Below are 945,000 nucleotides of genomic sequence, written 5' to 3' on the forward strand. Positions count from 1 at the left end.
CGTGGGTAAAAGTCCATCCAAATGGGATTGGCCCAGAACAAGGCCCCAAAGCCTGCTACAAGTCTAAAGCATCTTCCAGTGGGGACCCACAGAAAAGGGTCACAAACAACTGAACAAGCCCGGAAGGAAAAGAGCAAAATCAACATCAAGAAAAAAGCTGCCATTGTCACCTCCCCACGGGTCTCACCCACATCTGTGTCACCCAGTCCACGACCAAAAGACAAGCACAGTTTCTTCACGTGTCTCTAGGCTCCATGCGCCTCCTCCAGGTCTCCTTGCTCCATCCTGCTTCCTTCCTCAGTCTCTTCTTCAGCTTCTCCTCTTCCTGCTCAGCTCCACCCTCCCTTGGGTGGGGCAGGGAACCTCCCCCTTTCCTGGGGACCACCCTGTTACAGATGCAGTTCCCGCGAGGTGGCAGGAGCAGTGGGATGGGTGTTTCTCACAGCTCTGCTTGAGTCCAGGCAGAAAGAGCAATCTAGAGTCCAGCGAGTATGGGATGAGATGCGGGAAAAGATGCGAAAACTACAATGTTTGAGGATTCTGGAGGAAGAAGTTCAGAGAAACCAACCCACCATTCTGGAGATGCCAGACTCCAGCTCAGAAAGGAAGGAGAGGGAGGCTGGCCCTTTGCCCGAATCGCAGCTGGTGGTGGGAAACCAACCCATGACTCCAGAGATGCCAGACCCCTCCTCAGGACAGGAGGAGAGGGAGGCTGGCCCTTTGCCCGAGTCACAACCAGCAATGGCAAACCAACCTGCGACCCCTGAGATGCCGGACTCCTCTGGAGAGGAGGTGGAGGCTGGTCCCATGCTCCGGGCCCGCCGAGTGGTGACTCAGAAATAAAGCGGCAGCCACCCATGGCCCCAGGTGGGTGGTCAGGCTGCTGGACCACCACAAATGACAGAATTTACTTCCTATCAACCATACACCCAGGCGGAACTGGTGGACTTGGACAAACAGTTTCCACCAGAAACCAGGGGAACCCTTGGCAGCCTGGCTGCTACATTTGTGGGGCCTGGGGCTGGATGGGATCATTTGCACGGCACAAGTGATGGAGAGACTGGCCTCCATGGTTTACACCCATCCTTGCGACAGAGGCTACAGAACAGCCAGCAGTATGGCCAGGGCGACCATACCGGGAATGGATAATAGCTGCCATACGGACAGTCTGGCTGATGCAGGAGACGTGCTGGACACAGTAAGTGGATGGCAGACGTACGCCGAGCTGGTACAGGTCCTTCGGGAATTGGGGATGCGGCAGGCCATGTTTAATGTGAATTCCCGTGGTCCTGATGATGAGTGTTTCACAGCAGGGATGAGAGACTTGGTATTAAAATGTCCCCTCATCCTCATTTGGATCCCTCCTGGCAGTTGTAGCACCCCATGTGAGTCGTCAGCTACACGACGTCACAACAGTTATAGCCAGCTTGGGCGAAGTTGAGAACTGGCGCTCTCAAACTCAGGAGGGAATATGGGTAGTTGTTGAAAAGTCAAAAGGAATGCCAAGGAGGGAAAGGAATCTTCTTGGCACCACAGAATTTATTAAAGTCACCCATAACCAAATGTGGACAGATTTATTGAGAGCAGGTGTAAATAGCACTAAAATACACGCACAGCCCAATCTATATTTGTTGGAATTATGGCAGCAGCTGCAAGAAGACCAGAGGTTCACGCCCATGAGAAAGACTGCTGCTCAGGGGGAGCCTGGAAGCTCCAGGCCTCAGGCACATGTCCTGCGCCTGGAAGACACTTGCTGCCAACCCTATCCTCGGGTGAGGCCTGATCGCTTTCAAATAGGGTGAGGGCCAAGGAACCCGTCCACAGGGGACGGGCGGGGACCGGAGGCCACATGTGGAGCTTGCCATCCACTGGTCCCCAACTAACATGCAAAGGGTTTTAGCTCTGGCAGACACAGAGCTAATGTACTCTGCTCTATGGAAATCCAGAAAGATTTCACAGGTCTACTTGTATTGATGGCTATGGAGGCCAGAGTGTCAAGGTGACAGCATTGAGACTATCTCTGGGGATTGGGCCATTACCCCCCAAAAGAGTATAAAGTATATGTGTCGCCCGTCCTGGAGTACATCCTGGGGGTGGATGTACTAAGTGGCTTATGGCTAGAGACCACAGCCGGAGAGTTTCACCTTAGAGTGCGTGTGGTAAAGGCAGTGGTGAGAGGACACGCTAAGCATCTGCCCACACAACTGCCAGTCCCTAGGCAAGTGACTAATACCAACCAATATCAGTTGCCCGGAGTCTACAAGGAAATGACGGGCACAGTATCAGAACTGGAGAAAGCGGGCATTGTGCGTACTGCCCACAGCCCCGACAATTCACCGGTGTGGCCAGTGAAGAAGCCCGATGGCTCTAGGCGTATGACAGTAGATTTATCATGAGTTAAATAAGCTAGTTCCCACTTTGCATGCTGCAGTGCCTTTGGCAGCAGATTTGGTGGATCATCTGCTGGTGCCAATGAATGTCTTTTGCCACTAGGTTGGTACCTCGCCTGGAATAACTTGTGTTCTCTTGTCTTTTTTGTTATAGTGTGATGTGTACTATTTACTTTTGTGGGCCATGGCTGCGTTGTTTATGTTTGCTAAGAAACAAAATTGTCTATATGTAGATGGTCTGGCAGAAAACCCTGAGGGGGTGGATTGTAGGGTAAGGTAAAAAGTATCAGGCTTTTCTGCTCTCCCGCCATTAGGAGAGATGACACATCCCTGCGAGCCTGAACGCAGGCCTGATGGCAGCACCTGGAGTAGGGTGGGGGTGCGGTGTCGAGGGTGGAGGAGGACAGTGGAGTGTGCGGGGGAGAGCGGCGACTACAAACAAGGGCGAGGAGCATGTGGCTGCTAGAACCGTTCATAAACACACCTGGAATGTGTTGGTTGCGTTACAGCGGGGTCCTGGGGTTCACTCTGGGAAAGGTGTCTGCAGAGCTCCCCTGTGAGTGGCACGCGGCGAGTTTCCCAGGCGAGTTTCTCCACAAGACAGAGACGGTAGTTATATTTAAAAAACAGGTTTATTGGGGAAAGGGAAAGGGGCAGGTTTTGCTGAGAGAGGCCTGCATGGTTGAAGGCGGGCAGCCTTGACAGGTCATAGGCGGGCAGGAAGCTGCTGCCCTGCAGAGGGAGAGAGTTGGTAAGAAGAGGAACCTACACAGTCCCAGGTGGGCAGAGGGAGTGCTGCCCCGAGCCAGTGCAGAGACTTTACAGACACAGTCCTCTTCTGTTTGGGGGGGTCACTCCTTGTGAGCCGTCAGTTGGTTGCAGATTTTGGATAACCACGCAGAATCCAAGAGGGACTGGAGATACCAGGATGGGGAGTGGAGATTCCAGGATGGGCCCAATCTCCAAATCATTCCCCTCAGGCCTGTGCTCCACTCCCTAGAGCATCTGATCCTGCTTGGCTCTCATGCCTTGTGATAAGGCCCTGGTGCCTAAGGGTCACGATCTCTACCGCTGAGTTAATGGTCATGCTATTTCCCTCTATCCCTACCTCCTTGTGAGTCAGGTTCTGGTGTCAGGGTACCTCCTTTCCAATCTTTCTATTCTGTCTGCTATTAAGGTATTCCTATTTTGTGAGGAGGGGAAGCTGGGTCCCGAATGCTGGGAGAGTATGGAGTAAGTGGCTCCTATAGAAATCAGAGAATTAATATCTTACCTGTGACATCCAGGGTTACTCTAGGCTTAACCACAGAGACCATGTCATTGGGGACCTGGTGACGTCCTTGGGCCCTATCACTTGTCATCCAGGAGTTGTCAGTAGTCAGTCTACTACAGGGCAGGGAGAGGGGCACCCCAGAACCCCCAAAGCTGCTTGCTCGCAATAGTTTCTGCCATCTGCAGCATGGACACAAAACATTTAAGACTTTAATGGAAAGGAACTTTAACACAATTAGTAAACAATACAGAAAAGACAAAGAATCTGTTAGAGGTCAGGGAGAAGGGCAGCCCAGACACCACAAACCTGCCTGCTCTAAATAGGTTCTGCCATCCGCCGCATCAACAGAAAACATATGAGACTTAAATGAAAAGGAACGTTAATACAATTAGTAAACAATGCAGGAAAGGTAAAGAATATAGTTTCTAAAACAAGCATCCAAAGTTACCTGTCCCCTTGTGGGGAAAAGTCCACCCAAACAGGATTGGCCTAGAGCAAGGGCTGAAAGCCTCTCCAAAGTCTAAAGCGCCTTCCAGTGGGGACCCACAGAAAAGGATCAGAAACAACCAGACAAGTGTGGGAGGAAAAGAGCAAAATCAAAATCAAGACAAAAACCACCATTGTCACCTCCCCACCGGTCTCTTGCCCATGCTGTTGTCACCCAGTCCACGACCAAAATGCAAGTGCAGTTTCTGCACGTGTCTCTCGGCTCCATGTGCCTCCTCCAGGTCTCCTTCTGGCTCCATCCTGCTTCTTTCCTTCTCAGTCTCCACTGCAGCTTCTTCTCTCCCTTCTCAGCTCCCTTCTCTCTCTTCCTTTGGGTTGGGCAGGGAACCTGGAACTTCCCCTTTACCTGGGGACCACCCTATTATCTTGGATATCTCATACAGAAACACATATTTTAACTGTCTTAATTTGTTTAGGTGAGATGTCATTAAATTTTAGTTTTCTTATAATAAGAAGAAAAAAATTAAACCTGCAGGGCCTCCCCCGTGGCGCAGCGGTTGAGCGCTGGGTTGCGAAGCTGCCCGCGGCCTCTGCAGCGACGGTTCAATCCCCGGCTGCTCCCCGGCCACAGGAGGAGGGTCCCACATGGCGCACAGACCTCTCCTGCCGCCCGCTGCTCCCCTCAGCAGTGTACTTCGGTCCCTCTGCCTGCTCTGCTCCCCGCTCTGGCTCTGGTGAATTCTCTCACCCTCCCGTGCTTCTGACTGTACCCAGTGCATGTGTAAACAAAACAAACAAATAAATAAATAAGTAAAACATGCCTCTATTAAAAAAAAAAAAGGAGTGCTAAAAAAAAAATAAAAAAAAAATAAACCTGCAAGCTCAACAATATTTAAAGAAAGTGATATTGTTTAACATTCTCATTCTTAAACTTAATAAGACCTTAGTTTTATATGAAATTTGGCCACCATTTAAATAATGATAAAAGAAAAAATTTAAGGGAGAGATACCAATTGTAGCTGTTAGTTTTTCTTAGGACAGGAATTTTAAATTAATTTCAGAGTTGCAAATTCTAACATCCCAAAAAACAAATTTCTTTCCTAGGCAAGTACTAGATATATTGATGAAAACCAAGAAAAATAAGAGAGACTTAATATCATATACATTTCCTACATAACTGTGAGGAACACAGTGTTGCTAAAGAACTTGCCCATGAGGCTAGGTTTTGCTAGGACAAGGGGAAAGAAAGAAGTCAATCTGGGATTTTTCTGGAAAAGAATTTTATCAAGAGATTTAGGTCTAATCATCAAAATGCAAACTTATCTTTTTTGATGTAGACTAGGTCAATTACTCTTCTTTTTTTTCCTGAATACTGTGTACTTCCTTTTGAAAATAGAGACATTTCAACAAAAAATGTTGATACTCAACATGAAAACTGTAAGGCTTGCATGCTACAAATTCAACCATTAAGTTTTGATCTAGTTTTTGATTACCAAAATCTTAAATCCTGATCTCAAAATTGGGAATTTTTTATTAGACTTTATATAGTTGTCATTTATAACTAATACTCCTAAGGCATTAGATAGTGATACAAACAGATTTTTTGATTTTTTTTTTTAAACTTTGGTCATGTGCATTACTTTTTAAAAGTAGTTATTCTTTTTTTTTTAATAATAAATTTTATTTTTATATTCCCCAACAATTGCAACCCCCCCATTCTGACCCCAATTCCTCCCCTCCTGGCCCCCACCCTCCAAAAAATGTCTCTGGTTCATAGTTTTTTGTTGATTTTGATTTTCACTTTCTTATAGTTATTTTTTTTCCTGGTCCCTTATTTAAGTTTTCTAGATTCCTGCTATGAGTGAGACCATCCGGTAGTTTTCTTTTTCTTTCTGGCTTATTTCGCTGAGCATGATCCCTTCCAGCGCCATCCATGTTGCTGCAAACTGCATGTGTTTATCTTTTTTGAATGCTGAGTAATATTCCATGGTGTATACGTACCACATCTTCTTGATCCAGTCATCTATTTTTGGGCATTTGGGCTGTTTCCAAAGCTTAGCGATTGTAAATAGTGCTGCTATAAACCTAGGGGTGCAGGTGTTCTTTGGAATTGATGTTTCTGTGTCCTTTGGGTAAATACCTAGGAGTGGAATTGCTGGATCCTAGGGAAGCTCTATGTTTAGTAGGTCCAGAAATCTCCACACAGCTCTCCATAGTGGTTGGACCAGTTTGCACTCCCACCAACAGTGCAGAAGAGTTCCTTTTTCTCCACACCCTCGCCAATATTTGTTGTTGCTAGTTTTTTTAATATGTGCCATTCTCACTGGTGTAAGATGGTATCTCATGGTAGTTTTGATTTGCATTTCCCTGATGACAAGTGATGTTGAACATTTTTTCATATGTCTGTTGGCCATTTGCATTTCCTCTTCAGAGAAGTTTCTTTTTAGCTCTTCTGCCCATTTTTTGACGGGATTATTTTCTTTGTTGTTGTTGAGTCTCATCAGCTCTTTGCAGATTTTTGTGATCAGTCCTTTATCATTAGTGTTGGGTGCAAAAATGTTCTCCCAGTTGGTGGGGTTTCTCTTTGTTTTTGTTATTGTCTCTTTTGCTGTGCAGAAGCTCTTTAATTTGATGTAGTCCCAGCTGTTTATCTTTGCCTTCACTATCACTGCTTTGGGTGATGTGTTTGTAAAGATGTCTTTGATGTGCAAATCATGTAGTTTTTCGCCTATATTTCCTTCTATGTATTTTATGGTTTCAGGTCTTATGTCTAGTTCTTTAATCCATTTTGAGTTGATTTTTGTGTATGGTGTGAGGTAGTGGTCAAGCTTCATTCTTTTGCATGTGGCAACCCAGTTTTCCCAGCACCATTTATTGAACAAACTTTCTTTGCTCCAATGCATAGTCTTTGCTCCTTTGTCAAAGATTAGTTGACCATAAATCTGTGGGTTTATTTCTGGATTTTCTATTCGATTCCATTGGTCTGTGTGTCTGTTCTTGTTCCAATACCATGCAGTTTTGATGATTATGGCTTTGTAGTAGAGCTTGAAGTCTGGGAGTGTGATGCCTCCATTCCCTTCTTTTTTTTTTTTTTCAGGAGAGCATGGCTATTCAGAGTTTTTTGTGATTCCATATGAATTTCATCAATAATTGTTCTAGTTCTTTGAAGAATGACATTGAGATTTTGATTGGAATAGCATTGAATCTGTATATTGCTTTTGGTAGGATGGCCATTTAATAATGTTTATTCTACCAATCCATGAGCAGGGGATGTCTTTCCATTTCTTTGTGTCTTCTATTTCTTTTAACAGTGTTTTATAGTTTTCTTTGTATAGGTCCTTTACCTCTTCGGGCTCAGTGTCCAAGGCTTCCCCCAGGCGCTGAGCACGTGCTGCTGTCGCCCAGAATACAGGGCCCCCAAGGTCTCCTTGGCCAGCAGTACAACGGCCCCAAGGTGGACATGTGGAGCCTGGGCATCATGCCCTACCAAATGGTGACCGGCACATGGCCCTTCAGGGGGCGCAGCCTCAGGGCAATCAGGGAGTGCATCCTGGGTGGGAACATCCACCAGACCACCTACTTCATGGTCCAGGGCGGGGACCTGCTGGCCAAAATGCTGGCATGGGACCCCTGGAGGCGCAGCACCCTGGAGAGCATCCAGCAGCACGCCTGGGTAGCAGAAACGAGCAGGGGACTCTGTCTTCAGCGAGCCGTCGCTCTGCCCCCAAGACCTGGCCATAACCAAAGGTATGGAGCGCCTGGGCTACCAGAGGCAGGAAATTCGGGAGGCCATTGACACTAACAAGTACCACGAGGTCATGGCCACCTACCTGATCCTCCACTCCAGGAAGCAGGCGGGGGAGGAGGACTATGAGAAGGAGGGGGAGGAGCGGCCCAGGCGAGTTACCTTCCAGGTGCCGAAGCGCGTCACCTTCCGGGATCCTGGTTACCCTGATTATAAGGCCTCCCCACCCACACCCACCCCGTCGGCACCTGAGGTTTCGGGGAATACCCCAAGGCTGGGCATCCTGGGAAAGCACCCAGTACAGAAGATTGAAAAGGATACCAACCCCCACTCCCTCAGCCTGAGGTTTTGGGGAATGCCCCAAGGCCAGGTATCCTGCGAAAGCAGGAAGTCCAAAAGAGGGGAAAGGATGCCACCCTGGACAACAGGGTCATCTCCACCAGGTTCCTGAGCTGGAGGATGCACAGCAGCACACCACTGCTGCAGGTCCAAGCCCCCTGCTAGAGGACACCCCAAATGGCAGTCCCTCTGCGCTAGGCCCAGAACTGGAGGATGGCTGGGGGGACACCAGCACCTCTGTGGCTAGACCCCAGCAGGAGGACACCAGGGAGCACAGCAGCACCTCGGTGTCAGTCCTCCAGCTGGAGGACGCTGGGGAGCACGGGTAGCACCACTGAGACAGGCCCCCAGCTGGAGAGGGACCAGGAAAGCAGGGCCAGCACAATCAGTCCAGCTCCCCAGCCCTCCAGCACCACCCTAAGACGTCCCCCAATATGTGACTGGCCTTCCAGTGCAGTGGCCCCTTCAGCAATCATCAGGGCCAGAGATAGAGTATTAGAAATTATCCGAGAATTTTGTTGCTGCTGTGCAGCATTGGAACTGGAAAGCAACAAAGATTAAAAATAGTGCCATACCCGGCAGAAGACCCCCCACCCCCAAAGAACAACCACTCAGTGGCCATGGTGAACAGGAGTACACCAGGGAAGGTTGAGGCTCTAGAGAGGCTCCGGGGCTGGGCCCAGTCAGAGGGGCCAGGAGCAGCATGAGACTCACAGGACTGCAGCACAGAAGTCTGGGCAGCACTGATGTCCCTGGAGCAGAGCAGGTGAAGGACCAGGCAGGCAACGAAACTGGTGAAGCATCTGGAGAGGAGCAGAGCGGGTGAGGGTTGGTGTGCGGAGGGGTTGGGGAGAGTTGAGCAGGTACAGGACCAGGAGAGGGGTGTGGGGCTGTGTGGGCAGAGCCTCCAGAGGTAGGTCCCGGGGCCACAGGCGAGGAACCCTGGGCCTCTCTCCCCCATCTTAGGTACTGCCCCCTTGGTGGGAGAGACCTGCTGCTCACCCCGGGCACACGGATGGTGTAGAGGATGCAGGAGCTCTTGCAAAGGCTTGGGCCTGGGTGGTAAATCGTGCAGATTGCAAGGAGCACATAGATAGGCTCTCTAGCTCCCCTTAAGAAAGACTCTGGGACCAGTATATTAGAATCCAAACGGGACTCTCCAAGGTGGGCAGAGGTTATTCACAGAGCAGCCCTAATCCACCATGACCTGCTCAGCTGGAAAATCCGCACATCTTCCTGCTCCACGAAGCCTAGGCTATGATCAGTCTCAGTCCCGCAGTGAGCACACCTAGGTGTCCAGTGTCCCCTGGGCCGAAGCTGCAGCTCGTCATGGAGTACGTGCAGAAGGGATTTTGCAACTTGGGATTCTTACACAGTGTCAGTCCAGCTGGAATTTCTCCTTTTAAAATTCCTCTCCAGACGGCTACCCACCCTTCCTCCTCCCTGGATTCAAACCCTGCAGGGTAACCTTAGCCAAATTGGAAACATTAATATCGCCCAACAGATGCAGGCTTTGGACACCATTCTCTGCCAATTAAATCACTGGGTACAGGAACGAAAAACTACAGGGGCTGTCTACCTTAAATTTGTGTTTTTTCATCATTGTTTAGATGGTGTTCAATTCCCTTCTAAAACTAAGGTTTTGCTAAGACTGGTAAATGCAAGTGAGGTGAGGTATGAGTGTTTGAAAAAAGAAATGTATGGAAGAGGGATATTCTGAAGGGCCTTAAGATAATGTAAAGCCGGATGGGTAAAATGAAATGGCATTAGAATGAAAGCAAGCAAAAGAAAGTGTTGAAGGTCTGAGAGGGAGGTTTTGGTGAGAAATCGTGTGTACTCAGGTGTCCCCCTCCTCTAACACATTCATGGGCTTGCTCATCTGACCAGCAAAGCCCCCTCTGACTGACCTTTTGTCAGCTGAAGCTGGGACCAGGACATCCAAACTTGGACCAACTCTCCCTTACTGCCATGGATCCTTCCCATAGTAGGCCTGGTGATCATGATCATGCTTTTATTTGTTTCTACACCCCATTTTCTCTGCTTTATCCAGGAAAAGCTCTCTGAGATGAGCCTTCGCACTCCCAGACCCGGGAAAGCCATTCCTGTTATTGACAGATGAGCAACAGGGCTTTGCTCTAGGGGTTCTGGGCCAACCTACGCCAGTCCAGCGAGCAGTTGCTTATTTCTCTAAACAAATGGATCCCACTGTAAGAGGATGGCAGCCCTGCCTGCGTGCCCTTGCGGTAGCTGCTCGTCTCGCTAGACCTAAGGCCTTAAAACCCACACTGGGCCAATCTGTAAATGTTAGTTCTCCACTTCGGCTCCAGTACCTGCTCACTCATCAGGCTCTCTCCCCTCCATCACCTTCTTGTCTGTTAGATTTCTACTCTCTTTGTCAAAGACCCTCTCATCACTCTCTCCCAATCCTCGACTCTCCATCCTGCCAGGCTTCACGGGTGTTCCACTCCCTAACGCAGGTAACACCCTCTTCTTACTACGGTGGACACCATCATCAGTTGGACAGTGGACCTGCCTTTATCTCAAAGATTACTCCACAGGTCTCCTCCCTGAGCATCACCTGGAAACTACACATTCCCTCCCGACTGCAATCCTCTGGTAAGGTAGAACGGGTAAATGGTCTGACCAGAGACCACCTAGCCAAACTCTCCACAGAGCCCACAAATCCTGGGTGGAGCTGCTCCCACTGGCTTTAGTGCACCTCCGAGCAACTCCCCATGGCCCCTTGTTCCTGAGCCCCCTTGAACGGATGTATGGCAGACCTCTTCTTACTAACCATGAGCTCCGCGTCCAACCTACACTGTTGGCTGGATATTTTCCATACTTCTCTTTGCTCAGACAGCTGCTCCAAGAACACGCAGACCTTTGTCTGCCACAACCTGTGCCTCCGTCCCCTGATGCACCTGTCAACATGCTGTGCCCTGGAGACCAGGTTCTTCTGAAAGCCATCTCTCCAAAACCACTTCCGCCAAAGTGGATGGGTCCACACACGATCATCCTGACTACACCAATGGCTGTCAAGGCATCAGCTGTCCAGGGTCAAAGCGGTCCCTGTGGACAAGCAGTATGTATACAAGCACATGGGCCCAACTCGGGTTTGCATCAATGCATCCCTGGTCCACATCCCACTCAGCCTATAGAGTAGAGGCCCTCTGATTCTCCTTCCTCTGTTTCTTTTTTTTTTTTTTTTAAGATTTATTTATGCAAGCACTGGGTACAGTCAGAAACACAGGAGGGTGAGAGAACTCACCAGAGACAAAGTGAAGAGCAGAACAGGCAGACTTGACGAAGCACACTGCTGAGGGGAGCAGTGGGCGGCAGGAGAGGTCTGCCCGCCATGTGGGACCCTCGACTTGAGGCCAGGGATTGAACCGGTGCTGTAGAGGCTGTTTGCAGCTTCACAACCCAGCGCTCAACCGTCAACCGGTGCGCCACCGGGGAGGCCCCTCTCCTTCCTCTGTTTCTAATCCCATCTCTTCAAGCCACTTCCAGTTCTTCTGTCTATGCCCAGCAATTCCAGATCAGCACAGCCTCGGACCAGGTATTACCTTGGCCCACAGGTGGCATTTTGTGACTCGGCCTTGGTCAGGGCTGAGGAAGAACAGGCGCGGCTGCACAGGCAGCTAAAGGAGCAAAAGCTGGTCTGCTGGCTCTTGGCTCAGCAGGTAGCCCCATGGGACCAGGAGCCTGAGAAGATGGAGGCCCCAGCCCCCGGGGGGAAAGTGTGCCTGGGGAGACCCACCAGGCCCTTCAGGGAGCCATGGAGAAACTTCAGGTGAGTGTGTGTAAGGCAGGAAGGAATGTCCACAGGGCAGGTTTTCTGATCCAGCAGACCACGTACAGGAGAAGTGAGTCCTGGAAGACTCAGTGAATTTTGCAGACTTTTATTGGGATTTACCAGATACATGGCAGGTAGGGGTGCTAGGGGGCCAGGAGGCTGACAGGCCTCCCAGCCTGCAGCAAGTCTTCACTCTTTCTGGGCTCTCTGGCGTTCTCTGGTGGTCTCTGCTGCTCTGCTCTCTCGGTTCTGCTTCTGCTTCTCTGCTGCTGTGGGCGTCCCCGTGACGCCACCCTTAAAAGCCCATCTTAGCCCATGTGAATCCCATCTACCTATGCCCACACCCTACTCCAAGTGCCCGCATCAGGCATGCATTTGGGACCGCAGGTTCCATCATCCATACTATGGGCGGGAGAGCAGAAAAGCCTGATACTTTTACCTTACCCTACAATCCACCCCCTCAGGGTTTTCTGCCAGACAGTCTATACAAGTGATACACACGTTTCTCTTGACGAATATGAACACTGCAGCCATGGCCCACAAAAGCAAATGAAATATATCACAATGAAATATAACAGAACACAAATAAGTCCAGGCAGGGCATCAACCTAGTGGCAAAAGACAATTATTGGCACCAGTAGATGATCCACCACTGCCGCTGCCGAAGGCACTGCTCTTGCAAGGGAGGGAACCACTCAGGCATCAGCCGTCACAAGCCAGGAGCCATCAGGCCTCCCGGCCCCCTTCGGCTGCAGTCTCGGCCACAAGCCACACACCGCATCCACCCCCAGGATGCACTCACTCTTGGGTTGGCGATTCTGTACTCTTTGGGGGTAATCGCCCATCCCTCAGGATTTTCTATCTGTGGTTGCTCCAACGCTCCAACATGCAGGCCCCTGCACTCAGGCCAACCCACTGCACAAGCACATGGGTCGGGGATCCGTGGATACAACTCCACATGCGGCTTCTCTTGGGTCCCCCTCTTTGGCTGTGGGCTCCACCACAAGCCACGTTCCCTACCCATCCCCCAAAGATGGGCTCCTCAGCTCCTCACCCTCACTCAACTATGAGCAGGGCATCACCCACAGGTGATTTTAAAAGACTCACTGGCCTTTAGCTTACGTAGTGCTTAACAGCCGCTCAGGGCTTCCCGAACTTAGCACCAGCTTTTGCCTTCTCAGTTGGCTTTTCTCCTCTGCTTAGCTGCTGGGCAGTACACCGGCTGCCTTTGGCCACCAAGGCCCACTGACACCCCCAGACTCCCATCTCTGGGGGTGGACAATCCCATCCTTCCTCAGGGTCCCCAAAACATATCAAACTTGCCAAGGTACTCCCCCTTCTGGCGGGATTGTTAGTCCATTAGTCCAAGTTCATCGGCTTTTCCCTTTGTCCACACTGGGGAGCTCTGAATCTTGGTCCTTTCTCCCCCGATGATTCTTGCTGCCTAGGCGGGGATTGTTGGCTGGTCCTCTCGGGCATCTCCTCCTCCAGGCGAGGTCTCATCCCGCAGCTCCCGGACTTTGCCCTTCCCCTGTCCCGCCATGACACGTCCAGCGCTGTCACAGGCAAACACTGCCTGTTGCTCCTCAGTCCCTCCCGGTCTTCGGAGGGCTCCATACCGGTCTGCATGGATCATCTTGCTGACTTACACCAATTGTAAGAGAGGAAGGAATGGACACGGGGCAGGTTTTCTGATCCAGCAGACTGGGTCCAGGAGAAGAGAGTCCTGGAAGCCTCAGTGGCTTTTGTAGGCTTTTATTGGGATTTACTGGATACATGGCAGGTAGGGGTGCTAGGGGGTCAGGAGGCTGATAGGCCTCCCAGCCCCCAGCAAGACTTCACTCTTTCTGGGCTCTCTGGCGTTCTCTGGTGGTCTCTGCTGCTCTGCTCTCTCGGTTCTGCTTACGTTTCTCTGCTTTTGCTGTGAATGCCACCCTTAAAAGCCCAGTCTTATCCCAGGAGAATCCCATCTACATATGCCCACACCCTACTCCAGGTGCCTGCATCAGGCTTGCATTCAGACCACAGGGTTCCCTCATCTATCCTAAGGACGGGAGGGCAGAAAAGCCTGAAGTTTTATCTTTCCCTACAGTGTGGTTTTCCAGAGGGCTAGGCGGGCTGGGTGCTGGGCAGGCCGGCACTGCTGAGCCCCTGAGCCCGCTGTCTGGCCGAGGGCCGCTTTACCGAGCTCATCCAGGAGAAAGTGGGCTTACAGGACTGGATGGAGGAGCTGGAGCATCAATGTATCCAGATGTCTGGAGAGACTGACACCATCGGTGAGCGGGGAGGCTTGTGCCCTGCAGCTGGGGTGCTATGCAGAGGCTGGGGAGACCCCAGCAGCTGAGCTGTCTGCGCGCCCTCCCCCTGGGAGAATACATCGCTCTCTACCAGAACCAGAGAGCAGTGATGAGGGAGGAGCACCAAGAGAAGGAGGAGTCCATAAGCCAGCTGGCCCAGGACAAAGAGGAGATGAAGGTATTCAGAGCTCTGGCTCCATGGTGGTGCGGCTGGGGGCGGGGCGGGCTTCTGAGCATCTCTGCTTCCAGGTGAAGCTGTTAGAGCTGCAAGAGCTGGTTTTGTGGCTGGTGGAGGTGCACAACGAATGGCGGGCAAAGCCCTGAGCACCTGCCCAGAACCCTGCTGCTGAGCACACTAGCGCATGCCTAGTCCCCAAGAAGCTTGGCACCGCCAACGTCCAAGGTGAGGAAAGCCCCTAACGGGCAGCTGGTCAGGAAGAGCACACTCCGCCAGGCACACAGCATCCTGTCTCTGTCTCTCTGTAGGGTAAAGAAAATATCAGGCTTTTCTGCCCTCCGCCATCAGGATAGATGATGGATCCTTGTCCTGAATGCATGCCTGATGGCGGGCACCTGGAGTAGGGTGTGGGCATAGGTAGATGGGATTCAGCTGAGCTAAGACTGTGCTTTTAAGGGCTGTGTCACGGGGACGCCAGCAGCAGCAGTAGAAGCCAAAGCTGAAGCCGGAAGAGAAGCCGAGATCACCAGAGAGCCCAGATAGAGTGAAGATTTGCTGGGGACTGGCAGGCCTCTCAGCCCCCCAGCCAGCACCCCTCCCTGCCATATGCCTGGTGAACCCCAATAAAAAACCTGCAAAGCCACTGAGGACTCTGACTCCTCCTTTACCCGGTCTGCATGGGATCAGAAAACCTGCGCTGTGCCCTGCTCCTGCCCTTACACTCTCTAAAGAACCAAGTAAGGTGAGCCTTGTCCACGATGTGTAGCCGACCCAGGGTGAGGCCCAGCTGGGCCTGACTCCGCTCGAGAAAGACTCTGCGCAGCAGGTCGTTCAGCTGCTTCAAGAAATGCAGAACTCCCAGGAAGGCGTCACCATTGGAAACAGCCCATGCCTTCCCTTCTTCTACCAGGCTGACGACAACGAGGTGAAGATAATGGTGGTCTAGGCCACCGGCATGGGGCCGGAGGCTCTGCCCCCACCTGGCCCTCACCAACCCATCCCTGTTCCCCAGGCTTTCCCCCCCATCCTTTGGCTCTCCTTCCCAGTCGTCCTTTCATCCCTCGGCTTAAAAAAGGGGTCCAACAACTCCCCTATCTAATAGGGTGAAATAGGTGCAGACCCTAGCCTCTGAGGTTAGGGCTGTGTCTTCATTTAACTCTGGACTAATCATACTTCCAGAGGCAAGGAGCTAGAAATATCCAGCTAGTTATTTAGGGGGCTCCATTCTACAATATAGGGGCTCCTTGAATGACCAATTGAATCCTTACCAGGCCTTCTGGCAGAGGGCCTAGGTTATATTAGGCAATTCTGGGCCACGTGACCCCACCTCACCCCAACCATGTCGAGCGGGGCAGCACTTTGAAAGCCCAGCACGGGGGCTAAGTGCAGACAGAGATACCAGCTGGGGCAGGTGGGCACCAACACCTGTCTAGAGTGTAGCCACAGAGATAGCAGTGGTTTATTTGAGACCACCCAGATCCACAAAGGGGTGGCCTCCCCTGCTCCCTTTTGAAATTTCCCCATGGGCCTTTGCACCCAATTTTGTTTTTGTTTTTTTTGTTTTGTTTTGTTTTTAATTTTTTGTTGGACCCAATAATTGTTTTGATTTTTCTTTATTTTTTTTTTAATTTTACTTTTTGTTGCACCCAATTATTCTGGAGGTGATCCCTATCTGCAAAGGGGAGGCCTCTCCTACTACCTAGCAAAAGTCCCCATGGGGATGTGTGCCCGATTATTTTGTGGGAATCCACCTGTTAAGGGCGGGCTCTGCTCACTACACATGTCTTGCAGCTTGAGGTTACCCTGTCCCACTCACAAAAGGTCCGCGGGCATGAGGCCACCCCAATCTGCAAAGGGGTGGCCTCCCCCATCACCCCTCAAGTCCTGCGGGCATGAGGCTACCCCAATCCACAAAGGGGTGGCTTCCACTGTCCTCCTCACAAAAGTCCCACGGGCATGAGGCCACCCCAATGTGCAAAGGGGTGGCCTCATCCTTCCCCCCTCACAAAAGGCCCATGGGCATGAGGCCACCCAATCTGCAGAGGCGTGGCCTCTCCCGTCCCGCCCCTCACAAAAGATCCACAGGCATGAAGCCACCCCAGTGCACAAAGGGGTGGTCTTCCCCTTGCCCCCTCACAAAAGTATGAGGCCACCCCAATCCACAAAGGGGAGAACTCCCCCATCCCCCTCCTCACAAAAGTCCTGCAGGCATGAGGCCACCCCAATCCGCAAAGGGGTGGCCTTCCCCGTCGCTCCTCTCGAATGCCCCACAGGTATGAGGCCACCGCAGTCCACAAGGGGGTGGCCTCCACTTGCTGTCTTTGCAAAAGTCCCGTGGGCCTCTGTGCCTGATTATCTTGGGGCCACCCCGGATTTGCAGAGAGGTGGCCTTCACTGCTTCTTTTACAGAAAGTCCCCATAGAGGGGATGCATGGCTTACTCAGGCAATTTGGGGGTACACACTCCCCCAACCCTGTGGAAAACTGGGCTTGGCCAGAAGCCGGGCCGGGGTGGCTGGTGGAGGCCAGGCGGAAGGCGGCGCCCCGCGGTGTACATACTGGGCTGGGACATGTGTACATGGGGCTGAGACGGCCCCTGTATCACAGCGGAGGCTGCGGTGGCCCCTGGGAGAGGAGGTTTCTATGAATCAGTTGACATCGAGGAAACTTATTTATAGATCGCCCAGGACAGAGGAAGGAGGCAAGGCCAGGGAGTGGTTCCTGGTGTTTCACTTTTGTTTCTGAATAAACCGAACTCACCACGTGGTCGGGCCCTGGGTTCTGGGCTCAGGCGCTGCGCTGGGTGTGGGTCCTGCCAGCAGAGGGCAGGCTTCGGGGTGCAAGGTGTGCATTGGCTCTGCCTGTCAGGGCATCTAATCCCCCTCAGCTCTCTGACCTGTAGGGCCTGTGGGCTGCGTGCCGCCCCGGGAGGGCCAGAGTACTGGTTTCCAGCCTAGGCATTTCTCCTCTCACCCTGTTCTTCTGGGGCTCCCACCCAGGCCCCATGAGTCCTCCAGGCTGGCACTCTACCCCTGGTGGCCACAGCAGGGTTCAGATGAAGACCAGCTAAGTCCAGGTGCTTTCCCGAGCAGCCTGGGAAAAACTGGTGCCTCCCAGGCACCCCTGCGCCCCCATGCTTAAACCTTCCCTTCCCCCTGAACGCCACAGAACACAACCAGCACACAACACGTTGCTCCCCATTGTTCAGAAATGGGTTTCATTCTCAGCCAAGAGACAGCAGGACTGGTCGTGGCCAGAAGCACACAGCTGCCGGAACAGCACCCCCATGCTCGGGGAAGGGGCAGGAAGGTGGCTGTGGGGGCTGACTGTGCACAGGCCGGGAATGGCAGGGAGGCTCGTCGGAGTTGGCACGTGTTTGCGGGGGTGGCTGGGGTGACAGTGTTTGCTTGTTGTTGGGCCACAAGACTCAGAAGGACAGCACAGCCGGCGGTTCCCAGCACCAGAGATGCGCGCTTGCACGTGTGTGTGTGCCCGTGTATTCATAGACATGCATAGAGCAGGGCAGGAGCAATACCACCCAGGGGGCACAAGAGTCACCGAGGTCACGCCTGGGGTGTCAGCTCACCACCACAACAGACTAAAGTCACAGATGAAGGGGGAGGCTTGGGGGCTGGGGGCCAAGTCACAGAACAGTCACCCAGGCAGGCCTGGGAAGAGAGGTGTCCCAGGAAGAGGAGGGGTCTGGTTAGAGGCCGAAAGGGGCCCTGGGGCTCTCAGGTTGGATGGACTTGCCTGACCCGATCAGCTGGCAGCTGGAGAGAAGCAGAGAGAAAACGCGAGAGGGCAGAGAAGGGGGAGAGCTGGGAAGGCAGGTGCAGCCTGGGCTGCAGCGCTGGGGGGGAGGTGGGGAGGGAAGACGAAGCAGGGGAGGGTGTGGGCAGGGGTTCTGGATGAGAGGGGAGGGGGGAAAGGGAGGGGGGATGCAGGAGCAGGAGCTGGAGCCACTCCCTGCTCACTCGCCGGCCTCTCACACACACGAGACAGTGCACCCCTGTGCCAGACATGTGATCGGCCCCCTCCGGCTCCCTCCTCTGTGCTCCCCTGTCTTTCAACCCACTGGCCCAGGGTCACCCTTAGTGTCAGGAATAGGGGGCCTCGGGCCCCACATGACTCCACCATTTCTGATGGAGAAAGACAGGGGAATACCACTGTTTGCCCCGGGAGGGCAGAGCTGAGAGGATGGCTGGAGGGAGCACCAGGGGCCCCCTGGGGTGGGCAGAAAGCACAGTAGTTCCCCATATGGACCCTGGGGAGGCAGGGAGGGCAGGAGGCCAGATGCTAGTGGCCACAGGCTTATAAGTCTAAGAGGGGAGCCTCAGCTGGCTGGGGGACCACAGGTCGTGTAGGTGAGGCTGGGCCCTTCCTGGTGTGGGAAAGCAGAAGAGCAAGCATCAGTGTAGGGGTCCGGGGGCAGGCAGGTCTGTGGGGCAAGTTTTACTGACCAGCTTGGGTAGAACTCAGAGAAGCCGACTTGCCCAGGTCAGCCGACACTGAGGTCCCCTGGCTGAAAAAGGAGAAGTGACACTATGAACAACAGGCCCAGGTCCACGGGCCTGCAGGCAGGCTTCGGTGCTTCACCTGGGGCACAGGGACTGCCGTGGCCCTGTGCTGGCGGGAACAGCAACAGCAGGCACGGAGGCAAGGCGCTCTGTGGCCTGCCTGGTTGCAAGGTGGCTGCGGGCCGAGGGTGTGGCTTGGACCCTCAGGTTTCCAAAGCCATCAGACAACCTGAGCCTTCCTGAAGGTGACTCAGTTGCCACAATAAGGAGGAGGGGTCAGACCTCCTCTGCCCTGTGGTGGATCCGGTTCCAAAGCTCCCAAGGTGGCTGCCCTGCCCCAGCAGCATGCTCACATAGGGGGATGGGGGCTGCACCCCCAGCATGAATTTCGAACTGTTGTAGAGCAACCCCGATACAAAACGGGGTGCCTGACTGTGGGTCCTCACCCGCACGCTTAAAAGGACTTATCAATGCTCTACTGCAGGCACACGTGAAATGTTAATAAAAGGTTTATTTACAAGGGAAGGGGAAATGAGGAAATGTACAGCTCTGGGAGAGAAGTGGGAGACAAAGTTTTAAATGAGTCCTACCCGATCCGCCGATCAGGATCCCAAAATGGCACTCTCAGAGTTGTTCGCCAGCCAGGAGCTGTGAAGCCAGGAGGCGAGCGATCGCGAGCCAGAGAGCGAGCAAGGCCCACGTGTTTGGTTTTTATATCCAACCTGGCTGCCCAACTCCACCCTCAGGTCCCAGCCACCCTCCCTTGGTGGTGATGGGATTTGTCTTTCCCAGAGTCTTAATGGCTTTAGTCTGAAGTGGGGGTGGGGTCCACAAAGCCTGTATGGGATTATCTCAGGACATCATTTCCCCCTAACAGAAGGCTCCCTGACGGCCTGCTCCCTGACAGCGGCACAAGCGGCCTATCAGCTCAACACCCTGCGTGACCACCTGCACTGCGGGTCCTCGAGCCTAGAGACTTCCACAGCCAGAGAACATCCACCTAGGTGGAAGGCCCGGGTAAGACAAGTCTCAGTGGCTGTCTTCAGTCGGAGGTACTTTGGGAACCTGGGGTTGGCTTGCCTGTATGAACTTAAGTGTGTGTGTGACCAATATAGGAATCAAATTCTCTCTGAGAGCCAACTTCTGACTGAAGCTTATCTATCACCCTCGCGGCAGATGCCTTCTCTCAAACCTCGGTCCCTTGGAGCTTAGGCCAGATATGTGCCCTAAGCGTCTCATCTTTTACCGCAGCGCTGCGTGGCCTCAATACCAATTGGACAATGGCTCCCACGGGCCGAGCATGGCGCTTTTGACTTCTCCATCCTTACAGACCTAAAGAGTTCTGTCACCGCAATAGAAAATGGTCAGAGATCCCTTAGGGCCAGGCTGGCTTTCTCTTGTGCTCCCGTGCCCCCCTCCAGCCCCTCCCTCCTGAAAACTTGCCACACTCTCCAAGTCTTGAGACTCCTCTCACTCTTCCCCTCTCTGGAACCTCTTCAACGTTTTCTGATCCTCTAGATTCTCAGTCTTCACCTCCTCCAGCTCCCCAATCAGGCCTCCCCTCTTCTTTTCACCTCCTAGCCACCACACCCGTTCTGGGTGGTCCTCTTCTGGGTCCCCTCAGGGAAGTGGCGGGGAATGAAGGAGGAATTAGGGTCCATGGTCCTTTCTCTCTGTCTGGTCTCTCCCAGACTGAAAAGCTTCTTGGCTCTTTCACTAACAATCCCACCACCTACACCAAAGAGTTTCCTTATCTTACCCAAGCCTGTGACCTTACTTGTCATGACTACATGTGATCCTCTCTTCCACCCTGACCTCTGACAAAAGGGAATGTGTTTTTAGGTCTGCCCAAGACCATGCAGATCAGGTCCCTGTGACTGACACAACCATGGCCCCAGGCTCTGCAGCAGTTCCCAGCCCAGAGCTGGGGTGGGGCTCCCAGACTGACACAGGCAGGGCCCCCGGGGCAGGGCTCACCAAGACCATTTTATTACCTGTCTCCTAGCTGGTCTCCAAGCGGCTGTGCACAAAAGTGTAAATTTTGCTAAGCTCAGGGAGATCACCCAGTCTGCCTCAGAAAACCCTGCTGCCTTCCTTAGTCGCCTGACGGAGGCGCTCCAGCGCCATACCAGGCTTGACCCTGACTCAAATGGAGGCTCAACAGTTCTGGCTACCCATTTTATATCTCAGTCAGCTCCTGACATTAATAGAAGCTTAAGAAGTTTGAGAGGCCTCCCCTGAAGGCGCAGATGGCAAAGCGCCGGGCTGTGAGTCTCTCCGAGGCCTCTGCAGTGCCGGTTCCATGCCGGCCGGCCAGCGAGGGTCCCACATGGCACAGCAGACCTCTCCTGTCTCGCCCGCTACTCCCTTCAGCAGTGTATTTCGTCAGTCTGCCTGTTCTGTTCCCCACTGTGTCTCTAGTGAATCCTCTCACCCTCCCACGTGTCTGGCCTGGACCCCGGTTCTAGTGTAAATGAATAAATAAATCTTTTTTTTTTTTTTTTAAAGAAGGCTGAGGACTGTCCTCAAACCCCTATCCAGGATCTGCTGAATATGGCCTTGACAGTTTTTAAAAACCGGAAGAAACAGGACAGGGCAGAGAGGGAACTCCGTAGTCTTCAGTAGGCTGGGCTTCAAGCTCAGGCCCTGGTAGGGCCTTGAGACTGCCAGGCCATGTTCCTCCAACCACCGCAGTGCCTGCCGCCCGACAGAGGACGACAACGGGCCCCATGGCCCCCAACCGACCACCGCTGGGAGCCTGCTTCAAATGTGGTCGAGAAGGCCACTGGTCCAGACAATGCCCCAACACCTGCCAGGACCATGCCCCATCTGCAACGTCCAGGGTCACTGGAAAAGTGACTGTCCCTCCATGCCAGGCTGCGGTGGACCAGTCCTTCCAGCCCCTGCAACTCTTGCCACCGGCGGTCTTCGGTTCGGCAGCTGAGGACTGAAGAGGCCCGGACTCATCGACCCAGATAAACTTCAAGGAGCCCAGGGTAACAGTCAAGGTAGCAGGAAAGTCCAACTCCTTTCTGGGCTCTCCTTTAATATGTTGCTGGCCTCCTCCTCTGCAGACCTTCTCTGCCACAATCTCAGCAACACACTGCACAACTCCTCACCTTCCTGGGCTCAAAAGGATACCGTGTCTCCCTGTCCAAAGCCCAACTCTCAGTTCCCACAGCCGTCTATCTGGGTCTTCGACTAACTCCTTCCTCCAAACAGCTGACGGTGGACAGCAAACAGGCCATCCGGGACCTTCCCTACCCTGAATCGGCAGAACAAATCCTTTCCTTCCTAGGTTTGGTCAGATTCTTCCGTCACTGGATCCCTAGTTTTGCTTTCCTAGACAAGCCACTGTACGACACAGCAAAAGCCTCCCTCGAAGGACTTCTCCAATCTCCCGGGGAGGTCTACAGGGCCTTCCTTTTACTCACACATATCCTCCTTAGGGCACCTGTCCTTGGCCTTCCTGACCCAGAAAAGCCTTTCCTCCTGTGCACAGACGCACATCGGGGTATGGCGGCAGGTGGCCTTTCCCAGCCTCTGGGCCCAGCCCTGTGTCCTGTCGCTTCTCTCTCCAAGCAGATGGATCCCACCGTCAGGGGCTGGCAACCTTGCCTTAGAGCCCTGGCGGCGGCAGCTCTACTCACCCGGGAACCCCTCAAACTTACTCTGGGAAGACCTGTCCAAGCACATTACTTGCACCGCCTTCAGGCCCTCCTGTCTCCCCGCCCGCTCTCCACTCTCACTCCTGCCCGCTCACAGGACTTCCACGTGCTCTTTATCGAAAACCCTCTGGCGAGTCTCACTCAGTCAACTTCTCTCAACCCAGCCCCTCTTCTGTCTCTGGCCCCCCTTCTGCCGCTCATTCATGCCCTGAAATCCTGGGCGAAATGCAAACCTCCAGACTGGGTTTGGCCGACTCCCCTTTGTCAGATGCCTACTGGACTCTGTCTGTAGACGGCAGCTCTTGCGAAGGTGCGCGAGGTCAGCGGAGGGCTGCCTAGGCCATGGTTACCCTCGATCAGGTCATCGAGGCAGGAAAGCCACCCGGAGGAACCACCTCCCGAAAGGCAGAACTCAGAGCACTTACCGGGGCCCTGACCCTCAGCAACCATAAGAAAGTCACCATCTATGCGGATTCAACATATGCCTTCCTTATGGCTCACAGTCCTGCTGCGATTTGGCAGGAAAGGGGGTTCCTCTCCACCCAGGGGTCCCCCATCATGAACGTTAAACTTGCCCTTAAGCTTCTAGCGACCTTGCAGCTTCCAACTGAAGTCGCCATGATCCACTGTGAAGGACACCACACGGACAATTCTTACGTGACCACAGGGAATAACAAGGCTGATGCAGCAACAAGGGCTCCCACCACTCACTCTGCTGCAGATCCTGGTCCTATTCTCTCTCTATCTGTCCCCTCCATCACTCCGACTTAGGAGCCTAATGAACGCCAAATCCTGAGTCTGCCCTTCCACCCCTCCTTGAATGCAAAAGTCTGGCAGCTGTGTTCTCATCGTCAAACCGGTGCTCGTGGATCACCTCAAGGGGGAGTTCGCCAACCTCCTTCTTCTGCAGCTCACCAGCTGCGTGGACACTTACCCTGACAGGATTGGCAGGTTGATTTTACTCACCTCCCTAGTCGCAAAAAAGTTAAATATCTGCTCACAACGGTTGAAACAATAACAGGTTGGGTCAAGCCCTTCCCCGCAGCTAGAGAAACGGCTCAGGGGGTAACCGAGGCCCTTCTTAACCACATTATCCCATGCGTTGGCCTCCCCACATCTGTCCTATCTGACAATGGTCCAGCTTTTATCTCAAAGATTACTCAGCAGGTCTCCGCGGCTCTGGGTATCACCTGGAAGCTTCACATTCCCCACCATCCACAATCCTCAGGGAAAGTGGAGCGCGCCAATGGGCTCATCAAGGGTCACCTGACTAAACTCTCCTGAGAGCTCTGCAACTGCTCCAGGAACATGCAGACCGGTACTTACCCAGTCCTGCCCGAATCTCGACCTCCTCAACTGACCTTCCCCACCACTGCATCCAGGAGACCAAGTTCTGCTCAAATCGCTTTAGCCAAAGCCACTGCAGCCTCCATGGACTGGTCCGCACACAGTCATTCTCACCACGCCTATAGCGGTAACACCTCTGGGAGACCCCTCCTGGTACCATCTCTCTCGGGTCAAACGTGCGCCCGAAGACAAACAGTATGTATGTTGTAACCTGGGTCCTACTAGGATGCGCATTTCTTGTCAAAATCTCCCCTAGCCCAGTGTCCTTTGTGTGGAAATTCAAAGTTAAGGAGACCTTTGTCTCAGGATCCAAGGAGACTACCCACTTGGTGGGTACTGCAGAGTGCCCACAGGCCGGATGCACAGCACCCATCACTCTCACCCTAACTCTTTCATCAATTAACAACACTATGAACACCATGTTTTCTTTCTTTTACCATCAAACCTTAGATCATTGCAAGAATACCTACAAAGAATATGGGGGGTGCCCTTGCCCGTCATGTGCAGTGCACCTTCCAGACAAAGGCTGAATGTTCTCTCCATCTGTCATAATACGGGTTTCAATACGAATCAAGTTAACTATACTATTTCAGGTCCTTGGGACCTACGCTGGGTACAGGGAGTCCAAGCCACAGGGTACACGGGCTGGCATTCCTACACAGTGGCAACATTTTCCCATCTCAAGGGACTATGTCCCGACACAAAATGCCACAGTCCAAGTCTCCCAGGACATCCTCCATTCAGAGCAAGTCCTACAAAATCAGCTAACATCATCAGAAAAGACCGAGACACCCTCAACCTGGATTCGTAAAATACAAAACGCTATACTATTCCTACATAACTCTTTTGGATCTGATACCTTTCTTGTTTCCTCTGTGCTTCCCTTCAGAGGCCTCTACTGGCGGCAGCTCCAATTCATCTCAATACCACTATGACCAAGATAACGGACGCTGCTTGCCAGACTCCCCAACTCTCAGTCCCCCTATGGGACTCCAATCACAGCCTCCCCTGCCAGCAAACTGATGCCCTTGTCGGCTTTCATTCCTGCACTTCTAACATTTCAGTTAAAGGATAGATACCTCCTTAGAAAAAACCCCTGTGTCTTTAGCATCATCACAAAGACAGCTCCCCTCCCTGGCACAGGCCATGCTCCAAAACCGGCGGGCTCTGGACCTGTTAAGGGCTAACAGGGGGGCACCTGCCTGTTCCTCAGGGAAGAATGTTGTTATTGTATCAATGAATCAGAGATTGTAGAACAAAATGTGGAAGCTTCATGAAACTACGCAAAGACATGGAAAGGGAAATTGGGGGCTCCAATTCCCCACTGACATGGTTTCAAAATCCTATAGTGTCATGGCTCCTCCCACTCTTGGGGCCAATACTAATGATCACCTTTTTTTTCTTTTTGCTCCTTGCCTCCTGAAATTCACACAGGCTCACATTCAGGAAATGTCTCCTACCACCTTTAACCAACTCCTTCTCCACACATATTCTCGCATCCCTGCAGAAGACCCTCATAACCAGGCCTGAGCCACCCCCTTGGCTCACTGCCAGAACCAGAGAGCAGTGATGAGGGAGGAGCACCGAGAGAAGGGGTTCATTAACGGGCTGGCCCAGGACAAAGAGGAGCGGCGAATGTGCATGGCGGGGCAAGGGGTGGAAGGTAGTTCCCTCACAATCCCTGGGAACCATCCTTATGTCACATCAAGAGCTGGGTGCTTGATTTGTTGCCCCAGCCCCCAGGACTAACCCCCTTTCAGGTTTCTCTTGTGGCTGCAGATTACCAACTTGAAGGGGACCCAAGACCCGACCCTGGGAGAGGGTTCAGGCTCGCTTGCTCTGTACTGTACCCCACCTTTAAACACTGAGCGCCTACAAAGCCTACACTTCCCTAGTAAACTTGAAGCGTTGACAAGCGCTCTGGATGACACTGGGAAGAATTGTTTAGTTTCGTTTTCTGCGGGGTTTCTACTTCTCCACGGAGACTTTCCAATTTTTGTCTGACTCCTCCATCTCACATTCTAATTCCTTATGACCCTGGGGCCAGAGTGCCCCCCAATCAGTGCTCTTTGGAGTGATCTGTTTACCCTCTGTGGATCAGACCCCAGCAAACTGACCTTCCCAGTTGGGAATCTTCCCCCAGTCGTCTCAACATGGGTTGCTCAGCTCACCACAGGATAAACAGGCGACTGAAGCATCAATTCTGCTTGAGTCTCCTGAGAAAAAAAAGCCTTCTGTGTTAATGCACGTATGCAGACATATGTGAGATTGTAACAGATTGCTCTGAAATGGGCCTGGCTGTGCCCCTGGCTGTCCCCTCACTGCCTCCTGCCATGAGCATCCACTGGTGCAGGAGCTTGAGCAGCGCTGCCTGCTGGCAGCTACTGAGTCATGGCATCCCGGAAGTTCGAGTCTGAAGACTGAGTGAAAATTCCTAAACATTTTTTCTTTAAACCAAGTTATCAGTCCATTTCTTCTGTCATTGGGAGGATGGGACGGGGGGACTACTCACAGCACCTGGTGGAGATGTTGGTGGCATGAAGTCAGATGGCAAATCTAACTTGTAAAGTGGGGTGTGAGTACAGGGGCTTGCTGTTCTCGTGAGCCTCAACTCTCTTTTTCCTCTCCACAGCTGAGAGACTACCAAAGGAAAAACACCTTGGGGTCTCCTGTAGGAGTTAAGAAAAAAAGAAGAAACATGGCGGTAGGCCAGAGACAACCACTTCCAGTGGTTGTAAGTCATCTGAAGATGTAAGTCTTGCTCAGCCAGGCTTCCTGGGACAGGGGGTGCTCCAGGGGCAGCTCAGTGAGAGGTGAAGAGCATGAAAGAAGTGGGTAAGAACCCTGGGTCTGAGTGCGGCCTCTCCGTAGATCTGCTGGGGATCTGATTTGGGTCGACACTGTTTAAGCTCTTTGTTCACCTGTGAGTCAGGCTGCTACAGCTCTACTTAAATCTAGGCAGCATCCGTGAGATGACTGTGCATTCATCCCTTCATGCGGGACCTGGTGCGCAGTGAGCCTTCAGTACAAGGCGTCGCTATGGATTTCTTGCTCTGGCAATTTCCCTCATCCCCAGCCTCAAGGGGAAGCCAGTCAGTGAGGACACCCTCTCCCTTTAGGGCGGCACAGATGATCCCCAGGTGCTTGGGATTAGGTGACCTCTGGGGTGGGAGTCTGTCTTTGCCACCTGCTTGCTGGGTAATTCCAGGGAAAGTCACGTCCTTCCCGGGCCTCAGTTTCCTCAACTGGAAGATGAAGTTGTTGGGCCAGATCAGTGTCTTCCAGACTGATTTGGTAGCTTTGATCATCTCTTGGTTCACGTTGCTTTCTGCCTCGGGCCAGGTGGTGAGTGGCCGTTTGGAAAGAAGACACAGGCCATGGTATGATCCCTCACCCATGTCTCCAGCATCCATCGTCCAGAGCTGCTCTGCTCTCTCTTTCCTTCTCTGACCTTCTTGTCTTCTCTAAGCCACTTTTCTCTTCCGCCCCTTGCCCTTGTTTTTCTCTTTTCACCTCCTGTAGATGCAGGACATTCTGCAGGTGCTGTGTCCGACCTTAACCGCTCCAATGGGGTAGCGCTCCCCCCATTGGACAGGAGGAAGGTGAGGCCGTGCCGAGACCCCCTCTCTGGCTTGGCCTCTCCCAGCATGCATGCCCGAGGCTTGTCTGCTTGGGGTACTTGGCCTCTGGCTGATTTTATGTTGCCATCATTAACCCTCGGTGTGTCCACGTCTGCTATTTCACCTGCTTGGTTGATAGTTGTTTTCCTTCCCGCACATTTTTATCATCTTGGAGAAGATACAATACACCGTGAAGGGTGAGAGGTCATTTGGGAAGAGCTTCCAGAGCAGGGGTGTGAGATTTGGGCCTTCCAAGCCTCCAGTGTAAATGCTCAGGGGCCCGTCCTACTGGGAGAGCCTCAATAAACCCCCGCCCCAAACATGGGGCTTGCCCTCTGGGCATGTCCCGCAAAGACCAACAGTCCACATTGCAGTTGATTTTTCAAAGTGATGAATTCATTTTAGCTTAGGAGTAGGAAATGCAGGCTTAGGAGAAAAGGGGCTTTTGTTACAGGTGCCAGGATTCAGGTGAGTTTTGTAGCAGAACTGCAAGTGCGTGAGGTTCACCAGAGATGAGTGACTGGGACATCCTCCCCCACTGTCTTTTAAAAATCAACTGGACACTTACCCATCTCCCATGGGCCCTTGGCAGCAGACACTTTGCTAGGCAGCAAGGTGGGATGTGGCAACTGAGGGAGCAGTTGGCTCTGAAAGGTCTGGAGGCTGGAGGGGGTGGCCATTGAGACTGATGTGTAGAGGTGGGCAGTGTTCATCCCCGTGGAGAGCGGGTGACGTGGGAGTCCCGGGCAGAGGGTGGGTACAGGAGATGATCAGATTCGGAGCCCAGAGAGCGCTTGGCAAGAAGGTAAGGGCCTGGGATGCCCTGGGCTGGGGGATGACCTCGTCCTGATGTGGGAGGGGACACCGAGCTCTGGGTCTCCAGCTGTATTGGGTGGCATCTCATTGTTACTTCTGTCTGTCCTGGCCCATCAGAGTATGGAGATGACCGGCTCCCTCCAAACAGAGCAACACACCAAGAGCGAGCTGGCCATGAAACTCGGCCAGCTACGAGAGAAGCTGGCAGAGCTGAAGGAGCTGGTAAGGCCTGCACTAGCTGGGAAGGGCTCGGAGGCCTCCGGGAGGGAGGTCCTTAGGCCGGGACAGAGATGGCTCCAACTCAGGGCTGGGGGGCACTGAGGACCCTGCAGTCCTGCCAGGTCCGTGACCACCTGTGCCCTAGGCTCTGACATGAAGTGGTGGGTTCCTCGGGACTGCAGGTCACCTCCCTGCTGGAGGCATGAGCCAGTAGGGGAGAGACGAGGAGACGTGGAGACATCCTGGTTCCAGACTTGGCTCTGGGTCGCGCTTCACTGAACAGGGCTGAGCCTCAGCACCCTTCACTTCAAAGAGCACTAGAAAGCAGTTCTGCTGTGGTGAAGGAAGGGGCCTGGGAAGGTGGCAAAGTCCTACAGTGCCTGCCTCAGGAAGAGGGGCCCGTGCCTGTCCCCCGCATCTGTGGGCGCAGATCTGGGAGATGACTTGGTGGCGGGAGCCAGCAGCAGCGGTGGTCTCCACTCTGCTGCTCCACCACAAGTCTGTTGTAGCAGTGGCTCCTCAGAGCTGCCCTTTTCTGCATGCTTCCTGGGTTATGGGCAGGACCAATCAGGTGGTCCAGTCAGCCAAGGATGAAGATGGTCCAGGGCCTCCCTGGTGGCCTAGAGGTTAAGTCTAGGCACCATCACCACTGCTGCCTGAGTTTGATCCCTGGCCGGGAGCTGACCCACAGGGCGCAGCAGACCTCTCCTGCCTTGCCAGCTGCTCCCCTCAGCAGTGTGTTTCAGTCAGTCTGCCTGTTTCCCTCACTCTACACCTTTGGCCAATACCCCAGGTCTTCTGCACAAAAAAAGAAAAATAGTCCAACCAGACTTGATGTTGGGACACCCTGAAGAGTGATATAAGCCAGGGTTAGAGGGAGCTGAGGGGCTCTGTTCCAACCTCCAAAGAAAGAAGGGGAAGACTCTGTTCCTGGCCTCCGAAGAAAGGAGGGCCAGAAGCTGAAAGTAGACAAGCAGCATCCAGGAGCCAACCTCTGCGGGAGGAAGAGAGGATGAAGACCTCTGTCAGAGATGGGGCCTCCAGTCGGTGTCTGACATCACCTGATAGGAGCACCAAAGGCTCCGGGCCTCATGTCTGAAAGAGCTGTTTGTTGTTGGTGTTGTCCAGCAACTCATAAAGAGCTTTTAACCCTTGGTGTGTCTGACACCGGCTGGGATCCCAGCTGAAATGGGTATTCATGGGGCATGAGGATGGGATGCCAGGATAGGCTGCAGTGGCACCCACCTGCCCGGGCTCTAAGACAAGAGAGCCGCCAAAAAGCCCCAAAGCCAAAACCAAGGGCTGGAGCATTACAGTACCCATACGATAGGGGCCTACAGGCTAGAGCCGATGGAAGGATAGTGCCCAGTAGGGGACTCATCACTGTGGTTCTCAACCGTGTGCACAATTGCAAGAGACTTCAGTCTGGAAACAACCACCTTGGGGGCCTCTGCTGGTGGTGCAGCAGTTGAGTGCTGGGCTGGGAAGCTGCTGCCTCTGCTGCCCGCAGCCTCTGCAGCGCTGGTTCGCCGGCTCGATCCCTGACCGCTGGTGAGGGTCCCACATGGCTTGAAGGACCTCTCCTGCCACCCGCTGCTTCCCTCAGCAATATACTTTGGTCCTTCTAACTGTTCTGCTCCCAGCTCTGGCTCTGGTGAATTCTCTCACCCTCCCGTGCTTCTGACTTTACCCAGTGCTTATATAAATAGAAAAAAGTTCTATTTGCAGAACTTCTAACCTCCTGGAATCCCCTGTGCAGAGTAAGCAGGTGCTCTCAGAGACTCCAGCTTCCTTTAGGGTGGCAGGTGCCAGCACACCAGCAGAGGACCTTACACTACTTCAAAGGAAATTGGCACCCCCTGATCACTGCAGCACTATTTACAGTAGCCAGGCTGTGGAAGGGGTTGTACATTGATAATAGAATATTACTCATCAAGAAATATAAACTCATGCCATCTGGGGCAACATGGATGGAGCTAATGGAAATAAGCCCAAAGGAGAAAGACAAAAACATCACTTAGATATGGATATAGGGAAATTAAACAAAGGGCTAGATTAAGCTATACCTTGAGTCTCCCAGGTGGTGCCTGACTACTGGCTGGGGCTGCAGACCAGCCTAGACTTCCTGGCCTGGCAGCACTGGATGGTGGACTGACCCTCACTAGTTTGACATCAAACTTATTTGACGACAAAGCCTGACTCCTGCTGACTGAGTGCCCCATTGTCTGTTTCACTTACTCCACCACTGGGTCCCCAGCCTCTGCTATTTACTGGGTCTGAGATGGATCTTGTACTTGATGCTGCATGTAATTTTTGGTTTCTTTGTTTTTGGATTCATTTTTAATTTATTTATGCATACGAGAACTGGGGTACAGGCCAGAGGTGCAGAGAGTGAGAGGATTCACCAGACACAGAGTAGGGAGCAGAATAGGCCGATCCACTGAAGTCTACTGCTGAGGGGAGTTGTGAGTGAGACAGGAGAGGTCTGCTGCCCCATGTGGGTTGTTCCCCGGTCAGGAATCAAACTCAGGTCTAAGAAGTGATAGCACTCAGATTTAAACCTTATGCCCCCACGGAGGCCCTGGTTTTTTTTTTGTTTGTTTTTTTTTTTTACATCTTTTGATATTATTTAAAATAATAGAAGCACTCCTACTGCTCTACTTTCATAATAAACACGCTCCAGCCCTTGGCTCAGGTCAGGTTTACACGTGTCTTTGTCACCTTTACTCAGTGTCCATCTTTCACGACAGTGCAAGCTCCATGTCTCCAGGGTCCTCTCTCTGCTGCCATTGTGTCTGCAGGGGAGGCAGCTTGGGGAGGCAGGAGCCCGCCAGGGAGAGGGACTCTGGGAAGTGAAGAGGAGGCAAATGCAGAGAACACTTGGGAGATGCTCCCTGGTTCACTGAGAAAAGCATTTCTCAAAGTGTGGTTGTGGAATCCTTGAAGTCACCCAGACCCTGTCACAGGAGCCACAAGGTCAAAACTATTTTCTAAACGTCACTAAGACACCATTGGCTTTTTCACTATTTTGACATCTGCTGAGGTAAAACTTACTAAAAATGGAGCTTATATTACTAACTGCAGTTATTCTTCACAACTTCTTACCTCAGAAACACAACTCAAAGGCAGTGTCTTTCAAAGTGTCTTGGTTGAAGCATTAAAAATTATCTTCATTATTCTGTCATCCTCAAATCCACATTTTACAGCACCTGATGCGATGACACCCAAGTGCACACACAACACTCCTGTTGCGTCCCCAACTACCATGTGCCAAGGAAAATATTTGCATGAGATGAATTAGACTGTTTTTCTTTTTTTGTAGTCAATACCATCTTCACATGAAGGAATGAATGATAAAATCTGTGGCTATTTGATCTGGTTAATGAGCAGACATTGTCCTGAAAATGAGTGTGTGCTCCTTTGAGAAAATCAACTGACAATTGCTAACTGAGAGTAACTTCACCTTGACCAAATATAAGTGCTCAGAAGAAAACAGAATCATGGAAAATTGTGTCCTACCACAACTTCCAGTACTACTTTTACTTTTTGGATTTGTGGTGAAAAATAAAATAATTTTTTTTAAAATAATTTGATTCCAGTGTAATGAACATTGAAGAGCTTTATAATTTGTGAAACAATATATTACTTAAAAAAAATCACACATTAAAACTAACTGCAGTTAGTTTTATGCAAGAGAGAACTATGGAAATGTAACTGAATAAGAAATATTTAATGATATTGTTTCAGGTTTCACTTTGCAAATAACCTGGGAGAAAATACCACCTGTATAGATTTAATTTAGTATCCAAGTGGAATATTCATGATAATGTGAAAACACTACTTCAACATATTTGTGTGAGGCTGTAGACATTTTTTCATAGACTTCAACCAGAACCACAGCTAAATGCAGAAGGAAACATGAAAATCCTACTGTCTTCTAATGAGACAGACAAGAAAAAACAATGAGACAGACAAGAAAGACAACTGCAAACATAAAACACGTGAAAGATCCACTCTTCCCATTGCCCTGATTAAAAGAAGTTATTTAACAGGCATTGGTTATTGATTATCTATTAACAGGTATTGGATTATTACTATTATTCTAAATGAAACAGCTACATGATCAAACTCAGCTTTATTCCCAGTGTGGTAAGTATGGGGAGCGATACCTCCTAAACAAGATTATACTTGGCGTCCTCCCTAATTTGTCAGAGTGGACACGGATCCGGAATGGAAAATGACTGAGAATCTCAGACCCAGTGCTTGGGTCATGGAGACAGGGTGAGGAAGCTTTGGGTGAGGAGAGGAGGGGCCAGAGCAAAGCCCCAGGTCCCCAGTCTGCTTCTCATAATTCCAGGCCCCAGGGCTGTGTCTAGGGCAGGAAGGTTACTGTTGGGGATACCCCACTGCCCCCTTAGCCTTCCTTCTGTCTCCACCACCTGTGCTGGGCCCTGGACACTTGTGACTCCTCCCCAGTTCTCAGTCCCAGAGCCTGGAGGTTCCCAGAGAACCAGTCAGCATCACTGCCTGCCCAGGTAAGTCTCCACCCACCAGCCTAGAGTCAGAAGATCCCCAGACCCCAGCAGTGCTGGTCATGGGGCCCCCAACCCTCCTCCTGCTGCTTCTCTCCAGGGCTCTGGCCCAGACAGACCCCTGGGCTGGTGAGTGCAGGGTGGAGGGAAAAGGCTTCTGCAGAGGAAGCTGCTGCCTTAGGCCCCTCTGTCACCCCCATGGCCCCCTCAGTCCTGGTCCCTTTCTGTCCCCCCACCCTGCCTCCTCCTTTTGTCCCCTGAGTCTTGCCCCTTCTGGACCCGCTGCCCATGTTCAGTCTCTGGAGCTCCCTCCCTCCTGGACACTTTCTCCCCTGCCCCATCTCCCCGGGACTCAGGACCTGCCCAGGGAGGAGGGTCCGCCTGGCTCTCACCCCTCCCCGCCCCCAGGCTCCCCCTCTCTGAGGGTGTTAGAAATGGTCATGTCCCGCCCGGCCTCGGGGAGCCCCGGTGCATCGCGGGGGGCTACGTGGACGACCCGCAGTTCGGGGTTCGACAGCGACTCCCCGGGCCAGAGCGCGGAGCCGCGGGCCCCTGGGCGGGCGGGCGGGGCGGGAGGGTCGGGCGAGGAGACGCGGCTCCGCAGACACTCGGCGCGGAGGCTCCAAGCGCTCCTGGAGGCCCCGCGCGGCCGCCGCAGCCAGAGCCGGGCCGGGGAGCAGCGCGGGCCGGGGCGGGTCACCGCTCCCGCCCCACCCCCCGCCCCGAGTCTCGGGGCCCCGTGACCCCCGAGGCCGTGGCCCCTGCCAGGCCCCTTGACCAGGGAAGAGCCCGCGGGACTTTCACCCTTTAGGTTTCATTTAAGTTTGGGATTATTCAGGGCGGGAGATCGGGTGCGGGCGGGAGACCACGGGGTGACTGAAGGGCGGGCTCAGGGACTCCCACGATCCACAGGACTCTGGGCTGCGCCGCGGGGCCCGACGGCGCCTCCCCCGCGGGCACGACCAGCTCCCCACGACGGCGCCGGGGACGCGCCCTGGGCGGGGACCTGCGCGCCTGGACCCGGCGGGCCCGCGGCTCAGCTCCCCGGCGCGAGGGGGAGGGGGAAGGTCGGGCAGAGCAGGACGGGAGCAGCCTGGGGGCGGGTGCGTGGAGGGGCCCCCAGACTCCTGAGGATGGGGAAGGAGGCGCCGCAGCTCTGAGGTGAGAGGGCTGCGGCCTTTGATCTCCCTGAGGCCCGCACCCCGCAGGGAAATGGAATCATGGTGAGGAAGCGCCCCCTTCTGGCCAGAGAGGGAGCTGTCGGCCACGTTTTCCAGCTCTGGGATGGAGACTGGCCTGGAGGCTCCTACTTTTTCTGAAGGACAGTTAAGGAATCCAGTTCCTCCTGAGAAAGAGGGGAGACCACCCATGAAATCTCCCTTCACTGGATCCTTTTGACCGGCGCCATCTTAGGAGCAATGAGTTTCTCTCTCGAGATGTTGTTTTTTGGTGAGAGAGCATTTTTGGAGATCTCACTCCTGCCTGTCTGTGTCATCACCCTCCACCCAAGTCAGCAACAAAATGCTCAGAGACCTGCATCCCACCCTGGGCTCTCACCTGCTATCCCGGACTCCCAGACCAGGCTGGTTTCTGGGGTTTGTGCCCCTCCCTCCATCTACACTGTTCTCTCCACTGGAGGATGGTCACATGAGGCTGCTTCAGTGTCCACGGAGGAAACAAAAAGCATTAAATTTCCATTTCTTCCTACTCAGGCCCCCCAATCGCCATATGTGACCCATCACCCCATCTCTGAGCATGAGGTCACCCCGAGGTGCTGGGCCTTGGGCTTCTACCCTGATGACATCACCCTGACCTGGCAGCGAGTTGGGGAGGACCTGACCCAGGACACAGAGCTGGTGAACACCAGGCGGGGGGGCAGTGGGGACTGGAAACTTCCATAAGTGGGCAGCTGTGGAGGTGCCTTCTGGAGAGGAGCAGAGATACTCGTGCCATGTGCAGCATGAGGGGCTGATAGCACCCCTAGTCCTGAGATGGGATAAGGAGGGAAATGTGGGCACAGAGGCTGACTCAGGGGCCATCAGAAGCCCTTCTGGAGACCTTCAGAGAGTCAGACCAAGGCCTCAGGCTCAGGGTCTGACCTTCCCTTCCCTTCCAGTGCCGCCTCCTCAGTTCTCCATCCTTGCCGTGGTCCTCATTTCCAGCTCGGTTTTCTTTAGAGGTGCTCATTGGACACAAGGTGGCTTCATGTGTGAGGGGGTAGAAGAAGTGCTCAGGTAGGGAAGGGAGTGGGGGATCTTGTCCACTGGGGGCTTTCATGTCCCAGGGAGAACTTGCCCTGCCTGGTTAATGGGAAGTACCATCCACACACACGGGTGTTGCCCAGAGGGCATTTGGTCCAGTCCCCCTTCATCTCCTTTCCTCATTTTTCCCAGTCCTGACCTGGGTCTTTAGTCCCAGCTCTGGAAACTTCCCTGTTCTGCAGGATTAGAAGATTCCTTTAGGACTTCTGACCTGACTACTCCCTGGTCTCACCTGATGCTTCTTCCCACAGGAGGACAAGGAGGAAGCTACACTCAGGCTGCAAGTAAGTGTGGTCAAGGCTTGGATCCCTGAGCCCTGGGAATGGTGTAGATGGAGCCCATGGGGGAGTCACTCTCATCAGTTTCTCCTGTGGTCTCATCTCTCACCAAGTTTTGTTGTGTTCTCCCCCAGGCAGCCACAGTCCCTGTGCTCTGAAGTGTATCTCCGCCCCTATAGGTGAGACCCTGGAGAATTGCAGTGGGGGTGGGGATTGAGGCAGAGAGGCTGGGACTATGCAATGGGGATGCTTTCAGGAGGACATCTTGGGAATGCAGTGGACCATTGATAATGTTAACACTCGGGTAATGAGTGAGCTGTCAGGGGTGAAGATGCCACCACATCCTAGCAGGGGCCAGGACAGGAGGAGGGGTCCCGCCCAGCTCCTTACACCTCAAGCCAACCATAAACCTCCTTCTCTTCTGCAGGTCCAATGCTTTTTCAGTCCCACTCAGAAGCTCCTGCTCCATGGAACTGTATTTATTGGGGTGTTGTTCTGACACTCTTTACACTGTGTGAAATTTGAATTACTTTATTCTGGGGCTTGATGTTAATTGACTTCCCATCATTTTATATTGTGTACCCTGTCATTCTTGTTACACACACACACACGCACACGCACACACGCACACACACACGCGCACATTCCCCTCTCCTTGGGAACCAGCCCCTCACTCAGCACTGGGGTACTCTGACCCTCTGTCTCTGGTCCCCTCAGAGCCTCCCTCTCTGCAGTGTCTCTACTCAGCAGTGCCTGGGCAGCCCCAGGAGTCCCTGCACCTCCTGCCTCTGCCCTTCTGGGCAACCAGCCCCTCACCCTGCATGGCAGTGAGGAGGCGAAGGCCAAGTCCTGAGGTCAGTGACCAATAGAGGAGACAATTTACCTTTTTCTTTTCTTTTCCCCCTCATTGTATTATTCAGTTGAGGTTAGCATTGGTTTACACACTGTATGTGTTCAGAGGCAAGGGTCACATCTCTTCAGATGTTTGTTACCACATCACACCCACCCTAAGGGCACCCATAGTCTTCACTACAGTCCATCGGGCCCTCTTCCTACTTTGTTTCCTACTCTTACCCCCAGCCTTAGCTTCAATTCTACAGTCATATATATAGAATATGTTTTGGTTTAGTTTCATCTGTCCCAACTTTGTTTCTTTATATTCCAAATATGAATGAAATCATCTGTATATAACTTTTTCCTTCAAATTTATTTCACTTAGCATAATCCCATCCATATCTATCATGTTGTTGCAAATTCAATATTTCATCTTTTTCACAGCTGAGTAGTATTCCATAGTGTGTATAGCTTGTGTTCTTTATCCCCTCATCTGCCGTTGGGCACTTAGGTTGTCTCCATAGCTTGGTTATGGTAGACAGTGCCGCAGTGACTGTAGGAGGTGCATATTCCTTGGAATTAGTGTTTTAACTTCTTTGGATAAATACCATGGAATGGGATCCTTGACCATATGACAGGTCTATTTTGAGGAACCTTCATTTTTTTTTTCCCCATAGGGGCAGGACCAATGTGCTATCCATAGAAAACAGAGGTACCAAGTTACCGCCCCGCCTAAGGAAAGGTGAGGCTGAGCAGGGATGAGAAGCTAAGGAAGAGGAGGAAGACATGGAGCAAGATGGGGAAAGGAGACTGAGGAGGTGCATGGAGCAGAGAGACATGTGAAGAAGAAACCACGCCTTGCTTCTCACTTGGACTTGTGCCATGGAGTTGGGGACATGGAAAGAGACATGTGAAAGAGATTAAAAACATGGGTGAGAGACTCATGGGGAGGCTGACAATGACCGCTGTTATCTTGTCATGGATTTAGATTTTGTTCTTTTCCTTCCAGACTTGCCTGGCCCCTCCTGCCCCTGTCCCATGGGTCTCTACCAGTAGGTGCCTTAGCCTTGTGGCAGGCGTTCGGGCCCCAGTGGGCCTGCTTTGGGCCCAGCCTGTTTGGCTGGGCATTTACCCATGAGGGGACGGGTAACTTTGGGTGCTTCACTTGGGAACTATACTAACTATATTCTTTCTCTTCTTCTCTCTCTATTGCACACTGATTCTCTATTTTATAGTAATTGTATTAAAGTTCTTTTCTATTGAAGGTCTTACACTTTAGTGTGTTTTGTCTTTATGCAGCTGATGGCAGATCCCATGTAGAGTGTGCAGTTTTGAGGGTCCAGGGAACCCCTCATTCTGCCCACTGACAGGACAAGACATCATTCCCACCCACCATGTGCCAGAGTTCCTTTTTCTCCACACCTTTCAATGGGTCATTCTCACAGATGTGAGGTGGGAACTCACTATGGTTTTATTTATTTTTTAAAGATTTATTTATTTATTTATACAAGCACTGGGTACAGTAAGAAGCGCAGGAGGGTGAGAGAATTCACCAAAGCAGAGCAGGGAACAGAACAGGCAGGCTGTCGAAGAAATACACTGCTGAGGGGAGCAGCAGGAGGGGCAGGTGAGGTCTGTTGCACCATGTGGGACCCTCGCCTGCGGCCGCGGATCAAACTGGCTTGCAGAGGCTGCTGGCAGCTTCGCAGCCCAGTGCTCACCCGCTGCGCCACCAGGGGAGGCCTTCATTGTGGTTTGAATTGGCATTTTTCTGACAGCACATGATGATAAACTTGTATCCATATATCTATTGGCCACATGTGTATCTTTTTTAGAAAAGTACCTATTTAGCTCCTCTCCTCTGTTTTGAGGTGTTTTCTTGTTTTGGAGTTCTTTGTAGATCTTGGATATTATATCCATGTTGGATTGATGATGTACAAATAGTTTCTCCAATTTGATACTGTCTTTTCATTTTAACGATAGCTTCCTTCACTCTGTAGAAGCTTTTTAGTCTGATGTGATTCCACTGGTTTCTTTTTGCTTTTGCTTCCTTGGAGCACAGAAGACACTATGGGCAGTGAAAATACTCTGTATGATATTCTCATGATGGACACAGGACATTACACATGTGTCCAACACCCCAAGAACGGACACAAGGGAAACCATGACTTTGCAACTATGACGAGCAGGTCTATTACTTGTAACCCACATGTCAGTCTGGTCTTAACACCTAGTTTGGTCATGATAAAGGGAAACCATGACTTTGCAACTATGACGAGCAGGTCCATTACTTGTAACCCACGTGTCAGTCTGGTCTTAACACGTGATTTGGTCATGATGTGTGAAGAGTTTTATAAGTTGAGGAATGAAGTGTAATTTACTTTAGAAAGCATATTTCATGCTCATACAAGGACATTTAAATAACACTCAAGGATACGCATAAGTCATTCCCCTCCACCCCCAACACCCCAATCAGCCAGTATCTGCTCAAAACCTAGCAATTTATCTTTTCTCTTCCAAATATATGTATCTCCATGCTCCTGTCTGGGCAATAGTGTTCGTTTTCCCATCAGTAAAGGAGTTCAGGTCACAGAGTTGGGGGGAAACATTTGCAAATCACGAATCTGACAAAGGACTGTATCTACAAATAATGCCGAAAACTCAATGATCAGAAAGAAATAACCCAATTTTAATAAGGACAAAAATAGTGTAATAAATGAATGGCACCTCATCTGCAAAAATGTACAAAACTTCTATACAAACGGCAACTGTATTCATAGAAAAGTGAAAATATGAACAAATGCTCACTATCACAGTTAAGAACAGTGACACCATCACACCTAGGAGAGACTGAAAATGCAAACTCTGCACAATACCAGGTGCTGTCCAGGGTGTGAACAACAGAAGCCTCATTACATTCATTTTTTAAAATTGTTTTATTTATATAAGAGCTGGGGTACAGGCCCAAGTCGCGGGAGAGTGAAAGGGTTCACCAGAGACCTGATTCACCAGATCTGGTGAATCAGGATTCACCAGAGTGGGGAGCAGAACAGACAGACGGACTGAAAGCACTGCTGAGGGAAGCAGCGGGCGAGAGAGGAGATGTCTGCCCTGCCAAGTGGGAGTCTTCCTGGCTGACCGGGAATCGAACCTGCACTGCGGAGGCTGCGGACAGCTTCACAGCACTACGTTCAACCCACTGTGCCACCGTGGAGGGCCCTCATCACATTCATTTTAAAAGATGCTTTAGGGGCTGAGAGACACATCAGAGCCCTGGGCACTATTGTTGCCTGGTTGAGAACAAAACAGAACCTGGTAAGAGATGACACCACAGGAGGGACAGATGAGGGTGACTCCCCCATGGAGTCCATTTACACTGTCCCCAGGGGCTCAGGGTCAAACCACTGATCTACACTTACCTAGAGCCTGAGTGTAGCTTCCTCCTTGTCTCCCTGTGGGTAGAAAAATCATGTGAGACCAGGGAGCAGTCAGGTCAGAAGCCTAAAGGAATCTTCTAATCCTGCACCACAGGGAAGTTTCCAGAACTGGGACTAAAGACCCAGGTCAGGACTGGGGAAAAAGAAGAAAGGAGGTGAGGGGGGACTGGAGCAAATGCCCTCTGGGCAACACATGTGTGCGGATGGCACTTCCCAATAAACAGGCAGGGCAAGTTCTGCCTGGGACATGGAAGCCCCAGTGGACAAGATCCCTCACTCCTTTCCCTACCTGAGCGCTTCCTCCTCCACATCACAGCTGCAGCCACCGCAGCTCCAGTGAGCACAGCTCCAAGGAGAACCAGGCCAGCAATGATGCCCGCGGTGGGGATGGAGGACTGAGGAGGGGGCACTGGAAGGGAAGGGAAGATCATACCCTGAGCCCCAGACCTTATCCTGACTCTCTGAAGGTCTCCAGAAGGGCTCCTGATGGCCCTGAGAACAGCCTCAGTGCCCACATCCTCCTCCTTACCCCATCTCAGGACTTGGGGCTCCAGCAGTCCCTCATGCTGCACGTGGCACGTGTATCTCTGCTCCTCTCCAGAAGGCACCACCACAGCCGCCCACTTCTGGAAGGTTCCATCTCCCCCAGGCCTGGTCTCCACCAGCTCCATCTCCTGGGTCAGGTCCTCCCCATCTCGCTGCCAGGTCAGGGTGATGTCCACTGGGTAGAAACCCAGGGCCCAGCACCTCAGGGTAACCTCATCCTCAGAGGTGGGGTGGTGAGTCACATATGTCCTTGGGGGATCTGAGGTGGTAAATCAGAAAAGTCATTTTGTGTTTCCTCCAATGGACACCTGGTGTGGCAGGAAGAAGCATAAACTGTAAAAAACAGGCTAATCTGGGGAATCTGTGCGATTCTCCTATTCCTAAGAAAGTTCTGGAATGAGGAGGAAAGCCCAGGGTAGGATGAAGCAGAGGGAGTGGAACACAGACTTTTTATTCCTGACCTGGGTGGAAGGTGAATGACACAGAAAAGCAGGAATCACATAACTGACAATGTTCTCAGACCAGAAACAAGACTGAGAGAGAAACTCGTGGTTCTCAAACAGGCCGCCTGGTCAAAAGGACCCGGTGACGTGTGATGTCAGGGACTGTCTGTCTTTCTCAGGAGAGACTGGATCCCTTCACTGTCCTTCAGGAGAAGCCCGAGTCTCTGGGAGTCTCTCTAGTGCAGAACATGAACCCCAGGGGAGCCCCCCTCTCGGGACTAGAGAGAGGACTCATTTTCCGCAGTGACTCCAGGCAGGGGGGGACCGGGAGGCCTCCAGGCCCCTCTTACCCGTGCGCTGCAGAGTCTCCTTCCCGGACTCCAGGCATGTGCGCAGCCACCTCAAGCACCTGCCCTCCGCATAGTTCCTGAATTTCTCTGCCTCACCCCGGGCCTCCCACTCGCGCCGGGTGATCTGAGTGGCCGTGTCCGCAGTGGTCCAGGAGCGCAGGGTCTAGTTCAGGGCCAGGTAATCAGCGCTGTCTTAGGCGAACTGATCATACCCCCGGAGGAGGCGCCCGTCGGGCCCCATATTGCAGCCAAACATGTTCTGGAAGGTGTGAGAGCCTGTCCCTGCCCAGTCACCCTGGGATCTCCCTGCCCACGCCCCCTCCCGCCGGGAATAAACTAAACAGAATGAAATGGGGTGACAGTCCCGCGGGCTGTTCCAGGGCAGGTTGCAGAGAAGCCTGGAGGGGGAGACCCTGGGCGACCCCCGTCCGTGGGGATGGGGGTGCTGACCCGGCCGGGACCTGCGCCAGCTCACCGGTCTCGCTCTGGTTGTAGAGGCCGCGCAGGGAGTCCAGGTGCTCTCAGTACCTCAGTGCGCTGTCCCTTAGGATCCGCGTCCTCCCATCCCGCTCCTCCTGCTCCGCCTGCTCCACCTGCCCCGCCCAGGGCGCCCGCGGCTCCGCACTCTGGCCCTGGGAGTCGCTGTCGAACCGCCCGAACTGTGTGTCGTCCACGTAGCCCACGGCCATGAAGCGGGGCTCCCCGAGGCCGGGCGGGGTCATCGCGGTGTAGAAAGTCCTCAGGGAGTGGGGGCCTGGGGGCGGGAGGGGAGACCCGGCCTGTTCTTCTCCCCTTCGGGGGCTCGAGTCCCAGGGGGCGCCCACGAGACAGAAAGTGGGTGAAAGACGAGTGAGAGTGAAAAGCGGCTGCGGGACGAAAATGGCCGGGACTCGGGGGCCAGAGGAGGCTGGGGTCTCGGGGGACGGAAAGGGGCCAGGACGGGGCGGGGCCGAGGTGGGGGGACAACTAGGGCGGCGGCGAGGTCGCGCCTTTCCCACCCTCGATCACGCCCGAGCTCCCGCCTCTGGGAGCGCCCTGTCCCCTCCCGACCCGCACTCACCCGCCCGGGTCTCCCTCGGGGCCGCGGCCCCCGCGAGCAGGAGCAGGAGGGCTGCGCCCCCCATCCCCCAGGACGCGCCTCCACCCGGGCTGGGGAGACGGAGTCCCGGCGGGCGGGCGAGGGCTTTGGAACGGGAGCCGCGGGGCTGCTGATTGGCTGCTCTGGAGACCTCCAGGCAATGGGGAGTGAGCCCTGGGGTGACTCACCAGTATCCAGGCAGGAGGACCCGCCCAGGCTGTGAGCCCAGAAGCGGAACCGAGGGGAGAGGGCGAATCCCCAGCAGTCACCTTCCAGCCCTGCACCCCGCGCTGGGGACTGAGACCCAGACAGCCACACCCCGAGACCTGGGACTTTGCTGCCCCCTCCTCTCCTGCTCCGAGACCTTTGCCACACCGTGTCCCTGAGTCCAGGCCCAGGGACTGGGTCCGCAATTCTCAGACATTTTTCTTTCAGAAACTCTGTTCAGTCTCACAAATTATTACGGATCCCATGTATAATTTTGTTACGTGGGTTACAGCTTTAAATATTTACTTTACTAGAATAAAACCTTTTTAAAAGATGTTATTGCTTCTTTACTTTAGAATATAAATAACCTGGGGCCTCCCTGGTGGCACAAGGGGTTAAGCATCAGCACTGTGAAGTGACCTGTAGCTGCAGCAGCACAAGTTGGCCAGGGAGCAACTCACATGGCACCGCAGACCTCTCCTGCCTCACCTGCTGCTCCCCTCAGCAGTGGATTTCTGTAGATCTGCCTGTTCTGCTCCCCACTCTCTGTCTTTGGTGAATCCACTCACCTGCCACACCTCTGGCCTGTACTCCAGTTCTTGTGTGCATAAATAAATAAATCTTTTTTAAAAAGAATACTAATAACCTATGATATGCTAATGATGGAGTTTTTGAGTCAGTGGGTTTGGAGTGAGGGATCCTTGGGGTCACTCTGGGAAAGATGTCACCAGGGCTCCCATTTCAGCCGTACGTGGAGAGTTCCCCAGGCAAGTTTCTTCAGGAGACAGAGACAATAGTTATATTTAAAGGGAAGGTTTTTTACGGGGAAAAGGATGTCCTAAAGCTAATTCCATACAGGCTTTGTGGACTCCACCCCCACCCCAGGCCAAAGCCAAAGACACTGGGAACTCTAAATCCCATCACCACCCAAGGGAAGGTGGCTGGGACCTGAGGGTGGGGTTAAGCAGCCAGGTTTGGTATAAAACCAGACAGGAGGGCTTTGGTGGGGGGGCTCTTTTTTTGGCTCTCCGCCAGCTGGCAGCGCTTGGCCAGCTCTGAGAGTGCCTTTGTGTTTCCAGGTTGGCGAATAGGATAGGACGCATTAAAGACTGTATTTCCCTATTTTCTCCCTGTGTTGTACATTTCCTCATGTCCCTTTCCCTTTTATTAACCTTTTGTGTGTGCCTGTAGTGGAGTACAAATAAGTCCCTTTTATGCGCGCAGGTGAGAACCCACAGCCAGGCAACCCATTTTTGTATCGGGGCTGCTCAGGTTTATTAGGGAAAGGTTTATTAGGGAAAGGGACAGAAGAGTAAAGGATATTTGCATAGACACAGGTGGGCAGGAAGAGCTGCCCAGAAAGGGACAGGTTTGCTGAGAGAGGCCTGCATGGTTGCAAGTGGGCGGCCTTGAGGAGAGCTGCCTCCACTGAGGGAAGTCAATGAAGAGAAGTGCAGGCATGATACAGGTCATGGGCAGGCAGGAGGCTGCTGCCCTGCGGAGGAGAGATTTGGTGAAAAGAGGCACCTGCATAGTCACAGGTGGACAGAGGGAGTGCTACCCCAGCCTGTGCAGAGACCGCACTAATACAGTCTTCTGTTGGGGAGGGGCCACTCCTTGTGAGCCTTTGGGTTAGTTGCTGATTTTGGATAACTGTGCAGAATCTGAAAGCGACCAGAGATTCCACCATGGGCTCAATCTCCACATCTTTACCCTTGGGCCTGTGCTCTAGACAGCAGTCTGATACCTGCTTGGATTTTCTGTTTTGTAATCTAGGCTTTGGTGCCTAAGGATCTTGGTTTCTAGATCTGTGTCAGTGGCTGTGTTAATCCCTTCTACCCCCTGCTCCTTGTGTGAGCCAGATTTCTGGTCTTGGGGAACCTCCTTTCCAGTCTGTTCTCCATCATTTACTAACTTGACAACTTCCAATACTATTTTTACTATTGGGATTTGTGGTGCAAAATAAAGTGAAAAAATTTTTTTTAAATAATTTGATTCCAGGGACCTCCCTGGTGGCGCAAGGGGTTAAGACGCAACCTATGAGGTAATCAGAAGCCTCTGCAGCCTCAATCTGCTCTGGATTCCCAGGCCAGCCAGGGAGCAACCCACATGGCATAGCAGACCTCTCCTGACTAGCCCACTGCTACCCTCAGCAGTGTCCTTTGGTCAATCTGCCTGTTCTGTTCCCCACTCTGTGTCTGGTGAATCCTCTCACCCCCCACACCTCTGGTCTGTTCTCCAGCTCTTGTATGCATAAATAAATAAATCTTTTAAAAAAATAAATAATTTGATTCCAGTGTAATGAATACTGAAGAGCTTTATGAAAGGTTTGGCCTGGTAAAGAAAAGGAGAGCCAGGCTAAACTTTCTCAAAGGAAGGGAAAATTTATTGCGCCCCGGGCGGACTTCACGGACCCATGGTGGGGGTCAGTGAAGCCTGGTGGGCTGTTCCCAGGTGGGCTGCCTGGTGGGTTTTTGCATTTGGCCTCCTGCATGGACCTTGACTTTATAACTTAGTGGAACAATATATTACTTTAAAAAAAAAAATCACACATTAGCACAAGACCCAACCAATAAGGAAGAGAGTGATGAGAAAATATATTATTGAGCAAATGAATATAAAGATTCCAGCAGAATTTCCAGTCTAGGTGCAATTGTAATGGAGTGGTGCCCAGGAAAATGTTCCCTCGCCCCACCCAAAGGAGGGTGGAGCTAAAGAGAAGAGAAGAACCTGGAGAGGAGACAGAAGAAGAAATGAAGCAGGATGGAGCCAGAAGGAGACATGGAGGAGGCACATGGAACAGAGAGACATGTGAAGAAACTGCGTTTGCCTTTTGGTCCTGAAACAGACGTGGTTGAGAGAACCATGGGGAGGAGAGCAATGTTAGCTTTTATCTTGATTTTGATTTTGCTCTTTTCCCTCCAGACTTGTCTGGTTGTCTGGTTATTTCTGATCCTTTTCTGTGGGTCCCCTCTAAAAGATGCTTTAGATTTGTGGCAGGCTTTTGGGCCTCGCTCTGGGCCAATCCCATTCGGGTGGTCTTTTACCCATGAGGGGACGGGTAACTTTGGGTGCTGGATTTAGAAACTATAGTCTTTGTCTTTTCTATATAGTTTACTAATTGTATTCAATTTCCTTTCCATTACAGTCTTAAATGTCTTGTCTTGATATGGCCGATGACAGAACCTATGTAGAGCAGGCAGGTTTGCGGGGCCTGGGGTGCTCCTCTCCCTGCCCTGTAACACAATGAACACTCCCATGCAGGCATAATTAACAAGTTTGCTTACTCACAGCTCTTTCCCTTCTAAGATGCATGGCCAGGGCCTGAGCACTCTTATCTACAATGTTGGGCAGTAAACCAGCTGGCCTGTCTCTTAAAGGGCATCCTCAAATACCTCATCTTGCCCCCCTTGCCTGGCGCCCCTTGTCTGGGGACTTTGCAGCAAATGGTTGTGCCTGCTTGTAGGGTAAAGAAAATATCAAGCTTTTCTGCCCTTTCGCCATCAGGATAAATGATGGATCCTTGTTCTGAATGCATGCCTGATGGCGGGCACCTGGAATAGGGTGTGGGCATAGGTAGATGGGATTCAGCTGAGCTAAGACTGTGCTTTTAAGGGCGGTGTCCCGGGGATGCCAGCAGCAGCAGTAGAAGCTGAAGCCGAAACCGAAAGAGAAGCCGAGATCACCAGAGAGCCCAGATAGAGTGAGGATTTGCTGGGGGCTGGGAGGCCTGCCAGCGTCCCGCCCCCCCAACACCCCTGCCTGCCATATGCCTGGTGAACCCCAATAAAAGACCTGCAAAAAACCCATGGAGGACTCTGACTCCTCCTTTACCCGGTCTGCATGGGATCAGAAAACCTGCACTGTATCCAGTCCTGACCCTGCACTGCTGAAAACGATGCTATTGATGGAGGACAGGAATGAAAAAAACTAAAGAAAGGAAGCACCACAAGACCAGAAACCTGGCTGTAGGATAAATGGTTTTCAGGCTTTTCTGCCCTTCCACCATCAGGATTGCCTTGCCTGATGGGGCACCTGCAGTTGTTACATTGTTGCAAGCTGTCTGGTTTACTTCTGTGGGCCGTGGGAGGGGTATTGAGATAGGCTCCAGAGAAGCAGAAGCAGGAGAGCAGCAGAAGAGAAAAGGGGAGAAAGTAGCCAGAGAAGCCCAAAGTGAAGACTTCCCAGGGGCTAGGAGGCCTGCAGGCTTTCTGGCCCCCTGGCACCCCTGCGTACCCTGTACCTGTTTGCCACACTACATGTAAAGCTCAATAAAAGCCTAATAAAACCAATGCGGGCTCCAGGACTCTCCTTTACCCCATCTGCCGAATCATAAATAACCTGCTCTGTGGCCATCCTGGTCCTACACTGGCTCTCACAAGGATGGGGGTAGAAGAGATTAGCATAACCATCAACACAGTTGTGGAAACTAGGATCCTTCCACACAGACTACACAGTTGTGAAAACTAAGATCCTTTGGCGCCAAAGCCTAGATTACAAAGCATAACATCCAAGCAGGTATCCCAGGGTGCATCCAAAGGTAAAGATATGGAGATTGAGCCCATTGTGGAATTTCAGGTCTTTTTCAGATTCTGCAAAGTTATCCCAAATCAGCCACTAACCCTAAAGCTTACAAGGAGTGGCCCCTCCCAACAGAAAAGGACTATATCCCTCTGCCCACCTGTGACAGATACCTCTCTCCGCAGGGCAGCAGCCTCCCTGCCTGCCATGACCTGTACCTGCCAAGGCTTCTCCTCACTGACTTCCCTCAGTGGAGGCAGCTCTCCTCAAGGCCGCTCGCCTGCAACCACGCAGGCCTCTCTCAGCAAACCTGTCCCTTTCGGAGCAGCTCTTCCTGCCCACCTGTGTCTATGTAAGTGTCTTACTCTTCTGTCTCTTGCCCTAATAAACCTTCCCTTTAAATATAACTAGTGTCTCTGTCCCGTGGAGAAACTCGCCTGGAGAATTCTCCATGTGTCGCTGAAATAGGAGCTCTGGTGAAACCTTTCCCAGAGTGACCCCAAGGACCCCACATTCTAAACCCACAGACCACAAAAACCACATCACTATCAATGTAAGAGATATGGACACAGTTGTGTATAAAAGGAACCCTTGGTCTTTATTTTTTGTTTTGTTTTGTTTTGTTGATTTTTTTAAAATAAATTTTATTTTTATATTCCCCATACAATTGGAACCCCCTTATTTTGACCCCAATCCCTCCCCTCCCCGCCCCCCAACCCCCATAGAGTGTCTCTGGTTCATAGTTGCTTGTTGATTTTGATTTTCACTTTCTTATAGTTATTCTTTTTCCTGGTCCCTTATTTAAGTTTTCTAGATTCCTGCTATGAGTGAGACCATCCGGTATTTTTCTTTTTCTTTCTTGCTTATTTCGCTGAGCATGATCCCTTCCAGCTCCATCCATGTTGCTGCAAATTGCATGTGTTTATCTTTTTTGAATGCTGAGTAATATTCCATGGTGTATATGTACCACACCTTCTTGATCTCTGAAGAGTAAATGCAAATGGCCAACAGGCATATGAAAAAATTTTGAACATCACTTGTCATCAGGGAAATGCAAATCAAAACTACCATGAGATACCATCTTACACCAGTGAGAATGGCACATACTAAAAAAACTAGCAACAACAAATGTTGGCGAGGATGTAGAGAAAAAGGAACTCTCCTGCACTGCTGGTGGGAGTGCAAACTGGTCCAACCACTATGGAGAGCTGTGTGGAGATTTCTGGACCTACTAAACATAGAGCTTCCATAGGATCCAGCAATTGCACTCCTAGGTATTTACCCAAAGGACACCGAAACATCAATTCCAAAGAGCACCTGCACCCCTATGTTTATAGCAGCACTGTTTACAATAGCTAAGCTTTGGAAACAAACCAAATGCCCTTGGTCTTTAAACCGGTGCTCAAACCTTATGGGGCTACCCAGGTCTGGGACCTCATACATGAATAATAAAGCTGCTGACCTCACCATTCCTGAAGTACCGATTGTTCTTCCTCTGCCTGGATAAAAGGCCAGAATTTATTTCTACAAGAGCACTATGGAAATGTAACAGAATAAGAAATATTCAATGATACTGTTTCAGGTTTCACTTTGCAATTAACCTTGGAGAAAATACCAAAACACCACCTGTATAGTTTTAATGTAGTATCAAAGTGGAATATTTCAAATTGTCTGAAATCACTACTTCAACATATTTGTGTAAGGCAGTGTCTGCATAGTTATAGTAAGGCAGTGTGTATTTTTTCATAGACTTCAACCAGAACAACAGACCAAATGGAGAAGAAAATATGAAAATGCAAAGGTCTTCTAATGAGACAGACAAGAAAGACAATTGCAAAAATATAAAATGCAAAAGATCCACTCTTCTCATTGCCCCGATTATTTTCAGAAATATTATTTCTGTTAAGAACACTTTCTGTTAACATGCATTGGGTTATACATATTATTCTAAATGAAATAGTTACATGATTAAACACAGCTTTATTCCTAGGGTGGTAAATAGGGGTAGTAATACCTCATAAACAAAAGTATACTTGGCGTCCTCACGTATCTGTAAGACTTTATGCAGATTCTGAAAGGAAAATGACTGAGAAGCACTGACCCAGTCCTTGGGCCTGGAATCGGGGAGACAGTGTGACAAAGCTCTGGGTGAGGAGAGGAGGGGGCAGAGCAAAGCCTCAGGGCCCTAGTCTGGTTCCCATAGTTCCAGGCCCCAGGGCTGTGTCCAGGGCAGGAAGGTTACTGTTGGGGATACCCCACTGCCCCCTTAGCCTCCCTTCTGTCTCCACCACCTGTGCTGGACCCTGGACACTTGTGACTCCCCCCCAGTTCTCAGTCCCCAGTGCCTGGAGGTTCCCAGAGAAGCCAATCAGCATGGCCCCCAGTTAAGTCTCTGTCCACCAGCCTAGAGTCAGAAGCTCCCCAGACCCCAGCAGTGCTGGTCATGGGGCCCCCAACCTCCTCCTGCTGCTTCTCTCCAGGGCTGTGTCCCAGGCCCAGGCTGGTGAGTGCAGGATGGGGAGAGAAAAGGCTTCTCTGGTGGAGGCTGTTGACTTAGGCCCCTCTGTCCCCCCACGGTTCCTCTCAGTCCTAGTGCCTTTCTGTCCCTCCCACACTAGCTCCCTCTTCTGTCCCCCTGAGTCCCACTCCTTCTCCACCTGATGCCCCTTTTCAAGCTCTGGAGGCTCCTCCTTCCCTGAACACTTTCTCCCCTCATGCCCCATCTTCCTGGGACTCAGGACCCAGGGAGATGGGTCAGCCTGGCTTTCACCCCTTCCTGCCTCCAGGCTCCCACTATCTAAGGCTTTTCGAAACCAAGATCTCCCAGGGCCTCCGGTGGCACAGTGGTTGAGCGTCGCACTGCAAAGCTGTCTGCAGGCTCTGCAGCACTGGTTCAATTCTACGCTGGCCAGGGAGAAGCCCACATGGCACAGCAGACCTCTCCTGTCTCGCCCACTGCTCCCCTCCGTAGTGTCTTCGGTCCGTCTGCCTGTTCTGCTCCCTACTCTGTCCCTGGTGAATCCTCTCACCCTCCCACGCTTCTGACCTGTACCACCAAGACCTCCCAGCCCAGCCTCAAGGAGCCCCAGCACATCGCCGTGGGCTACATGGACGACACACACAGTTCAGGCGGTTTGACAGCGACTCTCCAGGTCACAGTGTGGAGGTGCTGGAGCCCAGGGTAGAGCAGATGGGACAGGAGGATCTGGACAATGATACAGAACCAAAGACAATAGGCACAGAGGTTCAAAGCTGCCCTACATGGCTCCTGGAGGACCTGCGCAGCTACTACAATCAGAGCTAGGATGGTGAACAATATTTGCCCAGGGCAGGTCACAGATCCCATTCCACAGTGATTTTGAGAGGCTATGGCACCTGCCATAGTGGAGGAGGAAGTTTGGGCAAAGCACAAAATGAACAACCTGGAGGGCAGGTGCGTGGAGTGACTCCCAAGACTCCTGCAGATGGGGAAGGAGGTGCTGCAGCTCAGAAGTAAGAGGTGCTGAGGAGTCTTTCATCTCCCTGAGGCTTACACCCCTCAGGGAAAACGGAATCATGGTCAGAAAAGCGCCCCCTTCTGGTCAGAGAAGGAGCTGTCTGTCACATTTCAAAACTGTAGTAGAGACTGGTCCAGCGGCTCCTATTTTTTCTGAGGGACAGTTAAGGAATCCAGTTTCTCCTGAGAAAGAGGGGAGACACCCCCTGAAATCACCCTGCATAGGATCCTTTTCACTGGCAGTCTTCTTAGGAACAATGAGTTTCTCCCTCAAGATCTTGATTTTTAGTCAGAGAGCATTTTTGGAGATCTCACTCCTGCCTGTCTGTGTCATTACCCTCCACCCAAGTCAGCAACAAAATGCTTAGAGACCCGCATCCTACCCCAGGCTCTCACCTACTCTCCCGGACTCCCAGACCAGGCTGGTTTCTGGGGGTTGTGCTTCCTTCTTCCAAGCATATTGTCCTGTCCATTCTGAGGATCGTCATGAAGCTGCTTCAGTGTCCATGGAGAAAATATAAACCATAAAATTTCCGATTCTTCCCACTCAGACCCCCAAAGGGCACATGTGGCCCACAACCCCATCTCTGAGCATGAGGTCACCCCGAAGTGCTGGGCCCTGGGCTTTTACCCTGTGGACATCAGCCTGAACTGGCAGAGAAATGGGGAAGAGCTGATGCAGGACATGGATTGGGTGGACGCCAGGCCTGCAGGTGATGGAAGCTTCCAGAAGTGGTTGGCTGTGGTGGTGCCTTCTAGAGAGGAGCAGAGAGACACATACTATGTGCAGCATGAGGGGCTGCTGGAGCCCCTTATCTTGAGATGGGGTAAGGAGGGGGACTTGGGCACAGGGCCTCTTCTCAAGGGAATCAGGAGCCCTTCTGAGAACTTCAAAAGCATCATTGCTGACCTGGTTCTCCTTGGAGCTGTGCTCACTGGAGCTGCAGTGGCTGCAGCTGTGATCTGGAGGAAGAAGCACTCAGGTAGGGAAGGGACTGGGGGGATCTTGTCCACTGGGGGCTTTCAAGTCCGAGGGAGAACTTGCCCTGCCTGGTTAATGGGAAGTACCATCCACACACATGTTGCCCAGAAGGCATTTGGTCCAGTCCCCGCACTTCCTTTTTTCATTTTTCCCAGTCCTGACCTGGGTCTTTAGTCACAGTATTCCAGGATTAGAAGATTCCTTTAGGACTGCACGGGCTGACTCCTCCCTTGTCTCACATGATGATTCATCCCACAGGAGGACAAGGAGGAAGCTACACTCAGGTTGCAGGTAAGTGTGGGTCAGGGATTTGATCCCAGAGGCCCTGGGGATAGTGCTGATGAAGCCATTCAGTTTCCATTCATGATGGTGATTTTCATGTCTTCAGATCTTAAGGCCACGTATTAGTGGCTCAGCTCACCATACAGACATTCACCTCTTCTTTTGACTTCAGCTGTGAACAATAATTTACATTGTGGGGTAGAATTGGAGGCTCATTCCTCCTTTGAAGGAAAGAGACCAAAGTTATGGAAGAAGGTGACAGAAGAAAAGCACAGCAGCAAGCAGGAAATGGTTGTGAAAAATGAGAAATTAGGGCCTCCCTGATGGTGCAGAAGGTTGAGCGCAGCACTGTGTAGCTGTCTGCAGCCTCTGCAGTGCCAGTTCGATCCTCGCCAGCCACAGAGCAACCCACATGGCATGGCAGACTTCTCCTGTCTCGCCCGCTGTGCCCCTCAGCAGTGTATTTCGTCAGTCTGCCTGTTCTGTTCCCTGCTCTGGCTCTGGTGAATCTTCTCACCTCCCATGCATCTGGCCTGTGCCCCGGTTCTTCTGTGCATGAATAAATCTTTCCAAAAAAGAGAGAGAGAAATTATTCAATGCTGACTTTACAAAGACTGAGCACATTATTTTTTCTTTAAAGATTTATTTATACAAGAAATAGGGTATAGGCCAGAGGTGCGGGAAGGTGAGAGAATTCACCACAGACAGAGTGGGGAGCAGAACAAACAGACGGACTGAAAGCACTGCTGAGGGGAGCAGCAGGTGAGACAGGAGAGGTCTGCCATGCCATGTCAATAACTCTCTGTTGGGCCAGGAAGTGAACCTGCGCTGCATAGGCTGTGGACAGCTTCGTAGCACTGTGCACAACCCGTTGCACCACCGGGGACACCCTGAGCACATTATTGCTCCATTATTAAATATTTTTAATGAGGGGAAATAATCTATATCCAGCCAGGAGACATAGCAATGACAGCATTTGAAACTCCACATTGAGGGCACTGCTGACAGATAGATGATGGTCATGGTGAGAGACCAAGAGAAACCAACCTCATGGGTAAACACCAGGGTTTGACCTAAGAGGTCACCGTGTCTTCCTAGCCAGTGAATCTATAACTTATATAGTCTCATCAATAATTTTTAAAAAGTTGGAGAGATAGTAAATTATTGAGGGAGCCAGGTAATATACCTTTGCTTTAACTCCCAAAATTCATTAAGGAAAACTCATTGTGCTTAATAGCACCAAGGCTCAGCACCATGACAAGGGAACATAAGTACAGGATTCAGGTGGTGTCTGGTGTCAGGAGTGAGCTCCGTCTTCCTGCTGGTCTGGCAATGACCACTTGTAGTACTTTGTTCACGGGAAGCCTCAGTATGACAGCAGGTCTGATGGAATCTAGTAGTGACTGTGCAAGTGACCCACTTCCTAGCAGGTGTGATGACACTGTCAACTCCTGACACACAGGAAGCTTCTTCTTTGGGGACATTGTGAAATGCATTTTACTGATGAATAGATAAACTGGAATTTCTTTATTTTTTAAGATTTATTTATTTATGTATACAAGAACTGGGGTACAGGCCAGAAGCGGGGGAGTGAGAGGATTCACCAGAAACAGAGTGGGGAACAGAACAGGCAGATTGACTGAAGTACACTGCTGAGGGGAGCAGCAGGCAAGTCAGGAGAGGTCCGCTGCACCATGCGGGTAGCTCCCTGGCTGGCCAGGGATCGAAGTCTTGCTGCAGTGGCTGAGGATAGCATCATAGGTTGTGTCTTAACCCCTTGCACCACCAGGGAGGCCCTACACTGGAATTTCTAAAAAATATCTATACTACCATGATTCAATCCAGATGTGGGGCTATTTAACTAAAGATTTTATGGCTTTTAATTTAAAACCATCATGAAATAATTGTAAAATAGTGTGCATCTAAATGTATTTGGAAAGGGAACATTGATGGCCAAGTAGTATATTTGGCTGCTGGATTTATAGCTAAACTGATACATTGTGCTTTTGCTTTTTTCAAAGTGAAAAACCTATACTTTTCCTAAAAAGAAATAACTGCCAAATATTTATTCTTGTCACTGAAGACTGGTTTTTCTCTGAGTAAGATGTGGGATTACCAGACCTTTCTGGGCAGAGATTGACATGGTGCAACTTCTTTTTGGAAGCCTCCGTCTGGCTGCTGTGCAGAATCAAGAGGTGAAGGTGATAGGTGGGAAGATAAATGTGGGAAACTAGCACAGGTTCTAAGATGGAAAATTTGGTAGCTTTATGGGGTATGATGAGGAAAGTAACACAGTGTTTGGATCTGGATATATTTAGAGATGGACTTTACAGCATTTCCTAATGTAACATCTGGGTTGTGAGAAAGATGGGTCAGGATGCCACCCAACATCTCAGACTGTGAAGTGGAGATGTGGAGCCCTCGGTGACACGAGCAGGCTTCAGAAGTAGCACATTTGTGGAAATGGCATCCGAGGTGTTCATTAGGAGAGTTGAAGCTGAGGGTTACTGAAAATACAGTGATGGTGGCAAAGGTCAGACAAGCCTGGAGCACAGGTGAAATATGTAAACTGAGAAATAGATCTGGGAGGTGATATGATGTAAATGATATTTGTTGGGTGACCTGATCAGACCAAAGCCCCACTCACTGCACAGTCTGACCCCACGTGGAGAAGACACAAAGATCAAAGAGGCCCACTTCAGTGAGCCGAGGAGTCACTGGGATGCTTATGAAGACTGAGAAGGTCTAGAACAGAGCCCGAGAGTCTGTGTTTATAACAGCGCTGGTGCTGATGTGCTGGTTTCAGATCACACTTTTAGCAGCAGGTCAACACCATGACTCCCACCTGGCTGTGCGTCAGCCTCACATGCAGGGCATGTTGAAGAAGAGATTCCCAGGCTCCCTGTTCATCACTCTGAGCTGCTGGATCTGGGCGAGACCTGAGCATTTGTAACACACCCACATACATCCTGGGGCTCAACCATGTGGGTCTGCCAGACTTCAGTGGCCCGTTCAGCCACCATTACGGTTACCTGCAGTTCTGCATTCCTATACCAAGGTCAGAACGGTCCAGTCACAGTCATATGAGCCAAACCTTACAAGGTGACTTTCATACCAATCAAGAGCAGAAAGCTGGATCACTCTGGAAAGGGTGTGCATCAAGAGATAGGACCGGGAACACCCTGGGTGCTGAGGACTGATGTATGACAAGGGACCCCAGAGGCTGATCAGTGGAATGCCTTCTTAATAAGATTAGAAACATGGCCGGGGGTTTGGGGTCCAGTTTTCGATTACAACACTTGGTCACCAAGCTGATAACATAGTCAGCAGACTCATGTCCCCCCAAGCCCTTGATGACATTCCCGAGTTTCACCCATCCTTTCTCCTTGTCCTCCTAACGCACGTAGCTGATGCTCTATGATTATTCCACCAATAAAAGCGGTCAGGATCTTGCTCGCAGCGGCAGTCTGCATTATGCAGCCTGCTCCACGGCTCCCGCGTCTTTGTCAGTGTGGGGTTGCCCGATGCAACACAGCCAAATTGGGATCCCCCTGATGTCGGTGATCAGGGAGCTGTGAGGACCTGGGAGGAAAAAGACAAGACATGTGCTGGGGGGTCTGTTTTGCTTTCTCTCCCAGAAGGCATATCCAGGTGGGCATGAGGAAGTGGTTCAGCATAAGGAAAATCTGTCACTATTCCTGGATGGATTTCTTACTCATTTCATACAAATTTACAACATAGATTTTTCAAGTAAAATTTACTAAAGGCATTAATAGATACATGTGAATGTGTATATGTCTGTATATAATAGTGTAGTGTGTAACACTGACTCCAGATCCCTGTGGCTTACCCAGCTCTGTCCTGCCCCCTGAGTGGTGGGACGTGTGGGCTTTATTGGTGCAGCTGCCCCAGTGGGCACAGCCAGAGGCCAGTGGGAGCAGGAGTCTGAAAGGGCTGGCAGATGCAGTGGGGCTTTCCTACCCTGGCACCCTGTGTGTGCAGGTGGGAGCTGGTGGGCACAGCTCTAGAGGTGGTGGCAGAGGGGGAGTTTCCTGACAGGGGGCAGGCAGACTTCAGAGGGCCCCTCCCCCAGAGCAAGCCAGGGTTAAGCACAGGAGCCCCTAGGGCTTGGCTCCTCCATCCCTGGCCCCTCAGAGGAGCTGCTTCTGGGCAGCACCAAGGCCGCCCTGCAGTGGGTGCCACAGGACAGCTTTGCTAAGGACCTCCTCACTGAGCTAGGGATGATAGCTGGGGGGCATCAGCTGGGTATGAATGGACCCCACCAGCTCTGGCAGGCTCCAGAAGGCCGCTGCTTGAGGACAGGGCTGAGGCCACCCTGACAGCTGTGGCCACTGCACCCAGCAGCGGGAGTGGCAGTGGGTGACAGTAGGTGGGCACTTTACTCCCAGCCACCTTCAGTGTCATGGAAATGGCGGCAACCAATCTGGCAGCAGAGGCTCTCTGTCCCCACACACCACCCCAGGGCATGCAGCCCACTGGGGCTACAGCAGCAAGGTCAGCTTTGAGACCTGTCATTGCTGCTGACTGTCCGGCACCACCTCCCGGTGCTGTTGCCTCCTTCCCTTCAGGCCCAGCATTCAGACTGTGGCTGTGCCTGCTGGGGTGATGCTCAGAGGGGAGCACCCCCGGGGAACACCTCCTGCTGCCACTATGGGTTGGGTCCTGGCCCAGTGCTTCCGGCTGTTCCACCAGCTCCAGGCCCTCCCTGATGGGACTGTACCACCTTACACAGGCAGCCTTAATTTGGGACTATTGGACACAGCGGACACTATCTTGGGTGACACAGCCGGCCACTGAGGCCTTAGAAACTCTTCATTTCCCTGCTCTCCTGTTTGTTAGAGAAACCTCATTGCTGTTCCCTGAGCCTGAGTGGTTGCAATTGAGCACAGGGGTGAGAACCACAGTGTCCTCTCCCCTACCTTAGCTCTGTCTTTCTGAGAGGGGGCCAGGGAGGAAGGGCCCATACCTAGTAGAGGAATCTGCACACATGCAGGCTGCACATACATGCTACATGACTCATGATCTGTTTTCTTTGAACTAAAGCTCTTGTTTAAACTGAGATCCTGCCCTGCTGATGCCCCAAAGAGTGCCGGACACTGATGCCTTCTGATGTACCAGGGGCAGGATACCCAGGAGGTTGATGGCAAGTTCTGGGGCTGCTCATGACAGACACCAAGAGTGTCAGCTGTGACAGGCTGTTCTGATGGATGATTTGCTCAGAACATAAAGGTTTGTCAGCACAGAGAGCCCCGGGAGACACACAGGAGAGAGGCGTGTGGAGAAGCCGCCTTGCTTCTTGGCTTTGGACTTGAACCAGGAACTTAGAGACGTGGAAGGAGACTCCTGGAAGAGACCCAGGGGGGAGATAGACCTTTCCCTTGTACTGTAATTTTGCTCCTTTTGGCCCAGACTTACTGGCTCCTTTCATCCACTTCCCAGGTCCCCACCTGAAGGTGCCTTAGCATTGGGGGACCTTTCAGGCCACAGTGGCCTGCTTTTGGCCAAGGCTGTGTGTTTGGGTCTTTACCCACGAGGGGCTGGGGAACTTTGGGTGTTTTATTCCTAATGTTATTTCTTCCTTTCTCTCTATGAACATTAATTCTTTTAAACTTCTTTCACACTAAGAAATAGTTTAGTTTTGTCATGAAACTAAAGAAAACTACAAAACTTATGCAAAGCTGGGCCCATAAATATATCTTTTGATATATGATATATCTTTTTTTAAAAGATTTATCTATTCATTTACACAAGAACCAGGGTACCGGCTAGATGCGCAGGAGGGTGAGAGGATTCACCAGAGACAGAGCGGGGAACAGAACAGGCAGACTGACAAAATACACTGCTGAAGAGAGCAGCGGGCATGACAAGAGAGTTCTGCTGCGCCATTTGGGACCATCGCCAGCCGGCCGGGATAGAACCGGCGCTGCAGAGGCTGCAGACAGCTTCACAGCACAGGGCTCAACCACCTGCGCCACCAGGGGAGGCCCGATATATATTTTTTTAAAAAGATTTATGTATTTATCCATATAAGAACTGGGGTACAGGCCAGAGATAGGGGGGCGAGAGAATTCACCAGAGAAAAGTGGGGAACAGAACAGGCAGATTGACGAAGTACACTGCTGAGGGGAGCAGCAGGCAAGTCAGGAGAGGTCTGCTGCACCATGTGGGTAGCTCTCTAGCTGGGGATCAAACTAGTGCTGCAGTGGCTGCAGATAGCTTCATTGATTGTATCTTAACCCCTGCACCACCAGGGAGGCCCTGATATATCTTTCAATAAAAATATATATATATAAAAGCTAACTGAAATATTTCCTTTCTCTCTCTCTCCCAAGGATGTAAAATGCTGGAAGCCATGCTACTCATGTTGTCTGACAAGGGTCCGGGCCGCACCCTGATTAAGTGTTTGCATCTCATCCTCACTCATTTTCTACAATCGCGCCGACGCTGTCCCATATTTCAGGAACCCCTGACACCCAGGCTGTTGCGGCTGGTTTGCAGCAGTAAAACTTTTACTAAGTATTCTATTTTCTCATGTCAAAATGTTAGTTTGCATATATCCAATAAGGTTCTTTTTTCCCTTCTAGTTGACTGACTATTGGAAATATGGGTGTTTTACCAAGTGTTGCATCTGGCAACACCACACTGATAAAGAAATGGGAGTCATGGAGCAGGCTACATAATGCAGCATGCTGCTGAAGAGCAAGATCCTGGCCTTTTTATTAACAGAATAATCATACAGTAGCAGTTGTAAGGGGAAGGAAAAAAGAAAAAGGGGAAGAAGGTGACTAGAAAATGTGCTCCACATCTATATTTTCAGGGGTTGTGAGTCTGCTCTCCAGGCACTTCTCATCTGCTGGTTGACTGGGTATTGTAATTGAGATCAGCCCACACAGACCTTCCCCCCACAGTGTCCCCGATGCTGCCCCGTCCCTGCCCGGTCCTCTCTGGCTCCCCACTGTACCCCTTTCCACCTCTGTCCCCTAAAGTCCCCATTTCCATCTTCTCTCTCTTTTCCAGGAGTCTCCCCATCTTCCTAGTCAGTGCCCTGGGGGCTCTCCTAGGCCCTCCCCTCCTCCAAGGATGGAGTATGTCAGGTGATTCCCAGGAGGAAGGCCTTTCGTCCTTGGAAGCAGAAGCAGAAACAAATTACAGGGACCCTGGGATCTAAGTTTCCATCCCAAGAGACTGAGGCAACCTTTATATTTGGGGATTTTCTCAGAATCTAGGAACCAGTTGTCATGTCCACTGGAGACTAAAAATGAGGACACTAAAACTGACACAGACTTGGGCGCCCCCTTGTGGCAGATTCCTGTCCTGCCGCTGCGAGCCCAGGGCCTGGGGAGGGCCTGGCTGAGCGGGAGAAAGGGCGACTCTGGGCTCCTGTGCTCAGCCCTGTGGCCACACGGGGGCGCTGCCGCGCTGCTCCGGATACTGGTGGAGCCGCCAGGATGGGTCGGGATGTGAATTGGGCAGAGTTGGGGGCTCTGGGGTCGGTGTCCTGGGGTTAGATACTCTGTGAGGAGTCAGAGAAGCAGGACTCAGAGGAGAGAAGACTCTGGAGCCTGCCCTGTGTGTGAGGTTTCCAGCTTTTCTCCCCAGGACCCCTCCAGTCCCTGGATAACAAAACAAGTCCCTGGATTCCAGTCTCTGGAAAACAGGAAAGTGGATCATTTTTTCCTTCTACAATCTATTTAGTATTGAGGACATTAAAAAAATAACATTTAAAGAATACTGTTAAATTTACAGAAAAGTTGCAAAGGTAGTACAGTTCTTGTTTACCCCACACCATTTCCACTTTGTTAACATCTTGCATGACTAAAGTTGTTATTTATTTTATAGCTAATAAAGCAATGGTGACGCAATTACCAAACTCCATGCTTAATTTCCTTGAATAGTGTCTCAGTGTCTTGGTCTCTCTCCTCACCTTCTGGGATACCTATAACTCTTTTTTTTTTTTTTAAGATTTATTTATACATATAAGAACTGGCGTATGGGCCAGAGGCGTGGAGGGTGAGAGAATTCACTGGAGACAGAGTGGGGAATAGAGCAGGCAGACTGACTGAAATACACTGCTGAGGGGAGTAGCTGGCAAGTCAGGAGAGGTCTGCTGTGCCATGTGGGTAGCTCCCTGGCTAGGGCTAGAACTCCTGCTTCAGTGGCTGCTGATAGCTTCATAGGTTGCGTCTTAACTCCTTGCACCACCAGGGAGGTCCTGTGGAAGCACAGGCCGGCAATACCGGAGGGTGCTCTTGGACTTAGGGTCTTGCCATTCAAAGGCAAAAAGCAGTTGATCCTGGGCCTCCCTGGTGGTGCAGCAGTTGAGCGCTGGGTTGCAAAGCTGCCCGCGGCCTCTGCAGCACCGGTTCGATTCCCGGCTGCTCCCCGGACACCGGAGGAGGTTCCCACATGGCTCGCAGACCTCTCCTGCCGCCCGCTGCTCCCCTCAGCAGTGTGCTTCAGTCCTTCTGCCTGCTCTGCTCCCCGCTCTGGCTCTGGTGAATTCTCTCACCCTCCCGCACTTCTGACTGTACCCAGTGCATGTATAAACAAAACAAACAAACAAATAAATAAATAAAAATACATACCTCTTTAAAAAAAAAAAAAACAGTTGATCCTGAACATCCATTGGGATACAGAAAAAGTCATCTTTAAGATCTAATATAGAAAACCATCCAAAGTCACCAGGTATGGCAGTTAATAAGGTGTAGGGATTAGGCACAGTCGGGATATAAATCCTGGACAATGTCATTAATGGCCCAAAAATCTTGGACAAAACGGCCTGTATGAGGTTTCCTCACTGGCAACATTGGAGTGTTGTATGGTGAGCGGCAGGGCCTAATGAGTCCAGATTGAAGGAATCTTTTTAACACTGGCTCAATTCCCCTCAAGGCCTCCTTCTTTAAGGGGTATTGCTTCCTCCTTGGGGTTTTGTTTCCTTCTATCACTTCTTTTATTTTTTTAAAGATTTATTTATTTTTATACAAGAACTGGGGTACAGGACACAAGCGAGGGATGGTGAGAGGATTCACCAGAGACAGAATGGGGAACAGAACAGGCAGAAATACACTGCTGAGGGGAGCAGTGGGCAAGGCAGGAGAGGCCTGCCCCGCCATGTGGGAATCTCCCTGGCCGGCCAGGAATCGAACCAGCGCTGCAGAGGCTGCAGACAGCTTCACAGCGCAGCACTCAACACACTGTGCCACCAGGGAGGCCCCCTGCAATCACTTCTATCTTTATAGACTCTGCATTTTTTGCACGTCCTGGGGTCCCACCAGCCCATACCCATTTACTTACTCGTTCAATGATTTCTGAAGGTAAAACTTCACTTTTGGTGGAACATCTTGAGTAAAAAACATCTGGAACTACAGAGCATGTTCTGGAGGTACCTGTAGGTGAAGCCTCAGAATTTTGGGTGAAAACATAATTTGTGCGTTAAGCTTACTTAAAAGGTCACAACCAAGCAGCGGGATTGGACACTCTTCCATGTACAGGACGCTGGGCTGGAGCTGTGTGGTGCCCAGCCGGCATCCAGAGGTTGTAAGAAGGCTTTCTGTTGTGGCCTTCCTGGGATCCCAGTGACTGCTGCGGTCTCTTTGCTCACTTTAGTCAATTTAGAATTCAGAACTGAGAATGTCGCTCCAGTGTCCACCAAGAAATCAATCAGACGATTCCCCACAGCGAGTGTTATCGGGGCTCTGAGGCGGTTATTGTAATGGGCTTCTTTAGATTTAGTGGAGCCCCCGGGAACGCCTATTCTTCATCTGAACCTTCTCCATGAATATCATTTGTCTCCTTTCCTCTGTAATTGGCTCTAGATTCCTTCTATTCTGTCTATATTCCCTCCTATCTTCACCTGAGCCTCTACTCTGTGCTATCATTTCTCTCCTTTCCTCTCTCTGTGGTTCTGGGTTCTGTGTGCTCTGTCTATATTCCGTCCAGTCACCCCTGGGTGAATCGTCCTGTCTTCTGTCATTATTGTGTCTGCTGCTCCCCTGTAATCTGGGACAACTGTACTTCCAATGTCCCTCCTCCCTGCAGTGAGCATGGACTGTTAGGGCGTTGGGAGAGGAAGATAAATGCAGACAAGTTCGCCATCCTCTTAGCAGCCTGCCGGTATGAGGGGACAGATCTCCTCCAATTTAGGAGGTCCGCGGTGCTAAAGGGATGGTGTGACCAAAAGTACCCAGCAGGTCACCCATGTTCATTCAAGCCACCCACTGGCAGCTGTCGGAGAGGAAACTGTCCTGCTTCAGGGTGATTCTTCCTGCAAAAGTGGGTGCCCCATCTAGTGTGGGGGGAGATGCCATTTTATTTTTTCTTCCCTGGAGGGCAGTGGAGGCTGTGAAGCCTCAGGAGTCTGCGTGGGCGGGGCCTTGTCACATGGAGAAGGACTTTGTCTTGGTGTGTTTAAGATGTTTAACACGTGATAATCCTCCTCTTCTAACTCTGCCCTCTTGCAGTCCTCGTGGAGGGCGGCCTGTAGCTGGTCCTGCATACTTTTACAAGCTTGATCCTGCATGCTTTTAAAAGCTGACTCAAAAACAGTACGGTTTTCATCCCTCATACTCTTAATAGTTAAATCAAGAGCCTGAATTTGTTGTTGCATGGCTAAGTTAAGAGTTAAGAATGCGTTCTTGCACATTCTCAGTATGTGAAGTAGAACATCTACCTCTCATAGAAACAAGAATGTAGCAAATGGCGCTTATGCACATTACCAAAAAAAAAAAAAACCCAGAAGCAAAGACTGTAAAGTAGGGATGGCTTATAAACCACCCACATTTGTGTACAGAAGTAAAAAAATGTGCCATATACCAGGTTTTATCAAATTATGTACATTTATAAAACTGGTGATAATATTTAATGGAAAAAGGCTACTTAAACTCAAGGCGGGAAAAAACCGAAAGAACTCAAACTAGGGATACAACTGCTTAAGCTCATGGTTGAGGCCATGCTTTGGTCAAAAACACACCCATAAGAGGGAGCTGTACACAAGCAGGGGAAAAAGCAGACTTTTCAAGACCAGAGACAAAGATTACACCACGCGTCCTGCAGACCTAGTGGCACTTGTGGTGACCATCGCAAGGAAAGTTACTTTGGGCTGGTCAACCACAGGTGTAACTTGGTCAACAACGTTGAACACAAAACTTTTACAGGACAACCCCCATATGAAATGGGTTGTGTGACTGTGGGTCCTCACCTGTACGCTTAAAAGGGCCTTATTAATGCTTGACTGCAGGCACGCAAAAATGGTTAACAAAAAGTTAATTTACCAAAGAAGGGGAAATTTAGAAATGAATAACTCAGGGAGACAAAGAGGGAGATAAATTCGTGAATGCATCCTACAAGTTCTGCTGACCTGGAATCCCAAGGGCACGCTGAGAGCTGGGGACGAGCCAAGAGCCATGTGCGGCCAACACAAGCCCACGTGTCTGGTTTTATACCAAACCTGGCAGCTTAACCCCACCCTCAGGTCCCAGCAACCCTCCCTTTGGTGGTGATGGGATTTGTCTTTCCCAATGTCCTGATGGCTTTGGTCTGGAGTGGGGGTGGATTCCACAAAGCCTGTATGAAGCTTGCTCAGGACATCCTGCCCCCTAATATTGTCACTATAGTTTTTATTTTGGAAAAAAGTTTTTATAAAAATATTTTATTCCTATTAACATGTAGGGTTGTTAATATCATTCTAAATGAATAAGCATTTTTTAATTTTCGATCTCTAGTATGGCAAATATTGATAGATATAACCAACAAAATTACCTTGGATCCTCATTCATCTGTGAGAGTGTATTCAGATCATAAAGACAGAAATTTTGAGAATCACTGACTGAAACAGACCCTGGTACTCAGAGAGAGGGTGTGAGAAAGGCTACTCAATGCAGAAGCAAAGACGCCAGAGCCAAGAGCCACCTGCAGGAGGGTCAGGACCCAGTCCCAGCTCTCAGGCTGGTTCTCAGGGCTTCAGGCCTCAGGACAGTGTTTGGGTGGGGAGCCAAGCGAAGGGAATATTCATCTCCACTTTGCTCTGTCACAGGCTGCGCCAAGTCCTTCACCCTGTGCACGCCCAGCTCTATTTCCCTGTACACGACCATCCGGATAAGTCAATCAACGTCAAGGCTTTCGGGGTGTAAAGTCTGAACTGAGTTTTAGAGTCTTCCCAGACCAGGAGGATCCAGACTATGCCACCCCCAACCTTCCTCCTGCTGCTGTCCGGGGCCCTGGTCGTGACTGAGACCTGGGCAGGTGAGTGCGAAGTTTGGAGGGGAAAAGTTCGGAGGAGAAAAGTCCTTCCAGGCTTTTGGCCTGGAAGGAGTGAGAGGACCCTGCAGTGGCCAGGACCCAGGAAGAGTCCCCGGACCGCCCTCTCCTCCACCCGCATCAAACCCCACACCTCGGTGTCCTGCTCCTCCCTTCCACCCACTCCTGTGCCCTGACCTTTTCCTGCCACCCCTTTTTACTCTCACGAATCCCCTTGCTCTCTCCCCCTGCCTGGCCCTTCATCCTCGGACCCAGACACTGGCGCCCAGAGGAGAGTTGGGGTCTCAGCCCCTCCCCTCCCCCAGGCTCCCACTCTGTAATGTACTTGCACACCGCGATGTCCTGGCCTGGCCCCGGGGAACCCCACTTCATCTGCGTGGGCTACGTGGACGACACGCAGTTCCTGCGGTACCACAACAATGACCCGAGTCTGAAAATGGAGGCAACAGTGCCCTGGATGGAGCTAGAGGGGTTGGGAGAGCCAAAAGCGGATTGTCGAGAGCCACATACACCTGTCCAGGCTCCGACTGAGCAACCTGCGGATACACTACACCCAGAGCGGAACAGGTGCGTGATCCCCACCTACGGGCAGGGGTTCCCTCCAGTCTCTGGGTCCGAGCTTCCCCTCGAGGCCTTGGAACTTTTACCCTGTTTCTATTTTAGTTTATTACAAATCCCCAGCAGCTGCGCTTGCCTGGGGATGGGAGGTGCTAAGTGGGCGCGGCTGACGTGGCGGGGGCGGCCGGTGCCTCACACCTTGCAGGTGAGGTATGGCTGTGAAGTGGGCCTGGACGGTAGCCTAAGCCGCTTCAATCAGTTCGCCTACGACGGCGTTGATCCCCTCACCCTGATGGAGGAGCTGTGCGCCAGGACCCCAGCGGGCATGGAGGCGCAGACCTGGGAGGGTGAGTGGGAGGAGGTCCTCGCTCGGAATTCCACACTCCCCGCCTGGAACGCGAGTGTGGCCAGTGGCTCCAAGGACAACTGAAGAAAGGGAACCGGACACTGCGTGCAAGTAAGAGTTGCCTCGGGCCTCCCCTAGGGCCAAGGCTGGCATCCAGCACAGGGAAGCAAAGTGGGCTCAAGGCCAGATACCACCCTCCTATGGCCCCAGAAGGTGAGGAGTCCTCCTCGGTGTCCAGATCCTGGAAAGTGACCCCTAGAGTGCCAGCCCTTCCTGGGGGCAATTAAGGAAGGCGCTCTCTCCAGGTGAGGAACAGTCCTGAAATAACTGATTCGCTCTGATCCTGGCGGTGTTCTGGTGAACCGTGTATTTCTTGCTCACATCTGATTCTCAGAGGTCTTGGATCCTGACTCCAACTTTCCTGAGTCACTTGGGCCTCTATCCAGGTCAAGACGAGAAGTCTCTAGTCTCTCCCTCAGAGCCCTGCAGCCTGCTACCCTGAACTGCTGCACCCTGATTCTAGAACTTTCCAAGGATTAGGAGACTATCCCAGTGATCCAAGGCCAGGCTGGTGTTCCAGTTTTGCACTCTGTCCACCCAGTGCAATTATCTGTCCATTCTCAGGATGGTCACATGAGGCTGCTTCAGTGGCCTATGAAAGTAACCTAAAGTATGAATTTTCAGAACTCCTAAAGACACTCGTGACCCACCATGCTATCTCTGACCATGAGGTCACCCTGAGGTGCTGGGCCCTGGGCTTCTACCCTGTGGACATCATCCTGACCTGGCAGTGAGATGGGGAGGACCTGACCCATGACATGGAGCTGGTGGACACCCGGCCTCGGGGGGATGGAACCTTCCAGAAGTGGGTGGCTGTGGTGGTGCCTTCTGGAGAGTAGCAGAGATACACGTGCCGTGTGCAGCATGAGGGGCTGCTGGAGCCCCGAGTCCTGAGATGGGGTAAGGAGGGGGTCATGGGCACAGAGCTTCTCAGGGGCATCAGGAGCCCTTCTGGAGCCCTCCAGCAGGATGGGGGCTGAGGCCTGAAAGTCAGAGTCTCAACTTTTCTCTTCCAGAACCACCTCCTCAGTCCTCCTTACCCACTGTGGACATCATTGCTGTCCTGGTTCTCCTTGGGGCTGTGCTCACTGGAGCTGTGATTTGGAGGAAGAGGCTCTCAGGTAGAGAAGACCTCATATGAGGTCTGAGATTTCTTGTCTAACATCTGCTTGATACTGTGAGGCATGATCTCACATACATGCACTTTCTCAGCTGAGAGCCAGGTTTGCTGACACTTTTTTGTAAAGCTCATGAAACTCCTTGGTATGAAAAATGAAGGACAAATATTTCAACTGATGACTTTGGTCATGGGGACCTCACTTGAGTAGCTGCAGGTAAAAAGGAAATGTCCCTGCTAAGGACGGAGGAGGCTGGCCCAGCTCCCACACGTGCTTTCTCCTCATGTTCCCTGATCCTGTCCTGAAGACCAGGACAGGCCAGTTCCTCAGGGCTTCTTGGTCCTGCCTCCTCCCTGACCTCTCACAAAATGTTTTCTTCCTATAGGAAGAGAAGGAGAGAAATACTAAGTCTGGATATGTGGGGTAGGAAGACCCTTAGAAAAGTGTAGATGGTGGGCCTCCCTGGTGGCACATGGACTTGGGCACGGCACTATGGGGTGGTCTGCTGCCTCTGCAGAGCGAGTTCAGTCCCCAACCGGCCAGGGTGCATCTCACATGGCAAGACAGACCTCTCCTGTCACGCCCGCTGCTCCCCTCAGCAGTGTATTTCAGTCAATCTGCCTGTTCTGTTCCCCACTCTGTCTCTGGTGAATCCTCTCACCCCCCGCACCTCTGGCCTTTATCCCAGCTCTTATATGCATAAATGAATAAATCTTTAAAAAAAGAAAAGTGTAGATGGAGTCCATGAGGGAGCTCACCCACCCCATAATCGCTCCTTAGTCTCATCTTCTGGGCACTCTAACCAGGGTCTGTCTTCTGGTTTTGCCCCAACCAACTTTTAAAGTAAAACTCTGGGGCCTCACTGGTGGTGAAAGGGTTTAAGATACAACCTATGAAGCTCGCCACAGCCACTACAGCACGAGTTCGATCCCCTGCCAGGGAGCTACCCACATGGCACAGCAGACCTCTCCTGATTCACCCGCTGCTGCCCTCAGCAGTGTATTTCAGCAGATCTGCCTGTTCTGTTCCTCACTCTGTCTCTGGTGAATCCTCTCACCCCCCACCCCACAACTCTGGCCTGTATCCCAGCTCTTATATGCACAAATAAATAAATCTTTAAAAAGAAAAGACCACCTAACTTCTCTTGTTGCAAAGGGCACCTGCATGTGTCTGTCTGTGCTCCTACTAGCATAACGTGAGGAGGTGGGGAGTCTGGCCCAGCCCTGCCCACCAGATCCCTCCCCACACTGACCTGTGTCTCTCCCTGATGACTTTCCTGCTCCAGCAGAGGCGGGACTGGGTCATCTTCATCCCTGTCTTAACTTCTATTGCACTGAGCTGCAGCTTCTCCTCTGTTAAAATAGAGAATCTAAATAAATCTTAAAAAAAAATAAAATAGAGAATCTGATACTAAACAGAAGGGGCTGGAAAGGCCACATGCAGTCGGATTCTGGCAGCAGCCATAGCAGCTCTTGCCTTTCCTGGCTCTCCTTGCTTTCTCGGGAAACATGGCTTCCGGCGTGACTGTCTCTGAAGGTGTCAGGAAAGTGTCCAAGGACATGAAGGTGCGTAAGTCATCAACACCACAGGAAGTGAAGAGGCGCAAGAAGGTGGTGCACTTCTGCCCGAGTGAGGACAAGAAGAACATCATCCCGGAGGGCAGAGAAATCCTGGTAGCTGATTTGGGCCAGGCCATGAACAACCCCTACCCATCTTTGTCAAGATACTGCCAGACCAGGACTGTGCCCTCCATGACGCAACCTAACAGACCAAGGAGAGCAAGAAGGAGGCCTTGATGCTTATCTTCTGGGCCCCTGAGTGTGCACCCTTAAGTGCAAAATCATCTCTGCCAGCTCCAAGGAGAAGCTGACATGGATCAAGTATGAATTACAAACTGCTGGGGCCTCCCTGGTGGTGTAAGGGGTTATGTCTCCGCAGTATGAAGCTATCTGCAACCACTGCAGCACGAGTTCGATCCCTGGCCAGGGAGTTACCCACATGGCGCAGCAGACCTCTCCTGTCTCGCCCGCTGCTCCCCTCAGCAGTGTATTTCAGTCAGTTTGCCTGTTCTGCTCCCCACTCTGTCTCTGGTGAATCCTCTCACTCCCCACCCCACACCTCTGGCCTGCACCCTAGCTCTTGTATGCATAATTAAAAAAAAAAAAAAACTCTACCCTGGCAGAGAAGCTGGGGGTAGTGTGTCATCTCCCTGGAGGGCAAGCCCCTTCCAACCCCTGCCTAAAGCATCTGGCTTCCCCAGACCTGCCCACAGGGGTTGCAGGCTGCCCCCTTCCTGCCAGACCAGAGGGACTAGGGAATCCCCGCAGGGGGAGGACAATGCCTCTACCTAGTTGCCAAAAGCCTCCCCACCCCGAGAACTTCTTCCAACCTCCATCCCTGACAGATCCGGCCTTCCCAAACCACCTTTGATCTGATCCCTCTTGGGTTTAAGCAGACCACGTTCCCCCCAGAAGGGAATTATGACTGTTTTGTGCTCAGTTCTGTTCTCCTCCTCTGGGTGCCCCCATCTCCAGCAGCAAGAGGAATATTGGGGTATTTTTTATAAAGATTTATTTATTTATTTATTTATACAAGAACTGGGGTACAGGCCAGATGCGCAGGAGGGTGAGAGGCTTCACCAGAGACATATATACACAGTTTTCTTTTAATTGTTGTGCTTTTCCTTTGTGATAGAAGGTCCCTTACTAGTCCTGCCTCCATGAGTGGCCATGACCAGGGAGGGGGAGGGGAACCAGGCAGTGTGGGGAGTGGGTCATCTCTACGACATCCCGTTTCTACACAGAATCAGACAGCACAGGGTTGCTATTGCGGTTGAAAGGTGGCAGCACGGAAGAGAAGGAACAGTGAGGGCTTGGAGTATTATTAAAAAAAAATAAATACCCCGGGACTCCCCTTATGGCGCAGGTGGTTGAGCACAGCGCTGTGAAGCTGTCTGCAGCCTCTGCAGCGCCAGTTCGATCCCAGCCGGCGGGTGAGGGTCCCACATGGCACAGCAGACCTCTCCTGTCTCGTGCGCTGCTCCCCTCAGCAGCGTATTTCATCAGTCTGCCTGTTCTGCTCCCCGCTGTCTCTGGTGAATCCTCTCACCACCCCTTCCCCCGTACCTCTGGCCTGTACCCCAGTTCTGGTATGCATTAATAAATAAATCTTTAAAAAAAAAAAGAAGGAAAAAAATAAAATGAAAAAAAAAAAGGAAATGCAGGAACATTCATCTGGGAGATGAGTCATAAAGATAAATCTCTCAAACAAGGGGGAAATTGCAACAAATGGGGGGAAGACAAACTCTTAGTCTTGCTAATGCCCATCAAAGACAAACCTGTAGGGACATAGGGGAAAGACAACCTTGTTAATGCCTGTCTAAGAGACTGCTCATTTGTAACTGTATCACCCCCACCTGTAGAGGGGCTGAGAGGAGGCCAGGCAGGGAGCAGGTCGGGCAGCAGGGGAGGGAGGGATGTGGAGGTTCCTGTGTCCATTAAGGGGGTCAGTGTAGATGGTGGGATGGGAGCAAAGCCCTGGGGAGGAGTGATGGGGGTGAGGGTCCCATGGAGGGAACAGCCCATGGGGGACTGGCTGGTGCCCGGTGAGCAAGGACAGAGGGGGTCGCCCTGCTCATTACTTACAGGAAGGACATGAGAGGTGAGCCTCAACTAGTGACTTGATGGTCATAAGTTATATCTCAATTAAGTGGCTTTAGAACCATATTAAGAAATGGGTCTACAAGTTGCCCTGTGTCTGTCCTCCACTGTATCCACACTGAGGGCTTGTGGGGCAGGAAACTGCCTCAGCCCACGAGGAGCTGAGCACAGACGGCTTCACTGCACAGATGCTCTCAAAGAGCTTCCTCTGCGTGGTCCTGAGTCACGTGATGAGATGCTGACATTACGCTGCTTCTGTGATGGGAGAGACTTTTGGGGGCCTTGGGTGGGAGGCAGCTTATTTTTCATGTGGGCAGAATGGAAATAATGAGTGCCCAGAAGTTCTTCTGTGTTGATTTTTGATTTTCCACAAATTCTGTGATAAACATGAGGGGAGACAACTCCCCCCTGTGAGTGTGTCTGACTCTCTGGCTCTTCCTTGTGAGGAGAATGAAGCAGAAGGGACGTGCAGAGTCAGGCTCACAGGGGCTGAGACTTCCTGCCCGGGCTCCCCTCCTGGTCCCTCTCTGGGGTGACTCCCTGCACACGGTGGACCCTCAGCTAAGGGGATGCCCCCAGGACAAGGACCTGAGGGTTTTCTCCAGGAGCCACATGCATGAGCTCTGAGGCAGGTCCTTCCACGCTGATCACGGCCTTTCAGACCCGCCAACATCTCGTCCCCATCGCAGCCTCGTGGGACCCAGAGCTGGAGCCTCTGAGTGAGGCCCCACCTGCCGCCTCCCCCTCAGAGACTGTGGAGACGCCAGAACTTTGTTTTAGGTGCAAAGTAGGAAGTGATTTGGTACAAACCAGTAAAATATTCAGGCAATAAAGTGATCAGTGGCTGTTTTCTCACAAGAAACAGTGGAGGCCAGAGTAGCTCACGTGACAGTCAAGGTCCTGATAGCAATGAGCTGTCAGAAAAGGATTCCACATCCTCTGAAGTGTCCTTCAAAATATGTGATTTTAAAAAATGAGTTCTACCGTTTTTAGATTCCCATTTAGTTTTACTCTTTTGTTTTCTTTATACTATCCCCAGAGCGGTGTCTGCAGGGTCACGGCACAGAGGGGCTGTCAGCAGCCTGGAGCTGTGAGCAGGGCTGACTCTGACCCGCCTGCAGGGAGTGGGGCCCTGGAGCCCCAGAATCAGCCCCCAGGGCTGGCCCTCCAGAGCAACACAGACCTTTCTCCTCTTGATTCCCTGAATCACCTCCTCTTGATTCCAGGAATCTCCCTGCCACCCGAGCATTGGGGAGTTGGGGAGGATGTTGTGGCTCAGGAAATGGGGGCCTCCTCCAAACCATCTGTCCTCTCCTCCTCTCTCTCCTTCATCAGCCTGAGTGTGCGTGTTTGAGTCACACCAGCCCTGCACGGACAGGAAAGGCCCAGAACTTAAGTGATTCCCTGGTCAGTTACAGCACCAGCCCCTCTGCAGTCCCACCAGGGGAGACAGAGACTCTCCCAGCCCCAGCCAGAGCCGCGTCACCCACACAGACCTTCCCCTCACAGTGTCCCCATGCTGCCCCTTCCTGGCCCCACCCTTCCTGGTGCCCCCACCACTCCTTTTGGGCCCATTTTCCTAGTCCCCATTTTCATCCTCTGCTCCATTTCCAGGAGCCTCCCCATTTTCCTGGTCATTCCCTGGGGGCTCTCCTCGACCCTCCCCTCATTCAGGGATGGAAAATTTTTTAAATATGTATATTTATTTCCTTACAGCGTGGGTCATCTTTCTATAGTTATTGTTTCTCTTAGGTGCGGCCCTTTCACCAATGATCCACCACACACCACCACCAGCTCCTCGTGTCTCTCCCCGGCTCTGATCACTCCTGCTCCCCCCTGCTGTAAGACGTGGATCGGTGGTCGGCCCACGGGTCTTGGCGTTTTCCTGGAACCTTGTCCTTTTCCTGGGTGAGGACCTGGGCTCCTGGGTAGAATAGAATGTTAATTCCCAGGTGGAAGTGATTTCACCTCTGGAAGCAGAAGCAGAAACAAAGTACAGAGACTCTGGAGTCCAAGGATCCATCCGAGACTGAAGGAACCTCTATATTTGGGGATCAGCCCATAATCTGGGAATCAGCTGTTATGACCTGGAAACCTGCTTTTGTCCTTTGGCCATAGGACCAAGAAAATTTGAAGACTTCAGACCTGACACTGGACTTGGGCGGCCCCTTGTGTGCAGATCCCTGTCCTGCCGCTGGGGGCCCAGGGAGCCTGGGGAGGGCCTGGCTGGAGAAAGGGCGGCTCTGGGCTCCTGTGCTCAGCCCTGTGGCCACACGGGGGCGCTGCCGCCTGTTCCGGATTCTGGTGGAGCCGCCAGGACGGGGCGGGGGCTGAGGTGGGCAGAGTTGGGGGTCCTGGAGGGCGGCGTCCTGGGGGTGAGATGCTCTGTGAGGAGTCAGAGCAGCAGGGCTCAGAGGAGAGGAGACTCCAGAGCCTGCCCTATGTGTGAGGTTTCCAGCTTTTCTACTCAGAACCCCTCTCTCCAGTCCCTGGATAGTGATTCCTGGGACCACTGGAAAAGAGAAAATATTTCCTTCTATAACCTATTAAATATTGAGAGTATTTTAAAAAATAACATTTAAAGAATACTGTTCGATTTACAGAAAAGTTGCAAAGGCAGTACACGTCTTGTTTCTCCCACACCATTTCCATGTTAACATCCTACACGAGAACAGTTTTTTTTTTTTTAACAACTACTGCAGCAATGTTGACATAATAACTAAACGCCACACTTTCATTTCAGTTTTTGCTAATGTCCATTTGATGCTCCATAATCCCATCCAGTTTGCCTGGATGACAGTTCCTCAGACTTTCCTTGTTTTTATAACATTGACACTGGTGAGGAGTGATGTTCGGGAGAGGTGTTGGGGTCACAGATGGAGGTTCTTGGGTCACCTGTAAGAAAAGCTTCACCAGAGTCCTCCTCTCAGTGGCGTGAGGGGACACACACACACACACACACACACACACAAGGAAAGATGATGATGCTTGTGCAGAGACACCAGTAGACAGGAGGAGCTGCCCTTGGAGAGGGCGGGTGTGTGAGGAGAAGCCTGCAGGCCCTAGGTGGAGCCTTGGAAGCAGAGCTGAGTCTTCCTGGGGCAGAAAAGGCCCTGAGGTCTGTTCTAGTTGGGAGGGCTCATTCCTTTGTGGAATTGTCATCTGTTGTTAAATTAATTACTTCTATGGTGTGACTGGGCTGATTTGTCAGGAGCAGCGAGTCTCTGCAATGGCTCCATCCCTGTATCCCGCCTCTGGTCTGCACCTCCTTATACTTCCTGTAGCATGTGATACTTGCTATAGCAGTTGGCCCACAGCGATTTTCATTTCCATAATTGATTTAATGACTATGTTAATCACTTCTAACCCCACCTCCAGTTTCAGGTCTTGTGACCCCTCCACCCTAAATTTCCTACTCTTAGCCTCCATCAAGGAGCACTGCTCAGGACTATTGTCCCTCAATTTAGGTTTTTTGTTTTGACTGGGACTGTGGGTTTGGGGAAGCAGACTCCAGGGGCGCAGGGACATTGTCCACTCACCACGGCAGTGCTCATTATGTCCACCTAATCCATCACTGATGGTGTTAACCTTCAACACCTGGCTAAGGCACACTTTCCCAGATTTCTTCCTGAAAAGCTTCTCTTTTTCCCATTTATTTAGAGGCTGTTGTCTTTGGAAGGAAGTCGGTATGGGCAGCTCACACTTATGGGTGTGCTGCTATAAACATTTACATGCATGATTCTACTCCTAGGCATTGACCCAAATGACACAGAAACATTCATTTCAAGGGCACCTGCACCCCTATGTTTATAGCAGCACTATTTACAATAGTTAAGTTATGGAAACAACCCAAATGCCCAAAAATAGATGACTGGATCAAGAAGATGTGGTACATATACACCATGGAATATTACTCCATGTTTGCGTGTTGTCGCTGCCAATTGTGACCTACACGAGGCGGAGAAGTTTACATTGGGTCAGCCCATCACTGTGTGTGTGCACATCAGGTCTTGACATTGCTGGAGCAGAAGGGTGGACTTTGATTGACCGCTGGGCGAATGGGAAAATATCAAGCAGCTCTGTTGGACAATCCTAATGTGAAGCTGCAGTTTCCTAATTCCCTGAATCCCGCCACACTGCTTCCAAGTAATGCAGATGGACCTGAGGATGCCACTTTAATCTATAACTGTTTAGAAATCATAGACACAGTGTATGCCAGCCGACCAGATCTGACTGACCAGCCTCTGCCAGATCCAGAGTGGGAGCTATTTACAGATGGCAGCAGCTTCATGAACCAAGGCCATCGATGCGTGGGATACGCAGTGGTGACGCTCCAGAACACCGTGGAGGCCAAGGCTCTTCCGGCAGGTATATCAGCGCAAAAAGCCAAATTAATAGCCCTGACCCATGTGTTGGAACTCTTGAAAGGTAAAAGAGTCAATATATTTACTGACTCCAAGTACTCTTTTTGATTTTCCACATAAACGTGGCCATTTGGAAGGAACAGGGACTCCTTACTGCCAGTAACAAGGACATCAAATATCCATTAGAAATCCTGGCCTTGTTAAAGGCAGTAGCTTTACCATCACCTGTGGCTGTGATGCATTGCCCTGGCCACCAAAAGGGTGGGTCTGACATGGCAAAGTATAACAGGACAGCTGATCGGTGGCTAAGGCCGCTGCCTGTTCTGCCCTCCAGGGTGCACTCATCCCTCTTGTGGACCTGACTCAGTATGCTCCTGAATACACTGAGCGGGATGAGGAGAGAGCTCGTGCATGGGGATTCACTGAGTTTGACCCCAGCTCCACTTGGAGAGTAAACTCCCATGGGATGATACTCCTCCCAAAGGCCCTTGCATATACGTTGCTAAAACATCTGCACGAAGGATCTCACTATGGGAGAGATGCCTTATTAGAAACGGTGCGCCCATATTTGAAGGGCCCATATTTACATACAATAGCACAACGGATCACCCGAGGTTGTCAACTATGTGCCAGGAATAACCCCAAGACTGACTGCCACCCTAAAGACATTGGGGTTCAATATCGGGGCAAGTGCCCTTTTGAGGACTGGCAGGTAGACTTTACACAAATGCCTAGAACAACAGGCAATTTCATATACGTATTGGTTTTTGTGGACATGTTCTCGGGATGGGTGGAAGCATTTCCCACAATGACGGAAAAACCTTCTGAGGTTGCAAAACAGCTGCTGAAGGAGATAATCCCTTGCTTTGGGTTGTCCAGCTCCATCCACAGTGATAATGGGCCGGTATTCGTCTCTGACATTACTCCTGCAGAAAGCAGTGCGTTACAGATCAACTGGAAATTGCATGCTGCATGGAGACCACAGTCTTCTGGGTAAACAGAAAAGATGAACCACACCTTGAAGAAAGCCTTGGCAAAACTGTGCCAAGAAACACAGCTATGTTGGGACCAGGTACCAGCCCTTGCCCTCCTCCTCATAAGAGTGGCACCTAGAAGTGGGCTACAATTAAGTACAATTAAGCCCCTCTGAAATTGTGTTTGAAAGACCCTTCCAGGCCTCACTTCTGGAAATAGCACAAGATTGCCGCATCACACAATATGTGAAACACATCCAGGAGGTTCTGGCAGTAATTCATAACTTTGCAACCTTGAGGATCTCTATGCCTCCTGATCAACCACTGCATCCCTTCAGACCTGGAGATCAGTTCTTACTGAAGACTTGACAGTGTGGGGATGCCCAAAATCAACTGTCAGAAAAATGGACTGGTCCCTATGATGTTTTGCTGAGCACATATACTTCTCTGAAACTTGCAGGCATAAAACCCTGGGTACATCATTCCAGAGTTAAGAAAGCTCCAAGAGGAACTGACCCAGAGACGAAGTCCCACAGGTCTTGTGAACCCACTGAGGACTTGAGATATTTGTTTAAGAAACAGACAAAAACTTGAATGTTACTGACTTCTTTTCCAGTTATTGCAGGATACCCAAGGACTGAGAAAACTAACATGAGAAAACTAACTAAACCCTGAGAAAACTAACATGCTCTAACCAATCTTCCTTTCAATGTTTAGGAGACATGAAATAACATCTAGGATCATGCATATGCTGGCAGTATTTTTTTTTTTTTTTACACAGATAGACTTTCAATCTTGATTTTGGTATTTCCTTTTAACTTTTTGTTTATAACTTTGAGGTTTTTTTTTTTTCTCTGCTTGTTTTTGTTACTTTGGCCTATCAGTGAAACTGCAGTTGTATGAGATATCCCACGCGTGATAAATGCTAACTAAAGAGTTCTTTGTGTCTATATGTTGTATGTATGTATGTCCTTTCCTTGTGTCTTGGTCTTGGCTTCCAGTAGTTGAAAAATTGGTACACATTGTGCCCATAGACATTGGAAAAAAAAAAAAGAGAGAATCTCCAGTTATGAGAAAAAAACTAAAGGTTATGGTTTGATTGTCAACATTGTACTACTAAACTAAGCCGATGCCTTCATAGAGATTGAATATTGTTGTTTCTGTTGTTTTTCTGATACTTATGGCAAAGCTTCCCAGAAATCTAAATTCAAGTACAAATTTGGTAGCCTGTCATTTGGCTGATGCAAGGAAATTTTGTGGAACCGCAGTAGAGCTCCTGAGACACTCCACAAAGTTTCTCCCTTTCCTCCTGGGAAAGGCGTTCGATGAATTTGTTCTATTTGGCTTATCTAGTAGAGTAAAACTAGAAGGGAAGCGCTGTTACTTGGGAAAATGGGTAACACTTTGACCTGATATGTGTGTAAATTATCAATGGTGAATGTCGCCCTGTAATATTGTATACTTCAATTGTTTAATATCTACAGATTTTTTTTTTTTTTTTTTGGACCCTCACCGGTGGCCGGGGAACGAACCGGTGCTACAGAGGCTTCAGGCAGCCTCGCAGACCAGCGCTCAACTGCTGCACCACCAGGGGAGGCCCTGTATAGAAATGGTTTCTGGAAATATAGGGAGAAAAGGGTCTCAACAGATTCCTATTGATGGAACTGTTGAGAATAAAACTTTCCCACAAAGGACTGAATAGACCTGGAAATACACTTGATATTTACTAAGTTTTCTTTCACATAATACTGATTTTTTTTTTTTTTTGCATTTTGTTCTGAATCCACAAAGTTTCTTGTTTTGGTGACCAGGATCTGCAGCAAGGTTGCATTTTTTTTTCCAGCAAAGCTAACTTGTGTTTGCATTTTCTCTCCCCTTGATACCAACACAGCATAAAAATAGTGGTAGCAATCTTTTACTACTTATCTCAGAGTCTGTTTTTGCATAAATTCCATAGGGATTTTGTCTGCTTGAACAAAAAATTGGACATGAGTGTTATTGTGTGGCTTTGAGTGGAGTTCTTCCAGAAAGTTGAAACAGAGCTGAACCAAGAAGAGGAGAACCTGTTTGCTTTGTTCGTAGGGTTCCAGAGACATCCAAAGAAGGTGAGGAAGCTGCCTCCATTGGCAGGACTGGACAACCCGGCCAACGAAAAGTCCCTGGTACCCTCGAGAAGAGGAAAGCCTAGAAGGAGTCTGATGAGACCAACTTTGTTCCTGAAACCTACATGGACCGGATGTCAACAGTTCACTCTGATCCTATATGGAGTATTCCAACAAAGCCAGCTAAAATTGCTGCTTAGTTATTCTGCCCTATGATTTTATGCAAAAATAGGTACTATGGTTTAAAAGTACATTTAGTTTGCAAACTTTTGCTATGCTGTTCAAAATTTGGGATTAAAGTTGAGAGAATTTGTTTTTACATAATGGTTTTAACCATTTTAAGATTTTTTTTCCTGTGATTTTGAAGTATTTGCTATCTTGTTCTGGCTAATGCCTCCAGATTTTTTTTTTTTTTTTTTTTTTTTTGGCTTGGACTGATGAACTGTTTTTCCAGGAATGGAGGACTTTTGCTTTCCACAATGGACAATACCTGGAGGGACTGGCTTTCTTTCACACTGGAACCCTGGAAAATTTTCATCTGAGATTATATCCCAGCATCCACATATTTGATCTTTATCACCATGGAAATGGTGGCAAAAAGTGAAAGGGGGGAATTGTTAGGGGGAAAGGATGTCCTGAGCTAATCCCATACAGGCTTTGTGGACTCCACCCCCACTCCAGACCAAAGCCATCGAGACATTGGGAAAGACAAATCCCGTCACCACCAAAGGGAAGGTTGCTGGGACCTGAGGGTGGGGTTAAGCAGCCAGATTTGGTATAAAAACCAAACACGTGGGCCTTGGGGTCTACCTCTCACTCACCTCCTGGCTTCAGGACTCCTGGCTTGCGGCCAGCTCTCAGAGTGCCATTGGGATTCCAGATAGGCGGATTGGATAGGACACATTTAAAATTTAATCTCCCACTTTTCTCCCTGAGTTGTACATTTCCTCATTTGCCCTTCCCTTATAAATGAACCTTTTATTAATCTTTTGTATGTGCGTGCAGTAGAGCATTGATAAGTCCTTTTAAGCACACGGGTGAGGACCCACAGTCAGGCACCCCGTTTTGTATTGGGGCTGCCCTGTAACACTTCCAGTCCCTGCTACACTTCCACCGGCAGTCTTGGGTTTGGCGGCTGAGGACTGAAGAGGCCCGGACTCATCGACTCCAATAATCTTCGAGGAGCCCAGAGTAATGTTCAAGGTAGCAGGTAAGTCCATCTCCTTTCTGGTTGGCACGGAGGCTGCCTTCTCTGTCCTCCCCTCCTATTCCAGTCAAGTTTATCCTTCTCAGGTCTCGGCTACGGGTGCTGACGGCCTTCCTTCTCAGCCCAGGACCACTGGGCTGCTCTTTCCTAGTCATGCCTTCTTGCCCCACACCACTCCTGGGTCGAGACAGCCTGACCAAACTCGGGGCTACTCATGGTTCCAAGATCCTAGCGCTGCTCTCATCCTCCCACTGCTCCAAACATCTCCTGATCCTCCTCAGGACTCCCCGCTGTCTCCTCCCACTGTCAACCCCCTGGTCTACAATATCTCTATCCTGATTGTTGCCACTCATCATACCCCAGTCCTCATTCGCCTTAAGGATCCTTCTTTTCCCTTTCGCCTCCAGTTTCCAATCTCCCTCACTCACTGTCAGGGTCTCAAACCATCATCCAATGACTCCTGGGAAAGGGACTCCTTACTCCTATGAACTCGCCCTGTAATACTCCCATCCTCCCCGTTAAAAAGCCTGACGGTTCTTACTGCCTAGTGCGAGACCTTCACCTCATTAACATGGCGGTGATGCCTATCCATCCCGGAGTGCCAACCCCAACACCCTCCTATCTCATATACTGTCTTCTACCACACGCTTCTCTGTACTTGACCTTGAAAATGACTTTTTTTCCATCCCTCTGGATCCTCAAGGTTACTTCCTATTTGCTTTTACTTGGGAAGATCTGGACACACACACCTCCCAGCAACTGGCCTGGACAGTCCTGCCTCAGGGGTTCCGGGACAGCCCTCATCTGTTTGGTCAGGCATGAGCTAGTGATCTCCCGTCACGTCATACTCCACCCCGCACTCTCCTCCAGGATGTCGCTGGCCTCCTCCTCTGCAGTCCTTCTCCGCCACAATCTCAGCAACACACTGCACAACTCCTCACCTTCCTGGGCTCAAAAGGATACCGTGTCTCCCCATCCAAAGCCCAACTTTCAGTTCCCACAGCCGTCTATCTGGGTCTTCCACTAACTCCTTCCTCCAAACAGCTGACGGTGGACCACAAACAGGCCATCCGGGGCCTTCCCTCCCTTGAATCGGCAGAACAAACCCTTTTCCTTCCTAGGTTTGGTCGGATTCTTCCATCGTGGATCCCTAATTTTGCTTTCCCAGCCAAGCCACTGTACGACACAGCAAATGCCTCCCCCAAAGGACGTCTCCAATCCTCCGGGGAGGTCCAAAGGGCCTTCCTTTTACTCACACATATCCTCCTTAGGGCACCTGCCCTTGGCCTTCCTCATCCAGAAAAGCCTTTCCTCCTGTGCACAGACGCATGTCGGGGCATTGCAGCAGGCGGCCTTTCCCAGCCTCTGGGCCCAGCCCTGTGTCCTGTCGCTTATCTCTCCAAGCAGATGGATCCCACCGTCAGGGGCTGGCAACCTCGCCTTAGAGCCCTGGCGGCGGCAGCTCTACTCACCCGGGAACCCCTCAAACTTACCCTGGGAAGACCTGTCCAAGCACATTCCTCACACTGCCTTCAGGCCCTCCTGTCTCCCCGCCCTCTCTCCACTCTCACTCCTGCCCGCTCACAGGACTTCCACGTGCTCTTTCTCGAAAACCCTCTGGTGAGTCTTATTCAGTCTAATTCTCTCAACCCAGCCCCTCTTCTGCCTGTCTCTGGCCCCCTTCTGTCGTCCATTTGTGTCCTGAAATCCTGGGGAAAAAAATGCAAACCTCCAGACTGGGTTTAACTGACTCCCCTTTGTCAGATGCCTACTGTGTGTGTAGACTGGTGGCTCTTGTGTAAATGCACGAGGTCAGCGGAGGGCTGCCTAGGCCATTGTTACCATCAATCAGGTAATTGAGGCAGGAAAGCTGCCCAGAGAAACCACCTTCCAAAAGGCAAAACTCATAGCATTTAACCAGGGCCCTGACCCTCCGCAACCATAAGAAAGTCAACATCTATACGGATTCAACATATGCCTTCCTTATGGCTCACAGTCATGCTGCGATTTGGCAGGAAAGAGGGTTCCTCTCCACCAAGGGGTCCCCCATCATGAACGCTAAACTTATACTTAAGCTTTTAGGAGCCTTGCAGCTCACCAGCTGCGTGGACACTTACCCAGACAGGATTGGCAGGTTGATTTTACTCAACTCCCTACTCACAAAAAGGTTAAATATCTGCTAACAATGGTTAATACAATAACGCGTTGGGTCGAGGTCTTCCTGCAGCTAGAAAAATGGCTCAGGTGGTAACAGAGGCCCTTCTTAGCCACATTATCCCACGCTTTGGCCTCCTCACCTCTCTCCAATCTCACAATGGTCCAGCTTTTTATCTCAAATGTTACTGAGCAGGTCTCCGTGGCTCTGGGTGTCACCTGGAAGCTTCACATTCCCCACCACCCACAATCCTCAAGGAAAGTGGGGCACGCCAATGGGCTAATCAAGGATCACCTGACTAAACTTTTGTTAGAGCTCTGCAGCTGCTCTGGGAACACGTAGACCTGCACTTACCCAGTCCTGCCTTGAATCTCGACCTTTTCAACTGACCTTCCCCACCACTGCAGCCGGGAGACCAAGTCCTGCACAAATCACTTCAGCCAAAGCCACTGCAGCCTCCGTGGACCGGTCCACACACGGTCCTTCTCACCACGCCTATAGTGGTAACACTTCTGGGAGACCCCTTCTGGCACCATCTCTCTCTGGTCAAACGTGCCCCGGAAGACAAACAGTATGCATGTCCTAACCTGGGTCCTACTAGGATGCGCATTTCTTTTCAAAATCTCCCCTAGCCCAGTGTCCTATGTATGGAAATTCAAAGTTAGGGAAACCTTTGTCTCAGGATCCACTGAGACTACCCACGTGGTGGATACTGTGGAGTGCCCACAGGCCGGATGCACAGCACCCATCACTCTCACCCTAACTCTTTCGTCAATTACTAATCCTATGAACACCGTCTTTTATTTCTTTTACCATCAAACCTTAAATCACTGCAAAAATACCTACAGATAATATAGGGGGTGCCCTTACCCGTCATGCACAGTGCACCTTCCAGACAAAGGCTGCATGTTCTCTCCGGTCCATCATAATACGGGTTTCGGTATGAATTAAGTTAACTCTGCTATTTCAGATCCTTGAGACCAAATTGGGTACAGGGAGTCCAAGCCACAGTGTATTTCTACTGGCTGGCAACATTGTCCTTCTCAAGGGAATATGTCCCAACACAAAATGCCACAGTCCAAGTCTCCCGGGGCATCCTCCATTCGGAACAAGTCCTATAAAATCAGATAACATCATCAGAAAAGACCGAGACACCCTCAGCGTGGATTCATATAATCCAAAATGTTATACCCTTCCTAAATGACTCTTTTGGGACTAATACCTCCTCTTGTTTCCTCTGCGCTTCCCTTCAGAGGCCTCTACTGGCGGCAGCTCCAATTAATCTCAATACCACTACAGCCAAGATAATGGATGCTGCTTGCCAGACTCCCCCACCTCTCAGTCCCCCTATGGGACTCCAATCACAGCTACCCCTGCCAGCAAACTGACGCCCTTTTCGGCTTTCATTCCCGCACTTCTAACATTTTGGTTAAAGGATAGATACCTCCTTAGAAAAAAACTCTGTGTCTTTAGCATCGTTACAACGACAGCTCCCCTCCTTGGCACAGGCCGCTCTCCAAAACCGGTGGGCTCTGGACCTGTTAACATCTGATAAGGGGGCACCTGCCTGTTCCTCAGGGAAGAATGTTGTTACTATATCAGTGAGTCAGGGATTGTAGAACAAAATGTGGAAGCCTTCATGAAACTACGCAAAGACGTGGAAAGGGAAAGCGGGGGCTCCAACTCTCCGCTGACATGGTTTCAAAATCCTATAGCCTCATGGCTCCTCCCACTCTTGGAGCCAATATTAATAATAACCTCGTTTTTTCTTTTTGCTCCTTGCCTCTTAAAATTCACACAGGCTCGCATTCGGGAAATGTCTCCTACCACCTTTATTTTTTTTTTTTTTTAAATGTGAGAAGACTTTTTTTTTTTTTTAAAGATTTATTTATTTATTTATACAAGCACTGGGTACAGTCAGAAGCGCAGGAGGGTGAGAGAATTCACCAGAGCCAGAGCGGGGAGCAGAGCAGGCAGAAGGACCGAGGTACACTGCTGAGGGGAGCAGCGGGCGGCAGGAGAGGTCTGCGCGCCATGTGGGACCCTCCTCTGGTGGCCGGGGAGCAGCCGGGAATCGAACTGGCGCTGCAGAGGCTGCGGGCAGCTTCGCAACCCAGCGCTCAACCGCTGCGCCACCGGGGAGGCCCTCCTACCACCTTTAACCAACTCCTTCTCCACCCACATTCTCCCATCCCTGCAGAAGACCCTCATAAGGAGGCCTGAGCCACTCCCTTGTCTTCATCCCCTTCCAGCAGGAAGTAGCCAAAGAAAGAAACTTCTGCCCTTTTTCCTATCAACAAAAGGCTGGTATGAAGGGTCCATGCAGGAGGCCTGAATGCAAAAACCCACCAGGAAGCCCACATGGGAACAGGAATGTGGAAGCCTGCCTAGAGGATTCAGACAATTAACCTCCCCCCCTACAAATCCTTTCCCTGCCCTATAAACCCAGTCTCCCACCTGACCTCTCCTCACCCTGTAAAAGCCTGCTTCCCCCTGACAACGTGCGCGGCCTCACGGACCCCCACCCCTTGGGTCCCTGAGGTCCGCCCTGGGCACAATAAATTTTCCCTTCCTTTGAGAAATTTAGCCTGGTTCTCCTTTTCTTTACCGCGCCAAACCTTTCAACTACATATTAAATATATACAGTGTTGATTACTCTAGGATCAAGTCATCAAAAATCATATGTTTTACTTTTTACCACAGATCCCAAAAGAAAAATTGGTCCATACTGTAAGTTGTCGAGTTTATAGTAATAGGACTCAATTTTCCATAATTCTGGAAGTTTACATTTTATCAAGGCAACAAATGCCCTCAGTTGATTTTTAAAAGGGACAGACTCACATTCATTTTCAGGAAAGTGTCTGCCAATTCAACTAGTCTAAGGAACCATGGTTTTAGCCATTCATTCTTTCAATTAAAAATGATATTGCCTAAAAGAAGAGGCAAATTCACTTCATACATTTTTTCCCCCGGGACACGGCCCTTTGGACTGTAGCAGACACGTCTTAAGTGCACTTCCTGGTCATTGCTTCAGACCTTTAAAAAAATGTGGATTTCAGGATGATAAATAGAAAATAGGCTTTCATGATTTAACTAGGACATTCTGAAGGGAAACTGGTCTGGATTTTTTTTTTTTTCCTGCAAGAAAGTGGTGGTGAAAAATAACTACAACTGCAGTTGGTACTATAATTTCCATTCTTACTAAGTTTTACCTTAGCAAATGTCAAAATAGTGAAAGGCAAATGGTATCTAAGTGATGTTATAAAAATAGTTTTGACCTCCTGGATCTTGTTAAAAGTTCTGGGTGACCTCAACGCTTCCACAGACCGACTTTAGAAATGCTTTTCTCAGTGAACCAGGGATAGTCTCTGCCTTTGTCACTTATCGAGTATCCTCTGCCTTTGTCTCTTATTGAGCTCTCAGAATCCATCTCCTTGGTTTCGATTTTCAATTTCCAAAGTTTTTCTTAGAGCTTTGCCCCTGGAATCTCTGGAAGAGCACTCATTCCTCAGAGATGATGAGAGAGTGCTCGGTCTGAGAAGGGAGGTGGAGAGAGAGGTGCTTCCCTTTGGAACTGGGACAGTTTGTATCTGGAGGCACCAGACTCACTGATAATCTTTTTTGATTTTGTTTTTCACGTACTTAATATGTATTCCCATCCAGTGACTTCACCTCATCCTTAAGAGAGATAATATTGGCCCCTTGATTTTACATGTGTTTAATGCATCTGACTTGATGCTACCAAACCATGAAGAGCTGTGCTGTCCAACAGAACGTTCAGGAAGAAAGAAATGTTCAATATATGTACTGACCAATATGGTGCCTCTAACTATTGAATACTTGAAATGTGGCTCATGAGCTGAAATGTTGCATATTTTACTATATATCATTTAAAATTAAAAAGCCATACGTAGCTAGTAGCTACCATATTGACGGTACATATCTAGAATGTTCTTAACTTTCAGTATCTGCCCCCCAATACTTTGTTGTATAATAAAATAGTACAATAAAATATAATGTACAATAAAATTACCTTCATATGGAAATCATGGATTTTTCTACATGGATTTTTGGTATATCCTTAAAATAAGGCATGTCCAAATAGTTTAATTAACATGTATTTTAACAACAGATGGAGAGGTAAGAGCCCAAATCTTAATACAAACTCTGTCAAATCCATGGATGATGACTGTACTGTGCTGAGGTGTGGGACACTCAAGAGAAACTGTCGGAAAACCAGAAAGAACTTAGAGGGTCTTCTACCCTTGAGTGACAGACTCATCCTAGTGCAATCTGTCAGTCTGCACCTATGACTGATGACTTGCCCAATCCACACAAGCTCAGAGAACCAGCAAAAATCTTACTGACTTGAGGAATTAAACATCAGATTTGGTGGTGACATTTGGGTACACCAGGCACAAGGTAACCAACAAGTGAGTGAATGCCAACATCTGGGTAGACATTGTCCAAAACCTTGGTTGACCATTGAATCACACGGAGACAAGTCAAACCCTTCAAGACCCAGCATGAAAATGCAGCAAGTGGAGACTGAAGCAACAGAGCAGGGGCCCAGCTGTGCACACTGCAGGGGCAGATTTCACCTGATTCTGGCAAATGTCCAGCGTCAGTGGGGGAAAAAAGAAATCCCCAGAAAAATGAAAGAGTCCAGATGTGTTAAATCTTGTCTTTCATGTATTTAGAATTAAACCTGCTTTCTCCATGGTGCTTGACTACTCTCTACAAGGTATCGGCATGATTTTCCTTCTTTGACAAAAGAATATAAATATTTAGTGGCCAGATGATGGAGAGTAGAAGTTTTTCAAATGTCCACAGGTATTTTTATACACTCCAGAGGTCAAGACCAATTCCCCTCCGGTGAGTCCCTGAACTTGCTGGCTCCCTGCTCATGGAGGAGGCTGTGGTGCCTGCGCTACTTCACAGTGAGGCTCAAAAGGCGTCGTGATCTCCTGCTTGATCTCTCCTGATCCTCTCTGGGGGAAAGACATTTGCTCTGCTTGGTGGGCACTCAGATAAGGAGATGCTCACATGGTGAAGAACTGAAGCTTTTTTTCCAGCAGCCACGTGCATGAGCTTCTATGTAGACCCTTCCATGTCCACCAAGCATTTTCTTCAGCGTGACATTGTGATTGCATAATGTGAGGCGCCCTGAGCTGGAACCACCACTGGGGTACAGGCCAGAGGTGTGGAGGGTGAGAGGATGCACCAGAGACAGAGTGGGGTACAGAACAGGCAGACTGACTGAAATACACTGCAGTAAAGTCAGGAGAGGTCTGCTGTGCCATGTGGGTAGCTCCCTGGCCAGGGATCGAACTGGTGCTGCAGAGGCTGTGGACAGCTTCATAGGTCGTGTCTTAACCCCTTGTACCACCAGGGAGGCCCATAAATAAATACATCTTAGACAACAACAAAAGAAGTCTTGGAGAAAGAAGTTATGAGTGTGGAAGCCCTGGGCTTGGGTCCTAGGTCTGTGTCATGCTAAATATGGGAATGTTGCCACTCTCGCCTGTAAAATGGGACTAATAGAGTCTTGGTTGTCTGCCTCACACAGGTGATAAGAAGATTAAGCTGAAACTTACAGTACTGTAGAAGTGAACTATATATTGCTTACAAGAGATGAAGTTTCAATATAAAGACACACTGAAGGTAAATTGATGGAAAAAGATAAGCTATGAAGATAGACATCACAAGGAGATTGGAGTGGTTCTATCAAAATCAGCCATTAAAGATTTCATAATAGAATTCATTGGCAAATACAGAGAACTCCCTCATGATGATAAAATCTAATAGAGTGAGAAACTACAGAGTACAGCTAGAAAGGAGACACGTTGCCTGGCTGGGGTAAGGAGAGGGATCAAATATAAAGGTGCAGCTATTGATAAGAGCTAAGATATGGAAACAACCTAAATGCCCAAAATCAGATGTCTGGATCAAGAAGATGTGCCATATATACGTAAGGGAATACTACTCGGCAATCAAAAAAGATAAAGATGCCATATGCAGCAACATAGATGGAGCTGGAGGGGATTATGCTCAGTGAAAAATAAGTCAGAAGGAAAAGGAAAAATAGTGGATGGTTTCACTTAGAGGAGGAACATAGGGAAACCATACAAGGGATTGGGGAAAAAAGACAAAACTAGCAGCAAACTATACATTGGAGACATTCATCTGGGGAGAGGGAGGGAAATGGATCAAAACGGGAGGGAAGAGCAGCAGAGTCTGTGGTGATGTTCCCAGGTGTCCTGGTGGAGGCACTTTCATGGGGACAACACCTGAGAGGGGAATTCAAACACTGCACAAAAATGAAGACCAATGTAAAAATATATAAATAAATAAATTTCAAAAAACAGTATAAAGGAGCAGGAGACATTTTAGGATGAGGGGGCTGTGCTGTCTGTGCTCTATGTCTGTGCTTCCAGGATTCTATTTATTTAGAATATTTATTTATCTATTTATTCTATTATTTATATTTACCTAACTGTCCGTCTATAACTGGTAAATTTTATTTCATGTAAAGATCTTAAGAAATAAAAGTGGGGAGAAAGAAGACAAAGTAAATACACTAGAGTTAATTAAAAACAGAATTCATTGCTAGCAGTTCTGTCCCAAGGAATGTTAAAGGATTTCTTCCAGGCCTCGGGAAGTGACAGTAGATGATAACTCACACGTCAGAGCAACAACTAGCAACAGAGACATGCAGAATACTCTTTTTTTATAGCTTGTCTTAACTTATTGAACAGATATGACTGCTTACATTTTTTGTTTTACAGTTTTATTTGGCTTCTGTTTATTTTGGTTTAATAAATATATATATATTACATGAATAACATTAAGATGGTTAAACAGAACTATATTGCTGTAAATTTCCTATATATTATGGAATGTAGTTCAATTAAGTAGATATTGAAAAATGAAAGATTTAAGTATTTACAACAATAAAAAGTACTGAAATAAATATATCTAAAGCCACAAGAAGAATTAATTTCACAGAAAACTATTTGCTTGAATCAAAGAAAGGTAGAAAATGATGAAATGGAATGAGAAAGATGCGAGGCAATGAAAAAATAAACATCAGAGTGATAGACTCAAATCTTACCATATCAAATACTGGATGGTCTCACTCATAGCAGGAATTTAGAAAACCTAAATAAGGGATCAGGAAAAAGACTAACTGCAATAAAGTAAAAATCAAAATCAGCGAGCAACTATAAACCAGAGACACACTGGAGGGTGGGGGCGGGAGGAGGGATTAGGGTCAAAATAATGGGGGCGGGAATTGTATGGGGAATATAACCAAGATGAAAATGCACACATTTTGCAAAAATTAAAATGAGAAATGATGTAAAAATAGATAAAATAAAATAATAATAAAAAATAAATTAGGCACTGTGGGTGCTCTAGAGGCGGCCCCCTGGACACACAGCTTTGTGGCCTCAGAGGCTTGGGTGGGGCGGAGTCCAGACCCTGCCAGGAGGGCACTCGATGCGGCTGGGCTCAGGGACTTTCGCTGCTGGCCTCGCAGTGATTGAGGTGATGGGGTCACGCTGTTCCTTCAGGGTTTCTCCAGGGCCCCCCGTTTGTTCTGCTCCCTGGACCAAAACACCAAACAGAGCTCCCACCACCCGTCTTCAGTAAAGTTGTTATTATACTGAAAAAAAAAATTAGCTAAATCCTAATCAAAAGCCTGTGATTCTCTGGCACATATTAAAAAACTAGCAACAATAAATGTTGGCGAGGATGTGGAGATAAAGGAACTCTCCTGCACTGCTGGTGGGAGTGCAAACTGGTCCAACCACTATGGAGAGCTGTGTGGAGATTCCTCAACCTACTAAAGATAGAGCTTCCATAGGATCCAGAAATTCCACTCCTAGGTATTTACCCAAATGACACAGAAACATTAATTCCAAAGGGCACCTGCACTCCTATGTTTATAGCAGCACTGTTTACAATAGCTAAGCTTTGGAAACAACCCAAATGCCCAAAAATAGATGACTAGATCAAGAAGGTGTGGTACGTATACACCACGGAATATTACTCAGCAATCCGAAAGGATAAACTCATGCCATTTGCAGCAACATGGATGGAGCTGGAAGGGATCATGCTCAGCGAAATAAGCCAGAAAGAAAAAGAAAAATACGGGATGGTCTCACTCATAGCAGGAATTTAGAAAACCAAAATAAAGGACCAGGAAAATGACTAATTGCAATAAAGTAAAAATCAAAATCAATAAGCACCTCTAGACCAGAGACACACTACAGTGGGGGGCGGGGGGAGGAGAAGAGGGATTAGGGTCAGAATAAGGGGGGTGGGAATTGTGTGGGGAATATAACCAAAATACAAATGCATACACTATGCAAAAATGAAAAATGATGTAAGAATTATATAAAATTCAAAAAAAGCCTGCAATTCTCAGATTGGATAATATCAAGGAGATTTGTATTCTGTGTGTGTTAGAAAGACTTTCTATACAAACAAATGTAGTTTAAAAGTGAAAGGGTGAAAGGATATGCCAAGGAAATAGAAAGTAGAACCACAAACCTTTACTGTCATTGCAGAAGGTGGCAGGAGCGAGGCCTGAGGGACCCAGACAGCAGGTCCCTGCCTCTGTCCAGGAGGGAAGGGGAGAGCAGAGTGTGGGGGGCACAGTGGATCTGGAAAAGGACTCTGGGTGCTGGGGTGGAGGGGGTGGTTTGGTCACTACCTCTGAAGAGATGGGAGCCTATTCCCTAAATGAATTGTAAATCAATGTTACTGCAATTTGAAAAACAGCCCTCAGAAAAGGGACAGGGAGTGGAAGAGAAACGTATCTGCTTTGGTAATTTCACATCGAAGAGATGTGAAATTATTCCCCTAAATCACACACAGTATTGTAAATCAGTGTTGCTTCAATTAAAAAAAAAAAAAAAAAAGGCCTCATGAAAGGAACGGGGAGTTGAAGGGAAAAGCAACTGCTTTGCAGTCTCCAGGGTGTTGTCATCAAGGGGCTGCAGAGAGAGGCTGTGGGGAGAGAAGATGGCAGCTCCAGAGCCTCCTCTCCTCACTGCCTCCACCCCAGCCTGGTGCCAGGGTTGCTCACAGGGCATCTCACCCGCTCCCCCAGTGATGCTCAGCCCCAGCTCACCCTCTCAGCCTGAGTCACACACACCCAGCCTCTCCCCTGGCTGCCAGACTAGGACGGCGCCGCAGCGCCCCCGTGTGGCCACGGGGCAGAGGACAAGGGGCGAGAACCCTTAGGTCTCTCCAGGTTCTCATGGAGCTCCCAGAAGGACAGGGCTGTGCACAGGAGGGGGAGCCCCACACAGCTTCAGGTTCTCAGTCTGACCTCTTTCCTAATACACGCTGACATGATGAAGGTCTCCTGTCTCACCCGCTGCTCCCCTCAGCAGTGTATTTCATCAGTCCACCTATTCTGTCCCCTGCTCTGTCTCTGGTGAATCCTCTCACCCTCCTGCACATCTGGCCTGCACCCCAGTTCTTGTATGCATGAATAAATAAATCTTTTTAAAAAAAGGGTCTAGAAGTACAGATGATGACTTGAGCTGCAGTATCATCACTGGTCCATACAAGGTGTTTAACCTTAATAAGATCCTTAACGGATCACTGGAGGAGGGGGAGGTTAAGGCAATGCACCAAGAACGCTTTCTGAAGGGACACATTGGAGAGTGACATGATTCTAAATAAAGGCCCAGCTAAACCTGGATTCCAGTGTCTAGGACAGCCATACTAGTTAAATGGAAGGTCCCAGCTCAAGGTTGTGTTGGTGTCCTGTGATGAATCCCTGTCTCATTCACCCCCAGATGCTCTCCAGTGTATCACCCTCTTTTCTCTCTGTTTTATGACTTACTACTCTCCAACATTTTCTAGTTGTTCCACCATTCACTAGTGCATTGTCCATGTTTTCACTGTCATTTGAGATCCTTGAAGTCAGGAGAATTGTCCCATGAACACATTTCCTCAAATGTAGTGAATGGCTAGAAATATCCATTAAAGTAATGAAGAAATGTACTGGCCCCTCTCTCATTACTTCTTGGTTCACATCCTAATCCACTGTCAGTTCTCCCCTATATCTCTTCTGATTTTTCTATCTCTGTCCCTTCCCCAGACCTCATCTCCTCCCTTAGGCTCCTGCCCCAGACTAACGACTTTTCCTAGATGATCCTGGAGGGGAGGGTTTTAGACCCTTCCTTCCATCTGGAGGACATTAGGTTGAAATAATCCAACCTCAAAAGGAAACACTGAGAATAGTCAACCTTTCATAGGCTAATATTGCTAAATATACAGCTCATGCATTAGTATGCCCATAGTTGTTCCTTCTCATCAAAAATGGACTTCTGACCAGGGAATGAGGATGAGGTAAGAGGAGAAAACTCCATCCTGCCACATTATCCAACAAGCATTACTGGTGATATGTTGGAACCCAAAGTGAAAGCCCTCCAAGAAACTGAAGGAAGAGGAAAGTAAGATTACCTTCAGACAGGTGTACAGGAAACGCACTAGTGCTGGAAGCCAGAGGAGGAAGGTAAACCTCAGGTGGAGGCATTACCATGTCTAAGCAAAGAATTTATCCCTGATGAAGGGCTGATCAAAACTGGAATTAGGGGCCTCCCCGGTGGCGCAGCAGTTGAGCGCTGGGTTGCAAAGCTGCCCGCAGCCTCTGCAGCACTGGTTCGATCCCCGGCTGCTCCCCGGCCACCAGAGGAGGGTCCTGCATGGCGGGTACACCTCTTCTGCCGCCCGCTGCTCCCCTCAGCAGTGTACTTTGGTCCTTCTGCCTGCTCTGCTCCCCGCTCTGGCTCTGGTTAATTCTCTCACCCTCCCGCGCTTCTGACTGTACCCAGTGCTTGTATAAGTAACTAAGTAAGTAAATAAATAAATCTTAAAAAAAAAACTGGAATTAGACTAAATATTTACTTAGCCTCATTACTTCCAAACACCTTACTAAGCGATTTCCTTGTATTATCTCTTGTAATCCTCCAAAGAGCCCATTGGTCACTGGTCTTATCATCAGAGCTATATTACTAAGACCATGGGAACAGGAACCATGTCTTTTGTTCTCTTAATTTTTTCGCTTGATATTTTGTCCAAACATCACAGCACAAAACACAATAATTGGAAGGAACAACCAACACTGGTTGATTGATTAGTTCCTCTAGTCAGCAATTTTCCTCCCCTCTGAAAATACTCTCCTCCTTTAGCTTTTATCTCTGTAACGGTTATATGCATAGCCTCCTCCTTGCCCTTAACTTTGGGGTCTTCCTTCCCTCTGTGAGAAATGCCTCTTCCATCTTTCTTTGGCAGACATCACCTATCTGAAAACAATATAACTTGGTCACTGGGTGGGTGGACTTGTAAGAACAAGATCCACAAAATAGCCATGTGACATTGGACACATTAACACTTTGTGTCTGTTTCCCTTCAGTGAAATGGTACTAAAAATACATAATTCTAGAATTATTGTAACAGTTGTTGTAAAGAGTTGAAATATAAAGAGTTATCATAGAGTTAAAACCTAATTACAGACAAAGCATAATACCTCAAATGCAAAGTCAAACTGAAGAGAATATTTGGGGGAGAAGAAAATAAGTTCTCACTAAATGATAGCTGGTAGGGTATTTTGATTGTAGGCAAAAGAAATTGCATTTGACTGGTTTAAACCCCCAAGCCCACACCAAATGGAATTTACTAGCATTCTAACTGGCTCAGAGGTAACCAGTCAACATTGGGAAGGATGGACATACAGGGGTCTCAGGTGTTGAAATTCATTTAAGATATCCTGGGGAATGCACTGGGATGATTTTGATCCAACTGTCTTCCATTCTGATCTTGGTCTAGAAAATCCGGGTTATGTCTTTTCTTTGAAGAAGAAGAAAGAGTGGAAAAGTACATGATTAATAGTCACCAAAAATCATGTAGAATGGGGCAGGGGTTGAAATCTCTATTGCTATGGAAATAAATTACCACACAGCCAGTGGCTTAAAATAACACAAATCTGTTATTTTGTTGTTATTTTATTGTTCTGGAGATCAGAAGTTCAAAATCAATCTCAGTGGACCAAAATCAAGACCCCTGTAGTGCAGTGTCCCTGCCACCTGCTCTGAAAATCTTATAGAACATATTATTCCCTCATCTTTGTCATATAAAGTAACCTGATCCATGGGACAATAACCCACCTTAAGCACAAGTCCTGCCCATATGCAAAGGAAGAGGATTATACACACCCTTTGTGCGTCTAAAAATGAACCCTGTAGTAAGCAGAATGGGTATAGACTGTGACACAGATTGTAGTTCAACCTAGGAGGTGTAGGCACAAAGATGTGTATGTGAACTTAAGAGCAATTATGTGTAAAAGTGTCTGAGGAAGGAGAGGAGAAAATGGGGTTCAGAAATGAGGTGATTTCTGAGCTGAGTTTTAATAGACAAGAATTCATCTCTAATGAGTGCTACACATGTAAACCTAAGAGAAGCCAAATTCAGATTTCTGAGTAAAAGACTAATTCTTTACTCTAGACCGCAGATGAATTCCCAAAAGAGCCAAAAATTAAATCCAGGCAGAAATAATCATTTAATCAGTCAGTCAGGCCACCCTGCCTTGCTTTGTGATTTAAAAGGGCTTAAAGAATACATCTGGATCCCATTTTGAAAGCTTATTGAATCTTGAAATTCTTGTTATCTTAGGATTACTAGTGATTTTCAGGATCTTTTTGCTAAAAAATGCCATAAAAGAGCAGGCATATGTGGTGTTGCTGGGAGGAAAAGTAGTCATACTATTGACTAGATGGCACAGTAGTTGAATTCAATGATCAGCCAGTTGCCTTGGGCTTACTAATTTCTTTTTAATCTTACACTGCAATGAAGAATTGCAGGGTGGCGTGAAATGTGAGAAGGGAAAAGGGGGAGAAGACTATTAAGTCAAACACAAAATAGAAAGGGAGCAAGTAAAAGCAGTGCATGAAGTTCCAGCTGGCTAGCAGCGATTCATCACTGCTCCGTTTGCTATTAGAATTCCGGAGGCTTGGAGGGTAAAGGAATGTCCCCAGATATTCCTTTTTCAGTGGTTCTAGGGTTGGTTGAATCTAGTGTTCACCTAGTCTGAACACTTTTCCGTATTCAAAGGTTTTTTTTTTTTTTTTTGTATTTGCAATTTTTATCCAGCTAGTATATTAACATTTTTTAAAAATCAGATTTTGTAAGGAATTCTCAAGTAGACATGAATTCTTATGTCTCAAGTAGTGTACTAGAGGTATACTAAAAACACTATTCATTTTTTATCTGACATTCTTTTTTGTTCTAGTATTCAACTAGCCTACAGTTAATCAAACAATGAAAAACAGCAGCCTGTCTTGTGCTCTCCCCTGACCGGTTTCAGTATTTTGGATATATTCTATGCTACCTACAGATAATGTATTTATGTCACTCTTGCTTTGTGAGCTTATTTGAGATATATTTCCTGATACCAGTAGCTTTTTATCACTATTTGTACTTCCTCTCTTGATTAATTTTGCAATGGTAAATGATATCCCCCTTTTATATAGTGTTGGATTATCTGTACAATAGTACCTCTTGACTTTCTCTCTTGCCTTAAAAGGACTTAATAGTGATTTGCACATCAAAGACATCTTTACAGACACATCACCCAAAGCAGTGATAGTGAAGGCAAAGATAAACAGCTGGGACTATATCAAATTAAAGAGCTTTTGCACAGCAAAAGAGACAATAACAAAAACAAAGAGAAACCCCACCAACTGGGAGAACATTTTTGCACCCAACACTAATGATAAAGGACTGATCACAAAAATCTGCAAAGAGCTGATGAGACTCAACAACAACAAAGAAAATAATCCAGTCAAAAAATGGGCAGAAGAGCTTAAAAGAAACTTCTCTGAAGAGGAAATGCAAATGGCCAACAGGCATATGAAAAAATGTTCAACATCACTTGTCATCAGGGAAATGCAAATCAAAACTACCATGAGATACCATCTTACACCAGTGAGAATGGCACATATTAAAAAAACTAGCAACAACAAATGTTGGCGAGGGTGTGGAGAAAAAGGAACTCTTCTGCACTGTTGGTGGGAGTGCAAACTGGTCCAACCACTGTGGAAAGCTGTGTGGAGATTTCTGGACCTACTAAACATAGAGCTTCCATATGACCCAGCAATTCCACTCCTAGGTATTTACCCAAAGGACACAGAAACATCAATTCCAAAGAACACCTGCACCCCTATGTTTATAGCAGCACTGTTTACAATAGCTAAGCTTTGGAAACAACCCAAATGCCCAAAAATAGATGACTGGATCAAGAAGATGTGGTACATATATACCATGGAATATTACTCAGCATTCAAAAAAGATAAACACATGCAATTTGCTGCAACATGGATGGCGCTGGAAGGGATCATGCTCAGCGAAATAAGCCAAAAAGAAAAAGAAAAATACCGGATGGTCTCACTCATAGCAGGAATCTAGAAAACTTAAATAAGGGACCAGGAAAATGAATAACTATAAGAAAGTGAAAATCAAAATCAACAAAAAACTATGAACCAGAGACGCTTTTAGGGGGGCGGGGGCGGGAGGGGAGGGATTGGGGTCAGAATGGGGGCCTGCAATTGTATGGGGAATATAACAATAAAATTTATAAAAAAAAATAAAAAAAAAATAAAAAATAAAAATAAAAAAAAAATACAGAATTTAACATGAAATCAGGTTTCATTGATGAGGAAAAATAAATTTATACAATCATCACATCAATCAGGTTTATAACTTTATAGCCACTAGTCTACTTGTGACTACTATAAACTACTAACTTTTCTTTCCCTATGTACAATTACTAAATAAGCATATGAAAAATCCATGAGAAATAAGTGGAAACAAATACCCTTCTTATTGACTCTCCTTAAACTTCACTTTGGTTCTCTTGAGACCCTTATTTTCTCCAACTAATGTTTATAACATCATGTTCAGTGACATAAATCAGAAGGAAAACAAACAAACAAAAATTGGATGGTTTCACTTATAGGAGGAATATAGGGGATCCAATTAATTTTTTGACAAAGATATTTTTTTCCTAAGAGAATGTCCATTCTAAAGGGAATTCTGGTGTCCTCTGTTCTAATAATATTTTGCCATCTTGTATGTGGAACAGCAGTGAGGTGCAGAGAAAGGAACCCTCAGAGAGAGTTGGGATCTTTAGCTAACTAGATTCTTCTGACATGTAATTTTTAGACCCTTCATCTTTAAGCTACAATAATTATTTTGACCCTAAAAAGGATTGGAAGGAAGAGTCTAAAAAAAAAAAAAAAAAAGGACTTAATAGGAATGATGACAGGTGAAAATACTTACACAGAATATTAACAGATGGGTCATAAAGAAAGGTGTTTCATGTATAAATGAGTTTAAGAAATTCTGGGTAAATAAGTAGAAGTTGTTTATAATGGAGCATATAGAAGCTCTGATGTGCAAATATGTGCTGTAAAGCTTCAAAAGAGCATGTGATATGCAACATTTTCCAAACTTCTGATGATAGAAACTTTTTCACAGCACATCCAGTGATATCTTAAGGAAATGCTTATAAAAAGGTCCAGGAGACAATCTCCTCTTTGATGTGATGGAAGGAACACAAAGTTGCCTTTTAGTGAAACAGCAGTGATCTGCTAGGGCGTTGAGAACTGGATACCTGCGGGTGCTATACTGAGTGCCAGCTGCGCTAACAGTACCTCAATTTCACAAAGAGAGAGGCTGAGGTATAGAAATGGCAAATAGTTTGGACAGTGTCCCACCACATTAAGTGGCAGTCATGATTCAAATCGAGGACTCAGGTTTAGAAATCCCCCAGGACACTCTTCTGCCTCCCCCAATGACAGCTAAACTGCCTAAAAGGAAAGCAGTGCAAAAGGACTGTTTAAAGACTCAGGCACATTAATTAGATTCTGTCATTTTCTGTAAACATCATGCTGACTTTTACCTCTGTAGAGCAACTTATTTTACACCAACATCATTTACATTTATTATCTCCTTGAGTCTCACCCAACCATGTCAGTAGACTGAGAAGTCCACTGGATACAAAAAGTATGAAGGATACAAAAATTTGAATGTGCTGGCTAACTCAACATCACTCATCAAGGACTAAAATAGTCAGGGGTTTACCTTATTACTATCTCTATCCTAGCGAGAAGAGTGTCCAAATTTAATGAATAAAAATACAGGAATCTACGATTAAAAAAATAAAAATAAGAATAAAAATCTTTGAATAGTCTAAATTATCAGGTTTGATTAACTCTAGGCTAGTAGAATGCTAGAACGAAAAAGAATGTCATATAAAGAATGCATAGTGGTTTTAGTATATGTCTAGTACTCTACTTGAGACATGCTTATAGTAAGATTTCACATGCATTGTTGATCTAAAAATTTTTATATGCATTTTATCTGGCAACTTGATAACTGGAAACAGAGCTCAGAACACAAGATTGAGTAAAAGTAGAGATGGAAGCTAAGTGACCTGGAAGCAGTGGGACATTAAGCTCTGTCTCTGAGCTTCTCAAGTGGTGTGTGCTGATGGTTTAACAAGATGGAGAAGTACTGGTTCCCTCAGCCCTCTGCACAGTTAAGGAAGTCAGAAGTGGTAGAAACACAAGTTCTTTCCAGGACTCCTTGAAGGGTGACCCAAGCATGATGAGGTCTAAAGGGGGCCTAACATTCTCTCGATGACTTTCAGAATAGTTCCAACTACATCGGCAGCCAGCTGCAAAGCATGCCACTGCCCATCATGGACAAGGAGACCCATGTACCCACAAGTTTGTATTCCAAATGCTCGAAGAGTAGGGCTCACAGCCCAAGGTGCAAGTTGTCGGGGTGAAGGTGGTCAGGACATCTTTCAGGTATGGGCCCACACAATATAACTCCAAATCTCTTTCACATATATTGGATAAATGTTGCTCTGTGGCCCATGTGCTCTTACTGGCAATCTAGCTAGCTTCTCAGATGACTGTATTCATGTTCTGTAAATTAGAGTTTCATTGTTACTTTCAAATACTTGATACGTAAAATATAGTTTTTGAACTCTGATTGCATTAATGTAAGCTAAAATTTAACGTATCATTTGTCAACAAAGGAAAAGGAAAAACTATTGAAGTCTTTAAATATAAATTTACCCTTGCAAGTGTTTGAATAGGCTGTGAAAAAATGGTTTCAAGGTGTTATTGCAAAACTGTTTTTAATGGTGATGACGAGAATTTCAAGAGAATGCATTAAAAAGTCAATTAGGGTTCACTTGTAACCATTTCAACATAAAACATGATAGAAAAAGCTATCTTGACTTTCACATCCACAAGAGAACACTGCTCCTACCTTAAGAAGAGCAACCCAGATAATCTACAAAAATCATGTTTTTTTAAGCCCAAAGACAATTCAGGTTGTAAAAAAGCCTAATGAACCTAATCCAAAAAGTGACAACAACCTCCTAGGAGAGCTGCTTTTATCCTGGGCAGCAAATCCAATGGAAAAGGAAGCTGAAAAGAAAAAGCAGCTGAGCCTTTAACGCAATTTTAAAGGGTTTAGAATCCCCAAGACCTCGACACAGGGGCCTGCACCTGTCCTTTGGCCCTTTTCCATGGACCTTCACAGGACAGCTTGAGGGGGCAGGGAGATAACTGAGAGACCCTGAACTCAGGCACGGAAATCCTGCTGAAGTCAGAGAGGAAGAACTAGGGGAAGTCCCGAACATCCACATTATGGTGCTGCTGATGAGCAGCATGTACCTCTGGGTAAGGAGCTGCAGAACTGAGAAAAACAGCTACTGTCTCCAGGTACAGATGGGAGTCTAAGGAGAACTGAGAGTGATTCCAGGAGAACTCAGAGTCACCCCAGAGATACACATGGGCCTTACCCTGGGTTAGGTTCTTCTCCCCACTGAAGGTCCAGGAAATGGAGGTAGACAGCTTACCCCAAACACAACTACAAAAGACCTCCTGAAGACTAAGGGCAGAACAGGGATACAGAGAGAAACCCCAGACCTTGCACTGAGTACTAGGAAGGGACCATGTACAGTTGGTAGAGGGCAGGAGCGTGGATATGTTAGGATACAGGGGGGAATTTTTCCCCACCCCCCTGGGTTCTTCTGACACTAGACAAATACATTTATATCAAACAGATTAAGTAGGAGAAAATATCAAATTTAGTAACAGCTATATGGAGAATTTACATTATAAATTCTGAAATAAATGATGCAAGTCTGGGGTTTATATTCTGTGTGAAGGGATCTAAAGTATAAAGTGGTTGGGGGTCATTTCACATTACGCAGAGGGAACAACTTCATATCACAAAATCTTCCCTCTGGATGTTTGCCCTGCCTTAAGGTAGGTTCCTCTGATTTTAAAGAGAAGAAGAAAAAAAAAAGGTTGTTTCTGGAAATATCCTTAATTTAGTAAATCTAGGTAATCATTCTTGAAGAAGTAGTAACAGGTTCAATCGAGGATCTCAATTGCTCTTAGTTCTACATATCAAGATAACATATATTGGGGGGAAAAAATCTAGATGTCTTGGAAAAAGTCTATCTGAACCCTTTTCAGGAGACTACTACCACAGAGGAATAAAGCAAAAGCAATCGGATCCTGTTAAAAAGTGAAGGTAAGAAAGAAGTGATTGGCCTCCCTGGTGGCACAGGGGTTAAGATGTAACCTATGAAGCTACCCACAGCCACTGCAGCATGAGTTTGATCCCCAGCCAGGGAGCAACCTACATGGCACAGCAGACCTCTCCTGACTCGCCTGCTGTTCCCCTCAGCAATGTATTTCAGTCAGTCTGCCTGTTCTGTGCCCAGCTCTGTCTCTGGTGAATCCTCACCCCCCCTCCCCCACAACTCTGGCCTGTGCACCAGTTTTTGTATGCATAAATAAATCTTTAAAAAAAAAGAAAGAAAGGAGTGATTAAATACTCCCAGGTGTTCGTATCCCAGTTTCTGCTAAAGGGAAGTGGAGGATAGGCCTCTGTAAGTGTTTTAGAAGAGGCTTGATGGAGATGTGGCATGTGCATTATTTCAAACTAAGGTTAATAAAGACCCTGCAGGTTCTCATAGGAGAAACTTTTACCACTCCCTTAACTATCTTGAAAAATGAAAATTGAAACTATTGTTCAGAATTAGGCTTTTTACCAGAAAGAACCCGTCGATGGTAGAAACCTATCTATGAGGCAGGGCAAACGTCTAAATTGAAAATCTGGTCTTTGTCATATGAGTCACCCAGTCCTCATAATGTGAGTTCCCTTCCTCTCTCCTTGAAGGCCCTGGCCTCTATCTTATTCCTTAGCTAAGGATGTATACCCTCATTTGCCCCCACTGACCCCGGAATTCACATCCACTTAAATTCTCCATATGTTTGTAACTCATCTTTGTTTTTTTCCTACTGATGTATCTGACATTAATTTGTTGTTCAGCCAGTCTAAAAGAATCCAAAGGGGTAGGGAGAAACTTCCTCTCTTCCCCTACAGAAAGTTGTGATTCCTCTATCACGTTACATGAAGCCTACAGTGAACTGAATAACTAAAGCCACAAAACCTTATAGGCCTAGCTCCACTACTGACTAGATTGTGTCAAATCGTCTCACTAATGGTGAGCCAGATAACAAAAGTCTGCCCTTTCTCTAGAGATGATTGCTGTTTTCTTCAGACTCTACTATTCCTTTATAATTGATGATCTCTGAATTTAATTTTAATCAAAATCAAATTATAGGGCCTCCCTGGTGGCGCAGCGTTTGCGCGCTGGGTTGCGAAGCTGCCCGCATTCTCTGCAGCCCCGGTTCGATCCCCGGCTGCTTCCCGGCCACCAGAGGAGGGCCCCACATGGCGCGCAGACCTCTCCTGCCGCCCACTGCTCCCCTCAGCAGTGTGCTTCAGTCCTTCTCCCTGCTCTGCTCCCCGTTCTGGCTCTGGTGAATTCTCTCACCCTCCCGCACTTCTGACTGTACCCAGTGCTTGTATGTATAAATAAATAAATAAATCTTTTTAAAAAAATCAAATTACAAAACACATAGAAAAAGTAAGAAAACTAATATTTCCTCAAAGAGAAAACAGTAAATGAAATCTTACCTACAGAATAAAATTGTTGTTGGAATTATAAGGCAGACACTTTAAAATAATGTTTATAAATATTTAAGATGAAAGAAATAGAAGAAGTGAACATGTTTGGACATTTCAGAGTCAAATGCAAATGCTAGAGATGAAAGCTATATTACAGATAAATAATACTATCAATGAGTTTATTATGTTGTATACAGCAGAAGAAGGAATCAGTGTCACTGAAAACAGACAATGTGATTTTAAAACATATTTGCGTTCAAGATAAACATGCCAATAAATACATAACTTGATTTCCAGGAGAAATACTTTAATGGCCCAGAACATATGAAAGCCATTGACCCAAGATTCAAAAGACTCAGAAACCTAAAGAAGAATAAATACAAAGAAATACCAAAATTATACATCACTGTCTAACTGCTTAAAATCAAACATGAAGAGAAAAACTTAAAAGCCACAAGAGAAAACAAAACACATTACAGAAAGGAGAAAAACAACAGAAATTGTATCTCCTCACTGGAATCAATAGAGACTACAAGACACGGCCATGACAACTTTAAAGTGTTAAACAGAAAAACATATTAGTCTAGAATTCTAGAACTAGTTAAATTATCTTTCAAAAATAAAGATATTTCCCAAAGGAAAAGGTGAAAGAAATTGTCTTAAATAGACTTCCATAAGGAATACTAAAATGTATTAATTTAAGAAATACCAAAGGAATACTAAAATGTTTAGTTCAAAAAGAAAAATACCAAGTAGAGACCCAGTTATTCAGGAAGGTATGAAGAACACTGGAAAAAGAAAAGACATGTCAGTAGATATAAGTGACAAACTCACACACACACAAATACATACATTTTAAAGTCTATTAATCTTCTAAGGTAAAAATAGTAACAAGGTAATGTTAGGTTGTACCATATTTAGAAATTAAAAAAATGTGTGGCAAGACAGAGCACAGGGGAAGAGAGAGTGATAATTAAAAATATGCTATTTTAATATCCTTACATTGTAAAGTAACAGAATTTTGTTATTATATACATATGACAAGTTAGAGATGTATAATATAATCTTTAAATCAACCACTAAGAAAATAACATAAAATGATATAACTAAAGATAATACCTAACATAGAAAATAAAAATAAAAGTGATTACCTAAAAATACTTAATTAACAATAAAAAGGGACGAACAAAGAAAGAGCAAATGCAATAATTAAAATCAAATATCAGCATTGTAGTTTAAAACCCACATATACTAATAATAACTAATAATAAGTAAAAAAGAAATTAAAAGATGCAGACTCAGACTGGCTAAAGAATGCAACATCAAAGTAGATGTTTTTGACAAGTAACACTCTTTAAACATAGCGACAACAGAAAAGGGGGCCTCCCTGGTGGCGCAAGGGTTAAAGACATGCACTATCAAGCTCTCCCCAACCACTGCAGCATGAGTTCTACCCTCAGTCAGCCAGGGCACAACCCACATGGCACAGCAGACCTCTCCTGTCTAGCCCACTTCTCCCCTCAGCAGTATATTTCAGTAGATCTTCCTGTTCTGCTCCCCACTCTCTCTAATGAATCCTCTCACTCCCCCCACTCCTCGCAACTCTTGTCTACACCCCAGTTCTTGTGTGCATAAATAAATAAATCTTAAAAAAAAAGACAACAGAAAAATTGAAAATGAAAGAATGGAAAATATATAGCACTGAAATACTAATTATAAAACATCTTCCATCCCATATTTTATAATAGAAGTAGACTTCAAAGAGTATTACCAAGATAGACATTTCACAATGATAAAAGGTTAAGTCATCAAGAAATCTTAAAAATTTTAAAGCTGTCATATTACTAGTTCTCTTATGAACTAATAAAAAGTATAGACAGATCCAAATTATTGTTGTAGATTTTAGCACCTATCTCTCAGCAATTGATAACAAGACAAAAATTTAACAAAGACATCGGAGATATAAATCAACCTAGTTGAAAGTTATAGAACACTACACCCAAGAACAGAAAAGAATTGTATAATCTTCTCATGTGCACTTGAAAAATTCACCAAGGTAGACTATACTCTGAGACATAAAACAAGTCTCAATAAATGTCAAAAGTCAAAATCATACAAACAAAGCATGTTCTTAGGCTGTAACAGTATTAGATTAGAAATCATTAACAAAATATTACAATAGAATTTTCTGTAATGATGAAAAGGTTCTATATCTGTACAGCCCAAATATGGTACCCATTATCCACATATGACATTTAAGCAATTAAAATTTGGCTAGAATGGTTTAGCCACTGAATTTTAATTTAAATTCATTTAAATAAATTAAATATCCACAATTGACCAATGAATATCATTGGTTCAAATCCATTAAATCTGCAAATATTCAGAAATTTAAAGACACATTTTTAATACACTTAATACACAAAACCATATTTTCTTGGGTCAAACAAATCTCAAGCAAAACTAGAAAATATTTTGAACAAACTCATAAAAAAACACACGATGTCAAATTTCATGGAATACACATAAAGCAGTTCTCAGAGGGTACTTCGTAATTTGAAGACTTGTAGATATCACCTAACTTCTCTGAACCTCCATTCTGATTTCTTAATGGGGAAAATAATGCTACCTACCTAGATATTTTTGTAGGAATTAGATGAGAAAATCTTGCATTGGTTTGTGATTATAAAGTGCTATTACTTTTAGACATACTTTATAAAGATAAGATATCCAAAAAAGCATATTTAGGAACAAAATATCACCCTTGTTTGAATTATTATCTCGCCATTACCTAGTTGGGTGACTGTGGATACTTTCCATAAGGTCACCTGACCTAAGTTCAAAAAAAAAGATAAAAACAAAAGCAAGGTAATTTTAAAGTAATTTTCAAACTCTAATTTTTAAGAACTATGAAAGTGACACATTTCCTTTGTCATGTCTACATGACTACAAAGTGCACTGCATTATCATCACCAGGATTCCCTTCTTTCCTGTGGGATCAGGAAGGAGAATGGTGGAACCATCTCCTGACAAACACTGCACTCACTTCTTCACACGCATCATTCCATTTCCTCCTCACACTCCTCCTGGGGGGCTGGTATTTTAAGAAAAGTGTTACTGAAGAATCTGAGGTTCAGAGAAATAAAATGATTTGCCTAAGTCTGCACAGTTACACAAGAAGGGGCAGTTCTCAAATTTACCCCCCCCCTTCTCTCTCTCTCTCTCTAACTTCATATTCACCCTGGAAAGTGACCTCGAGGACCCGCCAAGCTCACCAGGGAGCAGGACCCAGGGAGTCTCTGCTCCAGAAGTGGACACGCCCGTCCAGTCACCCGCATCCCCGCGGGGAGTGTCCGGCCTCGCGCTTCCCCGTCTGTCTCGGGCCCAGGCCCGGGGACTCGCGCTGGGCGGGGCGGGGACGCGAGAACCACGAGGAGCCGCGACCCGCCGCCGGGTGACCGCGAAGACGGTCACGAGCACCAGCGCGGGCGCGTCACGCAGAGACGGGAACAGGGGTTTTCTCTGAGAGAACGTGTGACGTCCCCCAAGGACACCTTCTGTTGGGGCAAATGTTTTCTTTCTAAAGATTTATTTATTTACACACGCAAGAACTGGGCAACCCGCCGCCCCGGGGAGGTTCATTACCGGCTCCACCAGCCCCGTTGGTGTCGTCACGCTCTCGGCGCTCAGCCCTCGCCGCGCTCCGCCCGCTCGGCCACTCCAGCCCCTCCTCCGGCCTCGGCACCGCACCACACTGCGCTGCGCTGCGCCACGCCACGCCACGCACGCCACGCCACGCACGCCACGCCACGCACGCCACGCCTGTTACGCATGCCACACACGCCACGCCACGCCACGCCACGCATGCCACGCCGTGCCACAGGGTGCGCCATGCCGTTCTGCCGAGTGCGCATGTGCAGTGGGAGGGGGGCAAAGCCTGCAGCTTCCCCCTCTTCTTACCGGCACACCCCTTCAGATGCATCTTGTCTTTCCACACCAACCACCAAAGCACCCACAACCCTCCACCAGTCCATTGTGGTTCCCCCTTTCTCTCCCCCAACACGCCCTCTGGTAACCTCAATTCTATAGTAGGATTTCTAGGGTTTGATTTAATTGTGTCCGTTCCTTGGTTTTGATGTTCCGTATATGAGTATAATCATCCAGTATTTGTCTTTCTCCAACTTACTTAGTGTAATCCCCTCCAGTTCCATCAGTTCCCTCCATGTTGTTGCAAATGGCATGACTTCATTTTTTTGTGGTAGTTGAACAGTATTTCTTTGTGTAAATTTACCATAAATTCTTTATTCACCCATCAGTCCTCGGGAACTTAGACTACTTCCACAACTCAGCTGTTATAAATAGTGCCGCAATTAGCATAGGAGTTCATCTATCTCTTTAAGTGAGTGTTTTTGCGTTTTGGGAAATTGATAGTTAGGAATAGAATTGCCAGACCATATGGAAAATATATTTTACTATTTTGAGAAACCTCCATACTGTTTCCGTAAAGGCTGAACCAGTGTACAGTCCCACCAACAGTATATGAGGGTTTCTTTTTCTCCTCATCAATATTGTTGTTTCTGATATTTTTGTTATGGGCCATTCTCACAGGTGTGAGGTGGGTGGTATCTTGCCAAAGCAATCCAAACTACAAAGAACAGAAGAATTACACTACTAGATTTCAGACTATATCATGAAGCTATAGTAATAAAAATAGTATGGTAATTGAATAAAGCAGACAAGTAGACCACTGGAATACAATTAAACACCCAGAAATAAGCCCATGCTTATACAGACAAGTAGTCTTCAACAAAAGAGCCAAGACTATACATTGGGAAAAGGAAAGCCCCTTCAATAAATGACACTGGGAAAAGTGGACAACCAAATGCACAAAAATTAAACTACACCACTGTTTCACACCATACACAAAAATAAACTCAAAATGTATTAAAGACATGAATGTAAGACCTTAAGTCATAAAGTACATAGAAGAAAAACATAGACAAAACACTCCACAACATTGGCTTCAAGGATGTTTTGGGGGACTTGACTCCAAAGGCAAGGTAAACAAAAGCAAAATAAACAAATGGCAATATAACAAACTAAAAGCTTCTGCACAGTGAAATAAATATCATTAAAATAAACTATCATTAAAATAAAAGATATCTACTGAAAGGAAGAAAGTATTTGTACATCACACATTCTACAAAGGACTGATTACCAAAATCTGCACAAAATCCACAAAGAACTCATACAACTTAGCAAAAAGAAAGCACATAACCTAATCAAAAAATGGGCAGGAGAACAAAATAGACACTTCTCCAATTAAGACATACAGATGGGTAGCAGACACAGGGGAATAATGTGAAGGAGTGAGGGTGTCTAGTGGTGGGTGTGGTGTGGTAAAATATACCTAAAGAGGTATAAACCTATACCTCTGAATCATACACAGTGTTGTGAAAAAATGTTATCTCAGTGGAAGACAAAACATTGGTTTTTGTTCTCATTCAGTGAAAATACAAAAATATGAGATAGCAGAAGACATCAAAAGAAAAGAATATTCATTGTCACTTATCATCAGGAAAATGCAAATCAAAACTATAATAAAAAGTTCTTGGAATTATACCATATAGATTTTTTGAAAAATTTTCCACACCTTGATATGAAGATGCCTCACCATACCCACTAACAAAGTCCTAGAGCAAGTCTAAATAATTTGAGTCTATAAATATTTCTAAAACATTTTTGAGACACTATTTTCTCAGTACCTTCTATTGTATACTTAAAAAAGGAATTTTTATGAAATAAATTTAAGACAAAACAGTGCTACCTTGCCTAATGAAAGTAGTTATCTTGTCTTCATTTGATTACTTTTTAAATAGTGACCACTTTGGCAACAGCAATATTCATTGGCTTGAGAACAAATATTATCCACATGTATGAGCACGTATCTCAAACACATATTGCAGCATATCTCTGATAACTCACTTCATTTGTGTTTCACAAACATCTTAAAATGCTTCTGAGGTCCTTAGCTTCTGGGTGAAGTCAAACTACATGGACAGTTCATTTACTACATGCAGCTGTAAGGCACCAAACTGAATTTCAGCTACGAGATCTTTCAGTACAAGAAGTACGATGTGGGCCTCCCCTGGTGGCACAGCGGTTGAGCGCTGGGTTGCAAAGCTGCCCACAGCATCTGCAGTGCCGGTTCGATCCCCGGCTGCCAGGCAAGGGTCCCACATGGCGCGCAGACCTCTCCTGCTGCCCACTGCTCCCCTGAGCAGTGTACTTCGGACCTTCTGCCTGTTCTGCTCTCCGCTCTGGCTCTGGTGAATTCTCTCACCTCCCGCGCTTCTGACTGTACCCAGTGCTTGTATAAATAAATAAGTCAATCTTTAAAAAAAAATTCTATTAAAAAAAAGTGTACGATGTATTTTATGAAATTCTATTTCTACTTTAACTCATATGAAGAAAAATTGATTATTACCAGTCTGTAGGAGTTGGAAACAGATTTAATATTATGCTGTCACTAAAGCATAATTAAGGGATTTTTTCCCTTCAGCAGATATTATAAATACTAGCATTTGTCCTAAGCATTAATTTTGAAAAGAAATTTTACAAATTGCAATAACATTTCCCTTTTGTATAGGAGTGAATAAATGATTTAACTTAATTTCACTGTTACTTTGATTTCAAATCCTTCTTACATGCTTTCATTAATAACTTAATTTTATCCCAATGAGAGCTAGTTCTTCTTACTCTATCTTTGTATCCCTCATAAGCATGTGTTCTTTTGTTAGGCCTACTCAGCTGCCTGGTCCTGAATATTTAACTTGAAAAGAATCTCCAGCATTTGTCATTAACTGCTAGTCTCTCTGCATCTGGTTTAGCTATGATCTTTGTATATTTATGTGTAGTCTTTTAAGCAGACGTTTTAAAAAGAAAAAAAATGTAGGACAAACTAGGAAAAGAGAATGAGGGAAATTAAGCAAAAATCTTGTACTGTAGCAGAATTTTTATAGTGTCTGGTAAAAAAATTGGGTTTAAAACGAAATTGATAATTACAGAGTTTCTCTAAGCTAAAATGTATTTTCAATGTTTCTATAACTTTTTGAGGGAACATTGATTTACAACACTGTATATAATTTAGGGATATAGGTTCATGCCTCATAAGCTATATGTTTACACACCATGCCTACCACACATATATACCCAGAATCCTCTGCCATAGACCACTGAGCCTCCTTCCCACTCATCCCCTCTCTAGCCTCTATTCTGCAGCCATATTTCTGGAGTTTGTTTTTATTTGTTTTGTCTGCTCCTTTTGTTTATTTCTCTGTATTTCACATATGAATCAAATCATCCAGTATTTGTCTTTCTTCTTCTTAGTTCCTTAGCAAAATCCTCTCCAGTTCTATGCATGTTGTTCTGGCAAATTTTCATCTGTTTTTAAACTGAGTAATATTCATTTACATGTATGCCACAACTTCTTTACCCACTCATCTATCCTTGAGCACTGAGGAGGTTATTTCTATAACCAATGCAAATAGTGCTGTAGCAAACATAGGAGTGCAAATATCCCTTTGAATTAGTCTTTTTGTAATTCTTCTAATGCATATCTAATTAACTTCAGATAGATACCTAGGAATGTTAGATCAACCATCAGATCTGTTTTTAATATTTTGAGCAACTCCATACTGTTTTCTATAAGGGCTAGCCCTGTCTGCATCCCACCAACATCCTCCCCAACACCTGTTCTGGTCTTATCAGTATGGGTCATTCTCACAATGTAAGAAGGTAACCCATTGTGGTTTTGATTCATATATGATGAAAAGTTATGATGAACATTTTTTCATGTTCCTGCTGGTCATCTACATGTTTTCTTTGGAGAAGTGTCGATTTTATTGGATAATTTTTGTTGCTGAATTTTGTAGATCTTTGATATTAGTCCCCTGTCAGATATATGATATACAAATATTTTCTTCCACTCAGTGGGGCATCTTTTTGTTTTAATGATAGTTTATTTCACTGTGCAAAACTTTTCAGTTGGGTGTCATCCCATTTGTTTATTTTTGCTTCTGTTTACATTGCAGTTGGAGTCAATTCCCCAAATACATCCCTGAAGTCAATGTGGTAGAGTGTTCTGCTTATGTTTTCTTCTATGTATTTTTTATGATTTCAGGTCTTACATCCACATCTCTATTCCATTTTGAGTTAACTTTTGTATGTGGTATGAGACAGTGGTCTAGTTTCATTTTTCTGCATGTGACTGTCCAGTTTTCCTAGTACTATTTGTTGAAGAAAGTTTCCTTTCTCTAATGTATACTTTTGGCTCCTATGTCATAGATTAATTGTCCATATAAGTATGGGTTTATTTCTGTAGTCTCTAAAAAATGTATGTTAGAATTTAGTGTGATAGATAATATTTTGTTATTTTATAAAGAATATGGTAAGTTGGGCTACTTATCTACTTTGGGTTATCTTCCCTCCACATTCAATCTGATGTAAAGCAGACCATTTAGTAGTTTGTTTTGGAATCTTTATGGAGCAGATAAATTTAAAGATTTGGGGATTTGATCCGTAGTAAAGTAAATAAGTAAAACTCCATGTCTTACCTACCTATGAAAGATGAAATAATTGAATTTCACAACTCTGAAATATTAAGACAAGAGTCAGTTTTCCTACTATGTAAAAAAATGAAAGGACATTATTCACCACATTATTCACCACTTCCTGAAAGCACAACAGGGAGTTAATTGAGTAATTATAACTAACTTACTCATAATGAAAATGGAAGTGCTATAGCTTATACTTATTAAAAATCTGAAAGGTTATAATTTGCTCTAGAATTGAGTCAAAATTGAGAACTATCTATTAACTTAAAATATTCCATGTAATGGTAAAATTACAAGTACTTATGACAATTGAAACTAACAGTAGCATCATTCCATAAATTAGCTTTTGCATTTTAAAAATTGCCACAGTATTACCCTTTGTCACAATAGTGGATAAATAATTTTAATGGATATGGCAATCCTTATTTCATATGATCATTATGAAGTTTACATGAGTAAATTCATATAAAGCATATGTCAAACACAACAGTTCACGTATGGAAAATCTTCAATAAATTATAAACTAACAATTAAATGCTACCTATTTCAAATTACCAAATAAGTAAATATCCAAATCGTGATACAATCTTCCCATTGATGATGGCCTTGATCTTCCACTAGATAATACTGGATAGCTCTAATGCTGAGAAAGGAAACTTTTATATTATATTCCAGCCTTCAACTTTTGCTGTAAATTTTGTTCATTGGACAACACAGACCAGCTTCCCTGTTTTCCACATGACAACTCTTCAAACATTTCTGTACAGCTACATCCTCTTCCTTCAGACCTATCCCTTGACCTATCTTTAGAAAACTGAACCTGGAAATGACCCACTGTAGTCCACCGTAGTATAATCAGGACAGAGCTTAGATTTAATACTTTATTAGTAGTATCTAGAGATTTAATACTTTATTATTAGTCCACCCTTATTCCAGACACTATGTTGGAGGTCAAGTTTAAATATTATTACTGACATTTTGTGTTGCAAATGACAGAAACTTAATTAGCTTGAGTTAAAAGGGAATTTACTAGATTCTGGCAGGTTATTACAGTAGAATGACACTAAGAGATAAAGATGCACCTCAGCCACAGAAGCAACTGACCCAAGGAAACTAAAAATAGAAAGAAGTCTCTCCTGTTCCTGTCTATACAGATCAGATCCCTGTGTTGCCCCCATAGTGAGAATATGGCTACCTGCCAACCCAAGGTTTTACCTCTTAGACCCCAGATTTCCTAAAAGGGACTGTCTTACCATTCTCAGATCTGATTTTGGACTCGAAATAGATTCTCTTTCTTGTTCAAGTGTCCACTTCTGGTCTTATCACCTACGTCATGTTGTACCTTAAGTGCTTATGTGGCTACCATTCTGTATAGGTAGAGAGTTAATTTCTGGAAAAGATGTGCTGGAAGGACAGCCCTGCCAGTGTTCACTGGAGAACACGTTGTTTTAGTTTTCTTTTCTTTTTTTTTTTTTTGAATAGCAATTAGTTTAACCCACTTTAACATTTATATTTAAACCTCAGTTTAGTCTCATGTCCTGTTCTATTCTTGTGATTGTGACATCGTTTTTACTAACTGAACTTCAGAACACCTTTGAAGCCTATATCCATTGCTTTTGTATTCTACTTATCCAGAGACTGACTTTCACATCTTCGTGAGTGAATGATAAAGTGTACAGAGTTACAGATAGAACCTTGTTGCAGCCCATTAGAAATTTCTTTGGGGGTGAACATGGATCCATTTATCAATACCTTTTGGGTACAATCATTCAAACAACCACGATGTCTTAGAAGTGAATCTTTGTAGGAGCTCATGGATGTAATATCAGAGACACTGAGGTTAGAACACTCAACATCTCCTCATCCCATGGGCGAAAACTATATGAGGAGCAATGTTCCTGCTGCACCAAAAGAATAAAAGCATTTCTTTTTTTTCTTTTTTTTAATTAATATTTTATTTTATATAATTCTTATATCATTTTTCATTTTTGCACAATGTCTGCATTTTCATATTGGTTATATTCCCCATACAATTGCACCCCCCCTTGTTTTGACCCAAGTCCTCTCTCTCCCTGCCCGCCCCCCCATAGTGTGTCTCTGGTTTATAGTTGCTTGTTGATTTTGATTTTTACTTTGTATTAATTAGTCTTTTTCCTGGTCCCTTATTTAGGTTTTTAAATTCCTGCTCTGAGTGAGACGATGTGGTATTTTTCTTTTTCTTTCTGACTTATTCCGCTGAGCATGATCCCTTCTAGCTCCATCCATGTTGCTGCAAACTGCATGTGTTTATCTTTTTTGTTTGCTGAGTAATATTCCATTGTGTATATGTACCACATCTCCTTGTTCCAGTCATCTATTTCTGGGCATTTGGGTTGTTGCCATAGCTTAGCTATTGTAAATAGTGCTACTATAAACAAAGGCGTGCAGGTGCCCTTTGGAATTACTGATTCTGTGCCATTTGGGTAAATACCTAGGAGTGGAATTGCTGGATCATATGGAAGCTCTATCTTTAGTAGGTCAAATAACCTCCACACAGCTCTCCATAGTGGTTGGACCAGTTTGCACTCCCACCAGCAATGCAGGAGAGTTCCTTTTTCTCCACAACCTTACCAACATTTGTTGTTGCTAGTTTTTTAATATGTGCCATTCTCACTGGTGTAAGATGGTATCTCATTGTAGTTTTGAATTGCATTTTCCTGATTACAAGTGATGTTGAACATTTTTTCATATGCCTGTTGGCCATTTGCATTTCCTCTTTGAAGAAGTTTCTTTTTAGCTCTTCTGCCCATTTTGTCACTGGATTATATTCTTTGTTTTTGTTGAGTCTCATCAGCCCTTTGTAGATTTTTGTGATCAGTCCTTTATCATTAGTGTCCTGTGCAAAAATTTTCTCCCAGTTGGTGGGATTTCTCTTTGTTTTGGTTATTGTCTCTTTTGCTGTGCAGAAGCTCTTTAATTTGATGTTGTCCCAGCTGTTAATCTTTTTTTTTTTTAATCCTCTTCTTTTTTATAGAGGCACTTTTTTTAATTTACTTATTATTTATTTATTTGTTTGTTTGTTTGTTTTATACATGCACTGGGTATAGTCGGAAGCACGGGAGGGTGAGAGAATTCACCAGAGCCAGAGAAGGGAGCAGAGCAGGCAGAAGGACCAAAGTACACTGCTGAGGGGAGCAGCGGGTGGCAGGTAGGTCTGCGCACCATGTGGGACCCTCCTCCTGTGGCCGGGTTGCAGCCGGGGATCGAACTGGCGCCGCAGAGGCCGCGGGCAGCTTCGCAACCCAGCGCTCAACCGCTGCGCCACTGGGGAGGCCCCCAGCTGTTAATCTTTGCTTTCACTCTCACTGCTTTGGGTGATGTGTCTGTAAAGATGTCTTTGAGGTGCATGTCATGTAGTGTTTCGCCTGTATTTCCTTCTATGTATTTTCAGGTCTTATGTCTAGTTCTTTAATCCATTTTGAGTTGGTTTTTGTGCATGGTGTGAGGTAGTAGTCAAGCTTCATTCTTTTGCATGTAGCGACCCAGTTTTCCCAGCACCATTTATTGAACAAACTTTCTTTGCTCCAGTGCATATTCTTTGCTCCTTTGTCAAAGATTAGCTGACCATAAATCTGTGGGTTTATCTGTATTTTCTATTCGGTTCCATTTGTCCATGTGTCTGTTCTTGGTCCAATACTATGCAGTTCTGATGATTATGGCTTTGTAGAATAGTTTGAAGTCTGGGAGTGTGATGACTCCATTCCCTTCTTTTTTATTTCAAGCGAGCTTTGGCTATTTGGGGTTTCTGGTGATTCCATATAAATTTCATCAATAATTGTTCTATTTCTTTGAAGAATGTCATTGAAATTTTTATTGGAATAGCATTGAATCTGTAAATTGCTTTTGGTAGGATGGCCATTTTAATAATGTTAATTCTTCCAATCCATAAGCAGAGGATGTCTTTTTTTATTTCAAGATGGGCTTTTCTCTTGGGCATGAAGTGGTGCCTCATTGTGGGTTTACCTTTAAATTTTTTTTTCTCCACTAAAGAGAAAGGCATTTTTTTTTTAAGATTTATTTATTTATTTATTCAAGCACTGGGTACAGTCAGAAGTGCGGGAGGGTGAGAGAATTCACCACAGCCAGAGCGGAGAACAGAACAGGCAGACTGACAAAATACACGGCTGAGGGGAGCAGCGGGCGGCAGGAGAGGTCTGTGCGCCACGTGGGACCTTCACCAGTGGCTGGGATCGAACTGGTGCTGCAGAGCCTGCAGGCAGCTTCGCAGCCCAGCGCTCAATTGCTGTGCCACCAGGGGAGGCCAAAGAGAAAGGCATTTTTTAAAAACGAAATCCAAAGCACAGGAAAAATAATTTTCCACCAATTTTCCCTTGGAAGCAAATTCACTTCCTGCTTATATTTCATCCCTTCACTGTTTTGTGTGCTCACTGAGGAGACTCATTAGCCACCTCCTGTCTTCCCCGCCTTCTTTCTCACTGTCCCCCCATCCCCACCCACTGCTTTTCCAGGCCTGCTAAGTTCGGGTAGCCAACAAGGAATTATTGACAATCCGCCCAGTAATGCCTAATGAAAACAGTGCAAGCAGTCCCAGATGGCCTACTTGAATAAGTGCGGCAGACCAGCTTTTGGCAAAATATTGGGTCAGAGTCCTTGAAAGGAAAAGACGGCCTAGGTGTGGTATAAAGGACTGAGGGGAAGGGGATGAGGCAGTGAGGAGACACTGACACAGGATGAGGTGCAAGTATCTTCCGCTGAGAGACTCAGCAGGTCTTTCTTTAATCAATTTTAGTAATCAGAAAAAAAATGCATTATCATGTGTAAAGCAGAGACAATCAGAGTATTCTATTCCCATGGACTACTGGCTCCTACAGGTTTCAGCTAGACGGTAGCCTTCAAGGTTAATAGATAAAAAACCAAACCTAACACTAAAACTTATGATTTCAGCTAGACAATTACCTAGACAGTGGATAGCCGCCAGTACATCCCTATCAACTAAAGCTTAAGCAAGAAAAGACTTTTCTTATTCGCATGGCCTTCAGCCGGGACCGGCTGCTATTCAGCATCAGAACTTTTTCTACCTAGAAACTTCTTAACACAGTTAACTTCATTTAAAAACTTTCCTAAGAAACTTCTAATAAAAAGGAACTTCTAAAAAAGCAAAAGAAGGACTTACTATAATAGTTGTGCTGGTTTGCTTGTCAGGCATGTACAATAAATTGTCTCCCATTGTCAAGTGGGTCAAATTGTTTAATAACTAATTTCTAAAGAGATAATTTTCCACGCCATCCACCCACAGTCTGCTGACACGTACAATCCACTGTCCAATATACTCTCTAATAAATTTTTCTCTCTCTATGACCAAGAACAAAAAGCAAAGGGATGCCAGATCTTTAGCCCCATGGTGTGAGGCCCTTTCTCTTTGCTGCTTGTCAGTATCCTATCTGGCTGGGGCAACAAGACCCCCTGCAGCAAATAAGCAAGAGCAGGACCCCTGTAAAAATCTCTCCAGGGAGGGAGAACAATGAATCAGTTTCTCAGCCACCTGGGGTTTCCTCATGCAGGCTTGTCTCCCACCAGCAACCCTATGACACCTTCATTATTGAGGAATCCCAACTCCAATCCTTCGGAGGAGTGACATTTTAGGAGCCTTCAAAGGAGAAGCAGATGTTTCTCTAGTAAAGAAGGCAGAGAAAGATGGTCCAGCCAAAGGGACCAGCATATACTAAGGGACGAGAAGGCCTGGAAAAGAATGAACATTTAGGAAGTGTCCAGATGTCAGCTAAATTAGAGGGTTCCCAGGTAGGGCATGGCAGGGCGTGATGGGAACACACTGGCCATGGAGGGCCAGGTCAGGTCCAGATGTGAAAAGTGAAGGAATCCCTTTGTTACAGGAGGACGAGGGGTACCCCAGGACCTCCAAACCTGTCTGCTCTAAATAGGTTCTGCCACCCAGCACATCAAGACAAAACATGCTCAAGTGCATAAAAGCTTCAATGGAAAACAACTTTAATACAATTAGTGTGCAATAAAGAGAAGAAAAACAGGAAGAATACAGTTTCCGAATCAAGCACCAAAAACTACTACCCATGCGCTTGTGGGTAAATGCCCAGCCAAACAGAGTTAGCTCAAAACAGGACCCGAGTCTAAGGCATTTCCTGGTGGGGGCCCATAGGAAAGGGGCAAAAGGGGCCAGGAAAGTCTAGAAGGAAAAGAGCAAAATCAGGGCCTCCCCATGGCTCAGCGGGCTGAGCGCAGGGCTGTGAAACTGTCTGCAGCCTCTGCAGTGTGGGTTCGATTCTGGCAGGCCAGGGAGATACCCACACGGCGCGGCAGACCTCTCCTGCATCGCCTGCTGCTCCCCTCAGCAGTGTCTTTGGTCCGTCTGCCTGTTCTGCTCCCCACTCTGTCTCTGGTGAATTCTCTCACCCTCCCCTGCACCTGGCCTGTACCCCAGACCTTGCATAAAAATAAAATAAAAAACTAAAAAATAAATAAATAAAAGAAACAAGCAAAATCAAAATCAAAACCCAAATCAATATAAAGGCTGCCATTGTCAGCCTCCCCACAGGTCTCTTCCCCACATCTCTGTCTCTTTCAATTGTCTCCCTCCATATCCCCCAAGTTCCTGATACAAGCCCCAGGCCAAGGAACAAGTAAGTACAGCTTCTTCACATGTCTCTCTGCTCCACTGTCTCCTCCAGGTGCTGGTCTTGGTATCCCCTTCCTTCTTTCTCCTGCCTTCTCTTGCTCCCCGTCCCTGCTCAGCTCCACACTTCCATGACGGGGCAAGTGAGACACAGGGCAAGCTAGAAATTAGGCAGTTTTAGGGACAGTGCAGGAGGGGACTTCTGAAGAATTTAGGGATTTTCTCCTCAATAAACTTTTTCTTTCTCAAAACAAACCTGTGTCTTCTTGCTTGCTTGCCTGAGAGTCTGCGAAGTTCCTGCTGCGGCTTCAGAGACACCATCCCGTGGGGGTCTAGTGGCTGGGACTCAGCGCTGCACCTGCAGCCTGGGATCTGTTCCAGGCTGGAAGACTAGGCCTGACAATTCCGGTATCACAAGGAACCTGGAAACTCCCCTTTCCTGGGGATTGCCTTGTTACACCTTCAGCTCTAAAATCATTCCTGTGTATTGCCAGCAAGGTAGTTTCTCCCTGTTTGGAAAATATTAAGTATTCACCTGCAGGAGGGTGGGGGAAGGACTTTCAACAATGCTTAAGAGAAACCCACACCTTGACCATTCACTCTGCTATCTGATGAGCACTAAATTAATTTCCATATGAACGCATGATGTGGAGGTAAGACATAGAAACACGAATTACAAGAGACACAGCCAGCTCTTATTAAATTTCCCAGAAACACAGTGTGTGCATTAATTAGTCTAAAGCACCTGGAACCTAATGCAAGAGAGATTTACAGGGAGCAGTGGTACAGAGATGGATTAACCCCAGAAATAGGTTTGGCTCTGAGGCTGATATTTTCTTTTCCTCTCTGAATGGAACAAGATAAGACACATTACTTACAAAATGTAACCACTTCTGGCAGTTTTACCTCTGGTTCCTGCCTCCTACCCCCACCCCAAGTGCTGCCAGGCACAGAGACTGGTTCTGAACACAAACCCCTGGGGCCTCTTCAGCTCAAGCCCCAGAGACACTTGCTGGTGAATTGTGCAAATCGGTGGGGGTGGGGGGGGAATGCCAGTTCCTGATCCTCTCAGGCTTGGCCCTGTTTTCTGTCAATCCAGCTTTGCATGATGAATTGAAGAATTTCCCAAATGGCCAAAGGCACCAAGGCACCATCACCACTGGGCTTAATCCTAATGCATTTTTAACTTCCCCCTTTTTAACCAGGTGCCAAGGAGAAAAGATCCACTTGAAAAAATTCCCTGAACAGGCACCAAGGAAGCAAGAGGCATGAATGCCACTTTCTTTGAAAGGCTGAGGCACTGGGAGTAGAAGAGTTGTCATAAAATGCAGGCTAGAGCTCCAGACCCCCTGGGCTGTGACCGAGGCCAAGGCCAGTGTGGCACCCTCAGGACACTTGTGACCTGCCTCTTTATGCTCCTATGGAGAGTTCAGCAGGTGTGATGGGATTTTTTTGGAGTTAGTGGGTTTGGAGTGCGGGGTCCTTGGGCTCACTCTGGGAAAGGTTTCACCAGAGCTCCCGTTTCAGCAACACGCAGTGAGTTTCCCAGGCAAGTTTCTCCATGAGACAGAGACATTGGTTATATTTAAAAAGCAGGTTTGTTAGGGAAAGGGACAGAAGAATAAAGGACACTTGCATAGACACAAGCAGGCAGGAAGAGCTGCCATGAAAGGGAAGGTTTGCTAAGAGAGGCCTGCATGTTTGCAGGCAGGTGGCCTTGAGGAGAGCGGCCTCCGCTGAGGGAGGTCAATGAGGGGAAGTACAGGTCACGGGCAGGTAGGGAGCTGCTGCCCTGAAGAGGGAGAGAGTTGGTAAAAAGAAGCACCTGCATAGGCACAGGTGGGCATAGGCAGGGCTGCTGTGGCTTAGCACCCTCACTTGAACCTGCAGGATGTTGGCCAGAAGTGGCTTCCTCCCACAGGTGTGGTTTGAGCTCAGGACGCTCTTGCATAGGCAGCATTCTCCTGACCAGGGCCTGGCTGTCCCGCAGGGGTGGAGTGAGCTCAGCACTGTCCCCATAGGGTTCAGTATCCTGGTCATTGTCTGGTTCCTCCCACAGCACTCCTCTTATCTCAGAATCCTCAAAGAAGTCTTGGGGATCCTGCACCAGTCTTGGCTTCCCCAGAAAGGAGGGGTGTGAACTGCCCACACTGGGCAGCTCCTGAAGCATCCTGGCCTATACCTGTCTCCCACAGTGGGGCTGGTGTAAACACACCACTGCCAGCTGCCCTGCTGTGGCCTGGCTAGGGCCTGGCTCCCTGCAAACAGGTGGTGTTTGCTTGTGCCCAGCAGGTTGTCCCACAGGTTGCAGGTCCTGGCCTGGTTTCTCCAGCAGGGCTGGTATTAGCTTAGCAGCCCGGGGACATCCTGCTGGAATCTGGGGAGTTTCAGGCTGACTATTCAGGGGTCACAAAGCTCAGAGTGCCCAGGACGCCTACAGCATCCTGGGCATTGTCTGTCTGACCCAGCAGGCCTGCTGGGCTCTCCTGTTGCTCTGGAACAGCATATGCAGGAGCGGCTTCTCCTGTCCCTTCAGGACCCCTAGTGTCTGCTTGTCTCCAATCAGCAACTTGGCTGGTCTCCTGGCCTGTCCCATGGGCAGCAGGGAAGCCTGGCTGTGCTCCTTGAGAAGGGGCTAGAGATGCAAGAGGACAGGCCATCAGCCACATGCCAGATTGCCACTTGCCTTTGTAAACAGACCACATGCTAGAGCCCTGAGCAGAGACCAGCCCAAGATAGGGGGCCCCTGGGATTCTGTTCCCCAAATTCGGCAGCTACAGATGCCAGGTCATACTGCTCGTGGTCCGAATCTAGCCCGTGTGGTCTCCTCCAAGGGGCACCTGACCCTACCCTGCCCAGTCGGGCCCATGCACCAGACTGTGCCACTTACCCTCGGACAGCTCCTCAAGGGCCTTTGTGTACTCCAGCCAGTTCCTTTGGACATGTGCCCCAATCTCAAATTGCGGGTACACTTCAACCAGGGCTCTGTGCTGGGACAGATCCCACACTGGGCTGTGGGAGGACAGTCGGGAAAATGCACTCTCTGGATCTCTTCACCTTCCTGGACACAGAACACCTTCTGGGAGCAAACAGACATACCTCCTGGGTAGCAACCAGCTGGGGCAAGAGGGAGCAGCCATGACTCTCTGGGTCCCAACACCAGCTAGGCTGGTTCTGGTGTAGACATGACCCACCTCCTGGGTGGGCCAGACCCTCCTTCCTTGAGCAGGCACACACTCACTCTCACCGCTCGCACACCCACACTCACAGGGGGAAGGGAGGGGTGGGGGCATCAGAGCCCTGGCGTGGCCTGACCTGTCCCGAGGGCCCCCCTAGTTTCCTCAGGGGCAGTGCTGGTGCTGGCCAGAGACGTCGACACAGGCTCCTCATGCCTTTCAGCAGAGTGCGACACGAGTTTCGGGGACCTTTTTTGGGTCCACTGCAGGGAGACCTGGGCAAACAGCAACAAAATATGGTGCCGGGTCCAGGCCCACCAGGCAAGTGAGGTGGGTCAGGTTTGGTTCAGAACCAACTGCCTGGGGACCAGGGTTCCGAGGTGATGTGTGCCCTGTCATCTTTTGGAGGTGATGTCACTTCCTGGGTCCCCTTCCCTGGACTTCCTGCTCAGACAGATGCCCCCCATCCCATGGCTGCCTGGGCCACTTCCTGTTCACCCTCCATGCCAGGCCCAGCCCACAACACTGACAGCAGCACAGCCTCCCTGAGCCCTTGGATGGCGAGACATGGCGAGACGTAGCCAGGGCCCCTGCCGGGCACTCTGGTCTCTGGCTGCTGACCTGGCTCATCCTCCCTGCCAGGGAGCAGGCCCTGCAGCATCGGCAACTCCAGGCTCCTGTCTCCCATGGGCCCAGAGGAGCTCCAGAGTGTGGAGCCTTTCCCAGGGCGGTCCTGGGGAGTGGGTCACTCCTGTCTGCTGCCCTTGGAGGGGAGGCTGGTGTCAGGCTCACTGCACTTGGAGGGTCCCCCCTGGGGAAGGGCACCTGCTTATGCCTCACCCAGGCCTGGCCAGCCCTGCTGGGGGCTGAGACATCTCCTACCCGGGGTGCCTGTCCTCCCACCCAGTGTGCCTGTCAGCCCTGCTCCTCTCTGGCCATGCCCTACAGGGCCTTGCGGGCCCAGTCAAGGTGCCAGGGCCACAGACAGTGCACACCTGCCGGCCACAGATTTCTCAGGGCACCCTGCCTGCTCACACACCTACCCGCCTGCCTGGAGGTTGTATCGACTTGGGACTGGGTTCTGACTAGGACGAGGCCACCCAAGGCCGGGGGTGTCCACTCCAACAGTGAGTGATGCCAGCGAGGCCTCTTCTGTCTCCTTCCCTGTCCTCACTGGCTGACTCTCCCTTTCTCTTTCTGTATGTCCCTCTGATGTTCTCTCTCCCCCTCTTGGTCTGTCCTCATCTCACTCTCTGTGTGTGTCCCTGTCCCTCTCGGCCTCTCTGTCCCTGCCCCATTCCTCTGTGTCCCTGTCTCAGTCTCTCTCTGATCCCCAGTGTGCGGAGGACCAGAGGGAGGGTGGGGGGAGCACAGGGGACTGAGGTGATGGTGCACGGGTGCCTTGGAGAAGGAAACTCTATGGGGACTACACCTGAGGGGGTGGGGGAAAGCAAATAGTGTTTACAAGTGAAAAGTGAAGTTAAAAAATAAAAAAAGAAGAGTATCAAAAAAGAATACAGTCACGCCTGCAGGATCCTCATCCTGTCTTGGCTTCTCCAGCAGTGGGGGTGTGAACTGCCCACACTGGGCAGCTCCTGAAGCATCCTGGCCTATTCCTGTCTCCCGCAGTGGGGCTGTTTTGATCCTGTCTCCTGGAGGCAGCATCAAGTTGGGTTTTGTTTTTGGTACAACTAGTCACTCTGTGTCTTGTTCTTTGGTGTGTTCAATTCCTATCCATGAAGGGTGATGACATGATGACTTACTACTGCGCTTTTGTCCTTAGTCAAATCCAGCCAAGAAATGTGTGGTGTCTGGAGCGGGTGGTGAGGGCTCCAGGCTCACTGCCTCCTTGGTCCCCTGGTCAGTTTGGAGGATGGTGTCGGTCCAGAGGCCCAGAAATTAGCCAGGTGGCTGGGGTTCTGACCTGGGCACTGCCATAACCCCTCAGTCTCCAGGTCCTTGTTTCTGAGAGGGTGTGGGGGAGGGGTGTCAGGACAGTATCACTTCCCAGCTCACAGAGTGCTGGGGAGGAATCTCCAAGGTCACATGGAGAAAGTCACTGCTGAGGTCATGTAGTCGGCCTTTCATCAGCTCCCTGAGCCACTTCTGTTCCTGTGCCCACATGTGGCTTTCAAGACCCAGCTCCCATGTCCCCTTCCTGCTGAGGAAGGAACCTCCCTGGCTCTGCCTTGGCCCCCTCTGAGGCAGCTATTGCAGCCCTTCTCTCCTTACACACCCCAGGCTGCAGGGCCTCCTGGGTGGGGTCATGTGGTTCTCCGTGACCTTAACACCCTGTGGAGTATGTTCCTGGGCACCAGCATGCATTGGGTTAGGGTACCCCAAATGTCCACTGCAGGTCTGTGTCAGCTGAGTCGCCTGGGATGTGTTTAGAGAGAAGTTCCCTGGCCCATCCCCAGAGGCAGAGAGTGGGCTCTGGCTGCCCAGGGCTGGGGAGGGGAAAGTGGGGGTGGTGCCCATGGGCCCAGGCCCAGTAAACAAGGTTGTTGTGGTGATGGAGATGTTCTCAAGGGAGAGTATGGGATGATTGCTCTGTTCTGCACTTACCAAAAGGAAATGACAGTTGAGCCTTCAACAAATGACTCAATGGCCAAAAGTTATATCTCAATAAATTTGCTTTTAAAACATGAAAAAATGGGTCTACAAGTTGCCCTGTGTCTGTCCTCCACAGTATCCTGATAGAGGGCTAGTGGGGCAGGAAACTGTCTCAGCCCACGAGTTGCTGAGCACAGACGGCTTCACTGCACAGATGCTCTCAAGGCGCCTCCTCTGCGTGGTCCTGGGTCCTGCAATGAGATGCTGACGTCACGCTGCTTCTGTGATGGGAGAGACTTTAGGGGCCTTGGGTGGGAGGCAGCTTATTTTTTATGTGGACAGAATGGAAATAATGAGTGTCCAGAAGGTCTACTGTGTTGGTTTTCAAATTTCCACCAGTTCTGGGATACACAGGAGGGGAGACAGTTCCCCCCGTGAGTGTGTCTGACTTGCTGGCTCTTCCTCGTGAGGAGACTGAAGCAGAAGGGACGCGCCACGTCACAGAGTCAGGCTCACAGTGGCTGAGACTTCCCGCCTGGGCTCCCTTCCTGGTCCCTCTCTGGGGTGACTCCCTGCACACGGTGGACCCTCAGCTAAGGGGACGCCCACAGGACAAGGACCTGAGGGTTTTCTCCAGGAGCCACATGCATGAGCTCTGAGGCAGGTCCTTCCACGCTGATCACGGCCGTTCAGATCCACCAACATCTCGTCCCCATCGCAGCCTCATGGGACCCAGAGCTGGAGCCTCTGAGTGAGACCCCTCCTGCTGCCTCCCCCTCAGAGACTGTGGAGACGCCAGATCTTTGTTTTAGGTGCAAAGGAGGAAGAGATTTGGTACAAACCAGTAAAATATTCAGGCGATAAAGTGATCAGTGGCTGTTTTCTCACAAGAAACAGTGGAGGCCAGAGTAGCTCACGTGACGGTCAAGGTCCTGATTGCAATGAGCTGTCAGACAAGGAATCCACGTCCTCTGAAGTGTCCTTCAAAATATGTGATTTTTAAAAATCAGTTCTACCGTTCTTAGATTCCCATTTAATTTTGCTGTTTTGTTTTCTGTATACTATCCCCAGAGCGGTGTCTGCAGGGTCACGGCACAGAGGGGCTGTCAGCAGCTTGGAGCTGTGAGCCAGGCTGACTCTGACCTGCTAGCTGGGAGTGGGGCCTTGGAGCCCCAGAATCAGCCCCCAGGTCTGGCCCTCCAGGGCAGCACAGGCCTTTCTCCTCTTGATTCCCTGAATCACCTCCTCTTGATTCCAGGAATCTCCCTGGCATCCCAGCATTGGGGAGTTGGGGAGGATGTTGTGGCTCAGGAAATGGGGGCCTCCTCCTAACCATCTGTCCTCTCCTCCTCTCTCCTTCATCAGCCTGAGTGTGCATATTTGAGTCACACCAGCCCTGCACGGACAGGAAAGGCCCAAAACTTAAGTGATTCCCTGGTCAATTACAGCTCCAGCCCCTCTGCAGTCCCACCAGGGGAGACAGAGACTCTCCCAGCCCCAGCCAGAGCCGCGTCACCCACACAGACCTTCCCCTCACAGTGTCCCCGATGCTGCCCCTTCCTGGTCCCACCCTTCCTGGTGCCCCCACCACTCCTTTTGGGCCCCATCCCCTAGTCCCCATTTTCATCCTCTGCTCCATTTCCAGGAGCCTCCCGTCTTCCTAGTCATGCCCGGGGGATCTCCTCAACCTCCCCTCATTCAGAGATGGAGAATTTTTAAAAGATGTATATTTATTTATTTATTTCCTTACAGCGTGGGTCATCTTTCTATAGTTATTGTTCCTCTTACGTGCGGCCCTTCCACCAATGATCCACCACACACCACCACCAGCTCCCCGGGTCTCTCCCCGGCTCTGATCACTCCTGCTCCCCCTGCTGCAAGACGTGGATGGATGGTCGGCCCACGGGTCTTGGTGTTATCCTGGAACCTTGTCCTTTTCTTGGGCGATGACCTGGCCTCCTGGGTAGAATTGAATGTTAATTCCCTGGAAGCAGAAGCAGAAACAAAGTACAGAGACTCTGGAGTCCACGGATCCATCCGAGACTGAAGGAACCTCTATATTTGGGGATCAGCCCATAATCTGGGAATCAGCTGTTATGACCTGGAAACCTGCTTTTGTCCTTTGTCCATAGGACTAAGAAAATTTGGGGACTTCTGACCTGACACTGGACTTGGGCGCCCCCTTGTGAGCAGATCCCTGTCCTGCCGCTGGGGGCGCAGAGAGCCTGGGGAGGGCCTGGCTGAGCAGGAGAAAGGGCCCCTCTGGGCTCCTGTGCTCAGCCCTGTGGCCACACGGGGGCGCTGCCGCGCTGCTCCGGATTCTGGTGGAGCCGCCAGGAAGGGGCTGGGGCTGAGGTGGGCAGAGTTGGGGGTCCTGGAGGGCGGTGTCCTGGGGTGAGATGCTCTGTGAGGAGTCTGAGCAGCAGGGCTCAGAGGAGAGGAGACTCCGGAGCCTGCCCTGTGTGTGAGGTTTCCAGCTTTTCTCCTAGACCCCTCTCTCCAGTCCCTGGATGTTGATACCTGGGAAAACTGGAAAAAAAAATTTTCCTTCTATAACCTATTAAATATTGAGAGTATTTTAAAAAATAACATTTAAAGAATACTGTTCTATTCACAGAAAAGTTGCAAATGCAGTACAGGTCTTGTTTATCCCCCACCACTTCCATTTTGTTAACATCCTACATGAGTACAGATTTTTTTTTTTTTTACCACTAATGCAGCAATGTTGACATAATAACTAAACAACATACTTTCATTCGGTTTTGCTAATGTCCATTTTATGCACAATAATCCCATCCAGTTTGCCTGGATGACAGTTTCTCAGACTTTCCTTGTTTCCTTGGGAGAGGTGTTGGGGTCACAGATGGGGGTTCTTGGGTCACCTCTAAGAAAAACTTCACCAGAGTCCTCCTTTTAGTGGGGTGAGGGCACACACACACACACGCACACATATGAAAAGAAAGAAGTCCATGCTTGCACAGACACAAATTGGCAGGAGGACCTGATCCTGGAGGGTTGGGGTGTGTTAGGGGAAGCCTGTTAGTGGAGGCTCATTAGAACTCTGTTGGTGTGTGTGGTGTGGAATTACACATCTTAATAGGTGTGAAGATGCACTCCAAAAATTTATACAGTGTTATAAACTAGTGTAACACATGCATATATATATTAATTATTGCTTTTGGGTGTTTTGCTTACATTACTGCTAAAAGCCATGATCCATTACGGAGGTCTTACTATGTGGGCCTCTTAGTTGAATCATTGAATCATAGTCTCTGGTATACTATCAGCTTTCCAATCCTCAGATATGGAGGAAATTCCTAATTCCGTTTATTCCACATCTAGGTCATGGGTAAGAAAATGTTTGCTCCTCAGTTGATCTATGTAGCCAACATCTGCATCAATAATATAGAAAATCCTTGAATTTCCTCAAATTATGTCCTGGAAAATGTTCCTCAATTTTTGTCCCCTGCAGTTATTTCATTGTTTTCCTTCCTTTCCAGTCTGATTTGGCTAATTTTAATGCCATTCCAATAGGGAACAGTGGTAGAGAAAGAAATAGACGAGATAGTAAAACATCACTCCTTAATTCTTGTAGCCCTAGGAAAATCAAGTGTTCTCTATGGTGGTGGAAAGAGGAGATTATTTCCTGATGCAGGAGCACTCACAATGTAATGGAAATGCATGGTTGTATTGCCATGGTTTTGATCCCTTGCATATTTTGGAATAGGGCCCAAGTCCTGTTTCACAAGCCTAAATAACTAACCTGGACCTGTGTTCCAAGGAGGACCATGGATTTGTGGCTCACGGGTGCACACTTCTCTGCCCCACTGGGGGCATATTGTGGCACCAGCCTTGTAGAGACTTTGGGCCCAAGACCTGATTTCTGTGGTTTCCTGAGGGGAGGTTCCCCAAACTGTGTTTGCATGGAATAGCTGTGAGCCATCTACAAACTTCCATAATGAAGTTTCCCTTCATATATTTAAGTTGTATTCTGTTGTATAGTGATTTGTGGACTAGACAATGTAGCAGAAGTACACTGAAGCAAGTTGATTAAGAGTTGATAAATGAATGTAATATAACAGAATTAGCTGACTGCTTTATTCTCAAAATGTTTATACTTCAGTTAGTTTATGCTTTAGTTTGAATTACCATGTTAATCCCTTCATCATATTGCTCTGTACTATTCTCAAATAGTTTCTCATTAAAGCGTTTTCTCCTTGATCTGCTTTGCAGACTTTCCAAACTAAGACTGCCACCTTTTTCCAATGTATTTTTTTTAAGCATAGAAGAACTGGGGAGTAGACCAGAGGTGCAGTGGTTGAGAGGATTCACCAGAGAGAGTGGGGAGCAGAACAGGCAGATGTACTGAAATACACTGCTCAAGGGAGCAGCAGGCATGGCAGGAGAAGGCTGCTGCACCCTATGTGGCTTAGCTCCCTCGTGGGGAATTGAACTCAGGCCACAGCAGTGACAGAGCTGAGACTTACTCCCTAATCCACCAGCGAGGCCCCTTTCCCAATAATTTCTCACTGCAGTATTGGCCATATAGAATTTACTATAAAATGAATGTATCTTTACTGATCAAGGAATCATGTCACAGGCAAGTTTTAGATTTAAATTAATTGGTATGCATGTGTAAGGACTATATACTACATGGTTGATATGAACAGTTTTTCTGGTTTTTAAGTGACTCTGAAATTAAAGAGTCTTTTTGGAAAATGTCAAAGTAAAAACTAATATGAAAATATTTAACCTTTCCTTCTTATTATAACAAAATGGAAAATAACAAATGACAGGGTTTCACATGGTAGCCCTGAAGGATAAAGCTTTTCAGATCCCTTTTATCCATCTCTTTTAATAAATAGCCCTTCATTACCTTTTTATGTTTCAAGTTTGCATACTGAACCAGATTGCAATGAAAGAACAGTCTAATGAAAAACACTATGTTTGAAATAGATGCAGGTCATTCTGTGCCCATAATTTTTTTTTTTCCTGAGGACTGTTTGCATTTTATCTATTTATTTATTTATTTATTTTAATGAATTTTATTGTTATATTCCCCATACAATTGCAGCCCCCCCATTCTGACCCCAATCCATCCCCTCCTGCCCCCCTAAAAGTGTCTCTGGTTCATAGTTTTTTGTTGATTTTGATTTTCACTTTCTTATATTCATTTTCCTGGTCCCTTATTTAAGTTTTCTAGATTCTTGCTATGAGTGAGACCATCCGGTATTTTTCTTTTTCTTTTTGGCTTATTTCGCTGAGCATGATCCCTTCCAGCGCCATCCATGTTGCTGCAAATTGCATGTGTTTATCTTTTTTGAATGCTGAGTAATATTCCATGGTATATATGTACCACATCTTCTTGATCCAGTCATCTATTTTTGTGTGCCCATAAATTTTTAAGTAGTTGATGGAAAATTGGTCTCTCTAAGTAAGAGATTTTTGTTTTATTTCCAAGTTAGGCTATAGTTTTGGATCTGTGGACAAACCATTTACTCTCCCTGGTATTATCTTTCTTCTAGCTAATTCTGTGAGTCATAGTCTCTTCTGGTACCATCGATATTATTGCAAAGTGGAAGATTTAATCCGGTGGGGTTTTTTTAGTAGCTGAGTAGTATTTGTGTGTTGTGCGCCATATTTTTGTAAACAACTCATCTATTGTTGGACACTTAGGTTGCTTCTATCACTTTGGTATTGAAAATACTATTACAATAAACATAGGAGTGAACATATCCCTTCATATTAGTGTTTTTGTATACTTCAGAGAGATATCTAAGAATGGGATTGCTGGATCATCAGGTAGAACTATTTTTAGTGTTTTCAGAAATACCTATCCTACTTTTCTAGGAAAGGAAACAGTCTTCATTTCCACCAACAGTGGAGTAAAGACATGGATATAAGTTCTGAAATCACAAAATACACAGAAAAACAAAAATGACAGAGTTCCTTAATCAGCCTTAGAGATGACTTTTGTCAATCGGATTACATTGGCAAAGGAAACAAAAGCAAATATAAACAAATGGGACAATATTAAACTAAAAGGTTTCTATAGAGTGAAAGAAACCACCATTAAAAAAGCGAATGATTTGGAGAAAATACTTACATATGTCAGACAAGGGCTTAATATAGAAATTTTATAAAGAACTCATTAAACTCATCACCAAAAGAACAAATGTCCCCATTGAAAAGTGGACAGAGATGTTGAAGAGAGCCTTGTCCACAGGAGACAGAGATGGCAGCAGGCACATGAACGTGGTTCCTCCTCTCCTATTCAGAAAGCAAATCAGAAGCAAAATGAGCGATCATCTCCTATCTGTTAAGAGGGTTATTATCAAAATAGACAAGAAACAAGTGATGGTAAAGTTGTGGAGAGAAAAAATTCTTTGTAGATTGTTGTTACAAATTTAAACTGTTCTAATCATGGAAATAGTGTAGCAATCCCTCAACAAAATTAAGAAAATAAATATCACATGACCCAGCTAGCTGACTTCTCTTTAGCTGTCAAGCTTTACCACAAAAATATACAAACTTAAATTCAAAGAGATATATGGAACACCATGTTCATCATAACATTATTCACAACACTCAAGACAGAGAAACAAACTCAGAGCCCACTGATAGATGATAAAATTAAAGAAAAGTGATATATATGATATATATATATCATATATATATCATATATATATACAGTGGGAGACTACTCAGCTATAAAGAAGATGAAATCCTGCTGTTTGCAACAACATGGATTGACCTAGAGTATTTATATTTTGCTATCTAAAATAAGTCAGAGGGATAATAAAAGCACCATATGATTTTGTTACAGGGCAAGGAGAGGAGCAGCCCAGACACCACAAACCTACCTGTTCTAAATGGGTTCTGCCGTCCACCGCATCACCACAAACATATGAGACTTTACTGGGAAGGAACTTCAATACAATTAGGAAACAATACAGGAAAGGCAGAGACTACAGTTTCTTTTTTTTTAAATATTTTATTTTATATAATTCTTACATCATTTTTCCTCTTGGCACAATGTATGCATTTTCATTTTGGTTATATTCCCAATACAATTGCACCCCCCCCTTATTTTGACTCTAGTCCTTCCTCTCCCTGCCCTCCCTCCCTCTCCCCACCCCGCACCCCCTCCCCCTGCAGTGTGTCTCTATAGTTTCTAAATAAAGTATCCAATGTTACCAGTCCCCTTGTTGGTAAAAGTCCATCCAAAAGGGATTGGCCCAGAATAAGGTCCCAAAGCCTGCCACAGGTCTAAGGCATCTTCCAGTGGGGACCCATAGAAAAGGATCAGAAACTACCAGACAAGTCTGGAAGGAAAAGAGTAAATTATCAAAAGCAAGACAAAAACCGCCATTGCCACCTCCCCACGGGTCTCTCGCCCACATCTGTGTCACCCAGTCCACGACCAAAAGGCAAGCGTGGTTTCTTCACACGTCTCTCTGCTCTACGTGCCTCCTCTGGGTCTCCTTCTGGCTCCATCCTGCTTCCTTCCTTCCTCAGTTTCCTCTGCAGCTTCTTCTCTCCCTGCTCAGCTCCACCCTCCCTTGGGTGGGGTGGGAACCTGGAAACTCCCCCTTTCCTGGGGACCACCCTGTTACAATTTCACTCCTATACGGATGATAGAGAAACAAAACAAATGAACAAACAAAACAAACCAAAAACAACATCTTAGTCTGTAAGAACAAAATATTTGCTGCCAGAGGGAAACAGGAAAAGGGGCTGAGGAATTTGGGTGAAGGAGTTCTTGTATGGTGAAGAATAGAAACTGTTTATTCAAATGTTAATTTTTAATGTACACCAAAACCTATCCCTATATAATGGTACAAACCAGTGGAACTTCAGTAAAAATTAAAAGAAAATGAAGTGAAACACAAAGATGTTTATTAGAGCTCATGAAATTTGTGATAATTCCGAAGCTCCGTTTGTATATATATGTAAAAAAGTAAAAGCTATTCTGAGATATTTTGACTTGCTCTCTTATATGCAATCCTCATACTTTTCCTTTTTTAAATTTTTTCTCCCTCAGCAGTTAATTTTTAAAAACAATGGAATCAACTGATGGCCTATGAAGGGACATTTAAAGGTCTTAATTTCAGAGGACATTCATTCTGATTGCTGTGTGTTCTTTACAGTTTTTGCTCTAATACATGGTAGTCAGAATCTCCAAGATGGATGAGGGTTGCTCAAAGACCCACATTTTGATGCAAATTTCCTAAGTCATCCTAAATTCCAGCCACTTCAAAATTCATGGAGCAAACCCAAAGATGTAAAATTGTGGAGAAAAGGGAAATGATTTCCTTAGAACAAGAAAATGACACCTCAGGCTAAATTCAACCTTGTAAATACAATGAAAAACCAGCCACATTCATTTGTTAATTGTCCTTGGCTATCTCCTTGCTGTAGTGCAGATTTTAGTAGTTGCAAAAGGAACTACAATATATGGTAAATAAAGTTTGAAATATTTATTCTTTGAGGAGAGAGAAATTTGTCAATCCTTGTTCTACAGTCATGATTTGTAAACATTCACGCGCAGCTTCTCTGGCATAGGGAGGGTGAAGAAAGAGATCTGAGCCTGTGTTCTTCTTCCCTTATCAGGTCTCTGAATCTACAGAAAATAAGGGAACTTTTTAGAGTTTGAAAATCAGTGAATTTATCTTTAATTGCCCCATCAATATTAGCTTGCTAATGCTGTTAATAACATTTATATCAGAAATAATAATAATTCAGGGTCAGTGATATAAGCAATGATTGGATAGTTCGTTAAGTGGAACAAACATTATTAAGCAGTCTTTGTGGTGGAACCATAGCTGGGGGAGGCGTGAGGTATGGGGGTGTAAGAGTGCGGCAGAGATGGAGTAGAGAACAGAAAAGGAGGATTTATTGAAATACCCTGCAAGGGAACAGGGGGCAAGAGGGAGCTATACAGCTGTGTGTGAAGGATTTGAGACTTTTACACTAGGGTTCCATAGGGTTTCTTACTTGGGGAGCCAGTTTGCACAGGTTATCGGCTGGGATGTCTGCTCTTGGGTGCAGACCCTTGACACAGACACATGTGCAGGCCCTGCCTCTGCATTCCTGGAGTTGGGCTGGTTTATCTGCCATGGTGGTCAGTCTAGCGGCCCAGTTCCCGTGGCAGCCTTATTGATGCCCTTCTCTGCTCAAGTCTCTCAAACATGACTGTGGGGTAAGAGTGAGAGCTTAGTTTTTAACCTTATGGAATGACACCCTGACACCCGTGTTGGGCCAGATGTATACTGCAGGAGTGACAACATGATCCTTTCTCTGGAAATCACAGTATTTTCTTTCCTTTTTCCAGAATTTATACTATTTTTGCTGATTTGATGGGCTCATGTTTTAATATTTGGTAATTAAACATGGTTTTGACAGGGAATGAGTAATAAAAAAATAAAGCAACCCAATTCAACCCCCTTTTGCTCTTTTGATTGTACCATAACTTACAACTTAATTGTCAGAAATTCTCTCTTAAAAAATGTAGAATTGCTTCCGTGTTTAGCCTTTGGGGATTTGGGGTTCCCTTTTTGGTAATTTACTTGACACTTATTGATATAAAGTGTTAAGTCATAAAGTGCATGCTTTGAATTGTTTCTGTCAGTAGAGACTTCCAAATTTAATGGATGCAGACCGGTGAAGACCAAGAAGAGGGAATGTAAATCGCATATAGGAAATTATCCACTGTGGCAGAAAAACAGAAACCAAATGGTGGGGTAGTGTTAAATAAGGTTAAAATTAAGCCCCTACCCCTTGCCCAGCAGGAAGGTTTGGGAGGCTTGAACACAGAGAGAACTGATGAGGCTGCTCTGGGTCCCAATCCGTAAGATGGATCCCTTTGACCAGGAATGTGGAGGCAAGGCCAGGACACATTCTGGGTCAAAGATCAAGCCCCCAGGATCAGACACCCCTGTACTAACCAGCCCAAAACTAACTCCCCAAAGCAAAACTGACAAAACTATTTATAAAAGGGAGCCCAAAATCTTTCTTCACTTGTAGATCTTTCCTGTCTCCCTAGCTGCTTCTCTTAGCAGTGTATTTGAACAAATGTGCCTTTTCTGTTCTCCAGTCTGCCTCTGGTGAAATTTTTCACCCCTGCACCTCTGGTCTGTCAAGGTATCATTAAGAATTTGAAAACCAAGCCCCCACTCCTTGGCCAGAGGCAAGTTTGGGAGGCTGGGATGATAAAGGGAGTGGATGGAACTGCCATGGAAACATGGACCTTAAGCTGGTGAGGCCCAGAACTGATGATCCTCTATGCTGATTCAGATCATCAGTCAGGACACACCCAAGACTAGTCACCCTAACCAGTCAATGGTTCTAAAGCGTAGAGACTTGGGACCCAAACTCTGAGCAGTCCACCCTTCCTGTTTCGCCCTCTGCTTCTTTTAGCAGTGTATTTCAATAAATTCGCCTGGTATTTCCCATCTGTCTCTGGTGAACTCTTTCACCCCTGCAACAGGGCCTCCACCTTGATTCTTCCCCACAACATTCTATATCAATAATCTTTGTTAGATAGAGTGGTGTGATTTCTTATAAAAGAAGATGGAACCTAACCTCTTCAACTACACCAATCTTCCATCTACCCAAACCTCTACTCTTTGTTCTCTGAATTCAGCAAATAAAAATAAAACTTAAAAAAAAAAAAAAAAAAAGCATGGGCCTCCCCTAGTGGCGCAGGGGTTGAGTGCTAGGTTGCGAAGCTGCCCACAGAATCTGCAGTGCCGGTTCAATACCTGGCCACCAGCGAGGGTCTCACATGGCACCACAGAACTCTCCTGTTGTGCCCGCTGCTCCCCTCAGCAGTGTATTTCGTCACTCTGCCTATTCTGTTCTCTGCTCTGGCTCTGGTGAATTCTCTTACCCTCCCGCACTTCTGACTGTACCCAGGGCTTGTATAACTAAATACATAAATCTTAAAAAAAAAAAAAAAGCAAATAGCAATTACATCTACCAAGTTGCTCAAGATAGAAAGTTTGGCAGCATCTTTAATTTCTGTCTTTCCCTCACTTTCTATATCCATCCAAATCAGCCCTATTAGCTAACATCCTAAGCAAAGTACCACTCTGACCCACTCCTCTCTCTTTGTCTACTGCAAGTTTCTCCGTTGTTTTCCCTGTTGCATCTTGTTCTCCTACAATCTAGTTTCCCCAATGCAAAGAGATTTTCCTCAAACACAAATTATTCAATTCACTCCACTCGCCAACACCTCTCTCCATTTTCACAATTAGTTGAAGTTCAGGCCATCCCCCTGAATTAGGAAGTTCTGAGTGACTAGTTTCTGTGAATATCTTTGACCTTGTCTCACAATTCCTTCTCCTTTGTCCACATGAAACACTGACCTCCTTTTTCTTACTGCAGGGTGATTCAGTCCTTTCTGCCTCTCTGTGCTCCCCTCTGCAATTGTGCTTTCTCCCAAACTTTGCTGTATGCATCCTGGTCTGTCAATAGAGTTCATATTGTCATTTATTGAAGTCTTATCATTTCCATGAAAGAATAATGTTTTCATAGCTTTACAGATACATACATTTTATTAAAAATATCCTGATGGGTTTCATATTTTGATGTTATCCTAAATGGCATTGAAAATTCAATTGGTTTGTTTCGATCCTTTGTACAGTTCCTATCACCATTTGTTATTTCTCTGTTGGATATTTTAAAACTTATTTATATTGCTTTTATTCCCTGCCACTGAAAAGTCAGTTTTATCACAACAATCTCTCTATATCTTGATCACTAGAACACTATCAATTCTACAAAAGTACAGTGTAGTTTCTCAATAATTAGTCATTGTTTCTTTTGAGTGAATATCATATATAGGTAACCTTGGAAAAAGTAATTAGCCTCTCTAAATCTCCTTCCTCAGATATTAATATATATGTAAGTGCACATATTGATATATGTAATATACATAGAATTAAACCAATGATACTTATACTTCCTGATATTTATCACTATTAAATCACTTTATTTTGGTTGAAGTGTTAAAAGCAACCTAAAAAACAAAGTATTCTGAATTTCCTAACATTTTTGTTTAGTTTGAAGCACACTGGTACTGTTATGACCTATTGGATTTGTTAGTATATTCCTTCTCAAAGGAACTTTTGTGCATATAGTATTATTATTTAATGTTATTTTTCTACTAAACTGACTGCATGACACAATTACAGCCCCCCAAAAAGAAAGACAGGCTGAAAAAGAATCCTGAAATTACCTCTTGAAAATTTTAGAATTTAAACCTTACTAGTTCATTGCAACAGCAGTAACTGTGCCTTTATTTTTTTTTTTTTAATTTTCTTAAAGATGTATTTTATTTATGCAAGCACCGGGGTTCAGGCCAGATGCGCGGGAGGGTGAGAGGATTCCCCAAAGACAGCCTGGAACAGAACAGACAGACTGACTGAAATCCACTGCTGAGGGGAGCAGCGGGCGGGGCAGGAGGGGTCTGCGCGCCACGTGGACCCTCGCGGGCGCGGCAGAGGCTGTGGACAGCTCCCCAGCGCGCGCCCAACCGCCTGCGCCCCCTGTTTGCTGTTCTCCCCACAGTGTGAGCGCGACAGTAAAGCATCTGCACAAGGCAGGGCCAGGATGGGGACGCCTGGAAAAGCCAAAACCCAGGACGGGATTGCTCAGGACCGATGAAAGGGCCTCTCGGGCATTCCAAGGGTTGTCGTTAAGCGGCAGCTTTTTCGTTAAGGCTGAGAAACCGCTGGCGGTTCCCTCTGCCAATGGCTGTGGCCTGTGGCTCTGACGCCACAAAGAGCCCTTGTGACGGCACCGGCACCGCCTGCATCAGGCCCGCCCGGACTGCGCCTGTGTCCTCAGGAGCCGGGAAGCTTTGGACAGTGACCTGTGCACTCCGGACGACGTGAGAGACAGTGAGAGCCTGTTTTGGTTCTCTTTTGTTTTATTTATTGGTTTATTTATTTAATTATTTGTTTAGGCTATTTATTTTAGTTATTTTATTTTTCTTTCTTTGTTTTTTACCTTATTTTCCTTGTTTTTGGTTTTTTTTTTTTTGTATTTGCTTATAGTCAGGGCTGGTGAGGGTGGTCAGCGTAGTCAAGCGCACAGGCGCTATGTCCCAGGGACGTCAAGGGCAAAGCTACCTGGCTCTGCGGGAGCTGGGGCGGGGCTCCCACGCCAAGGTGATGTTGGCGCTGCATGCTCTCACGGGCACGAAGGTGCTCATCAGGGGCGTCCGCAAGTCCGAGGTGCCCGACCTCCGCCTCCTGGCCCGCGAGATGGGGTGCATGAAGGCCCTTCACCACCCGAACATCGTGGAGCTCTTCCAGGTGGTGGACACCGGGCCGGAGCTGCAGCTGGTCATGGAGTACGTGCAGGGGGAGGACCTGCAGGACTTCCTGGACAGGCGTGGGCGCCTGGGCGAGCGCGAGGCCCGCCCGCTCTTTCGGCAGATCCTCGCGGCCCTCAGCTACTGCCATGCAAAAGGCATCGCGCACAGGGATGTGAGGCCTGAGAACATTCTGCTGACCCGAGAGGGGAAAGTCAAGCTGGTGGACTTTGGGCTCAGCGTCCAGGCCTTCAACCGGGCGCTGAGCAGGTGCTGCTGTCGCCCAGAATACAGGGCCCCCGAGGTCTACCTTGGCCAGCGCTACAATGGCCCCAAGGTGGACGTGTGGAGCCTGGGCGTCGTGTTCTATAAAATGGTGACCGGCACACTGCCCTTCAGGGGCCCAAACCTCTGGGCGATCAGGGTGCGCGTCGTGGGCAGGCGGGTCCAGCTGCCCGACTATCTCACGGAGCAATGCCAGGACCTACTGGCCAAAATGCTGGCACCAGACCCCTGGAGGCGCAGCACCCTGGAGAGCATCCGGCAGCACGCCTGGGTAGCAGAAAACACTGAGGGACTCCTGCCTTTCAGCGAGCCGTCCCTCAGCCCCCAGGACCCGGCCATAATCAAAGGTATGGAGCGCCTGGGCTACCAGAGGCAGGAAATTCGGGAGGCCATTGACGCTAACAAGTACGACAAGGTCATGGCCACCTACCTGATCCTCCGCTCCAGGAAGCAGGCGGGGGAGGAGGACTATGAGGAGGAGGGCCAGGAGCGGCCCAGGCGCGTCACTTTCCAGGTGCCAAAGCTCGTCACCTTCCGGGAGCCCGGTGACCCCGATTCCAAGGACAGCCTCCCGCAGCCTGAGGTTTCAGGGAATACCCCAAGGCCGGGTATCCTGCGAAAGCAGGAAGTCCAAAAGAGGGCAAAGGATGCCACCCCGGGCACCAGGGTCATCTCCGCAGGAGTCCCTGAGCTAGTGGAAGCCCAGAAGCACACCACCGCCGCAGGGCCAGGCCGCCTGTTAGATGATGCCCCGAAGGGCAGACCCTCTGCGCTAGGCCCGGTACTGGAGGACGCCTGGGGGGACACCAGCACCTCTGTGGCCAGACCCCAGCAGGAGGACACCAGGGAGCACAGTAGCACCTTGGTGTCAGTCCTCCAGCTGGAGGACACTGGGGAGCACGGCAGCACCACTGAGACAGGCCCCCAGCTGGAGAGGGACCAGGAAAGCAGGGCCAGCACGATCTGTCCAGCTCCACAGGCCTCCAGCACCCCCCTAAGGCCTCCCCCAAGACGTGGCTGGCCTTCCAGTGCAGTGGCCCCTTCAGCAATCATCAGGGCCAGAGACAGGGTATTAGATATTATCCTAGAATTTTGTTGCTGCTGTGCAGCATTCGAGTTGCCGAGCAACAAAGACTAAAAATAGCACCACACCAGACAAAAGCCTCCCCACCCCAAAGCACAAAGTGGCCATGGTGAACAGGAGTACACCAGGGAAGGTTGAGGCTCTGGAGAGGCTCAGGGGCTGGGCCCAGTCACAGGAGCCAGGAGCAGCATGAGACCCATGGGACTGCAGCACAGAAATCTGGGCAAAACTGATGTCCCTGAGCAGAGCAGGTGAAGGGCCAGGAGGGCCACGGAACTGGTGAAACACCTGGAGGGGAGCAGAGTGGGTGAGTGGTGGGGTGTGGAGGGGCTGGAGAGAGCTGAGCAGGTACAGGGCCCAGGAGGGGTATGAGGCTGTGTGGGTGGCCCCAGGGCCAGAGGCAGGAAACCCTGGGCCTCTCTCCCCCATCATAGGCTCAGTTCCCTGAGGACCATACTGCCCCCTTGCTGGGAGAGACCTGCTGCTCTATCCTGGGCACAGGGATGGCATAGAGGATGCAGGAGCTCTTGCAAAGGCTTGGGTCCAGATGGTAAAACGTGCAGATTGCAAGGAGCAGATAGAGAAGGTCTCTAGCTCCCCTTAAGAAAGACTCGGGGACCAGTATATTAGAATCCAAACAGGACTCTTCAAGGTGGACAGAGTTTATGCACAGACCAACCTTACTCCACACGACCTGCTCAGCTGGATAATCTGCACATCTTCCTACACCAGGAAGCCCTAGGCTGTGATCAAACTCAGTCCCACAGTGAGCATTGTCACCTCAAATTTTTGCAGCTTGGGATTCTTACACAGTGTCAGCCCAGCTGGTATTTCCCCTTTTAAAAATCCTCTCCAGACGGCCACCCACCCCTCCTCCTCCCTGGATTCAAACCCTGCAGGGTGACCTTAGCCAAATTGGAAACGTTAAGATCGCCCAACAGATGCAGGCTTTGGACACCAGTCTCTGCCAAGTAAATCACTGGGTCCAGGAACGAAAAGCTACAGGGGCTGTCTACCTTAAATTTGTGTTTTTTATCATTGTTTAGATGGTGTTCAAGATGGGTAAAATGAAATTGCATAAGAAAGAAAGAAAGCAAAAGAAAGTGTTGAAGGTCTGAGAGAGATTTTGGTGAGAAATCATGTGTACTCAGGTGTCTCCCCCTCCTCCAACACATTCAAGGACTTGCTCATCTGACCAGCAAAGTCCCCTCTGATCGATACTTCATCAGCCGAAGCTGGGGCCAGGACATCCAAATGTGGACCAGCTCTCCCTTACTGCCATGGATCCTGCCCCTAGTAGGCCCAGTGATTATGATGATGCTTTTCTTTGTTTCTACACCCTGTTTTCTCTGCTTTATCCACGCAAAGCTCTCTGAGATGAGCCTTCGCTCTCCCAGACCCGGGAAAGCCATTCCTGTTATTGACAGATGAGCAACAGGGCATTGCTCTAGGGTTTCTGGGCCAACCTGGGCTGTCCAGCGACCAGTTGCTTATTTCCCTAAACAAACGGATCCCACTGTAAGAGGATGGCAGCCCTGCCTGCACGCACTTGCGGCAGCTGCTCGTCTCGCTAGACAGGCCTTAAAACCCACACTGGGCCAATCTGTAGATGTTAATTCTCCACATCGGCTCCAGGACCTACTCAAGCAGTATGTATGCAAGTGCTGGGCCCAACTCGGGCACGCATCACTGCTCCCCTGGTCCAGGTTCCACTCAGCCTACAGAGCAGAGACCCACTGTTTCTAATCCCATCACTTCAAGCCACTTCCCGATCTTCTGTCTATACCTGGAAATTCCAGATCAGCGCAGCCTCAGGCAAGGTATTAGCACTCACAGGGCCTCTGATCCTAACCTTATTTTTTTCTTTTTGCCCCATGCTTACTGCATTTCATCCAACACCGGATCCAAGACCCACCCCGTAGCACCTTTAACCAAACCTTCCACCTATATCCTCGTGTCCCTGAAAAGACCTCATAACCAGGCCTGAGCCCCCACCCTGGTCTTCGCCCCCGTCCAGCAGGAAGTAGCCAAAGAAAGAACCGTCGCCCCTTTTCCTATCAACAAAAGGCTGGTATGAAAGGTCGATGCAGGGGCCAGGAATGGGGAAGCCCACATACAAACAACAAGATGGCCCTGACACCAGTACCCCTGATTCCATCAAACCGAAACTGAAGCCATAAGCAGGGGAAAACAACTCGGCTCCACGAAAAAACAACTTTGTTCCACCTAAACCTGTTCCCCCCTGCCAACCCAGTTTTCCTGCCTAACCTCTCCTCACCCTATGAAATGACATCTCCCCCCACAATGGTCGTGACTTCAGGGACACCCCACCTTGAATCAGCAAAGCTCGCCTGGGGGCACAATGAATGTCCCTTCCTTTGAGAAAGTTTAGCCTGGCTCCCCTTTTCTTTACCGCGCCAAACCTTTCATCTTGGTGCCCGAAACCTGGAAGGCTGTGTCCCCTGGCGCTGGGGCCGCCTTCCCGTCCCTGGGACCTCTCCTCTCCATGGCAGACGCCTCACATCCACCACCGGCCTTGATCCTTGGGGTGAGTCACCTGCCTGACCCTCCTTCCTAGGAGGCCCTCACCCCTGGTTACCTGGCTCCTCTCCTCACCCCCATCCTGGTCGACTGTTCCATAAACCGCGGGCCTACACCAGCCGACCCCCATTGCTCCTGGTTCTGATTTGGGGAAGCCCATCCAGTCCAGGTGTCCCTTTCTCATGCCCTCCCATCTCTCCCTCCTGTAAACCAGTTGTACTTTGCAAGTCTCCATTCTCCTCTCCCTCTTCGCCCTCTCCTCTTCTGCGTTCTCTTGTCCTCTAGATGTTCAGTCTTCACCTCCTTCAGCTCCCCAGGCCTGCCCCCGCTTCCACCTCCCAGCTACCACACCTGCTCTCACAGTCGTCCTCTTTGTCCCCTTAGGGAGGTTGCGGGGACTGAAGGAGCAGGTGGAGTCCACGATCCTTTCCCTCTGTCTGATCTCTCCCAGATTGAAAAGCATCTCGGCTGTTTCACTAAGGACCCCACTACCTACACCAAAGAATTTCGTTATCTTACCCAAGGTTACACCTAAGGTTACACCTATAACCTTCGGTGTCATGACTACACGTTATCCTCTCTTCCACCCTGACCTCTAATCAAAGAGAACTTGTTTTTCAGTCTGCTCAAGGCCACCCAGTTCAGGCCACTTCACTGACACAACCATGCCCCAGGCCCTGAAGCAGGTCCCCGCCAGGAGCCTGGCTGGGAATCCCAGACTGACACTGATGCGGGTCGCAGGGGCAGGGCTCGCTGCCTCTTAGCCAGGCTCCAAGCAGCAGCCTGTCTCCAAGGCAGTTAATTTTGACAAGCACGGGAGATCACCCAGTTCCACCCCATACGAGGAGGACGGTGACTACAAACAGCGATGAAGAGCATGCGGGTGCTAGATATGTTCATAAACCTACCCGGGATGGGTTGGTTGCACTACAACTAGCGTAGATGGCAGGATGGTTCAAAGCAGGACGGCTCTACGCAGACGAAACCCTTTGGAACCTGGGGAGGGGTTGCCAGGTGGCCAGCCACGAGCAGATGGTACTCGGTGGCCAACCTCCTCGCCCTGTGGGCACCTCTCCAGGAATGGCCAGAGGTAGATATCCCCAGGGCAGTTGGAACAGGCCCTGTATGAAATAGAAGAAACCCTGAGTGGATGTGTTATAGGACAGGGAGAGGGGCAGCCCAAACCCCGCAAACCTGCCTATTCTACATGGGTTCTGCCATCCGCCGCATCAACACAAAACATAGGAGACTTTAATGGGAAGGAACTTTAATAAAACTAGGAAACAATACAGGGAAGGCAAAGAGTCTAGTTTCTAAATGAAACATTCAGAGTTACCCGTCCCCTCGTGGGTAAAAGTCCATCCAAATGGGATTGGCCCAGAACAAGGCCCCAAAGCCTGCTACAAGTCTAAAGCATCTTCCAGTGGGGACCCACAGAAAAGGGTCACAAACAACTGAACAAGCCCGGAAGGAAAAGAGCAAAATCAACATCAAGATAAAAGCTGCCATTGTCACCTCCCCACGGGTCTCACCCACATCTGTGTTACCCAGTCCACGACCAAAAGACAAGCACAGTTTCTACACATGTCTCTAGGCTCCATGCGCCTCCTCCAGGTCTCCTTGCTCCATCCTGCTTCCTTCCTCAGTCTCTTCTTCAGCTTCTCCTCTTCCTGCTCAGCTCCACCCTCCCTTGGGTGGGGCAGGGAACCTCCCCCTTTCCTGGGGACCACCCTGTTACAGATGCAGTTCCCGCGAGGTGGCAGGAGCAGTGGGATGGGTGTTTCTCACAGCTCTGCTTGAGTCCAGGCAGAAAGAGCAATCTAGAGTCCAGCGAGTATGGGATGAGATGCGGGAAAAGATGCGAAAACTACAATGTTTGAGGATTCTGGAGGAAGAAGTTCAGAGAAACCAACCCACCATTCTGAGTTGCCAGACTCCTGCTCAGAAAGGAAGGAGAGGGAGGCTGGCCCTTTGCCCGAATCGCAGCTGGTGGTGGGAAACCAACCCATGACTCCAGAGATGCCAGACCCCTCCTCAGGACAGGAGGAGAGGGAGGCTGCCCCTTTGCCCGAGTCACAACCAGCAATGGCAAACCAACCTGCGACCCCAGAGATGCCGGACTCCTCTGGAGAGGAGGTGGAGGCTGGTCCCATGCTCCGGGCCCGCCGAGTGGTGACTCAGAAATAAAGCGGCAGCCACCCATGGCCCCAGGTGGGTGGTCAGGCTGCTGGACCACCACAAATGACAGAATTTACTTCCTATCAACCATACACCCAGGCGGAACTGGTGGACTTGGACAAACAGTTTCCACCAGAAACCAGGGGAACCCTTGGCAGCCTGGCTGCTACATTTGTGGGGCCTGGGGCTGGATGGGATCATTTGCACGGCACAAGTGATGGAGAGACTGGCCTCCATGGTTTACACCCATCCTTGCGACAGAGGCTACAGAACAGACAGCAGTATGGCCAGGGCGACCACACCCTCTGGGAATGGATAATGGCTGCCATACGGACAGTCTGGCTGATGCAGGAGACGTGCCGGACACAGTAAGTGGATGGCAGACGTACGCCGAGCTGGTACAGGTCCTTCGGGAATTGGGGATGCAGCAGGCCATGTTTAATGTGAATTCCCGTGGTCCTGATGATGAGCGTTTCACAGCAGGGATGAGAGACTTGGTATTAAAAAATGTCCCCTCATCCTCATTTGGATCCCTCATGGCAGTTGTAGCACCCCATGTGAGTCGTCAGCTACACGACGTCACAACAGTGATAGCCAGCTTGGGCGAAGTTGAGAACTGGCGCTCTCAAACTCAGGAGGGAATATGGGTAGTTGTTGAAAAGTCAAAAGGAATGCCAAGGAGGGAAAGGAATCTTCTTGGCACCACAGAATTTATTAAAGTCACCCATAACCAAATGTGGACAGATTTAGTGAGAGCAGGTGTAGATAGCACTAAAATACACGCACAGCCCAATCTATATTTGTTGGAATTATGGCAGCAGCTGCAAGAAGACCAGAGGTTCACGCCCATGAGAAGGACTGCTGCTCAGAGGGAGCCTGGAAGCTCCAGGCCTCAGGCACATGTCCTGCGCCTGGAAGACACTTGCTGCCAACCCTATCCTCGGGTGAGGCCTGATCGCTTTCAAATAGGGTGAGGGCCAAGGAACCTGTCCACAGGGGACGGGCGGGGACCGGAGGCCACATGTGGAGCTTGCCATCCACTGGTCCCCAACTAACATGCAAAGGGTTTTAGCTCTGGTAGACACAGGAGCAGAATGTACTCTGCTCTATGGAAATCCAGAAAGATTTCACAGGTCTACTTGTATTGATGGCTATGGAGGCCAGAGTGTCAAGGTGACAGCAGTGAGACTATCTCTGGGGATTGGGCCATTACCCCCCAAAAGAGTATAAAGTATATGTGTTGCCCGTCCTGGAGTACATCCTGGGGGTGGATGTACTATGTGGCTTATGGCGAGAGACCACAGCCGGAGAGTTTCACCTTAGAGTGCGTGTGGTAAAGGCAGTGGTGAGAGGACACGCTAAGCATCTGCCCACACAACTGCCAGTCCCTAGGTGAGTGACTAATACCAACCAATATCAGTTGCCCGGAGTCTACAAGGAAATTGGGCACAATATCAGAACTGGAGAAAGCGGGCATTGTGCGTACTGCCCACAGCCCCGACAATTCACCGGTGTGGCCAGTGAAGAAGCCGATGGCTCTTGGCGCATGACGGTAGATTATCATGAGTTAAATAAGCTAGTTCCCACTTTGCATGCTGCAGTGCCTTCGGCAGCAGATTTGGGGATCATCTGCTGGTGCCAATGAATGTCTTTTGCCACTAGGTTGGTACCTCGCCTGGACTAACTTGTGTTCTGTTGTATTTTGTTGTTATAGTGTGATGTGTACTATTTACTTTTATGGGCCATGGCTGCGTTGTTTATGTTTGCTAAGAAACAAAATTGTCTATATGTAGATGGTCTGGCAGAAAACCCTGAGGGGGTGGATTGTAGGGTAAGGTAAAAAGTATCAGGCTTTTCTGCTCTCCCGCCATTAGGAGAGATGATGCATCCGTGCGGGCCTGAACGCAGGCCTGATGGTGGCACCTGGAGTAGGGTGGGGGTGCGGTGTCGAGGGTGGAGGAGGACAGTGGAGTGTGTGGAGGAGAGCGGCGACTACAAACAAGAGCGAGGAGCATGTGGCTGCTAGAACCGTTCATAAACACACCTGGAATGGGTTGGTTGCGTTACAGCGGGGTCCTGGGCTTCACTCTGGGATAGGTATCTGCAGAGCTCCCCTGTCAGTGGCACGCGGCGAGTTTCCCAGGCGAGTTTCTCCACGAGACAGAGACGGTAGTTACATTTAAAAAACAGGTTTATTGGGGAAAGGGAAAGGGGCAGGTTTTGCTGAGAGAGGCCTGCATGGTTGAAGGCTGGCAGCCTTGACAGGTCATAGGCGGGCAGGAAGCTGCTGCCCTGCAGAGGGAGAGAGTTGGTAAGAAGAGGAACCTACACAGTCCCAGGTGGGCAGAGGGAGTGCTGCCCCGAGCCAGTGCAGAGAATTTACAGACACAGTCCTCTTCTGTTTGGGGGGGTCACTCCTTGTGAGCCGTCAGTTGGTTGCTGATTTTGGATAACCACGCAGAATCCAAGAGGCACTGGAGATACCAGGATGGGGAGTGGAGATTCCAGGATGGGCCCAATCTCCAAATCTTTCCCCTCAGGCCTGTGCTCCACTCCCTAGAGCATCTGATCCTGCTTGGGTCTCATGCCTTGTGATAAGGCCCTGGTGCCTAAGGGTCACGACCTCTACCGCTGAGTTAATGGTCATGCTATTTCCCTCTATCCCTACCTCCTTGTGAGTCAGGTTCTGGTGTCAGGGTACCTCCTTTCCAATCTTTCTATTCTGTCTGCTATTAAGGTATTCCTATTTTGTGAGGAGGGGAAGCTGGGTCCCGAATGCTGGGTGAGTATGGAGTAAGTGGCTCCTATAGCAATCAGAGAATTAATATCTTACCTGTGACATCCAGGGTTACTCTAGGCTTAACCACAGAGACCATGACATTGGGGACCTGGTGACGTCCTTGGGCCCTATCACTTGTCATCCAGGAGGTGTCAGTAGTCAGTCTACTACAGGGCAGGGAGAGGGGCACCCCAGAACCCCCAAAGTTGCTTGCTCTAAATAGTTTCTGCCATCTGCCGCATGGACACAAAACATTTAAGAATTTAATGGAAAGGAACTTTAACACAATTAGTAAACAATACAGAAAAGACAAAGAATCTGTTAGAGGTCAGGGAGAAGGGCAGCCCAGACACCACAAACTTGCCTGCTCTAAATAGGTTCTGCCATCCGCGCATCAACAGAAAACATATGAGACTTAAATGAAAAGGAACGTTAATACAATTAGTAAACAATGCAGGAAAGGTAAAGAATATAGTTTCTAAAATAAGCATCCAAAGTTACCCATCCCCTTGTGGGGAAAAGTCCACCCAAACAGGATTGGCCTAGAGCAAGTCCTGAAAGCCTCTCCAAAGTCTAAAGCGCCTTCCAGTGGGGACCCACAGAAAAGGATCAGAAACAACCAGACAAGTGTGGGAGGAAAACAGCAAAATCAAAATCAAGACAAAAACCACCATTGTCACCTCCCCACCGGTCTCTTGCCCATGCTGTTGTCACCCAGTCCACGACCAAAAGGCAAGTGCAGTTTCTGCACGTGTCTCTCGGCTCCATGTGCCTCCTCCAGGTCTCCTTCTGGCTCCATCCTGCTTCTTTCCTTCTCAGTCTCCACTGCAGCTTCTTCTCTCCCTTCTCAGCTCCCTTCCCTCTCTTCCTTTGGGTTGGGCAGGGAACCTGGAACTTCCCCTTTACCTGGGGACCACCCTATTATCTTGGATATCTCATACAGAAACACATATTTTAACTGTCTTAATTTGTTTAGGTGAGATGTCATTAAATTTTAGTTTTCTTATAATAAGAAGCAAAAAAATAAACCTGCAAGCTCAACAATATTTAGAGAAAGTGATATTGTTTAACATTCTCATTCTTAAACTTAATAAGACCTTAGTTTTATATGAAATTTGGCCACCATTTAAATAGTGATAAAAGAAAAAATTTAAGGGAGAGATACCAATTGTAGCTGTTAGTTTTTCTTAGGACAGGAATTTTAAATTAATTTCAGAGTTGCAAATTCTAACATCCCAAAAACCAAATTTCTTTCTTAGGCAAGTACTAGATAGATTGATGAAAACCAAGAAAAATAAGAGAGACTTAATATCATATACATTTCCTACATACCTGTGAGGAACACAGTGTTGCTAAGGAACTTGCCCATGAGGCTAGATTTTGCTAGGACAAGGGGAAAGAAAGAAGTCAATCTGGGATTTTTCTGGAAAAGAATTTTATCAAGAGATTTAGGACTAACCATCAAAATGCAAACTTATCTTTTTTGATGTAGACTAGGTCAATTACTCTTTTTTTTTTCCTGAATACTGTGTGCTTCCTTTTGAAAATAGAGACATTTCAACATAAAATATTGATACTCAACATGAAAACTGTAAGGCTTGAATGCTACAAATTCAACCATTAAGTTTTGATCTAGTTTTTGATTACCAAAATCTTAAATCCTGATCTCAAAATTGGGAATTTTTTATTAGACTTTATATAGTTGTCATTTATAACTAATACTCCTAAGGCATTAGATAGTGATACAAACAGATTTTTTGATTTTTTTTTTAAAACTTTGGTCATGTGCATTAGTTTTAAAAAGTAGTTATTCTTTTTTTTAATAATAAATTTTATTTTTATATTCCCCAACAATTGCAACCCCCCCCCATTCTGACCCCAATCCCTCCCCTCCCGCCACCCACCCCCAAAAAAGTGTCACTGGTTCAAAGTTTTTTGTTGATTTTGATTTTTACTTTCATATAGTTACTCATTTTCCTGGTCCCTTATTTAAGTTTTCTAGATTCCTGCTATGAGTGAGTCCATCCGGTAGTTTTGCTTTTCTTTCTGGCTTATTTCGCTGAGCATGATCCCTTCCAGCGCCATCCATGTTGCTGCAAACTGCATGTGTTTATCTTTTTTGAATGCTGAGTAATATTCCATGGTATATATGTACCACATCTTCTTGATCCAGTCATCTATTTTTGGGCATTTGGGCTGTTTCCAAAGCTTAGCTATTGTAAGTAGTGCTGCTATAAACGTAGGGGTGCAGGTGTTCTTTGGAATTGATGTTTCTGTGTCCTTTGGGTAAATACCTAGGAGTGGAATTGCTGGATCATATGGAAGCTCTATGTTTAGTAGGTCCAGAAATCTCCACACAGCTTTCCACAGTGGTTGGACCAGTTTGCACTCCCACCAACAGTGCAGAAGAGTTCCTTTTTCTCCACACCCTCGCCAACATTTGTTGTTGCTAGTTTTTTTAATATGTGCCATTCTCACTGGTGTAAGATGGTATCTCATGGTAGTTTTGATTTGCATTTCCCTGATGACAAGTGATGTTGAACATTTTTTCATATGTCTGTTGGCCATTTGCATTTCCTCTTCAGAGAAGTTTCTTTTTAGCTCTTCTGCCCAATGTTTGACTGGATTATTTTCTTTGTTGTTGTTGAGTCTCATCAGCTCTTTGCAGATTTTTGTGATCAGTTCTTTATCATTAGTGTTGTGTAAAAAAATGTTCTCCCGCAACATGGATGGCGCTGGAAGGGATCATGCTCTGCGAAATAAGCCAAAAAGAAAAAGAAAAATACCGGATGGTCTCACTCATAGCAGGAATCTAGAAAACTTAAATAAGGGACCAGGAAAATGAATAACTATAAGAAAGTGAAAATCAAAATCAACAAAAAACTATGAACCAGAGACACTTTTAGGGGGGCGGGGCGGGAGGGGAGGGATTGGGGTCAGAATGGGGGGACTGCAATTGTATGGGGAATATAACAATAAAATTTATTATTAAAAAAAAATAAATAAAAAACAAAATTAAAAAAAAAATAAAAATAAAAAAAATGTTCTCCCAGTTGGTGGGGTTTCTCTTTGTTTTTGTTATTGTCTCTTTTGCTGTGCAGAAGCTCTTTAATTTGATGTAGTCCCAGCTGTTTATCTTTGCCTTCACTATCACTGCTTTGGGTGATGTGTTTGTAAAGATGTCTTTGATGTGCAAATCATGTAGTGTTTCGCCTATATTTCCTTCTATGTATTTTGTGGTTTCAGGTCTTATGTCTAGTTCTTTAATCCATTTTGAGTTGATTTTTGTGTACGGTGTGAGGTAGTGGTCAAGCTTCATTCTTTTGCATGTGGCAACCCAGTTTTCCCAGCACCATTTATTGAACAAACTTTCTTTGCTCCAATGCATAGTATTTGCTCCTTTGTCAAAGATTAGTTGACCATAAATCTGTGGGTTTATTTCTGGATTTTCTATTCGATTCCATTGGTCTGTGTGTCTGTTCTTGTTCCAATACCATGCAGTTTTGATGATTATGGCTTTGTAGTAGAGTTTGAAGTCTGGGAGTGTGATGCCTCCATTCCCTTCTTTTTTTTTTCAGGAGAGCTTGGCTATTCAGAGTTTTTTGTAATTCCATATGAATTTCATCAATAATTGTTCTAGTTCTTTGAAGAATGACATTGAGATTTTGATTGGAATAGCATTGAATCTGTATATTGCTTTTGGTAGGATGGCCATTTAATAATGTTTATTCTACCAATCCATGAGCAGGGGATGTCTTTCCATTTATTTGTGTCTTCTTCTATTTCTTTTAATAGTGTTTTATAGTTTTCTTTGTATAGGTCCTTTACCTCTTCGGGCTCAGTGTCCAAGGCTTCCCCCAGGCGCTGAGCACGTGCTGCTGTCGCCCAGAATACAGGGCCCCCAAGGTCTACCTTGGCCAGCAGTACAACGGCCCCAAGGTGGACGTGTGGAGCCTGGGCATCATGCCCTACGAAATGGTGACCGGCACACTGCCCTTCAGGGGGCCCAGCCTCAGGGCAATCAGGGAGTGTGTCCTGGGTGGGAACGTCCACCAGACCACCTACTTCATGGTCCAGGGCGGGGACCTGCTGGCCAAAATGCTGGCACGGGACCCCTGGAAGCGCAGCACCCTGGAGAGCATCCAGCAGCACGCCTGGGTAGCAGAAAGGAGCAGGGGACTCCTGCCCTTCAGCGAGCCGTCGCTCTGCCCCAGGACCTGGCCATAACCAAAGGTATGGAGCGCCTGGGCTACCAGAGGCAGGAAATTCGGGAGGCCATTGACACTAACAAGTACCGCGAGGTCATGGCCACCTACCTGATCCTCCGCTCCAGGAAGCAGGCGGGGGAGGAGGACTATGAGGAGGAGGGCGAGGAGCGGCCCAGGCGCGTTACCTTCCAGGTGCCAAAGCGCGTCACCTTCTGGGATCCCGGTTACCCTGATTACAAGGACTCTCCACCCACACCCACCCCTCCGGCACCTGAGGTTTCGGGGAATACCCCAAGGCCGGGTATCCTGGGAAAGCACCCAGTGCGGAAGATTGGAAAGGATACCCACCCCACTCCCTCAGCCTGAGGTTTTGGGGAATGCCCCAAGGCCAGGAATCCTGCGAAAGCAGGAAATCCAAAAGAGGGGAAAGGATGCCACCCCGGACAACAGGGTCAACTCCACCAGGTCCCTGAGCTGGAGGATGCGCAGCAGCACACCACTGCTGCAGGTCCAAGCCCCCTGCTAGAGGACACCCCAAAGGGCAGTCCCTCTGCGCTAGGCCCAGAGCTGGAGGATGCCTGGGGGGACACCAGCACCTCTGTGGCTAGACCCCAGCAGGAGGACCCTGGGGAGCACAGGAGCACCGCGGTGTCAGTCCTCCAGCTGGAGAACAATGGGGAGCACGGCAGCACCACTGAGACAGGCCCCCAGCTGGAGAGGGACCAGGAAAGCAGGGCCAACAGGATCAGTCCAGCTCCCCAGCCCTCCAGCACCACCCTAAGACGTCCCCCAATATGTGACTGGCCTTCCAGTGCAGTGGCCCCTTCAGCAATCATCAGGGCCAGAGATAGAGTATTAGAAATTATCCTAGAATTTTGTTGCTGCTGTGCAGCATTGGAACTGGAGAGCAACAAAGATTAAAAATAGCGCCATACCCGGCAGAAGACCCCCACCCCCAAAGAACAAGCACTCAGTGGCCATGGTGAACAGGAGTACACCAGGGAAGGTTGAGGCTCTGGAGAGGCTCCGGGGCTGGGCCCAGTCAGAGGGGCCAAGAGCAGCATGAGACTCACAGGACTGCAGCACAGATGTCTGGGCAGCACTGATGTCCCTGGAGCAGAGCAGGTGAAGGACCAGGCAGGCAACGAAACTGGTGAAGCATCTGGAGAGGAGCAGAGCGGGTGAGGTTTGGCGTGTGAAGGGGTTGGGGAGAGTTGAGCAGGTACAGGACCAGGAGAGGGGTGTGGGGCTGTGTGGGCAGAGCCTCCAGAGGTCCCAGGGCCACAGGCGAAGAACCCTAGGCCTCTCTCCCCCATCTTAGGTACTGCCCCCTTGGTGGGAGAGACCTGCTGCTCACCCCTGGGCACACAGATGGTGCAGAGGATGCAGGAGCTCTTGCAAAGGCTTGGGCCTGGGTGGTAAATCGTGCAGATTGCAAGGAGCACAAAGATAGGCTCTCTAGTTCCCCTTAAGAAAGACTCTGGGACCAGTATATTAGAATCCAAACGGGACTCTCCAAGTTGGGCAGAGGTTATTCACAGAGCAGCCCTAATCCACCATGACCTGCTCAGCTGGAAAATCCGCACATCTTCCTGCTCCACGAAGCCTAGGCTATGATCAGTCTCAGTCCCGCAGTGAGCACACCTAGGTGTCCAGTGTCCCCTGGGCTGAAGCTGCAGCTCGTCATGGAGTACGTGCAGAAGGGATTTTGCAACTTGGGATTCTTACACAGTGTCAGTCCAGTTGGAATTTCTCCTTTTAAAAATCCTCTCCAGAGGGCTACCCACCCTTCCTCCTCCCTGGATTCAAACCCTGCAGGGTGACCTTAGCCAAATTGGAAACATTAATATGCCCAACAGATGCAGGCTTTGGACACCATTCCCTGCCAATTAAATCACTGGGTACAGGAATGAAAAACTACAGGGGCTGTCTACCTTAAATTGGTGTTTTTTCATCATTGGTTAGATGGTGTTCAATTCCCTTCTAAAACTAAGGTTTTGCTAAGTCTGGTAAATGCAAGTGAGGTGAGGTATGTGTGTTTGAAAAAAGAAATGTATGGAAGAGGGATATTCTGAAGGGCCTTAAGATTATGTAAAGCCAGATGGGTAAAATGAAATGGCATTAGAATGAAAGCAAGCAAAAGAAAGTGTTGAAGGTCTGAGAGGGAGGTTTTGGTGAGAAATCGTGTGTACTCAGGTGTCTCCCCCTCCTCCAACACATTCCTGGGCTTGCTCATCTGACAAGCAAAGCCCCCTCTGACTGACATTTGTCAGCTGAAGCTGGGGCCAGGACATCCAAACTTGGACCAACTCTCCCTTACTGCCATGGATCCTTCCCATAGTAAGCCTGGTGATCATGATCATGCTTTTATTTGTTTCTACACCCCATTTTCTCTGCTTTATCCAGGAAAAGCTCTCTGAGATGAGCCTTCGCACTCCCAGACCCGGGAAAGCCATTCCTGTTATTGACAGATGAGGAACAGGGCGTTGCTCTAGGGGTTCTGGGCCAACCTACACCAGTCCAGCGAGCAGTTGCTTATTTCTCTAAACAAATGGATCCCACTGTAAGAGGATGGCAGCCCTGCCTGCGTGCACTTGCGACAGCTTCTCGTCTCGCTAGACCTAAGGCCTTAAAACCCACACTGGGCCAACCTGTAAATGTTAGTTCTCCACATTGGCCCCAGGACCTGCTCACTCATCAGGCTCTCTCCCCTCCATCACCCTCTTGTCTGTTAGATTTCTACTCTCTTTGTCAAAGACCCTCTCATCTCCCTCTCCCAATCCTCGACTCTCCATCCTGCCAGGCTTCACGGGTGTTCCACTCCCTAACGCAGGTAACACCCTCTTCTTACTACGGGGGACACCATCACCAGTCGGACAGTGGACCTGCCTTTATCTCAAAGATTACTCCACAGGTCTCCTCCCTGGGCATCACCTGGAAACTACACATTCCCTCCCAACTGCAATCCTCTGGTAAGGTAGAACGGGTAAATGGTCTGACCAGAGACCACCTAGCCAAACTCTCCACAGAGCCCACAAATCCTGGGTGGAGCTGCTCCCACTGGCTTTAGTGCACCTCCGAACCACTCCCCATGGCCCCTTGTTCCTGAGCCCCCTTGAACGGATGTATGGCAGACCTCTTCTTACTAACCATGAGCTCCGCGTCCAACCTACACTGTTGGCTGGATATTTTCCATACTTCTCTTTGCTCAGACAGCTGCTCCAAGAACACGCAGACCTTTGTCTGCCACAACCTGTGCCTCTGTCCCCTGATGCACCTGTCAACCTGCTGTGCCCTGGAGACCAGGTTCTTCTGAAAGCCATCTCTCCAAAACCACTTCCGCCAAAGTGGATGGGTCCACACACGATCATCCTGACTACACCAATGGCTGTCAAGGCATCAGCTGTCCAGTGTCAAAGTGGTCCCTGTGGACAAGCAGTATGTATACAAGCACATGGGCCCAACTCGGGTTTGCATCAATGCATCCCTGGTCCACATCCCACTCAGCCTATAGAGTAGAGGCCCTCTGATTCTCCTTCCTCTGTTTCTTTTTTTTTTTTCTTTAAAGATTTATTTATGCAAGCACTGGGTACAGTCAGAAACACAAGAGGGTGAGAGAACTCACCAGAGACAAAGCGAAGAGCAGAACAGGCAGACTTGACGAAGCACACTGCTGAGGGGAGCAGTGGGCGGCAGGAGAGGTCTGCCCGCCATGTGGGACCCTCGCCTTGAGGCCAGGGATTGAACCAGTGCTGTAGAGGCTGTGGGCAGCTTCACAACCCAGCGCTCAACCGTCAACCGCTGCACCACCGGGGAGGCCCCTCTCCTTCCTCTGTTTCTAATCCCATCTCTTCAAGCCACTTCCAGTTCTTCTGTCTATGCCCAGCAATTCCAGATCAGCACAGCCTCGGACCAGGTATTACCACTCACAGGGCTTCTTATCCTAATCTCCTCATTTTTTCTTTTTGCCCCATGCTTAGTCCATTTCATCCAACACCGGATCCAAGAATTGTCCCATACCACCTTTAACCAACTCTTTCTCCACCCATATCCTCGCGCTGCAAAGACTGTCTCATAACCAGGCCTGAGCGCCCACCCTGGTCTTTGCCCCTGTCCAGCAGGAAGTAGCCAAAGAGAGAACCATTGCCCCTTTTCAACAAAAGGCTGGTATGAAAGGTCGATGCAGGGGCCAGGAATGGGGAAGCCCACATACAAACAACAGGATGGCCCTGACACCAGTACCCCTGATTCCATCAAACCAAAACTGAAGCCATAAGCAGGGGAAAACAACTCGGCTCCACGAAAAAACAACTTAGTTCCCCCTAAGCCTGTTTCCCCCCCGCTACCAACCCAGTTTTCCTGCCTAACCTCTCCTCACCCTATGAAATGACATCTCCCCCCACAACGGGCACGATTTCAGGGACACCCATCTTGGGTATGACGCTTGCCTGGGGGCGCAATGAATTGTCCCTTCCTTTGAGGAAGTTTAGCTTGGCTCCCCTTTTCTTTACTGCGCCAAACTGTTACAGGGCAGCCCTGGTATAAAAAGGGTTGTCTGACTATTTCCCGATTCTGGTGGAGTGTTTCGGATTCTGGTGGAGCTGCCCGGACAGGGCCGGTTCTGAGATGGGCAGAGTTGGGGGTCCTGGAGGGCGGCATCCTGGTGGTGAGATGCTCTGTGAGGAGTCAGAGAAGCAGGGCTCAGAGGACAGGAGACTCGGGGGAATGCCCTGGGTGTGAGGTTTCCAGCTTTTCTCCCCAGGACCCCTCTCTCCAGCCTCTGGATAACAAAACCTGGGGAAACAGGAAAGTAGATCATTTTTTCCTTTTACAACCTATTTAGTATTGAGGACTTTAAAAAAAAAACATAACATTTAATGAATACTGTTAAATTTACAGAAAAGTTGCAAAGATAGTACAGTTCTTATTAATCCCACACCATTTCCACTTTGTTAACATCTTACATGAATACAGTTGCCTTTTTTTTTTTTCACAGCTAATGAAGCAATGTTGACACAGTTACCAAACTCCGTGCTTAATTTCATCAGTTTTTCCTAATGCACATTTTATGTTCCATAATCCAAATTGCCTCACTCAGTTACAGCCAGTTCTCCTCGATGTGCCTCTTGCTGACTGTTTCTCTGACTTTGCTTGTTTTTATAACGTTGACATTGGTGAGGAGTGATATTTTGGAGAGGGGTTGGGTTCACAGTTGGGGTTCTTGGGTCACGTCTGAGAAAAGTTTCACCACCCTCCCCCACCCACTGAGTAGGCTCTCTCCGACCAACGGAAAGGAGGGAAAAAAAAAAAACTGCAAGAACGAACTACAGATCAAGTGGGACACTGAGTAGAGAGGAACTATTTCAGGCACCGCACCCCACAAATGGGAACTGTGGAGAACGGTGAAGAAATCACCACAGAGGTGATCGAGCGGCTCCGGGCGCCATCAGAGGAAGACAAGGATTCCACGGTGACTTACAAATAGCCTAAGGCCAGCCGAGAACCACTGGGAAAAAGCAAAGGTCAGCAAGGACAGGTCTCTCTGCCACCTCATGACCAGAACAAAATCACCAACTAACTGATTCCCTGTTGGAACTAAGTAAATACAGAGGGAGGGAACTGTAAGGGACAGTGCCCAGCAACACAGCATCAACACTCTGGTGGAGTGTTGTCTCCAGTGCTAGTCTCAGTCTGGTGAAGAGTTTCCGACACCCCTAAAGGAGCACTCCAAAGAGATGGAAGCCACCCTTAGGACAACTTGGATCCTTCTCCTTTGGGGACTTGCTGGCGCGGGGTTGCACAGAGAGGAGGGGGCAGATCTTGCTGGCTTTCAGGGCTGCTTCAGAACCCAGGGGTTCTCTGAGCCCCTCTGGCTGCCCCCCCAACAGTAAATGGACTGAACGGTGAAGAGGAGGAGGAAGAGGAGGACAAGGGTCCCCTGACAAAACTAAGCATCCCGGACGATCTAGACAGCTGCGAGGCCATGGTGAGCTCGGCCCTGGGGCCCCTTCCCTGCCCCACCTTCCCCCTCCCACCAGCACACCCTTCTTCTTGGTTCCCCTCCCTTTGATTAAGCTTTCACCCACCTCTGCTGGGAGCCAGTGGGTAGACACCAACACCATCCTCGAATCTCAGGTGTGCCCACGGAGGCCCTGAGAGGTGTGCCTCCCAACCTCCTGCCGGGCCCACAGGGGCACCCTGCACCTCTGGCCCACAGGTGGCATTTTGTAACTTGGCCTTGGCCAGTGCTGAGGAAGAACAGGCGCGGCTGCACAGACAGCTAAATGAGCAAAAGCTGCTCTGGTGGCTCCTGGCTCAGCAGGTAGCCCCATGGGACCAGGAGACTGAGAAGATGGAGGCCCCAGCCCCCGGGGGGAAAGTGTGCCTGGGGAGACACACCAGGCCCTTCAGGGAGCCATGGAGAAACTGCAGGTGAGTGTGTGTAAGGCAGGAAGGAATGGCCACAGGGCAGGTTTTCTGATCCAGCAGACCAGGTACAGGAGAAGTGAGTCCTGGAAGCCTCAGTGAATTTTGCAGACTTTATTGGGATTTACCAGATACATGGCAGGTAGGGGTGCTAGGGGGCCAGGAGGCTGACAGGCCTCCCAGCCCACAGCAAGTCTTCACTCTTTCTGGGCTCTCTGGCGTTCTCTGGTGGTCTCTGCTGCTCTGCTCTCTCGGTTCTGCTTCTGCTTCTCTGCTTCTGCTGGCGTCCCCGTGACGCCACCCTTAAAAGCCCATCTTAGCCCAGGTGAATCCCATCTACCTATGCCCACACCCTACTCCAGGTGCCCGCATCAGGCATGCATTCGGGACCACAGGGTTCCATCATCCATCCTATGGGCGGGAGAGCAGAAAATCCTGATACTTTTACCTTACCCTACAATCCACCCCCTCAGGGTTTTCTGCCAGACAGTCTATACAAGTGATACACACGTTTCTCTTGACGAATATGAACACTGCAGCCATGGCCCACAAAAGCAAATGAAATATATCACAATGAAATATAACAGAACACAAATAAGTCCAGGCAGGGCATCAACCTAGTGCAAAAGACAATTATTGGCACCAGTAGATGATCCACCACTTCCGCTGCCGAAGGCACTGCTCATGCGAGGGAGGGGACCACTCAGGCATCAGCTGTCACACGCCGGGAGCCATCAGGCCTCCCGGCCCCCCCGGCTGCAGTCTCGGCCACAAGCCACACACCGCATCCACCCCCAGGATGCACTCCCTCTTGGGTTGGCGATTCTGTACTCTTTGGGGGTAATCGCCCATCCCTCAGGGTTTTCTATCTGTGGTCGCTCCAACGCTCCAACATTCAGGCCCCTGCACTCAGGCCAACCCACTGCACAAGCACATGGGTCAGGGATCCGTGGATACAAGTCCACATGCGGCCTCTCTTGGGTCCCCTCTTTGGCTGTGGGCTCCACCACAAGCCACGTTCCCTACCCATCCCCCAAAGATGGGCTCCTCAGCTCCTCACCCTCACTCAACTATGAGCAGGGCATCACCCACAGGTGATTTTAAAAGACTCACTGGCCTTTAGCTTACGTAGTGCTTAACAGCCGCTCAGAGCTTCCCGAAATTAGCACAAGCTTTTGCCTTCTCAGTTGGCTTTTCTCCTCTGCTTAGCCGCTGGGCAGTACACCGGCTGCCTTTGGCCACCAAGGCCCACTGACACCCCCAGACTCCCATCTCTGGGGGTGTACAATCCCATCCTTCCTCAGGGTCCCCAAAACATATCAAACTTGCCAAGGTCCTCCCCCTTCTGGCGGGATTGTTAGTCCATTAGTCCAAGTTCATCGGCTTTTCCCTTTGTCCACACTGGGGAGCTCTGAGTCGTGGTCCTTTCTCCCCCGACGATTCTTGCTGCCTAGGCGGGCATTGTTGGCTGGTCCTCTCGGGCATCTCCTCCTCCAGGCGAAGTCTCATCCCGCAGGTCCCGCACCTTTCCCTTCCCCTGTCCCGCCATGACACGTCCAGCGCTGTCACAGGCAAACACTGTCTGCTGCTCCTCAGTCCCTCCCGGTCTTCGGAGGGCTCCATACCGGTCTACATGGATCATCTTGCTGACTTACACCAATTGTAAGAGAGGAAGGAATGGACACGGGGCAGATTTTCTGATCCAGCAGACTCGGTCCAGGAGAAGAGTGTCCTGGAAGCCTCAGTGGCTTTTGTAGGCTTTTATTGGGATTTACTGGATACATGGCAGGTAGGGGTGCTAGGGGGTCAGGAGGCTGGCAGGCCTCCCAGCCCCCAGCAAGTCTTCACTCTTTCTGGGCTCTCTGGCGTTCTCTGGTGGTCTCTGCTGCTCTGCTCTCTCGGTTCTGCTTACGTTTCTCTGCTTTTGCTGTGAATGCCACCCTTAAAAGCCCGGTCTTAGCCCAGGTGAATGCCATCTACATATGCCCACACCCTACTCCAGGTGCCTGCATCAGGCTTGCATTCAGACCACAGGGTTCCCTCATCTATCCTAAAGGCGGGAGGGCAGAAAAGCCTGATAGTTTTATCTTTCCCTACAGTGTGGTTTTCCAGAGGGCTAGGCGGGCTGGGTGCTGGGCAGGCCGGCACTGCTGAGCCCCTGAGCCCGCTGTCTGGCCGAGGGCCGATTTACCGAGCTCATGCAGGAAAAAGTGGGCTTACAGGACTGGATGGAGGAGCTGGAGCATCGATGTATCCAGATGTCTGGAGAGACTGACACCATTGGTGAGCAGGGAGGCTTGTGCCCTGCAGCTGGGGTGCTATGCAGAGGCTGGGGAGACCCCAGCAGCTGAGCTGTCTGCGCGCCCTCCCCCTAGGAGAATACATCGCTCTCTACCAGAACCAGAGAGCAGTGATGAGGGAGGAGCACCAAGAGAAGGAGGAGTCCATAAGCCAGCTGGCCCAGGACAAAGAGGAGATGAAGGTAGTCAGAGCTCTGGCTCCATGGTGGTGCGGCTGGGGGCGGGGCGGGCTTCTGAGCATCTCTGCTTCCAGGTGAAGCTGTTAGAGCTGCAAGAGTTGGTTTTGCGGCTGGTGGAGGCACGCAACGAATGGCGGGCAAAGCCCTGAGCACCCGCCCAGAACCCTGCTGCTGAGCCCACTAGCGCATGCCTAGTCCCCAAGAAGCTTGGCACCGCCAACGTCCAAGGTGAGGAAAGCCCCTAACGGGGGGCTGGTCAGGAAGAGCACACTCCGCCAGGCACACAGCATCCTGTCTCTGTCTCTCTGTAGGGTAAAGAAAATATCAGGCTTTTCTGCCCTTCCGCCATCAGGATAGATGATGGATCCTTGTCCTGAATGCATGCCTGATGGCGGGCACCTGGAGTAGGGTGTGGGCATAGGTAGATGGGATTCAGCTGAGCTAAGACTGTGCTTTTAAGGGCGGTGTGACGGGGACGCCAGCAGCAGCAGTAGAAGCCGAAGCTGAAGCCGGTAGAGAAGCCAAGATCACCAGAGAGCCCAGATAAAGTGAAGATTTGCTGGGGGCCGGAGGCCTGCCAGCCTCCCAACCCCCCAGCCAGCACCCCTGCCTGCCATATGCCTGGTAAACCCCAATAACAAACCTGCAAAACCACTGAGGACTCTGACTCCTCCTTTACCCGGTCTGCATGGGATCAGAAAACCTGCGCTGTGCCCTGCTCATGCCCTTACTCTCTCTAAAGAACCAAGTAAGGTGAGCCTTGTCCACGATGTGCAGCCGACCCAGGGTGAGGCCCAGCTGGGCCAGACTCCCCTCGAGAACGCCTCTGCGCAGTAGGTCGTTCAGCTGCTTCAAGAAATGCAGAACTCCCAGGAAGGCGTCACCATTGGAAACAGCCCATGCCTTCCCTTCTTCTACCAGGCTGACGACAACGAGGTGAAGATAATGGTGGTCTAGGCCACCGGCATGGGGCCGGAGGCTCTGCCCCCACCTGGCCCTCACCAACCCATCCCTGTTCCCCAGGCTTTCCCCCCCCATCCTTTGGCTCTCCTTCCCAGTCGTCCTTTCATCCCTCGGCTTAAAAAAGGGGTACAACAACTCCCCTATCTAATAGGGTGAAATAGGTGCAGACCCTAGCCTCTGAGGTTAGGGCTGTGTCTTCATTTAACTCTGGACTAATCATACTTCCAGAGGCAAGGAGCTAGAAATATCCAGCTAGTTATTTAGGGGGCTCCGTTCTACAATATAGGGGCTCCTTGAATGACCAATTGAATCCTTACCAGGCCTTCTTGCAGAGGGCCTAGGTTATATTAGGCAATTTTGGGCCACGTGCCCCCCACCTCACCCCAACCATGTCGAGCGGGGCAGCACTTTGAAAGCCCAGCACGGGGGCTAAGTGCAGACAGAGATACCAGCTGGGGCAGGTGGGCACCAACACCTGTCTAGAGTGTAGCCACAGAGATAGCAGTGGTTTATTTGAGACCACCCAGATCCACAAAGGGGTGGCCTCCCCTGCTCCCTTTTGAAATTTCCCCATGGGCCTTTGCACCCAATTTTGTTTTTGTTTTTCTTTGTTTTGTTTTGTTTTTAATTTTTTGTTGGACCCAATAATTGTTTTGATTTTTCTTTATTTTTTTTATTTTTACTTTTTGTTGCACCCAATTATTCTGGAGGTGATCCCTATCTGCAAAGGGGAGGCCTCTCCTACTACCTAGCAAAAGTCCCCATGGGACTGTGTGCCCGATTATTTTGTGGGAACCCACCTGTTAAGGGGGGGCTCTGCTCACTACACATGTCTTGCAGCTTGAGGTTAACCTGTCCCACTCACAAAAGGCCCGCGGGCATGAGGCCACCCCAATCTGCAAAGGGGTGGCCTCCCCCATCACCCCTCAAGTCCTGCGGGCATGAGGCTACCCCAATCCACAAAGGGGTGGCTTCTGCTGTCCTCCTCACAAAAGTCCCACGGGCATGAGGCCACCCCAATGTGCAAAGGGGTGGCCTACTCCTTCCCGCCTCACAAAAGTCCCATGGGCATGAGGCCACCCAATCTGCAGAGGAGTGGCCTCTCCCGTCCCGCCCCTCACAAAAGATCCACAGGCCTGAAGCCACCCCAGTGCACAAAGGGGTGGTCTCCCCCTTGCCCCCTCACAAAAGTATGAGGCCACCCCAATCCACAAAGGGGAGAACTCCCCCATCCCCCTCCTCACATAAGTCCTGTAGGCATGAGGCCACCCCAATCCGCAAAGGGGTGGCCTCCCCCGTCGCTCCTCTCGAATGCCCCACAGGTATGAGGCCACCGCAGTCCACAAGGGGGTGGCCTCCACTTGCTGTCTTTGCAAAAGTCCCGTGGGCCTCTGTGCCTGATTATCTTGGGGCCACCCCGGATTTGCAGAGAGGTGGCCTTCACTGCTTCTTTTACAGAAAGTACCCATAGAGGGGATGCATGGCTTACTGAGGCAATTTGGGGGTACACACTCCCCCAACCCTGTGGAAAACTGGGCTTGACCAGAAGCCGGGCCGGGGTGGCTGGTGGAGGCCAGGCGGAAGGCGCGCGGGCGCCCCGCGGTGTACATACTGTGCTGGGACATGTGTACATGGGACTGAGATGGCCCCTGTATCACAGCGGAGGCTGGGGTGGCCCCTGGGAGAGGAGGTTTCTATGAATCAGTTGACATCGAGGAAACTTATTTATAGATCGCCCAGGACAGAGGAAGGAGGCAAGGCCAGGGAGTGGTTCCTGGTGTTTCACTTTTGTTTCTGAATAAACCGAACTCACCACGTGGTGGGGCCCTGGGTTCTGGGCTCAGGCGCTGCGCTGGGTGTGGGTCCTGCCAGCAGAGGGCAGGCTTCGGGGTGCAAGGTGCGCATTGGTGCTGCCTGTCAGGGCATCTAATCCCCCTCAGCTCTCTGACCTGTAGGGCCTGTGGGCTGCTTGCTGCCCCGGGAGGGCCAGAGTACTGGCTTCCAGCCTAGGCATTTCTCCTCTCACCCTGTTCTTCTGGGGCTCCCACCCAGGCCCCATGAGTCCTCCAGGCTGGCACTCTACCCCTGATGGCCACAGCAGGGTTCAGATGAAGACCAGCTAAGTGCAGGTGCTTTCCCGAGCAGCCTGGGAAAAACTGGTGCCTCCCAGGCACCCCTGCGCCCCCATGCTTAAACCTTCCTTTCCCCCTGAACGCCACAGAACACAACCAGCACACAACACGTTGCTCCCCATTGTTCAGAAATGGGTTTCATTCTCAGCCAAGAGACAGCAGGACTGGTCGCGGCCAGAAGCACAAAGCTGCTGGAGCAGCACCCCCATGCTCGGGGAAGGGGCAGGAAGGTGGCTGGGTGGGCTGACTGTGCACAGGCAGGGAATGGCAGGGAGGCTCGTCGGAGGCGGCTCGTGTTGGCGGGGTGGCTGGGGTGACAGTGTTTGCTTGTAGTTGGGCCACAAGACTCAGAAGGACAGCACAGCCGGCGGTTCCCAGCACCAGAGATGCGCGCTTGCACGTGTGTGTGTGCCCGTGTATTTATAGACATGCATAGAGCAGGGCAGGAGCAATACCACCGAGGAGGCACAAGAGTCACCGAGGTCACGCCTGGGGTGTCAGCTCACCACCACAACAGACTAAAGTCACAGATGAAGGGGGAGGCTTGGGGGCTGGGGGCCAAGTCACAGAACAGTCACCCAGGCAGGCCTGGGAAGAGAGGTGTCCCAGGAAGAGGAGGGGTCTGGTTAGAGGCCGAAGGGGGCCCTGGGTCTCTCAGGTTGGATGGACTTGCCTGACCCGATCAGCTGGCAGCTGGAGAGAAGCAGAGAGAAAACGGGGGAGGGCAGAGAAGGGGGAGAGCTGGGAAGGCAGGTGCAGCCTGGGCTGCAGCGCTGGGGGGGAGGTGGGGAGGGAAGACAAAGCAGGGGAGGGTGTGGGCAGGGGTTCTCGATGAGAGGAGAGGGGGGACAGGGAAGGGGGATGCAGGAGCAGGAGCTGGAGCCTCTCCCTGCTCACTCGCCGGCCTCTCACACACACGAGACAGTGCACCCGTGGGCCAGACATGTGACCGGCCCCCTCCGGCTCCCTCCTCTCTGTTCCCCTGTCTTTCAACCCACCAGCCCAGGGTCACCCTTAGTGTCAGGAGGAGGCGGCCTCGGGCCCCACGTGACTCCACCATTTCTGATGGAGAAAGACAGGGGAATACCACTGTTTGCCCCGGGAGGGCAGAGCTGAGAAGATGGCTGGAGGGAGCACCGGGGGCCCCCTGGGGTGGGCAGAAAGCACAGTAGTTCCCCATATGGACCCTGGGGAGGCAGGGAGGGCAGGAGGCCAGATGCTAGTGGCCACAGGCTTATAAGTCTAAGAGGGGAGCCTCAGCTGGCTGGGGGACCACAGGTCGTGTAGGTGAGGCTGGGCCCTTCCTGGTGTGGAAAAGCAGAAGAGCAAGCATCAGTGTAGGGGTGCGGGGCAGCCAGGTCTGTGGGGCAAGTTTTACTGACCAGCTTGGGTAGAACTCAGAGAAGCCGACTTGCCCAGGTCAACCGACACTGAGGTCCCCTGGCTGAAAAAGGAGAGGTGACACTATGGAACAACAGGCCCAGGTCCACGGGCCTGCAGGCGGGCTTCGGTGCTTCACCTGGGGCACAGGGACGGCCGTGGCCCTGTGCTGGCGGGAACAGCAACAGCAGGCACGGAGGGCAAGGCGCTCTGTGGCCTGCCTGGTTGCAAGGTGGCTGCGGGCCGAGGGTGTGGCTTGGACCCTCAGGCTTTCCAAAGCCATCAGACAACCTGAGCCTTCCTGAAGGGACTCAGTTGCCACAATAAGGAGGAGGGGTCAGACCTCCTCTGCCCTGTGGTGGATCCGGTTCCAAAGCTCCCAAGGTGGCTGCCCTGCCCCAGCAGCACACTCACATAGGGGGATGGGGGCTGCACCCCCAGCATGAATTTCGAAGGCTCCCTGACGGCCTGCTCCCTGACAGCGGCACAAGCGGCCTATCAGCTCAACACCCTGCGTGACCATCTGCACTGCAGGTCCTCGAGCCTAGAGACTTCCACAGCCAGAGAACAGCCACCTAGGTGGAAGGCCCGGGTAAGACAAGTCGCAGTGGCTGTCTTCAGTTGGAGGTACTTTGGGAACCTGGGGTTGGCTTGCCTGTATGAACTTAAGTGTGTGTGTGACCAATATAGGAATCAAATTCTCTCTGAGAGCCAACTTCTGACTGAAGCTTATCTATCACCCTCGCGGCAGATGCCTTCTCTCAAACCTCGGTCCCTTGGAGCTTAGGCCAGATATGTGCCCTAAGCGTCTCATCTTTTACTGCAGCGCTGCGTGGCCTCAATACCAATTGGACAATGGCTCCCACGGGCCGAGCATGGCGCTTTTGACTTCTCCATCCTTACAGACCTAAAGAGTTCTGTCACCGCAATGGAAAATGGTCAGAGATCCCTTAGGGCCAGGCTGGCTTTCTCTTGTGCTCCCGTGCCACCCTCCTGAAAACTTGCCACACTCTCCAAGTCTTGAGACTCCTCTCACTCTTCCCCTCTCTGGACCCTCTTCAATGTTTTCTGATCCTCTAGATTCTCAGTCTTCACCTCCTCCAGCACCCCAATCCGGCCTCCCCTCTTTTTTTCACCTCCTAGCCACCACACCCATTCTGGGTGGTCCTCTTCTGGGTCCCCTCAGGGAAGTGGCGGGGACTGAAGGAGGAGTTAGGGTCCATGGTCCTTCCTCAACGTCTGGTCTCTCCCAGACTGAAAAGCTTCTTGGCTCTTTCACTAACAATCCCACCACCTACACCAAAGAGTTTCCTTGTCTTACCCAAGCCTGTGACCTTACTTGTCATGATTACATGTGATCCTCTCTTCCACCCTGACCTCTGACAAAAGGGAGCAGGTTTTTAGGTCTGCCCAAGACCATGCAGATCAGGTCCCTGTGACTGACACAACCATGGCCCCAGGCTCCGCAGCAGTTCCCAGCCCAGAGCCGGGGTGGGGCTACCAGACTGACACAGGCAGGGCCCCCGGGGCAGGACTCACCAAGACCATTTTATTACCTGTCTCCTAGCTGGTCTCCAAGCGGCTGTGCACAAAAGTGTAAATTATGCTAAGCTCAGGGAGATCACCCAGTCTGCCTCAGAAAACCCTGCTGCCTTCCTTAGTCGCCTGACAGAGGCGTTCCAGCGCCATACCAGGCTTGACCCTGACTCAAATGGAGGCTCAACAGTTCTGGCTACCCATTTTATATCTCAGTCAGCTCCTGACATTAATAGAATTTTAAGAAGTTTGAGAGGCCTCCCCTGATGGCGCAAATGGCAAAGCACCGCGCTGTGAGTCTCTCCGAGGCCTCTGCAGTGCCGGTTCCATGCCGGCCGGCCTGCGAGGGTCCCACATGGCACAGCCGACCTCTCCTGCCTCGCCCACTACTCCCTTCAGCAGTGTATTTCGTCAGTCTGCCTGTTCTGTTCCCCACTCTGTCTCTAGTGAATCCTCTCACCCTCCCACGTATCTGGCCTGGACCCCGGTTCTAGTGTAAATGAATAAAATTTTTTTTTTTTTAAAGAAGGCTGAGGACTGTCCTCAAACCCCTATCCAGGATCTGCTGAATATGGCCTTGACAGTTTTTAAAAACCGGAAGGAACAGGACAGAGCAGAGAGGGAACTCCGTAGTCGCCAGAAGGCTGGGCTTCAAGCTCAGGCCCTGGTAGGACCTTGAGACCACCAGGCCATGTTCCTCCAACCACCGCAGTGCCTGCCGCCCGACAGAGGATGACAACGGGCCCCATGGCCCCCAACCGACCACCGCTGGGAGCCTGCTTCAAATGTGGTCGAGAAGGCCACTGGTCCAGACAATGCCCCAACACCTGCCAGGACCATGCCCCATCTGCAACGTCCAGGGTCACTGGAAAAGTGACTGTCCCTCCATGCCTGGCTGCGGTGGACCAGTCCTTCCAGCCCCTGCAACTCTTGCCACCGACGGTCTTCGGTTTGGCAGCTGAGGACTAAAGAGGCCCGGACTCATCGACCCCGATAAACTTCAAGGAGCCCAGGGTAACAGTCAAGGTAGCAGGTAAGTCCAACTCCTATCTGGGCTCTCCTTTAATATGTTGCTGGCCTCCTCCTCTGCAGACCTTCTCTGCCACAATCTCAGCAACACTGCACAACTCCTCACCTTCCTGGGCTCAAAAGGATACCGTGTCTCCCCGTCAAAGCCCAACTTTCAGTTCCCACAGCCGTCTATCTGGGTCTTCCACTAACTCCTTCCTCCAAACAGCTGACGGTGGACCACAAACAGGCCATCCGGGACCTTCCCTCCCCTGAAACGGCAGAACAAATCCTTTCCTTCCTAGGTTTGGTCAGATTCTTCCGTCACTGGATCCCTAATTTTGCTTTCCTAGCCAAGCCACTGTACGACACAGCAAAAGCCTCCCTCGAAGGACTTCTCCAATCCCCCGGGGAGGTCTGCAGGGCCTTCCTTTTACTCACACATATCCTCCTTAGGGCACCTGTCCTTGGCCTTCCTGACCCAGAAAAGCCTTTCCTCCTGTGCACAGACGCACGTCGGGGTATGGCGGCAGGCGGCCTTTCCCAGCCTCTGGGCCCAGCCCTGCGTCCTGTCGCTTATCTCTCCAAGCAGATGGATCCCACCGTCAGGGGCTGGCAACCTTGCCTTAGAGCCCTGGCAGCGGCAGCTCTACTCACACGGGAACCCCTCAAACTTACTCTGGGAAGACCTGTCCAAGCACATTCCCCGCACCGCCTTCAGGCTCCCCTGTCTCCCCGCCCGCTCTCCACTCTCACTCCTGCCCGCTCACAGGACTTCCACGTGCTCTTTATCGAAAACCCTCTGGCGAGTCTCACTCAGTCAACTTCTCTCAACCCAGCCCCTTTTCTGTCTCTGGCCCCCCTTCTGCCGCTCATTCATGCCCTGAAATCCTGGGCGAAATGCAAACCTCCAGACTGGGTTTGGCCGACTCCCCTTTGTCAGATGCCTACTGGACTCTGTCTGTAGACGGCAGCTCTTGCGAAGGTGCGCGAGGTCAGCGGAGGGCTGCCTAGGCCCTGGTTACCCTCGATCAGGTCATCGAGGCAGGAAAGCCGCCCGGAGGAACCACCTCCCGAAAGGCAGAACTCAGAGCACTTACCGGGGCCCTGACCCTCAGCAACCATAAGAAAGTCACCATCTATACGGATTCAACATATGCCTTCCTTATGGCTCCCCTTTGGCAGGAAAGGGGGTTCCTCTCCACTCAGGGGTCCCCCATCATGAACGTTAAACTTGACCTTAAGCTTCTAGCGGCCTTGCAGCTTCCAACTGAAGTCGCCATTATCCACTGTGAAGGACACCACACGGACAGTTCTTATGTGACCACAGGGAATAACAAGGCTGATGCAGCAACAAGGGCTCCCACAACTCACTCTGCTGCAGATCCTGGTCCTATTCTCTCTCTATCTGTCCCCTCCATCACTCCGACTTAGAACCTAATGAACGCCAAATCCTGAGTCTGCTCTTGAACCCCTCCTCGAATGCAAAAGTCTGGCAGCTGTGTTCCCATCGTCAAACCGGTGCTCGTGGATCACCTCAAGGGGGAATTCGCCAACCTCCTTCTTCTGCAGCTCACCAGCTGCGTGGACACTTACCCTGACAGGATTGGCAGGTTGATTTTACTCACCTCCCTACTCACAAAAAAGTTAAATATCTGCTCACAACGGTTGATACAATAACAGGTTGGGTCAAGCCCTTCCCCGCAGCTAGAGAAACGGCTCAGGGGGTAACCGAGGCCCTTCTTAACCACATTATCCCATGCGTTGGCCTCCCCACATCTGTCCTATCTGACAATGGTCCAGCTTTTATCTCAAAGATTACTCAGCAGGTCTCCGCAGCTCTGGGTATCACCTGGAAGCTTCACATTCCCCACCACCCACAATTCTCAGGGAAAGTGGAGCGCGCCAATGATCTAATCAAGGGTCACCTGACTAAACTCTCCTGAGAGCTCTGCAACTGCTCCAGGAACATGCAGACCGGTACACCAGTTCTGCCCGAATCTCGACCTCCTCAACTGACCTTCCCCACCACTGCATCCAGGAGACCAAGTTCTGCTCAAATCGCTTCAGCCAAAGCCACTGCAGCCTCCATGGACTGGTCTGCACACAGTCATTCTCACCACGCCTATAGTGGTAACCCCTCTGGGAGACCCCTCCTGGCACCATCTCTCTCGGGTCAAACGTGCGCCCGAAGACAAACAGGATGTATGTTGTAACCTGGGTCCTACTAGGATGCGCATTTCTTGTCAAAATCTCCCCTAGCTCAGTGTCCTATGTGTGGAAATTCAAAGTTAGGGAGACCTTTGTCTCAGGATCCACGGAGACTACCCACTGGGTGGGTACTGCGGATGCCCACAGGCCGGATGCACAGCACCCATCACTCTCACCCTAACTCTTTCATCGATTAACAACACTATGAACACCATGTTTTCTTTCTTTTACCATCAAACCTTAGATCATTGCAAGAATACCTACAAAGAATATGGGGGGTACCCTTGCCCGTCATGTACAGTGCACCTTCCAGACAAAGGCCGAATGTTCTCTCCATCTGTCATAATACGGGTTTCAATATGAATCAAGTTAACTATACTATTTCAGGTCCTTGGGACCTACGCTGGGTACAGGGAGTCCAAGCCACAGGGTACACGGGCTGGCATTCCTACCCAGTGGCAACATTTTCCCATCTCAAGGGACTATGTCCCGACACAAAATGCCACAGTCCAAGTCTCCCAGGACATCCTCCATTCAGAGCAAGTCCTACAAAATCAGCTAACATCATCAGAAAAGACGGAGACACCCTCAACCTGGATTCGTAAAATACAAAACGCTATACTATTCCTACATAACTCTTTTGGATCTAATACCTTTCTTGTTTCCTCTGTGCTTCCCTTCAGAGGCCTCTACTGGCGGCAGCTCCAATTCATCTCAATACCACTATGACCAAGATAACAGACGCTGCTTGCCAGACTCCCCAACTCTCAGTCCCCCTATGGGACTCCAATCACAGCTACCCCTGCTATCCAACTGACTCCCTTGTGGGCTTTCATTCCTGCACTTCTAACATTTCGGTTAAAGGTATGTACCCCTCCTTAGAAAAAACCTCTGTGTCTTTAGCATCATCACAAAGACAGCTCCCCCGCCCTGGCACAGGCCATGCTCCAAAACCGGCGGGCTCTGGACCTGTTAATGGCTAACAAGGGGGGCACCTGCCTGTTCCTCAGGGAAGAATGTTGTTATTGTATCAATGAATCAAAGATTGTAGAACAAAATGTGGAAACCTTCATGAAACTACGCAAAGACATGGAAAGGGAAATTGGGGGCTCCAATTCCCCGCTGACATGGTTTCAAAATCCTATAGTGTCATGGCTCCTCCCACTCTTGGGGCCAATACTAATGATAACATTTTTTCTCTTGAGGAAAAAAAAGCCTTCTGTGTTAATGCACGTATGCAGACATATGTGAGATTGTAACAGATTGCTCTGAAATGGGCCTGGCTGTGCCCCTGGCTGTCCCCTCACTGCCTCCTGCCATGAGCATCCACTGGTGCAGGAGCTTGAGCAGCGCTGCCTGCTGGCAGCTACTGAGTCATGGCATCCCAGAAGTTCGAGTCTGAAGACTGAGTGAAAATTCCTAAACATTTTTTCTTTAAACCAAGTTATCAGTCCATTTCTTCTGTCATTGGGAGGATGGGACGGGGGGACTACTCACAGCACCTGGTGGAGATGTTGGTGGCATGACGTCAGATGGCAAATCTAACTTGTAAAGTGGGGTGTGAGTACAGGGGCTTGCCGTTCTCGTGAGCCTCAACTCTCTTTTTCCTCTGCAGTTGAGAGACTACCAAAGGAAAAACATCTTGGGGTCTCCTGCAAGAGACCACTGGAAGTGGTTGTAAGTCATCTGAAGATGTAAGTCTTGCTCAGCCAGGCTGGGAGAGGGGTGCTCTAGGGGCAGCCGAGTGAGAGGTGAAGAGCATGAAAGAAGTGGGTAAGAACCCTGGGTCTGAGTGCGGCCTCTCCGCAGCTCTGCTGGGGATCTGATTTGGGGCGACACTGTTTAAGCTCTTTGTCCACCTGTGAGTCAGGCTGCTACAGCTCTACTTAAATCTAGGCAGCATCCGTGAGAGGATTGTGCATTCATCCCTTCGTGCGGGGCCTGGTGCGCAGTGAGCCTTCAGTACAGGTCGTCGCTATGGACTTCTTGCTCTGGCAATTTCCCTCATCCCCAGCCTCAAGGGGAAGCCAGTCAATGAGGACACCCTCTCCCTTTAGGGCGGTAAAGATGAGCCCCAGGTGCTTGGGATTAGGTGACCTCTGAGGTGGGAGTCCGTCTTTGCCACCGGCTTGCTGGGTGATCCCAGGGAAAGTCACGTCCTTCTCAGGCCTCAATTTCCTCAACTGGAAGATGAAGTTGTTGGGCCAGATCAGCGTCTTCCAGACTGATTTGGTAGCTTTGATCATCTCTTGGTTCATGTTGCTTCCTGCCTCGGGCGAGGTGGTGAGTGGCCGTTTGGAAAGAAGGCACAGGCCATGGTATGATCCGTCACCCATGTCTCCAGCATCCATCATCCAGAGCTGCTGTCTCTTTCCTTCTCTGACCTTCTTGTCTTCTCTAAGCCGCTTTTCTCTTCCTCCCCTTGCCCTTGTTTTTCTCTTTTCACCTCCTGTAGATTCAGGACATTCTGCAGGTGCTGTGTCCGACCTTAACCGCTCCAATGGGGTAGCGCTCCCCCCATTGGACAGGAGGAAGGTGAGGCCGTGCCGAGACTCCCTCTCTGGCTTGCCCTCTCCCAGCGTGCATGCCCGAGGCTTGTCTGGTTGAGGTACTTGACCTCTGGCTGATTTTATGTTGCCATCATTAACCCTCGGTGTGTCCACGTCTGCTATTTCACCTGCTTAGTTGATCGTTGTTTTCCTTCCTGCACATCTTTACCATCTTGGAGAAGATACAATACACCGTGAAGGGTGAGAGGTCATTTGGGAAGAGCTTCCAGAGCAGGGGTGTGAGATTTGGGCCTTCCAAGCCTCCAGGGTGAATGCTCAGGGGCCCGTCCTACTAGGAGAGCCTCAAACCCCCGCCCCAAACACGGGGCTTGCCCTCTGGGCATGTCCCGCAAAGACCAACAGTCCACACTGCAGTTGATTTTCCAAAGTGATGAATTCATTTTAGCTTAGGAGTGGGAAATGCAGGCTTAGGAGAAAGGGGGCTTTTGTTACAGGTGCAAGGTCTAAGGTGAGTTTTGTAGCATCACTGCAAGTGCGTGAGGTTCACCAGAGATGAGTGACTGGGACATCCTCCCCCACTGTCTTTTAAAAATCAACTGGATACTTACCCATCTCCCATGGGCCCTTGGCAGCAGACCCTTTGCTAGGCGGCAAGGTGGGATGTGGCAACTGAGGGAGCAGTTGGCTCTGAAGGGTCTGGAGGCTGGAGGGGTGGCTTTTGAGACTGATGTGTAGAGGTGGGCAGTGTTCATCCCCGTGGAGAGCGGGTGACGTGGGAGTCCCGGGCAGGGGGTGGGTGCAGGAGATGATCAGATTCGGAGCCCAGAGAGCGCTTGGCAAGAAGGTAAGGTGCCTGGGGTGTCCTGGGCTGGGGGATGACCTCGTCCTGATGTGGGAGGGGACACCGAGCTCTGGGTCTCCAGCTGTATTGGGTGGCGTCTCATTGTTACTTCTGTCTGTCCTGGCCCATCAGAGTATGGAGATGACCGGCTCCCTCCAAACGGAGCAACACACCAAGAGCGAGCTGGCCATGAAACTCGGCCAGGTACGGGAGAAGCTGGCAGAGCTGAAGAGGCTGGTAAGGCCTGCGCTAGCTGGGAAGGTCTCGGAGGCCTCCGGGAGGGAGGTCCATAGGCCGGGACAGAGATGGCTCCAACTTAGGGCTGGGGGGCACTGAGGACCCTGCAGTCCTGCCAGGTCCGTGACCACCTGTGCCCTAGTCTCTGACATGAAGTGGTGGGTTCCTCGGGACTGCAGGTCACCTTCCTGCTGGAGGCATGAGCCACTAGGGGAGAGACAAGGAGACGTGGAGACATCCTGGTTCCAGAATTGGCTCTGGGTCGCGCTTCACTGAACAGGGCTGAGCCTCAGCATCCTTCACTTCAGAGAGCACTAGAAAGCAGTTCTACTTCGGTGAGGGAAGGGGTCTGGGCAGGTGGCAAAGTCCCACAGTGCCTGCCTCAGGAAGAGGGGCCTGTGCCTGTCCCCCGCATCTGTGGGCACAAATCTGGGAGATGACTTGGTGGCGGGAGCCAGCAGCAGCGGTGGTCTCCACTCTGCTGCTCCACCACAAGTCCGTTGTAGCAGTTGCTCTTCAGAACTGCCCTTTTCTGCAAGCTTCCTGGGTTATGGGCAGGACCAATCAGGTGGTCCAGTCAGCCAAGGATGAAGATGGTCCAGGGCCTCCCTGGTGGCCTAGAGGTTAAGTCTCGGCACCATCACCACTGCTGCCTGAGTTTGATCCCTGGCCGGGAGCTGACCCACAGGGCGCAGCGGACCTCTCCTGCCTTACCAGCTGCTCCCCTCAGCAGTGTGTTTCAGTCAGTCTGCCTGTTCTGCTCACTCTACACCTTTGGCCAATACCCCAGTTCTTCTGCACAAAAAAAGAAAAATAGTCCAACCAGACTTGATGTTGGGACACCCTAAAGAGTGATATAAGCCAGGGTTGGAGGGAGCTGAGGGGCTCTGTTCCAACCTCCAAAGAAAGAAGGGGATGACTCTGTTCCTGGCCTCCAAAGAAAGGAGGGCCAGAAGCTGAAAGAAGACAAGCAGCATCCAGTAGCCAACCTCTGCGGGAGGAAGAGAGGATGAAGACCTCTGTCAGAGACTGGGCCTCCAGTCGGTGTCTGACATCACCTGATAGGAGCACCAAAGGCTCTGTACCTCATGTCTGAAAGAGCTGTTTGTTGCTGGTGTTGTCCAGCAACTCATAAAGAGCTTTTAACCCTTGGTGTCTCTGACACCGGCTGGGATCCCAACTGAAAAGGGTATTCACAGGGCATGAGGATGGGATGCCAGGATAGGCCGCAGTGGCACCCACCTGCACAGGCTATAAGACAAGAGGGCTGCCAAAAAGCCCCAAAGCCAAAACCATGGGCTTGAGCAATACAGTACCCATACGATAGGGGCCTACAGGCTAGAGCCGATGGAAGGATAGTGCCCAGAATGGGACTCATCACTGTGGTTCTCAATCGTGTGCACAATTGCAAGAGACTTCAGGCTCTGGAAACAACAACCTTGGGGGCCTCCCCTGGCGGCACAGTGGTTGAGTGTTGGGCTGCGAAGCTGCTTGCAGCCTCTACTGCCCGCAGCCTCTGCAGCGCCGGTTCGATCCCTGGCCACAGGTGAGGGTCCCACATGGTGAGACAGTCCTTTCCTGACACTCGTTGCTCCCCTCAACAATGTACTTCGGTCCCTCTGCCTGTTCTGCTCCCTGCTCTGGCTCTGGTGAATTCTCTCACCATCCCGTGCTTCTGACTGTACCCAGTGCTTGTATAAATAAAATTAAAAAAAAAAAGTTCTGTTTGCAGAACTTCTAACCTCCTGGAACCCCCTGTGCAGAATAAGCAGGTGCTCTCAGAGACTCTGGCTCCCTTTAGGGTGGCAGGTGCCAGCACACCCACAGAGGACCTTACACTACTTCAAAGGAAACGGGCACCCCCCTGATCACTGCAGCACTATTTACAGTAGCCGAGCTGTGGAAGGGATGGAACATAGATAATAGGATACTACTCATCAAGAAACATAAACTCATGCCATCTGGGGCAACATGGATGGAGCTAAAGGAAATAAGCCCAAAGGAGAAAGACAAATATGTCACTTAGATATAGATATAGAAAAATTAAACAAAGGGCTAGTTTAAGCTATCCCTTGAGTCTATCCCAGGTGGTGCCTGACTACTGGCTGGGGCTGCAGACCAGCCCAGACTTTCTGGCCTGACAGCTGGAATGGTGGACTGACCCTCTCTAATTTGGCATCAAACTCATTTGATGACAAAGCCTGACTCTAACTGACTGAATCCCCCATTGTGTCTTGTTGCACCTGCACCACCACTGGGTCCTCAGGCTCTGCTGTTTGCTGGGTCTGAGATGGATCGTGTACTTGATGCTGCATATAATTTTTTGTTTGTTTTTAAGATTCATTTTTATTTATTTATGCATAGAAGAACTGGGGTATAGGCCAGAGGTGCAGAGGGTGAGAGGATTCACCAGACACAGAGTAGGGAGCAGAATAGGCCAATTCCACAGCAATCCACTGCTGAGGGGAGTGATGGGTGAGACAGGAGAGGTCTGCTGCCCCATGTGGGTTGCTCCCTGGCCAGGGATCAAACTCAGTTCTAAGCAGTGAGAGCACTCAGAGTTAAACCTTATGTCACCAGGGAGGCCCTGTTTTTAATATATTTTTTACATCTTTTGATATTATGTAAAATAATAGAAGCACTCCTACTGCTCTACTTTCATAATAATCACGCTCCTTCCTCCCAGCCTTTGGCTCAGGTCGGGTTTACATGTGTCTTTGTCACCTTTACTCCTTGTCCATCTCTCATGACAGAGCAAGCTCCATGTCTCCAGGGTCCTCTCTCTGCTCCCCATTGCATCTGCAGGGGAGGCAGCTTGGAGAGGCAGGAGCCAGCCAGGGAGAGGGATGCTGGGAAGAGAAGAGGAGGCAAAGGCAGAGAACACTTGGGAGATGCTCCCTGGTTCACTGAGAAAAGCATTTCTCAAAGTGTGGTTGTGGAATCCTTGAAGTCACCCAGAGCCTGTTACAGGAGCCATGTGGTCAAAACTATTTTCAAAACGCCACTTAGACACCATTGGCTTTTTCACTATTTTGCCATCTGCTGAGGTAAAACTTACTAAAAATGGAGCTTATATTACTAATTGCACTTATTCTTCACGACTACTTACCTCAGAAACACAAGTCCAAGCCAGTTTCATTTCAAAGTGTCTTGGTTGAAGCATTAAAAATTATCATTATTCTGTCATCCTCAAATCCACATTTTACAGCACCTGATGTGATGACAGGCAAGTGCACACGCAACACTCCTGCTGTGTCCCCAACTACCATGTGCTAAGGAAAATATTTGCATGAGATGAATTAGACTGTTTTTCTTTTTTTGTAGTCAATACCATCTTCACATGAAGGAATGAATGATAAAATCTGTGGCTATTTGATTTGGTTAATTAGCAGACATTGTCCTGAAAATGAGTGCTGGTCATGGGGCCCCCAACCTCCTCCTGCTGCTTCTCTCCAGGGCTCTGGCCCAGACAGACACCTGGGCTGGTGAGTGCAGGGTGGAGGGAAAAGGCTTCTGCAGAGGAAGCTGCTGCCTTAGGCCCCTCTGTCACCCCCGTGGCCCCCTCAGTCCTGGTCCCTTTCTGTCCCCCCACCCTGCCTCCTCCTTTTGTCCCCCGAGTCTTGCCCCTTCTGGACCCGCTGCCCATGTTCAGTCTCTGGAGCTCCCTCCCTCCTGGACACTTTCTCCCCTGCCCCATCTCCCTGGGACTCAGGACCTGCCCCGGGAGGAGGGTCCGCCCTGCTTTCACCCCTCCCCGCCCCCAGGCTCCCCCTCTCTGAGGGTGTTAGAAATGGTCATGTCCCGCCCGGCCTCGCGGAGCCCCGGTGCATCGCGGGGGCTACGTGGACGACACGCAGTTCGGGGTTCGACAGCGACTCCCCGGGCCAGAGCGCGGAGCCGCGGGCCCCTGGGCGGGCGGGCGGGGCGGTCGGGTCGGGCGAGGAGACGCGGCTCCGCAGACACTCGGCGCGGAGGCTCCAAGCGCTCCTGGAGGCCCCGCGCGGCCGCCGCAGCCAGAGCCGGGCCGGGGAGCAGCGCGGGCCGGGGCGGGTCACCGCTCCCGCCCCACCCCCCGCCCCGAGTCTCGGGGCCCCGTGACCCCCGAGGCCGTGGCCCCTGCCAGGCCCCTTGACCAGGGAAGAGCCCGCGGGACTTTCACCCTTTAGGTTTTATTTAAGTTTAGGATTATTCAGGGCGGGAGATCGGGTGCGGGCGGGAGACCACGGGGTGACTGAAGGGCGGGGCTGAAGAGGGGCTGCGGGGCTTTGATCTCCCCGAGGCGCGCACCCCGCAGGGAAATGGAATCATGGTGAGAAAGCGCCCCCTTCTGGCCAGAGAGGGAGCTGTCGGCCACGTTTTCCAGCTCTGGGATGGAGACTGGCCCAGAGGCTCCTACTTTTTCTGAAGGACAGTTCAGGAATCGAATTTCTCCTGAGAAAGAGGGGAGACCACCCCTGAAATCACCCTGCACAGGACCCTTTTCACCAGCAGCCATCTTAGGAGCAACGAGTTTCTCTCTCGAGATCTTGTTTTTTGGTGAGAGAGCATTTTTGGAGATCTCACTCCTGCCTGTCTGTGTCATCACCCTCCACCCAAGTCAGCAACAAAATGCTCAGAGACCTGCATCCCACCCTGGGCTCTCACCTGCTCTCCTGGACTCCCAGACCAGGCTGGTTTCTGGGGTTTGTGCTTCCTCCCTCCAAGCATACTGTTCTGTCCACTGGAGGATGGTCACATGAGGCTGCTTCAGTGTCCATGGAGGAAACACAAAGCATGAAATTTCTGATTCTTCCTACTCAGGCCCCCCAATCGCCATACATGACCCATCACCCCATCTCTGAGCATGAGGTCACCCTGAGGTGTTGGGCCCTGAGCTTCTACCCTGCGGACATCACCCTCACCTGGCAGCGAGATGGGGAGGACCTGACTCAGCACACAGAGCTGGTGAACTCCAGACCAGGGAGGGGGGAATGGAAACTTCCAGAAGTGGGCAGCTGTGGAGGTGGCACTGGAAGGGAAGGGAATGTCAGACCCTGAACCTGAGGCCTCAATCTGACCCTCTGAAGGTTTCTAGAAGGGCTTCTGATGCCCCTGAGTCAGCCGTGTGCCCACATCCCCCTCCTTACCCCTTCTCAGGACTTGGGGCTCCAGCAGCCCCTCATACTGCACATGGCATGTGTGTCTCTGCTCCTTTCCAGGAGTTCTCAGTTCTCATCCTTGCCATGGTCCTCATTTCCAGCTCAGTTTTCTTTGTAGGTGTGCTGATTACACTAAAGGTAGCTTTATGTGTGAGGGTATAGAAGAAGTGCTCAGGTAGGGAAGGGAGTGGGGGATCTTGCCCACTGAGAGCTTTCACATCCCAGGGAGAACTTGCCCTGCCTGGTTAATGGAAATACCATCCACACACACGGGTGTTGCCCAGAGGGCATTTGGTCCAGTCCCCCCTCACCCCCTTTCTTCATTTTTCCCAGTCCTGACCTGGGACTTTACTCACAGTTCTGGAAACTTCCCTGTGGTACAGGATTAGAAGATTCTTTTAGGCTTCTGACCTGACTCCTTCCTGGTCTCACATGATGCTTCTTCCCACAGGAGGACAAGGAGGAAACTACACTCAGGCTGCAGGTAAGAGTGGATCAGGGGTTGGATCCCTGAGCCCTTGGGGACAGTGTAGATGGAGCCCATGGGGAAGTTACACTCATCAGTTCCTCCCGTGGTCTCATCTCTGACCAAGTTTTGTTGTGTTCTCCCCCAGGCAGCCATAGTCCCAGTGCTCTGAAGTGTATCTCAGCCCCTAAAGGTGAGACCCTGGAGGACTGCCGTGGGGGTGGGGGTTGAGGCAGAGAGGCTGGCACTAGGTGATGGGGATGCTTTCAGGAGGACATCTTGAGAATGCAGTGGACCATTGATAATGTTAACACTCAGGTCATTCACCTGAATTTCTTCATGATTATTTTCTTTCACAGTGTGAGACAGCCTTGTGTTGGCCTGAGTGTTACAGGATTTCTTTTTGCCCACATTTTGTGCCTTTATGATCCCCTGGTTTAAACCAATTCACACTGTGAGAATGGCCCATATCCAAAAGACCAGAAACTCAAGTGCTGGCAAGGATATGGAAAAAAAGGGGATAGTCCTGCATTGTTTTTGGATATAGACTGAGCCAGCCCTTATGGAAACAGTATTGAGGCTTCTTAAAAGAGTAAATGTGGTTCTGCCTTTGGACCCAGCAATTCCACTCTGAGGATCTCCTCACAGAGGATAAATACTCTCCTGTGAAGGGACCTGCACTCCCGTCACCACTGCAGCACTATTTACAGTAGCCAAGCTATGGGAACCACCTAAATGCCCCAGACAGGTGGGAAATTAAGAAGAAGCTGGGATTACACATATACATATATGTACATATACAGGTGACTCCAAAGGAGATGAATGTTTAGGTTTGGGGGAGGGAGCTGTCAGGGGTGAAGATGCCACCACATCCAGCAGGGGCCAGGGTGGGGGGAGGGGTATTGCCCAGCTCTTTACACCTCAAGCCAACCATGAGATATTTCTAAACCTCCTCCTCTTCTTCAGGTCCAATGCTTTTTCAGTCCTACTCAGAAGCTGCTTCTCCATGGAACTGTATTTATTGAGGTGTTCTGACACTCTTTACTCTGTGTGTGATTTGAATTAATTTATTCCGGGGCTTGATGTTAATTGACTTCCCATCATCTTATGTTGTGTATCCTTCATTCCTGTTACACACACACACACGCACACATGCACTCCCCTCTCCTTGGGAACCAGATCCTCAACTCAGCACTGGGGTTACTCTGACCCTCTGTCTCTGGTCCCCTCAGAGCCGCCCTCTCTGCAGTGTCTCTACTCAGCGGGGTTTGAGCAGCCCCAGGAGTCCCTGCACCTCCTGCCTCTGACCTTGTGGGAAACCAGCCCCTCAGCCTGCATGACAGTGAGGAGGCGAAGGCAAAGTCCTGAGGTCAGTGACTGAGAGAGGAGATAATTTACTTTTTTTCTTTTTCCCCTCATTGTATTATTCAGTTGAGATTAGCATTGGTTTACACACTGTATGTGTTCAGAGACAAGGGTCAAGCCTCTTCAGATGTTTGTTACCACATCACACCCACCCTAAGGGCACGCATAGTCTTCACCATAGTCCATAGGCCCTCTTCCTACTTTGTTTCCTACTCTTACCCCAGCCCATAGCTTCAACTCTGCAGTCATGTATATAGAGTATGTTTTGATTTAGTTTATGTTTTAGTTTAGTCTGTCCCTGCTCTGTTTCCTTACATTCCAAATATGAATGAAATCATCCAGTATTTAACTTTCTCCTTCCAACTTATTTCACTTAGCATAATCCCATCCATATATCTATCCATATTGTTGCAAATTCAATATTTCATCTTTTTCACAGCCAAATAGTATTCCATTGTGCATATAGCTTGTGTTCTTTATCCCCTCATCTGCCGTTCGGCACTTACATTGTCTCCATAGCTTGGTTATGGTGGACAGTGCTGCAGTGACCAGAGGAGGCGCATATTCCTCAGAATTAGTGTTTTTACCTTCTTTGGATAAATACCAAGGAATGGGATGCTTGACCATTTTGAGGAACCTTCTTTATTTTTTTCCTATAGTGGCAGGACCTATGTGCTATCCATAGAAAAGAAAGGTTCCAGGTTACCGCCCCACCCAAGGAAAGGTGGGGCTGAGCAGGGATGAGAAGCTAAGGAAGAGGAGGAAGATGTGGAGTGAGATGTGGAAAGAAGACTGGAGGAGGCTCATGGAGAGAGAGAAATGTGAAGAAGAAGCCAGGCTTGTTCCTCAGATGTGGACTTGTGCCAGGGAATTGAGGACATGGAAAGAGACACATGAAAGAGACAAAGATGTGGGTGGGAGGCCCATGGGGAAGCTGACAATGGCAGCTGTTATCTTGATGTGGATTTTTATTTTGCTCTTGTCCTTCCAGACTTGCCTGGCCCCTCCTGCCCTGTCCCATGGGTCTCTACCAGTAGGTGCCTTAGCCTTGTGGCAGGCCTTCGGGCCCCAGTGGGCCTGCTTTGGGCCAAGCCTGTTTGGCTGGGCACTTACCCATGAGGGGACAGGTAACTTTGGATGCTTCACTTGGGAACTATTCTAACTATATTCTTTCTCTTCTCTCTCTCTCTCTCTATTGCACACTGATTCTCTATTTTATACTAATTGTATTAAAGTTCTTTTCTATTGAAGGTCTTACACTTTAGATTATGTTTTGTCTTTATGCAGCTGATGGCAGACCCCATGTAGATTGTGTAGTTTTGAGGGTCCAGGGAACCCCTCATTCAGCCTGCTAACAGGATCAGACATCATTCCCACCCACCATGTGCCAGAGTTCCTTTTCCTCCACACCCTTCAGTGGGTCATTCTCACAGTGTGAGGTGGTAACTCCTTGTGGTCTTAGTTGGCATTTTCCTGACAGCACATGATGACAAACATTTATCCTATTGGCCACATGTCTGTCTTCTTCAGAAAAGTACCTATTTAGCTCCTCTGCCCTGCTTTGAGTTTTTTTCTTGTTTTGGAATTCTTTGTAGATTTTGGATATTAACTTCTTGTTGGATTGATGATGTGCAAATAGTTTCTCCGATTTGATATTGTCTTTTCATTTTAACGATAGTTTCCTTCACTACATAGAAGCTTTTTAGTCTGATGTGATTCCATTTTTTTTTTTTTTTTTTTTTTTTCTTTTGCTTCCTTGGAGCACAGAAGACATTAGGGGCAGTGAAAATATTCTGCATGATATTCTCATGATGGACACAGGTATTGTCTGGGCAATAGTGTTTGTTTTCCCATCAGTAAAGGAGTTCAGGTCAGAGTGTGGGGGGAAACATTTGCAAATCACAAATCTGATAAAGGACTGTATCTACACATAATACATTTGTTCAGCACCCTGAGAACTGACAACACCAGAGTGAACCCAAAGGGAAACCATGACTTTGTAACTATGATGTGCGGGTTCATCACTTGTAACCCACATGTCAGTCTGGTCTTAACACATGATTTGGTCATGATGTGTGAAGAGTTTTATAACTTGAGGAATGAAGTGTAATTTACTTTAGAAAGCATATTTCATACTCACACAAGGACATTTAAATAACACTCAAGGATATGCATAAGTCATTCCCCTCCACCCCCAACACCCCAGTGAGCCAGTATCTGCTCAAAACCAGTAAGCAATTTATCTTTTCTCTTCTAAAAAAAAAATACACACACACACATATACACACACACACACGCATATATATGCGTGTGTGTGTGTGTCTATGTTTTTTTAATCTCCATGCTCCTGTCTGGGCAATAGTGTTTGTTTTCCCATCAGTAAAGGAGTTCAGGTCACAGTGTGGGGGGGAAACATTTGCAAGTCACGAATCTGATAAAGGACTGTATCTACACATAATGCCTAAAACTCAATGATCAGAAAGAAATAACCTAATATTAATAAGGACAAAATAGTGTAATAAATAAATAGCACTTCCTCTATAAAAATGTACAAAACTTCCATACAAACAGCAACTGTAGTCATAGAAAAGTAAAAATATGAACAAAAGCTCAATATCACAGTTAAGAACAACAGTGACATCATCGCCCTGCTGCCTAGGGTGTGCACAACAGGAGCCTCATCTGGTTCATTGTAAAAGATCCTTAGGGGCTGAGAGACACATCAGAGCCCTGGGCACTGTCGTTGCCTGGTTGAGAACAAAACAGAACCTGGTCAGAGATGAGACCACAGGAGGGACTGATGAGGGTGACTCCCCCATGGAGTCCATTTATACTGTTCCCAGGGGCTCAGGGTTCAAACCCCTGATCCACACTTACCTGCAGCCTGAGTGTAGCTTCCTCCTTGTCCTCCTGTGGGAAGAAACATCATGTGAGACCAGGGAGCAGTCAGGTCAGAAGACCTAAAGGAATCTTTTAATCCTGCACAACAGGGAAGTTTTCAGAACTGTGAGTAAAGAAAAACCCAGGTCATTACTGGGAAAAAAGAAGAAAGGACATGAGGGGGGACTGGACCAAATGCCCTCTGGGCAACACACGTGTGTGTGGATGGTACTTCCCATTAACCAGGCAGGGCAAGTTCTCCCTGGGACGTGAAAGCCCTCGGTGGACAAGATCCCCCCACTCCCTTCCCTACCTGAGTGCTTCTTCCTTCACATCACAGCTGCAGCCACCACAGCTCCAGTGAGCACAGCTCCAAGGAGAACCAGGCCAGCAATGATGCCCGCAGTGGGGATGGAGGACTGAGGAGGGGGCACTGGAAGGGAAGGGAAGGTCATACCCTGAGCCCCAGACCTTATCCTGACCCCCTGAAGATCTCCAGAAGGGCTCCTGATGGCCCTGAGAACAGCCTCAGTGCCCACATCCTCCTCCTCACCCCATCTCAGGACTTGGGGCTCCAACAGCCCCTCATGCTGCGCGTGGCACGTGTATCTCTGCTCCTCTCCAGAAGGCACCACCATAGCCGCCCACTTCTGGAAAGTTCCATCTCCCCCAGGCCTGGTCTCCACCAGCTCCATCTCCTGGGTCAGGTCCTCCCCATCTCGCTGCCAGGTTAGGGTGATGTCCGCAGGGTAGAAGCCCAGGGCCCAGCACTTCAGGGTGACCTCATGCTCAGAGGTGGGGTGGTGGGTCATGCGTGTTTTTGGGGGATCTGAGGTGGTAAATCAGAAAACTCACTTTATATTTCCTCCATGGACACTGAAGAATCCTCATGAGACCATCCTCACAATGGACAAGACAACTGGTGTGGCAGGAAGAAGCATAAAATGTAAAAAACAGGCTAATCTGGGGAATCTGTGAGATTCTCCTATTCCTTAGAAAGTTCTAGAATGAGGACGAAAACCCAGGGTGGGATGAAGCAGAGGGAGTGGAACACAGACTTTTTATTCCTGACCTGGGTGGAAGGTGAAGGACACAGAAAAGCAGGAATCACATAACTGAAAATGTTCTCAGACCAGAAACAAGACTGAGAGAGAAACTCGTGGTTCTCAAACAGGCCCCTGGTCGAAAGGACCCGGTGAAGGGTGATGTCAGGGACTGTCTGTCTTTCTCAGGAGAGACGGGATCCCTTCCCTGTCCTTCAGGAGAAGCCTGAGTCTCTGGGAGTCTCTCTAGTGCAGAACATGAACCCCAGCGGAGCCCCCCTCTCGGGACTAGAGAGAGGACTCATTTCCCGCAGTGACTCCAGGCAGGGGGGGACCGGGAGGCCTCCAGGCCCCTCTTACCCGTGCGCTGCAGAGTCTCCTTCCAGTGCGCCAGGAATGTGCGCAGCCACCTCAAGCACTTGCCCTCCGCATAGTTCCTGAATTTCTCTGCCTCACCCCGGGCCTCCCACTCGCGCCGGGTGATCTGAGCTGCCGTGTCCGCCGCGGTCCAGGAGCGCAGGTCCCCGTTCAGGGCCAGGTAATCGGCGCCGTTGTAGGCGAACTGTCTGTACGCGCGGAGGAGGCGCCCGTCGGGCCCCATGTCGCAGCCAGACATCCTCTGGAGGGTGTGAGAGCCTGTCCAGAATGAAACGGGGTGAAAGCCCCGCGTTCTGTTCCCGGGCAGGTTGCAGAGAAGCCTGGAGGGGGAGACCCTGGGCGACCCCCGTCCGTGGAGATGGGGGTGCTGACCCGGCCCGGACCCGCGCCAGCTCACCGGTCTCGCTCTGGTTGTAGAGGTCGCGCAGGGTGTCCAGCTGAGCTCCGTACCATAGTATGTTGTCCCTTTGGTGCCAAGTCTCCTCGTCCCGCTCCTCCTGCCCCAAGCTCTCCGCCCAGGGCGCCCGCGGCTCCGCGCTCTGGTCCGGGGAGTCGCTGTCGAACCGCCCGAACTGCGTGTCGTCCACGTAGCCCACGGCGATGTACCGGGGCTCCCCGAGGCCGGGCCGGGACATCGCGGTGTGAAAAACCCTCAGGGAGTGGGGGCCTGGGGGCGGGAGGGGAGACCCGGGCTATTCTTCTCCCCTTCGGGGGCTCGAATCCCGGGGGGCGCCCACGAGACAGAAAGTGGGTGAAAGACGAGTGAGAGTGAAAAGCGGCTGCGGGACGAAAATGGCCGGGACTCGGGGGGCCAGAGGAGGCTGGGGTCTCGGGGGGACGGAAAGGGGCCAGGACGGGGCGGGGCCGAGGTGGGGGGACAACTAGGGCGGCGGCGAGGTCGCGCCTTTCCCACGCCCGCCCACGCCCTCGCTCCCGCCTCTGGGAGCGCCCTGTCCCCTCCCGACCCGCACTCACCTGCCCGGGTCCCCCTCGGGGCCGTGGCCACCGCGAGCAGGAGCAGGAGGGCTGCGCCCCCCATCCCCCAGGACGCGCCTCCACCCGGGCTGGGGAGACCGAGTCCCGGCGGGCGGGTGAGGGCTTTGGAACGGGAGCCGCGGGGCTGCTGATTGGCTGCTCTGGAGACCTCCAGGCAATGGGGAGTGAGCCCTGGGGTGAGTCACCAGTATCCAGGAGGAAGGACTCGACGCAGGCTGTAAGAAGCGAAACTGGATGAATGGAGTGTGTAGGAGTAATAGGAGGGAGCCCTGTGGTGATGTAACATTTCCATATCTTGTAGGTGGTGGCAAGATGCAAGAAGTAATGAAATTTGCATGGAATAACATAAATACCCAATAGCACACAAATAAGGAAGTATAGAGCTTGGTGACATCTGAATACGGTCAACGGATTATATCCATATCAATGTCCTGGTTGTAATATTGTACAATACAGCAAGTTGTTACTATTGTGAGAATCTGTTTGAGTTTACAATTATTTCAAAATAAAAATTTTAAAGTATTCAAAAAAAAAAAAAGAAGAAGAAGTGAAACTGGGGAGATGAGGAATCCCCAACAGTAACCTTCCCGCCCCAGACAGCGCCCTGGGGACTGAGACCTTGAGAGCCACACCCCGAGACCCTCCTCTCCTGCACCAGAACCTTTGAAACACCCACACCTTCTCCCTGAGTCCAGGCCCAGGAAATGGGTCAGCGATTCTCAAACATTTTTCTTTCAGGATGTCTCTACAGTCTCACAAATTATTACGGATCCCATGCATATTTTTTTATGTGGGTTACAGCTTTAAATATTTACTAGAATAAAGGCTTTTAAGATGGTATTACTTTCTTACTTTAGAATATTAATAACCAATGTATGCTAACAAAGCATTTTTTTAAAGATTTACTTACTTATGCATAGAAGAGCTGAGGTGCAGGCCAGAGATGGTTGGGGTGAGAGGATTGACCACAGACTGAGTGGGGAGCACATCAGGCAGATGTACTGAAACACACTGCTGAGGGGAGCAGGGGGCTAGGCTGCAGAGGTCTGCTGCACTATGTGGGGTAGCTCCCTGGCCAGGGATTGAACTCATGCTGCAGTGGCTGCAGGCAGCTTCATAGGTTGCATCTTAACCCCTTGCACCACCAGGGAGGCCCAAACAAAGCATTTTTAAGAAAATAACTTTCTGTAAACATAAGGATAATGAAAAAAAGGGGAACTTTTACATTTTATATTTTTGCAACTGTCATTTTTGTCTCAGAAGATATTTTAGTTTCCATAGTTTCTTCTACATTGAATGTTTTGTTTGAAATCTATGAAAAAATATACAATCTCATGGAAATATGTAGGAATAGTCTTTTAATAACCTTTTCAGATTATGGATATTCAACTTTGTTACAACTTTCATACTCAATCATAACTATATAAGTTATATTTTCTCAAAGGTTATTTGCAAAGTGAAATCTGAAACAATGTCATTGAATATTCCCTATTCTGTTATATTAACTCCCTAGTGCTCTCTTGTATATTAATGGATATTGTACAATTGTATGATTTTTTTTAAAAAGTTACCTATTGTTTCACTATGTCTTATATAAATATATAGTGTTAATTATACTGGGGTCAAGTTATCCAAAATTACATGTTTTATTTTTTACCACAGATCCCAAAAGAAAAATTAGCCCATACTGTAATTTGTCAACGTGATAGGACTCAATTTTCCATAATTCTGGTTTTCTCTGGGAGTTTACATTTTATCAAGGCAACAAGTGCCCTCAGTTGATTTTTAAAAAGGACAGACTCACGTTCATTTTCAGGAAAGTGTCTGCCAGTTCAACTAGTCTAAGGAACCATGGTTTTATCAACTCATTCCTTCAATTAAAAATGATATTGCCTAAAACAAGAGGCAAATTCATGTCATACATTTTTCTCCCTGGGACACGGCCCTTTGGACTGTAGCAGAAGTGCCTTATGTGCACGTCCTTGTCATCGTTTCAGACCTGTAAAAAATGTGGATTTCAGGATGATAAATAGAAAATATGCTTTCGTGATTTAACCAGGACATTTTGAAGTGAAACTGGTTTGGATTTTTTTTTTTTCCTGCGAGAAATTGGTGGTGAAGAATAACTACACTGCAGTTGGTACTATAATTTCCATTCTTACTAAGTTTTACTTTAGCAAATGTCAAAATAGTGAAAGGCAAATGGTGTCAAAGTAATGTTATAAAAATGGTTTTGTCCTCCTGTATCCCGTGAAAGGTTCTGGGTGATCTCAAGGATTCCACAGACCTACTTTGGAAATGCTTTTCTCAGTGAACCAGGGAGAGTTTCCCAAGTGTTCTCTGCCTTTGTCTCTTATTGAGCACCCAGAATCCATCTCCTTGGTTTGGATGTCCTATTTCCAAAGTTTTTCTTAGAGCTTTGCCCCTGGACACCCTGGAAGAAAACTCATTCCTCAGAGATGATGAGAGAGAGTCCTCAGTCTGAGAAGGGAATTAGAGAGACAGGTGCTTCCATTTGGAACTGGGACTGTTTGTGTCTGGAGGTACCAGACCCACTGATAATCTTTTTTGATTTTGTTTTTCACCTGCTTAATATTATTTCCATCCAGGGACCTCGCCTCATCTTTAAGAGAGATAATATTGGCCCCTTGATTTTATGTGTTTAATGCATCTGTCTTGATGCTCCCAAAGCATGAAGAGCTGTGCTGGCCAACAGAATGTTCTGGACGAAAAAATGTTCTATATATGCACTGACCAATATGGTGCCTCTAACTATTGAACACTTGAAATGTGGCTCATAAGCTGAGATATTGCATATTTTACTATATATCATTTAAAATTAAAAAGCCGGGCCTCCCCGGTGGCGTAGCGCTTGAGCACTGGGTTGCAAAGCTGCCTGTGGCTGACCGTTCAATCCCAGGCTGCTCCCCAGCCACCGGAGGAGGGTCCCACATGGTGCGCAGACCTCTCCTGCCGCCCACTGCTCCCCTCAGCAGTGTACTTCGGTCCTTCTGCCTGCTCTGCTCCCCGCTCTGGCTCTGGTGAAATCTCTCACCCTCCCGCGCTTCTGACTGTACCCAGTGCTTGTATAAATAATAAATAAATAAATCTTTAAAAAAAAGTGTTTGTTTAAAAAAATTAAATTAAATTAAAAGCCATATGTGGCTTGTAGCTACCATATTGACAGTACATACCTAAGTTTCAGTATCTGCCCCCCAATATTTTGTTGTATAATAAAATTGTATAATAAAATATAATGTATAATAAAAATACCTTTGTGTGGAAGTCATGGATTTTTATACGTGGATTTTAGGTATATCCTTAAAATATGGCATATCCAGATAGTTTAAGCAACATGTATTTCAACAACAGATGGAGAGGTGACATCCCAAATCTGAAAACAAACTCTGTCAAATCCCTGAATGACCACTAAACTGTGCTGAGGTGTGGGACACTCAAGAGAAACTGCTGGAAAACCAGGAAGAACTTAGAGGGCATTCTACCCTTGAGTGACAGACTCATCCTGGTGCAATCTGTGAATCTGCACCTAAGACTGATGACTTTCCCAATCCACACACGCTCAGAGAACCAGAAGCAAAAATCTTACTGAATTGAGGAATCAAACATCAGATCTGGTGGCTGCATTTGGGTATTTGGGTACGCCAGGAACAAGTGAGTAAAAGCCAACATCCAGTCCAAAACCTTGGTTGACCATTGAATCATATGGAGACAAGTCAAATTCAAGACCCAGGATGGAAATGCAGCAAATGGAGACTGAAGCAACAGAGCAGGGGCCCAGCTGTGCACACTGCAGGGGCAGATTTTGCCTGGTTCTGGCAAATGTCCAACTTCAGTGGGGAAGAAAAGGAATCCCCAGAAAAATAAAAAAGATTCCAGATGTGTTAAATCTTAGATCTTTAATGTATTTGGAATAAAGTGTGATTTCTCCATGTTGCTTGTTTGAATAAAGCCTGACCACTCTCTACAAGGTATCAGAATACTTCTCTCTCTTTGACAAAAGGATATAAATATTTAGTGGCCAGATGATGGACAGTAGAAGTTTTTCAAATATCCACCATTTTTTTTTTTATGCTCAAGAGGTCAAGGCCAGTTTCCCTCTTGTGAGTCCCTGGACTTGCTGGCTCCCTGCTCATGGAGGAGGCTGGGGTGCCTGTGCCACTTCACAGTAAGGCTCAAAAGGAGCTGTGATCTCCTGCTTGATCTCTCCTGCTCACTCTCTGGGGTAAGATATTTGCCGTGCTGCACTGCGTGGGCACTCAGATAAGGCGACACTCACATGGTGAGGAAGTGAGGCTGTTTTCCAGCAGCCACATGCATGAGCCTTTATGTAGATCCTTCCATGTCCATCAAGCCTTTTCTTTGGCCTGACATCATGATTGCAGCCTCATGAGACCCCCGAGCTGAAATCACCAAACTGAAGTTCTCTGGACTCCTCACCCACAGAAAATGTGTGAAATACCAAATCTTTGTTGTTTTAAGCTGCATACTTTTACAGTAATTGTTACAAACATGTAAATGACTAATGCACCAGGAGCAACAATTTGATCAATGGCTGGTTTCTCTTCAGAACAGCTGAGGACAGAAGAGCCTGCAGTGAAATACTCAAGGCCCTCTAGGAAAAGGAGGCCAAGTAAGAATTCTATATTCACCAAAACTGTCCTTCAAAATAAAGTTGATTTTTAGGGGCCTCTCTGGTGGCACAAGGGTTATGCACTATGAAGCTATCTGCAGCCACTGCAGCACAAGTTCCATCTCCCAGCCAGGGAGGTGACCCACATGGAGCAGCAGACCTCTCATGTCTTACCCGCTGCTCCACTCAGCAGTGTATTTCAGCCCCTATTTCCTCCCTCCCTCACCCCTCCAGGAGCCACCCCTATTGCTAGCCTATGACCTCTTCCCTCCTCCAGCCCATCCTAGGGGTGAAGAGTTTAGAGTTGATTCCCTGGGGAAGGAGCTTCAACCCTGGAGTCAGCAGGGAAACAAGTGACCTTGGGTCAAGGTCTCATCCCAGGAGACTGAGACCTGGTGTGTTTGTGGGGCCATCCTGGTTCTTGCATCCAGGTGTAATGGCCTGGGGACCTGCTCCTCCTTGAAACAAAGTCTGTGGTTATTAGTGGAGAGGGACCAGCATGTCAGCCTGTGTTTGGGGAAACAGTTCAGACACAGAACCTGATTCTGGATGGAGGTTCCCCCATGTGTGCACAGTTCTGTTCCTCTGGGAGCCCCAGGAAGACCTGGGAGACCAGAGGGTACCTGTGCTCTGTCCTCAGCCCCGTGGCCACGCGGGGGCGCTGCGGCGCTGTCCTAGTCTGGCAGCCAGGGGAGAGGCTGGGTGTGTGTGCCTCAGGCTGAGAGGGTGAGCTGGGGCTGAGCATCCCTGGGGGAGGGGGTGAGATGCCCTGTGAGCAGCCCTGGCACCAGGCTGGGGTGGGGGGAGTGGGGGAGAGGAGAGGAGGCCCTGGAGCTGCCCCGTGTCTGAGGCGCCATCTTCTCTCCCCACAGCCTCTCTCTGCAGCCCCTTGATGACCACACCCTGGAGACAGCAAAGCAGATGCTTTTCCCTTCAGCTCCCCGTTCCTTTCCCGAGGGCAATTTTAAGTTTTTCAATTGAAGCAACACTGATGTACAGTACTGTGTGTGATTTAGGTGAATAATTTCACATCTCTTCGGATCTGTGTTACCAAAGTAGGTAATTTTGTCTTCCACACTCCCTGTCCCTTTGCTGAGGGCTGTTTTTTCAAATTGCAGCAGTCAGGGTGATTTACAATTCAAGTAGGGAACAGGCTCCCATCTCTTCATCGGTGTGACCACACCACCCCCTCCACCCCAGCACCCAGAGTCCTTCCCCAGATCCACTGTAGCCCCAACACTCTCTCTCCCCCTTCCTCCCCCTCTAGTAGCCTCCTTCCCGCAATCGCAATCATAAGTCTAGGGCTTGTTTTGGTTTGGGTTTTTTTCCTGGCCTTTTTTTGGTTCTTCTATATTCTGCATATGAACAAAGTTGTTGTCTTGGAACAGAGTCCATGCCTGATTCATCTTCATAGTTAATGGTTTTTATTATGTTTTTTCCGATAACTTTGATTTTTCAACTCTATCTATCGATCTAGAAATATTGAAAACATTGAAATATATATTTCATATATAAAATATTTCAATATATAATAATGAAAACATTATATATATTTAGGGGTTATAGGAACAAAACTCCAAAATATATATGTGTGTGTTTAAAAAGAAAGGAATGTATTGAAAATGGCTATTCTAGAAGTCCTTAAAATAATTTAAAGATGGTATCTTTGTAATGAAATGGTACTCAAAAGTAAGAAAGTATTGAAGGTCTGAGAGAGGGATTTTAGTAAAAAAAAAATGTGTGCTCAAATGACTTACTATAAAATATTTTAGTTAACTTAAATATCAGTAGTGCACCTATGTAACACCAAGCTTTAGTCCCTTTATATATAAAAATTAAGGTATTCTAAAACCGCTTTCTCTAGTTTCTTGTAACAAATTAAAGACTGTTCAGGTAATCTAAAAAATCCTGGTGCTCTTTACCCTCAGCTTACCCGAACAAAACCCTTCTATCACCATTGCTAAGCCTTGTCAAAGAAATAGATATACACTTAAAAATCCTTGTTACTCCGAGTAATTGTTTTGTGAAGATCTGTAAGTTTGTTCTATGACAATTTCATTCCGAAATAGTGGAGTTTCTTTCTTTTTTCTTTTTAAATTATTCATTATTCATGCATACAAGAACTGGGGCACAGGCCAGAGGTTGGGGGGTGAGAGGACTCACCAGAGACAGAGTGGGGAAAAGAACAGGCACATTGACTAAAATACACTGCTGTGGGGAGCAGCCGGCAAGTCAGGAGGGGTCTGTTGGCGCCATGTGGGCAGCTCTCTGCTGACAGCCTCCTAGGCTACGTCCCAACCCCCTGCACAACAAGGGAAGCCCAGTAAATTTTTTTCTTGAGAGGACTCTTAAGACACCTGATAAAATTGTTTTTCGTTTGGAAAAACAAACAACTGAGTCAATTTGGGTATATTGATACCTTATAGTGAGACACAGGGCAAGCTAGGGTTATTAGGCAGTTTCAGGGACAGTGCAAGAGGGGACCTCTGAAGAATTTAGGGAGGCTTCAGAGATAAGGACAACCAAGGGAGTGTAACCAATTCCACTAGGAAAAACAAACATCTCAGGACCAAGGACAACATTGTTAACGCTGGTCCTGGTTTCCTTCAGGTGGTAAAGGGAGGCAGAGATTGGAGAAATGGAGAGTGCTTTAATTTATGGACAACTTAGAAGGGCAGCTGTTTAACTTCAATGCAGGGATGCCCATCCAGAGGACTGGGCCATAAAGATAAAGATGCAACAAATGGGGAGAGACAAACCTATTAGATAAGGAATGTGAAGATCCCCCACTCAGTAGCAAATTAAGTGAGACAGCAGAGAACTAACCAATCACAGAGAGACTGGTGGAGCTTTAGAATAATGAGGGAAAGAAGGTCTATATTCCCTGAGACAGGACTCCACTTTGGCTTCCTTGCCCCTCCCAGCCTGGTTTCCTGGCCTGGGAGTCCCACTTTATTTCTGTTCTTTTTCTCCTCAATAAACTTCTTCTTTCTCTAAACAAACCTGCCTCTTCTCTCTTGCTTGCCTGAGCGCCTGCGAAGTTCCTGCTGCGGCTTCGTGAGACACCAACCCGTGGGGGTCTAGCGGCTGGGACTCAGCACTGCCCTGCAGCCTGGAATCCGTTCCTGGCTGGGAGACTAGGCCTGACAATTCCGGTATCAGTAGGACGTAGGATTGTTACACCTGTTCAACATAAATGTAAACTAATGAGATTGTTCTAAAATACCTAAGACTTAAAAACTAATAAGTCAGTCAAAGATAAAAGGGCTGAGAAAAATTACTCAAAAGCCCCACAATTCCACATCATTTCAGGCTAAATTTGCTGAGGCTACAAAAAGGTATACTAATCTAGATCCATGCTGGGAGCCATGCTACTCATGTCCTCTTGTAACAGGGTGGTCCCCAGGAAAGGGGGAGGCTCCAGGTTCCCTGCCCCACCCAAGGGAGGGTGGAGCTGAGCAGGGAGAGAAGAAGCTATAGAGGAGACTGAGGAAGGAAGGAAGCAGGATGGAGCCAGAAGGAGACCCAGAGGAGGCACATGGAGCCGAGAGACACGTGAAGAAACTGCGCTTGTCTTTTGGTCGTGGACTGGGTGACACAGATGTGGGTGAGACCCGTGGGGAGGTGACAATGGCAGCTTTTATCTTGATTTTGATTCTGCTCTTTTCCTTCCGGGCTTGTCTGGTTGTTTCTGACCCTTTTCTGTGGGTCCCCACTGGAAGATGTTTAGACTTGTGGCAGACTTTGGGGCCTTGCTCTGGGCCGATCCCATATGGATGGACTTTTACCCATGAGGGGACGGTTAACTTTGGGTGCTTGATTTAGAAACTAGATTCTTTGCCTTACCTGTATTGTTTCCTAGTTTTATTAAAGTTCCTTCTCATTAAAGTCTCATATGTTTTGTGTTGATGCGGCGGATGGCAGAACCCATTTAAAATAGGCAGGTTTGCGGGGTTTGGGCTGCCCCACTCCCTGCCCTGTAACAGTCTGACAAAGGTCCAGGCATGGGGCAGATTCCTAAAAAGTCAGGAATCTCATTAGGTGACTCCTGCTAGATTCTTCTCATTTGTTTATGGCTGGTTTCTACCATATATGGCAATTGTCAAAATACATATTTATAAGTAAAACTGCAAATGCTGTTTGATCAATTACTGAATAACCAATTTGAAGGCAAATGGCCCTGCATGATTCATTGATAACATTGGTTAGTTAGCATACAGATTTTTGACACAGGAAAATGGGAAGGATGCAGATCTTTGAGAATGGCTGGGGAGAGCAACCAGTCTAGCAGGCTGCAAGGCCTTATTTATGTTATAGAGCAGCCCGATATTAAACGGGTTCCTGGCTGTGGGTCCTCACCCGCACGCTTTAAAGGGACTTATGAATACTCCACTACAGATACACACAAAAGGTTAATAAAAGGTTTATTTACAAGGGAAAAGGAAATAAGGAAAATGTACAACTCAGGGAGAAAATAGGGAAATAAAGTCTTTAATGCGTCCTACCCGATCCGCCGACCTGGAAACCCAAAGTCACTCTCAGAGCTGGCCAGACGGACCGCTGCGAGCTGGCAGAGAGCCAAAATGGGAATCCCCCAAAGCCCACGTGTCTGCCTTTTATATCCACCTGGCTGCTTAACCCCACCCTCAGGTCCCAGCCACCTTCCCTTTGGTGGTGATGGGATTTGGAGTTTCCAGTGTCTTGGCCTGGGGTGGGGGTGGAGTCCACAAAGCCTGTATGGAATTAGCTTTAGGACATCCTGTTCCCCCTAACAATTCCCCCCTTTCACTTTTTGCCACCATTTCCATGGTGATGAAGATCGAATATATGGAGGTTGGGATGCAGTCTCAGATGAACATTTTTTCCAGGTTCCAGTGTGAAAGAAAACCAGTCCCTCCAAGTATTTGCCCATTGTGGAAAGCAAAAGTCCTCTATTCCTGGAAAAACAGTTCATCAGTTCAAGCCAAAAAAAAAAAAAAAAAAAAAAAAAAAATCTGGAGGCATTAGCCAAAACAAGGCAGCAGATATGTCAAAATCACAGGAAAAAAATCTTAAAATGGTTCAACTGATGTAAAACACAAATTTTCTCAACCTTGATCCCAAACTTTTAACAGCATAGCAAAAGTTTGCAAACTAAATCTACCTTTTGTAACCATTCTTGCTATTTTTGCATAAAATCACAGAGCAGAAAATAACTAAACAGCAATGTTAGCTGGCTTGTTGGAATACTCCATATCGGATCAGAGCGAACCATTGGCATCCAGTCCATGTAGGCTTCAGGAACAAAGTTGGTCTCATCAGACTCCACCTGGGCTTTCCTCTTCTCGAGGGTGCCAGGACTTTTTCCTTGGTTGGGCTGTCCAGTCCTACCAATGGAGGCAGCTTCCTCACCTTCTTTGGAGGTTTCTGGAACCCTACGAACAAAGCAAACAGGTTCTTCTCTTCTTGGTTCAGCTGTTTCAACTCTCTGGAAGAACTCCACGCAAAGCTACACAATGAAACTCATGTCCAATTTTTTTTTTTTAGTTTAAGCAGACAAAATCCCTATGGAAGTTATGCAAAAACAGACTGAGACAAGTAGCAAAAAAATTACTACCACTGTGTGTATGCTGTGTTGGTACCAAGGGGAGAGAAAATGTGAACATAAGAAGTTAGCTTTGCTGGGGGAAAAAAAAAAACCAAAACTGCAACCTTGCTGCAGGTCCTGGTCACTCACAACAACAAAAAAAAAAACTTTGTGGATTCAGAACAAAATGCAAAAAAAAATTACCAGTATTATGTTAAAGAAAACTTAGTAAATATCAGGTCTATTCAGTCCTGTGTAGGAAATTTGTACTCTCAACAGTTCCATCAATAGGAATCTGTTGAAGTCTTTTCTCCCTATTTTTCCAGAAACAATTTCTGTCAATAAACAATCTAAGTATACACTATTACAAGGCGACAATCACCATGGGCAATTTACATACATATCAGGTACTGAGAGGTTTTATACACAATTTAGAAAACCACTGTTAACATTTCTGTACATGCCAAAGTTTTACCATTTTCCCAAGTGACAATGCTTCCCTTACAGTTTTACTTCACTAGGTAAGCCAAATAGAACAAATTCATCTAACGCCTTTCCCCAGAGGAAAGGGAGAAATTTTGTGGAGTCTCAGGAGCTCTACTGAGGTTCCACAAAATTTCCTTGCGTCAGCCAAATGACAGGCTACCAATTTGTACTTGAATTTAGATTTCTGGGAAGCTTTGCCACAAATATCAGAAAAACAGCAGAAACAACAATATTCAATCTCTTAGTTCAGTAGTACAGTGTTGACAATCAAACCATAACATTTAGTTCTTCTCATAACTGGAGACTTTTTTTTTCCCCAACGTCTATGGGCACCATGTATACCAATTTGCCTACCACTGGAGGCCAAGACAAGGACACAAGGAAAGGACATACAGACATACAACATATGGACACAAAGAGCTCTTTAGTTACCATTCATCACACGTGGGATATCTCATACAACTACAATTTCACTCATAGGCCAAAGTAACAAAAAAGCAGAGAAAAAAAAAAAACCTCAAAGTTAAAAAAAGCAAAAAGTTAAAAAGGAAATAACAAAATCAAGATCGAAAACCTTTCTGTGTAAAAAAAAAAAATACTGCCAGCACATGCATGATCCTAGATGTTATTTCACGTCTCCTAAACTTTGAAAGGAAGAGATTGGTTAGAACACGTTAGGTTTTTTTTCCTCAGGGTTTCTTCAGAAAAAAATGAGTCCTTGGGTATCCTGAAACAATAACTGGAAAAGAAGTCAGTAACATTCAAGGTTTTTTCTGTTTCTTAAACAAATATCTCAAGTCCTCAATGGGTTCACAAGGCCAGTGGGACTTTGTCTCTGGGTCAGTTCCTTCTGGCGCTTTCTTAACTCTGGAATGATGTACCCAGGGTTTTATGCCTGCAAGTGTTACCAAACACCGGCCTCAGTTTCCCTCAGCCAATAAAAGGAAACTAAGTTTGAGGAAAAGGAAAGCGGTTTTATTTGTCGACAAATGAGGAGGGAGGCAGACTCAAGTCCGAAAAACCACCGTCCTGCTCTTTGGCAGTGGGCAGGGGTATTTATACAGGGGGAGATGGGTAGGCATCCGCGAAGGGGAGGGGAAGGGGTCCGCACAGAGACAAGTGGGCGCCAGCTCAACAGGGAGATGGATGGGTGTCAGCTCCTTCATCTTAAGGGAAGGGGAAGGTGTCAAGGCACAGAGATGGGTGATCCCCAACTTGTTTTCCTTAGGGCGAGGGGGAAGGGTCTACAGGGAAACCGGTGGAGCCAGCTTTTTTTTTCTTCCCAAGGGGAGGGGAAGCTGCAACAAATGGGAAAGACAAGCCATCAATCCTGTTAATGCTAGATAAGGGGAATTGCAAAAAATGGGGGAAAGACGAACTTGTTAACTGTATCATAATCCCCACTCTCAGTTATGACCTTCCATTTCTATGGGAAAAGGGGCGTTGTGTCATCTGGCTGCTTCCTGCTGAACAGGGTCGTCGTGGTGGGGGTTTACTATGGAAGGCCTACACTTACTGGTGCCATAGTTCCCGACATGATGTTAAGGTCTTGGTGCTGGTGTGGCAGTGACAAGATATACAACACAGCGTAGTCCTAAATGTAAGAGGGATTACTTTTTCTCTTCCTCAAGATGATGACATTAAGGCTAAAGCCCTCACTGGAGAGGACCAGAGAATAATATAGTTACGGAGACATAATTTTTCTCTACCCTCATCCCAATTCTGTAAAATAGTAAACCAAATCTAATTTTAACATTTTCCCTATATTTGCATAAACTCATTGGGCAGAGTAAACAAGTAGAGTGTTGTTGGCTTTGTTGAAAATTCCACAGGCCTTAGCATGAGCTTTTTAACATCCAGTCCAAGCCGGCTTTATCAAAGTCACAGTCTCACCAATCTTCACCTGAGATTTCCTCTTCTCAAGGTTCCCAGGACTTTTTCCAGGGTTTTCCTCAGTCCTGTCCATGGAGGCAGCTTCCTCATTTTTCATGGAGGTCTCTGGAACCCAGTAAGCAAGGTGACAGGCTCTTCTTGGCTCGCTCTTCTCAGCTCAGCACGGTTTATTCCCAGAAGAATTTCAGTCAAAGCCTTTTAACAAAACATGTTTAATTTACCAGGTTAAGGAGAAATAAATAAAATTCCCTATTGAGATTATGCAAAGATAGACATTGTCCTGAGAAGTACAAATATTGCCTATAAATTTTTGGGATGAGACAAGAGAAAAGCAAATGCTTCAGTTTGTTCATAAAAAGATGCAAATTGTCATTGTTAAGATCATAGCCCAGCTTAAAGACAAGGTTTCTGGAGACCCAAAAAACCAAAACATTAAAAACTAATTTTTTTTTTTAAAGTCATGAAATATTATTCAAATCTTCCTCAGTGTACTTTCCATATATTAAGTCTCCATCTTCTGTTGGTAATTTTCATAAATCAAATTTTTATAGGCTTGGTAGGTCTTTTCAGTTCCAAAACATATCTATATTGTCAGTCTCTTTTTGTGAGTTTTTTTAAAGACAAAGCTCAGCAAATAAACTTTAGAAAGAACAAAAACTCGAAAATGACCATACATAAAATCATGGCTTAAGGTAAAAGACAAGGATGTTTGCTCAATTTTGTGACACACATACACATATATATTTCAATATAATCAGAACCATCCAATAATATTATACCAGAACATACTAGGTTTTAAAAATCGCATATATTTTAAAACACTTTAATCAATTTTATATATGCTGAAAAGGTATAACTTTTTCCCTCAATGACAATTTTTATGAAGTTTTAACATTTCTAGATTGGTCCAATGTGTTTTAGCATTTTGCTATAAGGAAAATAATTTATTAAGAGTCCTAAGACGCATCAAATAATTTTACTTGATTCAGAAAAAAACTTTACCATTTTTGAAATTTGACTCCAAGAAAAGTTTTCCACATGCTTAATAATATATACAGATTTTTATAAAACAACACTAAGGTACCCAGAATGATAACTAGAGGTTTTTAAAAGTAGATATATTTTCACAGTGCTCAACAATGCTGACAGGACTATATTACAACATTTTAGTTTTTAATTTTTAGATTGTAAGACTGTTATAGAAGACTTTTGTCTTTATTTATGCCCACAGGCCCAGAGATCTTTTTCCAAAGTCCAAGCCCCCAGCAATTAGGCAATAGAGCATCCATTGCCCCAGCAGAGGCACATTCCCACTTTAAAGCAAGCAGGGAGTACAGAAGCTGGAGACTCCCAAGAGGTCATCTGGTCATCTGGGGCACACAAGTCAGGCGCCTGGCCAGAGAAAGTCCATCAGTCACTCCCTGAAACTTTTAGTCCACTCTGAGGCCTTGTCCCAACAAAACTTCAGCTAATTAACAGGCAAGCCTCACATTTTTTACTTTAAGACATTGTTAGAGCTGTTATGCTATTATTCCTTTGTACTGGATAACTCATACATAAACACATGTTTTATTTTTTTCTGGATGATAACAATAAAGTTTTGTTTTCCTACTATAAGAAGCAAAAATACACCAAAAGCTCATCAAGCAGTCAACAAACTTTCGTTATTAAACTTAGTAAATCCTTAGTTTTATAGGAAAAATATACCACCATTTAAATAATGATAAGAAGAACAGAGATACCAACTGTAGCTCTAGTTTTTCTTAGGATACGAAGTTCAAATTGCAGAGTTATAAAGGAAACAAATTTATATACCAGAGGTTTTTCTTTTTTTTAACTTGGCTAGGACAAGGGAAGGAAAAATCAATTAAGTTGCTTACCTGGGGAACAAAGGTATTTCTTTCAAGGTAAAGAAATAGTGGGCCAGTCTTTTTAGAAGAGAATTTTATCAAAAAGAAGTCCAGCTATAAACAAAATCACACTTATCTCTGTTAACATAGACCAGGTCAATATTTTTTCTTTTTTTTTTTTTTTTTTTTTTTGACCACTCCAAATTTTTTAAAACACATTTAACATACAATAAAACTTTTAACTCCCAACATTATAAATCTAAGACATATGTGCTTTAATTAAACCATTACATTTTGAACTAGTTTTTGTTTACCAAAAATTTTAGATCGTGATCTCAAAATTTGGGTTCTTTTCTATTAGAATTTATATAGGCGCCATTTAAAATGATTTTTAACACAATAACCCTCCAGAGACAAAAAAACACAAAGGCAAAGACATAGACACAGAGATCTCTTTCATTTAGAATTTTGGCCACTTGCACTAATTTTTAGAGATAGTTATTTTACCAATATTTCTGACAACACTGACAACAATTATTAATTTGCTTTTTAATATCTTTTCTAACTAACTCCTTCAGATAAGAAAACATTTCTCAAGTTATATTTGTAAGAATAACTCTTAGGTTCTAAAGAAAGTGGGGCATAAAATTCCCTATCAGTTTTCTAAGGCCACATATTCCTTTAAATTCCTAGAAGAGATATTGGATGGGTAGACAGTTTCACCAAAACTATATCCCTTTCAATACAAAGATAGACTAATTCCTAAAACAACTTAACTTTTCAAGTTATGTTGATATAGCCATCTAAGTTCTGTTGTTTTTTGTTTGTTTGTTTTTGTTTTTAATCAAGGAGGTTTCCAATAAGAGAGATGGAAGTTAAAGTCCTTACATGTTCTAATAAGCATCCCATTTTAATCATTTTAAAACCTCTAGAACCCAAGATTGGAACCATTTTTAAAGACAAGCATAGAAAACTCAAATTGCTTCACTGAGTCCTAGTTTCTGTTTGACCTCACGGATGAGGCCTGGTCCTAAGAAAGATAGAACATGGGCCATGAGATATACATGGGCCACGAGAAGGACAGCAGAAGAGGCAAATTAAGATCTTAACTTGGCAGCTTATTTGTTCTTAGATTCTTACTAGAAATTTGATAAGGAATATTATTTACAGAAACCTACTATGTAGTTTGATTAGTAAATTATTTTAAGAGACTTAGATTTTCAAGGAAACCTAAAATTTTATGGTCAATAAGAAGTTTAGAAATTTTCCAACCAACTAGCAAGCTTCCTTTATAGCTAACTAGAAAGTCCAAAGTAATCTTGACAAAACCATCTGAGCCTGATCCCAGAAGTCTCAGCATGTGATCAGAAAAAGCCTGCAAATTTAGAGGAAGAAAACACCTCCTTAAAGTGGAGAACACTCTCTTCAGCTTACTTTACATCCAATTATTACAGTGACTGGTAAATACTGAGTTAGGTATCTGACTAAAACATAAAAAGCAGAAAAATACCAAATTTTTAAATTATCCAAGACCTGATTCCAGATACTTGCTTGAATTCCTTACACAGGCACAAAGATCAGATTCACAAATCTATTTGCATAAAATGGGGAAAAGGTAAGGTAAGACAAGAATAGAAAAACTGAAAAAGAGGTGTCCACAAGACCAAAAACCTGGCTCACAAAATGCCAAGAGCTGGAGGCCTGGGTAGAAGGGATTAGCATAGCCATTGACACAGCTATGGAAACCAAGATCCTCAGTCTCCAATGCCTAGATTACAAAGCATAACACCCAAGCAGGTATAAAGATATGGAGATTGGGCCTATTGTAGAATTGGGCCTATTGTAGAATCTCTGGTCACTTTCAGATTCTACATAATTATCCAGAATCAGCAACTAACCCGAAGGCTCACAAGGGGCGAATCCCTCCCAAACAGAAGACAACTATATCCGTTCAATCTCTGCACAGGCTCAGGAGAGCACTCCGTCTGCCCACCTGTGCCTAAGTAGCTTCCTCTTTTCACCAACCCTCTCCCTTTGCAGGGCAGCAGCCTCCCTGCCTGCCCATGACCTGTCTCTCTGGGGCCTCTCCTCACTGACCTCCCTCAGCGGAGGTCACTCTCCTCAAAGCCACCCACCTGCAACCACGCAGGCCTCTCTCAGCAAACCTGTCCCTCCTGGGGCAGCTGTTCCTGCCCGCTTGTGTCTCCTTTACTTTCCTTGTCCCCTTTCCCTAATAAACCTGCCCTTTCAATATAACTAATGTCTCTGTCTCGTGGAGAAACTGGCCTGGGAAGCTTGCTGCAGGTCCCTGAAACAGGAGCTCTGGCAACACCTTTCCCATAGTGAACCCAAAGACCCTGCACTCCAGACCCACTAACTCCAAAAACAACATCAAGTAGAAGTCCTGGTCCAAGCCCAGTTTTCTCTCTGGAACAATTACAGTCCTTCCCGCCATCTGCCAATGTCCTAGAAGAGTCAGAATAATCTTAGGTTGCCTAAAGCCAAAGCATCTGGACTGACATTGAATGTCAGGGTAAGATTTTAGCAGAGCATAGATAAAAGGAGCTCACAGGTGAGCCAGCCAATGTGGAAAAGGAGAGTATATTGCCTGGCTCTTGTGCTAAAAAAAAAAATCAGTCTGTTCCCCACAATCAGTTTTTCCTGGGCTCCTGCAGGGAAACCGTGATAGGGGTTGCTTCTTAGACATAGGTTTGTAGCTACAGGTCGATCACTCAGTTAATATTTTCCCCAAGGGGCTTTTAGATGGAACAAATACGGCACCTCTCATAAGTTTAACTAAATCCCTGGCTTCCAAAAACAAATGGGAAACTCCAAATACCAGATAGATATCAAGTGACAAAAACACCAAATGTTTCCCAATTCCCACTCAACCGGGCCTAACACACCAAAGAGCGCTCCAAATTGAGGGAGACTCATAGACTCCCTCCCAAATGAGGAGACCTGAACTCCCCCGCGAGGGGACTCAGATTCCTCCCGAATGTGTGAAGGCCAAGGTCTTGGCGTGCAGGCCAGGGGAACTTACACCAAACGCCAGGGGACCACGGTTTTCCATCCAGTTTCCATCTCCTCAAAGGTAAATCCAGGGTGCAGAGAAGAGCTGTGCCTCTCCCAAGGAGGACTTGGGAAGTTCCCCGGAGGAAAAAGAACTCCAGCAGCTGCTGGGACTCTCCCTCATCCTCCTGGAGAGAGGGCGCTCCCTCTCAGCAGGAGGGTCAGGATGCCACCCGGATGCCCAGGCCCTTCTCTGACAGCACAGACCAGCATAGATAGGTGAGCCCTGGTGCTCTGCAGCGGGCAACAGCTCCGTCAGTTGGAAGTCAGAGTTGGGGTTGGGAGAGCCGAAGTGGCATCCACCTCCTGGCTGGCTCGCCAAAATTGTTACCGAACGCCGGCCTCAGTTTCCCTCAGCCAATAAAAGGAAACTAAGTTTGAGGAAAAGGAAAGCGGTTTTATTTGTCGACAAATGAGGAGGGAGGCAGACTCATGTCCGAAAAACCACCGTCCTGCTCTTTGGCAGCGGGCAGGGGTATTTATACAGGGGGAGATGGGTAGGCATCCGCGAAGGGGAGGGGGAAGGGGTCCTCACAGAGACAAGTGGGCGCCAGCTCAACAGGGAGATGGATGGGTGTCAGCTCCTTCATCTTAAGGGAAGGGGAAGGTGTCAAGGCACAGAGATGGGTGATCCCAACTTGTTTTCCTTAGGGCGAGGGGGAAGGGTCTGCAGGGAAACCGGTGGGCACCAGCTTTTTTTTTCTTCCCAAGGGGAGGGGAAGCTGCAACAAATGGGAAAGACAAGCCATCAATCCTGTTAATGCTAGATAAGGGGAATTGCAAAAAATGGGGGAAAGACAAACTTGTTAACTGTATCGAAAGCATATCAGGAGCAAAATGAGTGATCATCTCCTATCTGTTAAGAGGGTTATTATCAAAATAGACAAGAAACAAGTGATGGTAAAGTTGTGGAGAGAAAAAATCCTTGTAGATTGTTGTTAGGAATTTCAATTGTTGCAATCATGGAAAATAGTGTGTCAATCCCCAAAAAAATTAAGAATAGAAATATCGGGCCTCCCCTGTTGGCGCAGCATTTGAGCGCTGGGCTGCGAAGCTGCCCAAAGCGTCTACAGTGCCGGTTCGATCCCTGGCCACCTGGCGAGGGTCCCACATGGCGCTAAAGACCTCTCCTGTCATGCCCACTGCTCCAATCAGCAGTATATTTTGTCACTCTGCCTATTCTGTTCTCTGCTCTGGCTCTGGTGAATTCTCTTACCCTCCCGCACTTCTGACTGTACCCAGTGCTTGTATAAATAAAAAAAATCCTAAAAAAAAAAAAAAAAAAAAGCAAATAGCAATTACATCTACCAAGTTGCTCAGGATAGAAAGTTTGGCAGCATCTTTAATTTCTGTCTTTCCCTCATGCGGCAGCCTCTGCCGCTGAACGCCAGTGAACTTACTGGAAAGAGGGAGGCTTTCACTCAGACACATCAGAGTGAGTAAGACCCCCTTCCCCTGTGCGCTGGACTGGACAGTCAATGACGGGTAAGATCGGGGGCAGACTAAAGAAGGCACTGGCCAGCCTCATGTCTGTGACTCCTGAAGACCTAAGACAGGCGCAGTCCCCGAGGGGCTTCATCATGATAAACTTTGTCGTTCAGATCAAACAAGGTCTACATGCCTATAAGCCTAATTTAGGCAACAAGCCCGCAGTAATTAACCCCTCCTTTGATGGAAACAAGGCTGCTAAGAACGTCACCTGCAAACAAGCCTGATGGAATTACCTACAAAGCAGTTTTACCATTAATCAGATAGCCATTGTTTCAGAATAAGTAGCAACCTAGCAACCTGTCTATAATCATACTACTTTTCACTTACTTTGCTTTTTCCTTATATGTGTACAATCAGTTTCAGGAAATGCATGATAAAGAAAATAGTGTGTGGCAATAGTAGTTTTATAATAATCATAATACTTCTCACATGAGACAACACCATAAAAATCAAAATGCTTATGTAGAAAATATATTGCTCGTGTTCACTAAAAGTAGAAGGTGCCAGTAGGTAAATATCAATGTTTTTGATCATTGTGGTTTTGGGATACGAATCAAGAAAAGCTAGCTTAAAGAATGCTGTTCGGTGTAAGCAAAAATGATTGTGTAGATTCAGTACCTGGAGATTGTTTACTGTGCCATGTCATGGAACGGCGATCACATGCACATGAATAATGAAGTAGATGTCTTATGCCTTACAAAGTATTTTATGCTGAGAAAGAATTAAATTGTATGAAATCATCCATTATTAGAAAAGGTATAAAAGTGTATGATGATTTTGAGCAAATTACATTCAGATCTTCACTCTTGAAGTGTGTCTGTTTGTCATTTGTGTGTCTGTCTGTCATTTATGCGCCGATTCCTTGAGCATCCTCACAGTTTCTCAATCCTGAGACAGTCCTGCAAGTCTACCGCTGCCTTGGTCCGCGGCACCCTCACTTTCTATATCCATCCAAATCAGCCCTATTAGCTAACATCCTAAGCAAAGTACCACTCTGACCCACACCTCTCTCTTTGTCTACTGCAAGTTTCTCAGTTGTTTTCCCTGTTGCATTCTTGTTCTCCTACAATCTAGTTTCCCCAATGCAAAGAGAATTTTCTCAAACACAAATTATTCAATTCACTCCACTCGCCAACACCTCTCTCCATTTTCACAATTAGCATTAAGGTCAGGCCATCACCCTGAATTAGGAAGTTCTGAGTGACTAGTTTCTGTGACTATCTTTGACCTTATCTCTCTGGTGGCCTAGGGGGCTTTCAAGGCAATACTGGTTGCCTATACTGGTTAATGGGAGGTACCATCCACACATGTGTGTTGCCCAGAGGGTATTTGGTCCAATCCTCTTCACCTCCTTTCTTCATTTTCCAAGTCCTGACCTGTGGCAGGCTGCGCCTCCCATGCTGTCTCTTGACATGGTCTGGGCATTGGGGGAGACTCCTGAGAAGCGGGGAGTTCCTGTGCTCCCCCGAAGAGGGAAAGTTGTACTTCCCAGAAAAGGGGAGTTCTTGCACTTCCCAAAGAAGGTCTGAACTGGGGAGTCTCCATGGCAATGTCTGCTAATGCTCTCCTCTTTGTTCTTGGTTAATGCAAAAGTAAGTTATTAACTGGCATGTGAAAACCTAATTCGGACCCAGGTGACAATTGGCTCATTGTTCTTACGCATGAACTATCACAAAATAAGTAAAAATTGTTAAAGTTATAGTTAGGAAAGAAATGTTTCAGCCCTGAGAACTATGGAGAACAAGCTGCCCTGAACCAGCTGTGCTTGGAAACTATAGCCTAACCTGGGGGGTACCTGCTTGCGGCAACAATACATCTCTTGGTGTATGCAAAGGGCCAACAGTTCGCAGGTTGTGTGGATGTTAGGAATTTCTAGTTAAGAGTTAGACTTCAGTAGAACTTACATAGAATTAATGAGTTACTTTAGACCACTTTGAAGTAATTGATAATAGGCTAGATGAATTGAGTACTAGAAAATGGGTTGATTTTAGTAATATAGCCTAACAATGGACTTTCGTGTCTACTCCAAAATCAGGAAGGCGTGGCAGGATGATTGATTGTTACTGAACATTGTACTGTCTTAGACAATTGATAATGTTAGAAAAAGAGTTATACCCAGGAGAGTAATTATCCCTGTTGATTTTCTTAATCATATTAAAGAAGTGTCCTTTTGTAGTATGAGATCAAGAGGGTCTTTTGTATATTCATGAGAAAATATGTAATGATTGTTTCTGTTCTGCTTTGATGCTTATGCTGATGTAATCTTACTGCTCGCCTTAAGGTATAAATAAAGACCTGCTGAGACCCTCAGTAGGAGATACTTTCACGAACTAAAGTGTTTGTGTCTTCCTCACTCCTACCTCGCTCCACTTCCCCTCAGCCCTTTGAGAGAAAACTTACACTGACTCCGTCCTCTCCTTTCTGAGATCCCTGACAGGACTTCTAGCTGGGGCTGGTCTCCAGCACTGACCTGGGTCTTTAGTCACAGTTCTGGAAACGTTCCTATTCTGCAGGATTTGAAGATTCCTTTAGGTTTCTGACCTGACTGCTCCCTGGTATCACATGATGTTTCTTCTCACAAGTGGACAAGGAGGAAGCTACACTCAGGCTCCAGGTGAGTATGGATAGGAGTTTGATCCCTGAACCCCCCGGGGACAGTGTAGATGGAGACCATGGGGAGTTACACTCATCAGTTCCTCCTGTGATCTCATCTCTGGCCAAGTTTTGTTGTGTTCTCCCCTGGGCAGTGGCAGTGCCCAGGGCTCTGAAGTGTATGTCAGCCCCTAAAGGTGAGACCCTGGAGGACTGCAGTGGGGTGGGGATGAGGCATCAAGGCTGGGACTAGTTGATGGGGATGCTTTCAAGAGGACATCTTGAGAATGCAGTGGACCATTGATAATGTTAACACTCAGGTCATTCACCTGAATTTCTTCATGATTATTTTCTTTCACAGTGTGAGACAGCCTTGTGTTGGCCTGAGTGTTACAAGATTTCTTTTTGCCCACATTTTGTGGTTTTATGATCCCCTGGTTTAAAACGCTTCACACCTGCGAGAATGGCCCATATCCAAAAGACCAGAAACTCAAGTGCTGGCAAGGATGTAGAAAAAAGGAGACAGTCCTGCATTGCTTTTGGATATAGACTGAGCCAGCCCTTATGGAAACAGTATTGAGGTTTCTTAAAAGAGTGAATGTGGACCCAGCAATGGGACCCAGCAATTCTACACTGAGGATCTACTCACAGAGGATAAATACTCTCCTGTGAAGGGCCCTGCACTCCCATCACCACTGCAGCACTGTTTACAGTAGCTAAGCTATGGGAACCACCTGAATGCCCCAGACAGGTGACAAATCAAGAAGAAGCTGGAATTACAGGTATACATGAATGTACATATACAAGTGATGTATGTCCCGGTATAATGAAATAGCATCCACGGTCAGAAAACATAACTCATGCCACTGCAGCAACATGGATGGAAGAGGGGTACATCAAAAAGATAAAGAGAAATCCCTCATATATGGATGGAGGGAAAGCAAACGAAGGGCCAGATTAAACCAAACTTCAAAACTAACCCTTGAGCCCCACCAGGCTTCGCCTATTGCTGACCAGGGCTGCAGACCAGCCCAGGCTTCCTGGCCCAGCAGCGCTGGATGGTGGACAGACCCTCTCTAGTTTGCCATCACTCATTTGATGACAAAGCCTGACACCCGCTGACTAAGTCCCCCATTGTGTCTTGTTGCACCTGCACCACCACTGGGTCCCCAGCCTCTGCTGTTTGCTGGGTCTGAGATGGATCTTGTACTTGATGCTGCAGGTTATGACTTTTTAATGCCACTTATATATCCCCCACATGGCCAGAAGGAACATCATCCAACAAATTTTTATTCTCCTGATAGTAACAAGTCTTGGTGCCTTTAACCTGTATTTTCTTTTTTCAACAATGAGTTATTATTTATCTATAATTCCCTAATGAAACATTCACAATTTTTTTAAGTTTTTTTTTTAATTTTTGTGTAGAAGTACTGGGGTGAAGGCCAGAGGTACGGGTGGTGGGGGGTGGGTGCGGAAGGAGGTGGTGAGAGAATTCACCAGAGACAGAGTGGGGAGCAGAATAGGCGGATATACTGAAATGCATTGCTAATGGGAGTAGTGGGTAAGATGAGGAGGTCTGCTGTGCCATGTGGGTCAGCTCCCTGGGCCAGGATCCACTCAGGCTGTTGCAGTGGACCTTCTCAGTGGTAGTGCTGAGGCTTAACCTCTAGACCACCAGAGAGGCCCAATACCCACAATTTTTAAAGAATCAAACTTGCAAGAAATTGTTTACTGTTATGTCATTACCATGGATTAAGTATTCCCACCATCTCACTGTTCTTGCTAAAGCTGAGAGGATACAGCAAATTATGTGACAACATAGGAGAATTCCCAAATGGCTAGATTCAACTCATTATTAGTGTATGGTCCACAAGCTGGCTTATTTAGTGCTACATCTTGGTCAATATCTGGACAATTTCTATTCATGATGATGACTTTTGTATCGTCAAATCTTTTAAAAAAATATTTATTTATGCATACAAAAGTTGGGGTACAGGCCTGAGATGCGGGGGGTGAGAGGACTCACCAGAGACACAGTGGGGAACAAAACAGGCAGACTGACTGAAATCCACTGCTGAGGGGAGCAGCGGGCAAGACAGGAGAGGTCTGCCTCACCATGTGGGCTTCTCCCTGGTTGGCCGGGGATGGAACTCGTGCTGCGGAGGCTGCGGATAGCTTCATAGTGCGGTGCTTAACCCCTTGTGCCACCAGGGAGGCCTGTAGCTTCAAATCTTAAGGCCGTTTATTAATGGCTCTGCTCATTACCTCACACACCTTCACCTCTTCTTTGACTAAAAGTCTGGGCAATATTTTACATTGCGGGATTGGATTGGAGGCTCATTTAAAAATTCTTACTCCTTTCAAGGGAAAGGCCCACAGTTATGTGAAGGAGACAGAAGGAAAGCACAGCAGCCAGCAGGGAATGATAAAATGAGAAGTTATTCCATGGAGAGACTACAGAGTTTGGGCAGATGATTTCCCAATTATTAAATTATTTTTAAAGATTTATTTGTTTGTTTGTTTGTTTATACAAGCACTGGGTACAGTCAGAAGTGAGGGAGGGTGAGAGAATTCACCAGAGCCAGAGCGGGGGGCAGAGCAGGCAGAAGGACCTAAGTACATTGCTGAGGGGAGCAGTGGGCGGCTGGAGAGGTCTGCGCGCCATGTGGAACCCTCGCCCGGTTGCCGGGGACTGAACCGGCGCTACAGAGGCTGCGGGCACCTTCACAACCCTGTGCTCAACCACTGCGCCACCAGGGAGGCCCTATTAAATATTTTTAATGAAGGAAAATAATCTACATCCAGCCAGGAGATTTAGTAGCATTTGAAACTCTGCATTGAGGGCCCTGCTGAGAGATGGTCATGCTGAGAGACCAAGAGAAACCAACCTCCTGCATAAACACCAGGGGTGACCTAAGAGGTGACTGTGTCTTTCCAGCCAGTGAATATGTAACTCATATTGTCTGAACACTAATTTTTAAAAAGGTAGAGAGAAAGTAAATGATTGAGGGGACCAGGTTATGTCCTTTTCTATTAACCCATCACGTTCATTAAGAAAATCACATTGTGGAATCACAAAAACCCCGAATAGCCAAAGCTCTCCTGAAAAAAAAAGAAGGGAATGGAGGCATCACACTCCCAGCCTTCAAACTATACTACAAAGCCATAATCATCAAAACTGCATGGTATTGGAACAAGAACAGACATACAGACTAATGGAATCAAATAGAAAATCCAGAAATAAACCCACAGATTTATGATCAACTAATCTTTGACAAAGGAGCAAAGACTATGTATTGGAGCAAAGAAAGTCTGTTCAATAAATGGTACTGGGAAAACTGGGTCGCTACATGCAAAAGAATGAAGCTTGACCACTACCTCACACCTTACACAAAAATCAACTCAAAATGGATTAAAGAACTAGACATAAGACCTGAAACCATAAAATACATAGAAGGAAATATAGGCGAAACACTACGTGATATGCACATCAAAGACATCTTTACAGACACATCACCCAAAGCAGTGATAGTGAAGGCAAAGATAAACAGCTGGGACTACATCAAATTAAAGAGCTTCTGCACAACAAAAGAGACAATAACAAAAACAAAGAGAAACCCCACCAACTGGGATAACATTTTTGCACACAACACTAATGATAAAGGACTGATCACAAAAATCTGCAAAGAGCTGATGAGACTCAACAACAACAAAGAAAATAATCCAGTCAAAAATTGGGCAGAAGAGCTAAAATGAAACTTCTGTGAAGAGGAAATGCAAATGTCCAACAGGCATATGAAAAAATGTTCAACATCACTTGTAATCAGGGAAATGCAAATCAAAACTACCATGAGATACCATCTTACACCAGTGAGAATGGCACATATTAAAAAAACTAGCAACAACAAATGTTGGCGAGGGTGTGGAGAAAAAGGAACTCTCCTGCACTGTTGGTGGGAGTGCAAACTGGTCCAACCACTATGGAGAGCTGTGTGGAGATTTCTGGACCTACTAAACATAGAGCTTCCATATGATCCAGCAATTCCACTCCTAGGTATTTACCCAAAGGACACAGAAACATCAGTTCCAAAGAACACCTGCACCCCTATGTTTATAGCAGCTCTATTTACAATAGCTAAGCTTTGGAAACAGCCCAAATGCCCAAAAATAGATGACTGGATCAAGAAGATGTGGTACATATATACCATGGAATATTACTCAGCATTCAAAAAAGATAAACACATGCAATTTGCAGCAACATGGATGGCGCTGGAAGGGATCATGCTCAGTGAAATAAGCCAGAAAGAAAAAAAAAAAAAAACTGGATGGTCTCACTCATAGCAGGAATCTAGAGAACTTAAATAAGGGACCAGGAAAATGAATAACTATAAAAAAGTGAAAATCAAAATCAACAAAAAACTATGAACCAGAGACAGTTTTGGGGGAGTGGGGGGTGGGAGGGGAGGGATTGGGGTCAGAATGGGGGGGTTGCAAATGTATGGGGAATATAAAAATAAAATTTATTATTAAAAAAAAAAAAAGAAAATGGCATTGTGTTTAATAACACCAAGGCTCAGCGCCATAATAAGGAAACACAAACACATGAATCAGGTGGTGCTTGGTGTCAGGAGTGAGCTCCATCTTCCCTGCTGGCCTGGCAGTGACCACTTGTCATACTTTGCTCACGGGGAAGCCTCAGCATGACAGCAGGTCTGATAGAATCTAGTAGTGACTGTGCAAGTGACCCACTTCCTAACAGGTGTGATGACACTGTCATCTCCCTACACACAGGAAGCTTCTTCTCTGATCATTGTCAAATGTTACATGTTACTGATCAATAAATAAACTGGAATTAAAAAAAATATCTATACTACCATGATTCAGTCCAGATGTGGGATTATTTAGCTAAAGATTTTGATGGTTTTTATTTATTTTTTTTTAAAGATTTATTTATTTATGCATACCAGAGCTGGGGTACAGGCCAGAGATGCAGGGGGTGAGAGGATTCACCAGAGACAGAGTGGGGAACAGAACAGGCAGACGACAGAAATACACTGCTGAGGGGAGCAGCGGGTGAGACAGGAGAGGTCTGCTTCACCATATGGGTTCCTCCCTGGCCGGCCAGGGATCGAACTTGTGCTGCAGAGGCTGCGGTTTGCTTCACAGTGCGGGGCTTAACCCCTTGCACCACCAGGGAGGCCCGATGGTTTTTATTTAAAACCTTCATGTAATAAGCTTAAAATTATGTGAATCTAAATGTACTTACAAAGGGAAACTTGACGGCCACGTAGTATATTTGGCTGCTGGATTTTTCACTAAACTGATACACTGGGCTTTTGCTATGTTTCAAGGTGAAAAATCTACACTTTTCTATAAAAGGAAATAATTGCCAAATATTTGGGCTTGTCAATGAAGATTGGTTTGGAATTCATCATCTTTTCTCTGAGTAAGATGTGGGATTAACAGTCCTTTCTGGACAGAGAGTGACACGGTGCAACTTCTCTTTAGAAGCCTCCGTCTGGCTGCTGTGCAGAATCAAGAGGTGAAGGTGAGAGGTGGGAAGATACATGTAGGAAACTAGCACAGATTCTAGGATGGAAAATTTGGTAGCTTTATGGGGTGAGATCAGGAAAATAACAGGAAGTCGTTATATCTGGATATATTTAGAGGTGGACTTTACAGCATATCCTAATGTAACATCTGGGTTGTAAGAAAGGGGTGAGGATGCCATTCAACATTTCAGACAGTGAAGCATGTGAAGGAGAGATGCGGAGGGCCTGCTACTATCCCTAGATGGATTTCTCACTCATTTGATACAAATTTATGATGCAATTTTTTTTTCAAGTAAAATTTACTAAAGGCATTAATAGATATGTGTGAATGTGTGTATGTTTGTATATAATAGTGTAGTGTGTGACACTGACTCCAGACCCCTGTGGCTTACCCAGCTCTGTCCTGCCCCCTGAGTGGTGGAATGCGGGCTTTGTTGGTGGGGCTGCCCCAGTGGGCACAGCCAGAGGTCAGTGGGAGCAGGAGGCTGAAAGGGCTGGCAGCAGCAGGGGTGTTTTCCTGCCCTGGCACCCTGTGTGTGCGGGTGGGAGCTGGTGGGCACAGCTCTAGAGGTGGTGGCAGAGGGGGATTTCCATCCAGTGGCAGGCAGCCTTCAGAGGGCCCCTCCCCCAGAGCAAGCCAGGGTTAAGCACAGGAGCCCCTAGGGCTTAGGGTCCCCCTCCCCTGCCCCCAGAGGAGCTGCTTCTGGGCAGCTCCAAGGCCGCCCTGCAGTGGGTGCCACAGGACAGCTTCGCTGAGGCCACCTCGTGGGCTAGGGATGAGAGCTGTGGGGGCCTCAGCTGGGTTTGAATGGACCCCACCCACCCTGGCAGGCTCCAGGAGGCTGCTGCTTGAGGACAGGGCCCAGGCCACCCTGACATCTGTGCCCACTGCAACCAGCAGAGGGAATGGCAGAGGGTGACAATAGGTGGGCACTTCACCACCAGCCCCCATTAGTGTCATGGACAAAGGCCGCAGCCAATCTGGCAGCAGAGGCTCTCTATCCCCCCCACACCACCCCAGGGCATGCAGCCCACTGGGGCTACAGCAGCAAGTTCCCCTTTGAGACCTGTCATGCTGCTGTCTGTCTGGCACCACCTCCTACTACTGTTGCCTCCTTCCAGTCCAGCTTGGCATTCAGACTGTGGCTGTGCCTGTTGGGGTGTCACCTCAGATGGGAGCACCCCCTGCGAGCACCTCCTGATGCCACTGTGAGTTGGATCCTGGCCCAGTGCTTGCGGCTGTGCCCCACCTCCAGGCCCTCCCTGACAGGACTGTACCACCTTGCATGGCAGCCTTAATTTGGGACTATTAGACACTGCGGACACTATCTGGGGTGAACAGCTGCCACTGAGCCCTTAGAAACTCTTTATTTCCCTGCTCTCCTGTTTGTTAATGAAACCTCATTGCTGTTCCCTGAGCCTGAGTGGTTGTAATTGAGCACATGGGTGAGAACCACAGACAGTGCCCTGTCCTCTACCTCACCTTTGTCCTTTTGAGAGGGGGCCAGGGAGGAAGGGCCCATACCTAGTACAGGAACCTGCAGACACACAGGCTGCACGCACGCGCTACACGACTCATGATCTGTTTTCTTTGAACTAAAGCTCTTGTTTTAAACTGAGATCCTGCCCTGCTGATGACCCAAAGAGTGCCAGACACTGACGCCCTCTGATGTACCAGGGGCAGGATACCCAGGAGGTTGATGGCAAGTTCTGGGGCTGAACAGGATGGACACCAGGAGTGTCATCTGTGCTGGGCTGTTCTGGTGGGCTGTTTGCTCGGAACATAAAGGTTTGTCAGTGCAGAGAGCACCCAGAGACGCACAGGAGAGAGGCATGTGGAGAAGGCCCCCTGATTCTTGGCTTTGGACTTGAACCAAGAACTTAGAGACGTGGAAGGAAACACCTGGAAGAGACACCGTGATGGCCTGAGATGGATCCCCTGCCAGGGAGCTGCCCACATGGGGCAGCAGACCTCTCCCTACTTGCCCGCTGCTTCCCTCAGCAGTGTATTTCAGTAGATCTGCCTGTTCTGTTTCCCACTCTGTCTCTGGTGAATCCTCTCACCAGCCTCCCCACCACCTCTGGCCTATACCCGATCTCTTCTATGCATAAATAAATCATTAAAAAAAAAGTTTGCATAAATCCAGTAAAGTTCTTTTTCCCCTTCTCTTTAATAGACAATTGGAAATACGGATATGTTACCAAGGCTTTGTCTGGAATGTTGTGTTTCCAGAAACCAGACTCATCTCAGAGGCTGCAAGACAACAATAAACTGGCACTTATTTAAGGGGTACAAGGGTCTGTCATGAGGGTAAAGAAGGCAACACCTTGGCAGGTCCAGAAACCCCAAATGTCATGGGAGCCTCATGAGGAATTTCCCCAAAGATACAGGTACTGCAGGCCAATTCTGGTGGTGAGAACTTGGTGTGGTCCTGAGCCCTGACTCCTGGCTGTAAGGAGCTCTCACTCTGAGGGTTCCTGTATGAAGGTCTGACAAAGCAAGATTTAAAAGTCTGCATAATAATTTCTGTTCCTGATGAATTCATGCAAACTGACTGTGGCAGTGTAGTGTCTGGGTGAGGCCGGGGGCTGATAACCAGTACTGGAGCTGAACGTAATGGATACCAGGAGCACCAGCTGTGAGGGGTTGTTCTGACGGCTGTTTGCTGTAACTGACTGTGTGTGACTGATTATAACGAGGCCAGCTGGAGATGCGATGGGGAAACAGGCCCTTTAGGGTGCGATGCCCCCCCATTTTCTCAGATCAATGACCTGTAATCTGAGAAGTGAAAGTGTTACAGGGCAGCCCCGATATAAAATGGGTTGCCTGACTGTGGGTCTTCACCCGCACGCTTAAAAGGGACTTATTAATACTCCACTGCAGGCACACACAAAGGTTAATAAAAGGTTTATTTACAAGGGAAGGGGATATGAGGAAATGTACAACTCGGGAGAAAAGAGGGAGATAAAGTCTTAAATGTGTCTTACCCGTGTTCGCTGACATGGAATCCCAATGGCACACTGAGAGCTGGAGGTGAGCCAAGAGCCATGAAGACAAGGGACCCCCCACCCCCACCCCGCAAGGCCCATGTGTCTGGTTTTATACCAAACCTGGCTGCTTAACTCCACCCTCAGGTCCCAGCAACCCTCCCTTGGGTGATGATGGGATTTGTAGTTCCCAGTGTCTTCACAGCTTTGATTGGAGTGGGGGTGGGGTCCACAAAGCCTGTATGGAATTAGCTCAGGACATCCTTTCCCCCCAGCAATTCCCCCCTTTCACTTTTTGCCACCATTTACATGGTGATGAAGATCAATTATATGGATGCTGGGATACAGTCTCAGATGAGAATTTTTCAGGGTTCCAGTGTGAAAGAAAACCAGTCTTTCCAGGTATAGTCCATTGTGGAAAGCAAAATTCCTCCATTCCTGGAAAAAGAGTTCATCAGTGCAAGCCAAAACAAAAAACAAAAACAAAAAAAATCTGGAGGCATTAGCCAAAACAAGACAGCAAACTTGTCAAAATCACAAGAAAAAAGCTTAAAATTGGTTCAAATTATGTAAAAGCCATGTTCTCTCAACCTTGAGCCCAAATTCTTTTGACGGCACAGCAAAAGTTTGCAAACTAAATCTACTTGTAAGCCATATTACCTATTTTTGCATAAAATCATAGGGCAGAATAACTAAACAGCAATTTTAGCTGGCTTTTGGAATACTCCATTTAGAATCAGAGTGAACTCTTGACATTTGGTCCATGTAGGCTTCAGGAACAAAGTTGGTCTCTTCAGACTCCACCTGGGTTTTCCTCTTCTCGAGGGTACCAGGACTTTTTCATTTGCCAGGTTGTCCAGTCCTGCCAATGGAGGCAAGCTTCCTCACCTTCTTTGGAGGTCTCTGGAACCCTACAAACAAAGCAACAGGTTCTCCTCTTCTTGGTTCAGCTCTGCTTCAACTTCCTGGAAGAACTCCACTCAAAGCCACACAAAGAAACTCATGTCCAATTTTTTAAATTTAAGCAGACAAAATCCCTATGGAAGTTATGCAAAAACAGTCTCTGAGATAAGTAGTAAAAAAAAATTACTACCACTATTTTTATGCTGTGTTGGTATGAAGGGGAGAGAAAATGTGAACACAAGTTAGTTCTGTTGAAAAAAGAAAAAATTCAACATTGCTGCACATCCTGGTCAGTCAAAACAAGAAAATTTTTGTGGATTCAGAACGAAAGGCAAAAAAAAATTACCGGTATTATGTCAAAACTTAGTAAAAATCAGGTGAATCTCCAGATCTATTCAGTCCTTTGTAGGAAATTTTTACTCTCAACAATTCCATCAATAGGAATCTGTTGAGGCCTTTTACCCCTATTTTCTCCAGAAACAATTTCTGTCGATAAACAATTGAAGTGTACAATATTATAAGGCAACGATCACCATTGACAATTTACATACATAATCAGATCAAGGTGTTACCCGTTTTCCCAAGTGACAATGCTTCCCTTCTAGTTTTCTCTACTAGGTAAGCTAAATAGGACAAATTCATCTAATACCTTTCCCAGGAGGAAAGGGAGGAAATGTGGAGTGTCTCAGGAGCTCTACTGAGGTTCCACAAAATTTCCTTGCATCGGCCAAATGACAGGCTACCAAATTTGTACTTGAATTTAGATTTCTGGGAAGCTTTGCCATAAATATCAGAAAGCAGCAGAAATAACAATATTCAATCTTATGAAGGCACCGGCTTAGTTCAGTAGTACAATGTTGACAATCAAACCATAACCTTTAGCTTTTCCTCATAACTGAAGACTTTTTTTTTTCACTGTCTATAGGCACTATGCATACCAATTTGTCAACCACTAGAGGCCGAGACAAGGACACAAGGAAAGGACATATAGACATACAACATATAGACACAAAGAGCTCTTTAGTAATGATTTATCACGCGTGGGGTATCTTACACAACTGCAGTTTCACTCATAGGCCAAAGTAACAAAAACAAGCAGAAAATAAACCTTGAAGTTAAAAAAAAAGCAAAAAAGTTAAAAGGAAATACCAAAATCAAGATTGAAAGCCTTTCTGTGTAAAAAAAAAAAAATACTGCCAGCATATGCATGATTCTAGACGTTATTTCACATCTCTTAAATTTTGAAAGGAAGAAGATTGGTTTGATCATGTTAGTCATCTTAGGGTTTCTTCAGAAAAGTGAATCCGGGCCTCCCCTGGTGGCACAGTGGTTGACCGCTGGACTGTGGGGCTGCCCGCAGCCTCTGCAGTGCCGGTTCAATCCCCGGCCACTGGCGAGGGTCCCACATGGCATGACAGACCTCTCCTGCCTCACCCCGCTGCTCCCCTCAGCAATGTATTTCGTCATTCTGCCTGTTCTGTTCCCCGCTCTGGCTCTGGTGAATTCTCTCACCCTCCCGCACTTCTGACTGTACGCAGTGCTTGTATAAATAAATGAATAAATCTTAAAAAAAAAAATCCAGAAAAGTGAATCTTTGGACATCCTGCAACAATAACTGGAAAAGAAGTCAGTAACATTCAAGTTTTTGTCTTTTTCTTAAATATACATCTCAAGTCCTCAATGAGTTCACAAGACCAGTGGGACTTTGTCTCTGGGTCAGTTCTTTCTGGTGCTTGCTTAACTCTGGAATGATGTACCCAGGGTTTTATGCCTGCAAGTTTCAAAGAAGTATGTATGTTCAGCAAAATGTCATGTGGACCAGTGCATTTTTCTGAAAGCTGGTTTTTGGCATGCCCACTCTGCCAAGTCTTGAGTAAGATCTGCTCTCCAGGTCGGAAGGGATACAATGGTTGATCAGGAGGCATAGAGATCCTTGAGGTTGCAAAGTTGTGCCAGAACCTCCTGGCTATGTTTCGCATATTGTATGATCCGGCAATCTTGTGCTATTTCTGGACCGCCTTTCCAAACTGAGGCCTGGAAAGGTCTTCCAAACACAGTTTCAAAGGGGTTTAATTGTAGCCCACTTCTAGGTGAATTCTAGATGCTACTCTTATCTGGAGGAGGGCAAGGGATAGTACTTGGTCCCAACGAAGGTGTGTTTCTTGGCACAGTTTTGCCAAGGTTTTCTTTAAGGTGTGGTTCATTTTTTCCAGAAGACTGTGGTCTCCATGCAGCATGCAATTTCCAGCTGATCTGTAACACATTGCTTACTGCATGAGTAAAGTCAGAGATGAATGTTGGCCCATTATCACTCTGGATGGAGCTGGGCAACCCAAAGCGAGGGATTATCTCCTTCAGCAGCTCTTTTGCCACCTTGGAAGCTTTCTTCGTCTTTGTGGGAGAAGCTTCCACCCATCCGGAGAACGTGTCCACAAAATCCAGTAGGTATTTGAAACTGCCTGTTTTTCTAAGTATTTGTGTAAAGTCCACCTGCCAGTCCTCAAAAGGGCACTTGCCCCGATATTGAACCCGTATGGCTTTAGGGTGGGAGTAAGTCTTGGGGTTATTCCTGGCACATAGTTGACAGACCCAGGTGTGCTATTTTATGTAAATATGGGTCCTTCAAATATGGGCACACTGTTTCTAATAAGGCATCTCTCCCATAGTGAGATCCTCCATGAAGATGTTTTAGCATCGGATATACTAGGGCCTCAGGGAGGAGTATCATCCCATGGGAGTTTACTCTCCAAGTGGAGCTGGGGTCAAACTCAGTAAATCCCCATGCACGAGCTCTCTCCTCATCCCGCTCAGTGTAGTCAGGAGCATACTGAGTCAGGTCCATAAGAGGGATGAGTGCACTCTGAGGAAAGGGGAAATGAGGGAATGTACAACTCAGGGAGAAAATAGGGAGATAAAGTATTAAATGTGTCCTACCTGTTCCGCCGACCTGGAAACCCAATGGTACTCTGAGATCTGGCCGCGAGCCAAGAGCCATGAAGCCAAGAAGGGGGCCCCCAAGACCCATGTGTCTGGTTTTATATCAAACCTGGCTGCTTAACTCCACCCTCAGGTCCCAGCAACCCTCTTTTGGTGGTGATGGAATTTGTCTTTCCCAGCGTCCTGACGGCTTTGGTCTGGAGTGGGGGTGGAGTCCACAAAGCCTGTATGGAATTAGCTCAGGACTTCCTTTCCCCCTAACACTTTGATGGGCACATGTTTTAATATTTGGTAATTAAGCATATGGCTTTGACAGGGAATTAGCAATAAAACATAAAGCAACCCTATTCAACCCCTTTTGCTGCTTTAGATTTCACCATAACTTTCAATTTAATTGTCAGAAATTCTCTTAAGAAAATGTAGCTTCCGTGTTTAGCCTTTGGGGATTTGGGGTTCCCTTTTTGGTAATTTACTTGACACTTATTGATATAAGAGTGTTAAGTCATAAAGTGCATGCTTTGAATTGTTTCTGTCAGTAGAGACTTCCGAATTTAACAGATGCAGACAGGTGAAGACCAGGAAGAGGGAATGTAAATCGCATATAGGAAAGTATCCACTGTGGCAGGAAAACAGAAATCAAATGGTATCTGGTGAGGTAGTGTTAAATAAGGTTAAAATTAAACCCCACCCCTTGCCCAGCAGGAAGGTTTGGGAGGCTTGAACACAGAGAGAACTGATAAGGCTGCTCTGGGTCCCAAAGTGTAAGATGGATCCCTTTGACCAGGAATGTGGAGGCAAGGCCAGGACACATTCTGGGTCAAAGATCAACCCCCCAGGATCAGACACCCCTGCACTAACAGCCCAAAACTTACTCCCCAAAGCAAAACTGACAAAACTAGTTATAAAAGGGAGCCCAAAATCTTTCTTCACTTGCAGATCTTTCCTGTCTCCCCAGCTGCTTCATTAGCAGTGTATTTGAACAAATGTGCCTTTTCTGTTCTCCAGTCTGCCTCTGGTGAAATTTTTCACCCCTGCACCTCTGGCCTGTCAAAGTATCATTAAGAATTTGAAAACCAAGCTCCCACTCCTTACCCAGCAGGCAAGTAGGGGAGGCTGGAATGATAAAGGGAGTGGATGGGACTGCCATGGAAACATGGTCCTTAAGCTGGTGAAGCCCGGAACTGATGACCCTCTATGCTGATTCAGATCATCAGTCAGGACACACCCAAGACTAGTCACCCTAACCAGTCAATGGTTCTAAAGCGTAGAGACTTGGGACCCAAATTCTGAGCAGTCTACCCTTCCTGTTTCGCCCTCTGCTTCTTTTAGCAGTGTATTTCAATAAATTCACCTGCTATTTCCCATCTCTCTCTGGTGAACTCTTTCACCCCTGCAACAGGGCCTCCACCTTGATTCTTCCCCACAACATTATATATCAGTAATCTTTGTTAGATAGAGTGGTGTGATTTCTTATAAAAGAAGATGGAACCTAACCTCTTCAACTACACCAATCTTCTATCTACCCAAACCTCTACACTTTGTTCTCTGGATTCAGCAAATAGAAATGAAACTTTAAAAAAAAGCAAATAGCAATTACATCTACCAAGTTGCTCAGGATAGGAACTTTGGCAGCATCTTTAATTTCTGTCTTTCCCTCACTTTCTATACCCATCCACATCAGTCCTATTAGCTAACAACCTGTGCAATGCACCACTCTGACCCACTCCTCTCTCTTTGTCTCCTGCAAGTTTCTTGGTTGTTTTCCTGTTGCATTCTTGATCTCCTACAATCTAGTTTCCCCAATGCAAAGAGATTTTTCTCAAACACAAATTATTCAATTCACTCCACTCTCCAACACCTCTCTCCATTTTCACAATTAGTATGAAGTTCTGAGTGACTAGTTTCCGTGAATATCTTTGACCTTATCTCACAATTCTTTCTTCTTTGTCCACATGAAACACTGACCTCCTTTTTCTTACTGCAGGGTGATTCAGTCCTTTCTGCCTCTCTGTGCTCCCCTCTGCAATTGTGCTTTCTCCCAAACTTTGCTGTATGCATCCTGATCCTGGTCTGTAAATAGAATTCATATTGTCATTTATTGAAGTCTTATAATTTCCATTAAAGAATAATGTTTTCATAGCTTTACAGATACATACATTTTATTAAAAATATCCTTAAGGGTTTCATATTTTGATGTTATCCTGAATGGTATTGAAAATTCAACTGGTTTGTTTCGATCCTTTTTACAGATCCTATAACCATGTGGTATTTCTCTGTTGGATTATTTTAAAACTTATTTATATTGCTTTTTTTTTCCCTGTCACTGAAAAGTCATTTTTAACATTCTCTCTATATTTTAATCACTAGAACACTATCAATTCTAAAAAAGTACAGTGTAGTTTCTCAATAATTAGTCATTGTTTCTTTTGAGTGAATATCATATATAGGTAACCTTGGAAAAAATGATTGACCTCTCTTCTCAAAATCTCCTTCCTCAGATACTTAATGTATTTGTAACTGCACATATTGATATATGTTATATATAGAATTAAAACAATGATACTTATACTTCTTGATATTTATCACTATTAAATCAATTTTGGTAAAAGTGTTAAAAGCATCGTAAAAAACGAAGTATTCTGAATTTCCTAACATTTTTGTTTAGTATTTAAGCACATTGGTATTGTTATGACCTATTGTGTTTGTAGTTTGTTCCTTCTCAAAGGAAATATTGTGTATATAGTATTATTATTTAATGTTATTTCCTACTAAACTAGACTCCATGACACAATTATAGCCCCCCAAAAGAAAGACATTCTGAAAAAGAAATCTGAAATTACCTCTTGAAAATTTTAGAATTTAAACCTTACTAGTTAACTCCAACAGTAGTAACTGTGCCTCCTTTTTAAAAAAAAAAAAATTTAAGATTTATTTTATTTATACAAAAACTGTGGTAAAAGCCAAATTCGCGGGAGGGTGAGAGGATTCCCCAGAGACAGAGGGGGAACAGAACAGGCAGACTGACTGAAATCCACTGTTGAGGGGAGCAGCGGGCGGGGCAGGAGGGGTCTGTGCGCCACGTGGGCCCTCGCGGGCGCGGCAGAGGCTGTGGACAGCTCCCCAGCGCGCGCCCAACCGCCTGCGCCCCCTGTTTGCTGTTCTCCCCACAGTGTGAGCGCGACAGTAAAGCATCTGCACAAGGCAGGGCCAGGATGGGGACGCCTGGAAAAGGCAAAACCCAGGCCGGGATTGCTCAGGACAAATGAAAGGGCCTCTTGGGCATTCCAAGGGTTGTCGTTAGCGGCAGCTTTTTCATTAAGGCTGAGAAAACGCTGGCGGTTCCCTCTGCCAATGGCTGTGGCCTGTGGCTCTGACGCCACAAAGAGCCCTTGTGACGGCACCGGCACCGCCTGCATCAGGCCCGCCCGGACTGCGCCTGTGTCCTCAGGAGCCGGGAAGCTCTGGACAGTGACCTGTGCACTCCGGACGCCGAGAGAGAGAGAGTGAGAGCCTGTTTTGGGGTATTTGGTTTTCTTTGGGTTTATTTATTGCTTTACTTATTTAGTTATTTGTTTAGGCTATTTATTTTAGTTATTTTACTTTTTTTTCTTTGTTTTTTCCATTATTTTCCTTGATTTTTTTTTTGTATTTGCTTATACTTTTTTCTATTTTTTTCTTTTTCCTTTTATTTCCTTGTTTATATTCCTTTATTGTTTTGTTATTGGCTTTTTTTTTCTTTTTTATGTCAGTTTTTAGTTTTTTTATTTTATTTTTTGAATGATTTCCCCCATTTTCCCTTCTGTTCTTGTTTCATTGCTTGTTCTTTCTTCCCCTTTGTCGTTTCTCTGGTTTTTTGTTCGTTTGTTTGTTTTTTCCACTTTTTAGTTTCTAATTGTGGTTTGTTCTGTTGTTTATTCTATTGGTCTTTGTTGTTCTGTTTTATTCTTCAATTTAGTGGTTAGTTTGTAATTGGTTTGTTATATTTTTACATTTTTGTCTCATTTATAATTTTTTTGATTGTGTATTTTTATTTATTTGTAGTGTAGTTAGTATTGCTAGTAAGGTTAGTGAAGTTAGTATTGCGGGTTGAGTTAAGTTAGCATTGTTAGTATTTAGTGAGGTTTAGTGAATACTTTTTGAGTACTGTTAATACTAGTACATTTGTTAATATCGTAGGAGAGTCAGTTGTCAGTGGAGGTAGCGCAAGGGCTGTGAGCACAGTCAGGGTTGGTGAGTGTAGTTGGCGTAGTCCAAGTGCACAGGTGCTATGTGCAATCGCCTCAGTCCCCAGGGACATAAAGTAAAAAGCTACCAGGCGTTGTGGGCGCTGGGGCGGGGCACCCACACCAAGGTTATGCTGGCGCTGCACGCGCTCATGGGCATGAAGGTGCTCATCAGGGAAGTCCGCAAGTCCGAGCTGCCTGACCTCCGCCTCCTGGCCCGCGAGATGGGGTGCATGAAGGCCCTTCACCACCCGAACATCGTGGAGCTCTTCCAGGTGGTGGACACTGGGCCGAAGCTACACCTCGTCATGGAGTACGTGCAGAGGGAAGACCTGCAGGACTTCCTGAGCGAGCGTGGGCACCTGGAGGAGAGCGTGGCCTGCCAGCTCTTTCAGCAGATCCTCGTGGCCCTCAGATACTACCATGCCAAGGGCATTGCACACCGGGATGTGAGGCCCCGAGAACGTTGTGCTGATCTGAGAAGCTGGCAGACTTCTGGCTCAGCGTCCAAGGCTTCCCCCAGGCACTGAGCACGTGCTGCTGTCACCCAGAACACAGGGCCCCCGAGGTCTACCTTGGCCAATGGTACAACGGCCCCAAGGTGGACGTGTGGAGCCCCTGGAGGCGCGGCCCCTGGAGAGCATCCAACAGCATGCCTGGGTAGCAGAAAGAGCGAGGGACTCCTGCCCTTCAGCGAGCCGTCCCTCAGCCCCCAGGACTCAGCCATAATCAAAGCTATGGAGCGCCTGGGCTACCAGAGGCAGGAAATTCGGGAGGCAATTGATGCTAACAAGTACGACTAGGTCATGGCCACCTACCTGATTCTCCACTCCAGGAAGCAGGAGGGGGAGGAGGACCACAAAGAAGAGGGGGAGGAGCGGCCGAGGCACATCACCTTCCGGGAGCCTGGTGACCCCGGCTTCTCCGTAGTTCTGCTGGGGATTTGATTTGGGGAAACAGAAAACACTGTTTAAGCTCTTTGTCCACCTGTGAGTCAGGGTGCTATAGCTCTACTTAAATCTAGGCAGCATCCATGAGAGGATTGTGCATTCATCCCTTCGTGCGGGGCCTGGTGCGCAGTGAGCCTTCAGTACAAGGTGTCGCTATGGACTTCTTGCTCTGGCAATTTCCCTCATCCCCAGCCTCAAGGGGAAGCCAGTCACTGAGGACACCCTCTCCCTTTAGGGCGGCACAGATGAGCCCTGGGTGCTCGGGATTAGGTGACCTCTGTGGTGGGAGTCCGTCTTTGCCACCTGCTTGCTGGGTGATCCCAGGGAAAGTCACGTCCTTCTCAGGCCTCAGTTTCCTCAACTGAAGATGAAGGTGTTGGGCCAGATCAGTGTCTTCCAGACTGATTTGGTAGCTTTGATCATCTCTTGGTTCATGTTGCTTTCTGCCTCGGGCGAGGAGGTGAGTGGCCGCTTGGAAAGAAGGCACAGGCCGTGGTATGATCCCTCGACCATGTCTCCAGCATTCATCGTCCAGAGCTGCTCTCTCTTTCCTTCTCTGACCTTCTTGTCTTCTCTAAGCCGCTTTTCTCTTCCTCCCCTTGCCCTTGTTTTTCTCTTTTCACCTCCTGTAGATTCAGGACATTCTGCAGGTGCTGTGTCCGACCTTAACCTCTCCAATGGGGTAGTGCTCCCCCCATTGGACAGGAGGAAGGTGAGGCCGTGCCGAGACCCCCTCTCTGGCTTGGCCTCTCCCAGCGTGCATGCCCGAGGCTTGTCTGCTTGGGGTACTTGGCCTCTGGCTGATTTTATGTTGCCATCATTAACCCTCGGTGTGTCCACTTCTGCTGTTTCACCTGCTTGGTTGATCGTTGTTTTCCTTCCCGCACATCTTTATCATCTTGGAGAAGATACAATACACCGTGAAGGGTGAAAGGTCATTTGGGAAGAGCTTCCAGAGCAGGGGTGTGAGATTTGGGCCTTCCAAGCCTCCAGGGTGAATGCTCAGGGGCCCGTCCTACTAGGAGAGCCTCAAACCCCCGCCCCAAACATGGGGCTTGCCCTCTGGGCATGTCCCGCAAAGACCAACAGTCCACACTGCAGTTGATTTTCCAAAGTGATGAATTCATTTTGGCTTAGGAGTGGGAAATGCAGGCTTAGGAGAAAGGGGGCTTTTGTTACAGGTGCAAGGACTAAGGTGAGTTTTGTAGCAGAACTGCAAGTGCGTGAGGTTCACCAGAGATGAGTGGCTGGGACATCCTCCCCCACTGTCTTTTAAAAATCAACTGGACTCTTACCCATCTCCCATGGGCCCTTGGCAGCAGACACTTTGCTAGGCGGCAAGGTTGGATGTGGCAACTGAGGGAGCAGTTGGCTCTGAAGGGTCTGGAGGCTGGAGGGGTGGCTTTTGAGACTGATGTGTAGAGGTGGGCAGTGTTCATCCCCGTGGAGAGCGGGTGACGTGGGAGTCCCGGGCAGAGGGTGGGTGCAGGAGATGATCAGATTCGGAGCCCAGAGAGCGCTTGGCAAGAAGGTAAGGTGCCTGGGGTGCCCTGGGCTGGGGGATGACCTCTTCCGGATGTGGGAGGGGACACCGAGCTCTGGGTCTCCATCTGTATTGGGTGGCGTCTCATTGTTACTTCTGTCTGTCCTGGCCCATCAGAGTATGGAGATGACCGGCTCCCTCCAAACAGAGCAACACACCAAGAGCGAGCTGGCCATGAAACTCGGCCAGCTATGGGAGAAGCTGGCAGAGCTGAAGGAGCTGGTAAGGCCTGTGCTAGCTGGGAAGTGCTCGGAGGCCTCCGGGAGGGAGGTCCTTAGGCCGGGACAGAGATGGCTCCAACTCAGGGCTGGGGGCACTGAGGACCCTGCAGTCCTGCCAGGTCCGTGACCACCTGTGCCCTAGGCTCTAACATGAAGTGGTGGGTTCCTCAGGACTGCAGGTCACCTCCCTGCTGGAGGCATGAGCCAGTAGGGGAGAGACGAGGAGACGTGGAGACATCCTGGTTCTAGACTTGGCTCTGGGTCGCGCTTCACTGAACAGGGCTGAGCCTCAGCATCCTTCACTTCAGAGAGCACTAGAAAGCAGTTCTGCTTCGGTGAGGGAAGGGGCCTGGGCAGGTGGCAAAGTCCCACAGTGCCTGCCTCAGGAAGAGGGGCCTGTGCCTGTCCCTCGCATCTGTGGGCACAGATCTGGGAGATGACTTGGTGGCAGGAGCCAGCAGCAGCGGTGGTCTCCACTCTGCTGCTCCACGACAAGTCCGTTGTAGCAGTTGGTCTTCAGAGCTGCCCTTTTCTGCATGCTTCCTGGGTTATGGGCAGGACCAATCAGGTGGTCCAGTCCGCCAAGGATGAAGATGGTCCAGGGCCTCCCTGGTGGCCTAGAGGTTAAGTCTCGGCACCACCACCACTGCTGCCTGAGCTTGATCCCTGGCCGGGAGCTGACCCACAGGGCGCAGCAGACCTCTCCTGCCTTGCCAGCTGCTCCCCTCAGCAGTGTGTTTCAGTCAGTCTGCCTGTTCTGCTCACTCTACACCTTTGGCCAATACCCCAGTTCTTCTGCACAAAAAAAGAAAAATAGTCCAACCAGACTTGAGGTTGGGACACCCTGAAGAGTGATATAAGCCAGGGTTAGAGGGAGCTGAGGGGCTCTGTTCCAACCTCCAAAGAAAGAAGGGGAAGACTCTGTTCCTGGCCTCTGAAGAAAGGAGGGCCAGAAGCTGAAAGGAGACAAGCAGCATCCAGTAGCCAAACTCTGTGGGAGGAAGAGAGGATGAAGACCTCTGTCAGAGACTGGGCCTCCAGTCCTCAGTCTGACATCACCGGAAAGGAGCAAAGGCTCCGGGCCTCATGTCTGAAAGAGCTGTTCGTTGTTGGTGTTGTCCAGCAACTCATAAAGAGCTTTTAACACTTGGTGTCTCTGACACCGGCTGGGATCCCAACTGAAATGGGTATTCACGGGGCATGAGGATGGGATGCCAGGATAGGCTGCAGTGGCACCCACCTGCCCGGGCTCTAAGACAAGAGAGCCGCCAAAAGCCCCAAAGCTAAAACCAAGGGCTGGAGCAATACAGTACCCATACGATAGGGGCCTACAGGCTAGAGCCCATGGAAGGATAGTGCCTGGTAGGGGACTCATCACTGTGGTTCTCAACCGTGTGCACAATTGCAAGAGACTTCAGTCTGGAAACAACCACCTTGGGGGCCTCTGCTGGTGGTGCAGCAGTTGAGTGCTGGGCTGTGAAGCTGCTGCCTCTGCTGCCCGCAGCCTCTGCAGTGCCGGTTCCCCGGCTCGATCCCTGGCCGCTGGTGAGGGTCCCACATGGCGCGAAGGACCTCTCCTGCCACCCGCTGCTCCCCTCAGCAATATACTTCGGACCTTCTACCTGTTCTGCTCCCTGCTCTGGCTCTGGTGAATTCTCTCACCCTCCTGCTCTTCTGACTTTACCCAGTGCTTATATAAATAGAAAAAAGTTCTATTTGCAGAACTTCTAACCTCCTGGAATCCCCTGTGCAGAGTAAGCAGGTGCTCTCAGAGACTCCAGCTCCCTTTAGGGTGGCAGGCGCCAGCACACCAGCAGAGGACCTTACACTACTTCAAAGGAAATTGGCACCCCCTGATCACTGCAGCACTATTTACAGTAGCCAGGCTGTGGAAGGGGTTGTACATAGATAATAGAATATTACTCATCAAGAAATATAAACTCATGCCATCTGGGGCAACATGGATGGAGCTAATGGAAATAAGCCCAAAGGAGAAAGACAAAAATATCACTTAGATATGGATATAGAGAAATTAAATAAAGGGCTAGGTTAAGCTATACCTTGAGTCTCCCAGGTGGTGCCTGACTACGGGCTGGGGCTGCAGACCAGCCTAGACATCCTGGCCTGGCAGCACTGGATGGTGGACTGACCCTCTCTAGTTTGACACCAAACTTATTTGACGACAAAGCCTGACTCCTGCTGACTGAGTGCCCCATTGTCTTGTTTCACTTACACCACCACTGGGTACCCAGCCTCTGCTATTTACTGGGTCTGAGAAGGATCTTGTACTTGATGCTGCATGTAATTTTTTGTTTCCTTGTTTTTAGATTCATTTTTAATTTATTTATGCATACGAGAACTGGGGTACAGGCCAGAGGTGCACAGGGTGAGAGGATTCACCAGACCCAGAGTAGGGAGCAGAATAGGCCAATCCACTGAAATCACCTGCTGAGGGGAGTAGTGGGTGAGACAGGAGAGTTCTGCTGCCCCATGTGGGTTGCTCCCTGGCCAGGAATCAAACTCAGGTCTAAGAAGTGATAGCACTCAGACTTAAACCTTATGCCCCCACGGAGACCCTGGTTTTTTTTTTTTTTTTTTTACATCTTTTGATATTATTTAAAATAATAGAAGCACTCCTACTGCTCTACTTTCATAATAAACACGCTCCAGCCCTTGGCTCAGGTCAGGTTTACACGTGTCTTTGTCACCTTTACTCAGTGTCCATCTCTCACGACAGTGCAAGCTCCATGTCTCCAGGGTCCTCTCTCTGCTGCCATTGTATCTGCAGGGGAGGCAGCTTGGGGAGGCAGGAGCCAGCCAGGGAGAGGGATGCTGGCAAGTGAAGAGGAGGCAAAGGCAGAGAAGACTTGGGAGATGCTCCCTGGTTCACTGAGAAAAGCATTTCTCAAAGTGTGGTTGTGGAATCCTTGAAGTCACCCAGAGCCTGTCACAGGAGCTACGAGGTCAAACTATTTTCTAAACGTCACTAAGACACCATTGGCTTTTTCACTATTTTGACATCTGCTGAGGTAAAACTTACTAAAAATGGAGCTTATATTACTAACTGCAGTTATTCTTCACAACTACTAACCTCAGAAACACAACTCAAAGGCAGTGTCTTTCAAAGTGTCTTGGTTGAAGCATTAAAAATTATCTTCATTATTCTGTCATCCTCAAATCCACATTTTACAGCACCTGATGCAATGACACGCAAGTGCACACAAAACACTCCTGTTGCGTCCCCAACTACCATGTGCCAAGGAAAATATTTGCATGAGATGAATTAGACTGTTTTTCTTTTTTTGTAGTCAATACCATCTTCACATGAAGGAATGAATGATAAAATCTGTGGCTATTTGATCTGGTTAATGAGCAGACGTTGTCCTGAAAATGAGTGTGTGCTCCTTTGAGAAAATCAACTGACAATTGCTAACTGAGAGTAACTTCACCTTGACCAAATATAAGTGCTCAGAAAAAACCAGAATCATGGAAAATTGTGTCCTATCACTAACTTGACAACTTCCAGTACTACTTTTACTTTTTGGATTTGTGGTGAAAAATAAAATAAATTTTTAAAAATAATTTGATTCCAGTGTAATGAACATTGAAGAGCTTTATAATTTGTGGAACAATATATTACTTTAAAAAAAATCACACATTAAAACTAACTGCAGTTAGTTTTATGCAAGAGAGAACTATGGAAATGTAACTGAATAAGAAATATTTAATGATATTGTTTCAGGTTTCACTTTGCAAATAACCTGGGAGAAAATGCCAGCTGTATAGATTTAATTTAGTATCAAAGTGGAATATTCACAATAATGTGAAAACACTACTTCAACATATTTGTGTGAGGCTGTAGACATTTTTTCATAGACTTCAACCAGAACCACAGCTAAATGCAGAAGGAAACATGAAAATCCTACTGTCTTCTAATGAGACAGACAAGAAAAAACAATAAGACAGACAAGAAAGACAACTGCAAACATAAAACACGTGAAAGATCCACTCTTCCCATTGCCCTATTAACAGGCATTGGATTATTATTATTATTCTAAATGAAACAACTACATGATCAAACTCGCTTTATTCCCAGTGTGGTAAGTATGGGGAGCGATACCTCCTAAACAAGATTATACTTGGCGTCCTCCCTAATTTGTAAGACTGGACACGGATCCGGAAGGAAAATACTGAGAATCGCAGACCCAGTGCTTGGGTCATGGAGACAGGGTGAGGAAGCTTTGGGTGAGGACAGGAGGGGCCAGAGCAAAGCCCCAGGTCCCCAGTCTGGTTCTCATAGTTCCAGGCCCCAGGGCTGTGTCTAGGGCAGGAAGGTTACTGTTGGGGACACCCCACTGTCCCCTTAGCCTCACTTCTGTCTCCACCACCTGTGCTGGGCCCTGGACCCTTGTGAATGCTCATCCCCGTTCTCAGTCCCCAGTGCCTAGATGGTTCCCAGGGAAGCCAATCAGCATGGCCCCCAGGTAAGTTTCCACCCACCAGCCTAGAGTCAGAAGCTCCCCTGGCCCCAGTAGTGCTGGTTATGGGGCCCCCAACCCACGTCCTGCTGCTTCTCTCCAGGGCTGTGGCCCAAACCTGGGCTGGTGAGAGCAGGGAGGAGGGAAAAGGCTTCTCTGGTGGAGGCTGTTGGCTTAGGCTCCTCTGTCCCCCCACGGTTCCTCTCAATCCTAGACCCTTTCTGTCCCCCCCACCCTAGCGCCCTCTTCTGTCCCCCTGAGTCCCACTCTCTCCACCTGATGCCCCTTTTCAAGCTCTCGAGCCTCCTCCCTTCCTGAACACTTTCTCCCCTCATGCCCCATCTCCCTGGGACTCAGGACCAGTGCAGGGAGGAGGTTCGGCCCAACTTTCACCCCTTCCTGCCCTCAGGCTCCCACTCTTTAAGGCTTTTAGAAATCAAGACCTCCCAGCCCAGCCTCAAGGAGCCCCGGTACATCGCAGTGGGCTACATGGACCACGCACAGTTCAGGCGGTTTGACAGCAACTCTCCAGGTCAGTGTGGAGATGCTGGAGCCCAGGGCGGAGCAGGTGGGGCAGGAGGACCTGGACAAGGAGAGAGAACCTAAGACAATAGGCACAGAGGTTCAAGCTGCCCTAATGGCTCCTGGAGGACCTGCATGGCTGCTACAACCAGAGCTAGGACAGTGAACAATGCTTGCCCAGGGCCAGGTCATGCTCCCATTGCCCAGAGACCTTTGCCCCTAGTCAGGGTTGCAGTGATTCCCAGAGGCTATGACACCTGCCATAGTGGAGGAGGAAGTTTGGGTAAAGCACGAAATGAACAACCCGGAGGGCAGGTCCTTGGAGTGGATCCCAAGTCTAATGGAGATGGGGAATGAGGTGCTGCAGCTCAGAGGTAAGAGGGGCTACAGGGCCTTTGATCTCCCTGAGGCTCACATCCTACAGGGAAAACTGAATGGTCAGAAATCGCCCCCTTCTGGTCAGAGAGAGAACTGTCTCTCAAGTTTTCAAGCTCTGGCATGGAGACTGGCCCAGAGGTTCCTATTGTTTCTGAAGGACAGTTAAGGAATCCAGTTTCTCCTGAAAGAGGGGAGACCACCCCTGAAATCACCCTGCACAGGACCCTTTTCACCAGCAGCCATCGTAGGAACAATGAGTTTCTCTCTTGAGATCTTGTTTTTTGGTCAGAGAGCATTTTTGGAGATCTCACTCCTGCCTGTCTGTGTCATCACCCTCCACCCAAGACAGCAACAAAATGTTTAGAGACCTGCATCCCACGCTGGGCTCTCACCTACTATCCCAGACTCCCAGACCAAGCTGGTTTCTGGGGTTTGTGCTTCCTCCCTCCAAGCATGTTTTCCTGTCCATTCTGAGGATGGTCATGAGGCTGCTTCAGTGACCATAGAGGAAATAGCAACCATAAAATGTCCGATTCTTCCTGCTCAGGCCCCCAAAGGGCATGTGTGACCCAGCACCCCATCTCTGAGCATGACATCACCCTGAGGTTCTGGGCCCTGGGCTTCTACCCTGACCTGGCCCCGTACATGGAGCTGGTGGAGACCAGGCTTGGCGGATGGAAACTTCCAGAAGTGGGCGGCTGTGGTGGTGCCTTCTGGAGAGGAGCAGAGATACATGTGTATCTTCAGCATGAGGGGCTGCTGCAGCCCCTTATCTTGAGATAGGGTAACTAGGGGGACTTGGGCACGGAGCCCATTCTCAGGAGAATCAGGAGCCCTTTGAGAACTTCTAAGGGTCAGACTAAGGACTGGGGTCTCCCCTTCCCTTCCCTTCCAGTGCCCCCTCCTCAGCCCTCCATCCCCACTGCGGGCATCACTGCTGGCCTGGTTCTCCTTGGAGCTGTGCTCACTGGAGCTGTGGTGGCTGCAGCTGTGATGTGGAGGAAGAAGCGCTCAGGTGGGGAAGGGAGTGGGGGAATCTTGTCCACTGGGGGCTTCCATGTCCCAGGGAGAACTTGCCCTGCCTGGTTAATGGGAAGTACCATCCACGCATGTGTGTTGCCCAGAGGGCATTTGGTTCAGTCCCCCCTCACCTCCTTTCTTCATTTTTCCCAGTCCTGACCTGGGTCTTTAGTCACAGTATTCCAGGATTAGAAGATTCCTTAAAGACTGCGTGGGCTGACTCCTCCCTTGCCTCACATGATGATTCTTCCCACAGGAAGACAAGGAGGAAGCTACACTCAGGTTGCAGGTAAGTGTGGATCAGGGGTTTGATCCCTGAGGCCCTGGGGATAGTGTTGATGAAGCCATTCAGTTTCCATTCATGATGGTGATGTTCATGTCTTCAAATCTTAAGGCCACTTATTAATGGCTCAGCTCACCATACAGACATTCACCTCTTTGACTTCAACTGTGGACAATAATTTACATTGTGGGGTAGAATTGGAGGGGCATTCTTCCTTTGAAGGAAAGAGACCACAGTTATGTGAAGAAGGTGACAGAAGGAAAGCACAGCAGCAAGCAGGAAATGGTTGTAAAAATGAGAAATTAAGGCATCGCTGGTGGTGCAGGTAGTTGAGTGCAGTGCTGTGAAGCAGTCCACACCCTCTGCAGTGGCACAGCAGACTTCTCCTGTCTTGCCCGCTGCTCCCCTCAGCAGTTTATTTCATCAGTCTGCCTGTTCTGTTCCCCATTCTGTCCCTGGTGATTCCTCTCACCCTCCTGCACATCTGGCCTGCACCCCAGTTCTTGTATAAATAAATCTTTAAAAAGAAAAGAGAGAGAGAGAGAAATGACTCAATGCTGACTTTACAAAGACTGAGCACATTATTTTTTTTTGGTACGTCATGGCGCGTTCTGTCCTTGTTGTCTTCCATGGATTTTATGGTTTCTGGTCTTAAGTCCCAGCCTGTTATCCATTTTGAGTTGATTTTTGTGTGAGGTGGGAGACAGTGCTCTAGTTTCATTCTTTTGCACGTGGCTGTCCAGTGTCCCCAGCACTGTTTATCAAAGAGCCTTTCCTTGTGACCCCCTCATCTTAACCTTGTCTACATAAACTTCACTGGATGGCACGTTGGAGAAAGGGGTTTACTTCTTCCCATCCATAGTTGTATTTTAAAATTACAATTCATTTTACGTTCTCCATTGTCTTTCAGCAACCTTAGGTATTTACCTGGAACTATTTCAAAAGCACTTGAAACAATCGAAAGATTAGAGGCATATGTCCTTTAAAGAGGAAAGTAAATGATGAACCCATCTGGATCAGGACCATTAATATCTGACAAGACAGAACAGGGAACAGTGTGGGCTGACAGAGCAGCAGGAACAGGCCCTGAAGGGCTGGGAGAGGCAGTGAGGGGGTGAGTGTCCTTCCTGCAGGGTGTCCAGGATCCCCTAGTGTTGTCCAGGGACACCTGCCCTATGTTCTGTACCCCCCTCTTTTCCCTCTCCACTTGGAACAAAAGGAGGCACTAATGGGGAGAAGTGTGTCCTCCTGGGGCAGTTTTGAGTCCAAGTCACTTCCTGCTCCCCTCCCCATGAGGTGGGTGGATTTAGGGGCTGCACTGTGCTGAGAGCTGGGGTGGGGGTGGGGTACATCCTGCAGCTGCAGCCCCACCCCCCAGGAAGTCTGGCTGGTCATCTACCCTTGGGAGAGGGGGCTTGGTAGTGCCAGACAGGCACAGAGCTGATTCTCTATGATCTGAGCAAACGTGTTAAGAAAAGCCCTGGAGCCCTCCGTGGCTTTCTCAGGCTTTTATTGATCTTTTACATGTAGTGCAGCAACCAGGTACACAGCAGACAGGGGTGCTGGGGTGCCGGAGCTGGCACTCTTTACTGGGCTCTCTGGCAGTTGTCCCTCTCCTGTGTTCTTTGCTTCTCTTGCCAATATAAATACTGCAGCCCTGGCCCACAGAAGTAAACAATACAACTGAATATAACAATGTAACAAAATGCAGGTGTTCCATCAGGCATGCGATGCTAATGGCGGGAGGGCAGAAAAGCCTGACAATCATTTACCCCACAGGGTGGGTAACTTTCAGTGTTTTGTTGGGAAACTGTTATCCCACTGTAATAGGATGGTCTCCAGGAAATGGGGAGGTTCCAGGTTTCCTGCCCCACCCAAAAGGAGGGTGGAGCTGAGCGGGGAGAGAAAAAGCTGCAGAGGAGACTGAGGAAGGAGGATGGAGCCAGAGGAGACCTGGAGGAGGCACATGGAGCGGAGAGAAACGTGAAGAAACTGCGCTTGCCTATTGGTCGTGGACTGGGTGACACAGATGTGGGTGAGACCCGTGGGGAGGTGACAATGGCAGCTTTTATCTTTGATTTTGATTTTGCTCTTTTCCTCCCATACTTGTCTGGTTGTTTCTGATCCTTTTCTGTGGGTCCCCACTGGAGGATGCTTTAGACTTGGGGCAGGCTTTGGGGCCTTGCTCGGGGCCAATGCTGCTTGGGTGCACTTTTACCCACGAGGGGATGGATAACTTTGGGTGCTTGATTTAGAAACTATATTCTTTGTCTTTTTTGTACTATTCCCTAATTGTATTAAATTTACATTTCATTAAAGTCTCATATGTTTTGTGTTGATGGGCGCATGGCAGAACCTATATAGAGCAGGCAGGTTAGCGGGGTCAGGGTGCCCGTCTCCCTGCCCTGTAACATCATCATCCCTTCCCCTCTGGCGCTCCTCTGGTGTGTTCTTTCACACTCAGAGTGTGCTCTGCCTTTATGAGGCAGATGGCAAAAGCCATTTGGAGCATACAGATTTGGGTGTCCCGGGGTGCCCCTCATTCTGCCTAACTGATTGAGGGTGTTTTCTCTGATCAGGACTCATTTCCCTTCTCTATTGCTCTGCCTCCTCTGGATCCTCACCCAGAGACAGGAATCCCCCAGGAGGAGGAATAAGCCCTCAGTGGGGATCTGAGCAGGTTCCTGCTGTTTGAGGCAGGACCTTGTCTTCAGCCCTGGCAGGTCAGGGCTGGGAAGGGACTGACCTTCAGGTAAACTAAAGGAGCAGACTGAGCAGATAGAATAGGGGCCTGTGGGGGGGACCCCAACTCCTTGGGGACAATATTGTGTGTCCTGATGCTTCTCCATGACACCTGCTCACACTGAGGGGCATAGGACCACAAGCAGGTGCTGGCCTGTCCTTCATGGGGGGCCTGGGTCTGGGCCTCTGACCTGGGAAGTCACTGGGTGATGAGGAGGAGGGAAGAGCAGTTTGCAGCCGGGACCAGGTGCTGGGAATGGAGGGGTCCAGTGTTTTGAGCAGAGTGGGTCTGGGGTGTGGGTTCCACGGGGTGGGAAGGGAAGGGAGGATGTTTTTTTTCCAATAAACCTCTTGGTTTCTAGCAGCACAGAGGTTCAGCAGCCCTGAGAGGAGCCAGGTGTGTCCTTGGTCTCAGGGCCTAAGGAGTCACCAGGAAGGGCCCTGCTCCTGCTGGTGGGGGTCCCTGGGCCCTTCTCCCCCCTGAGCCCAGAGCTCCTGGCTGCCCTGCTCCTCTGTGTGGGCCTGGCTGCCTCTTGCCCTGTCTCTCCCCAGCCCTGAGGAGATGGCGCCTGCTCTTGTCCCAGCTCTGTGCTCCTTGGGGACAATAGCATCAGCCTTGTCCCAGCTCTGCCTCCTCCCCTCCCTGATGCTCCTCCTCCAGCTGCTCCCCGGGGTCCAAACGTGAGTGTGATGACCGAAGGGCATGATGGCTCAGAGTAGGATCTCTATGAACCCATGCAGAAGTGTGAAGGAGTCCTCGAGCCCTCAGTGGCTTTTTCAGGCTTTTATTGGGATTTTCAGGCTCTTATTGGGCACACCCCTGCCTGCCATGTGCCTGGGGGCCAGGAGGCTGGCAGGCCTCCTAGCTCCCGGTGAATCTTCACTTTTTTTTTTTTTGCTCCCCACAGCAGTGTATTTCAGTCAATCTGCCACTCTGGTGGATCTCTGGTGGATCCTCTCACCCCCCACCCCTTTCCTCATCGCAGGCCTTACCCCAGCTCTTGTATGCATAAATAAATAAATCTTTAAAAAACAAAAAGAAAAAGAATCACTCTTTCTGGGTGCTCCAGCATTCTCTCATGGTCTTGTTCTCTCACTTCTGGTCGTTTTCCATTCTGTGACACCGCCCTTACAAGCCCCGTCTCAGCCCAGGTGCACCCACCTGCGCATGCCCACACCCTTCTCAGGTGCCCGCCATCAGACATGCATTCAGGACTGCAGGGATCCATCATCAATCCTAATGGCGGAAGAGCAGAAAAGCCTGACAATCATTTACCCTACAGTGTCCCTCCCTGTTCTGTGGAAGTGGAAACTGTCCAAAGTAATGTTGAAACTGATGGTGAAGGGGAAAGCAATGAAACAACTGATGCAGTAAAAGGGCCCATCACACCCGCCTGGCACAATTAGCACGTTTACCATCTTAGCATTTGCAAGTTCCCCTCTGAGCAATTTATGACTTGACTCTTTTTTTTTTTAAAGATTTTTATTTTATTTATACAAGAACTGGGGTACAGGCCAGATGCGCGGGAGGGTGAGAGGATTCACCAGAGACAGAGCGTGGAACAGAACAGGCAGACTGACGAAATACACTGCTGAGGGGAGCAGGGGGCGAGCCAGGAGAGGTCTGCTCGCCAGGTGGGTTGCTCCAAGGCTGGCGGGGATCAAACCGCCACTGCAGAGGCTGTGGACAGCTTCACAGCGCTGCGCTCAACCGCCTGAGCCACCAGCGAGGCCCTGGTCTCTATCTTAACTGGGCCTCATTCCAAAAGAAAGGAGTCAAGTGGCTGGCTCCTTCCCCCTCCCATAGCACAGATCCTTGTCTAACCGCCCCCCCCCCCCGCCTTTGTTTAAACAGCCCTGTGCTCTACCAAATGGCCTGTGCACTACAAAAAAAAAATGAAATCTGTCAAATTTATCAGTGTAACGAATGCTGAAATTCCTCAGTATAAATGGAAATCTTTGTGTATGTTGGTGGCCCAGATCTTAGGGGGAGACTCTCCTGTCTGGTGCCCACTAGTGTGATAATAATGAAACCTGTACCCACTTGTCCTTGGAGTGCCCTTTGTTCCTTTCTAGCCTGGCAAAATAGTTTTCGAGTAGGTAGGGCCCTGGGGTCTGGAGCTCTTCCTTCAGGAATGATGGCTGTGTGGGGGGACCCTGGCTCTAGAAAAATTGGGGTACTTCCCAGGGGAGAAAGAGGGATCGAAACAGAAGAGGGAAGAACACAAAGGACAATGCTGATGGTGCGTGGGTGAACTGGTGGTGGGAATTTTAAGGGGACTACACCTGAGAGTGTTACAGGGCAGGGAGAGGGGCACCCCAGAACCCCCAAACCTGCCTGCTCTAAATAGGTTCTGCCATCTGCCTCATCATCACAAAACATATAAGACTTTAATGGAAAGGAACTTTAATACAATTAGTAAACAATACAGAAAAGACAAAGACTATAGTTTCTAAATCAAGCACCTAAAGCTACCCGTCCCCTCGTGGGTAAAAGTTCACCCAAACAGGATTGGCCTTGAGCAAGGCCTGAAAGCCTGCCCCAAGTCTAAGGCACCTTCTGGTGGGGACCCACAGAAAAGGATCAGAAACAACCAAACAAGTCTGGAAGGAAAAGAGCAAAATCAAAATCAAGACAAAAAACACCATTGTCACCTCCCCATGAGTCACCCACATCTGTTTCAACCAGTCCACGACCAAAAGGCAAGCACAGTTTTTTCACAGTTCTCTCTGTTCCCTATGCCTCTTCCAGGTCTCCTTCTGGCTCTCTGTCCTGCTTCCTTCCTTCTCCAGTTTCCTCCTCCAGCTTCTGCTCCTCCCTGCTCAGCTCCACCCTACCTTGGGTGGGGCAGGGAACCTGGAACTTCTCCTTTTCGTGGGCACTACCCTGTTACAAGAGGAGAAAGCATACATTCCACAAAAATGTAGAATGATGTGGTAGATAGATAGATAGATAGATAGATATAAAAATGGGGGTGCTCTCCAAAAACTATTGTGATGACACAGTTAAGAGCAGTCTCTGAGCTGCAACAAGAGGGGGAGGGATGACCATTGCTCAGTCAGGGGTTATGATGTTTCAAAAAGTGAACTATCAAAAATGTGAAAATACCTATCCCCTCATTTTTTACTTTTGATTTATTTGTATCAAACACTTGTCAGTTAACTTAGGGGGAAGAAACAGATACCTTGTAAGGGAAAACCAATCAGGTTAACTTCAGACTTCTCTGAAGAAACAATAACAATAATAACAGTATGAAACAATAAAGCAAAAACAGACAATTATAAATGAGAGACATCCTGCAGGGGAGGAGGAGGGAGAGGGATCAGAGGGAGGAAGGGAGGAACACAGGGGTCTGTGGTGATGGTGGACGGATACATTGGTGAAGGAAATTCTATGGGGACTACACCTGAGGGTGGGGGAGCAAATATTTTTTTTTAAATGAACAATGTTGTAAAAAATAAAAAAAATTAAAAAATTAAAAAGAAAAGAAACACTTGTCAGTTACTAATTCATTTAACTCCACCAATATTTGTATGTTATGTGCTTGGTGCTGTGTACAAAACAGAGACATTCCTAACTTCAGAGAGCTGCTTTCCTGCAGGAGACAGTGAATAATAAAGACAAGAAACCCACCCCATCCTGTAGAGGGGCTGAGAGGAGGGACAGGCAGGGAGCAGGTGGGGTAGCAAGAAAGGGGGGTGTGGGGGCAGCTGTGTCCATCAAGGGGGTCAGTGCAGAAGGTGGATGGAAGCAAAGCCCTGGGAAGGGGATGTTAGGGAGTGAGGTTCCCATGGAAGGAACATCCTGTGGGGGGGCTGGCTGGTGCCCGGGGTGCAAGGGCAGAGGGGATGAGGATCAGCTAGAGCAGAGGGAAAGGGAGGGACACAGGAGTGGGTGTCATAGGCCTGGGAAGGGGCCACCCTGTGAGGATGGGGGTGACTGTGGGGATGGGGAGCCCCTGCCAGGCTGTGAACAGACCAGGGCCTGGTTCAGCTCCCAGGTGGCAGGAGAGACTAGTCTGTGTGTCTCCAGGTGAGAGAGGAGGGGCTCAGGTCAAGCTGGGTGAGAAGTGGCTCTTTGGAGGTGCAGGGGGCTCCCAAGGACAGCACAGTCCTGTCCTGTCTTCCCAGGCCTCATCAGGTGAAGGGCCCTGACTGGGGAGCAGGCTGGGTGAAGCTTTTTCTTCTTCTTCTTCTTCTCTCTCTTTTTTTTTTAAAGATTTATTTATTTATTTATACAAGCACTGGGTACAGTCAAAAGCACGGGAGGGTGAGAGCCAGAGCGGGGAGCAGAGCAGGCAGACTGACGAAGTACACAGCTGAGGGGAGCAGCGGGCAGCAGGAGAGGTCTGCGTGCCATGTGGGACCCTCCTCCGGTGGCCGGGGAGCAGCCGGGGATCAAATCAGTGCTGCAGAGGCTGTGGGCAGCTTGGCAACCCAGCGCTCAACCGCTGCGCCACCGGGGAGGCCCTCCTCTTCTTTTTTTAATTGAGGTAACATTAATTTACACACTGCATAGATGTGAGGTGTAGAGCTTCTCATCAGGCAACTGTATATTTCACACATACCCACCAGCAAAAGTCCAATCACAATCCTTCACCAAGATATTCCCTCTACCCTCCGTCTCCTCTGGTCACTGCCATTTTGTTGTGGTTGTTGATTGCTTTTTTCCCTTCATAGTCCACAAATAAGTACAATCCTATGTTTTCTGTCTTTCTCAATTTGACATAGCATAATTCCCTGAAATTCTATCCACATTGTTGAAAATGGCAAGATTTCTTCTTTTTGCAGTATCTGAGTACTATTCCATTATGTGTGTGTATGATGTATGTAAATCCCATTTTGTTAATCCTTTCATCTGTTCTTTAGAACTTGGGTTGTTCCCTATTTTGGCTATTGTAAATAGCGCTGCAATGAAAATAGGGGCCCTGTCTTGTTTTGAATAAGTGTTTTCTTATTCATCAGGTCAATATCCAGAGGTGGAAATCCTGGATCATATTGCAATTCTTTTTTATTTTCTTGAGAACCACCGTATTGTTTTTCCAAATGGCTGTACCAATTACATCCAACCATTAGTGCAAAGGGTCCTTTAACCCTTGTTCCTCACAGAATTTATTTCTTGACTTTTGATAATAGACATTTTTACTGGTGTGAGCAGAAATCTAATTGATTTTTTTCAAATGTTGACCCATCCTTGTGTTGCTGAGATAAACCCAACTCAGTCATGACGTGTGATCCTTTTTCATGTGTAATTGAATTTGGTTTGCTAAGGTCTTGTTGAGGATGTTTGCATCTATGTTCATCAGGGATTAGTCTGTAGCTTTCTTTTTGTGTGATGTCCTTCTCTGCTTTTGGTATCAAGGGAATGTTGGGCTCATGAGATGTGATGGCAGCATTCCCTCTTCCTCTGTGTTTTTGAAGAGTTGAGAAGTCAGGTGTTAGTTCATCTTTAAAGAGTTTGTAGAAGTCACTGAAAATGTCTGGTCCTGGACTTTGTTTTTCAGGAAACTTTTGATTCATGTTTTAGTGTCTTTGCTTGTAGTTGCTTTGTTCTTAATCTTCCTGACTCAGTCTCAGAAGGTTGTATACTTCTAAGAATTTGTCACTTTCTTCCAGGTTATTTGAGGTCATTCAATTTATTGACATATAGATATTTGGTATTATGACATATAGATATTTGGTATTATGATCTTTTGTATCCTAATGTGTCTGTTGTAACTTCTCCCCTTTTGTTTCTTATTCTATTAGTTTTTTTTTCCTTTTTTCCTCCTTGAAAGTGTAGTAAAATATTTGTCTGTTTTGTTTATTTTTTTCAAAGAACCATATTTTGGTTTCATTGATTTTTTTGTCTCTCTTTGATTTCTTTGTCATTTATTTCTGCTTTAATATTTTTTTCCTTCTACTGTCTCTTGGTTTCATTTGTTCTTTCTAGCTGTTTAGATTCTTTACCTGAGCTCTGTCTTGACTCTAGGCATGGCCTGTATTGCTCTATATTCCCCTCTTAGTGCTGCTTGTGCTGTGTCATTTGTCTCAAGGTATTTTTAAATTTCTTGGTTGTTTTCCTTCTTAACCCAAGAGTGATTTGGTAGAGTGTCGTTCAACCTTCACATGTTATTTTTCCCCCTGGTTTCTTTTTATGGTTGATTCGAGTTTGATACCATTGTGATCAGAGAGATCCTTGTATGATTTCAGTCATCATGAATTTATGACACTTGTTAGATGACCCAACAAGTGATGTATTCTGGAGGCTATTCCAGGTGCACCTGACAAGAATATTATTTAGCTTTTTGGAGTATAGCACCCTATAAATATCTATTCAGCCCAGATGGTCTAATTTCTCACTTAAAGTTATAGTTTCCCGGAGTTCTGTAGGGTGATGTGTCCTTGATGAAAGTGGAGTGTTGAATTTCTTTACCACTGTTGTGTTGCTGCCAATATCTGTTTTCAGATGTGTTAATAGTTGCCTTATGCATTTTGCTGCTCCTTTGTTTGGTGCATGTGTATTGATGAGTGTTATGTCTTCCTGATGTAGGATTCCTTAATCGTATGATGTTCATCTCTGTCTCTTGTTACCTTTTTTTCTGGAAGCTTATTTTATCTTATATGGCAGCCCCTGCAATTTTTGGGGTGCCCCATTTTCTTGTGTTTTTCCCAAGAACTGTTTTGATCCAGTCTCCTGGAGACAGCATAAAGTTGGGTTTTATTTTTTGGTGCAACCAGTCACTCTGTGTCTTTCTCTTTGGTGAGTTCAATTCATTTGCATAAAGGGTGATGACATGATGACTTACTACTGCCCTTTTGTCTTTAGTCAAATGCAGCCCAGAAATGTGTGGTATCTGGAGAGGGTGGTGAGGGCTCCAGGGTCCCTGCCTCATAGGTCCCCTGGTCAGTTTGCAAGATGGTGTCAGGCGAGAGGCCCAGACATTAACCAGGCAGCTGGGGTTCAGACCTGGACACTGCCATAACCCCTCAGGCTCCATGTCCTTGTTTCTGAAGGGGAATGTGGGGGAGGGGTGTCAGGATAGTATCAATTCCCAATTCACAGAGTGCTGGGGAAGAATCCCCGAGGTGACACAGAGAAAGTAACTGCTGAGGTATGTAGCTGGCCTTCAGTCAGCACCCTGAGCCACTTCTGTTCCTGTGCCCACCTCTGGCTTTTGAGACCCAACTCCCATGTCCCCTTCCTGCTGAGGAAGGAACCTCCCTGGCTCTGTGTTGGCCCCCTCTGAGGCAACTACTGCAGCCCTTGTCTCCTCACACACCCCAGGCTGCAGGACCTCCAGGGCGGGGTCACATGGTTCTCTGTGACCCCAGCACCCTGTGGAGTATGTTCCTGGGCAACAGCATGCATTGGGCTTGGGGACCCCAAATGCCTGACTGCAAGTCTGCGCCATCAGAGTCACCTGGGGTGTATTTAGAGAGAAGTTCCCAGGCCTGTCCCCAGAGGCAGAGAGTGGGCTCTGGCTGCCAGGGCTGGGAAGGGGAAGATCCTTCCACACTGATCACAGCCCTTCAGATCCACCAACATCTCATCCCCATCGCAGCCTCCTGAGACCCAGAGCAGGAGCCCCTGAGCAAGGCCCCTCCTGCTATCTCCCCCTCAGAGACTGTGCGAATTGCCAGATCTTTGTTTAATGTGCAAAGGATGAAGTGATTGGTACAAACTATTAAAAAAATTAAGGCAATAAAGTGATCAGTGTCTGTTTTCTTACAAGAAATAGTGGAGACCGAGTAAGTCACGTGACAGTCAAGGTCCTGATAGCAATGAGCTGTCAGACAAGGATTCTACGTCCCCTGAAGTGTCCTTCAAAATAAACCTGATTTAAAAAAATTATTCCTAGTGTTTTAAGATTCCATTTAATGTTGCTGTTCATTTTTTTTCACATTATCCTCAGAGCGGTGTCTGCAGGATCACGGCACAGAGGGACTGTCAGCAGCCTGGGGCTGTGAGCAGGGTTGACTCTGACCCACCTGCAGGGAGTGGGGCCCTGGAGCCCCAGAATCAGTCCCAATGGCTGGTCCTCCAGGGAGGCACAGGCCTTGCTCTGCCCTCCTCTTGGCTCCCTGAATCTCCCAGACACCCCAGCATTGGGGAACTGAACGGGGATGTTCCGGATGAGGAAGGGGACTCCCCTTAACTATTTATCTCCCCCATCTCCCTGCCATCCGCAGCATCAAGACAAAACATGTAAGACCTTTAATGGAACGGATTTTTAATACAGTTAGTGTGCAACAAAGACAAATGAAAGAATAAAGTTTCCAAATCAAGCACCAAAGTCACCATCCCCTTGTGGGTAAATGTTCAGCCAAACAGGGTTGGCCCAAGCAGGGCCTGAAAGCCTGTCACAGTCTAAAGCACCTCCTGGCGGGACCCATAGAAAAGGGGGGACAGGGCTGACAAGTCTGGAAGGAAAAGAGCAAAATCAAGATACAAGCTGCCATTGTCACCTCCCCATGGATTTCTCACCCATGTCTGTGTCACGCAGTCCAAGGCCAAGAAGCAAGTGCAGCTTCTTCACGTGTCTCCGTCCCATGTGCCTCCCCCAGGTCTCCTTCTGGTTCCATCCTGCTTCCTCCCTCCTCAGCCTCCTCTCAAGCTTCCTCTCCCTGCTCAGCTCCACCCTTCTTGGGTGGGGCACGAACCCAGATCCTCCCTTGGGGGCCCCCCTGTTACAGTCCTCTCCGTCACCAGCATGTGCAGATGTGTGGGGTGACACCAGCCTTGCAAGGACAGGCAAGGCCCCAGATGTGTGCAGTTCCCTGGGCAGTTACAGGTCAGCACTGCTGCATCCCCCAGGGGAGACAGACGCTTCAGCTCCCCAGTGAGAGCCTATGTCACCCACACAGACCTTCCCCCTCAGTGACCACCGTGTTGCCCCTTCCCTGCCCGGTCCTCTCTGGCTCCCCCTGCACCCTTTTCCACCTCTGTCCCCTAAAGTCCCCATTTCCATCCTCTGCTCTCTTTTCCAGGAGCTTCACCATCCTCCTAGCCAGTGCCCTGGGGGCTCTCCTAGGCCCTCCCCTCCTCCAAAGGATGGAGAATGTCAGGTGATTCTCAGGAGGAGGGACTTTCGTCCTTGGAAGCAGAGGCAGAACCAAATTACAGGGACCCTGGAATCTAAGTTTTCATACCAAGAGACTGAGGCAACCTATATATTGGGGGATTTGCCCAGAACTAGGAACCAATTATGCCCTGGAGACCACTGCAGACTAAAGATAAGGACACTGAAACTGACGCAGACTTGGGCGCCCCCTTGTGTGCAGATCCCTGTCCTGCCGCTGGGGGCCCAGGGAGCCTGGGGAGGGCCTGGCTGAGCAGGAGAAAGGGCGGCTCTGGGCTCCTGTGCTCAGCCCTGTGGCCACACGGGGGCGCTGCCGCGCTGCTCCGGATTCTGGTGGAGCCGTCAGGTCGGGGCCGGGCCTGAGGTGGGCAGAGTTGGGGGTCCTGGGGGGCGGCGTCCTGGGGTGAGATGCTCTGTGAGGAGTCAGAGCAGCAGGGCTCAGAGGAGAGGAGACTCCGGAGCCTGCCCTGGGTGTGAGGTTTCCGTCTTTTCTCCCCAGAAATCCTCTCTCCAGTCCCTGGATGGTGATACCTGGGAGAACTGGAAAAGAGAAATTTTTTTTGTTCTACAATCTATTCAATATTGAGAGCATTAAAAAAAAATAATATTTAGGGCCTCCCTGGCGGCTCAAGGAGCTAAGACACAGCAGTATGAAGCTCTCCGCAGCCACTACGGCGTGAGTTTGATCCCCAGCCAGGGAGCTGCCCATATGGCACGTCAGACCTCCCCTGTCTTGCCCGCTCCTCCCCTCATCAGTGCATTTCAGTACATCTGCCTGTTCTGCTCCCCACCCTATCTCTGGTGAATCCTCTCACCTCCACATTTCTGGCCTGCACCCCAGTTCTTGTATACATAAATAAATCGTTATAAAAATAAATTGATCTTAAAAAATAACATTTAAAGAATACTGTTAGATTTATAGAAAAGTTGCAAAGGCAGTACAGGTCTTGTTTATCCCACACCATTTCCATTTTGTTAACATCCTACACTAATACTTTTATTTTTTTACAACTAATGCAGCTATGTTGACATAATTACTAAATGCCATCTTTTGCTACTGTCCATTTTATGCTCCATAATCCCATCCAGTTTGCCTGGATGACAGTTTCTCAGATTTTCCTTGTTTTTATAACACTGACACTGGTGAGGAGTGATGTTTGGGAGAGGTGTTGGGGTCACAGATGAGGGTTCTTGGGTCACCTCTAATAAAAGCGTCACCAGAGTCCTCCTTTCAGTGGCGTGTGGGCACACACACACACACAGACACACACACACACAGAAAGAAGAAGAAGATGCTTGTGCAGACACCAGCAGGCAGGAGGAGCTGCCCCTGGAGAGGGCGGGTGTGTGAGGAGAAGCCTGCAGGCCCCAGGCGGAGCCTTGGGAGCAGAGCTACGTCTTCCCGGGGCAGAAAGGGCCCTGAGGTAGTGTTCTAGTTGGGAGGGCTCATTCCTTTGTGGGATTGTCATCTGTCGTTAAATTAATTACTTCTATGGTGTGACTAGGCTGATTTGTCAGGAGCAGCGAGTCTAGTCTCTGCAATGGCTCCATCCCCACATCCCAGCTCTGGTCTGTGCCTCCTTATACTTCCTGTAGCATCTGATACTTGCTAGGGCAGTTGGCCCGAAGCGATTTTCATTTCTATAGTTGGTTTAATAACTGTGCTAATAATCACTTCTACCCCCACCTCTAGTTTCTGGTCATGTGACACCTCCACTCTAAATTTTCTACTCTTAGCCTCCATCAAGGAAAGCTGCTCAGGACTATTGTCCCTCAACTTAGGTTTTTTTTTTTTTTTTTTTTTTTCATTGGGACTCTGGGTTTAGGGAAGCAGACCCCAGGGGTGCAGGGCCATTGTCCACTGAACACGTCAGTGCTCATCATGTCCACCTGACTCATCACTGATGGTGTTAACCTTCAATGCCAGCCTAAGGCAGTGTTACCCAGATACCACCTTACACTTGTGAGAATGACCCACTGAAGGGTGTGGAGAAAAAGGAACTCTGGTACATGGTGGGTCAGAATGGAGACTGGTCCTGTTAGCCAGCAGAATGAGGGGTTCCCTGGCCCCTCAAACCTGCGCACTTGACATGAGTTGTGTCATCAGCTGCATAAAGACAAAACATACTCTAATGCATAACACCTTCATTAGAAAAGAAAATGAATACAAATTAGCATGCAATAGAGAATTAGTGTGCAATAGCAAAAGAGAAGAGAAAGAATATAGTTAGAATAGTTCCCAAGTGAAGCACCCAAAGTTACCCGTCCCCTCATGGGTAAGGCCCAGCCAAACAGGCTTGCCCAAAGCAGGCCCGCTGAGGCCCGAAGGCCTGCCACAAGGCTAAGGCACCCACCGGTAGAGACCCATGGGAAAGGCGCAGGAGGGGCCAAGCAAGTCTGGAAGGAAAAGAGCAAAGTCAAAATCCACAACAAGATAACAGCGGCCATTATCAGCCTCCCTTTGGGTCTCTCACCCACGTCTTTGTCTCTTTCACGTGTCTCTTCCCATGTCCCCAACTCCCTGGCACAAGTCCAAGCCTGAGGAGCAAGAGTGGCTTCTTCTTTGAATGTCTCTCTGCTCCATGCGCCTCCTCCAGTCTTCTCTCCCCATCTTGCTCCACGTCTTCCTCCTCTTCCTTGGCTTCTCATCCCTGCTCAGCCCCACCTTTCCTCGGGCGGGGCAGGACACCTGGAACCTCCCTTTTCTATGGATAGCACAGGGGTACAGTCCTGCCCCTGTGGAGAACAGACGAAGGTTCCTCAAAATATTCAAAATAGACCTGTCACCTGGTCAGGGATTCCATTCCTTGGTATTTATCCAAAGAAGGTGAAACACTAATTCCGAGGAATATGTGCCTCCTATGGTCACTGCAGCGCTGTCTACCATAACCAAGCTATGGACACAACCTATGTGCCCAAAGGCAGAGGAGGGGATAAAGAACACAAGCTTTATACCCAGTGGAATACTACCCAGCTGTGAAAAAGATGGAATATTGAATTTGCAACAACATGGACAGATGTGGATGGGATGACGCTAAGTGCTGCACCTCCCCCTGCAGTGACCTTTTGCGCAGTCTCTCAACCCTGAGACGGCCTCATCGTTCACTGCTGTGCTGGTCCGCGGCAGCTAAGTGAAAAAGTTTGAAGGCGAAAGTTAAATACTGGATGATTTCATTCATATGTGAAATATAAAGAAACAAAGCAGGGACTGGTAAAACTAAACCAAAACAAACTCTAGAAATATGAGTGCAAAACTGAAGCTATGGGGTGGGGTGAGAGTAGGAAACAAGGTAGGAAGAGGGCCCAATGGACTGTGGTGGAGGACTATGGGGGCCCTTAGGTGGGTGGGAAGTGATAATGAACATCTAAAGAGGGTGACCCTGTGCCTCGCACACATGCAGTGTGTAAACCAGTGTTACCTCAACTCAATAATACAATGAGGGGAAAAAAGAAAAGTTCTTAAGCAAAAGAAAAAAATTAACTGGTCTTCTCCATCAATCACCGGCCTCAGGACTTTGCCTTCACCTCCTCACTGTCATGCAGGCTGAGGGGCTGGTTTTCCACAAGGTCAGAGGCAGGAGGTGCAGGGACTCCTGGGCCTGCTCAGACACCGCTGGGTAGAGACACTGCAGAGAGGGCGGCTCTGAGGGGACCAGAGACAGAGGGTCAGAGTAACCCCAGTGCTGAGCGAGAATCTGGTTCCCAAGGAGAGGGAGTGTGTGTGTGTGTGTGTGTGTGTATGTGTGTGTGTAACAGCAGAGACAGGATACACAACATAAGATGATGTTTTGCCCAAGATAAAATGTTAAAAGTTTTTAATGTCTCTCCTCCTTCAATTATGCTGTCAAATTCCAAGTGACATGCTGTGTGGTAGAATCAGTGATTCCTGCAGACATGCTGCCAATGTCATACTTATTTCACCATAAAACGTGCCCCTTATCAGAGGCAATGTTATATAGGCTCTATGCTGGTGAATCAGGCAATCTGTTGGCTCTTGAATGGAGATGCTGGCAGTCAGGGAAGGGAATCTTACATCCAGAATGGATGTCAATTCTTGAGAACACATCACTCTCCATAACAGGGTAAACTGAGTGAAGAAATCCACCTGTTACCATGTAGCTGTCTGGTCTACTTAAGTGATGGTATCACATCAAGAGCTTGACTGTGATTTCTTTGACTGGAAATCAGGGCATTCGTGAGTGACAGTGACTGATGAATCTCCCATGATGAGAAAAAACTCATGCTACTGGACTCAGGTATGATCAAATCACCCTTGATCTCGATTTCTATGACTTTCAGGGACTGTTGAATAAGCCCTGGGGTGACCAACGAGAGAGGCTGAGTGTTATCCACACAAAGGGGACATGATCTGTGGTAGGTGCTCTCTGAGGTGAGAACTAACATGAGACACAAAGGTCTTAAACCCTGTGTCCACTCCCATGGACAAAAATGCCTCATTTCCTAATTTCCTTTCACGTTCATCTTCTCATCTTGCTCCTTCTCAGCACTGAATCATTCAGAAAGTCACAAACCACTGCCAGGAATCTATTTTATAGCCATAACGGAGGGAGGTCAACATTGCCACCATTCAAATTAAGTCATCAGGGCACTGCCTGCAGCTCTTGCCACTCCTCACTGTCTCATTGGGCGCTCCTGGGTGAGGCTATTTAATGAAATTGTAGCCCTGGATATCCCATTACATCTCTCATCTTAATATCTTCCTCCTAAAACATATGTTCTTATAAATGGATGTCCTAACATGGACTGATATAGACATTAATAATGATTTCTTGATTATACATATGTAATGACATATGGCTGATTTGATAGATATTGCTCATTTACAAAACCCTACTGTTTAACTAAAATTCAATATGCCCAATTTTTTTTTCTTTCTGCATAGAAGAACTAGAGTATAGGCTTGAAGCATAGGGATAAGAGGATTCAGCAGAGACAGAGTGGGAAGCAGAACAGGTAGATTTACTGAAATACACTGTTAAGGGAGCATCTGGTGAGATAGGAGAAGTCTGCTGAGCCCTAGCAGGGTCAGCTCCCTGAGCTGGCCTAGATTCAGGCCTCAGTGGTGACAGCGCTGAGACTTCACCCCTAGGACACCAGGGAGGCCCCACAAACCAAATTTGCATTACACCGACCATGTGTACTACCTCTATTGTGTCCTTGGGAAGATCCCAGGTCACCACTTATTTGGTTCCTTCTCTGTAAAACGCCCAGGTAGAATTCAGAACAGAGGCAGCAGACATGTGAAGGAATCAGGGCCTGAGGGGCCTGGGCAGTGAGTGGTTTGGCTAAAGGGTTTACACTAGTTGTAGATCTTCTGCATAGGCCATAGCAAGAAGGAGGCCAGCACTATGACAGAACTGGACGCAAAAGGAGTGAAAAAATTTGGGTGATACAAAACAAACTTTATTAGTATTTCTATAATGAACAAGAAACCCTGGAGGAAATAAAACGAAAACAATTTGAAATCAATTAGGAAACAAAGATTTTTGAATTACAAGAGGAGGGCCAGGTGTCAGTGGGTGGAGGGATAGTAGAAGTTAAACGAGGACATGTGGCTAGAGAGGTGGGTGAGGAGAGGTTTGGGGTCAGCGGTGCTTAGTCTGCACCAGAGGTGGGCAGGCAGGACAGGGGTCAGGGGATGGGACCCTGGAGGAACGGCATCAGGTGAGCACCCTCTGCATATGTTGTTCCAGACGAACAGGAGAGCCCAGCAGGCCTGCTGGGTCAGACAGACAATGCCCAGGGTACTGTAGCTGTTCCTGGGCACTCTGAGCTCACTAAACCCCTACATAGCCTGAAACTCCCCAGATTCCAGCAGGATGTCCCCAGGCTGCTGAGCTAATACCAGCCCTGCTGGGGAAACCAGGCCAGGACCTGCAACCTGTAGGAAACCCTGCTGGGCATAAGCACACACCACCTGTTTGTGGGGAGCCAAGCCCTAGCCAGGCCCCAGCAGGGCATGCTGGCAGTGGTGTGTTTACACCAGCCCCACTGTGGGAGACAGGTAGAGGCCAGGATGCTTCAGGAGCTGCCCAGTGTGGGCAGTTCACACCCCACCCCTTCTGGGGAAGCCAAGACTGGCGCAGGATCCCGAAGACTTCTTTGAGGATTCTGAGATAAGAGGAGTGCTGAGGGAGGAACCAGACAATGACCAGGATGCTGCACCCCATGGGGACAGTGCTGAGCTCACTCCACCCCTGCTGGGACAGCCAGGCCCTGGCCAGGAGAATGCAGCCTATGCAAGAGCGTCCTGTGCTCAAACCATGCCTGTGGGAGGAAGCCACCTCTGGCCAATATCCTGTAGGTTCCAGTGAGGGTGCGAAGGCAGCAGCAGCCCTGCCTGGGGAACCAGCCCCTGCAGGGATCCTGCAGCACAAGCAGAGACAACCCCGGTGTCTGCTTCTCTCCAATCAGCAACTTGGCTGGGCTCTGGCCTGTCCCATGGGCTGCAGGGGAGCCCGGCTGTGCTCCTTGAGAAGCGGCTAGAGATGCGAGAGGACAGGCCATCAGCCACACGCCAGATGGCCACTTGCCTTTTCAAACAGACCACATGCTAAAGCCCTGAGCAGAGACCACCCTAAAATAGGGGGCCCCTGGGATTCTGTTCCTCAAATGAGGCAGTTGCAGATGCCAGGTCAGACTGCTTGTGGTCCAAATCTAGCCCGTGTGGTCTCCTCCAAGGAGCACCTGACCCTACCCTGCCCAGTCGGGCCCATGCACCAGCCTGGGCCACTCACCCTCGGACGGCTCCTCCAGGGATTTCGTGTACTGCAGCCAGTTCCTTTGGACATGTGCCCCAATCTCAAAGTTGCAGGTGCACTTCAACCTGGGCTCTGTGCTGGGACAGATCCCACACTGGGCTGTGGGAGGACAGTCGGGGAACGGCACGCTCTGGATCTCTTCACCTTCCTGGACACAGAAGACCTCCTGGGAGTAAACAGACACACCTGCTGGGTAGCAACCAGCTGGGGCAAGAGGGAGCAGCCATGACTCTCTGGGTCCCACCACCAGCCAGGCTGGTTCTGGTGTAGACATGACCAGACTCCTGGGTGGGCCAGACCCTCCTTCCTGGAGCACGCACACACTCACTCTCACCGCACGCACACCTGCACTCACAGGGGGAAGGGAGGGGTGGGGGCATCACAGCTCTGTTGTGGCCTGACCTGTCCCCAGGGCCCCCCTAGTTATCTGAGGGGCAGTGCTGGTGCTGGCCTGAGGCGTACGCACAGGCTCCTCATGCCTTTCAGCAGAGTGTGACACGAGTTTCGGGGACCTTTTTTGGGTCCACTGCGGGGAGACCTGGGCAAGCAGTAAGAAAACGTGGGGCCGGGTCCAGGCCCACCAGGCAAGTGAGCTGGGTCAGGTTTGGTTCAGAACCAACTGCCTGGGGACCAGGGTTCCGAGGTCATGTGTGCCCTGTCATCTCGTGGAGGTGATGTCACTTCCTGGGTCCCCTTCCCTGGACTTCCTGCTCAGACAGATGCCCCCCCCGCTCCCCCCCAGCCCGCCACATGGCTACCTGGGCCACTTCCTGTTGGCCCTCCATACCAGGCTCATCTCACAATCCCAGAGACCTTGGATGGAGCCATGCAGCCAGGGACAACCTGGGGACCCAGGTCTCTGGCTGCTGACCTGGCTCATCCTCCCTGCCAGGGAGCAGGCCCTGCAGCATCGGCAACTCCAGGCTCCTGTCTCCCATGGGCCCAGAGGAGCTCCAGAGTGTGGAGCCTCTCCCTGGGGAGTGGGCCACTCCTCTCTGCTGCCCTTGGAGGGGAGGTTGGTGTCAGGCTCACAGCACTTGGTGGGTCCCACCCGGGGGAGGGCACCTGCACATGGCTCACCCAGGCCTGGCCAGCCCTGCTGGACGCTGAGAAATCTCCCACCCAGTGTGCCTGTCAGCCCTGCTCCTCTCTGGCCGTGCCCTACAGGGCCTTGCGGGCCCAGTGAAGGTGCCAGGGCCACAGGCAGTTCACATGTGCCGGCCACAGACCTCTCAGGGTCCCCTCCTTGCTCACACACCTGCCCACCTGCCTGGAGGTTGTATCGACTTGGGGCTGGGTTCTGATTGGGACGAGGCCACCCAAGGCAGGGGGTGTCCACTCCAACAGTGACTGATGCCAGCGAGGCCTCTTCTGTCTCCTTCCCGGTCCTCACTGGCTGACTCTCCCTTTCTCTTTCTGTATGTCCCTCTGATGTTCTCTCTCCCCCTCCTGGTCTGTCCTCATCTCACTCTCTGTGTGTGTCCCTGTCCCTCTCGGCCTCTCTGTCCCTGCCCCATTCCTCTGTGTCCCTGTCTCAGTCTCTCCCTGATCCCCAGTGTGCAGAGGACCAGAGGGAGGGAGGGAGGAGCACAGGGGACTGAGATGATGGTGCACGGGTGCCTTGGAGAAGGAAACTCTATGGGGACTACACCCGAGGGGGTGGGGGGAAAACAAATAGTGTTTACAAGTGAAAAGTGAAGTTAAAAAATAAAAAAAAGAAGAATATTAAAAAAAAAAGTACAATCACGCCTGCAGGATCCACCCCCTGTCTTGGCTTCTCCAGCAGTGGGGGTGTGAACTGTCCACACTGGGCAGTTCCTCAAGCATCCTGGCCTATTCCTGTCTCCCGCAGTGGGGCTGTTTTGATCCTGTCTCCTGGAGACAGCATAAAGTTGGGTTTTGTTTTTTGGTACAACCAGTCACTCTGTGTCTTTCTCTTTGGTGAGTTCAATTCATTTCCATGAAGGGTGATGACATGATGACTTTCTACTGTGCTTTTGTCTTTAGTCAAATCCAGGCAAGAAATGTGTGGTAGGGCCTCCCTGGTGGCGCAGCGGTTGAGCGCTGGGTTGCAAGGCTGCCTGCAGCCTGTGCAGTGTCGGTTCGATCTCTGACTGCTCCCCGGCCCCCAGAGGAGGGTCCCACATGGCGTGCAGACCTCTCCAGCCGCCCGCTGCTCCCCTCAGCAGTGTACTTCGTCAGTCTGCCTGTTCTGCAACCTGATCTGGCTCTGGTGAATTCTCTTACCCTCCTGCACTTCTCACTGTACCCAGTGCTTGTATAAATAAATAAAGAAAGAAATCTTTAAAAAAAAGTTTTATCTCAATAAATTTGCATTAAAAACATAACAAAATGGGTCTACAAGTTGCCTTGCATCTGTCCTACACAGTATCCTCATCGAGGGCTTGTGGGGCAGGGAACTGCCTGAGCCCACGAGGAGCTGAGCACAGACGGCTTCACTGCACAGATGCTCTCAAGGCGCCTCCTCTGACTGGTCCTGAGTCACGCGATGAGATGCTGACGTCACGCTGCTTCTGTGATGGGAGAGACTTTTAGGGGCCTTGGGTGGGAGGCAGCTTATTTTTCATGTGGGCAGAATGAAAAATAATGAGTGTCCAGAAGGTCTACTGTGTTGGTTTTCAAATTTCCACCAGTTCTGGGATACACAGGAGGGGAGACAGTTCCCCCCGGGAATGTGTCTGACTCCCTGGCTCTTCCTCGTGAGGAGAATGAAGCAGAAGGGACGTGCCACGTCACAGAGTCAGGCTCACAGTGGCTGAGACTTCCCGCCTGGGCTCCCTTCCTGGTCCCTCTCTGGGGTGACTCCCTGCACACGGTGGACCCTCAGCTAAGGGGACGCCCACAGGACAAGGACCTGAGGGTTTTCTCCAGGAGCCACATGCAGGAGCTCTGAGGAAGGTCCTTCCACGCTGATCACGGCCGTTCAGATCCGCCAGCATCTCGTCCCCATCGCAGCCTCATGGGACCCAGAGCTGGAGCCTCTGAGTGAGGCCCCTCCTGCCGCCTCCCCCTCAGAGACTGTGGAGACGCCAGATCTTTGTTTTAGGTGCAAAGGAGGAAGTGATTTGGTACAAACCAGTAAAATATTCAGGCGATAAAGTGATCAGTGGCTGTTTTCTCACAAGAAACAGTGGAGGCCAGAGTAGCTCAAGTGACGGTCAAGGTCCTGATTGCAATGAGCTGTCAGACAAGGAATCCACGTCCTCTGAAGTGTCCTTCATAATATGTGATTTTTAAAAATCAGTTCTACCGTTTTCAGATTCCCATTTAATTTTGCTGTTTTGTTTTCTTTATACTATCCCCAGAGCGGTGTCTGCAGGGTCACGGCACAGAGGGGCTGTCAGCAGCCTGGAGCTGTGAGCAGGGCTGACTCTGACCCGCCTGCAGGGAGTGGGGCCCTGGAGCCCCAGAATCAGACCCCCCAGGGCTGGCCCTCCAGGGCAGCACAGGCCTTTCTCCTCTTGATTCCCTGAATCACCTCCTCTTGATTCCAGGAATCTCCCTGCCACCCCAGCATTGGGGAGTTGGGGAGGATGTTGTGGCTCAGGAAATGGGGGCGTCCTCCTAACCATCTGTCCTCTCCTCCTCCCTCTCCTTCATTAGCCTGAGTGTGCGTGTTTGAGTCACACCAGCCCTGCACGGAGAGGAAAGGCCCAGAACCTAAGTGATTCCCTATTCAGTTACAGCTCCAGCCCCTCTGCAGTCCCACCAGGGGAGACAGAGACTCTCCCAGCCCCAGCCAGAGCCGCGTCACCCACACAGACCTTCCCCTCACAGTGTCCCCGATGCTGCCCCTTCCTGGCCCCACCCTTCCTGGTGCCCCCACCACTCCTTTGGGGCCCCATCCCCTAGTCCCCATTTTCATCCTCTGCTCCATTTCCAGGAGTCTCCCCAGCTTCCTAGCCATGCCCTGGGGGCTCTCCTCAACCTCCCCTCATTCAGGGATGGAGAATATTTAAAAGATGTATATTTATTTATTTATTTCCTTACAGCGTGGGTCATCTTTCTATAGTTACTGTTCCTCTTAGGTGCGGCCCTTCCACCAAGGATCCACCACATACCACCACCAGCTCCCCGGGTCTCTCCCCGGCTCTGATCACTCCTGCTCCCCCCTGCTGCAAGACGTGGATGGGTGGTTGGCCCCGGGTCTTGGCGTTATCCTGGAACCTTGTCCTTTTCCTGGGCGAGGACCTGGGCTCCTGGGTAGAACTGAATGTTAATTCCCAGGAGGAGGCGCTTTCACCCCTGGAAGCAAATGACAGAGACGTTGGAGTCCAAGGATCCACCCAAGATGGAAGGAACCTCTATATTTGAGGATCAGCCCATAATCTGGGAATCAGCTGTTTTGACCTGGAAACCTGCTTTTGTCCTTTGTTCACAGGACCAAGAAAATTGGAGGACTTCTGACCTGACACTGGACTTGGGCGCCCCCTTGTGTGCAGATCCCTGTCCTGCCGCTGGGGGCCCAGGGAGCCTGGGGAGGGCCTGGCTGAGCAGGAGAAAGGGCGGCTCTGGGCGCCTGTGCTCAGCCCTGTGGCCACACGGGGGCGCTGCCGCGCTGCTCCGGATTCTGGTAGAGCCGCCAGGACGGGGCGGGGGCTGAGGTGGGCAGAGTTGGGGGTCCTGGAGGGCGGTGTCCAGGGGGTGAGATGCTCTGTGAGGAGTCAGAGCAGCAGGGCTCAGAGGAGAGGAGACTCTGGAGCCCGCCGTGGGTGTGAGGTTTCCAGCTTTTCTCCTCAGAACGCTTTTCCCCCGTCCCTGGATGTTGATCCCTGGGAAAACTGGAAAAGAGAGAATATTTCCTTCTATAACCTATTAAATATTGAGAGCATTTTAAAAAATAAAATTTAAAGAATAATGTTCGATTTACAGAAAAGTAGCAAAGGCGGTGCAGGTCTTGTTTATCCCACACTATTTCCATTTTGTTAACATCCTGTAACAGGGTGGTGCCCAGGAAAGGGGGAGGTTCCCTGCCCCACCCAAGGGAGGGTGGAGCTGAGCAGGAAGAGGAGAAGCTGCAGAAGAGACTGAGGAAGGAAGCAGGATGGAGCCAGGAGACCTGGAGGAGGCGCATGGAGCCTAGAGACACGTGAAGAAACTGCGCTTGTCTTTTGGTCGTGGACTGGGTGACACAGATGTGGGTGAGACCCATGGGGAGGTGACAATGGCAGCTTTTATCTTGATGTTGATTTTGCTCTTTTCCTTCCGGGCTTCTCTGGTTGTTTCTGATCCTTTTCTGTGGGTCCCCCTGGAAGATGCCTTAGACTTGTGGCAGGCTTTGGGGCCTTGCTCTGGGCCAATCCCATTTGGATGGACTTTAACCCATGAGGGGACGGGTAACTTCGGGTGCTTGATTTAGAAACTAGATTCTTTGCCTTTCCTGTATTGTTTCCTAATTGTATTAAATTTCCTTCCCATTAAAGTCTCATATGTTTTGTGTTGATGCGGCAGATGGCAGAACCCTACATTGAATAGGCAGGTTTGCGGGGTTTGGGCTGCCCCTCTCCCTGCCCTATAACAATCCTACATGAGTACAGTTTTGGTTTTTTGTTTTTTTTAACTAATGCAGCAATGTTGACATAATTACTAAACGCCACACTTTCATTTCAGTTTTTGCTACTGTCCATTTGATGCTCCATAATCCCATCCAGTTTGCCTGGATGACAGTTCCTCAGACTTTCCTTGTTTTTATAACATTGACACTGGTGAGGAGTGATGTTTGGGAGAGGTGTTGGGGTCACAGATGGAGGTTCTTGGGTCACCTGTAAGAAAAGCTTCACCAGAGTCCTCCTCTCAGTGGCGTGAGGGCACACACACACACACACACACACACACACACACACACACACAAGGAAAGAAGATGATTCTTGTGCAGTGAGCAGGCAGGAGCAGCTGCCCCTGGAGAGGGCAGGTGTGTGAAGAGAAGCCTGCAGGCCCCAGGCGGAGCCCTGGGAGCAGAGCTGCGTCTTCACAGGGGAAAAAAGGGCACTGAGGTAGTGTTCTAGTTGGGAGGGCTCATTCCTTTGTGCAATTGTTATCTGTTGTTAAATTAATTACTTCTATGGTGTAACTGAGCTGATTTGTCAGGAGCAGCGAGTCTCTGCAATGGCTCCATCCCTGTATTCCACCTCTGGTCTGCATCTCCTTATACTTCCTGTAGCATCTGATACTTGCTATAGCAGTTGGCCCACAGCGATTTTCATTTCCATAATTGATTCAATGACTATGTTAATCCCTTCTACCCCCACCTCCAGTTTCAGGTCTTGTGACCCCCTCCACCCTAAATTTCCTACTCTTAGCCTCCAAGGAACACTGCTCAGGACTATTGTCCCTCAATTTAGGTTTTTTGTTTTGACTGGAACTGTGGGTTTGGGGAAGCAGACTCCAGGGGTGCAGGGACATTGTCCACTCACCACGGCAGTGCTCATTATGTCCACCTGACTCATCACTGATGGTGTTAACCTTCAACACCTGGCTAAGTCACACTTCCCCAGATTTCTTCCTGAAAAGCTTCTTTTTCCCATTTATTTAGAGGCTGTTGTCTTTGGAAGGAAGTCACTATGGGCAGCTCACACTTACGGGTGAACATTTACATGCATATATACATTTACATGCATATAAACATTTACATGCTATAAACATTTACATGCATGATTCCACTCCTAGGTATTTACTCAAATGACATAGAAACATTAATTCCAAAGGGCACCTGCATCCCTATGTTTATAGCAGCACTATTTACAATAGCTAAGCTATGGAAACAACCCAAATGCCCAAAAATAGATGACTGGATCAAGAAGATGTGTTATATAGACACAATGGAATATTACTCAGCAATCGAAAAAGATAAACACATTCAATTTGCAGCAACATGGATGGCGCTGGAAGGGATCATGCTCAGTGAAATAAGCCAGAAAGAAAAAGAAAAATACCAGATGGTCTCACTCATAGCAGGAATCTAGAAAACCTAAATAAGGGACTAGGAAAAAGAATAACTATAATAAAGAAAAAATCAAAATCACCAAGCAACTATAAACCAGAGACACTCTATGGGGGGGAGGGGAGAAGAGGGATTGGGGCCAAAATAAGGGGGGTGTAATTATATGAAGAATATAAAACAAATCTTAAAAAAATAAAGTAGAAAAAAACATTTACATGCATGCAGAGTTTTTTTTAGATATAAGTTTTCATTTTTTTTAAAGATTTATTTATTTATACACACAAGAACTGGGGTACAGGCCAGAGATGCGGGGGTTGAGAGGATTTACCAGAGACAGAGTGGGGGCAGAACAGGCAGCTAACTGAAATACACTGCTCAGGAAAGCAGTGTTCTAGTCAAGAGAGGTCTGCTGCACCATGTGGGTCACCTCCCCAACTGCACACAGCGTCATAGGTTGCATCTTAACCCCTTGTGCCTCCAGGGAGGCCCCCAAATATAAGTTTTCAAATTATTTGGGTAACTAGCTGGGTCAGTGAACGCTGGGCTGTATGTCAGGTTTTTGGGTTTTCAAAGAAACTGTCAAAGATCTTTCACAGTGACCGCACCCTTTAGCATTCCTGCAGGCAGTGTTGAGGCTCCTGTTGTCCACATCCTGGGCAGCACCTGTGCAGGGCTTGCATTTTTCAGCCCCTACCAGGTGCAATGGTGTCACTGTTGTTCTTTTTGTCTTTCCCTAGTGCCCTGTGATGCTGAGCATCTGTTCATGTTCTTCCTTGTCGTCTGTGTCTCTTCTTGGTGACGTGTCTGTTAAAGTCTTTTGTCCATTTTTCAAATGAGGCACCACTCATTTACAACACTGTTGTTATCCCTTTTAAAATTGTGTTATTTCTTTCTGCTCATTCAGTTTTAAGCATTATTTTGTAAATTCTAGATACAGTCCTTGATCAGATTCATGATTTGCAAATGTTTCCCCCATGCTGTGTCCTGAACTCCTGTACTGACAGGAAAACAAGCATTGTTGTCCAGACAGAAGCATGGAGATATATATATATATATTTTTTTTTTTTTTGAGAAGAGAAATGATAAATCACTAACTGGCTTTGAGCAGATGTCCTAGCTGACTGGGGTGTTGGGGGCGGTGACTTACCTATGTGTGTCCTTAAGTGGTATTTAAATGTTCTTGTATGTGCATGAAATATGCCTTCAAAAGTAAATTACACTACATTACTCAACTTATAACACTCCTCACACATCACGTCCAAATCACGTGTTAAGACCAGACTGGCACGTGTGTTACCAGTGATGGACCCGCACGTCATAGTCGCCAAAGTCATGGTTTCCCTTTGGGTTCACTCTGGTGTTGTCCGTTCTGTGGGTGTTGTTGGACAAATGTACAATGACCTGTGTCCATCATTATTTTCACTGCCCATAATGTCTTCTGTGCTCCAACAAAACAAAACAAAAAAAAAAAAACAATGGAATCACATGAGGCTAAAAAGCTTCTACGCAGTGAAGGAAACTATCATTAAAATGAAAAGACAATATTGAGTCGAAGAAAATATTTGCACATCATCAATCCAACAAGAAAGTTACTATCCAAGATCTACAAAGAACTCCAAAACACAGAAACAACCCAATCAAAACAGGGGCAGGGGAGCTAAATAGGTACTTTTCTAAAGAAGACACACATGTGGCCAACAGGTACATGGATGCATGTTTATCATCATGTGCTGTCAGGAAAATGCCAATTAAAACCACAATGAGTTACCACCTTACACCTGTGAGTTGAAGGGTGTGGAGGGAAAGGAACTCTGGCACATGGTGGGTGGGGATGAAGTCTGGTCCTGTCAGCGGGCTGAATGAGGGGTTCCCAGGACCCTCAAACCTGTACACTGTACATGGGATCTACCATCAGCTGCATAAAGACAAAATCTAATGCATAACATCTTTCTTAGAAAAGAACTTGAATACAATGAGTGTGCAATAGAGAATTAGTGTGCAATAGGGAAAGAGAAGAGAACGAATATAGATAAATAGTTCCCAATTAAGCACCCAAAGCTACCCGTCCCCTCATGGGTAAATGCCCAGCCAAACAGGCTTGGCTCAAAGCAGAACCACTGAGGCCCAAAAGCCTGCCACAGTCTAAGGCACCTACTGGTGACCCATGGGACAGCGGCAGGAGGGGCCAGGCAAGTCTGGAAGGACAAGAGCAAAATCAAATCCACATCAAGATAAAGGCTGCCGGGCCTCCCCGGTGGCGCAGCGGTAGAGCACTGGGTTGCGAAGCTGCCCGCAGCCTCTGGGGTGCCGGTTCGATCCCCGGCTGCTCCCTGGCCACTGGAGGAGGGTCCCACATGGCGCGCAGACCTCTCCTGCCGCCCGCTGCTCCCCTCAGCGGTGTGCTTCGGTCCTTCTGCCTGCTCTGCTCCCCGCTCTGGCTCTGGTGAATTCTCTCACCCTCCCGTGCTCTGACTGTACCCAGTGCATGTATAAACAAACAAACAAATAAATAAATAAATAAAAACATGCCTCTAAAAAAAAGTTTAAAAAAAAAAAAAAGATAAAGGCTGCCATTGTCAGGCTCCCCTGGGTCCCTCACCCATGTCTTTGTCTCTTTCACGTGTCTCTTTCCAGGTCCCCAACTCCCTGGCACAGTCCAAGCCTGGAAGTTGAGGAATGTCATCACAAGTAATGAATGTTACTGAAAAGCTTGAATCCATTCTCCTACAGCGCACACAGACACCTTCACTGCTCACGCGGCTCTGGAGGCAAAGGGGAAAGCGTGGCTTCTCCTTCCCAGGAGAGAAGCGGGTCTCAGGAGGGGGGTCTGTGGGTCACTTGCCCCCTCGGGTAGAAGAGCAGCTCTCATGGGGCCCTGGAGGTGACCTTACCCCGTGTCTGCAGGGCCCACGTGGGGAGAGGGGTCTCTGGGCATCTCTGCCCTTGACGTCCATCCTCACTGTCTGTGCTGCACAAGCTGTTTCTGCCTGACGTGGACGCTCACCCTGCAGCTCACAGATCCTGCTTGTCCTTTGGCCTCTCTCTGGGTGACGGCCACGACTGCTGTTTACTAAAAGAACATCATCATTGGGCCTCCCCTGGTGGCGCAGCGGTTGAGCGCTGTCCACAGCCTCTGCAGCGCCGGTTCGTTCCCCGGCCGCAGGCGAGGGTCCCACAAAAAAAAAAAAAAAAAAAAAAAAGAACATCATCATTTCTGTTAAAAGTCTAAGCTATTTCTTCACTAGAGAATCTCAGATGTTCCTTCCCCTGATGTTATTTTAAACCCAGTAGCTCCCCCAACACCCCAACACTAACCTATGAGCATCTTCTATGATTTCATTCACAGACATTTGTCCACCACCTGCAGATCCCCCAGGAGGGAACAGGAGCGTGTGCGTGGACTGGGGACCCTCAACAGGTCTCTCACACGTGTGCTCACAGGCCTCACCCTGGAGAGCTTCCTCCTGCTCCTGTGCGTGTCCACAGGACGTCTGTCCTGAAATCCTCCCTGTTGATCAATAATGATGTATTGTATCGCCTCAGTACCCAGGACTCATAAGTATCCTTTTCCTTTAACCTTGATTCCTCATTTTCCCTCTATATCAACATCCTTTCAGTGAGAAGGTTTGAAGTGTTTGGGGAGAAACAGGAACCCTCTGCTCCATGGTCCCCCTCCTAGATGATGTTGTCATCAGGGCTCACGGCCTTGGGGTCACATCTCCTAGCGCACAGCCCTCCCCGGGCAAGGACTGGTCATGGGAGACAGACTTACAGCTTCCTGTGGTCTCCACTTTTCTCACCATTTGGTTCCTGCTTTTTCCATCAGAGACGAGCAGGAGGAGGGGAGTGTCCAGCTCCTCTCCGGAACCCTCAGCCTCTGTCCTCCCTCAGGCGTCAGGGCATGAACAAGGACAGGGAGTCGGGGTACCTGCTGTGTCTAGGTTCTGCCATCACTGGTCTGATGCTCTTTTCATTATTTACCCTCATCTAGAAAATAAGAATGAATTTGAAGTTCTTTTTAGCTCAAATCCTAACACTCTCTGGCAAGCATGAATTTTGTTTTTAAGATTTATTTATTTGTTTTTAAATTTATGTATTTATGCATACAAGAACTGGGGTACAGACCACAGGTGTGGAGGTGAGAGGACTCACCAGAGATAGTGGGGAACAGAACAGGCGGATGGGCTGAAATACACTGCTGAGGGGAGCAGTGGGCAAGTCAGGAGAGGTCTGCTGCGACGTGTCGGTATCTCCCTGGCCGGGGATTGAACTCGTGCTGCAGAGGCTGTGGCCAGCTTCATAGGTTGCATCTTAAACCCTTGTGCCACCAGGGAGGCCCAAGATTTATTTATTCATACTTATAAGAACTGTGGTACAGGCCAGAGGTGTGGGGGGTGAGAGGATTCACCAGAGACAGAGTGGGGAGCAGAACTGGCAGACTGACTGAAATACTCTGTTGAGGGGAGCAGTGGGCAAGACAGGAGAAGTCTGCTGTGCCATGTGGGTAGCTCCCTGGCCTGGGATCTAACTCGTGCTTTAGAGGCTGTGGATAGCTTCACAGTGCTGTGCTTAACCCCTTATGCCACCAAGAGGCCCAAGCATGAATTTTTGCAGCTTCACTTGTCACTTTCTCAGGCCTGAACAGAGAAGAGGGGGTCAGGTGCGTGCAGGACACCACACCCTGCAGCGGGACAGTCACCAGTTCCAATCTCAGGTTATGTTAAAACAGGGCAATGTTGGGGACAGTCACTGTTTCTAGGTCCTCATCCTCATCCATGTGCTCACACTTGGAAGACAACATTCAGGCTCAGGGTGTAAAAGCAACAGGGTTTATTAAAAAGGGGAGACTGCAAACAAGGAAGGAGTGTCAAAGCCCAGAAACGGCCATCCGTCCTACCTCAGACAGTGTCCTCAGTGTCCAGTGGTCCGAAACAAAGGCTACTCACACAAGCTGTGCTACGACAGCCCGGAGCTGGTGACAACAGCTAAGCAGTGGACCAGGCGCCAACTCCCGGTGGCAGGTGGAGGTGATCCCAGGTGGGGCTGCTCAGGTGACGCTGTAACAGCCAGCAACAGCTGTCCAAAGGCCAGGAGGACAGCACCAGACCCTGGACTGAACACTGCCAGATGCAACAGCACCAGGAGATGGTGCCCAAGGATGAGAAGAGGTGGACAGCTCTCAGAGGAGGCCGGATAGAGGTCAGCAGTGCTGGTCAGCACTGGTCCAGCAGGCAATGGTGCCAGAGATTCCAGTTTACATCTGATAAAGATGCCATTGTACCAACAGCAAACAGCCTTAGAGAGGCTGGACATAAGCCACCAGCAAACAGCTCCTTTAGAAACCCCAGGGACAGCCTGACGATGTTCTCTGCAGGCAGTGTTACAGCCAGGGCCAGAGGCAGGTGTAGCAATCAGGTCTCAGCAAAGGTCTCTGGAAAGGTCTCAAACTCTGCGGAGGTCTTGGCAAAGATCTTTCCAGAAGCACCAACGAATCTGACCGGTAGTTGTCTATCAAGTGGCTCAGGCTCAAATGGCTGCTGCTCTGGCTTGTATCCTCTTCAGGACGCCACCTTTCAAGCTTGATTGGCCCCTTTATAATCCCAGCTGTTTGGTTGGTGCCAGTGGAGCTCCAATCAGATTGGTCCATTTAGATGCCTGGATGGTCTCAAAAATCTTGAATGGTGGGGGGCTCCCTGGTGGCGCAGGGGTTAAAGACACAGCACAATCAAGCTATTGCCAGCCACTACAACATGAGTTTGATCCCTGGCCAGGGAGCAAATCCACGTGGCACAGCAGGCCTCTCCTGTCTAGTCCATTGCTCCCCTTAGCAATGTATTTCAGTAGATCCGCCTGTTCTGCTCCCTACTCTGACTCTGGTGAATCCTCCTACCCCCAACATCTCTGGCCTAAACCCCAGTTCTTGTGTGCATATGTAAGTAAAAATAAAAATCTCTTTTAAAACAAACAAACAAAACAAACAAACAAAAATCTTGAATGACAGCTGTGAGAGCTTGAATCTGATTGGTCCATTACAATTCTGGCACTGTATTCACAAATGAAACACCTGTCAGTGTGTCCAGATGCCTGAGGTCAGATAGTCTCACCCTGGAGTGTAGGCCGCTGTCACTCAGAGGGCATCAAACAGGCCCATAGGCTGCACACAGTAAGGTCCCCTCTCCCCTCAGCATCAGGGATCACAGTGGGAGTGGGCTTCAGCAGGGCCAGATGCTCACCTGAGCATCCAGAGCAGGCACCCCTCTATCACAGCCCACCAGGCCAGTCTCCCACCTGCCACAGCACAGCCCAGGCCAACGCTGCTGGAGCTCAGGGAGGCCCACAGTCCGCATGCTGAGTTTGGGCCTAGAATGCCATGGGCCTCTCTCCCCATGGCTTCTGTCAAGGCTTGCTACTGAAGCGGGCCTCAGCAAAGCTGGTCATACCCTACCGCTTGCAGCAGGCTGCAGGGATCCAGATTTAATGTAGAAGCAGGAAAATGACCTCTGGGCAAGTCTGCCCCCAGAGGACAAACTGACCAGAATAAAACTGAACCTGCTGTTCCCTCTTGTGGTGGCTCCTGGCAGCATGGAGAGCACACAGTGACCTCGGCGGGTCAGAGAGTCATTCAGCTGAGAGCAGGCCTGGCAGAAGCTGTGGCCACAGGAGATGCTCCCAGGGGCCTCCTCTGTCCAGGCAGATGCTGCAGGTCACTTCTTCCAGGGATGTCCAGTAGGGACCCCAAGGCCATGACTGTCCTGCAAGGTGGGTGAGGAAGGTGAACAAGGGAGGGCAGAGGAGACGCTCAGGGAGGAGGTGACCACACCTGCCCTGGTCAGACCGCAGGAGCCTCCTCCCTGCCCCGCACACTCTCACCCTCTCCAGTCTCTGCTCCCCACGGCGCCCCAGGCCTTTGTCAACATGGACTCTCACCTGCCTTCTCTGCTCCCCACACCAGGCAGGGAGGGCCCACAGGGCCTGTCATGGTGATGAGGTGTCCACTTGTGGAGGTGTCCACTTTCTCCCCCACCCCACCTGCCTCCAGTACCAGAGCAACATCAGGAGGAATGTTTTTTAATTTGACTTGTCAATAGAAGAGCTGGCTGGGCAGGTAGTGGCTGCCCGTCACTAAGAGGACCCAACCCTCACTCTGGATGTTTCCAGTGGATGTGACCACACTGAGGCGTCAGCCTCCTCAGCTCAGAGACCCTTCCTCACTGCAACTGCCACAGCAGGGGGCCCTGGGTGGTCAGAACCCTGGGTCGCCCAATGTGCAGCCTGGGCTGTGCTTCTGAGTCTCACTCCCCACAGTCATGAGTTACGCTGGGATCATGGTATCTGACAACTTCCAGGGTGTCGTGGGTTAAACTGAATAATTCATGCAAATGTTTCTCTTATTTTCATTGTTGACTTTTTCCCCCTTTTTTTCTTTTGGTTTGCATTATGAAAACTCAATTCAACACTTTCTCCTTCTCCCAGGTGTTTTTCTAATTGCACAGCCTTATCACAGCAACAACCCAAATAAAAGAACTTTTATAGTAAAAAAAACTCACCTCCAAACCCAGTAGCAAATACCATAATGATACTTACCTTTCCGTGCTCTCCTCCAGCGTGGGCACGTGTACAAGGAGATGCATCCTGAACACTAGTGGGGAGAGGCGTGGGGGAAGCAGCCTGGGTTTTACTTGACATCCTCTCCCTGCTGCACATGGAGGGTTGCGCTGGGGAGACGGGAGAGCCCCAGAATGAGAAAGAAACGTCAGTTCACCCCTCTAACATTCCATCTTCCCCTAGGAGCTGAGGGAGACCCTGGTGGGTCCGCTAATCTTGAGCAGCCTGTTCAGGCGCCATTTGTGTGACCTGCAGTTCTGCATTCCTGCACAAGGTCAGAGCTGCCCGGTCACTCAGTCATGGGAGCCAAAACTTACAAGGTGCCTTTCAAATCTTTCAAGGGAGAAAGCTTGATCACTCTGGGAAGGCGATGCATCACAAGGTGTGACAAGGGAGCCCAGAAGCTGACCAGTGGGCTGCCTTGTTGATAAGATTAGGCCCATGGTCCAGAGTCTGGGTTCTGGTTTCGATTCCAACACTTGATCATCAAGCAGATAAGAATTATCTGGTCAGCAGACTCCTGTCCCGCTGAAGCCCAAGATGGCATTCATTATTTCACCCACCCTTTCCTCCTTGTCCTCCTACCCCATGTAGCTGACGCTGTATGATTATTCTAGCAATAAAAATGGCCAGGATCTTCCTCTTCAGCAGCATCCTGCATCATGTAGCCTGCTGCATGACTCCCGTTTCTTCATCAGTGTGGTGTTGCCCGGCGCAACAGACCCTGCTCCATCTCTCCCTCCCTTCCTGGACTGTGGACAAAGGCTCAGCTCAGGAACTGGGGTGACCTGGACTAATCCTGCCCCTGGGCCAGGCCAGCAGGACACATACTCCTCCCTCCCCCTGTGTGGCTCCCTACAGTTCTGGTCTAGAGAGAAAGTAGCTGCAGTGCATGGAACAACCTCATTTTGAGGCCTGTGGGTTTTCTACGGTGACTCCAAGGAAGATGAACTTCGGGGACTGAAGATAAACATTGGCAACTGGGGGAGGGAGCTGTCAGGGGTGAAGTTACCACCACATCCTAGCAGGGCCCTGGAGGGGTGTCCTGCACAGCTCCTTACACCTCAAGCCAACCATGAGGTATTTCTAAACCTCAGCCTCTTCTTCTGGTCCTGTGCCTTTTCAGTCCTGCTTAGAAACTGCTTCTCCATGGAACTGCATTTACTGAGGTGTTGTTCTGACACTCTCTACTCTGTGTGTGATTTCAATTCATTTATTCTGTGGCTTGATGTTAATTGTCTTCCCATCATCTTGTGTTGTATATCCTGGGGTTACTCTGACCCTCTGTCTCTGGTTCCCCTCAGAGGCACCCTCTCTGCAGTGTCTCTACTCAGCAGGGTGTGAGCAGCCCCAGGAGTCCCTGCACCTCCTGCCTCCGACCTTGTGGGAAACCAGCCCCTCAGCCTGCATGACAGTGAGGAGGCGAAGGCAATGTCTTGAGGTCAGTGATTGATAAAGGAGACAATTTGCTTTTTTTGTTTCTTTTTCCCCTCATTGTATTATTCAGTTGAGGTAACATTGCATTACACACTGTATGTGTTCCCAGGCCCAGGGTCACCCCTCTTCAGATGTTTGTTACCACATCACGCCTACCACAAGGGTACCCACAATCTTCACCATAGTCCACTGGGCCCTCTCCCTACCTTGTTTCCTGCTCTTACCTCCACCCCATAGCTTCAATTCCACAGTCATATTTCTAGAGTTTGTTTTGGTTTAGTTTCACCTGTGCCTGCTTTGTTTCTTTATATTCCACATATGAATGAAATCATCCAGTATCTAACTTTCTCCTTCAAACTTATTTCACTTAGCATCATCCCATCCATATCTATCCTTGTTGCAAAGTCAGTATTTTTATTTTTCATGGCTGAGTAGTACTCCATTGTGTATATATAGTTTGTGTTCTTTATCCTCTTACCTGCCGTTGGGCACTTAGGTTGTCTCCATTTCTTAGACAGTGCTGCAGTGACCATAGGAACCACATGTTCCTCAGAATTAGTGTTTTACCGTCTTTGGATAAATACCAAGGAATGGAATGCTTGACCATGGGACAGGTCTATTTTGAATATTTTGAGGAACCTTCATTTGTTTTCCATAGGGGCAGGACCATTTTGCTATCCATAGAAAAGAGAGGTTCCAGGTTACCACCCCACCCAAGGAAAGGTGGGGCTGAGCAGGGACGAGAAGTTAAGGAAGAGGAGGAGGATGTGGAGTAAGATGAGGAAAGAAGACTGGAGGAGGCGCGTGGAGCAGAGAGACATGTGAAGAAGCAGCCAGGCTTGGACTTGTGCCAGGGAATTGGGGCCACAAAAAGAGACATGTAAAAGAGACAAAGACTTGGGTGAGAGGCCCATGGAGATGCTGACAATGGCAACTGTTATCTTGATGTGGATTTTGATTTTGCTCTTTTCCCTCCAGATTTGACTGGCTCCTCCTGCCCCTGTCCCATGGGTCTCTACCATTAGGTGCCTTAGCCTTGTGGCAGGCATTCAGGCTCCAGTGGGCCTGCTTTGGGCCAACCCTGTTTTGCTGGGCATTTACCCATGAGGGGACGGGTAGCTTTGGGTGCTTCACTTGCGACCTATTATAACTATATTCTTTCTCTTTGCTCTATTGCACACTAATTCTCTGTTGCACGCTAAGTGTATTAAAGTTCTTTTCTATTGAAAGTCTTATGCTTTGGAGTATGTTTTGTCTTTATTCAGCTGATGGCAGATCCCATGTAGAGTGTACAGGGTTTCCTGGGAAACCCTCATTCTGCCCACTAACAGGACCAGACTTCATTCCCACCCACCATGTACCAGAGAAAGTTCCTTTTCCTCCGCACCCTTCAATGGGTCATTCTCACAGGTGTAAGGGGGTAACTCATTGTGATTTTAATTGGCATTTTCCTGACAGCACATGACAAACATTTATCCACATACCTATTGGCCATCTGTATGTCTTCTTTACAAAAGTATCTATTTAGCTTCTCTGCCCCTGTTTTTATTCAGCTGTTTTCTTGTTTTGCAGTTCGTTGTAGATCTTGGATAGTAACTCCTTTTTGGATTGATGATGTGCAAAAATTTTCTCCAACTTGATGTTGTCTTTTCATTTTAATGAGTTTCACTCACTATATAGAAGCTTTTTAGTCTCATGTGGTTCCATTGGTTTCTTTTTGCTTTTGCTTCCTTGGAGCACAGAAGACATTAGGGGCAGTGAAAATACTCTGCATGATATTCTCATGATGGACACAGGTCATTATACATTTGTCCAACACCCACAGAATGGACAACACCAGAGTGACCCCTGAGAGAAACCATGACTTTGCAACTATGACGTGCGGGTCCATCACTTGTAACCCACGTGCCAGTCTGATCTTAACACGTGATTTGGACATGATGTGTTAGGAGTTTTATAAATTGAGGAATGAAGTGTAATGTATTTTTGAAAGCATATTTCATGCTCATGCAAGGACATTTAAATAACACTCAAGGATAGCATGAGTAAGTCATTCCCTTCCATCCCCCAACATCCCGGTCAGCCAGTATCTGCTCAAAACCAGTTAGCAATTTTTTCTTCTCTAAAAAAATATATCCATGCTTCTGTCTGGACAATGATGCTTGTTTTCCCATCAGTAAAGGAGTTCAGGTCACAGAGTAGGGGAAAACATTTGCATATCATGAAACTGATAAAGGACAGTATCAAGAATTTACAAATAATGCTTAAAACTCATTGATCAGCAAGAAATAACCCAATTTTAATATGGACAAAAACAGTGTTATAAATAGAGCAAAAAAAAAAAAATTGACTTCCAGGCCTCCCCTGGTGGTGCTGACGGTTGAGCACAGCACTGTGAGGCTGTCCGCAGCCTCTGCAGTGCAGGTTCGATCCCAGCCAGTGGGCGAGAATCCCACATGGCGCGACAGACCTCTCCCATCTCACCCGCTGCTCCCCTCAGCAGTCTGCCTGTTCTGTTCCCCACTCTGTCTCTTGTGAATCTGATCACCTCCCGTGCATCTGGCCTGTACCCTAGTTCTTGTATGCATGAATAAATAAATCTTTTTATTTATTATATTTTATTTATTATTATTTATAGACATAGCAACTGATGTAGACATAGAAAAATAAAAATATGAACAAATGCTCAATATCACAGTTAACAAAAACAGTGACAAATCACCCTGGTGCCCAGGGTGTGCACAACAGGAGCCTCATCAGGTTCATTGTAAAAGATCCTTAGGGGCTGAGAGACACATCAGAGCCCTGGGCACTGTCGCTGCCTGGTTGAGAACAAAACAGAGCCTGGTCAGAGATGAGACCACAGGAGGGAGTGATGAGGGTGACTCCCCCATGGAGTCCATTTACACTGTCCCCAGGGGCTCAGGGATCAAATCTGCAGCCTGAGTGTAGCTTCCTCCTTGTCCTCCTGTGGGAAGAAACATCATGTGAGACCAAGGAGGAGTCAGGTCAGAAGACCTAAAGGAATCTTTTAATCCTGCACAACAGGGAAGTTTCCAGAACTGTGACTAAAGACCCAGGTCAGGACTGAGAAAAATGAAGAAAGGAGGTGAGGGGGGACTGGACCAAATGCCCTCTGGGCAACACCTGTGTGTGTGGAAGTTACTTCCCATTAACCAGGCAGGGCAAGTTCTCCCTGGAACCTGAAAGCCCTCAGTGGACAAGATCCCCCACTCCCTTCCCTACCTAAGCGTTTCTTCCTCCACATCACAGCTGCAGCACCGCAGCTCCAGTGAGTATAGCTCCAAGGAGAACCAGGGCATCAATGGTGCTCGTGGTGGGGATGGAGGACTGAGCAGGGGGCACTGGAAGGGAAAGGAAGATCATACCCTGAGGCCCAGGCCTCATCCTGACCCTCTGAAGGGCTCCAGAAAGGCTCCTGATGGCCCTGAGAATAGCCTCTGTGCCCACATCCTCCTCCTTACCCCATCTTAGGACTTGGAGCTCCAGCAGTCCCTCATGCTGCACGTGGCACGTGTATCTCTGCTCCTCTCCAGAAGGCACCACCACAGCCACCCACTTCTGGAAGGTTCCATCTCCCCCAGGCATGGTCTCCACCAGCTCCATCTCCTGGGTCAGGTTCTCCCCATCTCGCTGCCAGGTCAGGGTGATGTCCGCAGGGTAGAAGCCCAGGGCCCAGCACCTCAGGGTGACCTCATGCTCAGAGGTGGGGTGGTGGGTCACATGTGTCCTTGGGGGATCTGAGGTGGAAAATCAGAAAACTCACTGTGTTTCCTCCATGGACACTGAGGAATCCTCGTGAGACCATCCTCACAATGGACAAGACAACTGATGTGGCAGGAATGACAGGGGTGAAGGATGCCCTGAGCAAACTCCTTACAGGCTTTGTGGACTCCACCCCCACAACACTGGGAACTACAAATCCCATGATCACCAAAGGGAAGGTTGTGAAGGCCTGAGGGTGGAGTTAAGCAATTAGGCTCTCCATTTGAGTATTTAACTGGTCAAGAGGCTGGGAGTCTCTGGCTTGGCCACGAGGCGTGCTAGGTTTTCGCCACCTCTGTGGGTCACTGGGATTCCAGGTCAGCAGAACGGGCAGGGTGCGTTTAAGAACTTATCTCCTTTTTCTCCCTGAGTTAGTCATTTCCCATTTCCCCTTTCCTTGTAAATAAACCTTTTAGCAACCTTTTGTGTGTGTCTGCAGTTTAGCATTCATAAGTCCCCTTCAAGCGTGCAGGTGAGGACCCACAGCCAGGAAACCCCATTTTATATTGGGGTTTTCCCTGTAACAGCTAGAAGCATAAAATGTAAAAAACAGGCTAATCTGGGGGAATCTGTGAGATTCTCCTATTCCTTAGAAAGTCCTAGAATGAGGAGGAAAACCCAGGGTAGGATGAAGCAGAGGGAGTGGAGCACAGACGTTTTATTCCTGACCTGGGTGGAAGGTGAATGACACAGAAAAGCAGGAATCACATAACTGAAAATGTTCTCAGACCAGAAACAAGACTGAGAGAGAAACTCGTGGTTCTCAAATAGGCCCCTGGTCAAAAGGACCCGGTGACGCGTGATGTCAGGGACTGTCTGTCTTTCTCAGGAGAGACGGGATCCCTTCACTGTCCTTCAGGAGAAGCCGGAGTCTCTGGGAGTCTCTCTAGTGCAGAACATGAAACCCAGGGGAGCCCCCCTCTCGGGACTAGAGAGAGGACTCATTTCCCGCAGTGACTCCAGGCAGGGGGGGACCGGGAGGCCTCCAGGCCCCTCTTACCCGTGCGCTGCAGAGTCTCCTTCCCGTGCTCCAGGAATGTGCCCAGCAACCTCAAGCACCTGCCCTCCGCATACTTCCTGAATTTCTCTGCCCGACCTTCCTCCTCCCACTGGCGCCAGGAGATTTGAGCGGCCGTGTCCACCGCGGTCCAGGAGCGCAGGTCCCGGTTCAGGGCCAGGTAATCGGTGCCGTCGTAGGCGAATTGACTGTACCCGCGGAGGAGGTGCCCGTCGGGCCCCACGTCGCAGCCAAACATCCCCTGGAGGGTGTGAGAGCCTGTCCCAGGCCCTTGTCAGCCCGTGATCACCCCGTGGTCACCCCGACCTCCCGCCCCCCGCCGGGAATAAACTAAACAGAATGAAAAGGGGTGAAAGTCCCGCGGGCTGTTCCCGGGCAGGTTGCAGAGAAGCCTGGAGGGGGAGACCCTGAGCGACCCCCGTCCGTGGGGATGGGGGTCCTGACCCGGCCCGGCCCCGCGCCAGCTCACCGTTCTCGCTCTGGTTGTAGAGGCCGCGCAGGGTGTGCAGCTGCTCGCGGTACCACCGTGTGTGGTCCCTTAGGATCCCCGTCTCCTCGTCCCACTCCTCCTGCCCCAGCTGCTCCGCCCAGGGCGCCCGCGGCTCCACACTCTGACCTGGGGAGTCGCTGTCGAACCGCGCGAACTGCGTGTCGTCCACGTAGCCCACGGCGATGAAGCGGGGCTCCCTGAGGCCGGGCCCGGACATTGTGGTGTCGAGAGTCCTCAGGGAGTGGGGGCCTGGGGGCGGGAGGGGAGACCCGGGCTATTCTTCTCCCCTTCGGGGGCTCGAGTCCCGGGGGGCGCCCACGAGACAGAAAGTGGGTGAAAGACGAGTGAGAGTGAAAAGCGGCTGCGGGACGAAAATGGCCGGGACTCGGGGGCCAGAGGAGGCTGGGGTCTCGGGGGACGGAAAGGGGCCAGGACGGGGCGGGCCGAGGTGGGGGGACACCTAGGGCAGCGGCGAGGTCGCGCCTTTCCCACGCCCGCCCGCGCCCTCGCTCCCGCCTCTGGGAGCGCCCTGTCCCCTCCCGACCCGCACTCACCCGCCCGGGTCTCCCTCGGGGCCGCGGCCACCGCGAGCAGGAGCAGGAGGGCTGCGCCCCCCATCCCCCAGGACGCGCCTCCACCTGGGCTGGGGAGACGGAGTCCCGGCGGGTGGGGAGGGCTTTGTACCTGCAGCTGCGGGGCTGCTGATTGGCTGCTCTGGAGACCTCCAGGCAATGGGGAGTGAGCCCTGGGGTGAGTCACCAGTATCCAGGAGGGAGGACCTGACACAGGTTGTGACACGTGAAACTGGGGAGGTGAGGAAGCCCCAACAGTCACCTTCCCGCCACAGACAGCGCCTGGGGTAGTGAGACTTTGAAAGCCACACCCCGACACCCCTCCTCTCCTGCACCAAAACCTTTGTCACACAGTCTCCCCGAGTCCTGGCCCAGGAACTGGGTCAGCGATTCTCAAAACATTTTTCTTTCAGGATGTCTCTACAGTCTCACAAATTATTACGGATCCCATGCATAATTTTTACGTGGGTTAGAGCTTTAAATATTTGCTTTACTAGAATAAAGGCTTTTTAAGATGGTATTACTTCTTTACTTTAGAATATTAATAACCAATGTATGCTAACAAAGCATTTTTTAAAAAAGATTTATTTATGCATACAAGAGCTGCCGTGCAGGCCAGAGATGCTTGGGGTGAGAGAATTCACCAGAGACAGAGTGGGGAGCACATCAGGCAGATGTACTGAACACACTGCTGAGGGGAGCAGCCGGCTAGACAGGAGAGGTCTGCTGCACCATGTGAGTAACTTCCTGGCCAGGGATTGAACTCATGCTGCAGTGGCTGCAGGTAGCTTCCTAGGTTGAGTCTTAACCCCTTGCACCACCAGGAGACCCTAACAAAGCATTTTTCAGAAAATAACTTTCTGTCAATATAAGGATAATTAAAAGAGGGGAAATTTTACATTTTATATTGTTGTGTCATTTTTGTCTCATTAGAAGATCTTTTATTTTCAGTTTCTTCTACATTTAATGTTTTGTTTGAAATCTATGAAAAAATATACAATCTCATGGAAATATGTAGGAATTGTAAATATTTTAATAACCGTTTTAATATTAGCATATTTTAATAACCTTTTCAGATTATGAATATTCAACTTTGTTACAACTTTCATACGAAATCATAACTATATAAGCAATATTTTCTCAAAGGTTATTTGCAAAGTGAAACCTGAAACCATGTCATTGAATATTTCCTATTCTGTTACATTAACTCCCTAGGCTTCTCCTGTATATTAATGGATCTTTTACAATTGTATGATTTTTTTTAAAAAAGTTACCTATTGTTTCACTGCGTGTGATACAGCTATATAGTGTTAATAACACTGGGGTCAAGTTATCAAAAATCACATGTTTTATTTTTACCACAGATCCCAAAAGAAAAATTAGTCCATACTGTAAGTTGTCAAGTTTATAGTGATAGGACACAATTCTCCATAATTCTGATTTTCTCTGGGAGTTTACATTTTATCAAGGCAACAAGTGGCATCAGTTGATTTTTAAAAGGGACAGACTCACCTTCATTTTCAGGAAAGTGTCTGCCAATTCAACTAGTCTAAGTAACCATGGTTTTAGCCATTCCTTCCTTCAATTAAAAATGATATTGCCTAAAAGAAGAGGTGAATTCACTTCATACATTTTTCCCTCTGGGACACGGCCCTTTGGACTGTAGCAGACATGCCTTATGTGCACTTCCTTGTCATCATTTCAGACCTTTAAAAAATGTGGATTTCAGGATGATAAATAGAAAATATGCTTTTGTGATTTAACCAGGACATTTTGAAGTGACACTGGTCTGGATTTTTTTTTCCTGCGAGAAAGTGGGGTGAACAATAACTACTATTGCAGTTTGTACTATAATTTCCATTTTTACTAAGTTTTACCTTAGCAAATGTCAAAATAGTGAAAGGTGAAAGGTGTCTAAGAGATGTTATAAAAATAGTTTTGACCTCCTGGATCCCGTGAAAGGTTCTGGGTGACCTCAACAGCTCCACAGACCTACTTTGGAAATGCTTTTCTCAGTGAACCAGGGAGAGTCTCTGCCATCTCCTTGGTTTGGATTTCCAGCTTCCTAAGTTTTTCTTAGAGCTTTGCCCCTGGACTCCCTGGAAGAGCACTCATTTCTCAGAGATGATGAGAAAGTGCTCAGTCTGAGAAGGGAGGTGGAGAGACAGGTGCTTCTTTTTGGAACTGGGACAGTTAGTGTCTGGAGGCACCAGACCCACTGATAATCTTTTTTTATTTTGTTTTTCACCTGCTTAATATGTATTTCCATCCAGGGACCTCACCTCATCTTTAAGAGAGATAATATTGGCCCCTTGATTTTATATGTGTTTAATGCATCTGACTTGATGCTCCCAAAGCATGAAGAGCTGTGCTGTCCAATAGAATGTTCAGGAAGAAAGAAATGTTCTACATATGCACTGATCAATATGGTGCCTCTAACTGTTGAACACTTGAAGTGTGGCACAGGGTGCAGCAGGCTGCGCCTCCCATACTGTCTCTTGACAAGGTCTGGGCATTGGGGAGACCCAGTGAGACCCTCAGTAGGAGATACTTGTACGAACTAAAGTGTTTGTGTCTTCCTCACTTCTACCTCGCTCCACTTCCCTTCAGCCCTGCGAGAGAAACTTGGCCGATGCCGTCCTCTCCTCTCTGAGACCCCTGACACAATTTCTAGCTGAGGCTGGTCTCCAGCAACAGGGAGTGGAAAGGAAAAGCATCTGCTTTACAGTCTCCAGGGTGTGGTCAAGTGGCTGCAGAGAGAGGCTGTGGGGAGAGAAGATGGCGCCTCAGACACAGGGCAGCTCCAAGGCCTCCTCTCCTCTCCTTCACTCCCCCCACCCCAGCCTGCAGCCAGGGCTGCTCACAGGGCATCTCATCCCCTCCCCAGTGATGCTCAGACAAGGAGAGTGGCTACTATAATCTCGCTAGACACTGGGAATGGGTGCCCTTTGTAGAAAGACAGGGTCGGGGTCACCAGTAGAGTCCCACAAAGTCCAGGACCCCTCCCCTTGTGTTCGGTGTGAGACAGATAGGTCCATACATTGTGTTCCAGTCACGCTGGAAAGGGAGTGATTAAGCCCAATAGACCCCCGTGAGCAAGGAGACTGTTTATCACTCACAGCTAGAGTTTAAGAGGAGGGACGCCTCCTGTAGATAGGGGTTGGTGTTGGACACCGCCTTCCTGTTGTGGATGGGAACTTCCTCTTTGTCTTGCAAAAGGGTGCATCTCTCTCCTGCATGCTAAAGTTGAAACCAGTTTTCAGGTGCAGTCTTCTCTGGTTGCACCTGTTGCTTCTCTTACTTAGTAAGTCACTTAGACTTGAGTCTTGACATAGCCAATCAAGAGGCCACGGTGCATGGTCCTGGTCTGACTGGAGGGCCTCCGACTTAGCTACGGGGATGCCCCTGCTTTGTCTCTGCACCGTTCTTGCGGGTACTTTTCTTTTATTGCTGCAGAGATCATAAAATGCTCTATCTCAATTCCATGGGACATGCCCTTGAGCTGCATTTTTGAAAACTAGCCCAATTTGGCTCAGGCTCTAAAAAAAAAAAAGCACCTATTGTGTCTGTAAATACTACCTGGTCCCAGTACAAAAGTACAAAACATCCAGCCCAGCATCCTGAGCTGTGACACTCCTCTCCAGCTAAACTGAACTCTCCCTTTGTCCACCTTGAGATACTGTTTTGGTTCATTCTATGGGGAAAAAAATCTATTTCCTTGTATCTTCCTAATCTTGGTCATGCTGAGAGACCAAGAGAAACCAACCTCTTGCATAAACACCAGGGGTGACCTAAGAGGTGACTGTGTCTTTCCGGACAGTGAATCTATAACTTATATTGTCTCATCAATAATTTTTAAGGGTCTGAAATTCTCGGGATGCAAGGAACATACCTCAACATCATAAAGCCATATATGACAAGCCAACAGCCAGTATCATTCTCAATGGCGAAAAGCTGAAAGCATTTCCATTAAGATCTGGAACAAGACAAGGATGTCCACGCTCACCACTGCTTTTCAATATAATACTGGAAGTCCTATCCAGAGCAATAAGACAAGAGAAAGACATCCAAGGAATACAAATAGGAAAAGAAGAAGTCAAACTATCACTATTTGCAGATGATATGATAATATACATAGAGAACCCCAAAAATTCACAGAAAAACTAATTCAACTAATCAATTAGCTCAGTAAAGTGGCAGGATACAAAATCAACACGCAAAAGTCAGTAGCCTTCCTATACACACACAATAAATCTGAAGAAGAAGAAATCAAAAAAACCATCCCTTTTATTATTGAAACAAAAAAATATCAAATACTTGGTAATAAATCTAACAAAAGAGGCAAAGAACCTATACAAAAAAAACTATAAAATACTGTTAAAAGAAATAGAAGAAGACACAAAGAAATGGAAAGACATCCCCTGCTCATGGATTGGAAGAATAAACATTATTAAAATGGCCATCCTACCAAAAGCAATATACAGATTCAATGCTATTCCAATCAAATTTCAATGTCATTCTTCAAAGAAATAGAACAATTGTTGATGAAATTCATATGGAATCATCAAAAAACCCAAATAGCCAAAGCTCTCCTGAAAAAAAAAAAAAGAAGGGACTGGAGGCATCACACTCCCAGACTTCAAACTATACTACAAAGCCATAATCATCAAAACTGCATGGTATTGGAACAAGAACAGACACACAGACCAATGGAATCGAATAGAAAATCCAGAAATAAACCCACAGATTTATGGTCTACTAATCTTTGACAAAGGAGCAAAGAATATGCATTGGAGCAAAGAAAATTTGTTCAATAAATGGTGCTGGGAAAACTGGGTCGCTACATGCAAAAGAATGAAGCTTGACCACTACCTCACACCATATACAAAAATCAACTCAAAATGGATTAAAGAACTAGACATAAGACCTGAAACCATAAAATACATAGAAGGAAATATAGGCGAAACACTACGTGATATGCACATCAAAGACATCTTTACAGACACATCACCCAAAGCAGTGATAACGAAGGCAAAGATAAACAGCTGGGACTACATCAAATTAAAGAGCTTCTGTACAGCAAAACAGACAATAACCAAAACAAAGAGAAACCCAACCCACTGGGAGAACATTTTTGCACACAACACTAATGATAAAGGACTGATCACAAAAATCTACAAAGAGCTGATGAGACTCAACAAAAACAAAGAAAATGATCCAGTCAAAAAATGGGCAGAAGAGCTAAAAAGAAACCTCTCTGAAGAGGAAATGCAAATGGCCAACAGGCATATGAAAAAATCTTCAACATCACTTGTCATCAGGGAAATGCAAATCAAAACTACAATGAGGTACCATCTTACACCAGTGAGAATGGCACATATTAAAAAAACTAGCAACAACAAATGTTGGCGAGGTTGTGCAGAAAAAGGTACTCTTTTGCACTGTTGGTGGGAGTGCAAACTGGTCCAACCACTATGGAGAGCTGTGTGGAGATTTCTGGACCTACTAAACATAGAGCTTCCATAGGATCCAGCAATTCCACTCCTAGGTATTTAACCAAAGGACACAGAAACATCAATTCCAAAGAGCACCTGCACCCCTATGTTCATAGAAGCACTATTTATAATAGCTAAGCTTTGGAAACAACCCAAATGCCCAAAAATAGATGACTGGATCAAGAAGATGTGGTACATATACACCATGGTATATTACTCAGCACTCAAAAAAGATAAACACATGCAATTTGCAGCAACATGGATGGAGCTGGAAGGGATCATGCTCAGCGAAATAAGCCAGAAAGAAAAATAAAAATACCGGATGTTCTCACTCATAGCAGGAATCGAGAAAACTTAAATAAGGGACCAGGAAAAAGAATAACTGTAAGAAGGAAAATATCAAAATCGACAAACATCTATGAACCAGAGACACTCTATGGCGGGTGGGGGGTGGGGAAAGGAGGGCTTGGGGTCAAAATAAGGGGGTTGTAATTGTATGGGGAATATAAAAAATAAAATTAAAAAAATAATAATAATTTTAAGGGTCTCCCTGGTGGCACAGGTGGTTGAGCACACAGCACTGTGAAGCTGTCCACAGCCTCTGCAGTGCGGGTTAGATCCCCATCGGCCTTGGAGCAACCCACATGGCATGGCAGACCTCTCCTGACTCGCCCGCTGCTCCCCTCAGCTGTGTATTTTGTCAGTCTGCCTGTTCTGTTCCCCGCTCTGTCTTTGGTGAATCCTCTCACCCTCTCACGTATCTGGCCTGTTCCCTGGTTCTTGTATAAATAAAATAAATATTAAAAAAAAATAATAAGAGGGCCTCCCCAGTGGCGCAGCGGTTGAGCACTGGGTTGCGAAGCTGCCTGCAGCCTCTGCAGTGCTGGTTCGATCCCCGGCTGCTCCCTGGCCACCGGAGGAGGGCCCCACATGGCGCGTAGACCTCTCCTGACGCCTGCTGCTCCCCTCAGCAGTGTGCTTCAGTCCTTCTGCCTGCTCTGCTCCCGGCTCTGGATCTGGTGAATTCTCTCACCCTCCCGTGCTTCTGACTATGCCCAGTACTTGTGTAAATAAATAAATAAATAAAATCTTAAAAAATAATAATAATTTTTAAAAAGGTGGAGGGAAAGTAAATGATTGAGGGGACCTTTTGTTTCAACCTACCACATTCATTAAGAAAAACTCCTTGTGCTTAATAACACCAAGTCTCAACACCCTAACATGGAAACATAAATACGGGATTCAGGTGGTGCCTGGTGTCAGGAGTGAGCTCCGTGTTCCATACTGGTGAAATGACCGCTTGTCATACTTTGTTCACGGGGAAGCCTTAGTATGAAAGCAGTTCTGCCATAATCTAGTAGTGACTGTGCAAATGACCCACTTCATAGCAGGTGTGATAACACTGTCATCGCCCTACACACAGGAAGCTTCTTCTCTGGTAATATTGTCAAATATTACATTTTACCAATGAATAAATAAACTGGAATTGATAAAAAATATCCATACTACCATGATTCAGTCCAGATGTGGTATTATTTAACTAAAGATTTTGATGGTTTTTATTTTTAAAAGCATTATGTAATAAGCATAGAATTATGTGAATATAAGTGAATTTAGAAAGGGAAACCTGATGGCCAACTAGTATTTTTGGCTGCTGGATTTTTAACTAAACTGCGCTTTTGCTATGTTTCAAAGTGAAAAACCTATCCTTTTCTATAAAAGGAAATAATTGACAAATATTTAGGCTTGTCACTGAAGTTTGGTTTGGATTTCATAATCTTTTCTCTGAGTAAGATGTGTTATCAATGGAACTTTTTGGACAGAGTGACATGGTGCAACTTCTCTTCAGAAGCCTCAGTCTGGCTGCTGTGCAGAATCAAGAGGTGAAGGTGAGAGGTGGAAGATAAATGTCGGAAACTAGCACAGATTCTAGGATGGAAAATTTGGTAGCTTTTTGGGTGTGATCAGGAAAATAATAGGAAGTCATTGGAGCTGGATATATTTAGAGACAGACTTTACAGCATTTCCTAATGTAACATCTGGGGTGTGAGAAAGGGGTCAGGATGCCACCCAACATTTCAGACTGTGAAGTAGAGATATGAAGGGCTTGACACTATCCCTGAGTGGATTTCTCACTCATTTGATACAAATTTACAACAGAAATTCTTCAAGTAAAATTTACTAAAGGCATTAATAGATATGTGTGAATGTGTGTATGTTTGTATATAATAGTATAGTGTGTGACACTGACTCCAGACCCCTGTGGCTTAGCCAGCTCTTTCCTGCCCCCTGAGTGCTGGGACATGCGGGCTTTGTTGGTACAGCTGCCCCAGGGGGCACAGCCAGAGGCCAGTGGGAGAAGGAGTCTGAAAGGGCTGGTGGCAGCAGTAGTGGTTTCTGGCCCTGGCACCTGCGTGTGCAAGTGGGAGCTGGTGGGCACAGCTCTAGAGAGAGTGGCAGAGGGGGGTTTCTTGCCAGGGGCCAGGCAGACTTCAGATGGCCCCTCCCCCTGAGCAAGCCAGGTTTAAGCAAAGAACCCTAGGGTTTAGGCTCCTCCTCCCCTGCCCCCCAGAGGAGCTGCTTCTGGGCAGCACCAAGGCTGCCCTGCAGTGGGTGCCACAAGACATCTTCACTGAGGCCACCTCCCTGGGCTAGGCATGAGAGCTGGGGGGCATCAGCTGGGTTTGAATGGAACTCCACCCACTCTGGCAGGCTGCAGGAGGCCACTGTTGAGGACAGGGCCCAGTCCTCCCTGACAGCTGTGCCCACTGTGCAACCAGCACCGGAAATGGCAGTGGTTGACAGTATGTGGGCACTTCACCACCAGCCACCATCAGTGTCTTCGACAAAGGCGGCCGCCAATCTGGCAGCAGAGGCTCTCTGTCTCCCCCACACCACCCCAGGTCATGTTGCCCACTGAGGTACAGCAGCAAGGTCACCTTTGAGACCTGTCATTACTGCTGACTGTCCGGCACCACCTCACGGTGCTGTTGCCTCCTTCTTGTCCCGCGGTGTTGAGACTGTGGCTGAGCCTGTTGGGGTGTCTCCTCAGAGGTGAGCACCTCCTGGGAGCACCTCCCGCTGCCACTGTGAGTTGGAGCCTGGCCCAGTGCTTGCAGCTAAGCCACCAGCTCCAGGCCCTCCCTGACGGGACTGTACCACCCTACATGGGCAGCCTTAATTTAAGACTATTGGACACTGCGGACACTAACTGGAGTGACATAGCTGGCCACGGAAGCCTTAGAAACTCTTTACTTCCCTGCTCTCCTGTTTGTTAAAGAAACCGCATTGTTGTTCTCTGAGCCTGAGTGGTTACAATTGAGTGCATGGGTGAGAACCACAGACAGTGCCCTGTGCTCTACCTCAGCTCTGTCTTTCTGAGAGGGGGTCAGGGAGGAGGGGCCCATACCTAGTACAGGAACCTGCACACACACAGGCTGCATGTACCTGCTACATGACTCATGATCTGTTTTCTTTGAACTAAAGCTCTTGTTTGACACTGAGATTCCCGCCCTGCTGATGCCCCAAAGAGGAGGAGGCTGGACACTGATTGCCTCTGATGTACCAGGGTCAGGATTACGGGGAGGCTGACGACAAGTTCTGGGGCTGAACAGGACGGACACTGGGAGTGTCAGTTATGATATTGGGCTGTTCTGATGGACTGTTTGCTCAGAACATGAAGGTTTCTCAGAGCAGAGAGCACCAGGAGGACACACAGGAGAGAGACGTGTGGAGAAGCTGCCTTGCTTCTTGGCTTTGTACTTGGAACTGGGAACTTATGTTATAGGGCAGCCCCAATACAAAACGGGGTGCCTGACTGTGGGTCCTCACCCGCGCGCTTAAAAGGACTTATCAATACTGTACTGCAGGCACACACGAAAGGTTAATAAAAGGTTTATTTACAAGGGAAGGGGAAATGAGGAAATGTACAGCTCAGGGAGAAAAATGGGAGACAAAGTTTTAAATGCGTCCTACCCGATCCGCCGATCTAGAATCCCAAATGGCACTCTGAGAGCTGGCCGCCAGCCAGGAGCCGTGAAGCCAGGAGGCGAGCAACAGAGCGAGAGACCCCCAAGGCCCATGTGTTTGTTTTTTATACCCAACCTGGCTGCTTAACTCCACCCTCAGGTCCCAGCCACCTTCCCTTTGGTGGTGATGGGATTTGTCTTTCCCAATGTCCTGATGGCTTTGGTCTGGAGTAGGGGTGGAGTCCACAAAGCCTGTGTGGGATTAGCTCAGAACATCCCTTCCCCCTAACACTTAGAGATATAGAAGGAGACGCCTGGAAGAGACACCGTGATGGCCTGAGCTGGATCCCTAGCCAGGTAGCTGACCCCCGTGGCACGGCAGACCTCTCCTGTCTTGCCTGGTGCTCCCCTCAGCAGTGTATTTCAGTAGATCTGCCTGTTCTGTTCCCTACTTTGTCTCTGATGAGTCCTCTTGTTAGGGGGAAAGGATGTCCTGAGATAATCTCATACAGGCTTTGTGGACTCCACCCCCACTCCAGACTAAAGCCATCAGGACATTGGGAAAGACAAATCCCATCACCACCAAGGGGAGGGTGGCTGGGACCTGGGGGTGGAGTTGGGCAGCCAGGTTGGATATAAAAACCAAACACGTGGGCCTTGCTCCCTCTCTGGCTTGCGATCGCTCGCCTCCTGGCTTCACCGCTCCTGGCTGGCGGCCAACTCTGAGAGCGCCATTTTGGGATTCCTGATCGGCGGATCGGGTAGGACTCATTTAAAACTTTGTCTCCCACTTTTCTCCCAGAGCTGTACATTTCCTCATTTCCCCTTCCCTTGTAAATAAACCTTTTATTAACCTTTCACGTGTGCCTGCAGTAGAGCATTGATAAGTCCTTTTAAGCGCGCGGGTGAGGACCCACAGTCAGGCACCCCGTTTTGTATTGGGGTTGCTCTACAACAGGCTGAGCCCATGAGCAAGCTGATTTCATTGATATTCATTGTTCCTGTGCTTTTGGAAAACATATATATACTGGTCACAAACTCAAAGAAAATTACACTCAGATTTTCACTCTTGAAGTGTGTCTGTTTGTCATTTCTTTCACCGACACCCTGACCACCCTGCACGCTTCTCTCAACCCTGAGGTGGCCTCATCGTCTACTGCTGTGCTGGTCCGCGGCACCAGCCTGGTCTGGAGAATCTGGGATAATCAGGTGAGAGCCCAGGGTAGGAGGATGCAGTTCTCCAAGGAGAACACAGACTTTTGCTCCTGACCTGGGTGGAGGGTGAATGACACAGAAAGGCAGGAGTCAGATCCAGAAATTTTCTCAGACCAAAAACAAGGCCTTGAAAGAGAAAATCATGGTTCCCAGGATGGCTGCCTGTTCAAAAAGTTCCAGGGAAGAGTTATTTCAGGATGGCCTCCCCTCCCCGGTGAGGGACTGGATTCCTTAACTGTCCAGAGAAGTGGTGTCTTCTGGGCGAGTGTCTCTAGCACAGAACATGAAACCAGGGGGACTCTCCCTCTCTGCCCAGAAAGCAGCTGCTGTTCTGCCCATTATTCCATTTCCCTGTGGGGAGCCAGGAGAGGGGAGGTCCAAGGCCTCGTGGCCCCTCTTACCTGCGCGCTGCAGCACCTCCTTCCCAGTCTCCAGGAGTCTGCGGAGCCACGGGAAGCACCTGCTCCGCACACTGTGCCTGACGCGCTCGGCCCTGCCCGCCGCCTCCCGCGCGCGCTGGGTGATCTTAGCCCCCGAGTCCGCGGGTGTCCAGGAGCGCAGGTCCTCGCTCAGGGAGATGGAATCCGCGCCTTCGTAGGCGAACTGGTCATACCCGCCGAGGAGGCTCAGGTCTGGCCCCACTTCACAGCCAAACACCCTCTGGAGGGTGTGAGACCCTGAAACCCATCCTTCTGGTCAACCCCGAGGTCACCCCGAGATCACCCTGCCCTTTCACCCTGCATAAACCTAAACTGAAAATGAAAGGACAGGCAAAAAGTGCCGCGGTCTCTTCCAGCCTCGAGGGGTCAGTGGACCCTGAAACTCGGGACACCCCGGCCTCATGATGGGAATGGGGGTGACCTGACCCTGGCACCGCTCCGCGAAGCTCACCGTCCTCGCTCTGGTTGTAGCGGCCGCGCAGGTCCCTCAGGAGCGCTTTGAACCACTGCGCGTTGTCCCTTTGGTTCTGAGTCTCCTTGTCCAGGTCCTCCTGCCCCACCTGCCCCGCCCAGGGCGCCCGCGGCTCCGCACTCTGGCCCGGAGAGTCGCTGTTGAACCGCCCGAACTGCGTGTCGTCCACGTACCCACGGCGATGAAGCGGGGCTCCCCAGGGCCGGGCCGGGACATCGCGGTGGAGAAAACCCTCAGGGAGTGGGGGCCTGGGGGCGGGAGGGGAGACCCAGGCTGACCCTCCTGTCAGCGCTGGCCCAAGTCCCAGGGAGATGGGCCTGGAGGGGAGAAAGTGGCGGTGGGCCAAGAAGAGCCCAGACTCAAGGCCCAGAGCACTCAGGGGAGGCGGGAGGGACAGAAGGGGCCAGAAACCAAGGGGCCTGAAGAGGTACAGAGGTTGGGGGGAGATGAGCCTTTCCTTTCCTGGGTCCTGCACCTGCAGGGGGCTCCTTGCTCCTCCCTCCTGGAGCAACAGTGTCCAGCTGGACACGCACTCACCCGCCCGGGTCTCCATCAGGGCCAGGGGCCCCCAGAGCAGCAGCAGGAGGGTGAGGGGCATCACACTCCTTCTAGGGGTCTGGGGAGGAGTCCAGGACAGTCCTTGGAGACTTTGTCACTAGAGCAAGATGATGCTGATTGTCTTCCCTGGACAACCACCCCCACCTCAAATGGGGAGAGAGAATGGGGGTGAGTGTGGGGTCATCAAGGCTGCACCACCCCACAGAGTCTGTGAGAGGGAGACATGGTGCTGTGACAGTGTGACATCCACAGACAGGGGAGGCTCCAAATTCCCTTCCCCACCTTCGGGAGGAGTGGATTTGGGCTGGGAGAGGCAGCAGCTTGGAGGAATGAAGAAACTATAAGTATTTTCAAATGATTGTTAATATTCCACTTTGATACCAAATTAAAACTATACAGGGTGTAGTTTATTATAGGGCAGGAAGAGGGGCAGCCCAAACCCCACAAACCTGCCTATTCTATATAGGGTTCTGCCATCTGCCTCATCAACACAAAACATGAGACTTTTTTTTTTAATTTTGTTTTTTGTTTAAATAAATTTTATTTTTATATTCCCCATACAATTGCAATCCCCTTATTTTGACCCCAATCCCTCCCCTCCCTGCCCCCACCCCCCACCCCCCATAGAGTGTTTCTGGTTCATAGTAGTTTGTTGATTTTGATTTTCACTTTCTTATAGTTATTCATTTTCTCTTTCCCTATTGCACACTAATTCTCTACTGCACACTAACTGTGTTAAAGTTCTTTTCTAACAAAGGTGTTATGCATTAGATTTTGTCTTTATGCAGCTGATAACAGAACTAATGTAGAGTTTACAGGTTTGAGGGTCCTGGAAATCCCTCATTCAGCCCTAGTGTGCTTATATGATACCAAACTTAAATTTTTCATTTGCAAGAACTAAAATATTCTTGGACTGTCTTTACTAACTTTTTATAATCCTGTCAGCATTGTTAAGCCTTGTCAGAAAATAGATCTGCTCTTATAAATCCTTGTCCCTCTGGGTAATTAAGTATTTATAAAAATCCGTATATTTTGTAATCCTATGCAAACTTCCATGATATCAAATATTCTAAAACAGTACAGTTTTTTCTTGAAAGTCTCGAAAGTTCAAAATCAACAGGCAACTATAAACCAGAGGCACGCTACAGGGTGGGGAGAAGGGAGTAGGATCAAAACAAAGGTGTTTGGGAATTTTATGGGGAGTGTAACAAAGCTGAAAATGCATGCATTGTACAAAAATTAAAATGATGTAAAATATATAAAATAATAATAAAAAAAAGTCTTGAAAGGACTACTAAGACATCTGATGAAATTGTTTTTCTTGTGAAAAACAAATTGACCCAATTTGAGTGTATTAAAATCAGTCACGAAATATTTTTTGGCCATTAAAAAAAGTGGTTACACCTTTTCATCATGAAAATAAACTAATAGGGAGCCTCCCTGGTGGCACAAGGGGTTAAGACGCAGCACCACTAATTTTTGATTAATGGCTAGCCATATTGGGTTGTTTGTTGTTTGACTTATAGAGGTTCCATTCCTATGGAATGGAGTGTAAAGGGAAGTGTTTTGTTTTCAATTACAGACAAATTTTGTATTATGTTTAGTGCTTTCCCCAGGCATAGTTAAGTATGTGTATGCGCAGACATGGAGCAAGTGAAAAGTCAAGTGGAGTAAAATGTTAACAAAGGGCAAATCCTGTATGGGTGGTCCTTTTGTTTTTATAACTCAGTTTGAAAATGTTATCAAATAAAAATATAAATAAAAATAAACACTAATTGCTAAATCATTTAATACTAAATTTATCTAATTTTTTTTCTCCAGGGCATATTGTTTTCTAAAGAAACTGTAAGCTCCTTGAACACAAGAATTACACAGTATTTTGTTTGGTTATCTCTTTGTAAAGAATGTGACTTTGTAGCTATTTTATATCAAAACATTCAATAATACTTGCTGATTTTAATATTTTGTGATTATATAATTTGCTTTTCATTATTAAAAAATAAATTCCAGAAAATAAAAAAAAGATGCAGCATTATGAAGCTGTCTGTAGCCACTGCAGCATGGGTTCAATCCCTGGCCAGGGAGCTGTTGTACATGGCGCAGCAGACCTCTCCTGTCTCGCCCCGCTGCTTCCCTCAGCAGTGTATTTCAGTCAGTCTGCCTGTTTTGCTCCCCACTCTGTCTCTGGTGAATCCTCTTTCCCTCCACAACTTTGGCCTGTATCCCAGTTCTTGTATGATTAAATAAATAAATCTTAAAAATATAAACTAATAGGAGTGTTCTAAAATTTATGAGTCCTTAAAATGTCATACATTCTAGTGGATGCTCCATAGAACTGGCCTTAAAGCAGCGCCCATGTGATCACCAAAAAAATCAAATGTTTTTTGGGCACACAAAAAACAACTGTTGAGCCCTTCAACTATAACACACTGTGAAAGGTCACTCAGGAGCCCAATAAAAATCCTGCATTATTTCAGGCTAGATTTGCTGAGTCCATAAAAAATACATACTAATCTGGACCCAGGGACTGTAAAAAATGAAGCCATTCTAGCAGCCCCTTTATTAGCCAGCCATGCCCTGGATCCAGAGCCTCAAATCCCTTTCTCACACTTTTGGGTATGACCTTCAAGGTCAACAGTGACAGGGAGACCAGCCAGACTAAAAGAGGAGAGGAAGAAAGACCCAGTATAAGTCGGCAGCCATTGTCAGTGCCGCCACCTTAGACACCCGAGACCCCATGAGTGCCCAGGGCACTCGGGACTCAGCTGCTTAAAGGGCCTGAAGCAACCGGGACATTTCAGCCACAAGTGTCCAAAGAGACCGCCCCACAGCCATTCCCTCCGCGCCGTCACACAGGGTGTTGGAAGAAGGACTGTCCCATTCTCTACAGAGGCCAGATGGAGGACAAATGGACCATAAGCTGCCTCTGGCTGTGAAGACCCTAGTGCAGGAGGAAGAGACCTTCTCTAAAGGAGCCCAGAGGTGAGACAGGCTCCCCCATGCACTATCTCTAAGGACAAGCCTCAGTGACCCCATAAATCACAAAGATAGAGACACCTTCCTGGTGAACACAGGAGCCACTTACTCGGCCTTGCTCTGATTTCCCACCCCAACCTACTGGTCAGCTGTCCTCCTCACTGGCATCGATGCCAACCCCAGCCAGGCTGCTTGACAGTGCCCTGCCCTGCTCACTGCAAAGCCGATGTTATACACTGAGAGTTGGTCTTGCCTTCTTGTCCCATTCACTGGGACAAGATCACAGAACCACATTCCAAGTCAGCCACCAATCAGTCGTCTACACAACCAGCGTCCACATCAGGCAGACAATGCCTCTGCACCCATAGACAGTGAGGATGATATCAAGGGCAGAGAAGCCTACAGACCCCTCTCCCCACGTGGGCACTGCAGACACGGGGTAAGGTCACCTCCAGGGCCCCATTAGAGCTGCTCTTCTACCCGAGGGGGCAAGTGACCCACAGACCCCCCTCCTGAGACCCACTTCTGTCCTGGGAAGGAGAAGCCACACTTTCCCCTTTGCCTCCAGAGTCGCGTGAACAGTAAAGGTGCTCTGAGTGCACTGCAAGAGGATGATAAATTGTTTCAATAATATTCATAAATTATAATGGCATGGACCTCCAAGGAGATGGAGAGGTTAAAGTCTCTGTGCTATCAAACTATCATCGACAACTGCAGCATGAGTTCAATCCTTGACCAGGGAGCTACCCATATGGTGCAGCAGACCTCTCCTATCTCGCCGGCTGCTCCCCTCAGCAGTGTATTTCAGTTGATCTGCCTGTTCTGCTCCCCACTCTGTCTCTGGTGAATCCTCTCACCCCCTGAACCTCTGGCCTACATCCCAGGTCTTGTATGCATAAATAAATAAAAATAAATCTTTAAAAAATAATTATAATAATGGTATACCTTGCTGCAGAGGAGAAAATGAGCCACAGATCACTGACATGATCTGCTCTGGGTCTATCCATGGGTAAGTAAGCCCTGGGGCTCCTGTTTCCATCAGTGACGCTCTGACCTCAGTCTTGTCTCCAGCAGGGGGAGAGGTCCTGGCGGGAAACACCTCATTCAAAGCTCTGGGTCCCCACAGTTGGGAACTGTGGGAGTCTCTTTACTGAGTCACGTGCTCCTCCAAGAGACTGCACAGCAGGCCGGTGGGCTGGAGGAGAGGCTGCTCCTCGGACACGCCATTGATGGAGACACTGTCTTACGGGAATACTCACCCTGGGGTGGCTGGAGAGTCCTTGAGTGAAAGGGAAGAATCTCTCTCTGCAGGAGGAGGGTGTCTGGGTCCCACAGGTCACCTTCCTCTGAGCCAGTTCTGGGATTTCACACCCCAGAAACCAAACTGACCCTGCAGAAAAATCCCAAAGAAAGAGGTGACCTTGGATATCAAAAAGGACAGGTGACCATCACTAGTGCAGAAAAACAGGCCATTATATCTTTGGATCCTGAGGACAGACCTGACCATGTTTCCAGCAGAGACTCAGCTTTCCCACGGTCACTCATTGGAACCTGCTCAGAACTGGGCACCCGGGGTCCTATCATCTTAGTCCAATGAGGCATCAGTGAGGGGACAGGTGTATCAGCCTCCCCGTATCACAGCGTGTGGATCATGAGGACAGAAGGTCTGTGTTCCTCGCGTGTCCCCAGATCTGCCCACTGATGCCAGTAGGAGCCGTGGCAGGTGCTCCAGGTCCTAATCACTGTCCATTTCCAGCCACAGCCCCCACCCCACCCCCTGCCCAGATCTGACTGTGCAGGACATCCTCACATAAGGAGCCTGGGTCCCTGGGAAGGGCCTATGAGCACCATGAACCCCCAGCAAAAACCTGAGCACATGATGTTATGCTGGGGAAGGGACTTCCCTTCTCACAGACCAAGAACAGATAAAAACCCTGAGCTCAGGGAAAGGACTAGGCCAGGGCCCAGTGGGGCTAAGGAAGCTGCCAGATGCCTGTGAGCCAGCCTGTCTGTCTCAGCTGTCACCAGAGCTAGAACTTGGGCTCTCAGCAGAGGCAGCTCAGTGCTGTTTTTATGCTCTTCTTTCCAGTTATGTCAAGTTCCTTCCCACAAAGGCCCTAGGACCTCCGGTTCAAGTGCGCCCTGTGCTGGGTCCCGTGCTGTCCGCACACGTGCTCGGGGCTCACTCCCCACATTCATCCCCAGGAGGGAAGACGTGACAGGGCAGGTCTCCCTCCCCCGTGATGTGAATCCTCTGCTCACTAGAGGAGGCAGCAGAGGCCCCTGAGGAGACACTCGGGGACTCTCTTTGGGCCGGGCTGTGAGGGAAGGGCCTGCATGGACACCACCGCCTCCCTCTGACACTTTCCCTCTAGTTTCTTAAGATACAGCAGAAAATAATCCAAATCTAAGTTACAAATTTTTTAGAAACAAAAACACGCGCTGCAAGATTTGTGCTTTCCGGTGCTCTGGGTTGAGCTAAGCTGATGGAGGCACTGATGGTGCCCCCCTCGGCAGCCAGGCAGAGTCTCCATGAGGAAGCCCCTCGACTCTTAGCAGTCAGAGGTTCACGGAGACCCCCTGGGAATGCTTCACAGGAAGGCAAATTCCTGGATGAGATCTTCCAAACAAGGGACCCCAAGTTCCCCAGGCGCTTCAGTCACTGTGTTGTCTGTGGTGACACAATCTCATTCCTGCCCTTGGCTCTGCACCTTTGACGACAATCCCCAGACTGACCTCAGCATCAGGAAGCCCCAGTGACAGAAGAGCCTGCAGTGTGAGAAAATGAAGCACTCTCATGGGCTGGGGGGTCACTCTGACAAAGACACACGGGATGTGTTTCAACGGGGTCCTGCAGGGGTGTCCACACAGTAACTCCCCCAAGTGAGTCTTCGGAGGTGAACAACATGAGCCAAGCAGTGTGTATCCAAGTCCTGGGGTTTCACTTCTATTGTCTGAGGCTTGGGGATGCTGTTGACACCAGAAATCATGTAGAAATCATCCTTGTCCTTGAAGGCTGTGGTTTCAATAAGATGAAGGGAGCAAAGGTGAGTTTGCTGAAGAATAAAACTGAGGAGTGGAGCCCAGTGCAACCTCCAGATGCTCTGGCAAAGCTGTTCAAATTCCGAGGCCCACGATGAGAATTTATAGAGTCCACAAGGAAAATATCTTACACTTCCAAGGATTTTTACAGAGAACAGTCCATAACAGGTGTGTAGTTAATGCACCTATCTGACCTGTCTGTGCACTGAGGAGAACAAGGAGCCTTATCTCCGGGATCGGGGGGTGTGAGCAGGGCCATCCCCTTGAGCTCTGTCTTTACTGGAAGTCACTGATCTGCGGGGAGACAGCTTTTTGGTGTTGCTGATGTGGCTTCTCAGAAAGGCCAGGCCTGCTGTGTCTTGGCTTTTGGGCGTGCGCCCTGAGTTGAGACCAGGCAGATGGACCCTTTTATTATTGATTTTACTTTACAGTCCTAAGGTCTTTCCCGCCCCTGCTCCTTCTTTTACAAAAGTGCCTGCTTTGTCTGGGTGGCCTGGATGACGGGATAAGCCTCCCTCTCTGTCAGGGGTTTTTATGGAACCAAAGGGATCCACCTTCCTCGTCTTGTTCTGCGCCCCCCAGCGCTGCAGGGACTGCTCATGTGTGGCTCCTCTGCTTGTAATTGGTGTGACCGTGATGATGATGGCAGACGCTGATGTGGTGGATCTTCCCTCCACTACAGTAGTTCTGGTTGGGGCCTCTGTGCTTCCTCTCCCGCCTAATGACTCTCAGGAGAAATCACAGGCCATGATGGTCCACGGTGAAGGACTTTGGGTGCTGGGGTGGTGGGTGTGGTGTGGGCACTTGCATCTGGGAGGTGTGAGCCTGATCCCTAAGTCATGTACAGGGGCCTAAACAAATGATACCTCAATAATGAGAAGAAAAAAAAAAAAAACAATGGGGGGGCAAAGGAAGTAGGATACCTCTCCTGAAAGAAAAAAATTGTCCACCCGTAATTCTATATTCACCAAAAATGTCCTTTGAGAGTGAAGACAAAATAGGTCTTCAGATAAACCAAAACACAGGTTGTGTCCCCAAAGGCCCATCCTGTGTGAAAATGGTAAAGGACATTCTCCAGGCTGCAGGCAAATGACAAAAGATGTTAACTCAGAATCTCAGGGAAGAGGAATAGCATCAGGAATGCAAATATCTCACTAAGTGCAAAATTACCACCTCTTTTTTTTTTTATCCCTTCTCATTGCTTTATAAATACAGTGGTTTAAATTGGAAACAAAAACACTCCTCAGGGTTTGTCACCTATAGAGATATATACATGTAACACCAACAACATAAAAGACACACAGAGTACAGGTGTCTAAATAGTTGCAAGATTCCAATAATGTGTAAACTAATATATTGGTAATAGGAAATGGACTGTTAAGGATGTGTGATGTCATTCTGGGGTCTACAAAATAAACGTGCCTCTTCCTGGGCGCTGCCCACAGGTGACAGCCGTCTCCCACCCGGCACCACGACTGCCCTCAGACCCCTCCGAAGCCCAGGTTCATCAAAAGGAGACCCTGAAGTACATGCTGCCCCAGTCCGACTGACACGTCATAATTACGGGTAACCGGCAACAACACAGGGGCACAGATAACGGGGCACACAGAGGCTCTGGGCACACAGAGGCCAGATCTGATGCGCAACGGGGTTTATTGGCACAACATGAAAACAAAGTGCATGTGCCCCAGTGGCTCCAGCAAGTTCCTGGTGCGAAAGATCAAGGAGCCTGAAGTGCTGCTGCTGAGCAACCACATTCCTGTGCTGAAGTCGCCTCCAGGGTCTCCTCCAAGGGCAGCAAAGCCACTGTGGCCAGAGCAATGCTGCAGGTGCCAGAGTCGCCCAGCCCGACACCAGGCTGTGCAGCGAGAAGGAAGCCAGGATGTGCACAGTGTTGTGCAAATAAAACCATGAAACCTCAAAAGGAAACTAATACCAAAAATAGCTGATAGGAAAATTAAAACAGAATGCTAGAAAAGGACCAGTCTTAATAATCACCTTTATTTTGAAGGACACTTTCACAGGATATAGAATCCTTGTTGGGCCTCTCTTTACTAGGGGACCTTGAATCTGTCCCTCCAGGGTCTCTGGTCTCCACCGTTTCTGTAAGAAACCACCATGGATCACTCTGTTGCTCCCTGTGCGTTAGTCACCTTAGTATTTGCAGAAACTACTCCAAAGCCAAGCAGCTGCAAACAGCAGAGATTAGGTACCTCACACGGTTCTGTGGGTGAGGGGCCAGCCCCGGGTCTCACCAGGTTGCAGTCAGGGTCTCGGCCAGAAGGAAAGTCTCTATGTGGAAGTTTCTGGTTCAAAGATCATTCAAGGTTCTGTTGGGGGAAAAGCCTCAGTTCACTGGGGTGTGGTTTTCTCCGCGAGTGTCTACACCATGGAGCCTGCTGGGTGACTGGCCCAGAGAGTGACCAGGGGGTACACCACAGCGCTGTGCCTGGGAGGGGCAAGGAGGCCATTGTGGGCCCATGTCTAGGGGGACTTAGACCTTTTCCCCTCTATTCTAAAATCCCATTATCCTGCTTTATGACTGCCTCTTTGTCCCTCTCCGGGCAGATGCGCCCGTTTTCCCAGCTCTGATCTCAGTTACCTTCCCTGTCCCAGGGCTTATTCTCTTCAGTTTCACTGTCTCTGTTGAGTCCTCCTGGACTCTCTGGCCTCATCTCTGGGGTATGTTTGGTTAGCACCTCTTAGAATTTACTGTTCTTATCTCAGAAGCCTCTTTACCTCTCCAGAAGTCCCCGCCTGCACTGTCCTGGAGCTGCCTAATTAACCTTAACTTGCCCTGGGTCTCAAAAATAATGGACTTCACCTTTGCTTTTACACTTGTCAAGCCATCCAGAGCACATGAATTCCCCTATATGAGTATTACTTTAATATTACATAACAAGTTATTAACAGAAAATACACAAGTCAGAAAGCCTATAGCCTTAAACTTCAAATTAATCATCAACTTTTCTTAGATTTTTAAAGACATAAATATCAAAATCATGTCTAGTAACTGTGCTCCAACTATATGCATGTTTGTGAGGAGGTGGGACAATCAGCTGTCAGCATCCTGTTTTCCAGGTTTTAGCTCAAATGACTCTCTTTAGTGCTTTATTTATTTATTTATTTATTTATTTATTTATTTTTGTTCTTATTTATTTATTTATTTATTTATTTTTATTTTTATTTTTTGGCTTGCTTGGGGGCAACATGCCTTTGGGCCTAAGCAGAGGACAATATTAAAGTACATTCATGACCCTCTCTGAGAATGTGCTGTAAATGGGTGTCTGGCTGTTTAAGGCCATGGGTGGAAACAACAAACCCCTTGAACCAAGAGGGTCACACAGTTTCAAACAGTTAGTTCAACTTTATCTGAGATCAGATCTGTGGTTTGAGTTTCCTGCAGCTTCTAGAACAGAAACAGGTTTACTTGACTGCAAAAGAATCTTCAGAGCTTGAGGAGATGCTCCCTGCTTTCCTGAGCCTCCCTGGCCAGGACCCCACAGCTCTTCACACTGGACAGGGTGGTCTCTGTCCACGTGCCTGCTCCCTCCCTCCTGCTCCCTCCTGTGCAGCCCTTCTCCTCTGGGCTCAGGTGCTGGACCTGCCTGGGGAAAGTTGACAATGACATGTTATCACCAAACTTGTGGCCTCATTTCAGTCAACACTGAGGACGTGTTGGCTTGTGGGCATGTTCCCCACTAACCAGGGAAGCTTGTTCCAGCAGTAACTTATTCATCTGTATAAGCACAAACACAATTGCGTGCTATTTTCTTGTTTCTTTGTTCATATCTTCAACAAAAGCTTGGGCTGAAAGAGTGAAAGCTGCTCTCAATGGCTCTCCATGGCCTCCCCCCATAGCAATCATTTAGACTCCGAGTCTTCGTCAATGGCAGAGAACTTCATCAGCTGTCCTGTCACGGCAATAACTCTTATGAATGTGGACTGTTCTAAACCCTGTGAAAAATAATGTTGAAGTTTTTCAAAACAATAAAAATAACATAACATGTAATCCAGCAATTCCACTCTTTTGGTATTATCCAAAGAGCACAAAAATGTACCTTGCAGGGAGACATGTGTTCTGTGCTCACTGCAGCTCCCTGTACAGCAGCCGAGTCATGGGAACAACCTAAGTGTCCAACAGCAGGGGACTGGGGTAAGAAGATGTGCATATGTTCTCAGTGGGTATTATTCACAATAAAAAGAGATGAAATCTTGCCATTTGCAACACCATGGATGGAACTGGAGGGGATTAAGCTAAATTAATTAAGTCAGAAGGAAAAAGACATGTATCAGACCGTTTTGCTCATATACAGAATATAGAGAAGGTCAAAAAAAGGTCAGGTTAAAAAAAACAAGAACAAAAACAAACCCTAGACACATGACTGCGGAAATGAGGCTACTAGAGGGGGAGGGAGGGGGAGAGAGAGTGTGGGGGGCACAGTGGATCTGGGGAAGGACTCTGGGTGCTGGGGTGGAAGGGGGTGGTGTGGTCACTACCTCTGAAGAGATGGGAGCCTGTTCCCTACATGAATTGTAAATCACCGTGACTGCGATTTGAAAAACAGCCCTCAGCAAAGGGACAGGGAGTGGAGGAGAAAATTACTTGCTTTGGTAACACAGATCCGAAGAGATGTGAAATTATTCCCCTAAATCACACACAGTACTGTAAATCAGTGTTGCTTCAATTAAAAAAAAAAATTAAAATAAGCCTCTGGAAAGGCACAAGGAGTGGAAGGGAAAAGCATCTGCTTTGCAGTCTCCAGGGTGTGGTCATCAAGGGGCTGCAGAGAGAGGCTGTGGGGAGAGAAGATGGCGCCTCAGACACGGGGCAGCTCCAGAGCCTCCTCTCCTCTCCTCCACTCCCCCCACCCCGGCCTGGTGCCAGGGCTGCTCACAGGGCATCTCACCCCCTCCCCCAGGGATGCTCAGCCCCAGCTCACCCTCTCAGCCTGAGGCACACCCACCCAACCTCTCCCCTGGCTGCCAGACTAGGACAGCGCCGCAGCGCCCCCGCGTGGCCACGGGGCTGAGGACAGAGGGCGAGAACCCTCTGGTCTCAGGTCTTCCTGGGGCGCCCAGAGGGACAGAAGTGTGCACAAGAGGGGGAGCCTCCATCCAGAGTCAGGTTCTGTGTCTGAATTGTTTCCCCAAACACACGCTGACGTGACGGTCCCTCTCCACTAATAACCAGAGACCTTGTTTCAGGGAGGAGCAGGTCTCCAGGCCATCAGAGCTGGATGCAAGGACCAGGGTGGGCCCCACAAACATACCAGGTCTCCTCAGTCTCCTGGGATGAGACCTTGACCCAGGGTCGCTTGTTTCCCTGCTGACTCCAGGGTTGAAACTCCTTCCCCAGGAATCAACTCTAAACTCTTTAACCCTAGGAAGGGCTGGAGGAAGGAAGAGGTCATGGGCTAGAAAGCAGGGAGGCTCCTGGAGGAATGAGGAGAGGGAAGAAATAGGGGCTTTAGGGGAGAGAGGCCAGAAGGAGGGGAGGAGGCCCAGAGAGGATGGGGGCAGGGAAGGGTCAGCTCAGCCGACACTGGGTGGGAGGGGTGGTCTGTGTGGGGAGAGGCCCAGGGGCTCTGACTGTAGAGTCTGTGTTATCATCCAGCAGTGACTCCCTAGGGGACGTGAGTGTGGGGTTGTGGGATCTGCTGGTCCTGTGCTGACAGCTCTGTAGCTGACCAGTAACTGTACTGAAGTTAAAGGCATCTCTGCACTGCAGGTGTGGGGTGACTCATATTCAAGGTGAAGATGGGAAAGGAAGAGGGGAGTGGTGATGAAGGGATGCACCTCTTCCAGAGCAGAGCAGAGCAGAGCCCTCTTATGCTGGGGTGACAGGGAGAAGCAAGGAGCCCAGAGAGGAGGAGCACAAGGCCTATGCCACCTGGAGGGTCAGCCCTGGGCCCTCACCCCAGATTCTGGAGCCCCTTCCTATACTGGGACCTCATAGCCCAGTTTGAGTCCATCTCGGCTCACAGCCCTCAGGTCCTGGCTACTGTACAGGCACCAGGAGCCCCTGCACCAGGAGGAGTGGCCCAGGCCTTGGACTCCATGTTCTGGAGCACAGAGGGCAGGGGTGGGAGGAGCCTGGAGTCTGAGGTGGCCACAGGCGATCAGCCAGGAGTAGATCCTAGGTCACTGACTAACTTCTCCCCAGAAAAGAATGTGTCCCCCATCCCCATGCTCAAGGTCAGGAGTCTGCACTGCATACCCAAGATGCCAAGGATGGACCCTCCTGCCCAGGGTGAACCACCCACCTTTGGAGCCTGGAGGGTGGCCCTTCCCCCCTCCCTAGCCCTGGGAGCCCAGGCCTGGTGTCCTGTCTCTTCTCCCTCCTGGACAAAGAGTTAGGGACCTGGGCCTCCCCTGGTGGTGCAGGGGTTGAGTGCTGGGCTGCGAAGCTGCCCGCAGCCTCTGCAGTGCTGGTTCAATCCCCGGCCAATGGGCGAGGGTACCACATGGTGCAGCAGACATCTCCTGCTGCCCGCTGCTCCCCTCAGCAGTGTATTTTTTCCATCTGCCTGTTCTATTCCCCGCTCTGGCTCTGGTGAATTCTCTCACCCTCCCGTGCTTCTGACTGTACCCAGCGCTTGTATAAATAAATAAATAAATAAATAAATCTTTAAAAAAAAAAAAAAAGAGTCAGGGACCTGCTGTCTGGGTCCCTTCAGGCCTCGCCCTTGCCACCTTTTGCAATGAAAGTAAAGGCCTGTGATTCTACTTTCTATTTCCTTGGCATATCCTTTTACCCTTTAACTTTTAACCTATTTTTGTTTGTATAAAAAATCTTTCTAGCACACATAGACTACAAGTCTCCTTGATATTATCCAGTCTGAGAATCTCAGGCTTTTGTTTGGATTTTTAATTAATTTATTTTTAACATGATTTTTGATACGGTTGTTACAGGGCCACCCCACTCTAAAACGGGTTGCCTCACTGTGGGCCCTCATCTGTGTGCTTAAAAGGGAGTTGTACTGCAGGCACACACTAAAAGTTAAGAAAGGTTTATTTACAAGGGAAAGGGAAATGAGGAAATACACAACTCAGAGTGAAAAGAGGGAGATAAAGTCTTAAATGTGTCCTACCCGTCCCTCTGACCTGGAATCCCAGGAGACCCCCAATACCAGACCTGCCTGGCCAAGAACACAAGCCAAGGGAGCCCGAGACCCCACTAACATGGCTGGTTTTCATTTACAAACAGAGAAAATGGCTGCTTAACTCCGCCCTTAGGTCCTCGCAACTTCCCTTTGGGGATCTTGGGATTTGTAGTTCCCCGTGTCTTGATGGAGTGGGGGTGGCATCCACAAAGCCTGTATGGAGTTTGCTCAGGACATCCTTTCCCCCAACATGGTCAGATTTGAGTCTGTCATTCTTTTATTTATATTTTAATTGTCTCACATCTTTTTTATTCCATTTCATCTTTTTCTAGCTTTCTTTGATTCAGGCAAATATTATTCCTGTGAAATTAATTCTTCATGTGACTTTAGATATATTTATTTCAGTACTTTTTATTGTTGTAAGTATAGAAATCTATATTTTTAACTTTTCAAAATCTACATAATTGAACTACATCCCATAACATACAGGAAATTTACAGCTATATAGTTCTATTTAGCCACCTTGATGTTATTATTATAATATATATATATTAAACCAAAATACATTTTAGCCAAATAAAATTTTATAATAAAAAAAATTAAGTAATCATATCTGTTCAATAAGTTAAGACAAGCTACAAAGAAAGCATATGATGTGTGTCTCTGTTGTTAGTACTGCTATAAATGTAGGACTCATTATCTAGTGTCATTGCCCTCAACCTGGAAAAATTCCATTTAAATACCTTAGGACAGAACTGCTAGCAATGAATTCTCTGTTTTTAATTACAATAGCATATTTACTTTGTCTTCTTTTTTTAAAGATTTATTTATTTATGCATACAAGAACTGGGGTACAGGCCAGAGGTCTGGGGGGGTGGGTGAGATTCACCAGAGACAGAGCGGGGAGTAGAACAGGCAGAGGGACCAAAGACTCTGCTAAGGGGAGCAGCCAGCGAGGCAGGAGAGGTCTGCCGCACCATGTGGGTAGCTCCCTGGCGGGACTGGCATCGAACCCACAGTGCAGAGGCTGCAGACAGCTCTCTGCTTCACAGCGCAGAGCTCAACCCACTGCGCCCCCAGGGAGGCCCAGAAATGAATAATTTTTTAAATCAACTTTATTTTGAAGGACAATTTTGGTGGCTATAGAATTCTTATTTGGCCCCTTTTTCCTACAAGACCTTGAGTATTTCACTGCAGGTTTTCTGTCCTCAGCTGTTTCTAAGAGAAACCAGCCATTGAGAAAATTGTTGCCCCCTGTGCATTAGTCATCTACATGTTGGTAACAATTACTTTAAAAGCAGGCAGCTTAAAACAACAAAGATTTGGTATTTCATACATTTTCTGTGGGTGAGGGACCCAGAACACTTCAGTTTGGTGGCTCCAGCTCAGTGTCTCACGTGGCTGCAATGGCTGTGTCAGGCAAAAGAAAAGGCTTGAGGGACACGGAAGGATCTACATAAAGGCTCATGCACGTGGCTGCTGGAAAAAAGCCTCAGTTCCTCACCAGGTGAGCCTGGGGGGTGGGTGGTGACAGACTTGAGTGACAGACTCATCCTGGTGCAATCTGTGTCTACACCTATGACTGATGTCTCCTTATCTCATTGCCCACCCAGCAGGGCAAGTGTCTTCCCCAGAGAATGAGCAGGAGAGATCAAGCAGGAGATCGTGGAACATTTTGAGCCTCACTGTGAAGTGGCACAGGCACCCCAGCCTCCTCCACGAGCAGGGAGCCAGCAAGTCCAAGGACTCACAGGAGGGACACTGGTCTTGACCTCTTGAGTATTAAAAAAAAAAAAAACCTGTGGACATTTGGGAAACTTCATCTGGCTACTAAATGTTTATATCCTTTTGTCAAAGAAAGAGAATTATGCTGATATCTTGTAGAGAGTGGTCTGGCTTTATTCAAGCAAGCAACATGGAGAAATCACATTTAATTCCAAATACATGAAAGTTATAAGATTTAGCACATCTGGAATCTATTTCATTTTTCCGGGAATTCCTTTTCTTCCCCACTGAAGTTGGACATTTGCCAAAACCGGGCCAAATCTGCCCGTGCAGTGTGCACAGCTGGGCCCCTGCTCTGTTGCTTCAGTCTCCACATGCTGCATTTTCATCCTGGGCCTTGAAGGGTTTGACTTGTCTCCATGTGATTCAATGGTCAACCAAGGTTTTGGACTGTGTCTACCCAGATGTTGGCATTCACTCACTTGTTGGTTACTTTGTTCCTGGAATACCCAAATACCCAAATGCTGCTCCCAAATCTGATGTTTGATTCCTCAAGTCAGTAAGATTTTTCTTCTGGTTCTCTGAGCTTGTGTGGATTGGGGAAGTCATCAGTCATAGGTGCAGACTCACAGATTGCACCAGGATGAGTCTGTCACTCAAGGGTAGAACGCCGTCTAAGTTCTTCCTGGTTTTCCAGCAGTTTCTCTTGAGTGTCTCACACCTCAGCACAGTTTAGTGGTCAGCCAGGGATTTGACAAGAGTTTGTATTTAGATTTGGGATCTCACCTCTCCATCTCTTGTTAAAATACATGTTAATTAAACTCTGTACCTGCTGTATTTTAAAGATACCCCTAAAAACCACTTGAGAAATCCATGACTTCCATACGAAGATAATTTTATTATACATCAACCTATGCATTACATAATATTTGGGGGCAGATAATGAAAGTTAAGAACATTCTACAAATGTCCTGTCCAATATGGCAGCTACTAGCCACATATGGCTTTTTAATTTTAAATGATATATAATAAAATAAGCAACATCTCAGCTCATGAGCCACATGTGAAGGGTTAAATAGTTAGAGGTACCATATTGTCAGTGCATGTATTCTATTATTTCTTTCTATTCTTTCTCCCACAACATTATGTTGAGCATCATAGCTCTTCATGCTTTGAGAGCATCAAATCAAATATATTAAACAAGGGACCAATGTAAAATTAAGGGACCAATATTATCTCTCTCAAAGAATAGGTTAGGTCACTGTCTGTATAGAAATACATATTAAGCAGGTATAAAACAAAACCAAAAATTATTATGAGTGGGTCTGGTGCCTCCACACACAAACTGTTCCCAGCTCCAAACACCTGTTCCTCCACTGAACACTCTCTCTCATTATCTCTGAGGAATGAATTCTCTTCTAGGTGAGTCCAGGGGCAAAACTCTAAGAAAAGATTTCGGGGCTGGAAATCCAAACCAAGGAGAGGGATTCTGGGAAATGAATAAGAGGCAAAGGCAGAAGAACTTGGGAGACTCTCCTTGGCTCACTGAAGAAAGCATTTCCAAAGTGTGGTCTGTGGAGCCCTTGAGAAGACCAAGAACCTTTCAAAGGATCCAGGGTCAAAACTATTTTTGTGACATCACTTACACATCATTTACCTTTTCACTATTTTGACATTTGCTAAGGAAAACTTGGTGAGAATGGAAATTACAGTACCAACTGCTGTAGCAGTTACTTTATACCACCACTTTCTTGCAGAGAAAAAAAAATCCGAACCGGTTTCATTTCAAAATGTCCTGGTTAAGTCATGAAAGCATCACTTCTATTTTATCATGCAGAAATCCACATTTTCGTAAAGATATGAAACAATGACATGGAACTGCACATAAGACCGATCTGCTACAGTCCAAAGGGCCGTGTCCCAGGGGGAAAAATTGTATGAAATGAATTAGTCTCTTCTTTTAGGCAATCCCATTTTTAATTGAAGGAATGAATGGCTACAACTATGGTTACTCAGACTCGTTGAAATGGCAAACACTTTCCTACAAATGAATGTGAGTCTGTCCCTTTTAAAAATCAACTGACTGTTGACAACTGACAATACTTGTTGCCTTAAATAAATGTCAACTCCCAGAGAAATCCAGAATAATGGAAAATTGAGTCCTATCACTATAAACTCGACAACTTCTGGTATGGACTAATTTTTCTTTTGGGATCTGTGATAAAAAATAAAACAGACATGATATTTTGATAACTTGATCCCAGTGTAATTACACTGAATATCTATATAAAACCTGGTGAAACAATAGATAATTTTTTAAAGAAAATTCATACATTTGTACAAGATCTATTTATATTCTTTATATGCAAGAGAGGCCTATGGAATTAATATAACAGAATAGGTAATATTCAGTGACATTGTTTTGGGTTTCACTTTGCAAATAACCTTTGAGAAATTATTACTTATATAGTTATAATTTAGTAACAAAGGTGAATATTCACAGTTATCTGAAAAGGTTATTATTTGGTTTGTTGTTGTTGTTGTTGTTTTGTTTTAAAGATTTATTTATTTATTTATACAAGCACTGATATAGTCAAAAGCTGGGGAGAGTGAGAGAACTCACTCTCAGGAGAGTGTGGTATGTTCGGGGAACAGAACAGGGAGACCGACGAAATACACTGCTGAGGGGAGCAGCGGGCATGGCAGGAGATGTCTGCTGCGCCATGTGGGACCCACTCCTGGCGGCCGGGGATCGAACCAGCGCTGCAGAGGCTGCGGGCAGCTTCGCAGCCCAGCACTCAACCGCAGCGCCACCGGGCTACTATTCCTACATATTTCCATGAGGTTGTATTTTTTTCATAGACTTCAAACAAAACAGTAAACAATGAAAATTAAAAGATCTTCTAATGAGACAGACAAGAAAGACACATCTAATTATTATTATTTACAGAAAGTTATTTTTCTTAAAATGCAATGTTAGCTCAGAATAGGTTATTAATTTTCTAAAGTAAAGAAGTAATAACATCTTTTTTAAATAAATTTTATTTTTATATCCCCCATACATTTGCAACCCCCTTATTTTGACCCCAATCTCTCCCCCCCGACCACCCCTCATAGAGTGTCTCTGGTTCATAGTTTTTTGTTGATTTTGATTTTCACTTTCTTATAGTTATTCATTTTCCTGGTCCCTTATTTAAGTTTTCTAGATTCCTGCTATGAGTGAGACCATCCGGTCGTTTTCTTTTTCTTTCTGGCTTATTTCGCTGAGCATGATCCCTTCCAGCGCCATCCATGTTGCTGCAAACTGCATGTGTTTATCTTTTTTGAATACTGAGTAATATTCCATGGTGTATACGTACCACATCTTCTTGATCCAGTCATCTATTTTTGGGCATTTGGGTTGTTTCCAAAGCTTAGCTATTGTAAACAGTGCTGCTATAAACATAGGGGTGCAGGTGCTCTTTGGAATTGATGTTTCTGTGTCCTTTGGGTAAATACCTAGGAGTGGAATTGCTGGATCCTATGGAAGCTCTATGTTTAGTAGGTCCAGAAATCTCCACACAGCTCTCCATAGTGGTTGGACCAGTTTGCACTCCCACCAGCAGTGCAGGAGAGTTCCTTTTTCTCCACATCCTCGCAACATCTTTTAAGAAGGTTTTACTCTAGTCAAGTAAATATTTAAAGCTATAACCCACATAACAAAATTATACACGGGGTCTGTAATAATTTGTGAGACTGTACAGACAACCTGAAGGAAAATGTCTGAGAATCGCTGACCCAGTCCCTGGCCTGGACTCAGGGAGACGGTGTGACAAAGGTCTTGGAGGAGGAGAGGAGGGGGCGGCAAAGTCCCAGGTGTCAGGTGTGGTTTTCAGGGTCTCAGCACCCAGGGCGGTGTCTGCTGCTGGAAGGTGGCAGCTGGGGATTCCCCGTCTCCCCAGGGTTCCGGGTCCTCCTGCCTGGATACCGGTGACTCGCCGCAGGTCTCACTCCCCATTGCCTGCAGGTCTCCAGAGCAGCCAATCAGCATCTCGGCGGCTCCCGGTACCGTCCCGGATTCTCTCCAGACCCGAGCGCAGGTCCCGTGGCCCCGGTTCTCCCCCTGCTGCTGTCCGGGGCCTTCGCCCTGACGGAGCCCCGGCGGGTGAGGCGGGGTGGGGAGGGGACAGGCCTCCCGCGGCAGCAGGAGGAGGGGACTCGGGGTCGGGGCACAGGACCCGGGTGCAGGAGGGACTCAGCCGCCGCCGCCCAAGGTGTCCCCGCTCGGCCCGCCCCGTCCTGGCCCCTTTCCGTCCCCCGAGACCCCAGCCTCCTCTGGCCCACGAGTCCCGGCCATTTTCGTCCCGCAGCCGCTTTTCACTGTCACTCGTCTTTCACCCACTTTCTGTCTCGTGGGCGCCCCCCGGGACTCGAGCCCCTGAAGGGGAGAAGAATAGCCCGGGTCTCCCCTCCCGCCCCCAGGTCCCCACTCCATGAGGACTTTCGACACCACAATGTCCCGGCCCGGCCCCGGGGAGCCTCGCTTCATCGTTGTGGGCTCCGTGGACGGCACGCAGCGACGCGGCGGGGCGGAGGATGGAGCCGCGGGCGCCCTGGGCGGGGCGGGAGGGGCCCGAGTCCTGCACGCGGAGCGCGAGGATCTTCAGAACCACAGACCTTGGTCCCGACGCAGCCTGGACTCCCTGCGCGGCCTCTACATCCAGAGCCAGGCCCAGACAGGTGAGCTGGCGCGGGTCCGGGCCGTGTCAGCACCCCCATCCCCACGGACGGGCGGGGTCGCTCAGGGTCTCCCGGCCCGAGCATCACCTCCAGGCTTCTGTGGAATCTGCCCGGGTCCCTGGGAACAGCCTGCGGGACCTTCAGCTGTGGAGGTGCCTTCTGGAGAGGAGCAGAGATACACGTAGGTGCCACGTGCAGCATGAGGGGCTGCTGGAGCCCGGAGTCCTGAGATGGGGTGAGGAGGGGGGCGTGGCCACAGAGGCTCTGCCCAGGGGCATCAGGAGCCCTTCTGGAGCCCTTCAGAGGGTCAGGATGAAGCCTGGGGCTCAGGGTCTCCCCTTCCAGTGCCCCCTCCTCAGTCCTCCATCCCCACCGTGGGCGTCATTGCTGGCCTGGTTCTCCTTGACCTGTGCTCGCTGGAGCTGCGGTGGCTGCAGCTGTGATGTGGAGGAAGAAGCGCTCAGGTAGGGAAGGGAGTGGGGGATCTTGTCCACTGGGGGATTTCAATACAACTTTGCCCTGCCTGGTAAATGGAAATACCATCCACACACCTGTTGCCCAAACTGGAGCTGATTGCTAACCCCACCTTTTGTAAAGAACATGTGAAATGTGAAAGTGATAATCCTGGTGATGGGGAACTGATTCCCAGAAAATATCAGTGGGGCCTCCCCAGTGGCGCAGCGGTTGAGCGCTGGGCTGCGAAGCTGCCCGCAGCCTCTGCAGCGCTGGTTCAATCCCTGGCTGCTCCCCGGCCACTGGAGGAGGGTCCCACATGGCGCGCAGACCTCTCCTGCCGCCCGCTGCTCCCCTCAGCAGTGTACCTCTGTCCTTCTGCCTGCTCTGCTCCCCCCTCTGGCTCTGGTGAATTCTCTCACCCTCCCGCACTCCTGACTGTACCCAGTGCTTGTATGAATAAATAAATAAATAAATCTTAAAAAAAAAAAAAGAAAATATCAGTGGGCAAGATTCCTGCGTGGGACAGACTCCAGGAGGCAGTAAGTCCAGTCCCCCTTCATCTCCTTTCTTCATATTGCCCACTCCTGCCATGGGTCTTCAGTCACAGTTCTGGAAACTTCCCTTTGGCCAGACTAGGGGATTCCTTTAGGACTTCACGGCCTGACTCCTCCGTGGTCTCACGTGATGTTTTATTCCCACAGGAGGAAAAGGAGCGAGCAACTCCCAGACTGGAGGTAAATGGATCAGGGTTTATGATTATTCAAACCCTTGGGATAGTGTAGATGGAGCCCATAGGATAAGCTGACTCAGCAATTCCACCCTCATTCTCATCTCCTGTGGACCCTGACCCAGTTCTGATTTGTTCTTCCCCAGGCAGCGAATGTGCCCGGGCAGCTAAGGAAGGCAGCAGGGTTTTTTGAGGCAGACTGTAATTTCCCCGGGCTTAGCAAAATTTACACTTTTGTGTACACCTGCTTGGAGGCCAGCTAGGAGACAGGTAATAAAATGGTTTCGGTGAACTCTGCCCTAGGGGCCCTGCCTGTGTCAGTCTGGTAGTCCTACCCTGGCTCTGGGCTGGGAACTGCTGCAGAGCCTGGGGCCATGGTTGTGTCAGTCAAAGGGACCTGATCTGCTTGGTCTTGGGCAGACCTAAAACACATTCCCTTTTGTCAGAGATCTGGGTGGAAGAGAGGATCACATGTAGTCATGACAAGTAAGGTTACAGGCTTGGGTAAGATAAGGAAACTCTTTGGTAGGTGGTGGGATTGTTAGTGAAAGAGCCAAGAAGCTTTTCAGTCTGGGAGAGACCAGATGGAGAGGAAGGAACATGGACTCTAACTCCTCCTTCAGTCCCTGCCACTTCCCTAAGAGGACCAAGAAGAGGACAACCCAGAGCGGGTGTGGTGTCTAGGAGAAAAAATGGGGGAATGCTAGACTGAGAATCTAGAGGATCGGAGAACGTTGAGAGGGTCCAGAGAGGGGGAGAGTGAGAGGAGTCTCAAGACTTGGAAAGTGTGGCAGGTTTTCAGGAGGGAGGGGCTGGAGGGGGGCACGGGAGCACAAGAGAAAGCCAGCCTGGCCCTAAGGGATCTCTGACCATTTTTCACTGCGGTGACAGAATTGTTTAGGTCTGTAAGGATTGAGAAGTCACAAGTGCCATGCTCGGCCCGTGGGAGCCATTGTCCAATTGGTATTGAGGCCATGCAGTGCTGCAGGAAAAGACGAGATGCTTAGGGATGGAGGTTTGAGAGAAGGCATCTGTAGTGAACCTGATAGATAAGCTTCAGTCGGAAATTGGCTCTCAGAGAGAGTTTTATTCCTATATTGGTCATACATACACTTAAGTCCATACAGGCAAGCCAACCCCAAGTTCCCAAAGTACCTTTGACTGAAGACAGTCACTGCGACTTGTCTTAGCCAGGCCTTCCATCTAGGTGGATATCCTCCAGCCGTGGAAGTCTCTAGACTCAAGGGCCCGCAGTGCAGATGGTTGCGCGGGGTGTTGAGCTGATAGGCCGCTTGTGCTGCTGTCAGGGGGCAGGTCCTCAGGGAGCCTTCGAAATTCATCCTGGAGGTGCGGCCCCCATCCCCCTATGTGAGTGTGCTACTGGGGCAGGGCAGCCACCTTGGGAGCTTTGGAACCGGATCCACCACAGGGCAGAGGAGATCTGAACCCTCCTCCTTATGGTGGCAATTGAGTCACCTTCAGGGTAAGCTTATGTTGTCCCATGGCTTTGGAAAGCCTGAGGGTCCAAGCCACACCCTCGGTCCAGAGCCACCTTGCAACCAGGCAGGTCACAGAGTGCCTTGCCCTCCATGCCCGGTGTTGCTGTGCCCGCCAGCACAGGGCCAAGGCAGCCCCTGTGCCCCAGGTGAAGCACCGAAGCCCGCCTGCAGGCCTGTGGACCTGGGCCTGTTGCTCCTTAGGGTCACCTCCCCTTTCAGCCAGGGGACCTCAGTGTCTACTGACCCAGGCAAGTCGGCTTCTCTGAGTTCTACCCCAGCTGGGCAGTAAAACTCGCCCCACAGAGCTGCCTGCCCCCACACCCCTACACTGATGCTGGCTCTTCTGCTTTTCCTCACCAGGAAGGGCCCAGCCTCACCTACTCAACCTGCGGTCCCCCGGCCAGCTGAGGCTCCCCTCTTAGACTTATAAGCCTGTGGCCACTGGCATCGGCCTCCTGCCCTCCCTATCTCCCCAGGGTCCTTATGGAGGACTCCTGGGCTTTCTGCCCACCCCAGGGGGGCCCCAGTGCTCCCTCCAGCCATCCTCTCAGCTCTGCCCTCCGGTGCAAACAGTAGTATTCCGCCAGAAATGGTGGTGTCACATCGGCCCGTGGGCCCCTACTCCCGAAGCTGAGGGTGGCCCTGGCCCAGCGGGTTGAAAGACAGGGGAGCAGAGAGGAGGGAGCCGAGGGGGCCGATCACATGTCTGGCACAGGGGTGCACTGTCTGGTGTGTGTGAGAGGCCCGCGAGCGTGCAGGGAGAGGCTCCAGCTCCTGCTCCTGCATCCCCCCTCCCTGTCCCCCCTCCCCTCTCATCCAGAACCCCTGCCCACACCCTCCCCTGCTTCGTCTTCCCTCCCCACCTCCCCCACAGCGCTGCAGCCCAGGCTGCACCTGCCTTCCCAGCTCTCCCCCTTCTCTGCCCTCCCCCGTTTTCTCTCTGCTTCTCCCCAGCTGCCAACTGATCGGGTCAGGCAAGTCCATCCCATCCTGAGAGCCCCAGGGCCCCCTTTGGCCTCTAACCAGACCCCTCCTCTTCCTGGGACACCTCTCTTCCCAGGCCTGCCTGGGTGGCTGTTCTGTGACTTGGCCCCCAGCCCCCAAGCCTCCCCCTTCATCTGTGACTTTAGTCTGTTGTGGTGGTGAGCTGACACCCCAGGCGTGACCTCGGTGACTCTTGTGCCCCCTCGGTGGTATTGCTCCTGCCCTGCTCTATACATGTCTATAAATACACGGGCACACACACACGTGCACGCGCGTCTCTAGTGTTGGGAACCGCCGTGCTGTGCTGTCCTTCTGAGTCTTGTGGCCCAACTACAAGCAAATGTTGTCACCCCAGCCGCCCCCGCCAACACATGCCACCTCCAATAAGCCTCCCTGCCATTGCCGGCCTGTGCCCATTCAGCACCCCTGCCACCTCCCTGCCCCTCCCCCGAGCATGGGGGTGCTGCACCGGCAGCTTGTGCTTCTGGCTGCGACTAGTCCTGCTGTCTCTTGGCTGAGAATGAAACCCATTTCTGAACAATGGGGAGCAACGTGTTGTGTGCTGGTTGTGTTCTCTGGCGTTCAGGGGGAAGGGAAGGTTTAAGCATGGGGGCGCAGGGGTGCCTGGGAGGCTACACTCTTTCCTGGGCTGCCCTGGAAAGCACCTGGACTTAGCTGGTCTTCATCTGAACCCTGCTGTGGCCACCAGGGGTAGAGTGCCAGCCTGGAAGATTCATGGGGCCTGGGTGGGGTCCCCAGAGGAACAGGGTGAGAGGAGAAATGCCTAGGCTGGAAGCCAGTACTCTGGGGTGCTGGCACCCTGCTTTCCTTCCACAGAAGTAGACCAGGTTTCCCAGTGTTGGTCATCAGAGCAGGACCTGGCCCTCCTGGGGCGGCACGCAGCCCGCAGGCCCGACGGGTCAGAGAGCTGAGCAGGGTTGGATGCCCTGACAGGCAGCACTGTGCCCACCTCGCCACCCCGAAGCCTGTCCTCTGCTGGCAGGACCCACACCCAGCACAGCCCCTGAACACAGATCCCAGGGCCCGATCACATGGTGATTTCAGTTTATTCAGACATAAAAGTGAAACACCAGGAACCACTCCCTGTCCTTGCCTCCTTCATCTGTCCTGGGCGATCAATAAATAAGTTTCCGCTCAAATGATTCATAGAAACCTCCTCTCCCAGGGGCCACCGCAGCCTCCGCTGTGATACAGGGGCCGTCTCAGCCCCGATGTACACGTCACAGCACAGTATGTACACCGCGGGGCGCCCATGCGCCTTCCACCTGGCCTCCACTAGCCGCAGCCGCCCGGCTTCTGAGCCAAGCCGTTTTCCATAGGGTTGGGGAAGTACACGTGTACCCCCAAATTGCCTGAATAAGTCATGCATCCCCTCTATGGGGCTTTTTGTAAAAGCAGCAGCAAAGGCCACCCCTCTGCAGATCGGGGTGGCCTCCAAGATAATCAGGCACAGAGGCCCATGGGACTTTTGTAAAGACAGCAAGTGGAGGCCACCCCTTTGTGGATCTGGGTGGTCTCAAATAAGCTAGTGCTATCTCTGTGGCTACAGTCTAGACAGTTGTTGGTGCCCACCTGCACCAGCTGGTATCTCTGTCTGGGCTTAGCCCCTGTGCAGGGCCTTCAAAGTGCTGCCCCTCTCTACATGGTTGGTATGGGATCGGGGGCATGTGGCCCCAAATTGCCTGATATAACCTAGGCCCTCTGCAGGAAGGCCTGGTAAGGATTCAATTGGTCATCAAGGAGCCCCTATGTTGTAGAGGGGAGCCCCTTAAATAACTAGCTGGATGTTTCTAGCTCCTTGTCTCTGGAAGTTTGATTAGTCCAGAGATTAAGACACAGCCCTGACCTAAGAGGCTAGGGTCTGCACCTGTTTCCCCCTATTACGTAGGGGAGTTGTTGTTAATCTTTTTTAAGCCGAGGGATGAAAGGACGACTGGGAAGGAGAGCCAAAGGACAGGGTGGGAAAGCCTGGGAACAGGGATGGGTTGGTGAGGGCCAGGTGGGGGCAGAGCCCCCACCCCATACCGGAGGCCTAGACCACCATTATCTTCACCTCCTCGTTGGCATCAGCCTGGTAGAAGGGAATGCGCAGGATGTTTCCAGTGGTGACTCGTTCCTGGGGGTTCTGTATTCCTTGAAGCAGCTGAATGATCTGCTGCGCGGAGGCGTTCTCAAGAGGAGTCTGACCCAGCTGGGCTACTCCCTGGGTCAGCTGCACATTGACGGCAAGGCTCACATCACTCTGTTCTTTGGAGAGACAGAGACAGGGTGCTGCATGCCTGGTGGAGTGTGCTTCTCCTGCCCAGCAGCCCGCGCTGGGCTTTATTCATCTTGCCATTGGCAGCGCCAACCTCTTTGGGGGCCGGGGGTGCGCTAGTGGGCTCAGCAGCAGGATTCTGGTCAGCTGCTTGGAGCTTCACCCGCCATTCATTTCGCTCCTCCACCAGCCGCAAAACCAGCACTCACAGCTCTAACAGCTTCACCTGGAAGCAGAGATGCTCAGAAGCCCGCCCCGCCCCCAGCCAGAGCACAGACTACCTTCATCTCCTCTTTGTCCTGGGCCAGCTGGATTATGGACTTCGCCTTCTGTCTTCTCGGTGCTCCTCCCTCATCACTGCTCTCTGGTTCTGGCAGAGAATGATGTATTCTCCTAGGGGGAGGGCGCGCAAGCAGCTCAGCTAGCACCATGGCCCCAGGGCACCGGCCTCTCCACTCACCTATGGTGTTTGTCTCTCCAGACATCTGGATACATTGATGCTCCAGCTCTTCAATCTGCTCCTGTAATTCTACTTTCTCCTGCATGAGCTCGGTAAAGCGGCCCTGCGGCTAGACAGCGGGCTCAGGGCTCAGCAGTGCCGGCCTGCCCAGCACCCAGCCCGCCCAGCCCTCCAGAGGACCACACTCACCTGCAGTTTCTCCATGGCTCCCTGAAGGGCCTGGTGGGTCTCCCCAGGCACACTTTCCCCCCGGGGCCCAGGATCTCCATCTTCTCGGGCTCCTGGTCCCATGGGGCTGCCTGCTGAGCCAGGCACTGGCAGAGCAGCTTTTGCTCTTTTAGCTGCCTGTGCAGCCACGCCTGAGAAGCTCAGAGAACCTCTGTGTTCTGAAGTAGCCCTGAAAGCCAGGAAGCTCTGCCCCTTCCTCTCTGTGCAGCCCTGCGCCAGGAAGTCTCCAAAGGGGAAGGATCCAAGTTGTCCTAAGGGTGGTGTAGGGTAAGGAAAAATGTCAGGCTTTTCTGCCCTCCTGCCATCAGGATAGATGATGGATGCTATCAGTCCTGAATGCATGCCTGATGGCGGGCACCTGGAATAGGGTGTGGGCATAGGTAGATGGGATTCACCTGGGCTAAGACTGAGCTTTTAAGGGTGGTGTCATGGGGATGCCAGCAGAAGCCGAGAGAGAACTAAGAGAAGCAGAAGCCGAGAGAAGGCCGGAGAGCCCAGAGTGAAGACCTGCTGGGGGCTGGGAGGCCTGCCAGCCTACCGGCCCCCCAGCGCCCCTGCCTGCCGTATACCTAGTAATCCCAATAAAAATCTACAAAAGCACTGAGGACTCTGACTCCTCCTTTACCTGGTCTGCTGGATCAGAAAACCTGCTCTGTGGTCTTCCTGGCCTTTACAGGTGGCTTCCACTCTTGCAAACCCCTCCTCTGCTGAAGTCCCACTCACTTTCTCCAGTCCAAGCCATGAGGTTCAGTGGGGCCTGCAGCTGCTGGTTCTGCTTGCTGCCAGCCTTCAGGCGGCCCTAAGGGGTCAGGAAAGAGTGAAAAGGGATGCTGCTTGCAGCTCTTCCTGCTCGGGCGGCCACAGGGGGCCTGGCACTCGAACTACCCCATCTATGTTTTCAGCAGCTCTTGGCGGGCCAACTCAACCTCCATCTTGCCCTGCTCTTCGTGCTGCATCCGGTTGACAAGCTGGGTGTTAAGCAGCACCCGCTTCTGCGGGATGTCCTTCTCATTGGCCAGCTGCTGGTAGACGGTCATGAGCTGCTGGTAGGCGGCTATGTACTGCTGAAGGTGACTAAGGTCCTGGTCCCACTGCTGTTGCAGCTACTCAGCTTCTTGATGTTTCTCCTCCACCTGCAGGGAAGATGCGGGGGGGTGAGGGCAGGCGGCAGTTGACCTCCAAATTGTCACTGGAACCCAGCTGCCTTGGCTAGACGCTACCTCAGGGGGACTAGTAGTGACCATCACTACTGGCCAGTGCTGCCCAGAATTCCTGGTGACAGGGGATTGGAACCCTACTTGTACTTCTGGTGGACCCTTTGCAAACCATTTGTGCCTACAATAAGACACCATTTGTGGCTACAGTAAGCTCTGTTTTCCGTTTGTAAAATAAACCCCAAGGTGGTTGTTTCCAGAGGCTGAAGTCTCTTGCAATTGTGCACACGGTTGAGAACCACAGTGATGAGTCCCCTACCAGGCACTATCCTTCCATCAGCTCTAGCCTGTAGGCCCCTATCGTATGGGTACTGTATTGCTCTAGCCGTTGGTTTTGGCTTTGGGGCTTTTCGGCAGCTCTCTTGTCTTAGAGCCTGGGCAGGTGGATGCCACTGAGGCCTATCCTGGCATCCCATCCTCATGCCCTGTGACTACCCTTTTCAGTTGGTATTCCAGACAGTGTCAGAGACACCAAGTGTAAAAGCTCTTTGTGAGTTGCTGGACAACACCAACAACAAGCAGCTCTTTCAGACATGAGGCCCGGAGACTTTGGTGCTCCTTTCAGGTGATGTCAGACACAGGACTGGAGGCCCAGTCTCTGACAGAGGTCTTCATCCTCTCTTCCTCCCACAGAGGTTGGCTACTGGATACTGCTTGTCTTCTTTCAGCTTCTGGCCCTCCTTTCTTGAGAGGCCAGGAACAGAGTCTTCCCCTTCTTTCTTTGGAGGTTGGAACAGAGCCCCTCAGCTCCCTCTAACCCTGGCTTATATCACTCTTCAGGGTGTCCCAACATCAAGTCTGGTTGGACAATTTTTCTTTCTCTGTGCAGAAGAACTGGGGTATTGGTCAGAGGTGTAGAGTGAGCAGAACAGGCAGACTGACTGAAACACACTGCTGAGGGGAGCAGCCGACAAGGCAGGAGAGGTCTGCAGCGCTCTGTGGGTCAAATCCCAGCCAGGGATCAAACACAGGCAGCAGTGGTGATGGTGCCAAGACTTAACCCCTAGGCCACCAGGGAGGCCCTGGACCATTTTTCATCCTTGACTGACTGGGCCACTTAGCACCAATCAGCTCACAGCTTGCACCTGATTGGTCCTGCCCATAACCCAGGAAGCGTGAGGAAAAGGGCAGTTCTGAGGAGCAACTGCCTCAGTGGACTTGTGGTGGAGCAGCAGAGTGGAGACCACAGCTGCTGCTGGCTCCCGCCACCAAGGCGCCTCCCAGATCTGCACCCACAAATGGGGGGGGATAGGCACGGACCCCGCTTCCTGAGGCAGGCACTGTGGGACTTTGCCACCTGCCCAAGCCCCTTCCATTAACCACAGCAGGACTGCTTTCTAGTGCTCTCTGAAGTGAAGGATGCTGAGGCTCAGCCTTGTTCAGTGAAGCGTGACCCTGGAGCCAAGTCTGGAACCAGGATGTCTCCACGTCTCCTCGTCTCTCCCCTACTGGCTCATGCCTCCAGCAGGGAGGTGACCTGCAGTCCTGGGGAACCCACCGCTGTCAGAGCCTAGGTAGGGCACAGGTGGTCATGGACCTGGCAGGACTGCAGGGTCACCAGTGCCCACCTGCCTGAGTTGGAGCTACCTCTATCCTGGCCTAAGGTCCTCCCTCCTGGAGGCCTCCGAGCTCTTCCCAGCTGGCGCAGGCCTTACCAGCTCCTTCAGCTCTGCCAGCTTCTCCTGTAGCTGGCCATCTCGCTCTTGGAAGCCAGTTTCTTGGCCAGCTCGCTCTTGGTGTGCTGCTCCATTTGGAGTGAGCCGGTCACCTCCATGCTCTGATGGGACTGGACAGACAGAAGAAACAGTGAGATGCCACCCAATGCAGTTGGAGACCCAGAGCTCGGTGTCCCCTCCCACATCGGGATGAGGTCATCTCCCAGCCCAGGGCACCCCAGGCAACTTACCTTCTTGTCAAGCACTCTCTGGGCTCCTAATCCTGATCATCTCCTGCACCCACCCTCTGCCCGGGACTCCCACGTCACCCGCTCTCCATGGGGATGAACACTGCCCACCTCTACACATCAGTCTCAAAGTCCACCCCTCCAGCCTCCAGACCCTTCAGAGCCAACTGCTCCCTCAGCTGCCACATCCCACCTTGCCGCCTAGCAAAGTGTCTGCTGCCAAGGGCCCATGGGAGATGGGTAAGTGTCCAGTTGATTTTTAAAAGACAACGGGGGAGAATGTCCCAGCCACTCATCTCTGGTTAACCTCACGCACTTGCAGTTCTGCTACAAAACTCACCTGAATCCTGGCACCTGTAACAAAAGCCCCCTTTCTCCTTAGCCTGCATTTCCCACTCCTAGGCTAAAATGAATTCATCACTTTGAAAAACCAACTGCAGTGTGGACTGTTGGTCTTTGGGGGACATGCCCAGAGGGCAAGCCCTGTGTTTGGGGAGGGGTTTATTGACACTCTCCCATTAGGACAGGCCCCTGAGCATTCACCCTGGAGGCTTGGAAGGCCCAAATCTCACAATCTGCTCTGGAAGCTCTTCCTTAATGACCTCTCACCCTTCACGGTATATTGTATCTTCTCCAAGATGATAAAGATGTGCGGGAAGGAAAACAACAATCAACCAAGCAGGTGAAATAGCAGACATGGACACACCGAGGGTTAATGATGGCAACATAAAATCAGTCAGAGGCCAAGTACCCCAACCAGACAAGCCTCGGGCATGCACGCTGGGAGAGGCCAAGCCAGAGAGGGGGTCTCGGCACGGCCTCACCTTCCTCCAGTCCAATGGGGGGAGCGCTACCCCATTGGAGCGGTTAAGGTGGACATCAGCACCTGCAGAATGTCCTGAATCTACAGGAGGTAAAAAGGGAAAAATAAGGGCAAGGGAGGAAAAAAACAATGGCTTAGAGAAGACAAAAAGGTCAGAGAAGGAAAGAGAGAGCAGCTCTGGACAATGGATGCTGGAGACAAGGGTGACAGATCATATCACGGCCTGCGCCATCTTTCCAAACGGCCACTCTCAGCCTCGCCTGAGGCAGAAAGCAATGTGAACCAAGAGATGTGATCATCTCCAAATCAGCTACCAAATCAGTCTGGAAGACACTGATCTGGCCCAACAATATCATCTTCCAGGTGAGGAAACTGAAACCCGGGAAGGACGTGATTTTCCCTGTGATCACCCAGCAAGCAGGTGGCAAAGACGGACTCCCACCTCAGAGGTCGCCTAATCCCAAGCACCGGGGGCTCATCGGTGCCACCCTAAAGGGAGTGGGTGTCCTCACTGACTGGCTTCCCCTAGAGGCTGGGGATGAGGGAAATTGCCAGAGCAAGAAGTCCATAGGGACGCCCTGTACTGAAGGCTCACTGCGCACCAGGCCCCGCATGAAGGGATGAATGCACAATCATCTCATGGATGCTGCCTAGATTTAAGTAGACCTGTAGCATCCTGACTCACAGGTAGACAAAGAGCTTAAACAGTGTCGCCCCAAATCAGATCCCCAGCAGAGCTACGGAGAGGCCGCACTCAGACCCAGGGTTCTTACCCACTTTTTTCATGCTCTTCACTTCTCACTCAGCTGCCCTGGAGCAACTCCTCTCCCAGGAAGCCTTGCTGAGCAAGACTTACACCTTTCGATGACTCATAGCCACCAGAAGTGGTTGTCTCTGGCCTACTGCCATGTTTCTTCTTTTTCTTAACTCCTGCAGGAGACCCCAAGATATTTTTCTTTTGACAGTCTCTCAACTGCGGAGAGGAAAAAGAGTTGAGGCTCACGAGAACGGCAAGCCCCTGTACTCACACCCCACTTTACAAGTTAGATTTGCCATCTGACTTCATGCCACCAACATCTCCACCAGGTGCTGTGCGTAGTCCCTCCCTCCCGCCTCCCAATGACAGAAGAAATGGACTGATAACATGGTTTAAAGAAAAAAATGTTTAGGAATTTACACTCAGTCTTCAGACTCGAACTTCTGGGATGCCATGAATCAGTAGCTGCCAGTGGGTAAAGCCAGCGTGGGGTGGAGAAGCAAGCATGTGAGTACTCAGACCTCAGGACCCTTTCTTGTGCATGTTACCTGTTAACAGTGCTGCTCAAGCTCCTGCACCAACGGGATGCTGATGGCAGGAGGCAGTGAGGGGACAGCCAGGGGCACAGCCAGGCCCATTTCAGAGCAATCTGTTACAATCTCACATATGTCTGCATACGTGCATTAACACAGAAGGCTTTTTTTTCTCAGGAGACTCAAGCAGAATTGATGCTTCAGTCGCCTGTTTATCCTGTGGCGAGCAGAGCAACCCATGTTGAGACGACTGGGGGAAGATTCCCAACTGGGAAGGTCAGTTTGCTGGGATCTGATCCACAGAGGATAAACAGATCACTCCAAAGAGCACTGATTGGGGGGCACTCTGGTCCCAGGGTCATAAGGAATTAGAATGTGAGATGGAGAAGTCAGACAAAAATTGGGAAGTCTCCACAGAGAAGTAGAAACCCCACAGAAAACCAAACTAAACAATTCTTCCCAGTGTCACCCAGAGTGGTTGTCAACGCTTCAAATTTACTAGATAAGAGTAGGCTTTGTAGGCGCTCAGAGTTTAAAGGTGGGGTACAGTACAGAGCAAACATGCCTGAACCCTCTCCCAGGGTCGGGTCCCAGGGTCTTGAGTCCCCCTTCAGGTTGTTATCTGAGGCCACAAGGGAAACCTAAAAGGGGGTTAGTCCTGGGGGGCTGGGGCAATAGATCAAACACCCAGCTCTTGATGTGACCATAAGGATGGTTCCCAGGGGATTGTGACATAACTACATTCCACCCCTGGACACCCCTCTCCCCCGCCCCCATGCATATTCACTGCTCCTCTTTGTCTGGGGCCAGCCCGCTTATGGAGTCTGGGTGCTCCTCCCTCATCACTGCTCTCTGGTCTGGCAGGAGCTAAGGGGGTGGCTCAGGCCTGGTTATGAGGGTCTTCTGCAGGGATGCGATAACGTGGGTGGAGAAGGAGTTGGTTAAAGGTGGTAGGAGACATTTCCCGAATGTGAGCCTGTGTGAATTTTAGGAGGCAAGGAGCAAAAAGAAAAAAAAATAAGGTTACCATTAGTATTGGCCACAAGAGCGGGAGGAGCCATGACACTATAGGATTTTGAAACCATGTCAGTGGAGACTTGGAGTCTCCGCTTTCCCTTTCCACGTCTTTGTGTAGTTTCATTAAGGCTTCCACATTTTGTTCTACAATCCCGGACTCACTGATACAGTAACAACATTCTTCCCTGAGGAACAGGCAGGTACCCCCTTATCAGCCATTCACAGGTCCAGAGCCCGCCAGTTTTGGAGAGCGGCCTGTGCCAGGGAGGGGAGCTGTCTTTGTGATGCTGCTAAAGACACAGAGGTTTTTTTCTAAGGAGGTAACTACTCGTTAACTGAAATGTTAGAAGTGCAGGAATGAAAGCCTACAAGGGCGTCAGTTTGCTGGCAGGGGTAGCTGTGATTGGAGTCCCATGGGGGACTGAGAGTTGGGGAGTCTGGCAAGCAGCGACTACTGTCTTGGGTTATCTTGGTCATAGTGGTATTGTGATTAATTGGAGCTGCCACCAGTAGAGGCCTCTGAAGGGAAACGCAGGGAAAACAAGAGGAGGTATTAGTCCCAAAAGAGTCATTTAGGAAGGGTATAGCATTTTGCATTATATGAATCCAGGTTGAGGGTGTCTCGGTCTTTTCTGATGATGTTAGCTGATTTTGTATGATTTGCTCTGAATGGAGGATGTCCTGGGAGACTTGGACTGTGGCATTTTGTTTCGGGACATATTCCCTTGAGATAGACAATGTTGTCACTGGGTTGGAATGCCAGCCAGTGTACCCTGTGGCTTGGACTCCCTGTACCCAGCGTAGGTCCAAAGGATCTGAAAAAGATAGTTAACCTGAGTCGTATTGAAACCCGTATTATGACAGACCGAGGAGAACATTCTGCCTTTGTCTGGAAGATGCACTATACATGAGTGTACATTTGTAGGTATTTTTTTTATAATAAATTTTATTTTTATATTCCCCATACAATTGCAACCCCCTTATTTTGACCCCAATCCCTCCCATCCCAACCCTTACCCCCCATAGAGTGTTTTCGTATAAAGAGAGCACAGGACAGGATTTTAGAGAAACAGTAATGGACTGACGTGAATCCCTAGGAAGAAATCAGTGTGCTTTCTGTAGGGAAGAGGGACATTGGAAGCACAGTTGTCCCAGATTACAGGGAAGTGGCAGACGCAATAATTACAGAAGGCAGGATAGAAGACTGAAAACACCATGATATGGTGATTCATGCAGGGGTTACAGGAGGAAATATAGAAGGAGTACACAGAACCAGGAACCAAGGAGAGAGAAAAGAAGACAAATGTTAGCACAGAGTAGAGACTCTGATGATGATAGGGAATATGGACAGAGGAGGAATTGAGAGCCCAGTACAGAGGAAAGGAGACAAATGATAGCACAGAGTAGAGCCTCAGGTGAAGATAGGAGGGAATATAGACAGAGTAGAAGGAATCTAGAGCCAAGTGCAGAGGAAAGGAGACAAATGATAGTTCATGGAGAAGGTTCAGATGAAGAATAGGGGGGCCCGGGGGTTCCACTAGATCTAAAGAATCCCATTAGAATAAGCCCCTCAGAGTCCCAGGTAACACTCGCTGTGGGGAACTGCCTGATTGATTTCTTGGTGGACACTAGAACAACATATTCAGTTTTGAATTCTAAATTGGCTAGAGTGAGCAAAGAGACTGTAGCAGTCACTGGGATTACAAGGAGGCCACAACAGAAAGCCTTCTTACAAGCTTTGGAGTACCGGCTGGGCACCACACAGCTCCAGCATAGCTTCCTATACATGGGAGAGTGTCCAATCCCTCTACTTGGTCGTGATCTTTTAAGTAAGCTCAACGCTCGAATTATATTCTCATCCAAAAATCAGAGACTTCACCTACAGATACCTCAAGAGCATGTTCTGTGCTTCCAGATGTTACTTACTCAAGCTGTTTCACAGAAAGGTGAACTTTTACCTTCAGAAATTGTTGAACAAGTAAGTAAATGGGTGTGGGCTGATGGAACTCCAGGACGTGCGATAAATGCAGATCCTGTAAAGACAGAAGTGATAGAGGGGAGCAGAACCCTGAGGATGAAGCAATACCCATTAAAGGAGAAAGCCTTGAGGGGAATTGAGCCAGTATTGAAAAGGTTCCTGCAATCTGGACTCATTCAGCCCTGCCGCTCACCGCACAACACTCTGATTCTGCTAGTGAAGAAATCCCATACAGGTGAGAACCGTTTTATCCAAGATTTAAGGGCCATTAATGACATTGTTCGGAATTTACATCCCACCGTGCCTAATCCCTACACCTTATTAACTGCCATTCCTGGTGACTTCGGATGGTTTTCAGTATTAGACCTTAAAGATACCTTTTTCTGTATCCCAATAGATGTCCAGGATCGACTGCTTTTTGCCTTCGAGTGGCAAGACCCTAAGTCCAAGAGCACTCTCCAGTATTGCTGGACTGTGCTTCCACTGGGTTTTAAGAACTCCCCAACTATTTTTGGGGAAATACTGGCCAGGGATCCAAAGTTCAATTAAACCAGGGCATCTTATTACAATATGTAGATGATTTATTGATTGCAAGTCCAGACTACAAATCTTGTCTGGAAAATACCATAGTAGTACTGAACCACCTGGCAAAATGTGGCTACAAGGTGTCACCTAATAAGGCACAGATATGTAAACAAATGGTGACATATTTGGGGTTTGAAATTAAGAAAGGCAGACGGAGCCTGATGACAGAAAGAAAACAGGTAATTTCAGCCCTTAAAGTCCCCAGCAACCAGCAGTTGTACAGATTTTTGGGTATGGCTGGGTTTTGCAGGATTTGGAGTCCTAATTTTGGATGACTAGCAAAACCCTTATATGATGCTCTCAAAGGCCTGAACCTTTGTCCTGGACTCCAGAATGTCAAAAGGTCTTTGATGAAATAAAAGTAAAGTTGATCTCAACACCAGCATTAGGGCTTCCAGATCTTAGGAAGCCATTCAGACTTTATGTACATGAGAGACAGGGGGTTGGCTTAGGATTGCTAATCCAATTGTTGGGGCCAGAAATGTAGCCTGTTCCATATCTGTCCAAACAATTGGACCACACCATTAAGGGAAGGCCTCCATGTTTGCGTGCTGTGGCTGCTGCTTGTGACCTCTTACACGAGACAGAGAAGTTTACATTGGGTCAGCCCATCACTGTGTGTGTGCCACATCAGGTCTTAACATTGCTGGAGCAGAAGGGTGGACTTTGGTTGACTGCCGGGCGAATGGGAAAATATCAAGCAGCTCTGTTGGACAATCCTAATGTGATGCTGCAGGTTTCTAATTCTCTGAATCCCGCCACACTGCTTCCAAGCAATGCAGACGGACCTGAGGATGACACTTTAATCCATAGCTGTTTAGAAACCATCGACACAGTGTATGCCAGCCGACCATATCTGACTAATCAGCCTCTGCCAGATCCAGAGTGGGAGCTATTTACAAATGGCAGCAGCTTCATGGACCAAGGCTGTCAATGCGCAGGATACGCAGGGGGATGCTCCAGAACACCGTGGAGGCCAAGGCTCTTCCGGCAGGTACATCAGCGCAGAAAGCCGAATTAATAGCCCTGACCCATGCATTGGAACTCTCAAAAGGTAAAAAAGTCAATATATTTACTTATTCCAAGCACTCTTTCATGATTCTCCACATGCACGGGTCCATTTCGAAGGAGCAAGGACTCCTTACCGCCAGTAACAAGGACATCAAACACCCATTAGAAATCTTGGCCTTTGTTTTGGTTATTGTCTCTTTTGCTGTGCAGAAGCTCTTTAATTTGATGTAGTCCCACCTGTTTATCTTTGCCTTCACTATCACTGCTTTGGGTGATGTGTCTGTAAAGATGTCTTTGAGGTGCATGTCATGTAGTGTTTCGCCTGTATTTTCTTCTATGTATTTTATGGTTTCAGGTCTTATGTCTAGTTCTTTAATCGATTTTGAGTTGGTTTTTGTACATGGTGTGAGGTAATAGTCAAGCTTCATTCTTTTGCGTGTAAAGACAATAACCAAAACAAAGAGAAACCCCACCGACTGGGAGAAAATTTTTGCACACAACACTACTGATAGAGAACTGATCACAAAAATCTACATAGAGCTGATGAGACTCAACAAAAACAAAGAAAATAATCCAGTCAAAAAATGGGCAGAAGAGCTAAAAAGAAACTTCTCCAAAGAGGAAACGCAAATGGCCAACAGGAATATGAAAAAATGTTCAACATCACTTGTAATCAGGGAAATGCAAATCAAAACTACAATGAGATACCCTCTTACACCAGTGAGAATGGCACATATTAAAAAAAACTAGCAACAACAAATGTTGGCAAGGTTGTGGAGAAAATGGAACTCTCCTGCACTGTTGGTGGGAGTGCAAACTGGTGCAACCATTGTGGAGATTTCTTGACCTACTAAAGATAGAGCTTCCATATGATCCAGCAATTCCACTCCTAGGTATTTACCCAAAGGACACAGAAACATTAATTCCAAAGGGCACCTTCATCCCTATGTTTATAGCAGCACTATTTACAATAGCTAAGCTATGGAAACAGCCCAAATGCCCAAAAATAGATGACTGGATCAAGAAGATGTGGTACATACACACAGTGTAATATTTCTCAGCAATCAAGAAAGATAAACACATACAGTTTGCAGCAACATGGATGGAGCTAGAAGGGATCATAAGCGAAATAACTCAGCGAAATAAGTCAGAAAGAAAAAGAAAAATACTAGACGTTCTCACTCGTAGCAGGAATTTAGAAAACCTAAATAAGGGACCAGGGAAAAGACTAATCAATACAAAGTAAAAATCAAAATCAAAAAGCAGCTATAAACCAGAGACACACTACCAGGGATGGGGGAGGGAAGAGGAGAGGAAGGGCTAGGGTCAAAATAAGAGGGGGAGTGCAATGTATGGGGAATATAACCAAAATGATAATGCATACATTGTGCAAAAATGAAAAATGATGTGAGAATTATAGAAAATAAAATATTAATTAAAAAAAAGAAATCTTGGTCTTGCCAAAGGCAGTAGTAGATTTACCATCAGCTGTTGCCATGATGCATTGTCCTGGCCACCAAAAGGGTGGGTATGACATGGCAAAGGGCAACAGGGCAGCTGATCAGCTGGTTAAGGCCACTGCCCCTTCTGCTCTCCAGGGTGCATTCATCCCTCTTGTGGACCTGACTCAGTATGCTCCTGAATACACTGAGTGGGATGAGAAGAGAGCTCGTGCATAGGGATTTATTGAGTTTGACCCCAGCTCCACTTGGAGAGTAAACTACCATGAGATGATACTCCTCCCGGAGGCCCTGGTATATCCAATGCTAAAACATCTGCATGAAGGATCTCACTATGGGAGAGATGTCTTATTAGAAACAGTGTGCCCATATTTGAAGGGCCCCTATTTACATAAAATAGGACAATGGATCACACGAGGTTGTCAATTGTGTGCCAGGAATAACCCCAAGACTGACTCCCACCCTAAAGACATTGGGGTTCAATATCAGGGAAAGTGCCCTTTTGAGGACTGGCAGGTAGACCTTACACAAATGCCGAGAACAACAGGCAATTTCAAATACGTACTGGTTTTTGTGGACACGTTCTCAGGATGGGTGGAAGCATTTCCCACAAAGATGGAAAAAGCTTCTGAGGTTGCAAAACAGCTGCTGAAGGACATAATCCGTTGCTTTGGGTAGCCGGAGTCCATCCAGAATGATAATGGGCCGGCATTCATCTCTGATGTTACTCATGCAGTAGCAGTGCATTACAGATCAACTGGAAATTGCATGCTGCATGGAGACCGCAGTCTTTTGGACAAAAGGAGAAAATGAACCACACCTTAAAGAAAACCTTGGCAAAACTGTGCCAAGAAACACAACTTCATTGGGACCAGGTACTATTCCTTGCCCTCCTTTGGATAAGAGTAGCACCTAGAAGTGTGCTACAATTAAGCCCCTTTGAAATTGTGTTCGGAAGACACTTCCAGACTTCAGTTGTGAAAGCCAGTCTGGAAATAGCACAAGATTGCCGGATCACACAATATGTGAAACATATCCACGAGGTTCTGGCAGTAATTCAAAACTTTGCGACCTCGAGGATCTCTATGCCTCCAGATCAACCATTGCATCCCTTCTGACCTGGAGATCAGGTCTTACTGAAGACTTGACAGAATGGGGATGCCCAAAACCAGATGCCAGAAAAATGGACTGGTCCCTATGATGTTTTGCTGAGCACACATTCTTCTCTGAAACTTTCAGGCATAAAACCCTGGGTACATCATTCCAGAGTTAAGAAAGCCCCAGGAGGAACTGACCCAGAGACGAAGTCCCATTGGTCTTGTGAACCCATTGAGGACTTGAGATATTTGTTTAAGAAACAGACAAAAACTTGAATGTTACTGACTTCTTCTCCAGTTATTGTTGCAGGATACCCAAGGATTCACTTTTTCTGAAGAAACCCTGAGAAGACTAACATGCTCTAACCAATCTTCTTCCTTTCAAAATTTAGGAGATGTGAAATAATATCTAGGATCACGCATATGCTGGCAGTATTTTTTTTTTTTTTACACAGAAAGACTTTCAATCTTGATTTTGGTATTGCCTTTTAACATTTTACTTTTTTAACTTCAAGAGTTGTTTTTTTTTTTCCTCTGCTTGTTTTTTTTTACTTTGGCCTATGAGTGAAACTGCAGTTGTATGAGATATCCCATGCGTGTTAAATGGTAACTAAGGCTCTCTTTGTGTCTATATGTTGTACGTCTGTATGTCCTTTCCTTGTGTCCTTGTCTTGGCCTCCAGTGGTTGACAAGTTGGTATACATGGTGCCTATAGACAACAGAACAAAAAGAGTCTCCAGTTATGAGGAAAAACTAAAGGTTTTTGTTTGATTGTCAACATTGTACTACTGAACTAAGCCAGTGCCTTCATAGAGATTGAATATTGTTGTTTCTGCTGTTCTTCTGATATTTATGGCAAATCTTCCCAGAAATCTAAATTCAAGTACAAATTTGGCAGCCTGTCATTTAGCTGATGCAAGGAAATTTTGTGGAACCTCAGCAGAGCTCCTGAGACACTCCACAGAGTTTCTCCCTTTGCTCCTGGGAAAGGCATTAGATGAATTTGTTCTATTTGGCTTACCTAGTAGAGAAACTAGTAGGGAAGCATTGTCACTTGGAAAAACAGGTAACACCTTGACCTGATATGTATGTAAATTGTCAACGGAGATTGTCGCCTTGTAATATTGTATACTTCAATTGCTTAATATCTACAGAAATTGTTTCTGGAAATACAGGGAGAAAAGGGCTCAACAGATTCCTATTGATGGAACTGTTGAGAGTAAAACTTTCCTACTAAGGACTGAATAGACCTGGAAATACACCTGACATTTACTAAGTTTTCTTTGACATAATACTGGTAATTTTTTTTTTTTTTGCATCTTGTTCTGAATCCACAAAGTTTCTTGTTTTGGTGACCAGGATCTGCAGCAAGGTTGCAATTTTTTTTCCAGCAAAGCTAACTTGTGTTTGCATTTTCTCTCCCCTTGATACCAACACAGCATAAAAAATAGTGGTAGTAGGGCCTCCCCGGTGGTGAAGCAGTTGAGCGCTGGGTTGCGAGGCTGCCCGCAGCCTCTGCAGCATCGGTTTGATCCCCGGCCACCAGGCGAGGGTCCCACATGGCATCAGACCTCTCCTGCCACCCGCTGCTCCCCTCAGTAGTGTGTTTTGTCAGTCTGCCTGTTCTGTTCCCTGCTCTGGCTCTGGTGAATTCTCTCACCCTCCAGTGCTTCTGACTGTACCCAGTGCTTGTATAAATAAATAAATAATTTTTTAAAAAAAGAAAAAAAAAAAGAGTGGTAGTAATCTTTTACTACTTATCTCACAGTCTGTTTTTACATAACTTCCATAGGGATTTTATGTGCTTAAACTGAGAAATTTGACATGAGTTTCATTGTGTGGCTTTGAGTGGAGTTCTTCCAGGAAATTGAAACAGAGCTGAACCAAGAAGAGGAAAACCCGTCACATTGTTCGTAGGGTTCCAGAGACCTCCAAAGAAGGTGAGGAAGCTTGCCTCCATTGGCAGGACTGGACAACCCGGCAAACAAAAAGCCCTGGTACCCTCAAGAAGAGGAAACCCAGTTGGAGTCTGATGAGACCAACTTTGTTCCTGAAGCCTACATGGACCGGATGTCAAGAGTTCAATCTGATCCTACATGGACTATTCCAACAAAGCCAGCTAAAATTGCTGTTTCTTTATTCTGCCTTGTGATTTTGTGCAAAAAATGGGTAATATGGTTTAAATGTAGATTTAGTTTGCACACTTTTACTATGCTGTTGAAACAATTTGGGATCAAGTTTGAGAGAATTTGTTTTTTACATAAGTTGAACCAACTTTAAGATTTTTTTTCCCATGATTTTGACATATTTGCTGTTTTGTTTTGGCTAATGCCTCCAGGTTTTTTGTTTTTTAGCTTGGACTGATGAACTGTTTTTCAGGAAGGGAGGATTTTTGCTTTCCACAATGGACAATACCTGTAGAGACTGGTTTTCTTTCACACTGGAACCCTGAAATATTTTCATCTGAGACTGTTTCTCAGCATCTATATATTTGATCTTCATCACCATGGAAATGGTGGCAAAAAGTGAAAGGGGGAAATTGTTAGGGAGAAAGGATGTCCTGAGCTAATTCCATACAGGCTTTGTGGACTCCACCCCCACTCCAGACCACAGCCATGAAGACACTGGAAATGACAAATCCCATTATCACCAAAGGGAGGGTTGCTGGGACCTGAGGGTGGCATTAAGCTGCCAGGTTTGGTATAAAACCAGACACGTGGCTTTGGGTCTCTCTCTTGGCCTCCTGACTCTTGGCTTTCCACCAGCTCTCCGTGTGCCATTGGAATTCCTGGTTGGTGGAACGGGTAGAACGCATTTAAGACTTTATTTCCCTCTTTTCTCCCTGAGTTGTACATTTCCTCATTTTCCCTTCCTTTGTAAATAAACCTTTTATTAACCTTTTGTGTGTGCCTGCAGTAGAGTACTGATAAGTCCTTTTAAGCGCGTGGGTGAGGACCCACAGTCAGGCAACCTGTTTTATATCAGGGTAGCTCTGTAACACAAGAACGACGCAGATACGAAGCAGAGGCATCCCTGCAGCTAAGTCAGAGGCCCTCCCGTCAGACCAGGACCATGCACCACGGCCTCTTGACTGGCAATGTTGAGACTCAAGTCTAAGTGACTTACCAAGTAAGAGAAGCAACAGGTGTGATCCAAGAAGACTGCACCTGAAAATTGGTCTCAACTCTATGATACAGGAGAGAGGTGCACCCTTTTTCAAGACAGAAGAGGAAGCTCCCATCCACAACAGGAAGGCAGTGTCCAGCACCAACCTCTATCTACAGGAGGCGTCCCTCCTCTTAACCTTGAGCTCTAGCTGTGAGTGATGAACAGTCTCCTCGCTCACAGGGGTCTACTGGACTGAATCACTCCCTTACCAGAGTGACCAGAACACAATGTATGGGCCTATCTGTCTCCCACCAAACACAAGGCAAGAGGTCCTGGACTTTGTGGGACCCTACTGGCGACCCTGACCCTGTCTTTCTACAAACGGCACCCATTCTAAGCGTGTAGCAGCTTATAGTAGCCACACTCCTCATCTGACAAAAGAGACCCTGTACACACCTGAAGAGTAGAGACTCAACACAAGCCACAGACTGGGTCCTTGGACCTAAATTCCCAATGATGCTCATTTACCAGACAACAAAAGTGATTTTCAGAGTCATAGCCCTTGATCCAGTAGTAACTCAGGGCCTGATATTTACTTGCTTAAACTCCCTTTTGGAAACTGCCATAAGACACATTTACTATACCAAAGGTGTAATCAATGAGCAAGACCTGGGATTTGAGGCAAACCTGTGCATCCCTGACATAATAGGAAACTCAACTTCTGCCTGTGTCTACTGGCAGGGTCATAGCAGACACCAGGGGAAAGGCTCCGGGGGGTGTATCAAGATTTTTATAGAAACATTTGTACCTTAGGATGTAAAAGTTGTCTTAATAGAAACTGAAAAAGTTTGCCCTATGGGGGAGGACCAAGAAGGTAAAAGTCCCTTTTCAGATAGTCAGGCCTCTGTGACTCCCGCCTGGGTGCCCACCTAGCAGAACGCCTTGTCTGCACCACCGGATCTCCTGGATGTCCAGGGGTCCCAGGGTGTGCCCATGTTCATGGTCACCTGGCTCAGGGAGCAGGTGCGGCTTTGGAAGTGTGGGCAGCTGTGCCGAGAGGCCAGGGATAAAAGGCAGAGTCACGCTGAGGCAAGCCAACAGCTATGAGTGACCCCTCTGGGGTGAGACGACATGAGACAGACTCCAGAGACGGGACACAGAGAAACACTGGGAGAGAAGCTGGCCTGTCCCTGATGCAGCATAATGAGGCCTGTATACATCTACCAAAGGCTCCAAAATTATCTTTTGGTCTGGGAGAACCAACAATGAACCTGCCCGGCCTGGGCTGGTTGCAAAACAGACTCAGCCAGAGCAGCCTTAGGAAACATGCTGGGTTTTACTTACCGGTATCAGGATGGGATCCTGGGACAGAAAGAAGAAAAAGTAATGACACACAAATGAAGCATGGAGTTTATGAATAACATATCAACATTGCCTCATTAGCTGTGCGGTAAGGTAGTGATATAAGATGTTAACAATAGGGGAAATGTGTGTGGGAAGTCTGAAAAAAAATGCTGAGGTTTCTCAAAGCAATAAAAATAATATACCATATAATCCAGCAATTCCACTCTACTGGTATTATCCAAAGAGCAGAAAAGCACATCTTAGGGATGAAGAGTTTCGAGCTGATTCCCTGGGAAAGGAGCCTTCCACCCTGGAGAAACTAGTGACCCTGGGTCAAGGTCTCATCCCATGAGACTGAGGAGACCTGGTGTATTTGTGGTGCCCAGCTGTCATGGCCTGGAGACCTGCTCCTCCCTGAAACAAAGTCTATGGTTATTAGTGGAGAGGGACCGCCATGTCATCGTGCGTTTGAGGAAACAGGTCAGACACAACCTGAAGCTGTATGGGGCTCCCACTTGTGTGCACAGCCCTGTCCTAGTGGAGCTCCAGTTGAACCTGGGAGATCAAGGGTTCTCGCCCTCTGTCCTCAGTCCCGTGACCACACGGGGGCGCTGCGGCGTTGTCCTAGTCTGGCAGCCAGGGGAGAGGCTGGGTGTGTGTGACTCAGGCTGAGAGGGTGAGCTGGGGCTGAGCATCCCTGGGGGAGGGGGTGAGATGCCCTGTGAGCAGCCCTGGAACCAGGCTGGGTGGGGGGAGTGGGGGAGAGGAGAGGAGGCTCTGGAGCTGCCCCGTGTCTGAGGCGCCATCTTCTCTCCCCACAGCCTCTCTCTGCAGCCCCTTGATGACCACACCCTGGAGACCGCAAAGCAGATGCTTTTCCCTTCAGCTACTCGTTCCTTTCCTGAGGCCTATTTTATTTTATTTTTTTTAATTGAAGCAACACTGATTTACAGTACTGTGTGTGATTTAGGGGAATAATTTCACATCTCTTCGATGTGAAATTACCAAAGCAGATACGTTTCTCTTTCACTCCCTGTCCCTTTGCTGAGGGCTGTTTTTCAAATTGCAGTAACATTGATTTACAATTCATGTAGGGAACAGGCTCCCATCTCTTCAGAGGTAGTGACCACACCCCCCTCCCCCCCAGCACCCAGAGTCCTTTTCCAGATCCACTGTGCCCCCCACACTCTCTCTCACCCTCCCTCCTGGACAGAGAGGCAGGGACCTGCTGTCTGGGTCCCTCAGGCCTCGCTCCTGCCGCCTCCTGCAATGACAGTAAAGGTTTGTGGTTCTGCTTTCTATTTCCTTGGCATATCCTTTCACCCTTTCACTTTTTACCTGTATTTATTTGTACAGAAAGTCTTTCTAGCACACATAGAATACAAATCTCCTTGATATTATCCAATCTGAGAATCGCAGGCGTTTGATTGGGATTTTAGTTAATTTTGTTTTTCAGTATAATAACAACTTTAGTGAAGACGGGTGGTGGGAGCTTGGTCCATTGGAAGCTGCTCGGGCCGCGGGTTCGGGCACCGGGGGCTCTGCTTGGTGGTGCTCGGTGCTGGGAGCGGGGTTGGGGTGGGCGGGAAGAAGCCCCAAGGAAGGGCACCTGGATCACTAGGAGGCTGAGGCCGGCAGCGAAGGTCCCTGAGCCCAACCGCATCGTGCGCCCTCCTGGCCGGGTCTGGACTCAGCCCAGACCCAAACCTCTCAGGTCACTAAGCTGAGCGCCCCGGGGGCCTCCTCTCAGAGTGCCCGTAGTGCCTAATTTATTTATTTATTTGTTATTATTATTTTATTTTATATATATTTTACATCATTTTTCATTGTTGCACAATGTATGCATTTTCATCTTGGTTATATTCCCCATACAATTCCCATCCCCCCTTGTTTGGACCCTAATCTCTCCGCAGCCCCCCCCTCCCCCCACAGTGTGTCTCTGGTTTATAGTTGCTTGTTGATTTTGATTTTTACTTTATTATAATTAGTCTTTTTCCTGCTTCCTTATTTAGATTTTCTAAATTCCTGCTATGAGTGAGACCATCTGGTATTTGATATGGTTAGATATGAGTCTATCGTTTGGATATTTATTTTTCCATTGTCTCGCATCTTTTTCATTCCATGTCATCCTTTTCTACCTTTCTTTGATTCAAGGAAATATTTTTCTGTGAAACTAATTCTTCATGTGCTTTAGATATATTTATTTCAGTACTTTTTATTGTTGTAAATACTTAAATCTATCTTTTATTTTTCAATATCTACTTAATTGAACTACATTCCATTACATATAAGAAATTTATATATATATTAATGTAATATATATAAACCAAAATAAACAGAAACCAAATAAAAGTATAAAGCAAAAAATGTAAGCAGTCATATCTGTTCAATAAGTTAAGACAAGCCTCAAAAAAAGAGTATTCTGCGTGTCTCTGTTGCTAGTTATTGCTCTAATGTGTGAGTTATCATCTACTGTCATTTCCCGAGGCCTGGAAGAAATCCTTTAACATTCCTTGGTACAGAACTGCTAGCAATGAATTCTCTGTTTTTAATTAACTCTAGTGTATTTATTTTGTCTTCTTTCTCCCCGCTTTTATTTCTTAAGATCTTTACATGAAATTAAATTTACCAGTTATAGATGGACAGTTAGGTAAATATAAATAATAGAATAAATAGACAGATAAATAAAAATTCTAAATAAATAGAATCCTGGAACTTCCATAGAGCACAGACAGCACAGCCCCCTCATCCTAAAATGTCTCCTGCTCCTTGATATTGTTTTTTGAAATTTATTTATTTATATATTTTACATTGGTCTTCATTTTTGTACAGTGTTTGATTTCCCCTCTCAGGTGTTGTCCCCATGAAAGTGCCTCCACCAGGACACCCGGGAACATCACCACAGACTCTGCTGCTCTTCCCTCCCATTTTGATCCCTTTCCCTCTCTATCCCCAGATGAATGTCTCCAATGTATAGTTTGCTGCTAGTTTTATCTTTTTCCCCCATTCCTTGTGTGGTTTCCCTATGTTCCTCCTCTAAGTGAAACCATCCAATATTTTTCCTTTTCCTTCTGACTTATTTTTCACTGAGCATAACCCCTTCCAGCTCCATCTTTGTCACTGCAAATGGCATCTTTATCTTTTTTGATTGCCAAGTAGTATTCCCTCGTGTATATATAGCACACATTCTTGATCCAGACATCTGGTTTTGGGCATTCAGGTTGTTTCCATGTCTTAGCTCTTGTCAATAGCTGCACCTTTGTATTTGATCCTCTCTCCATACCCCAGCCAGGCAACCGTGTCTCCTTTCTATCTGCACTCTGAATTTCTCACTCTATTTGGTTTTATCATCATGAGGGAGTGCTCCATATCTGCCAATAAATTCTATTTTGAAATCTTTTATGGCTGTTTTTAATAGAAGCACTCCAATATCCTTATGATGTCTATCTTCATAGCTTATCTTTTCCCTATCAATTTACCTTCAATGTGTCTTTATATTGAAACTTCATCAGTACTGCACTTACACAGTACTATAAATTTAAGCTTAATCCTTTTATCACCTATGTGAGGCAGACAACCAAGACTCTATTAGTCCCATTTTACAGGCTAGAGTGGAAACATTCCCATATTGAGCATGACACAGATTTAGGACCCAAGCCCAGCACTTCCGCACTCATAACTTCTTTCTCCAAGACTTCTTTTGTTGTTGTTTAAGATTTATTTATTTATGGGCCTCCCTGGTGGCACAAGGGAATAAGACACAACCTATGAAGCTCTCCACAGCCTCTGTAGCACAAGTTTGATCCCCGGCCAGGGAGCTACCCACATGGCGCAGCAGACCTCTCCTGACTTGACTGCTGCTCCCCTCAGCAGTGTATTTCAGTCAATCTGCCTGTTCTGTTCCCCACTCTGTGTCTGGTGAATCCTCTCACCCTCCACACCTTTGGCCTGTACCCCAGTGGTGGTTGCAGCTCGGGTCTCACAAGGCTGCAATCCCAATGTCACACCAAAGAAAAGACTTGGTGGACATGGAAGGATCTACATAAAGGCTCATGCACGTGGCTACTGGAAAAAAGCTTCAGTTCCTCACCATGTGAGTGTCTTCTTATCTGAGTGCCCACCCAGCGCGGCAAACGTCTTCCCCCCAGAGAGGAGCAGGAGAGATCAAGCAGGAGATCTTGATGCCTTTTGAGCCTCACTGTGAATTGGTGCAGGCGCCCCAGCCTCCTCCATGAGCAGGGAGCCAGCAAGTCCAGGGACTCACAGGAGGGGCACTGGTCTTGACCTCTTGAGTGTATAAAAAAACTTGTGGACATTTGAAACACTCCTTTTGTCCATCATCTGGCCACTAAATATTTATATCCTTTTGTCAAAAAATGAAAATTATGCCGATACCTTGTAGAGAGTTGTCAGGCTTTATTCAAACAAGCACCGTGGAGAAAACAGGTTTAATTCTAAATACATGAAAGATATAAGATTTAGCACATCTGGAATCTATTTTATTTTTCCGGGAATTCCTTTTCTTCCCCACTGAACTTGGACATTTGCCAGAACCAGGCAAAATCTGTCCCTGCAGTGTGCACAGCTGGGCCCCTGCTCTGTTGCTTCAGTCTCCACTTGCTGCATTTTCATCCTGGGTCTTGAAGGGTTTGACTTGTCTCCATGTGATTCAATGGTCAACCAAGGTTTTGGACAGTATCTACTCAGATGTTGTCATTCACTCACTTGTTGGTTACCTTGTTCCTGGTGTACCCAAATACCCAAATGCCGCCACCATATCTGATGTTTGATTCCTCAAGTCAGTAAGATTTTTCTTCTGGTTCTCTGAGCTTGTGTGGATTAGGGAAGTCATCAGTCATAGGTGCAGACTCACAGATTGCACCAGGATGAGTCTGTCACTCAAGGGTAGAATGCCCTCTAAGTTCTTTCTGGTTTTCTGACAGTTTCTCTTCAGCGTCCCACACCTCAGCACAGTTTAGTCATCAGCCATGGATTTGACAGAGTTTGTATTCAGATTTGGGATTGCACCTCTCCATCTGTTGTTAAAATACATGTTAATTAAACTATTTGGACATGCCATATTTTAAGGCTATACCTAAAACCCATGTAGAAAAATCCAAGATTTCCACATGAAGGTAATTTTATTGTACATTATATTTTATTATACAACAAAGTATTGGGGGGGCAGATACTGACAGTTAAGAACATTCTGGATATGTACCGTCAATATGGTAGCTACTAGCCACATATGGCATTTTAATTTTAAATTATATATAGTAAAATATGCAGCATCTCAGTTCATGAGCCACATTTCAAGTGTTCAACAGTTAAAGGCACCATATTTGTCAGTGCATATATAGAACATTTCTTTCTTCCTGAACATTCTGTTGGACAGCACAGCTCTTCATGCTTTGGGAGCATCAAGTCACATGCATTAAACACATATAAAATCAAGGGGCTAATATTATCTCTCTTAAAGATTAGGCAAGGTCATTGGATGGAAATGTATATTAAGTGGGTCTGGTGCCTTCAGACACTAACTGTCCCAGTTCCAAAGGGAAGCACCTGTCTCTCCACCTCCCTTCTCAGACTGACCACTCTCTCATCATCTCTGAGGAATGAGTGCTCATCCAGAGATTCCAGGGACAAAACTCTAAGAAAAACTTTGGAATTGGAAATCCAAAATAGGAGATGGATTCTGAGAGCTCAATCAGAGACAAAGGCAGAGGACACTCGATAAGTGACAAAGGCAGAGACTATCCCTGGTTCACTGAGAAAAGCATTCCCATAGTCGGTCTGTGGAAGCGTTGAGGTCACCCAGAACCTTTCACGGAATCCAGGAGGTCAAAACTATTTTTATAACATCACTTAGATACTATTTGCCTTTCAGTATTTTGACATTTGCTAAGTTAAAACTTAGTAAGAGTGGAAATCATAGTACCAACTGCAGTAGTAGTTCTTTTTACCACCACTTTCTTGCAGAAAAAAGGAAAACCCAGACCAGTTTCACTTCATAATGTCCTGGTTAAATCATGAAAGCATATTTTCTATTTATCATCCTGAAATCCACATATTTTTAAAGGTCTGAAACGATGACAAGGAAGTGCACATAAGGCATGTCTGCTACAGTCCAAAGTGCTATGTCCCAGGGGGAAAAATGTATGAAGTGAATTCACCTCTTCTTTTAGGCAGTATCATTTTTAATTGAAGGAAGGAATGGCTAAAACCATGGTTACTTAGACTAGTTGAATTGGCAGACACTTTCCTGAAAATGAACGTGCATCTGTCCCTTTTAAAAATCAACTAATGACACTTGTTGCCTTAATAAAATGTAAACTCCAAGAGAAAACCAAAATAATGGAAAACTGGGTCCTATCACTGTAAACTTGACAACTTACAGTATGGACTAATTTTTCTTTTGGGATCTGTGGTAAAAAGTAAAGCATACGGTTTTTGATAACTTGATCCCAGTGTAATTAACATTATATCTCTATTTAACATGTAGTGAAACAACAGGTAATTTTTTAAAAAAATTCATACAATTGTGCAATTATCATTACATTTACAGAAAGTTATTTTCTTAAAAATGCTTTGTTAGCATACATTGGTTATTAATATTCTAAAGTAAAGAAGTAATAACATCTTTTTGAAAGGTTTATCCTAGTAAAGTAAATATTTAAAGCTATAGCCCACATAAAAATTATGCATGGGATCCGTAATAATTTGTGAGACTGTAGAGACATCCTGAAAGAAAAATGTTTGAGAATCGCTGACCCAGTTCCTGGGCCTGGATTCAGGGAGGCAACAGTGTGACAAAGGTCTTGGTGCAGGAGAGGAGGGTCTCGGGGTGTGGCTCTCAAGGTCTCAGTCCCCAGGGCGCTGTTCCGGACTGGAAGGTGACTGTCGGGGCTTCCTCATCTCCCCAGTTTCACTTCTCACAACCTGGGCGGGTCCTCCTTCCTGGATACTGGTGACTCACCCCAGGGCTCACTCCCCATTGCCTGGGGGTCTCCAGAGCAGCCAATCAGCAGCCCCGCGGCTCCCGTTCCAAAGCCCTCGCCCGCCGGCCGGGACTCCGTCTCCCCAGCCCGGGTGGGGGCGCGTCCTGGGGGATGGGGGGCCCAGCCCTCCTGCTCCTGCTCGCGGTGGCCGCGGCCCCGAGGGAGACCCGGGCGGGTGAGTGCGGGTCGGGAGGGGACAGGGCGCTCCCAGAGGCGGGAGCGAGGGCGCGGGCGGGCGTGGGAAAGGCGCGACCTCGCCGCCGCCCTAGTTGTCCCCCCACCTCGGCCCCGCCCCGTCCTGGCCCCTTTCCGTCCCCCGAGACCCCAGCCTCCTCTGGCCCCCCGAGTCCCGGCCATTTTCGTCCCGCAGCCGCTTTTCACTCTCACTCGTCTTTCACCCACTTTCTGTCTCGTGGGCGCCCCCTGGGACTCGAGCCCCCGAAGGGGAGAAGAATAGCCCGGGTCTCCCCTCCCGCCCCCAGGCCCCCACTCCCTGAGGGTTTTCTCCACCGCGATGTCGCGGCCTGGCCTCGGGGAGCCCCGGTACATCGCCGTGGGCTACGTGGACGACACGCTGTTGGGGCGGTTCGACAGCGACTCTCCGGGCCAGAGAGTGGAGCCGCGGGCGCCCTGGGCGGAGCACCTGGGGCAGGAGGAGTGGGACGAGGAGACGCGGATCGCAAGGGACCTCACACTGTGGTCCCGAGCGCACCTGGACGCCCTGCGCGGCCTCTACAGCCAGAGCGAGACCGGTGAGCTGGCGCGGGTCCGGGCCGGGTCAGCACCCCCATCCCCACGGACGGGGGTCGCTCAGAGTCTCCCCCTCCAGGCTTCTCTGCAACCTGCCCTGGAACAGCCCGCGGGACTTTCACCCCGTTTCATTCTGTTTTAGTTTATTCCCGGCGGGAGGGGGCGCGGGTGGGGTGACCGCGGGGTGACGCGGGCGGGGACAGGCTCTCACACCCTCCAGAGGATGTCTGGCTGCAACGTGGGGCCCGACGGGCGCCTCCTCCGCGGGTACAGACAGTTCGCCTACGAGGGCGCCAATTACCTGGCCTTGAACAGGGACCTGCGCTCCTGGACCGAGGCGGACACGGCCGCTCAGATCACCCGGCGCGAGTGGGAGGCCCGGGGTGAGGCAGAGAAATTCAGGAAGTATGCGGAGGACAAGTGCTTGAAGTGGCTGCGCAGATACCTGGAGCACGTGAAGGAGACTCTGCAGCGCATGGGTAAGAGGGGCCTGGAGGCCTCCCGGTCCTCCCCTGCCTGGGCTAACTGCGGGAAATGAGTCCTCTCTCTAGTCCGGAGAGGGGGACTCCCCTGGGTTTCATGTTCTGCACTAGAGAGACTCCCAGAGACTCCGGCTTCTCCTGAAGGACAGTGAAGGGATCCCGTCTCTCCTGAGAAAGACAGACAGTCCCTGACACCACACGTCACCGGGTCCTTTTGACCAGGGGCCTGTTTGAGAACCACGAGTTTCTCTCTCAGTCTTGTTTCTGGTCTGAGAACATTTTCAGTTATGTGATTCCTGCTTTTCTGTGTCATTCACCTTCCACCCAGGTCAGGAATAAAAAGTCTGTGTTCCACTCCCTCTGCTTCATCCTACCCTGGGTTTTCGTCCTCATTCTAGAACTTTCTAAGGAATAGGAGAATCTCATAGATTCCCCCAGATTAGCCTGTTTTTTACATTTTATGCTTCTTGCTGCCACACCAGTTATCTTGCCCATTGTGCGGATGGTCTCATGAGGATTCTTCAGTGTCCATGGAGGAAACACAGAGTGAATTTTCTGTTTACCACTACAGATCCTCCAAAGACACTCATGACCCACCACCCCACCTCTGAGCATAAGGTCACCCTGAGGTGCTGGGCCCTGGACTTCTACCCTGCGGACATCACCCTGACCTGGCAGCGAGATGGGGAGGACCTGACCCAGGAGATGGAGCTGGTGGAGACCAGGCCGGGGGGAGATGGAACCTTCCAGAAGTGGGCGGCTGTGGTGGTGCCTTCTGGAGAGGAACAGAGATACACATGCCACATGCAGCATGAGGGGCTGCTGGAGCCCCAAGTCCTGAGATGGGGTGAGTAGGAGGATGTGGGCACTGAGGCTGTTCTCAGGGCCATCAGGAGCCCTTCTGGAGCCCTTCAGAGGGTCAGGATAAGGTCTGGGGCTCAGGGTATGATCTTCCCTTACCTTCCAGTGCCCCCTCAGTCCTCCATCCCCACCGCGGGCACCATTGCTGGCCTGGTTCTCCTTGGAGCTGTGCTCACTGGAGCTGTGGTGGCTGCAGCTGTGATGTGGAGGAAGAAACGCTTAGGTAGGGAAGGGATTTGGGGGATCTTATCCACTGGGGCTTTCAAGTCCCAGGGAGAACTTGCCCTACCTGGTTAATGGGAAGTACCATCCACACATATGTGTGGTGCCCAGAGGGCATTTGGTTCAGTCCCCCCTCACCTCCTTTCTTCATTTTTTCCCAGTCCTGACCTGGGTCTTTACTCACAGTTCTGGAAACTTCCCTGATCTGCAGGATTAAAAGATTCTTTTAGGTCTTCTGACCTGAGAGCTCCCAGGTCTCCCATGATATTTCTTCCCACAGGAGGACAAGGAGGAAGCTACACTCAGACTGCAGGTAAGTGTGGATCAGCAGTTTGATCCCTGAGCCCCTGGGGACAGTATAAATGGGCTCCATGGGGGTGTCACCCTCATCAGTCCTTCTTGTAGTCTCATCTCTGACCAGGTTCTGATTTGTTCTCAACCAGGCAGCGACAGTGCCCAGGGCTCTGATGTGTCTCTCAGCCCCTAAAGCATCTTTTAAAATGAATGTGATGAGGGGTCCTTCCCGGTGGCGCAGCGGGTTGAGCGCATCTCTGTGAAGCTGTCCGTAGCCTCCACAGCACCGGTTCAATTCCTGGCCAGTCAGGGAGATCCCACTTGGTGAGGCAGACCTATCCCATCTCGCCCACTGCTCTGCTTTCAGTCCGTCTGCCTGTTCTGCTCCCCGCTCTGTCACTGGTGAGTCCTGTCACCCTCCCACAGCTCTGGCCTGTGCCCCAGCTCTGGTATAAATAAAAAATTAAAAAAAAAAAAACAGAAAACAAATGTGATGAGGCTCCCGTTGTTCACACCTGGGACAGCACCTGGTATTGTGCAGAGTTTGCATTTTCAGTCTCTCCTGTGACCTGAACTCCTTTACTGATGGGAAAACAAACACTATTGCCCAGACAGGAGCATGGATATATATATATATATATATTCTATATATATATAGAAGAGAAAAAGATAAATTGCTAACTGGTTTTGAGCAGATACTGGCTAACTGGGGTGTTGGGGGTGGTGGGGAATGACTTATGCGTATCCTTGAGTGATATTTAAATGTCCTTGTATGAGCATGAAATATGCTTTCTAAAGTAAATTACACTTCATTCCTCAACTTGTAAAACTCTTCACACATCATGACCAAATCAGGTGTTAAGACCAGACTGACACGTGGGTTACAAGTGATGGATCCGCACGTGATAGTTGCAAAGTCATGGTTTCCCTTTGGGTTCACTCTGGTGTTGTCCATTCTCAGGGTGTTGGGCGAATGTATAATGACCTGTGTCCATTATGAGAATATCATGCAGAGTATTTTCAGTGCCCATAGTGTCTTCTGTGCTCCAAAGAAGCAAAAGCAAAAAGAAACCAGTGGAATCACATGAGACGAAAAAGCTTCTGCATAGTGAAGGAAACTATGAAAAGAGAATATCAAATCAGAGAAACTATTTGCACATCATCATTCCAACAAGGAGTTAATATCCAAAATCTGCAAAGAACTCCAAAACAAGAAACAACCCAATCAAAACAGGGGCAGAGGAGCTAAATTTGTACTTTCCTAAAGAAGACATACATGTGGCCAATAGGTACATGGATAAATGTTTGTCATCATGTGCTGTCAGGAAAATGCCAAGTAAGGCCACAAGGAGTTACCACCTCACATCTGTGAGGATGACCCACTGAAGGGTGTGGAGGAAAAGAAACTCTGGTACATGGTGGGTGGGAATGATGTCTGGTCCTGTTAGTGGGCAGAATGAGGGTTTCCCTGGACCATCAGGACTGCACGCTCTACATGGGATCTGCCATCAGCTGCATAAAGACAAAACATAATCTAAAGTGTAAGACCTTCAATAGAAAAGAACTTTAATACAGTTAGTATAAAATAGAGAATCAGTGTGCAATAGAGAGAAGAGCAAGAATATAATCAGAATAGTTTCCAAGTGAAGCACCCAAAGTTACCCGTCCCCTCATGGGTCAATGCCCAGCCAAACAGGCTTGGCCCAAAGCAGTCCCACTGGGGCCCGAACGCCTGCCACAAGGCTAAGGCACCTACTGGTAGAGACCCATGGGACAGGGGCAGGAGGGGCCAGGCAAGTCTGGAAGGATAAGAGCAAAATCAAAATCCACATCAAGATAACAGCTGCCATTGTCAGCCTCCCCATGGGCCTCTCACCCACATCTTTGTCTCTTTCACATGTCTCTTTCCATGTCTTCAACTTCCTGGCACAAGTCCAAGCCTGAGGAGCAAGAGTGGCTTCTTCGTCACATGTCTCTCTGCTCCATGTGCTTCCTACAGTCTCTTTTCCTCATCTTACTCCACATCTTCCTCCTCTTCCTTAGCTTCTCATCCCTGCTCAGCTTTACCTTTCCTTGGGCGGGGCAGTAACCTGGAACCTCTCTTTTCTATGGATAGCACATTGGTGCTGACCCTATGGAAAAAAAAGAAGGTTCCTCAAAATAGACCTGTGTGTCACATGGTCAACCATCCCATTCCTTGGTATTTATCCAAAGAAGGTAAAAACACTAATTCTGAGGAATATGCGCCTCTGATGGTCACTGCAGCATTGTCTACCATAACCAAGCAATGGAGACAACCTGAGGGCCGAACGGCAGGTGAGGGGATAAAGAACACAAACTATATACACAATGGAATACTATTCAGCTGTGAAAAAGATGAAATATTGAATTTGCAACAACATGGATAGATATGGATGGGATTATGCTAAGTGAAATAAGTTTGAAGGAGAAAGTTAAATACTGGATGATTTCATTCATATTTGGAATATAAAGAAACAAAGCAGGGACAGACTAAACCAAAAAATAAACTAAACCAAAACATACTCTCTATATATTACTGCAGAATTGAAGCTATGGGCTGGGGTAAGAGTAGGAAACAAAGTAGGAAGAGGGCCCAATGGACGATGGTGAAGACTATGGGAGCCATGAGGGTGGGTGTGATGTGGTAACAAACATCTGAAGAGGTGTGACCCTTGTCTCTGAACACATACAGTGTGTAAACCAATGCTAATCTCAACTGAATAATACAATGAGGGGAAAAGAAAAAAAAAGTAAATTGTCTCCTCCATCAGTCACTGACCGCAGGACTTTGCCTTCACCTCCTCACTGCCATGCAGGCTGAGGGGCTGGTTTCCCACAAGGTCAGAGGCAGGAGGTGCAGGGACTCCTGGGGCTGCTCAGACACCGCTGAGTAGAGAAACCGCAGAGAGGGTGACTCTGAAGGGACCAGAGACAGAGGGTCAGAGTAACCCCAGTGCTGAGTGAGGGTCTGGTTCCCAAGGAGAGGGGAGAGTGTGTGTGTGTGTGTAACAGGAAATAAGGGAGACACAACATAAGAAAACAAGGGAGAATCATATATCAAGCGCCAAAATAAATAAATTCAAATCGCACACAGAGTAAAGAGTGTCAGAACAACACCTCAGTAAATACAGTTCCATGGAGAAGAAGCTTCTGAGCAGAACTGAAAAAGCATTGGACCTGCAGAAGAGGAGGAGGTTTAGAAATATCTCATGGTTGGCTTGAGGTGTAAAGAGCTGGGCAGGACCCCTCCTCCCACCCTGGCCCCTGCTAGGATGTGGTGGCATCTTCACCCCTGACAGTTCCCTCCCCCAAACCCCAACGTTCATCTCCTTTGGAGTCTCCTGTATATATACATATATGTATACATGTAAACCCAGCTTCTTCTTAATTTCCCACCTGTCTGGGGCATTCAGGTGGTTCCCATAGCTTGGCTACTGTCAATAGAGCTGCAGTGGTGACGGGAGTGCAGGTCCCTTCACAGGAGAATATTTATCCTCTGTGAGTAGATCCTCAGAGTAGAATTGCTGGGCCCAATGGCAGAACCACATTTACTCTCTTAAGAAACCTCAATACTGTTTCCATAAGGGCTGGCTCAGTCTATATCCAAAAACAATGCAGGACTGTCCCCTTTTTTCCACGTCCTTGCCAGCACTTGCCTTTCTGGTCTTTTGGATATGGGCCATACTCACAGGTGTGAAGGTTTAAACCAGGAGATCATAAAGGCACAAAATGTGGGCAAAAAGAAATCCTGTAATACTCAGGCCAACACAAGGCTGTCTCACACTGTGAAAGAAAATAATCATGAAGAAATTCAGGTGAATGACCTGAGTGTTAACATTATCAATGGTCCACTGCATTCTCAAGATGTCCTCCTGAAAGCATCCCCATCACCTAGTCCAGCCTCTCTGCCTCAACCCCCACCCCACTGCAGTCCTCCAGGGTCTCACCTTTAGGGGCTGAGATACAATTCAGAGCCCTGGGACTGTGGCTGCCTGGGGGAGAACACAACAAAACTTGGTCAGAGATGAGACCACGGGAGGAACTGATGAGAGTGACTCCCCCATGGGCTCTATCTACACTGCTCCCAGGGGCTCAGGGATCAAACCCCTGATCCACACTTACCTGCAGCCTGAGTATAGCTTCCTCCTTGTCCTCATGTGGGAAGAAGCATCATGTGAGACCAGGGAGGAGTCAGGTCAGAAGCCTGAAAGAATCTTCTAATCCTGTAGAACAGAAAAGTTTCCAGAACTGTGAGTAAAGTCCCAGGTCAGGACTGGGAAAAATGAGGAAAGGAGATGAGGGGGGACTGGACCAAATGCCCTCTGGGCAACATACGTGTGTGGATGGTACTTCCCATTAACCAAGCAGGGCAAGTTCTCCCTGGGACATGACAGCCCCCAGTGGACAAGATCCCCCCCCTTCCTTCCCCACCTGAGTGCTTCTTCTACCCCCTCACACATGAAGCTACCTTGTGTGCAATGAGCACACTTACAAAGAAAACCGAGCTGGAAATGAGGACCATGGCAAGGATGGAGAACTGAGGAGGTGGCACTGGAAGGGGAGGGAAGGTCAGACCCTGAACCTGAGGCCTCAGTCTGATCTTCTGAAGGTCTCCAGAAGGGCTTCTGATGCCCCTGAGTCAGCCGTGTGCCTACATCCCCCTCCTTACTCCATCTCAGGACTCAGGGTGCTATCAGCCCCTCATACTGCACATGGCACGTGTATCTCTGCTCCTCTCCAGAAGGCACTTACACAGCTGCCCACTTCTGGAAGTTTCCATTCCCCCTTCCCCGGCCTGTTGTTCACCAGCTCCGTTTCCTGGGTCAGGTCCTCCCCATCTCGCTGCCAGGTCAGGGTGATGTTCACAGGGTAGAAGTACAGGGCCCAGCACCTCAGTGTGCCCTCATGCTCAGAGATGGGGTGATGGGTCACATATGGCGATCTGGGGCCTGAGTGGGAAGAATCAGAAATTTCATGCTTTGTGTTTCCTGCATGGACACTGAAGCAGCCTCATGTGACCATCCTCCAGTGGACAGAACAGTATGTTTGGAGGGAGGAGCACAAACCCCAGAAACCAGCCTGGTCTGGGAGTCCGGGAGAGCAGGTGAGAGCCCAGGGTGGGATGCAGGTCTCTGAGCATTTTGTTGCTGACTTGGGTGGAGGGTGATGACACAGACAGGCAGGAGTGAGATCTCCAAAAATGCTCTCTGACCAAAAAACAAGATCTCGAGAGAAAACTCATTGTTCCTATGATGGCTGCCGGTCAAAAAGATCCTGTGAGGGGTGATTTCAGGCATGGTCTCCCCTCTTTCTCAGGGGAAACTGGATTCCTTAACTGTCCTTCAGAAAAAGTAGGAGCCTCCAGGCCAGTCTCCCTCCCAGAGCTGGAAAACGTGGCCGACAGCTCCCTCTCTGGCCAGAAGGGGGCGCTTCCTCACCATGATTCCATTTCCCTGCGGGGTGCGCGCCTCAGGGAGATCCAAGGCCCCGCAGCCCTCTCACCTCTGAGCTGCGGCGCCTCCTTCCCCATCCCCAGGAGTCTGGGGGCCCCTCCACGCACCCGCCCCCAGGCTGCTCCGGTCCTGCTCTGCCCGACCTTCCCCCTCCCCCTCGCGCCGGGGAGCTGAGCCGCGGGCCCGCCGGGTCCAGGCGCGCAGGTCCCCGCCCAGGGCGCGTCCCCGGCGCCGTCGTGGGGAGCTGGTCGTGCCCGCGGGGGAGGCGCCGTCGGGCCCCGCGGCGCAGCCCAGAGTCCTCTGGATCGTGGGAGACCCTGAGCCCGGCCCTGAGGTCAGTCCCCTGGTCACCCCACCCGCACCCCTACTTCCAGCGCAGAATAAATGTAAACTTAAAATCTCGCCGGTGAACGTTCCGCGGGCTCTTCCCTGGTCAAGGGGCCTGGCAGGGGCCACGGCCTCGGGGGTCACGGGGCCCCGAGACTCGGGCGGGGGGTGGGGCGGGAGCGGTGACCCGCCCCGGCCCGCGCTGCTCCCCGGCCCGGCTCTGGCTGCGGCGGCCGCGCGGGGCCTCCAGGAGCGCTTGGAGCCTCCGCGCCGAGTGTCTGCGGAGCCGCGTCTCCTCGCCCGACCCTCCCGCCCCGCCCGCCCGCCCAGGGGCCCGCGGCTCCGCGCTCTGGCCCGGGGAGTCGCTGTCGAACCCCGAACTGCGTGTCGTCCACGTAGCCCCCGCGATCTACCAGGGCTCCCCGAGGCCGGATCTGGACATCACCATTTCTAAAAGCCTCGGAGAGGGGGAGCCTGGGGGCTGGGAGAGGTGAAAGCCGGGCTGACCCTCCTCCCGGGGCAGGTCCTGAGTCCCAGGGAGATGGGGCAGGGGAGAAAGTGTCCAGGAGGGAGGGAGCTCCAGAGACTGAACATGGGCAGCGGGTCCAGAAGGGGCAAGACTCAGGGGACAAAAGGAGGAGGCAGGTGGGGGGGCAGAAAGGGACCAGGACTGAGGGGCGCCACGGGGGTGACAGAGGGGCCTAAGGCAGCAGCTTCCTCTGCAGAAGCCTTTTCCCTCCACCCTGCACTCTCCAGCCCAGGTGTCTGTCTGGGCCAGAGCCCTGGAGAGAAGCAGCAGGAGGAGGGTTGGGCGCCCCATGACCAGCACTGCTGGGGTCTGGGGCACTTCTGACTCCAGGCTGGTGGGCGGAGACTTACCTGGGCAGTCAGTGATGCTGACTGGTTCTCTGGGAACCTCCAGGCACTAGGACTGAGAACTGGGGAGGAGTCACAAGTGTCCAGGGCCCAGCACAGGTGGTGGAGACAGAAGTGAGGCTAAGGGGGCAGTGGGGGATCCCCAATAGTAACCTTCCTGCCTTAGACACAGCCCTGGGGCCTGGAACTATGAGAACCAGACTAGGGACCTGGGGCTTTGCTCTGCCCCCTCCTCTCCTCACCCAAAGCTTCCTCACCCTGTCTCCGTGACCCAGGCACTGGGTCTGCGATTCTCAGTCATTTTCCATTCCGGATCCGTGTCCAGTCTTACAAATTAGGGAGGACGCCAAGTATAACCTTGTTTAGGAGGTATCGCTCCCCATACTTACCACACTGGGAATAAAGCGAGTTTGATCATGTAGCTGTTTCATTTAGAATTATAGTAATAATCCAATGCCTGTTGATGGATAATCAATAATCAATGCCTGTTAAATAACTTCTTTCTGAAAATAATCAGGGCAATGAGAAGAGTGGATCTTTCACGTCTTTTATGTTTGCAGTTGTCTTTCTTGTCTGTCTCATTGTTTTTTCTTGTCTGTCTCATTAGAAGACAGTAGGATTTTCATGTTTCCTTCTGCATTTAGCTGTGGTTCTGGTTGAAGTCTATGAAAAAATGTCTACAGCCTCACACAAATACGTAGGAGTAGTGTTTTCACATTATTGTGAACATTCCACTTTGATACTAAATTGAATCTATACAGGTGGTATTTTCTCCCAGGTTATTTGCAAAGTGAAAACTGAAACAATATCATTGAATATTTCTTATTCTGTTACATTTCCATAGACCTCTCCTGCATAAAACTAACTGCAGTTAGTTTTAATGTGTGATTTTTTTTAAAGTAATATATTGTTTCATAAGTTATAAAGCTCTTCAATGTTCATTACACTGGAATCAAATTATTTTAAAAAATTCATTTTATTTTTCATCACAAATCCAAAAAGTAAAAGTAGTACTGGAAGTTGTCAAGTTAGTGATAGGACACAATTTTCCATGATTCTGTTTTTTTCTGAGCACTTATATTTGGTCAAGGTGAACTTACCATCAGTTATCAATTGTCAGTTGATTTTCTCAAAGGAGCACACACTCATTTTCAGGACAATGTCTGCTAATTAACCAAATCAAATAGCCACAGATTCTGTCATTCATTCCTTCATGTGAAGATGGTATTGCCTACAAAAAAGAAAAATAGTCTAATTCATCTCATGCAAATATTTTTCTTGGCACATGGTAGTTGGGGACGCAGCAGGAGTGTTGTGTGTGCACTTGCGTGTCATCACATCAGATGCTGTAAAATGTGGATTTGAGGATGATAGAATAATGAAGATAATTTTTAATGCTTCAACCAAGAAACTTTGAAATGAAACCGGCTTGGAGTTGTGTTTCTGAGGTAAGTAGTTGTGAAGAATAACTGCAGTTAGTAATATAAGCTCCATTTTTAGTAAGTTTTACCTCAGCAGATGGCGAAATAGTGAAAAGACAAATGGTGTCTAAGTGACGTTTTGAAAATAGTTTTGACCTCGTGGCTCCTGTGACAGGCTCTGGGTGACTTCAAGGATTCCACAACCACACTTTGAGAAATGCTTTTCTCAGTGAACCAGGGAGCATCTCCCAAGTGTTCTCTGCCTTTGCTTCCCCTTCACTTCCCAGCATCCCTCTCCCTGGCTGGCTCCTGCCTCCCCAAGCTGCCTCCCCTGCAGACACAATGAGGAACAGAGAGAGGACCCTGGAGACTTGGAGCTTGCACTGTCATGAGAGATGGACACTGAGTAAAGGTGACAAAGACACGTGTAAACCCAACCTGAGCCAAGGGCTGGGAGGAAGGAGCGTGATTATTATGAAAGTAGAGCAGTAGGAGTGCTTCTATTATTTTAAATAATATCAAAAGATGTAAAAAAATATATTAAAAACAGGGCCTCCCTGGTGACGTAAGGTTTAAGTCTGAGTGCTATCACTGCTTAGACCTGAGTTTGATCCCTGGCCAGGGAGCAACCCACAGGGGGCAGCAGACCTCTCCTGTCTCACCCACTACTCCCTTCAGCAGTGGATTTCAGTGGATCAGCCTGTTCTGCTCCCTACTCTGTGTCTGGTGAATCCTCTCCCCCTCTGCACCTCTGGCCTATGCCCCAGTTCTTGTATGCATAAATAAATAAAAAATGAATCTTAAAAACAAACAAAAAAATTACATGCAGCATCAAGTACAAGATCCATCTCAGACCCAGCAAAAGCAGAGGCTGGGGACCCAGTGGTGGTGTAGGTGAAACAAGACACAATGGGGGATTCAGTCAGCTGGAGTCAGGCTTTGTCGTCAAGTGAGTTTGATGGCAAACTAGAGAGGGTCAGTCTACCATCCAGCGCTGCCAGACCAGGAAGTCTGGGCTGGTCTGCTGCCCCAGCCAGTAGTCAGGCACCACCTGGGAGACTCAAGGGATAGCTTTTAAGTTTGGCTTAATCTAGCCCTTTGTTTAATTTCTCTATATCCATATCTAAGTGACATATTTGTCTTTCTCCTTTGGGCTTATTTCCATTAACTCCATCCATGTTGCCCCAGAGGGCATTAGTTTATGTTTCTTGATGAGTAGTATTCTATTATCTATGTACCACCCCTTCCATAGCTTGGCTACTGTAAATAGTGCTGCATGATCAGGGGGGTGCAGGTTTCTTTTGAAGTAGTGTAACGTCCTCTGCAGGTTGTTGGCGCCTGCTGCCCTAAAGGGAGCCGGAGTCTCTGAGAGCACCTGCTTACTCTGCACAGGGGGTTCCAGGGGACCTTGATACCCCAGCCAGATAGGACACTGGCAAGTAGTTAAGCTAAAGGGCCTCACACCGTGGGGCCGAAGCTAAAGGGCCTCACACCGTGGGGCTGAAGATATAACATCCCTTTGTTTTTTGTTCTTGGTCATAAAGAGAGAAAAAATTTCTCAAAAAGTAAATTCGACAATAAATTATATGTATCAGCATACTGCAAGCAAATGACATGGAAAATGATATGTTTAGAAATTAGTTATTAAACAATTTGGCCCACTTGACAATGCAGGACAACTTATTGTACATGCCTGCACAACAATTATTTTTTTGCTTTTTTAGAAGTTTCCTTTTTTAAAGAAATTTCTTAGGAAAGTTTTTAAATGAATTTAACTGTATTAAGGAGTTTCTAGGTAGAAAAAATTCTGATAGCTAAGAAGCAGCTGGTCTCCGGCTGAAGGCCATAAAAACAGAAGAGTCTTGGATGCTTAGGCTTTAGCTGATAGGAGTGTACCGGAGGCTATCCAGTGTCTTAGGTAATGGTCTAGCTGAAATAATAAGTTTTAGTGTTAGGTTTGTTTTTTTTTATCTATTAACCTTGAAGGCTACCATCTAGCTGAGACCCGTAGGAGTCAGGAGTCCATGGGAATAGAATACACTAATTGTCTCTGCTTTGCACATGATGATGTAATTTCTCTGCTTGCTAAAAATGAATAAATAAAGACCTGCTGAGTCTCTCAGCAGAAGATACTTGCACCTCATCCAGTGTCATTGTCTCCTCACTACCTCATCCCCTTCCCCTTAGCCCTTAAATTTTTGCCAATGCCTTCTCATCCTTTCAGGAACCCCTGACCGACATTTTGCCGAGGCTGGTCCCCGGCACTTCCCCAAATGAACTCCTGTTCCCTGAGGACATGCTGACTTGTGGCATGATCCCTACTAACTAGAAAGACTTGTTCCAGCAGTAACTTATTCATGTGTATAAGCATAAACACAAATACACGCTATTTCCTTATCCCTTTGTTCATTTCTTTAACAAGAGCTTGGGCTGGGAGAGTGAGAGGCAGAGCCGCTTTAGAGGGTTCTCCCCAGCCTCCCCCTGCTGCTAATTCACTTAGACTCTGAGTCTTCCTTCATAGCTGAGAACTTCTCATGGGCTGTCTGAGGCAGGGTAGATACCTTGGAATGGGACTGCTGGGTCCTAGGGCAGATCCACAGTTAATTTTCTAGGAAACCTGGATACTGTTTTCCATCAGGGCTGAACCAGTCTACATTCCCCAAAACAGTGCAGGACTGTTCCCTTTTCTCCATGTCCTGCCAGCTCTTGTTATGTCTGGTCTTTTTGATATGGTCCCTTCTCACAGGTGTAAAGTGGTTTCTGATTGTGTTTTGAATTGGAGGATCTTGAATGGATCAAGAAGATGGGGTACACTTCCCTCCAGTGAGAATGTCCACGTTAAAAAATCAGAAACAACAAATGCTGGAGAGGATGTGGAGATAAAGGAAGCCTCTTGCACTGTTGGTGACAATGTGAACTGGTCCAGCCACGGTGGAAGGCTGTGTGGAGATTCCTCAGAATACTGAAAATGGACCTACGATGATCCAGGGATTCCACTCCTAGGAATCTACCCAAAGGACACAAAAACATTAATTAAAAAGGATATCTGCACCCCTATGTTTACTGCAGCACTATTTACAATAGGTAAGATATGGAAACAACCAAATCCCAAAAATAGATGACTGGATCGAGAAGATGTGGTACACATACACAATGGAATACTATTCAGCAAACATTAAGATCATCCTCAAATCCACATTCTAAAATACCTGTTGTGCTGACCTGGAAGGGCAAAGGGAGCTCTTCTCCATTTCCAAGCATGGTGTCCTGGCAATGGGGTGGTCCCCAGGAAAGGGGGTTTCAGGTTTCCTGCCCCCCCCCCAAGAGAGGTTGGAGCTGAACTGGGAGAGGACAAGAAGCTGCAGAAGGGATGGAGAAGGAAGGAAGCAGGAAGGAGCCAGAAGGAGACCTGGAGGAGGCACGTGGAGCCAAGAGACACGTGAAGAAACTGTGTTTGCCTTTTGATCGTGGGCGGGGTGACACAGATGTGGGCGAGAGACCCGTGAGGAGGTGACAATGGCGGTTCTTGTCTTGATTTTGATTTTGCTCTTTTCCTCCCAGACTTGTCTCGTTGTTTCTGATCCTTTCCTGTGGGTCCCCACTGGAAGGTGCTTTGGACTTGGGGCAGGTTTGGGGCCTTGCTCTAGGCCAGTTCCATTTGGGTGGACTTTGGGTGCTTAAGATCATCCTCAAATCCACATTCTAAAATATCTGATGTGCAGGGTTAGGGGCACCCCAGACCCCACAAACCTGCCTGCTCTAAATAGGTTCTGCCATCCGCCACATCAATACAAAACATATGAGATTTTAATGGAAAGGAACTTTATTTTATTTTTTTATTTATGCAAGAACTGGTTACAGGCCAGATGCGCAGGAGGGTGAGAGGATTCACCAGAGACAGAGCGGGGAACAGAACAGGCAGACTGATGAAATACTCTGTGAAGCTGGAGTAGCGGGCAAGACAGGAAGAGTCTGCTCACCATGTGGGTTGTTCCAAGGCCAGTGGGGATCGAACTGGCACTGAAGAGGCTGCGGACAGCTTCACGGCACTACACTCAACCACCTGTGCCAACAGGGAGGGAGGCCCTGGAAAAGAACTTTGATACAATTAGTAAACAATACAGTGTCATGAGAGTGACATATAAGCTTCAGTCAGAGTTGACTCTCAAAGAGAATTTCATTCCTATATTGGTCACACACACACTTAAGTTCATATAGGCAAGCTAATCCCAAGTTCCCAAAGTACATTTGACTAAGGACAGCTGCTGCGAAGTGTTTAGCCGGGCCTTCCACATAGGCCGTGGAAGTCTCTAGGCTCAAGGGCCCGCAGTGCGGATGGTCGTGCAGGGTATTGAGCTGACAGGCCCCTTGTGCTGCTGTCAGGGAGCAGGCCACCGGGGCCGCGGGTAGCAGAGCCTGGAAGTGCAGGTTTCCTGGTGTGCCGAACCCAGGAACAAGCTAGGAGCAGGAGCAAGGAGAGGTTTACAGCTCCGAGCCAGTTGTTAGGACTGCTCTGAGTCTGCTTCAGGGAGCTGCTCCTTTTATACCTTCTTATCAGGTTTAGGCTCAGGCACCGTCTGCTTTATCAGTCTTTACCACTCAGTATGTGGCCTCAGCTACTTTCACTCACAGCGCTCGCAGGCATCTTAATATTGTCAATTTTACTTTTAAGTTTTATATGTTTGTTACACCAACTAATGGGGCACAGAGTCAGGAACACAGCGTCCCACGAACTTGATCTGGCCATCCTCGGGGGGCACAGGCTCTGAATCGCCGCATCCCACGATTCGGTCCTGGCCTTTAGTGAGGGGCAAACAAGCTAGAGGGTCATCTCCACTACTCCTTTGTTGCCTAGGATTCGGGCACCTAGTCTGGACGGGCGTCCCCAAACCCGGGGTCTAGGTGTAACTGGAGTCGGCTGACGTGGACCCACCATGGTTTATGGAACAGCCGACTGAGGGAGGGGGTTAGGTGAGGAGCTGAATACCCAGAGGTGAGGGCCTCCCAGGAAGGCGGGTCAGGCAGGTGACTCACCCCAAGGGTTAAGGCCGGTGGTGGATGTGAGGGTCTGCAATGGAGAGGAGAGGTCCCAGGGACGGGAAGGCGGCCCCGTGCCAGGAGACACAGCCTTCCTGGGTTTTGGGCACCAAGATGAAAGGTTCAGCGTGGTAAAGGAAAGAGCCAGGCCAAGCTTTCTCAAAGGAAGGTGTAGGGTAAAGAAAATATCAGGCTTTTCTGCCCTCCCGCCATCAGGATAGATGATGGATCCTTGAGGTCCTGAATGCATGCCTGATGGCAGCACCTGGAGTAGGGTGTGGGCATAGGTAGATGGGATTCAGCTGAGCTAAGACTGTGCTTTTAAGGTCGGCATCACGGAGACGCCAGTAGAAGCCAAGAAGCTGAAGCAGAAGCTGAAAGAGAAGCTGAGAAGCAGCAGAACGAACGCCAGAGAGCCCAGATAGAGTGAAGACTTGCTGGGGGGCTGGGAGGCCTGCCAGCCTCCCAGCCCCCCAGCCAGCACCCCTGCCTGCCATATGCCTGGTGAACCCCAATAAAAGACCTGCAAAAAACCACTGAGGACTCTGACTCCTCCTTTACCTGGTCTGCATGGGATCAGAGAACCTGCACTGTGGCAAGTCCTACCTTTACAGAAGGGAAAATTTATTGTGCCCCAGGTGAAATTCACGGACCCAAGACAGGGACCCCTGTGTGGAGTCGCACACGTTGCCAGGGGGAAGCAGGCTTTTACAGGGTGAGGAGAGAGCAGGTGGGAGACTGGGTTTGCAAGGGCGGGAAAAGATTCTAGGGCGGGAAGGGGTTCATTGTCTGAATTTTCTAGGCAGGCTCCTGCGTTCCTGCCCCAGGTGGGCTTCCTGGTGGGCTTTTGCATTCCAGCCTCTTGCATGGACCTTTCAGGCTCCATTCTAAACTCACTCAATCCGAATTTGCCAGTGTGGGTAGTGGGGAGGAAGGACCGTGGATCTGAGCTCCTGCCTTTTTACACTACTTTCCAGCAGGAAAACTTTTTAAACTACTTTTCTGCTGCCCAGCCACATGGAGAACCTCTGTACTAAACAGATGATTCGTAAGCACCCATCAAATTTGAAAGGTCTGGCGGGAACCAGAGTTACTAGGGCGAAAAGGCATCTGGTAGGAAGCCACCTAAGGCTGAGAATGAGGACCTGCTGATACCATCCGAAAACAACTGTTCCTCGTTACCTGCAAGCCCAGTTTCCCTCTCCCCATCCTATAAACACCTGCCTTCCCCTGACAATAGGCGCGGCTTCACCGACCCCCACCTTGGGTCTGTGAAGTTTGCCCGGGGAATGCAACAAAGCCCCCCTTTAAACTTATTCTGTCGTCCTCGTCTTTCCCTCCTCATCTTCCCCTGCTGAACCTTTCAAAATTAGAATATCCTACTGGAAATTAAACTTTGACGTCAGAGACATGTCCTATTGTGTCAGCGGCACATGGGATTTTGCCTGATACGTTATATATGCTCCATAAACGCTTGCTGAGGTGGAACATGAATGGAACATTCTCTAGCTTTGCTCCTATTAAAAATGGTGATATTAAGTGCTCACTAAGCACTCCTTTTGGCTGCTCACTGTGCTGTTTTGTATGCGTGATGTTGTTGAGCTTGCACATTAACCCCAAAGGACACTGAAGACATTGGAAATGCGGAGAGGTTGGCACAAGGTCACCTAGATAATGATTGCACCTGGGCTCAACCCAACACTGATGCTTAATCCTGTACTTGTTGATAGAGATGTGATACTCTGATTTACAAACCCTTTGGCACACTGCTAGCCAGAGCCACCTTATCCAGAGAGAGCAGCAGTAATAATAACTATGATTCTATTGTGCCCTGGGAGCTCTGATTTGCTATGTGTGTGGAATGAACTCTCATAGTGCAGGTGGACATTATCCCCGTTTCGTCAGGTGGGAAACTAAGGCTCAGAACAGTCCAGGTAACTTATGTGGCATCATACCCTCCATCTGTCCCCACTTCTCTCCTTTCAGACATGGTTGCAGTTCTAGGAGAGACCACTGGACTCCATGTATTGAAGCTCCTCAGAGACCCTATGAGGAGGGATCCAGAGGGTGCCCAGATCTTACAGTAGGTAACAGCCCTGCCTGGAGCTTGGGGGCATTCTCTGGGGATCCTGCTCTCTCTGGAGTCATATTGTATCAAACTGTTTCCTCTGGGGAGCTCATCCTGATACTTTGGTCATGGTGCTGCACAGGCCGGGCACTGCCCGACTCCACTGGTGCCATTCTTGTAGACAGCATGACAACCCCTGGGTAGTGCCATGCAGTGGCCTCCACGGAGCTCTGTGCCTTCACTGAGCTCCTATAACATGTACTAGCTGTACCCCCTACCCCCATGGCAGTGCCCTCTGACTACCCTGCCCACATGCCCTGCAGTCAGGAGCCATGTCCTTGGCTCGTGCTCTTCTGCTCAGTTCCTGCCGCCAGCCTGCCAGTAACAGGCGTCCCATTAGGGCTTGCAGCTCCCTTGCTGCTCCGTCACCTCTCGTGGCCTTGCTCTAGCTGAACCATTTGCCTGCTTCATCCACCCCCTCCCAAAACCTGAGTGCCGCCTTCTGCCTACAGGGAATGTCCCCGGATCTTACCGTCCAACCTCGACCTAGGCAAGATCCAGAGCCGGCCTCAGAGCTCCCTGTTTCCTGTATGAGAATGTGAGTTTCCAGCTTCTGCACATCTGGCGGTCACCAGGAAGTGCAGAGCGGAGTCTGGACTGCCACCGGGGACAGGAGTGCTTGTCAGCCTCTGTGCCAAGGCTTTGTCATTTTCTCTGGGGCAGGCAGATGGCCTGTGAGCATCACTTCTATGAAATATATTGGCCAGCATTTATTCACCTCTTACTGCATGCCAGATGCCCCCAGCAATGCTATCAAGTCTGTTCTATTCTTATCCCCTTTCCATGGAGGAGAAGGCAGGCTCCGCGCAGTTAAGCAACTTGCTGCCTTCACACAGCCAGTGTTCATGGAGGCAAACCCACATCATGTTCTTAACTGTCGGTGCACTGTGTCCCCCTGTTTCGGGGGGACAGTGTTTCTCTCCCTTGGCGATGGCAAAACTGGCACTCTCCAGCCCGAGGCAGGAAGGATAGTGGCTGGGGTGGGGAACCCCAACTCCTGAGGAACTCCTTTTGTCGAGCACCTGCCCCGTGCTGGCTGTTGTTGCAGGTGCTGGGGAACTAGACAACCAGCCAGATAGCTCCTGCCCTCACGGTGCTCATTCTGTAGTCGGGGAGGCAGACAGGAAAGCTGTAAAATAAGAAAATTCACATAAGGATTCAGGCGGATGCTAGCAGTAATGAAAATGTGCCAGAACGGTTGGTACGCAGGGAACGAAACCAGCGAAGAGCCTGCCCGTGTGGAGCGTCCATCGAGCAGATGGTGAGGCCGGCCAGCGTGATTGGGACAAGGGCGGGGTGGGAGTTTGGCCTCCTCTCACAGGGGGGGTCAGGAGAGGCCCCACTGAGGAGACAAGTTAGAAGAGAGGAGCCCGCCCTGAGGAGAGCAAGGAGGAACATTCCCGCCAGTGCCAGGCTGTGCTTAAGGACAACAGGCCTCGAGGTGTGCTCTGGGGGAGGCAGGCAGTGGGCTGGAAGGTCAACCGGGCCAGGGCCTGCAGTCATGGAAAGGGGTTTGGATTTTGTCAGAAGAGCACTGGGAGACCCAGGAGGGTTCCAAGCAGGACAGTAATGTGATCTAATTTATTAAATAATTTGGGGTACAGATGGACCCCTTTCCACTTCCCGCATGTACACACCTGGCAGAGCACCTCTGGCAAGCGGCGGCCCAGCACAGCTGAAAGAGCCACCCAGGCTGGAGGAGGCGAAGGATGCGTGGAGGTTGCTTTAGAAAAGGGTTTTTCAACTTTGACACTGATGACATTTGGGGCCAGATGATGCTCAATTGTGGGAGCTGTTCTGTGCCCTGTAGGATGTTGGGCAGCATCCCTGGCCCCTACCTACCCAGCCTGGCCAGTAGGTTGAGGAGCACTCAGCCGCTAAGCTGTGGCCACCTCAGATGTCCCCAGGCTTTGCAAATGCTCCCTGGTGAACAATTGAGAACCACCGTTCTAGAAGCTACTGTCCCTGAGACACTCTGCCCCCCATGCTGTCCTGACGCCGGCCCCCGGCCCCTTTCACACCCTCTCCCTCAGACTTCATGAGGACCGAGTTGTTTCATCAAGTTGGGGTGATCTGCCCCAAGTGCCACCCAGGGAGGGACAGGCTCCTCAAGTTCCCCTGAACCCTTTATCCTGTGGCTGTGGAGGGGAAAGGATGACCAGCGCCTCCCTGGCACCTTGCCCAGTCACAGGCCTTTTCGCGGTGACAGCCCTGAGATGATGCCACTTCTGGGGCCCGGAACCCAGCAGCCCACAGGATGTGAAGGACACGTTTGTCCCAGCAGAGGTTCATATCGAGGCTCAAAGTGAGGGCACCCTCCCCAAGGCTGGCACGGCAGGGGTAGTCCCCCTGTGGCATCAAGATTACGGCAGGACTAGAGTTCAGAGCGGCCTGCCGCTCTTCCCTGCTTTATGGCCCTGGGTGAATCATAACACCCCTCTGCACCCAGATCCCTTATCTGAGGGCAGGGGACCTAAGGGTTATCTTCCGCAGCGTTTCTGGGGTTTGGCAATAATGGACGTCAGGCCACTGGCTTGGGAATGCAGCGGACTTTGTTTCAAATGCTGACTCGGTTATCTGATCGGCAGTGGCTCTGGGACGAGCTGCTCCCTCTCTCTGAGCCGCGATTTTCTTATCTGTATCAGAGGCTCCTGGCAGGATCCCACCAGAAGATCATGAGGATCCCCCCAGAGGTCAACGAGAACATAGGCAAGGGATGTCGTGGGGTGCCGGCACCAGGAGGGACTCAGTTAACACACTGCCAACCCTCTGATCCCCTTGGGGTTTGTGCAGCATGTGGGGCGCTCTGATGAAAGCTGGCCTGGGGCCCGGTGAGGCTGCAGACCCGAGCTCAGCCCCCGACCTTGAGGACACCCCATCCCTCTACCTCTAGCAGACTATGGCTGTACTTTGGGGACAGGAAGACCAGGCTATACCCACCCAGGCGCAACTGGGGACTCAGAGAGGCAGTGGGTGGGACTGGCCTTAGCCCCCCTGCGTTCAGGGGTCACTCACCAGACCCTGCTGGGGAAGCCAGGCCAGGCCTGCAACCTGCAGGACAACCTGGTGTGCACAAGCTCACACCACCTGTTTGCGGGGAGCCAGGCCCTAGCCAGGCCCTAGCCAGGCCCTAGCCAGGCACCAGCAGTGCATGCTGGCAGTGGTGTGTTCACACCAGCCCCACTCAGGACCATGCAGAGGAGGTGCCTTGAGAGCATCTGTGCAGTGAAACCATCTGTGCTCAGCTCCTCGTGGGCTGAGGCAGTTTCCTGCCCCACAAGCCCTGGAGGAGGATACAGTGGAGGACAGACACAGGGCAACTTGTAGACCCATTTTTTAATGTTTTAAAAACAAACTTATTGAGATATAACTTTTGGCCATTTTGTCATTTGTTGAAGGCTCACCTGTCATGTCCTTTTGGTAAGTGCAGAGCAGAGCAATCATCCCATACTCTACCTTGAGAACATCTCCATCACCACAACAACCTTGTTTCCTGGGTCTGGGCCCATGGGCACCACCCCCACCTTCCCCTCCCCAGCCCTGGGCAGGCATAGCCCACTCTCTGCCTCTGGGGACGGGCCAGGGAACTTCTCTCTAAGCACATCCTAGGCGACTCCGCTGACACAGACCTGCAGTGGACATTTGAGGTACCCTAACCCAATGCAGGAGGCCCTGCAGCCTGGGGTGTGTGAGGAGAGAAGGGCTGCAGTAGCTGCCTCAGAGGGGGCCAAGGGCAAAGCCAGGGAGATTCCTTCCTCAGCAGGAAGGGGACATGGGATCTGGGTCTTGAAAGCCACAGGAACAGATGTGGCTCAGGGAGCTGATGAAAGGCCGATTACATGACCTCAGCAGTGACTTTCTCTGTGTGACCTCGGGGGTCCCTCCCCAGCACTCTGTGAACTGGGAAGTGATACTGTCCTGACACCCCTCCCCCACACCCTCTCAGAAACAAGGACATGGAGACTGAGGGGTTATGGCAGTGCCCAGGTCAGAACCCCAGCCACCTGGCTAATGTCTGGGCCTCTGGACTGACACCATCCTCCAAACTGACCAGGGGACCAAGGAGGCAGTGACCCTGGAGCCCTCACCACCCTCTCCAGATACCACACATTTCTTGCCTGGATTTGACTGAAGACAAAAGCGCAGTAGTAAGTCATCCTGTCATCACCCTTTATGGAAATGAATTGAACTCACCAAAGAGAGACACAGAGTGACTGGTTGTACCAAAAACAAAACCCAACTTGATGCTGCCTCCAGGAGACAGGATCTAAACAGCCCCACTGTGGGAGACAGGAATAGGCCAGGATGCTTCAGGAGCTGCCCAGTGTGGACAGTTCACACCCCCACTGCTGAGGAAGCCAAGACAGGGGGAGGATCCTGCAGGCTTGATTGTATTTTTTTTTATATTCTTCTTTTTTATTTTTTAACTTCACTTTTCACTTATAAACACTATTTGCTTCCTCCCACCCCCTCAGGTACAGTCCCCTAGAGTTTCCTTCTGCAAGGCACCCATGCACCATCACCTCAGTCCCCTGTGCTCCTCCCTCCTTCCCTTTGGTCCTTCTTCTACCTCCTCCCCTGCAGGGTGTCTCTGATTAAGGACTCTGACTTAGGATCCCGCACACTTCTTTGAGGACTCTGAGGCAAGAAGAGTGCTGCTGGAGGAACCAGACAATGACCAGGATGCTGCACCCCATGAGGATGGCGCTGAGCTCACCCCACCCTCGCTGGGAGAGCAAGGCCATGCCCCAGAGAATGCAGCCTGTGCAGGCGATCCTGAGCTCACACCAGACCTGCTGGAGCATCAGCCCTGGCCAGCTTCCTGCAGGTTAAAGTGAGGGAGCTAAAGGAACAGCAGCTCTGCCTACGGAAGCAGGCCCTGCAGGGATTCATAGCACAAGCCGAGGGTGCTCACCTGACACCACCCCTCCAGGGACCCAGCCCCTCACCATGTACTGCCTGTCCTCATCAGGGACAACTGACCATTCAGCACTGCTGCACCCCCAACTTCTCCTCCTCCACCTCCCTAGCCACATGTCTTTCTTTAACTTCTACAAGGCCTCTACCCACAGACACCTGGCCCTTCTCTTGTAGTTCCAAATCTTGGTCTCCTAATTCATTTCAAGTTATTTTCATGTATTTCCTCCAAGATTTCTTGTTCACTGTACAAATGCTAATACACTTGTTCTCTCCTCACCCAAGTTGTCTACTCCTTTGATGTCCATTCCCTTCACAGGGCTGGCCTCCTCCTCACTGTGGCCTTGCAGACGAACAACTCCTCAGTGGGAGCCATTTAGCCAAACCACTACTGCCCAGCCCTCTCAGGCCATGATGCCCTCACCTGCCTGCCACCTCTGTTCCCATTGCTGCCTGGGGATCCCAAGGAAGGAACCTAATAAATGGTGACTCTGGGATCATCCCAACCACACATTAGAGGTAGCATACATGGTGTCTGTCTATTTGGGTTGGCTGGACTTCCGTGGTGGCCTAGGGGTAAAGTCTCAGCACTGCCATGGCTGAATCCTGAGTCGAGCCCAGGCCAGGGAGCAAACCCATCTATGGTGCAGCAGACCCCGCATGTCTTGCCCACGGTTCCCCCCAGTGGTGTAATTCAGTCAATCTGCCTGTTGTGAATCACACTCTGTGTCTGCTGAATCCTGAAATCCCTCCACACCTCTGGCCTACACCCCAGTTCTTCTACACCCAAAGAAAAATGATTATTTGCCATCTCTTGAATTTTAGGTATACAGTAGGGTAGGGTAAATGACTAATAGCTAATCAAATCAGATTTGTATCACTATATCAGTGTAATCAGGACAGCATTACTATTGTATCCAACAGTCCATGTTATGAACATGTGTCTATAGAAGAATGTAGTTTAGGAAGAGGGTGTCATCCAGAGTGGAGCTGTAATGGGATATCCAACTTAACAATTTCATTGAATAGATTGTTGTCTATTATTGAATTATAATTATTAGGACACAAATGATCATTGTTGAATTATAGATGTCTTGAAGCCAGGTTGTAGGTCATTAGGTAAAGCTTGTGACGTGTAGATGGCAGCACATAGTGCCGGATTTTGTCTGCAGATCCGGAAATATCCAGTGGTTAATATTTGAAGATAACTCGCCTCTTGGGCCATGTTTCTGCTGAACCCTGTTGTCAAGCCCTGCAAACAGTGGCTCCGCATGGCCAGAGATGGATCAGCAGCCCTCAGGGCTGGTGCCTGGACCGTGGCCAGAACAGCCAGAGCACAGAGCTGTCCTGTGCCTCCCAGCAGGCCCTCTGTTCAGGTTCTGTGCTTCGTGATAGCTCAGCCCACGTGTTTAGACGGAGGTTCCATCAATAAAACCTTGCATTAGACTCCAGGGCCAAATTCAGGGCCTCCTCCCAGGGCCCAGTTTGTTTACACGCAACATGGATTGTGGCCGTCCAGGTCATTTTCATCAACATTCAGGCAACCTGGAGCCAGGAAGGGCCTCTGTCCCCATGGGGTGCAGCCATCCCCTCACTCACTCTCACTGCCCTCACTGGAGAGCACAGGGCACACCCAGTCCTCCCCTCCCAGCAACCCTGCCCCACAGCCCCTCAGCTTTATGAACTCTGCCCGACCGGCAGAAGAACCCTGGCGTCTCCAACTTGTTCTCACGGGGATGCTGCAGGGCCTGGGGACTGTCTGATCACCTAAGGGGAGCTGAGCTAGAGTCAGCACCACTCGGGGAACCCAGAGAGAAACAGAGGGGGACACAGAACACTGGGGCAGAAACGGGCATGAAGAAAAGGACCGGGACAAACAGAGAGAAGGAGCTGAGGACGGACCAAAAAGGCAGAGAGAAAATCAGAGTCAGAGGAACACAGAGACAGAAGAAAGGGAGAGTCAGCTAGCGTGGACAGGACAGCAAGGAGCTAATCACTGTAGGAGTGGACACCCCATGCCTCGGGCCTCATCATCCAACCGTAACCCAGCCCTCAGTAAATAACACTGCCGGACAGGGTGAGCAGACATCTGCGAGCAAGGAGGGAGCCCTGGGAACACTGTGGCCGGCACTCGCAGGATGTGTGTGGCTCTGGCCCTTTGATTCGGGCCCACAAGACCCCTGTAGGGCACGGCCAGAGAGGAGCAGGGCTGAGTTTGGGTGGATTCCACCTCTCAGGAGAACAGGCACACCGGGTGGGAGATGACTCTGCCCCCAGCAGGGCTGGCCGAGCCTGGGTGAGGCCTGTGCAGGTGCCCTCCCCAAGGGGGAACCCTCCAAGTGCTGTGAGCCTGACACCAACCACCCTCCAAGGGCAGCAGAGAGGAGTGGCCCACTCCCCAGGACTGCCCCAGGGAGAGGCTCCATACTCTGGAGCTCCTCCAGGCCCATGGAAGACAGAAGCTTGGAGTTGCTGATACTGCCGGGCCTGCTCCCTGGCAGGGAGGATGAGCCACGTCAGCAGCCAGAGGGCAGAGTACCCAGCAGGGGCCCTGGCTACGTCTGGCCATCCAAGGGCTTGGGGAGGCTGTGCTGCTGTCAGTGTTGTGGACTGGGCCTGGCATGGAGGGTGAACAGGAAGGGCCCAGGTAGCCATAGGGATGGGGGGGGGGGGCATCTGTCTGAGCAGGAAGTCCAGAGAAGGGGACCCAGGAAGTGACATCACCTCCATGAGATGACACGGCACAGAACTCAGAACGCTGGTCCCCAGGCAGCTGGGTTCTGAACACAAACTCTACCCAGCTCACGTGACTGGTATTCCTGGTCCAGGCACCATGCTTTCTTGCTATATGCCCAGGTTCCCCCACAGTGACCCAAAAAGAGGTCCCTGAAACGCATGTCACCTTCTGCTGAAAGGCATGAGGAGCCTGTGACGACGTCTCAGGCCAGCAGGCGGCACTGACCCTAAGGATATCAGGGGGGCCCTGGGGACAGGTCAGGCCACACCAGGGCTCTGATGACCCCACCCCTCCCTTTCCCCCATGAGTGCAGGTGTGCGAGCTGTGAGAGTGAGTGTGTGCGTGCTCAAGGAAGGAGGGTCTGGCCCACCCAGGAGGTGTGTGATGTCTACACCAGGACCAGCCTGGATGGTGGTGGCACCTTGAGAGTCATGGCCGCTCCCTCTTGCCCCAGCTCGGTGCTACCCAGCAGGTGTCTGTTTGCTCCCAGAAGGTGCTCTGTGTCCAGGAAACTGAGGAGGCCCAGGGAGTGCATTTCAGCGACAGGCCTCCCTCAGCCTAGTGTGGGATCCCACCCAGAGCAGAGCCCAGTTTGAAGCGCACCCCCAACATTGAGCTTGCTGCACATGTCCATAGGAACTGGCTGGAGTCCATAAAGCCCATGGAGGAGCAGCCCAAGTGTGAGTGGCCTAGGCTGGTGCCCTGGCTTGACTGGGAGGGGTAAGGTCAGGTGCCATGGGAGGAGACAACACGGGCTGGATTTGGACCCTAAGCAGTATGATCTGGGACTTGTAGTTGCCAAATGTAGGGAACGAGACCCCCAAGGGCCCACTATCCTGGCGGGTTGGACACCAATAGTCACCAGGGGTCCTGAAGGGACAGGAGAATCTGTTTCTGCATATGCGGTTCCAGAGCAACAGGAGAGCCCAAGCAGGCCTACTGAGTCAGGCAGAGAATGCCCAGGATGATCCTGGTGCCTCTGAGGTCACTGAACCCCTGCACAGTCAGCCTGAAACTCCCCAGAGTTCCCCAGGAGGTCTCCAACATGCTGAACTAATACCAGCCCTGTTGGGGAAGCCAGGCCAAGACCTACAAACTGCAGGACAACCTGGTGGGCACAAACTCACACCACCAGTTTGTGGGGAGCCAGGCCCTAGCCAGGCCCTAGCCAGGCCCCAGCAAAGCATGCTGGCATTGGTGTGTTCATACGAGCCCCACTGAGGGAGACAGGTATAGGCCAGGATGCTTCAGGAGCTGCCCAGTGGGGGCAGTTCACACCCCCACTGCTGGGGCAGCCAAGACAGAAGCAGGAGCCCGCAGGCTTGATTGTATTGTTTTTGATATTCTTCTTTTTTAATTTTTTACATCATTTTTCACTTGCAAACACTCTTTGCTTCCCCCTCACCCATCAGATACAGTCCCCTAGAGTTTCCTTCTGCAAGGCACGCGTGCACCATCACCGCAGTCCCCTGTGCTCCTCCCTCCCTCCCTCTGGTCCTTCTTCTGCCTCCTCCCCTGCAGGATGTCTCTGATTAAGGCCTCTGACTTGGGATCCTGCACACTTCTTTGAGGATTCTGAGGCAACAGGAGTATTGCAGGAGAAATCAGACAATAACCAGCCACCTCTGGCCAACATCCTGAAGGTTCAGGAGAGAGTTCTAAGCCAGCAGCAGCCCTGCCTGGGGAACCAGCCCCTGCAGGGATCCTGCAGCAAAATAGAGGGTGCTCACCTGACACCACCCCTCCAAGGACACAGCCTATGGCCCTGGACCTGTCTGTCCACATCCAATGCAATTGGTGCCTCCACTCAGCACTGCTGACCCCAAACCTGTCCTCGCCCTCCTCCCTAGCCACATGCCTTGTTTAGCTTCTACCGTGTCTCCACCCAAGACAACTGGGTCTTGTCTTGTTTTCAAAATCTTTTGGTTTTAATTGTTTCAAGTTGAGGTTTCATTTTCTTTCCATTCAGGTTTCTGGTTCATTGTGGAAATACTAATAAAGTTTGTTTCATTTCACCCAAGTTGTCTAATGCTTTGAAGTCCAGTCTCTTCATAGGCCTGGCCTCCTTTTACTTGCAGAAAATCATCTCCCCAGTGGAAACACTTTAGCCAAACCATTCACTTCCCTGGCCCTTCAATTCCCGATGCCCTCACCTGCCTGCTGCCTCTGTTGCTAATCCTGCGGGGGGATTCCCAGCGAAGGAACCAAATAAGTTGTCATTTTAGGAATTTCCCAAATACACAATAGAGGTGGTATACATGGAACATGTAAATTTGGGGTTGTTGGGCCTTCATGGTAGCCTAGGGGTAAAGTCATGAGGAAAGTCATGAGGAGCCTGTGTCGACATCTCAGGCTACCAGGCAGCACTGCCCCTAAGGTAACTAGGGGGACCCTGGGGACAGGTGAGGCCAGGCCAGGGCTCTGATGCCCCCCCACCCCTCCCTTTCCCCCTGTGAGTGTGGGTTGCAAGCTGTGAGAGTGAGTGTGTGCGTGCTCAACGAAGGAGGGTCTGGCCCACCCAGGAGGTGTGTGATATCTACACCAGGGTCAGCCTGGATGGTGGTGGGACCCTGAGAGTCATGGTGCTCCCTCTTGCCCCAGCTCGGTGCTACCCAGCAGGTGTGTCTGTTTGCTCCCAGAAGGTGCTGTGTGTCCAGGAAACTGAGGAGGCCCAGGGAGTGCATTTCAGCGGCTGGCCTCCTGTAGCCCCTCCCATTGCCCTCCCATAGCCCTCCCATCCCTGTGGGATCCCACCCAGAGCAGAGCCCAGTTTGAAGTGCACCCGCAACATTGAGCTTGTCACACATGTCCATAGGAACTGGCTAGAGAACATAAAGCCCATGGAGGAGCTGCCTGAGGCTGGTGCCCTGGCTTGACTGGGCGGGGTAGGGTCAGGTGCCGTGGGAGGAGACCACACGGGCTGGATTTGGACCCTAAGCAGTATGACATGGGACTTGTAGTTGCCAAATGCAGGGAACAAGACCCCCAAGGGCCCACTATCCTGGGCTGTTCTCCTCTCAGGCTCTAGCATGTGCAACATGTCTGTTGCAAAGTCTGGTGTGCGGCTGATTGTCCTCTTGCATCTCTAGCGCCTTCTCCAGGAGTTAACAGGGCTCCCCTGTAGCCCAGGGGACAGGCCAAGAACCCAGCCAATTTGGTGATTGGAAGCCAACAGTCACCAGGGCACCTGAAGGGACACTAGAATCGGCTCCTGCATGTGCGGTTCCAGAGCAACAGGAGAGCCCAGCAGGCCTGCTGGGTCAGACAGAAAATGCCCATGGTGATCCTGTGGGCTCTGGGGTCACCAAATACATCAAGCCCATGGAGGAGCTGCCCGAGGGTGAGTGACCCAGGCTGGTGCCCTGTCTGGACTGGGAGTGGTAGGGTCAGGTGCTATGGGTAGAGACCACAAGGGCTGGATTTGGACCATAAGCAGTATGAGCTGGGACTTGTAATTGCCAAATGTAGGGAACTAGACCCCCCAAGGGCTCAATATCCTGGCCTCCTCGCCTCTCAGGGTCTAGCATGTGGTCTGTTGCAAAGTCTGGTGTGTGTATTTTTTTATCATTATTTAAATGGTGACCAAATTTCATATAAAACTAAGGTTTTATTAAGTATAAGAATGAGAATTTGTTAAATAATTAATATCACTTTCTCTAAAAATCATTGAGCTTGCAGGTTTACTTTTTGCTTCTAATTATAAGAAAACTAAAATTTAATGACCTCACCTAAAAAAAATTAAGACAATTAAAATATGTGTTTCTGTATGAGTTATCCAGGATAATAGGGTGCTCCCCAGGCAAAGGGGAAGTTCCAGGTTCCCTGCCCTACCAGAAGGAAGGTGGAGCTAAGCAGGGAGAGAAGAAGTTGCAGAGGAGACTGAGGAAGGAAGCAGGATGGAGCCAGAAGGAGACCTGGAGGAGGCACATGGAGCCAAGAAACACATGAAAAAACCATCCTTGCCTTTTGGTTGTGGACTGGGTGACACAGATGTGGGTGAGAGACCGGTGGGGAGGTGACAATGGCGGTTTTTGTCTTGATTTTCGTTTTACTCTTTTCCTCCCAAACTTGTCTGGTTGTTTCTGATCCTTTTCTGTGGGTCCCCTCTGGAAGGTGCTTTAGACTTGGGACAGGCTTTGGGCCTTGCTCTGGGCCAATCCTGTTTGGGTGGAATTTTACCCACGAGGGGACAGGTAACTTTGTGTGCTTGATTTAGAAACTATATTCTTTCCCTTTCCTGTATTGTTTACTAACTGTATTAACGTTACTTTTCATTAAAATCTCATGTTTTCTGTTGATGCGGCAGATGGCAGAACCCATCTAGAGCAGGCAGGTTTGTGGTGTCTGGGCTGCCCTTCTCCCTGACCTCTAACAGATTCTTTGTCATTTCTGTATTGTTTACTAATTGTATTAAAGTTCCTTTCCATCAAAGTCTTACATGTTTTGTGTCGATGCGGCAGATGGCAGAACCTATTTAGAGCAAGCAGCTTTGGGGGTTCTGGGGTGATCTTCTCTGGCCCTGTAACAGACTGACTGCTGACACCTCCTGGAAGACAAGTGACAGGGCCCAAGGATGTTGTCAGCTCCCCAGTGACGAGGTCTCTGTGGTTGAGCCTGGGGTAATCCTGGATGTCACTGGCAAGATATTAATTTTCTGATTGCTACGAGAGCCGCATAATCTGTACCACCCAGCATTCTGGACACAACTTCCCCTCCTCACAAAATATAATAGGAATGGCCTTGATGGCGGACAGAATAGAAAGACTGGAACGGAGGTGCCCTAAGACCATAGCTGACTCACAAGGAGGTGGGGATAGGGGGTAATAGCATGACCTTTAACCCAGCTGTAGAGGTCGTGACCCTTAGGCACCAGGGCCTTATCACAAGGCATGAGACCCAAGCAGGATCAGATGCTCTAGGGAGTGGAGCACAGACCAGAGGGAAAAGATACAGAGATTGGGCCCATCCTGGAATCTCCACTCCCCATCCTGGTATCTCCGGTCCCTCTTGGATTCTGCATGGTTATCCAAAATCAGCAACCAACTGACGGCTCACAAGGAGTTACCCCCCAAACAGAAGAGGACTGTGTCTGTAAAGTCTCTGCACTAGCTCGGAGCAGCACTCCCTCTGCCCACCTGGGACTGTACAGGTGCCTCTTCTTACCAACTCTCTCCCTCTGCAGGGCAGCAGCTTCCTGCCCACCTGTGAACTGTCAAGGTCGCCCGCCAGCAACCATGCAGGCCTCTCTCAGCAAAACCTGCCCCTTTCCCTAATAAACCTGGTCTTTAAATGTAACTACCATCTCTGTCTCGTGGAGAAACTCGCCCGGAAAACTCGCCGCGTGCCACTGACAGGGGAGCTCTGCAGACACCTTTCCCAGAGTGAACCCCAGGACCCCGCTGTAACGCAACCAACCCATTCCGGGTGGGTTTATGAACGGTTCTAGCAGCCATATGTTCTTCACCATTGTTTGTAGTCACCGGTCTCCTCCGCACACTCCACTGCCCTCCTCCACCCTCGACACCGCACCCCACCCTACTCCAGGTGCCGCCATCAGGCCTGCGTTCAGGCCCGCAGGGTTCGGTCATCTCTCCTAATGGCGGGAGAGCAGAAAAGCCTGATGCTTTTTACCTTACCCTACAATCCACCCCCTCAGGGTTTTCTGCCAGACCATCTACATATAGACAATTTTGTTTCTTAGCAAACATAAACAACGCAGCCATGGCGCACAAAAGTGAATAGTACACATCCCACTATAACAACAAAAGACAACAGAACACAAGTTAGTCCAGGCAAGGTACCAACCTAGCGGCAAAAGACATTTATTGGCACCAGCAGATGATCCACCAAATCTGCTGTCGAAGGCACTGCAGCATGCAAGGCGCGAACTAGCTTATTTAACTCATGATAATCTACCGTCATGCGCCAAGAGCCATCGGCTTCTTCACCTGCCACACCGCCGAATTGTCGGGGCTGTGGGCAGAACGCACAATGCCCGCTTTCTCCAGTTCTGATATTGTGCCCGTCATTTCCTTGTTCCCTCTGGACAACCGATATTGCTTGGTATGAGTCACTCGCCTAAGAACTGGCAGTTGTATGGGCGGATGCTTAGCGTGTCTCTCACCACTGCCTTTACCACACGCACTCTAAGGTGAAACACTCCGGCTGTGGTCTCTAGCCATAAGCCACATAGTACATCCACCCCCAGGATGTACTCCGGGATGGGCGATACATATACTTTATACTCTTTCAGGGGTAATCGCCCAATCCCCAGAGATAGTCTCACTGCTGTCACCTTGACACTCTGGCCTCCATAGCCATCAATACAACAAGTAGACCCGTGATATCTTCCTGGATTTCCACAGAGCACAGTACATTCTGCTCCTGTGTCTACCAGAGCTAAAACGCTTTGCATGTTAGTTGGGGACCAGTGGATGGCAAGCTCCACATGTGGCCTCCGGTCCCCGCCCGTCCCCTGTGGACGGGTTCCTTGGCCCTCACCCTACTGAAGGTGATCAGGCCATTACCCGAGGATGAGGTTGGCAGCAAATGGTCTCCCAGGCGCAGGGCGCACTCCTGAGGCCTGGAGCTTCCAGGCTGCACTTGACCAGCAGTCCTTCTCATGGGCGTGACCCTCTGGTCTTCTTGCAGCTGCTGCCATAATTCCAACAAATATGCATTGGGCTGTGCGTGTATTTTAGTGCTATCTGCACCTGCTCTCACTAAATCTGTCCACATTTGGTTACGGGTGACTTTAATAGGTTCTTTGATGCCAAGAGGTTTCCTTTCCCTCCTTGGCATTCCTTTTGACTTTTCAACAACTACCCGTTTTCCCTTCTGAGTTTGAGCGTGCCGGCTCTCTACTTCGCCCAAGCTGGCTATCATTCTTGTGACGTCGTGTATCTGACGTCCCACATAGGGTGCCAGAACTGCCAGGAGGGATCCAAATGAGGATGAGGGGGCATTCTTTAATACCAAGTCTCTCATCCCTGCTGTGAAACATTCGTCGTCAGGACCACAGGTATTCACATAAAACATGGCCTGCCACATCCCCAATTCCCGAAGGACCTGTACCAGCTCGGCGTACGTCTGTCATCTGCTTACTGTGTCCGGCACGTCTCCCGCATCAGCCAATACTGTCTGTATGGCAGCCATTATCCATTCCAGGTGGGTGTGGTTGCCCTGGCAACACCATCGGCTGTTCTGCAGCCTCTGTTGCAAGGATGGGTGTAAAGTCAGTCAAGTATGTTCATCTCTTGTGCTGTGCAAATAATCCCATCCACCCCCAGTCCCCTAAACGTAGCAGCCAGGCTGCCAAGGGTTTCCCTTGGTTTCTGGTGGAAATGTCTGCCCAGGTCCACCAGTTCTGCCTGGGTGTATGGTTGATAGGTAGTAAATTCTGTCATTTGTGGTGGTCCAGCAGCCTGACCCCTTGGGGCCATAGGTCACTGCTGCTTCATTTTCAGAGTCACCACCGGGCGGACCCAGAGCATGGGACCAGCCTCCTCCTCCTCTCCATAGGAATCTGGCATCTCCAGCATTGCAGGTTGGTTTGCCATTAACGGCTGAGATTGGGGCAAAAGACAAGCCTCCCTCTCCTTCCTTTCTGAGTCTGCATCTCCGGAATGGTGGGTTGGTTTCTCTGAACTTCTTCCTCCAGAATCCTCAAATGTTGTTGCAGTTTCTGCATCTCTTTCCGCATCTCATCTCATACTTGCTGGACTCTAGATTGCTCTTTCTGCCTGGACTCAAGCAGAGCTGTGAGAAACACCCATCCCACGGCTCCTGCCGCCTCGCGGGCACTGCATGCATTCAGGGTTTCTTCTATTTCATACAGGGCCTGTTCCAACTGCCCCGCCGATCCATCTACCTCTGGCCATTCCTGGGGAGGTGCCCACTTGGCGAGGAGGTTGGCCACGGAGTACCATCTGCTCTTAGCCAGCCACCCGGCAATCCCTCCAGAGGTTCCAAAGGGTTTCGTCTGCGTAGAGCCGTCCTGCTTTGAACTGTCCTTCTGTCTACGCCAGTTGTAACGCAACCAATGCATCCCGGGTAGGTTTATGAAAAGTTCTAGCAGCCATATGCTCTTCGCCATTGTTTGTAGTCACCGTCCTCCTCTGTACGGGGTGGAACTGGGTGATCTCTCGCAACTTGTCAAAATTAACCGCCTTGGAGACCGGCTGCTACTTGGAGCCCAGCTAAGAGGCAGGGGATGAAGCGTCTCAGCGAGCCCTGCCCCCGCGACCCGCGTCAGTGTCAGTCTGGGATTCCCAGCCAGGCTCCTGGCGGGGACCTGCTTCAGGGCCTGGGGGCATGGTTGTGTCAGTGAAGTGGCCTGATCTGCGTGGCCTCGAGCAGACTGAAAAACACGTTCTCTGTGATTAGAGGTCAGGGTGGAAGAGAGGATAACGTGTAGTCATGACACCGAAGGTTATAGGTGTAACCTTAGGTGTAACCTTGGGTAAGATAACAAAATTCTTTGGTGTAGGTAGTGGGGTCCTTAGTGAAACAGCCAAGATGCTTTTCAATCTGGGGGAGATCAGACAGAGGGAAAGGATCGTGGACTCCACCTGCTCCTTCAGTCCCCGCAACCTCCCTAAGGGGACAAAGAGGACGATTGTGAGAGCAGGTGTGGTAGCTGGGAGGTGGAAGGGGGGACAGGCCTGGGGAGCTGAAGGAGGTGAAGACTAAACATCTAGAGGATCAGAGAAGGCAGAAGAGGGGTCCGGAGAGGGCGAGGAGTGAGAGGAGTCTGGAGACTTGGAAAGTACGACCGGTTTGCAGGAGGGAGGGACGGGAGCGCACGAGAAAGCAAGCCTGGACAGGAGGGACCTGACCATGTTCCATTGCGGTGACAGAGACTGTTTAGGTCTGTAAGGACCGTGAAATGGAAAGCGCCATGTCCCGGCCAGTGAGAGCCATTCTCCAATGGGCACTGAGGCCGGGCAGTGTTGCAGGAGAAGACGAGACGCTGAAGCACAGATCTGGCCTGAGTCCCAGCGGATCGAGGTTTGAGAGAAGGCATCCCAGAGGGGTGGCCGGGTTCGGCTTGGAATGTGTGAACCCCATGGCTAAGTGGGCTCCTCTCCCCAACGAATGGGGGTACAGACTCAGGAACGCAGCGTCTCACCTCCTCATCTAACCTATGGGGGCACAGGCCCCGAATCGCGGCGTCCCACGACCCGGTCCTGGCCTTTGGAATGGGGGCAGGCGAGCGAGGGGGACGTCTCCACCGCTAGGTTGTCGCCTGGACTGGGACACTTGGGCTGCACGGGCGTCCCCAAATCCAGAACCAGGAGCAATGGGAGTCGGCTGGCATAGGCCCGTGGTTTATGGAACAGTCAACCTGGATGGGGGTAAGGAGAGGAGCCGGATAACCAGGGGTGAGGGCCTCCTAGGAAGGAGGGTCAGGCAGTGACTCACCCCAAGGATCAAGGCCGGTGGTGGATGTGAGGCGTCTGCCATGGAGAGGAGAGTCCCAGGGACAGGGAGGCGGCCCCAGAGTCAGGGGACACAGCCTTCCGGGTTTCGGGCACCAAGACGAAAGGTTTGGCGTGGCAAAGAAAAGGGGAGCCAGGCTAAACTTTCTCAAAGGAAGGGAAAATTCATTGCGTCCCCGGGCGAGCTATGCTCACCCAGGGTGGGGTGTCCCTGAAGTCACGCCCGTTGTGGGGGGAGATGTAATTTCATAGGGTGAGGAGAGGTTAGGCAGGAAAACTGGGTTGGCAGGGGGGGAAACAGGTTTAGGTGGAACAAAGTTGTTTTTTCGTGGAGCTGAGTTGTTTTCCCCTGCTTATGGCTTCATTTTTGGTTTGATGGAATCAGGGGTACTGGTGTCAGGGCCATCTTGTTGTTTGTATGTGGGCTTCCCCATTCCTGGCCCCTGCATCGACCTTTCATACCAGCCTTTTGTTGATAGGAAAAGGGGCGACTGTTCTTTCTTTGGCTACTTCCTGCTGGATGGGGGCGAAGACCGGGGTGGGGGCTCAGGCCTGGTTATGAGAAGGTCTTTGCAGGGACGCGAGGATATGGGTGGAGGAGTTGGTTAAAGGTGCTACGGGGCGGGTCTTGGATCCAGCATTGGATGAAATGCAGTAAGCATGGGGCAAAAAAGAAAAAATAAGATCAGGATCAGAGGCCCTGTGAGTGCTAATACCTTGCCTGAGGCTGTGCTGGTCTGGAATCTCCAGGTATAGACACAAGAACAGGAAGTGGCTTGAAGTCATGGGATTAGAAACAGAGGAGGAGAGTCAGAGGGCCTCTGCTCTGTAGGCTGAGTGGAACCTGGACCAGGGGCGCAGTGATGCGTGCCCGAGTTGGGCCCATGTGCTTGCATACATACTGCTTGTCCACAGGGACCAGTTTGACCCTGCAAAGCTGATGCCAGGACGTGTTGCCCAAGACCTTGACAGCCGTTGGTGTAGTCAGGATGATCGTGTGTGGACCCATCCACTTTGGCGGAAGTGGTTTTGGAGAGATGGCTTTCAGAAGAACCTGGTCTCCAGGGCACAGCAGGTTGACAGGTGCATCAGGGGACGGAGGCACAGGTTGTGGCAGACAACGGTCTGTGTGTTCTTGGAGCAGCTGTCTGAGCAGAGAAGTATGAAAAATATCCAGCCAACAGTTTAAGTTGGACGGGGAGCTCATGGTTAGTAAGAGGAGGTCTGCCATACATCCATACAAGGGGGCTAAGGAACAAGGGGCCACAGGGAGTGGCTCAGAGGTGCAGTAAAGCCAGTGGGAGCAGCTCCACCTAGGATTTGCGCAGCTCAGTGGTTAGGTGGTCTCTGGTCAGACCATTTACCCACTCTCCCTTACCAGAGGATTGCGGTCGGGAAGGAATGTGTAGTTCCCAGTTGACGCCCAGGGAGGAGACCTGTGGAGTAATCTTTGAGATAAAGGCAGGTCCATTGTCCGACTGGTGATGGTGTCCACCATAGTAAGAAGAGGGTGTTATCTGCGTTAGGGAGTGGAACACCCGTGAGGCCTAGCAGGATGGAGAGTCGAGGATTGGGAGAGGGAGATGAGAGGGTCTTTGACACTAGGGCTTTGCTCTAGGGGTTCTGGGCCAACCTGGGCCAGTCCAGTGACTAGTTGCTTATTTCTCTAAACAAATGGATCCCACAGTAAGAGGATGGCAGCCCTGCCTGCGCGCACTTGCGGCAGCTTCTCGTCTCGCTAGACAGGGTTTAAAACCCACACTGGGCCAACCTGTAAAGGTTAGTTCTCCACATCGGCTCCAAGACCTGCTCTCAGCCTGGTGAATGAGCCTGAGCAGGTCCTGGAGCCGATGTGGAGAACTAACATTTACAGGTTGGCCCAGTGTGGGTTTTAAGGCTTGTCTAGCGAGACGAGAAGCTGCCGCAAGTGCGCGCAGGCAGGGCTGCCATCCTCTTACAGTGGGATCCATTTGTTTAAAGAAATAAGCAACTGGTCACTGGACTGGCCCAGGTTGGCCCAGAACCCCTAGAGCAACTCCCTGTTGCTCATCTGTCTATAACAGGAATGGCTTTCCTGGGTCTGGGAGAGCAAAGGCTCATCTCAGAGAGCTTGGCCTGGATAAAGCAGAGAAAACATGGTGTAGAAACAAAGAAACGCATCATCATGATCACTGGGCCTACTAGGGGCAGGATCCATGGCAGTAAGGGAGAGCTAGTCCATGTTTGGATGTCCTGGCCCCAGCTTCGGCTGACGAAATATCGATCAGAGGGGGCTTTGCTGGTCAGATGAGCAAGCCCATGAATGTGTTGGAGGAGGGGGAGACACCTGAGTACACACGATTTCTCACCAAAACCTCCCTCTCAGACCTTCAACACTTTCTTTTGCTTGCTTTCTCTCTAATGCCATTTCATTTTACCCATCTGGCTTTACATAATCTTAAGGCCCTTCAGAATATCCCTCTTCCATACATTTCTTTTTTCAAACACACATACCTCACTTCACTTGCATTTGCCAGACTTAGCAAAACCTTAGTTTTCTAAGGGAATTGAACATCATCTAAACAACGATGAAAAAACACAAATTTAAGGTAGACAGCCCCTGTAGCTTTTCATTCCTGTCCCCAGTGATTTACTTGGCAGAGAATGGTGTCCAAAGCCTGCATCTGTTGGGTGATATTAATGTTTCCAATTTGGCTAAGGTCACCCTGCAGGGTTTGAATCCAGAGAGGAGGAGGGGTGGGTGGCCATCTGGATAGGATTTTTTTTTTCCATAGAGGCATGTTTTTATTTATTTATTTGTTTGGTTGTTCGTTTTGTTTATACATGCACTGGGCACAGTCAGAAGCGCGGGAGGGTGAGAGAATTCACCAGAGCCAGAGCAGGGAGCAGAGCAGGCAGAAGGATCGAAGTACACTGCTGAGGGGAGCAGCGGGCAGCAGGAGAGGTCTGCGCGCCATGTGGGACCCTCCTCCTGTGGCCTGGGAGCAGCCGGGGATAAAACCAGCGCCACAGAGGCTGCGGGCAGCATCGCAACCCAGCGCTCAACCACTGAGCCACCGGGGAGGCCCTGGAGAGGATTTTTAAAAGGGGAAATTCCAGCTGGGCTGACACTGTGTAAGAATCCCAAGCTGCAAAAGTTTGAGGTCACAATGGACACTTAGGCGTGCTCACTGCGGGACTGAGACTGATGGTAGCCTAGGGCTTCCTGGTGTAAGATGTGCGGATTTTCCAGCTGAGCAGGTCGTGGTGGAGTAAGGTTGGTCTGTGGATAAACTCTGTCCACCTTGAAGAGTCCTGTTTGGATTCTAATACACTGGTCCCCGAGTCTTTCTTAAGGGGAGCTAGAGAGCCTCTCTATCTGCTCCTTGCAATCTGCACGTTTCACCACCTGGGCCCAAGCCTTTGCAAGAGCTCCTGCACCCTCTGTGCCATCCCTGTGCCCAGGATAGAGCAGCAGGTCTCTCCCAGCAAGGGGGCAGTATGGTCCTCAGGGAACTGAGCCTATGATGGGGGAGAGAGGCCCAGGGTTTCCTGCCTCTGGCCCTGGCCACCCACACAGCCTCATACCCCTCCTGGGCCCTGTACCTGCTCAGCTCTCCCCAACCCCTCCACACCCCACCACTCACCCGCTCTGTTCCCCTCCAGGTGTTTCACCAGTTCCATGGCCCTCCTGGTCCTTTACCTGCTCTGCTCCAGGGACATCTGTGCTCCAGGGACATCGTTTTGCCCACATTTCTGTGCTGCAGTCCTGTGTGTCTCATGCTGCTCCTGGCCCCTGTGACTGGGCCCAGCCCCTGAGCCTCTCCAGAGCCTCAACCTTCCCTGGTGTACTCCTGTTCACCATGGCCACTGAGTGGTTGTGCTTTGGGGGTGGGGAGGCTTTTGTCTGGTGTGGTGCTATTTTTAATCTTTGTTGTTCTGCAATTCAAATGCTGCACAGCAGCAACAAAATTTCAGGATAATTTCTAATACCCTGTCTCTGGCCCTGATGATTGCTGAAGGGGCCACTGCACTGGAAGGCCAGCCACGTCTTGGGGGAGGTCTTAGGGGGGTGCTGGAGGCCTGTGGAGCTGGACAGATCATGCTGGCCCTGCTTTCCTGGTCCCTCTCCAGCTGGGGGCCTGTCTCAGTGGTGCTGCCGTGCTCCCCAGCGTCCTCCAGCTGGAGGACTGACACCGAGGTGCTGCTGTGCTCCCTGGTGTCCTCCTGCTGGGGTCTGGCCACAGAGGTGCTGGTGTCCCCCCAGGCATCCTCCAGCACCGGGCCTAGTGCAGAGGGTCTGCCCTTCGGGGCGTCCTCTAACAGGGAGCCTGGCCCTGCGGCGGTGGTGTGCTTCTGGGCATCCTCCAGCTCAGGGACTCCTGCGGAGATGACCCTGGTGCCCGGGGTGGCATCCTTTCCCCTCTTTTGGACTTCCTGCTTTTCCAGGATACCTGGCCTTCGGGCATTCCCCGAAACCTCCAGTTGCGGGGTGCTGTCCTTGGAATCAGGGTCACCGGGCTCCCAGAAGGTGACGTGCTTTGGCACCCGGAAGGTGACGCGCCTGGGCCGCTCCTGTGCCTCCTCCTCATAGTCCTCCTCCTCCTCCTGCTTCCTGGAGCGGAGGATCAGGTAGGTGGCCATGACCTCGTCGTACTTGTCAGCGTCAATGGCCTCCCGAATTTCCTGCCTCTCATAGCCCAGGCGCTCCATAGCTTTGATTATGGCCGGGTCCTGGGGGCTGAGCCACGGCTCGCTGAAGGGCAGGAGTCCCTCGCTCGTTTCTGCGACCCAGGGGTGCTGCTGGATGCACTCCAGGGGGCGGCGCCTCCAGGGGTCCTTTTCCAGCATTTTGGCCAGCAGGTCCTGGCACTGCTCCGTGAGGTAGTGGGGCAGCTGGAGGTACGCGCCCAGGACGCGCACCCTGACCGCCGGGAGGTGGGGCGCCCTGAAGGGCAGTTTGCAGGGCAGCATTCTGTAGAGAAGGACGCCCAGGCTCCACACGTCCACCTTGGGGCCATTGTAGCGCTGGCCAAGGTAGACCTCGGGGGCCCTGTGTTCTGGGCGACAGCAGCATGTGCTCAGCGCCCGGTTGAAGGCCTGGACGCTGAGCCCAAAGTCCACCAGCTTCACTTTTCCCTCTCCGGTCAGCAGAATGTTCTTGGGCCTCACATCCCTGTGCGCGATGCCTTTGGCATGGCAGTAGCTGACGGCCGCGTGGATCTGCTGAAAGAGCGGGCGGGCCTCGCGCTCGCCCAGGCGCCCACGCCTGTCCAGGAAGGCCTGCAGGTCCTCCCCCTGCACGTACTCCATGACGAGCTGCAGCTCCGGCCCAGTGTCTACCACCTGGAAGAGCTCCACGATGTTCGGGTGGTGAAGGGCCTTCATGCACCCCATCTCGCGGGCCAGGATGCGGAGGTCGGGCAGCTCGGACTTGCGGACGCCCCTGATGAGCACCTTCGTGCCCGTGAGCGCGTGCAGCGCCAGCGTCACCTTGGCGTGGGAGCCCCGCCCCAGCTCCCACAGCGCCAGGTAGCTTTGCCCTTGAGGTCCCTGGGACATAGCGCCTGTGCACTTGACTACGCTGACGACCCTCACCAGCCCTGACTGTGCTCCCAGCCCTTGCGCTACCTCCGCTGACAGCTGACTCTCCTACGGTATTAACAAATGGACTATTAATCTAGTATTAATAGTACTCAGAAAGTATTCACTCACCTCACTAAATACTAACAATGCTAACTTAACTCTACCAACAATACTAACCTCACTCAGCTTACTAGCAATACTAACACACTACAAATAAATGAAACCACACAAACAAAAAATGACAAATGAGATGTAAACGTAAAAATATGATTAAAAACAAACTAATTAAAAACCAAACACTAAATTTAAGAATAAAACAGAACAGCAAAGACCAATAGAACAACAGAACAAACCACAATTAGAAACTAAAAACTGAAAAAACAAACAAACAAACAAACAAACAAATCAAAATAAAAACCCAGAGAAACGACAAAGGGAAGAAAGCACAAACAACGAAACAAGAACAGAAGGGAAAATGGGAGAGACCACTCGAAAAATAAAAATCACAAAACTAAAAACTGAAGAAAAAAATAAAGAAAATTAAAAAAAATAAAAGCCAATAACAAAATAATAAAGGAAAATAAAAAAACAAAGAAATAAAAGGAAAAAGAAAAAAAAAACTATAAGCAAATACAAAAAAAACAAGGAAAATAAGGAAAAAAAACACAGAAAGAAAAATAAAATAACTAAAATAAATAGCCTAAACAAATAATTAAATAAATAAACCAATAAATAAAACAAAAGAGAACCAAATACCCCAAAACTGGCTCTCACTGTCTCTCTCGTCGTCCGGAGTGCACAGGTCACTGTCCAAAGCTTCCCGGCTCCTGAGGACACAGGCGCAGTCCGGGCGGGCCTGATGGAGGCGGTGCCAGTGCCGTCACAAGGGCTCTTTGTGGCGTCAGAGCCACAGGCCACAGCCATTGGCAGAGGGAACCCCCAGCGGTTTCTCAGCCTTAACGAAGAAGCTGCCGCTTAACGACAACCCTTGGAATGCCCGAGAGGCCCTTTCATCGGTCCTGAGCAATCCCGTCCTGGGATTTGGCTTTTCCAGGCGTCCCCATCCTAGCTCTGCCTTGTGCAGATGCTTTACTGTCGCGCTCACACTGTGGGGAGAACAGCAAACAGGGGGCGCAGGCGGTTGGGCGCGCGCTGGGGAGCTGTCCACAGCCTCTGCCGCGCCCGCGAGGGTCCACGTGGCGCGCAGACCCCTCCTGCCCCGCCCGCTGCTCCCCTCAGTAGTGGATTTCAGTCAGTCTGCCTGTTCTGTTCCAGGCTGTCTCTGGGGAATCCTCTCACCCTCCCGCGCATCTGGCCTGTACCCTGGTGCTTGTATAAATAAAATACATCTTTAAAAAAATTAAAAAAAAAAAAAGGAGGCACAGTTACTGCTGTTGCAATGAACTAGTAAGGTTTAAATTCTAAAATTTTCAAGAGGTAATTTCAGGATTCTTTTTCAGCCTGTCTTTCTTTTTTGGGGGCTATAATTGTGTCATGCAGTCAGTTTAGTAGAAAAATAACATTAAATAATAATACTATATGCACAAAAGTTCCTTTGAGAAGGAATATACTAACAAATCCAATAGGTCATAACAATACCAGTGTGCTTAAAAACTAAACAAAAATGTTAGGAAATTCAGAATACTTTGTTTTTTAGGTTGCTTTTAACACTTCAACCAAAATAAAGTGATTTAATAGTGATAAATATCAGGAAGTATAAGTATCATTGTTTTAATTCTATATATATTACATATATCAATATGTGCACTTACAAATATATTAATATCTGAGGAAGGAGATTTAGAGAGGTTAATTACTTTTTCCAAGGTTACCTATATATGATATTCACTCAAAAGAAACAATGACTAATTATTGAGAAACTACACTGTACTTTTGTAGAATTGATAGTGTTCTAGTGATCAAGATATAGAGAGACTATTGTGATAAAACCAACTTTTTAGTGGCAGGGAATAAAAGCAATATAAATAAGTTTTAAAATATCCAACAGAGAAATAACAAATGGTGATTGGATCTGTACAAAGGATCGTAACAAACCAATTGAATTTTCAATGCCATTTAGGATAACATCAAAATATGAAACCCATCAGGATATTTTTAATAAAATGTATGTATCTGTAAAGCTATGAAAACATTCTTTAATGGAAATTATAAGACTTCAATAAATGACAATATGAACTCTATTTGCAGACCAGGATGCATACAGCAAAGTTTGGGAGAAAGCACAATTGCAGAGGGGAGCACAGAGAGGCAGAAAGGACTGAATCACCCTGCAGGAAGAAAAAGGAGGTCAGTGTTTCATGTGGACAAAGGAGAAGGAATTGTGAGACAAGGTCAAAGATATTCCCAGAAACTAGTCACTCAGAACTTCCTAATTCAGGGTGGTGGCCTGAACGTCATGATAATTGTGAAAACGGAGAGAGGTGTTGGAGCGTGGAGTGAATTGAATAATTTGTGTTTGAGAAAAATCTCTTTGCATTGGGGAAACTAGATTGTAGGAGAACAAGAATGCAACAGGAAAACAACCGAGAAACTTGCAGTAGACAAAGAGAGAGGAGTGGGTCAGAGTGGTAAGTTGCTTAGGATGTTAGCTAATAGGGCTGATTTGGATGGATATAGAAAGTGAGGGAAAGACAGAAATTAAAGATGCTGCCAAACTTTCTATCCTGAGCAACTTGGTAGATGTAATTGCTATTTGCTTTTTTTTTTTTTTTTTTTTAAGATTTATTTATTTATTTATACTAGCACTGGGTACAGCCAGAAGTGTGGGAGGGTGAGAGAATTCACCAGAGCCAGAACGGAGACAAAATAGGCAGAGTGACGAAATACACTGCTGAGGGGAGCAGCGGGCACGACAGGAGAGGTCTGTCACGCCATGTGGGTCCCTCGCTGGTGGCCGGGATCGAACCGGCGCTGCAGACGCTGTGGGCAGCTTTGCAGCCCAGTGCTCATCCGCTGCGCCACCAGGGGAGGCCCGATATTTCTATTCTTAATTTTGTTGGGGATTGCCACACTATTTTCCATGATTGCAACAATTGAAATTCCTAACAACAATCTACAAAGATTTTTTTCTCTCCACACTTTACCATCACTTGTTTCTTGTCTATTTTGATAATAACTCTCTTAACAAATAGGAGATGATCGCTCATTTTGCTCCTGATATGCTTTCTGAATAGGAGAGGAGAAACACACGTTCATGGGCCTGCTGCCATCTCTGTCTCCTGTGGACAAGTCGCTCTTCAACATCTCTGTCCACTTTTTAATGGAGGTGTTTGTTCTTTTCATGATGAGTTTAATGAATTCTTTATAAAATTTCTATATTAAGCCCATGTCTGACATATGTAAGTATTTTCTCCAAGTCATTAGCTTGTCTTTTTTTTAATAGTGGTTGCTTTCACGCTATAGAAACTTTTTAGTTTAATATTGTCCCATTTGGGGCCTTCCCGGTGGTGCAGCAGTTGAGCACTGGATTGCAAATCTGCCTCCAGCCTCTGCAGCCCCGGTTCGATCCCCAGCCACCAGGCAAGGGTCCCACATGGTGCGCAGACCTCTCCTGCCGCCCTCTGCTCCCCTCAGCAGTGTACTACTTCATTCTGCCTGCTCTGCTCTCCACTCTGGCTCTGGTGAATTCTCTCACCCTCCTGCGCTTCTGACTGTGCCCAGTGCTTGTATGAATAAATAAATAAATAAATCTTTAAAAAAAAAACTGTTAAAAAATTTAAAAAGAAAATATTGTCCCATTTGTTTATATTTGCTTTCGTTTCCTTTGCCAATGTAATCCGGATGACAAAAGTCATCTCTAAGGCTGATTAAGGAACTCAGTCATTTTTGTTTTTCTGTGTATTTTGTGATTTCAGAAATTATATCCATGTCTTTACTCCACTGTTGGTGGAAATGAACACTGTTTCCCTTCCTAGAAAAATAGTATAGATATTTCTGAAAATACAAAAAATAGTTCTACCTGATGATCCAGCAATCCCATTCTTAGATATCTCTCTGAAGTATACAAAAACACTAATATGAAGGGATATGTGCACTCCTATGTGCACTCCTATGTAATAGTATTTTCAATACTAAAGTTCTGGAAGCAACCTAAGGGTCCTACAACAGATGAGTTGCTTATGAAGATACGGCGCACAGCACACCAATACTACTCAGCTACTAAAAAAAACCCACCGGATTAAATCTTGCTATTTGCAATAATATCGGTAGGACCGGAGGAGACTATGACTCACAGAATTAGTTAGAAGAAAGGTAATACCAGAGAGAGTAAATGGTTTGCTCACAGACAAAACTATAGCCTAACTTGAAAATAAAACAAAACTCTTACTTGGAGACCAATTTTCCATCACCTACTTAAAAATTTATGGGCACAGAATGACCTACATCTATTTCAAACATAGTGTTTTTCATTAGACTGTTCTTTCATTGCAATCTGGTTCAGTATGCAAACTTGTAACATAAAAAGATAATGAGCTATTTATTAAAAGAGATGGATAAAAGGAATCTAAAAAGCATTATCCTTCAGGGCTACCATGTGAAACCCTGCCATTTGTTATTTTCCATTTTGCTATAATAAGAATGAAAGGTTAAATATTTTCATGTTAGTTTTAACTTTGACATTTACCAAAAAGACTCTTTTCAATTTCAGAGTAACTTAAAAACCAGAAAATCTGTTCATGTCAACCATGTAGTATATAGTCCTTACACATGCATACCAATTAATTTAAATCTAAAACTTGCCTGTGACATGATTCATTGATCAGTCAAGACACATTCATTTTATAGTAAATTCTATATGGTCAACAATGCAGTGAGAAATTATTGGAAAAGGGGCCTCGCTGGTGGCTTAGGGAGTAAGTCTCAGCTCTGTCCCTGCAATGGCCTGAGTTCAATTCCCCACGAGGGAGCTAAGCCACAGAGGGTGCAGCAGCCTTCTCCTGTCATGCCTGCTTCTCCCTTGAGCAGTGTATTTCAGTACATCTGTCTGTTCTGCTCCCCACTCTCTCTGGTGAATCCTCTCAACCACTCTACCTCTGGACTACACCCCAGTTCTTCTATGCTTAAAAAATACATTGGAAAAAGGTGGCAGTCTTTCTTTGGAAAGTCTGCAAAGCAGATCAAGGAGAAATGGCTTTAAATGAGAAACTATTTGAGAATAGTACAGAGCAATATGATGAAGGGATAAACATGGTCACTCAAACTAAAGCATAAACTAACTGAATTATAAACATTTTGAGAATAAATCAATCATTTATCAACTCTTAATCGACTTGCTTCAGTTTACTTCTGCTACATTGCCTAGTCCACAAATCACTATACAACAGAATACAACTGAAATACGTGAAGGGAAAATCCATTATAGAAGTTTGAGGATGGCTCACAGCTAGTCCATGCAAACACATTTTTGGGAACCTCCCCTCAGGAAACCACAGGAAACAGGTCTTGGGCCCAAAGTCCCTACAAGGATGATGCCACAATATGCCCTCGGTGGGGCAGAGAAGTGTGCACCCATGAACCACAAATCCATGGTCCTCCTTGGAACCCGGCACCCAGGTTAGTTATATAGGCTTATGACACAGGACTCCGGCCCTATTCCAAAATGGGCTAGGGATCAAACTCATGGCAATACAACCCTGCGTTTCCATTACATTGTGAGTGCTCCTGCATCAGGAAATCATCTCCTCTTTTCACCACCGTGGAGGACACTTGATTTTCCTAGGGCTACAAGAAAATACTTAAGGAGTTGATGTATTACTATCTCATCTATTTTGTTCTCTATCGCTGTTCCCTATTGGAATTTTAATTTGGCATTAAAATTAGCCAAATCAGACTGGAAAGGAAAGGAAAACAATGAAATAACTGCAGGGGACACAATTTGAGGAATATTTTCCAGGACACAATTTGAGGAAATTCAAGGATTTTCTTTGTTATTGATGCAGATGTTGGCTATATAGATCAACTGAGGAGCAAACGGAATTAGAAATTTCCTCCATATCTGAGGATTGGAAGCTGACAGTATACTAGAGACTATGATTCAACTTAGAGGCCACATAGTAAGACCTCCATAATGGATCATGGCGTTTAGCGGTTATGTGAGCACAATACCCAAAGGCAATAATTAATATATATATGTGTGTGTGTGTTACACTAGTTTGTAACACTGTATAAATATTTGGAATACAGCTTCACACCTATAAAAATGTGTAATTCCACATCACACACACCAACAGATTTCTAATGAGCCTCCACTAACAGGCTTTTCCTAACACACCCACTCTCTCCAGGGGCAGCTCCTCTTGCCAATTTTGTTTGTGTAAGCATCATCTTCTTTCCATTTGTGTGTGTGTGTGTGTGTGCCCTCATGCCACTGAAATGAGGACTCTGGTGAAGCTTTTCTTAGAGGTAACCCAAGAACCCCCAACTGTGACCCCAACACCTCTCCCAAACATCACTCCTCACCACTGTCAATGATATAAAAACAAGGAAAGTCTGAGAAACTGTCATCCAGGCAAACTGGATGGGATTATTGGGCATAAAATGGACATTAGCAAAAACGAATTAAAGTATGGCGTTTAGTTATTATGTCAACATTGCTGCATTAGTTGTAAAAAAAAAAAAAAAATCTGTACTCCTGTAGGATGTTAACAAAATGGATATGGTGTGGGGTAAGCAAGACCTGTACTGCTTTTGCAACTTTTCTGTAAATCGAACAGTATTCTTTAAATGTTATTTTTTAAAATACTCTCAATATTTAATAGGTTATAGATGGAAATTTTTTTTCTTTTCCAGTTTTCCCAGGTATCCAGGGACTGGAGAGAGGGGTTCTGGGAGAAAAGCTGGAAACCTCACACACAAGGCAGGCTCCGGAGTCTCCTCTCTTCTGAGGCCTGCTGCTCTGACTCCTCACAGAGCATCTCACCGCCAGGACGCCGCCCTCCAGGACCCCCAACTCTGCCCACCTCAGCCCCAGCCCCATCCTTGAGGCTTCACCAGAATCCGGAGCAGCGCGGCAGCGCCCCCGTGTGGTCACAGGGCTGAGCACAGGAGACTAGAGCCGCCCTTTCTCCTGCTCAGCCAGGCCCTCCCCAGGCTCCCTGGGCCCCCAGCGGCAGGACAGGGATCTGCACACAAGGGGGCGCCCAAGTCCAGTGTCAGGTCAGAAGTCCTCAAATTTTCTTAGTCCTATGGAGGAAGGACAAAAGCAGGTTTCCAGGTCATAACAGCTGATTCCCAGATTATGGGCTGATCCCCAAATATAGAGGTTCCTTCAGTCTCGGATGGATCCGTGGACTCCAGAGTCTCTGTACTTTGTTTCTGCTTCTGCTTCCAGGGGTGAAAGCGCCTCCTCCTGGGAATTAACATTCAGTTCTACCCAGGAGCCCAGGTCCTCGCCCAGGAAAAGGACAAGGTTCCAGGATAACGCCAAGACCCGGGGCCAACCACCCATCCACGTCTTGCAGCAGGGGGAGCAGGAGTGATCAGAGCCGGGGAGAGACCCGGGGAGCTGGTGGTGGTGTGTGGTGGATCATTGGTGGAAGGGCCGCACCTAAGAGGAACAATAACTATAGAAAGATGACCCACGCTGTAAGGAAATAAATAAATAAATATACATCTTTTAAAAATTCTCCATCCCTGAATGAGGGGAGGTCGAGGAGAGCCCCCAGGGCGTCACTAGGAAGACAGGAAGGCTCCTGGAAATGGAGCAGAGGATGAAAATGGGGACTAGGGGATGGGGCCCAAAAGGAGTGGTGGGGGCACCAGGAAGGGTGGGGCCAGGAAGGGGCAGCATCGGGGACACTGTGAGGGGAAGGCCTGTGTGGGTGACGCGGCTCTGGCTGGGGCTGGGAGAGTCTCTGTCTCCCCTGGTGGGACTGCAGAGGGGCTGGTGCTGTAACTGACCAGGGAATCACTTAAGTTCTGGGCCTTTCCTGTCCATGCAGGGCTGGTGTGACTCAAACACACACACTCAGGCTGATGAAGGAGAGAGAGGAGGAGAGGACAGATGGTTTGGAGGACGCCCCCATTTCCTGAGCCACAACATCCTCCCCAACTCCCCAATGCTGGGGTGGCAGGGAGATTCCTGCAATGAAGAGGAGGTGATTGGGGAATTAAGAGGAGAAAGGCCTGTGCTGTCCTGGAGGGCCAGCCCTGGGGCCTGATTCTGGGCCTCCAAGGCCCCACTCCCAGCAGGCGGGTCAGAGTCAGCCCTGCTCACAGCTCCAGGCTGCTGACAGCCCCTCTGTGCCGTGACCCTGCAGACACCGCTCTGGGGATAGTATAAAGAAACAAAACAGCAAAATTAAATGGGAATCTAAAAACGGTAGAACTGATTTTTTAAAATCACATATTTTGAAGGACACTTCAGAGGACGTGGAACCCTTTTCTGACAGCTCATTGCTATCAGGACCTTGACCGTCACGTGAGCTACTCTGGCCTCCACTGTTTCTTGTGAGAAAACAGCCACTGATCACTTTATCGCCTGAATATTTTACTGGTTTGTACCAAATCACTTCCTACTTTGCACCTAAAACAAAGATCTGGCGTCTCCACAGTCTCTGAGGGGGAGGCCGCAGGAGGGGCCTCCCTCAGAGGCTCCAGCTCTGGGTCCCACGAGGTTGCGATGGGGACGAGATGTTGGTGGATCTGAACGGTCGTGATCAGCATGGAAGGACCTGCCTCAGAGCTCATGCATGTGGCTCCCGGAGAAAACCCTCAGGTCCTTGTCCTGTGGACGTCCCCTTAGCTGAGGGTCCACCGTGTGCAGGGAGTCACCCCAGAGAGGGACGGGGGGGAGCCCGGGCGGGAAGTCTCAGCCCCTGTGAGCCTGACTCTGTGACATGGTGCGTCCCTTCTGCTTCATTCTCCTCACGAGGAAGAGCCAGCAAGTCAGACACACTCACGGGGGCACTGTCTCCCCTCCTGTGTATCCCAGAATTGGTGGAAAATTGAAAGTTGAAAACCAACACAGTAGACCTTCTGGACACTCATTATTTCCATTCTGCCCACATGAAAAATAAGCTGCCTCCCACCCAAGGCCCCTAAAAGTGTCTCCCATCACAGAAGCAGCGTGACGTCAGCATCTCATCGCGTGACTCTGGACCATGCAGAGGAAGCACCTTGACAGCATCTGTGCAGTGAAACTGTCTGTGCTCAGCTCCTCGTGGGCTGAGGCAGTTTCCTGCCCCACAAGCCCTCGATGAGGATACAGTGGAGGACAGACACAGGGCAACTTGTGGACCCATTTTTTAATGTTTTTAAAGCAAATTTATTGAAATATAACTTTTGACCATTGAGTCATTTGTTGAAGGCTCACTTGTCATGTCCTTTTGGTAAGTGCAGAGCAGAGCAATCATCCCATACTCTACCTTGAGAACATCCCCATCACCACAACAACCTTGTTTCCTGGGCCTGGGCCCATGGGTACCACCCCCACTTTCCCCTCCCCAGCCCTGGGCAGCCAGAGCCTACTCTCTGCCTCTGGGGATGGGCTTGGGAACTTCTCTCTAAACACATCCCAGGCGACTCTGCTGACACAGACCTGCAGTGGACATTTGGGGTACCCTAACCCAATGCATGCTGGTGCCCAGGAACATACTCCACAGGGTGTTTAGGTCACAGAGAAACACATGACCCCACCTAGGAGGCCCTGCAGCCTGGGGTGTGTGAGGAGAGAAGGGCTGCAGTAGCTGCCTCAGAGGAGGCCAAGGGCAGAGCCAGGGAGGTTCCTTCCTCAGCAGGAAGGGGACATGGGAGCTGGGCCTTGAAAGCCAGATGTGGGCACAGGAACAGAAGCGGCTCAGGGAGCTGATGAAAGGCTGACTACATGACCTCAGCAGTGACTTTCTCCATGTGACCTTGCAGATCCCTCCCCAGCACTCTGTGAACTGGGAAGTGATACTGTCCTGACACCCCTCCCCCACACCCTCTCAGAAACAAGGACATGGAGACTCAGGGGTTATGGCAGTGCCCAGGTCAGAACCCCAGCCACCTGGCTAATGTCTGGGCCTCTGGACCGACACCATCCTCCAAACTGACCAGGGGACCAAGGAGGCAGTGACCCCGGAGCCCTCACCACCCTGATGGTCTCACTCATAGCAGGAATCTAGAAAACTTAAATAAGGGACCAGGAAAATGAATAACTATAAGAAAGTGAAAATCAAAATCAACAAAAAACTATGAACCAGAGACACTTTTAGGGGGGCGGGGGCGGGAGGGGAGGGATTGGGGTCAGAATGGGGGGCTGCAATTGTATGGGGAATATAACAATAAAATTTATAAAAAAAAATCATCCCAGTGCATCTCCCAGGATATCTTAAATGAATTTCAACACTTGAGACCCCTGTATGTCTATCCTTCCCAATGTTGACTGGTTACCTCTGAGCCAGTTAGAATGCTAGTAAATTCCATTTGGTGTGGGCTTGGGGGTTTAAACCAGTCAAATGCAGTTTCTTTTGCCTACAATCAAAATACCTTACCAGCTATCATTTAGTGAGAACTTATTTTCTTCTCCCCCAAATATTCTCTTCAGTTTGACTTTGCATTTGAGGTATTATGCTTTGTCTGTAATTAGGTTTTAACTCTATGATAACTCTTTATATTTCAACTCTTTACAACAACTCTTACAATAATTCTAGAATTATGTATTTTTAGTACCATTTCACTGAAGGGAAACAGACACAAAGTGTTAATGTGCCCAATGTCACATGGCTGTTTTGTGGATCTTGTTCTTACAAGTCCACCCACCCAGTGACCAAGTTATATTGTTTTCAGATAGGTGATGTCTGCCAAAGAAAGATGGAAGAGGCATTTCTCACAGAGGGAAGGAAGACCCCACAGTTGAGGGCAAGGAGGAGGCTATGCATATAACCGTTACAGAGATAAAAGCTAAAGGAGGAGAGTATTTTCAGAGGGGAGGAAAATTGCTGACTAGAGGAACTAATCAATCAACCAGTGTTGGTTGTTCCTTCCAATTACTGTGTTTTGTGCTGTGATGTTTGGACAAAATATCAAGCGAAAGAATTAAGAGAACAAAAGACATGGTTCCTGTTCCCGTGGTCTTAGTAATCTAGCTCTGATGATAAGACCAGTGACCAATGGGCTCTTTGGAGGATTACAAGAGATAATACAAGGAAATCTCTTAGTAAGGTGTTTGGAAGTAATGAGGCTAAGTAAATATTTAGTCTAATTCCAGTTTTTTTTTTTTTTAAGATTTATTTATTTACTTACTCAGTTACTTATACAAGCACTGGGTACAGTCAGAAGCGCGGGAGGGTGAGAGAATTCACCAGAGCCAGAGCGGGGAGCAGAGCAGGCAGAAGGACCAAAGTACACTGCTGAGGGGAGCAGCGGGCAGCAGGAGAGGTCTACGTGCCATGCAGGACCCTCCTCTGGTGGCCGGGGAGCAGCCGGGGATCGAACCAGCGCTGCAGAGGCTGCGGGCAGCTTCGCAACCCAGCGCTCAACCGCTGCGCCACCGGGGAGGCACCTAATTCCAGTTTTGATCAGCCCTTCATCAGGGAAAAATTCTTTGCTTAGACATGGTAATGCCTCCACTGAGATTTACCTTCCTCCTCTGGCTTCCAGCACTAGTGCGTTTCCTGTACACCTGTCTGAGAGAAATGCCTCTTCCATCTTTCTTTGGTAATCTTACTTTCCTCCTCCTTCAGTTTCTTGGAGGGCTTTCACTTTGGGTTCCAACATATCACCAGTAATGCTTGTTGGATAATGTGACAGGATGGAGTTTTCTCCTCCTACCTCATCCTCATTCCCTGGTCAGAAGTCCATTTTTGATGAGAAGGAACAACTATGGGCATAATAATGCATGAGCTGTATATTTAGCAATATTAGCCTGTGAAAGGTTGACTATTCTCAGTGTTTCCTTTTGAGGTTGGATTATTTCAACCTAATGTCCTCCAGATGGAAGGAAGGGTCTAAAACCCTCCCCTCCAGGATCATCTAGGAAAAGTCGTTAGTCTGGGGCAGGAGCCTAAGGGAGGAGATGAGGTCTGGGGAAGGGACAGAGATAGAAAAATCAGAAGAGATACAGGGGAGAACTGACAGTGGATTAGGATGTGAACCAAGAAGTAATGAGAGAGGGGCCAGTACATTTCTTCATTACTTTAATGGATATTTCTAGCCAATTGCTACATTTGAGGAAATGTGTTCATGGGACAATTCTCCTGACTTCAAGGATCTCAAATGACAGTGAAAACATGGACAATGCACTAGTGAATGGTGGAACAACTAGAAAATGTTGGAGAGTAGTAAGTCATAAAACAGAGAGAAAAGAGGGTGATACACTGGAGAGCACCTGGGGGTGAATGAGACAGGGATTCATCACAGGATACCAACACAACCTGGAGCTGGGACCTTCCATTTAACTAGTATGGCTGTCCTAGACACTGGAATCCAGGTTTAGCTGGGCCTTTATTTAGAATCATATCACTCTCCAATGTGTCCCTTCAGAAAGCGTTCTTGGTGCATTGCCTTAACCTCCCCCTCCTCCAGTGATCCGTTAAGGATCTTATTAAGGTTAAATACCTTGTATGGACCAGTGATGATACTGCAGCTCAAGTCATCATCTGTACTTCTAGACCCTTTTTTTAAAAAGATTTATTTATTCATGCATACAAGAACCGGGGCGCAGGCCAGATGTGCGGGAGGGTGAGAGGATTCACCAGAGACAGAGCAGGGGACAGAATAGGTGGACTGATGAAATACACTGCTGAGGGGAGCAGCGGGCGAGACAGGAGAACTTCATCATGTCAGCGTGTATTAGGAAACAGGTCAGACTGAGAACCTGAAGCTGTGTGGGGCTCCCCCTCCTGTGCACAGCCCTGTCCTTCTGGGAGCTCCATGAGAACCTGGAGAGACCTAAGGGTTCTCGCCCCTTGTCCTCTGCCCCGTGGCCACACGGGGGCGCTGCGGCGCTGTCCTAGTCTGGCAGCCAGGGGAGAGGCTGGGTGTGTGTGACTCAGGCTGAGAGGGTGAGCTGGGGCTGAGCATCACTAGGGGAGCCGGTGAGATGCCCTGTGAGCAACCCTGGCACCAGGCTGGGGTGGGGGCAGTGAGGAGAGGAGGCTCTGGAGCTGCCATCTTCTCTCCCCACAGCCTCTCTCTGCAGCCCCTTGATGACAACACCCTGGAGACTGCAAAGCAGATGCTTTTCCCTTCAACTCCCTGTTCCTTTCATGAGGCCTATTTTTTTTTTTTTAATTGAAGTAACACTGATTTACAGTACTGTGTGTGATTTAGGGGAATAATTTCACATCTCTTCGATGTGAAATTACCAAAGCAGATACTTTTCTCTTCCACTCCCTGTCCCTTTTCTGAGGGCTGTTTTTCAAATTGCAGTAACATTGATTTACAATTCATTTAGGGAACAGGCTCACATCTCTTCAGAGGTAGTGACCAAACCACCCCCTCCACCCCAGCACCCAGAGTCCTTTTCCAGATCCACTGTGCCCCCCACACTCTGCTCTCACCCTCCCTCCTGGACAGAGAGGCAGGGACCTGCTGTTTGGGTCCCTCAGGCCTTGCTCCTGCCGCCTTCTGCAATGACAGTAAAGGTTTGTGGTTCTACTTTCTATTTCCTTGGCATATCCTTTCACCCTTTCACTTTTAAACTACATTTGTTTGTATAGAAAGTCTAACACACACAGAATACAAATCTCCTTGATATTATCCAATCTGAGAATTGCAGGCTTTTTTTGAATTTTATATAATTCTTACATCGTTTTTCATTTTTGCATAGTGTATGCATTTTTATTTTGGTTATATTCCCCACACAATTCCCACCCCCCTTATTCTGACCCTAATCCCTCTTCTCCTCCCCCCGCCCCCCACTGTAGTGTGTCTCTGGTCTAGAGGTGCTTATTGATTTTGATTTTTACTTTATTGCAATTAGTCTTTTTCCTGGTCCCTTATTTTGGTTTTCTAAATTCCTGCTATGAATGAGACCATCCGGTATTTTTCTTTTTCTTTCTGGCTTATTTCGCTGAGCATGATCCCTTCTAGCTCTATCCATGTTGCTGCAAATGGCATGAGTTTATCCTTTCTGATTGCTGAGTAATATTCCGTGGTGTATATGTACCACACCTTCTTGATCTAGTCATCTATTTTTGGGCATTTGGGTTGTTTCCAAAGCTTAGCTATTGTAAACAGTGGTGCTATAAACATAGGAGTGCAGGTGCCCTTTGGAATTAATGTTTCTGTGTCATTTGGGTAAATACCTAGGAGTGGAATTTCTGGATCCTATGGAAGCCCTATCTTTAGTAGGTTGAGGAATCTCCACACAGCTCTCCATAGTGGTTGGACCAGTTTGCACTCCCACCAGCAGTGCAGGAGAGTTCCTTTATCTCCACATCCTCGCCAACATTTATTGTTGCTAGTTTTTTAATATGTGCCAGAGAATCGCAGGCTTTTGATTAGGATTTAGCTTTTTTTATTTTTTCAGTATAATAACAACTTTACTGAAGACGGGTGGTGGGAGCTCTGTTTGGTGTTGGGTCCAGGGAGCAGAACAAACGGGGGGCCGTGAAGAAACCCTGAAGGAACAGCCCAACCCCCATCACCTCAATCACTATGAGGCCAGCAGCAAAAGTCCCTGAGCCCAGCCGCATTGTGCGCCCTCCTGGCGGGGTCTGGACTCCGCCCCACCCAAGCCTCTCAGGCCACAAAGCTGTGCGTCCAGGGGGCCGCCTCTAGGGCCTAATTTATTTTTTATTATTATTTTATTTTATCTATTTTTACATCATTTCTCATTTTAATTTTTGCAAAATGTGTGCATTTTCATCTTGGTTATATTCCCCATACAATTCCCGCCCCCCTTATTTTGACCCTAATCCCTCCTCCCGCCTCCACCCCCCAGTGTGTCTCTGGTTTATAGTTGCTCACTGATTTTGATTTTTACTTTATTGCAATTAGTCTTTTTCCTGATCCCTTATTTAGGTTTTCTAAATTCTTGCTATGAGTGAGACCATCCAGTATTTGATATGGTAAGATTTGAGTCTATCACTTTGATGTTTATTTTTTCATTGTCTCGCATCTTTTTCATTCCATTTCATCATTTTCTGCCTTTCTTTGATTCAAGCAAATAGTTTTCTGTGAAATTAATTCTTCTTGTGGCTTTAGATATATTTATTTCAGTACTTTTTATTGTTGTAAATACTTAAATCTTTCATTTTTCAATATCTACTTAATTGAACTACATTCCATAATATATAGGACATTTACAGCAATATAGTTCTGTTTAACCATCTTAATGTTATTCATGTAATATATGTATATTAAACCAAAATAAACAGAAGCCAAATAAAACTGTAAAACACAAAATGTAAGCAGTCATATCTGTTCAATAAGTTAAGACAAGCTACAAAAAAAAGAGTATTCTGCGTGTCTCTGTTGCTAGTTGTTGCTCTAATGTGTGAGTTATCATCTACTGTCACTTCCCGAGGCCTGGAAGAAATCCTTTAACATTCCTTGGGACAGAACTGCTAGCAATGAATTCTGTTTTTAATTAACTCTAGTGTATTTACTTTGTCTTCATTCTCCCCGCTTTTATTTCTTTTTTTTTTTATGTTTTTATTTATTTAATTATTTGTTTGTTTGTTTGTTTATACATGCACTGGGTACAGTCAGAAGCTCGGGAGGGTGAGAGAATTCACCAGAGCCAGAGCGGGGAGCAGAGCAGGCAGAAGGACCAAAGTACACTGCTGAGGGGAGCAGCGGGCGGCAGGAGAGGTCTGCGCGCCATGTGGGACCCTTCTCCTGTGGCCGGGGAGCAGCCGGGCATTGAACCGGCACCGCAGAGGCTGCGGGCAGCTTTGCAACCCAACGCTCAACCGCTGCACCACCGGGGAGGCCCCCGCTTTTATTTCTTAAGATCTTTACATGAAATAAAATTTACCAGTTATAGATGGACAGTTAGGTAAATATAAATAATAGAATAAATAGATAAATAAATATTCTAAATAAATAGAATCCTGAAGCACAGACATAGAGCACAGACAGCACAGCCCCCTCATCCTAAAATGTCTCCTGTTCCTTTATATTGTTTTTTGAACTTTATTTATTTATATATTTTTACATTGGTCTTCATTTTTGTACAGTGTTTGAATTCCCCTCTCAGGTGTTGTCCCCATGAAAGTGCCTCCACCAGGACACCTGGGAACATCACCACAGACTCTGCTGCTCTTCCCTCCCATTTTGATCCATTTCCCTCCCTCTCCCCAGATGAATGTCTCCAATGTATAGTTTGCTGCTAGTTTTGTCTTTTTTCCCCAATCCCTTGTATGGTTTCCCTATGTTCCTCCTCTAAGTGAAACCATCCACTATTTTTCCTTTTCCTTCTGACTTAATTTTCACTGAGCATAATCCCTTACAGCTCCATCTATGTTGCTGCATATGGCATCTTTATCTTTTTTGATTGCCGAGTAGTATTCCCTTGTGTATATATGGCACATCTTCTTGATCCAGACATCTGATTTTGGGCATTTAGGTTGTTTCCATATCTTAGCTCTTGTCAATAGCTGCACCTTTATATTTGATCCCTCTCCCTACCCCAGTCAGGCAACGTGTCTCCTTTCTAGCTGTACTCTGTAGTTTCTCACTCTATTAGATTTTATCATCATGAGGGAGTTCTCTATATTTGCCAATGAATTATATTATGAAATCTTTTATGGCTGACTTTGATAGAACCACTCCAATCTCCTTGTGATGTCTATCTTCATAGCTTATCTTTTTCCATCAATTTACCTTCAGTGTGTCTTTATATTGAAACTTCATCTCTTGTAAGCAATATATAGTTCGCTTCTACAGTACTGTAAGTTTAAGCTTAATCTTCTTATCACCTGTGTGAGGCAGACAACCAAGTCCCATTTTACAGGCAAGAGTGGCAACATTCCCATATTTAGCATGACACAGACCTAGGACCCAAGCCCAGGGCTTCCACACTCATAACTTCTTTCTCCAAGACTTCTTTTGTTGTTGTCTAAGATGTATTTATTTATGGGCCTCCCTGGTGGCGCAAGGGGTTAAGATACTACCTATGAAGCTGTCCACAGCCTCTGCAGCACCAGTTCGATCCCCAGCCAGGGAGCTACCCACATGGCGCAGCAGACCTCTCCTGACTTGACTGCAGTGTATTTCAATCAGTCTGCCTGTTCTGGACCCTACTCTGTCTCTAGTGCATCCTCTCACCCTCCACACCTCTGCCCTGTACCCCAGTGGTGGTTCCAGCTCAGGGCGCCTCACATTATGCAATCACAATGTCACTCTGAAGAAAAGGCTTGGTGGACATGGAAGGGTCTACATAGAGGCTCATGCATGTGGCTGCTGGAAAAAAAGCTTCAGTTCTTCACCATGTGAGCATCTCCTTATCCGAGTGCCCACCAAGCAGAGCAAATGTCTTTCCCCCAGAGAGGAGCAGGAGAGATCAAGCAGGAGATCGCGACGCATTTGAGCCTCACTGTGAAGTAGCGCAGGCACCACAGCCTCCTCAATGAGCAGGGAGCCAGCAAGTCCAGGGACTCACAGGAGGGAAATTGGTCTTGACCTCTTGAGTGTATAAAAATACCTGTGGACATTTGAAAAACTTCTACTCTCCATCATCTGGCCACTAAATATTTATATTCTTTTGTCAAAGAAGGAAAATCATGCCGATACCCTGTAGAGAGTAGTCAGGCTTTATTCAAAAAAGCACCATGGAGAAAGCAGGTTTAATTCTAAATACATGAAAGACAAGATTTAACACATCTGGACTCTTTCATTTTTCTGGGGATTTCTTTTTTCCCCCACCGACGCTGGACATTTGCCAGAATCAGGTGAAATCTGCCCCTGCAGTGTGCAAAGCTGGGCCCCTGCTCTGTTGCTTCAGTATCCCCTTGCTGCATTTTCATGCTGGGTCTTGAAGGGTTTGACTTGTCTCCATGCGATTCAATGGTCAACCAAGGTTTTGGACAATGTCTACCCAGATGTTGGCATTCACTCACTTGTTGGTTACCTTGTGCCTGTCGCCACCAAATCTGATGTTTAATTCCTCAAGTCAGTAAGATTTTTGTTGGTTCTCTGAGCTTGTATGGATTGGGCAAGTCATCAGTCATAGGTGCAGACTTACAGATTGTACTAGGATGAGTCTGTCACTCAAGGGTAGAACGCCCTATAAGTTCTTTCTGGTTTTCCGATAGTTTCTCTTGAGTGTCCCACACCTCAGCACAGTACAGTCATCAGCCATGGATTTGACAGAGTTTGTATTCAGATTTGGGCTCTCACCTCTCCATCTGTTGTTAAAATACATGTTAATTAAACTATTTGGACATGCCATATTTTAAGGATATACCTAAAATCCATGTAGAAAAATCCATGATTTCCACATGAAGGTAATTATATTGTACATTATATTTTATTGTACTATTTTATTATACAACAAAGTATTGGGGGGGAGATACTGAAAGTTAAGAACATTCTAGATATGTACCGTCAATATGGTAGCTATTAGCCCCGTATGGCTTTTTAATTTTAAATGATATATAGTAAAATATGCAACATTTCAGCTCATGAGCCACATTTCAAGTATTCAATAGTTAGAGGCACCATATTGGTCAGTGCATATATTGAACATTTCTTTCTTCCTGAACGTTCTGTTGGACAGCACAGCTCTTCATGGTTTGGGAGCATCAAGTCAGATGCATTAAACACATGTAAAATCAAGGGGCCAATATTATCTCTCTTAAAGATGAGGTGAAGTCACTGGATGGGAATACATATTAAGTAGGTGAAAAACAAAATCAAAAAAGATTATCAGTGGGTCTGGTGCCTCCAGACACAAACTGTCCCAGTTCCAAAGGGAAGCACCTCTCTCTCCACCTCCCTTCTCAGACCGAGCACTCTCTCATCATCTCTGAGGAATGAGTACTCTTCCAGGGAGTCCAGGGGCAAAACTCTAAGAAAAACTTTGGAAATTGAAAATCGAAACCAAGGAGATGGATTCTGAGAGTTCAATAATAGACAAAGGCAGAGGACACTGGATAAGTGACAAAGGCAGAGACTATTCCTGGTTCACTGAGAAAAGCATTTCTAAAGTCGGTCTGTGGAAGCGTTGAGGTCACCCAGAACTTTTAATGAGTTCCAGGAGGTCAAAACTATTTTTGTAACATCACTTAGATACATTTGCCTTTCACTATTTTGACATTTGCTAAGTTAAAACTTAGTAAGAATGGAAATTATAGTACCAACTGCAGTTGTAGTTATTTTTCACCACCACTTTCTTGCAGAAAAAAAAAAAAAAAATCCAGACCAGTTTCCCTTCAGAATGTCCTAGTTAAATCATGAAAGCATATTTTCTATTTATCATCCTGAAATCCACATTTTTTTAAAGGTCTGAAGCAATGACCAGGAAGTGCACTTAAGGCATGTCTGCTACAGTCCAAAGGGCCGTGTCCCGGGGGAAAAAATGTATGAAGTGAATTAGCCTCTTCTTTTAGGCAATATCATTTTTAATTGAAAGAATGAATGGCTAAAACCATGGTTCCTTAGACTAGTTGAATTGGCAGACACTTTCCTGAAAATGAACGTGAGTCTGTCCCTTTTAAAAATCAACTGAGGGCACTTTTGCCTTGATAAAATGTAAACTTCCAGAATTATGGAAAATTGAATCCTATTACTATAAACTTGACAACTTACAGTATGGACCAATTTTTCTTTTGGGATCTGTGGTAAAAAGTAAAACATATGATTTTTGATAACTTGATCCCAGTGTAATCAACACTATATCTATTTAATATGTAGTTGAAAGGTTTGGAGGGGTAAAGAAAAGGAGAACCAGGCTAAATTTCTCAAAGGAAGGGAAAATTTATTGTGCCCAGGGCGGACCTCAGGGACCCAAGGGGTGGGGGTCTGTGAGGCCTCACATGTTGTCAGGGGGAAGCAGGCTTTTACAGGGTGAGGAGAGGTCAGGTGGGAGACTGGGTTTATAGGGCAGGGAAAGGATTTGTAGGGCAGGGGGAGGTTCATTATCTGAATCCTCTAGGCAGGTTTTAACATTCCTGTTCCCAGGTGGGCTTCCTGGTGGGTTTTTGCATTCAGACCTCCTGCATGGACCCTTCATACCAGCCTTTTGTTGATAGGAAAAAGGGCAGAAGTTTCTTTCTTTGGCTACTTCCTGCTGGAAGGGGGTGAAGACCAAGGGGTGGCTCTGGCCTGGTTATGAGGGTCTTCTGCAGGGATGCGAGAATGTGGGTGGAGGAGGAGTTGGTTAAAGGTGGTAGGAGACATTTCCTGAATGTGAGCCTGTGTGAATTTTAGGAGGCAAGGAGCAAAAAGAAAAAACAAGGTTATTATTAATATTGGCTCCAAGAGTGGGAGGAGCCATGAGGCTATAGGATTTTGAAACCATGTCAGCGGAGAGTTGGAGCCCCCACTTTCCCTTTCTGTGTCTTTGCGTAGTTTCATGAAGGCTTCTGCATTTTGTTCTACAATCTCTGATTCATTGATACAATAACAACATTCGTCCCTGAGGAACAGGCAGGTGCCCCCTTATCAGAGGTTAACAGGTCCAGAGCCCACTGGTTTTGGAGTGGCCTGTGCCAGGGAGGGGAGCTGTCTTTGTGATGATGCTAAAGACACAGAGGTTTTTTCTAAGGAGGTATCTATCCTTTAGCCAAAATGTTAGAAGTGCGGGAATGAATGTGATTGGAGTCCCATAGGGGGACTGAGAGTTGGGGAGTCTGGCAAGCAGCGTCCATTATCTTGGTCGTAGTGGTATTGAGATTAATTGGAGCTGCTGCCAGTAGAGGCCTCTGAAGGGAAGCGCAGAGGAAACAAGAGGAGGTATTAATCCCAAAAGAGTCATTTAGGACGGGTATATAACATTTGGATTATATGAATCCACGCTAAGGGTGTCTCGGTCTTTTCTGATGATGTTAGCTGATTTTATAGGACTTGTTCCGAATGGAGGATGCCCCGGGAGACTTGGACTGTGGCATTTTGTGTCAGGACATATTCCCTTGAGAAGGACAGTGTTGCCACTGGGTAGAAATGCCAGCCGTGTACCCTGTGGCTTGGACTCCCTGTACCCAATTTGGTCTCAAGGATCTGAAATAGCAGAGTTAACTTGATTCATACCAAAACCCATATTATGATGGACCGGAGAGAACATTCAGCCTCTGTCTGGAAGGTGCACTGTACATGATGGGTAAGGGCACCCCCTATATTATCTGTAGGTATTTTTGCAGTGATTTAAGGTTTGATGGTAAAAGAAATAAAAGACGGTGTTCATAGGATTAGTAATTGACGAAAGAGGGTGAGAGTGATGGGTGCTGTGCATCCGGCCTGTGGGCACTCCGCAGTACCCACCAAGTGGGTAGTCTCAGTGGACCCTGAGACAAAGGTTTTCCTAACTTTGAATTTCCATACACGGGACACTGGGCTAGGGGAGATTTTGACAAGAAATGTGCATCCTAGTAGGACCCAGGTTACGACATGCATACTGTTTGTCTTCGGGGGCACGTTTGACCCGAGAGAGATGGTGCCAGGAGGGGTCTCCCAGAAGTGTTACCACTATAGGCGTGGTGAGAAGGACCGTTTGTGGACCAGTCCACGGAGGCTGCAGTGGCTTTGGCTGAGGTGATTTGTGCAGGACTTGGTCTCCCGGCTGCAGTGGTGGGGAAGATCAGTTGAGAAGGTCGAGATTCAAGGCAGGACTGGGTAAGTGCAGGTCTGCGTGTTCCCAGAGCAGCTGCAGAGCTCTAACAAAAGTTTAGTCAGGTGATCCTTGATTAGCCCATTGGCGTGCCCCACTTTCCTTGAGGATTGTGGGTGGTGGGGAATGTGAAACTTCCAGGTGACACCCAGAACCACGGAGACCTGCTGTGTAACATTTGAGATAAAAAGCTGGACCATTGTGAGATTGGAGAGAGGTGGGGAGGCCAAAGCGTGGGATAATGTGGTTAAGAAGGGCCTCAGTTACTACCTGAGCCATTTTTCTAGCTGCAGGAAGACCTCGACCCAACCTGTTATTGTATTTACCATTGTTAGCAGATATTTAACCTTTTTGTGAGTAGGGAGGTGAGTAAAATCAACCTGCCAGTCCTGTCCGGGTAAGTGTCCACACAGCTGGTGAGCTGCAAGGCTGCTAAAAGCTTAAGTATAAGTTTAGCATTCATGATGGGTGACCCCTTGGTGGAGAGGAACCCCCTTTCCTGCCAAATCGCAGCATAACTGTGATCCATAGGAAGGCATATTTTGAATCCGTATAGATAGTGACTTTCTTATGGTTGCTGAGGGTAAGGGCCCTGGTTAAATGCTATGAGTTTTGCTTTTTGGAAGGTGGTTTCTCTGGGCAGCTTTCCTGCCTCCATTACCTGATGACAGTAAAAATGCCCTAGGCAGCCCTCCGCTGACCTCATGCATTTACGCAAGAGCTGCCATCTACACACACAGTAGGCATCTGACAAAGGAAAGTCAGTTAAACCCAGTCTGGAGGTTTGCATTTTTTTCCCCCCAGGATTTCAGGACACGAATGGGTGACAGAAGGGGGGGCCAGAGACAGGCAGAAGAGAGGCTGGATTGAGAGAATTTGACAGAGTGAGACTCACCAGGGGGTTTTTGATAAAGAGCACATGGAAGTCCTGTGAGCAGGCAGGAGTGAGAGTGGAGAGCGGGCGGGGAGACAGGAGGGCCTGAAGGTGGTGCGAGGAATGTGCTTGGACAGGTCTTCCCAGAGTAAGTTTGAGGGGTTCCCGGGTGAGTAGAGCTGCCGCCGCCGCCAGGGCTCTAAGGCAAGGTTGCCAGCCCCTGACGGTGGGATCCTTTTGCTTGGAAAGAGAAGCGATAGGACGCAGGCCTGGGCCCAGAGGCTGGGAAAGGCCACCTGCCTAAATACCCCAACATTCGTCTGTGCACAGGAGGAAAGGCTTTTCTGGATGAGGAAGGCCAAGGGCAGGTGCCTTAAGAAGGCTAAGTCTGAGTAAAAGGAAGGCCCTGCGGACCTCCCTGGGGGATTGGAGACGTCCTTTGGGGGAGGCTTTTGCTGCCCTGTACAGTGGCTTGACTAGGAAAGCAAAATTAGGGATTCAAGATGGAAGAACCCGACCAAACCTAGGAAGGAAAGGGTTTGTTCTGCCGATTCAGGGGAGGGAAGGTCCCGGATGGCCTATTTATGGTCCACCATCAGCGTTTGGAGGAAGAGTTAGTCGAAGACCCAGATAGACGGCTGTGGGAACTGAAAGTTGGGCTTTGGATGGGGACATACGGTTTCCTTTTGAGCACAGGAAGGTGAGGGGTTGTGCAGTGTGTTGCTGAGATTGTGGCAGAGAAGACTACAGAGGAGGAGGCCAGCAAAATCCTGGAGGAGAGTGCGGGGTGGAGTATGACATGACGAGAGATCACTAGCTCATGCCTGACCAAACAAATAAGGGCTGTCCTGGAAACCCTGAAGCAGGACTGTCCATGCCAGTTGTTGGGAGGTGTGTGTGTCTGGATTTTCCCAAGTAAAAACAAATAGAAAATAATATTGAAGCTCTAGAGGGATGGTTAAAAAAAAAAAAAGGCATTTTTGAGGTCAAGTACAGAGAAGCGTGTGGTAGAAGACAGTATATGAGATAGAAGGGTGTAGGGGTTGGCACTCCAGGATGGATAGGCACCACCACCTCATTAATGAGGTGAAGGTCTTGCACTAGGCAATAAGAACCATCAGGTTTTTTTTTTAACGGGGAGGATGGGAGTATTACAGGGCGAGTTGGTAGGAGTAAGGAGTCCCTTTCCCAGGAGTTGTTGGATGATGGTTTGAGACCCTGACGGTGAGTGAGGGAGATTGGAAACTGGGGGCGAAAGGGAAAAGAGGGATCCTTAAGGCGAATGAGGACTGGGGTATGATGAGTGGCAACAATCAGGATAGAGATATTGTAGACCAGGGGGTTGACAGTGGGAGGAGACAGCGGGGAGTCCTGAGGAGGATCAGGAGATGTTTGGAGCAGTGGGAGGATGAGAGCAGCACTAGGATCTTAGAACCATGAGTAGCCCTGAGTTTGGTCAGGATATCGTGACCCAGGGGTGGTGTGCGGCAAGAAGGCATGACTAGGAAAGAGCGGACCAGTGGTCCTGGGCTGAGAAGGAAGGCCGTCAGCACCAGTAACCGAGACCTGAGAAGGATAAACTTGACCGGATTAGGAGGAGAGGACAGAGAAGGTAGCCCCTGTGTCAACCAGAAAGGAGATGCACTCACCTGCTACCTTGTCTGTTACCCTGGGTTCCTCGAAGGTTATCGGAGTCGATGAGTCAGGGTCTCTTCAGTCCTCAGCTGCCAAACCCAAAACCGCCGGTGGAAGTGTAGCAGGGGCTGGAAGGACTGGCCCACCACAGCCAGGCGTGGAGGGACAGTCACTTTTGCAGTGACCCTGGATGTTGCAGATGGGGCACGGTCCTGGCGGAGGGTGGGAGTTGGGGCATTGTCTGGACCAGTGGCCTTTTTTGTCACATTTGAAGCAGGCTCCCAGCAGTGGTCAGTTGGGGCCCATTGTCTTCCTCTGTTGGGCAGCAGGTGCTGCGGTTGTTGGAGGAGAAGGGCCTAGCGGTCTTAAGGCAGATACTAGGGCCTGAGCTTGAAGCTCAGTCTTCTGGCGACTACGGAGTTCCCTCTCTGCCCTGTCCTGTTCCTCCCAGTTGTTAAATACTGTAAAGGCCATATTCAGCAGATCCTGGATAGGAGTTGGAGGACCATCGTCAGCCTTCTTAAGCTGTTTATTAATGTCTGGGGCTGACTGAGATATAAAATGCGTAGCCAGAACTGTGGCACCTCCAGGCAAGTCAGGGTCAAGCCTGGTATGGCGCTGGAGCGTCTCCGTCAGGCAGTGGCTAAGGAGGGCAGCAGGGTTTTTTGAGGCCGACTGGGTAATCTTTGTGAGCTTAGTAAAGTTTACACGTTTAGGTGCTGCGGGTTGGAGACCAGCTAGGAGACAGGAAATAAAATGGTCTAGGTGAGCCCAGCCCCGGGGGTCCTGCCTGTGTCAGTCTGGTAGTCCCACCCCGGCTCTGGGCTGGGAACTGCTGCAGAGCCTGGGGGCATGGCTGTGTCAGTCAAAGGGACCTGATCTGCATGGTCTTGGGCGGACCCAAAACACATTCCCTTTTATTAGAGGTCAGGGTGGGAGAGAAGATAATATGTAATCATGACTTGGAAGGTCATAGGCTTGGGTAAGATAACGAAATTTTTGGGTGTAGGGAGTGAAAGAGCCAAGACCTTTTCAATCTGGGAGAGGGCAGACAGAGAAAGGAACATGGGCTCTAACTCCTCCTTCAGTCCCCCCCACTTCCCTGAGGGGAGGGAGAAGAGGGAGAGAGGGTGTGGCAGCTAGGGGGTGAAAAGAAAGGGAGGGGGACAGACTGGATTGGGGAGCTGGAGGAGAAGATAGAGAATTTAGAGGATCAGAGAACGCAGAAGAGGGGTTCGGAGAGGGCGCGAAGAGTCTGAGAGGAGTCTGGAGACTTAGGTTTTCAGGAGGGAGGGAAGGGCCAGAGCGAAAGAGAAAGACAGCCTGGGCCTAAGGGAATTCCGGGCTGCTTTTTCTGCCTACAGCAAAGGTTGTCTAAGTCAGTTAGAATTTTGGGGTCAAAATGTTAGGGGGAAAGGATGTTCCAAAGCCAATTCCATACAGGCTTTGTGGACTCCACCCCCACTCCAGACCAAAGCCATCAGGACATTGGGATAAACAAATCCCGTTGTTGTAGAGCAACCCCGATACAAAACGGGGTGCCTGACTGTGGGTCCTCACCAGCGCGCTTAAAAGGACTTATCAATGCTCTACTGCAGGCACACGTGAAAGGTTAATAAAAGGTTTATTTCCAAGGGAAGGGGAAATGAGGAAATGTACAGCTCTGGGAGAAAAGTGGGAGACAAAGTTTTAAATGAGTCCTACCCGATCCGCCGATCAGGAATCCCAAAATGGCGCTCTCAGAGTTGGCCGCCAGCCAGGAGCGGTGAAGCCAGGAGGCGAGCGATCGCGAGCCAGAGAGAGAGCAAGGCCCACGTGTTTGGTTTTTATATCCAACCTGGCTGCCCAACTCCACCCTCAGGTCCCAGCCACCCTCCCCTTGGTGGTGATGGGATTTGTCTTTCCCAATGTCCTGATGGCTTTAGTCTGGAGTGGGGGTGGGGTCCACAAAGCCTGTATGAGATTCTCTCAGGACATCCTTTCCCCCTAACACCGTCACCACCACAGGGAAGGTTGCTGGACTGGGGTTGCCCTGTAACAAAAAGAGCCCATTTAGGGCACCTAGAGCCACTGTCCAGTTCATATTTGGGCCAGGCCGTGGTACAATAAAAAATGAGGCTCTTAGGTCTCACATCCGGCTTTAAATGTAGAGGGCCAAGGGCCTTTAGGAGGCACCCCAAGGGGGTGTCTGCCGGAATGTGGGATTGCGTTGATCCTGTAGTGAGTGTCCCTCTTAGGATCTCAAATGGAGGGGGGGGGGGACGGACGGCATCCCAGTGTCCCTGGCCTGATCCTCAGGGAATTGAGCAGGAGAGTGAAAGGGGAAGGCGGTGTCCCGCTGTCCTGTTTACCTCCAAGAAATAGAACGGGTCATTCTGTTATAAGGCAACCCTGATACAAAACGGGGTGCCTGACTGTGGGTCCTCACCCGCGCGCTTAAAAGGACTTATCAATACTCTACTGCAGGCACACGCGAAAGGTTAATAAAAGGTTAATAAGAGGTTTATTTACAAGGGGAGGGCAAATGAGGAAATGTACAGCTCAGGGAGAAAAGTGGGAGACAAAGTTTAAACTCACCTCAGTGATACTTTGGACGCCTGCAACAAAGACAAGGAATCCTTATCTGGCTCTCCGGAGTCCTGCAGTCTCAGGCCCAGTCATCTGAGACACACTCAGTCACAGTGCTGCCTCCAGGAACCATGCAGGAACTTCCTCATCTTGTATACCTGTGGGTTTAGATGGAGGCAAGAAAAGTGAGTTTATTAAAGAATCAAGACTGAGGACTTGAATACCGTACAGCTCTGGGAAGTTGCCTGGATCCCGAACCTCACCTTGGGAATTTTATACAGTCTGCAAGGAAAACATTTCACATTCTCAAGGATTTTTGCTGAGAAATTCTGGGCAGGCGTCCAGTTAATGTGTCTGTTTGATGTCGTTTATGCCCTGAGGGAAGCAAGCAGGCCTGGTAAAATTGGTCTTATCTACTTAGAACCTGTCTTCTGGGAACTGGGAGTTCAGCAATGCCATGAACTCTTGAAGTCTGATTTTCTCTGAAGTTACCTATTTGCTAGGAGACTTTTGTTGCTGCCTTAGCAAGGCTGGACGAGATGTGCCCTGGCTTTTTTTTTTTGGCTTGTGCCCCTTCATTGAGACCAAGGAGAGGGATACCCATTTAATTGTTGATTATAAGTGACAAATCCGAACTCTTTGCCTTTTCTCTGCTCCTTCTCTTAGAAAAGTACCTGCTTTGCCTGGTGGCCTGGAGAACCACCCAGGTCCCCACAAGCCTCCCTCTACTTCAGGAGGTTCCCTGGGACCCAAGAGATCCTTTCATTGTTCTTGTTCTGCGTTCTCTGTAACACCGTGACTACTGCTCACGCACAGCCCCCTCAGCCCTTTAATTGGACGATGGGAAGGTTTATCTTAGGGGTAGACATGATAGACATTTTGTCCATCATGATCTCTTGTTTTCTGTTTCTCCTTTCCTGTCTGATGACTTCTCATCAGAAAACATGGGGCCAGAAGAAAGTGGAATAACACCTCTCCTGAAAGACGTAAGTTGTATTCACCAACAATGTCCTTCAAGAATGAGAAATACTAGAGAAAAGTGATCAACTATAAATAGGAAAGAGATTAAAAACATTTACAATTTTAGGATTAAAGAACTAGACATAAAACCTGAAACCAAAAAATACATAGAAGGAAATATAGGCGAAACACTACGTGATATTCACATCAAAGACATCTTTACAGACACATCACCCAAAGCAGTGATAGTGAAGGCAAAGATAAACAGCTGGGACTACATCAAATTAAAGAGCTTCTGCACAGCAAAAGAGACAATAACAAAAACAAAGAGAAACCCCACCCACTGGGAGAACATTTTTGCACACAACACTAATGACAAAGGACTGATCACAAAAATTTGCAAAGAGCTGATGAGACTCAACAACAACAAAGAAAATAATCCAGTCAAAAAATGGGCAGAAGAGCTAAAAAGAAACTTCTCCAAAGAGGAAATGCAAATGGCCAACAGGCATATGAAAAAATGTTCAACATCACTTGTAATCAGGGAAATGCAAATCAAAACTACCATGAGATACCATCTTACCCCAGTGAGAATGGCACATATTAAAAAAACTAGCAACAACAAATGTTGGCGAGGGTGTGGAGAAAAAGGAACTCTCCTGCACTGTTGGTGGGAGTGCAAACTGGTCCAACCACTATGGAGAGCTGTGTGGAGATTTCTGGACCTACTAAACATAGAGCTTCCATATGATCCAGCAATTCCACTCCTAGGTATTTACCCAAAGGACACAGAAACATCCATTCCAAAGAGCACCTGCACCCCTATGTTTATAGCAGCACTGTTTACAATAGCTAAGCTTTGGAAACAGCCCAAATGCCCAAAAATAGATGACTGGATCAAGAAGATGTGGTACATATACACCATGGAATATTACTCAGCATTCAAAAAAGATAAACACATGCAATTTGCAGCAACATGGATGGCGCTGGAAGGGATCATGCTCAGTGAAATAAGCCAGAAAGAAAAAGAAAAATACCGGATGGTCTCACTCATAGCAGGAATCTAGAAAACTTAAATAAGGGACCAGGAAAATGAATAACTATAAGAAAGTGAAAATCAAAATCAACAAAAATCTATGAACCAGAGACACTTTTGTGGGGGTGGGTGGCGGGAGGGGAGGGATTGGGGTCAAAATGGGGGGGTTGAAATTGTATGGGGAATATAAAAATAAAATTTATTATTAAAAAAATAAAAAAAAAAGAATGAAGGCAAAATATGTGTTCAGATAAAAGAATATTAAGAGGATTTTGCCTCCAAAGACCTGCACTGTAAGAAATGGTAAAGGAAGTTCTTTAGGCTGACGACAAAAGATACAAGGCGGAAAATCAGAATCTTAGAAAAGAGGAAAAACATCAAAAATGCCAGTGTCTCCCTAAGTGCAATATGCTGTCTCTTTTTTTCACCCCTTTCTCATTACTTAATAAATGTATAATGGTTTAAATGGAATTAAAGCATTCTTTAAAGAATATGTACATATATTGAAGCCGGAAGTTGTCAAGTCTGCTGCTTGGAGTCTGCTGCTTGCTGGAGTGGAAAGTTCCTGTGGTGTGCTGCTTGTCCAGTCGCTATGACCCCCTTGGGGGTAGCCATGGCTACCTCGACCCCCTTACAATAAAGAAGCAATAAAGTCTTTGATGGATGGTGTAACAACTTTCCACATACAAACTGTATAAAACCTCATCATTTCTGCAATTCGGGGCTCACACTTTTGGGAGGATCCCACTGAGCCCACTGGTGTGACAAATAAATCTCTCTCTCTACCTCTATGAGCCCTGCCTGATTTCTCTGGGAAATTGCCCCAACATTATTACAAATAACAGCAAGGGCCTCCCTGATGGTGCAAGAGGTTAAGCACATCACTATGAAGCTATCCACAGCCTCTGCAGCACAAGTTCGATCCTTGGCCAGCCAAGGAGCTACCCATATGGCGCAGCAGACCTCTCCTGACTTGCCCGCTGCTCCCCTCAGCAGTGTATTTCAGTCAGTCTGCGTGTTCTGTTCCCCACTCTGTTTCTGGTGAATCCTCTCACCCCCTGCACCTCTAGCCTGTACCCCAGTTCTTGTATGCATAAATAAATAAATCTTAAAAAAAATTTTAGCACTGGGCCTCCCCAGTGGCACAGCGGTTGAGCGCTGGGTTGCGAAGCTGCCCGCAGCCTCTGCAGCGCTGGTTCGATCCCTGGCTGCTCCCCGGCCACTGGAGGAGGGTCCCACATGGCTCGCAGACCTCTCCTGCCGCCCCCTGCTCCCCTCAGCAGTGTGCTTCGGTCCTTCTGCCTGTTCTGCTCCCCGCTCTGGCTCTGGTGAATTCTCTCACCCTCCCGCGCTTCTGACTATACCCAGTGCCTGTATAAATAAATAAATAAAAATAAATCTTAAAAAAAAATATTAGCACAAAAAAAACCTAAATAGTTTCAACATTTCTGTATTTGTGTAAACTAATATATTAGTAATTGGAATTAGACTGTTAAAATTTAAGGGTATGGAGGCCTCCCTGGTGGCACAAGGGTTAAAGTCTTAGCACTATGAAGTATAGGCAGCCATTGCAAATGAGTTTGATCCCTGGCAAGGGTGCTAACCCACATGGCTCAGCAGACTTCTCCTGTCTCACCGACTGCTACCCTCAGGAGTATATTTCAGTCAGACTGCCTGTTCTACTCCCCACTCTGTCTCTGGTGAATCCTCTCTCACACACCCCCACCTCTGGCCTACACCCCAGTTCTTCTATGCATAAATAAATAAAAATAAATCTTTAAAAAAATTTTAAGGATGGGGGCCTCCCCTGTGGTGCAGCGGGTTTAGCGCTGCACTGTGAAGCTGTCCACAGCCTCTGCAGACTCTGTATTTTATAATCATTACCACCATACAAATTATAATAATACAGGAAGCTGGTAGGAAAATTTAAATAAATGCTAAAGGAAATGAATAATTTTTTGAATCAACTGTATTTTTTTAAAAGATTCATTTATTAATGCATACAAGAGCTGGGGTGCAGGACAGAGATGCAGGAGCTGAGAAGATTCACCAGATACCGAGTGGTGAGCAGATCAGGCAGATGTACTGAAATACACTGCTGAGGGGAGCAGTGGGCAAGACAGGAGAGGTCTGCTGCTCCGTGAGGGTCACCTCCCTGGCCAGGGATCAAACTTGTGCTGCAGTGGCTGCAGATAGCTTCAAAGTACTGAGTCTTAACCGCTTGTGCCACCAGAGAGGCCCCTAAATCAACTTTATTTTGAAGGACAGTTTTGGTGGATATAGAATTCTTACTTGGCCTCCTTTTTCTAGAGGGCCTTGAGTATTTCACTGAAGGCTCTTCAGTCCTCTGCTGTTCCTAAGAGAAACCAGCCATTGATCAAATTGTTGCTCCTGGTGCATGAGTCATTTACATGTTTGTAACAATTACTTTAAAGGTATGCAGCTTAAAACAATAAAGATTTGGTATTTCACATATTTTCTGTGGGTGGGGAGTCCAGAGCACTTCAGTTTGGTGATTCTAGCTCGGGGTCTCACGAGGCTGCAATCATGATGTCAGGCCAAAGAAAAGGCTTAATGGACATGGAAGGATCTACGTAAACGCTCAGAACGTAGCTGCTGGCTCATGCACAGCCTCACTTCTTCACCATGTGATTGTCAACTTATCTGAGTGCCCACGCAGTGCGGCAAGTATCTTACCCCAGAGAGTGAGCAGGAGAGATCAAGCAGGAGATCACAGTACCTTTTGAGCCTCACTGTGAAGTGGTGCAGGCCCCCCAGCCTCCTACACGAGCAGGGAGCCAGCAAGTCCAGGGATTCACAGGAGGGAAACTGGTCTTGACCTCTTGAGCATAAAAAAAAACAGTGGACATTTGAAAAACCTCTACTGTCCATCATCTGGCCACTAAATATTTATATCCTTTTGTCAAAGAGAGAGAAGTATTCTGATACCTTGTAGAGAGTGGTCAGGCTTTATTCAAACAAGCAACATGGAGAAATCACACTTTATTCCAAATACATTAAAGATCTAAGATTTAACACATCTGGAATCTTTTTTATTTTTCTGGGGATTCCTTTTCTTCCCCACTGAAGTTGAACATTTGCCAGAACCAGGAAAAATCTGCCCCTGCAGTGTGCACAGCTGGACCCCTGCTCTGTTGCTTCAGTCTCCACTTGCTGCATTTTCATCCTGGGTCTTGAAGGATTTGACTTGTTTCCTTGTGATTCAATGTTCAACCAAGGTTTTGGACAGTGTCTACCCAGATGTTGGCTTCCATTCACTTGTTCCTGGTGCACCCAAATACCAAAATGCAGCCACCAAATCTGATGTTTGATTCCTCAATTCAGTAAGATTTTTGCTTCTGATTCTCTGAGCATGTGTGGATTGGGGAAGTCATCAGTCTTAGGTGCAAATTCACAGATTACACCAGGATGAGTCTGTCACTCAAGGGTAGAACGTCCTCTAAGTTCTTTCTGGTTTTCCAGCAGTTTCTCTTGAGTGTCCCACACCTCAGCACAGTTTAGTGGTCATTCAGGGACTTGACAGAGTTTGTATTCAGATTTGGGATCTCGCCTCTCCATCTGTTGTTAAAATACATGTTAATTAAACTATTTGGATATGCCATATTTTAAGGATATACATAAAACCCATGTAGAAAAATCCATGACTTCCACATGAAGGTAATTTTATTATACATTATATTTTATTATACAATTTTATTATACAACAAATATTGGGGGGCAGATACTGAAAGTTTGGTATGTACTGTCAATATGGTAGCTACAAGCCACATATGGCTTTTTAATTTTAAATGATATATAGTAAAATATGCAATATCTCAGCTTATGAGATAAGCTTATGAGATAAGCCACATTTCAAGTGTTCAATAGTTAGAGGCACCATATAGATCAGTACAAATTATAGAACATTTTTTTCTTCCAGAACTTTCTGTTGGATAGCACAGCTCTTCATGTTTTGGTGCTGGAGACCAGCTCCAGCTAGAAGTCGTGTCAGGGATCTCAGAAAGGAGAGGATGGAGTCGGTGAAAGTTTTTTCTCTTTCTCGGAGGGCTAAGGGGAAGTGGAGTGAGGCAGAAGTGAGGTAGACACAGACACCTTAGTTCATGCAAGTATCTCCTACTGAGGGTCTCAGTGGGTCTTTATTTATACCTTAAGGCAAGCGGTGGGATTACATCAGCATAAGCAATGAATCAGAGCAAAGACAATCAATACATATTTTCTCATGATCATGTAAAGACTCCCTTGACCTTACATCTGTAGGCCATTTTTTTGGTAACCTAAGAACTATTAGTTTCCTAGGTACAGCTCATTTACTAGCATGATCAATCATACAAGACAGCACAACATTTGGCAACAATTAAACTTTCCCAATTACAAAAATGGGTGTAAAATTCCTATTCTATATTCAATTACTAAAATCAGTCTATCTCCTAGTACTCAATTAACTTGGTTAATATATTAATTACTTCAAAGTGGTCTAAAACAACTTATCAAATCTATGTAAGTTCTACTGAAGTCTAACTCTTAACTAGAAATTCCTAACCTCCACATGGCCTGCGAACTATTGACCTCTTGCCTACACCAGGAAATGTATTGTTACCACAAACAGGTACCCCCCCCAGGTTAGGCTATAGTTTCCAAGCACAGCTGGTTCAGGGCAGCTTGTTCTCCATAGTTCTCAGGGCAGAACATTTCTTTCCTAGCTATACCTTTTGCATTATTTACTTTCTTGATACTAATTCAGGTGTAAGAATAACAAATCAATTAATGTCTAGGTCCGAATTGGGTTTTCATATGCCAATTACTAATTAACTTCTGCATTAACCAAGAACAAAGAGGAGAGCTTTAGCAGGCTTTGCCATGGAGACTCCCTAGTTCAGATCTTCTTTGGGAAGTGCAAGAACTCCCCTCTTCTGGGAAATACAACTTTCCCTCTTTGGGGGAGCACAGGAACTCCCTGCTTCTAGGGAGTCTCCCCCAATGCCCAGACCATGTCAAGAGACAGCATGGGAGGCGCAGCCTGCCGCACTTTGGGAACATCAAGTCAGATGCATTAAACACATGTAAAATCAAGGGGCCAGTATTATCTCTTTTAAAGATGAGGTGAGGTCCCTCGATGGAAATACATATTAAACAGGTGAAAAACAAAATCAAAAAAGATTATCAGTGGGTCTGGTGCCTCCAGAAACAAACAGTCCCAGTTCCAAAGGGAAGCACCTGTCTCTCCACCTCCCTTCTTAGACCAAGGACTCTCTCTCATCATCTCTGAGGAATGAGTTCTCTTCCAGGCATCCAGGGGCAAAGCTCTAAGAAAAACTTCGGAAATAGGACATCCAAACCAAGGAGATGGATTCTGGGAGCTCAATAAGAGACAAAGGCAGAGAACACTTGGGAGACTCCCCCTGGTTCACTGAGAAAAGCATTTCCAAAGTAGGTCTGTGGAACCCTTGAGATCACCCAGAACCTTTCACAGGATCCAGGAGGACAAAACTATTTTTATAACATCACTTTGACACCATTTGCCTTTCATTATTTTGACATTTGCTAAGGTAGAAGCAAATGTCAGTAAGAATGGAAATTATAGTACCAACTGTAGTGGTAGTCATTCTTCACCACCACTTTCTCACAGAAAAAAAAAAAAATCCAAACCAGTTTCACTTCAAAATGTCCTGTTTAAATCATGAAAGCATATTTTCTATTTATCATCCTGAAATCTATATTTGTACTGAAACGATGACAAGGACGTGCACATAAGGCACATCTGCTACAGTCCAAAGGGCCGTGTCCCAGGGAGAAAAATGTATGAAGTGAATTAGCCTATTCTTTTAGGCAATATCTTTTTTTTTTAAGATTTATTTATTCATTTATACAAGCACTGTGTACAGTCAGAAGCATGGGAGGGTGAGAGAATTCACCAGAGCCAGAGCAGGGAGCAGAGCAGGCAGACTGACGAAACACTGCTGAGGGAGCAGCGGGGCAGCAGGAGAGGTCTGCGTGCCATCTGGGACCCTAGGCTGGCGTGGGGGGGATGGAAATGGTGCTAAAGAGGCTTAGGGCAGCTTCTTAACGCTGCGCCACCGGGGAGGCCCTAGGCAATAGCATTTCTTTTTTAATAGAGGCATGTTTTATTTGTTTGTTTGTTTGTTTATACAAGCACTGGGTACAGTCAGAAGTGCAGGAGGGTGAGAGAATTCACCAGAGCCAGAGCGGGGAGCAGAGCAGGCAGAAGGACCGAGGTACACTGCTGAGGGGAGCAGCGGGCGGCAGCTGAGGTCTGTGCGCCATGTGGGACCCTCCATGTGGGACCCTCCTCCGGTGGCCGGGGAGCAGCCGGGGATCGAACCGGCGCTGCAGAGGCTGCGGACAGCTTCGCAACCCAGCGCTCAACCACTGTGCCACCGGGGAGGCCCAGCAATAGCATTTTTAATTGAAGGAATAAATGGCTAAAACCATGGTTACTTAGATTAGTTGAATTGGCAGACACTTTCCTGAAAATGAATGTGTCTGTCCCTTTAAGAGAAATCAACTGACATAAAATAAATATTAATTAAAAAAATCAAAAAATCAACTGATGGCATTTGTTGCCTTGATAAAATGTAAACTCCCAGAGAAAACCAAAATTATGGAAAATTAAGTCCTGTTATTATAAACTTGACAAATTACAGTATGTAGACTAATTTTTCTTTTGGGATCTGTGGTAAAAAACAAAACATGTGATTTTAGATAACTTGACCCCAGTGTAATTAACATTGTATATCTATATATACACAGTGAAACAATAGGTAACTTATAAAAAAAAATCATACAATTGTACAAGATCCATTAATATACAAAAGAACGCTATGGAGTTAATATAACAATAGGAAATATTCAATGACATTGTTTCAGGTTTCACTTTGCAAATAACCTTTGAGAAAATATTACTTATAAGTTATGATTTAGTATGAAAGTTGTAACAAAGTTGAATATCCATAATCTGAAGAGGTTATTAAAATACTATTCCTACATATTTCCATGAGATTGTATATTTTTTCATAGATTTCAAACAAAACATTAAATGTAGAAGAAACTATGAAAATAAAAGATCTTCTAATGAGACAAAAATGACACTTGCATAAATATAAAATGTAAAAGTTCCCCTCTTTTCATTATCCTTTTATTTACAGAAAGTTATTTTCTTAAAAATGCTTTGTTAGGGCCTCCCTGGTGGTGCAAAGGGTTAAGAGGCAACCTATGAAGCTACCTGCAGGCACTGCAGCATGAGTTCAATCCCTGGCCAGAGAGATACCCCACATAGTGCAGCAGACCTCTCCTGTCTAGCCCGCTGCTCCCCTCAGCAGTGTGCTTCAGTACATCTGCCTGCTGTGCTCCCCACTCCGTCTCTGGTAAATCCTCTCACCCCAAGCATCTCTGGCCTGCACCTCAGCTCTTCTATGCATAGGTAAATCTTTAAAAAATGCTTTGTTAGCATACATTGATTATCAATATTCTAAAGTAAAGAAGTAATAACATCATTTTGAAATGTTTTATTCTAGTAAATATTTAAAGCTATAACCCACATAAAAAATTATACATGGGAGGGCCTCCCCGGTGGCGCAGCGGTTGAGCGCTGGGTTGCGAAGCTGCCCGCAGCCTCTGAAGAGCCGGTTTGATCCCCAGCTGCTCCCTGGCCACCAGAGGAGGGTCCCACATGGTGCGCAGACCTCTCCTGCCGCCCGCTGCTCCCCTCAGCAGTGTACTTTGGTCCTTCTGCCTGTTCTGCTCCCCGCTCTGGCTCTGGTGAATTCTCTCACCCTCCCGCACTTCTGACTGTACCCAGTGCTTGTATAAATAAATGAATGAATCTTTAAAAAAAAAATTATACATGGGATTTGTAATGATTTGTGAGACTGCAGAGACATCCTGAAAGAAAAAAAAATGAGAATCGCTGACCCAATTCTTGGACCTGGATTCAGGGAGGCAACAGTGTGACAAGGTCTTCCTGCATGTCTGGGCGGGGGTGGGGGGGGGGCGGTAGAGGGGTGGAGGGGTGTCTGGGGCTGGAAGGTGACTGTTGGGGCTTCCTCATCTCCCCATTTTCACATCTCACAGCCTGGGCGGGTCCTCCTGCCTGGATACTGGTGAGTCACCCCAAGGCTCACTCCCCATTGCCTGGAGGTCTCCGGAGCAGCCAATCAGCAGCCCCGCGGTTCCCGTTCCAAAGCCCTCGCCCGCCCGCCGGGACTCGGTCTCCCCAGCCCGGGTGGGGGCGCGTCCTGGGGGATGGGGGGCGCAGCCCTCCTGCTCCTGCTCGCGGGGGCCGCGGCCCCGAGGGAGACCCGGGCAGGTGAGTGCGGGTCGGGAGGGGACAGGGCGCTCCCAGAGGCGGGAGCGAGGGCGCGGGCGGGGGTGGGAAAGGCGCGACCTCGCCGCCGCCCTAGTTGTCCCCCCACCTCGGCCCCGCCCCGTCCTGGCCCCTTTCCGTCCCCCGAGACCCCAGCCTCCTCTGGCCCCCGAGTCCCGGCCATTTTCGTCCCGCAGCCGCTTTTCACTCTCATTCGTCTTTCACCCACTTTCTGTCTCGTGGGCGCCCCCTGGGACTCGAGCCCCCGAAGGGGAGAAGAACAGGCCGGGTCTCCCCTCCCGCCCCTAGGCCCCCACTCCCTGAGGACTTTCTACACCGCGATGTCCCGGCCCGGCCTCGGGGAGCCCCGGTACATCGCCGTGGGCTCCGTGGACGACACGCTGTTGGGGCGGTTGGACAGCGACTCCCTGAGCCAAAGGGCGGAGCCGCGGGCGCCCTGGGCGGAGCAGGTGGGGCAGCAGGAGTGGAAAAAGGAGACGCGGCTCGCAAGGAAGGACACATGCAAATTCCGAGCGCGACTGGACTCCCTGCGCGGCCTCTACAACCAGAGCGAGACCAGTGAGCTGGCGCGGGTCCGGGCCGGGTCAGCATCCCCATCCCCACGGACGGGGGTCGCTCAGGGTCTCCCCGTCCAGGCTTCTCTGCAACCTGCCCGGGAACAGCCCGCGGGACTTTCACCCGGTTTCATTCTGTTTATTTTATTCCCGGCGGGAGGGGGTGCGGGCGGGGTGACCGCGGGGTGACGCGGGCGGGGACAGGCTCTCACACCTTCCAGGATGTGTTTGGCTGCGACGTGGGGTCCGACGGGCGCCTCCTCGGTGCATACAGACAGTTCGCCTACGATCGCGCCGATTACCTGGCCCTGAACGGGGACCTGCGCTCCTGGACCTCGGCGAACACCGCCGCTCAGATCATCTGGCGCAAGTGGGAGGCCCAGGGTGAGGCAGAGACATTCAGGATCTATTTTGAGGGCAAGTGCTTGTGATGGCTGCGCCGATTCCTGGAGTAAGGGAAGGAGACTCTGCAGCGCAAGGGTAAGAGGGGCCTGGAGGCCTCCCGGTCCCCCCCTGCCTGGAGTCACTGCGGGAAATGAGTCCTCTCTCTAGTCCCGAGAGGGGGGCTCCCCTGGGTTTCATGTTCTGCACTAGAGAGACTCCCAGAGACTCCTGCTTCTCCTGAAGGACAGTGAAGGGATCCCGTCTCTCCTGAGAAAGGCAGACAGTCCCTGACATCACCCGTCACCGGGTCCTTTTGACCAGGGGCCTGTTTGAGAACCACGAGTTTCTCTCTCAGTCTTGTTTCTGGTCTGAGAACATTTTCAGTTATGTGATTCCTGCTTTTCTGTGTCATTCACCTTCCACCCAGGTCAGGAATAAAAAGTCTGTGTTCCACTCCCTCTGCTTCATCCTACCCTGGGTTTTCATCCTCACTCTAGAACTTTCTAAGGAATAGGAGAATCTCACAGATTCCTCCAGATTAGCCTGTTTTTTACATTTTATGCTTCTTCCTGCCACACCAGTTGTCTTGTCCATTCTGAGGATGGTCTCATGAGGATTCTTCAGTGTCCATGGAGGAAATGATACAGTTAACAAGTTTGTCTTTCCCCCATTTCTTGCAATCCCCCCTTATCTAGCATTAACAGGACTAATAGCTTGTCTTTCCCCACTGGTTGCAGCTTCCCCTCCCCCTAATGAAAACAAGCTGGCATTCACCCATCTCTGTGCTGACACCTTCCCCTTCCCTTAAGATGGATGAGTTGACTCCCATAGGCCTCTGTAAAAACCCCTCTCCTTCCAGATCTCTGTGCTGACACTTCCCCCTTCCCCTTAATGAAAACCAGCTGGCACTCATCCATCTCACTGTTGAGCTGGCGCCCACTTGTCTCCGTGTAGACCCCGTCCCCCTCCCCTTTGTGAGCCCCTGCCTATCTCCTCCTAGTATAAATACCCCTGCCCACTGCCAAAGAGCAGGACGGTGGTCTTTTGGACATGAGTCTGCCGCCCTCCTCTTTTGTCGACAAATAAAACCGCTTTCCTTTTCCTCAAACTCGGTTTCCTTTTATTGGCTGAGGGAAACTGAGGCCGGTGTTCAGTAACAGAAACACAAAGTGAGTTTTCTGATTTACCACCTCAGATTCCCCAAAGACACGCATGACCCACCACCCCACCTCTGAGTATGAGGTCACCCTGCGGTGCTGGGCCCTGGACTTCTACCCTGCGGACATCACCCTGACCTGGCAGTGAGATGGGGAGGACCTGACCCAGGAGATGGAGCTGGTGGACACCAGGCCAGGGGGAGATGGAACCTTCCAGAAGTGGGCGGCTGTGGTGGTGCCTTCTGGAGGAGAGATACATGTGTCACGAGCAGCATGAAGGCCTGCTGGAGCCCCAAGTCCTGAGATGGGGTAAGGAGGAGGATGTGAGCACTGAGGCTATTCTCAGGGCCATCAGGAGCCCTTCTGGAGCCCTTCAGAGGGTCAGGATAAGGTCTGGGGCTCAGGGTATGATCTTCCCTTCCCTTCCAGTGCCCCCTCCTTAGTCCTCCATCCCTACCATGGACATCATTGCTGGCCTGGTTCTCCTTGGAGCTGTGCTCACTGGAGCTGCGGTGGCTGCAGCTGTGATGTGGAGGAAGAAACTCAGGTAGGGAAGGGAGTGGGGATCTTGTCCTCTGGGGGCTTTCATGTCCGAGGGAGAACTTGTCCTGCCTGGTTAATGGGAAGTACCTTCCACACACGTGTGTTGCCCAGAGGGCATTTGGTCCAGTTCCCCCCTCACCTCCTTTCTTCATTTTTCCCAGTCCTGACCTGGGTCTTTAGTCCCAGTTCTGGAAACAGCGGGTTGAACACAGTGCTGTGAAGCTGTCCTCAGCCTTCACAGCGCGGGTTTGATTCCCGTTCAGCTAGGGAGAATCCCACATGGCGAGGCAGATCTCTCCTGTCTCACCCACTGCTCCCTTCAGCAGTGCTTTCAGTCTGTCTGCTTGTTCTGCTTCCTGCTCTGTCTCTGGTGAATCCTGTTACCCTCTGGCGACTCTGGCCTGTACCCCAGCTCTTATATAAATAAAAAAATTTAAAAAAATGAAGATGATGAGGCTCTTGCTGTTCACACCCTGGACAGCACCTGGTATTGTGCGGAGTTTGCATTTTCAGTCTCTCCTAGCTGTGAAGGTGTCACTGTTCTTAACTGTGATGTTGAGAATTTGTTCATATTTTTATTTTTCTATGACTACAGTTGCTGTTTGTATGGAAGTTTTGTACATTTTTACAGATGAAGTACCATTCATTTATTACACTATTTTTGTCCTTATTAAAATTGGGTTATTTCTTTCTGAAGCAGTGTTGGGAGAGAACCCATGCAGCAAGCAGAAGGGCCTTAACCTGAGTCGCAAAGGCATGTGAAAACACATGCGTTTTGGAGAAAAACTTCTGAGTAACTGGACCTGGTGTTGAGTGCCCGGAATGTGATCTGCGTGGAGTCAGGCCTCTCATCTCCACAGTCTTAGAATAACAAGAAATAATGAGCGAAATTCCCATGCTCTAGCTAGGGGGCAATAAGATTATACTGTGTGAGATCTAACCACCTGGCACGCTACTGTCTGAAATAGATAATAGTAAGAAAGCAGAATAATCAATCATATACACTGTTATTATGTGGTATGCTTTGATGTTACACTTGCTGCACTTAAAGTAGTGTATAAAAGAGCATTAAGAAAATAAATATTCACTGCATGCTGGACATGACAGTCCCCCATGTCTGATTTCCTTCACCGTCACATCCCAGGTCCAGGACTCACTAGAAGTCCATAAAGCAGCTTCTGAGCAGGACTGAAAAAGCATTGGATCTAAAGAAGAGGAGGAGGAATAGAAATATCTCATGGTTGGTTTGAGGTATAAGGATCTGGGCAGGACCCCGCCCCTCACCCTGGCTCCTAGGATGTGGTGGCATCTTCATCCCTGACAGCTCCCTCCCCCACACCCCAACGTTCATCTCCTTTGGAGTCACCTGTATATGTACATATATGTATACATGTAATCCCAGCTGCTTCTTGATTTGTCACCTGTCTGGGGCATTTAGGTGGTGTCCATAGCTTGGCTACTGTAAATAGTGCTGCAGTGGTGACGGGAGTGCAGGTCCCTTCACAGGAGAGTATTTATCCTCTGTGAGGAGATCCTCAGTGTAGAATTGCTGGGTCCAATGGCAGAACCACATTCACTCTTTTAAAAAACCTCAATCCTGTTTCCATAAGGGCTGGCTCAGTCTATATCCAAACACAATGCAGGACTGTCCTCTTTTTTCCACATCCTTGCCAGCACTTGAGTTTCTGGTCTTTTGGATACGTTCCATTCTCACAGGTGTGAAGGTTTAAACCAGGGGATCATAAAGGCACAAAATGTGGGCAAAAAGAAATCCTGTAACACTCAGACCAACACAAGGCTGTCTCTCACTGTGAAAGAAAGAAAATAATAATGAAGAAATTCAGGTGAATGACCTGAGTGTTAACATTATCAATGGTCCACTGCATTCTCAAGATGTCCTCCTGAAAGCATCCCCATCACCTAGTCCCAGCCTCTCTGCCTCAACCCCCACCCCTATTGCAGGCCTCCAGGGTCTCACCTATAGGGCCTGAGATACACTTCAGAGCACTGGGACTGTGGCTGCCTGGGGTGAACACAACAAAACTTGGTCAGAGATGAGATCATGGGAGGAACTGATGAGAGTGACTCCCCCATGGGCTCCATCTACACTGTCCCCAGGGGCTCAGGGATCCAACCCCTGATCCACACTTACTTGCAGCCTGAGTGTAGCTTCCTCCTTGTCCTCCTGTAGGAAGAAGCATCATGTGAGACCAAGGAGGAGTCAGGTCAGAGCCTAAAGGAATAACCTGCCCCCCAGGCTGCTCCCGTCCTGCTCTGTCCGACCTTCTCCCTCCCCCTCGCGCCGGGGAGCTGAGCCGCGGGCCCGCCGGGTCCAGGCGCGCAGGTCCCCGCCCAGGGCGCGTCCCCGGCGCCGTCGTGGGGAGCTGGTCGTGCCCGCGGGGGAGGCGCCGTCGGGCCCCGCGGCGCAGCCCAGAGTCCTCTGGATCTTGGGAGACCCTGAGCCCGGCCCTTCAGTCACCCCGTGGTCTCCCGCCCGCACCCGATCTCCCGCCCTGAATAATCCCAAACTTAAATAAAACCTAAAGGGTGAAAGTCCCGCGGGCTCCTCCCTGGTCAAGGGGCCTGGCAGGGGCCACGGCCTCGGGGGTCACGGGGCCCCGAGACTCGGGGCGGGGGGTGGGGCGGGAGCGGTGACCCGCCCCGGCCCGCGCTGCTCCCCGGCCCGGCTCCGGCTGCGGCGGCCGCGCGGGGCCTCCAGGAGCGCTTGGAGCCTCCGCGCCGAGTGTCTGCGGAGCCGCGTCTCCTCGCCCGACCCTCCCGCCCCGCCCGCCCGCCCAGGGGCCCGCGGCTCCGCGCTCTGGCCCGGGGAGTCGCTGTCGAACCCCGAACTGCGTGTCGTCCAAGTAGCCCCCGCGAAGTACCGGGGCTCCCCGAGGCAGGGCGGGACATCACCATTTCTAACACCCTCAGAGAGGGGGAGCCTGGGGGCGGGGAGGGGTGAGAGCTGGGCGGACCCTCCTCCCGGGGCAGGTCCTGAGTCCCGGGGAGATGGGGCAGGGGAGAAAGTGTCCAGGAGGGAGGGAGCTCCAGAGACTGAACATGGGCAGCGGGTCCAGCAGGGGCAAGACTCAGGGGACAAAAGGAGGAGGCAGGTGGGGGGACAGAAAGGAACCAGGACTGAGGGCGCTACAGGGTGACAGAGGGGCCTAAGGCAGCAGCTTCCTCTGCAGAAGCCTTTTCCCTCCACCCTGCTCTCACCAGCCCAGGTGTCTGTCTGGGCCAGAGCCCTGGAGAGAAGCAGCAGGAGGAGGTTGGGGGCCCCATGACCAGCACTGCTGGGGTCTGGGGCACTTGACTCCAGGCTGGTGGGTGGAGACTTACCTGGGCAGGCAGTGATGCTGACTGGTTCTCTGGGAATCTCCAGGCACTGGGACTGAGAACTGGGGAGGAGTCACAAGTGTCCAGGGCCCAGCACAGGTGGTGGAGACAGAAGGGAGGCCAAGGGGGAAGTGGGGTATCCCCAACAGTAACCTTCCTGCCCTAGACACAGCCCTGGGGCCTGGAACTATGAGAACCAGACTAGGGCCCTGGGGCTTTGCTCTGCCCCCTCCTCTCCTCACCCAAAGCTTCCTCACCCTGTCTCAGTGACCCAAGCGCTGGGTCTGAGATTCTCAGTCATTTTCCTTACTGGATCCGTGTCCAGTCTTACAAATTAGGGAGGACGCCAAGTTTAATCTTGTTTAGGAGGTATCGCTCCCCATATTCACCACACTGGAATAAAGCTGTCTTTAATCATGTAGCTGTTTCATTTAGAATAATAGCAATAACAGACAGTGTTTTTAAGAAAAATAACTTGGGCCTCCCGGGTGGCGCAGCGGTTGAGCGCTGGCTTGTGAAGCTGCCCGTAGCCTCTGCAGCGCGGGTTCGGTTCGATCCCCAGCCGCTGGAAGAGGGTCCCACATGGCGCGCAGACCTCTCCTGCCACCTGCTGCTCCCCTGAGCAGCATACTTTGTCTCTCTGCCTGTTCTACTCTCCACTCTGGCCCTGGTGAATTCTCTCACCCTCTGGTACCTCTGACTGTACCCAGTGCTTGTATTAATAAATAAATAAATCTTAAAAAAAAAAAGAAAGAAAAATAACTTACTTCTGAAAATAATCATGGCAATAAGAAAAGTGGATATTTTACATTTTTTATTTTTGCAGTTGTCTTTCCTGTCTATCTCATAGAAAATGGTAGGATTTTCATGTTTCCTCCTGCATTTTTAAAAACGATTTTATTTTTATTTATGCATACAAAAGCTGGAGTACAGGGCAGAGATGGGGGCATGATAGGATACACCAGAGATAGAGTGGGGAACAGAGCAGGCATACTAACTGAAATACACTGCCAAGGGGAGCAGCAGGAAAGTCAGGAGAGGTCTGCTGAGCCATGTTGGTTGCTCCCTGGCTGGCCCGGGATTGAACCCTGCGCTGCAGAAGCTATGGATTTCTTCACAGTGCTTAACCACTTGTGTCACCAGGGAGTTCCTCCTTCTGCATTTAGTCTGTGGTTCTGGTTGAAGTCTATGAAAAAATGTGCACAGCCTCACTCAAATACGTTGGAACAGTATTTTCACAAAATTGTGAATATTCCACTTTGAAACTGAATTAAAATTATACAGGTGGTATTTTCCCAAAGGTTATTTGCAAAGTGAAATCTGAAACAATATCATTGAATATTTCTTATTCTGTTACATTTCCATAGTCCTCTCTTGCATATTGGTGGGGTCTTGTGCTAATGTGTAATTTTTTTTTAAGTAATATATTGTTTCACTAAGTTATAAGTCTCTTCAGTGTTCATTACACTGGAATCAAATTACTTCAAAAAATTCACTTTATTTTTCACCACAAATCCCAAAGTAAAAAGTAGTACTGGAAATTGTCAAGTTAGTGATAGGACACAATTTCCCATAATTCTTTTTTTTTTCTGAGCACTTACATTTTGTCGAGGAGAAGTTACTCTCAGTTACTGTCAGTTATCAATTGTCAGTTGATTTTCTCAAAGGAGCACACACTCACTTTCAGGACAATGTCTTCCAATTAACCAAATCAAATAGCCACAGTTTTTGTCATTCATTCCTTCATGTAAAGATGGCATTGCCTACAAAAAAAGAAAAACAGTCTAATTCATCTCATGCAAATATTTTCCTTGGCACATGGTAGTTGGGAACACAGCAGGAGTGTTCTGTGTGCACTTGTGTGTCATCACATCAGGTACTGTAAAATGTGAATTTGAGGATAATAAAATAATGAAGATAATTTTCAATGCTTCAGCCAAGACACTTTGAAATGAAACTGGCTTGGAGTTGTGTTTCTGAGGTAAGAAGTGGTGAAGAATAACTACTACTACAGTTAGTAATATAAGCTCCATTTTTACTAAGTTTTACCTCAGCAGATGTCAAAATAGAAAGACAAATGGTGTCTAAGTGACGTTTTGAAAATAGTTGTAACCTCATGGACCTTGTGACAAGTTCTGGGTGACTTCAAGGATTCCACAACACTTTGAGAAATGTTTTTCTCAGTGAACCAAGGAGCATCTCCCAAATATTTTCTGCCTTTGCCTCTTCTTCACTTCCCAGAATCCCTCTCCCTGGCTGGCTCCATGTCTCCCAAAGCTGCACCCCCAAAGATACAATGGGGAACAGATAGAAGACCCTGGAGATGTGGAACTTGCACTGTCATGAGAGATGGACACTGAGTGAAGGTGACAAAGACACGTGTAAGCCCCACCTGAGCCCCGTGCTAGGAGGATGGAGCGTGTATATTATGAAAGCAGAGAAGTAGGAGTACTAAAAGGTCCCCTGCTATTATTTTAAATAATATCAAAAGATGCAAAAAATATATTAAAAACAGGGCTTCCATGGTGGCATCAGGGTTAATTATCAGTGTTATCACCATGTAGGACTGAGTTTGATCCCCTGCCAGGGAGCTACCTACATGGCACAGCAGACCTCTACTGTCTCACCCACCGCTCCCCTCAGCAGTGGATTTCAGTGGATCGGCCTGTTCTGCTCCCCACTCTGTCTCTGGTGAATCCTCTTACCCTCTGCACCTCTGGCCTACACCCACCCCAGTTCTCGTATGCATAAATAAATAAAAAATAAATCTTACAAAAAACAAACAAAAGAATAACCTGCAGCATCAAGTACAAGATCCATCTCAGACCCAGCAAACAGCAGAGGCTGAGGACCCAGTGGTGGTGCAGGTGCAACAAGACACGATGGGGGACTCAGTCAGCGGGAGTCAGGCTTTGTCCTCAAATGAGTTTGATGCCAAACTAGAGAGGGTCAGTCCACCATCCAGCACTGCTGGGCCAGGAAGCCTGGCTGGTGGGCAGCCCCAGTCAGCAGTCAGGCACCGCCTGGGAGACTCCAGTGAGAATGCCCACATTAAAAAAAAAAAAAAAAAAAAAAACAACAGAAACCACAAATGCTGGTGAAGATGTGGAGAAAAAGGAACTATCCTGCACTGCGGGGGGGGGGGGGGGAGTGCAAACTGGTTCAACCATTATTCAGAGCTGTGTGGAGGGCCCTGAAATTACTAAAAATGGATCTACCTAATGATCCAGCAATTCCATTCCTAGGAATCTACCCAAAAAAGGACAGAAAAACACTAATCCAAAAGGAAGACTGCACTGCTATGTTTATTTCAGCAATATTTACAGTAGCCAAGATATGGAAACAAACCAAATGTCCCCAAACCAAGAAATGAGTCAAAGGCTTTTGGTATATTTAGACAATAGAATATTACTAAGTGACTGAAAAAAGACAAACTCATCCCATTTGCAGCAACATGGATGGAAGGAGCTAGAAGGAATTATGTTCAGTGAAATAAGTCAGATGGAAAAAGAAAAACAACATATGGTTGCACATATAGGAGGAATATAGGGGAAACAAATAAGACCTAAGGGAAAAATAATAACAGTACAATACACAACAAAGTACAACAAAAACAAACAGACAATTATAAACCAGAGACATCCCACAGGGGAGCCTGAGGGAAAGGGATGGGAAGGAGGGAGGGAGGCGCACAGGGGGGCTGTGGGGATGGTGCTTGGGTGCATTGGTGGAGGAACTTCTATGGGGACTACACCTGAGGAGGAAAAAAAAAAGCAAACATTGTTTAAAACGGAACAATGATGTAAAATATATATAAATAAATTAATTTTAAAAATAAAAATAAAAGAACTTTTACAGTAAAAAAAAAGTCTTACCTCCAATCCTGGTAACAAACACAGTAACAATGCTTGTCTGTCTGTGCTCCCCTCCAGTGTGGCCATGAATACAAGGAGATTCATCCTGACACTATAGTGGGGAGGGAGGTGGGGAACCAGCCTGGGTTTATCTGAGATCCTCTCCCTGCTGCACATGGAGGGTTACCCTGGGGTAACATTACTTCTTCAAAGAACTGACGGACCCTGCCCCATCTCTCCCATCCCTTTTTGGACCTTAAACGAAGGCTCAGCTCAGTAACCGGTGAACAAGGCTAATCCTGCCCCTGAGCCAGGCCAGCAGGGGACACACTCTTCCCTCCCCCTGTGGGACTCCCTCCAGCTCTGGTCTAGAGAGAGTAGTTGCAACCCATGGAGGCAGTGACCCCCTGGGAAACAGAGGGGCTGCCCGGCTGGAGCTCCATGACTCTGAGGCCAGAGGGTTGTCTACAGTGACCCCAAAGTAGAGCTTGAAATGAACATTGGGGTCTGAGAGAGGGAGCTGTCAGGTGCAACCACATCTTAGCAGGGGCCTCAAGGGGGTCCTACCCAGCTCCTTCAGCTCAGTCCGACCACAGCATATTTCTAAGCTTCCTTCTGTTCTTGAGGCCCAGTGCTTCTTCACGTCCTGCTCAAAGATAGCTTCTTCATAGAACTGTACTTACTGAGGTGTTGTGATTCTAGGAAATTGCATATCTAGTAAACATCTATTTCTAGAGTATCAAACAAACTCATGACTCTTCTATGGAAATTTCCCATTTCACAATCCTTTATCAAAAACGTGATTTGACTGTTGAGCAAGCAAGGAAGCAAGGATGGAACAAATTTATTATTTTTTTTTGTTATGTTACACATATTTTGTGAACTTTGTATACTTAGTTATGACACTGACCACAGGAAATTTAGGGTAGGTTTCAAAACTGAGCATTTCAAGGGCCTCCCTGGTGGTGCAAGGGGTCAAGACACAACCTATGAAGCTATCCTCAGCCACTGAAGCACAAGTTCGATCCCTGGCCAGGGCGCAATCCATGTGGTGCAGCGGACCTCTCCTGACTCGCCCATTGCTCCCCTCAGCAGTATATTTCCGTTGATCTGCCTGTTCTGTTCCCCCACTCTGTCTCTGGTGAATCCTCTCACCACCGCCCCCGCCCCCGCACCTCTGGCCTGTACCCCAGTTCTTGTATACATAAATAAATAAAACTTTAAAAAAAAAACTGAACATTTCAAAATTATATTTAAGCATCCTGCTACAGAAAAACCACAGAAGCAGTCTCCAGGGAGTAAAATGGATGACAGGTAAGATGGCCCATGGCCACTGCTGACTGTTGAAGTTCAGGCAACATGAACTAACTGGCCAACTATGGTCTCATCCAGGAATTTCAACATCATATACAAGAATAAAATTGGCCACTTCATGTGGCCTTCCACTCTAGCCTACTTTGTGAAGTGAATAACAGAGAGAGGCAAAGTTCAGGGAGAAAGACGACAGGAGGAAATGCAAAAAGGAGAAGCAGATTTGGACCAAGAACATTTCCTAGAATCTGTCAGCTTAGTTGCTGGTTTCACTTCCTTCCAGAACTCCAGTGCATTCCTGCCTATGAACTCTATGAAACTTCTCAATCATTGCAACACTCGGCTCCCAACTTACTTTATGTCAAATCAAGTTTCTGTTAAAGAGGCCCATATAATACAAAATGAATATGACTTGTGGGAGATTTTCTCTCATCAGCAACCAACCCTCCTCTTGTTTAGTATATTCTTTGACTTTGCCCTTGGAGAGATTTAGTCCTTCAACCTAAGGGTCCCTGTGAGCTATAAACTTAGTGTTTCCAGCTCACTTACTGAGATGCTGATAGAATTACCCAGGTCATCTCTGTTCTCTTGAAGTCTCAATGTCAAACTTGTATGCATATTTTTCTGGCATGAGAGGATTTCTTGTCAGAATGCATAGGATTCAATAATCAGTGATCCTTCAAGTAGTTTAATTCTAGTCCCTTTTGAATCTTGGAAATGAAATCAAATTTAATTGGCTCTATTATTGTTCTCAATGTAGTCAATAATTGCAGTACTCTGAGAAGGAAGCATTTGTTGATTTTTGAATGTCAATCTGTTTTCAAAAATTTTTTGTTGGGTGAAACATAAATTTACATGGCATATTTTCAGTGACTATAGCAAGAATGATATTCACTAACAATGTTAAAATATTTTATTTTATTTATTTTTTTAAAGATTTATTTATAGATGCATAAAAAGTCTGGGGTGCAGGCCAGAGGTGTGGGGGGTGAGATGATGCACCAGAGACAGAGTGGGGAACAGAACAGGAAGACTGACGGAAATCAACTGCTGAGGGAAGCAGCGGGTGAGTCAGGAGAGGTCTGCTGTGCCATGTGGGTAGCTCCCTGTGCAGGGATCAAACTCATGCTGCAGTGGCTGCAGATAGCTTCATAGGCTGTGTCTTAACCTCTTGCACCACCAGGGAGGCCCCTGTTAAAATATTTTAGTATTACCAATACAATTTTTATTGATCCAAATAGCTGTAGGGTATGTGATGTGTGTGCTATTTTCTTTTTTAAGTTATGAGATGAGGAGACAGAAACAAACAAAAAAAGAAGCTGGGCCTCCCTGGTGGCGCAGCGGTTGAGCGCTGGGTTGCGAAGCTACCTGCAGCCTCTGCAGCGCCGGTTCCATACCCGGGTGAGGGTCCCACATGACGCACAGACCTCTCCTGCTACCCGCTGCTCCCCTCAGCAGTGTACTTCATCACTCTGCCTGTTCTACTCTCTGCTCTGGCTCTAGTGAATCCTCTCACCCTCCCGCACCTCTGACTGTACCCAGTGCTTGTATAAATAAATAAATAAATGTTAAAAAAAAAAAAAGAAATCTTTATAAAAAACAAAAAAGAAACAAAGAACAATACATGAACAAAAGTACACACTTTACTGCTGATAACTTTTCTGTTCTTCCCTTTTTGTGGCACCACTGGAATGAACTGTAGCTGAAGAGGTTAGAAAGAACTTCCTAGAGAGTTGGGATTTGATTTGGGGACTGAAGGTAAACATAGAACTTGAAGGGAAAAATGACTAAAGACAACCTAAGTCAAAGTATGTTGTCAGTCACCATAATTATGTTGGCCAATTCCTTATAATACTTGTAAGAAATGATTTACACCCACACACACACACACAATCTATAGGATTATTTGTCTGGACAACTCTAATACATCTACCTTTTAATTTTTAGCTAAACTGCTATATACAGTTGGGAATCTGTGCCGCCCTCTTTTCCACCAATATTTCTGTATCTATTCCTTGTTGGGGACAGGGTGGGGCTCTGTGTTTGATGGCCATTTTCATTAAACTCATGTTTCCCCTATTCTTAATTTCCTCTCAGCTCTCTTTTCTGAAACTCAGCTCTCTTTTCTGAAACTTTGTTTCTTCTCTCCAGTGTTAAACTCTTCCTCTGCGCCACAGCATTCTCCCCACCCTGTCATCAAAAGAAACATAAGGTGCTTATGGTGCAAGAAAAGCAGCAACTCACTAGCAACACTGGTTTTAGGGCATCGTCATCCATTTGCTCATCACAGGGACTTTCTCACTGGCAGTTTATCTTCTCGGGCCCTGTCTGTCACCATTGTGCTTAACTTCCCTCTATTTTTAAACCTTGCTGCCAATTATTTCACTCCTGTAGGAGACCCTCTTTGCTGACCTGTTTCCCGGGAGGGTTGATGGGCTTCGCTCAACATGCCCAGGGAGGGTCTCCTCCAGGGATGTCATCAGCACGGAGACCCTGTGCCTAAGGAAGCTGTTACTGTCACTTCAATAGCACAGAATATTTTAAATTAAGAGTCATGAAGGACTGTAGCACAACCAACCCATACCAGGTAGGTTTATTACTGGTTCTAGCTGCCGTGTTGGTGTCTTCATGCTCTCCGCTATTCATCACTGCACTCCATTGCACTCTGTCGCGCTCTGCCACTCTCCACCGCACACCTCCATCCACTCCACTGCACTCCTCCATCCTCAGCACAATGCCACACCAAGCCCTCCAGGCTGTGCCATGCCAGGCCATGCCATGCCACACAGTTTGGCTGAATGCACATGTGTGGTGGGAGGGCAGAAAAGCCTTAAGCTTTTCCCCCTACTTACCCCACAATCCACCCCCTCAGGGTTTTCTGCCATACAGTCTATATACAAGATTATACAAGTTTCCTTTAACAAACATAAGCACTGCAGCCGTGGCCCACAAAAACAGTATACATCACAATATAACTAAGTTCAATTCTCCTAGGGGTGGAAAGATAAAGAAGTTATTGATACCAGCAATGGGAGATCCCTCCCATCTGGCAATATACACGACAATTTTGTGTCAGAAGATAATATTGTAGCTGGCATCAGTGGTCTTCCAGGTCATGAGTACCACACTCGCTTTGCCAGGGAAAAGGCATCAGAGGGCTCTACATGGAGCAAGAGTGGAGAGCTCATAATAGGCCCCAGAATCATCACAAATGTCTCCTTTAAGATTGTCTTCTGGTCTGCCACCCCAGGGTGGGTAACACGCACCTGTGGCGGCCACTGTGCAGTCACCCATGGTGTTATTTGTAAATTGGCCTCCAGGCCACAACCCCAAGGGGCTATCAGAGCCACCCAGGACATGGGGGGAGCCTTCACAGTCCAGGGCCGTTCCCAGTCCACAGTCTGCCTTGGGTCCATTCCAGTAAGGGCTGGCAATAAAACGTTGCCCTGCTGTCCAAGTCCAGGCTTTAACAAAATATCTGAAGTTTGTATCTGAAATTGGATGGGAGCAGCAGCACTATGCATCAACGCCTCCACTGGAGCCAGGCCGCCCTTCCTTCTCCTCTCATTTAGTGTTTGTAGCATGCCCCACAGATGTCGGCTCCACCCGGCCAGCGACAGAGTGGGGGCAGTAGCTCTCAGCCCTTGCTTTAGCAGGCCGTTATAATGCTCTATAATCCCCACAGCTTTGGGATTATAGGGAGTGTGAAACTTCCATTCAACACCCAAGTCCTTGGCCCACTGCTATACCCGGGCTCCTGTAAAATGAGTCCTTTGGTTGCTCTCTGCTACCAGCAGATGTCCAAGTGCAGCACACAGGTGTGCCAGTGCTGCCAAAACTGCCTTTTGGTCTGCATGTGGAGCAGGATAAGCTGCCAATAACCTGGTAGCAGCGTCCACACAGGTGACCGCATACTGTTGTCCATTGGAGCGAGGTAGTGGTCCAATGATATCAATCCACTAGTGTGTCAGGGGTACCTGCCCCCACAACACCTGGCCTGTGGATGCAAAAGTTCTCCAGGGCTAAGTCCTGGAACACTCTTCCTGAGTAACATGCACATGTAGCTCACAGATCTGGGGCTGGGTCAAAAACCTGCAAGTTCTGAGCAGTCTTTGTAGTACATTTGTCTGTGGCAAATGCTGTGTCTGCTTCAGCTGACCAATCCCACCTGGCCCCCTTACGTATCACTATATACAAGGGTCATAGGAGCTGGGCCATGTGAGGTATAAATGACTGCCAGTAACCCAGCAGGCCCAGAGTCTTGGAGCTGCTTCATTGTGGTAGGAGTGGGGTAAGTTTGCACTTCATCCATTGCAGCATCAGGGTTATCCTTTGTCTTACCTGACCAAACAACCCCCAAGAACTTAACTGACAGTCCAGGCCCCTGCAGTTTGCTTTCGTTGATTGCCCAGCCACATGTTTTCAGGTGTGTCAACAGGAGAGGTAATGCCTTTTCCAAATCTGAAAGAGAATCACTAGTCAATAAAATGTCATCAATGTAATGATATAAATGCACTGAAGGCAGCCTCTCCCACCGGGCCAGATCTGCTGCCATCAGCCCTTGGCACAGAGGAGGACTGTGCAGGTATCCCTGTGGGAGACAGTAAATGTCCATTGCTGGCCTTCCCAAATGAAGGCAAACTGGTCTTGACTCTCTGGAGCTATGTCTATCAAAAAAAAGCATTTGCCAGATTGGCTACAAAATGATACGTGCCTAGCTCATGGCTCAGACAATCCATCAAGTCTGCCACTGAAGGCACTGCAGCATGCAAGGGGGATCTACCTTATTTAACTCACAATAATCTACTGTCATGTGCCAAGAGCCATCAGGCTTCTTCACCGGCCACACTGGTGAATTGTAGGGGCTGTGGGCAGTACGCACAATGCCCACTTTCTCCAATTCTGATATCGTGCCCATAATTTCTTTGTGGCCTCCAAGCAACCGATATTGCTTGGCATTAGTCACTCGCCTAGGGACTGGCAGTTGTATGGGCGGATGCTTAGTGTGTCCTCTCACCACTGCCTTTACCACACGCACTCTAAGGCGAAACTCTCCAGCTGTGGTCTTCAGCCATAAGCCACGTAGTACATCCACCCCCAGGATGTACTCTGGGATGGGCGATACATATACTTTATACTCTTTTTTTTTTTTTAAGATTTATTTATTTATTTATACAAGCACTGGGTACAGTCAGAAGCGCTTGAGGGTGAGAGAATTCACCAGAACCAGGACGGGGAACAAAGCAGGCAGACTGACAAAGTACACTGCTGAGGCGAGCAGTGGGCGAGGCAGGAGAGGTCTGCGCCCTTGTGGGACACTCACCAGCAGCCGGGGATTGAACCAGTGCTGCAGAGGCTGTGGGCAGCTTCGCAGCCCAGTGTTCAACCACTGCGCCACTGGGGAGGCCCATATACTCTATATTCTTTCGGGGGTAATCGCTCAATCCCCAGGGACAGTCTCCCTGCTGTCACCTTGACACTCTGGCCTCCATAGCCATCAATGTAACAAGCAGACCCTCAAAATTTTTCTGGATTTCCATAGAGCAGAGTACATTCTGCCCTTGTATCTACCAAAACTCTTTGCAGGTTAGTTGGGGACAGTGGATGGCAAGCTCCACATGTGGCCTCCTGTCCCTGCCCACCCCCTGTGGACAGGTTCCTTGCCCTCACCCTATTCGAAAGTGATCAGGCCATCGCCTGAGGACAGGGTTGGCAGCAAGTGGTCTTCCAGGCTCAGGGTGCGTGCCTGAGGCCTGAAGCTTCCAGGCTTCCCCTGAGCAGCAGTCCTTCTCATGGGCATGAACCTCTGGGCCTCTTGCAGCTGCTTCTATAATTCTAACAAGTATGCATTGGACTTCACATGTATTTTAGTGCGATCTACACCTGCCCTCACTAAATCTGTCCACATCGGTTACGGGCAACTTTAACAGGTTCTGTAATGCCAAGAGGCTTCCTTGCCCTCCTTGGCATTCCTTTTCATTGTTCAACAACTACCCATATTCCTTTCTGAGTTTGAGAGCACTGGCTCTTGACTTCACCCCAGCTAGCTGTCATTGTTGTGATGTTGTGTAGTTGACGTCCCACATGGGGTACTAGAACTTCCATGAGGGATCCAAATGAGGATGAGGGGGCACGCTATAATACTAAGCTTCTCATCCCTGCTGTGAAACGCTTGTCATCAGGACCACGAGTATTCACATTGAACATGTCTTGCCGAATCCCCAATTCCTGAAGTACCTGTACCAACTTGGCGTATGTCTGCCATCTGCTCACAGTCTCCGGCACGTCTCCCGCATCAGCCCATACTGTCTGTATGGCAGTCATTATCCATTCCAGGAGGATGTGTTTGCCCTGGCCATACTGCCAGCTGTTCTGCAACCTCTGTCGCAAGGATGGATGTAAAGTCACAGAGGCCAGTCTCTCCATCTCTTGTACTGTGCAAATAATCCCACCTACCTCCACATCCCGCAAGTGTAGCAGCCAGGCTGCCAAGGGTTCCCCTGGTTTCTAGTGGAACTGTTTGCCCAAGTCCACCAGTTACACCTGTGTGTTTGGTCGATACGCAGTAAATTCTGTCATTTGTGGTGGTCCAGTGGCCTCACCCCCGGTGTCATGGGCCCCTGTCGCTTCATTTTCTGAGTCACCACTGGGCGGGCCTGGAGACTGGGACCAGCCTCCTCCTCCTCTCCAGAGGAGTCCGGCATCCCCGGAGTCACAGGTTGGTTTGCCATCACCGGTTGATATTCGGGCAAAGGGCCAGCCTCCTTCTCTTCCTCTCCTGAGACAGGGTCTGGCATCTCCGGAATGGTGGGTTGGTTTCTCCGAACATCTTCCTCCAGAATCCTCAAATGTTGTTGTAGTATCCGCATCTCTTCCCGCATCTCATTATGTACTTACTGGATTCTGCATTGCTCTTTCTGCATTCACTCTCACAGAGCTGTGAGAAACACCCATCCCACGGCTCCTGCCACCCCGCGGGTACTGTTTCTACCCAGGGTCTCTTCTATTTTGTACAGAGCCTGTTTTACCTGCAGCAGGGATCCATCCACCTCTGGCCATTCCTGGGGAAGTGCCCACTGGAAGAGGAGGCTGGCCCTCGAGTACCATCTGCTCGTGGTGGCCACCCCGCAATCCTTCCCCAGGTTTCAAAGATTCCATACCTGTCAGTGTTGAGCCATCCTTCTTTGAACCGTCCTGCAGTCTACGCCAAATGTAGCGCACCCATCCCATGCTGGGTAGGTCTATTACTGGTTCCAGCAGCTGTGTAGGTGTCTTCATGCTCTCCGCTGTTCATCTTGCACACTCTCGCACTCTGCCGCGCTCCCCTGCACACCTCCGTCCTCCACATCACTCCACGCCTGGAACTCCTCATTAAAGAAAATGTGACTGGGCCTCCCCGTTGGCGCAGCGGTTGAGTGCTGGGTTGCGAAGCTGCCTACAGCCTCTGAGGCACCGGTTCGATCCCCAGCTGCTCTCCGGCCACTGAAGGAGGGTCCCGTATGGCGCGCAGACCTCTCCTGGCACCCGCTGCTCCCCTCAGCAGTGTACTTTGGTCCTTCTGCCTCCTCTGCTCCCTGCTCTGGCTCTGGTGAATTCTCTCACCCTCCCGCACTTCTGGCTGTACCCAGTGCTTGTATAAATAAATAAACAAATCTTTAAAAAAAAAAAGAAAGAAAGAAAATGTGACTCATTAATTTTTAAAAGTTCTATATTGAGGTTAACTAAAATAGAGCTTTTTGATGTATAGTTTTATGATTACTAATGCTGGTATGGATTTATGGGAGACCACACAAACAAAACAATTCCTTTCTGTTAAATCTTATGTCATACACTCCTTCCCTGCAAAGTTTAAGAGCTGAGCAATTTTCAGTTGCTACCATTTTGTCTGGAAGAAGGTCATACACATGCAATCACTCAATAGACAACCTTTTGAGACAGACTTTTTTCCCCTCTGCATGTTGCCTTTAAGCTACGTCTGGGTTGTTGAGTGCATCAGTAGGTTTTTATATATTTACTATCATGTAGTATTTGGATGGTTTGTATGCATTTTTCATCCATTTCCACATTGAAGGATATCATGTTGTTTCTAAATGTGCACAGTCCTATCACTTCTTATTATTTCCCTGCTCGCCCCTCAATGAAGCCACCAACCTCTCTGTCCTGGGACCTGCACTGGTTTCCTCCATTTCTCTTCCCACCTCTCACCATTTGATGCTGCACAGCAGCCAGACTGAGGTTACCAGAGGGAAGTACCACAGGTGTTTATCTGTTCAGAAGTTCTTGTCACCCAACATCTTACTCAGAGATTCAAACCCTCCCAATATCCTCAGGTCTGAATGACCTGGGTGCACACAGATCCCATCTCCATTGGCCTCTGCTCAGCCCTTAGCCTCCTTGCTTATGTCAGTCACACAGACACATTCCTGCTCAGGCATCTACATGGAGATTGTCCTGTCTGGACTGAACTTCCCTGCACATCACATCCTTGTGAACGTGTCCATCAAACTTCTTCTCAAAGGTCACTTCAGTGAGACCCACACTGACCACGCTGGGAAGAAAACCATCCTGTCGCCTTCCCACATCCCTTACCTTACCAGATACGCGTGGTTTACTGTCTGGTCTGCAGTCACACAGTCCCCAGTCTCCCCTCCCCACTAGGACACACTCTCGACAGGCCACAATTTGTGCATGTTTTTCGTTCATTGAGGTTTCCTAGCTGCATAAGCAGTCAGTCACACATCTGGTGCAACAGTTATCTGTGTCATCAGTGTAGAGCACCTCCCTGTTCTAGAGACAGAGTCTTTACTAATGTGGCACATTACACAGGTGTATTTCTTTCAAAAGGGGTTCCTAGGGTTGTTTTTTTTTTTAAGATTTATTTATACAAGTACTGGGGTACAGGCCAGAGGCACCGGAGGGTGAGAGAATTCACCAGAGACAGAGCAGGGAGCAGAATAGGCAGACAAGACACTGTTGAGGGGAGCAGCAGGTGAGGCAGGAGAGGTCTGCCACACCATGTGGGTTGCTCTCTGGCAGTCCAGGAATCGAACCCGCACTGCAGAGGCTGCAGACAGCTTCATAGGGTGGCACTTAAATCACTGTGCCACTGGGGAGGCCCCCTAGGGTTGTTTTTTTTAAAGATTTGTTTATTTTTGCTTAGAAGAACTGGGGTGTAGGTCAGAAGTGCATGAGTGGGGTTGGTGAGAAGATTCACCAGACACAGAGTGGGCAGCAGAAGAGGCAGATTTACTGAAATACACTGCCAAGGGGAGCAGCAGGTGAAACAGGAGAGGTCAGCTGCACCATCTGTGGGTTAGCTCCCTGGCTGGGGATTGAACTTAGGGTGTAGAGGTAATAGCGCTGAGACTTAACTCCTTGGCCACCAGGGAGGCACAGGTACTGAGGCTTATGGGTCCTATTTTTCAGCCAACTATGAAGGTAACTGACTTCATGAACTGATGGACCTCAATTAGCACCAGCACTGGGGTTACTACATTTAAGGGCAGGGTTACAGGGAGAAGCTGTAGAGAAAAATAGAAATCTATCAGGAACTTATCTAAACCCATCAGGAAATTATCAAACCCTCCTCTCTAGTAATACCAGGACTTTGTTGGAAAAGATGGAAAGAATCCAGAAAAAAGTCCTAAATGAGCCAAAAGTCAGATGAGTCTGGAAATTCATCTCACCAGACTCCTGTGTGCAGGGGACACCCTGGGCCTTGTGGGGACAGTGACAGATGCTCCTGTTGCTGACAGAGACAGGGACCAAGAGGACATGAGGCTTGGTCTCTAAACATCAAGGAGAACAGGCATAAAGAAAAAAAACAAAAACAAAAACAAAAAACCCAAAACCCCAAAGAAACAAAATAGGAATCCATAGAAAGGCTAAACCCTGAGCTGAGCCTGGGCTGACCCGGCCACACAAGCACTCCCTGCCCACACATGACAGCACATGGCCAGGTTGGGTCTGACCCTGTGAGCACAGACCCTGCTGGGGCAGGTGCTCCTGAAAGACAAGTCAAAGGAGCAGAGAGATGACCCCTGAGGAGTGACCACATCAAAGCCCACGATGCACTGAGCACTGACTGGACACAGGCCCTGTCCCCCTTGGCTCCTCACAGCCTCTTCCGCCCCCACCTGCACAGACTCAGCACAGCAAACACGTGATTTTGGAAGGTTTCCCTGCTAGGGACCAGACTCCAGCAAAATGTCATGTCAGGGGTTCCTGAAAGGATGAGACGGCCTCAGCCACCTGTAAGGGGTTTAAACTTAAGGGCTGAGGGGAAGGGGATGAGGTAGTGAGGAGACACTGACACTTGGTGAGGTGCAAGTATCTTCTGCCGAGAGGCTCAGCAGTTTCTTTATTTATACATTTTTTGCAAGCAGTGAGATGACATTATCATGTGCATAGAAACAAAGCAGAAACAATCAGTGCATCTCTTTTTCCATAGGCTTTTGGCCATTATGTGCTCTCAGCAAGAAGGCAACCTTCAAGGTTAATGAAAAACTAAGCCTTACACTAAAACTCATTGTTTCAGCTAAACAATAACCTAAGACAGTAGATATTTGCCAGTACATCCCTAGCAGCTAAAGCCTAAGCAAGAAAAGACTCCTCTTATTCTCATGGTCTTCAGCCGGGGACCGGCTGCTACTCTGCTATCAGAACTTTTTCTACCTAGAAACTCCTTAACTCAAATAACTTTATTTAAAAATTTCCCAAGAAACTTCAAAAGAAGGCAAGAGAAGGACCTACTATAATTATTGTGCTGGATTGCTTGTCAGGCATGTTCAATAAATTGTCTTCCATTGTCAAGTGGGCCAAATTGTTTAATAACTAATTTCTAAACAGATAATTTTCCATGCCGCTTATTTGCAGTATACTGATGCATATAATTTATTGCCTAATGTACTTTTTGGGAAATTTTTCAATTTTTATGACCAAGAACAAAAAATAAAGGGATGTTAAATCTTCAGCCCCACGGTGTGAGGCCCTTTACCTTCAGCCCCATGGTGTGAGGCCCTTTAGCTTCACTGCTTGCCAGTGTCTTACCTGGCTGGGGCAACAAGGCCTTCTGCAGCATCTCCCCCTTTTTTGTTTTTGGCCATCATCTGCATAATTCACATCTCAACACGTATCTGATTGATAGCTCGGAAAAGCAATTTAGTAAACAATGGGAAGAGAATCAAAATAACCATGGTGACAAGCAAAACAACACCCAAGGTAATAAATGATGGGAACCACACCGCCTTCGTGGTATAACCTTGCAAGGAAGCCAGGAAGGAAGCAGCAACTTCCGCAGGGATTGAGGAGGGGACATGAGCTAAACTAATTGCCTTAATATCTTTCTGCAGAGCAGTAAGGTCCAGGGAAACATTGGTGTTATCCCAAACACCCAGTAAACGATTTTTGACATTATTTCAAGAAACAGAAGAAGAGTTATAAACATGTGGAGTGACACAAATCCATTTGTAATCAGAATGACATTTGGTAGTCAAGTGAGTTTTGATGTGTTGAATTTGATTACCAATATGTAAAAGTGATTCCTCGAGAACATTTAAACGAGCCTCAAACTTGTTATCAATAGGGTCTTGGATAATTATTTCCTCTCAAATTTTAGGAATCATTTTTGTTAGCCCACCAACCCATCAGGCAAGCTTACAATAAGTAATTTCAGAACTCAATTATTATTTCAAGAGGGAAATAGTTACTATTCTTGAGGAAAACACAAAGACAACAGCAGACACAAACCAAGCTGCCTCTGCTGGAGCAGGAAAATCATCAAGGAGAGACACAGGTCAGTGTGGGGAGGGGCCTGGAAGGCAGGGCTGGGCCAGTCTCCCCACCTCCTCACATTATCTACTAAGAACAGAGATGCATTCAGATGACTTTTGCAGCAAAGGAAACCAGATGATTGTGAAATTACAAAGTAGGGCTGAGAAGAAATCTTGCATCACTCAGTCCTGACAAGGCAGCTGGCTCACACTGTAGGAAAAGGATCATAAAAAAATGCAAAGAAACACTTAAGTGTCGACATTCTGCATAGTTCACAGCATCCTTAGAATGCCCCTCCCACAGCTTCCCCATAACTTGGTCCCATCCTCTCTGCCCCAGCCCCTCCCACCACAGGCCCCCAGGACCTCACCTTTAGCAGCTGAGAGACACATCAGGGTTCTGGGCACTGTCGCTGCCTGGGGGAGAACAAAACAGAACCTGGTCAGAGCCACAGAGAGATGAGACCACAGGAGGGACTGATGAGGGTGACTCCCCCATGGGTTCCATCGACACTGTCCACAGGGACTCAGGGACCAAGCCCCTGATCCACACTTACCTGCTGCCTAAGTGTAGCTTCCTCCTTGTCCTCCTGTGGAAAGAAGCCACATGTGAGACCAGGGAGGAGTCAGGCTATGAAGTCCTAAAGGAATCCCCATGTCTGAAACATAGGGAAGTTTCCAGAACTGTGACCAGACACTTAGGGAAGGACCAGGAAATATGAAGAAAAGAGATGAGAGGGGACTGGGCCAACTGTCTCCTGGGTCTGCCCTCAGCAGGGACCTTCCCCTCTGCCATTTGCTGGAATCAGGGCCCCAGCATCAGCATTATCAAGGTGAACAATGTGATTCATTTTCAAAAATGCTTTACAAAAGAGGGTTAGCAATCAGCTCCAGACTGGCCAACACAGGCGTGTGGGTGGTACTTCCCATTACAGGTAGGGTAAGTTCTACCTGTGGCCTGAAAGACCCCAGTGGACAAGATCCCCCACTCCCTTCCCTACCTGAGCGCTGCTTCCTCCACATCACAACTGCAGCTCCAGTGAGGATAGCTCCAAGGAGAACCAGGCCAACAATGATGCCCGCAGTGGGGATGGAAGACAGAGGAGGGGGCACTGGAAGGGAAGGGGAGACCCTGAGCCTTAGGCCCCCATCTGATGCTCCTAAAGTCTCCAGAAGAGGTCCTGATGCCCCTCAGCAGACACTGTGCCCATGTTTCCTCCTTACCCCAAGTCAGGACTCGGGGCTCCAGCAGCACCTCATGCTGCACATGGCACGTGTATCTCTGCTCCTCTCCAGAAGGCACCTCCACAGCTGCCCATTTCTGGAAGGATCCGTCCCCCCCAGGCCTGGTCTCCACGAGCTCTGTGCCATGGGTCAGGTCCTCCCCATCTCGCTGCCAGGTCAGGGTGATGTTCGCAGGGTAGAAGCCCAGGGCCCAGCACTTCAGAGTGACCTCCGGGTCAGAGATGCGGTGGTGGGTCACATATATCTTTGGGGCATCTGAGGAGAAGGGTGAGAACTTTCACACTCTGGATTTTCTATCATGGACCCTGAAAAAGCCTCAAGTGACCATCTTCAGAATGGACAGGGCAATGGGTGTGGAAAGGAAGCACAAAATCTAGAAACCAGCCTGGTCTGGGGAGTCTGGGATAATCTCTTATTCCTTCAAAAGTTCTAGAATTAGGGCGACAACTCTGGAAAGGAGGACACAGTTTTCTAAGGAGGAGAGCACAGTCTTTTGCTCCTGACCTTGGCACTCAGAAAAGCAGGAGTCCGATCAGAAAAATGTCCTCAGACCAGTAACAAGACCCTGAGGGAAACACTGATGGTTCCCAAGAGGGCTGTGGGTCAAAAGGATGCCATGAAGGGTAGTTTCAGGGCTGGTCTCCCCTCAGGCTCAGCAGAGACTGGATTCCTTAACTGTTCTGAGGAAAAGTGGGGTCCTCTGGGGAGTCAGGAAACCGGGGGGCTCCTCCTTCCCTGACCAGGGTGGGGGCTGCTGTGACCCTGACTCCACCCTCCCCGCGGTGCCGGCCTGAGGGGGGTGGGGAGACCTCGCGGCCCCTCTTACCTGAGCGCTGCAGCGTCTCCTTCCCGTGCTCCAGGTATCTGCGCAGCGACTCCACGCACAGGCCCTCCAGGTAGTTCCTGACGTGCTCCGCCGCTCCGCTGGCCTCCCACTTGCGCCGGGAGATCTGAGCGGCCGTGTCCGCCGCGGTCCAGGAGCGCAGGTCCGGGTTCAGGGCCAGGTAATCGGCGCCGTCGTAGGCGAACTGACTGTACCCGCGGAGGAGGCGCCCGTCGGGCCCCACGTCGCAGCCAGACATCCTCTGGAGGGTGTGAGAGCCTGTCCCCGCCCGTCACCCCGCGTCACCCCTAGGTCACCCCGCCCGCGCCCGACCCCCCGGAAACCTCGCCAGGGAGCGTCCCGCGGGCTTGTCCCGGGTCGAGGGTCCGGCGGGTCCCCCTGCCTCGGGGGACGCTCGGGCCCGGGGTCTGGGGTCCCCGCCCGCCCGCGGGGGTGGGGTCGTGAGCGCCCCGGGCCCGCCCCGCTCACCGGCCGCGCTCTGGTTGTAGTAGCCGCGCAGGTTGTTCAGGCTGACTCGGAACGTCTGCGCGTTGCCCTTCGCGCTCCGCGTCTCCCCCTCCCAGTACCCCGGGCCCTCCTGCTCCATCCAGGGCGCCCGCGGCTCCATCCTCGGCCCCGCCGCGGCGCTGTCGAACCGCACGAACTGCGTGTCGTCCACGGAGCCCACGGCGATGAAGCGGGGCTCCCCGGGGCCGGGCCGGGACATCGCGGTGAAAAAATACCTCAGGGAGTGGGGGCCTGGGGGCGGGAGGGAGACCCAGGCTGAGTCCCAGGGAGATGGTGAGGGGAGGAGGGCGAGGGGGCTCTTGAGATAGAAATGGGGGCCAGATGAGAAGGCTGGAGATTCAGAGGGACTAGAGGGAGGCAGGAGGCTGGGAAGGGCAGGAAGGGGTCAGGGCAGGGTGGGGTCAAGGGGAACACTGGGTCAGCGATGCGGGAGACATGCCTTTCCAGGGGCCCTGCCCCCCACACACACCCTGGTTCCTCTGGTTCCCCCTCTTCTGTGGCCTTTTCCCTCCAGACCCGCACTCACCTGCCCAGGTCTCTGTCAGGGCCCCTGAGAGCAGCAGCAGGAGGGTTGGGGGCCTCATGACCTGAGCACTTGAGGTCTGGGTAGAATCTGAGTCCAGACTGGTGGGAACAGTGATGCTGATTGGATTCTCTGGAAACCCTCCAGGCAATGGGGAGTGAGAACTGGGGGTGAGTGACCAGTATCCAGGCAGGAGGACCAGACACAGGCTGTGAGAGAGGGAGAAGTGAAACTTGGGGAGATGTGGAATGCCCAACAGTCAACTCCTGCCCCCTGCACAGCCCACAGCGCAGAGACCCTGAGACTCTCACGCGACACCTGGGACTTTGCCGCCCCCTCCTCTCCTGCTCCAAGGCCTTTGTCACACTGTTGCCTCCCAGAGTCCAGGCCAGGAACTGGGGCAGCGATCTCTGCACAGTTTTCAAATTAGCTAGGACCCGCCTATAATTTTTGGAGGTTATAACTCTCAGTATTTATTACATGAGGAATAAAAACAACTTAAAGATATTTTTTATTTAATTTGGAATAATATTAATAACCCAATGTATGTTCAAAGTATCTTAAGGAAATACAGATATTTAATGAAAATAATCAGGGTCATGGGTGGATCTTTTAAGGCTTGTATTTTTGCAATTATTTTTCTTCTCTGTCTCACTAGGAGAATGTTGGTTTGTCATAGTTTCTCCTGCATTTACTCTTTGTTTTGGTTGGCCAATGAAAAATATACAGCGTTTCTGAAATATGTGAAAATAGCATTTTAAGTACCTTTCAGATAATTGTGAGTATTCAACTTTGTTCCACGTCTACAATAAATTGAAACTATACAGGTGGTGGGTTTTCAAATGTTATTTGCAAAGTGAGTGGTAGAATGATATCATTGAATATTTTCTATCCTGTTACATTAACTCCATAGGCCTCTCTTGATTATTTTTTTTAACTTTTTAAATTTATTTATTTATACAAGCACTGGACAGTGTCAGAAGCACAGGAGGGTGAGAGAATTCACCAGAGCCAGAGGGGAGAGCAGAGCAGGCAGACTGACGAAGTACACTGCCTAGGGAAGCAGTGGGCAGGCAGCAGGAGAGGTCTGTGCGCCATGTGGGACCCTCACCCAGTGGCCAGGGATGGAACTGGCGCTGCAGAGGCTGCGGGCAGCTTCTCAACCCAGCGCTCAACTGCTGTGCCACCGGGGAGGCCCGCCTCTCTTGATTATTAATCTTGAACTAATACATCAGATTATAGGATCTTTATGTTAATTATTCTAGAATCAAATATGGAAAATCATACATGTTTTTGGTTCCAAAGAACCTCAAGGAAAAGCAAGTGGCCACTGGAAGTTGTCAAGTTTATAGCGATGGGACACATTTTCCATTATCTGTTTTTCACTTGGAGCTTATACTTTAATTGGGTAGTTAATTACTATCATGTATCAACTGTCAGTTGATTTTCTTTTTTAAAAAAATCTTTATTTATTTATGCATTCAAGAACTGGGGTACAGGCCAGAGGTGCATGGGGTGAGGGGATTCACCAGAGACAGTGTGGGGAGCAGAACAGGCAGACTGACTGAAATACACTGCTGAGGGGAGCAGCAGGCAAGACAGGAGAGGTCTGCTGTGCCATGTGGGTAGCTCCCTGGCCAGGAATCTAACAATGCTGCAGAGGCTGCAGGTAGCTTCACAGTGCTGTGGGTAGCTCCCTGTCCAGGAATCTAACAATGCTGCAGAGGCTGCAGATAGCTTCACAGTGCTGTGTTTACCTCCTTCTGCCACCAGGGAGGCCCTCAGTTGATATTTTTAAAGGGACAGCTCACATTCATTTTCTAGAAAGTATGTACAGATTGCTAAATCTAAATGATGATAGTTTTTGTCATTCATCTCTTCAAGTAAGGATGGTAGTATCCTCCACCTCCTCCCACCCAAAAAAAATGGTCTAATTCACTTCATACAAATTGGTTTCCTTGGGACATAGCACTTTGGATTGTGGCAGAAGTGACCTACATGTGCTCTGTGTCATAAGAAACTGGGTTTACAGTGTCTCCAGATTCTTTCTCTCAGGCTTGAGGAGATGCTCCCTGCTTTCCTGAGCCTCCCTTGCCAGGACCCCACAGCTCTTCACACTGGGCATGGTGGTCTCTGTCCACATCCCTGCTTCCTCCCTCCTGCTCCCTCCTGTGCAGCCCTTCTCCTCTGGGCTCAGGTGCTGGCCCTGCCTGTGGAAGGTCGACAATGAGGGGTGATCTCCAAACTTGTGGCCTCATTTAAATACATTTCTGTTTCTCATTGTTAACAACAGCTGACAGTGTTTTTTACTCCCTCCGGGTCTGAAAATACTTTGTTTGCAACATTTTGTATTTTTTTAGTGAACACAGATTATATCCTAAGGACTGTACTATAGATGTGTGCACACATGCACACATACACACACACACACATCATAGGCAGAATAAAGCAGGTCTCCCTAAGTTGAGAAAGGAATGGCGTTTGTTGACTGTCAGGCTCAGGGCCCAGCTGAAGGGCTGGTCTCCATGTCTGCTCTGGGAGGGGACCTCACAGCCCTTCCTCCTCCTCAGGACACTGCTCTCTGTATGGCCCACACAGGGCCTCGCTCTTCTCTTCTGGGTGTGGCCATTGATTACTGTATTGTAAATTCTAATGCTTTTAAGAAGAGGGTTTTGTATCTCATATATATCTCACTTTTTTAGCTGTTTTCAGCGGGAAGCTGTGTCCATCTATCCAGCCCACCTTGGTCAGGTGGAAATTCTAAGGCAAAATCATGCAGGAAGATGGTGGGTCCGAGAGTAGAGGGTCAGAGCCTGAGAACAAGACTGAGGGGGATCTGCCAAGTGTTTCATAGTGTCAGGGATTGTGGTATAATTAATTTTTGATAAATGATTTTGATAATAACTAATATTTGTTATTCACCCACACACAGAGGATTCATAAATACTCAAGAACATAAACAAATACATAAGTCACGTCATCCTCAGTCAACCAAATCTTCTCTTCTCTGAACCCACTGCAGTTAGCAACTCCTCATTTTTCTTCCCAAAATGCCTATGCAGGCATTAATGTGAGTGTTGGGCCTGTGAAAGAGCTTGGGCCACAGGCCAGGAGTAAATATTTGCAAAATATGACTCTAATATAATACAATTTTTAGAATACACATGGAACCCTTAGAATTCAACAAGGAGCACAAAACTTTAAAATTGAGCAAAACGCTGAACAGTTTGCAAGGAAGCTACATTGATGGCAACTAGGCATATGAACAGAAACTCAACATCATATGCTGAAAGATATATATAAATGCAAGTGCATATTAAAGCAACAAGGACACGCAATACACACCTATTTTATGGCTTAAATCCAAATCCTAGTACAGCAGCCCCCCTTTGTCCATGTGGGATATATTCCAAGACCCCCGTGGATACCAGAACCACCAATAGTATGGAGCCCTCTATACACAAAGATTTCGCTGCACATACATACAAATGATAAGTTTACTCTATAAATTAGGCACAGTGTGATTAGAAATAATTTTTAAAAAGTAAGTCAAAATCTCAACAATATACTGTAATAAAAGTGATGTGACTGTGAACTCTAAATATCTTATTATGAAAAAAATTTGTACCTAGGTTAATTTCAGGAAGCTGAATTCTTGGAAAATGAAACCTTAGATAAGTGGGAACACTGTGCACAAGGTGCTGACCAGAATGGGGAGCAACAGGAACCCCTAGTCACTGCCAGAGGAAATACAAAAATCACACAGTCACTAAGGAAGAGATTTGGCAATTTCAAATTCTTATTAAATGAAACACAGATTAACCGTAAAACCTGCTGATCATTCTCCCAGGTATTTACCCAACTCACTTGAAAACTTTTGTTTATACAAAACCTGAACACAAATGTTTATAGCAGAGCACCCCTGTAGGGTAAGGTAAAAAGGTTATCAGATCTTTGAGTGTGGAACCTAGACTGCATGGAACTGGGAAAGGGCTGCTCCCACAGCCAGAGGGGAGCTGAAAATCCCCCACAAACCAGGCTCTGTCTGGCCCCCAGTCAGAACCCAGAGGGGGATCCAGCCACTACTGGGGCAGACCTTGGGCACAGGGAAGTGGCCTCCTGACTCGCCATTTTAGAACAGGTATCTTTGCATCCGGAACCCACCTAGACTGCCTGTAACTGGAAAGGGCTGCCCCCACAGCCAGAGGTGAGCTGAAAAGCCCCCACAAGCCAGGCCCAGTCTGGCTGCCAGTTGGAGCCCAGAGGGAGATCCAGCGATTCGGAGCTCAGTGGGCAATCCAGCCATGGCCAGGGCAATCTGTGGGATCACAAGACCAACCTCTGGAATTAAACAAATACAGAAGGGGAGATTGTCTGTGACAGCAACTACTAACATATTCATAGTACCACTGCCCTACTGGACTTCTGGCATAACAGTTTTTGACTCGATTGGACCACCAGTTTCTGACATTCCAGAAAGAGCACACCAAAAAGATGCCAGCCAGTACCAGCAACACAGTGTCACAATGCATAGGACAAATTAGAAAACAAACAGCAGGGAGAAGAAAAACTACAAGCAATCAAGCAACTCCTCAAGGAAAAGACACACCACAAAAAGAAAATCACCCACCAGATTGCAACAATAGTGACTTGGAAGAACGTCTGAGCCTTCCAGTTAGAGAATTTAAAATTGCCATGATTAAAAAACTGAAAGTAGTCATAAAGGAAAACAATGATAAGGGAAAAATAATCAATGATCAGAAGAATGAAACTGAGTCCCTAAAGAGGGAAGTGAAAGAAATGCTGGAGATCAAAGGATTAAGGGAGAAGCCAAAAAACTCTGGGAAAAGCAGTGAAAGCAGAATAGAGGAAATGGAAAAACGAATAAGTACTCTTGAAGACACAGAAATAAAAAGAACCAAAACAGAAAAGGACAGAGAAGTACAAAGGAAAAAGAATGAAGAAAGACTTTGGGAGCTATCAGATTCCATGAGGAAAGGAAATATAAGAGCTATAGGAATCCCAGAAGGAGAGGAGAGAGAAGTAGGAACAGAGAAAATATTCAAAGAAATAATTGAAGAGAACTTCCCTAACATGAAGAAGGAGCTGAAAATAGACATACAAGAAGCAAGAAGAACTCCAAACTTCCATGATGAAAGAGAAAATACAGCAAGACACATAATAGTAAAGCTCCCAAGAGTCTAAGACAAGGACAAAATAATGATGCTGACAAGAGGGAAGAAACAGATAACATACAAAGGAAAACCAATCAGGCTGACATCAGACTTCTCTGAAGAAACACTATGGGCAAGGAGAGAGTGGAGGGACACAGTCAACAGACTCCAAGACAACAAATGCCAACCAAGAATACTCCATCCCACAAAGCTTTCATTCCTCTATGAAGAAAGAATAGGGACCTTCCCAGACAAACAGAAACTCTGGAATTTCATTACAACTAAACCCCCACTCCAAAAAATACTAAAAGGACTCCTAAAGCGAGAACCAACAGAGGGATGAATAAGAATGAAATAAGACCAAAAAATTAATTAAAAATAAATAAATAAATAATACCAGAGAAAAGACAACAAAATGGCAAATACAGCTGCTAACATATCAATATTAATTCTAAATGTAAATGGACTAAATTCTTCAATAAAAAAGACACAGAGTCGAGGGTGGATTAAGAAAAAAAGCCCAACTTTTTGTTGCCTCCAGAAAACACATTTAAAAATAGACTGAAAGTAAAAGGATGGAAAACAATCCTACAAGCAAATGGACCAAAAAAGAAGGCAGGAACAGCTATGCTTATATCAGATAAAACAGATTTCAAACTCATAAAGGTAAAAAGAGACCCAGACAGTCACCACATTATGATCAAGGGGACAATACTTCAGGAAGAAATAACACTTATTAACATATACTCACCAAATGAAGAAGCACCAAAATATATCAGAAAACTATTTTCATCTCTGAAAACAGACATCAGAGAAAACGCATATGTAGTAGGAGACTTCAACACACCACTATCAACAATGGATAGATCAACGAGACAAAAAAATAAGTAAGGACACTAAAGCTCTAAATAAGGGTCTAGACCTCATGGATTAACAGACATCTATAGAACACTACAGCCAAAAAATATGAACACAAATTTTTCTCAAGCGCACATATATTGTTCTCCAGGATTGATCACATACTGGGGCACAAGCCAAACATCAACAGATACACCAAGACTGAAATTATACCAACCATCTTCTATGACCATGAAGGCATCAAACTAGAAATAAACCATAAAAAGAAGGCAAGGAACCCTCCTACCTCATGGAGATTGAAACCCAAACTACTGGAAGACCACTGGACTAATGAGATCAAAGAAGAAATTAAAAAATACTTTGAGTTGAATGACAAGGAGGACACCAATTTCCTAAACGTATGGGATGCAGCAAAAGCAGTAATAAGAGGAAAATATATAGCAATACAGGCTCACATCAAGAAACAAGAAAGAACTCAACAAAACAACCTAATCTCACATCTCAAAGAACTAGAAAAAGAACAACAACAACAAAAACCCTAAAACCAGTAGAAGAAAAGAAATAATAAAAATCAAAGCAGAAATAAATGAAATAGAAACTAAAAAAAAAAAAAATCCAAAAGATAAATGAAACCAAAAGTTGGTTCTTCAAAAAATAAATAAAATATGGGCCTCCCCGGTGGCGCAGCGGTTGAGCGCTGGGTTGCGAAGCTGCCCGCGGCCTCTGCGGCGCCAGTTCGATCCCTGGCTGCTCCCCGGTCACCGGAGGAGGGTCCCACATGGCGCGCAGACCTCTCCTGCCGCCCGCTGCTCCCCTCAGCAGTGTACTTCGGTCCTTCTGCCTGCTCTGCTCCCCGTTCTGGCTCTGGTGAATTCTCTCACCCTCCCGTGCTTCTGACTGTACCCAGTGCATGTGTAAACAGAACAAACAAATAAATAAAATAAAACATGCCTCTATAAAAAAATAAATAAATAAATAAATAAATAAATAAAATAGACAAACCCCTTGCCAGCCTCGTAAAGGAAACATGGGAGAAAGCACAGATAAATAGGATCACAAATGAAAGAGGAGTTTCACAGCAGAAACAGCAGAAATCAAAAGAATAATCAGAAATTACTGTGAACAGTTATATGCAAACAAGCTCAACAATCTAGTAGAGATGGACAAATTCCTACAACTCTACAATCACCCAAAGCTAGATAAAGAAGAAATAGAACACCTAAATGACCAATTACAAGCAGTGAAATTGAAGTGGTAATCAAAACCCCCCCAAAAAACAAAAGCCCAGGACCAGGTGGATTTATAAATGAATTCAAGCAAACATTTAGAAAAGAATTAGTGCCTATCCATCATAAACTCTTTCAAAAAATTGAAAAGGAAAGGATAATACCAAACACATTCTATGAAGCCAACATTACACTAATACCAAAACCCAACAAGAACAACACAAAAAAAGAAAACCACAGGCCAATCCCTCTAATGAACATGCATGCAAAAATCCTCAATAAAATTTTAGCTACCAGAATCCAACACAACCAAGTAGGATTTATTCCAGGGACACAAGGATGGTTCAACATCCAAAAATCAATCAATTTAATCCAACACATTGAAAAGAAAATATAAAAGAAATATAAAAATCATATGATAATATCAATAGATGCTGAGAAAGCTTTTGACAAAGTACAACACCCATTTATGATAAAGGCCCTTGAAATTCTTGGGATTCAAAGAACATACCTCAACATCATAAAGGCCATATATGACAAGCCCATAGCCAATATCATTCTCAATGGTGATAAGATGAAAGCATTTTCATTAAGATCTGAAACAAGACAAGGATGTCCACTATCACCACTGCTTTTCAATATAATACTGGAAGTCCTAGCCAGAGCAATAAGACAAGAGAAAGACATACAAAGAATCCAAATAGGGAAGGAAGAAGTCAAACTATCACTATTCACAGATGATATGATAATATTCATAGAGAACCCCAAAAACTCCACAGAAAAAATAATTAAACTAATTAATCAGTTTAGTAAAGTAGCAGGATACAAAATCAACACACAAAAATCAGTAGTCTTCCTATACACAAACAATAAATGTGAAGAAGAAGAAATCAAGAAAACCATCCCTTTTATTATGAAACAAAAAAAATCAAATACTTGGGAATAACCCTAAAAAAAGAGGTACATGTCCTATACAATGAAAACTATAAAACACTGTTAAAAGAAATAGAAGACACAAAGAAATGGAAAGACATCCCCTGCTCATGGGTCAGAAGAATTAACATTATCAAAATGGCCATCCTACCAAAAGCAATATACAGATTCAATTCTACTCCAATAAAAATTTCAATGTCATTCTTCAAAGAAATAGAACAAATATTTATGAAATTCATATGGAGCCACCAAAAACCCTGAATAGCCAAAGCTCTCCTGAAAAAAAAAAGAAGTGAATGGAGGCATTACACTCCCAGACTTCAAACTATACTACAAAGCCATAATAATCAAAACTACATGGTTTTGGAACAAGAACAGACACACGGACCAATGGATCTGAATAGAAAATCCAGAAATCAACCCACAGATTTACGGCCAACTAATCTTTGACAAAGGAGCAAAGAATATGCAATGGAGCAAAGAAAGTTTGTTCAATAAACGGTGCTGGGAAAACTGGGTTGCTACTTGCAAAAGAATGAAGCTTGACTACTACCTCACACTATGCACAAAAACCAACTCAAAATGAATTAAAGAACTAGACATAAGACCTGAAACAATAAAATATATAGAAAGAAATATAGGCGAAATACTACATGACATACACCTCAGCAAAATCTTTAACAACTCATCACCCAAAGCAGTCATAGTGAAGGCAAAGATAAACATCTGGGACTACATCAAATTAAAGAGCTTCTGTACAGCAAAAGAGACAGTAATCAAAACAAATATATACCCCACCGACTGGGTGAAAATTTTTGCACACACTAATGATAAAGGACAGATCACAAAAATCTACAAAGAGCTGAAGAGACTCAACAAAAACAAAGTTAATAATCCAGTCAAAAAATGGGCAAAAGAGCTCTAAAGGAACTTCTCCAAAGAGGAAATGCAAAAGGCCAATAGGCATATGAAAAAATGTTCAGCATCACTTATAATCAGGGAAATGCAAATCAAAACTACAATGAGACAAAATCTTACACCAGTGAGAATGACATATATTAAAAAAAAAACTAACTACAACAAATGTTGGCAAGGATGTGGAGAAAAAGGAACTCTCCTGCACTGTGTGGAGATTCCTTAACCTGCTAAAGATGGAGCTTCCATATGATCCACCAATTCCTCCTAGGTATTTACCCAAAGGACACAGAGTCATTAATTCAAAAGGGTACCTGCACCCCTATGTTTATAGAAGCACTATTTACAATAGCTAAGCTATGGAAACAACCCAAATGCCCAAAAATAGATGACTGGATCAAGAAGATATGGTACATATATACAATGGAATATTACTCAGCAGTCAAAAAGATAAACTCATGCAATTTGCAGCAACATGGATAAAGCAGGAAGGGATCATACTCAGAAAAATAAGCCAGAACAAAAAAGAAAAATATTGGATGGTCTCACTCATAGCAGGAATTTAGAAAACCTAAATAAAGGACTGGGAACAAGACTAGTTAAAGTAAAAATCAAAATCAACAAGCAACTATAAACCAGAGACACACTAGGGGAAGGAGGGGTAAGGGAGGAGAGATTAGAGTCAAAATAAGGGGAGTGGGAATTGTATGGGGAATATAACCAAGTGAAAATGCATGCATTGTACAAAAATGAAAAATGATGTGAAAAATATATAAAATAAAATAAAATAATTAAAAAGTGATGCATTCTTTTACCAGGTTATATGAACTTTATGTTAATTATTTCTAGAATCAAATTTTGAAACTTATGCATGTTTTACATTCCAAAGATCCCCAAGAAAAGTGTGGCTACTGGACATTGTCAAGTTTACAGCGATGTGTCACAATTTTTCACTATATGATTTTTCACTTGGAGCTTGTACTTTATCAAGGCAGTTAATTACTAGCATTTATCAACTGTCAGTAGATTTTCTTAAAGGGACAGCTCACATTCATTTTCTAGAAAATGTGTACAGGTTAACCAAATCTAAATAATGATAGCTTTTGTCATTCATCTCTTCAAGTGAAAACGGTAGTACCCTCCCCCTGCAAAAAAAAAGAAAAGGTCTATTTCACCTCATACAAATTACTTTTCTTGGGACATAGTACATTGGATTGTGGCAGAAGTGACTTATATGTGCTCTATGTCATCAGAAACTGGGTTTACTATGTCTCCAGATTCTTTCTCTCAGGCTTGAGGAGATGCTCCCTGCTTTCCTGAGCCTCCCTAGCCAGGACCCCACAGCTCTTCACACTGGACAGGGTGGTCTCTGTCCATATCTCTGCTTCCTCCCTCCTGCTCCCTCCTGTGCAGCCCTTCTCCTCTGGGCTCAGGTGCTGGCCCTGCCTGTGGAAGGTTGACAATGAGGGGTCATCTCCAAACTTGAGGCCTCATTTCAATGCTTTTCTGTTTCTCATTGTTAACAACACCTGGCAATGTTTTTTACTCCCTCCTGGTCTGAAAATGCTTTGTTTGTAATATTTTGTATTTTTGTAGTGAACACAGATTAAATCCTAAAAACTCTCTCTCTCTCTCTCTCTCTCTCTCTCTCTCTCTGTATATATAATATATGTGTGTGTGTGCATGCACACATCATAGGCAAAATAAAGCAGGTGTCCCTAAATTTTGAAAGGGATGGCGGGTGGTCCTTGTCAGTCTCAGCGAGCGCAGAGCTGAAGGGCTGGGCTCTGTGACTGCTCTGGGTGGGGCCCTTACAGCCCTTCCTCCCCTCCTCAAGATGCTGTTCTCTGTGGGGCCCACATAGGGTCTCCCCCTTCTCTACTGGGTGTGGGCATTCATTACTGTATTGTTAGTTCTAATGCCTTTAAGAAGATGGTTTTGTGTCTCACACAAATCTGACATTTTTAGCTCTTTTCAGTGGGAAGGTGTGTCCATCCACCAAGCTCACCCTTGTCAGGTGGAAATTCTAAGGCAAAATCATTCAGTGACAAGAGGGCGGGTCCCAGAGTAGAGGCTCAGAGCCTGAGAACACGTGACTGAGGGGGATCTGCCAAGTGTTTGATAGTGTTAGCGATTGTTGTGTAATTTATTTTTGATAATAAATTATTTTGATAATAACTGATATTTGTTATTCACTCACACACAGAGGATTCATAAATACTCAAGAACATACACAAATCCATAAGTCACATCCTCAGTCAACCAAGTCTCTACTCTGAACCCACTGCAGGCAGCAACTTCTCCTTTCTCTTCCCAGAAAAGCCTGTGTATACACTGATGTGAGTGTTAGGTCTGTAAAAGAGCTTGGGCCACAGGCCAGGAGAAAATATTTGCAAAATATGACTCTGATATAATACGTGCTTTAGAATATGCATGGAGCCCTTAAAATTCAACAAGGAACAGATAACTGCTTAAAATTGAGCAAAACTCTGAACAGTTTCCAAGGAAGCTATAGTGATGGCAACACTATATCAACAGAAACGCAACATCATATGTTGAAAGACATATATAAATGCAAGTGCCTATTGAAGCATCAAGGACACGAAATACACACCTATATTATGACCTAAATCCAAATCTCGTACAGCAGCCCCCCTTTATCCACATGGGATGTATTACAAGACCCCCAGTGGATACCAGAACCACCAATATTATGGAGCCCTCTATACACAAAAATTTCCCAGCACATACATACATATATCCATATGGTACATTTCCTATATAAATTAGGCACCATGTGATTAATAACAATAACTTCAAAACAGGACAATCAAAATCACAACAGCGTACTGTAATAAAAGTTGTGTGACTGTGATCTCTAAGTATCTTATGATGAAAAAATTTTGAGCCTAGGATAATTTTGGGAAACTGAAGCTTTGGAAAGGGAAACCTTAGATAAGGGGGAACAGTGTGCATGAGGTGCTGACCAGGATGGGAAGCAACAGGGACCCCTATTCACTGCCAGAGGAAATGCAAAATCACACAATCACTAAAGAAGAGATTTGGCAATTTCAAATTCTTATTAAGCACAACACAGATTTACCCTAAACCTGCTGATCACTCTCCTGGGTATTTACCCAACTCACTTGAAAACTTTTGTTTACACAAAACCTGCACACAAATGTTTACAGCAGAGCACCCCTTAAGTGTGGGCTCCACATGGTGACACCTTCCAATGACTGCTGTGTGGAAAGGGACACAGGAAAGAAAGAACCCCCCAGGGAGGAAGTGGAGACCTGACCTCAGCCAGGGGGGGAAGGTGACATCACCAGTGAGGAGCAGGTGCAGGTGACTCTCCAGGTCTCTGTGCAGAGAATGACCCTTCATGTTTGTTTTTTTTCCCAACCCCATCACCCTAGGCAACCAAACTCAACTTGAGGGCCCTTCTACAACATTTAGGGGAGTAATGCTCCCCTAAATGTCAAGACCATCAAAACCAGGGAGAGTCTGAGAGACTGACTCTGCCAGAGGAGTCTCAGGAGACGCGACTGGGACTTAATGTGGTATCAGGATGGAAGCCTGGAGAAGCCAAAAGAAATACTAACGACACCCAAGTCAGGTATGGGGATTATTCATTGTTCCATTGGCTGTACAGATAAGACAGAGATATACATGTTAATAGAGAAAAGTGGTGTGAGATATACAGGAATCTTGTACCAATTTTTATATAAATTAAATTATTTAAAATAAAAACATTAAAACGTAGCCTTCAGGAAAGGCACAGGGAGTGGAAGGGAAAAGCATCTGCTTTGCAGTCTCCAGGGTGTGGTCATCAAGGGGCTGCAGAGAGAGGCTGTGAGGAGAGAAGATGGTGCCTCAGACCCAGGCAGCTCCAGAGCCTCCTCTCCTCTCCCCCACTCCCCCCACCCCAGCCTGGTGCCAGGGCTGCTCACAGGGCAGCTCACCCCCTCCCCCAGGGATGCTCAGCCCCAGCTCACCCTCTCAGCCTGAGTCACACACACCCAGCCTCTCCCCTGGCTGCCAGACTAGGACAGCGCCGCAGCGCCCCCGTGTGGCCACGAGGCTGAGGACAGAGGGCGAGAACCCTTGATCTCCCAGGTTCTCAGGGTCTCCCAGAAGGAAAGAGCTGCGCACACAAGGGTGAGGCCCATACAGCTTCAGATTCTGTGTCTGACCTGTTTCCTAATACACGCTGGCATGATGGCCCCTGTCCACTAATCACCACAGACTTTGGTTCAGGCAGGAGCAGATCCCCAGGCCATAACAGCTGGATAACGAGCAGGGTGGGCCCCACAGCATGCCAGGTGCCCTCAGTCTCCTGGGATGACACCTTGACCCAGAGTCCCTGTCACTTGTTCCAGCTGCTGACTCCAGGGATGGAGGCTCCTTCTCCAGGGAATCAACACTAATCCCTCATCCCCAGGATGGGCTGGAAGAGGGGCAGGAGGAGAGACCCCCTGGGTCATGGGCTGGCAAGAGGGGAGGCTCCTGGAGGAGTATGGAGAGGGAGGAAATAGGGGCTTTAGGGGAGGGAGGCCAATAGGAGCAGAGGGGGAGGAGCCAGAAGGCGGGGGGCAGAGATGGGTCAGCTTAGTGGACTCTGGGCAGGGGGGATGGTCTGTGTGGGAGAGGCCCAGGGGCTCTGGCTGGGGCTGGGATAGTCTGTTTTCAGTTGGGCTGTGACCACACAGAGGTGGCTCTGTGATCAGCTGGGAAAATGTACTTAAGTGTAAGGCCTTCTCCAGGCAGAGACATAAGGTATAATTCAAACACACAGGGAAGAAAGGGAAAAGAAGATAGAGGGGGTCACCTAGGGGCCTCCTCTTCCAGAGCAAAGTGCCCTTTGCTGGGGTGACAGGGAAAAGCAAGGAGCCCAGAGGCGGGGAGCACAAGGCCTGTGCCTCCTGCTGGGGGCAGCCCTGGGCCCTGACCCCAGATTCCAGAGCCCCTCCCTGTGCTGGAACCTCACAACCCAGTCTGAGTCCATCTCAGCTCACAGCCCTCAGCCCCTGGACACCGTCCAGGCACCAGGAGCCCCTGCACCAGGAGGAGTGGCCCAGGCCTTGGACTCCTTGTTCTGGAGCACAGAGGCAGGAGGTAGGAGGAGCCTGGAGTCTGAGGAGGCCACAAGGAGATCACCCAGAAGGGGCCATGACTGCTGACTCACTTCTCCCTTAAAGGGAAAGTATCTCCCCATCCCCATGCTCCAGGGCAAGTGCCCAGGGTGAGACCACCCAGCCTTTGAAGCCTGGAGAGTGGCCCCTTCTCCCCTCTCCATACCTAGGAGCCAGAGCCTGGTGTCCTCTTCTCTTTGTCCCCTTCCTGGGCCTAAGAGATGCCCTCAGGACTCCTGACTCTTAAGTTAAAGGCCTGGTGATACTGGACACATCAACTTTTGATCTTCAATATTGACCTGGGGGGGAGTTCCCAGAGTCCCATAGGTGGCAGCTGCACTAGGCCTTCCAGTGGGGCAGAATGATCAGAATCTGGACATAAGACTGGGGCCAGAAGGACTTTAATGCCAAACAAACCTACTACCTGCCAGGGGCCCTCCCAAATGCAAGAATCTGCAGAGGCTGGTGGTCTGTCTTAGACTGACTCCTTGCACGTTTTTTAAAAAAATGATTAAATATTTATTTATTTATTTTCTTAAACCATTAGTTTTTGAACAGTATTTGATTTTTCCTCTCAGGTGTAGTCCCCATAGTTTCCCCACCACTGTGATCCATCATCACACTCCCCTGTGCTCTTGCTTCCCCTGTTTTGACCCTCTCTCCCCCAACCCTGCTGAATGCCTTAGATTTATGGCCAGCTTGTAAGTTTTGTTGTTTTCCTGACACTTCATTCCATTTCTCTGTATTCCACATACAAGTGAAGCCAAATGATATTTATCTTTTTTCCTTCTGACTTATTTTGCTTAGCATAATCCCTTCTAGCTCCACCCTCATTGCCACAAATGGCATGAGTTCATCTTTTTTGATTGTTGAGTAGTATTCCAGTGTATAAATATGCTGTAACTTTTTGATTCAGTTCTCTGTTTTGGAACATTTGGGTAATTTTCATATCTCAGCCATTGTAAATAGTGCTGTAATAAACATAAGGGTGCAGGCTTCGTTTTGAATTAGAATTTTTGTGTTTTGGGTCGATTCCTGGGAATGGAATTGCTGGGTCATATGGTAGAGCCATGTTTAATAATTTGAGGAACGTCCACACAGCTTTCTGTAGTGGTTGGACCAGTTATATTCCCACCAGCAGTGTAAGAAGATACCTTTTTCTCCACATCCTCATCACCATTTGTTGTTTCAGGTTTTGTTTTTTTTTTTAATATGGACCTTTCTCACAGGTGTGAGGTGGTATCTCACAGTGGTTTTGATTTCCATTTCCCTGATTATAAATGATGTTGAACATTTTTTCTTATTCCTGTTGGCCATTTGTATTTCCTCTTTGGAGAAGTGTCTTTTTAGCTCTTCTGCCCATTTATTGAATGGTTGTTTGCTTTGTTTTTTTGAGTTGTGTAAGATCTTTGTAGATATTTTATATCAGTTCCTCATCAGTTGTAAGATGTGCAAATATTTTCTCCCATTAAATAGGGTGACTCCTTATTTTATTTGCTGTCTCTTTTGCTGCACAGAAACGTTTATTTTGATGTAGTCCCAGCTGTTTCTCTTCTCTTTTGTTTTCCATGTTTCTGGAGAGAAGTCCTCAAAGACGTTTCTGAAGTTTATGTCACAGAGTGTTTTGCCAATGTTTCTTCTATATAGTTTTATGGTTTCAGGACTAACATTTGAGTCTCATCCATTTTGAGTTGATTTTTTTGTGTCTGTGAAATAGTAATCTCATTTCATTCTTTTGCATGTGGCAGTCGAGTTTTCCCAGCACCGTTTGTTGACGAGGCTTTCCTTACTCCAGTGTATATTCTTTGTCCTTTTGTCATAGATTAGTGTAGTTTTATTACTGGGCTTTCCTTTTGATTCTATTGGTGTATGTGTGTGTGTGTGTTGTTGTTGTTTCAATGCTATGCTGCTTTTATTGTAACACTTTGGAGTACTGTTTGGAGTCTGGGAGTGTGATGCCTCCATTCTCCTCCCCTCTAGTCAGGAGACCTTTCACTATTTGGGGTTTCTTTGTGGTTCCATATGAATTTCATCAATATTTGTTCCATTTCTTTGAAGATTTTTATTGAGATTTTTATTGGAATAGCATTGAATCTGTAAATTGGTTTTGGTAGGATGGCCATTTTGATGTCTTCTCCTATTTCTTTTAAAAGTATTTTTTAGTTTTCCTTGTAAAGTTCTTTCACCTCCTTTGTAAGGTTTATTCCCAAGTATTTAAATTTTCGGGGGGTACAATTGTAGATGAGATGATTTTCTTAATTTCTTCCTCTTGAGATTGATTGATTTATTGCATATAGGAAGGCTACTCATTTTTTTGTGTTGCTTTTATAATCTGCTACTTTACTGAACTGGTTTATTGTTTTTATTAGTTTTTCTGTTGAATTTTTAGGATTCTCTATATTATTGTATCATGTACATATAGTGACAGTTTCATTTCTTCTTTCCTGATTTGGGCTCCTTTCATGTCTTTTTCTTACCCAATTTCTCTAGCTAGGACTTCTAGTACTACATTGAAAAGCAGTGGTGAGAGTGGACATCCTTGTCTTGTTCCAGATCTTAATGGGAAGGCTTTCAATTTTTCACCCTTGAGAATGATGTTAGCTGTGAGTTTGTCATATATGGCTTTCATTATGTTAAGATTTTTCTCTTTTAACCCAAGATTTTTGAGGGTCTTCATCATAAATAGATGCTGGACTTTATCAAATGCTTTCTCAGCATCTATTGATATGATCATGTGGTTTCTATTGTTCTTTTTGTTGATGTGGTGCAGTAAGTACATTAATTGATTTTTGGATGTGAATCGTCTTTGTGTCTCTGGGAAAATCCCATTTGATTGTGATGTATAATCCTTTTGATGCATTGTTGGGTTCAGTTTGCTAAGATTTACTGAGGATTTTTTATCTGTGTTCATTAGGGAGATTAGTCTGTAATTTTCTATTTTTTGTGTTGTCTTTGTTTGGTTTTGACATTAGTGTAATATTGACCTCGTAAAATGAATTTGGTAGTTATACTTCTTTCCTCGCTTTGTGTAGGATAAACATTAATTCATCTTTGAATGTTTGGTAGAACTTTTTTGTGGAACCATCTGATCCTGGGCTTTTGTGTTTTGTGAGGGTTTTGATTACTGCTTCAATTTCAATGCTTGTAATTGGTTTAAGTTTTCAGTTTCTTCTTTGTTCAGTTGGGTAATTGTATAGTCCTAAGAATTTGTCCATCTCATCCAGATTGTTGAACTTGTTTGCATATAAACTTTTTTGCATATGTCCATAGTAATATAAACTTGTTTGCATATAAACCTGTTTGCATGTGTCCACAAGTAAAACTTGTTTGCATATGTCCATAGTAATCTTTTATTATCCTCCGGATTTCTACTGTGCTGTTATAGTTTCTCCTCTTTCATTTATAATCCTATTTATTGGAGTTTTCTTTCTTTTTTACTTTGTGAACTTTGTAGGGGTTTGTTTATTTTGTTAAAATTTTTTGAAGAACCAGCTTTTGGATCTTTTGGATTGTCTCTTTTATTTATCTTTCATTTATTTCTGCTTGAATTTTTATTATTTCTTTTTTTTTTCCTACTGGCTTTCAATTTTTTTTGTTGGTCTTTAGTTCCTCAAAGTGGGAGATTAGGGGCCTCCCCTGGTGGTGCAGGCAGTTGAGCGCCACGCTGTGGAGCTGTCCGCAGCTTCTGCAGCACAGGTTCCATCCTGGCTGGCAGGTGAGAATCCCACATGACGCGGCAGACTTCTCCTCTCTCGCCCACTACTCCCCTCTGCAATGTATTTCATCAGTCTGCCTGTTCTGCTCCCCACTCTGTCTCTGGTGAATCCTCTCATCCTTCTGCGCATCTGGCTTGTACCCCAGTTCTTGTGTAAAATGAATAAAATAAAATTTTAAAAATAAAAAAGTGGGAGATTATGTTGGTTCTTTGGATTATTTCTTGCTTCTTGATATGGGCCTGTATTGCTTTATACTTTCCTCCTAACACCACTTTTGCTGAATCCATATGTCCTGGAATGGTATGTGAACTTTGTCATTGCCTCAAGGTATTTTTTAATGTTTTTTTTTAAATTTCCTCAATAACCCAATGGCCTCTCAGTAGCATGTTGTTCAGTCTCCATGTAGTGGGCAATATCCTTGCTTTCTTTTCATGGTTCATTTCTAGTTTGATGCCTTTACCATCTGAAGAGAGACTTGGTATGATTTCTGTCTTCATGTATTTTTTCATGTTTGTGTTGTGACCCCCGTGTGTGCTTCATTTTGGACAATGATTCACTTGTACTTGAGAAGAATGTGTAGTTAGTTTTTTTTTTTTTTTTGAGGGGGTAGCAGTGTCCTATAGATGTTTATTAGTTCCATATGGTCTAGATTTTCATTTAGGGCTATTGTGTCCTTGATTATTTTCTGTCTTGTTACTCTGTCCCTTGGTGAGGGTGCAGTATTGAAGTCTCCTACCATAAATGTTTCCAGCGCTGCCAATAATTGTCTAATGTATTTTGGGGCTCCCTCATTTGGTAAGTATATACTGATGAGTGTTATGACTTTCTGGTGTATTATCCCCTTGATCATTATATAGTGTCCTTGGTGTCTCTTGTCACCATTTTTAGTGTGAAGTCTGTTCTATCTGCTATAAGTATGGCTACCCCTGCCTTCTTTTGGGGCCATTTGTTTGTTTGAAGAATTGTTTTCCAAACCTTTACTTTCAATCTGTGTTTATCTTTAGAACTTAAGTGTGTTTCCTGGAGGCAGCAGGAGTTTGGGTTCTTTGTTTGAATCCAGCGTGCTACTGGTGAGTTTAGTCCATTAACACTTAGATACATGGAGTCTGTTATTGCCATTTGGTGATTGTTTCCTGATTTTCTTCACTAACTTGTTCAGTTCTTCCCCTTCTTTCCTCTGTTGGTTTAGATTAAGGCTTCTTGTAATAGTTCTTGGAGTGGGGATTTAATCATAATGAATTTCTCAGTTTGTGTTTTTATAAGAAGGTCCTTAATTTTCTCTCACAAAGGAAGGACAGCTATGCAGAATAAGGTATTCTTGGCTCTTTCCACCATGTTGTTGACATCATTCTCCCAAACCTAATAAATTTAAAAGGACATAAATAATATAACGTATGTTCACACACAGGGCAGAAAATACAATATCTAAAAGAAATATGGGAACATAACAAATATGCTCAAATACACTTTTACATAACCAAAAGATCAAAGAAAAATGGAAATGGAAATTAAAAAATACTTTTAGAATACTTATAATGATAAAACAGCATATCAAAATTTATTGGATGTATTAAAGCCTGTACAGGGAAGTTTATAGATGTAAATGACTAAATAATTAATGATGTAAATAACTAAAACTATAAATAATTACCAAAAGGTCCTCTTTAAATCAAAGGAAAAAGAGGAGCAAAGCTAAATCCAAAACAAGCAAAGCAAGGAAAACTAAATAAGTCAGAAATGAACGAAATAGAGAAAAGAGATACAATACATAAAATAACTCAGTTAAATGTGTTCCATTGAAAGCCCAATGAAGGGCCTCCCCGGTGGCGCAGTGGTTGAGCGCTGGGTTGTGAAATTGCCTGCAGCCTCTGAAGCGCCAGTTTGATCCCCGGCTGCTCCCTGGCCACCAGAGGAGGGTCCCACATGGCGCGCAGACCTCTCCTGCCGCCCGCTGCTCCCCTCAGCAGTGTGCTTCGGTCCTTCTGCCTGCTCTGCTCCCCGCTCTGGCTCTGGTGAATTCTCTCACCCTCCCGCGCTTCTGACTGTACCCAGTGCTTGTGTAAATAAAATAAATAAATAAATTAAAAAAAAAAGAAAGTCCAATGAAACTGACATATTTTCAAGTAGACACACTAAAAAAAGAAAAAAAAGAATCAAACTTTTTGCATATGTAGTGAAAGAGGGACTTTATGCGACCATACAAAAATAAAGAGAATTATAAAAGACTCCTTAAAAAAGGATATGCCAAGTATTAGAGAACTTAGATAAATAACAGGTTCATAGAAAAATATCAACTCCGTAAGTAGTTCAAGATGAAACAGGCAATTTAAACATACCTATAATAATTACAAGACTGAATCAGTTATTAAAATCTACCCAAATATAATGCTCTAGCCCAAATGTCCAAATAGTTTCAAAGTATACAGACAGTAAAACTACCCGATTCATTATATGAGGCCAATATTGTGCAGATACCAGAACAGATCAAGTTGTCATAAGTAAAGAAAACTGCAGGTCAATATCGCTTATGGATATACTCTCAAGAAATACTCAACAAAATATAGTAAATCCAAACCTAAATAAGGGACCAGGAAAAAGACTAATTATAATAAAATCAAAATCAAAATCAAACAGCAACTATAAACCAGAGGCACACTATAGGGTGGGGAGAAGGGAGTAGGATCAAAACAAGGGTGATGGGAATTTTACGGGGACAATAACCAAGATGAAAATGCATACATTGTACAAAAATGAAAAATGGGGCCTCCCCCGTGGTGCAGCGGTTGAGCGCTGGGTTGCAAAGCTGCCGGCAGCTTCTGCAGCACCCGTCCTATCCCTGGCCGCCTGGCAAGGGTCCCACATGGCGCACAGACCTCTTTGGCCGTGCCTGCTGCTCCCCTCAGCAGTGTACTTTGTCAGTCTGCCTGTTCTGCTCCCCACTCTGGCTCTGGTGAATTCTCTCACCCTCCCGCGCTTCTGATTGTACCCAGTGCTTGTATAAGTAAATAAATAAATCTTAAAAAAGAAAAATGATGTAAAAAATATACGAAATTAAAAAAAATAAAGGAATTTTACTAAGGGGGGAAAAAAAGAATGAAATTTTTTCAGTTGTCTTCCGGGGGGCGGGGGGTAGAATAAAATGTCATTATACAATTTTCCAAGCTGACAAAATCTACAACACCAAGAATGAACCTTAATGTAAACTATGGACTTGGGGCAATTATAGTGTATCAGTGGAGGTTTGTTTATCAGTTGTAACAAAGGTGTTAGTCTGTGGGGATGTTGGTAATGGGGGAGGTTATACATATGTGGGTACAGGAGCCGTATGGAAATTAATGTACCTTCCCCACAATTTGGCTGTGAATCAAAAACTGCTCTAAAAATAACATCCTTTAAAAAATGAAAAAAAAAATAGTAAATCCAACCCAGCAACATATAAAAAGAATTATGCAGAATAACTAAGTAGAATTTATTCCAAAATCAAGCCTGAGTTAACCTCCAATTCAATTACTGTAATACGCCAAACCATGTAATACAAAACAAAAACCTCAAGCTTATCTCAGAATGTGTTGTAAAGGATTTGACAAGAAGAGCCTGGCAAGTTGGCAGCAGAGTGAAGATACCGGCTCACCTCCTTCTTATATTCACACTAAAGTAGAGCAGAACAAATTCATATCCCCTGAAAGATGAGCAACAGTCCAGTGGAATTGGGTGGGGAAATCTTTAATTGAACTTTGGTGCAGGGAATATAAATCATAAGGGGGACCCTCCACAGGACTGAACAGGTCTCCACAGAGACCCTGCACCGGAGCTTAACCACACTGGGGACCCTGAAGATCCAGCACTGGGGACTTTGAAGGGGGTGCACAGAGTTGGTCTCCAGGACAGGGGGTGCGTTGTTGGAGCACCACAGGGGCAGGGTGCAGAGTGATGACTGATGAAACTGGTGCTCCCGATAGAGAACAGCCGGAGCCCAAACTAGAGAGAAGGACCAGGTGGATTCACTTGTCTCTCCTAGAAGAGACTGCTATTTGTAGTGAGAGTTTGTGATGTTCTAAACAACAGCCATCACTGAACCTCCTGACTCCCCTTGCTCACCAACTCCCCACCCTCCCATATCTCACTCTCCACACTACCTCCCACTTGCTCCAAACAGGGTCAAAACACAACTAAATATTTTGTTTTTTTGTTGAGCTGTGTGAGTTCTTTGTATATCTTTGTGATCAGTCCCTTATCAGTTGTATGGAGTGCAAAGATTTTTTCCCAATCACTGGGGTGTCTCTCTGTTTTGGTTAATGTCTCTTTGGCTGTACAGAAGCTTTTCAGTTTGATGTAATCCCAGGTGTTTATCTTTGCCTTCACTATCACTGCTTTGGATGGTGAGTCTTTAAAGATGTTTCTGAGAGTATGTCTTTTAGTGTTTTTACCTATATTTTCTTCTATATACTTTATGGTTTCAGGTCTTATGTCCAGTTCTTTTATCCATTTTGGTTGATTTTTGTGCACTGTGAGAGGTAGTGGTCTAGTTTCATTTTTTTTTTTTTTTTTTTGCATGTGGTGGTCCGGTTCTCCCAGCACCATTTATTGAACAAACTGTCTGCATTCCATGCATATTCTTTGCTCCTTTGTCAAAGATTAGTTGTTCATATAAGTGTGGCTTTATTTCTGGGCTCTCTATTCGGTTCCATTGGTCTGTGTGCCTGATTCTGTTCCAATACCAAACTGTTTTAATTATTATGGCTTTGTAGTATAGCCTGAAGTTTCCTTTCTCCTTTCTCCTTTGTTTTCATCAGTAGGGTTTTGGCTATTCGTGGTTTTTTTGTGGTTCCATGTGAATTTCATCAATATTTGTTCTATTTCCTTGAAGAACTCATGCCATTCGCAGCAATGTGGATGGAGCTAGAAGGAATTATGCTCAGTGAAATAAGCCAGAAGGAAAAAGAACAATATTGGATGGTTTCACTTATAACAGGAATATAGGGGAAACAAATAAGACATCAGTATAAAAAAAAAGTACAAAACACAACAAAGCAAAAAAAAAGATAGTTATAAATCAGAGACATGCTGCAGGGGAGGAGGAGGGAGAGGGATGAGAGGGAGGGAGGGAGGAGCACAGGGGACTGTGGTGATGGTGCACGGGTGCCTTGGGGAAGGAAATTCTATGGGGATTCAATCTGAGGGGGTGGGGGGAAGCAAATATTGTTTAAAAAAATGTTAAAAATAAATAAACAAATAAATAAATAAAACCTGGGGGGAAATAAAACACAACTAAACACACCCGCTAGATGGTATTTAATATCAACTGGATTTTAACCCAGGAGAAAGCAACCCAGGAGAAAGCTGTGCACAGGAAAGCTCAGTTTGTGTCCAGTGCTGAATTAAGTTCTCAAACTTAGCATAAGGGCTGAGGTTAGCATAAGTTTATTCAAGATATTCAGGGTGAGGAGTTGCCCTAGAGGAGGGGATCACTGTGGACCCCTCCCCACAACTCTGGTACCTACAGCGCAGGAGGAAGCTTGAATCCTTGACACTCACTGGAGCTGATTCTTCAGGCTTCCTGCCCTGGGTCCTTTCCCCTATTACTCCTTGTCAGTGACAGCTCTCCTGTCACCCCAACAGGTACAAGGTGGCAGCCTGCAGTTTAGCCCTGGTCCCTGCTATAAACACTACAATGAAGAGACAGAGAACAAATCACAAATGCTGGAGCAAACAACAACCAAAACCCTGAGAGAAGCCTCCATCCAGCAGACTGTGGCATCTGCCTGAAGAGGAGCTCAAGTGAACAGTTATAAGAACACCATGGAACTTAAAAAAAAAAAAAAAGCATAATGTAAATCAGAAACAGAATAAAGACTGAGAAAATATGATACTGTTATATTTAGAATCAGCATCAAAATATTAACAACAAATAAGAAAATACAGGGCTTCAATAACAGATGTACATAAGTAATGGAGAAAATGAATGAACTCAAAAAGGATAATATCAGAGAAAACGCAAATAAAACAAATAGTGAAAAAAAATTTAAATGAAAATAGTGTAAGACCGGGAGAGTGTAGCCCCTGCACCATTGTTGTTGGAAGTCAGGGACCTCACGATTCCCCTCTGGAGCTGAGAGGAGGGGGCCCTACAAACAGGCCAGCAGGAGAGCCTGCATGCCTAGCAAGGCTGGTGCAGACCCCACACACCCTTTTGGACTTAGAAGAGACAGGGAGAGATCGCCATCAAGGTGAACTGTGGGCACTGGGAAGTGCAGCCCCTGCGCCAGTGTTGGAAGTCAGGGACCCCCAGGATTCCCCTCTGAAACTGAGTAAATACAGAGGGAGGAGATCTTCCACAACATCACTACCCTTGTGGAGTCCTCTGTAGCAGAGCTGGACTCGGTCTGGCCACCCGTTCCCAAATTCCAGAAGGAGCACCCAAAAGCGAGGCCTACCAGAACCAGCGGCACAGTGTCCTCATGCATAGAACAAATTAGAAAACAAAACAACAGGGAGAAGGGAAAATACAAATAACCAAGAAGCCCTCGGGGGAAGGATACACCACAAAAAGAAAATCAGCCACCAGAACTCAACAACAATGACATAGAAGAACTCGTCGGCCTGCCAGATAGACAATTTAAAATTGTCTTGATTTAAAAAAAATAAAGATGAAAAGGAAAAGAAAGATATGAGAAATATAATGAATGAATTGAAGAATGAAATTGAGACCTGGCAGAAGGAAATGAAGGAAGCGCAGGGGATGAAAAAAATGAGTGGAGGAGCTAAATTTAGAACTCTGAGAAAAGCAACAAAAACAGAAATGACGAAATAGAAGAACGAAATAAAAAGAACCAAAAAAGAAAAGGAAAGATATGTCCAAAGGAAAAAGAATGAAGAACTACTTCGAGAACTATCTGACACCATGAGGAAATGAAATATAAGAGTTATAGGTATCAGAGCCTCCCTGGTGGCGCAAGAGGTTAAGCACCACGCTATGAAGCAATCAATCCGTAGTCTCTGCAGCACCAGTTCAATCCCCGGCCGGCCACGGAGCTGCCCACATGGCTTAGCAGACCTCTCCTGTCTCGCCTGCTGCTCCCCTCAGCATTGTATTTCAGTGGATCTGCCTGTTCTGCTCCCCACTCTCTCTGGTGAATCTTCTCACCCCCCCCCCGCATCTCTGGCCTGTATGGAGCTCTTGTATGCATAAATAAATCTTTTTTAAAAAAAGTTATAGGTATCAGATCTCCCTAGTGGTGCAAGGGGTTAGAAAACAACCTATGAAGCTATCAGCAGCCACTACAGCAGGAGTTCTATCCCCAGCTAGGGAGCAACCCACATGGCACATCAGGCCTCTCCTGACTCAGCAATGAATTTCACTCAGTCTGCCTGTTCTGCTCCCCACTCTGTCTCTGGTGAATCCTCTCACCTCTGGCCTGTACCCCAGTCCTTGTATGCATAAATAAATAAATCTTTTTTTTTTTTTTTTAAAGGAGTTGTTGATATCCCAGAAGGCGAGAAGAGAGCCCAAGTCACTGTGAAATGATTCAAGGAAATTAATCATGGAGTTTGGTGACTGTGTCAACATTGCTTCATTAGGTGTAAAAAAATAATGACAATTCAAGTCATGTAAGATGTTAACCAAGTGGAAATGGTGTGGGATAAACAAGAACTGCACTACCTTTCCAACTTTTCTGTAAATTTAACAGTATTCTTTAAATGTTATTTTTTTTAATGTCCTCAATACTAAATAGGCTGTAGAAGGAAAAAATGATCCACTTTCCAGTTTTCCCAGGTTTTGTTATCCAGGGACTGGAGAGAGGGGTCCTGGGAGAAAAGCTGGAAACCTCACACCCAGGGCAGGCTCCGGAGTCTCCTCTCCTCTGAGCCCTGCTGCTCTGACTCCTCACAGAGCATCTCACCCCAGGACACCGCCCTCCAGGACCCCAACTCTGCCCACCTCAGCCCCCGCCCCGTCCTGGCGGCTCCACCAGAATCTGGAACAGGCGGCAGCGCCCCCGTGTGGCCACAGGGCTGAGCACAGGAGCCCAGAGCCGCCCTTTCTCCTGCTCAGCCAGGCCCTCCCCAGGCTCCCTGGGCCCCCAGCGGCAGGACAGGGATCTGCACACAAGGGGGCGCCCAAGTCTGTGTCAGTTAAAGCATCCCTATGTTTTGTCTCTGGTGGTCTCTGGGACATAACAACTGGCCCCTAGGTTCTGGGCAAATCCCTAAATACATAGGTCGCCTCAGTCTGTTGGGATGGAAACTTAGATCCCAGGGTCCCTGTAATTTGTTTCTGCTTCTGCTTCCAAGGGCGAAAGCCCCTCCTCCTGGGAATCACCTGACATTCTCCATCCTTGGATGAGGGGAGGGGTCTATGAGAGCCCCCAGGGCACTGGCTGGGAAGAAGGGGAGGCTCTTGGAAAGGAGAGCAGAGGATGGAAATGGAGAATTTAGGGGACAGAGGTGGAAAGGGGTGCAGGGGTAGCCAGAGAGGACCGGGCAGGGAAGGGGCAGCACAGGGGACGCTGTGGGGGCAAGGTCTGTGTGGGTGACACGGGCTCTCACTGGGGGGCTGGAGCATCTGTCTCACCCGGCGAGATGCAGCAGTGCTGGCCTGTAACTGCCCAGGGAACTGCGCACATCCAGGGTCGTGCCGTCCTTGCAGGGCTGGTGTCAACCCCCCCTCCCACACACACATGCTGGTGATGGAGAGACTGTAACAGGGGGGTCCCCAGGGGAGGATCCGGGTTCCCTGCCACACCCAAGGGGGGTGAAGTTGAGCAGAGAGAAGCAGCTGGAGAGGAGGCTGAGGAGGGAGGAAGCAGGATGGAGCCAGGAGGAGACCTGGGGGAGGCACATGGGGCAGAGACAAGTGAAGAAGCTGCACTTGCTTCTTGGCCTTGGACTGGGTGACACAGACGTGGGTGAGAAATCCATGTGGAGGTGACAATGGCAGCTTCTACCTTGATTTTGCTTTTTTCCTTCCAGACTTGTCAGCCCCGTCCACCCTTTTCTATGGGTCCTGCCAGGAGGGGCTTTAGACTGTGACAGGCTTTCACCCCTGCTTGGGCCAACCCTGTTTGGCTGAACATTTCCCCACAGGGGGATGGTGACTTTGGATGCTTGATTGGAAACTTTATTCTTTCCTTTTTCTTTGTTGTACACTAATTGTAGTAAAGATCCTTTCCATTAAAGTTCTTACATGTTTTGTCTTGATGCTGCAGATGGCAGAGAGATGGAGGAGACAGACAGTTAAAGGGAGGCCGCCCTCCTTATCCAGAACATCCCCACTCAGCTCTCGAATGCTGGGATGTCAGGGAGATTCAGGGAGCCAAGAGGAGGGCAGAGCAAGGCCTGGGCCGCCCTGGAGGACCAGTCCTGGGGGCTGATTCTGGGGCTCCAGGGCCCCACTCCCTACAGGCGGGTCAGAGTCAGCCCCATTCACAGCTCCAGGCTGCTGTTACCCTCTGTTCCATGACCCTGCAGACACCACTCTGGAGACGGTGTGAAAAATAAATGAACAGCAAAATTAAATGGAATCTAAAAACAGTAGAAATAATTTTTTAAAATCACGTTTATTTTGAAGGACACTTTCAGGGCATGTGGAATCCTTGTCTGACAGCTCATTGCTATCAGGACCTTGACTATCAGGTGAGCTACTCTGGCTTCAACTGTTTCTTGCAAGAAAACAGCCATTGATCACTTTATCGCCTTAATTTTTTACTGGTTTGTACCAAATCACTTCAAACTTAGCAGCTAAACCACAAATATCTGGCATCTGTGGGGGGGAGGCAGGAGGAGGGGCCTCACTCAGAGGCTTCAGCTTTGGATCTCACGAGGCTGCGATGGGGACAAGATGTTGGTGGATCTGAAGAGCCGTGATAAGCGTGGAAGGACCTGCCTCAGAGCTCATGCATGTGGCTCCTGGAGAAAACCCTCAGGTCCTTGTCCTGTGGGTGTCCCCTTAGCTGAGGGGAGCCCGGACGGGAAGTCTCAGCCCCTGTGAGCCTGACTCTCTGACGTGGCATGTCCCTTCTACTTTATTCTCCTCACGAGGAAGAGTCAGCAAGTCAGACACACTGGGGGTGGGGGGTGGATGGGGGGGAACTCTCTCCCCTCCTGTGTATCAGAAACTTTGTGGAAAATTAAAAACCAACACAGTAGACCTTCTGGACACTCATTATTTCCATTCTGCCCACATGAAAAATAAGCTGCCTCCTGCCCAAAGCCCCTAAAAGTCTCTCCCATCACAGAAGCAGCGTGACGTCAGCATCTCATCGCGTGACTCAGGACCACGCAGAGGAGGCGCCTTGAGAGCATCTGTGCAGTGAAGCCGTCTATGCTCAGCTCCCTGTGGGCTGAGGCAGTTTCCTGCACCACAAGCCCTGGATATGGATACAGTGGAGGACAGACACAGGGCAACGTGTAGAACCATTTTTTAATATGAATCTTGTTGGGAGAGACCCCGCACAGTGAACAGAAGGGTCTTGACCTGAGTCTCTAAGGCATGTGAAAACACACGCGTCTCAGAGGAAAACCTCTGAGTGACCGGACCTGGTGGTGAGTGCCTGAAAATTGACCTGTGGAGTCATGCCTCAGTATTCCACAGCCAAAAACCAATTAGGAGCAAAACTCTCTGCTCTAGCTAATGAGCAATCAGATGACGTATAGGAGTTGACAAACTGGCACTTAAAATTTGGGAGTAGGCAGATATCAGTAGCAAAGTAAAATAGTTAATAATTGAAGCTGTCGCTGTATGGTACGCTTTGATGTTATGCCTAATGCACCCTGAGAAAGTATATAATGAGCACGAAGACAATAAAGATTCACTGCAGGCTGGACATGACAGTCCCCCGTGTCTGATTTCCCTCCCGGTTGTGTCCCAGGTCCGGGACCCAGCAGAAGTCCACAAGTGGAGCCAGAACAGGACCTGAAGGGGACCTACCACTAAAGTGACGAGGTGACGATGGCAGTGGAGGAAGTTTACAAGGGGAAAACACAGCATGGGGCTCTCTTCTCGTCTTTCTACTTTTGCTTCTTTGTGAAAACATTTATCAGCTGAAAACGGAGCAAAAGTCCCACTCTCTCAAATTCTTGACTGTTTATATGTTGTTACTGAATATAATCCTTGGTTTCCTGATATTGGTATTTTTGATATAGAAACTAGAGAACAAATAAGAAATAAGGTGACATGGTCTTATAAATGGAAGAAGAAATGCTTCAAGCTTTTCCTGTTAATTATTTGGGGAGGAGGCCAGGTTTCTCCATGCCAGAGTTTTACCATTTGTTCTTTTTAAGAAAAATAAAAAAGGTATTTCTAAATAATAGTATTCAAAGTTCATTCACAATTGTTAAAGTGATAGAAAATGGTTAAATATGACTATATGAGACTATATGACTATAATATGACTAAAAGGTTTTTATTAAAATAGAATAAACCCACTGTGGCAGACAGGTGGGGGCTGCCCCTGGTCTCAACAAGCAGCTGCCTGGACTTTCTCTCTGGTGTTGGGATCACTGGCAGGTCTCCATTACCTTCCTGCTGTGCGGGACTGGACTTTCCTTTTGTCCACCTTAAAAAACTATTTGGTTCATTCTAGGAAAAAAGTTCTATTTCCCTGTGTTTTTCTGATTTTAAAGTCTAGATTGTTTAAGGTAAAAACTGCTGAGTTACTTTGAACTTGCTAACAAGCTATACAGAATGCTTATTGGTTGAATAAGAGCTTTTAAATTTACTTATTGGACCTGTAAAAGGTTAAGCTTCTTGTTAAAACTAATTTACCTGGTAAAATATAAAGTGATAATACAGCTAAATTTTAAACCTCAGATTTTGATAAAAGCCTAAAAATGGACAGACTGTAAAAATTTACCTATTCTCCTGCCCTCAGATAATAGTGTTCTTTTTTGTCTTAAAAATATGCTTGTTCTCAGTGAGATAAAGCATTAACAACCTAAAGTCAAAGGGTCATTTCTTAAAAATATAAACTTAAAAATATTTTCTTATCTAAAAAAGTAAAAACTGCTGTGACTGTTGTGGTCTCGAGTTCAAGGTCTTTGGTAATTATTAAGATTAGACACTTATTCTATGTAAAGTTTTTAGCTTTTAACTCATTAAAAACCTTTTCAATATAAAAGTGTATAGAAAAAACTTAGTAAAGGAGAATTTTTTTTTTTAAGATTTATTTATTTATACAAGCACTGGGTATAGTCAGAAGCGTGGAAGGGTGAGAGAATTCACCAGAGCCAGAGCCGGGAACAGAACAGGCAGACCAACGAAGTACACTGCTGAGGGGAGCAGCGGGCGGCAGGAGAGGTCTAAGCGCCATGTGGGACCATCGCCCAGCAGCCCGGGATTGAACCAGCGCTGCAGAGGCTGCGGGCAGCTTCACAACCCAATGCTCAATCGCTGTGCCACCGGGGAGGCCCAGTAAAGGAGATTATTAAACATAAATAAAAAGCTAAGGCATCTGAAAAACTAGATTGTTTAAGATGTTTTATAAAGGTTCTTTTACTATTTTAAAGAAATTTTTTTTCCTTTATTTTTCTGGCCTTAAAATACTAATGTAAATTCTCTGTGCACAGTTTCTTTAAAGCCAGACTCACTCTTAAAAATACAGGTTTAAAATATGGTTGATCTAAAAGAGTTGTTATAAAACTAAAATTAAATCATTAACAGGATTCTCAGTGTCTTCACAAATATTGATAAAATAACTATCTCTTAAAATATATACACATGGCCAAAATTTTAAATGTATATCAAGAGATCTCTGTGTCTGTTTGTGTCTGTCTTTGTGTTTTGTTTTGTTTTTTACCTCTGGAGAACTAATTATAAATGGCGCCTATATAAATTCTCATAGAAACAAATCTTGAGATCGAGATAAAAAATTTTTTTGATAAACAAGAACTAGTTCAAAGTTTATGATATAATTCAAAGCATATATGCCTTAAAGTTATGTTAAGTATTAATAATTTACTTTGTTTAAATGTGTTTATTTCAAAAGAAACTTCTGGTATAAAAGGTACTTTTGTCTTTCCTGCTGTTAAGTGAAAAATGTACATAGTATCTATATGTTGCTTTGATTTTTTTGTTTTTTAGTAATTTGCCTAATACTTGTTTAATTATTATTAGAAAAACCTTGGTATGTGCCATTGTTTTATTAACAGCCATGCAAAATGGAATTCCAGTCATAACAGAAACTAAAGCTACAACTAAACTTTCAGGTTTACTTTTTGCACCTACTTGTGAAAGCTGAAAATTCTAATGTCATATTACCTTGTGTGTTCATGTTTAAGTCATCCAATCCAAAGAGATGACATTATTACAATGTATGATAATGACTGACTGCTAACAAAAGATGTGACAATCCTAAATCAATGTAAAGTGAAATGTGTGTTTATAAAGAAAAACATGTATTAAAAATAGATATTTTAATGGTCCTAAAAGTAAAGTAATGAGTGTTTAAGCAAATGTTGAAGATCTGAAAAAGAAATTAAAAAAAAAAGAGTTAAAAGTAACAAAACTAAGGAAAGTGTTAAAGATATGAGAAAGGAATTTTAGGAAAAGAAATTTTGTATATTCAAATTATTTATATTATATTAGTGTTTTGGGAACACATCAGCTGAAATAATTTTTGGTTAATAGTAACTGAATTGTAATCTAATGGGTTGTTTCAAAACATGTACTTATAAACTAGCATTGGATATAATCTTGGCTCTTGTCTGGGTTAATGATGTTGGGTACATAATGTCTTTTTTTTTTAAAGATTTATTTATTTATTTTATATAAGAACCGGGGTACAGACTAGATGTGTGGGAGGTGAAAGGATTCACCAGAAACACAACGGGGAACAGAACAGGCAGACTAACAAACTACACTGCTGAGAGGAGCAGCGGGCACGACAGGAGAGGTCTGCCGCCCTTGTGGGACCCTCACCAGCTGGGCAGGATCGAAACCATAGCTGCAGAGGCTGCGGACAGCTTAACAGTGCGGCGCTCAACTGGCTGCGCCACCAGGGGAGGCCCCATAAAAGTTTTTTACTGTCTGAAGAATTACTAAGGTTTTTGAGATGAAAATTAAAGGTTATGATTTGACTGTCAATATTAGGACCGAAACTTTCATAGAGATTAAACATGGTTGTTGTTGCTGTTTTCTAATATTTATGACAAAGCTTCCCAAAAATCTAAATTAAAGTAAAACTTGTTAGCCTGTCATTTGATCGATTAAAGGAAATTTTGTGGAACCTTAGTAGAGCTTCAGAGACACTCCACAAATTTTCTTCCTTTCCTCCCGGGAAAAGCATTAGATAAATTTGTCCTATATGGTATACTTAATAAAGTTATGCTAAAAGGGAAGCATTGTCACTTGGGAAAATGGTAAAACTCTGATATGTCCAAAAATGTTAACATTGGTTTTCTAAAACAAAATCTTTCAGTACCTCATATGTATGTAAATTGTCAATGGTTATTGTTGCCTTGCAATATTATATACTTCAATGGTTTGATGTCTGCAGAAATTGTTTCTACAAAAAATACGAAGAAAAGGCCTCAATTGATTCAAATTGATACAACTTTTGATTTTTACTGTTTTAGCTAACTTGTATTTACATTTTGTGTAGCTTTGAGTAAAATTCTTCCAGGGAGTTGACCTAGAGCTGAACCAATAAGTGGAAAAACTACTGCTTTGTTTGTAGGGTTTCAGAGACCTCCAAAAATAATAAAAAAGCTTGCCTCCATCGATAGGACTGGCCAACCCGAAAAAAGAAAAAACCCTGGTGGAGTCTGGTGAGACCAACTTTGTTTTTAAATCCTATATGGACTGGATTTTAAGAGTTCACTCTGATCCTATGTGGAGTATTCTAACAAAGTCAGAAAAAATTGCTGTTTGGTTATTCTGCCTGTGATTTTATGCAAAAATAGGTAAATTGGTCTAAAAGTAAATTTAGTTCACAAATATTTTACGTACTGTTAGATAAAATTGGGATCACGGTAGAAAAATTCTCCTTCTTACCGGTATTCCTTACAACCCTCGCGGCCAAGCCATTGTTGAATGCTCTCACCATAACTTAAAAACACTGCTTTCCTCTTTAACTATAAACGGAAAAGGGGGACATGGAGGACGGCATCGATGGATACAAGAAACCCTGTTATCAGCTCTTTTTACTTTAAATTTTCTGAATTTACCACAGGGGGACCCCATAACGTGCAGCAATAAACATTTTGCTACTCAACCAGCACGTAGCATGCAAGAACCAGGATGGGTAAAAACCCCTGGAACAAATGTGTGGGAAGCGGGGGTCATGATTTTAAAGGGAAAAGACTATGCTTCTGTCATTCTAGATGGATCCTCTGAAACAATATGGACACCTCTTCGGCTCATCCGGCCCGGGATCCCGGCCCTCCAAGAGACTGCCCCAGACTCTAGACAGGGTTTACTCCTGTGCTGTCCATTCTCGGGGTGTTGGACAAATGTATAATTACCTGTGTCCATCATGAGAATATCATGCAGAGTATTTTCACTGCCCCTAATGTCTTCTGTGCTCCAAGGAAATAATAGCAAAAAGAAACCAATGGAATCACATCAGACTAAAAAGCTTCTACATAGTGAAGGAAACTATCGTTAAAATGAAAAGGCAGTATCAAATCGGAGAAACTATTTGCACATCATCAATCCAACAAGGAGTTCTGCAAAGAACTGCAAAACAAGAAAACAACTCAAAACAGGGGCAGAGGAGCTAAATAGGTACTTTTCTAAAGAAGACACACATGTGGCCAATAGGTGCGTGGATAAATGTTTGTCATCATGTGCTGTAAGGAAAATGCCAATTAAAACCACAAGGAGTTACCACCTCACACTGTGAGAATGACCCATTGAAGGGTGTGGAGGAAAAGGAACTCTGGCACATGGTGGGTGGGAATGGTGTTTGGTACTGTTAGTGGGCAGAATGAGGGGTTCCCTGGACCCTCAAAACTGCACACTCTACGTGGGATCTGCCATCAGCTGCACAACGACAAAACATAATCTAAAGCACAAGACCTTCGATAGAAAAGAACTTTAATACAATTAGTATAAAATAGAGAATCAGTGTGCAATAGAGAGAAGGGAAAGAATATAATTAGAATAGTTCCAAGTGAAGCACCCTAAGTTACTCGTCCCCTCATGGGTAAATGCCCAGCCAAACAGGCTTGGCCCAAAGCAGGCCCACTGGGGCCTGAACGCCTGCCATAGTCTAAGGCACCTACTGGTAGAGACCCATGGGACAGGGGCAGGAGGGGCCAGGCAAGTCTGGAAGGAAAAGAGCAAAATCAAAATCCACATCAAGATAACAGCTGCCATTGTCAGCCTCCCCATGGGCCTCTCACCTACATCTTTGTCTCTTTCACGTGTCTCTTTCCATGTCCCCAAATCCCTGGCAGAAGTCCAAGCCTGAGGAACAAGACTGGCTACTTTTTCACATGTCTCTCTGCTCCATGCGCCTCCTCCAGTCTCCTTTCCTCATCTTACTCCACATTTTCCTCCTCTTCTTTAGCTTCTCATCCCTGCCCAGCTCCACCTTTCCTTTGGCAGGGTATAACCTGGAACCTCTCTTTTCTTTTTTTTAAAGATTTTATATATATATTTATTTATACAAGCACTGGGTACAGTCAGAAGCGCGGGAGGATGAGAGAATTCTCTAGAGCCAGAGTGGGGAACAGAACAGGCAGACTGACGAAGCACACTGCTGAGGGGAGCAGCAGGTGGCAGGAGAGGTCTGCGCGCTATGTGGGACCCTTGCCGGCAGCCAGGGATCAAACTGGCACTGCACAGGCTGAGGGCAGCTTCACAGCCCAGCGCTCAACCACTGTGCCACCGGGGAGGTCCCATGGAACCTCTCTTTTCTATGGATAACACATTGGTCCTGCCCCTATGGAAAAAAAATGAAGAGGTGTGACTCTTGTCTCTGAACACATACAGTGTGTAAACCATTGCTAATCTCAATTTAATAATACAATGAGGGGGAAAAGAAAAAAAAAGGAAATTATTTCCATCAGTCACTAACCTCAGGACTTTGCCTTTGCCTCCTCACTGTCATGCAGGCTGAGGGGCTGGTTCCTCACAAGGTCAGAGGCAGGAGGTACAGGGACTCTTGGGGCTGCTCAGACACCGCTGAGTAGAGACACTGCAGAGAGGGCGGCTCTGAGGGGACCAGAGACAGAGGGTCAGAGTAACCCCAGTGCTGAGTGAGGATCTGGTTCCCAAGGAGAGGGGTGTGTGTGTGTGTGTGTGTGTGTAACAGGAATGACAGGATACACAACATAAGATGATGGGAAGTCAATTAACATCAAGCCCCAGAACAAATTATTTCAAATCGCACACAGAGTAAAGAGTGTCAGAACAACACCTCAATAAATACAGTTCCATGGAGAAGCAGCTTCTGAGCAGGACTGCAAAAGCATTGGCCCTGAAGAAGAGGAGGAGGTTTAGAAATATCTCATGGTTGGCTTGAGGTGTAAAGAGCTGGGCAGGACCCCTCCCTCCACCCTGGCCCCTGCTAGGATATGGTGGCATCTTCACCCCTGACAGCTCCCACCCCCAAACCCCAACATTCATCTCCTTTGGAGACACCTGTTATATGTACATATATGTACACGTGTAATCCCAGCTTCTTAATTCCCCACCTGTCTGGGGCATTCAGGTGGTGTCCATAGCTTGGCTACTGTAAATAGTGCTGCAGTGGTGATGGGAGAGCAGGTCCCTTCCCAGGAGAGTATTTATCCTCTGGGAGGAGATCCTCAGTGTAGAATTGCTGGGTCCAATGGCAGAAACACATTCACTCTTTTAAGAAACCTCAGTACTGTTTCCCTAAGGGCTGGCTCAGTCTATATCCAAACACAATGCAGGACTGTCCTCTTTTTTTCCACATCCTTGCCAGCACTTGAGTTTCTGGTCTTTTGGATACGTTCCATTCTCACAGGTGTGAAGGTTTAAACCAGGGGATCATAAAGGCACAAAGTGTGGGCAAAAAGAAATCCTGTAACATTCAGACCAACACAAGGCTGTCTCACACCGTGAAAGAAAATAATCATGAAGAAATCCAGGTGAATTACCTGAGTCTTAACACTATCAATGGTCCACTGCATTCTCAATATGTCCTCCTGAAAGCATCCCCATCACCTAGTCCCAGCCTCTCTGCCTCAACTTCCAGGCCCACTGCAGTCCTCCAGGGTCTCACCTATGAGATACACTTAAAAGCACTGGGGCTGTGGCTGCCTGGGGTGAACACAACAAAACTTGGTCAGAGATGAGATCATGGGAGGAACAGATGAGGGTGACTCCCCCATGGGCTCCATCTACACTGTCCCCAGGGGCTCAGGGATCAAACCCCTGATCCACACTTACCTGCAGCCTGAGTGTAGCTTCCTCCTTGTCCTCCCATGGGAAGAAGCATCATGTGAGACCAGGGAGCAGTCAGGTGAGAAGCCTAAAGGAATCTTTTAATCCTGCAGAACAGGGAAGTTTCCAGAACTGTGAGTAAAGACCCAGGTCAGGACTGGGAAAAATGAAGAAAGGAGGTGGGGGGGGACTGGACCAAATGCCCTCTGGGCAACACCCGTGTGTGTGGATGGTACTTCCCATTAACCAGGCAGGGCAAGTTCTCCCTGGGACATGAAAGCCCCCAGTGGAACTGGACGTGCCCGCGGGGGAGGCGCCGTCGGGCCCCGCGTCGCAGCCCAGAGTCCTCTGGATCGTGGGAGACCCTGAGCCCGCCCTGCAGTCACCCCGTGGTCTCCCGCCCGCACCCGATCTCCCGCCCTGAATAATCCCAAACTTAAAAGAAACCTAAAGGGGGAAAGTCCCGCGGGCTCCTCACTGGTCAAGGGGCCTGGCAGGGGCCACGGCCTCGGGGGTCACGGGGCCCCGAGACTCGGGGCGGGGGGTGGGGCGGGAGCGGTGACCCGCCCCGGCCCGCGCTGCTCCCCGGCCCGGCTCTGGCTGCGGCGGCCGCGCGGGGCCTCCAGGAGCGCTTGGAGCCTCCGCGCCGAGTGTCTGCGGAGCCGCGTCTCCTCGCCCGACCCTCCCGCCCGCCCGCCCGCCCAGGGGCCCGCGGCTCCGCGCTCTGGCCCGGGGAGTCGCTGCCGAACCCCGAACTGCGGGTCGTCCACGTAGCCCCCGCGATGCACCGGGGCTCCCCGAGGCCGGGCGGGACATCACCATTTCTAACACCCTCAGAGAGGGGGAGCCTGGGGGCGGGAGGGGTGAAAGCCGGGCGGACCCTCCTCCCGGGGCGGGTCCTGAGTCCCGGGGAGATGGGGCAGGGGAGAAAGTGTCCAGGAGGGAGGGAGCTCCAGAGACTGAACATGGGCAGCGGGTCCAGAGGGGGCAAGACTCAGGGCACAAAAGGAGGAGGCAGGTGGGGGGACAGAAAGGGACCAGGACTGAGGGGGCCACGGGGTGACAGAGGGGCCTAAGGCAGCAGCTTCCTCTGCAGAAGCCTTTTCCCTCCACCCTGCACTCACCAGCCCAGGGGTCTGTCTGGGCCAGAGCCCTGGAGAGAAGCAGCAGGAGGAGGGTTGGGGGCCCCATGACCAGCACTGCTGGGGTCTGGGGATCTTCTGACTCTAGGCTGTGGGTGGAGACTTACCTGGGCAGGCAGTGATGCTGACTGGTTCTCTGGGAACCTCCAGGCACTGGGGACTGAGAACTGGGGAGGAGTCACAAGTGTCCGGGGCCCAGCACAGGTGGTGGAGACAGAAGGGAGGCTAAGGGGGTAGTGGGGTATCCCCAACAGGAACCTTCCTGCCCTGGACACAGCCCTGGGGCCTGGAACTATGAGAACCAGTCTAGGGCCCTGGGGCTTTGCTCTGGCCCCTCCTCTCCTCACCCAAAGCTTCCTCACCCTGTCTCCGTGACCCCAGCACTGGGTCTGCGATTCTCAGTCATTTTCATTCCCGGATCCGTGTCCAGTCTTACAAATTAGGGAGGACGCCAAGTATAACCTTGTTTAAGAGGTATCGCTCCCCATATTTACCACACTGGGAATAAAGTTGTGTTTGATAGTGTAGCTGTTTCATTTAGAATAATAGTAATAATCCAATGCATGTTAATAGAAAGTGTTCTTAAGAAAAATAACATTTCTGAAAATAGTCAGGGCAATGAGGAGAGTGGATCTTTCACGTGTTTTATGTTTGCAGTTGTCTTTCTTGTCTGTCTCATTGTTTTTTCTTGTCTGTCTCATTAGAAGACAGTAGGATTTTCATGCTTCCTTCTGCATTTAGCTGTGGTTCTGGTTGAAGTCTATGAAAAATGTCTACAGCCTCACACAGTGTTTTCACATTATTGTGAATATTCTATTTTGATACTAAATTAAATCTATACAGGTGGTATTTTCTCCCAGGTTATTTGCAAAGTGAAACCTGAAGCAATATCATTCAGTATTTCATATTCTGTTACATTTCCATAGTCCTCTCTTGCATATTGATGGGGTCTTGTGCTAATGTGTGGTTTTTTAAAAAGTAATATATTGCTCCACTAAGTTATAAAGCTCTTCAATGTTCATTATACCGGAATCCAATTATTTTTAAAAATTTATTTTATTTTTCACCACAAATCCAAAAAGTAAAAGTAGTGCTGGAAGTTGTCAAGTTAGTGATAGGACACTATTTTCCATAATTCTGCTTTTTTTCTGAGCACTTAAATTTGGTCAAGGTGAAGTTACTGTCAGTTATCAATTGCCAGTTGATTTTCTCAAAGGAGCACACACTCATTTTCAGAACAATATCTGCTAATAAACCAAATCAAATAGCCACAGTTTTTGTCATTCATTCCTTCATGTAAAGATGGTATTGCCTACAAAAAAAGAAAAACAGTCTAATTCATCTCATGCAAATATTTTTCTTGGCACATAATAGCTGGGAACGCAGCAGGAGTGTTGTGTGTGCACTTGTGTGTCATCGCATCAGGTGTTGTAAAATGTGGATCTGAGGATGATAGAATAATGAAGATGATTTTTAATGCTTCAACCGACACTTTGAAATGAAACTGGCTTGGAGTTGTGTTTTGAGGTAAGTAGTTGCGAAGAATAACTACTACTACAGTTAGTAATATAAGCTCCATTTTAGTAAGTTTTATCTCAGCATATGTCAAAATAGTGAAAAAGCCAATGGTGTCTAAGTGACATTTTGAAAATAGTTTTGACCTGAGTCCAAAGGGAGGCAGCGAGCTGGACTCCGGAAGAGTAGCCTCCAGCGAGTCTTTTACTCTGAGCCAGTTGTTAGGACTGCTCTGAGTCTTTTTCAGGGAGCTGCTCCTTTTATACCTTCTTACCAGGTTTAGGCTCAGGCACCATCTGCTTTATCAGTCTTTACCACTCAGTATGTGGCCTCAGCTACTTACACTCACAGCGCTCGCAGGCACCTTAATATTGTCAATTTTACTTGTAAGTTTTATATGTTTGTTATACTAACTAATGGGGGCACAGAGTCAGGAACGCAGTGTCCCATGAATCTGATCTGGCTGTGGTGGGGCGCAGGCCCTGGATCGTGGCATGCCACGATTCGGTACGGGGCAAACAAGCTACAGGGATGTCTCCACTACTACTTTGTTGCCTAGGATTTGGGCACCTAGTCTGGATGGGCATCCCCAAACCCGGGGTCTAGGTGTAACTGAAGTCCACTGACATGGGCCCACCAAGGTTTATGGAACAGCCAACCGAGGAAGGGGTTAGGTGAGGAGCTGAATACCCAGAGGCGAGGGCCTCCTGGGAAGGCGGGTCAGGCAGGTGACTCACCCCAAGGATCAAGGCTGGTGGTGGCTGTGAGTCTTCTGCCATGGAGAGGAGAGGTCCCAGGGACGGGAAGGTGGCCCTGGCGCCAGGGGACACAGCCTTCCCAGGTTTTGGGCACCAAGATGAAAAGTTCGGCGTGGTACCGAAAAGAGCCCCACCAAGCTTTCCCAAAGGAAGGGAAAATTTATTGCGCCCAAGGTGAAATTCATTGACCCAAGGTGGAGACCCCTGTGTGGAGTTGCACACATTGTCACTGGGAGGCAGGTGGGAGACTGGGTTTGCAAGGGCGGGAAAAGTTTCTAGGGCGGGGAGGGCTTCATTGTCTGAATTTTCTAGGCAGGTGTAGGGCAGGACTGGACACAGTGCAGGTTTTCTGATCCCATGCAGACCGGGTAAAGGAGGAGTCAGAGTCCTCAGTGGTTTTGCAGGTTTTTATTGGGGTTCAGCGGGTACGTGGCAGGCAGGGGTGCTGGGGGGCTGGGAGGCTGGCAGTCCTCCCAGCCCCCAGCAAATCTTCACTCTATCTGGGCTCTCTGGCGTTCTCTGCTTCTGCTTTGGGCTTTTTCTCTTTCGGCTTCTGCTGCTGCTGCCGGTGTCCCCGTGACGCTGCCCCTAAAAATCCTAGTCTTAGCCCAGGTGAATCACATCTACCCATGCCCACACCCCACTCCAGGTGCCCGCCATCAGGCATGCACTCAGGACCTCAAGGATCCATCATCTATCCTGATGGCAGGAGGGCAGAAAAGCCTGACATTTTTTACCTTACCCTACAGCAGGCTTCTGCATTCTTGCCCCAGGGGGCTTCCTGGTGGGCTTTTGCATTCCGGCCTCCTGCATGGATCTTTCAGGTTCCATTGTAAACTCACTCAATCCGAATTTGCCGGCTTGGGGAGAGGGGAGGAAGGACCGTGGCTCCGTGGCTCTGAGCTCCTGCCTTTTTACACTACTTTCCGGCAGATTCTGCTGCCCAGCCACATGGAGAACCTCTGTACTAAACAGATGACTCGTAAGCACCCATCAAATTTGAAAGGTCTGGCGGGAACCAGAGCTACTAGGGTGAAAAGGCATCTGGAAGGAAGCCATCTAAGGGCCAGAATGAGGAAGCCCACTTAGGGCCGAGAATGAGGACCTGCTGATACCATCAGAAAACAACTGTTCCTTGTTACCTGCAAGCCCGGCTTCCCTCTCCCCATCCTATAAACACCTGCCTTCCCCTGACAATAGGCGCGGCTTCACCGACCCCCACCTTGGGTCCGTGAAGTTTGCCCAGGAACGAAATAAAGCCCCCTTTTAAACTTATTCTGTCGTCCTCATCTTTCCTTCCTCGTCTTCCCTTGCCAAAACTTTCAAAATTAGAACATCCCACTGGAAATTAAACTTTGAAGAGAGAGACCATGTGTAGGGTAAAGAAAATATCAGGCTTTTCTGCCCTTCCGCCATCAGGATAGATGATGGATCCTCGTCCTGAATGCATGCCTGATGGCGGGCACCTGGAATAGGGTGTGGGCATAGGTAGATGGGATTCAGCTGAGCTAACTGTGCTTTTAAGGGCGGCGTCACGGGGGGGCGCCAGAGGCAGCAGCAGGAGCAGCAGCAGAAGCAGAAGCAGAAGCAGAAGCAGAAGCAGAAGCAGAAGCAGAAGCAGAAGCAGAAGCAGAAGCAGAAGCAGAAGCAGAAGCAGAAGCAGCAGCAGCAGCAGTAGCGGCAGAACGAACGCTAGAGAGCCCAGATAGAGTGAAGACTTGCTGGGGGGGCTGGGAGGCCTGCCAGCAAGCATTTATGGAGCATATATAAAGTATCAGGCAAAATCCCATGTGCCGCTGACACAGTAGGACATGGTGTAAGAGCCAGGACAGGACACAGTGCAGGTTTTCTGATCCCATGCAGACTGGGTAAAGGAGGAGTCAGAGTCCTCAGTGGTTTTGCAGGTTTTTAATTGGGGTTCAGCGGGTACGTGGCAGGCAGGGGTGCTGGGGGGCTGGGAGGCTGGCAGTCCTCCCAGCCCCCAGCAAATCTTCACTCTATCTGGGCTCTCTGGCGTTCTCTGCTTCTGCTTTGGGCTTTTTCTCTTTCGGCTTCTGCTGCTGCTGCTGGCGTCCCCGTGACGCTGCCCCTAAAATCCTAGTCTTAGCCCAGGTGAATCACATCTACCCATGCCCACACCCCACTCCAGGTGCCCGCCATCAGGCATGCACTCAGGACCTCAAAGATCCATCATCTATCCTGATGGCGGGAGGGCAGAAAAGCCTGATATTTTTCCTTACCCTACGGAGACCTAAGGACTCCATGCCCTGAAGCTCCTCAGATACCTGATGAGGAGGGATCCAGAGGGTGCCCAGATACTGCAGTAGGTGCCAGCCCTGCCTGGAGCTTGGGGGCATTCTCTGGGGATCCTGCTCTCTCTGGATTCATATTGTATCAGACTGTTTTCTCTGGGGAGCTCATCCTGATACTTTGGTCATGGTGCTGCACAGTCTGGGCACTGCCCAACTCCACTGGTGCCATTCATATAGACAGCATGACAATCCCTGGGTAGTGCCATGTGGTGGCCTCCACAGAGCTCTGTGCCTTCACTGAGCTCCTATAACATGTACTAGCTGTATCCCCCACCCCCATGGCAGTGCCCTCTGACTACCCTGCCCACATGCCCTGCAAGCAGGAGCCATGTCCTTAGCTCATGCTCTTCTGCTCAGTTCCTGCTGCCGGCCTGCCAGTAACAGGCATCCCATTAAGGCTTGGGCTCCCTTGCTGCTCCTGCACCTCTCACAGCCTTGCTCTAGCTGGACCTTTTGTCTGCTTCTGCTGCCCCCTCCCAATACCTGAGTGCCGCCTTCTGTCTACAGGGAATGTCCCCGGATCTCACTGTCCACCCTCGACCTAGGCAAGATCCAGAGCTGACCTCAGGGCTCCCTGGGCCACAAGTATCTCTGTTTCCTGCACGAGAATGTGAGTTTCCAGCTTCTGCACATCTGGCGCTCACCAGGAAGGGCAGAGCGGAGTATGGATTGCCACCGGGGACAGGAGTGCTTGTCAGCCTCTGTGCCAAGGTTCTGTCATTTTCTCTGGGGCAGGCAGATGGGCTGTGAGCATCACTTCTATGAAATATATTGGCCAGCATTTATTCACCTCTTACTGCATGCCAGATGCCCCCAGCAATGCTATCAAGTCTGTTCTATTCTTATCCCCTTTCCATGGAGGAGAAGGCAGGCTCCGCGCAGTTAAGCAACTTGCTGCCTTCACACAGCCAGTGTTCATGGAGGCAAACCCAGATCATGTTCTTAACTGCCGGTGCACTGTGTCCCCCTGTTTCGGGGACAGTGTTTCTCTCCCTTGGCGATGGCAAAACTGACACTCTCCAGCCCAAGGCAGGAAGGATAGTGGCTGGGGTGGGGAACCCCAACTCCTGAGGAACTCCTTTTGTCGAGCACCTGCCCCATGCTGGCTGTTGTTCCAGGTGCTGGGGAACTAGACAACCAGCTAGATAGCTCCTGCCCTCGCGGTGCTCATTCTGTAGTCGGGGAGGCAGACAGGAAAGCTGTAAAATAAGAAAATTCACATAAGGATTCAGGCGGATACTAGCAGTAATGAAAACATGACAGAACGGTTGGTACGCAGGGAACGAAACCAGCGAAGAGCCTGCCCGTGTGGAGCATCCACCGAGCAGATGGTGAGGCCGGCCAGCGTGATAGGGACAAGGGCGGGGTGGGAGCTTGGCCGCCTCTCACAGGGGGGTCGGGAGAGGCCCCACTGAGGAGACAAGGGAGAAGAGAGGAGCCCGCCCTGAGGAGAGCAAGGAGAAACATTCCCGCCAGTGCCAGGCTGTGCTTAAGGACAACAGGCCTCGAGGTGTGCTCTGGGGGAGGCAGCCAGTGGGCTGGAAGGTCACCTGCGCCAGGGTCTGCAGCCACGGAAAGGGGTTTGGACTATGTCAGAGGAGCACTGGGAGACCCAGGGGGGTTCCAAGCAGGATAGTAATGTGATCTAATTTATTAAAGAATTTGGGGTACAGCTGGACCCCTTCCCACTCCCCACACATACCACCTGGCAGAGCACCTCTGGCAAGCAGCGGCCCAGCCGCTACAGGGGCCACCCAGGCTGGAGGAGGCGAAGGATGTGTGGAGATAAGAGTGAACGCTACTTGGTGACAGACTCAAACAGGAAAAGGACATGGTGAGATTAGTCCGGCAGGTGGTGGAGGTGAGTCTGAGAGATGAAGATGGGAGGAGAGGAGTTGGGCGCCACCCTTGGGTTCTGTCGATGGAGATGAGGAGGTGTAGGGTAGCCGGGTGTCAGGTCTAGGGTGTGGGCCCTTTCTTGGCCCGATCCTGGGCAGAGTGCCTGACAGAGGACGGGGTCTCAGAGACGGGCATGAGTCCACTCCAGCCCTGGGGGCGGGGAGACGCTCACACCTGCACTCAGGTCGGCCTGGCCCTGCTGTTGAAGATGACATCAGGGCACCAGGAGTGAGCCCTGGCACTGGGCCCTCTTCCTCCCTGCTGAGGGAACAGAAAGCCTGGGGTGGGTGTGGGGGACCTGTGCTCTTGGTCCCAGTAGATCCACACCTTGTAGTGTTGTGTCAACAGTGAGATGTTCTTTCCATCTCCAGGTGATTTTATTCAAAAATTGAGTTTCTCAGGGCCTTCCTGGTGGTGCAGGGGTTAAAGTCTCAGCACTATGAAGCTCTCAGCAGCCATTGTGGCCTGAGTTCAATTCCCAGCCAGGGAGCTACCCACATGACAGAGCTGACCTCTCCTGTCTCCCCTGCTGCTCCCCTCAGCAGTGTACTCAGTAGATGTGCCTGTTCTGCTCCCCACTCTGTCTCCGGTGAATCCTCTCACCTCCCACATTTCTGGCCTTCACCCAGTTCTTACATGCATAAATAAATGAAATATTTTTTTTTAAAAAAAACTAAGTTTAAGGACCTCCCCTGGTGGTGCAGTGGTTGAGCGCTGGGTTGCGGGGCTGCCTGCAGCCTCTGCAGCGCCTGTTCGATCCCCGGCCACCAGCGAGGGTCCCATCAAAAAAAAAAGAGTGAAATTCCAAGTGTACAACAACTAAAAACAAAAAAATTGAGTTTAAAAAAAACTGAGAAACAGGAAATAGAAGAAATGATTTTAATTTTCTGGGGTGTTGCCATTAAAGAACTAGAGAGAGGTGGTGGGGCTGGGAAAAACACGGAACCCTCAGAGATGGCACAAGGGCTTCTGAGCCCTCTTCTCCTTCAGTCCCTGCCCCACCCCTCACTCTGACACAAGCAGTTCAAAACTCCCCAGAATCTTCATATGGGGTACCCATGCCCCAGGTCAGCCCCCTCCTACCAAGCCCAGGTTCTTCCACCTGTTCAACCAGAATCTGCGAGCAGCGCAGCAGCGCCCCCGTGTGGCCACAGGGCTGAGCATAGGAGACCAGAGCTGCCCTTTCTGCTCAGCCAGGCCCTGCAGAGGGCTCCTGGGGCTCCCAGCAGCACAAAAAGGGCTTTGAACACAAGCGGAGCCCCCATCCATGTCAGATATGAAGTATAAAGTGTTTCCCAAAACCCCACACTTACATCAGTGTTTCCTCCCCATGGACTGCCTTGGGGCTGTAGGATCTCCTGTCATTACAGCAGGTCCCAGGTGGGGAACCCCACAAACAAACGGGGTGCCCTCAGTCACCTTGGATAGAACATAAGACACCTGAGTCCCTGTTCCTTTCTCCTGCCGCTGCTTCTAGAGTTGGACTAAGTCTAATGTGTCTCTAACCATGGGATGGGGAGGGGAGGAGCTGCCTGGGGTATTAGATTCTGGGGCGACCTGGGGACACCCTGGGAAAGTAAGGCTAGAACAGAAATAAGGACATGAAAGGAGCAGAGGTTACAGGAGGGGAGAGGAGGAGCCAAGAGAGAGAACTGCCCGGCCTGGGAGACAGCTGTGGGCAGCCTGGAGAGGGTCTCCAGATTCTGGCCTGAGAAAGGGGAGATGCTGTGCCACCCCTGTAGGCACCAGCCCTAGCCCCAAATTCCAGGGGTCTCCAGGCTCCCACCCCCTGTGGACGACCTCCCCAGTAACTGGTTGTCATGGTCCCGGTTGTCCCTTCCTCCCCTGTGACAACCAGGCCAGGGACCCGAGGGCCTGTGCTGACTTGCAGCAGCTGCTGACCCCACTGAGGCTACAGGCATCAGTGATGGCCCCACAGATGCCCCACAGCCGCTTCCCAGCAGCAGTTCTGACACCCTCCGCAGCTGCGGCTCAAGGGGTTCCCTCTCCTTCGGGGACATGCACCCAGACCCGCAGGCTGGGTCCTCAGGCCCGATTCTTTGCCGCCCCCAAGCCATGAACTTAGGAGCTCCGCAGCCCCACCCCAATGTCTTTTCTACCTTGATGAGCGACCCAGGGCTTGGGGGGTGCAGAGTAAGTGTGTTCCATGCAAATTCATAAACTGAATTCTAATCCCCAGTGTGATGGTATTTGGAGGTGGGGCCTTGGGGGATGATTAGGTGATGAGCTAGGGCCTCATGAATGGGATTATGTCCCTGGGAGACACTCCAGAGAGCTCCTCACCACATGCACTGTGTGAGGGTACCGTGGGAGGGCAGCCAGCTATGAATAGGGAAGAGAGCACTGGAATTTGCTGGCACCTTGATCTTGGACTTCTCAGACTCTAGGACTGCAAAAAATGAATTTCTAGTGTGCATGTATCAGTTTATGATGTTCTGTTATCATAGCCCAAATGGACAAGTGTTCAAAAGCCAGGAGACTGTTCCCCAGAGTCCCATGTGCTGCAGTGTCCCTTCAGTTGTCATCTGGGTGACAGTGTTGTGACCCCCAACCAGATGGACACACTTCCTGGCCCAAGAGACATCAGAGGCAGGTGGTGGCCGGCACCACCTGTCTTCCCTGCTGTGTGGTGAGAGGCTAAGGAAACTGAGATGAAATGATAGTAGCAAACACACACAGATCTCAAGAAATGCCCATTTTGAACAGTTGAGTCCCCGAAAATTCATATATTGAAGTCCTATCCCTCAATATGATTGTACGTAGAGATACAGTCTTTGAAAATATAACTAAGGTTAAATGAGGTCATACGCCTGGGGCCCTAATCTGAGAGGACTGGTGGTTATGAGAAATATCAGAAATCTCTCTCTCCCCAACTTGTGTGCACGCACACACATGCACACATGCACGCACACACGCACACACGCACACAGAGGAAACACCATGTGAGGCCATGTTGTGAAGTCCCAGCTACAAATCAGGAAGAGAACCCTCATCAGACGCCAGCTTCCTAGCACTTTGATCTTTGATTTCTAGCCTCCAACTGCTAGAAAAAGCTGCAGGGGGCCTTGTTGCCCCAGCCAGGTAGGATACTGACAAGCAGCAAAGAGAAAGGGCCTCACACCGCGGGGCTGAAGATCTGGCATCCCTTTGTGCCAGGGACCAGCCTCTGGCAAAATGTCATGTCAGGGATTCCTTGAAAGGATGAGACGGGCTCAGCGAAAACAAATGAACTGAAACTTAGGGACTGAGGGGAAGGGAATGAGGAGACACCGACACTTGGTGAGGTGTTAGTATCTTCTGCCGAGAGGCTCAGCAGGTTCTTTATACATTTTTTGCAAGCAGTGAGATGACATTATCATGTGCATAGAAACAAAGCAGAAACAATCAGTGCATCTCTTTTTCTATGGGCTTTTGACCACTACGTGCTCTCAGCAAGAAGGCAACCTTCAAGGCTACTAAAGAACTAAGCCTTACACTAGAACTCATTGTTTCAACCAAACAATAACCTAAGACAGTAGATAGCCGCCAGTACATCCCTATCAGCCAAAGCCTAAGCAAGAAAAGACTTTTCTTATTCTCATGGCCTTCACAGCAGGAGCTGGCTGCTACTCAGCTATCAGAACTTTTTCTATTTAGAAACTCCTAACTCAAATAGCTTCATTGAAAAACTTTCCCAAGAAACTTCAAGGGAAGGCAAAAGAAGGACCCACTATAATGATTGTATTGTAATGCTTGTCAGGCATGTTCAACAAACCATCTCCCATTGTCAAGTGGGCCAAACTGCCCAACAACTAATTTCTAAACACACAATTTTCCGTGCTATTTACTTACAGTATGCTGATACATATAATTTATTGCCTAATATACTTTCTGATAAATTTTTCTCTCTCTATGACCAAGAACAAAAAGCAAAGGGATGCCAGATCTTCAGCCCCACGGTGTGAGGCCTTTTCTCTTAGCTGCTTGTCAGTATCCTATCTGGCTGGAGCAACAAGGCCTCTTGCAGCACCTTTGCTTTTTATTCTTGGTCATAGAGAGAGAAAAATTTATTAGAGAGTATATTGGGCAGTGGATTGTACGTGTCAGCAGACTGCAAGTAAATGGCACGGAAAATTATCTGTTTAGAAATTAGTATTAAACAGGGCCTCCCCGGTGGCGCAGCGGTTGAGCGCTGGGATGCGAAGATGCCCGCGGCCTCTGCGGCGCCGGTTCAATCCCCGGCTGCTCCCGGCCACCAAAGGAGGGTCACACATGGTGCGCAGACCTCTCCTGCCGCCCGCTGCTCCCCTCAGCAGTGTACTTCGGTCCTTCTGCCTGCTCTGCTCCCCGCTCTGGCTCTGGTGAATTCTCTCACCCTCCCGCGCTTCTGACTCTACCCAGTGCATGTATAAACAAAACAAACAAACAAACAAATAAATGGAACATGCCTCTATTAAAAAAAAAAGAAATTAGTATTAAACAATTTGGCCCACTTGACAATGGGAGACAATTTATTGAACATGCCTGACAAGCATTACAACACAACAGTTATAGTAGGTCCTTCCTTTGCCTTCTCTTGAAGTTTCTTGGGAAAGTTTTTAAATGAAGTTAACTGTGTTAAGAAGTTTCTAGGTAGAAAAAGTTCTGATAGCTGAGAAGCAGCTGGTCTCCAGCTGAAGGCCATGTGAATAGAAGAGTCTTTTTTTTTTTTTTTTTATATTCCCCCATACAATTGCAACCCCCCCATTCTGACCCCAATCCCTCCCCTCCCGACCCCCACCCCCCAAAAAGTGTCTCTGGTTCATAGTTGTTTGTTGATTTTGATTTTCACTTTCTTATAGTTATTCATTTTCCTGGTCCCTTATTTAAGTTTTCTAGATTCCTGCTATGAGTGAGACCATCCGGTAGTTTTCTTTTTCTTTCTGGCTTATTTCTCTGAGCATGATCCCTTCCAGCGCCATCCATGTTGCTGCAAACTGCATGTGTTTATCTTTTTTGAATGCTGAGTAATATTCCATGGTGTATACGTACCACATCTTCTTGATCCAGTCATCTCTTTTTGGGCATTTGGGCTGTTTCCAAAGCTTAGCTATTGTAAATAGTGCTGCTATGAACATAGGGGTGCAGGTGCTCTTTGGAATTGATGTTTCTGTGTCCTTTGGGTAAATACCTAGGAGTGGAATTGCTGGATCATATGGAAGCTCTATGTTTAATAGGTCCAGAAATCTCCACACAGCTCTCCACAGTGGTTGGACCAGTTTGCACTCCCACCAACAGTGTAGAAGAGTTCCTTTTTCTTCACAACCTCGCCAACATTTGTTGTTGCTAGTTTTTTTAATATGTGCCGTGAATAGAAGAGTCTTTTGATGCTTAGGCTTTAGCTGATAGGGATGTACTGGCGGCTATCCGCTGTCTTAGGTAATTGTCTAGCTGAAATAATAAGTTTTAGTGTTAGGTTTGGTTTTTTATCTATTAACCCTGACGGCTACCGTCTAGCTGAAACCTGTAGGAGCCAGTAGTCCATGGGAATAAAATACTCTGTCTCTGCTCTACACATGATAATGCATTTTTTGATTACTAAAAATGAATAAATAAAGACCTGCCGAGTCTCTCGGCAGAAGATACTGGCACCTCACCAAGTGTCAGTGTCTCCTCACCACCTCATCCCCTTCCCCTCAGCCCCTTTCGCTACACCTAGGCCGTCTTTTCCTTTCAAGGACTTCTGACCCGACATTTTGCCGAAAGCTGGTCTGCGGCAAGAAAACATACTTCTTTCAACCCCCTAGTGTGTGTATTTGTTGACCCAGCCTGAGCAGACCAAGGCCACTCCAAACCAAAATCCAGGCAACTCTCCCTTTCAGTTTCAGACGTACCAGCTTTACAGGACTGTCACAGCGTATATTCATGTGCTGTCATTGATATGCAGTGACATTCTGTGCCAGGCATGGTTCTGGGCCTGGTGATCATTTCATGAAATCAGAGAAAAAAATACTGCTTCCCTGATGCTTCCATCTGACAGGAAAACAGACAACAAATGAGAACATCGCAAGAAGAATAAAGTGTGATATGTGTTCTTGTCCATCACTAACAAAACAATGATCCAAATAAAAGCATCTTTTATTTTCCCCCTTCTGCTGGGTGACAGGGTCAGTGGGCAGCTTCTCTGCTCCATGTACACGGGCAGGGGTGCAGTGGTCCGGAACACCCAGGAGGGTCCCTCCCAGGACGACAGGGGGTGCAGGCTGTGGGCTGGGGCTCACTGGGGCTGCTCACTGCGTGGTTTGGCTGTTCCCAGCTCGGCTCCTGGGCTCCAGGAGGGAGTGTCGCCTGTGGACAAGTCAGCCCCACTGGGGATCTGGTGTCAGATCCTCAGAATTCAAAGTGTCACTGTCCCAAAGCTCTTCAAAGGTCAAAGGGAGGGAGGTGGTCACAGCCCTAGGTAGGCGGTGGTGGTGTCACGCTGCGGAAGGGGATGTGGGGTGGGTGTTGTCGAGCTCGTCTTGGGAAAAGGCCCCTGTACAGTGTGTCAGAAAGTGACAGGAGTTAGAGGGAAACTCCAGCAGGGTGGATGCCCAAGGCAAGCAGATGGGAGGGGCACTTGCCAATAAGGTGGTCAGGGCGGGCCTCACTGGGTGACTGTTGAGCAAAATTGAAGCAGGAGACTGAGGCTCAGGGACTTCGGGGACCCCTTCCTGGTTGCCTCTATGTGTACAAGGCTGCGCGGCGCAGGCACTCAGGCTGCGGTGGGAATGGAGGGGATCCGTTAGCCAGACTCCTGCAGGGAGCTGTGGGGACCCCCTTCCTGCTCTGGCCCTCAGAAGCCCTGGGCTGGGGAGGGAAGAGGCATTGCTGTGGGAGGAAGATGGCGGCGTGGTGAGGGTGGGGGACGAGAGCTGCGGTGGGCAGCTCACTCAGTCTCCAGTCTCTCTCGCGTGGCCAGGGTGGTGGTGACTGCCGTGAGGACCCTGGGGCTATCGCACTGCGGGGGGCTGGGCATATGAGGAGGGCGCTTCCCCTCTGGTTTTCTCCCCCACACCTCACAACCACCATCTAATCATAAGAAAACTTCAGACAAACTCGAATGACTGACATTGTACAAAGTATCTGTCCAGTACTCTTCACAGCTTTCAAGGTCATGGAAACAGGTAAGAACTCAGAAACTCAAAAGAGTGTAGAAAAACGGGTGAAATCCAAAACAGGTCTGTAGTGGAGCTAATGGTATTATACCAGTGTTAGCTTCTCGGGCTTAGCATAGCTTTGTTAGATGTTAACATCAAGAGAAACTGGGTGAAAGGGGTAAGGGACCTCTGCGCTAGCTTCACAGCATTTCTGTACATCTAATGTGATTCAAAGAATAACTTTAAAAAGTGAAATGAGGGCCTCCCTGGTGGCGCAAGGCCTTAAGTCTCAGCACTGTGAAGCTATGGGCCGCCACTGCAGCACAAGTTCCATCCCTGGCCAGGGAGCTACCCACATGGCGCAGCAGACCTCTCCTGTCTCCCCCGCTGCCCCCCTCAGCAGTGGATCTGCCTGTTCTGCTCCCCACTCTGTCTCTGGTGGGTCCTCTCACCCACCCAGCCCGGCACCTCTGGCCTATACCCAAGTTCTTCTACAAAATAAATAAAATTTTTAAAAAATGTTACAGGCCTCTTCTTTTTCCTCTGCAAAGTAGGAACATATCAGGTAGTGGGAGAACACAAGGTCTTGGACACACATAAACAAGTTTCAAACCACATCCCTCCCCCCACCCCCAAGTACAGAAGTACTGATTGACCTCCAGGAGGGTCACCCTCCGAAGTTCCTAGATTCCCACCCCCCATGGCAGGAGCCATCTTCCCATTCTGTAGCACGTGTCCCAGGCAGCGAGCTGGTTAGCAGCTGCCCCGCCCAGCAACCCCACCTTCTGAGGCCCACTTTTATGATGACCCCCTTTTCCCTGATGATCAAAGCTGGAACCCTCCACTCCCTCTGCACCACCCCTGCCCGCAGCGGTGTGACTATGTGCTCCAGCCCCTGCAGGACACGCTGCAGAAGCCTGCCCTGTGCACAAGGCTCACACATGCAGGTGCAGACAGGGCTTTGGCTTTGTTTCTAGCACTGGAACTGATCGGAGAGCTCGCTGCCTCAACAAAGCTTGTGCAGATGCAACAGCACCAGGAGATGGTGCCGGAGTGATGGACAGCTCTCAGAGGAGGCTGGATACAAGTCATCAGTGATGGTCAGCAGGCATTGGTGCCAGAGATGCCAGTGTCACAGCTTGTAGAGATGCCATTGTACCAACAGCAAACAGCCTTAGAGAGGATGGGCATAAGCCATCTGCAAACAGCTCTTTTAGAAACACCAGGGACAGGGCCTCCCCAGTGGCGCGATGGTTGAGCGCTGGGTTGCGAAGCTGCCTGCAGCCTCTGCAGCGCCAGTTCTATCCCTGGCCGCCGGGTGAGGGTCCCACATGGCACGCAGACCTCTCCTGCAGCCCGCTGCTCCCCTCAGCAGTGTACTTCGTCGGTCTGCCTGTTCTGCTCCCTGCTCTGGCTCTGGTGAATTCTCTCACCCTCCCACGCTTCTGACTGTACCCAGTGCTTGTATAAATAAATCTTAAAAAAAAAAAAAGAAACACCAGGACAGACTGACGATGCTCTCTGCAGGCAATGTTAGAGGCAGGGCCAGAGGGAGTTATAGTGATCAAGTCTCCAGAAAGGTCTCAAAATATATTGTGATTTTGAAGTCTGCGGAGGACTTTACAAAGATCTTTCTAGGAGTACTTACAAATCTGACCTGCAGCCGTCTATCAAGTGGCTCAAGCTGGCTCCTGCTCTGGCTTGTATCCTCTTCAGGGTGCCACTTTTCAAGCCTGAGGGGTCCCTTTATAATCCCAGCTCTTTGGTTGGTGCCAGTGGAGCTCCAATCAGATTCGTCCATTTAGAGCCCTGCATAGTCTCATAAACCTTCAATGGTACCTGTGAGAGCGTGAACCTGATTGGTTCATTTACAATTCTGGCACTGTATTCATAAATGAAATACCTGCCAGCATGTCCAGATGCTTGAGGTCAAGTAGTGTCTCTCTGAAGTGCAGGCCGCTGTCACTAAGAGCCCACTAGACAAGACCACAGTCTGCACACAGTAAAGTCCCCTCCCCCCACAGCATCAGGGATCACAGTGGGAGTGGGCTTCAGCAGGGCCAGAAACTCACCTGAGCAGCCAGGCTCCCCTCTATCACAGCCCACCAGGCCGGTCTACCACCTGCCACAGCACAGCCCAGGTCAATGCTGCCAGAACTCAGGGATGCCCACAGACTGCACACTGAGCTTGGGGCCGGGCACAACATGGGCCTCTCTCCCCATGGCTTGTGTCAAACCTTGCTGCTGAAGCGGCCTCAGCAAAGCTGGTCACACCCCACTGGTTGCACCAGGTGGCAGGGGTCCTCATTTAATGTAACTGCTAGAAAATGACCACTGGCCAGTTCTGCCCCCAGAGGACAATCTGTCCCCAGAGGACAAACCCACTGGGGCTGCTGTTCCCTCTTGAGTGGCGCCTGGCAGTGTGGACAGCACGTGGCCCCTCGGTGAGTTTGAGAGTGACTCGGCTGTGACAGGCCTGGCAGAAGCTGTGGCCACAGAAGCTGTGGCCCGGGGGCCCCTGTATTCTAGGCAGACACTGCAGGTCCCCTCTGCCAGGAGGGTCCAGTCACGGCCTTGTCATGACTGTCCCACAAGGCGGGTAAGGAAGGGGAAAAAACGGAGGGCAGAGGAGACGGTCAGGGAGGAGGTGACCACACTTGCCCTGGTCAGGCTGCAGGAGCCTCCTCCCTGCCCTGCACACTCTCACCCTCTCCCGTCTCTGCTTCCCAAGGCACCCCAGGCCTTCCTCAACATGGACCTTCACCAGCGTCTCTCTGCTCCCCACACCAGGCAGGGAGGGCCCACAGGGGCTGTCATCACCTCCACTTTCTCTCCCATCTCACTTGCTTTCATCACCAGAGCAACATCAGCAGGATTTTTCAAATTTGACTTGTCAATAGAAGAGCTACCTGGGCAGGTAGTGGGCGCCCGTCACTAAGAGGACCCAACCCTCAATCTGGATGTTTCCAGTGGATGTGACCACACTGAGGCCTCAGTCCCCTCAGCTCGCAGACCCTTCCTCACTGCAGCTGCCACAGCAGGGGGCCCTGGGTGGTCAGAACCCTGGGTCTCCTGCTGTGTAGCCTGGGCTGTGCTTCTGAGTCTCACTCCCACAGTCATTAGTTACACTGGGATCGTGGTATCTGACAACTCACAGGGCATCATGGGTTAAATTGAATAATCCATGCAAATGTTTGTCTTATTTTCATTATTGCCTTTTTCTTCGTTTTTTTTTTTTTTTTTTTTTTTTTTGCATCATGAAAACTCAATTCAACACTTTCTCCCTCTCCCAGGGTTTTTTGTGTGTGCGTGTGTGTGATTGCACAACATTGTTACAGCAACAACAGAAATAAAAGAACTTTTATAGCAAAAATCTTACCTCCCATCCCAGTAGCAAATACAATAATAATACTTACCTTTCTGTGTTCTCCAGTGTGGCCATGAATACAAGGAGATTCATCCTGAACACAATATTGGGTAGAGACTTGGGGGCACCAGCCTGGGTTTGACATGAGATCCTCTCCCTGCTGTACATTGAGGGTTACCCTGGGGACATGAGAGAGCCCCAGAATGAGAAAGAAACATCAGTTCACCCACCTAACATTATACTTTCCAGTAGGAGCTGAGGTGGACCCTGCTCCATCTCCCCCTCCCTTCCTGGACTGTGGACAAAGGCTCAGCTCAGGAACTGGGGTGACCTGGGCTAATCCTGCCCCTGGGCCAGGCCAGCAGGGCACACACTCCTCCCTCCCCCTGTGTAATCTCCCCAGCTCTGGTCTAGAGAGAGAGAAGCTGCAGCCCATAGTGCCCCCTGATTCTGAGGCCAGTGGGTTTTCTATGAAAGTTAGGGTTTGGGGGAGGGAGCTGCCAAGGGTGAAGGTGCCACCACATCCTAGCAGGGGCCTGGAAGGGGTGTCCTGCCCAGATTCTTACACCTCAAGGCAACCATGAGATATTTCTAAGCCTCCTCCTCATTTTCAGGTCCAATTTTTACAGTCCTGCTCAATAATGGCTTTTCCATGGAACTGTGTTTACTGAGGTGTTGTGCTGACACTCTTTATGTGCGATTTCAATTAATTTATTCTGGGACTTAATGTTAATTGATTTCCCATCATCTTATGCTGTGTATCTTGTTGTTCCTGTTATACACACATGCACACACACACACATACACACACAAATACTCCCCTCTCCTTGGGAACCAGATCCTCACTCAGCACTGGGGGTTACTCTGACCCTCTGTCTCTGGTTCCCCTCAGAGCCGCCCTCTCTGCAGTGTCTCTACTCAGCAGTGTCTGAGCAGCCCCAGGAGTCCCTGCACCTCCTGCCTCTGCCCTTGTGGGAAACCAGCCCCTCACCCTCCATGACAGCGAGGAGGCGAAGGCAAAGTCCTGAGGTCAGTGATGGAGGAGACAATTTACTTTTTTTTCTTTTGCTTACGAACTTTTCTTTTTTTCCCTCATTGTATTATTGAGTTAGCATTGGTTTACACACTGTATGTGTTCAGAGGCACAGGGTCACCCCTCTTCAGATGTTTGTTACCACATCACACCCACCAAAGGGCCTCCATAGTCCTCCACCATAGCCCATTGGGCCCTCTTCCTACCTTGTTTCCTGCTCTTACTCCCACCTTATAGCTTCATTTCTGTACTCATATTTCTAGAGTTTGGTTTGGTTTTGTTTCATCTGTCTCTGCTTTGTTTCCTTATATTCCACATATGAATGAAATCATCCAGTATTTAACTTTCTCCTTCAAACTTATTTCACTTAGCATAATCCCATCCACATCTATCCATGTTGCTGCAAATTCAATATTTCATCCTTTTCACAGCTGAGTAGTATTCCATTGTGTATATAGCTTGTGTTCTTTATCCCCTCATCTGCCGTTGGGCACTTAGGTTGTCTCCATCACTTAGTTACGGTAGACAGTGCTGCAGTGACCACAGGAGGCATATATTCCTTGGAAATAATGTTTTACCTTCTTGGATAAATGGAATGCTTGACCATGGGACAGGTCTATTTTGAATATTTTGAGGAACTGTCATTTGTTTTCCATTGGGGCAGGACTGTACTCGTGTGGTATCCATAGAAAAGGGAGGTTCAAGGTTTCCTGCCCCACCCAAGGAAAGGTGGAGCTGAGAAGGGATGAGAAGTTACAGAAGGGGAGGTATAAGTGGAGCAGAGAGACATGTGAAGAAGAAACCATGTTTGCTTCTCAGGCTTGGACTTGTGCCAGGGAGTTCAGGACATGGAAAGAGACACGTGAAAGAGACAAAGATGTCAGTGAGAGACCCATGGGGAGGCGGACAATGGCAGCTGTTATCTTGATATGGATTTTGATTTTCCTCTTTTCCTTCCAGACTTGCCTGGCCCCTCCTGCTCCTGTCCCATGGATCTCTAGCAGTAGGTGCCTTAGACTGTGGCAGGCTTTCGGGCCTCAGTGGGCCTGCTTAGAGCCAAGCCTGTTTGGCTGGGCATTTTCCTACTTGGGGGTTGGGTAACTTTGGGTGCTTCATTTGGCAACTATTTTAACTATATTCTTTTCTCTTTCGCTATTGCACACTAATTCTCTATTGCAGACTAAGTGTATTAAAGTTCTTTTCTATTGAAGGTCTTATACATTAGAGAATATTTTGTCTTAATGCAGCTGATGACAGATCCCATGTAGAGTGTGCAGGTTTGAGGGTCAGGGGAACCCCTCATTCTGTCCACTAACAGGAGCAGATTACATTTCCACCCACCATGTGCCAGAGTTCCTTTTCCTCCTCACCCTTCAATGGGCCATTCTCACAGGTGTAAGGTGGTAACTCACTGTGGTTTTAATTGGCATTTTCCTGACAGCACATGATGATAAACATTTATCCATGTACCTATTGGCCACATGTGTGTGTTCTTTAGAAAAGTACCAATTTAGCTCTTCCACCTCTGTTTTGGTTGGGTTGTTTTCTTGTTTTGGAGTTCTTTGTAGATCTTGGATAGTAACTCCTTCTGGATATATGAGATGCAAATATTTTCTCTGACTCAATATTGTCTTTTCATTTTAATGATAGTTTCTTTCACTATGTAGAAGCTTTTTAGTGTGATGTGACTCCATTGGTTTCTTTTTGCTTTTGTTTCCTTGGAGCACAGAATATTATATGGGCAGTGAAAATACTCTGCATGATATTATAATGATGGAACAGGTTTATCCAACATCCACAGAATGGACAACACCAGGACTTTGGCAACTATGACATGCTGGTCCATCACTGGTAACACACGTGTCCATCTGGTCTTAACACGTGATTTGGACGTGATGTGTGGAGAGTTTTATAAGTTGAACAGTGTAGTGTAATTTACTTTTGAAAGCATATTTCATGCACATACAAGAACATTTAAATAACACTCAGGGATACACATAATTAAGTCATTCCCCTCCATCCCCCAACATCCCAGCCAGGATATCTGCTCAAAGCCAGTTAGCAATTTATCATTTCTCTAGAATTTACAAAATAACACTGAAAACAATGATCAGAAAGAAATAGCCCAATTTTGGGGCCTCCCCGGTGGCGCTGCGGTTGAGCGCTGGGTTGCGAGGCTGCCCGCAGCCTCTGCAGCGCCGGTTCGATCCCCGGCTGCTCCCCGGCCACTGGAAGAGGGTCCCACATGGTGCGCAGACCTCTCCTGCCGCCCGCTGCTCCCCTCAGCAGTGTACTTCGGTCCTTCTGCCTGCTCTGCTCCCCGCTCTGGCTCTGGTTAATTCTCTCACCCTCCCGCGCTTCTGACTGTATCCAGTGCATGTATAAACAAAAAAAAAAAACAAACAAACAAACAAGCAGACAAATAAATAAATGGAACATGCCTCTATTAAAAAAAAATAAAAAAAAAAGAAATAGCCCAATTTTGAAAGGGACAACAACAGTGTTGTAAATGAGTGGTGCCTCATTTAAAAAATGGACAAAAGACTTTAACAGCCACGTCACCAAGAAGAGATACAGACGACAAGGAAGAACATGAACAGATGCTCAGCATCACAGGGCACTAGGGAAAGACAAAAAGAACAACAGTGACGCCATCACACCTGGTAGGGGCTGAAAAATGCAAACCCTGCACAGGTGCTGCCCAGGATGTGGACAACAGGCGCCTCCTCACTGCGGCCGGAATGCAAAATGGCGCGGTCACTGTGGAAGATCTTCGACAGTTTCTTTGAAAACCCAAAAACTTGACATACAGCCCAGTGGTCACTGCCCCAGTTAGTTACACAACCACTTAGAAACTTAAATTTGCATAAAACCCTGCATGCATGTAAATGCTTATAGCAGAACACCTGTAAGTGTGAGCTGTCCATAATGACTTTCTTCCAAAGACAACAGTATCTAAAGAAATGGAAAAGATGGCTGACACCTGGAGTGGGGTGTGGGCATGCATAGGTGGGTACATCTGGGCTGAGAGACTGGGCTTATAAGGGCGGTGTCACGGGGATGCCAGCAGAGCAAAAGAGAGACCAAAGGAGAACCAGCAGAGGCCACGAGAGAATGCCCAGAAAGAGTGAAGATTCGCTAGGGGCTAGGAGTCCTGGCAGCCTCCTGGCGCCCCAGCACCCCACCTGCCATGTGCCTGGTAAACTCACTAAAAGCCTGAAAAAGCCACTGAGGGTTCCAGGACTGCTCCTTCACCCATCTGCTCAGATGATGGAGATCCTGCTCTGTGCCCTTCCTGCCACTACAGGATGCTATAGGAAAATGCTACACAAGGAGGCACAGACCAGAGGTGGGATGTGGGGATGAGCCATTGCAGAGAATCGCTGCTCCTGACAAATCAGCCTAGTCACACCATAGAAGTAATTAACTTAAAGACATGACAATTGCACAAAAGAATGAGCCCCTCCCAACCAGAACACTACCTCAGTGCCCTTTTTGCCTCAGGGAAGATGCAGCTCTGCTCCCAAGGCTGCCTCCTGGGATCGGACCTAACACACCTGCCCTCTTCAGGTGCAACAATTTCTGCCAAGTGTGTCTTCACAAGCATCTTATTCTTTCTGTGTGTGTGTGTGTGTGTGTGTGTGTGCGCGTGCGCGCGCGCACGCGCCACTGAAAGGAGGACTCTGGTGAAGCTTTTCTTAGAGGTGACCCACGAACCCCCATCTGTGACCCCAAACATCACTCCCCACCAGTGTCAATGTTATAAAAACAAGGAAAGTCTGAGAAACTGTCATCCAGGCAAACTGGATGGGATTATGCAGCATAAAATGGATATTAGCAAAAACTAATGAAAGTATGGCATTTAGTAATTATGTCAACATTGCTGCATTAGTTGTAAAAAAAAAAAAACAAAAAAAAAACTGGGGCCTCCCCTGGTGGCGTAGGCAGTTGAGCGATGCCCTGTGAAGCTGTCCGCAGCCTCTGCAGCGCAGGTTCAATCCTGGCCGGCTGCGAGGGTCTCACATGGCGAAGCAGACCTCTCCTGTCTCTCCCGCTGCTCTCCTCAGCAGTGTATTTCGTCAGTCTGCCTGTTCTGTTCCCCACTCTGTCTCCCCTCTGTCTCCCCTCTCACCCTTCTGAGCATTTGGCCTGTACCCCGGTTCTTGTATAAATAAATAAAATCTTTAAAAAACAAAACTGTACTCATGTAGGAAGAGTAAACAAAGTGGAGATGGTGTGGGATAAACAAGAACTGTACTACTTTTGCAACTTTTCTGTAAATCGAACAGTATTCTTTAAATGTTATTTTTTAAAATACTCTCAATATTTAATAGGTTATAGAAGGAAAAATTTTTCTCTTTTCCAGTTTCCCCAGGTATCGCTGTCCAGGGACAGGAGAGAGGGGTTCTGGGAGAAAAGCTGGAAACCTCACACCCAGGGCAGGCTCCGGAGTCTCCTCTCCTCTGAGCCCTGCTTCTCTGACTCCTCACAGAGCATCTAACCCCAGGACGCCGCCCTCCAGGACCCCCAACTCTGCCCACCTCAGCCCCCCGCCCCGTCCTGGCGGCTCCACCAGAATCCGGAGCAGCGCGGCAGCGCCCCCGTGTGGCCACAGGGCTGAGCACAGGAGCCCAGAGCCGCCCTTTCTCCTGCTCAGCCAGGCCCTCCCCAGGCTCCCTGGGCCCCCAGCGGCAGGACAGGGATCTGCACACAAGGGGGCGCCCAAGTCCTGTGTCAGGTTAGAAGTCCCCAAATTTTCTTAGTCCCATGGACAAAGAGGCAAAACCGGGTTTCCAGGTCAAAACAGCTGATTCCCAGATTATGGGCTGATCCCCCAAATACAGAGGTTCCTTCAGTCTCGGATGGATCCTTGGACTCCAGCCTCTGTACTTTGTTTCTGCTTCTGCTTCCAGGGGTGAAAGCACCTCCTGGGAATTAACATTCAATTCTACCCAGGAGCCCAGGTCCCCGCCCAGGAAAAGGACAAGGTTCCAGGAAAAAGGCAAGGCCTGAGGGCGACCATCCATCCACATCTTGCAGCAGAGGGGGTGCGGGAGTGATCCGGAGCTGGGGAGAGACATGGGGGAGCTGGTGGTGGTATGGGAAGGAAGGTGGAAAGGCCACACTGAATAGGAACAGTAACTGTGGAAAGATGACCCACGATGTAAGGAAAAAATATACATATTTAAATCATTCTTTATCCTTGATGGGCCTCCCTGGTGGTGCACGGGGTTAAGCACAGCACTGTGGAGATATCCACAGCCTCTGCAGCATGAGTTCGATTCCCCAGCTGGCCAGGGAGCTACCCACATGGCGCAGCAGATCTTGACTGTCTCACTCACTGCTCCCCTCAGCAGTGTGTTTCAGTCAATCTGCTGTTCTGTTCCCCACTCTGTCTCTGGTGAATCCTCTCACGCCCCTGCATCTCTGGCCTACACTCCAGTTCTTGTGTGCATAAATAAACAAAACTTTAAAGAAAAATTCTCCATCCTTGAATGAGGGGAGGGCCGAGGAGCGCCCCCAGGGCATGACTAGGAAGACAGGGAGGCTCCTGGAAATGAAGCAGAGGGTGAAAATGGGGCTAGGGTATGGGGTCCAAAAGGAGTTGTGGGGGAACCAGAGAGGACCAGGCAGGGAAGGGGTAGAATGGGGGACACTGTGAGGGGAAGGTGTGTGGGTGACGTGGGCTCTGGCTGGGCCTGGGAGAGTCTCTGTCTCCCCTGGTGGGACTGCAGAGGGGCTGGAGCTGTAACTGATTATGGAATCACTTAGGTTCTGGGCTTTTCCTGTCAGTGCAGGGCTGGTGTCACTCAAACACGCACACTCAGGCTGATGAAGGAGAGATGAGGAGAGGACAGATGGTTAGGAGGACACCCCTATTTTCTGAGCCAGAACATCCTCCCCAACTCCCCAATGCTGAGGGATCAGGAAGCCAAAAGGAGGGCAGAGCAAGGCCTGTGTCCCCTGGAGGACCAGGGGGCTGATTCTGGAGTTCCAGGACCCCACTCCCTGCAGGCGGGTGCTGGAGTCCAGCTCCGACCAGGGCAGGGTCCCTGCAGGACGAGATGGTGTTGGCAGAATGGAGGGATGAGGGGAGGGGGAGATGAGGGAGATGAGGTAGATGAGGTAGTGAGGAGACACTGACACTTGACATCTCCCACTGATAACCTCAGCGGAACTTTATTTTTACATCAGAAATTATTTGATCATTACATCATGCAATCATGATTGATTTTACTTTTACAGTGTTTCAGAAATTATTAATGATCATTAACAGTGCACAGTCCTTTTTTAATCTTTCTAGTCTATGATTAACTTGGTCACTTGGTTACATTAACTCGGTTACATATTTCCCTGGGTGATGTATGTTATTCAGAAAATAGAAACAGGTGCTACACACAACGTGATTTGTGCGGTCAAGCGAGGTAACTGAAACAAGGCTAAGCAGGCATTGTAAGATCGAGGGCGGCTTCCTATTTTCTATATAGAACCAAGGGTTCTCAGTACCATGGAAACAGTATGTGGGGTGTTTCTCTTGGACCATTTTGCCTCCCGGGGTGCCTCAGGGCCTTTGCTAGTGGGGACTGGACTTTTGCCAGGCTTGGTTCCAACAGCTCTATCAAGTGTGGCTTGTTAAAGAACTCAATGTTACTCATGGTAACTGAATTACAAATTGGAGGACATGGAGAATTATTGGGAACCGTTTCACTATTAATTGTGTCGGAAGGCTCATTTCTCAAACTACTGAGGTGTGCACTGCCAAAACTGGCACTGGTGCCAACACTCATTGTGTTATTCTGAAGCTTATAGAAAATTTCCATGGTTACTATAACAGCCACAAACAAATGAAAGGAATAGCAGGAGCCAGCTGTAAGGGTCGGACTGGCCACAGTGCAGGTTCTCTGATCCCATGCAGACCGGGTAAAGGAGGAGTCAGAGTCCTCAGTAGTTTTGCAGGTTTTTTATTTGGGGTTCACCAGGCATATGGCAGGCAGGGGTGCTGGCTGGGGGGCTGGGAGGCTGGCAGGCCTCCCAGCCCCCAGCAAGTCTTCACTCTATCTGGGCTCTCTGGCGTTCTCTGCTTCTGCTGCTGCTGGTGCTGCTTCTGCTGCTGACGTCCCCCCGTGACGCCGCCCTTAAAAAGCAGTCTTAGCTCAGCTGAATCCCATCTACCTATGCCCACACCCTATTCCAGGTGCCCGCCATCAGGCATGCATTCAGGACAAGGATCCATCATCTATCCTGATGGCGGAAGGGCAGAAAAGCCTGACATTTTCTTTACCCTACAGTCCACCCCCTCAGGGTTTTCTGCCATATAGTCTATACATATATACAATTTTCTAAGCAAACAAACAATGCAGCCATGGCCCACAAAAGCAAATACATCAAATATAACAAAATACAACAAAACACAAATAAGTCCAGGCAGGGCACCAACCTAGTGCAAAAGACAATTATTGGTACCAGCAGATGAGCCACCAAATCTGCTGCCGAAGGCACTGCTCATATGAGGGAGGGGAATCACTCACGGCATCTACTATATCACACCAGGAGCCGTCAGGCTTCCTGGCCTTCTCTGGCTGTAGTCTCGGCTACAAGGCACACACAGCATCCACCCCCAGGATGCACTAGCTCTGGGATTGGCAATTTTATTCTGTTGGGGGTAATCGCCAACCCTCAGGGTTTCTGTCTGCAGTCGCTCCAACACTCGGCCTTCACAGCCACCCATGCGACTCGCAGACCCCTGCACTCAGGCCAACCCACTGCACAAGCACATGGGTCGGGGATCCAAACTCTACATTTGGCTTGGGCTCCACCCCAAGCCACGTTCCCCACCCGTCCCCCAAGGACAGGTTCCTCAGCTCCTCACCCTCAAGAATAAGCAGGGCATCACCCACAGGTGATTTTACGAGACTCACAGGGCTTCAGCATACCCAGGCTGCTTAACAGCCACTTAGGGCTTCTCAACTTAGCATCAGCACCAGCTTTTGCTTTCTTAGATGGCTTTTCTCCTCCACCTAGCTGCTGGGCATAACAGGCTGCTTTTGGCCATCTAGGCCCACTGGCCACCCCCAGATTCTCAAAAAAAAACATAACCTGCCAAGGTCCTCCACCTTCTGGCGGGAATGCCAGTCCAAGTTTATCAGTTCATCAGTCTATCAGTCCAAGTCCATTGGCCTCTCCCTGCTTCAGCAACGGCCTGCTGCCTCAGGGGTCATTGGCTGGTCCTTTCCGGTGTCGTTGGCTGGTCCTATCCGGTGTCGTTGGCTGGTCCTATCCGGTGTCGTTGGCTGGTCCTATCCAGTGTCGTTGGCTGGTCCTTTCGGGCGTCTCCTTCACGCCAGGTCTCATCCTGTAGCTCGTGGACGTATCCATCTTCTATACCGCCATGGCGCCTCCAGCGTCGTCACAGGCAGTCTTTTACTCCTTAGTCCCTCCAGGTCTTTGGAGGGCTCCAATACCCGTCTGCATGGATCCTGCCGACTACGCCATTTGTAAGGGCCGGACTGGCCACAGTGCAGGTTCTCTGATCCCATGCAGACCGGGTAAAGGAGGAGTCAGAGTCCTCAGTAGTTTTGCAGGTTTTTTATTTGGGGTTCACCAGGCATATGGCAGGCAGGGGTGCTGGCTGGGGGGCTGGGAGGCCTGCCAGCCTCCCAGCCCCCAGCAAGTCTTCACTCTATCTGGGCTCTCTGGCGTTCTCTGCTTCTGCTGCTGCTGGTGCTGCTTCTGCTGCTGGCGTCCCCCCGTGACGCCGCCCTTAAAAAGCAGTCTTAGCTCAGCTGAATCCCATCTACCTATGCCCACACCCTATTCCAGGTGCCCGCCATCAGGCATGCATTCAGGACAAGGATCCATCATCTATCCTGATGGCGGAAGGGCAGAAAAGCCTGACATTTTCTTTACCCTACACCAGCTATGGAGTTTTCTTTTCAGAAATTTCCCCTAAGCCCGGACCTTGTCAGACAGCGTGGGTAGCATGGCCCATGCCATTCTCCTAGTGATTCTGTTCCCAGACGCCTCCCTTATAAGCCCTGTCTCAGCTCAGCTAAATCCCACCTATGTATGCCCACACCCTACTCCAGGTGGCCGCCATCAGGCATGCATTCAGGACTGCAGGGATCCATCATCAATCTTAATGGCAAGAGGGAAGAAAAGCCTGACAATAATTGACCCTACACACACTGACCATCACACCTGAGTGTATGTAGGGTAAGGGAAAATGTCAGGCTTTTCTGCCCTCCCGCCATCAGGATAGATGATGGCTCCTTGAGGTCCTGAATGCATGCCTGATGGCGGGCACCTGGAGTAGGGTGTGGGCATAGGTAGATGGGATTCACCTGGGCTAAGACTGTGCTTTTTAAGGGCGGCGTCACGGGGACGCCAGTAGCAGCCGAAAGAGAAGTCGAGAGAGAAGTTGAGAAGCAGCAGCAGAAGCCGAAAGAGAAGCCAAGAAAGAAGCAGAGCCATAGAAAGAAGCAGAGCACGCCAGAGAGCCCAGATAGAGTGAGGATTTGCTGGGGGCTGGGAGCACTGCCAGCCTCCCAGCCCCCAGCACCCCTGCCTGCCATATGCCTGGTGAACCCCAATAAAAGACCTGCAAAAAGGGGCCTCCCCAGTGGCACAGCGGTTGAGCGATGGGTTGCGAAGCTGCCCGCAGCCTCTGCAGCGCCGGTTCGATCCCCGGCTGCTCCCTGGCCACCGGAGGAGAGTCCCACATGGCGCGCAGACCTCTCCTGCCGCCCACTGCTCCCCTCAGCAGTGTACTTAGTCACTCTGCCTGTTCTGCTCTCCCCTCTGGCTCTGGTGAATTCTCTCACCCTCCCACGCTTCTGACTGTACCCAGTGCTTGTATAAATCAATCAATCAATCAATCAATTAAAAAAAAAAACCTGCAAAAAAACCACTGAGGACTCTGACTCCTCCTTTACCTGGTCTGCATGGGATCAGAAAACCTGCACTGGTCCAGTCCTGCCCCCTACAGGGTAGCTCCTCCTTTTCCTCCTGTGGGAGGGAGCACCATGTGAGACCAGGGAGAAGTCAGGCTATGAAGCCCTAACAGAATCCCCAAGTCTGGAACACAGGGAAGTTTCCAGAACTGACTGGACACTTAGGGCAGGACCAGGAAATATGAACAGAGAAGATGAGAGGGGACTGGACCAACTGCCTCCTGGGTCTGCCCTCAGCAGCAACCTTCCCCTCCTCTGCCATTTACTGGCTCTGGTGAATTATCTGGCCCCAGCACCAGAATTATCAAGGGGAATAATGTGACTCATTTTCAAAAATGCTTTACAAAAGGGGGTTAGCAATCAGCTCCAGACTGGGCAACACACGTGTGTGGATGGTTGTAGGGTAAGGAAAAAGTATCAGGCTTTTTTGCCCTCTTTCTATTAAGATAGATGAGGGAAGCCTGTGGTCCTGAATGCATGCCTGATGGCGGGCACCTGAAGTGGGTACACCTGGGCTGAAAGACTGAGTTTATAAGGGTGGACTCACAGGGCTGCCAGCAGAAGTTGAGAGAGAAGCAAGAGAAGTAGAAGCCGAGAGAAGGCCGGAGAGCCCAGAGTGAAGACCTGCTGGGGGCTGGGAGGCCTGACAGCCTGCCGGCCCCCCAGCACCCCTGCCTGCCGTGTACCTGGTAATCCCAATAAAAAACTGCAAAACCACTGAGGACTCTGACTCCTCCTTTACCCGGTCTGCTAGATCAGAAAACCTGCTCCATGCCCTGTTCCTGACCCTACAGTAAGTAAAATCCATATCAAGTTTTTCGCCTTCCCGCCATTAGATTAAATGCATGCCTGATGGTGGGCACCTGGAGTAGGGTGTGGGCATGCATAGGTGGGATACACCTGGGCTGAGAGTGCAGCCCATAAGGGTGGCATCACGGGAATGCCAGGGGAACAGCAGAACCACCAGAAGGAGGACAAGTGAGAGAGCAGCACCAGCAGAGAAGCAGAGGCCACTAGAAAACGCAGGACAGTGCAGAAAGAGTGAAGACTTGCTGGGGGCTGGGAGGCCTGCCAGTGCCTGCAGCCTCCTGACCCCACCACCCCGCACTCCTGCCTTCCCTGTACCTGGTAAACACACTAAAAGCCTGAAAAAGGCACTGAGGGCTCCAGGACTCCTCCTTCACCCGTCAGCTCAGGTCATAGAGAACCTGCACTGTGCTCATCCTGCTCTTACAATGGTACTTCCCATTACCAGGTAGGGCAAGTTCTACCTGTGGCCTCAAAGCCCCCAGTGGACATGATCCCCCCCACTTCCCTCCCTATCTGAGCGCTTCTTCCTCCACATCACAGCTGCACCAGTGCAACTCCAGTGAGCACAGGTCCAAGGAGAACCAGGCCAGCAACGATGTCCACAGCGGAGTCGAGGGGCTGAAGAGAGGGATCTGGAAGGGAAGGGGAGACCCTGAGCCCCAGGCCTCATCCTGATCCTCTGAAGGTCTCCAGAAGGATTCTTGATGTCCCTGAGAAGCTCTGTGCCCACATCCCCCTCCTTACCCCAAGTTAGGAATAGGGGCTCCAGCAGCCCCTCATGCTGCACATGGCACGTGTATCTCTGCTCCTCTCCAGAAGGCACCACCACAGCTGCCCACTTCTGGAAGGTTCCATCCCCCCCAGGCCTGGTCTCCACCAGCTCCATGTCCTGGGTCAGGTCTTTCCCATCTCGCTGCCAGGTCAGGGTGATGTCCGCAGGGTAGAAGCCCAAGGCCCAGCACCTCAGGGTGACCTTCTGGTCAGAGGTGGGGAGGCGGGTCACCTGTGTCTTTGGGGCCTCTGAGGAGAAGGGTGAGAACTTACACACTCTGGGTTTTTCTTTCATGGACCCTGAAAATCCCTCCTGTGACCATCCTCAGAATGGACAGGGCAGTGGGTTTGGAAAGAGGAAGCACAAAATCTAGAAACCAGCCTGGTCTAGGGAGTCTGGGATAATCTCTTGTTCCTTAGAAAGTTCTAGAATTAGGTGACAACTCTGGATAGGTGGACCCAGTTCTCTAAGGAGGAGAGCACAGACTTTTGCTCCTGACCTGGAGACTCACAAAAGCAGAGTCAGATCAGAAAAATGTCCTCAGACCAATAACAAGACCCTGAGAGAAAAACTGATGGTTCCCGAGAGGGCTGTTGGGTCAAAAGGATCAGTGAGGGGTGATTTCAGGGCTGGTCTCCCCTCAGGCTCAGAGGAAAACTTCTGAGGAAAAGTGGGGTCCTCTGGGGAGTCAGGAAACCCGGGGGGCTCCTCTTCCCCTGACCAGAGAGGGGGCGCTGCTGTGACCCTGACTCCACCCTCCCCTTGGGTGCCGCCTGAGGGGGTGGGGAGACCTCGCTGCCCCTCCTACCTGAGCACTGCAGCGTCTCCTTCCCGTGCTCCAGGTATCTGCGCAGCCACTCCACGCACCTGCCCTCCAGGTAGTTCCTGACGCGCTCAGCCACTCCGGCCGCCTCCAACTTGCGCCGCGAGATCTTAGCGGCCGTGTCCGCCGCGGTCCAGGAGCGCAGGTCCCCGTTCAGGGCCAGGTAATCGGCGCCGTCGTAGGCGAACTGATGGTACCCGCGGAGGAGGCGCCCGTCGGGCCCCACGTCGCAGCCGTACATCCCCTGGAGGGTGTGAGAGCCTGTCCCCGCCCCGTCACCCCGCATCACCCCGCGTCACCCCGCGTCACCCCGCGGTCACCCCGCCCGCCCCCGCCGGGAATAAACCGAAACTGACGCCGGAACCCCGCGGGGAACGTCCCGGGGCTCGTCCCGGGTCGAGGGTCCGGCGGGTCCCCCTGCCTCGGGGGACGCTCGGGCCGGGGTCTGGGGTCCCCGCCCGCCCGCGGGGGTGGGGTCGTGAGCGCCCCGGGCCCGCCCCGCTCACCGGCCGCGCTCTGGTTGTAGTAGCCGAGCAGGACGCGCAGGTTCTCTCGGAACGCCTGTGCAGCGTTCTTCGCTCTCCGCGTCTCCTCCTCCCAGTACCCCGGCCCCTCCTGCGCCATCCAGGGCGCCCGCGGCTCCGTCTTCCCACTCGCGGAGTGGCTGTCGAAGCGGTCGATCTGCGTGTCGTCCACGTAGCCCACGGAGATGAAGCGGGGCTCCCCGAGGCCGGGCCGGGACATCGCGGTGGAGAAATACCTCAGGGTATTTCTGGGGGCGGGAGGGGAGACCCGGGCTCACCCTTCTCCCCGCGGGTCCCAGGGAAATGGGGCGGGAGGGGAGGGGGCGAGGGGGCTCCTGAGATTGAAATGGGGCAGCAGGTGAGAAGGCTGGAGACTCAGAGGGGCGGCAGGAGCCTGAGAGGGACAGAAAGGGGTCAGGGCAGGTTGGGGTCAAGGGGAACAACAGGGTCAGAGGCCGGGGAGACTTGCTTTTTCTGGGACCTAAGCCCCCCGCCGGGGTTCCTCTCTCTATGAGACCTTTTCGCTCCTGAGCCCGCACTCACCTGCCCTGATCTCTGTCAGGGCCCCTGAAAGCAGCAGCAGGAGGGTTGGGGGCCTCATGACAGGTGCTCTTGGGTTTGGGGAGACTGAGTCCACACTGGTTGCAGCTGTGATGCTGGCTGGAGTCTTTGGAGACCCTCCAGGCAATGGGGAGTGAGTACTGGGGGTGAGTCACCAGTATTCAAAGGAGATCTTGACACCTGTTGTGGGAGATGTGAAAGGTGGGGAGATGAAGAATCCCCAAGAGTAACCTTCCCTGCCCCCTGCACAGCCCAGAGGGCTGTGACCCTGAGAACCACACCAGATACCTGGGACTTTGCCCCCCCCTCCTCTCCTGCTCCAAGGCCTTTGTCACACTGTTGCCTCCCTGAGTCCAGGCCAGGGACTGGGTCAGCGATTTTTCAAGCTTTTTTGTTTCAAGGTCTCTGCAGTTTTAAAATTAGCCAGGACCCCGGTATAAGTTTAGGAGGTTCTAGCTCTCAGTATTTACTACATGAGGAATAAAAACAATTTAAAGATATTTTCATTTAATTTAAAATAATATTAATAACCCAATGTGTGTTCAAAGTGTCGTAAAGAAATGTAGATATTTAATGAAAATAATCAGGGTCATGAGTGGATCTTTTACAGCTTACATTTTTTGCAATTTTTCTTCTGTGTCTCACTAGAGGCATGTTGGACTGTCATTGTTTCTCCTGCATTTACTCTTTGTTTTGGTGGGTCAATGAAGAACTATACAGCCTCTCTGAAATTTGTGAAAATAGCATTTTAAGTACTTTTCACATAATTGTGACTATTTAACTTTGTTCCACTTCTGCCATAAATTGAAACTATACAAGTGGTGATTTTTCAAATGTTATTTGCAAAGTGAGTGGTGGAACAGTATCATTGAATGTTTTCTGTTATATTAATTCCATAGGCCTCTATTGATTATTAATCTTGTACTAATACATGACTTTAAAAAGTGATGCATTGTCTTACCAGGTTATATGATCTTTATGTTAATTATTCGAGAACCAAATTTTGAAAATCATACATGTTTCATGTTCCAAAAATCCCCAAAGAAAAGTAAGTGGCTACTGGAAGTTGTCAAGTTTATAATGATGGGACACAATTTTCCACTATCTGGTTTTCACGGGGGCCCTTGTACTTTATCAAGGCAGTTAATTACTATCAGTTGTCAACTGTCAATTGATTTTCTTAAAGGGACAGCTCACCTTCACTTTCTAGAAAGTGTGTACAGATTAACAAAATCTAAATAATGATAGTGTTTTGTCATTCATCCCTTCAAGTAAAGATGGTAGTACCCCCCTCCCAAAAGGTCTAATTCTCCTTATACAACTTAGTTTCCTTGGCACATAGTACTTTGGAATGTGGCAGAAGTGACTGATATGTGCTCTATGTCATCAGAAATTGGGTTTACTTTGTGTCCAGATTCCTCCTCTCAGGCTTGAGGAGGTGCTCCCTGCTTTCCTGAGCCTCCCTGGCTAGGACCCCCACAGCCCTTCATACTGGACAGGGTGGTTTCTGTCCACGTCCTGCTGCCTCCCTCCTGCTCCCTCCTGGGCAGACCTCCACTGGGCTCAGGTGCTGGACCTGCCTGTGGAAGGTTGACAATGAGAGGTTATCACCAAACTTGAGGCCTCATTTAATGCTTTTCTGTTTCTCATTGTTAACAACAGCTGACAGTGTTTTTTACTCCCTCCGGGCCTGAAAATGCTTTGTTTGTAACATTTTTATTTTAAGATTTATTTGTGCATACAAGAACTGGGGTGTGTGAGAGGGTGAGAGGATTCACCAGAGACAGAGTGGAGAACAGAACAGGCAGACTGACTGAAATACACTGCTGAGGGGGGCAGCCGGCAAGCCAGGAGAGGTCTGCTGCACCATGTGGGTGTCTCCCTGGCCAACCGGAAATCAATCCTGCACTGCAGAGGCTCAGGACAGCTTCACAGTGCTGTGCTCAATAGGCCGCGCCACCGGGGAGGCCCAACATTTTGATTTTTATAGGGAATACAGTTTATATCCTAAGAAGTGTACCATATATGTGTGTTTACACACACACACACACACACATCATAAGCAAAATAAAGCAGGTCTTTCTAAATTTTGAAAGGGACGTTGGGTGGTGGTCGTTAGGCTCAGCACAGAGCTGAAGGGCTGGGCTACGTGTCTGCTCTGGACAGGGCCCTCACAGCCCTTCCTCCCTCCTCAAGATGCTGTTCTCTGTGGGACCCATGTAGGGTCTTGCCGCAGACCAGCACAGCAGTGAACGATGAGGCCGTCTCAGGGTTGAGAGACTGCGCAGGGTGGTCAGGGATTCGGCTAAAGAAATGACAAACAGACACACTTCAAGAGTGAAAATCTGAGTGTAATTTTCTTTGAGTTGGTGACCAGTATATATATGTTTTCTAAAAGCACAGGCATGGCGAACATCAGTGAAGAAATCAGCTTGCTTATAGGTTTAGCTTATCATTGACAGGGCAGTGATTTACATCTGGACCCAGGCGCATTCCTAAGTAGTTAGGCTATTAATTTTTCTTTTTATTTTATGTGATTACTTTTTGTTTAAACTACTCACTACCACTAAATTACTATTAATTAGCACGGGTGAGTTTTACTTTTCACAATGTAATATTTTTATCATTAAGATTAATGCTAACAAGGCTAAGCATATAACAGAGAAATTATTAAGTTAACAGTTTTATTAATACACAGAGTTTAGTAACGTTTCATTTGAATTAGCCTAGTTATTAGATTTCGTATGTTCTTTTTTAATCAGCAACCAATGACCTTTTTAGACAGAGAAAGAGAAAAGATTTTAGAAAGAGAAAAGATTTTAGAGAGACAGTTGTATTAGAATAAAGTTTGTGGGCCTTGAGAAGGTGAGATAAGGTTCCGTGAGGTCAGCATTCCTTTAGTGGCTCCTGGGGGTCGTTATCTTTCAACAGGCTTCCATCTTATCTATGTCTTGGGGGGGGTTTGCTGTTCTCCCCTTGCTTCAGGGAGTTTTGCTGTTCTCCCCCTGCGTGCTGGTTCCTTGCCCAGCCGGACCTTGGCGAAAGCCATTAGCCCTAAAGGTCACTGCAGGGGGAGGTGCAGCAGGGTCTCCCCCTTCTTTACTGGGTGTGGGCATTCATTACTATATTGTCAGTTCTAATGCTTTTTTAAAAAAAGATTTATTTATTGATTTATACAAGAACCGGGGTACAGGCCAGATGTGCAGGATGGTGAGAGGATTCACCAGAGGCAGAGTTGGGAACAGAACAGGTAGACTGACAAAATACACTGCCGAGGGGAGCAGCGGGTGAGACAGGAGAGGTCTGCAGTCCATGTGGGACCCTCGCCGGCCGGCTGGGATTGAACCGGTGCTGCAGAGGCTGCAGACAGCTTCACAGCACAGCACTCAACCGCCTGGGCCACCAGGGGAGGCCCGGTTCTAATGCTTTTAAGAAGGTGGATTTGTATCTCATACCTATCTCACATTTTTAGCTCTTTTCAGTGGGAAGGTGTCCATTATCCAGCCCACCTTGGCCAGGTGGAAATTCTAAGGCAAAATCATTCAGTGACAAGATGATGGGTCCTAGAGTAGAAGGTCAGAGCCCGAGAACATGTGACTGAGGGGCAAGTGCCAAGTGTTTGATAAGTGTCAGGTATTGTGTAATTTATTTTTGATAATAAATGATTTTGATAATAACTAATATTTGCTATTCACGCTCAGACAGAGGATTCATAAATACTCAAGGACATACACAAATACATAAGTCACCTCATCCTCAGTCTACCAAGTCGCCTCTACTCTGAACCCACTGTAGTCAGCAACTTCTCATTTTCTCCCCAGAAAAGTCTATGTATGCATTGATGTGTTAGGTCTGTAAAAGAGCTTGGACCACAGACCAGGAGAAAATATTAGCAAAATATGACTAATATACTACATGTTTTAGAATATGCATGGAACCCTTAAAATTCAACAAGAAACAAATAACTTTCTAAAACTGAGCAAAACTCTGAATAGTTTCCAAGGACTACATTGATGGCAACTAGGCATATGAACAGAAACTCAATATTATATGCTGACATATGTAAATGCAAGTGCAAATTAAAACAACATGGACACGCTATGCACACCTATTATATGGCCTAAATCCAAATCCTAGTACAGCAGCCCCCCTTTATCCACATGGGATGTATTCCAAGACCCCCAGTGGATACCAGAACCACAAATAGTATGGAGCCCTCTATATACAAATATTTCCCCACACATAAATGCATATGATACATTTACTTTATAAACTAGGCACCATGTGATTAATAACTTTAAAACAGGACAATCAATCACAACAATGTACTGTAATAAAAGTTGTGTAACTGTGATCTCTCTCTAAATATCTTATGAAAAAATTTTAACCTAGTTTAATTTCGGGAAACTGAAGCCTTGGAAAGTGAAACCTCAGAAAAGGGGGGACACTGCACCAGGTGCTGACCAGGGTGGGGAGCAAGAGGGCCCCCCATTCACTGCTGGAGGAAATGCAAAATCACACAGTCACTATGGAAGAGATAATAACTCATTCTTATTAAGTGAAACACAGAGTTACCCTAAAACCTGCTGATCACTCTCCTGGGTATTTACCCAACTCACTCAAAAACTTTTGTTGACACAAAACCTGCACAGAAATGTTTATAGCAGGGCACCCCTTAAGTGTGGGCTCCACATGGTGACGCCTTCCAATGACTGCTGTGTGGAAAGGGACACAGGAAAAAAAGAATTCCCAGGGAGGACTTGGAGACCCGACCTCAGCCAGGTGGGTGTAGGGGCAAGACAGGCACCGAACAGGTTTTCTGATCCAGCAGATGGGTGAAGGAGAGTCTTGGAGCCCTCAGTGGGTTTCTCAGGCTTTTACTGAGCTGTTACATATAGAGCAGCAACCAGGTACATGGCATGCAGGGGTGCCCAGGGCCCAGGAGGCCGGCAGGCCCCCAGGTCCCAGGCAAGCCTTCACTCTGGGCTTCTCTGGCCTCTTTTCTCTCCTTCTCTCTCCTGCTGCTTCTCTTGCTTCTGCTTCTCTGGTGACTATCTCAATACTCTCCCATGGCCCACAGAAGTAAACAAGATAGTTTACAACAATGTAACAACTGCAGATGCCCCCATCAGGCGGGCAATCCTAATGGTGGGAGGGCAGAAAAGCCTGAAAACCATTTGCCCTACAGTGAGGATTAGGTGCAGGTGACTCTCCAGGGTGCTGTGCTGAGAGTGGCCTTTCCTGTTTCTGTTTTTTCCCCAACCCCATCACCTCAGTTAACCGAACTCAAGTTTTCTTTGATTTCCTCATTAACCCAATGATTTTTCAGTAGCATGTTGTTCAGTCTCCATGTAGTGGGCAATCTCCTTGCTTTCTTTTCATGCTTTATTTCTAGTTTGATATCTTTATCATTTTAGGAGAGACTTGGTATGAATGCAGTCTTCATGTATTTTTTTTAAAGTCTGTTTATTTCTACAAGAACTGGGGTACAGGCCAGAAGCATGGGAAGGAGAGAGGAGAAGAACAGGCAGATGGACCGAAAACACTGCTGAGGGGAGCAGCGGGTGAGACAGGAGAGGTCTGTCGCGCTATGTGGGTAGATCCCTGGCCGGCTGGGGATCAAACTGGTGCTGCAGAGGACGTGGACAGCTTCACAGCACTGCTCTCAACCCGCTGCACACCTGGGGAAGCCCAATCATGTATTTTTTGATGTTTGTGTTGTGACCCCTTGTGTGGTTCATCCTGGAGAATGATCCACTTGTATTTGAGAAAAATGTGTATTCAGGTTTGTTTTTTTTTTTTTTTTTTTTTTTGAGGGGGTAACAGTGTCCCATAGACGTTTATTAGTTCCGTGTGATCTAGATTTTCTTTTACAGCTATTGCATCCTTGCTTATTTTCTGTCTTGTTTCTCTGTACCTTGGTGAGAATGCAGTATTGAAGTCTCCTACCACCTGTTTTCAGAGCTGATAGTAATTATCTAATGTATTTTGGTGCTCCCTTTTTTGGTGAGTATATACTGAAGAGTGTTAGGACTTTCTAGTGTATAGTCCCTTGATCATTATATAGTGTCCTTTGGTGTCTCTTGTCACCTTTGTTAGTTGGAAGTCTATTTTATCTGGTATGAGTATGGCTACCCCTGTTTTGGGGCCGCTTGTTTGTTTGTAGAATTGTTTTCCAAACCTTTTCTTTCAAGCTATGCTGATCTTTAGCACTTAAGTATGTTTCCTGGAAGCAGCGGGAGTTTGGGTTCTGTTGTGAATCCAGCATGCTACTGGTGAATTTAGTCCATTAACACTTAAATACATGGAGGTCTCTTGCTGCTATTTGGTGATAGGGTTGTGATTTTCTTCACTACCTTGTTTAGTCCTGTTCATTACTCTGTTTGGTTTAGATTTCAAGGCTTCTTGTAATATTTCTTGGAGTGGGGGTTTAATCATAATGAATTCCTAAGATTGTGTTTTTATAAGAAGGTCCTTAACTTTCCCTCATAAAGGAAGGTAAGCTTTGCAGGATGAACTATACTTGGTTCTTTTCCACCATGTTGCTGACATCATTCTCTCAAACCTAATAAATTTAAAAGGACATAAATAATATAACATGTTCACATACAGGGCATGGAATTCAATAACTAAATGAAATATGGGAAACTCACAAATATGTGTAAATGCACTTCTATATAACAAAAGAAATCAAAACAGAAATTAGAAAATACTTTCAGAATAATGATAATGAAGAAACAGCATGTCAAAATGTATTGGATGTATTAAAGTCTGTAGAGGGAAGTTTATAGCTGTGACTAAATTAATAATGAAAATTCTATAATCAATAACCAAAAGGTCCTCTTTTTTTAGAATTTTTTTTGAAGATTTATTTTGAAGATTTATCCCCCTGGCCTGGGATCAAACTCATGCTGCTGTGGCTGTGGATAACTTCATAAGTTGCGTCTTAACCTCTCCTGCCACCAGGGAAGCCCAAAAGGTCCTCTTTAAATCAAAGGAAAAAGAGAAGCAAGCTAAATGCAAAACAAAGGAAGGAAAAAAAAAAAAGTCAGAAATGAATAAAATAGAGAAAAGTGACACAATGCTTTAAAGTAACTAAGTCAAATGTGTTCTTTTGAAAGTTCAATGAAACTGACATTTTCAAGTAGACACACTGTAGGGTAAATGATTTTCAGGCTTTTCTGTTCTCCTTCCATTAGCATTGCATGCCTGATGGAGGGCACTTAGATTTTATTACATTGTTATATTCAGATGTGTTTTTTACTCTTGTGGGCCATGGCTGTGGTATTGATATATTGACCAAGAGAAGCAGAGGCAGGAGGGAGAAAAGGAAAGAAAGCATCAGAGAGAAGGGCCAGAGAGCCCAGAAAAGAGTGAAGATTGGTGGGAGCTGGGAGGCCTGCCAGCCTCCTGGCCCCCTGGCACCCCTGCCTGCCATGCACCTGGTTGCTGCACTGAATGTAAAAGCTTGATAAAACCTGAGAAAGCCACTGAGAGCTCCAGAGCTCTCCTTTAACTGGTCTGCTTGAATCAGAGAGAATCATAGAGAACCAGCTCTGTCCCTGTCCTGCCACTACAGACACTAAAAAAAGGAAAAAAAGAATCAAACTTCATGTATGTAGTGAAGGAGGGACTTTATGCGGCCATACAAAAATAAAGAAAATTATAAAGAACTCTATAAAAAAGGATATGCCAAGTATTAGAGAACTTAGATACAAGACAGATTCATAGAAATGTATCAACTACCAAAGTAGTTCAAGATGAAACAGGCAATTTAAGCATATGAAAATTACAAGATTGAATCAGTTTTTAAAAACTACCCACGTATAAAGTTCTGGCCCAAATGTACAAAAACTTCCAAAGTGTAAAGGTGCTAAAACTATCCAATTCATTATATGAGGCCAAAATTGTTCAGATACTGTTAGGGGGAATGGATGTCCTGAGCAAATTCCACACAGGCTTTGTGGACTCCACCCCCACTCCCTCAAAACACTGGAAACTACAAATCCCATGACCACCAAAGGGAGGGTTGCGAGGACCTGAGAGCAGAGTTAAGCAGCCATGTTTTCTGTTTAGATATTGAACCAGCCATGTGAGTGGCGGTCTGCCTCTTGGCCTCAAGGCTCTAGGCTTTTAGCCAGCTATGGGCGGGTCTTTTGGGATTCCAGGTCAGCGGAATGGGTAGGATGCATATACAAATTTATCTACCTCTTTTTCTCCCTGAGTTATTCATTTCCTCATTTCCCCTTTCCTTGTAAATAAACCTTTGATTAACCTTTAGTGTGTGCCTGCAGTTTAAGTCCCCTTTAAGCATGTGGGTGAGGACCCACAGTCAGGCAACCTGTTTTATATTGGGGTTGCTCTGTAACAATACAAGACCAGATCAAGTTGTCACAAGAAAAAAAAACTGCAGGCCAATATCTCTTATGGATATAAGCTCAAGAAATACTCAACAAAATATAGTAAATCCAATCCAGCAACATACAAAAAGAATTATGTGGAATTACTATAGAATTTATCCCAGAAAATAAGCCTGAGTTAACATAAAATTTAATTACTGTACACCAAAACCAATATAATAAAAAAGAATGTGTTGTAAAGGATTTGACAAGAAGAGCCTGGCAAGTTGGCAGCAGAGTGAAGATACCAGCCTCACCACCGTCTTTTTTTTTTTTTTTTAAAGAATTGCTTGCTTAAAGAGACAATAACAAAAACAAAGAGAAACCCCACCGACTGGGAGAACATTTTTGCACACAACACTAATGATAAAGGACTGATCACAAAAATCTGCAAAGAGCTCATGAGACTCAACAACAAAGAAAATAATCCTGTCAAAAAATGGGCAGAAGATCTAAAAAGAAACTTCTCTGAAGAGGAAATGCAAATGGCCAACAGGCATATGAAAAAATGTTCAACATCACTTGTAATCAGGGAAATGCAAATCAAAACTACCATGAGATACCATCTCACACCAGTGAGAATGGCACATATTAAAAAAACTAGCAACAACAAATGTTGGCGAGGGTGTGGAGAAAAAGGAACTCTCCTGCACTGTTGGTAGGAGTGCAAACTGGTCCAACCATTATGGAGAGCTGTGTGGAGATTTCTGGACCTACTAAACATAGAGCTTGCATATGATCCAGCAATTCCACTCCTAGGTATTTACCCAAAGGACACAGAAACATCAATTCCAAAGAACACCTGCACCCCTATGTTTATAGCAGCACTATTTACAATAGCTAAACTTTGGAAACAGCCCAAATGCCCAAAAATAGATGACTGGATCAAGAAGATGTGGTACGTATTTACCATGGAATATTACTCAGCATCCAAAAAAGATAAACACATGCAATTTGCAGCAACATGGATGGCGCTGCAAGGGATCATGCTCAGCGAAATAAGCCAGAAAGAAAAAGAAAAATACCGGATGGTCTCACTCATAGCAGGAATCTAGAAAACTTAAATAAGGGACCAGGAAAATGAATAACTATAAGAAAGTGAAAATCCAAATCAACAAACAACTATGAACCAGAGACACTCTATGGGAGGTGGGGGGCAGGGAGGGGAGGGATTGGGGTCAAAATGCGGGGATTGCAATTGTATGGGGAATATAAAAATAAAATTCATTATTAAAAAAAAGAATTGCTTGCTTGTTTGTTTGTTTGCTTGATTTATTTATTTATTTGTTTGTTTATTTATTTATTTATACAAGCACTGGGTACAGTCAGAAGCCCGGGAGGGCGAGAGAATGCACCAGAGCCAGAGCAGAGAATAGAACAGGAAGACTGAAGAAACACACTGTTGAGAGGAGCAGTGGGCATGGCAGGAGAGGTCTGCATGCCACGTGGGACCCTCGCCAGGCGGCCGGGTATTGAACTGGCGCTGCAGAGGCTGCGGGCAGCCTCGCAACCCAACGTTCAACTGCTGCACCACCGGGGAGGCCCTCCTTATATCCACACTAAATTACAGCAGAACAAATTCATAACCACTTTGCTTTTTAGTGAGGAAAAAAGAAGAGCAACCACTGACATGACTGCAATCAAATTTCAGCTCATGTCACTGTCTCTTTCCCACAAGTTAGTAGTACTGCATTAATAGCTGTCAACAGGCTTGATTACCCAGTGCTATTAGACAGCTGAGAATAATGAATTCAGGTGTCATCATATCAACCAGGATGTATAGAAATGTCCTTCTCAATTAAGTTTTGAACAGGTAATCCATATTTACTTTTAAATATCCTACTTACAATTAAAGGTCTTGAAATATAAACACCCACCAGTTTCAAAGGCTACAGAAATTATTAAAGAGTTTTATGTGCCTGTAAAGGGTGATAAGAATATAATGCTTTATTAACATTCTAACTGCTGTGCTCCTGTTCCTTTCATGTCTTGACAATTCTTCTCTATACTCCTTTACTTGTGATTAATTAGAAGTAGTAAATATGTCTTAGCTTTAAAATTGCACAGCTCTGGCCCTCCCTGGTGGCGCAGGCAGTTGAGCGCTGCACTGTGAAGCTGTCTGCAGCCTCAGCAGTGCCGGGGCGAGATCCCACATGGCGAGCAGACCTCTCCTGTCTCGCCCGCTGCTCCCCTCAGCAGTGTATTTCATTGGTCAGCCTGTTCTGTTCCCCGCTCTGTCTCTGGTGAATCCTCTCACCCTCCCGTGCATCTGGCCTGTACCTTGGTTCTTCTATAAAAATAAATAAATAAATAAAATTTCACAGCTCCTTTATTTAAAGCTGAAGTCTACTTTTTCCACTGACCTTTATTTGTATCTTATGATGTATCAGATACTGCTTGGAACTGGGACCACGGAGTAAAAGGCATAGCTTATTTCTTTACCTAGTTCATAATCTAGTGAACACAGTCTGCGGAAGTACTTACAGAAAGAATTTTAATTGAGGGACAGCACATTTTGGATACTGGAAATGTTCTACATGTGCTAATAACTGCTGTATTATTGGGGGAAGCAAGGCTCTGACTTTGTGAGGACAGGAACCATGACTTAACCACTCTTATATATCCAATGACTAGAGCAATACAGCTTCTCAAATAGCTAAATATGGGGGAGTGAACAAATACATAAATCATGAATAAATGAAATATTTCATAGTGTAGGATAAGGGGGATCCTACCTACCACAAACATCAGAGAAATCCTACATGGAGGTAGTGAGGAAACTAAATAATAAACTCGGATTTCTCAGTGAGTTAATGCAAATAGGTTTTTAGCAATAAAGATTAGTTAGCTTTTTCATGTCAAGCCACTCTCAGATAACAACTATAGACTCCAAAAATTTAAAAAAAATACAATAATACAAAGACACACTAAAGGAATTAAAAGAAACTGAGAGTAAATTTATACCTGAAAGAAGTAAATGGCACCAGGTAGTTTTCCTGTTTTGATGAAGTCTTTTGTTTGAGTTTAGGTCCTAGTCATAGATGGTTGGTGATTACAATTCTGATGGAATATAGTTTTATATAGAATACAGTCTTATTAGTTCAAAGAGTCATAGGATACAGTGTAGGGAGACCACACAGCTGGAATGTAAAGAGGGAAATTCTGAGAAGGAGACAATTTTGGGCACAGTGGGGAGAGGAGCATTCTGTAGATGTGCTCCTTCCAAACCTCTGGCTGGCCCAGCATGTTTGCCTTCTCAATGTGCAGGAATTTTGGGAATTTTTGTGGAATTCCTGCAAATATTTGCTTTATGTTTAGCAATAATATGTAAAATGTTCATATAGAATGATATGTTAGATGGAATTGCTTCTAACTAGGTGAGCTTTAGTACTCTAAAGTAGTGCATTAACAGATTTTTGTTTCATTATTGTCATCGTTGTTCATAAAGATGTCCATTTTATAAAAAGAACCTAATAAAATTCTCCAGCTTCAGGGCCTCCCTGGTGATACAGGGGTTAAGTCTTAGCACTATCAAGCTATATGTAGCCACTGTAGCATGAGTTTGATCCCCAGCCAGGGAGCTAACCCACATGGCACAGCTGTCAACTCCTGTCTTCCCTCTGCTCGCCTCAGCAGTATACCTCAGTAGATCCGCATGTTCTGCTCCCAATCCTGTTGCTGGTAAGTCCTCTCACCCACCACACCTGTGGCCTAGGCCCAGTTCTTGTATGCACAAGTAAATAAAAATAATTTAAAAAAAAAATCTCCAGCATGTTTGCAGCTGGCAGCTGAATGTGTTAGGGGAGGTACCATATTCCCTGCCCCATTTACACATCACCTTGGACTAGGTACCTGGAACAAGGTATGGAGCTGAGTGGTCAGGTGAAGTTATATAACCTGGAAGACCAGGGGGGAAGAGGGAAGTTGCACACTTGTTTCTCCAGTTTTGATTTGCACCCAGGACCTGGGATGACTTGGAGAAATGCATGGAGGAGAGACATGTTAGACACACTTGGAAGAGACAAAGAGGTGACAGAACATGGGATGTTGACAATGGAAGCCATTATCTTGAATCATATTTTCATATCTCTCCTTTTGTCCCAGACTTGCCTGGCCGATTTGCCCCCTTCTTACTATTCCCTGCCAAAAGGCACCATGGACTTAAGGCAAGCTCTCAGCCTCAGTAGCCCAGCTTCAGGCCCACCCTATTGGTTGGGCATTTGTCCATGAGGGAACAGGTACTTTGGGGTGTTTAATTGGGAAACTTTATTAGCAATATCCTTTCCTCTCTTCTTTCTCTATACACACTAACTAAAGATATTTTGCACTGAGAATCTGCTTTCTTTTTTATGTGTTGGATGGCAGTACCCTGTTTTAGAGAGTGCACCCTTGCGGGTTCAGGTCTGGGTGCCCCTTGATCACAGACTAACAACAGCAGAGTTGTGTTACATGAAAGGATGGAAAATATTTTATGTTTATTAGAAATATTTACTTGAGGAAGCAGGGATTTGGCAAGCAAACTTGATATTTAAATGATATTTCCTGTGACATTCCACAGGGCTCAGTAGATAATCTAGAATCTCAATGAACCATTGCAAATTACTATCAAGAAATAGTGTTCCAGCAATGAAGCACATTATTTAGGACTTGAAGGCTATTTTCTCAGAACAGTACCACACAGTTCTAAAATGTTCATTTCTGGTAACCTCTCATAGAACAGCTGACAGGTAAAACCATGCTAACATGGACCAAAGAGTCTTATCTGGTCACAACACGCTCTTTGCTAATCTTTGTTATTGGAGATTCAAGCCAGAATGCAAAGGGATAGACATAGAGTTCCCATCCAGCATGTACAAGACCCCCCTCCCACACAGCTCTGGTGTTCCATTTTAAGTAATGATCCTGTTCTTCCTTGTTTCACAATGAAAGCTCTGAAATTGCATTAAAATACCTTAAGTACAATTATGAAATATTTCAAAAAGCCAATAACTTTGCCTAACACAAATCTTTTTCTTAAAGATTTATTTATTTATGCATACAAGAACTGGGATACAGGTCAGAGGTACAGAGAGGGTGAGAGGATTCACCAGAGACAGAGAGGGAAACAGAACAGGCAGATTGACTGAAACACACTGCTGAGGGGAGCAGTGGGCGAGTCAGGACAGGGCTGCTGTACCATGCTGGTAGCTCCCTGGCCAGCGGGTGATCAAACTAGTGCTGCAGAGGCTGCATATAGCTTCACAGTGTGGTGCTTAACACCTTGCGCCACCAGGGAGGCCCTTAACACAAATCTTCATATAAAAGATGACAGACATTCTGCAGTGGTGGGGGAGGGAGAGGATCAAAACAGGGCGGGAAAACACAGGGACTGTGGTGATGGTGCACTGGTGAACTGGTGGTGGGAATTTTTTACAGGGACTAAACCTTAGAGGAGAAAGCATACATTGTATAAAAAGGAACAATGATGTAAATATATATATATATATAAATTATATATAAAAAAGATGCTCTTAATTTAATGGTTGACACATATATCAAACTATACATTGAAGCCAGAGTTTTTTAAAAGTACTTCAGAAATCACCAAAAATAATGAGAAGTTTTGGGAATAGGTTTTATGCTTCTATTTGATATATGGAGGTATCTATAGGCCACCTAATCATCAAATATTGGCTCATTCCAGTTAATAAAATAAACATTGAAAAATCTACCTATTAAATGTTAGATTTACCTACCTACTAAAAGTTCACTGAATTTTGATCTTTGAAGACATCACTTCTCTGAAGACAGTATTGAAAGAACATTTCATTTCTGTGGTAACTCATTCATTTCTTGGTAACTCATTCTTAAATCTGTCCTTTTCATTGTCTGCCAAAAAACTAATAATAACTTGTTAAATATCTAAAATTACTTTCCCCATTGTAACAAACAATTTTCAGGTGTACTTTTTGCTCCTTATTGGAAGGAGACAAGTTTCCAGTCTACTTTTTTTTTTTTTAAAGAGTTATTTATTTATACAAGCACTGGGTACAGTCAGAAGCGCAGCAGGGTGAGAAAATCCACCAGAGCCAGAGTGGGGAGCAGAACAGGCAGACTGACTAAGTACACTGCTGAGGGGACTAATGGGTGCGGCAGGAGAGGTCTGCGCACCATGTGGAACCCTTGCCGATGGCCTAGGATTGAACCAGCTCTGCAGAGGCTGCCTGCAGCTGCTGCAGGAGGCCTTGGTGCCCCAGACAGATAAGACACTGGCAAGCAGCGAAGCTAAAGGGCCTCACACTGTGGGGCCAAAGGTAAAGGGCCTCACACCGTGGGGCTGAAAATTCCTTGTGCCTCACACCGTGGGGCTGAAGATCTAACATTCCTTCATTTTTTGTTCTTATTCATAAAGAGAGACAAAATTTCCCAAAAAGTACATTAGGCAATAAATTGTATGTATCAGCAGACTGCAAGCAATTGGCACGGAAAATTGCCTGTTTAGAAATTAGTTACTACACAATTTGGCCCACTTGACAATGGGAGATGACTTATTGTACATATCTGACAAGCAAACCAGCACAACTATTATAGTAAGTCCTTCTTTTGCTTTTTAAGAAGTTTCTTTTTATTTAGAAGTTTCCATGGAAAGTTTTTAAATGAAGTTAACTGTGTTAAGAAGTTTGTAGGAAGAAAAAGTTCTAATAGCTGAGTAGCAGCTAGTCTCCGACTAAAGGCCATATGAATAGAAGAGTCTTTTGATGCTTAGGCTTTAGCTAATAGGGATGTACTGGCGGCTATCCACTGTCTTAGGTAATTGACTAGCTGAAATAATAAGTTTTAGTGTTAGGTTTGGTTTTTTATCTATTAACCTTGAAGGCTACTGTCTAGCTGGGACCCGTAGGAGCCAGTAGTCCATGGGAATAAAATACACTAATTGTTTCTGCTTTGCACATGATGATGTAATTTTTCTGATTACTAAAAATGAATAAATAAAGACCTGCTGAGTCTCTCGGTAGAAGATACTTGCACCTCATCCAGTGTCAGTGTCTTCTCACTACCTCATCCTCTTCCCCTCAGCCCTTAAGTTTCAGCCCCTTACAAGTCGCTGAGGCCGTCTCATCCTTTCAGGAACCCCTGACACGACATTTTGCTGGAGGCTGGTCCCCGGCAGGCAGCCTCACAGCCCAGCACTCAACTGCTACGCCAGAGGGGAGGCCCTCTGGTCTACTTTTTGCTCCTTATTGTAAGGGAACTAAGTTTTGATGTCATCTCAAAAAAAAAAAAATTAAAAGATGTGTTTGTGTAAGTTGTCTAGTCAACTAGACAACTAGTTGATGATAGTATAACAGCTATTATAATGTCTTACAATGTAGAAGTTAAAAACTAGGATGTAGTAACTCTAAATGCAAGTAAGGTAAGGTGTGTGTGCGTTTGGGAATGAAAAATGTATTAAAGGTAGGTATTCTGAAGGTCCTTAAGATAATTTAATGTAGGAAGGGTAAATGAAATGGTATTAAAAAGAAAGAACGCAAAGGAAAGTATTGAAAGTCTGAGAGAGAGATTTTGGTAAAAAATTTTGCGTGCTCAGGTGAATTACTATGAAAGGTTTTGTTAACTTGAATATCAGTAGTGCACCTAGGTAACACCAAGCGTTAGTCCTTTTTATAATTAAAAATTAAGGTATTCCAAAACTGCTTTCAATAGTTTCTTATAACAAATTAAAGACTGTTCAGGTAATCTAAAAATCTTGTTGCTCTTCTACCCTCAGGTCACCTGCAAAAACCCTTATCATGTCAGCATTGCTGAGCCTTTTCAAAGCAATAGATCACTCTGAAAAATCCTTGTCACTCTGAGTAACTGTTTTGTAAAGCTCTATAAGTTTGTTCTATTACTATTCATTCTGAAATAGTAAAGTTTTTGTCTTAAGAGGGTTCTTAAGACACCTAATTAAAATTGTTTTTCATTGTGAGAAACAAACATGTCAATTTGGGTATATTGATAGCTCATAGGAAGTATTCTCATAGGATTGTTACACCTTTTCAACACAAATGTAAACTAATGAGGTTGTTCTAAAATACATAAGAGGGCCTCCCCTGGTGAGCACAGCGCTGTGAAGCTGTCTGTCTGGCGAGATCCCACATGGTGCAGCAGGCCTCTCCTGACTCGCCCACTGCTCCCCTCAGCAGTGTATTTCATCAGTCTGGCTGTTCTGTTCTCTACTCTGTCTCTGGTGAGTCCTCTCACCCTCCCACACATCTGGCCTGTACCCCAATTCTTGTATGCATAAACAAATCTTAAAATAAATAAAATACATAAGACTTCCTAAAACCTAATAAGCCAGTCAATTATAAAAAGGGCTAAAAAGAAGTTACTCAAAGGCCAAAAAATTCCACGTCAGGGCCTCCCCGTTGGTGCAGTGGTTGAGTACTGGGTTGCGAAGCTGCCTGCAGCCTCTGCAGCGCCAGTTTGATCCTGGGCTGCTCCCCGGCCACTGGAAGAGGGTCCCACATGGTGCGCAGACCTCTCCTGCCGCCCACTGCTCCCCTCAGCAGTGTGCTTTGGTCCTTCTGCCTGCTCTGCTCCCTGCTCTGGCTCTGGTGAATTCTCTCACCCTCCTGCGCTTCTGACTGTACCCAGTGATTGTATAAATAAATAAATAAATCTTTAAAAAAAAAAATCCAAAAGGGGCGGAGCAACATGGCGGCAAGGAGACGCTGCGAGTAAGATCTCCCATTAAAAAAAAGTTAATAGGGAGGAAAAGCGGCAGGTCCCAGTGAGAACTGGGACACGGAAGATAAACGGACGACTCCAGCAAAATACCCGAAGAAGAAAGTTGCCATAAAAGAGGACTAGAAGGGAGGAAAGCGCAGAACCCTACTCTCCTCCCCCGCCCACAGACTCGGCACTCTCCGACCAGCAAAGAGGAGGAAAAAAACAAACTAAAACGACCAACAAGAACAAACTACGCATCAAGCGGGACTGTGAGTGGAAAGGAATTATTTCAGTCACCACACCCCGTGAACTGGAGCTGTGGAGAACCCTGCAGGATTCGCCCTGGAGGTGAGCATACGGCTCCGGGCGCCATTAGAGAACAACAGAGACCCCTGGAGACCTGAACACAGCCCCGGGATGGCCGGTAAGCTTGCACAGAAAAGCAGCGCGCTTGAAAAGCAAACACAGATCGCAGCTGCCCAGGTCCCCGCGCCTGCAACCTAGGCTTGCCAGGAGACGCGCGGGGGCCCTAACTGAGGTGAAAGTCCCTCACTGAGTAATTAGAAACCAGGCACCCGGACACGGAAGTGGGGTGCAAAAGGCGTCATTCCTGTGGCCACTGAACTGGGCTACAGCCCGCTTACTGAACCTGAGGGCTTTGGAACTGAGACCCGGGGCATGAAATTTGGGGCGTGGGTCCTCCACATCGGTGGGGCACAAGGCAGACACAGCACCCTAAAGTCATTGAGGTTTTCCCTACCATTCCCACTCTGTTCCCTGTCCCACAGGGTGAAAAAAACAATAGGAGAGATCTCTGGCGCCACCTAGCGACCAGAAAAAAAGTCACTAAAACCCCATAGAACAGGGACCTTTCCGGCAGAAGGCTCCTGGAGGAGCCCGTGGCCAGCTGGGAAGTTAGCACACCCCAGGCTCCTTCAGACCAGCAGTCTGAGCCCACAGGGGGAGCGGGCACCCACGGCCGGGGTAGACCGGGCCCGCAGAAGAGTGTGCCCGAGACCGGGCATGCAGGGAGTGCGTCCCGCATCGCCATTTTAGAACAGGGACATTTCTGCAGTAAAGACTGCTTGCAGAAGGTTCCCTCAGCAGCCAGAGGTGAGTGGGGAAGCTCACCCATGCCAGGCCCCCTCCAGCCTGCAGTCCAAAGCCAGAGGGGGAGCGGGAACCCACCGCCAGGGCAGACCAAGCGCACAGGGGAGTGTGTCCCCACATCGGCATTTTAGAACAGGGACCATTATTCAGTAAAGACTGCTTGAAACTGACAGATGGCTCCTGGAGGAGCCAGAGGGGAGCGGAGAAGCTCACCCAAGATGCCGGCCAGTCCGAGCAACACAGTGTCCCAATGCATACGACAAATTAGAAAACAGACAGTAGGGAGTAGAAGAACCACACGCAACCTAACAACTCCTCAGGAAAAAAGCACACCACAAAAAGAAAACCACCCCCCAGATTGCAACGACAGTAACTTGGAAGAACTTCTGAGCCTTCCAGAAAGAGAATTTAAAATTGCTGTGATTAAAAAAATGACAGAACTCATAAAGGAAAACAATGATCAGAAGAAGGAAATTGAGTCCCTAAAGAGGGAAGCAAAAGAAACGCAGGAGATCAAAGAATTAATGTAGGAACTAAAGAACTCTGGGAAAAGCAATGAAAGCAGAATAGATGAAATGGAAGAACGAATAAGTACTCTTGAAGACACAGAAATAAAAAGAACCAAAACAGAAAAGGAAAGAGAAGTACGAAGGAAAAAGTACAAAGAAAGACTTCGGGAACTATCTGACTCCATGAGGAAAGGAAATATAAGAGTTATAGGAATTCCAGAAGGAGAGGAGAGAGATGTAGGAACAGAGAAAATATTTCAGGAGATAATTGAAGAGAACTTCCCAAATGCGAAGAAGGAGCTGAAAATTGATATACAAGAAGCAAGAAGAACACCAAACTTCCACGACGAAAGGAAAAACACAGCAAGATACATAATAGTAAAGCTCCCAAGAATCCAGGACAAGGAAAAAATAATGAAGCTGACAAGAGGGAAGAAACAGATAATATTCAAAGGAAAACCAATCAGGCTGACATCAGACTTCTCTGAAGAAACACTACGGGCAAGGAGAGAGTGGAGGGACATAGTCAACAGATTCCAAGAAAACAGATGCCAACCAAGAATACTCTATCCCGCAAAGCTCTCCTTCCTCTATGAAGAAAGAATATGGACCTTCGCAGACAAAGAGAAACTCCGGAATTTCATTACGACTAAACCCCCACTCCAAAAAATACTACAAGGAATCCTAAAGCCAGAACCTCAGAGGGACGAATAACAACTAAAGAAGACCAAAAAAAAAAAAAAAAGTTATTAAAAGAAAAAATAAATAAAATCAAAGGAAAGACAAACACAATGGCAAATACAGATGCTAACATATCAATATTAACTCTAAATGTAAATGGACTAAACTCTTCAATAAAAAGACACAGAGTTGCAGCCTGGATTAAGAAACAAAACCCAACCTTTTGCTGTCTCCAGGAAACACATTTAGCTACAAAAGATAAAAATAGGCTCAAAGTTAAAGGATGGAAAACAATCCTACAAGCAAATGGACCAAAAAAGAAAGCAGGAACAGCTATACTTATATCAGATAAAACAGACTTCAAACTCAAAAAAATAAAGAGACCCCCAATGGTCACTACGTATGATCAAGGGGACAATACTTCAAGAAGAAATAACACTCATTAACATATACTCACCAAACAAAGGAGCACCAAAATATATCAGACAACTGTTGTCCTCTCTGAAAACAGACATCAGAGAAAACACATACGTAGTGGGAGACTTCAACACACCACTATCAACAATGGATAGATCAACAAGACAAAAAATAAGTAAAGAAACTAAAGCTCTAAATAAGGACCTAGAGCATTTGGGCTTAACAGACATCTATAGAACACTAAACCCAAAAAAAACGGAGTACACATTTTTCTCCAGCGCACATGGATCATTCTCCAGGATCGATCACATACTGGGGCACAGGACAAACATCAACAGATACACCAAGATTGAAATCATACCAACCATTTTTTCTGACCATGAAGGCATCAAACTAGAAATAAACCATAAAAAGAAGGCAAGGAACAATCCTACCTCACGGAGATTAAAAACCACACTACTGAAAGACCACTGGACTAACGAGGAGATCAAAGAAGAAATTAAAGATTTCTTTGAATTGAATGACAAGGAGGACACCAATTTCCTAAATGTATGGGATGCAGCAAAAGCAGTAATAAGCGGAAAATATATAGCAATAGAAGCTCACATCAAAAAACAAGAAAGAACTCAAAGAAACAACCTAATCTCGAAGCTCAGAGATCTAGAAAAAGAACAACAAAAAAACCCCAAAACCAGTAGAAGAAAAGAAATAATAAAAACCAAAGCAGAAATAAATGAAATTGAAACTAAAAAAACAATCCAAAAGATCAATGAAACCAAGAGCTGGTTCTTTGAAAAAATCAATGAAATAGACAAACCCCTAGCCAGGCTCACAAAGGTAAAAAGGGAGAAAGCACAAATAAACAGGATCATAAATGAAAGAGGAGAAATCACAACGGACACAGCAGAAATCAAAAGAATAATCAGTAACTACTATGAAGAGTTATATGGAAACAAGTTCAACAATCTACAGGAGATGGACAAATTCCTACAACTCTACAATCACCAAAAGCTAGATAAAGAAGAAATAGAACACCTAAACAGACCAATTACAAGCAGCGAAGTTGAAATGGTAATCAAACACCTTCCCAAAAACAAAAGCCCAGGACCTGATGGATTTACAAATGAATTCTACCAAACATTCAGAGAGGAATTTGTGCCTGTCCTTCACAAAGTCTTCCAAAAAATTGAGAAGAAAGGGACAATACCAAACACGTTCTATGAAGCCAACATTACACTAATACCAAAACCGAACAAGGACAACACAAAAAAGGAAAACTACAGGCCAATCTCCCTAATGAACACTGATGCAAAAATCCTCAATAAAATTTTAGCTATCAGAATCCAACAATGTATCCATAAGATAATTCATCACGTCCAAGTAGGACTCATGCCAGGGACACAAGGATGGTTTAACATCAGAAAATCAATCAACGTTATCCAACACATCAACAAAAAGAAATATAAAAACCATATGATAATATCAATAGATGCTGAGAAAGCTTTCGACAAAGTGCAACACCCATTCATGATAAAAGCCCTTGAAATTCTTGGGATACAAGGAACATACCTCAACATCATAAAGGCCATCTATGACAAGCCAACAGCCAGTATCATTCTCAATGGTGAAAAGCTGAAAGCAATTCCATTAAGATCTGGAACAAGACAAGGATGTCCACTCTCACCACTGCTTTTCAATATAATACTGGAAGTCCTAGCCAGAGCAATAAGACAAGAGAAAGACATCCAAGGAATCCAAATAGGAAAAGAAGAAGTCAAACTATCACTATTTGCAGATGATATGATAATATACTTAGAGAACCCCAAAAACTCCACGGAAAAACTAATTCAACTCATCAATCAGTTCAGTAAAGTGGCAGGATACAAAGTCAACACGCAAAAGTCAGTAGCATTCCTATACACAAACAATAAATCTGAAGAAGAAGAAATTAAAAAAACCATCCCTTTTATTATCGAAACAAAAAAAAATCAAATATTTGGGAATAAATCTAACAAAAGAGGTAAAGGACCTATACAAAGTAAACTATAAAACACTGTTAAAAGAAATAGAAGAAGACACAAAGAAATGGAAAGACATCCCCTGCTCATGGATTGGAAGAATAAACATTATTAAAATGGCCATCCTACCAAAAGCAATATACAGATTCAATGCTATTCCAATCAGTATTTCAATGTCATTCTTCAAAGAAATAGAACAAGTATTGATGAAATTCATATGGAATCACAAAAAACCCCGAATAGCCAAAGCTCTCCTGAAAAAAAAAACGAAGGGATTGGAGGCATCACACTCCCAGACTTCAAACTATACTACAAAGCCTTAATCATCAAAACTGCATGGTATTGGAACAAGAACAGACATACAGACCAATGGAATAGAATAGAAAATCCAGAAATAAACCCACAGATTTATGGTCAACTAATCTTTGACAAAGGAGCAAAGACTATGCATTGGAGCAAAGAAAGTTTGTTCAATAAATGGTGCCGGGAAAATTGGGTCGCTACATGCAAAAGAATGAAGCTTGACCACTACCTCACACCATACACAAAAATCAACTCAAAATGGATTAAAGAACTAGACATAAGACCTGAAACCATAAAATACATAGAAGGAAATATAGGTGAAACACTACGTGATCTGCATATCAAAGACATCTTTACAGACACATCACCCAAAGCAGTGATAGTGAAGGCAAAGATAAACAGCTGGGACTACATCAAATTAAAGAGCTTCTGCACAGCAAAAGAGACAATAACAAAAACAAAGAGAAACCCCACCCACTGGGAGAACATTTTTGCACACAACACTAATGATAAAGGACTGATCACAAAAATCTGCAAAGAGCTCATGAGACTCAACAACAACAAAGAAAATAATCCTGTCAAAAAATGGGCAGAAGAGCTAAAAAGAAACTTCTCTGAAGAGGAAATGCAAATGGCCAACAGATATATGAAAAAATGTTCAACATCACTTGTCATCAGGGAAATGCAAATCATAACTACCATGAGATACCATCTTACACCAGTGAGGATGGCACATATTAAAAAAAACTAGCAACAACAAATGTTGGCGAGGATGTAGAGAAAAAGGAACTCTCCTGCACTGTTGCTGGGAGTGCAAACTGGTCCAACCACTATGGAGAGCTGTGTGGAGATTTCTGGACCTACTAAACATAGAGCTTCCATATGATCCAGCAATTCCACTCCTAGGTATTTACCCAAAGGACACAGAAACATCAATTCCAAAGAACACCTGCACCCCTAGGTTTATAGCAGCACTATTTACAATAGCTAAGCTTTGGAAACAGCCCAAATGCCCAAAAATAGATGACTGTATTAAGAAGATGTGGTACATATATACCATGGAATATTACTCAGCATTCAAAAAAGATAAACACATGCAATTTGCAGCAACATGGATGGCGCTGGAAGGGATCATGCTCAGAGAAATAAGCCAAAAAGAAAAAGAAAAATACCGGATGGTCTCACTCATAGCAGGAATCTAGAAAACTTAAATAAGGGATCAGGAAAATGAATAACTATAAGAAAGTGAAAATCAAAATCAACAAACAACTATGAACCAGAGACACTTTTTTGGGGGTGGGGGGCGGGAGGGGAGGGATTGGGGTCAGAATGGGGGGTTTGCAATTGTATGAGGAATATAAAAATAAAATTTATTATTTAATAAAAAAAAATCCCACATCATTTCAGACTAAATTTGCTGAGGTTATGAAAAGGTATACTAATCTGGCCCAGAAGAGGACAAGCATTTTAGTGGTCTCCTTCATTTTGCCAGCCTTGCTCTGACATTGGTGCAGGCTCCAGAGACTAAAGCAAGGGCGACTAGTGAAACCCATTCACAAGTTCACAAACCTGGAGCCTAATACAAGAGCAGGCGAGGTGATTCTGGGGACTCATTCCATGAGTTTACACCACATATACGCAGAAAGCTGCAAAAACTTAGCCATGGGACCCCAAACTCTGCCACGCCAACTTTTAAAATCTTTAATAACAGGGGCCAAAGTAAAGGGTTAAAAAGGGAAAGTAAGTTGTGACGAGGGTGTACAGGCAGGCTCCATTAATGGGCGCCGCCATTACCAGTGCCCTGCAGACCCAGGCTTCCCCAGGCTCAGAGAAACAGAAGACGGACCGGCCTGGAAGAAAGAATAGAGGAGCTTCAAAGGCCCCATGAGACAGGTACATCTGGGCCCTGGAGCAGGAAAGGCACACTGAAAGGTCCATGCAAGTGGCCAGAATGCAAAAGCCCACTAGGGAGCCCACCTTGGGGCAAGAATGCAGAAGCCTGCCTGGAAAATTTGGACAATGAACCCCTCCTTGCCCTTGAATCTTTTCCCACCCTTGCAAACCCAGTCTCCCACCTGACCTCACCTTACCCTATAAAAGCAGCCTCCCCCTGACAAAGAGCATGGCTTCCCAGACCCCCACCTTGGGTCCATGAATTCCACCTGGGGCGCAATAAATTTTCCCTTCCTTTGAGAAAGCTTGGCCTGGCTCTTCTTTACGGCGCCAAACCTTTCACACACAACTCAGAAATCCAACTGGGCTGTGCCTGAGGTACAAGAAGGACAGCCACTGGAAAAGGGATTGTCCCTTTCTCTGAAGGGAGGAGCCACCAGACCCCAGGCCGCCCCTCCTGGGTGAGGAGTGACACCTCCTGGATGACAAGTGATGGGGTCCAAGGGCATCGCCAGCTCCCCAGCTGACCATCTCCATTGGCTGAGCCTGGGGTAACCCTGGTAGTTGCAGGTAAGAATATTAATTTTCTGATTGCATCGGGAGCCACTTACTCTGTACTCACCCGCATTCCGGACCCACCTTCCCCTCCTCACAAAATATAATAGGAATGGCCTTAGCAAAATCAAAGGGCACTGGCTCTGCTAACTGCCGCCCAAGGAAAACATGTCTATTTACAGGACAGAGCACATGATTCAGTAACTTTACTTCTGGTCCTCTTCAACCTACACATAGGACTAGCACTTTTTATATTTAACTATTTTATATAGTTTTGCTTCTAAGGGACAACAGTCTCCCGCAGACTCCCCTTCACATGACTGGTGCTCCTGAACACTTGGAATTGTCTTCATCCTGGAGCCCAAAAAGGGCCGACACTGTCTTTCTAATAGCTCTCTGCCCCAGAATTGGAGGATATAAAACCTTGAATTCATCATACTCGGATAAAATTTAACATTAAAAGGTAGACTGCGGTCCCTCACTCTAACTTAACTTTAAAGCTCACCCAACTTTCCTGAGATTCTAACTAGCCTCACAGTGATCATGCTCATGACACTGTCCCTAACAAAGCAAAAAAAAAAACAACAAACAAACAAACAAAAAAAAACAACAACTAGTAGTTTTCACTGGGCTTGCAGCTCTGCACACACACACAAGCCAGCCCTCCTGCTGAGTCCCTGGCTGTGTGCCTCACTCCACCACCTCAGGGCTCCCCTGGCGGGTGTTGCCCTTAACAAGGGACACACGGGATTTAAAACAGCTCCTCTGCTAGAAACAAATGTCCTATCGACATTATTTTAAGTCTAACACCACTCTAAAATGGATTGTTTACCTGGTAAAATTGATTCCCATTAGGACATCCTTTTCCCCCTAACACCATGTCACAACCCCAAAACTATTTTACTGCTGCTTATCTTGTTAGCAAACCTCACACTCAATGGCTGGCCCCAAATGACTGTCCATGTTACCGAGGGCCCTTAGCCGTTGCCAAACTTCTCACTCTTCTCTTTAAACCTTAACACACACAGTCTCCTAATTAAATGTGTTTCTTCTAACCTGGGGGAGCTCTTCAAATTTAAACTCCTCCAAGCAAAAAACAGCTGATCCACACAAGAGAAACAGCCTGTCCAGATGCCCCACCCTTTGCCTCCTTCTGAAACCAGCAACAATGGGCAGCTCAGGGACTAGTGTTAGGGAGACCATACCCCAGGCCCATGTAGGTAAGGTCAGCTCTGTGTCCCCCTCCAGCAGGAAGCAGCTACAGAAAATGAACCTCCTCCCTCCAATTCCCCAAAAGATTTCAGGCCAGATATGGTGGGGGCCGGTGGAGGGGATGGTGGAGGACAGCAATAGAAAAAAACTGAAAAGGAGGCACCACAAGACCAGAAGTGTTAAGGCGAAAGGATGTCCTGAGCTAATTCCATGCAGGCTTTGTGGACTCCACCCCCACTCCAGACCAAAGCCATCAGGACACCAGGAAAGACAAATCCTGTCATCACCAAAGGGAAGGTTGCTGGGACCTGAGGGTAGAGTTAAGCAGCCAGGTTTGGTATAAAAACCAAACACGTGGGCCTTGGCGGGGCTCGCTCTCTCGCTCGCCTCCTGGCTTCATGGCTCCTGGTTTGAGGCCAGCTCTCAGAGTGCCATTTGGGATTCCAGATCGGTGGATCGGGTAGGACGCATTTAAAACTTTGTCTCCAAGGCCTCCCCAGTGGCGCAGCGGTTGAGCGCTGGGTTGTGAAGCTTTGCATAGCCTCTGCAGCGCCAGTTCGATCCCCGGCCACCGGAGGAGGGTCCCACATGGCGTGCATACCCCTCCTGCTGCCTGCTGCTCCCCTCAGCAGTGTACTTCGGTCCTTCTGCCTGTTCTGCTCCCCGCTCTGGCTCTGGTGAATTCTCTCACCTTCCCGTGCTTCTGACTGTACCCAGTGCTTGTATAAATAAATCAATCTTAAAAAAATAAAATAAAATAAATCTATTAAAAATAAATAAATAAAACTTTGTCTCCCACTTTTCTCCCTGAGCTGTACATTTCCTCATTTCCCCTTCCCTTGTAAATAAACCTTTTATTAACCTTTCACGTGTGCCTGCAGTAGAGCATTGATAAGTCCTTTTAAGCGCGCGGGTGAGGACCCACAGTCAGGCACCCCATTTTGTATCGGGGTTGCTCTACAACAATATCAGTACAGTCTCTGCACAGGCTCGGGCAGCAATTCCTCTGCCCACCTGTGCCTAAGCAGGTGCCTCTTCACCCACTCTCACCCAGGCTTCCTGCCTGCCCGTGACCTGTCCCATGCCGGGGCTTCTCCTCACTGACCTCCCTTAGAGGAGGCTGCTCTCCTCAAAGCTGCCCACCCGGCAGCAACCATGCAGGCCTCTCTCAGCAAACCTGTCCCTTTCCGGGCAGCTCTTCCTGCCCGCTTGTGTCTATGCAAGATTCCTTTATTCCTCCATCCCTTTCCCTAATAAACCTGCTCTTTAAATGTAACTAATGTCTCTGCCTCATGGAGAATCTCACCTGGGAAACTCACCACTTGCTGCTGACAGGGGAGCTTTGGTGAAACCTTCCCAGAGTGAACCTGATGAGGTTTTTGGAATTAGTGCGGGGTCCTTGGGTTCACTCTGGGAAAGGTGTCAGCAGAGCTCCCCTTTCAGCAGCACGTGGCAAGTTTCCCCGGGGGGAGTTTCTCCACAAGACGGTAGTTATATTTAAAAAGCAGGTTTATTAGGGAAAGGGAAAGGGACAGGTTTGCTGAGAGAGGCCTGCATGCTTGCAGGCGGGCGGCCTTGAGGAGAGCAGCCTCCGCTGAGGGAGGTCAATGAGGAGAAGCCCTGGCATGGTACAGGTCACGGGCAGGCAGGTAGCCTGGGTGAGAATGGGTAAAGAAACACCTGCATAGGCACAGGTGGGCAGTGGGAATGCTGCCCCGAGCCTGTGCAGAGTCTGTACTCATGTAGTCCTTTTCTGTTTGGGAGGGGTCACTCCTTGTGATCCTTCATGTTTGTTGCTGATTTTGGATAACCAAGCAGAATCCAAAAGGGACCTGAGATACCAGGATGGGGAGTGGAGATTCCAGGATGGGCCCAATCTCTTTATCTTTACCCTCAGGGCTGTGCTCCACTCCCTAGAGCATCTGATACTGCTTGGGTCTCATGCCTTGTGATGAGGCCCTGGTGCCTAAGGGTCCGACCTCTACAGCTGGGTTAATGGTCATGTTATTTCCCTCTACCCCCACCTCCTTGTGAGTCAGGTTCTAATCTTGGGCACCTCCTTTCCAGTCTTTCTATTCTTGTCCTCTATCAAACCCAAGGGCCCCCTCACTCCAAACCCATTGACTCCCCAAAACCCCATCACTGCGAAGCTATCCACAGCCTCTACAGCACGACTTCAATCCCTGGCCAGGGAGCTACCCACATGGTGCAGCAGACCTCTCCTGTCTTGCCTGCTGCTCCCCTCAGCAGTGTATTTCAGTCTGCCTGCCTGTAATGCACCCCAGCACTCTCACCCCTTGCACGTCTGGCCTGTACCCCAGTTCTTGTATGCAAAAAAAAATAAATCTTAAAAAAAAAGAAAAAATGAATACACATGGCCAAAGTTTTAAAATGAGAATCAGAAAATTTTAGTGTCTATTACTGTCTTTGGCCTCCAGAGGGTTGATTATAAATGGCGCCTATATAAATTCTAATAAAAAAATCCCCAATTTTGAGATAACGATCTAAAATTTTGGTAATCAAAAACTAGTTCAAAACTTAATGGTTGAATATGAAGCATACATGCTTTAAGGTTATAATGTTGGGTATCAATATGTTTAAATGTCTTTATTTTAAAAAGGAAGTGCACAGTATTCAGGAAAAGAGTAGTTGACTGAGTCTACGTCAAAAAAGGTAAGTTTGCATTTGGTGATTATACCTAACGTTCTCTTGATAAAAATCTTTTCCAGGAAAAGCCCCAATCAACTTCTTTCTTTCCCCTAGTCTTAGCAAAAATTTCAAGACGACATCTATAACCTCAACTGCAAGTTACTTAGCAGTACTGAGTTTCTCACATATATGTAGGAAATGTATATGATGTTAAGTCTCTCTGATTTTTCTTGCTTCTCATCAATCTAACTAGTGCTTGCTAAGAATGAAATTTGGCTTATGGGATTGTTACAATTTGCAACTCTGGAGTTAATTTAAAATTCCAGTCCTAAAAAAACCCTAAAAACTACAATTGGAGTCTCTCTCTTAAATTTGTTCTCTTATCATTTTGTAAATAGCGGCCAAAGTTTGGGCCTCCCCGGTGGTGCAGTGGTTGATTGCTGGGCTGCAAATCTGCCCACAACCTCTGCAGCGCTGGTTCAATCCCTGGCCTCCAGGTGAGGATCCCACATGGCGCACAGATCTCTCCTGTGGTGCTCCCTGCTCCCTCATCAGTGTATTTTGTTACTCTGCTGTTGTTCTGCTCCCCGCTCTGGCTCTGGTGAATTCTCTCACTCTCCTGCGCTTCTGACTGTACCCAGTGCTTGTATAAAGAAATAAATAAAGATAAAAAAATAGTGGCCAAATTTTATATAAAACTAAGGTTTTACTAAGTTTAACAATGAGAATTTGTTAAATAATTAAAATCACTTTCTCTAAAATCATTGCGCTTGTAGGTTTACTTTTTGCTTCTTATTATAAGAAAACTACAATTTAATGTCATCTCACCTAAAATAATTAAACCAATTAAAACGTGTGTTTATGCATGAGTTATCCAACACAAACGAATGATAGCATAACAGCTCTTACAATGTCTTACAATCTAAAAATTAAAAACAGGATGTCCTAACTGTAAATGTAAATAAAGTGAGTTGTGGTAAGGAATGTATTTGAAATGGATATGTTGAAGGTATTGGGAAACATTGGTGTCAAAATAAAATGGCTAGCTTTAAAAAGAAATGGTATAAAAATAGGAAGGCAAAAGAAAGTGTTGAAGGTCTGAGAGAGGTATCTGAAAAAAATGTTAGGTGCGCAAATGACTTTCTATAGAAATATTTGTTTGGTATCAGTAATGTACTTATGTAAAACCAAACTTTAATTTTCATCTGTAATAAGGACTCAAGTATTCTTAAACTGTTCTCACTATTTTTGATAACAAATTAAGGACTGTTTATGTAATCTAAAATCTTGGTGCTTTTTTTACCCTCAGGCTATGAGAAAAAATCTTTTCCTATCAGCATTGCTAACCCATGTCAAAGAAATAGCTCTGTTCTTAAAAATCCTTATCACTGAGTAATTAACTATTTTATAAAAATAGTCGCTAAGTTTGTGAATCCTATGACAACTTCCTTGATACCAAAAAATCTAAAACATTAAAGTCTTTGTCCTAAAAGGACTCCTAAGACAGCCGATAAAAGGGTTTTCCTTTTAAAAAAACAAATTGGGTCAATCTGGGTATATTGATAAAATTCATAAAACATTAAATTTTAGTCTTCCTTCCTATTCCTCTATGGGGACAGGGCATCATAACCAAATTCCAAACTAACAGTCCACTGGCTCTTCTAGCCACTGCTACAAAAGGTAGAAATAATACAGAAGCCCAAGTTCTCAAACGTAATGATATTTGACTAATAGACCTTACATTCATGTCTCTAAAGACACTTATTCTGCATTAATTCAAGCCTTGGCCCAAACTGGGTAAACTGTGAAGCATGTTAAAAACCCCTTTTATCTGCCATTGCAAATCCCATCATAAATAAAAGCTGATAATGGACCTGCTTACATCTCCAAAGTCTTTAACTCTTCCTGCTACAAACTATATTAAACATGTGGTGGCGTCCCTTGTAGCCCTACAAGACCAGCTACAGTTAAAAGAGCCAATAGGCTCCTTGAAACACAACTTATTAAACAAAAAGCGGGAATCTAGAGAGCAAGTTGCCCCCACGGGAGCAAATACATAAAGCTCCATTTACTTTAAACTCCCTAAATTTCAATCCCTCCGCCCTAACAGCTGTGCGGGCATCTGACTCCTGCTGAGCCTGGACGAGACCTGCGGTTGGCACCGACCCCGCCGCCAGGACCAGACTGGCCGGGCCTGTCCCATCCCTGACCCGGGATGGGGGCGCTGCTGTCTGTCCCCGCAGGCACGGGCTGCGCGCCCTGACCAGGAGTTGGGTCCGCCAGGGGTGAACCCCGCTCCGGAGACTCACCCCAGTGCCGGCTCCAGACTCTCCCCACAGCCCCAGGGCGCGGGCGGGGACCTGGGCAGCCGCATCCGCAGGTGCTTTCCGCGTCTGCTTTTTCTCCCCAGCTCACCGGCTGCCCTTTGGCTGTTTGCAGGTGTAACGAACATATGACGCTTACAAGTAAAATTGGAAACATGAAGGTGGCAGCGAGCGCTGTGAGTGAAAGCGGCTGAGGCACACGCTGAGCGGTAAAGACTGATACAGCAGAGGGTGCCCGGGCCTGAGCCCGAGGAGAAGGTGTGAAGGAGCCGCTACCTGAGGCCGGCTCGGCGCTCCAGTCCTGTGCTCGGAGCAGAGGACGCGCGGAGGCTGCTCTCGCGGAGCCCGGATCGCTGCCCCCTTCGGACTCAGGCTCGCTCTGCAGCCGAACCTCTCCTCGCCCTGCTCCTCGCTCCCGCTCTCGGTCAGGTAGCCGCGACCCGACCCGCCCTCCCCGGCTCTGCTCCCCGAGACCCGGCGCCCGCTCCCCGACAGCGCCCCCGCGGCCGAGCAGCTCCGCCCGCGCGCGCACCCGCCCTGGGGCTCCAGCCCGGAGACTCCCGGCGGGGACGTCCTCGTAGGAAAGTCCCGGCTACGTGGCGGCCCCGGTCTCGGGTCAGAGGAACCAGGGAGCCTGGGGCTGGCGGCCCGCAGGGACCCCGTGTGCGCGGCCAGCACAGGGCGGAGTCCTCTCCAGCGCCAGCTCCCGCCTGACGCTCATGATCGCGCAGCGACGGCAGGTCTCCGCCCTACCTGCCTCTCCCGGCGCCCAGCGGGCGACTCCGCGCGGCTCCTTCCCCGCGGGGCGACCCCGCTCTCCCGGGTGCTGCGGGCCCGCGCCAGGCACTGTCCTGCCTGATCCCTAGTTTGTTCTTGTTTTAGTTCTCCTTTCCCGTGGTCGGGGGTAGCCCGCGGCATGGGCGGGGAGGCGCAGGGGGTGCTGCTCCCGCTGCTCCTCTGTGGCCGCAACTTTCCTCTCGGGGCAATTCGCCGTCGCCAGTTTAACCTACGTGTCCCGGTTCTCGCAGGGACCCGCCGCTTTTTCACCCTATTGATTGTTTTTGTGGGAGAACCTACGAGTAGGGTTTCTTTCCCGCCATGATGCTCCGCTGACTGTCCCGAAATCCAAATGCTGCGTCACTGACCCCCGCCTACGGGGGGGGGGGGGCGGAAAATGAGGAAAATGGATCCCGTGGCTCAGTGGAGCCGAACCGCCGAACCGCCCTGGGTGATCTAAAAAAGTTAACGAGTGAAGTAGAAAACACTTTTTTTTTAAATATTTATTTTTTAAAAATATTTATTTATTTATTTATACATGCACTGGGTACAGTCAGAAGCGCGGGAGGGTGAGAGAATTCACCAGAGCCAGAGCGGGGAGCAGAGCAGGCAGAAGGACCGAAGTACACTGCTGAGGGGAGCAGCGGGCGGCAGGAGAGATCAGCGCGCCATGTGGGACCGGCAGCCCGGGATGGAACCGGCGCTGCGGAGGCTGCGGGCAGCTTCGCAGACCAGTGCTCAACCGCTGCGCCACCGGGGAGACCCTGAAGTAGAAAAACTTTAAAGGTCACAGGGACACCTGAGACCCCAGAAAATTTGTTCTTCTTGATGTTAGCTCCCATTGTAATAGGATGGTCCCTGGGAAAGGGAAGGTTCCAGGTTCCCTGCCCCACCCAATGGAGGGTGGAGCTAAAGAGAAAAGAAGAAGCTGCAGAGGAGACTGAGGAAGGGAGGAAGCAGGATGGAGCCAGAAGGAGACCTGGAGGAGGTACGTGGAACAGAGAGACACGTGAAGAAACTGCCTTTGCTTTTTGTTCATGGACTGGGTGCCACAGATGTGGGCGAGAGTCTGTGGGGAGGTGAAAATGGCGGTTTTTGTCTTGATTTTGATTTTACTCTTTCCCTCCCAGACTTGTCTGGTTGGTTCTGATCCTTTTCTGTGGGTCCCCACTGGAAGGTGGATCCCTGGCCAGGGAGCTGACCCATAAGGCACAGCAGACCTTACCTGTCTCACCTGTTGCTCCCCTCAGCATTGTATATTAATAGATGCACCTGTTCAGCTCCCCACTCTGTGGTGATCTTGTCACCCACCATACCTCCAGCCTACACCCAGTTCTTGTATACATAAATAAATAAGAATAAACCTTAAAAAAAAAAGAGAAGGAAATAATAATTTCACTTTATCATTAGCCTGTGTGCAGTCACCCAAGTCACATCAATTCCTTTATATGAGTACTACTTTAACATTATATAACAAGTTACGAACAGAAAATACACAAGCTAGAAATTTATAGCCTTAAACTTCAAATCATCAACATTTCTTAGATATTTAAAGACATGAAAATACAAATCAGGGCCTTCCCTGGTGGCGCAGACAGTTGAGCGCCACGCTGTGAAGCCGTCCACAGCCTCTGCAGTGCCAGTTCAATCCCGGGCTGGCCAGCGAGGGTCCCACATGGTGTGGCAGACTTCTCCCCTCAGAGTGTATTTGAGGGGAGCAAATACATGCCGGCTGCTCCCCTCAGCAGTGTATTTTGTCAGTCTGCCTGTTCTGTTCCCTGCTCTGTGTCTGGTTACTCCTCTCACCCTCCCATGCATCTGGCCTGTACCTGGTTCTTGTATAAATAAATAGATAAATTAAAAAAAAATAACAAATCATTTCATATAACAGCATGCAAATTACATAACTTTGTAAGTGATGGGACAGTCAAACTATTTTCTAGGTTTTACCTGAAATGACCATCAGAAGTGCTCAGATTTGCCGCAGACCAGCACAGCGATGGACGATGAGGCCATTTCAGGGTTGAGAGATTGCGCGGAGTGGTCAGGGATTCGGCGAATGACAAACAGACACACTTCAAGAGAGTGAAAGTCTGAGTGTAATTTTATTTAAATTAGTGGCCAGTATATATATGTTTTTCTAAAGGCATAGGATTGGTTATCAGTGAACTAAACCAGTTGGCTCATAGGTTTAACTTATCAATGACAAGGCAGTGATTTATGTCCAGAGTTACATTTGGATCTAGGCACATTCCTAAGCAGTCAGACCATTAGTTTTGTCTTTTGTTTATATAATTACATTTTCTCCTAGCTAACCACTAAATTCATTAATTATTATTAATTATAACAGGTGCACTTTTTTTTGTAATAACACTTTTTCATTAAGGATCAAAGCTAAGGAATTTTAACATATAACAGAGCAATTATTGAACTAACAATTTTGTTGTTACACAAGGTTTAGTGGTGTTTCATTTGAGTCATCCTTGTTACTAGATTTCATATGTTTCTTTAATTTAGCAATCAATGACCTTTATAGAAGAGAAGGAAGAAGTTTTAGAAAGAGAGTGAAGAGATAAAGTTTGTAGGTTTGAGGAGATGAGATAAGGTTCCTTTTGGTCAGCATTCTTGTGGTAGCTCCTGGTGGTCGTTATCTTTTGATCTGTCTTATCTATGTCTTCAGGGAACTTTGCTGTACTCCCCTGCGCGCTGGTTCCTTGCCCACCTGGACCTAGGGATGGTGGCGAAAGCAATTAGCCCTAAAGGTCACTGTAAGGGGAGGTGCAGCACAGATTGTATCCACCTAGTTTGGGGGCAATTTGCCTCCTTGAGCCTACACAGAGGACAATACTAAAATCCATGAATGATCCCCACTGACACTGTGGTGTAAATGGGGGTCTGGTGTAAGTGCGGTCTTTGGGCCGCAAAAGGAAACAAAACACCCTTGACACTGAGTGATCTCCTCTTTAATCCAGTATTCTCCCTGTAGTGTGGGGTTCAATCTCCATGAAGTGGGAGGGTCCTCCTTTCTTTTCATGGTTTATTTCTAATTTGATGCCTTTATGATCAGAGAAGATAGTTGGAATGATTTTTTTTTATTTTTTTTAGAATTTTAAAGATTTATCTATGCATACAAGATCTGGGGTACAGGCCAGAGGTGTTGGGGGTGGTGAGGACTCACCAGAGACAAAGTGGGGAACAGAACAGGCAGACTGACTGAAATACACTGCTGAGGGGCGCAGCGGGCAAGACAGGAGAGGTCTGCTGCGCCATATGGGTTGCTCCCTGGCCAGGGATCAAACTCCTGCTGCAGTGTCTGCAGATAGCTTCATAGCTTGCGTTTTAACCCGTAGCTCCACCAGGAAGGCTGGATAGCTGCAATGTTTTTTTTTTTTAAAGATTTATTTATTTATTTATACAAGAACTGGGGTACAGGCCAGATGCGCGGGAGGGTGAGAGGATTCACCGGAGACAGAGCAGGGAGCAGAACAGGCGTACTGACGAAATACACTGTTGAGGGGAGCAGCAGGCGTGAGAGGGGAGGTCTGCTGCGCCATATGGGACCCTCTCTGGCCTGCTGGCAGGGATTGAACCGGCGCTTTAGAGGCTGCGAACAGCTTCACAATTCTGCGCTCAGCCACCTTCACCACCAGGGGAGGCCCAGTTGCAATGATTTTGAGTGTAATGTATCTGTTAATGTTTATCTTGTGGCCCAATATGTAATCGATTCTGGAGAATGATCCAAGCACACTTGTGAAAAAATGTGCACTCAGAGTTTTTTGGGTACAGTGTCTATAGATGTCTGTTAAACCCAAGATGTCTAGGTCTTTATTTAGGGCTCTAATGTCCTTGTTCATTTTTGTCTCGTTGATCTGTCCATCAGTGAGAGTGGGATGTTGACGTCTCCTACTATATATGTATTTTCTCTAATTTTTTTTCAGAGCTGATAATAATTGTCTTATATATGTTGGTGCTCCTTCATTTGGTGAGAACACCTGCACCTCTATGTTTATTGCAGCACTATTTACAATAGGTAAGATTTGGAAACAATCCAAATGCCCAAATATAGATGACTGGATGAGGAAGATGTGGTATATATACACGATGGAACGCTAGTCAGCAATCCAAAAAGATAAACTCATGCCATTCACAGCAACATGGATGAAACTAGAAGGGATTATGCTCAGTGAAATAAGTCCAAAGGAAAAACAAAATTAGCAGGTGGTTTCAATTATAGTAGGAATATAGTAGAACCAAATAAGGGATCTGGAAAAAAATAACAATAATAAATAAACAGGCAACTATAAATCAGAGATTCTGCAGGGGATGGGGAGGGAGAGGGATCAAAACAAGGGTGGGGAGAGCACAGGGGACTATGATGATGGTCCACGGGAGACGTGATGGTGGGAATTCTATGGAGACTAGAGCTGAGAAAAGAAAGCAAACATTGTACAAAAATGAACAATGCTGTAAAATATATATAAATAAATAACTTATTAAAAAAAAATTAAGGTGGGAGCCTCCCTGGTGCACAAGGGTTAAGTCTCAGCACTGTTAAGCTATGGCCAGCCACTGCAGCATGAGTTTGATCCCTGGCCAGGGTGCTGCCCAAATGGCACAGCAGACCTCTCCTGTCTTGCCTGCTGCTCCCCTCTGCAGCATCTTTCAGTAGATCTTCTTGTTCTGCTCCCACTCTGTCTCTGGTGAAACTTGTCAAACCCCACACCACTGGCCTACCATTTCACTATGGTGTGGTTATCTCCATGAGCGTCCACACCAAGAATGTCATCCAGTCCTTGTATGCATACATAAATAAAAATAAATCTTTAAAAATAAAAATTATCATAATAATGGCATATGCCGGGTGCCAGAGGAGAAACTGAGCCACAGATTGCTGACATGATCAGCTCTGAGTCTACCCAGGGGTAGGCCCCGGGGCTCCTCTTTCTGTCAGTGACGCTCTGACCTCAGTCTCCTCTCTAGCGGGGGGAGCCTCTGGCAGGGACACACTCACTCGAAGCTCTGGGTCTCCAGAGACAGGAACTCTGGGAGTCTCTCTACTGAGTCACGTGCTCCTCCCGAGAGACTGGACAGCAGGCCCCTGTGCTGGGCAGAGGCTACTCCTTGGACACGCCACTAATGGTGATGCTGTCTTATGGGGACACTCCATCCTGGGGTGGCTGAAGGCTTGGGGATGCTGTTGCCACCAGAAATCATGCAGAAATCATTCTTGTCCTTTACGCCTACAGTTTCAATAAGATGAAGGAAGCAAAAGTGAGTTTACTGAAGAATAAGACTGAGGGCTGGAGCCCAGTGTAGTCTCCAGACACTCTGGCAAAGCTGTTCAAATTTCAAGCCTCACAATGAGAATTTTATAGAGTCCACAAGGAAAACATCATACACTTTCGAGGATTTTTACAGAGAAAAGCCCATAACAGGTGTCTAGTTAATGCACCTATTTGACCTGTCTGTGCACTGAGGAGCCTTATCTCCGGGAGCGGGGGTGTGAGCAGGGCCATCCGTTTGAGCTCTGTCTTTACTGGAAGTTACTGATCTGCGGGGAGACAGCTTTTTGGTGTTGCCATTGCGACTTCTCAGCAAGGCCAGGCCCGCTGTGTCTTGGCTCTTGGACGCACGCCCTTAATTGAGACCAGGCAGATGGACCCTTTTATTGTTGATTTTACTTTACAGTCTAAGTTCTTTCCCGCCCTCTGCTCCTTCTTTTCCAAAAGTGCCTGCTTTGTCTGAGTGGCCTTGATGACTTGATAAGCCTCTCTCTAATTCAGGGTTTTTTCTGGAACCAAAGGGGTCCTCTTTACTGGTCTTGCTCTGCCTTCCTCAGTGTTGCAGGGACTGCTCATGCGCAGCCTCTTCTGCGTTTAATTGGCGTGACCGTGAGGATGATGGCAGAGACTGATGTGATGGATCTTCCCTCCACCACAGTAGTTCTGGTTGGGGCCTCTGTGCCTCCTCTCCTGTCTGATGACTCTCAGCAGAAAACACAGGCCACGGAGGCCCACGGTGAAGGACTGTGGGTGCTGGGGTAGTGGGTGTGGTGTGAGCACCTGCATCTGGGAGGTGTGAGCCTGATCCCTAAGTCATGTACTGGGTCTTATACCAATGACACCTCAATATGAAAAAAGATGGGGGCAAAGGAAGTAGGGTACCTCTCCTAAAAGAAAAAAATTGTCCACCCATTATTCTATATTCACCAAAAATCTCCTTCAAGAGTGAATCAAAATAGGTCTTCAGAAAAAAAAAATTAAAAAGTTGTGTTCCCAAAGGTCCACCCTGTGGGAAATGGTAAAGGACATTCTCCAGGCTGCAGGCAAATGATACAAGATGGATACCCAGAATCTCAGGAAAGAGGAAGAGCCTCAGGAATACAAATATCTCACTAAGTGCAAATTACCTTTTTTTTTTTAATCCTTTCTCATTACTTTATAAATATAGTGGTTTAAAATGGGAATTAGGGCCTCCCTGGTGGCACTGCGGTTGAGCGCTGGGTTGCGAGGCTGCCCGCAGCCTCTGCAGCTCCGGTTCGATCCCTGGCTGCTCCCCTGCCACCGGAGGAGGGTCCCACATGGCGTGCAGACCTCTCCTGCCCCCCACTGCTCCCCTCAGCAGTGTACTTCGTCAGTCTGCCTGTTCTGCTCCCCGCTCTGGCTCTGGTGAATTCCCTCACCCTCCTGCGCATCTGACTGTACCCAGTGCTTGTATTCAAATAAATAAATAAATAATAAATAAATAAATAAAATAAAAAGGGAATTAAATACTCCTCAGGGTTTGTCACCTATAGAGATATATAACATGTAACACCAACAACATAAAAGACACACAGAGTACAGGTGTCTAAATAGTTACAAGATTTCTATATTGTGTAAACTAATATATATATAGCAACAGGAAGTGCACTGTTATGTGAAGGATGTGTGATGTCATTCAGGGGTCTACAAGAACAACGTGCCTCTCCCAGGGCACTGCCCACAGAGGTGGCAGCCGTCTCCCACCAGCCACCACAGCTGCCCTCAAACCCCTCAGGAGACCCAGGTTCCTCTAAAAGAGGACCAAAAACTTCATCCAGCACCAGTCCTCTGTCAAAGGGAGCAAATATTGCTGACACCTGGAGAGTGGGGAGGCTTGACTCCAATGAGCCCTGTGGAGTAATCAGGTTGAATTCCAAATATATGAAAGATATAAGATTTAGCACATCTGGAATCTATGTTACTTTCCTGGGGGTACGTTTCCCTCTCCCCATGGACCATTGCTTGGACCCCAGGAAAGCCTGCAGTGTGCACAGCTGCTGTGCTGTCTTCTCCAGTGTCCACATGCTGTGCTTTTATCCTGGCTTTGAAGGATTTAACTTGCATCTGTGAGATTGAAATGTCAACCAAGGTTTGGGCAGTTTCTACTCCAATTTTCTCTATTACCCCTCAGTGGTTACCTTGCTCCTGGCTTTTACCTCAAATTTCCAAATGTCTGTCCAGCCACAAAGTCCCACCCTCAGTATCTCAATCCAGTAAGATTTTTGCTTTTGACAGCCTGAGCTTTGCGGGAATGGACAAGTCATCAGCGAAAGGTGGAGACTCACCGATTTCACCAGGATCAGTCTGTCTCTTTCAAAGCAAAAATACCTCTTGGTATTGTGGCTTGGTATTGTGGTATTGTGGCTTTCTAGCAGTTTTCTTGAGCGCCCCACACCTGGGCACAGTTTGTATTCAGATTTGTTTTCAACCCTTCTGTTCTCTCATGTTTATATTTCCCCTGGAATGTCCGGCTGCTCTGCTCTGCCCCTGAGACGCTGGGCTGCAGTATCTGCGGAGGGGGGGTGTGTAGGGGTGGGGTGGGAGAGAGCACCCTGGGGTGAGAAGGCTGCGCATTGCAGTTTCTACTCATTACAGGAGCTCTTCAAGATGAAATTTCTTCCCATATTTCTGCTGCCTTGGTTTATTTTTCTGGTTACTTCAAATATTTATTTTTATACTTTTGTTCAATTGTTGTAATACCTTCTGCCAAAGACTTGCTCAAACTATTGTTTTGTACTTTCACATATTAGTTTTTAAAATCATATACTGTTGTTCATTTTTGTGCAGCTTCTCCCCTCAGGTGTATTCCCCATAGCTCTCCCACTACCCTAGCACCTGGAAATGCTCACCATAGTCATGTGCTCTTCCTTCCCCTGCTGTATGACTGTGGTCTACATTCAGCTTGCAACTTTTGCCTATTTCTTGATGTTTTGTTCAGTTTCTCTATCTGCCACATATAAGTGAAGCCATCCTACATTTATCTTTGTCCTTTCCACTTAATGTGCCTTGCATAATCCCTTCCAGTGTCATCCCTTTTGCCTCAAATAACATGAGTTATCATTTTTCATTGCTGAGTAGTATTCCATTGCATATATATACCATACCTTTTTGATCCATTCATCTACTTGGGCCATTTGGATTGTTTCCATATCTTGAACATTATAAATAATGATGCAATAAACATAGGAGGGCAGGTTTCCTTTCCCATTAGTGTGCCCTAGGTATTAGCGTAAATTCCTAAGAGTGGAATTGCTGGATCATATGGTAGATCCATTTTTAGTGTTTGGAGGAAACTCCACACGCCTCCATAGTGGCTGCACCAGTTTATATTCCCACACTTGCTGAACCTCTTCACCCTGCCATCAGTAGTCCCACCTGACAGAGGATTTGGGGAAGAAGGTCACAGCCCGTGATTTGATCATGTGAGACTAATGTGCATCCAGGCATCAAGGATCCCTGCTCAGGTTCTCAAACTGACATGAGACTAGACCAGAGGCTGGGAAGCACTGAACCCCTCAGGAACCACTGACCATGCATAGCCACCACAACAATGGAGGACAGTCCCTCTGGCCTCACTGTAGTTTGGAGGCAGCACCTGCAGACTGAAGATGCCCCTGCATTATCTAAGTCACCAGAAATACAGTCAGATTTGAAAGGAGCCCTGGAAGTGGTTAGCTCACATCTGAAACTGTCTCCACATTTGTCTCATCCTCCCCAAACCGTGAGATCACAGGTGTCTCATCAATCTGACAGATGTTTGTGGGCTCCAACAGCAAGAACTCCCATTACCCATGGATTCTGGGCCTCTTGAATAGGGATCCCTCCACCTCTGAGGAGTACAGGCATTTTGAGATATGACTGCATAAACCCATGGGTCAGGAGCCTAATGAATACTATAGCACCTGTCTGGGTCATAGTTTCTCTATGACCCAGACAGACGGGTAGAGAAGGAGTCTGGAGCCCTCAGTGGTTTCTCAGGTTTTTACTAATCTTTCTACACCATTTGCAGTGAGGTGCCCTTTAGGGCAGCAGGCTCCTAACGTATCCCTCTTTTTGCTTTCAAAGCAGAGTAAGTATAACTAGTTTTGGCATAGCCTGTATGAATCTTTTGGTGTGGTGTTTTAAGTGATGCAGCAACTCTTGTACGAATGTGATAGAAGTGTCTCTTGCCACAGATCCTGGAGTTCAACTGGAACCCAAGTGGCTACCAGCTGTTTTAGTATTAAGAATGTGATAATTTCCCAATGTGTCCAGTTAATACATTGTTGCAGAAAAGAGACACTACAAGTAACATGATACATGGAATAAGATGCATTATAACTAACATGAACATTTCCTGACAACAAAACATATAGATTAAGCACACAGGAAGAATCAAAAATTTTCTGTTGGGAAGGTCATGTTTGTATGAGTTCGGGACCTTTTCCCATATGCTGTAAGCCTCCCACACATGTAGGGGTGGTTGTACCAGACCCAGCTTTTAGATGGACTCTTCTTGCATAGCCTGTGTTTCAGCCTTTATGGTTCCCCAAGTTCTCCTGGTTTCAGATTTTCTCAGTCCCCCCAGAGAGAGCAAGACACTGAGCAGCCTTAGGGAAGGGGGCATTGAATCTATCTGGCTACTTCCTCCTGGAAGGCGCAGAGTAACACAGGACTGAGCGGTCTGTCAGAGCGGTCTGTCAGAGCGGTCTGTCCAGGGGGCCAGTGCATAGTCAGTGGACTGGAGATACCTGCAAGCTGAAGGTTTGTAGCTTTTAACCTGCAGGAGACAAAACTAACCAAGAGGTTCAGAATGCACAGACCAAAGAGAAGGCCAGCAGGAGTATGACAAGGGGCCTATGGAGGGTCCTCTAAGGCAAAAAGAAACCATGAATCTGGATGTAAGGGAATAAAAAAAAATACATCTTTTAGGTCAGGACTGAAAAGAACTTTGAATCTCCTGGCACCTGGGACAGCAGCATAACTTGATTTTAACAGGAATGCTGGAAACTGCTCTCCCCAGCTGTGACCTGTCAGACCAGACCGATGGGTCAATTTCTAAACTTACAGGCAAAATAAGGGTGCATAAGGGAGCGGCCCACTGTTCTGGCTGGTGAACAGAAAGTGAAGCACCCCCCTTGGCCAAGATATTTTGCCCCAGAAGCAGGGTTGGGCATTTAGGGGTCACTAGGAAGGCATGCGGAAAACAAAAGGAGTCCCAGAGGCACCGCACAGGGGTAAGATACCTAGTAATAGTTTTTTGGGCTACCTCCTTAACTGTCACCCCATTAGATGTTAATGTAAGGGACAAGATTGGAGGACGGATGACGTGGCCCAGGAGCCAGCAGAACAGCAGAAAGGCTGCTGAATGTTCTCCACCGCAGGGCGGGCCTGGGCGCTGAGGAGGAAACCGAGAGGGCGGGGCCATCAGAGCCTCCGGGGCCTCTGCGTTCAGAGCAGCCTGGGCCTGTTTCTTCTCCAGTGACGACCCTGACACTCGGGCATGTCTGAGAGGCAACTGCCGGCTCTCCGGAAGCCACCACTTGACCAGGCGCTCTCTTTGGACGCGCCCTGAGCAGCCGCACTGACAGCTCCTTGCCCCCGCTCGTGAAGCCCCCCCTGAAGTTCTGAGAGCCCCCACCAGAGCCTCCACTTTGATATGGGCCTTTTGGGTCTTTTTCTGTGCCTCCTCCTGATCCCTGTTGTGAAAGACTTGGGTGACAACAGTCGGGAGATTTTCCAATGGTTGTTGAGGGCCTACAGCCATTTTGTTATTTTTTCCTGAAATTAGGGGCTGCCTGTAGATAAATTATCTTTCAGTAGAGTCTGGCCCTCAGAGGACTCTGGGTCTACATTTGTATATTTACGCAGTGCCTCCCAGTGGATCCAAGATCACCACGGAACTCTCGTCCCTTTTTTTTTTTTTGCAAGAACATGTGAGTTTTATTATTAAAGTTTTGGCCTGGGCCTACCAAGGGAACTGCCTGGGCTCCTGCAATATACACACGAAAGACCAATCCGGTGTTCTGGGTTGAGGCAAGCTCTGTCCATCTCTACCTGCTGCTAAAGCGACCTGTTGATATGCCTGGTGGCCAACTCACCCTTTTTTTTTAAAAAAATACTGGAAAAGTCATCAATACAGAAGCCATTTTTGGGCCATCTGCACAAATTGTCTTTTGTTCTTTCATTGCTTTGGCTAAGGACGTTAAGCCAACAACTTATTCCTTCTGAGAAGGATGATTGTGGGGCCATTTATTTCTAGGGCTTTGCTTTCAGAGCAAGTTTCCCTTTCATTTAGTGGTACTGAAGGTGTGGAAGGCTGAGAAATATCAGGTACCCCATATTTATGTTTAGTTTCCTTTTTAAAAGTTTCCTAGAAGGGTTCCAGAGCCGTTCATACCAACGCCCATGTTGAAAAATCTACAGTAGGGATTTTCACACCTTATTCATGATGCCTTTTCAAAGTTTCACTGATTAGTTGCCAAGTTCTACATCCAAAACACCTTCACCTGGGAACCACGGGAGGGGTCTGAAGGACCCAATCTAACAGCTCATTTAAGGTGTTAATGGAGACAGTGGCTCCTCTCTGTTCTAATAGGCATTTTAAAAGGATATATAATGATGATGAGCCGAATTCTGCCCCATTTGTTACCCAACCTTAGATAATCCTCTCTCGGTCGGTCGCGACCCATGGCTATAGAGGAACTAGAGAACACTCTTACCACACGCACCTTCCCTGAGGTCCAGGGTTCATGACCCTGTTCAGACGCCACTGCTGCAGACAGGACAGCGGATGAAGTTCTCTGCCATTAACGAAGACTCGGAGTCCAAATGAATTTGCAGTGGGGGGAGCTGGGGAGAGCCATCGAGAGCAGCTCTGCCTCTCACTCACCCAGCCCAAGCTTTTATTAAAGATTCATAGGAACAAGAAACCAGCACTAATTGTGTTTGTGCTTATACAGATGAATAAGTTACTGCTAGAACAAGCTTCCCTGGTTATTGGGGATCATGCGCACACGCCAGCATATCCTCAGAGAACAGGAGTCAGGCATGGGAAGTTCTGTTTGCAGCACTTCTAACGTCCTGGAGCTCCATGTGCAGAGTAAACAGGTGCTTTCCAAATACTCAGGCTCCCTTCAGGGCAGCAGGCTCCCAACAGAAGGTGCTGCTTATGCAAGGGGGAACCACTCTTCACTCACAGCATCTGCTGTCACACTCCAGGAGTCGTCAGCTTCCTGGCCTTCTCTGACTGTGGTCTTAGCCTCAAGCCACACACCACATCCACCCCAAGGATGTGCTCATTCTGAGACTGGTGACACAATCTATACTCTTTTGTGGGTAACCACAAATCCCCAGGGGTACTCACTGCTGTCACTCCAACACTTGGCCTTCATAGCCACCAGAGTGACACGCAGACCCCTGCACTGAGACCAACCCATTGCACAAGCACATGGGTCAGGGATCCATGTATACAAGCTCCACATGCAACCTCTCTCGGGGCCACAGTTCTTTGGCCGTGGACTCCACCACAGCCACGTTTCCCACCCATTCCCTAAGGACGGTTCCTCAGCTCCTCACCCTTATTCAAAACAAACAGGGCATCACCCACAGGTGATTTTAAGAGCCCCCCCTGCCTTCTTTAGCATCTTTTTGGCTACTTTACAACTGTTCAGGGCTTCCCAATCTTAGCACCATTGGAATCTCTACACTGGATTTTGAAGGACACATTATAAGGTGAACCCCTTTATAAAGAAGGTTAAATGGGGGTCTCCCTGATGGCACAAAAGGTTAAGCCTCAGCACTATGAAGCAGTCCTCGGACACTGCAGCACAAGTTTGATCCCCAGCCAGGGAGGTGACCCACATGGTCCAGCAGACCTCTTCTGTCTCTCCTGCTGCTCCCCTCAGCAGTGTATTTCAGTAGATCTGCCTGTTCTGCTCCCCACTCTGTCTCTGATGAATCCTCTCACTCTCCACACCTCTGGCCTACACCCCAGCTCTTGTATGCATAAATAAATCTTAAAAAAAAAAAGAAAGCTAAATGAACTAGAATAAGACTTAATCTTTATGATACAACTTTCATGCCATGAAAATGGATTTCAGGACCAGCCCCCAAATCACAGGATCAGGGTTTACATTTTAACAAGATCCTTCTCATTTGCATAACTGCTAGAGTTTCAGAAGCTCTGCTCTAGGACCATGATTCTCTAAAGTGGGATACCCAGACACCTGGAGCTCATCTCAAAGAGAATATTTTCAAGCTCTGTCCAGAGGTGCTGCATCTGATTGGGGAGGTCCAGGAATCTACACTTTGACAATCATCCTAAATCCTGAAACCTCAGGTTTCAGAATCGCTTTAGATGGTGGGGAATCTGGGTGATGCTGCACCCCCCCCCTGCAGTGACCTTCAGGGCTAATGGCTGTTGCCATGGTCCCTGAGGTCCGGCGTGGGCAAGGAACCATGCGCGCAGGGGGAGAACAGCAAACTCCCTAAGATGCAGAAAAGCCGAATGCCTGCCAAGAGATAATGACCACCAGAAGCTGCCACAAAGATGATTAAAAGAAATGCTGACCACCTGGAACCTTATCTCGCTTTCTCAAGGCCCACAAACTTTATTCTGCTACAACTGTCTCTCTAAAATCTTTCCTTTTTCTGGTCATTGATTGCTAATTAAAAAACATACATAATTTAATAAACAGGCTAATCCAAATGAAACATTACTAAACACTGTGTAATAATAGAATTGTTAGTTTAATAATCTTTCTATTATGTCCTTGACTTTAGTACCTATGATATTAACTGCATTATAAAATAAATTCACCCATGACAATTAATTATGAGTAAAAATGAGTAGGTAATAGTGATAGTTAGTGCAACTAGAAAATAATTATATAGAACAGTAGAAAGAATTTATAGCCTGTCCAATTAGGAATGAGGCTAGGTCCAGATGTAACTTCGGACATAAATCACTGCCCTGTCAATTAAGCTAAGTCTATGAGCAAACTGATCTCTTTGATGTTCACTGTTCCTATGCCTTTAGAAAAACATATATATACTGACCACTAGCTTAAAAAAGGCACTCAGATTTTCACTCTCTTGAAGTGTGTCTGTGTGTCATTTATTCATCGAATCCCTGACCACCCTGCGCAATCTCTCAACCCTGAGACGGCCTCATCGTCCATCGCTGTGCTGGTCCGCGGCAGGGTGAGATCTGTGTTTGGAAATGGATGATGATTAGGACCTGGAGCACCTGCCATGGATCCTACTTTCATCAGTGGGCAGATCCAGTGACACCAGATGACACAGACCTTCCATCCTCATGAACCACACAGATGTGATCAGGGAGGATGACACACCTGCCCCTACACTCATCCAGTGTGGGATGAACATGATAGGAACCCTGAGCTGGTAGTTAATTAACTGAGCAGGTTCTCATGAGAGGTCGTAGGAAAGCCGTGTCCCTGCCAACATCACAGGGCAGCTGTGCCCTGGTCCACAGAGGCCAAGGAATGGGGCTGTTTTCCCTGTGAAAGATCCTGAAAAGGAAAAATAATGACCTGTTCTTCCTGCACTAGTGATGGTCACATGTCCTTTTTGAAATTCAAGGTCACCTCTGTCATTGGGGATTTTCATACAGGATCAGTTTGGTTTCCAGGGTGTGAGAGCCCAGACCTGTCCTCTGGTGACCCTCACAGTGCATATGCCCTCCTCCTGCAGAGGGAGAGTTGGCTCTTTATTCTCAATGACTCCCCAGCCACCCCAGCTGCAGTGTCCTCCTGTGACAGTGTCACTACAGCAGTGGGTCCCTAGCAGGGAGGGACCCTCACACCCAGCAGGAGGAGGTGAGTGTCCAGCTCCTCTCCAGGGACCCTCAGCCTCTGCCCTCCCTCAGGCATCAGGGGACGAGCAGGGATGGGGAGTCAGAGTCCCGGCTGTGTCCAGGTTCTGCCATCACTGGCCCTGACGGTCTTTTCATTGATCATGCTCATGGGTATAGTGAGAATGACTATGAGTGAGAATGACTATTTACCTCAAATCCTAACACTTTCTGGAAGTCATGACTTGCATACCATCACTTCCTTATTTAGTGTCACTTTCTCAGGACTGAGCAGAGAAAGAAGGTGTCAGGTGGGGGCAGGACATCACACCCTGCAGTGGAACAGTCACCAGTTCCAATTTCTGGTCATGTTAAAATAGCACAAAGGTGGGGAACAGGTCACTGTTTCTGGTCCTCACTCATGCGTTCACAATTGCAAGACAGCTGTCAGGTTCAAGGTGCAACAACAGGGTCTGTTAAAGAGACACTGCAAAAAAGGGAGGAGTGTCTAGGGCCATAAATGACCATCTTTCCTACCTCAGATAGTGTCCACAGTGCCCAGTTGTCCAAACAAATGCTACTCAGGTTTGGTGGTGCTGGCCCTTGAATGAGAGCATGGAGATCATAGGTAAGCAGTGGACAAGCTGGAGGTGATCACAGTGGCAGCAGGAGGTGATCCCAGATGGGGCTGCTCAGGTGACACTGCAGCAACCGCAACAAAGTCCAAAGGCCAGGTGGACAGCACCAGAGACTGGACTGGACAGTGCCAGATGTAACAGCACCAAGCGATGGTGCCAGAGGATCAGAGGTGGTGGACAGCTCTCAAAGGTGGCCAGCTACAGGTCAGCGGTGCTGGTCAGCAGACAGTGGTGCTAGAGATGCCAGTGTCACAGCTCATAGAGATGCCACTGTACCAACAGCAAACAGCCTTAGAGATGTTGGGCATAAGCCAAATCCTTTAGAAGCACGAGGGACAGGCCAATGATGCTCTCTGCAGGCGATGTTAGAGGCAGGGCTATAGGCAGGTGCAAAGTTCAGGTCTCAGCAAAGGTCTCAAAGGCATCAATATATAAGGTCTCAAAGTCTGTGGAGGTCTGAGCATGTCTTTCTAGGCATACTGACGAATCGGATCTATAGTCTCTAATCAAGTAACTCAAACTGGCTTGTATCCTCTTCAGGGTCCCAGCTATTCAAGACAGATTGGTCCCTTTATAATCCCAGCTGTTTGATTGGTACCAGTCAAGTTCCAATTGGATTGCTCCATTTATGACCCTGCATGGTCTCAAAAACCTTGAATGGCACCTGCAAGAGCTCAAATCTGATTGGTCTATTGGGAGCTTGATTGGTCTGTTTACAGTCCTGGCACCATATTCATAAGTGAAACTCCTGCCAGTATGTCAGATACCTGAGATCAGGTAGTCTCACACTAGAGTGCAGGCTGCTGCCACTCAGAGTCCATCACATGGGTCCACAGGCTGCATATAGTAAGGTCCCCTCTCCCTACAGCATCAGGAATCACAGTGGCAGTGGGCTTCAGGAGGGCCAGATGCTCACCTGAGCACCCAGGCACCCCTCTATCACAGCCCACCAGGCCGGTCTCCCACCTGCCACAGCACAGCCCAGGTCAAGGCTGCCAGAGCTCAGAGATGTCCACAGGCTGCACACTGAGCTTGGGGCCTCTTCTCCTGTGGCTTGTGTCAAATCTTGCTGCTGAAGCGGCCTCAGCAAAGCCGGTCACAACCCACTGCTTGCACCAGATTCAAGGGATCCTCATGTAGCTACTGGAAAATGACCACTGGCCAATTCTGCCTCCAGAGGACAATCTGCCCCCAGAGGACAAACCCACTGGGGCTGCTGTTCCCTCTGGGGTGGCTCCTGGCAGCGTGGACAGCACGTGGCCTTCAGTGGGTCTGAGGGTGACTCGGCTGTGACAGGCCTGGCAGAAGCTGTGGCCACAGGAGGTGCTTCCCGGGCCCCTGTCTCCAGGTAGACACTGCAAGTCCCCCCTGCCAGGAGGGTCCAGTTGTGGCCCTGAGGTCATGAGTGTCCTGCAAGGTGGGTGAGGAAGGGGAACAAATGGAGGGCAGAGGAGACGCTCAGGGAGGAGGTGACCCCACCTGCCCTGGTCAGGGCTCAGGAGCCTCCTCCTTTCCCTGCACACTCTTACCCTCCCCACGGCGCCCCAGGCCTTTCTCAACATGGACCCTCACCTGCCTTCTCTGCTCCCCATATCAGGCAGGGAGGGCTCACAGGGCCTGGCATCACCTCCACTTTCTCCCCCACCCCCTTTCCCTGCAGCCAGGAGAGCAGACAGGGGCTGAGCACCCACGATGTGCCAGGTCTTGAGCTGAGACTCACAGGCATCAGCTCCCCACTCTCACCGCATCCCTAACCTCACCACAGGCAGGTGAGGAAACTGAGGCTCTGGGGGGGAGTCCCTTGTGCGGGTCCCACCCCTGTGCTAGGGGGATGGCCTGGAGTCCAGGCCCAGGGCGAGGCCCATGCCCCTCAGTACCCACAGCAGTGTCTCCAGCTCCTGCCCATGCCCAGCCCTGGACCCATCCTAGGCCCAACACCCAGGACCCTCACCCTGTCTCCTCTGGGTGACTCACCTTCCTGTCACCTCCTGCTCCCCCTGGGGCTCAGGTCACCTGTCACCTCCTCAGGGAGGAGGCCCAGCAGCTCCCAGGTCAGGATCCCCTCGCTCTGTGCTCCCTGGGCCCGTCTCCAGCTGGACTCTGAGTTACAGACACACAGAGTCCTGGGACAGCTCACTCTGTGACACAAAAAGCAGCTAAGGAGGGCTTCCTGTTCCTGGAAATGACTGTTAGGACATCTCCATCAAACACATACTGAAAACATTATCTATGGGTGGCATTTACCCTCCCTAAGAACACAAAGATTTCAGATATTTCAAGGGCTATTATGTGAAGATTTATATTTATTCTGTTTGAACACAGAGGTCAGAACCTGGTCATGTCTGCAGCAGTCTCAGGCCCAGCCTCTGTCATCACCTCCTCTCTCCCCTCGTCTCCCTCCATCACAAGAGCAACAGCAGGAGAATTTTTAAATTCAACTTAATCACATATGGCTGCCTGGGCAGGTAGTGGGCGCCCGTCACTAAGAGGACCCAACCCTCACTCTGGATGTTTCCAGTGGCTGTGACCACACTGAGGCCTCAGCCCCCTCAGGCTCAGAGACCCTTCCTCACTGCAGCTGCCACAGCAGGGGGCCCTGAGGCAAAATATTTATTTTGTTTCATTTTTGCCTTTTTGTTCTCCTTTTATTGTTTGCTGGGGTTAACATTTCTCCCTCTCCCACAATTTTCTATTTCACATCATTAAAACCACAAAAAATAATAGGACTTTTACAGTAAAAAAGAAAACACTTACCTCCAATCCTGGCGGCTAATGTGGTGACAACACTCTTTTTCTGCCTCTTCTTCCAGTGGGGACCAGGACAGTCATCCTGAGCACAGTGGTGAGGAAGGGAGGGAGGGAGGTGGGGGAACCAGCCTGGGTTTATCTGAGATCCTCTCCCTGCTGCACACGGAGGGGACCCTGGGGAGGTGGGAGAAGCCCAGAAATGAAAAACAATCATTTCACCCACTCTAGCATTTTCCCTTCCTCAAGGAGCTGAGGGAGACCCTGCTCCATCTCCCTCCTTCCTGGACTGTGGACAAAGGCTCAGCTCAGGAACTGGGGTGACCTGGACTAATCCTGCCCCTGGGCCAGGCCAGCAGGACACACACTCCTCCTCCCCCTGTGTGGCTCCCTCCAGCTCTGGTCTAGAGAGAGAGTAGCTGCAGCCCACGGAGAAAGTGACCCCTGGGAAACAGAGGGGCTGCCAGGCTGGAGCTCCCTGACCCCAAAGGAGATGAGCTTGGAGTGAGCATTAGAGGAGGAGAGAGGAGCTGTCAGGGGGGCTGCCCCCACAGCACGGCAGGGTCCCACCCAGGCTCCTTACATCTAATCATGGGAATAGTCTCAACCCCCTTCCTGTCTCCAGATCCTCTGCTGCCTCAAGTCCTGCTTCAAACCTGCTTCTCCACGGAACTGTCCTTATTGGGGTGTTGCCTGACACTCTTCACTTTGAGGGATTGGAATTCATTTATGCTGGAGCTTGATGTGTGATTGTCCTCCTATTGCCTTATGTCGCGTGCCCTGTCTCTCCTCTTACACACACACACACACACACACACACACACACACACTCCTCTCTCTTTGGGAACAAGACCCTCACTCTGCACTGGGGGTTGCTCTGACCCTCTGTCTCTGGTTCCCCTCAGAGCCGCCCTCTCTGCAGTGTCTCTACTCAGCGGTGTCTGAGCAGCCCCAGGAGTCCCTGCACCTCCTGCCTCTGCCCTTGTGGGAAACCAGCCCCTCTCTGTGCATAACAGTGAGGAGGTGAAGGCAAAGTCCTGAGGTCAGTGATGGATGGAGGAGACAAGTTATTGTTTTTCTCTTGGTTTAAAATAGTTTTTATTACTGTATTTTTGAGGTAATACGCGATTACACACTGCACATGACTCAAAGTCGGAGACTCACCTCCTCAGATACAGGTTCCCTCGCTCCCCACCTCCAATGCACCCAGAGTCCTCCCCTGTGTTCCTCTGGGCCTTCTTACTCCTTTTGCTCCCCACCCTCAACCCACTCTGGTGCCTCAGTTCTGCAGCCAGACTCCAAGGGCAGGTTAGGTTTTCTCTTCCTTTGCTGGGTTTCTGTATATTACACATATGAGTCCTGTCATCTGGTATTTGTGGATCTCCTGATTTATTTCACTTAGCATACTTTTACCCATTTCCATCCATGTTGTTGTAAATTCAATATTTCATCTTTTTACACAGCTGAGTACTATTCCATTGTGTATATGCCACAACAGTTCCACTCATCTCTTTCGTGCACATAGGTTGTTTCCATAATTTGGCTATTGTAAATATTGTTGCAATGAGCACAAGAGTGCCTAGATCTCTTCAAATGAGCTTTTGCATTTTTTTGGTAAATCCCAAGGAGTGGAATTCTGGGTCATCTGGCAGATGTATTTTTGACATTTTGAGGAAACTCCATACTGTTTTCCAAAGGGGCTGGACTAGTTCCCACAATAGTGTATGAAGGTTCCTTCTCCCCACACCCTTGCCAACACTTGCTGTCTCTGGTCTTTTTAATACGAGCCACCTCACAGGTGTAAGATGGTATCTCATTGTGGTTCTGATCTGCATCCCCTGATGACCTGTGATAGGAGCATTTTCCATGTGTCTGTGGCCATCTGTATTTTCTTTGGAGACATGTCCACTTAGTTCCTCTCCCCATGTTCTGATTGCGTTGTTTTCTGCTTTTTGAGTTGTATGTATTATTTGTACATCCTGGATGTATGATATGCAAATTATCCCCCCCCCCATAAGGTGTCTTTACATTTAATGACAGTTTCCTTCGCTGAGCAGGAGCTTGTAGTTTGATGTGTCTCCACTGGTCTCTCTTTGCTTCTGTTTCCTTGGAGCACAGACAATATTGAGGGCAGTGAGTCTACTGTGTAGGGCACAATATGGTGTCTACGTCATTGTCCTTTTGTCTAAAAACCCACAGCATGGACACCACCAAGAGTGACCCCAACCTGCAGCCACGGGCCGTGAGAGATGATGAAGAGCAGGTTCATCAAGGGACAGACTTGCTGCTCTGGGCTTAGCATGTGATTAGGACATGATGCAGCTGAAAGGGTTTTAGTAGGATTTAATTTTGAAAATATTATTTCATGAGGACAGAAGAAAATTTTATACTCAAGAATTTTCGTAGCTAAATAAGTAACACCCCCTTCTCACCGTAGTCCTCCAGTGAGCCAGGTCATTGGCTCAAAACCAGTTAACAATTTATCATTTCTTTCCAGAAAAATATATCTATGCCCATATCTAGTCACTAGTGTATAGTACCATATAAGTACAGAGTAGGAGAGAATTTTGCAAATGAAATCATGTATCTGATAAAGGACTTGTATCTAGAATTTATATTAATGAAGTGACCCCTCGTCACTGCTGGCAGGATAGGATGATTCAGTCACTAGGGAGGACCTGACAGTTTCTTTTAAAGCCAAACACAGACCGACCATACAGTCCAGTGAGCACCGTCCCTGCTATTTACCCAACTAATCTGAAAACTTGTATTTGCAGCACAAACAAAGCCAAAAAACCCTGCATAGAAGTAAATGTTTATAGCAGAACCCCCACTAAGTGTGTCCATAGTGACTTCCTTCCAAAGACAACAGTAACGAAAGAAAGGAAAAATAAAAGTGGATATTTGTACACTTGATGTATTGAGAATGATGGATGGAGAACGCCCTCAAATGGAGGCCATTGTGCCTCAGCAGCTCTGCTCACAGATGTCATCAGCAGAGGAAAGTTTGAGAAACTGTCAGCCAGAGGCACTACGGAGTTGTGGTTGGAACTTCATGTGGTGTCCTGGGTGGGATGTGGGAGCATGAAAAGAGCATTAGGAAAATTAATGACATCCAAATACAGCTCAGGGTTTAGAGAAAGCGCATCAATGTTGCTTCCTTAGCTGCTCAAATGCATTTGTTAACAATCTGGAAATGATGCGGGTTATGCAGGAGGTCTGCTACCTTTGAAACAGTTCTGTAAATTGAACAGTTTTTTTTTAAATGTTGTTTTAAATTAAAATAACATTTCAAAAATGGCCCTCAAAAAAGTTACAGGTTGTAGAAGGAAAAATGATGAACTTTCACATTTCCCAGGTATTGCTTTCAAAGGACTGGAGAGAGGAGTTTTGGGGAGAAAAGCTGGAAACCTCACACACAGCGCGGGCTCCGGAGTCTCCTCTCCTCTGAGCCCTGCTTCTCTGACTCCTCACAGAGCATCTCACTCCCAGGACGCCGCCCTCCAGCAACCCCAACTCTGCCCACCTCAGCCCCCGCCCCGTCCTGGCGGCTCCACCAGAATCCGGAGCAGCGCGGCAGCGCCCCCGTGTGGCCACAGGGCTGAGCACAGGCGACCAGAGCCGCCCTTTCTCCTGCTCAGCCAGGCCCTCCCAGGCTCCCTGGGCTTCCAGCGGCAGGGCAGGTCCACTGTCAGGTTAGGGGTCCTCAAATTGACCCCCTCCTGAGTAACTATGGCCTTGGGAAAGAGCCAGGTGTTTAGGTCATAACAGTTGCTCCCCCAGTTCTGGGTCCCCAAATTACAGATTTTCCCTCAATCTCTTTGAATGGGAACTTGGACTCCAGAGTCCCTGTTATCTATTCCTGCTTCCAGGGATGAAGGTGCCTCTTCCTGAGCATCAGCCCCAAATTCTCTATCCCTAGGGGGAGGGGAGGGGCCAAGTAACAGACTCTCAGGCTCTGTTCTAGACCTTCTGAGTCTTCATGAACGTCCAGGTGACTCCTGTGCTCAGTGAAGTGGGGGCCCCCTGGGCTCCGTCCGTGTCTTCTCCATGAGGGGTCAGACTGTGCAGTCGGCTCTGGGGGGCATCTGCTCAGATTGCTCATCACTGTGGAATCTGGGGTTCATTCTGCTCCTTTCCCTTGTTTACTCATCACTTTCTGGGTGACCCTTATGTGCTCAAGACCTTAAATATCATTGACATCACATCACCTCCCAGATTTATTTCTTACCTCAGACATTTCACCTGTGCACCAGACTTGTCTGTCCAATTGCCAGCATCACTTTCATTTCTAATACATCTGATTCAACTTTCCTAAACTGAGTGCCTGGGATGCCCACATATGTTTCTTCTGGGGCCTTCCCCATGTCACTGAGGCTCCCCCTCTCTGCCTGCACAGTCTGAGACACTGAGTGTCATCCTTGACCCCTTTCTCACAGCCCAGCAGCAGGAAACACTGTAAAGTCCATGTCTACAGATGCACAGTCCTGTCACTGCCTATTATTTCCCTGCTCACCCCAATGAGCCACCAACCTCTCTGTCCTGGGACCTGCACTGGTTTCCCCCATTTCTCTTCCCACCTCTCACCCTTCCGTGCTGCACAGCAGCCAGACTGAGGCTACCAGAGAGAAGTCCCACAGGTGTGTATCTGTTCAGAAGTCTTATCACCCCACATCTTACTCAGAGTAAAACCCTCCCAACATCCTCAGGCCTAAATGATGTGGGTGCACACAGATCCCATCTCCATTGAGCTCTGCTCAGCCCTTGGCCTCCTTGCTCATGTCAGTCACACAGACACATTCCTGCTCGGGCATCTGCATGGGTTGTCCTGCCTGGACTGAACTTCCCTGCACATCACATCCTTGTGGGCAACATGTCCATCAAACATTTTCTCAAAAGTCACTTCAGTGAGACCCACACTGACCACGCTGGGAAGAAAACCATGCTGTTCCCACACACTGACTCTGGTCACTTTCCCACATCCCTTACCCACTTCTAACAAGACACGAGTGGTTGACTGTCTGATCTACTGTCACACAGTCCCCAGTCTCCCCTCCCCACTAGGACACACTCTCCACAGGCCGCAAGTTGTGCATGTTTTTAGTTCACTGAGGTTTCCTAGTTGCAGAAATAGTCAGTCACATACCTGGTGCAACAGTTATCAGTTGTGTCATCAGTGTAGAGCACCTCCCTGTTCTAGAGACAATGTCTTTACTAATATGGCACATTACACCGGTGTATTTCTTTTGAAAAGAAGTTCCTACCTTTTTTTTTTTTAAGATTTATTTATTTATACAAGAACCGGGGTACAGGCCAGAAGCGTGGGAGGGTGAGAGGATTCACCAGAGACAGAGCAGGGAACAGAACAGGCAGATCTACTGAAATACACTGCTGAGGGGAGCAGCAGACAAGACAGGAGAGGTCTGCTGTGCCATGTGGGTCAGCTCCCTGGCTGGTCTGGAATCGAACCTGCGCTGCAGAGGCTGTGGACATCTTCACTACGCTGTGCTCAGCCCACTGCACCACTGGGGAGGCCCTATGTTTGTTTTCTTTAAAGATTTATTTATTTTGCGCAGAACTGTGGTGTAGGTAAAAAATACAGGGGTGGGGTTCATGAGAGGATTCACCACAGACAAGAGTGGGGAGCAGAATAGGTGAATTTACTGAAATACAATGCTAAGGGAGCAGCAGGAGACACAGGAGAGGTCTGCTGCACCACATGTGTGTTATCTCCCCAGCTGGGGATTGAACTCAGGGTGTAGAGGTGATAGCACTGAGACTTAACCCCTGGGCCAACAGGGAGATCCGGGTTCCTAGGCTTATGGGTCCTATTTCTCAGCCAAATAGGAAGGTAACTGATTCCATCAATTCCAACCAATAGGTCTTGGTTAGCACCAGCACTGGGGTTACTACACTTAAGAGCAGGGTTACAGGGAGAAGCTGTAGAGAAAAATAGAAATCTATCAGGAACTTGTATAATCCATCAGGAAACAATCAAATCCTCCTCTCTAGTAATACCAGAGCAATACCATCTTTGTTGAAGATGGAAATAATCCAGAAAACAGTCCTCAAATGAGATAGAAAATCAGATGAGTCTGGAAATTCATCTCACCAGAGATGAATTCTCCCCTCCTGTGTGCAGGGGACACCCTGGGCCTTGTGGGGACAATGACAGATGTTCCTGCTGCTGTCAGAGACTGGGGGCCTGGTCTGTAAACATCAAGGAGAACAGGCATAAAGAAAAAAAAAAAAACCAACCCAAAGAGGCAAACTAGGAATACACAGAAAGGCTAGATCCTGAGCTGAGCCTGGGCTGACCTGGCCACACAAGCACTCCTTGCCCAGACATGACAGCACAGGCCAGGTGGGGTCTGAATCCCTGTGATCACAGGCCCCGCTGGGACAGGAGCTACTGAAGGACAAGGACAAAGGAGCAGAGAGATGACCCCTGAGGAGTGACCACGTCAAAACCCACAATGCACTGAGCACCAACTGGACACAGGCCCCGTCCCCCTCGGCTCCTCACAACCTCTCCTGCCCCCACCTGCAGAGACTCAGCACAGCAAACACATGATTCTGGAAGGTTTCCCATTTATTTCATCTCAAATTTTAGGAATCATTTTTTTAGCCCAACAAACCCATCGGGCAAGCTTACAAAAGGTAATTTCAGAACTCAATTATTATTTCAAGAGGAAAGTAGCTGCTATTCTTGAGGAAACACAAAGACAGGGGTAGACACAGACTAAGCTGCCTCTGCTGGAGCAGGAAAGTCATCAAAGAGAGACACAGGTCAGTGTGGGGAGGGGCCTGGTGGGCAGGGCTGGGCCAGTCTCCCCACCTCCTCACATTATCTCACAAGAACAGAGACACATTCCATTCCGATGCCTCTTGCAGCAAAGGAAACCAGAGGATCTTGAAGTTGCAAAGTGGGGGTGACAGGAAATCCTGCATCACTCAGCACCCACTAGGCAGCTGGCTCACACTGTGAAGGAAAAGGATCATAAAAAAAATACAAAGAAAAATGTAAATGTCGACATTCTCAATAGTCCACCGCATCCTCAGAATGTCCCCCTCACAGCTTCCCCATAACCTGGTCCCATCCTCTCTGTCCCAGTCCCTCCCACCGCAGGCCTCCAGGGTCTCACCTTTAGCAGGTGTGAGAGACACATCAGAGCCCTGGGCACTGTCATTGCCTGGGGGAGAACAAAACAGAACCTGGTCAGAGCCACAGAGATGAGACCACAGGAGGGAATTATGGGGGTGACTTCCTTATGGCCTCCATCTACACAGTCTCCAGGGGTTCAGGAAACAAACCCCTGACCCACACTTACCTGCAACCTAAGTGTGGCTTCCTCTTTTTCCTCCTGTGGGAAGAAACATCATGTGAGACCAGGGAGGAGTCAGGCCATGAAGTCCTAAAGGAATTCCCAAGTCTACACCACAGGGAAGTTTCCAGAACTGTGACTGGACACTTAGGGGAGGACCAGGAAAACTGAAGGGGGCTGGACCAACTGCCTCCTGGGGCTGCTCTTAGTAGGGACCTTCCCCTCTGCCATTTGCTGGAATCAGGGCCCCATAATCAGAATTATCAAGGTGAACAACCTGTGATTCATTTTCAAAAATGCTTTACCAAAGAGGGTTAGCAATCAGCTCCAGACTGGGCAACACAAGTATGGTTGGTACTTCCCATTATCAGGTAGGGCACGTTCTCCTTGTGGCCTATAAGCCCCCAGCGGACATGATCCCCCCACTTCCTTCCCTAACTGACTGCTTCTTCCTCCATATCACAGGTGTAGCCACCCAGCTCCAGTGAGCACAGCTCCAAGGAGAACCAGGCCAGCAATGATGCCCGCGGTGGGGATGGAGGAGGGAGGGGGCACTGGCAGGGAAGGGAAGGTGAGGCCCTGAGCCCCAGGCCTCCGTCTGATACTCTGAAGGTCTCCAGAAGGGCTCCCAATGCCCCCAAGAAGCTCCGGCCCACATTCCCTTCTTACCCCAAGTCAGGACTCGAGGCTCCCGCATCCTCTCATGTTGCACATGGCACGTGTATTTCTTCTCCTTTCCAGAAGTTATTTTCACAGCCGCCCACTTCTGGAAGGTTCTGTCCCCGCCAGGCCTGGTCTCCACCAGCTCCATGTCCTGGGTCAGGTCCTCCCCATCTCTATGCCAGGTCAGGGTGATGTCCGCAGGGTAGAAGCCCAGGGCCCAGCACCTCAGGGTGACCTTCTGGTCAGAGGTGGGGTGGTGGATTACATGTATCTTTGGGGGTTCTGAGAAGGGTGAGAACTGTCACACTCTGGGTTTTTCTCTCATGGACCCTGAATAACTCTCATGTGACCATCCTCAGAATGGACAGGGCAATAGGTTTGGATAAGGAAGGACAAAATCTAGAAACCAGCTTGGTCTGGGGAGTCTGGGATAATCTCTTATTCTTTAGAAAGCTCTAGAAATAGGGTGACAACTTTGGATAGGAGGTCATAGTTCTCTAAGGAGGGGAGAACAGACTTTTGGATACAGACCTCGGGACTCAGAAAAACAGAGTCAGAGCAGAAAAATGTCCTCCGACCAATAACAAGACCCTGAGAGGAGCTGATGGTTCCCAAGAGGGCTACTGGGTGGAAACGACCCGGTGAAGGGCAATGTCAGGGCTGGTCTCCCCTCAGGCTCAGCAGAGACTGGATTCCTTAAGTGTTGTGAGGGAAAGTGAGGGAAAGTGGGGTCCTCTGGGGAGTCAGGAAACCCAGGGGGCTCCTCCTCCCCTGACCAGAGAGGGGGCGCTGCTGTGACCCTGACTCCACCCTCCCCGCGGTGCCGGCCTGAGGGGAGTTGGGAGACCTCGAGGCCCCTCTCACCTGAGCGCTGCAGCGTCTCCTTCCCGTTCTCCAGGTACCTGCGCAGCCACTCCACGCACCTGCCCTCCAGGTAGTTCCTGACGCGCTCAGCCACTCCGGCAGCCTCCCACTTGCGCCGGGAGATCTGAGCGGCCGTGTCCGCCGCGGTCCAGGAGCGCAGGTCCCCGTTCAGGGCCAGGTACTCGGCGCCCTCGTAGGCGACCTGACTGTACCCGCGGAGGAGGCGCCCGTCGGGCCCCACGTCGCAGCCAGACATCCCCTGGAGGGTGTGAGACCCTGTCCCCGCCCCGTCACCCCGCGTCACCCCGCCCGCCCCCCGCCGGGAATAAACCGAAACTGACGCGGGAACCCCGCGGGGAACGTCCCGGGGCTCGTCCCGGGTCGAGGATCCGGCGGGTCCCCCTGCCTCGGGGGACGCTCGGGCCGGGGTCTGGGGTCCCCGCCCGCCCGTGGGGGTGGGGTCGTGAGCGCCCCGGGCCCGCCCCGCTCACCGGCCGCGCTCTGGTTGTAGTAGCGGCGCAGGACGCGCAGGTTCTCTGGGAACGTCTGCGCGGTGGCCTTCGCGCTCCGCGTCTCCCCCGCCCAGTACCCCGGGCCCTCCTGCGCCATCCAGGGCGCCCGCGGCTCCATCCTCGGCCCCGCCGCGTCGCTGTCGAACCGCGCGAACTGCGTGTCGTCCACGGAACCCACGATCATGAAGCGGGGCTCCCCGGGGCCGGGCCGGGACATCGCGGTGGAGAAATACCTCAGGGAGTGGGAGCCTGGGGGCGGGAGGGGAGACCCAGGCTGACCTTCCCTGCCCGCGGGTCCCGGGGAGACGGGGCGGGAGCGGAGGGGGCGAGGGGGCTCCTGAGATTGAAATGGGGCAGCAGGTGAGAAGGCTGGAGACTCAGAGGGATGAAAGGAGGCAGGAGGCGGGGAGGGACAGAAAGGGGTCAGGGCAGGGGGGTTACGGGGGACAGCAGGGTCAGCAGTGGGTCCCTGCCATCCCTGGGGCTCCTCTAGTCCCCCCTCCTCAGTGGCCTTTTTGCTCCTGAGCCCACACTCACCTGCCCAGGTCTCTGTCAGGGCCAGGGCCCCTGAGAGCAGCAGCAGGAGGGTTGGGGGCCTCATGACGGGTGCTCTTGAGGTCTGGGGACACTGAGTCCAGGCTGGTGGCAGCTGTGATGCTGATTGGGGTCTTTGGAGACCCTCCAGGCAATGGGGAGTGAGAACTGGGGCGAGTCACAGTATTCAAAGGACTTGACACCTGTGTGGGAGAGAAAGGTCTGTCTGTGGAGAGACGGGGAATCCCCAGCAGTGACCGTCCCTGCCCCCTGAACAGCCCACAGGGCTGTGACCCTGAGAACCACACCGGACACCTGGGACTTTGCCGCCCCCTCCTCTCCTGCTCCAAGGCCTTTGTCACACTGTTGCCTCCCTGAGTCCCGGCCAGGGACTGGGGCAGCGATTTTCAAGCTTTTTCGTTTCAGGATCTCTGCAGTTTTACAAATTAGCGAGGACCCCAGTATACTTTTAGGAGGTTATAGCTCTCAGTATTTACTACATGAGGGATAAAAACAATTTAAAGATATTTTCATTTAATTTAGAATAATATTAATAACCCAATGTGCATTCAAAGTGTCTTAAAGAAATAGAGATATTTAATGAAAATAATCAGGGTCAGGTGTGGATCTTTTACAGCTCACATTTTTGCAATTATTTTTCTTCTGTGTCTCACTAGAGGAATGTTGGATTGTCCTATTTTCTCCTTCATGTACTCTTTGCTTTGATTGGCCAATGCAAAACTATATAGCCTCTCTGAAATAGGTGAAAATAGCATTTTATGTACCTTTCAGATAATTGTGAATATGCAACTTTGCTCCACTTCAACAATAAATTGAAACTATACAAGTGGTGGTTTCTCAAATGTTATTTGCAAAGTGAGTGGCAGAACAATATCATTGAATGTTTTCTACATTAATTCCATAGGCCTCTATTGATTATTAATCTTGAACTAATACATGATTTTAAAAAGTGATGCATTGTTTTACCAGGTTGTAGGCTCTTTATGTTCATTATTCTAGAATCAAGTTTTGAAAATCATGCATGTTTTATGTTCCAAAGATCCCCAAAGAAAAGTAAGTGGCTACTGGAAATTTGTCAAGTTGATAGCGATGGGACACAATTTTTCACTATGTGGTTTTCACTTGGAGCTTGTACTTTATCAAGGCAATTAATTACTATTATTTGTCAACTTTCTGTTGATTTTCTTAAACGGACAGCTCACATTCACTGCAGCTGCTCCAGCCTGTGCCCAGCACTGGACCTGCCCTGTGCCCAACACCCAGGACCCTCACCCTGTCTCCTCTGGGTGACTCACCTCCCTGTCACCTCCTGCTCCCTGTCACCCCCTCAGGGAGGAAGCCCAGCAGCTCCCAGGTCAGGAGCCCCTCGCTCTGTGCTCCCCGGGCCCGTCTCCAGCTGAACACTGAGTTACAGACACACAGAGTCCCAGGGCTGCTCACTCTGTGCCCCAGTGCCTGGCGGGTGGCACCCCAATATATGTCCTTTGAGTTAAGAAATTAATGTGGTTATACAAAAAGCAGCTCAGGAGGACTCTTGTTTCTGGTAATGGCAGATTAGGACTTTCACACCAACCAACATACTGAAAACAGCCATGTATTTTGTTGGGATTTGCCCTGCTTATGCACACAGAGATTTCAGACATTTCCAGGGCTATGATGTGAAAAAGTGTCCTTATTCTGTTTGAACAGAGGTCAGAAATTGGTCATTCTCTAGAAGTTTGGGGCCCAGCCTCTGTCATCACCTCCCCTCTCTCCCCATGCTTCTCCCTCCACCACAAGAGCAGCATCAGGAGGAATTTTTAAATTCAACTTAATCACATATGGCTGCCTGGGCGGGAAGTGGGTGCCCGTCACTAAGAGGACCCAACCCTCACTCTGGATGTTGTCAAGTGCATTGAGATGATGAAAAAATGTGAAAGGAACAATAATTTCACCATCTCTTATGTTACACCTTCTTCCAGGAGCTGAGGCAGACCCTGCTCCATCTTTCCCCTCCCTCCCTGGACTGTAGACAAAGGCTCAGCTCAGGAACTGGGGTGACCTTGGCTAATCCTGCCCCTGGGCCAGGCCAGCAGGGCACACACTCCTCCCTCCTCCTGTGGGACTCCCTCCAGCTCTGGTCTAGAGAGAACACAGCCGAAGCTCATGGAGCTCTCTGACTCTGAGGCCAGTGGGTTTTCTATGGTGACTCCAAAGGAGAGAAAAATTGGGGTTTGGGGTAGGGAGCTCTCAGGGTGAAGGTGGGGCCTGGCGGGGGGTCCTGCCCAGCTCCTTACACCTCAAGCCAACCATGAGATATTTCTAAACCTCCTCCTCCTCTTCAGGTCCAATGCTTTTTCAGTCCTGCTCAAAAACTGCTTCTCTGTGAAACTGCATTTACTGAGGTGTTGTTTGGACACTCTCTACTCTGTGTGTGATTTGATTTAATTTATTCTGGCGCTTGATGTGAATTGACTTCCCATCATCTTATGTTGTGTATCCTGTCTCTGCTGTTACACACACACACACACACACACACACACACACACACACTCCCTTCTCCTTGGGAACCAGATCCTCACTCAGCACTGGGGTTACTCTAACCCTCTGTCTCTGGTTCCCCTCAGAGCCGCCCTCTCTGCACTGTCTCTACCCAGCGGTGTCTGAGCAGCCCCAGGAGTCCCTGCACCTCCTGCCTCTGACCTTGAGAGAAACCAGACCCTCACCCTGCATGGCAGTGAGGAGGCGAAGGCAAAGTCCTGAGGTCAATGATGGATGGAGAAGACAATTTGCTTTTTTTCTTTTTCTTAAAACATTTTCTTTTTTCCCCTCATTGTATTTTCAGTTGAGGTAACATTGATTTACACACTGCATGTGTGCAGAGGCCCAGGGTCACCCTCTTCAGATGTTTGTTACCACATCACATCCACCTAAGGGCCCCCATAGTCATACTCCACTACCATAGTCCATTTGACCTTCTCGTGTTCTTTATCCCCTCCTCTGCTGTTGGGCACTTACGTTGTGTCCATAGCTTGGTTATGGTGGACAGCGCTGCAGTGACCATAGGAGGCGCATATTCCTCGGAATTAGTGTTTTGCCTTCTATGGATAAATACCAAGGAATGGATCCCTGACCAGGTGACAGGTCTATTTTGAATATTTTGAGGAACCTTCATTTGTTCTCCACAGGGGCGGGACTGTGCCAGTGTGATATCCATAGAAAAGGGAGGTTCCAGGTTTCCTGGCCCCTGCCCCAAGAAAAGGAGGGGCTGAGCAGGGATGAGAAGCTAAGGCAGAGGAGGAAGACATGGAGCAAGATGGGGAAAGGAGACTGGTGGAGGCGCATGGAGCAGAGAGATGTATGAAGAAGAATGCCGGGGACCAGCCTCCAGCAAAATGTCGTGTCAGGGGTTCCTGAAAGGATGAGATGGCGTTGGCGAAAACGTAAGGACTGAGGGGAAGGGGATGAGGTAGTGAGGAGACACTGACACTTGGTGAGGTGCAAGTATCTTCTGCTGAGAGACTCAGCAGGTCTTTATTTATTTATTATTAGTAATAAAAAAATACATTATCATGTGTAAAGCAGAAACAATCAGTGTATTATGTTCCCATAGACTACTGGCCCCTACAGGTCCCAGCTAGACAGTAGCCTTCAAGGTTAATAGATAAAAAACCAGACCTAACACTAAAACTTATGATTTCAGCTAGACAATTACCTAAGACAGTGGATAGCCGCCAGTGCATCCCTATCAGCTAAAGCCTAAGCAAGAAAAGACTTTTCTTATTCTCATGGCCTTCACAGCAGGGGCCGGCTGCTACTCAGCTCTCAGAACTTTTTCTACCTAGAAACTACTTAACTCAAATAGCTTCATTTAAAAACCTTCCCAAGAAACTTCAAGGGAAGGCAAAAGAAGGACCTACTATAATTGTTGTGCTGGATTGCTTGTCAGGCATGTTCAATAACTTGTTTCCCATTGTCAAGTGGGCCAAATTGTTTAATAATTAGTTTCTAACAGATAATTTTCCGTGCCGTTATTTGCAGTATACTGATGCATATAATATAGTGCCTAATGTACTTTTTGGGAAATTTTTCTCTTTTTATGACCAAGAACAAAAAGTGAAGGGATGTTAAATCTTCAGCCCCACGGTGTGAGGCACAAGGAATCTTCGGCCCCATGGTGTGAGGCCCTTTGAGCTTCACTGCTTGCCAGTGTCTTATCTGGCTGGGGCAACAAGGCCTCCTGCAGAAGAAGCCAAGCTTGCTCCTCAGGGTTGGGCTTGTGCCAGGGAGTTGGGGACTTGGAAGGAGACACTTGAAAGAGACAAAGACGTGGGTGAGAGGCCCAAGGGGAGGCTGACAATGGCAGCTGTTATCTTGATGCAGATTTTGATTTTGCTCTTTTCCTTCCAGACTTACCTGGCCCCTCCTGCCCCTGTCCCATGGGTCTCTACTGTTACAGGGCAGAGGGAGGGGCAGCCCAAACCCCGCAAACCTGCCTATTCTAAATGGGTTCTGCCATCCGCCGCATCAACACAAAACATATGAGACTTTAATGGGAAGGAACTTTAATACAATTTGGAAACAATACAGGAAAGGCAAAGAATCTAGTTTCTAAATCAAGCACCCAAATACCCGTCTCCTCGTGGGTAAAATTCCATCCAAATGGGATTGGCCCAGAGCAAGGCCCCAAAGACTGCCACAAGTCTAAAGCATCTTCCAGTGGGGACCCACAGAAAAGGGTCAGAAACAACCAGACAAGCCCGGAAGGAAAAGAGCAAAATCAGAATAAAAGCTGCCATTGTCACCTCCCCACGGGTCTCACCCACATCTGTGTCACCCAGTCCACGACCAAAAGACAAGCGCAGTTTCTTCACGTGTCTCTAGGCTCCATGCGCCTCCTCCAGGTCTCCTTCTGGCTCCATCCTGCTTCCTTCCTTCCTCAGTCTCCTCTGCAGCTTCTTCTCTTTCTGCTCAGCTCCACCCTCCCTTGGGTGGGGCAGGGAACCTGGAACCTCCTCCTTTCCTGGGGACCACCCTATTAAACTACCAGTAGGTGCCTTAGACTTGTAGAAGGCCTTCTGGCCTCACTGGGCCTGCTTTGGGCCAACCCTGTTTGGCTGGGCATTACCCATGAGGGGACAGATAACCTCGGGTGCTTCATTTGGGAACTATTTTAACTATATTCTTTCTCTTCTCTTTTGCTATTGCACACTAATTTGTATTAATTTTCTTTTCTAATGAAGGTGTTACACATTAGAGTATGTTTTGTCTTTATGCAGCTGATGACACAACCCATGTCATGTGTGTAGGTTTGAGGGTCCAGGGAACCCCTCATTCTGCTGGCTAACTGGACCAGTCTCCATTCTGACCCACCATGTAGCAGAGTTCCTTTTTCTCCACATACTTCAATGGGTCATTCTCAAAGGTATAAGGTGGTATCTGGGTAACACTGCCTTAGCCTGGTATTGAAGGTTAACACCATCAGTGATCAGTCAACTGGACTGATGAGTACTAATGTGTTGAGTGGACAATGTCCCTGAAACCCTGGGGTCTGCTTCCCCAAAATGACAGTCCTAGTCAAAAAAAAAAAAAAAAAGAAAACCCAAAAAACAAAACAACCTAAATTGAGGGACAATTGTCCTGAAGCAGTTCTCCTTGATAGAGGCTAAGAGTAGAAAATTTAGGGTGGAGGGGTCACAAGACCAGAAAGTGGAGGTGGGGGTAGAAGTGATTAGCACAGTTATTAAAGCAACTATAGAAATGAAAAACGCTTTGCGCCAACTGCTATAGCAAGTAGCAGATGGTACAGGAAGTACAAGGAGGCACAGACTGGAAGTGGGATATGAGGATGGAGCCATTGCAGAGAATCGCGGGTCCTGACAAATCAGCCTAGTCACACCATAGAAGTAATTAATTTAACGACAGATGACAATCCCACAAAGGAAGGAGCCCTCCCAACAAGAACACTACCTCAGTGCCTTTTCTGCCCCTGGAAGACGCAGCTCTGCTCCCAAGGCTCCGCCTGGTGACTGCAGCCTTCTCCTCACACACCCGCCCTCTCCAGGGGCAGCTCCTCCTGCCTGCTGGTGTCTGAGCAAGCAGCTCCTTCTTGTCTCCTTTCATATGTGGGGGTGGAGGGGGATGCATGCCTGTGCCACCAAAAGGAGGACTCTGGTGAAGCTTTTCTTAGATGTGACCCAAGAACTCCCATCTGTGACCCCAACACCTCTCCAAAACATCACTCCTTGCTTATGTCAATGTTATAAAAACAAGGAAAGTCTGAAAATCTGCCTTCCAGGCACACTGGATGGGATTATGGAGCATAAAATGGACATTAGCAAAAACTAATGAAAGTATGGCTTTTAGTAATTATATCAACATTGCTTCATTAGTTGTAAAAAAACAAAAGTATTCATGTAGGATGCTAACAAAATGGAATGGTGAGGGATAAACAAGAACCGTACTACCTTTGTAACTTTTCTATAAATCTAACAGTATTCTTTAAATGTTACTTTTTTTAAAAATTAATTTATTTTTTATAAAGATTTATTTATTTATGCATACAAGAACTGGGGTGCAGGCCAAAAATGTGAGAGGTGAGAGGATTCACCAGAGACAGAGTGGGGAGCAGAACAAGCAGATCTGCTGAAATACACTGCTGAGGGGAAGAGCAGGGGAATCAGGAGAGGTCTGCTGCGCCATGTCAGCAGCTCCCTGGCCTGGGATCAAACTCGACTGCAGTGGTTGGGGACAGCTTCATAGTACTGTGTCTTAACCTCTTGCGCAGCCAGAGAGGCCCTAAATGTTATTTTTTTTTAAATGCCCTCAATATTTAACAAGTTGTAGAAGAATAAATTTTTCTCTTTTACAGTTTTCCCAGGTATCACCAGGGACTAGGGAGAAAAGCTGGAAGCCTCACACCCAGGGCAGGCTCCAGAGTCTCCTCTCCTCTGAGCCCTGCTGCTCTGACTCCTCACAGAGCATCTCACCCCCAGGTCGCCACCCTCCAGCATCCCCAGCTGTGCCCACCTCAGCCCCCGCCCCGTCCTGGCGGCTCCACCAGAATCCGGAGCAGCGCGGCAGCGCCCCCGTGTGGCCACAGGGCTGAGCACAGGAGCCCAGAGCCGCCCTTTCTCCTGCTCAGCCAGGCCCTCCCCAGGCTCCCTGGGCCCCCAGCGGCAGGACAGGGATCTGCACACAAGGGGGCGCCCAAGTCCAGTGTCAGGTCAAAAGTCCCCAAATTTTCTGTCTTAGGGACAAAAGCAGGTTTCCAGGTCATAACAGCTGATTCCCAGATTATGGGCAGATCCCCCGTATAGAGATGTTCCTTCAGCCTTGGAATGGAACCTTGGACTCCAGAGTCTCTGTACTTTGTTTCTGCATTTGCTTCCAGGGGTAAAAGCACCTTGGCCTGGGAATTAACATAAAATTCTACCCAGCCCCAGGCCCTCTCCCAGGAAAAGGACAAGATTCCAGGAAAATGCCAAGACCCGTGGTCCAACCATTCATCCAAGTCTTGCAGCAGGGGGGACCGGGAGTGATCAGAGTGGGGGAGAGACACGGGGAGCTGGGTGGGGCTATGGGGGTTGGGAGTTATTGGTGAGAGGGTCACATATAAGGGCAATAATAACTACAGAAGATGATTCATGATGTAAGAAAATAAACAAATACATATTTTTTAAAAATTCTCCATCCTTGAATGAGGGAAGGGCAGAGGAGAGGGCATGGCTAGGAAGATGGGGAGGCTCCTGGAAATGGAGCAGAGGATGAACATGGGGACTAGGGGATGGGGCCCAAAAGGAGTGGTGGAGGCACCAGAGAGGATGGGGCCAGGAAGGGGCAGCATCGGGGACACTGTGAGGGGAAGGTCTGTGTGGGTGATGGGGCTCTGGCTGGGGCTGGGAGAGTCTCTGTCTCCCCTGGTGGGACTGCAGAGGGGCTGGTGCTGTAACTGACCAGGGAATCACTAAAGTTCTGGGCCTTTCCTGTCCGTGCAGGGCTGGTGTGACTCAAACAAGCACACTCAGGCTGATGAAGGAGAGACATGAGGAGAGGACAGATGGTTAGGAGGAGGCCCCCATTTTCTGACCCAGAACAACCTCCCCAACTCCCCAGTGCTGAGGTATCAGACAGATTCAGGGGGCCAAGAGGAGGGCACAGCAAGGTTTGTGCTGCCCTAGAGGAGCAGCCTTGGCGGCTGATTCTGGGGCTCCAGGGCCCCACTCCCTGCAGGCAGGTCAGAGTCAGCCCTGCTCACAGCTCCAGGCTGCTGACAGCCCCTCTGTGCTAGGTCCCTGCAGACATGCTCTGGGGATAGTATAAAGAAAACAAAACAGCAAAATTAAATGGGAATCTAAAAACAGTAGAAATTATTTTTAAAATCACATTAATTTTTGGGGCCTCCCAGATGGCGCAGCGGGATGAGCGCAGCACTGTGAAGCTGTCTGCAGCCTCTGCAGTGCGGGTTCAATTCCCAACCGGCCAGGGAGAGACCTACTTGCTGCAGCAGACCTCTCCTGTCTCGCCCGCTGCTCCCCTCAGCAGTGTCTTGGGTCCCCATTTTCATCCTCTGCTCCATTTCCAGGAGCCTCCCCAGCTTTCTAGCCATGCCCTGGGGGCTCTCCTCAGCCCCTACCCTCACTCAAGAATGGAGAGTGTTTAAAGATATATTTATTTATTTATTTCTTACAGCGTGGGTCATCTTTCTATAGTTATTGTTCCTCTTAGGTGCGGCCCTTCCACCAATGATCCACCACATACCACCACCAGCTCCCCGGGTCTCTCCCCGGGTCTGATCACTCCTGCTCCCCCCTGCTGCAAGACGTGGATGGGTGGTTGGCCCTGGGTCTTGGCGTTTTCCTGGAACCTTGTCCTTTTCCTGGAAAACAAATTATGAGACTCTGGAGTCCAAGGATCCATCCAAGACTGAAGGAACCTCTATATTTAGGGGATCAGCCCATAATCTGGGAATCAGCTGTTATGACCTGGAAACCTGCTTTTGTCCTTTTGTTAGGGGGAAAAAGATGTCCTAAAGCTAATTCCATGCAGGCTTTGTGGACTCCACCCCCACCCCAGGCCAAAGCCAAAGACACTGGGAACTCCAAATCCCATCACCACCAAAGGGAAGGTGGCTGGGACCTGAGGGTGGGGTTAAGCAGCCAGGTTGGTATAAAGCCAGACACGTGGGCTTTGGAGGGGTCCCCCATTTGTGGCTCTCCGCCAGCTCGCAGCGGGCGTCTGGCCAGCTCTGAGAGTGACTTTGGGTTTCCAGGTGGGCAGATCGGTAGGACGCATTAAAGACTTTATTTCCCTATTTTCTCCCTGACTTGTACATTTTCTTATTTCCTTTTCCCTTGTAAATAAACCTTTTATTAGCCTTTTGTGTGTGCCTGTAGTGGAGTATTAATAAGTCCCTTTTAAGCGCGCAGGTGAGGACCCACAGCCAGACAACCCGTTTTATATCGGGGCTGTCCTATAACACTTTGTCCATAGGACCAAGAAAATTTCAGGACTTATGACCTGATACTGGACTTGTGGGTTGCCCCCCAAGCCCTCGCTGTGGATACAGTGGAGGGACAGACACAGGATAATTTGTAGACCCATTTTTTAATGTTTCTAAAACAATTTTATTGAGATATAACTTATGACCATTAGGTCATTTGTTGAAGGCTCACCTTTCAAGTCCTTTTTGTAAGTAATGAGCAGGGCAACCCCCTCTGTCCTTGCACACCCAGCACCAGCCAGCCACCCACAGGCTGTTCCCTCCATTGGACCCTCATCCACACAACACCCCACCCCAGGGCTTTGCTCCAATCCCACCATCATGCTGACTCCCTTGATGGATGCAGCTGCCCCACACTCCCCTGCTGCCTGACCTGCACCCTGCCTGTCCCTCCTCTCAGCCCCTCTACAGGTGCTGTCTTGGGGGGAGGTTTCTTGTCTTTATTATGCACTGACTCCTGCAAGAAAGCAGCTCTCTGAACCAGCCAGACTTTATGGGGGGAGGGGCTGCAGCTGCAGGATGTGCCCCACCCCCACCTCAGCTCTCAGCCTAGCCCAACCTCCAGCTCCACACCCCTCAGGGGGAGGGGAGCAGGAGGGAAAACTTGGACTCAAAACTGCCACAGGAGGACCCATCCAGAAACTTCATCTTCCCAAGAATGCTTCCTTTTGTTACAAGTAGACGAGTAAAAGAGAGGGGGTACACAACACAGGGCAGGTGTCTCTGGACAACCCTGGGGGACACTGGACACCCTGCAGGAGGACACTCACCCCCTTCACTGCCTCTCCAGCTCCTCAGATCCTGTTCCGGGTGCTCTGTCAACACACACTGTTCCCTGTACTGTCTTGTCAAATACAAATTATCCCTTTCCTGATAGGTTAATAATTTACTTTCCTCTTAATGGACACATACCTCTAATCTTTCAGTTGTTTCAAGTACTTTTGAAATAGTTTCAGGTAAAAACCTAAGGTTGCCAAAAGACAGAGGAGAATGAATTGAGATTTTAAAATACAACTACTGATGGGAAGAATTAAACCCCTTTCGTCAGCATGCCATCCAGTAAAGTTTATGAGACAAGGTTAGGATGAGGGAGTCACCAGGAAAGCCTCTTCCATAAACAATGACGGGAACACCGGACAGCCACGTGCAAAAAAATGAAACTAGACCACTGGCTCATCCACACACAAAAATCAACTCAAAATGAATAATAGGCTGGGACATAAGACCAGAAACTGATACAGAAGGTGGGCTCAGTTTCCCTCAGCCAATAAAAGGAAGCAGAGTTTGAGGAAAAGGAAAGTGGTTTAATTTGTCAACAAATGAGGAGGGCAGCAGACTCATGTCTGAAAGTCCACGGTCCTGCTCTTTGGCAGAGGGCAGGGGGATTTATACAAAGAGGAAAAAAGGGGAGATGGGTTAGGGTCTGCAAAGGGGAGGGGGAAGGTGTTGGCCTGGAGATATGAGGGCACCAGCTTTCTTTTCTTCAATAGTTGATGTTTAACTTTCTCTTCCTTGAAATGTAGAAGAACTTGTTATCTGAGAGGACTGGCTGTAAAGACACACCTGTCAAACAAAGGAGTAATTGCAAGAAATACTGGAAAGACAAACCTATTAATGCTTATCCGGGAGACTGGTCATATAGAAGGCAAACTTGTCAAATAAGGGGGAAATTGCAAGAGGTGGGGGAAGGCAAATTTTTAATTCTCATCTGAGAGACCAGTCCTTTGTAACTGATCAAAACCATAAAACACATGGAAGAAAACAAGGACAGAACGCACCATGACACACATGTCAGAGATATCTCTGTGGCCCCGTCCCCTGCAGCAAGGAGAACAGGGAATGTGGCAGCAGGGGCTCCAGCACACTCAACAGCTGCTGCACAGGAAGGTGCCATAACGCAGAGAGCCCTGTGGAGAGGGAGGAAGCACGTGCACACCACACCCCTGCCAGCACAGACAGCAATACCTGCAACTGTTGGTGGGATAGGCCTGGGCGCTGCTGCCGTCACCCCCAGAAAGCCATGAACAGAGCCAGGAATGGAATCTACAAGCACTTTCACTTTTCAGATCACTGGCCATTGATCTGAGAGAATGGGGGGCGTCGTTCCCCCATCTCATCTCTACCTGGCCTTGTTAAAATCAGTCACACACAGACAGTCACAGCAAACAGCCGTCAGAACAGCCCGTCACAGTTGTGCTCCTGGTAGCCAGCACGTTCAGCCTCCAGACTGTTATCAGCCGCCCGCCTCATGCAGACACTATACCACCACAGTCAGTTTGCATGAATTCAACAAGAACAGAAATTATTTTGTAGATATTTTAATTTTCCCTTGTTGGAACTTCATATAGGAACCCTTGGACTGAGAGCTCCTAAACGCCAGGAGTCAGGGCTCAGGACCACGCCAAGCTCTCACCATCAGACTTGGACTATGGTCCTGACTCTTTGGGAAATCCCTCTCGAGGCTCCCAAGACATCTGGGGTTTCTGGACTTATAGGGGGTTACCTTCCCTAACACCCTTATGACAGACCCTTTGTACCCCCAAGCAGGTGCCAGGTTATTGTTTCCTTACTGGCTCTGAAATCAGCCTGGTTTCTGAAAACACAACATTCTAGACAAGCCTTGATAAAACACCCATGTTTCGAACTGTCTATTAAAGGGAGGGGTGGGGACGGGAAGAACACTCCTGGATCTGTACAAACACGCATCTTCAAATGGGAAATCAGAATATTTAGTAAAAATTTCACATTTTGGGGGGAGAGAGAGAAAAGCAATTGTTTCAGCTTGCTCATAAAAAGATGCAAGATTTCTGAGTCAAGTATTGCAGTTTTCTTTAGTTTCATGACAAACCTGTATTTTTTTTTTCTTAGTGTGAAAGAACTTTAAAAGAATTAAAGTTCACAGAGAGAAAAGAGAAGAAAGAACACTGGCAATAAAACACCAACGTTCCCCATTCCCTCATGGGTAAAGACCCAACCACACAGCCATGGCCCAAAGCAGAGCCACTGTGGCCTGAAAGGTCCCCAGAGTCTAAGGCGCCTTCAGGTGGGGACCTGGGAAGTGGATGGAAGGAGCTAGCAAGTCTGCGCTAAAAGGAGCAAAATTAAAGTACAAGACAAGGGAGAGGGTGGTCTCCCCCTGGGTCTCTTCCAGGCGTCTCCTTCCTTGTCTTTAAGTTCCTGGTTCAAGTCCAAAGCCAAGAAGCAAGGCGGCTTCTCCACATGTCTCTCTCCTGTGTGTCTCCCGGTGTTCTCTGTGTTCACAAACCTTTATGTTCTGAGCAAATCATCCATCAGAACAGCCCGTCACAGCTGACACTCCTGGTGTCCATCATGATCAGCCCCAGAACTTGCCGTCAGCCTCCCGGTTATCCTGCCCCTGCTACATCAGAGGGCGTCAATGTCCGGCACTCTTTGGGGCATCATCAGGGCAGGATCTCAGTTTAAAACAAGAGCTTTAGTTCAAACAAAACAGATCATGGGTCATGTAGCATTTACATGCATCCTGTGTGTGTGCAGGTTCCTGTACCAGGTATGAGTCCTTCTACCCTGGCCCCCTCTCAGAAGGACAGAGCTAAAGTAGAGCACAGGGCACTGTCTGTGGTTCTCACCAGTGTGCTCAATTGCAACCACTCAGGCTCAGGGAAAAGTAATGAGGTTTCTTTAACAAACAGGAGAGCAGGGAAAGAAAGTTTCTAAGGCCTCAGTGACCAGCTGTGTCACCCCAGATAGTGTCCATAGTGTCCAATAGTCCCAAATTAAGGCAGCCCATGTAAGGTGGCATATTCCTGTCAGTGAGGGCCTGGAGCTGGTGGCACAGCCGCAAGCACTGGGCCAGGATCCAACTCACAGTGGCAGTGGGAGGTGCTCCCAGGGAATGCTCCCCTCTGAGGAGACACCCCAGCAGGCACAGCCACAGTCTGAATGCCGGGCCAGACCGGAAGGAGGCAACAGCACTGGGAGTGCTGGACAGTCAGCAGCAATGACAGGTCTCAAAGATGACCTTGCTGTTGTAGCCCCAGTGGGCTGCATGCCCTGTGGTGGTGTGGGGGGACAGAGAGCCTCTGCTACAGTTTAGCTACTGCCTTTGTCGATGACACTGATGGTGGCTGGTGGTGAAGTGTCCACCCACTGTCACCCACTGCCACTCCCACTGCTGGTTGCAGTGGGCACAGCTGTCAAGGTGGCCTGGGCCCTACCCTCAAGCAGTGGCCTCCTGGAGCCTGCCTGAGTGACTAGGGGTCCATTCAAACCCAGCTGATGCTGCCCAGCTCTCATCCCTAGCCCAGTGAGGTGGCCTCAGCGAAGCTGTCCTGTGGCACCCACTGCAGGGCGGCCTTGGTGCTTCCCAGAAGCAGCTCTTCTGGGGGATAGGGGAGGGGAAGCCTAAGTCCTAGGGGCTCCTGTGCTTAACCCTGGCTTGCCCTGGGGCAGGTGCCCTCTGAAGACTGCCTGCCCCTGGCAGGAAACACCCCCTCTGCCAACACCTCTAGAGTTGTGCCCACCAGCTCCCACCCGCACACACAGGTGCCAGGGCAGGAAACCCCCACTGCTGCTGCCAGCCCTTTCAGACTCCTGCTCCCACTGGCCTCTGGCTATGCCCACTGGGGCAGCTGCACCAACAAAACCCGCATGTCCCACCACTCAGGGGGCAGGAAAGAGCTGGGTAAGCCACAGGGATATGGAGTCAGTGTCACACACTATACTATTATATATGCAAACATATACACATACTATACTATTATATACAAACAAACTATACTATTATATACTATAGTACTACACTGTTATACACAATACTATACTATTATATACAAACATGTACACATCCATATGTATCAATTAATGCCTTTAGTAAATTTTACTTGAAAAATTTATGTTGTAAACTTGTATTAAATGAGTGAGAAATCCATCCAGGGATAATGACAGGCCCTCCACATCTCTGCTTCACAGTCTGAAATGTTGGGTGGCCTCCTGACCCCTCTTTCTCACCACCCAGGTGTTACATTAGGAAATGCAATAAAATCCACCTCTAAATATATCCAGCTCCAATGACTTTCTATTATTTTCCTGATCACACCCCACGAAGCTACCAATTTTTCCATCCTAGAATCTGTGCTTGTTTCCTACATTTATCTTCCCACCTCTCATCTTTACCTCTTGATTCTGCACAGCAGCCAGACTGAGGCTTCTAAAGAGAAGTTGCAACATGTCACTCTCTGTCCAGAAAGGTCTGTTAATCCTGCAGCGCCGGTTCCATCCCCAGCTGCCAGTAAGGGTCCCACATGGTACACAGACCTCTCCTGCCACGCCTGCTGCTCCCCTCAGCAGTGTACTTCGTCATTCTGCCTGTTCTGTTCCCCACTCTGGTTCCTGGCTTTGGTGAATTCTCTCACCCTCCCGTGTTTCTGACTGTACCCAGTGCTTGTATAAATAAATAAATAAAATCTTTAAAAAAGAAAATCAAAAATCTTTAATTAAAAATCTCATATCTGGATTGAATCATGATAGTATGGATATTTTTTAGAAATTCCAGCTTATTTATTGATTAAAAACAGATAACATTTGACAATATTCCCAGAGAAAAGCTTCCAGTGTGGTTTCTCTTGGTCTCTCAGCATGAACATCCCTCAGCAGGGCCCCCAATGCAGAGTTTCAAATGCTTTCATTGCTATGTGTCCTGGCTGGATGTAGATTATTTTCCCTCATTAAAAATATTTAATAATGGGGCAATAATCTTCTCAGTCTTTGTAACCTCTCCATGCAATATCTTTTCAGTTTTTTTCCATTTTCTCCTGGCTGCTGTGCTTTTCTTCTGTTTCCTTCTTCACAATAACAGTGACCCTTTCCTTTCAAAGGAGGAAGACTTTTTAAATGAGCCTCCAATTCTCTCCCACAATGTAAAATATTGTCCACAGTTGTAGTCAAAGAAGAAGTGAAGGTGTGTCTGGTGAGCTGAGTCATTAATAAATGACCTGAAGATCTGAAGATACGAAAATCACCATCATGAATGGAAACTGTCCAGATAATGACCAAGATGTACAACCTCAATAAACCAGCTTGTCTAATGTAAATATAAAAGGATAGAGATGATAAGGTAGACTCTGAAGAAAGCCATCCACAGGGTGAAAAGTATGACTTGCAAGTGGATTAGGAATCTTCTAGAAAGGATGAAGCTTATGGTTTGCTTATACACAAGTCTATGGTGAAAGCCTCTGTGAATCCAGCAGATTAGCACGTTGGTGAAAAGAGGAAGACCATACACTAATAATGAGTTGAATCCAGCCATTTGGAAACTCTTCTATGTTATCATATAATATAAAGTATCTTCTCAGCTCCAGCAGGAACAGTGAGATGGTGGGAATACTTAATCCATGGTAATGATGTAACAGTAAACAATTTCTTGCAAGACATGATACTTTCAAAATAGAGGGTGTGGGCCTCTCTGGTGGCCTAACAGTTAAGTCTTAGCACTACCACCAAGAAGGCCCACTGCAACAGCCTGAGTTCGATCCCCAGCCAGGAAGCTGACCCACATGTCCAGCAGACCTCTCCTGTCTCACCCACTACTCCCCTTAGCAGTGTATTTTTCACCACCCCCCCACCCACCACACACACCTCTGACCTTCACCCAGTTATTCTACACAAAAATTAAAAATAAAAATCTTTTAAAAAATTGTGGATGTTTCATTAGGAAATTTGTCTGTAAATTTGGGCTGCCTGACAATGGGAAATAATTTGTTATACATGAACATGCCTGACAAGCATGACAACGACTACAGTAATTCCTTCTTTTGCTTTTTTTTAGAAGTTTCTTAGGAAAGCTTTTAAATGAAGCTAATTATGTTAAGAAGTTTCTAGGTAGAAAACCCTATTAGCTGATAACCAGAAAGCAGTTGGTCTCCAGTTGAAGAGTCTTATGATGCTTAACTGATAGGAGTGTACCGACGGCTATCAGCTGTCTTAGGTAGTTGACTAAGATGAAATGATGAGTTTTAGTGTAAAGTTTAGTTTTTTTATCTATTAACCTTGAAGGCTACTGTGTTGCTGAAAGCATGTAGGAGCCAGATGTCTATAGGAAAAGAATGCACTGATTATTTCCCCTCTGCTTCCATGCATATGTTGGTGTAATCTCACTGCTTGCCTAAGTGTATATATAAATAAAGACCCTCTGAGACCCTCAGTAGGAGATACTTGCACAAGACATAGTGTGTGTCTGCCTCATTCCTCAATTGCACCGATGCCAACCCTGAGGCCCAGGTCTCATCCTGACCTTCTGAAGGTCTCCAGAAAGGCTCCTGATTCCCCCGAGAAGAAACTCAGAGCCCACGTCCCCCTCCTCACCCCATCTCAGGACTTGGGGCTCCAACAGTTCCTCATGCTGCACATGGCATGTGTATCTCTGCTCCTCTCCAGCAGGCACCTCCACAGCCACCCACTTCTGGAAGGTTCCATCCCCCCAGGCCTTGTCTCCATCAGCTCCATTTCCTGGGTGAGGTCCTCAACATCTCGTTGCCAGGTCAGGGTGATCTCTGAGGGGTAGAAGCCCAGGGCCCAGCACTTCAGGGTGATCTCACTGTCAGAGGTGAGGTGGAGGGTCACATGTATCTTTGGGGTATCTGAGGAGAAGGGACAAAAAAATTCACACTTTGGCTTTTTCCTTCCTGGACACTGAAGCAGCCTCACTGACCATCCTCAGAATGAACATGACAATTGGTTTGGAGGGAGGAAGCACAAAACCCAGAAACCAGCCTAGTCTGGGATAATCAGGTGGGAGCCCAGGGTAGGAGGATGCAGGTCTCTAAGGAGAACAAAGAATTTTTGTTCCTGACCTGGGTGGAGGGTGAATGACACAGAAAGGCAAGAGTCAGATCCAGAAATGTTCTTAGACCAAAAACAAGACCTTGAAAGAAAAATTCATGGTTCCCAGGATGGCTGTGGGGTCAAAGGATCCTGGAAGAGTTATTTCAGGATGGCCTCCCCTCCCTCAGGAGAGACTGGATTCCTTAACTGTCCAGAAAAGTGGTGTCTTCTGGGCGAGTCTCTCTCTAGCACAGAACATGAAACCCAGGGGGACTCTCCTCTCTGCCCAGAAAGCAGCTGCTGTTCTGCCCATGATTCCATTTCCCTGTGGGGGCCAGGAGAGGGGAGGTCCGAGGCCTCGTGGCCCCTCTTACCTGCGCGCTGCAGCACCTCCTTCCCCGTCTCCAGGAGTCTGCGGAGCCGCGGGAAGCACCTGCTCTGCACACTGTGCCTGACGCGCTCGGCCCTGCCCGCCGCCTCCCACGCGCGCTGGGTGATCTGAGCCCCCGAGTCCGCGGGGTCCAGGAGCGCAGGTCCTCGCTCAGGGAGATGGAATCCGCGCCGTCGTAGGCGAACTGGTCACACCCACCGAGGAGGCTCAGGTCTGGCCCCACTTCACAGCCAGATATCCTCTGGAGGGTGTGAGACCCTGAAACCCAACCCTGTGGTTACCCCGAGGTCACCCCGCGGTCACCCCGCCCTCTCACCCTGAATAAACCTAAACTGAAAATGAAATGCAGGCAGGAATGTCCCGCGGTCTCTTCCCGGTGGAGGGTCCTGGCAGATCCACCCGCCGAGGGGTCAGTGAACCCTGAGACTCGGGACACCCGGCCTTATGGTGGGAATGGGGGTGACCTGACCCTGGCACCGCTCGGCGAAGCTCACCATCCTCACTCTGGTTGTAGCGGCCGCGCAGGTCCCTCAGGAGCGCTTTGAACCACTGCGCGTTGTCCCTTTGGTTCTGAGTCTCCTTGTCCAGGTCCTCCTGCCCCACCTGCCCCGCCCAGGGCGCCCGCGGCTCCGCACTCTGGCCCGGAGAGTCACTGTCGAACCCGCCGAACTGCGTGTCGTCCACGTAGCCCAGGGCGATGTAGCGGGGCTCCCAGAGGCCAGGCCGGCCAGTGTGGAAAAGCCTCAGGGAGTGGGGGCCTGGGGGCGGGAGGGGAGACCCGGGCTGACCCTCCTCTCAGCGCGGGCCCAGGGCCCAGGGAGATGGGCCTGGAGGGGAGAAAGGGGCGGGGCCGTGAGAGTGAAAAGGGGCGGTGGGCCAAGAAGGGCCCAGACTCAGGGGACCAGAGCTCTCAGGGGAGGCGGGAGGGACAGAAGGGGCCAGAAACCAAGGGGCCTGAAGGGGAACAAGAGGTTAGGGGGAGATGAGACTTTTGTGGGGTCCTGCACCCACAGTGGGCTCCTTGCTCCTCCCTCCTGGAGCAACAGTGTCCAGCTGGACACGCACTCACCCGCCCGGGTCTCCATCAGGGCCAGGGGCCCCCAGAGCAGCAGCAGGAGGGGGAGGGGCATCACACTCCTTCCAGGGGTCTGGGGAGAAGGAGTCCAGGAGGGTCCTTGGAGACTTTGTAACTGGAGCAGATGATGCTGATTGTCTTCCCTGGACACCCCAGGAAATGGGGAGAGAGAATGGGGTGAGTGTGGGGTCATCAAGGCTGCACCACCCCACAGAGCCTGTGAGAGGGAGACATGATGCTGTGACAGTGTGACATCCACAGACAGGGGAGGCTCCAAATTCCCTTCCCCACCTTAGGGAGGAGTGGATTTGGGCTGGGAGAAGCGGCAGCCTGGAGGAATGAAGAAACTAGAAGTATTTTCAAATAATTGTGAATATTCCACTGTAATTCTGAATTAATACCATACAGGTGGTAGTTTCTCAAAGGTTATTTGCAAAGTGAAACCTGAAATAATATCAGGGAATATTTCCTATTCTGTTACATTTCCATAGGCCTCTCTTGCATATCAATTTGAAGTTGTGCTAATGTATGATTTTTTTTTTTAAAAGGGAAACATGGGCTTTTTTTTTTAAATTTTTTTTAATAGATGTGTTTTACTTTTTTACTTTTTTTATTTTAAAGATTTATTTATTTATTTACACAAGCACTGAATACAGTCAGAAGCACAGGAGGGTGAGGGAATTCACCAGAGCCAGAGCAGGGAGCAGAGCAGGCAGAAGGACCGAGGTACACTGCTGAGGGGAGCAGCGGGCGGCAGGAGAGTTCTACGCGCCATGTGGGACCCTCCTCTGGTGGCCAGGGAGCAGCCGGGGATCGAACCGGCGCTGCAGAGGCTGTGGGCAGCTTCGCAACCCAGCTCTCAACAGCTGCACCACTGGAGGGGCCCTAATGTATGATTTTTTTAAGGTGATACATTGTTTCATTAAGTTACATAGATCCTTAATGCTAATTACACTGGAATCAAATAATCAAAAAAAATTTATTTTTTAATCACAAATACCAAAAGAAAAATTTGTACTGTAAGTTGTCAAGTACTGATGGCACTCAATTTTCTATAATCCTGGTTTTCTCTGAGAGCGTCTATTTTCTCAGGCAAAATTACTGTCATTTGTCAATGACAAATGTCGATTTTGTCTATTGATTTTCTTCAAGACACATTCATTCATTTTGAGGAAAGTGCCTGCTAATTAACCAAATTTAAATAATCTTAGTTTTTGTCATTCATCCTTTCAGGTAAAAGTGGTATTGCCCATAAATAAAAAGAGTCTCATTCATCTCATACAAATATTTTCCTTTGGACACAGTGTTTGGGGATGCTGCAGAAGTGTTCGTGTGTCCTTCCAGGTCAGCACACCACATATTTTAAAATGTGGAGGTGAGGATGGTGCAATAATAAAGATAACTTTTAATGCTTTTTCTAGGACATTTTCAAGTGAAACTGGCTTTAATTTTTGTTTGTGCAGGGAAGTGCTGGTGGAGAATTACTACTTTTGCAGTGGCACTATAAGCTCCACTCTTACTAATTCTTACCTCAGCAAATGCCAAAATAGTGAAAAGGCAATTGGTGTCTATGTTTTCAAAATAGTTTTGTAACACGGTGGTCCCCAGGTAAAGGGGAAGTTCCAGGTTCCCTGCCCCACCCAAGGGCATGTGGAGCTAAAGAGAGGAGAAAAAGCTGCAGAGGAGACTGAGGAGGAAGGAAGCAGGATGGAGCCAGAGGAAACCTGGAGGAGGCACATGGAGCAGAGACACATGAGGAAACTGCACTTGCCTTTTGGTCTGGACTGGTAGGAAAAGATGTGGGTGAGAGACCTGTGGGGAGGTGATAGTGGCAGCTTTTATCTTGATTTTGATTTTTCTCTTTTCCACCCACTTGTCTGGTTGTTTCTGATCCTTTTCTGTGGATCCGCAGTGGAAGGTGCTTTAGACTTGGGGCAGGCTTTCAGGCCTTGCTCTGTGCCAATCCCTTTATGGTGGACTTTTACCCACGAGGGGATGGGTAACTTCTGGTGCTTGATTTAGAAACTATTCTTTGCCATTTCTGTATTGTTTACTAATTGTATTAAAGTTCCTTCCCATTAAAGTCTTCTATGTTTTGTGTTGATGCGGCAAATGGCAAAACCTTTCTAAAGCAGACAGGTTTGGGGGTTCTAGGGTGCCTTCTCCCTGCCCTTTAACAGTTTTATCTCATGGATCCCATGAAAGTTTCTGGGTGCCTTCAAGGGCTCCACAGACTACATTGACTACATTTTGAGAAATACTTTTCTCAGTAAACCAGGGAGGGCCCCCCCAATTTTTTCTGCCTTTGTGTCCTCTTCATATCCCAGAATCCCTCTCCCTGGCTGGCTCCTGCCTCCCAAAGATGCCTCCCCTGCAGGTACAAGGGAGAGCAGAGAGAGGACCCCAGAGACGTGGAGCTTGCTCTGTCAGGAGAGATGGATTCTTATTCAAGATGACAAAGACACGTGTAAACCTTACCTGAGCCTGGTGCTGGGAGGAAAGAGCATGTTTGTTGTGAAAGCAGAGAAGCAGGAGCCCTAATAGGTCCCCACTGTTATCAATAGTGTCAAAAGATGTAAAAAAAAAAATATGAAAAACAAATTAAGCATAAGGAAAACAGATTTTATCTCTCCCACAGCTGCCACTCCCTCCCCTGACACACGTGCTCTGGCCCCATAGAACCAGCCTGTCCCCTTCCCTCAGCCCCCCTTGTAGGAAGACTAAGTGTTAATGTCATTTTGCCAGAAACATTGGAGGACGAGTGGCCACCTTTTGGCCCCCAGGTCCAGGAGCCTGGCCAGCGCCCAGACCAGGAGCCAAAAGATAGGGCTGGTTATGTAACTGGTCGTGGTGTCCGGGACCACCAAGAAATAGGTTGGTTATACAATTCCGGGGCATCGTACACAGAAACGTGACCAGCCCACCATAAATCCCTGGGTTTGGATACTGGCCATATCCAACCTTGGGAGATAAAAAAACAGTGGTCGCCTAGCTGCTGCTGCTTGCAGCTGCTGGACTTGGATACATCTCCCGTGCTGTTCTCCGGAGTACTGCCTCTTTGCCTCCATGATGCACTTTCTGGAGTGCTGACTCTCTGCCTCCGTGATGCTAATTTCTGAGGAAACTGTACAGTATGTATGCATGATTATCAGTTTGGTCGGGTTTGGGGCACTGTTTATAATTTTGCTCGTTTATCGCCTATGTTGCTCACAATAAATTCTTTTTCCTTTTAATATGGTGTGGTCATTGAATCCCACGGAATCGAGCCTCCCTCAAACACCTGTGCACAGGGCTAGCAATTATATTTTATTGCTAGTTACATAATTGGCGTAGTCGTTGGCAGGATTCTGTGTGACGATAAGGACCATGCCTTTCTTTGCTAAACGCTTGCCTCAGGTCGCTGTTGCTGCCCAGAACATTTCTGGGTGGGAAGATCCATGCTTTGCTGCTTTGGCTAAAGAATGGGTGGCGGGGAGCAGCCTCAGTAAGTCTTGGGACAGATTGCTCCAAGATGCCGCCCTGCCGCAATTAATCCGGGCCCTTCAGAATGTCCCGGTTGAGAAGGGGAAAGAACCGGGAGCAATATCCCGGTGGGGCTGGTTGTTGTTCTCTGCTTATTGCCGCTTATGCCACAGATTGAATAATTTGATTAATAAGAAATATAAATTAAAACGTAAAAATTCAGATCTAAACAGTCGACTTGCCATGTTGCAATGTCAAAATTATATTTTAAGTGAGCAAGCTCATAAATATCAGGCCGTAGCAAAAAAGGCTGCCATGAAGGTAACACAGGTTAAATACAAAAAACGCAAAGGGAAGGTTAATAAACAAAAGGTTTATGCTGTGTTGGCACAGGCCACCACAGACTGGGACCCAGATAAATGGATTGGTGATATTTGGGATGATACTAACAAGGAGGTGGACTGGGGGTCCTTGGAGGAAGAGGCTGCTCATTACCAGAATGAGGGAGACCACCCCCCTAGAGGTCACATATTCCCTCACGCAGTGCAATCAAAGCCAGCAATGCTTCGCCAAGAAAAGGGGCCTGTAAACGGCTGGGTAACAGGAATGACTATTATTGAAGGTTTTTCACAGCAGAAAGTAAATGATATCCTAAAATGTTTTTCACAGAGAAAAGGAAAACCCCTTCTAAATTGGATGGTCTGTCTGGCGGACACAGGGGGGAATGACATTCAGGTGGACTCCCAGGATGCCTCAAAATTTATAACCTTATCACCAAATCCCCAAGTCCAGGCTGCCTTTAGGGATATTGAAGCTGATGGACAGACTCACTCACTGTTGGCTATTGCAGCAATTGGTTGTGGTAGACTGTATACCACTGACTCGTCCTGGCCGACTAACAACCAACAGTGGTTTACCTTAAAGGATGCCATAGGACGTTTAAAAAAGGAGGTGATAAAATCTGCTATTATGGTGGGGGAGGCCGATACATATTTACGATGCCCAATGGCCCCCCACCATAGGAATGCCATAGTGAGAACCGCCCCTCCTGCGTATCAGCAGATAATAATGACTCTTTTACTTAACGAGACTGGACAAACTGTAGAGAGTATTATCACTAAAATGTCCAAAGTAGCTGGAATGACTGACTGGGAACTAAATAACCGAACTAATACACATCCTCCCTTTGACAATAACTCGCAGCCAAACAGAGTTTCACAAAAAGACATGTTCACTGCCTTACTAAAGGCAGGGATCCTGGTTGAAAAATTAAATAAAGTCCCTACTAAAAATATGTGGCAAATGTACCGAGAAAAAGTGAGAAAGGCAGGGATCAGAAAGGCTGATACTGTGACTCCCAGTGCTCCTGTAGAACCTTTATACCCTGACCTGGGAGATCTGCTAAAAATACAAGATTAGGGAACAGGTCAAGCTTCTGTAATGTTGGCTTCCATTAATCAGCGCCCCCATGTACCTATACAATTTTTTTAAAAAAATGGTTCAAGTACACAAGCAAAAGCCCTGGTAGACATGGGAGCGGAGGCCATCCTAGTTTATGGAAACCCTAAAAAATTTAAAGAAATGGCTATCACCATACAGGGTCTGGGAGGAAAAAAAATTCAAGCCATCCAGACCACTGTACGTATAAGTATTGGTGGGTTACCCCCAAAATCCTATCCAGTAGTAATCATTCCAATTCCAGAATATATCATAGGGATTGACATCCTAAAAGAAATGTCATTACACTTGAAAGACGGGGATTATCATTTTGCAATTAGAACTTTAAAAATACATAATGTAGTGGTGGGAAAGTTAAACCAGCCTCCCGTTAATCTTCCAGCCCCCTCCCGGTTGATGACTACTAAACAATATCGGATTCCGGGTGGGCAGGACGAGATTGAACAGACTATTAAAGATTATGTCAATGCTGGAGTGTTAATAACCACCACCACTGCTTAAAATAATCCAATTTGGCCAGTCCAAAAATCTGACGGATTGTGACAAATGGCGGTGGATTATAGACAATTAAATCAGGCAACTCCGGGCCTCCCTGGTGGTGTAGCGGTTGAGCGCTGGGTTGCGAAGCTCCCTGCGGCCTCTGCGGAGCTGGTTCGATCCCCGGCTTCTCCCCGGCCACCAGAGGAGGGTCCCACATGGCGCGCAGACCTCTCCTGCCGCCCGCTGCTCCCCTCAGCAGTGTACTTCGGTCCTTCTGCCTGCTCTGCTCCCTACTCTGGCTCTGGTGAATTCTCTCACCCTCCTGCGCTTCTGACTGTACCCAGTGCTTGTATAAACAAACAAACAAACAAATAAATAAACAAATAAATAAATAAAAATACATGCCTCTTAAAAAAAAAAAAATCAGGCAACTCCACCGTTAACTGCTGCAGTCCCTGATACTGTTACCCTTATTGAAAATATTCAAGGACACCCTGGACTGTGTATGCAGTGCTAGACTTAGCCAATGCCTTTTTCACCATCCCAATCTCACAAGACAGGTGGGAGCAGTTTGCTTTTACATGGAAAGGCCAACAATACACGTTCACCCAGTTGCCACAAGGATATAAACATAGCCCCACTATTTGCCACCAGATAGTGGCTGAACATTTAAATCAATATCAAGCCCCGCCAGGGATTCAAATTGTCCATTACATACATAATGTATTAATTCAGGGCCCAGGTCGAGACAGTGTGGAACACAGTCTCCAAAAAGTACTAACCTTGTTAAAAAGTAAAAAATAAAAAAATTAACCCCAATAAAATACAAGGACCCAGCCAACAGGTAAAATTCTTGGGAATATTATGGGACACTGGGCATAGGGAGATACTTCCATAAGCTAGACAAAAATCCTAAATTTTTCAGTGCCCCAGTCAAAAAAGGAAGCACAGAAATTTATTGGCCTATTTGGGTACCAAAGGCAACATATACCATATCTTTTGCAAATTCTGCAAACCTTATACAAAGTGACCAGGAAAAAATATAAATTTAAATGGGGTCCAAAACAGTTGGAAGCTTTCCAAAAAGCTAAAGTGGTCATTACTACAGCTTTGGAATTGTGGCCTCTTCAACCCGGGGAGGTAGAATTATTTGTCACTGTAGACCAACTATATGCTAATTGGAGTCTTTGGCAAAAACAGAAAGGGAAACGGGTGCCTCTTGGCTTCTGGACAAGAAAATTGCCAGAAGCTGGACAACAATATACTCCTTTTAAACAACAATTATTAACAGCCTATTGGACCAAACACCTTACGCTAAACCATTCAGTACCCTTAGGCCAGAAATTCCCATTATGTCCTGGATTCCTTCAGACCCAGCGTCACACAAGATAAAACATGCTCAAAAATCTAGTATTATTAAATAAAAGTGGTATTTACAAGATAAAGCCAAGGCTGGCCCTAGCAAAGTACCAGTCCTTCATAAACAAATAGCAATAATTCCAGGAGATAAAAATACACCTGTTGAAGCAACTCTAAACACTGGACCACCTAGGCCAGTACAGGAAGGACACGCTTATGATACCCTGACCCCTGCACAACAAAAGCACGCATGGTTTACAGATGGGTCTGCCTGGTATGTAGGGTTCAAACGGTGGTGGAAATCTGTCGCCCACAACCCAGTGACTGGACAGACTCTAGAACAACAAGGCAGAGGTCAAAGTAGCCAGTATGCTGAGTTAATGGCTGTGTTTTCAGCTTTGCAACAGGAGACAGGAGCTGAATGCCACTTATATACAAATTCCTGGGCCATCTATAAAAGTCTTTTAACATGAATTACTACCTGGGAGAAGCAACATTGGCAAATACATAAAAAAAAAAAAAATTATGGGGAGCTAACCTCTGGCAAAAAATTTGGAAAATCATACAGGTAACTAATGTATCTGTTTTTCATGTAGATGCCCATTCCACCGGGACTGCTGAATGTGAGTATAACAACCAAGTAAATCAATTAGCCCGGATCAAAACAGTAACACAAGAAAATACAACCCCATTAGCTCGAAGGGTCCATCGCGTTACTGAACATGGGTCAGCTACTGCTATGCACAGGGGGGCACAAGGGAGGGGCATTAGTATTCCCCTTGATGTTTGCAAAAATATGGTTGATCAATGTACAGTTTGCCAATTAAAACGACAAAGAATAATGCCAAAAATAGTAACAAAAGAACTTCTCCGAGACAGTCTGCTGAGATTTGGCAAGTAAATTATATTAGCCCATTGTCCCTATCAAGAGGATGTCAATATATTTGTACCTGTGTTGATACCTACTCTGGAGTGCTAGTTGCCTGTGCATACCGGTGAGCCACCCAAGTCAATACTATTAAAACTCTTAATCTGTTAACCTTATACTATGGAACCCCATCCCAAATTCAAAGCAATAATGACTCCCATTTTAAAGGTAAGGAAATTAAAAGATATTGTTTAAAAAGCAATATAAAATGAATCTACCATATTCCCTACTATCCCCAAGCTGCTAAATTAATAAAACAAACAAATGGGTTGCTGAAAAAAAAGCTCCGAAAGATGGGAAACAATTCTTATACCAATTGAAAAGATCATTTAATCCTTGCTCTACAACAATTAAATAACCGTGTCCTAGAAAATGACACTACCCCATTGCCTAGAATAATGACTCCTCACGTTTGCATAACCAAGGCTCAAGTATTTCCTACTATAAAATGGTGGGCTCTCCATCCATCAGTGGAGGCACTGAGCAATCAGCAGAATATAATCTGCATTGTGTTACTGAAGTCTGGATAAATCCTAATTACACTGTGACAGTCCCCACGGGACTTGGTATGAAAATTCCAACGGGCTACTATGGGCAGGTAGCACCTCGCTCTAGTCTGGCTCTACAGGGAATACAAGCGATGGCTGGGGTCATTGATTCAGACTATAAAAAAAAAAAAATTAAGGTAGTCCTACATAATGTTTCAAAAAAATCACATCACTACCTGGCTGGTACCCGTATAGCCCAGCTTCTTTTGTTACCCACTTACAAATTAAAAAATAAAAAAAAAGTTAATACTCCCCCACCTATGACCACCCAAGTTGGAGGTTTTGGGTCCATCAACTTCCCAGCTGGAGCTAAAGTGTGGGTAAAAACTCCTTCAAAGCCTCCTAGGGCCGGAGAGGTGGTGGCACAAGGACAAAATAATGCAGTAACAGTAATGTTTCCCATAAATGCATCCCACTAACCATTTGCTTTTTCGCAATTAATAGCTGTGTCTAAGTCTCGCCTGAACACCAGGGCTCCCGGTACAGCCTTGGGAAAAGAAACGTTTCCTGCAAATGGGTTAAAAAAACGCATCGCTGCCACGGCGACAAAATAACTTTACCTGTAAGGCAAACCAACCCTACACCATTGCCAACATAAGTATAATCCCTGAGGACAATGTAACATATTGGGTGGGAGAAGTCCCCAACTACCCTGCTTTGTTATATCAAATCCTATCATATCAAAAGGAGGTAAATATAGTTATAAAATCCAAGGTTAATATCATCTGTTGCCGGTATCATGATTTATCTCCTTGACACTTGCTACACAATGTATGTGGCTTATTTCCCTCTTGCAACGAGACCTATCATAATTGGTATATCAATAAAACCACTATGCTTCTGTGTCTTAACTCCACCCCAATTATAAATCAGACTCAGTGGGGTAAAGTAATCTGGCTGCTTCCCAGAAAAATCCCACAATCTACCTTCCCTCAAATAGTACACTTACCGCGAGCCTGTATTAATGCTTCAATACGTGATAATCGAGTTACTATACATTTTAATATCTCCTTCCCAATGCTGCCTCATTGCCGCTTCAAGCGCGCTTCGTATAATACTTTATTAGAAAAAACTGCCACTGGCCTGGGCTTCGTTAATGCCATAAATCTAAAAACTCTAGTGTCCAAAACTGAGTAGTAGGGGAGTAGACACAGCCCAGGCCATCAAAGTCAACGCACAGAGGCTGCCCTCCACTATACTCCCTCATCAACGGCAATTAAATTTCAATAGTCATTTTCTACAAATTTTTAACTCTACTTCTTTACAACTACAAGGTATATCACAAAATGTTACTGCTTTATTTAATTGGATTAAATACTCTTTACAAATGCTGTATATCATAATACAAAAAACTAATGCACAGACCAAATTACAGAAGGGGGCCAGTCCATTATGGCGACAATTGTTGCCTGGACACCACCATATTTCTAATATGCACAATATACTCTGTTCACCCAGCTTCTGCACTGGCCAAATAGTCTCTATAAAACCTCCTTTAACATAACGCTCTGCCGCTACCATGTACTCCCTTTAATATCAAATAGCTCTTTATATTATATACTCCCACAGCTGCGTGGACATTATATATCTCATGATAATATTACTTATAATGTTAATAATTGTGACAATACCGACTATGGTCCCTCTTGTAATGCCCTTCAACATGCTGTTGACCCCTGCTTGCTACAACATGCAGTAAATTTATGCCCTTTAACATTTCTACCTGTAATAAATTTTAGTGTTTTATATAAAGTTGTTCCACAACATGTTTGCTTTGTGTCAAATAATTATAATAATCTGGCAGTAATAAATATTACTGTAATCCCGTTTGTCGGGTGTCTGCAGTACCTGAGTCATTTATGTTGAAATGGTGAAAATTATTTCCTAGCCAAAAACAAACATCAAAGTGTAGTGTTTGATTGGACTACAGCCCCATTGCCAATACCATATATTAAAACTACGCTCCCATTACGACAAATACTAGCAAATTCAGCTATCCTCCAAAAACATCTCCGGTATGTTCAGCGGACACTCACAGACCACCAAGCGATGGCAGTAATACATGCAAACCAATTAATTGACTTGTCACACACTTGTGGATAATACCAATCACCACTGGTATGATGCCTTTTTTAATAGCCCTAAAATAAAAATTGTGTTGTCATCTACAGCTCTTGGTTTATTAGTACTTCTCTGTGCCATCACTCTTTTTACCTGTTGTAACCTGTATTTGTTTTTCCGCGTTCGCTGACTCTACCATCTGCTTGCCCATAATTTTTGGTATCAAAATCAGCCCTATGTTCCCGACAAACCATAGGGCCAAAATGTAAAAGAATAAAGTGTTAATGTCGTTTTGCCGGAAACATTGGAGGACGAGAGGCCACCTTTTGGCCCCTAGGTCCAGGAGCCTGGCCAGCGCCCGGACCGGGAGCCAAAAGATAGGGCTGGTTGTGTAACTGTTCGTGATGTCCAGGACCACCAAGAAATAGGTTGGTTATACAATTCCGGGGCATCGTGCACAGAAACGTGACCGGCCCACCATAAATCCCTGGGTTTGGATACTGGCCATATCCAACCTTGGGAGATAAAAACACAGTGGTCGCACAGCTGCTGCTGCTCGCAGCTGCTGAACTTGGATACGTCTCCATTGCTGTTCTCCGGAGTGCTGCCTCTTTGCCTCCATGATGCACTTTCCGGAGTGCTGACTCTCTGCCTCCGTGATGCCAATTTCTGAGGAAACTGTATAGTATGTATGCATAATTATCAGTTTGGTCGGGTTGGGGGCACTTTATAATTTTGCTCGTGCATCGCCTATGTTGCTCACAATAAATCCTTTTTCCTTTTAATACGGTGTGGTCATTGAATCCCACGGAATAGAGCCTCCCTCAAACACCTGTTACACCCCTCCACCTCCCGCCCCAGGACCCAACCATATTGGGGAGGTCTGTAGCCTAATCTACTACCTGGTCCTGGCCCCATCCTCACCCTCATCTGCTCTTCCCTCATTTATTATGCTCTGAATGACAGGCCTCCCCGAGATTTTCAGACAGGTGTCCCCAAGACAGGCCACTATGGCATGTGAATTACTTCCATCTGAGGTTCATCAGGGGTTCATCTTAAAAAACGTTTACCACTTCTATAACTACCTAGTATGAAAATTGGTGGTCTTACCCAAAATTAGGGTTATTACCAGAAACAAGCTTTGTATCCAAGAAACCTACCTATATGTCAGGGCAAACATAATAGTAGAACATCTGGTCTTCATCATGTGAGCTGCCCTGTCCTTGCCATGTGATCCCCTCCTCTCTCCTGGAGGTCCCAGGTCCCATTTCACTCAGTAGCTCAGGAGACCCACCCTCATTTCCCACATGGATTTTAGACACTCATTTAGGTGTAGATTCCCTATGCATATATAGGTAAATTTGGTTATTTTCTAGTACTAAAAAAAAGAAATAAAAGATTTTATAAAATATTCATGTGCTCAGAATAAGATTTCTTGAAAATCTAGAGATTTAATCACAGAAATGAATACTTCAGTAGATGAACTGAAATATTAAAGTCTCATTCCCACTAAATAACGTAAATGGAAAATAAATGACAAACAGAAGACCTACAAGAAACTGAGTCTATCGACCAGGAGATTCCAGCAAGTTAACAATACAAGTGTGTGGCAAGCTGCACCTCCCATGCTGTCTTTTGACATGGTCCGGGCATTGGGGGAGACTCCCAAGAAGAGGGGAGTTCCTGTGCTCCCCCAAAGAGGGAAAGTTGTACTTCCCAGAAGAGGGGAGTTCTTGCACTTCCCAGAGAAGATCTGAACTAGGGAGTATCCATGGCAATGCCTGTTAATGCTCTCCTCTTTGTTCTTGGTTAATGCTGAAGTAAGTTAGTTATAAATTGGCATGTGAAAACCTAATTAGGGCCCAGGTGACAATTGGCTCATTGTTCTTATGCATGAACTATCACAAAAGAAGTAAAAAATTGTTTAAGGTATAGTTAGGAAAGAAATGTTTTGGCCCTGAGAACTATGGAGAACAAGCTGCCCTGAACCAGCTGTGCTTAGAAACCATAGCCTAACCTGGGGGGTACCTGTTTGAGGCAACAGTACATTTCCTGGTGTATGCAAGAGGTTGGTAGTTCGCAGGCCGTGTGGAGGTTAGGAATTTCTAGTTAAGAGTTAGACTTCAGTAGAACTTACATAGATTTGATGAGTTGTTTTAGACCACTTTAAAGTAATTAATATATTAACCAAGTTAATTGAGTGCTAGGAGATAGATTGATTTTAGTAATTGAATATAGAATAGGAATTTTACACCTACTTTTGTAATTGGGAAAGTTTAATTGTTGCCAAATGTTGTGCTGTCTTGTATCATTGATCATGCTAGTAAATGAGCTAGGAAACTAATTGTTCTTAGGTTTCCAAAGAAATGGCCTACAGGTGTGAGACCTAGAGAGTCTTTGCATGTTCATGAGAAAATATGTATTGATTGTTTCTGTTCTGCCTCAGTGCTTACACTGATATAATTCCACCATTCGCCTTAAGGTATAAATAAAGACCCGCTGAGACCCTCAGCAGGAGACACTTGCACGAAATAAGGTGTCTGTGTCTTCCTCACTCCTACCTCGCTCCACTTCCCCTCAGCCCTCTGAGGAAGAGAAAAAAAACTTCACTGACTCTGTCCTCTCCTCTCTGAGATCCCTGACACAACTTCTAGCTGGAGCTGATCTGCAACACAAGTGTCTAAAAGAATGGATGATGGAAATTATTTAAAAGATTCAAGAAAATCCTTGAGCATCACAGATAAAATGTGCACACTGAGTGTCCTCCCCGGGTTCCTCCTACTGAGGATGAGCAGACCCACACCATGACCCATGACCCATGACCCATGACCCACCCCAGGGACTTTCAGAAAGAGGCTGGAGAAGGACAGACCTTGGGACCCTCAAGAGACAACTCAGGCCTGGAGGCCAGAAGACCCTGGAGCCAGGCCTGCCCAGTCCTCAGGGGAACCCAGCCCAGACTCCATGTCAGGCCCAGGTGAGGGAGGCGCTGGGGGTACAGAAATTCACTTCAGCTGTACGTGGTCTCAGGGACACATCACATCCCTCCTCTAGTGAGCAAAGGACACTAGTGGGCAAAGGGGAAACAAAGATGATGGACACAGAGAACAGGACACAACAGGAAAATCAACCACAGGGGAGTGGGGACAGCAGAGAGGCCAAGGGTGAGGTGAGGCATCTGGGTCTTCAGCCCTGCCCAGGTGAGCAGGACCCAGCCCCGGGAGGCAGGACTGAGGCTATGGGACAGGGGTCTGCCCAGGATGAAGCGGGCATAATATCTGGTGTGTGTGATGTGTGCCTGGAGATTCTGACTCTGGGGTGGTCTTGGAATGAGCACAACAGTAACTAAGCTAGTGAGGGAACAAGATAATTATAACCCCAAGGCCAATAAAAAAAATCACTCCAAGAAGAAAAAGTGTCCTTGTCTACTCACTGCTCAGCTATGACTGGCTCTCACGAGGTCATAATGATGCACACCCTGGACCCTGGTGTGTATCTCAACAACCTGCCAGAGGGGCCTCAGGGGGCAAATGCCAGTGCTGTGGATCTGAGGGGCCACTTTTGAGGCATCCTTGCTACTCAGAGCCAGCTCTCAAGGCCTGGGCAAGAGGCCTGGGCAGTGTGGGCCGGGACTTCTCCAAGATCCTAGCTGAAAGATTCCATGTAAAGGAGCAGAGAGCAGGGCAACCATTAGGGGCCCTAGAAAGGCTGCTGGGATGACAGTGACAAGCCTCCCTGGGGAGGAGGCTACAGCTTCTCACCCAAGAGCTAAAGCACCAGAAGTAAGCAAGTCCTCAGGCCCTTCAGAACATGCCCCCGTGGTGTGTGGTGCCCAATCCCTGACACAGAAGACAACTTTTCTGAAAGACAAGGGTGAGGAGGACATTAAATAATGTGAATAGGATGCATCTTAATCGATGCAGGTGTCAGTAGAGACAGACCAGGCCAAGTCCAGAGAGCAGCTGCTACAAAACTTCCAAGAAGCAGATGCGTGAGCACGTTGGGAGCTGACACTGAGGAGACGCTGAAAACTCAGACAGAGCCAAGATTTCTGCCAGGCTGACAGGCACGTGGAACAGCTTAGTGGTGGTCTCCATCCTCTAAGCTGCTCAGAAAAATGGGTGCCCCCGGAGGCTTTGAAAGACAGGCTGGAGGCCTTCACCTGCCCCCGGAGTGTGGCCATATTTGGGGGGCTTGGATTATTGTGTGCCTCAACTGTTCTGTGTCTTTGCCTTGATTATTCTTTGCTTTGACTATTCTGTGCCTATAAGTGTGCAGAAACAGGGAAAGTTTGAGATAAGGGACCTCAGAAGTCCTGGTGTGAGCGTTTATTGGTGCTGAAAATGTAACAGGGTGGTCCCCAGGAAAGGGGGAGGTTCCAGGTTTCCTGACCCTCCCAAGGGAGGGTGGAGCTGAGAAGGGAGAAGAAGCTGCAGAGGAGACTGAGAAGGAAGGAAGCAGGATGGAGCCAGAAGGAGACCTGGAGGAGGCACATAGAGCCAAGAGACACGTGAAGAAACTGCACTTGCCTTTTGGTTGTGGGCTGGTTGAAACAGACGTGGGTGAGAAACAGAACAGTTGAGGCACACAATAATCCAAGCCCCCCAAATGTGGCCACACTCTGGGGGCAGGTGAAAGCCTCCAGCCAGTCTTAACCATGGAGAGGTTAAGAATGGCAGCTTTTACCTTGATTTTGCTTTTGCTCTTTTCCTGCCAGACTTGTCTGGTTGTTTCTGATCCTTTTCTGTGGGTCCCCACTGGAAGATGCTTTAGACTTGGGGCAGGATTTGGGGCCTTGCTCTGGGCCAATCCTGTTTGGGTGGACTTTTACCCACGAGGGGACGGGTAACTTTGGGTGCTTAATTTAGAAACTATATTCTTTACCTTTTCTGTGTTGTTTCCTAATTTTATTGAAGTTCCTTCCCATTAAAGTCTTACATGTTTGGTTGATGTGGTGGAAGGCAGAAACTATTTGGAGCAGGCAGGTTTGAGGGATCTAGGGTGCCCCTCTCCCTGCCCTGTAACAAAATGACTTGCTGTGGAAATATTTAAGTTTAGTATCAGCAGTGCACTTATGTAAAACAATCTTTAATTTTCATCTGTAATAAGGACTCAAGTATTCTTAAACTGTTCTATTTTTGATGACAAATTGAGGACTGTTTATGTACTCTAAAATCTTGGTGTTTTTTTACCCTCAGGTTACATGAGAAAAGTCTTTTCCTATCAGCATTGCTGAGCCTCGTCAAAGAAATAGTTCTGTTCTTAAAAATCCTTATCTCTCTGAGTAATTATTTCATAAAAATTTGTAAGTTTGTTAATCCTATGTCAACTTCCTCAATACCAAAAATTCTAAAATATTGAAGTCTTTGGCCTAAAAGGACTTCTAAGACAGCCGATAAAAGGGTTTTCCTTGTGAAAAACAAATTGGGTCAATCTGGATATATTGGTGAAAATACGTAACACATTAAATTTTAATCTTCCTTCCTATTCCTCTATGGGGACAGGACATCATAACCAAATTCCAAGCTAACAGTCCATTAGCTCTTCTAGCCACTGCTACAAAAGGTAGAAATAATACAGAAGTCCCAGGTCTCCAACATAATGATATTTGACAAATAGACCTTACATTCGTGTCTCTAAAGACACCTATTCTGCATTAATTTAAGCCTGGGCCCAAACAGGGTAAACTGTTAAACACGTTAAAAAACACCTTTTATCTGCCATTGCAGTGATGGGAATCCCATCACAAATAAAAACTGGTAATGGACCTGCTTACCTCTCCAAAGCCTCTAGGAGGAGGACAAAAATGCAAGAGTAGTTTCTTCACATGTCTCTGCCCCATGTGCCTCCTCCTCATTCCTGCTAGTTTGGAATATTCAACATGTGACTGGCATCCCTTTAACCCCACAGGACAAACTATAGTTAAAAGAGCCAATAGGCTTCTTAAAACACAACTTATAAAACAAAAAAAATGGAATTGAGAGAGCAAGTTGCCCTCACGAGAAAAAATACATAAAACTCTATTTACTTGAAACTTTTTAAATTGCAGTTACTCTGCCCTAAGAGCTATTGAAGGCATCCCACTCCGGCTGAGTCTGGACGAGACCTGCGGTTTGTACCGACATCCGCTGCGAGGACCTGACTGGCCAGGGCTGTTCCATCCCTGGCCCGGGAGTGGGGGCACTTCTGTCTGTCCCCTGCAGGCACAGGCTGTGCGCCCTGACCAGGAGTTGGCGTCCAACAGGGGTAAACCCCATTCTGCAGACTCACTTCAGTAAGGGCTCCCACACATCTCCCCACAGTCCTAGTGATACCTAACGCTGGCTTCAGTTTCCCTCAGCCAATAAAAGGAAACAGTTTGAGGAAAAGGGAGGTGGAATAATTTGTCGACAAATCAGAGGGCAGGAGACTCCTGTCTGAAAGACCACCGTCCTGCTCTTTGGCAAAGTGCAGGGGTATTTATACAAAGGGGGAAAAAGGGGAGATGGGTTAGGGTCTGCAAAGGGAAGGAGGAAGGTGTTGGCCTGGAGACAGGAGGGCACCAGCTTTTCTTCAATAGTTGATGTTTAACTCCCTCTTCCTTGAAATGCAGAAGAATTTGTTATCTAAAGACAAACCTGTCAAACAAAGGGGAAATTGCAAGAAATGTGGGGGAAAGAGAAACTTGTTAATGCTTGTCTGGAAGACAGGTCAATAAAGAAGGCAAACTTGGGCCTCCCTGGTGGTGTAAGGGGTTAAAACACAGCTTGTGAGACTGTCCACAGCCTCTGCAGCATGAGTTCAATCTCCAGCTGGCCAGAGAGTAACCTGCATGACGCAGAAGACCTCTCCTGACTTGCGCATTGCTCCCCTCAGCAATGTACTTTGGTCAATCTGTTACAGGGCAGGGAGAGGGGCCCCTCAGGCCCCTCAAATCTGCCTGCTCCAAATAGGTTCTGCCATCTGCCGCATCAACACAAAACATATGAGACTTTAATGAAAAGGAACTTGAATACAATTTGTAAACAATACAGGAAAGGCAAAGAATAGTTTCTAAATCAGGCACCCAAAGTTACCTGTCCCCTCCTGGGTAAAAGTCCGCCCAAGCAAGATTAGCCCAGAGCAAGGCCCCAAAGCCTGCCCCAAGTCTAAAGCAACTTCTAGTGGGGACTCACAGAAAAGGGTCAGAAATAGCCAGACAATTCTGGGAGGAAAAAGAGCAAAATCAAATTCCACACAACACTGTTATTGTCACCTCCCCACAGGTCTCTTACCCACATGTGTTTCAACTAGTCCACGACCAAAAGGCAAGCGCAGTTTCTTCACATGTCTCTGCTCCATGTGCCCCCTCCAGGTCTCCTTCTGGCTCCCTCCTGCTTCCTTCCTTCCTCAGTCTCCTCTGCAGCTTCTTCTCTCCCTGCTCAGCTCCACCCTCCTTTTGGGTGAGTCTGGAAACCCAGAGCCTCCCCCTTTCCTGGGGACCACCCTGTTACAGATCTGTCTGTTCTGTTTCCCACTCTGTCTCTGGTGAATCCTCTTGATGGAGGAAAGGAGATAGAGGATCAAGAACCTAACTCACACAAGGAGGTAGGGGTAGAAGGGATTAGCATAATACATTAACCCAGTTACAGAAACCAAGACCCTTAGGCATCAATGCCCAGATCAGGAGAACACCCTAGTGTTCACCCTAGTGAACACCCTAGGTTTGTGCTATAGGGGCACAAACCTCCACCCACAAAGATGAGCTCCTCCCTAAAGATGATGGGGCAGCACTCCATCTGCCCACCTGTGACTATGCAGGTGCTGCTTTTCACCAACTCTCTCCCTCTACAGGACAGCAGGCTTCTGCCTGCCCATGTCCTGTTAGATGCCAGGACTTCTCTTCACTGACCTCCCTCAGTGGAGGCAGCTCTCCTCAAGGCCACCCACCTGAGACCATGCAGGCCTCTCTTAGCATGAAAAGGAACTGCCAAGCAAATAAATCTTTCCTGCTAAGGGGTCTTAGTCCTGGTAAATAATACAATGCAATTGTAAATAGCAAGTTTGCTTACTAGATAAACCTTTCCTTAATGAGCTTTCCATCTAAGTTTTAGCTTATCTAAATGAGGTTACATTTTTAACAAGGTCTCATAGCCAGCCAAGCTGATTTCTCTCTCTTCGAAGGCCATCTCCAAATGTCCATCTCTCCCTCTTTGTCTAGGAGTTTTACAGCAAACAGTTGCGCTTGCTAACCCCTATTATCAGTGTAAGATGGTTTGTACAAAAGAAACCCTTTGTCTCTAGACAGGTGCTCAGACCTTATGGGACTGCCCAGGTCTGAGACCTCACGCATGAGTAATAAAGCTTCTCCTGACCTCACCATTCCTGAAGTACCGCTTGTTCTTCCACTGCCCCGGTAAAAGACTAGAATTTATTTTTGCAACAACAGAGTGAAGCAGAAAATACTTTAAAGGTCATGGTGACGCCTGATACACCAGAAAAGCTGCTCTTCTCAATGTCAGCTCACATCACCATAAATTCTAAAGGCCTTAAGGTAACGATACCGGAATTGCAGGTTTTCAGACCCAGTCTCCCAGCCAGGAAGGGATCCCAGGCTGCAGGGACAGCACTGAGTGGCATCCACTAGACCCCCCAAGGGCTGGTGTCTCACGAAGCCACAGCAGGATCTTTGCAGACTCTCAGGCAAGCAAACAAGAGGCAGATTTGTTTAGAGAAAGAAAAAGTTTATTGAGGAGAAAAGGAACAGAAATAAAGTGGGACTCCCAGGCCATGAAACCAGGCCAGGGAGGGGCAAGGAAGCCCAAGTGGATCGTATCTCAGGGAATAGAGATCTTCTTTCCCTGATTACTCTAAAGCTCCACCTGTCTCTTTGTGATTGGTTAGCTCTCGGTGGTCTCACTCACTGCCTGAATGTCTGTGCCCAGAACAAAGTCTCTCTGTCCCAGTCCTTATTTTTTTTATCATCCTTGTCCAGGAATGTCCTGTTGCCCCTAGTCCTGGGAAGTGTGATTGTCCCCTTTAGATTTGTTGCCCTTATCTCTGGAGCCTTCCTGAACTCTCCTGAAGTCTCTGCACTGCCCTTGAGGCTGCCTAATTATCTCTAAGTTGCCCTCAGGCTCATTCCCCCCCTCTATGGTTGGAGCCCCTAACTGCTGTTAGGACAAAGGATGTCCATCTGATCAATGACTGCTTCCTGCTGATCGTGGGTGACATGGGGAGGCAGTCAGGGCTCTACCGCAGGGTGATGAGCTAAGAGACCTTGGAAGAAGGATGGTGGAGGCTTCATAGTGGGTTCCAGTGAAGGACCATATGGAGTTTGATGGCCTCCAGGCAAGTGATGATCTTGATGAGGGCATTGAGGATGCAGGGCCCAAGCAAGAGAAAAATGGAAAAAAAAATGTTTTAGTTAAGTGTTGTCGTATTTGGAGTTAGTGCGGGGTCCTTGGGTTCACTCTGGGAAAGGTTTCACCAGAGCTCCCCCTTCAGCGTTGAGTTTTCCAGGCGAGTTTCTCCATGAGTCAGAGACATTAGTTATATTTAAAGGGCAGGTTTATAAGGGAAAGGATGAAGACACTTGCATAGACACAAGTGGGCAGGAAGAGCTGCCCCCAAATGGGACAGGTTTGCTAAAAGAGGCCTGCATGGTTGTGTTAAGGGTGAAGGATGTCCTGAGCAAACTCCATACAGGCTTTGTGGACTCCACCCCCACGACACTGGGAACTACAAATCCCATGATCACCAAAGGGAAGGTTTTGAGGACCTGAGGGCAGAGTTAAGCAACTGGGCTCTGGGTTTGGGTATTTAACTGGCCATGTGGCTGGGGGTGGGGGGGGTGGGAATTGCTGGCTTGGCTACGAGGTGTGCTAGGTTTTAGCCAGCTCAGCGGGTCACTGGGATTCCAGGTCAGCAGAACGGGTAGGACGCATTTACGAATTTATCTCCCTTTCTTTCTCCCTGAGTTATTCATTTCCCATTTCCCCTTCCCTTGTAAATAAACCTTTTATCAACCTTTTGTGTGTGTCTGCAGTTTAGCATTAGTAATTCCCCCTTAAGCGCATGGGTAAGGACCCACAGTCAGGAAGCCCCATTTTATACCAGGGCTTGCCCTGTAAGTTGCAAGCAGGGGGCCTTGACAGGTCATGGGCGGGCAAAAAGCTGCTGCCCTGCAGAGGGAGAAAGTTGGTGAAAAGAGGCACCTGCACAGTCCCAGGTGGGCAGAGGGAGTGCTGCCCCGAGCCAGTGCAGCGACTGCACTGATATAGCCCTCTTCTGTTTTGGAGGGGTCACTCCTTGTGAGCCTTCAGTTTGTCGATGATTTTGGATAACCATGCAGAATCCGAAAATGACCAAATTCCAGGAGGGAAACTGGAGATCCAAGATGGGCTCAATCTCTGTATCTTTACCCTTAGGTCTGTGCTCCACTCCCTAGAGCATCTGATCCTGCTTGGGTCTCATGTCTTGTGATAAGGCCCTGGTGTCTGAGGGTCACAACTTAAATAGCTGGGTTAATGGTCATGTTATTTTCCTCTACCCCTATCTCCTTGTGAGTCAGGTTCTGGTCTTGGGGCACCTTCTTTTCAGCCTTTCTATTCTTGTCCTCCATCAGCAATGGAATGAAAAGGGGTAACAGCCAGGACAGGAGATGTTTTTTTTTTGTGTTTTTTTTTTTTTTTTTCAGATTTAAGAGTAAGGAGGGCACAGACTGTGAGTGAGCCCAGAACTCCATGGTGTTCCATAACCTCTGAGACTAGGGGATTCAAGGAGCATTGTTGGGCTTTGGCTTGAGGGGTATTGTGGTTCTATCAGGAAGATAGGAGTTTCCTTTAATTGCACCCTAAGAGGGGTGGCAAAGACACCTCAGCCTGGCACTGTAGTATCCCAAACACCTGGAGGGGTTGTAGCCAAAGTGGCAGCATCAGTGAGAATTAGGGTTTCCATGTTATTCCTGTCTTCTGTAGCAGCAGCTGGGAGAGCCAATCGTGGCTGCGGAGGCTGCTAGTTTGGAATTTAGTCCCCCTGTCCTGTCCTAATAGAGGAAGATAGGAAAGCAAGACTGAAAACATAAACATGTGGCCTTGTAGTGAGCAAGGAAGCTGTACCGTACAGTGCCCTGGCTCAGGCTGGACATCAGTACCTTGAGGGGGACAATCAACCAGTAGTTCAGTCTGTTACATGGCAGCCCCGATAGAAAACGGGCTGCCCACGCCTGACTGTGGGTCCTCACCCTTGCGCTTAAAAGAACTAATCAATACTCTACTGCAGGCACACACAAAAGGTTAATAAAGGTTTATTTACAAGGGAAGGGGAAATGAGGAAATGTACAGCTCAGGGAGAAAAGTGGGAGACAAAGTTTTAAATGAGTCCTACCCGATCCGCCGATCTGGAATCCCAAATGGCACTCTGAGAGCTGGCCGCAAGCCAGGAGCCGTGAAGTGAAGCCAGGAGGCGAGAGAGAGAGAGAGAGAGAGAGAGAGAGAGAGAGAGAGAGAGAGAGAGAGAGAGAGAGAGAGAGAGACCCCAAGGCTCATGTGTCTGGTTTTTATACCCAACCCGGCTGCTTAACTCCACCCTCAGGTTCCAGCCACCTTCCCTTTGGTGGTGACGGAATTTGTCTTTCCCAATGTCCTGATGACTTTGGTCTGGAGTGGGGGTGGAGTCCATAAAGCCTGAATGGGATTAGCTCAGGACATCCTTTCCCCGTAACAGAAGGACTGGCCCACCATAGCCAGGCGTGGAGGGACAGTCAATTTTCCAGTGACCCTGGATGTTGTAGATGGGGCACGGTCCTGGCGGAGGGTGGGGGTCGGGGCATCATCTGGATCAGTGGCCTTTTCCGCCACATTTGAAGCAGGCTCCCGGCTGCGGTTGGTTGGGGCCCATTGTCGTCCTCTGTCGGGTGGCAGGTGCTGTGGTGGTTGGAGGAGCAGGGCAAGGCGGTCTTAAGGCAGCTACTAGGACCTGAGCTTGAAGCTCAGCCTTCTGGAGACTATGGAGTTCCCTCTCTGCCCTGTCCTGTTCCTCCTGGTTGTTAAATACTGTAAAGGCCATATTCACATATTGGGCAGATCTTGGATAGGGGTTTGAGGACCGTCATCAGCCTTCTTAAGCTGTCTTTTTTTTTTTTTAGATTTATTTATGTATACAAGCACTGGGGACAGTCAGAAGCACAGGAGGGTGAGAGAATTCACCAGAGCCAGAGCGGGGAACAGAACAGGCAGACTGACGAAATATACTGCTGAGGGGAGCAGCGGGCGCGGCAGGAGAGGTCTGCACTACATGTGGGACCCTCGCCGGTGGCCGGAGATCGAACTGGTGCTGCAGAGGCTGCACCACCAGGGGAGGCCCTTAAACTGTCTTTTAATGTCTGGGGCTGATTGAGATATAAAATGTGTAGCCAGAACTGTGGTGCCTCCAGGCAAGTCAGGGTCAAGCCTGGTATGGCGCTTGAGCGCCTCTGTCAGGCAGCGGCTAAGGAGGGCGGCAGGGCTTTTTGAGGCAGACTGGGTAATCTTTGTGAGCTTAGTAAAGCTTATAGGTTTAGGTGCTGCCAGTGGGAGACCAGCTAGGAGACAGGTAATAAAACTGTCTAGGAGAGCCCAGCCCCGGGGGGCCTGCCTGTGTCAGTCTGGTAGTCCCACGTGGCTCTGGGCTGGGAACTGCTGCAGGGCCTGGAGGCATGGCTGTGTGCCGGGGACCAGGCTCCGACAAAATGTCGTGTCAGGGGTTCCTGAAAGGATGAGACGGCGTCGGCGAAAACGAAAGGACTGAGGGGAAGGGGACAAGGTAGAATGAGGAGACACTGACACTTGGTGAGGTGCTAGTATTTTCTGCCGAGAGGCTCAGCAGTTTCTTTATTCATTATTAGTAATAAAAAAAAAATACATTATCATGTGTAAGGCAGAAACAATTAGTGTATTATGTTCCCATGGACTACTGGCTCCTGCAGGTCCCATCTAGACGGTAGCCGTCAAGGTTAATAGATAAAAACCAGACTTAACACTAAAACTTATTATTTCAGCTAGACAATTACCTAAGACATTGGGTAGCCGCCAGTGCATCCTTATCAGCTAAAACCTAAGCATCAAAAGAATATTCTATTCGCGTGGCCTTCAGCCGGAGACCAGCTGCTACTCAGCTATCAGAACTTTTTCTACCTACAAACTTCTTAACTCAAATAGCTTCATTTAAAAACCTTCCCAAGAAACTTCAAGGGAAGGCAAAAGAAGGACCTACTATAATTGTTGTATTGTAATGCTTGTCAGGCATGCTCAATAAGTTGTTTCCCATTGTTAAGTGGGCCAAATTGTTTAATAATTAGTTTCTAACAGATAATTTTCCATGTCGTTTATTTGCAGTATACTGATGTATATAATGTAGTGCCTAATGTACTTTCTGGGAAATTTTTTTCTTTTTATGACCAAGAACAAAAAGTGAAGGGATGTTAAATCTTCAGCCCCACGGTGTGAGGCACAAGGAATCTTCGGCCCCACAGTGTGAGGCCCTTTGACTTCAGCCCATGCCAGTGTCTTATCTGGCTGGGACAACAAGGCCTCCTGCAGCAGCTGTGTCAGTCAAATGGACCTGATCTGCGTGGTCTTGGGCAGACCTAAAAACACATTCCCTTTTATTAGAGGTCAGGGTGGAAGAGAAGATAACATGTAATCATGACTTGTAAGGTCATAGGCTTGGGTAAGATAACAAAATTTTTGGGTGTAGGTAGTAAAAGAGACAAGACTCTTTCAATCTGGGAGAGGTTAGACAGAGAAAGGAACATGGACTCTAACTCCTCCTTCAGTCCCACCCACTTCCTTGAGGGGAGGAACAAGAGGATAAGCAGAGAGAGGGTGTGGGGCTAGGAGGTGAAAAGAAAGGGGTGGGAGGGAATGGATTGGGGAGCTGGAGGAGGAGAAGATAGAGAATTTGGAGGATCAGAGAATGCAGAAGAGGGGTCCGGAGAGGGCGCGAAGAGTCTGAGAGGAGTCTTGAGATTTTGAAAGTAGGGCAGATTTTCAGGAGGGAGGGAATGGGCGGAGTGCAAGAGAAAGACAGCCTGGGCCTAAGGGAATTTCAGGTCACTTTTTCTGCCTATGGCAAAGGTTGTCTAAGTCGGTTAGAATTTTGGCGTCAAAAGAGCCCATTTCCGGCCCCCTAGCGCCACTGTTCAGTTCATATTTGGGCCAGGCCGTGGTGCAACAAAAAATGAGGCACTTAGGTCTCACAGCTGGCTTCAAATGTAGAGGGCCAAGGGCCTTTAGGAGGCACCCCAAGGGGGTGTCTGCCGGAATGTGGGATTGCGTTGATCCTGTAGTGAGTGTCCCTCTTAGGATCTCAAACGGAGGGTCAGGGAGGGAGGCCGGCGTCCCAGTGTCCCTGGCTTGATCCTCAGGGAATAGAGCGGGAAAGTGAAAGGGGAAGGCGGCGTCCTGCTGTCCTCTTTACCTCCAAGAAATAGGACGGGTCATTCTGTTATAGGACAGGGAGAGGGCAGCCCAAACCCCGCAAACCTGCCTATTCTAAATGGGTTCTGCCATCCGCCGCATCAACACAAAACATATGAGACTTTAATGGGAAGGAACTTTAATTTGGAAACAATACAGGAAAGACAAAGAATCTAGTTTCTAAATCAAGCACCCAAAGTTACCCATCCCCTCGTGGGTAAAACTCTGTCCAAATGGGATTGGCCCAGAGCAAGGCCCCAAAGCCTGCCACAAGTCTAAGGCATCTTCCAGTGGGGACCCACAGAAAAGGGTCAGAAACAACCAGACAAGCCCGGAAGGAAAGGAGCAAAATCAACATCAAGATAAAAGCTGCCATTGACACCTCCCCACGGGTCTCACCCACATCTGTGTCACCCAGTCCACGACCAAAAGACAAGGCAGTTTCTTCAAGTGTCTCTCGGCTCCATGCGCCTCCTCCAGGTCTCCTTCTGGCTCCATCCTGCTTCCTTTCTCAGTCTCCTCTGCAGCTTCTTCTCTTCCTGCTCAGCTCCACCCTCCCTTGGGTGAGGCAGGAAACCTGGAACCTCTCTCTTTCCTGGGACAACCCTGTTACAGTTCCCCTAAGGGGATGTCTCACCTCAAAGGGAGCCCCAAATGGAAAGCACGGATCAGGAGGGGGTAGCGATCGCTGAATAAAAGAGAAGAGACCTCCTTGATCCGAGGGACCCTAGAGGCAACAGCTCACCCTGGGAGAGTCAAGAGCCAAGAGCTGGTGGTCCACAGGCCGGCCAGGTCTTTTATTTCTTTGCGATTATTTGGCGAAGTACCGTAGGAAGAGAAGGTGGGCCAACAGGAGGAAGAGGAGGATGGCCCCTCCAAGGGAGATGGGAAGAAGAAGTTGTTGAAGCAGAAGTGGCCACATGGATTGGAGTTACCAGGGAAGCCCAATAAGTGACTAGAGCAAGTCCCTGCTCCGCTCACGTGGCATGAGAGGCAGCGAGGGCCCATTCTCCCACAGGGAGGGTGCCCCAGGTCGTGTACCAGTGGCTGTTAAGCCTTAGTGAGCTCGGAGGGGTTCCTGCCTTCCAGTTCCACGGGGAGAGGTAGAGAGTGTACAAGAGGGAAGGTGGAGGGTTTTGGACGGGGCAGGGTCCCCACGTGGGATCAAACCCATTCCCAGCCAATGCACCATATGAAAGGTTCGGAGCGGTAAAGAAAAGGAGAGCCAGGCTAAATTTCTTAAAGGAAGGGAAAATTTATGGTGCCCCGGGAGGACCTCAGGGACCTAAGGTGGGGGTCCATGAAGCCACACACGTTGGCTGGGGGAAGCAGGCTTTTATAGGGTGAGGAGAGGTCAGGTGGGAGACTGGGTTTGTAGGGTGCTGAAAAGATTTGTAGGGCGGGGAGGGGTGGTTCATTGTCTGAATTCTCTAGGCAGGCTTCCACATTCCTATTCCCAGGTGGGCTTCCTGGTGGGTTTTTGCATTCAGGCCTCCTGCATGAAACTTTCAGTAGTGAAACAATAGGTAACTTTTTTTAAAAAAAATCCTACAATTGTACGATTATCCTTACATTTACAGAAAGTTACTTCTGTAAAATAAATACTCTGTTCTCATACATCGGTTATTAATATTCTAAAGTAAAGAAGTAATAATGCCGGGGACCGGACTCAGCAAACTGTCCTGTTGTTAGGGTGAAAGGATATTCTGAGCTAATCCCATACAGGCTTTGTGGACTCCACCCCCACTCCAGACCAAAGCCATCAGGACATTGGGAAAGACAAATCCCGTCACCACCAAAGGGAAGGTGGCTAGGACCTGAGGGTGGAGTTAAGCAGCCAGGTTGGGTATAAAAACCAGACACATGGGCCTTGGGATCTTTCGCTCTGTCGCTCGCCTCCTGGCTTCACGGCTCCTGGCTTGCAGCCAGCTCTCAGAGTGCCATTTGGGATTCCAGATCGGCGGATTGGATAGGACGCATTTAAAACTTTGTCTCCCATTTTTCTCCCTGAGCTGTACATTTCCTCATTTGCCCTTCCCTTGTAAATAAACCTTTTATTAACCTTTCGTGTGTGCCTGCAGGAGAGTATCGATAAGTCCTTTTAAGCGCGTGGGTGAGGACCCACAGTCAGGCACCCCATTTTGTATAGGGGCTGCCCTACAACAGTTTGGCGTCCGGCGTGGTTTCCAAGTTACACCCGCAGTTGACCAGCTTACTAACATTCCTTGCGTTGGTCACCATAAGCGCACTAGTTCTGCAGGACTTGCAGTATAATATTTGTCTCAAGTCCTGAAAAGTCTGTTTTTTTCCCTGTGCGTACAGCCCTTGTGGGTGCGTTTTTGGCTTAAATATGGCCTCAACCATGAGCCTGTACAGTTTCATCCCTAGCTTGAGTTCTTTCAGTTTCCTTCCAGCCTTGAATTTGAGTAGCCTTCTTCCATTAAATATCACCACCAGTTTTATTAATGTAAATAATTTGATGAAGCCTGGTGTATGGCACATGATTTTGCTATTGTATACATACATGGGTGGTTTACAAACCATCCCTTTACAGTCTGTGCTACTGGGTGTTTTTTTTTTGGTAATATGTGTGAGCGCCATTTGCTACAGTCTTATTTCTATGAGAGGTAGATGTTCTACTTCACATACTGAGAATGTGCAACAACACATTCAGGCTCTTAACTTAGCCACGCAACAACAAATTCAGGCTTTTAATGTGGCCATACAACAACAACATCAGGCCTTTGATTTAACTATTAAGTGCATGAGGGAGGAGAACCGTAACATCTTTGAGTCAGTTTATAAAAGCAAACAAGATCAAGCTTTTAAAGGTATGCAGGAGTGGATAGAGGTTGCCTTCCATAAATTGGATGTAGTGGAAGCTCAGCTTATGGCACAGAGAAAGGATAAACCTTCCCCTTCCCATGAGAACTACCAGAGGGCAGAGTTAGGAGAGGAGGAGCATCATATTTTAAATACTTTAAATACATCAGGACAAAATCCTCTTCCATGTGACAAGGCCCCTCCCGTGCAGACTCCTGAGGCTTCACAGCCTCCACTGCCCTCTGGGGAGGAAACTAAAATGGCATCTCCTCCCCACAGTAGACTCGGCACCCATTTTGACAGGAAGGATCACCCTGAGGCAGGACAGTTTCCCCTTCGCCAGATGCCAATGGGTGGCTTGAATAAACATGGGTGACCTGCTCGGTACTTTTGGTTGCCCCATTCTTTCAGTACTGTGGACCTCCTAAGTTGGAGGAGCTCTGTTTCCTTGTACCGGCAGGCTCCTAAGAGGATGGCGAACTTGTTTGCCTCTATCTTCATCTCCCACCGCCATAACTGGGCAGATATACAGTCCATGCTCCATACTTTATTAACTCTGGTTGAACAGAGAATGGTATTCAGGAAAGCCAGGGAGGAAGCTGACCGTCTCCACCAACAGGATAGGCAGTCCCTAGAGCCAGAGGTTGTTGTCCCAGAGGAAGATCCTGGATGGGACCCTAACAATGGAGGAACAACGATGTTGGATCTATATAAAAAATGTTTATTGGTAGGACTGCAGCAGGGAATCCCCAAACAAAAAAAAACTTTAACAAAATATTACAACTTGAACAAGGAGCTAATGAGGATCCATCAAAGTTTCTTGACAGAATTATTCAAACATACACTAACCACATGGATGTAAACCCAGATGCCCCAGAAAATTCTCGTCTGATCACTATGGCGTTCATTACCCATAGTACCCCAGACATAAAGAAAAAGTTAGCTAAGGTGGATGGCGTCACAGAGATAAGTCCATCCCAGATAGTGGACTTGGCATTTAGGGTTTATAATAATAGAGAGGACAGGAGACAAAAACCTGTGACTGTTTTCTTACAAAGAGAGCACAGAACAGGGTTTCAGGGAAACAGTAATGGACAGAGACGTGAACCCCTAGGAAGAAATCAGTGTGCTTTCTGTAGGGAAGAGGGACATTGGAAGTACAGTTGTCCCAGATTACAGGGAAGCGGCAGACGCAATAATTACAGAAGGCAGGATAGAAGACTGAGGACACCACGATATGATGATTCACACAGGGGTTACAGGAGGGAATATAGAAGGAGTACACAGAACCAGGAACCAAGGAGAGAGGAAAGAAGACAAATGTTAGCACAGAGTAGAGGCTCAGATGACGATAGGGAATACAGACAGAGAAGGAATAGAGAGCCCAACACAGAGGAAAGGAGACAAATGACAGCACAAGGTAGAGCCTCAGGTGAAGATAGGAGGGAATATAGACAGAGTAGAAGGAATCTAGAGCCAAGTGAAGAGGAAAGGAGACAAATGATAGTTCATTGAGAAGGTTCAGATAAAGAATAGGGGTGCCCAGGCGCTCCACTAGATCAAAAAGCCCAGAAGGAACTGTCCTTGTGACGAAGTCCCATTGGTCTTGTGAACCCATTGAGGACTTGAGATATTTGTTTAAGAAAAAGATAAAAACTTGAATATTACTGATTTATTTTCCAGTTATTGTTGCAGGATACCCAAGGACTCACTTTTTCTGAAGAAACCCTGAGGAAACTAACATGCTCTAACCAATCTTCCTTTCAAAATTTAGGAGATGTGAAATAACATCTAGGCATATGCTACCAGTATTTTTTTTTTTACACAGAAAGGCTTTCAATCTTGATTTTGGTATTTCCTTTTAACTTTTTGTTTTTAACTTTGAGATTTTTTTTTCTTTCCTCTGCTTGTTTTTTGTTACTTTGGCCTATGAGTGAAACTGTACTTGTATGAGATATCCCACGCATGATAAATGGTAACTAAGGCCTCCAGGGGTTGACAAATTGGTATACATGGTGCCCATAGACATTGAAAAAGAAAAACAAGAGTCTCCAGTTATGAGGAAACACAAAGGTTATGGTTTCATTGTCAACGTTGTACTACTGAACTAAGCTGGTGCCTTCATAGAGATTGAACATTGTTGTTTCTCTTATTTTTCTGATATTTATGGCAAAGCTTCCCAGAAATCTAAATTCAAGTACAAATTTGGTAGCCTGTCATTTGGTTGATGCAAGGACATTTTGTGGAACCTCAGTAGAGCTCCTGAGACACTCCACAAAGTTTCTCCCTTTCCTTCTGGGAAAGCATTAGATGAATTTGTTCTATTTGGCTTATCTAGTAGAGTAAAACTAGAAGGGAAGCATTGTCACTTGGGAAAATGGGTAACACTTTGACCTGATATGAATGTAAATTGTCAATGATGATTGTCACCTTGTAATATTGTATACTTCAATTGTTTAATATCTACAGAAATTGTTTCTAGAAATATAGGGAGAAAAGGTCTCAACAGATTCCTATTGATGGAACTGTTGAGAGTAAAACTTTCCTACTAAAGACTGAATAGACCTGGAAATAAACCTGATATTTACTAAGTTTTCTTTGACATAATACTGGTAATTTTTTTGCATTTTGTTCTGAATCCACAAAGTTTTCTTGTTTTGGTGACTGGGATCTGCAGCAAGGTTGCAATTTTTTTTTTTTCCAGCAAAGCTAACTTGTGTTTGCATTTTCTCTCCCCTTGATACCAACACAGCATAAAATAGTGGTAGTAATCTTTTACTAATTAGCTCACAGTCTGTTTTTGCATAACTTCCATAGGGATTTTGTCTGCTTAAACTGAAAAAATTGGACATAAGTTTCATTGTGTGGCTTTGTGTGGAGTTCTTCCAGAAAGTTGAAACAGAGCTGAACCAAGAAGAAGAGAACCTGTTTGCTTTGTTCGTAGGGTTCCAGAGACCTCCAAAGAAGGTGAGGAAGCTGCCTCCATTGGCAGGACTGGACAGCCCAGCCAACAAAAAGTCCCTGGTACCCTTGAGAAGAGGAAAGCCCAGGTGGAGTCTGATGAGACCAACTTTGTTCCTGAAGCCTACATGGACCAGATGTCCACAGTTCACTCTGATCCTATGTGGAGTATTCCAACAAAGTCAGCTAAAATTGCTGCTTAGTTATTCTGCCCTGTGATTTTATGCAAAAATAGGTACTATGGTTTAAAAGTACCTTTAGTTTGCAAACTTTTGCTGTGCTGTTCAAAAATTTGGGATTAAGGTTGAGAGAATTTGTTTTTACATAAGTTAAACCATTTTAAGATTTTTTTTTTCCTGTGATCTTGACATATTTGCTGTCTTGTTCTGGCTAATGCCTCCAGATGTTTTGTTTTTGGCTTTGACTGATGAACTGTTTTTCCAGGAATGGAGGACTTTTGCTTTCTACAATGGACAATACCTGGAGGGACTGGTTTTCCTTCACACTTGAACCCTGGAAATTTTTCATCTGAGACAATATCCCAGCATCCATATATTTGATATTCATCACCATGGAAATGGTGGCAAAAAGTGAAAGGGGGGAATTGTTAGGGGAAAAGGATATTCTTTGCTAATCCCATACAGGCTTTGTGGACTCCACTCCCACTACAGACCAAAGTCATCAAGACATTGGGAAAGACAAATCTGTCACCACCAAAGGGAAGGTGGCGGGGACCTGAGGGTGGAGTTAAGCAGCCGGGTTGGGTATAAAAAACAGACACGTGGGCCTTGGGGTCTCTTGCTCTGTCACTCCCCTCCTGGCTTCACGGCTCCTGGCTTGCAGCCAGCTCTCAGAGTGCCATTTGGGATTCCAGATTGGTGGATCGGGTAGGATGCATTTAAAACTTTGTCTCCCATTTTTCTCCCTGAGCTGTACATTTCCTCATTTGCCCTTCCCTTGTAAATAAACCTTTTATTAACCTTTCGTGTGTGCCTGCAGGAGAGTATTGATAAGTCCTTTTAAGTACGTGGGTGAGGACCCACAGTCAGGCACCCTGTTTTGTATCAGGGCTGCCCTATAACACTGTCAGGGGTTCCTGTAATGATGAGAGGGCACAGAAAAATCTGAGGGATTAGGGGGAGAGGGAGTGAGGAGATGCAAACACTTGATCAGGGTCCAGACATCATCCTGCTGAGGGTCTCAGCAGCCCTTTATTTATATATTACAAGCAAACAAAGTACACAAGCATATGTATAAGAGTAGGAAGATAACAATCATCACATCTTCCTCTAGAACAGCCAGGGATTTATTTGCCCTTCAGCAGAGGTTGTAACATTCTTTATTTTGAAGAAGGCACAGTTGCTAAACAAAAGTGTTCTTAGAATAGTCATTTATCTTAAACAATCATTTTATTACTAGCAAAAACTTATGCGACTGAAACTAACATTTCTATGTTTACCATGGTGAAGGGTTAACTAAGGGCTATGGGAAACAAAGGACAGGAAGGTACTTGGCGGAAGGGAGACAGAGGGATTTTTTCTAACTAACCTATAAAGTTTAGACTGACATATAACCATATGATTAAAGCAAAAAACAGAAGGCTTTTAAATAGAAATCATTATCTAATAGTGTTAGGGGGAAAAGGATGTCCTAAAGCTAATTCCATACAGGCTTTGTGAACTCCACCCCCCACTCCAGACCAAAGCCATCAGGATATTGGGAAAGACAAATCCCATCACCACCAAATGGAAGGTTGCTGGAACCTGAGGGTGGCGTTAAGCAACCAGGTTTGGTATAAAACCAGACACGTGGGTTTTGGGTGGTTCCCTTTTGTCTCTATGCCAGCTCACGGCTCCCAGCCAGCTCTCGGAGTGCCATTGGGTTTCCAGGTCAGCGGATTGGTAGGACACATTTAAGACTTTATTTCTCTATTTTCTCTCTGAATTGTACATTTCTTCATTTCCCTTTCCCTTGTAAATAAACCTTTTATTAACATTTTGTGTGTGCCTGTAGTGGAGTATTAATAAGTCCCTTTTAATTGTGCAGGTGAGGACCCACAGCTAGGCAACCCATTTTATATCAGGGCTGCTCCATAACAGTTTGGCGCCCAATGTGGTTTCCAAGCTACACCCGTGGTTGACCAGCCCAAAGTAACTTTCCTTTTGTTGGTCCCGTAACAATAGTATATTGTTTTAATAAGATATTGATTCAATATTTAGGAACCAAGTGCCTGGAGGGCATCAATGCCAGCAAGCTGCACTGACTCTTCCCTAGCCCCAAGCTCTCAATTAAGGGAGGAATTTTCCTAATCTAATAGAAGAGTTTTTCTACCTATTACTCCTCTACTTATCCAGTCAGCCTAGTTTCCATATCTAACATTTAGATCAGGGGAAAATTCCTTTTTCTGTAAGATTGCTGATTGTTGTTTTAAGGAACTACAAATATTTCATCAGAGGCAGGGCCGGAGATGGTTATAGCTTTTGGTTCTCAGAATGGTTAATACGTGACATATCAGTATTTGTAACATTGACTATTTCCAAGTGCATTATTTGTGCTGTCAAGGTTAGTAGCTTAACCAGTCACAAAATTGTTGTTGGCTTATTCTTGAATGCATACTCCAACAGCTACCATACCCATTGTCACTCAAAGGGAACTGCAAAGGAAAAGGGAACTGTTAAGGAAAAGGGAATCTTTCCCTGTAAAAGAGCCATAGATGTGGAAATGTCAATAAAAGACAAGTTTGCTTCCTTAACAAGCATATCTAAACAAGGCCTGGCAGCCTGCTAGACTGGTTGTTCTCCTGGGCCAGTCTCAAAGATCTGCATCCTTCCCCTATTCCTGTGTCAAGCATTTGTATGCTACCTAACCAATGTTATCAATGAATCAGGGGATCAAACTGGTGTTGCAGAGGCTGCAGGCAGCTTCGCAACCCAGCTCTCAACTGCTGTGCCACCACCACCTGGGAGGCCCTGCAATTTTACTTTTAAATGCGTTTTTTAACAATGGTAGAAACTAGCCATAAACAAATGAGAATCTAGCAGGAGTCAGCTAAGGAGATTCCTGACTTTTTCAGGAATCTGTGCTATGCCGGGACCCTTGTCAGTCGACGTGAGTAGCATGGCTCCCAGCATAATAACATCTTTTTGAAAGGTTTTATTCTAGTAAAGTTAATATTTAAAGCTATAACCCACATAAAAATATTATGCATGGGATCCGTAATAATTTGTGAGACTGTAGAGACATCCTGAAAGAAAAATGTTTGAGAATCGCTGACCCAATTCCTGGGCCTGGATTCAGGGAGGCAACAGTGTGACAAAGGTCTTGGTGCAGGAGAGGAGGGGGCAGCAAAGTCCCAGGTCTGGGCGGGGGTGGCCGTGGGGGTGTGGATCTCAAGGTCTCAGTCCCCAGGGCGCTCTCAGGAGCTGGAAGGGGACTGTTGGGGCTTCCTCATCTCCCCAGTTTCAGCTCTCTCAGTTCTGTGTCGGGTCCTCCTGCCTGGATACTGGTGACTCACCCCAGGGCTCACTCCCCATTGCCTGGAGGTCTCCAGAGCAGCCAATCAGCAGCCCCGCGGCTCCTGTTCCAAAGCCCTCACCCTCCCGCCAGGACTCCGTCTCCCCAGCCCGGGTGGAGGCGCGTCCTGGGGGATGTGGGGCGCAGCCCTCCTGCTCCTGCTCGCGGGGGCCGCGGCCCCGAGGGAGACCCGGGCGGGTGAGTGCGGGTCGGGAGGGGACAGGGCGCTCCCAGAGGCGGGAGCGAGGGGGTGGGCGGGCGTGGGAAAGGCGCGACCTCGCCGCAGCCCTAGTTGTCCCCCCACCTCGGCCCCGCCCCGTCCTGGCCCCTTTCCGTCCCCCCGAGACCCCAGCCTCCTCCTGCCCCCCGAGTCCCGGCCATTTTCGTCCCGCAGCCGCTTTTCACTCTACTCGTCTTTCACCCACTTTCTGTCTCGTGGGCGCCCCCCGGGACTCGAGCCCCCGAAGGGGAGAAGAATAGCCCGGGTCTCCCCTCCCGCCCCCAGGCCCCCACTCCATGAGGGTTTTCTACACCGCGATGTCCCGGCCCGGCCTCGGGGAGCCCCGCGTCATCTCGGTGGGCTACGTGGACGACACGCAGGTCAACCGCTTCGACAGCGACTCTCCCGGCCAGAGCTTGGAGCCGCGGACGCCCTGGGCGGAGCAGGTGCGGCAGGAAGAGCAGGAGGAGTGGGACTGGAGGACGCGATTCCTAAGGGAGCGCACACTGTGGTTCCAAGCGCACCTGGACTCCCTGCGCGGCCTCTACAACCAGAGCGAGACCGGTGAGCTGGCGCGGGTCCGGGCCAGGTCAGCACCCCCATCCCCACGGACTGGGGGTCGCTCAGGGTCTCCCCCTCCAGGCTTCTCTGCAACCTGCCCGGGAACAGCCCGCGGGACTTTCACCCCATTTCATTCTGGACAGGGTCTCACACCTTCCAGAGGATGTCTGGCTGCGACCTGGCACCAGACGGGAGCCTCCTCCGCGCGTACAGTCAGTTCGGCTACGACGGCGCAGATTACCTGGCCCTGAACGAGGACCTGCGCTCCTGGACCGCGGTGGACACGGCCGCTCAGATCACCCGGCGCAAGTTGGAGGCCCAGGGTGAGGCAGACGAATTCAGGAACAATTTGGAGGACTGGTACTTGAGGTGGCTGCGCACATTCCTGGAGTACGGGAAGGAGACTCTGCAGCGCACGGGTAAGAGGGGCCTGGAGGCCTCCTGGTCCCCCCCTGCCTGGAGTCACTGCGGGAAATGAGTCCTCTCTCTAGTCCCGAGAGGGGGACTCCCCTGGGTTTCATGGTCTGCACTAGAGACACTCGGAGACTCCGGCTTCTCCTGAAGGACAGGGAAGGGATCCAGTCTCTCCTGAGAAAGACAGACAGTCCCTGACATCACGCGTCACCGGGTCCTTTTGACCAGGGGCCTGTTTGAGAACCACGAGTTTCTCTCTCAGTCTTGTTTCTGGTCTGAGAACATTTTCAGTTATGTGATTCCTGCTTTTCTGTGTCATTCACCTTCCACCCAGGTCAGGAATAAAAAGTCTGTGTTCCACTCCCTCTGCTTCATCCTACCCTGGGTTTTCAGCCTCATTCTGGAACTTTCTAAGGAATAAGGGAACCGCACATATTCCCCCAGACTGGCCTGGTTTTTACATTTTATGTTTCTTCCTGCCACACCGGTTGTCTTGTCCATTGTGAGGATGGTCTCATGAGGTTACTTCAGTGTCCATGGAGAAAACACAAGTGAGTTTTCTGATTTACCACCTCAGATCCCCCAAAGACACGCATGTCCCACCACCCCACCTCTGAGCATGAGGTCACCCTGAGGTGCTGGGCCCTGGGCTTCTACCCTGCGGACATCACCCTGACCTGGCAGCGAGATGGGGTGGACCTGACCCAGGAGATGGAGCTGGTGGAGACCAGGCCTGGGGGAGATGGAACCTTCCAGAAGTGGGCGGCTGTGGTGGTGTCTTCTGGAGAGGAACAGAGATACACGTGCCACGTGCAGCATGAGGGGCTGCTGGAGCCCCAAGTCCTGAGATGGGGTAAGGAAGAGAATGTGGGCACTGAGGCTGTTGTCAGGGCCGTCAGGAGCCCTTCTGGAGCCCTTCAGAGGGTCAGGATAAGGTCTAGGGCTCAGGGTATGATCTTCCCTTCCCTTCCAGTACCCCCTCAGTCCTCCATGCCTACTGCGGGCATCATTGCTGGCCTGGTTCTCCTTGGAGCTGTGCTCACTGGAGCTGCGGTGGCTGCAGCTGTGATGCGGAGGTAGAAACGCTCAGGTTGGGAAGGGAGTGGGGGATCTTGTCCACTGGGGCCTTTCATGACCCAGGGAGAACTTGCCCTACCTGGTTAATGGGAAGTACCATCCACACACTCGGGTGTTGCCCAGAGGGTATTTGGTCCAGTCCCCCCTCACCTCCTTTCTTCATTTTTCCCAGTCCTGACCTGGGTCTTTACTCACAGTTCTGGAAACTTCCCTGTTCTGCAGGATTAAAAGATTCCTTTAGGTCTTCTGACCTGACTCCTCCCTGGTCTCACATGATGTTTCTTCCCACAGGAGGACAAGGAGGAAGCTACACTCAGGCCGCAGGTAACCGTGGATCAGCGGTTTGATCCATGAGCCCCTGGGGACAGTGTAAATAGACTCCATGGGAGAGTCATCCTCATCAGTCCCTCCTATGGTCTCATCTCTGACCAGGTTCTGTTTTGTTCTCAGCCAGGCAGCGACAGTGCCCAGGGCTCTGATGTGTCTCTCAGCCCCTAAAACATCTCTAAAAATTTATGTGAATAGGGAACTCCCGGATGGCACAGCGATGAGCTCAGTGCTATGAAGCTGTCCGCAGCCTCTGCAGCACCGGTTCAGTTCCCAGCCAGCCAAGGAGAATCCCACATGGCGAGGCAGACCTCTCCTGTCTCGCCCGCTGCTCCCCTCAGCAGTGCTTTTGGTGCGTCTCTGGTGAATCCTCTCACCGTGACTCTGGCCTGTACCCCAGCTCTTGTATAAATAAAAAATAAAAAAAAAAAAAAAGGAATGTGATGAGGCTTCTGTTGTGCACACCCTGGACAACACCTGGTATTGTGCAGAGTTTGCATTTTTAGTCTCTCCTAGGTGTGAAAGTGTCACTGTTCTTAACTGATATTGAGCATTTGTTTATATTTTTTACTTTTCTATGACTACAGTTGCTATTTGTATGGAAGTTTTGTACATTTTTACAGATGAAGTGCTGTTCCTTTATTACACTATTTTTGTTCTTATTAAAATTGGGTTATTTCTTTCTGATCATTGAGTTTTAGGCATTATTTGTAGATACAGTCCTTTGTCAGATTCGTGATTTGCAAATGTTTCCCCCCACATTGTGACCTGAACTCCTTTACTGATGGGAAAACAAACACTATTGCCCAGACAGGAGCATGGAGATACACATATGTATATACATATATATATATATATTTAGAAGAGAAAAGATAAATTGCTAACTGGTTTTGAGCAGATACTGGCTGACTGGGGTGTTGGGGGTGGAGGGGAATGACTTATGCGTATCCTTGAGTGTTTTCTAAAGTAAATTACACTTTATTCCTCAACTTATAAAACTCTTCACACATCATGACCAAATCATGTGTTAAGACCAGACTGACATGTGGGTTATAAGTGATGGACCCGCCCACCATAGTTGCAAAGTCATGGTTTCCCTTTGGGTTCACTCTGGTGTTGTCCGTTCTTGGGGTGTCAGACAAATGTATAATGACCTGTGTCCATCATGAGAATATCATACAGAGTATTTTCACTGCCCTTAATGTCTTCTGTGCTCCAAGGAAGCAAAAGCAAAATGAAACCAATGGAATCACATGAGTGTAAAAAGTTTCTACATGGTGAAGGAAACTATTGTTAAAATGAAAAGAGAATATCAAATAGGAGAAACTATTTGCACATCATCAATCCAACAAGGAGTTAATATCCAAAATCTACAAAGAACTCCAAAACAAGAAAACAACTCAATCAAAACAGGCCAGAGGAGCTAAATAGGTACTTTTCTGAAGAAGACACATATGTGGCCAATGGGTACATGGATAAATGTTTGTCATGTGCTGTCAGGAAAATGCCAATTAAAACCACAATGAGTTACCACCTCACATCTGTGAGAATGACCCAGTGAAGGGTGTGAAGGAAAAGGAACTCTGGCACATGGTGTGTGGGACTGATGTTTGGTCCTATTAGTGAGCAGATTGAGGGGTTCCCTGGACCCTCAAAACTGCACACTCTACGTGGGATCTGCCATCAGCTGCATAAAGACAAAACATACTATAAAGTGTAAGACCTTCAATAGAAAAGAACTTTAATACAATTAGTATAAAATAGAGAATTGGTGCGCAATAGAGAGAGAGAAGAGAAAGAATATAGTTAGAATAGTTCCCAAGTGAAGCACCCAAAGCTACCCATCCCCTCATGGGTAAATGCCCAGCCAAACAGGCTTGGTCCAAAGTAGGCCCACTGAGGCCCGAAGGCCTGCCACAGGCTAAGGCACCTACTGGTAGAGACCCATGGGACAGGGGCAGGAGGGGCCAGGCAAATCTGGAAGGACAAGAGCAAAATCAAAATCCACATCAAGATAACAGCTGCCAATGTCAGCCTCCCCATGAGTCTCTCATCCACGTTTCTGTCTCTTTCACGCGTCTCTCTCCATGTCCCCAACTCCCTGGCACAAGTCCAAGTGAGAAGCAAGTGTGGTTTCTTCTTCACATGTCTCTCTGCTCCATGTGCCTCCTCCAGTCTTCTTTCCTCATCTCACTCCACATCTTCCTCCTCTTCCTTAGCTTCTCATCCCTGCTCAGCTCCACCTTTCCTTGGGCAGGACGGTAACCTGGAACCTCTCTTTTCTATGGATAGCACATTGGTCCTGCCTCTATGGGAAAAAAAAAAAATGAAGGTTTCTCAAAATAGACCTGTCCCATGGTCAAGCATCCCATTCCTTGGTATTTATCCAAAGAAGGTAAAAACACTAATTCCAAGGAATATGCGCCTCCTATGGTCACTGCGGTACTGTCTACCATAACCAAGTGATGGAGACAACCTATGTGCCCAATGGCAGATGAGGGGATAAAGAACACAAGCTATCTACACAGTGGAATACCATTCGGCTGTGAAAAGGATGAAATTGAATTTGCAACAACATGGATAGATGTGGATGGAATTATGCTAAGTGAAAGAAGTTTGAAGAAGAAAGTTACATACTGGATGATTTCATTCATATTTGGAATATAAAGAAATAAAGCAGGGACAGGCGAAACTAAACCAAAACATACTCTCTATATATGACTGCAGAATTGAAACTATGGGTTGGGGGGTAAGAGTAGGACACAAGTAGGAAGAGGGCCCAATGGACGATGGTGAAGACTATGGATGCCATTAGGGTGGGTGTGATATGGTAATAAACATCTGAAGAGGGGTGACCCTCCTCTCTGAACACATACAGTGTGTAAACCAATGTTACCTCCATTGAATAATACAATACGGAGAAAAGAAAAGAAAACAGTAAATTATCTCCTCCATCAGTCACTGTCTTTGGACTTTGCCTTCGCCTCCTCACTGTCATGCAGGGTGAGGGGCTGGTTTCCCACAAGGGCAGAGGCTGGAGGTGCAGGGACTCCTGGGGCTGCTCGGACCACGCTGAGTAGAGACACTGCAGAGAGGATGGCTCTGAGGGGACCAGAGGCAGAGGGTCAGAGTAATCCCCAGTGCTGAGTGAGGATCTGGTTCCCAAGGAGAGGGGAGTGTGTGTGTGTGTGTGTGTGTAACAGGAGAGACAGGATACACAACATAAGATGATGGGAATTCAATTCACATCAAGCCCCAGAATAAATGAATTCAAATCGCACACAGAGTAAAGAGTGTCAGAACAACACCTCAATAAATACAGTTCCATGGAGAAGCAGCTTCTGAGCAGGACTGAAAAAGCATTGGCCCTGAAGAAGAGGAGGAGGTTTAGAAATATCTCATGGTTGACTTGAGGTGTAAAGAGCTGGACAGGACCCCTCCCCCCACTCTGGCCCCTGTTAGGATGTGGTGGCATCTTCACCCCTGACAGTTCCCTCCCCCAAACCCCAACATTCACCTCCTTTGGAGTCACCTGTATGTATACATACATATATACATGTAATCCCAGCTTCTTCTTAATTTCCCACCTGTCTGGGACATTTAGGCGTTTCCCATATCTTGGCCACTGTAAATAGTGCCGCAGTGGTGATGGGAGTGCAGGTCCCTTCACAGTAGAATATTTATCCTCTGTGAATAGATCCTCAGAGTAGAATTGCTGGGTCCAATGGCAGAACCACACTCACTCTTTTAAGAAACCTCAATACTGCTTCCAGAAGGGCTGGCTCCGTCTATACCCAAAAAACAATGTAGGACTGTCCCCTTTTCTCCATTTCCTTGCCTGCACCTATTGTTTCTGGTCTTTTTGCATACGGGCCATTCTCACAGGTGTGAAGGTTTAAACCAGGGGATCATAAAGCCACAAAACATGGGCAAAAAGAAATCCTGTAACACTCAGACCAACAGAAGGCTGTCTCACACCGTGAAAGAAAATATCATGAAGAAATTCAGGTGAATGACCTAAGTGTTAACATTATCAATGGTCCACTGCATTCTCAAGATGTCCTCCTGAAAGCATCCCCATCTCCTAGTCCCAGCCTCTCTGCCTCAACCCCCACCCCTACTGCAGTCCTCCAGGGTCTCACCTTTAGGGGCTGAGATACACTTCAGAGCATTGGGACTATGGCTGCCTGGGGGAAAACACAACAAAACTTGGTGAGAGATGAGACTATGGGAGGAACTGATGAGAGTGACTCCCCCATGGGCTTCATCTACACTGTCCCCAGGGGCTCAGGGATCCAACCCTTAACCACACTTACTTGCAGCTTGAATGTAGCTTTCTCCTTGTCCTCCTGTGGGAAGAAGCATCATATGAGACCAGGGAGCAGCCAGGTCAGAAGTCCTAAAGGAATCTTTTAATCCTGCACAACAGGAAGTTTTCAGAACTGGGACTAAAGACCCAGGTCAGGACTGGGAAAAATGAGGAAAGGAGGTGAGGGGGGACTGGACCAAATGCCCTCTGGGCAACACCCGTGTGTGTGGATGGTACTTCCCATTAACCAGGCAGGGCAAGTTCTCCCTGGCACATGAAAGCCCCCAGTGGACAAGATCCCCCACTCCCTTCCCTACCTGAGCGCTTCTTCTACCTTCTCACACATGAAGCCACCTTGTGTCCAATGAGCACCTCTAAAGAAAACCGAGCTGGAAATGAGGACCACGGCAAGGATGGAGAACTGAGGAGGTGGCACTGGAAGGGAAGGGAAGGTCAGACCCTGAACCTGAGGCCTCGGTCTGACCCTCTGAAGATCTCCAGAAGGACTTCTAATGCCCCTGAGTCAGCCGTGTGCCCCCATCTCCCTCCTTACCCCATCTCAGGACTCAGATGAGTCCTGAGCTATCAGCCACTCATGCTGCACGTGGCACATGTATCTCTTCTCCTCTCCAGAAGGCACCTCCACAACCACTCACTTCTGGAAGGTTCCATCCCCCCCAGGCTTGGTCTCCACCAGCTCCTTGTCCTGGGCCAGGTCCTCCCCATCTCGCTGCCAGGTCAGGGAGATGCCCGCAGGGTAGAAGCCCAGGGCCCAGCACCTCAGGGTGACCTCATGCTTAGAGATGGGGTGATGGGTCACACATGGCGATTGGGGGCCTGAGTGGGAAGAATCGGAAATTTCATGCCATGTGTTCCCTCCATGGACACTGAAGCAGCCTCATGTGACCATCCTCCAGTGGACAGAACAGTATGCTTAGAGGGAGGAGACAAACCCAGAAACCAGCCTGGTCTGGGAGTCCAGGATAGCAGGTGAGAGCCCAGGGTGGGATGCAGGTCTCTAAGCATTTTGATGCTGCCTTGGGTGGAGGGTGATGACACAGACAGGCAGGAGTGAGATCTCCAAAAATGCTCTCTGACCAAAAAACAAGATCTTGAGAGAGAAACTCATTGCTCCTAAGATGGCTGCCGGTCAAAAGGATCCAGTGAAGGGTGATTTCAGAGATTTTCTCCCCTCTTTCTCAGGAGAAACTGGATTCCTTAACTGTCCTTCAGAAAAAGTAGGAGCCTCTGGGCCAGTCTCCATCCCAGAGCTGGAAAACGTGGCCGACAGCTCCCTCTCTGGCCAGAAGGGGGCGCTTTCTCACCCTGATTCCATTTCCCTGCGGGGTGCGCGCCTCAGGGAGATCAAAGGCCCCGCAGCCCTCTCACCTCTGAGCTGCGGCGCCTCCTTCCCCATCCCCTGGAGTCTGGGGGCCCCTCCACGCACCCGCCCCCCAGGCTGCTCCCGTCCTGCTCTGCCCGACCTTCCCCCTCCCCCTCGCGCCGGGGAGCTGAGCCGCGGGCCCGCCGGGTCCAGGCGCGCAGGTCCCCGCCCAGGGCGCGTCCCCGGCGCCGTCGTGGGGAGCTGGTCGTGCCCGCGGGGGAGGCGCCGTCGGGCCCCGCGGCGCAGCCCAGAGTCCTCTGGACCGTGGGAGACCCTGAGCCCGCCCTTCAGTCACCCCGTGGTCTCCCGCCCGCGCCCGATCTCCCGCCCTGAATAATCCCAAACTTAAATAAAACCTAAAGGGTGAAAGTCCCGCGGGCTCCTCCCTGGTCAAGGGGCCTGGCAGGGGCCACGGCCTCGGGGGTCACGGGGCCCCGAGACTAGGGGCGGGGGTTGGGGCGGGAGCGGTGACCCGCCCCGGCCCGCGCTGCTCCCCGGCCCGGCTCTGGCTGCGGCGGCCGCGCGGGGCCTCCAGGAGCGCTTGGAGCCTCCGCGCCGAGTGTCTGCGGAGCCGCGTCTCCTCGCCCGACCCTCCCGCCCGCCCGCCAGGCCGCCCAGGGGCCCGCGGCTCCGCGCTCTGGCCCGGGGAGTCGCCGTCGAACCCCGAACTGCGGGTCGTCCACGTAGCCCCTGCGATGCACCGGGGCTCCCCGAGGCCGGGCGGGACATCACCATTTCTAACACCCTCAGAGAGGGGGAGCCTGGGGGCGGGGAGGGGTGAAAGCCGGGCGGACCCTCCTCCCAGGGCAGGTCCTGAGTCCCAGGGAGATGGGGCAGGGGAGAAAGTGTCCAGGAGGGAGGGAGCTCCAGAGACTGAACATGGGCAGCGGGTCCAGAAGGGGCAAGACTCAGGGGACAAAAGGAGGAGGCAGGTGGTGATACAGTTAACAAATTTGTCTTTCCCCCATTTTTTTGCAATTCCCCTTATCTAGCATTAACAGGATTGATGACTTGTCTTTCCCATTTGTTACAGCTTCCCCTCCCCTTGGGAAGAAAAAAAAAGTTGGCGCCACCGGTTTCCCTGTAGACCCCTCCCCCTCGTCCTAAGGAAAACAAGTTGGGATCACCCATCTTGGTGCCTTGACACCTTCCCCTTCCCTTAAGATGAATGAGCTGACACCCATCCATCTCCCTGTTGAGCTGGCGCCCACTTGTCTCTGTGCGGACCCCTTCCCCCTCCCCTTCGCGGATGCCTACCCATCTCCCCCTGTATAAATACCCCTGCCCACTGCCAAAGAGCAGGACGGTGGTTTTTCGGACAGGAGTCTGCCTCCCTCCTCATTTGTCGACAAATAAAACCGCTTTCCTTTTCCTCAAACTTAGTTTCCTTTTATTGGCTGAGGGAAACTGAGGCCAGCGTTCGGTAACAATTTTGGCGAGCCAGCCAGGAGGTGGATGCCACTTCGGCTCTCCCAACCCCAACTCTGACTTCCAACTGACGGAGCTGTTGCCTGCTGCAGAGCACCAGGACTCACCTATCTATGCTGCTCTGTGCTGTCAGAGAGGGGCCTGGGCATCCCGGGTGGCATCCTGACCCTCCTGCTGGGAGGGAGCGCCCTCTCTCCAGGAGGATGAGGGAGAGTCCCAGCAGCTGCCGGAGTTCTTATTCCTCCGGGGAACTTCCCAAGTCCTCCTCGGGAGAGGCACAGCTCTTCTCTGCACCCTGGATTTACCTTTGAGGAGATGGAAACTGGACGGAAAACCGCGGTCCCCTGGCGTTTGGTGTAAGTTCCCCTGGCGTGCACGCCAAGACCTTGGCCTTCACACATTCGGGAGGAATCTGAGTCCCCTCGCGGAGGGAGTTCAGGTCTCCTCATTTGGGAGGGAGTCTATGAGTCTCCCTCAATTTGGAGCACTCTTTGGTGTGTTAGGACCGGTTGAGTGGGAATTGGGAAACATTTGGTGTTTTTGTCACTTGATATCTATTTGGTATTTGGTATTTGGAGTTTCCCGTTTGTTTTTGGAAGCCAGGGATTTAGTTAAACTTATGAGAGGTGCCGTATTTGTTCCATCTAAAAGCCCCTTGGGGAAAATATTAACTGAGTGGTCGACCTGAAGCTACAAACCTATGTCTAAGAAGCAACCCCTATCACAGTTTCCCTGCAGGAGCCCAGGAAAAACTGATTGTGGGGAACAGACTGATTTTTTTTTTTAGCACAAGAGCCAGGCAATATACTCTCCTTTTCCACATTGGCTGGCTCACCTGTGAGCTCCTTTTATCTATGCTCTGCTAAAATCTTACCCTGACATTCAGTGTCAGTCCAGATGCTTTGGCTTTAGGCAACCTAAGATTATTCTGACTCTTCTAGGACATTGGCAGATGGCTGGAAGGAATGTAATTGTTCCAGAGAGAAAACTGGGCTTGGACCAGGACTTCTACTTGATGTTGTTTTTGGAGTTAGTGGGTCTGGAGTGCGGGGTCTTTGGGTTCACTATGGGAAAGGTGTTGCCAGAGCTCCTGTTTCAGGGACCTGCAGCAAGCTTCCCAGGCCAGTTTCTCCACGAGACAGAGACATTAGTTATATTGAAAGGGCAGGTTTATTAGGGAAAGGGGACAAGGAAAGTAAAGGAGACACAAGCGGGCAGGAACAGCTGCCCCAGGAGGGACAGGTTTGCTGAGAGAGGCCTGCGTGGTTGCAGGTGGGTGGCTTTGAGGAGAGTGACCTCTGCTGAGGGAGGTCAGTGAGGAGAGGCCCCAGAGAGACAGGTCATGGGCAGGCAGGGAGGCTGCTGCCCTGCAGAGGGAGAGGGTTGGTGAAAAGAGGAAGCTACTTAGGCACAGGTGGGCAGACGGAGTGCTCTCCGGAGCCTGTGCAGAGATTGAACGGATATAGTTGTCTTCTGTTTGGGAGGGATTCGCCCCTTGTGAGCCTTTTGGGTTAGTTGCTGATTCTGGATAATTATGTAGAATCTGAAAGTGACCAGAGATTCTACAATAGGCCCAATTCTACAATAGGCCCAATCTCCATATCTTTATACCTGCTTGGGTGTTATGCTTTGTAATCTAGGCATTGGAGACTGAGGATCTTGGTTTCCATAGCTGTGTCAATGGCTATGCTAATCCCTTCTACCCAGGCCTCCAGCTCTTGGCATTTTGTGAGCCAGGTTTTTGGTCTTGTGGACACCTCTTTTTCAGTTTTTCTATTCTTGTCTTACCTTACCTTTTCCCCATTTTATGCAAAAAGATTTGTGAATCTGATCTTTGTGCCTGTGTAAGGAATTCAAGCAAGTATCTGGAATCAGGTCTTGGATAATTTAAAAATTTGGTATTTTTCTGCTTTTTATGTTTTAGTCAGATACCTAACTCAGTATTTACCAGTCACTGTAATAATTGGATGTAAAGTAAGCTGAAGAGAGTGTTCTCCACTTTAAGGAGGTGTTTTCTTCCTCTAAATTTGCAGGCTTTTTCTGATCACGTGCTGAGACTTCTGGGATCAGGCTCAGATGGTTTTGTCAAGATTACTTTGGACTTTCTAGTTAGCTATAAAGGAAGCTTGCTAGTTGGTTGGAAAATTTCTAAACTTCTTATTGACCATAAAATTTTAGGTTTCCTTGAAAATCTAAGTCTCTTAAAATAATCAATTTACTAATCAAACTACATAGTAGGTTTCTGTAAATAATATTCCTTATCAAATTTCTAGTAAGAATCTAAGAACAAATAAGCTGCCAAGTTAAGATCTTAATTTGCCTCTTCTGCTGTCCTTCTCGTGGCCCATGTATATCTCATGGCCCATGTTCTATCTTTCTTAGGACCAGGCCTCATCCGTGAGGTCAAACAGAAACTAGGACTCCATGAAGCAATTTGAGTTTTCTATGCTTGTCTTTAAAAATGGTTCCAATCTTGGGTTCTAGAGGTTTTAAAATGATTAAAATGGGATGCTTATTAGAACATGTAAGGACTTTAACTTCCATCTCTCTTGTTGGAAACCTCCTTGACTAAAAACAAAAACAAAAACAAAAAAAAAAACACAACAGAACTTAGATGGCTTTATCAACTTAACTTGAAAACTTAAGTTGTTTTAGGAATTAGTCTATCTTTGTATTGAAAGGGATATAGTTTTGGTGAAACTGTCTACCCATCCAATATCTCTTCTAGGAATTTAAAGGAATATGTGGCCTTAGAAAACTGATAGGGAATTTTATGCCCCACTTTCTTTAGAACCTAAGAGTTATTCTTACAAATATAACTTGAGAAATGTTTTCTTATCTGAAGGAGTTAGTTAGAAAAGATATTAAAAAGCAAATTAATAATTGTTGTCAGTGTTGTCAGAAATATTGGTAAAATAACTATCTCTAAAAATTAGTGCAAGTGGCCAAAATTCTAAATGAAAGAGATCTCTGTGTCTATGTCTTTGCCTTTGTGTTTTTTTGTCTCTGGAGGGTTATTGTGTTAAAAATCATTTTAAATGGCGCCTATATAAATTCTAATAGAAAAGAACCCAAATTTTGAGATCACGATCTAAAATTTTTGGTAAACAAAAACTAGTTCAAAATGTAATGGTTTAATTAAAGCACATATGTCTTAGATTTATAATGTTGGGAGTTAAAAGTTTTATTGTATGTTAAATGTGTTTTAAAAAATTTGGAGTGGTCAAAAAAAAAAAGAAAAAGAAAAAGAAAAAATATTGACCTGGTCTATGTTAACAGAGATAAGTGTGATTTTGTTTATAGCTGGACTTCTTTTTGATAAAATTCTCTTCTAAAAAGACTGGCCCACTATTTCTTTACCTTGAAAGAAATACCTTTGTTCCCCAGGTAAGCAACTTAATTGATTTTTCCTTCCCTTGTCCTAGCCAAGTTAAAAAAAAGAAAAACCTCTGGTATATAAATTTGTTTCCTTTATAACTCTGCAATTTGAACTTCGTATCCTAAGAAAAACTAGAGCTACAGTTGATATCTCTGTTCTTCTTATCATTATTTAAATGGTGGTATATTTTTCCTATAAAACTAAGGATTTACTAAGTTTAATAACGAAAGTTTGTTGACTGCTTGATGAGCTTTTGGTGTATTTTTGCTTCTTATAGTAGGAAAACAAAACTTTATTGTTATCATCCAGAAAAAAATAAAACATGTGTTTATGTATGAGTTATCCAGTACAAAGGAATAATAGCATAACAGCTCTAACAATGTCTTAAAGTAAAAAATGTGAGGCTTGCCTGTTAATTAGCTGAAGTTTTGTTGGGACAAGGCCTCAGAGTGGACTAAAAGTTTCAGGGAGTGACTGATGGACTTTCTCTGGCCAGGCACCTGACTTGTGTGCCCCAGATGACCAGATGACCTCTTGGGAGTCTCCAGCTTCTATACTCCCTGCTTGCTTTAAAGTGCGAATGTGCCTCTGCTGGGGCAATGGATGCTCTATTGCCTAATTGCTGGGGGCTTGGACTTTGGAAAAAGATCTCTGGGCCTGTGGGCATAAATAAAGACAAAAGTCTTCTATAACAGTCTTACAATCTAAAAATTAAAAACTAAAATGTTGTAATATAGTCCTGTCAGCATTGTTGAGCACTGTGAAAATATATCTACTTTTAAAAACCTCTAGTTATCACTCTGGGTACCTTAGTGTTGTTTTATAAAAATCTGTATATATTATTAAGCCTGTGGAAAACTTTTCTTGGAGTCAAATTTCAGAAATGGTAAAGTTTTTTTCTGAATCAAGTAAAATTATTTGATGCGTCTTAGGACTCTTAATAAATTATTTTCCTTATAGCAAAATGCTAAAACACATTGGACCAATCTAGAAATGTTAAAACTTCATAAAAATTGTCATTGAGGGAAAAAGTTATACCTTTTCAGCATATATAAAATTGATTAAAGTGTTTTAAAATATATGCGATTTTTAAAACCTAGTATGTTCTGGTATAATATTATTGGATGGTTCTGATTATATTGAAATATATATGTGTATGTGTGTCACAAAATTGAGCAAACATCCTTGTCTTTTACCTTAAGCCATGATTTTAGGTATGGTCATTTTCGAGTTTTTGTTCTTTCTAAAGTTTATTTGCTGAGCTTTGTCTTTAAAAAAACTCACAAAAAGAGACTGACAATATAGATATGTTTTGGAACTGAAAAGACCTACCAAGCCTATAAAAATTTGATTTATGAAAATTACCAACAGAAGATGGAGACTTAATATATGGAAAGTACACTGAGGAAGATTTGAATAATATTTCATGACTTTTAAAAAAAAAATTAGTTTTTAATGTTTTGGTTTTTTGGGTCTCCAGAAACCTTGTCTTTAAGCTGGGCTATGATCTTAACAATGACAATTTGCATCTTTTTATGAACAAACTGAAGCATTTGCTTTTCTCTTGTCTCATCCCAAAAATTTATAGGCAATATTTGTACTTCTCAGGACAATGTCTATCTTTGCATAATCTCAATAGGGAATTTTATTTATTTCTCCTTAACCTGGTAAATTAAACATGTTTTGTTAAAAGGCTTTGATTGAAATTCTTCTGGGAATAAACCGTGCTGAGCTGAGAAGAGCGAGCCAAGAAGAGCCTGTCACCTTGCTTACTGGGTTCCAGAGACCTCCATGAAAAATGAGGAAGCTGCCTCCATGGACAGGACTGAGGAAAACCCTGGAAAAAGTCCTGGGAACCTTGAGAAGAGGAAATCTCAGGTGAAGATTGGTGAGACTGTGACTTTGATAAAGCCGGCTTGGACTGGATGTTAAAAAGCTCATGCTAAGGCCTGTGGAATTTTCAACAAAGCCAACAACACTCTACTTGTTTACTCTGCCCAATGAGTTTATGCAAATATAGGGAAAATGTTAAAATTAGATTTGGTTTACTATTTTACAGAATTGGGATGAGGGTAGAGAAAAATTATGTCTCCGTAACTATATTATTCTCTGGTCCTCTCCAGTGAGGGCTATAGCCTTAATGTCATCATCTTGAGGAAGAGAAAAAGTAATCCCTCTTACATTTAGGACTACGCTGTGTTGTATATCTTGTCACTGCCACACCAGCACCAAGACCTTAACATCATGTCGGGAACTATGGCACCAGTAAGTGTAGGCCTTCCATAGTAAACCCCCACCACGACGACCCTGTTCAGCAGGAAGCAGCCAGATGACACGACGCCCCTTTTCCCATAGAAATGGAAGGTCATAACTGAGAGTGGGGATTATGATACAGTTAACAAGTTCGTCTTTCCCCCATTTTTTGCAATTCCCCTTATCTAGCATTAACAGGATTGATGACTTGTCTTTCCCATTTGTTGCAGCTTCCCCTCCCCTTGGGAAGAAAAAAAAAGCTGGCTCCACCGGTTTCCCTGTAGACCCTTCCCCCTCACCCTAAGGAAAACAAGTTGGCTATCACCCATCTCTGTGCCTTGACACCTTCCCCTTCCCTTAAGATGAAGGAGCTGACACCCATCCATCTCCCTGTTGAGCTGGCGCCCACTTGTCTCTGTGCGGACCCCTTCCCCTCCCCTTCGCGGATGCCTACCCATCTCCCCCTGTATAAATACCCCTGCCCACTGCCAAAGAGCAGGACGGTGGTTTTTCGGACAGGAGTCTGCCTCCCTCCTCATTTGTCGACAAATAAAACCGCTTTCCTTTTCCTCAAACTTAGTTTCCTTTTATTGGCTGAGGGAAACTGAGGCCGGTGTTTGGTAACACTTGCAGGCATAAAACCCTGGGTACATCATTCCAGAGTTAAGAAAGCGCCAGAAGGAACTGACCCAGAGACAAAGTCCCACTGGCCTTGTGAACCCATTGAGGACTTGAGATATTTGTTTAAGAAACAGAAAAAACCTTGAATGTTACTGACTTCTTTTCCAGTTATTGTTGCAGGATACCCAAGGACTCATTTTTTTCTGAAGAAACCCTGAGGAAAAAAACCTAACGTGTTCTAACCAATCTCTTCCTTTCAAAGTTTAGGAGACTTGAAATAACATCTAGGATCATGCATGTGCTGGCAGTATTTTTTTTTTTTACACAGAAAGGTTTTCGATCTTGATTTTGTTATTTCCTTTTTAACTTTTTGCTTTTTTTAACTTTGAGGTTTTTTTTTTTCTCTGCTTTTTTGTTACTTTGGCCTATGAGTGAAACTGTAGTTGTATGAGATATCCCACTTGTGATGAATGGTAACTAAAGAGCTCTTTGTGTCCATATGTTGTATGTCTGTATGTCCTTTCCTTGTGTCCTTGTCTTGGCCTCCAGTGGTAGGCAAATTGGTATACATGGTGCCCATAGACGTTGGGGAAAAAAAAAGTCTCCAGTTATGAGAAGAACTAAATGTTATGGTTTGATTGTCAACACTGTACTACTGAACTAAGAGATTGAATATTGTTGTTTCTGCTGTTTTTCTGATATTTGTGGCAAAGCTTCCCAGAAATCTAAATTCAAGTACAAATTGGTAGCCTGTCATTTGGCTGACGCAAGGAAATTTTGTGGAACCTCAGTAGAGCTCCTGAGACTCCACAAAATTTCTCCCTTTCCTCTGGGGAAAGGCGTTAGATGAATTTGTTCTATTTGGCTTACCTAGTGAAGTAAAACTGTAAGGGAAGCATTGTCACTTGGGAAAATGGTAAAACTTTGGCATGTACAGAAATGTTAACAGTGGTTTTCTAAATTGTGTATAAAACCTCTCAGTACCTGATATGTATGTAAATTGCCCATGGTGATTGTCACCTTGTAATAGTGTATACTTAGATTGTTTATTGACAGAAATTGTTTCTGGAAAAATAGGGAGAAAAGACTTCAACAGATTCCTATTGATGGAACTGTTGAGAGTACAAATTTCCTACACAGGACTGAATAGACCTGATATTTACTAAGTTTTCTTTAACATAATACTGGTAATTTTTTTTTGCATTTTGTTCTGAATCCACAAAGGTTTTTTTTTTGTTGTTGTGAGTGACCAGGACCTGCAGCAAGGTTGCAGTTTTGGTTTTTTTTTTTCCCCCAGCAAAGCTAACTTCTTGTGTTCACATTTTCTCTCCCCTTGGTACCAACACAGCATACACACAGTGGTAGTAATTTTTTTGCTACTTGTCTCAGTCTGTTTTTGCATAACTTCCATAGGGATTTTGTCTGCTTAAACTAAAAAAAAAAAATTGGACATGAGTTTCATTGTGTGGCTTTGCGTGGAGTTCTTCCAGAGAGTTGAAACAGCTGAACCAAGAAGAGAAGAACCTGTTTGCTTTGTTCGTAGGGTTCCAGAAACCTCCAAAGAAGGTGAGGAAGCTGCCTCCATTGGTAGGACTGGACAGCCCAACCAAGGAAAAAGTCCTGGCACCCTCGAGAAGAGGAAAGCCCAGGTGGAGTCTGATGAGACCAACTTTGTTCCTGAAGCCTACATGGACTGGATGCCAATGGTTCGCTCTGATCCGATATGGAGTATTCCAACAAGCCAGCTAACATTGCTGTTTAGTTATTTTCTGCTCTGTGATTTTATGCAAAAATAGCAAGAATGGTTAAAAAAGGTAGATTTAGTTTGCAAACTTTTGCTATGCTGTTAAAAGTTTGGGATCAAGGTTGAGAAAATTTGTGTTTTACATCAGTTGAACCATTTTAAGATTTTTTTCCTGTGATTTTGACATATCTGCTGTCTTGTTTTGGCTAATGCCTCCAGATGTTTTTTTTTTTTTTTTTTTTTTTTTTTTGGCTTGAACTGATGAACTGTTTTTCCAGGAATAGAGGACTTTTGCTTTCCACAATGGGCAAATACTTGGAGGGACTGGTTTTCTTTCACACTGGAACCTGGAAAAAATGTTCATCTGAGACTGCATCCCAACCTCCATATATTCGATCTTCATCACCATGGAAATGGTGGCAAAAAGTGAAAGGGGGGAATTGTTAGGGGGAACAGGATGTCCTAAAGCTAATTCCATACAGGCTTTGTGGACTCCACCCCCACCCCAGGCCAAGACACTGGAAACTCCAAATCCCATCACCACCAAAGGGAAGGTGGCTGGGACCTGAGGGTGGGGTTAAGCAGCCAGGTGGATATAAAAGGCAGACACGTGGGCTTTGGGGGATTCCCATTTTGGCTCTCTGCCAGCTCGCAGCGGTCCGTCTGGCCAGCTCTGAGAGTGACTTTGGGTTTCCAGGTCGGCGGATCGGGTAGGACGCATTAAAGACTTTATTTCCCTATTTTCTCCCTGAGTTGTACATTTTCCTTATTTCCTTTTCCCTTGTAAATAAACCTTTTATTAACCTTTTGTGTGTATCTGTAGTGGAGTATTCATAAGTCCCTTTAAAGCATGCGGGTGAGGACCCACAGCCAGGAACCCGTTTAATATCTGGCTGCTCTATAACATAAATAAGGCCTGGCAGCCTGCTAGACTGGTTGCTCTCAAAGATCTGCATCCTTCCCATTTTCCTGTGTCAAAAATCTGTATGCTAACTAACCAATGTTATCAATGAATCATGCAGGGCCATTTGCCTTCAAATTGGTTATTCAGTAATTGATCAAACAGCATTTGCAGTTTTACTTATAAATATGTATTTTGACAATTGCCATATATGGTAGAAACCAGCCATAAACAAATGAGAAGAATCTAGCAGCAGTCACCTAATGAGATTCCTGACTTTTTAGGAATCTGCCCCATGCCTGGACCTTTGTCAGACTGTTACAGGGCAGGGAGTGGGGCAGCCCAAACCCCGCAAACCTGCCTATTTTAAATGGGTTCTGCCATCCGCCGCATCAACACAAAACATATGAGACTTTAATGAGAAGGAACTTTAATAAAACTAGGAAACAATACAGGTAAGGCAAAGAATCTAGTTTCTAAATCAAGCACCCAAAGTTAACCGTCCCCTCATGGGTAAAAGTCTATCCATATGGGATCGGCCCAGAGCAAGGCCCCAAAGTCTGCCACAAGTCTAAACATCTTCCAGTGGGGACCCACAGAAAAGGGTCAGAAACAACCAGACAAGCCCAGAAGGAAAAGAGCAGAATCAAAATCAAGATAAAAGCTGCCATTGTCACCTCCCCACGGGTCTCACCCACATCTGTGTCACCCAGTCCACGACCAAAAGACAAGCGCAGTTTCTTCACGTGTCTCTCGGCTCCATGTGCCTCCTCCGGGTCTCCTTCTGGCTCCATCCTGCTTCCTTCCTTCCTCAGTCTCCTCTATAGCTTCTTCTCTCCCTGCTCAGCTCCACCCTCCCTTGGGTGGGGCAGGGAACCTGGAGCCTCCCCCTTTCCTGGGGACCACCCTGTTACAAGAGGACATGAGTAGCATGGCTCCCAGCATGGATCTAGATTAGTATACCTTTTTGTAGCCTCAGCAAATTTAGCCTGAAATGATGTGGAATTGTGGGGCTTTTGAGTAACTTTTCTCAGCCCTTTTATCTTTGACTGACTTATTAGTTTTTAAGTCTTAGGTATTTTAGAACAATCTCATTAGTTTACATTTATGTTGAACAGGTGTAACAATCCTATGATAATACGTCCTATTGATACCGGAATTGTCAGGCCTAGTCTCCCAGCCAGGAACGGATCCCAGGCTGCAGGGGCAGCGCTGAGTCCCAGCCAGCCGCTAGACCCCCCCGGGTTGGTGTCTCACGAAGCCGCAGCAGGAACTTCACAGACGCTCAGGCAAGCAAGCTAGAAGAGGCAGGTTTGTTTAGAGAAAGAAGAAGTTTATTGAGGAGAAAAAGAACAGAAATAAAGTGGGACTCCCAGGCCAGGAAACCAGGCTGGGAGGGGCAAGGAAGCCAAAGTGGAGTCGTGTCTCAGGGAATATAGACCTTCTTTCCCTCATTATTCTAAAGCTCCACCAGTCTCTTTGTGATTGGTCAGTTTTCGGCTGTCTCACTTAATTTGCTACTGAGTGGGGGATCTTCACATTCCTTATCTAACAGGTTTGTCTTTCCCCATTTGTTGCATCTTTATCTTTATGGCCCAGTCCTCTGGATGGGCATCCCTGCATTGAAGTTAAACAGCTGCCCTTCTAAGTTGTCCATAAATTAAAGCACTCTCCATTTCTCAAATCTCTGCCTCCCTTTACCACCGGAAGGAAACCAGGACCAGCGTTAACAGTGTTGTCCTTGGTCCTGAGATGTTTGTTTTTCCTAGTGGAATTGGTTACATTCCCTTGGTTGTCCTTATCTCTGAAGCCTCCCTAAATTCTTCAGAGGTCCCCTCCTGCACTGTCCCTGAAACTGCCTAATAACCCTAGCTTGCCCTGTGTCTCACTATAAGGTATCAATATACCCAAATTGACTCAGTTGTTTGTTTTTCCAAACGAAAAACAATTTTATCAGGTGTCTTAAGAGTCCTCTCAAGAAAAAAATTTACTGGGCTTCCCTTGTTGTGCAGGGGGTTGGGACGTAGCCTAGGAGGCTGTCAGCAGAGAGCTGCCCACATGGTGCAACAGACCCCTTCTGACTCCCCGGCTGCTCCCCACAGCAGTGTATTTTAGTCAATGTGCCTGTTCTTTTCCCCACTCTGTCTCTGGTGAGTCCTCTCACCCCCCAACCTCTGGCCTGTGCCCCAGTTCTTGTATGCATGAATAATGAATAATTTAAAAAGAAAAAAGAAAAAAGAAAGAAACTCCACTATTTCGGAATGAAATTGTCATAGAACAAACTTACAGATCTTCACAAAACAATTACTCGGAGTAACAAGGATTTTTAAGTGTATATCTATTTCTTTGACAAGGCTTAGCAATGGTGATATAAGGGTTTTGTTCGGGTAAGCTGAGGGTAAAGAGCACCAGGATTTTTTAGATTACCTGAACAGTCTTTAATTTGTTACAAGAAACTAGAGAAAGCGGTTTTAGAATACCTTAATTTTTATATATAAAGGGACTAAAGCTTGGTGTTACATAGGTGCACTACTGATATTTAAGTTAACTAAAATATTTTATAGTAAGTCATTTGAGCACACATTTTTTTTACTAAAATCCCTCTCTCAGACCTTCAATACTTTCTTACTTTTGAGTACCATTTCATTACAAAGATACCATCTTTAAATTATTTTAAGGACTTCTAGAATAGCCATTTTCAATACATTCCTTTCTTTTTAAACACACACATATATATTTTGGAGTTTTGTTCCTATAACCCCTAAATATATATAATGTTTTCATTATTATATATTGAAATATTTTATATATGAAATATATATTTCAATGTTTTCAATATTTCTAGATCGATAGATAGAGTTGAAAAATCAAAGTTATCGGAAAAAATATAATAAAAACCATTAACTATGAAGATGAATCAGGCATGGACTCTGTTCCAAGACAACAACTTTGTTCATATGCAGAATATAGAAGAACCAAAAAAAGGCCAGGAAGAAAACCCAAACCAAAACAAGCCCTAGACTTATGATTGCGATTGCGGGAAGGAGGCTACTAGAGGGGGAGCGAGGGGGACAGAGAGTGTTGGGGGCACAGTGGATCTGGGGAAGGACTCTGGGTGCTGGGGTGGAGGGGGTGGTGTGGTCACTACCTCTGAAGAGATGGGAGCCTGTTCCCTACATGAAATGAATTGTAAATCACCGTGACTGCGATTTGAAAAACAGCCCTCAGCAAAGGGACAGGGAGTGTGGAAGACAAAATTACCTACTTTGGTAACACAGATCCGAAGAGATGTGAAATTATTCACCTAAATCACACACAGTACTGTACATCAGTGTTGCTTCAATTGAAAAACTTAAAATTGCCCTCGGGAAAGGAACGGGGAGCTGAAGGGAAAAGCATCTGCTTTGCTGTCTCCAGGGTGTGGTCATCAAGGGGCTGCAGAGAGAGGCTGTGGGGAGAGAAGATGGCACCTCAGACACGGGGCAGCTCCAGGGCCTCCTCTCCTCTCCTTCACTCCCCCCACCCCAGCCTGGTGCCGGGGCGGCTCACAGGGCAGCTCACCCCCTCCCCCAGGGATGCTCAGCCCCAGCTCACCCTCTCAGCCTGAGGCACACACACCCAGCCTCTCCCCTGGCTGCCAGACTAGGACAGCGCCGCAGCGCCCCCGCGTGGCCACGGTGCTGAGGACAGAGCACAGGTACCCTCTGGTCTCCCAGGTCTTCCTGGGGCTCCCAGAGGACCAGAACTGTGCACACAAGGGGGAACCTCCATCCAGAATCAGGTTCTGTGTCTGAACTGTTTCCCCAAACACACGCTGACTTAACGGTCCCTCTCCACTAATAACCACAGACTTTGTTTCAAGGAGGAGCAGGTCCCCAGGCCATTACACCTGGATGCAAGAACCAGGATGGCCCCACAAACACACCAGGTCTCAGTCTCCTGGGATGAGACCTTGACCCAAGGTCACTTGTTTCCCTGCTGACTCCAGGGTTGAAGCTCCTTCCCCAGGGAATCAACTCTAAACTCTTCACCCCTAGGATGGGCTGGAGGAGGGAAGAGGTCATAGGCTAGCAATAGGGGTGGCTCCTGGAGGGGTGAGGGAGGGAGGAAATAGGGGCTGAAATACACTGCTGAGTGGAGCAGCGGGTAAGACATGAGAGGTCTGCTGCTCCATGTGGGTCACCTCCCTGGCTGGGAGATGGAACTTGTGCTGCAGTGGCTGCAGATAGCTTCATAGTGCTGCGTCTTAACCCTTGTGCCACCAGAGAGGCCCCTAAAAATCAACTTTATTTTGAAGGACAGTTTTGGTGAATATAGAATTCTTACTTGGCCTCCTTTTCCTAGAGGGCCTTGAGTATTTCACTGCAGGCTCTTCTGTCCTCAGCTGTTCTGAAGAGAAACCAGCCATTGATCAAATTGTTGCTCCTGGTGCATTAGTCATTTACATGTTTGTAACAATTACTGTAAAAGTATGCAGCTTAAAACAACAAAGATTTGGTATTTCACACATTTTCTGTGGGTGAGGAGTCCAGAGAACTTCAGTTTGGTGATTTCAGCTCGGGGGTCTCATGAGGCTGCAATCATGATGTCAGGCCAAAGAAAAGGCTTGATGGACATGGAAGGATCTACATAAAGGCTCATGCATGTGGCTGCTGGAAAACAGCCTCACTTCCTCACCATGTGAGTGTCGCCTTATCTGAGTGCCCACGCAGTGCAGCACGGCAAATATCTTACCCCAGAGAGTGAGCAGGAGAGATCAAGCAGGAGATCACAGCTCCTTTTGAGCCTTACTGTGAAGTGGCACAGGCACCCCAGCCTCCTCCATGAGCAGGGAGCCAGCAAGTCCAGGGACTCACAAGAGGGAAACTGGCCTTGACCTCTTGAGCATAAAAAAAAAATGGTGGATATTTGAAAAACTTCTACTGTCCATCATCTGGCCACTAAATATTTATATCCTTTTGTCAAAGAGAGAGAAGTATTCTGATACCTTGTAGAGAGTGGTCAGGCTTTATTCAAACAAGCAACATGGAGAAATCACACTTTATTCCAAATACATTAAAGATCTAAGATTTAACACATCTGGAATCTTTTTTATTTTTCTGGGGATTCCTTTTCTTCCCCACTGAAGTTGGACATTTGCCAGAACCAGGCAAAATCTGCCCCTGCAGTGTGCACAGCTGGGCCCCTGCTCTGTTGCTTCAGTCTCCACTTGCTGCATTTCCATCCTGGGTCTTGAATTTGACTTGTCTCCATATGATTCAATGGTCAACCAAGGTTTTGGACTGGATGTTGGCTTTTACTCACTTGTTCCTGGCGTACCCAAATACCCAAATGCAGCCACCAGATCTGATGTTTGATTCCTCAATTCAGTAAGATTTTTGCTTCTGGTTCTCTGAGCGTGTGTGGATTGGGAAAGTCATCAGTCTTAGGTGCAGATTCACAGATTGCACCAGGATGAGTCTGTCACTCAAGGGTAGAATGCCCTCTAAGTTCTTCCTGGTTTTCCAGCAGTTTCTCTTGAGTGTCCCACACCTCAGCACAGTTTAGTGGTCATTCAGGGATTTGACAGAGTTTGTTTTCAGATTTGGGATGTCACCTCTCCATCTGTTGTTGAAATACATGTTGCTTAAACTATCTGGATATGCCATATTTTAAGGATATACCTAAAATCCACGTATAAAAATCCATGACTTCCACACAAAGGTATTTTTATTATACATTATATTTTATTATACAATTTTATTATACAACAAAATATTGGGGGGCAGATACTGAAACTTAGGTATGTACTGTCAATATGGTAGCTACAAGCCACATATGGCTTTTAATTTAATTTAATTTTTTTAAACAAACACTTTTTTTTAAAGATTTATTTATTTATTATTTATACAAGCACTGGGTACAGTCAGAAGCGCGGGAGGGTGAGAGATTTCACCAGAGCCAGAGCGGGGAGCAGAGCAGGCAGAAGGACCGAAGTACACTGCTGAGGGGAGCAGCGGGCGTCAGGAGAGGTCTGCGCGCCATGTGGGACCCTCCTCCGGTGGCTGGGGAGCAGCCTGGGATTGAACGGTCGCTGCAGAGGCCACAGGCAGCTTTGCAACCCAGTGCTCAACCGCTACGCCACCGGGGAGGCCCGGCTTTTTAATTTTAAATGATATATAGTAAAATATGCAATATCTCAGCTTATGAGCCACATTTCAAGTGTTCAATAGTTAGAGGCACCATATTGGTCAGTGCATATATAGAACATTTTTTCGTCCAGAACATTCTGTTGGCCAGCACAGCTCTTCATGCTTTGGGAGCATCAAGACAGATGCATTAAACACATAAAATCAAGGGGCCAATATTATCTCTCTTAAAGATGAGGCGAGGTCCCTGGATGGAAATAATATTAAGCAGGTGAAAAACAAAATCAAAAAAGATTATCAGTGGGTCTGGTACCTCCAGACACAAACAGTCCCAGTTCCAAATGGAAGCACCTGTCTCTCTAATTCCCTTCTCAGACTGAGGACTCTCTCTCATCATCTCTGAGGAATGAGTTTTCTTCCAGGGTGTCCAGGGGCAAAGCTCTAAGAAAAACTTTGGAAATAGGACATCCAAACCAAGGAGATGGATTCTGGGTGCTCAATAAGAGACAAAGGCAGAGAACACTTGGGAAACTCTCCCTGGTTCACTGAGAAAAGCATTTCCAAAGTAGGTCTGTGGAATCCTTGAGATCACCCAGAACCTTTCACGGGATACAGGAGGACAAAACCATTTTTATAACATTACTTTGACACCATTTGCCTTTCACTATTTTGACATTTGCTAAAGTAAAACTTAGTAAGAATGGAAATTATAGTACCAACTGCAGTGTAGTTATTCTTCACCACCACTTTCTCGCAGGAAAAAAAAAAAATCCAAACCAGTTTCACTTCAAAATGTCCTGGTTAAATCACGAAAGCATATTTTCTATTTATCATCCTGAAATCCACATTTTTTACAGGTCTGAAACGATGACAAGGACGTGCACATAAGGCACTTCTGCTACAGTCCAAAGGGCCGTGTCCCAGGGAGAAAAATGTATGACATGAATTTGCCTCTTGTTTTAGGCAATATCATTTTTAATTGAAGGAATGAGTTGATAAAACCATGGTTCCTTAGACTAGTTGAACTGGCAGACACTTTCCTGAAAATGAACGTGAGTCTGTCCTTTTTAAAAATCAACTGAGGGCACTTGTTGCCTTGATAAAATGTAAACTCCCAGAGAAAACCAGAATTATGGAAAATTGAGTCCTATCACGTTGACAAATTACAGTATGGGCTAATTTTTCTTTTGGGATCTGTGGTAAAAAATAAAACATGTGATTTTGGATAACTTGACCCCAGTATAATTAACACTATATATTTATAGAAGACATAGTGAAACAATAGGTAACTTTTTAAAAAAAATCATACAATTGTACAATATCCATTAATATACAAGAGAGCGCTAGGGAGTTAATATAACAGAATAGGGAATATTCAATGACATTGTTTCAGATTTCACTTTGCAAATAACCTTTGAGAAAATATAACTTATATAGTTATGATTGAGTATGAAAGTTGTAACAAAGTTGAATATCCATAATCTGAAAAGGTTATTAAAAGACTATTCCTACATATTTCCATGAGATTGTATATTTTTTCATAGATTTCAAACAAAACATTCAATGTAGAAGAAACTATGGAAACTAAAATATCTTCTAATGAGACAAAAATGACAGTTGCAAAAATATAAAATGTAAAAGTTCCCCTTTTTTTCATTATCCTTATGTTTACAGAAAGTTATTTTCTTAAAAATGCTTTGTTTGGGCCTCCCTGGTGGTGCAAGGGGTTAAGATGCAACCTATGAAGCTGCCTGCAGCCACTGCAGCATGAGTTCAATCCCTGGCCAGGGAGCTACCCCACATAGTGCAGCAGACCTCTGCAGCCTAGCCCCCTGCTCCCCTCAGCAGTGTGTTTCAGTACATCTGCCTGATGTGCTCCCCACTCAGTCTGTGGTCAATCCTCTCACCCCAAGCATCTCTGGCCTGCACCTCAGCTCTTCTATGCATAAGTAAGTAAATCTTTAAAAAAATGCTTTGTTAGCATACATTGGTTATTAATATTCTAAAGTAAGAAAGTAATACCATCTTAAAAGCCTTTATTCTAGTAAATATTTAAAGCTGTAACCCACATAAAAAAATATGCATGGGATCCGTAATAATTTGTGAGACTGTAGAGACATCCTGAAAGAAAAATGTTTGAGAATCGCTGACCCATTTCCTGGGCCTGGACTCAGGGAGAAGGTGTGGGTGTTTCAAAGGTTCTGGTGCAGGAGAGGAGGGTCTCGGGGTGTGGCTCTCAAGGTCTCAGTCCCCAGGGCGCTGTCTGGGGCGGGAAGGTTACTGTTGGGGATTCCTCATCTCCCCAGTTTCACTTCTTCTTCTTCTTTTTTTTTTGAATACTTTAAAATTTTTATTTTGAAATAATTGTAAACTCAAAAAGATTCTCACAATAGTAACAACTTGCTGTATTGTACAATATTACAACCAGGAAATTGATATGGATATAATCCGTTGACCATATTCAGATGTCACCAAGCTCTATACTTCCTTATTTGTGTGCTATTGGGTATTTATGTTATTCCATGCAAATTTCGTTACTTCTTGCATCTTGCCACCACCTACAAGACATGGAAATGTTACATCACCACAGGGCTCCCTCCTATTACTCCTACACACTCCATTCATCCAGTTTCGCTTCTTACAGCCTAGGTCGAGTCCTTCCTCCTGGATACTGGTGACTCACCCCAGGGCTCACTCCCCATTGCCTGGAGGTCTCCAGAGCAGCCAATCAGCAGCCCCGCGGCTCCCGTTCCAAAGCCCTCACCCGCCCGCCGGGACTCGGTCTCCCCAGCCCGGGTGGAGGCGCGTCCTGGGGGATGGGGGGCGCAGCCCTCCTGCTCCTGCTCGCGGTGGCCACGGCCCCGAGGGGGACCCGGGCAGGTGAGTGCGGGTCGGGAGGGGACAGGGCGCTCCCAGAGGCGGGAGCGAGGGCGTGGGCAGGCGTGGGAAAGGCGCGACCTCGCCGCCGCCCTAGTTGTCCCCCCACCTCGGCCCGCCCCGTCCTGGCCCCTTTCCGTCCCCCGAGACCCCAGCCTCCTCTGGCCCCCCGAGTCCCGGCCATTTTCGTCCCGCAGCCGCTTTTCACTCTCACTCGTCTTTCACCCACTTTCTGTCTCGTGGGCGCCCCCCGGGACTCGAGCCCCCGAAGGGGAGAAGAATAGCCCGGGTCTCCCCTCCCGCCCCCAGGCCCCCACTCCCTGAGGGTTTTTCACACCGCGATGTCCCGGCCCGGCCTCGGGGAGCCCCGGTACATCGCCGTGGGCTATGTGGACGACACGCAGTTCGGGCGGTTCGACAGCGACTCCCCAGGCCAGAGCGCGGAGCCGCGGGCGCCCTGGGCGGAGAGCTTGGGGCAGGAGGAGCGGGACGAGGAGACTTGGCACCAAAGGGACAACATACTATGGTACAGAGCGCAGCTGGACTCCCTGCGCGGCCTCTACAACCAGAGCGAGACCGGTGAGCTGGCGCGGGTCCGGGCCGGGTCAGCACCCCCATCCCCACGGACGGGGGTCGCCCAGGGTCTCCCCCTCCAGGCTTCTCTGCAACCTGCCCGGGAACAGAACGCGGGGCTTTCACCCTGTTTCATTCTGGACAGGCTCTCACACCCTCCAGAGGATGTCTGGCTGCGACATGGGGCCCGACGGGCGCCTCCTCCCCGCGTACAGACAGTTCGCCTACGATGGCGCCGATTACCTGGCCCTGAACTGGGGGGGGACCTGCGCTCCTGGACCGCGGTGGACACGGCCGCTCAGATCACCCGGCGCGAGTGGGAGGCCCGGGGTGAGGCAGAGAAATTCAGGAACTATGCAGAGGGCAAGTGCTTGAGGTGGCTGCGCACATGCCTGGAGTACGGGAAGGAGACTCTGCAGCGCACGGGTAAGAGGGGCCTGGAGGCCTCCCGGTCCCCCCCTGCCTGGAGTCACTGCGGGAAATGAGTCCTCTCTCTAGTCCCGAGAGGGGGGCTCCCCTGGGTTTCATGTTCTGCACCAGAGAGACTCCCAGAGACTCCGGCTTCTCCTGAAGGACAGTGAAGGGATCCCTTCTCTCCTGAGAAAGACAGACAGTCCCTGACCTCACACGTCACCAGGTCCTTTCGACCAGGGGCCTGTTTGAGAACCACGAGTTTCTCTCTCAGTCTTGTTTCTGGTCTGAGAACATTTTCAGTTATGTGATTCCTGCTTTTCTGTGTTCTTCACCTTCCACCCAGGTCAGGAATAAAAAGTCTGTGTTCCACTCCCTCTGCTTCATCCCACCCTGGGTTTTCTTCCTCATTCTAGAACTTTCTAAGGAATAGGAGAATCTCACAGATTCCCCAGATTAGCCTGTTTTTTACATTTTATGCTTTTTCCTGCCACACCAGTTGTCTTGTCCATTGTGAGGATGGTCTCATGAGGATTCTTCAGTGTCCATGGAGGAAATATAAAGTGAGTTTTCTGATTTACCACCTCAGATCCCCCAAAAACACGCATGACCCACCACCCCACCTCTGAGCATGAGGTCACCCTGAAGTGCTGGGCCCTGGGCTTCTACCCTGCGGACATCACCCTAACCTGGCAGCGAGATGGGGAGGACCTGACCCAGGAGATGGAGCTGGTGGAGACCAGGCCTGGGGGAGATGGAACTTTCCAGAAGTGGGTGGCTATGGTGGTGCCTTCTGGAGAGGAGCAGAGATACACGTGCCACGCGCAGCATGAGGGGCTGTTGGAGCCCCAAGTCCTGAGATGGGGTGAGGAGGAGGATGTGGGCACTGAGGCTGTTCTCAGGGCCATCAGGAGCCCTTCTGGAGATCTTCAGGGGGTCAGGATAAGGTCTGGGGCTCAGGGTATGACCTTCCCTTCCCTTCCAGTGCCCCCTCCTCAGTCCTCCATCCCCACTGCGGGCATCATTGCTGGCCTGGTTCTCCTTGGAGCTGTGCTCACTGGAGCTGCAGTGGCTGCAGCTGTGATGTGGAGGAAGAAGCACTCAGGTAGGGAAGGGAGTGGGGGGATCTTGTCCACCGAGGGCTTTCACGTCCCAGGGAGAACTTGCCCTGCCTGGTTAATGGGAAGTACCATCCACACACACGTGTGTTGCCCAGAGGGCATTTGGTCCAGTCCCCCCACATGTCCTTTCTTCTTTTTTCCCAGTCATGACCTGGGTTTTTCTTTACTCACAGTTCTGAAAACTTCCCTATTGTGCAGGATTAAAAGATTCCTTTAGGTCTTCTGACCTGACTGCTCCCTGGTCTCACATGATGTTTCTTCCCACAGGAGGACAAGGAGGAAGCTACACTCAGGCTGCAGGTAAGTGTGGATCAGGGGTTTGAACCCTGAGCCCCTGGGAACAGTATAAATGGACTCAATGGGGGAGTCACCCTCATCAGTCCCTCCTGTGGTCTCATCTCTGACCAGGTTCTGTTTTGTTCTCAACCAGGCAACGACAGTGCCCAGGGCTCTGATGTGTCTCTCAGCCCCTAAGGATCTTTTACAATGAACCAGATGAGGCTCCTGTTGTGCACACCCTAGGCAGCAGTGTGATGGTGTCACTGTTGTTCTTAACTGTGATATTGAGCATTTGTTCATATTTTTACTTTTCTATGACTACAGTTGCTGTTTGTATGGAAGTTTTGTACATTTTTATAGAGGAAGTGCTATTTATTTATTACACTATTTTGTCCTTATTAATATTAGGTTATTTCTTTCTGATCATTGAGTTTTAGGCATTATGTGTAGATACAGTCCTTTATCAGATTCGTGACTTGCAAATGTTTCCCCCCCACACTGTGACCTGAACTCCTTTACTGATGGGAAAACAAACACTATTGCCCAGACAGGAGCATGGAGATTAAAAAAACATAGACACACACACACACGCATATATATGCGTGTGTGTGTGTGTGTATATGTGTGTGTGTGTATTTTTTTTTTAGAAGAGAAAAGATAAATTGCTTACTGGTTTTGAGCAGATACTGGCTCACTGGGGTGTTGGGGGTGGAGGGGAATGACTTATGCGTATCCTTGAGTGATATTTAAATGTCCTTGTGTGAGTATGAAATATGCTTTCTAAAGTAAATTACACTTCATTCCTCAAGTTATAAAACTCTTCACACATCATGACCAAATCATGTGTTAAGACCAGACTGACATGTGGGTTACAAGTGATGAACCCGCACATCATAGTTACAAAGTCATGGTTTCCCTTTGGGTTCACTCTGGTGTTGTCAGTTCTCAGGGTGCTGAACAAATGTATTATGTGTAGATACAGTCCTTTATCAGATTTGTGATTTGCAAATGTTTCCCCCCACACTCTGACCTGAACTCCTTTACTGATGGGAAAACAAACACTATTGCCCAGACAATACCTGTGTCCATCATGAGAATATCATGCAGAATATTTTCACTGCCCCTAATGTCTTCTGTGCTCCAAGGAAGCAAAAGCAAAAAAAAAAAAAAAAAATGGGGCCTCCCCGGTGGCGCAGCTGTTGAGCGCTGGGTTGCGAAGCTGCCCGCGGCCTCTGCGGTGCCGGTTCGATCCCCGGCTGCTCCCCGACCACCGGAGGAGGGTCCCACATGGCGCTCAGACCTCTCCTGCCGCCCGCTGCTCCCCTCAGCAGTGTACTTCGCTTCTTCTGCCTGTTCTGCTCCCCACTCTGGCTCTGGTGAATTCTCTCACCCTCCCGCGCGTCTGACTGTACCCAGTGCATGTACAAACAAACAAACAAACAAATAAATAAATAAACATGCCTCTATTAAAAAAAAAAATGAATGGATACACACTTTAATATTTAAAAAAAAAAATGGAATCACATCAGACTAAAAAGCTTCTATGTAGTGAAGGAAACTATCGTTAAAATGAAAAAACAATATCAAATCGGAGAAACTATTTGCACATCATCAATCCAACAAGAAGTTAATATCCAAAATCTACAAAGAATTCCAAAACAAGAAAAAAACTCAAAGCAGGGCAGAGGAGCTAAATAGGTACTTTTCTGAAGAAGACAGACATGTGGCCAATAGGATAAATGTTTGTCATCATGTGCTGTCAGGAAAATGCCAATTAAGACCACAAGGAGTTACCACCTCACACTGTGAGAATGACCCACTGAAGGGTGTGGAGGAAAAGGAACTCTGGCACATGGTGGGTGGGAATGATGTCTGATCCTGTTAGCAGGCTGAATGAGGGGTTCCCTGGACCCTCAAAACTACACAATCTACATGGGGTCTGCCATCAGCTGCATAAAGACAAAACATAATCTAAAGTGTAAGACCTTCAATAGAAAAGAACTTTAATACAATTAGTATAAAATAGAGAATCAGTGTGCAATAGAGAGAGAGAGAGAAGAGAAAGAATATAGTTAGAATAGTTCCCAAGTGAAGCATCCAAAGTTACCTGTCCCCTCATGGGTAAGTGCCCAGCCAAACAGGCTTGGCCCAAAGCAGGCCCACTGGGGCCCGAAGGCCTGCCACAAGGCTAAGGCACCTACTGGTAGAGACCCATGGGACAGGGCAGGAGGGGCCAGGCAAGTCTGGAAGGACAAGAGCAAAATAAAAATCCACATCAAGATAACAGCTGCCATTGTCAGCTTCCCCATGGGCCTCCCACCCACATCTTTGTCTCTTTCATGTGTCTCTTTCCATGTCCTCAATTCCCTGGCACAAGTCCACATCTGAGGAACAAGCCTGGCTTCTTCTTCACATTTCTCTCTCTCCATGAGCCTCCTCCAGTCTTCTTTCCTCATCTCACTCCACATCTTCCTCCTCTTCCTTAGCTTCTCATCCCTGCTCAGCCCCACCTTTCCTTGGGTGGGGCGGTAACCTGGAACCTTTCTTTTCTATGGATAGCACATAGGTCCTGCCACTATAGGAAAAAAAATAAAGAAGGTTCCTCAAAATGGTCAAGCATCCCATTCCTTGGTATTTATCCAAAGAAGGTAAAAACACTAATTCTGAGGAATATGCGCCTCCTCTGGTCACTGCAGCACTGTCCACCATAACCAAGCTATGGAGACAATGTAAGTGCCGAACGGCAGATGAGGGGATAAAGAACGCAAGCTATATGCACAATGGAATACTATTTGGCTGTGAAAAAGATGAAATATTGAATTTGCAACAACATGGATAGATATATGGATGGGATTATGCTAAGTGAAATAAGTTGGAAGGAGAAAGTTAAATACTGCATGATTTCATTCATATTTGGAATGTAAGGAAACAGAGCAGGGACAGACTAAACTAAAACATAAACTAAATCAAAACATACTCTATATACATGACTGCAGAGTTGAAGCTATGGGCTGGGGTAAGAGTAGGAAACAAAGTAGGAAGAGGGCCAATGGACTATGGTGAAGACTATGCGTGCCCTTAGGGTGGGTGTGATGTGGTAACAAACATCTGAAGAGGCTTGACCCTTGTCTCTGAACACATACAGTGTGTAAACCAATGCTAATCTCAACTGAATAATACAATGAGGGGAAAAAGAAAAAAAGTAAATTATCTCCTCTCTCAGTCACTGACCTCAGGACTTTGCCTTCGCCTTCTCACTGTCATGCAGGCTGAGGGGCTGGTTTCCCACAAGGTCAGAGGCAGGAGGTGCAGGGATTTCTGGGGCTGCTCAAACCCCGCTGAGTAGAGACACTGCAGAGAGGGCGGCTCTGAGGGGACCAGAGACAGAGGGTCAGAGTAACCCCAGTGCTGAGTTGAGGATCTGGTTCCCAAGGAGAGGGGAGTGCATGTGTGCGTGTGTGTGTAACAGGAATGAAGGATACACAACATAAGATGATGGGAAGTCAATTAACATCAAGCCCCGGAATAAATTAATTCAAATCACACACAGAGTAAAGAGTGTCAGAACAACACCTCAATAAATACAGTTCCATGGAGAAGCAGCTTCTGAGTAGGACTGAAAAAGCATTGGACCTGAAGAAGAGGAGGAGGTTTAGAAATATCTCATGGTTGGCTTGAGGTGTAAAGAGCTGGGCAATACCCCTCCCCCCACCCTGGCCCCTGCTGGATGTGGTGGCATCTTCACCCCTGACAGCTCCCTCCCCCAAACCTAAACATTCATCTCCTTTGGAGTCACCTGTATATGTACATATATGTATATGTGTAATCCCAGCTTCTTCTTAATTTCCCACCTGTCTGGGGCATTTAGGTGGTTCCCATAGCTTGGCTACTGTAAATAGTGCTGCAGTGGTGACGGGAGTGCAGGTCCCTTCACAGGAGAGTATTTATCCTCTGTGAGGAGATCCTCAGAGTGGAATTGCTGGGTCCAAAGGCAGAACCACATTCACTCTTTTAAGAAGCCTCAATACTGTTTCCATAAGGGCTGGCTCAGTTTATATCCAAAAACAATGCAGGACTATCCCCTTTTTTTCCATATCCTTGCCAGCACTTGAGTTTCTGGTCTTTTGGATATGGGCCATTCTCACAGTGTGAATTGGTTTAAACCAGGGGATCATAAAGGCACAAAATGTGGGCAAAAAGAAATCCTGTAACACTCAGGCCAACACAAGGCTGTCTCACACTGTGAAAGAAAATAATCATGAAGAAATTCAGGTGAATGACCTGAGTGTTAACATTATCAATGGTCCACTGCATTCCCAAGATGTCCTCCTGAAAGCATCCCCATCACCTAGTGCCAGCCTCTCTGCCTCAACCCCCACCCCCACTGCAGTCCTCCAGGGTCTCACCTTTAGGGGCTGAGATACACTTCAGAGCACTGGGACTATGGCTGCCTGGGGGAGAACACAACAAAACTTGGTCAGAGATGAGACCACGGGAGGAACTGATGAGTGTAACTTCCCCTTGGGCTCCAACTACACTGTCCCCAGGGGCTCAGGGATCCAATCCCTGATCCACTCTTACCTGCAGCCTGAGTGTAGTTTCCTCCTTGTCCTCCTGTGGGAAGAAGCATCATGTGAGACCAGGAAGGAGTCAGGTCAGAAGCCTAAAAGAATCTTCTAATCCTGTACCACAGGGAAGTTTCCAGAACTGTGAGTAAAGTCCCAGGTCAGGACTGGGAAAAATGAAGAAAGGAGGTGAGGGGGGACTGGACCAAATGCCCTCTGGGCAACACCCGTGTGTGTGGATGGTACTTCCCATTAACCAGGCAGGGCAAGTTCTCCCTGGGATGTGAAAGCTCTCAGTGGGCAAGATCCCCCACTCCCTTCCCTACCTGAGCACTTCTTCTATACCCTCACACATAAAGCTACCTTTAGTGTAATCAGCACACCTACAAAGAAAACTGAGCTGGAAATGAGGACCATGGCAAGGATGGAGAACTGAGAACTCCTGGAAAGGAGCAGAGACACACATGCCATGTGCAGTATGTGGGGCTGCTGGAGCCCCAAGTCCTGAGAAGGGGTAAGGAGGGGGATGTGGGCACACGGCTGACTCAGGGGCATCAGAAGCCCTTCTAGAAACCTTCAGAGGGTCAGATTGAGGCCTCAGGTTCAGGGTCTGACATTCCCTTCCCTTCCAGTGCCACCTCCACAGCTGCCCACTTCTGGAAGTTTCCATTCCCCCCTCCCTGGTCTGGAGTTCACCAGCTCTGTGTGCTGGGTCAGGTCCTCCCCATCTCGCTGCCAGGTCAGTGTGATGTCCGCAGGGTAGAAGCTCAGAGCCCAACACCTCAGGGTGACCTCATGCTCAGAGATGGGGTGATGGGTCATGTATGGTGATTGGGGGGCCTGAGTAGGAAGAATCAGAAATTTCATGCTTTGTGTTTCCTCCATGGACACTGAAGCAGCCTCATGTGACCATCCTCCAGTGGACAGAACAGTATGCTTGGAGGGAGGAAGCACAAACCCCAGAAACCAGCCTGGTCTGGGAGTCCAGGATAGCAGGTGAGAGCCCAGGGTGGGATGCAGGTCTCTGAGCATTTTGCTGCTGACTTGGGTGGAGGGTGATGACACAGACAGGCAGGAGTGAGATCTCCAAAAATGCTCTCTCACCAAAAAACAAGATCTCGAGAGAGAAACTCGTTGCTCCTAAGATGGCTGCTGGTGAAAAGGGTCCTGTGCAGGGTGATTTCAGGGGTGGTCTCCCCTCTTTCTCAGGAGAAATTGGATTCCTTAACTGTCCTTCAGAAAAAGTAGGAGCCTCTGGGCCAGTCTCCATCCCAGAGCTGGAAAACGTGCCCTACAGCTCCCTCTCTGGCCTGAAGGGGGCGCTTCCTCACCATGATTCCATTGCCCTGCGGGGTGCGCGCCTCAGGGAGATCAAAGCCCCGCAGCCCCTTTTCAGCCCCGCCCTTCAGTCACCCCGTGGTCTCCCGCCCGCACCCGATCTCCCGCCCTGAATAATCCTAAACTTAAATAAAACCTAAAGGGTGAAAGTCCCGCGGGCTCCTCCCTGGTCAAGGGGCCTGGCAGGGGCCACGGCCTCGGGGGTCACGGGGCCCCGAGACTCGGGGCGGGGGGTGGGGCGGGAGCGGTGACCCGCCCCGGCCCGCGCTGCCCCCGGCCCGGCTCTGGCTGCGGCGGCCGCGCGGGGCCTCCAGGAGCGCTTGGAGCCTCCGCGCCGAGTGTCTGCGGAGCCGCGTCTCCTCGCCCGACCCTCCCGCCCGCCCGCCCGCCCAGGGGCCCGCGGCTCCGCTCTCTGGCCCGGGGAGTCGCTGCCGAACCCCGAACTGCGTGTCGTCCACGTAGCCCCCGCGATGCACCGGGGCTCCCCGAGGCCGGGCGGGACATCACCATTTCTAACACCCTCAGAGAGGGGGAGCCTGGGGGCGGGGAGGGGTGAAGCCGGGTGGACCCTCCTCCCGGGGCGGGTCCTGAGTCCCGGGGAGATGGGGCAGGGGAGAAAGTGTCCAGGAGGGAGGGAGCTCCAGAGACTGAACATGGGCAGCGGGTCCAGAAGGGGCAAGACTCAGGGGACAAAAGGAGGAGGCAGGGTGGGGGGACAGAAAGGGACCAGGACTGAGGGGGCCACGGGGGTGACAGAGGGGCCTAAGGCAGCAGCTTCCTCTGCAGAAGCCTTTTCCCTCCACCCTGCACTCACCAGCCCAGGGGTCTGTCTGGGCCAGAGCCCTGGAGAGAAGCAGCAGGAGGAGGTTGGGGGCCCCATGACTAGCACTCATTTTCAGGACAATGTCTGCTCATTAACCAAATCAAATAGCCACAGATTTTGTCATTCATTCCTTCATGTGAAGATGGTATTGCCTACAAAAAAAGAAAAATAGTCCAATTCATCTCATGCAAATATTTTTCTTGGCACATAACAGCTGGGAACGCAGCAGGAGTGTTGTGTGTGCACTTGCGTGTCATCGCATCAGGTGCTATAAAATGTGGATTTGAGGATGATAGAATAATGAAGATGACTTTTTTTTTAGAGAGTTAAGAAACTATTGTATTCTGGAGATCGCTGATGGGGAGGGAAGCCCAAAAGGAACTGTGAGCAGGACGGCCTTCCCCCAGCAGGTCTGCGCAGCTGGCAGGGCATGGAAAGGCAGCTGGGGAGGGGCCTCAGTTGGGGCTAGAAGTAGGAGAGCTCGTCCTGCCGGGTCCTGCTGGTCTGAGAGCTGGACAGGGACGGGCTTGTTTTGGTGGGGGAGGCTCCAAAAGACTCAAGGCCATGAAGTCTTCCTTGCCCACTTGAACCTTGATGAAGAAGTTCCTCCCTGCGAACAGCTGGCTCTTGAACTCCACAGCCTTGAACCTGGGGAACGTCTGGTTCTCCTTCTCTTCCAGCTGGGCCTTCCCCTGGTCGGCGATGGCCTGGGTCTCGGCACGGGGCTGCGGGGCGGTGGGCGCCGCTCATCATCCTGCCCGCTGGTGGGGCTGGGGCCCAGGATAATTTTTAATACTTCAACCAAGACACTTTGAAATGGAACTGGCTTGGAGATGTGTTTCTGAGGTAAGTAGTTGTGAAGAAAAACTGCAGTTAGTAATATAAGCTCCATTTTCAGTAATTTTTACCTCAGCAGATGGCAAAATAGTGAAAAAGCCAATGGTGTCTAAGTGACGTTTAGAAAATAGTTTTGACCTCGTGGCTCCTGTGACAGGCTCTGGGTGACTTCAAGGATTCCACAACCACACTTTGAGAAATGCTTTTCTCAGTGAACCAGGGAGCATCTCCCAAGTGTTCTCTGCCTTTGCCTCCTCATCACTTCCCAACATCCCTCTCCCTGGCTGGCTCCTGCCTCCCCAAGCTGCCTCCCCTGCAGACACAATGGGGATCAGAGAGAGGACCCCAGAGACGTGGAGCTTGCTCTGTCATGAGAGATGGACACTGAGTAAAGGTGGCAAAGACACGTGTAAACCCGACCTGAGCCACGTGCTGGAAGGAGTGTGTTTGTTGTGAAAGCAGAGAAGCAGGAGACCTCACACTATTATCAATAGTATCAGAGATGTAAAAAAAATATTAAAAACAGGGCCTCCCTCGTGGCATAAGGTTTAAGTCTGAGTGCTAACACTTCTTAGATCTTAGTTTGATCCCTGGCCAGGAAGCAACCCACAGAGGGCAGCAGACCTCTCCTGTCTCACCCACCCATCCCCTCAGCAGTGGAGTTCAGTAGATTGGCCAGTTCTGCTCCCTCCTCTGTGTCTGGTGAATCCTCTCACCCTCTGCACCTCTGGCCTATACCCCAGTTCTTATATGCATAAATAAATAAAAAATGAATCTTAAAAACAAACAAAGAAATAAATTACATGCAGCATCAAGTACAAGATCCATCTCAGACCCAGCAAACAGCAGAGGCTGGGGACCCAGTGGTGGTGTAGGTGAAACAATACACAATGGGGGATTCAGTCAGCTGGAGTCAGGCTTTGTTGTCAAATGAGTTTGATGTAAACTAGAGAGGGTCTGTCTGCCATCCAGCGCTGCCAGGCCAGGAAGTCTGGGCTGGTCTGCAGCCCCAGCCAGTAGTCAGGCACCACCTAAGAGACTCAAGGGATAGCTTTTAAGTTTGGCTTAATCTAGCCCTTTGTTTAATTACTCTATATCCATACCTAAGTGACATATTTGTCTTTCTCCTTTGGGCTTATTTCCATTTGCTCTATCCATGTTGCCCCAGATGGCATTAGTTCATGTTTCTTGATGATGAGTATTCTATTACCTATGTACCACCCCTTCCACAGCTTGGCTACTGTAAATAGTGCTGCAGTGATCAGGGGGGTGCAGTTTTCCTGTGAAGTAGTGTAACGTCCTCTGAAGGTGTGCTGGCGCCTGCCGCCCTAAAGGGAGCCGGAGTCTCTGAGAGCACCTGCTTACTCTGCACAGGAGGTTCCAGGAGGTTAGAAGTTCTGCAAACAGAACTTCTTCCCCAAATGAACTCCTGTTCCCTGAGGACATGCTGACTTGTGGCATGATCCCTACTAACTAGAAAAACTTGTTCCTGCAGTAACTTATTCATTTGTATAAGCATAAACACAATTGCAAACTATTTCCTTATCCCTTTGTTCATATCTTTAATAAGAGCTTGGGTTGGGAAAGTGAGAGGCAGAGCCGCCCTAGAGGTCTCTCCCCAGCCTCCCCCTGCTGCTAATTCATTTAGACTTTGAGTCTTCCTTCATAGCTGAGAACTTCTCATGGGCTGTTGAGGCAGGGTAGATACGTTGGAATGGGCCTGCTGGGTCCTATGGCAGGTGCTCAGTTAATTTTCTAAGAAACCTGGTCACCATTTTCCAGCAGGGCTGAACCAGTCTACATTCCCCAAAATAGTGCAGGACTGTTCCCTTGTCTCCATGTCCTGCCAGCTCTTGTTATGTCTGGTCCTTTTGATATGGGCCCTTCTCACAGGTGTGAAGTGGTTTCTCATTGTGTTTTAAATCAGGGGATCTTGAATCAAGAAGATGGGGTACACTTCACTCCAGTGAGAAAGCCCACATGAAAAATGAAAAAAACAGAAACAACAAATGCTGGTGAGGATGTGGAGAAAAAGGAACTCTCCTATATTGCTGGTGGGAATGCAAACTTGTCCAAACATTATTCAGAGCTGTGTGGAAGACCCTCAAATTACTAAAAATGGATCTACCTAATGATCCAGCAATTCCATTCCTAAGAATCTACCCAAAGGACACAAAAACACTAATTCAAAAGGAAAACGGCACCCCTATGTTTATTGTAGCACTATTTATAATAGGTAAGATATGAAAACAACCCAAATGCCCAAAAATAGATGACTGGATGGAGAAGATGTGATACATATACACAAGGAAAACTATTCAGCAATCATTAAGATCATCCTCAATCCACAGTCTAAAATATCTGCTGTGCTGACCTGGAAGTACAAATGGAGTCTTCTGCATTCCCAAGCACTGTGTCCTGGCAATGGGGTGGTCCCCAGGAAAGGGGGTTTCTGGTTTCTTGCCCCACCCAAGAGAGGTTGGAGCTGAGCTGGGAGAGGAAGAAGCTGCAGAAGGGATGGAGGAAGGAAGGAAGCAAGATGGAGCTAAAAGGAAACCTGGAGGAGACACGTGGAACTGACAGACATGTGGACAAATTGCTCTTGCCTTTTGGTCGTGGACTGGGTGACACAGATGTGGGTGACAGACCCGTGGGGAGGTGACAATGGTGGTTCTTGTCTTGATTTTGCTCTTTTCCTCCCAGACTTGTCTGGTTGTTTCTGATCCTTTCCTGTGGGTTCCCACTGAAAGGTGCTTTGGACTTGGGGCAGGCTTCTGGGCCTTGCTCTGGGCCAGTTCCATTTGGGTGGACTTTGTGTGCGTAAGATTATCCTCAAATCCACATTCTAAAATATCTGGTATGCAGGGAGAAGGGCACCCCAGACCCCACAAACCTGCCTGCTCTAAATAGGTTCTGCCATCGGCTGCGTCAATACAAAACGTATGAGATTTTAATGGAAAGGAACTTATATTTTTATATATATATATTTTTTTATTTATGCAAGAACCAGGGTACAGTCCGTATGCACAGGAGGGTGAGAGGATTCACCAGAGACAGAGCGGGGAACAGAACAGGCAGACTGACGAAATACACTGCTGAAGGGAGTAGTAGGCGAGACTGGAGAGGTCTGCTTGCCATGTGGGTTGTTCCGAGGCCGGTGGGGATCGAACTGGCACTGCAGAGGCTGCAGACAGCTTCACAGCACTGCGCTCAACCACCTGTGCTACCAGGGAGGCCCTGGAAAGGAACTTTAATACAATTAGTAAACAATACATTGTCGCGAGCGTGATAGATAAGCTTCAGTCAGAAGTTGGCTCTCAAAGAGAAATTTTTTCCTATATTAGTCACACACACTTACGTTCATACAGGCAAGCCAACCCCAAGTTCCCAAAGTACATTAGACTGAAGACAGTCGCCGCGAAGTGTGTTAGCCCGGCCTTCCACCAAGGTGGAAGTCCTTAGGCCGTGGAAGTCTCTAGGCTCGAGGGCACGCAGTGCGGATGGTCGTGCAGGGTGTTGAGCTGATAGACCCCTTGGGCTGCTGTCAGGGAGCAGGCCACCGGGGTCACGGGGAGCAGAGCCTGAAAGTGCAAGTTTCCTGGTGTGCCAAACCTGGGAGCGAGCTAGCAGCAGGAGCGAGGAGAGGTTTCAGCTGGAGAGCGAGTCTGAGTCCAAAGGGAGGCAGCGAGCTGGACTCTGGAAGAGTAGCCTCCAGTGAGTCTGTTGCTCCGAGCCAGTTGTTAGGACTGCTCTGAGTCGGCTTCAGGGAGCTGCTCCTTTTATACCTTCTTACCAGGTTTAGGCTCAGGCACCGTCTGCTTTATCAGTCTTTACCACTCCGTATGTGGCCTCAGCTGCTTTCTCTCACAGCGCTCGCAGGCACCTTAATATTGTCAATTTTACTTGTAAGTTTTATATGTTCGTTACACCAACTAACGGGGGCACAGAGTCAGCATCCCACGAACCTGATCTGGCCGTCAAGGGGCACAGGCCCACAATCGTGGCATCCCATGATTCCGTCCTGGCCTTCGGTACGGGACAAACAAACGAGAGGGTCATCTCCACTACTCCTTTGTTGCCTAGGATTCGGGCACCTAGTCTGGACGGGCGTCCCCAAAGCCAGGGTCTAGGTGTAACTGGAGTCGGCTGACGTGGACCCACCATGGTTTACGGAACAGCCGACTGAGGGAGAGGGTTAGGTGAGGAGCTGAATACCCAGAGGTGAGGGCCTCCCAGGAAGGCGGGTCAGGCAGGTGACTTACCCCAAGGGTCAAGGCCGGTGGTGGATGTGAGGGTCTGCAATGGAGAGGAGAGGTCCCAGGGACGGGAAGGTGGCCCTGGCACCAGGGGACACAGCCTTCCCGGGTTTCAGGCACCAAGATGAAAGGTTCGGGGCCTCCCCGGTGGCGCAGCGGTTGAGCGCTGGGTTGCGAAGCTGCCCGCGGCCCCTGCGGCGCCGGTTTGATCCCCGGCTGCTCCCCGGCCACCGGAGGAGGATCCCACATGGTGCGCAGACCTCTCCTGCCACCCGCTGCTCCCCTCAGCAGTGTACTTCAGTCCTTCTGCCCGCTCTGCTCCCCGCTCTGGCTCTGGTGAATTCTCTCACCCTCCCACACTTCTGACTGTACCCAGTGCATGTATAAACAAAACAAACAAACAAATATAATAAATAAATAAATAAACATGCCTCTATTTAAAAAAAAAAAAAAAAAAAAAAGATGAAAGGTTCGGTGTGGTAAAGGAAAGAGCCAGGCCAAGCTTTCTCAAAGGAAGGAAAAATTTATTGTGCCCCAGGTGAAATTCACAGACCCAAGGTGGGGACCCCTGTGTGGAGTCGCACACGTTGCCAGGGGAAGGCAGGCTTTACAGGGTGAGGAGAGGTCAGGTGGGAGACTGGGTTTGCAAGGGCGGGAAACAATTCTAGGGCGGGGAGGGGTTCATTGTCTGAATTTTCTAGGCAGGCTCCTGCGTTCCTGCCCAAGGTGGGCTTCCTGGTGGGCTTTTGCATTCTGGCTTCTTGCATGGACCTTTCAGGTTCCATTCTAAACTCACTCAATCCGAATTTGCCAGCGAGGGGGGAGGAGGGAGGAAGGACCGGGGCTCTGAGCTCCTGCCTTTGTAAACTACTTTCTGGCAGATTCTGCTGCCCAGCCACATGGAGAACCTCTGTACTAAACAGATGACTCGTAAGCACCCATCAAATTTGAAAGGTCTGGCGGGAACCAGAGTTACTAGGATGAAAAGGCATCTGGTAGGAAGCCCACTTAGGGCCGAGAATGAGGACCTGCTGATACCATCAGAAAACAACTGTTCCTTGTTACCTGCAAGCCCGGCATCCCTCTCCCCATCCTATAAACACCTGCCTTCCCCTGACAATAGGCGCGGCTTCACCGACCCCCACCTTGGGTCCGTGAAGTTTGTCCAGGAACGCAATAAAGCCCCCTTTTAAACTTATTCTGTCATCCTCATCTTTCCCTCCTCGTCTTCCCCTGACGAACCTTTCAAAATTAGAACATCCCACTGGAAATTAAACTTTGAAGTCAGAGACCATGTCCTACTGTGTAGCAGCACATGGGATTTTGCCTGATACCTTATATATGTTCCATAAACGCTTGCTGAGGTACGAATGGAACAGCCTAGCATTCTCTAGCTTTGCGCCTATTAAAAATGGTGATATTAAGTGCTCACTAAGCACTCCTTTTGGCTGCTCACTGTGCTGTTTTGTATGCATGATGTTGTTGAGCTTGCACACTAACCCCATAGGACACTGAAGAAGTTGGAAATGTGGAGAGGTTGGCACAAGATCACCTATATAATGATTGCACCCTGGCTCAACCAACACTGATGCCAAAGCCTGTACTTGTTGGTAGAGATGTGATATTCTGATTTACAAACCCTTTAGCACACTGCTAGCCAGAGCCACCTTATCCAGAGAGATCAGCAGTAATAATAACTATGATTCTATTGAGCCCTGGGAGCTCTGATTTGCTATGTGTGTGGTGTGAATCCTCATAGTGCAGGTGGACATTATCCCCGTTTCGTCAGGTAGGAAACTAAGGCTCAGAACAGGCCAGGTAACTTATGTGGCATCATACCCTCCATCTGTCCCCACTTCTCTCCTTTCAGACATGGTTGCAGTTCTAGGGGAGACCAGTGGACTCCATGCATTGAAGCTCTCAAAGACCAGATTAGGAGGGATCCAGAGGGTACCCAGATGCTACAGTAGGTGCTAGCCCTGCCTGGGGCTTGGGGGCATTCTCTGGGGATCCTGTTCTCTCTGGAGTCATATTGTATCAGACTGTTTCCTCTGGGGAGCTCATCCTGATATTTTAGTCATGGTGCTGCACAGGCTGGGCACTGCCCAACTCCACTGGTGCCATTCAGGTAGACAGAGTGACAACCCCTGGGTAGTGCCATGTGGTGGCCTCCGCAGAGCTCTGTGCCTTCACTGAGCTACTATAACATGTGCTAGCTGTACCCCCCACCCCCATGGCAGTGCCTCTGACTACCCTGCCCACATGCCCTGCAAGCAGGAGCCATGTCCTTGGCTCACGCTCTTCTGCTCAGTTCCTGCCGCTGGCCTGCCAGTAACAGGCGTCCCATTAGGGCTTGCGGCTCCCTTGCTGCTCCGTCACCCCTCATGGTCTTGCTCTAGCTGGACCTTTCGCCTGCTTCATCTGCCCCCTCCCAATACCTGAGTGCCGCCTTCTGCCTGCTGGGAACGTCCCTGGATCTCACTGTCCACCCTCGACCTAAGCAAGCTCCAGAGCCAGCCTCAGGGATCTCTGGGCCACGAGTATCTCCATTTCCTGCACGAGAATGTGAGTTTCCAGCTACTGCACATCTGGCGGTCACCAGGAAGGGCAGAGCAGAGTCTTGACTGCCACTGGGGACAGGAGTGCTTGTCAGCCTCTGTGCCAAGGCTTTGTCATTTTCTCTGGGGCAGGCAGATGGGCTGTGAGCATCGCTTCTATCAAATATATTGGCCAGCATTTATTCACCTCTTACTGCATGCCAGATGCCCAGCATTGCTATCAAGTCTGTTCTATTCTTATCCCCTTTCCATGGAGGAGAAGACAGACTCTGCGCAGTTAAGCAACTTGCTGCTTTCACACAGCCAGTGTTCATGGAGGCAAACTCAGATCATGTTCTTAACTGCTGGTGCAATGTGTCCCCCTATTCTGGGGGTAGTGTTTCTCTCCCTTGGCGATGGCAAAACTGGCACTCCCAGCCCGAGGCAGGAAGGATAGTGGCTGGGGTTGGGAACCCCAACTCCTGAGGAACTCCTTTTGTCTAGCACCTGCCCCTTGCTGGCTGTTGTTCAAGGTGCTGGGGAACTAGACAACCAGCCAGGTAGCTCCTGCCCTCGCGGTGCTCATTCTGTAGTTGGGGAGGCAGACAGGAAAGCTGTAAAATAAGAAAATTCACATAAGGATTCAGGCGGATACTAGCAGTAATGAAAACGTGCCGGAACGGTTGGTACGCAGGGAATGAAACCAGCGAAGAGCCTGCCCGTGTGGAGCGTCCATCGAGCAGATGGTGAGGCCGGCCAGCGTGATCGGGACAAGGGCGGGGTGGGAGCTTGGCCGCCTCTCACAGGGGGGTCGGGAGAGGCCCCACTGAGGAGACACAGGAGAATAGAGGAGCCCGCCCTGAGGAGAGCAAGGAGGAACATTCCCGCCAGTGCCAGGCTGTGCTTAAGGACAATGGGCCTAGAGGTGTGCGCTGGGGGAGGCAGCCAGTGGGCTGGAAGGTCAGCCGGGCCAGGGCCTGCAGCCACGGAAAGTGGTTTAGATTTTGTCAGAGGAGCACTGGGAGACCCAGGGGGGTTCCAAGCAGGATAGAATGTGATCTAATTTATTAAAGAATTTGGGGTACAGCTGGACCCCTTCCCACTCCCCACACATACCACCTGGCAGAGCACCTCTGGCAAGCGGCGGCCCAGCCCAGCTGTAGGAGCCACCCAGGCTGGAGGAGGCAAAGGACGCGTGGAGGTTGCTTTAGAAAAGGGTTTTTCAACTTTGACACCGATGACATTGGGGGCCAGATTATGCTCAATTGTGGGAGCTGTTCTGTGCCCTGTAGGATGTTGGGCAGCTTCCCTGGCCCCTACCTACCCAGCCTGGCCAGTAGGTTGACTAGCACTCAGCCGCTAAGCTGTGGACCTCAGACTTTGCAAATGTTCCCTGGTGAACAATTGAGAACCACCGTTCTAGAAGCTACTGTCCCTGAGACACTCTGCCCCCCACGCTGTCTCGACGCCGGCCCCCGGCACCTTTCACACACTCTCCCTCAGACTTCATGAGGACCGAGTTGTTTTATCAAGTTGGGTGATCTGCCCCAAGTGCCACCCAGGGAGGGACAGGCTCCTCAAGTTCCCCTGAACCCTTTATCCTGTGGCTGTGGAGGGGAAGGGAAAACCAGCACCTCCCTGGTACCTTGCCCAGTCACACCCCTTTTCGCGGTGACAGCCCTGAGATGATGCTAATTCTGGGACCCAGAACCCAGCAGCCCACAGGATGTGAAGGACATGTTTGTCCCAGCAGAGATACATATCGAGGCTCAAAGTGAGGGCACCCTCCCCAAGGCTGGCACGGCAAGGGTAGTCCCCCTGTGGCATCAAGATGACGGCAGGACTAGCGTTCAGAGCGGCCTGCCGCTCTTCCCTGCTTTATGGCCCTGGGGGAATCATAACACCCCTCTGCACCCAGATCCCTTATCTGAGGGCAGGGGACCTAAGGGTTGTCTTCCGCAGTGTTTCTGGGGTTTGGCAATAATGGACGTCAGGCCACTGGCTTGGGAATGCAGCGGACTTTGTTTCAAATGCTGACTCGGTTATCTGATCAGCAGTGGCTCTGGGACGAGCTGCTCCGTCTCTCTGAGCCACGATTTTCTTATCTGTATCAGAGGCTCCTGGCAGGATCCCACCAAAAGATCATGAGGATCCCCCCAGAGGTCAACGAGAACATAAGCAAGGGATGTCGTGGGGTGCCGGCACCGGGAGGGACTCATTAACACACTGCCAACTCTCTGATCCCCTTGGGCTTTGTGTAGCAGGTGGGGCGCTGCTGATGAAAGCTGGCCTGGGCCCCGGTGAGGCTGCAGACCCGAGCCCAGCCCCTGACCGTGAGGACACCTCGTCCCTCTGCCTCTAGCAGCCTGTGGCTGTACTTTGGGGGCAGCAAGACCAGGCTGTACCCACCCATGGGTGTAACTGAGGACTCAGAGAGGCAGTGGGGGTACTGGCCTTAGCCCCCCTGCATTCAGGGGTCACTCACCAGACCCTGCTGGGGAGCCAGGCCAGGACCTGCAACCTGCAGGACAACCTGTTGGGCACAAGTTCATACCACCTGTTTGTGGGGAGCCAGGCCCTAGCTAGGCCCTAGCCAGGCCCCAGCAGGGCATGCTGGCAGTGGTGTGTTCACAGCAGCCCCACTGCGGGAGACAGGTATAGGCCAGAATGTTTCAGGAGCTGCCCAGTGTGGGCAGTTCACACCCCCACTGCTGGAGAAGCCAAGACAGGAGGAAGATCCTGCAGGCTTGATTGTATTTTTTTTTCAGTCTTCTTTTTTTATTTTTTACTTCACTTTTCACTTATACACACTATTTGCTTCCCCCCAACCCATCAGATATAGTCCCCTAGAGTTTCCTTCAGCAAGACACCCGTGCACCATCACCTCAGTCCCCTGTGCTCCTCCCTCCCACCCTCTGGTCCTTCTACTGCCTCCTCCCCTGCAGGATGTCTCTGATTAAGGGCTCTGACTTAGGATCCCGCACACTTCTTTGAGGATTTTGAGGCAAGAGGAGTACTGCCGGAGGAACCAGACAATGACCAGGATGCTGCACCCCATGAGGATGGCGCTGAGCTCACCTACCCTCGCTGGGAGAGCAAGGCTATGCCCCGGAGAATGCAGCCTGTGCAGGCGATCCTGAGCTCACACCAGGCCTGCGGGAGGATGCAGCCCTGGCCAGCTTCCTGCAGGTTAAAGTGAGGGAGCTAAGGCAACAGCAGCTCTGCCTGGGGAAGCAGGCTCTGCAGGGATCCATAGCACAAGCCGAGGGTGCTTACCTGACACCAACCCTCAAGGGACCCAGCTCCTCACCCCTGTCCTGCCTGTCCACATCAGGGGCAGCCGACCATTCAGCACTGCTGCACCCCCAACTTCTCCTCTCCAACTCTCTAGCTACATGCCCTCCTTTAAGTTATACAAGGCCTCTACCCACAGACACCTGGCCCTTCTCTTGTAGTTCCAAATCTTGGTCTCCTAATTCATTTCTAGTTATTTTCATGTATCTCCTCCAAGGTTTCTTGTTCACTGCACAAATGCTAATAAAGTTGTTCTCACTTCACCCAAGTTGTCCACTCCTTTGATGTCCATTCCCTTCACAGGGCTGGCCTCCTTCTCACTGTGGCCTTGCAGATGACCAACTCCTCAGTGGGAACCATTTAGCCAAACCACTACTGCCCAGCCCTCTCAGGCCATGATGCCCTCACCTGCCTGCCACCTCTCTTCCCATTGCTGCCTGGGGATTCCCAGGGAAGGAACCAAATAAATGGTGACTTCGGGATCATCCCCACCACACAGTCGAGGTAACATACATGGTATCTGTCCATTTGGGTTGGTTGGACCTCCATGTTGGCCTAGGGGTAAAGTCTCAGCACTGTCACGGCTGAGTCCTGAGTCGAGCCCAGGCCAGGGAGAAAACCCATCTATAGTGCAGCAGACCCCACATGTCTTGCCCACAGTTCCCCTCAGCAGTGTAATTCAGTCAATCTACCTGTTGGGTCAACAGCCCTCAGGGCTGGTGCCTGGACTGTGGCCAGAACAGCCAGAGCACAGAGCTGTCCCGTGCCTCCCAGCAGGCCCTCTGTTCAGGTTCTGTGCTTCGTGATAGCTCAACCCATGTGTTTAGATGGAGGTTCCATCGGGGCCTCCCAGGTGGCACAGCAGTTGCAAATCTGCCCTCAGCCTCTATAGAGCCGGTTCGAGGGTCCCACATGGGACCTAGCGAGGGTCCCACATGGCACGCAGACCTCTCCTGCCGCCTGCTGCTTCCCCCAGCAGTGTACTTTGTCAGTCTGCCTGTTCTGCTCTCCACTGTGGCTCTGAGGAATTCTCCCACCCTCCCGCGCTTCTGACCGTACCCCAGTGCTTGGATAAACAAATAAAGCTAAAAAAAAAAAAAAAAATGGCGGTTCCATCAACAAAACCTTACATCAGACTCCAGGGCCCAATTCAGGGCCTCCTCCCAGGGCCCAGTTTGTTTACACGCAACATGGATTGTGGCCGTTCAGGTCTTTTTCATCAACATTCAGGCAACCTGGAGCCAGGAAGGGCCTCTGTCCCCATGGGGTGCAGCCATCCCCTCACTCACTCTCACTGCCCTCACTGGAGAGCACAGGGCACACCCAGCCCTTCCCTCCCAGCAACCCTGCCCCACAGCCCCTCAGCTGTATGAACTCTGCCCGACCGGCAGAAGAACCCTGGCATCTCCAACTTGTTCTCACGGGGTGCCGCAGGGCCTGGGGACTGTCTGATCACCTAAGGGGAGCTGAGCTAGAGTCAGCAGCACTCGGGGAACCCAGAGAGAAACAGAGGGGGACACAGAACACTGGGGCAGAAACGGGCATGAAGAGAAGACCGGGACAAACAGAGAGAAGGAGCTGAGGACGGACCAAAAAGGCAGAGAGAAAATCAGAGTCAGAGGAACACAGAGACAGAAGAAAGGGAGAGTCAGCTGGCGTGGACAGGACAGCAAGGAGCTAATCACTGTAGGAGTGGACACCCCATGCCTCGGGCCTCATCATCCAGCCGTAACCCAGCCCTCAGTAAATAACACTGCCGGGCAGGGTCAGCAGACATCTGCGAGTAAGGAGGGCGCCCTGGGAACACTGTGGCCGGCACTCGCAGGATGTGTGTGGCTCTGGCCCTTTGATTCGGGCCCACAAGACCCCTGTAGGGCACGGCCAGAGAGGAGCAGGGCTGAGTTTGGGTGGATTTCACCTCTCAGGAGAACAGGCACACCGGGTGGGAGATGACTCTGCCCCCAGCAGGGCTGGCCGAGCCCGGGTGAGGCGTGTGCAGGTGCCCTCCCCAAGGGGGAACCCTCCAAGTGCTGTGAGCCTGACTCCAACCACCCTCCAAGGGCAGCAGAGAGGAGTGGCCCACTCCCCAGGACTGCCCCAGGGAGAGGCTCCATACTCTGGAGCTCCTCCAGGCCCATGGAAGACAGAAGTTTGGAGTTGCTGATACTGCCAGGCCTGCTCCCTGGCAGGGAGGATGAGCCAGGTCAGCAGCCAGAGGCCAGGATACCCAGCAGGGGCCCTGGCTAAGACTCGCCATCCAAGGGCTCGGGGAGGCTGTGCTGCTGTCAGTGTTGTGGACTGGGCCTGGCATGGAGGGTGAACAGGAAGGGCCCAGGTAGCCATAGGGATGGGGGGGGGGCATCTGTCTGAGCAGGAAGTCCAGAGAAGGGGACCCAGGAAGTGACATCACCTCCATGAGATGACACGGCACAGAACTCAGAACGCTGGTCCCCAGGCAGCTGGGTTCTGAACACAAACTCTACCCGGCTCACGTGACTGGTATTCCTGGTCCAGGCACCATGCTTTCTTGCTGTATGCCCAGGTCCCCCCACGGTGACCCAAAAAGAGGTCCCTGAAACGCATGTCACACTCTGCTGAAAGGCATGAGGAGCCTGTGACGACGTCTCAGGCCAGCAGGCTGCACTGACCCTAAGGAAATCAGGGGGGGCCCTGGGGACAGGTCAGGCCACACCAGGGCTCTCATGACCCCACCCCTCCCTTTCCCCCATAAGTGCGGGTGTGCGAGCTGTGAGAGTGAGTGTGTGCGTGCTCAAGGAAGGAGGGTCTGGCCAACACAGGAGGTGTGTGATGTCTACACCAGGACCAGCCTGGATGGTGGTGGGACCTTGAGAGTCATGGCCGCTCCCTCTTGCCCCAGCTCGGTGCTACCCAGCAGGTGTGTCTGCTTGCTCCCAGAAGGTGCTCTGTGTCCAGGAAACTGAGGAGGCCCAGGGAGTGCATTTCAGCGACAGGCCTCCCTCAGCCTAGTGTGGGATCCCACCCAGAGAAGAGCCCAGTTTGAAGCGCACCCGCAACATTGAGCTTGCTGCACATGTCCTTAGGAACTGTCTGGAGTCCATAAAGCCCATGGAGGAGCAGCCCAAGTGTGAATGGCCTAGGCTGGTGCCCTGGCTTGACTGGGAGGGGTAGGGTCAGGTGCCATGGGAGGAGACCACACGGGCTGGATTTGGACCCTAAGCAGTATGATCTGGGACTTGTAGTTGCCAAATGTAGGAAACAATACCCCCAAGGGCCCACTATCCTGGCAGGTTGGATGCCAATAGTCACCAGGGGTCCTGAAGGGACAGGAGAATCTGTTTCTGCATATGCGGTTCCAGAGCAACAGGAGAGCCCAAGCAGGCATACTGAGTCAGGCAGAAAATGCCCAGGATGATCCCGGTGCCTCTGAGGTCACTGAACCCCTGCACAGTCAGCCTGAAACTCCCCAGAGTTCCCCAGGAGGTCTCCAAGATGCTGAACTAATACCAGCCCTGTTGGGGAAGCCAGGCCAGGACCTACAAACTGCAGGACAACCTGGTGGGCACAAACTCACACCACCAGTTTGTGGGGAGCCAGGCCGTAGCCAGGCCCCAGCAGGGCATGCTGGCATTGGTGTGTTCATACCAGCCCCACTGCGGGAGACAGGTATAGGCCAGGATGCTTCAGGAGCTGCCCAGTATGGGCAGTTCACACCCCCACTGCTGGGGCAGCCAAGACAGGAGCAGGAGCCCGCAGGCTTGATTGTATTGTTTTTGATATTCTTCTTTTTTTTTTTTTACATCATTTTTCACTTGCAAACACTCTTTGCTTCCCCCCACGCCATCAGATACAGTCCCCTAGAGTTTCCTTCTGCAAGGCACCCGTGCACCATCACCGCAGTCCCCTGTGCTCCTCCCTCACTCCCTCTGGTCCTTCTTCTGCCTCCTCCCCTGCAGGATGTCTCTGATTAAGGCCTCTGTCTTGGGATCCTGCACTCTTCTTTGAGGATTCTGAGGCAACAGGAGTATTGCAGGAGGAACCAGACAATGACCAGCCACCTCTGGCCAACATCCTGAAGATTCAAGAGAGGGTTCAATGCCAGCAGCAGCCCTGCCTGGGGAACAAGCTCCTGCAGGGATCCTGCAGCAAAATAGAGGGTGCTCACCTGACACCACCCCTCCAAGGACACAGCCTATGGCCCTGGACCTGCCTGTCCACATCCAATGCAATTGGTGCCTCCACTCAGCACTGCTGACCCCAAACCTAACCTCACTAAATACTAACAATGCTAACTTAACTCTACCAACAAAAATAACCTCACTCAGCTTACTAGCAATACTAACTACACTACAAATAAATGAAACCACACAAACAAAAAATGACAAATGAGATGTAAACATAAAAATATGATTAAAAACAAACTAATTAAAAACCAACCACTAAATTTAAGAATAAAACAGAACAACAAAGACCAATAGAACAAACAACAGAACGAACAACAATTAGAAACTAATACCTGAAAAAACAAACAAACAAACAAACCAAAATAAAAACCCAGAGAAACGACAAAGGGAAGAAAGCACAAACAACGAAACAAGAACAGAAGGGAAAATGGGCGAGACCACTCGAAAAATAAAAATCACAAAACTAAAAACTGAAGAAAAAAATAAAGAAAATAAAGAAAAAAATAAAAGCCAATAACAAAATAATAAAGGAAAATAAAAAAAACCCAAAGAAATGAAAGGAAAAAAGAAAAAAAAAACTATAAGCAAATACAAAAAAAACCCAAGGAAAATAAGGTAAAAAACAAAGAAAGAAAAATAAAATAACTAAAATAAATAGCCTAAACAAATAATTAAATAAATAAACAATAAATAAACCCAAAGAGAACCAAATACCCCAAAACAGGCTCTCACTGTCTCTCTCGTCGTCCGGAGTGCACAGGTCACTGTCCAGAGCTTCCCGGCTCCTGAGGACACAGGCGCAGTCCGGGCGGGCCTGATGGAGGCGGTGCCGGTGCCATCACAAGGGCTCTTTGTGGCGTCAGAGCCAGAGGCCACAGCCATTGGCAGAGGGAACCCCCAGCGGTTTCTCAGCCTTAACGAAGAAGCTGCCGCTTAACGACAACCCTTGGAATGCCCGAGAGGCCCTTTCATTTGTCCTGAGCAATCCCGGCCTGGGTTTTGGCTTTTCCAGGCGCCCCCATCCTGGCCCTGCCTTGTGCAGATGCTTTACTGTCGCGCTCACACTGTGGGGAGAACAGCAAACAGGGGGCGCAGGCGGTTGGGCGCGCGCTGGGGAGCTGTCCACAGCCTCTGCCGCGCCCGCGAGGGTCCACGTGGCGCGCAGACCCCTCCTGCCCCGCCCGCTGCTCCCCTCAGCAGTGGATTTCAGTCAGTCTGCCTGTTCTGTTCCCGGCTGTCTCTGGGGAATCCTCTCACCCTCCCGCGCATCTGGCCTGCACCCCAGTGCTTGTATACAGAAAATAAATCTTTAAAAAAAAAAGGAGGCACAGTTACTACTGTTGGAATGAACTAGTAAGGTTTAAATTCTAAAATTTTCAAGAGGTAATTTCAGGATTCTTTTTCAGCCTGTCTTTCTTTTTGGGGGCTATAATTGTGTCATGGAGTCTAGTTTAGTAGAAAAATAACATTAAATAATAATACTATATACCCAATAGTTCCTTTGAGAAGGAATAGTCTAACAAATCCAATAGGTCATAACAATACCAATGTGCTTAAAAACTAAACAAAAATGTTAGGAAATTCAGAATACTTTTTTTTTAAGGTTGCTTTTAACACTTTAGCCAAAATAAAGTGATTTAATAGTGATAAATATCAGGAAGTATAAGTATCATTGTTTTAATTCTATATATATTACATATATCAATATGTGCACATACAAATATATTAATATCTGAGGAAGGAGATTTAGAGAGGTTAATTACTTCTTCCAAGTTTACCTATATATGATATTCACTCAAAAGAAACAATGACTAATTATTGAGAAACTACACTGTACTTTTGTAGAATTGATAGTGTTCTAGTGATCAAGATATAGAGAGATTGTTGTGATAAAACTGACTTTTCAGTGGCAGGGAATAAAAGCAATATAAATAAGTTTTAAAATATCCAACAGAGAAATAACAAATGGTGATTGGATCTGTACAAAGGATCGAAACAAACCAATTGAATTTTCAATGGCATTTAGGATAACATCAAAATATGAAACCCTTAAGGATATTTTTAATAAAATGTATGTATCTGTAAAGCTATGAAAACATTATTCTTTCATGGAAATTATAAGACTTCAATAAATGACAATATGAACTCTGTTGACAGACCAGGATGCATACAGCAAAGTTTGGGAGAAAGCACAATTGCAGAGGGGAGCACAGAGAGGCAGAAAGGACTGAATCACCCTGCAGTAAGAAAAAGGAGGTCAGTGTTTCATGTGGACAAAGGAGAAGGAATTGTGAGACAAGGTCAAAGATATTCCCAGAAACTAGTCACTCAGAACTTCCTAATTCAGGGGGATGGCCTGAACTTCATGCTAATTGTGAAAATGGAGAGAGGTGTTGGCGAGTGGAGTGAATTGAATAATTTGTGTTTGAGAAAAATCTCTTTGCATTGGGGAAACTAGATTGTAGGAGAACAAGATGCAACAGGGAAAACAACGGAGAAACTTGCAGTAGACAAAGAGAGAGGTGTGGGTCAGAGTGGTACTTTGCTTAGGATGTTAGCTAATAGGGCTGATTTGGATGGATATAGAAAGTGAGGGAAAGACAGAAATGAAAGATGCTGCCAAACTTTCTATCCTGAGCAACTTGGGAGATGTAATTGCTATTTGCTTTTATTTTTTTTTTAAAGATTTATTTATTTATTTATACAAGCCCTGGGTACAGTCAGAAGTGCGGGAGGGTAAGAGGATTCACCAGAGCCAGAGCAGAGAACAGAATAGGCAGAGTGACGAAATACACTGCTGAGGGGAGCAGTGGGCACAACAGGAGAGTTCTGTGGTGCCATGTGAGACCCTCGCTGGTGGCCAGGGATTGAACCGGCGCTGCAGAGGCTGCAGGCAGCTTCGCAACCTAGAACTCAACCGCTGCGCCACCAGGGGAGGCCCATGCTTTTTTTTTTTTAAGTTTTATTTTTATTTGCTGAATTCAGAGAACAACGAGTAGAGATTTGGGTAGATGGAAGATTGGTGTAGTTGAAGAGGTTAGGTTCTATCTTCTTTTATAAGAAATCAGACCACTCTATCTAACAAAGATTATTGATATAGAATGTTGTGGGGAAGAATCAAGGTGGAGACCCTGTTCACCAGAGACAGATGGGAAATACCAGGTGAATTTTATTGAAATACACTGCTAAAAGAAGCAGAGGGCGAAACAGGAAGGGTGGACTGCTCAGAGTTTGGGTCCCAAGTCTCTACGCTTTAGAACCATTGACTGGTTAGGGTGACTAGTCTTGGGTGTGTCCTGACTGATGATCTGAATCAGCATAGAGGATCATCAGTTCTGGGCCTCATGAGCTTAAGGTCCATGTTTCCATGGCAGTCCCATCCACTCCCTTTATCATTCCAGCTTACCAAACTTGCCTGTTGGCCAAGGAGTGGGGGCTTGGTTTTCAAATTCTTAAGGATACCTTGACAGACCAGAGGTGCAGGGGTGAAAAATTTCACCAGAGGCAGACTGGAGAACAGAAAAGGCACATTTGTTCAAATACACTGCTAAGAGAAGCAGCTAGGGAGACAGGAAAGATCTGCAAGTGAAGAAAGATTTTGGGCTCCCTTTTATAACTAGTTTTGTCAGTTTTGCTTTGGGGAGTAAGTTTTGGGCTGGTTAGTACAGGGGTGTCTGATCCTGGGGGGTTGATCTTTGACCCAGAGTGTGTCCTGGCCTTGCCTCCACATTCCTGGTCAAAGGGATCCATTTTACACTTTGGGACCCAGAGCAGCCTTATCAGTTCTCTCTGTGTTCAAGCCTCCCAAACATTCCTGCTGGGCAAGGGGTGGGGTTTAATTTTAACCTTATTTAACGCTACCCCACCATTTGGTTTCTGTTTTCCTGCCACAGTGGATACTTTCCTATATGCTATTTACATTCCCTCTTCCTGGTCTTCACCTGTCTGCATCCGTTAAATTCGGAAGTCTCTACTGACAGAAACAATTCAAAGCATGCACTTTATGACTTAACACTCTTACATCAATAAGTGTCAAGTAAATTACCATCAAGGGAACCCCAAATCCCCAAAGGCTAAACACGGAAGCAATTCTACATTTTCTTAAGAGAGAATTTCTGACAATTAAGTTGTAAGTTATGGTACAATCAAAAGAGCAAAAGGGGGTTGAATTGGGTTGCTTTATTTTTTCATTACTCATTCCGTGTCAAAACCATGTTTAATTACCAAATATTAAAACATGAGCCCATCAAATCAGCAAAAATAGTATAAATTCTGGAAAAAGGAAAGAAAATACTGTGATTTCCAGAGAAAGGATCATGTTGTCACTCCTGCAGTATACATCTGGCCCAACACGGGTGTCAGGGTGTCATTTCATAAGGTTAAAAACTAAGCTCTCACTCTTACCCCACAGTCATGTTTGAGAGACTTGAGCAGAGAAGGGCATCAATAAGGCTGCCACGGGAACTGGGCCGCTAGACTGACCACCATGGCAGATAAACCAGCCCAACTCCAGGAATGCAGAGGCAGGGCCTGCACATGTGTTTGTGTCAAGGGTCTGCACCCAAGAGCAGACATCCCAGCCAATAACCCGTGCAAACTGGCTCCCCAAGTAAGAAACCCTATGGAACCCTAGTGTAAAAGTCTCAAATCCTTCACACACAGCTGTATAGCTCCCTCTTGCCCCCTGTTTCCTTGCAGGGTATTTCAATAAATCCTCCTTTTCTGTTCTCTACTCCATCTCTGCTGCACTCTAACACCCCCATACCTCATGCCTCCCCCAGCTATGGTTCCACCACAAAGACTGCTAATAATGTTTGTTCCACTTCTCGAACTATCCAATCATCGCTTATATCACTGACCCTGAATTATTATTATTTCTGATATAAATGTTATTAACAGCATTAGCAAGCTAATATTGGTTGGGCAATTAAAGATAAATTCACTGATTTTCAAACTCTAAAAAGTTCCCTTATTTTCTGTAGATTCAGAGACCTGATAAGGGAAGAAGGACACAGGCTCAGATCTCTTTCTTCACCCTCCCTATGCCAGAGAAGCTGTGCTTGAATGTTTACAAATCATGACTGTAGAACAAGGATTGACAAATTTCTCTTTATTTACCATATATTGTAGTTCCTTTTGCAACTACTAAAATCTGCACTACAGCAAGGAGATAGCCAAAGGCAATTAACAAATGAAGGTGGCTGGTTTTTCACTGTATTTACAAGGTTGAAGTTAGCCTGAGGGTGTCATTTCCTTGTTCTAAGGAAATCATTTCCCTTTTCTCCACAATTCTACATCTTTGGGTTTGCTCCATGAATTTTGAAGTGGCTGGAATTTAGGATGACTTAGGAAATTTGCATCAAAATGTGGGTCTTTGAGCAACCCTCATCCATCTTGGAGATTCTGACTCCCATGTATTAGAGCAAAAACTGTAAGGAACACACAGCAATCAGAATAAATGTCCTCTGAAAGTAAGACCTTGAAATGTCCCTTCATAGGCCATCAGTTGATTCCTTGTTTTTAAAAATTAACTGCTGAGGGAGAAAAAATTTAAAAAAGAAAAAGTATGAGGATTGCGTCTAAGAGAGCAAGTCAAAATATCTCAGAATAGCTTTTACTTTTTTACATATATACACAAATGGAGCTTCGGAATTATCACAAATTTCATGAGCTCTAATAAACATCTTTGTGTTCCACTTCATTTTCTTTTAATTTTTACTGAAGTTCCACTGGTTTGTACCATTATATAGCGATAGGTTTTGGTGTACATTAAAAATTAACATTTGAATAAACAGTTTCTATTCTTCACCATACAAGAACTCCTTCACCCAAATTCCTAAGCCCCTTTTCCTGTTTCCCTCTGGCAGCAAGTATTTTGTTCTTACAGACTAAGATGTTGTTTTTGGTTTGTTTTGTTTGTTCATTTGTTTTGTTTCTCTATCATCCATATAGGAGTGAAATTGTAACAGGGTGGTCCCCAGTTAAGGGGGAGGTTCCAGGTTCCCACCCCACCCAAGGGAGGGTGGAGCTGAGCAGGGAGAGAAGAAGCTGCAGAGGAAACTGAGGAAGGAAGGAAGCAGGATGGAGCCAGAAGGAGACCCGGAGGAGGCACGTAGAGCAGAGAGACGCGTGAAGAAACCACGCTTGCCTTTTGGTCGTGGACTGGGTGACACAGATGTGGGCGAGAGACCCGTGGGGAGGTGGCAATGGCGGTTTTTGTCTTGCTTTTGATAATTTACTCTTTTCCTTCCAGACTTGACCTGTGGTTTCTGATCCTTTTGTATGGGTCCCCACTGGAAGATGCCTTAGACCTGTGGCAGGCTTTGGGACCTTATTCTGGGCCAATCCCTTTTGGATGGACTTTTACCAACAAGGGGACTGGTAACATTGGATACTTTATTTAGAAACTATAGAGACACCCTGCAGGGGGAGGGGGTGCGGGGGGCGGGGGGAGGGAGGGAGGGCAGGGAGAGGAAGGACTAGAGTCAAAATAAGGGGGTGTGCAATTGTATTGGGAATATAACTAAAATGAAAATGCATACATTGTGCCAAGATGAAAAATGATGTAAGAATTATAGAAAATAAAGTATTTAAAAAAAAAGAAACTGTAGTCTCTGCCTTTCCTATATTGTTTCCTAATTGTATTGACGTTCCTTCCCAGTAAAGTCTCATATGTTTGTGGTGATGCGGTGGACGGCAGAACCCATTTAGAGCAGGTAGGTTTGTGGTGTCTGGGCTGCTCCTCTCCTTGCCCTGTAACAAAATCATATGGTGCTTTTATTATCCCTCTGACTTATTTTAGATAGCAAAATATAGATACTCTAGGTCAATCCATGTTGTTGCAAACAGCAGGATTTCATCTTCTTTATAGCTGATAGTCTCCCACTGTATATATATATGATATATACATATATCATATATATCACTTTTTTTTTTTATTTTATCATCTATCAGTGGGCTCTGAGTTTGTTTCTCTGTCTTGAGTGTTGTGAATAATGTTATGATGAACATGGTGTTCCATATATCTCTTTGAATTTAAGTTTGTATATTTTTTTTTTAAGCGTGACAAGCTATTTTATTTTTATTTTTTTTTTGACGTTTACAGATTTTATTTTTTTTTATTTATTTTTTTAATAATAAATTTTATTGTTATATTCCCCATACAATTGCAGCCCCCCCATTCTGACCCCAATCCCTCCCCTCCCGCCCCCACCCCCCTAAAAGTGTCTCTCGTTCATAGTTTTTTGTTGATTTTGATTTTCACTTTCTTATAGTTATTCATTTTCCTGGTCCCTTATTTAAGTTTTCTAGATTCCTGCTATGAGTGAGACCATCCGGTATTTTTCTTTTTCTTTTTGGCTTATTTCGCTGAGCATGATCCCTTCCAGCGCCATCCATGTTGCTGCAAATTGCATGTGTTTATCTTTTTTGAATGCTGAGTAATATTCCATGGTATATATGGACCACATCTTCTTGATCCAGTCATCTATTTTTTGGAATTTGGGTTGTTTCCAAAGCTTAGCTATTGTAAACAGTGCTGCTATAAACATAGGGGTGCAGGTGTTCTTTGGGATTGATGTTTCTGTGTCCTTTGGGTAAATACCTAGGAGTGGAATTGCTGGATCATATGGAAGCTCTATGTTTAGTAGGTCCAGAAATCTCCACACAGCTTTCCACAGTGGTTGGACCAGTTTGCACTCCCACCAACAGTGTAGAAGAGTTCCTTTTTCTCCACACCCTCGCCAGCATTTGTTGTTGCTAGTTTTTTTAATATGTGCCATTCTCACTGGTGTAAGATGGTATCTCATGGTAGTTTTGATTTGCATTTCCCTGATTACAAGTGATGTTGAACATTTTTTCATATGCCTGTTGGCCATTTGCATTTCCTCTTCAGAGAAGTTTCTTTTTAGCTCTTCTGCCCATTTTTTGACTGGATTATTTTCTTTGTTGTTGTTGAGTCTCATCAGCTCTTTGCAGATTTTTGTGATCAGTCCTTTATCATTAGTGTTGGGTGCAAAAATGTTCTCCCAGTTGGTGGGGTTTCTCTTTGTTTTTGTTATTGTCTCTTTTGCTGTGCAGAAGCTCTTTAATTTGATGTAGTCCCAGCTGTTTATCTTTGCCTTCACTATCACTGCTTTGGGTGATGTGTTTGTAAAGATGTCTTTGATGTGCAAATCACGTAGTGTTTCGCCTATATTTCCTTCTATATATTTTATGGTTTCAGGTCTTATGTCTAGTTCTTTAATCCATTTTGAGTTGATTTTTGTGTATGGTGTGAGGTAGTGGTCAAGCTTCATTCTTTTGCATGTAGCGACCCAGTTTTCCCAGCACCATTTATTGAACAAACTTTCTTTGCTCCAATGCATAGTCTTTGCTCCTTTGTCAAAGATTAGTTGACCATAAATCTGTGGGTTTATTTCTGGATTTTCTATTCGATTCCATTGGTCTGTATGTCTGTTCTTGTTCCAATACCATGCAGTTTTGATGATTATGGCTTTGTAGTATAGTTTGAAGTCTGGGAGTGTGATGCCTCCATTCCCTTCTTTTTTTTTCAGGAGAGCTTTGGCTATTCGGGGTTTTTTGTGATTCCATATGAATTTCATCAATAATTGTTCTATTTCTTTGAAGAATGACATTGAAATTTTGATTGGAATAGCATTGAATCTGTATATTGCTTTTGGAAGGATGGCCATTTTAATAATGTTTATTCTTCCAATCCACGAGCAGGGGATGTCTCTCCATTTCTTTGTGTCTTCTTCTATTTCTTTTAACAGTGTTTTACAGTTTTCTTTGTATAGGTCCTTTACCTCTTTTGTTAGATTTATTCCCAAATATTTGATTTTTTTTGTTTCAATAACAAAAGGGATGGTTTTTTTGATTTCTTCTTCTTCAGATTTATTGTTTGTGTATAGGAAGGCTACTGACTTTTGCGTGTTGATTTTGTATCCTGCCACTTTACTGAACTGATTGATGAGTTGAATTAGCTTTTCTGTGGAGTTTTTGGGGTTCTCTATGTATAATATCATATCGTCTGCAAATAGTGATAGTTTGACTTCTTCTTTTCCTATTTGGATTCCTTGGATGTCTTTCTCTTGTCTTATTGCCCTGGCTAGGACTTCCAGTATTATATTGAAAAGCAGTGGTGAGAGTGGACATCCTTGTCTTGTTCCCGATCTTAATGGAATTGCTTTCAGCTTTTCACCATTGAGAATGATACTGGCTGTTGGCTTGTCATAGATGGCCTTTATGATGTTGAGGTATGTTCCTTGTATCCCAAGAATTTCAAGGGCTTTTATCATGAATGGGTGTTGCACTTTGTCGAAAGCTTTCTCAGCATCTATTGATATTATCATATGGTTTTTATATTTCTTTTTGTTGATGTGTTGGATAACGTTGATTGATTTTCGGATGTTAAACCATCCTTGTGCCCCTGGAATGAATCCTACTTGGTCGTGGTGAATTATCTTATGGATACATTGTTGGATTCTGATGGCTAAAATTTTATTGAGGATTTTTGCATCAGTGTTCATTAGGGAGATTGGCCTGTAGTTTTCCTTTTTTGTGTTGTCCTTGTTCGGTTTTGGTATTAGTGTAATGTTGGCTTCATAGAATGTGTTTGGTATTGTCCCTTCCTTCTCAATTTTTTGGAAGAGTTTGTGAAGGATAGGCACTAATTCGTCTCTGAATGTTTGGTAGAATTCATTTGTAAATCCATCAGGTCCTGGGCTTTTGTTTTTGGGGAGGTTTTTGATTACCATTTCAATTTCGCTAATTGTAATTGGTCTGTTTAGGTGTTCTATTTCTTCTTTATCTAGCTTTGGGTGATTGTAGAGTTGTAGGAATTTGTCCATCTCCTCTAGATTGTTAAACTTGTTTCCATATAACTGTTCATAGTAGTTACTGATTATTCTTTTGATTTCTGCTGTGTCCGTTGTGATTTCTCCTCTTTCATTGATGATCCTGTTTATTTGTGCTTTCTCCCTTTTTTCCTTTGTGAGCCTGGCTAGGGGTTTGTCTATTTTATTGATTTTTTCAAAGAACCAGCTCTTGGTTTCATTGATCTTTTGGATTGTTTTTTTAGTTTCAATTTCATTTATTTCTGCTTTGGTTTTTATTATTTCTTTTCTTCTACTGGTTTTGGGGTTTTTTTGTTGTTCTTTTTCTAGATCTTTGAGCTTCGAGATTAGGTTGTTTCTTTGAGTTCTTTCTTGTTTCTTGATGTGAGCTTCTATTGCTATATATTTTCCTCTTAATACTGCTTTTGCTGCATCCCATACATTTAGGATATTGGTGTCCTCCTTGTCGTTCAATTCAAAAAATTTTTTAATTTCCTCTTTGATCTCCTCATTAGTCCAGTGGTCTTCCAGTAGTGTGGTTTTTAATCTCCATGAGGTAGGAAAGTTCCTTGCCTTCTTTTTATGGTTTATTTCTAGTTTGATGCCTTCATGGTCAGAAAAGATGGTTGATATGATTTTAATCTTGGTGTATCTGTTGATGTTTGTCTTGTGCCCCAGTATGTGATCGATCCTGGAGAATGATCCGTGTGCACTTGAGAAAAATGTACTCCGTTTTTTTGGGGTTTAGTGTTCTATAGATGTCTGTTAAGCCCAATTGCTCTAGGTCCTTATTTAGAGCTTTGGTTTCTTTACTTATTTTTTGTCTTGTTGATCTATCCATTGTTGATAGTGGTGTGTTGAAGTCTCCCACTACGTATGTGTTTTCTCTGATGTCTGTTTTCAGAGAGGACAACAGTTGTCTGATATATTTTGGTGCTCCTTCGTTTGGTGAGTATATGTTAATGAGTGTTATTTCTTCTTGAAGTATTGTCCCCTTGATCATAATGTAGTGACCATTGGGGTCTCTTTTTATCTTTTTGAGTTTGAAATCTGTTTTATCTGATATAAGTATAGCTGTTCCTGCTTTCTTTTTTGGTCCATTTGCTTGTAGGATTGTTTTCCATCCTTTAACTTTGAGCCTATTTTTATCTTTTGTAGCTAAATGTGTTTCCTGGAGACAGCAAAAGGTTGGGTTTTGTTTCTTAATCCAGGCTGCAACTCTGTGTCTTTTTATTGAAGAGTTTAGTCCATTTACATTTAGAGTTAATATTGATATGTTAACATCTGTATTTGCCATTGTGTTTGTCTTTCCTTTGATTTTATTTATTTATTCTTTTAATAACTTTTTTTTTTTTTTTTGGCCTTCTTTCATTGTTATTCGTCCCTCTGAGGTTCTGGCTTTAGGACTCCTTGTAGTATTTTTTGGAGTGGGGGTTTAGTTGCAATGAAATTCCGGAGTTTCTGTTTGTCTGGGAAGGTCCATATTCTTTCTTCAAAGAGGAAGGAGAGCTTTGCGGGATAGAGTATTCTTGGTTGGCATCTGTTTTCTTGGAGTCTGTTGACTATGTCCCTCCACTCTCTCCTTGCCCGTAGTGTTTCTTCGGAGAAGTCTGATGTCAGCCTGATTGGCTTTCCTTTGAATGTTATCTGTTTCTTCCCTCTTGCCAGCTTCATTATTTTTTCCTTGTCCTGGATTCTTGGGAGCTTTACTATTATGTGTCTTGCTGTATTTTTTCTTTCGTCGTGGAAGTTTGGTGTTCTTCTTGCTTCTTGTATATCAATTTTCAGCTCCTTCTTCACATTTGGGAAGTTCTCTTCAATTATCTCTTTGAATATTTTCTCTGTTCCTACTTCTCTCTCCTCTCCTTCTGGGATTCCTATAACTCTTATATTTCCTTTCCTCATGGAGTCAGATAGTTCCCGAAGTCTTTCTTCATTCTTTTTCCTTCGTACTTCTCTTTCCTTTTCTGTTTTGGTTCTTTTTATTTCTGTGTCTTCAAGAGCACTTATTCGTTCTTCCATTTCATCAATTCTGCTTTCATTGCTTTTCCCAGAATTCTTTAGTTCTTCCACTAATTCTTTGATCTCCTGCATTTCTTTTACTTCCCTCTTTAGGGACTCAATTTCATTCTTCTGATCGTTGATTATTTTTCCCTTATCATTGTTTTCCTTTATGACTTCTGTCAGTTTTTTAATCACGGCAATTTTAAATTCTCTTTCTGGAAGGCTCAGAAGTTCTTCCAAGTTACTGTCGTTGCAATCTGAGGGCTGGTTTTCTTTTTGTGGTGTGCTTTTTCTCTGGAGAGTTGCTAGGTTGCGTGTGGTTCTTCTCCTCCCTACTGTCTGTTTTCTAATTTGCTGTATGCGTTGGGACACTGTGTAGTTGGGACTGGCCGGCGTCTTGGGTGAGCTTCTCTGCTCCCCTCTGGTTCCTCCAGGAGTCATCTGTCAGTTTCAAGCAGTCTTTATTGGAGAAAGGTCCCTGTCCTAAAATGTCGATGTGGGGACACACTCCCCTGTGCGCCTGGTCTGCCCCGGCGGTGGGTTCCTGCTCCCCCTCTGGGCTTGGACTGCAGGCCAGAGGGGATCTGGCGTGGGCGAACTTCCCCAGCTCACCTCTGGCTCCTGAGGAAGCCTTCTGCAGGTAGTCTTTACTGAAGAAATGTCCCTGTTCTAAAATGGTGATGTGGGACACACTCCCTGCGCGTACGGTGTCAGGCACACTCTTCTGCGTGCCTGGTCTGCCCCGGCTGTGGGTGCTCGCTCCCCCTGTGGGCTCAGACTACTGGTCGGAAGAGGCCGGGTGTGGGCTAACTCCCCAGCTGGCCACTATCTCCTTCAGGAGCCTCTGCTGGCTTCCAGTCGCTAGGTGGCGCCAGAGATCTCTCCTAGAGCCCTTGGGGAGCTGATTTTCCACCCCGTGGGACAGGGAGCAGAGCGGGGATGGTAGGGTACACCTCAACGGCTTTGGGGTGCTGTGTCTGCCTTGTGCCCCACCGTCGTGGGGAACCCACGCCCCTAATTTCGTGCCCCGGGTCTCAGTTCCAAAGCCCTCAGTTCCAGGACGCGGGCTGTAGCCCAGTTCAGTGGCACGGGAATGGCGCCTTTTGCACCGCTCCCGTGCCTGGGCGCCTGGTTCCTGCTTACTCAGGGAAGGACCTTCACCTCAGTGAGGACCTCCGAGCATCTCCCCGCAAGCCTAGGTCGTCTCCCAAGCCTAGGTCGCAGGCGCGGGGACCTGCGCAGCCACGATCCTGGTGTGCACTTGCTTTTCAAGCGCGCCGAGCGCGCCACTTTCCGCGCAAGCTTACTGGCAGCCTGGGCTGTGTGCGAGTCTCCGGGGGTCTTTGTTCTTCTCTAATGGCGCCCGGAGCCGTTCGCTCACCGCCGCGTCGAATCCTGCAGGGTTCGCCTCAGCTCCCGTTCACGGGGTGTGGTGGCTGCAATAGTTCCTTTCCACTCACAGTCCCACTTGCTGCGTCCGTTTTTCCTGTTGGCCGTTTTGGTTTGTTGTTTTCCTCCTCTCTGCGGGCGGAGAGTGCCGCCTCTGTGGGCGGGGGAGGGGAGCAGGGTTCTGCGCTTCCCTCCCTTCTGGTCCTCTTTTATGGCAACTTTCTTCTTCGGGCAGTTTGCTGGAGTCGTCCGTTTATCTTCCGTGTCCCAGTTCTCACTGGGACCTGCCGCTTTTCCTCCCTATTAACTTTTTTTAATGGGAGATCTTACTCGCAGCGTCTCCTCGCCGCCATGTTGCTCCGCCCCCCTAAGTTTGTATATTTTTGTGGTAAAGCTTGACAACTAAAGAGAAGTCAGCTAGCTGGGTCATGTGATATTTATTTTCTTAATTTTGTTGAGGGATTGCCACACTATTTCCATGATTAGAACAGTTTAAATTTGTAACAACAATCTACAAAGAATTTTTTCTCTCCACAACTTTACCATCACTTGTTTCTTGTCTATTTTGATAATAACCCTCTTAACAGATAGGAGATGATTGCTCATTTTGCTTCTGATTTGCTTTCTGAATAGGAGAGGAAGAACACACGTTCATGGGCCTGCTGCCATCTCTGTCTCCTGTGGACAAGGCGCCCTTCAACATCTCTGTCCACTTTTCAATGGGGACATTTGTTCTTTTGGTGATGAGTTTAATGAGTTATTTATAAAATTTCTATATTAAGCCCTTGTCTGACATATGTAAGTATTTTCTCCAAATCATTAGCTTTTTTAATGGTGGTTTCTTTCACTCTATAGAAACCTTTTAGTTTAATATTGTCCCATTTGTTTATATTTGCTTTTGTTTCCTTTGCCAATGTAATCCGATTGACAAAAGTCATCTCTAAGGCTGATTAAGGAACTGTGTCATTTTTGTTTTTCTGTGTATTTTGTGATTTCAGAACTTATATCCATGTCTTTACTCCACTGTTGGTGGAAATGAAGACTGTTTCCTTTCCTAGAAAAGTAGGATAGGTATTTCTGAAAATACTAAAAATAGTTCTACCTGATGATCCAGCAATCCCATTCTTAGATATCTCTCTGAAGTATACAAAAACACTAATATGAAGGGATATGTGCACTCCTATGTTCATTGTAATAGTATTTTCAATACCAAAGTGATAGAAGCAACCTAAGGGTCCAACAATAGATGAGTTGGTTACAAAAATATGGCGCACAACACACAAATACTACTCAGCTACTAAAAAACCCCACCGGATTAAATCTTCCTATTTGCAATAATATCGATGGTACCAGAAGAGACTATGACTCACAGAATTAGCTAGAAGAAAGGTAATACCAGGGAGAGTAAATGGTTTGTCCACAGATCCAAAACTATAGCCTAACTTGAAAATAAAACAAAAATCTCTTACTTAGAGAGACCAATTTTCCATCAACTACTTAAAAAATTATGGGCACAGAATGACCTACATCTATTTCAAACATAGTGTTTTTCATTAGACTGTTACTTCATTGCAATCTGGTTCAGTATGCAAACTTGTAACATAAAAAGGTAATGAAGGGCTATTTATTAAAAGAGATGGATAAAAGGGATCTGTAAAGCATTATCCTTCAGGGCTACCATGTGAAACTCTGCCATTTGTTATTTTCCATTTTGTTATAATAAGAACGAAAGGTTAAATATTTTCATATTAGTTTTTACTTTGACATTTACCAAAAAGACTCTTTTCAATTTCAGAAAAAACTGTTCGTATTAACCATGTAGTATATAGTCCTTACACATGCATACCAATTAATTTAAATCTAAAACTTGCCTGTGACATGATTCATTGATCAGTAAAGACACATTCATTTTATATTAAATTCTATATGGCCAATGGTGCAGTGAGAAATTATTGGGAAAGGGGCATCGCTGGTGTCTTTGGGGGTAAGTCTCAGCTCTATCACTGCTGTGGCCTGAGTTCAATACTCCACGAGGGAGCTAAGCCACATAGGGTGCAGCAGCCTTCTCCTGTCATGCCTGCTGCTCCCTTGAGCAGTGTATTTCAGTACATCTGCCTGTTCTGCTCCCCACTCTCTCTGGTGAATCCTTTCAACCACTGCACCTCTGGTCTACACCCCAGTTCTGTTATGCTTAAAAAAATACATTGGGAAAAGGTGACAGTCTTTGTTTGGAAAGTCTGCAAAGCAGATCAAGGAGAAAAGACTTTAATGAGAAACTATTTGAGAATAGTACAGAGCAATATGATGAAGGGATTAACATGGTAATTCCAACTAAAGCATAAACTAACTGAAGTATAAACATTTTGAGAATAAAGCAGTCAGCTAATTCTGTTACATTACATTCATTTATCAACTCTTAATCGACTTGCTTCAGTGTACTTCTGCTACATTGTCTGGTCCACAAATCACTATACAACAGAATACAACTTAAATATATGAAGGGAAACTCCATTATGGAAGTTTGTAGATGGCTCACAGCTATTCCATGCAAACACAGTTGGGGAACCTCCCCTCAGGAAACCACAGGAAACAAAGTTTCTACAAGGGTGTTGCCACAATATGCCCCCCGTGGGGCAGAGGAGTGTGCATGCATGAGCCACAAATTCATGGTCCTCCTTGGAACCCGGGTCCAGGTTAGTTATTTAGGCTTATGAAACAGGACTTGGGCACTATTCCAAAATGTGCTATGGATCAAACCATGGCAATACAACCCTGCATTTCCATTACATTGTGAGTGCTCCTGCTTCAGGAAATAATCTCCTCTTTTCACCACCGTAGAGAACACTTGATTTTCCTAGGGCTACAAGAATTAAGGAGTGATGTATTACTATCTCATCTATTTCTTTCTCTACCACTGTTCCCTATTGGAATGGCATTAAAATTAGCCAAATCAGACTGGAAAGGAAAGGAAAACAATGAAATAACTGCAGGGGACAGAATTTGAGAAACATTTTCCAGGACATAATTTGAGGAAATTCAAGCATTTACTATATTACTGATGCAGATGTTGGCTACATAGATCAACTGAGGAGCAAACATTTTCTTACCCATGACCTAGATGTGGTATAAATGGAATTAGGAATTTCCTCCATATCTGAGGATTGGAAAGCTGATAGTATACCAGAGACTATGATTCAACTAAGAGGCCCACATAGTAAGACCTCCATAATGGATCATGGCTTTTAGCAGTTATGTAAGCAAAACACCCAAAACCAATAATTAATATATATGTGTGTGTGTGTTACACTAGTTTATAACACTGTGTAAATTTTTGGAGTACAGCTTCACACCTATAAAAATGTGTAATTCCACACCACACACACCAACAGAGTTCTAATGAGCCTCCACTAACAGGCTTCCCCAACACCCCCCCCCCCCACCTCCAGGATCAGGTCTTCCAGCCAATTTGTGTCTGTGCAAGCATGGACTTCTTTATTTTCATATGTGTGCGTGTGTGTGTGTGTGTGTGCCCTCACCCCACTGAAAGGAGGACTCTGGTGAAGTTTTTCTTAGAGGTGACCCAAGAACCCCCATCTGTGACCCCAACACCTCTCCCAAGGAAACAAGGAAAGTCTGAGAAACTGTCATCCAGGCAAACTGGATGGGATTATTGGGCATAAAATGGACATTAGCAAAAACGAATTAAAGTATGGCGTTTAGTTATTATGTCAACATTGCTGCATTAGCGGTAAAAGAAAAATCTGTACTCATGCAGGATGTTAACAAAATGGAAATGGTGTGGGATAAACAAGACGTGTACTGCCTTTGCAACTTTTCTGTAAATCGAACAGTATTCTTTAAATGTTATTTTTTTAAATACTCTCAATATTTAATAGGTTATATAAAGAAAAATTTTTTTCTTTTCCAGTTTTCCCAGGTATCACCGTCCAGGGACTGGAGAGAGGGGTTCTGGGAGAAAAGCTGGAAACCTCACACACAGGGCAGGCTCCGGAGTCTCCTCTCCTCTGAGCCCTGCGGCTCTGACTCCTCACAGAGCATCTCACCCCCAGGTCGCCACCCTCCAGCATCCCCAGCTGTGCCCACCTCAGCCCCCCGCCATGTCCTGGCGGCTCCACCAGAATCCGGAGCAGCGCGGCAGCGCCCCCGTGTGGCCACAGGGCTGAGCACAGGAGCCCAGAGCCGCCCTTTCTCCTGCTCAGCCAGGCCCTCCCCAGGCTCCCTGGGCCCCCAGCGGCAGGACAGGGATCTGCACACAAGGGGGCGGCCAAGTCCAATGTCAGGTCAGAAGTCCCCAAATTTTCTTAGTCCTGTGGAGGAAGGACAAAAGCAGGTTTCCAGGTCATTACAGCTGATTCCCAGATTATGGGCTGATCCCCAAATATAGAGGTTCCTTCAGTCTCGGATGGATCCTTGCACTCCAGAGTCTCTGTACTTTGTTTCTGCTTCTGCTTCCAGGGAATTAACATTCAATTCTACCCAGGAGCCCAGGGCCTCGCCCAAGAAAAGGACAAGGTTCCAGGAAAACACCAAGACCCGGGGCCAACCACCCATCCACGTCTTGCAGCAGGGGGGAGCAGGAGTGATCAGAGCCGGGGAGAGACCCGGGGAGCTGGTGGTGGTGTGTGGTGGATCATTGGTGGAAGGGAGGCACGTAAGAGGAACAATAACTATAGAAAGGTGACCCACGCTGTAAGGAAATAAATAAACAAATATACATCTTTTAAAAACTTTCCATCCCTGAATGAGGGGAGGTTGAGGAGAGCCCCCAGGGCATGACTAGGAAGACGGGGAGGCTCCTGGAAATGGAGCAGAGGATGAAAATGGGGACTAGGGGATGGGGCCCCAAAGGAGTGGTGGGGGCACCAGGAAGGGTGGGGCCAGGAAGGGGCAGCATCGGGGACACTGTGAGAGGAAGGTCTGTGTGGGAGACGCGGCTCTGGCTGGGGCTGGGAGAGTCTCTGTCTCCCCTGGTGGGACTGCAGAGGGGCTGGTGCTGTAACTGACCAGGGAATCACTTAAGTTCTGGGCCTTTCCTGTCAGTGCAGGGCTGGTGTGACTCAAACACGCACACTCAGGCTGTTGAAGGAGAGAGAGGAGGAGAGGACAGATGGTTAGGAGGACGCCCCCATTTCCTGAGCCTCAACATCCTCCCCAACTCCCCAGTGCTGGGGTGGCAGGGAGATTCCTGCAATGAAGAGGAGGTGATTGGGGAATTAAGAGGAGAAAGGCCTGTGCTGCCCTGGAGGGCCATCTGTGGGGAATGATTCTGGGGCTCCAAGGCCCCACTCCCTGCTAGCAGGTTAGAGTCAGCCCTGCTCACAGTCCCAGGCTGCTGACAGCCCCTCTGTGCCGTGACCCTGCAGACACCGCTCTGGGGATAGTATAAAGAAAACAAAACAGCAAAATTAAATGGGAATCTGAAAACGGTAGAACTGATTTTTAAAAATCACATATTTTGAAGGACACTTCAGAGGATGTGGAATCCTTGTCTGACAGCTCATTGCAATCAGGACCTTGACCGTCACGTGAGCTACTCTGGCCTCCACTGTTTCTTGTGAGAAAACAGCCACTGATCACTTTATCGCCTGAATATTTTACTGGTTTGTACCAAATCACTTCCTCCTTTGCACCTAAAACAAAGATCTGGCGTCTCCACAGTCTCTGAGGGGGAGGCGGCAGGAGGGGCCTCCCTCAGAGGCTCCAGCTCTGGGTTCCATGAGGCTGCGATGGGGACGAGATGTTGGCGACTCTGAATGGCCGTGATCAGCGTGGAAGGACCTGCCTCAGAGCTCCTGCATGTGGCTCCTGGAGAAAACCCTCAGGTCCTTGTCCTGTGGGCGTCCCCTTAGCTGAGGGTCCACCGTGTGCAGGGAGTCACCCCAGAGAGGGACCAGGAGGGGAGCCCGGGCGGGAAGTCTCAGCCCCTGTGAGCCTGACTCTGTGACGTGGCGCGTCCCTTCTGCTTCATTCTCCTCACGAGGAAGAGCCAGCGAGTCAGACACACTCACGGGGGGAGCTGTCTCCCCTCCTGTGTATCCCAGAACTGGTGGAGAATTGAAAACCAACACAGTAGACCTTCTGGACACTCATTATTTCCATTCTGCCCACATGAAAAATAAGCTGCCTCCCACCCATGGCCCCTAAAGTCTCTCCCATCACAGAAGCAGCGTGACGTCAGCATCTCATCGCGTGACTCAGGACCACGCAGAGGAGGCGCCTTGACAGTTTCTGTCCAGTGAAACCGTCTGTGCTCAGCTCCTCATGGGCTCAGGCAGTTCCCTGCCCCACAAGCCCTTGATGAGGATACTGTGGAGGACAGACACAGGGCAACTTGTAGACCTATTTGTTATGTTTTTAAAGCAAATTTATTGAGATATAACTTTTAAAAAAAAATTTATTTATTTATTTATTTATTTATACAAGCAGTGGGTACAGTGAGAAGTGCAGGAGGGTGAGAGAATTCACCAGAGCCAGATCAGGTTGCAGAACAGGCAGACTGATGAAGTACACTGCTGAGGGGAGCAGCGGGCAGCAGGAGAGGTCTGCGCGCCATGTGGGACCCTCCTCCGGTGGCCGGGGAGCAGCCAGAGATCGAACCGATGCTGCAGAGGCTGCGGGCAGCCTTGCAACCCAGCGCTCAACCGCTGCGCCACCGGGGAGGCCCTACCACACATTTCTTGCCTGGATTTGACTAAAGACAAAAGCGCAGTAGAAAGTCATCATGTCATCACCCTTCATGGAAATGAATTGAACTCACCAAAGAGAAAGACACAGAGTGACTGGTTGTACCAAAAAACAAAACCCAAATTTTATGCTGTCTCCAGGAGACATGATCAAAACAGCCCCACTGCGGGAGACAGGTATAGGCCAGGATGCTTGAGGAACTGCCCAGTGTGGACAGTTCACACCCCCACTGCTGCAGAAACCAAGACAGGATGAGGATCCTGCAGGCGTGATTGTATTTTTTTTTTATATTCTTCTTTTTTTTAATTTTTTAACTTCACTTTTCACTTGTAAAGACTATTTGTTTTCCCCCTACCCCCTCAGGTGTAGTCCCCATAGAGTTTCCTTCTCCAAGGCACCCGTGCACCATCACCTCAGTCCCCTGTGCTCCTCCCTCCCTCCCTCTGGTCCTCTGCACACTGGGGATCAGAGAGAGACTGAGACAGGGACACAGAGGAATGGGGCAGGGACAGAGAGGCCGAGAGGGACAGGGACACACACAGAGAGTGAGATGAGGACAGACCAAGAGGGGGAGAGAGAACATCAGAGAGACATACAGAAAGAGAAAGGGAGAGTCAGCCAGTGAGGACAGGGAAGGAGACAGAAGAGGCCTCGCTGGCATCAGTCACTGTTGGAGTGGACACCCCCTGCCTTGGGTGGCCTCGTCCCAGTCAGAACCCAGTCCCAAGTCAATACAACCTCCAGGCAGGTGGGCAGGTGTGTGAGCAGGGAGGGGGCCCTGAGAAATCTGTGGCCAGCAGGTGTGCACTGTCTGTGGCCCTGGCACCTTGACTGGGCCCGCAAGGCCCTGTAGGGCACGGCCAGAGAGGAGCAGGGCTGACAGGTACACTGGGTGGGAGGACAGGCACCCCGGGTGGGAGATGTCTCTGCCCCCAGCAGGGCTGCCCAGGCCTGGGTGAGGCGTGTGCAGGTGCCCTCCCCCGGGTGGGACCCTCCAAGTGCTGTGAGCCTGACACCAGCCTCCCCTCCAAGGGCAGCAGAGAGGAGTGGCCCACTCCCCAGGGAGAGGCTCCACACTCTGGAGCTCCTCTGGGCCCATGGGAGACAGGAGCCTGGAGTTGCCGATGCTGCAGGGCCTGCTGCCTGGCAGGGAGGATGAGCCAGGTCAGCAGCCAGAGACCTGGGTCCCCAGGTTGTCCCTGGCTGCATGGCTCCATCCAAGGTCTCTGGGAGGCTGTGCTGCTGTCAGTGTTGTGAGATGAGCCTGGTATGGAGGGCCAACAGGAAGTGGCCCAGGTAGCCATGTGGCGGGCCGGGGGGGAGCGGGGGGGGCATCTGTCTGAGCAGGAAGTCCAGGGAAGGGGACCCAGGAAGTGACATCACCTCCGCGAGATGACAGGGCACACATGACCTCAGAACCCTGGTCCCCAGGCAGTTGGTTCTGAACCAAACCTGACCCAGCTCACTTGCCTGCTGGGCCTGGACCCGGCCCCACGTTTTCTTGCTGTTTGCCCAGGTCTCCCCGCAGTGGACCCAAAAAAGGTCCCCGAAACTCGTGTCACACTCTGCCGAAAGGCATGAGGAGCCTGTGCATACGCCTCGGGCCAGCACCAGCACTGCCCCTGAGGTAACTAGGGGGGCCCTGGGGACAGGTCAGACCACGCCAGGGCTCTGATGCCCCCACCCGTCCCTTCCCCCTGTGAGTGCGGGTGTGCGTGCGGTGAGAGTGAGTGTGTGCGTGCTCCAGGAAGGAGGGTCTGGCCCACCCAGGAGTCTGCTCATGTCTACACCAGAACCAGCCTGGCTGGTGGTGGGACCCAAACCGTCATGGCTGCTCCCTCTTGCCCCAGCTGGTTGCTACCCAGCAGGTGCGTCTGTTTACTCCCAGGAGGTCTTTTGTGTCCAGGAAGGTGAAGAGATCCAGAGAGTGCAATTCCCCGACTGTCCTCCCACAGCCCAGTGTGGGATCTGTCCCAGCACAGAGCCCAGGTTGAAGTGCACCTGCAACTTTGAGATTGGGGCACATGTCCAAAGGAACTGGCTGCAGTACCCGAAATCCCTGGAGGAGCTGTCCGAGGGTGAGTGGCCCAGGCTGGTGCATGGGTCCGGCTGGGCGGGGTAGGGTCAGGTGGCCCTTGGAGGAGACCACACGGGCTAGATTTGGACCACGAGCAGTCTGACCTGGCATCTGCAACTGCCTCATTTGAGGAACAGAATCCCAAGGGCCCCCTATTTTAGGGTGGTCCCTGCTCAGGGCTCTAGCATGTGGTCTGTTTGAAAAGGCAAGTGGCAATCTGGCGTGTGGCTGATGGCCTGTCCTCTTGCATCTGTAGCCGCTTCTCAAGGAGTACAGCCGGGCTCCCCTGCAGCCCATGGGACAGGCCAGAGCCCAGCCAAGTTGCTGATTGGAGAGAAGCAGACACCGGGGTTGTCTCTGCTTGTGCTGCAGGATCCCTGCAGGGGCTGGTTCCCCAGGCAGGGCTGCTGCTGCCTTCGCACCCTCACTGGAACCTGCAGGATGTTGGCCAGAGGTGGCTTCCTCCCACAGGTGTGGTTCGAGCTCAGGACGCTCTTGCGTAGGCTGCATTCTCCTGGCCAGGGCCTGGCTGTTCCAGCAGGGGTGGAGTGAGCTCAGCACTGTCCCCATGGGGTGCAGCATCCTGGTCATTGTCTGGTTCCTCCTGCAGCACTCCTCTTATCTCAAAATCCTCAAAGAAGTCTTTGGGATCCTGCGCCAGTCTTGGCTTCCCCAGAAGGGGTGGGGTGTGAACTGCCCACACTGGGCATCTCCGAAGCATCCTGGCCTCTACCTGTCTCCCGCGGTGGGGCTGGTGTAAACACACCACTGCCACCATGCCCTGCTGGGGCCTGGCTAGGTCCTGGCTCCCCACAAACAGGTGGTGTGTGCTTATGCCCAGCAGGTTGTCCCACAGGTTGCAGGTCCTGGCCTGGTTTCCCCAGCAGGGCTGGTATTAGCTCAGCAGCCTGGGGACATCCTGCTGGAATCTGGGGAGTTTCAGGCTGAGTATTCAGGGATTTAGTGAGCTCAGAGTGCCCAGGATGCCTACAGCATCCTGGGCATTGTCTGTCTGACCCAGCAGGCCTGCTGGGCTCTCCTGTTGCTCTGGAACAACATATGCAGAGGGTGCTCACCTGATGCCATTCCTCCAGGGTCCCATCCCCTGACCCCTGTCCTGCCTGCCCACCTCTGGTGCTGACTAAGCACCGCTGACCCCAAACCTGTCCTCACCCACCTCTCTAGCCACATATCCTCTTTTAACTTCTACTATCCCTCCACCCACTGACACCTGGCCCTCCTCTTGTAATTCAAAATCTTTGTTTCCTAATTGATTTCAAGTTTTTTTCATTTTATTTCCTCCAGGGTTTCTTGTTCATTATAGAAATACTAATAAAGTTTGTTTTGTATCACCCCAATTTTTTCACTCCTTTTGCATCCATTTCTGTCATAGTGCTGGCCTCTTTCTTGCTATGGCCTATGCAGAAGATCTACAACTAGTGTAAACCCTTTAGCCAAACCACTCACTGCCCAGGCCCCTCAGGCCCTGATTCCTTCACATGTCTGCTGCCTCTGTTCTGAATTCTACCTGGGCGTTTTACAGAGAAGGAACCAAATAAGTAGTGACCTGGGATCTTCCCAAGTACACAATAGAGGTAGTACACATGGTAGGTGTAATGCAAATTTGGTTTGTTGGGCCTCCCTGGTGTCCTAGGGGTGAAGTCTCAGCGCTGCCACCACTGAGGCCTGAATCTAGCCCAGCTCAGGGAGCTGACCCTGCTAGGGCTCAGCAGACTTCTCCTATCTCACCAGATGCTCCCCTTAGCAGTGTATTTCAGTAAATCTACCTGTTCTGTTTCCCACTCTGTCTCTGCTGAATCCTCTTATCCCTATGCCGAAAGAAAAAAAAAAAATTGGGGATATTGAATTTTAGTTAAACAGTAGGGTTTTGTAAATGAGCAATATCTATCAAATCAGCCATAGGTCATTACATAAGTATAATCAAGAAATCATTATTAATGTCTATATCAGTCCATGTTAGGACATCCATTTATAAGAACATATGTTTTAGGAGGAAGATATTAAGATTAGAGATGTAATGGGATATCCAGGGCTACAATTTCATTAAATAGCCTCACCCAGGAGCGCCCAATGAGACAGTGAGGAGTGGCAAGAGTTGCAGGCAGTGCCCTGATGACTTAATTTGAATGGTGGCAATGTTGACCTCCCTCCGTTACTGCTATAAAATAGACTCCTGGCAGCGGTTTGTGACTTTCTGAATGATTCAGTGCTGAGAAGGAGCAAGATGAGAAGATGAACGTCAAAGGAAGTTAGGAAATGAGGCATTTTTGTCCATGGGAGTGGACACAGGGTTTAAGACCTTTGTGTCTCATGTTAGTTCTCACCTCAGAGAGCACCTACCACAGATCATGTCCCCTTTGTGTGGATAACACTCAGCCTCTCTCGTTGGTCACCCCAGGGCTTATTCAACAGTCCCTGAAAGTCATAGAAATCGAGATCAAGGGCGATTTGATCATACCTGAGTCCAGTAGCATGAGTTTTTTCTCATCATGGGAGATTCATCAGTCACTGTCACTCACGAATGCCCAGATTTCCAGTCAAAGAAATCACAGTCAAGCTCTTGCTGTGATAACATCACTTAGTAGACCAGACAGCTACATGGTAACAGGTGGATTTCTTCACTCAGTTTACCCTGTTATGGATAGTGATTTGTTCTCAAGAATTGACATCCATTCTGGATGTAAGATTCCCTTCCCTGACTGCCAGCATCTCCATTTAAGAGCCAACAGATTGCCTGATTCACCAGCATAGAGCCTATATAACATTGCCTCTGATAAGGGGCACATTTTATGGTGAAATAAGTATGACATTGGCAGCATGTCTGCAGGAATCACTGATTCTACCACACAGCATGTCACTTGCAAGTTGACAGCATAATTGAAGGAGGAGAGACATTAAAACCTTTTAACATTTTATTTTGGGCAAAACACTCTGAGATGGTGGAAGGCAGCTTTCAACATGTGTTATACACATTGAGTAATGGCCAATATATAATCTGTGTTCCAATATCGAGAAAGCATGGATCCTGCAACTAAGAGGTGAAGAAGGATCAGCCACTCTCACCATTACTCCTAATGATGCACTGGAGGAATTTATACTTCTCACCCCACACCTTCACCCTATTAGTTTAGAGGCTCTCCAGGGACGTGAGGTGGGAGGTTGGGAGGCATATTTGTACCAGCAAGGTTCTGCTAGATTTGATGTTATATCTACTGCCTAAGCATTTATATTCCTTGAGCCAGTGAGCCATAATGAACTCTACTGTTATTGTTTTCAGAATAATTGACCCTGATTACTATGAGGAGCTAGGGTTGCTGCTGCACAATGTAATAAGAAAGGAGCACGTGTAGAAACTCTGGAGAACTGGGGCTTCTTGCCAAGTAGAAATACAAAGAGGCCATGCAGCAATCATGTCCTGATGGGGGTGAGGGACTCAGCCTCCCACTCTGCAGGGATGAAGAATGTAGGTTTGCTCCAGGGGGAGGGGAATCTGGAATGGCTGTGTGGGAAAGAGACAAAGCACATTAATAATGGTGTTGAGACCACATGCATCTGTGGAGGCTTGGCCCATTAACTGAGTCTTTTGTAGAGCTTGTCACTGGCCACCACATCAAAGACTCTGTGACTGACTGGACTCCACAGAGCCCATGAAAAGATCTGAGTGGTGTAAGGAGTAGACTGTATTGGACATTTCTCAGTCCTTATGTCTTCTATCCCTTCAGTTCACCTTTTTACTGCTATAGTTTATTGTATCATAGTGAGCAGTTTCATGCAGGTATCAACTTCCACCACCTTAGTCCAGTTGCACCTTATTTGTCAGGGAGATTGAACCCCAGTTACCCATGGCAGTACCCAGGTCAGTAAAGCTCCCTGGTATCAACTTTTCTTCCACTCCCTGCTTTATGCTTCCTGTTCCCACGGAAATGAACCCAAATAAACTATTCGCATGCAAAATCTCAAGTTTTTTTTCTGGGTAAGATATGTGTGTTACTTGGGGAAAATGGAGATGGGGATTAAGCTGCTGAGATGGGTGTAGAAAGGTATCCACAGGAAAATTATCATTTATGCTAAATGCTGTTTATTAAAAACACATAGATATGTAAAGAGATGCATGCAAAAATGTCACCAAAATATTAATGTTTATTATTATGGTAAGATGACAAGATATTTTTTATTACATTTTTATATTTCAGAAGTTTCATATTTTATAAATGGTTTGAGTTGTTCACAATGAATGTGTGATATTTACATTATATAATTAGAGAAACACAGTAAAAATGGGAGTACAAATAATGAGACAAGGTGGGATTTCTCACTTTAGGCATCTACACATAAAAATCTTTTTTCCTGAAGCCAGAAAGCAAGCCCTTCCCTATAGAAGTAAATAGAAGTTTTACCTTGTCAAAACAAGTGTCAAGGCATGAGCAGAGCCCACTAGTTGCATAGCAAGGGCTGGACTTCAGTCTGAGCTCCACTGGAACCTCTTCCCATCCTCACACACCATCCTCCAACCTTGCTGAAATCACATAACTCCAACTCCCACTTGGAGAAAAAGAAAAAAAAAAATGTCCTAAACTGTTAGGCATTTGGTATTGCCACAAAATTCTCACTTATGAGAGATAACAAGAGGAATTAAATTGGCTTATGTGTTCCAAAGGCTGATTTGGGCCCTATGAGGAATGATGCCGTTTATTCAGAATTTTCTTTCCTCCACTATCCCTCCCTCTGATCCACAGTTTCAAGTCTTTCATTCATAATTGTCCTTAATATAGTTTGGTTCAGTTCCTAACCAGACCGTGCAGTGGGAAGGAATTGAGACAGTGTTTTTGAGAGGTGGGGGAAGTGATTGAAGCCCTTTTATGAATTATGATTTGAATTTTGGAAAATATAGGCAACTTTCTATTTCTTTTTAAAGATTTATTTATTTATATAAGAACTGGAGTATAGTCAGAGGCTTGGGAGGGTGAAAGAATTCACCAGAGACAGAGTGGGGAGCAGAACAGGCAGACAGACAGAAGACACTCCTGAGGGGAGCAGCGGGAGAGGCAGGAGAGGTCTGCCGTGCCATGTGGGTTTCTCCCTGGGCGGCCGGGAATCGAACCCACACTGCAGAGGCTGCTGACAGCTTCACAGCGCAGTTCTCCGCCCGCTGCACCACCAGGGAGGCCCGCAACTTTCTATTTCAAAGAGTCGGTTATCACAGCCCTCACAGAGGAAATCTTCAGGGTGAAGATTCTCAGTATGAAGGATTTTGAAATGTGTACTGGAATGAAGAAGGTTGGGGAAATCCGTTCCAAAATCATCAGGTGACAGCAGCTTCAAATATTATTAAATCCTGACTTGAGAATTGAAGAAAATTTCCCACTGGGAAAAAAAAGGAATAAAAGTTGATACCTGGAACTTGATTCTACAATCCAGAAGAAAGAAAAGGCAAACTTCCTGCAAACATCAGTTTAGGGACTGAAACACACCAGAGGCGTCGTTTTCCAACATCACGATGGATGTTTCTACCACCCAGTGGCGATTAAACAAACTTATGAACACCCTTTTAAGTTCAATATTCTCTATTGGAAACCATAACTTATAAGTCAAACTGTCAGGTCATCCCCAAATGCCTGGTTTTCCTTAAACCTCAGGTTCTCACCATCCCCCATTCCACATGGCTCCTTAGAGGGAGCAAAGAATAAAGTTTTGCCTTACCCTAAGCCTTAGCCTTCCTTTACCTTGTCAGTAAGATGTTCTCAAGGCATGGTCCTGTTTTGAGAAGGCAGTGGGTGGGGCGTTCTGAGCTAGGGTGCCTGAGTGTTTTAGGAGGCCTGTCTTTAGGATAAATGCCAGGTTTGGGATGAGCTAGACACCCAGATGGTGGAGGCTTCGATTTTCGTAATATTTTAATGTTATTTAGATATCCAAGCACTCCAGGAAGCTTCTAGGGAGCAGGCAATGTCCTCTTGGGGAGACAATTAAGACACAGAACCTCACTCTGGATGCTGCTCCCCCTTGTGTGCACAGCCCTGTCCCTCTGGGAGCTCCAGGAGAAGCTGGGGAGACCTAATTATGTTTCAAGTTCCTTCCCACAAAGGCCCTCGGAGCCCTCAGGATCAAGCACTCCCTGTGCTGGGTCCCGAGCTGCCTGCACACGTGCTTGGGGGCTCACTCCCCACATGATCCCCAGGAGGGAAGACATGGCAGGGCAGGTCTCCCTTCCCGTGAGGTGAGTCCTCTGCTCACTAGAGGAGGCAGCAGAGGCCCCTGAGGAGACACTCGGGGACTCTCCTTGGGCCGGGCTGTGAGGGAAGGGCCTGCATGGACACCACCACCTTTCCCTGACACTTTCCCTCCAAGGAGGAATTTTTTAAATTTGACTTATCAATAGTAGGACGGCCTGGGCTGGTAGTGAGGCAGCTGTCATTAGGATGACCCAACCTCACTCTGGATGTTTCCAGTGGATGTGACCACACTGAGTTCCCAGACTCCTCAGCTCGGAGACCCTTCCCCACTGCAGCTGCCACAGCAGGGGGGCCCTGGGCTGGTCAGAGCCCTGCATCCCCCGCTGTGTTTCCTGGGCTGGGCTGTTGAGTCTCACTCCCCACAGTCATGAATTGCTCTGGGATCATGATATCTGGCAACTTCCAGGGTGTCATGGGTTAAACTGAATAATCCATGTTTGTCTTATTTTCATTTTTGGCTTTTTTTCCTTTTTTTTTTTTTGTTTGCATCATGAAAACTCAATTCCACACTTTCTCCCTCTCCCAGGTTTTTTTTCTGATTGCATAGCACTGTTAGAGCAACAACAAAAATAAAAGAGCATTTATAGTAAAATATCTTACTTCTAATCACTTGCAAATACAATAATAATACTTACCTTTCTTTGCTCTCCTCCAGTGCAGCCATGAATACAAGGGGATTCATCCTGAGCACTATAGTGGGGAGGGAGGTGCGGGATCCAGCCTGGGTTTATCTGAGATCCTCTCCCTGCTGCACATGGAGGGTTACCTGGGGAGTTGGGGGAGCCCAGAATGAGAAAGAAACCTAAGTTCACCCACCTAACGTTACACCTTCCTCCAGGAGCTGAGGGAGACCCTGCTCCATCTCTCCCTCCCTTCCTGGACTGTGGACAAAGGCTCAGCTCAGTAACTGGGGTGACCTGGGCTAATCCTGCCCCTGGACCAGGCCAGCAGGGCACACACTCCTCCCTCCCCCTGAGTGGCTCCCTCCAGCTCTGGTCTAGAGAGAAAGTAGCTGCAGCCCATGGTGCTCCCTGACTCTGAGGCCAGTGGGTTTTCTATGGTGACTCCAAAGGAGAAAAAAATTGGGGTTTGGGGGAGAGAGCTGTCAGGGTGAAGGTGCCACCATATTGTAGGCGGGGCCTGGAGGAGGGTCCTGCCCAGCTCCTTACACCTCAAGCCAACCATGAGGTATTTCTAAACCTCCTCCTCTTCTTCAGGTCTAATGCTTCTTCAGTCCTGTTCAAAAACTGCTCCTCCATGGAACTATATTTACTGAGGTGTTGTTCTGACACTCTCTACTCTGTGTGTGATTTGAATTAATTTATTCTGGAGCTTGATGTTAATTGACTTCCCATCAACTTATGTTGTGTATCTTGTCTCTGCTGTTACACACACACACACACTCCCCTCTCCTTGGGAACCAGATCCTCGCTCAGCACTGGGGTTACTCTGACCCTCTGTCTCTGGTCCCCTCAGAGCCGCCCTCTCTGCAGTGTCTCTACTCAGCGGGGTCTGAGCAGCCCCAGGAGTCCCTGCACCTCCTGCCTCTGACCTTGTGGGAAACCAGCCCCTCACCCTGCATGACAGTGAGGAGGCGAAGGCAAAGTCCTGAGGTCAGTGATTGATGGAGAAGACAAGTTACTTTTTTTCTTTTGCTTAAGAACTTTTCTTTTTCCCCTCATTGTATTACTGAGTTGAGGTAACATTGGTTTACACACTGCATGTGTGCAGAGGCCCAGGGTCACCCTCTTTAGATGTTCATTATCACTTCCCACCCACCTAAGGGCATCCATAGTCCTCCACCACAGTCCATTGGGCCCTCTTCCTACCTTGTTTCCTGCTCTCACCCCACCCCATAGCTTCAATTTTGCACTTATATTTCTAGAGTTTGTTTTGGTTTAGTCTCATCTGTGCCTGCTTTGTCTCCTTATATTCCACATATGAATGAAATCATCCAGGATTTAACTTTCTCTTTTAAATTTTTTCACTTAGCATAATCCCATCCACATCTATCCATGTTGTTGCAAATTCAATATTCCATCTTTTTCACAGCTGGGTAGTATTCCACTGGGTATAAAGCTTGTGTTCTTTATCCCCTCATCGGCTGTTGGGCACTTAGGTTGTGTCCATAGCTTGATTATGGTAGACAGTGCTGCAGTGACCACAGGAGGCGCATATTCCTCGGAATTAGTGTTTTACCTTCTTTGGATAAATACCAAGGAATGGAATCCCTGACCAGGTGACAGGTCTATTTTGAATATTTTGAGGAACCTTCGTTTGTTCTCCACAGGGGCAGGACTGTACCCATGTGCTATCCATAGAAAAGGGAGGTTCCAGGTGTCCTGCCCCGCCCAAGGAAAGGTGGGGCTGAGCAGGAATGAGAAGCTAAGGAAGAGGAGGATGACATAGAACAAGATGGGGAGAGAAGACTGGAGGAGGCACATGGAGCAGAGAGACATTCCAAGAAGAAGCCACTCTTGCTCCTCAGGTTTGGATTTGTGCCAAGGAGTTGGGGACATGGAAAGAGACACGTGAAAGAGACAAAGACGTGGATGAGAGACTCAAGGGGAGGCTGACAATGGCCGCTGTTATCTTGTGGATTTTGACTTTGCTCTTTTCCTTCCAGACTTGCCTGGCCCCTCCTGCCCCTGTCCCATGGGTCTCTACAGTAAGTGCCTTAGCCTTGTGGCAGGCCTTCGGGCCTCAGCGGGCCTGCTTTGGGCAAGCCTGTTTGGCTGGGCCTTACCCATGAGGGGACGGGTAACTTTGGGTGCTTCACTTGGGAACTATTCTAACTATATTCTTTCTCTTCTCTTTTGCTATTGCACACTAATTCTCTATTGCACGCTAATTTGTATTCATTTTCTTTTCTAATGAAGGTGTTATGCATTAGAGTATGTTTTTTCTTTATGCAGCTGATGACACAACTCATGTCAAGTGCGCAGGTTTGAGGGGCCAGGGAACCCCTCATTCTGCTGGCTAACAGGACCAGTCTCCATTCTGACCCACCATGTACCAGAGTTCCTTTTTCTCCACACTCTTCAGTGGGTCATTCTCACAAGTGTAAGGTGGTATCTGGGTAACACTGCCTTAGGCTGGCATTGAAGGTTAATGCCGTCAGTGATGAGTCAGGTGGACATGATGAGCACTGATGTGTTGTTGAGTGGACAATGGCCCTGCACCCCTGATGTCTGCTTCCCTAAACCCAGAGTCCCAATAAAAAAAAAAAAAAAAAAAAAACCGAAGTTGAGGGACAATAGTCCTTAGCAGTGCTCCTTGATGGAGGTTAAGAGTAGGAAATTTAGGGTGGAGGGGTCACATGACCAGAAACTAGAGGTGGGGGTAGAAGTGATTAGCAGTTATTAAACCAACTATAGAAATGAAAATCGCTTCGGGCCAACTGCCATAGCAAGTATCAGATGCTACAGGAAGTATAAGGAGGCGCAGACCAGAGCTGGGATGTGGGGATGGAGCCATTGCAGAGACTCGCTGCTCCTGACAAATCAGCCTAGTCACACCATAGAAGTAATTAATTTAATGACAGATGACAATCCCACAAAGGAATGAGCCCTCCCAACCAGAACACTACCTCAGGGCCCTTTCTGCCCCGGGGAAGACGTAGCTCTGCTCCCAAGGATCTGCCTGGTGACTGCAGGCTTCTCCTCACACACCCGACCTCTCCAGGGGCAGCTCATCCTGCCTGCTGGTGTCTGCGCAAGCATCGTCTTCTTCTTTCCGTGTGTGTGTGTGCCCACACGCCACTGAAAGGAGGACTCTGGCGAAGCTTTTCTTAGAGGTGACCCAAGAACCCTCATCTGTGACCCCAACACCTCTCCCAAACATCACTCCTCACCAGTGTCAATGTTATAAAAACAAGGAAAGTCTGAGAAACTGTCATCCAGGCAAACTGGATGGGATTATGGAGCATCAAATGGACAATAGCAAAAATTAATGAAAGTATGGCATTTAGTAATTATGTCAACATTGCTGCATTAGTTGTAAAAAAATAAAAGTATTCATGTAGAATGTTAACAAAATGGAAATGGTGTGGGATAAACAAGACCTGTACTGCTTTTGCAACTTTTCTGTAAATCTAACAGTATTCTTTAAATGTTATTTTTTAAGATTGATTTATTTTTTATAAAGATTTATTTATATATACAAGAACTGGGGTGCAGGCCAGAAATGTGGAGGTGAGAGGATTCACCAGAGATAGGGTGGGGAGCAGAACAGGCAGATGTACTGAAATGCACTGCTGAGGGGAGGAGCGGGCAGGACAGGAGAGGTCTGACGTGCCATATGGGCAGCTCCCTGGCTGGGGATCAAACTCATGCCGTAGTGGCTGCGGATAGCTTCATACTGCTGCGTCTTAGCTCCTTGAGCCGCCAGGGAGGCCCTAAATATTATTTTTTTTTTAATGCCCTCAATATTGAATAGGTTGTAGAAGAAAAAAATTTTCTCTTTTCCGATTCTCCCAGGTATCACCATCCAGGGACTGGAGAGAGGAGTTCTGGGGAGAAAAGACGGAAACCTCACACACAGGGCAGGCTCCGGAGTCTCCTCTCCTCTGAGCCCTGCTGCTCTGACTCCTCACAGAGCATCTCACCCCCAGGTCGCCACCCTCCAGCATCCCCAGCTGTGCCCACCTCAGCCCCCGCCCCGTCCTGGCGGCTCTACCAGAATCCGGAGCAGCGCGGCAGCGCCCCCGTGTGGCCACAGGGCTGAGCACAGGAGCCCAGAGCCGCCCTTTCTCCTGCTCAGCCAGGCCCTCCCCAGGCTCCCTGGGCCCCCAGCGGCAGGACAGGGATCTGCACACAAGGGGGCGCCCAAGTCCAGTGTCAAGTTAGAAGTCCTTATTTTTTTTTTTAATAAATTTTATTTTTGTACTCCCCATTCAATTGCAACCCCCTTATTTTGACCCCAATCCCTCCCTTCCCCTTACCCCACCCCTCATAGAGTGTCTCTGGTTCATAGTTGTTTGTTGATTTTGATTTTCACTTTCTTAGAGTTATTCATTTTCCTTGTCCCTTATTTAAGTTTTCTAGATTCCTGCTATGAGTGAGACCATACGGTATTTTTCTTTTTTTTTCTGGCTTATTTCGCTGAGCATGATCCCTCCCAGCACCATCCATGTTGCTGCAAATTGCATGTGTTTATCTTTTTTGAATGCTGAGCAATATTCCATGGTGTATATGTACCACATCCTCTTGATCCAGTCATCTATTTTTGGGCATTTGGTTTGTTTCCAAATCTTAGCTATTGTAAACAGTGCTGCTATAAACATAGGGGTGCAGTGCTCTTTGGAATTGATGTTTCTGTGTCCTTTGGGTAAATACCTAGGAGTGGAATTGCTGGATCATATGGAAGCTCTATGTTTAGTAGGTCAAGAAATCTCCACACAGCTCTCCATAGTGGTTGGACCAGTTTGCACTCCCACCAGCAGTGCAGGAGAGTTCCTTTTTCTCCACAACCTCCCCAACATTTGTTGTTGCTAGTTTTTTTAATATGTGCCATTCTCACTGGTGTAAGATGGTATCTCATGGTAGTTTTGATTTGCGTTTCCCTGATTACAAGAATGATGTTGAACATTTTTTCATATGCCTGTTGGCCATTTGCATTTCCTCTTCAGAGAAGTTTCTTTTTAGCTCTTCTGCCCATTTTTTGACTGGATTATTTTCTTTGTTGTTCTTGAGTCTCATTAGCTCTTTGCAGATTTTTGTGATCAGTCCTTTATCATTAGTGTTGTGTGCAAAAATGTTCTCCCAGTCGGTGGGGTTTCTCTTTGTTTTTGTTATTGCCTCTTTTGCTGTGCACAAGCTCTTTAATTTGATGTAGTCCCTTGCTCATGGATTGGAAGAATAAACATTATTAAAATGGCCATCCTACCAAAAGCAATATACAGATTCAATGCTATTCCAATAAAAATTTCAATGTCATTCTTCAAAGAAATAGAACAATTATTGATGAGATTCATATGGAATCACCAAAAACCCCGAATAGCCAAAGCTCTTGTGAAAAAAAAAAAGAAGGGAATGGAGGCATCACACTCCCAGACTTCAAACTATACTACAAAGCCATAATCATCAAAACCACATGGTATTGGGACAAGAACAAACACACAGACCAATGGAATCGAATAGAAAATCCAGAAATAAACCCACAGATTTATGGTCAACTAATCTTTGACAAAGGAGCAAAGAATATGCATTGGAGCAAAGAAAGTTTGTTCAATAAATGGTGCTGGGAAAACTGGGTTGCTACATGTAAAAGAATGAAGCTTGAGCACTACCTTACACCATACACAAAAATCAACTCAAAATGGATTAAAGAACTAGACATAAGACCTGAAACCATAAAATACATAGAAGGAAATATAGGCGAAACACTACGTGATATGCACATCAAAGACATCTTTACAGACACATCACCCAAAGCAGTGATAGTGAAGGCAAAGATCAGTGTCCTTATTTTTAGTTTCCAGTGGTCTCCAGGATATTACTGGTTCCTAGGTTCTGGGCAAATCCCCAAATATAAAGATTGCCTCAGTCCGTTGGAATGAAAACTTAGATTCCAGGGTCCCTGTAATTTGTTTCTGCTTCTGCTTCCAAGGACAAAAGCCCCTCCTCCCGGGAATTGCCTGACATTGTCCATCCTTTGGATCAGGGGGGGCCTAGGAGAGCCCCCAGTGCACTGGCTAGGAGGATGGGGAGGCTCCTAGAAAAGAGAGCAGAGGATGGAAATGACGACTTTAGGGGACAGAGGTGGAAAGGGGTGCAGGGGGAGCCAGAGAGGACCGGGCAGGGAAGGGGCAGCACGGGGGCCACTGAGGTGGAAGGTCGGTGTGGGTGACATGGGCTCTCACTGGGGGGCTGGAGGGTCTGTCTCACCTAGGGGGATGCAGCAGTGCTGGCCTGTAACTGCCCAGGGAACTGCGCACATCTGGGGCCTTGCCCGTCCTTGCAGGGCTGGTGTCATCCACACACAGGCACATGCTGGTGAAGGAGAGGACTGTAACAGGGGGGTCCCCAGGGGAGGATCCAGGCTCCTGCCCCACCCAAGGAGGGTGTAGCTGAGCAGGGAGAAGCAGCTGGAGAGGAGGCTGAGGAGGAAGGAAGCAGGATGGAGGCAGAAGGAAACCTGGGGGAGGCACATGGGGTAGAGAAGCTGCACTTGCTTCTTGGCCTTGGACTGGGTGACACAGATGTGGGTGAGAAATCCATGTGGAAGTGACAATGGCAGCTTCTATCTTGATTTTGGTTTTTCCTTCCAGACTTGTCAGCCCTGTCCACCCTTTTCTATGGATCCACACCAGGAGGTGCTTTAGACTGTGACAGGCTTTCAGGCCCTGCTTGGGGCCAACCCCGTTTGGCCGAACATTTACCCATGAGGGGGTGGTGACTTTGGTGCTTGATTTAGAAACTTTATTCTTTCCTTTCTCTTTGTTGCACACTAATTGTAGTGAAGTTCCTTTCCATTAAAGGAACTTAGATGTTTTGTTTTAATGCTGCAGATGGCAGAGAGATGGGGGATATAGATGTATACGTGAAGCCCCCAATGCAGAATATCCCCCCTCAGTGCATGAATGCTGGGGTGCCAGGGAGATTCAGCGTTCCAAGAGGAGAGGAGAGCAAGGCCTGGGCCACCCTGGAAGACCAACCCTGGAGGCTGATTCTGGGGCTCCAGGGCTCCACTCCCTGCAGGTGGGTCAGAGCCAGCCCCGCTCACATCTGCAGGAAGCCAGAGAGCCCCTCTGTGCCATGACTCTGCAGACACTGCTCTGGGGATAGTGTGAAAAATAAATGAACAGCAAAATTAAATGGAATCTAAAAGCAGTGGAAATAGTTTTTACAATCACGTTTATTTTGAAGGACACTTCAAGGGACATGGAATCCTGGCCTGACAGCTCATTGTTATCAGGACCTTGACTGTCACGTGAGCTATTCAGGAGCACCGGTTTCTTTTGAGAAAATAGCCACTGATCACTTTATCGCCTTAATTTTTTTAATGGTCTGTACCAAATCACTTCATACTTTGCACCTAAAACAAAGATCTGTCATTTCCACAGTCTCTGAGGGGGAGGCGGCAGGAGGGGCCTCACTCAGAGGCTCCAGCTCCGGGTCCCAGGAGGCTGTGATGGGGAGGAGATGTTGGCAGATCTGAAGGGCCTTGATCAGTGTGGAAGGATCTTCCCTTCCCCAGCCCTGGGCAGCCAGAGCCGACTCTCTGCTTCTGGGAACAGGCCTGGGAACTTCTTTCTAAATACACCCCAGGTGACCCTGATGGCACAGACTTGCAGTCAGGCATTTGGGGTCCCCAAGCCCAAAGCATGCTGTTGCACAGGAACATACCCCACTGTGTGCTGGGATCACCGAGAACCACGTGACCCCACCCTGGAGGCCCTGCAGCCTGGGGTGTGTGAGGAGAGAAGGGCTGCAGTAGCTGCCTCAGAGGGGGCCAAGGCAGAGCCAGAGAGTTTCCTTCCTCAGCAGGGAGGGAACATGGGAGCTGGGTCTTGAAAGCCAGAAGTGGGCAAAGGAACAGAAGTGGCTCAGGGAGCTGATTGAAGGCCGACTATGTGATCTCAGCAGTTACTTTCTCTGTGTGACCTCGGGGGTCCCTCCCCAGCACTCTGTGAACTGGGAAGTGATACTGTCCTGACACCCCTCCCCCACACCCTCTCAGAAACAAGGACATGGAGACTGAGGGGTTATGGCAGTGCCCAGGTCTGAACCCCAGCCACGTGGCTAATGTCTGGGCCTCTGGACCGACACCATCCTCCAAACGGACCAGGGGATCAAGGAGGCAGTGAGCCTGGAGCCCTCACCACCCGCTCCAGATACCACACATTTCTTGTCTGGATTTGACTAAAGACAAAAGCACAGTAGTAAGTCATCATGTCATCACCCTTTATGGAAATGAATTGAACTCACCAAAGAAAAAGACACAGAGTGACTGGTTGTACCAAAAAATAAAACCCAACTTTATGCTGCCTCCAGGAGACTGGATCAAAACAGTTCTCGGGAAAAACACAAGAAAATGGGGCACCCCAAAAATTGCAGGGGCTGCCATATAAGATAAAATAAGCTTCCAGAAAAAAAGGTAACAAGAGACAGAGATGAACATCATACGATGAAGGAATCCTAAATCAGGAAGACATAACTTCAAGGACATCAATACACATGCACCAACAAAGGAGCAGCAAAATACATAAGGCAACTATTAACAAATCTGAAAACAGATATTGGCAGCAACACAAGAGTGGTAAAGAAATTCAACATTCCACTTTGATCAAGGACACACCACCTGACAGAACTCCGGGAAACTATAACTTTAAGTGAGAAATTAGACCATCCAGGCTGAGTAGATATTTATAGGGCGCTACACTCCAAAAAGCTAAATAATATTCTTGTCAGGTGCACCTGGAATAGGCTCCAGAATACATCACTTGTTGGGTCAAATAACAAGTGTCATAAATTCATGATGACTGAAATCATGTAAGTATCTATCTGATCACAATGGTATCGAACTCGAAGAAATATAAAAGGAAACCAGCGGGGGGAAATAACGTGTGAAGATTGAACAACACACTACCAAATCACTCTTGGGTTAAGAAGGAAAGCAACCAAGAAATTTAAAAATACCTTGAGACAAATGACAACCTATCAGTGGGCTCAGCACAAGCAGCACTAAGAGGGGAATATAGAGCAATACAGGCCACACCTAGAGTCAAGACAGAGCTCAGGTAAAGAATCTAAACAGCTAGAAAGAACAAATGAAACCAAGAGACAGTAGAAGGAAAAAAAATATTAAAGCAGAAATAAATGACAGAGAAATCAAAGACAGATTAAAAAAAAATCAATGAAACCAAAATATGGTTCTTTGAAAAAAATAAACAAAATAGACAAGTATTTTACTACACTTTCAAGGAGAAAAAAAGGAAAAAAAAACTAATAAATAGAATAAGAAACAAAAGGGGAGAAGTTACAACAGACACATTAGGATACAAAGGATCATAATACCAAATATCTATACGTCATAATGCCAAATATCTGTATGTCGATAAACTGAATGACCTCAAATAACCTAGAAAAAAGTGACAAATTCTTAGAAGTATACAACCTTCTGAGACTGAGTCAGGAAGATTCAGAACAAAGCAACTACAAGCAAAGACACTAAAACTTGAATCAAAAGTTTCCTGAAAATCAAAGCCCAGGACCAGACATTTTCAACTCTTCAAAAAAACAGAGGAAGAGGGAATGCTGCCATCACATCTCATGAGCCCAACATTCCCTTGATACCAAAAGCAGAGAAGGACATCACACAAAAAAGAAAGCTACAGACCAATCCCTGTTGAGAATAGATGCAAACATCCTCAACAAGACCTTAGCAAACCAAATTCAATCACACATGAAAAAGGATCACACGTCATGACTGAGTGGGGTTTATCTCAGCAACACAAGGATGGGTCAACATTTGAAAAAATCAATTAGATTTCCACTCACACCAGTAAAAATGTCTATTATCAAAAGTCAAGAAATAAATTCTGTGAGGAACAAGGATTAAAGGACCTTTGTGCACTATTGGTTGGATGTAACTGGTGCAGCCATTTGGGAAAACAATACGGTGGTTCTCAAAAAAATAAAAAAGAATTGCAATATGATCCAGTATTTCCACCTCTGGATATTGACCTGATGAATAAGAAAACACTTATGCAAAACGAGACAGGGCCCCTATTTTCATTGCAGTGCTATTTACAATTGCCAAAATAGGGAACAACCCAAGTTCTAAAGAACAGATGAAAGGATTAACACAATGTGATTTACATACATCATACATACACATAATGGAATAGTACTCAGATACTGCAAAAAGAAGAAATCTCGCCATTTTCAACAATGTGGATAGAATTTCAGGGAATTATACTATGTCAAATTGAGAATGACAGATACCATAGGATTGTACTCATTTGTGGAATATGAAGGGAAAAAGCAACAACAACCACAACAAAATGGCAATCACCAGAGGGGACGGAGGGTAGAGGGAATATCTTGGTGAAGGATTGTGATTGGATTTTGCTGGTGGGTATGTGTGAAATATACAGTTGCCTGCTGAGAAGCTCTACACCTCACATCTATGCAGTGTGTAAATTAATGTTACCTCAATTGAAAAAAGAAGAAGAAAAAGCTTCACCCAGCCTGCTCTCCAGTCAGAGCCCTCTACCTGATGAGGCCTGGGAAGACAGGACAGGACGGTACTGTCCTCGGGAGCCCCCTGCACCTCCAAAGGGCACTTCTCACCTGTGCTGCCCCAGCTTGGCCTGAGCCCCTCCTGTCTCACCTGGAGACACACAGACTAGTCTCTCCTGCCACCTGGGAGCTGAACCAGGCCCTGGTCTGCTCACAGCCTGGCAGGGGCTCCCCATCCCCACAGTTACCCCCATCCTCACAGGGTGGCCCCTTCCCAGGCCTCTGACGCCCACTCCTTAGTCCCTCCCTCTCCCTCTTGCTCTAGCTGATGCTCACCCCCTCTGCCCTTGCACCCCGGGCACCAGCCAGCCCCCCACAGGCTGTTCCCTCCATGGGAACCTCTCTCCCGAACATCCCCTTCCCAGGGCTTTGCTTCCATCCCACCATCTGCACTGACCCCCTTGATGGACACAGCTGCCCCCACAACCCCCTTTCTTGCTGCCCCACCTGCTCCCTGACTGTCCCTCCTCTCAGCCCCTCTACAGGATGGGGTGGGTTTCTTGTCTTTATTATTCACTGTCTCCTGCATGAAAGCAGCTCTCTGAAGTTAGGAATGTCTCTGTTTTGTACACAGCACCAAGCACATAACATATAAATATTGGTGGAGTTAAATGAATTAGTAACTGACAAGTGTTTCTTTTTTTCTTAATTTTTAAAAATTTTTATTTTTTACATCCTTGTTCATTTTTAAACAATATTTGCTCCCCCACCCTCAGGTGCAGTCCCCATAGAATTTCCTTCACCAATGTATCCGTGCACCAGCACCACAGACCCTTGTGCTCCTCCCTCCCTCCCTCGATCCCTCTCCCTCCTCCTCCCCTGCAGTATGTCTCTGATTTATAATTGTCTGTTTTTGCTTTATTGTGTTTTGTACTGTTGTTATTGTTTCTTCAGAGAAGTCTGAAGTTAACCTGATTGGTTTTCCCTTATAAGGTACCTGTTTCTTCCCCCTAAGTTAACTGACAAGTGTTTGATACAAATAAATCAAAAGTAAAAAATGAGGGGATAGGTATTTTCACATTTTTGATAGGTCACTTTTTGAAACATCATAACCCCTGAATGAGCAATGGTCATCCCTCCCCCTCTTGTTGCAGCTCAGAGACTGCTCTTAACTGTGTCATCACATTAGTTTTGGGGGAGCACCCCCATCTTTTATATCTATCTATCTATCTATCTATCTATCTATCTATCTATCTATCTATCACATCATTCTACATTTTTGTGGAATGTATGCTTTCTCCTCTTGTAACAGGGTTGTGCCAAGGAAACGGAGAAGTTCCAGGTTCCCTGCCCCACCCAAGGTAGGGTGGAGCTGAGCAGGGAGGAGCAGAAGCTGGAGGAGGAAACTGGAGAAGGAAGGAAGCAGGACAGAGAGCCAGAAGGAGACCTGGAAGAGGCATATGGAGCAGAGAGAACTGTGAAAAAACTGTGCTTGCCTTTTGATCATGGACTGGTTGAAACAGATGTGGGTGAGACTCATGGGGAGGTGACAATGGTATTTTTTGTCTTGATTTTGATTTTGCTCTTTGCCTCCCAGACTTGTTTGGTTGTTTCTGAACCTTTTCTGTGGGTCCCCAGCAGAAGGTGCTTTAGACTTGGGGCAGGCTTTCAGGCCTTGCTCAGGGCCAATCTTGTTTGGGTGAACTTTTACCCACGAGAGGACGGGTAACTTTAGGTGCTTGATTTAGAAACTATAGTCTTTGTCTTTTCTGTATTGTTTACTCATTTTATTAAAGTTCCTTTCCATTAAAGTCTTGTATGTTTTGTGTTGATGAGGCAGATGGCAGAACCTATTTAGAGGAGGCGGGTTTGAGGGTTCTGGGGTGCCCCTCTCCCTGCCCTGTAACACTCTCAGGTGTAGTCCCCTTAAAATTCCCACCACCAGTTCACCCACGCACCATCAGCATTGTCCTTTGTGTTCTTTCCTCTTCTGTTTCAATCCCTCTCTCTCCCCTGGGAAGTACCCCAATTTTTCTAGAGCCAGGGTCCCCCCACACAGCCATCCCTCCTGAAGGAAGAGCTCCAGACCCCAGGGCCCTACCCACTGGAGGGAGACAGTGTGATGAAAAAATATTTTGCCAGGCTAGAAAGGACCAAAGGGCACTCCAAGGACAAGTGGGTACAGGTTTCATTATTATCACACTAGTGGGCACCAGACAGAAGAGTCTCCCCTCTAAGATCTGGGCCACGAACATACACAAAGATTTCCATTTATAACTCCGGCATTTCAGCATTTGTTACACTGATAAATTTGACAAATTTCCTTTTTTATTTGTAGTGTGCAGGCCATTTGGTAGAGCACAGGGCTGTTTAGAGAAAGGGGGGGGGGGGCTGCGGTTAGACAAGGATCTGTGCTATGGGAGGGGGAAGGAGCCAGCCACTTGACTCCTTTCTTTTGGAATGAGGCCCTGTTAATATAGAGACCAGGGCCTCCCTAGTGGCACAGGTGGTTGAGCGCAGCACTGTGAAGCTTTCCACAGCCTCTGCAGTGCTAGTTCGATCCCCGCCGGCCTCTGAGCAACCCACTTGGTGAGCAGACCTCTCCTGTCTCGCCCCCTGCTCCCCTCAGCAGTGTATTTCGTCAGTCTGCCTGTTCTGTTCCGCGCTCTGTCTCTGGTGAATCCTCTCACCCTCCTGCACATCTGGCCTGTACCCCAGTTCTTGTATAAATAAAATAAAAATCTTTAAAAAAAAAAAAGATAGAGACCAGTCATAAATTGCTCAGAGGGGAGCTTGCAAATGCTAAGATGGTAAACGTGCTAATTGTGCCAGGCTGGTGTGATGGGCCCTTTTACTGCATCGGTTGTTTCATTGCTTTCCCCGTCACCATCAGTTTCAACATTACTTTGGACAGTTTCCAATTCCACAGAACAGGGAGGGACACTGTAGGGTAAATGATTGTCAGGCTTTTCTGCTCTTCCGCCATTAGGATTGATGATGGATCCCTGCGGTCCTGAATGCACGTCTGATGGCGGGCACCTGAGAAGGGTGTGGGCATGCGCAGGTGGGTGCACCTGGGCTGAGATGGGGCTTGTAAGGGCGGTGTCGCAGAATGGAAAACAACCAAAAGTGAGAGAACGAGACCATGAGAGAATGCTGGAGCACCCAGAAAGAGTGAAGAGTCTTTTTCTTGTTTTTTTTTAAAGATTTATTTATTTATGCATACAAGAGCTGGGGTAAGGCCTGCGATGAGGGAAGGGGTGGGGGGTGAGAGGATCCACCAGAGACAGGAGTGGCAGATTGACTGAAATACACTGCTGTGGGAGCAAAAAAAAAAAAAAAAAAAAGTGAAGATTCACCGGGGGCTAGGAGGCCTGCCAGCCTCCTGGCCCCAGGCACATGGCAGGCAGGGGTGTGCCCAGTAAGAGCCTGAAAATCCCAATAAAAGCCTGAAAAAGCCACTGAGGGCTCGAGGAATCCTTCACACTTCTGCATGGGTTCATAGAGATCCTACTCTGAGCCATCATGCCCTTCCATCTTCACACTCACCTTCGGACCCCGGGGAGCAGCTGGAGGAGGAGCAGCAGGGAGGGGAGGAGGCAGAGCACAGAGCTGGGACAGGAGCAGGCGCCATCTCCTCAGGGCTGGGGAGAGACAGGGCAAGAGGCAGCCAGGCCCACACAGAGGAGCAGGGCAACCAGGAGCTCTGGGCTCAGGGGGGAGAAGGGCCCAGGGACCCCCACCAGCAGGAGCAGGGCCCTTCCTGGTGACTCCTTAGGCCCTGAGACCAAGGACAGACCTGGCTCCTCTCAGGGCTCCTGAGCCTCTGTGCTGCTAGGGACCAAGAGGTTTATTGGAAAAAAACATCCTCCCTTCCCTTCCCACCCTGTGGAACCCATACCCCAGACCCACTCTGCTCAAAACACTGGACCCCTCCATTCCCAGCACCTGGTCCCAGGTACAAACTGCTCTTCCCTCCTCCTCATCACCCAGTGACTTCCCAGACAGGCCAGTGCCTGCTTGTGGTCCTATGCCCCTCAGTGTGAGCAGGTGTCATGGAGAAGCATCAGGATACACAATATTGTCCCCAAGGAGTTGGGGTCCCCCCCACAGGCCCCTGTTCTGTTCTGCTCTGACTGCTTGTTTAGTTCACCTGAAGGTCAGTCCCTCCCCAGCCCTGACCTGCCAGGGCCAAAGACAAGGTCCTGCCTCAAACAGCAGGAACCTGGTCAGATCCCCACTGAGGGCTTATTCCTCCTCCTGGGGAATTCCTGCCTCTGGGTGAGGATCCAGTGGAGGCAGAGCAGTAGAGAAGGGAAATGAGTCCTGACCAGAGAAAACACCCTGTAAGGGCAGTAACAGACACGGGGCAGGTTTTCTGATCCCATGCAGACCGGGTGAAGGAGGAGTCAGAGTCCTCAGTGGTTTTTGCAGGTTTTTTATTGGGGTTCCAGGTACACAGCAGGCAGGGGTGCTGGGGGGCCGGGAGGCTGGCAGGCCTCCCAGCCCCCAGCAAGTCTTCACTCTATCTGGGCTCACTGGCCTTCTCTGCTTCTCTCTCGGCTTCTCTTCGGCTTTTGTTTGGCTTCTGCTGGCGTCCCCATGATGCCGCCCTTAAAAGCACAGTCTCAGCCCAGGTGAATCCCATCTACCTATGCCCACACCCTACTCCAGGTACCCGCCATCAGGCATGCATTCGGGACTGCAAGGATCCATCATCTATCCTGATGGCGGGAGGGTAGAAAAGCCTGACATTTTTTTACCTTACCCTACACACCCTCAATTAGGGGACCCTGGACACCCAAATGTGTATGCTCCAAATGGCTTCTGCCATCTGCCACATAAAGGCAGAGCACACTCTGAGTGTGAAAGAACACACCAGAGGTGCGCCAGAGGGGAAGGGAAGATGGTGTTACAGGGCAGGGAGCGCGGCACCCCAACCCCGCAAACCTGCCTGCTCTAAATAGGTTCTGCCATCCGCCCATCAACACAAAACATGAGACTTTAATGAAAAGTAAATTTAATACAATTAGGGAACAATACAGAAAAGACAAAGAATATAGTTTCTAAATCAAGCACCCAAAGTTACCCGTCCCCTCATGGGTAAAAGTCCATTCACACGGGATTGGCCCCGAGCAAGGCGCCAAAGCCTGCCCCAAGTCTAAAGCACCTTCTGGCGGGGACCCACAGAAAAGGATCAGAAACCACCAGACAAGTATGGGAGGAAAAGAGCAAAATGAAAATCAAGGGATAAGCTGCCATTGTCACCTCCCCACGGGTCTCTCACCCACATCATATCACCCAGTCCACGACCAAAAGGCAAGCGCAGTTTCTACACGTGTCTCTCAGCTCCATGTGCCTCCTCCCGTCTCCTTCTGGCTCCATCCTCCTTCCTCTGTCTCCTCTGCAGCTTCTTCTCTCCCAGCTCAGCTCCACCCTCCCTTTGGGTGGGGCAGGAACCTGGATGCTCCCCCTTTCCTGGAGACCACCCTGTTACAATGGGATAACAGTTTCCTAACAAAACACTGAAAGTTACCCACCCTGCAAGGTAACTGATTGTCAGGCTTTTCTGCCCTCCCGCCATTAGCATCGCATGCCTGATGGAACACCTGCATTTTGTTACGTTGTTATATTCAGTTGTATTGTTTACTTCTGTGGGCCAGGGCTGCAGTATTTATATTGGCCCAGAGAAGCAAAGAACACAGGAGAGGGAGAACTGCCAGAGAGCCCAGTAAAGAGTGCCAGCTCCTGGCACCCCAGCACCCCTGTCTGCCATGTACCTGGTTGCTGCACTACATGTAAAAGGTCAACAAAAGCCTGAGAAAGCCACCGAGGGCTCCAGGGCTTTTCTTTACACGTTTGCTCAGATCATAGAGAATCAGCTCTGTGCCTTTCTGGCACTACCACGCCCCCTCTCCCCAGGGTAGATGACCAGCCAGACTTCCTGGGGGGTGGGGCTGCAGCTGCAGGATGTAAACCACCCCCACCCCAGCTCTCAGCACAGTACAGCCCCTAAATCCACCCACCTCATGGGGAGGGGAGCAGGAAGTGACTTGGACTCAAAACTGCCCCAGGAGGACACATGTCTCCCCATTAGTGCTTCCTTTTGTTCCAAGTGGAGAGGGAAAAGAGGGGGGTACAGAGCACAAGGTAGGTGTCCCTGGACAACACTAGGGGATCCTGGACACCCTGCAGGAAGGACACTCACCCCCTCACTGCCTCTCCCAGCCCTTCAGGGCCTGTTCCTGCTGCTCTGTCAGCCCACACTGTTCCCTGTTCTGTCTTGTCAGATATTAATGGTCCTGATCCAGATGGGTTCATCATTTACTTTCCTCTTTAAAGGACATATGCCTCTAATCTTTCAATTGTTTCAAGTGCTTTTGAAATAGTTCCAGGTAAATACCTAAGGTTGCTGAAAGACAATGGAGAACGTAAAATGAATTGTAGTTTTAAAATACAACTATGGATGGGAAGAAGTAAACCCCTTTCTCCAACGTGCCATCCAGTGAAGTTTATGTAGACAAGGTTAAGATGAGGGGTCACAAGGAAAGGCTCTTCGATAAACGGTGCTGGGGACACTGGACAGCCACGTGCAAAAGAACTAGACCACTGTCTCCCACCTCACACAAAAATCAACTCAAAATGGATAACAGGCTGGGACTTAAGACCAGAAACCATAAAATCCATGGAATACAACAAGGACAGAACGCGCCATGACATACCAAAAAAAAATAATGTGCTCAGTCTTTGTAAAGTCAGCGCTGAGTAATTTCTCTCTCTCTCTCTCTTTTTTAAAGATTTATTTATACAAGAACTGGGGTGCAGGCCAGATGTGCGGGAGGATGAGAGGATTCACCAGGGACAGAGTAGGGAACAGAACAGGCAGACTGACTGAAATCCACTGCTGAGGGGAGCAGCGGGCAAGACAGGAGAGGTCTGCCGTGCCACTGCAGAGGCTGCGGACAGCTTCACAGCACTGCACTCAACTACCTGCTCCACCAGCGATGCCCTAATTTCTCATTTTTACAACCATTTCCTGCTCACTGCTGTGCTTTTCTTATGTCACCTTCTTCACATAACTGTGGTCTCTTTCCTTCAAAGGAAGAATGCCCCTCCAATTCTACCCCACAATGTAAATTATTGTCCACAGTTGAAGTCAAAGAGGTGAATGTCTGCATGGTGAGCTGAGCCATTAATAAGTGGCCTTAAGATTTGAAGACATGAAAATCACCATCATGAATGGAAACTGAATGGCTTCATCAACACTATCCCCAGGGCCTCAGGGATCAAACCCCTGATCCACACTTACCTGCAACCTGAGTGTAGCTTCCTCCTTGTCTTCCTGTGGGAAGAATCATCATGTGAGACAAGGGAGGAGTCAGCCCACGCAGTCTTTAAGGAATCTTCTAATCCTGGAATACTGTGACTAAAGACCCAGGTCAGGACTGGGAAAAATGAAGAAAGGAGGTGAGGGGGGACTGAACCAAATGCCCTCTGGGCAACACACGTGTGTGGATGGTACTTCCCATTAACCAGGCAGGGCAAGTTCTCCCTGGGACATGGAAGCCCCCAGTGGACAAGATCCCCCACTCCCTTCCCCACCTGAGCGCTTCTTCCTCCACATCACAGCTGCAGCCACCGCAGCTCCAGTGAGCACAGCTCCAAGGAGAACCAGGCCAGCAGTGATGCCCACAGTGGGGATGGAGGGCTGAGGAGGGGGCACTGGAAGGGAAGGGAAGGGGAGACCCCAGTCCTTAGTCTGACCCTTAGAAGTTCTCAGAGGACTCCTGATTCTCCTGAGAAGAGGCTCTGTGCCTAAGTCCCCCTAGTTACCCTATCTCAAGATAAGGGGCTCCAGCAGCCCCTTATGCTGAAGATACACATGTATCTCTGCTCCTCTCCAGAAGGCACCACCACAGCCGCCCGCTTCTGGAAGTTTCCATCCCCCAAGCCTGGTCTCCACCAGCTCCGTGTACGGGGCCAGTTCAGGGTAGAAGCCCAGGACTCAAAACCTCAGGTTGATGTCATGCTCAGAGATGGGGTGCTGGGTCACACGTGCCCTTTGGGGGCCTGAGCGGGAAGAATCGGACATTTTATGGTTGCTATTTCCTCTATGGTCACTGAAGCAGCCTCATGACCATCCTCAGAATGGACAGGAAAACATGCTTGGAGGGAGGAAGCACAAACCCCAAAAACCAGCCTGGTCTGAGAGTCCAGGATAGCAGGTGAGAGCCCAGGGTGGGATGCAGGTCTCTAAACATTTTGTTGCTGTCTTGGGTGGAGGGTGATGACACAGACAGGCGGGAGTGAGATCTCCAAAAATGCTCTCTGATCAAAAAACAAGATCTTGAGAGAGAAACTCATTGTTCCTACGATGGCTGCCGGCGAAAAGGGTCCTGTGCAGGGTGATTTCAGGGATGGTCTCCCCTCTTTCTCAGGAGAAACTGGATTCCTTAACTGTCCTTCAGAAACAATAGGACCCTCTGGGCCAGTCTCTATTCAGAGCTTGAAAACTTGAGAGACAGTTCTCTCTCTGACCAGAAGGGGGCACTTTTCTGACCATTCAGTGTTCCCTGTGGGGTGCGAGCCTCAGGGAGATCAAAGGCCCTGTAGCCCCTTTTACCTCTGAGCTGCAGCACCTCCTTCCCCATCTCCAGGAGAGTTGGGATGCACTCCAAATACCTGCCCTACAGGTTGTTCATTTTGTGCTTTACCCAAACTCCCTCCTCCACTATGGCAGGTGCCATAGCCTCTGGGAATCACTGTGACCCTGACTAGGGGCAAAGGTCTCTGGCGAATGGGAGCTGTGACCTGGCCCTGGGCAAGCATTGTTCACTGTCCTAGCTCTGGTTGAAGCAGCCATGCAGGTCCTCCAGGAGCCATTAGGGCAGCTTGAACCTCTGTGCCTATTGTCTTTGGTTCTGTCTCCTTGTCCAGGTCCTCCTGCCCCACCTGCTCCACCCTGGGCTCCAGCATCTCCACACTGTGACCTGGAGAGTTGCTGTCAAACCACCCGAACTGTGCATGGTCCATGTAGCCCACTGCGATGTATCAGGGCTCCTTGAGGCTGGGCTGGGAGGTCTTGATTTCTAAAAGCCTTAAAGAGTGGGAGCCTGGGGGCAGGACGGTGAAAGTCAGGCTGAACCTCCTTCCTGCACTGGTCCTGAGTCATAGGGAGATGGGGCATGAGGGGAGAAAGTGTTCAGGAAGGGAGGAGGCTTGAGAGCTTGAAAAGGGGCATCAGGTGGAGAAGGAGTGGGACTCAGGGGGACAGAAGAGGAAGCTAGGGTGGCGGGGACAGAAAGGGACTAGGATTGAGAGGAACCGTGGGAGGACAGAGGAGCCTAAGGCAACAGCCTCTAACAGAGAAAACTTTTCCCTCCTCCCTGCTCTCACCAGCCCAGGTTTGGGCCACAGCCCTGAAGAGAAGCAGCAGGAGGAGGGTTGGGGGCCCCATAACCAGCACTACTGAGGTCAGGGGAGCTCCTGACTCTAGGCTGGTGGGTGGAAACTTACCTGGGGGCCATGCTGATTGGCTTCACTGGGAACCATCTAGGCACTGGGGACTGAGAACGGGGATGAGCATTCACAAGTGTCCAGGGCCCAGCACAGGTGGTGGAGACAGAAGTGAAGCAAAGGGAGGCAGTGGGGTATCCCCAACAGTAACCTTCCTGCCCTGGACACAGCCCTGGGACCTGGAACCATGAGAACCAGACTAGGGGACCTGGGGCTTTGCTCTGCCCCCTCCTCTCCTCACCCAAAGCTTCCTCACCCTGTCTCCGTGACCCAAGCACTGGGTCTGCGATTCTCAGTCATTTTCCTTCCAGTAAATAAGTGAGGACACCAAGCATACTTTTGTGTATGAGATATCGCTCCCCATATTTACCACACTGGGAATAAAGCTGTGTTTAATCATGTAACTATTTCATTTAGAATAATATGAATAACCTAATGCATGTTGACAGAAAGTATTCTTTTTTTTAATAAATTACTTTATTTTATATACTTCTTACATCATTTTTCATTTTTACATAATGTATGCATTTTCATTTTGGTTATATTCCCCATACAATTCCCAGCCCTTTTTCTGACCGTAATCCCTCTGTAGTGTGTCTCTGGTCTATAGCTCCTTGTTGATTTTGATTTTTTACTTTATTGCAATTAGTCTTTATCCTGGCCTCTTATTTAGGTTTTCTAAATTCCTGCTATGAGTGAGACCATACGGTATTTTTGTTTTTCTTTCTGGCTTATTTCACTGAGCATGATCCCTTCCAGCTCCATCCATGTTGCTGCAAATTGCATGAGTTTATCTTTTTTGATTACTGAGTAATATTCCATTGTGTATATATTCCACATCTTTTTGATCCAGTCATCTATTTTGGGCATTTGGGCTGTTTCCAAAGCTTAGCTATTGTAAATAGTGCTGCAATAAACATAGGGGTGCAGGTGCCCTTTTGAATTAATGTTTCTGTGTCCTTTGGGTAAATACCTAGGAGTGGAATTGCTGGATCATATGGAAGCTCTGTGTTTAGTAGGTCAAGAAATCTCCACACAGCTCTCCATAGTGGTTGGACCAGTTTGCACTCCCACCAACAGTGCAAAAGAGTACCTTTTTCTGCACAACCTCGCCAACATTTGTTGTTGCTAGTTTTTTTAATATGTGCCATTCTCACTGGTGTAAGATGGTACCTCATTGTAGTTTTGATTTGCATTTCCCTGATGACAAGTGATGTTGAAGATTTTTTCATATGCCTGTTGGCCATTTGCATTTCCTCTTCAGAGAGGTTTCTTTTTAGCTCTTCTGCCCATTTTTTGACTGGATCATTTTCTTTGTTTTTGTTGAGTCTCATCAGCTCTTTGTAGATTTTTGTGATCAGTCCTTTATCATTAGTGTTGTGTGCAAAAATGTTCTCCCAGTGGGTTGGGTTTCTCTTTGTTTTGGTTATTGTCTGTTTTGCTGTACAGAAGCTCTTTAATTTGATGTAGTCCCAGCTGTTTATCTTTGCCTTCGCTATCACTGCTTTGGGTGATGTGCTGTAAAGATGTCTTTGATGTGCATATCACGTAGTGTTTCGCCTATATTTCCTTCTATGTATTTTATGGTTTCAGGTCTTATGTCTAGTTCTTTAATCCATTTTGAGTTGATTTTTGTATATGGTGTGAGGTAGTGGTCAAGCTTCATTCTTTTGCATATAGCGACCCAGTTTTCCCAGCACCATTTATTCAGCAAACTTTCTTTAAATGAGAAAGTGTTCTTCTAAAAAATATATATATATATATTTATTTATTTATACAAGCACTGGATCCAGTCAGAAACGCATGAGGGTGAGAGAATTCACCAGAGCTGGAGCAGGGAACAGAACAGGCAGAAGGACCGAAGTACACTGCTGAGGGGAGCAGCGGGCGTCAGGAGAGGTCTACATGCCATGTGGGACACTCACCAGTCAGCCAGGGATTGAACCAGCACTGCAGAGGCTGCAGGCAGCTTCGCAACCAAGCGCTCAACCGCTGCACCACCAGGGAGGCCCGAGAAAGTATTCTTAACAAAAATAACATTTCTGAAAATAATCAGGCCAATGAGAAGAGTGGATCTTTTACATTTTTGCAATTGTCTTTCTTGTCTGTCTCATTAGAAGACCTTTGAATTTTCTTCATATTTTCTTCTCCGTTTAGTCTGTTGTTCTGGTTGAAGTCTATGAAAAAATACACACTGCCTTACTATAACTATGCAGACACTGCCTTACACAAATATGTTGAAGTAGTGTTTTCAGACAATTTGGAATATTCCACTTTGATACTACATTAAAACTATAGTTTTAACCTTGGTATTTTCTCCAAGGTCAATTGGAGTGAAACCTGAAACAATATCATTGAGTATTTCTTATTCTGTTACATTTCCATAGTCCTCTTGTTATAGAAATAAATTCTGGCCTTTTACCCAGGCAGAGGAAGAACAAGGGGTGCTTCATAATGGTGAGGTCAGAAGCTTTATTATTCATGCATGAGGTCCCAGACCTGGGTAGCCCCCTAAGTCAGAGCACCAGTTTAAAGACCAAGGTTTCCTTTTATACACATCTGTGTCCATATCTGTTACATTGATAGTGACGTGGCTTTTGTGAAGTCTGTGGGTTTGGAGTACGGGGTCCTTGGGGTCACTCTGGGAAAGGTTTCACCAGAGCTCCCCTTTCAGCGACACGTGGTGAGGTCCCCAGTGAGTTTCTCCAGGAGACAAAGACACTAGTTATATTTAAAGGACAGTTTTATTAGGGAAAGGGACAGAAGAGTGAAAGACACTTGCATAGACATAAGCGGGCAGGAAGAGCTGCCCCAAAAGGGACAGGTTTGCTGAGAGAGGCCTGCGTGGTTGCAGGCGGGCAGCCTTGAGGAGAGCGGCCTTTGCTGAAGGAGGTCAGTGCAGAGAAGTCCAGGCATGGTGCAGGTCACAGGCAGGCAGGCAGGAAGCTGCTGTCCTGCGGAGGGAGAGGGTTGGTAAAAAGAGGCACCTGCATAGACACAGGTGGGCAGTGGGCTTGCCGTCCTGAGCCTGTGCAGAGACTGCACTGATATAGTCCTTTGCTGTTTGGGAGGGGCCGCTCCTTGTGAGCTTTAGGGTTAGTGGCTGATTTTGGATAACTAAGCAGAATCTGAGAGGGACAGCAGATTCCACCATGGGCTCAATCTCCACATCTTTACCTGTGGATGTGTGCTCTGATACCCGCTTGGATGTTGTGTGATCCAGGCATTGGTGCCTGAAGATCTTAGTTTTCACAACTGTGTAGTCTGTGCCTAAGGATCCTAGTTTCCATAACTGTGTTGACGGTTATGCTAATCTCTTCTACCCCCACCTCCTTGTGAGAGCCACATTTCTGGTCTTGTTGTGCTTCCTTTTTCAGTTTATTTATTTTTTTCATTCCTGTCCTCCATCAATAGCATCGTGCCTCTCTGTTCCATGTGCCTCCTCCAGGTCTCCTTATGGCTCCATCCTGCTTCCTTCCTTCCTCAGTCTCCTCTGCAGCTTCTTCTCTTCTCTTTAGCTCCACCCTCCTTTGAGTGGGGCAAGGGAACCTGGACCTTCCCCTTTTCCTGGGCAGCAGCCTGTTACAATTGCACCAAGACTGGAAATTCTGCTGGAATCTTTATTATATTCATTGCTCAATAACATATGTTCTCATCACTCCCTTGCATATTGGTTGGGTCTTGTGCTAACCTGTGATTTTTTTAAAGTAATATAGTGTTCCACTAAGTTATAAAGATCTTCAGTATTCATTACACTGGAATCAAATTATTTTTAAAAAATGGGGCTCACACAAGGAGTAAGGGGGTAGAAGGGATTAACACAGCCATTGACACAGTTCTAGAAACCAAGATCCTTAGGCTCCAAAGCCTAGATTACAAAGCAGAAAATCCAAGTGGGTATCAGACTGCTGTCTAGAGCACAGGCCCAAGGGTAAAGATATGGAGATTGAGCCCATTGTAGACTCTCCTGTCCCTTTCAGATTCTGCATAGTTGTCCAACATCAACAACTAACCAGAAGGCTCACAAGGAGTGACCCCTCCCAAACAGAAAAAGACTATGTCAGTGCAGTCTCTGCACAGGCTGGGGGCAGCAATCCCTCTGCCCACCTGTGACTATGCAGGTGCATCTTTTCACCAATTCTCTCCTCCGCAGGGCAGCAGCCTCCTGCCTGGCCATGACCTGCATCATGCCTGCACTTCTCTTCATTGACCTCCCTCAGTGGAAGCAGCTCTCCTCAAGGCTGCCCACCTGCAACCATGAAGGTCTCTCTTAGCAAACCTGCCCCTTTCGGGGGGCAGCTCTTCCTTCCCGCTTGTGTCTATGCAAGTGTCCTGTACTCTTCCGTTCCTTGTCTAATAAATCTGCTCTTTAAATATAACTAATGTCTCTGTCTTGTGGAGAAACTCGCCTGGGGAATCTTCGCGTGTCGCTGAAACCTGGTGAAACCTTTCCCAGAGTGAACCCGAGGACCCCGCACTCCAAACCCACTGACTCCAAAAACTCCATCATTAGCATACCATAGGCTATTAATATTCTTTTTTTAAAAAAGATTTATTTATTTATGCATACAAGAACTGGGGTAGAGGCCAGAGGTGTGGCGGGTGAGAGGATTCACCAAAGACAGAGTGGGGAGCAGAACAGGCAGATCTACAGAAATACACTGCTGAGGGGGGCAGCAGGTGAGACAGGAGAGGTCTGCTGTGCCATGTGGGTTGCTCCCTGGCCATGGATTGAACTGGTGCTGCTGCAGCTACAGGTCACTTCATAGTGCTGATGCTTAACCCCTTGCGCCACCAGGGAGGCCCCAGGTTATTTATATTCTAAAGTAAAGAAGCAATAACATCTTTTAAAAAGGTTTTATTCTAGTCAAGTAAATATTTAAAGCTGTAACCCACGTAACAAAATTATACATGGGATCCGTAATAATTTGTGAGACTGAACAGAGTTTCTGAAAGAAAAATGTTTGAGACTTTTGGACCCAGTCCCTGGGCCTGGACTCAGGGACACGGTGTGACAAAGGTCTCGGAGCAGGAGAGGAGGGGGCGGCAAAGTCCCAGGTCTCGGGGTGTGGCTTTCTGTGTCTCAGTCCCCAGCGCGGGGTGCAGGGCTGGAAGGTGACTGCTGGGGATTCGCCCTCTTCCCTCGGTTCCGCTTCTGGGCTCACAGCCTGGGCGGGTCCTCCTGCCTGGATACTGGTGACTCACCCCAGGGCTCACTCCCCATTGCCTGGAGGTCTCCAGAGGTTTCCAATCAGCACCTGGGCGGCTCCCGTTCCAAAGTCCTCTCCCGCCCGCCGGGACTCCGTCTCCCCAGCCCGGGTGGAGGCGCGTCCTGGGGGATGGGGGGCGCAGCCCTCCTGCTCCTGCTCGCGGTGGCCGCGGCCCCGAGGGAGACCCGGGCGGGTGAGTGCGGGTCGGGAGGGGACAGGGCGCTCCCAGAGGCGGGAGCGAGGGCGTGAGCGGGGGTGGGAAAGGCGCGACCTCGCCGCCGCCCTAGTTGTCCCCCCACCTCGGCCCGCCCCGTCCTGGCCCCTTTCCGTCCCCCCGAGACCCCAGCCTCCTCTGGCCCCCCGAGTCCCGGCCATTTTCGTCCCGCAGCCGCTTTTCACTCTCACTCGTCTTTCACCCACTTTCTGTCTTGTGGGCGCCCCCTGGGACTCGAGCCCCCGAAAGGGGAGATGCATAGGCCGGGTCTCCCCTCCCGCCCCCAGGTCCCCACTCCCTGAGGTTTTTCCACACCGCGATGTCCCGGCCCGGCCTCGGGGAGCCCCGCTTCATCTCCGTGGGCTACGTGGACGACACGCAGTTCGACCGCTTCGACAGCAACTCTCCGGGCCGGAGCTTGGAGCCGCGGACGCCCTGGGCGGAGCAGGTGGAGCAGGAGGAGTGGGACGAGGAGACGCGGATCCTAAGGGACATGACACTGTGGTACCGAGCGCACCTGGACGCCCTGCGCGGCCTCTACAACCAGAGCGAGACCGGTGAGCTGGCGCGGGTCCGGGCCGGGTCAGCACCCCCATCCCCACGGACGGGGGTCGCCCAGGGTCTCCCCCTCCAGGCTTCTCTGCAACCTGCCCGAGAACAGCCCGCGGGACTTTCACCCCATTTCATTCTGTTTAGTTTATTCCCGGCGGGAGGGGGTGCGGGCGGGGTGACCGCGGGGTGACGCTGGCGGGGACAGGCTCTCACACCCTCCAGTGGATGTCTGGCTGCGACATGGGGCCCGATGGGCGCCTCCTCCGCGGGTACAGTCAGTTCGCCTATGACGGCGCCGATTACCTGGCCCTGAACGAGGACCTGCACTCCTGGACCGCGGTGGACACGGCCGCTCAGATCACCTGGCGCGAGTTGGAGGCCCAGGGTATGGCAGAGAGATTCAGGAACGATTTGGAGGGCAAGTACTTGTGGTGGCTGCGCACATGCCTGGAGCACGGAAAGGAGACTCTGCAGCGCACGGGTAAGAGGGGCCTGGAGGCCTCCTGGTCCCCCCCTGCCTGGAGTCACTGCGGGAAATGAGTCCTCTCTCTAGTCCCGAGAGGGGGGCTCCCCTGGGTTTCGGGTTCTGCACTAGAGAGACTCCCAGAGACTCTGGCGTCTCCTGAAGGACAGTGAAGGGATCCCGTCTCTCCTGAGAAAGACAGACAGTCCCTGACACCACACGTCACCGGGTCCTTTTGACCAGGGGCCTGTTTGAGAAACACGAGTTTCTCTCTCAGTCTTGTTTCTGGTCTGAGAACATTTTCAGTTATGTGATTCCTGCTTTTCTGTGTCATTCACCCCTCCCCTCCCCCCTCGTCGGAAATAAAGTCTGTGTTCCACTCCTTAGAGACCTGCATCATCCTAGCCTGGGCTTTTATCCTGGTTCTAGAACTTTCTAAGGAATAAGGGAATCTCATAGATCCCCCCCACTACCCTGCTTTTTACATTTTATGTTTCTTCCTTCCAAACCAGTTGTCTAGTCCATTCCGAGGATGGTCACATGAGGATACTTCAGTGTCCATGGAGGAAACCCAAAATGTGAATTTTCTGATTTACCACCTCAGATCCCCCAAAGACACACGTGACCCACCACCCCGCTGAGCATAAGGTCACCCTGAGGTGCTGGGCCCTGGGCTTCTACCCTGCGGACATCACCCTGACCTGGCAGCGAGATGGGGAGGACCTGACCCAGGAGATGGAGCTGGTGGAGACCAGGCCTGGGGGGGATGGAACCTTCCAGAAGTGGGCAGCTGTGGTGGTGCCTTCTGGAGAGGAGCAGAGATACACGTGCCACGTGCAGCATGAGGGGCTGCTGGAGCCCCGAGTCCTGAGATGGGGTAAGGAGGGAACATGGGCTCTGAGCGTCTGCTTGGAGGAATCAGGACCCCTTCTGGAAAACCTCTATTGGCTCAGGATGGGGGACCTGGGGCTCAGGGTCTCACTCTCCCTTCCCTTCCAGTGCCCCCTCCTCAGCCCTCCATCCCCACCGCGGGCATCACTGCTGGCCTGGTTCTCCTTGGAGCTGTGCTCACTGGAGCTGCGGTGGCTGCAGCTGTGATGTGGAGGAAGAAGTGCTCAGGTAGGAAAGGGACTGGGGGGATCTTGTCCACTGGGGGCTTTCATGTCCCAGGGAGAACTTGCCCTTCCTGGTTAATGGGAAGTACCATCCACACACGTGTGTTGCCCAGAGGGCATTTGGTCCAGTCCCCCCTCACCTCCTTTCTTCATTTTTCCCAGTCCTGTCCTGGCTCTTTACTCACAGTTCTGGAAACTTCCTTGCGGTGCAGGATTAGAAGATTCCTTTAGGCTTCTGACCTGACTCCTCCCTGGTCTCACATGATGTCTCTTCCCACAGGTGGAAAAGGAGGAATCTACACTCAGGCTGCAGGTAAGTGTGGATCAGGAGTTGGATCCCTGAGCCCCTGGGGACAGTATAGGTGGATTTTATGGGAGAGTCACCCCCATCAGTCCCTCCTGTGATCTCCTCTCTGACCAGGTTCTGTTTTGTTCTCCCACAGGCAATGACAGTACCCAAGGCTCTGATGTGTCTCTCAGCCCCTAAAGTGTCCTTCAAAATAAATCTGATTGAATACAATTATTACTATTGTTTTCAGATTCCATTTAATTTTGCTGTTTGCTTTTATTTTTTTCACACTATCTCCAGAGCAGTGTGTGCAGGGTCATGGCACAGAGGGGCTGTCAGCAGCCTGGAGGTGTGAGCAGGTCTGATTCTGACATGCTTACAGGGAGTGGGGCCCTGGAGCCCCAGAATCAGTCCCCCAGGGCTGGTCCTCCAGGGCAGCACAGGCCTTGCTCTGCCCTCTTCTTGGCGCCTAGCATTGGTGGAATTGAGGATGATGTTCTGGCTCAGGAAATGGGGGCCTCCTTCAAACATCTGTCTTCTCTTCATCTCTCTCCTTCATCAGCCTGAGTATGTGTGTTTGAGTCACACCAGCCCTGAATGGACAGGAAAAGGCCCAAAACAAGTAATTTACTGGTCAGTTATAGAGTCAACCCCTCTACAGTTCTACCAGGAGAAAACAGAGACTCTCCCAGCCCCCAGCCAGAGCCTGTGTCACCCACACATACCTTCTCCCGGCAGTGTCCCTGACGCTGCCCGTCCTGGCCCCATCCTCTCTGGTGCCCCCACCACTTCTTTTGGGCCCCCTCCCCTAGTCCCCATTTTCATCCTCTGCTCCATTTCCAGGAGCCTCCCCATCTTCCTAGTCATGCCCTGGGAACTCTCCTCTGTCCGCCCCTCATTCAAGGTGGTGAACTTTAAAAAATATATATTTATTCATTTTCTTACATAGTGGGTCATCTTTCTATAGTTATTGTTACCCTTAGGTGTGGTGCTCAACCAATAATCCACCCACATACCACCTCCAGCTCTTCCCCAGTTGGATCATTTCTGCTGCCCCTTGCTGCAGGACATGGCTCGATGGTCAGCTCATGGGCCTTGTCTTTTCTAGAAAACTTGTCCTTTACCTGGGTGAGGTCCTGGGCTCCTGGGGAAATTGAAGTTTGATTCCCAGGAGAAGATGCTTTCACCCTTGGAAGCAGAAACAAATTACAGAGACTCTGGAGTCAAAGGCTCCATTCCAAGACTCAAGGAATATTTGGAGGATCTGCCCACAATCTGGGAATCAGCTGTTAAAACCTGGAAACCTGGTTCTATCCTTAGTCCATAGGACTCACTAGGAAGAAAATTTGGGGACTTCTGACCTGACACTGGACTTGGGCGCCCCCTTGTGTGCAGATCCCTGTCCTGCCGCTGGGGGCCCAGGGAGCCTGGGGAGCGCCTGGCTGAGCAGGAGAAAGGGCGGCTCTGGGCTCCTGTGCTCAGCCCTGTGGCCACAAGGGGGCGCTGCCGCGCTGCTCCGGATTCTGGTGGAGCCGCCAGGACAGGGCGGGGGCTGAGGTGGGCAGAGTTGGGGGTCCTGGAGGGCGGCGTCCTGGGGTGAGATGCTCTGTGAGGAGTCAGAGAAGCAGGGCTCAGAGGAGAGGAGACTCCGGAGCCTGCCCTGGGTGTGAGGTTTCCAATCCCCCCCTTCCCCCCAGAATCCCTACTCCAGTCCCAGGATAACGATATCTGGGAAAACTGGAAAGTAGAAAAACTTTTCCTTTTCCAACCTATTAAATATTGAGGGTATTTAAAAAATAACATTTAAAGAATACTGTTAGACTTACAGAAAAGTTGCATAGGTAGTACAGGTTTTGTTTATCCCACACAGGGCTTGTTTATCCCATTTTCAGTGTTAACATCCTACATGAGTAAAATTTTTATTTTTACAACTAATGCAGCAATGTGGACATAATTACAAAACGCCATGCTTTCATTAGCAAAAGCTAATGTCCATTTGATGCTCCATAATCCCATCCAGTTTGCCTGGATGACAGTTTCTCAGGCTTTCCTTGTTTTTATAACATTGACATTGGTGAGGAGTGATACTCTGGAGAGGTGTTGGGGGTCACAAATGGGGGTTCTTGGGTCACCTCTGAGAAGAGTTTCTCCAGAGTCCCCCTTTAAGTGGCTTGCGTGTGTGTGTGTGTGTGTGTGTGTGCGCACGCACATACACACGGAAAGAAGATGCTCATGCAGACACAAACAGGCAGGAAGAGCTGCACCTGGAGAGGGCGGGTGTGTTAGCAGAAGCCTGCAGGTCCCAGGTGGCTGCCTTGGGAGCAGAGCTGAGTCTTCCCACAGTGCACTGGTTTAGTGTTCTAGTTGGGAGGGCTTCATTCCTTTGTGCAATTGTTATTTATCTTTAATCACTTCTATGGTGTGACTAGGCTGATTTGTCAGGAGCAGTGATTCTCTGCAATGGCTCCATCCCCACATCCCAGCTCTGGTCTGAGCTTCCTTATACTTCCTATAGTGTCTGATACTTGCGATAGCAGTTGGCCCAAAGCGTTTATTCATTTCTATAGTGGGTTTAATGATGATGTTAATCAACTCTGTCCCGTCCTCCAGTTTCTGGTCATGTGACTCCTCCATCCTGAATTTTCTACTCTTAGCTCCATCACAGAGTCCTGCTCAGGAACATTGTCCCTTAATTTAGGTTTTTTTTTTTCTTTCTTTCTTAGTGAGACTGTTGGTTTGGGGACGTAGACCACAGGGATGCAGCGTCATTCTCCACTCAACACAAAAAGGGCACATCGTGTCCATCTGACTCATCACTGATGGTGTTAACCTTCAACACCTGGCTAAGGCAGTTTCCCAGCTTTCTTCCTGCAAAACTTCTCTTTTTTCCATTTCTTTAGATATTGCAGTCTTTGGGGGGTATCAGTGTGGCCCTCAAACATACGTGTCATTTCCAATGGGAATTTTTTTGCACATTACCTAATTATTAGATTCTGGCTCACAGAAGACCCTGTGGGATGAGAAGTCACATCTACTTCTTTGGTGTGATAATTGGTATTGTTTACGATTTGATAACAGCAATGCAGCTACATTTTTGGGAATTATTTTCTAGAATTTAGATTTGTATCATTTTCTGCTGTATCTTAAGGAACTCGAGGGAACATGTCAGAGGAAGGCGGTGGTGTCCATGCAGGCCCTGCCCTCACAGCGCGGCCAAGGAGAGTTCCCGAGTGTCTCCTCAGGGGCCTCTGCTGCCTCCTTTGTCACATCTTCCCTCCTGGGGATGAATATGGGGAGTGAGCCCCCAAGCATGTGTGCATGTGTGCAGAGCCCCGGAGCATGTGTGCAGGGGGTTCCCAGGACCCTTTTTGGTGGAAAGGACTTGATGAATAGCTAGAAGAGCACCAGAGCAGTATCTGCAACTCTGCTGTGAGTCCAAGGGCTAAGCTCCAGGGACAGCTGTGGGGTCTCTCTCAGACGGGGCTGGTTCTAAGTGACTCACCTGGTGGCTTCCTTCGCCCAGCCTGGGCCTGCCTTAGGCCTTGTCCCTCGCTCAAGATGTTCACCTATTCTTGGATCTACGAGCAGGAAAGGCCCCTGTAGGGAAAGTGATTATCAGGCTTTTCTGCCCTCCAACCACTAGGATTGATGATGGACCCTGCGGTCCTGAATTGCATGCCTGATGGCGGGCCCTTGGAGTGGGGGGTGGGTACACGTAGGTACACCTGGGCTGAGACTGGTTTATAAGGGTGGTGTCACAGGGACACCAGCATAACAGCAAAGGAGAAAAGAATAGAAAGGAAATGAGAACGAGTAGAAGCACAAGAGCAGAAGAAAGAAAGGGAAGCAGAAGAGAGAGAACGAGGCCACGAGAGAACGCCAGAAAGTCCAGGAAAAGTGAAGATTCACCAGGGGCTGGGAGGCCTGCCAGCTCCCTGCCCCCCACCACACCTGCCTGCCGTGCACCTGGTAAATCCCAATAAAAGCCTGAGAAAGTTACCAAGGGCTCCAGGACTCTCCTTTACCCATCTGCACAGGGTCTTAGAGATCCTGCTCTGTGCCTTCCTGCCACTGCAGCCCCTTTCCCTGCACAACATGCACACACGCCCGTTTTCACTTGGGAGTTCGGGTGCCCATAGACCCTCTCAGCACCCAGGCTGCTTCTGTGAGGACATCCTGCACCATCAGGATCTGGGCTGTGGCTGGAAATGGGAGATGATTAGGACCTGGAGCACCTGCAGGGGCTCCTACTGGCAGATCTGGGGACACGTGGAGAACACAGACCTCCCACACTGTGCCATCCTCCCTGTCCCTGCACCCTGACTCTGGGTCACCTCCCCACATCCTTACCCATTTCTAACCAGACATGCCCCTTATTTACTGTCACAGTCTCCAGTCTCCCCTTCCCACCAGGACACACGCTCCACAGGCCAGCAAGTTGGGCTTTATTTAGTTCATTGAGGTTTCCTAGGTGCAAAAACAGCCTGTCACACATCTGATGCAACAATTAATTTATGAATGATCAGGGATCAGGGTAAAGCACCTCCCCATTGTAGAGACAGTGTCTTTACTAAGATAGCCTCAGACCACATTCTACACACACCTCCACTCTCAGAGACGTCAGTGTCCCCTCTGTTTTTATCACAAATTCTGCTCCTTCCCCCAACCCCCATCTTTTTCTCCACACCCCCAAACCTGCACACCACAACACACAAGAATATTTCTCCCTTTAGAAAAGAAGATCCTGGGCCTCCCTGGTGGCACAGGGGTTAAAGACACAGCACTATCAAGCTATCGACAGCCACTGTCTCGCCTGCTTCTCCCCTCGGCAGTGTATGTCAGTCAGTCTGCCTGTTCTGTTCCCCACTCTGTCTCTGGTGAATCCTCTCACTGCTCCCCCCACTTCTGTCCTACACCCCAGTTCTTGTATGCATAAATAAATAAATCTTTTAAAAAAGCCTATAAAAAAAAAGAAGATCCTAGGTTTATGGATCTTATTGTTAACCAGCAGTGAACATAGTTTAGATCTGGGATATCAGACCTGAGGGTGGGGAGAGGGGGCAGCTGCACAGAAGACAGAAACCCAACAGGGACTGATCTAAGAAGAGGAATTATCTGATCATCCTCTCTACTAATACCCAAATTGGGTCATTTAACATGGTGGGAAAAAAGATGGAAATCTTTTCAAAAAGAGTCCCAAAACGGGGCCTCCTTGGTGGCACAGGGGTTAAAGACAGTGCTATCAAGCTATTGCCAGCCACTGCAGCACAAGTTCAATCCCCAGCCGGCCAGGGAGCAAACCACATGGCGCAGCAGAGCTCTCCTGTCTCGCCCACTATCCCCTCAGCAGTGTATTTCAGTAGATGCTCCTGTTCTGCTCCCCACTCTTTCTGGTGAATCCTCTCACCCTCCCCACCCCCACCACGGGCTTATACCCCAGTAATTGTATTCATAAATAAATAAGTCTTAAAAAAAAAAGTCCCAAAACTATTTGAGTCTGGACATTAATTTCTAACACCAGATACTCCTGTGAGCAGGGGCCGCCCTGAGCCATATGGGGACAATGACAGATGCTCCTGCTGCTGTCAGAGACAGGGATGCCCAGAGGACATAACCCCTGGTCTATAAACATGAAAAAGAACAGGCATAAAGCAATAAAACCCAGGAAGTAAAATCATAAATACAGAGTACGAGGACTAGGGAATGAACTCTGAACTGAGCCTAGGCTGACTAGGCCTCATGCAACCTCCACCCACATTTCTGGAGACAGGACAGGCCCAGGTGATGTCTGAGTCTCTGTGGTCACAGGCCCCGCTGGGACAGGTGCTCCTGAAGGACAAGGACAAAGGAGCAGAGAGATGACCCCTGAGGAGTGACCACATCGAAGCCCATGACACACTGAGCACCAACTGGACACAGGCCCCATCCTTCTCGGCTTCTCACAGCCTCTCCCGCCCCCACCTGCACAGACTCAGCACAGCAAACCTGCAGTTGTGGCTGGTCCTCAGGACTCTTTATTTCCTCTCAAATCTTTCTAATTAACCCATCAACCCCATGTGATAAGGTAAAAAAATAATTTCATATGTGGATGGTTATTCTCAACAGGGAAGTAGACATTGTTCTCAGGAAAACACAAAGTACAGGCAGGGGTGGAGTCAGCCCCAACTCTGCTGGAGCAGGAAAGTCATCAGGGAGAGACACAGGTCAGTGTGGGGAGGGGCCTGGTGACAGGGCTGGGCCAGTCTCCCCACCTCCTCACGTTATGCTGATATGAGCACAGGCACATGCAGATGCCCTTTGCAGCCAGAGAACCCAGAAGATATATATATATAAAGTAAAGTAATGTTGGTTTACAGCATTGTTGGAAGTGTAAGATGAGCCCCTTCAGGTGTTTTTAATACACCACACCCACCACACCCAATTCCCCATAATCCACCAATGTGCTCCTCCACACTTTGTTCTTGCCCTTCCCACTCTGGCCTCCATAGCCATCAATACAACAAGTAGACCCGTGATATCTTCCTGGATTTCCACAGAGCACAGTACATTCTGCTCCTGTGTCTACCAGAGCTAAAACGCTTTGCACGTTAGTTGGGGACCAGTGGATGGCAAGCTCCACATGTGGCCTCCAGTCCCAGCCCGTCCCCTGTGGACGGGTTCCTTGGCCCTCAACCTACTGAAGGTGATCAGGCCATTACCCGAGGATGAGGTTGGCAGCAAATGGTCTTCCAGTCGCAGGGTGTACTCCTGGGGCCTGGAGCTTCCAGGCTCCACTTGACCAGCAGTCCTTCTCATGGGCGTGACCCTCTGGTCTTCTTGCAGCTGCTGCCATAATTCCAACAAATATGCATTGGGCTGTGCGTGTATTTTAGTGCTATCTGCACCTGCTCTCACTAAATCTGTCCACATTTGGTTACGGGTGACTTTAATAGGTTCTTTGATGCCAAGAGGTTTCCTTTCCCTCCTTGGCATTCCTTTTGACTTTTCAACAACTACCCGTTTTCCCTTCTGAGTTTGAGAGTGCCGGCTCTCTACTTCGCCCAAGCGGGCTATCATTCTTGTGACGTTGTGTATCTGAGGTCCCACATAGGGTGCTAGAACTGCCAGGAGGGATCCAAATGAGGATGAGGGGGCATTCTTTAATACCAAGTCTCATCCCTGCTGTGAGACATTCGTCATCAGGACCACAGGTATTCACATTAAACATGGCCTGCCCCATCCCCAATTCCCGAAGGACCTGTACCAGCTCGGCGTACGTCTGTCATCCGCTTACTGTGTCCGGCACATCTCCCGCATCAGCCCATACTGTCCGTATGGCAGCCATTATCCATTCCAGGAGGGTGTGGTTGCCCTGGCAACACCATCGGCTGTTCTGCAGCCTCTGTTGCAAGGATGGGTGTAAAGTCAGTCAAGTATGTCCATCTCTTGTGCTGTGCAAATAATCCCATCCACCCCCAGTCCCCTAAACGTAGCAGCCAGGCTGCCAAGGGTTTCCCCTGGTTTCTGGTGGAAATGTTTGCCCAGGTCCACCAATTCTGCCTGGGTGTATGGTCGATAGGTAGTAAATTCTGTCATTTGTGGTGGTCCAGCAGCCTGACCCCTTGGGGCCATAGAACGCTGCTGCTTCATTTTCAGAGTCACCACCGGGTGGACCCAGAGCATGGGACCAGCCTCCTCCTCCTCTTCATAGGAATCTGGCATCTCCAGCATTGCAGGTTGGTTTGCCGTTAACGGCTGAGATTGGGGCAAAGGACCAGCCTCCCTCTCCTTCCTTTCTGAGTCTGGCATCTCCGGAATGGTGGGTTGGTTTCTCTGAACTTCTTCCTCCAGAATCCTCAAATGTTGTTGCAGTTTCTGCATCTCTTTCCGCATCTCATCTCATACTCGCTGGACTCTAGATTGCTCTTTCTGCCTGGACTCAAGCAGAGCTGTGAGAAACACTCATCCCACGGCTCCTGCCGCCTCGCGGGCACTGCATGCATTCAGGGTTTCTTCTATTTCGTACAGGGCCTGTTCCAACTTCCCCGCCGATCCATCTACCTCTGGCCATTCCTGGGGAGGTGCCCACAGGGCGAGGAGGTTGGCCACCGAGCACCACCTGCTCTTAGCCAGCCACCCGGCAATCCCTCCAGAGGTTCCAAAGGGTTTCGTCTGCGTAGAGCCGTCCTGCTTTGAACTGTCCTTCTGTCTACGCCAGTTGTAACACAACCAACGCATCCCGGATAGGTTTATGAAAGGTTCTAGCAGCCATATGCTCTTTGCCATTGTTTGTAGTCACCATACTCCTCTGTACGGGGTGGAACTGGGTGATCTCTTGCAGCTTGTCAAAATTAACCGCCTTGGAGACCGGCTGCTACTTGGAGCCCAGCTAAGAGGCAGGGGATGAAGCTTCTCAGCGAGCCCTGCCCCCGCGACCCGCGTCAGCGTCAGTCTGGGATTCCCGGCCAGGCTCCTGGCGGGGACCTGCTTCAGGGCCTGGGGCATGGTGGTATCAGTGAAGTGGCCTGATCTGTGTGGCCTCGAGCAGACTGAAAAACACGTTCTCTGTGATTAGAGGTCAGGGTGGAAGAGAGGATAACGTGTAGTCATGACACCGAAGGTTATAGGTGTAACCTTAGGTGTAACCTTGGGTAAGATAACGAAATTCTTTGGTGTAGGTAGTGGGGTCCTTAGTGAAAGAGCCGAGACACTTTTCCATCTGGGAGAGATCAGACAGAGGGAAAGGATCCTGGACTCCACCTGCTCCTTCAGTCCCCGCAACCTCCCTAAGGGGACAAAGAGGACGATTGTGAGAGCAGGTGTGCTGGCTGGGAGGTGGAAGCGGGGGCTGGACTAGGGAGCTGAAGGAGGTGAAGACTGAACATCTAGAGGATCAGAGAATGCAGAAGAGGGGTCTGGAGAGGGCGAGGAGTGAGAAGAGTCTGGAGACTTGGAAAGTACGACCGGTTTGCAGGAGGGAGGGACGGGAGCACACGAGAAAGCAAGCCTGGACATGAGGGATCTGACCATGTTCCATTGCGGTGACAGAGACTGTTTAGGTCTGTAAGGACCGTGAAATGGAAAGCGCCATGTCCCGGCCAGTGAGAGCCATTCTCCAATGGGCACTGAGGCCGGGCAGTGTTGCAGGAGAAGACGAGACGCTGAAGCACAGATCTGGCCCGAGTCCCAGAGGATCGAGGTTTGAGAGAAGCGTCCCAGAGGGGTGGCCGGGCTCGGCTTGGAATCTGTGAACCCCATGGGTAAGTGGGCTCCTCTCCCCAACGAATGGGGGTACAGACTCAGGACCGCAGCGTCTCACCTCCTCATCTAACCTATGGGGGCACAGGCCCCGAATCGCGGCCTACCACGACCTGGTCCTGGCCTTTGGAATGGGGGCAAGCGAGCGAGGGGGACGTCTCCACTGCTAGGTTGTCACCTGGACTGGGACACCTGGGCTGCACGGGCGTCCCCAAATCCAGAACCAGGAGCAATGGGGGTCGACTGGCATAGGCCCGTGGTTTATGGAACAGTCGACCTGGATGGGGGTGAGGAGAGGAGCCGGATAACCAGGGGTGAGGGCCTCCTAGGAAGGAGGGTCAGGCAGTGACTCACCCCAAGGATCAAGGCCGGTGGTGGATGTGAGGCGTCTGCCATGGAGAGGAGAGTCCCAGGGACGGGAAGGCGGCCCCAGCGCCAGGGGACACAGCCTTCTGGGTTTCGGGCACCAAGATGAAAGGTTTGGCGTGGCAAAGAAAAGGGGAGCCAGGCTAAACTTTCTCAAAGGAAGGGAAAATTCATTGCGTCCCCGGGCGAGCTCTGCTGACCCAAGGTGGGTTGTCCCTGAAGTCACGCCCGTTGGGGGGGGAGATGTCATTTCATAGGGTGAGGAGAGGTTAGGCAGGAAAACTGGGTTGGTAGGGGGGAACAGGTTTAGGTGGAACAAAGTTGTTTTTTCGTGGAGCCGAGTTGTTTTCCCCTGCTTATGGCTTCAGTTTCGGTTTGATGGAATCAGGGGTACTGGTGTCAGGGCCATCTTGTTGTTTGTATGTGGGTTTCCCCATTCCTGGCCCCTGCATCGACCTTTCATACCAGCCTTTTGTTGATAGGAAAAGGGGCGACGGTTCTTTCTTTGGCTACTTCCTGCTGGACGGGGGCGAAGACCGGGGTGGGGGCTCAGGCCTGGTTATGAGAAGGTCTTTGCAGGGACGCGAGGATATGGGTGGAGGAGTTGGTTAAAGGTGCTACGGCGCGGGTCTTGGATCCAGCGTTGGATGAAATACAGTAAGCATGGGGCAAAAAAAAAAAACAAGATCAGGATCAGAGGCCCTGATCTGTGCTGGTCTGGAATCTCCAGGTATAGACACAAGAACAGGAAGTGGCTTGAAGTCATGGGATTAGAAACAGAGCAGGGAGAGTCAGAGGGCCTCTGCTCTGTAGGCTGAGTGGAACCTGGACCAGGGGCGCAGTGATGCGTGCCTGAGTTGGGCCCATGTGCTTGCATACATACTGCTTGTCCACAGGGACCAGTTTGACCCTGCAAAGCTGATGCCAGGACGTGTTGCCCAAGACCTTGACAGCCATTGGTGTAGTCAGGATGATCGTGTGTGGACCCATCCACTTTGGCGGAAGTGGTTTTGGAGAGATGGCTTTCAGAAGAACCTGGTCTCCAGGGCACAGCAGGTTGACAGGTGCATCAGGGGACAGAGGCACAGGTTGTGGCAGACAACGGTCTGTGTGTTCTTGGAGTAGCTGTCTGAGCAGAGAAGTATGAGAAATATCCAGCCAACAGTTTAGGTTGGACGGGAACTCATAGTTAGTAAGAGGAGGTCTGCCACACATCCGTTCAAGGGGGCTCAGGAACAAAGGGCCACAGGGAGTGGCTCAGAGGTGCATTAAAGCCAGTGGGAGCAGCTCCACCCAGGATTTGCGCAGCTCAGTGGTTAGGTGGTCTCTGGTCAGACCATTTACCCGTTCTCCCTTACCAGAGGATTGCGGTCGGGAGGGAATGTGTAGTTCCCAGGTGACGCCCAGGGAGGAGACCTGTGGAGTAATCTTTGAGATAAAGGCAGGTCCATTGTCCGACTGGTGATGGTGTCCACCATAGTAAGAAGAGGGTGTTATCTGCGTTAGGGAGTGGAACACCTGTGAGGCCTAGCAGGATGGAGAGTCGAGGATTGGGAGAGGGAGATGAGAGGGTCTTTGACACTAGGGCTTTGCTCTAGGGGTTCTGGGCCAACCTGGGCCAGTCCAGTGACCAGTTGCTTATTTCTCTAAACAAATGGATCCCACAGTAAGAGGATGGAAGCCCTGCCTGCGCGCACTTGCGGCAGCTTCTCGTCTTGCTAGACAGGCCTTAAAACCCACACTGGGCCAACCTGTAAAGGTTAGTTCTCCACATCGGCTCCAAGACCTGCTCTCAGCCGCTGTCAGGGAGCAGGCTGTCAGGGAGCCTTCGAATTTCATGCTGGGGGTGCAGCCCCCATCCCCCTATATGAGTGTGCTGCTGGGGCAGGGCAGCCACCTTGGGAGCTTTGGAACCGGATCCACCACAGGGCAGAGGAGGTCTGACCCCTCCTCCTTATTGTGGCAACTGAGTCCCTTCAGGAAGGCTCAGGTTGTCTGATGGCTTTGGAAAGCCTGAGGGTCCAAGCCACACCCTCGGCCCGCAGCCACCTTGCAACCAGGCAGGCCACAGAGCGCCTTGCCCTCCGTGCCTGCTGTTGCTGTTCCCGCCAGCACAGGGCCACGGCCGTCCCTGTGCCCCAGGTGAAGCACCGAAGCCTGCCTGCAGGCCCGTGGACCTGGGCCTGTTGTTCCATAGTGTCACCTCTCCTTTTTCAGCCAGGGGACCTCAGTGTCGGCTGACCTGGGCAAGTCGGCTTCTCTGAGTTCTACCCAAGCTGGTCAGTAAAACTCGCCCCACAGACCTGGCTGCCCCCGCACCCCTACACGGATGCTTGCTCTTCTGCTTTTCCACACCAGGAAGGGCCCAGCCTCACCTACACGACCTGTGGTCCCCCAGCCTGCTGAGGCTCCCCTCTTAGACTTATAAGCCTGTGGCCACTAGCATCTGGCCTCCTGCCCTCCCTGCCTCCCCAGGGTCCATATGGGGAACTACTGTGCTTTCTGCCCACCCCAGGGAGCCCCTGGTGCTCCCTCCAGCCATCCTCTCAGCTCTGCCCTCCAGGGGCAAACAGTGGTATTCCCCTGTCTTTCTCCATCAGAAATGGTGGAGTCACGTGGGGCCCGAGGCCGCCTACTCCTGACACTAAGGGTGACCCTGGGCTGGTGGGTTGAAAGACAGGGGAGCAGAGAGGAGGGAGCCGGAGGGGGCCGATCACATGTCTGGCCCACGGGTGCACTGTCTCGTGTGTGTGAGAGGCCGGCGAGTGAGCAGGGAGAGGCTCCAGCTCCTGCTCCTGCATCCCCCCTCCCTGTCCCCCTCCCCTCTCATCCAGAACCCCTGCCCACACCCTCCCCTGCTTCGTCTTCCCTCCCCACCTCCCCCCCAGCGCTGCAGCCCAGGCTGCACCTGCCTTCCCAGCTCTCCCCCTTCTCTGCCCTCCCCCGTTTTCTCTCTGCTTCTCTCCAGCTGCCAGCTGATCGGGTCAGGCAAGTCCATCCAACCTGAGAGACCCAGGGCCCCCTTCGGCCTCTAACCAGACCCCTCCTCTTCCTGGGACACCTCTCTTCCCAGGCCTGCCTGGGTGACTGTTCTGTGACTTGGCCCCCAGCCCCCAAGCCTCCCCCTTCATCTGTGACTTTAGTCTGTTGTGGTGGTGAGCTGACACCCCAGGCGTGACCTCGGTGACTCTTGTGCCTCCTCGGTGGTATTGCTCCTGCCCTGCTCTATGCATGTCTATAAATACACGGGCACACACACACGTGCAAGCGCGCATCTCTGGTGCTGGGAACCGCTGGCTGTGCTGTCCTTCTGAGTCTTGTGGCCCAACTACAAGCAAACACTGTCACCCCAGCCACCCCCGCCAACACGTGCCGCCTCCGACGAGCCTCCCTGCCATTCCCTGCCTGTGCACAGTCAGCCCCCCCAGCCACCTTCCTGCCCCTTCCCCGAGCATGGGGGTGCTGCTCCGGCAGCTTTGTGCTTCTGGCCGCGACCAGTCCTGCTGTCTCTTGGCTGAGAATGAAACCCATTTCTGAACAATGGGGAGCAACGTGTTGTGTGCTGGTTGTGTTCTGTGGCGTTCAGGGGGAAGGGAAGGTTTAAGCATGGGGGCGCAGGGGTGCCTGGGAGGCACCAGTTTTTCCCAGGCTGCTCGGGAAAGCACCTGCACTTAGCTGGTCTTCATCTGAACCCTGCTGTGGCCATCAGGGGTAGAGTGCCAGCCTGGAGGACTCATGGGGCCTGGGTGGGAGCCCCAGAAGAACAGGGTGAGAGGAGAAATGCCTAGGCTGGAAGCCAGTACTCTGGCCCTCCCGGGGCAGCAAGCAGCCCACAGGCCCTACAGGTCAGAGAGCTGAGGGGGATTAGATGCCCTGACAGGCAGCGCCAATGCGCACCTTGCACCCCGAAGCCTGCCCTCTGCTGGCAGGACCCACACCCAGCGCAGCGCCTGAGCCCAGAACCCAGGGCCCCACCACGTGGTGAGTTCGGTTTATTCAGAAACAAAAGTGAAACACCAGGAACCACTCCCTGGCCTTGCCTCCTTCCTCTGTCCTGGGCGATCTATAAATAAGTTTCCTCGATGTCAACTGATTCATAGAAACCTCCTCTCCCAGGGGCCACCCCAGCCTCCGCTGTGATACAGGGGCCGTCTCAGCCCCATGTACACATGTCCCAGCACAGTATGTACACCGCGGGGCGCCCGCGCGCCTTCCGCCTGGCCTCCACCAGCCACCCCGGCCCGGCTTCTGGTCAAGCCCAGTTTTCCACAGGGTTGGGGGAGTGTGTACCCCCAAATTGCCTCAGTAAGCCATGCATCCCCTCTATGGGTACTTTCTGTAAAAGAAGCAGTGAAGGCCACCTCTCTGCAAATCCGGGGTGGTCCCAAGATAATCAGGTTCAGAGGCCCACGGGACTTTTGCAAAGACAGCAAGTGGAGGCCACCCCCTTGTGGACTGCGGTGGCCTCATACCTGTGGGGCATTCGAGAGGAGCGACGGGGGAGGCCACCCCTTTGCGGATTGGGGTGGCCTCATGCCTGCAGGACTTATGTGAGGAGGGGGATGGGGGAGTTCTCCCCTTTGTGGATTGGGGTGGCCTCATACTTTTGTGAGGGGGCAAGGGGGAGACCACCCCTTTGTGCACTGGGGTGGCTTCAGGCCTGTAGATCTTTTGTGAGGGGCGGGACGGGAGAGGCCACTCCTCTGCAGATTGGGTGGCCTCATGCCCATGGGACTTTTGTGAGGCGGGAAGGAGTAGGCCACCCCTTTGCACATTGGGGTGGCCTCATGCCCGTGGGACTTTTGTGAGGAGGACAGCAGAAGCCACCCCTTTGTGGATTGGGGTAGCCTCATGCCCGCAGGACTTGAGGGGTGATGGGGGAGGCCACCCCTTTGCAGATTGGGGTGGCCTCATGCCCGCGGGCCTTTTGTGAGTGGGACAGGTTAACCTCAAGCTGCAAGACATGTGTAGTGAGCAGAGCCCCCCCTTAACAGGTGGGTTCCCACAAAATAATAGGGCACACAGTCCCATGGGGACTTTTGCTAGGTAGTAGGAGAGGCCTCCCCTTTGCAGATAGGGATCACCTCCAGAATAATTGGGTGCAACAAAAAGTAAAAATAAAAAAAATAAAGAAAAATCAAAACAATTATTGGGTCCAACAAAAAATTAAAAACAAAACAAAACAAAGAAAAACAAAAACAAAATTGGGTGCAAAGGCCCATGGGGAAATTTCAAAAGGGAGCAGGGGAGGCCACCCCTTTGTGGATCTGGGTGGTCTCAAATAAACCACTGCTATCTCTGTGGCTACACTCTAGACAGGTGTTGGTGCCCACCTGCCCCAGCTGGTATCTCTGTCTGCACTTAGCCCCCGTGCTGGGCTTTCAAAGTGCTGCCCCGCTCGACATGGTTGGGGTGAGGTGGGGGGCACGTGGCCCAAAATTGCCTAATATAACCTAGGCCCTCTGCAAGAAGGACTGGTAAGGATTCAATTGGTCATTCAAGGAGCCCCTATATTGTAGAACGGAGCCCCCTAAATAACTAGCTGGATATTTCTAGCTCCTTGCCTCTGGAAGTATGATTAGTCCAGAGTTAAATGAAGACACAGCCCTAACCTCAGAGGCTAGGGTCTGCACCTATTTCACCCTATTAGATAGGGGAGTTGTTGGACCCCTTTTTTAAGCCGAGGGATGAAAGGACGACTGGGAAGGAGAGCCAAAGGATGGGGGGGGGAAAGCCTGGGGAACAGGGATGGTTGGTGAGGGCCTCGTGGGGGCAGAGCCTCCGGCCCCATGCCGGTGGCCTAGACCACCATTATCTTCACCTCGTTGTCGTCAGCCTGGTAGAAGAAGGGAAGGCATGGGCTGTTTCCAATGGTGACGCCTTCCTGGGAGTTCTGCATTGCTTGAAGCAGCTGAACGACCTGCTGCGCAGAGGCGTTCTCGAGGGGAGTCAGGCCCAGCTGGGCCTCACCCTGGGTCGGCTGCACATCGTGGACAAGGCTCACCTTACTTGGTTCTTTAGAGAGAGTAAGGGCAGGAGCAGGGCACAGCGCAGGTTTTCTGATCCCATGCAGACCGGGTAAAGGAGGAGTCAGAGTCCTCAGTGGTATTGCAGGTTTGTTATTGGGGTTCACCAGGCATATGGCAGGCAGGGGTGCTGGCTGGGGGGTTGGGAGGCTGGCAGGCCTCCGGCCCCCAGCAAATCTTCACTTTATCTGGGCTCTCTGGTGATCTTGGCTTCTCTACCGGCTTCAGCTTCGGCTTCTACTGCTGCTGCTGGCGTCCCCGTCACACCGCCCTTAAAAGCACAGTCTTAGCTCAGCTGAATCCCATCTACCTATGCCCACACCCTACTCCAGGTGCCCGCCATCAGGCATGCATTCAGGACAAGGATCCATCATCTATCCTGATGGCGGAAGGGCAGAAAAGCCTGATATTTTCTTTACCCTACAGAGAGACAGAGACAGGATGCTGTGTGCCTGGCGGAGTGTGCTCTTCCTGACCAGCCCCCCGTTAGGGGCTTTCCTCACCTTGGACGTTGGCGGTGCCAAGCTTCTTGGGGACTAGGCATGCGCTAGTGGGCTCAGCAGCAGGGTTCTGGGCGGGTGCTCAGGGCTTTGCCCGCCATTCGTTGCGTGCCTCCACCAGCCGCAAAACCAACTCTTGCAGCTCTAACAGCTTCACCTGGAAGCAGAGATGCTCAGAAGCCTGCCCCGCCCCCAGCCGCACCACCATGAAGCCAGAGCTCTGACTACCTTCATCTCCTCTTTGTCCTGGGCCAGCTGCCTTATGGACTCCTCCTTCTCTTGGTGCTCCTCCCTCATCACTGCTCTCTGGTTCTGGTAGAGAGCGATGTATTCTCCTAGGGGGAGGGCGCACAGACAGCTCAGCTGCTGGGGTCTCCCCAGCCTCTGCATAGCACCCCAGCTGCAGGGCACAAGCCTCCCTGCTCACCGATGGTGTCAGTCTCTCCAGACATCTGGATACATCGATGCTCCAGCTCCTCCATCCAGTCCTGTAAGCCCACTTTTTCCTGCATGAGCTCGGTAAATCGGCCCTCGGCCAGACAGCGGGCTCAGGGGCTCAGCAGTGCCGGCCTGCCCAGCACCCAGCCCGCCCAGCCCTCTGGAAAACCACACTGTAGGGAAAGATAAAACTATCAGGCTTTTCTGCCCTCCCGCCTTTAGGATAGATGAGGGAACCCTGTGGTCTGAATGCAAGCCTGATGCAGGCACCTGGAGTAGGGTGTGGGCATATGTAGATGGCATTCACCTGGGCTAAGACCGGGCTTTTAAGGGTGGCATTCACAGCAAAAGCAGAGAAACATAAGCAGAACCGAGAGAGCAGAGCAGCAGAGACCACCAGAGAACGCCAGAGAGCCCAGAAAGAGTGAAGACTTGCTGGGGGCTGGGAGGCCTGCCAGCCTCCTGACCCCCTAGCACCCCTACCTTCCATGTATCCAGTAAATCCCAATAAAAGCCTACAAAAGCCACTGAGGCTTCCAGGACACTCTTCTCCTGGACCGAGTCTGCTGGATCAGAAAATCTGCCCCGTGTCCATTCCTTCCTCTCTTACAATTGGTGTAAGTCAGCAAGATGATCCATGTAGACCGGTATGGAGCCCTCCGAAGACCGGAAGGGACTGAGGAGCAGCAGACAGTGTTTGCCTGTGACAGCGCTGGACGTGTCATGGCGGGACAGGGGAAGGGAAAGGTGCGGGACCTGCGGGATGAGACCTCGCCTGGAGGAGGAGATGCCCGAGAGGACCAGCCAACAATCCCCGCCTAGGCAGCAAGAATCGTCGGGGGAGAAAGGACCACGACTCAGAGCTCCCCAGTGTGGACAAAGGGAAAAGACGATGAACTTGGACTAATGGACTAACAATCCCGCCAGAAGGGGGAGGACCTTGGCAAGTTTGATATGTTTTGGGGACCCTGAGGAAGGATGGGATTGTCCACCCCCAGAGATGGGAGTCTGGGGGTGTCAGTGGGCCTTGGTGGCCAAAGGCAGCTGGTGTACTGCCCAGCAGCTAAGCAGAGGAGAAAAGCCAACTGAGAAGGCAAAAGCTTGTGCTAAGTTCGGGAAGCCCTGAGCGGCTGTTAAGCACTACGTAAGCTAAAGGCCAGTGAGTCTTTTAAAATCACCTGTGGGTGATGCCCTGCTCATAGTTGAGTGAGGGTGAGGAGCTGAGGAGCCCATCTTTGGGGGATGGGTAGGGAACGTGGCTTGTGGTGGAGCCCACAGCCAAAGAGGGGACCCAAGAGAGGCCGCATGTGGACTTGTATCCACGGATCCCCGACCCATGTGCTTGTGCAGTGGGTTGGCCTGAGTGCAGGGGCCTGCATGTTGGAGCGTTGGAGCGACCACAGATAGAAAACCCTGAGGGATGGGCGATTACCCCCAAAGAGTACAGAATCGCCAACCCAAGAGTGAGTGCATCCTGGGGGTGGATGCGGTGTGTGGCTTGTGGCCGAGACTGCAGCCGGAGGGGGCCGGGAGGCCTGATGGCTCCCGGCGTGTGACAGCTGATGCCTGAGTGGTTCCCTCCCTCGCATGAGCAGTGCCTTCGGCAGCGGAAGTGGTGGATCATCTACTGGTGCCAATAATTGTCTTTTGCACTAGGTTGATGCCCTGCCTGGACTTATTTGTGTTCTGTTATATTTCATTATGATATATTTCATTTGCTTTTGTGGGCCATGGCTGCAGTGTTCCTATTCGTCAAGAGAAACGTGTGTATCACTTGTATAGACTGTCTGGCAGAAAACCCTGAGGGGGTGGATTGTAGGGTAAGGTAAAAGTATCAGGCTTTTCTGCTCTCCCGCCCATAGGATGGATGATGGAACCCTGTGGTCCCGAATGCATGCCTGATGCGGGCACCTGGAGTAGGGTGTGGGCATAGGTAGATGGGATTCACCTGGGCTAAGATGGGCTTTTAAGGGTGGCGTCACGGGGACGCCAGCAGAAGCAGAGAAGCAGAAGCAGAACCGAGAGAGCAGAGCAGCAGAGACCACCAGAGAACGCCAGAGAGCCCAGAAAGAGTGAAGACTTGCTGTGGGCTGGGAGGCCTGTCAGCCTCCTGGCCCCCTAGCACCTCTACCTGCCATGTATTTGGTAAATCCCAATAAAGTCTGCAAAATTCACTGAGGCTTCCAGGACTCACTTCTCCTGTACCTGGTCTGCTGGATCAGAAAACCTGCCCTGTGGCCATTCCTTCCTGCCTTACACACACTCACCTGCAGTTTCTCCATGGCTCCCTGAAGGGCCTGGTGGGTCTCCCCAGGCACACTTTCCCCCCGGGGGCTGGGGCCTCCATCTTCTCAGTCTCCTGGTCCCATGGGGCTACCTGCTGAGCCAGGAGCCACCAGAGCAGCTTTTGCTCATTTAGCTGTCTGTGCAGCCGCGCCTGTTCTTCCTCAGCACTGGCCAAGGCCAAGTTACAAAATGCCACCTGTGGGCCAGAGGTGCAGGGTGCCCCTGTGGGCCCGGCAGGAGGTTGGGAGGCACACCTCTCAGGGCCTCCGTGGGCACACCTGAGATTCGAGGATGGTGTTGGTGTCTACCCACTGGCTCCCAGCAGAGGTGGGTGAAAGCTTAATCAAAGGGAGGGGAACCAAGAAGAAGGGTGTGCTGGTGGGAGGGGGAAGGTGGGGCAGGGAAGGGGCCCCAGGGCCGAGCTCACCATGGCCTCGCAGCTTTCTAGATCGTCCGGGATGCTTAGTTTTGTCAGGGGACCCTTGTCCTCCTCTTCCTCCTCCTCTTCACCGTTCAGTCCATTTACTGTTGGGGGGCAGCCAGAGGGGCTCAGAGAACCCCTGGGTTCTGAAGCAGCCCTGAAAGCCAGCAAGCTCTGCCCCCTCCTCTCTGTGCAACCCCGCGCCAGCAAGTCCCCAAAGGAGAAGGATCCAAGTTGTCCTAAGGGTGGCTTCCATCTCTTTGGAGTGCTCCTTCAGGGGTGTCGGAAACTCTTCACCAGACTGAGACTAGCACTGGAGACAACACTCCACCAGAGTGTTGATGCTGTGTTGCTGGGCACTGTCCCTTACAGTTCCCTCCCTCTGTATTTACTTAGTTCCAACAGGGAATCAGTTAGTTGGTGATTTTGTTCTGGTCATGAGGTGGCAGAGAGACCTGTCCTTGCTGACCTTTGCTTTTTCCCAGTGGTTCTCGGCTGGCCTTAGGCTATTTGTAGGTCACCGTGGAATCCTTGTCTTCCTCTGATGGCGCCCGGAGCCGCTCGATCACCTCTGTGGTGATTTCTTCACCGTTCTCCACAGTTCCCATTTGTGGGGTGCGGTGCCTGAAATAGTTCCTCTCTACTCAGTGTCCCACTTGATCTGTAGTTCGTTCTTGCAGTTTTTTTTTTTTTTCCCCTCCTTTCCGTTGGTCGGAGAGTGCCTACTCAGTGGGTGGGGGAGGGTGGTGAAACTTTTCTCAGACGTGACCCAAGAACCCCAACTGTGAACCCAACACCTCTCCAAAATATCACTCCTCACCAATGTCAACGTTATAAAAACAAGCAAAGTCAGAGAAACAGTCAGCAAGAGGCACATCGAGGAGAACTGGCTGTAACTGAGTGAGGCAATTTGGATTATGGAACATAAAATGTGCATTAGGAAAAACTGATGAAATTAAGCACGGAGTTTGGTAACTGTGTCAACATTGCTTCATTAGCTGTGAAAAAAAAAAAAGACAACTGTATTCATGTAAGATGTTAACAAAGTGGAAATGGTGTGGGATTAATAAGAACTGTACTATCTTTGCAACTTTTCTGTAAATTTAACAGTATTCATTAAATGTTATGTTTTTTTTTTTTTAAGTCCTCAATACTAAATAGGTTGTAAAAGGAAAAAATGATCTACTTTCCTGTTTCCCAAGGTTTTGTTATCCAGAGGCTGGAGAGAGGGGTCCTGGGGAGAAAAGCTGGAAACCTCACACCCAGGGCATTCCCCCGAGTCTCCTGTCCTCTGAGCCCTGCTTCTCTGACTCCTCACAGAGCATCTCACCACCAGGATGCCGCCCTCCAGGACCCCCAACTCTGCCCATCTCAGAACCGGCCCTGTCCGGGCAGCTCCACCAGAATCCGAAACACTCCACCAGAATCGGGAAACAGTCAGACAACCCTTTTTATACCAGGGCTGCCCTGTAACAGTTTGGCGCAGTAAAGAAAAGGGGAGCCAAGCTAAACTTCCTCAAAGGAAGGGACAATTCATTGCGCCCCCAGGCAAGCGTCATACCCAAGATGGGTGTCCCTGAAATCGTGCCCGTTGTGGGGGGAGATGTCATTTCATAGGGTGAGGAGAGGTTAGGCAGGAAAACTGGGTTGGTAGCGGCGGGGAAACAGGCTTAGGGGGAACTAAGTTGTTTTTTCGTGGAGCCGAGTTGTTTTCTCCTGCTTATGGCTTCAGTTTCGGTTTGATGGAATCAGGGGTACTGGTGTCAGGGCCATCCTGTTGTTTGTATGTGGGCTTCCCCATTCCTGGCCCCTGCATCAACCTTTCATACCAGCCTTTTGTTGAAAAGGGACAATGGTTCTCTCTTTGGCTACTTCCTGCTGGACAGGGGCAAAGACCAGGGTGGGCGCTCAGGCCTGGTTATGAGACAGTCTTTGCAGCGCGAGGATATGGGTGGAGAAAGAGTTGGTTAAAGGTGGTATGGGAAAATTCTTGGATCCGGTGTTGGATGAAATGGACTAAGCATGGGGCAAAAAGAAAAAATGAGGAGATTAGGATAAGAAGCCCTGTGAGTGGTAATACCTGGTCCGAGGCTGTGCTGATCTGGAATTGCTGGGCATAGACAGAAGAACTGGAAGTGGCTTGAAGAGATGGGATTAGAAACAGAGGAAGGAGAGGGGCCTCCCCGGTGGTGCAGCGGTTGACGGTTGAGCGCTGGGTTGTGAAGCTGCCCACAGCCTCTACAGCACCGGTTCAATCCCTGGCCTCAAGGCGAGGGTCCCACATGGCGGGCAGACCTCTCCTGCCGCCCACTGCTCCCCTCAGCAGTGTGCTTCGTCAAGTCTGCCTGTTCTGCTCTTCGCTTTGTCTCTGGTGAGTTCTCTCACCCTCTTGTGTTTCTGACTGTACCCAGTGCTTGCATAAATAAATCTTTAAAGAAAAAAAAAAAAAAGAAACAGAGGAAGGAGAATCAGAGGGCCTCTACTCTATAGGCTGAGTGGGATGTGGACCAGGGATGCATTGATGCAAACCCGAGTTGGGCCCATGTGCTTGTATACATACTGCTTGTCCACAGGGACCACTTTGACCCTGGACAGCTGATGCCTTGACAGCCATTGGTGTAGTCAGGATGATCGTGTGTGGACCCATCCACTTTGGCGGAAGTGGTTTTGGAGAGATGGCTTTCAGAAGAACCTGGTCTCCAGGGCACAGCAGGTTGACAGGTGCATCAGGGGACAGAGGCACAGGTTGTGGCAGACAAAGGTCTGCGTGTTCTTGGAGCAGCTGTCTGAGCAAAGAGAAGTATGGAAAATATCCAGCCAACAGTGTAGGTTGGACGCGGAGCTCATGGTTAGTAAGAAGAGGTCTGCCATACATCCGTTCAAGGGGGCTCAGGAACAAGGGGCCATGGGGAGTGGTTCGGAGGTGCACTAAAGCCAGTGGGAGCAGCTCCACCCAGGATTTGTGGGCTCTGTGGAGAGTTTGGCTAGGTGGTCTCTGGTCAGACCATTTACCCGTTCTACCTTATCAGAGGATTGCAGTCGGGAGGGAATGTGTAGTTCCCAGGTGATGCCCAGGGAGGAGACCTGTGGAGTAATCTTTGAGATAAAGGCAGGTCCACTGTCCGAATGGTGATGGTGTCCCCCGTAGTAAGAAGAGGGTGTTACCTGCGTTAGGGAGTGGAACACCCGTGAAGCCTGGCAGGATGGAGAGTCGAGGATTGGGAGAGGGAGATGAGAGGGTCTTTGACAAAGAGAGTAGAAATCTAACAGACAAGAGGGTGATGGAGGGGAGAGAGCCTGATGAGTGAGCAGGTCCTGGAGCCAATGTGGAGAACTAACATTTACAGGTTGGCCCAGTGTGGGTTTTAAGGCCTTAGGTCTAGCGAGACGAGAAGCTGTCGCAAGTGCACGCAGGCAGGGCTGCCATCCTCTTACAGTGGGATCCATTTGTTTAGAGAAATAAGCAACTGCTCGCTGGACTGGTGTAGGTTGGCCCAGAACCCCTAGAGCAACGCCCTGTTGCTCATCTGTCAATAACAGGAATGGCTTTCCCGGGTCTGGGAGTGCGAAGGCTCATCTCAGAGAGCTTTTCCTGGATAAAGCAGAGAAAATGGGGTGTAGAAACAAATAAAAGCATGATCATGATCACCAGGCCTACTATGGGAAGGATCCATGGCAGTAAGGGAGAGTTGGTCCAAGTTTGGATGTCCTGGCCCCAGCTTCAGCTGACAAAAGGTCAGTCAGAGGGGGCTTTGCTTGTCAGATGAGCAAGCCCAGGAATGTGTTGGAGGAGGGGGAGACACCTGAGTACACAAGATTTCTCACCAAAACCTCCCTCTCAGACCTTCAACACTTTCTTTTGCTTGCTTTCATTCTAATGCCATTTCATTTTACCCATCTGGCTTTACATAATCTTAAGGCCCTTCAGAATATCCCTCTTCCATACATTTCTTTTTTCAAACACACATAATCACCTCACTTGCATTTACCAGACTTAGCAAAACCTTAGTTTTAGAAGGGAATTGAACACCATCTAACCAATGATGAAAAAACACCAATTTAAGGTAGACAGCCCCTGTAGTTTTTCATTCCTGTACCCAGTGATTTAATTGGCAGGGAATGGTGTCCAAAGCCTGCATCTGTTGGGCATATTAATGTTTCCAATTTGGCTAAGGTCACCCTGCAGGGTTTGAATCCAGGGAGGAGGAAGGGTGGGTAGCCCTCTGGAGAGGATTTTTAAAAGGAGAAATTCCAACTGGACTGACAATGTGTAAGAATCCCAAGTTGCAAAATCCCTTCTGCACGTACTCCATGACGAGCTGCAGCTTCAGCCCAGGGGACACTGGACACCTAGGTGTGCTCACTGCGGGACTGAGACTGATCATAGCCTAGGCTTCGTGGAGCAGGAAGATGTGTGGATTTTCCAGCTGAGCAGGTCATGGTGGATTAGGGCTGCTCTGTGAATAACCTCTGCCCACCTTGGAGAGTCCCGTTTGGATTCTAATATACTGGTCCCAGAGTCTTTCTTAAGGGGAACTAGAGAGCCTATCTTTGTGCTCCTTGCAATCTGCACGATTTACCACCCAGGCCCAAGCCTTTGCAAGAGCTCCTGCATCCTCTGCACCATCTGTGTGCCCAGGGGTGAGCAGCAGGTCTCTCCCACCAAGGGGGCAGTACCTAAGATTGGGGAGAGAGGCCTAGGGTTCTTCGCCTGTGGCCCTGGGACCTCTGGAGGCTCTGCCCACACAGCCCCACACCCCTCTCCTGGTCCTGTACCTGCTCAACTCTCCCCAACCCCTTCACACGCCAACCCTCACCCGCTCTGCTCCTCTCCAGATGCTTCACCAGTTTCGTTGCCTGCCTGGTCCTTCACCTGCTCTGCTCCAGGGACATCAGTGCTGCCCAGACTTCTGTGCTGCAGTCCTGTGAGTCTCATGCTGCTCTTGGCCCCTCTGACTGGGCCCAGCCCCGGAGCCTCTCCAGAGCCTCAACCTTCCCTGGTGTACTCCTGTTCACCATGGCCACTGAGTGCTTGTTCTTTGGGGGTGGGGGGTCTTCTGCCGGGTATGGCGCTATTTTTAATCTTTGTTGCTCTCCAGTTCCAATGCTGCACAGCAGCAACAAAATTCTAGGATAATTTCTAATACTCTATCTCTGGCCCTGATGATTGCTGAAGGGGCCACTGCACTGGAAGGCCAGTCACATATTGGGGGACGTCTTAGGGTGGTGCTGGAGGGCTGGGGAGCTGGACTGATTCGGTTGGCCCTGCTTTCCTGGTCCCTCTCTAGCTGGGGGCCTGTCTCAGTGGTGCTGCCGTGCTCCCCAGTGTTCTCCAGCTGGAGGACTGACACCGCGGTGCTCCTGTGCTCCCCAGGGTCCTCCTGCTGGGGTCTAGCCACAGAGATGCTGGTGTCCCCCCAGGCATCCTCCAGCTCTGGGCCTAGCGCAGAGGGACTGCCCTTTGGGGTGTCCTCTAGCAGGGGGCTTGGACCTGCAGCAGTGGTGTGCTGCTGCGCATCCTCCAGCTCAGGGACCTGGTGGAGTTGACCCTGTTGTCCGGGGTGGCATCCTTTCCCCTCTTTTGGATTTCCTGCTTTCGCAGGATTCCTGGCCTTGGGGCATTCCCCAAAACCTCAGGCTGTGGGAGTGGGGTGGGTATCCTTTCCAATCTTCTGCACTGGGTGCTTTCCCAGGATACCCGGCCTTGGGGTATTCCCCGAAACCTCAGGTGCCGGCGGGGTGGGTGTGGGTGGGGAGTCCTTGTAATCAGGGTAACCGGGATCCCGGAAGGTGACGCGCTTCGGCACCTGGAAGGTAACGCGCCTGGGCCGCTCCTCGCCCTCCTCCTCATAGTCCTCCTCCCCCGCCTGCTTCCTGGAGCGGAGGATCAGGTAGGTGGCCATGACCTCGCGGTACTTGTTAGTGTCAATGGCCTCCCGAATTTCCTGCCTCTGGTAGCCCAGGCGCTCCATACCTTTGGTTATGGCCAGGTCCTGGGGGCAGAGCGACGGCTCGCTGAAGGGCAGGAGTCCCCTGCTCGTTTCTGCTACCCAGGCGTGCTGCTGGATGCTCTCCAGGGTGCTGCACTTCCAGGGGTCCCATGCCAGCATTTTGGCCAGCAGGTCCCCGCCCTGGACCATGAAGTAGGTGGTCTGGTGGACGTTCCCACCCAGGACGCACTCCCTGATTGCCCTGAGGCTGGGCCCCCTGAAGGGCAGTGTGCCGGTCACCATTTCGTAGGGCATGATGCCCAGGCTCCACACGTCCACCTTGGGGCCGTTGTACTGCTGGCCAAGGTAGACCTTGGGGGCCCTGTATTCTGGGCGACAGCAGCACGTGCTCAGCGCCTGGGGGAAGCCTTGGACACTGAGCCCGAAGAGGTAAAGGACCTATACAAAGAAAACTATAAAACACTATTAAAAGAAATAGAAGAAGACACAAATAAATGGAAAGACATCCCCTGCTCATGGATTGGTAGAATAAACATTATTAAATGGCCATCCTACCAAAAGCAATATACAGATTCAATGCTATTCCAATCAAAATCTCAATGTCATTCTTCAAAGAACTAGAACAATTATTGATGAAATTCATATGGAATTACAAAAAACTCCGAATAGCCAAGCTCTCCTGAAAAAAAAAAAGAAGGGAATGGAGGCATCACACTCCCAGACTTCAAACTCTACTACAAAGCCATAATCATCAAAACTGCATGGTATTGGAAGAAGAACAGACACACAGACCAATGGAATCGAATAGAAAATCCAGAAATAAACCCACAGATTTATGTCAACTAATCTTTGACAAAGGAGCAAAGACTATGCATTGGAGCAAAGAAAGTTTGTTCAATAAATGGTGCTGGGAAAACTGGGTTGCCACATGCAAAAGAATGAAGCTTGACCACTACCTCACACCATACACAAAAATCAACTCAAAATGGATTAAAGAACTAGACATAAGACCTGAAACCACAAAATACATAGAAGGAAATATAGGCGAAACACTACATGATTTGCACATCAAAGACATCTTTACAAACACATCACCCAAAGCAGTGATAGTGAAGGCAAAGATAAACAGCTGGGACTACATCAAATTAAAGAGCTTCTGCACAGCAAAAGAGACAATAACAAAAACAAAGAGAAACCCCACCAACTGGGAGAACATTTTTTTTTATTTTTATTTTTTTTTTAATTTTGTTTTTTATTTATTTTTTTTAATAATAAATTTTATTGTTATATTCCCCATACAATTGCAGTCCCCCCATTCTGACCCCAATCCCTCCCCTCCCGCCCCCGCCCCCCTAAAAGTGTCTCTGGTTCATAGTTTTTTGTTGATTTTGATTTTCACTTTCTTATAGTTATTCATTTTCCTGGTCCCTTATTTAAGTTTTCTAGATTCCTGCTATGAGTGAGACCATCCGGTATTTTTCTTTTTCTTTTTGGCTTATTTCGCTGAGCATGATCCCTTCCAGCGCCATCCATGTTGCGGGAGAACATTTTTTTACACAACACTAATGATAAAGAACTGATCACAAAAATCTGCAAAGAGCTGATGAGACTCAACAACAACAAAGAAAATAATCCAGTCAAAAATTGGGCAGAAGAGCTAAAAAGAAACTTCTCTGAAGAGGAAATGCAAATGGCCAACAGACATATGAAAAAATGTTCAACATCACTTGTAATCAGGGAAATGCAAATCAAAACTACCATGAGATACCATCTTACACCAGTGAGAATGGCACATATTAAAAAAACTAGCAACAACAAATATTGGCGAGGGTGTGGAGAAAAAGGAACTCTTCTGCACTGTTGGTGGGAGTGCAAACTGGTCCAACCACTATGGAGAGCTGTGTGGAGATTTCTGGACCTACTAAACATAGAGCTTCCATATGATCCAGCAATTCCACTCCTAGGTATTTACCCAAAGGACACAGAAACATCAATTCCAAAGAACACCTGCACCCCTACGTTTATAGCAGCACTACTTACAATAGCTAAGCTTTGGAAACAGCCCAAATGCCCAAAAATAGATGACTGGATCAAGAAGATGTGGTACATATATACCATGGAATATTACTCAGCATTCAAAAAAGATAAACACATGCAGTTTGCAGCAACATGGATGGCGCTGGAAGGGATCATGCTCAGCGAAATAAGCCAGAAAGAAAAGCAAAACTACTGGATGGACTCACTCATAGCAGGAATCTAGAAAACTTAAATAAGGGACCAGGAAAATGAGTAACTATATGAAAGTAAAAATCAAAATCAACAAAAAACTTTGAACCAGTGACACTTTTTTGGGGGTGGGTGGCGGGAGGGGAGGGATTGGGGTCAGAATGGGGGGGGTTGCAATTGTTGGGGAATATAAAAATAAAATTTATTATTAAAAAAAAGAATAACTACTTTTTAAAACTAATGCACATGACCAAAGTTTTAAAAAAAAAATCAAAAATCTGTTTGTATCACTATCTAATGCCTTAGGAGTATTAGTTATAAATGACAACTATATAAAGTCTAATAAAAAATTCCCAATTTTGAGATCAGGATTTAAGATTTTGGTAATCAAAAACTAGATCAAAACTTAATGGTTGAATTTGTAGCATTCAAGCCTTACAGTTTTCATGTTGAGTATCAATATTTTATGTTGAAATGTCTCTATTTTCAAAAGGAAGCACACAGTATTCAGGAAAAAAAAAAGAGTAATTGACCTAGTCTACATCAAAAAAGATAAGTTTGCATTTTGATGGTTAGTCCTAAATCTCTTGATAAAATTCTTTTCCAGAAAAATCCCAGATTGACTTCTTTCTTTCCCCTTGTCCTAGCAAAATCTAGCCTCATGGGCAAGTTCCTTAGCAACACTGTGTTCCTCACAGGTATGTAGGAAATGTATATGATATTAAGTCTCTCTTATTTTTCTTGGTTTTCATCAATCTATCTAGTACTTGCCTAAGAAAGAAATTTGGTTTTTGGGATGTTAGAATTTGCAACTCTGAAATTAATTTAAAATTCCTGTCCTAAGAAAAACTAACAGCTACAATTGGTATCTCTCCCTTAAATTATTTCTTTTATCACTATTTAAATGGTGGCCAAATTTCATATAAAACTAAGGTCTTATTAAGTTTAAGAATGAGAATGTTAAACAATATCACTTTCCTAAATATTGTTGAGCTTGCAGGTTTATTTTTTTGCTTGTTATTATAAGAAAACTAAAATTTAATGACATCTCACCTAAACAAATTAAGACAGTTAAAATATGTGTTTCTGTATGAGATATCCAAGATAATAGGGTGGTCCCCAGGTAAAGGGGAAGTTCCAGGTTCCCTGCCCAACCCAAAGGAAGAGAGAGAAGGGAGCTGAGAAGGGAGAGAAGAAGCTGCAGTGGAGACTGAGAAGGAAAGAAGCAGGATGGAGCCAGAAGGAGACCTGGAGGAGGCACATGGAGCCGAGAGACACGTGCAGAAACTGCACTTGCCTTTTGGTCGTGGACTGGGTGACAACAGCATGGGCAAGAGACCGGTGGGGAGGTGACAATGGTGGTTTTTGTCTTGATTTTGATTTTGCTGTTTTCCTCCCACACTTGTCTGGTTGTTTCTGATCCTTTTCTGTGGGTCCCCACTGGAAGGCGCTTTAGACTTTGGAGAGGCTTTCAGGCCTTGCTCTAGGCCAATCCTGTTTGGGTGGACTTTTCCCCACAAGGGGACAGGTAACTTTGGATGCTTGTTTTAGAAACTATATTCTTTACCTTTCCTGCATTGTTTACTAATTGTATTAACGTTCCTTTTCATTTAAGTCTCATATGTTTTCTGTTGATGCGGCGGATGGCAGAACCTATTTAGAGCAGGCAGGTTTGTGGTGGCTGGGCTGCCCTTCTCCCTGACCTCTAACAGATTCTTTGTCTTTTCTGTATTGTTTACTAATTGTGTTAAAGTTCCTTTCCATTAAAGTCTTAAATGTTTTGTGTCCATGCTGCAGATGGCAGAAACTATTTCGAGCAAGCAGCTTTGGGGGTTCTGGGGTGCCCCTCTCCCTGCCCTGTAGTAGACTGACTACTGACAACTGCTGGATGACAATTGATAGGGCCCAAGGACGTCACCAGGTCCCCAATGACATGGTCTCTGTGGTTAAGCCTAGAGTAACCCTGGATGTCACAGGTAAGATATTAATTCTCTGATTTCTATAGGAGCCACTTACTCCATACTCTCCCAGCATTCGGGACCCAGCTTCCCCTCCTCACAAAATAGGAATACCTTAATAGCAGACAGAATAGAAAGATTGGAAAGGAGGTACCCTGACACCAGAACCTGACTCACAAGGAGGTAGGGATAGAGGGAAATAGCATGACCATTAACTCAGCGGTAGAGGTCGTGACCCTTAGGCACCAGGGCCTTATCACAAGGCATGAGACCCAAGCAGGATCAGATGCTCTAGGGAGTGGAGCACAGGCCTGAGGGGAAAGATTTGGAGATTGGGCCCATCCTGGAATCTCCACTCCCCATCCTGGTATCTCCAGTGCCTCTTGGATTCTGCGTGGTTATCCAAAATCAGCAACCAACTGACGGCTCACAAGGAGTGACCCCCCCAAACAGAAGAGGACTGTGTCTGTAAAGTCTCTGCACTGGCTCGGGGCAGCACTCCCTCTGCCCACCTGGGACTGTGTAGGTTCCTCTTCTTACCAACTCTCTCCCTCTGCAGGGCAGCAGCTTCCTGCCCGCCTATGACCTGTCAAGGCTGCCCGCCTTCAACCATGCAGGCCTCTCTCAGCAAAACCTGCCCCTTTCCCTTTCCCCAATAAACCTGTTTTTTAAATGTAACTACCGTCTCTGTCTCGTGGAGAAACTCGCCTGGGAAACTCGCCGCGTGCCACTGACAGGGGAGCTCTGCAGATACCTATCCCAGAGTGAAGCCCAGGACCCCGCTGTAACGCAACCAACCCATTCCAGGTGTGTTTATGAACGGTTCTAGCAGCCACATGCTCCTCGCTCTTGTTTGTAGTCGCCGCTCTCCTCCACACACTCCACTGTCCTCCTCCACCCTCGACACCGCACCCCCACCCTACTCCAGGTGCCGCCATCAGGCCTGCGTTCAGGCCCGCACAGATGCGTCATCTCTCCTAATGGCGGGAGAGCAGAAAAGCCTGATACTTTTTACCTTACCCTACAATCCACCCCCTCAGGGTTTTCTGCCAGACCATCTACATATAGACAATTTTGTTTCTTAGCAAACATAAACAACGCAGCCATGTCCCATAAAAGTAAATAGTACACATCACACTATAACAACAAAATACAACAGAACACAAGTTAGTCCAGGCGAGGTACCAACCTAGTGGCAAAAGACATTCATTGGCACCAGCAGATGATCCCCAAATCTGCTGCCGAAGGCACTGCAGCATGCAAAGTGGGAACTAGCTTATTTAACTCATGATAATCTACCGTCATGCGCCAAGAGCCATCGGCTTCTTCACTGGCCACACCAGTGAATTGTCGGGGCTGTGGGCAGTACGCACAATGCCCGCTTTCTCCAGTTCTGATATTGTGCCCAATTTCCTTGTAGACTCCGGGCAACTGATATTGGTTGGTATTAGTCACTCGCCTAGGGACTGGCAGTTGTGTGGGCAGATGCTTAGCGTGTCCTCTCACCACTGCCTTTACCACACGCACTCTAAGGTGAAACTCTCCGGCTGTGGTCTCTCGCCATAAGCCACATAGTACATCCACCCCCAGGATGTACTCCAGGACGGGCAACACATATACTTTATACTCTTTTGGGGGGTAATGGCCCAATCCCCAGAGATAGTCTCACTGCTGTCACCTTGACACTCTGGCCTCCATAGCCATCAATACAAGTAGACCTGTGAAATCTTTCTGGATTTCCATAGAGCAGAGTACATTCTGCTCCTGTGTCTACCAGAGCTAAAACCCTTTGCATGTTAGTTGGGGACCAGTGGATGGCAAGCTCCACATGTGGCCTCCGGTCCCCGCCCGTCCCCTGTGGACGGGTTCCTTGGCCCTCACCCTATTTGAAAGCGATCAGGCCTCACCCGAGTATAGGGTTGGCAGCAAGTGTCTTCCAGGCGCAGGACATGTGCCTGAGGCCTGGAGCTTCCAGGCTCCCTCTGAGCAGCAGTCCTTCTCATGGGCGTGAACCTCTGGTCTTCTTGCAGCTGCTGCCATAAATCCAACAAATATAGATTGGGCTGTGCGTGTATTTTAGTGCTATCTACACCTGCTCTCACTAAATCTGTCCACATTTGGTTATGGGTGACTTTAATAAATTCTGTGGTGCCAAGTAGATTCCTTTCCCTCCTTGGCATTCCTTTTGACTTTTCAACAACTACCCATATTCCCTCCTGAGTTTGAGAGCGCCAGTTCTCAACTTCGCCCAAGCTGGCTATCACTGTTGTGTCGTCGTGTAGCTGACGACTCACATGGGGTGCTACAACTGCCATGAGGGATCCAAATGAGGATGAGGGGACATTTTTTAATACCAAGTCTCTCATCCCTGCTGTGAAACGCTCATCATCAGGACCACGGGAATTCACATTAAACATGGCCTGCTGCATCCCCAATTCCCGAAGGACCTGTACCAGCTCGGCGTACGTCTGCCATCCACTTACTGTGTCCGGCACGTCTCCTGCATCAGCCAGACTGTCCGTATGGCAGCCATTATCCATTCCCGGAGGGTGTGGTCGCCCTGGCCATACTGCTGTCTGTTCTGTAGCCTCTGTCGCAAGGATGGGTGTAAACCATGGAGGCCAGTCTCTCCATCACTTGTGCCGTGCAAATGATCCCATCCAGCCCCAGGCCCCACAAATGTAGCAGCCAGGCTGCCAAGGGTTCCCCTGGTTTCTGGTGGAAACTGTTTGTCCAAGTCCACCAGTTCCGCCTGGGTGTATGGTTGATAGGAAGTAAATTCTGTCATTTGTGGTGGTCCAGCAGCCTGACCACCCACCTGGGGCCATGGGTGGCTGCCGCTTTATTTCTGAGTCACCACTCGGCGGGCCCGGAGCATGGGACCAGCCTCCACCTCCTCTCCAGAGGAGTCCGGCATCTCAGGGGTCGCAGGTTGGTTTGCCATTGCTGGTTGTGACTCGGGCAAAGGGCCAGCCTCCCTCTCCTCCTGTCCTGAGGAGGGGTCTGGCATCTCTGGTGTCATGGGTTGGTTTCCCACCACCAGCTGCGATTCGGGCAAAGGGCCAGCCTCCCTCTCCTTCCTTTCTGAGCTGGAGTCTGGCATCTCCAGAATGGTGGGTTGGTTTCTCTGAACTTCTTCCTCCAGAATCCTCAAACATTGTAGTTTTCGCATCTTTTCCCGCATCTTATCCCATACTCGCTGGACTCTAGATTGCTCTTTCTGCCTGGACTCAAGCAGAGCTGTGAGAAACACCCATCCCACTGCTCCTGCCACCTCGCGGGCACTGCATCTGTAACAGGGTGGTCCCCAGGAAAGGGAGAGGTTCCCTGCCCCACCCAAGGGAGGGTGGAGCTGAGCAGGAAGAGGAGAAGCTGAAGAAGAGACTGAGGAGGGAAGCAGGATGGAGCAAGGAGACCTGGAGGAGGCGCATGGAGCCTAGAGACATGTGTAGAAACTGTGCTTGTCTTTTGGTCGTGGACTGGGTGACACAGATGTGGGTGAGACCCGTGGGGAGGTGACAATGGCAGCTTTTATCTTGATGTTGATTTTGCTCTTTTCCTTCCGGGCTTGTTCAGTTGTTTGTGACCCTTTTCTGTGGGTCCCCACTGGAAGATGCTTTAGACTTGTAGCAGGCTTTGGGGCCTTGTTCTGGGCCAATCCCATTTGGATGGACTTTTACCCACGAGGGGACGGGTAACTCTGGATGTTTCATTTAGAAACTAGACTCTTTGCCTTCCCTGTATTGTTTCCTAGTTTTATTAAAGTTCCTTCCCATTAAAGTCTCCTATGTTTTGTGTTGATGCGGCGGATGGCAGAACCCATGTAGAATAGGCAGGTTTGCGGGGTTTGGGCTGCCCCTCTCCCTGTCCTATAACACATCCACTCAGGGTTTCTTCTATTTCATACAGGGCCTGTTCCAACTGCCCTGGGGATCCATCTACCTCTGGCCATTCCTGGAGAGGTGCCCACAGGGCGAGGAGGTTGGCCACCGAGTACCATCTGCTCGTGGCTGGCCACCTGGCAACCCCTCCCCAGGTTCCAAAGGGTTTCGTCTGCGTAGAGCCGTCCTGCTTTGAACCGTCCTGCCGTCTACGCTAGTTGTAGTGCAACCAACCCATCCCGGGTAGGTTTATGAACAGATCTAGCACCCAGATGCTCTTCATCGCTGTTTGTAGTCACCGTCCTCCTCGTATGGGGTGGAACTGGGTGATCTCCCGTGCTTGTCAAAATTAACTGCCTTGGAGACAGGCTGCTGCTTGGAGCCTGGCTAAGAGGCAGCGAGCCCTGCCCCTGCGACCCGCATCAGTGTCAGTCTGGGATTCCCAGCCAGGCTCCTGGCGGGGACCTGCTTCAGGGCCTGGGGCATGGTTGTGTCAGTGAAGTGGCCTGATCTGGGTGGCCTTGAGCAGACTGAAAAACAAGTTCTCTTTGATTAGAGGTCAGGGTGGAAGAGAGGATAACGTGTAGTCATGACACCGAAGGTTATAGGTGTAACCTTAGGTGTAACCTTGGGTAAGATAACGAAATTCTTTGGTGTAGGTAGTGGGGTCCTTAGTGAAACAGCCGAGATGCTTTTCAATCTGGGAGAGATCAGACAGAGGGAAAGGATCGTGGACTCCACCTGCTCCTTCAGTCCCCGCAACCTCCCTAAGGGGACAAAGAGGACGACTGTGAGAGCAGGTGTGGTAGCTGGGAGGTGGAAGTGGGGGCAGGCCTGGGGAGCTGAAGGAGGTGAAGACTGAACATCTAGAGGACAAGAGAACGCAGAAGAGGAGAGGGCGAAGAGGGAGAGGAGAATGGAGACTTGGAAAGTACAACTGGTTTGCAGGAGGGAGAGATGGGAGGGCATGAGAAAGGGACACCTGGACTGGATGGGCTTCCCCAAATCAGAACCAGGAGCAATGGGGGTCGGCTGGCGTAGGCCCGCGGTTTATGGAACAGTCGACCAGGATGGGGGTGAGGAGAGGAGCCAGGTAACCAGGGGTGAGGGCCTCCTAGGAAGGAGGGTCAGGCAGGTGACTCACCCCAAGGATCAAGGCCGGTGGTGGATGTGAGGCGTCTGCCATGGAGAGGAGAGGTCCCAGGGACGGGAAGGCGGCCCCAGCGCCAGGGGACACAGCCTTCCAGGTTTCGGGCACCAAGATGAAAGGTTTGGCGCGGTAAAGAAAAGGGGAGCCAGGCTAAACTTTCTCAAAGGAAGGGACATTCATTGTGCCCCCAGGCGAGCTTTGCTGATTCAAGGTGGGGTGTCCCTGAAGTCACGCCCGTCGTGGGGGGAGATGTCATTTCATAGGGTGAGGAGAGGTTAGGCAGGAAAACTGGGTTGGCAGGGGGGAACAGGTTTAGGTGGAACAAAGTTGTTTTTTCGTGGAGCCGAGTTGTTTTCCCCTGCTTATGGCTTCAGTTTCAGTTTGATGGAATCAGGGGTACTGGTGTCAGGGCCATCTTGTTGTTTGTATGTGGGCTTCCCCATTCCTGGCCCCTGCATCGACCTTTCATACCAGCCTTTTGTTGATAGGAAAAGGGGCGACGGTTCTTTCTTTGGCTACTTCCTGCTGGACGGGGGCGAACACCGGGGTGGGGGCTCAGGCCTGGTTATGAGAAGGTCTTTGCAGGGACAGGAGGACATGGGTGGAGGAGTTGGTTAAAGGTGCTACGGGGCGGATCTTGGATCCCGTGTTGGATGAAATGCAGTAAGCATGGGGCAAAAAGAAAAAAATAAGGTTAGGTTCAGAGGCCCTGTGAGTGCTAATACTTTGCCTGAGGCTGCGCTGATCTGGAATTTCCAGGTATAGACAGAAGAACGGGAAGTGGCTTGAAGTGATGGGATTAGAAACAGTGGGTCTCTGCTCTGTAGGCTGAGTGGAACCTGGACCAGGGGAGCAGTGATGCGTGCCCGAGTTGGGCCCAGCACTTGCATACATACTGCTTGAGTAGGTCCTGGAGCCGATGTGGAGAATTAACATCTACAGATTGGCCCAGTGTGGGTTTTAAGGCCTGTCTAGCGAGACGAGCAGCTGCCGCAAGTGCGTGCAGGCAGGGCTGCCATCCTCTTACAGTGGGATCCCTTTGTTTAGGGAAATAAGTAACTGGTCGCTGGACAGCCCAGGTTGGCCCAGAACCCCTAGAGCAATGCCCTGTTGCTCATCTGTCAATAACAGGAATGGCTTTCCCGGGTCTGGGAGAGCGAAGGCTCATCTCAGAGAGCTTTGCGTGGATAAAGCAGAGAAAACAGGGTGTAGAAACAAAGAAAAGCATCATCATAATCACTGGGCCTACTAGGGGCAGGATCCATGGCAGTAAGGGAGAGCTGGTCCACATTTGGATGTCCTGGCCCCAGCTTCGGCTGACGAAGTATCGATCAGAGGGGACTTTGCTGGTCAGATGAGCAAGTCCATGAATGTGTTGGAGGAGGGGGAGACACCTGAGTACACATGATTTCTCACCAAAATCTCTCTCAGACCTTCAACACTTTCTTTTGCTTTCTTTCTTTCTTATGCCATTTCATTTTACCCATCTTGAACACCATATAAACAATGATAAAAAACACAAATTTAAGGTAGACAGCCCCTGTAGCTTTTCGTTCCTGGACCCAGTGATTTACTTGACAGAGACTGGTGTCCAAAGCCCGCATCTGTTGGGCGATATTAACGTTTCCAATTTGGCTAAGGTCACCCTGCAGGGTTTGAATCCAGGGAGGAGGAGGGGTGGGTGGCCTTCTGGAGAGGATTTTTAAAAGGGGAAATACCAGTTGGGCTGACACTGTGTAAGAATCCCAAGCTGCAAAAATTTGAGGTGACAATGCTCACTGTGGGACTGAGTTTGGTCACAGCCTAGGGCTTCCTGGTGTAGGAAGATGTGCAGATTTTCCAGCTGAGCAGGTCGTGTGGAGTAAGGTTGGTCTGTGCATAAACTCTGTCCACCTTGAAGAGTCCTGTTTGGATTCTAATATACTGGTCCCCGAGTCTTTCTTAAGGGGAGCTAGAGACCTTCTCTATCTGCTCCTTGCAATCTGCACGTTTTACCACCTGGACCCAAGCCTTTGCGAGAGCTCCTGCATCCTCTATGCCATCCCTGTGCCCAGGATAGAGCAGCAGGTCTCTCCCAGCAAGGGGGCAGTATGGTCCTCAGGGAACTGAGCCTATGATGGGGGAGAGAGGCCCAGGGTTTCCTGCCTCTGGCCCTGGGGCCACCCACACAGCCTCATACCCCTCCTGGGCCCTGTACCTGCTCAGCTCTCCCCAGCCCCTCCACACCCCACCACTCACCCACTCTGCTCCCCTCCAGGTGTTTCACCAGTTCCGTGGCCCTCCTGGCCCTTCACCTGCTCTGCTCAGGGACATCAGTTTTGCCCAGATTTCTGTGCTGCAGTCCCATGGGTCTCATGCTGCTCCTGGCTCCTGTGACTGGGCCCAGTCCCTGAGCCTCTCCAGAGCCTCAACCTTCCCTGGTGTACTCCTGTTCCCCATGGCCACTTTGTGCTTTGGGGTGGGGAGGCTTTTGTCTGGTGTGGTGCTATTTTTAGTCTTTGTTGCTCTGCAATTCGAATGTTGCACAGCAGCAACAAAATTCTAGGATAATATCTAATACCCTGTCTCTGGCCCTGATGATTGCTGAAGGGGCCACTGCACTGGAAGGCCAGCCACGTCTTGGGGGAGGTCTTAGGGGGGTGCTGGAGGCCTGTGGAGCTGGACAGATCGTGCTGGCCCTGCTTTCCTGGTCCCTCTCCAGCTGGGGGCCTGTCTCAGTGGTGCTGCCGTGCTCCCCAGTGTCCTCCAGCTGGAGGACTGACACCAAGGTGCTACTGTGCTCCCTGGTGTCCTCCTGCTGGGGTCTGGCCACAGAGGTGCTGGTGTCCCCCCAGGCGTCCTCCAGTACCGGGCCTAGCGCAGAGGGTCTGCCCTTCGGGGCATCATCTAACAGGCGGCCTGGCCCTGCGGCGGTGGTGTGCTTCTGGGCGTCCTCCAGCTCAGGGACTCCTGCGGAGATGACCCTGGTGCCCGGGGTGGCATCCTTTGCCCTCTTTTGGACTTCCTGCTTTCGCAGGATACCCGGCCTTGGGGTATTCCCCGAAACCTCAGGCTGCGGGAGGCTGTCCTTGGAATCGGGGTCACCGGGCTCCCGGAAGGTGACGAGCTTTGGCACCTGGAAAGTGACGCGCCTGGGCCGCTCCTGGCCCTCCTCCTCATAGTCCTCCTCCCCCGCCTGCTTCCTGGAGCGGAGGATCAGGTAGGTGGCCATGACCTTGTCGTACTTGTTAGCCTCAATGGCCTCCCGAATTTCCTGCCTCTGGTAGCCCAGGCGCTCCATACCTTTGATTATGGCCGGGTCCTGGGGGCTGAGGGACGGCTCGCTGAAGGGCAGGAGTCCCTCAGTCTTTTCTGCTACCCAGGCGTGCTGCCGGATGCTCTCCAGGGTGCTGCGCCTCCAGGGGTCTGGTGCCAGCATTTTGGCCAGTAGGTCCTGGCATTGCTCCGTGAGATAGTCGGGCAGCTGGACCCGCCTGCCCAGGACGCGCACCCTGATCGCCCAGAGGTTTGGGCCCCTGAAGGGCAGTGTGCCGGTCACCATTTTATAGAACACGACGCCCAGGCTCCACACGTCCACCTTGGGGCCATTGTAGCGCTGGCCAAGGTAGACCTCGGGGGCCCTGTATTCTGGGCGACAGCAGCACCTGCTCAGCGCCCGGTTGAAGGCCTGGACGCTGAGCCCAAAGTCCACCAGCTTGACTTTCCCCTCTCGGGTCAGCAGAATGTTCTCAGGCCTCACATCCCTGTGCGCGATGCCTTTGGCATGGCAGTAGCTGAGGGCCGCGAGGATCTGCCGAAAGAGCGGGCGAGCCTCGCGCTCGCCCAGGCGCCCACGCCTGTCCAGGAAGTCCTGCAGGTCCTCCCCCTGCACGTACTCCATGACCAGCTGCAGCTCCGGCCCGGTGTCCACCACCTGGAAGAGCTCCACGATGTTCGGGTGGTGAAGGGCCTTCATGCACCCCATCTCGCGGGCCAGGAGGCGGAGGTCGGGCACCTCGGACTTGCGGACGCCCCTGATGAGCACCTTCGTGCCCGTGAGCGCGTGCAGCGCCAACATCACCTTGGCGTGGGAGCCCCGCCCCAGCTCCCGCAGCACCAGGTAGCTTTGCCCTTGCCGTCCCTGGGACATAGCGCCTGTGCGCTTGACTACGCTGACCACCCTCACCAGCCCTGACTATAAGCAAATACAAAAAAAAAAAAAAAAAACAAGGAAAATAAGGTAAAAAACAAAGAAAGAAAAATAAAATAACTAAAATAAATAGCCTAAACAAATAATTAAATAAATAAACCGATAAATAAAACAAAAGAGAACCAAAACAGGCTCTCACTGTCTCTCACGTCGTCCGGAGTGCACAGGTCACTGTCCAAAGCTTCCCGGCTCCTGAGGACACAGGCGCAGTCCGGGCGGGCCTGATGCAGGCGGTGCCGGTGCCGTCACAAGGGCTCTTTGTGGCGTCAGAGCCACAGGCCACAGCCATTGGCAGAGGGAACCGCCAGCGGTTTCTCAGCCTTAACGAAAAAGCTGCCGCTTAACGACAACCCTTGGAATGCCCGGGAGGCCCTTTCATCTGTCCTGAGCAATCCCGTCCTGGGTTTTGGCTTTTCCAGGCGTCCCCATCCTGGCCCTGCCTTGTGCAGATGCTTTACTGTCGCGCTCACACTGTGGGGAGAACAGCAAACAGGGGGCGCAGGCGGTTGGGCGCGCGCTGGGGAGCTGTCCACAGCCTCTGCCGCGCCCGCGAGGGTCCACGTGGCGCGCAGACCCCTCCTGCCCCGTCAGCTGCTCCCCTCAGCAGTGGATTTCAGTCAGTCTGTCTGTTCTGTTCCAGGCTGTCTTTGGGGAATCCTCTCACCCTCCCGCGCATCTGGCCTGCACCCCGGTGCTTGCATAAATAAAATACATCTTTAAGAAAATTAAAAAAAAAAAATAAAGGCACAGTTACTGCTGTTGCAATGAACTAGTAAGGTTTAAATTCTAAAATTTTCAAGAGGTAATTTCAGGATTCTTTTTCAGCCTGTCTTTCTTTTTGGGGGGCTGTAATTGTGTCATGCAGTCAGTTTAGTAGAAAAATAACATTAAATAATAATACTATATGCACAAAAGTTCCTTTGAGAAGGAATATACTAACAAATCCAATAGGTCATAACAGTACCAGTGTGCTTCAAACTAAACAAAAATGTTAGGAAATTCAGAATACTTTGTTTTTTAGGTTGCTTTTAACACTTCAACCAAAATAAAGTGATTTAATAGTGATAAATATCAGGAAGTATAAGTATCATTGTTTTAATTCTATGTATATTACATATATCAATATGTGCACTTACATATATATTAATATCTGAGGAAGGAGATTTAGAGAGGCTAATTACTTTTTCCAAGGTTACCTATATATGATATTCACTCAAAAGAAACAATGACTAATTATTGAGAAACTACACTGTACTTTTGTAGAATTGATAGTGTTCTAGTGATCAAGATATAGAGAGATTGTTGTGATAAAACTGACTTTTCAGTGGCAGGGAATAAAAGCAATATAAATAAGTTTTAAAATATCCAACAGAGAAATAACAAATGGTGATAGGATCTGTACAAAGGATCGAAACAAACCAATTGAATTTTCAATGCCATTTAGGATAACATCAAAATATGAAACCCATCAAGATATTTTTAATAAAATGTATGTATCTGTAAAGCTATGAAAACATTATTCTTTCATGGAAATTATAAGACTTCAATAAATGACAATATGAACTCTATTGACAGACCAGGATGCATACAGCAAAGTTTGGGAGAAAGCACAATTGCAGAGGGGAGCACAGAGAGGCAGAAAGGACTGAATCACCCTGCAGTAAGAAAAAGCAGGTCAGTGTTTCATGTGGACAAAGGATAAGGAATTGTGAGACAAGGTCAAAGATATTCACAGAAACTAGTCACTCAGAACTTCCTAATTCAGGGGGATGGCCTGAACTTCATGCTAATTGTGAAAATGGAGAGAGGTGTTGGCGAGTGGAGTGAATTGAATAATTTGTGTTTGAGGAAAATCTCTTTGCATTGGGGAAACTAGATTGTAGGAGAACAAGATGCAACAGGGAAAACAACAGAGAAACTTGCAGTAGACAAAGAGAGAGGTGTGGGTCAGAATGGTACTTTGCTTAGGATGTTAGCTAATAGGGCTGCTTTGGATGGATATAGAAAGTGAGGGAAAGACAGAAATTAAAGATGCTGCCAAACTTTCTATCCTGAGCAACTTGGTAGATGTAATTGCTATTTGCTTTTTTTTTTTTTAAAGATTTATGTATTTATTTATACAAGACCTGGGTACAGTCAGAAGTGGGGGAGGGTAAGAGAATTCACCAGAGCCAGAGCAGAGAACAGAATAGGCAGAGTGACAAAATACACTGCTGAGGGGAGCAGCGGGCACAACAGGAGAGTTCTGTGGTGCCATGTGAGACTCTCGCTGGTGGCCAGGGATCGAATCGGCACTGCAGAGTCTGCGGGCAGCTTCGCAACCTAGCACTCAACCGCTGCGCCACCAGGGGAGGCCCATGCTTTTTTTTTTTTAAGTTTTATTTTTATTTGCTGAATTCAGAGAACAAAGAGTAGAGGTTTGGGTAGATGGAAGATTGGTGTAGTTGAAGAGGTTAGGTTCCATCTTCTTTTATAAGAAATCACACCACTCTATCTAACAAAGATTATTGATATAGAATGTTGTGGGGAAGAATCAAGGTGGAGGCCCTGTTGCAGGGTGAAAGAGTTCACCAGAGACAGATGGGAAATACCAGGTGAATTTATTGAAATACACTGCTAAAAGAAGCAGAGGGCGAAACAGGAAGGGTGGACTGCTCAGAGTTTGGGTCCCAAGTCTCTACGCTTTAGAACCATTGACTGGTTAGGGTGACTAGTCTTGGGTGTGTCCTGACTGATGATCTGAATCAGCATAGAGGATCATCAGTTCTGGGCCTCACTAGCTTAATGTCCATGTTTCCATGGCAGTTCCATCCACTCCCTTTATCATTCCAGCCTCCCAAACTTGCCTCTGGCCAAGGAGTGGGGGCTTGGTTTTCAAATTCTTAACGATACCTTGACAGACCAGAGGTGCAGGGGTGAAAAATTTCACCAGAGGCAGACTGGAGAACAGAAAAGGCACATTTGTTCAAATACACTGCTAAGAGAAGCAGCTAGGGAGACAGGAAAGATCTGCAAGTGAAGAAAGATTTTGGGCTCCCTTTTATAAATAGTTTTGTCAGTTTTGCTTTGGGGAGTTAGTTTTGGGCTGGTTAGTACAGGGGTGTCTGATCCTGGGGGCTTGATCTTTGACCCAGAATGTGTCCTGGCCTTGCCTCCACATTCCTGGTCAAAGGGATCCATCTTACAGATTGGGACCCAGAGCAGCCTTATCCGTTCTCTCTGTGTTCAAGCCTCCCAAACCTTCCTGCTGGGCAAGGGGTAGGGGCTTAATTTTAACCTTATTTAACACTACCCCACCATTTGGTTTCTGTTTTTCTGCCACAGTGGGTAATTTCCTATATGCGATTTACATTCCATCTTCTTGGTCTTCACCTGTCTGCATCCATTAAATTTGGAAGTCTCTACTGACAGAAACAATCCAAAGCATGCACTTTATGACTTAACACTCTTATATCAATGAATGTCAAGTAAATTACCAAAAAGGGAACCCCAAATCCCCAAAGGCTAAACACGGAAGCAATTCTACATTTTCTTAAGAGAGAATTTCTGACAATTAAGTTGTAAGTTATGGTACAATCAAAAGAGCAAAAGGGGGTTGTATTGGGTTGCTTTATTTTTTTATTACTCATTCCCTGTCAAAACCATGTTTAATTACCAAATATTAAAACATGAGCCCATCAAATCAGCAAAAATAGTATAAATTCTGGAAAAAGGAAAGAAAATACTGTGATTTCCAGAGAAAGGATCATGTTGTCACTCCTGCAGTATACATCTGGCCCAACACGGGTGTCAGGGTGTCATTTCATAAGGTTAAAAACTAAGCTCTCACTCTTACCCCACAGTCATGTTTGAGAGACTTGAGCAGAGAAGGGCATCAATAAGGCTGCCACGGGAACTGGGCCGCTAGACTGACCACCATGGCAGATAAACCAGCCCAACTCCAGGAATGCAGAGGCAGGGCCTGCACATGTGTCTGTGTCAAGGGTCTGCACCCAAGAGCAGACACCCCAGCCGATAACCCGTGCAAACTGGCTCCCCAAGTAAGAAACCCTATGGAACCCTAGTGTAAAAGTCTCAAATCCTTCACACACAGCTGTATAGATCCCTCTTGCCCCCTGTTCCCTTGCAGGGTATTTCAATAAATCCTCCTTTTCTGTTCTCTACTCCATCTCTGCCGCACTCTTACACCCCCATACCTCACGCCTCCCCCAGCTATGGTTCCACCACAAAGACTGCTTAATAATGTTTGTTCCACTTAATGAACTATCCAATCATCGCTTATATCACTGACCCTGAATTATTATTATTTCTGATATAAATGTTATTAACAGCATTAGCAAGCTAATATTGATGGGGCAATCAAAGATAAATTCACTGATTTTCAAACTCTAAAAAGTTCCTTTATTTTCTGTAGATTCAGAGACCTGCTAAGGGAAGAAGAACACAGGCTCAGATCTCTTTCTTCACCCTCCCTATGCCAGAGAAGCTGGGCGTGAATGTTTACAAATCATGACTGTAGAACAAGGATTGACAAATTTCTCTCTCCTCAAAGAATAAATATTTCAAACTTTATTTACCATATATTGTAGTTCCTTTTGCAACTACTAAAATCTGCACTACAGCAAGGAGATAGCCAAGGACAATTAACAAATGAATGTGGCTGGTTTTTCATTGTATTTACAAGGTTGAATTTAGCCTGAGGTGTCATTTTCTTGTTCTAAGGAAATCATTTCCCTTTTCTCCACAATTTTACATCTTTGGGTTTGCTCCATGAATTTTGAAGTGGCTGGAATTTAGGATGACTTAGGAAATTTGCATCAAAACGTGAGTCTTTGAGCAACCCTCATCCATCTTGGAGATTCTGACTCCCATGTATTATAGCAAAAACTGTAAAGAACACACAGCAATCAGAATAAATGTCCTCTGAAATTAAGACCTTTAAATGTCCCTTCATAGGCCATCAGTTGATTCCATTGTTTTTAAAAATTAACTGCTGAGGGAGAAAAAATTTAAAAAAGGAAAAGTATGAGGATTGCATCTAAGAGAGCAAGTCAAAATATCTCAGAATAGCTTTTACTTTTTTACATATATATACAAATGGAGCTTCGGAATTATCACAAATTTCATGAGCTCTAATAAACATCTTTGTGTTTCACTTCATTTTCTTTTAATTTTTACTGAAGTTCCACTGGTTTGTACCATTATATAGGGATAGGTTTTGGTGTACATTGAAAATTAACATTTGAATAAACAGTTTCTATTCTTCACCATACAAGAACTCCTTTACCCAAATTCCTCAGCCCCTTTTCCTGTTTCCCTCTGGCAGCAAATATTTGGTTCTTACAAACTAAGATGTTGTTTTTGGTTTGTTTTGTTTGTTCTTTTGTTTTGTTTCTTTATCATCTATATAGGAGTGAAATTGTTACAGGGTGGTCCCCAGGAAAGGGGAGGTTCCAGGTTCCCACCCCACCCAAGGGAGGGTGGAGCTGAGCAGGGAGAGAAGAAGCTGCAGAGGAAACTGAGGAAGGAAGGAAGCAGGATGGAGCCAGAAGGAGACCCAGAGGAGGCACGTAGAGCAGAGAGACGCGTGAAGAAACCACGCTTGCCTTTTGGTCGTGGACTGGGTGACACAGATGTGGGCGAGAGACCCATGGGGAGGTGGCAATGGCGGTTTTTGTCTTGCTTTTGATAATTTACTCTTTTCCTTCCAGACTTGTCTGGTGGTTTCTGATCCTTTTCTATGGGTCCCCACTGGAAGATGCCTTAGACCTGTGGCAGGCTTTGGGACCTTATTCTGGGCCAATCCCTTTTGGATGGACTTTTACCAACAAGGGGACTGGTAACATTGGATACTTTATTTAGAAACTATAGAGACACACTGCAGGGGGAGGGGGTGCGGGGTGGGGGGAGGGAGGGAGGGCAGGGAGAGGAAGGACTAGAGTCAAAATAAGGGGGGGGTGCAATTGTATTGGGAATATAACCAAAATGAAAATGCATACATTGTGCCAAGAGGAAAAATGATGTAAGAATTATATAAAATAAAATATTTAAAAAAAAAGAAACTGTAGTCTCTGCCTTTCCTGTATTGTTTCCTAATTGTATTGAAGTTCCTTCCCAGTAAAGTCTCATATGTTTGTGGTGATGCGGTGGACGGCAGAACCCATTTAGAACAGGTAGGTTTGTGGTGTCTGGGCTGCTCCTCTCCTTGCCCTGTAACAAAATCATATGGTGCTTTTATTATCCCTCTGACTTATTTTAGATAGCAAAATATAAATACTCTAGGTCAATCCATGTTGTTGCAAACGGCAGGATTTCATCTTCTTTATAGCTGAGTAGTCTCCCACTGTATATATATATGATATATATATATATATCATATATGTCACTTTTTTTTTATTTTATCATCTATCAGTGGGCTCTGAGTTTGTTTCTCTGTCTTGAGTGTTGTGAATAATGTTATGATGAACATGGTGTTCCATATATCTCTTTGAATTTAAGTTTGTATATTTTTGTGGTAAAGCTTGACAACTAAAGAGAAGTCAGCTAGCTGGGTCATGTGATATTTATTTTCTTAATTTTGTTGAGGGATTGCTACACTATTTCCATGATTAGAACAGTTTAAATTTGTAACAACAATCTACAAAGAATTTTTTCTCTCCACAACTTTACCATCACTTGTTTCTTGTCTATTTTGATAATAACCCTCTTAACAGATAGGAGATGATCGCTCATTTTGCTTCTGATTTGCTTTCTGAATAGGAGAGGAGGAACCACGTTCATGTGCCTGCTGCCATCTCTGTCTCCTGTGGACAAGGCTCTCTTCAACATCTCTGTCCACTTTTCAATGGGGACATTTGTTCTTTTGGTGATGAGTTTAATGAGTTCTTTATAAAATTTCTATATTAAGCCCTTGTCTGACATATGTAAGTATTTTCTCCAAATCATTAGCTTTTTTAATGGTGGTTTCTTTCACTCTATAGAAACCTTTTAGTTTAATATTGTCCCATTTGTTTATATTTGCTTTTGTTTCCTTTGCCAATGTAATCCGATTGACAAAAGTCATCTCTAAGGCTGATTAAGGAACTGTGTCATTTTTGTTTTTCTGTGTATTTTGTGATTTCAGAACTTATATCCATGTCTTTACTCCACTGTTGGTGGAAATGAAGACTGTTTCCTTTCCTAGAAAAGTAGGATAGGTATTTCTGAAAACACTAAAAATAGTTCTACCTGATGATCCAGCAATCCCATTCTTAGATATCTCTCTGAAGTATACAAAAACACTAATATGAAGGGATATGTGCACTCCTATGTTCATTGTAATAGTATTTTCAATACCAAAGTGTTAGAAGCAACCTAAGGGTCCAACAATAGATGAGTTGGTTACAAAAATATGGCGCACAACACACAAATACTACTCAGCTACTAAAAAAACCCCACCGGATTAAATCTTCCTCTTTGCAATAATATCGATGGTACCAGAAGAGACTATGACTCACAGAATTAGCTAGAAGAAAGATAATACCAGGGAGAGTAAATGGTTTGTCCACAGATCCAAAACTATAGCCTAACTTGAAAATAAAACAAAAATCTCTTACTTAGAGAGACCAATTTTCCATCAACTACTTAAAAATTTATGGGCACACAAAAATAGATGACTGGATCAAGAAGATGTGGTACATATATACCATGGAATATTACTCAGCATTCAAAAAAGATAAACACATGCAATTTGCAGCAACATGGATGGCGCTGGAAGGGATCATGCTCAGCGAAATAAGCCAAAAAGAAAAAGAAAAATACCGGATGGTCTCACTCATAGCAGGAATCTAGAAAACTTAAATAAGGGACCAGGAAAATGAATATAAGAAAGTGAAAATCAAAATCAACAAAAAACTATGAACCAGAGACACTTTTAGGGGGGCGGGAGGGGAGGGATTGGGGTCAGAATGGGGGGGCTGCAATTGTACGGGGAATATAACAATAAAATTTATTAAAATAAATAAATAAATAAATAGATAAAATGCAAACAGTCCTCAGGAAAAAAAAAAAAATTATGGGCACAGAATGACCTGCATCTATTTCAAACATAGTGTTTTTCATTAGACTGTTCTTTCATTGCAATCTGGTTCAGTATGCAAACTTGAAACATAAAAAGGTAATGAAGGGCTATTTATTAAAAGAGATGGATAAAAGGGATCTGAAAAGCTTTATCCTTCAGGGCTACCATGTGAAACCCTGTCATTTGTTATTTTCCATTTTGTTATAATAAGAAGGAAAGGTTAAATATTTTCATATTAGTTTTTACTTTGACATTTTCCAAAAAGACTCTTTAATTTCAGAGTCACTTAAAAACCAGAAAAACTGTTCATATCAACCATGTAGTATATAGTCCTTACACATGCATACCAATTAATTTAAATCTAAAACTTGCCTGTGACATGATTCCTTGATCAGTAAAGATACATTCATTTTATAGTAAATTCTATATGGCCAATACTGCAGTGAGAAATTATTGGGAAAGGGGCCTCGCTGGTGGATTAGGGAGTAAGTCTCAGCTCTGTCACTGCTGTGGCCTGAGTTCAATTCCCCACGAGGGAGCTAAGCCACATAGGGTGCAGCAGCCTTCTCCTGCCATGCCTGCTGCTCCCTTGAGCAGTGTATTTCAGTACATCTGCCTGTTCTGCTCCCCACTCTCTCTGGTGAATCCTCTCAACCACTGCACCTCTGGTCTACTCCCCAGTTCTTCTATGCTTAAAAAAAATACATTGGAAAAAGGTGGCAGTCTTTGTTTGGAAAGTCTGCAAAGCAGATCAAGGAGAAAACGCTTTAATGAGAAACTATTTGAGAATAGTACAGAGCAATGTGATGAAGGGATTAACATGGTAATTCAAACTAAAGCATAAACTAACTGAAGTATAAACATTTTGAGAATAAAGCAGTCAGCTAATTCTGTTACATTACATTCATTTATCAACTCTTAATCAACTTGCTTCAGTGTACTTCTGCTACATTGTCTAGTCCACAAATCACTATACAACAGAATACAACTTAAATATATGAAGGGAAACTTCATTATGGAAGTTTGTAGATGGCTCACAGCTATTCCATGCAAACACAGTTTGGGGAACCTCCCCTCAGGAAACCACAGAAAACAGGTCTTGGGCCCAAAGTCTCTACAAGGCTGGTGCCACAATATGCCCCCAGTGGGGCAGAGAAGTGTGCACCCGTGAGCCACAAATCCATGGTCCTCCTTGGAACCCAGGTCCAGGTTAGTTATTTAGGCTTGTGAAACAGGACTTGGGCCCTATTCCAAAATATGCAAGGGATCAAAACCATGGCAATACAACCATGCATTTCCATTACATTGTGAGTGCTCCTGCATCAGGAAATAATCTCCTCTTTCCACCACCATAGAGAACACTTGATTTTCCTAGGGCTACAAGAATTAAGGAGTGATGTTTTACTATCTCGTCTATTTCTTTCTCTACCACTGTTCCCTATTGGAATGGCATTAAAATTAGCCAAATCAGACTGGAAAGGAAGGAAAACAATGAAATAACTGCAGGGGACAAAATTTGAGGAACATTTTCCAGGACATAATTTGAGGAAATTCAAGGATTTTCTATATTATTGATGCAGATGTTGGCTACATAGATCAACTGAGGAGCAAACATTTTCTTACCCATGACCTAGATGTGGAATAAACGGAATTAGGAATTTCCTCCATATCTGAGGATTGGAAAGCTGATAGTATACCAGAGACTATGATTCAATGATTCAACTAAGAGGCCCACATAGTAAGACCTCCGTAATGGATCATGGCTTTTAGCAGTAATGTAAGCAAAACACCCAAAAGCAATAATTAATATATATATGCATGTGTTACACTAATTTATAACACTGTATAAATTTTTGGAGTGCATCTTCACACCTATTAAGATGTGTAATTCCACACCACACACACCAACAGAGTTCTAATGAGCCTCCACTAACAGGCTTCCCCTAACACACCCCAACCCTCCAGGATCAGGTCCTCCTGCCAATTTGTGTCTGTGCAAGCATGGACTTCTTTCTTTTCATATGTGTGCGTGTGTGTGTGTGCCCTCACCCCACTGAAAGGAGGACTCTGGTGAAGTTTTTCTTAGAGGTGACCCAAGAACCCCCATCTGTGACCCCAACACCTCTCCCAAGGAAACAAGGAAAGTCTGAGAAACTGTCATCCAGGCAAACTGGATGGGATTATTGTGCATAAAATGGACATTAGCAAAACTGAATGAAAGTATGTTGTTTAGTTATTATGTCAACATTGCTGCATTAGTGGTAAAAAAAAAAAAAAATCTGTACTCATGTAGGATGTTAACAAAATGGAAGTGGTGGGGGATAAACAAGACCTGTACTGCATTTGCAACTTTTCTGTGAATAGAACAGTATTCTTTAAATGTTATTTTTTAAAATACTCTCAATATTTAATAGGTTATAGAAGGAAAATTTTTTTTTCCAGTTTTCCCAGGTATCAACATCCAGGGACTGGAGAGAGGGGTCTAGGAGAAAAGCTGGAAACCTCACACACAGGGCAGGCTCCGGAGTCTCCTCTCCTCTGAGCCCTGCTGCTCAGACTCCTCACAGAGCATCTCACCCCAGGACACCGCCCTCCAGGACCCCCAACTCTGCCCACCTCAGCCCCAGCCCCATCCTGGCGGCTCCAACAGAATCCGGAGCAGCGCGGCAGCGCCCCCGTGTGGCCACAGGGCTGAGCACAGGAGCCCAGAGCTGCCCTTTCTCCAGCTCAGCCAGGCCCTCCCCAGGCTCCCTGGGCCCCCAGCGGCAGGACAGGGATCTGCTCACAAGGGGGCGCCCAAGTCCAGTGTCAGGTCAGAAGTCCCCAAATTTTCTTAGTCCTATGGACAAAGGACAAAAGCAGGTTTCCAGGTCATAACAGCTGATTCCCAGATTATGGGCTGATCCCCAAATATAGAGGTTCCTTCAGTCTCGGATGGATCCGTGGACTCCAGAGTCTCTGTACTTTGTTTCTGCTTCTGCTTCCAGGGAATTAACATTCAATTCTACCCAGGAGGCCAGGTCATCGCCCAAGAAAAGGACAAGGTTCCAGGATAACACCAAGACCCGTGGGCCGACCATCCATCCACGTCTTGCAGCAGGGGGAGCAGGAGTGATCAGAGCCGGGGAGAGACCCGGGGAGCTGGTGGTGGTGTGTGGTGGATCATTGGTGGAAGGGCCGCACGTAAGAGGAACAATAACTATAGAAAGATGACCCACGCTGTAAGGAAATAAATAAATAAATATACATCTTTTAAAAATTCTCCATCTCTGAATGAGGGGAGGTTGAGGAGATCCCCCGGGCATGACTAGGAAGACGGGAGGCTCCTGGAAATGGAGCAGAGGATGAAAATGGGGACTAGGGGATGGGGCCCAAAAGGAGTGGTGGGGGCACCAGGAAGGGTGGGACCAGGAAGGGGCAGCATCGGGGACACTGTGAGGGGAAGGTCTGTGTGGGTGACGCGGCTCTGGCTGGGGCTGGGAGAGTCTCTGTCTCCCCTGGTGGGACTGCAGAGGGGCTGGAGCTGTAATTGACCAGGGAATCACTTAAGTTTTGGGCCTTTCCTGTCCGTGCAGGGCTGGTGTGACTCAAATATGCACACTCAGGCTGATGAAGGAGAGAGGAGGAGAGGACAGATGGTTAGGAGGAGGCCCCCATTTCCTGAGCCACAACATCCTCCCCAACTCCCCAATGCTGGGATGCCAGGGAGATTCCTGGAATCAAGAGGAGGTGATTCAGGGAATCAAGAGGAGAAAGGCCTGTGCTGCCCTGGAGGGCCAGACCTGGGGGCTGATTCTGGGGCTCCAAGGCCCCACTCCCAGCTAGCAGGTCAGAGTCAGCCTGGCTCACAGCTCCAGGCTGCTGACAGCCCCTCTGTGCCGTGACCCTGAAGACACCACTCTGGGGATAGTATACAGAAAACAAAACAGCAAAATTAAATGGGAATCTAAAAACGGTAGAACTGATTTTTAAAAATCACATATTTTGAAGGACACTTCAGAGGACGTGGAATCCTTGTCTGACAGCTCATTGCAATCAGGACCTTGACCGTCACGTGAGCTACTCTGGCCTCCACTGTTTCTTGTGAGAAAACAGCCACTGATCACTTTATCGCCTGAATATTTTACTGGTTTGTACCAAATCTCTTCCTCCTTTGCACCTAAAACAAAGATCTGGCGTCTCCACAGTCTCTGAGGGGGAGGCGGCAGGCGGGGTCTCACTCAGAGGCTCCAGCTCTGGGTCCCATGAGGCTGCGATGGGGACGAGATGTTGGTGGATCTGAACGGCCGTGATCAGCGTGGAAGGACCTGCCTCAGAGCTCATGCATGTGGCTCCTGGAGAAAACCCTCAGGTCCTTGTCCTGTGGGCGTCCCCTTAGCTGAGGGTCCACCGTGTGCAGGGAGTCACCCCAGAGAAGGACCAGGAAGGGAGCCCAGGCGGGAAGTCTCAGCCACTGTGAGCCTGACTCTGTGACGTGGCGCGTCCCTTCTGCTTCAGTCTCCTCACGAGGAAGAGCCAGCAAGTCAGACACACTCACGGGGGGAACTGTCTCCCCTCCTGTGTATCCCAGAACTGGTGGAAATTTGATAACCAACACAGTAGACCTTCTGGACACTCATTATTTCCATTCTGTCCACATAAAAAATAAGCTGCCTCCCACCCAAGGCCCCTAAAGTCTCTCCCATCACAGAAGCAGCGTGACGTCAGCATCTCATTGCAGGACCCAGGACCACGCAGAGGAGGCGCCTTGAGAGCATCTGTGCAGTGAAGCCGTCTGTGCTCAGCAACTCGTGGGCTGAGACAGTTTCCTGCCCCACAAGCCCTCTATCAGGATACTGTGGAGGACAGACACAGGGCAACTTGTAGACCCATTTTTTCATGTTTTAAAAGCAAATTTATTGAGATATAACTTTTGGCCATTGAGTCATTTGTTGAAGGCTCAACTGTCATTTCCTTTTGGTAAGTGCAGAGCAGAGCAATCATCCCATAGTCTCCCTTGAGAACATCTCCATCACCACAACAACCTTATTTACTGGGCCTGGGCCCATGGGCACCACCCCCACTTTCCCCTCCCCAGCCCTGGGCAGCCAGAGCCCACTCTCTGCCTCTGGGGATGGGCCAGGGAACTTCTCTCTAAACACATCCCAGGCGACTCAGCTGACACAGACCTGCAGTGGACATTTGGGGTACCCTAACCCAATGCATGCTGGTGCCCAGGAACATACTCCACAGGGTGTTAAGGTCACGGAGAACCACATGACCCCACCCAGGAGGCCCTGCAGCCTGGGGTGTGTGAGGAGAGAAGGGCTGCAATAGCTGCCTCAGAGGGGGCCAAGGCAGAGCCAGGGAGGTTCCTTCCTCAGCAGGAAGGGGACATGGGAGCTGGGTCTTGAAAGCCACATGTGGGCACAGGAACAGAAGTGGCTCAGGGAGCTGATGAAAGGCCGACTACATGACCTCAGCAGTGACTTTCTCCATGTGACCTTGGAGATTCCTCCCCAGCACTCTGTGAGCTGGGAAGTGATACTGTCCTGACACCCCTCCCCCACACCCTCTCAGAAACAAGGACCTGGAGACTGAGGGGTTATGGCAGTGCCCAGGTCAGAACCCCAGCCACCTGGCTAATTTCTGGGCCTCTGGACCGACACCATCCTCCAAACGGACCAGGGGACCAAGGAGGCAGTGAGCCTGGAGCCCTCACCACCCGCTCCAGATACCACACATTTCTTGGCTGGATTTGACTAAGGACAAAAGCGCAGTAGTAAGTCATCATGTCATCACCCTTCATGGATAGGAATTGAACACACCAAAGAACAAGACACAGAGTGACTGGTTGTACCAAAAACAAAACCCAACTTGATGCTGCCTCCAGGAGACAGGATCAAAACAGCCCCACTGCGGGAGACAGGAATAGGCCAGGATGCTTCAGGAGCTGCCCAGGGTGGGCAGTTCACACCCCCACTGCTGGAGAAGCCAAGACAGGATGAGGATCCTGCAGGCGTGACTGTATTCTTTTTTGATACTCTTCTTTTTTTATTTTTTAACTTCACTTTTCACTTGTAAACACTATTTGCTTTCCCCCACCCCCTCAGGTGTAGTCCCCATAGAGTTTCCTTCTCCAAGGCACCCGTGCACCATCACCTCAGTCCCCTGTGCTCCCCCCACCCTCCCTCTGGTCCTCCGCACACTGGGGATCAGAGAGAGACTGAGACAGGGACACAGAGGAATGGGGCAGGGACAGAGAGGCCGAGAGGGACAGGGACACACACAGAGAGTGAGATGAGGACAGACCAAGAGGGGGAGAGAGAACATCAGAGGGACATACAGAAAGAGAAAGGGAGAGTCAGCCAGTGAGGACAGGGAAGGAGACAGAAGAGGCCTCGCTGGCATCACTCACTGTTGGAGTGGACACCCCCTGCCTTGGGTGGCCTCGTCCTAGTCAGAACCCAGTCCCAAGTCGATACAACCTCCAGGCAGGTGGGTAGGTGTGTGAGCAGGCAGGGTGCCCTGAGAAATCTGTGGCCGGCAGGTGTGCACTGTCTGTGGCCCTGGCACCTTGACTGGGCCCGCAAGGCCCTGTAGGGCATGGCCAGAGAGGAGCAGGGCTGACAGGCACACTGGGTGGGAGGACAGGCACCCCGGGTAGGAGATGTCTCAGCCCCCAGCAGGGCTGGCCAGGCCTGGGTGAGGCATAAGCAGGTGCCCTTCCCCAGGGGGGACCCTCCAAGTGCAGTGAGCCTGACACCAGCCTCCCCTCCAAGGGCAGCAGACAGGAGTGACCCACTCCCCAGGACCGCCCTGGGAAAGGCTCCACACTCTGGAGCTCCTCTGGGCCCATGGGAGACAGGAGCCTGGAGTTGCCGATGCTGCAGGGCCTGCTCCCTGGCAGGGAGGATGAGCCAGGTCAGCAGCCAGAGACCAGAGTGCCCGGCAGGGGCCCTGGCTACGTCTCGCCATGTCTCGCCATCCAAGGGCTCAGGGAGGCTGTGCTGCTGTCAGTGTTGTGGGCTGGGCCTGGCATGGAGGGTGAACAGGAAGTGGCCCAGGCAGCCATGGGATGGGGGGCATCTGTCTGAGCAGGAAGTCCAGGGAAGGGGACCCAGGAAGTGACATCACCTCCAAAAGATGACAGGGCACACATCACCTCGGAACCCTGGTCCCCAGGCAGTTGGTTCTGAACCAAACCTGACCCACCTCACTTGCCTGGTGGGCCTGGACCCGGCACCATATTTTGTTGCTGTTTGCCCAGGTCTCCCTGCAGTGGACCCAAAAAAGGTCCCCGAAACTCGTGTCGCACTCTGCTGAAAGGCATGAGGAGCCTGTGTCGACGTCTCTGGCCAGCACCAGCACTGCCCCTGAGGAAACTAGGGGGGCCCTCGGGACAGGTCAGGCCACGCCAGGGCTCTGATGCCCCCACCCCTCCCTTCCCCCTGTGAGTGTGGGTGTGCGAGCGGTGAGAGTGAGTGTGTGCCTGCTCAAGGAAGGAGGGTCTGGCCCACCCAGGAGGTGGGTCATGTCTACACCAGAACCAGCCTAGCTGGTGTTGGGACCCAGAGAGTCATGGCTGCTCCCTCTTGCCCCAGCTGGTTGCTACCCAGGAGGTATGTCTGTTTGCTCCCAGAAGGTGTTCTGTGTCCAGGAAGGTGAAGAGATCCAGAGAGTGCATTTTCCCGACTGTCCTCCCACAGCCCAGTGTGGGATCTGTCCCAGCACAGAGCCCTGGTTGAAGTGTACCCGCAATTTGAGATTGGGGCACATGTCCAAAGGAACTGGCTGGAGTACACAAAGGCCCTTGAGGAGCTGTCCGAGGGTAAGTGGCACAGTCTGGTGCATGGGCCCGACTGGGCAGGGTAGGGTCAGGTGCCCCTTGGAGGAGACCACACGGGCTAGATTCGGACCACGAGCAGTATGACCTGGCATCTGTAGCTGCCGAATTTGGGGAACAGAATCCCAGGGGCCCCCTATCTTGGGCTGGTCTCTGCTCAGGGCTCTAGCATGTGGTCTGTTTACAAAGGCAAGTGGCAATCTGGCATGTGGCTGATGGCCTGTCCTCTTGCATCTCTAGCCCCTTCTCAAGGAGCACAGCCAGGCTTCCCTGCTGCCCATGGGACAGGCCAGGAGACCAGCCAAGTTGCTGATTGGAGACAAGCAGACACTAGGGGTCCTGAAGGGACAGGAGAAGCCGCTCCTGCATATGCTGTTCCAGAGCAACAGGAGAGCCCAGCAGGCCTGCTGGGTCAGACAGACAATGCCCAGGATGCTGTAGGCGTCCTGGGCACTCTGAGCTTTGTGACCCCTGAATAGTCAGCCTGAAACTCCCCAGATTCCAGCAGGATGTCCCCGGGCTGCTAAGCTAATACCAGCCCTGCTGGGGAAACCAGGCCAGGACCTGCAACCTGTGGGACAACCTGCTGGGCACAAGCAAACACCACCTGTTTGCAGGGAGCCAGGCCCTAGCCAGGCCACAGCAGGGCAGCTGGCAGTGGTGTGTTTACACCAGCCCCACTGTGGGAGACAGGTATAGGCCAGGATGCTTCAGGAGCTGCCCAGTGTGGGCAGTTCACACCCCTCCTTTCTGGGGAAGCCAAGACTGGTGCAGGATCCCCAAGACTTCTTTGAGGATTCTGAGATAAGAGGAGTGCTGTGGGAGGAACCAGACAATGACCAGGATACTGAACCCTATGGGGACAGTGCTGAGCTCACTCCACCCCTGCGGGACAGCCAGGCCCTGGTCAGGAGAATGCTGCCTATGCAAGAGCGTCCTGAGCTCAAACCACACCTGTGGGAGGAAGCCACTTCTGGCCAACATCCTGCAGGTTCAAGTGAGGGTGCTAAGCCACAGCAGCCCTGCCTGGGGAACCAGCCCCTGCAGGGATCCGGCAGCACAAGCAGAGGGTGCTCACCTGATACCATTCCTCCAGGGTCCCATGCCTGACCCCTGTCCTGCCTGTCCACCTCTGGTGCAGACTAAGCACCGCTGACCCCAAACCTCTCCTCACCCACCTCCCTAGCCACATGTCCTCATTTAATTTCTACTAACCCTGCACCCACAGACACCTGGCCGTCCTCTTGTAGTTCAAATCTTTGTTTCCTAATTAATTTCAAGTTGTTTTCGTTTTATTTCCTCCAAGGTTTCTTGTTCATTATGGAAATACTAATAAAGTTTGTTTTGTATCACCCAAGTTTTTTTACTCCTTTTGAGTCCAGTTCTGTCATAGTGCTGGCCTCCTTCTTGCTATGGCCTTGCAGAAGATCTACAACTAGTGTAAACTCTTTAGTCAAACCACTCACTGCCCAGGCCCCTCAGGCCCTGATTCCCTCACATGCCTGTTGCCTCTATTCTGAATTCTACCTGGGCGTTTTACAGAGAAGGAACCAAATCAGTGGTGACCTGGGATCTTCCCAAGTACACAATAGAGGTAGTACACATGGTAGGTGTAATGCAAATTTGGTTTGTTGGGCCTCCCTGGTGTCCCAGGGGTGAAGTCTCAGCACTGTTACCACTGAGGCCTGAGTCTAGCCCAGGCCAGGGAGCTGACCCTCCTAGGGCTCTGCAGACTTCTCCTGTCTCACCAGATGCTCCCCTTAGCAGTGTCTTTCAGTAAATCTACCTGTTCTGCTTCCTACTCTGTCTCCGGTGAATCCTCTCATTCCAGTGTAGCTTCAAGTCTACACTCTAGTTCTTCTCTGCAGAAAGAAAAAAAAAAAAATGGGGATGCTCAATTTAAGTTAATTGGTAGGGTTTTACAAATGAGCAATATCTATCAAATCAGCCATATGTCATTACATAAGTATAATCAAGAAATCATTATTAATGTCTACATCAGTCCATGTTAGGACATCCATTTATAAGAACATATGTTTTAGGAGGAAGATATTAAGATTAGAGATGTAATGGGATATCCAGGGCTACAATTTCATTAAATAGCCTCACCCAGGAGCGCCCAATGAGACAGTGAGGAGTGGCAAGAGTTGCAGGCAGTGCCCTGATGACTTAATTTGAATGGTGGCAATGTTGACCTCCCTCCGTCATGGCTATAAAATAGACTCCTGGCAGTGGTTTGTGACTTTCTGAATGATTCAGTGCTGAGAAGGAGCAAGATGAGAAGAAGGTGAACGTCAAAGGAAGTTAGGAATTGAGGCATTTTTGTCCATGGGAGTGGACACAGGGTGTAAGACCTTTGTGTCTCATGTGAGTCCTCACCTCAGAGAGCACCTCCACAGAGAATGTTCCCTTTGTGTGGACAACAGTGAACTTGTCTCCTTGGTCACCCTAGGGCTGATTCAACAGTCCCTAAAAAAGTCATAAAATTGAGATCAAGAGTGATTTGATCATACCTGAGTCCAGAGGCATGAGTTTCTTCTCATCATGGGTGATTCATCAGTCACTGCCACTCATGAATGCCCAGATTTCCAGTCAAAGAAATCACAGTCAAGCTCTTGCTGTGATTACATCACTTAGTAGACCAGACAGCTACATGGTAACAGGTGCATTTCTTCACCCAGTTTACCCTGTTATGGAGAGTGATTTGTTCTCAAGAATTGACATCCATTCTGGATGTAAGATTCCCTTCCCTGACTGCCAGCATCTCTATTCAAGAGCCAACAGATTGCCTAATTTACCAGCATAGAGCCTATATAACATTGCCTCTGATATATAACATGTGCCTCTGGGCACATTTTATGGTGAAATAAGTATGACATTGGCAGCACGTCTGCAGGAATCACTGATTCTACCATACAGCATGTCACCTGGGAAGTTGACAGCATAATTGAAGGAGGAGAGACATTAAAAACTTTTAACATTTTATCTTGGGCAAAACACTCTGTGATGGTGGAAGGCAGCTTTCAACATGTGTTATACACATTGAAGTAATGGCCAATATATAATCTGTGTTCTAATATCGAGAAAGCATGGATCCTGCAACTAAGAGGTGAAAGAAGGACCAGCCGCTCTCACCATTACTCCTAATGATCCACTGGAGGAATTTATCCTTCCCACCCTACGCCTTTCACCCTATTAGATTAGAGGCTTCCCAGGGACGTGAGGTGGGAGGTTGGGAGGCATATTTGTACCAGCAAGGTTCTGCTGGATTTGATGTTATATCTACTGCCTACGCATTTATATTCCTTGAGCCAGTGAGCCACAATGAACTCTATTGTGATCGTTTTCAGGATAATTGACCCTGATTACTATAAGGAGCTAGGGTTGCTGCTGCACAATGGAGTAAGAAAGGAGCACACGTAGAAACTCTGGAGATCTGGGGCTTCTTGCCAAGTTGAAATACAAACAGCCCATGCAGAAACCATGTCTTGATGGGGGTGAGGGACTCAGCCTCCAAATCCACAGGGATGGAGAATGTAGGTTCGCTCCAGGGAGAGGGGAATCTGGAATGGGTGTGGGGGAAAGAGACGAAGCACATTGATAATGGTGTTGTGACCACATGCATTTGTGTAGGCTTGGCCCATTAACTGAGTTTTTTGTAGAGCTTGTCACTGACCACAACATCAAAGACCCTCTGACTGACTGGACTCCGCAGAGGGCGTGAGAACATTTGAGTGGTGTAAGGAGTAGACTGTATGGGACATTTCTCAGGCCTCATGTCTTCTATCCCTTCAGTTCACCTTTTTACTGCTATAGTTTATTGTTTCATAGTGAGCAGTTTCATGCAGGTATAATAACCTTTATATAGTCCAGTTGCACCTTATTTGTCACTTAGTCCAGTTGCACCTTATTTGTCACTTTCTGCCTCAGGTCCTTTCTGAAGCCATTCTGTGAGAAGAGTGCTGCACCGGTCTGGCACCTGCTCACTCATGTGCAACCTAGGAGAGGGAATTAATAGCCCCTGTGGCGACCCTCGATCTATGGGAGATAGAAATCAGCAAGTAAATAGGTCCCTCCATCTTTCCTTCCATCGGTGGACAATTCTGAGGTGTATTCCACATAGCTCCTTAGAGGGCCCCACGGAGATTGAACCCCAGTTGCCCATGGCAGTACCCAGGTCAGTAAAGCACCCTGGTATCAACTTTTCTTCCACTCCCTGCTTTATGTTTCCTGTTCCCATGGTAATGAACCCAAATAAACTATTTGCATGCAAAACCTCAGGTTTTTTTCTGGCTAAGATACATGTGTTACTTGGGGAAAATGGAGATGGGGATAAAGCTGCTGATATGGGTGTGGAAAGGTATCCCAGGAAAATTATCATTTATGCTAAATGCTGTTTATGTAAAAACACATAGATATGTAAAGAGATGCATGCAAAAATGTCACCAAAATATTAATGCTTATTATTATGGTAAGATGACAAGATAATTTTTATTATATTTTTATATTTCAAAAGTTTCATATTTTATAAATGGTTTGAGTTGTTCACAATGAATGTGTGATATTTACATAATATAATCAGAGAAACGCAGTAAAAATGGGAGTACAAATAATGAGACAATAAATAGATCTTTGGGCCAAGGTGGTATTTCTCACTTTAGACATCTACACATAAAAATCTTTTTTTCCTGAAGCCAGAAAGCAAACCCTTCTCTATAGAAGTAAATAGAAGTTTTTCCTTGTCAAAACAAGTGTCAAGGCATGAGCAGAGCCCACTAGTTGCATAGCAAGGGCTGGACTTTAACCCGACCTCCACTGGAACCTCTTGCTCTCCTCACACACCATCCTCCAACCTTGCTGAAATCACATAACTCCAACTCCCACTTGGAGAAAAAGGAAAAAAATGTCGTAAACTCTTAGGCATTTGGTATTTCCTCAAAATTCTTACTTATGAGCGATAACAAGAGTAATTAAATTGGCTTATTTGTTCCAAAGGCTGATTTGGGCCCTGTGAGGAATGATGCCATCTATTTACAATTTTCTTTCCTCCGCTGTCCCTCCCTCTGATCCACAGTTTCAAGTCTTTTATTTATAATTGTCCTTAATATAGCTTGGTTCAGTTCCTAACTAGAACGTGCACTGGGAAGGAATTGAGACAGTATTTTTGAGAGGTGGGGAAAGTGATTGAACTCCTTTTATGAACTAGGATTTGAATTTTAGAAAATATAGGCAACTTTCTATTTCTTTTTAAATTTTTTTTATTTATATAAGAACTGGAGTATAGTCAGAGGCATGGGAGGGTGAAAGAATTCACCAGAGACAGAGCAGGGAGAAGAACAGGCAGACAGACAGAAGACACTGCTGAGGGCAGCAGCAGGCAAGGCAGGAGAGGTCTGCCGTGCCATGTGGGTTTCTCCCTGGGCGGCTGGGAAACAAACCCACACTGCAGAGGCTGCGGACAGCTTCACAGTGCAGTGTTCCACCCGCTGCACCACCAGGGAGGCCCACAACTTTCTATTTCACATCCCTCACAGAGGAAATCTTCAGGGTGAAGATTCTAAGTATGAAGGATTTTGAAATGTGTACTGGAATGAAGAAGGTTGGGGAAATCAGTTCCAAAATCATCAGGTGACAGCAGCTTCAAATATTATTAAATCCTGACTTGAGAATTGAAGAAAATTTCCCACTGGGGAAAAAAAATGGAATGAAATTTGATACTTGGCACTTGATTCTACAATCCAGAAGAAAGAAAAGGCAAACTTTCTGCAAACATCAGTTTAGAGACTTAAGCACACCAGAAGTATCTTTTTTTAACTTCAAGATGGATGCTTCTACCACCCCGTGGCGATTAAACAAACTGATGAACACTCTTTTAAGTTCAATGTTCTCTATTGAAAACCATAACTTATAAGACAAACTATCAGGTCATCCCCAAACGCCGGGTTTTCCTTAAACCTCAGGTTCTCACCATCCCCTGCTGCTGGGGGCTTTGTTGGCCCAGTCAGATAAGGTACTAGCAAGCAGCTAAGAAAAAGGGCCTCACACCGTGGGGCTAAAGATTTAACATCCCTTTGCTTGTTGTTCTTGGTCATAAAAAGAGAAAAATTTATCAGAAAGTATATTAGGCAATAAATTACACGTATCAGCATATTGTAAGTAAATAGCACGGAAAATTATCTGTTTAGAAATTAGTTATTAAACAATTTGGCCCACTTGACAATGGGAGACAATTTATTGTACATGCCTGACAAGCAATCCAGCACAACTATTATAGAAGGTCCTTCTATTGCCTTCTCTTGAAGCTTCTTGGGAAAGTTTTTTAATGAAGCTATTTGAGTTAAGGAGTTTCTAGGTAGAAAAAGTTCTGATAGTTGAGTAGCAGCTGGTCCCCGGCTGAAGGCCATGCAAATAAGAAAAGTCTTTTCTTGCTTAGGCTTTGGCTGATAGGGGTGTCCTGGCAGCTATCTACTGTCTTAGGTTATTGTTTAACTGAATCAATGAGTTTTAGTGTAAGGCTTAGTTTTTTATGAACCTTGAAGTTTGCCTTCTTGCTGAGAGCACGTAGTGGCCAAAAGTCTATGGAAAAAAAGGATGCACTGATTGTTTCTGCTTTGTTTCTATGCACATGATATTCTAATCTCACGGCTTGCTGAAAAAGTATAAACAACCTGCTGAGTCTTTTGGCAGAAGATACTTGCACCTCATCCAGTGTCAGTGTCTCCTCACTACCTCATCCCCTTCCCCTCGGTCCTTTTCGCCGCACCTAGACCGTCTTTTCCTTTCAAGGACTTCAGACCTGACATTTTGCTGAAAGCTGGTCTGCGGCAATCCCCCATTCCACATGGCTCCTTAGAGGGAGCAAAGAATAAAGTTTTGCCTTACCCTAGGCCTTAGCCTTCCTTTACCTTGTCAATAAGATGTTCTCAAGGCATGGTCCTGTTTTGAGAAGGCAGTGGGTGGGGCGTTCTGAGCTAGGGTGCCTGAATGTCTTAGGATGCCTGTCTTTAGGATAAATGCCAGGTTTGGGATGAGCTAGCCACCCAGATGGAGGAGGCTTCGATTTTCGTAATATTAATTTAAATGTTATGTAGCTATCTAAGCACTCCAGGAAGCTTCTAGGGAGCAGGAAATGTCCTCTTGGTCTTGGTCAGCGGGGCAGTGGTTATCAGGTTTATAAAAAGTAAAAACCAATTTTCATGCACTAGATTATAAATAAGATATATTTCAGTTTAAAAAGTTATTAAAAACATATACCTTTACAATGTTCAGTGCCAGGGATAAAACCTCACACTGTTCTCCTCATGACTTTGGACTGTCACTGCAAAAACATTGACTTCTCCTAAGAGAAAATTAGAACTTAGAGAAGAAATGGATATTTAATTGCAAGATACTTTGATAGGAGACAGTTATTTCCATTGAGGTGATTTGTTTCTTTTCCTTTTTAACATCACATTTGATTTATAGTTGATAGCACCTTTGAATGCTATTTAGTTATAAAACTGGAAATGCTTAATTCTTGCTTTCTGGCTCCTTTCTTAGGACGTGACTTCCATGACCGTCCTTGGACAACCTGCTGACCATGCTGCAGGCAACACTTGGCTGGAGCCTGCAGCCTGCATGGGGCAGTCCCGATGCCAGTGCAGATGGCGGGGAGTCTAGTGGCAGCTGGCTTTTGCTCTCCTCCCCACCCATGCACCCTGGGCTCTTGAAACAGAAGAGGATGTTCTCCAGACCATGGACCAGGTATATATTTCCAGTTTGGAATTGTTTGCTTTTGTCAAATCAGTCACTCTTTGGCCGACCGCAAAAGCTGTTTTCTTCTCAGGGTTTCTGTTTTTGTTCACCTATGAAATGAAGGAGCTGGTCTGATTTAAATCACCTGGGGTGATATAACCCAAACAGGAAAACAGGTGCTGTAGCAGACAGTGTTCAGGGCTCTGGTCTAAAGAATGCCCGTCCCTTGGCTTTTTCATAGAGAGCATGTTTTTCAAAAGCACATGACTGGTGCAACAAGTTTCATCACCTCTACCTCACTGAGTGGCACTCAAAATACACTAGCTTTGCAATGAGGTGCTGTGAGTATGCTCTGTATCTTGCGCATCCCTCCCCCATCCCTCAAGTCATCCACTCTTTGTGAGAATAAATGAAACCATTGAGAGTTATTATTATTATTATCAAATGTTTATGAAATAATTTTGACCACAAAATATTGCTAAAAAATACATATATAACATATATATAAATGTGTACATATAAATATATGTGTATAAATATATACAAATGTGTGTGTGTGTGCATATACAGAAATTTCCTATTTCTCCTTCACACTGCTTTCCCCAATGACATCAATCTTTGTGGAACCATCATTTCATAACATGATTACCCCTTCCCCACTCTTATCCCCCAGCCAGTCTTGGAATCTGAAAAAATCCTACTCTCAAATGGCAGCATATTTGCAGCACAAGAATGAGAAACTGAGAATAAGAATCCTTTCCTGGTTCTTGATCCACAGCTTATTGTCTTTATGCGATATGGCTTCTCAAGGACATAAAAAAAATTCCCTCAAACAAAAACCAATGGTTTATTTGTGTAAAGTAGAGGCAATGAACTCATGAATGCATGCATTAGCTTATTATTCTTCCTCGCAGAGGAGATGGATGGATGAATCTATTTATCTCTCTGTCTACACATCTCTCTCTCTCCATATGCAAAGAAAAGTGGTTTAAGTTGGGGAAGTCAGTGAGGAATGATAGGAGGATTTGGTTGAGATGTGGGAAACTGAAGACTTTGTCCCAGTCCTGCTTATAGAATGAACTTGGCAAGTCATTATCTGAGACTTCATTTCCTCTACAATGAGGGAGGAAGGCTGGGGGGACGTGCAGTCAGAGGCTCAAACTCTACAATTCTATGGAGTGATCTTGACAGTTTGGGCTTTCTCAGAAGCTAACTCCATGAAGGGGCTTAGCAGGAAGGATGCTTATTCAGGAGGAACTGAGGAGCATCACTGACTCTGGTATATAGCTTTAGGCAATTTGAGGCAATTTTTCCTGGTGATGCTTTCCAACTCTGGCCAATAGGTCTTCACTGAAGTGTTACAGGGCAAGAGAGGGACACCGCAGAACCCCCAAACTTGCCCATTCTAAATACGTTCTTCCGTCTGCCACACCAAGACAAAACATACAAGACCTTTAATGGAAAGTAACTTTAATACAATTAGTGTGCAGTACAGAAAAGACAAAGAATATAGTTTTGAAATCAAGCACCTAAAGTTACCCATGCCCTCATGGATGAATGCCCAGCCAAACAGGGTTGAACCAAAGCAGGGCCACTGAGGCCCAAAAGTCTGCCACAAGTCTAAAGCACCTTCTGGTGGGGACCCATAGAAAAGGGTCAGAAACAGCCAGCCAAGTCTGGAGGAAAAGTGCAAAATCAAAATCAAGATCAATGCTGCCATTGGTCTCTCACCCACATCTGTTTCAGTCCGTCTAGGACCAAACATCAAGTACAGCTTCTTCACATGTCTCTTCACTCCATGTGCCTCCTCTAGGTCTCCTTCTGGCTCTCCATCCTGCTTCCTTCCTTCTCCAGTCTCCTCTTCAGTTTCTTCTCTTCCCTGCTCAGCTATACCCTCCCTTGGGTGGGGCAGGGAATCTGGCACCTCCCCTTTTCGTGGGAAGCTCCCTGTTACAGAAGGACCATCTGGGAGGCCCATCACCATGTCCACCACAATGTGAAAGCATAAGGTTGCTGTTAGTAAAATAATAGGATCTTAACATCATGCGGATATTGGAGATCATGCCACTCTACCTCTCTGTTGAACAGTGGAGGAAAATGTGGGGTTCAGTGACTTGCCCATGATCACTCAGCAAGATTACAGCAAAATAAGTCTATTCTTTCCAGAACAAGACTGTTCACATGGTATTCACCTGATGGAGGACAGGAATAGCAAAACTGCAAAGGCGGCCCCACAAGACCAGCAACCTGGCTCACACAGGAGGTGGGGGTAGAAGAGATTAGCATAGCTGTTGACACAGCTATGGAAACCAAGATCCTTAGGTGCCAAAGCCCAGATTACAAAGCATAAGATCCGAGCAGGTATCAAGCTGCTGTAGGGAGTGTCCAGAGCAAAGGTTCAAGGGTAAAGATATGGAGATCAAGTCCATTGTGGAATCTCCTGTCCTTTTCAGATTCTACATAGTTATCCAAAATAAGCAATTGGGCCTCCCTGGTGGCACAAGGGGTTAAGATGCAACCTATGAAGCTATCCACAGCCACTGCAGGACGAGTTCCATCCCCAGCCAGGGAGCAACCCACATGGCGCAGCAGACCTCTCCTGACTCGCCCGCTGCTCCCCTCAGCAGTGTATTTCAGTCAGTCTGCCTGTTCTGCTCCCCACTCTGTTCCTGGTGAATCCTCTCACCCCCCACACCTCTGGCCTGTACCCCAGCTCTTGTATGCATAAATAAATAGATCTTAAAAAAAAAAAATAAGCAACTAATCTAAGGCTCACAAGGAGTGAGCCCCTCCCAAACAAGAGAAGAGTATATCAGTGCAGTGTCTGCACAGGCTCAGGGAGCAATCTCTCTGCCCACCTGTGCCTATGCAGGTGCTTCTTTTTACCAACTCTCTCCCTCTTCAGGGCAGCAGCTCCCTACCTACCCGTGACCTGTACTTCCCCTCATTGACCTCCCTCAGCGGAGGCCGCTCTCCTCAAGGCCACCTGCCTGCAAACATGCAGGCCTCTCTTAGCAAACCTTCCCTTTCAGGGCAGCTCTTCCTGCCTGCTTGTGTCTATGCAAGTGTCCTTTATTCTTCTGTCCCTTTCCCTAACAAACCTGCTTTTTAAATATAACCAATGTCTCTGTCTCGTGGAGAAACTTGCCTGGGAAACTCACTGCGTGTTGCTGAAACGGGAGCTCTGGTGAAACCTTTCCCAGAGTGAGCCCAAGGACCCCGCACTCCAAACCCACTAACTCCAAAAAAATCCCATCACACCTGCTGAACTCTCCATAGGAGCATAAAGAGGCAGGTCACAAGTGTCCTGAGGGTGCCACACTGGCCTTGGCCTCGGTCACAGCCCAGGGGGTCTGGAGCTCTAGCCTGCATTTTATGACAACTCTTCTACTCCCAGTGCCTCAGCCTTTCAAAGAAAGTGGCATTCATGCCTCTTGCTTCCTTGGTGCCTGTTCAGGGAATTTTTTCAAGTGGATCTTTTCTCCTTGGCACCTGGTTAAAAAGGGGGAAGTTAAAAATGCATTAGGATTAAGCCCAGTGGTGATGGTGCCTTGGTGCCTTTGGCCATATGGGAAATTCTTCAATTCATCATGCAAAGCTGGATTGACAGAAAACAGGGCCAAGCCTGAGAGGATCAGGAACTGGCATCCCCCCCCCCCCCCCCCCCCCCCCCGATTTGCACAATTCACCAGCAAGTGTCTCTGGGGCTTGAGCTGAAGAGGCCCCAGGGGTTTGTGTTCAGAACCAGTCTCTGTGCCTGGCAGCACTTGGGGTGGGGGTAGGAGGCAGGAACCAGAGGTAAAACTGCCAGAAGTGGTTACATTTTGTAAGTAATGTGTCTTATCTTGTTCCATTCAGAGAGGAAAAGAAAATATCAGCCTCAGAGCCAAACCTATTTCTGGGGTTAATCCATCTCTGTACCACTGCTCCCTGTAAATCTCTCTTGCATTAGGTTCCAGGTGCTTTAGACTAATTAATGCACACACTGTGTTTCTGGGAAATTTAATAAGAGCTGGCTGTGTCTCTTGTAATTCGTGTTTCTGTGTCTTACCTCCACATCATGCGTTCATATGGAAATTAATTTAGTGCTCATCAGATAGCAGAGTGAATGGTCAAGGTGTGGGTTTCTCTTAAGCATTGTTGAAAGTCCTTCCCCCACCCTCCTGCAGGTGAATACTTAATATTATCCAAACAGGGAGAAACTACCTTGCTGGCAATACACAGGAATGATTTTAGAGCTGAAGGTGTAACAAGGCAATCCCCAGGAAAGGGGAGTTTCCAGGTTCCTTGTGATACCGGAATTGTCAGGCCTAGTCTTCCAGCCCGGAACAGATCCCAGGCTGCAGGTGCAGCGCTGAGTCCCAGCCACTAGACCCCCACGGGATGGTGTCTCTGAAGCCGCAGCAGGAACTTCGCAGACTCTCAGGCAAGCAAGCAAGAAGACACAGGTTTGTTTTGAGAAAGAAAAAGTTTATTGAGGAGAAAATCCCTAAATTCTTCAGAGGTCCCCTCCTGCACTGTCCCTAAAACTGCCTAATTTCTAGCTTGCCCTGTGTCTCACTTGCCCCGTCATGGAAGTGTGGAGCTGAGCAGGGACGGGGAGCAAGAGAAGGCAGGAGAAAGAAGGAAGGGGATACCAAGACCAGCACCTGGAGGAGACAGTGGAGCAGAGAGACATGTGAAGAAGCTGTACTTACTTGTTCCTTGGCCTGGGGCTTGTATCAGGAACTTGGGGGATATGGAGGGAGACAATTGAAAGAGACAGAGATGTGGGGAAGAGACCTGTGGGGAGGCTGACAATGGCAGCCTTTATATTGATTTGGGTTTTGATTTTGATTTTGCTTGTTTCTTTTATTTATTTATTTTTTAGTTTTTTATTTTATTTTTATGCAAGGTCTGGGGTACAGGCCAGGTGCAGGGGAGGGTGAGAGAATTCACCAGAGACAGAGTGGGGAGCAGAACAGGCAGACGGACCAAAGACACTGCTGAGGGGAGCAGCAGGCGATGCAGGAGAGGTCTGCCGCGCCGTGTGGGTATCTCCCTGGCCTGCCAGAATCGAACCCACACTGCAGAGGCTGCAGACAGTTTCACAGCCCTGCGCTCAGCCCGCTGAGCCATGGGGAGGCCCTGATTTTGCTCTTTTCCTTCTAGACTTTCCTGGCCCCTTTTGCCCCTTTCCTATGGGCCCCCACCAGGAAATGCCTTAGACTCGGGTCCTGTTTTGAGCTAACTCTGTTTGGCTGGGCATTTACCCACAAGCGCATGGGTAGTAGTTTTTGGTGCTTGATTCGGAAACTGTATTCTTCCTGTTTTTCTTCTCTTTATTGCACACTAATTGTATTAAAGTTGTTTTCCATTGAAGCTTTTATGCACTTGAGCATGTTTTGTCTTGATGTGCTGGGTGGCAGAACCTATTTAGAGCAGACAGGTTTGGAGGTCCTGGGGTACCCCTCGTCCTCCTGTAACAAAGGGATTCCTTCACTTTTCACATCTGGACCTGACCTGGCCCTCCATGGCCAGTGTGTTCCCATCACGCCCTGCCATGCCCTACCTGGGAACCCTCTAATTTAGCTGACATCTGGACACTTCCTAAATGTTCATTCTTTTCCAGGCCTTCTCGTCCCTTAGTATATGCTGGTCCCTTTGGCTGGACCATCTTTCTCTGCCTTCTTTACTAGAGAAACATCTGCTTCTCCTTTGAAGGCTCCTAAAATGTCACTCCTCCGAAGGATTGGAGTTGGGATTCCTCAATAATGAAGGTGTCATAGGGTTGCTGGTGGGAGACAAGCCTGCATGAGGAAACCCCAGGTGGCTGAGAAACTGATTCATTGTTCTCCCTCCCTGGAGAGATTTTTACAGGGGTCCTGCTCTTGCTTATTTGCTGCAGGGGGTCTTGTTGCCCCAGCCAGATAGGATACTGACAAGCAGCAAAGAGAAAGGGCCTCACACCATGGGGCTAAAGATCTGGCATCCCTTTGCTTTTTGTTCTTGGTCATAGAGAGAGAAAAATTTATTAGAGAGTATATTGGGCAGTGGATTGTACGTGTCAGCAGACTGTGGGTGGATGGCGCGGAAAATTATCTCTTTAGAAATTAGTTATTAAACAATTTGACCCACTTGACAATGGGAGACAATTTATTGTACATGCCTGACAAGCAAACCAGCACAACTATTATAGTAAGTCCTTCTTTTGCTTTTTTAGAAGTTCCTTTTTATTAGAAGTTTCTTAGGAAAGTTTTTAAATGAAGTTAACTGTGTTAAGAAGTTTCTAGGTAGAAAAAGTTCTGATGCTGAATAGCAGCCGGTCCCGGCTGAAGGCCATGCGAATAAGAAAAGTCTTTTCTTGCTTAAGCTTTAGTTGATAGGGATGTACTGGCGGCTATCCACTGTCTAGGTAATTGTCTAGCTGAAATCATAAGTTTTAGTGTTAGGTTTGGTTTTTCATCTATTAACCTTGAAGGCTACCGTCTAGCTGAAACCTGTAGGAGCCAGTAGTCCATGGGAATAGAATACTCTGATTGTCTCTGCTTTACACATGATAATGCATTTTTTTTCTGATTACTAAAATTGATTAAAGAAAGACCTGCTGAGTCTCTCAGCAGAAGATACTTGCACCTCATCCTGTGTCAGTGTCTCCTCACTACCTCATCCCCTTCCCCTCAGTCCTTTATACCACACCTAGGCCGTCTTTTCCTTTCAAGGACTCTGACCCAATATTTTGCCAAAAGCTGGTCTGCCGCACTTATTCAAGTAGGCCATCTGTGACTGCCTGCACTGTTTTCATTAGGCATTACTGGGCGGATTGTCAATAATTCCTTGTTGGCTACCCGAACTTAGCAGGCCTGGAAAAGCAGTGGGTGGGGATGGGGGGACAGTGAGAAAGAAGAGGGGGAAGACAGGAGGTGGCTAATGAGTCTTCCTCAGTGAGCACACAAAACAGTGAAGGGATGAAATATAAGCAGGAAGTGAATTTGCTTCCAAGGGAAAATTGGTGGAAAATTATTTTTCCTGTGCTTTGGATTTCGTTTTTAAAAAATGCCTTTCTCTTTGGCCTCCCCTGGTGGCACAGCAATTGAGCGCTGGGCTGCGAAGCTGCCTGCAGGCTCTGCAGCACCAGTTCGATCCCAGCCACTGGTGAAGGTCCCACGTGGCGCACAGACCTCTCCTGCCGCCCGCTGCTCCCCTCAGCCGTGTATTTTGTCAGTCTGCCTGTTCTGTTCTCCGCTCTGGCTGTGGTGAATTCTCTCACCCTCCCGCACTTCTGACTGTACCCAGTGCTTGAATAAATAAATAAATAAATCTTAAAAAAAAAATGCCTTTCTCTTTAGTGGAGAAAAAAAAATTTAAGGTAAACCCACAATGAGGCACCACTTCATGCCCAAGAGAAAAGCCCATCTTGAAATAAAAAAAGACATCCTCTGCTTATGGATTGGAAGAATTAACATTATTAAAATGGCCATCCTACCAAAAGCAATTTACAGATTCAATGCTATTCCAATAAAAATTTCAATGACATTCTTCAAAGAAGTAGAACAATTATTGATGAAATTTATATGGAATCACCAGAAACCCCAAATAGCCAAAGCTCGCTTGAAATAAAAAAGAAGGGAATGGAGTCATCACACTCCCAGACTTCAAACTATACTACAAAGCCATAATCATCAGAACTGCATAGTATTGGACCAAGAACAGACACATGGACCAATGGAACCGAATAGAAAATACAGATAAACCCACAGATTTATGGTCAGCTAATCTTTGACAAAGGAGCAAAGAATATGCACTGGAGCAAAGAAAGTTTGTTCAATAAATGGTGCTGGGAAAACTGGGTCGCTACATGCAAAAGAATGAAGCTTGACTACTACCTCACACCATGCACAAAAACCAACTCAAAATGGATTAAAGAACTAGACATAAGACCTGAAAATACATAGAAGGAAATACAGGCGAAACACTACATGACATGCACCTCAAAGACATCTTTACAGACACATCACCCAAAGCAGTGAGAGTGAAAGCAAAGATTAACAGCTGGGGGCCTCTCCAGTGGCGCAGCGGTTGAGCGCTGGGTTGCGAAGCTGCCCGCGGCCTCTGCGGCGCCAGTTCGATCCCCGGCTGCAACCTGGCCACAGGAGGAGGGTCCCACATGGTGCGCAGACCTACCTGCCACCCGCTGCTCCCCTCAGCAGTGTACTTTGGTCCTTCTGCCTGCTCTGCTCCCTTCTCTGGCTCTGGTGAATTCTCTCACCCTCCCGTGCTTCCGACTATACCCAGTGCATGTATAAAACAAACAAACAAATAAATAAATAAATAAAAAGTAAATTAAAAAAAGTGCCTCTATAAAAATAAGAGGATTAAAAAAAAAAAGATTAACAGCTGGGACAACATCAAATTAAAGAGCTTCTGCACAGCAAAAGAGACAATAACCAAAACAAAGAGAAATCCCACCAACTGGGAGAAAATTTTTGCACAGGACACTAATGATAAAGGACTGATCACAAAAATCTACAAAGGGCTGATGAGACTCAACAAAAACAAAGAATATAATCCAGTGACAAAATGGGCAGAAGAGCTAAAAAGAAACTTCTTCAAAGAGGAAATGCAAATGGCCAACAGGCATATGAAAAAATGTTCAACATCACTTGTAATCAGGAAAATGCAATTCAAAACTACAATGAGATACCATCTTACACCAGTGAGAATGGCACATATTAAAAAACTAGCAACAACAAATGTTGGTGAGGTTGTGGAGAAAAAGGAACTCTCCTGCATTGCTGGTGGGAGTGCAAACTGGTCCAACCACTATGGAGAGCTGTGTGGAGGTTATTTGACCTACTAAAGATAGAGCTTCCATATGATCCAGCAATTCCACTCCTAGGTATTTACCCAAATGGCACAGAATCAGTAATTCCAAAGGGCACCTGCACGCCTTTTTTTATAGTAGCACTATTTACAATAGCTAAGCTATGGCAACAACCCAAATGCCCAGAAATAGATGACTGGAACAAGGAGATGTGGTACATATACACAATGGAATATTACTCAGCAAACAAAAAAGATAAACACATGCAGTTTGCAGCAACATGGATGGAGCTAGAAGGGATCATGCTCAGCGGAATAAGTCAGAAAGAAAAAGAAAAATACCACATCGTCTCACTCAGAGCAGGAATTTAAAAACCTAAATAAGGGACCAGGAAAAAGACTAATTAATACAAAGTAAAAATCAAAATCAACAAGCAACTATAAACCAGAGACACACTATGGGGGGGCGGGCAGGGAGAGAGAGGACTTGGGTCAAAACAAGGGGGGGTGCAATTGTATGGGGAATATAACCAATATGAAAATGCAGACATTGTGCAAAAATGAAAAATGATATAAGAATTATATAAAATAAAATATTAATTAAAAAAAAGAAAAAAAAGAAATGCTTTTATTCTTTTGGTGCAGCAGGAACATTGCTCCTCAAATAGTTTTCGCCCATGGGATGAGGAGATGTTGAGTGTTCTAACCTCAGTGTCTCTGACATTACATCCATGAGCTCCTACAAAGATTCACTTCTAAGACATCGTGGTTGTTTGAATGATTGTACCCAAAAGGTATTGATAAATGGATCCATGTTCACCCCCAAAGAAATTTCTAATGGGCTGCAACAAGGTTCTATCTGTAACTCTGTACACTTTATCATTCACTCACGAAGATGTGAAAGTCAGTCTCTGGATAAGTAGAATACAAAAGCAATGGATATAGGCTGCAAAGGTGTTCTGAAGTTCAGTTAGTAAAAACGATGTCACAATCACAAGAATAGAACAGGACATGAGACTAAACTGAGGTTTAAATATAAATGTTAAAGTGGGTTAAACTAATTGCTATTCAAAAAAAAAAAAAAAAGAAAAGAAAACTAAAACAACGTGTTCTCCAGTGAACACTGGCAGGGCTGTCCTTCCAGCACATCTTTTCCAGAAATTAACTCTCTACCTATACAGAATGGTAGCCACATAAGCACTTAAGGTACAACATGACGTAGGTGATAAGACCAGAAGTGGACACTTGAACAAGAAAGAGAATCTATTTCGAGTCCAAAATCAGATCTGAGAATGGTAAGACAGTCCCTTTTAGGAAGTCTGGGGTCTAAGAGGTAAAACCTTGGGTTGGCAGGTAGCCATATCTCCACTATGGGGGCAACACAGGGATCTGATCTGTATAGACAGGAACAGGAGAGACTTCTTTCTATTTTTAGTTTCCTTGGGTCAGTTGCTTCTGTGGCTGAGGTGCATCTTTATCTCTTAGTGTCATTCTACTGTAATAACCTGCCAGAATCTAGTAAATTCCCTTTTAACTCAAGCTAATTAAGTTTCTGTCATTTGCAACACAAAATGTCAGTAATAATATTTAAACTTGACCTCCAACATAGTGTCTGGAATAAGGGTGGACTAATAATAAAGTATTAAATCTCTAGATACTACTAATAAAGTATTAAATCTAAGCTCTGTCCTGATTATACTACGGTGGACTACAGTGGGTCATTTCCAGGTTCAGTTTTCTAAAGATAGGTCAAGGGATAGGTCTGAAGGAAGAGGATGTAGCTGTACAGAAATGTTTGAAGAGTTGTCATGTGGAAAACAGGGAAGCTGGTCTGTGTTGTCCAATGAACAAAATTTACAGCAAAAGTTGAAGGCTGGAATATAATATAAAAGTTTCCTTTCTCAGCATTAGAGCTATCCAGTATTATCTAGTGGAAGATCAAGGCCATCATCAATGGGAAGATTGTATCACGATTTGGATATTTACTTATTTGGTAATTTGAAATAGGTAGCATTTAATTGTTAGTTTATAATTTATTGAAGATTTTCCATATGTGAACTGTTGTGTTTGACATATGCTTTATATGAATTTACTCATGTAAACTTCATAATGATCATATGAAATAAGGATTGCCATATCCATTAAAATTATTTATCCACTATTGTGACAAAGGGTAATACTGTGGCAATTTTTAAAATGCAAAAGCTAATTTATGGAATGATGCTACTGTTAGTTTCAATTGTCATAAGTACTTGTAATTTTACCATTACATGGAATATTTTAAGTTAATAGATAGTTCTCAATTTTGACTCAATTCTAGAGCAAATTATAACCTTTCAGATTTTTAATAAGTATAAGCTATAGCACTTCCATTTTCATTATGAGTAAGTTAGTTATAATTACTCAATTAACTCCCTGTTGTGCTTTCAGGAAGTGGTGAATAATGTGGTGAATAATGTCCTTTCATTTTTTTACATAGTAGGAAAACTGACTCTTGTCTTAATATTTCAGAGTTGTGAAATTCAATTATTTCATCTTTCATAGGTAGGTAAGACATGGAGTTTTACTTATTTACTTTACTACGGATCAAATCCCCAAATCTTTAAATTTATTTGCTCCATAAAGATTCCAAAACAAACTACTAAATGGTCTGCTTTACATCAGATTGAATGTGGAGGGAAGATAACCCAAAGTAGATAAGTAGCCCAACTTACCATATTCTTTATAAAATAACAAAATATTATCTATCACACTAAATTCTAACATACATTTTTTAGAGACTACAGAAATAAACCCATACTTATATGGACAATTAATCTATGACATAGGAGCCAAAAGTATACATTAGAGAAAGGAAACTTTCTTCAACAAATAGTACTAGGAAAACTGGACAGTCACATGCAGAAAAATGAAACTAGACCACTGTCTCATACCACATACAAAAGTTAACTCAAAATGGAATAGAGATGTGGATGTAAGACCTGAAATCATAAAAAATACATAGAAGAAAACATAAGCAGAACACTCTACCACATTGACTTCAGGGATGTATTTGGGGAATTGACTCCAACTGCAGTGTAAACAGATGCAAAAATAAACAAATGGGATGACACCCAACTGAAAAGTTTTGCACAGTGAAATAAACTATCATTAAAACAAAAAGATGCCCCACTGAGTGGAAGAAAATATTTGTATATCATATATCTGACAGGGGACTAATATCAAAGATCTACAAAATTCAGCAACAAAAATTATCCAATAAAATCGACACTTCTCCAAAGAAAACATGTAGATGACCAGCAGGAACATGAAAAAATGTTCATCATAACTTTTCATCATATATGAATCAAAACCACAATGGGTTACCTTCTTACATTGTGAGAATGACCCATACTGATGAGACCAGAACAGGTGTTGGGGAGGATGTTGGTGGGATGCAGACAGGGCTAGCCCTTATAGAAAACAGTATGGAGTTGCTCAAAATATTAAAAACAGATCTGATGGTTGATCTAACATTCCTAGGTATCTATCTGAAGTTAATTAGATATGCATTAGAAGAATTACAAAAAGACTAATTCAAAGGGATATTTGCACTCCTATGTTTGCTACAGCACTATTTGCATTGGTTATAGAAATAACCTCCTCAGTGCTCAAGGATAGATGAGTGGGTAAAGAAGTTGTGGCATACATGTAAATGAATATTACTCAGTTTAAAAACAGATGAAAATTTGCCAGAACAACATGCATAGAACTGGAGAGGATTTTGCTAAGGAACTAAGAAGAAGAAAGACAAATACTGGATGATTTGATTCATATGTGAAATACAGAGAAATAAACAAAAGGAGCAGACAAAACAAATAAAAACAAACTCCAGAAATATGGCTGCAGAATAGAGGCTAGAGAGGGGATGAGTGGGAAGGAGGCTCAGTGGTCTATGGCAGAGGATTCTGGGTATATATGTGTGGTAGGCATGGTGTGTAAACATATAGCTTATGAGGCATGAACCTATATCCCTAAATTATATACAGTGTTGTAAATCAATGTTCCCTCAAAAAGTTATAGAAACATTGAAAATACATTTTAGCTTAGAGAAACTCTGTAATTATCAATTTCGTTTTAAACCCAATTTTTTTACCAGACACTATAAAAATTCTGCTACAGTACAAGATTTTTGCTTAATTTCCCTCATTCTCTTTTCCTAGTTTGTCCTACATTTTTTTTCTTTTTAAAACGTCTGCTTAAAAGACTACACATAAATATACAAAGATCATAGCTAAACCAGATGCAGAGAGACTAGCAGTTAATGACAAATGCTGGAGATTCTTTTCAAGTTAAATATTCAGGACCAGGCAGCTGAGTAGGCCTAACAAAAGAACACATGCTTATGAGGGATACAAAGATAGAGTAAGAAGAACTAGCTCTCATTGGGATAAAATTAAGTTATTAATGAAAGCATGTAAGAAGGATTTGAAATCAAAGTAACAGTGAAATTAAGTTAAATCATTTATTCACTCCTATACAAAAGGGAAATGTTATTGCAATTTGTAAAATTTCTTTTCAAAATTAGTGCTTAGGACAAATGCTAGTATTTATAATATCTGCTGAAGGGAAAAAATCCCTTAATTATGCTTTAGTGACAGCATAATATTAAATCTGTTTCCAACTCCTACAGACTGGTAATAATCAATTTTTCTTCATATGAGTTAAAGTAGAAATAGAATTTCATAAAATACATCGTACACTTTTTTTAATAGAATTTTTTTTTAAAGATTGACTTATTTATTTATACAAGCACTGGGTACAGTCAGAAGCGCGGGAGGTGAGAGAATTCACCAGAGCCAGAGCGGAGAGCAGAACAGGCAGAAGGTCCGAAGTACACTGCTCAGGGGAGCAGTGGGCAGCAGGAGAGGTCTGCGCGCCATGTGGGACCCTTGCCTGGCAGCCGGGGATCGAACCGGCACTGCAGATGCTGTGGGCAGCTTTGCAACCCAGCGCTCAACCGCTGTGCCACCAGGGGAGGCCCACATCGTACTTCTTGTACTGAAAGATCTCGTAGCTGAAATTCAGTTTGGTGCCTTACAGCTGCATGTAGTAAATGAACTGTCCATGTAGTTTGACTTCACCCAGAAGCTAAGGACCTCAGAAGCATTTTAAGATGTTTGTGAAACACAAATGAAGTGAGTTATCAGAGATATGCTGCAATATGTGTTTGAGATACGTGCTCATACATGTGGATAATATTTGTTCTCAAGCCAATGAATATTGCTGTTGCCAAAGTGGTCACTATTTAAAAAGTAATCAAATGAAGACAAGATAACTACTTTCATTAGGCAAGGTAGCACTGTTTTGTCTTAAATTTATTTCATAAAAATTCCTTTTTTAAGTATACAATAGAAGGTACTGAGAAAATAGTGTCTCAAAAATGTTTTAGAAATATTTATAGACTCAAATTATTTAGACTTGCTCTAGGACTTTGTTAGTGGGTATGGTGAGGCATCTTCATATCAAGGTGTGGAAAATTTTTCAAAAAATCTATATGGTATAATTCCAAGAACTTTTTATTATAGTTTTGATTTGCATTTTCCTGATGATAAGTGACAATGAATATTCTTTTCTTTTGATGTCTTCTGCTATCTCATATTTTTGTATTTTCACTGAATGAGAACAAAAACCAATGTTTTGTCTTCCACTGAGATAACATTTTTTCACAACACTGTGTATGATTCAGAGGTATAGGTTTATACCTCTTTAGGTATATTTTACCATACCACACCCACCACTAGACACCCTCACTCCTTCACATTATTCCCCTGTGTCTGCTACCCATCTGTATGTCTTAATTGGAGAAGTGTCTATTTTGTTCTCCTGCCCATTTTTTGATTAGGTTATGTGCTTTCTTTTTGCTAAGTTGTATGAGTTCTTTGTGGATTTTGTGCAGATTTTGGTAATCAGTCCTTTGTAGAATGTGTGATGTACAAATACTTTCTTCCTTTCAGTAGATATCTTTTATTTTAATGATAGTTTATTTTAATGATATTTATTTCACTGTGCAGAAGCTTTTAGTTTGTTATATTGCCATTTGTTTATTTTGCTTTTGTTTACCTTGCCTTTGGAGTCAAGTCCCCCAAAACATCCTTGAAGCCAATGTTGTGGAGTGTTTTGTCTATGTTTTTCTTCTATGTACTTTATGACTTAAGGTCTTACATTCATGTCTTTAATACATTTTGAGTTTATTTTTGTGTATGGTGTGAAACAGTGGTGTAGTTTAATTTTTGTGCATTTGGTTGTCCACTTTTCCCAGTGTCATTTATTGAAGGGGCTTTCCTTTTCCCAATGTATAGTCTTGGCTCTTTTGTTGAAGACTACTTGTCTGTATAAGCATGGGCTTATTTCTGGGTGTTTAATTGTATTCCAGTGGTCTACTTGTCTGCTTTATTCAATTACCATACTATTTTTATTACTATAGCTTCATGATATAGTCTGAAATCTAGTAGTGTAATTCTTCTGTTCTTTGTGGTTTGGATTGCTTTGGCAAGATACCACCCACCTCACACCTGTGAGAATGGCCCATAACAAAAATATCAGAAACAACAATATTGATGAGGAGAAAAAGAAACCCTCATATACTGTTGGTGGGACTGTACACTGGTTCAGCCTTTACGGAAACAGTATGGAGGTTTCTCAAAATAGTAAAATATATTTTCCATATGGTCTGGCAATTCTATTCCTAACTATCAATTTCCCAAAATGCAAAAACACTAACTTAAAGAGATAGATGAACTCCTATGCTAATTGCGGCACTATTTATAACAGCTGAGTTGTGGAAGTAGTCTAAGTTCCCGAGGACTGATGGGTGAATAAAGAATTTATGGTAAATTTACACAAAGAAATACTGTTCAACTACCACAAAAAAATGAAGTCATGCCATTTGCAACAACATGGAGCGAACTGATGGAACTGGAGGGGATTACACTAAGGGAAGTAAGTTGGAGAAAGACAAATACTGGATGATTATACTCATATACGGAACATCAAAACCAAGGAACGGACACAATTAAATCAAACCCTAGAAATCCTACTATAGAATTGAGGTTACCAGAGGGTGTGTTGGGGGAGAGAAAGGGGGAACCACAATGGACTGGTGGAGGGTTGTGGGTGCTTTGGTGGTTGGTGTGGAATAACAATATGCATCTGAAGGGGTGTGCCGGTAAGAAGAGGGGGAAGCTTCAGGCTTTGCCCCCCTCCCACTGCACATGCGCACTCGGCAGAACGGCATGGCGCACCCTGTGGCACGGCGTGGCATGCGTGGCGTGGCGTGGCGTGGCGTGTGTGGCATGCGTAACAGGCGTGGCGTGCGTGGCGTGGCGTGCGTGGCGTGGCGTGGCGCGGCGCAGCGCAGCGCAGTGTGATGCGGTGCCGAGGCCGGAGGAGGGGCTGGAGCGGCCGAGCAGACGAAGCGCGGCGACGGCTGAGCGCGGAGAGCGTGACGACACCAACGGGGCTGCTGGAGCCGGTAATGAACCTCCCCTGGGCGGCGGGTTGCCCAGTTCTTGCGTGTGTAAATAAATAAATCTTTAGAAAGAAAACATTTGTCCCAACAGAAGGTGTCCTTGGGGACATCACACGTTCTCTCAGAGAAAACCCCTGTTCCCGTCTCTGCGTGACGCGCCCGCGCTGGTGCTCGTGACCGTCTTCGCGGTCACCCGGCGGCGGGTCGCGGCTCCTCGTGGTTCTCGCGTCCCCGCCCCGCCCAGCGCGAGTCCCCGGGCCTGGGCCCGAGACAGACGGGGAAGCGCGAGGCCCGGACACTCCCCGCGGGGATGCGGGTGACTGGACGGGCGTGTCCACTTCTGGTGCAGAGACTCCCTGGGTCCTGCTCCCTGGTGAGCTTGGCGGGTCCTCGAGGTCACTTTCGAGGGTGAATATGAAGTTAGAGAGAGAGAGAGAGAGAGAGAGAGAGAGAGAGAGAGAGAGAGAGAGAGAGAGAGAGAAGGGGGGGGTAAATTTGAGAACTGTCCCTTCTTGTGTAACTGTGCAGACTTAGGCAAATCATTTTATTTCTCTGAACCTCAGATTCTTCAGTAACACTTTTCTTAAAATACCAGCCCCCCAGGAGGAGTGTGAGGAAGAAATGGAATGATGCGTGTGAAGAAGTGAGTGCAGTGTTTGTCAGGAGATGGTTCCACCATTCTCCTTCCTCATCCCACAGGAAAGAAGGGAATCCTGGTGATGATAATGCAGTGCACTTTGTAGTCATGTAGACATGACAAAGGAAATGTGTCACTTTCATAGTTCTTAAAAATTAGAGTTTGAAAATTACTTTAAAATTACCTTGCTTTTGTTTTTATCTTTTTTTTTGAACTTAGGTCAGGTGACCTTATGGAAAGTATCCACAGTCACCCAACTAGGTAATGGCGAGATAATAATTCAAACAAGGGTGATATTTTGTTCCTAAATATGCTTTTTTGGATATCTTATCTTTATAAAGTATGTCTAAAAGTAATAGCACTTTATAATCACAAACCAATGCAAGATTTTCTCATCTAATTCCTACAAAAATATCTAGGTAGGTAGCATTATTTTCCCCATTAAGAAATCAGAATGGAGGTTCAGAGAAGTTAGGTGATATCTACAAGTCTTCAAATTATGAAGTACCCTCTGAGAACTGCTTTATGTGTATTCCATGAAATTTGACATCGTGTGTTTTTTTATGAGTTTGTTCAAAATATTTTCTAGTTTTGCTTGAGATTTGTTTGACCCAAGAAAATATGGTTTTGTGTATTAAGTGTATTAAAAATGTGTCTTTAAATTTCTGAATATTTGCAGATTTAATGGATTTGAACCAATGATATTCATTGGTCAATTGTGGATATTTAATTTATTTAAATGAATTTAAATTAAAATTCAGTGGCTAAACCATTCTAGCCAAATTTTAATTGCTTAAATGTCATATGTGGATAATGGGTACCATATTTGGGCAGTACAGATATAGAACCTTTTCATCATTACAGAAAATTCTATTGTAATATTTTGTTAATGATTTCTAATCTAATACTGTTACAGCCTAAGAACATGCTTTGTTTGTATGATTTTGACTTTTGACATTTATTGAGACTTGTTTTATGTCTCAGAGTATAGTCTACCTTGGTGAATTTTTCAAGTGCACATGAGAAGATTATACAATTCTTTTCTGTTCTTGGGTGTAGTGTTCTATAACTTTCAACTAGGTTGATTTATATCTCCGATGTCTTTGTTAAATTTTTGTCTTGTTATCAATTGCTGAGAGATAGGTGCTAAAATCTACAACAATAATTTGGATCTGTCTATACTTTTTATTAGTTCATAAGAGAACTAGTAATATGACAGCTTTAAAATTTTTAAGATTTCTTGATGACTTAACCTTTTATCATTATGAAATGTCTATCTTGGTAATACTCTTTGAAGTCTACTTCTATTATAAAATATGGGATGGAAGATGTTTTATAATTAGTATTTCAGTGCTATATATTTTCCATTCTTTCATTTTCAATTTTTCTGTTGTCTTTTTTTTTAAGATTTATTTATTTATGCACACAAGAACTGGGGTGTAGACAATAGTTGCGAGGAGTGGGGGGAGTGAGAGGATTCATTAGAGAGAGTGGGGAGCAGAACAGGAAGATCTACTGAAATATACTGCTGAGGGGAGAAGTGGGCTAGACAGGAGAGGTCTGCTGTGCCATGTGGGTTGTGCCCTGGCTGACTGAGGGTAGAACTCATGCTGCAGTGGTTGGGGAGAGCTTGATAGTGCATGTCTTTAACCCTTGCGCCACCAGGGAGGCCCCCTTTTCTGTTGTCGCTATGTTTAAAGAGTGTTACTTGTCAAAAACATCTACTTTGATGTTGCATTCTTTAGCCAGTCTGAGTCTGCATCTTTTAATTTCTTTTTTACTTATTATTAGTTATTATTAGTATATGTGGGTTTTAAACTACAATGCTGATATTTGATTTTAATTATTGCATTTGCTCTTTCTTTGTTCGTCCCTTTTTATTGTTAATTAAGTATTTTTAGGTAATCACTTTTATTTTTATTTTCTATGTTAGGTATTATCTTTAGTTATATCATTTTATGTTATTTTCTTAGTGGTTGATTTAAAGATTACATTATACATCTCTAACTTGTCATATGTATATAATAACAAAATTCTGTTACTTTACAATGTAAGGATATTAAAATAGCATATTTTTAATTATCACTCTCTCTTCCCCTGTGCTCTGTCTTGCCACACATTTTTTTAATTTCTAAATATGGTACAACCTAACATTACCTTGTTACTATTTTTACCTTAGAAGATTAATAGACTTTAAAATGTATGTATTTGTGTGTGTGTGAGTTTGTCACTTATATCTACTGACATGTCTTTTCTTTTTCCAGTGTTCTTCATACCTTCCTGAATAACTGGGTCTCTACTTGGTATTTTTCTTTTTGAACTAAACATTTTAGTATTCCTTTGGTATTTCTTAAATTAATACATTTTAGTATTCCTTATAGAAGTCTATTTAAGACAATTTCTTTCACCTTTTCCTTTGGGAAATATCTTTATTTTTGAAAGATAATTTAACTAGTTCTAGAATTCTAGACTAATATGTTTTTCTGTTTAACACTTTAAAGTTGTCATGGCCGTGTCTTGTAGTCTCTATTGATTCCAGTGAGGAGATACAATTTCTGTTGTTTTTCTCCTTTCTGTAATGTGTTTTGTTTTCTCTTGTGGCTTTTAAGTTTTTCTCTTCATGTTTGATTTTAAGCAGTTAGACAGTGATGTATAATTTTGGTATTTCTTTGTATTTATTCTTCTTTAGGTTTCTGAGTCTTTTGAATCTTGGGTCAATGGCTTTCATATGTTCTGGGCCATTAAAGTATTTCTCCTGGAAATCAAGTTATGTATTTATTGGCATGTTTATCTTGAACGCAAATATGTTTTAAAATCACATTGTCTGTTTTCAGTGACACTGATTCCTTCTTCTGCTGTATACAACATAATAAACTCATTGATAGTATTATTTATCTGTAATATAGCTTTCATCTCTAGCATTTGCATTTGACTCTGAAATGTCCAAACATGTTCACTTCTTCTATTTCTTTCATCTTAAATATTTATAAACATTATTTTAAAGTGTCTGCCTTATAATTCCAACAACAATTTTATTCTGTAGGTAAGATTTCATTTACTGTTTTCTCTTTGAGGAAATATAAGTTTTCTTACTTTTTCTATGTGTTTTGTAATTTGATTTTTTTTAAAAGATTTATTTATTTATTTATACATACAAGCACTGGGTACAGTCAGAAGTGCGGGAGGGTGAGAGAATTCACCAGAGCCAGAACGGGGAGCAGAGCAGGGAGAAGGACTGAAGCACACTGCTGAGGGGAGCAGTGGGCGGCAGGAGAGGTCTGCGCGCCATGTGGGGCCCTCCTCTGGTGGCCGGGAAGCAGCGCGGGGATCGAACCGGGGCTGCAGAGAATGCGGGCAGCTTCGCAACCCAGCGCGCAAACGCTGCGCCACCAGGGAGGCCCTATAATTTGATTTTGATTAAAATTAAATTCAGAGATCATCAATTATAAAGGAATAGTAGAGTCTGAAGAAAACAGCAATCATCTCTAGAGAAAGGGCAGACTTTTGTTATCTGGCTCACCATTAGTGAGACGATTTGACACAATCTAGTCAGTAGTGGAGCTAGGCCTATAAGGTTTTGTGGCTTTAGTTATTCAGTTCACTGTAGGCTTCATGTAACGTGATAGAGGAATCACAACTTTCTGTAGGGGAAGAGAGGAAGTTTCTCCCTACCCCTTTGGATTCTTTTAGACTGGCTGAACAACAAATTAATGTCAGATACATCAGTAGGAAAAAAACAAAGATGAGTTACAAACATATGGAGAATTTAAGTGGATGTGAATTCCGGGGTCAGTGGGGGCAAATGAGGGTATACATCCTTAGCTAAGGAATAAGATAGAGGCCAGGGCCTTCAAGGAGAGAGGAAGGGAACTCACATTATGAGGACTGGGTGACTCATATGACAAAGACCAGATTTTCAATTTAGACGTTTGCCCTGCCTCATAGATAGGTTTCTACCATCGACGGGTTCTTTCTGGTAAAAAGCCTAATTCTGAACAATAGTTTCAATTTTCATTTTTCAAGATAGTTAAGGGAGTGGTAAAAGTTTCTCCTATGAGAACCTGCAGGGTCTTTATTAACCTTAGTTTGAAATAATGCACATGCCACATCTCCATCAAGCCTCTTCTAAAACACTTACAGAGGCCTATCCTCCACTTCCCTTTAGCAGAAACTGGGATACGAACACCTGGGAGTATTTAATCACTCCTTTCTTTCTTTTTTTTTAAAGATTTATTTATGCATACAAAAACTGGTGCACAGGCCAGAGTTGTGGGGGGGGGGGTGAGGATTCACCAGAGACAGAGCCGGGCACAGAACAGGCAGACTGACTGAAATACATTGCTGAGGGGAACAGCAGGCGAGTCAGGAGAGGTCTGCTGTGCCATGTAGGTTGCTCCCTGGCTGGGGATCAAACTCATGCTGCAGTGGCTGTGGGTAGCTTCATAGGTTACATCTTAACCCCTGTGCCACCAGGGAGGCCAATCACTTCTTTCTTACCTTCACTTTTTAACAGGATCCGATTGCTTTTGCTTTATTCCTCTGTGGTAGTAGTCTCCTGAAAAGGGTTCAGATAGACTTTTTCCAAGACATCTAGATTTTTTCCCCCCAATATATGTTATCTTGATATGTAGAACTAAGAGCAATTGAGATCCTCGATTGAACCTGTTACTACTTCTTCAAGAATGATTACCTAGATTTACTAAATTAAGGATATTTCCAGAAACAACCTTTTTTTTTTCTTCTTCTCTTTAAAATCAGAGGAACCTACCTTAAGGCAGGGCAAACATCCAGAGGGAAGATTTTGTGATATGAAGTTGTTCCCTCTGCGTAATGTGAAATGACCCCCAACCACTTTATACTTTAGATCCCTTCACACAGAATATAAACCCCAGACTTGCATCATTTATTTCAGAATTTATAATGTAAATTCTCCATATAGCTGTTATTAAATTTGATATTTTCTCCTACTTAATCTGTTTGATATAAATGTATTTGTCTAGTGTCAGAAGAACCCAGGGGGGTGGGGAAAAATTCCCCCCTGTATCCTAACATATCCACGCTCCTGCCCTCTACCAACTGTACATGGTCCCTTCCTAGTACTCAGTGCAAGGTCTGGGGTTTCTCTCCGTATCCCTGTTCTGCCCTTAGTCTTCAGGAGGTCTTTTGTAGTTGTGTTTGGGGTAAGCTGTCTACCTCCATTTCCTGGACCTTCAGTGGGAAGAAGAACCTAACCCAGGGTAAGGCCCATGTGTATCTCTGGGGTGACTCTGAGTTCTCCTGGAATCACTCTCATTTCTCCTTAGACTCCCATCTGTACCTGGAGACAGTAGCTGTTTTTCTCAGTTCTGCAGCTCCTCACGCAGAGGTACATGCTGCTCATCAGCAGCACCATAATGTGGATGTTCGGGACTTCCCCTAGTTCTTCCTCTCTGACTTCAGCAGGATTTCCATGCCTGAGTTCAGGTTCTCTCAGTTATCTCCCTGCCCCCTCAAGCTGTCCTGTGAAGGTCCATGGAAAAGGGCCAAAGGACAGGTGCAGGCCCCTGTGTCGAGCTCTTGGGGATTCTAAACCCTTTAAAATTGCGTTAAAGGCTCAGCTGCTTTTTCTTTTCAGCTTCCTTTTCCATTGGATTTGCTGCCCAGGATAAAAGCAGCTCTCCTAGGAGGTTGTTGTCACTTTTTGGATTCGGTTCATTAGGCTTTTTTACAACCTGAATTCTCTTTGGGCTTAAAAAAACATGATTTTTGTAGATTATCTGGGTTGCTCTTCTTAAGGTAGGAGCAGTGTTCTCTTGTGGATGTGAAAGTCAAGATAGCTTTTTCTATCATGTTTTATGTTGAAATGGTTACAAGTGAACCCTAATTGACTTTTTAATGCATTCTCTTGAAATTCTCGTCATCACCATTAAAAACAGTTTTGCAATAACACCTTGAAACCATTTTTTCACAGCCTATTCAAACACTTGCAAGGGTAAATTTATATTTAAAGACTTCAATAGTTTTTCCTTTTCCTTTGTTGACAAATGATATGTTAAATTTTAGCTTACAATAATGCAATCAGAGTTCAAAAACTATATTTTACGTATCAAGTATTTGAAAGTAACAATGAAACTCTAATTTACAGAACATGAATACAGTCATCTGAGAAGCTTGCTAGATTGCCAGCAAGAGCACATGGGCCACAGAGCAACATTTATCCAATATATGTGAAAGAGATTTGGAGTTATATTGTGTGGGCCCATACCTGAAAGATGTCCTGACCACCTTCACCCCGACAACTTGCACCTTGGGCTGTGAGCCCTGCTCTTCGAGCATTTGGAATACAAACTTGTGGGTGCATGGGTCTCCTTGTCCATGATGGGCAGTGGCATGCTTTGCAGCTGGCTGCCGATGTAGTTGGAACTATTCTGAAAGTCATCGAGAGAATGTTAGGCCCCCTTTTAGACCTCATCATGCTTGGGTCACCCTTCAAGGAGTCTTGGAAAGAACTTGTGTTTCTACCACTTCTGACTACCTTAACTGTGCAGAGGGCTGAGGGAACCAGTACTTCTCCATCTTGTTAAACCATCAGCACACACCACTTGAGAAGCTCAGAGACAGAGCTTAATGTCCCACTGCTTCCAGGTCACTTAGCTTCCATCTCTACTTTTACTCAATCTTGTGTTCTGAGCTCTGTTTCCAGTTATCAAGTTGCCAGATAAAATGCATATAAAAATTTTTAGATCAACAATGCATGTGAAATCTTACTATAAGCATGTCTCAAGTAGTGTACTAGACATATACTAAAACCACTAGTCATTCTTTATCTGACATTCTTTTTCGTTCTAGCATTCAACTAGCCTAGAGTTAATCAAACCTGATAATTTAGACTATTCAAAGATTTTTATTATTTTTACTTTTTTAATCGTAGATTCCTGTATTTTTATTCATTAAATTTGGACACTCTTCTCGCTAGGATAGAGATAGTAATAAGGTAAACCCCTGACTATTTTAGTCCTTGATGAGTGATGTTGAGTTAGCCAGCACATTCAAACTTTTGTATCCTTCATACTTTTTGTATCCAGTGGACTTCTCAGTCTACTGACATGGTTGGGTGAGACTCAAGGAGATAATAAATGTAAATGATGTTGGTGTAAAATAAGTTGCTCTACAGAGGTAAAAGTCAGCATGATGATTACAGAAAATGACAGAATCTAATTAATGTGCCTGGGTCTTTAAACAGTCCTTTTGCACTGCTTTCCTTTTAGGCAGTTTAGCTGTCATTGGGGGAGGCAGAAGAGTGTCCTGGGGGATTTCTAAACCTGAGTCCTCGATTTGAATCATGACTGCCACTTAATGTGGTGGGACACTGTACAAACTATTTGCCATTTCTATACCTCAGCCTCTCTCTTTGTGAAATTGAGGTACTGTTAGCACAGCTGGCACTCAGTATAGCACCTGCAGGTATCCAGTTCTCAACGCCCTGGCAGATCACTGCTGTTTCACTAATAGGCAACTTTGTGTTCCTTCCATCACATCACATAGGAGATTGTCTCCTGGACCTTTATATAAACATTTCCTTAAGATATCACTGGATGTGCTGTGAAAAAGTTTCTATCATCAGAAGTTTGGAAAATGTTGCATATCACATGCTATTTTGAAGCTTTACAGCACATATTTGCACATCAAAGCTTCTTTATGCTCCATTATAAACAACTTCTACTTATTTACCCAGGATTTCTTAAACTCATTTATACATGAAACACCTTTCTTTATGACCCATCTGTTAATATTCCGTGTAACTATTTTCACCTGTCATCATTCCTATTAAGTCCTTTTAAGGCAAGAGAGAAAGTCAAGAGGTACTATTGTACAGATAATCCAACACTATATAAAAGGGGGATATCATTTACCATTGCAAAATTAATCAAGAGAGGAAGTACAAATAGTGATAAAAAGCTACTGGTATCAGGAAATATATCTCAAATAAGCTCACAAAGCAAGAGTGACATAAATACATTATCTGTAGGTAGCATAGAATATATCCAAAATACTGAAACCGGTCAGGGGAGAGCACAAGACAGGCTGCTGTTTTTCATTGTTTGATTAACTGTAGGCTAGTTGAATACTAGAACAAAAAAGAATGTCAGATAAAAAATGAATAGTGTTTTTAGTATACCTCTAGTACACTACTTGAGACATAAGAATTCATGTCTACTTGAGAATTCCTTACAAAATCTGATTTTTAAAAAATGTTAATATACTAGCTGGATAAAAATTGCAAATACAAAAAAAAAAAAAAACCTTTGAATACGGAAAAGTGTTCAGACTAGGTGAACACTAGATTCAACCAACCCTAGAACCACTGAAAAAGGATTATCTGGGGACATTCCTTTACCCTCCAAGCCTCCGGAATTCTAATAGCAAACGGAGTAGTGATGAATCGCTGCTAGCCAGCTGGAACTTCATGCACTGCTTTTACTTGCTCCCTTTCTATTTTGTGTTTGACTTAATAGTCTTCTCCCCCTTTTCCCTTCTCACATTTCACGCCACCCTGCAATTCTTCATTGCAGTGTAAGATTAAAAAGAAATTAGTAAGCCCAAGGCAACTGGCTGATCATTGAATTCAACTACTGTGCCATCTAGTCAATAGTATGACTACTTTTCCTCCCAGCAACACCACATATGCCTGCTCTTTTATGGCATTTTTTAGCAAAAAGATCCTGAAAATCACTAGTAATCCTAAGATAACAAGAATTTCAAGATTCAATAAGCTTTCAAAATGGGATCCAGATGTATTCTTTAAGCCCTTTTAAATCACAAAGCAAGGCAAGGTGGCCTGACTGACTGATTAAATGATTATTTCTGCCTGGATTTAATTTTTGGCTCTTTTGGGAATTCATCTGCGGTCTAGAGTAAAGCATTAGTCTTTTACTCAGAAATCTGAATTTGGCTTCTCTTAGGTTTACATGTGTAGCACTCATTAGAGATGAATTCTTGTCTATTAAAACTCAGCTCAGAAATCACCTCATTTCTGAACCCCATTTTCTCCTCTCCTTCCTCAGACACTTTTACACATAATTGCTCTTAAGTTCACATACACATCTTTGTGCCTACACCTCCTAGGTTGAACTACAATCTGTGTCACAGTCTATACCCATTCTACTTACTAAAGGGTTCATTTTTAGACGCACAAAGGGTGTGTATAATCCTCTTCCTTTGCATATGGGCAGGACTTGTGCTTAAGGTGGGTTATTGTCCCATGGATCAGGTTACTTTATATGACAAAGATGAGGGACTAATATGTTCTATAAGATTTTCAGAGCAGGTGGCAGGGACACTGCACTACAGGGGTCTTGATTTTGGTCCACTGAGATTGATTTTGAACTTCTGATCTCCAGAACAATAAAATAACAACAAAATAACAGATTTGTGTTATTTTAAGCCACTGGCTGTGTGGTAATTTATTTCCATAGCAATAGAGATTTCAACCCCTGCCCCATTCTGCATGATTTTTGGTGACTATTAATCATGTACTTTTCCACTCCTTCTTCTTCTTCAAAGAAAAGACATAACCCAGATTTTCTAGACCAAGATCAGAATGGAAGACAGTTGGATCAAAATCATCCCAGTGCATCCCCCAGGATATCTTAAATGAATTTCAACACCTGAGACCCCTGTATGTCCATCCTTCCCAATGTTGACTGGTTACCTCTGAGCCAGTTAGAATGCTAGTAAATTCCATTTGGTGTGGGCTTGGGGGTTTAAACCAGTCAAATGCAATTTCTTTTGCCTACAATTAAAATGCCCTACCAGCTATCATTTGGTGAGAACTTATTTTCTTCTCCCCCAAATATTCTCTTCAGTTTGACTTTACATTTGAGATATTATGCTTTGTTTTAACTCTATGATAATCAACTCTTTATTTTTCAACTGTTTACAACAACTCTTGCAATAATTCTAGAATTATTTATTTTTTAGTACCATTTCACTGAAGGGAAACAGACACAAAGTGTTAATGTGCCCAATGTCACATGGCTATTTTGTGGATCTTGTTCTTACAAGTCCACCCACCCAGTGACCAAGTTATATTGTTTTCAGATAGGTGATGTCTGCCAAAGAAAGATGGAAGAGGCATTTCTCACAGAGGGAAGGAAGACCCCAAAGTTAAGGGCAAGGAGGAGGCTATGCATATAACCGTTACAGAGATAAAAGCTAAAGGAGGAGAGTATTTTCAGAGGGGAGGAAAATTGCTGACTAGAGGAACTAATCAATCAACCAGTGTTGGTTGTTCCTTCCAATTATTGTGTTTTGTGCTGTGATGTTTGGACAAAATATCAAGCGAAAGAATTAAGAGAACAAAAGACACGGTTCCTGTTCCCATGGTCTTAGTAATATAGCTCTGATGATAAGACAAGTGACCAATGGGCTCTTTGGAGGATTACAAGAGATAATACAAGGAAATCTCTTAGTAAGGTGTTTGGAAGTAATGAGGCTAAGTAAATATTTAGTCTAATTCCAGTTTTTTTTTTATTTTAAGATTTATTTATTTACTTACTTAGTTACTTATACAAGCACTGGGTACAGTCAGAAGCGCGGGAGGGTGAGAGAATTCACCAGAGCCAGAGCGGGGAGCAGAGCAGGCAGAAGGACCAAAGTACACTGCTGAGGGGAGCAGCGGGCGGCAGAAGAGGTGTACCCGCCATGCAGGACCCTCCTCCGGTGGCCGGGGAGCAGCCGGGGATCGAACCAGTGCTGCAGAGGCTGCGGGCAGCTTTGCAACCCAGCGCTCAACCGCTGCGCCACCGGGGAGGCCCCTAATTCCAGTTTTGATCAGCCCTTCATCAGGGATAAATTCTTTGCTTAGACATGGTAATGCCTCCACCTGAGATTTACCTTCCTCCTCTGGCTTCCAGCACTAGTGCGTTTCCTGTACACCTGTCTGAAGGTAATCTTACTTTCCTCTTCCTTCAGTTTCTTGGAGGGCTTTCACTTTGGGTTCCAACATATCACCAGTAATGCTTGTTGGATAATGTGGCAGGATGGAGTTTTCTCCTCCTACCTCATCCTCATTCCCTGGTCAGAAGTCCATTTTTGATGAGAAGGAACAACTATGGGCATAATAATGCATGAGCTGTATATTTAGCAATATTAGCCTATGAAAGGTTGACTATTCTCAGTGTTTCCTTTTGAGGTTGGATTATTTCAACCTAATGTCCTCCAGATGGAAGGAAGGGTCTAAAACCCTCCCCTCCAGGATCATCTAGGAAAAGTCGTTAGTCTGGGGCAGGAGCCTACAGGAAGAGATGAGGTCTGGGGAAGGGACAGAGATAGAAAAATCAGAAGAGATATAGGGGAGAACTGACAGTGGATTAGGATGTGAACCAAGAGGTAATGAGAGAGGGGCCAGTACATTTCTTCATTACTTTAATGGATATTTCTAGCCATTCACTACATTTGAGGAAATGTGTTCATGGGACAATTCTCCTGACTTCAAGGATCTCAAATGACAGTGAAAACATGGACAATGCACTAGTGAATGGTGGAACAACTAGAAAATGTTGGAGAGTAGTAAGTCATAAAACAGAGAGAAAAGAGGGTGATACACTGGAGAGCATCTGGGGGTGAATGAGACAGGGATTCATCACAGGACGCCAACACAACCTGGAGCTGGGACCTTCCATTTAACTAGTATGGCTGTCCTAGACACTGGAATCCAGGTTTAGCTGGGCCTTTATTAAGAATCATATCACTCTCCAATGTGTCCCTTCAGAAAGCGTTCTTGGTGCATTGCCTTAACCTCCCCCTCCTCCAGTGATCCGTTAAGGATCTTATTAAAGTTAAACACCTTGTATGGACCAGTGATGATACTGCAGCTCAAGTCATCATCTGTACTTCTAGACCCTTTTTTTAAAAAGATTTATTTATTCATGCATACAAGAACTGGGGTGCAGGCCAGATGTGCAGGAGGGTGAGAGGATTCACCAGAGACAGAACAGGGGACAGAATAGGTGGACTGATGAAATACACTGCTGAGGGGAGCAGCGGGCGAGACAGGAGACCTTCATCATGTCAGCGTGTATTAGGAAACAGGTCAGACTGAGAACCTGAAGCTGTGTGGGGCTCCCCCTCCTGTGCACAGCCCTGTCCTTCTAGGAGCTCCATGAGAACCTGGAGAGACCTAAGGGTTCTCGCCCCTTGTCCTCTGCCCCGTGGCCACACGGGGGCGCTGCGGCGCCGTCCTAGTCTGGCAGCCAGGGGAGAGGCTGGGTGTGTGTGACTCAGGCTGAGAGGGTGAGCTGGGGCTGAGCATCACTGGGGGAGCGGGTGAGATGCCCTGTGAGCAACCCTGGCACCAGGCTGGGGTGGGGGCAGTGAGGAGAGGAGGCTCTGGAGCTGCCATCTTCTCTCCCCACAGCCTCTCTCTGCAGCCCCTTGATGACAACACCCTGGAGACTGCAAAGCAGTTGCTTTTCCCTTCAACTCCCCATTCCTTTCATGAGGCCTATTTTTTTTTTTTTTAATTGAAGCAACACTGATTTACAGTACTGTGTGTGATTTAGGGGAATAATTTCACATCTCTTCGATGTGAAATTACCAAAGCAGATACGTTTCTCTTCCACTCCCTGTCCCTTTTCTGAGGGCTGTTTTTCAAATTGCAGTAACATTGATTTACAATTCATTTAGGGAATAGGCTCCCATCTCTTCAGAGGTAGTGACCAAACCACCCCCTCCACCCCAGCACCCAGAGTCCTTTTCCAGATCCACTGTGCCCCCCACACTCTGCTCTCCCCCTCCCTCCTGGACAGAGAGGCAGGGACCTGCTGTCTGGGTCCCTCAGGCCTCGCTCCTGCCACCTTCTGCAATGACAGTAAAGGTTTGTGGTTCTACTTTCTATTTCCTTGGCATATCCTTTCACCCTTTCACTTTTAAACTACATTTGTTTGTATAGAAAGTCTTTCTAACACACACAGAATACAAATCTCCTTCATATTATCCAATCTGAGAATTGCAGGCTTTTTTTGAATTTTATATAATTCTTACATCATTTTTCATTTTTGCATAGTGTATGCATTTTTATTTTGGTTATATTCCCCACACAATTCCCACCCCCCTTATTCTGACCCTAATCCCTCTTCTCCTCCCCCCACCCCCCACTGTAGTGTGTCTCTGGTCTAGAGGTGCTTATTGATTTTGATTTTTACTTTATTGCAATTAGTCTTTTTCCTGGTCCTTTATTTTGGTTTTCTAAATTCCTGCTATGAGTGAGACCATCCCGTATTTTTCTTTTTCTTTCTGGCTTATTTCGCTGAGCATGATCCCTTCCAGCTCCATCCATGTTGCTGCAAATGGCATGAGTTTATCCTTTCGGATTGCTGAGTAATATTCCGTGGTGTATACGTACCACACCTTCTTGATCTAGTCATCTATTTTTGGGCGTTTGGGTTGTTTCCAAAGCTTAGCTATTGTAAACAGTGCTGCTATAAACATAGGAGTGCAGGTGCCCTTTGGAATTAATGTTTCTGTGTCATTTGGGTAAATACCTAGGAGTGGAATTTCTGGATCCTATGGAAGCTCTATCTTTAGTAGGTTGAGGAATCTCCACACAGCTCTCCATAGTGGTTGGACCAGTTTGCACTCCCACCAGCAGTGCAGGAGAGTTCCTTTATCTCCACATCCTCGCCAACATTTATTGTTGCTAGTTTTTTAATATGTGCCAGAGAATCACAGGCTTTTGATTAGGATTTAGCTAATTTTTTTTTTCAGTATAATAACAACTTTACTGAAGACGGGTGGTGGGAGCTCTGTTTGGTGTTTTGGTCCAGGGAGCAGAACAAACGGGGGGCCCTGGAGAAACCCTGAAGGAACAGCGTGACCCCATCACCTCAATCACTGCGAGGCCAGCAGCGAAAGTCCCTGAGCCCAGCCGCATCGCGTGCCCTCCTGGCAGGGTCTGGACTCCGCCCCACCCAAGCCTCTGAGGCCACAAAGCTGTGTGTCCAGGGGGCCACCTCTAGAGCACCCACAGTGCCTAATTTATTTTTTATTATTATTTTATTTTATCTATTTTTACATCATTTCTCATTTTAATTTTTGCAAAATGTGTGCATTTTCATCTTGGTTATATTCCCCATACAATTCCCGCCCCCCTTATTTTGACCCTAATCCCTCCTCCCGCCCCTACCCTCCAGTGTGTCTCTGGTTTATAGTTGCTCGCTGATTTTGATTTTTACTTTATTGCAGTTAGTCTTTTTCCTGATCCCTTATTTAGGTTTTCTAAATTCCTGCTATGAGTGAGACCATCCAGTATTTGATATGGTAAGATTTGAGTCTATCACTTTGATGTTTATTTTTTCATTGCCTCGCATCTTTCTCATTCCATTTCATCATTTTCTGCCTTTCTTTGATTCAAGCAAATAGTTTTCTGTGAAATTAATTCTTCTTGTGGCTTTAGATATATTTATTTCAGTACTTTTTATTGTTGTAAATACTTAAATCTTTCATTTTTCAATATCTACTTAATTGAACTACATTCCATAATATATAGGAAATTTACAGCAATATAGTTCTGTTTAACCATCTTAATGTTATTCATGTAATATATATATATTTATTAAACCAAAATAAACAGAAGCCAAATAAAACTGTAAAACAAAAAATGTAAGCAGTCATATCTGTTCAATAAGTTAAGACAAGCTATAAAAAAAGAGTATTCTGCATGTCTCTGTTGCTAGTTGTTGCTCTAACGTGTGAGTTATCATCTACTGTCACTTCCCGAGGCCTGGAAGAAATCCTTTAACATTCCTTGGGACAGGACTCCTAGCAATGAATTCTCTGTTTTTAATTAACTCTAGTGTATTTACTTTGTCTTCTTTCTCCCCACTTTTATTTCTTAAGATCTTTACATGAAATAAAATTTACCAGTTATAGACGGACAGTTAGGTAAATATAAATAATAGAATAAATAGATAAATAAATATTCTAAATAAATAGAATCCTGGAAGCACAGACATAGAGCACAGACAGCACAGCCCCCTCATCCTGAAATGTCTCCTGCTCCTTTATACTGTTTTTTGAAATTTATTTATTTATATATTTTTACATTGGTCTTCATTTTTGTGCAGTGTTTGAATTCCCCTCTCAGGTGTTGTCCCCATGAAAGTGCCTCCACCAGGACACCCGGGAACATCACCACAGACTCTGCTGTTCTTCCCTCCCGTTTTGATCCATTTCCCTCCCTCTCCCCAGATGAATGTCTCCAATGTATAGTTTGCTGCTAGTTTTGTCTTTTTTCCCCAATCCCTTGTATGGTTTCCCTATGTTCCTCCTCTAAGTGAAACCATCCACTATTTTTCCTTTTCCTTCTGACTTATTTTTCACTGAGCATAATCCCCTCCAGCTCCATCTATGTTGCTGCATATGGCATCTTTATCGTTTTTGATTGCCGAGTAGTATTCCCTTGTGTATATATGGCACATCTTCTTGATCCAGACATCTGATTTTGGGCATTTAGGTTGTTTTCATATCTTAGCTCTTATCAATAGCTGCACCTTTATATTTGATCCCTCTCCTTACCCCAGCCAGGCAACGTGTCTCCTTTCTAGCTGTACTCTGTAGTTTCTCACTCTATTAGATTTTATCATCATGAGGGAGTTCTCTGTATTTGCCAATGAATTCTATTATGAAATCTTTAATGGCTGATTTTGATAGAACCACTCCAATCTCCTTGTGATGTCTATCTTCATAGCTTATCTTTTTCCATCAATTTACCTTCAGTGTGTCTTTATATTGAAACTTCATCTCTTGTAAGCAATATATAGTTCACTTCTACAGTACTGTAAGTTTCAGCTTAATCTTCTTATCACCTGTGTGAGGCAGACAACCAAGACTCTATTAGTCCCATTTTACAGGCGAGAGTGGCAACATTCCCATATTTAGCATGACACAGACCTAGGACCCAAGCCCAGGGCTTCCACACTCATAACTTCTTTCTCCAAGACTTCTTTTGTTGTTGTCTAAGATGTATTTATTTATGGGCCTCCCTGGTGGTGCAAGGGGTTAAGACACGACCTATGAAGCTGTCCACAGCCTCTGCAGCACCAGTTCGATCCCTGGCCAGGGAGCTACCCACATGGCACAGCAGACCTCTCCTGACTTGACTGCAGTGTATTTCAGTCAGTCTGCCTGTTCTGTACCCCACTCTGTCTCTGGTGCATCCTCTCACCCTCCACACCTCTGGCCTGTACCCCAGTGGTGGTTCCAGCTCAGGGCACCTCACATTATGCAATCACAATGTCACGCTGAAGAAAAGGCTTGGTGGACATGGAAGGGTCTACATAGAAGCTCATGCACGTGGCTGCTGGAAAAAAAGCTTCAGTTCTTCCCCATGTGAGCATCTCCTTATCTGAGTGCCCACCACGCAGAGCAAATGTCTTTCCCCCAGAGAGGATCAGGAGAGATCAAGCAGGAGATCACGACGCCTTTTGAGCCTCACTGTGAAGTAGCGCAGGCACCACAGCCTCCTCCATGAGCAGGGAGCCAGCAAGTCCAGGGACTCACAGGAGGGGAATTGGTCTTGACCTCTGGAGTGTATAAAAATACCTGTGGACATTTGAAAAACTTCTACTCTCCATCATCTGGCCACTAAATATTTATATTCTTTTGTCAAAGAAGGAAAATCATGCCGATACCTTGTAGAGAGTAGTCAAGCACCATGGAGAAAGCAGGTTTAATTCTAAATACATGAAAGACAAGATTTAACACATCTGGACTCTTTCATTTTTCTGGGGATTTCTTTTTTCCCCCACTGACGCTGGACATTTGCCAGAATCAGGTGAAATCTGCCCCTGCAGTGTGCACAGCTGGGCCCCTGCTCTGTTGCTTCAGTCTCCACTTGCTGCATTTTCATGCTGGGTCTTGAAGGGTTTGACTTGTCTCCGTGTGATTCAATGGTCAACCAAGGTTTTGGACAATGTCTACCCAGATGTTGGCATTCACTCACTTGTTGGTTACCTTGTGCCTGCTGTACCCAAATGTCACCACCAAATCTGATGTTTAATTCCTCAAGTCAGTAAGATTTTTGCTGGTTCTCTGAGCTTGTGTGGATTGGGCAAGTCATCAGTCATAGGTGCAGACTGACAGATTGCACTAGGATGAGTCTGTCACTCAAGGGTAGAAGACCCTCTAAGTTCTTTCTGGTTTTCCGACAGTTTCTCTTGAGTGTCCCACACCTCAGCACAGTACAGTCATCAGCCATGGATTTGACAGAGTTTGTATTCAGATTTGGGCTCTTACCTCTCCATCTGTTGTTAAAATACATGTTAATTAAACTATTTGGACATGCCTTATTTTAAGGATATACCAAAAATCCATGTAGAAAAATCCATGATTTCCATATGAAGGTAATTTTATTGTACATTATATTTTATTGTACTATTTTATTATACAACAAAGTATTGGGGGGCAGATACTGAAAGTTAAGAACATTCTAGATATGTACCGTCAATATGGTAGCTACTAGCTATGTATGGCTTTTTAATTTTAAATGATATATAGTAAAATATGCAACATTTCAGCTCATGAGCCACATTTCAAGTATTCAATAGTTAGAGGCACCATATTGGTCAGTGCATATATTGAACATTTCTTTCTTCCTGAACGTTCTGTTGGACAGCACAGCTCTTCATGGTTTGGTAGCATCAAGTCAGATGCATTAAACACATGTAAAATCAAGGGGCCAATATTATCTCTCTTAAGGATGAGGTGAAGTCACTGGATGGGAATACATATTAAGTACGTGAAAAACAAAATCAAAAAAGATTATCAGTGAGTCTGGTGCCTCCAGATACAAACTGTCCCAGTTCCAAAGGGAAGCACCTCTCTCTCCACCTCCCTTCTCAGACCGAGCACTCTCTCATCATCTCTGAGGAATGAGTGCTCTTCCAGAGATTCCAGGGGCAAAGCTCTAAGAAAAACTTTGGAAATTGAAAATCGAAACCAAGGAGATGGATTCTGAGAGCTCAATAAGAGACAAAGGCAGAGGACACTCGATAAGTGACAAAGGCAGAGACTATCCCTGGTTCACTGAGAAAAGCATTTCTAAAGTCGGTCTGTGGAAGCGTTGAGGTCACCCAGAACTTTTAACGAGTTCCAGGAGGTCAAAACTATTTTTATAACATCACTTAGATACCATTTGCCTTTCACTATTTTGACATTTGCTAAGGTAAAACTTAGTAAGAATGGAAATTATAGTACCAACTGCAGTTGTAGTTATTTTTCACCATCACTTTCTTGCAGGAAAAAAAAAAAATCCAGACCAGTTTCCCTTCAGAATGTCCTAGTTAAATCATGAAAGCCTATTTTCTATTTATCATCCTGAAATCCACATTTTTTTAAAGGTCTGAAGCAATGACCAGGAAGTGCACTTAAGACGTGTCTGCTACAGTCCAAAGGGTCGTGTCCCGGGGGAAAAAATGTATGAAGTGAATTTGCCTCTTCTTTTAGGCAATATCATTTTTAATTGAAAGAATGAATGGCTAAAACCATGGTTCCTTAGACTAGTTGAATTGGCAGACACTTTCCTGAAAATGAATGTGAGTCTGTCCCTTTTAAAAATCAACTGAGGGCATTTGTTGCCTTGATAAAATGTAAACTTCCAGAATTATGGAAAATTGAGTCCTATTACTATAAACTCGACAACTTACAGTATGGACCAATTTTTCTTTTGGGATCTGTGGTAAAAAGTAAAACATATGATTTTTGATGACTTGATCCTAGAGTAATCAACACTGTATATATTTAATATGTAGTTGAAAGGTTTGGCGCGGTAAAGAAAAGGAGAACCAGGCTAAATTTCTCAAAGGAAGGGAAAATTTATTGTGCCCAGGGCGGACCTCAGGGACCCAAGGGGTGGGGGTCCGTGAGGCCGCGCACGTTGTCAGGGGGAAGCAGGCTTTTACAGGGTGAGGAGAGGTCAGGTGGGAGACTGGGTTTATAGGGCAGGGAAAGGATTTGTAGGGGGGCGGGGGTGGGGGGGGGTTAATTGTCTGAATCCTCTAGGCAGGCTTCCACATTCCTGTTCCCAGGTGGGCTTCCTGGTGGGTTTTTGCATTCAGGCCTCCTGCATGGACCCTTCATACCAGCCTTTTGTTGATAGGAAAAACGGCAGAAGTTTCTTTCTTTGGCTACTTCCTACTGGAAGGGGATGAAGACAAGGGAGTGGCTCAGGCCTCCTTATGAGGGTCTTCTGCAGGGATGGGAGAATGTGGGTGGAGAAGGAGTTGGTTAAAGGTGGTAGGAGACATTTCCCGAATGCGAGCCTGTGTGAATTTTAAGAGGCAAGGAGCAAAAAGAAAAAACGAGGTTATTATTAATATTGGCTCCAAGAGTGGGAGGAGCCATGAGGCTATAGGATTTTGAAACCATGTCAGCAGAGAGTTGGAGCCCCCGCTTTCCCTTTCCACGTCTTTGCATAGTTTCATGAAGGCTTCCACGTTTTGTTCTACAATCCCTGACTCACTGATATAGTAACAACATTCTTCCCTGAGGAACAGGCAGGTGCCCCCTTATCAGATGTTAACAGGTCCAGAGCCCACCGGTTTTGGAGAGCGGCCTGTGCCAAGGAGGGGAGCTGTCGTTGTAACGATGCTAAACACAGAGATTTTTTCTAAGGAGGTATCTATCCTTTAACCAAAATGTTAGAAGTGCGGGAATGAAAGCCGAAAAGGGCGTCAGTTTGCTGGCAGGGGTAGCTGTGATTGGAGTCCCATAGGGGGACTGAGAGTTGGGGGAGTCTGGCAAGCAGCATCCATTATCTTGGCTGTAGTGGTATTGAGATTAATTGGAGCTGCCGCCAGTAGAGGCCTCTGAAGGGAAGCGCAGAGGAAACAAGAGGAGGTATTAGTCCTAAAAGAGTCATTTAGGAAGGGTATAACATTTTGGATTATATGAATCCAGGTTGGGGGTGTCTCGGTCTTTTCTGATGATGTTAGCTGATTTTATAGGACTTGTTCCGAATGGAGGATGCCCCGGGAGACTTGGACTGTGGCATTTTGTGTTGCGACATATTCCCTTGAGAAGGACAATGTTGCCAGCCAGTAGAAATACACTGCGGCTTGGACTCCCTGTACCCAGTTTGGTCTCAAGGATCTGAAATAGCAGAGTTAACTTAATTCATACCGAAACCCGTATTATGATGGACCGGAGAGAACATTCAGCCTTTGTCTGGAAGGTGCACTGTACATGACGGGTAAGGGCACCCCCTATATTATCTGTAGGTATTTTTCCAGTGATTTAAGGTTTGATGGTAAAAGAAATAAAAGACGGTGTTCATAGGATTAGTAATTGACGAAAGAGTTAGGGTGAGAGTGATGGGTGCTGTGCATCCGGCCTGTGGGCACTCCACAGTACCCACCAAGTGGTAGTCTCAGTGGATCCTGAGACAAAGGTTTCCCTAACTTTGAATTTCCATACATAGGACACTGGGCTAGGGGAGATTTTGACAAGAAATGCGCATCCTAGTAGGACCCAGGTTAGGACATGCATACTGTTTGTCTTCCGGGGCACGTTTGACCCGAGAGAGATGGTGCCAGGAGGGGTCTCCCAGAAGTGTTACCACTATAGGCGTGGTGAAAAGGACCGTGTGTGGACCGGTCCACGGAGGCTGCAGTGGCTTTGGCTGAAGTGATTTGTGCAGGACTTGGTCTCCCGGCTGCAGTGGTGGGGAAGGTCAGTTGAAAAGGTCGAGATTCAAGGCAGGACTGGGTAAGTGCAGGTCTACGTGTTCCCAGAGCAGCTGCAGAGCTCTAACAAAAGTTTAGTCAGGTGATCCTTGATTAGCCCATTGGCGTGCCCCACTTTCCTTGAGGATTGTGGGTGGTGAGGAATGTGAAGCTTCCAGGTGACACCCAGAGCCGCGGAGACCTGCTCAGTAACATTTGAGATAAAAAGCTGGACCATTGTGAGATTGGAGAGAGGTGAGGAGGCCAAAGCGTGGGATAATGTGGCTAAGAAGGGCCTCTGTTACCACCTGAGCCATTTTTCTAGCTGCAGGAAGACCTCGACCCAACCCGTTATTGTATTAACCATTGTGAGCAGATATTTAACTTTTTTGTGAGTAGGGAGGTGAGTAAAATCAACCTGCCAATCCTGTCTGGGTAAGTGTCCACGCAGCTGGTGAGCTGCAAGGCTCCTAAAAGCTTAAGTATAAGTTTAGCGTTCATGATGGGGGACCCCTTGGTGGAGAGGAACCCTCTTTCCTGCCAAATTGCAGCATGACTGTGAGCCATAAGGAAGGCATATGTTGAATCCGTATAGATGTTGACTTTCTTATGGTTGCGGAGGGTCAGGGCCCTGGTTAAATGCTATGAGTTTTGCCTTTTGGAAGGTGGTTTCTCTGGGCAGCTTTCCTGCCTCAATTACCTGATTGATGGTAACAATGGCCTAGGCAGCCCTCCGCTGACCTCGTGCATTTACACAAGAGCCACCAGTCTACACATACAGTAGGCATCTGACAAAGGGGAGTCAGTTAAACCCAGTCTGGAGGTTTGCATTTTTTTCCCCAGGATTTCAGGACACAAATGGACGACAGAAGGGGGCCAGAGACAGGCAGAAGAGGGGCTGGGTTGAGAGAATTAGACTGAATAAGACTCACCAGAGGGTTTTCGAGAAAGAGCACGTGGAAGTCCTGTGAGCGGGCAGGAGTGAGAGTGGAGAGCGGGCGGGGAGACAGGAGGGCCTGAAGGCGGTGCGAGGAATGTGCTTGGACAGGTCTTCCCAGGGTAAGTTTGAGGGGTTCCCGGGCGAGTAGAGCTGCCGCCGCCAGGGCTCTAAGGCGAGGTTGCCAGCCCCTGACGGTGGGATCCATCTGCTTGGAGAGATAAGCGACAGGACACAGGGCTGGGCCCAGAGGCTGGGAAAGGCCGCCTGCTGCAATGCCCCGACATGCGTCTGTGCACAGGAGGAAAGGCTTTTCTGGATGAGGAAGGCCAAGGGCAGGTGCCCTAAGGAGGATATGTGTAAGTAAAAGGAAGGCCCTTTGGACCTCCCCGGAGGATTGGAGACGTCCTTTGGGGGAGGCATTTGCTGTGTCGTACAGTGGCTTGGCTGGGAAAGCAAAATTAGGGATCCACGATGGAAGAATCCGACCAAACCTAGGAAGGAAAAGGGTTTGTTCTGCCGATTCAAGGGAGGGAAGGCCCCGGATGGCCTGTTTGTGGTCCACCGTCAGCTGTTTGGAGGAAGGAGTTAGTCGAAGACCCAGATAGACGGCTGTGGGAACTGAAAGTGGGCTTTGGACGGGGAGACACGGTATCCTTTTGAGCCCCGGAAGGTGAGGGGTTGTGCAGTGTGTTGCTGAGATTGTGGCGGAGAAGGACTGCAGAGGAGGAGGCCAGCGACATCCTGGAGGAGAGAGCGGGGTGGAGTATGACGTGACGGGAGATCACTAGCTCATGCCTGACCAAACAGATGAGGGCTGTCCCGGAACCCCTGAGGCAGGACTGTCCAGGCCAGTTGCTGGGAGGTGTGTGTGTCCAGATCTTCCCAAGTAAAAGCAAATAGGAAGTAACCTTGAGGATCCAGAGGGATGGAAAAAAAGTCATTTTCAAGGTCAAGTACAGAGAAGCGTGTGGTAGAAGACAGTATATGAGATAGGAGGGTGTAGGGGTTGGCACTCCGGGATGGATAGGCATCACCGCCATGTTAATGAGGTGAAGATCTCGCACTAGGCAGTAAGAACCGTCAGGCTTTTTAACGGGGAGGATGGGAGTATTACAGGGCGAGTTCATAGGAGTAAGGAGTCCCTTTCCCAGGAGTCATTGGATGATGGTTTGAGACCCTGACGGTGAGTGAGGGAGATTGGAAACTGGAGGCGAAAGGGAAAAGAGGGATCCTTAAGGCGAATGAGGACTGGGGTATGATGAGTGGCAACAATCAGGATAGAGATATTGTAGACCAGGGGGTTGACAGTGGGAGGAGACAGCGGGGAGTCCTGAGGAGGATCAGGAGATGTTTGGAGCAGTGGGAGGATGAGAGCAGCGCTAGGATCTTGGAACCATGAGTAGCCCCAAGTTTGGTCAGGCGGTCTCGACCCAGGAGTGGTGTGGGGCAAGAAGGCATGACTAGGAAAGAGCAGCCCAGTGGTCCTGGGCTGAGAAGGAAGGCCGTCAGCACCCGTAGCCGAGACCTGAGAAGGATAAACTTGACTGGAATAGGAGGGGAGGACAGAGAAGGCAGCCTCCGTGCCAACCAGAAAGGAGATGGACTTACCTGCTACCTTGAACATTACTCTGGGCTCCTCAAAGATTATTGGAGTCGATGAGTCCGGGCCTCTTCAGTCCTCAGCCGCCAAACCCAAGACTGCCGGTGGAAGTGTAGCAGGGACTGGAAGTGTTACAGGGCAGCCCCGATACAAAACGGGGTGCCTGACTGTGGGTCCTCACCCGTGTGCTTAAAAGGACTTATCAATGCTCTACTGCACGCACATACAAAAGATTAATAAAAGGTTCATTTATAAGGGAAGGGCAAATGAGGAAATGTATAACTCAGGGAGAAAAGTGGGAGATTAAAGTTTAAATGTGTCCTATCCAATCCACCTATCTGGAATCCCAATGGCACTCTGAGAGCTGACCGCAAGCCAGGAGTCCTGAAGCCAGGAGGTGAGTGAGAGGTAGACCCCAAGGCCCACGTGTTTGGTTTTTATACCAAATCTGGCTGCTTAACCCCACCCTCAGGTCCCAGAAACCTTCCCTTTGGTGGTGACGGGATTTGTCTTTCCCAATGTCTCGATGGCTTTGGTCTGGAGTGGGGGTAGAGTCCACAAAGCCTGTATGGGATTAGCTCAGGACATCCTTTCCCCCTAACAATTCCCCCCTTTCACTTTTTGCCACCATTTCCATGGTGATAAAGATCAAATATATGGATGCTGGGATATAATCTCAGATGAAAATTTTCCAGGGTTCCAGTGTGAAAGAAAACCAGTCCCTCCAGGTATTGTCCATTGTGGAAAGCAAAAGTCCTCCATTCCTGGAAAAACAGTTCATCAGTCCAAGCCAAAAAAAAAAAAAAAAAAAATCTGGAGGCATTAGCCAGAACAAGATAGCAAATACTTCAAAATCACAGGAAAAAAAAAATCTTAAAATGGTTAAAACCATTATGTAAAAACAGATTCTCTCAACTTTAATCCCAAATTTTGAACAGCATAGCAAAAGTTTGCAAACTAAATGTACTTTTAAACCATAGTACCTATTTTTGCATAAAATCATAGGGCAGAATAACTAAGCAGCAATTTTAGCTGGCTTTGTTGGAATACTCCATATAGGATCAGAGTGAACTGTTGACATCCGGTCCATGTAGGTTTCAGGAACAAAGTTGGTCTCATCAGACTCCTTCTAGGCTTTCCTCTTCTCGAGGGTACCAGGGACTTTTCGTTGGCCGGGTTGTCCAGTCCTGCCAATGGAGGCAGCTTCCTCACCTTCTTTGGATGTCTCTGGAACCCTACGAACAAAGCAAACAGGTTCTCCTCTTCTTGGTTCAGCTCTGTTTCAACTTTCTGGAAGAACTCCACTCAAAGCCACACAATAACACTCATGTCCAATTTTTTGTTCAAGCAGACAAAATCCCTATGGAATTTATGCAAAAACAGACTCTGAGATAAGTAGTAAAAGATTGCTACCACTATTTTTATGCTGTGTTGGTATCAAGGGGAGAGAAAATGCAAACACAAGTTAGCTTTGCTGGAAAAAAAAATGCAACCTTGCTGCAGATCCTGGTCACCAAAACAAGAAACTTTGTGGATTCAGAACAAAATGCAAAAAAAAAAAAAAAATCAGTATTATGTGAAAGAAAACTTAGTAAATATCAAGTGTATTTCCAGGTCTATTCAGTCCTTTGTGGGAAAGTTTTATTCTCAACAGTTCCATCAATAGGAATCTGTTGAGACCCTTTTCTCCCTATATTTCCAGAAACCATTTCTATACAGGGCCTCCCCTGGTGGTGCAGCAGTTGAGCGCTGGTCTGCCTGAAGCCTCTGTAGCACCGGTTCGTTCCCCAGCCACCGGTGAGGGTCCAAAAAAAAAAAAAAATCTGTAGATATTAAACAATTGAAGTATACAATATTACAGGGCGACATTCACCATTGATAATTTACACACATATCAGGTCAAAGTGTTACCCATTTTCCCAAGTAACAGCGCTTCCCTTCTAGTTTTACTCTACTAGGTAAGCCAAATAGAACAAATTCATCGAACGCCTTTCCCAGGAGGAAAGGGAGAAACTTTGTGGAGTGTCTCAGGAGCTCTACTGCGGTTCCACAAAATTTCCTTGCATCAGCCAAATGACAGGCTACCAAATTTGTACTTGAATTTAGATTTCTGGGAAGCTTTGCCATAAGTATCAGAAAAACAACAGAAACAACAATATTCAATCTCTATGAAGGCATCGGCTTAGTTTAGTAGTACAATGTTGACAATCAAACCATAACCTTTAGTTTTTTTCTCATAACTGGAGATTCTCTCTTTTTTTTTTTTTTCCAATGTCTATGGGCACAATGTGTACCAATTTTTCAACTACTGGAAGCCAAGACCAAGACACAAGGAAAGGACATACATACATACAACATATAGACACAAAGAACTCTTTAGTTACCATTTATCACGCGTGGGATATCTCATACAACTGCAGTTTCACTGATAGGCCAAAGTAACAAAAACAAGCAGAGAAAAAAAAAAAAACCTCAAAGTTATAAACAAAAAGTTAAAAGGAAATACCAAAATCAAGATTGAAAGTCTATCTGTGTTAAAAAAAAAAAATACTGCCAGCATATGCATGATCCTAGATGTTATTTCATGTCTCCTAAACTTTGAAAGGAAGATTGGTTAGAGCATGTTAGTTTTCTCAGGGTTTAGTTAGTTTTCTCATGTTAGTTTTCTCAGTCCTTGGGTATCCTGCAACAATAACTGGAAAAGAAGTCAGTAACATTCAAGTTTTTGTCTGTTTCTTAAACAAATATCTCAAGTCCTCAGTGGGTTCACAAGACCTGTGGGACTTCGTCTCTGGGTCAGTTCCTCTTGGGGCTTTCTTAACTCTGGAATGATGTACCCAGGGTTTTATGCCTGCAAGTTTCAGAGAAGTATATGTGCTCAGCAAAACATCATAGGGACCAGTCCATTTTTCTGACAGTTGATTTTGGGCATCCCCACACTGTCAAGTCTTCAGTAAGACCTGATCTCCAGGTCTGAAGGGATGCAGTGGTTGATCAGGAGGCATAGAGATCCTCAAGGTTGCAAAGTTATGAATTACTGCCAGAACCTCCTGGATGTGTTTCACATATTGTGTGATGCGGCAATCTTGTGCTATTTCCAGAAGTGAGGCCTGGAAGGGTCTTTCAAACACAATTTCAAAGGGGCTTAATTGTACTTAATTGTAGCCCACTTCTAGGTGCCACTCTTATGTGGAGGAGGGCAAGGGATAGTACCTGGTCCCAACGAAGTCGTGTTTCTTGGCACAGTTTTGCAAGGCTTTCTTCAAGGTGTGGTTCATCTTTTCTGTTTACCCAGAAGACTGTGGTCTCCATGCAGCATGCAATTTCCAGTTGATCTGTAACGCACTGCTTTCTGCAGGAGTAATGTCAGAGACGAATACCGGCCCATTATCACTGTGGATGGAGCTGGACAACCCAAAGCAAGGGATTATCTCCTTCAGCAGCTGTTTTGCAACCTCAGAAGGTTTTTCCGTCATTGTGGGAAATGCTTCCACCCATCCCGAGAACATGTCCACAAAAACCAATACGTATATGAAATTGCCTGTTGTTCTAGGCATTTGTGTAAAGTCTACCTGCCAGTCCTCAAAAGGGCATCTGCCCGATATTGAACCCCAATGTCTTTAGGGTGGCAGTCAGTCTTGGGGTTATTCCTGGCACATAGTTGACAACCTCGGGTGATCCGTTGTGCTACTGTATGTAAATATGGGCCCTTCAAATATGGGCGCACCGTTTCTAATAAGGCATCTCTCCCATAGTGAGATCCTTCGTGCAGATGTTTTAGCAACGTATATGCAAGGGCCTTTGGGAGGAGTATCATCCCATGGGCGTTTACTCTCCAAGTGGAGCTGGGGTCAAACTCAGTGAATCCCCATGTACGAGCTCTCTCCTCATCCCGCTCAGTGTATTCAGGAGCATACTGAGTCAGGTCCACAAGAGGGATGAGTGCACCCTGGAGGGCAGAACAGGCAGCGGCCTTAGCCACCGATCAGCTGTCCTGTTACACTTTGCCATGTCAGACCCACCCTTTTGGTGGCCAGGGCAATGCATCACAGCCACAGGTGATGGTAAAGCTACTGCCTTTAACAAGGCCAGGATTTCTAATGGATATTTGATGTCCTTGTTACTGGCAGTAAGGAGTCCCTGTTCCTTCCAAATGGCCACGTTTATGTGGAAAATCAAAAAGAGTACTTGGAGTCAGTAAATATATTGACTCTTTTACCTTTCAAGAGTTCCAACACACGGGTCAGGGCTATTAATTTGGCTTTTTGCGCTGATATACCTGCCGGAAGAGCCTTGGCCTCCACGGTGTTCTGGAGCGTCACCACTGCGTATCCCACGCATCGATGGCCTTGGTTCATGAAGCTGCTGCCATCTGTAAATAGCTCCCACTCTGGATCTGGCAGAGGCTGGTCAGTCAGATCTGGTCGGCTGGCATACACTGTGTCTATGATTTCTAAACAGTTGTAGATTAAAGTGGCATCCTCAGGTCCATCTGCACTACTTGGAAGCAGTGTGGCGGGATTCAGGGAATTAGGAAACTGCAGCTTCACATTAGGATTGTCCAACAGAGCTGCTTGATATTTTCCCATTCGCCCAGCGGTCAATCAAAGTCCACCCTTCTGCTCCAGCAATGTCAAGACCTGATGTGCACACACACAGTGATGGGCTGACCCAATGTAAACTTCTCCGCCTCGTGTAGGTCACAATTGGCAGCGACAACACGCAAACATGGAGGCCATTCCTTAGTGGTGTGGTCCAGTTGTTTGGACAGATATGCAACAGGCTGCATTTCTGGCCCCAACAATTGGATTAGCACTCCTAGGCCAACTCCCTGTCTCTCATGTACATAAAGTCTGAATGGCTTCCTAAGATCTGGAAGCCTAATGCTGGTGCTGAGATCAACTTTACTTTTATTTCATCAAAGGCCTTTAGACATTCTGGAGTCCAAGACAAAGGTTCAGAGTCCAGGCCTTTGAGAGCATCATATAAGGGTTTTGCTATTAATCCAAAGTTAGGAATCCAAATCCTGCAAAACCCAGCCATGCCCAAAAATCCACGCAACTCTCGCCGGTTGCTGGGGAGTTTAAGGGCTGAAATTACCTGTTTCCTTTCTGTCATCAGGTTCCATCTTCCTTTCTTAATTTCAAACCCCAAATACGTCACAGTTTGTTTACAGATCTGTGCCTTTTGAGGTGACACCTTATAGCCACATTCTGCCAGGTGGTTCAGTACCACTATGTTATTTTCCAGACAAGATTTGTAGTCTGGACTTGCAATCAATAAATCATCTACGTATTGCAACAAGACGCCCTGGTTTAATTGAACCTTCCTGAGATCCCTGGCCAGTGTTTCCCCAAAAATAGTTGGGGAGTTCTTAAACCCCTGTGGAAGCACAGTCCAGCAATACTGGAGAGTGCTCTTAGGGTCTTGCCACTCAAAGGCAAAAAGCAGTTGATGCTGGACATCTATTGGAATACAGAAAAAGACATCCTTAAGGTCTAATACTGAAAACCACCCGAAGTCACCAGGTATGGCAGTTAATAAGGTGTAGGGATTAGGCACGGTGGGATGTAAATCCCAAACAATGTCATTAATGGCCCTTAAATCTTGGACAAAGTGGGACTCGCCCATATGGGGTTTCTTCACTGGCAGAATCGAAGTGTTGTGCAGTGAGTGGTAGGGCTGAATGAGTCCAGATTGAAGGAACCTTTTCAATACTGGTTCAATTCCCCTCAAGGCCTCCTCCTTTAAGGGGTATTGCTTCCTCCTTGGGGTTCTGCTCCCCTCTATCACTTCTATCTTTATAGGCTCTGCATTTTTCACACATCCTGGGGTCTCATCAGCCCATACACATTTACTTACTCTTTCGACAATTTCTGGAGGTAAAAGTTCACCTTTCAGTGGAACATCTTGAGTAACATCTGGAACCGCAGAGCATGCCCTGGAGGTACCTGTAGGTAAAGCCCCTGATGTTTTGGTGAGAATATAATTCATGTGTTGAGCTTACTTAAAAGGTCATGATCAAGTAGAGGGATTGGACATTCTTCCATGTACAGGAAGCTGTGCTGAAGCTGTGTGGTGCCCAGCCGGCACTCCAAAGGTTGTAGGAAGGCTTTCTGTTGTGGCCTTCCCGTAATCCCAGTGACTGTTACAGTCTCTTTGCTCATTTTAGTTAATTTTTAATTCAAAACTGAGTATGTCACTCCAGTGTCCACCAAGAAATCAGACGATCCCCCACAGCGAGGGTTACCCGGGGCTCTGAGAGGGTTGTCCTAATGGGCTTCTTCAGATCTAGTGGAGCAACCTGGCACCCCTATTCTTCTGAAAATTCTCCATGAACTATCATTTGTCTCCTTTCCTCTGCACTTGGCTCTAGATTCCTTCTACTCTGTCTATATTCCCTCCTATCTTCACCTGAGGCTCTACTCTGTGCTGCCATTTGTCTCCTTTCCTCTGTGCTGAGCTCTCGATTCCTTCTCTGTCTGTATTCCCTATCATCATGAGCCTCTACTCTGTGCTAACATTTGTCTTCTTTCCTCTCTCCTTGGTTCCTGGTTCTGTGTACTCCTTCTATATTCCCTCCTGTAACCCCTGCGTGAATCATCATATCGTGGTGTCCTCGGTGTTCTATCCTGCCTTCTATAATTATTGCGTCTGCCGCTTCACTGTCATCTGGGACTACTGTACTTCTAATGTCCCTCTTCCCTACAGAAAGCACACTGATTTCTTCCTAGGGGTTCATGTCTCAATCCATTACTGTTTCCCTGAACCCCTGTCCTGTGCTCTCTTTTTACGAAAACAGTCGCAGGTTTCGGTCTCCTGTCCTCTCTATTATTATAAACCCTAAATGCTAAGTCCACTACCTGGGATGGACTCATCTCTGTGATGCTGTCCACCTTTGCTTACTTTTTCTTTATGTCTGGGGCACTATGGATAATGAACGCCATAGTGATTAGATGAGCATTTCCTGGGGCATCTGGGTTTGTATTCGTGTGGTTGGTGTATGTTTGAATAATTCTCTCAAGGAACTCTGACGGATCCTCATTAGCTACTTGTTCAAGTTGTAATATTTTGTTAAAATTTTTTTGTTTGGGCATTCCCTGCTGCAGTCCTACCAATAAACATTTTTTATACAGTTCTAACATCACCATTCCTCCATTGTTGGGGTCCCATTCAGGATCTACCACTGGGACAACCATCTCTGGCTCTGGGGATTCTCTATCCTGTTGGTGGAAATGGTCAGCCTCCTCCCTGGCTTTTCGGAATACCATTCTCTGCTCATCCAGAGTTATTGAAGTGTGCAGCATGGACTGTGTATCTGCCCAGTCAGAGCAGTGGGAGATGAAGATATAGGCAAACAAGTTCGCCATCCTCTTAGGAGCCTGCTGTTATGAAGGGACAGAGCTCCTCCAATTCAGGAGGTCCGCAGTACTAAAAGGATGGTGTGAACAAAAGTACCCAGCAGGTTGCCCATGTTCATTCAAGCCACCCATTGGCATCTGGCAAAGAGGAAACTGTCCTGCCTCAGGGTGATCCTTCCTGCCAAAATGGGTGTTGCGTCTAGTGTGGGGAGGAGATGCCATTTTAGTTTCCTCCCCAGAGGGCAGTGGAGGCTGTGAAGCCTCAGGAGTCTGTGCGGGAGGGGTCTTGTCACATGAAGAAGGGCTTTGTCCTGATGTATTTAAGGAATTTAACATATGATGCTCCTCCTCTTCTAACTCTGCCCTCTGGCAGTCCTCATGGGAAGGGGAAGGTTTATCCTTTCTCTGTGCCATCAGCCGAGCCTCTGCCATATCCAATTTATGGAGGGCAGCCTGTATCTAGTCCTGCAAACTTTTAAAAGCTTGATCCTGCATGCTTTTAAAAGCTGACTCAAAAATGTTATGGTTTTCATCCCTCATACTCTTAATAGTTAAATCAAGAGCCTGAATTTGTTGTTGCATGGCTAAGTTAAGAGCCTGAATGTGTTGAAGTATGTGAAGTAGAACATCTACCTCTCATAGAACCAAGAATGTAGCAAATGGCGCTTACACATGTTACCAAAAAAACACCCAGAAGCACAGACTGTAAAGGGATGGCTTGTAAACCACCCATGTATGTATACAGTAGTAAAATCATGTGCCTTACACCAGGCTTCATCAAATTATTTACGTTCATGAAACTGGTGGTAATTAATGGATAAGGGCTACTTAAATTCAAGGCTGGAAGAAAACTGAAAGAACTCAAGCTAGGGATAAAACTGTATAAGCTCATGGTTGAGGCCATATTTGGGTCAAAAACACACAAGAGCTGTATGCACAGGTAAAAAACAGACTTTTCAGGACTTGAGACAAAGATTACACTGCGAGTCCTGCAGAGCTAGTGCGCTTATGCTGACCAACTCAAGGAAAGTTACTTTGGGCTGGTCAACCGTGGGTGTAACTTGGAAACCACGTTGGGCGCCAAACTGCTACAGGGCAGCCCTAATACAAAACAGGTTGCCTGACTGTGGGCCCTCACCTGCGCTTAAAAGGTCTTATCAATACTCTATTGCAGGCACACACAAAAGGTTAATAAAAGGTTTATTTACAAGGGAAGGGCAAATGAGGAAATGTACAACTCAGGGATAAAGGGGGAGATAAAGTTTTAAATGTGTCCTACCCAATCTGCCGATCTGGAATCCCAAATGGCACTCTGAGAGCTGGCCGCAAGCCAGGAGCCGTGAAGCCAGGAGGCGAGTGAGAGAGAGACCCCAAGGCCCACATGTTTGGTTTTTATACCAAACCTGGCTGCTTAACTCCACCCTCAGGTCCCAGCAACCTTCTCTTTGGTGGTGATGGGATTTGTCTTTCCCAATGTCTTGAAGGCTTGGTTTGGAGTGGGGGTGGGGTCCACAAAGCCTGTATGGAATTAGCTCAGGACATCCTTTCCCCCTAACAGAAGCACTGGCCCACCACAGCCAGGTGTGGAAGGACAGTCACTTTTCCAGTGACCCTGGACATTGCAGATAGGACACGGTCCTAACAGAGGGTGGGGGTTGGGGCATTGTCTGGACCAGTGGCTTTTTCGGCCACATTTGAAGCAGGGTCCCAGCTGCGGTCCGGTTGGGGCCCATTGTCATCCTCTTTGAAAGGGCGGCAAGTGCTGAGATCATTGGAAGAGCATGGCCTGGTGGTTTTAAGGCAACTACTAGGGCCTGAGCTTGAAGCTCAGCCTTCTGGCAACTATGGAGTTCCCTCTCTGCCCTGTCATGTGTAAAGGCCATATTCAGCAGATCCTAGATAGGGGTTTGAGGACTGTCGTCATCCTTCTTAAGCTGTCTTTTAATATCTGGGGCTGACTGAGATATAAAATGGGTAGCCAGAACTGTGGCACCTCCAGGCAAGTCAGGGTCAAGCCTGGTATGGCGCTGGAGCGCCTCCGTCAGGCAGCAGCTAAGGAGGGCAACAGGGTTTATTTTTTTTTTAAATAATAAATTTTATTTTTATATTCCCCCATACAATTGCACCCCCCCATTCTGAACCCAATCCCTCCCCTCCTGGCCCCAACACCCCAAAAAGTGTCTCTGGTTCATAGTTTTTTGTTGATTTTGATTATCACTTTCTTATAGTTATTCATTTTCCTGGTCCCTTATTTAAGTTTTCTAGATTCCTGCTATGAGTGAGACCATCTGGTATTTTTCTTTTTCTTTTTGGCTTATTTCGCTGAGCATGATCCCTTCCAGCGCCATCCATGTTGCTGCAAATTGCATGTATTTATCTTTTTTTGAATGCTGAGTAATATTCCATGGTATATATGTACCACATCTTCTTGATCCAGTCATCTATTTTTGGGCATTTGGATTGTTTCCAAAGCTTAGCTGTTGTAAACAGTGCTGCTATAAACATAGGGGTGCATGTGCTCTTTGGAATTGATGTTTCTGTGTCCTTTGGGTAAACACCTAGGAGTGGAATTGCTGGATCATATGGAAGCTCTATGTTTAATAGGTCCAGAAATCTCCACACAGCTCTCCATAGTGGTTGGACCAGTTTGCACTCCCGCCAACAGTGCAGAAGAGTTCCTTTTTCTCCACACCCTCGCCAACATTTGTTGTTGCTAGTTTTTTTAATATGTGCCATTCTCACTGGGGTAAGATGGTATCTCATGGTAGTTTTGATTTGCATTTCCCTGATGACAAGTGATGTTGAACATTTTTTCATATGCCTGTTGGCCATTTGCATTTCCTCTTCAGAGAAGTTTCTTTTTAGCTCTTCTGCCCATTTTTTGACTGGATTATTTTCTTTGTTGTTGCTGAGTCTCATCAGTTCTTTGCATATTTTTGTGATCAGTCCTTTATCATTAGTGTTGTGTGCAAAAATGTTCTCCCAGTTGGTGGGGTTTCTCTTTGTTTTTGTTATTGTCTCTTTTGCTGTGCAGAAGCTCTTTAATTTGATGTAGTCCCAGCTGTTTATCTTTGCCTTCACTATCACTGCTTTGGGTGATGTGTCTGTAAAGATGTCTTTGATGTGCAAATCACGTAGTGTTTCGCCTATATTTCCTTCTATGTGTTTTATGGTTTCAGGTCTTATGTCTAGTTCTTTAATCCATTTTGAGTTGATTTTTGTGAATGGTGTGAGGTAGTGGTCAAGCTTCATTCTTTTGCATGTAGCAACCCAGTTTTCCCAGCAGCATTTATTGAACAAACTTTCTTCGCTCCAATGCATAGTCTTTGCTCCTTTGTCAAAGATTAGTTGACCATAAATCTGTGGGTTTATTTCTGGATTTTCTATTCGATTCCATTGGTCTGTATGTCTGTTCTTATTCCAATACCATGCAGTTCTGATGATTATGGCTTTGTAGTATAGTTTGAAGTCTGGGAGTGTAATGCCTCCATTCCCTTCTTTTTTTTTTTTTCAGGAGAGCTTTGGCTATTCGGGGTTTTTGTGATTCCATATGAATTTCATCAATAATTGTTCTATTTCTTTGAAAAATGACATTGAAATTTTTCTTGGAATAGCATTGAATCTGTAGATTGCTTTTGGTAGGATGGCCATTTTCATAATGTTTATTCTTCCAATCCATGAGCAGGGGATGTCTTTCCATTTCTTTGTGTCTTCTTCTATTTCTTTTAACAGTGTTTTATAGTTTTCTTTGTATAGGTCCTTTACCTCTTGTTTTAGATTTATTCCCAAATATTTGAATTTTTTTTTGTTTCGATAATAAAAGGGATGGTTTTTTTGATTTCTTCTTCTTCAGATTTATTTGTGTATAGGAAGGCTACTGACTTTTGCGTGTTGATTTTGTATCCTGCCACTTTACTGAACTGATTGATGAGTTGAATTAGTTTTTCTGTGGAGTTTTTGGGGTTCTCTATGTATATTATCCTGTCATCTGCAAATAGTGATAGTTTGACTTCTTCTTTTCCTATTTGGATTCCTTGGATGTCTTTCTCTTGTCTTATTGCTTTGGCTAGGACTTCCAGTATTATATTGAAAGCAGTGGTGAGAGTGGACATCCTTGTCTTGTTCCAGATCTTAATGGAATTGCTTTCAGCTTTTCACCATTGAGAATGATACTGGCTGTTGGCTTGTCATAGATGGCCTTTATGATGTTGAGGTATGTTTCTTGTATCCCAAGAATTTCAAGGGCTTTTATCATGAATGGGTGTTGCACTTTGTCGAAAGCTTTCTCGGCATCTTTTGATATTATCATGTGGTTTTTATATTTGTTTTTGTTGATGTGTTGGATAACATTGATTGATTTTCGGATGTTAAACCATCCTTGTGTCCCTGGAATGAATCCTACTTGGTCGTGGTGAATTATCTTATGGATACTTTGTTGGATTCTGATAGCTAAAATTTTATTGAGGATTTTTGCATCAGTGTTCATTAGTGAGATTGGCCTGTAGTTTTCCTTTTTTGTGTTGTCCTTGTTCGGTTTTGGTATTAGTGTAATGTTGGCTTCATAGAACGTGTTTGGTATTGTCCCTTCCTTCTCAATTTTTTGGAAGAGTTTGTGAAGGATAGGCACTAATTCGTCTCTGAATGTTTGGTAGAATTCATTTGTAAATCCATCAGGTCCTGAGCTTTTGTTTTTGGGGAGGTTTTTGATTACCATTTCAATTTCGCTGCTTGTAATTGGTCTGTTTAGGTGTTCTATTTCTTCTTTATCTAGCTTTGGGTGATTGTAGAGTTGTAGGAATTTGTCCATCTCCTCTAGATTGTTGAACTTGTTTCCATATAACTGTTCATAGTAGTTACTGATTATTCTTTTGATGTCTGCTGTGTCCGTTGTGATTTCTCTTCTTTCATTGATGATCCTGTTTATTTGTGCTTTCTCCCTTTTTTCCTTTGTGAGCCTGGCTAGGGGTTTGTCTATTTTATTGATTTTTTCAAAGAACCAGCTCTTGGTTTCATTGATCTTTTGGATTGTTTTTTTAGTTTCAATTTCATTTATTTCTGCTTTGGTTTTTATTATTTCTTTTCTTCTACTGGTTTTGGGGTTTTTTTGTTGTTCTTTTTCTAGATCTTTGAGCTTCGAGATTAGGTTGTTTCTTTGAGTTCTTTCTTGTTTTTTGATGTGAGCTTCTATTGCTATATATTTTCCTCTTATTACTGCTTTTGGCAGCAGGGTTTTTTGAGGCAGACTGGGTAATCTTTGTGAGCTTAGTAAAGCTTATAGGTTTAGGTGCTGCCCGTTGGAGACCAGCTAGGAGACAGGTGAACCCAGCCCTGGGGTCCTGCCTGTGTCACTCTGGTAGTCCCACCCCGGCTCTGGGCTGGGAACTGCTGCAGAGCCTGGGGGCATGGCTGTGTCAGTCAAATGGACCTGATCTCCATGGTCTTGGACAGACCTAAAAACACATTCCCTTTTATCAGAGGTCAGGGTGGAAGAGAAGATCACATGTAATCATGACTTGTAAGGTCATAGGCTTGGGTAAGAAAACGATATTTTTGGGTGTAGGGAGTGAAAGAGCCAAGACGCTTTTCAATCTGGGAGAGCTCAGACAGAGAAAGGAACATGGACTCTAACTCCTCCTTCAGTCCCACCCACTTCCCTGAGGGGAGGGACAAGAGGATAAGCAGAGAGAGGGTGTGGCGGCTGGGAGGTGAAAAGAAAGAGGGGGGGACTGGATTGGGGAGCTGGAGGAGGAGAAGATAGAGAATTTAGGGGATCAAAGAACACAGAAGAGGGGTTGGGAGAGGGCGAAGAGTCTGAGAGGAGTCTCGAGACTTTAAAAATATGGCAGGTTTTCAGGAGGGAGGGAAGGGGTGGAGCGCAAGAGAAAGACAGCCTGGGAATAGGCAATTTCAGGCCACTTTTTCTGCCTACGACAAAGGTTGTCTAAGTCGGTTAGAATTTTGGGGTCAAAAGAGCCCATTTCCGGCCTCCTAGAGCCATTGTCCAGTTCATATTTCGGCCAGGCCATGGTGCAATAAAAAATGAGGTGCTTAGGTCTCACATCTGGCTTTAAATGTAGAGGGCCAAGGGCCTTTAGGAGGCACCCCAAGGGGGTGTCTGCCAGAATGTGGGATTGCGTTGATTCCATAGTGAGTGTCCCTCTTAGGATCTCAAACGGAGGGTTAGGGAGGGAGGCTGGAGACCCAGTGTCCCTGGCCCGATCCTCAGGGAATCGAGAGGGAGAGTGAAAGGGGAAGGCAGCGTCCTGCCATCCTCTTTACCTCCAAGAAATAGGAGAGGTCGTTCCCCTGAGGAGACGTCTCACCTCAGAGGGAGCCCCAAATGGAAAGCGCAGTTCAGGAGGGGGTAGCAATCGCTGAATAAAATGAAGATGTTAGGGGGAAAAGGATGTCCCAAAGCTAATTCCATACAGGCTTTGTGGACTCCACCCCCACCCCAGGTCAAAGCCAAAGACACTGGGAACTCCAAATCCCATCACCACCAAAGGGAAGGTGGCTGGGACCTGAGGGTGGGGTGAAGCAGCCAGGTGGATATAAAAGGCAGACACGTGGGTTTTGGGGATCCCCCATTTTTGGCTCTCGGCCAGCTCGGAGCATCTGGCCAGCTTTGAGAGTGACTTTGGGTTTCCAGGTCGTTGGATCGGGTAGGACGCATTAAAGACTTTATTTCCTTATTTTCTCCCTGAGTTGTACATTTTCCTTATTTCCTTTTCTCTTGTAAATAAACCTTTTATTAAACCTTTTTGTGTGTGTCTGTAGTAGAGTATTCATAAGTCCCTTTAAAGCGCGCGGGTGAGGACCCACAGCCAGGAACCCGTTTAATATCAGGGTTGCTCTATAACAAAGAGACCCCCGTGATCCTGTTATAGGGCAGCACCAATGTTAGGGGGAAAGGATGTCCTGAGCTAATCCCATACAGGCTTTGTGGACTGCACCCCTACTCCAGACCAAAGCCATCAGGACACCGGGAAAGACAAATCCCATCACCACCAAAGGGAAGGTTGCTGGGACCTTTAACCGATACAAAACGGGGTGCCTGACTGTGGGTCCTCACCCGCGCGCTTAAAAGGACTTATCAATACTCTACTGCAGCCACACGTGAAAGGTTAATAAAAGGTTTATTTACAAGGGAAGGGGAAATGAGGAAATGTAAAGCTCAGGGAGAAAAGTGGGAGACAAAGTTTTAAATGCGTCCTACCCGATCCGCTGATCTGGAATTCCAAATGGCGCTATGAGAGCTGGCCGCAAGCCAGGAGCCGTGAAGCCAGGAGGCGAGCCAGAGAGCGAGAGACCCCAAGGCCCACGTGTCTGGTTTTTATACCAACCCTGGCTGCTTAACTCCATCCTCTGGTCCCAGCCACCTTCCCTTTGGTGGTGACGGGATTTGTCTTTCCTGGTGTCCTGATGGCTTTGGTCTGGAGTGGGGGTGGGGTCCACAAAGCCTGCATGGAATTAGCTCAGGACATCCTTTCCCCCTAACAATCCGAGGGACCTTAGAGGCAACAGCTCACCCTGGGACAGTCACGACCCAAGCGCTGGTGGTCCACAGGCCGGCAGTCTTTTCATTCTTCGCGATTATTTGGTGAAGTGCCGTAGGAAGAGAAGGTGGGCCAACAGGAGGAAGAGGAGGATGGCCCCTCCAAGGGAGATGAAAAGAAATTGTTGAGGCGGAAGTGGCCACATGGATTGGAGTTACCAGGGAAGCCCAGTAAGGGACTAGAGCAAGTCCCTGCTCTGCTCACGTGGCATGAGAGGCAGCGAGGTCCTGTTCTCCCGCAGGGAGGGTGCCCCGGGTCGTGTACCAGCGGCTGTTAAGCCTTAGTGAGCTCAGAGGGGTTGCAGGCTTCCAGTTCCACGGGGAGAGGTAGAAAGAGAGAGAGTAAAGGAGAGGGAGAGTGGAGGGTTTGGGACAGGGCAGGATCCCCAGGCGGGATCGAACCCCGTTCTCGGCCAATGCACCAGATGAAAGGTTCAGAGCGGTAAAGAAAAGGAGAGCCAGGCTAAATTTCTCAAAGGAAGGGAAAATTTATTGCACCCCTGAAGACCTCAGGGACCCAAGGTGGGGTCTGTGAAGCCGCGCACATTGTCAGGGGGAAACAGGCTTTTATAGGGTGAGGAGAGGTCAGGTGTGAGACTGGGTTTGTAGGTCCCTGAAAAGATTTGTAGGGCAGGGGAAATTCATTATCTGAATCCTCTAGGCAGGCTTCTGCATTCCTGTTCCCAGGTGGGCTTCCTGGTGGGTTTTTGTATTCAGGCCTCCTGCATGGACCTTTCAGTAGTGAAACAATAGGTAACTTTTTAAAAAAAAAAATCCTACAATTGTACGATTATCCTTACATTTACAGAAAGTTATTTTTGTAAAATAAATACTTTGTTCTCATACATTGATTATTAATATTCTAAAGTAAAGAAGTAATAATGCCAGGGACCAGCCTCAGCAAACTGTCCTGTGAGGGGTTCCTGTAAGGATGAGAGGGCATGGACAAATCTGAGGGATTAGGGGGAGGGCAAGTGAGGAGATGCAAACACTTGATCAGGGTGCAGACATCATCCTGCTGAAGGTCTCAGCAGCCCTTTATTTATACCTTACAAGCAAACCCAGAGCACATAAGCATATGTATTAGAGCAGAAAGATAACAATCATCACATCTTCCTCTAGAACAGCCAGGGGTTTATTTGCCCTTCAGCAGAGGTTGTAACATTCTTTATTTTGAAGAAGGCACAGTTGCTAAACAAAAGTGTTCTTAGAAGAGTCATTTATCTTAAACAATCATTTTATTACTAGCAAAAACTTACGTGACTGAGACTAACATTTCTATATTTACTACAGTGAAGGATTAACTAAGGGCTAGGGAAACAAAGGACAGGAAGTTACCTGGGGGAAGGGAGACACAGGGATTTTTTTCTAACTAACCTATAAAGTTGAGACTAACATATAACCATATTGTTACAGGGCAGGGAAAGGGGCAGCCCAGACACCACAAACCTGCCTATTCTAAATGGGTTCTGCCATCCACTGCATCAACACAAATCATATGAGACTTTAATGGGAAGGAACTTTAATACAATTAGGAAAAAATACAGAAAAGGCAAAGAATATAGTTTCTAAATCAAGCACCCAAAGTTACCCATCGCCTCGTGGGTAAAAGTCCACCCAAGCAGGATTGGCCCAGAACAAGGCCCCAAAGCCTGCCATAAGTCTTAAGCATCTTCCAGTGGGGATCCACAGAAAAGGATCAGAAATAACCAGACAAGTCTGGAGGGAAAAGAGCAAAATCAAAATCAAGATAAAAACAGCCATTGCCACCTCCTCACGGGTCTCTCACCCACATCTGTCACCCAGTCCACGACCAAAAGGCAAGTGCAGTTTCTTCACGTGTCTCTCGGCTCCATGTGCCTCCTCTGGCTCCATCCGGCTTCCTTCCTTCCTCAGTCTCCTCTGCAGCTTCTTCTCTCTCTGCTCAGCTCCACCCTCCACTTGGGTGGGGCAGGGAGCCTGGAACCTCCCCCTTTCTTGGGGACCACCCTGTTACAATCCCCCCTTTTAATTTTTATTCCACCATATCTATGGTGGCACAGATCTCAGGGTGTAGTCTTAGGAGACAGGCTTTTTTCAGGGTTACAATGCGTGTAAGAGAAGCAACAATTAGTCAGCAGCATTGTCCATGAATGTCCAGTATGACAGTTTTTCATTACTGGAAAATAGTCCATTATCCAAGCCAAAAGAAAAAAAAACCTGGAGGATTAGAAGCGTGCAGGTGAATGTTACAGGACAGCCCGGATACAAAATGGGTTGCCTGACTGTGGGTCCTCACCCACGCACTTAAAAGGACTTATCAATACTCTACTGCAGGCGGGCCTCCCTGGTGGCTCAGCGCTGCAGGCGGGCCTCCCTGGTGGCGCAGCGGTTGAGCACTGGATTGCAAAGCTGCCCCCAGCCTCTGCAGCACCGGTTCAATCCCTGGCTGCTCCCTGGCCACCTGAGGAGGGTCCCACGTGGTGCGCAGACCTCTCCTGCCGCCCGCGGCTCCCCTCAGCAGTGTACTTCGGTCCTTCTGCCTGCTCTGCTCCCCGCTCTGGCTCTGTGAATTCTCTCACCCTCCCACGCTTCTGACTGTACCCAGTGCTTGTATAAATAAATAAAAAAATTTTAAAAATCTAAAAAAAAAAAAATACTGCAGGCACAAACATGAAAGGTTAATAAAAGGTTTATTTTTAATGGAAGAGCAAATGAGGAAATATACAACTCAGGGAGAAAAGTGGGAGACAAAATTTTAAATGTGTCCTACCCGATTCGCTGATCTGGAATTCCAAATGGCACTCTGAGAGCTGGCGCGAGCCAGGAGCCATGAAGCCAGGAGGGAGCAAGAGAGCAAGAGCCCCCAAGGCCCCCCAAGGCCCCAAGGTTTTTATACCAAACCTGGCTGCTTAACCCCACCCTCAGGTTCCAGCAACCTTCCCTTAGGTGGTGACTGGATTTGTCTTTCCCAGTGTCCTGATGGCTTTGGTCTGGAGTGGGGGTGGAGTCCACAAAGCCTGTATGGGATTAGCTCAGGACATCCATTGCCCCTAACATGAGGACCCACAGCTAGGCAACCCGTTTTATATCGGGGCTGCTTTGTAACAATATGATTAAAGCAAAAAACAGAAGGCTTTTATACAGAAATCATCATCTAATATATATTGTTTTAATAAGATACTGATTCAATATTAAGGTCAGTGCCAGACAAGCCGCACTGACTCTTCACTAGCCCCAAGCTCTCAATTAAGGGAGGAATTCTCCTAATCTAATAGAATCTAACCTATTACTCCTCTACTTATTTAATCAGCCTAGTTTTCATATCTAACTTTAAGATCAAGGGAAAATTCCTTTTTCTGTAAGATTGCTGACTGTTGTTTTAAGGAACTACAAATATTTCATCAGAGGCAGGGCCTGAGATGGTTATAGCTTTTGGTTCTCAGAATGGTTAATACGTGACATCAGCAGTGGTAACATTGACTATTCCCAAGTGCATTATTTGTGCTGTCAAGATTATTAGCTTAACCAGTCACAAAATTGTTGTTGGCTTATTCGTGAATGCATACTCCAACAGCTACCATACCCATTGTCACTGAAAGGGAACTGTTAAGGAAAAGGGAATCTTTCCCTGGTAAAGAGCCATAGACATGGAAATGTCAGTAAAAGACAAGCTTGCTTCCTTAACAGGCATATCTAAACAAGGACTGGCAGCCTGCTAGGCTGGTTGTTCTCCTGGGCCAGTCTCAAAGATCTGCATCCTCCCTCTTTTCCTGTGTCAAGAATTTGTATGCTAACTAACCAATGTTATCAATGAATTATGCAGTGCCATTTGCTGTCAGATTGGTTATTCAGTAATTGATCAAACAGCATTTGCAGTTTTACTTTTAAATGCGTATTTTAACCATGGTAGAAACTAGCCATAAACAAATGAGACTCTAGCAGGCATCAGCTAAAGAGATTCCTGACTTTTCAGGAATCTGCCTCATGCCTGGACCTTTGTCAGACTGTTAGGGGGAAAGGATGTCCTGAGCTAATTCCATACAGGCTTTGTGGACTCCACCCCCACTCCAGACCAAAGCCATCAGGACATTGGGAAAGACAAATCCTGTCACCACCAAAGGGAAGGTGGCAGGGACCTGAGGGTGGAGTTAATCAGCCAGGGTTGGTATAAAAAACCAAACACATGGGCCTGGGGGGGCTCACTATCGCTTGCCTCCTGGCTTCATGGCTCCTGGCTTGAGGCCAGCTCTCAGAGTGCCATTTGGGATTCCAGATTGGTGGATCGGGTAGGGCGCATTTAAAACTTTGTCTCCCACTTTTCTCCCTGAGCTGTACATTTCCTCATCTGCCCTTCCCTTGTAAATAAACCTTTTATTAACCTTTCGTGTGTGCCTGCAGTAGAGTATTGATAAGTCCTTTTAATCGCGCGGGTGAGGACCCACAGTCAGGCACCCCGTTTTGTATCGGGGCTGCCCTATAACAAGACGACAGGAGTAGCATGGCTCCCAGCATAATAACATCTTTTGAAAGGTTTTATTCTAGTAAAGTAAATATTTAAAGCTATAACCCACATGAAAAAATTATACATGGGATCCGTAGTGATTTATGAGACTGTAGAGACATCCTGAAAGAAAAATGTTTGAGAATCGCTGACCCAATTCCTGGGCCTGGATTCAGGGAGGCAATAGTGTGACAAAGGTCTTGGTGCAGGAGAGCAGGGGTCTCGGGGTGTGGCTCTCAAGGTCTCAGTCCCCAGAGCACTGTTCTGGACTGGAAGTTGACAGTTGGGGTTTCCTCATCTCCGCAGTTTCCTGGGGGATGGGGGGCTCAGCCCTCCTGCTCCTGCTCATGGGGGCCGCGGCCCCGAGGGAGACCCAGTTGGGTGAGTGCGGGTCGGGAGGGGACAGGGCGCTCCCAGAGGCGGGGGCGAGGGCGTGGGCGGGGGTGTGAAAGGCGGGACCTCGCTGCTGCTCTAGTTGTCCCCCCACCTCGGCCCGCCCCGTCCTGGCCCCTTTCCGTCCCCCCGAGACCCCAGCCTCCTCTGGCCCCCCGAGTCCCGGCCATTTTCGTCCCGCAGCCACTTTTCAATCTCACTCGTCTTTCACCCACTTTCTGTCTCGTGGGCGCCCCCCGGGACTCGAGCCCCCGAAGGGGAGAAGAATAGGCTGGGTCTCCCCTCCCGCCCCCAGGCCCCCACTCCATAAGGATTTTCCACACCAGGATGTTCCGGCCCGGCCCCGGGGAGCCCCGCTTCATCTCCGTGGTCTACGTGGACGACACGCAGTTCCGGGGGTTCGACAGCGACTCTCCGGGCCGGAGCTTGGAGCCTCGGGTGCCCTGGGCTGAGCAGGTGGAGCAGGAGAAGCAGGAGGAGTGGGACGAGGACGCGCGGATCCTAAGGGAGCGCGCACTGTGGTACCGAGCGCGACTGGACTCCCTGCGCGGCCTCTACAACCCAAGCGAGACCTGTGAGCTGGCGCGGGTCCGAGCTGGGTCAGCACCTCCATCCCCATGGACGGGGCGGGGGTGTCGCTCAGGGTCTCCCCCTCCAGGCTTCTCTGCAATTGCCCGGGAACAGCCCATGGGACTTTCACCCCATTTCATTCTGTTTAGTTTATTCAGGGCGGGAGGGGGCGCGGGCGGGGTGACCGCGGGGTGACACTGGCGGGGACAGGGTCTCACACCTTCCAGATGATGTCTGGCTGCGACGTGGGGCCCGACTGGCGAGTCCTCCGCGCGTACAGACAGTACGCCTACGATGGCGCCTATTACCTGGCCCTGAACCCGGACCTGCGCTCCTGGACTGCAGCGGACACGGCCGCTCAGATCTCCCGGCGCGAGTGGGAGGCCCTGGGTGAGGCAGAGAGATTCAGAAACTATTTGGAGTACTGGTACTTGAGGTGGCTGCGCACATGCCTGGAGTACGGGAAGGAGACTCTGCAGCGCACGGGTAAGAGGGGCCTGGAGGCCTCCCGGTCCCCCCCTGCCTGGAGTCACTGCGGGAAATGAGTCCTCTCTCCAGTCCCGAGAGGGGGGCTCCCCTGGGTTTCATGTTGTGCACTAGAGAGACTCCCAGAGACTCGGCTTCTCCTGAAGGACAGTGAAGGGATCCCGTCTCTCCTGAGAAAGACAGACAGTCCCTGACATCACACGTCACCGGGTCCTTTTGACCAGGGGCCTATTTGAGAACCAAAAGTTTCTCTCTCAGTCTTGTTTCTGGTCTGAGAGCATTTTCAGTTATGTGATTCCTGCTTTTCTGTGTCATTCACCTTCCACCCAGGTCAGGAATAAAAAGTCTGTGTTCCACTCCCTCTGCTTCATCCTACCCTGGGTTTTCATCCTCATTCTAGTACTATCTAAGGAATAGGAGACTCCACAGATTCCCTAGATTAGCCTGTTTTTTACATTTTTATGCTTCTAGCTGTTACAGGGCAAACCCTGATAAAAAATGGGGTTTCCTGACTGTGGGTCCTCACCTGTGTGCTTAAAGGTGACGTATGAATGCTAAACTGCAGACACACATAAAAGGTTGATAAAAGGTTTATTTACACGGTAAGAGGAAATGGGAAATGAATAACTCAGGGAGAAAAAAAAGGGAGATAAGTTTGTAAATACGTCCTACGTCCTACCCGTTCCGCTGACCTGGGATTCCAGTGACCCACAGAGGTGGTGAAAACCTAGCTCGCCTCGTGGCCAAGCCAGAGACTCCCGGCCACATGACCAGTTAAATACCCAAATGGAGAGCCTAGTTGCTTAACTCCACCCTCGGGTCCTCCCAACCTTCCCTTTGGTGATATGGGATTTGTAGTTCCCAGTGTCGTGGGGGTGGAGTCCGCAAAGCCTGTATGGAGTTTGCTCAGGACATCCTTCACCCCTGTCATTCCTGCCACGCCAGTTGTCTTGTCCATTGTGAGGATGGTCTCATGAGGAGTCTTCAGTGTCCATGGAGGAAACACAAAGTGAGTTTTCTGATTTACCACCTCAGAACCCCCAAGGACACGTGTGACCCACCACCCCACCTCTGAGTATGCGGTCACCCTGAGGTGCTGGGCCCTGGGCTTCTACCCTGCGGACATCACCCTGACCTGGCAGCGAGATGGGGAGGACCTCACCCAGGAGATGGAGCTGGTGGAGACCAGGCCTGGAGGAGATGGAACCTTCCAGAAGTGGGCAGCTGTGGTGGTGCCTTCTGGAGAGGAGCAGAGATACACGTGCCACGTGCAGCATGAAGGCCTGCTGGAGCCCCAAGTCCTGAGATGAGGTAAGGAGGAGGATGTGGGCAGTGATGTTGTTCTCAGGGCCATCAGGAGCCCTTCTGGAGCCCTTCTGGAGCCCTTCAGAGGGTCAGGATAAGGTCTGGAGCTCAGGGTATGATCTTTCCTTCCCTACCAGTGCCCCCTCCTCAGTCCTCCATCCTCACCGTGAGCATCATTGCTGGCCTAGTTCTCCTTGTTGCTGTGCTCACTGTAGCTGCAGTGGTTGCAGCTGTGATGTGGAGGAAGCAGCACTCAGGTAGGGAAGGGAGTGGGGGATCTTGTCCACTGGGGGCTTTCATATCCCGGGGAGAACTTGCCCTGCCTGGTTAATGGGAATTACCATCCACACACATGTGTGTTGCCCAGAGGGCATTTGGTCCAGTCCCCCCTCACCTCCTTTCTTCATTTTTCTCAGTCCTGACCTGGGTCTTTAGTCCCAGTTCTGAAAACTTCCTGTTGTGCAGGATTAAAAGATTCCTTTAGGTCTTCTGACCTGACTGCTCCCTGGTCTCCCATGATGCTTCTTCCCACAGTAGGACAAGGAGGAAGCTACACTGAGGCCGCAGGTAAGTGTGGATCTGGGGTTTGATCCCTGAGCCCCTGGGGACAGTGTAGATGGACTCCATGGGGGAGTCACCCTCATCAGTCCTTCCTGTGGTCTCATCTCTGACCAGGTTCTGTTTTGTTCTCAACCAGGCAGCGACAGTGCCTATGGCTCTGATGTGTCTCTCAGCCCCTAAGGATCTTTTACAATGAACCTGATGAGGCTCCTGTTATGCACACCCTGGGCAGCAGGGTGATGGTGTCACTGTTGTTCTTAACTGTGATATTGAGCATTTGTTCATATATTTTTTTTCTATGTCTACATAAGTTGCTATGTCTATAAATAATAATAAATAAAATATAATAAATAAAAAAATTATTTATTCATGCATACAAGAAATGGGGTACAGGCCAGATGCACGGGAGGTGATCAGATTCACCAGAGACAGAGTGGGGAACAGAATAAGCAGACTGATGAAATACACTGCTGAGGGGAGCAGCGGGTGAGACAGGACAGATTTGCCGCACCATGTGGGATTCTTGCCTGCTGGCCGGGATCTAACCTACACTGCAGATGCTGCGGACAGCCTCACAGTGCTGTGCTCAACCACCAGCGCCACCAAGGGAGGCCTGGAAGTCAATTTTTTTTTGCTATATTTATAACACTTTTTTTGTCCTTATTAAAATTGGGTTATATCTTGCTGATCATTGAGTTTTAAGCATTATTTGTAAATTCTTGATACAGTGCTTTATCAGTTTTGTAATATGCAAATGTTTCCCCCCACTCTGTGATTGAACTCCTTTACTGACGGGAAAGCAAGCATTATTGTCCAGACAGAAGCATGGATATATTTTTTTAGAAAAGAAAAGATAAATTGCTAATTGGTTTTGAGCAGATACTGGCTGACTGGGATGTTGGGGGATGGAAGGGAATGACTGACTTATGCGTATCCTTGAGTGTTATTTAAATGTTCTTGCATGAGCGTGAAATATGCTTTCAAAACTAAATTACACTTCATTCCTCAATTTATAAAACTCTTCACACATCATGTCCAAATCACGTATTAAGATCAGACTGGCACGTGGGCTACAAGTGAGGGACCCGCACATCATAGTCGCACAGTTATGGTTTCTCTCAGGGGTCACCCTGGTGTTGTTCGTTCTGTGGGTGTTGGACAAATGTATAATGACCTGTGTCCATCATGAGAATATCATGCAGAGTATTTTCACTGTCCCTAATGTCTTCTGTGCTCCAAGGAAGCAAAAGCAAAAAAGAAACCAATGGAATCACATGAGACTAAAAAGCTTCTATATAGTGGGGGAAACTCATTAAAATGAAAAGACAATATCAAGTTGCAGAAAATATTTGCACACCATCAATCCAAAAAGGAGTTTGCTGCAGGAGGCCTTGTTGCTCCAGCCAGATAGGATACTGACAAGCAGCTAAGAGAAAAGGCCTCACACCGTGCGGCTGAAGATCTGGCATCCCTTTGCTTTTTGTTCTTGGTCATAGAGAGAGACAAATTTATCAGAAAGTATATTAGGCAATAAATTATATGTATCAGCATACTGTAAGTAAATAGCACGGAAAATTGTTTGTTCAGAAATTAGTTGTTGGGCAGTTTGGCCCACTTGACAATGGGAGATGGTTTGTTGAACATGCCTGACAAGCATTACAATACAATAATTATAGTGGGTCCTTCTTTTGCCTTCCCTTGAAGTTTCTTGGGAAAGTTTTTAAATGAAGCTATTTGAGTTAGGAGTTTCTAAATAAAAAAAGTTCTGATAGCTGAGTAGCAGCCAGCTCCTGCTGTGAAGGCCATGAGAATAAAAAAAGGTCTTTTCTTGCTTAGGCTTTGGCTGATAGGGATGTACTGGCGGCTATCTACTGTCTTAGGTTATTGTTTGGTTGAAACAATGAGTTCTAGTGTAAGGCTTAGTTTTTTATTAGCCTTGAAGGTTGCCTTCTTGCTGAGAGCACGTAGTGGCCAAAAGCCCATAGAATAAGAGATGCACTGATTGTTTCTGCTTTGTTTCTGTGCACATGATAATGTCATCTCACTGCTTGCAAAAAATGTATAAATAAAGAACCTCCTGAGCCTCCCGGCAGAAGATACTAGCACCTCACCAAGTGTCGGTGTCTCCTCATTCCCTTCCCCTCAGCCCCTAAGTTTCAGTCCTTTCGTTTTCGCCGAGGCCGTCTCATCCTTTCAGGAACCCCTGACACGACATTTTGCCGGAGGCTGGTCCCCGGCAGGAGTTACTATCCAAGACCTACAAAGAACTGCAAAACAAGAAAACAACTCAATAAAAACAGGGCAGAGGAGCTAGATGGATACTTTTGTAAAGAAGACATACAGATGGCCAATAGGTACATGGATAAATGTTTGTCATGTGCTGTCAGGAAAATGCCAATTAAAACCACAATGAGTTACCCCCTTACACCTGTGAGAATGACCCACTGAAGGGTGTGGAGGAAAAGGAACTCTCTTTGGTACATGGTGGGTGGGAATGAAGTTTGGTCCTGTTAGTTGTCAGAATGAGGGTTTTCCAGGGTTTCTCAAACCTGTACACTCTACATGGGATCTGCCATCATCTGAATTAAGACAAAACATACTCTAAAGCCTAAGACCTTCAATAGCAAAGAACTTTAATACAATTAGTGTGCAATAGAGAGAAGAGAAAGAATATAGTTAGAATAGTTCCCAAGTGAAGCACCCAAAGCTACCCGTCCCCTCATGGGTAAATGCCCAGAGAAACAGGGTTGGCCCAAAGCAGGCCCACCGGGCCCGAACGCCTGCCACAAGGGTAAGGCACCTACTGGTAGAGATCCATGGGACAGGGGCAGGAGGGGCCAGTCAAGTCTGGAAGGAAAAGAGCAAAATCAAAATCCACATCAAGACAACAGCTGCCATTGTCAGCGTCTCCATGGGACTCTCACCCAAGTCTTTGTCTCTTTCACATGTCTCTTTCTGTGTCCCCAATTCCCTGGCACAAGTCCAAGCCTGAGGAACAAGCCTGGCTGCTTCTTCACATGTCTCTCTGCTCCATGTGCCTCCTCCAGTCTTCTTTCCTCATCTCAATCCACGTCTTCCTCCTCTTTCTTAGCTTCTCATCCCTGCTCAGCCCCACATTTCCTTGGGTGGGGCGGTAACCTGGAACCTCTCTTTTCTACGGATAGCACATTGGTCCTGCCCCAATGGAAAACAAATGAAGTTTCCTCAAAATATTCAAAATAGACCTGTCCCATGGTCAAGCATTCCATTCCTTGGTATTTATCCAAAGAACGTAAAATGCTAATTCCGAGGAATATGCGCCTCCTATGGTCACTGCAGCACTGTCTGCCATAACCAAGCAATGGAGACTACCTAAGTGCCCAACGGCAGGTGAGGGGATAAAGAACACAAACTGTATACACAATGGAATACTACTCAGCCATGAAAAAGAAAAATACTGACTTTGCAACAAGGATAGATATGGATGGGATTATGCTAAGTGAAATAAGTTTGAAGGAGAAAGTTAAATACTGGATGATTTCATTCATATATGGAATATAAAGAAACAAAGCAGGCACAGGTGAAACTAAACCAAAACAAACTCAAGAAATATGACTCTGGAATTGAAGGTATGGGGTGGGGGTAAGAGCAGGAAACAAGGTAGGAAGAGGACCCAGTGGACTATGGTGAAGACTGTGGGTGCCCTTATGGTAGGCGTGATGTGGTAACAAACATCTGAAGAGGGGTGACCCTGGGCTTCTGAACACATACAGTGTGTAAAGCAATGTTACCTCAACTGAGTAGTACAATGAGGGGAAAAAGAAACAAAAAAAGCAAATTGTCTCCTCCAGCAGTCACTGTCATGCAGGCTGAGGGGCTGGTTTCCCACAAGGTCAGAGGCAGGAGGTGCAGGGACTCCTGGGGTTGTTCAGACCCCGCTGAGTAGAGACACTGCAGAGAGGGCGGCTCTGAGGGGACCAGAGACAGAGGGTCAGAGTAACCCCAGTGCTGAGTGAGGGTCTGGTTCCCAAGGAGAGGGGAGAGAGTGTGTGTGTGTGTGTGTGTGTGTGTGTGTGTGTGTGTGTAACAAGAATGACAGGATATACAACACAAGATGATGGGAAGACAATTAACATCAAGCCCCAGAATGAATGAATTGAAATCGCACACAGAGTAAAGAGTGTGAGAACAACACCTCAGTAAATGCAGTTCTGTGGAGAAGCAGTTTCCAAGCAGGACTGAAAAGGCATTGGACCTGAAGAAGAGGCTGAGGTTTAGAACTATCTCATGGTTGGTTTGAGGTGTAAGGAGCTGGGCAGGACCCCTGCTCCAGGCCCCTGCTAGGATGTGGTGGTAACTTCACCCCTGACAGCTCCCTCCCCCCAGTCGCCAATGTTCATCTTCAGTCCCCGACGTTCATCTTCTTTGGAGTCACCATAGAAAACCCACGGGCCTCAAAATGAGGTTGTTCCATGAGCTTCAGCTACTTTTTCTCTAGACCAGAACTGGAGGGAGCCACACAGGGGGAGGGAGGAATGTGTGTCCCCCACTGGCCTGGCCCAGGGGCAGGATTAGCCGAGTCACCCCAGTTCCTGAGCTGAGCCTTTGTCCACAGTCCAGGAAGGGAGGGAGATGGAGCAGGGTCTGTTGCGTCGGGCAACACCACACTGATAAAGAAACGGGCGTCGTGGAGCAGGCTACATGATGCAGGATGCTGCGGAAGAGGAAGATCCGGGCCGTTTTTATTGCTAGAATAATCATACAGCGTCAGTTACGTGGGGTAGGAGGACGAGGAGGAGGATGGGTGAAATAATGAATGTCATCTTGGGCTTCAGGGGGACAGGAGTCTGCCAGATAATTCTTATCTGCTTGATGACCAAGTGTTGGAATTGAAACCAGACCCCAGACTCTGGACCATGGGCCTAATCTTATCAACAAGGCGGTCCCCTGGTCAGCTTCTGGGCTCCCTTGTCACATCTCGTGATGCATCACCTTCCCAGGGCGATCAAGCTTTCTCTCTTGAAAGATTTGCAAGGCACCTTGTAATGCTTGGCTCCCGTGACTGAGTGACCAGGCAGCTCTGACTTTGTGCAGGAATGCAGAACTGAGATCACACAAATGGCGGCTGAACAGGCTGCTCAAGTTTAGAGGACCCACCAGGGTCTCCCTCAGCTCTTAGGGGAAGATGTAATGTTAGAGGGGCGAACTAATGTTTCTTTCTCATTCTGGGGCTCTCCCGTCTCCCCCGCGTAACCCTCCATGCGCAGCCGGGAGAGGATGTCAGGTCAAACCCAGGCTGCTTCTCCCCACGCCTCTCCCCACTAGTGTTCAGGATGCATCTGCTTGTCCGCATGGCCGCGCTGGAGGAGAGCACGGAAAGGTAAGTATCATTATGATATTTGCTACCGGGATTGGAGGGAAGTTTTTTTTTTTACTATAAAAGATCTTTTATTTGGGTTGTTGCTGTAACAAGGCTGTGCAATTAGAAAAACACCTGGGAGAAGGAGAAAGTGTTGAATTGAGTTTTCATAATACAACCAAAAAAAAAAGGGAAAAAAGTCAACAATGAAAATAAGAGAAACATTTGCATGAATTATTCAGTTTAACCCACGACACCCTGTGAGTTGTCAGATACCATGATCCCAGGGTAACTCATGACTGTGGGGAGTGAGACTCAGAAGCGCAGCCCAGGCCACACATTGGGCGACCCAGGGTTCTGACCACCCAGGCCCCCTGCTGTGGCAGCTGCAGTGAGGAAGGGTCTCTGACCTGAGGGGGCTGAGGCCTCAGTGTGGTCACATCCACTGGAAACATCCAGAGTGAGGGTTGGGTCCTCTTAGTGACGGGCGCCCACTACCTGCCCAGGCGCCCTTCTACTGACAAGTCAAATTAAAAAACATTCCTCCTGATGTTGATCTGGTGCTTTAGGCAGGTGAGGTGGGAGAGAAAGTGGAGGTGATGCCAGGCCCTGTGAGCCCTCCCTGCCTGGTGTGGGGAGCAGAGAAGGCAGCTGAGGGTCCATGTTGAGAAAGGCCTGGGGCGCCGTGAGGAGCAGAGACTGGAGATGGTGAGAGTGTGCAGGGCAGGCAGGAGGCTCCTGTGGTCTGACAAGGGCAGGTGTGGTCACCTCCTCCATGAGCGTCTCCTCTGCCCTCCCTGTTCAACTTCCTCACCCACCTTGCAGGACAATCATGGCCTTGGGGTCACTACTGGACCCCTCCTGGAAGAAGTGACCTGCAGCATCTGCCTGGAGACAGGAGGCCGCTAGGACCGTCTCCTGTGGCCACAGCTTCTGCCAGGCCTGCTCTCAGCTGAGTGACTCTCTGACCCGCCGAGGTCCCTGTGTGCTGTCCACGCTGCCAGGGGCCACCACAAGAGGGAACAGCAGGTTTAGTTTTATTCTGGTCAGTTTGTCCTCTGGGAGCAGACTTGCCCAGGGGTCATTTTCCTGCTTCTACATTTAATCTGGATCCCTGCAGCCTGGTGCAAGTGGTGGGGTATGAACAGCTTTGCTGAGGCCCGCTTCAGTAGCAAGCCTTGACAGAAGCCACAGGGAGAGAGGCCCATGGCATTCTAGGCCCAAACTCAGCATGCGGTCTGTGGGCCTCCCTGAGCTCTGGCAGCGTTGGCCTGGGCTGTGCTGTGGCAGGTGGGAGACCAGCCTGGTGGGCTGTGATAGAGGGGTGCCTGCTCTGGATGCTCAGGTGAGCATCTGGCCCTGCTGAAGCCCACACCCACTGTGATCCCTGATGCTGGGGGGAGAGGGGACCTTACTGCGTGCAGCCTACGGGCCTGTTTGATGCCATCTGAGTGACAGCAGCCCGCACTCCAGGGTGAGACTATCTGACCTCAGGCATCTGACACATGGGCAGGTGTTTCATTTGAGAACACAGTGCCAGAATTGTAATGGACCAAACAGATTCAGGCTCTGACAGGTGTCATTCAAGATATTTTTGTTTTGTTTGTTTGTTTTAAAAGAGATTTTTATTTTTACTTACGTATGCACACAAGAATGGGGTTTAGGCCAGAGGTGTTGGGGGTAAGAGGATTCACCAGAGTCAGAGTAGGGAGCAGAACAGGAGGATCTACTGAAATACATTGCTAAGGGGAGCAGCGGGCTAGACAGGAGAGGTCTGCTGTGCCACGTGGATTTGCTCCCTGGCCAGGGATCGAACTCATGTTGTAGTGGCTGGCAATACTTGATTGTGCTGTATCTTTAACCCCTGCACCACCAGGGAGCACCCCACCATTCAAGGTTTTTGAGACCATCCAGGCCTCTAAATGGACCAATCTGATTGGAGCTCCACTGGCACCAACCAAACAGCTGGGATTATAAAGGGGCCAATCAAGCTTGAAAGGTGGCACCCTGAAGAGGATACAAGCCAGAGCAGCAGCCAGCCTGAGCCACTTGTTAGACAGCTACTGGTCAGATTTGTCGGTACTCCTAGAAAGATCTTTGCCAAGCCCTCTGCAGAGTGTGAGACCTTTCCAGAGACCTTTCTGAGACCTGATGGCTACACCTGCCTCTGGCCCTGGCTCTAACACCACCTGCAGAGAACATCGTCAGGCTGTCCCTAGGGTTTCTAAAGGGGCTGTTTGCTGGTGGCTTATGCCCAGCCTTTCTAAGGCTGTTTGCTGTTGGTACAATGGCATCTTGATTAAGATGTAAACTGGCATCTCTGGCACCATTGCCTGCTGGACCAGTGCTGACCAGCACTGCTGACCTGTATCTGGCCTCCTCTGAGAGCTGTCCACCACTTCTCATCCTTGGGCACCATCTCCTGGTGCTATCACATCTTGCACTGTCCAGTCATGGGTCTGGTGCTGTCCGCCCGGCCTTTGGACAGCCGTTGCTGGCTGCTGCAGTGTCACCTGAGCAGCCCCACCTGGGATCACCCCCAGCTGCCACCGGGAGTTGGATCCTGCTCCACTGCTTACCTGTTGTCACCAGCTCCAGGCTGTCATAGCACAGCTTGTGTGAGTAGCCTTTGTTTTGGACCGGTGGACACTGAGGACACTGTCTGAGGTAGGACGGATGGCCATTTCTGGGCTTAGACACTCCTTCCTTGTTTACAGTCTCCCCTTTTTAATAAACCCTGTTGCTTTTACATCCTGAGCCTGAGTGTTGTCTTGCAAGTGTGAGCACATGGATGAGGACCCAGAGACAGTGACTGTCCCCAACATTGCCCTGTTTTAACATAACCTGAGAGTGGAACTGGTGACTGTCCCGCTGCAGGGTGTGGTGTCCTGTGCCCACTTGACCCCCCCTTCTCTGTTCAGGCCTGAGAAAGTGACAAGTGAAGCTGCAAAAATTCATGCCTCATCCTCCCTGGTGGCATAAGGGGTTAAGCACAGCACTGTGAAGCCATCCACAGCCTCTGAAGCACGAGTTAGATCCCCGACCAGGGAGCAACCCACATGGTGCAGCAGACCTCGCCTGTCTCACCCACTGTTCCCCTCAGCAGTGTATTTCAGTCAGTCTGCCTGTCCTGCTCCCCACTGCCTCTGGTGAATCCTCTTACCCCCCACACCTCTGCCCTGTACCCCAGTTCTTATAAGCATGAATAAATAAATCTTGGGCCTCCTAGTGGCACAAGGGCTTAAGATGCAACCTATGAAGCTGTCCGCAGTCTCTGCAGCACGAGTTCAATCCCTGGCCATGGAGATACCCACATGGCCCAGCAGACCTCTGCTGACTTGTCCACTACTCCCCTCAGCAGTGTATTTCAGTCACTCTGCCTGTTCTGTTCCCCGCTGTCTCTGGTGAACCCTCTCACCCCCACCTTTGGTCTGTTCCCCAGTTCTTGCATGCATAAACACATACATTTAAAAATAATTAAATAAATCTTAAAAACAAAATCCATGCCTGCCAGAGTGTTAGGATTTGAGCTAAAAAGAACTTCAAATCCATTCTTATTTTCTAGATGAGGGTAAATAATGAAAAGAGCATCAGGCCAGTGATGGCAGAACCTAGACACAGCAGGTACCCCGACTCCCTGTCCTTGTTCATGCCCTGACGCCTGAGGGAGGACAGAGGCTGAGGGTTCCGGAGAGGAGCTGGACACTCCCCTCCTCCTGCTCGGCCCTCATGGAAAAAGCAGGAGCCAAATGGTGAGAAAAGTTCAGGCCACGGGAAGCTGTAAGTCTGTCTCCCATGACCAGTCCTTGCCCGGGGAGGGCTGTGCGCTAGGAGATGTGACCATAAGGCCGTGAGCCCTGATGACAACATCATCTAGGAGGGGGACCATGTAGCAGAGGGTTCCTGTTTCTCCCCAAACACTTCAAACTTCTCACTGAAAGGATGTTGATATAGAGGGGAAATGAGGAATCAAGTTTAAAGCAAAAGGATACTTATGAGTCCTGGGTACTGAGGCGATACAATATATCATTATTGAAGCAACATGGAGGATTTCAGGACAGACGCCCTGTGGACACGCACAGGTGCAAGAGGAAGTTCTGCAGGTGCAGCCTGTGAGCACACGTGTGAGGACCTATGTAGGGTCAGAGACACGTGAAAGAGACAGAGATGTGGGTGAGAGACCCAGGGGAGCCTGACAATGGCAGCTGTTATCTTGATGTGGATTTGACATTGCTCTTGTCCTTCCAGACTTGCCTGGCCCCTCCTGCCCCTGTCCCATGGGTCACCAGTAGGTGCCATAGATTGTGGCAGGCTTTTGGGCCTCAGTGGTTCTGCTTTGAGCCAAGCCTGTTTGGCTGGACATTTACCCATGAGGGGACAGGTAGCTTTGGGTGCTTAATTGGGAATTATTTATCTATGTTCTTTCTCTTCTCTTTCCCTATTACACACTAATTCTCTATTGCACACTCATTGTGTTCAAGTTCTTTTATAACAAAGATGTTATGCGTTAGATTTTATCTTTAGGCAGCTGATGCAGATCCTATGTAGAGTGTACAGGCTTGAGGGCCCTGGGAACCCCTCATTCAGCCCGCTAACAGGACCAGACTTCATCCTCATGTGCCAGCGTTCCTTTCCCTCCACACCCTTCAACGGGTCATTCTCACAGGTGTGAGGTGGTAACTCATTGTGGTTTTAATTGGCATTTTCCTGACAGCACATGATGATAAACATGTATCCATGTACCTGTTGGCCACATGTGTGTCTTCTTTAGAAAAGTACCTATTTAGCTTCTCTGCCCCTGTTTTGATTGGGTTGTTTCCTTGTTTTGGAGTTCTTTGTAGATCTTGGATAGTAACTCCTTGTTGGACTGATGATGTGCAAATATTTTCTCTGACTCAATATTGTCTTTTCATTTTAATGATAGTTTCCTTCACTATGTAGAAGCTTTTTAGTCTCATGTGATTCCATTGGGTTTTTGGGTTTTTTTTTGCTTTTGTTTCATTGGAGCACAGAAGACATTATGGGCAGTGAAAATACTCTGATGGACACAGGTCATTGTACATTTGTCCAACAACAACCACAGAATGGACAACACCAGAGTGAACCCAAAGGGAAACCATGAGTTTGGCGACTGTGACGTGCGGGTCCATCACTGGTAACACACGTGCTAGTCTGGTCTTAACACGTGATTTGGTCGTGATGTGTGAGGAGTGTTATAAGTTGAGTAATGTAGTGTAATTTACTTTTGAAAGCATATTTCATGCACATACAAGAACATTTAAATAACACTCAAGGACACACATAGGTAAGTCACCCCCCCCAACATACCAGTCAGCTAGGACATCTGCTCAAAAACAGTTAGTGATTTATCATTTCTCTTCTTAAAAAAAAAAAAAATATATATATATATATATATATATATATATATATATATCTCCATGCTTCTGTCTGGACAACAATGCTTGTTTTCCTGTCAGTACAGGAGTTCAGGACACAGAGTGGGGGAAACATTTGCAAATCATGAATCTGATCAAGGACTGTATCTAGAATTTACAAAATAACGCTTAAAACTCTATGAGCAGAGAGAAATAACACAATTTTAAAAGGGACAAAAACAGTGTTGTAAATGAGTGGTGCCTCATTTGAAAAATGGACAAAAGACTTTAACAGACACGTCACCAAGAAGAGACACAGACGACAAGGAAGAACATGACCAGATGCTCAGCATCACAGGGCACTAGGGAAAGACAAAGGGAACAACAGTGACGCCATCACACCTGGTAGGGGCTGAAAAATGCAAACCCTGCACAGGTGCTGCCCAGGATGTGGACAACAGGAGCCTCAACACTGCCTGCAGGAATGCTAAAGGGTGCGGTCACTGTCAAAGATCTTTGACAGTTAGTTTGAAAAGCCAAAAACCTGACATACAGCCTAGCGATCACTGCCCCAGCTAGTTACCCAAATAATTTGAAAATATATTTGGGGGCCTCCCTGGAGGTACAAGGGGTTAAGACGCAACCTATGAAGCTGTGTGCACTTGGGGAGGTGACACCCATGGTGCAGCAGACCTCTCTTGACTGGTCCACTGCTCCCCTCAGCAGTGTATTTCAGTCAATCTGCCTGTTCTGCCCCCCACTCTGTCTCTGGTGAATCCTCTCCACCCCCGCATCCCTGGCCTGTACCCCAGTTCTTGTATGCATAAATAAATAAATCTTTAAAAAAAGAAACCTTATATTAAAAAACTCTGCATGCATGTAAATGGTTTTTTCTACTTTATTTTTTATTAAGATTTATTTTTTATATTCCCCATACAATTGCACCCCCCTTATTTTGACCCCAATCCCTCTTTCCCCTCTCCCCCATAAGGTATCTCTGGTTTATAGTTGCTTGTTGATTTTGATTTTTTCTTTATTATAGTTATTCATTTTCCTGGTCCCTTATTTAGGTTTTCTAGATTCCTGCTATGAGTGAGACCATCCGGTATTTTTCTTTTTCTTTCTGGCTCATTTCGCTGAGCATGATCCCTTCCAGCGCCATCCATGTTGCTGCAAATTGCATGTGTTTATCTTTTTCGATTGCTGAGTAATATTCCATTGTGTCTATATAACACATTTTCTTGATCCAGTCATCTATTTTTGGGCATTTGGGTTGTTTCCATAACTTAACTATTGTAAATAGTGCTGCTATAAACATAGGGGTGCAGGTGCCCTTGAAATTAATGTTTCTGTGTCATTTGGGTCAATGCCTAGGAGTAGAATCATGCATGTAAATGTTTATAGCAGCACACCCATAAGTGTGAGCTGCCCATAGTGACTTCCTTCCAAAGACAACAGCCTCTAAATAAATGGGAAAAAGAGAAGCTTTTCAGGAAGAAATCTGGGAAAGTGTGCCTTAGCCAGGTGTTGAAGGTTAACACCATCAGTGATGGGTCAGGTGGACATAATGAGCACTGCTGTGGTGAGTGGACAATGTCTCCGCACCCCTGGAGTCTGCTTCCCCAAACCCACAGTCCCAGTCAAAACAAAAAACCTAAATTGAGGGACAATAGTCCTGAGCAGTGCTCCTTGACGGAGGCTAAGAGTAGGAAATTTAGGGTGGAGGGGTCACAAGACCTGAAACTGGAGGTGGGGGTAGAAGTGATTAACATAGTCATTAAATCAATTATGGAAATGAAAATTGCTGTGGGCCAACTGCTATAGCAAGTATCAGATGCTACAGGAAGTATAAGGAGGTGCAGACCAGAGCTGGGATGTGGGGATGGAGCCATTGCAGAGACTCGCTGCTCCTGACAAATCAGCCCAGTCACACCATAGAAGTAATTAATTTAACAACAGATGACAATTGCAGAAAGGAATGAGCCCTCCCAACTAGAACACTACCTCAGTGCTTTTTCTGCCCCAGGAAGATGCAGCTCTGCTCCCAATGCTCCGCCTGGGGCCTGCAGGCTTCTGCTCACACACCCACCCTCTCCAAGGGCAGCTCCTCCTGCCTGCTGGTGTCTGCACAAGCATCCTCTTCTTTCCTTGTGTGTGTGTGTGTGTGTGTGTGTGCCCTCACGCCACTGAGAGGAGGACTCTGGTGAAGCTTTTCTTACAGGTGACCCAAGAACCTCCATCTGTGACCCCAACACCTCTCCCAAACATCACTCCTCACCAGTGTCAATGTTATAAATACAAGGAAAGTCTGAGGAACTGTCATCCAGGCAAACTGGATGGGATTATGGAGCATCAAATGGACATTAGCAAAAACTGAAGTGAAAGTATGGCATTTAGTTATTATGTCAACATTGCTGCAGTAGTTGTTAAAAAAAAAAACCAAAACTGTACTCGTGTAGGAGGTTAACAAAATGGAAATGGTGTGGGATAAACAAGACCTGTACAGCCTTTGCAACTTTTCTGTAAATCGAACAGTATTCTTTAAATGTTATTTTTTAAAATACTCTCAATATTTAATAGGTTATAGAAGGAAATATTTTCTCTTTTCCAGTTTTCCCAGGTATCACCGTCCAGGGACTGGAGAGAGGGGTTGTGGGGAGAAAAGCTGGAAACCTCACACACAAGGCAGGCCCCGGAGTCTCCTCTCCTCTGAGCCCTGCTGCTCAGACTCCTCACAGAGCATCTCACCCCCAGGTCTCCACCCTCCAGCACCCCCAACTCTGCCCACCTCAGCCCCCGCCCCGTCCTGGCGGCTCCACCAGAATCCGGAGCAGCGCGGCAGCGCCCCCGTGTGGCCACAGGGCTGAGCACAGGCGCCCAGAGCCGCCCTTTCTCCTGCTCAGCCAGGCCCTCCCCAGGCTCCCTGGGCCCCCAGCGGCAGGACAGGGATCTGCACACAAGGGGGCGCCCAAGTCCAGTGTCAGGTCTGAAGTCCTCAAATTTTTTTGGTCCTATGGTCAAAGGACAAAGCAGGTTTCCAGGTCATAACAGCTGATTCCCAGATTATGGGCTGATCTCCAAATAGAGAGTTTCCTTTAGTCTTGGATGGATCCTTGGACTCCAGAGTCTCCGTCATTTGTTTCCCAGGGGTGAAATCACCTCCACCTGGGAACTAACATTCAATTCTACCCAGGAGCCCAGGTCCTCGCCCAGGAAAAGGACAAGGTTCCAGGAAAACGCCAAGACCCGTGGGCCAACCACCCATCCACGTCTTACAGCAGGGGGGAGCAGGAGTGAACAGAGCCGGGGAGAGACCCGGGGAGCTGGTGGTGGTGTGTGGTGGATCATTGGTGGAAGGGCCGCACCTAAGAGGAACAATAACTATAGAAAGATGACCCACGCTGTAAGGAAATAAATAAATAAATATACATATTTAAAAAAATTTCCATCCCTGAATGAGGAGAGGGTCGAGGAGAGCCCCCAGGGAATGACCAGGAAAATGGGGAGGCTCCTGGAAATGGAGCAGAGGATGAAAATGGGGACTAGGAAAATGGGCCCAAACGGAGTGGTGGGGGCACCAGAGAAGGTGGGGCCAGGAAGGGGCAGCATCGGGGACACTGTGAGGGGAAGGTCTGTGTGGGTGACGTGGCTCTGGCTGGGGCTGGGAGAGTCTCTGTCTCCCCTGGTGGGACTGCAGAGGGGCTGGTGCTGTAACTGACCAGGGAATCACTTAAGTTCTGGGCCTTTCCTGTCCGTGCAGGGCTGGTGTGACTCAAACACGCACACTCAGGCTGATGAAGGAGAGAGAGGAGGAGAGGACAGATGGTTTGGAGGAGGCCCCCATTTCCTGAGCCACAACATCCTCCCCAACTCCCCAATGCTGGGGTGGCAGGGAGATTCCTGGAATCAAGAGGAGGTGATTCAGGGAATCAAGAGGAGAAAGGCCTGTGCTGCTCTGGAGGGCCAGCCCTGGGGGCTGATTCTGGGGCTCCAGGGCCCCACTCCCTGCAGGCGGGTCAGAATCAGCCCTGCTCACAGCTCCAGGCTGCTGACAGCCCCTCTGTGCCGTGACCCTGCAGACACCGCTCTGGGGATAGTATAAAGAAAACAAAAGAGTAAAACTAAATGGGAATCTAAAAACGGTAGAACTGATTTTTAAAAATCACGTATTTTGAAGGACACTTCAGAGGACATGGAATCCTTGTCTGACAGCTCATTGCTATCAGGACCTTGACCGTCATGTGAGCTACTCTGGCATCCACTGTTTTTTGCGAGAAAACAGCCACTGATCACTTTTTTGCCTCAATATTTTACTGGTTTGTACCAAATCACTTCCTACTTTGCACCTAAAACAAAGATCTGGTGTCTCCACAGTCTCTGAGGGGGAGGCAGCAGGAGAGGCCTCACTCAGAGGCTCCAGCTCCTGGTCCCACGAGGCTGCGATGGGGACGAGATGTTGGCGGATCTGAACGGTCGTGATCAGCGTGGAAGGACCTGCCTCAGAGCTCCTGCATGTGGCTCCTGGAGAAAACCCTCAGGTCCTTGTCCTGTGGGCGTCCCCTTAGCTGAGGGTCCACCATGTGCAGGGAGTCACCCCAGAGAGGGACCAGGAGGGGAGCCCGGGCGGGAAGTCTCAGCCCCTGTGAGCCTGACTCTGCACGTCCCTTCTGCTTCATTCTCCTCACAAGGAAGAGCCAGCGAGTCAGACACACTCACGGGGGGGAGTTGTCTCCCCTCATGTTTATCACAGAATTGATGGAAAATCAAAAATCAACACAGAAGACCTTCTGGGCACAAATTATTTCCATTCTGCCCACATGAAAATTAAGCTGCCTCCCACCCAAGGCCCCCAAAAGTCTCTCCCATCACAGAAGCAGCGTAATGTCAGCATCTCATCACGTGACTCAGGACCATGCAGAGGAAGTTCCTTGAGAGCATCTGTGCAGTGAAGCCGTCTGTGCTCAGCTCCTCGTGGGCTGAGGCAGTTCCCTGCCCCACAAGCCCTCACTGTGGATACAGTGGAGGACAGACACAGGGCAACTTGTAGACCCATTTCTTAATATGGTTCTAAAGCCACTTAATTGAGATATAACTTACGACCATCAAGTCACTAGTTGAGGCTCACCTCTCATGTCCTTCCTGTAAGTAATGAGCAGGGCGACCCCCTCTGTCCTTGCTCACCTGGCACCAGCCAGCCCCCCATGGGCTGTTCCCTCCATGGGACCCTCAACCCATCACTCCTCCCCAGGGCTTTGCTCCCATCCCACCATCTACACTGACCCCCTTAATGGACACAGGAACCCCCACACCCTTCTTTCCCCTGCTGCCCGGCCTGCTCCCTGCCTGTCCCTCCTCTCAGCCCCTCTACAGGTGGGGGTGTTACAGTAACAAATGAGCAGTCTCTTAGACAGGCATTAACAAGGTTGTCTTTCCCCTATGTCCCTACAGGTTTGTCTTTGATGGGCATTAACAGGACTAAGAGTTTGTCTTCCCCCCATTTGTTGCAATTTCCCCCTTGTTTGAGAGATTTATCTTTATAACTCATCTCCCAGATGAGCATTCCTGCATTTCTTTCTTTTTCCATTTTATTATTATTATTATTTTTTATTATTTTCCTTTTTTTTAAAGATTTATTTATTAATGCATACCAGAACTGGGGTATAGGCCAGAGGTACGGGGAAGGGGGTGGTGAGAGGATTCACCAGAGACAGAGAGGGGAACAGAACAGGCAGACTGGCAAAATACACCGCTGAGGGGAGCAGAAGGCGAGACAGGAGAGGTCTGCTCACCATGAGGGTATCTCCCTGGCAGGGCTGGGATCGAACTGGTGCTTCAGAGGCTGTGGACAGCTTCACAGTGTTATGCTTAACCCCTTGCGCCACCATAGAGGCCCCATTCCTGTATTTCAAGGAAGAGAAAGTGAAACATCTGCTATTGAAGAAAAACAAGCTGGTGCCCGCCTATCTCCATGCTCACCCCTTCCCCCTTCCCTTTGCAGATCCTTGCCAGTCTTCCACTTTTTTCCCTTTGTATAAATACCCCTGCCCTCTGCCAAAGAGCAGGACGGTGGTCTTTCAGACATGAGTCGGCTGCCCTCCTCATTTTGTAACAGGGTGGTCCCCAGGAAAGGGGGAGGTTCCCTGACCCACCCAAGGGAGGGTGGAGCTGAGCAGGGAGAGAAGAAGCAGCAGAAGAGACAGAGGAAGGAAGCAGAATGGAGCCAGGAGACCTGGGGGAGGTGCATGGAGCCTAGAGACACGTGAAGAAACTGCGCTTGTCTTTTGGTCATGGACTGGGTGACACAGATGTGGGTGACACCTGTGGGGAGGTGACCATGGCAGCTTTTATCTTGATGTTGATTTTGCTCTTTTCCTTCCGGGCTTGTCTGGTTGTTTCTGGCCCTTTTTTGTGGGTCCCCACTGGAAGATGCTTTAGACTTGTGGCAGGCTTTGGGGCCTTGTTCTGGGCCGATCCCATATGGATGGACTTTTACCCACGAGGGGACGGGTAACTTTGGGTGCTTGATTTAGAAACTAGATTCTTTGCCTTTCCTGTATTGTTTCCTAGTTTTATTAAAGTTCCTTCCCATTAAAGTCTCCTATGTTTTGTGTTGATGCGGCGGATGGCAGAACCCAATTAGAATAGGCAGGTTTGCGGGGTTTGGGCTGCCCCTCTTCCTGTCCTATAACAGATTTTTCAACAAATTAAACCGCTTTCCTTTTTCTCAAACTCTGTTTCCTTTTATTGGCTGAGGGAAACTGAGGCCGGCATTCGGTATGGGGGGGATGGGTTTCTTGTCTTTATTATGCACTGACTCCTCCAAGAAAGCAGCCCTGTGATTACAGCGAATCTGTTTGTTTTATGCACAGCACATGGCACATAATATATAGATATTGGTGGAGTGAAATGAATTAATAACTGACAAGTGTTTCTGATACAAATAAATCAAAAGCAAAAAAATGAGGTGAAAGGTATTTTCACATTTTAGACAGCTGATTTTTTAAAATCCATAAATCCCTGACTGAGTAATGTCATCCCTGCCCCCATGTTCCAGCTCAGAGACTGCTCTGAACTGTGTCGTCACATGAGTGGTTGGGGAGCACCCCCAACTTTCGAGAGCCAGGGCCCCCACAGGGCTGTCCTTCCTGAAGGAAGAGCTCCCAGAGCCTCTGGGCCCCAACCACTGAGGGAGACCTGGAGGGACACACTCACCTGGGGACCCCCCTGGGGCAGCTGGAGGAGGAGAAACAGGGAGGGAGGAGGCAGAGCACAGAGTTGGGGCAGGAGCAGGCTCCATGTCCTCAGGGCTGGGGAGAGACAGGGCAGGAGGCAGCCAGGTCCACACAGAGGATCAGGCAGCCAGGAGCTCTAGGCTCAGGGGGGAGCAGGGCCCAGGGACCCCCCCCCACCAGCAGAAGCAGGGCCCTTCCTAGTGACCCCTAGGCCTTGAGACCAAGAAGTACAGACGTAGCTCTTCTGAAGGCTGCTGAGCCTCTGTGCTGCTAGAACATGAGGTTTATTGGAGAAAAACATCCTCCCTTCCCTTCCCACCCTGTGGAACAACACCCCAGACCCACACTGGTCAGAATACCAGGCCCTCCTTTCCCTGCACCTGGGCCTGGGGTGCAAACTGCCCTTCCGTCCCCATCATCACACCTGGTGACTCCCCAAGACAGAGGCCCAGACCCAGGCCCCCATGAAGGACAGGCAGCGCCTGCTTGTGGTCCTGTCCCCCTCAGTGTGAGCAGGTGTCCCTGAGAAGCATCAGGACACAGGACGTTATCCCCCAGGAGTCGGTCCCCCCAGGGTCCCTCTACAGACCCCTGTCCTGCTCTGTCTGCTTGTTCAGTTCACCTGAAGGTCACTCCCTCCCCAGCCCTGACCTGCCAGGGACAAGGACGAGGCCCTGCCCCAAACACAGCAGGAGCCGGGTCAGATCCCCACTGAGGGCTTCCAGGCTTCCTCCTTGTCCTTGTCCTTGCTAACTCCTGGTGGGGGAAAGTGGGGGGGGGGGATTTCTACCCCAGGGTCAGGGACCTGCTGGGACAGAGCAGCAGAGAAGGGGAAATGAGTCCTGATCAGAGAAAACACACTCAGCCTGTTAGCAGGGAGAATGAGGGGCACCCCTGGGCCCCAAGCCTGCATGCTCCTTCTGGGTTCTGCCATCTGCCGCATAAAGGCAGAGCACACTCCTGGCGTGAGCTCCCAGTAGAGCCCCGTGCGGGGAAAGATGGGGTAACAGTTTCCCAACCAAACACTGAAAGTTACCCCCCCACTCCCACCCCAGGGTAGAGGACCAGCCAGACTCCCTGGGGAGAGACCCAAAACTGCCCCAGGAGGACACACCCAGAAACCTCATCTCCCCCCCAATGCTGCCCTTGGGCCCATGTGGGGAGGAAAAAGAGGGGGAGGAGGTACAGAGCACAAGGTGGGTGTCCCTGGACAACCCTGGGGGACACTGGACACCCTGCAGGAAGGACACTCACCCCCTTCACCGCCTCCCCAGCTCCTCAGAGTCTGTACCTGCTGCTTTCTCAACACACACTGTTCCCTGTTCTGTCTTGTCAGATACAAATTGTCCTGATCCTGATGGGTTAATCATTTATTTCCCTCTTTAATGGGCATATACCTCTAGCTTTTTTAATTGTTTCAAGTGCTTTTGAAATAGTTTCAGGTAAATACCTAAGGTTGCCCAAATACCGTGGAGAAGGTAAAACGAATTGTGAATTGAAAATACAACTACTGAGGGGAAGAATAAACCCCTTTCTCCAACGTGCCATCCAGTAAACTTCATGTTGACAAGGTTAGGATGAGGTTCACAAGGAAAGCCTCTTCCATAAACGGTGCTGCAGGAGGCCTTGTAGCCCCAGCCAGATAAACTACTGGCAAGCAGCGAAGCTCAAAGCGAAGCTCAAAGGGCCTCACACCGTGGGGCGGAAGATTCCTTGTGCCTCACAACCGTGGGGCTGAAGATCTAACATCCCTTCACTTTTTGTTCTTGATCATAAAAGGAGAAAAATTTCCCAAGAGGTACATCAGGCACTACATTATATGCATCAATATACAGTAAATATACGGCTCGGAAAATTATCTCTTAAAAACTAATTATTAAACAATTTGGCCCACTTGACAATGGGAGACAAGTTATTGAACATGCCTGACAAGCATTACAATACAACTATTATTCTAAGTCCTTCTTTTGCCTTCCCTTGAAGTTTCTTGGGAAAGTTCTTAAATGAAGCTATTTGTGTTAAGGAGTTTCTAGGTAGAGGAAGTTCTGATAGCTGAGTAGCAGCCGGCCCCTGGTGTGAAGGCCAAGAGAGTAAGAAAAGTTCTTTCTTTGCTTAGGCTTTAGCTGATGGGAATGTTCCAGTGGCTATCAATTGTGTTAGGCTATTGTTTAGCTGAAACAATGAATTTTAGTGTAAGACTTAGTTTTTTATTAACCTTGAAGGTTGCCTTCTTGCTGAGAGCACAGAAAAAGAGATGCACTAATTGTTTCTGTTTTGTTTCTATGCACATGATAATGTAATCTCAATGCTTGCAAAAAATGTATAAATAAAGAACCTGCTGAGCCTTTCAGCGGAAGATACTAACACCTCACCAAGTGTCGGTGTCTTCTCATTCCCTTCCCCTCAGCCCCTAAGTTTCAGATCATTTGTATTCACAGATGCCCTGTCATCCTTTTGTAACAGGGTGGTCCCCAGGAAAGGGGGAGGTTCCAGGTTCCCTGCCCCACCCAAGGGAGGGTGGAGCTGAGCAAGAAGAGAAGAAGCTGAAGAAGAGACTGAGGAAGGAAGCAGGATGGAGCCAGGAGACCTGGAGGAGGCACATGGAGCCTAGAGACACGTGAAGAAGCTGTGCTTGTCTTTTGGTCGTGGACTGGGTGACGCAGATGTGGGTGAGACCCGTGGGGAGGTGACAATGGCAGCTTTTATCTTGATGTTGATTTTGCTCTTTTCCTTCCGGGCTTGTCCGGTTGTTTGTGACTCTTTTCTGTGGGTCCCCACTGGAAGATGCTTTAGACTTGTGGCAGGCTTTGGGGCCTTGTTCTGGGCCGATCCCATATGGATGGACTTTTACCCACGAGGGGACGGGTAACTTTGGGTGCTTGATTTAGAAACTAGATTCTTTGCCTTTCCTGTATTGTTTCCTAGTTTTATTAAAGTTCCTTCCCATTAAAGTCTCCTATGTTTTGTGTTGATGCGGCGGATGGCAGAACCCATTTAGAATAGGCAGGTTTGCGGGGCTTGGGCTGCCCCTCTCCCTGTCCTATAACACTTTCAGGAACCCTGACACGACATTTTGCCAGAGGCTGGTCCCCGGCAAAACGGTGCTGGGGACACTGGACAGCCACGTGCAAAAGAATGAAACTAGACCACTGTCTCCCACCTCACACAAAAATCAACTCAAAATGGATAACAGGGTGGGATGTAAGACCAGAAGCCATAAAATCCATGGAAGACAACAAGGACAGAACGCGCCATGACATACATTTCAGATATCTTTGTGGCTCCAGCCCCTGCAGCAAGGAAAAGAAAAGGGAATATAAAACAAAAGGGACAGATAGCAAATACCTACAAGTGTGAGAGGAATAGGCCTGGGTCTGCTGCCCGTCACCACCAGAAAGCCACAAGCAGAGTCAAGAATTGAATCTATAAGCACTTCCACTTCTCAGATCACAGGCCATTGATCTGAGAGAATGGGGGGACATCGCACCGTTCCCCCATTTCATCTCCAGCTGGCCTTGTTATAATCAGTTACATAAAGACAGTCACAGCAAACAGCCGTCAGAATAGCCCATCACAGTTGCTGCTCCTGGTCTCCAGCACGTCCAGACTCTAGAACTTGCTATCAGCACCTGACTTCACCCAGGTACTACACTACCACAGTCAGTTTGCATGAATTCAACAGGAACAGAAATTAATATGCAGACCTTTTAATTTTGCTTTGTTGGAACTTCACATAGGAACCCTCAGACTGAGAGCTCCTAAAGCCATGAGTCAGGGCTCAGGACCATGCCAAGATCTTACTATCAGACTTGGCCTGCGGTACCTGTATCGTCGGGGAAATTCCTCTCGAGGCTCCCAAGACATCTGGGGTTTCTGGACCTATCAAGGCGTTGCCTTCTTTACCATCATGACAGACCCTTGTACCCCTAAAACAGGTGCAAGTTTACTGTTTTCTTAGGCTCTGAGATCAGTCTGGTTTCTGAAAACACAACATTCCAGACAAAGCCTTGGTAAAATACCCATATTTCCAATTGTCTATTAAAGAGAAAGGGAAGAAGAACTTTATTGGATTTATGCAAACAAACATTTTTTTTAAAGATGTATTTATGTGTAGAAGAGCTGGGGTGTAGGCCAGAGGTGGGCGGGGGAGGGGAGTGAGAGGATTCATCAGAGACAGAGGTGGGAACAAAACAGGCAGATCTACTGAAATGCCATGCTGAGGGGAGCATCGGGCAAGAAGGGAGAGGTCTGCTGCGCCATGTGGGTAGCTCCCTGGGCAGGGATTCAACTCAGGCCATCACGGTGTCTCTTCCACATGTTTCCTTCCATGTCTCTAAGTTGCTGGTTCAAGTCCAAAGCCAAGAAGCAAGGTGGCCTTCTCTACATATCTCTCTCCTGTGAGTCCTTTCAGTGCTCTCTGTGCTGACAAACCTTTTTGTTTTGAGCAAATCGTCCATCAAAACAGCCCATCACAGCTGACACTCCTGGTATCCGTGATGATCAGCCCCAGAACTTGCTGACAGACATCAGAGGGTGTCAGTGTCCGGCACTCTTTGGGGCATCCACAGGGCAAGATCTCAGTTTAAAACAAGAGCTTTAGTTCAAAGAAAACAGATCATGAGTCATGTAGCGTGTGCATGCAGCCTGTGTGTGTGCAGATTCCTGTACTAGGTATGGGCCCTTCCTCCCTGGCCTCCTCTTAGAAAGACAGAGCTAAGGCAGAGCACAGGGCACTGTCTGTGGTTCTCACCTGTGCGCTCAATTGCAACCACTCAGGCTCAGGGAACAGCAATGAGGTTTCTCTAATGTATAGGAGAGCAGGGAAATAAAGAGTTTCTAAGGCCTCCATGGCCAGCTGTGTCACCCCAGATAGTGTCCACAGTATCTGATAGTCCTAAATTAAGGCTGCCTGTGTAAGGTGGTACAGTCCCGCTAGGGAGGGCCTGGAGGTGGGGGCACAGCCGCAAGCACTGGATCAGGATCCAACTCACAGTGGCAGCAGGAGGTGCTCCCAGGGGGTGCTCACCTCTAGGAGACACCCCAGCAGGCACAGCCACAGTCTGATGGCCTGGCTGGATGGGAAGGAGGCAACAGCACCTGGAGGTGGTGTCGGACAATCAGCAGCAATGACAGGTCTCAAAGGGGACCTTGCTGCTGTAGCCCCAGTGGGCTGCATGCCCTGGGGTGGTATGTCGGGGTACAGAGAGCCTCTGCTGTCAGATTGGCTGCCACCTTTGTCCATGACACTGATGGTGGCTGGTGGTAAAGTGCCCACCCACTGTCACCCACTGCCACTCCCGCTGCTGGTTGCAGTGGGCACAGCTGTCAGGGTGGCCGGGCCCTGTCCTCAAGCAGCAGCCTCCTGTAGCCTGCCAGGGTGGGTGGACACCATTCAAACCCAGCTGTGTCCCCAGCTCTCATCCCTAGCCCAGCGAGGTGGCCTCAGCGAAGCTGTCTGGTGGCACCCACTGCAGGGCGGTAGCGCTGCCCAGAAGCAGCTCCTCTGGGGGGCAGATGGGGAGCCTAAGCCCTAGGGGCTGCCCTATAACAAGAGTAACAAGGATTTTTAAGTATATATCTATTTCTTTGACGAGGCTTTGCAATGGTGATATAAGGGTTTTTGTTCAGGTAAGCTAAGGGTAAAAGAGCACCAGGATTTTTAGATTAACTGAACAGTCTTTAATATGTAACAAGAAACTAGAGAAAGCAGTTTTGAATACCTTAATTTTTATATATGAAAGTGTTATAGGGCAGCCCCGAGACAAAACGGGGTGCCTGACTGTGGGTCCTCACCCGCGCGCTTAAAAGGACTTATCAATGTTCTACTGCAGGCACACGCAAAAGGTTAATAAAAGGTTTATTTACAAGGGAAGGGGAAATGAGGAAATGTACAGCTCAGGGAGAAAAGTGGGAGACAAAGTTTTAAATCCGTCCTACCCGATCCGCCGATCTGGAATCCCAAATGGCACTCTGAGAGCTGGCCGCGAGCCAGGAGCTGTGATGCCAGGTGGCGAGTGACAGAGCAAGAGAGACCCCAAGGCCCACGTGTTTGGTTTTATACCCAACCTGGCTGCTTAACTCCACCCTCAGGTCCCAGCCACCCTCCCCTTGGTGGTGATGGGATTTGTCTTTCCCAATGTCTCGATGGCTTTGGTCTGGAGTGGGGGTGGAGTCCACAAAGCCTGTATGGGATTAGCTCAGGACATCCTTTCCCCCTAACAGAAAAACTAATGCTTGGTGTTACATAGGTGCACTACTGATATTTAAGTTAACTGAAATATTTTATAGTAAGTTATTTGAGCACACATTTTTTTTACTAAAATCCCTCTCTCAGACCTTCAATACTTTCTTTGGCTTTCTTGCTTTTGAGGACCATTTCATTACAAAGATACCATCTTTAAATTATTTTAAGGACCTCTAAAATAGCCATTTTCAATACATTCCTTTCTTTTTAAACACACACATATATTTTGGAGTTTTGTACCTATAACCCCTAAATATGCATAATATTTTCAATATTATATATTGAAATATTTTATATATGAAATATATTTCAATATTTTCAATATTTCTAGATAGAGTTGAAAAATCAAAGTTATCTGAATAAATATAATAAAAACCAATAATTATGAAGATGAATCAGGCATGGACTCTGTTCCAAGACAACAACTTTGTTCATATGCAGAATATAGAAGAACCAAAAAAAGGTCAGAAAAAAAACCCAAACCAAAACAAACCCTAGACATATGATTGCGGAAAGGAGGCTACTAGAGGGGGAGGGAGGGGGAGAGCAGAGTGTTGGGGCTACAGTGGATCTGGGGAAGGACTCTGGGTGCTGGGGTGGAGGGGGTGGTGTGGTCACTACCTCTGAAGAGATGGGAGCCTGTTCCCTACATGAAATGAATTGTAAATCACCGTGACTGCGATTTGAAAAACAGCCCTCAGCAAAGGGACAGGGAGTGGAAGAGAAAATTACCTGCTTTGGTAACACAGATCCGAAGAGATGTGAGATTATTCCCCTAAATCACACACAGTACTGTAAATCAGTGTCGCTTCAATTAAAAAAAATTAAAATATCCCTGAGGAAAGTGGAGGCACAAAGCATCTGCTTTGCGGTCTCCAGGGTGTGGTCATCAAGGGGCTGCAGAGAGAGGCTGTGGGGAGAGAAGATGGCGCCTCAGACACGGGGCAGCTCCAGGGCCTCCTCTCCTCTCCCCCACTCCCCCCACCCCGGCCTGGTGCCAGGGCTGCTCACAGGGCATCTCACCCCCTCCCCCAGGGATGCTCAGCCCCAGCTCACCCTCTCAGCCTGAGGCACACACACCCAGCCTCTCCCCTGGCTGCCAGACCAGGACAGCGCCGCAGCGCCCCCGTGTGGCCACGGGGCTGAGGACAGCGCGCAGGTACCCTCTGGTCTCCCAGGTCTTCTGGGGCTCCCAGAGGAACAGAACTGTGCACACAAGGGGGAGACTCCATCCAGAGTCAGGTTCTTTGTCTGAACTGTTTCCCCCAAAACAGGCTGACATGCTGGTCCCTCTCCACTAATAGCCACAGACTTTGTTTCAGGGAGGAGCAGGTCCCCAGGCCATTACAGCTGGATGCAAGGACCAGGGTGGCCCCACAAACATACCAGGTCTCCTCAGTCTCCTGGGATGAGACCTTGACCCAGGGTCACTTGTTTCCCTGCTGACTCCAGCATTGAGGCTCCTTCCCCAGGGAATCAACTCTAAATTCTTCACCCCTAGGATGGGCTGGAGGAGGGAAGAGGTCATGGGCTGGCAAGAGGGGAGGCTCCTGGAGGGGTGCAGAGAGAGAGGAAATAGGGGCTTTAGGGGAGGGAGGCCAGAAGGAATGGAGTGGGAGGCCCAGAGAGGATGGGGCCAGGGAAGGGGACACTGGATGGGAGGGATGGTCTGTGTGAGGAGAGGCCCAGGGGCTCTGGCTGTAGAGTCTGTGTTATCACCCAGCAGTGACCCCCTAGGGGAAGTGAATGTGGGGGTGAGGGATCTGCTGGCTCTGTGCTGACAGCTCTGTAGCTGACCAGAAACTGTACTGAAGTTAAAGGCATCTCCGCACTGCAGGTGTGGGGTGACTCATATTCAAGGGGAAGGCAGGAAAGGAAGAGGGGAGTGATAATTGAAGGGATTCCCCTCTTCCAGGGCAGGACCCCCTTATACAGGGGTGACAGGAAGAATCAAGAGGGACAGCACAAGGCCTGTGCCACCTGCTGGGGGCAGCTTGAGCCCTGACCAGGGATCCCAGAGCCCCTCCCTGTGCTGGGACCTCACAGCCCAGTCTGAGGCCATCTCAGCTCACAGCCCTCAGGCCCTGGGTACCGTCTCAGGCACCAGGAGCCCCTGCACCAGGAGGAGTGGCCCAGGCCTTGGACTCCCTGTTCCTGGAGCACAGAGGGCAGGGGTGGGAGGAGCCTGGAGTCTGAGGTGGCCACAGGAGATGAGCCAGGAATAGAAGCTTTTTATTTAACTTCTCCCTAGAACAGAATGTGTCTCCCCATCCCCACCCTCCAGGCCAGGTGTCCACACTCATACCCAAGATGGGCCCTCACACCCAGGGTGAGACCACCCACCTTTGGAGCCTGGAGGGCGGCCCTTCCCCCCTCCCTAGCCCTGGGAGCCCAGGCCTGGGGTCCTGTCACTTCTCCCTCCGGGACAAAGAGGCAGGGACCTGCTGTCTGGGTCCCTCAGGCCTCGCTCCAGCCACCTCCTGCGATGAAAGTAAAGGTTTGTGGTTCTACTTTCTATTTCCTTGGCATATCCTTTCACCCTTTCACTTTTAACCTATTTTTGTTTGTATAGAAAGTCTTTCTAGCATATATAGACTGCAGTCTCCTTGATATTATCCAGTCTGAGAATCTCAGGCTTTTGATTGGAATTTTAGTTAATTTATTTTTAACATGATTTTTGATATAGTCAGATTTGAGTTTATCATTTTGATATTTATTTTTCAATTGTCTCACATCTTTTTCCATTTCATCTTTTTCTACATTTCTTTGATTCAAGCAATTTTTTTTCTGTGAAACTAATTTTTTTCTTTAAAGATTTATTTATTTATGCATACAAGAATGGGGGTACAGGCCAGAGGTGTGGGCGGTGAGAGGACTCACCAGAGACAGAGTGGGAAACAGAACAGGCAGATTGACTGAAATCCACTGCTGAGGGGAGCAGCGGGTGAGTCAGGAGGGATCTGCTGCGCCATGTGGGTTTTTCCCTGGCTGGGGATCGAACTCGTGCTGCAGTGCCTGCAGTAAGCTTCATAGCTTGCATCTTAACCCCTTGCGCCACCAGGGAGGCCCCTAGAATCTCAGATTTTTGATAGGAATTTTAGTTAATTATTTTTAACATGATTTTTGATATGGCCAGATTTGAATCTATCATTCTGATATTTATTTTTTAATTGTCTCACATATTTTTTTATTCCATTTCATCTTTTTCTACCTTACTTTGATTCAAGCAAATATTTTTTTCTAGGGCCACCAGGGAGGCCCCTAGAATCTCAGATTTTTGATAGGAATTTTAGTTAATTATTTTTAACATGATTTTTGATATGGCCAGATTTGAATCTATCATTCTGATATTTATTTTTTAATTGTCTCACATATTTTTTTATTCCATTTCATCTTTTTCTACCTTACTTTGATTCAAGCAAATATTTTTTTCTGTGAGATTAATTCTTCATGTGGCTTTAGATATATTTGTTTCAATACCTTTTACTGTGGTATTTAAGTCTGTATCTTTAATTTTTCAATATCTACTTAATTGAACTACATCCCATAAAATATAGGAAATTTACAGCAATATAGTGCTGGGAGCCATGCTACTCATGTTGTCTGACAAGGGTCGGGGCATGGGGCAGATTCCTAAAAAGTCAGGAATCTCGTTAGCTGACTCCTGCTAGATTTTCCTCATTTGTTTATGTCTACTTTCTATCAATTTCTGAATAACCAATTTGACGCAAATGGCACTTTGTGATTCACTGATTCATGGATAGCTAGCATGCAAATTCTTGACATAGGAAACCTACCAAAAGGGGAAGGAGGCAGATCTTTGAGAATGGCCCAGGAGAACAACCAGCCTAGCAGGCTGCCGGGCCTTGTATAGATATGCTTACTAAGGAAGCAAACTTGTGTTTTACTTACATGTCCATGTCTATGGTCCTTTAGGAGGGAAAGAGTTCCTTTTCAACAAGAATTCCCTTTTACCTTGGCAGTTCCTTTTTCTTTAACAGTTCCCTTTCAGTGACAATGGGTATGGTAGCTGTTGGAGTATGCATTCACGAATAAGCCAACAACAATTTTGTGACTGGTTGAGCTAATAACCATGGCAGCAGAAATAATACACTTGGAAATAGTCAATGTTACAACTACTGATATGTCCCGTATTAACCATTCTGAAAATCAAAAACTATAACCATCTCCGGCCCTGCCTCTGATGAAATATTTGTAGTTCCTTAAAACAATAATCAACAATCTTACAAAAAAATAAATTTTCCCTTGATCTTAAAGTTAGATACAGAAACTAGGCTGACTAAATAGTATAGCAGTAATAGGTAGAAAAACTCTTCTGTTAGATTAGGAGAATTCCCCCCTTAATTGAGAGCTTGGGCCTAGGGAAGAGTCAGTGCAGCTTGTCTGGCATTGACGCCCTCCAGGTGTTAGGGGGAAAGGATGTCCTGAGCTAATCCCATACAGGCTTTGTGGACCCCACCCTCACTCCAGACCAAAGTCATCAAGACATTGGGAAAGACAAATCCAGTCACCACCAAAGGGAAGGTGCTGGGACCTGAGGGAGGAGTTTAGCAGCCAGGTTGGGTATAAGAACCAAACACATGGGCCTTGGGGCACTCCCTCTGTCGCTCGCCTCCTGGCATCACAGCTCCTGGCTGGCGGCCAGCTCTCAGAGTGCCATTTGGGATTCCAGATCAGCGGATCGGGTAGGACGCATTTAAAACTTTGTCTCCCACTTTTCTCCCTGAGCTGTACATTTCCTCATTTCTCCTTCCCTTGTAAATAAACCTTTTATTAACTTTCGTGTGTGCCTGCAGTAGAGCATTGATAAGTCCTTTTAATCGCGCGGGTGAGGACCCCACAGACAGGTACCCCGTTTTGTATCAGGGCTGCCCTATAACACAGGCCCTTCTTGGTTCCCTAATATTGAATTAATATATTATTATTATTTTTTTAAAAGTAATTGCTGCTTAAAAATATGGAACGCTTCACGAATTTGCATGTCATCCTTGCGCAGGGGCCATGCTAATCTTCTCTGTGTCGTTCCAATTTTAGTATACGTGCTGCCAAAGCAAGCACTAATATATTATTGATACCGGAATTGTCAGGCCTAGTCTCCCAGCCAGGAACGGATCCCAGGCTGCAGGGGCAGGGCTGAGTCCCAGCCACTAGACCCCCAGGGGTTGGTGTCTCACGAAGCCACAGCAGGAATTTCGCAGACTCTCAGGCAAGCAAGCGAGAAGAGGCAGGTTTGTTTAGAGAAAGAAAAAGTTTATTGAGGAGAAAAGAAACAGAAATAAAGTGAGACTCCCAGGCCAGGAAACCAGGCCAGGGAGGGGCAAGGAAGCCAAAGTGGAGTCCTGTCTCAGGGAATATAGACCTTATTTCCCTCATTATTTCCAAGCTCCACCAGTCTCTTTGTGATTGGTAGTTCTCGGCTGCCTCACTTAATCTGCTACTGAGTGGGGGATCTTTACATTCCTTATCTATTGAAGAAAACCAGGCTGGCACGCACCGGTCTCAGTGCTGACCCCTTCCCATCCCCCCCCTTGCATAAATCTCCTGCACTCTGACAAAGGGGAGGACGGTGGTCTACCAGACAGGAGTCTGCTGCCCTCCTCATTTGTCCATACATTAAACCACTCTCCGTTTCCCCAAACTCCACCTCCCCTTATCACCTGAGGGAAACCGAGGCCAGAGTTAACAATGTTGTCCTTGGTCCTGGGATGTTTATTATTCCCAGTGGAATTCCTTAAATTCCTCTCATTGTCCTTATCTCTGAAGCCTTCCTCAATGCTCAGAGGTCCCCACCTGCACTGTCCTTGAGGCTGCCTCATCCTCCCTAATTTGCCCTCGGATTCATTATTAAAACCATATACTATTAGATAATGATTTCTATATAAAAGCCTTCTGTTTTTTGCTTTAATCATGGTTATATGTCAGTCTAAACTTTATAGGTTAGTTAGAAAAAATCCCTCTGTCTCCCTTCCCCCAGGTAACTCCCTGTCCTTTGTTTCCCCGCCCTTAGTTAATCCTTCACCATAGTAAACATAGAAATGTTAGTTTCAGTCACATGAGTTTTTACTAGTAATAAAATAGTTGTTTAAAATAAATGACTGTTCTAAGAACACTTTTGTTTAAGCAACTGTGCCTTCTTCAAAGAATGTTACAACCTCTGTTAAAGGGCAAATGAACCCCTGGTGGTTCTAGAGGAAGAAGTGATCATTGTTTTCTTCCTTCTCTAGTACATATGCTTATTTTTTTTTTTAATAGAGACAAGTATTATTTATTTATTTGTTTGTTTTTGTTTATACAAGCACTGGGTACAGTCAGAAGCGCAGGAGGGTGAGAGAATTCACTAGAGCCAGAGCGGGGAGCAGAGCAGGCGGAAGGACCGAAGTACACTGCTGAGGGGAGCAGCGGGCGGCAGGAGAGGTCTGCGCGCCATGTGGGACCCTCCTCCGGTGGCCGGGGAGCAGCCGGGGATCGAACCTGCGCCGCAGAGGCCACGGGCAACTTCGCAACCCAGCGCTCAACCGCTGCGCCACCGGGGAGGCCCTAGTACATATGCTTATGTACCTTGTAATGTATAAATTAAGGGCTGCTGAGACCCTCAGCAGAATGATGTCCCCACCCTGATCAAGTGTTTGCATCTCCTCACTCCCCCTCCCTAATCTCTCAGATTTGTCCAAGCCCTCTCATCCTTACAGGAACACAGGCACCCCTGACATGACAGTTTGCCGAAGCTGCCCACACCCCGCCCCCCGCAATATAGGTCTATTTAACCACCTTAATGTTATTATTGTAATATATATATTAAAACAAAATACATTTAAGCCAAATAAAACTTTATAATACAAAAAATTTAAGCAATCGTATCAGTTCAATAAATTAAAACAAGTCTACAGAAAAACAGTATTATGTGTGTGTCTGTTGTTATTTATTGCTGTAAATGTGTGCTATAAATGTGTTAGTTATTGCTATAAATTTCCCTCGACCTGGAAGAATTCCTTTAAAATTCCTTAGGACAGAACTGCTAGCAATGAATTCTTTGTTTTTAATTACTATAGCATATTTACTGCTGGAGACCAGCCCCAGCTAGAAGTCGTGCCAGGGATCTCAGAAAGGAGAGGATGGAGTCGGTGAAAATTTTCTCTCAAAGGGCTGAGGGGAAGTGGAGCGATGTAGGAATGAGGAAGACACAAACACTTAGTTCGTGCAAGTATCTCCTACTGAGGGTCTCAGCGGGTCTTTATTTATACCTTAAGGCAAGCAGTGGGATTACATCAGCGTGAGCATTGAAGCAGAGCAAAGACAATACATATTTTCTCATGATCATGTAAAGACTCCCTTGGCCTTATACCTGTAGGTCATTTTTTTGGTAACCTAAGAACAATTAGTTTCCTAGGTACAGCTCATTTACTAGCATGATCAACAGCACAACATTTGGCAACATTTAAACTTTCCCAATTACAAACGTGGGTGTAAAGTTCCTATTCTATATTCAATTACTACAATCAATTTATTTCCTAGCACTCAATTAACTTGGTTAATTTATTTATTACTTCAAAGTGGTTTAAAACAATTTATCAGATCTACGTAAGTTCTACTGAAGTCTAACTCTTAACTAGAAATTCCTAGCCTCCACACAGCCTGCGAATTATTGCGAATTATTGACCTCATATACCAGGAAATGTATTGTTGCTGCAAACAGGTACCCCCTATGGTTTCCGAGCAAAGCTGGTTCAGGGCAGCTTGTTCTCCATAGTTCTCAAGGCCAAAACATTTCTTTCCTAACTATACCTTAAACAATTTTTTTACTTCTTTTGTGATAGTTCATGTGTAAGAACAATAAGCCAATTGTTACCTGGGTCCGAATTAGGTTTTCACAGGCCAATTTGTAACTAACTTCAGCATTAACCAAGAACAAAGAGGAGAGCATTACCAGGCGTTGCCATGGAGACTCCCTAGTTCAGATCTTCTTTGGGAAGTTTGAGAACTTCCTTCTTCTGGGAAGTACAACTTTCCCTCTTCAGGGGAGCACAGGAACTCCCCGCTTCTCAGGAGTCTCCCCCAATCCCAAACTTTGTCAAGAGACAGCATGGGAGGCGCAGCCTGCCGCAATTTACTTTGTCTTCTTTCTTGCCATTTTTTTCTTAACATCTTTATATGAAATAAAATTTACCAATTTTAGATGGACAGTTGGGTAAATATAAATAATAGAATCCTGGAACTACCATAGAGCACAGACAGCACAGCCCCCTCATCCTAAAACGTCCCCCTCAACTTTAATTTGTTTTTTTTTTTTAATTTATTTATTGTTGTATTTTCATATTGTTGTTCATTTTTGAGGAATGTTGATTTCTCCCCTCAGGTGTTGTCCCCATAAAATTACCTCCACCAGGACACCCGGGAACATCACCACACCCCTCCCATTTTGATCCCTTTCTCTCCCTCTCCCCAGATGAATGTCTCCAATGTATAGTTTACCTGCTAGTTTTGTCTGGAAGAAGCCCCCATCCCTTGTATGGTTTCCTTATGTTCTTCCCACAAGTGAAGCCATCCTCCATGACGTGAGTCCTCTGCTCACTAGAGGAGGCAGCAGAGACCCAGAGCTCGGTGTCCCCTCCCACATCAGGAAGAGGTCATCCCCCAGCCCAGGGCACCCCAGGCACCTTACCTTCTTGCCAAGCGCTCTCTGGGCTCTGAACCCTGATCATCACCTGCACCCACCCTCTGCCCGGGACTCCCACGTCACCCGCTCTCCACGGGGATGAACACTGCCCACCTCTACACATCAGTGTCAAAAGCCACCCCTCCAGCCTCCAGACCCTTCAGAGCCAACTGCTCCCTCAGTTGCCACATCCCACCTTGCCGCCTAGCAAAGTGTCTGCTGCCAAGGGCCCATGGGAGACGGGTAAGTGTCCAGTTGATTTTTAAAAGACAGTGGGGGAGGATGTCCCAGTCACTCATCTCTGGTGAACCTCACGCACTTGCAGTTCTGCTACAAAACTCACCTAAGTCCTTGCACCTGTAACAAAAGCCCCCTTTCTCCTAAGCCTGCATTTCCCACTCCTAAGCTAAAATGAATTCATCACTTTGGAAAATCAACTGCAGTGTGGACTGCTGGTCTTTGCAGGACATGCCCAGAGGGCAAGCCCCGTGTTTGGGGCGGGGGTTTGAGGCTCTCCTAGTAGGACGGGCCCCTGAGCATTCACCCTGGAGGCTTGGAAGGCCCAAATCTCACACCCCTGCTCTGGAAGCTCTTCCCAAATGACCTCTCACCCTTCACGGTGTATTGTATCTTCTCCAAGATGATAAAGATGTGCGGGAAGGAAAACAACGATCAACCAAGCAGGTGAAATAGCAGACGTGGACACACCGAGGGTTAATGATGGCAACATAAAATCAGCCAGAGGCCAAGTACGTCAACCACACAAGCCTTGGGCATGCACGCTGGGAGAGGCCAAGCCAGAGAGGGGGTCTCGGCACGGCCTCACCTTCCTCCTGTCCAATGGGGGGAGCGCTACCCCATTGGAGCGGTTAAGGTCGGACACCAGCACCTGCAGAATGTCCTGAATCTACAGGAGGTGAAAAGAGAAAAACAAGGGCAAGGGGAGGAAGAGAAAAGCGGCTTAGAGAAGACAAGAAGGTCAGAGAAGGAAAGAGAGAGCAGCTCTGGACGATGGATGCTGGAGACAAGGGTGACGGATCATACCATGGCCTGTGCCTTCTTTCCAAACGGCCACTCACCACCTCGCCTGAGGCAGGAAGCAACATGAACCAAGAGATGATCAAAGCTACCAAATCAGTCTGGAAGACGCTGATCTGGCCCAACAACTTCATCTTCCAGTTGAGGAAATTGAGGCCCGGGAAGGACGTGACTTTCCCTGGGATCACCCAGCAAGCCGGTGGCAAAGACGGACTCCCACCTCAGAGGTCACCTAATCCCAAGCACCTGGGGCTCATCTGTGCCGCCCTAAAGGGAGAGGGTGTCCTCACTGACTGGCTTCCCCTTGAGGCTGGGGATGAGGGAAATTGCCAGAGCAAGAAGTCCATAGCGACGCCCTGTACTGAAGGCTCACTGCGCACCAGGCCCCGCACGAAGGGATGAATGCACAATCCTCTCACGGATGCTGCCTAGATTTAAGTAGAGCTGTAGCAGCCTGACTCACAGGTGGACAAAGAGCTTAAACAGTGTCGCCCCAAATCAGATCCCCAGCAGAGCTACAGAGAGGCCGCACTCAGACCCGGGGTTCTTACCCACTTCTTTCATGCTCTTCACCTCTCACTGAGCTGCCCCTGGAGCACCCCTCTCCCAGCCTGGCTGAGCAAGACTTACATCTTCAGATGACTTACAACAACTTCCAGTGGTCTCTTGCAGGAGACCCCAAGATGTTTTTCCTTTGGTAGTCTCTCAACTGCAGAGAGGAAAAAGAGAGTTGAGGCTCACGAGATCTGCAAGCCTCTGTACTCACACCCCACTTTACAAGTTAGATTTGCCATCTGACGTCATGCCACCAACATCACCAGGTGCTGTGAGTATCCCCCCGTCCCATCCTCCCAATGACAGAAGAAATGGACTGATAACTTGGTTTAAAGAAAAAATGTTTAGGAATTTTCACTCAGTCTTCAGACTCCAACACTGGGATGCCACGACTCAGTAGCTGCCAGCAGGCAGCGCTGCTCAAGCTCCTGCACCAGTGGATGCTCATGGCAGGAGGCAGTGAGGGGACAGCCAGGGGCACAGCCAGGCCCATTTCAGAGCAATCTGTTACAATCTCACATATGTCTGCATACGTGCATTAACACAGAAGGCTTTTTTTTCTCAGGAGACTCAAGCAGAATTGATGCTTCAGTCGCCTGTTTATCCTGTGGCGAGCTGAGCAACCCATGTTGAGACGACTGGGGGAAGATTCCCGACTGGGAAGGTCAGTTTGCTGGGATCTGATCCACAGAGGGTAAACAGATCACTCCAAAGAGCACTGATTGGGGGGCACTCTGGCCCCAGGGTCATAAGGAATTAGAATGTGAGATGGAGGAGTCAGACAAAAATTGGAAAGTCTCCGTGGAGAAGTAGAAACCCCGCAGAAAACCAAACTAAACAATTCTTCCCAGTGTCTCCCAGAGCAGTTGCCAGCGTTTCAAGTTTACTAGGGAAGCGTAGGCTTTGTAGGCGCTCAGTGTTTAAAGGTGGGGTACAGTACAGAGCAAGCGAGCCTGAACCCTCTCCCGGGGTCGGGTCCCATGGTCTTGGGTCCCCTTCAAGTTGGTAATCTGCAGCCACAAGAGAAACCTGAAAGGGGGTTAGTCCTGGGGGGCTGGGGCAACAAATCAAGCACCCAGCTCTTGATGTGACATAAGGATGGTTCCCAGGGATTGTGACGTAGCTACATTCTACCCCTTGCCCCTGCACGCACATTCGCCGCTCCTCTTTGTCCTGGGCCAGCCCATTTATGAGAACCCCTTCTCTAGGTGCTGCTCCCTCATTACTGCTCTCTGGTCTGGCAGAGAGCCAAGGGGGTGGCTCAGGCCTGGTTATGAGGGTCTTCTGCAGGGATGTGATAACGTGGGTGGAGAAGGAGTTGGTTAAAGGTGGTAGGAGACATTTCCTGAATGTGAGCCTGTGTGAATTTCAGGAGGCAAGGAGCAAAAAGAAAAAAAAAAATGTAAAGTCATCATTAGTATTGGCCCTAAGAGTGGGAGGAGCCATGACACTATAGGATTTTGAAACCATGTCAGCGGGGAATTGGAGCCCCCAATTTCCCTTTCCATGTCTTTGCGTAGTTTCATGAAGCTTCCACATTTTGTTCTACAATCTTTGATTCATTGATACAATAACAACATTCTTCCCTGAGGAACAGGCAGGTGCCCCCCTTGTTAGCCGTTAACAGGTCCAGAGCCCGCCGGTTTTGGAGCATGGCCTGTGCCAGGGCGGGGGAGCTGTCTTTGTGATGATGCTAAAGACACAGAGGTTTTTTCTAAGGAGGGGTAGATACCTTTAACCGAAATGTTAGAAGTGCAGGAATGAAAGCCGACAAGGGCGTCAGTTTGCTGGCAGGGGTAGCTGTGATTGGAGTCCCATAGGGGGACTGAGAGTTGGGGAGTCTGGCAAGCAGCTTCTGTAATCTTGGTCATAGTGGTATTGAGATTAATTGGAGCTGCCACCAGTAGAGGCCTCTGAAGGGAAGCACAGAGGAAACAAGAAAGGTATTAGATCCAAAAGAGTTATGTAGGAAGAGTATAGCTTTTTGTATTTTACGAATCCAGGTTGAGGGTGTCTCTGTCTTTTCTGATGATGTTAGCTGATTTTGTAGGACTTGCTCTGAATGGAGGATGTCCTGGGAGACTTGGACTGTGGCATTTTGTGTCGGGACATATTCCCTTGAGAAGGGAAAATGTTGCCACTGTGTAGAATGCCAGCCAGTGTACCCTGTGGCTTGGACTCCCTGTACCAGCGTAGGTCCCAAGGAACTGAAAAAGATAGTTAACTTGATTCGTATTGAAACCCGTATTATGACAGATGGAGAGAACATTCGGCCTTTGTCTGGAAGGTGCACTGTACATGACGGGCAAGTGTACCCCCCATATTCTTTGTAGGTATTCTTGCAATGATCTAAGGTTTGATGGTAAAAGAAAGAAAACATGGTGTTCATAGTGTTGTCAATTGATGAAAGAGTTAGGGTAAGAGTGATGGGTGCTGTGCATCCGGCCTGTGGGCATCCGCAGTACCCACCAAGTGGGTAGTCTCCGTGGATCCTGAGACAAAGGTCTCCCTAACTTTGAATTTCCACACATAGGACACTGAGCTAGGGGAGATTTTGACAAGAAATGCGCATCCTAGTAGGACCCAGGTTACAACATACATACTGTTTGTCTTCAGGCGCACGTTTGACCCAAGAGAGATGGTACCAGGAGGGGTCTCCCAGAGGTGTTACCACTATAGGCGTGGTGAGAATGACTGTGTGCGGACCCGTCCATGGAGGCTGCAGTGGCTTTGGCTGAAGCGATTTGAGCAGAACTTGGTCTCCTGGATGCAGTGGTGGGGAAGGTCAGTTGAGGAGGTCGAGATTCGGGCAGGACTGGGTAAGTACCGGTCTTCATGTTCCCGGAGCAGTTGCAGAGCTCTCAGGAGAGTTTAGTCAGGTGACCCTTGATTAGCTCATTGGCGCGCTCCACTTTCCCTGAGAATTGTGGGTGGTGGGGAATGTGAAGCTTCCAGGTGATACCCAGAGCCGCGGAGACCTGCTGAGTAATCTTTGAGATAAAAGCTGGACCATTGTCAGATAGGACAGATGTGGGGAGGCCAACGCATGGGATAATGTGGTTAAGAAGGGCCTCGGTTACCCCCTGAGCCGTTTCTCTAGCTGCGGGGAAGGGCTTGACCCAACCTGTTATTGTATCAACCCTTGTGAGCAGATATTTAACTTTTTTGTGAGTAGGGAGGTGAGTAAAATCAACCTGCCAATCCTGTCCAGGTAAGTGTCCACGCAGCTGGTGAGCTGCAGAAGAAGGAGGTTGGTGAATTCCCCCTTGAGGTGATCCAGGAGCACCGGTTTGACGATGGGAACACAGCTGCCAGACTTTTGCATTCAAGGAGGGCTGGAAGGGCAGACTCAGGATTTGGCGTTCATTAGGTTCCTAAGTCGGAGTGATGGAGGGGACAGATAGAGAGAGAATAGAACCAGGATCTGCAGCAGAGTGAGTTGTGGGAGCCCTTGTTGCTGCATCAGCCTTGTTATTCCCTGTGGTCACGTAAGAATTGTCCGTGTGGTGTCCTTCACAGTGGATCATGGCGACTTCAGTTGGAAGCTGCAAGGCCGCTAGAAGCTTAAGGGCAAGTTTAACGTTCATGATGGGGGACCCCTGGTTGGAGAGGAACCCCCTTTCCTGCCAAATCGCAGCAGGACTGTGAGCCATAAGGAAGGCATATGTTAAATCCGTATAGATGGTGACTTTCTTATGGTTGCTGAGGGTCAGGTCCCCGGTAAGTGCTCTGAGTTCTGCCTTTCGGGAGGTGGTTCCTCCGGGCGGCTTTCCTGCCTCGATGACCTGATCGAGGGTAACCATGGCCTAGGCAGCCCTCCGCTGACCTCGCGCACCTTCGCAAGAGCTGCCGTCTACAGACAGAGTCCAGGAGGCATCTGACAAGGGGAGTCGGCCAAACCCAGTCTGGAGGTTTGCATTTCGTCCAGGATTTCAGGGCATGAATGAGCGGCAGAAGGGGGGCCAGAGACAGAAGAGGGGCTGGGTTGAGAGAAGTTGACTGAGTGAGACTCACCAGGGGGTTTTCTATAACGAGCACATGGAAGTCCTGTGAGCGGGCAGGAGTGAGAGTGGAGAGCGGGCGGGGAGACAGGAGGGCCTGAAGGTGGTGAGAGGAATGTGCTTGGACAGGTCTTCCCAGAGTAAGTTTGAGGGGTTCCCGGGTGAGTAGAGCTGCCGCCGCCAGGGCTCTAAGGCAGTGTTGCCAGCCCCTGACGGTGGGATCCATCTGCTTGGAGAGAGAAGCGACAGGACACAGGACTGGGCCCAGAGGCTGGGAAAGGCCACCTGCCGCCCTACACCGACGTGCATCTGTGCACAGGAGGAAAGGCTTTTCTGGGTCAGGAAGGCCAAGGGCAGGTGCCCTAAGGAGGATATGTGTGAGTAAAAGGAAGGCCCTGCAGACCTCCCCGGGAGATTGGAGAAGTCCTTCGAGGGAGGCTTTTGCTGTGTCGTACAGTGGCTTGGCTAGGAAAGCAAAACTAGGGATCCAGTGACGGAAGAATCTGACCAAACCTAGGAAGGAAAGGATTTGTTCTGCCGATTCAGGGGAGGGAAGGTCCCGGATGGCCTGTTTGTGGTCCACCGTCAGCTGTTTGGAGGAAGGAGTTAGTGGAAGACCCAGATAGACAGCTGTGGGAACTGAAAGTTGGGCTTTGGACGGGGAGACACGGTATCCTTTTGAGCCCAGGAAGGTGAGGAGTTGTGCAGTGAGTTGCTGAGATTGTGGCAGAGAAGGTCTGCAGAGAAGGAGGCCAGCAACATATTAAAGGAGAGCCCAGAAAGGAGTTGGACTTACCTGCTACTTTGACTATTACCATGGGCTCCTTGAAGTTTATCGGGGTCGATGAGTCCGGGCCTCTTCAGTCCTCAGCTGCCGAACAGAACACCGCCGGTGGCAAGAGTTGCAGGGGCTGGAAGGACTGGTCCACCGCAGCCAGGCATGGAGGGACAGTCGCTTTTCCAGTGACCCTGGACGTTTCAGATGGGGCATGGTCCTGGCAGGTGTTGGGGCATTGTCTGGTCCAGTGGCCTTCTCGACCACATTTGAAGCAGGCTCCCAGCGGTGGTGGGTTGGGGGCCATGGGGCCCGTTGTCGTCCTCTGTCGGGCGGCAGGCACTGCGTTGGTTGGAGGAACATGGCCTGGCGGTCTCAAGGCCCTACCAGGGCCTGAGCTTGAAGCCCAGCCTTCTGAAGACTACGGGGTTCCCTCTCTACCCTGTCCTGTTCCTTCTGGTTTTTAAAAACTGTCAAGGCCATATTCAGCAGATCCCCCAAATTGCCTGAGTAAGCCATGCATCCCCTCTATGGGGACTTTCTGTAAAAGAAGCAGTGAAGGCCACCTCTCTGCAAATCCGGGGTGGCCCCAAGATAATCAGGCACAGAGGCCCACGGGACTTTTGCAAAGACAGCAAGTGGAGGCCACCCCCTTGTGGACTGCGGTGGCCTCATACCTGTGGGACATTCGAGAGGAGCGACGGGGGAGGCCACCCCTTTGCGGATTGGGGTGGCCTCATGCCTGCAGGACTTTTGTGAGGAGGGGATGGGGGAGTTCTCCCCTTTGTGGATTGGGGTGGCCTCATACTTTTGTGAGGGGGCATGGCGGGAGACCACCCTTTGTGCACTGGGGTGGCTTCATGCCAGTGGATCTTTTGAGGGGTGGGATGGGAGAGGCCACTCTGCAGATTGGGTGGCCTCATGCCCATGGGCCTTTTGTGAGGGGGGAAGGAGGAGGCCACCACTTTGCACATTGGGGTGGCCTCATGCCCGTGGGACTTTTGTGAGGAGGACAGCGGAAGCCACCCCTTTGTGGATTGGGGTAACCTCATGCCCGAAGGACTTGAGGGGTGATGGGGGAGGCCACCCCTTTGCAGATTGGGGTGGCCTCATGCCCGCGGACCTTTTGTGAGTGGGGACAGGGGAGGACACCCCTTTGAGGACTGTGGTGGCCTCATGCCCGCGGGACTTTTGTGAGTGGGACAGCGTAACCTCAAGCTGCAAGACATGTGTAGTGAGCAGAGCCCGCCCTTAACAGGTGGATTCCCACAAAATAATCCGGCACACATGCCCATGGGGACTTTTGCTAGGTAGTAGGAGAGGCCTCCCCTTTGCAAATAGGGATCACCTCCAGAATAATTGGGTGCAACAAAAAGTAAAAATAAAAAAAATATAAAGAAAAATCAAAACAATTATTGGGTCCAACAAAAAATTAAAAACAAAACAAAACAAAAAAAAAAAAAAACAAAAACAAAATTGGGTGCAAAGGCCCATGGGGAAATTTCAAAAGGGAGCAGGGGAGGCCACCCCTTTGTGGATCTGGGTGGTCTCAAATAAACCACTGCTATCTCTGTGGCTACACTCTAGACAGGTGTTGGTGCCCACCTGCCCCAGCTGGTATCTCTGTCTGGACTTATCCCCCGTGCTGGGCTTTCAAAGTGCTGCCCCGCTCAACATGGTTGGTGTGAAGTGGGGGGCACATGTCCCAAAATTGCCTAATATAACCTAGGCCCTCTGCAAGAAGGCCTGGTAAGGATTCAATTGGTCATTCAAGGAGCCCCTATATTGTAGAATGGAGCCCCCTAAATAACTAGCTGGATATTTCTAGCTCCTTGCCTCTGGAAGTATGATTAGTCCAGAGTTAGATGAAGACACAGCCCTAACCTCAGAGGCTAGGGTCTGCACCTATTTCACCCTATTAGATATGGGAGTTGTTGGACCTCTTTTTTAAGACGAGGGATGAAAGGACGACTGGGAAGGAGAGCCAAAGGATGGGGGGGAAAGCCTGTGGACCAGGGATGGGTTGGTGAGGGCCAGGTGGGGGCAGAGCCTCCGGCCCCATGCCGGTGGCCTAGACCACCATTATCTTCACCTCGTTGTCGTCAGCCTGGTAGAAGAAGGGAAGGCATGGGCTGTTTCCAATGGTGACGCCTTCCTGGGAGTTCTGCATTTCTTGAAGCAGCTGAACGACCTGCTGCGCAGAGGCGTTCTCCAGGGGAGTCAGGCCCAGCTGGGCCTCACCCTGGGTCGGCTGCACATCGTGGACAAGGCTCACCTTACTTGGTTCTTTAGAGAGAGTAAGGGCAGGAGCAGGGCACAGCGCAGGTTTTCTGATCCCATGCAGACCGGGTAAAGGAGGAGTCAGAGTCCTCAGTGGTTTTGCAGGTTTTTTATTGGGGTTCACCAGGCATATGGCAGGCAGGGGTGCTGGCTGGGGGTTGGGAGGCTGGCAGGCCTCCAGCCCCCAGCAAATCTTCACTTTATCTGGGCTCTCTGGTGATCTCGGCTTCTCTTCCGGCTTCAGCTTCGGCTTCTACTGCTGCTGCTGGCGTCCCCGTGACGCCGCCCTTAAAAACACAGTCTTAGCTCAGCTGAATCCCATCTACCTATGCCCACACCCTACTCCAGGTGCCCGCCATCAGGCATGCATTCAGGACAAGGATCCATCATCTATCCTGATGGCGGAAGGGCAGAAAAGCCTGATATTTTCTTTACCCTACAGAGAGACAGAGACAGGATGCTGTGTGCCTGGCGGAGTGTGCTCTTCCTGACCAGCCGCCCGTTAGGGGCTTTCCTCACCTTGGATGTTGGCGGTGCCAAGCTTCTTGGGGACTAGGCATGCGCTAGTGGGCTCAGCAGCAGGGTTCTGGGCGGGTGCTCAGGGCTTTGCCCGCCATTCGTTGCGTGCCTCCACCAGCCGCAAAACCAACTCTTGCAGCTCTAACAGCTTCACCTGGAAGCAGAGATGCTCAGAAGCCGCCCCGCCCCCAGCCGCACCACCATGGAGCCAGAGCTCTGACTACCTTCATCTCCTCTTTGTCCTGGGCCAGCTGGCTTATGGACTCCTCCTTCTCTTGGTGCTCCTCCCTCATCACTGCTCTCTGGTTCTGGTAGAGAGCGATGTATTCTCCTAGGGGGAGGGCGCGCAGACAGCTCAGCTGCTGGGGTCTCCCCAGCCTCTGCATAGCACCCCAGCTGCAGGGTACAAGCCTCCCCGCTCACCGATGGTGTCAGTCTCTCCAGACATCTGGATACATCGATGCTCCAGCCGCTCCATCCAGTCCTGTAAGCCCACTTTCTCCTGCATGAGCTCGGTAAATTGGCCCTCGGCCAGACAGTGGGCTCAGGGGCTCAGCAGTGCCGGCCTGCCCAGCACCCAGCCCGCCCAGCCCTCTGGAAAACCACACTGTAGGGAAAGATAAAACTATCAGGCTTTTCTGCCCTCCCGCCTTTAGGATAGATGAGGGAACCCTGTGGTCTGAATGCAAGCCTGATGCAGGCACCTGGAGTAGGGTGTGGGCATACGTAGATGGGATTCACCTGGGCTAAGACTGGGCTTTTAAGGGTGGCATTCACAGCAAAAGCAGAGAAACGTAAGCAGAACCGAGAGAGCAGAGCAGCAGAGACCACCAGAGAACGCCAGAGAGCCCAGAAAGAGTGAAGACTTGCTGGGGGCTGGGAGGCCTGTCAGCCTCCTGACCCCCTAGCACCCCTACCTGCCATGTATCCAGTAAATCCCAATAAAACCCTACAAAAGCCACTGAGGCTTCCAGGACTCTCTTCTCCTGTACCCAGCGTGCTGGATCAGAAAACCTGCCCCGTGTCCATTCCTTCCTCTCTTACAATTGGTGTAAGTCAGCAAGATGATCCATGTAGACCGGTATGGAGCCCTCCGAAGACCGGGAGGGACTGAGGAGCAGCAGACAGTGTTTGCCTGTGACAGCGCTGGACGTGTCATGGCGGGACAGGGGAAGGGCAAGGTGCGGGACCTGCGGGATGAGACCTCGCCTGGAGGAGGAGATGCCCGAGAGGACCAGCCAACAATCCCCGCCTAGGCAGCAAGAATTGTCGGGGGAGAAAGGACCACGACTCAGAGCTCCCCAGTGTGGACAAAGGGAAAAGCCGATGAACTTGGACTAATGGACTAACAATCCCACCAGAAGGGGGAGGACCTTGGCAAGTTTGATATGTTTTGGGGACCCTGAGGAAGGATGGGATTGTCCACCCCCAGAGATGGGAGTCTGGGGGTGTCAGTGGGCCTTGGTGGCCAAAGGCAGCCGGTGTACTGCCCAGCAGCTAAGCAGAGGAGAAAAGCCAACTGAGAAGGCAAAAGCTGGTGCTAAGTTCGGGAAGCCCTGAGCGGCTGTTAAGCACTACATAAGCTAAAGGCCAGTGAGTCTTTTAAAATCACCTGTGGGTGATGCCCTGCTCATAGTTGAGTGAGGGTGAGGAGCTGAGGAGCCCATCTTTGGGGGATGGGTAGGGAACGTGGCTTGTGGTGGAGCCCACAGCCAAAGAGGGGACCCAAGAGAGGCCGCGTGTGGACTTGTATCCACGGATCCCCGACCCATGTGCTTGTGCAGTGGGTTGGCCTGAGTGCAGGGGCCTGCATGTTGGAGCGTTGGAGCGACCACAGATAGAAAACCCTGAGGAATGGGCGATTACCCCCAAAGAGTGCAGAATCGCCAACCCAAGAGTGAGTGCATCCTGGGAGTGGATGCGGTGTGCGGCTTGTGGCCGAGACTGCAGCCGGAGGGGGCCGGGAGGCCTGATGGCTCCCGGCGTGTGACAGCTGATGCCTGAGCGGTTCCCTCCCTCGCATGAGCAGTGCCTTCGGCAGCGGAAGTGGTGGATCATCTACTGGTGCCAATAATTGTCTTTTGCCACTAGGTTGATGCCCTGCCTGGACTTATTTGTGTTCTGTTATATTTCATTGTGATATATTTCATTTGCTTTTGTGGGCCATGGCTGCAGTGTTCCTATTCGTCAAGAGAAACGTGTGTATCACTTGTATAGACTGTCTGGCAGAAAACCCTTAGGGGGTGGATTGTAGGGTAAGGTAAAAGTATCAGGCTTTTCTGCTCTTCCGCCCATAGGATGGATGATGGAACCCTGCGGTCCCGAATGCATGCCTGATGCGGGCACCTGGAGTAGGGTGTGGGCATAGGTAGATGGGATTCACCTGGGCTAAGATGGGCTTTTAAGGGTGGCATCACGGGGACGCCAGCAGAAGCAGAGAAGCAGAAGCAGAACCGAGAGAGCAGAGCAGCAGAGACCACCAGAGAACGCCAGAGAGCCCAGAAGAGTGAAGACTTGCTGTGGGCTGGGGGGCCTGTCAGCCTCCTGGCCCCCTAGCACCCCTACCTGCCATGTATCTGGTAAATCCCAATAAAGTCTGCAAAATTCACTGAGGCTTCCAGGACTCACTTCTCCTGTACCTGGTCTGCTGGATCAGAAAACCTGCCCTGTGGCCATTCCTTCCTGCCTTACACACACTCACCTGCAGTTTCTCCATGGCTCCCTGAAGGGCCTGGTGGGTCTCCCAGGCACACTTTCCCCCCGGGGGGTGGGGCCTCCATCTTCTCAGTCTCCTGGTCCCATGGGGCTACCTGCTGAGCCAGGAGCCAGAAGAGCAGCTTTTGCTCCTTTAGCTGCCTGTGTAGCCGCGCCTGTTCTTCCTCAGCACTGGCCAAGGCCAAGTTACAAAATGCCACCTGTGGGCCAGAGGTGCAGGGTGCCCCTGTGGGCCCGGCAGGAGGTTGGGAGGCACACCTCTCAGGGCCTCCGTGGGCACACCTGAGATTCGAGGATGGTGTTGGTGTCTACCCACTGGCTCCCAGCAGAGGTGGGTGAAAGCTTAATCAAAGGGAGGGGAACCAAGAAGGGTGTGCTGGTGGGAGGGGGAAGGTGGGGCAGGGAAGGGGCCCCAGGGCCGAGCTCACCATGGCCTCGCAGCTGTCTAGATCGTCCGGGATGCTTAGTTTTGTCAGGGGACCCTTGTCCTCCTCTTCACCGTTCAGTCCATTTACTGTTGGGGGGGCAGCCAGAGGGGCTCAGAGAACCCCTGGGTACTGAAGCAGCCCTGAAAGCCAGCAAGCTCTGCCCCCTCCTCTCTGTGCAACCCCGCGCCAGCAAGTCTCCAAAGGAGAAGGATCCAAGTTGTCCTAAGGGTGGCTTCCATCTCTTTGGAGTGCTCCTTTAGGGGTGTCGGAAACTGTTCACCATACTGAGACTAGCACTGGAGACAACACTCCACCAGAGTGTTGATGCTGTGTTGCTGGGCACTGTCCCTTACTGTTCCCTCCCTCTGTATTTACTTAGTTCCAACAGGGAATCAGTTAGTTGGTGATTTTGTTCTGGTCATGAGGTGGCAGAGAGACCTGTCCTTGCTGACCTTTGCTTTTTCCCAGTGGTTCTCAGCTGGCCTTAGGCTATTTGTAGGTCTCCGTAATATCCTTGTCTTCCTCTGATGGCGCCCGGAGCCGCTCGATCACCTCTGTGGTGATTTCTTCACCGTTCTCCACAGTTCCCATTTGTGGGGTGCGGTGCCTGAAATAGTTCCTCTCTACTCAGTGTCCCACTTGATCTGTAGTTCGCTCTTGCAGTTTTTTTTTTTTTTTCCCCTCCTTTCCGTTGGTCGGAGAGAGCCTACTCAGTGGGTGAGGGAGGGTAGCAGGGTTCTGACTCTTTCCCTTTTTTAAAAAAAAGAAATAATAAAACTACTCTTTGGCAGAGACAAAAAGTCTCTGTCTTGTGGGGAAACTCACTGTGTATGTGAAAGAGAGAATCTGGTGAAACTTTTCTCAGACGTGAACCAAGAACCCCAACTGTGAACCCAACACCTCTCCAAAATATCACTCCTCACCAATGTCAACGTTATAAAAACTAGCAAAGTCAGAGAAACAGTCAGCAAGAGGCACATCGAGGAGAACTGGCTGTAACTGAGTGAGGCAATTTGGATTATGGAACATAAAATGTACATTAGGAAAAACTAATGAAATAAAGCACGGAGTTTGGTAACTGTGTCAACATTGCTTCATTAGCTGTGAAAAAAAATACAACTGTATTCATGTAAGATGTTAACAAAGTGGAAATGGTGTGGGATGAATAAGAACTGTACTATCTTTGCAACTTTTCTGTAAATTTAACAGTATTCATTAAATGTTATGTTTTTTTTTTTTTTAAGTCCTCAATACTAAATAGGTTGTAAAAGGAAAAAATGATCTACTTTCCTGTTTCCCCAGGTTTTGTTATCCAGAGGCTGGAGAGAGGGGTCCTGGGGAGAAAAGCTGGAAACCTCACACCCAGGGCATTCCCCCGAGTCTCCTGTCCTCTGAGCCCTGCTTCTCTGACTCCTCACAGAGCATCTCACCACCAGGATGCCGCCCTCCAGGACCCCCAACTCTGCCCATCTCAGAACCGGCCCTGTCCGGCAGCTCCACCAGAATCCGAAACACTCCACCAGAATCGGGAAACAGTCAGACAACCCTTTTTATACCGGGGCTGCCCAGTAACAGTTTGGCGCAGTAAAGAAAAGGGGAGCCAAGCTAAACTTTCTCAAAGGAAGGGAAAATTCATTGCACCCCCAGGCAAGTGTCGTACCCAAGATGGGTGTCCCTGAAATCATGCGCGTTGTGGGGGGAGATGTCATTTCATAGGGTGAGGAGAGGTTAGGCAGGAAAACTGGGTTGGCAGGGGGGGAAACAGGCTTAGGGGGGACGAAGTTGTTTTTTTGTGGAGCTGAGTTGTTTTGTCCTGCTTATGGCTTCAGTTTGGGTTTGATGGAATCAGGGGTACTGGTGTCAGGGCCATCTTGTTGTTTGTATGTGGGCTTCCCCATTCCTGACCCCTGCATCGACCTTTCATACCAGCCTTTTGTTGAAAAGGGGAAATGGTTCTCTCTTTGGCTACTTCCTGCTGGACGGAGGCGAAGACCAGGGTGAGCGCTCAGGCCTGGTTATGAGACAGTCTTTGCAGCGCGAGGAAATGGGTGGAGAAGGAGTTGGTTAAAGGTGGTATGGGACAGTTCTTGGATCCGGTGTTGGATGAAATGGAGTAAGCATGGGGCAAAAAGAAAAAATGAGGAGATTAGGATAAGAAGCCCTATGAGTGGTAATACCTGGTCCGAGGCTGTGCTGATCTGGAATTGCTGGGCATAGACAGAAGAACTGGAAGTGGCTTGAAGAGATGGGATTAGAAACAGAGGAAGGAGAGGGGCCTCCCCGGTGGCGCAGCGGTTGACGGTTGAGCGCTGGGTTGTGAAGCTGCCCACAGCCTCTACAGCACCGGTTCAATCCCTGGCCTCAAGGCGAGGGTCCCACATGTGCGGGCAGACCTCTCCTGCCGCCCACTGCTCCCCTCAGCAGTGTGCTTCGTCAAGTCTGCCTGTTCTGCCCTTCGCTTTGTCTCTGGTGAGTTCTCTCACCCTCCTGTGTTTCTAACTGTACCCAGTGCTTGCATAAATAAATCTTTAAAAAAAAAAAAAAAGAAACAGAGGAAGGAGAATCAGAGGGCCTCTACTCTATAGGCTGAGTGGGATGTGGACCAGGGATGCATTGATGCAAACCCGAGTTGGGCCCATGTGCTTGTACACATACTGCTTGTCCACAGGGGCCGCTTTGACCCTGGACAGCTGATGCCTTGACAGCCATTGGTGTAGTCAGGATGATCGTGTGTGGACCCATCCCCTTTGGCGGAAGTGGTTTGGAGAGATGGCTTTCAGAAGAACCTGGTCTCCAGGGCACAGCAGGTTGACAGGTGCATCAGGGGATGGAGGCACAGGTTGTGGCAGACAAAGGTCTGCGTGTTCTTGGAGCAGCTGTCTGAGCAAAGAGAAGTATGGAAAATATCCAGCCAACAGTGTAGGTTGGACGCGAAGCTCATGGTTAGTAAGAAGAGGTCTGCCATACATCCGTTCAAGGGGGCTCAGGAACAAGGGGCCATGAGGAGTGGCTCGGAGATGCACTAAAGCCAGTGGGAGCAGCTCCACCCAGGATTTGTGGGCTCTGTGGAGAGTTTGGCTAGGTGGTCTCTGGTCAGACCATTTACCCGTTCTACCTTACCAGAGGATTGCAGTCGGGAGGGAATTTGTAGTTTCCAGGTGATGCCCAGGGAGGAGACCTGTGGAGTAATCTTTGAGATAAAGGCAGGTCCACTGTCCGACTGGTGATGGTGTACACCGTAGTAAGAAGAGGGTGTTACCTGCGTTAGGGAGTGGAACACCCGTGAAGCCTGGCAGGATGGAGAGTCGAGGATTGGGAGAGGGAGATGAGAGGGTCTTTGACAAAGAGAGTAGAAATCTAACAGACAAGAGGGTGATGGAGGGGAGAGAGCCTGATGAGCGGAGCAGGTCCTGGACCCAATGTGGAGAACTAACATTTACAGGTTGGCCCAGTGTGGGTTTTAAGGCCTTAGGTCTAGCGAGACGAGCAGCTACCGCAAGGGCACGCAGGCAGGGCTGCCATCCTCTTACAGTGGGATCCATTTGTTTAGAGAAATAAGCAACTGCTCGCTGGACTGGTGTAGGTTGGCCCAGAACCCCTAGAGCAACGCCCTTTTGCTCATCTGTCAATAACAGGAATGGCTTTCCCGGGTCTGGGAGTGTGAAGGCTCATCTCAGAGAGCTTTTCCTGGATAAAGCAGAGAAAATGGGGTGTAGAAACAAATAAAAGCATGATAATGATCACCAGGCCTACGATGGGAAGGAACCATGGCAGTAAGGGAGAGTTGGTCCAAGTTTGGATGTCCTGGCCCCAGCTTCAGCTGACAAAAGGTCAGTCTGAGGGGGCTTTGCTGGTCAGATGAGCAAGCCCATGAATGTGTTGGAGGAGGGGGAGACACCTGAGTACACACGATTTCTCACCAAAACCTCCCTGTCAGACCTTCAACACTTTCTTTTGCTTGCTTTCATTCTAATGCCATTTCATTTTACCCATCCGGCTTTACATTATCTTAAGGCCCTTCAGAATATCCCTCTTCCATACATTTCTTTTTTCAAACACACATACCTCACCTCACTTGCATTTACCAGACTTAGCAAAACCTTAGTTTTAGAAGGGAATTGAACACCATCTAAACAATGATGAAAAAACACAAATTTAAGGTAGACAGCCCCTGTAGATTTTCATTCCTGTACCCAGTGATTTAATTGGCAGAGACTGGTGTCCAAAGCCTGCATCTGTTGGGCATATTAATGTTTCCAATTTGGCTAAGGTCACCCTGCAGGGTTTGAATCCAGGGAGGAGGAAGGGTGGGTAGCCGTCTGGAGAGGATTTTTAAAAGGAGAAATTCCAGCTGGACTGACACTGTGTAAAAATCCCAAGTTGCAAAATCCCTCCTGCACGTACTCCATGACGAGCTGCAGCTTCGGCCCAGGGGACACTGGACACCTAGGTGTGCTCACTGCGGGACTGAGATTGATCATAGCCTAGGCTTCGTGGAGCAGGAAGATGTGCGGATTTTCCAGCTGAGCAGGTCATGGTGGATTAGGGCTGCTCTGTGAATAACCTCTGCCCACCTTGGAGAGTCCTGTTTGGATTCTAATATACTGGTCCCAGAGTCTTTCTTAAGGGGAGCTAGAGAGCCTATCTATGTGCTCCTTGCAATCTGCACGATTTACCACCCAGGCCCAAGCCTTTGCAAGAGCTCCTGCATCCTCTGCACCATCTGTGTGCCCAGGGGTGAGCAGCAGGTTTCTCCCACCAAGGGGGCAGTACCTAAGATGGGGGAGAGAGGCCCAGGGTTCCTCGCCTGTGGCCCTGAGACCTCTGGAGGCTCTGCCCACACAGCCCCACACCCCTCTCCTGGTCCTGTACCTGCTCAACTCTCCCCAACCACTCCGCACGCCAACCCTCACCTGCTCTGCTCCTCTCCAGATGCTTCACCAGTTTCGTTGCCTGCCTGGTCCTTTACCTGCTCTTCTCCAGGGACATCAGTGCTGCCCAGACTTCTGTGCCGCAGTCCTGTGAGTCTCATGCTGCTCCTGGCCCCTCTGACTGGGCCCAGCCCCGGAGCCTCTCCAGAGCCTCAACCTTCCCTGGTGTACTCCTGTTCACCATGGCCACTGAGTGCTTGTTCTTTGGGGGTAGGGGGTCTTCTGCCGGGTATGGCACTATTTTTAATCTTTGTTGCTCTCCAGTTCCAATGCTGCACAGCAGCAACAAAATTCTAGGATAATTTCTAATACTCTATCTCTGGCCCTGATGATTGCTGAAGGGGCCACTGCACTGGAAGGCCAGTCACATATTGGGGGACGGCTTAGGGGGGTGCTGGAGGGCTGGGGAGCTGGACTGATTGTGTTGGCCCTGCTTTCCTGGTCCCTCTCCAGCTGGGGGCCTGTCTCAGTGGTGCTGCCGTGCTCCCCAGTGTTCTCCAGCTGGGGTCTAGCCACAGAGTTGCTGGTGTCCCCCCAGCCATCCTCCAGCTCTGGGCCTAGCGCAGAGGGACTGCCCTTTGGGGTGTCCTCTAGCAGGGGGCTTGGACCTGCAGCAGTGGTGTGCTGCTGCGCATCCTCCAGCTCAGGGACCTGGTGGAGATGACCCTGTTGCCCAGGGTGACATCCTTTCCTCTCTTTTGGACTTCCTGCTTTCGCAGGATACCTGGCCTTGGGGCATTCCCCAAAACCTCAGGCTGAGGGAGTGGGGTGGGTTTCTTTTCCAATCTTCTGCACTGGGTGCTTTCCCAGGATACCCGGCATTGGGGTATTCCCCGAAACCTCAGGTGCCGGCGGGGTGGGGGTGGGTGGGGAGTCCTTGTAATCAGGGTAACCGGGATCCCGGAAGGTGACGCGCTTCGGCACCTGGAAGGTAACGTGCCTGGGCCGCTCCTCCCCCTCCACCTCATAGTCCTCCTCCCCCGCCTGCTTCCTAGAGCAGAGGATCAGGTAGGTGGCCATGACCTCGCGGTACTTGTTAGTGTCAATGGCCTCCCGAATTTCCTGCCTCTGGTAGCCCAGGCGCTCCATACCTTTGGTTTTGGCCAGGTCCTGGGGGCAGAGCGACGGCTTGCTGAAGGGCAGGAGTCCCCTGCTCGTTTCTGCTACCCAGGCGTGCTGCTGGATGCTCTCCAGGGTGCTGCGCTTCCAGGGGTCCCGTGCCAGCATTTTGGCCAGCAGGTCCCCGCCCTGGACCATGAGGTAGGTGGTCTGGTGGACGTTCCCACCCAGAACGCACTCCCTGATTGCCCTGAGGCTGGGCCCCCTGAAGGGCAGTGTGCCGGTCACCATTTCGTAGGGCATGATGCCCAGGCTCCACACGTCCACCTTGGGGCTGTTGTACTGCTGGCCAAGGTAGACCTTGGGGGCCCTGTATTCTGGGCGACAGCAGCACGTGCTCAGCGCCTGGGGGAAGTCTTGGACACTGAGCCCAAAGAGGTAAAGGACCTATACAAAGAAAACTATAAAACACTATTAAAAGAAATAGAAGACACAAAGAAATGGAAAGACATCCCCTGCTCATGGATTGGTAGAATAAACATTATTAAATGGTCATCCTACCAAAAGCAATATACAGATTCAATGGTATTCCAATGAAAATCTCAATGTCATTCTTCAAAGAACTAGAACAATTATTGATGAAATTACAAAAAACTCCGAATAGCCAAGCTCTCCTGAGAAAAAAAAGAAGGGAATGGAGGCATCACACTCCCAGACTTCAAACTCTACTACAAAGCCATAATCATCAAAACTGCATGGTATTGGAACAAGAACAGACACACAGACCAATGGAATCGAATAGAAAATCCAGAAATAAACCCACAGATTTATGGTCAACTAATCTTTGACAAAGGAGCAAAGACTATGCATTGGAGCAAAGAAAGTTTGTTCAATAAATGGGGCTGGGAGAACTGGGTTGCCACATGCAAAAGAATGAAGCTTGACCACTACCTCACACCATACACAAAAATCAACTCAAAATGGATTAAAGAACTAGACATAAGACCTGAAACCATAAAATACATAGAAGGAAATATAGTCGAAACACTACATGATTTGCACGTCAAAGACATCTTTACAAACACATCACCCAAAGCAGTGATAGTGAAGGCAAAGATAAACAGCTGGGACTACATCAAATTAAAGAGCTTCTGCACAGCAAAAGAGACAATAACAAAAACAAAGAGAAACCCCACCAACTGGGATAACATTTTTTTACACAACACTAATGATAAAGAACTGATCACAAAAATCTGCAAAGAGCTGATGAGACTCAACAACAACAAAGAAAATAATCCAGTCAAAAATTGGGCAGAAGAGCTAAAAAGAAACTTCTCTGAAGAGGAAATGCAAATGGCCAACAGACATATGAAAAAAATGTTCAACATCACTTGTAATCAGGGAAATGCAAATCAAAACTACCATGAGATACCATCTTACACCAGTGAGAATGGCACATATTAAAAAAACTAGCAACAACAAATATTGGCGAGGATGTGGAGAAAAAGGAACTCTCTGCACTGTTGGTGGGAGTGCAAACTGGTCCAACCACTATGGAGAGCTGACTGGATCAAGAAGATGTGGTACATATATACCATGGAATATTACTCAGCATTCAAAAAAGATAAACACATGCAGTTTGCAGCAACATGGATGGCGCTGGAAGGGATCATGCTCAGCGAAATAAGCCAGAAAGAAAAAGAAAACTACCGGATGGTCTCACTCATAGCAGGAATCTAGAAAACTTAAATAAGGGACCAGGAAAATGAGTAACTATAAGAAAGTAAAAATCAAAATCAACAAAAAACTTTGAACCAGAGACACTTTTTTGGGAGTGGGTGGCGGGAGGGGAGGGATTGGGGTCAGAATGGGGGGGGTTGCAATTGTTGGGGAATATAAAAATAAAATTTATTATTAAAAAAAAAGAATAACTACTTTTTAAAAGTAATGCACATGACCATGACCAAAGTTTAAAAAAAAAATCAAAAAATCTGTTTGTATCACTATCTAATGCCTTAGGAGTATTAGTTATAAATGACAACTATATAAAGTCTTATAAAAAATTCCCAATTTTGAGATCAGGATTTAAGATTTTGGTAATCAAAAACTAGATCAAAACTTAATGGTTGAATTTGTAGCATGCAAGCCTTACAGTTTTCATGTTGAGTATCAATATTTTATGTTGAAATGTCTCTATTTTCAAAAGGAAGCACACAGTATTCAGGAAAAAAAAAAGAGTAATTGACCTAGTCTACATCAAAAAAGATAAGTTTGCATTTTGATGATTAGTCCTAAATCTCTTGATAAAATTCTTTTCCAGAAAAATCCCAGATTGACTTCTTTCTTTCCCCTTGTCCTAGCAAAATCTAGCCTCATGGGCAAGTTCCTTAGCAACACTGTGTTCCTCACAGGTATGTAGGAAATGTATATGATATTAAGTCTCTCTTATTTTTCTTGGTTTTCATCAATCTATCTAGTACTTGCCTAAGAAAGAAATTTGGTTTTTGGGATGTTAGAATTTGCAACGCTGAAATTAATTTAAAATTCCTGTCCTAAGAAAAACTAACAGCTACAATTGGTATCTCTCCCTTAAATTTTTTCTTTTATCATTATTTAAATGGTGGCCAAATTTCATATAAAACTAAGGTCTTATTAAGTTTAAGAATGAGAATGTTAAACAATATCACTTTCTTTAAATATTGTTGAGCTTGCAGGTTTATTTTTTTTCTTATTATTATAAGAAAACTAAAATTTAATGACATCTCACCTAAACAAATTAAGACAGTTAAAATATGTGTTTCTGTATGAGATATCCAAGATAATAGGGTGGTCCCCAGGTAAAGGGGAAGTTCCAGGTTCCCTGCCCAACCCAAAGGAAGAGAGAGAAGGGAGCTGAGAAGGGAGAGAAGAAGCTGCAGTGGAGACTGAGAAGGAAAGAAGCAGGATGGAGCCAGAAGGAGACCTGGAGGAGGCACATGGAGCCGAGAGACACGTGCAGAAACTGCACTTGCCTTTTGGTCGTGGACGGGTGACAACAGCATGGGCAAGAGACCGGTGGGGAGGTGACAATGGTGGTTTTTGTCTTGATTTTGATTTTGCTCTTTTCCTCCCACACTTGTCTGGTTGTTTCTGATCCTTTTCTGTGGGTCCCCACTGGAAGGCGCTTTAGACTTTGGAGAGGCTTTCAGGCCTTGCTCTAGGCCAATCCTGTTTGGGTGGACTTTTCCCCACAAGGGGACAGGTAACTTTGGATGCTTGTTTTAGAAACTATATTCTTTACCTTTCCTGCATTGTTTACTAATTGTATTAACATTCCTTTTCATTTAAGTCTCACATGTTTTCTGTTGATGCGGCGGATGGCAGAACCTATTTAGAGCAGGCAGGTTTGTGGTGTCTGGGCTGCCCTTCTCCCTGACCTCTAACAGATTCTTTGTCTTTTCTGTATTGTTTACTAATTGTGTTAAAGTTCCTTTCTATTAAAGTCTTAAATGTTTTGTGTCGATGCGGCAGATGGCAGAAACTATTTAGAGCAAGCAGCTTTGGGGGTTCTGGGGTGCCCCTCTCCCTGCCCTGTAGTAGACTGACTACTGATACCTCCTGGATGACAAGTGATAGGGCCCAAGGACGTCACCAGGTCCCCAATGACATGGTCTCTGTGGTTAAGCCTAGAGTAACCCTGGATGTCACAGGTAAGATATTAATTCTCTGATTGCTATAGGAGCCACTTACTCCATACTCACCCAGCATTCGGGACCCAGCTTCCCCTCCTCACAAAACAGGAATACCTTAATAGCAGACAGAATAGAAAGATTGGAAAGGAGGTACCCTGACACCAGAACCTGACTCACAAGGAGGTAGGGATAGAGGGAAATAGCATGACCATTAACTCAGCTGTAGAGGTCGTGACCCTTAGGCACCAGGGCCTTATCACAAGGCATGAGACCCAAGCAGGATCAGATGCTCTAGGGAGTGGAGCACAGGCCTGAGGGGAAAGATTTGGAGATTGGGCCCATCCTGGAATCTCCACTCCCCATCCTGGTATCTCCAGTCCCTCTTGGATTCTGCGTGGTTATCCAAAAATCAGCAACCAACTGACGGCTCACAAGGAGTGACCCCCCCAAACAGAAGAGGACTGTGTCTGTAAAGTCTCTGCACTGGCTCGGGGCAGCACTCCCTCTGCCCACCTGGGACTGTGTAGGTTCCTCTTCTTACCAACTCTCTCCCTCTGCAGGGCAGCAGCTTCCTGCCCGCCTATGACCTGTCAAGGCTGCTCGCCTTCAACCATGCAGGCCTCTCTCAGCAAAACCTGCCCCTTTCACTTTCCCCAATAAACCTGTTTTTTAAATATAACTACCGTCTCTGTCTCGTGGAGAAACTCGCCTGGGAAACTCGCCGCGTGCCACTGACAGGGGAGCTCTGCAGACACCTTTCCCAGAGTGAACCCCAGGACCCCGCTGTAACGCAACCAATCCATTCCGGGTGGGTTTATGAACGGTTCTAGCAGCCACATGCTCCTCGCCCTTGTTTGTAGTCGCCGCTCTCCTCCACACACTCCACTGTCCTCCTCCACCCTCGACACCGCAACCCCACCCTACTCCAGGTGCCGCCATCAGGCCTGCGTTCAGGCCCGCAGGGATGTGTCATCTCTCCTAATGGCGGGAGAGCAGAAAAGCCTGATACTTTTTACCTTACCCTACAATCCACCCCCTCAGGGTTTTCTGCCAGACCATCTACATATAGACAATTTTGTTTCTTAGCAAACATAAACAACGCAGCCATGGCCCACAAAAGTAAATAGTACACATCACACTATAACAAAAAAGACAAGAGAACACAAGTTATTCCAGGCGAGGTACAAACCTAGTGGCAAAAGACATTCATTGGCACCAGCAGATGATCCACCAAATCTGCTGCCAAAGGCACTGCAGCATGCAAAGTGGGAACTAGCTTATTTAACTCATGATAATCTACCGTCATGCGCCAAGAGCCATCGGCTTCTTCACTGGCCACACCGGTGAATTGTCGGGGCTGTGGGCAGTACGCACAATGCCCGCTTTCTCCAGTTCTGATATTGTGCCCGTCATTTCCTTGTGGCCTCTGGGCAACAGATATTGCTTGGTATTAGTAACTCGCCTAGGGACTGGCAGTTGTGTGGGCAGATGCTTAGCGTGTCCTCTCACCACTGCCTTTACCACACGCACTCTAAGGTGAAACTCTCCAGCTGTGGTCTCTCGCCATAAGCCACATAGTACATCCACCCCCAGGATGTACTCCAGGACAGGTGAAACATATACTTTATATTCTTTTGGGGGGTATTGGCCCAATCCCCAGAGATAGTCTCACTGATATCACCTTGACACTCTGGCCTCCAGAGCCATCAATACAAGTACACCTGTGAAATCTTTCTGGATTTCCATAGAGCAGAGTACATTCTGCTCCTGTGTCTGCCAGAGCTAAAACCCTTTGCATGTTAGTTGGGGACCAGTGGATGGCAAGCTCCACATGTGGCCTCCGGTCCCCGCCCATCCCCTGTGGACAGGTTCCTTGCCCCTCACCCTATTTGAAAGCAATCAGGCCATCACCCGAGGATGGGGTTGGCAGCAAGTGTCTTCCAGGCGCAGGACATGTGCCTGAGGCCTGGAGCTTCCAGGCTCCCCCTGAGCAGCAGTCCTTCTCATGGGCGTGAACCTCTGGTCTTCTTGCAGCTGCTGCCATAATTCCAACAAATATAGATTGGGCTGTGCGTGTATTTTAGTGCTATCTACACCTGCTCTCACTAAATCTGTCCACATTTGGTTATGGGTGACTTTAATAAGTTCTGTGGTGCCAAGAAGATTCCTTTCCCTCCTTGGCATTCCTTTTGACTTTTCAACAACTACCCATATTCCCTTCTGACTTTGAGAGCACCGGCTCTCAACTTCGCCCAAGCTGGCTATCACTGTTGTGACGTTGTGTAGCTGACGACTCACATGGGGTGCTACAACTGCCATGAGGGATCCAAATGAGGATGAGGGGACATTTTTTAATACCAAGTCTCTCATCCCTGCTGTGAAACGCTCATCATCAGGACCACGGGAATTCACATTAAACATGGCCTGCCGCATCCCCAATTCCCGAAGGACCTGTACCAGCTCGGCGTACGTCTGCCATCCACTTACTGTGTCCGGCACGTCTCCTGCATCAGCCAGACTGTCCGTATGGCAGCCATTATCCATTCCCGGAGGGTGTGGTCGCCCTGGCCATACTGCTGGCTGTTCTGTAGCCTCTGTCGCAAGGATGGGTGTAAACCATGGAGGCCAGTCTCTCCATCACTTGTGCCGTGCAAATGATCCCATCCAGCCCCAGGCCCCACAAATGTAGCAGCCAAGGGTTCCCCTGGTTTCTGGTGGAAACTGTCCAAGTCCACCAGTTCCGCCTGGGTGTATGGTTGATAGGAAGTAAATTCTGTCATTTGTGGTGGTCCAGCAGCCTGACCACCCACCTGGGGCCATGGGTGGCTGCCGCTTTATTTCTGAGTCACCACTCGGCGGGCCCGGAGCATGGGACCAGCCTCCACCTCCTCTCCAGAGGAGTCCGGCATCTCAGGGGTCGCAGGTTGGTTTGCCATTGCTGGTTGTGACTCGGGCAAAGGGCCAGCCTCCCTCTCCTCCTGTCCTGAGGAGGGGTCTGGCATCTCTGGAGTCATGGGTTGGTTTCCCACCACCAGCTGCGATTCGGGCAAAGGGCCAGCCTCCCTCTCCTTCCTTTCTGAGCTGGAGTCTGGCATCTCCAGAATAGTGGGTTGGTTTCTCCGAACTTCTTCCTCCAGAATCCTCAAACATTGTAGTTTTCGCATCTTTTCCCGCATCTCATCCCATACTCGCTGGACTCTAGATTGCTCTTTCTGCCTGGACTCAAGCAGAGCTGTGAGAAACACCCATCCCACTGCTCCTGCCACCTCGCGGGCACTGCATCCACTCAGGGTTTCTTCTATTTCATACAGGGCCTGTTCCAACTGCCCTGGGGATCCATCTACCTCTGGCCATTCCTGGAGAGGTGCCCACAGGGCGAGGAGGTTGGCCACCGAGTACCATCTGCTCATGGCTGGCCACCTGGCAACCCCTCCCCAGGTTCCAAAGGGTTTCGTCTGCGTAGAGCCGTCCTGCTTTGAACCGTCCTGCCGTCTACGCTAGTTGTAGTGCAACCAACCCATCCCGGGTAGGTTTATGAACAGATCTAGCACCCACATGCTCTTCATCGCTGTTTGTAGTCACCGTCCTCCTCGTATGGGGTGGAACTGGGTGATCTCCCGTGCTTGTCAAAATTAACTGCCTTGGAGACAGGCTGCTGCTTGGAGCCTGGCTAAGAGGCAGCGAGCCCTGCCCCTACGACCAGCATCAGTGTCAGTCTGGGATTCCCAGCCAGGCTCCTGGCGGGGACCTGCTTCAGGGCCTGGGGCATGGTTGTATCAGTGAAGTGGCCTGATCTGCGTGGCCTCGAGCAGACTGAAAAACACGTTCTCTTTGATTAGAGGTCAGGGTGGAAGAGAGGATAACGTGTAGTCATGACACCGAAGGTTATAGGTGTAACCTTAGGTGTAACCTTGGGTAAGATAAAGAAATTCTTTGGTGTAGGTAGTGGGGTCCTTGTGAAACAGCCGAGACGCTTTTCAATCTGGGAGAGATCAGACAGAGGGAAAGGATCCTGGACTCCACCTGCTCCTTCAGTCCCCGCAACCTCCCTAAGGGGACAAAGAGGACGACTGTGAGAGCAGCTGTGCTGGCTGGGAGGTGGAAGGGGGGGCAGGCTTGGGGAGCTGAAGGAGGTGAAGACTGAACATCTAGAGGATCAGAGAATGCAGAAGAGGGGTCCGGAAAGGGTGAAGAGTGAGAAGAGTCTCGAGACTTGGGAAGTAGAACTTGTTTGCAGGAGGGAGGGACGGGAGCGCACGAGAAAGCAAGCCTGGACATGAGGGATCTGACCATGTTCCATTGTGGTGACAGAGACTGTTTAGGTCTGTAAGGACCGTGAAATGGAAAGTGCCATGTCCCGGCCAGTGAGAGCCATTCTCCAATGGGCACTGAGGCCGGGCAATGTTGCAGAAGATGAGACGCTGAGGTGCAGATCTGGCCTGAGTCCCAGAGGATCGAGGTTTGAGAGAAGGCGTCCCAGAGGGGTGGCCGGGCTCGGCTTGGAATTTGTGGACTCCTGGTTAAGTCGGCTCCTCTCCCCAACAAATGGGGGTACAGACTCAGGACCAGAGCGTCCCACGACATGATCTGACCTTTGGGGGCCCAGACCCCGAATCGCAGCAACACACGACCTGGTCCTGGCCTATGGAATGAGGGCAGGCGAGCGAGGGTGACGTCCCCACCGCTCGGTTGTCCCCTGGACTGGGACACCTGGACTGGACAGGCGTCCCCAAATCAGAACCAGGAGCAATGGGGGTCGGCTGGCATAGGCCTGCGGTTTATGGAACAGTAACCAGGATGGGGGTGAGGAGAGGAGCCGGGTAACCAGGGGTGAGGGCCTCCCAGGAAGGAGGGTCAACAGGCGACTCACCCCAAGGATCAATGCCGGTGGTGGATGTGAGGCGTCTGCCATGGAGAGGAGAGTCCCAGGGAAGGGGAGACAGCCCCGGCGCCAAGGAACACAGCCTTCCAGGTTTCGGGCACCAAGATGAAAGGTTTGGCGTGGCAAAGAAAAGGGGAGCCAGGCTAAACTTTGCTGCACCTCCCCCTTGAGCCAGCGAGCAAGCTAATTTCTTTGATATTCATTCCTGTGCTTTTAGAAAACATATATATACTAGTCACAAACTTAAAAAAAATTACACTCAGATTTTCACTCTTGAAGTGTGTCTGTTTGTCATTTCTTTCGCCGACTCCCTGACCACCCTGCACGCTTCTCTCAACCCTGAGGTGGCCTCATCGTCTACTGCTGTGCTGGTCTGCGGCAAAACTTTCTCAAAGGAAGGGAAAACTCATTGTGCCCCCAGGCGAGCTTTGCTGATTCAAGGTGGGGTGTCCCTGAAGTCACGCCCGTCGTGGGGGGAGATGTCATTTCATAGGGTGAGGAGAGGTTAGGCAGGAAAACTGGGTTGGCAGGGGGGAAACAGGCTTAGGGGGAGCAAAGTTGTTTTTTCGTGGAGCCGAGTTGTTTTCTCCTGCTTATGGCTTCAGTTTCGGTTTGATGGAATCAGGGGTACTGGTGTCAGGGCCATCTTGTTGTTTGTATGTGGGCTTCCCATTCCTGGCCCCTGCATCGACCTTTCATACCAGCCTTTTGTTAATAGGAAAAGGGGCGACGGTTCTTTCTTTGGCTACTTCCTGCTGGACGGGGGCGAAGACCGGGGTGGGGGCTCAGGCCTGGTTATGAGAAGGTCTTTGCAGGGACACGAGGACATGGGTGGAGGAGTTGGTTAAAGGTGCTACGGGGCGGATCTTGTATCCCGTGTTGGATGAAATGCAGTAAGCATGGGGCAAAAAGAAAAAATAAGGTTAGGATCAGAGGCCCTGTGAGTGCTAATACCTTGCCTGAGGCTGTGCTGATAGGAATCTCCAGGCATAGACAGAAGAACTGGAAGTGGCTTGAAGTGATTGGATTAGAAACAGAGGAGGGAGAGTCAGAGGGCCTCTGCTCTGTAGGCTGAGTGGAACCTGGACCACGGGCACAGTGATGTGTACCCGAGTTGGGCCCAGCACTCGCATACATACTGCTTGGCAACAGGGACTGGTTTGAACCTGCAAAGCTGATGCCAGAACGTGTTGCCCAAGACCTTGACAGCCATTGGTGTAGTCAGGATGATCGTGTGTGGACCCATCCACTTTGGCGGAAGTGGTTTTGGAGAGATGGCTTTCAGAAGAACCTGGTCTCCAGGACACAGCAGGTTGACAGGTGCATCAGGGGACGGAGGCACAGGTTGTGGCAGACAATGGTGTGCGTGTTCTTGGAGCAGCTGTCTGAGCAAAGAGAAGTATGGAAAATATCCAGCCAACAGCGAAGGTTGGACGGGGAGCTCATGGTTAGTAAGAGGAGGTCTGCCACACATCCGTTCAAGGGGGGGTCAGGAACAAGGGGCCACAAGGGGTGGCTCGGAGGTGCATTAAAGCCAGTGGGAGCAGCTCCACTCAGGATTTCCGCAGCTCAGTGGAGAGTTTGGTTAGGTGGTCTCTGGTCACACCATTTACCCGTGCTCCCTTACCAGAGGATTGCGGTCGGGAGGGAATGTGTAGTTCCCAGGTGATGCCCAGGGAGGAGACCTGTGGAGTAATCTTTGAGATAAAGGCAGGTCCATTGTGCGACTGGTGATGGTGTCCACCATAGTAAGAAGAGGGTGTTATCTGCGTTAGGGAGTGGAATACCCGTGAGACCTAGCAGGATGGAGAGTCGAGGATTGGGAGAGGGAGATGAGAGGGTCTTTGACAAAGAGAGTAGAAATCTAACAGACAAGAGGGTGATGGAGGGGAGAGAGCCTGGTGAATGAGTAGGTCCTGGAGCCGATGTGGAGAACTAACATCTACAGGTTGGCCCAGTGTGGGTTTTAAAGCTTGTCTAGCGACACAAGCAGCTGCCACAATTGCGTGCAGGCAGGGCTGCCATCCTCTTACAGTGAGATCCATTTGTTTAGAGAAATAAGCAACTGGTCGCTGGACAGCCCAGGTTGGCCCAGAACCCCTAAAGCAATGCCCTGTTGCTCCTCTGTCAATTACAGGAATGGCTTTCCCGGGTCTAGGAGAGTGAAGGCTCATGTCAGAGAGCTTTGCCTGGATAAAGCAGAGCAATCAGGGTGCAGAAACAAAGAAAAGCATAATCATGATCACTGGGCCTACTAGGGGCAGGATCCATGATGTCCTGGCCCCACATTTGGCTGACGAGGTAGTGATCAGAGGGGGCTTTGCTGGTCAGATGAGCAAGCCCACGAATGTGTTGGAGGAGGGGGAGGCACCTGAGTACACACGATTTCTCACCAAAATCTCTCTCTCAGACCTTCAATACTTTCTTTTGCTTGCTTTCATTCTAATGCCATTTCATTTTATCCATCCGGCTTTACATAATCTTAAGGCCCTTCAGAATATCCCTCTTCCATACATTTCTTTTTTCAAACACACATACCTCACCTCACTTGCATTTACCAGACTTAGCAAAACCTTAGTTTTAGAAGGGAATTGAACACCATCTAAACAATGATGAAAAAACACCAATTTAAGGTAGATAGCCCCTGTAGCTTTTCGTTCCTGTACCCAGTGATTTAATTGGCAGAGACTGGTGTCCAAAGCCTGCATCTGTTGAGCGATATTAACGTTTCCAATTTGGCTAAGGTCACCCTGCAGGGTTTGAATCCAGGGAGGAGGAGGGGTGGGGGGCCCTCTGGAGAGGATTTTTAAAAGGGGAAATTCCAGCTGGGCTGACACTGTGTAAGAATCCTAAGCTGCAAAAGTTTGAGGTGACAGTGCTCACTGCTGGACTGAGATTGATCATAGCCTAGGGCTTCCTGGTGTAGGAAGATGTGCAGATTTTCCAGCTGAGCAGGTCGTGTGGAGGAGGGCTGGTCTGTGAATAAACTCTGTCCACCTTGAAAAGTCCTGTTTGGATTCTAATATACTGGTCCCCGAGTCTTTCTTAAGGGGAGCTAAAGACCTTCTCTATCTGCTCCTTGCAATCTGCACGTTTTACCACCTGGGCCCAAGCCTTTGCAAGAGCTCCTGCATCCTCTATGCCATCCCTGTGCCCAAGATAGAGCAGCAGGTCTCTCCCAGCAAGGGGGCAGTATGGTTCTCAGGGAACTGAGCCTATGATGGGGGAGAGAGGTCCAGGGTTTCCTGCCTCTGGCCCTGGGGCCTCTGACCCTGGGGCCACCCACACAGCCTCATAACCCTCCAGGGACCCTGTACCTGCTCAGCTCTCCCCAGCCCCTCCACACCCCACCACTCACCCGCTCTGCTCCCCTCCAGGTGGTTCACCAGTTCTGTGGCCCTCCTGACCCTTCACCTGCTCTGCTCCAGGGACATCTGTGCTCCAGGGACATCGGTTTTGCCCAGATTTCTGTGCTGCAGTCCCGTGGTTCTCATGCTCCTCCTGGCTCCTGTGACTGGACCCAGTCCCTGAGACTCTCCAGAGCCTCAACCTTCCCTGGTGTACTCCTGTTCCCCATGGCCACTGAGTGGTTGTGCTTTGGGGGTGGGGAGGCTTTTGTCTGGTGTGGTGCTATTTTTAGTCTTTGTTGCTCTGCAATTCGAATGTTGCACAGCAGCAACAAAATTCTAGGATAATATCTAATACCCTATCTCTGGCCCTGATGATTGCTGAAGGGGCCACTGCACTGGAAGGCCAGCCACGTCTTTGGGGAGGTGTTAGGGTGGTGCTGGAGGCCTGGGGAGCTGGACAGATCGTGCTGGCCCTGCTTTCCTGGTCCCTCTCCAGCTGGGGGCCTGTCTCAGTGGTGCTGCCGTGCTCCCCAGCTTCCTCCAGCTGGAGGACTGACACCGAGGTGCTGCTGTGCTCCCTGGTGTCCTCCTGCTGGGGTCTGGCCACAGAGATGCTGGTGTCCCCCCAGGCGTACTCCAGCACCGGGCCTAGCGCAGAGGGTCTGCCCTTCAGGGCGTCCTCTAACAGGAAGCCTGGCCCTGCGGCGGTGGTGTGCTTCTGGGCGTCCTCCAGCTCATGGACTCCTGCAAAGGTGACCCTTTTGCCCGGGGTGGCTTCCTTACCCTTTTGCCCGGGGTGGCTTTCTTTGATTAGAGGTCAGGGTGGAAGAGAGGATAACGTGTAGTCATGACACCGAAGGTTATAGGTGTAACCTTAGGTGTAACCTTAGGTAAGATAAAGAAATTCTTTGGTGTAGGTAGTGGGGTCCTTAGTGAAACAGCCGAGATGCTTTTCAATCTGGGAGAGATCAGACAGAGGGAAAGGATCGTGGACTCCACCTGCTCCTTCAGTCCCCGCAACCTCCCTAAGGGGACAAAGAGGACGACTGTGAGAGCAGGTGTGGTAGCTGGGAGGTGGAAGTGGGGGCAGGCCTGGGGAGCTGAAGGAGGTGAAGACTGAACATCTAGAGGATCAGAGAACGCAGAAGAGGAGAGGGCGAAGAGGGAGAGGAGACTGGAGACTTGGAAAGTACAACTGGTTTGCAGGAGGGAGAGATGGGAGGGCATGAGAAAGGGACACCTGGACTGGATGGGCGTCCCCAAATCAGAACCAGGAGCAATGGGGGTCGGCTGGCGTAGGCCCGCGGTTTATGGAACAGTCGACCAGGATGGGGGTGAGGAGAGGAGCCAGGTAACCAGGGGTGAGGGCCTCCTAGGAAGGAGGGTCAGGCAGGTGACTCACCCCAAGGATCAAGGCCGGTGGTGGATGTGAGGCGTCTGCCATGGAGAGGAGAGGTCCCAGGGACGGGAAGGCGGCCCCAGCGCCAGGGGACACAGCCTTCCAGGTTTCGGGCACCAAGATGAAAGGTTTGGCGCAGTAAAGAAAAGGGGAGCCAGGCTAAACTTTCTCAAAGGAAGGGAACATTCATTGTGCCCCCAGGCGAGCTTTGCTGATTCAAGGTGGGGTGTCCCTGAAGTCACGCCCGTCGTGGGGGGAGATGTCATTTCATAGGGTGAGGAGAGGTTAGGCAGGAAAACTGGGTTGGCAGGGGGGAACAGGTTTAGGTGGAACAAAGTTGTTTTTTCGTGGAGCCGAGTTGTTTTCCCCTGCTTATGGCTTCAGTTTCAGTTTGATGGAATCAGGGGTACTGGTGTCAGGGCCATCTTGTTGTTTGTATGTGGGCTTCCCCATTCCTGGCCCCTGCATCGACCTTTCATACCAGCCTTTTGTTGATAGGAAAAGGGGCGACGGTTCTTTCTTTGGCTACTTCCTGCTGGACGGGGGCGAAGACCGGGGTGGGGGCTCAGGCCTGGTTATGAGAAGGTCTTTGCAGGGACGCGAGGATATAGGTGGAAGGTTTGGTTAAAGGTGCTACGGGGTGGGTCTTGGATCCGGTGTTGGATGAAATGCAGTAAGCATGGGGCAAAAAGAAAAAAATAAGGTTAGGATCAGAGGCCCTGTGAGTGCTAATACCTTGCCTGAGGCTGCGCTGATCTGGAATTTCCAGGTATAGACAGAAGAACGGGAAGTGGCTTGAAGTGATGGGATTAGAAACAGTGGGTCTCTGCTCTGTAGGCTGAGTGGAACCTGGACCAGGGGAGCAGTGATGCGTGCCCGAGTTGGGCCCAGCACTTGCATACATACTGCTTGAGTAGGTCCTGGAGCCGATGTGGAGAATTAACATCTACAGATTGGCCCAGTGTGGGTTTTAAGGCCTGTCTAGCGAGACGAGCAGCTGCCGCAAGTGCGTGCAGGCAGGGCTGCCATCCTCTTACAGTGGGATCCGTTTGTTTAGGGAAATAAGCAACTGGTCGCTGGACAGCCCAGGTTGGCCCAGAACCCCTAGAGCAATGCCCTGTTGCTCATCTGTCAATAACAGGAATGGCTTTCCCGGGTCTGGGAGAGCGAAGGCTCATCTCAGAGAGCTTTGCGTGGATAAAGCAGAGAAAACAGGGTGTAGAAACAAAGAAAAGCATCATCATAATCACTGGGCCTACTAGGGGCAGGATCCATGGCAGTAAGGGAGAGCTGGTCCACATTTGGATGTCCTGGCCCCAGCTTCGGCTGACGAAGTATCGATCAGAGGGGACTTTGCTGGTCAGATGAGCAAGTCCATGAATGTGTTGGAGGAGGGGGAGACACCTGAGTACACATGATTTCTCACCAAAATCTCTCTCAGACCTTCAACACTTTCTTTTGCTTTCTTTCTTTCTTATGCCATTTCATTTTACCCATCTTGAATACCATCTAAACAATGATAAAAAACACCAATTTAAGGTAGACAGCCCCTGTAGCTTTTCGTTCCTGTACCCAGTGATTTAATTGGCAGAGACTGGTGTCCAAAGCCTGCATCTGTTGGGCGATATTAACGTTTCCAATTTGGCTAAGGTCACCCTGCAGGGTTTGAATCCAGGGAGGAGGAGGGGTGGGTGGCCCTCTGGAGAGGATTTTTAAAAGGGGAAATACCAGCTGGGCTGACACTGTGTAAGAATCCCAAGCTGCAAAAATTTGAGGTGACAATGCTCACTGTGGGACTGAGTTTGATCACAGCCTAGGGCTTCCTGGTGTAGGAAGATGTGCAGATTTTCCAGCTGAGCAGGTCGTGTGGAGTAAGGTTGGTCTGTGCATAAACTCTGTCCACCTTGAAGAGTCCTGTTTGGATTCTAATATACTGGTCCCCGAGTCTTTCTTAAGGGGAGCTAGAGACCTTCTCTATCTGCTCCTTGCAATCTGCACGTTTTACCATCTGGACCCAAGCCTTTGCAAGAGCTCCTGCATCCTCTATGCCATCCCTGTGCCCAGGATAGAGCAGCAGGTCTCTCCCAGCAAGGGGGCAGTATGGTCCTCAGGGAACTGAGCCTATGATGGGGGAGAGAGGCCCAGGGTTTCCTGCCTCTGGACCTGGGGCCACCCACACAGCCTCATACCCCTCCTGGGCCCTGTACCTGCTCAGCTCTCCCCAGCCCCTCCACACCCCACCACTCACCCACTCTGCTCCCCTCCAGGTGTTTCACCAGTTCCGTGGCCCTCCTGGCCCTTCACCTGCTCTGCTCAGGGACATCAGTTTTGCCCAGATTTCTGTGCTGCAGTCCCATGGGTCTCATGCTGCTCCTGGCTCCTGTGACTGGGCCCAGTCCCTGAGCCTCTCCAGAGCCTCAACCTTCCCTGGTGTACTCCTGTTCCCCATGGCCACTTTGTGCTTTGGGGTGGGGAGGCTTTTGTCTGGTGTGGTGCTATTTTTAGTCTTTGTTGCTCTGCAACTCGAATGCTGCACAGCAGCAACAAAATTCTAGGATAATATCTAATATCCTGTCTCTGGCCCTGATGATTGCTGAAGGGGCCACTGCACTGGAAGGCCAGCCACGTCTTGGGGGAGGTCTTAGGGGGGTGCTGGAGGCCTGTGGAGCTGGACAGATCGTGCTGGCCCTGCTTTCCTGGTCCCTCTCCAGCTGGGGGCCTGTCTCAGTGGTGCTGCCGTGCTCCCCAGTGTCCTCCAGCTGGAGGACTGACACCAAGGTGCTACTGTGCTCCCTGGTGTCCTCCTGCTGGGGTCTGGCCACAGAGGTGCTGGTGTCCCCCCAGGCGTCCTCCAGTACCGGGCCTAGCGCAGAGGGTCTGCCCTTCGGGGCATCATCTAACAGGCGGCCTGGCCCTGCGGCGGTGGTGTGCTTCTGGGCTTCCACCAGCTCAGGGACTCCTGCGGAGATGACCCTGGTGCCCGGGGTGGCATCCTTTGCCCTCTTTTGGACTTCCTGCTTTCGCAGGATACCCGGCCTTGGGGTATTCCCCGAAACCTCAGGCTGCGGGAGGCTGTCCTTGGAATAGGGGTCACCGGGCTCCCGGAAGGTGACGAGCTTTGGCACCTGGAAAGTGACGCGCCTGGGCCGCTCCTGGCCCTCCTCCTCATAGTCCTCCTCCCCCGCCTGCTTCCTGGAGCGGAGGATCAGGTAGGTGGCCATGACCTTGTCATACTTGTTAGCGTCAATGGCCTCCCGAATTTCCTGCCTCTGGTAGCCCAGGCGCTCCATACCTTTGATTATGGCCGGGTCCTGGGGGCTGAGGGACGGCTCGCTGAAGGGCAGGAGTCCCTCAGTCTTTTCTGCTACCCAGGCGTGCTGCCGGATGCTCTCCAGGGTGCTGCGCCTCCAGGGGTCTGGTGCCAGCATTTTGGCCAGTAGGTCCTGGCATTGCTCCGTGAGATAGTCGGGCAGCTGGACCCGCCTGCCCAGGACGCGCACCCTGATCTCCCAGAGGTTTGGGCCCCTGAAGGGCAGTGTGCCGGTCACCATTTTATAGAACACGACGCCCAGGCTCCACACGTCCACCTTGGGGCCATTGTAGCGCTGGCCAAGGTAGACCTCGGGGGCCCTGTATTCTGGGCGACAGCAGCACCTGCTCAGCGCCCGGTTGAAGGCCTGGACGCTGAGCCCAAAGTCCACCAGCTTGACTTTCCCCTCTCGGGTCAGCAGAATGTTCTCAGGCCTCACATCCCTGTGCGCGATGCCTTTGGCATGGCAGTAGCTGAGGGCCGCGAGGATCTGCCGAAAGAGCGGCCGGGCCTCGCGCTCGCCCAGGCGCCCACGCCTGTCCAGGAAGTCCTGCAGGTCCTCCCCCTGCACGTACTCCATGACCAGCTGCAGCTCCGGCCCGGTGTCCACCACCTGGAAGAGCTCCACGATGTTCGGGTGGTGAAGGGCCTTCATGCACCCCATCTCGCGGGCCAGGAGGCGGAGGTCGGGCACCTCGGACTTGCGGACGCCCCTGATGAGCACCTTCGTGCCCGTGAGCGCATGCAGCGCCAGCGTCACCTTGGCGTGGGAGCCCCGCCCCAGCTCCCGCAGCACCAGGTAGCTTTGCCCTTGCCGTCCCTGGGACATAGCGCCTGTGCGCTTGACTACGCTGACCACCCTCACCAGCCCTGAGTATAAGCAAATACAAAAAAAAAAAAAACCAAAAACAAGGAAAATAAGGTAAAAAACAAAGAAAGAAAAATAAAATAACTAAAATAAATAGCCTAAACAAATAATTAAATAAATAAACCAATAAATAAAACAAAAGAGAACCAAAACAGGCTCTCACTGTCTCTCACGTCGTCCGGAGTGCACAGGTCACTGTCCAAAGCTTCCCGGCTCCTGAGGACACAGGCGCAGTCCGGGCGGGCCTGATGCAGGCGGTGCCGGTGCCGTCACAAGGGCTCTTTGTGGCGTCAGAGCCACAGGCCACAGCCATTGGCAGAGGGAACCGCCAGCGGTTTCTCAGCCTTAACGAAAAAGCTGCCGCTTAACGACAACCCTTGGAATGCCCGGGAGGCCCTTTCATCGGTCCTGAGCAATCCCGGCCTGGGATTTGGCTTTTCCAGGCGTCCCCATCCTGGCCCCGCCTTGTGCAGATGCTTTACTGTCGCGCTCACACTGTGGGGAGAACAGCAAACAGGGGGCGCAGGCGGTTGGGCGCGCGCTGGGGAGCTGTCCACAGCCTCTGCCGCGCCCGCGAGGGTCCATGTGGCGCGCAGACCCCTCCTGCCCCGCCCGCTGCTCCCCTCAGCAGTGGATTTCAGTCAGTCTGTCTGTTCTGTTCCAGGCTGTCTTTGGGGAATCCTCTCACCCTCCCGCGCATCTGGCCTGCACCCCGGTGCTTGCATAAATAAAATACATCTTTAAGAAAATTAAAAAAAAAAAAAATAAAGGCACAGTTACTGCTGTTGCAATGAACTAGTAAGGTTTAAATTCTAAAATTTTCAAGAGGTAATTTCAGGATTCTTTTTCAGCCTGTCTTTCTTTTTGGGGGGCTGTAATTGTGTCATGCAGTCAGTTTAGTAGAAAAATAACATTAAATAATAATACTATATGCACAAAAGTTCCTTTGAGAAGGAATATACTAACAAATCCAATAGGTCATAACAGTACCAGTGTGCTTCAAACTAAACAAAAATGTTAGGAAATTCAGAATACTTTGTTTTTTAGGTTGCTTTTAACACTTCAACCAAAATAAAGTGATTTAATAGTGATAAATATCAGGAAGTATAAGTATCATTGGTTTAATTCTATGTATATTACATATATCAATATGTGCACTTACATATATATTAATATCTGAGGAAGGAGATTTAGAGAGGCTAATTACTTTTTCCAAGGTTACCTATATATGATATTCACTCAAAAGAAACAATGACTAATTATTGAGAAACTACACTGTACTTTTGTAGAATTGATAGTGTTCTAGTGATCAAGATATAGAGAGATTGTTGTGATAAAACTGACTTTTCAGTGGCAGGGAATAAAAGCAATATAAATAAGTTTTAAAATATCCAACAGAGAAATAACAAATGGTGATAGGAACTGTACAAAGGATCGAAACAAACCAATTGAATTTTCAATGCCATTTAGGATAACATCAAAATATGAAACCCATCAGGATATTTTTAATAAAATGTATGTATCTGTAAAGCTATGAAAACATTATTCTTTCATGGAAATGATAAGACTTCAATAAATGACAATATGAACTCTATTGACAGACCAGGATGCATACAGCAAAGTTTGGGAGAAAGCACAATTGCAGAGGGGAGCACAGAGAGGCAGAAAGGACTGAATCACCCTTCAGTAAGAAAAAGGAGGTCAGTGTTTCATGTGGACAAAGGAGAAGGAATTGTGAGACAAGGTCAAAGATATTCACAGAAACTAGTCACTGAGAACTTCCTAATTCAGGGGGATGGCCTGAACTTCAACTAATTGTGAAAATGGAGAGAGGTGTTGGCGAGTGGAGTGAATTGAATAATTTGTGTTTGAGGAAAATCTCTTTGCATTGGGGAAACTAGATTGTAGGAGAACAAGATGCAACAGGGAAAACAACGGAGAAACTTGCAGTAGACAAAGAGAGAGGAGTGGGTCAGAGTGGTACTTTGGTTAGGATGTTAGCTAATAGGGCTGATGTGGATGGATATAGAAAGTGAGGGAAAGACAGAAATTAAAGATGCTGCCAAACTTTCTATCTTGAGCAACTTGGTAGATGTAATTGCTATTTGCTTTTTTTTTTTTTTTAAAGATGTATTTATTTATACAAGCCCTGGGTACAGTCAGAAGTGCGGGAGGGTAAGAGAATTCACCAGAGCCAGAGCAGAGAACAGAATAGGCAGAGTGACAAAATACACTGCTGAGGGGAGCAGCGGGCACAACAGGAGAGTTCTGTGGTGCCATGTGAGACCCTCGCTGGTGGCCAGGTATTGAACCGGCACTGCAGATTCTCTGGGCAGCTTCGCAACCTAGTACTGAACCCCTGCGCCACTAGGGGAGGCCCATGCTTTTTTTTTTTTTTTTTAAGTTTTATTTTTATTTGCTGAATTCAGAGAACAAAGAGTAGAGGTTTGGGTAGATGGAAGATTGGTGTAGTTGAAGAGGTTAGGTTCCATCTTCTTTTATAAGAAATCACACCACTCTATCTAACAAAGATTATTGATATAGAATGTTGTGGGGAAGAATCAAGGTGGAGGCCCTGCTGCAGGGGTGAAAGAGTTCACCAGAGACAGATGGGAAATACCAGGCGAATTTATTGAAATACACTGCTAAAAGAAGCAGAGGGCGAAACAGGAAGGGTGGACTGCACAGAGTTTGGGTCCCAAGTCTCTACGCTTTAGAACCATTGACTGGTTAGGTTGACTAGTCTTGGGTGTGTCCTGACTGATGATCTGAATCAGCATAGAGGATCATCAGTTCTGGGCCTCACCAGCTTAAGGTCCATGTTTCCATGGCAGTTCCATCCACTCCCTTTATCATCCCAGCCTCCCAAACTTGCCTCTGGCCAAGGAGTGGGGGCTTGGTTTTCAAATTCTTAATGATACCTTGACAGACCAGATGTGCAGGGGTGAAAAATTTCACCAGAGGCAGACTGGAGAACAGAAAAGGCACATTTGTTCAAATACACTGCTAAGAGAAGCAGCTAGGGAGACAGGAAAGATCTGCAAGTGAAGAAAGATTTTGGGCTCCCTTTTATAAATAGTTTTGTCAGTTTTGCTTTGGGGAGTTAGTTTTGGGCTGGTTAGTACAGGGGTGTCTGATCCTGGGGGCTTGATCTTTGACCCAGAATGTGTCCTGGCCTTGCCTCCACATTCCTGGTCAAAGGGATCCATCTTACGGATTGGGACCCAGAGCAGCCTCATCAGTTCTCTCTGTGTTCAAGCCTCCCAAACCTTCCTGCTGGGCAAGGGGTAGGGGCTTAATTTTAACCTTATTTAACACTACCCCACCATTTGGTTTCTGTTTTTCTGCCACAGTGGATAATTCCCTATATGCGATTTACATTCCCTCTTCTTGGTCTTCACCTGTCTGCATCCATTAAATTTGGAAGTCTCTACTGACAGAAACAATTCAAAGCATGCACTTTATGACTTAACACTCTTATATCAATAAGTGTCAAGTAAATTACCAAAAAGGGAACCCCAAATCCCCAAAGGCTAAACACGGAAGCAATTCTACATTTTCTTAAGAGAGCATTTCTGACAATTAAGTTGTAAGTTATGGTACAATCAAAAGAGCAAAAGGGGGTTGAATTGGGTTGCTTTATTTTTTTATTACTCATTCCCTGTCAAAACCATGTTTAATTACCAAATATTAAAACATGAGCCCATCAAATCAGCAAAAATAGTATAAATTCTGGAAAAAGGAAAGAAAATACTGTGATTTCCAGAGAAAGGATTATGTTGTCACTCCTGCCGTATACATCTGGCCCAACAGGGGTGTCAGGGTGTCATTTCATAAGGTTAAAAACTAAGCTCTCACTCTTACCCCACAGTCATGTTTGAGAGACTTGAGCAGAGAAGGGCATCAATAAGGCTGCCATGGGAACTGGGCCGCTAGACTGACCACCATGGCAGATAAACCAGCCCAACTCCAGGAATGCAGAGGCAGGGCCTGCACATGTGTCTGTGTCAAGGGTCTGCACCCAAGAGCAGACACCCCAGCCGATAACCTGTGCAAACTGGCTCCCCAAGTAAGAAACCCTATGGAACCCTAGTGTAAAAGTCTCAAATCCTTCACACACAGCTGTATAGCTCCCTCTTGCCCCCTGTTCCCTTGCAGGGTATTTCAATAAATCCTCCTTTTCTGTTCTCTACTCCATCTCTGCCGCACTCTTACACCCCCATACCTCACGCCTCCCCCAGCTATGGTTCCACCACAAAGACTGCTTAATAATGTTTGTTCCACTTAATGAACTATCCAATCATCGCTTATATCACTGACCCTGAATTATTATTATTTCTGATATAAATGTTATTAACAGCATTAGCAAGCTAATATTGATGCGGCAATTAAAGATAAATTCACTGATTTTCAAACTCTAAAAAGTTCCCTTATTTTCTGTAGATTCAGAGACCTGATAAGGGAAGAAGAACACAGGCTCAGATCTCTTTCTTCACCCTCCCTATGCCAGAGAAGCTGCGCTTGAATGTTTACAAATCATGACTGTAGAACAAGGATTGACAAATTTCTCTCTCCTCAAAGAATAAATATTTCAAACTTTATTTACCATATATTGTAGTTCCTTTTGCAACTACTAAAATCTGCACTACAGCAAGGAGATAGCCAAGGACAATTAACAAATGAATGTGGCTGGTTTTTCATTGTATTTACAAGGTTGAATTTAGCCTGAGGTGTCATTTTCTTGTTCTAAGGAAATCATTTCCCTTTTCTCCACAATTTTACATCTTTGGGTTTGCTCCATGAATTTTGAAGTGGCTGGAATTTAGGATGACTTAGGAAATTTGCATCAAAATGTGGGTCTTTGAGCAACCCTCATCCATCTTGGAGATTCTGACTCCCATGTATTATAGCAAAAACTGTAAAGAACACACAGCAATCAGAATAAATGTCCTCTGAAATTAAGACCTTGAAATGTCCCTTCATAGGCCATCAGTTGATTCCATTGTTTTTAAAAATTAACTGCTGAGGGAGAAAAAATTTAAAAAAGGAAAAGTATGAGGATTGCATCTAAGAGAGCAAGTCAAAATATCTCAGAATAGCTTTTACTTTTTTACATATATATACAAACGGAGCTTCGGAATTATCACAAATTTCATAAGCTCTAATAAACATCTTTGTGTTTCACTTCATTTTCTTTTAATTTTTACTGAAGTTCCACTGGTTTGTACCATTATATAGGGATAGGTTTTGGTGTACATTAAAAATTAACATTTGAATAAACAGTTTCTATTCTTCCCCATACAAGAACTCCTTCACCCAAATTCCTCAGCCCCTTTTCCTGTTTCCCTCTGGCAGCAAATATTTTGTTCTTACAGACTAAGATGTTGTTTTTGGTTTGTTTTGTTTGTTCATTTGTTTTGTTTCTCTATCATCCATATAGGAGTGAAATTGTAACAGGGTGGTCCCCAGGAAAGGGGGAGGTTCCATGTTCCCACCCCACCCAAGGGAGGGTGGAGCTGAGCAGGGAGAGAAGAAGCTGCAGAGGAAACTGAGGAAGGAAGGAAGCAGGATGGAGCCAGAAGGAGACCCAGAGGAGGCACGTAGAGCAGAGAGACGCGTGAAGAAACCACGCTTGCCTTTTGGTCGTGGACTGGGTGACACAGATGTGGGCGAGAGACCGGTGGGGAGGTGGCAATGGCGGTTTTTGTCTTGCTTTTGATAATTTACTCTTTTCCTTCCAGACTTGTCTGGTGGTTTCTGATCCTTTTCTATGGGTCCCCACTGGAAGATGCCTTAGACCTGTGGCAGGCTTTGGGACCTTATTCTGGGCCAATCCCTTTTGGATGGACTTTTACCAACAAGGGGACTGGTAACATTGGATACTTTATTTAGAAACTATAGAGACACACAGCAGGGGGAGGGGGTGCGGGGTGGGGGGAGGGAGGGAGGGCAGGGAGAGGAAGGACTAGAGTCAAAATAAGGGGGAGGTGCAATTGTATTGGGAATATAACCAAACTGAAAATGCATACATTGTGCCAAGATGAAAAATGATGTAAGAATTATATAAAATAAAATATTTAAAAAAAAAAGAAACTGTAGTCTCTGCCTTTCCTATATTGTTTCCTAATTGTATTGAAGTTCCTTCCCAGTAAAGTCTCATATGTTTGTGGTGATGCGGAGGACGGCAGAACCCATTTAGAGCAGGTAGGTTTGTGGTGTCTGGGCTACCCCTCTCCTTGCCCTGTAACAAAATCATATGGTGCTTTTATTATCCCTCTGACTTATTTTAGATAGCAAAATATAGATACTCTAGGTCAATCCATGTTGTTGCAAACAGCAGGATTTCATCTTCTTTATAGCTGAGTAGTCTCCCACTGTATATATATATACATATGATATATATATATATCATATATATCACTTTTTTTTTTATTTTATCATCTATCAGTGGGCTCTGAGTTTGTTTCTCTGTCTTGAGTGTTGTGAATAATGTTATGATGAACATGGTGTTCCATATATCTCTTTGAATTTAAGTTTGTATATTTTTGTGGTAAAGCTTGACAACTAAAGAGAAGTCAGCTAGCTGGGTCATGTGATATTTCTTTTCTTAATTTTGTTGAGGGATTGCCACACTATTTCCATGATTAGAAGAGTTTAAATTTGTAACAACATCTACAAAGAATTTTTTCTCTCCACAACTTTACCATCACTTGTTTCTTGTCTATTTTGATAATAACCCTCTTAACAGATAGGAGATGATCGCTCATTTTGCTTCTGATTTGCTTTCTGAATAGGAGAGGAAGAACACACGTTCATGGGCCTGCTGCCATTTCTGTCTCCTGTGGACAAGGCGCTCTTCAACATCTCTGTCCACTTTTCAATGGGGGCATTTGTTCTTTTGGTGATGAGTTTAATGAGTTCTTTATAAAATTTCTATATTAAGCCCTTGTCTGACATATGTAAGTATTTTCTCCAAATCATTAGCTTTTTTAATGGTGGTTTCTTTCACTCTATAGAAACCTTTTAGTTTAATATTGTCCCATTTGTTTATATTTGCTTTTGTTTCCTTTGCCAATGTAATCCGATTGACAAAAGTCATCTCTAAGGCTGATTAAGGAACTGTGTCATTTTTGTTTTTCTGTGTATTTTGTGATTTCAGAACTTATAGCCATGTCTTTACTCCACTGTTGGTGGAAATGAAGACTGTTTCCTTTCCTAGAAAAGTAGGATAGGTATTTCTGAAAACACTAAAAATAGTTCTACCTGATGATCCAGCAATCCCATTCTTAGATATCTCTCTGAAGTATACAAAACCACTAATATGAAGGGATATGTGCACTCCTATGTTCATTGTAATAGTATTTTCAATACCAAAGTGTTAGAAGCAACCTAAGGGTCCAACAATAGATGAGTTGGTTACAAAAATATGGCGCACAACACACAAATGCTACTCAGCTACTAAAAAAACCCCACCGGATTAAATCTTCCTCTTTGCAATAATATCGATGGTACCAGAAGAGACTATGACTCACAGAATTAGCTAGAAGAAAGATAATACGGGAGAGTAAATGGTTTGTCCACAGATCCAAAACTATAGCCTAACTTGAAAATAAAACAAAAATCTCTTACTTAGAGAGACCAATTTTCCATCAACTACTTAAAAATTTATGGGCACAGAATGAACTACATCTATTTCAAACATAATGTTTTTTATTAGACTGTTATTTCATTGCAATCTGGTTCAGTATGCAAACTTGTAACATAAAAAGGTAATGAAGGGCTATTTATTAAAAGAGATGGATAAAAGGGATCTGAAAAGCATTATCCTTCAGGGCTACCATGTGAAACCCTGTCATTTGTTATTTTCCATTTTGTTATAATAAGAATGAAAGGTTAAATATTTTCATATTAGTTTTTACTTTGACATTTACCAAAAAGAGTCTTTTCAATTTCAGAAAAAACTATTCATAGTAACCATGTAGTATATAGTCCTTACACATGCATACCAATTAATTTAAATCTAAAACTTGCCTGTGACATGATTCATTGATCAGTAAAGACACATTCATTTTATATTAAATTCTATATGGCCAATGGTGCAGTGAGAAATTATTGGGAAAGGGGCCACGCTGTTGGCTTTGAGAGTAAGTCTCAGCTCTATCACTGCTGTGGCCTGAGTTCAATTCCCCACGAGGGAGCTAAGCCACATAGGGTACAGCAGCCTTCTCCTGTCATGCCTGCTGCTCCCTGGAGCAGTGTATTTCAGTACATCTGCCTGTTCTGCTCCCCACTCTCTCTGGTGAATCCTTTCAACCACTGCACCTCTGGTCTACACCCCAGTTCTGTGATGCTTGAGAAACATACATTGGAAAAAGGTGGCAGTCTTTGTTTGGAAAGTCTGCAAAGCAGATCAAGGAGAAAAGACTTTAATGAGAAACTATTTGCGAATAGTACAGAGCAATATGATGAAGGGATTAACATGGTAATTCCAACTAAAGCATAAACTAACTGAAGTATAAACATTTTGAGAATAAAGCAGTCAGCTAATTCTGTTACATTACATTCATTTATCAACTCTTAATCAACTTGCTTCAGTGTACTTCTGCTACATTGTCTGGTCCACAAATCACTATACAACAGAATACAGCTTAAATACATGAAGGGAAACTCCATTATGGAAGTTTGTAGATGGCTCACAGCTATTCCATGCAAACACAGTTCGGGGAACCTCCCCTCAGGAAACCACAGGAAACAAAGTCTGTACAAGGGTGTTGCCACAATATGCTCCCCGTGGGGCAGAGGAGTGTGCACGCATGAGCCACAAATTCATGGTCCTCCTTGGAACCCGGGTCCAGGTTAGTTATTTAGGCTTATGAAACAGGACTTGGGCACTATTCCAAAATGTGCTATGGATCAAACCATGGCAATACAACCCTGCATTTCCATTACATTGTGAGTGCTCCTGCATCAGGAAATAATCTCCTCTTTTCACCACCATAGAGAACACTTGATTTTCCTAGGGCTACAAGAATTAAGGAGTGATGTATTACTATCTCATCTATTTCTTTCTCTACCACTGCTCCCTATTGGAATGGCATTAAAATTAGCCAAATCAGACTGGAAAGGAAAGGAAAACAATGAAATAACTGCAGGGGACATAATTTGAGGAACGTTTTCCAGGACATAATTTGAGGAAATTCAAGGATTTTCTATATTACTGATGCAGATTTGGCTACATAGATCAACTGAGGAGCAAACATTTTCTTACCCATGACCTAGATGTGGTATAAATGGAATTAGAAATTTCCTCCATATCTGAGGATTGGAAAGCTGATAGTATACCAGAGACTATGATTCAACTAAGAGGCCCACATAGTAAGACCTCCGTAATGGATCATGGCTTTTAGCAGTAATGTAAGCAAAACACCCAAAAGCAATAATTAATATATATATGCGTGTGTTACACTAGTTTATAACACTGTATAAATTTTTGGAGTACAGCTTCACACCTATTAAAATGTGTAATTCCACACCACACACACCAACAGTGTTCTAATGAGCCTCCAGTAACAGGCTTCCCCAAAACCGCCCCCCCCCCACTCCAGGATCAGGTCCTCCTGCCAATTTGTGTCTGTGCAAGCATGGACTTCTTTCTTTTCATATGTATGCGTGTGTGTGTGTGCCCTCACCCCACTGAAAGGAGGACTCTGGTGAAGTTTTTCTTAGAGGTGACCCAAGAACCCCCATCTGTGACCCCAACACCTCTCCCAAGGAAACAAGGAAAGTCTGAGAAACTGTCATCCAGGCAAACTGGATGGGATTATTGGGCATAAAATGGACATTAGCAAAAATGAATTAAAGTATGGCGTTTAGTTATTATGTCAACATTGCTGCATTAGTGGTAAAAAAAAAAAAATCTGTACTCATGTAGGATGTTAACAAAAGGGAAATGGTGTGGGATAAACAAGACGTGTACTGCCTTTGCAACTTTTCTGTAAATCGAACAGTATTCTTTAAATGTTATTTTTTAAAATACTCTCAATATTTAATAGGTTATATAAAGAAAAATTTTTTTCTTTTCCAGTTTTCCCAGGTATCACCGTCCAGGGACTGGAGAGAGGGGTTCTGGGAGAAAAGATGGAAACCTCACACACAGGGCAGGCTCCGGAGTCTCCTCTCCTCTGAGCCCTGCTGCTCTGACTCCTCACAGAGCATCTCACCCCCAGGTCGCCACCCTCCAGCATCCCCAGCTGTGCCCACCTCAGCCCCCGCCCCGTCCTGGCAGCGCCACCAAATCCGGAGCAGCGCGGCAGCGCCCCCGTGTGGCCACAGGGCTGAGCACAGGAGCCCAGAGCCGCCCTTTCTCCTGCTCAGCCAGGCCCTCCCCAGGCTCCCTGGGCCCCCAGCGGCAGGACAGGGATCTGCTCACAAGGGGGCGCCCAAGTCCAGTGTCAGGTCAGAAGTCCCCAAATTTTCTTAGTCCTATGGACAAAGGACAAAGGCAGGTTTCCAGGTCATTACAGCTGATTCCCAGACTATGGGCTGATCCCCAAATATAGAGGTTCCTTCAGTCTCGGATGGATCCGTGGACTCCAGAGTCTCTGTACTTTGTTTCTGCTTCTGCTTCCAGGGAATTAACATTCAATTCTACCCAGGAGCCCAGGGCCTCGCCCAAGAAAAGGACAAGGTTCCAGGAAAACACCAAGACCCGGGGCCAACCACCATCCACGTCTTGCAGCAGGGGGGAGCAGGAGTGATCAGAGCCGGGGAGAGACCCCGGGGAGCTGGTGGTGGTGTGTGGTGGATCCTTGGTGGAAGGGCCGCACCTAAGAGGAACAATAACTATAGAAAGATGACCTACGCTGTAAGGAAATAAATAAACAAATATACATCTTTTAAAAATTTTCCATCCCTGAATGAGGGGAGGTTGAGGAGAGCCCCCAGGGCATGACTAGGAAGACAGGGAGGCTCCTGGAAATGGAGCAGAGGATGAAAATGGGGACTAGGGGATGGGGCCCAAAAGGAGTGTTGGGGGCATGAAGAAGGGTGGGGCCAGGAAGGGGCAGCATCGGGGACACTGTGAGGGGAAGGTCTGTGTGGGAGATGCGACTCTGGCTGGGCCTGGGAGAGTCTCTGTCTCCCCTGGTGGGACTGCAGAGGGGCTGGAGCTGTAACTGATTAGGGAATCACTTAGGTTCTGGGCCTTTCCTGTCAGTGCAGGGCTGGTGTGACTCAAACACGCACACTCAGGCTGATGAAGGAGAGAGAGGAGGAGAGGACAGATGGTTAGGAGGAGGCCCCCATTTCCTGAGCCTCAACATCCTCCCCAACTCTCCAATGCTGGGGTGGCAGGGAGATTCCTGCAATGAAGAGGAGGTGATTCAGGGAATCAAGAGGAGAAAGGCCTGTGCTGCCCTGGAGGGCCATCTGTGGGGAATGATTCTGGGGCTCCAGGGCCCCACTCCCTGCTAGCAGGTTAGAGTCAGCCCTGCTCACAGCTCCAGGCTGCTGACAGCCCCTCTGTGCCGTGACCCTGCAGACACCGCTCTGGGGATAGTATAAAGAAAACAAAACAGCAAAATTAAATGGGAATCTGAAAACGGTAGAACTGATTTTTAAAAATCACATATTTTGAAGGACACTTCAGAGGACTTGGATTCCTTGTCTGACAGCTCATTGCAATCAGGACCTTGACCGTCACGTGAGCTACTCTGGCCTCCACTGTTTCTTGTGAGAAAACAGCCACTGATCACTTTATCGCCTGAATATTTTACTGGTTTGTACCAAATCTCTTCCTCCTTTGCACCTAAAACAAAGATCTGGCATCTCCACAGTCTCTGAGGGGGAGGCGGCAGGTGGGGCCTCACTCAGAGGCTCCAGCTCTGGGTTCCACGAGGCTGTGATCGGGACGAGATGTTGGCGACTCTGAATGGCCGTGATCAGCGTGGAAGGACCTGCCTCAGAGCTCCTGCATGTGGCTCCTGGAGAAAACCCTCAGGTCCTTGTCCTGTGGGCGTCCCCTTAGCTGAGGGTCCACCGTGTGCAGGGAGTCACCCCAGAGAGGGGGAGCCCGGGCGGGAAGTCTCAGCCCCTGTGAGCCTGACTCTGTGACGTGGCACGTCCCTTCTTCTTCATTCTCCTCACGAGGAAGAGCCAGGGAGTCAGACACACTCACGGGGGAGCTGTCTCCCCTCCTGTGTATCCCAGAACTGGTGGAGAATTGAAAACCAACACAGTAGACCTTCTGGACACTCATTATTTCTATTCTGCCCACATGAAAAATAAGCTGCCTCCCACCCAAGGCCCCTAAAGTCTCTCCCATCACAGATGCAGCGTGATGTCAGCATCTCATCGCGTGACTCAGGACCACGCAGAGGAGGCGCCATGACGGCTTCTGTCCAGTGAAACCGTCTGTGCTCAGCTCCTCGTGGGCTCAGGCAGTTTCCTGCCCCACAAGCCCTTGATGAGGATACTGTGGAGGACAGACACAGGGCAACTTGTAGACCCTATTTGTTATGTTTTTAAAGCAAATTTATTGAGATACAACTTTTTTTTTTTTAAAGATTTGTTTATTTATTTATTTATACAAGCACTGGGTACAGTGAGAAGTGCAGGAGGGTGAGAGAATTCACCAGAGCCAGATCAGGTTGCAGAACAGGCAGACTGATGAATTACACTGCTGATGGGAGCAGCGGGCAGCAGGAGAGGTCTGCGCGCCATGTGGGACCCTCCTCCGGTGGCCAGGGAGCAGCCAGAGATCGAACCGATGCTGCAGAGGCTGCGGGCAGCCTTGCAACCCAGTGCTCAACCGCTGCGCCACCGGGGAGGCCCTACCACACATTTCTTGCCTGGATTTGACTAAAGACAAAAGCGCAGTAGTAAGTCATCATGTCATCACCCTTCATGGAAATGAATTGAATTCACCAAACAGAAAGACACAGAGTGACTGGTTGTACCAAAAACAAAACCCAATTTTATGCTGCCTCCAGGAGACAGGATCAAAACAGCCCCACTGCGGGAGACAGGTATAGGCCAGGATGTTTGAGGAACTGCCCAGTGTGGACAGTTCACACCCCCACTGCTGGGGAAGCCAAGACAGGATGAGGATCCTGCAGGCGTGATTGTATTTTTTTTTTATATTCTTCTTTTTTTTATTTTTTAACTTCACTTTTCACTTGTAAAGACTATTTGTTTTCCACCTACCCCCTCAGGTGTAGTCCCCATAGAGTTTCCTTCTCCAAGGCACCCGTGCACCATCACCTCAGTCCCCTGTGCTCCTCCCTCCCTCCCTCTGGTCCTCTGCACACTGGGGATCAGAGAGAGACTGAGACAGGGACACAGAGGAATGGGGCAGGGACAGAGAAGCAGAGAAGGACAGGGACACACACAGAGAGTGAGATGAGGACAGACCAGGAGGGGGAGAGAGAACATCAGAGGGACATACAGAAAGAGAAAGGGAGAGTCAGCCAGTGAGGACAGGGAAGGAGACAGAAGAGGCCTCGCTGGCATCAGTCACTGTTGGAGTGGACACCCCCTGCCTTGGGTGGCCTCGTCCCAGTCAGAACCCAGCCCCAAGTCAATACAACCTCCAGGCAGGTGGGTAGGTGTGTGAGCAGGCAGGGGGCCCTGAGAAGTCTGTGGCCGGCAGGTGTGCACTGTCTGTGGCCCTGGCACCTTGTCTGGGCCCACAGGGCCCTGTAGGGCACGGCCAGAGAGGAGCAGGGCTGACAGGCACACTGGGTGGGAGGACAGGCACCCCGGGTGGGAGATGTCTCTGCCCCCAGCAGGGCTGGCCAGGCCTGGGTGAGGCGTGTGCAGGTGCCCTTCCCCGGGTGGGACCCTCCAAGTGCTGTGAGCCTGACACCAGCCTCCCCTCCAAGGGCAGCAGAGAGGAGTGGCCCACTCCCCAGGACCGCCCTGGGAAAGGCTCCACACTCTGGAGCTCCTCTGGGCCCATGGGAGACAGGAGCCTGGAGTTGCCGATGCTGCAGGGCCTGCTCCCTGGCAGGGAGGATGAGCCAGGTCAGCAGCCAGAGACCTGGGTCCCCAGGTTGTCCCTGGCTGCATGGCTCCATCCAAGGTCTCTGGGAGGCTGTGCTGCTGTCAGTGTTGTGAGATGAGCCTGGTATGGAGGGCCAACAGGAAGTGGCCCAGGTAGCCATGTGGCGGGCCGGGGGGGGGAGCGGGGGGGGGCATCTGTCTGAGCAGGAAGTCCAGGGAAGGGGACCCAGGAAGTGACATCACCTCCGCGAGATGACAGGGCACACATGACCTCGGAACCCTGGTCCCCAGGCAGTTGGTTCTGAACCAAACCTGACCCAGCTCACTTGCCTGGTGGGCCTGGACCCGCCCCACGTTTTCTTGCTGTTTGCCCAGGTCTCCCCACAGTGGACCCAAAAAAGGTCCCCGAAACTCGTGTCACACTCTGCTGAAAGGCATGAGGAGCCTGTGCGTACGCCTCAGGCCAGCGCCAGCACTGCCCCTGAGGTAACTAGGGGGGCCCTGGGGACAGGTCAGACCACTCCAGGGCTCTGATGCCCCTACTCCTCCCTTCCCCCTGTGAGTGCGGGTGTGCGTGCGGTGAGAGTGAGTGTGTGCATGCTCCAGGAAGGAGGGTCTGGCCCACCCAGGAGTCTGCTCATGTCTACACCAGAACCAGCCTGGCTGGTGGTGGGACCCAAAGCGTCATGGCTGCTCCCTCTTGCCCCAGCTGTTTGCTACCCAGCAGGTGTGTCTGTTTACTCCCCCGAGATCTTTTGTGTCCAGGAAGTTGAAGAGATCCAGAGAGTGCAATTCCCCGACTGTCCTCCCACAGCCCGGTGTGGGATCTGTCCCAGCACAGAGCCCAGGTTGAAGTGCACCTGCAACTTTGAGATTGGGGCACATGTCCAAAGGAACTGGCTGCAGTACCCGAAATCCCTGGAGGAGCCGTCCGAGGGTGAGTGGCCCAGGCTGGTGCATGGGCCCGGCTGGGCGGGGTAGGGTCAGGTGGCCCTTGGAGGAGACCACACGGGCTAGATTTGGACCACGAGCAGTCTGACCTGGCATCTGCAACTGCCTCATTTGAGGAACAGAATACCAAGGGCCCCCTATTTTAGGGTGGTCCCTGCTCAGGGCTCTAGCATGTGGTCTGTTTGAAAAGACAAGTGGCAATCTGGCGTGTGGCTGATGGCCTGTCCAATCGCATCTCTAGCCGCTTCTCAAGGAGCACAGTCAGGCTCCCCTGCAGCCCATGGGACAGGCCAGAGCCCAGCCAAGTTGCTGACTGGAGAGAAGCAGACACCGGGGTTGTCTCTGCTTGTGCTGCAGGATCCCTGCAGGGGCTGGTTCCCCAGGCAGGGCTGCTGCTGCCTTCGCACCCTCACTTGAACCTGCAGGATTTTGGCCAGAAGTGGCTTCCTCCCACAGGTGTGGTTCGAGCTCAGGACGCTCTTGCATAGGCTGCATTCTCCTGGCCAGGGCCTGGCTGTTCCAGCAGGGGTGGAGTGAGCTCAGCACTGTCCCCATGGGGTGCAGCATCCTGGTCATTGTCTGGTTCCTCCTGCAGCACTCCTCTTATCTTAAAATCCTCAAAGAAGTCTTTGGGATCCTGCGCCAGTCTTGGCTTCCCCAGAAGGGGTGGGTGTGAACTGCCCACACTGGGCAGCTCCTGAAGCATCCTGGCCTCTACCTGTCTCCCGCGGTGGGGCTGGTGTAAACACACCACTGCCAGCATGCCCTGCTGGGGCCTGGCTAGGGCCTGGCTCCCCACAAACAGGTGGTGTATGGTTATGTCCAGCAGGTTGTCCCACAGGTTGCAGGTCCTGGACTAGTTTCCCCAGCAGGGCTGGTATTAGCTCAGCAGCCTGGGGACATCCTGCTGGAATCTGGGGAGTTTCAGGCTATGTAGGGGTTTAGTGAGCTCAGAGTGCCCAGGAACAGCTACAGTACCCTGGGCATTGTCTGTCTGACCCAGCAGGCCTGCTGGGCTCTCCTGTTCGTCTGGAACAACATATGCAGAGGGTGCTCACCTGATGCCGTTCCTCCAGGGTCCCATCCCCTGACCCCTGTCCTGCCTGCCCACCTCTGGTGCTGACTAAGCACCGCTGACCCCAAACCTCTCCTCACCCACCTCTCTAGCCACATATCCTTGTTTAACTTCTACTATCCCTCCAACCACTGACACCTGGCCCTCCTCTTGTAATTCAAAAATCTTTGTTTCCTAATTGATTTCAAATTGTTTTCATTTTATTTCCTCCAGAGTTTCTTGTTCATTATAGAAATACTAATAAAGTTTGTTTTGTATCACCCAAATTTTTTCACTCCTTTTGCGTCCAGTTCTGTCATAGTGCTGGCCTCCTTCTTGCTATGGCCTATGCAGAAGATCTACAACTAGTGTAAACCCTTTAGCCAAACCACTCACTGCCCAGGCCCCTCAGGCAGTGATTCCTTCATATGTCTGCTGTCTCTGTTCTGAATTCTACCTGGGCGTTTTACAGAGCAGGAAGCAAATAAGTGGTGACCTGGGATCTTCCCAAGTACACAATAGAGGTAGTACACATGGTAGGTGTAATGCAAATTTGGTTTGCTGGGCCTCCCTGGTGTCCTAGGGGTGAAGTCTCAGCGCTGTCACCACTGAGGCCTGAATCTAGGCCAGCTCAGGGAGCTGACCCTGCTAGGGCTCAGCAGACTTCTCCTATCTCACCAGATGCTCCCTTAACAGTGTATTTCAGTAAATCTACCTGTTCTGCTTCCCACTCTGTCTCTGCTGAATCCTCTTATCCCTATGCCGAAAGAAAAAAAAAATTGGGGATATTGAATTTTAGTTAAACAGTAGGGTTTTGTAAATGAGCAATATCTATCAAATCAGCCATAGGTCATTACATAAGTATAATCAAGAAATCATTATTAATGTCTATATCAGTCCATGTTAGGGCATCCATTTATAAGAACATATGTTTTAGGAGGAAGATATTAAGATTAGAGATGTAATGGGACATCCAGGGCTACAATTTCATTAAATAGCCTCACCCAGGAGCACCCAATGAGACAGTGAGGATTGGCAAGAGCTGCAGGCAGTGCCCTGATGACTTAATTTGAATGGTGGCAATGTTGACCTCCCTCCGTTACGGCTATAAAATAGACTCCTGGCAGTGGCTTGTGACTTTCTGAATGATTCAGTGCTGAGAAGGAGCAAGATGAGAAGATGAACGTCAAAGGAAATTAGGAAATGAGGCATTTTTGTCCATGGGAGTGGACACAGGGTGTAAGACCTTTGTGTCTCATGTGAGTTCTCACCTCAGAGAGCACCTACCACAGATAATATCCCCTTTGTGTGGATAACACTCAGTCTCTCTCGTTGGTCACCCCAGGGCTTATTCAACAGTCCCTGAAAGTCATAGAAATCGAGATCAAGGGTGATTTGATCATACCTGATTCCAGTAGCATGAGTTTTTTCTCATCATGGGAGATTCATAAGTCACTGTCACTCACGAATGCCCAGATTTCCAGTCAAAGAAATCACAGTCAAGCTCTTGCTGTGATAACATCACTTAAGTAGACCAGACAGCTACATGGAAACAGGTGGATTTCTTCACTCAGTTTACCCTGTTATGGAGAGTGATGTGTTCTCAAGAATTGACATCCATTCTGGATGTAAGATTCCCTTCCCTGACTGCCAGCATCTCCATTCAAGAGCCAACAGATTGCCTGATTCACCAGCATAGAGCCTATATAACATTGCCTCTGATAAGGGGCACGTTTTATGGTGAAATAAGTATGACATTGGCAGCATGTCTGCAGGAATCACTGATTCTACCACACAGCATGTCACTTGGAAGTTGACAGCATAATTGAAGGAGGAGAGACATTAAAAACTTTTAACATTTTATCTTGGGCAAAACACTCTGAGATGGTGGTAGGCAGCTTTCAACATGTGTTATACACATTGAGTAATGGCCAATATATAATCTGTGTTCCAATATCGAGAAAGCATGGATCCTGCAACTAAGAGGTGAAGAAGGATCAGCCACTCTCACCATTACTCCTAATGATCCACTGGAGGAATTTATCCTTCTCACCCCACGCATTCACCCTATTAGTTTAGAGGCTCTCCAGGGACGTGAGGTGGGACGTTGGGAGGCATATTTGTACCAGCAAGGTTCTGCTAGATTTGATGTTATATCTACTGCCTAAGCATTTATATTCCTTGAGCCAGTGAGCCATAATGAACTCTATTGTTATTGTTTTCAGAATAATTGACCCTGATTACTATGAGGAGCTAGGGTTGCTGCTGCACAATGTAATAAGAAATGAGCACGTGCAGAAACTCTGGAGAACTGGGGCTTCTTGCCAAGTAGAAATACAAAGAGGCCATGCAGCAACCATGTCCTGATGGGGGTGAGGGACTCAGCCTCCCACTCTGCAGGGATGAAGAATGTAGGTTTGCTCCAGGGGGAGGGGAATCTGGAATGGCTGTGTGGGAAAGAGACAAAGCACATTAATAATGGTGTTGTGACCACATGCATCTGTGGAGGCTTGGCCCATTAACTGATCTTTTGTAGAGCTTGTCACTGGCCACCACATCAAAGACCCTGTGACTGACTGGACTCCACAGAGCCCATGAAAAGATCTGAGTGGTGTAAGGAGTAGACTGTATTGGACATTTCTCAGACCTCATGTCTTCTATCCCTTCAGTTCACCTTTTTACTGCTATAGTTTATTGTATCATAGTAAGCAGTTTCATGCAGGTATCAACTTCCACCACCTTAGTCCAGTTGCACCTTATTTGTCAGGGAGATTGAACCCCAGTTGCCCATGGCAGTACCCAGGTCAGTAAAGCTCCCTGGTATCAACTTTTTTTCCACTCCCTGCTTTATGTTTCCTGTTCCCACGGTAATGAACCCAAATAAACTATTCCCATGCAAAATCTCAAGTTTTTTTTCTGGCTAAGATATGTGTGTTACTTGGGGAAAATGGAGATGGGGATTAAGCTGCTGAGATGGGTGTGGAAAGGTATCCACAGGAAAATTATCATTTATGCTAAATGCTGTTTATTAAAAACACATAGATATGTAAAGAGATGCATGCAAAAATGTCACCAAAATATTAATGTTTATTATTATGGTAAGATGACAAGATATTTTTAATTACATTTTTATATTTCATAGTTTCATATTTTATAAATGGTTTGAGTTGTTCACAATGAATGTGTGATATTTACATAATATAATTAGAGAAACACAGTAAAAATGGGAGTACAAATAATGAGACAAGGTGGGATTTCTCACTTTAGACATCTACACATGAAAGCAGACCCAGAAAGCAAACCCTTCCCTATGGAAGTAAATAGAAGTTTTACCTTGTCAAAAGAAGTGTCAAGGCATGAGCAAAGCCCACTAGTTGCATAGCAAGGGCTGGACTTCAATCTGAGCTCCATTGGAACCTCTTGCTCTCCTCACACACCATCCTCCAACCTTGCTGAAATCAGATAACTCCAACTCCCACTTGGAGAAAAAGAAAAAAAAAATGTCCTAAACTCTCAGGCATTTGGTATTGCCACAAAATTCTCACTTATGAGAGATAACAAGAAGAATTAAATTGGCTTATGTGTTCCAAAGGTTGATTTGGGCCCTATGAGGAATGATGCCGTTTATTCAGAATTTTCTTTCCGTCATTATCCCTCCCTCTGATCCACTGTTTCAAGTCTTTCATTTATAATTGTCCTTAATATAGTTTGGTTCAGTTCCTAACCAGACCGTGCAGTGGGAAGGAATTGAGACAATGTTTTTGAGAGGTGGGGGAAGTGATTGAAGCCCTTTTATGAATTATGATTTGAATTTTGGAAAATATAGGCAACTTTCTATTTCTTTTTAAATATTTATTTATTTATATAAGAACTGGAGTATAGTCAGAGGCTTGGGAGGGTGAAAGAAATCACCAGAGACAGAGTGGGGAGCAGAACAGGCAGACAGACAGAAGACACTCCTGAGGGGAGCAGCGGGAGAGGCAGGAGAGGTCTGCCGTGCCATGTGGGTTTCTCCCTGGGCGGCCGGGAATCGAACCCACACTGTAGAGGCTGCGGACAGCTTCACAGCGCAGTGCTCCACCCGCTGCACCACCAGGGAGGCCCGCAACTTTCTATTTCAAAGAGTCGGTTATCACAGCCCTCACAGAGGAAATCTTCAGGGTGAAGATTCTAAGTATGAAGGATTTTGAAATGTGTACTGGAATGAAGAAGGTTGGTGAAATCCGTTCCAAAATCATCAGGTGACAGCAGCTTCAAATATTAGTAAATTCTGACTTGAGAATTGAAGAAAATTTCCCACTGGGAAAAAAATTGAATAAAAGTTGATACCTGGCACTTGATTCTACAATCCAGAAGAAAGAAAAGGCAAACTTCCTGCAAACATCAGTTTAGGGACTGAAACACACCAGAGGCGTCGTTTTCCAACATCACGATGGATGTTTTTACCACCCAGTGGCGATTAAACAAACTTATGAACACTCTTTTAAGTTCAATTATTCTCTATTGAAAACCATAACTTATAAGTCAAACTGTCAGGTCATCCCCAAACGCCGGGTTTTCCTTAAACCTCAGGTTCTCACCATGCCCCATTCCACATGGCTCCTTAGAGGGAGCAAAGAATTAAGTTTTGCCTTACCCTAGGCCTTAGCCTTCCTTTACCTTGTCGGTAAGATGTTCTCAAGGCATGGTGCTGTTTTGAGAAGGCAATGGGTGGGGCGTTCTGAGCTCGGGTGCCTGAATGTCTTAGGATGCCTGTCTTTAGGATAAATGCCAGGTTTGGGATGAGCTAGACGCCCAGATGGTGGAGGCTTCGATTTTCGTAATATTTTAATGTTATTTAGATATCCAAGCACTCCAGGAAGCTTCTAGGGAGCAGGCAATGTCCTCTTGGGGAGACAATTAAGACACAGAACCTTACTCTGGATGCGGCTCCCCTTGTGTGCACAGCCCTGTCCCTCTGGGAGCTCCAGGAGAAGCTGGGGAGACCTAATTATATTTCAAGTTCCTTCCCACAAAGGCCCAGGAGCCCTCAGGATCAAGCACTCCCTGTGCTGGGTCCCGAGCTGTCTGCACACGTGCTCAGGGGCTCACTCCCCACAGGATCCCCAGGAGGGAAGACATGGCAGGGCAGGTGTCCCTCCCCCGTGATGTTAGTCCTCTGCTCACTAGAGGAGGCAGCAGAGGCCCCTGAGGAGACACTCGGGGACTCTCCTTGGGCCGGGCTGTGAGGGAAGGGCCTGCATGGACACCACCACCTTTCCCTGACACTTTCCCTCCAGGGAGGAATTTTTTAAATTTGACTTATCAATAGTAGGACGGCCTGGGCTGGTAGTGAGGCAGCTGTCACTAGGATGACCCAACCTCACTCTGGATGTTTCCAGTGGATGTGACCACACTGAGTTCCCAGACTCCTCAGCTCGGAGAACCTTCCTCACTGCAGCTGCCACAGCAGGGGGGCCCTGGGCTGGTCAGAGCCCTGCATCCCCCGCTGTGTTTCCTGGGCTGGGCTTTTGAGTCTCACTCCCCACAGACATTAATTGCTCTGGGATCATGATATCTGGCAACTTCCAGGGTGTCATGGGTTAAACTGAATAATCCATGTTTGTCTTATTTTCATTTTTGGCTTTTTTCCTTTTTTTTTTTTTTTTTTTGTTTGCATCATGAAAACTCAAGTCCACACTTTCTCCCTCTCCCAGGTTTTTTTTCTGATTGCACAGCACTGTTACAGCAACAACAAAAATAAAAGAGCATTTATAGTAAAAAATCTTACTTCTAATCACTTGCGAATACAATAATAATACTTACCTTTCTGTGCTCTCCTCCAGTGTGGCCATGAATACAAGGGGATTCACCCTGAACACGATAGTGGGGAGGGAGGTGCGGGATCCAGCCTGGGTTTCTCTGAGATCCTCTCCCTGCTGCACATGGAGGGGTACCTGGGGAGATGGGGGAGCCCAGAATGAGAAAGAAACCTAAGTTCACCCACCTAACATTACACCTTTCTCCAGGAGCTGAGGCAGACCCTGCTCCATCTCTCCCTCCCTTCCTGGACTGTGGACAAAGGCTCAGCTCGGTAACTGGGGTGACCTGGGCTAATCCAGCCCCTGGGCCAGGCCAGCAGGGCACACACTCCCCCCTCCCCCTGTGTGGCTCCCTCCAGCTCTGGTCTAGAGAGAAAGTAGCTGCAGCCCATGGTGCTCCCTAACTCTGAGGCCAGTGGGTTTTCTATGGTGACTCCAAAGGAGAGAAAAATTGGGGTTTGGGGGAGGGAGCTGTCAGGGTGAAGGTGCCACCATATTGTGGGCGGGGCCTGGAGGGGGGTCCTGCCCAGCTCCTTCCACCTCAAGCCAAACATTAGGTATTTCTAAACCTCCTCCTCCTCTTCAGGCCCAATGCTTTTTCAGTCCTGCTAAAAAACTGCTTCTCCGTGGAACTGTATTTACTGAGTTGTTGTTCTGACACTCTCTACTCTGTGTGTGATTTGAATTAATTTATTCTGGAGCTTGATGTTAATTGACTTCCCATCATCTTATGTTGTGTATCCTGTCTCTGCTGTTACACACACACACACACACACACACACACACACACACACACACACACTCCCCTCTCCTTGGGAACCAGATCCTCGCTCAGCACTGGGGTTACTCTAACCCTCTGTCTCTGGTCCCCTCAGAGCCGCCCTCTCTGCACTGTCTCTACCCAGCGGTGTCTGAGCAGCCCCAGGAGTCCCTGCACCTCCTGCCTCTGCCCTTGTGGAAAACCAGCCCCTCAGCCTGCATGACAGTGAGGAGGCGAAGGCCAAGTCCTGAGGCCGGTGATTGATGGAGAAGACCAGTTAATTTTTTTCTTTTGCTTAAGAACTTTTCTTTTTTCCCCTCATTGTATTATTCAGTTGAGGTAACACTGGTTTACACACTGCATGTGTGCGAGGCACAGGGTCACCCTCTTTAGATGTTCATTATCACTTCCCACCCACCTAAGGGCCCCCATAGTCCTCCACCACAGTCCATGGGACCCTCTTCCTACCTTGTTTCCTGCTCTCACCCCACCCCATAGCTTCAGTTTTGCAGTTACAATTCTAGAGTTTGTTTTGGTTTAGTTTTACCAGTCCCTGCTTTGTTTCTTTATATTTCACATATGAATAAAATCATCCAGTATTTAACTTTCGCCTCCAAACTTTTTCACTTAGCTGCCGCGGACCAGCACAGCAGTGAACGATGAGGCCGCCTCAGGGTTGAGAGACTGCGCAAAAGGTCACTGCAGGGGGAGGTGCAGCACTTAGCGTCATCCCATCCACATCTATCCATGTTGTTGCAAATTCAATATTTCATCTTTTTCACAGCTGGGTAGTATTCCACTGGGTATAAAGCTTGTGTTCTTTATCCCCTCCTCTGCCGTTGGGCACTTAGGTTGTGTCCATAGCTTGGTTATGGTGGACAGCGCTGCAGTGACCATAGGAGGCGCATATTCCTCGGAATTAGTGTTTTACCTTCTTTGGATAAATACCAAGGAATGGAGTCCCTGACCAGGTGACAGGTCTATTTTGAATATTTTGAGGAACCCTCATTTGTTCTCCACAGGGGCAGGACTGTACCATGTGCTCTCCATAGAAAAGGGAGGTTCCAGGTGTCCTGCCCCGCCCCAGGAAAGGTGGGGCTGAGCAGGGAGGAGAAGCCAAGGAAGAGGAGGAAGACGTGGAGCACGATGGGGAGAGGAGACTGGAGGAGGCGCATGGAGCAGAGAGACATTCCAAGAAGAAGCCACTCTCGCTCCTCAGGCTTGGACTTGTGCCAAGGAGTTGGGGACATGGAAAGAGACACGTGAAAGAGACAAAGACGTGCATGAGAGACTCAAGGGGAGGCTAACAATGGCTGCTCTTATGTTTTTGTGGATTTTGACTTTTCTCTTTTCCTTCCAGACTTGTCTGGCATTTCCTACCCCTGTCCCATGGGTCTCTACCACTAGATGCCTTCACCTTGTGGCAGGCCTTTGGGCCTCAGCTGGCCTGCTTTGGGCAAGCCTGTTTGGCTGGGCATTTACCCATGAGGGGACGGGTAACTTTGGGTGCTTCACTTGGGAACTATTCTACCTATATTCCTTTTCTTCTCTTTTGCTATTGCACATTAATTCTCTATTGCACACTGATTTGTATTAATTTTCTTTTCTAACGAAGGTGTTATGCATTAGAGTATGTTTTGTCTTTATGCAGCTGATGACATAACTCATGTGAAGTGCACAGGTTTAAGAACCCCTTATTCTGCTGGCTAACAGGACTAGTCTCCATTCTGACCCACCACCAGAGTTCCTTTTTCTCCACACACTTCAATGGGTCATTCTCACAGGTGTAAGGTGGTATCTGGGTAACACTGCCTTAACCTGGCATTGAAGGTTAACACCATCAGTGATGAGTCAGGTGGACATGATGAGCACTGACGTGTTGAGTGGACAATGGCCCTGCACCCCTGGGGTCTGCTTCCCTAAACCCAGAGTCCCAGTCAAAAAAAAAAAAAAAAACCCTAAGTTGAAGAACAATAGTCCTGAGCAGTGCTCCTTGATGGAGGCTAAGAGTAGAAAATTTAGGGTGCAGGGGTCACATGACCAGAAACTAGAGGTGGAGGGCCTCCCCAGTGGTGCAGCAGTTGAGCGCTGGGTTATGAAGCTGCCCGCAGCCTCTGTAGCGCTGGTTCGATCCCCGGCTGCTCCCCGGCCACTGGAGGAGGGTCCCACATGGCACACAGACCTCTCCTGCCGCCCGCTGCTCCCCCTCAGCAGTGTACTTCGGTCCTTCTGCCTGTCTGCTCTCTGCTCTGGCTCTGGTGAATTCTCTCACCCTCCCGCACTTCTGACTGTACC

General features: G+C 48.0%; 3 protein-coding genes, 2 long non-coding RNA genes and 4 pseudogenes across 9 annotated transcripts in view; 4 read left to right on the forward strand and 5 right to left on the reverse strand.

Moving 5' to 3' along the window:
• The window catches only part of LOC311188339 (class I histocompatibility antigen, Gogo-C*0101/C*0102 alpha chain-like), a 94,037-nt pseudogene extending 30,026 nt beyond the window's left edge, over positions 1 to 64,011 (reverse strand). Inside the window, exons 1-3 of the transcript in view lie at positions 63,939 to 64,011; positions 41,336 to 41,671; positions 40,526 to 40,801 (exon numbers count right to left, since the gene is read on the reverse strand). The product of the transcript in view is annotated as a class I histocompatibility antigen, Gogo-C*0101/C*0102 alpha chain-like (transcript). The remainder of the gene's footprint in view (positions 1 to 40,525; positions 40,802 to 41,335; positions 41,672 to 63,938) is intronic.
• Positions 64,012 to 173,333: 109,322 nt separating this feature from the next.
• LOC311188340 (class I histocompatibility antigen, Gogo-B*0201 alpha chain-like) lies at positions 173,334 to 850,938 on the forward strand (annotated as a pseudogene). The gene is made up of 5 exons: positions 173,334 to 173,399; positions 724,214 to 724,483; positions 724,684 to 724,817; positions 849,487 to 849,628; positions 850,664 to 850,938. The product of its transcript is annotated as a class I histocompatibility antigen, Gogo-B*0201 alpha chain-like (transcript).
• Positions 180,093 to 436,190, reverse strand: LOC311167491 (popy Class I histocompatibility antigen, A-1 alpha chain-like; the record flags this gene model as incomplete). The annotated part of the gene is made up of 5 exons (XM_084228511.1): positions 180,093 to 180,196; positions 434,235 to 434,510; positions 435,082 to 435,357; positions 435,568 to 435,837; positions 436,133 to 436,190. 5 exons carry the CDS (start codon positions 436,188 to 436,190, stop codon positions 180,093 to 180,095), a joined length of 984 nt encoding a protein of 327 aa, XP_084084637.1.
• On the forward strand, positions 333,252 to 411,082 carry LOC311167674 (class I histocompatibility antigen, Gogo-C*0203 alpha chain-like; the record flags this gene model as incomplete). Its single annotated transcript, XM_084228733.1, has 5 exons — positions 333,252 to 333,642; positions 334,217 to 334,492; positions 350,144 to 350,240; positions 350,738 to 350,813; positions 410,873 to 411,082. The coding sequence occupies exons 1-5, from the start codon at positions 333,387 to 333,389 to the stop codon at positions 411,080 to 411,082; spliced, it is 915 nt and encodes a 304-aa protein (XP_084084859.1). The 5' UTR covers positions 333,252 to 333,386.
• On the reverse strand, positions 502,686 to 565,007 carry LOC311167492 (class I histocompatibility antigen, Gogo-B*0103 alpha chain-like; the record flags this gene model as incomplete). The annotated part of the gene is made up of 5 exons (XM_084228512.1): positions 502,686 to 502,974; positions 503,087 to 503,362; positions 503,923 to 504,198; positions 564,386 to 564,655; positions 564,944 to 565,007. 5 exons carry the CDS (start codon positions 565,005 to 565,007, stop codon positions 502,877 to 502,879), a joined length of 984 nt encoding a protein of 327 aa, XP_084084638.1. The 3' UTR covers positions 502,686 to 502,876.
• LOC311167497 lies at positions 561,848 to 562,389 on the reverse strand. Its single transcript, XR_014617058.1, has 3 exons — positions 562,374 to 562,389; positions 562,188 to 562,235; positions 561,848 to 562,024 (listed from the first exon to the last, which is right to left on the reverse strand). It is a non-coding gene; the product is annotated as an uncharacterized lncRNA (long non-coding RNA).
• On the reverse strand, positions 580,214 to 586,776 carry LOC311167675 (lathosterol oxidase-like; annotated as a pseudogene). The gene is made up of 4 exons: positions 586,734 to 586,776; positions 583,269 to 583,391; positions 581,905 to 582,058; positions 580,214 to 580,857 (listed from the first exon to the last, which is right to left on the reverse strand). The product of its transcript is annotated as a lathosterol oxidase-like (transcript).
• Positions 619,966 to 620,810, forward strand: LOC311167498. Its single transcript, XR_014617059.1, has 3 exons — positions 619,966 to 619,989; positions 620,282 to 620,314; positions 620,516 to 620,810. It is a non-coding gene; the product is annotated as an uncharacterized lncRNA (long non-coding RNA).
• Positions 645,683 to 664,443, forward strand: LOC311167676 (patr class I histocompatibility antigen, A-2 alpha chain-like; annotated as a pseudogene). The gene is made up of 6 exons: positions 645,683 to 645,920; positions 646,060 to 646,340; positions 646,915 to 647,190; positions 647,311 to 647,430; positions 663,790 to 663,855; positions 664,346 to 664,443. The product of its transcript is annotated as a patr class I histocompatibility antigen, A-2 alpha chain-like (transcript).
• Positions 850,939 to 945,000: the final 94,062 nt, after the last annotated feature.

This window comes from Talpa europaea (assembly GCF_964194135.1).
Source record: "Talpa europaea genome assembly, chromosome: 2".
In the NCBI taxonomy this organism is placed as follows: Eukaryota; Metazoa; Chordata; class Mammalia; order Eulipotyphla; family Talpidae; genus Talpa; species Talpa europaea.